Source organism: Alligator mississippiensis, chromosome 5 (assembly GCF_030867095.1).
Source record: "Alligator mississippiensis isolate rAllMis1 chromosome 5, rAllMis1, whole genome shotgun sequence".
Taxonomy (NCBI): Eukaryota; Metazoa; Chordata; order Crocodylia; family Alligatoridae; genus Alligator; species Alligator mississippiensis.
Genome location: NC_081828.1, coordinates 47,702,013 through 48,761,793, shown reverse-complemented (window position 1 = coordinate 48,761,793; position 1,059,781 = coordinate 47,702,013). Strand labels below are relative to the sequence as shown.

The 1,059,781-nt window shown below is 44.7% G+C and overlaps 16 protein-coding genes, 3 long non-coding RNA genes, 10 other non-coding genes and 1 pseudogene across 51 annotated transcripts; 20 read left to right on the top strand and 10 right to left on the bottom strand.

The window, feature by feature from the left end:
* The first annotated feature begins 37,540 nt into the window (after positions 1-37,540).
* KIAA0040 (KIAA0040 ortholog) lies at positions 37,541-58,456 on the top strand. The gene is made up of 2 exons (XM_019500172.2): positions 37,541-37,677; positions 53,667-58,456. The coding sequence occupies exon 2, from the start codon at positions 53,776-53,778 to the stop codon at positions 54,100-54,102; it is 327 nt and encodes a 108-aa protein (XP_019355717.1). The 5' UTR covers positions 37,541-37,677; positions 53,667-53,775; the 3' UTR covers positions 54,103-58,456.
* Positions 58,457-65,031: 6,575 nt separating this feature from the next.
* TNN (tenascin N) lies at positions 65,032-114,284 on the bottom strand. Of its 2 annotated transcripts, none has more exons than XM_019500268.2 (21): positions 114,089-114,284; positions 113,921-113,990; positions 105,688-106,145; positions 104,378-104,752; positions 101,947-102,210; positions 100,200-100,385; positions 97,908-97,997; positions 91,014-91,277; positions 90,634-90,897; positions 86,062-86,325; positions 84,860-85,123; positions 82,891-83,151; positions 81,881-82,144; positions 80,810-81,073; positions 76,597-76,727; positions 75,814-75,946; positions 74,439-74,590; positions 71,262-71,358; positions 70,470-70,637; positions 69,594-69,757; positions 65,032-67,374 (listed from the first exon to the last, which is right to left on the bottom strand). In XM_019500268.2, exons 3-21 carry the CDS (start codon positions 106,130-106,132, stop codon positions 67,228-67,230), a joined length of 4,197 nt encoding a protein of 1,398 aa, XP_019355813.1. In that variant the 5' UTR covers positions 106,133-106,145; positions 113,921-113,990; positions 114,089-114,284; the 3' UTR covers positions 65,032-67,227. The 2 variants fall into 2 exon arrangements, with proteins under 2 accessions (XP_019355813.1, XP_006273007.1); XM_006272945.4 differs by having other exon boundaries at positions 104,378-104,749.
* A 7,134-nt stretch (positions 114,285-121,418) lies between these two features.
* MRPS14 (mitochondrial ribosomal protein S14) lies at positions 121,419-127,006 on the top strand. Its single transcript, XM_014596012.3, has 3 exons — positions 121,419-121,503; positions 122,166-122,324; positions 126,498-127,006. Exons 1-3 carry the CDS (start codon positions 121,459-121,461, stop codon positions 126,678-126,680), a joined length of 387 nt encoding a protein of 128 aa, XP_014451498.1. The 5' UTR covers positions 121,419-121,458; the 3' UTR covers positions 126,681-127,006.
* A 2,047-nt stretch (positions 127,007-129,053) lies between these two features.
* On the bottom strand, positions 129,054-142,483 carry CACYBP (calcyclin binding protein). The gene is made up of 6 exons (XM_006272943.4): positions 142,367-142,483; positions 139,674-139,869; positions 138,286-138,382; positions 137,710-137,809; positions 132,928-133,022; positions 129,054-129,544 (listed from the first exon to the last, which is right to left on the bottom strand). Exons 1-6 carry the CDS (start codon positions 142,385-142,387, stop codon positions 129,385-129,387), a joined length of 669 nt encoding a protein of 222 aa, XP_006273005.1. The 5' UTR covers positions 142,388-142,483; the 3' UTR covers positions 129,054-129,384.
* A 12,244-nt stretch (positions 142,484-154,727) lies between these two features.
* RABGAP1L (RAB GTPase activating protein 1 like) lies at positions 154,728-666,828 on the bottom strand. 6 transcript variants are annotated; one of them, XM_006272942.4, is made up of 26 exons: positions 666,677-666,820; positions 618,296-618,470; positions 614,631-614,829; positions 610,618-610,828; positions 606,367-606,541; positions 604,347-604,507; positions 603,904-604,014; positions 598,216-598,282; positions 594,156-594,258; positions 592,782-592,948; positions 581,589-581,733; positions 547,127-547,220; positions 525,188-525,338; positions 350,616-350,729; positions 335,488-335,562; positions 329,902-330,027; positions 328,090-328,233; positions 290,598-290,639; positions 252,692-252,820; positions 178,055-178,147; positions 165,637-165,747; positions 162,973-163,077; positions 160,163-160,246; positions 159,492-159,563; positions 157,819-158,016; positions 154,728-156,383 (listed from the first exon to the last, which is right to left on the bottom strand). In XM_006272942.4, the coding sequence occupies exons 2-26, from the start codon at positions 618,428-618,430 to the stop codon at positions 156,228-156,230; spliced, it is 3,168 nt and encodes a 1,055-aa protein (XP_006273004.1). In that variant the 5' UTR covers positions 618,431-618,470; positions 666,677-666,820; the 3' UTR covers positions 154,728-156,227. The 6 variants fall into 6 exon arrangements, with proteins under 6 accessions (XP_006273004.1, XP_019355757.1, XP_006273001.1 ...); XM_019500211.2 differs by lacking the exons at positions 154,728-156,383; positions 157,819-158,016; positions 159,492-159,563; positions 160,163-160,246; positions 162,973-163,077 and adding an exon at positions 163,084-163,997 and having other exon boundaries at positions 666,677-666,828; XM_014596010.3 differs by lacking the exons at positions 154,728-156,383; positions 157,819-158,016; positions 159,492-159,563; ... (1 more) ...; positions 162,973-163,077; positions 165,637-165,747 and adding an exon at positions 177,391-177,757 and having other exon boundaries at positions 666,677-666,828.
* LOC109286336 (uncharacterized) lies at positions 160,208-186,220 on the top strand. The gene is made up of 2 exons (XR_009462438.1): positions 160,208-160,318; positions 185,623-186,220. It is a non-coding gene; the product is annotated as an uncharacterized LOC109286336 (long non-coding RNA).
* GPR52 (G protein-coupled receptor 52) lies at positions 473,683-478,533 on the bottom strand. Its single transcript, XM_019500213.2, has one exon. It carries the CDS (start codon positions 476,751-476,753, stop codon positions 475,668-475,670), a length of 1,086 nt encoding a protein of 361 aa, XP_019355758.1. The 5' UTR covers positions 476,754-478,533; the 3' UTR covers positions 473,683-475,667.
* A 42,870-nt stretch (positions 666,829-709,698) lies between the features above and the next one.
* Positions 709,699-813,771, top strand: RC3H1 (ring finger and CCCH-type domains 1). Of its 5 annotated transcripts, none has more exons than XM_014596008.3 (20): positions 709,699-710,019; positions 754,077-754,446; positions 770,474-770,594; positions 772,747-772,986; positions 774,812-774,987; positions 776,101-776,301; positions 777,064-777,196; positions 779,777-779,895; positions 783,965-784,077; positions 788,830-789,111; positions 789,399-789,616; positions 791,187-791,569; positions 793,367-793,531; positions 795,793-795,945; positions 798,918-799,131; positions 800,242-800,332; positions 800,455-800,590; positions 802,259-802,402; positions 803,070-803,185; positions 804,829-813,771. In XM_014596008.3, exons 2-20 carry the CDS (start codon positions 754,216-754,218, stop codon positions 804,977-804,979), a joined length of 3,387 nt encoding a protein of 1,128 aa, XP_014451494.1. In that variant the 5' UTR covers positions 709,699-710,019; positions 754,077-754,215; the 3' UTR covers positions 804,980-813,771. The 5 variants fall into 5 exon arrangements, with proteins under 5 accessions (XP_014451494.1, XP_059584309.1, XP_006273000.1 ...); XM_059728326.1 differs by having other exon boundaries at positions 709,701-710,019; positions 777,070-777,196; positions 802,232-802,402; positions 804,826-813,771; XM_006272938.4 differs by having other exon boundaries at positions 709,701-710,019; positions 802,232-802,402.
* Positions 813,772-817,373: 3,602 nt separating this feature from the next.
* On the top strand, positions 817,374-830,736 carry SERPINC1 (serpin family C member 1). Its single transcript, XM_006272937.4, has 7 exons — positions 817,374-817,627; positions 820,594-820,978; positions 825,933-826,148; positions 826,277-826,414; positions 827,303-827,696; positions 828,315-828,379; positions 830,116-830,736. Exons 2-7 carry the CDS (start codon positions 820,598-820,600, stop codon positions 830,287-830,289), a joined length of 1,368 nt encoding a protein of 455 aa, XP_006272999.1. The 5' UTR covers positions 817,374-817,627; positions 820,594-820,597; the 3' UTR covers positions 830,290-830,736.
* A 1,260-nt stretch (positions 830,737-831,996) lies between these two features.
* Positions 831,997-832,157, top strand: LOC132251085 (U1 spliceosomal RNA). The gene has a single exon (XR_009462886.1). It is a non-coding gene; the product is annotated as a U1 spliceosomal RNA (small nuclear RNA).
* Positions 832,158-836,908: 4,751 nt separating this feature from the next.
* Positions 836,909-867,377, bottom strand: ZBTB37 (zinc finger and BTB domain containing 37). Of its 2 annotated transcripts, none has more exons than XM_019500173.2 (5): positions 867,301-867,377; positions 863,211-863,416; positions 860,849-861,801; positions 857,772-857,871; positions 836,909-856,198 (listed from the first exon to the last, which is right to left on the bottom strand). In XM_019500173.2, the coding sequence occupies exons 3-5, from the start codon at positions 861,769-861,771 to the stop codon at positions 855,710-855,712; spliced, it is 1,512 nt and encodes a 503-aa protein (XP_019355718.1). In that variant the 5' UTR covers positions 861,772-861,801; positions 863,211-863,416; positions 867,301-867,377; the 3' UTR covers positions 836,909-855,709. The 2 variants fall into 2 exon arrangements, with proteins under 2 accessions (XP_019355718.1, XP_006272998.2); XM_006272936.4 differs by having other exon boundaries at positions 860,849-861,798.
* A 168-nt stretch (positions 867,378-867,545) lies between these two features.
* On the top strand, positions 867,546-879,186 carry LOC132250807 (uncharacterized). 7 transcript variants are annotated; one of them, XR_009462432.1, is made up of 13 exons: positions 867,546-867,653; positions 869,761-870,000; positions 870,463-870,499; positions 871,424-871,468; positions 871,933-871,961; positions 872,715-872,819; positions 873,768-873,793; positions 874,249-874,288; positions 874,752-874,774; positions 878,191-878,232; positions 878,578-878,645; positions 878,853-878,889; positions 879,076-879,186. It is a non-coding gene; the product is annotated as an uncharacterized LOC132250807 (long non-coding RNA). The 7 variants fall into 7 exon arrangements; XR_009462433.1 differs by having other exon boundaries at positions 867,548-867,653; positions 869,823-870,000; XR_009462431.1 differs by having other exon boundaries at positions 867,550-867,653; positions 869,761-869,869.
* Positions 869,289-869,366, top strand: LOC132251048 (small nucleolar RNA SNORD74). Its single transcript, XR_009462853.1, has one exon. It is a non-coding gene; the product is annotated as a small nucleolar RNA SNORD74 (small nucleolar RNA).
* Positions 870,322-870,388, top strand: LOC132251068 (small nucleolar RNA SNORD75). Its single transcript, XR_009462873.1, has one exon. It is a non-coding gene; the product is annotated as a small nucleolar RNA SNORD75 (small nucleolar RNA).
* On the top strand, positions 871,775-871,857 carry LOC132251050 (small nucleolar RNA snR60/Z15/Z230/Z193/J17). Its single transcript, XR_009462855.1, has one exon. It is a non-coding gene; the product is annotated as a small nucleolar RNA snR60/Z15/Z230/Z193/J17 (small nucleolar RNA).
* LOC132251052 (small nucleolar RNA snR60/Z15/Z230/Z193/J17) lies at positions 872,377-872,467 on the top strand. The gene has a single exon (XR_009462857.1). It is a non-coding gene; the product is annotated as a small nucleolar RNA snR60/Z15/Z230/Z193/J17 (small nucleolar RNA).
* LOC132251049 (small nucleolar RNA SNORD44) lies at positions 874,110-874,174 on the top strand. Its single transcript, XR_009462854.1, has one exon. It is a non-coding gene; the product is annotated as a small nucleolar RNA SNORD44 (small nucleolar RNA).
* On the top strand, positions 874,589-874,651 carry LOC132251063 (small nucleolar RNA SNORD78). Its single transcript, XR_009462868.1, has one exon. It is a non-coding gene; the product is annotated as a small nucleolar RNA SNORD78 (small nucleolar RNA).
* On the top strand, positions 878,040-878,119 carry LOC132251039 (small nucleolar RNA SNORD79). Its single transcript, XR_009462843.1, has one exon. It is a non-coding gene; the product is annotated as a small nucleolar RNA SNORD79 (small nucleolar RNA).
* LOC132251051 (small nucleolar RNA snR60/Z15/Z230/Z193/J17) lies at positions 878,408-878,488 on the top strand. Its single transcript, XR_009462856.1, has one exon. It is a non-coding gene; the product is annotated as a small nucleolar RNA snR60/Z15/Z230/Z193/J17 (small nucleolar RNA).
* LOC132251047 (small nucleolar RNA SNORD47) lies at positions 878,701-878,776 on the top strand. Its single transcript, XR_009462852.1, has one exon. It is a non-coding gene; the product is annotated as a small nucleolar RNA SNORD47 (small nucleolar RNA).
* Positions 879,187-883,524: 4,338 nt separating the features above from the next.
* DARS2 (aspartyl-tRNA synthetase 2, mitochondrial) lies at positions 883,525-914,926 on the bottom strand. 2 transcript variants are annotated; one of them, XM_019500270.2, is made up of 18 exons: positions 914,800-914,926; positions 912,822-912,970; positions 910,467-910,566; positions 907,648-907,714; positions 906,961-907,062; positions 905,681-905,776; positions 904,680-904,803; positions 903,965-904,011; positions 896,197-896,303; positions 893,880-893,949; positions 892,658-892,837; positions 891,591-891,698; positions 890,622-890,684; positions 890,052-890,204; positions 888,541-888,759; positions 887,291-887,401; positions 885,961-886,036; positions 883,525-884,530 (listed from the first exon to the last, which is right to left on the bottom strand). In XM_019500270.2, the coding sequence occupies exons 2-18, from the start codon at positions 912,946-912,948 to the stop codon at positions 884,343-884,345; spliced, it is 1,938 nt and encodes a 645-aa protein (XP_019355815.1). In that variant the 5' UTR covers positions 912,949-912,970; positions 914,800-914,926; the 3' UTR covers positions 883,525-884,342. The 2 variants fall into 2 exon arrangements, with proteins under 2 accessions (XP_019355815.1, XP_006272997.1); XM_006272935.4 differs by having other exon boundaries at positions 914,786-914,918.
* Positions 914,927-915,428: 502 nt separating this feature from the next.
* Positions 915,429-923,317, top strand: CENPL (centromere protein L). 2 transcript variants are annotated; one of them, XM_019500271.2, is made up of 4 exons: positions 915,429-915,691; positions 917,830-918,081; positions 920,193-920,735; positions 922,982-923,317. In XM_019500271.2, exons 1-4 carry the CDS (start codon positions 915,533-915,535, stop codon positions 923,051-923,053), a joined length of 1,026 nt encoding a protein of 341 aa, XP_019355816.1. In that variant the 5' UTR covers positions 915,429-915,532; the 3' UTR covers positions 923,054-923,317. The 2 variants fall into 2 exon arrangements, with proteins under 2 accessions (XP_019355816.1, XP_019355817.1); XM_019500272.2 differs by lacking the exon at positions 915,429-915,691 and adding an exon at positions 915,726-915,956.
* Positions 923,318-925,268: 1,951 nt separating this feature from the next.
* On the bottom strand, positions 925,269-959,862 carry KLHL20 (kelch like family member 20). Of its 3 annotated transcripts, XM_006272933.4 has the most exons (12): positions 959,511-959,862; positions 956,743-956,808; positions 944,159-944,732; positions 937,611-937,769; positions 936,375-936,469; positions 935,141-935,256; positions 934,067-934,250; positions 933,165-933,308; positions 932,697-932,830; positions 931,869-932,077; positions 929,540-929,646; positions 925,269-927,044 (listed from the first exon to the last, which is right to left on the bottom strand). In XM_006272933.4, the coding sequence occupies exons 2-12, from the start codon at positions 956,763-956,765 to the stop codon at positions 926,960-926,962; spliced, it is 1,830 nt and encodes a 609-aa protein (XP_006272995.1). In that variant the 5' UTR covers positions 956,766-956,808; positions 959,511-959,862; the 3' UTR covers positions 925,269-926,959. The 3 variants fall into 3 exon arrangements, with proteins under 3 accessions (XP_006272995.1, XP_059584306.1, XP_059584307.1); XM_059728323.1 differs by lacking the exons at positions 956,743-956,808; positions 959,511-959,862 and adding an exon at positions 955,060-955,174; XM_059728324.1 differs by lacking the exons at positions 956,743-956,808; positions 959,511-959,862 and adding an exon at positions 945,945-947,304.
* Positions 959,863-962,689: 2,827 nt separating this feature from the next.
* ANKRD45 (ankyrin repeat domain 45) lies at positions 962,690-979,146 on the top strand. Of its 2 annotated transcripts, none has more exons than XM_019500170.2 (7): positions 962,690-962,793; positions 964,707-965,010; positions 969,397-969,564; positions 974,277-974,371; positions 975,184-975,322; positions 977,196-977,280; positions 979,026-979,146. In XM_019500170.2, the coding sequence occupies exons 2-6, from the start codon at positions 964,725-964,727 to the stop codon at positions 977,246-977,248; spliced, it is 741 nt and encodes a 246-aa protein (XP_019355715.2). In that variant the 5' UTR covers positions 962,690-962,793; positions 964,707-964,724; the 3' UTR covers positions 977,249-977,280; positions 979,026-979,146. The 2 variants fall into 2 exon arrangements, with proteins under 2 accessions (XP_019355715.2, XP_019355713.2); XM_019500168.2 differs by having other exon boundaries at positions 979,021-979,146.
* On the bottom strand, positions 970,229-973,182 carry TEX50 (testis expressed 50). Its single transcript, XM_059728322.1, has 2 exons — positions 972,565-973,182; positions 970,229-970,823 (listed from the first exon to the last, which is right to left on the bottom strand). The coding sequence occupies exons 1-2, from the start codon at positions 972,952-972,954 to the stop codon at positions 970,557-970,559; spliced, it is 657 nt and encodes a 218-aa protein (XP_059584305.1). The 5' UTR covers positions 972,955-973,182; the 3' UTR covers positions 970,229-970,556.
* A 2,561-nt stretch (positions 979,147-981,707) lies between the features above and the next one.
* LOC109286324 (ankyrin repeat domain-containing protein 45-like) lies at positions 981,708-983,923 on the top strand (annotated as a pseudogene).
* Positions 983,821-988,399, bottom strand: LOC132243277 (testis-expressed protein 50-like). Its single transcript, XM_059728321.1, has 3 exons — positions 988,251-988,399; positions 985,519-985,803; positions 983,821-984,352 (listed from the first exon to the last, which is right to left on the bottom strand). The coding sequence occupies exons 2-3, from the start codon at positions 985,756-985,758 to the stop codon at positions 984,080-984,082; spliced, it is 513 nt and encodes a 170-aa protein (XP_059584304.1). The 5' UTR covers positions 985,759-985,803; positions 988,251-988,399; the 3' UTR covers positions 983,821-984,079.
* Positions 988,400-1,000,930: 12,531 nt separating this feature from the next.
* Positions 1,000,931-1,014,476, top strand: LOC132250806 (uncharacterized). The gene is made up of 4 exons (XR_009462430.1): positions 1,000,931-1,001,021; positions 1,007,625-1,007,756; positions 1,009,897-1,011,505; positions 1,011,600-1,014,476. It is a non-coding gene; the product is annotated as an uncharacterized LOC132250806 (long non-coding RNA).
* A 13,907-nt stretch (positions 1,014,477-1,028,383) lies between these two features.
* On the bottom strand, positions 1,028,384-1,055,641 carry UCK2 (uridine-cytidine kinase 2). The gene is made up of 7 exons (XM_059728319.1): positions 1,055,488-1,055,641; positions 1,040,777-1,040,936; positions 1,039,526-1,039,622; positions 1,038,524-1,038,666; positions 1,032,881-1,032,978; positions 1,031,407-1,031,455; positions 1,028,384-1,031,054 (listed from the first exon to the last, which is right to left on the bottom strand). Exons 1-7 carry the CDS (start codon positions 1,055,584-1,055,586, stop codon positions 1,030,915-1,030,917), a joined length of 786 nt encoding a protein of 261 aa, XP_059584302.1. The 5' UTR covers positions 1,055,587-1,055,641; the 3' UTR covers positions 1,028,384-1,030,914.
* Between the last annotated feature and the right edge of the window lie 4,140 nt (positions 1,055,642-1,059,781).

Genomic DNA, 1,059,781 nt, shown 5'->3' with positions numbered 1-1,059,781 from the left:
AACAGTTGTCCATATCACCAGCCCAGCACCCAACCTATGTAGGAGTGCCAGGACTGTAACTGAAAGTATTGTAAGCAAGAACTGAGATGCAGCTTTAGCAGAGGGGCTGTACAGGAGCAGATCCAGGGGTTGCACCAGTGTGGTCACACCCCTTTCCACCACTGCTACTGCTGTCCCCAGCTAACCAGGGTGCAGGGGGAGCCTTAGAGCTGCTCCCACTCTGCTTTAGCCATGGGCTGCAGCTGCCAGAAGTGGCAGCAAACAACTGCTACCTGCTGCCCCACCCCCAAGGTATCCCCCAGTGGCCAGAAGCAGACACTGGAAGGAGGACCTTGTCCTCCATTGCCTCTGGCTGACAGGCACAGGGGGAGCCCCAGAGCTGCTCCTCCATTCCAGCACCTGCCCCCAGCCAGCAGGGAGCACCTGGGGAGATAGGCAGTCAGGGAGCAGGCAGTGGAAGGAGAAACCTGCACACCACTGCTGCTGTCGCCAGTGGAGCCCAGCTCCCCAGGCAACTATTCCCCATAGCCCCAGCTGGAGCAGGACAGGAGTGGCTGAGCTCCCCCGACCCCTGGGTCAGCCAGGGACAGAAGCAGTGGCAGCAGGTGGGACCCCCCCCCCCCACACACACACACACACAGACGCTTTGTGTGACTGCTCCCTACCTAGCTCTTCAGTGTCCCCTGCCAGCCCAGGGGCTCCATCCACACCTCACCCCATTGTGCCATGGTCTGAGGGACAGCATGCCACACACCTCTTTAGTAAATCATGAATCTGCCCAGAAGCCTGTATAGAGTAAGTTTGCAGAGAGCCTCTAAGCCTGGCAGTGACATTGTACCTCATGTCCTCTCATAAAGAATGAATTTTATCTAAGCTGGTATCTTCCTGAAATGCTGTTAACATTACACCCCTACAGTATCACCATATCTACCCATATGCAAAACCACCACCTCTCTCTGAGTGTTACACTGAAATACTGCTAATTAGGAACATAACTCAGGACATGAATTCTCACTTCGCTTCCTACAGAAGAGGTGTTAACCATAAAAATATACATCATAGCTGGCAGCTGTGTTGACAGACTCACAAGAGAGACCAAGACTGAAATGGGGAAACTGGTATCTTAATTCTATCCCTACTAGAGTTAATCCCATAAAGTGAAGGTAGAGATACATGGCAAAGGAAAAGTTGTACTGCTAAGACTCCTGCCCATGCTGTGCTTATTCCTATAAGCAAAGAATTTCAATCCTGGGCCTCAAACGGCAACTTTCCACCAGTGTTTAAGTGCATTAAAAATCAAGTCCAGTGCCACAGATGCACAAATACATGTGTATTAGAAATTCACTTAGCCTCACAGGCTGAATAAACCCATCCTGCATGGCTCAGAGATTTTCAGCCTAACACATTAGTTTTAGTGGCTGTTTTTTTGCTGATCACTTTGTAGCTATTTCTGTAGGCAGCTGTCAGGTGTCAGTGAACTTCAAGCAGCTTCAGAAAAACCACAACAATGAGCTGTTACCAAGAGTAATCAGGGAGAAAAGAAAACTTAAAAAAATAAGAGTCTACAAAAAAGAGGAAATCAGAAGGGAATATGAGCAGTGAGAGGGAAAAAGTGCTAAAAATCTGTGGTCACTTATTATGCCTTTATTATGTATTTATTGTGGCACAGTCTACACATCTAATCCAGGTCTTCCCTTGCCGGACACTCTACTGCTTTTTAAACAATGCTTAGCACTTCATGTTTATACCTGCATATTCCTATAGCCTCACAATAGGCCTGGAGACATAGAAGAATTATTATTCCCTGCCTTACAGTTGGGGGAACTAAGCCATACAATTAAAATGCTTTGCTTTGGGTCATCTTGTGAGTCAGTGACATTACCAGTGGGACACAAATCTGACTTCCAGAATACATCTTTTCTGCTTCTGCAGTGCTCTTAAGAATGCCACCAAAAAACACATCCAGCCACAATAGCAGGAGGGGATGAGTAGGGTACCAGCCCTGGGCACTGACTAGGACCACCCACTGCCAATGCCCTGTGTGCTACTGCCGCCAAGGACACAAAGCTGCCTGGTTATGCCTCTCCACATCCCACCCACCTGCGCCCATGTCACATGTCCCAAACCCAGTAATGAGGCAATGAAAATGCTTACAGGGAGCCCACTCTACTACTCTCAAGCACACCAGAAGCAGTGAGTATAAGAGTATCAGAGGGAAGGGGGGAAGGGATTTCCACAGCAGCTTCACTGCCTCATTTCCAGGTTTGGCATTTTCAGAGTGGGAATAGGTAAGCAGGAAGCCCTTCTCCACAGCACTTTCAAGAGCACCATGGGGGTGATTTCTGTTGTATTCTCCCCAGGGGCGATGAGAAACAAGATAACTCAAGCCATTTATGCAGGTAAGAGTGTCACCATGCTGGCTGGCACAGAATGTATTATGGACATAAAGGAAAGCTACAAATCAGTTGTCAAGAACAGATTCAACAACAAAAAGTTTAACCTTAGATTCTCGTAAGTACAGGTCAAATATCTGACAATTTGAACACAGCCCTAGCTGTAGGGAAGTACTGCCAAGACAGTGTGTTCCAATGGGAAAATACATCTCTGCTTCCTTCAAATCACTGTCTACAGCCCTTACCTAGCTACAGTGTGGGAGCATCTACACGTGCATTAATGCACAGTAGTTACCGTGCATTTAGTTTAGTACTTGTTTAGTGAAGTACTAACTAAATGAGCAGTAAATACAGTTACTGCACAGTAGAACCAGCGCACGGTTTTTTTGTGATGCTTACTGTGCAGTAGCCTAATAACACTGTGCAGTAGCATATGAGCAGTTTTTGACCAGCATGCTACTGTGCAGTGTTATTAGGCTACTGCATAGTAAGCATCTCATGTAGATGTGCCCTGTATGTACCTTTTTGGGACACTACCTAGTGCAGTAGAGTCCCAGGTCATAAATGAGACTCCAAGGTACTTCAGCAGCTGGTGCTTTTTAAGCCATGTGCTGGTCTCACCAATGCCAGTGGTATTTTTGCCAGTGACTTCAACAAGGCCAGGATTTCAGGTAGGGAATTTGCAAAGATGTAATGATACCTGCTCAAAAATTTGCCCACAAAACATTTTCCTGTTTGAAAATGTTGATTCAGCAAAGTCAAAATGTTTTGCAAGGATGTATTGATTTAATCAGTTTGATGAAAAGCTATTGAATGCACTTATTTTGATGAAGTCACAGGGCTTCATTTTGACTTTCTCATTTCAACTAAGAAAATATAATACCGTCTATAAAAACAAATCAAAGTGACAAAGACAAAATAAAGATCTTGAGTAAGACTCTTTCTATGTCTCCTCCACAACATTTTTAAGTTTTGTTCTGTAGAAAATGTCTAGAGTTTGAGTTTTCACTATGACTCAGAAGGTCAAGAAATTTCATACTTTTGGGGCATGTCTATAAGTCCATTTTAATACATAGTAGTCTATTTTATTGTGCATTAAAGCATGGTATAAAAAACCATGCAAATATACTAACATGCAGTAAAATTATCTACTTTTGTCTACGTTAAGCGTCACTTTAAAAGTGTGTGCTTGTGATACTGCGCATTAGGGCAGCCTAATGCTCATTTATTTAGTACCTCACATTGGAGGTACTAAATTTAATGCGCATTAGGAAAAGCACATTAATGCATGTGTGGATGCACCCTCTGAATAGTGACCAAATCTAATTGTAGTGAATAGTGGGAATCAGGGCTGCAGCAAAGGTGTAGCCAGATATTCCTGCACCCTGGGCAGAGCCCAGAGTAGAAATGTGGAAATCCCTTCCCCCCTTCCCCCTGCTACTCTTATAGCAGGTGAGGGATGGGGTGGGGAGAGGGTTGTACTAAACGCAGGAGAAGCAGGGGTGGGGCAGTGTCTTACCTGTCATGGGCAGAGGCATACCTGGCAGGGGGTTAGAAGCTCCAGCTACATGGAATGGCGGCAGGAATACCTTCATCAACCTAATTCCGTCACCCTTGGGAGATGTAGCTGCCACCAAGTTACCCTTATATGCCAAGCAACTCTGTAAAAGCCTTAATTCTGCAACAAAAGAAAGTACTCTAAGAGCATTAACCAAGAAGCTGCTTGGCCACACCAACACAACCCCCCAGATCAGCAACATCTCATGGGGAGGAGAAGGGGGGATGATGTGGGAACTCCTCCCCCCCTGCCTCCATTCTTGTCCTGCTGCCTCCATTCTGGAGCCCACCCCAACCTTAGTCAGCACCCAGGGCTCATGTCCCGCTCACCCAACCTTAGTTACACTAGGCTGGCATTATGATGTGCTCACCATACCATTATCAATGGCCATATTATATCAGCTAAACCAAAATTCACATAAGCTAGGGTTGGCCAACTTCAGTACAGGCGGTGCTTGGAGGGTTTGGACAGTCTGAAAAGCCCTATCTACTGTAGAACCTGTAGAACACCTCTTTTCTCCACGTTTCCAAACAGGAAAAAGGATAACTAACAGCTAGCAGAGCATGCCTTCAAAGGTGAATTAATCTGTTTCATTCCATCTCTGTGATTTGCCAAGGGTCACCTTCAATAGCAGATTATGCTGGTTGAAGAGCACTATTTACTCTTTTCTTGTGCCAAAAAACAATACTGGGTCATTCCCCTTTTCCTGTGTTTGGATTTCTCCCTTATTCAACATGTCTGGGACCACCAAGATCAAATGATTTATGACCGCTGTCCTCACGAGCACACTAGAAAAGCTTTGCATCAAACAGAAGGAATGCTCAGATTCTTTCTGCAACATTAGCTGTGTTACTGGCAGTGACCTAGCGACCACCACAGACATGTTCCATTCTCACATGAACCACAGCCCTCCAGCATCAAGGGTAGTGAAGTCAACTGTGCATGGCAGTAACAACACCCTTCATGGGTAACAGCTTTCAGATGGAAACCAACATTAAAACAAACACCCTTTCACACATGTCAGTACAGGGCTATCATGCTATGTTCAGGGCCTTTCCTCTCCTACCCCTACCCTTCTGTATGTTTGTGTGTGGCAGGGGGAGAGAAGGATATGCACACTGAATAATGAAAACAGAACTTCAGAAAAATTAAAAAGAAATGTAAAGTGAGGGGGCAGATTTTCTCTGCTGAAATGTAACACTTTACAAGGTTAAATGCCACTTCAATAAGTGAGAAGGTAGTTCAGAAAACCACCTTCTAATCTCCACACTATATGGCCAGTTTGTACTTTTCTGTTCTGGTACCAGCATTGTCCTTTAACTTAAATGGCTCTACTCCCTCCACACTACTTACCTCCCTGATGTATTTGTACACAGCACTCCTGTCTCCTCTCAAAGTTTGCTAAGCAATCCAAGCTCTTCTAGTCTCTTCTCATATATAGTAGACTCGCCATTCCCTGATTTTGTTAGCAGCCATTTTCTATACCTGTACCAGTTTGAATTCATCTTTCTTGAAAATGGCTGACCAGAATCCAACACCATATTTCAGCTAAGGTTTCACCACTACCTTGACTAGTACCAGACCAGTACCAGACAATGTCACGAATGTTCACTGTTAAAATTCACCAAGGCACAGCTGGGTGTTTCTGAGCTCTGGGAGCGTGGGGGTGGCAGCTGTAGCAGGCCCTCCAGTGACATTGCTGCACCAAAGTCAATGCTCCCCAGTTACTCCCCACCCCCACCATAGTTATGACTCTGAAAATTCATCCCATCACCATTAATCCAGTTTTAGCAAATGTCATCAGGACACTCCTACCTTTTAGATTCATAGATTCATAGATGTTAGGGTCGGAGGGGACCTCAATAGATCATCGAGTCCGACCCCCTGCATAAACAGGAAAGAGTGCTGGGTTCAGATGACCCCAGCTAGATGCCTATCTAACCTCCTCTTGAAGACCCCCAGGGTAGGGGAGAGCACCACCTCCCTTGGGAGCCCGTTCCAGACCTTGGCCACTTGAACTGTGAAGAAGTTCTTCCTAATGTCCAATCTAAATCTGCTCTCTGCTAGCTTGTGGCCATTATTTCTTGTAACCCCCGGGGGCGCCTTGGTGAATAAAACCTCACCAATTCCCTTCTGTGCCCCCGTGATGAACTTATAGGCAGCCACAAGGTCGCCTCTCAACCTTCTCTTGCGGAGGCTGAAGAGGTCCAGGTGCCCCAGTCTCTCCTCATAGGGCTTGGCCTGCAAGCCCCTAACCATATGAGTGGCCCTTCTCTGGACCCTGTCCAGGTTATCCACATCTCTCTTGAAGTGTGGCGCCCAAAATTGCACACAGTACTCCAACTGCGGTCTGACCAGTGCCCGGTAGAGGGGAAGTATCACCTCCTTGGTTCTGTTCGTCATGCATCTGCTGATGCACGATAAAGTGCCATTGGCTTTTCTGATGGCTTCGTCACACTGATGACTCATGTTCTAGGACTCCAAGATCCCTTTCCGCTTCCGTGCCACCAAGCAGGTCATTTCCTAGGCAGTAGGTATGCTGGACGTTTTTCCTCCCTAGGTGCAGCACTTTGTATTTCTCCTTGTTGAACTGCATTCTGTTGTTTTCTGCCCATATGTCCAACCTGTCCAGGCCTGCTTGTAGTTGTTCCCTGCCCTCCGGCGTGTCTACTTCTCCCCACATTTTTGTGTCATCCGCAAACTTGGACAGAATACACTTCACTCCCTCGTCCAAGTCGCTGATGAAGACATTGAAGAGTATTGGTCCTAGGACCGAGCCCTGAGGGACCCCACTGCCCACACCCTTCCAGGTCGATACCCACCCATCCACTACAACTCTCTGGGTGCGACCCTCTAGCCAATTCACCACCCACTGGACTGTGTAGTCATCCAAGTCACAGCCTCTTAACTTGTTTACCAGTATGGTGTGGGATACCATATCGAAGGCCTTCCTGAAGTCTAAGTATATGACTTCAACCCCTACTCCTGCATCCAGGCGTTGTGTAACCTGGTCATAAAAAGAAACTAGATTAGTCAGGCACGATCTGCCTGCCACGAACCCATGCTGGTTTCCCCTCAGCATAATTTGTCCTGCCGGGCTCTCGCAAATGTGAGCCTTGATAATTTTTCAAAGACTTTGCCAAGGATGGAGGTGAGACTGACTGGCCTATAGTTGCCTGGGTCCTCCTTCCTCCCCTTCTTGAAAATGGGGGCCACATTGACCCTTTTCCAGTCCTCCAGGACTTGGCCCGTGCACCACGAGCATTCAAATATTCCTGCCAGTGGCTGGGCAATGATGTCGGCCAGTGCCTTCAGCACCCTCGGATGGAGCTCATCCAGGCCTGCCGACTTAAATGCATCCAGTTCCTCCAAGTGACTCTGCACCATCTCAGGGTCTACACATGGTAGTCTGGTGCCCTGCTGCCACCTCTCCACAATCCCAGTTAGAGACTTGTTGTGCCCCTCGCTTAGGAACACTGAGGCAAAGAACTCATTGAGGAGTTCAGCCTTGTCCCCCTGTCTGTCACCAATTGCTTATGCCCATCTAGTAGGGGTCCTATTCCACCCTGGGCCTTCCTTTTACTCCCTATATATCTAAAAAACAATTTCTTCTTATCCTTAACTTGGGATGCCATCCTCAGCTCCATGGTAGCTTTGGCCCGTCTAACTGCCTCCCTACAAGCGCGAGCAGAGGAGGTATACTCCTCTTTGGTAATCTCTCCTTGTTTCCTCTTTTTATGTGCTCCCCTTTTAGCCTGTAGGCTGCTCTCGATTTCTCTGGTCAGCCAGGGAAGTTTTATGGACCCCTTCCCTCCTTTTCCTCGCATTGGGATCGTCTCCCTCTGTGCCCAAAGGATCATTTCCTTAAGGCACAGCCACCCTTCCTGGGCTCCCATCTCTTCAAAACTCCTACTCTGCAGTACATCCTTGACTAATCGCCTGAGTTCATTGAAGTCAGCTTTCCTAAAGTCTAGCACTTTCACCCTACTAGTTACCTTACCCACTCGACGTCTTATGATGAATTCTATTATTTGGTGATCACTGTCCCCCAGGTGACCACCAAGTGCCAAGTGCTCAAGAAGCTCCACTAGTCACCTCTTGCTCTCTGATATCTTTCCCACTAAGCACCACTTAGTCTCTCTTCCAAACCGTAGCCAATTCTTTGCCACTTTACAATTCTTCCATTAACGCCCATCTTCTTCATCTTTATTAATAATTTCTTGTGTGGCACCATACTTCAGGGGTATCAAACTCATGTGGCCCTGCAGGCTGGATGAGGGGCCTGGGACTGGCGTGTAGGGCAAATCAGACCCACAGACTGGCCCCATGTGCTGGAGCCAGCCCACAGGGCCAGTCCATTGTGGGCACCACACACAGAATGCACCCTGGACCAGCCTCACATGCTGTGTGCAATGTGTACACTGGCTTCAGTCCCACACACTGCATGCAGGTTGTGTCAGCCTCAGACCCATAAGTGGCATAGGGCTGGTCTGAGGCACGCACTTCACATATCATGCTGGGCCGGTATGCAGGACCCACTGCATGTGGCTTCTGCATTGGACCAGCCTTGCATGCCAAATCCACCACACATGCAGCGGTGGACCAGCATAGGTGCTACACACAGACTGGCCCCATGCACTGCATGCTGCACAAACCAGCTCCAGCCCCTATACTGTGTGCAGCTCATGCCTGGGGCTGAGGCCAGTGTATGCAGCATGCAACGCGCCAGTCCAAGATGCACAGACAGCACTGTGGCTGGATGATAGGTATCCATGAGCTGGATCCAGCCTGTGGGCCATATCTGTGACACTCCTGCCATACATAAAACTTTATAGAAGTCCAAATAGATTACATCTAATGCATTTCCTTTGTCTAGGATATCAATTATCTCATCAAAGCAAAATATCACGTTGCTCAATTCCTGCTGGAAAAGACTCCTGAACTGAAGAGCTTCCCTACAGTGATTCCTGATCAGGACTGAAACAAAAAATCCTTGCTTCTGATACATTTTCTGGACTCTTTCTGCTATAACTACAAAATAAAAACACTCCCTTTCCAAATAGCTCTTCCATGCCATTTCATATTGTGACTGCTGCTGGACAAGGCTGGAGTTTTAATAACCAGAGACTTCATACTCTGGTGAAATTTACTTGAGCCATCCAAGAACAAAACAGCAGGAACACATGCCTCCATCCACCTATGCAGCAGTGGGGTGTAGGGGAGAAATGGTGTGGCATGAGCCTGAATCACAAGTCCCCTTCGCATAGTTGTAAGGTCACTGCAGTGCTGCCAAGCTGGATCAGAACTGTGGTCCATTCTAGGCTAGTACCCTGTCTCCACTGAAGCCCTGTCCCAATACTTCAAGGGAAATCACAGAATCCCTGCAGTGGACAATTTTAGAATAACCTGCTCTTAGAAGAAGTCTTCCTAAACTCAATTAATTGGTGATTAGTTTAGGCCCTAAAGCATAAAGTTTCATGGCCCTATTTCTTCATTTGCATTTTTTATTCTACCTAATAACCTCCCTTTTTAAGTCTACCAAGTTCTTGGCATCCTATACAAGTGAGCTCTATAGATTAATTATGCATTATGTAAAAAATTATTTCCTTTAATTAGTTTTAAGTGCATCACCTTTAAATTTCAGCAGAATGCCAATTTTTGTATTATGAGAAAGTCTGAATGAGTACCACATTTGCTCTCTGCACAATTCATTATTCTGCATAACTCCACCAAATTATCTTCATGGGTCCCCTCTAAACTACAGTCCCAAGTCCCATCACTCATTCTCCAAATGGAAGTATTTTCATGCCTCATCGTTTTCAGCATAAACCTCTGGGACATCTTGTCTTTTTTCCATATATTTCTAAAATGGAGTGACTAGAACTGAACACAGTCTTTTAGGTGAAGGCATACCTTTGATTTATACAATGGCTGTCTAGTACATGCAGTATTATTTTCTATGCCATTCTCTATATACATATAACATTTTGATCACTGTTTTTGTCCATTCCTGAGCAGAGGTTTTCACTGAGCCATCTCATGACATTCGTCTTTTGATCTTCTTGGTTACACTTAATTGAGTACTCAGCAGTAGACTGTCTTACCTTTCATAAGCCACCATGTTGCCCGTTCATCTAGCCTTTTCTTTATTATGTATGCAATAGTAGTACACATAGAACAGTAGGGTTAGAAGGGACCTCCGGAGGTCATCTAGTTCAGCCCCCATAGCAATTATAGACCAGGTTCCTCTTGTGCTAAGGCTGTACAAATACATCACAGATGGCCCTGCCCCAAAGATTTTGCAAGGTAGACAAGAAACAGTAGGCAGATACAGACAGGGCCAGATTAACCCTTTCGTGGGCCCTAGGCAAAGAAACTTGTAGGTCCCTACTTAATACTGTATATTTATATTATTTTTTTCACTCAATAATTATAATATGTAAAATAATATGTAAAATAATTCTTCACTTAGGGCCCTAGGCTTGTGCCTAGTTTGCCTATGCAAGCTAGGGAGTAAAAGAAACACTGAAACAATGCTGGGCAGTATGATAGGTAGCAGCATCAATCCCTAACCAGGACTGTCAAGATTTAGTAGGTATCACAACAAAGAAGAGAGTTTTGAGGGCAACAAAAATGGGTAGGGGGCTAGGGCACATGACTTATGAGGAGAGCCTGAGGGAACTGGGCTCAGTCAGTCTGGAGACGAGAAGACAGAGAGAGGATTTGATAGCAGCCTTTAACTTCCTGAAGGGCAATTAGATACTAAAACATGGTAGGTCAGTGATGAGGAGACTGTTCCCACAGCGGGCAGGGCAAAAAAGGGAATTTTGAGCCTCCAGAGGCTTACAGCCATTCCTGGGGATGCCACCCTGCTACACAATGAAATGACTCACCCTAACACCTGCATTCAGGGCTCACCACTAAAGGAGGACTTACACTTACCTGCTATGATATGACTTGTCCCATGCATCTGGAGCCTAATTGGCTATACTGTCTTAGATCCCCATTGGTTCACACCACACAAGAAGCAGGAAGCTGCTCGGCCATTTAAGTGACATGCAGAGAACTGGCAGCAGTCTGCACAATATTGACTTTCCATGATCAAGGAACTACAATTCCCAATCTTGCTTGTTGTCTAGTCCTTGGTCTTGACATCCTGGCCAGTTAGCAGGACTCGTAATCTTGTCTCTCATTTGCCATTTGGGCGTGACAGCCTGAACCAGTACCAACAACTCTAAATCTGCCTCTTCCCTTGACAGTTTGAGCAGTCAGCTACTGCTTCTTTGTTCTGACTTCCTGTGTGGTGTGGGCCTGTGGGAATTAAGGACAGGATAGCCCATGACTGTCTTTGTATGTGGCATATGGCAGATCAGGGAGGGGACAAGCAGTGCAGCAGCAGATAGGCAGGAAGCAGAAAGCAGAGCAGGAGATCACAAGGAGCAGAAGGCAGAGCAGCAGATTGGGCAGAGAAAGGAGATCAGAGTAGCACTCAGGGAGGGTGCAGGGCTAATTTGTGACATGCCTGACAAAAATGTTGGCCCTCACCAGTCAGGCCATTGCCATATCAGGCTGTTATCTTGATGCAAGTGTCAATGAATCCTCCTAAGGGATAAGCCACCACCACCAGTGGAGGGATGCAAAGAGAGGAGTGATAAAAGTCAGAATGACAAGGTAGGAAAATGATGTCTACAACAGCATTTGGAATAGCTAGGAGCTGAGCAAGACTGCATTGCTGAAGACCAGGGAAGAAAGTAACAAACAGGATACAAGTTGATGAGAGCCTGGAATATGAGTTTAAGCTGTGTGACTGGACAGCAAAGTTCCCCACAGTCTTCTCAGCTCTTGGCTAATCCAGAGTTGTGTCCTCTGCAGACTTTTACCCTTTGCTTTTCCAGATTATTAAAAAATATCAACCCTACAGGGGATCCTTGATGGCACCTACTGTTAACCTTTAGATGTGTTGGAAACAGATTGGATGTTCCTCTGTTTACTGTCTCTTATTTATCTATGGCCAAACTATTTTTCGTTCCATGACCACTTAACTTCCTTAATACCCTCCTGAAAGAAGCTTTGGTCACAGGCTTTCTGAAAGTCCAAATAAAGTACACAAACCAGTTCCCTTTGGTGACTTGCCAAAGAGAACTTAGAAACAAATCAGAGGACCTTTTCTGTCATCCACCCATACGAGTTTTATTTCTCGGGTTCTTCTACTGACTCAATTTGCATTTCACTTTCATTTCCACAATGTGTGGGTTCTATTGACAGTTCAAAGAATTTGCGGAAGCGGCAGCTGTACAACACACCCTGCTGAGCCTCTGAACCACAGCTGCATCCTCCCCAGGGGAGTTTCGGGGCAGCTCATTAACAAATGAGCTCTGTAGGGGGAAAGCCAAGAGCCACATGTCAACCATAAAGTCCATGGTTAAGTGGTATTGGGTTATAATGAAATTGGAGATCTCAACCTTGGTCTTAGAAGAAGGTTCCACCAATTCCAAAGATCTGCATCACCAACTCACTATATGCTATTTGTATGATTGGTAGTAACTGCTCTGGATGGTGCTAAGATTGCAGGTCCTGCTGCAGGCCAGAGTTGAGATACACTGGTTCAAACATGGGGATGCTGGACCCAGAATAGAATATTAACACTGGTTGCACTGTTGAGCAGGGTGGGAACAACATATAGAACTGCAAAGCAGTGGGTGCTTGCAAGTAGGTGTTAGGACTAGAATAGCAGATGGTGCTGCAGGTCAGGTGATGAGCATTAGCAGAACTACAACATGCAGAAAAGCTTGGTAGTATTCAGCAAAACTTCCACCTCCCCAGCTTCACAAGCTACATACTTTTAAAATATTATTCTGTATCCCCCATCCCTGAACTAGGTCAAAGGAGCAAAGACATCTCTGCAGGACACAAGGAAAGACAAACAAGAAGGGAGCAGGAAGAAAGGCCATGTGATTGTCCAAGCTTCCATGGATCCATGGGGGCTGTTTCAGTGGTGGTGTGGTGAGCAACAGCTGCATTAACACCTTCAGTTCCTGAGCCAACAACATCTCAGTCACCCACAGCAGTTAGCATCACCACTGTTCACCCTCTGTTGAACATAAGTCCAGATACAGCCCATGAGAATACCCACAGTCCAGATCCAGCCTAGGGGCCAAACAAGTTTTAATCCCTGACTTAGCTTGAGTTTCAGGGGAATCAAGATGAGGCTAGCCCTTTGGGTCTGAACTGTGGGTCATCTGGCAGGCTGTATCTGCTAATCTGCTTATCAAGACAAGCAAATGTTGTTACATGTCCCAACTCTCCTAGCTCTTTCCTGCTCTTACATTGGTTTTATTTGCCACTGGTGCTGAAAAGAAGGCTATAGATTAGCTTTGGGCAGCATCCGGGTGAGTCAAAGGAAGAGCTGCGGGGAAGGGAGCCCTGCCAGAAGAGTCTTGGATCCCATACAAGCAGGAACAACTGTTTTTTACCTAAAAGCAATATCAGGAGTCATCAGTGAGACCCTAATGCAGAAACCAGGTGTTCTGAGCAGCAAGAGAAAGTAAACAAAACCTAATTCAAAGGTCAGATTCATTAACCCCTGGGGAGCTAGAATGAACTGCACCAGTTGAGGGGGGTGGTGAGGGGGGTGGTTGCACTTCTACTGGAAAGCAGGGAGGGACTGAGCCAAATCAGATAGGACAACCCTGATGGAAAAGTCCCATAGCAGCAATTCCCAAGCTGTCTCAGGCCAAGAATCAGAAACCAGATCACTCTTCTTCCCAAACCATGGCCTAGTTTGCAACCACTTAATACTCCTTTTGCAACTACAAAGCAGCTTCTTCCACAGAAGACATGTTAGTGTAGGAGGGACTTACTGCCACAGAGGCACAATATTTGATACACTGCACAGAGATCAGTGGTTCCCCTCACCAGGGTTTTTGATCCTGCTGCCTCCGGGGAGGCCATCCTCATTACCTTCCTAGAATCATAGAATCATAGAAAATTAGGGTTGGAAGGGACCTCAGGAGGTCATCTAGTCCAACCCCTTGCTCAAGTCAGGGCCATCCCCAACTAGATCATCCCAGCCAAAGCTTTGTCTAGCCAGGTCTTAAAAACCTCCAAGGGTGGAGATTGCATCACTTCTTCGGGTAACCTGTTCCAGTGTTTTACTACCCTCCTAGTGTAAAAATTCTTCCTAATATCCAACCTAAACTGCCCATGTTGCAACTTGAGACCATTACTCTTTGTTCTGTTATCTGTCACCACTGAGATCAGTCTAGCTCTATCCTCTTTCAAGCCCCCCTTCAGGTAGTTGAAGGCTGCTGTTAAATCCCATTCAGTCTCCTCTTCTGTAGACTAAATAAGCCCAGTTCCCTTAGTCTTTCCTCATAAGTCATGTCCTTCAGCCCCCTCACCATTTTTGTTGCCCTCCACTGGACCCTCTCCAATTTGTCCACAACCTTTCTGTAGTGGTGAGCCCAAAACTGAACACAGTACTCCAGATGTCGTCTCACCCATGAACACCACATGCCCCCAGAGGCTGGGGGTCATGGCGAGCTCTGGCAGGCAGCAGAGCTGTTGGCAGTGGGAGCATGGTGGCGGTAAGTGGGGAGCTCCTGCAGGCAGCCATGGTACTGGCGGTGGCAAGGGTGGTGGTAGCGAGCACTGACCAGAGGTCAGCGACTACCCACAGATGCCACTGGCAGCATCAGCAGTGGCCAGCAGCAATCATGGACTGCCCACAGTTGCTGTCAGTGATGTCAGTAGTGGTGGGGGAGGAGGATGGTGAGCGGCAACTGCCCGCAGAAGCCGGTGGCAGTGTTGGCAGCACCTTTTCATAGGGGGTGCACTGCCACACTCAGGGAGTGCACATGCACCTGCGTGCACCCCCTATGCATCGCCAATGGCCTCAATAGTGCTGAAGAGAAGGGAATAATCACTTCCCTTGACCTGCTGGCAACACTCCTACCAATGCAACTCACTATGCTGTTAGCCTTCTTTAAAAAAAGGGCACACTCTGTGCTCATTCAGCTTATTGTCCACTGTAACCCCCGCATCCTTTTCTGCAGAGCTGGTCGGTCCCCAGCCTGTACTGATGCATCGGGTTGTTCCATCCTAAGTGCAGGACTTTGCATTTGTCCTTGTTGAACCTCAAGAGATTCTTTTTGGCCCAAGCCTCCAATTTGTCTAGGCTACTCTGAATCCTAGCCCTACCCTCCAGTGTATCTACTAATCTCCGCAGCTTGGTGTCATCTGCAAACTTGCTGAGGGCGCACTCTATGCCATCTTCCAGGTCATTGATGAAGACATTAAACAAAACTGGCTCGAGGACCAACTTCTGGGGCACTCTGCTTGATATCAGCTGCCAATTAGATATTGAGCCAGTGATTACTACCCTCTGAGCCCAATGCTCCAGCCAGTTTGCTATCCACCCTACAGTTCATTCATCCAGCCCGTACTTCCTTAGCTTGTTTGGGAGAATGTTGTGGGAGACTGTATCAAAAGCCTTGCTAAAATCAAGGTACAGTAAAAGCTCTGTTATCCTCTGGGAATGGGGGATGCCAGATAACGAAATATGCCACGTAACTGAGCAGCCTGAGCAGGCGTCCTTGCCTTTTCAGGCCGACAGTTCTCTTGCCGCATCTGGGGCGTCACTGCCCCTCCTGCAGCATTGCCACCCCTTCCACGGACCCTGAGGGCCCTGAAGGACAGGGAGGCAGGCCCTGCACAGCCTGTTATGCCCCTAGGCCATGGGGGCTTGGCAGCGCAGGCTGCTTTGCCCCGGGCCATGGGGGTTTGGAGAAACCAGAAGTGCCACAGTGGGCACTGCCGGTTTCACTTTACCTTACAAGCCAGCATGCCGGTTAATAGAGTATGCCGGCTTGTAAGGTGCCAGTTAATGGAACTTAAACTGTATATCACATCCACTGGTCTCCCCACATCCATAGAGCCAGTCACCTTGTCATAGAAGGCAATCAGGTTGGTCAGGCATAACTTGCTCTTGGTGAATCCATGGTGACTTCCTAATCACCTTTTTGTCCTCCCAGTGCTTAGAAATGGATTCCTTCAAGATCTGCTCCATGATTTCTCCAGGGACTGAGGTGAGGCTGACTGGTTTGTAGTTCCCTGAATCCTCCTTTTTCCCTTTCATAAATGTAACAGACTGCCAATGTGGGCTCACCAGATTGGCTTGAGATAGTACCCTGGGCTAGAAACAGTGCTGGTGAACTCTGAGCGATCCCAAGGGTGGAGCAGGGGAGCCCTGCCCTGTGGGAAAGGAGAAGGCAATTGAAAGAAGGGGTTTACAATCCCCTCATTCACAGGGAAGGGGGATAGCCAGGGTTGGGGGTCCGCCACCCAGAGCCCTGGTTGGCCGGTTTGCAAGCCAGGCAGGGACTGCCGGAGGGGATAAAAGCAGCAGCCGAACTGGCATGGGGGGGAGCTGCTAACAGTGACTCCGAGGAAGGACGCAGGAGGCCTAAGAAGAGCTGGGGTGAGCTGACCCAGCGGAGGGAGCAGAGAGACCCCTCTGAAGAGCCTTGAAAGCCCTGGGAGGAGAAGGCAGCAGCAGTCAGCCATACTTCCAGCCCTGCAGCAGAAAGGGAGCAGCGGCCAGGGCTTGGGGCAGAGAGCTAGTGGCCCAAGGCCCCATCACAGTGTTTTGGACGTGCCAGGCGTCTCAGAGGCTAGGGGTGGCAGTCGGCCCCCCACTCCACTGCAGAGAAGCAGCAGCCAGCAGTGCAGGCAGCATCCTTATCCAGAGCAGGGAGCTGGGCGGGTGTGTTGAGGAAACCCCTTACCTCCCCCAGGGAAGCGGGACAGCAGCAGGCAAGGCACTGGGATCCTCAGGAGCAACAGAGCACCAGGAGGAGGGTCCCTGGGAGCTCGGGGCGCAGGCTGGTGCTCAGAGCATGATTGGTGAGCTGCGAGGCATGTGGGGTGCCCGGCCAGTCATCTGGAGCTGCGGTTTAGAGCAGCAACCCCTGGGAGCTGCCTGTGCTGTTAACCCTCAGCCACTGACTGCCCCAGAGGGGACTCAGTCCTGTCCCTTATTCTGCATCTGATTGTCATCGGATGGAGTCCCTGAGCTTTGTGCTTGGGTCATGCAGGTTGCTGCAGGAGCCTACTCTGTTGCTTGTTGCTTGCCTTTTTGGTTGCCACAGAGGGTCACCCTTCAGCCTCTTTCGGGGGGGTTGGCATTTGATACAATTTGATTGCTGCAGACCAGAAGAGCTTACACCGTTGCAGTCTGTCACTTACTGGGAAGCCTGTTGGATCTGCTGGAAACAAGCACCCTGCTTCCTTGCAGTGGCTGAAAGCTGCCAGTTAAACTACCTGTGATTCTTGAGTCAAGGGTTGACTAATGCATTCTGGTTTGTATTTCCATTTAAGTTCACTTTAAATAACCTTTCCTATTATTCTTGTTTTTTAAATAAAGTGTAAATAATTAAATCAGTTAAGTGTTAGACCTTCTTGGGACCACAGGCTGCTCTGTGGGGAGCAGGGGCAGGCTGGAAAGTAAATTGGTGCTGGCCAGAAGCCCTGCCCCATTCTCACCACACCATCCCTGATATTTGGGCAGAGGTGGCAACTATTGAGCCGCCACCCGGGTTACATAAATATGGGCACTATGTTTGCCCTTCACCTCATCTGGGACCTCTCCTGATTGCCATGAATTTTCAGAGATGGTGGCCAATGTCTCTGCAATCTCATCAGACAACTCCCTCAGCACCCTCAGGTACATCCCATCTGGCCCCATGAACTTGTATACATCCAGCTTTTCTAAATAGTCCCTAATCTCTTCTTACACCACTGTTGGCTGCTCACCTCCTCCCCAAACTGTGCTGCCTGGTGCAGTAGTTTGGGAGCTGCCCTTTTCTGTGAGGACTGAGACAAAGAAGGCATTGAGCACGTCAGCCTTTTCTGCATCCTCTGTCACAAGGTTGCCTCCCTGATTCAGTAAGGGACCCACATTTTCCCTGATCCTCCTCTTCCTACCGACATACTTGTAGAAACCCTTCTTGTTACCCTTCATGACCCTTGCTAGGTGCAACTCCAATTGTGCTTTGGCCTTCCTGACTTCATACCTGCATAACCAAACAAAGCTCTTATACTCCTCCCTATTTATTTGTCCAAGTTTCCAATTCTTATAAGCTTCCTTTTTGTCACTTAGTTTACTGAAGAGTTCTCCGCTAAGCCAAGCTGGTCTTCTGCTATACTTGCTAGTCTTTCTGCGCATCAGGATGGTTTGTTCCTGCACTCTCAGTAAGTCTTCTTTAAAGAAGCCTCCTCCGACTCATCATCACCTGAATGATATGTCTAACCTGTCTGAGCCACTGGAGACATCCTACACTTCCTGCCATACAACACTCTTTCTTCTGAGCCATCATGGAAATGCCTTTGACACAGGCCCATTTCCTCCAGAAGGTTTGTATGGCATCACTGAGGCTAATGTGACAAAATGACACTTGGCAGAGTGACTCCAACTGGCCTGCTGCTCTGTTTTAAATGTATGGGCAATTATGTTTGCAAAACCATCTGATGATCCCAAGATCATTAGTGCTTTATACATGCAAAGCCTTAGTATTATTTGTCCCATAAATATACTTTCCTCCCCCTCTATATGAGGCTGGGAAGTTAACTGGGAGGGAGATAGAGAGAGAGAGAGATTGTTAATAAACGCTTCGTTGATGCTGGTACTAGATGTACAAACACCCATTCAAATAAAGGATGCATCAGGACACTGGGCAGCATTGGAGAAGTGGGTGCCAGCCATTAACAGAACTGGTTTTGTCCTTCAGCCTTAATGAGGCTACTCATTAGATGATTCCTAAATTAAACACACAATGTCATCCTGCCTGGACTTGCTCACCCTCAAATCACCACCACATTTTGCTCCACCTCTCTTGGCTTCATGACTTTTTCCAGCCTACCCCTCCTCTTTGGCCACAGAGCCCAGTGCGCTTTGCTTTTAGGATTTCCTCAGGAAGGAATTTCTGTTTCTAAGCCAAAAAAAATCATCAAAATAACCAGGACTAGCAGAAAAACAACCACCCACCACTTTCTTTCTGAGTGCTGCAGTGTATATACAAACACGTGTGCGCACATACATACTCACGCACATACAGAGGGAAGAGAGACTTGGAGACATTACTAGGGATGTTGCTGTGTGTTCCCTATCCTAGCAATCACAATGCCTTGTTTCCCTGGGCCTTTGAATCACTGTATTTCCCTGTCTAGAACTCAGCTCTCATCAGAACTTTGTGCTTCTGATGCTGTCTGGCAATGCTATAGAAGAATTCTCTAGACTCAGTCTAATGCCATGGGTCTCCATATAACCCGTGTATTTATATGGCCCCTATAACCACTGTAATGGAGCATTCCACAGCCTTTGGTGCATTTCATCCCTATAAGGTAGAGAAATGCCATTATCCCCACCCTACAGATAGGGACCTGAGGCACCCACAGATTAAAGCAACTTGCCCACAGTATCACTGAAAGTCTGTGGAAAAGGTGAATTCAGGCAGAAGGCAGGGTAGATTTTCACTTTATACACTAAAATCAAAGAGGTATACCACAAACTTTCATAAGCAGAGGGCATGCTTCGTCAGATGCTGTAAAGGGACTGCAGGAAGCAGAGCTGCTAAAGGAGAATTAAATCTGAGTCCCCATCTCTAGGTTGGCACTTAACTATCCTTCTTCTCTGGGGATCTGAGGTTATTCTCCCTCATATTCTGCTAGCCTGCAGTCTATCAGTGCCCTTCTAAAAATGGTGAGAACATGTACCTTGATGGGTAGTGTGGCAACTAAGTATTGGCAAAGCCCTGTGAAATTTCTTGATAAGAGGTGATGAGAGCTAGTTGAAAAATGGAGGAATCCTTATGAAAAGTGCTCCTTGGTTCATCAACAAATGTCAAATTATTTTATGCATCTCCATAGATGCTCTGTACAGTGGCCTTAAGCCCTTACCTCCTTATACCTTGTGTCATCAGTTACACAGGGGCAAAAGGAAAACAGTATGCTGATGTTCTGATTAGAGAGTACTGCACACTTATTTAGTGTGGCACAAATATCTGCCCAAAGGCAATGTGAAGGAGACCATGCCTAGAGAGTACAAAATATTATTAACTTTGGCAGACTTCATGAAGCTGCTGGAAGTATAAATGGGGCCTTAAAGTGCATGTAAATGCACTCTCAGATCCCTTTTCAGGTGTCTTGCCAGTAGCATGTAAAAGAGGTTTGAGTGTATGTGAGAATCAAACCCAATATGCTCCACTCTATATTAGCATAGGAGTAAATAGTGCAAAAGGGTCAGAAGCAGTAGAACAGCTACTGTTCCACAGCATAGGGAGGTTTAACACTATCAGCAAGCTGCAGAGCTCTGTTGGACAAGGGCTCCCTCCTCCTCAGTGCACAATGGGCTTTGGAGGGCTTAAGGAGGATATTATACTATAATGCACATCCAACAGGCAAAATCCCATCCTAAAGATATGGCAGTCACAAAACTTGCAGAGGGGAAGCTAGGTGCCTCTCTGCATCTAGCTCTGCAGCCTGCATACTCTGGCTGAATGCATGTTACAGGAGGCAGGCCCTATCATGTGTCACTGTAACCTGTCATGGCTGTATGTTGCTACTCCTTGCTCACAACCAGCAGCGCAGCTGGGAGATCCTCAGAGACAGAGGATCTGACCTGCCCAATGAATTTCAGGACAGGTAGAAAACAAACAGGAACAGAGAGGAGGCAGTAAGACGGATGACTTGGAGCCTGCCGGTCCCCATCAACATGGACTTTAGCCAGGATGGAGCTTGTGTTTATCCCTCTGAGGCTGAGCTGCTCTCTGAAGGGTCACACATCCCTTCCTAGCGCCTGGTTTTGGAGTTTTGCTCTGGAGCAGCAGCAGTAGGAAAGGCCTTTGCTGATTAAAAGTAAATAACTAAAGAGTCTATTTTTAGCTGGCCTACAGCTGAGTGAGTTTTATTTTTAGTGTTAATGTTTGGGATAGAGGGAAAAGAGAAGGAAACATCTTGGAAAAATGAGAGGAATGTGTCTCTGGGAGCAGAGTTTTCCATTGCCTACTTTAACAGCAGTCACTATATGCAAATAAAACTTATAGCCATCTAGAAAGTCTGCCACACCACCAGCCTCGGAAAAAAGGTGTGTTCTGCCCAGAACTGGACTGTGTCTCCCGCAGTCTGGCTCAGATTCAGACATTTACACAGAAAGTATATTATATTACCCATGTATTTTTAATGTGATACAGAGATACAGGGAAAAATTCTCAGCTGGTGTAAATGGATGACACTGCTTTGAATTAAACAAAGCTTGATCTGTGTGTACCAGCAGTGAGGTCAGTCCCTGGATATCATGAGTCTCATCCTGCTTTCACTTTCACAGGCGTAAATCAGGAACATTTTTAATATAAACTGGGTAAGTGAGATGTGAATCAACCTCATATGAGACTGCATGCATTTGACAGTTGACAGTAGTGAGACAGAAGCAATGAAACATAGAGATGAGTCCAAAGCAAGCCACAAAGTTTAAACCTTTCCTACAGGATGGAAAGGAGGAGTTAGACCTGGATTGGCCCATGACAGAGATGGAGATTACAGTTATGTATGAAACCAAATGCAAGTCGGAGAGGTTTCAGGTCTGTGGGTTTGTGTTTAGATCTAGGGGACAATCCAAAGTATAGGTTCAAATCCAAGGCTCATCTCTTAAAATGTGATACTGCTCTGTGTATCACAATCTGACCTCTTGCAAATGTTTAGTTCCAAAATCTTCAAACCATGTCAGCCTGAGACCCAAAACCAAGGCTTATCCACTTCTTGAGCAAACCTGAGCAGAGGGTAAGAAATGAGAGGGGCAAAAAGCTCCTCAGAGTCAACTGTAAAGACCTGATTTATCTGGGAGGCAGCTTGATATTACAATAATGCATGCTACAGAACAAAAAGAAGGTAACATTTTGGTTCCATGTAACATTTTCCCTGTTTGCGTGCGTGCAATCTGTAACAATCAGCTGTAGGTAAGGGAATAAGTTCACTCTGAGGGGAAAAAAGAATGAGCAGGTGTTAGTTATGACAAACTCAGTACCTGCAAGAAGCTACACTACAGATAACAATAAGCCTGTCTCATATCCATTCAGGATCCTGCTTCCTGACTGCCCTTTGCGGATATAGGTGTCACAACTCAAGGGTGTGATTTTTGTTTTGTGTGTGCTTTGGCACCACTGAATTATTTTCCCGCCAATTTGTAGCTTTCTTTGCAGTGTGCATTTCTTCTTTGCAGCACAGAGATGCACGGTGCAAAGAGTTCCCGCCATTTGTATTATAATTCGAGCCCCATTATTGGCTTGCGTGAAATTATTCCCACGTGGTGGCTAGTGATTGGCTTGCTAGCCGTATAAAAAGCTTGAGTGGTTTCCGCCCAAGTTGGAGGACTCCACGAACACCAGGAGGAGGAGACTTCACGCTGTGTGAAGATCTCTAAGTGCTGCGGAGCCTATTGGACCCAGCGCATTTCAAGCAGGCAACAGGGGTCTGATCAGCTTCTAGCCTCTCCCCGTCGCCGTTCGCAATCCTCGACGTATCCCTCTCCCTGCGCGCAAAAGGATCCACGGAGCCTCTACAACTCCGTGGGAGTGATCCGAATATTGTCTGAGTCCTCAAACGAGGATTTAAGCGGAGCTGTGCCTGGGAAACTGTCCAGCCTACACCGCAACCATCTTCGGTGTAAGTAAACAATCTTGAATCAACCATTACGCGTCCATAACTAATTCTAGCATGCCGCCTGTTTTCTCTGACCCAGCGTGCCCGGGCTGCTGGCCACAGCCCGCGCAGCGTGAAAAAGGGCCTGGATCGCTCCCGGCCCGCACATGGCGACGAGGATGGGATCAGGAGAAAACACACTAGAGCTGGAATTAGTTAAGAACTGCCCTTGGCGCGATAACAAACTCCAAGTGAAAAGTTTTGAGGAGCTGGAGGCGCATATCACTTACCACCAGGTGGGCGGAACGGGTGAGAGATTTGTCAGCGGATGCCTTTCACTGAAGGGAGAAGAGGGAGCCTCCGAAGACGGAGCCCCGAAAGAGAGAGAAGTGTATTTGCTCCCCGCGGCGTTCGGGTGTATAATGAGCGATAAGCAGGTCCTGTTCAGGCCCCTCGATACTGTGTCCCTCACCAGAGTCAACCCGACGGGCGCAGTGAACCCGACCCTCACCCGGGAGTGTGCCCGATGCCTACGATATGCTCGGGAGAGTGAAGAGCCAGTGCCGATCGGCCGGTTCCCTCCCCTCATGGTGTCTAGATTAAGGGGTCGCAAGCTTCCATCCGAGCTCCGCGAAGATCTGGAGACGGAGGAACGCACCGCAGATGAGAGGGTGGCCCCGCGGTACGACAAGGGGGGAGAATTAAGTGCAACATTCCGTACAATTGCTGATTTAATGAACAAGAATTTAAGTTTAAAGGCCCAGCTGCGTATGGCTGTTCAAGCGGTCAAAGAAGAGGCTGAGAAAAGGGATCCTGAAACGCCAGCCCAAGATGGCGCCGAGCAAGAGGGAGACCGCATGGAAGAACCAGAAAAGAAGGGTGGAGCTTCGGGGGAATCCGCGAGAGTTCGGTCAGCGACTCCGCCCATCGACGCAGCGTCGTTGCCAGCAACCCCGCCTAGCAACACGGCGACACCTCTGCTGACCACGCCTTCCTGCCGACGAAAGGGAGAATCGAGCAGAGGAGTGCATCCGCCCCTCCTGCCTGAAGCAGTAACAGCAGCAATAACTCCCGCAGCGGCAGTTCAGCCTACAACAACGACTAATCAAGTTGCTACTGCCTACTATGCTCGCACCAGAACTGAATTGCAGGATTTGTGTAGAGAATCAAGAATCCAGCCTGAAGAGACTCTAGCTGTATGGTTGGGACGTTTAGTCGTGGAACTTGGATCCGACATGCTGAACCAGGAAGAAGCAAGCTTCTTAGTCAGACAAGCTTCGTGGAGTAGAGGACATGTCACTGACATCGACATGATAGCGGTCAACGTTCACTGGCCTATCCCACTGCCAGCGCTTGTTGCAGGACTGATCGGTCAAAAAGCCCACGTATGGCATGAAGGATGGCCAGAACATACCGATGCAGAACAATTCATGTTAGCAATCATCGGAGTCTCGTACTGTGCCTGGAACCCCAGAGCATGTGCACTGGGATTGACATCACTCCAGCGAATAAGACCATGGCCTCATCGTCATCTACGAGACCTTGGAACCGTTCCAGTAACCGTTCACAGCCTAGATAGTTGTCTTGAGGTTTATGGGCAAAAGAACGTCATCGTCCTCCGGATTCTGCTCAACCCAATGGTGAACCAACCCGTGTGTAATCTCCTTCGTCAGTTGTCATGACTGCGTATCCTGATGGAGCCAAGATTATCTATTAATCGGGACCGTCGACACCCAACCGAGATTCAAGGCACAAGGCACCGTGAATCCGATCTTCCATCATTGCCACAGAGAACACCAGAAGAGCGATACATGTTTGGATTTCTCCTACAGCGTCCTGGACTCAATAAGCGGCAGCTTAGGATTTTAGGGGACGCAGGTCAATGGCAGCTGGCCTATGAGTTAGGTCTCCGTTATCTAGAAGAGCTAGACAATGGCTCCTCGACAATTTCATCTAGTTGAGTGTACAAGAGAGGGTAGTTTAGAGTGGTGAGCACTTGTATTATAGTAAAGTTCCCTGGAAACTTTGTAAATATGTTGAGATGCGTTAACCTATTTTTTTTTTAGAGTTTTTTGTTTACAGATCCGGAATTCAGAGTGCATGGTAAAGAGAAGCCCTGAGAAGGATAACATCATCGGAAGAAGTGAGGGCCTGACGTACGACTTCACCATGACGCCCACTGAAGCCCTGATCGTGTAGTTTTGTTATGAATCTGATTATGTGTATTTGTGTTGGTTATTGTGCAACTCAATCCCAGGAGAGCGAATTTTATGTTGGGGAATTTTATGTTTGTTTGTTTGTTTGTTCGTTTGACGCCTCATGATAAAGCTCTGGATCACTCGAATGACAAGCGTGCAGCATAATTCAGTTGTGCCTTCAGCAAGGGGGGATGTCACAACCCAAGGGTGTGATTTTTGTTTTGTGTGCACTTTGGCACCACTGAATTATTTTCCCGCCAATTTGTAGCTTTCTTTGCAGTGTGCATTTCTTCTTTGCAGCACAGAGATGCACGGTGCAAAGAGTTCCCGCCATTTGTATTATAATTCGAGCCCCATTATTGGCTTGCGTGAAATTATTCACACGTGGCAGCTAGTGATTGGCTTGCTAGCTGTATAAAAAGCTTGAGTGGTTTCCGCCCAAGTTGGAGGACTCCACGAACACCAGGAGGAGGAGACTTCACACTGTGTGAAGATCTCTAAGTGCTGTGGAGCCTATTGGACCCAGCGCATTTCAAGCAGGCAACAGAGGTCTGATCAGCCTCTAGCCTCTCCCCGTCGCCGTTCGCAATCCTCGACGTATCCCTCTTCCCTGCACGCAAAAGGATCCATGGAGCCTCGACAACTCTGTGGGAGTGATCCGAATATTGTCTGAGTCCTCAAACGAGGATTTAAGTGAAGCTGTGCCTGGGAAACTGTCCAGCCTACACCGCGACCATCTTCGGTGTAAGTAAACAATCTTGAATCAACCATTACGTGTCCGTGCCTAATTCTAGTGTGTGGGCCTGTTTTCTCTGACCCAGCGTGCCCGGGCTGCTGACCACAGCCCGCGCGGCGCAAAAAAGGGCCTGGATCGCTCCCGGCCCGCACAATAGGAAGGTCTCACAGGGTGTGAGTGTAAAAGATTCACTTCCCACATATCAGAGAAAATAGAGGACTAGGACTGGAAGAACTGGAAGGGATCTCTTGAGTCAAGTCAAACAGCAGTATGCAGACAGGTGAGGTGTATTTGTGTGAGGCAAGAGGAACAAGCTTTCACTTCTTCCCACATACACAGGTACTCTTTCCTCAAGGCTATAAGCCACAAAACTCTCTCATGTAGCTGGACTAACTTTGAAACTCAACTTTGAGATTTTTTGGGGGGGGTTTGTTTTGTTTGTTTAATTGATCACCAACCTAAATCCTGTTTCAGTTTGAGCCAAATCAATTTCCCAGCTATTTTTTTTGTTTGACTTCTGAACAAAAAAAGAATGTCATCTGACCAGTTCTAGGTATGGGGCTTTACCTCCTTACCCACTTTACTTATCTAAGGAACCTTTATGGCTCCCACTATTATAGTATCTGAGTAGCTAACCACCTTTTGTTGTATTTATCCACACAGCAACCCCACATGGCAGGGCAGTGCTATTATTCCCATTTAATAGATTGAGAACTGAGACCAACAGAAGTTATGCAACCTGCCTAACATCATACAAGGAGTCTGTGGCACAGCAGGGAATTGAACCCAGCTCCCAAGGAAGCACCTACTCTATTAATTATCTCTCTTCCCACTCTATCCCCTCCTGCCTTTCTGACATAATCACCCAAACCTACATGTTGGCACCTGCTACCACATTTATCTGCATTCTGTGCTGGGTGTCAACGCTCATACTCTGCAGCCAGAGACTTTCCTTTGTCTTCAAGGAAGTTCTTTGTTAATGATAGTTTCCAGCCAACTGGCAAGTCAGGAAGAACAACTTCAGAGGAGTCACTGTCTGAAGCAGTTTCAGCCATCAATAAAAAGGAGGCAGGAGTATGCACTTGTACATGTGGGTTTCAACTACGTATGGTAAGTGCTAGAGTAGGTGCCAGACAGCATTTCAAAAGAACAAAAAGCCGAGGCCCATAGTGGTGCTCAGCATTAGCTGCCACCTCATATCTACACACTAGAGGGGAAAACACTCAAGTTTCATTCTCTGCTTGCCAGGTAGTCTGTTTCATAGATTTCATAGACATTAGGGCTGGAAGGGACCTCGGAAGATCATCGAGTCCAGCCCCCTGCCCAAGGGGCAGGAAATCAGCTGGGGTCATAGGATCCCAGCAAGATAAGCATCCAAATTTATCTTGAAGGCGTTCAATGTAGGTGCATGAACCACCTCCAATGGCAGGCTATTCCAGACCTTGGGGGCTCAGACAGTAAAGAAATTCTTCCTTATGTCCAGCCTGAAACGGTCTTGCAGGAGTTTATAACCACCCAACCTTATCATCCCTTGGGGTGCTCTGGTGAACAATTGTCCCCCCAGATCCTGGTGAACACCCCTGATAAACTTATAGGTGGCCATCAAATCAACCCTGAGCCTGCACTTTTCCAGGCTAAAGAGTCCCATAGCTCTCAGCCTGTTACTGTAAGGTTTGTTTTCCTGACCTCTGATCATGCGCATGGCTCTTCTCTGGAATCTCTCAAGCTTCTCCACATCCTTTTTGAATTGTGGAGCCCAAAACTGGACACAGTACTCCAGCTGCAGCCTCACCAAGCCCAAGTACAATGGGAAAATGACGTCCTGGGATTTGCTTGAGAAGCATCTATGGATGCAAGCCAGTGTTTTCTTGCTTTACTGGCTGCAGCATCACATTGAAGGCTCATATTCATCTTGTGGTCAATCATGACCCCCAAGTCCCTTTCATCTATAGTGCTAACCAACGTAGCACTGCCTAGCCTATAAGGATGCTGCAGGTTTTTCCTCCCAAAGTGGAGAACCTTGCATTTTTCGGGGTTAAACACCATCAGGTTCTCATCTGCCCAATTCTTGAGCCTGTCAAGGTCAGCCTGGATCGCCTCCCTGTCCTCAGGTGTGGATGCTTTACCCCAGAGTTTGGTATCATCGGCGAACTTGGCCAGTCTGCTTCTGATTCCAATGTCCACATCATTAATGAAGATGTTGAACAATCTAGGTCCAAGGACAGAGACTTGGGGGACCCCACAGGTCACAGGGCACCATGATGATTGACTTCCGTCAAACACCACCCTCTGGGTCTGACCACAGAGCCAATTCCCCAGCCAGCGGATCATGGTGGACCTGAGGCCACAGTTGGCCAGTTTTACCAAGAGGTGGTCATGGGATACCAGATCAAAGGCTTTTTTTAAGTCAAGATATATGACGTCAATCTCCTCTCTCTTGTCCAGGTGATAGGTCACCTGGTCATAAAAGAAGATAAGGTTGGTCAAGCAAGACCTACCCACAACAAACCCATGCTGGCTATCCCTCAGGATGTTGCTGTCCACCAGTCTGTTGAGAATGGCCTTTTTAATAATCTTTTCTAAGACCTTCCCCAGGATAGAGGTCAGACTGATGGGCCTGTAGTTTGCCGGATCGATTTTCCTCACTTTCTTGAAGATAGGCACCACATTGGCCTTCTTCCAATCTTCAGGCACTTCACCAGAGCACCAGGAGTTCTATTGGCTTATCATTTAGATGTGACCCAGCAGATCTGAACACAGCACCTTCTAGGGCTGGGCCAACAGCATCCAGGACCTGAGAGCAATGTTATCAGTGGTCACACCCACTTAGGTTTGAGTGCACTTCTTTCTCCATTGCTGCCAGGTGGAGCAGCCACCTGTACTGAAATGCAAGACAACTGTTTCATTTGCCCCAAAGACTAGTACATATGGACAGGAACGCTATTCTCAACCATAGGGTCCAAAGCACCAAAATCTTGGGATGTGGATTCTGATCACTGTGCTGCTAGTAGGTTGGATCCAGATCTGGACTAGCCCAAGGAAGGGACTAAGAGCAAGATGCTGTATCTAAGACCCTTGTTTGTAAAAGCAGATTTCTCCTAGAGTAGCACTAGGAAAATATGGTGATTTCCAGTTTATAAATCCTTTGTTGTTTTTCAGATACACAGCTTGTAATGATAACAGTCTGGGAGCCTTATGGCTGAAGGATATATATTCACAAAGGAGTCCTGGGGACTCTTCAAATTGAGGCCCCAATTCAGCTAAGCACTTAAGCATGTGCTATTGAAGTCAATGGGCTTAACTGCTTTGTTAAGTAGAGATGAACTCACACTTATGCACTGTGCTGAGTTGGGGCCCAAGAAAAGAACTATACACAATGAGAATTTTACAGGCCAGTTTCTCCTCCCTCTGAGAGACCTGTGCCAAAAATCCGAGATCCTGAAACACTGTTTATACTAAGAACAAAGCAAATATGTCAATCACTCCAAAAGACCAAACAGCAACGCTGGCTTGCTTACATCCTCTGCTACTGCACAAATAGGAAAAGCTCTGAGCCGGATGTTACCTCATCATACCATAAGAGAACCAGAGAAAAGGAAACAGAGAGTAGTTAGGGGTTGAAATCTCATTAAAGCACCTAAATGAACCAGACAGATTTTCAGAAGTGACCCACACGCAGCAGCTCACACTGAGAGCAATGGGGAGTTTTCCACCCCCACACCAGCAAGAACACTGGGGCATGCTGGTCAATGAGACTGTGCACAGGTGACCTAACTGGTAGTTGAGCTGTCTTGAAAAGTCTGTTACTAGTGGTGAATGAGCCTCCATCTTACCACAGTCACTAGGCAACCATTGGCTATTTCCCCTTTTTTTTATGCTTAGGAGAAATGCTTTTTGTATAAGATCTCTAAAGCTAGATCGTTCTGTTACAGTAATTAAAAACTGGGTGTCAGGGACCTAGAGGCAAGCCAAGGTTTTGCTGTTAGCTGCCCAACCCACATATGCACAGATACTTGGAGAGGTAAATCAACACCTTTTTTCCCAGCTACTCTAGATGCCCTTTTAGAAATTAAGCATTGGCTTAATGAAGTGATTAATTTTACAGTATGCCCAAGACCAGCAAGTAAACAAGGGAGAAGGATTCCATCCTCAGAAATTAAAGAGACAGACAAATTACCATAACGCTATAAAACCATATTACTCAGCATGGCCCTTCACTCCCAGTCCACAGCCCCCTACCCCCCCCCCCCCCGACCCCATCCACTGATGTTGCAACTACATTTGGGGTTGTGGCCCACAGTTTGGGAACCACTACTCTAAGATGCCATCCTGCCCTGCCTTCTACCTGACTTCAGACTAACATGGCTAACCACCTCTCCTAGGTTGGAAAGGAAACAAGCTACAAGAGAGGGCAGGAGTTGACAATCTAAGGTATATCCCAGCTGGAGGTTTCTTTGCAGCCTTCCTCATAACACAAAGCCAAGGGGAGACACAGAAAAATTAACAGGCAGAAAAATATAAAGCAGGCAAAAAGAAGTATTATTTTCTGCAGAATAGAAACTCCCTACCATGTGATCTTTTTGATGCAAGTCAAAATGGCCTACTTATTTTTTATGTTTATTGGGTCCTGTGAAGCACAATTCACATCACCAATGCTTAGCAAATTATACTGTAAATAAGTTAGGAAGGTTCAAAAGAGTCTGGTATGGAAGAGGCCAGTATCTATTATTCTAACTAGTGGTATACAATGTTCAGGACTAATAGTTCAGCTGCTTTAGGGCACAAATGGATCCCTAGCTGTTGGGTGGGGGAGGAGAAAGGAATAGGAAAGAACAGCATCCTGGGTTGTATTAACAGGAGTCCCACACTTCAAGAAGGATGTGGACAGTTTGGAAAGTGTCCCACACAGGGCAACAGAAATGACCAGGGGCCTGGGAGACAAGATTTATGAGGTCAGACTGAAAGAACTAGGGTTATTTAGCCTGGAGAAGAGAAGACTAAAGAGGGAGTTGATAACAGTCTTCAAATACCTGAAGGGTGATTATAGAGAGGATGGAAATGTGCTTTTTTCTGCAGCTATAGGGGATAGGACTAGCAGCAAAGGCCTCAAGCTTTAGCAAGGGAAATGTAGGTTGGTGATTAGGAGGAAATTTCTGACTCTGAGGGTGATCAGCAGGAATCCTGGTTTTCTCTGATTTAAAAAAATCCCCAATTTTCAGATTTTAAAAAGTAACCAAAAATCCACATTTTTCTGTGATTCAAATGACATGTCACTAATTTACAGATATATATTTATAGTGGTGTTTCATTTGAATCGTGGAAAAATGTGGATTGTGGATTACTTTTTTAAATCCAAAATTGGGGATTTTTTTTAAATCAGAGAAAACCAGGATCCCTGGTGATCAGGCAGTGGAACAGGCTACCTACAGAAGTTGTGGAACCTCCATCCCTGGGAATTTTCAAAAGCAGGTTACCCAGGTCTGCCTAGTGACAGACTAGTACTAGGCTGGGATGATTTAGTCAGGGATGATCCTGTCTTGAGCAGGGAGCTGGACTAGATGGCTTTATAAGGTCCCTTCCAACCCCACTTTCCTATGATCCTATGATCTCCACCACTATGGTATGGTATTGCACACATATGCCCACCTACTCCATCTATGAAAGTGTACACCCCTGGCCTCTCTTGCAAGACAAATACTGATCTGGATGGGCTGAGCTTTACCAGTGTAACTGTGCCAATGTTCCTGTATTTCCTTCCATGCCTCTCTCTATTTTCATGCTCTTTCCTTTTTCTTCATATCCCTTCTCCCACATTATTCGCAGCACCTCCATCCTCTTCTTAGTTTGTATTTGTTTTCTCTTTCTTGGCTTGGCACATTGCTGCCAATGACTGAACCAGGGTGCAGGAAGAGGAAATGGGTAACGGTCACAGGCACTTAGTTGAAGCTGCAGGAGTTCTGTTCCAAAACAGAGAAAAAGTGTGTATTATAGATTCATAGATTGTAAAGGGCTGGAAGGGACCTCGCAACATCATTGGGTCCAGCCCCCCTGCACTAGGCAGGAAAGACAACTAGGGTCAGGTGACCCCAGCAAGGTGACCATCCAGTCTCCTCTTGAAGATTTCCAGGGTAGGTGATTGCACCACCTCTGGAGGGAGTTTATTCCACAGTCTGGACACCCTGACTGTGAAGAAGCTTTTCCTAGTGTTAATCCTGAAATGGTCTTCCAGGAGTTTGTGGCCATTACTCCTAGTTTTCCCCAAGTGTGCCCTGGTGAACAGTTGCTCACCGAGCCCTTGATGTACTCCCCTGATGTAGCATTAAGCTGCTACCAAGTTCCTGCTCAGCCTTCTCTTTTTTAGGCTGAAGAGACTCAAGCCCCTCAGCCTTTCCTTGCCTTGCTAGTCTCTAATCATACGGGTGGCTCTTCTTTGGGCTCGCTCAAGCTTTTCCACATCCTTGTTGAAGTGCAGCACCCAGAACTGGACACAGTACTCCAGCTGCGGTCTCACCGATGCTGAGTGAAGCAGCAGAATCACTTCCTTGGTTTTGCTTGAGATGCATCAGTTGATGCATGCCAGAGTATTGTTTGCCGTGCTGGCTACAGCATTGCACTGATGATTCATATTCATACTATGGTCTATTATTACCCTTAGGTCCCTTTCAGTCATGGTGCTATTCAGTTTGGTGCCATCCAGCCTGTAAGTATGTTGGGGATTGTTTGTCCCCAGATAGAGCACTTTACAGTTCTCAGTGTTGAACTTCATCTGGTTCTGATCCACCCAACTTGCCAGCCTGTCTAGGCCTGCCTGTATCTGCAGTCTATCTTCAAGCGTGACCACACTCCCCCATAACTGGGTGTTGTCCACAAAATTGGCCAGTGAGCTCTTCACCCCCACATCCAAATCATTGATAAAGATGTTGAAAAGCATTGGACCAAGCACAGACCTCTGAGGGACATGACTGGCCACTTCTGTTCACAAGAACTCTCTGGGTCCTACCCCACAGCCAGCTTCTTACCCACCTGACTGTATCTGAGTTAAGCCCGCAATCGTCCAATTTTCCCATGAGAACATTATGGGATACCAAATCAAAGGCCTTTTGGAAGTCTAGGTATACATAGAAGGAGATGAGATTGGTAAAACAAGACCTGCCTGCAACGAAGCCATGCTGGCTGTCATTCAATTCTCATAAATGTAAAAAATGGGCTCCTTTGCTCAGAATAAAAGCAAAAGGAGACTTCTTAGATTTGAAAACCAGAAAAGCCAGTTAGAAAAATCCCAAATAAGCTCTTTGTGTATATACACAAATTGCTGATTTAGATACCTAGAACTTCATCAGAGTTTAAATGTTTTGCTCAGACCATTCATGCTGACAGATGGTTCCAATCGACCCAGTAGGGACCAGTTACCAGGCCCCTTGTGGCATTCAGCCTCTGTGCCTGCTGAGCAGCCAGACCGAGAGATGATCATTTTTGTCAAGTGTCACAATCTTTAGTTTTCACTCCAAATAGAAATTAATCCAAATTTCTGAAATATTGAGATCATCCATGAAACACTATGACCTTTTTCTGCCCAGTTCTTATCATTATTGAACATTTGTACTGTGGTATCACCAGAAAAACCACAGTGTGGACCAGGAACCCCTTGTCCTGCACAAACGCCAAACAATAATGTTCATCTGGTCTAAATTTTTGCATCACAAAGCTCATAGCAATTCATGCAGATTCCTGCACTATGACCAGTATTTTCCAGTTCAGCAAATACATTTCTTTTAGAGGGTCAGTCAGTTTTCAGACTTCACTTTCTTATTTCTGGCATACATGACAGGGGCTGGACATGAGCAAGCAAACTGTAACAGAGGTTACTTGGTATCTGCTAAATCATGGGATGGCTATTACCATACCATGCTGTAGTACTGTTCAGTACTGCCCTGGGGCTTAAAACATTTTGCAATGTGGCTGAAAAGCACAGTCTGTACATGTGAGCAGAGGGGAAGGCCCAGCACCAGAGGATACTAGTGAAACAAATAGCTTAGGCAGTTTAAAAAACCAGTCGGCCAGGAGCAACTCCTGGGCTAGAGCACTCTGAGTAGAGAGAACAGGCATTGTCCGTGCTTTAGAATACCCCCACCATGATCCTTCATTTCAGATAACCCAAACCTGAGCATTGGACCATGCTGCAGAGCCCACATTTGGGAGAGGGAGGAAGAATCAGGGCTGACCTATGGATATGACTGATGGGGTTGTAGTGGGGGTTGGGGTTTTGGTCAGAAGATTCTGGTTTGGAAATGTTGCTTTTTGCTTGTCGTTATAAATCTAAAAGCCATCTGACAATCTGCAGTGGAACTCACTGGGATAAAAGTCACAGCCTCTATCAATCACTCATGAGCAAAAGCCAGGTCAGCAGCCCAGTAGGGATCAGAAAGAAACATTTGCCTTGGTGCAGGACTGCGGGGAGGGGGGGCGTGATTTAGGTGTGGGGAACATCTACAATCAGCAGCTGTTGGAGATCAAACTCGGGGCTAAATGGCACTACAAGACATTTCCATTACAGCACCCCTGATGTTCTCAGTATAAAGGCAGAACCCTGTGGCAGCTATTAACCTGCACTTACAGAGTTCCTGATAACTGCATAGCTTTCCAATCAGTAGAGACACCAGTAATATCCACTCTGCTTATAATATGAGTACCTGCTAACTACTTTGAGAGGCATGTTTATATGGATTCTTAACTAAAATAAAAAGTCTGAATTCCCAGTGGCAATAAGAGACAAGTCATTGGTGTCTCTGCCTCTGCTACAGGTTACATATATTATGAAATTAACTTATTAATCATGCAATAATTTTAGACCAGCCACATGTGAAAAGTAATTATCACAAGATAAAAATGACTATTCAGCTATAAAAAGAGCCAACCAGCTATAAAGTTAGTGCTTTAATTTGAACATGTAGCAGGGCCTGTAAGTGTACTAGATTAGGTACATGGTGACTGTGATGAAGATGAAAATGGAGTGCTCCATAACCCACCAAGTAGGCAAGTATGCTCCGTAGGGTACATGATGCTCCTTGTGTAGCTGAATTCCCAGAAGCATACAGACTAAACAGCCCAAGGTTATTCAGAGGCTGCTCTGTGTTTTTGCATGATAGAACTCTAGCCACAAGACCAGAAGTTGTGGATTCTTATGCAGTGCTGGGCTGATACTGCAAGCCAGCATTAGGGGTGCTGCACTGTCAGTGGAGGTGAAGTGAGGGCCCTTCCCAACCTCTTGGGAATGTACAAGTTAAGGATCCCACACTAAATTCCCAAATACCATTTGCACCTATAAGTTCTAGTTGTCAGGAACATCAGGCACAGTGTTGCATCAGTAATGACTTGCAGCAATAATTAATGCCATTTGCACATCTAAGCATTGATTGTATCCACAAACCTGGATACAGTGGAATATAAATCTCAACAAATAAATAAATAAACCAAAAGGAGTTAATCTATGGGACAAAATCACATTTCTGATTCTTTGCATCCATAATACTGCAGCTGCAAAAACAAAGTCCTGTTTAAGGTCAGACAGAAAGATGAGACCTTTTCCTACTTTCCCAATCACCTCAGTCTTCCAACCAGCATTCCTCCTCTCTCTCTCTCTCTCTCTTTCTCTCGCTCTCAAATGAGTAGCAGTTCCCAAAGCTGGAGGTGGGTAAGAACTGTTTGCAGCTGCTGTTACATTTCCCTTTGCAAAGCCACAGTCATTGCTTGTTAGTTCAAACTCAGATCCATTTTCAGATTCTCTATGTTTAAAGCAAAAGAGGCCTGAACCGCACAGCCACACAGTCTGGAATACTTGCATTAAGTCCCCATGCCAGCTGATAAGACTGACCACACACACGTTATTCTCTTTCATCCTTGTGAGCTACTAGAATCCTTCACCCCTAGGTTGTTTTTTTCCCAAGTTGTTCTGTTAACACAGTGCCTTAGCCAGGGCAGCTGCTTCCAGGTTTTAGGGTCTGCGTACCTCTGCCCAAGTGATGCATCTTTTCCTATAGCATGTGCACATATCTGTGTTCATAGGAATGTGTGTGAGACACTGGGTGCATCTACACAAGATGCTATGTCACCGTAGTGATGAAATATGGCAACATAGCATCAGTGGGCATGAACTGTGATGCCAACACAACTGCACAGTAGCTCGTTGCTACTGTGCAGTAGAGTCAGAAACGACTCATGCACCACCGGGACTGCGCAGTAATGGCAGTATTTGCTAAAGCAAATCATTTAGTATTTGCTTTAGCAAGTACTAAATGTACTGTGCAGTAACAACTGTGCAGTCAGGTGCACATGTAGACATGCCCACTGTGTATTTGTACCAGGGTATACAGAATGTGGGTCAGTATGTGACAGCACAGTCTTGTGTGTACACCTTTTTTGTGAGGTTGCTGTATAACCCCATGGAACCAAGTGAGTGGTAGTCTCTCAGAAGTGGTGTGTCTTTGACTGTAGTTTCAGTGGACAGTATATTTGGGTATGTATGTGATAGTGGTGTCTTTTCCTGTGGTACACATGGGAAGTATGCATATCAGCACTGTGCTGTGTGAGTGGCAATGTCTCCTTATCTGTACTGCATGTAGGTAATAGGTTTGTGTGCAGTGATATGCAAGTATGCTGTGTATCTGCTTTCCTGTAGTGTGTGAAGGTAGATAGTTTGTGTACCTGTGTGCAGGGGTGGATGGGGGGGAGGAATAAGTGGTGAATCTTCCCCGCCCCCCCCCCCCTTTGATTCCTGCTCCACTCAAGTTTAAAACCAACCAGTGGCAGGAACATTTCTAGTCAAGCTGTGCTGAGGGACTCACTTGACTTCATGGCTCATTAAAGTCTACCTGACCCCTTCTGAACTCTTCATTCTGTGGGTGTCAATGACCCTCTCTTCTTTTTAATGGTCTTGATGTCCCACCAGTCAAACTAGCCTCTCTTCTCCAATTCTGCTGGCTGTTTCCTGCTCCTGGTCATGAAATTCCAATGTCACAGACCTGCAGACTTTTAACTCATTCAATTAGGTTATATTTGTTTTTGCTTCAATCTTAAACTGAATAACCCAGCCCTAGGCTCCTCGCTATGAGCAAAGCTTCTAGTTTTTTTTGAACTGGAGAAAAACACATAGTGATGATGATGATGATGCACCTTCCCATCTCCACCGCCCTTCCAAGAGTCTAGATCCACCCATGCCTGTCTGTTGCATGACAGAACACATGTGCATTGCAGTGCGGGTCCTTGCAGCGTGCGTGGTGGTAGACTTGTGCGTGTGTGTGTGTGTGCGTGCTTGTGTTTATCTAAGTGGGTACCTTAAGTGTGCCTGCCTGTGTGGCGGCGTGTGCCTGTTTGGGTGTTTCAAAAGCACTGAGAAGGGTTCAAGACTGAGGAAGCTGTGTCTGTGAGAGAGAGACAAAGAGAGCGCTCAAGGGTTCAAGACAGGAAATGTGTGTGTGTGTGTGCATGTGAGCACTGAGAATGGTTCAAGAGTGAGGAAATTGTGTGTGTAAGAAAGAGCACGTGAGCACCGAGAAGGGCTCAAGCCAGGAAATGTGTATATGTGTGTGGGCACTGAGCAGGGTTCAAGAGTGAGGAGACTGAGTGTGAGAGGGAAAGAGAGAGCACTGAAAAGGGCTCAAGACAGGAAATTGTGTGCGCGCAATGAGCAGTGTTCAAGGCTGAGGAAATGTGAGAGAGAGACAGCGAGCACTGAAGAGTTCAAGTGTGTGTGTGTGTGTGTAGCCAGCAGAGGAAGTTGTGTGTCTGACATCAGTGGAGCTCAACCTCAAAAATGCAGGGCGTGAGCCAGCTGGAGGGGAGCGCACAGACCGCTTTTCTTGTGTGACAGCCGCCGCGAGCCGCGAGCCGCCCAGGTAGGAGCGGGGCGGGGCGGGGCGGAGCGGGGGTGGGGAGGGAGCGGGAGCGGGAGCCCCAGCGCCCGGCCCGGCCCGCGCCGCGCACCATTTCCTCCCCGCTCCGAAAACTTCTGCGCCTGCAGCAGGCGGCGGGTCGGGCGCTGCGGCGGGAGCCGGAGGGGCGGCGGCCGGGCTGGAGGCTCCCGCGGGAGCGGGAGAGGGGCTGGAGGTAGGATTTCTTGGACTGTCCCCTCGCAAGTTTCCCCAGAGCTGGGGGCAGAGATTCCCGCCGCGTCCCCTTGTGCCAGCGGGGGCTCGGGAGCGAGATCAGTGGGTGCCCCGCTCCCGTGCCCTCCCATCCCAGTCCCCCTCCCCCAGCGTTGGCAAGCGCTGCCTGCCCGCTCCAGCGCGGCCGGGCTCTGTCCCCAGTGCCTCAGCTCCCCTGCTCCCCGTCCCCAGCTGCCCCCGAGAGAAGCAGATGTGCATCCTGTGCATCCAGCTCCTATGCTGCGCCTGCCGCTCCCTGCCGAAGGAGAAGTGGCATCGCCATGGGGGTGCCACTGGCTGAGCCACCAGGGAGAGACCAACCCTGCTTCTGGGTCACCTGCCGCCCGGGAACCTCGGAGGGCTGTGACATTCCCTTGGGAAAGGCCCTGGCCAAGTAGCACCCCGCTTTCCCTAATGGAGAAACTGAGGCAGAGCACAGGGACCTTCCTGCTGTCTGTTGTAGCGTTACAGCGGCTGATGACTTTCCTGCCTTCTACTTGACTTCAGATTAACACGGCTAACCGCACCGCAGTGCTAGAACTGGGAGCTCAGCCTCTGGGTGCTTCGTCCCGTGGGCTGACCGCCCTGAATTGGTCCGCCACACTGCATGTTTTCAGCCGGAGCTCAGCAGCATGGTCTGGTGCCCTTGGCACCTTGGGGGGGCAGGAGAGGCAGGCTCTGTTCCAACCTCTGCTACAGTCTTGCTGCACAACTTTGGGCAACTCACTTCAGCTCTGGGCCTCTGTTTCCCTCTTACTTTTACCCTATTTACACAGATTGCAAGATTTTGGGGGCAGAGAGTCTCTCACTGCATGCATTGTGTGTTCATGTGCAGGCATGCATGTGTGCACTGCACAAAGGCCGCCCCCCCCCCCCCCCCCCCCGGGGCTGCAGTTTCTAGCTGTTCCAGAATACAAGCACAGCACAGTAGCCCTGCAGCACCCCAGGTTCTGCAATATTGTTCATCCGTAGGTTTAGAAGTGATAACATGCAACATATTCGGAAAGAGCAAGCAGCTATTTCTCAGCCTGGTACTGAGGGAAAACCAGCTTTATTTTTACCGTGCTGCACCACATGTTGAATGTTTGAGTGCATGAACCTATGTTTATAAAGGACAGCTCAGGGGTTCTTGATTTATATGGACATAGTGCTGCTTCTGTTGTGAACAGTTCAGGTGGCAAGATAGACTCCATCTCCAATGGGTGAGAGGTCCAAGAGGTCCACAGGAAGGGACCCCCATACCCCTGACTTCTCCAGCCTATAAAGCCTGTTTGGGATCCTCTGCAGTTTTAGCTCGGGAAATCCAGAGAGGCTTAAAAACAGACATAGCCTTTGAAGTCTAAGCTTTGGGCTTTTTAAAATAAAATCTCCTGGTTTTTAATGAGCAGTAACATCTCCCCTTTACAGCCATTCCCCAGCCCTGAGAAACAACCCAATTCAGCTGCCGTCAGAGACAGCGGGGAATCCCGCTGAGAGTTAGACCTCTAACTCTTTCAATGAAATGGCTTGTAGTTACAGGTAACCTTTTTTTTTTTTATAAGCATGCTGGCTGCACCGCTCAGAGGATATTTTTGGTCCAGCCCAGAGGCCTAAGAACTCCAGGCTGCCGTCATTCAGGGATCCTGATACGGTACCTAGGTCCTTGGAACAGAGAGCTACTGGCACTCTGAAAATAAATGCTTATGGTTCAGCTGAAGAGAAAAGATGAGGAAAGTGCCTTGCATCCACCTTTGGGGCCCTGCTTCACCATGAAGTGTCACACACGTGCAGCAGGGTCTGGTAACAAAGTGTTGGACCTTCCTGGACCCATGCTGCACAGGGGTCTATCCCCTGGCTAATAGTAGTAACTGTTAAAAGAGAGATGCAAAGTGGTGATGTGTGGAAAAAATCTCTGATGCTGGAGAGGGGTATATATCTAGCTGTAAGCTGAAACAATGATCCAACAGAGGCAGGGCACCTCAAGAAAAGCCTAGAGAGACCCTGGCCGGGTAGGAGTAGGACAAGAAAGTCTGCCCAGCCTTCAAGCATTCTGTGTTGTTGATCACTCTTTGACATTATGGAAACGTGTTGTTGAAAATCAGTCATTTCCCTCGGGGAACCATGGGTCGCAACGAGACCTTTGCAGAGCATGAGAGTGTCAGTTCAAGGAGAGTCACATGACCTAGAGTCAGATGGGGCTGAGCTACACATTTTAATAAACTTGTCTAGTTTTGGAGGAGGTGCAGATCTCAAGGCTGCTGGTTCAGGCTGACCTCAAAACAGAGTCCTTATTCCACTTTGTCCGCTGCTTGCCCACCACATATGCTCTCCAATTCTCTGGACGAATGATATCCTAAATGGCAAAGCAGAGTTTATCTAAAGCTTCCAGGATTTGCATGGAATCCATCCCAACCGCAAAGAAGCCCAGGCCCTCTGCACAGTTTGCCCAGACTTGCACAAAGGTTTTAAGAGCTTCAGTGGAAATCCTCAGCTAGAGCAGCAGCAGAGGTTTCAGACTGGTAAGAGAAAATGAAACTGCGAGCGTCACACCAGGCTTATGACAAAAGCTTTACACAGCTCTACTTAGGCCCACATGAGCTTAGATACATAAATATATCCCTTGTGGATACAAACAGCTTATTCAGATAACCAAAATGGCTCTCTCAGACCATAGGAAGGGATGGATCATCACTATTTAAAGATCATCTTGAATTAAAGAAGTTCATAGATGCTTATTAAGAGCCCAGTGTGCAGACTGGGACCTAAATATATGTATCATGTACAGCATATATCAGAAGAATTACTGATCTATACCATTTAATGGATAACAAATTGTTTACCAAGCCTCATTTTATAAACTGTCAAAAAAACTCATTAGTAACATGGTGAACATAAAAATTGAATAGCAATGGTACCACTCTCTTTTAGGTTCAAGTTCTGTCATTGAACTTTACTGCCATATCGGAATGTATCTACGCATAGACTATATTTCTGTGTAGTTACTGATATTATCGCAGATTCTAGGTATCATTTCTGTGGTTAAATTTGCAAAACAGTTTTGTGTTTAATGTCCTGGGTTCAAACATTCATAACTTTTCAAACCCTTCACTTCTGAATAGAGCCAACCCAAGCAGGGTGTGGGGCCCAGGGCAAATCAGCCCCTGCGGGGCCCTGTCCTGATCCCGCGCACCCCGGACCTGAAAAAGTTGCTATCGGCAGCATTGGCGGCCGGGGGGGGAGGGGGGAGGGGGGGGCGGTGAGCAGCTGGATGCAAAGCTGGTGGCAGTGGCGCAGAGTTGCTGCGGCTGCTCTGCCCAGCTCTGCAGGGCCCCCAAAGCGCGGAGCCTGGCATGGTCGCCCCAATTCGCCCCCCCCCCCCGGGACGGTCATGCTTCTGAGGATAGAATTAGCCACATGTAGCATCTATGTAATGGTAGCATTTTTGATGGAGGGCAGGAGGAATTTGAGTAAAATTCTTTGTGACATTTGTGAATTATAGGAGTGACAGGAATGTAGTGTTCACCACTTGAATCAAATCTAACTAGGCTTTCCTAGTTAAGAGGAAAACTAGGTGAGCATGAACATACGCCTTTAGTCTACATGTTCAAACCAAATACACAATAGAAATGCTTGTACAGCTAGGTAAGTCTATGTTGGTTTAATCAAAGACCTTTTAAGTCTTTCTGAAGAAGTCAGTGGAACCCTACACTAGTCAAAGTGCAAACAGATCAAAATACTGTTTCTTATGTGCTTTCTCTAAAGCATCTATTACTTGTCAGAGGCAGAACAGTGAAATAGATGGACCCTTAGTCTGAGCCAATATGGTGATTCAGTGTTCCTAGTCTAGTGGATTGTACCAGTGTGGTGGATAACACACTGTGCAGGGTGCTGAAGACTGGCCTATCAGTTAAGTCTTGTCCACATGAAGAAAAACAGACATCCATGCAAATGTAGTGATTTGGCATGAACTTTGAATGTTGGCAGGCTGTTCTGGTTCTAAGTGGGCCACATATCAGAGTGGCTTATTAGTAACTTAATCACATTGAAGGTACCTAGGATAAGCCCCGCATTGTGTCAGTTATGCAACCCCAGTAGGGATGGGCTCAACTACATCCATGCAGTTCTACCAGGACAATGTTTTTTAATGTTGGCAAGATGAACAGTTTCATGGTTTGCAGTATCAAGCCAACACCTTACAGGTGTTCTGTTTTCTTGGTTTTCCCCCTTTAAGTACTCCCCCTCAGCACATTAGATATACAAAGGTGTCTTTATTGCAGTATAAGAGTTGCAAGAACAAAAACAAGTCAGGACAATTTACATGGTACAGCTTCTGTCCTGCAAAGGCATCCAGATTAGCCAGCAAGGAATTTTGCTGAAATCAGTGAGACTGTGCAGACACAGAGGTCTATCTCCATTGATTGACTTTCAGGATCAGGTACTGAGACCTCCAGCCCTGTCACTTCTGTCACATGGAGCTTAAATCCTTTTTCTATTCATTTTTTGCTTTGTTCTACGTCAGGGATACCCAACAGGCAGCACATGTGCCACAAGTGGCATGGGCAGCCTTTGTGTGGCATATGGCAGATCAGGGAGGGGACAAGCAGCACAGTGGCAGATAAGGTGGGAAGCAGAAAGCAACCCAGCAGATTCATCCCCCTCCCCTGCCCAGAGTGGCACTTGAGGAGGGTACAGGGCTAGGTTGTGGCACTCTTGCCAAAATGGTTGGCCACCACTCCTCTAGGTAAATCTAAACTACTACTGCAAAATAAATGGTTGCTACAAAACATACAGGATGTGGAACATTAATTCCTCCTGAGCAACCTTTATATTTTAATTTCTCAACTCTTTGATGCTTGATCTCACAGCCTGAGCATTATATGAATGCTAGCTATTTGTATTCTGTAGGTTCAGACTGGCGAACACAAGGGTCCAGAGTTAAATGCCTAAATCCACAAAAAAATGACCAATAAATGAGCTTGTTTTTAAAGGTAATAACTGGCAGTGCCCAGCACCTTTAACAGGAACTGTGGGCACCTAGCAGCTCCTAAAATTAGCTCACTTGTTGAGATGTCTGAACAGAGGTCAAGAAATGTAACTTTTGGACATTTCTTTGACCATATGATCTAGAATGGAAGCACAAAATGCAAACACTAGAGGCCCTGCTGATGTAGTACCTTACATCAGGCCAAGACCCAATCCATAGTTGCAGCAAATTCTTCAGAACAAATGACCATGTCAACTTTCTTCTGATATCCATTTTTCATGCCTAGCAACCTGAAGGGTTTGTCCTAAGCTACTCATTTTTCCCTTTCAAATTTTAAATGACTGTTTTACAAACGGATTTAGCAACTCTCCCAAAAACGTGCTTCTGATCCCACAATGCCTGCCTCTATCATGCCCAGCTCTAAATAGGTCTAACTCTGCTGCTGCAAATGAATTTGGACCTGGGACTCCTCTTCTGTTCCTAGCTTGAGAACTCATTCACACAGCTCTTATACCAGTTTACCCATTCCCTGGCTGGGGAAAGAAGTTACACATAAACCAGTTTAAGTTATTAGAAACTGGTTCAAACCTATAACAGAACATAAGTTCTTTGCACATAAACCAGTTTCAAAATGGCTGAAACTGGTTTAAGATAAACCTGGTTGAATGTAGTAACAGACTTAACTGATTTGGGTCAAACCAGTTTATGCAACTTCTGTCCCAGAACCCTTCCTGATTTAAGTTAAATCAGAGTCCCCCAGGATCCCAGATGCTTTGCAGCCGTGGATGGGGCTGTGCTCTCTGCTCCAGCGGAGAAGGGCTGACCCCGCCCCTCTGCTCTCTAGCCCAAGCAGGGGTGGGGGCATGGCCAGATGCATGGCCCCCTGAGACAGGGAGCAGGAAGGGGGTTTATTCCCTTCCCCCTCCCCCCACTGGGTGACTGAGGCCCCTGTCAGCCATTCCCCCCCTTGGCAGGGGAGGGAGCATGGCCAGAGCCGGCTGGCATGGCCCCTGCCATCCACCTGCCTCGCAAGCAGCTGGGGCTGCAGGGCTGAGCCCAGCCGGCCTACTAGTCCTGCTGAGGGTGGAGGCAGAGGGGCCAGCCTGGGCTTCCCATCCTGCTATGACTACATGTCTGTGCTTCCCATCCTGTTATGGCTGCGTGACAGCCTGGTCCAGCAGCACAGGAGTGGGCTTCCCAGGCCAACTCAGAGGTGCCAGTGGGCCCCCTACCCTGTGCAGCACACAGGGCTGCAGCCACACAACCAGCAGCGGGCTGGCCAGGGAGCTATTCTGCAGCCCCTCGCCTCCAGCTGCCATGGCCATGCCACGCCACACCACTCTGGGTGGAGGCACAGGAAGCTTCAGCCCCGCAGCTTCTGCCCAGTGCATGGAGCATGCCTCCGGATGCCTTGGAAGGCGGAAGGCATCCAGGGGCTGCAGCCGGAGCTCCATGCGTGGGGCAGAAGCCACCAGGCTGAAATACCAGCCTCTCCCCCACCTCCCAGAGTGGTGCAGCAGCAGCAGGAATGGCAGGGGAGTAACTGCTGGAGGTAAAAGGAAGCTGGCTTGGCCCAGCAGAGATGTTTTTCTCCCCCTCACCTCCAGGTATGGTTTCTGCTCCTGCCGCATCGCGCAGCACCTCTCGGAGCAGGGGGAGCTTCAGCCCCGTGGCTTCAGCCCAACAGATGGAGCTCTGGAAGCGTCCAGAAGCTGGAGGCAGAGCTCCATGAGCTGGGCTGAAGCGCCAGGGCTGAAGGAAGCTCCCCCATCCCTGCTCCAGCAGTGCTGCATAGTGCGGCAGGAGCTGCAGCCTGCATTTCCAGAATTAAATGTGAATGCCTGTACAATTGCAAATCAGTTCAGTCTTTGCAGGTTAGATGAACCTGCAAAGATTGAATCAATTCAGGCTCCAGCTTTTTGAATGTCTGTCTCACCCCTGTGTCTAGGCCCCCTCCCCACCCTTGCGAACCCTGGGTCTCCTACAAGAAGGCATTGTTTATCATGCCAAGCAGAATGTTCCTATACAGGGACCTTGCAAAATAAATACCTTCTTACTGCACAATTTAACTTAGGGTTTAGACTAGTGATGTACAACCTTGGATAATCTTAATGACATCTTGGTATCTAAGCTGCCAGTTCAAAGGCAAAAAGCCTCACAGCCAATGTGTTTGGTTTTTTTTTAAATGAACAAGCCTTTTATGTCACTGACAAGCAACTCTAAGTCTACAAAATGACAGACTTTAATGGGTGTGCTGAAAAGAAATTATTTAAAATCAGTTGTGTATTAAAGCTAACACGGTCAGACTATGATTCAGCCAATAGGCCTCGACAGGGAAGCCAAGAGGCATAAAGTGGCCCTTACTTCCCTGTACCAGTTCCCTTTTCTTCTAGGAGAAGTGTGAGGAGAGAACTTCTGAACTGGGGTTACTGTTTCTTCCTGAATTGTGGTTACAGGTGGATGGGAATGGGGTATGGCGTCAGGTCTGCTCGCACAGAGTGCACTCCCAGCACTGAGCCAGGATAGGGAACAGGGAAGTAGTTTACAGGGCTGGTGCATGATACTTCCCCCTGGAGCAAAAGAAAGAATCACAGTCTAGTTTGTGATCTGCTTCTTGGGCAGAACAGTTATATGCTATCCATGACTGAGGCTCAGAGCCAGCAGCTGAGGGCTTCTCTGGGTTAGGCATTTTATGTAAACATAGTGAGAGGCATTTCAGATTACCAGGCTATATTTTAAAGGGAAAGAGTAGCCATGGAAATGTTTTAAATGGCTCTGTTTTTCTGTAACCAATTTATTACAATTGAAAAAGGAAGTTCCAACCCACTTAAAACTTTAAAGGGAGTAAATAAAAAGTCTCAGGACAGGTATAAAATTATACATCCTGTTTGGTCTGAAAATTCTTTTTATATGTAGAAAATTATTTTTATATATGGAGAACAGCACATCAAGAGTTCAGTGTTACCTCATATTATGAGCTGTCAGGAAGTTTATGGGTAAGTGACAAGCCTGCTTTACGCAGAATATCCAGACAAAAACTTCCCATACTGTGATGTTTGTATTGGAATACCAGGCAATCCAGACTGAAAAAAAGAAGATAATTTGCTTGTTTTGCAGATAAAAGCAATATGGTCAAGCTTACAAGGGTAAGTATTAGTGAAACATAACCCTTTCCAAACTTTACTGCATTTGCACAAAATAGGCCCCAGGAGGAGACAAGTGTTGTGATAACAATATTTTAAAAATAGAAGACTCAATATTTTCTTGCTGCCATTGACCTTTGATACCCCTCCACTGCAATTGTGGGAGCCTACAGAATCTATTTAATTTATCTTCTCCTTTAAACAGGGAAAGGCTCTTTAATAACCACAAGCCAGGAGAGAGCCACCAAATTTAAGAGAGGCTACATTTGCTGAGACTTGAGGAAAAATGTCTTGCATTCAAAAGTTCATCTAACTGCATCTCAGCTATATAGTTGGTCCAATAAAAGATCTTGCCTAAGAAACCATTGCCTCTCACGTACTTTGGCTATAAGCATTTATTCTTTATTATGCCTAATTCTGCATTATATTCATAGATGTTAGGGTCAGAAGGGACCCCAGTAGGGTCAGACGACCCCAGCTAGTTGCTTGTTCAGTCTCAAGACCCCCAAGGTAGGGAAGAGCACCACCTCCCTTGGAAGCCCATTCCAGATTCTGTCAACCCTTACTGGGAAGAAGTTCTTTCTAATGTCCAACCTAAATCTGCTCTCCATCAATTGTGGCCATTGTTCCTAGTTACTCCAGGGGTGCCCTAGTAAACAGAGCATCTTCTATTCCCTGCTGCCCTCCCCTGATGAATTTATAGACAGCCAGAAGATCCCTTCTCAACCTTCTCTTGTGAAGGCTGAAGAGATCTAGGTCCCTCAGTCACTCCTCGTAGGACCTTGCCTGCAGGCCTCTGACCATACGAGTGGCCTCCTCTGAACCCTTTCAAGATTTTCTGCATCACTCTTGAAGTGTGGCACCCAAAACTGGATGGAGTACTCCAACGGTGGCCCGACTAGTGCCGTATAGAGGGGAAGCATCACCTCCCTGGACCTGTTCATCATGCATCTGCGAATGCACAATATAGTACAGTTAGCCTTGTTGATCACTTCATCACATTGATGACTCATGTTCATCTTGGAGTCAACTATGACTCCAAGATCCCTTTCTGCTGCTGTGCTTCTGAGAAGGTCATCCCCCAGCCTGTAAGTGTGTTGGTGGTTCTTTTTGCCCAGGTGCAGCACTTTCCACTTGTCTTTGTTGAACTGCTATCTACTAGAACAGCAGGTAAAGGTCCCAGCCAAAATCTGGATCCCTTATGCTCCATGCCACACATTCACCTAGAGAGAGAGAGAGAGATTTCTCTCCTCTAGAATGTGGCCCACTGAGTTAACTCCAGGCCTTCACCCTCAAGCACTGGTTCACAAGGTACAGCTGCTATCCTAGAGCTGGCTCTGAAAATGGTGTGTACCTCAGGCCTGTTCCCAACAGGCACACAAATCCAAATCTTGTTCTTCTGTTGCCAGGATCCACTCCCACAGCCTGTTCCAGGTAGCACAGGAATCTATCACAGGATTTTCACTGTTCCAAGTGAGTGTTTACATCTCCCCTCTGTCACTGCCAGAGGGAAATTCTAGGCAAGAGAGTTTTGCTGTCTGTCGTTCTGCTCTTTCCTCGGTGCCCTGTATATAGCAGTTTCTTTTCTTCCTCTAGTCTCTTTCTTACCTTGTGGTTTGGACTGGATGCCGTCTGCAGGGGGGCACAGAGTGTGTGTATGCCACATACATTGACAAGGTGCACACCAGGTGTGTGTGTGTGTGTGTGTGTGTGTGTGCGCGCGCACGCGCAGGTGCTTGTACGCAGAGGAAAAGACAATGCACATGGACAGACCTGGGCTGCACTTGCCTTCAGACAGGTGTGAATGGACTGGCTCCTTCTACAGAACCCAGTAACTGGGTAACTCTGTTGAAACCTAAATTATTTTTTCTGATAACCAAATAGGCTTCAAGAGGCAAATGGGAATACATCTTGCCCTGCAAAGACATATGGATAGATACAGGCACCTCAGTGCTCCCACTAATGTCACCTGACATCCCAGTTGCTCTAGCAAGGCCAGTTTGCCTTGCCACTAGGAGAAGAGTCAAATCATCTGTTGCAGCATAGTGTATTTAGCTCTGGATGGGACAGTCTGGCGTTAAAATGCAAACATCACAACATGAGGAGTTTGCTTCTGAGAACAAACATTTAAGAGCAGCAAGACTACAGCCCTTGGCAGGATCGCATCACAATAAAAGCCCCTCCTGGTCAGTTAACAGAGTAGCAGATGCCGGGAAATGGAGAGCAGGCCAGGGCTCTGTGATCTGTTTGAGTGTTGCTAAGACAGCTACAGTCACTCTGCTTGGCATCCCACAAGGCTCGAAACCCAAGGATTTGGATGCAGGCCTGATTCACCTTCTTTTTTTAAAATCTTACTTTACTCATCAAATAATACTTAACCCCTTGTGGCTGTGCTCTGATGGCAACAGAACAATGTACAGCTCCTGCCTTGCCTGCAGTATGACAGATCCTTTTCCTCTGTGACAGAGGGGCTTGGGGCTAAGGTCATTTTATGGAGACAGAAAGCATTTTTGGCTTAGTCAGCTACCAAGTCACCCTGATCATCTCTCAGACTGGCCACAGATACCCACAAACCTCAGCCTGCTTTTGGATGCTTAAGTATGTAGGGACACCACTTAGAACGATGCTGACATAGGAAACACCACCCAGAAGTGTTACAGCTCAGTCAGTCACTCAGCATCATACTATACTATACAGGGATGTATTCACTTTTGGAGGCAGCATAGGCTGAGGTATGGCCCCAGGTCAGGCAGCCATATGTTTCATCAATAGGCCAAATGAGAACTTTCATTGTAGCCAGTCTTAAAATGTTAGTGAAGAAAACTTCACAGTCCCCCTGGGGAGGTAGAAAACTAAGGTCAATGCCACTTTACAGATGGGGGAAATGGAGTTACTAAACAGGACCAAACTAGTCAATGGCAAAGAAGGGAATGGAACCTGAACTACTCCCGTCTCCCAGGCCTGGGCCACACCCGCCACACCATTCTCCCCAAGAGCCTCCCCTCCTGGTTTTCAGTTGTTGATCCTAGCCTCATCTGGACAGACACATACAAATAAAGCAGTAAGAAATGAACATGCATATAGCAAACACAAAGTATTTAGTACAAGCAGATCAGATTGGGTTGACATCATCCATTGCACCAACACTTAACAGACAACTCTGGATGTGAGCAAGCAGTCCACTCACAGGTCAGGGAGGGTGCCAGGGACAGATGTTCCTGCCTCCTACCCATGCCATCTGTGCCTCCTATTTTTGTCCTTCTGTCCTACTGCCTGTAGAATGCACTGCCAGAGCATCATTTGCAATCTTAGAGCTGAGTCTACACCAGACTTGTGACATGAGGCCTTGGGCCAGGATTCAGTGGCAGTGATATTCATTAAGAGCTGACAAAGCAGCACAGGGCATTTTGCATTGCCATGTATGCTGTTAAAGGGATAGAGAGACTAATCACCTAGGAAGCAAGGGACACTAACCAAAAAGAGTTAAAGTTCATCACAGGAGAAGTCTACAAGATAAGGTTTGGCTGATACAACTATATCAGTTGGGATGTGGAAAAAAAGTCACAATACATACCAGCCAACTAGCACATCCCAGCAAAGCCCATGGTGTAGACTAGGGGTGGCCAGCCTGTGGTATGCATATGACAAATAGCACAGGCAGCAGATTGGCCTGGACAGCCCAATTCACACATATGCCCCACCTGGCAGGCAGTCTTGCTTTAGATGTAAGCATGCTGTGTGACTGGTTAACACCTCCTTCAAGAAGCCCACATCCTCTCAGTGGTCCAACAGATGACTAAAATCCTGGGACAGGCAAACATACAAAGTCAATCTAATTAAAAGAACAGACCTGTTTTGTTGTTTGTGAAAACAAGTCAAGACTAGGGAATGTGTACCAGGTGTGCTGGGCAAGATGTAGTACCCACCCACTGGGGGCCATCACAGCTATCACCAAGCATCCAAGAGACATTAAAATTTTTGCACAAGAGGTCTTTGTTTATGCAGAACAGTAAGAGGATGAGAGGACAATAAGTATGATGCACATCAGGGAAAAGTAGCAATTAATCTGGGTCCTTTAAAAAATAGCCTGCAGCTCCTGGTAATCCCTTTTAGTGAAAACTTTGACACAGAAGAAGGAAAGTTAGCAGTCACTGTGTCACATGAGGGAAGGTCTGATATCTGGGCTCTGTTCCTGTGTCAGCTACAGACCTCTGGTGTGTGCGAGGTCTGGTCATACTTATTAGTGATAACTAAGGATCTGCTACCATCCACCGAAGGGTCTGGAGTTGGCTAAAAGTTTACACACCTCTGAAAACGTGGGCCTACCTCCCTCTGTAAAATAGGAGTCCTAATATTTGACCAAGACTCTGTGGGGCTTGAATCAGTCATTCAGAAAAAGCAGTGAGGACATCAGAAAAAAACTATGCAATAATTGTGTTGCAAACCATACATCACCTGCTGGTGGCTCCCAGCAGACACACTGCCTAATCCTTAACCTAGTCACCTCAGTGGGAGTGGCTCAACATTTTCAGATCATTTAAATGACAGCGTGCAGCATCTCAAAGGGGTTTGTGGGGTTCTTGGCAAAACCTGCCCTCTTATCCTAGTGAAAGACATCTGCAGGAAGGTTTCCCTCAGGTAATTTGCAACTCAGCAGCAGCACTCCCTCCCCCCCACAGGGAAGAAAGGCTTATATCACACAGCAAAAATGCTCCTCGGCCCTACCCACCTCTTACAGCAATCACTAAATGAGTCAGAGAGGCAGCTTCGTCTGTCATCAGACTGACCCCAGCCAAAGATACTCATCACAGTGCTTGTGCTCCCGACTCTTGGTGGTATGACTCGTGCTCTGGGTGAAACGTTTCTCACCAATACCTCTGGAGACCAGCAAAATACCAGCAAAGCTCCCATCCAAAGCTCTTTAAAGGCTATAGAAAGATTTCCTCAGTTTCAGTGGGCTTTTGGCCAGGACATACATACCTCTTCCAGCACCTGCTATGCCCCTCATGAAAGTAGAATTCAGTCCACATAGCCCATCTCTTGCCCCCTAAGCCAGCCAACCAGAGCCAGATATAGTTACTGTGACACAGGCACCTGCCACTACCCTCATCTCCTGCAATCAAACAGGCATCAGAAGAAAGCAGTGTTCAGTCACAGCCAACCTCAGTGTGAACCAGAAAGACTGTCTTGCACCACCCTGCCCCTGTCATCTCTAGTCTTCCATAAAGCAAAGCCACCTACAAGGTTAAGCCAAGTTAAGGCAGACTAGCAATAGGAAAAGTGGGGAGATAAACATAAGCCACAATTCCTTGGGGCCTGGGATTGTGCTGACCCACACAACCTGCTTGTACATCCTGCTGGGATCTCGGGGACCAATTAGGATGAAGCTATAGCACCTGTAGAATCACTTTGAAGCCGGCCTGATGAATTAGACCAGAGCTTGGCCATAGCCCAGAGCAAACACTATGCTAATGACCAAAGGTAATGCAGCTGTACCAGGAGGAGCCAGGAGCATGTAAATTACTGAGAAGGAGGAAGTGGTCTGTGACACTACCATGAATACAATGCTATGTGGCTTATACCCACAGCCAGAGGAATGTCATAGCTGGAGCTGACTTTCATTTTGAAAAATGTTTGATGCATGAGTCATTGTCTACAACACAGGGGACATGAACTGTGAGAAATATTCAAATAAAATCTGTGCTTATGTGAGGAGGGGACTAGTACTGGTGAATGGAGCCTTTCAAGTTTTATGTGCAAACCTGAGGGTCATAAGTTCCAACCTAAGTCCAGGTAGCAAAGGCTGACTAGTGTTACTATCTGAAAGCTGTCGGGTAATCTATATGCTGGAGGTGTTGGCTCTTTTTCTAGTGGAAAGATGTCCTTGTTACAGAAGATACTGTCACAGCTTCAGTGGAGGACCAACCATTGGCAGGAGTTTGTAGACTGCAGTCAGGTTTCACAAAAAACTGTCTTGCTTATCATGTCTCCATGAGCAGTGGGGGATGCTGTCTAGATTCTTCTACATATAAGGCAGGGGTCAAAACCATAGGGCCTACAGACCTAGGTGGGCTTCGGTGGTATTCCAGCAACAGGGAGCTTCACCCATGGCTACACCGGGCTGGCCAGCAAGGAGCTGCACCCATGCCACAGCCAGGGGTGAGAAGAAGCATTGGCAGGCAAAAGTGGCAACTGGGTCAGAACACTGCCCTGCCTTGGATCCAAGCTAGGCTGTTCCAAGCCCACATCTCCAAAATGTTGCTGACTGATTGCATAGAGCAACAAAACCCCAAAAACCTAAACAAACAAACAACCCCCCACACACACAAGTCTAGGCATTCCTCACAAATGTCACCACCTTCCATGCCAAGGGCATTTCTCTAACACATACAGAGCAATGTAATTGGGGCACCAGGGGAGGGAGAGGTGGGGAAGAAGGACGGAAAAGAGTAAAATAAACACTGCACTGAATGCACAGTTTTCCTGTGGGAAGAAGATAAGAGTATGAACCAGATGTGACAGATGTTAGTCACACCATTTAATGAGCAACTGAAAGGTGCTAACACAGTGTAGTAGTGAGGGTGGTAGAAGAATTGAACAAAACTGGCACCTTCCCCTGGCCCTAAAATTGTCTGAAAGAGATCCTGTCATTATAAAAGCAGGGAACAAATAGCTTTGTCTACCATTGCATTGTCTACCATTGCTCTAGTCTGCATCATCTACCATTAATCCAGCTACTGCCATATCCAACACCTTTTCCTGGCAAGCAGTGTCCTGTATAATATACAGCCTTGTACTCAATATAGTATGAGAAAAACTTCAAGTCGTATGAAAAGCCAGTCTGAAAAAAACACCCAAACATTGGGAAAACTATCTTTTCATCTTAGGGATGAAAATCTCTTGAGATCATCCTTTTTTGTGTTTTGCAGCAAACTAGAAATACAGAGATGTGTGAAATGGGAGACTAACAAGAGAAGAAAGGCTATTCAAGCTAGTTGAAAGTCCTTATTAGAGCTGAGCCCGTAACAAAAGCCTACATCCATAAGTGCCCCAAACTGGAAAAAAACACATGCAAACATCAAGTTTCTAGTTATTTTATTTAAACCTACACTTAGGATTCACTACTGCCATACCAGAGGCATGAGTTGCATTCCTGGTCCTAGCCCCGTGCACCCTTCACCAGAAAACACATAGGATTGTTGACCAAAAGTCCTCTTCAGAGGTATAACTGACCAGTAAAGCACCTTGTGTCATGGTAACACAAAGCAGAGAAGGAGCAACCAGAGGTTCACTGCTGTAGGAGAGGGGGAAGAGCAACATGGCCAGGGGGACAATGAATGGGAGGGTGAGCCACCTCCCAGCTCCGTTCCAGTGCTTGTGTCCTGCTCACCCATCCGTTGTCATGTTACAGGCTCTCTCAGCCCTTAGTAGGAGGGGAATCATTTTATATTATTCTACAGAACGTTCTGTGGATGAACAAGTGATAAGAATGACCTAGGGAATTTGCCACCCCACAAAACCCTGAGGGAACTCATCAGCTCAGTTAAAAGATATTCCAAGTTTCTGATTGGTTTATTTTCTCCCCCTCCACTCTTGGTCATGCCAGCTGGGGAGTCTTTGAAGCCCTTGACTGCTGCAGGCTGAAAAGTCTCTAACATAGTTCAGTCCAATGCTTTCTGAGTATCCCAAGTGACATCCATCTGTGAGGCCATGGAGATGTCTCCGCTATACACACCTTAGGCTCAGCAGACTGGACTGCAGCTGGAGTGGCCAAACATTGTGGAGGACATGCTGATTGGCCTAGGCCTGCCTTCTGATTTCCGGTTATTTTCTCTGTCCTTACAGGTGCTGGTCCAAAGAGCTTCTGAATCCTGTCGACTACCAACCAGGGCTTGAACACATCCCCAGGGGACTCTGAGGGCAGGCAGAACAGGAGCCCAGCCAGCAAGCCACCATGGAGCAGATCCGCTCTTTCTTCCAGTCAATCTGGGATCTCATTCTCACCAAGCACCAGGAGGGCATATTCAACACAGTCTGCCTGGCAGTGCTGGCTGGGCTGCCCTTAATCGTCCTGTTGGTCTTCCTTTTCATCTGTTGTCACTGCTGCTTCTGTAGCCAGAGGGGCAAAAACAGCAGCAATGGAGGTTGCAGCAGCAGCAATGGGCAAGTCCAAGCAGAAAAGAACAATAAGAGGAAGAAGAAGAAGGATGAAGATGACCTGTGGATCTCAGCTCAGCCCAAGCTGCTCCTGTTGGACAAGAGGCCATCACTGCCAGTCTAATTAATGGGAAAGAGAGAGGACACTCCTCCTCAAGATCCAGTGAGTCCTTCAGGCCATGCACTGTGAGGGGAAGGAGCTACTGCAATGGCTCTTTTACCCTTTAATAATGACTCTAAACTAAATAGGATTTCCAGGGCAAGCCAGACTCTGGCAAGATCACTAAGATGATAAACAGAAGACAAAGTCGGGCATACGTTTATATGCCAGCAGTGTATACAATGACATACACACACACACACATGCAGTGACATACATGCACTTCCATGTATAACCACTCACATACTCATGAGGTCATGGCTATGCAGCTTCACGTGCGTAAAGATGTACATATGCTCACACATAAACATGCCTGCTGTCACATGCATGCAGATACCCATGCACAAGGTCATGTGCCTTCATGTGTATGACGCACATAAATGTAGTCATGTGTACTAACATGTATACAAGGTGGTATATAAATTCATGCATTCACACATGCACCTAAAATCTAGTACATCTTGAACTCCCCTCTACAAACTGAGGCATGTGTAAAGTACACAGGACAAGCCCGCATGCTTGTATGGATAATACATAAGTATCAAATCAGACTAAACTGAGATACCACCCTGGCTTAGAGGTACAAGAGGAGATGAGCATACAATCATATCAGAATGAGAAGAATTCTTCCCCCAAATCCATGGCAGGTAACAGTTTTGCTGCTCCAAAAGAGAAATTTTCTATCCATCACAGGACTTTCCTAGCAAATGCAGTAACATGATCCAATCTTATAGACCCCAAGACAGCAAAGCAGAAAATGACGTTGCCACACAGGATAAAGGCAGGCAAGAACAGAACAGATGTGGCATCATACAGGACTGAAAACTCTACATGGACATTGAGAAGCCTGTTTAAAACTGGTCTTTTAAGAGCTCATCATGCTGGAGTTAAGGTGGCTTCATTTCCATGGTACAGTGAGAGAAGAGACTCCATATGGAAGCATGGCTACAGCATTAATTTATCTAATGACTACTAGAAACAGTTAACTCTTGGACCAAAGGCCCACACATCACTGAGATCTACAGAAAACTGGCTCCAGGCAATAACTTAGGGCATGCGCCACTCTCACATACAGAGACATGCATGTGCGTGTCCATGTGTGCACATGCACGTGGGCATACACACACACACACACACACACACACACACACACACACACACACACACTGACCCCCTAGCACTCAGCTTCTGGTTTTGGGTGCATTTCATTCTGTCACTGTAAGGGCAGCTGAGTCTAGGATAAACCGGGGATGAAGTTAAATGACATGTAATCCACGTATACTTCACTTCTTTGCCCACTAAAGCTTTGGTCCCACACTGCTCACCCCAATGAAAGACTGTCCTCACCAGAACTTCAAGATCTGATAGACTCCCCTTCCTCATGAGTTAAGGCAGCTCACTCCATCCTAGCTAACCTTGCCCCTGTTCCACATAAGCATACTCAGACTGCCAAGCCTATTTCCTAAGGAACCAGCCTGACCTCTCCCTAGTCCACTATTGCAGTTATCAGCAAGGTCTGTTGAAGCCTCACTGACATGTTGTGCAAATAGTCGGAGTGTCGGGAAGCCTCACTGTATCTGTTCTTTGCACTAAGGTAATGCAAGAGCCAAACAGTTTAATTCTAAAGGCTCCATTGGGAACTTTTTGTTCTCTTGTTTTTAATCTCCAAAGTGAACTGACCAGGCAGTTCACAGAGAAAGAAAAAATAATACACACCCACCCAGACAAGTGCTGGTAGAGACTGCCAAACTGCAAGCACCAGCATGGCAGGCTCAAAAAAGTACTAGCCTCATCTGCAACAAAACAGGTCTTCCATGCTCCCTCTAGGAAACCATTGCCAGTGGATGGGTGCATGGGAGAGAAGAAAGAGTCAGGGACCTGCTTATGGACCGAGTCTTTTGTTCTGTACCCTCACAGCATGGCCCATTTTGTCCAACTTTGAGATAATGGTGATGTAATATAATCCCATCACTGGGATTGGTGTTCACTTGTGTTGTTGGGATATCAACCCCAGAGTTCTCACCACTTAGGCCCTTTCAAAGATCTCACTTGAGTTCGGGACAGACATTACATATAAACTGGTTTAAGTGATCAGAAACTAGTTTAAACCTGTAACAGAACAGATGTTCAGTGGACATAAACCAGTTTGAAATGGCTTAAACCAGTTTGAGATAAACCTTCTTGAATGTGGTATCAGACTTAACTGATTTGGCTCAACCCATTTTATGCAATGTCTGTCCCAGTCCCCTTGCTGATTTAAGATAAACCAGACTCCCAAAGCATCCCAGCATGCTCCCTGGGATAGGTGAGGCTCTCTGCTACACAGCAGGGCTGGCCCCCTCCCCTCTGCTCCTTGGCTGGAGCTCCAGCAGAGACATGCAGGCACAGCAGGGTCTGCCTGGCTTCCCCCTCCCCTCCTCTCCCCTCCCCCTCACTGCTCAAGCAGGAAATCCCTCCCTCCCATCTCCCACAGCAGGGACCTCAGCCCCATGGACCCTAGGCACATGGTATGCTAGCTAATGCTGATGTGTGTGTGTGTCTCCAATTTCACGGGGACTGGCAAACAGAACAGTGACTGCTTAGAGTTGTTTGGAGCTAATCAACAAGTCAGCTGGTAAGCTGTTTAAGAAGAGTTTTAAGTAATGGAGAGAGGCTATTGTTTTGCTGATGGGGTGATAACACTGTTATCAGCCCCCTGCAGACCATATAAAGAATCAGGGAGGGAGATTGAAAAGCTCTGTATCATCAATAGATGTATGCACTGCATTCTCCCCCCTTGCTTCAGAGTGCTAGCAGGAGGCTGGGGTCTGGCAACACTCCCACCCCTCGAGCAGCAAGCATGGAAAAGCCTGGGATGGTGCAGGCAGACCTCCCTAATCAGAGGTCCTGCTGGGGCACCGGCCACACCCCCTTCAGCTCAGCATTATATAAGGGAAGGGAGGGCTGCTCTAGCACCCCCAGCTTCTAGCCTGAGCTACTGCAGGCATGTGTCAGCATTTCCTCAGTCCAGAGAGAATATCTGTCCAGTTACAAACTGGTTCAGCCTAGCCAGGTTAGACTAACCTGCAAAGATTGAATGAATTCAGGTTCAGGCTTTTTGAATGTCTGTCCCTAGCCTTGGTGACATTTCACTTCCATTTAAAAAAAATGGTGACCCTGCCTCACCCAAAATTAAGCCTAGGGTGAGCTTGACATTTGTGTTTAAAATGCCTTAAGGGAAGCTCAGTCCTAGAGAGAAACAGTCCATGAATAGTTCTAGTGCTCTGGTCCATGTCCCAGTTCCGGCCTGGAGCTAGGCCTATTTAGCAAAAGCGTGGGATTTTGCAGTCTTCTTCATCCCCACAATCCCCAGGTTAAAACAGGTTTTTCTTCTGAGTGTCCCACTTCCACAGGTAGAAAAACTGCCTACTTATTGGTTGCTACTGCTCAGACACAACAATACTGAAACTCTCTAGAATGTGCTATCATTCTCAGGAATAAGACAGGCAAAATTAAGGGAAAATGTAATCAGAGGTAAAAGTATTTACCAACTGGCAGAGAGGGAGATGTAGGCAGCAGCACCAGATTATAACAAAGCTACTTTAAGGCCACAGTGTTTATAACAAAGCTACTTTAAGGCCACAGTGTTTTTCTCAGCCAAATTGAAAGGCTTCATCTCTGAAAGGCATTCTGGGAAATGTTTTCAGTAAGGTTACTCAAGCCTGCACTCGCAAGGGGTAGCAGGAGTTGGAAAGTCACCTGGGAAATAAATGGTTTTGCCTGCATATGAAACCACAACCTCCAATCCAAACCCTCCCAAATTTAGGGGAAGTTTGAATCAAAACTTCATGGCTGAACCCTATTTCTATAATGGACTGCATGTAAAAAAAGCCACAACCCCTCACCCCTACATACAATCTTGCTCTAAGAAGCTCAGAACTAGGTTCATGCTTCCTGACTTGTGCTCATCTCTAGCCACTGGCTGCAGAGATCAGGGAGCTGCTAGCAAAACAGGAGACTGAACTGAGGACATCCATAAAGCAAAAGCAACTATAGCTTGAGCTTCAGCCGACTCACACCTACTGTGGAGTGGGCCCAGAAATCATGTTCTACACTGTAACCAGCAGGCTGCACTTGCAGACAGTTGATAAGGCAATGTCTGATACATTGTTACTCACTTCACTGGGATTCCCTGGGCCTTTGGCTCCTTTAGATAACTCTGCTCAGGCACTTACACAAGAGCCTTGTCTGCATTCCACCATCAGCCTTTTTTCTGCACTGTTCATGCAAGAGGAAAACAAATGTTTTCAAAATAAAGGTATTTTTAGAAAACCAAAAATGCCTGTGAGAAGTTCAGTGTCTCTACCACGTATTTGTTTGGGAAAATCTTTTTATATCATCTCCCCAGCCCTAGAGCAGACAGATATTTGTAGACATCAGTAAATAGGAAGGTTAAATTCTTACCGGTTGGAAATAGTTGAAGGTCACAGAGGAGTTAGTCTTTGGCAGTTTACTCTAATGATGTCTCTTTATTAATAAATGCAGACAAATGCCACTCACAGGAAAAATAAAAGCCAGCTGGGAAGGAGAAAGGTTAGGCTTCTACCCTATGTTATTTAAGGTGCACAGAATGTTTTTCTATGTGGGGTTCCTTGGGACAGTGAGGATCTTAATTGTAGCTTGGATTAGATCGTGTGATCAGGGACACTGGGTGCATCTACACGAGATGCTTACTGTGCAGCTGCCTAATAATCCTGCACAGTAGTGTGCTGGTCACAGTAGCATATCTGCACAGTTTTTGCAGTGTCGTTAGGTGACTGCGCAGTAAGCATCACAAAAAAAATGCACTGGCACTACTGCGTAGTAACTGTCATTGTATATTTAGTTAGTACAGTCAGTCCTCGACTTACAACATTTCGAGTTACGTTTCGCACTTACAACATTTATAAATTGACACCCTGTTTCAACCTTCTGATGTCAGTTTTGACTTTACAACACTTGATCTGATGCCAAGCCACGCCAGTGAACAAGTTCGCTGCATCACCCATCTCCCTGGAGAACATCTGTCCAAACTTCCTTAGACATTTTCTTTAAGAAAACAGACAAGACTCCAGAAAAACCTGCAGCCAAGACTCCTGAGAAGACTCCAGCCAAGAACCCTTCAAAAAGTCCAGCAAAGTCTCCTCAAAAAATTGCTTCCAAATCAATGATTGCTATTTACAATATAAATACATTAATGTAGCTGTATTACTCATCTATAATTGATCAAGTACAACATTCTGGGTTATTTTTGGTGAAAATAGGGTATCGGGCCTTGGTTCAGGAACCAATCCCTCATTTTTAACATTGTTTACTATGGGAAAATCGGTTCCAAGTTACAACGTTTCAACTTAAGACATGGTTTTCAGGAACCAATTGTGTCACAAGTCTAAGGACTGCCTGCATTTCATTAAGCAAATACTAAACTAAATGCACAGTAACTACTACACATTAATGAGCATGTAGATGCACCCACTGAGGATAAATTTTGGACTTGGCCACCTACACGGCAGTCATGTGTCTAAATCCCATCTCTGCCTCTCTGGGGACCAGACCTAGGTGCAAATCTGTGGCAGTAAGCAGAAAAGGAAGCTTTCACACCTCTAGCCTGTCCTAACCTCACTCTAAACTAGTACAACCAGACCCTCCCTTTTGATGATGAGGCATTTAGCAGAATTTGCAGATTCATTGCAATATGACATGGTTGCACCATAAGTGCTTCTGCTATGGCCTCAAACTTATGACCTCTGAGCTGCCACCGTGGCCACACCACCCTAGCACCCTTCTGTGAAAAGAATTCACTAACTCCCTGAAAACAGCAAAACAGCTGCACTGTTGGAGCTGCACAGCGCACGGCATCAAAGATTCCTTTGTGAGAAGTGCTTAGCTCCAAAAGATCTTCTAGTGGGCTATAAACAGATGTCTTATTTGATTGATCCCAGCCAAAAACCTGGGACAAAAGAGAAGCAGCATAGTCCTTTACACACGTAGCCCTTCCAAGCTGTGTTGCTGACAAGCTTGTCCCTGGAAAAAATGACAATTAACTTGAATGAGCCACAATTAGTTTAGTATGCAGCACTGTCCCAGGGAAAAAAAGCATCAGCACATTTTATCTTGTTACTTCACAGGTACTTAAAATGTGACACTGGGTCTGTACTCTGTAGGATCCCAGGACAAAAGGCTTTCTAAGGGTAGAAATGGGACATCTGTTTACACCCACAAAAGTCAAATATTTAATGTCTGGATTCCCCGAGTCTGATATGGGCCCAGGTTGCCATCTTCTGGCTATTTTGAAACACTGCACTGTTCTAGTTCATACATTTTCCAGGTGATTAAGGCAAAACCCAAGTTGACTGCCCTTTCTGATGCAAGACTGGGGCTCAAAAGAATCAGCAAAATTACACTTCTCGCTCTTGAACTGCAGACACTATACCTGACTCTCTTTTTTTTCTCCCAAATTCAGGAACACCAAATAAGCATAAGCTCTTGGACGTGAAACACAGAGCCCACATCTCTCATTAAAAAGCTCCCTGAATTGACAGCCCTTCCTAAGATTTGAAGCAGAGCTGAGGGTTTTCATCCCTCAGCTTTGTGTGGTGGAGACCTCCTGGGAATAACTGAACTCCTGGTTTACACAAGACTTATGTGGGCTTTTAGAGCTGGTAGTGTATGGCACTATAGCCCCAATTGCAAATCAGAGTCCCACCCCCACCCCACCCCAGGCCCAATCACATTGACCCACCCACACTAGGACCTTTAACTGAATGAAGTATTGGAATTGCTCAGTATCTGGAGGTCATTGTGGAGGTTGTCACATCCTAATAGCAAAAAATCAGTCACTTTCCTATGACCTTCTCAGGCACCCATGCACTCAAGCATTCACTATCTTTTGGCATCTCTCATGCTGTAGTCAATAAAGCTAGCTGGGGCAGTATGCCATGGACTTGCACTTGTCGCTCAATAATTGGACTCGCATGGAGTAGCACCCTACTGCGTTTGTAGCTGCTGTCAACTGCTGAAGCAGCAGTAGAGTTGGCAACACGATAAAATATCAGTAATTGAAGAATGGGTGAACTGAGTGCCAAAATCAGCTTTAATGTGCAGCAAAAGAAGTTTTAGAATAAATATTAGGGAAAATTTCCTAGGCACCAAAGAATGCTTCATGAAGTTACCAGGGAAGTTATGAAGTCCCCTTCTATGGAAGGCTTTTAGGAACAGGCTAGACAAACGTGTTAGAGATGGCCTAGGTAGGCTTGGTACTGCCTCTGAATAGGGGGTATGAGCTAAATGACTCCAAACAGGGGAGTAACCAAGAGGGAATCAGAGGACTGCAGTTGCACCCCCTTTCAGCTGAGCAGTACATGCACTGTGAGCTCTCTGAGCTCACCAGATTGTTGGCAAGGGCTCCTGCCAGAGCCATTGCTTTTGCACAACCATCACTTGTCCCTTTTTCCCTGCTGCTAAATTCAGGGGACAGGTCAGGGAAGGGAGTGAACTGCACACCCCAAAGTGGGTGTGGCCATACATCTCTTGTCCCTCCTGGATCTGCCCACAACTCCTGAGGTCTCTCCCAACCCTACTTTCTACAATCCTCAGCTGACGTGAGTTAGCACCGATATCAAGGGAGCTACACTGATTGGCAGCAGCTGAGGAACTGAGCCAACTTCTTTAGGGCCATGTCACACATTAAGTACATTTAACACATACTAAGTGTAAAGCACGAGCAACCACACATTCAAGCAGTAAAACACATGCTAAGTGTGCTCATATCATAGCAAACACATTTTGTATGAGAAATATTTGCAGATCATATTAAATAACATATGTTCAGGTATCATTGGTCTGCTTCATGGAGATGGTACAAGCGATTTGCAGTCCTCACCCAGCCTAGACAACAGCCAGGGACCCCTCTGCTGTACCAAGCCTCCAGGTGGGATAAAGAAAGCCACACAGGAGGAAGCAACCTGAATCTTTTGCTTGTCAGATTCCTCCAGGATCAAGTAGAAAGCCGGATGCCCACAGCCCTGGAGGGTCACCAGGGCTGGGACAGATGATTAGTGACCTGTGCATGTTGGAGATTGTAGTAAACATTACCAGACAACTGCTCAGAACATATTCCAATTGTAATACTGCACAGATTTATTTCATATTAAGTGTCCCATGCAACAAGGCCCTTAGACTCTTCAGTATCCCTCTTGGCTTTCCTTCCATGAATGACATAGAGTGTGTCTGTAAAGACTATGGCCTTCTAAGTACAGGTGACATAAATTTTTGGGACAAATGCTTATCAACAGGAGGAACTCTCTCTATTCTGATGGGTACCAGTATTCCCAGACTAGTGCCAATTCCTCCTCCAGACTACTGACTCACCAAGAGAAACACCAAAATGCTCAGAGCCAAACAGGAGGGTGAGGGAGGTGTGACTGCCTGTTCAGAAGCCCTGAAGTAGCCAGCAGGAGGCACTACCATAAAACTAGGTCTTGCCTGAAGCCCTGCCATTGGGTGATATTTTTGGTTTACAGTGTTAGCAGGAGCTCAGGTCTCTTAGGGTGACCCTTGGAAGATCTTGGGCAAGGAATGGGGGAGGGGGGGGGTCACCCAGAGAGACTGGCACTGGTAGTGACCAGGAGGTGCTGCAGTGTAAACCTTGGCCTGGGGTTGAATGCAAAACTTTAAGTTATACAAATGGGCTGCTGGCAATCGCAGGAGGTGCTGGGATGGTAGCAGAAATAAACCCTACTGGGCCCTCCATTTTTACTCTAAGTTTATTTGACTCTTCTCACCTTAAGTGCTTGGAATATTCTCCCAATACACATGGGGCAGGAAGTCATCATCTGTGGTGGACATTCAGCTGAAAGGGGATCAGTGGGAACTTTAAGGTCCAGCTTGGCCTATGTGATGATCTCACGCTGCCAGTGACAAGTACACCCAGAAACTACAACAACTCTCCTGAGAGACCCCAGGGTAGCTATTCTCCACTCAACCTCCTCCTACTCCAAACAAAGACACTTCCTGTAGCTCACTTGAATGGGAGAAAGGATTTAAGATCTCTCCACTCGGTGCTTTGTTTTCAAGTTCCAGCCTAGTTCACCCCTACTAGCAAGGCCTGGGAAAGCTCATTTCACTGATACCCATAATAAGTGCCCTCTGCCAGATTCACCTTAAACTCTTAGTCTGGATTGAGTAGCATATATAGTTATTCCTGGCTCTCCCAGACCTGGTCATGAAAGCTACTGGCCATCACTCCAACCATCCTGAAAGAAACTTGCTATTTCCAAAGAAACAAATATTACCTATCTTGTACAAGACTTAGGCTGAAATACACAGAGAAGGGTTTTGAAAGCACTTAATAAAGGGCTTAGTTACACCTGTCAGCAAGACAAAGCAGCAAATCTAGATATGTCCAGCAAATAAAGTGATTGCTGAGAAACAAGTATGGTACTATTCTCATTTGCAGGAGTCGTCTCTCCAGGACTCAGCTGTTCCACCAAAACCAATACATACCAGTATACCCGGGTCTCTGGAGAGTTATCTAAAACTGCTTAGAAACAGAAGAAGTTGTCCTGTCCCCAACCCGGGGGGGTGAAAATGAATGTCTCCCAAAAACCCGCACCTGCTTTGGTGTAACAGGACAGAATAACTCCAAAGGGACTGGACATGTGAGAAGAGCAGCACACCTTTTTCGTGAAATCACTCTTTCCTATCCAAAGAGCATAATCAAGAGAGAGAGGCTCGTGGTATGGTCAGGATTACCTCTTTTGCTCCCCTGTATAACAGGCCATATAAATTTGCCCAGTGAGACCCACCTTAGGCTCATCACCTTTGGCCAAACTGAAACACCTGCTTCAGAAAGAAAAATAATCCTGACCTAACTAGGCCAAGCTCTGGAGCATTTACTACTTGTTGTGGGAAGCTGGTTCCTGTCATTCCAGCACAGCCCTTCTAGGAATCAATCTACAGACTACTTGTCTCTCCTGCTTTTCTTGGCTCTAAATACAAGCAGTAGAGATTGAAAGTACAGTGCACGAGGGCTGGTGTTGTGCAATTGCTATTTGTGTATTTCTGGTGCTTGTGCCCTGAAGAAACACAGCTGAGTTTTGAATGCATTGAGGACAGAGGTTCATGTTCAGGTCCTGACCCTTATCTGAGTTCCTGGGCTCAGGCCAAATTCCTACCAAAGGTCAATCTGAGGGGTTTTCAGTGTAAATGATCAGGGGGTTTTCAGTGTCTTTAATTAGCACCATATAGAAATACAGTAAGTACTCCCAAATGTCCCCAACCGCATTGTAAAAGCAGACTAAATCTAGATCAGTGATTCTCAACCAGGATATTGTGAGATCCTTTAAGGTTATGTGCCATGTTAGCAATGTTTAGTGTGCAAACACCTACACATGAGTGAAATATTTCAGATAGGAGTCACTGTCAATAAGATTCTGACTTATTTTGGTCTTTCTAAGAGCTCAACAAAATAATTGCTCACTTATTTTTCTGTAGTCTAAAAAGTCTGAACTAAGCGCTGGCATTTTCTGAAGGTCCCTTAAATCTAATGAAGGGTATCTTGAGTCTGAAGAGATTGGGAACCACTCCCCTGGATTCTCAGTTTTCCATTGACCAAGACCTTCGTGCTTGATCCTCATTTACACTAGGATCCCTTTATATTGTTCTGCCAATGCAAAGGAACCTTAACATGTTTTGACATTCCTTATACTGCTTAACCAGAGTAAATGAAATCAACCCCCTTATGTCATCAATTATACCAGTGGTGAGTGAGTAAGAAATGCTTCCATTCTGATACGATATTTTGTTCTCAGAGGGCTCTATGTATAATGTTAAGGCTCCCTGTATATATCTATGAGTGAATGATTACCCTAGACATTTTTATATGTATTTTTTTTAATTCCATACAACATTCAGATTAGAATAAAGCAACAAGATGCAGGAGGACTATGTTCCAACTTGCAGAATCATCAAATTTGACTGGTTTTCATCAGTGTGGTGAACTCTTACTTTCCCAGGTTTGCCATATCTTGTGCTTCAGAATCTAAGTTTTTCTTCACAGGAAATAATTTAATTTTGCCCTTATGATTGTGAAGAAAAAAGTTTTGTAATAGAAACTGGTTGTAAACCTGGGCAGCAGTACCTACAGAGAAAAGTTTGAGAACAGCAAAGACTACTTTTATTGATCCTGATGCATTAAATTCAGCATTGTTAATGATTTCAATGCTAGGGAAAAGCATACAAGAAAGAAGGACAGCCACCATTCTTCGTAGTCATGGCTGGGACAGCAGAAAAGGAGCTTGGACAGCAGGCAGAGCTTAGGAGAGTACTGACATTACACCCCCTTCCCTATTCTGACCCCTGCCTAATAATTTGAACCCTACTGTACTCTACACTCCCCTAGACAGCTATTTTGGTTGAAAGATGTTGGCATTCCAAAAAAGTTTTAATTCAGTTACATAGAAGAATTTTAAACAGATAGGAACAGAACAGTGGAGTTGGAGGACCCAAATACAGGAGTTTAGCCTGAGTTAATGAACCAGACCAGCAATGTAACAGTTCACGTAGCCCAGCTCTTAGGCATCCAAGTCCCTTCAGTTAAGAGGTTAGGCTATATGAAATGTTAAGCTCCTGGTAAGGTTTATTACCCAGGTTGAAGTCTCTTGTCCTGGGTTTTGCAGCTCCAACATCCTGTTTCTACCTGCCTGGGTGAAGGACAGAGAGGGGGATGAATTAAGAGCCTTTTCCATCCTCTTCCTTTCTCTGTGATCAGTGGCACTATTTTAAGAATTAGTTCTTATTATTAAAATAATATTTAGTATTTAATGCTCATAGAGTGCTTGGAAGAACATTGACCAATTAACACAAAACACAATGTGGGAGGTAGACTGGTGAATTATTACCCCCATTTTAAATATAGGAAAAGCAAGGTAGAAGGGTTATGACATTTTTAAAAGCCACATAGTGAATCCTTTACAGGGGCATTCAGCAGTGGATTCCAGCTGGAAGAATATGACAAATCTCCTATTTGCATATATTCCTGAATCAATTCCTTGTTTTCCTTTTTGCCAACCAGAGCTGGAGATATTCCCCCATCAAAGCAGAACATGTCAGCAATGGATCATTACTCAGGAAAGCTGGCTTTGTACAACGCCAAGAAGTTGGCTCTAAAATAGCCAAACTATGTTACAGAGCAGTTCAAGGGCCAGCTAAAGTAAGCCCAAATTTAGGCCTCCCTTCCATAACAGAGGATTAATCAGTGACACTGATTACCGATAGGAAAATGTAGGCTTTATAAAAAAGAAGCATATACAAAAACCTAAACTAAGGGAAATGTTCCCAAGTGGTTTTTAAAATCCCAGTGGAAGTAGCAAACCTTCCTTTGCAGTGTCTGCAACCCAAACACTGCAGCATTTTGCTAGTGCACAAGGACATGAAAGAGAAGGTGATTAAAGACTGATTATGAAGAGAAATGAAACTCACTATTCTCTTTTCATCATCCAAGACAGAAAACAGGGAAAGAAAAACAAGCAGGAAGAGTAGATGCAAGAACATAACAGCCTTGATAATATTGTGTTTAACAATCCAACCAAGACCAGAATAGTTGTTTTTCAATATGGTATTTTTACCCTGACAGGACCCTCTTGAGGCCTGAAGCTTTAGAACAGCAGATGGTGGCAGTATCAAGCAGAGGAGAGCCTTTGTTAAGATGGGGGTTTAAGAAGCAGCATCATGCATTAAAGCTTGCTTGTAAGGTTCACAAAGATCAGTAAGGAGAGATCAACTGTGTACATTGGACTAGTCAGGTCATTGTTGAGTTCAGTGAATAAAGAGAGTTGTAAGTCCTTAACATTCCCCATCTGTCCCTAACCACGTTCTTACTGATCACCTGTCAGGAGTCCCCAGCAGCTTAAAAGCAGGCCAGGTTGCAAACCCAGAGAACTCCGAGTGGGGACTGAAGCAGGTTGGTCAGTGATTATAAGTGAGCTGGAACAAGCTGCCTGAGGCCTGACGCTGTTACAAAATAAAGAAATTTCATCATCGGGCATTGCTGTGAATTGACAGGAGGCTATTTTAAACCCTGGTCTTCTTCCTCTTCCCTGCCAGAGACCTCTTTTTCCTCCCCAGGATGGGCTCATTGCTGGATGATTGAGGACGGATCTTCATCTCAGTGAAAGGAATGGAGAACTCGTGGCCTTTCCATGGCTCCCAGTTCACCCCCTGAAAAGAGAACAAGAAATTGCCCTTGTTAAAGTATGCATATATCAGGGGGCTTAGGAGAGAACTAGGATACTACCAGTAACCCATAGCCCTTATATTTACTGGAAGAATTACTATTGGCTTTCTATCAGAATAAAAAGGAAGGGGAAATCTTACCAAGTCTCTAGACATTTCTAACGTAAGTTAGGTAGGCAGTAAATCAAAAATCTTCCTGTGAGCAATGACCATGCAGTAGCTCACAAAAAAAAGATGTACTTTGTAGCATGACCTGAACACTAGCAGACCTGGGCTGTTTTGCTATTGGGTGAGGAAATCATTTTCCCAGGCTTAGGCTCCTGTTCATGAAGAATGTTCAACCAGCAGCTCTGTCTCTCTAAAACAGGGTGTGGGGAATTCTGCTCCAGCTTCTCTGCCCATCATAACAGTGTGGCACAAGGGGAGAAGCAAATTACAAGGTCCCAAGCATTTACAGCTTTGTAAGTCAACAGCCACTTCTAAAATTCAACCCAGCAGCCAAGAATCAATCAGTGTAGAATATGGGGCAGTAGTGCCATGTGCTGCCACCTCTGTACAAGTAAGTCTTTGTACTATGCATCATGTAATCAACAAAAATAGGACTGGAAGTGGCCTTGAAAGGTCACACAATCCATATTTCTGGGTATTGATAGACATGCATGTCCCTGCTCTAATTCCTGGCACTTCACATAAAGTGCCATGAGTTAAAGTAACACCCCCTCCCCACATCCCCACACAACAAATGGTTGCCTGTTGAGTCCAAGTGGAGGAGACGGGGGACGGGGGTGGGGAGCGAAAATGAGCTCCACTTTGGAGCTGATCTAGCAGTGGACCCTACCTGCAGCCTCTCTTCCCTTGCCCTGACCCCCACTCCCAGCTCTGGTGCTGTCTGTAGGAAGGGAGGGGGGAAACGGGAGGGGGAGGGAGCTGTGGGCTGGGGTTTACCAGACCTGAGCTGGAGAGGGAAAAGGCTGGGGTGGAGGGAGGCCATGAGGCAGGGGGTGTTCCAATTCACCCACCCCCTCCAGCTTAGGTCAGGCAAACCCCAGGATGAAGCTCCCTCCCAATCCCTTCTTCCCACTCCCCTCCCTTCCTGCAGACAGCACTAGGGCCAGGGCTGGGCTGCATCAGCCCTGCCCTGATCGTGCTGACAAACTGACCCTAGGGAATACAAGTTCCCTAAGGCACTCCACAGTGAAGCACCTTCGACTGATCCCTCATTAAATGATATTTAATTTGTCATATGATCAGCCACTTTTAAAGCGCTCTGCGGCCATGCACGTGTCACATGTGTAGAGGCCAATAACACAACATATGTCACTTCTGTCAGCACCCTCTGTGCCAAGACAGGATCATCTATCCCACTTTTCATCTGTGGATTCAAATTGTTTTGCAAAAGCTGGCAGGCATCAGGTGGCAAAACATAGGCACGGAGAGATTAAGGGTGCCTATACATGAGTAGGGCAGTTGTTCCAACATACTATAATTCCAGCACATCAGGGCAGACTCAATTAATCGAGTCTGTGGGAGCATAGTCAAACAAGCTTTAGATAAAGTGCTCCTGCCACCATTTTGAAGTGCAGGGATACTGATACATGAAACGCTCCAGGCGCTTTAATTAGAGCGGCTCTCAGGGCCGTTCTAATTAAAGCACCCCCACCCACCCCCACTCCCGCACATGTATAAAACACTAAGAGACTTCCCCAGCAAAGTGCATTAGCCTTTATCTCTAATGACAAGGGTTCAAATCCTGATTTAGATCATGAAAGAGAGATTCTACTTTCTATGTCATCCTTCCTCTGTGGATAAATACAGAACTCCAGCCTCTCTGGCTGTCGATCTGGTACCTTCCAGCAGCACTAAATTGACTATTCAATTCTCTGATCAGCAGACCAATACCAGGGCACAAACAACTGTTTTCCATTGGATGAAATCAGAACAGCTCAGTTGCACATCACAGGCCCAACGCTGATTACAGCGCCTTTATTTCAACCAAGAGGAGTCTGGGTGTGCAGAACAGGAGATTGTAAATAGGATCCTACAGTCATTCTCAGGTTCCAGTTGGCCAGAGTGGGTGCCATAATAAACAATTATGAAATTACTTGGTTGCTGTGGCTTGTGCATAACATTAGAGTTCGCCATGCCCAATGGAGTCCCTAAAGCTGTAGGAAGACACACACATACATCAGAGCCTTGGCACTCACCTCACTGTGCTTGGTTTCCCCGTATTTGCCATTGAGATTAGCCAAGTGGCAATTCTTGTACCACCAGGCACCACGATGCGCAAGAGCACAGTTGCTCAGAGCCACATCATTGTCTCTGTCCCACGTTGTGAATTTCCAGCCATTGTGGTAAGTCAGCGCATCCCCTCAAAATCAAGAGGAGACATTAAGCACAGCAACTTGGGGGTAGTATTATTGCACTTTTGGAGGGATGGGATGCTTAGAGCAAGCAGTTCCCAGAGTACAGTTCCAGGATACTGCATATCCAAAGATAGGTTTTGGGGAAAGAAGAGCGGTACAAGGAAAATGGGGCAGACAACATGGCTTAAGAATCAAGGGTATTTAAATCACTATAGGAGTGAATTGCCTGGAGTACAGATGGCAAAGTTCTTTATGTTATCATGCTGGGTATTAGGCCTGAGTGTACTGTCAAGGAATCTAAATTTCAATTCAGTTTAGGTCAACTTTTCACAGACTCTTCCTTCCTCCACTTTCGAATGTTGTTTGCTTTAGTTGGGAATGCCCAGCTGCCATTACAGTGTCTTCATAGGATAATCAGCTGGACCTGCCCTCCAGGAGAGTCTGAGGACAGTCTCATGGGCTTCTCTCTCACCCCTGCCTACTTTACCTCCTGATCCAGTGGAAAGCAAACTAATTTTTATGCTCTTATTTTTCAAGAGAGAGCCTCTGAACTCACTGTCCTCAGTCCCAGAAATACCAATAAATACACTAATACCTCTGAAGAAACCTGGCTTTAATGCATCCCAGTCTAATCAACCACTCATACCACTGGTGACACAAGCATCCCCAGTTATAAAGTTTATTTCTACTAAGCGAGAGAGGATCAGCATTTCTTACCAGCAGTGCCTCTGTAATTCCCTACAGACAGCTTGTATCTATCCCTGCTTGAGGCAACTTGGAAGAAATCATAGACAGCATAGGCAGACTCATTGGAAGTCCGCAAATCCACCCGGATCTCATATCGGATGGGTGTGGCACTGGTGAGACTGTGCAGCTTATCAAGACCTAAAAGAAGCAGCCAAGGTTATTACTCCAAAGAAGGTAAACAACGGTTAAAAATACATTCACTTTGTGTTCCAGTATTTCTTTTTGCCCCATTTGATGTTAAATCAGTGGCTTGATCCTTCACAGCCATCTTCTCCCCCTCCTTGATCCTGAAATGGCATCATACTGAATCAAACAAACAAGTCAGACTGAGGGAACATTTTCTGTCTCTAAAAAAAGATCTAGAATCCCTACCACTGTAGTACCAAGGTCCTGGAGTCTCCCATCCAAGCACAGCCAGGTGGTATGCCAGGAACAAGACACAAAAAATGATGGGCTGAGTGCATTATGTTTTTCATAAATATCCTATTCTTCACATTTGTCTAAATGACAGCTCCTCCATTAAATCAAGGTGCCACAGCCTTGTAACTCCTCTCTTGGCTCAAGCTCATGAAAACCCTAAACTGAGTTTTTGCCGGAGATTTGGAAAAGTTCCATCCAAAGCAAAGGCACTGACAGCTCCAGTGGCATTCCCAACCTGATTCTTCAGACCTCTAAGGTCTGGACACATCTAAATGCTGGAGCACTTCTACAATGCCAGTCTCTGGCTGTTTATCCTTCAACAGTCAGCCGCAGATACTGTACCAAGCCAAAATTCCCCCATAGGATCTCCAAAGCCTTCTACGTAATTCCTCCAACGCTTGTAGAAATCCAGCTCCCCTGTATTCCGCCTCTGAAATACCTACAAAAAAAGTATTGCTGAGTAAGCAATGTGGGATAGCTAGGGGGTAGAAAGACTTGATTTGTTCTGCCTGTGGGATACCCCCAGCAGGTTGTTTTTATCTTCCCATTATCCATGTTTCAGATGTATTCTACAAAGCCCAGGTGTTAACGAATAATCAGAATTCGACCTCACAGTAAGTTGTGATTTGGTTGCTGATGCATGTGGGTTTGTTTCTGTTCCCTGATTGGATAAGCACAGAAGCATATCTACTGTGAATACCCATGCATATAAATTTAAAATTAGCTTTCCACAAATGCCTTTCCTGGTACACCATGAATCACATTAACATGAGTATATTATGAGCACAAATTTGATAGATGGGTATAAATAACTAAATTAAATAGGGAGTATATATACAATGGGACCAGAATTTGTTTTAATATAGGAATGAATCTGCATGAAAAACTGTTTTCATCTATGGATAGAAATAAAAACAAAAAAGGGCATCTTCCTTTGGTAGAGAAGGGAGACATCTCAAAAAAAATCTTCAGGAGTGTTACAATTCCCACCTCTGTGTACAACATCCTCAGGCCATAGCTCCTTTGGTGTGAGCACAGTCCATTATGAAATGGATTTAAGAGTCTTTGTTCACTTCACACAAGCCTCTGTGACATTGTCAAGTGGTAATTATATGAATTAGTTGCCAATATAGGCCTGAATAGAATGAGAGCCCAAGCACTGAATGACTTTATACCTGTCATACCTTTAAGATGTCTTGTCCCCGACACCACCAGAATTGGGAATAATATTGGGTACAGAGAAAAGTGACAATTTTCACCTGATCTAGCCACAGAAACCAGTCTACAGACATTAGAGGTGCACCGATACATCAGTCCAATATCAGATTGGCACCAATAAAAATAAAATTGATTGTATCAGAAATTGGCTTAATATGGTCGATAATTTGGCCAATAAATGCTCGTGTATGTATGCAGCCACAGCGCAGCACTTAGGCAGCAAGGAGCACAGCCTGGCAGCATGGAGAGCTGCGTGCATCTTGTGAGTCTGTTGTGGTGGAAGGGGAGGGGGGAGGGAAAGGGCATGGTGGGGGGGGCAGATCAAGGCCCCCGCAGTGAGGGAGGGAGTGGGGCAGGGGCTGGGGCAGGTGCTGCTCAGCCAGGGCAGGGAGGAGTGTGGGATGGAGCTGTGGCTCTTTCGGAGTGGTGCGGAGTGGGGGAGCGGCGCCTGCTGCTGTGCACCCCAGGAGAGCATGGGAAGGGGAGCGTGCGCCCCCGGGTCTGCATGGGGAGGGCTGGGGGTGGGGCTGCAGCTGTGGGCTGGGGCCAGAGTTGTGCCAGGCTCTTCCTGGAGCATAGGGGCTACACTCAGGGCTGCAGGGCTGTGCTCAGGGCTGTGCTTCCAGCACATGGGGGCTGCGCTCAAGTCTTGGGGCGGGTGATGGCGGCACTGGGAGGGGGCTATGGGGGGACTACAGTAAAATTTGGGGTGCTTCAGGCCTCCCCCATAACCCACTTCCCAGCACCACCACCACCTTCCCCAAGCACAGCCCCAGCCCCACCACCCCACACACACACCTGGAAGAGCCAGCGCAGCTCGGGCCCTGGCCCCAGCCCACACCTGCAGCCTGCCCTGCCCTCCCAGCACAGATCTGGGGCCACACACCCCCCATGCCCTCCTGGGGTGCATGCAGCAGCAGGAGCCACCCCCCACCCCGTGCCCCCTGGACAAGCTGCAATTCCGTCCCACATCTTGTTCCACCCCAGCTGGGCAGCACCTGCCCTGCCCTGCCCCTCCCCTCCATCCATCACAACAGACTTACAAGGTGCATGCAGCTGTATCAGAAATCAGATTGGTATCAGCTGATATGCTTTCTTAAAAATTGGCTATCAGTATCGACGCCCAAAATCTCTATCAGTGCACCCATAGGCAATGCATAGAAGGAGCATGGGGGGCATATGCCCCCCTGAGACTGGCTGCCGCCGAAGCCACTGCTATCTTCTGCTGGAGGTAGCCACTTGCCACCCATTCCTCCCTGCCACTACGGCTGGCGGCATCTGTAGGTAGTCCCAGCTCACCGCTTGCCAACATACCCCCCTGCCACCAACACTACCACCAGCATTTGTGGGTGGTACCCATTCGCCACTCGTCATCCCCCTCCCCCCCCGTCATCACCGCCACCAGCATCTGCGGGTGGTCCCTGCTGCCACCTCCAATGATGACCCCCCAGTCTCGGGAGGCACCAGTCGTTCATGGGTGTACCCCTAATAGCCATAACCAAACACAGCTGCAGACTACTTAAAAAATGGCCGATTGGGCAAAAATCTGAACCCTCAGTGTATGAGGGGTCAGATGCAGATGTTTCAAAACATAGCATCTTCTATAACTTCCATCTGCACTGCCTTCCAGCCTTGAGCTATTTTCAGAATGAAAGTGGGGAAAGGGATCAGACGGAGTTTAGTCTGGAGTTTTTTCAGCCCCTGCTGGAGGGTGGGCCAGGTGTATTGGAGCCCCCCCCACCACACTCCAATTCACCCACCTCACCCTCCAGTGCTGGCTGGGGAAAAGGAAGAAGGAGCTCCCTCTCCTCCCTTCCCCCCTCCCATTCTAAAACAAGGACAGGCCGGGAGAAAGGAGGGGCCATTACTAAGGGAAACTGGCTGCATGCTCCCAGCCAGCAGCTAGATTCCCCTACCCACCTGGAATCAACAGTGAACTTCTTGGTTTGAGGGTGGTTATAACTCAGAATACTTCTTGCAAAGCATTCTCAGTTACACTGGGAACCTGCACTTCTGTCTGTACCCACTAGATATTCACATTGGCAATCTAAGCAGGAAGGCCATGGTGTGAAACAGCTTATAAATCAGCTTTCCTCCTTGCTTCTGATAGGTGGTACTTCCAAGGCAGGAATAGAGGTATAAAGGAAAAGCAGGGCAAGAGGGGTTATTTTCAGTGCCACTACCCAGGCCATATTTGTGCTGCAGATAAACAGATGGACTTCAGATCCCCCAGGATGCCAGTCCAAGAGTGTCAACCAGCACTGGACTTATATAAGTAAACAGATCCAGAGCATCACTCACAATCCATCCACCTCCATCTGTGGTCATGTCGCAGTACACCTCCATGGGCCTGCTAGCATCACTATTCAGGTAGATGGTATACATGCCACTGGTAGCATTCCCATTTTGCTGCATCTGGCTGCAATCTGCAGGGTAGGGGTAGAGGAAGCCAACTGTGGAAACAAGGTAGGGGAAAACTGACATCAGCATATCTGATATGGATGGGAAGGAAGCATTCCCAAGCAAGCCTCCTAGAAAGTATGTGGTCTGAACAGAGGCACAGGACCAATGACAGTCATTAGGCTCACAGGACCATATATAACCCCCACGTCACATGTGTAACCACAGGCATCTGTCTGCTCTTGCATTATTGCTTGATGCCATGGATGCTGCCATATTGTGGCAAGGACTGTCTTCTTCCACTGACGGCTTGTCTACATTACAGAAGAGTTACCACAATAACTACCGCAACGTAGGCATAGCAGCAAAGCCCCCTAGTGAAGACAGTGTATGCCAACAATGCAGGGTTTTCTTCCACCATAAGTTCACCCCTTCCAAATTACCTTAGCTAAGCCAACAGAAGCTCTCTTCTGTTGGCAAAGCTTCATGACAAAGGGGGGCATTACTCGTATAGCTATGTCAGTTAAAAGTATAATCTTTTCACCCTCTAGCCGACAAAGGTAAGCCAGCAAAAATTTCAAGCATGGACCAGCCCTTATAAAGCTGTATAACAGCTTTACCTGATGCCTACCCACTCATGAATGGTGCCATGAAAGGCTGCAGGAGGCAACCTTGTCTTTGAGGAGTTCTCGAGCTATGTGGGAGACATCTCTGGACACTGGAACTTTGCATGCATGTAAAGGTAGGAGTAATAGCCATAGGTGGAGAGGGCACTTGCAGTCCCCTTCTCCACCTTTTACCACCTGTCTATGATGGACAACATTTTTGTGGGTTTGTCTGACCAGATACCACACTGTCATCACCTGTACATCTCCTGGACTGTGTAAGTAATTAGGCATCTGACTTTATCCTAACACTAATGACGAGGCAAACTCATGGGATTTCCTTCCTCATGCAGGGGTTGGACAAGATGGCCTCTCAAAGTCCCTTCCAGCCCTCCGACATACAGCTGGTTCCAGGAATGCAAGATCAAGCCGGCATATGGCCACAGCTGGTACACAGCTGGCACTGGCCAGATCAGGTGTGCAGGATCACACCCATGGATCAACCCCACACACCAACCCCGTGCAGGATCTTGGGGGCCAGAAGGTCGGGTATCACTGCTCTAGGCCTATATAGAATGAAAACAGCACCACTTAGCCTTACTTGTAAAATGTCACAAATGAAAAAAGTGCCATGCAGCAATATTACTGAAATAACCAGTGCCAAGCCTTACTTGTTGAGAAGGAACTGCTTGCTTTCCTGCTCCGGCGGTCTCCCTTGAAAGCCAGCACATAAACTGTGTATCTCACCCCTTTTCCCAGTCCTTCCAACATGAACCTTTGGTCGTCAGGACCCAACTGCACTTCCTGCCAAACAAAGAACAGACAGGACAGCTCCACATGCTGCTTTAGCTCTCTCAGGCCATGTTGCTTCCCTGTTCCCTAGGCACTTTTAACTTCTCTTTTAGAAGTAAGCCTGATACAGGCAAAAAAAATACTGGTCAGAGGTAGGACATTATCACAGGGCTGTCTGCATATCTGCAGGCAGGCCAGCAGTTCCCTCACCCTGGAAGAAGAATTTGAAGAAATGCTGAGCTTGCCCATTATACACCTTAGTACTACTCTAGGGACAGCAGGGAATAGGCTTCATGCACTTACCTGAATGAGATACCCCATGATCAAACTGCCCTTGGCCACATAGAACGATATAAGAAATGAAAGCCTGAAAGCACACCACTGTCCCCAATTTGAATGGGAATGTTCCAGCTGTATAAAAGATGCGTCTCCCCACACTTTACCCCCCAAGGGCAATTGCAATGGTATATGCCATTCAGTGAGACACCAGAAGGAGTAGTTAAGATGGAATATCCAATTCCTAATGACCCCTCTCCCCCAGTTAAATTCTAAGGTAGTGCACATGATTTCACTAATGGGAACTGACCGACTAAGCCCACTTGCCAATTTGTGCTTTGAATTGGGGAAGTTTGTAACATGCAGGATTAAAAAGTTCCCATAACCTTGCTGGTGCCGTCTACACCCTGATAGGTCAGAGTGTAGCCATCGATTTGTGCAGTTGGTGGTGTCCAGTTCACTATGCTGGTAGACTGTGTAACATCTGACACACGGAGGTTCTTTGGAGGGTCAATTTCTATATGCAAACAAAAAAAGAATAAAAAACATGCCTTTATTATGCAAGTACCTTCAAGGAGAAGCAGTGCATAGAGTGAACTTTCAGCACAGACCCTAGGGGTAAGGAAACTCTTAACTCCGGGTATTGTTAACACGGTGCAAGCAACCTATGGAAAGTAGATCCAGGGTTAACAGAGAAGACTGTGTGAAGTACAGTAAAAGAGTGAAGGGGGTTCAGAACTGGGATATTAAAGTCTGATACAGATCAGGTTTTAGATGTACTGGCAGCAGAGTTGCAACTGGAAAAGCACAAAGTATTGCCCCTCAAAGAAATAATAAATTAGCTCAGCAATAAACAGTGCCTTAGAGTGAGCATAGAGCACTAAGTTGCACTGGCGGAGCTCCCAGGACTAGAATGTTAGTGTCCTGGTGGCCTGAATCTGGATGTCACAACAAAACTGTGTTTGAGAGGTGTACAATGCGTTTGCCTTCCCCCTGTGCCCACATCAAGCTGATCTTCAGTGGTTATGGAAGTGTGGACTGGCAGCCCTACCTGAAGTTCTTCAGTATAAACCCTTCCCTCCTCCCTTTTGAAGAACAAGCCACACTGAAAACAAGCGTGTACTTCTGCCTGCTAAAGATAGAGGTGTCAAGAGAACTAGATGGAAGGATACAAATTAAGCTGGTTCGTCTCTTTCTTCAGAAGTAAACACTACAAAGCACTTGGGGTTCTGTTCTCCATCCATGAAACATAGCAGGTTTTACATTTACCCACAGAACTCTCTACCAACAAATCTCTAGGTATGAGAGCATGCATGGGCAGATCTAGGATTTTGAAAAGGAGCATGCACATGGTAAGGTGCATCATCACACATTTTTCTCCAGGTAAAGAGAAACTAGAGGCTTTACTAATATGCTAGGGCCTAGAGCTGTATTATTCATCTTAAGATTGATGCAAAAACAAAAATAACTTTATTGGAAAGAGTTAAAAACAGTCTGTTGGACTATGACATAGGAGCTACATTACCAGAAGCAGCAAAATTGCAGAATAAAAACTATCTTAGTGGAACACCTCAAGACCATTAAAAAGGAGAAAGGATCATTAACACCTGTGGGATGAAGAGTTTAGAAGAAATCAGGTAGACTTTAATAAGCCATGAAGTCAACTGACTCCCTCACTGTTGCCTGAATGGAAGTCCTGCTGCCACTGCCAGGTAGTTGGTTTTAAACTTTGGGTGGAGCAGAAATCAAAGGGGAGTGCGAGTGCACCAGTCCTCCTGGATCTGCCCCTGGGAGCATGGGTCCCTTCAAAGGCATTAAAATAAACATTTTGCTATGCACTTGTTCACCTTAGCAACATACAAGTGCAAACTAATCCACATCTCTGTTGTTCTGGTCTTTTTGGTAGGGTGGGTGTGACTGAAACCAAGTGAGAAGATTGTCTCTTGCAGGGACAACACAGGCCCAGCTACACATACAGATTTGCTGTAGCTTTGTTTTCTAAACATGATATATGAAATTAAACATGAAGACCAGGGCAGCTTTATTTTTAACCAATAGCACTTCAGGGCAATCATGAATCATAGAAAGTTACGGTTGGAAGAGACCTTAGCAGGTCATCTAGTCAAAGCAGGAACATCCCCAACTGGATCATCCCAACCAACTAGCCAGGTTTTGAAAACCTCCAAGGATAGAGTTTCCACAACCTCTCTGGGTAACCCGTTCCAGTGTTTTATTACCCCCGCAGTGAGAAAATTCTTCCTAATATCCAACCTAAACTTCCCTTATCTAACCTAAACTTCCCTTGTTGCAACTTGAGACTTGCTTCTTGTTCTGTCATCTGCCACCACTGAGAATAGTCCAGCTCCATCCTCTTTTGAACCCCCCCCCCCCCCTTAGGGTAGTTGAAGGCTGCTATTAAATCCCCTCTCAGTCTCCTCTTTCTAGACTAAATACAACCAGTTCCCTCAGTCTTTCCTCATAAGTCATGTCCCTTAGGCACCAGAAGTATTGTCTGGCATTATTCTCTACTGGGCATACAGATGTGGTATCATTAGAGCACAACAATTTATGAGGTTTGCTCCCTGGAAAGATGCTTTCCTAGTTTCTGACCAGAACAGAACAGAAGTGAAAGCAGTCCCTGCAGATTCTATCTGCAGGTGCTTTGGAAACATGTAGTTAATCCCACAAAGATCTCCACCCAAGTTGTCTCACTTCCTCTATTCTTTCTTATTTCAACCTGAGGTATTTCACAGGAAAGGCTGATATTTATGGAAGAGTGTTATCTAGCAACACAGGCAACTATATGCACTTACGACACAGCACCTCCTAATTTCAGTTCCCTGTTCTTCCAGAGCAGTTTCAATTCCCTGCTCTGTCGGAGTTCCTGTGTGAGGTTTGTTACATCACCTAGCCCCTCTGTGCCTTGGTTCCCCCCAAAATCAAACAGGTGTTCTGAGTACAAGCACAATAGAGACTGAGGTCCTCAGAGACTATTATAATAGGGTGCCATGTAAGGAGGTAGGTAAAATTAGAACAACAGTAGTAGCCTGCACCCAGAGTTAAGAGCCAGTAGCACCTGAATTCTTTGTGTGTAAAGTTTTTCTTTTATAAAATAGATAAGTAAATCTACATAGGTTAAGACACCTTTAAAAGGAGAAAGAGACAGGAGCAGGGACATTAGATTATACCTAGAAAGCCATTATTAACTATAAGACACCAGATATTCATTTTAATTAAAATATCTAACCTTGGAAATTCAGTGAATAAGGAGAGGCCCATCCCATTATATATAAAAGCAGAAATCCTGCCAGATTAGAACAGTGGAAGTTTATTCCACCTCCCCATCTTGGGCAGCAGAGGGAGATCAAAATATTGGATTCAGAGGACAGAGAGTAAAATTAGCAGTGTTGTACTCCCATGATGCTACAGCTAGCATCTGTAGCGCTGTTCCCTTGGAATGCACAGCAAAATGTCCATTATCTTAGGAGACTCTTACAACTTGGATGCCAACAGAATTGCCTCTGATCTAAACACTTCCATTATGGGATCTCTACTACATGTTTCACTTCCTTTTCAATGATAGGAAAGGATAAGGAAAATCAGAGGGTATAAGTTGACTTGAATAAGATTTTCACAGTATTAATAGAGTCAGTTGAAAAATGTCTTGCTATTTCCTTAACATTGAAATGTTTCTCAGGAAGTGTGAATTTTGATATAAAGTTTAATCTAGAAAAAAAAATTAAATATTTCAATTTTCACCTTGAAATGACTGCACTTGGGAAAGCTTGTGGTTTTAAATCTAACTTGGAACAAAATGTTCAGATCCCAAAACAGACATGAATTTCCTTTCAAAGGATATTTCAGGGATTCTCATTATAATTTGAGGAGGGGGAGGGGAATCAAAATTTGAAATGCTGGAATTCCCTGCATAAAAATTTTGTATTCTTATTATAGCTAAGTGTCACCTGAGACCCTCTGTCTCAGAGCTTAGCTCATCTAACTTTGCTTTTGATAGTTCCAGGAGTGCTGGAGAGCATTTTGACTCCAAAGCATATGTCTCAGCTCAGGGCTGCTTTGCTTTCCAACTACACTCATTTGTATTAGGACTCAGGGGTCATACAAGATGGGATCACTAAAGTGCAGCATGTTCTCCAGCATCCCAATGTGTCTTTAGGCTGGATGCCTGAGTAAGGCAGCTGAAGTTTGGTTTCCACTTCTCTAGAAGCATGAAGTTCCCTTATGTTGGATGATTACTTCCTCTGATGAAATAAAAGGGGCCTAAGCTCCTGGTAGTGCTGTACCTTGTATGTTCATTTACACCACTGCAAAGGTGTTAAATTCTACTGGGTCAGAAAAGCAACAGAGTAATCTACAGGCCCATTAGAGAGCTAATTCATTATCACTTAGATCTGTTCCATCTTCCATACTTAGCAGTCCATAATAACCCAGTAATTATGGCCACTAGACTTCCATTTGCCATATATTAATTGGCAAATTTACTGCCACATGGGAATACAAAAATAAATAAATAATATTGAAATATGAAATAATGAAAGAATAAAAGTATTTCCATCTTGCTTCCCTCCTGCCCCAGGATACCTGTCAATGCTTTAGTGTTTGCCTTCTTGCTTTGCTGGGCTCCCTTCTCAGCCCAGATGTAGATGATGTACTCCATGCCTGGCGTCAGTCCGGTCAGAGTGGTGACGCTCTTGTCCTTCCCCACTGCCATCTCCTTCGCATCCCCATCAGGTAAGGTGTACCTCACTATGTACCTGTCTATGGGAGCCTGGACTCCCTGCCAAGAGATGGTGGCTGTGTCCTCTGTCACTCGGTCAGTCACCAGATTAATTGGGCTGTCAATTTCTATGAAGAAAAGTGCAGATTACTGGAATATTATGAACATACTCAGAAGCATCTTGTTGAAGCTTTGGTTACTACCATTTATTTTTATACTCTGAAGAGATGAGGAACCATATAATGATTAACCTACTTTTATGTTCTAGTATTCATGTCTCAGTGTCTAAATACTCATCTAGCTACTGATCTAGCTTTCAAGATGTGAATAACTGGCTGAATGAAGGTCATGGCTGAGGAGCACTGACAGAACTGACTTGGCCATAGCAGAGTAAGAAATGTTGCAGGTTGAACGGAAAGGCTGAATTCTCTAGAAGGGCCAGGACTGTTTTTGTTTTTTGGGGGAAGATTCAACTCAAATCTGAGCTGTGTAAGGACTAAGGACTGCAATAGCAGAGGAGCTGCAAGTCAGAAGTGAGATTCATTAGTAGATCTGTCAGGGAAAGGGGTAGGACTGCTGTAACAGGAGGTGCTACTAGCAGAAGCTAAGACATGATACATTGACAGATGTGGGGAGACAGCAAGCACAGCATTTATTCAGGGAAGCTCTTATTCGTGGCAACTCATTTACCCTGCCACAAAAGCATAAGTTACTTGTCTCCGCGCCCCACACTGACATAAGTTACTTAGAGGATGGATCTTTGGGAGAGGATAGATCTTTCTCCCAAACAAAACTATGCTGCAACAACTCTTACGTAATATACTCTGACTTTCAAAGTGAAGGGAAAGACACGTTCACAGCTAATGCACCATATTGCAACAGCAGTATTACATCTGCTACTATAGTATCAGGTCTGAAAAATTCCCCTGGGTTACCTGTCACAGCTCTAGTGTCTGCCCTCTTGCTCTGCTGGGTTCCCTTCTCAGCCCAGATGTAGATGATGTACTCCACACCTGGCTTAAGGCCAGTAAGGGTGGTGATGCTCCTGTCCTTCCCCACTGCCATCTCTCTGGTGTCTCCATCAGGAGAGGTGTAGCTCACCATGTATCTGTCTATGGGAGCCTGGACCTGCTTCCACAAGATGGTGGCTGTGTCCTCTGTCACTTGATCAGTCACCAGATTGGTTGGGCCATCAATTTCTGTGAAGGAAAGTACAGATTATGAAGATTCCCAAGAACCCCCTTGAAGGTTTTGGTTTCTATGCCTTATTTCCAAACTCTTAGTGGGAAAGGACCACAAATCAATTAGCCTACTTATAGATCCATGTCTCAGTGATGAAACAGCAGTAGCCAGAATGCTGTTTAAGGGCTATAATAGTGGTCTGGATGAAGGAGAGATCTGAGGAGCCCTCACAAAGTGATCTTGGAGCAGAGGCATTAGCCATGGAAAAAAGAGATGCTGCAAATGAAGGGGAAAGTTTTACTTTCTTGGAAGGCCAAGACTAGGTTTTTTTCTGTGGGAGGTGGGGGTTTCAATTCAAATCTTAGCTGTGTAAGGACTATGGAGCAGAAGAGCAGAGGTGTTGCAGTTCAGGGATGAGATCCATTAGTAGATCTGTGAGGGAAAGGGACAGGATTGAAGTAATAGGAGGTGTTAGTAGCAACGGTAAAACACATTGACAGATGTGTGAGGGAAGGCATGCACAGAATTTACTGATGCTCCATTTTACTTGTGGCAATTCATTTACCTCATAACAAGCAACTGTTTCTGAGGGCCTCCAAACACGTACATGTTCTTCAGAACACAGCTCTATGGCAACAGGTCCTATGTGATATGATCTACATTACAAGCTAGGAGAAGGAGGTTGGTCACATTCTCAGCCAAAGCACCATGTGGCCTCCATCTACAGTTGTAGCACTGTGTCCCCAAATTCCCCCCAAGTTACCTGTCAGTACTTCAGTGCTTGCCCTCTTGCTCTGTTGAGTTCCCTTCTCAGCCCAGATATAGATGATATACTCCATGCCTGGCCTCAGTCCCGTCAGGGTGATACTCCTATCCTTCCCCGCTGCCATCTCTCTGGTGTCCCCATCAAGAGAGGTGTAGCTCACCATATATCTGTCTATGGGTGCCTGAACACCCATCCAGGAGATAGTGGCTGTGTTCTCTGTCACTCGGTCAGCTACTAGATTAGTTGGGCTGTCAATTTCTGTGAAACAAAAAAATGCAAACATTAAAACATTATGAAGATTTCCAAGTGTTACAGGGCACTAAAGTGCCTGCTCCTATAAAAGAAGAAACTGTCGGGGGAGAGGGTCTAAGAGCCAGGCAGAAGCCCACAGGTGAAGGTTACTGTGGCAACAGGCCAACAAGTAAATTAGCCTGCACCTGCACCCAGTCAGCTGACCGGGAGAGGCAGGCCCTGGGCAAATATAAACCCCAGGGCTGGGAGTAGGAAGGGGGTTCTCTGTCAGCAGCCGAGGGGGAAGGAGCTCTTGGAGAAGAAGCTCACGAGAGAGGCTTGGCTGCTTGTTCTACCCGGGGTAGGATTAAGGGGCTCCAGGACTTCACCCAAGACTCTGGCTTACAAGGCACTTAGTGCTTGGAGAAACAAGGTTTTAAAGGAACAGAGCACACCCGGAACCGCTTATATTGGTTATAGCCCAGGGGCTCAGATTTTAGTTGCTGTTTGACCAGTGGATTGGGCTGAGGCTGTTGGGGAAGGAGGAGGCCTCATTGGGGGCCCATGACAGTGTGGGGACCCCAGCGCCAGAGAAGGGTGCAGCAATCAGAGGGTGAGAAGACCCCAGCGCCAGTGTGGGGCATGGAGACAGGGCTGCGGAGAGCCCAGTGGGGGGCTGAGTTATAACAAGGCCCAGGAGAGACAACGTCAATACCATCTGCAAGGCTTGGGGCATGCTAAAGGGGCGGTTTGGAGCCATGCATCTAGCCCATAAGGCTAAGGGCGTCCCATGAATCATCCATTTTAAAGCGGGATGCCAAGGGGTCTAAGAACCCACAGGGTTCAGAGGGGTCCAGCAAGACCATGTCCAGGCAATAAGATCAAGGGTAGCCTCTCTATATTAAAAGTACCAGCAAGATAATGGTGGGTGAGAAAGAGGGTGCCTGTTGGGCAAGATTGGCACAGTCAAGGAGCCCTAAGAGTATAATGGCCATCCCTGGGGACCCCATTCTGTGACACCAAGCATCTCCTTAAAGCTTCTAGTCTCAACACTTTATTTTTCCTATTCCTAGGAGGTGAAAGACCATATATTTGTTGACCTACTCATACATTCCTGTCTCAGTGCCTAAACATGAATCTTACTACTGGTGTTTCAGGACAGGAATAGTAGGATAGATGAAAGACAGGGCTGATGAGCATAGCAGAACTTCCCTGGCTAGAAGCCTCAGTGGTGGAACAGCAAGGGATGCTCCTGGTAAAATAGTAAGGCCAGAAATGGATTTTTTTTCTGAGTTAGTGGTTTCAACTCAAAATCTAAGCTGTGTAAAAACTAAGGGCCAGAACAGTAGAAATGCTGTAGTTCATGAAAGGAATCCATCAGTAGATCTGTCAGAGAAAGTGGCAGTACTTATATAACAGGTGGTGCAACTAGCTACAATTAAAATATGTTAATAGATGTGTAAGTAACAGCACTTACAGCATTTATTCATACTGTATCTTATGCATGGCAGATCACTCACCCTCTCACAATAGCAGCTGTTTCTCGGAGCCTAAAGGTGCCTAAGGGGCATACAAGACTTCAAAACAAGACTGTATTGCAATAAGTCATATATGACACTATGCAACAACTTGGTCATGGGGAGGGGAGACAAATACATAGCTAATGCAGCACGTGGAATCAACAATGTTCCATTTGCTACTGTGGTATCACGTCCCAGAGATTCCCCCAAGTTACCTGTCACAGCTCTAGTGTCTTCCCTCTTGCTCTGCTGGGTTCCTTTCTCAGCCCAGATGTAAATAATGTACTCCACACCTGGCCTCAGTCCAGTCAGAGTGGTGATGCTCTTGTCCTTCCACACTGCCATCTCCCTTTTGTCTCCATCAGGAGAGGCGTAGCTCACCATGTATCTGTCTATGGGAGCCTGGACCTGCTTCCAAGAGATGGTGGCTGTGTCCTCTGTCACTTGATCGGTCACCAGGTTAGTTGGGCTGTCAATTTCTGTGACAGAAAGCAGATTATTAGAATATTATGAAGATTCCCAAGTAACTCCTTGGAGCTTTTGGTCTGTACACCTTATTTTCATGCTCCTTGGCTATGAAGCAACATATATGGGTTGATCTACTTTTATGTTCATGTCTCAGTGGCTAAACACCACTTCTCCTGCTGATTTCTATAAGCAAAAGCTTTGATTATGACAAATATGATTGACTGATGCTGAAGCTATTGCCATTCAGCAACTCTTTTTCCATGTTCAAAGCTTTCTTATGAGGCAGTGTGAGGTGGAGACGAAAATAGGCCTACTTCTTTGCAAGTCCCATCATCCTAGCCTTGCTGAGTAAGCATCCTTTTCACTACAAGTGGTTCAGGACTTGGGCACATTGGAAGAATTTACAGAGGTTCTGGCCTGGAGTAGTAAAGTGTATCATGGGTCAGGATCAAGATGAATTTACAGAGCTGTGCCAACCAAGGAATACTAGGGAATTAGTACATCAGTTCCCAGATTTTCTAGGTACATGACTCAACTTCCAGTCAACTTGAATCCCAACTTCCAGAAAAGACTCTTACAAGAGAATTATATGAGGCTCACAACTGTGTTCATAAATGCTGTTGCCCTATTTGGAATTATGTTACTTAATTTGGGAACCACTAACATAAGCAAAATCTGTGACAGGTTGTCAGATCTCTGTGGGGGAAACTTGCACAAAACTGAGGTGCATCTTGGAACTGACAGCACAACCTATTACATAAAATCAGAATTAACTAAATACGACTGGAGCTAGGCTCTAAATATCAAACCTGAAGTTTATTGAAGCATGTAATATGTCCATGTCATCTATGGTGGTAGATGATGGAACAAAAACAAAGCAAGTGTTCAGAAAAGGTTTATGATATGTCTTCTGTTAGTATTACATCACAAAGATCCTCCCCCAGGTTACCTGTCAGTGCCTTAGTGTCTGCCCTTTTGCTCTGCTGGGTTCCTTTCTCAGCCCAGATGTAGATGATGTACTCCATGCCTGGCCTCAGTCCCATCAAGGTGGTAATGCTCCTGTCATTCTCCACAGCCATCTCCCTGCTGTCCCCATCAGGAGAAGTGTAGCTCACCATGTATCTGTCTATGGGAGCCTGAACTGCCCTCCAGGAGATGGTGGCTGTGTCCTCTGTCACTTGATCAGTCACCAGGTTAGTTGGACTGTCAATTTCTTTAAGAGAAAGTTTAAACATGAAAAATCAAAATGTGTTGGAACAAGGTTCCTTTGCCTCAGGGAATCCATCAGTTTCTTTTATATTTTTTTACTCTGATTTCTGAACAAAGGTGGGTCCGTACCACAAAGTTTGACAATTCCTGAATCTGAAGTTTTAACTTAGGTACACCTTCATTCTTGACAGTCCTGGTGGTAGGCTACTAGGCTTTGCTTTTTAAAGCTAACAGTACAGCCACTCTCTGAACCAATATACAGGAAAAGCCACATGAAGCAAGGTACTATTGCCTTTTGGTCCCCTTCAGATCACATCCTCTGTGGCATACCTAAGCACCTTCTAATTTGGAAGCAGAAGTGAGAGAACCAAGGTTTCAGAGACTGGCTGGGGTCCTGCCACTGCGAGACTGCATGGATACCCTATGCTGTTATCTCATTATGTCCTTTCCTCCTTCAGCAAAAGTAATGGAATAGTTAGTATTACTGGTATTATCACAGGGATGACCTGAAGTTTAAAGGTTCAAGATTGCTTGCAACAGGTTAAAGAATCAGCATCATAAGATTATGATGGCAACCGTAACTGTGGTGAGCAGTAGTGTAACTGGCAAGGGATGGGTGGTAACCCGGGCATAAGCCCTAGATGCTTCCTTTGAAAATGGTGGGACGGGGCACAGCTAGTGGCTGGCCACGTTGCTGCCACTGGCAACACAGTAGCCAACACTGCCCCATCTGCTGCCACTGCACAGGGCAGAGAGCTGCCCAGCTATGCATCTGCTGGTGAGACAAATGCCTATCCATAACTAAGGCTTCCCAAGGAAAGAAAAGGAAGTCAAAAGGTTAGAGCACCAACCGGGCACCTAGGAAACCAGGTTTCAATATCCTACTCCAGCAAAGACTTCCCGTGTGACCTTTAACAGATCACTTAGAGCCAGATCCTTTTCTACCTATCTGATGCCTATGTAGACCAAGTCATAAAAATGTGGTGAGAAGGAGGTGGACCCACCCACTTTTTTATTAGCAGATGTACTTACCTAAGTGCAATCTTATTCCACCCTTTCTGAGGGTCTGAAAAACTTAATACAAAAGGTAGGTAGATCTTCCTCCTCTTCCTCACTGTTCTTTTGTGACTTAATTTTAAAGCTAAGATAACAACGTGTTACAAAAGTATTAATGGATTTTCAGGGACCTGAGCAGTACAGGGACTCACACTTTGGCATCTAATTAGTGGACTAGGAACTGTGTATCTGTCTCAGTCTCCCATTTAAGAATGGGGATATCTGCCCTACCTCACAGGAGTGTTATCAGAAAAAATACTTTAAAAGATTCTGGAGGTGCCCAATTGCTATAAAATAATGGGTGTCCTAAAAGTACTTAAGACAGACAGTTGGAAAGGCATTGTTTTCACAAATGGAGACTGCTCATTCAACCAGTAATTACAGTAGATCCTGTCAACAGTGAATTAGAACACAGTAATTTTTTTTATGATGATACTGAACAGACTTCACTGCAAGAGGCGTTAGGCAGCAAACAATTTGTTATACTGAGCCTCTCCTCAAAGTGAACCTGTGCTTTGACAAGAGACACTTCACTCAAAAAAACCCCCAAAAAAACCAAACCTCATTGTAATCTTGTAACTGGATTGGGGCCCAGGGGCAGCCATGACCTCCCCCACTCCGGTGGCAACTCAGCTCCTGTGCTGCTTGGGCTCCTTCAGTTCCCTTCCTTTTCCTCTTTCCTGCCATGACTGATAAATTAATTAGGTTACAAGAAGGGAGGTTGCCCCAGGATCCCCGAATGAGCCCTCTTCTATTCCTGGTCCAGTAAATACCTCCCAGACCCAGCTGATCTCAGTTTTACCCTCAATATTAAGTGAGGCCCTCCTGGCCCTATCCATGTTCCCAGGGAACCAGTTGCCTTAAGGCCTATTCATGTCCTCCTTCAACCCTTACAGCCATAGCCATGCCTCATAGATGTTACTTTAGATTGTCCACTGGGCCTGTGGTAGCCCCGCCTGTTAACCATCTAGCCCTTCTAGCCCAGGGGTCAGCAACCCCTGGCACGCGTGCCGAGCATGGCACACAAGGCCATTTTGCTCGGTACACCACCACCAGCCCAGTCTCTAAGCAGCTGTTGCCAGCCACGGAGCCCAGGCTGCTCCCAGCAGGAAGCTGGGAGGCTGCAAGCCCTGCTGCAAGCAGACTGGGCTCCATGGGCTGGCTGCAGCCAGGAGGCTGTAAACAGCTGCTCCGGGCTCTGGCATGTCAGCACTTCGGCACCTTCCAAGGTAGACATTGTGGGTTTTTTGGCACGGCAGCCAAAAAACATTGCCTACCCCTGTTCTAGCCTGTCATATCCCTGGCCCTGACAAGACTCTTCTCCCCACATCTGAGTCTGGTTTCCATCTCTCCTAGAGTTCAGCCCCCTAGTCCTTTTAGCATGCCATGGACTTAGCCTTCTGCTCACTGGGCCCCTGGCCCTTGCCATGCTGCTGTAGTCTTATCCAAGCCCTCAGCCTTCTGGGTCCCCAACTCCAGCCTGGGCTGCTTCTGCTCACATTCCAGTCAGCCCACTGGGCCCCTGTCTCTGGCAAGGCTCTCTCTCTTCTCTGGGTACCGGGCACTAATCCCTTTCTAGGTTTGACCCTCCTGGTTCAAGCCTGCTCTGAACTTAGCCCTGTATTCCCTGGGCCCCTGGCCCTTGCACAGTGGCTGGAGTCCTCTCTCAGCCCCTGACCCTAGGCTGGACTATTTCCACCACCCCAGGCTTATTCATAGATTCATAGATGTTAGGGTCGGAAGGGACCTCAGCAGATCATCGAGTCCGACCCCCTGCATAGGCAGGAAAGAGTGCTGGGTCTAGATGACCCCAGCTAGATGCTTATCTAACCTCCTCTTGAAGACCCCCAGGGTAGGGGAGAGCACCACCTCCCTTGGGAGCCCGTTCCAGACCTTGGCTACTCTAACTGTGAAGAAGTTCTTCCTAATGTCCAGTCTAAATCTGCTCTCTGCTAGCTTGTGGCCATTGTTTCTTGTAACCCCCCGGGGGCGCCTTGGTGAATAAAAACTCACCGATTCCCTTCTGTGCCCCCATGATGAACTTATAGTCAGCCACAAGGTCAAGCCACAAGGTCACCTCTCAACCTTCTTTTGCGGAGGCTGAAAAGGTCCAGTTTCTCTAGTCTCTCCTCGTAGGGCTTGGTCTGCAGGCCCTTAACCATACGAGTGGCCCTTCTCTGGACCCTCTCCAGGTTATCCACATCCCTCTTGAAGTGCGGCGCCCAGAATTGCACATAGTATTCCAACTGCGGTCTGACCAGCGCCCGATAGAGGGAAAGTATCACCTCCTTGGATCTATTCGTCATGCATCTGCTGATGCACGATAAAGTGCCATTGGCTTTTCTGATGGCTTCGTCACACTGCCAGCTCATGTTCATCTTGGAGTCCACTAGGACTCCAAGATCCCTTTCCACTTTCATGCCACCCAGCAGGTCATTCCCTAGGCTGTAGGTGTGCTGGACATTTTTCCTCCCTAGGTGCAGCACTTTGCATTTCTCCTTGTTAAACTGCTTCTGCCCTTCTAGGTCCCTGACCCAAGCTGAGTTTCTTCCACTACCCCAGACTTCTGCTCTCAGGGTTTCTGACTCCAGGCTGGGCTGCTTCCACTAGCCTTGACCCTGCTAGCCTCAGCTTGTGCCAGACCACAGCCCTCTGGGCCTCCAACCCCAGGCTTAGCTGCCTGACCCTGGCCTTAGCTCTCCTAGACTTGGCCTAATGCAGCACACGCGTCTCGGCACCCCGAGTCCCTGACTGCAGGCTAGACTGCCTGCTACTGAGTGCTTGTGAGGCACCCCTCCATGGCCTCCAGCCCTCCCCTGATAGCCACATCCGGTCCTGCAGTATTAATAAGAATATAAACACAAGAAACTGGATATCTAACAAAAATCTCCTCACACTGGGGCTTAACTATCCTGCAGGTCATAAGTCCCCCTTTCACTTGAAGCTCAAGAGGACTGGTAAGTTCCTCTCCTAAAGCCAGCCAGCTCAGGACCTCCTCTCTCCTGCTGTCTGTAGGGCCAGACTGACCCTCCTTGCTCCTAGTGCTGGGTTTACATACTCTGGAGCACTGCCTGTTCTGGTCAGGTGACCCTAACTAAGCATAGAGGATGCCCTTTGGGCTTAATGGGATGCCTGCTTGTTGTGGTGCAGCTAGCTCCTGCTCAGCTGTCTGCTGCAAATTTTCCTTAAAGTAACAGGAGCCCCTGGCTCCCTGTTACAAACCTGAACTTGCCACTTCATTCTTTTACCCCATTACCTGTCACAGCTGTAGTGTTCGTGCTCTTGCTCTGCTGGGTTCCTTTCTCAGCCCAGATGTAGATGGTGTACTCCACACCTGGCCTCAGTCCTGTCAGGGTGTGGACACTTCTGTCCTGCCCCACTGGCAGCTCCCTGGCATCACCATCAGGAGAGGTGTAGCTCACCATGTACCTGTCTATGGGAGCCCAGACTCCCTTCCAGGAGATGGTGGCTGTGTCCTCTGTTACTTGGTCAGTCACCAAGTTAGTTGGGCCGTCCATTTCTGTTAAGAGAAGGTTTAAAAGTGATAAGCTAAAAGATGCCCTAAAGGAGAACTCTGATAGTGGCTCTGACATTCAGAATCAAACCCCACATATCTTCTCCCTTGCTAACAGTTACCTGTCACAGCTTTAGTGCTTGTCCGCTTGCTTTGATGGGCTCCCTTCTCAGCCCAGATATAGATGATGTACTCCATGCCAGGCCTCAGTCCAGTCAGAGTGGTCATGCTCTTGTCTTTCCTGACTGCCACCTCCTTGCTATCCCCATCAGCTGTGGTGTAGGTCACCATGTACCTGTCTATGGGAGCCTGGACCCCCTTCCAGGAAATGGTGGCTGTGTCCTCTGTCACTCGGTCAGTCACTAGGTTAGTTGGGCCATCTATTCCTGTAAAAAGAAATTTGAAAGTACAGAGTTAAAAGTCTCAAGAGTGACATCCCAGACTAACCAGTTAGACAATTTGTTTATTTATTTCTTTTCCTTCAAATTATCCATATGGCACTTGCAGCAGGTCAAAATACTTTCCACTGTTTTCTATCTGACAAACATTAGCTCATACTTATCTGTTTTGAAGCAACACAAGTTTCATTTGGCTACATCCTGGTCTGTGCACCCAAGCCACCATTGAGACCATTCAGAATGCAGAAAGATTTAAGGATGCCATTAGTGAGTAAGTTAACTTCTGAGTCTGGACCAGACAGCTCAGAGTCCTTCTTTGATGAATCAGGCACATATAGTGGCTCTTTAAAACTTTAACTTTTTTGTGGAAAAAATGGCACCCTTTGCATTAATAGCTATTTAGAATCCAGGGGACCAGTCCATATTAGATTGATACCATTTAGAGAGAGGTGGAATGTGAGGATAATAATGATACTTAATTCAGTTCATCTTCAAATTACTGGTTAACAGCAAGAAGTAATTTGTCCTCAAGATAACATGCCTCGTGAGGCAAGTACTGTCATCCTCATTTGGTAAAGGACAACACTGAGCCAAAATGGCTAACTGGCTTGCCCAGGTTCATGCATCAGAGTCATGAGTTCCCACTGCCCACCTTTGTACTCATCTTAAATGAACTATTGCATTTACACTGTTACCTGACACAGGGCACCTTAAAAAAAAAATCAATATTCTTCAGTAGAGCCTTCTAGGCTAAGGACAGAAATGACACATAGACCACTATAAGTATTTGGAAACCAGTTAAAATCTGTAACACAACAGAAGCTCAATACACATAAACCGCTTTCAAAATGGCTGAAACTGGTTTAGGATAAACCTGGATGGATGTAGTATCAGAATTAACTGATTTAAGTTAAATCGATTTATTGAACTTCTGTCCTAGATTCCCTCCAGATTCAAGCTGTCTGCTCCAACAGAGCTAGAATGTGGGTTCTAGCACCCCCAGCTTCTGACCTGGGCATAGGCAGCAGAAGCGGGGGCTAATGGAGCTTAGCGCCCCCCCAAACGCAGGGCAGTGGTAAGGCCGCAAAGCAGCCTGGCCAAGGGCTTCTGGCAGCTGCAGCAGGGGTGAGGAGGGGCTGGGGCTGGGGCTGGTGGGGCATGGGACTGAGCCACAAGCAGCTTATCCAGGAGGCATGCCTCCTGTTGATATGCACACCCCGGGAGGCATGGCGGGGCATGTGCCCCCAGATCTTTGCGGGGTAGGGCAGGCTGCTGCTGCGGGCTGGAGACAGGGTTATGCTGGGCTCTTCCTGGGGATGACTCAGAGCAGGGCAGGGTGGGCACAGGAGTCCCAGGGGCTCTGTCCCCTCCAGCCTGGTAGTGCAGCCAAGGATGGCCCCACTCTGCCCCGCCTCCCCCCGCCAGTGTGAGGATGCAGCCAGGGCCACTGCAGGGCTGTGGGGCTGTGGATTCATTGGCACAGGGGGCACTGGCACTGGGCAACAGCCCCAGGCATGGAGGAAGGGGCAGCTGCATGGACACAGCAGGCCCCAGCCCCAATCCTGATCATGGCCCTGGCTCTGCTCCACTCCTCCCAATCTCTGCTCAGTCCCAGCTCCAGCCCTACTCCCTCCCTCCCTCCCCTCCTATGGCCCTTTCCCCTCCGCTACCCCTTCCCCCGCAGACTTTTCCGCTGTGGAGGAAGTGGGGTAGGGGCACACATGTGTGCATGTGCCTTCTTGGCCCCCCTCCCCCCTGCCCCCGGGAAAATTTTCTCCCTCAACCTATGGACCTGGGCCACTGCAGGCATGTGTCTGCATTTCTGGAATCAAAAGTGAATATCTGTTCACTTGCTTGTTAGTTCAATCTATGCAGTTTAAACTAACCTGCAAAGATTGAATTGATTCAGCTTCGGGCTTTTTGACTATCTGTACTTAGCCCTACTGACCCCCTGACTTTTCCAAGAAGGAAGAAGAGATAATGACTTGCAGTGTTAGCCTCAGTAAAACAAAAAGGACTGCTATGCAGAAAAAAATAGTAGCCTCAAATACTTAATAATTCACATTTGTGTGTTAGGGCCAGAACAGATGATTTGGATGATCTGTCTGGCCTGCTGCATAAACAAGCCATATAACCTCGCCAAGTATTTTCTGGTTCAATATGAAGGTCTCTTTTAGTAAACTATCCTTTTTAATTTAAAACTGTCAAATGACAGCGAATCCACAATATCCTAGGTAAATGGGTCCACTTGTTAATCACCTTCATTAAATATCTGCACTTTATTTCTAGTTTTGATTCAACCATATAAAATAGAGCCAAAAGTGATCTTTGAGAGGTCATTTAGTAAATTTCTCTGCCTGAGGGTAAGACCAGTTGTGCCTAAAACATTCCTGATGGATGTTTGTGAGAATTTTTCAAAATTACGCTTTTAAACTTTCAAGTTTTTTAACTTCCCATGATGAAAATTCCACTACCTCCCTACATAATGTTTCTTCCTTAATATCTAAATCTCCTTTACTGCAAGTGAAAGCTGTTGCTTATTGTTGAACTTCACCATCCATCTCATTTTGCTCTCAGACCCTATCTGGAATCAGTTTGGTGTCTGCCTTCACTGGAGATCTGTACACAGCACAGGTAGTGAAGGATGCATTGGTTGGTCTTTTTCCTCCCTGATTTCTATGTTCCTAAACCTGGAAAATGTAAGAGGGGACACAAACAAGGTACTGTGCATGGTCCGTGTAGCCAACCAATCTTGGTGGATTTTTCCTAAAGAAATCTTTTTCTACAAAACCACTACAAACAGCTGACACTTCAGGTAGCACAGTTTGCCCTGCTGTATTGTACTTGTATTCTACAAATTCTCATACTTTCATGCCCAATTCAGGTAAATGTCAGGGAAATGAAGCAAAAAATGTTATAGAGGAATTAATATATTCCCGCCCTAACATCTCAGAGCTGTTCAGTGCCATAGTGGCCAAACACGAAGTGAAGTGTGTTCAAGTAACAAGTGCAAAAAGGAACAAGCGTTCTATGTGTTGAGGATATTCACAGCACTGATCCCAGATGTAATGGTCCACTGAAAGCAGAGGTTTCTCCACATTCTTCCAAGAATCAAATATCAACGAAAGGCTTGGATCAAAAGGCAAGTAATCCTGTGGGTTCACCGGCAAAGCTTTGTTTGGCAGTAGCATAGGCCAAACTCCCATTATACCAATAACAAAGAAACTATGAGAGGGACTGGATGATGATTCCATGTGGGGATCTCTGTGGTTCCACTAGCAATGGACTCCTGGCCAGCTCAAGGATGGAAAACAGATGTAATCTGAGCATGTACGAAGTGAAATTGCCTTGCCATTTAGATGTAGTATTTTTACTTCTAGAATTAGAAAACTCTTCCAGCTGTCTGCCCCTCTCTACAGTAGAATGACATAAAGCAACAGCCCCATTAACTCCCTTCCTCAAAGTCCTAAAAGTGGAAGGACCATCCATGCAGCCCAGTTACCACATTTACTTGAATACAAAATAAGACTTTCCCCCCTGAACAGCATGAGGTTTCTCCTCACCCCAAGAACAGCATGCAGCCCAACTGAATAAAACATATAATAGTGCCCATTGAGCATAGGCCTCAGCGCCAACTCTTCTTCAGATCATGGTGAGCCACTATATTGCATATATTTCAAGTTCCTCTTCAACTCCACCATTGATCTGCACCTTCTTTCCCATTTCCAAAGATTCCTATTTCTTCACCAGTCTTAAACGTCTGGGAAACATCACCAAATGTGGCCCCAAACAGTTCACCCAGAATCCTTCTGTCACCACTTCTCTCACCCTGTTGCATATGATTAGTGGGACCCTGTGCCCTCCATGAGGTAAAGCCAGACCAGGTTGCCTTGTGCCTTATCTGTACATAAGTTTTTGAAAGATGCCAGGACTCGTGACAAGAACACCCAGTTCTAGTCATGATTAGGGTGCTAATTAGTACATGGATCCTTGTTGGGGGTATCTGGAGTTGTAGCAGAAAGCCCCTTTTCCTCTTGCCTGCAGCTGCTCTCTCCTCCTTGGATATGTTTTTCCTCTTCTACCTTTTCTTCCTTCCTCTTTCTTTCACTTTAAGATAAGGAATTGTGTTTTGAAATTTGTATGTGTGCATTTTGTATCTCCCCTTGTATTTTGGTATTTTTATCTATTTGTGTGCTATGGCATTACTTTTGTAGCTTATATTTTATACTCCTCACTTTTCAACATTCAACTAAATGTGTTTAGTTTCATAAGTAAGTTATACATTGTAATAATGTTAACAAGGGCAGGAATCAAACTGCCCTTCCCTGTATCAGGCTGGCCCCTGAAAGAGTGAGTGAATCAGTGATTGAATGTGTAACATGGTAGCAGGCAACAATTAACACCTAAGGAAACTGCAGATCAACCCAGGGAAGAACTCAATAGAAGACAATGTAACAACTGGGAAGTCTCTAAACGTCACTGTTCAAGGGCTAGAAGCCCTGGCCTGAGTTAATCAATGCCAGGGACCAACTTTTGGGCTGAATATCTCCAGATCTCCCAGAGCCCTATTCAAAATTCATCAACGGACTCCCAAACCTGCACGTACATGCGGACAACCCCTGGGGCTGACAGATGCCATCCAGTAGCCACCGAGGGGGGAAATCCCACGAGGGTCAATGACCCCTGGATTGGGCAACCCTGAAAACTGGGAAGTCACCAAAGTCTGCCAAGGACAGATAAAAAGCAGTGAAAAGTGACCCTCGGTGGCGCCCTCTTGAACTCCAACTTGACCAGCACCCGACCTGTCCAGCCAGAAGGACCAGCCGGCGACCCCCTTCTGGAAGATAACACCACGCTGAAAGAAGCCTCAATGGCAGACTCCAGCACCTGTGGGATAGGTATACCTGACTCTTGTAGCTTGCTACTGTGTGTGCGTGTGTGTGTGTGTGTGTGTGTGTGTGGAAGGACCAGCCCCAAGGTTTATGATTTAATTCATTACAGTGTTTCAATCCGCCTAATAAACCAGAATGTTAAGGATCCCAAGTTGGACATTTGTAGCCAACAGAGTACACACATACTGAGCAGCGCTGAGCTGTGGGATCACCATGGCTTAAAATGCTGTTAACTGTTGAGGCCAAACCCAGTGACCTATATGATACTCACGAATCTTTTGGTTTTGAACTACTTTCATGCATAGTTTATATTATATATAAGTAGGTGCCAACGTGCTGCTTAAAAGTGTGTTTATGGAGTGCCTGTACTAAAACTTGCAGCAGTTTAAAAAATGCAATATGCATAAATTCTGAATGAACTAAGTCTATAGGAATTATATGCAAATTACTACAGGTATGTTTTTCTTAAGGTCAGTGTTTCCAAATTTGCCCCTTACTTCCATGTGTTTGTGGAGAGCAGGGTCTGACAGTAAGGAGGGGGTGGGGAAGGGGCTGAAGGGGGAAAAAGTTGGAGGGGATGACAAAGGGGCTACCTGACCTCCCAGATTTATTTTCTCTTCTGTAGCAGTGGGAAGGGAACAAATTCAAGGCCAACTTCCAATAATTAGATTGTATACCTGAAAAAATTATAACAAATTTATAAAATTTTCCATACGTGGAATCTAATTATTGTGGGGTCAACTTATATTCAGGGCTATCTTATATTCAAATACATACAGTACTTTTTGCTGCTGCTCCCCACTCCTACCTCCCACACTCTTCTGGGCTAGTGATGTTGCATATGGTGAGCCCCCATAGAGTATGGTAAACTTGCACAATTGCATCAGGAGTCTCGTGCTACTGGCATTTGCCATCTGATTCAAAGCTCCAGATCTCTAGTATTACATAAGTACGCAAGGGATATTTTTTTGTCTTACATATAAGCCTATGTCTGTGGTGGTGGACAAAAGCTTGAAGAAATGCATCAAATGTATTCTAAATGCTCATAATCCTGTAAGGAAATAATAACCACCCAAAATTGGGGGTATTTTTAAATTTCCTGTTTTTAGCCAATTTGTGAGGCAGAGTTATCTTTTTTTCTATACTTTTTTTCTAACCCTACTCCTATTGTAATACAGATCAGATTCATAGACCCCTAAATCTTGTATAGAAAAATAATTCAGTTTCTTCAAGCCTCCCTACTACTGTACAGTAGATCCAATATATTCTGTCACCATTCAAGGAACTTTCTGCATCACTGAATTCCAGAGAAACAGCTTTTCATGTCAGTTTCCACATTCATATCTGAGATACCCAGGAATAGCTTAACTGCACTGGAAAAAAAAATTATCAAATAATGACCCTAATCCTTATGGCTGACTGATCAGTGTTCAGTATAGGATATGAGTGAAGGTCAAAAGGAACTTATAGTCATTTCCCAATCCTGGCAACTGGTTCTGCCCAGCACGCTTCAGAGAAGGTTAGAGCCATTATAGCTTACGCTGGCTAGTAACCACCCCTCAAAGGGTCAACCTTCCTTCCTCTTAATAAGAAAAATTCAAAACAAGCACGAGACAGAGAAGTTTGTTTTGATGTCTGTGTGACACATTGAGCAATAGAGCTTTGATCTCAGTGGAAGGTCCTCTGGACATAGTAGTAATATAGTAATAGAAACCTTTGCACGTACCAGTCCTGCCAGTCACTGATGATGGTTTCCCCTCTATATTGTCCTTCATGTATATGACAGTAATATTATACACTGTGCCAGGTTTCAAGCCTAGAGAGAACAAAAGGAGCAATGCGAGCAATTAGAGAAAAAAAATGAAATTAAGCTTTTCTTAAGGAAATTGCATTTTTGGTATACCCTTCCTGGATATGTTTGAGAAATGAGTCTGAATTGTAGTATTTGGATCAAAACTTCCCTTTGTCTGGGAAATCTGAGTTTTTGGTTCAGGTCCATCTTTGTCTCCTATGTGTGTCATAATTTGTGAGAATTTATATTTTACCTATTATTAGTAGTATTCGTAGCTCTGATATGAAAAATAAACTATTCTTGACATGGGTTGAGCTTGAGTTGCATGAGTGTGCACTGAAATTGACTATCCAGACATCTACACGATACCCTTAAGTTGGCAAATTCCTGAAGATTTTAAGAGTGCTACACTTAGTCTAAACATGTAGTACCAGATCCACAGCTGAGACCCATTGAAATCACCAGATTTCACCACTACTCCAGTTTCCACCATGTGGATCTGCCTCATAAATAAAAGATACTCCAGGTGTACACTTTTGCTAGAAGAACAAACCAAATTTAAGTGGCCTGGTCATTTAAACAAGTCTTACCATTTCTCATGATTATCAGCCAGACTGAAGGACTTAATTAGAAAGGCTGGAAAGAGTTAACTGCTAAAAGTCTCTGAAAAAACTCAGAAGCAGCTGAAGTTGCTCAACCTGGCAGTGCCCAATACTCTTACAAAAAATCCAGGATGTTTCACTTGATGAAATCAAAGGCCATGGTACAGTGCCTAGAAAAGGCAGTGAACAACAAGTCTTCCTTGAAGAATGCAATAAACAAGATAAGAGAGGATCAGGAGTTACCCAGCGAAACTAAGAGAAGAGAACCAAAGGTTTTGTACAGAATGGTACAGAACAAGATAACTCTGGAATGTGCTTATTCATAATTAGGCATAATCAGTATTTGACTGGGGTTTCGGCATGCCACAACAAGCCCTGCATCTTTACCAATGTGCAGATTTATGTATTAGATTGTATTCTAAAGGGCAAGAAAAGTAAAATGTATAAAATGCTTGCCTTGACAGCAGTCTGATTAACTGTCTGGCTCTGATTAGAAACTGTTACAGTAACAAACTCATGGCTCATGCTTTGTGTATTCAAACTTAAGAAGAGGTTGTGCTGGCCACAGTAGAGGGAAGTACATCCAACTCTGTGGTTCTGCCAGTTGGATTCCAATCCAAACCCTTATCAGTGAAGGGATGTTTTGAAGGAAACCCAAATTAGTTTCCAGCTGAAGTGAGAGTGAGATATATTATAAAGGACACTCTTGGCCCTCCTCTCTCTCCTAGCTTGGTAATCAGGTGCTAAAGGGTGGCTCACCTGCCAGACTTCATCCAGGTTGCACAAGGTCTATGGCTTATATTATATGTGCATGTTTGGAGTTTGCTGCAAGTCTCACAGAGCACCAGATTGGACACAAAGTTAAGGAGTTCTACTAGCCTAGTGGTTCTCAACAGGGGTGCTGGAGGTCCCTTCCAGGGATGCCATGTTACAGGTACAGAGGTAAATGAGGAAGCAGCTGTGGCTGGAGCCCATTCTCTTCCTGCAACTTTTTCCAGTCAGACCCCACATGCTCCTCCCACAAACAGAGGCATGTCAAGCAGGTGGGACTGTCTTGTTGCCCCTCTGTTTGTGGGAGGAGCATACAGGATCAGACCTGGAAGGGCTGTGGCAAAAGCATGTGCTCCATCTTCAGCCCTTTGCACTGCTCAGCCAGAGGGGTTAGACTGGGCTGAAGCAGTCCTTGATACTGCTTGGTTGAGAGTCAAGTACAGGGACAAGCATGGAAGGCAAAACCACCCTCCTTCCTCTCTGCCCTCCAAGAGCACAGGGGAGTTTTGCCCAGGGCACAAAACTCATTAGTTACACCTCTGCTTCTGCCTGTTTTAGGTTTATTAGATAACCCTAATACAGGCAGAAGCATGCGGCAGTACTCTGGGTGAGAACCACTGAAGTAAGCAGAGGCAACATAACAGCGGTTCTCAACCAGAGGTGCTGCCAAATTCAAAACAGTTTTTGGGCGGGGGGTGCCTGGCTGAAAAGGTTGAGAGCCACTGTACTAACCAGTTGTCTCAGCTCTAAAGATCAGTCACACACACGTACAATGGGAAATTCTTCCCAAATTATGGCTCATGAATCAGCTGCCCTTGCCCCTGTGCAAGCTGAGCTGCACACAACCACTTACCAGTGATGATGTATCTGCTCTTTGGTTCACTGCTTTTAGGCACCATCACCTCCTCTTCACCTTGCCCAGGCAGTGAGCGGAACCTTAGCTTGTAATAATCCACCTCTGCTGGAGGATTCTCCCACTCCACTTCCAGTGAGTCCTCTGTCTCGTCTGTCACCCAGATGGCACCAACCACAGACAGAGCTAGGGATAACAGAACAGGAAGGGCCAAGAGGACACAGCACATTAGCACTTCAGAAATATTAAAATGTTTCCTTTGTCTTCTAAGCACAAGACAAGAAGTGGCCAAACTGCTTCCCACCAGTACACCTGCTTGTAAGCTCTAAGATGGTTTTCTGGATGAATTGAGGACTTAACTAGAAAGAGCACAATTATTTCATCAACAAGCCTGTCTTTGACTCATTGTAACACCCCACTCTGGACACACAGGACTCAGGCCACCAGCTCCATGTAATCTGTTAAAAATGAATGAATACCTCACAATAACCAAATCTTTCACTGGGTTTACCAAGGACATGGAGATGATACAGTGACACCTGGTAATAAACTGACCTTTTAGTTTTAGGTGGTTGCTTCAAATCATCAGCCTTTCAACTCAGGTAGGGAAATCATCAGAACTTATCAAAGAAGTAGTCAGGCTTGCTCAGTTCCAGCTGAGAGATGTTGGAGGAAATTTTAGCTACTATATAGAGCAGTGCTGGCAACTCACTGCTAATCTTCTGCCCTCTGAATACTTACAGTGCTCCAGCATGATGTGACAAAGTGCTGTACTGTGCCATGCGTGCAACTGAAGTCCTTACCACTTGTGGTCTTTGAAGGTCATTATGGCATAACTTACAATAAATAGCTTCAGTATTAGCTCTCGTCTGGACAAATCCCACCTGGGTTTTGCCTGTTGTAAAAGCCCTTCCACTTAAATTGAAATAGTTGCACTGTTCTCAGTAATATTCTGCATTTACAGCACACATCTCACCCCAAAAAATTTTTCAAATTACGAGCAAAATCTTACCCTTTTTCAAGTCTGAGCCTTCATGCCCAAAGTCTCCAAAGGGTTATGTTGTAGTTGACAAAGGGTTATGTTGTGGAGGTAACTACATTGTCTTGAAGAGAGGAAGGCCCAAAAGGCAAGATCAAACTTCTCTACTCCCAAAGGCAAAAAGAGTATGGAGAAGGCCAGGATCAGAAGAGTGGAATGAAGAGGTGGACACTGAGGCAAGAGACCTCGGCTAGGGTTTGATGAGGAGGAATGAGCAAGCAGGGACAGTAAGGCAGTGACACTTCAGAGGCATCAGGTGGAGAGAGTCCATGGAGAATGCTGAAAAGGAGCAGAGCAATTGAGAATGACAGGAGGCCAATGAACATGATAAAAGAGGGAAAAGGAGGTCATACATTTCTGCATCATGCAGTAAGACAATGGACAGTGTTCTGTGCTCTCCTTGGAATTCAGAACCATAAGCCAATGGCTGGCACTTTGGGAGAAAAAGAAATTTGCCCCTCTCCCCTCACTCCCCTCCTGCCCCCCCCCCCCAAAAATCTATTTGGAAAATAAAATCCTTAAATGGGAGAAGAAAGGCAAATACTCTGAACTTGGATAGGAAATGGAACAGATTCTTCCAGTATTCAAACAGAGACTGATATAAAGCGCACACACCTCTAAAACCTAATGGTTTGCTCCACTGATATAGTTTAAATCCAACTTTGCAGAGCAGCAAATCCTTAGCCTGTAATTTGCTAGTGGTCTCACCTGTGCTCGCTTGTAGATTTTCTGGGTCACTGGAAATCCCCTTCTTCACATGGCGAAGCGTGATGTTATATGTTGTGCTGGGATGAAGTCCCACAATCTCATAGCTGAGTTGCCCTTTGGGCACCCTGACTTGTTTTACAGAGGTCTGGTATCCCATTGGATAATAGCTGATGAGATAATAATCCACATCAATCACCTCATCCCAGCTAAGGGTCAGGGAACCCTCTGTGGTCTTTAGCAGCTGCAGATTCTGAGGGGTAAGCACTGTGGAAAAAAAAGGTAAACAATATTAGAACTGATATCTCCTCTTGGAGCCTGGCTCAAGTCAATAAGAGCCTTTCCATTGTTGTCAATGGCATTTAGAAAAGAACTGTACTTTTTATTTGTTAAGCAAATGAACTTCTGAACAGGACTTGACTGGCAGCCTTGGAGACTGAAGTCCTCTGTTTACTCTCTAACAAGTTACTATCAACAGCCAAATGACAAATGGGTATACTCAGCACTGTACAGAACTGGGCACACTCAGAGCTACACTGCTGCACCTGAGAAATTGATTATATCAAAAAAATGCCAGAAAAACCTCCTTAACATTGTCAATATCCCTCAAAGTACTGTGCAAGTTTGTGTAGGCAATGTATGTACCTCCTTGCCTGCCTGGCTGACTACAGTTGCTATTTTATTATTCTAGTTCTGGAATACAAAATAATTTAGTACTGATGCTACAATGCCCAGAATACAGGTAGATGCAGGACTTTTTAATTATCTGTTCAAGAAGGTTTGAAAAACCTTGTACTGACACAAAAAGATCAAGGCTGTTTTGCAAATCTGGAGGCAAGAGTATGAACAGGACTTAGACACTGTGAAGCAATGCCAGCTTCACAACCCTTTTTATACTTTAAGCAGGCCATTTAAAGCCATTGTTCTGGCATTGCAGCCCAGTGTATATAGTTTAACTGGCATCCATAGCAACAGTAAAGCAAATGTCCTCTCCATCCAGCTGCAGCTGAGGAAAGACGCCATCGCTGAATTTGATAGATGAATTTGCAGGAAATGCAGACCTTAATGCTTCTCATCACATTCAATACAGAAGCTCAGAAAGAATTCCTAGGTACCTTGACAGATGAAAACTGATACTCTTCTCACACAATAATTGCTCAGTCACTTACAAGCAGCTGAAATGCAGTTCTGAATGTAAACCAAGTTCTTTCTGATGCACTGCCTGCCGCTATTACTACTAGAAGGAGGCCAAACACTGGGACTAGTTAGAGCTGTCAGTAACATTGTACTGCCATTGAACAAACTTCAGACTTGGGAAGTAACTTCAAGGATGTAGAGAGAAGTGTTCAGATATAAGGGAAGAGGAAAGGGATAGCATGTGAGAATGCATGTGAATGTGTAAAAACAAGTATGATGGGATAAGCATGTGTGGGAATGAGAGATTTACATGGACAGATTCAGGACCTCTAGCTGGATGGTTATAACATGTTCAGTAATTTTGATAGTCCTGCTTCTGTTGCAGCTGGGTTGAGCTGAGTGGCCAGGGTAGGATTCATGCTGTGCTCAATAAGAAGACCTAGGATTTTTTTTATACTTGGCTGAAAGCCTCTGAATTAGACTAAAGCCAGGAATTTCAAAGAAGCCTAAAGGAATGAGGTGCCCAACTCCCATTCAAAGTCAATTGGATTTGGGCACCTTGCACTCTTCAGCTCTTGGAAAACCCCATGCTATATATGTGGTTTTATAGTCACATTTGTATATAACCTGCACTGTAAAGCATTCTCCTTATGGACACCCTCACTGGCCTGCACATAATAGGTGATAAGGTTAAATGTTTTCAAGCTTTGTTATTTGCTGTAAAACCAGAAAATGTAGTTTAAGAATAACAACTCAAAGAATAAGGATATGAAGACAGCAACAGAGACATTTTAAAAAGGGGTTCCAAGTATGGCACCTCTAATCTGAGAAAGTTCTTCTCTCTGTCTAGTTTACGTGGAGCCTCTGACAAGGGTTAGGCTTAACTCATACAACCACAGCTGCTTTATAAAGAAACAGCACAAGAAAGAGCTTCTCAAATGTTTCAGTCCCAATGTAGGTTGTATGCTTCAATTTATTATGACGTGTACTGAATCTATTGGCTTATTGATAACTAGTGCAGACTGCAGCAGGCAAGAAGGAATGAAACCCTCCCTAGCTCTATTGTGATAAGTTGGTTATAGATGGTTAGCCTCCCTCTTTGTTCATAGTTCTCCATACCCATATTTTGGATACGGAGTAGAATTAGCTCCCTATCTCTATTCTGCCACTGTCTATGGTTCTGAGTTAGCTGCTGAAGGAGCCAAGCAAGTGCTTCACTGGGAGGAGAGGAGGGAGATACAGGGGAAACTTCTGCAAGAAAGGAAGAGGAAATAAATAAAATGAGGGTACTTCTCACCTTGGGAGCAATCAAGGCCAACAAAGCCATCGTGGCAGTAGCACTCGCCTGTGTCACAGAACCCATTGCCATTACAGTCATTGGGACATCTCTTCTCACTGCAGTCATCTCCAATGAACTCCTCATAGCACTGGCAAACACCATTGTTGCAGATGCCATTGCCACTGCAGTTCTCAGGGCACAGCCGCTGACTGCAGTCCTCACCAACATAGGGCTCATGGCAGATGCATTTGCCATCAACACAGCGTCCATTGCCACTACAGCTGTTGGGGCAGCTGGGACGAGAGCAGTTGCTTCCTTCCCAGCCTTCGTCACAGTTGCAGCTGCAGATCTCTTGGATGAAAGTTCCATGGCTACTGCAATCTGAAATGCCTGCTAAGAGGGGGACCCAGGACCCCCCCCATCAGCAGGTAGCAGGCAGAAAAGAAACAAGCAGACAAACAGAATTAGGAACAAAGCCATAGACAGATATGGAGAACGTCCATTCTAGACTACTGGAGGAAGAAGAGCAACTAAATGGACTGATATTAGCTGCCCATTCCTTCTACCACAAAGGTGGTCATTACAGCCTTCCTTTCTTCTAAACAATGCACTTGTCTATCAAAGAAAAAAAAAAATGTGAATTCTCAACAATTTCCTTTTAAAAGTAAAATTCCAGCATTGAAAACAATGCAAAACAAAAGAAAATTGACTGGGAATTCCACAAGCTAGCCTCCTGCTATAGGGAATTCCAGAACTCTAAATTGAAGAATCTCCCCACAACCAGAGCTTCTCAGATTAAGAAACTAAATCACCCGACATTCTGCAATATTCTATCCCAAGTTTCAGCCTTTACCAGAAACTCCAGAACTTCACATCCCAGTGAAGAGTATGAGTTGCTCCTTGACAATATCAAGAATCTTGAAATTATTTCCCTCACCTATCATCACCTGCGTGTACAGGAAACCAAGCTCACCACCACCTCAGATACACCAGACTTCTATCACAGGCCCTGAACCTGAGCTTCTTTCATACGATCTTGAGCCAAAGTGCATTGAGGTAAATGGTGGCCTTTCCATTGGCTTCAATCAGACTTGGATCAAGCCCCATGTCAGGAACTTCAAGTTTCCCCATGTCCACCCCAGAAACTACTTGTTTCTGTTGATCCCTCCACCCAGGGGCCTCAGACTTTCAAACTCATGTCAGAAACCCAGGATCCAGTTTGCCCAAGCCTTTCCCAGTGCAGAGCAGTACAGCACAGCACAGCACAACGGATGTGCTATAAAAGTTATGTAGGAGCTAGAAAAAATATACCCCAAAATAATGCACACCTTGGCCTCCCCCACAACACTTCTGTGGATTGCAGGCCTCCCTCAGCTCCATCACTTCTTTCTCCAGCTTCTCCATCCTTTCCAGAAGGGCTCTGAGGTGGTCCAAGGCTTCGCAGTCACCTTTCGGTGTGAGGACTCGGATGTTATGCCTGAATATGATATTCTGCTCCTCGCCCTCCTCTGCTTCTCCCATATCAGGCAGAGTATGACTTTCATCTTTGAGGGGCAATGGATCTTCTTCTACCTGGATCTGGGATGACTTGGGAAGGTCAATCTTGTATGAGTGGCTGAGGGAGATTTTCTGACCTTTGCTGGTGCAATTCTGAGATGCAGGCAGTTGAAGAGCTGCTGTTTGGAGAGCACTATACAGTAACACCCCCAGAATGAAGGAAATATTATGCCAGTAACCCATCTTGTAGTTCTTCAGAGAGATGGTTGGTCTCATAAAAATAGCAAGGCTGGTTTCAGAGGAGGAAAAAAAAAAAAAAAAGAAAAGAGAAATTCTACCATAAAACCATTTTAAAAGCACTTTCAAAGGCTAAAAATGGCTACCATGACCTCTTGTGGTGAAATCTTCAAAGTTCAGTGTCTGTGGAACAATATTTGGATGACAGATATATAAACAGTGTCTAGGGCAGTGGTTCCTAACCCAAGGCTTGCAGGTAGCCCACAAGATTCTCCACTATTGCCTGTGCCTACCAGAAATTAAAAGATTAAAAATTGAGATTGACTGAAAAAGCAAACTATGATGTTGACTCAAACACATTACTTACTAAGTATTGCTGCCCAAGCCAGCACAGACTGCTGGCGTAGGGTGCAGGAAGAGATAATAATAATATTCATCAGTAGGTGGCTCTCTTGATCAATAGTTGGCTCCATGAATCAGCTCTGAATTAGTGTCCCAGCCTGTTTTAGTAGTCACTGTGCTGAAGATTTAAAACTGATCCTACCCATAATGGCTATTAAATACCACACATCACTTTCATGAAGCTTGTGGTGTTGACCTTACTTATTAGACCCAACTACATACATCTGCAATTTATGTGGACATATCATTCTCTCACTTATTACATTAAGTCGATGCACAATGTTGTGGTGTGCTGTTAAACGCATCACTTCATAAAGGGTTTCATTTCACAGGTGGAGGTACAAAGAAGCCTGTTTTAAGGTAATCTTTCAAGTGTCTAATAAAAATCAGCTCCTTAATGTAGGATATTTTGAGACAGTCTCTTAAGAAAAGAGGTTGGTTAATATAAATGGGATCTTGTACAGGTGTCACTCTATGAAGTTTATATATCAGCTTGTTAAATGGAAAACAATTCAGAATCTGTAGAATGAACCTCCCTGCATAAATGTAAAATATCTGTTTTGGTTTTAAAGTAAGTGAAGGGCTGATGTAAAATATCTGATTCACAGCTCTATGGCTAGGTCAAGTAAGGGACTTCCAGGCTTAAAGCATGACTTTAGGTGTCTCAGTTCTGCCTGAGTCTAAAATCATGATTAAAAGCCTCCTGTCTGACTGTCACCTAACCCTGAAGGAATTTAAATGCAGCATGCACCTTTCAAGTTTTCTGGACCCTGAGAATCCTGCTTCTGCACAGTCTCAAAATTGCCTCAGTCTGAGCAGCTCAGTGCCTCATTCCTACAAGGAAGTTCAAACGGGTTCCAAAAATTAGGCTCCACTTAGTTTCCTCAAGGGTCTCAATCCGGTATGCCTTCTCTGAGTACCCCTACCAGTAATGTACACTGACAAGATCAGGCAGGGATTTACCATATGTTAGCTGATGTATGGTAAATGCATACACCCTCTGTGGTAGATCAAAGCTAAACTGTGGTAGTTTAGCTCTGTTTTACTGAGATCTACACTACCAGAGTAGCAGTTAAAGAATTTGAGTGGTTGCTCTGAAGCGGATATCTGATTTACTATGTAGTCACTTGAAAAGTCAGACCATAAATTACTACATGTAACCTCAGTGTTAGTTGTTCAAGTGAGAACAGAACTGGCAAACAAACAATTTCTGGCTGATGCTAAAGGCAAAGATAGTTCCTGGCATGGTACTTGTAGGTAAAAGTAAAGCTGATTTTTAGAGACACGACCACCCCTGCACCACCTCCCAACCACATACACACAACCTGGGAACATCTCTGCTTTTCTCTTCCCTAACCATGCCCAGGAAAATGGATGGGCTTTCTGCATGACATTACAGATAATCACATTAATTACCCAAAATCTGACATCATGGCACATGGCATTATCGTGTAAAGTTTCCTTGGCTTTACCTAAGCAGACTATAAGAAAGTTCCCTACATGTTCAGAAGCATGATGCTCTTGCCCCTAGATAAAAATAATTCTGTATACATTCCAAATTTGGTGTCACATAGCACAGCAGAACATGTGCGGAGTCCAGTTCCGAACACCCTACTCTCCTTTGTTTACTAAAACTGTTATGGAAGTCAGTGGGCATTTTGCCAGGGAAGAATGAATGAAACAGGGGGAGGCCTTCAGGCTTCAGCCATTACTATATAGAAACAAAATAGAAAAGAAAAGCAATCTCAGCTGTCCCCTCCCAATCTGCAGCATTTTTCTCAAATGGCATCTGTAATGTATTTCTCATCTCTCAGCATATTATTCTGCTGAAGCAGATCTTCTTCCTCTTCATCCTTATTCTGAGGTTTTGCACCCAACCTGTCAATCCCTGCTCAGCCATCCTCAACATGCTATTCCATTTTCCAAACCATCTTTCTCTAGGACAGTCATAGAAATTGACCCCCTTCAGTTGTCTTTCTCTCTGTTGCATTCTGAGACAAATCAAGTAACGAGTATTTGTTTTGAGAATCTATGAGTACTATATTTCAAGTACAACGTCTCATCATAAACCACTTTAGAAATATTGAAAGCCTCTTTTAACAAGGTTTAATTTCATATTCCTAAGGATTTACATTTCCTCCCTTCCCCAAAACAAATGCACATATCCATTCTCTCAGCTCTAGGAATTACATGCCATTCTGAATTGTAACATGATGTCCCTACTAATTAAGGCCTTTTGAGTGCCACAAATTGATCTCAGATTTTCCTGGCCAGGCAGATCATTCAAAAGAAAAACCTCTGAACATAAGCACTTCTGTCAAATCTAATGAGAGAGGAGAGCAGTTCTTCTGGCTTCTACATCATGTAATAAAGAGATTTCCCCTGCTGTTTAAGAAGAAAAAAGGCGGTTTAATTGAACCTACATTGAGCATATGATATCATATGTGTAAGAAAACATAAATGGAAACAACAGGATGAAATTGGGCAAAGGAAAAGTTTAGACTGAAAACCAGGAAAAATTTCCTACCAATAAGAGCTATTATAATATGGAATAATGTCCAAAGAAATGTAGTGGAAGATACATTGCTTGCAACATTTAAACCTAGAGTGAAGAAAGCACAAGATAACTGGTCCAGTAAAGCAAAAAATAGTATTCTGAGGAGGATAACATAATCTAAGTCCATAAGTCTTTTCCCTTCCTAACATTGATGCCTGAGTATTTTGGTGTATTAAATTGCACAACGTGCTCTTTTTCCTCGGGCAAAATGCAGGGAGGCTAATATGACATAAATGGGGAACAAGGAATTTGAGAGACAAAGGTCCAGACTCTTTGACTGGTTTAAATCATCGTAGTTGTATTGAGTTCCTTGGAATGGTAGCAGTATGTACCAGCTGAAAATATGGCCTAAAGATCTATTAAATAAGCTGAAGGAGGCAACAAAGGGCTTTAAAAAGAGATTTTGAAAGAGGCTCATTTTCAGCTAAGTCTTAAAATAGAACAGAAACAGAAAAGCTGTTTGAGGAGGCAGGTGATGTGGTCACATATCTTCTTACATGTGCAAAAGCAGCAAGCGTCTTTTATTACATGCTAGATCTAGATAAAACATGGAGAGGCTTCAGGGATGGAAATTGCTATAGTCAAGGTAAGAGATGACAACAACATGGATATGGAATTCAGCTGCGGTGGGACTGACACAGGCAATGCTGCCAAGGTTGAAATAATGGAGATTTGCAGATGAAGAGCTATGGTCAAATGTTCAACTGACAGAGGCTCAGCAAGCCAGTTTTGTTAAGGCACACCAGTTTCTGTTATCAACAGCACACAAAGAAATGAACTGTTAGCACCACATCCAGCCACCTTTGACTTCCCTGCTTGAATGATCAACCCATTTAGAGCTGGGGCAGCTAGGGGCAGTCTTTGACAGAAGTCCAAAAGCAAGGCTCAAATACATCTCTAGAGGCATATTGAGGCCATAATAAGGCAGTTCAATTTCAGTGAACTTCAGTGCCACCCACATGTTCGGCCCCCAATTGCAACACCCCGCTGGAGCCCTTCAAAATGGCCATGAAGGCATACCTGGAAAACATCACCACTGCAAGGGGTACAATGGGTCAGGGGTTTACTCAGCCCTGCAGCTCCACTTTCATCTCCTCTATACTTGTTGGGGAGAGTTGTGGGGTGGGGGGATGGAGGGGAAAATGGCAGGATAGACAATGAATGATCTCCCATGCATTCAGCCTACGGTCTCTTGGTTTGGTTCCAGAGGCCAGGAGACATGCAAGGAATCCTTTATTCCAGCTCTATGTATAAAAATCAGGATTCTCTGCCTGCCTTGCAGCCTCTGGAGATAGGTGACAATGGCCAAGCACAAAGGAGAGCACACTCTGGTTGACTGTTCTGCTTTCCCATCCCTCCTCTGTCAAGCATTGTGGGACGCTGGAAGACCAGGCAACTCCCTAGTAATGCTCTGTAGAGTGTACAGATGTTTCAGAAAGCATATCAAAAGGAAGTGCTTAAAAATATTCCTCATTTTTAAGGATAATTTTTTAAGCACTTTGGCCATTTTTAGGAATTTCTTTAGCTGTGAATGCCTGCACACTTTCTGTTTGGAGTTCTTCAAAGGCACATTAAATATTATGTCAGTTCATGCCCTAAGACATGTTATCTACTCTAACACAAAAAAACTCTCAATAAGAGGTAAGGGAGGAGAAGGAAAGTCCAGAGTCAGAGACTTCTCCAAAATTGCAGAGAATGGAAATAAATAGAAGCTCCGAGCCCAGGAGAGAAATGGAGGACCTAGATTAATGTTTGTGGTTGGTTCTCCTCTACCCAGGGAGCACATCTCTGTCTTTGAAGGCACAGAGAGAAGTGACAATTTTCACTTGATCTGGCCCCTGAAAGTGCTCTAGAGTAATGACCAAACAGAAGTGCATGGCTGCAGAGTGCTTTTCTGAATCTTCATTGCAAGAGGGTTAGATGAAGATGCTTCAAAATAGAGCATCTTCAGTAACTTCTGTTTGCACCACCTCCCAGCCCCAGCAGTGTTTTCAAAATGGGGGGGGGGGAGCTAGGGAGGGAGCAGAGGGAGTTTAGCCCCAGGCTTTTTCAGCCTGCACTGGAAGGTGGGGAGGATTTATTGAAGCCCCCCTTCCCAAGGTGGGGGGGGCTCCAAACCATCCATCCCGCCCTTAGGTGCCAGCTGGGGAACCCCCAAAATGAGCTCCCTCCACTCTATTTCCCCCCTCCCATTCTGAAAACACTACCAGAGCTGGGAGGGGGGAGGGGTGTTGCTAGGGTAAAGCAGCTCTGGGCTCACAGCTGCTCTAAACAGCAGCTGGGATTCCCCAACCCCTGGGACCCAACAGCAAACTTCTTCCAGTCCAGGGGATTGTTGTAACTCCTGGCGCTTCCTACAAAGCACTGCGAGTTACAACAGAGAGCTCTACTTCTGTCTGCACCTTGAAACATTTAGCTAAAGGAAGCTGAGACAAAGTGATTAAGACAAGCTGTAAAAAGGATGATGTTCTTACAGGGGGTGAATGTGTATATACAGTATCATACTAGAGCCAAAGAGCTGGCTCTAATAAATGGCTGAGGGAAAATGGCCATGAGGCAGATAGAAAAGAGCTGATGGCTAAGAATGTGACTCCATAAAAACCAGGGTATTGTGCTAATGCCAAGGAGAACAGTTCCCATGCTAAGTCCAGAATGAAACTGGCCTGGGATATTGAGGCTGCTTCTCAAGCAGTCTCAAGGGAGGTTGTAGACAGGTCTGGGAGGTTGCTTGACAACGAAGGGAATGGCAGATATGAGAAAGAGAATCTAAAAGGTCTCTTTTCTGGGCTAGTTTGGCTGTAGTGTCTGAAAAGTTATCGCTATGTGCAAGCAACATTATGAAAATAAATTAACACCGTAGCTGCCAAGGCCCCCAGGAAGGTTGGCATAGTGTGCTGGAGGCTCAAGTGTTAAAAAACACAAAATGTTCTATTAGCTTCCCCTAGTGTCCATAACATAGATATCGGCTATAGAAACATTTGCAGTATTAAGACCAGAGAGATTAATAACTCTGAAGCAGGGTGGTGTGCAATAATAGCAACTTTCAGGGAGGAAATAAATGCGTCTTCAGAACTACATGGCAAATCCTGCTCTCAGTTATGTAAGAGTAGATTTGAAGTATCTGCATGGAGATCAATTAAGTTACTCCTGACTTATCCCAGTGTAAATAAGAGCAGAATCTAGTCTGTTATGTCTTTCTATACTCTAACAAACTTTACCAATTAAAAAGTTTTTTAACAGACTCACTTCTGAAGGCTTTCTACATTCACTAACAGCTCACAAGTTACCCTGGGTGCACAAAAGGTGAGAACATTTCACAGAATCTGGATATGGAAAATACCTAGTCACTTTTTCAGCATCCTAGTCCATCCTCCTGCCAGTTGCTTCCTACTATAGTTACTTGCGTCTTGCCCAGTCTAGCAGGGCGCTCAGCCAGGTTGACATCAGAGACAAATGACTAATTTTACAAAAGTTCCGTAAATGTAATTTAATTCAAATGGTTGAATTCCTGTCTTTACTTTTTGTACTGGGGCTCTGCAACTATTTCCAAGCCGTTTCCTTTAGAAAGCTGCTCCTAACAATTATATTTTCCTCTGTGAGCTACATGCATACATGTGTGTGAATAACTCTGACGTTAGTGAAACAGATCATATATTGGGCCCCAAAGAAATGGGTCATTGTGGCTACAGCATAAGCCAACCATGTTCTACTTTGGCTGTTAGTACAAACCAGCAAGATTTCTTCTTATGCAGAAGTGCCATTGCCTTTTCTCAAGAATATCACTCACAGGCTTCCTCACACTCTGCTTAAATCTATAGACATTAAAATGATTCCAAATAGTTATTAGAATATGAAATGAAAACTAACCAGGTAAGTATTTGTGCTTTTGGCCTTTCCTTTCTATTTATCTTTCATGTATTATTTCTTCACGTGTTCTGTCTCCTACAAAGACTACATTATTGTGTGCTGACTTGACTGTGTCTAGATCTCCTTTCTTTCTCTGAAAATCTCAGTCAGCATCTTTGCTTTCTCTTCTTTATTTCTTGACTGAGTTAATTAACATATTAAGCATTCTGTAGAAAGTGTATAACGTCAGATTCTCTCTCTTATACCGATAGTAACAAACCCGATACTTATATTATTTGCTCAGCATGTGGTTTGTATTTTAACTTGTGGAAAACTGGCTTATAATAGAATTAAGCCTCTTTTTAAGACAGGTCACGTTTTTAATTCATAATTTGTGTAAATCTTGTACTCATTCAATTGTTTTCTTTCATTTTACCTCCTGAATTTTATCTTTCTGAGATAGCTATTAAAATAAATATGGTACTTATCATACAAAAATGTGTTTCATTTTACCTAAAGATCCAGAGCTAAAAAAATTTTGTGTTATGGAATGTGTGAACTGATGGCCATGGGGTGTGATGCACATGCTGTAAATGAAAGGTAATTTTAATGATCATCCTTGTATTTAGCTTGCACTACAATTCTAATGTGTAAATATGAATAAATAACCCTAACATGAGTACATGACAATTGGAAAAGCCTTTACAACAATAAAAATGACATAGAAATTAGTATCTGAAATAAAATCTGTAAATAGCAGAACTCATTGTGAAACAGACTGGCTTAGTAACAAAGTCGTGGTTTCATTGACTTCAGTGCCAAAAATCCCATGGACATCAATGGAGACAAGTTGTCAGACTAAAGTTAGGATTTGAAGGGATACATTCTGTACAGTTTAAACTTTCTCATTTAGAACACCAATCTTCTATCAGCTATGTATTATAATACTAATACTTACCAACCACCATCTATAACTATGAATTATAATACTAATAACTATGTATTATAATACTAATACTTACCAACACGTATGCTGAAAGGCTTATTTCAAAAGGGCATAGGAAGGGTTCTAACGTTCTTAAGTGAAAGACACTATAGAAAAAAAACAAAGAATAAGATTCATGTTTCATTCAAGCCATCTATGTTGCTTGTCCTAAATGAAACTCTGGGAAAAAAAATGCCACCCTTACCTCTGGGATAGTCTTTAGTGTTCTGCTTTGGGGCCCTTCTTATTCAGATGTCACTTGCAAGAGCAAGCTGAAAGCTGCCACTGCTCTTCTCTTTCCAGCTCAGCTGCTGATGCCACCAGTCCCCACTGGGTTTAAATCTCTTTTGGACCAAATGAAAGGAACCAATAGAGACACTTGGGTGTTTCCCTTCTAATATTTTCCTAAGGGATGAACAAGGGTAGAGAGAGAGAGTGAAAAATTCTTTGCTGCCTACCAGCGAAGGAAGGAAGGTCCAGCAGCAAAATTTGTGACTAAAACCTGACAGACATCTAGAATTTTGCAAATGCAAAAGCAGAGATCACAGAATATATTATGAAGAGACAAATAAGCATTTTTTAAACTTATTTTCTGGAGGCATGAGTTTTTCAACATACAAAACAAGATTATGGTACACATAAAAAACCCCAGTTAACGTTAAATCACAATACTGTACTAACCCATCACATCATTAACAAATCTCAGGCACTTGAAGAAAAGCAAAATATAAGTAAAGGAACCATTAATCTTAAACACATGCATAGAACCATGTATTAACTGCTAGAGTTCCATAGAATCTGCCCTATTCTGCTCATGAAGTGCTAGAACTTGTTGAAAAATAAAATAAAAAGAAGTTACATGAACATTTTCAAAACTTTGAGGTTTAAGATTGAGAGGTTCAAATTTATTCCTTACCTTTTTTATTCGCTGCTTGTTTTTTATTCATATTATAAACTGCTTTGAAGTTATTTTAATGTCAAAGGATTTGGAATGGCCCCTTTTTAATTATTTTATATTTTCAAATATATACATATTTATATTGAAAATTGTATTAAAATATTTTGTTTACAACCTGATTTTGCTAAACTGCACATTTCTGTAACAATTCTGATAACATAGATAACATTTTCAATAATATTTTCCATCACTTTAATGCACTGAAAAATAGCACATTTTTCACACACAAAGTAAAAAACATTGAGAATCCTTTGCAAAATAAGAAATATAATTTATTTTTAAAATCCATTTTTTAATCATCATCATTAGTAGAAGATTTCCTAAAACGGTTCTGAAATGAAGCCTGCATCCCACACAGCCCTTGCCAGCTTTATTAGCCACCCTTCAGGACTTTGCCCTTTTCTTGGGTGGAGTGTGGCAACTATTATTCACAAAAGGCAAACCCACAAACTAATGACAAGCTTGATACTGGCCAAAGGCCTTTTGGATGCACACCACAGAAGGAGTGGGGGCACAGAAAGGAGGGCAAAAGAGGCAAAGAGCTTATGCAACATATAAAGGCACCCTCTGAGGGAATGAATTACACCACTTTCCTCCCATGCAGAATGTAGCCCTGATTGTAACCAGAGGCTGCCTTGGATAGTTATTTTTGAGGTTTCATTTTCTTGCCCTTTATTCATTGCCTGTTTTGCATTCCTATCAGGAACTGCTTAGTAGGAAGCAATATGATCCAGCATTCTAAGCAGAGAACTGAGAGCGCCAGAAGCATCTATTTTCTTGCCCAACTTTTGACGCTGAACCAGCATTGCCTCGGGTGAGTCAGTTAATCTCTCTGCATATCAGTGTCCCACCCAGTACACGATATGGTGACAATGGCCCAGACCCTCTGGTGCTATGCACCACTTTATGCTTCCACACTTCATCAGTGTGGCCCTAACAGCAGCATAGCAGGCTAAAGCAGATTCGCCATAATACAGTTTGCCACCACCTTTGTCCTTTGCTGGTTTGAAAAGATGGAGTCCGGAGAACAGCATGCAGAATGTCTCCATGCTCTTGTGATTTCCTTCTTCCATAAAAGCCTCTTGAAATCCCAGGAAGCTGGAACAACGTACAGTACAAGCCATCCCTAACTTACACTGCAGGACCAGCTTAGCTCAGAGTGGGCTCCAGACTTGAATTAATCATTATTACCTTAACTATGGGGTGTTGAACAGTCCTGTGCTCTGGGAGGTCAGACATTATTATGTGCGTGCTAAGTGTTACAGATCTGTCAGCCAGCCATTCAGTCACATGTAAGGTTCCGATAGTTAACTCAGATCCGCCCTGCACACAGCAAGTCTTCCAAGTACTGGATATGACTGCAAGGTAATCATGAGCATATCAAATAACTTGGTTATTATGCAGTTGATAATGCTCCCTAAAAGGATTCCAGACCTAGGGTTTCATTCACTAGCAGATTCAAAACTGCTTCTGCACTACTTATGTACTGGAAGATTCCTTCCACATAGGAAATCTTCTGCTGGTGCAAGAGCAGTTGTATGGGCTCCTAGCCTCAGCTGCTTTATGATGACAGTCTCCTGACTTCTTTACATTGCAAAGTCTTTGCGCTAGGACTGAGCCCTGAACCTTTTACCTCTATGGTCAGAACCATCTCCGGTGAGTCCCAACTGAAAATTGGTACCTTATCATAGCAGCCTGGTTGTCTGTAAGGTGTAAATTAGTGATCTCAATTCAGTTTATAGTGACATATGTCCATATGGCAGAAACCATGACCACGGTTAGTACCCTGGTCAGTAGGGAAACCAAGGACTGAATTGTCTGTGGAAAATGAACTGGTGTCTTAAATTTAATGAACAGTTGTTCCAAGACATGGACAGAGTTGGTGCTCATGGCCTTGAGTCATTCTTAAAATTTTGTGCCACTTATTGTGCTGCAGATAAACAAGAATTCAGTCTCTGTAGCTGTTATCTAGCACTTTTCTCCAGGATTAAATTGTGTGCTGAAAAAAACTGCAAATCTCATGTAATATGCAGGAACCCTTTTCCCGTTGTTCAGGCATTATACCAGACATCTCAATAAAAAAACCTTTCACTCAGACAAAAGGCAGTGTGACAGACCTATTAAAGGAGTTGAATTCACAAGTGAGACTTTTTAGATGCTCCACCTGATCCATATGAAGTTCTAGTTTCATCCAGGTGATTTGTTTAACCTTAAAAGTGTGATGGATATTCCACCTGAAACTCATTTTACTTCAGGAACTCACAACTCAGTTTACTTCTGAAACAGTTATTTTAACTCTGCTCAGTTGAGACCCCACTTAGTACAACAGAGCAGTTACTTTTATGGGGCACTAATAACACAGAAAGAAAACACATTGCACAAGAACTTCTCAATCATTTTTTTTTACCAGTGAGGGTCACTCATATATGTAAAATTCATGCAGTTAATCAAAATTGTTGCGCTGAACAGCTGCAAAGTGTTGCCACTATAAGTTAGCTACTGAAAAAAAGAGAGTAAGATCTAGGAATAGGTAAGGCAGATGGAAAAGTAGTTCAAGAGAAGGAAAAAGAAAGCTGAGGAAGAGATGGATAGATAAGCCTGTTGCATAGTAATTATGGACATGCAGTAAGGACAGACTCAAATGGAAAGTGTCCACGTTTTGTGGTGTATACTTCACTTGGGTTACATCAGATTTTCCTGCTGGAACTTTACCCCTGTCATTTGTACAAGTTCTTCCCTCCCAACATCAATTCCTTGTGGTCTGCACAAAGATTTATCCTGAGGTTTTGCAGAGGCTGCCAGTTTAATCTAACGAGGGATGTACTTACTTAGACTGACATCAGCACTGGGATAAAGTTCTTATACAATGTAACTAACCCCCTAGAATGGTTTATGTTTAATTCTTCCAGGAAAGCACTTTAAATGGAGTTTCATTGTAAAAGGAAAGACATGAGGGCAAAAGATCCACCAGCTTTATTCCTAGTGATAGCAGGAGCCATCTCCATTCAGCTGTGGCATAGGACATCAGTTGCTCTGGTAGTGATAGGCTCCGAGAACAGTCTCTTCATTCACAATGGATCAAGCCTAGCCCATAACTCTTTTCTCCCTGCTTGTGGAAGCAGCTACAAGAATATAAGGAACCACAGATTTCTCTCCCTCTCCCTGCAGAGTAACAACTACCAGCCTCTTTGTCCTTGTCTGCACTAGCAATCTGTTCCAGTTCCAACAATTGATGGTCAACCACAAATGTACTTTCTTTGGTAGAAAGTCTAGGTATAGCCAAATGACGCCATGAGTAGTAGTGGTGAAACTTACCCAGAATTGGCACTGCCACAGGGAAAGCCCTGGAAGGTCATAAGTTAGCTTGGGGGAAAGAGTGTTTTGCAGCCCTGCCAAGGACAGAAGGCAGTCAGTCCTACCTTCTTCCCATCCCCTGTCTGGTAAATTCCTCTGAGGGAAGACAACTCCGTAGAAGCCCAGCACTCTGCAGACCGAGCCAGCCTTTACTCAAGTCTTCCTCCACAATCTAACCCTCTCTGGACCCGTCCAGATGAATGTGCACATGCATTTCCCCAGGAACAAAAAACAGTGGCACATAGCTGTGTCATTGCTACTTGTTCCTGGGGAATGCTTATGCACGCATGTTCTGGCATGTAGCAAGTTGGGGTAGGGAAGGGTGGGGCTCACACCTGGGCTGGCCCCAGCAGCCTTACCAGGGGTCCTGGGGGCTTTCCAGGGCTCCAGCAGCAGCAGTGTGACATGCAGAGCCTGGCTGGCAGCTGGAGTATGGCTCCAGGTTCCAGTTTCAGGCTGTGCATGTTGCTGCCACGTGCACTGCTCCACTTTTTTCAGGTGTGGGGTTTTTTTGACACTGGGATCTCCTGCCTTGTGCAGGGCAATAAACTAAATTAGGTTATTTCCAGCCCTAATTTTCTATGCTTCTAAGGTAAAGTCCCTGCAGTCTTTGAGAACTTTGACCCTAAAGATAACAATGCTTGTTACACCGTTACGCTGTTGGTCCCTGCAGGCTTAGGCACTGCCTTTGTGGGTGGGGGAGATGGAAAAATACCTGTTATTATATGGCAGCACCCTTTACTGTCCCATGTGCCATGGCTTGCTGCCCTGCTACACCTCTGCTGCTGCTGCTTGAATCCCCATGTTTTTAACTGACTTAAACCGAAGCAAAAGAGTGGCAGAAGGTCCTCAAGGTCCATCCAGGCTGGTAGTCTGGCTTCAACAGCAACCAGTGCAGCATTCTTCAGTGGAAGGCATAATACCCTTCAATGCACTAAGCTGAGAAATGTTACAGCCTGAGGGAATTATCCATCTCCCTGCGTACAACATATGTTACCCATAAACATTTTCCTCTGTAGCTTCTGCTTTGGTGTGGTTTTTATCTGACTGAGTGTCAGGGACAGTTTGTATCTCTTGAGCACGGTTAAAGCTTCTCTCGTGCAGTGACAGAAAGAGTAAGAGAGGGAATAACATTTAAACCAGGCTTGTCCAACATATGGCCCGCGGGCCGCCATGTGGCCCGCCAAGGCATTTTCTGCGACCCGTGGTGCTGCAATAGGAAACGAAAGTAAACACTGTTTACTTTCGTTCCCACCCCTTGTCCCTCCCCCAGCCCCTCAGCAGCTTCCTAATGGCTGTTGAAGGGCTGGGGAAGGGACGAGGTTCCCACACGCACCGTGTCAGCTTAACGTTGCTGACGCAGTGCGTGTGGGAGGAGGAGTAGCCATGTGCCTCTCGGGACAGGAAGAGCCCGGCCAGAGCGGCAGGGGCTCAGCCGCACTTTCCCCTACCTGCGCCGGTCAGTCCCGAGCGGCACACGGCTCCGCCACCGCCTCTGCTGGCTGGTGCCGAGCCGGGTAGGTCTGTCCCATCCAGAGCAGCATGCAGCTGAAGCCGGCTTCCCACGTGCTGCTGGGGGCAGGAGGAGGCCGGCCAGGTCGGCACCAGCCAGCAGAAGCAGCAGCGGAGCCGTGTGCTGCTCGGGACTGACCAGCGCAGGCAGGGGGAAAATGCAGCTGAGCCCCTGCTGCTCCAGCTGGACTCATCCACCATCCAGCACACAGCTCCACCACCGCTTCTGCTGGCCGGTGCAGACCCAGCTGACCTCCTCCTGTCCCCAGCAGCTTGTGGGAAGCGGGCTTCAGCTGCACGCTGCTCTGTCTGGGACGGACCCAACCAAGTCAGCACCGGCCAGGAAAAGCGGCATACAGCTGAAGTCGGCTTCCCACAAGCTACTAGGGACAGGAGGAGGCCGGCCACTTCAGCTGGCTGGTGCCGACCTGGCCAGCCTCCTCCCGTCCCCAGCAGCATGTGGGAAGCCAACAAGGGGGGGGCCTCAGCAGGTGGGGTCCTGGCATGACCTCTGCGGGGCAAGGCAGTAGGAGCCGGTGTCTGCCGGTCCCCACGTTCCAGGCTCGCAGCACTGAGGCCACCAGGGCTGCGTGTGCGGGCAGCCGGACACCACGGTGAGTGGGGCCACGCAGGCAGGCAGGTGAGGGGCTGCGGTGCAGTGGCTGCCTCACTCCAGCCCCCCTCAGGCAGTGCCGGGGCTGCGCTGCTCGGGGGATGGAGATGTAGAGCTATTTATTTCTCCCCTTCAGTCTCTGGGGCAGTAGCTGGCTGGATGCAGAATGGGTCCCTCCTGCCCCTGCCCGCCAGCAGCTACCATGAGCCTTGAAGTAACAGACAGGTGCAGTAGGGCTGCACAGGCAGGGTCTCCCTGGCCCAGGACAGAGGGTGTTCAAATATGGCTCGCCAGCCCACTGGGTGATAAAAAGTTTGTGATCCAGCCCCACATTCAAAAAGGTTGGACACCCGATTTAAACCATTCCAGCCTCTTCCTACAAAGTGGTTTGCATGTTACAAATGTAATTCAAAGTCAAACTGGTTTCAGCAGAGGTTACATCTGCTGCCTGGGTGCATGAGGAGGCCTGCGAGAGAGCGACAGGCAAGTTTGGAAGCTGTGAAAGAGAGCAATCCAGGCCGACATCGTGGTGCAACCCTCCAAGCTCTCGCAGGTCACACGGGATCAGCGAGCTCAGCTCTGGCACGGTCGTGTTCTCCGCAGAGAACCAAGGCAGACACGAGCTCAGGTCATTTGCGCCTAGCCTTGCAAGCAGCAGACGCGGTGGCAGCGCTGCCCCGACTCGAGGCTGAGGACACACGACGGGCCAGGAGACGGTAGGGCGGCAGCACTGCCACCAGCGCCCAGCGCGAGGGCTGCAGAGCAGGGCTGGGGAGCCAGGCACGCGGCACAGCTCCATGCACGGGCCAGGGGGCTCCAGCCCCGCAGGCGGGTCCCGACAGTCATGGTTAGCGCGCGGGCCTCCTCACGGAGGCGACACCGGATCTCGGCTGCTGCCCACCACAGTCTCTGTGGTGGGCAGCACCTGGACATGGACAGCCATGTGGCGAACGGCGGAAAGGGGCAAGCACTCCCGCTTGGGCTTGGACCACCACCACGTGCCCCGGGCGGAGGGGGAGGAGGGTAATCCCTGACTCCAGGCCCCAACCCGGCCAGGCCCCACCCCCATCTCGTGCCCTCCCGGCCCCGCCCCTTCTGGCGGCGGCGCGCTGGCGCATGCGCTTTGCTCGACTGCGAGATGGCGGCGGCTGCGTTGTGCTGGGCGGTGCGGGTGGCGCGGCAGGTCAGAGCGCGGCCCCGCTGCGGGGGGGGGCCCGGGCTGGTCCCTGCTCTCACGAGCCATGGAGAGAAAAAAATTGGAGACGGTTTGAGGCCGGGAGAGCAGCCCCTGCTCGGGCGGGCGGGCTCGGCTTCCCGGCAGCACCAGGGAGCGGCTCAGGCGCAGGAAGGCCCCAGCGGGGACGAGGAGAAGGGCACTTAGGAGCGAGGCCGACAGGGTTATTTAGCGGGGCTGCACCCCCTCCTGCCGGGGATTAAACCACCGTGGGAGCCGGGAGAGCCCCGCCTGCACTTAGGGCCTGAGGAGGTGCGGGCAGGCGCCTGGTTTTCTCTGCGTGGGTGAGCGGGTGTAGCACTTGAGTAGTAGCGGTGACAGTCGAGCCTCATCTGAAATCGCAACAGATATGAAGACTTTTGACACAAGGGCTCAGAAGTGGTAAAATGTGTAAGGGAGGGAAGGCGTGGGGGAGTCAGACTAATCCTGGAGCTCAGAGTGGGCCCTGGGGAGGCGAGTGGGTTTGTTACTAGTATCGAGGCCTGGAGGAATCGGGGAAAGACGTGATTGAGAGGTAGAAAGAACAGTCCCTTGGAATAAATACTTGAAAGGAGGAGGAAGAACACAAACATGCTGTAAGTGTTTTAATCTTTGTATTTCTTCTCTGTTAGATATTCCCTTTGCCATGCACAGGGCAGGTGCGTGGTTACTATGTGAACTGGAGGATGCTACGTGACGCAAAAAGAAGGAAGCTGACTTACGAGTACGCAGAAGAGAGGCTGCGGATCAACGCCCTGCGGAAGAACACCATCTTGCCCAAAGAACTTAAGGTAAGAGTGACCCCACCTGCCCGGTCTGCTGAGCTACAGCCTAGGAGGTAGGGGGCAGGATACCTGCATGAATACAGCACCTGAACCTCCTTAGCCACTCAAGTAGAGATCTGACCATGCGCCCAGTACCACGTTTGTCATTCACAAGTTTAAGATCACGTCACATCTTGTAGCTACTATTGAAACTTACTTTCAGAGCCTTGTCCTTTCAGAGTCATTTTCAACCAGAGGAGGGAAGAAAAAACAAAGAACCCCTCTCAGCTGAAACTTCTTTGCCACTGCTGTGCCCTTGAAAGACTGATCAGCAGGAACCCTGGTTTTTCATGATAGAAAATGGCAAATTCTCTGACCAAACTCCAAAATCCATGATTAAAATTAAAGTACCTCTCCACTCCACCAGCCCTGCTGGTGCCCCTCACTTCCCACCACAGCCTCCCCAGCCCTGCTCATGCCCCTTGCCCTGCCCCAGCTGCCAGGGCTATGGGACCAGGGACCCCGGTCCACAGTTCCCTGTCCCCTAATAGAAGGCAGCTACAGCAGGAGCACTGAGCCAGCTCCCCCACTGCTGCTTGCCTGCTACTGACTCTGGGTGGGGCTGGCTCCCAGCGGCTGCGCACTCCTGGGGGCGAGGGGGGCCTACGCCCCACAGATCTGTGCCGGGGGCAGGCTACGGGCTCGAGCTCTCCCGCTCTGCTTCCCTCTCACAGGACCACTTTAGCCACACAGGCAAGACCTGGCACAATTGGGAACAGCAGAGCTGCTCTAGGATCTCCTTGCTCCCCCGCCACGCCTGCTGCTGCTTTGAATGGCAGAGCCCCACGCCGCTTCCCTCAGTGCAGCCCCGCATGCAGAAGGCACATCACTGGGGCAGCGCGGAGCAAGCAGCCACTATGAGATCCCTGTGCAGCTCCTCTGTCCCCAGCCACACCAGGTCACGAGGAGGAGAGCAGATATCTGCTTGCAGAGACCTGCCACCCTGCTCCCCTTCCTGTGACCCGGCGTGGCTGGGGATAGGAGCCACAGAGGGACCTCATGGTTGTTCATTCTGCGCTGCCACAGCAACATGCCTCCTGCACCTGGGGCTGCACTGAGGGAAGCAGTGCGGGGCTCTGCCACTCAAAGCAGTGGCAGGTGCAGGAGGCGTGTTGCTGGGGCAGTGTGGGGGAGCAAGGAGATCATGGTGCGGTCCCACTGTTCCCAGCTGTGCCTGGTCATGCCTGCAGGACTACAGCAGCCCCATGGGAGGGAAGCAGGGTGGGAGCTCAAACCCATAGCCTGCCCCCCACACCGATCTGGGGGCATGGCTTCTTCTTTCTCCCTGAGAGTGAACAACACAAAGTGCCTAGCCAGCTCCCTGCTCCTGACCAGCACCTATGTTTGGCTTCCCTTACGGGCTGCTAGAGCCGCTTAGGTTTTGTGTGCCCCCAGTCAGGCACTCTGGCTATGAGCAGGGAGATGCAGCGCCAGCTAGGCACTCTGTGCATTTCCCCAACACCTCCCTGCTTGTGGAGCTGTCCAGGCACTCCAGCCACATCTCCCCGCTTGTGGCTGGAGTGCCGGAGGCACATGAAACCAATAAGTGGTTCTAGCAGTCCTTAAGGGAAACTGCACATGGAGGTGCTGGCTAGGTACTCCATGCATTTCCCTAACACCTCCCCAGTCCCTCAGCCTCTAGCCAGCTTCCACCCCAGTGCTGCCCCACAACCTCCCAGTCCCCTGCAAGCCCCACTTACCAGTTCACAGGCTCCAGAAGGAAAGTGAGCCCAACCTAAGCTTTGCCACTGACTAAAAACTGCAGGCTCTGCCCTCCCCCCTGCCTATTCCCCTCTGGGCAGGGTTGGGGCTTTCCCGCCCTTTTTGCAAACAGCTCTTGCAGGCTGGAACTCTCGCAGCCTGCAGCCCTCTTTGCAAAAGGGGGAAATCCATGGGTTTCTCTGCCAAGAAAAAAATCCGCGTTTTCTTTGATAAAACCAGGAAATCCGTGATTTTCCCCATTTTTCTGTGGGAAACCTGGATCCCTGCTGATCAGAAAATGGCTGCTTTCTGCTGAGTTACATTGAACTAAGATACTAGGTTGTTTTGGAAGTCACTAGTTTTTCTTCCCATAACTACCACCACCAACAGATGTGTTTAATGGCCACCTCCCCATGAGAAGTGGTTAGTTCAGTCTTCTCCCCTTCCCCCAAGTTATAATTTCCTAAATAAACCTGGTACCGACCTTTTCTTACATATTAGGAGTATGAGCTTACAAACACTTACTTGCTTAATTTTAAATATATGAAACACCATTATCTTCAACGGACCTGTCTGCATGATTCAGTTCATATAAAGGAGTTTTTGCTGGACTTGGTCCTTCAGGGGAATTTCACAGTTTGGGGCTATTTAGCACTGCTTTGTGCAGCTCATCTGAAAACTATCACAGCCAGCAGGTGTCACCATTGTTGCAGAAATTGCTACAGGGTGAAAGAGCCAGGAGAGAAGAGAAAAAAAGCACTTACTTGAATCTTTGGTGAAAACTTCCTGCTTGAGCTATCAGTTCCTTGGTTTCTCAGAGCCAGCATTTATGGCAGGAGATGCTGGCTCAAACTAACCAGGAACTGGCAGAACAGCTAGGAAGCCCAGCTTTCAATACCTTGTTTTTGGCAGCTGTCTACATTTAGATTAGCCTGATGTTTTATTTATATTTTAAAACAAAACTTAAAAGCTTAGCAGGCTTGTGAGGCTCGTTATTTTCTGACTGGGGGAGCACAGTACAATAAATACAGCTGTGATAGGTGAACAGGGAAATACATTAAGACTTCTGCTCTGGCAGCCTTGCTAAAGGGGTACAGAAAAGTCTGGCATGTAGCATTTTTTTCTAAAATCTCTGGATAGTGAATGCTAGTGTGTTTTCTGTGCAGTTGCACACATCACCACCGTATTAAACTTGTTTCCCACTGGCTTTATTGTTAAAATTCAAAGAGCAGCTAATGCCTCATTGAAAACATTCTTTTGAGAAATAGGACAGGCTCGCTATCCTGTTTTCTCTCTCACTTAAGAAGGAATATTTCTGTAGCATTCCAACACAGCTTAGACACCATGCAGGAAGATCTTATTTACTACTGTGAGTTAGCCTTAATTTCCCCAATATATTTTGAGATAGCACCAGCCTCAAGTGGATAATTTGCATGAAGACAGGGGTTGCTATTGGTTTGTCTATTCGTGGCTTTCCCCAGGTTCTGTACTGATCTTCTGAAATCATAGGAGTTGCTTCATAGTGAATGGCAACCTCGGGTAATACAATCCTGTTGTCATGTCACTATCCTTACTGGTCCTGAACTTTAGTTTATTGTACCTAGACTTGTGCAGTGAAACCATACCCCATATTTTAAAATGAGTCTTAATAGAACATTATATCATAAATACCAAGTACTGTAGTCTAATTGTATAAGTTTCCCAAACTACAGTTTCTTTAATTACCTTTGTTGGACTTACCTCATCTTTTTTCCCCCCAAAAGAACCTGGATTCTGCTGTCTGTTTTCTGCTTCTTCAGATTTCTTCTCCTTTTTATAAGTAGCTCCAGCAAGATCTATCTCTCTCTGGATGGTTGGAGAGCTGTTTCCACAGTCCTCCCTGACCTTGGATCCTCTACAGAACTTTCTCACTTCCTCCAGCTCTTTTATCCCAGTGAAGCTGCAGAGATTCCCTTTTATCTGTGTCAAAGTCTATCACCTGCGGAGGTAGCTAAGGAGGAATAGGTGGGGCTAAGCTCAATTCTCTTTAAAAATTAGTCTGCTCTGTGGCAGACAGGTTTTAACTTCCAGGTATCTTTTTCAAAGCCAGTCTCATTAGTTATTTGATCAATTTTAGCTATTCTCCAGCTGGGCGCTTCAGTAACTTAAGCTGTCAGAGGAACAGGATTCACTTCTAATAAGAACCATTAATGACAATTGGGGGGAAGTCTGAGAGGATCAAGTGGCTTATGGAGTGTTAACTCCCATAAATGGAGGAGTGATGGCTGTAGCTGATGATTGAAGTGTATTGGTGTGGTTGAAGCCAAAAAGAAACATCGCTTATGTGACTAAGAGTCCTCAGACCTGACAATTGTGTCCTTTTTCAGTACCACCTAATGTCCCTTAAAAATAACCTTGGCAAAATATGGTTTAACTCCTTGCTGTGTTCTTTTATTCCAGGAAATAGCTGACAAAGAGATTACCGCCCTGCCCCGGGACAGCTGCCCTGTGAGAATCCGGAATAGGTGTGTCCTGACATCTCGTCCTCGAGGTGTGAAATGGCGCTGGCGGGTTAGTCGAATTGTCTTCCGCCACCTGGCTGACCACGGTCATATGTCTGGGATACAGAGAGCTATGTGGTAAATCACCGCCAGGACTTCTTTGTTAAAAAGAGACAGACTGGGCCCAGTTCATGCTTTCCAGGAATTACAGCAAAATTGTTTTTGCTTCTATGTCCAGCATAGGTGTTATAGCAAGGAACAGAAGCAGTGGTCCCACTATAGTTCAGTCTTAAGGGCCCTGACAGTTGCCAGAGAAAGGGACGGGAGAAAGCATGAATGCATTGAGCCAGTCTGTATGAGACAGTTTTACTTTGACACAGAATTGCTACCTTCTTATTAAAGACCAAGCTGAAATTTGTAATGAGAAACATTAAAAACAGATATAGCACAAGAATGGTTTACTCCTTGCATTCTGGTTGCTGTGCATTCTTCTCCATAATAGTTTGATCAAAAGCAACACAAACAATCATACAATGTAGCATGGAAGTACTCTTGCTAAATGCAAAGTCATAAGCCAACTGCTGAGCCCAAGTTGGTGTACGGTTTGTGTGTGCCTCCTGATGTAGATTGTCCACTAGTTAATATGTAGGGAACACTTGCACAGCTTCTGACCTAAGAGCCCATCAAGCTAGAGTGAAGTTGAGACTTCTCACAGCATGCTTGCATAGTTATAGAGCTGGGTATGGTGGCTCAACATGGTAACAAACAATTGGTCCTACGCCTCACTCACTAATCAAGCCATTTAATTTTTCTGTGGCTTAGTTCTCTTCAACATTAGACAAAGGCTTCAGTCAGGGAACATTACATGTGTCTCCTCAAGTGCAATGTTGTTTTTGTATAGACATAGAATAGAGTCAAGTGTGCTGCCTATCTTCTAATCTTTCCCATTCCTTCCTGTAATCAACAGTGTAATGGAGAAGCATACACAGTTCCCCTCTTTCAGTGTCCTGGTATAAAAGAATACACCATTTTGAAGGGAGCTACATTAGTGAAGTGAGTCAGAGCCTAATTTTCCTTACAACACTGGGAAAGCAACATAGGCAATTAATTTGGCAGTCACCTCTGCCATTCAGGCAGATTATTTGAGGTGGGGAACAAAGGGTGGAGGGGTTTGTAATTATCTCTTTCTCCTTTGATATGCCTACTGTCACTTGACTAAATGATGGCCCATTATGTCCTTTTCCCCCCATGTACAAATTTAAGATTTTCTCTAGGACTCCTAGCAATGCAGTTACCACAAACACCCCCCCCCCCAACCTTGCTTCTCATATATTTCCTAGACCATCATGGCTACAACACCCCATCCCTTATACCAGAAGCAGCTGAGCAGCCCCTTATTGACGCCAGCCTGAGGTCAATCAACATAGGGCTCTGTGGCCTGAATGGAGAAGTCAGCAATGTATTAGGCTACTATAGCCTCACCTTTAGGGTCATGGTCACAGCAATCTAAACATTTATTGTTTGGTACTGTACATTCTCTACAAGACCTAAAAGGTAGAGGGTAGTTACATTTTATTTTGCTAGGCCTGGAATTGGTTTGGCATCTTGCTCTTCATGTGGTGGCTCAGCCTCCTGGATTTGGGAGGCGAGAGAAGGGAACAACAGTTACATTGCTGGGTAACTGATAAGATCAAAGACTGCTAGCCAGAGGCAGCCACTAGTTAAGTCTCTTGTACACAAATTCTCCCAAGCACACACAATCAGTCTCTGGACTAGCAACAGGTACTACCATATGGTGTTGACAGACATGCAGCTCCCTGGTCTAATTCATGGCACTTTACAGAAAGTGCCATGAGTTAGACCAACCCTCTTGACCCAACAGACATTTGTCATTTGCTGCATCGGAGGTGGGGAGGGGAGCTCCAATCCATCTGCCCCCACTACAGTGCAGGCTAGGTAAACCCCATCTCGAGCTCCCTCCCCTCCCATTGTGCAAACAGCATAGGAGGCAGAACTGGCTAGCAGCCCAGCCACCCAATCAGACAGAAGTTAATGAAGGTGCTCCACTTTAGACTTTCTACATCTGAACACTTACATGAGGGTTCATTTGTCCTGTGATCAGGAACTTTTAAAGCGCTCTGCAGCTGTGCACTTCTGGAAGAGCATGGCTGTAGAGCACTTTCAGAGGGCTGATCGCATGACAAATGTAACTTCTGTCTATGCCCATAAAGAAGCGTGTGCTAATCAGGCTTTCTTCAGAGCTCTTACCCTTGCACTTCAGCCTGAAACAGTGTCAATACCAACAGATCAGAACGGTTTTTCAGTTCACCTAGCAGATGTTTTGTTGCAAGATAGCAGTTCCTCTTCTACCATTAAATTTTCATCATAAATGTAGACATACCTGTCCTTTTGGAGCATGTGAAAACATTTTCTCCTGCTTCCTGCATGTAGAAAAATGACGTAGGCTGCAGCTGTTACAAGAGGGCTAGGAACTAGAGTAGAGAACAGCAAACACTTTGACTTTAACCAACAACTTGCATTTATTTTCCTTTGTATTGTTTGCATGTTGTCAGTTTCTCAGATGAACAAAAAATAATGAAATGCTCTTGGAGGCCATGGAAAGACAAATACCCTGTACTCTTCAGGAAAGAGGGTCCCACTTGATTGAGGGAAATGGGTTTTAAGCATACTTTATTTAAATAATTTCTCCAACCTGAAATCAAAAACAGCTAAGTGTCTTTGCTTGGAAGTAGGTTGTGTAAACAATGCACTTATAAGACCTGCCCTCTGCAGCACAGCAAAAGTCCCATACGAAGATCCATATTAAGGCCCCCTTCGGAGTAGTATCAAATATCCATTGGTATATCTCCTTTAGATTGTTTTTCTCTACTCTCAACCCAGGCCTTATTAATGGTTCTTTTCATGTCATCATCCCCCTCTGAATACATCTTTTTCAGAAGGTTCATCAGCCCTTCACCAGGGTCTGACGTGTCATATGCAGCCTTCCTGTAAGACAAAAGGGATGGGTATGAAATAGACTTGTCATTTCTCTGCTAAATTTTAAATGCTTTAACAATTCTTTTGCAAAAGGATCAGCGATATATAGGATTTTGCCTCTGGTTTTAGGAAATGACAGGATATAGTCCCACACTATCACACAAACTCAGAACCCGTAAAAACAATAGCAAGGTGAAAGCTCTAGTAGGTTTAGTGGAATAAACTAAAATCTTGGAGCTGTCCCTCATTAAAGAGAACAGCTTTGTAGTAAGAGTTAGGGTTATAAGCATTTAAACTTCATGGAGATGTAACAATTTATTACCAGACCTAGGGAGTGCCACAACCCATGTTTACTTTTGCTACAAAAGCTGTGCAAGTGATTGTTTCCAGCCTCTTAAGTGAAAATTGCATGGTGTCCCCCTTCCTAAAACAGAGACAGAGGTCTGTGACACCACTGGATTGGCTCTTTTAAGATAAGTTTCACTGAGTACTTTTCACAGCTGAAGTAGTCAAGTGACAAGAACCTAAATTAATTTTTTCTGGTGCCACAGTTGTCACTAAAGTCATACATGTCCGAAATACATAGGATGGAGAAAACCCACCCAAGAGCTACTCCCCTTAACCTGCCTTCAAAACTCTTTGGCCAGCTAGTTTAAAGTAATGGGTTGAACCATGCTCTAAGACAGGAAGGAGTTAAGTTCTCCACATGGGGAGCCCATCTCTGAAAGCTGAGCACTAGTCTGACAGCAAAATCATACTAGGTGATTTCTAAAGTGACTTGGTCCTGCACATATTAGGGATTTATAGATTGACACTGCATGGGAGCCAGTGCAAATCTTTGCAGGATTGCCTAAATGGTGCAGTACTGCACTGCAGACACAGTTTCAGTAGCTATTTCTAATCCTCTGTAATAGTTTGCTTTGTTTGTGTCTTTGTCATTCTATCTCTCACGCTCAAAAAAAACCATATTTGCGCTCACTTTTCTGGACTTTTAATGATTGATTTCAATTAGTCATGGTGTACTCTCAGTATCCAAGCAAAAATTGTCCTTTAACACCCTTACTTTAACCCATAACACCCTTACCAAGGTGAAGTCAAGAAAAGACAGCAATTGAATGCAGAAAGAATGGCAAGAGTAGGACAAAATGAAACAAATGAGCAAAGAGGGTGTCGTAGAAGAGATGCAATAGAAAGGCAAAGGGTTCGCAGAGACAATAGAAGACAGGCTGAAAGAGTAGACAACAACAGATTCACTGAAGACGAGATTGAGGAACATAGCTGTGGATTGATGAACGTGGTGTGCCACTTTTGTAACTCTTTAAACTTCCAAGCTGAAAGACGGTCAGATGGCCAGTTCCGGAGTTATTGCCATAAGCGTAAAGTGATTCTGCCTCCAAGGAGACCGTTTTCAGAGTATTTGCAGGATTTGATGACGAATCAGAACAATGAGCATTACCAGAACTTTAAAACAAATATTCAGTCATACAACAGTGCATTGTCTATTGAGCAAAGATCATTGTGACGAGATGTATGATTCATGGACCGTGTGGAAGACTGAATCCAAATGCACTGTGCATAGAAAATCATCAGTGTCTGAAGACATACCAAAGGAGTTTAGAGAGAAGACACTTGGAAATGTTGATGGCTACACGTTGTATAGAAAAAACAGGCAGAACCGCTCAAGTTGGTAATGACACAGTAACAGAAATGTGGTACCATGTAACAAGTAGCCTATTTCTGACAGGCTTTTATGCTAGTACCTGTTTCTTCGTAGGCTGCATTAATATAAGCATTGCCAACAGATCAAGGTAAATGATTCTTCCCCTCTAAACACTGGTGAGGCCACACCTGGAGTAGTGTCCAGTTTTGAGCCGCCCACTACAGAAACGATGTGGACAAATTGGAGAGGGCAACAAAAATGGTGAGGGGGCTGGGCCACATGACTTCTAAGGAGGGAAGGAGAAGCTGAGGGAACTGGGCTTATTTAGTCTAGAGAAGAAAAGACTTGAGAAGGGATTTAATAACAGCCTTCAACTACCTGAAGGGTGGTTCCAAAGAGAATGAAGCTAGACTGTTCTCAGTGGTGGCAGATGACAGAACAAAAAACAATGGGCTCAAGTTGCAGCAAGGGAAGTTTAGGTTGGATATTAGGAAATATGTTCTCACTAGGAGGGTAGTAAAGCACTGGAACAGGTTATCCAAAGCGGTAGTGAAATCTCCATCCTTGGAGGTTTCTAAGACCTGGCTAAACAAAGCCTTGGGTGGAAGGATCCATCTGGGTGGGGAATGGTCCTGCTTTGAGCAGGGGGTTAGACTAGATCATAGTTTCATAGTTTCTCAACCTGTGGTACGTGTACCCCTGGGGGTACACGAGACAGGCAGGGGGTACACTGGTACCTCAACACTCTCTCTCGCCCTCTTTTCCTCCCTCTCTCTCTCACCCTCTCTTTTCCTCTCAAAACAATGGCAAAAAAATTGGTGCTAAATTCTCCAGTAACAATTTGGTGTGTTGCACGGCACTAGGTTCAGTCCTCCTAGCTTTGGCCAACATCACCTCTAGCCCAGGTACATACTTGAGCTGTGCACCCCTGGTGTAAAAGGTGGCAACCCTACTCACACCAGATGAGACATCTGTCCTATCACGATCTTACATACACAGCCCTTCTTCCAACATATGGCACACATTTGTCTTTAAGTATAAAATCCCCTGGAAAATTGAGTGTTGGGGTATTTATTAAAATTTTCAGAAGTTAGGGGGTACTTGCTACTTAGAAGGTTGAGAAACACTGGACTAGATGACCTCCTGAGGTCCCTTCCAACCCTCAGTTTTTATGATTCTATGAACCCAACCCCTTAAGCAGTATATTAAGTCATTTCCCTCTACAGATGGTTCCAGAGGGGAAGGTAGTTTTGTTCTGAATTCAAGTCTTGTAGTTAAGACCAATCCCTACAGGAAGCCTCAGATGATCTTATTGGTGTTGATAGGTTCTGAGGGACTGCCGTCAGGTAATTTTTTTTAGTTCTTTGCCATAAGGCTTCAAGGTAGAGCCAGAAGGGAAGGACATATAGGAAGAGCTATATACATATATGTATGTATGTAAACATATATGAATATCCTGGTGAAATCCATGATGCTGATGCAGATTCCAACCTAAATTCTTAAACAACAGTAAAGCAATAAAGGGTGACAGAACTTTAGCAATGTAAAGCAAATTCATTCAAATGGTACTAGTCCTGAGTAGGTAAGAAATCTCCATCTCAACTCTAGCAACTCTAGTTCCCTAGATCAACACTTCTCATTTTGTATTTTGGAGATGACATAGTACATAACCAGCTTGTTTGGGTGATATAAAAGCAATTTCCATAGAAGGTAGTGGAATAGATACACTCACTCTTTATCTTTGCTTTCTTTTTCCACTCGAGTAAGGCATTCCCATTTGTCTTCCTGTTTCTTCTTACATAACACAAGGATCATGTCTGTCTTGATCTGCAAAAAGAAAGTAGATTTAAGTTAAAGGGCAAGAAATGAATTAAAGGTATTTATAGCAGATGCAGGTTGCATCCACAACAATTTGGGTAACAGAACAGTTTGTTATAAGCTCCTGGTTCTGGATGCTCCTAACTTCCTGAAATGTTTTATGTTTAAGCTAACTTTTTCTAGCTAGTACATATTTTTAAATTTGTATTAAGCACTGACCTTGGGGGTACAAAGGATAATTTGTTTTGCATCATTTAAAGAGAGGCACAATTAGGTGGAACAGCACTCAATTAAAAAAATGGAAACAAAAATACTCTTTACAAATTCTAGAACACTCATCATTGTAGGAACACACTGGTCCAAGGTATTTGGCATGCTGAAAGCATCCAGTCCTGTCTAATAAATGACCTCTATTTTTACCTTTTCAAAGGAGCCAGACCAATCAATTCTAACTTTTTCTCCCTGGTGGTTTGCAAACAACATACACCAATCGAAATCTGGAAAAAGCAGTTAGTGATCCTTACATGGGGTGGCACGAGATCTTTTAAAGGGTGCTGTTGCACCTGGCTCCCATGCAAGAGGATAAGTGCTCACTTCTTCCCCAACCCAGCACCCACAACTGCTCATCTGGGCACTCCCACTGCTGCCTCTCTGGAAGCCCACTTAACAGTTGCCCCTGCACTCCAGGCTGCTGATGGATGGGGAGGCTGTGCTTTTTAGCTTGGTTCATTCCCTAGCTCCTCCCTGGTCTGTGGAGTTTTGGAGTCCTGAGGACACAGCCAGGAAGGGTTTTGTATGGAGGTGTAAGTCTCTTCTTTCCCAATAAGTAAAGTGTGTTATGTGTGTTAAAGTTAATATGCAAAGCTTCTGGGTTCTTTAATGTATTGGTTATTTATCTCTGATGGGTTAAACTCAAAACCTGAGTGTGATTAGAGCTCTACGAAACAACGTGCTGAAAGTCCTGGGGAGATTTAGAGGATGAGTCAGAGTTTGAACTGTTCAAGGCATATGGCAGCTACACTGCAGAGTCCCACTTCTACAAAGGGGAACAAGTCAGCACATACACTCCATTGGGGCTCTGGGGCTAGGGACAAAAATTACACACAAACTGGTATAAGTGATTGGAAACCAGTTCAAATCTGTAACACAACAGAAGTTCAGTGCACGTAAGCCACTTTCAAAACTGTTGAAACCAGTTTAAGATAAACCTGGATGGATGCCGTATCAGACTTAACTGATTTAGGTTAAATCAGTTTATTGAACTTCTGTTCCAGACCCTCTCCAGATTCAAATTAACCCACAGTCCTCCAGCATCGCATAATGCTTTGCACCTCCCTGCAACCCCTACCTCACTCCCCCTCCCCTTGTAGGGTGGATGGACTAGCCTTGGCCCAAGCTGTATCCTCCAGCTGAGCAGGGAGGCATTCTCTAGTGCCCCCTGGCTTCTGACCTGGGCCACTGCAGGCAAGTGGCTACGTTTCCGGAATCAAAAGCAAGTGTCTGTTCACTTGCTTATCGGTTCAATCTATTCAGCTTACACTAACCTGCAAAGACTGAACTAATTCAGCCTTGGGCTTTTTGACCGTCTATCCTTAGCCCTAAAGGCAAGGACACTACCTGGAAACTATTCAGATTCAGTGGGTTTACGAGCCTATGAGATCCAAAACTTGAATCCAAACTCAGCAGGCAGCAGGCTCACCAAAAGGAGACTGACCAAGTCTAAGCCATAACCCAACTATGGTGAAGCAATATAGGTGGGTTACTTTTGCATAGTTTATGTATATTTGTGACAAATACAGAGGAGAAACAATTCTGAATCGCTTTGGGGAAAGGGAGAAAGCAGGGAAATCGGCACATAATACCATTACATCACACTCATCCAGCTCAAAGGAATTTGAGAACTCATGAATTCTAAGGTCTTTTTCCCCAGCTATTTTCAGTTCTGGACATTAGATCGAGACCAGTGATTCCCAGTGATTGGGTGCTGCAAGATCCTTTTACGGATCTGCGTGAGGAGGTAAGAGCTTGCTCCTCCCCACTAGATTAGGGTGCTGTTAAATTCAGAAAAGTTACAGAAACCAGGAGGGGAGTCTCAAATCTAAAAAAATATTTGAGAACCCCTGGGTTAGCATGAACTTTTCTAAGTGCCATCTCAGACAAATCAGCAATGCAAGAGAAACAACCCTCTAACCCTTTCTTTCAAAACCATCAGCACCAGTTACTTGTGGGTATCCACCTGCACAGCTTATGCTCACAACATCATATGTTGCAACCCAGCCTGTGGATTCTGCCAGCCCATCACTGCACTTTTTTTCTCAGTGCAAAAAGACAAAAAATGCCATTTTCAAGAATATGTGAATTCTGGTTTTAAATTACAGAAAAATGAAGTTACCCAATGCTATCAATGCACCTGTCTAGACCTCTGTACTTCTAGTTCATGCCCCCAACTCATTTTTAATCCAATCTGTATCTAATTTGCTATTTCATTGTTTTGTGATGAGCATGAGTGACCTAAGAGTTCAATACAGCTACTAGAGAATTCAGGAGGGACCTTATTTGAACTGATTTTTTCCAGGGATGACAAGTTAGTTTCTGCCTTCTTTCTGTGGCACTACAAGCAAGACCCCCAAATTCAGCTGCAACCTTGATCTACATTCTGCAGCCAGACCCCAGCATTCTGCAGCAAACAGAACATTCTGCTGTAGCTCCAAATTAATTCAATTAAAACCTCACCATTTAAAAAATGTAATATTAAAAGGAGCAATCACTGCATTATCACTTTGATATATACTTAATGTTAAATTCAATTTAATTTACATTGCCTATACTTTTAACACATTAATAATGAATCAGTACCATATGTTATATATGTCATATTGGCAGGTGTGTAGGGGGCATGAAAGGCATTTGGCACTTACCATGGTATTGGTCTGAGTTTGTAGATAGACACATTAGCTATACATTAAAATAATCAGTACTGAAATAGGTAATGAAGTTGTCATCCTTAAGTTTCAAATGAAGCAGACCATTCAGATGAATTGGGCAGGTATGGCTCCAGCTATTTTTTCAGGCTGTATACAAACTTAAGCCATGTACAGGCATTCAGTTTCTATTAAGAAAATCACCATTCCTGGCAGAAACCAGAAGTATGCAGATGTTTAAACTTTTTATTTCAGAGCATAAATAGGCCACTTGGGGAAAAATAACCCAACTACAATAGATAGAAATCACCCCCAAGGCTAGTTTCTCCTGGGAGAAAGAATGCCTGCATACTTTCCCCCAGTTAACTCTTCTTGGAGATCAGGAAGAGCAGAGGCAGGATAAAGGCTCCTGTGCCTTCCAGAGACCAGTCACCCCAGCCTGGAGAACACGCAGGGTACAGCTGCTACCACCTCTCCCATAAACCAGGAGGGGAGCCAGCTGTTTCCCCAAATAAGAAGTTTGCAGGGACTTTGCTGCACAGCTCCCTCTGCTTGGCTGCCAGGCACTGGAGCAACGCAACCCCTAGCCTATTTGCCACACCAGAGTTCCTGGTGTGAGAAGTAGGCAGGAGGTTTTGCTCTAATTCTATAATCCTTTGGGAACAGAACAACTGGAGCAGCCCATGCTTTCCCCAGACTGGGATCACCTTGGTCACAAGGAACAGGGAAGAAGGGGCAGATGAAGACTGAACATTTGTACTGCTCTCTTTTTTCTATAACTTTTCTTTTGCTAAAACTGAATGTTTCTATGTAATCTTCCCAAGCAAGCCAAGATTTATTTTTCGAAATGTGAGGACTAGATACTTGGGGCGAAAATTTTTAAAGGGATTCAGAAGCCTAAAGATGAAAGCAGGTTTCTAATGGAATTTTCAAAAGCACTAATGCAGGTTAGGCACTTAATTCCCACTGATTTTCCTTGAAAATTACACTAGACAACATCCTTAATGTTCTGTATTCTGCAGCCACAGAACATGTGAAGTCATGATGAGAACAAGCAAGATGGTTTATGGTTAAAGTGATTCTGTAAGGCTGAACAAGAATTCTGCTGAGCCACGAAACAAAGTCTCAGATGAGGAAGGGGTCTAATTCAGTAATGCCCAGACTTTTCACCCTGTGGGCTGGATGGGCAGTGCCAGGTCCCTCTGTGGACTGGATATCGTCGATGGGCCAGATCTGGCTGCGGGGGGTTGCGCAACCCAACATTGATCCATCTGCCTGGGGGCAGTGATGATGGCAGGGTGGCTCCAATTTGGATGCAAGGGAAGGAACAGACGGACAAAGTGACCCCAATCCATATGTGCATGGGGGAGGGAGAGACAGAACATCTCTGATCCAGATGCATGGGGGGGGGGGGGGCGGTCCCAATTCCAATCTGTGCAGGGGAAAGGAGGGAAGAATGGCTCTGATCCAGATGTGTGCCTGGGGGAGGGGAGGGTAGCAGTCCAGCCCTGATCCAGATGCATGGGAGGGACAGTGGAGCAGCCCCAATCCAAACAAGTGAGAGGAAGGACAGCAGCCTGGCCCAATCTGGACATGCAATGTGGGGGATGATCCTGATCCCCCTTCGCTGCAATGGCCCAGGTGAAACTGTAGCTAACTATGAAGCTTCCACCGCTCCCTGCTGCCAAACTTCCCTAAATCCATGGGCGAGCCCTACATGCTGGATGTCGTGGTTCCATGGGCTGGAGGTAGATCACCCTGATCTAAACAAATACCTTTCTAGAACTGCCATCCACAGAAATGGGTTTCAGCAGGTTGTTGAATGTCATGGAGTAATTCCGCCCATTCAGATGTTTCACCAACAAATCAAATGACCTAGAATGGAGAAAGAGTACATCTGTATGCCCCCATCATCATACGCAATATGTAAAATGACATTTAAACAATAGAGAGAGGAGAATATTTGTTTTTCCTGGGATTTCCTCATCTCCAGCTTGCTACAAGATTGTACAAATCCTTGGAAAAATAATCATCTAGAAGGTATAAGAAAATAATAGTCCCGTTCAGGGTTCTTTCTTACAGCTGTGTCGCACCAACTTCTTGCAGAACCTGGACAAATAACAGCTCTGTTTCAGAACCCCAACCAAGTGTCATGAGTCTTAATTAGAATTTGTAAAATGTTTTGAGATTCTCTGAGAAGAAATATACACATACATACCAGTATGTACTAAAGACAATAGACCATTTTAGATTTTGACCCAGAGGAGTGTTCAACAAAACAGGCCCCTTCATCTGAGATGCAGCTTTTCCAAATGTGCTTTCTGGCTGGCACAGCAAAAGTCTGGACTCACCTCTCTGAGAAATGCACTTGCACATTCTCAGCTGGGAGCTTGTGAACATCATTTAAAGTGATGTAAATCTTCACAAATCTATCTGACTGGTCCCAACCTGCAAGAGAAAAGGACAGGTAGGTTTCTTTCAGCCTTCTTCCACCAGCTCATGACCCGCTTTCCCTGAAGCAAGTACAGTATTCCACCATAGATAATGCTCTGCTGCAACTATCTTCAGATAGCTGGGGAAAGACACCATGCGGAGCATAAATGGAACAGAAGCAACAAGGTTAGGAATGCAATTATCAGCTAAGTTCTTTGGTTTCTCTGGTTCTTCTCAGAGAACCAGGGCAGCTCTGCCTGACTGAGCAGGAAAGGATGGAGAGGATCAGAGCTGGGTGGCTGGTTTGACTAGTCTACCTGGCTGCTTCAAAGACCCACTCCTGCAGTACCCTGTTAAACTGAGATTGCGTATTAGTGGCCCCCAGTTGTCCTTTCCCCAAGACTAGCATTTTGGGTACTCTGTTCCTTTTGCCTAAACTGCAGCTGAACTGCACATGTTCCCTCAATTCTTGTCAAGTACTGGGGAAGGGGTACTTATGGTTGGGCAGGTCAGAAAGCAGTAATTCCCTGCATTAATAGGGAGTAGAATTTGGGGGTGCTTAACTTTACCCACCCCATGCTTTGGCTACAGGTACAGTAAAAGCTCTGTTATCCTGCATCCCCTGGGAATGGGGGATGCTGGATAACAAAAATATGCCCGTTAATTGAGCGGCCCTGGCCACAGATTCTCCTGCCACGTCTGGGGCGTCCCTCCCGCAGCATCACCACCACTCCCGCAGGCCCTGAGGACCTGTGGGGCAGACCCCGCAGTCTGTTATGCCCCTGGGCTGTGGGGGCTCAGCAGTGCAAGCTGCTTTGCCCTGAGCCACGGAGGTCGGAGAAACCAAAAATGCCACGGCAGGCACTTCCAGTTTCACTTTATCTTACAAGCCGGCATGCCGGTTAGTATAGCATGCCGACTTGTAAGATACCGGTTAACAAAACGTTTACTGTAATTCAGGAGAGGATCTCAATGCTTCACAGGAGCAACCGCTGTGTAACATATCCTGCCCCCTCCTAAAGGGGTGGGCTTATTTTGCTTGGGGCTAGGAAGAGAGATGAGGAATTCCAGAAACTCTGTCCTCCCCTCTTCTAAACATCCCACATTTAAAACATCATGTTCCATACTGGGCAGTTATTACCCCTATATTTTAAAAGATGCAAACACACACAAACTGAGCACGACCTCCCTCTGTCACCTTCATGATTACACAATTATAACTCATTAACCACTGGTTGGCACTAACAGTGCCCTCAGCTCTGTTAAAACGTATTTTCTCAGCAGGAAGTTGGAAGTGCAAGCTTACCGTAATTGTTGATTTTCACAGTATATCCTCCAGCTGGTGGTTTCTCTTCCTCTACTGCATCACTTTTGGGCTTGGGTCCTGGCTGGTTCTTGATTTCTGTCTCTATCTTATGCTTTTCTGCCATCAGGACATCCTGAATTCTTTTTCTTGTGGCTTTGTTCAACAGCTCTTTAACCTCTTCCAAGTCTTTCTGCAGCTGGGTTTAAGAATAAAAGACCATATATGTGCACTGGATTACATGCTACTTCACCTGAGGCAAACTGTTGAGCCCCTTCACTCATTGAGTGTCCAAAAGAAATAAAGCGCCTGCATACCCAGCAGCCTCTAAAGCAGCTCTAAATATAAATTTAGGTTACCATGTGGACCTGAGTTTTGCTGAACTCACAAAAGCAGCTGGAGAATACAGACCTGCTACTAATACTTGGACTAGTTTCACTCCCTTATTCCCAGGGTAGCAGAACTGAGAGGTGGACTCATTTTAGGGGTGATATTTTTCTGTGTCCTTTAACAAAAAAAAATGAAAAGTATCTTGTTGAGTTAGCATTTTTGTCTAGCAAGACCTCATAAGGCCATATTTTAGTTTTTAGCTGAGCAATGCTTTATGTATGTTTTGCCTTTGCAAGTCCAATTACTCTGGCCTAAGAGAATCATATGTAATAACTTCAAGAAACTTGTCATGGCACAGCTGATCCGTTTCACTGGATGAAACAAATGTTGCCCCTTTTCCTGCCCTTGGTGGCGGACACAAGAGGCAATGTGATCAACACTTGATTGCTCAGCATTTGTGCTGCCATAAAAAATTTTATGGCAGTGCAAATGAGACATCAGGTGACATCTGTTTCCACCCTTTACAGCAGTGTTGTCCAGCTTCTATTGCTTGGTCCTAGTATTGCTTTATGTTAATTGTTTGCATGGTGGTAGACGCCTAAAACATCTGATAATCAAACTTCATACTGTTCTAGTTTATTTACCTATGTAATTCTAAATTAGCAATCTTGTTAATAAGTTAATAATAACTCTCTCTCTCTCAGGCCTTGACAAACATTGATCTCCTAGGTCTGGAAATCCAATTTCTGAAGTCAGGGAGCCCAAGCTCTCCTGCCTTCTAGAATTTTGTGTTTTTTCCCCCAAACACGTTGCACAAGAAAGACGGATACATAAACAATTGTTAAGCCAGATGCTCTGGAAAGTTTTCTCCCCCTTCTTGTTCACCATATTGGTCCCAGGCCAGTTCCTGAGGTATATTGTAACTTTATTATGCTAGTGGGTATTGCTCACCTTTGAATTCCACTTCTATGAAAAAAAAATATTGCAGAATTTTCCTTTTCCCACCAATTGGAAGAGAAATCTGCCTTGTGACAGTATCCATCTTTATTATTTTCCTCCTGAGAAAGCAACTTTGTTGATGACTTTGTGATTATTGGGGGGGGGGGTGTTCTACACAGGAGAACTTACACAGGGATGGATCTATGTTAGTATAATTATGCTGGTAAACATGCTCTAAGACAGGGTGTGAATGTTTTCTAAGTGTAAAAGTTAAGGCGTATGCTAGCACCAGATCACAAGAGTTAATAAAGCTAAGTAACATAGTACATTACATTAAGATTGGTGATGCACTCCACAGCTACACATTCAAACTTAACCTTACACATTAAAATGACCATGAAGTATATAACTCAGTTTCACATTTTTTTCTAGAACCTGACAGATAGAGGCAGGTAACTTGTTGGGTTTTTTTTTTTTTAATTTCCTACACGTGCCAGTTTCATAGTCAAGCCGCTCTGAACACCCTCTGACTTTGGTTTTTATCTCTGGGCTATTCGTTCCAAGGATGCCGGCCCTGATCTTGCTAGCAGAAGTAGCTGCCCAGAGCTCTCAGTAGTGGGATCACCGAGAGCGCCATCAGCACCATGCTCAGCACCACAGCTCTGCAGTCTTTTTGAAACCAGCAAAGTAGCCCCCAACATGAAATTCAGTGAGCAGTTGCCTCAGCCAGCCGTTTCCCACAGGCGTGACCTACACGGCCCCAGCAGCGAACACAGGAACGTGCAAGAACTGCCGCGTACTGGGTCAGCCCATGAGTTCATCCTGCCCAGTTTCCTGCGTCACACACAGACAGCATTTCACTGGGCAGCGCCCACCAACTCCTCAGACTCGTCCCTCCCCTCAGCGCACTAGTCTGACCAGCACCCCCATCCCTATTTTTGTTATTTGTCCCCAGTAATCAACTGTCACCTGTTTTGCAGCCTCCCGGGGTGGGGGAGGCCAATAGGTTAGTCGGGGCTCAGGCCCAGGTGACAGACGGCCAGTAGCCCTGGCGGTGCCCAGGGCTGTCCGGGCGCGCTCCGCTCCCCGCCCCGCCCCGCCCCCGTGACGGACTGACCTCGGCCCCGCGCCCGCCCCGCGCTGTTATGACTGGCCCGAGGGGCCAGCTGCCGCTTCCCCTGCGGCCGCCCTTTCTGGGCGCGGCTTATAGCTTCCGGCGGTGGCGGAGACCTTTCGCCCACGAAGTCCCAAGGGGCAAACAGCGCCACCCGGCACCGGTTCACGGGGCGGCGCCCGCTGGCTCCCCGAGGGCCATGGGACGCCGTGTCCCCCGCTGCCTCTCCGCCCCGCCCCGCCCCGCCCCGCCCCGCCGGCCAGACCCCCAGGCGCTGCTGCCACCGGCTCCCCGTGCCCGGCTCGCCACTCACCTCCTCCCGCGCCGACGCCATGTCTCGGAGTGGCGCGGCCCGGCTCGGCGCAGCACGCGCTGGCTCCGCCGGGGTACGGGAGCGAGGGAGGGGGCGCGCTCGCCGCACTGACTCAGCCGCACGGCTGCTCCGCCCTCGCTCCTCCCCTCCCCCCGCTCTGGAACTTTCCCGATAGCCCCGCCCCTTAGTTACACGCCCCTCGAGAACCCGGCGCGGACATGCCCCCTAGCGACGAGATCTACATAAGCCCCGCCCCGCCCCTCCGCCCGCGGCGCTCTACCGGAAGAACCATAGAGGTAGTAGCCGAGCTAGAAGGTCCTGGCGCAGGGGGCCACCAGCCCCTCTCACTCTAGGTGGGGTCCCGTAGGAGTGGGCGGGGCAACCGTGTTTCCGTGGAAACGGAGGGGCGGGCAGGCTGGGAGCCCTTGGGCGCGGCGCGCGGGGGGGCAGCGGTGGTGTCGGGCGCGGTAATTACCGTATTTGTGTGATCATGTTAACCCTTGCACGATATGCGATCCATAAAAGTGAACGTGTCCCAAATGTACACTGAAGCTTGAGGCAGCTCCTGGATGCAGCGCGGGCAAAACTCTCAGGGAGTCTTTGCTGACATTTGGGCTTGCTGTCAACACGACCTTATGACTGCATGCCTCCAAATAAAGGCTGCTGCTTCAATGACCCGGTTCTCACTCACTGGCATCAACACTGAACAATAGAAAGTAAATAAGACTTGTTTGCATATTTTTCAGTGTACAGTAGTTTTTCAGCAAATATGATAATTTTGAGGTTCGAATAGGATAACTTCATATTTAAGACCTGGCAACACTGGGGTGCTCAGGCAAGTTACTTCACCTGGTCGTGGGCTCAGACGGGCCCCACGGGACTGCTGGAGCGTGACCTGCTGCTGACCTGGGGTCCAGGGCCTGCTGGGCGTGGCCCTCGGCCTCGGCGTGGCCCTCGGCCTCAGCGTGCCAGCGAGGGCTGTGCTGGCGCTGCCCAGCCCGGTCCGGTCCAGACCTGCCCAGGGTCCAGGGGATTTTGGTGCCGCGGCCTTTAGACTATATTTACTTGACTACAAGATGGCCCTGCAATACTTAAATGCTGTATATGAAAAGCGTACAGAGTTGTATAGTTTTCTAGGTAAAGAATCTAAGTACTGGAGGGTTTCCTGAATCCCCTCCTCCCCACTGCTACATCAGCCTGAAGCAGTGGCTGGGGGCATCAGGAAGTGGTTGTGAGCAGGGCCTGTCACAGGGGGGCCAGGAGGGCCATTTGGCCCGGGCCTCTCATTCACGGAAGGCCTCAAATTTAGACTTTGGACGTTATCTCCAAATGAGGTTATACATACAGACACAGAAATACACTGACAGGATTGAAAGAAGAAGAAAAAAGCTAGAAAAGCAGTTGTTAAATAAAAAAGGAACATTTATTACAAATTACTGCATTGTATTTTGAGCCTCAAAAAATGTGGCCCGGGCCTCTCTTGACCTCTGAGAGGGCCTGATTGTGAGTCTGACTCTGGCCCTGATCCGGGCTCAAGGCCAGAGTTAGACCCACAGCTCCCCCTCTGCTTTGTATGTGAATATAAGGTTCAAGGCTTTTTTTCCCCCATGCTGATGGGGGCAGACCTCATCTTATATTTGTTTAAATACAGTAAGTGTTTGGGTATTGAGCTTTAGCCGGTCAATGCATTCCCAATCTGTACCCCGGCAGGAGCTGTTGGGGTACAATGGGAGCATAAGCATAAACTCTTTCAAATGTCTGCACTGTACCGCAAGGGGACGCTTCTGTTAGCCCTGAAAACTCTCAGAAGCCAATGGGATTAAATTGTGCCTGAGGATAGAAAGGAAACAAAGCACTGTCCATATAGGAAGGAAGGCACTTCTCTCTGTCACAACATGTTTATCCCGTGGGAGGGACCTGACCTGTTCCATATAACTATCAGTCTTCAGTTTATACTGCCTTAGCCCATGGCCAAGGGAAATTATTTAAATTGTCTGACAACTAACCCTTAAGCACACCTCGTAGGAAAAATATTTTAATCGACTCCAGGGCTAGAGGAGCTTGGACAGTGAAACTGTTTCAGCTGTGAAAAGAAAAACTGCCGCCCATCTAAACTAAGCACTTTCTCCATATAGAAGTTAAAAAGGAGTGGGGCCTGGATAGACATTGTTTGTGACAGGTGAACTGAACATCCTTATTTCTTTCTACCCTTTCCTGATCTTGGCCACTGTTTGACTATAGAGGGTTAAAAAAAAAAGTTGTCCAAAATCTATAGTAGTTCTTGCTAGTTAGTCCTGGAGACTATCTGATAGAGTAAAAAAAGCATTGCAGATCAAAGACCATATAATATTTTCCCCTCTTGAGCAGCTATTGCCTACAAATCAAATGAGAGGACAAAACAGTAGTAGCAGTACAGCCATTCCTGAAACTGGCTTTTTTGTTTGCGAGTATAGTTAACAATTCCTGTTATCTCCCTCAGAAATATTTAGGATAGATTTTAAAAGCCACATCTAAGATGCTAATTGGGCAATAAATCCCAGGATCACATTATCATTTCTCTGGACTTTTTATTAGTAAATCATTTTGCTAACACAATTAATTTTATCCTTACTTCCTGAAAGATGAAATAACATTATAAATGTCAGGAAAAGTTCTCTTTCCCCAGCATGCCTAGAGATAAGGACTTTGGTATTTACCTTAATCTCACCATAGTGTATTGCTACCAGCTTCCAAGTAAGAGACTATTTTTTCTCTGGTTCCAAAAGTTAAAATGCCTTCCAAAAGGTCTTATCACAGTATAGCATTTCTTATTCACTGTTTTTAAATATTCCTTTTTAGAATATCTACTGTCTTAATTGAATCAGGGGAGCCATTATATCAAAGAGTTCTTGGCATAATACAAAGCCATTTCTTACAACTGAAGGAACTAAAATTGTATATATTTTTTTATTCTTTAAAAGATCATAAATACCCCTTTTTAGTCTGGATTTTTTAAATTATCTTAATAAACAGCATGTAGATTTACTCTGGATCATCAAGGTACAAAATTGGTTCTTAAAAACCAACAGATTGCTGGATGCTCTGTTATTTTTTAGACTTAGCTAAAGGATTCCACTTAATTCACTTTGAGTTTTCAAAAATCCTGAATAAGACACAATCTCCCCAAATCCCTCCAGAATAAAGCTTCTGGAGAGTAGAAATGTACTTGCAGGGATTGGTGATTGCTGTCTGAGTAAAGACCACCAGTAAGAAATTAGAGAAACAATATTGCAATGGCCATATAATCAAGCACATTTCTCCCACTACAAAAAGAGATTGTAAAATGACCCTCACAATCATTGCAACCTCTGTACTTCAAGACCTCCAACAAGAATCCTTATAAAACTACACCTGATGCATTTCTCATGTTTGTACTTAGAATATATGGGAAAGAGTGGAGGTATCATCCCACTAACCAAGTTGAAGGAAGAATTAAACCACTTCAGATGGAAATTTTCTATACATAGATAAATGAGGAAGCTCTGTCCACAAAAATCATTATAGATAGTGGAGTTCCAAGGGAGAAATAAACAGGGCTAGTACAAAGGCTGCATGCAGAAAACTAATACTGTACTGTTGTAAGGAGAGGTTTGCCAGGTATTAATTTGCTTTAATTTAGTAGATTCAAGAATGGCCAGAACACTTGACAGTCTGACTGGTTTTACTCTGAATGCTACATTGAAAAGGGACTGAAAGCCTGACAAATAAAACACTAAGTCATTAGAAAGCTAAGTTTCTTGGGGGAATACCAGATCAAATTGAAATAACTAAATCCTAATGTCCAAATTCTGGGATTGACTTGTAAGGATGGCAGTGTTCCATAGAGCAGTTTAAATAGATTCTCGATCACACCAGACCCATCAATCCATATTCTTTTTTGAAGTCTTCAGTTGAATTGTCATAAAAAAAAACAATACCGTTAACTTTGTGATTAATCTTACCACTATCACCAACAATGCTTCCAAAAAATCCTTTGCATCAAATGTTCGTTGCACAAACGCCAGCATCACTGAAGCTAATGTTACCAGCATAGTCTCTGTGAGCCACAAGCACTGACTTCTCTGGAGGGGACATTGTATGCAGATGCCCAACTCTCAGCTTCCAAAACAAGTGCCCTATTCCTAGCTTAGTTGCAGCCTGAAATCTCACAGTTGCCAGAGAAAATGCTATAAGGACATAGAAGGCATCCCTCAAGAAAACAGACACCTACATCTGAACTAGGGACAGACATTCAAAAAACCTGAACCTGAATTGATTCAGTGTTTGCAAGTTAGTCTAACCTGCAGAGAGTGAACTGGTTTGTAAACGGATAGACATCCAGCACATGCCTGCAGTGAGTCAAGCCAGAAGCCCGGGGTGCTAGAGCAGTTGAATTCCACAGGGAGGGTGAGCGGAGGAGGGGGCATGGCCAGGCCCTGGCAGGCCGGCTGCAGTGGCCCCCTGACAGCCAGGAGCAATCTGGGCGCACAGCACTGCCCAGTCCCAGAGAGGAACTCGTCCCCCTTCTCCCTCTCCCCGCTGCCCACTGAGGGCCAGGAGGGGGACCCTGTTCGGTGCTGGGGGGGCTCTTCTCCCTTCTCCTCTCCCCCCCCTATGGTGGGGTGGGGAGGGGTGCTCTGTGAGACTGCCTGACCCCAGTGGGGACTCTTCCCCCTGCTTCTCCCCCATTGCTGGGGGGGCTAAATGGGAGGCTGCCCAACCCCAGAGGGGGACTCTTCCTGTCACTCCTTCCCCCTCCAGGGCAGGGGAGGCTCTGTTCCATGTTGGGGGACTCTTCCCCCTCCTCCTGGCAGAGGGGCAGCAGGAGCCCGGAGCTCAACTGGGCAGGGTGTGTAGCTGGCCAGAGCCTGTAGCTCCAGCCCTGGCAGTGAGGGAAGGAAGCCCCGCACTGGAGCCTGCCATCTCCCTGCTCCCGGCTGCGCAGTCCCCGCACTGCAAGGAGTGGAAGGAGCCCTGCACTGCGAGGAGTGGAAGGAGCCCTGCACTGCAAGGAGTGGAGGGAGCCCTGCTCCCGCTTCCCCACAGAGTCCAGTGCGGGGCTTCCTTGCTGTGATCGTGGCGCTGCAGGGGCCCAACGCGGAGCCCGGGGGACAGAGGCAGGCAGCGCCGCACTGGGGCAAGGAGCACAGCCCCGCAGCCCGCCCGGCTGCTTCCATGCCCTGGCCCGGGCTCCGCTGCGCACCTACAGCAAGCGCCACAGGTGCAGCGGGGAAGCCCCGCGCTGGACAGCAGGCTCCAGTGTGAGGCTTCCCCCGCTGCCAGGGCTGGAGTTAGAGGCGCAGGGAGCACAGCCTCGGGGATAAGGTAGGCTCCACTCCCCGCTCTGCGCCTGCATCAGGCACGCGCCTGCCAGGCAGCGGGGGCTGCACGCTATGGGGGGGGAGTGTGTGCGGGTCCCTACACTCTGCACCCCACCCCCTGCCCAGCTGAGCTCCGCGCTCCCGCTGCCCCTGTGGAGGCAGAAGAGGGGGAAGAGTGACCCCCAGCACGGGACATTCCCTCCCCCGCCAGCTCCAGGGGCCGCCGCTGCAGCCCCCGCCCCAGCAGACAGCTGAGCCCAGCTGCGTGAGGGGAAAGGAAAAGGGGGGCAGGATTAACTCCCTCCCTGCCCACTTTGCATTAGCGGGGTCACACCTGCCAGTGCCTCCACTAGGGCTGTCCCTGCTCTGGCTACAGAACAGAGGAGCGGGGCCAGCTGTGCTGTGGAGCAGAGTCGCACCCAGCTCAGAGAGCATGCTGGGATGCTGGGGGTACCTGGTTTATCTTAAACCAGCAAGGGGGCTGGGACAGATGTTGCATACACCGGTTTGAGCCAAATCAGTTAAGTCTGATACTACATTCAACCAGGTTTATCTCAAACTGGTTTTGGCTATTTTGCAACTTGTTTATGTGCACTGAATGTCTGTTCTGTTACAGGTTTAAATTCGTTTCTGATCACTTAAATCGGTTTGTGTGTAATATATCTGTCCTTAGCTCAAGAGTTTGGGAGGAGCTAGCTGCTAACTGACTCCAATGAAGCCATAACCTCAACCAAGCAGCAGTCTGCTTCTGAGGGTGGATCTGACTCAAGGATTAGACTCTCAAATCACCTCAAGATCAGTCAGCCATGATAGAGATCATAGATCATACTCAAATCAAGGAGTTGCTGCTGCCACTGACCATAATTGATCTTCAGATCTTGGATGCTTAGAGCAATGAGTCACCAGTAGCCTTATTATTTAATTTATAGTTAAAGGAAAAAGGGGATCTTTCCCATTGTGTGTCCCCAGCCTGATTCCTGTGAGTGCCCATTTGTAACTGCCCCTCTCTTCTCCAGTATTCATGTATTAGGAAGCTATATAATTTTAGAATTTGAGTTTTAGACACAAATGAAAACATCATTCATTCCAGTAATCCACATGTATGGTGCTGTAAGCTTGCTCTTTTCACTAGAGACATTCTTTAGAAACAAGGACCACAGACCTAAAGTGCTGAGAATGTCTCACGTTTAAATGAGGAATCCTTTCAATTAGACAGTTAAGAGAATGATCCTCCTTCTGATGTCTGGATGGCTCCTTTAGGAAGGTTTGTCTACCTGTTCTCATACCTAGGGAAAGAAATCAAGGAGCTGCTTCAGGGGTTGGATATTATGTGCACTTTGCTAGGGAGGAAAAATAACTCTTACTGGGTTTAGGCATCTTCTGTGGAACTCCATCAGAAAGAGCCAAGCAACAGGCCCTGAGCCAGAAACAAAGCACCAAAATACTCAGGAAAAATAAACCAGAGTCTAATTAGAATGGCTGGGAGCATAAAGTCTGAACTGAATGACCACTATACTTTTTTCATTATTTGATTGATTAAATGCTACACAACAGAGAGCTGTGCAACCCCTACCTCAACTGGTGAAGCAAAACAGCAAGTGTCAGGCTCCTTGAAGGGCCTGGCTCCTCTGTCCTGCCAATGGCAGGCAAGCCCTATTCTGCACACTTGAGATTGGTAAAGGCTGAAGGGCAAGTGTCCATGGACCTTGTTAGAAAAGAGAATCAATGAGAAACGTGTTGTGAGTAATTGGCTGGTTAAAATTACTTGACCAACTGCCTACCCTAATGTCATTATGTCTGCTTCCCAAGTGCCACCCACTGCCTCCGTGGCAATGACTACACTTCCCCTTGCCCCAGTTCTTAATCTGCACAGAAGAATTGTCTTCTCCTACTTATGGGACCTATGACTATTTTTTACATGAAAAAAATAGCCTTAAGAAAGTATTAGTGTACTTTTAACCAATGTAATGTCCATTTATGTTTTTAATATTCATCATCTTTTTTTTTAACTGTTGCTTTCTTTCTCTCTCATCTAGGACTTTGAGTTGCCTCATCCTCTTCGTTGTGCTTACACAGCTTTTCTGGCTGGTGCCTTCATATCCTCTTCCTATGCATGTGTTTCACTTTATTTTCTGCTCTGCTTCCCTGGCCCTTCTTTTCTCCTAGGTATACTACTCAGCTTCCTCATTGCCTACTCACTTTGCATATACTTTCATTGGCCGTTTTGGTCTACCTGGATAGCAACATCCTCAAGTATTATGTGTAGTATTGACTAGAACCTTCTCATTGTTTCTAGCAGCTTTTTAAGTACAGCATCTTCTCAGTAATGAAGATGATATCCACCTCTAGAAGCTTTCAGAGAGGAAAAACCACATGACCTACCAGATCTTTATATCTGCATGCCAGAACATTATCAATGGAGCCTTGCATTATCAAAGGGCCTTGCAACAAGTCAGTTAGTATGAAACGCTGAATTTATTGATGGAATTTAGTAGACTAATACTATGCACCTGGAAATAACCAAAGTGAGTTACTGTAAGCACATCAGCAAAGCAGGTGTATCTGTTCGTAGTAACATTTATTATTTTATGTGGAGTCAAACCACTTAAGCAGACCACATGAAGGTATCAGTTACACAAGTGGCTTATGAAAGCAAGCACCTCATTCCCATTTTGTTTGCATTTCCGTTTATTTTACAAGGCATCATTCACACAATGATAACAAGATACTGATCCAAACAAGTTTGTAACATTTAAAAAAGTAAACATTTCTTGTGACCATGTACATTAAATTGCACTTTTAATAACAAGCATTACATTTATATTTCTATATTATACTTTATATAATACATGGATTTCTTACACAGCAAATAATTGGCAGTTCTGAAATATTCCCAGTCATGGGTCTAATACCACAAATCTGTTTCTACCAAACCCATTCTCAGTGCTTCTCTTAGGGATGGACCAAAATTAATACTGATGGGTTTTAACCCCAGCTTTTGGGCAGTTTCAGTCTTGAGCAAACTTTTGCAGGTGGCCCCTATTTAACTAAGTTAAATAATACCCCTGGAACTAGCCCCTCCTCCCCCCCACTTGGTCTTTGGAGAAGTAGGGATAGGAGTCCAGATTTCTTGGCTTAGGCTCACATCTGCTTTCAACTGTCATCTTTTCTCTTTCCGATTAAATATATCATAAAGGTGATTTTTGCCAGAGTCGTTTTATTTCGTGAGAAAACAATGGGTGTAAGTGAAATGGCTCCCAGTATAATTCTTGAAAACAATATTCACAATGGTTTAATTCTGTGGATTATTGGATAGAAGGAATCAGGACAAGAGGGAACTGGAAATAAGCTGAAAACATTTGCTCTTTACAGTTAGCAGGTGGATCCATGTACTATACAAAATACAAAAATAAGAGAAACTGAAAGGAAATCAGTACAGCCCAGGATTCCAGTGGTATTAAATCACATGAGTGAAACATTACACTAGACCCTTTTGATGTATTTATCCCCTTGAAATTCAGTTTCTTATATATTATTCTATATAATATATATAGTTTCCCAAAGATACATATATACTCCTTTACAGGTTAAATAAGAGCAAGTCTCACTGAATGAGAAAATAAAGAGAAGGAAGAAAAAGTTCTAATTGCCTGCTCATAGTTTTCCTGGTAAAAATAAGTATGAAATACATTCAAGAGCAAAACAGCAGGAGTCTGGAAGAAATTACAAACAGCTCTGTATTCCTGTGGGATAGAAATGTGCATGGTGGATAACAGTTCTGAAATAAATTCGTTTTGCTGGCCTCTGAACTGGGAAAGGTATTAATTAATTCTGTATGATTCTCTGTTGATGCTTTCTACATGTAAGTGCAGTTTGGAGACAATATTGTTGTATGCATGCATGTTCAGAAGTCAGTTCACTACTTTTTTCTAATTAAAAGGTCCAGTATGAGAGGGGATAACATTTATGTATGCACTATTAGCACTGAAGTATTTGGATGGAGATGCTTTTTGTGGTGGTACAGCCCCCCATGGGATGTTAGTATAATAACTAGAAAGGAAATGCAGAATAAAAGTATGTATTCATTAAGAGAAAAAAATCTATGGTGCTATGCTGTGTTCACATCCCTGGGCATACACAATGCCACATGTCTGCCAAAGCCCATTATTGTACAATAGATTGCTTTACAATGTATCGACTTGTTGATCAAAACACTGATTCATCCTTTAGATAAAGCCATTACTTGGATCTTCAAAATATTGAAAGAACATATGCTGAAGGATTCTCTCTACTGATTGAGAAATAAAGACAGCATTATATAATGAAAAGTTAACATTTTCAGTGCTGAAAACTATTTAGGCTTATTAGATTATATGACCATACACTGATTAGCCCAGGATCCCTCTCATTGCTTCATCACCGGAGAAAATACAAGTTTCTACCATCCTTGCTCATATAAGTTTTGCCATGAATTTCAGGGGTTTATTTCTCTCTGTGTCAAAATTTACTCCTGCCTGTTTCCTAGAAAGCAATTGTGACACATTAGCAAGGACATTTTTCTTCATATTTAATTACATATTTAATTGCAGCAGTTAGTACAGTAATGTTTTATATATTATAAATGAGCACGTCCATTCCGCTAGTCTGTGTGTTTATGATATGTACTAAACTCTGTGGATGAAATCCTAGCCCTGCTGAAGTCAGCAGGAGTTTATCCATTGATTTCAGGTCAATGTTTTGCAACAGAAACGATGTGGTACTCGATTTCTCTCCACGTAGACTACAAAAATTCACTTGACTGGTATGACTACTAAGACCCTAATTTCAAGAGGAGGGCTTTTGACCTGCCTGATGCTCCATTCTTTAGTGGGAGAAGAAAACTCATCCTGCTTTTTGTTCCAAATGATTAGGGTTTTTAATGAAACAGCGAAGGACAAAACAGGGGGAAAAATCCAGTGCAATAGGAAATGTAATAGCTAAATAACAAATTCTTCCACATGGTTTCCCATACAAAGGAAGTTGTTTTTTTTTCTTTTGATCTAAATGTAACTTAGCTGTAGCAAGGACAAGAACATATTATTTAATGACAAGGACAGAGAAAGGGATGTTTATCAAGCTGGGTAACTGATTACAGGGTTGATTACTTTTCCTATTATTGGTTCCAATCACTATCAATGCTTCAGACCCTGAGCAACTGACCATGTCTCTAAATTAAGCCATATAGTTAGATTTCCAAAGTTTCATTTAATTCTCCACAGCCAATTTGGGATGTGTGAAATCATGTAAAATATGCACTGTAAATAAATAAATAAAGGCTGATCCACAAAGATAGCCAAGATTAGTTGAGATCTCCAATGCAACTTATCTAACTTGCTTATTTATCTTGTAAAGTGTTATCCCGTAATAAAAAACAATTTCTGTTTAAAGTGAAAACAAGTTCTTTTTCTTTCTGTCTTGTGCATCCCTATAAGAGATTAGTACCCAACAACTGCACCAAACTATATTCTTTACAAAGCTTTTTTTCCTATGTAAAATGAAGGCCATATTTTAGAATAATTTATTCTTAATAAAAGGGGAAAAAAATCTATAATGCTTATTCCTTACATATGAATCTGAAGTCAATCTTATACAACTGTTGGGTGCAGACATGCAGTACTGAATCTTAAAAAAAAATATCAGTTGTCTTGAAGGCTTTGCGCTATGTTGACTACTTCAGTCCCAGTTGAACATATTCACATTAGTGTGACTGACTTTTTCAGTGGGAAACTTTATAACCTGAACAAATATCAAGCTACCAGACAGATCAGCCAGCATACGACGTTCCTCTTGTCTGTACCTGGTTCTGTCATTCAGCATTGACAGGGCTAAATAAAACCCAGATTTTAAATCACTATTACAATATTAAATTACTTGTATTTATAAGTTAGAAGTAGGATTTTTTGCTCACCTGTTACTACTTTGCAATCTTATCAACTCTGTGTGTTTATTCAATAGAACAAGGTCACCATCATAAAAAGTGACACAGAAATAACATCAAGTTATTTTGATTATTCTCTTCCAGTAATTTCAAGCAAGATTTGCAATTTCTAGGTCAAAATATTACTCTTTTAATTGCCAATGCTACAAACTCACCTTCAGAGAGACAGAAAAGACTTAAACTATATTCTACCTCTTTTAACATTACCAGGAATGAAGATTCTGCCATCAGCCCTTTTATTGCTAATATAATGCACATGAGTTTCCAGCTTCTACTCCTAAAGCTGTTAAGAGTTCATCATGGCTAATGGGGAGCAAACATGTTTTTGACAAGAGAGATCTGAGTTGGAAGACCCACAGAGAGCTGCTACATTGGGTAAAATGGGTGCCATTTTTAGTAACTTTTCTGATTGGAATTGCATTTATGAGCTTCATCAGAAAAATATTACAAATCAAACTGCAGGCATAACTTAAAGAATTAGAATATAAATGAGAAATGTTAGATAATGGTGGTGGTTTGATACCAATAATGCTGGCTATCAGCATGGTACTTTTAAGTAGTTCAGTACAGAAATTATCATGGAGGCTAGTAAGGTATATTTAATAATGATCAACTCCAGCTTTCTAGAGAATTTAATTATGCATGAGATGGTACTGGCAAGTGAATTAACAATTTTGGTACTAGAGATTCTACAGGATGAGAACATGATCTTTGAGTATTCTGATAGGTATTAGTAGCAATAAATTGATGGGAGAAACACACACCAGTTTTATTTGCAGATCTCTCTCTTGGTTTGATTTCACTATGTAACAACATTCAGACAATCACTGTTCTTGTGGGTAAATTTATAAATTACTATCACTAGAGGAACTTTTAACTTTTTATCCATCTCTGTTCTTAGAAGGAAGAATCTATGTCACCAAGTTCTTGGACACTTGCTGCCTGAAAACAGTGACTGTCTTTTGATCTCTACTTGAAACAGCTGACTGCTTCTTAGAATGACTCATTTGGCACAGGTAAACGTTAAAACTTGTACTACATGAGATGAGTATCATTAAACTTTATTGTACAAATCTGACAAGATATTTGCATTACGTAGTTTAATAAAACAAAACAAGACTAATGTCCCAGAAACAATTTTATAACATGGGAAACTTAACACACAACTAACCTCTTGTCCAGGAATGATATTTATCTGCAAGACTTTCTTAAAGACATGTTAAATATAATTCAAAAAATATTTCCATCAGTTTAAGCAATAGGTTAATTTTCCACGAAATATTTTTATAAACATGTTTATGTTCAATCAAAAACATAACAAATGCTTTTGCACTTTTGTCTTAGAGATATAAAAAAACTGCATTTTCAGACAGGCTTGGAATCATCAGAAAAGTTTACCCCATGGAAAAAGTCTAGGTTTTGTTTCCCATTTAAATATTTTTCCTCTTTAAAAAAAAAAAATACACAGTGACTTAAGTGTTCTGTAATCTAGCATAAAAAACAAATAGATGTTTTTTCCATGGTGTTTTATTTTCCTGTGCAAAAGAACTTTTTGATTCAATGCCTTCAGTTCTGTGTCAAATTCAATGCTTAAGCCTTGTGTTTTAGGAAGATATTTCCATCGACTCCTCTTACAAAAAAACACCTGCTGTTGCACAGGGTAAGCAGAATATCAAACCTAAGTAAGGTTTCTTACCTACTTGGAAGAAAAAGAATAGTTTTACCGTTGTTCTTATGCAAGGAATCATTTCTGGAGTAGTAAAAGCAGCAAAGAGTAAGAAGGGAACAAAAAAATTTGTTTTTTTTAATTCTAGTCAGCTGTAAAACAAGAAGTAAAACAAAGCTGCTGTTTAGTACCAGGAAGACCTGCACTCCTTGCATTTGTGCAAAAAAGTAATCCAACACAGACTATTTCCAAGGAAGATTATATAACCACTTGTGCTATAACAAAAAGAGCAGAAGATCTTCTTGGCTGTAGCCTATGACCTATGCTTGATAATATAGGGAAAGTGCTTCTCTGGGGATGCAAATCACAGCTACAAACTTTTGAGATGATCCCATGGCATGAGCAATCCTAGACACCAGAGTACAGCCCGGCATTACACTGTGCTTTCTTTGATATTTATGTTTCAATACTCTAACGCTGCCCTCTGTCTCTTCCCCCAGAAGGAAAAAAAAATCTGGTTTATGCAAGACAAAAATAATTTTGAATAATTATAATTAGACATATACTAAAGACTTAGTTTTGAATTATTTATTATCCATCTTAACATTTAGGCATATAAAATAAAGTGTAAAAGTATGAAGGTATCAGAATGTGGCTTTCAGCAAGGCAGCTGGGAAACAGGTATTCAACATAAAACAGGATTCTTTAACTTCCCCTTGAAAAGGGTCACACCAGAATGAATGAAAAACACTGAAGGATTTCACTTCAAGGCCTGCCTTCCTGCCTTTCCCCAAGAGGAGAGACCAGTGAAAAAAAAAAAATCCTCCAGGGTTCAACTGCGTTGTTCTTTGTGCTCTTGTGCCTGAGATCTGGCTGGAACTATGTACTGCTCTCTTTGGGTGGCTGCGATGGCTGAGGCTGCTGAGGTGGCTGTGTGCCTGTGGCTGTTTTGATAGAGTTCAGGGTTTTGCTAAACCAAGAGTTTCTGGCAGCTTGGATTTCATTCATAAGGGCTCCTCTCTGATGCTCCAGCTCCTAAGGAAGTAGAATAGTCAAGGTAAGATCAGAAAACCATTTGTTACAGAAAGACATCTTCAAAGTCAGTCCTTTTAACCCAGCTTTCCCTCACCACATTCATGCAGGGGAAGAGAAAGTTTGCTGAATGGCAGAAGATATTATAACAAATTATAATCCTTTTTCTTTGAGAGCATGGAAAGGAGACTGAAAATTAACACCTCATGGTTCTTGGAGCTCACAAAAATATTGGTCAAGTCCAACTATAGGTCAGCATAAGATACTCTTACTGGCGATATGGGCTGGTGTAGCAAAGGTACAGGTAAGAGTGAGTGAGTGAGTCTGTGTGTCTAATACACACACAGTGAGCTCATGAGGTTTGACACTGGATAAAGGATGATGTTAGCACCAAATTATCATGGCACACAAGTCAAAATGCAAAGCAGAATAACATTATAAAAGGAAGGAGCTGTCATATGCTACATCTGAACCAGTGAAGGATGAATACTGTCTAAGGGTGCCTTACTCAGACAAAACTTCTTACTAAACAATGTTGAAGATACCCCACACGATAACACAACCTGAGGCAGAGGTTACCGCTATAAGTAATAGTCCCCACAAGCTAAATAGAAAAGAGAGTGTTCCAGATAGAGATGGGGCAAAATGGGACCATAAATAAAAGTTATATTTCTAAAACAGAATACTATATGTTTCAATTACTAAAGGCTAGAATGTCATTGAATGGGAATGGTGTACAGCTGTAGTACCCCAACAGAATTTCAAAGAAGTTCTGGGTCTCAACCTTCCCAAAATTCCTTAAGGCTTATTGACCTTCAAGAGGATGCAGTATGCACTCTTCTATATTATGTTCATGTCTCCCTTAAAGCCAAGTCTTATGCAAGGATGGCTACATTCAACTCCAGTGCAAGAGTGAAAAGACATAAGAAGTCTCCCCTTATGTCCTAGAATAAGAGCGTACCATGACTTGAGCCCAGAGTTTCAAAGAACCAGCTATGGTTAGATTTCCTTTTCACATGGAGTCATTATGGACAGATGTAATGTGCTATATTTCATATAACCCATTAATCACTGTCTAGTTCTTAACTCCTTTACATGCACATGCAAGAAAACCAGGTTCAGTCTTTAAAAAGAGACACCATGTATTTAAAGAAATTTTAGGCCTATATAACATCAAACTCAAGTGTAGAGCTCTTGTACCTCTTTAGATTACCCTTTAGAGCAACTGTTTCTATGAATCATTAACACAGTTAGAATATCAACTATACTACAGAATGTGACCAGCTCAGGGAGAGTTTTTTGTAACTGGATTCCCCATCCAGCTGTAGGATAGACAGGGCTTAATATAATCACTGCATCTTTGTGGATGGCAAAAAAAAACAAAACAAACCCCACACATACCAGTTTTCTGCAGTAGGAAACTAGAAGTTATACATACCTGAATTTTGCACTTGGCTTCCACAAGCTGCAGTTTAGTCTGTGCCAGTTCCAGCTCCATCTCCCTCAGCTGTTTCTTAAGAGCATCCTTCTCATCATCCACTTCTGTTCCCTGGCTCTCTCTGCTTACAGCAGGCAGCTTTAGTGCCCCCTCCTTACTGAAAATCTCACTACAGTGTTTGCAGGCCATCACTTTACTCTGGAAGAGGCACAGAACCATTTTTAGTTGTGTTACAAGTATTTTGTTTCTCAAACTGCACTTATATCAGATTTCCTTTCTGATGGTAATTAGGGAGCCATCAAGCATGTGACATTTCACACTTAGACATACCTTAATGGAACCACAGACATGGGCTCCTACAACAGGATAAGAACCCCTAAAAATCCATTCAGGATGTTGTTTAATTATGTATTTTTTCCAGCACTCTGAACGTTGAAACTCATGCAGACTTTCTTGTTGCCAAGACTTGCAATATTTCTGCAGCGTTAATATTAGCATGTTTCAATAGAGTAGATTTCATTTCAGAGTTTTTCTCTAGTTTTCTTTTCTTTTTTAAAATAGAAATGAAGCCCTTGACCAAAAGTTAAGGTTAATACAGCTGCTGGAAAAGAATTATAGCTATGTGACACTGCTCAGAAACCCATTCTCACTCAGATTCTTCTTAGTCCCTAGAAACAGGGAACCCCTTCTGGATACAGTGGTTGCTACTGCACTATTAAGTGTTAGGTTCTTATATGGTGTACCAAGAACAAAGAACTTTTGCCATACAACAGTAAATTGTGTATGATGTTGATCTGAAGAGTTAGGCAACTACCAGTGGCTGCTAATATAGTCATTTTTCCATGGCTTTCACAACACTTAATCAATGGTAAACAAGCAAAACTATTTATTGAACTATTTAAAGATAATAGTGGAACATTAAGCCTAGTCTTTATCCTTGTGAAACTACTTTTAGTACTACAGAAGTAACCATAAGAGTGGATGAAATTCCTATTTCAGAAATATTACCACTTTTTTAATAGTACATGATAATGCCACTTGCTTGTAAGCATGTGTAAAATATCTGGTTTAACATGATATACTAAGCAGTAAAATATTTATAACCATAGCACAAGACAGAGACTTGCCACTAGAGAGCAATGTATGTATTTTTCAGAAAGCTGGAAAACTACAGAAGCAGAGGGAGGAAGTCTTCTCTCTGTTATAATGCTGCACATATTGCAGTGATGGTATAAACAGGTTGTAGAAGTCCCTTGACCAGGTGAAAGTACAAAAGTGTGAACACTGAACAGGATAGTCATAGGTTGCTCTATGCAAGTCCCCTTGGAGTTCTGAAGGCACACTGAGGATGGGAGAAGTATTGATACAGATACTCTAAGAAGCCCAGGTGGGACCACTGTAAACAAAAGCAGTTCTCTGGTCTGCCTAAATTACACCATGGGCAGCTCAGAATTTACAGGATACAGAGGTAACTTCAAGCTGTTCTTGTTTCTCCATCCCCATCCTTCAGCTGTGCAAAATGGAGATGAAGGTCAGTCTCCTACAAAGGGCACCCTTTCCCTCATGTTTTATTAGAAAATGTAATGTCATTCCTTCACAGTTTTTGCCAGTTCTACAAAGGAAATGAAATATTTGAGTTAATGACATCTCACATGAAGAGGCCTCATTCTCACCTTCACAACCTCCAGTTCATCTTTACTTGCTGCCTGTTGTTTCTCCAGCCTAGTACTCAGCTGGGAACAAATCTGAAGGAGAGAAAGCATATCTTTTAATAAAGTTTAATTTGCTAAGAAATGAATTATTGCAGTACATTTCAGCAATATTTATTATTAGAACCTCTTATGGCTTCACTTAACTACTGCCACAGAAAATCAGCACATTTGTTTTCTTATAGGAAATCCATCATTAGTGATAGCAAGATATGGTTGTATTCAAGATACAACCTTAATGTGCAGATTGATTTAGTCAATTTAATGGTGCAGCTGGACTACACAGTTCAGCCTCACATGCAGGAGAAGGATAGAAGAAACATTACAACTTCAGTGTGCTGAGAACAGGATAATGGATGTAATGAAAACCACCCTGAACCTTTGTTGGGAATGGTGGCATATAAATCCAATAAATAAATGATTAGCCACAGAAACTAGGGGATTCCTGTTGGAAAACTGCAAGAAGAATTACAACCATCTCCAGAGTATGCTTCCAGAAAGCCTGAAGCAAGATGTGCAAGAATAGTGAGACTAGAACCCTAGAGGTACAGTATGCCTGGGGTAGAGGAGTGGGGGGAACCTTAAAATGGCTTACAAGAAATATGTATGAAAAACAATTTCTATATGAACATTACTTGTTTATATTCTGCAATAATGGCGGTAGTTTTCTTTATTTCAGACTCTGCCTTCTCCAGCTGCTTCCGGAAGACTTCCTTCAGCTAGGAAGTTCAAGGAGAGAAATCAGATTAATGGGTTGCTTTGGGGAGTAATCATACTGCTCTCTCTTGAAGGTATGCTGCATCTACAGTACTACTACAGTTCTTCACAACCAGTTCCCATCACATGAGAAAGTCTGGCATTTGAAAGCCTCTAAAAATCTGTTTTTCTCAATATACAGATACTTACTATTAACCTCAGTATTGGGGCCTGGCACATGTTCTATCTGTGGCTTGATTAAAGTGTTAATCACCAAGGAGTTAAAGCCAATTTATGGCATGACAACATGGCAAATAAGCCACAAAGATTTCCACATCTAACATGGACATCATTTAATGAGCCACAAAACTGTTGCACATTTGTATCATGCCTCAAATTGAACATGCTGCATGTTCGAGCTGACCCTTGACAAATCCCAATGCTCAAATCTGACATGGGACAACCCGAGGGCCCTGGGCCCGGCCACTCCCTACCCAACTCCCAGAGGCAGACAGGAGGGACAGCATTAGTCTGACATCAGGGATTTTTGGGCTCAGTGTGTCCTGGACCCTTAAAACATGGTCATGCAGTTGGCAGCCCCAGCAGTGTGCCCTGTTTAAGTTTCTGTGGTACTTGTGGAACTGGCAGCTGGGAGCCCCCTGCTCCCCAGCTGCAGGTGCAAGTTCATGGTGTGTGGGCATCAGCAGCTGGGAGCTCCCGGTGTTCTGCACCATGATTCCTAGCACAGGAGGACTTTTAAAAATGCAGCTACATTTGTTAAACCTCCTGGGTGCTTGGACCCAGATACCAGGAAAAGGTTCCCCAGGGTCTGGGTCCTAGTGCCCAGAGAGATTTAAAAAGCATGGCTGCAGCCCAGCTGCAGATGCTTTCTTTAAAGTTACCTGAGTGCCAGGACCCAGAAATTAGGAAGCCTTTCTCCCTGTCCTGTGTAAGCACCAGCTGGGGAGCTGGGAGCTCCTCACTCCCCACTTGTCACTTTTGGGGGCACCTGGCTACCAGCTTCACACCTGCTTTAAGGTGCAGAGCACTATGAGACTTTGCAAAGTTGAGTTTACAGTAACCCACAACTTTAAAAAAGTGGGCATGCAGGTAACATCCAGGGCCTGTGGAAATGCCCATGGACGCAACAGTTGAGGAGCAGGGCATGGGCAGTTAGGAGCTCCCCACTCCCCTACAGGCTCCTGATGCAGGGCTCTAAGTTCATCACGAGGGCACAGAAGGGAATTGGTGAGTATTTATTCACCAAGGCACCCCCAGGGGTTACAAGAAATAATGGCCACAAGCTAGCAGGGAGCAGATTTAGATTGGACATTAGGAAGAACTTCTTCACAGTTAGAGTGGCCAAGGTCTGGAACGGGCTCCCAAGGAAGGTGGTGCTCTCCCCTACCCTGGGGGTCTTCAAGAGGAGGTTAGATAAGCATCTAGATGGGGTCATCTAGACCCAGCACTCTTTCCTGCATATGCAGGGAGTCGGACTCGATGATCTATTGAGGTCCCTTCCGACCCTAACATCTATGAATCTATGTTGGCAGCTGGCAGCCATGTGACTGGGATCTAAGGAATTTTATGGCCCACCCCCAAAACTGAATGACTTGCCATGACCATGCAAGTCACACAGCTCTGGGGGTGGGGCATAAAATTCCTCAGATCACAATTGCGCATTTACCTTAAAGTCTTCCAGCAGTTTAGGTCCCCCCCATTTGTCACATGATTAGCACATATCCTTTACTGGAAAGTTGTAATATAGAGTAAGTGTGCCTCCACCTATATTAAATGCCTGATCCTGTTCTGGTAAATATAAACTAGCCTGTTAAATACAGCTCAACATAGTTCAACACTTGGATAATCCTACCTCCACTTATTCAAATAGCTTGTCCCAAGTAAAAAGAAATAAACATCCCAGCATTATCACAGTGACCTCCCAAAGTTCTGACTCTCCACGTGCCAGTGCATTACAAAACCACTAATTCCCCACTCTACTGTGCAGTATTATAAAATCTAAAAAGACTTTTCAATGTAAACAAAGGCCTCCCTTGCCAGGCATAGCACAGCTCAAGCATAGATGAGACTGATCATGGGACTCAGTTTTAGAGTACCTGAAGTGATGATGCATGAAACCTTTATTATGTGTGAACTGAGAGTGTCCTGTTAAACAATGATGCAAATAAGCCTAATTGCAAGCTGTAAAAACCACTCTGAGATAAAAGGCACTTTTGCTATCAAAGTACACAGAAGTCATTGTTCAGGATGTAAAATACCATGTCTGCAACCTCACACATGCACATAAAACGTTCTGCAAACTAACATCAGGTGAGGCCCAGGTAGGGAAAACCTATTCTAGATTCTGGGAGTACTGAGAAGGCAACCAGCAGCTGGATTCTGTATGGCAATTTATGCATAAGCAATCATTCCAGCTCCTTTTTAGGTACTAAAGAGGGTCTAATTATGCTGTCTAGAGTAGGTGTCTGTTGTGTCATGAAAGTGAAAAGGATGGTCACTATAATGTTAGGTAAGGAAAAGTACCCCTCAGAGCTTCAACCTGACAGGGAAAACACTAGGCAATAGAGAATTTTTCTACTTGAGCAATTTTTTATTCTCACTTCAATTTAAAGGAATCCTTTGTAGGGCTTTAAGAAATGTTTTATACATTTCTGCTTTGTTATGGAACCTCAAATTCTTGGTGTTCACATGTGTATTGAGAAGGTGGGAAAGCTCAAACATGTTTTACCTGAGCAGTTTCCTCTTCCTGCTTCCGCTTCTCTTCTTCAGTTTCCACTAACTTCTGTTTGGTCAGGAGAAGCTCCTTGTTCAGAACATCTGCTTTGTCTTCAGCCTAAGAAGTAGAAGAGGTGAGCCAAAGAAAACGGCCTCTCTCATGTACAGACAGTACAACTGTGTCAAGATATAGGCCACAGTTGTTATAGAATGAGAGTCTGGATGCAACTGCTGCCTCATGCTGTCAGATACTTTATCCGTCTGTTATGTTCTCAGCATCATTTCTTTTTAAAGGACAAATATATTTTAAATAGCTGCTCACTAGGTTCTTGCACTGTGTTTCAGCTGCTGTGCAAAAGACTAGGTATGGCTGTTCCTATTAGAGTACCAAAGAATATGTAAGGGTATGTTAAGGGTGATTAAGGATCCTGAATCATGTTTGTGGCTCTTCCTATATATATGGGCATGTTGTACATTTCTGATGTTTGGTAAGTGAATGCAGAGAGCAATTTCAATTACAAGCAGCATGGTTTAATGGACTATGGTCATAGGCAGCGTCAGGCAACCAGTTCCATTTCTCCAGGCTTCAATTTTCACATGTTAAATGGGAGAAGATGCTTACACTTCAAGAGAGATTGAGTTTGAAAGAGTAAAGTCTTGCTTCTATAGCAAAACTCAGTGTTCAGACCACAGTACATGGCAGAAAAGAGTTATTTAAAACTGTTCAGTTAAATATTACAAGAGAAATACTACTTATTAGAGAAGCCAGATAGTCCATGTCTATTAGGAGTATGAATTTACTTCCCCATTTGAAGCGCCAAGCATGATGGGTTAGTGCAGTGCAAATGTCTTGGTTCTGCAAGTGCTCCTTGTTGGCCAAACTGTTTCCAGTGAAGCAGATGTTTCATCAGGGTTTAAGATCAATCAGCTGGCTAGCTGACTTTCCTGCTTGGTAACTAAATATTCATGCAACCCATTCACTTCAATAAATATGTTGATGGAGCAGGCAGTGGGCAGAGTCAAAAAATAACTCATTAGCTGAAAAAAGGGTAGGAAAAGCATTAGAACATGATTACTTGAACCTGCACATTGCTTTTCCATGACTGCTGGCATAGTGGCTCGCTGCTTTGCCATTCTGCTTTTGGTTATTAACCAGAGGGATTACTATGTGTGCGTGGAAGATCTCTACCAAGAATATGAATCCGGGGAAGGCAGAAGGCATGCTAAGTTGTTTCATGCATAGAAGGTAGCACAGAAGAATGTCCAAGGGAGGAAGTACTGAAAGGAAAGGCTGGGGGTATTAAGGCTGGTATAATGGATCTTAAAGGTGACCTGACTTATTTAATAAAAATCACAGTATAAGATCTTAGATCTGCATGGTTCAATATGTTCTTTGAGAAAACTATCTGAATATCAATCCCAGGTACTAGTCCTCCTAGTACCATCACTGGTATTTGATACCAGTTTTTACAGGGAAGTAAAAACATTTATCTAAAAAAGCATTTATCTAAAAAAGGGTAAGTGCCCCTATGTGGGTGAATTGCTGGTAAGAGGGGACAAGGAGTTACTTCAATCCTTAGACCTCCCACAGAGAAGACTGCTATATATATGGGAGAGCACTGAGGGGCAAGGCAGAAAATACTTGCTTTGGAGACAGAAGGGAAAAAAGTTGTGTGTGAACTGTGACTGCTGCTGGGGGCAAGCACCTCTCAGTGTCCCACAAGGCATCCATAGCATAATGCCTGCAGCCACAACTAAGTAGATAACTCTATAGAGATATCCAATTTGATATTCTCCCTGTATAGCATTGACTTCTGCTACTGGGCTAGATGGACTTCTTGTCTGACCCAGTATGGCATTTCTTATATTCTTATTCCCCACCTATTTTCCCCCCCACTAGCATGGCTCAGGCTCTTAGAGCCACATAAGCACCAAACAGCAGATTTGGATTTTTTTAAAAGCAATCTGCAAACTGAAACGTGATAGCAGCAGTGTGGCATGGACAGTATTATTATATGAGAGAGGTATATATAGTATACCTATATACTATATATATATCTATAGGTATAGTTTCCATATTAGATATGGACAACAGACTCATAACCACTGAAAGCCAAATTCAGATACCCTTGCTTAAGCTAAGATGCAGTTTACCCCCCAAAATCCCATTGATTTTGTGGGTATACAGGGTTGATCGCTGTAAGTAAGAAAGTTAAAATTGTCCCCTATGAATTATTTTTAAAAGTTCATCTGTAAAAGGAATTATCAGAATATTACATGAAGTATTGCTGTGCAGATGGACAGCACCCTTAGTTTTGTGGGTAATCCTGTGAAACCTGCCTAGTAGTGCCAACATCTCCTAAGAAACCCTTATCCTCTGAAATAAACACCTTAGGCTTCATTGTGGCATCTAATAAGAATGGTTACCTAGCTCATGCCTTTCCAATCCAGTTTGTCTCTAAGGTGCCACTCAGTCTTACTTTCTGCATAAAAGCAGAAACCTAAGTAACTGACTGCAATTACAAATCAGGTATCCAAGCAGATAAATTTAGTCAAGATTTAAGCGCACAAATAATGTTGCTTTTAATTTGCATACATATTTAATTGTGCTCATAAAGTAGTGTTCCCAAAGTAGAGTCTGTGCTGAAGCCTAGCTGTAAATCAGTGTCTGCATTACCTGGTCCAAGTCATTTCGTAAGGCAATTTTGCTTGTTACAAGTTCATGGGCAAGGTCGTCGTTTTCCTGCTCCAGCCGCATACTGGCTTCTTGCAGCCTGCGGTTCTCCCTCTGCAGAAAGACAGAAACAACCAGAAGTTAATTCTTACCCATTTTAAAGGGAAGAATAAAGACAAGTGAATATAGGGTGTGTGTAAAAAAACTGAGAAGGCAGGAATGCACAATAAGACAATTTGCTGCTTTAGAAAACAAACAGTGAATTAAGCCAGCGGTGCAGATGCAATATCCTATCTGACAGGGCCCTTTTAGAAAAATGGAGCCAAAACACTACTAGGAAAGTGTATCCTGAAAGGCAGCAATTCCATTTATATCCCTATAGTGTTTCTTATAAAGCAAAGGCTATTTGTATTTGAGAGACAGAAATGACACACTGATTATAGGTTTTTCCTGTTGAAAGCAAGAAGCACCTCTCTTTCTGCGGTAATCAAGGGAAATTGGGTAGATAATAAAATCCTAGACAGCACACAATGATAACAAGAGATGCTCTTAATAGTGTTTTCAGGTCCAGAGTAGAATCTGCCTTGCTCCATTTTCTTCAATCTCGACCTCTAGTGTTCCATAAGAATAATATGTTCTGAAAATGATGTAATATCAACTGCCCATCAGTAAAGAATAGCACTCAGCAGCAAAACCTTCTGCAGCTCAAGTGACCTGAACTCTCCCTCTGCTCACTTTCTTCAAGATGTGTGCAAGTGATACTGAGTGTGCATGCCAAGCAACACCTGCAAAGAGGAGTGCCAATACAGAAGATGTTTTTAGATATCTAGACAAACAGCAGATATCTAGAAACATGTATTAAGTGATGCAGATCAACTTAGAAATGCAAAAATATTTAGCTTATAGAAGACTGTGGGCTTAATTTTCCCCCTGCCTCATGCCTTATTTAATTGCTTAGCCTTGTGCAAAGTAGTAGAAAAATGCTATCAAATCAGAATAGGTATACTGGGAAAGAAGGGAGAGAGGAATAATTACTGGTTTTTAAAAATTTACATTCAGAATGTTGTTCTTTCTCAAAAAGCTGCAAAGCAGAGACATTTGTTAAAAGATGTGTGTCAGGGTGAGCAGAGACAACTTGTCACCCTTCTAGACTATGGGAGCCCCTTCTAGCCTCTCAAGCCAGACTAAGACAGATACAGGGACTGAAACTCAAATAGATTTGCAGGGAGCAAAGGAGTTGCTTGCTTTCATCCTGTTTAAAGACCTACACTCTTTTACACTACAGGAAAGGACTGGGAAATCTATGAATGATACAACATCAAAAGAAAATGTCAAGTTTTTTATGTGAAGGATTTGCTCATGGTTGAGAAAGGGACAATCACCGCATACTGAAATTTCAGAAAGACTCTTTCATTACTTGAGGACAAGTAATAGATTGCCAATTTTCCATACTGAACAGAAATAAAAATAAATGTGTTACAGCATCTGGGTCAGAAAGAAACCAGCTTGTTAATAAAATCCCATGGGTTATTCAACCAATACATTGCTACAAAATATGAATTCACAGCAATCCCAATAAAAGTATTTTTTTTGTTCTAAACCCCAACAGAACAAGCCAGTTCTGCTTCTGCTCTTCTTGCAAGAGCATTTCACATGCTTGCCCAATAGAGAAAAGGAGAACTATAGTAAAAAAGGATATATAAAAAAGTAAATAAAAACAGCTTGCTTGCTCTGTGCCAGGAAGTGAAGTCTTTGTAAATACCTAATTTTCTGTGTGATCTTAATTAAGCAACTGCAGGCCTGAAATACTTTGCTCTGCAATACAGTGCAGTCTAGTAAATTTGTTTCTTTTTAAAAGAGATCATACATTAAAAAAGTATTACTTTGTCTCACAAACTTTTTGACCTAAAGAGCCTGTTTCTTGGAATCTGACGCAGTCAAAAAGTACTTCTAAAAACCAACAGACTCATAACCACATCATTTGTCTGCTTTTTGAACTTAAATTACACCATATTCTGCTATAAAGTTCTTAAAATGATAATTCCTCAGGTAGAGGTAACATACACTTCACTGCAAAGCTAAATTCATCTTCAGTAAAGCTATCAATTGTTCTTAGTTCAGAATTTTGTTCACAGTATCTAAGAAATGCTAATTAAATTGACAAGGATAGCTGCCTGACTGACTGCATAGATGAAAGAGACTCAGCTTTACTTATATCTTCAGACTAGATAGAAATGGTAATGCCAAAGTTTATTTTATAGCAATTGTAACACTGATGCCTTTTTAAAAGGGAATTTTTCCAAAAAAAAGGAAGACATCAGCCAGATTCCTCAGCCTTACATGAAATAATCCTGAAAGATGGTATGCTTTATATCATTTGCTATGCTTTTGCCAAAAGCTTGAGTGTTTGCAAAGCAAGCATCATAACGTGAGGTTTCAAACTCCTGCTCTGCACTTGCACAAAAGTGGAGAAGCAAGCTATGTGGTTGGAAATGCACTATCCTCCTCCCATTAGGAATCTGCATGACAGGTTTTAAAAACATTGATGTGTCCTACCTCTCATTTCAGCTGCTGGCGATCATCTGCTTAGTCTCTGCTTCTATATGATTTTGTTTTCTATTTTAGGATTATTTCTCAAGTTGATTTTAATCTTCGTTTTCTTCAGAACAATGAATGTAAAGTCTAAGTGTGATTATTTGCGATGTCTTCTCCAGCCGTTCCCTAGAGCCTATTAATAAATAACTGCCTGCTTCCTCAGGAGGAAATTCTTGATTCTATTTAAATTCCACAAAGCGATTATATTAACAGTAAAGAGGAAGATACTAAACTCTGGCTTGTACAAAAGAAGTAAGCTAACTTTGATGCTTCTGAAGTATTTTGCAGGGTTTGACCCAGCCTTTTGTGCAGAGGGAGCAATCTATAAGCTAAGTTTATATATTATCTGCAGCAGGACTCAGAGCAGAGCAAATATTTTGTAACCTCCCATGAGCCAACCTGTCAGACCTGCTACATGTAAACAAAGACTCCCTAATAACTTCCTGCCTCTCATCTCTAACTAGCAATACTTATAAAAGTTTGTAAACTGCACTGTTTTTATTATCACTCAGTTTACACAATCAGTAAAGTAAAAGATGCAGTTTTCCCAAATAGTCTGCTCTCTCTCACCACAGAGGGCAGCTGATGAAGTTTAGTTATAATGCTGTTAAAAGGAGGATACTGCATTTCCAAAACAAAGAAAAATGACAAACACCAGTATCACATACATAAACAAATAAACTTACCTCCTGAAAAGTCACAGACCAACTACTGCTTTCAACCATTCGTGTAAAGACAGTGAAAACAGGATATACAGTGAATTTTAAATACCAACAAAAATAATCAGGAAACCCAAAAAAACTCAAAATCCTAACTTGCTGATCCTTTTTGTTTGTTTGTTTTGGTTTGGTTTATAAACGTAGGGTCTATTCCAACTTCTATCTATTAAAGCAGATGTTTGATTGAAAGAGGAAAGCTGAACTGAAACCAGTAGGCAAGTCGCAAGTCAGGAAGACTAAAAGGCTAAATAAACTCCACCCTCTGTTATCCTCAACTTAGTATGAAGGAGGAATATAAGAGATGATTAGCGATGATGATGCAAACGATTCTCACTGGTGTTATTTGAACTGGGTGTGGCTCAGGTTCACAAACCTTGCTAAAATCTTAATTTTCAAATTGGTATGACAAAAAGGAGATCATTGAACATGGACATTTCTTACTGATGGGAAAAAAAGATGGATTAAAATTCATATTCTTGGATGTCAGTAAGACTCAAGTCTTGATGAGTCAGCACAAAAGAACAGTTGATTATGAAATGGATTCCAAGAAGGAAAAATTAAGGAATATAAATCGTCTAAAAAGCCACAATGCTTTAACAAAAAAAAATATCCAATAACAAGAGACTATGTGGAAAGCATCACAAAGTTTTTCACTGTGTTGTCTGCTACTATGATGATTACTTGGCTCTGTTTTTAAGGAAACATTTCAGCCAGCGTCATGTTGTAGTTTGTTTCAACTACACATATTAATAGTGATCCGTTTATAGTTCTCTTGCATGCAGGGTTTCCACTACACCAAAATGATAATTACCTGGTTAATTTGTATTTAGTGACACTTCGGATCTACAAAAAGGTCAATTTTTGGGTTACATTTAAAGTCTGATTATAACTTCTCCTTTACACAATAAAGTACATACAGCTGTCGATATTTCTAAGGTCCAAAGGGCTCTGTGTGGATGCAGAGTCTGCCTGGAGGATCCTGTCCTTTATTTGTGCAATTACACAAATTACTTTTGCCAGGATTCACTAGTTTTGCTCACCAGAGATCAGGCCACAACCCCATGCTAGATATGGAAATGTCTCAACAGTTTGGAACAGTCACCTGAAGGATAAGGAAAATATCAGAACTATTTTGTTGGTTTTCGTGGGAATGGAACTGTTTTTACTGGCTTTTACTGACAAACTGGAATGCATTTTAACTGCCATTAAATTCCAGCGACCAACTTCCAGAAAGCAAAATCCAGGACACAGTCCCGGATGCACCACAATCCTCTGCAACCTGGGAGTAGTTTACACAATTTCTGGTTCTGGTTAGAGCAGCCACTTCAGCGTGGGGCTGGAGGAGGGCTAATTAATCCTGCTGAAAGGCGGAGCTAATTGGCTGGGCTGGGGGGGCAGGGGGGTACTGGATGTATGTGGCTATCTTGTCAGGGTCAACCAGTGTGCTGGATCCAGCCCAACAAGCAATTTTATCAGGCCCACGAATCTGGAGTTTTGGCAGTTGGGGGCAATCAGGAATCCATGGCAGCATTCGTTTTGGGGGGGAGGGAATCAGCAGCAGGAGCTGGGGCAGCCAGCTTGCAAGCTGTGGCTCACCTTTGGACTGAGCTGCATTAATGCAACCCACTGTTACTAGAAGCTCACTGACCCCTGTACTAGAGGACAGCCATTTAGCCTATACTTCTTTTTGAATGTCTGTAAAAACCAGCTGTGAAAATGTCAGGTGTTATATTTTTTTAACGTAAAAACTGAACAATAAAATTATCCCTCACCAGAAATATGTCTATAAGAATTTAGTAATCCAAAATAAAAGTTATGAATTGAGCAGGAAACAAATTCAATCCCCAAGTGAATTTCTAAGCCCTCTTTTCCAAGTATTGTCTCTCTGGCAGTGAATATCATAATTCACATGCAGAGGATAAGCATGCCCAGTACATGGACTTATTCCTTAAACTGCTCACACCCAGCCTGTTCACACTATGTGGGTAGTTCATGGTTAAACAGATACTGTAAAAAAAAAAAGTCCTTTTTAAAAGATATCAGAATTAATGGATGGTTTGGGGTTCAACAGTCCTTAGAACACACTCACCAGGAATAGAAATACTACCCATTCCTTAGAAGACCCTTATCAGTCTTTGTTTAGGCACACAGCTTGATCATCTCTGGTGAATGATTAAAAAAAACAATTAAATAGTCTACATAACATTTTACTGCCAATTTATCTTGCTTTTCAAGCGTAATCTGCCCTGAGCCTGAGGAAGGTATATAAATCTAATAAATAAATAAGAAATTAATCTCTATGTCCAAGAGTTTCCTCTGGGGAGCTGTGCGTGCTCAGAGGGAGACAGGAGCCCTTCCTCAGCAGCGCTATTCCCCTCAGTAAGCGTACTGCCCAGAAGAAATTCTATTAAGTACTGAGGGGGAGGAAGGTGAAGCAGACCAGCTGCTCTTTCTATCATCATCTCTTGATGTCCAGTGGATTTCTATATGCAAATCTGACTAGGAATTAAAACACCTCAAAGCTGTATAACTCTCCCAGTCTCCTCCTGGACGCTCACTGAGCAGTCCCAATATGACCATGCCAAGGGCTGCATAGTTTCTACTACAGCCACACTGCTCAGCAGACAGCTCTCAGCTATCACTTTAGGGGTCCTTCCCTGTGGCTCCTCACAATCTGCAGAGTTGGGGAGCTTTTTTTTTCCTTGCTCTATGTTTCAATTCCCTTCAACTGAGGGGCCAATTAACAAGAAGGTGTTACTACTCTTGAGCAACCGTAATGGGTCTTAATTACTGACGAGAGCAATGGCACTCCCTCAAAGACAAGTAGGTTGCCCCACATGTTTTCTTCTCTGGTGACTACTTAGTCCAATTCTTGAGACTAAGGGCACTTCTACATGTGCTCTGGGGGTGAGGGGGCACTGCTTTAATTAGAGTGGTTCTGAGAGCCACTCTAATTAAAGCGCTGCCACATCTCCTATATCAGCATCCCCACATTTAAAAATGGCAGCAGGGGCAGCTGAACTAAAGCTCATTTGACAAACTTTAGTTCAAGTGCCCCTGCTGCCATTTTTAAATGCAGGAATGCTGATACACAAGACAAAGGAGGCTGCTGGAGTGTGGCAATTAATCGAGTCTGCTCCGATGCACTGGATTTCCAGTGCGTTGGAACAGTGTTGCTGCTCGTGTACGGGCACCCTGCGATTCTTGAGACCAACCATGGACTAAGCAGAGAAAAGAGGAGGTGAAAAGATCAGCCGAGCTTTTGTCTTTTTCATTGTGCTTCATTTTCTGATTTTTCAAATGTGGCCACACCGAAATTTATTGTGGCCTGCCAGTATTGTCTGATGGAAGAAACAACTTGCTAAATATCCATAGGAAATTTTGCACTTTTTTCAGGTGACTTTCACATTACCTTTGCATTGTTGGTATTGGCCACCTTACTTAAGGTGGCCATTCCATAGCTCACCATGTAGTAAGCACTTGGTAGTCTTGTGTCAGGCATGCTCTGAACATATCCTACCCAGCAAAACTATGGTTTAGCTAGCATGATCTCTAAGTGATTTGTTTTGGCTCTCTGTAGCACTGTTGTGTTGGTGAGCCAGTCTCTCCAGTAAGCATAGAGCAGTGTTTCCCAACCTTTTCCAGCCGAAGGCACATTTACATGAATAAACATTTTCCACAGCACACCTGTTAAAACATTCCTCATCCTCATACCTATTGTAGCTCATTGCCATGGCAAAATTCTGCGGCACGCCTGTTCATTTCTGACAGCACACTTTTGTGCTGTGGCACACTGGTTGGGAAACACTGGCATAGAGGACAGTATATGATGTGGGCTGATGGAAATACTCAATTTGTTTGATGTGATTTTGGAAAGCAGGGTGGGCTTCACATCCATGTAACAGTGCTAAGAATATCATTTATCTCTTGCTTGAGCTCATGAAATTCAAAAACACAGATGTGGAAGCATCCATAAACTATTGATGCATTTCTAATGTCTAGAACAGCATCTTCACAATAGATGATTCTGAAAGAACACTTCGAAGAGCGGGCCTGAAATGATGGCCCTTTCTTTATCTCATTTATTCTACCACGATGCGGAATCATGGGGGATTTGTCTTTGGAGTTGGTTAGAGAAGCACTTGAGTTTTCTTTACATTTACCAAGGGCATGATGCTGCTGTATGCTCTGTTATGGGAGCGAGTGGCTCAAAGTCACTATGGTGCAATATTTGGTGCAGTGAAATTTACAAATGTTTGTATAAAATAACCTGGTTTTGGCTGCAAGTCTGCATAAGTTGAACAGGCTTCCATCCAGATCATATTCAAGAAATGCCACTTTTGAACTTTGTGTTTGTGTGGTGTACAGCAGCAAGACAGAACAAGAAGAGGGGAGCAGCTAGCATATACCCTGCTTCATCCTGGTCTGCATGACAACAGGATCTGTTTTGATAATGTTGTGTAACTGTTTGTCAGTGCTGACAAATTTGGGAGGCATCTATATCATTTGAGAACTAACCACAATGTCAGTCTGCTCATCTGGTAACAGACCTTGGTCAGATCTATAAAGGCTATGTAAAGATCACAGTCCTGTTCCCTCCATTTTTCAGGCTCTGTCACATGACAAGGATTATATCTGTGGTATTGTACCAGGAGTGAAACCCACACTGGGATTCAGGCAAGATGTCTTCAGTCAGTGCTAGGAAACTCTGGATAACACTTTGCCAGCAATCAATAGAAAGGATATTCCAAGCTATAATTATTGATAGTCAGCAGGGTTGACTGTGTACATCTGACTGGTTACCCCATATATGCAAAGGCAACAAAACAATTCTTGATGCATACTGTGAAAACAAGGAGGAACCAAACATTCTACATTTAAATTAATTTGTTGCACAGATCTCCATTCTGCAGAAACTAGAAGGAAATCACCAACAAAAAGACCTCCTGCTCCTGGATGGGGACCTGAAAAAATGAGTTATTTTTCTTGTTGGAAGGAAAATCTGTAAAATTACAGAACAACATGGGCTAAATAGGGCACATAAGCAATAGCCCAGATGAAGAACATCACCCCAATAGGAGCTCCCAGAAATAGGGAGACATTCTGTGCAGGGCCATCCTGGCTCCTTTGACAAAGTACAGGGAATGTTGGAGCAGTTCAGGGGAATCTAGCTCTGGCCATGATGGAAATGTAGTCCTTCAAGGTTACAATACATTACAATGGTACCACTGAAGCTGAGTTTTGTTTTGTTTTGTTTTGTTTTAAGATAACTCCTTCCCATATGCATGTATACAAACCTCATTCATAATTGAGCCCTGCATGTATAGATCTCTACCGTTCTTAGGCTGACACAGTGGGCGTGTGCAGACGAGCACACGCATGTGGTACTGCTCACTGCACACACTACCCTTGCAGGCATTCCCCACACTACTAATTTGCAGTGCGGACAGTTTATTTGGCACCAGGAGATGCCTGTCCAGCTGGAGCCACACTGTCTGCTAGCCAAGCTCCCTGCTGCTGGACTGCTGCTGCTAGAGCCCCGGGAGACCCGCAGAACCCAAGTTAAGGCTGCTAGAGCCAGCTCAAGTGCCGGTCCCAGCCTCCCCTACCTCACCTGGGGCAACTTGTCACATGCCAGAGCATGTGTGCCCAGGCATTCCTCAGGGACATATTGTGCCACTGCTATTTGTCCCCAGGGAAATGCACGTGTGCTCGTCTGGACATGCCCAGTGACAACATTAAACATACAAAACTGGGATCAATCAAGCATAAACAATTTCTCCCACTGAAGAACCTCTTTACTTGTACTGAAATCTATCCACTAAAGAATATGGCTTCAGACTGAATTGAATGTGACTTAACTGGTTGTGAGGAATCTCCCTACTTATCAAATCAGCGTGTCAACAAAAAGTTGACCAAACCCAGTCCAGATAATAGAAGTCACAAGAGTTGTCCTACTGCAAACCAGAACCCTTTGCTTATTACTGGCTCTGATAGGGACTCACTGTGGGCATTTTTACACATGCAAGCGCTGCAGTGCCGGGTGCTTTGAAAAGTGCCTGGCACCACAACGCTTCCAGTTGTATAAGCAGCGAAATGTGCATCAGAGCTGAGAAAATAGTGGTGTCACACTTTTGAACTAAAACATATAGAAGGTTCTTTAGTTCAAAAGTGCACCGCCGCCATTTTCTGCATGCTGACACGCATCTCACCACTTATGCAACCCAGCACAGTGAGCGTCAGCTTGCATGCACATCAGCTCGCTCCGAAGCAGCAGACATCTAGCGCATTGTGGGAACAAAAAGTATATGTATAAATGCCCTGTAGTTGTGGCCAAATAAGCCACTTTGTTTCTGTTTTCTCATTTGCAAAATAAGGGCAATAATTGTTGCTCATCCATCCCCCAAGTTTTGCTGGGTTAATTAGTTAAAAAGCTTGTACGGTGCTTTGGAGATGAAAAGTGTTCTTAAGCATGATTTTAGATCTGTATTAATATAAACAAGCTAGAGAAGGACAATATGGTCAGACTTAATGAGCTGGAAATAGATTATTTCTAAACAGAAAGCCTTTCACTAAAGGACTGTATTCAAGTCTTCAGTATCATACACTTTTTTTGTACAATCTTAGATACAAGGGATGCTGACAGACATGACCAAAAAAAAAAAATCCCCCAAAAAACAGTGCTTTACCAAAAGAGGCAGCATGTTAGTTCGACCTGGCTCTGCAGAGTCTGTATAGATCAGGCACATCAGTGGGGTTTTTGGCGCTTTTATCTAAAGCTGATTCAATCAGCTATTAGATAAAGGCACCAAAAAGCCCTGCTGAACCACAGTTCTATACAGATGTTGGGTGAAGTGGGTCCAACTAAAGCAATGCCTTTTCTGGGCGTGTGCTGCATTCAGTGCAGGGCACACCAAGTTTAAAGTAAAGCTTCATTTTTGGGTTTTTTTCATATTTGTAAGCAGCCAAGATGTAGCATCTTGTAATGTACTAATCAGTATAGGCCCAATAGAATCCATTAATGTCATTTACATAAGGATGATACTTCACATACTAAGCATAATATTAAACAATAGTTAAAAAAATGCTGGCATTTATTAGCCATATTATAAGAGTTCACAGCTAAGCAACCCATTAGGCAATTAAATGGTCACATCTCTGAGGGCTCCACCTAAGGAAACCTAAGCTTCTGGTTGAAAAGAAAATATACAGTAAATAGGTCCTGAATAGTAAATAAAATAAATACAGACCTTATCAAAAAATTAAGTCAATATGAGGATAAAAAATGCAAATGTATAACAAGAATTAAAAATGACACAGTGCCATATATGTTTATCAGGACTTATGGATACAAATCTTATTACTATATAGGAACAACATGTAGTCATGCCATTAAAGAAAAGGGCATAGGGCCTCTGGTCCAGCTGAACTCTTTTAGGAGCATGACCAGAAGTGGGAAATGGTGATTTTATGCTTACTGAGTGCTTCCTCTGTAGTTTTACAGATGCTATCATTCTAGTTAAACTAAGGATCATCTTCAATATTCCTTAATAAATCTTAATCAGTGTTTCGCAGTGCATTTGCACTTACCATGGCAATTGCTGTTATGTAGCAAAAGATATGCTTTGCACCAAAATGTTAATTAATCAACCAGAATGTGGTTTCTTGGACTCTGTTTCAGTTAAGATTTTATTAACTATGGCAATGGAGTTAAACAAACCTAGATCCTATAATGAGATATGAATAGATGGGCTCCAACATCTTCATGGAGCCTTTCTGAAGTCCACAGGCTCCTGTAGGTATAAGGATCTGTGCACCCAAGTTTAAGTGCAAGATCAGGCTTTTAATTTGCAATGAGTAATTTATTCACCACATTTCTGCCTTTTCCATCTGTTTGCAACTGTTCATGAGTAGATCATGGAACAGTCAAATTTATTCATGATTGGAAACTATTCACACATTGTTTCTTTGAATAACTTTGGATTTACCTATGAATGTGGCATTTGAAGATAAACATAAAAAAGGGTAGCAATAAGAATACTCTGCCTGCTTCTTGGTAACATGGTACTGGAAAAAGTTCAAATGAACACAAATATCAGGACCCAAGCCTGCAAGATGCTCTGTATGAAAATAACTGCATGTCCTTGGACTCTAACATGAGTGCAGGCCTCTACCCACAGAGAACAACTTGAAGGATGAAGACCCAGTTTTAACTTGGAATTCAGAAATTCAAATATGTTACTTCATAAGCACTGGTGAACCACAGCGAATAAGCTATTCCTTTTTTTGTCAACCATCTCTCTAATACTGGACCATAGCACAGTAATTAAGACATCAAAAAGAAATAATCTGACTTTGAACCAGTGGCCAACTATTGCTGATTCAATTCATATGTAATTGATATCAATTATGATGCATGCAACAAAACCAGACATTATTCCACTTCATACACAACTGAGGCTTTATTTTGCTTCTCCGGTAAAGGAGGATATTTTTCATGGTTAGTTCTATTGTGATAGTACCTAGAGACCCCAAACATCCATCTGGGTTCCACTGTACCAGGTACTGTGTTGACAAATAAAACGTTAACGTTTGCTACAAACAGATATGAATGAATGAACTTTATGTCAGTCTTGGAAGAGTTCACCTTCCAAAAGTCTTTGTGGATGTGACCATGCACATTTTGACTAAAATAAAATGCATTTCCTCCTTTTTGTGTCAGTAGTTGAGAATCACCCTTTCTTTCTCAGCATCTCACGCAGATTCCCGTAAAAGTGCAACAGCAGGAGAGTTACCTACAAACATATAAACTGAAAGAAAAAAAATATTATATGTGGCTACTTGAGGGCTGTTTGAAAGTTGTTGGTTTTTTTTTACTGAAATATTCCTGGGGAAAAAAAAAAAGAATAACTCCATGTGTCCAAAGTGATCACTATGGAAATGGGATGAATCTGAACCATAATCCTAGTTCCCTGTTTCTGGAGTGTGTTGGTGTATGCTAGTATGGATGAGATACTGGCATAAGCACCTCTTTTTAACTAGTGAAATCTGATCACTTTTCCATGTCATTTAGCCAATGGGGTAGATTTTCATAGTCTCCCCTGTACCTTGTATCTGTCCATAGGATCTTCCTGCTGTAACTGACTCTCTCGCATTGTCTGATACTCTCTCTCATACTTCTTCAGCTTCTTTGTGGGCACCTGTGGAATACATTCAGAAAAAACATGCTCTTAGAGATGGGAGGAACACAGGAAAAAGCTGCTAGAAGTTTATCTTGCAAACAGGAAGCAGAAGAAATGTGGGACATTCCCTGCTAAACCCGCACACTATCATCAACTAGTGAGACCAGTGTGAAAGATGAGGGGAGGCGTGGGGAGCTAAGTTTGTGGAGGAAAAACAACAGGCACTCTTTCCCTTCTTCCACATTTTTGTTGAAAGCAAAACAGTTGCATCAAACAGTTATCGGTACAATTCATATTAACAAAATCATTACTAAATTTAGGGTCGTTTTTTAAAATACATTAAGGTAAAACAATCTTAAAGTAGAAACATTTTTTAATAAGAATAAGGAGGAACAGTATGGCAAAAACATGGGTATTAAAAGAAAAGCAGTGGGGAGAACATAACTCTTGCCTCTGGATCCACTGAAAAGGAGTTCCTCAGCAGTGGCACCAAAGTGAAAAGTCAAACAGCCCCACCCAAAAGAGTGCATGCCCACATGGGTCAGTAGTAGGGATGATGGACGCAGTAAGTTGGAGGAAACTTGTGATTTTTTTTTTTGTGTTGATCATGGCTGCTCAACCCCTTGCCATGTCATCTGGCCTGCAGGACTCCCTACAGGTCTGGAAATTTTTAGGGGAGCAGTGACAGTGCTGAATTGGGCACCAGATCCCAGTGCACAGGGCCAGGCTGTGGTGGCATAGGGCCCGACTCCTGGTATGGGGGCTAGGGCAGGGATGGCACCAGGCTTCTAGAGCCCACATGCAGGGTGCAGGACTGGGAGTGGGTAGTGCCAGGCTCCTGGGGCACAATCCTGGTGCTCAGGAGTGGGAAAGGGTGATTACAGGCTCCAGGGCCCAATCCTGGGCTCAGGCCCAGGGGGAGACAGTGCCCAGCTCCAGAGTCTGATGCTGAGGCATGGGGCCCAATCTGGCTTGTAGACCAGTCCTGTGCCACTCATCTGGCCCAAAGCTTGAGCACCACTGGTGATGATCAATGTGAGCAGTTACAGCCAGAGCCACTTACTTTACTCATTGCTGTTTAAACTGAACTAGGATCCATCCAACTCTGTATGAAGTGTCCCTGGAGAAAGGGCTGGTGCTTTTGTGATGAAACATTATTGGTAATTGAGGTGGCTCTGCAATCCTGCACTTTGCCCAGCTCGGCAGGATTGGACACCCTCCAAGGAAATCACTGATAGTTACAATGCTCACTTCTAGCCGCAGCAGGGAAATAGTGAGGCAGCTACACAGACTATCACCATAGGCAGATTTTGTAAACAACCGAATAGTCAAGTCTCAGACAGCTGTTATATGAAAACAGCCTTTTAAAAACAGTCATGATCTAGAAAGAGTATTTGTATTTTATTAAGATGCCAAATGGCAGCACAGCTTTACTTGTAGTTGTTAATTGGCTGTAATGTACTATATGAATGGCACTATTACTCTCTTACCTTGGTTGTCCCTGGACAACCAAGAACAGACACAACGAACAGTACGCATTAGGGCACAAGTTCAAAAACATCAGTAAATGAATGTCACAATGATTTATGGATACATGATTTTCTTTGATCTGTTCTTATGATATATACACCATTCTTCTATAGATTCCCCCTAATTTTGTTTTAAAAATGACTGAAATAGTGAGAATTTCATGCTAGCACGGAACTCCAACAGAACAGGACCATCCCACAACCACCCCAGCTGCAGAGTCCCCTCTGGGGTGAATGCTGGGCAGAGGTTACAGTTGGGGCAGGGGGTTCATACACATCTATATGCTCTTGTGTGTTGGGATTAGTACAGCTTCACTTTTCATTTTCCTTGAAGAGACTTTTCACCTGCTGCCAGCAAGACCCAGAAAGGGGACAAGGAAGTTCCCAGCAGCACACCAGAGAGGTCACAGGAGATGTGAACACCAACCCTGCTTGGAAGTGCAATACACTGGCATGGGGAGTTTCATGGCACAGCTAATAAAACACAGAGGATTACCCAGGATTACAGCTGCAGCTTTACATTAATTAAATATTGGTCCAAAGGCAAAGACACTGAAGAAAGTAAGGAGAACGAAAAGCACATGAATGTTGCAATAATTTTGGAGAAAAGTATATGAAAAATGTATTGTGATGCCTCTTAGATGAAGGGGTGAAAAATAACTGAATAGAAATGATTTAGAAAGAGATGCTTGTTTATATGTCAACAAACCAATACTAAATATCTGAAAAAACAGCTTGCTGGGTACAGTCAAAGCAAATCATTTCCTCTTTCCTATGCATGCTTTGGCTGTTAAGATGACTTTAATATTCAATACCAAATGTCCCTTCCAAGATACAATTTTAAAGAGAAGAACTAGTTGTAAACCAAACCCGATCTATTCCCACCCAGCTGCATTTCCATGATGTTTACTTTGATTTTTGCTCGGAGAAATAGAGTAGGTTCCTAGAATGATGTGTCGCTAGGATACCTTCCAAGCTTATGTCTCTTGTGCTGTTCTGTGCTGCTGTGCACCAACCTGCTACTGAAACAAAACAGAGAGAAAAAGATGGGAATGCAGGCAATGGAGCACAAACTGACAGAAATGTACAGGTATTTGTGGGGCAAAAAGGGAAGTAAACAATAGGTTGCTGGCAAAAGTCCTGTATTTCAAGTCAGACATAATTCTTTTGAGCAGTACTGGGAATTTTGGATAGAAGAGAATATAGGTGCTGAATTCTGATAAGTTAAGGGAGCCAGTCTATTTCTTCAATCTGCTTCTTCCTATTTTTAAATTAGGGGATCAAATGTTTAAGGTTGCACATGCAAAACTGTGCACTGAACTTTGATACACACGGGGAGGTCTGGGTTTGTGCATATGCACACGCATAGGCACAATTATTCTCCTGTCATGGATGTGAGCTCTAGATGGTACCTTCAAGCATTTCTTGAGTCAAATCTGGACAACACATGAATGCCAGCTTGTTATTTGGGGTTATTTTAGACTTCTCAATAGAGCAGGCCCATTATCAGTACTCTGAATATAAAGCGCACTTCTTTTCCATTCACCGCTGCAAGGGGTAAAAGGGATTTGCTGTGGCATGAAGGTTGAAAGCACAGCCTCATTCATATCCACCAGCACCCCAGAGGGCCAAACTCATAAAAGAGCTGGGAGTATTGTTGTACTGTTTACACTACAAGTGCAAGGCCTCAACCCTGAAAATTTACATTTTCACAGAGTTCAGAGGCATCTCAACACAAGAGAAATTCCTTGCCCAGGAGAGCATTTCATCTTTCCACTTTCCTGTGAAATATAAAATATCATAACCAGAAGAAAACAATTCTACATCCTGCTTGCCACCAGACAACTTAGAGGTAAAAAGACTGTTCTGACTTTTATCTGAGCCTAATTTGCACAAAATGAACTACTCCAACCAGGACATCTTACACTACCTTCAGCTCTCCTGTGAAATACAAATGTTCATTTCCACCTAGGAGAAATTTTACAATCTTTTGCATTCTCCTATGCCTAACGAAGGGTGAGTGCGCCGAAAAGCTTGCAAATACAGAATTTTTTATTTTTTTTTTGCAAATTATCTAGTTGGTCTATCACCTCTGCCACAAATTCTGATTCCTTAAGGCTTGACCCTCTGCTTTGTATCTAGGCAGGTACTTTATCTGTAGCATTCAAATGCCTCACAAACATTAATGATCTCAACCTCAGAGGGGTGGAGTTTAGAGGCCCTGTTTTACAAATGTGGAACTCAGACACAAAAAGCCTATGGTAATGCAGAGTTTGTGGCAAAGTGGGAAACTGAACCTCAACACCGAGTCCTGGACCAGTGATATAACAGCAACATCAGTCCTTCTGGCTTCTTAGACTCTAAAACAGTTGAGCAAAAGAAAAACAGCATGAAAATGATTAGCTGGATAAGAAACCATCTGCACTGGGATGCTTAGGGAAAGAGATGGGAGATACTGCCATGGAAAAATAAATACAAAAGAATACTGCACTGTGGCTTTATGTTACCAAAACAACATTTTCTTCAAAACAACATTTTCTAAGTGGAATAGGTGATGAATGGTTTCCTTTAGTAGACAGTGTTTTGAAGGCCCACCAGGAGCCTGAACAGAGTAACCAGCAGAGGGCAGCTCTCCTTGTTCCTTCTTTAAATAAACTTGCCCACCAAGCATCATTCTGTTTGGAGACAGAAAGTTCAATTCTGCTTGTGTGGATTCTGGTTGATACATTAACCATCTCTCCCGAGGGCAGCAGAAATCAATCTGAACCTGCATGTTAAAACTATCAGCCTTTATCAAAGGCAGGTCAAATACAAGGAATGCTAGAAATAGGATAGTCTACTACTTCTTAGGCCTGCTCTCTTTGTTTTCTTCATAGTTCTCATTCCATTCACTGCTTTGTATTTTATAACTCACCATTAAAATGTTTGTATCTACAATCTCTCTCTTTCCTCCACTTTCCCATGATGTAATCACTAGCTGCAGACAGGACCAGGCCCTGAAAGTGTGGCTGCACAAGGGAATAAGGCTCCCCCCCTGTCTGTGTAGCTGGATTGCAGCTGGAGTGTTGGAGGGAGAGCAGGGTCTGTGTACCTGGTGCTCTCCCCTGTGAGCAAATGTTGTAGCGCTATTCCCTTACTGACATCAAAGGTGAGTAATACCATCTCACTATCACTGCCACTAGAATAGGAATAGCACTATACTGGAAAGTACAGGGGGATATGTTATAATGCAAATAGAAAAGACTTCAATGCCAAAGAAAGAAATCCAGACTCAAGAGAAATTAATCTCCATTTATGCTACATTCCAATCCAAACAGAACAAAATGCTACCCTAAAGATTTGCGTTGGGACTATTAGGGAAACATTTCACACCCAGGGCATTACTCCCAGATATTATAAACATTATATATAGTTGGTAACTGCCATGTGGCCTCTACTACAATCCACCTGTCTACCCACCTATAGCACCTCAAAAGAGTCTGCCTAATTATATAACACTTTCTTTTCCTGGACACACTCTGAATAGCTTTAACAAGTACTTATTTCCATACATTGTCCAACTTAATTCCTCAACGGTTTACCCAATTCATGATCCCAAATTGACATGTATTAGTTTCCAATTTCATTTACATACCATTGACATACTTCCAGGCCTCTTCATAAATAATTGCATTATGTTAGCCATGTTTCAATCTTCCTGGATCACTCTTGAACCGAATGTGCTCATAATAGTGTCCAGGAAAGCTTCTGCAATATTGATTTCTGCTTTCTTTAGCACCCTGGGATGTATACTTGCTGGAGCTGGTGCTGTATCAAATTTGGGAGCCTCTTATGTTTGATAAACCTTGCTTATCTGTAGATCTCAATATCTCATAATCTATCTTGTACATCTCATTCTTATTTTATCGTCTTCTGGCATAAGATACTGATACAGCCAGTCACAATGACAAAGCAAGTTGCGCAGATCTCAATGAAGTGCACAAAAGGAATGGAACAAACTTCTCTCTGAAAATATACCCAACTCCCACTGAACTAGGGTTACCATATGTCTGGGTTTTCCCAGGCATGTCCTCTTTTTGGATCCTCCACTCTCCGTGTGGGCAGTTTTTTGAAATCTGAACCAATGTCTGGGAATTTGCTCTGCTCCTCTGGTGGGAGGGCAATTGAAGGCAGGGGGCACCACATGCTTCTGTGTGCAAACACACACGTGGCCAGCATGCAGCCAGGCAGGGTGGTGGAAGCAGCCTCAGCAGCTGGATGCAGGTAAGTCAATAGGATGCAGGGGTTGAAGGACCAGGGCTTGGGGACTGTCTGGGGGCCTGTGGGGGGAGGGGATGGGTGTATGAGGGGGCCAGTGCCTGCCAGCGCTGGGGGAAGGTGTCTGGTGCTGGGGCTGTGGCAGGGCAGAGGGGGTGGGGGCAGGCACCTGCCCTTCCAGTGGTGCAATAGAGTGGGGGGGCCCTCTGAAGGCAGTGGGGAGCTTCATGGCCGGGCTGGTACCCTTGCTTGTGGGGCCAGGCTGGCCGGGAGATGCTGCCCAGAGGGGGTGTGGCCAGGGTGCCTGGCATGGTGCTGGATTCCCAGCCCAGGGCGGGGGTGCCACAGGCATCCCCCTCTTCCCTCCTGCCCACACTGGGGTCGGACTTGTTCTGTTGCTCCCCTCACAAATTGGAGCTGCTATGCTCTGACCCAGTCAGGATGGGGAAAGTTGGGGCCCCCTCCAGCAGGGCTGGGAGGAGCAGGGGGCTGCAGGTCAGGAGTGAGGGGCACTGGCAGGGCCAGGGGTGATGAGGGACTGTAGGTCGGGAGTAGGATGGGCACCAGCATGGTGGGGGTGAGGGACTGTGGGTTGGGAGTGAGGGGCACCAGCAAGGCCAAGGGTCTGCAGGTCAGGAGTGAAGGTCAACAGCAGGGATTGGGGGGCTGCAGGTTGGGACTGAGGGGCATCAGAATAGCCTGGGGGGGGTGAGGGTCTGTGGGTTGGGAGTGAGGGGCACTGGCAGGGCCAGGGGTCTGCAAGTGGGAAGTGCGGGGCAGTGGCAGGGGGCTGTGGGTTGGGAGCGAGGTATCCCCCTGACTATGAATGTTGCATGCCTCCCGAGGCTGAGGGGGCACGGCAATCAGCCATAGGCAGCATCGCTGGTGGGGGCATGACGGCGGCAAGCGGGGAGCTGCCGCGGGCGGCCATGGCGGTGTCAGCAGCAAGTGGGGGGTGGCAAGCACCAACCGGCGACCACCAGCAGATGCCGCTGGAAGTGTTGGCGGTGGCCAGTGGTGATCAGCGACTGCCCTCAGATGCCGCTGGTGGTGTCAGTGTCAAGGGGAGGGAGGGTGGAGAGCACTGATTACCCACAGGCACAGCCAGCAGCAGCCAATCTCAGGGGGTGCATCACCAATATCAGGGGGTGCACCCACGTGAACCTCCTATACATCGCCAATGCCCTTGACAGGTGTACTCTTTTTTGGAACTAGAAATATGGTAAATCATGCCATTATATAAAACACTAAACATTCAAAATGTCATTGCAATGCGCTGTCACATGGCAAGTGGCAAAAAATAATACTTTGCATCTTCACCAGAAGTTGATAAACTTTTCAAACAGAGAGAAATTACTCTGGCTCTTTCAGCAAACAGATCCATATTTAGTAAACCATCTTGCAATTGTTGCTTATAAGGCTGAAGCGATTAGAGTTAAACATCCTTACTGTTGATATGACTGACACATTTTATCACTATATTTCATTTTACTGTGTCAATTGTGGACCTATATGCAATATTTTTATAGATTCAGGATCTGGCACTATAGTTATACTTTAACCATTTATACTATATTTATACTTGATGATGTTAATTCTAGGAGTAGGAGTAATGTTTTTATAATGGTTGGCTCTATTTTATTATTATATTTGTATTTCTGTTATTTTTGCTTACATTTATTTATATTATGGTTGTATGTTTCATAGACATTACGGCTGGAAGGGACCTCAGAAGACCATCGAGTCCAGCCCCCTGCCCCAGGGGCAGGAAGTCAGCTAGCTTCAAAGGATCCCAGCAAGATAAATGTCCAAATGTCTCTTAAAGGAGTTCAGAGTAAGTCCTTGCACCACCTCTGGCGGCAGTTTGTTCCAGGCCTTGGGGGCTCAGACAGTAAAGAAGTTCTTCCTTATGTCCAGCCTGAAACAGTCTTGGAGGAGTTTGTGACTGGTTGACCTTGTCGTTCCTTGGGGCACTCTGGTGAACAGGTGTTCCCCCAGGTCCTGATGGACACCCCTTATATACTTGTAGGCAGCCACCAGGTCCCCCCTGAGCCTGCACTTTTCCAGGCTGAAGAGTCCCATGGCTCTCAGCCTCTCATCATAAGGCCTGTTCTCCTGCCCTCTGATCATGCACATGGCTCTTCTCTGGACTCTCTCAAGGTTCTCCACATCCTTTTTAAACTGCGGAGCCCAGAATTAGATGCAGTACCATTCTTTTTAAATTGTGACACCCAGAATGTTTGTTACATTGTTTTCAGGAGCATGGCTTTTAGCCAGAATCCTTAATAAACTGAATTGAACTTTGCATCTTTAGCTATTTCTCCTGGTCCAAACCAGAATAGAAAAGTCTGCAGTAGCTGTGAGATGACCCTCTTTGAAGAGTTTGAGGAAAGGTAGCTCATTGCTCCCTACCAGCCACGTGGAGCCAGTACAAGATGGCTTTAGTATCTCCTGTACTTCTGGAGACATTTCTTAAGCCCAACCATTTTTCAGTCATTTACATGCAATCCAAACTGACCCTGCCATATTAACAATTTGCAAATCTACTGCCACTTTCCTCCAAGGTTCTCTGAGTGCTTTACAAATGCTACCTAAGCCTGGGTTCCTCTATGTGAGACATTCCCTATGCTCATTTCACAACTATGGAAACTGAAGCAGAAATGTTGTGACCTAGTAATAATGACTTCAATGAAAATGGCAATAGCTGAGCCAGAATGAGGACTCTTAGCTCCTGAACCCAAATCTCCAGCCCTAGTCACCAGACCACATTAAGTCAAACACTTCCACTTTCTATTCCTTGTTCATAAGCGGTCTTCCCTTCCTACAGTTACTAGCCTTCCTACAGACTATCTCATGTACACTCTGAAAACTAAGTAGTTCAATCAATTTTTGACAACTAATATTTAGTTAGATTTATTTCTGTACTCTTACACAACTTTTTTCTGTTTTTTTACTTCAATTTGGAAAAAAAAAATCCCATTTTCCTTTCACTGTCTTTGAAATACTTCAAATATTCTGTTCCATTCGTTAATCTTTTCCTTGGTATCTTGAGTGGGGGCAGGGGATAGAAATCAAAGTCATGGTGCCATTGTATCCCAATGATTTAGACCAACAAATGTTCAATTTTCTCTACCCTTTACAGTTCAAAAGTACCTGATATTCAAAGTAAAGTCCTTTTTAAAATGCTGTTAGGTTTCCTGCAGTACAGCATGTCATTTAAGGATTAGGAGATTTAAGGAAAACTCAGAATACAGAGTACTGCAAACAAATTAAGATCATACATGGTATATATTTTGGTTCATTCTGGAAGTTATTGTATCAGTTTCCTCCAGTTAATATCCTCTATTAAAAGAATGCATTCAACCAAATTAGGGTCAAGAAAGGATAATACAGCTCCATTCAAACAGTTAATTAAGTGTATTTAAGGCTTGAATATAACAGAAAGACTTGCAATGAAACTGTCTTAAAGCTTCATGGGTTTGTGTAATCATTGCTGTAGATAACTATATTTTCCTTTCCATAAGAATAAGATTACTAAGAGGGCTGATCTATCTATCACACTGGATTAAATTTAAAATGTGATAAGTAGCTACTCTGTCCAAAAAGAAAACAAAGTTAGCCATAGTGGGGCTTGGACAGAACACAATGGAACCCATTCATCTTTCTCTTGAGCAACAAGAAATTGAATCCAGGGAAAACCAATTTGGTTTGAGTTTTGGTTTTTATTTTATCTCAACACATGATCATCAATGCATTATCTGAATACCTAGGTTGCAGTTACACAAGAAAGAGAAGTCTCCGGGATTTTAACAAGATATTTTGTAAACACAATAAATTATTGTAATTTAAAATGGCTGTGTCAACAGCCAGTGAAATTGTGTGTTGGATTTAACCATTAAAAAGGATTCCCACATACCTAAACCTGAAGTGCCTTACATACTAATTGTACTTCCAAGGGCCTTTCATCTAAATTTGTCATTAATCAGGTTACATAGTATCAATGAGAGAGGGTTAAATCATAACATTAACCTCAGGCCCAGAGATGTTATAGTGACTTGTCCAAGACTGCAGAGAAATCAGCTGGCAAAGCTGTGCACAGAGCCTAGGAATCCAGATGCCAAAACCTGTAGCTTTAAAGACTGAGCTGCACTCCATTTATATTCAGTTAAAGTACCTGCTTTTCTAGAGGCATGTCCACTGATTACAGATGGTCCCACAAGGGATTTGTAGAAAGGGAGAGAAGTCCTGAAAAAATGCATTTTCTCTTTGTAGCTGAGATTCTTTAGAGGATTCAAACTCATAAACCTTAATTAGCTGTGATCATTTCCAATCCCTTTTTATTTTCATATATATAAGAATTGTTTTCCACTTGAACTGATTTGTTTTAACAAAGAAGATCCTCTGGATGTTTTAGATACATGCTTAGAAATGGGTGGATTATTTTTATATACATGCAGCTGAAGTGTAGCAGCTCATACAGATAAGGAGTTTAGAAGGTGAAGCATACAATTAAGGAAAGCAGTTATACATAGTTTGTCACATAATTCCTTTTGCCCTTAACTGATATAATACAATAAAGGATAACACAGTCTAAGCATCCCAGGTGAAAAGAATAATTTGTCTACAGGGTTTTTCATTGTAGCCATGTTGTTTTAAGGACATAGGCAGGCCAGGTTCTTTGGGTAGATGTGATATCTTTTATTAGTCCAACTGAGTAGTTGGAAAAAAATTCTTGGCAAGCTTTTGGGCACAAACACCCTTCTTCACAGCAGAGACTCCCTATTGCCTGAAGAAGGGTGACTGTGCCCCAAAACTTGCCAAGAACTTTTTTCCAACTATGTACTCAGTTGGTCTAATAAAAGATACCACATCTACCCAAAGAACCTGGCCTGTCTATTTGCATACAGTTCATTTTTATCTCCATTCATAGGTAAAGAAGGCCAGAACCAACAGCCCAGACTATACTCTGAATAAGATTATCTGCATATCCTGATAGACATGGAATGAAATCAGATAACTGAGGGAACTGTTACTGTGGCTAGACACAGAAGACACTCCTGTTCGGTCACAAGTAACTGCAGTTCTTTCATCACTGGATTTGCTCACTGGTTTCTATCTTGTACCAATCTACTTTCACATGCTTTTAATTATTTTAAGTGTTAGATTTATACATTTGTAAATATAAGAGTACATGCATGTAAATAGATGCTATTGTTTCTGTTTATCCTGGTTGCATCTCACCCTCAACTGTCACCCCCTTTCTAAGGGAAGTCACTCCTTTAGGCTCAATTTTATCCCACAGCTAAGGCAGTGAAAAGTCTATAGCAATGTTACCATCATTTACAAGATGCAGCTGCAGAGATTTACAGGGAAATTCTGTACTGTCCCTTGGGCAAGTACATAAGGATACCAAACAGGTGGGATTGCTATGGTTCTGTTATACTTTGGGAGGAAAAAGAAGCCACAAGAAAGTCACAGAGGAAAGCTACAACGATATATGCCACAGAGCACTGCTCTATGGTGGCACTAGAGTATGTCCCAGCAGCCATACAAGTCCACTAGCCAAATACCCCAAACAAAAGGTATGTTATATTGCAGGCTGCAGCCACACCTCCAACCTGTGGAATTGAGTACTGTACTGGTGCTCTTTACTTGGTTCCAAACTGCTTTATTAAGGCTCTGCAGGGATTGGTACATGGTAGACTACACACCAGTAAAAGGATTGCTCTGGGACAACTGGAAGACGTCACTTTTAATTTTGTTTAGAGACCCATCAATTCTTCAGCAAGAAAATGTAGGCAATAAACAGTGTCCAAAGAAGCCAACTGCTTTCTCTCAGCTCCCCCAATTCTGCTCATCCTTCTGCTTGACAGTGTAGTGAGGAGAGGAGCTGCAGGGAATGAAGAGAAATGCAGAACAGAACAGTCTGTGTACACATGGATGGGGAGGAGGAAGAATAAGAAGTAACACCTGGTGTAAATACAAGGCTGATCCCATGGATTGGACTCATTCCCAAAGACCAGTCATTTTCAGCAGCTTCCCAAAAATCTTCCACACCATGAAATAAACTGCAGAGGTGAAGCCAACTCTACTTAACACAAGGAACAACTGTGGATCAGTGTGTTTCTGGGTAACCAGTCAAGCTGGCTTTCAGGGAATCTGCACCTGGGGCACTGCAGCTAATAAAAGCAATGGGAAAATCTGGTGAACTGAGCAATTTGTGAATCCAGTTTAATTTCCAAATATAGAACCGGTTGTGTCTCTTGACTGACAAAGCAACCAGGTAGGACCAGTCAGAAGGGAAAAACTGTAAAGTTGGTTTGCCAGCACTATCCAGGGCAAACAGAAAATAAGAGCCCCAGAAATGTATTTTTATTTTATATCCATCCATCCATCCATCCACACACACACGCACACACCCCTGCACAACTTTCTGATATTATTCTTGGAAGAAAAAAAATCTCTGGATACTCAGAGAACATGCCTGCTCCATGGAAGGTTTCGTTTCCCAAATTCCTACTTACAGAGCACTGAAACTACTGCAACTACATTTTATCTTCACACAACACATGGGTCGGCAGTCCATAAGTGGCCACCACCCTGAGAGCTACAGAGCCCTAACCAGATTCAACACCTCTAAATTATCAAGGCTGCAACGCTTGACATTAAATATATTTAGCACAGCCAACAGCTTTCAGCTAATAAGCAATCAGCTGAGTCCCTCCAGTGAAATCTGCTATTAAGCTAGAGAAGCCATCTGCCCAGCAGGCTGGATTCAGAAGCCTTTGAATTATCCAAGTCACCATGCATTGACTGTTGTCTGCAGACGATACAGGAAATGTTACAGAAAAACTGCAGTTCTTGACATGACGGTTGATACCTTTGAGTATCTGGGCCTGAGTCTTTGTGGGTCTCAGTTCCATATCTATAAAACTGCATTAATAGTACTTTCCAATTTCCAAGGGATACCGTGAGAATAAAAACAAATATTAAATAATGCGGTGCTCAGATGTTAGCAGGGGCCACAAAATATCACAAGAGACCATCTGTCTACTGAATATATAAGGCAGCATATGCATTTTCCTATCTACCAGGTAAAGTACATTCAGTAGTTCTCAGAGGAATACAGTGGTCTTTATATTAATAAGAGAGTGTTATGGCTTGAGTTCAGAGATGGACATTCGGAGTGGCTAATTTTAATCCTGACTCTGATATCCTATATTCTTGGTCAAGTTTCCTAACCTTTGTGCCCAGGGTTTTTCATTTAATAAAAGGCAGTAATAATACACAATGTGCAAAGGCATGATGGAATTAAATACAGTTTGTAAAGCACACTGAAGAAGAAAATTCCTGCACTAAGTATTATGCTGGGCATAAGTACTCCAATGACAAATGCAAACTTCACTTATATCTTCATGTTGATAAATACCACCTTACTGGAAGCTTTACCATAAGAAAGGAGTGACTTAACTAGGAGGACAAAAGCAAGCTTATCTAAAACCATTTTCCAGTGGAAAGGCAATACATCTCTATATAGAAACCCAATTTCTCACTAGCAAGTGGGTGGAGTTTAATGTAAAAAATAATTCAGGTAAAGCTCTAAATTAAAAATAAGTCAGCCCCCAGTTTTAGTATTCTGAACCCATTTCTCACAAAGAGTTTATCAAGTTCCTAATCAGTACAGAGCAGGCAGTATCTTTTAATCCTCACTGTTCAATTTTGTGCTCCCTGCTGTATTCACTGCACACCATTCAATAAATACCTGTTTGTTCTACTCCTCCCATCTGACTGTGTCAACACTAGTTTCTTTTTTTTTTTTTAATTCCACTATTGTGTTATATGGATTAGAGTACTGGTTAGACCAGCTGCCAGGGTCAGTATTGTAGGCTTGTCTTCATTGCTTAGAAAAGGTGCATTTTTTGCCTCAAATTGACTAACACATCAACTATCCTAAGATAAAATACAGTGAAGACAAGCAGTAGGTAAATTCCTGAAGTTTAGCAGTTGGAAGTTCTGTGTTGTTTGCTTGTTCTTTACCCAGGGTGGTATCTTAGGGTAAGAAACAAAAATTAGTAGTTTAGAACAAATGCGTGGGAAGTGTCAACATTAGATTTTAATACAAACACACTTATCTTGAGCTGACTGGCAATCAATTAACCCATGGTAAAGTAGACATAACTCCAATCTGAATTGATCTGGATGATTAAGTCAACAACACGACTGAATCCTGTCTACAAATGTAACCACTGTTGCCGTTGCCATTGCATCTGCAGCAGTACAATAGTGAAGGTTTTCAAGAAAAATGCTCATACAGAAAAGGCTTTAGGCTCACATGTCTGCTTTGCTTCAGACTGGGCCTGACCACTGCTATGGCCTTTCCTCCTTCAGTAAGGCTATGAAGCCATTATTTTGCACTTTCCTAGAGGTTGATTTGCACACTCCCCTCCTTTTTTGGCCCAAACTTCCATCCATTCACCTTTCAGCTGTATGCAGCATTACCCTGTCAAATAGTTTTCAGAGATGATAAAAGGTGCAGTGTTGCATATCTTGAAGGCTCCTTTTAGAGGTGTCAGATTGTTTTAGTTTCCTTCTATAGGCCTAATTTCTATCTCATGGTTCAGCTTACTATCTGTTTCTCAGCATTCAATATTACTAATCCACATATGCACGGTACTTTCAGAGACAGAAGAAAAGGACTGGACTTTCCCTGTTGTATCCTGAGACCATACTATACTGCTTTTGCTTTGAGACAGGGAATATGATGTGGTTAAACTATTGCAACTGAGTCACAGTTTTTTATTCTAATCTCTACTGTCTTTGCTCACTTTTGACTGTCTTGATTTAACAAGAAATTTAGGCCAACATTTTCAAAATGTGGTTGCTTAAAGCTGCCTTAAGGGGGAACTTCTGGATGCTCCTCATTTTTGAGAACCAGGCCATACATGATTAAATATGATTTGGAGGCAAAACCTTAGACCTTGGCTACAATCTGATTTAAGTGCTTAAATAAAAATGGCTAGGATTTCAGGAGTACTGAACACCTACAAATTCCACATACTCAGTAAGAGCTCTGGGTACTCAGAACCCTATTAGGCCCTATTAACTATTAGGCCAGTCATTCATGCAGGTGTTCATGACTGAAAGCACTGATATATCAGCAAGTCTGAACCATTAAATCAGTAGGTAAAAAAAAAATGTACAGCTGCATGCACATCTCATGAATACACTTTAAATGCGACATTTACAAATTGAACAGGGTGCAATGAGGAGCCACAAAAATTATTTGAACACTGGATAAAATACAGTAAGAGTTTTAAGACTACAATCTGTTTATTTATCAAAAGGAAGGCTGAAGTTGGTAGTAGCATATAAAGCAACTTCTTTGAGAAGGGCACTAAAGGGTTCTTTGGTAGCAAAAAGCACATGAAGAACCAATGGAAGCTGAAGCAGGACAGATTCAAATCAGAAATGAGTAAAAAATTGTTATTAGTAAGAATGGTCCACATACTACTAAAAAAAATGTCAGACTGTCTACCTCTCTCCCCCAGTATCTTCAAATCAAGGCTGGAGGCCATTCTAGAAAATAAATTTATTCAAACACAAGCTATGCTTGTTATTAGGCTCAATATGGAATTAGCTGAACAAAAATGTAATGGCTCATGACATACACATGGTCAGATAAACTGATCTAATAGCCTGTTCTGGTTCTGATCTAATAGCCCTGTTCTGGTCTTAACGACTCATAATATATGAGAAGCATGAACTTGATACATTCACTTACAAGAATGTTGACTCTGAAACCTAGTGACATATTTAACTATCAGTGTTATTGTCAATTTTGCTGCAGAGCATTTAAGAGAACCACAAAAATTATCAAGTGAATGTGTTCAACCACATGCAGTGGATGCAGCAGTACAGCCTGAAGCAGGGTGCAGTAGACAGATGACTGCTGTCAAGTGCTGATATGACAAGGAATAAGGAGCAAAAATTTCTCTAAATGTCACACTAACTCCCAGAAAGATGGAAGAATGGAGGGAAGCATTTCCACATCTCCCACACCCTAGCAGGTGGGTTCCCAAAAAACAAATAAACTCCATTGTCTTTCTACATACCAAAGGCCTCAACTGTCTCTGCTCCATTTGCCAAAAGCGATAGCTTCAAATTAATGGCTCCGTAAGAGCAAAACTTGTTGTGCATTAAACACTGAAAATTTAGGACAGTGTAAAATGAATTAAATTCAACATAAAAAAGTAAATAGCCCAAATAAGTTTGAACTCATATTCATTTCAATGTTTAATTCATGCACTGAAAATGGTTCAGAATTTCCACTCTTCTGCTGAATTTAGCCATAAAAAGATGGGAGAAACTAGATCTGCTTTACCACAGAGTTCACAGGCCTCATGAGTCAGTGGTGAAACCAAATAAGCAGGAAAAAGGGGGAAGTTATATACCACCCACACAAGACCATTATGGAAAACATACCTCAGCATCATTTGTAAATCCATGACTGGGGCTCAATTTGCATATCCATGCAAACAATTCTGAAAATTTTACTAAATGCATGTTTCTGCATCTTCATTATATCCTTCCCGTCGATCTCAGGAGAGGGGCCGTGAACTGAATGGTTACTGGAAAGTAAATTGTTCCATGGCCCCTATATAACTTTACACCCTGGTGTACTACAAGTGGCAGGCTTGTGTTGTCAATGTGTGGGCAGGACATATTTCTCAAGGTAAATGAAAATAATGTGAATATACAGTGTGACCAGTCTTAGAAGAGAGAGGAATTTTATTAGGACCATTAAACCTCCCAAACCTGTCAACACAACACCTCAGACAAATAAGAAGTTGCTTTTAATATATTAAAAGCAATGTATTTCTAATGAAATATTTATAGAAAATATTTACCAAGACTCTGAAATTAAAAAGTTAAGAACTACTACAGGCAGACAAGGTTCCTTGGGTGAATTTGATATCTTTTATTAGACCAATCCAAATAGTTGGAAAATAATTATTAAGCAAGCTTTCAGGTTCAAAAACCCTTTGTCAGGCTAAGGAAGTTTCAGCAGTTGGTGTGTGCTCTTCCTGGATGGAATGGAAAGTAAAGAAGCCAGCGGCTGGGCTGGTATACATACAAGACAGGTAGTCAGTGAAAATGTAGATTGAGAAGTCAATGGGTGAGAGACAGGCGGGGGCACAGAGGAGAGAGAGAGAGAGAGAGCGAGAAGGGGGATGAAAGTGGAGAGATACCTGGGGAGTCAGATGTCAGGCAGGTTATAACGTGTCATAAATCCAATGTCTATATTTAGTCCATGATTTTGAGTATCCAGGAGGTTGATGAAGTGGAGTTCATAGGCTCGTCTCTGGGAAGTGTTTTGTAGTAATAGTGGGGGTGGTCGAGATGTGTCGGCAGATTTTGCATTTCTTGTCATGGCATGGCCTGGATCCTTTTGGTGTGTTCTGGGCTTAGGATCCAGACTGTGCCATGACAAGAAATGCAAAACCTGCCAACACATCTTCACCACCCCTACTATTACTACACCCTACAACGGAGCATTCCTGGATCTTACAGCTGCACCTCCAGAAATGTAATATATCTCATCCAATGCACCAAATACTCTGATGGAAAATACGTAGGAGAGACCAAACAACAACTGCGCACCAGAATGAACGCACACCGGAAATCTATCAAAGACAGAAATACCCAATTACCTGTGGGGGCACATTTCTCACAAGAAAACCACTCTCTCTCCAATCTCTCAGTCCTGATCCTCAAAGGAAACTTACACAACACTTCCCAGAGATGAGCCTATGAACTCCACTTCATCAACCTCCTGGATACTCAAAATCATGGACTGAATATAGACATCGGATTTATGACACATTATAACCTGCCTGACATCTGACTCCCCAGGTATCTCTCCACTTTCATCCCCCTGCTCTCTCTCCCCCCCCCTCCCCCCCCAGCCTGTCTCTCACCCATTGACTCCTCAATCTACATTTTCACTGACTACCTGTCTTGTATGCATACCAGCCCAGCCGCTGGCTTCTTTACTTTTCATTCCATCCAGGAAGAGCACACACCAACTGCTGAAAGTTCCTTAGCCTGATGAAGGGTTTTTGAACCCGAAAGCTTGCTTAATAATTATTTTCCAACTATTTGGGTTGGTCTAATAAAAGATATCAGATTCACCCAAGGAACCTTGTCTGACTATGCCCTTAGACCAACACAGCTACAACCTACACCCCAAGAACTACTACAGGCAGTTTACAGCCTGCTCCATCTACAGTCTGTCTACAGCTTCTAACGTCTTGGCACCAATCATTTTATTAGCTCCATTTGGGCAGACCCCTTTGCTGAGGATGCTAAGTGGGTTTTCTGAGTAGCAGAGTTCCCTGCAGGACAGAGGCATTTGTACCTAACACATTCCCCACAGGTCCTCTGGGCAAAACTACAGCTCTGTGATGCTGGTCTTTGTGGGTAAAATGATGTGCTACGTGGCTAAGAACTTGACACAGTGAGACAGTCAAGTTCACATGCAAAAAACATCAGTGCCTTATATCAGGGGTGCTCAACTTGCAGCCCACAGGCCAAATGCAGCCCATGGAGCTATCGCATCTGGCCTGCAAGGCTCCCCATGGGTCAGGAAATGTGGTAGCAGGGGAGTAGCAGTTATTAATACGGCAAAGCTCCCCCTTGCCAAATTCCCAAACCCCAAGCCTCATGTACCTGGTTGGAGCCAAGCTGTTCCCTCTTCCCTTAGTGGGACTGGGCTGGGACAAAGCCACAGCCCCCTCCCCCCACCCAAGTCTGGGCCACACACCCTTTTCATCTGCAGGGCAATGTTGAGGCCAGATCACACCATGTTCCCTCTCCACGGTGGGTCTAAGCCATACCCCTTTCCTCCCCTACCACCCATGGGGCCAGGCTAGAATCAAGGCATGCCCCCTTATCCCCCCCCTACCAGCTGGGTTACAACCCCCCACCCCGCAGCAGGCCTGTGTGAAGCTCCCTTCTCTGTTGTAGGGCTGGGCTAAGGCCAGACTGCCCCCCACCCCACTCCTTGTGGCCAGACACTACCCCTGTACTAGTCCCAGGCACTAGATCAGAACCAGCACCCCATTCTGTAATCCCAGCTTTGCCTGCCCCTCCTGCCCTGAATACCACTGCCCCAGACCCCATCCAACACTGGGAGTTTTGGCGAGTTACAGGGGGGGAGGAACCCAGATGCTGACCCAGTCCATGCCAGTTTACCAAAATAGTGTATGTGGCCCTCAAACCCAAATATTTGCCTACCCCTGCACAAGATACTGACAGAAAAACGTACCACCTCATAATGCCACAGCAACACTACTCATATTCTGTTAACTACTCTGGAAAAGAAGGAAAAGAAGTCTCAGGATAAAAAGAAGCACTTGCAGCATATATTTTTAAAATGCCCTGGCAAATTAAATTGCCTGATTAGAGTTAGTGCCCATGGAAAACACTAAGGTGATATGGGCTAATGTCTAACAATGAAAAAGCTCTGTGAAATGGCTGAAAATTTTGCAGAGGTGTAAATACAGGCAGCCAGATCAAATTACAAGTAAACTTTCCAATGGAATATCCCTCAATTCTGGATTATGATGGATTATACCACCTAACCCCCTTTGAACCAAGTTCTCTGCAGATAAATTGAGAATTAAAATGCCCTAGAGTAAAGCTGCTCAGTTCTTGTAACAAACTGCACCATGGCCAACTTTCATGCATTTCCCTGAAGTTCAGAATAATAAGTGCACACTAGCTTCAAACAGCGATATAAATCAAACAAGATTTCAGCCTAAAATGACAGACTGAATTAAAAGAAAAAGACACAACCCAGCCTCATGCTTGTGTTTGGTGAAATTGTTTTGCTCTTTCAGCACATTTTCCTATTTAAAAACCTACATGCTTGATTCTCCTCACTGCCCTGTACTTGCTACAGTCATTCACACCTGTGCAAAAAAAGAGCAAAAAGTGGCAAAGATTAATGACATTTTAAGCTCACATTACACAAGGTGCAAGACAGTGAAGAATCATGTCCAGAAATCTCTTTTTAATTGGCTACACTAGTAATACAGTTAGTTCTTCATTATCATATCATAAAAGAGGTCATATGCAATACAAGAAACTTTCAAAATAAAAGATATACAGACATATTGGTCTCACCCAGTGATGTTTTTGGAGCATAATTTAACACTATCTTTTGGATCTTCTCCAAAGTTGACACCTGGTGTTTTATTTTATGATTATTCTCTGTATTTATTGTAATACTCAAAGTCACCAAGTACAATTAGGATGCCACAGCATGCTAGGTGCTCTATAAATATATAGCAAGAAATGGTACCTTGAAAAGTATATTTATATAGAATAAATATTCCCAGTTAACTCTAGCATTTATGTGGGACAAAGAAATGCTTTAGAAACGTTGCTCAATTTTCAGTGAAAAATGCAGCTCAAATGGATGTGAGCTGCGGAATAGCAAAGAGATGGAACCATGGGCAGTAGGGTGAGAGCTCATGCAAGTTCATTACTGACCGTAGTAATTACAACTCAATAGCATTAGATGGTTAAGCAAGGTTGGCTTTAGGCCTAGTCTACGCTGTAATGCTTTGGCAGAGGAACTCTACTTTGTTGGAAAACTTTGAGTGTAATCACCCTCAAAACTTCTCTGCATTGATAAAACCTGCCTTTCTGCCAGAAGAGTTAAAAACCACTTCGGTGCAACAGAGTAAGGTTTCTGTTGACATTCTGCAACAGGCAGAAAAAACGAATAAATACCTCAAGCTTTCTGCTGGCTACTACTGCCTAGGTCTGTTTGTTCCCATTCCTCCTACAGTTACAAGTACTTGAAAACCGACAGATTTTTAGGAAAACCCTGATTCACCAACAGATTTTCAGCGAACCCTGATTCACCTTATGGTACCAGAAGAGCTGAGCACCTGCATTTCTCTATCTCTTTACTAGCAGTTGCAGGTTTTCAGCACTACTAAGTATTTAGTATAATGTGCTGACAGTAGGTAGGGCATGGTGGCACCATTAAAGACTAACTGGTTCATAAAGACCAGAGCTTTTGCAGGCAACAACCTATTCTGTCAAAGAAGCATCTGATGAACCACCTGGTGAAGTAGGCTGTTGTTGCCTACAAAAGCTTGTGCCTCTCTGAACCAGTTTGTCTACCTTCTGCCTGACTTCAGTCTAATCCAGCTAACCACCTCAGTACAATGGGCTGAAACGCATGCAGTAAGCTTCAGAATAAGATCAGGCATATTAAGCAGATAAGCAAATATGTAATAAATAATACAGTGATAATGATATTTTATCTTTCTGTAATGTAAGTTATGGAGACTGGACATACAACTTGCTGGGATCATTTGATCTCAGCACCATTCCTGCCCAGAGCAGAGGGGGATGGACTTGATGATCTTTTGAGGTCCCTTCCAGCCCTTAATTTCTGATTCTGTGAAGAGCTTTACCACACCATGATGTAATAATCATTCATTCTATTTCACAGGCGAGTTAAAAAAGCATACCCTGTTGTCACTTCCTCATATAATCAGTGGCAGAAATCAGTCAGGGCTGTAATTCAGAATTTGACACCAACTTTTCCTCTGACTACTTGCATGAATGACTCACTCCAAAGGAAAAAATGTGCAGAGCGTTGAAGACTGAACTGCATACAATGTGTGCTTTGCTCTTCTTTGAAATTATACAAAGCTTAGATGTTCTTAACAGGTCCACGTAAGCAACATTTTTCAAATTCTAAATTAAGTCCTATATACAGTGTATTTTTACACCATAAAGATTTTATCTACATTTATCAGAAATGGCCCAAGAGCTTGGACACAATCCAACACAGGAGACACTCGGGCAAACATTGTCTATCACCTGTAAAAGCTTATGCCTCCCTGAACCAGTTAGCCTTTAAGGTGCCACTCTGCACCCTCCCCTGCCTTCTGTCCGAGTTTCAGAGTCCAGGTATAGATATGTGCATTGTATCCAACCATTCTCTCACTAGCCAGATTACAGCAGGGATAACTGAATTTTGGTGAGGACAACAGATGTTCTCAAGGCAGTTGTCTAAGACAGAAGAGAAGAGATGCTAGGCAAGGATTTAAAAAGTATGAGATAAGAACATGCTAGCAGTAAATTTCAAAAGTCCAGTGAGAGTAATGCACACAGACTTTAACTCAGGCTAAACTGATCTGAGTTAAATCCCAGGAAGATGAAAAATTTTAACCCAACCAATTTACTATTTGAAAAATGCACACTGTATTGTCTAAACTGGACTTTCATATGTCAGCTAACATATTCTAACCCACTTAAAATATGTGTCGAGGCAAGGCCTAAGGGCAGAGACAAGGAAATGCTGTTTTAGCTGTGGAGTCCTAACTAGGTGTAATGTGAGAGGTCAAGCTCATATAGCTGAGGATTTTCTTGCAGAACGGGTGGGGGGGGGGGAAGGAAAGACAAGAGATGGCTCAACCTAGTTATGTGTTTGATCTTATTGTAAAATCCAGAGATAAGAGATCTTCCCCTTGTGAAGATTCTCAATCTTACATTTATGGAGGAATCCAAGCAGTGTTACCTATACTAATTCTTTGTCTAATATTTACTTAACAGAGAGTAAGTATCTGTGTAAACTCATAGAAACCAAAATTTGCAATCATGGGCACCTTCAGTTAAGCTTCTGAATACCAGCCTGGTTTCCAGTGGAGCTGAGCATCTTTATTTGCCACCGACGTTAAGCTCAGCACCTATGAAAAATTTGTGTCTTTTTTTAGCGAGGCCTTGGCCTAGTGATTCATTCAAGGTAAGCAGACCCGTACATGAAGTCATTTGCAGAAGCTGAGCCCACATGTGGATTTAGAAGCATACTTTTTAAGGGGCTTTTAAGGGACACCTTTTAAGTGAAGGCAAAAGCTATTAACTTCAACCAGACTGTACTGGTGTAGAGGTTCATTTTAGAAATTTTTAATGCAGGATCATGATCAGACTGTGCAAGCAGTGAACCTAGATAGTGTGAACACATAACTATGAAGTTTCAAAAACAATGATTTGGAGATTTATGTTAAGACGCTTATATAGATGTTTCTGCTAATTTCAAAATACAATACCATATATGAGAGCAATTTTAAAACTGCATGCAAAGTTTATGCTTTGCTACAAGGGCCAGATTCTCAGCTAAAAAAAAAAAATCAATGGAATAATGTTGATCTACACCAAAAATTCTAGGCATACATTGAAAATGTGGCTCTGAGTCTCCTAAGAGATGAGCAGATCTAGAAGTGTTGGGATCATTTACTACAACTGAGATTATTTTACAGAATCAATTCAATTCCCCTTTTCTATTGGGGAGCTCAGAATACTTCAAAACTATACATGGCACAGAGAAGCAGATATCACACACAACCATAAAATTAGCTTTTTCTATTGAGCAATTCCTTCTCTCCTAACCTCAGTACCTCAGAAACATATCAACACAATATGAACAGCTGAAATTGTTATTGTAAATTATTACTATTGATATTATTATGTATATTTTTCAATACCTATGGGCGATACTCAGATTGACATTTATACAACTCTTTAAAATAACTGCATTGTCGTGAACAAAATAATTTCTCTGCTACTGTAAGTTAGCATGTGACAAAGCAGGTTATAGTAGAAGTATCACCATCACATGTTACAGTAAAAGAATCAACAGTAGTTTACAAACATAACAGCAGCACCTACCACAGATTTGGGTTTGCTGATTGCCACCAGATTGGCCAAAAAATCTTCATCATACAGCTGGCTAAAAACATGGGCATCATAAGCCACCATTATGGAGACTTCTTCCATCATTTTGTCAGCAAGCTCCCATTACCAGCAGCAGGTTCACTATCCAACCATGAACCTTAACTCAGCTCTTTGTTGGCTGCCCACACCCACCGAAAGAAGCTAGAGTGGGTGGAGTGTCACTAAAAAAAAGATCAGCAAATCAAAGCAGCTCCTGTACGTAGCTGGCCCCTGGAGATCCCTCTTATCTTTGCAGGAAATGTATACATCAAAAACACCTATTCATACTCTCAACAGAGAACTTGGAAAAATCATTTATTAAAATCCTGGGAAAAGGTGCAATTTTCCCCAATGTGCTGAATGTGAAAGGCAGCAGCCAGATTACTGTTAAAAACAAAACACCAAACTCTCAGTTCTTCAAGGTAGTACTGAAATTGCTCCTTTTTTGTCCCAAAAATATTTCTAAAAATTCATTCTTCAAATCCAGTATTTATTCTCGGGAAGACGATTTTTCTTATTGGGAGAATATGGCTTTCTAGTGAACTTCTTGTTATGCTTAGTCAGCAGATTCATAGAAGAGGAGTATATGGTGAGCTCTTTTATGCTTTCCTTGGAATTTTTCAAAAGTATAAAAGTCTATCCTCAAAATGTTTTTAAAAAGGCCACTTCTTTCGTGCAGTTTTGGGTAGGGTATTTTGTGCCATCTAAAGTTTTTTTGGAACAGCTACACTAAAATTAAAGAACCTGATAGGTAACTCTAGTTATATCAAATTACATGTAGATCCAGTTGTATATACTTTGAAAAGCTAACAAAAGTTAGTTTCTTGTAATTCAATGCAAAACTGTCACCTAAAAATGCAAAATCTAATGAAAAATCCAGTTTTATCTAAGCAAATTATATTCTAAAAAAGCAAGCAAGCATTTTTGTTAAAACAAAAAAAAAAAGAGAGACATTCAAATAGATTTTTTTCTAGAGTTTAGCATGAAATACCCCAGACTGGTCTTGCTTTCATACAAACGTAATATGTTGCTGCGGTCCAGTAGTCTCAAATAGATTTCATACAGTAGCCCAGTGAGTTGCTTCCTGAGAATCTTACTTGCCAAATCATTTATCATAAGTTTCCATCTGACAATAAAACCCAACATACCAAAGCTGAAAAAATGCGTTTAGAAAAAATACAAAAACCTGAAAGTTATCAAAATTAAAATGTAGCTCTACAAAAAGGCAAGAAGAAGGATTTTAAAATCCATTTTACAAGGAAGACTAATCCAAGGCAAATTAACACAATTAATTGTGTAGCTCGGTGCCTTTATTTAGTCTCTTCCATTACACTTTGATCCTTTCCAGCAGTATTTTGTTCCAGTGATGAAAACTCTGATCAGCCTGAGAAATGTAACACCATTTCAACTGTGCATTTGTCCCAAATCAGAGGAAATGCTGGTTGCCATAAACCTTGTGACGCTTTCCAGTCCAAATTGCCAGTAGCATATGGTCACACGCTTGCTTTCCAGAACAAACAGGATAAGACCAAACTTGCTCTTCTTTTTTCCTGTTTCTCTTGAATATCTTCATCAAAGACTTCATGGATATTTAAACATCACCAGGTTCTATTTGCATTTGAATAAGAAACTTGAGCAACAGCTGTAGTGTTCAGGATTAAAAACCAACATTGCTTTCACTAAAATAGGGGGAAAATGATACGTTATTGCTAGGAAACAGAAGAGAATTCTAATAGGCTTATGACAAACAAAAATGCAGCACTTTAGGTGAAATCCTTCAGATTAGGACAGCTTCTGATCATATTTAACCCTTGCAGGAGCAAGAAAAATATTTTCCCTTGAAGTATATCTGCAGTGCAGTTTTGTGGCATATATTTCTGCTTTTCTAGGTTGATGATAGCTTGTAATATTCCTTGTAATTAATCCCTTCAGCAGGGATGATATAGATGAGAAGATAAGGTGAAATCCAGGAAATAATTTCTTCCTCCGAAAGTCCATCAGTTAGAACGGACTTGATATACAAAAATCACTTCAGATTTTCAAAAGTACTTTAAACAAGTATTGTTCTCCTCTGCTTTGTGGCTTCAGCTTTCTCAGGCAGCAATACTTGATGTTGGTGGAAGCCGGTTCTTCTTGCTCGACATAGTGACTCAGTGAGTGCATGTATAATGTCTGCATATGAGGTGTGCCGACAAAGGCACCTGTTGTAGGAGGTAAAGAAAGTAATTTCCCATAATTCCATGCTCCTTGCTGGCAGCTGCTCAGAGGCTGTGTGCAGGGAGTGGAATTGCATTTGAACAGCCATGTATGCACAGAGGGAGCAAGCGTACAGTGCACCAACAAACATTCCTGTGTTAATGAGAGTGCAATTTAAATTTGAGGTTAAGGAAGGATGTGAGGATTGCAAAAATGCAAAATAATACCCAGCAGCTAACAGAATTCAAATAAGTAAATCTTTTCAGTTAACCAGAAATGTATGCCACTAAGAAATTATTGGTCACGTTTCCACCCCATTTTACTGTCCCTTTACAAAATATTTCCACTGACTTAATGTGCTACTCCGTGTTTGCTCTGATGTACCTGACAGGAGAATGTGCCTCTTATATTTTTAACCACGGGCTTGCACCTTTGACATGTACTACTTGGATATTACATATTCTGAGATTAACTACTTACCCCATTTTGATTCCTAATGGAGCTTTTATCACGTTAAACTAACCCAAACAAGTTAATTTAATTGATGAACATATCTCTTTTGTCCATAGGACATGACCCTTGTATACCCAGACTATTATTTAACTGAAAATGGGAAAGCAGGGCGTGTATATATATATTCTATGAAAGCAGCCTGTGATCTCTTCAGGCCTGACCACACTGATATTCTAAGCTTGAGTATCGAGTGCCTCATCAGCAAGGATTCTTAAGCACTTTTGATGAATAATATATCAGGCACACGATGTAAAACCCACGTGCAGTGCTAGCTCACGTTCCTTCTCCTTTGAATCAAATACAGCTGCTCAGCACAATGCCAGTTGGGTATTGCAGCAGTCATCAAGGGAGTGGTAAAGCAGTTTCTGTTACAGCTGGTTTTAAAGTATGTCCCCAAAGTGGTGTATTTGGTAAGAAATTTCACCTCTGTGGTGAGGGGGAAACAGGAAGGCAGTATTAGCCAAAAGATGAGTAGGACAGAACCGGAAACTATTTAGCTAATGTAAAAAACCTAACTGCATTTATCAGGATTTTTACACACGCTGGAAGAAGAGAAGCTATGAATGGAAAATTACCAATTTCTCTATGACATCTAGTTAGTGCAGCAAAATTCTGCTTACTCACTAGATAAAATTCTCTCCCTCCGTCCTGCAAGCAGTGACATATGACAAGGCATCAGTATACTTTCTTCGGTATACTAGCTAGGGGTTTTCTACACTGTTGCTGAGCATTTACTGTTGCCTTTTCATATATGAAGCAGAATTTGGAGTTTCTTCAGTCGCCATTACTGGCATTTCATGCATTAATGAAACTGGAAAGTTTGAAACAGGCTTCAGACAAGGAAATTCACGCCTATTTGTAGAACACCTGATGAGTTATTTGATGGCATTTAAAAGAAGTTTAACACAGTTTTTCAACAGATACAACATAAACAACGGCATCCTTTTCCTAACCTTCCTACCAAGTAATAATATGCAAAGATTTGTTTCAAACACAACCATTAAAATAGATATGAGCTGATAACAATAGAAAGTTTGTTTATGCTCCCCCCACTTCCATCCTCCTTGTTACCCAAAAGGAATTGCTGGTAATTAGTGACTCAATGAGTACAACATTAAGCATGACAACAACAAAGTTAGCATTTAATTTGGATGGAGAATAAAATGACTTCAGGTGTCACAGGAAAGCACTCAGCACTGAAAATCTGTGATCAGCTGAGGACAATCTTGCTGCCATCCAGAAAGGCTAGAGCCAGAAGTGACAAGTAAACCAGTTTAAGTGAGCAGAAACTGGTTTAAACCTGTAACAGAACATAAGTTCAGTGCACATAAACCAGTTTCAAAATGGCTGAAACCAGTTTGAGATAAACTTGGTGTAATGTAGTATCAGACTTAAGTGATTTGGGTCAAAATGCAATGTCTGTCCCAGACCCCTTCCTGGTTTAATTTAAACCAGAGTCCCCCAGCATCCCAGCATGCTTTTCAGCCCTGGGCTGGGCTGCGTTCTCTGCTCCAGCGGAGCAGGGCTGGCCACGCCCCTCTGCTCCCTAGCCAGAGCAGGGGTGAGGTGTGGCCAGACACCAGCTGGCATGGCCCCCTGAAGGAAAGGGGGCAAGGAAGAGGTTTATTCCCCACTCCCTCCCCTGTCCCACCAGCATGAGCCTCAGTCAGGGTCGGACAGGTAGGGATGCAGCAACCCCTGCCAAGCTTTTCTCTGCTTGCTCCAGTGGTAGGGGTGTGGCCAGCCCCCACAGCAGCGTGAAGCAAATGGAGACAGGGGTTTAATTCCCCCCCCCCGTCGCATGGACCCCAGCCGGGGTCTGCCTGGCCAGAGTGCAGCAGTCTGTTTCAAGGTCCCCCCACCTTGCTGCTGCAGGGGCGGGGGCACGGCCAGGTGACAGCTGGCATGGCCCCCTGAGGCAAAGAGGGCAGGGAGGGGATTTATTCTCCCCCCGGAACTTGTTGGGGTCTGCCTGGCTGGGGCAGAGCAGCCCCTGTCAGACATTCAACCCCCCAACTGCTGCTTACCTCAAGTGGGGCTGCCTGGCCCTAGCCAGGTAGGGGGTTTAATTCTCCCCTCACTGTCCCACTGGCATGGACCTGAGCTGGGATCTGCCCCCTTCGTTGCTGCAGGGGTGGGGGCATGGCCAGAGGCCAGCTGGCATGCCCCCCCTTAGGTGAAGGGGGCAGGAAGGGGGTTTATTTACCCCTCTGCCCTTGGGGACCACAGCCAGGGTCTGCTAGCCCTGACTGCTGCCTCCACCAATCACTCCCTTTGTGGGGTGTGCAGAGGAATAAGCCCCCATCCTGTCCCCTTCACCAAATGCCAGAGGGAGGGGGAAAATAAACTCCATCCCTGCCCCCTTCACCAAAGGGGGCCATGCTGCCAGTCCTCTGGCCACACTCCTACACCCGCCCCTGCCACTGGAGCAGCAAGTGGGGAGCAACCCTGATGGGGCAGCAGCCCCTGTGATGGTGTCCCGGGAGCACAAGACTCTTTTTGGCAGGGGGGCTGCTCTGCAGGTGGGAGCGGAGTGGGCAGAGCTGCTGCTGCCTGCATTGGGCGAGCGGTGGTGGTGCGCTACGGAAGGCTTGGGGGGCTGTGGCCACCCCTCTGAGCCCCAGTGCCACTGCTTGCCTCGCACAGTCTGCATCTGTGCCCACCCCACTCCCGCCCACAGTACAGCCCCCCTCGCCAGGAAGAGGCTTGCGCTCCTGGGACACCATAACAGGGGCTGTTACCTCATCAGGGCTGCTCCCCCCCTCACTGCTCCAGTGGCGGTGGCTTGGCCAGAGGCCAGCCAGCATGGCTCCCTTAGGCAAAGTGGGCAGGGAGGGAGTTTATTCCACCGCCTGCCCCATGCAGGGAGCAATTGGTGGAGGTGGTGGTCAGAGCTAACAGACCCCGGCTGTAGTCCCCTGGGCCCCCACGTACTCAGTGCCTCTGGGACACAGACATTCCCAATGTTTGCCAGAATCACTACATTAATGAGACTTGAGTGTAGGCAAAGTTCTGTGCTCATTTTTACAGATTTAAGCCAGCTAAACCCATCTACATGACAGACTAAATAGTATTCTTATGGTAGTAGCAGAGGTCAGCAGGATTGGAATTGCTGAGGCAGGACCTTTGCCAGCAAGCCAGAGACTCTGGAATGCTCATCTCCACCCCCCGCCCCGGTAAATTTGTAGCATGCTTTAGGGAAAAGGTCAAAACTTCTGGGTTTTTTTTTATTTTATGCCTGTGCTCTGACTGTGCTGTTTGAATTATTTATTATATGCGTGGGTGGGGAGAAGGAGAATTTTTCCCTGCATTGCTCCATTCTTATTTTAAGTAGGAAAAAAAAAAGCCAGCATGAAGAGGGAGAAAACCTTTCAAATTTGTTCAGACCTTTACTGTAGACTAAAAGGATGCATTTTTTTTAAACCCCAATTCTCACCCCTTCCATCACCTCTTGCAAATCACAGCTCCACACAGAAAACTGGCACTGACCTAGCTTCCCAGTGTAGTGCTATCTAAGGATTTACAGTGCTGTGTAGTGCTGTTTAAGGATTTACCTCCACCCAGCCCCCCAGAAGAATTTTCCAGGTCTGTAGAAGGCAGAGCTTCTCACCTGCCTCAGCACCTGGGATACAGAAGAGACAGTAGGCTAGTTGATGGCAATCCAAGGGTATTGAAGATAAAAAGGTCTTAAAGGTCCATCCCACACCACATGCCTTTTGCCTTAAAAAATAATTCTCAATTAATTCTGGTGTTTTTTCTGGGCAAGGAGTGGGAGCAGAAGAGGGTTAAGTCTCAGGGACTGGTTATTACTGCTCAGGCTTTAACTTAACCTGAAATCCCATGTATTGCTTTTAGCTGAAACTTCGAGGGAATTTGATGGGTGTGAACCTTGCCAAAACTAATCCAGCCAGTTCAGCTTCTGAAAAATGGTGTGAACAGAAGCAGTTTAAAGGCTGTGTAAGTTGGAACCATACTACATGCTGACATCCATCAACTTTCAGCTCTGTCCATTTTGGAAGATTTTATTGCCTTTTCAATGAAATCATGCGTTTTTCTTGATTTCAACTGAATTAAATCTTCATTGAGTTTAAATATTTGGCATTTCTTTTCCCTACTCTCTCTTTTATTTTTGTTCTAAGGCATTAGCAGTTAGTTTTTTACTTTCTAGCTCCCCTACACAGATCGCTCAGGAAAACAATGGTTTGAAATGAATTCTCACTTTGCATTTTCCTTCTGTTCCTTGAAAGCACACATTTTTTTTTAAATCATTATCTACTCAAGTCTATACCTGGAGCACTCTCTTGTCTGAAGTAATCTTTGCCCCCAAAATCCACCTACTTGTTGGATGGGATTTAAGGAGGTCATGGAATTTGAGAGCACAAATCCTATTGAAAGTCGATGGAACCTCTACTCCTAACTGAGACCCTTGAAATCCTGACCGTCTTTTGTAGCCAGGTGTTGCAATACGGAGGGGGGTGGAACAAGTATTCTACAGAACCTAATATAATCTTGGTGATACCATGATATAAACTATAACAGGGCATACTTCTGCCACCTTCATTCTTCTTTAGGCAAAACTAAACAGTGAATGTTTCTACTTGCAACAGCCAGAGATAACCCAGTTATGCTATTCTAATAAGCAAAGTGCTGTTCTAGCTGATAGATGTTACATGATAGCTGATATATGTTAAATTGGGTCACAGTAATTTACATCACAGAATTCCCCTCAGATACTGGGTCAGATAAAAAACCTGACATACTCCAAAAAAAACCTGCTTTGACTGCGTCAATCCTGGAAACAAGCAAAGCATTAAAAATCCATGAGTCATCTGCCAAAAAAAAAATGAATAATAGAAGTATGTATATACCGGAGATACTAACTGAAGGACTAGATAATGTGCACACAGCACTTTAAACACTTAAAGCTACGTAAGTGCTCATAATAAATATGCTGAAACAATCATCTTTAAATTGAAAACTATCTTAAAATGGCAATATTGTCCAGCTGATAGTTTTTTTTTTTTCAATTGAGGCTCAAATCTATTTTTTTCCAGAAAACTGTAGCACCATGATGCTTTGTAATAGAAATGTTTTAATGGACTCCAGCCTAGCCTAGACTGACTGCAGCACGGTTCGACTTCTAGGCATTAAACTGCTATTTTGGAGGGAACTCCTCAGGGTAGAATCTAATTATATAAGATTTATCTGAGAAAAGCAACAGACTTATAAGTGGTTTGGGCTCCTTTCAAGCGGTACCATAAGCATATAACTATGTTGCTGCTACTGTCCATGCATTAAGATTACTCAAATGCACACTGAGTTTATGAACAACAATTGAGGATGAATATTATTAGCATTAAACAGCACCTTACAGAGTGGAATTCATCAACATGAAAAGACTTGGGGTATGTCTAGACTGCACACAGCAGTGCCACATAGAGGTACCTGAGCTAGCTCTAAACCAGTGGGAGCCAACTTTTTCTGCAGGTGTGTTACTAGGTAAGCCACACCTCCTCCCTGACTACCTCTCTGATCTCCTTCCCCTGCCTGATCTGTTGCTCTGCTCTCTCTTCCCTGCCCTATCTGCCAAAGCTCTCTGCTGAATCATTTCTCAGCATTTCGGCTAACCTCAAGTGATGACTTGATCATATACATTCATCATACTTTTATCAATAAAAATCTGCCATGTGCCATGCAAAGTGTTTCCACATGCCACTTGTGGCATGTGTTCCATGGGCTAGCCACCCCTGCTCTAAATCAGCGTTTCTCAACCCGTGGGTCACAAGAAAATACAAAAGGGTCCCGAACAAAATTTAAAAGTGGATTGATTCTCCAATAGGAGAAAAATATGGGAAAATGTGGCTTTCCCTTGCAGGCTGGCAGAGTACGAGCCTGCAAGGCGCTGCATGGGGCCCCCCATTGCTCCCCCTGCCCCACACACTGGTGAGGCTGGGAGCAGGGGGAAGTGGGTCAGGCATGAGGGGAACTGGGTTGGGACTGGCCATCAATGTTTACAAATGGGTCCTGCTACAGAAGAGGTTGAGAATCACTGCTCTAAATAAGCCAGCTCAGATACTGAGAACAGTACAGCCACAGAAGGGGGTTGCTCTACCCAGGTTATTTTACCTGGCTTCTCTGCAAAGTAGCCTGGGTGAAGTTCTGTGCTACTGTGGCTTTACTGCTGCTAGTACCTAACTACTCTAAACAAGCTGGTGCTCTGAGCAAGCTGGCACAAGTATCTCTATCTGGCACTGCTTTGTAGCAGAGTATAAATCTATCCTAGGGACTGGGTGTGGGACTGGGGTTCAGGAATCCAGGGTTAATCCTAATTCTGCACCTGACTTGCTGTGTGGCCTCAAACTATTTGGACCACTCAAATTCACAAAAAAGAGTTAATGATACCTGCCTAGCACAGAGGGAGACTAATGTTTGCACAGTGCATTGAAAATGTAAACTGCTATGTATTATTATTCTGGGGTTGTCTGTCATGTTCTCCCCAGACTGTTTATAAACTGGCAGACTGCCACACTGCACAAGGAAACAGGACGCTGTAGAGGAACCTGATTTAATATTTATTTGGTTGACCTGTTTGAGGTGCCTCATATCACAACAAGTTTTATATAAATTTGAATCTTGGGGTTGGATTGCTACTGACTCTTACACTGGAGCATGAGGGGAGGAGCGGGGAAGGCTGGAGCGAGGAGCGGGGAGGGCCAAGCATGAGGGAGAATCCTGGCACTCACAAAGAACATATGGGTTCTGCTGGGCTAGCAAAACCGTTTTAATTCATGACTCCAAAAAGAGGCATGACGGTGCGCTTCTTATGCAGGGGTGGCAGCCAACCCCCACCTGAGCCTGAAGACTGCAGCAGCAGCAGGAGCAGGAGTGGTGGCCGGGCAGATGCCTGCAAGGCTGGGCATTATCCTGAGCCACTGAGCCATCAGATGAACAGCTGTTATGGTTTATTCTAGTTTAAAAATAAATCCTTTAAAACGTGTTTATCTTTTTTAAAGAGTCATGCTGCACAAGATGATGCAAGACAGCTGATGTTGGTCCTAGTGATATGTATACACATCTAGGCATAAACCTAGTGGGCTTAGGAAAATTTAGGTGGGACCCAATGATGAGGAAGAACAAGAATGACTAAACACATGCAACAGTCAAGTGAAGAAGTGGACAGAATAATTTGAATCTGCTAATTGTAGCAAACCAATTTGAAGCACAGTTGCCAACATGTAAACCTAATGTGGCACCTGAACCTGATATAATAAAGGAAGAAGTGAGAGATGTATGTAGTCTAAAAAATTAAGAATGTCAAGGTAGTTTGACCTGATCAAATAATAGCAGAGCTGGTGAGAGTTCTGGGCAACAGAGGCATAAAATGAAAGACCAGAAGGGTTAAAATTATATGACTAGATAAGAGATTTCCTGAACACTGGTACAACTCTATCATGGTCCTAGTATAGGAGAAGAGAAACATCCATGATTGTAGACATCATTGTGCAGTAAAGCTATTGTCACATGAAGAAGAAAGATACTGGAATGTGTTGGATACTATCATTAGCTGAGTGCTTGAACTCTTACTTGAAAAAGAACAGTTAAGCTTTCATAAGAAAACACAGATGTCATGTCTGTGATTCAGCAGGTGACAGAGAAACCCTTAGATCACCTATATGAGAGCTTCTTGGCTTTTATAGACCTAGAAAAATCATATGACTTTTCACATGAAGCATATGAAGGATGATGCTTACAGCAGTGGCTAGGAACCGCAAAGTGGGATATGATGTCTACCATCGGAAACAACTCTCAGTCCAGTACTGTCTATCACACTGATGGACCATCAGCAGGAAGAGTCACGCAGGAAAAAGTACGAAGTTTCTCTACACAGTCAAAGAGCAATAAAGTGGGTATCTTCTAAAGGCAACCTACAGAAAATGGTAAACCAGGAGTTTGACCAAGTAAACATACATGAGACAAAGGTGAGTGGAAGAATGACTGAAATGCAAGGTAATAGAGTTGTAGCAGATAAATGAAATCTGATTAAACCAGACTGACTGTGTAACAAAAAAAGGGTAACTTGCCACTGAGATGCAGTCCTGGCTGGGGAGTGCTAGAAAAGTCTGGAAAAACAACTCAGAGATCGTTTACGACCACTGCATGCCACTGAGACAGAAACCTCAACTATACAAACTAACACTGCTATGCTGCACGGTGCAGGAGCATGAGAGTAAAGAAACATCAAATTCAGCCTCTACAGGTGTATAAAATGCAATGCTTGCACAATGGAAAGAGTTCAAGGCCCCTGATCTGAGGTTCAAATTATCCTGTGCTATTAAGTCTCAGTTCATCGCTGAACATCAATACAGCACAAGGAAAGTAGCCCATACTTTGATGAAAGAAAGATTTCAGAACCAGGGCTATTTTCTCCTCAAAGGCTTGTATTCCCTCAGAGGGTCTCAGTAGACAAGTTACTTCAATCCTTAATTATACTGAGCCAGTTTCCTACACAATGTAGAAACCACATATTCTACCCAGTGCTTTAATAAAATAAATGAATGCAATTAAAAACACTACAGACTTTTATATGATTTAAAGATGCATGTTTTTATTTAACTCTTACCAGTGTTATCTTTGGACTTGGATGGTATGTACGGGAGAAGGGGAAGAAAGGGAAGGGAAGGTTTTACACAATTTACTGAAGCAATTATTTGCATGCAAATGAAATAACGCTCTACTTAGACTAAAACATCAAAGAGACTTAAGACATTTCCAAACACTTACATATACTGTTCCTACCTCGTCTCATTTTTCTTATATCAGTTTGTCTTTTATCCAAGTAAAATACAATCTCAATAATGGCATCTGTATTATCACTACTGTTATATTATTTTTAGCCAATTTTCATGGAAAAGGAAAGTGTCCAGCCTGGCACAGATACCCACAAGGAAAGAGATGAGGGTGTAATATAGCAGCTTCCTCTTGCATCCAGGTGGAAGGGCTCAGCAAGAGGTACCAGTTGGACTATTTAAAGTAAACGCTATGTCCATGTCTACTGGCTGGCTGGCAACAAAAAGAATACATGCATAGCAGAAAGCATGACTATGGGATTGTGAATCAGATTCTATCACACCTTATTGCTGGTGCAGGCAGACACACACTGGCAAGAAGCAAGCTTCTGCAGCTGGGAGCCCCCTCAGCTGACAGAGCTCCCAAGCTCCTATGGTTGGGACACTGTGCCAGCTGCAGTCTTGCAGCTGCAGAGGTCTACGAGGTGCCCCTGCAGCTGGGAGCCCAGTCAGCTGAGGGGGCTCCCAGACACAGCAGCATGTGCTCCCTAAGCTGGGCACCAGTGTCAGCTGAGAGCTCCCAGGCTTGGGGGTGCACATGGTCCTTCCCCAAGCTGGGAGCTTTGATCAGCTGACAGGGGGCTCCTAGACACACGGCCCCTGGCCACATGTTCAATTAATGGCATGTTAAGAAGCAGATACAATGTTATTACACATTTATTCCACAAAATCTTTGTGGCTTATTTCTCTTTTTATTGCACTATTAATTGTGTGGCCAGGTAATCATGCCCTAAGTGTAACATGTAGATGAGGCTCATGCCTCATAGAAGTTGGTACAGTGAATATACTCCATACATGCTCCCCAGAAGCTCAGCAACTCCTAGAGTTCTGGCTAGTGTCATGTCTTCTCCACAGCAACTCAAGTCAGGGATGTGCCTTAGGCCACGGACAGAGATTACATATTAAGTGGTGTTGCAGGGCACTAAGTGTGTGCCTGCTCCTTTAAGGGCAGAAACTGCCTAGAGAGAGGGCCCTAGGAGCAAGGCAGAAACCCCACAGGTGCAGGTTACTGTGGCAGCAGGCTAATGAGGAAATTAGCCCGCACCTGCACTTGGTCAGCTGACCGGAAGAAGGCAGGGTTCTGGACACACACAAACCTCAGGGCTGGAGGTAGTCAGTTCTCTGGCAGCAGCCAGAGGGGAAGGAATTCATGCATAAAAGCTCTGTGGAAATGTTTGGCTACCTGTCCAGCTGCAGGTAAGACTAATGGGCTCTAGGAGCTCCTAAAGTGCCTGGGGATAGGAGGCACACATTGCTGAGGGAGAAACTGGCCCTCTTAAAGGTGCAGAGTGTGGCCTCCAGTGTCATCAGTATTACTATTGTTAGGTTCTAGCCCAGGGGCTTATATTTCTGTTGTTGTTTAATCTGGTGGACCAGACTGAGGCTGTTGGGGAAGAGGAGGCCTCCTTGGTGCACACTACTATACAGAGCCCCAGCACCAGGGGGCACAGCAACTGGGGGTGTGGAGACCCCAGCGCCAGGGGGCGCAGTTACTGATGCTAAGGGCCCAGGGAGAACAAGAGGCTGAACTAAACTCATGCCTTGTCGCTAGAGACAAAGTCTAAATACCATCTGCAAAGCATGGGGTGTAGTACAGGGGTGGTTTTGGAGCCATGCATCCAAAGGCTCAGGGTGTCTCGAAGCACGGACTTTGAGTCAGTCCTGGCAGGGAATCCAAGGGTAGCAGGACTGTGACCACACAAACTTGTGGGCAGCCTCCCAATTTATTATTCCAACCAACAAGATGTGGCAGCTGAGACTAGAGGGCACCCAAAGGGTGAAGCTGGCATGGTTACAGCACCCTAAAGACATTACTGCCACCTCTAGGGACCCCACCCCATGACAACTGGTATATGTGATTGAAACCGGTTCAAGTGTAACACAACAGAACTTCAGTGCACATAAACAGTTTTCAAAATGGCTGAAACCAGTTTAAAATAAACCTGGATAGATGTAGTATCAGGCTTAACTGATTTTTGGTTAAACTGGTTTATTGAACTTCTGTCCTGGATCCCCTCCAGATTCAAGTTAACTCACAGTCCTCCAGCATCCCAGGATGCTTTGCACCTCCCCTGCAAAACACCCCCTCCCCTTGCAGCATGGATGGGCTAGTCTCATCCCAAGCTGTCTGCTCCAGCTGAGCAGGGAGGTGTGCTCTAGCACTCTCTGGCTTCTGGCCTGGACCACTGCAGGCATGTGGCTGCATTTCCAGAATAAAAAATGAATGCCTGTTCACTTGCTTGTCAGTTCAATCTACGCAGCTTAGACTAACCTGCTAAAACTGAATTGATTCAGCCTCAGGCTTTTTGACTGTCTGTACTTGGCTCTAAAGGTACAACACAGACATAACATTTAATCCTACTCTGAATTTCAATATATCTTCTATAAGAGGGAGAACTGTATGTCAAATTCTTCCCATGTTGTATCCAGTAGAAGTCCCTAGTATAATTCAGAAGTGACTTTGGCTCTTATAATAGACTCCTTTGTTGATAATGTCACTTTAAAAAAATCAACCTAAGAATCAAACTTTTTCTAAAATGATTTTACTTTCTATTGTTAAAAGTAATATATAGGATGACTAAGCAATGAGAAAAACTAAAGATGTTTAGTTTCTGTGTATGACAACATGTTATGTATGGCTAGTGTCGTTGTTTCCACTGTTTGTGCAGGTCTGTCCCAAAGCAAGAGAGACTGAAACAATTGAAGTGGAAAATTCTGGGGTAGTTGTGCACCTGAAATGACATTTAACTTATTTATTTCAAAACTGGTTATATTTCATGCTGATGAAATTCCTTTAACCATGAGTTACTCTTCTGCTTCTACTAGTCTGAAGTATGAGTAAGAATCATAAGAATGTGGCACTGCCTAACATTAATTTGTATGCAGAAGGTTTGCTTTCTATTAGATTCTAAGTCTGTGTTTACCATTAAAATTTAAAAGAGGAAAAAAAATCGGTCTCAGTCCTCAATTGTTCACTTTTGGCTCTATTTTGGACCTTAAGAAAAAATCCTACAGTGGTCAGACAGGACCTCTAACAGCACTGCTGTAAACTAATAGATACTGCTGGTCAGAAAATGAGCTGCTTTCAAGTGAATAGTAAGCTTAATGTAAAAAAGGAAAAACTATATTGCTGCCCCCCATGTGGCTGACTTGATGTAATGTAAATCTGGCTCTGTGTGTATGTGGCATAGTGAATGGCAACAATGTTTGCCATCTTAAGAACTGTTCATGTTTTGTTCTTGGGAGAATAACGGACTCAGTTTCTAATTATGCTATGAAACTGGTGAGGGAGTTGGATCTACCCAACCTGGTTGTTTTACTGGAACCCTACATCAGCATATCATCTTTTGAAGCAGATGACCTGAAGTGGAATGTCTTGCTGATGGTCATCATAATAGCATCGAGGACTACAAATAGCCTTAACAACCCTATAGGGATTTGAGGGAGCCCTCCAAGACCATGGTATCTAACTCATCTAGCCCTGTGGGCCAAATGAGGCCCAGGGTTCATCTGTGGGTCAGGAGGGTCCACAGACCAGCTCCACATACCACAGCCAGCATGTGACCTAAACTGTCCTCACACACTGCATGCAGCATGTGCCAGCCACAGCCCCTTTCATATGGCTGAATTCTTGATTGATAGTGTCACAAAAGAGAAAATAATTGATGTTTTGCTAGTAGTACTTAACAGTGATGAAACAGAGAGAACCCAGAATACCAAAGTAAGGGGCTTGGCTTCCTGCATAACACTATACTATAACAGCAATATCAGTAAAAAAAAAATATTCTACAGTAAGGTAAAGGCTGGAAATCCTATCTGGCATCTCAGTGCTTTTTGTCAATGTGTATTCAAGAGGTGCCTGGACGATCACCTGTCTGGGGTCTTGTGAATCCAGCATTCATTCCTGCCTGTGGCAGGGGGTCAGGCTAGATGATCTGGTCAGGTCCTTCCTGACCCTATCTACTATGAAACTAGGAAACTACTAGGAAACTATTTATTTATATTGCAATGATGTGAAGATCATTTTGATGGGTAATGTTGTATATTAATTTTCATTTATTTTATACAGGTTTCAACTAGGAGCACATGGTATATCCTTTCTCTGTCAATACTGCTTAGTCTTGGAACGTTCTTTTTTCTATTGCAGCTGGACTCTTAGGCCATGTCAATACAGCAAAATGAAAGTTGTAACATAGAAGAGTAGGAAAGATATATGGCAGCATGTGTGTCGGCATGAGCCAGTAACCCAAGTATGATCCTAGGATCCTGGCAGGGGTTATACATTGAAGCTCAGACTGCTATGGCCTCACTGCTATAGTTACCCAGGGTACTTGGCTAACAGTAGCACATACACACTTACCCATGCTACAGTCACACCTTCCTTTTGCCATACTGACATACACTTGGATTAAACAGCAATAATGACCAATAGGGCCTTCTATCACTTAAGTCAGGCCACAGGATTGTGACTTTTCCTCAGTGACACAGACCACACTAATGTTTAGCTGGAGCTCTGAAACTTCAGTGCTGAAATACAGGATGGTGCTCTGTGAATGTGCAAGTCTTGAGGAGGGTGACCCATTGTGAGTACAGAAAACCACCAATCCTCTTACTGCCCTGGTCACCTGTTTCTAAAAGCAATTCAGAGTGTTGCTCCTGACCATTTTTAAAGCAAGACAAGCTTTATAAATAAATTCTTCTGACTCGCATTTGTTCATATTAAATTGCATGTAAGCCACCCGAAACCCATGGCAATGGTGGCTATCTATGTACATTATTAAATTCCCAGCCAGAGGAGAATTCACCATGTACATTATTTACCCTTTAGTGTGCTATAAACTATCACATAATTCAGGACTATCCAAATTCTGAGCAGATGTGGGGGCCACATACTATGGGAGTGGGCCCCCCAGGTCATCCTCATTGTGTAGGCAATGCAGGTTGCACCCCTCCACTATGCAGGCTACAAGCTCCCCAGGCCGCCTCCTGTCACACTGCTCCTCCATCCCTAGGGGTGAGGGCACAAAGCTGAGGCTGGAGGTGGTGGGGGAGCCCAAAGACCCCAGCTGCTAGGGCAGATGGAGTAAGGGGAGAGTGGAAGCTGGGCAGGAATCTATATAATGTTCCTAGGGATACTGGGGAGAGCTCTGTCTCCCGGGAGCCAAAACTGTGGGCAAAGATTTAATTCTAGGGACTGCAAAATATAAATGTTTAGTGTATATATGTTCAGCTAATCAAGAAACTATTTCAGTTCCTCAGATGAACGGTTAAATAAACAGGGAAGGAGAGATGTGGAAAATTCTTTGCAACTTAGTACCCTGCCTGCCCCTCTACTTAATGTCAAACTTTTATGTGATCTTCTATACAAATCCTGTGCCACAGAATTTTGAGGCAAGAAAAAAAAAAGCATTTATCTGCTTCTCTTTGTTCTCCTCTGGAGAGGGCCAACTGAAGGATGCATCATCAAAGCTGAAAAATGTTTTCTTACCCAAAAGGAGAATGTGATGGAAATTACAACAGATAAAGAAACAGTCAGTGTGTGCAGCCAAGGGCAGTAAGACGCATGGGACCAGAGAGCAAGGGCCCTGGGGAAAGCAGAGTTCAGAGACTCCACTCATGAACTGTTTGTGTTAAATAAACTTGTATGGGATTCACTCTTCCCTTTCAAAACACTATGGAATTACACACTACAGCAATGGTATAAAATCCCACAGCTTATAACATGGTTCATGTAGTACTTTGAGCCTTTATTGTAAAATCTGGTAGGTCTTTTGTTGATATTTTGTTGATATTATTGTAACCAGAGGTGCAGCAAACTCCTTCAGTACCCAAGAGGAGGGAGACTGAGAGGAAGGGGGGAAGTATGTGGCGGAGGAAGGAAAGTCTTGTTTGCCTGGGCTTTCTGCACAGTGAGGGCAGCTGTTATTGCTGCAGCTGTTGTAGCAGCATCAGCCCTGTGGTGTAACCTCCCTAGAAGCTACCCCTGGAGCCCTGTTTGCTTCCCCACGCTCGGGCACAGGGCACCCTGGGGGTGGGGGTGCACCATTTAGCTCACCTCTCACTCGCAGGTACGTTGCTAGGGTTGGGGCTGCACTGCCTGGCAAAGACTCCTTTGTATCTATGTTGTATTATAGGACCTTTGCTCTGTTTTAACCTGGTGCAAAATGATCATAAAGTCATGGAGTCTGACCTCTGGGGAAACATCCTCAACATGGGCAGATCACTTGTGTGGCACAGAACCAAAATAATAGCTTGGCCCTGCCCCCTTTGTGGCTGCCCACAGTTCAGGGGTGAGTAGGGAGAAAGGAAGGTGGGAATGATCACCACTGCACTCCAGGTATCCGTGTTCTCTGGAACAGGACCATGTGCAACTGAGGGTAAGACATATGCTATTAGCAGCTTGCTAATGTCTATGTTAACAGCACCTTGCTTATATCAATATGCCCGTACAACATACCAGCAAAGAGTTCCTAGTGAAGACACCGTTCATACAGACATATCTGTGTTTGTGCTGGTATCACTTATTGCAACCACACCCTGCAAAAATGCAGTTTTACCAGTATAACTGGATCTAGCCCAGGGCTTCTATTGGTATAGCTGTGTTGGTCAGGGGTCACACTCTGGCTTGATCCACATTAATACATTTTCCTGGCATAACTATGTCAGCTGTAGGGCATAAAAATATGAAAGCCCCTAGGCAACATGGCTGCCAGTATAACTACCTGGCTGCCAGTATAACTACCTGGCTAGATACAGCTTAGCCAACAAAAGATGCCTTATGCTAGCAAAGCTTCTGTTGTTTGGAAGCCAGCAGAAACCCCCCTTCTGCCACTATATTTTGCAACTTGACTAGAGAGCTCTGTAAAGCTGTTAGGAGCCCTGTGACAGACAAGCCTGAATTTACACCAGCAGCCTAATGATGGGTAGACCAAAAGGGTGTTGCCTAAGAGGGGGGCACCAAAATGGACTTGTTGGGGCACCTCACCCCTCCAGCCCCTTCCCTGCAACTGCTCTGGCTCTGGCAGTAGGAAAAGCAGAATAGCAATGGTGGCACATGGTATAAGAGCAATGGCTAAAGGTTCATTGCTGTGGGAGGGAGATCATATCTCCTTCTTTTGCCTCTGAAAATTAGTGTTCTAATGGCTGCTTAACGTATGTCAGAGACAATAAAAGGAGGTGACATCTCCCCCAGCACCAGCAATGTATCTCTAGCTGCTACTCCTACACTGCGTGCTGTCACCATGCAGCGTGCAGTATTGGCCAGTTATGCCTCTGAATTACATCCCTAGCAGACACTGCTATGCTGGCAGAAGTCTGAATTGTACATATCTTAAAGCACAATTTTTGCTCTCCTTTGCTTGCTTCTCTTACCTCAAGAATTATCAAGACAGAGCAGTCATGGTGGCAAGTGCCACCCTGCCCTAGCTTCTCCAAGACTGACCAAAGATATGGAACCACTGTCTCTTACCTGGAGATCTTCAAAAGGAGACTGGATGCACACCTTGCTGGGGTTATTTGACCCCAGCAGTCTTTCCTGCCTGGAGCAGCGGGGCTGGACCCGATGATCTCACAAGGTCCATTCCAGCCTTAAACTTCTGTGAATCTGTGAAAGAGACACTCCCTAGCTGGGGCAGGCCATGCTTCTAAAATTCACATTCAGCCTTTTCACTCACTTTCCTGTTCTGCAAATATCATGACAAGTTACTAAGAGGATGGACAAAAATAAAGGGTAGGAATGTGGTAAATAATGCTGTTAGATGACAAATGGGCGTCCAAATAATGCTATCATGCTCCAACATGGAGGCTTACAGCCTTAAGTTAGGAAGAAATCTGTTCAGCTCTGGTAGCTGAGAATGAGAGAGAGAGGAAAATAGAAATAAATAAATAAATAAATAAATAAAAGAAACCTCCAGGCAAGTAGCTAGATATTGGCCCATTCATTATTTTGGATGTTGCTAAGCAACGAGCTCTCTGCTGCAGGTCTAAAGCAGCATGAAATTAGCAGGTTTTCAGAAAAAGACAAATTGAATGTAAAATTGGGGAGGTGTCATTTGAATGGGAGAAGGGAAAAGAGCATTAACTTGTTAATCAGATAAGGTGGGCATCTTAAAAGGGCCTTAACTGAGTATACTTTAATTGATGTGGGAAAAGGGCTTTGTTCTGGATGTGCACTGATAGAATCCAAGCATGACTGGCAATTTAATAATTTAATCTTTATTAAAATTATGTCCATTAAAGTTACCTCTTGAGCTAATTAGTTATTAACTTCCTTAAGAGGTTCAAATCCAATCATACCAACCTACCTATTGCTGGTATTAAGGAAAGTTTGCTATATGTTGTGTTCATAGTTACAGACCAAATCTGTTAAATATTCTTCTCCAGCATTTTCGCTCTAGGTTGTCCTGTCCTCATCCTTGCATTCATCTGAGAACTTCTTTTCCTTTGTGCCACTGAAGTCACACAACCTCACTCTCATAGGCTTGCCCTTTCTGCACAAGAAATTCCTTTAAACCTCTTTCTCTCCATGTTTGGCCCTCTCCCTGGTCTTTCTGAGCATCAAAATAATGTATTTACATGCACACTGCACAACTGTTACACAGAGAGTAGCTATTATAATAACCAATAAGAACTTGTGTAATTGATACACAAAGAAATTAAATAAATAATTATAAAGAAGAATTGGTCTGTGGGGGTTCAGCTATTAATTTATGGCCAGATTGTGGCACTTAATTGCTATTTAGTCCCTCAACAAGACACTAAGAAGTGCTGTATAGCAGTATTTGACTCCATGGGCCATTAGTACTACTGACAGGCACAGAGGGGGGTTCAGGCCAATACAGTGCAGGAACTACAGCATAATGTACTCAAGGGAGGGGAAAAACTCCTTGATCCCTTCTCTCTCACACACCTACAAGGGACGGTGATAATTTAGGCCAGAGGTTGGCAACCTATGATCTGTTGGTTGGATCTCACCCATGGAGTCATTTTATCTGACTCATGCAGCTGGGGGGCTTCCGTGGCATTTCAGTAATGGGGGGCTTTGTCTACAATGATGACAGCACTGCTACAGAAAGCCTTGACTGCATCTCTGCCTCCAGAAGTGGTGGCATGGGCCAGGCTGAAAGCCTGTGCTAGGAGCTAAGTTCTATTAAAGTGCCCCCTTCCCTCCTCCTACTGTGAAACACTGCTGATCCCTGCTGTAGGACAGCAATTCCCAAACTGTGATCCACCATGGTAAGTGGCCTGCAGTTGGTCTTATGTTGATAACACTGGGCCCCAAGCACCTTTATAGTATCATCAAACCTTTAACTGAAAATATTGGCGTGTGATGGGCTGCAAGAAATTCTGAGAGTTGATAGTGGCCCATTATTTTTCTTAAGCTTCATTTGCAGAGTACCTTAAATTAACGTGACTCTTCAAAAACAGGGTAAGACACATTCATTGCCCACAGGAGTTTACCACTTGTGGGTCAAATCCTGTTTTCAGTCATAAGAGCATTCCCACTGACTTTAACTATCTGCCTCAGTAAAGCTAATACATTTCAGCCTTCATTGAGTGCAAGAGATGCATGAGAAGTTCAGGATTCAATCAGGTGAGACACCTGACGGCATCAGAAAAATAAAATTTCCTTCATCTGCGTGAATGGAGCTGAAATATATATAAACCACCTGCAAATACCCAGGCAGTCAATTACTGCTTTCAGAAAACTAGGATATTGACACATTTCAATGCATGTAATGGCAATAGGGCTTGCATGTTCTTGGGAGCTGAAATCCTGAGGCATCAGTGGGAATATTTCACTTTCCAGTTTGGCTGGAGCTAAATGGAAGCAGCTGAAGCACACTGATGAGGCAGATAGTTAGAACAGATGGCCTCCATTTCCTTAATAAGCCAATTAAGGCAACCTATCAAAGAGGTCTATCTAGTCTTAAAGGGGACAAACAGAAATGGAGATTGCTTGCTGCCCTGAGAGGTTCCTAGTACATACAAACTAGAGAAGTGAGTTATGAAATATAATATTTTATTGGGGGAAGCTTGGTCTAGCAGCTAGAGCAGCAGATTACATCAATACACCTGGATTCTATTTCCAGCTGGGCCACAAATTTATATACTTTTGTGCAGTATATAAAGGTCACTTCTCTGCTTTGGTTTCCCTCCCTGTGAGATGGGGATGATAAGAGTTTATCTCATTGGGGGTGTACTAAGCCATAATTGATTAATATCTGTGGATTATTTGGTGAGACTCAAATGTCTGGCAAAATTGGTAGTTCAAGGCATTCGAACAAAGTAAGTGATAGTATAACTAAGATATTTATTTTGAGTCACAAGGGTCAACAGCTACATCAAGGCACAGGAGGAGGATTATTTTTTAATCCACTTCATTTAGTGAATTTCTGAAGCTGTAGTCTCCTGACCTTCCTCCATCACATTTCTTGGACTATACAAACAGTAAGTTAGGTGTACACCCCAAATTCATAAGATTACACTCAGCACACTGCCCCACACCACCTTCCACTACACAGGTTTTTATTTTTAAAAACTGAAGATAATTCAGTATGATGCATTTTCTAATGATTTGCCCCAATTTGCGTTACTATTAATTAGAGCAGTGATTCTCAACCAGGGTACCACAGCACCCTGGAATGCCACTAGATTCTTTGAAAAGTGCCCACAGGTGTGAGGAACTAAGCAGGTAAGCACAAGTTTAGGCTTGTCCCTGTCTGACCAGTCACCCACCCCCACTGCCCAGCCCTTCTGCAAAGAGGTAAACACTGTAATATATAAAATAGTTTTTGAAATTGGGTGTCACTCAATTCACAATTTATGGAGTGGTGCCTCAAGCCCAAAAAGGCTGAGAATCCCTGAACTAGATGCTGAGGCAGCACACTGAACCAAAGACTTGCTTTTGTAAAATGATACCTCAACTGCATAACATACCAGGTGCAAAGAGGCCAACTTCTCTTTCAGAAATCCCATTCCAAATGGACATGTCCTTGGGTTAGGTTATAGGGTAGAAGAAGGCACTCTCTTATATTCGTAATCTTTTTTAAAATTTTATAAAATATACAAAAAGTTTACCAACTGGTTTAACAAGAGCCCTCAAAATAAAATCCTACAAATTGGTATTTTCAAAGGGTCTAACACGGGGTGGGCAAAATGCAGCCCACCAAGTCATTCTATCTGGCCCACAAGGCCCCTAAAAAATTTAGAAAATTAATATTAATCTGGTCTGGGCTGCCTGTCATGTGGCCCTCGTTGGCTTGCCAAAACTCAGTAAGCGGCCCTCTGCCCAAAATAATTGCCTGCCCCTGGACTCTAACAGCTTAGATATCCATCTCCCACTGACTTTCAGTGGGATGTGGGCATCTAATTCCCTACAGCACCTTTGACATTCCAAATCACAAATATATCAATGTTTAAAAAAAGATTAAACAACATTATTTTCACTTACAGGATTTGACCAAGGCATTTCCCTATTCAGCTAAATGAGACCACACCCAGTTAAAACTCGAATTCAAGTCATATAGACATAAAAACAAACATGTCACCTTCTTCCTGGAAAATTCAACTGATTCCCTGCATATCTATTAATATTTATACTGTGGTAGCAAAAAGAGGCTCAAACTCAGATTTTTCTGGACACTGAATAAATGTGTCCCCTGCCATGAGATAAGCCAATAAGCAACATGGTAAAAGGGAGGAAAGAAGGAAAACATCAAATATACTATTTTTTATAAAACCTATATTGCTGGCAATAGGAAGGAGAGGAGGGGAGTCACTCTGAAATATTAAGTTCCAGACATATGATGAGGCATAGAAGAAAGATCAAAGACACTGATGTAGGAATGGATAAACAGAAGACTGAGGAAGGTATAATAGCAGGAGCAGAAGAGGCAACATGACAAAGAGGAAAGAGATATTTTTATATTTGTTATGAAAGTATGTATAGCCAAGAAACCTTATTTAGTGCCTTTCCATCACTGATTAAATTCTTCTGTCATTCCATCTCTCACTAACCCTCCACTCACTCTGTTCTGCCAGATCTAGTCTCTTAAACATTCCCTAATTCCCTCCTTCACTAAAGGATACTGAATTGCTTGTACTGAAAACAAATGTAATAGCTGCCTGTAGTGCCTGTGTGCCCCTCTTCACTGAAAAAGCTAAAGACCTGGAGCGGGTTCAGTGTAGCACAGATGGCTCCAATGCCTGAGGCTGCTGGCAGCTGCTGTGCCACCACTACTAGCACAGTGCTGGAAAGGGAAGACAATGGAGGTAGGAGCACAGGGGAAGCCCTCCTACTTTACAGGCTGGGGAGAGGGGTCTGTTAAAAGAGTCTGCCAATGAACTGGGATGATGCAGGAGCCTGGGCAATGGAAGGAAGAAATTCAGGGAGCAGGGTCCCTAATTTCTGTGGGTACACATTTTGTTTGCACTGGAAACTGTATTTCCAGCCCGTGATTCTCTACATATTTGGGGAGTGGTTGGGGGATTTAAAAATCAGAAGACACACCACAAAACATGACGCCTTCCCCAATATTAGTAGTATTGTTATGGGAATTTTATTATTTGTGGATTTTTAAGGTTGGCTAACACTGAAAATTATATGCATTATATGATTTATATGCATTATTTAATTCTAAGCAATCAACTACAAACTGGAGAAGGTCACAAAAAGAGAAAATCCCAAGCCTTTCCTATTCTATAAATAATATGCACTTAACTTTTCTGTAGGACCAGCCAAATTCTCCTTTTCCAATGTCGTCAAACTGGCATTTACAATCTGAAGAGTTTCTGATTTCTAAGACTGTTTTTAAGCCTCTTGTTGGATCACAAGTAATATTAAATTGTTTAGTGTCATTATTACTGGCATTTCTAAGCAGCTAGAAGAATAATTCCCCAAAGCACAATTATTTACACTCTCACTAATCCTTTACAGTTATTTTTTTTTAATCGGTAGTGGCAGTTGATGTAAACTGGACATTAATATCCGGATATAAAGTGCTCTTTCTAAACATAACCTCACCATTCTATAAAGCTCTTTTGGGATCCCTTCTTTATCTTAAGGGATTATAACCAATACTGTTTGCTACACTTCATTACACTCTTTTTAGGTAATATTGTTGTTAAAAAAAAAAATGGTGCTTGGAAACCATAGTTTTGGAGGAGAAGAAACAACAAAAATAGGATGTGAAGGGGCTTTTAAGAATGAAAAGAAAAGAGACCCTTCATTCGCTCCAATGGAGCCAGGATTCCTAACAGACAGATACATGGGCTTTCAACCCAGCAGTGAATCTATAAATATGTTGCTTGTTTCCTGCTCACTTAGGCCATTAGGGCTTTAATCTACTTCCTGAGAAGAAACTGGCTAATGGAGAGATATTTATAAAAGTAATCAGAACACAAGATGGACTTCTGGCAGCTCCCGGGCCTCATCCATTCTCATACTTCACCTCTGCAGTTAGTCTGGTTCCTGTAAGGAATCCTTCCACACAATACAGTGCAAGTCCTTTGTTACCAAAGAGGAAGGAGAGAAGGAGGATTGTCAATGGTTTCTGAGTAAGTATCCAAGACACAGCACTTGTTTTCCTTTCTGGCTTTTATCAGGCCACTTTCCTGGACCACTGGATGTATTTTATTTCTGAAACTTAGATTTGTACCACTGTTCTGGGTGGATGGCTCTGGCTAATCGCACATGAACAACAGAATTTGAATTAAAAATATTTTCCATGGACAGGCTACAAGCCCTCCAAATCCACTGCTCTGACAACAGAGAACTGTAAAGCCAGAAGTGAGGAATGTAGGCAGCCTGAGCACGTCAGGCACCTGTGTCACCACTGCAGGCACTGCACGAACAGAAAGCCTTGTTTTCCTTTACTTGTCCCTTCTCTGTAAAGGGTGTATATTCTGCTTACTCCAAATTGCAGTATATGTGGGACAAAACCAAATGTTGGCATTGGGGTAGGACATTATAACTAAATCAACCCAAATCCCACTTTATTACAAGAGGAAAGGAAGGGTTACATTCTGTCCCTGCATGCGAACAACTGTTAAAGACAACCATGATTGCCATAGTGCAGTAGCCTAACTTCTTTCAAGACAACACCCTACCAACAGTAAAAATTAAGATTTTTCCTTCATAATGGGTACTCATGTATAGTGAATTTAATGGGATTTATTCTCTGTGGACATCAAACTTTAGTAACTTTCAGCATAAACGTAAAAGTTTGCTTCCATTTCAAGAAAGGAGAAAGCATATGCATTAAGTTAAGGCGTTTTTGGGGATTTCAAAATAATTCAGGCAGTGGTGAAGAGAGGCTTTTCCCCCTCTCTGCCAGCCAAGCCAGACTGCAAAAAAGTCATCAGAACAAGCAGCCTGGTGAATCTTCCCTTTTGCCATTGCAGACTTAAGAAGATAATGGGAGAAAGCTAAGAAAATACTGTATTAGATGCTTTATGCAGTGTTTACTGGTAGTTAGCAACAGGCTGCTTGGGGGAGAAAGTGGAGTAAGTCTAAGAACCGCATCGTGTGTCTGGGAATCAAAGCTCTAATTAGCTTCAGTTTTCTGAAATTACAGCTGACTTCCTGAAACTATAGTTATCCTTTGCTTACTGTTTAAAGGCCGATTATTCCAAAAGCTAAAATCCATATGTATACTTGGTTTCCCTTGAAATTTGTTGGTCCCATGGGAATGAATACTAGGGTTAGTAGTTTGCATGTGAGATTGGGAAAGATATTCCCCAAAATAAAAAAAAAAATCAGCCATTTACAGAACTACCTTGGTTTTTTTGGGGTTTTTTTTACTTTATCCTGTGCTATGGGCTCTAATCTTCCCCAAGTTGATGTCAAGCACTTAGGCTTTATGTTACTGCAGTCACCTTCCTTTGGAAAAGGAATATTGAAAAAGTTATTGAAAGTAAAATTGAGACTCCAGGTGACATGAGATTCATAGAGTCATTCATTCATAAGCTAAACTTATGCCCCTTAAAGATTTAAATGTCCCATGCTGCAAGTCTAGGATTCTGCTGAAGCTAGACACTTTGAGTGTGGTCCATTACTGCAGTTACTGGGAGCCTCAATAGGACTGTTATGGTCACTGAACCTGAGCTATATACATACTCTAACACAGGGCTCTCCAGCTTTTAAGCCCGCCTTTTAAGGTTTTAAGCCCTACATGCATGGGGTCTGCACCAGGCAAGGCATAGGCTACCAGGCTGCACGCCATCCAGATGCTCCCTCCCCACCTGCACTGCACTGTGTGCCCACGCAGGCACCCCTTTCTCTGACCACTGCATCAGACATCCCAACCATCAGCACTGCACTGCAAGGTGCAATTCCCCCCTACATGCTGGACGCTGGCCCTGGACTCACAATCAGCTCCCTGTGCAGTGTGCTGTACTGCTCCATCCCCTGGAGTATAAACAGAAAGCAGCACAAGGAAGGAGAGGGACCCTGGTGATTCCAGCTGTGTTGCAGCTGGAGCAATGTGGGGGGAGCAGCAGTTGGGCATGAGCTGGGGGTGGAAACACAACTTAACCCCTTTCATGATGTATGAGGCCCACAAACTGCCATTTGGACAGTCCGCTCTAAAAATTTGAGACCTTGCTTTAATACGGTATTTTAAATTTTTTCACAACTCACAGGCAAGCTCTGATTTGACATTAAAAGTACTGCTGAGGACACAGGCAGACAAGGTTCCTTGGGTGAATCTGATATCTTTTATTAGACCAACCCAAATAGTTGGAAAATAATTATTAAGCAAGCTTTCAGGTTCAAAAACCCTTCGTCAGGCTAAGGAAGTTTCAGCAGTTGGTGCGTGCTCTTCCTGGATGGAATGAAAAGTAAAGAAGCCAGGGGCTGGGCTGGTATGCATACAAGACAGGTAGTCAGTGAAAATGTAGATTGAGGAGTCAATGGGTGAGAGACAGCCTGCGGGGGTGGGAAAGAGAGAGAAGGGGGATGAAAGTGGAGAGATACCTGGGGAGTCAGTTGTCAGGCAAGTTATAATGTGTCATTAATCCAATGTCTATATTTAGTCCATGATTTTTAGTATCCAGGAGGTTGCTTCAAACAAGCACCGAACCTTGCCAACCTCATCACCAGAAGCAAACTTCCTCAAGCCCAGAACACACCAAAAGGATCCAGACCGTGCCAGGACAAGAAATGCAAAATCTGCCAACACATCTCCACCACCCCCACTATTACTACACCCCACAACAGAGCCATCAGCATTCCCAGATCTTACAGCTGCACCTCCAGAAATGTAATATATCTCATCCAATGCACCAAATGCCCTGATGGAAAATACATAGGAGACCAAACAACAACTGCGCACCAGAATGAACGCACACCGGAAATCTATCAAAGACAGAAATACCCAATTACCTGCGGGGGCACATTTCTCACAAGAAAACCACTCTCTCTCCAATCTCTCAGTCCTGATCCTCAAAGGAAACTTACACAACACTTCCCAGAGATGAGCCTATGAACTCCACTTCATCAACCTCCTGGATACTCAAAATCATGGACTGAATATAGACATCGGATTTATGACACATTATAACCTGCCTGACATCTGACTCCCCAGGTATCTCTCCACTTTCATCCCCCTGCTCTCTCTCTCTCCCCCCCCCCCCCCAGCCTGTCTCTCACCCATTGACTCCTCAATCTACATTTTCACTGACTACCTGTCTTGTATGCATACCAGCCCAGCCGCTGGCTTCTTTACTTTTCATTCCATCCAGGAAGAGCACACATCAACTGCTGAAACTTCCTTAGCCTGACAAAGGGTTTTTGAACTCGAAAGCTTGCTTGATAATTATTTTCCAACTATTTGGGTTGGTCTAATAAAAGATATCAGATTCACCCAAGGAACTTTGTCTGCCTACGTCCTTAGACCAACACGGCTACAACCTACACCCCTGCTGAGGACACTGCATTCGTTTAAGAAAGGAAGGTTAAAAGGCTCTAGGAAGAAGTTAGGATATAATCAAGATTTATTTCCTGTACAAGGGAACTGAGTGTGATTAAAGGAAAGCCAGATACAAAGTCATTCAGTCAAATGTTTGCTGACATACAACCCCTAGCATGAACTACTTGTTACATTTTCATATTCTTATAACTTTTTTTGTTGTTGATGCAGATTGAAATAATATGGAGGGTGGGTCAAAGCAGTGAGGGGCTGCTGGAATATCCAGAGAACTAGGCATTTAAAGGTGCAGCATGGAGTCTTTGTTTCTTTGCCAACCTCAATCCTTTAGGGCTCAGGTCTGACACAATAGCTACCACACCCCACAGTAATGTCCTTTATTTAGTGTAAAGGACCAAACATTATGTTTTTGAACTCCAGTTTGATGTCTAGAGCTTTGACAGGGTTTTCAAAAACTGGTCATTGTTCTTTCGGAAGCTGCAGCAGCAGAGGTGAAATGTCTTAGTTTGTAGTCTGTATACTGTGGACAGGAGTTGACCCAAAGTTGAATCTATCTCCCAAGGTGCTTAAGATGTTGTACAAAAAATCAAAATAGAACACAAAAGGCTTAAAACAAAAAAAAATAGAGGTTTCATGTTTAAATAATACTAAAACTTCTTAAAACACACCACTATACAAAAAGCAGGAAAGGAGTGAAGTCTTACATTACACTTATTAATTAAAAGAAAACACCTCTGTAAAAAGTGATAAACATACTGTGACTTTTCTGTGTTTCTGGTTATTTAAGGAGCTTTATTGAATACTTCAGCACCTCATCCATTAGACACTTTCTATCTCAGTCCAACAGCCCCAGCCCCCTACTCTGTCTTTGCACCTGTATTGCAACCTGATATAATTTCTTTATATACAGGGTACAATTTAACCCTGTCATCACTGTACCATTTACTCCCCTGCAAGAAGCCAGTATTAATGTGAAAACAAAGAAGTTGTACAACTGGAGAAAGCCAAAGCAGAAATATGATGGCATTGCTTTCAGCAGGGGGTTGGACTAGATCAGGGGTTTTCAACCTTTTTAAAGGAGTGTACCCCTTCTGGATTTTAGCCCCTTCCAGACGGGCTGGCAAGCAAGTGGTGGTGGGGGCCTGACGGCCATCCGGACATGAAGCCAGCAGTGTGTGGCGGTATGGAGCGCTGAATGGTGGGGCCGGGAAGCAGGGAAGCAGCGCGTGGCAGCAATGCAGAGCAGTGAATAGCGGCAGCAGGGGGTGGGGAGTTTGCACACAGTGGCCGCCACCACCATTCACCACTCCACACCGCCGCCACGTGCTGCTTCCCCATGCCACTGTGCCACCCCCAGGGGTACACGTACCCCCAGTTGACAATCCCTGGACTAGATGACCTCCTGAGGTCCCTTCCAACCCCAATTTTCTATGATTCTATGATTTCTGAAGGCATTAACATTAGTCTTCAATTTCCTCCCCCTTCCCCTACCTTCTCATTTTCTAGCGCAGTGTTATTTGTCCACACCAGTGAATGCACCTGATGATTTAATTATTCTGTGCTGGAACATGAAACTGTTGGTGGTTCCTTTTTTGAGCTCCCATGTGATACCAGTAATTAATTTTGGATTATCTGACCTGATGTATTGTAGGACTGTGACTGAAGCTGGCACAAACATGGGCTTCAAGTATTACCAGGGCTACAGAAATAAAATATGTGCAACCAATAATGATTTAGAGTGTTTATGATGTACTGATGAAGAACATGTGCTGAAAGGTTGTTCAGGCTTTAGAGTACAGGAGGCCTTACCATTTCATTCAGATTTAGGCATTTCCAAAGTACTGGGACTAAAAGAAAAGAACTGACCAGATTCTATACGTGTGAAGGTCTGAAGATTTCTAAGAATGTGGGTAAAAATAACCCCGTCTCATACCAGGACTCTACAAGATCTCAGTACTGTGGAATCATCCCACAATGCCCAGAGAAGAGTGAGGTCAAATAACTAAAGTTTCTAAAAATGAAGAAGAAATGGGAGCATCCTTCATGTAGGTCTTAGCATGTTAACATCAGCTTTTTTGGATCTGCAGGAGTTACTTTCTTCTGAAGTTCCCTTTTGCTAGTGCCTGACTTGATTCTGTCAGCTTCCCCAGATTTGACTTCTCTGAGAGATCCAAAGAAAAATGTGGGTGTGACAAGGAGGATTTTTCACCTGTTACAAGCTTTCTCCATCTTTAAGTCAGTAAAAGCATATTTATTCCTGAACAACTTCTGTGATAAAGAGATTTGGTCAGGGACAGGTGTTAATTTCTACCAGCAAGAACTTCTCTGAGATTTGTATCAGCAGAAAAACAGCCTGGGAGCTGGAGCATATGTGTGTTCCAGTCCCATGGCTGGACAGCTTCATAGGTGTGCTCTCCAGCAAAGGGTCACCCCTACCCTTAGGGGAGCCATTAATTGACAGCCTGCCCACTCCCCTGCCTGGGAACGGGGCAGGCTGTCAACTAGAGAGCCTGGGGAGGACTCCAGCCCCAGGAAAATGACAGCCCCCACCCCCATCTTGTCAATCAGCTGACTGGCAGGAGGAGCGGGCCATTCTTCCATGGTGAGATGGGAACCCTCCTGGTTTCTGCTGCAAGAGGATAGCCCCCACTCCTTGCTTTCCTCCAAGCAGACCCAAAAGAGTGAATGGGTAGGGCAGGGCACACTGCCACAGTGGGAAAGCTCTCAGCTGAGCCACTGCAATGCAATGTGAAGAGGGGGCATTCTGCCCTGGTGGGAACCCCTTCCAGGAGGGGTCCCACTTCAGGAAAATGCTCCCTCTCCTACCAGTTAGCTGATTTTTCAGGGCAGGGTCCCTACAGGGCTCCCTGGCAGCTCACCCCTGGGCAGGCTATCAGAGAGCCAGTGCTTGCTCTCTCTCCCTGTCCCCCAGACGAAGGGAGGGAGAACAGAGTACTGTGGGGTATTGGTTGTCCTCCACACCCAAGAGATGCAGATAACCATTCAAATTAGATTGGGAGGAAGAAGATCTTCCTTATAAGTATCCAATCTAAGTTATTGTGGAAAAGTCAATTCTCTCTTTCAAAAACTCTCTTGTATGTCTGTGCATTCTCTTTTTGTGCCAGGAGAAAGGGTTTTCTCTCAGCACAAATGTAATTTCTGTTTGTGGCTGTTGTCCAGAAGTACCTAGGACTGTGAAGGAGTAGAGAGTGTGCTCGATATATTTTTGGAGTCAGGAGTCTCCCCAACTGACTTTCCCAACAAGATATTTAAAGTCCACTTGTTGCATGACAAGAGATACTAACCTGGGAAAATATTTAAGTTTCCTTACGGCTACCTCCTGTAACTTGGAAGTGTTTTTATATGGCATCCATGTTACCATTATGAATCACATGTTCTATGGACCTAAAGGTCAACCTTACTTCAGTTGTCTTATATATTGCAAACTAAAGGCAGCCCTGAAAAAAATCAACATCAGAATTGGATGTTCTTTTCTTTTTACTAAACAGAGGAGAAGATTTCCTCCTTAAAAGAGAAGACCATTAACCTGTCAAAGAAAGTCCTACCAGACTCACACCAGTACCAGCATTCTTTGCAATACTGTAATTGTCTCTTTTAATATTATAAAAGTCAGATGGGCTGCAAAAAAACCTGCATCAGACCTGAATTTGGGATTCATACCTCTTCCATTCTCATTCTGGAAAATGTCTTCCTTCTGTCCACACAGAATGGGATAAATTTACACCTGACAAATAAGAAGTGCAAGTGGCAGAAAGCAAACACCAGCTCTATGCCACCTTCCACTTCTGTTCCCTGCAACTTTTCAAGGATCTGTCTCACAAAGAGGTCACAAAGATTTCATTCTTAACTAGTGTATGATCAAACAAATTTTAAGTTGCATGTTTTGTTATGTGTGTGGAACCAAATACTGAGAATGAAATCCCTGCTGTAATACAGGCAGAAAACATAATACAAGCCAAGTTTAGATCACCTTCAACAAAGGCTGACAGTGCCTTCAGGGCTGAAAAATCTCTCAAGTAGTAAAAAGCATCACATAAGTTCCACTTTCACACCTACTACACAAGTGATTAGACTAGACCAGTGGTTCTCAACCTTTTTAGGCTCAAGGCACCCCTACCTAGACTCAAGGCACCCTTCAGAAAATGCCAGGTCTTCGTTTTCACTTGTTTTTGGACTACAGAAAATACTAAAGCGATTCTTATGCTGCAAAGAAATCAGAAGATCACAAGAGGTTAGAATGTTTTTTACACCACAGATTCCTATTTAAATAACTGGGTTTATCTTGTGACTCACGTTCGCACATTTAACAGAGTTAACATTGTGTAGTACCCCAAACCACCCTTGAAAGGATCTCATGGCACCTTGGTTGAGAATCACTGGACTAGAACTTTCTGAATATGGGTCATTTATTTTTTTTGGTTTGCTGGCCAAACCAACAAGCAAACAAACTACCCAAAAAACAAAAGCCTAAAACAAATCAAAAACTGTTTTGAGTCAACCCCAACCAAGAAGCTTTTATTTTTCAGATGAAAAGTCAAAAACACTGCATTCTGGATGTAGTGATATATTTTGTCTCCCTTTCAGAGATTTTTGCTTGTTGTTTACTAAATTGAAATGCAATTAATTTCAAAAAAGGCAGTTTGAAAATATAAAGATCATTTCAACTTTCACAAAATATTTTCATGTTGTGAAAATATTTTATGAAAGTTCATGTTTTTCTAGCCAAAATAAATTGATGAATTTAACAATTTTTCAAGTAGTTTCTACTGAACCAAATCTGCACTTTTGTAGCAAATAAAATATTTAACCAAAATGATTTGCCTAGTTCCAGTGGTGGGCCCAGATGCTTGAATCAGGGTTAGAGCACTAAGGGATCTGGAAAGGTAAAAGTCTAAGGAATTCAGAAAGAAAATATTATATAATTTTGTGCTATATGCTTAGCCCTGAAGAAGTTTCCTTATCAGGTAAGAAATCTATGGAAAAAGCTTCATGGGGATGTATCATGTCAGTTGTCAAGACAAATCATGTAGCTTTCCTTAACACGACTATGTTGTTATTCTTCTATCAAGAAAGTACATTGTTCTAAAAGATAAAACCTTTTGCCATTTCCTCCAATTTATTTTCCCTCATCTAAATAAGCAAAAAGGAACACAGGAAAGTAGGTGCCACAGTGATACATAGATGTTTGCACCAAATGTTTGCTTCTTCAAAGGTGTCTATGTATAACCCAGAATCACAATTTTCCAGATACTTTTGATCTCACGGTGCCAAAGAAGCTCAAATCCCAAGAGCAGGAATTAACAGAGACCATTCTAAATGGGAAATTAAAATTCTCAGCATGAAGCTATGCTCAATCAAATGAAGCTATGCAGAATCAAATTTTGGACGAACTCTGGCAAAATGGCCAATCCAACTGGTGCAGTATCCCAGGATCATCACTTTTGTCAACTAGAACTGTATTTTGCTCAGACAACACTGTTGAGAATGTGCATTATGGATTGCAAAACACTTAGCTTGCTTGGTATGATGGAAAATTAATTCTTTTATCCACTTTTCTAAATTGTTTTGAAAATCCATGCCTCCAAAAGTAATCCCATCCCTCCATTTTTACTACTCACATGTGTACAACTACTTAAACAAAAACATCCCCCCCTGCTTAGAGAACACCAAGGGCATGTCTACAGTACATCAGGTAGTGTTCAGAAGCACTGCCACAAAAACGCACCCCACCCTGTCACAATGGTGCCATGCACACCACATACCAAAAAAGCATCCCTTTTGGGTACATACCTAGAACATGCTATATAACATTTTTCAGCAAATGGCACTTCTTGGGGAACATGTACGAATGAAAATGTCGTGTTTTCACGTGTGATGCTGTAAAGACATGCCCAAATTTTTTATATTAGCTTTAAGAATTTCCTTGCCATTTTTTAAAATTGGAACGAATCTCTCATTATTATATTCCTATTCTTCAGAGTTTAATAAATATTTTATTTGATGTAGCGTGTCAATAGCAGTTCTAAGCAAACAAAAAACAAAAGCGGTCTTACTGTTGTTTAAGCACTCAGAAAATGCAGAAAAGCTATTCAACTGGGCACATGCTCGTCATTGCACAGTGCAGCACTAACATGTAGAATTTAAATAAAGGAGACTAAAACTATGCAAAAAACTCAAGTTAAAATTATTTTGTTAATGGGAGATTTTCAGTAACTATTTTCAACAGCTTTGAAGCCCAGGCTACTACAGAGTCAAAAATTAGCTTTCACAGAGACCATCTTTAGAAAAAAAGATGGGGTTTAGAGCAAAGAAATATCAAATAGGTATGACAAATTGTTTCTATACACACACACACACACACACACACACACACACACATGCACACACCACAAAGAAATAAATATATGACATCTTCACACAACGGGCCCATTTTAGCTACAGTAACAGATACTCAAAATCTGGAGGTTCACGCAGGAGTGCTACTTTTGTAAAGGTTCCACCTGATTTTCAGAGATGTCAATTCACTGCACTATGTTGTACCATGAATCAGGGATGTAGCCCAAGTAGACAACAAAATGTGCAGTAAAAAACATGACCCTCCTCATAATGACAACAGGATAGCAGTTCTGCAAATTGGAGATAACAGCACAGGGATAATAAGTGGAATTGAACACTGGCTTTTAATAACAAAATTCTAAACAGGCTCAGCAGCATTTTCAATAAATCTGAAAACAATTCTCTCCCATTTGATTTGGCTTCTCTTGAGAAGTTGATAAATGAGCATTATTTTTCCTGTTCCTTATATTAGAAAATTAATTTGATGCATTATTGGCAGAGCCAAGGGTATAAACAACACTTGCAATTTGTAAGCCTTTCTACAATCACCATCTTCACTTTTCTGCTGCACTTGGGTGTCTTTCCCTCCCCCCACATTATGGCAAAGTTGGAATTTTTAGCTTTTTCTTTTACAAGCTTTTTCTTTTTCTTTTTCTATCTTTTACAAAGATAATCACACATATCAATACATGGCTGCTTGTTAAGACAGCCCTGCAGAAAACTGCAGACAAAACAGCAAAAGAAGTGTGAACAATAACACTCATTCACCTCAGTAAAGTGTTAGCTTCAAAGCCTGATTGAAAATATTTAAATAGCAGTATTATTAAGCAATTCAGTTTTTAAGCTATGTGAAGAACAATTTCCAGTTCAGGCAAGTTTAGCACAGTTTCTACCAGCTCAGCTTCTTTATTTTTGGCTTAACTAGCAAATCTAATGCATGTGTGTCATACAAAGGTCCTGGTTCAAGAGAGAGCTGTGGTTCTGCCAAGAGGCACAGATAACTGTGTCAATAAGCACATCAGTCTGCATATCTGTTTCATGTTGAAAAAGCCTCAATTTAGTCAAGACCATTTGCTGCTTTCCAGGTTAGCTGTTGTGAACAACTCAGTGGGGGGATATATGAATAAGATCTGCAGACAGAATAGGCAGTGAAGAGATTAGAAAGGCTAATTCCTCATGCAGCAGGTCATAATTAGATAGACAGCTGAGGATAGGAAGGAAAATTCCTCCCCTCAACCATTTTATTGACCTCCAGTATTGACCAGGTACATTATGCTTGACTTTCCACAAAACAGGCAAGATCATCTTCTTTTGGTTAGGTGCCTGCTATAAGGAAAAGACTGGAAAACAAAAAAGAAATATCCGAAATTTCCTATGCTTTGTGCTGATTATAATAATGAGTAACTGTTTTGTCATTTATTTGCTGTTCTGCCTAGCAAAGAAAGCACTGAAAGGTTGTGTTTTGTATACTCTTACTGAAGCAGTAGAGAACTTCACAATGCCCAGCCTCTCATAGCTTACAACAAAGTAAATCAATTCTTGGATTCCACAAATGTGGGGGGCAATTACCTTAGCTAAATTTTCAATGAATTTTGAAGATTTATGCTGACTTAAAAGTTGTGTAACATACATGTGCCAAAATCAAAACTATGAGAGAGTCCTGTAGCAAATCTAATTACATTGTATGAGTTACTCCAAAGCATTCCACCAAAAAATATAAAATACAATCCCACCATGGCATGCAAGAAAACAGTAATATTTCTTGCAAATTTCTGCTGACATTAATCACTAGTGAGCACCTAGTAAGAAAGCTATCCATATCCAGAACCACCATACTTGGCATCGGTGAACATGTTCCAGAACTTGTGTAAATCATTCTCACGGACATTTCCTAAATGAATCAGTCACAACCATATTTTTATTAAATCTTCAATTAGTAAGCAGCTTCTCTCCATTTTGTCAAATGTCTCATGGCACAGACTAATGCCAATTTTCCTCAATTTATTTTAAAGTTATAATTGTGTTTGCTTTCATGTATAGCAGGGACTCTAATTTGAATCCTAGTGTAAAGATGGATCTTAATTTGTTAAATTCTACTTGTGTTTAGACAAATAGCCTGACATCTTCTAAAGAACTTTATAGACATAAGCTAGTGTACTAGCAACCAAAGTATTTAAAAAATATGAGCTAGGCTCCAAAATAAGATTTAAAAAGTTGGGTCTCGTTTTATTTGCCTTCTGGTTACTGAACCTTTAGGGTTCAAGTTCTTAAGCTTTTCTCTGCTGGAAACTTATTTTTTTTAAAAGCCAAGATTTGCTCAAGTTATATGAAAACTACCAACTACTGCACATTTCATAGTAAGAACAGGAGACTTGGTCATAACTGTGACCCTGCTTTCAAGATGGGTTTTTAGTCTCAGAATGATTTAGCATGGAATGGAGCTGAGGCCCTACATCCCATGCACACATCACATATGCAGCAGGGAGAACATCACAGGGTGCTCAGTCCTGAGAAGGACCTAGAATCTGTTCCTCTCCAGATAAGACTTTGTCATTGTATCTCCAGTCCAAACTTTCTATATGGTCTGCTCCCAATATTCTGCACAGGACACTGCTTCTGGTGTTGCCAAATCTTGTGGTGTATATTGTGGTGCTACAGGGCATCTCAGGAAATGATCCATGGTTTGCTTCTCCTGACACACACATTGTCCAGATATGACTGTCTACATATTTTAGTAATCTTTCTAGTGTCTGAATATAAATTCCCATTCTTCTCCTCAAAACAGTTAGTGATGAGCCAATGGCAGCCTGATGATATTTGTATGGTGTTTATAAGTTTCTGCAATCAGCTGATCCCCGATGCTGAAACTTAAGCAACATGAGCTCAACGCTTATAGAAAGTTCTCTAAATACCCCAGCATCTCAGAGAGGCTCCTATTGTCCACTCAAGAGGATCTGTACTATTGTGCCAGCTTCTAGGGCAGGGGCAGGCAATTATTTCAGGCAGAGGGCCACTTACTGAGTTTTGGCAGGCTGTGAAGGGCCTCATGGGCAGCCCCACCCCTTGATAGGTGCCCCACCCCCTGGTTGCCATCTTGTGACCAGAAGTCCCACCCCCTAACCCCCACCTCTATCACCAGAAGTCCCTTGCCCCTGGAAATACTTCTTTCAGCAAGGGGTTTTGCCATCTCAGAACCAGAAAAATACCAAATTATATTCTAAAAAGTGAACATCTAAAACAGTCATTAATTTGATTTCAAAAAAATATTTTTGTCCTGATTTACATGCATTTGTGTAGTGCATGCAGAGGTGACTGCACAATAGCTTGAAATGAAGTCTTGTTCTTATATATTGTGGGGGGTGGGTATAGTTTTGTGGTGGCTGTGGGTGTGTGGGTATGTGGGGTGTGGGTGGGTATGGGGGGAGGGTGGCTGGGGTTTGTGTATGGCAGCGTGAGGGGAGGCGTAGGTGCATGTGTATGGAGGGGTATGCGTGTGGGACTCACCCTATGAATACACACACACTCTGCCCCTGTGTCTGCACGCACACATGCACACAATGCCCCTGTGCCCACAGACACACACACACACAACACGCACACACTGCCCCTGTGCCTGCAGACACATGCACGCATACACATATACACCTCTACCAGCCAGTCCCATGCTCCGCTGATTCGATTCAGAGGAGATTTGGCCAAATTCAGTTGCTGAATCTCCGAATCTGAATTGAAACAGGACCAGTTAAAAGGTCCGAATCAATTCAAAGCTCTCCAAATCCATTCAGAAAAGATTCAGAGAGCTTCAGTGATTCAGGCAGTCCCTGCTTGCTGCAGCAGGGAGCTGAACCTGGACTCCAAGCTGGTAAGCAGGGGGTGGGAGGGCTGGAGGAGGCAGAAGGGGACCATGGGGGGACCCCTGCCAGGCCCCATTCCCTGCCTGCTCCCCCAGCTCCCCCGAGCGCCCCACAACCCCCACCCACTCTCCCATCCCCCCCCCATGGCTGCCCTACCCAACCCCAGCTCTCGGTGCTTTAAAAAAAAGCCCCCACTCACTGGCTGCTACCTGGTGGCAATCCCTGCTGCTCTCCACTGCATGGGGGGCTCTGCCATGAGCCCCCTGACCCCCTCCCCTGCTCTCCCAGCCCCGCCATGGCTGCCCTGCAAAAAAAAACTCCAAAAAGCCCCAGGCTCACCAGCTTCTGCAGCAGTCTCAGGGCTGCTGGGGGCTCGTGCAGAGCCTGCCATGCAGCTCTGGGCAGTGGGGGGCAGCAGGGATCACCCTCCCCACCAGACAGGAGCCGGTGAGGTCGGGGGTTTTTGTTTAAAGGGCCAGGAACTGGGGCAGGCAAGGCAGCCATGGGGCGGGGGGGCTGGGACAGCAGGGGGGTCTTGGGGGGCTTGTGGAAGAGCCCCTCTATGTGGCATGGGGCATTGGGGAACAGTGGGGATTGTCCCCTGACCTGGCAGCAGCCAGTGAGTCAGGCCTTTATTTTTCAAATTGCTGGGAGCTAGGGCTGGGCGGAACAGCCATTGCCGGGGCTGGGAGAGCAGTGGGGGATGGACCTGTGTGATTCAGATTAGGCTGAATCAATTTGGGACAGTGATTTGAATCACCGAATCGAATCAGTGTCCCCCAAATCGTCCGAATCTGAAGCGAATACTAGCCACTTCACACAGGCCTAATGTCCACCACACCCTGTCTGTGTTTAGAAGGCTTACTTTAAGCTGCCAAAACACAGACCAGGAGTGGAACACACAGCTATCTGCCACTGCTGGGAGCTGTGTGGACAGCCCAATGTAAGAAAGTCAGGATCCCAGCAGAAGGATAGGCTTATGGATCCTAGGGGTTGTTTGGCAAGCCAGGGAGAGGGTGGTAGCTCTGCAAGAAGGGTTGGTAGGTCTGTGGGAGTGGGGGGAAGGAAGGGTTGACTGAGTCAGGAAGAAGGGAGGGGAGAAGTGTAGTGCTAAAAATAGCCAAGTCAGGGTTGGGGGTGGGAATAGCATAGCCCCACGGCTGGGGCAAATGGAGTTGTGCTGGTGAAGGCATGCAGGCATTTGGGAGATCTGGTTACCCTTTTTCTAGCTCAGGTTAACCCTTTCTCAATTTAAGTCAGTGTACCTCCAGAGATGCACTAACTTGAATCGAGTGCACCATTTTTTGGCCAAATTAAACCCTATGAATGCCTTCATGATTGGTTAGTTAGACTGACCTATTGCTGGTGAGGTTGATATAAATTTAAAGCTGGTATGTACCCTTGGAGTGCTACCTCAGTGACGTGAACTTCAAAACTCACCATGCTGTTTTCCTACTTACAATGTAGTAGTTGCAGATAAAGGACACAACTAGGTTAGAGATAACATAATGTAGAAGTTACTATATCCTGTGACAGGCTAACTGGCAGTGACTTAGCCCAGGGGTTTTGAAAGGGAAAAAGATGATTGGAGGACTTGGGATTCCCTTTCCTCACCAATCAGGCCCCAGAGACTTACCCTCTATGTCCCCTAATTGGCCCCTTGGGTCACCTGGAGGGGGATAAAAGGGGCAGCATGGCTCACTCAAGGGAGACCAGCGAGGGACCACAAGGAAGGAGTTTCAAAGAGCTGGCAAGAGCTGGGCCAGAGGGGTGGGAGCAGTTGCCCCAGAAGCACCTGAAGGAGTGGGCCCTGCAGGCAGTAGTTGGACCCTCAGTAGCGTGGTGTGCAGCCAACAGAAAAGGCTCCCCACTGGGCTCCAGGATTGCCTATGAGAGGCTGTGGCCAGCAGGAGAGGCTCCCCAGCTCCAGCAATGATCTGAGCAGCGACCTGAGAGGTTCCCAGCTCTGCTTCCAGCTCCTCCAATAAGAGGCCAGGAAGCTTGAGGTGAGGCTGGGGATCCATGAAGGTCAAGACCCCTAGCAGTTTGGCACCGCACCAACACTGGTGGTTGTGTGGTAGACTTTTTGCCTACCATGCATGAAATCTAAGTTCAAGTCCCAGCAGGGATGAGTGAAGTAACAGGGAGAAATTCTTGTTGCAGTGGAAAGGGGTCATTGTGTTTTCCCCACCTTCTCCTCTGCCAGGTACTTAGGCCCTATATTCCTTGTTATTTGACATTTTGTATTTTGTGCCTTTTATATTTCACCAACCAGTATTGTTTGTTCTGCTGTTTGAGTTTTATATTTTGTTAACCCTGTCTTTTGTCAACTGGATGACTATGTCTATGATTGTAAGTGTCTAACCTTTGTTGAATCCTGCCCCCTTGGGGTGCTGTAATGTCCCCTATACCCCCTGGTTTAAGCCTGTTATGTTCCCAATACTGTTCTCTCATTAAAAAGTATATGGTTAAGTCCCCATTGGTGGTCTGGTTCTGCTCTATATGGGGAAGAGAGTCCCTACACCTCCCACAGCACTTGTACACCTGTTTTCATCCCTTCAATTGGAGAGGGGGTACCTCTTGGAGTACCTCCCGGGTTATAATCTATAAAAGGATGGACAATTAATTAACTAAAAATGTTATTTTTTAGCAGTTATGTATACATATTTCTGCTACTGTGGTGAAAAGGTAGTAGGCAGAGCACTGACTGAAAACCGGAATATACAAAAGCAACAAAACTTTAAAAAGTGATTAAGTTATTAGCAGCAATGTCACCTTTCACACCATTTGGGCTACGGACAGACATTCAAAAAGCCTGAGCCTGAATTGATTCAGTCTTTGCAGGTTAGTCTAACCAGACTAGGCTAAATCAGTTTGTAACTTCACAGACCTACCAGAAATGCAGGCATATGCCTACAGTGGCTTAGGCTAGAAACCGGGGTGTGCTAGAGCAGCCCTCCCTTCCCTTCCATAGTGCTGAGCTGACGGGGGTGTGGCCAGGCCCAGCAGGACACTCTGATTAGGGCTCCCCCTCCTCCCCCCCCCACTTCTGACTAGCCCAGCAGGGAATTGATAACTCAGGGTTTACCACCTAACCCACTGTTTATCACCCCATTAAGAAAATAACAGAGAGACATTACCAGCTACCTATTGATTCTGCCTTTGTCCTGTCTGCCAGAGCATGACCATAGCCAGCATGTGGTATGCTAGCTAATGCTGAGAGGTATCTGTGTAAGGCAGAGGGGATAAGACAGGGAGTGGGGTGGGGAGCAAGGGGAAGCCAGGCAGACGCCTGCAGTCTCTGCTGGAGCTCCAGCCAGGGAGCAGAGGGGAGGGGCCAGCTTTGCTGTGGAGCAGAGAGTCCTGCCCAGCCCAGAGAGCTTCCTGGGAAGCTGGGGGAGTCTGGTTTAACTTAAACAAGCAAGGGGTCTGGGACAGACACTGCATAAATGGTTTGACCCAAATCAGTTAAGTCTGATACTACATTCAACCAGGTTTATCTCAAACCAGTTTCAGCCATTTTCAAACTGGTTTATGTGCATTGAACATCTGTTCTGCTACAGGTTTAAACCAATTTCTGATCACTTGAACTGGTGTGTGTATAATGTCTGTCCCTAGCCTTGGAGCCTTAAAATATACAAGCAAGACAATGACAAAATGACAACTTTTGCCAGAAATAACTGGGTAGGTATATGTAAGGCATTAGTCATACAGTCTGATTCCAAGTGATTTTCAGCATGGCTTTGTACAGCAAATGTTTAAAATGAGGAAATAAAACAGTCTTCCTCGTGTTAGCATCTCAGGTCAGCATATTTTCCAATTATCCTTTTGGGTATACCTAGAGGACAATGAGTACATTTAGAAACACTTGCTTAGCAATCTACAGAAAATGCTCCCTGGTACTTACTAAGATTTATAAGAGAATCATAAAACTTTGATCTACTGGAATAGCTGCTTTTAATGTTAGTATTACTAAACATATACGTTCTCTCTCAAATAAAGGACATAATTTTTAAAAATTGTTTGCTGCTTACACAGTAGACCCTGAAAGGGATTTAATCAATATATTCTGGTGAAAACTAATTTCCACTATTTTCAGTCAACATGCTGAGAAAGATATCTTCCAATGACTTGCTTGGGCAGAGGTGGTTTTAAATGCTACCGTATCTGAATAGCAGCACTTTTCCCCACACATGTAAAGGATCAGATAAGGGGCAAGAGACCAAAGAATCAGGTTTTTTATGTATACTTGCAAACACTCAGAAAATGAATCTTCTGGAATTAAAGAAAATATGCAATAAATAAATGATTATAAGGTTTAATTTTACAAGTTCTGAGGAATACTTATTAATATTTTAGTATCCCCCTAATTTTGAATATGAATGGTCCCTTGAGGCTAAACTGTGCCATTGGATACACATACACACAAGTCCCTTTGAAGAAAATGAGTTGTATGAAGTCTTCCATTTACTTCTGTTTTCCAAGAGAATTCCAGTACAAGACACAGGCAATACTGTGCAATTGGATACATGACCAAGCAGAGACCTTTCTATGTTCTTGTACAGTAAATGCTATTACTTTGGAAAACAACTTCTTTGCTATATCAGTATGTAACCACCTTAGAGACAAAACAGAGAGATGACTTTCAGATAGCTTCTGCATTCCCTATGTCTTCACGTTATCATCAAACCATCAAATTACAACTTCTTAACTGAAAAGCATTTTTATATCTCACATAAAACATACAATACTTTAATGATCTGCTCTTGTTTGTAAATAGATGTAGTGGCATAACTGGGGGAGAGGAGTGCAATTGGGACATCAGCCCTAAGTGCACACTTATGGAGGGGGCACAAAAATTGCAGTTGCCGTTATTGTGTCACCACCAGAGATCCTGGTTTTCTCTGTTTAAAAATCACAAATTCTCTGATTAAAAACACCAGCCCCCCTGCAAATTCTCCGATTAAAAACCCACAAATCCATGTTTAAAATGAAACACTACTATATATATAGATATAAGTTCAACACAATGTTTTATTGATATATTTACAATTTTAAAGCAATTTGGAAGCCTACCACTGCCTCAATCACTATAATAAAATAAATTCGAAGTACCTAAAATTTTGGTATTTGATTTTGCGTTTTTTTCTCATGGAAAATCAGACGTCCCCCTAACCCCTTTTCTCACCAGGAGGCAGGTCCAGGCCGCTTGCTCCCAAGCCACAGCCCCCTGACCCTGTTGGTGCCCCTCATTCCCCACCCACAACCCTCCTGGCCCCCAGCCCTGCTGGAAGGGGCCCCCAGCTGCCAGGACTATGGGGCCAGGGACCCAGGTCTGCAGCCCCCCTGTCCCCTGCAACAGCACCTGAGTCCTTCATGCCACCTGTGGGAGGTGGCGGCTGCTGCGGTAGAGCGGAGTGCAGAGCCCAGAGCCTAGCTCTCCCTCTCCCATGGGCAGCACAGCCGGAGCGGAGCCTGTGGTGGAGGTGGGTGCAGGCTGCCCACTGCGGGCTCCCTGCCCTGCTGTCCTCCCCATAGGGCCTCCATAGCCCAGAGGATGGGACCTGGTGCAGCAGGGCAAAGCGGGGTGGGGAAGCTTGATGCCGCCACCGCAAGCCCCACACTGCCATGGCAAAGCACCCCCTGCCCACCTGGCAGCAGCAAGGGGCACAACGCAGTGTCACCACCCCCACTGCTGCCAGGTGGGCAGGGGGCACTTTGGTAGGGCAGCACAGGGCTTGCAGAAGCAAGGGGCTTCCCCACCTGGCCCTACTCTGCCCTGCTATGCCAGGTCCCACCCACTGGGCTGCAGAGGCCCTGGGGGGAAGGCAGCAGGGCAGGGAGCTTAAGCCTGCAGTGGACAGTCTGCCCCAGCCCCATGTACAAATCTGGAGGGCATGTGCCCACCATGCCCCCCGCCCCAGGAGCGTGCGCATCAGTGGGGAATCAACCTCCCCCCTCCTCAACCCCATGGACAAGCTTTCCGCAGCTCTGTCCTGCTTCCCACTGGGGCCCTGCAGCCGCGCCTTCTGGCCCCAGGCCCCAAGCCCCACACACCGCTTCAGCTGGACAGCAGTCCCAGCCCCAGCTCCACCCAACTCCCTCCCTATGGGAGGGATCAATCCCCCCTCTGCCCCCCGCCCCCAACTTACCTGTGGGAGCTGCTCTCCAGGCTGCCTGGCGGCCATGTGCATGTGTGAGTGCGCACATGCACATGGTACCCCCTGCCTGACTGCCCTACTCCCGCTCCCCCCAGCCCCTTGCAGGCTCGAACTCTGCCAGCCTGCATAGAGCTCTTTGCAAAAGTGCAAAATTCATTGGTATCTCTATTAAAATGGAAAATCTGCAATTTTTTCCGTTTTTCTACAGGAAACAGAAGACCCGAATCCCTGGTCACCACCAGCAGCCTGGCTGTTGCCCCATGCACCCAGGGTGCAGAGCTGCCTAGTTTTGCCTCTGAATAGATGCTATGAATAGAAATACTTATGAACAGACATTTTTCCCTTGTCCTGCTGGACACACACAGTGTGGTACCTGGAAGCCAAACTAACTTTCCCCTCTCCTTAGATTTGATTAATTGAGGGCTTTACACAGTAATACTTGGGGAAGTTAATCAAGAGTAAGCAAAGCTTAAGTAAATTCATTAAACAGAATTAAATCCACACAGCGTCCACACAGGGGCCTAAATAATTCACTTTAAACTTACCAGGTTGGTTAATTTAGATTGAATTTCTAAAGTGTTCTCATATAGAAAAAGTGAAATTCAGCTCAAACCCTTTCACCAGACTTGGCCATCGTGGGCTTCCTATTGCAAGGCTGGTCAGCGCACACAGATCCCTTCCAATGTCTTTTATACTTGAGTGCAATTACAGGCCACCTCCCTCAGTGAGTTAGCAGAATGCACTTAACAGTCCTTAGGAGGACTTAGGCAGACAAGGTTCCTTGGGTGAATTTGATATCTTTTATTAGACCAACCCAAATGGTTGGAGAATAGTTATTAAGCAAGCTTTCGGGTTCAAAAACCCTTCGTCAGGCTAAGGACGCTGCAGCAGTTGCTGCGTGCTCTTCCTGGATGGAATGAAAAGTAAAGAAGCCAGGGGCTGGGCTGGGCTGGGGAGTCAGTTGCCAGGCAGATTGTAATGTACCAAAAATCCAATGTCTGTGTTTAGTCCATGATCTCTAGTATCCAGCAGGTTGATGAAATGGAGCTCATAGGCTCGTCTCTGGGATGTGTTGTGTAAATTTCCCTTGAGGATCAGGACTGAGAGATTGGAGAGAGAGTGGCCCTCCTGTGAGAAATTGCCCCCACCGGTAATTGGGTGTTTCTGTCTTTGATGGATTTCCGGTGTGCGTTCATTCTGGTGCGCAGTTGTTGTCTGGTCTCTCCTACATATCTTCCATCAGGGCATTTGGTGCATTGGATGAGGTATACTACATTCCTGGAGGTGCAGCTGTAAGATCCTGGGATGCTGATGGCTCTGTTGTGGGGTGTAGTAATAGTGGAGGTGGTGGAGATGTGGGGGCAGGTTTTGCATTTCTTGTCATGGCACGGTCTGGATCCTTTTGGTGTGTTCTGGGGCTGAGGAAGTTTGCTTCTTGTGATGGGGTTGGCGAGGTTCGGTGCTTGTCTGAAGGCTAGGATGGGTGGCTCTGGGAAGATTTTTTTAAGAATAGGGTCTTTTTCTAATATGGGTTGCAATTTTTTGAGGATTTTCCGTATAGGTTCAAGGGATGGGTGATAGGTCATAACCAGCGGTGTGCGATTTGTGGGTGTTTTTCTTCTGTACTGCAGCAGTTCTTCACATGGTATCCAGGTGGCTCTTTCAAACGTGCGATCTACCTCTCTGGAGGAGTGTCCTTGCTGGGTGAAAGCCTTTTTAAGATTGGTGAGGTGGCGATCCCGGGTGTTCTCTTCAGTACAGATGCGGTGGTATCTGAGGGCTTGCCTGTATATCACAGCTTTTTTGGTGTGTTTCGGGTGATTGCTGGTTCTGTGCAGATATGTGTGTTGGTCTGTGGGTTTCTTGTATACTGTGGTCTGTATTTTACCCTTCTGGATACTGATCATTGTGTCTAAAAAGGGGATGTTGGTGCTGGAGTATTAGGAGGACTTAGATACTCTACAGAGGGGGGCATATTTCAGACTAGAACAGCTAGCTTAAAAAAAGTTACGATTTTAACTCATATCTTCTTCCCTGCACTACCGATAACTTTTCAGTATCATTCTTGACACTGAATTCTCCTTTCCTTACAACCCTGCCTACGTGGGTGTGTAGACTTTTAACAGTACTTCAGTTCCATGTCTCAAACTCCTCTGTGCCTTACTTTCACTCCTCCCACTCCAGTGTGTACAGAACTCTACTTTTTGCTTGTTACCCATACAAGAAATTGTGCCCGCAGAAGATTCATTCTTAAATAACTCCGCTGCTTGCCCATTCATTTTGGGTTTTAGTTTAGAATTCCATGTCATGTTTTATAAAGGCCTAATATGCACTTTGCTAAAGCTGACCTCTTGTGCATATCTGCATCATTTACTCTCCTTTCTTTTTCATAGGTCATAGCTGTTCCCTCTGGCCTATGCCTCTTAATTTTTCTCTCCTTGTTAGTGGGTCTTTTGGCAAGATTTACTTATTTACCATTCTTGCTAGCAATATACCACCATAATATCTTGTATTAGTTAATGCTGTGAATCATTTACGGGTACAGTTTGATATCCCAATAGGATAACAAACAAGGCACGTGCGTGCGCACACACACACACACACACACCTTGTACCCTATTGAAATTTACTACTAAAAACTAGAATGAAATGCTCTTTTAAGAATAATACATTGGAAGAAATGCTGCACTGTTCTTCTGTATCCATTTATTAAGTTTGGGGTTTCCTTTTATATGGGAGGCAAAACTATGTAGCTGTTTTAACTGCAAATAGTACAATTTTTGGCTACACACCAATATGTACTCAAGCAACAACCCTGCATGAAGACAAAACGCAAAGGATAATGTATTTTACCACAAAATCTTTCAAAAGACTAATGAACAGACTGTAAGAAGACTGAAATAGAATATTACCATAATAACTGTTTTAAGAATTCTATATTTTGCATAGATTTAATGTACAAACTACAGCAAAAGCCACTCTAAGTTTAAAAAAAAGTGACAACTCTTACTAAGCATAACTAGTCAAAATCACAATTGCCATTAAATTATGTAGTGATAACACTATACTCTATGCAGCAGTAAGTTAATGTTACTGTACTTTCCTCTTTCTGGCATGATCTAGTGGTATGATCCAGAAAGAAGAAAATACATTAATATTAACTTGGCATGCTACCTTTTATTGGATCAACCATATGGTTGTGACAGAGACAGACAAGCTTTCAAATGTAAGACATTGTTCACTGAAAGCTTGTTTAACTCTATCCCAACTATACAGTTGGTATAATAAAAAAAAAAAAAAATCACCCTAAAAAATCTTTGCCTCTTGCATAATTTCTGGACCATCACAGTCATAACACCACTCTTACACTGAAAGGCACAATACAGGGCATGAAAATAAGTTGAGGTATTTTGGAAAGCATCTTCCATAACAAAGCACCATGAGACGCCTGCCAAGAGCTGAAGGACTTTAGTTTTTAGATCGTCTCAGGAAGATGCGCACCAAGTAAACAACATAGAAATAATTTTATTTAGCTCAATAGAAACTGGTCCTGCATTTACACATGCCAGAATCTGAATCAGTTGCGTTAAGAAATATATATATGCTGAACATGAATCTTTGCTTTGTAAGCCCTTTCCCTCAACCCTACATTAATTTCTGAAGGAAGTGTTCAAGTCTTGTCTCAAGTAACCTCACAAAGCCCGCAACAGTAATCTCCAGCCAATAGGAAAAATCTTTACATTTTTGTCCAATATAATGGTAAAATGCCATATCCAGATTGAAGTGAAGTTTTATGGGAAAATATGCATAGCATCTGCCTTCTCTAGAGCAGATCTGACCTAGTGCTGAGAGGCTCTCACCTTCATGAGATTTGTATGACTTACAAAATGCCTTATTTAGAAAAAGGAACTATCAAAATAAAGCATTAAACTAGACAAAAAGGGAAATAAATGTGTTTTAAAACTGCAGTAAGAGTAAAATTGAGTTCTGTTTTCTCAGCTTTTTCCAAGTGTGAGTATCATATCCTCTGCAGATACATCCTTGGCCAATTTTGCTGGGCTTTAGCTGTCATTCTAGTTAATACTAAACCCTCAATACTTACAAATATTTCTTTTTGGATTTTTGCAATTTCTAACCAAAATATCAAACTTTATTTTTATAATCACTTTGGCTAGGGACACAAGTTACACATAAACAGGTTTAAGAGAGCAGAAACTGGTATAAGCCTGTAACAGAACATAAGTTCAGTGCACATAAACCGGTTTCAAAATGGTGAAACCAGGTTGAGACAAACCTGGTTGAATGTAGTATAAGACTTAACTGATTGAGGTCCAACCAGTTTAGGAAACTTCGCTTCCCAGACCCCTTCCTGGTTTAAGTTAAACCAGAGTCCCCCAGCATCCCTGCATGCTCTGCAGCCCTGGGCTGGGCTGTACCATCTGCTCCAGTGGAGCAGGACTGGCCCCACCTCTCTGCTCTCTAGCCGGAGCAGGGGCATGGCCAGATGCCGGTCCCTGCTAAGGCAAAGGGAGCAGGGAAGAGGTTTATTCCCCACTCTCTCCCATGTCCCACCAGTGCGGACCCCAGCTAGCATTTGCCAGCCCCTGCAAGGCTTTTCTCTGCTTGCTGTTCCAGAGGCAGGGGCATGGCCAGGCCAGTGTGAAGCGAATGGAGATGGGGGTTTAATTCCCCCCTCCGTCCACTGTCCCAGTGACATGGACCCCAGCTGGGGTCTGCTGGCTGGGGTGCAGCAGCCTGTGTCAGGATCTCGCCCCCTTGCTGCTGCAGGGGCAAGGGCATGGCCAGGCACTGGCTGGCATGGCCCTCTGAGGTGAAGGGGACAAGAAAGGGGGTTTATTCCCCACCTCTCCTCTCCTGCCCTGGGACTCCAGCCAGGGTCTGCCTGCCCAAGGCAGAGCAGCTGCTATCAGGTATTTCCCCACTCTATTGCCACTGGAGCAGCGGGGAGCATGGCCAGCCCCAGCAGTAGCCAGCAGTAACCTCAAGTGAACGGGCCAGGGAGTTCACTTGAACTCAAGTGAACTGGCAGCCCTCGAGATGGCATCCCTGGAAGCACAAACTGCTTCCTGGTGCAGGGGGCTGCACTATAGGTGGGAGTGGGGCAGGCTAAGCTGACAGACTACATGGGGCAAGTGGTGGCACCAGGGCTCAGAGGGTCCCAAGCCCTCCCTGGTGCATTGCCACCGCTCACCCTGCCTCTGGAGCTGTGAGGGTGGGAAATACCTGGCAGGGGCTGCTTTCCCATTACCCCTCCAGGCACACCCTGGCTGGGGTCCCTGCAGGTCATAGTTTAAATCCCTCCCCAATCATATTCAGGCCTGCCCAGGCCTGGCCATGCTCCCCCCTCCCCCCCCACCTGTGCACAGCTTCCCTGTAGCCAAGCTCTCTCTCTAGTGCTCCCCAGCTTCTAGCCTTAGCCACTGCAGGCATGTGCCTGCATTTCTAGAATCAAAAGTGAATGTCTATTCACTTGCAAATAGATTCAAACTATGCAGGTTAGAGTAACCTGCAAAGATTAGATTGAATCAATTTAGGCCCAGGCTTTTTGAATGTCTACACTTAGCCCCTAACAGAAAAATTCCAGAATGAAAAGACCTTTAAAATCCCAGCACTATGCCCTCTTGTATTTTCCCTAGCAGATTTAGTGAAGCAGTATAAGAAAGTCCCCTGGTAGGCAATTTGACTAAATGCCCATTGTCTTGGTTAGAGTAAACTTCAAGAGAAATTGTCTTCTAGTCCAAAACATTTACATTATAAAGCAGTATCTTACAGACGAATTGCAAAGGCAGCATACCTGGTAGCCCAAACTAACACCTGAATATAAGATCATTTGAGATGATCTTTTTAGTCTTTTGACTATTTACTAATCAGCTAATTAACTAATTAACGAGAAGACACTGATAGCCTTGCTTTCCTCAATAAAAATCAGTTTTCCCATGTTAATTAGTTATTTAAGTAGGTTCTGAGGGAGGAAAAAACTTTATGTAAATGTAAGCAAAATAGGGATTTCACTTTGAATGCCATGTTCTGCTGCCACTCTTTAGCCTCTCTTTCCCTGTACTCACTCTAGGTAAATTGGAGATAATGAGGATCACTCCTACCTTAATATTGCAGGCCTGTTCCATCAGTCGTCTGGCGTTTTCTTCTGCCCTGTATCTCTTGGGCAATTGAACTCTGAAGAATTTTAAAGCCCCTTCAAAATCAGCTTGTAAAAGGTCTTCCTTTGAGGTCTACAATAAAACACAGAGAACTACTGTAAACACAGAGAACATTTCCACTTGCTCTATTAGTAGATTTATCATCTGCTGAATTTATTCTAAACAGCCAGTATTCACATTAACTCAAAACCATTCTCTAGGAAAACAGCTCTCTAACCTGTATCTCAAAAGATGAAATAAAAGTCGGAGCACGTCCAAAGAAATCCCAAGCAAAGCACTGTGATAAGAGGACTTTAACAAGCTGATGTACTTATCCTTCTATACCTGGAGGCTGAGAAAGGAAATCTGGCAAAGCCTGTCAAAATGGAATTCAGTGAGAGTGAAAAAAACCTAGAAGAACTGTGGTATTTTTTAGATGGTTTGTGTTTCTTGACTGTTGCTGATTTTTGCTCTGCTAGGAAGACACTATATATGACTGCAGACATGATCACCAGAAGTGAAAGGTTTTCCAAGTTATAATAAGAACAAGCTAGTCACAGTTCATATATTGCACTGTGCCAGGAAAATAAACTTACACCCTTTCTTCTACATGTTAATATAGTGCCTATCGTTGTGGTATCAGGCCATAACTATAGCTAACACTTTGAGAGTGGAAGAGATAAAGCTTCAATGGAAATCTACTATGGCTGCTGATAACAGACTGGAAAAAACACATTCTCAGATTTACTAAGGTCTATGTTTCATGCTTTTCTAAAATACAATACCAATCCTTTAGATATTTTGCTTAAGATGTTCTGAATGTGAGTGCTCAGACAAAGTTTTTAAGCTGCAATCCCTGAACTTGAGTTTCAATAATATTTGACAAGTAACAGTTAATAAAAAAACTACAGAAATATTATGAGAACAAATAACTGCTTCCATTATTTATACTTCAGTAAGAACATAAATAAGATTTGGTAAGGTTAAGTGCTGCACTTGAGAGAATGCAAGGGTCTATAGTCAAAACTGAGGATGTCAGTTAGTGTACAAACCATGCCACCAGAACGCTAGCAATATTGCTTATTACTGACCTGTATTTAATTTCCCATGCTGGAAAAGGTCATTATTAAAGTCATTAATCAGGAATAAAAGGGACACTTAAATTTCTTGGGTCTGACGATTTCCTTAGTCAGGATTTAAGCCAAATGAAGGGACAAAATGATACTGAATATGCTGATTAATTATCCCTCTCCTCAAGGCAGCAGATGATTAAATGATACACTCATTCTTCTGGATCTGTTTGTAGACTTTGTGTCACCACCGATCACAAGGTGTGACTAAAGTAGCAAGGAGTAGATAAGAGTTGTTTGAGTGGCTTGGCTCCTTTTTGTATGCAACTGCAGAGGCTAGTTCTACGCAGGCATTAGTCTGCCTCCAAAACACTCACAATTCTGAAGAGATCTACTTGGTTGCCTTTCTGTTTACCGCAGAAGAGATCACTGGGAGCATTAGTGAAGGGACATGAGAAAAGCTGTTTTCAGGATGTTGATGACACTCTGCTCTATAAACTATTACATCTGATTCTGTCCACAAAAAAATTGGCAGGAGAGCTATCTGGCTGAGACTCAGTCAGACAAGACTGAAATAATGTTGATAGAATGATGCTGCACTAAGGTGTCTTGTGGATCTAGGGCTGCTCACAGATGCTACTCTGGCCAACATTTTTGTTTTCTTTTCTCTTCAGCTGCACTTGCAACTGTTTAATTTAGATGTAGGCTCTACTACAACTAATCTGCATTTCTGTCACTTAAGACCAGTTGACTGGAGTGTATGCCACACTGGGCAAGATTATGGGACTATCTGAACATTATAGAATGTGGTGGTCAGTGTATTAAGCAGCCAATTATGCAGAGAGCACGGGGCGTCAATATGCCAAGATCTGCCCTGGCTACCTGTCAGCTTCTGGGTAGAGTTCAAAGTGCTACTGTTCATCAAAAAGCCATAGATGGTTTGGAAACTGGCTATTTTCTCCCTGTGTGCAATATTCACACAGCTGGGATCAGTGGAGGCATTTGAACTGGAGATCGCTGTTGCACTGCAAAGCCAGCTTCTCTGAGAAAAATCCCACTGTAAATGATGCTCACAGTTCAAATGCTCCTTTTGCTCTCAACATCCCCCCCACCAGATAACCTACCCCAAGCAGAAGTTTGCTGTCTGAAAAGAGAGAGCCTATGGTTTATGCTATTGATTTAATGTGGAATGTGCTCATCAGGGGCAGATGCAAAAGCAGGGTGCATTGGTGAGGTTGCACCCCCCCCTTTCTCACAATGCTGTAGAAGCAGCAGCTGGGGACTTTTTAAAGTCCCCATATCAGTTAAGAATCCCTCCCATCACTTCCCCTCCCTGCTCAGCAACACATCCTCTCTTCCCATCTTCCACCGCCACTGTCCCTGGCTGCCCCTGCGGCATGGGAGTTCCAAAGCCACTCCTTCCCAACTCCAGACAGGCTGCATGGGGAGCAGGCTTGGCCTGGAACAGTGGCAGCAAGCAGGTTCCCCCTCCCTGCCTGGTCCCTGGGTGCTCCCTGCCAGTCCAGGAGCACGCTCAGAGAGGAGGAACTCACCATGCCCCTGCTGCTGCTGCTGCCATTGTCCCCAGATTAGCTCGGTTCCCTTGGCAGCCCAGCAGGAACAGAACAGAAGCAGCCCCAATGCTTCCTGTCACCCCCTAGGACAGCTGGAGATGGCAGCAGTGGCAGGTGGAGGAGGACACAGGATGGGGCAAATGTGACGAGAGGAGAACAAATGCACTATGGGTGTGTGTCTACATGAGATGCTAAATGAGCAGTAGACTAATTCTATTGCGCATTAGCACAGCAGGCAGAAACCATCTTAATGTGCAGTAGAATTAGTCTACCGTGCATTAGCATTACCTTAAAAACGTGTACTGGCATTACTGAGCTGTAGCACCAATTACGGCTCATTAAGTTAGTACCTGTTCTTACATGTACTAAACTTTATGTGCCATAATTATAGCACATTAATGAACATGTAGACATGACCACTGCGTATGGAGAAGGGAGGAGGAACTAACAGTGGCGGGTAACTTCTTACCTGAATCAGGGACTTGAAAAAAGACCCTGTTTTTTGTTCCTACAGCATAGTCTGCCCTTCCTGTTGAGGGGATGTGGGGAGAGGAGGAGAGTTGAGTGGAGTAGCTGCAGCTACCCCTGCAGCACCAGGTCCTGCACCCACCTTTATAAAATCCTGGATCTGCTCAGGATACTTAGATATTATAGTGATGGGGAATATAATAAAACTCTAAGGACCGGGTGACATAGCAAACTTATTGTACCTGGCATCAGCTATGCTCAGGCTACCTCCTAACTGAAAGTAGTATTAGCTCAGAGGTTCCCAATCTTTTTCTTATTGTGTACTTCCTTCCAGATTTACCAGCTGCCCACATACAGCTACCAGCACACATTTTATATTTTAACCCCTTAAATGCCAATTATTATTATAATGAAAATTAAATCTGCCATTACATAATTTCTCCTGCGTACCTCCCAAAGATGCCTTGCATACCCCAGGGATATGTGTACCGCATTTTGGGAACCTCTGGTATAGTTGCATCTGTGCAGCAATTCAGGGTGAATGACTGCCCCATGCTAACCCACCCATGGCATTACACAGAAATTGGTACAGTACTTTCTGTCCAGAAGAGGGCACTGTGGTGGAGGTCACCATTGTCAGGCATCATTTGTTTACAGTGTAGACATAGCTTAACACAGGTAGGTAGGAGGTTTACATGGAAGGGGTTTACTGGGCGGGTGTTTTCAAATACTATTTCTGGAAGGAAAAATATATCTACCCTGCACAATGCAGTGCCATGCAGCAGTACAGCTGAGTTACTGTGGAAGTCCATCATATGAAGTAGGAAATATTAGATCACACAGAGTGTCAAACTAATGTAACTACTCTACCTTTGGTGTCCAAGTTAGCTCATATACAGTTCTACACAGCACTGCATTATATAGTGAAGATATACCCAAAGTTACTCCCAGAGTCTGGATTTCTTAGCCTTCTGGATAACCAACATCCTCCATTTTTTGCCATGTTTTCAATAAGGAGGCAAACTGAGTAGAGGTGCACCAATGTATTGGTCCATATCATATTGGCACTGATAAAAGGAAAATTGACATTATTGGCAATCGGCTTTTTTTGGCTGGTATAGCTGATAATGTCACCAATAAATGCCGTGTGCATGCGCACAGCCACAGCATGTAGGCAGCCAGGAATGCAGCCTGACAGCTTGGAGAGCAGCCTCCTGCCAGTAAGTCGAGGGGGGGGGGGAAGGAATGTGGGGGGAGAAGGAGGTTGTGGGAGCAGACTGAGACCCCCACAGCAAGGGAGGGAGTGGGGCTGGGGCAGGGAAAGGTGCTGCCCAGCCGAAGCAGGGCATGGGATGGAACTAAAGGTGGCTTGTCCAGGTCAGGGTCGCTGCTGCATGCACCCTTGGGAGGCATGGCGGGCATGTGCCCACCACATTTGTGAATGGGGCAAGGGAAGGCTACCCACTGTGGGCTCAGGGACAGGAGCTATGCCGGCCTCTTTCTGGCAGGGGTCTTGGCCAGGGCTGCGCTCAGGGTGGGGTGGACAGTGGCACTGGGGGGCAGGCTACAGGAGAGCTATGGTGAATTTTGGGGTGGCTGTAGCCCATCCCATAGCCTCCCTCCCCCCCCCCAGCACCGCCACTGACACTCTGATCGCAGCCCCAGCCCCCTGCCAGGAAGAGGCCGGTACAGCCTCCGGCCCCAAGCCTGCAGTGGGAAGCCTGCCTTCGCCCTGCATACAAATCTGGGGGTTGCATGCCCCCCCATGTGTGCAGCAGCAGCAGTGAACTGACCTCACCCTGCACCCCTCAGATCAGCCGCCCACAGCTCTATCCCACACCCCACCCCAGCCTTGCTGGGCAGAGCTTGCCCTTGCCCGTACCAGCCCCACTCCCTCCCTCACCATGGGGGACTCAATCTGCCCCGCCATGCCCTTTCTCCCAACAGACTTACTGGGCAGATGCTGATCTCTAAGTTGCGGGGCTGCATATTGGCAACTGGATCATAGATTCATTGATGTTAGGGTCGGAAGGGACCTCAATAGATCATCGAGTCCGACCCCCTGCATAGGCAGGAAAGACTGCTGGGTCTAGATGACCCCAGCTACATGCTTATCTAACCTCCTCTTGAAGACCCCCAGGGTAGGGGAGAGCACCACCTCCCTTGGGAGCCTGTTCCAGACCTTGGCCACTTGAACTGTGAAGAAGTTCTTCCTAATGTCCAATCTAAATCTGTTGTCTGCTAGCTTGTGGCCATTATTTCTTGTAACCCCTGGGGGCGCCTTGGTGAATAAATCCTCACCAATTCCCTTCTGTGCCCCCGTGATGAACTTATAGGCAGCCACAAGGTCGCCTCTCAACCTTCTCTTGCGGAGGCTGAAAAGGTCCAGGTTCTCTAGTCTCTCCTCGTAGGGCTTGGTCTGCAGGCCCTTAACCATACGAGTGACCCTTCTCTGCACCCTCTCCAGGTTATCCGCATCCCTCTTGAAGTGCGGCGCCCAGAATTGCACGCAGTACTCCAACTGCGGTCTGACCAGCGCCCGATAGAGGGGAAGTATCACCTCCTTGGACCTATTCGTCATGCATCTGCTGATGCACGATAAAGTGCCATTGGCTTTTCTGATGGCTTTGTCACACTGCCGACTCAGGTTCATCTTAGAGTCCACTAGGACTCCAAGATCCCTTTCCACTTCCGTGCCACCCAACAGGTCATTCCCTAGGCTGTTGGTGTGCTGGACATTTTTCCTCCCTAGGTGCAGCACTTTGCATTTCTCCTTGCTGAACTGCATTCTGTTGTATTCTGCCCACTTGTCTAACCTGTCCAGGTCTGCTTGCAGCTGTTCCCTGCCCTTCGGCGTGTCCACTTCTCCCCATAGCTTTGTGTCATCTGCAAACTTGGACAGAGTACATTTCACTCCCTCGTCCAAGTCGCTGATGAAGACATTAAAGAGTATCGGTCCAAGGACCGAGCCCTGCGGGACCCCACTGCCCACACCCTTCCAGGTCGAAACCGACCCATGTACCACGACTCTCTGGGTGCGACCCTCTAGCCAATTCACCACCCACCGGACTGTGCAGTCATCCACATCACAGCCTCTTAACTTGTTCACCAGTATGGGGTGGGATACCGTATCGAAGGCCTTCCTGAAGTCTAAGTATACGACATCCACCCCTCCTCCTGTGTCCAGGCATTTCGTAACCTGGTAATAAAAAGAGACTAGATTGGTCAGGCACGATCTGCCTGCCACGAACCCATGCTGGTTTCCCCTCAGCATAACCTGTCCTGCCGGACTCTCGCAACTGTAAGCCTTGATAATTTTTTCAAAGACTTTGCCAAGGATGGAGGTGAGACTGACTGGCCTATAGTTGCCCGGGTCCTCCTTCCTCCCCTTCTTGAAAATGGGGACCACATTGGCCCTTTTCCAGTCCTCCGGGACTTGGCCCGTGTGCCACGAGCATTCAAATATTCCCGCCAGTGGCTTGCAATGATGTCGGCCAGTGCCTTCAGCACCCTTGGATGGAGCTCATCCGGGCCTGCCGACTTAAATGCATCCAGTTCTTCCAAGTGACTCTGCAACATCTCAGGGTCTACGCATGGAAGTCTGGCGCCTTGCTGCTGCCTCTCTACAACCGCAGTGAGAGACTTGTTGTGTCGGTCAGTTGTGTCTCAGTATCGGCCAATATGGCTAGTTAATAATCGAGCATCATTATCAGCCAAATTATCGGTGCACCTTGAAAATTGATTGCTGGAATCAATTTTTTATTATTCTATTTTTGAGCTGAATGTTTTCAGGTTGAATGGCCTTGGTTAATAAGTTAATTATTGCTGTCTGTATTTTGTAGCTTATTTGTATTCTTAACTAATATACTGCACTTTGAACTACTGCTTTATAAATCAGTTAAATTAAATCAAATCAATCAACATATATTTAAAATTGCCCTGAAACATCTATGGGACACACTGAAAGATAGTGATTTTTTAATACACAAATATATGAAGACATATTTGAATCAAACTAACAATCTTCAAATATGCCTTTAGACACTTTTCCATTGCCAGCAATAGGAATTTTAAAATTTATTTTATTCTTGAGGCTTATTGAATTGCTGGGACTATTCTGAATATGATTTTCACAGGCAGTTATAAACATTGGAAGTGCAGGTGCTCCAAGCTTTTACCAACATAGCCCCTTATTAAAAATAAATAAAAAATTGAAGTGATAGAACCAAATTTGGAAACCAAAAATATACATGCAAATCATTCAAAATAGAATTTACGACTTTGAAGCTACTGATCAAAACCCTGATCACAACAAAGCTTTTCTTTTCAAATCAAACTAGACTTTTTAACAGCCTCTGTAAGTCTGCTTTCGGGTTCTCTTGCTATTGTGGAATCAGTGAGAATTTTTAGAAACCACAAGGCCTAATCCTGAAAATGCTTAGTCACTTGAGTAGCCAATGACAATAACAACTACTCACATGAATAAGAATTATGTGTACCAGAGAGAGTTTGCTGAACTGAAACTACAGCTGGTGAAAATGATCAAGTTTTAGAGCAGACATCAAGTGTTTAGCTGAAGCCATAATATTTGGACCTTCCAACCTCACTGTGTGTGGTTAACATGAAGAACCTATTCATGAAATATTAAAGTTTTACAGCAAAAATGATCAAAAGTCAAGAAATACAAAAGCTATGCCTTCAAGTATAACATTAACTGTACTGCATCTGCGAATGTTTTGTGGCATATATTCTGCAACAGGCAGAAATCTATTCATTGGAAAGAAAAAGAAAAGGGAAGCAACAGAGAGCAATACATGGATATGGCACAAATTATTTTGGTAGTGGAATCTTAAGTTTTACATTGCCTGCTTTGTTGTGTTTTTAACCATGCAACCTTCACACTTCAGGTTGTAAAGACTTGTACATTCCTTGGCCTGCAGTCATTCGCCTTGTGAAACAGATCTCCGTTTCATTTTGTAGGCCTCTCAAAATACCAAGTCCAGTATAACTACTGGAGGAGCTATGCTGTGTTGTACACTGGTGGATTTAAGAATATTTTTGAATGCTCAACAAGCAGTTTTCAAATAGTCCTCTCTCGGTTAAACCATTTTTTTCCAACCAGAACCAAAGCAGATTTTTAAGATGAACATGTTCATAACTAGGCTCATGTATTCAAATGAATGGCTGTGTTTTAAAAGGAGTGGATATTATTTCAGGGTGTCTCCCACAGTTTTCTCCCAATGGGTTAAATATTTTCACAGATGTTTGAAACATTCAAAAGGTATTTTGCTAAAACTCAGAAAAAGCACTTTTTGCTAGGCATAATGGAAACTCAGCCTCAAAGGTGCAATTTTGGAAAATCATAACTATTGAGAAACCAAATAAACTATGAAAACCATTTTGAAACTGTGACCATTATACTGAATGAGCTGTAATTACTTGTTTTTCTGAGAATACACAATGTTACAATTAAGCTCCCCAAAATAGCTAAGAATGTAAAGAGGTAAAAATAATCAGGATTTGGCTTGTTTCTTTAATTCCTCTATCCTGATGTGCAGAAATCTCCAGCCTGCTTCATTGAAGTCGACACCAACTAAGCCTTTCTTCTCACCTGGAAACTGATAAACCATGTGAGATTTGAATCAACTATACTGTATCAGTCTGGGCTTGATTCTTCATGGCCTTGCACCTTCTGCAGGCATTTCTACCTACAAAGCCTGAATCAAAGAGGTGGCGTTTAGGACCTTCCTTGAGCAAGTGTCAATAACAGTACAAAGTACAAAAGAAAATGTACCTGTTCTCTGTAATTCATTATTAAATTCCCTGCTACCAGATCTGTGCTTCCTTTGCTGAACAAGTCTTACCTTGATCTCTCAAACTACAAAATGTATTCTCTATGGTAAATACATCAGACTGTGTGTGTCCCTTTTTTAACCTCTTATTCTGAATCTGGCAATCTAAAAATCAAGGATTGTCTGCTAATTCTTAATCTGTTTTCTATTCCTTTTCTACTGGTAGCAGGAAAACTGCAAGGCTGTATATTATATGGCTCCCCAGTCCACTACCCTATAAGCCAGCAGTTTCTGAACTGTGGGTCACAACATCAGCAGATGAGGTCATGGGGGTGGGGGGCTGTGGGCTGGGAGTGAGGGGCTATACTGAGAAAGTGGGATCATGCTGAGAAAATGGGGCCATAAATGGGGTCATGCTGAGGAAAAGTTTGGGAAGCACTGCTATAAGTATTAGCCATGTATCCAACACAATAAATAACTCCAGTAAGATAAAGCTGGACTACTGTACTTCCTAGTGGTGTAAGAGGATAAATTCTAAGAACTAAGGCCTAGCTTAGACTGGGAAAGGTCTGCTGATGTAGCTCTACAGGTAGAGCCATATTGGCAAGACCATTCCATCAAGAGTGATTTTTGTCAGCATCGCTTATACCATTTGTCCTCAGAAAAAAAAATTGTACTGGTGAAAGCATTATTTCCAGGTATAATTTTGTCTATGCCAGGGTCTCAGTTGGTATAAAAATCACACCTGTAACCCACATTTCTATACTGGGAAAAGTGTGAATACTCTTGGCCTAAATGTTATGCATGGTAAATTAACAAATATAACTGAACTGCTAATTTGTAATGCTAAACATGTACAGTAGTGTCTCTCTACCCAAATGTCTCTAAGTTGATACATACTATATGCAGACACTGACTCCCAGAAGGCAATGTTAATTTAGCCTTGTATAATTTTTGTGAAAATGCACAGACCCAAACACAAAATCTACTCACTTTTTATGCTGGTAATAAAGGAAAAAACCCACATAAAATAATTCTATGTCATCTGCCTATCATCAGATGTACTTGACTCAGATGAGTGGAACTGCAGAATTCCACAAGACTAGTAGAATTGTTACAGATTATATTTTTCATGCAACTCCACTATGATAGGTATTCCATATATCTGGGGTATTTATTTGCAAAACGACTCCAAGGGAACATAGTTCTACATTTACAGAAGAAACCAGGCTTTAATTTTGCAGAAGAGCAAATACAGTTAGGATTTTATACCATTATTAGCTACAAAATTAGTTTCTAGAGGCACCGCCTTTTTTTTTTTCAGTCATAAGTTCCATGCCTTTATTTATAAATGGATGTGTAACAGGAGGAATGTATTTCATTAATAAAACCTGGACTGGGTGAGCATATATTATCACTGCATAAATCAAGACTCTTTACTGGCAAGAGCAATCTTTTTTAATACACACAATAATGTCAAATAGCAAAGCTAAGGTGACTTGGTGATGCACTATTATTTCACTGGTCTTTCATGTCTAGAAACCTGAGTACAAATCCTGATCAGGTTGCAAGTAAAAAAAAGGAGCTTGGTGGTTTTGCCTAAGCTTCCTTCAGCCCCATCATAAAATGACTGGGTTTGATTTAACAGTCCATGCTCAAGTGAGCCTTAAGATTGGAAAAGAAGGGGTGACAGATCAGGATTTATGTGCATTAGTAGCGTTACTGAGGTAAGCTTGGATAATGCTTACAAGTATGGCTGATTTAAACCTACATAATTAGCCTCTGATGAGTCCTAAACCCACCCCCATAGCAAGTGTTGTTATTCAAAATTGTCCTCTCTCCAAGTAATTCAAACTAATTGTATTTTGACTTAACATCTTACAAATGCAGGGAATGTCCTGATGTAATCGCCACACATCATCTTATCCATTAAGTATCTTACAATGAATAGACTGCATTTCATACTTAGATATGCTGCAGAAGAGGGAGATAGATTTCTGTAGCACAGGATAAAAACAAGCCAGGTCACTCTAGGAAGCTACAGTGCAAGACTAGTTAAGAGTATGGCAATGAAGAAAAAAACCCCATGCCAACTCCCCAATGTAAAACTGTAAGTCCAGTTACATAACTGTAGTACACACAAAAAACAGACTAGTCAAAATATGCATGTTCAACTAAGAAATACTGGTATAGAACTACCTGGGACCAATTATAGAAGAGCACTGTAGCTAAGTCTAGTTACCATACCACAGAAAATAACTGGACAGGACTGGGTACTGATTTTCAGTGTCTTTGATCTTAACTATTTTAGTTGTTCTGGCTTTATACCGCAGCACAAGTGATAAAGCAGGTCAGACTTCTCTGTATCATAACAAGCCACACCAGCTTCAGGCCATTTCACAGACACACAGTTCAGTTATTCCAATGGATAAGAGCATTGTTAACCATTTTCTTTCTTTGAAACATTTTTAAGGCATATTCAAATTGACAACTCTGTAATCATAGTCAACCACAGAAACAGTTGAAGGAAGCACATATCCAGCACTACTCCTAAAAATATGGAGGAAATTCTCTGTCTTGTAGAAATGAATATTTGGCATCAGAAATTAAGCATTCCAAATGCTATGTACCAGTGCATCTTACATTTAGGGTCTGATGGGACATACCACTGTACTTGCAATCATCATGGAATTGAGAATAGTAGCATTCATGGCTCTAAAGGGGGAAAAAACCCTTTATAATGCAGCCCCAACTATGACCCTTCAGGCCAGTTAAGGAGTGGCACTGGTGGGCTCAGATGGGAGCATCATCCAGTCCTTGAACAGAATGGCAGAAGGCAGGAATCCGTGTTTTGTAGGTGGGCTATGTAAAGCAAGGGAAAAATGGGGGAATCCTCATGTCTCTAGTAGATGCAGAGGATCCCTAGAGACAGAGGTAGTGGAAAGGAGGGTGGCAGGTTCACTATGTATTAATTTCAAGAAAATGTGATCTCACCGCAAGTAGCCGAGGCACAAACAGGCGATGCCCCATCCCCAGAAGTTCCAGCACTCGACATGCATACTCATTCACCAGCTTGCTCCTCTCGTCATGCATGTCCTGTGACTTTTTGACGGGTGGTGTGAGCTTGGCAGCTGGGGTTGTGCAAGGTACCCCTTCTTCCATGAGCAGTAAGCAGTAAGTATCCAGAGTGAGAAGCGCAGGCTTTTAACCAATATTTACGAACTGCAATATTATGGGAGCCAGCCTCACTTCTCCCAAATAGGATCGCACTCCTGTCTATAGCAGGGAATCACAGAGAACGTCTCGGACAGAGAAGAGCATCTTTGCTAGGAATCAAGGATGAGTATAATCCACTGTTCTGACTTAGCCTGAGTCCAAAGTAGATTTAAAAAACAAACCAAAGAAAACATGGAATAAATATATCTGGAAAGCAGGAAAATGGCAGAGAATGAGTGCAGGAAAGCTCTGATGAGAGAAAAGCAAAGGACAGCTAGCAGGGCCCACAGTATCTGTGGATGCGTGTGTGAGCAGACAGCAGCAGCAATAAGAGCAATAAAGCCAGGGCAGTTATGAAGCTGCAAAGAGAAAAGGATGAGCTCATTGCAATCCCTGATTCGTGACAAGCGTGGCTGCTGCCGCTGCTGCCTCTCGCTGTGAATCAGTAATGAAGGGGTAGGAAAAGAGGGGGAGGGGAGAGAAGGAGGTGGGTGAATGAGCATGCAGAGTGTGTCTCAGGGGAGAATGCTGTAATAAGAAGCCAATAGTGAACTGCTGGACAAATGAGCTCCCCCTCCCATTTCACCTTAAATCAATGCAACTCTGACAGTTTTTGCTGTTGAATCCTGAGCTCACAGATATATGAATTACATCCTCTTAACATCTGATGCTTTGGGGAAATCAGACAAACTGTCAACCAATATATTGACTTTTATTCATATCTCCTTTCAAATAACATTAACAGATTCAATATTGTCCATATATAAGTGGGTAAGAAAAAACACTCTGGTCCCTCCTGGATTCTTGCATGGAACCAGTAGATTTACAAGGACATAATGAGAGACTACTGATAAAGAAAGACTAGCACCCAGCTTCTTAGCTACTGAAGTGACATGGCTTGCACGTCTACTGTTTGTGCAGTGCTAATTATAATTTCAAGTGCTGTGTTTTCAGAGGGAATTTCTGAACATGGGGATGATCTGCAGTGATGGAATGGAATTTCGGCAACGTACAAAATTATTACGCTAGAAAATAATTTCAATGTATGTGCGGGGGGGGGGGGCGGGGGAGGGAATGGGAGGGAAGGAATGTTAAAATGTCAATCCCTTAAATTGTTGCATCTCTCATAAGCATGGAACAGGCCAGGTGCCTCTGCCATCTGGCTGGAGATATTGTACCAGGTTCTGCTTCATTTCATTGGGACTGTGTTTGAGAAAACATGCCTTTTATGATGCTCTGCTTCCAAACTGCTTAATTAGAAAATGGACTGTATACAGAGAAACAACTGGGTGAAAAACTGAAAGCGTTTCTGCTTATGCAAACAGACAATGGAATTCCGCACATTTGTAATTTATAGAAGGGTGGTCATTTTTTTTTTTTTTGTAAGTAGATATGATTCTTGGATACACTAATTACACATTTCCACAAATGCAGATTATCTTAGGAAAAGAATTTGTCCCCAGGCATATAATATCCATCACATTCAGAGGAGCTATTAGTTAAAATCATATTTGAAAGAAAGTGAAAATCCACAGCACAAATTGAAATAATAATCAGAACACACTAAGACATGTAATCAAAATGAGAAAATGATTTGACTTAACATGACATGACAAGGTATGGATGGCGGAAACTGTGAAAAATGCTAAAATGAACTAAATGTAGTTCAAGCTAAAGCATCTATACCAGACACTTTTCAACACATTTTTGAGGACTGACAAAGAACTTCAGAGAAAAAGTTTACTGTAGCAGATGAAGTGTGGGAAGATGGCTGGGACATGAGTGGCAGGAATCATGGGCTGATTATGACTGATTATGATAAAGAAGCCTTGAAAATGTATGCCATGGCTATACAATAGGTAAAGTTTGTTCTTCATATCAGTCACTGCAACCACAGATTTGTTTGTGGTAGGAAATAGTAGGGTGATGCAAAGCTTCGGTCTCTGATTCAATTCGGTGGAGATTCAGCCCGATTCAGTAGCCAAATCTCTGAATCTGAATAGAAACAGAAGACACTTTAATCTTTCCAAATCGAATTGGAACCCTCTGAATGGTTTTGGAGAGATTCGGAAAGATTCAGACATAGACACAGCTTTAAATATTTTTTCTACATACCTCTAGGTAGCAGGTGGCTCGTGAATACTGTGATGCTGGGGTGGATGGAGCATCCCACAGGAGTGCAGGGGACCCCCTAGCGCACTTGGCAGCAGACCCAGAAGTGGACCGGAAGCACTTCCGGTCCACTTCTGGGTCTGCTGGAGAGCACGCTGTAGGGCTCCCCCTGCATCCCTCGGCTCAGTGACTGGTGCCTCCTGGGTCTGGGGGGCACCCGGGGTCCCCTTGCAGCCAATCGCTGAGCCTGGGGGGCACGGGGGGCCCCCTGCATGCTCCCTGTTGGACCTGGAAGTGGACCAGAAGTACTTCTGGTCCACTTCCAGGTTTGCCTCCGAGCACATGGAGGGCCCCCCACGATCCTGTGGGATGCTCCATCCGCCCCAGCATCGCAGTGTTTACAAGCCGCACTGATACCTCGAGGTATGTAGAAAAAACTTTTAAAGCTGTGTCCATGTCTAAATCGCCGATTCTCTGAATCAGCATCGAATCTTCAGATTCAGATTCGGCCAAATCGAATCAGGGACAGCGATCCAAATCAACTAATCAAATCACTGTCCCTGCTTTGGGCCGAATCCGAATCAAATAGGGCCCACTCTGCACACTCCTAGCAAATTGTCTGCTTAATCCAAGCAGTTTCCTGGTAGCTGACCTGAGTATCTCCTCTTATGAGATACTCCAAGCCTATCCTGCAATTTTGTAGAGAAAAGCATTCATATATAGACTAAACTTTCTACAAAACAAAATTTTTAAAGGAGTGGGGACTAGGTCGTCTCTGAGTTATCTAAAGTTAGGAGTGCTCATTTAAATCCCAGAGGCACATGGACAACTTCATTCCATAATCTGTGCTTGGGTGGTAAAGTCTGGTGGGGAACTAGTAAATCAAGCCTGTGGTTGTTAGAAACTGTCCTAGCTCTCTTAAAATATATTCTTTATAACTTTTGTTCAAGAAACCATCATTCATATCTACAGGCATGATGATAATCTTCCATTTTGGGTTAGGATTATAGAGAAAGTAGTGGTAAGAACTCTGAACCGTATAAAGCTTCCTAATCTCTTTATTGCTTGTCAATTTGGCCTCAGACCAGTTACAACAATGAAATGGCAACGAAGTTACTGAGGCAGATCTCCAGATCAGGTGGTCCATATTAGTAGATGTGGTAGCTGACTTCATTACTGCTGAACATGAGGTGGTATCGACTTGCTTGAAGCCTGAGAAGGAATATAAAGGGCTGGCTTGCAATAGTTCATGGCTTGTGGTTCCACATTAACCCTTCTCTTATCCAATATGTATATAAGGCCATTGTGGTGTTTAGTGAGGAAGGATGGATTATCCAAGACTGTAAAAAATATGTGGATGGGGTCTACTCAGAAAAACAATCCCATATGGGTTCTTCTGAAATATTTATATTTATTTACCTTATGTTGGAAAGTTTACAGATATTGTTAATATAAAGCTCCAGGTTCCAATCTAAGAATGAAAACTTTTATTCTAAGAAGAACATCAAAAAAGAAATGATGTAAATATTAAGGTTCCTATTGTGCCTATTAAGAAAAAAACCCAGTAAGTTTATTAAACTATCTAGAAACCAAAAGAGGAATGGAGTCACTGGCAAGGGAGTTGAGGCAAGTGGGACTCAGATAGGGAACCTGGTTATTAGAGCTTTGTTTATTTTGGAAAAGGTTTGTAGTTATTATGTAGAAAGAACGGACGTTTCCAAAGTGAACATGCACTCTGTTCTTTAATCTGGGAGGCAAAGACATAATGAGATCCAATAGCTGGAAACTGAGGCTAGACAAATTCAGTCTAGAAGAGGTAAATAAAGAGTGGAACAGTTTCACAATAGATGTGGTGTATTCTCATCCTTTAAAATCTTTTGTTCAAAAATGGATGTCTTCCTAAAATGAGGTGCTGTACCTCAAGCATTAAGTTATAGGCTTCATGCACGAATCACTGATTGAAATCTATGGGTGGTTTTACTCAGGAACTCAGATTAGAGGGTCATAATGATACCTTTGGGCCTGATGACATACGAGTCAAATAGTACATTGTCTGTTTTTCATTTTACAAAACATTTTAGGGACTTCTGGGTTTTTTTATTCATTTTACTCAGGCTAGGGACAGACACTCAAAAAAGCCTAAGCCTGAATTGTTTCAATCTTTGCAGGTTAGTCTAATACAGGGGTGGGCAAAATATGGTCTGTCAGACCATTTTATCCGGCCCGCGGGGACCCCAACAAATTTAGAAAATTAATATTTATCTGTCCTTGGTTCCAGTCAAAGATGACAGGATCCAGGGGCAGTAGTACCCAGGGGAAGACCCAGCAGGCTCCTATTACAGCAGGGCCCACCCCCCAGCCTGGGACCATGGGGTTGCTCATGGCTGTGCCAGCCCAGGAAATTCAGGTAAGAAGGGGGGCAGGAGGCAGCAGGGGAGGACTGCAGGGATCGTCCCAGTCCTTGGAACTGGGCCAGCTCCTGCTGAGCTCCACGGTCCAGCCATGCAGCCGGGAGCTGGCAGGTGGGATTGCTGCCCCGCCCCGGTCTAATATGCCTAGGTTGCCCTTGTTTGCAACTCCAAAGACATTCCCTCTAGATTGAAGAAATTCAGGCACATGCCTGCAGTGGCTCAGGCTAGCTAGAAGCTGGGGGAGAGGGGAAGGGAGGAGCACTAGAGCAGCCCTCCCTTCCCTTCCCTCTCACAGGGCTGAGCTGGGGGGGGGGGGGGGGGTGTTATGGCCGGGCCCGGCAGGAGCTCTGATTAGGGAGGGGTTTAAACCCCCACCCTGACCTGCACAGTCCCAGGCTTTTCCTCGCTCGCTGCTCAAGGAGTATGTTGCCAGGCCCCAGTGCCCTGGCTAGCACTCTGAGGCATCTTACAAGCCGGCATGCTCAATTAACCAGCATGCCGGCTTGTAAGATAAAGTGAAACCGGAAGTGCCCACCGTGGCACTTCTGGTTTCTCTGAGCCCCCACAGCCAAGGGCAAAGCAGCCTGAGCTGCTGAGCCCCCACAGCCCAGGGTCATAACAGGCTGCACGGGGCCCGCCTCCCTTTCCCACAATGCCACAGGAGGGGCAGAGGGATGCCCCAGATGCAGCAGGAGAAGCAGCAGCCTGCGCCGCTCAATTAACTGGCATATTTTGTTATCTGGCATCCCCCATTCCTGGGGGATGCCGGATAACCGAGCTTTTACTGTACGTTCAACCAGGTTTAACTTAAACCAGTTTCAGCTATTCTGAAACTGGTTTATGTACACTGAACTTATGTTCTGTTACAGGTTTAAACCAGTTTCTGATGACTTAAACTGGTTTATGTGTAATGTCTTATGGGGGAAACAAACTTGTGGGTTTACATTTTTTCAGTAAGTCAGTGATGCCCCAGTCCTCCTTTCCACTTTGTTCGAACCATACAGTGCAATCAAATGTTACTGTGTATAGCAGTAATCAGGGCACGAATAACAGTGAGCTGGTTGAGGCTTAATCTGGACTGGGAAATCACTGGTAGACAGAAACAGTGGGAGGACATGGTAAAGATTGTATCTACTCTTCACACAGAGAGTGTCTGATGTTTGTCATTCAGATTTGTAATCTGAGGGTTCTGTTATGCTCCCGGTTGCTGCTAGGTAATTGTACATCTATTTTAATTTGTGTCTGGCCAGTAAATTGCAATCCTCTCTTTTTCTCTCTCCTTCTCTGATGCAGACTTCACTACTGCCATCCTTGCCTTTGTCGTGATTAGAATATTACAATGCACTTTTCAAAGAGCCTCACCTTAAATCTACTTAGATTTAAACTGGTGCCATATGCAAGACTACAAGTTAAGCAGTCTTGAAGTAAGCACACAGCATTAGTGTTTCAAAATCTGTGTTGACTGCCTATTAGTTTTTGAGTGGAGTTTAATGTATTGGTTCTGACCTAGAAACACTAAATGGCCTAGGGCTATCTTATCCAAACAACTGCCTCTCTGCCCATGTGACACTGCCACAGTTGAGATGAGCAGAGAGAGATGAGGCAGAGGTCCCTTGGTCTATAAAAGAATAGCTGCTGGCAAGATAGACTTTGTGAGGACTCCTCAACTTCAGAGTTCACTCCCCAGCTTGGTTCAAAATAGCCTGTAATTATTTGACCTTTGGGGTACAATACAAAACCTTTTTGATGCGCTTTGATAAACAACAGATAAAGACAAAGAATAGGTAGCTCCATTCTGGGAAGCAAGTATATAAATCCGTGTTTCCTAAACTATTGATACCTGAGGCACAGTTTTTTTCTGGATTAAAATTGGTGACACTTCACTAACCAGTTCATAGGCCAGATCTGGTCTGTGGGCCTCACCCCACAACATACAGCTGGCATGGCCAGGGTCCAATTCTGCCATGTAAGGCCAGGGCTGCCAGAGACTCATCCAGCCCATTTTTCACAGCACACTTCCACTGCTCTTGTGGGACACTCTTTGGGAATCACTGGTATAAATCAACACACATAAAGAGGGGAAGGTGTTTATGGGAAGTGGTGGTGGGTTCAGGGGATTTCAAACAAGCTGGTGGATATTTAGCAAGGAGATAAGTGTTGTGTAATAGCTGAAGTAGGAAATTTTAGTTCTCTGGAAAAAAAATTGCTGGCTTCTACTGCTGTTTGTCTCTTTCTGTCAAGAGTGCTCTGAGCCTGGTGATACATATCTTATGCTTTTTGAGACTTGACTAACATTCAAACTCTGGTAAAAAGGCTGAATACAATATAGTCATTGAAATAAACTAAACAAAATATTACCATTATAGTTGGCACTTCATAATTGTTTTTATGTGATGGTTTCCCTACTACAGGAGCTATCCAAAGAAAGCTAATGTAACAGGGTCCCACCCAGGGGTGGTGGTGGGTGATGCCCCTGGAGCCCCCCTCAGCTTTTGTCACTTTTACTTTCTTTAGGTAATCTCCCCTTCTACTCTCCTGCCAAGCCTTAGTGTAATTCTGCTTTTAGAAAGAGGGAGGATACCCCAGGGCTCCCCCCAAGTGAGATCTCATACTCATGAATATAGGTGTCACTGCTCATTCCCTTAAGGGCTAATTATGTGGCTTCCTCATTTCCCCTTTTAGCTATGCCCAAGCCTCCCAGATGTTACCAATCATTATCAAGCATTAAGCCCCATTGTCCAATCCAGTCCATCTCTCATCCATGGGCCTTCAGCCCCAGTGTCAACTCCAGTTAATGTAGGCCTCTGAAACCAGAACAGTCTCCATCACTGTTGGGGCCTCTGGCCCCTATGATTTAACCGTCCTAGCCCCTGCTGAACTCGGGCCTCTATACCTCAAATGAGCTCAACCTCTCTTGGGCTCAGGCCTACATTCTCTGCCCCACCTGGGCTCAGGTCTCATCATTCCCAACAGATTCTGCCCCTCCCAGGCTATGGTCCCCCTGGCCCTGCTTGTTCTCGCCCCCCTTGGGCTATGGGTCCCTGTCCATGGTTCTTGCCCCCCACTGACCCTGACTGCCCATCACTGACCCTCTTACCTCCCTGGCCATGGTTCTCACCCCACTTGGGCTACAGGCCCACTGGCCTTGCCCCTCCAGGGCTATGGGTTCCTGACCCTGCCTGCTCTCATCACTCTGTGGCTGTGGCCCTGCTCCTCATCTTTGGTCTCTATCCCTTGGGTCTCAGCCCTACTCCTGGACTAGTTGAGATCTCCACCCCTCACAAGCTATGGCTCCCTGACCCTGCCTGCTCTCACCCCTTTTCAGCTCTGGCTCTGCTCCTTGGCCTTAGCCCCTATCCCTTAGGCACTGGCCCTACTCCCAAGCCAACTGAGACCTCCACCTCCCCTACAGTCTCCATCCCTAAACCACCAGTATCGTGTACCCAGCTCAGGTGTTAGTTAGGAGCCTTCCTGCTGCCCTTCTGCTCAGCAGCTCTTCTCTCCATGGCTTCCAGACCAGACTGCCAGCCCAGCTCAGGCCCTGATCTTATATCCTGCAAACCTAGCCCCTTTTGGGTCATGTGGCTTCCTTGCTTGCTCTTCTGCCTCATGTGCAGCCTGTTTCTCCTGCAGCCTGCCTTCCCTTGAAGTAGCAGGAGCACCAAGCTCTCTGCTACAGCTTATCATTAGCATTTCAAATGGCAAAAATACACTAAAAGGCTAATGAGAAATCAATATTAAAAAACTGAATGCTCTCCATCATGAAAATTCTTTCCTCTGAAAAGATAACGTGCAAGCTGTAACCCAGATTAAATCTGAGAATGCCTAAGAACTATATCATTCGCACACTAGGAGACGGAAGGAAGAATAAGCCAGCCTTCTCTTTCTCATCTTCCTGGTCCCTTTATACACTTGACTTGTACAGTTCTGATGACAGTTGCATGTTACAGTATTTGAAATTAGTGAGGTTTGAATCATTTTACAATTCAATGAGGCATGAATCAGTAGGACTTTTACATTTACTTTACCACCACTTATATTTCCCCACAAATAATTTCCACCATTCCACTAGAACATCTAGAGCTGAAAATCCAGGACACTGAAATCAGATGCTTCAGGGCTAGGCAATCTCCAATATATACAAGCTGTGAACAAATGACAGAATAAGAGAGAGGGAGAGTAGAAGGACAGGTGATATTTTTTATGAAGACACTCTCATGCAAAAGCCAGGAATCTGGGCTACTGGAAGACTGCATTCTGATGAGTTTTGAGTTACTTTTTTTGCTTTTTCTCCCATCCTTTTACAGAAAAAAAAACCTATCTGAATGTCTGCACAAGACACAAGCACACTGTCCTTATATCTCTAGTTCATTAGACAAACTGTCCATGGCAAATATTTTTTAATTTATAAAAAAACAGCACTGTTACTAGGCATTGAACTAGAAATCAAGTAAACTAATGAAGAAGTCAGTGCAAGACAGATTTAAGCATGAGTATAAAATCGGATGTATAAAAACAGAAAACCTGTTTGTATTAGAAAAATGGCAGGTTCAGGACACATTGGGCACCTATACACATGCAGTGAGGCTGCTCCGATGCACTGTAATTACAGTGAGTGAAAGCAGACTTGATTAATCTGCTCAGCAGGTAATTACCGCACTCCAGTAAACTCAAGAGTCATGTGTATCAGCATCCCCATACTGAAAAATGGCAGCGGGGAGCTTTAACTAAAGCTTGTTTGATGAGCTTTAGTTAAAGTGCCTGCACTACCATTTTTCAGCGAGGAGACGCTGATACATGTGACGCTCCAAGCACTTTAATAAGAGCGGCTCTCAGAGCTGCTCTAATTAAAGCACCCCTCCCCCACACCAAGCACATGTATAAATGCCCACTGATATTCAGATCTCTGCACCTAGCAATGCAATTTGTAATAAACACATTGAGAAGAGCTGAACTATGAGTCAAGCAAGCCCAGTAATGTGGAACTCCCTGATTTGATAGAAATTGGAATTGGAAAAGAGAATCCCAGCTTTTTTGTTTTCTGAAACTAAATGTTAAGCCCCTCCCTTGAGAAGGCAACCTGGAAAACACAGAGCGCTGATCAAATAACTAGCTGGGATCCTCTTCTGCAGCAGAAGTTTTGAGAATGAACCAAAGTCTTTTCTAAATGGGGAAACTGTTGCAAAAGAAGCTAAGTATGAGCACAACAGCTACTTCACACTAGCTTTCTATGTAAGCACACTCATTTTGCACTAGAGAGTACCTTTGTGGTTCAGTTTGACCACTTCCAATGTGGACAAAAAAAACCTATTCTAGGTCATTCATAATGTACACAAGCCCTAACAAACCTCTCTACCTGGACACCTTACACACAGATGATGTATAATCAATCACTTTGTGATGTGTAGTACCACAGTATTTATTAGTCAGGGCAGGTCCAGGATTTGGTTAAGGGGGTATAGGAGCAGCCACCTGTGCTGCAGGGGTAGCTGCACCCTCAACTCCCAGTCTCCTCCTTTGTAACCCACCAAAGCAGACAGACCTCACCACAGAAGCCTTTGGGGACTTTTTGAAGTCCCCAAAGCAGGTAAGAATCCTCCTTCACTTCCATTCTCAAAGGCATGTCCTCTCCCCTCTCCTTCCTCTGTCCCTCTGCCTTCCCCTGCTGCTTTCCCTGCTGTTCTAGGGATGGGCCAAGTTTCAATACCTTTCCTGAACACTCCAGCCAGGCTGCTTGGGGCTTGGGCTCAGCAAGAGGCAGCATTGGTGATGAGCTGAGGGATGGGCTCCCCACCCTGCCCAGTCTCTCAAGAACAGGCACGAGAAGTGGGAACTCACCCTCTTTCCCCATTGCTGCTGCCATTGTCACTGTTCCCAGCTGAGACAAGCCCCTGCACAGCCCAGCTGGAGCAGGCATGAGCAGGTTTGAAGCTTTCCCTGCCCTGGGATACTAGGGAAAAGAGCAGCCAAAAGCAGGAGCAGGGGGAGGCGAAGGGACTTGCCTTAAAGCATAGAGGGGAAGCAGGGATTCTTACCAGATTGGGGAATTTAAAAAGTCAACAGAAGGTCCCCCAACATGGTCCAATCCAAAAGGAGGGGATACAGACACACCACTGCACAACCCCTGGATCCACCCCTGGTAATAAACAGTAGGAATCAATTACGTTTTTCATATTTGTAGGTAACAACCAACTTCTAATTGTTTTACAAGGTACCCAAATAGTAGATCTGGCTCTATCCTTCAGCAGTTACTATAATTTGCTGAGAATTCAGCTCTAGAGATGCAACCAGCAACCTAAAATGGCATCTCTGAAAAAAATCAGACTCCTCATGTGCATGTTTTTCCTCAGGAAATTGTAGTGGCTTACAGTTCCTGTCAAGCAAGTTTCTGAGCCTCTGTAGCTCATCAGGAAGAATATCCAACGTAGCAACAATGGTGCCAAAAAACAATCAAGGGAAGTGACTGTCAAATCCCATCAGCAGTGCTCAGAGAGTGCCTCATGTAAAATAAAGGTAAGGCAAGAAAAAGTGATCCCAATCTCCCAGAGCAACCTGACTTACAGAGGAAATGGTCTTTGCCAGCCTAAAACCTTGGCATGAGAACATACCTTGGCCATTCACAAAGGACAAAATTGCCCCTATTATCCATACTTAATCCTAAGGGTTGGTAAGAAGGCTATATAAAGAACTACAGCAAGACTTACGTAAGGCCTATAAACCTTGCACCTATGGGCAAGTTCAGTGCTGGCAGTTCATATGGGTATTTTGGGAATCTCATCATACTTTTTCCTTAAAGCTTCAGTACAAGAGTTACGTTTTATATGAGAATATCAGCTTTCATTATAAATATATTTTAGCCCTTGTACTTGTGAAAAAAATTGAAAATGTGGCCTGAGTCTACTCTAAAGGCTCAAAAAAACCCTGAAGTCAAATAAAAAGAACACAATATCTGTATACAGATATGTGATCTCATAATTGTTTGAGGCCTGACTCATGATTTTTGAATACTTGGCATTGGCAACACAGCAAACTCTCCACAGAACGCAAAACATACAATTGTCTTTAAATAATCATAGGAGAAATTCAGCTAGAAAATTCATCTGTACTCTCCTAACTCTTTTTTCCATACTATTAATGCAGCTTAGCTGGTTACTCTTTGGTCAAGCCCTGTCCTTTCTGTAGTCTCCTTTGACAAACATAAGGCTATCGTATTCAAAACAGGGATAATGAAGCCCTCTGAATATGACAGAGAGAGACTTTGTTGCATAGTAAGTATCTCTAACCACTAATGCTCCTAATCCAGACAAATCAACTGAGAAACCCCTGCATGGGAAATGTGGCAAGGGAAGGTAAGAGTCAAGATCTTAGCAGATGCCACCAGGGTGATTCTGGCTTATGCTAAGCCACAGGGCAACCTGAGGAAACTGCTATAAATTAGATGATGGATTAGGTTACATCACAGGCTGCCTCGTCATAGTAGTGATCCAGAAGCTTAGAAGTACAAAAATAATGGAATGGCACATCCACCTTTGGGCTTGTCCATGTTCCATTAAGCCTGATGTTTTGTGCTATGCTCTCAGTCACAGAACAAAATTTTACCTTGGGTTTTTAAATTGCTGAGCTGAGAAAGAAGGTAGCTCAACCGGCAGGAGACAGACAAGATATAGAACAGAGTGGAGGAAACGTCCTCCCAAAAAAGCTGACATGCCAACAAAATAAAATGAAACCTATCTCAATACCAATAGCAAGATTCCCAATAGGAGTGAAATTTACCCCCGTGCAGAAGATAGACCTAACACTGATGCAGCACTTGCAGTCCACCTTAATGACCATTAAGTTGAGCATTTATCTTGTGTTGACCCTTGATAGAGGTACATATTTCATTCTACAAGAACACATTGCCACAAAAGATTGGTCTGATCATGCAGGAGCGGAGGGAGAAGGGAAAAAGTGACAAAAACACAATCCTTGAATTAAGTTGCAAGGTATATCCATTAGCAATAAGACAGTATTTAATCAAAGAAGCGTAGTGAGACCTCATCTAGGATACTGTATATAGTTATGGTCACTCGCATTCAAGGAAGAACTCAAATTCAGTTGAAGCAGATGCAGAAAGCTCTTAAAATGATCAGGAGACTGGAGCACCTACCCTACAATACAGGACCTAAAGACAGCTGATTTGTTTACTCTAGCAAAACAAAGGCTAAGAGAAGATGTGACTGCTGTATATAAATATATAAAAGGAGTACATACCAAGAAGGTAAAGGACCTGAAGGATAATACCGGTACAAAAACAGATGAGTATAAACTGACCATGAGTAAATTTAGACTGGAAATTAGAAGACATTTTCTAGAACATCCTCCTAACTGAAGCAGTGAAGACAAATAACCAACAAGCTAGTTGTAAGATGGAGCTTGATCAGTTTATGAAAGGGATATTTCTTTAGGTGGCTGCCTGCAGTAGTAGGATACTAGACTTAATGTCTGGAAACAGATGTCCTCTTTGCAGCAGGATCAGCTATGCTGCAGTATGTCAGGGCACAGCTCACCTGCTTCATGGATGTCTAACAAATGTCATCAAGGCTGTTGTTCCCCAGAGTTGGTCCCCTGCCCTTCTCCGAGCTTCAAGGTCCTGATCCTGGGCGACCCTGGGTGTCCCACCCCGATTTGGGGGGTGCACCTGCAAGCAGGGAAACCCCCACTTGCAGATGTGTCCCCATGCTGGGGTGTGGCGGTTCCCCCAACATGGGATTCAAGAGCTCTCCCAGGAGTTTCCCCCTCTGCTTGCAGGTGGTTCCTGACCCTGGAGTGGCAAGGAGAAAAGGGAGCTGGGCGCCAGCACATCTCCCATGCTGCTGCCCCATGGTCAGGGCTCATGTGTAAGCAGAGAGGGAAACTCCTAGGGGAGCTCCCCCTTCTTCACTTGCAGACCTGTGCCTGGGGAATCATTTTCCTGGTGTGTGCCTGCATGTGCAGAGGGCTTCTCCCCTCCAGCTGCAAACCACAGTGGGGGAATCATTCCCCCAGTGTGGCTCTGTAAGTGCAGAGGGTGAAGCTCCCCTAGGGAGTGGGGGCTTCCCCACTTGTAGGCACATGCCCCAAAGCAGAACAGGGCACCCAGAGTCCTTACCCCGCCCCCCCAGGATTGGGCCCCTGAGACCAGGGGAGTTTCTGGCAGCCCCTGGCAGCCCACAGTCTCCCACCATAAGCAAACAGACATCAGCGGCAAAAAGGTGGCACAAATTATTACTACCTTTGTTGGTGCCACAAAAATTACTATGACATAATTTCATTTAGCTTTTGTGCCATAATAAACATTTTTATGGTGGCACAAAGTTGACACCTGTTGCAGTCAATGACTCAGAAGGCCTCTTCCAGTTCTATGTTCCTAAGCAGAGGGAAGTATAAATATATTAAACAATCTACACATTCTATTCTAGTTTTTATTTATTTTCTGAAAATGGGGAGCCTCTGTATCCAGTCTTTTTCACCAATTTACTACAGTTCTCGCTAACTTTCTGCTTGCTCTAGACTACTAACCTCTGTTAAGATTCCTTACCCTCATAAGGAATTTGAAATTACTGGTAATATCTTTTGCAGACCAAAGCAAGAGTCCCGATTTCACATCAGCCAACATTTTCCTAGCACTTGCCTAGATAAATGTTTTTGTTCAAGACTATGATGAACTTTGGAAAAGGCACCTGATTGGTCAACAGCTTGCCAGCAACTTATCCCTATAAAGAAATCAAGTATGCTATTTAAACTACATTAAATAATTTTTCCTATAGTTTGAGTTATACCCTATTTCCCTTGCCTTCCAATTTTTTAAATTTCAATTATTTTTTTTTACATCTGTACTTTATTACCTGCTTCATTTTGCTATCCTTATGAATGATCTGAAAAGTATGTATTTAATAGAGTTGTACCGATACATCAGTCCAATATCAGATCAACACCGATATAAAGAAAATTGTCTGTATTGGAAATCGGCCCAATGTGGCTGATAATTTGGCCAATAAATGCCCATGTGTGGGTGCAGCCACAGCACAGCACATAAGTGGTGAGGAGCAGAGCCCAGCAGCCTGGAGAGCTGCATGCAGCTGATAGGTCTATTGTGGTGGAAGGGGAAAGGGAAGGGGAGGGGCGTGGGGGGACAGATCTATGCCACCCACGGTGAGGGAGGTAGGGAGTGGGACAGAGGCAGATGCTGCTCAGCCAGGGTGGGATGCAGCAGGATGTGGGATGGAGCCACAGCTCATCTGAGGGGTGGCTTCTGCCACTGAGCACACCCCAGGAGGGCATGGGGTGGGAGGGACATGTGCCCCCGAATCTGTGTGGGGCAGGGCGGGGCAAGCAGCCTGCAGATGCGGGCTGGAAACAGGGCTGCACCGGGCTCTTCTTGGTAGGGGCTGGGCTCGAGGTAGCAGCACTGGGAGCAGGTGCCCCAAATTTTGCCATAGCCCCCTCCCAGCACTGCCACATGCCCCAAGCCCAGCCCCCGCCAAGAAGAGCCCGGCACAGCCCAGCTCCAAGCCCGCAGCTGCAGCCCACCTGTCCTGTGCAGATCTGGGGGCACATGCCCTTCCCCCCCATGCCCTCCTGGGGTGTAAGCAGCAGTGGGAGCTGCCCCCCCCTCCCCACATGCCTCAGAAGAGCTGCAGCTCCAGCTCTGGCCTGTGCCCCGCCCCACCCCACCCCAGCTGGGCAGTCTGCCCCTGCCCCACTCCCTCTCTCACCATGGGGGGCAATGATCTTCCCCCCATGTCCCTTCCTTGCCCCCTCCCCTTCCACCACAACAGACTTACCAGCAGCACACAGCTGTATTGGAAATTGGGTCAGTATTGACCTCCTTAAAAATTGGCTATCGGCCCCAAAAATCTCTGTCCATGCACCCCTAGTATTTAATTCTCCAACAAATTGTGTAACAGATCATTAGAGAGCAATGCATAGAGTGGAACCTCAAGTTCTGCAATAAATGCTGACCCTCCTGAGTCTTCCTATATTATTTTCATGTTCACATCTGAATAAGCAAAGATCTACTTCTATGTCAGTTCCACTTTTCCTAACAAATACAATTACTTTAATGTTCAGTTTGCAATCTGCAACAAAGAAACTGGCTTTACAGACAACAAAACATTTGAATGTGTACTGGATATTGGAATCAGAATTTATTTTCCTTTTCACCACTCTGAATCAACAACCTTAATAAGTGTCCTTTTAATTAAAATGTCAAGATAGTCAGCTGTTTCTTGAAGGTACTCCATCCATATATCTACCTTTTAAAAGTGAGCATTCATTTTACACTGCTATGTATTATTGTCTCCTGTTTGGAAAATGAGAGATGAGAAGAAAAACTATTTGGGTCAAGAATTAGTTTACTAAATGATGTTTCAGTTATTGTTTCTATATAAAACAACTAAACAATTAGTTAGGAGTTGTGTAGTACTGCCACCAACTGGATAAAAGTATAACTAACAGTCATATATATGGATGCTTCTTATTCTATACCAATATCTAAAAGAGAGTACCTGTTGGCATAATAACAAGGTGAATACAAATGGAACAATTAACACTTTGACACTGGGAGAATCTTCTTCTTTAATAAATGCTATTTCAGATTGAATTAGGCACATGCTTCATTAAGTATGATGTCTCAAAAAATGAGATAACCAATCACCAGTTCACTGCTGTGACAGTGGCTAAAAGCGAGGAAGTGGAGATAGAAGAGGATTTTTCTCTGACTCCAGGGGCTTTCACTTTATTCTCTGAAGCCTGTTAGGATAGCATACCAAGATTGCTGAGCAGAAAGGTATCACTGCCATTTTAAAATCCTCTCACAGTTTAGTTTGAATCAAGGGAGCTCATAGAGCACCAAAAGTCTATTAGGGTAAATTGGAATTGAGGATCAAGTTATAATTTTGTTGGTACTAAGAGAAGGAAAGTGATTAATATTGTTTAAATAGTCAAAGAGAAATGACACTTAGTAGGTAAAGGTTCTGAAATAGATTACCAATCAATAATTCCTAAAACTACAAATAAGATGAACAATCATGTGGGAGGAAACATCCTAAAGTTCCACATTCAAGTCTCTACTATTAATACCCTAAAGTCCAGAGTAATTAAAGCCAGAGGCAATAATTACCTAGAACAAGGATCTGGAATTTGTTGAAACTAACTACAGCTTCCAGTTCCAGCTCTAAAAGGAGCACGATCTTCAGCAGTTGAGTTTTTACTAAGTTATTGTTCTGCTGCACTCATGTGCAGTTACTATTATTTAAAAGATGAAACCAAACAACCATTTTGTTCCTACACTAGTAACATGGGGACAAACACATTTAAGTGACAATTATTTATTCCAGACTTTAAACAGAGTATAAAATTCCTCTCCTAATAGCAGACCAGTTCCCACTTACGGCAAAGCAAACTCTAATTAAGAATACAAATAAGCATGTTGCCACTGCCATGGAAATGGAATCTTTTGAAACACACTAAAAGGTACATTATTTTTAACTAATAAGAGCTTTCTAGGTTAAAGCCTTATTGGGCTTGACTACATTCTCTTCATGGTTATTTTCTGCTTTCCAGTAAAGAAATATTTTGTTAAGGTAACTTTCTTTATTATTGTCTGTTGGCTGTAACTTCCATAACATGAATATCAGTGCAACATATTATATCATCATAATAACAGCTGCTATGAGCAGAGTAAACAACAGATGAATTCCAAGCTTATAAACTACTTAAAATAAAGTCATTCCAAAATCTATTTTTAAGTTTCCCCATCTAATCTTCTAGAGCAGTCACAAGATAACTAATGCACGGGCCAAGGCAATACAAGGTAGAATACACAGATAATTAAGTAATTAAGCTGACTGAATGCTTTAGGTTACAAATGTCTAGTAACGATTATTCAAAATAAGAAATTTCTTTATCTGAAATAAGAACTCTACTGTTAAAGCAGAAATTGACAGGTCCAAACCTGGTCCCATCTACACCCAAGACATTTTATAAAAATTTAGTACTGCTGCTAATCTCAGTTCAGCTGCACAGGTGTTAGCAATGATGGGAACCCTAGTGGAGACAAATGACTGGGCTGATGCAGATTTAAAACAACATCATGTAAACTTGCCCAGAGCAGGTCTTAATCATCAGGGATCCTGGTTTTCTGTGATTTAAAAACAATCCCCGATTTTTGGTTAAGAAAAGTAAGCCCAAATACACATTTTTCTGTTATTTAAGTGAAACACCATGAATATATAGCTATATATATAGTGATGTTTCATTTCAATCATGGAAAAATGTGGATTTGGGGTTACTTTTTTTAACCAAAAATTGGGGATTTTTTTTAAATCACAGAAAACCAAGATCCCTGCTAACATCATGGTGTTATTAACACTGCCACAGCAGCCTATGCATGTCTCTATGACAGAAATGTTGAAGATGCATGCAGTTGAAGCACCAGCCCTAGTAAAATGTGTTCTAATAATCCAGGTAATAAAATACCTGTGAGGTCATAACCAGAGATCCTGTTTTTTTCTGCTGAAAAATCCCAAATTCGGGGGGGGCAGGAGGGACACCTCAATTCACTGATTTAAAAACCCCAAATCTATGTTTCTCTGCAATTAAAATGAAATGTGTGTGTGTGTGCAAGTGTGTGTGTGTATTAGAGGTGTGTGAAGCGGGCCCTATTCGATTCAGATTTGGCCCAAATCAGGGATTTGATTAATTAAATCAGATCACTTTCCCTGATTTGATTCGGCCAAATCGGAATCTGAGAATCAGCGATTTGGACATAGACATAGCTTTAAAAGTTTTTTCTACATACCTTGAGGTAGCAGGTGCGGCTCATGATCGCATGGAGCGTCCCACAGGAGTGTGGGGGGGACCCTCCATATGCTCAGCAGTGAACCTGGAAGTGGACCAGAAATAGTTCTGGTCCACTTCTGGGTCTACCGGGAAGCCCAATGCTACCCCCCCACACACACACCCCCCATGCCTCCCTGGCTCAGCAATTGGCTGCAAGGGGAACCTAGGTGACCCCTCCATACCCAGGAGACACCAGCTGCTGAACCAGGAGGTGCAGGGAGGTCCCCTGGCATGCACCCCAGCAGACCCAGAAGTGGACTGGAAGTGCTTCTGGTCCAGTTCTGGGTCTGCTGCTGAGCATGTTGGGGAGCCCCACATGCTCCTGCGCCCCAGCATCACAGCACTCATGAGCCCGTTACCTAGAAGTACGTAGAAAAAACGTTTAAAGCTGTCTCTATGTCCAAATCTCCAAATTTTTCCACATCTCTCCGAACTGGTTCGGAGGGTTCTGATTCGATTCAGAGAGATTAAAAGGTCCTCTGATTTGATTCAGATTCAGAGATTCAGCCACCGAATCAGGCCGAATCTCCGCTGAATCCAATCAGGGACTGAAGCTTCATACAGCCCTAGTGTGTGTGCGTGTGTGTGTGTGTGTGTGTGTTATATTACATATATAATATATATATATAGAGAGAGAGAGAGAGAGAGAGAGAGAGAGAGAGAGAGTACACACACATGCACGCACACACACAATACAGGGGTATCATGGAAAATCAGAGCTCTCCCTGCCCCCTTCACCCACCAAGAAGCGGATCCAGCTGCAGCTGTCCCCCAGCTGCTTTGTTGTGCTGAGCAGCCCTGATATGCCAGTGCTCTTCTGGTGTCCCACCTGCTCTGGCCATGTCAGTGCTCCTTACTCCTGACCTGCAGACCCCTGCCTTCACACACCCTTGCCTCACAAACACATGCATATATGCACCTCACAGGCCCCCTGACAGTTCCCAAGCCCTGGCCCTCCGACCCTCAACCCCACAGACTTACCTGTATTCAGCTACCAGGGCTGCTCCCACCACCCTGCTTGGCTGTATGCTGGCCATGTGTGTATGTGTGCATGCACATACATGGCACCCCCTGCCTCCAGTCGCCCTCCCCCCACTCTCCACAGTCCCAAGCAGCTCCTTGCAAGCCAGAACGCAGCCAGCCTGCAAAAGGAAATCTGCATTTTTCTCCTTTAAAGGGGAAAATCCGTGATTTTCCCCATTAAAGGAGAAAACCCTTGCTTTTCTCTTTTAAAGCAGAAAATCCACATTTTTCCATGGCAAATGAAAAACCCAGATCCCTGGCCATAACAGAGGTTTACACATAATCTAATCTGTTTAAAGAGACTTTGTGCCAAGATGAACTAGTCTCTAGTAATGCTGTGATTACTTAAGAAATTTAATTAATAGGATTTGTCTTGCCTAGATAATAAGTAAAAGCCCTCTTAACATTTAAGGTAGGCAATGTAACTTCTCTCAGAAGACAGACAGACATTGGGAAGATAACAGGTAAATTAATGGCCTGATTAAAATGGAAATCAAAGATCATTTAGTAAGATACATTCTGGATGTGGATGTAGGCACTAGCTATCAGTATTTAAAACTCACCAACTCCTTGCTGATATAAATGCTGTTTTCAGAGATAGATGCTAGAAAAAACATGCCTTTACAATAAACATATAGAATGGAAAGCTGAGATGGTTGCTAGATGGATTTTGACAGTACTCAGTGAATGTCCAGATTTAAAATATATGGTGGTATATAATCCAGAACTAAGCCTACCCCTTTCTGGGAAATCGAGATGAAGTCTCTTTCATTTCAAGCAGACACATGTGTATGCTTGGGTGAAAGCACATATATCAGCCTGGTCATTAGTCCAGCATACTGGGCTGCATTGGTAGGAGTGTTGCCAGCAAATCAAGGGAAGTGATTATTCCCCTTTATTCAAAGGTGAGGCTGCATCTAGAGTACTGTGTTCAGTTTTGGACCCCCCACTACAGAAAGGATGTGGACAAACTGGAGAAAGACCAACGGAGGGCAACAGAATGGTTAGGGGGCTGGGGCACATGACTTATGATGAGAAGCTGAGGGAAGTGGGTTTATTTAGTCTAGGGATGAGATGACTGAGAGGGGATTTAATAGCAGCCTTCAACTACCTGAAGGGTGCTTCCAAAGTTCTCAGTGGTGGCAGATGACAGAACAAGGAGCAACAGTCTCAAGTTGCAGCAAGGGAAGTTTAGGCTAGATATTGGGAAGAACTCTCTCACTAGGTTCACAGGTTCTGTGCTAGATCCATGGGGTCTGAGAACCATAGCTACTCAGCTGAGTTTTCAGCAGGGGTATCAAATTTGTCAGGCCCTGTAGATCAGACAAGTAGCAAAGAGCTGATCCACAGAAGGGATGGGTAGTGGGAGGCTAGTCTGCAGGCTGGATCCTTCTGGATCCCTACACACTGGATGCTGCATGCAAGGCTGATGCAGTATGGATGATGCACGCAGCATGTACAGACTGGCCCCGCACGCCTTGCACAGTACACCACACACTGCATCAGGCCCCATACACAGCTTGCAGCGCTTGCCAGATCCATCCCCATGTGCCGTGTAATGCACACATGCCAGCCCTAGCTCCATGCACTGGGTGAAAGCACATGGGGCCGGGCCGGCGTGCACATGTGTGTGGTCCCAAGTCCAAGATCCACAGGCAGCACTGCAGACCAGATATCAGGGCTCTATGGGCTGGATCCAGCCCACGGACCAGATCTTTGGCACCTTTGATTTAATTGCAAAAGGAATTTGATTCTCCCCTGGCATAATAAATGCATTTGAGATGCAACAATACCTTTCCTGGAGGTAAGTACAACTGAACAATTCTATGAAATACCCTATGTATGAAGTAAAGACCTGTAAAGTGAATCAGACTTGTTTACTTCCTAGTAGATATATATGTGAAACAATAATCATTATATACACTTTTACCTCCAGGAACTCGAATGCATGATGGAATAGTTTAACAAAAATAAAACAAAACAAAGGTAAATAGTTTTAAGGGCCATGCTGACCATGCCCACAAAAGCAAACATTTAATTTCCCCCTTTTCTTTCCTGAAAACTTTGGGGCTTCAAGAATTATAGCACAAAGCCTTTTGATATCATTTTAATATAAGGTGTGCTCTCCATTGACTGTCACCTTGATGGGGTGGAGAGGCTTGCATGTACCGAAGGCCCTAAGAGCAATATCGTTGGGAGTCTTGTACTCCTGGTAGGGTCACCCATGGTGGTAAGGTCAACGGTGAGGTATCAGACAAAAAGCAGTTCAACACAACATAAAGACCTCAACTCAACAGTGAAGCAGGCAGATGCAGGAAGTATATTTTCCAATAGCTGTGAAGGCAGATGAAGGCTGCAGTGGAAAAGTGACTCCAGTCATCTTGGATCTCCTTGCCACTGGACATACATTTCTCCTCTGCCAAGATCCATGTGGTTTTCAATGCACGATGGCCTCCTCACGTAAAACAAGTCACGACCAGTCTTCTCCCAGTAATCCAACATCTACTACAATAGCCAATCAATACATCTACAAAGTCCTGAAGCAATGGACAAGTGGTGACAGGGTCAGATAAAGTGATCGCTGGGAGTCCCTAGTCATGGATTCATGTGCAGGTGGCGGTCACATGATGGTCACTTCACCCTCGGAATGGGACAAGAGGGTAATTCAGCAGCTGTGATTGTGACTGAGCTGTCCTTTTTAGAATCCCTTCTGCTCACTCCACATGGGGAAGGGACTAGAAAAGATGCCTCAAACATAGGCTGTCCTACTTTATCTCAACTGACTGGATAACCACTTCCAGGGGGATCACTCAAATTGCAGTCAAACACAAAAATGTCCCTTGCATCCTGGAATGTACGAACCCTGCTATATGACCAGGATAGTGACAGACCTAAATGTAGAACAGTTATTGTAGAACAGCTATAGTAGAACAGCTATTGCTGCCTCAGAACTCTTGCAATATAACATTGATATCGCTGTTCTCAGCAAGACCAGATATGCAGACGAAGGCCATGGTAGGGAGGACAGGGTGGCTATACTTTGTTTTGCAAACCACAGGCAAATACATGGCATTGGTTTTGCCATTAAGAATCAGATTGTCAGCTGAATGACTGAATTCCTTATTGGCATTAATGAGTACTTCACGACTCTCCACCTCTAACTGACCAACAATTCGTTTGCTACCGTTATCTGTGCATATGCTCCAACATTTGATGCCGAGGAAGAACAGAAAGAACAGTTTTATGCTAACCTTGATGAAATTCTGATTATCATCCTGAAAAAGGACAAGATCATCCTCCTTGGAGACTTCAATGTAAGAGTTTGCCAGGATTTTAACATATGGAGGAGCACTACTGAAAAGGAAGGAGTGGGCAAGGCCAAACAGCATCCTTTGACACAGTAAATATGTAGAGCATGACCTTGTCACTATGAACACTATCTTCAGACAATGTGACAGGTACAAAACAAACAATGGCACCTCCTTGACTACATCATCATAAGAGCGCATGATCTAAAAGATGCATGTAATGAGAGAAGCTAACGACTGCTGAACTGATCATTGCTTAGTGAGATCAATCCTGTACATCAGGGTTGTGCTGAAACATCAAAAGCAATCCAAATCACTCTGATGACAGTACAACATCAAATCCCTTCAGACCCCTAGCCATTGTGAGGACTTCCAAACACATTCCAGCAAGAACCTCTACAATTTTAGGATTGAAAACTTGTGTTGAGGAAGATTGACAACTGTAAAGGAGACCATCCATGAGGCTTGAACAGAATCAATTGGCTTTATCATCCAACACCATCAGGGCTGGTTTGATGAAAATAACGCTGAGATCAAAGTCCTTCTTGAGTGGAAGAAAACAGCTTTCTGTGACTGGCAAAACCATCCTATGTCCAGTCAGAAGCAGGGAACCTTTCAATGGCTTAAAGCTGATGCCCAGAGGAAGATTTGAGAAATCAAAACCAAATGGTAGGAAGAGAAGGCGAAAGAAACTCAACAATTCATTGACAATCATGACATGCGGAGCTTCTTCAATGCAATCAAAGCTATGTATGGACCAAGTTTTTGTGGGCTCACCCTGCTTAGATCTGAAGACAGCAGTACACTTCTCAAAGATGAGTCCATTAAAAACTGCTGGAAGGACCACTACCAAAAGCTCCTGACCTGAGACTCGACAATGACCGATGAAAGCATTGATTCTAGCCTGTAGCATCCAATAAGAGAAGCACTTGCCAGTCCACCAACCTCTGAAGAAATCCACCAGGCAATAAGAAAGATGAAGAACAACAAAGCATCTGGCCCTGATGGCATATCAGCTGAGGTCTTCAAAGTTGGTGGGGAAACTGTGACCAACAAGTTCTACACACTGGGTGCATCTACACAAGATGCTAATTGCGCAGTAGCCTAATAACACTGTGCAGTAGCACATTGGGCAAAAACTGTACTAATACACTACTGTGCAGTAGTATTAGGCTACTGGGCAATAAGCATCAATAAAAGCCCATGTGCTGGTGCTACTGCGCAGTAGTGCACGTTACTGAGCATTGATTTAGTACTTGGTTAACCGAGTACAAAAGTTAATGCGCAGTAACTACGGTGAATGAATGTGTAGCTGTCCCCACTGTTTCTTAAAATTTGGAACACTGAGGAAATTCCTACTGACCTAAGGAATGCCAATATTGTCATTATTTTTAAGAAGGGAGGTAAGTCTGACTGTGAAAACTATCGATGTATTGCCCTCCTCTCCATCGCCAAGAAGATTCTTGCTCAAATTCTGCCGAACCAAATGCTCCCTTTTGCCAAAGAAATCCTTCCTGAATTTCAATGTGGCTTCAGACCATCAAGAAGCACCATGGACATGATTTCTGTGACCCAGTAAATCCAGGAAAAATGCTGAGAACAACACTAGGAATTGCATACGGCCTTAGTTGTATGACCAAAGCCTTTGACACTGTTAATTGTGAGGCTCTATGGAAGATCTTATTGAAGGTTGGCTGCCCAGGGAAATTTAATCACTCCTTCATGACCAGATGACTGCCTCCATCCTATGCAGTGGCTCCACTACAGAGCCCTTTGCCATTCAAATGGGCGTCAAACAGGGTTGTGTAATCGCATCTTCCTTGCAGTCATCAAAATGCTCATCCATGACTGTCTGCCACATGGCATTGGCATCGAGTTCAGGATGGATGGAAACTTTTTCAATCTCTCCTGCCTCCATGCCAAAACCAAAGTTACGTTGGCCTCGATTGTGGAACTTCAGTATGCCGATTGTGCTGTTGTCACACATACTGAGGAGGACCTACAAACAGCTCTTAACTGCTGCCCTCAAGCATACCAGTGCCTAGGACTGACACTAAACAACAGAAAAGCAAAGCTGTTTCACCAGCCTGCTCCAAGCCAATCAACTCTCCCAGCAAAGATCCTCACTGACCGACAGCAGCTAGAGAGTGTTAAACAAGTTTGCATACCTTGGCAGTCATCTTTCAAAGAAAACCAACATCGATGAAGAGATCTAGTATAGGATCCGATGTGCTAGCTCTGTCTTCAGAAGACTGTGTTCAATAATCATGACATAAGGACTCAAATAAAGCTCCTCCTATTTAAGGCTGTGGTAATCCCAACTCTTCTCTATGGCTGTGAAGCTTGGCTGACCTACAGGGACCACCCAAAAACCCTGGAACGCCTTCATCAGCACTACCTCTGGAGGATCTTTGGCATAAAGTGGGAGGATTGTCACATAAATGCTAGTGTCCTCACCAATGCTAACACCACCAGTATGGAAATGTTGATTATTCAACATCAGCTGCGGTGGACAGGGCATTGTGTCCATATGCCTGATGTACATTTACCAAAACAAGTACTATACTCCCAACTCATCCAAGGACAAAGGGCATGTGGGGGCCAGAGGAAATGCTTCAAGGACACCCTCAAGACAAAAATTAAGAAGTGTGGCACTGACATCATAAGCTGAGAAAAACTAGCCCAGGACAAAGATGCATGGTGATACCTTGTGAGAAAAGGCCCATCTCCCCCTAGAGGCAGAAAAACAACAGACATGGAAGGAAAGAAAATAAGATCGAGAAATCTGCAGTCCAACCTTCCCTTTAATCACCACCCATGGTGTCTGCCGGAGAGCCTGACTCTACGATCAGCCTTCTTTGCCATCAATGGACTCATCTATAACCCTTAACTTGCCCCATGGGAATGATCATCCTTGACCGTGAGGGATTGCTGATGATGAATGCAAGGTGTGGTATATTCAGCTAAGTGACAGCAATAATTGCATAAATACCCACATGGTTTTATTATAAATTAAAAGAGTAAAAGGCTTACCTTTAAGAGAGCCAAAGCAACATGAAAGATTATGTTCAAACCCTGAAAATGAAAAAAAAAAAAAGTCAAGGTAAGTCCCATTGTACCAGATATCATTTCTTTGTTAGATGCTGGCATTTGATGCAATGAGCTTTTAACATTTTTGCCATTCCTGAGAAACTCTTAGTTCCCCTCTGCTTCAGACCTCAGGCTTAAGGGCCCAAGATGGAGCTTCTAGACCCTTAGCAGAGGAGAACTGAGACTCTCTGGACAATAATGAACTTGCTCATCCACCAGTGAGACAACTAGCATTGTCTGTAACAAGTCATCCCTTTGCCCCTTGGTTGTCATGGTCTGTCATGGAGGATTACAAAATAATATAAGCGGAGACTATCATGTCAGAGTTTGTTACAAAACAAACTAAATACATATTCTATGCAGCAGGCAAAAGAAAGCTGCTAAATAGTACGTAAGACTGTTTTTAGATCCTGAGAAAGGGGGCAGAGCATCAACTGCAAAGTACAGTGGAGCTTAATTAACACTACGAACGCAGCTATCTTTTATAAATGACGTTAAACACTAACAGGTTTCCTCTACCTGCATCCAGTGCATTTCTGAGCTGAGGATAACAAGCCAGAGGCACTTTCTGAAGACCTTGTTTACATACGAACATTGTATTGAGGTAAAAAATTATAATGCTATAGCTACCCTAGTGCAGGCATCGTTATTTCAGAATGCAGGGTTATGAGCATACAAACAGTCTACCACAAGGTTAAACCAGAGTGGGAACTTAAGAGTGCTTCTGCTTCTCCCTGGTAACTACCAGTATGCTTGCTCTTGCTCCACAGTAAGGAGTGGGCAGACAACAATGCAGCAGTATCAGCTGGGGTCTTTGAGTGCCCAAGGTACGTAAGACCCCACTGCTACCACTCTCTGGTTCTTGGTGAAAGGGGGTTTTGTCTAGGGCACAACATTTTCTCCCTGTACCTCTACATTGGAGACCAGGCTAAGCTGCAATATTGTTGGGGGAAAGGGTTGTTATATAGCTTATTTTACTACTCTTTTGGCTTTTACTTTCTCCTGGCTTGTTCACTGGTTTTATAAGCTACTTTGCTCTCTTCTCTAAGTCACCCTGAGCTTTTGTTGGGAAGGGCAGCATATAATTTTAATAAATAAGCTTTCCAACAGACACCAAGCTGAAGAGCAGGGGAGGGCCTTCTTGTGCAGCACAAACTCTCTCAGTCAGTTAGAAAAAGATCTCCCGTTTGTCCCTACTTTGCCTATAAAACTTTATGCTGAATTTTATAAAATGGCTCTGAGATGCTGTGAAAGTATTGACACACATAATTCATAAGTTGGTTTAAATGCAGTTTAATCCTGAAACAAACACACAGACACACACACAGAAGTCCATTAAACTAGTTTAAAATGTACTGTAACAGTTCAAAAGTGTAACTGGAAAATCAAGTACTCTTTTACACTAGTGCACTGTGAACAAGGTAACGTGTTATCTGTGGACACCAAACGTTCTATGACCCAGTCTGGTCGGTTCTCCAGGCATCCCACACTGCACCACTCCTAACCCACTACAACTGTCCACTCTGGTATTTGGCCAGACCCCTATTGCCCCGCTTTTTTGGCCTTCTGTTGACACTTCTTATCACCCTTTCACTTCTTGTTCAATGAAACCTATCTTTCCAATGATGAGCTGTGTCCTCATTTCCTACTTGACTGGCCCCTTATTATATCCCCTAAGTCCCTGTGAATCCCAAAACATAGAGAGATCCCAGTAAGCCCTCTGACTCCCCTTCCCAGGGCACCCCAAATCAGGCAAACACACTGCAGAGTTCAGTTGAATACCAGCTACTGAACTTCACTGAATTAATGTTTAGGAGAGAAGGGAACTAAAAAGTGAAAACGTCCCTCACCCACCTGGGACCCCCAAAGCATGGCTGCAAGCAGTCCCCTCTCACTCACCCCCTACCAGGCATGATGGGATGGATGCTCAGTCCCACCCTCTGGTCTCAGAGCTACAGTACTTCAGAGCCCCAAAACTGACCATTCTACCTGGAGTGCTAGAGCATTGTACATATGTGGACACCTCTGACCCACAGTTATAAAATGGTTCCCAATCAGTGACAATTAGGAATGGTTCAGTTGTTACACATGTCCACATCCTGAATGTGAAAGACATCACACAAAACTCACATTTGTTGTATTATTTTTCCCTGTGTTTCAAATCTGTAATGCTGAATGTTTAGATTTTTTTTAGCAAACACTGTAGCTTGTTTGTTTAATAGCAAGGTAAACTTCTATTATATCACTTTACTTAGAATTAAGCATCAAAACGTATCCCAATAGATTTGCACACAAATAATGCCATCATAATACACACACCGTATTAAAGGATTATAACAGGATTTCCTTAGTAAATCTCCCATTGTACCATAATAAAGATGTCAATGAGTTCCTTGCTGATCTGTCAGTAAACTTATTTCAACAATATTTTAAGAGTTCCAGCTGTAATTTCACAAGCTTTTATTAGTTAGGGATAGGTAAACTGATTTTGCAAGAATAATGGCCCTTAAAACAGTAGTTCTCAATCTTTTTTGTATCAGGACCCATTTGTAAACATTAATGGCCAGTCCTGACACAGTGCCCCTCACTCCTGACACAGTGCCCCTCACCCCTAGGCCCACCACTCAGTGTGTGGGGTGAGAGGCTGGGGTATGAGGCATGGGGGGGACCTAAGCAGCCCCTTGCAGGCTAGAACTCTGCCTGCATGCAAGGGAAAAGTCACGGGTTCCTCCTTTAAAAGAGAATCCATTTTAAAACTTGTTTTTATCCATTTTTAAAGTTTGTTCCTGACCCTTCCATATATTCTTGTGATCCACTTTTGAGTCGTGACCCACAGGTTGAGAAGCACTGCATTAAACCACTGCCCATTCCTTAAATCAAGCCTTCTTAAAAAGTTAGGATTATTACATAAATTCCCTGAGAATCAAAGATATTTTTGTGATGTCTCTTATTGGACCAACTATATAGTTGGGAGACACGTTAGAGAAGCTTCCAAGCACAAAGTGCCCTTCCTTAGATCCTCAAGATCTCTTCAGGATATTTCACCTCTAATGTCAGGGTCAATCCTGCTGTCAAGGACTCCCTGTTAATGACACATCAGAGTGTATAGTTTAACCAGGAAAATCAACCGCATTGTTTACAGAAATGTGAACTTTATGGGGTATTTGCTAGAAAAGCCCAGAGGTGCAAAATTCAAGTGAAGCAGCATTAAGGCGACCCTAACTGCTGCTGGAGTGAGAAGAGGGTGAAGGCATCTGCTCTGTCCCTTAGAAATACATTGAAGGAGAGAGAACTAGATTCTTCCTTGAGAAATCTGCTGCCTCTGTCATTGGATGCTCTCACAGGAAAGCAGGAATGGAAGGGGCCTATAGAGGTCATCTAGTCCAGCTCCCTGTATGTGATGGGATTCCCTATCCAAACCATCCTATACAAATCCATTGTCTAACCTATTAGCAAAACTACACAATCAACCAGGGCACAACCACAAGACATAATACCCTAAGCTACCACAGGTAAAGCAGGGGGACCACAGTGGCCAACGTCCTGCTACTACAAAAGCTGTTAAAATGCATTCAATAGATCCTAGGAACAAGGCCATGTTCGTCCATCACTCCCCTCACAATCTGTGCCAATCTGACCATAGGGTAAAATTCCATCCTGACCCTAAATATAGCGACTGGTATGATGCTGAGTGGAGAGATAAGACCCTCTAGCTAGAAACCTCACGGCTTAAGTTCCAATAGGGCACTGACACCTCAGTCAAAATCCCCAGCCTTGCTGCAGCCAACACCCAATGCTTCTAAGGAAGGCTTAAAAAAAACCCTGACACATGTAGCAGCAGGAGGGAGAAAATAATTCTTTCCTAGCCCCATGTAGCAACAAGCAAAACTCAGTAGCATGGGAAATACCCACAGCAGAACACAGGCATAGCTACTCCTAGATCATCCTTGACCAGTGCTAAGCCAGTCTCTTCCTGAACCATAGGCCAGTCAGTCTCACCTCCATCCTTGGCAAAATCTTTGAAAAAATTATCAAGGCTCACATTTGCAAGAGCCCAGCAGGACAAATTATGCTGAGGGGAAACCAGCATGGGTTCGTAGCAGGCAGATCGTGCCTGACTAATCTAGTCTCTTTTTATAACCAGGTTACGAAACGCCTGGACACAGGAGGAGGGGTGGATGTCGTATACTTAGACTTCAGGAAGGCCTTCAATACGGTATCCCACCCCATACTGGTGAACAAGTTAAGAGGCTGTGACTTGGATGACTACACAGTCAGGTGGGTGGCGAATTGGCTGAAGGGTCGCACCCAGAGAGTCATGGTGGATGGGTCGGTTTCGACCTGGAAGGGTGTGGGCAGTGGGGTCCCGCAGGGCTCGGTCCTTGGACCGATACTCTTTAATGTCTTCATCAGCGACTTGGACGAGAGAGTGAAATGTACTCTGTCCAAGTTTGCAGATGACACAAAGCTATGGGGAGAAGTGGACACGCTGGAGGGCAGGGAACAGCTGCAAGCAGACCTGGACAGGTTGGACAAGTGGGCAGAAAACAACAGAATGCAGTTCAACAAGGAGAAATGCAAAGTGCTGCACCTAGGGAGGAAAAAGGTCCAGCACACCTACAGCCTAGGGAATGACCTGCTGGGTGGCACGGAAGTGAAAAGGGATCTTGGAGTCCTAGTGGACTCCAAGATGAACATGAGTTGGCAGTGTGACGAGGCCATCAGAAAAGCCAATGGCACTTTATCGTGCATCAACAGATGCACGACGAATAGATCCAAGGAGGTGATACTTCCCCTCTATCGGGCGCTGGTCAGACCGCAGTTGGAGTACTGCGTGCAATTCTGGGCGCCGCACTTCAAGAGGGATGTGGATAACCTGGAGAGGGTCCAGACAAGGGCTACTCGTATGGTTAAGGGCCTGCAGACCAAGCCCTACGAGGAGAGACTAGAGAAACTGGACCTTTTCAGCCTCCGCAAGAGAAGGTTGAGAGGCGACCTTGTGGCTGCCTATAAGTTCATCACGGGGGCACAGAAGGGAATTGGTGAGGTTTTATTCACCAAGGTGCCCCCGGGGTTTACAAGAAATAATGGCCACAAGCTAGCAGAGAGCAGATTTAGATTGGACATTAGGAAGAACTTCTTCACAGTTAGAGTGACAAGGTCTGGAACGGGCTCCCAAGGGAGGTGGTGCTCTCCCCTACCCTGGGGGTCTTCGAGAGGAGGTTGGATGAGCATCTAGCTGGGGTCATCTAGACCCAGCACTCTTTCCTGCCTATGCAGGGGGTCGGACTCGATCTGCTGAGGTCCCTTCCGACCCTAACATCTATGAATCTATGAACACCTCCGATGGTGGAGGTTCCACAACTCCCCTAGGCAGTCCATTCCACTGCTTCACTGCTCTAACAGTGAAGAAGTTTTTCTTGATATCCAATCTAAACTCACTTAGCTGCAACTTCAAGCCATTTGCCTGTGTTTCATCCTCTGCAGCAAGAGAGAAAAGGTGTTTTCCTTCTTGTTTATGGCAGCCCTTCAAATATTTGAAGACTGCTATCATCTTACCTTGTAAGCACCTTTTCCACAAGTTGAACATGCCTATTTCCTTCCATCTCGCCTCGCATTATTTGCCTTCCAAGCCCTTTGTAATTTTTGTTGCTCAGCTCTGGACCCTCTTTAACTTCTCCATTTCCTTTTTAAAATGCAGAGCCCAAAATTACACACAATACCCTAGATAAGGCCTAACCAGTGCCACATATCTAGTGCTTCTATGAAACAGCCCAAAACCACATTCACTTTTTGCCTCACACTGCAGACTCATACTGAGTCTGTGATCTGTGAGGACTCGCAGATCCCTCTCTGTAGTGCTGCCATCCAGACAGGTGTCACCACTTTGCATTATTCTTCCCAAGGTATAGCACCTTCCATTTGTCAGCACTGAAATTCATCCTGTTAGCTCCAGCCCAGCTTTCCAATATGTCAAGATCCTTCTGAATTCCACTCCTGTCTTCAAACATATTAACAATCCTTCCCAGTTTGGTGTCATCTGCTAATTTGCTTAAGCATCTCTCAATTCCAGTATCCAAATCATTAACAAACACATTGAATAGCACTGGACCCAAGTCAGACCCTTGTGGGGATCCTCAAAACTTCTTAAAACTTTCTGACATTAATCAATTTAAAATTACCCTTTGCTAATGGCTTTTGAGCCAGCTATCCACCAAATAGTAATTTTATCTAACCAACATTTCTCCAATTTATGAGAAGGTCATATGGGACCTTGTAAGAAGCCTTGCTGGAGTTCAGACAGACTATATTCACAGAATTCCCTTCATCCATCCAAGCAGTTACTTTGTCAAAGAATGAGATCAAATTTGTGTTGGCATCCTCTAAACCTGCCAATAAAAACAGCATTCTGTTTATTAACTAAATGCAAAGTTGTTGAGTTTTTCATTTCTGATGCAATTCAGACTTCTTCAACAAGTGCAGAATCTTTTAGAAAGATAAAGAGTTTTCCTAGGAGGTAATTTTTTTAGGCAAGTACTGTCTTTTTGCTGCATTTACATACTTCCCAGGTACTGTGAGGTCCTGGTCCAGACCTAGGGCTCCTACATGCTACTGCAACATAATACCACATGCAAATAAATTAATACCATCACAGTTAGCTAGCATATTATTAGTCATTCTGTATTTAAACACTAAACTATTAATGGTGCTTCCACTAGAGGTCAGAATTGTAGCAACATTAAAAATCAAGTGAGCATTTATAGCATTTTCATTGCTTTGAGTGAAGCCACCAGTTTCAAAATATACCAAAAGTGATTGCTTATTTTTAGTAGCAAAACACTTGATTCGTCAGCCCTGGTAGCTTATACAACAGAAAAAGCATTGGTAGCAACAGTGAAAACTCTCAAAACTATCATAACAATCTCTCAACTCTTTGTCAACCAATGTAATTCTGAACAGCCCTGACAGTGCTCCAATTTAATTTGGGCAACCAATCAAGTTCAGGTGCTCTGGATAAAATTAGTTTTAGAAGGAAAAACACTCTGAAATAATGCACACAGCTGGAAATAAACAAACAAGATAAAGACAGGAAGCCGCTGAACAGGTGCATAGACTTGTTAGGAAGCAATGTTGTTAAAATGAATGCTACTAAACAGTTTTCTTGAAACAAATGTATCATGAAGTATAAATAATGTAGCTGATGAAAATGGGATTACTTTTCCAACTTTTGGTGCATTTAGAAAAGATTGATATTTCTTAAAGACAAAAAAAGTATCACTCCTCTTGATCAAAATGGGAGCCAAACATATACACACATTATTTAAAATATGAGGGGAGCCAGCTGCAATGGCAGGCAGTCTCAAAACCACACCATAAGCCAAACAGTTGTCACAGACCTTTTACTTGTGCTCTCAATTTATTGTGTTATTTTAAACATTTTCTTCTTACAGATCAAACCAATTAATCCTCAGCAAAGTGCTGGGTGGAATTAGGTTTAGTTTATCCCAGCCTGGGAAAGCTTACACATAGGACAAGAAGTTTAGCCACATTCCCATCATGGAACTTCTTCTGTATCGTTCTTTCAAAAGGCCAGAAGATCAACCCCCTATGGAACAGGCAGGGAGTTCAGTCTCCAAACACCTGAGATTCATACATATATAACTGCCTTTAAGATGGCCCCATGTTCAACATCTTTCACAGGGGGCCCAGGGCTCCCGCGGAATCCTATATTAATTCCTATACTTTGAACCTTCCCTGGTCTATAGTGGTCATCGACACACAATATTTTGAGGTGTTCATGAAAAGTCATACTTGTTTTCCTGAATTCGTTTTTCTGATATGACATATGTGGTCTCCATGGCCACATCCAGACGGGCATGGCCATGCAATATGCAGCACTACAAACCCATCTGGGGTGCTGCACATGGCACTTTCAGGTATCTCCCACACTGCTACCTTGCAGCATGGAGGGGAGGGGTTGAGGGTATTGGTAGACGGAGGGTTTGACCTCAGGAGATCCTGGGTTCAGAAAAACCCATGCAGAAAAAAAATGGGGCAATGCACAGAGCTCCAGCATGTGCTGCCCAAAATGAGCCACGCTTCAGTTGCTGGCCAGGCTCCAAGCTGCAGGAGCACTGCACCTGCAGCTTCTCTGGCCCCCAGGACAGGCTTCTGGGGCTGGCACAGTTGCTGGCTCCAGCCTTCCCTACCCCACCCAGGGTAACCTGCTGTGTGCCAGAGGGTGCATGACATAGGTGTTCCCTGGAGACAAGTAGCAGTGGCATAAGGTGTGCTGCTGCTTCTTGTCCCCAGGGAATAAAACAACCATGGTCATCAGGATGTGGCCCATGAATAAGTGATATTTAGCTGTATTTAGCCTTAGTATTCTTATGTTTGTGTAAATTATGGTATTTGTTATGAATATATTTTTAATTTTGGCCAGGACTGATTAACAGAGCAATGATTAGCTTATGTGTTCCTTCTCCACTCACACTTCAGAAATAACCACTGGGAATTAGCATCCAACATAAGTGTGTTTAGTAGTCAGTCAAGTAGGCACTCTGCAGACTCTGCAGTCAAGTAAGCACTCTGCAGACATGGTTGGGGCATATGAGCCAGCCCCTTCCAGACAATAATGAATTTACATTTTAAAAGGAGTGGCTTGTATTAAAAATGACACCTGGTAACAGGCTATTCAGAGAAGATATTTCTCACAGTGGGGAGAATAAATGAGAGACTATATCCCTAGGCTAGTAATCTTTATGTCTGTAAGGATATAAATATTCTCCTGGTGGAACATGCAAGACGTAGTCTAAGATACTGATGCACATCTAGGGGCAGAAAGTTATGTGCATAGTACAGGCTCCCCAAGAATCTGATTGAAGAAGTATGCAGTTGGCCAGCTAAGGGCAAGTACCTAAACTGTGCCATGAGAGTAGGTGCCTATATAAAATTTCCTGGGCTTAGGTGCTTTAGTCCCCCAGCGGCTTAGCTGGGCAGGGGGAAAGGACTTTGGCTAGTACATAAGTAAAAGGTGCATTCTTAGAGCTTAGGCTAAGATACAAGGATACGGTAAAATCATTGTTCTGATATTTTCGTTTGTTTGTCTATTTTTATATCTCTGTCTGTAACTTAACAAACAGTTACCGGTTTCTTTTTACTTCTTTTGTAATGAATATTTTTGTTATTTCTTATAGTGTATTTACTGTTAGTGGCAAGTATGATTTCAGAGCATTTGACTGAAAAGAAAGGCAATTTCCAGAGAAGGGGAGGAAGGGGGAAGCAAGGAGAAGGGAATCTATAATTTCTGAGCATATGATCAGACAAGTGTGATTCTTCTAAATGGAAAAATCTCCTCTGCTAAGACCTGTCAAGACGTGGATGAGGCAAGTAAGACAGTCTGATGAGCGACCTGAATATATAGGGTAACCGGGGCATCAGCGATCACAAAACCATCATATTCACTGTCCGTCGCAAGGCAGGCAAATTAGCTAGCAGGCTTAAAAGTTTTGGACTTAAAAAAAAAGTGAATTTCAACAGGGTCAAGGCAATAGTAGGGGAAGCACTGTGGGACCAGAGACCGAAGGTGAAAGGAGTGCATGAAGAGTGGTGTTCTTCAAGGGCACGATCCTTAAAGCACAAAAGAAGTCTACTCCCATGCAGAAGAAAGGTAGCAGAAGGGCTGGGAAGCCCTCTTGGCTTAATAGGGATATTACAGTCCTCTTGAACAAGAAGAAAGAGGCATACAAACAATGGAAGCTTGAGACAGTCCCCAAGGAGGACTATACAACTATGGTCCACACTTGTAGGGAGCAGATTAGAAAGGCTAAGGCGGCAACTGAATTCAAATTAGCAATGGAAATCAAGGACAATAAGAAGTCCTTCATTTGGTACATAGGGAACAGGAGGAAAACAAATGGAAGCATGGGGCCATTGCTTAACAACTCAGGACAGCTGGTTACTGACATTCAGGAGAAAACTGAATAACTGCTTTGCTTCGGTATTTCACCGGGCTAAAAGGACTGGATGAACTTCATCCGAGACTGATGAAGGAGCTGGCCGAAGTCATCATGGGAACTCTGGTGAAACTCTTCCAAAACTTGTGGCTCTCAGAGGAGGTCCCTGAAGACTGGAAGAGGGCCAATTTTGTGCCCATATTCAAGAAGGGGAGGAGAGAGGACCTGAGCAATTATAGGTCAATTAACATAACTTCAATCCCAAGGAAAATCCTGGAAAAATTCATCAAGGAGTCTATGTGCAATAGGTTTGCAGAACATAGGATTCTGAATGACAGCCAGCATAGCTTCATCATGGGCAGGTCTTGTTTTACCTATCTCATCTCCTTCTATGACCAGGTAACTGATCACCTGGATAAGAGAAAGGAGGTCAGCATTGTATACCTAGATTTCCAAAAGGCCTTTGATCTGGTATTCCATGATGTTTGCATGGGAAATTGGAGGATTGCGAGCTTAACTGTTTGACAGTTAGGTGAATAAGAAGCTGGCTGCAGGGTAGGACCCAGAGAGTTCTAATGAACGGATCTGTGTTGTCCTGGTGAGAAGGGGCCAGTGGTGTCCCTCAGGGGTCCATATTTGCTCCAGTGCTTTTCAACATCTTTATCAGTGATTTGGATGTGGGGGTGAAGAGCTCACTGGCCAAGTCCACAGGTGACACCAAGTTATGGAGGAGTGTGGTCACATTTGAAGATAGGCTGCAGATACAGGCAGACCTAGACAAGCTGGCAAGTTGGGCAGATCGGAACCAAATGAAGCTCAGCATTGAGAAGCATAAAATGCTCCATCTGGGAATGAACAATCCCCATATATACTTACAGGCTCGGTGACACCAAACTGAATAGCACCATGGGTGAAAGGGACCTGGGGTAATAACAGACCATAGTATGAATATGAATCATCAGTGCAATGCTGTAGCTACCAGGACAAACTATATTCTGGCATGCATCAACTGATGCATCTCAGACAAAACCAAGGAAGTGATTCTTCTGCTTTACTCAGCACTGGTGAGACCACAGCTGGAGTACTGTGTCCAGTTCTGGGCACCACACATCAACAAGGAGGTGGAAAAGCTTGAGAGAGTCCAGAGAAGAGCCACCTGTATGATCAGAGACTTGCAAGGCAAGCCATATGAGGAAAGGCTGAGGGATTTGGGTCTCTTCAGCCTAAAAAAGGGAAGGCTGTGAGGGGACCAAGAGTAATGGTCACAAACTCTTAGAAGACCATTCCAGGCTTAATACTAGGAAAAATGTCTTCAGTTAGGGTGCCCAGACTGTGGAATAAACTCTCTCCAGAAGTGGTGCAATCACCTACCCTGGAAATCTTCAAGAGGAGACTGGACAGTCACCTTGCTGAGGTCACCTGACCCCAGTTGTCTTTCCTGCCTGGTGCAGGGGGGCTTGATCCGATGATCTTGCAAGGTCCCTTCTAGCCCCTTACAATCTATGAATCTATGAATAAAGGCTGAGGCACTGCAGGTCAAAGAGTTGGGTCTTGGTGTTTTTCAGTCTGTTCCCAGTGGTCAAGCCACAGATGGCAGACAGGGATTTGGGACTGAAGGACACGCCTGTAGGTGTAAGAACACCCCAGGAGCATCCCTCAAAGGCATAACTGTCTGAATGTAGGGTCAGGATGTGTCACACTGGTTCCACAGGGTTGCAAACAGAAGAGAGACAGAGATAACATTTGTAAAGTAATAACTTTGGAAAGAATAACGATCACGGTTTGTGGTGTAATGAAGCATGAAGGACACACACAGCCCTTTTCCCTCCTATTCCCTTTGCTCAGATTCCATCACCACAGAAGGGCCACTGTAGTGTACAGCTAGTAGTCCACAGCACGTAGTCACATTTGTATGCAAAAATAGCCTCTGATCTTAATTCAACATTTTAAAGTCAATTCAAACCATTCCTGACTTATTAGACTGAACATAGAAATCACAGAATCACAAAAAATTATTATCGAAAGGGACCTCAGGAGGTCATCTAGGCCAACCCCCTGCTCAAACCAGGACCATCCCCAACTAGGTCATTCTCGCCAGGGCCTTGTCTATCTGGGTCTTAAAAACCACCAAGAACTGAGAGTTCACAACCTCTCAGAGTAACTTGGTTCCAGGGTTTTGCTACCCTCCGAGTGAGAAAATTCTTCCTAATATTTAACCTAAACTTCCCTGGCTACAACTTGCTCCTTGTTCTGTCATCTGCCACCACTGAGAACAGTCTAGCTTCATCCCCTTTTGAACCCCTCTTCAGGTAGTTGAAGGCTGCTATTAAATCCCCTATCAGTCTTTTCTTCTGCAGACTAAATAAGCCCAGTTCCCTCACCCTTCCTCAGAAGTAATGTGCCCCACCCCGCTAACCATCTTTGTTTCATAGTAGCTGGGGTCAGGAGGGACTTGAACAGATCATCTAGCCTGACCCCCTGCCACAGGCAGGAATGAATGCTGGGTTCACAAGACCCCAGACAGGTGATTGTCCAACCTCCTCTTGAATTTGCCCAAGGTAGGGGCAAGGACCACTTCCCTGGGAAGTTGATTCCAGATTTTGGCCACCCTAACTGTAAAATATTGCCTTCTGATCTCTAACCTAAAACTATTCTCCATCAGCTTATTACCACTGTTCCTTGTCACCCCAGGTGGTGCTGGGGAGAAAAGGGCTCTACCTACTTGCTGTTGATCTCCCCTGATGAATTTGTAGGTAGCCACCAGTTCCCCCCTCAGCCTCCTCTTGCTGAGGCTGAACAGGTTCAGGTCCCTCAGTTTCTCTTCATAGGACCTATCCTGCTGCCCTCTCACCAAGCGGGTGGACCTCCTCTGAACTCTCTCCAGGCTGGCCACATCCCTTTTGAAGTGCAGCACCCAGTACTGAACACAGTACTCCAACTGCAGCCGGACCAAAGTTGCATAGAGGGGGAGTATCACCTCTCTGGACCAGCTTGAGATGCACCTTTGGATGCATGACAAGGTATGGCTGGCCTTGCTGGCTGCGGTCTGGCATTGGCGGCTCATGTTCATCTTGGAGTCAATAGTGACTCCAAGATCCCTTTCAGCCTCTGTGCTTTCAAGAAGGGAACTCCCCGGCCTATATGCATGCTGTGGATTCCTTCTCCCAAGGTGCAGCACCCTGCATTTATCTACCTTGAACCCCATCCTATTCTCATTTGCCCACTTTTGTAGTCTGTCTAAATCTAGTTGCAGCCTCTCTCTCCCTTCAAGTGTTTCCACCTCGCCCCACATCTTAGTGTCATCAGCGTGCTTTCCACCCTTTTGTCCAAGTTGCTGATGAAGACGTTAAGCAGTGCAGGCCTGAGGACTGAGCCCTGGGGTACCCCACTGCTCACATCTCACCAGGTTGAGTACTACCCATCCACCACTACTCTCTGAGTGCGCCTCATCAGCCAATTTTTTACCCATCCAACTGTGTAGGCATCAACGCCACAGTTGCTTAATTTATTGATGAGGATGGGGTGAGAGACAGTGTCAAAGGCCTTCTTAAAGTCTAGAAAGACTATGTCCACGGTGACACCATCATCCAAGATTTAGTTACTTGGTTGTAAAAGGCAATCAGGTTGGTCAGGCAGGACCTGCCTTTGGTGAACCCATGCTGATTGCCTCTGAGCATGATCTCCCTTGGAGGCCCCCCATAGATGTGCTCCTTGATGATTCTCTCCACGATCTTCCCGAGCACCGAGGTGAGGCTTACAGGCCTATAGTTACTTGGGTCCTCCTTCCTTCCTTTCTTGAAAATTGGGACCACATTAGCCAGTTTCCAATCCCCCGGCACCTGGCCAGATGATCACGAATGCTCATACAGCCGGGCCAAGGGCTCCACAATGACCCCTGCCAGTTCCCTCAACACCCTTGGGTGGAGGGCATCTGGACCTGCAGATTTAAAAATGTCTAGCCCTTCCAGAAGATCCCTAACTACATCTGCACTGACTGAAGGCCTGACAGAGCTATCCCCGAGATTGTCCCTAACTCTGGTAGGTGGGATGTCCCGATCCCTGTTCAAGAAAACAGAGGCAAAGAAACTGTTAAAAATATCAGCTTTGTCTGGCGTAGCCACAAGATTACTGTTTGCATCTTGCAGGGGCCCTGCATTGCCTGGTGCCCTCTTCTTGCTCCCAATGTACTTGACAAAGGATTTTTTGTTGTCCTTAATCCTGGACACTAGCCTGAGTTCCACCTCTACCTTCACCTTCCTAATAGCCCTCCTACACTCACGGGCCGAGGAGGAGTACTCGTCCTTGGTGATAGTTCCTCCCTTCCACTGGTTGTACACCTCCCTTTTAGTCCTCAGGCATTGCTGAATGCCCTTGCTGAGCCAAGGGGGTTTCTAAGCACTCTTACCCCCCTTGCTTCTCTCAGGAACTGTTATCCTTTGGGCCTGGAGGATCGCCCCCTTAAGGTACGACCATCCCTCATGGACTCCCATCTCCTCTACCTTCTGGGCCCTCAGTGCCTCCTGCACTAGTCTCCTAAGCTCACTGAAGTTGGCCCTTCTGAAGTCAAGGGCTTTAGCCTTGGTATAAGCCCTTGACACCCTGCGTTGGATAGTGAAATCCAGCAGGTGATGATCGCTATTGCCCAGGTGGTCAAGGACCTGCAGTCCCCTCACCAGGTCATCCCCCGTGGCCAGGACCAGGTCCAGTAAGGCATTACCCCTAGTGGGTCTGTGCATTTCCTGGATAAGGTGAAGGTCCTGTAATACAGCCAGGAACCTACACAAGAGGTCAGACCTGGCTGTCTGCTCCTCCCAGCAAATGTCTGTGTGGTTTAGGTCACCCATGACAATAACATCCCTTGACCTAACCGCCTCCATAAGCTGACTGGAGAAGTCCTGGTCCAGCTCTTCCCGCTGGTTGCGTGGTCTGTAGTAGACACCCACCGTAAGGTCCCTTTCACCACACGCCCCCTTGTAGTTTGACCCACAGTGTCTCTGCCCAACCCTCCTCTAACCCGAAGCTAATCCTTGATGATGTGAGGTGCTCTTTGACATAGAGCGCAACCCCCACATCTTTCCTTTCTGTCCTGTCTTTTCTATATAGGGTGTATCCCTGACTGCCCACCACCCAGTTGTAGGTAGGGTCCCACCAGGTTTCCCTCTGCTAAACCCTCTCCAATTTGCCCACATCCTTTCCGTCATGGGGGGCCCAAAACTGAACACAGTACTCCAGATGTGGCCTCACCAGTGTCAAATAGAGGGGAATAATCACTTCCCTTGATCTGCTGGCCACTCTCCTACCAATGCAGCCCGTTATGCCATTAGCCTTCATGGTAACAAGGGCACACTGCTGGCTCATATCCAGCTTATTGTCCACTGTAACCCCCAGGTCCTTTTCTGCAGAGCAGCTGCCCAGCCAGTCAGCCCCCAGGCTGTAGCGGTGCATGGGATTCTTCTGTCCTAAGTGCAGGACTTTGCACTTGTCTTTGTTGAACCTCATGAGATTTCTTTTGGTCCAATACTCCAATTTGACTAGGTCACTCTGAACCCTAGCCCTACCCTCCAGTGTATCTACTACTCCCCCCAGCTTGATGTCATCTGCAAACTTGCTGGGGGTGCACTCTATGCCATCTTCCAGGTCATTGATAAAGATGAACATATGGCAAGCCTATGATACCTGGAGGAGCCCACATTCTAATTAGCAAACAAGCCAAACCAAATCCCATAAAATTGCAAAGCATACAAAGTTTCAGGCAAAAATTATATGCATGTGCTTTTGAGTTATGGCAGGCTAAAAACAACAGAATTTAAATGGAGACTTGCCTTAGTGCCTTCCAGAAAAGGTTTGTGTTTTTGTTTTGCCACAGAATTAAAATTAAATTCCTCTATAGCCAAGATTCACTCTGCAAAACAGTACATATTTAGATGATCATAAGTGGAAAATTAAGTGAGTCCTCAAAAGGAGTCAAGCAAGCCTCAATTTTTAAACTAGGAGAACAACAACTGTGTCCAAAAATCTAATTTATGCATATTTCTTGGACCATTATGGCTACAACACCACTCCAATCATACTTTAAAATCTCTGATGGTCAGGAATAATTAACAGTTTCACAACAAAAACAATTATATCTCTTGAACTGGTCAAAATAAATTTCCAATTGGAAAATTAACTGTATATTTTTTTCCTTCTTGAACATACAAGTGACTTAATGGTCACAGTTCATGGGATATCATATATTCTGCTTTTAAATAGCATGAAAAAATCAAAATGAAGTGAGATATCTTATGACCTTTTGTTTTAGAGAAGACAAAATTGGTTTCCTTTTCAATTGGTTATCATGATTTATGAGCCATGCTATTCTGTGAATTCAGGAGCAGCTGCTGCCATGGCAGAAGCAGATAAAGGAGTTTAAAAAAATGTTTGGGTTGGAATATTGATGTGCCTTCTTGTAAAGCATCACTGAGTTGAGCTATACTATTGTTTATACTTTTCTCTTTTATGTATTATTTCATTGCTCAATTTGAGTTGCTATTTAAGAAAATCTCAAAAATAAATTAGTCCAAATGATTTCTTTTAAGACCAACAAGCTTCAAAAACTGAATACAAAGGTAAATAGGTTCTTTTGAGTAAGAATATTTTATCCAATACATACTCCTATGAAGAATCAAAAATAAAATAGATAAAAACAACAGAAGCAACCACACTCAGCAGCTCAGTGCAGAGTTGGCTGGTGCATCTGGAAAAGGGATGAGGCTAGACAATCCAGTGATGCAGCACATCTCCTAGTAGGGTTTTGGGCACTTAGAGAACCCACTTAGATTTGGAAGCTGTTCTTATATAGCAGATGTCACACAGGATATTGGTGATGCTACTGGCTCTTACCTTTCCTGGGGTAGATCCCCTTTCTGACACAGTTGCCTCTGTACTCACAAAAAATATGGTTTTTTGCACCATCTCAACCCCCACAGAGTGTGAATCTGGCCCAAAAGGGTTTTATTTAATTAATTCAGTATATTAGTTTTTCATTTGGGACTGCGTGGAAATGAGTCCCTGTGGCTTTACTCCTATAAAAGAATGTTTTCTTGGAAGAAATAAAGAGGAGATACTGACATAATATTCTTTGTAGCTCAGTACGAGACATAGCAGGTACATGTTTGAGTCAGCAGAGCAGCTCTTAAATATGATTTGGAAAGCTTCCGGCTGGCATGATGGATGCTATCTGGAAAACCAGCCACTGTAACTCCATTTTGAAGCTCTGCTATTTAAATCTTTCCAATTTTTTAAAAGAGATTTTGGCTATTCAAGTGAAGTTAATATGAAACTGTTTTGTAATTATGTGTTCAGTTGCACATTCTTCAAAGGAGCCATAAAGGGTAATTGGGGTTACAGATTCTAAGGGAATTAAAATTCTATTTGCATTTTGGATTGGCTCCAGATGAACATCTGATGGCTGTGAGGAACGTGAAAAAATGGCCTTAGCGATATATTTTGTTGATGGTTACTGTACAGAGTAAAAGATCATCTGTTCTGTATCTTTACTTTGTAACAGATAAAGACCTGCAGCCCATTTTTTTTAATTATCTTAATAAATAACGATAATATATAAGTATCATTTTTCACAGCTGGATAAGTATGTTTCTCCTCATTTTACTGATGAGACAATGGGTAAAGAGGTTAAATCCCATTCTGAAAAATTACTATATAAAAATACTGTCTTATTCAAAATATGTGTTCTTTGTGTGCATTTAAAATCACACCCGCCCCCACCCTGCAAAACTCCAGAGCCTGTGTGCCCGCAGTGCCTCCCTACCACCACCAGTGTGCAGCCCCATCCCTTCCCCACACCCACTCCCCACTTACCCTGGTGGAAGCAGATCAGCTGGAACCCATGGGCACAGCCCCAACCCCAGCCCACTCCACACCTGCTCTGTACCACCTGCCCGTGGCACGTCCTGTTGCTCCCGGGGCTCGCAGCAGGGCTGGGGTGGCTCCATGGCTGGACTGCCTTTCTAGTTAGTCCAAGCAGTGGCAGCTCCTTCCAGCTGCCACTACTGCTGGCCCCAGCCCCATGGTACCGGTGGGGACCCATGGGTACTGCCCTGCCCTGGGCCACCACATGCTTGCTGCAGACTCGCTCATCCAGGCTCAGCAGCGCTGGCCAGGCAGAAACTGTTGCTCAGCATGGGGGAAAAGCAGCCCCTCCTCCTCACTGCTGCCAGGCCCTTCCTGCTGCAGGTGCCCAGAGCCTGCACTGGGCTGCCCTGCATCTCCGCTGCTGTCACTGGTGCTTCTGGGCTGCCCAGTGGGGCAGCGCTGGCAGTGCAGAGCAGCCGCTGGGCAGCCTGGATACAGGCTCTGGGTGGCTGCAACAGGAAGGGCCCAGCAGTGGCAAAGGGGAAGGGCTGCTTTTCCCCTGCGCTGAACAACAGTTTCTGCCCAGCCGCCACTGCTACTGCTGCTGCTGAGCCTGGGTGGGCAAGTCCAGAGTAGGAGCATGGTAGGCTGGGTTGGGGCTGTACCTGCAGGCCCCCACCAGCATCGTGGGGCTCAGGCAAGCAGCAGCAGCAGCTGCCACCACCTGAGCTGTCTAGAAAAGCAGTCCAGCCATGGAGCCACCCCAGCCCCGCTGCATGCTCAAGGAGCGGCAGGATGCACCACGGCTGGACAGTGCCTGGGCCAGGCTGGCCCAAGTGACCTGCCACAGGCTGGACAAAGACCCTCCAGAGGCTGGGTCTGGCCCACAGGCCCTATTCTGCCCACCCCTGGGCTAAGCTGTCAGCTTCCACAGCAGCTTGTGGCAGAGTTCCACACTATAATTACACACAGTATGAAAAAGTACTTCCATCTGTTACTTTAAAACTTACTACCTGCTAGTTTCATTTTGTGACCCCAGTTCTTGTATTGTGAGAGACAGTAAATAATAAATCCCTATGTACTTTTTCTTCTCCATTTATTATTTTGTAAACCCTTCTTATATCCCCCCTCAAGCATCTCTTTTCTAAACTAACTAGGCCTCGCTAGTATCTTTACTCTCTCATCATATGGAAGCCCCTCCAACCATCCTTGTTGCCCTTCTCTATACCTTCTCTAGTTCTTCTATAATCTTTTTTGAGGTATGGGGGTCAGAACTGGACACAGTATTCAACGTGTGGATGTACCATGGATTAATAAAGGGGCATAATGACACTTTTCATTTTGTTTACAATTCCTTTTTTAATAATCCCTAACATTTTGTTTGCCTTTTTGACAGCTGCTGAGCACTGAGCTGATATTTTTAGCAAACTGTCCATAATGACTCCCAGATCTCTTTCCTGTGTGATAATAGCTAATGTAGAGCCCATCATAGTGAACATACAGTTATTTTTGCCCATGTGCATCACTTTACACTTAAGTATATTGAACAGTCCACTCATGTTAGCGTAGCAGAACCAATGCAGCTTAGATAATTCTATTCTGGCAATACATTATCAACATAATTGCTGATTTTAATAGAGTAATCTTTGTTTTACTTTGTTAGTCAGAAAGAATCCTACTTCAGTCTCAGATTCCAGGTCAAGATTTCAGGATTGACAGCTAGAAATAACATGACTTTTTTGTTAGCTTGTAAAAGTCAGACTTGCACAAGCAAACAGACAGTACTTTCTTGGTAACCAGCGCTGAACACTGGAATAAGTTTCCAAAAGAAATCAAAATGACCTCTAACTTCATGTCTTCAGAGAGCAAAGTACAGCGCATTTCTTGAATATGGTCTCTCCTTAATAAACCTCAAATCACCTATTAATAAAATGTAGTAGTGGTAGCAGTAGTAATAGTAACAAGAAATCCTTTAGTATGGAGAAAAGAAAAGGGAGATATAGGAATCGACATTCACATATTATGGGGATAGGAATGATATATAATCTCTGTTAGAATAAAATGACTAGATTAAAGAAATAGACATGTTAGAATGAAAAAGCTAAAAATGGCATCATGGGATTATGTTTATTAAGTCACTCTTCAGAGCAGAATTACTAATGGGAATTGTCAAGAGCAGAATTACTAAGGAATATTTTCAAGTGTCGAACATCTATACTGGGGCTGGATTCTAAATGTGTTCTGGATGCAGGATGACTCTATTGTAGATTTTTGGGTCAGATTAAAAAAAAAAAGATTTTCTAATGAGCTAGGAATCAGGGAACATGGCCTCTAATTTTGAAGTCTAACTTGAAGCTGCACTCCTTGACATATTTTTAATAGCAAATTGCCTATATTTATGCAAGTCAGTTCTGGAGTAGGGAATATAAACCGGGATTCCAAACTCCCATTTTTACATCTAATCCACTAAAACACAGGTGCCCGATAGAGCTTTTAATTTTTTTCTTGTAAGAGCACTGTAACCCAGAACAATGAATCGGGATGTTTTGTTTATCAAGTCATGCTAAGGGATACAGGTTTGTGTGCAATGAATATAACAGGTCTAGATAACATAAATCAATGAACTGGTTTAATGTATGCTTATTTACCTTACATTACTGTAAGCAAAGGATCTCTGTACATGGGTATAGCAGAACCCTTAAAATCCCCACCTTTCTCATTCTTAAACCATTGCTTTACCATGGCATTTCCAGCTGTAAAATACAGGAAGAAACCAATATGACTATGCATGTGGAATATGCATATGGAGTAGGGCAGATTCAGAGGGGATGTGGCAGCAGGGTCACATCCCCCTGTAGTCTGCTCACCAGCTGGTTTGCCTGGAGTCCCTGTCTTTAAGCAGCTCCAGATCCTGCTGCTGTTTACTCTTCTGCTTCCTCCCTCCCTGCCCTGCCAAATTCAGCGGCAGAGGAAAGGAGGGGATCACTGGCAGCTGTGCTCTCATGGGGCCCAAGGGCTTTGCACCACCACCACTCATGACCTCTGGTAATGAATTGAGAAGGGGTCAGGGAGGGGAAGACTAAACAGCAGCATGCTCCAGAGCTGAAAGCAGGGACTCCAAGCAGATCTTGTGCCAGTGAGCTCTGGGCTGCAGAGCTTCAGTAACAGGCTAGTGAGCTCTGCGATCACAGCAAGGGGCTACAGTCACTCCCCCTTTAGCAGAATGGCATATGTGCAACGAGCTCATTTCACTGTACATAAGCCACACTGTCAAAGGGGGTGTAGCCACTAGGGCTGTGTGAAGCTTCGGTTGCTGATTTGATTTGGCGGAGGTTCAGCAGCCAAATCTCCGAATCGAATCAGAAGACCCTATAATCTCTCTGAATCAAATTGGAATCCTCCGAATCAATTCAGAGAGATTTGGAGATTCAGACAGACACAGCTTTAAATGTTTTTTCTACATACCTCAAGGTACCAGGTGGCTCATGATTGCTGCAATGCCAGGGTGGCTGGAGTGTCGCACAGAAACGTGGGGGGCTCCCTAGTACACTCGGCAGTGGACCCAGAAGTAGACCAGAAGCACTTTCGGTCTGCTTCTGGGTCTGCCGGAGAGCACACAGGGGGGTCCCTCTGTGCCTCCCCTGGCTCAGCGACTGGTGCCTCCTGGGTCTGGGGGGGCAGCCAGGGTCCCCCCGTGGCTGATCACTGAGCTGGATGGGGGGGGGGGCCCCCACAGGTGTCTCCACTGCGTGCTCCCTGGGGGACCCAGAAGCAGACCAGAAGTACTTCCAGTCAACTTCTGGGTTCACCGCCGAGCATGCGGGGGCCCCCCCCCATGCATCTGTGTGACACACCATCCACTCCAGCACCACAGCGTTCATAAGCCACACCTGCTACCTCAAGGTATGTAGAAAAAACATGTAAAGTTGTGTCTATGGCCGAATCACTGATTCTCTGAATCAGTATTGAATCTTCAGATTCAGATTTGGCTGAATTGAATTGGGGACAGTGATCTGAATCAACAAATTGAATTGCTGTCCCTGATTCAGGCCAAATCCAAATCCAAATCAAATAGGGCCCATTTCGCACACCCATCACTGTGAGCCTGGATCTGCCCATGTATATGGGGCAATGTATGTTGAGTTTTTAATATTATCAGCTGCACCTGGCATATTCATAGGATCTATTTTTAACTCTTTATTCCTCTATGTATCAGAGTGTATCAGTCTCCAGATTCATTGAACAACCACATTAACAATACAATCATCAAATGGACTGTAGGCTTGGGAGACCTTTACTCAAAATGTTTTTCAGTCACCTGCTTCCTTTTTAATTATTCAGTGACAAAGAAAAAAATTCGTTGTGAATGCCATCAATTCCCACTGGTTACCGCCAACTGGGCAGGAACTGCTGCTCACACTTGCCCTTCCCCCACACCCTGACAGAGCCCTTGCATCCCAGTTCATGTGGGGAATAAGGAGATTAATTTTTAAATTTACCCAAAGAGATCACCAGAACCTGGCCTTCATGAGGGCAGTGGGGCTGGGAAAGAGAGAGAGCGAGACAAAGTGAGAGGTGTAATCATGCTCCAAAGGAAAGAGGGCTGCCAAATCTTAGCACACCCATGGGAAAGGAAAATGTAAAGATGACAGATGCCCCTCTCTGATTTTCACCTGATCCAACCACAGAAAGCAGTATATAGCCATGACCAAACACAAATGCATGGCTGCAGACAGCTTAAAAAATGGTCAATTGGGTAAAAATTTGAACCCTCATTGCATGAGAAGTCAGATGAAAATGTTTCAAAACAGAGAGTCTTCTGTAACTTTCACTTGCCCTGCCTGCCAGCCTATCACTGGTTTCAGAAAGGGGGGGGGGCAGAGGGGGGAGGGGGAGCACACGGAGTTCAGTCTTGTGGTTTTTCAGCCCCTGCTGGAGGGTAAGGTGGGTGTATTGGAGCTCCCCACCCCCAAAGTGGAGAGGCTCTAATTCAGGCACCCCACCCTCCAGAGCCAGCTGGGGAATCCCTAGAATGAGCTCTCTCTGCTCCCTTTCCCCCTCCCATTCTGAGTCAGGGACAGGCTGGGTGAGAGGAGGGGCCATTGCTAAGGGAAACTAGCTGGAGGCTCCCAGCCAGCAGTTAGATTCCCCTCCCCCCTGGAGCCAACAGTGAACTTCTGTTTGGTTGGGGAGGTCACTGTAACTCCGAATGCTTCCTGCAAAGCATTCCCAGTTACAGTGGGAAGTTGCACTTCTGTCTACAACCCTAATCCCTTCAATATGCATTCTTGTTGACCTCGATGTCATCCTTCCTAGTGTTGTACCCCTCCAGACTTCCCCAACCATCCATCCCAACAATTCCCTTTCACCTCACCAAAGCATCAAACCCCTCCTCTATTCCCATACTCCTCCATCCCTTGAATCCCCTTCTCCCCCCGAAGCAAACTGAAGTTGTAATTTATTTTTAAAAATAAGGTGAGCCCCATCTGAATTTCCAGTTGTACTCAACACATTTCTCTACCCTAAGAAAATCATTTACACAAAAGCAGACTCTATCAAAATGCACCCCTTTCTACTCCCCACCCCTGCAGTTTTATCCAGAGGTCAGATTTGAATCTACACTACTTGGCTGTAGTTCATGTTTTATGGCTTCTGCAATTCCCCTGGAGCATGAGTTCATAGGAAAACTAGCTGGCTTGAAAGCTTTCTGGCTAATCTGCTTGTGCATACACAGAGCAATATTGGTAGGATCATAAATTAGGATCGATCCTAACTAGAGAGCTGAACTCACTTTTTCAATGCCATCTGCAGTTTTACTATCTCAAATGGTAGTGGGTACCATGAACTAATTGGATAAATCTCAAGTGATGGAGAGTATTTGGGGTATGATCAGTGGTACCTTAGAGACTAACTGGTTCAGAGAGGCATGAGCTTTCATAGGAAACAACCTGCCTCAACAGATACTATGAATGGACTTGGTAGTGAGAAAGGGTTTTATCTAGAAAGGAAAGAGAAAGTTAGGGGTGGGGGAGACACTGCTGAGAGAAAAGTAAAGAAGTGGGTTGACTGGATCAGTTGAGAGATACTGGGGTAAACAGCTAGTTCTGGTAATGGTATAAGAAACCAGAGCCACTGCTGTGACCACAGTTAACACAATCCGGTCTGTAGTTGATATCTTGTTCTGCAATTTCATACTTAAATTGTGGGAGAGGGGAGGTTTAATTAAAATGATAACCTTCCCCGGTACACCCACGAGGCATACCAAATTTCAAGGTAATCTGAATAAGTGTATGGATTTGAAGGCACTTAAAGTCAACCTTTAAATAGCAAGGAGTTCTTCATATTAATTTTAGCAGAGCTGGCACTCCACGATAATGAGGGCTGTGAATTCAAGCAAATCAGTAGATTTCAACTGACAAGGCAAAGGATTCCATAATCTGGGTAACAAAAGTCATATCTCAGAGATTGTCAGCTTTCCCTCATATATGCAAGGAAGAAATATATACTCAAACATCATCATCCTTCAAGATATAAAGCAGCTGCTCTTGTGGGACTGGTTGTCACTTCCCTATTTGTAATATTGTTTCCAAAGTTATTTCTTGCAGGGTTTTTTTCTGTGTGGGGGGCCTGGAATGCTTGTTTCAATCTACAAGCAGCAGATGGCACTGTATGCTAGGTAAGACTTATGGAAATTTACTGTATTCCTGGAAAAATTGTCTAACTGGCCTCCAGCTAGAAACAGGCTAAAAATATTTCAGCAGCATTATAGAGACAAAGATAATGCACTATATGATGTCAAATGAAGAAAGGCAAAAGTGGAAAAAATCCACAGTACTCAAGAAAAATGAAAACTATACATATGTATATATGCATGCATAAAATAAATAAAAGTATTACATTTAACTGAAAAATACATTAGCAAAAACTGGGGACCCAGAGATGACCCTAACTTTACCTTTCCGGTACTTCACCATTACCAGGAAGTATTGCTTCACCAATGAGCAGATCCTTGAGAACTCATAAATCTCACTTTCATCTTTAACATTTATCCTTTAATTAATAATTAAAGAGAATAAATAGAAAAAGATATTACAGAACAAAAGAAGGCAAAATCTGCCAGGAAACCCCTCTATGTTACAACAAAGATTTCCAGTACTGTAGATGTGAAGGCACACAATCACCCAGCTGATTTAGAGTCATACAGAATTACCTAAAGTTTCTATATTATTATAATCTGAATATTATTATATGCTGATAGGGCTCCCAGTCGCAGTGCATCCCGTAGCCACCAGGCACAAACTTATTTCACCTTTTTTGTAGAATCACTTTGTGGCATATTCCTCATTTTATCACACTATTAATTGATTGAACATGTGACCAGGTCACAACTTAAAACATGATTAACTGGTTAATCATGTCTTAAGTGTAATGTGTGGCATAGGCCAAAGATACATGCATTATAAACCAATGAATCTCAACCAGAGATGCTGGGGTGTCTTGAGATCCTTTTAAGTGTGCCACTGTTAGTTGTGCAAAAATATGATTCATAAAATAAACCCAAAGATTTTAAATACAAATCCATAGTTCTGGTCTTTCTGAGTTCCTTGCAACAGAAAAGCTGCTTTATTATTTTTCTGTAGGCAAAAAAAAGTGAAAATCAAGAGCTGGCATTTTCCCAGGGGTGCCTCAATTCTATCCAGGGGTGAATCAAGTCTAAAAAGGTTGAGAATCACTGTTATAGACACACAGAGAAACAACTGGGTGGCAAAATTAGAAGCCATGTCAAATGCTGGTTTCATTGTGTGCGACAGGGACATTCAGGGGGGCATTAGGTAAACAGTCTTTTCCTAGACCCCAATTTTATAACTATTATTGTTGTTGTGCTATTAATATCGCTGCTATTATCATCATTGTTATTTGAATTATTATCCTCACTACTATCACCATTATTTTTTAGTTTGGCTTTAGATTTGGATGATCCTGGTTTGTTGTTTCCTGAGTTAGCAGGAACACAAAGCAATACAACTCTATTCCTCCTATGTGTTGCTGTTATATTCAGTACAATGATTTAGTTTTCTTCAGTCTCTAGGAGCATCACCTTGAACTTAGTTTAAGCCTTTTATAATTCTAATATGAATGATTTCAAATTACATTTTAAGGATTCACCCAGCCATGCACATGTACAAAAAAAGACCAAACTGATTGTTATTTTGTTTTCATTTCTGTCCTGTCTGTTCTGTCCTCAGCAAAATAAGGATATAATCTCAAGATAAATGCAACAGAATGACATTTAAAATACACTTAAATGTCTTACCTAAGCCCATAAAACAAGACAATTTCAAGCCAGAAAACTTGAGTTAACTTTGCTGTCTTAACTCAGCTTTCAGTTGCAGAAAGAAGGACACAGCAATATGAAGGATGGTCATCATGCTAGCAAACATTTTTCACCCCTAATGTTTTACTTTCAAAATGTACTACATTAAAATGCAATTATATGGCATGCATCACCACTGTGTCTGGTACCTTCTTATTAACTGATATTTGAATACATCTCCTTATTTGTTGCTGGCTCATAAATATTTATTTAGCCATATATGAACACATAGATACATGCCTTTCTATGTACCAGATATATTCAAGATAACTTTGTTTTTTGCAAAATATACTACACATCAGTAGTAACTGTAATGGAACCTGTAATCATCAATGAATTTTTAACATTGAAGATGCTTTGGCATGGACAAAGCTTTCAGATAGAAGCCATCTATTCATCTGCATTATATGTATGATGCCTATTCAATATTTTGCCTGATTTGTGAGTCTGTTATTATGAGAGGTTGTGATATGAAACCCTGTCTACCAGCAAATGAAACAAGACCTGAAACTCATTTCACTGCTTTTGAAAATAAAGTAACTAATTTATTTACACTTTTCCTTCAAATCAACAGATAGTAGATCTAGTGAATCTGGATGCGAAAGTTCAAGTCCTAACCTTTGCACCTAAGCCTGAGAGCTTCAGAAATAATCTACCTACCTGGCCTAAAATGATTTCTTAGATCAATTAAGGACTAGTCATAATGGACTCAGAAGAAAATCGTATTCAGACATCACTGGATGAAATGACAGTTGCTAATACACAATTTAAAGGAAAACTGGATCTTGAGAAATGTAGGAAGTTGGGTTATGGAGAGAAGGTGGCAAGAGTATTTAGCCTAAAGCCTGAATTTCTATAACCCCTTCTACAGCTGTTTTCAGCTTACAAGAGTGAAGGAAACAGGGTCTAACACATACCTTTCAGTCTTGTAAGCAAAACAGACTCTCTGGTTTTTGGTTTTATAAATACTGGTGAAATAGTGCAGAGAATTTCAGTATGGAATGAAACCAAGTTATGATCTAAATTGAATTTATAAGTCCTCACAGTTACACCTCTAAAAATAGGTTTTATTTTTAGAGACTCCTGTCTATCATTTAATAAGCTTTATTAAAACACACACAATTGAAATGCTGATAGATGCATATACAAATTTGATGGACAAGATAGCTAACGATGAAATGTTCCAGCTTTTTTTGTCTTAGTAATGTTGGTAAGATAAAATATACTGCATACTATTTTTTTAAATTCACATCTCAGCTCACTGTAGATTTATAGAGGAAGTGGTGTTGTTCCAGACCCAATTCCTGAGGAAGTATAACAAGTTAAAATATTAATCTGTTCTTTTTCAACTTGGCTTTGTTGATGGAATCATATCAGAGTTTGAGAATAATAAGTAAAAAATAACAGACTTACATGATTTCTAGTACTATTCAGAACTAATAAGCAGAGAAAACTGATCTTACTGTCTGAGTTATGCCATACTGCTTAGTGTTTTTCAGCACATTGATTCTCAGCAACAGGAGCAGTGAGAAAATCAAAACATGTTATAATCCCTATGAAATTTTAACTATTTCATTATACAACATAATACCCCTCCTAGCACCACATATATACAATAGAGCCCTACACTTAAATACTCTGAATACATTGCCCATTCATTATCTTCAAATATCATTTTCTAAAGATTTGTTTACAACCAAATTTCATCATCCTCTGCTACTGTATATAACCTTTCAAGGTTACTTACAAGAGTTACTTTACACAAGTTCTGGACTGACCATTTAATAAAAGAAAATGATATAACACAATAGAAAGAGACATGAAAATTAGGTTCTATTTCCAGTTCTGCCATTACATTATCAGATTATCTTGGGAAAGTTATCTTTACCTCTCTCTTATTTGAATTTCCCTATCTCTAAATACTATAGCTAATTATAACATTTAAAACACATAATTTACAAGTAGCCGGCTAAATTTCCAAAACCTTTTAGTCATGCAGGCCTGGTAATAAGAAAAGTTGATCTCAAAGTGGCAGTGCAATTTCCAAACTGTCATTTCTGTCATACCTATCTTTGTGTTGCTTCCGACACTAACAAATATGTACCAACCCTCAGCAGATAACGAAGGAAAAAAGCTTAACCCACATGCACTTCAACATCCTGTTTTGCAAAAAACTAAATGCAACTAACAATTAAACGTGATATTAACTTTGAATTTTTTGGCTTTTAACAGCTCTTGACAATACTGCATGTATCAAGACACTTTGCCTTGAACATTTTCTTGTAGCTGAAAATTTTGTGAAAGATTATGACATGCTTATAATTTAGCTGTCAGCTGTTTTGCTCTCTGATAAATACTAATTAGAATTGTGTAAACATTTGCAGCTTTTTAAAATGAGTATTTATGTAAAATAAAGTAAAATACCAACTAACAGATCTGATAATTACCTAAAACTGTATTATGCATACCATATTTGACCAAGACTTTTTTATCATGTAAATGGAAAGTACTCTAGGGGCACATCTACACATGCAGTTAATGCAGAGCAGTACAATCCGGAGCATATCACACCAGTGTATTGCTCCTGAGCGCCATGTTTAAAACGTGCACCTGGGACTGCAGCAGACTGAGCCAGGTTGGAGCAGTCCTGGCTGGCAAGGGTCGATTGGGGGCGGGGGGGGGGCAGAGCCTGCCAGCTCAGGGCTGCTCTGACCTGGCTCAACGTGCTGTGGAGGGGCTGGCTGGGGCACAAGAGTGCCCCAGTGCAAGGCCAGCAAGCAGGCAGCTCCTGCACTGAAGCACCCTTGTGCGCCAGCCAGCCACGTCAACATCCACATGTGCGGTGCTACAGAGTAAAAAAAACTCCGCAGCAGAATAGTCCTTGTATTTATAAGGACTATCCTGCTGCAGAGTTTATTAGTTCACTTCAGCCTAATAGCCAGTTTGTTTTGCTGAAAATCTTGTGGAGAGATTTTTGAAATATTCATAATCTGTTGTGAGATGATTTGACCAAGCAGCACCAACAGCTTAAGACCTGTTAGAGAAAGTGTACGTTAGGTTTTCTATCTTAAAATAAATAATCAAGTGTGGCGGCGAAGCACCCCCACAGGCGAGCGAGGGGGAGCAAAGGGAACCCACAGACCCCAGACCCCGAGAGCAAGCCCCCAGAAGGGAATACGCACCGTCAGAGGGGCAGCAGGAGGAAGAGCCGCATCCGCGCGAGCCGCCATTACGCCGGCTCTGGCAACAGCTGTTCCCCGCGCAGCGAACAGCTGAGCCAATCCCAGTGGCCGGAGCGGCCGCGGCGGGAGGATTTAAGAATGCCGGCAGAACAGGGAACGCGCGGGAGCCAGGGAGAGAGAGCACGGGTGTGCTGCCCGTGCCGCAGGCTCTCGCACGGGGCAGCGAGGACCCCATCTGTGGGTCTCAAACAGGCAGTGTAGGCAGGAGCGGGAAGCCTACCGCTGGCAGCCAAGTGAGAGGCAGCCAGAGAGTGCACGCTGAGGCACTCTCTCAGCAGCCTGAAGCGACAAACGCACAGGAGGCAGGGGAGTGCCCTGCGGACGGGAGGAGAGGGGAGACAGCGGAGGCCCCGGGAGGGGACTGGCACCAGGGGAAGCACCCACCAGCTCCCCCTGGTGCGGAGGAGTATTACCTTTAAGGAAGGAGGAAGGAGAAACCCCTCTTAGCAGGAGGGAGGACGACCGGAACCGGTCGGGGCCATCATACTGGGCCTGACAACATCTGGACAACATCGCCCAGCGGTTGGTGTGTGGACAGGGTGTGGGGGAGGCAAAGCCCCGTGGATCACCGCGTCCCGTAACCGTGAGTAACACCGTCTATCGGGAGGTCCCACCCAGGATAAAGATCTCCACTGGAGACCCCTCTGAACGTAACCGATTACATCCAAGTCATGGCAGGCGAGTTGAGGGGAGGGGCCACACCCCGATAGGCCAGGCGGAGCGAGGCACGGGCTCCACATCAAGTGTGTTTCCAAAAGAGCCCTCTTACTGCCATGTCTCTGGGGTTTTGTGAGAAGAACTTGAATAACTGGGCTATCTCCACTGACCAAGAAAAAACAGCAATTTGGATATTGTATAGAAACTGCACTACCCCAAAACTCATCTCACCTAAGGATAGAGGGAGAACTAGCCAGAAAACAAGCTGCTTAAGAATGTTGTTATGTTAAAAAAAATTAGATAGGAGGAACCTGTTTAATTATGGGACACACCACTCTCCTGCCCCTGGTTTCACCTAACAGTTTTAATTTCCAAATCCTCACCTTACATATACCAAACTCATTTTGGTCTAAAACTACCCAAAGTTTAACATTCTGGGCATATGACAAAAATCATTTATTTGACAGGATTTGCAGAGAAGATTAAGGGCGTTTATTGTTCTTATATGCGATATAACCTGTTCTTGGCTGGAGTTAGTTTATTGTAATATCTAATTGCTTAATGTTACTAGTAGGCTAAGTTTTTAAATGTTGCTGCACTGTCATTATTATGTGGCTGTACAATTACCAGAGACCCTAGCATATAAAATTCTCTTTCTCTGTCTGTTTTTATTGTTAAAATCAAAATTTATAAAGCAACACCTGTGACACGGAAACTCCTGACCCAGGCCCAAACTCTTTCTAATCATCAGCCTCTCTGCTTAAGAAGCTCTTTGATGTAAAAGCTTTTCCCTTTCCTGATAGGGGCACGTGATGGACCTTGGGCTACTATTACTGAGGAATTCTTACAAGGCATTAGTCAGAGAAATATGGAGCACTTTGATGCATCATCACATCTCAACAGCCTGAAGAAAGGTAAAGAGTATATATACAGATCAAGAGCTACCTCTACCTCTAGATAGAGACAGAGATAATGATAGAGCTATATAGGCACAGCTATATAGATACAGCTATACTTATATATCTGCGCCTCTGAATTTTTATGCCTTCCCACCCAGTTGTCTTCTTTGTGACCATATTATTTAAACAAATACATATACACACACACACACACACACACACATTTTTATATATATATATATATATATATATATATACACACACACACACACACATACACACACACACAGATGAGCTTCTGAATACATATATATACATAACTATGAGATTCTCCCATCATTCACTGTAACCTTGCACAGCAAAATCCAGACCAACATGAATTTTAACAATGAAACTGTCATCCCCATTAAGCAGTTTTATAAGAAATTATTTAAAGACCTCTGCTAGAAAAGAAAGCACACCACAATAATGCTATAAAAACCTCCTGAACAGCCATTCACTCTCATATCACTACTGTATCAATTTAGTTTCCTTTTTCCTGCTGTTTTTCCCTAAATGTTGATACTCTCCACATATTTAGATGGTTGGATGTCCTTTCCTATGACATATTTAAGGGAAACAAACATATTTGCTAGTTACAAGATGCTGAAGTCTCTAGAAGATAATCTCTCTTCCTGGAATGAGAATTTAAAATAAAATTATTCAGTGATCAATATTTTTTTCTCTCCAAGCATGGATAAGAACTGGAATAACATACCCCAGGGTAAAGAGTCCCCCTCTAGCAGAAAGTGTTAATTCATTAGTACTATAATTTGAATCATTTTCAAGGGGAAGAGAAAATATCCTTGAGAATGACTAGCTTGGACCATCTATTCAGCAATGTTTCCCGTTCTTGCTCTTCAAACATTTTTCTTACATAAATGAGTTGCTTAGGATGTAAACATTTTGTCAGCTACAGGCAGGATAGGGAAATGGGGACAGCACAGTCAGGAAGGAAGTTAAGGGCTATTCAAAATTCATCTGTATTTATGACAAAGACAAATTAATGAGAAGGCTGGAAACCCATAAAAAACCACAATGCAGCTCACTTCAAATGGTTTTTTTTTAGAATGATATTTTCCACCTCTAACTGCAACACCTTTTTTTCTTCTTCCAGTTGCTGGAATTACAGACATGCTGTATTTTGAGAGAGAAAGCAAAGTGCTATTTAATGCAGACAGAAAATATGTATTTAATTGTTGCACTGTTCTTTTTTGGAGGATAGTTAGAGAGATAATTCTATAGCATGACTGCAGTCCCCATTAGACATATGTTTGTCTCCTCTCCTGTCAAGTCTCATATGTTCTTTCCTGTTGAGGGCTAGCTAGATTTTTAATTTAACTACAGGTCAACCCTAGTCTTGATCCTTAATTTCTCTTAGAAACTCAAAATCTCAGGTATTTTCAGTACAAATTATTCCCGGAAACTGGAGTGACATTCCAGCTGGTCTATATTATTATTTGGTTTGTGTTTGTTTATCAACACAAGACCCACTTAGTACCTGAGATACCTACATATAGCTTTTTACTTGAATTCTGTTTCTTTGTCATTTTTAATTAAGTTTTAAGCTACCATTAATTAGGCTCTTTCAGCTGGATTTTTCCTTCTCAAATGCTGAGAAAAAAAATTCTCAAGTAGATTCTAATTTTTCTCTTTCTACAACCTTATTTGTGTTCCTAAAAAGGAAGAAATATATTTAATCTTTTCATCAAATGATGCTACATAGAGATTACCAGAGATGACATACACATTTAAATGATTCTTAGGGATTTTTCATATTTTTACACATTTTAATTGACATAAAGAAATTCCTTCAGCATTTATATTTTATTATGAGGGTTAATATAATAAAAAGGTTGACTACTTTTAAAGTGTAGCTACGCTGTCAGCTTTGCAATCACTGCAGTGAAAAGCTGTAGATTCTTGTTTGTACACCATTTCCTGAATGTTTAGTACTGAAACAGACTGGAGTGAATAGATACGAATTTTCTCATCAAGAACAGAACAAGCATATCCTGGAGTGACAGGGACTGAGCAAATTCTCACTCATAATTCTGTTCTGAAAATAAACTTGCTAACTTAATTCCAAAATGATAAAACAAGTGAACTAAGCTACCGTTTCATTTACTCTGCAAAGAATAGGACAAAAAAGAGCAAGTAAAATGTGTGGAATTAATTTTGTCTTCTCTGTTTTATTAAACCAATTAAGAAATGTTAAAAAACCATGACTGAGTGTTTTAGATCCAAACTAAAATGTATTGCGATGCTAAAAAAATAAATAAGATCACTCTTCTCAACAATTTCTCTGCATGCAGATATCGACCTGATGCTTTTTGATAAACAAACAACATACATGAGAAGCTATATTTTTAAGAAGAAGTCAGTTTCCTACAGTATAAAACTATATCAATGATTTATAGCTCAACTATCTGAAAATTCAAGAGAAAAATGCTTCACACTAAAAATAAATGACAATGAAATTGAAGCCACCACTTCACACCCATAAAATATATTTCAATTGTGGACTGCAAAGTTGTTTTTTTTAAAGCAAATAATATGCAACCATCCCTGTGCTGGATGTAGGCAAATAGAAATATAGATTCATAGATTCATAGATGTTAGGGTCGGAAGGGACCTCAATAGATCATCAAGTCCGACCCCCTGCATAAGCAGGAAAGAGTGCTGGGTCTAAATGACCCCAGCTAGATACTCGTCTAACCTCCTTTTGAAGACCCCCAGGGTAGGGGAGAGCACCACCTCCCTTGGGAGCCCATTCCAGACCTTGGCCACTCGAACTGTGAAGAAGTTCTTCCTAATGTCCAGTCTAAATCTGCTCTCTGCTAGATTGTGGCCATTGTTTCTTGTAACCCCTGGGGGCGCCTTGGTGAATAAATCCTCACCAATTCCCTTCTGTGCCCCCGTGATGAACTTATAGGCAGCCACAAGGTCGCCTCTCAACCTTCTCTTGCGGAGGCTGAAAAGGTCCAGTTTCTCTAGTCTCTCCTCGTAGGGCTTGGTCTGCAGGCCCTTGACCATACGAGTTGCCCTTCGCTGTACCCTCTCCAGGTTATCCGCATCCTTCTTGAAGTGCGGCGCCCAGAATTGCACGCAGTACTCCAACTGCGGTCTGACCAACGCCCTATAGAGGGGAAGTATCACCTCCCTGGACCTATTTGTCATGCATCTGCTGATGCACGATAAAGTGCCATTGGCTTTTCTGATGGCTTCGTCACACTGCCGGCTCATGTTCATCTTGGAGTCCACTAGGACTCCAAGATCCCTTTCCACCTCCTTCCATAGAAGCGTTATGATTTACCTAAAGTCTAACAGCAACTCAGTGGCAGACTGAAATAGAACAAAATCTTCTAGTCCCACCAATCTGATATCCTGCTTCAACCACACTGAGATACAGTAACATGTTAATTAAAACAGACATTTCTGAGAAGACTACAAGTTACAGCCATCTAGTTAAAAAGCATGCTCCTTGTCACACACATAGTACCAGAATGCAAAATAAGATGACTTCAATTCTGCACTTCAATACTGGTATAATTAACAAAAATACATAAAAAACAAAAAGTGTTTGGTAAAGGTATAATTATTAGAGCTGTGCGAAGCTTCGGGTGCTGATTCGATTTGGAGGAGATTCGGCGGCCAAATCTCCAAATCTGAATCAAACCAGAAGACCAATAAAAAGGTGTGAATCGATGCAAAGCTCTCGGAATCAGTTCAGAAAAGATTCAGAAAGCTTTGGAGATTCAGGCTGGACCCGGACTCCATGCTGGTGAGTAGGATAAGGGAGGGGACCATGGGGAGACTCCCACCAGGCCCCATCCCCTGCCTGCTCCCCCACCCTCCCTGAGTATCCCCTAAACCCCGCCCACTCTCCCAGCTCCCCCAGTGGCTGCCCCACCTGGCCCCAGCTACCAGCTCTTTAAAAAAAAAAAAAAAAATTCCCCACACACAGTGAGTTCTGAGCTTTTTTTTTTTTTTTTTTAAAGAGCCAGAAGGCTGGGGCCAGGTGGGCAGCCATTGATGGGGCTGGGAAAGCGGGCAGGGGATGGGACCCGTCTAACTCAGAGATTTGGCTGATTTGGTGGTGGTCGAATCTCTGAATCAGATTCAGCTGAATCTATTTGGGACAGTGATTCGAATCTCTGAATCGAATCAGTGTCCCCTGAATCAGCCAAATCTGAAGCAAATACTAGCCACTTCGCATAGGTCTAATAATTATTGTTAAAACAGATTGAAAAATGATTTTACTCTCCTCCATACAACTTCCTATTACCCAAGCAAAACTACTGCAGTTTTCATAGTGAGGAACCCATAGACGTGCCAATAGGCACACCTAGGATTTTGAAAAAGGGGAGTGTGAATGGTTTGGTGCATCATCACATATAATACAACACCCATTTTTCTCCAGGTAAAAAGAAACTAGAAGATTCACTAATAAACTAGGGGCTTAGGGCTATGTTATTCAGTTTAAAACTGAATCAAAAACAAATATAACTTTATTGGGATGTGCATTAATTTGCTAAATCATATATTAAGTATAAAACACAACCAACTAGGCAAAAATTACCAAAGATGTTTTTTCATTAGTCCTGCAGTTGTTAGAATGATATGCACATCTCTTTTTCAGAGTCATAAAACAAAATCTAGCCTTCTAGGGTGTCTTGACAGTGCATCCAATAGTTCACTGAAAAGTATTTCCACACCTGAGTTAATGTTTCTAGCTACAGTTAAAACCAATCTGGAGGACTGTGAAATAAGACCTACATTACCAGGAACAGCCTAACATACAGCAGAATTGCAGAACAAAGAATATCTTGTTTAGTGGAACCATTAAAGACCATTAAAAGGAGAAAGAGTCATTAAGACCTGTGGAATGAAAAGTTTAGAAGGAATCAGGTAGATTATAAGGAGCCATGAAGTCAATTGACTCCCCACTGCTGCCCGAATAGAAATTCTGCTGCCACTGTCAGACAGCTGTTTTTAAACTTTGGACGGACCAGAACTCAAAGGGGGTGACAATGCAACAGTGCACCTCCCTTGGATCCAGCCCTGAACATGCCTAAAAATCCTAATTTCTATTTTCCATTTGCCAGATACCATGCATCTTCTTTCCCCACAAACCGTGAGAAAAGTTTCATATTGTTCAAGGCTAGGGACAGACATTCAAAAACCCTGAGCTTGAATTGATTCAATCTTTGCAAGATAGTCTAACATGGCTAGGCTAAACCGGTTTGTAATCCCACAGGCATCCCAGAAAGCCAGGGGAGTACTAAAGCAGCCCTCCCTTCCCTTCCAAAGTGCTGAGCTGAGGGGGGTGGGGGTGGCCAGGTCCTGGCAGGACACTCTGATTAGGAAGGGGTTCCCTCCTACTGCTTGATAACAGAACATTTATCAGCTTTATCAGCATTTAACACCACATTAGAAAACAAAGGCAAAGAAGGGATTTTTAAAGGCAAAGAAAATTGTACTTCTCTGTAAATGCATGCTGCCCCAGGAAATTTACATCCTCTACCATGTAACCTTGCAAGCACCTTTAAAACTATATAATACTTTCAATCAGCAGTACATGAAGTAACCAGCTCCCTTACTGTCTCAAAGTATCTCATCAGAAGCAGCCCTGTAAAGTCAGGTAGTATAATGTTCTGGTTACCCAAAAGCGTAGCTGTATTGCAGTCACTCCTGTGAACCTGGTGTAGTCATACCAGAACTGGTTTTAAACTAGCTAGCTTAGGCAGTGGTGGGGGTTCAAGGCTAAAGAACAGCCACAGGGGCTCAGTGGGGTCTGTAAGAACTACCTGAAAAGCTGGGTTAATATTCCTATAGTTGCTAAGCAACATGTTTCCACAGATTCACTACCACCAGTATCCAAGCCAGCTAAAGTGTAGACATACCTTTCGTTGCCTGGAATTTAGCAAAAGCAGTCCTTGATTATTTCCACCTGTCATACTATATAACTCCATGTATCAACACTGTTTGGTAATTTGTTACTACCCATTTAATAAGGTGACAGATGCAACATGTAATATATCCAATTCCTTTGGATGTCCCCATGTGAAGAAATGTAGGGTCCAACAGCGTCATCGTAACTGAGCAAATGGTAAGAAGCCAGAGTACTTAAATTTGTGTGATCTAACTATTTTTAAAAATACATGTCTAAAAGAACTGTGCAAGGAAAACATTTATTTAAAGCCCTTACTGGGAGAAAAAAAAAAAAACTTTCTGGAAGTCTAGAACACACATTTAAAAAATAAAATGTCTCATTTAGTATCCTGTGTCTAAACTATCCAGCATCCCATGTGTTTTACAGATTTGAAAATAAAGCTTCCAACAAAACAAAGCAAGAACATATAGCATCTTCTGCCCAAACAGTTCCTTCTGATTCAGGCAAATGTCATTTACCTCACAAAGTAGTAAGTCAATGATGTGGAAGACCATGCAGAGTGGGAATTTGGCAGTGAAGAGGGTAAGAAACCACTGGGATGCATACATATGAGCTTCCAGGTTCAGGTCTGTGAAACGGCTATACAAATCAGGTAGCTGTTCCTAGAGTGAGGAAAAAATAAACCCTTAAATATCATATGATGATCTTCTGACTTCAGAAATGTATTGCTGACAAGTAGTAGGTTACAGAAGGTTTGACAAAAGAGAGAGAGAAATCCTGGTTTCACTAAAGTCAGTGGGACTTTTGACATGAACTTCAGAGTAACTAGTAATTCACCCATGTTATTTGAGAATTTCTCTACTGTGATATCCATAATGGATTCTATCATGGAATCAAATCAGTTATTTTTCAGAGGATGACAGGAATAAATTTTATGAACTTAAATGTGAAAAAGCAGAATAGTGGTGCAACGTATACCATGTATGGGGATCTCATATTTTAAAGAAATCCATTAATCACTTAAACTATAAAGTTTTTTGGGAGCAAATGATGAAAAATGGATTCTGGGGCAGGGAACAAATGAGAAATGAATCAGCTGTAGGACACATGCAAGACAAGACACAATTTCAATACATATTTACAACTCAATAAGGCAAGTTTCACAGCCAGGCGCTTATAAACACCACCACATAGGAAGAAATACCAATTCAACTAGCTAATTATATAAATTTGTCATTAAACCACACTTACTACATAAAGGTCACCATAGCTGTCGGGTATTAATATTAAAAGAACAGATTAAAAATTAAACAGGATTTATGTAACACCACATAAATGCTTTAATTGTTGTGTGTTGGTATATTGTAAACACAAACAAACTGACACTTGGAAAACGAGCGTTAGATCTCAAAGTGTTTGTTGACACAAGACTATTTTTTAAATCTCAGAAAAGTATGAGGAACAGTTGTATTTGTACTCTGGGTAACCAATTCAACAAGCAGGTTCTATTACTGTAACAAAAGCAAAGGTCAAAGCTTAATGGACTGCTAATACAATTTTTTAGTCAAGGTGATTATATTTAAAATTATGAGTTAAATAGCTTTTAATATGAAAACTTTAAATCTGAGAGAGAAACAAGATATACATCAAATAATTACATCTATAAAATGTTTCATAGTTATAGGAATGTCAGAATTTGTATAGCATCTTATCTCTTAATGCAATAGGAGTTGGAGTCTTATTGTAACCATGATGTTCCAACAAAATGTATGAAAGGCAAGGATTTTTTGTGGCATTTTTTATTGGCCCAACTGTACAGTTGGCAGAGCTGTTGGACAAGCTTTCAAGCACCAAGTATCTGAGGAAGGGCATCTGATGCTTGAAAGCTTGAAAGCTCTCCTTACTATACCGTTAATCTAATAAAAAATATCACAAAAAAGCCTTGCCACTCTTAATGCAAGCTATGCAAATTAGGAATAAATTTATGGTACCATGCTCTGGTGAAACTTCTGTGTTAATGGTGACTTCTTCATCATTATTAGAAACGACATGCGCACTGAGTAATCATAAATAATCCCCTTTGGGATCTAAAAGGCTAGCAAGAACAAGTATATGAAAGTCAAAATAAATCAGAAAAGGACCTAAGCCACAATGCCTGAATTCAAATCCTAAGTTTCCCCACAGTTTTGGACCTGTTGGGTCCAAAAATTTAGTTCAAGCACACTTCTGAAAAGGAGACTTGAACTTTTCTACAGCCTGCAGAAGGGAAAGATTTCCTTTTCTTCAACTTACCACCTATACTTATGATAGGACTAGAGACCTGTTCTTACCTGAATTAGTTTCTCCAGCTGGTAAAATTTGCAATGAAGATCTTCAAAATTATTTTTGTAAAGGTCCCGCAGGCCATAGTTATACATGATATTCACTAGTACACAGAATGCCTGTTCTTCTGGCATCTGCAGAGCAAAATAAAATCATACAAAAATAGAGTTGGAAGGTCCTTAAAGGGTTTTATAGTCCATTCAATATATAAAGTTCATTTAAATAATGTAACTGGGAACCCAGCTGAAATCTGAAATACTTTAGCCATATAAAACTGATTTTTTTTTTCTGCAAAATTGGTTCTAAATTAGGGATGTATAAAACTTAATGTATCTTTTACCTCTGAATGAAGACACATATTAGACCAGGGACGGGCTATTATTTCAGGTGGAGGGCTGCTTACCGAGTTTTGACAAGCTGTCAAGGACCGCAAACGTAGCCCCTCCCCTTGACAGGTGCCCCACCCCGTGGTTGCCATCTTGGGACCAGAAGTCACACCCACTAACCCCTGACCTTTGCCACCAGAATTCCCTCCTCTTGCCCCCCCCCACAGAAGCACTCCTTTCAGCAAGGTTTTTCCGTCTCGGAACCAGAAAAATACTAAATTATATTCTAAATATCAAACATGTACTATATTATTCATTAACTGCATTTCAAGAAATATATTTGTCCTGATCTACATGCATTTGTGTAGTGTACATAGAACTGGTTGTATCATAGTTTAAAATGAAGTCTTACTTCTGTATACTGTGGGGGGAGTATAGGTTTATGGTGTGTGGGTATGTGGAGTGTGAGGGAGGGTGTGTGTGTAAGTATGGGATTTGTGGGGGGCTGCGAGTGTGTGGGGAGAGGGTGGCTGGGGAGGGTTGTGGCATGTGTGGAGGGGGAAGGTTTGCCCACAGCCCCGTCATGACAGGCAGAGCCCCCACCAGCGCTCCTCCAAGCCTGGGCTCTGCACTCCTGGAGCTCCTGGCCCCAGCGCACCGGCGCAGCCCCGTCTCCCACTCGCAACCACTTCCCCTCCATTTGCCACTGCTGCCCTTCTGCCACTTCCCTGTCCCTCCCCCCAGCTCGCCACTCTGCTGCACCATGTCCCAGCTGCATGGCCGAGACTGCAGGATCCAGCAGGAGCTGGACCAGCCTGGCTGGCACTGCACGGAGCCAACCAAGAATTGCAGGGGCCAGGCCAGCTCCTGCTGAGTCCTGTGGCCAGCACCAGTGAGGCCCAGCTCAGGGCAGCAAGAGCACAGGGCAGGGGCTGGGCTGTGCCAGCAGAGAGAGGGGGGAGCCAGCCTTGCTCCAGAGCACCTGCCAGCCCAGGCCCTGAGCTCTTGCCGCCCCCACCCTGGGCCCCCAACTGGCCCTGGCCCCACTGCACCAGCGTGGGCCCTGTGCTCTCGCCCAGTTGTCACTGAGCTCCCTGCGCCCACTTGCTGCCCCTTTTCCCTGCCTGCTGCCACTTTCAGTGCTTCCCTTCTTGTAGTTGCTGCCACAGCTCTCCACACCACCCCCCCCCACTCCATCCCATGTGGTTCCCAGCTGCAGTGTTGGTTCGGCCTGGCCCTGAGGACTGGGGCAAGCACCCACAGTCCTCTCCCCTGCCTCCACCTCCCCCCCACCCAATCTGAATTTCCCTCCAGGATAAATATTTTGGGCCTAGTTCTATAGCTCACTGCCACAGTGGCCGTGTCCAGGCACGCATGGATGTTTGGTTCCCAGGGACAACTAGTGGCAGTGCACCTTATGCCGCCACTGGTTGTCCACAGCGAACACCTGTGCCACGTGCATTCTGGCACGCAGCAAATTACCCCAGGTGCTGTAGAGGAGTCTGGGGCCAGCACTGGACTGGCCCCAGCAGCCTTATGTGGAGTCCTGGGGGTCTTCCAGGGCTGTAGCAGCAATGATCCTGCTGCACAGAGCCAGGCCAGCAGTGGATTGTAGCTCCAGCCGGCCAGGCTCTGGCTTTGGACAGCACGTGCTGCTGCCACATGTGCCACTCTGCTTTTTTTTTTTCTGCAGGTTTTTTTGACCCCTGGATCTCTAAGGGTCAAAAAACCCTCTGCACTGCTCCCTTGTAGCCTGGAGAACAAATGAACGTGCAGTATGTGGCACCACACACGTTTGCATCACCACATACCACACAGCCACGCTCGGCTAGATACAGCCGGTGTGGTGTTGACCCAGGGTTGGGGGAACTTTTTTGTTTGGGAGCAGATGCTCACATTTCTCTTTTATGTTGAAGTTGGACTGGAGGACTAGATTGTGGCTGGAGGGGAGGAGGCGGCCAATGAGAAGGGTGCCAGGGCATCCCAGGTACTAAACCCTTCAAAGGGTGGAAGCACTGTCAGCAGAAGGACTGTAGTATCAGACAGGAAAGACCAGAGCTGAGGAGCCTGCAGCCCATGAAGGGCAAGGCTGGAGCTGGGTCTTGGGAACCTAAGGTCCTGGGACTGTGGACCTCAGGTGAAGGGGCCCAGTCAGAGTAACATGGGCCAAGGCCAGGGTGGCCTCAACCCAGACAAGGACCTAGGACCTGAAGCGAAACCCCTCTGCCCTCTAGGGGCAGCCTCCCTGTCCAATTACAGCATCAAATCATGGCAGGTGAGATAACAGGGAGAGACCCTGAGAGGCAAGCAAGGCAGAAATCCAATGACTTTGCCACCCCAATGGCAGATCCAATACAGCCCCTCAATACCACATAGAGAAAAACATAAAAAAGGGACAAATACATCCAAGTTCCAGATGCACTGACTGGTCACATGGTAAGGGAGAAAACAATGAATGTTTCCCTGTAAAGATGCAACTCCTTCTGAGATCTCATAAGGAATGAGTCTATCTTTTAGCATTAAGACTTCCATTGCCTCACTGCAACATCTTGGCTGAACCTCCAAATGTTAACAAAAGCTTTAAGCTTTGCTGTGACTCTACCAAAGTCCCACCAGGGAGATACAGTAAAGCAAGCTGCCCTCATTTCTGGAGCTGTGCTGGCTGGTTATCAGCCCTCTGGGAAAAGGGAGTATCATAACAAGATACACATGAGCAGATGCCACTGCAAATCTAAATCAGGCCTCAAATCATAAAATTGTGTTATTTTTGTAGGCACCAAATAGGTACCAATGAAAAAAACTACTTTTGAATATCAGAATGGCAAGTCTTAACCTTTTATTATTTCTAGACTCTCTCTCTCAGCAAATGTCAACTGTGGATAAAAGCTGGATATTTTTCTTCAAAGAGAATTTCAGTCTCTTCTTATTGACTTCCAGAGTTTCACATTTTAGCACAAAGACTAAGATCGTGCCCCATCTTCAGGCCTATAACTGGTGTTGAATCTTTTCTTTTCAGTGAATTTACATTAGAGTAGCTGGTTAACCATAAGAAATGCCAGCTCAGCTACTACCTGCCTGAACAGACTATGGTTATCTATAAAAAGCTGCTACATATCTCAGATGGCTCACCAGAATTCTTTTTGGAAAGACTAGTCCCCATCAAAACTAGATAATAGCTGCAGACAAAGTGAACAAGAGAAATGAATAGCTTTATCCCACATGAAGAATTTGGGGATTTGGGAGCTGTTTTCAATAAAGCAATGCCTTTTACTTGTACACAGACTAATAAGGAAAGTATTTACAACGAATATGACAAGTGATGCTTACACAAACATACTCCTGGCATGCTCATGTACATGCACACTTTTAATCCCTTCCCACACCTATGGAGGAGGGAGAGGAAGAGGGAGTTTGCTGTTAGGGTGTCTACAGGTAGATGCCATAAAGACCACATTTACAGTGGATATAGTTGCCCAGTATTAGCAACATCAAGAGTCTAAAATCATAAGTCAGTCTCCAAAAATCATGCAATTTATATATATATTTATTTTTGTACATTGGCTTTCTGGTTTTTGAACCTTTCATATTTACCTCTTTAGTTTTTTTTGGTTTTGAAAAACCACGTGATAGCAAGAAATTTTCTATTTTTTAATGAAAATTTAGATTCTTGCATATTCATATGACTCCAGGAGTTGGATTTAAAGGAAAGCATCAAATATTGTTCATGTCTTAATGTAAAGCTTGAGAACTAAAAGAGCACATCATTGATGGCTTTGGTAAAGACTACCAGGTTTGATGTAAGGAGGGAAAAGTAGCTCTCCTGTTTAATCCAAAGCTATGTCAAAGAGAGGTGCTTCCTTACCTGCCAACCATTTCAATTTAATTTCCTATTATGAATCCATAATATGATAGATATCTTGTAATGGGTGTAACTTCAATTTTATATTCCACAGGTACATGGGAATATCTTCCTAATTTTATCCCAAACTCTCAACACTGGAAGGCAATTCTTAGCTATAATGGGACCAATAACACTAAACAATTACAATTTAAAAATTACAGGAAACAAAAAAATTATTACTTATTTGGAATCTGAGAGACTTTATTCACTTTGAACACTTGGGTTACTGTAAAGTGGCTTGCTTTATTGGGATAAACTTATGAAAGTCTACCTTTGGATAAGGAATGTCTCATAAAACATCTAATGGACTGGTTTGATTTTGGATTATTTGGAATGGTTATAATGTGACCAACTTTCTACTTCGACCTTCTCTATCATACATAACCTGCCAATTCTCCTATTGGGCATTATGGTTTTTAGATCTTCAGAAAGTCACAGACGCCTTTAAGAACTAAAATTTTTGCCTGAAATAGGTTGAATTTTGCTTTTAGATGCCTTCATTATTTCATTTCTCTCAGATTATAGATACATGATGCATAAATTTTCAGGTCACATAAAGCAGCATGCTCTAAAGGGAAATAAATTCTGATAGTTATTAATATGAAGTCCAGAACAAAAACCTGGTAATAAAAATACGCAAGCTGACAACTGGTTTTTAAAACATGCTTTTCACAGTATCCCTATCACTTAACTACTGATTTATCAGTGTATCTGCCAAGAAGCTTGTAAACGTATCTTATGTTTGAACTGTTTTAGGGTCTTGGAAGAGAAATAGGATGATATAAATGATCTAACTTGCATGTTAAATATGTTTTTCAATGAGAGGGTCAACTTCTAAGGTCCCTTTTCAATTTTCATTTACGAGGAGATTTTCAAATGTGTCCACTAGAAGCAAAAATATCACTAATGTCAATGAGACTTATAATTCTCTTGGGTGCCTCTGAAAAAAACACTCTCATAAACAAATTCTCAGCAATTTAAATAGGAGTCTGTCTAGGTGAGAACCAAGTTAAGAAATAAATAAAAATTATCAAAGAAATCCATGATTTGCCACAAAAAATCATTCAAAACAGGAACCTTTAATCATCAAATAAATAAAACTAAACTACAAGCTATATTTGCTTCAGTTATTACAAAATATAGCTAACTCCTGGCTTAATGACAGATGAACTACACATTCATAAAGGAATAAACCATATGCACGCTCTCTCTGTCATCAAGTAAAAAGGATTCAACAGGGAAGCAAAAATGAACACAGAAAAATGAGCGCTGGGAAATATCTGACAGACAGCAAGCTACAGACCCAGAATTTTTAAAGCTGGTTTGACTTCATTATGTCAGAGCTTTCATTTTTATAATTTACTCACATGCAGCAGCAGCACAGCAGCAAGGAAGGACTGTCCCTGACAATAGCCAATCTCTTCATCATAAACAGAATATGCCTAGAAAAAATAAATGCGAGTACTTTATTGAATATTTAAAATCCAAGGATGCTGTCATAATGCAGTATAACTAATGCAATAACATCCTATATCATAGAGCCTGAGGTACTGAAGAGAGTGGAATTACAACCACTGTTATATGGGTTTAATCTGCACATAAACTACTTATATATCACATTCTGTATTTATAAAGGTTTATTTTATTTTAACTGCATAAAAATATTGGGCCTGATTCTCCTTTCACTTGATTAAGTATTGATTCCTCTGAAGCAAATGGTACTACACCAGCACAAAACTGATATTCTTAAAAAAAAAGAAAGAAAGAAAAGGAAAAACCAAAACCTTTACACAATAAAATCCCAGAGGATTTTATTTTTAAAATGACCTGAGGGCATTTATAAGAAAACCACTAAGGATAGTTTTATAACAAAATTTTCACAAGAAACAGCTTTCCCTGGCCCCTAGCATGCTTAAATATAAATAATACAGTACAAAACAGGATGATAATTCCACTGAGATTTTCTAGGAGCACTACAGAAGTGAGACTTAAGATAACATTTTCTCAGGCATGAAAAAGCTGAGTCCTGATACAGCAAATGAAACTAATTGTGCCTCATTTAAAAACCATGCTTGTATTTTTAAGCAGTTAGTCAATTTTAACCAGAAGTCAATATTTCAGCATTGCAAGTGAATCATACTGAATTGTATTTTAAAATATATATTTTTATACAACTGAAATGTCTTTGCTTCTGTTTAACCCATTCTCCACCCATGTAAGGTTCCTGAAACTGTTAACGCTGCCCTGCTACACAGCTTTAACTTGGACATCTCTGAATCAGACAACTGAAGCCAGATTCCTATCGAGCCCTCTTATTCCACGGAGAAGCAAGCTCTCTGTCAATACACCTTACAGACATGTTTTGAGCAACTGGATACCATGTGCAAATTGTATCACCAGGTTACATGAAGTTCCATCTTGTCTCTAGTCCTGAGGGCACACTTGAAGCAAGCAGTAATGGTTTTATTATAGCACCATCTATTTCTGCATCAGTCAGCCGAGCGTCTGACCAGTGTTCCAAACATTGCTGTGACTGTGCTACTGCATCTTCGAAACAATTGGAACACATTATTTCAACACAATTCCGTATACACAACATTTTCATCATGTCTTTATGTTAAGCGAGACATTGCTTTCTGCACTGGAATGATCTCTACTACAGAGATAAAAGCACAGGCTAAACACAAGAATAATATAACAGGCTTTTGAGAAATTCTCTCCATCTGTTTCCAATTGCCTGTTAAATTTTTACACTTTGCTTCAGCAGAATGGTTTTTTTTAAACATATTTTCCCCATAGGAGATATTATCTTTTGAACATCCAGAAATGCTCCATAAAATAATTTAGCAGTCTAAACCCCAATGAACATGAACAACTGGTGCCTCCTGAGACTGGGGGTGGGGGGGGGCAGCACCATTTGTAGGCAGCAGTGAGCAGGGAGTGCCCGCAGACACTGGCAGCGGTGGCAAGGGAGGGGGGTGGCAAGCAAGGACCACTCGCAGATGCCGCCGCCAGCTGCGAGTGGCAACCGCCTACAGATGCCGGCAGCAGAGGGGGCAGGGGCGGGTGGCAAGTGGCGACTGTCTGCAGGCACATGCCCCCCTGTGCCCCCTCTATGAGTTGCCTATGCCAATAAATAAGTCTAAATTGTAATGCAACACAAATAGCAAGGATCACAGGCAAAAAAGTAGCATGAGGGGGTTAGAAGGGAAGAGGAAGAACATCAGTGACATCATCATCCTGTAACTCTTTAGTATGGGAAGACCACCTGCTAATGATTACTCCCATTTTTAAATAAATTTTCATTCTTCTTTCTTACAGATGATGGTCCTGATTCTATTTTTTTGAAGAGGCAGGAAATGTTAAAATCTGGCAAATAAGTTTGAGGAGAGCTTTCAAAGTTTAAGCAGTATCTTGAAGACAACTGAAGAAGGGAAACACCTAAGAAAGAAGAATAGCCAAGCTAGGATGTGGCAAAATACCCAGAAACCAGGTCAGAGGTACAGACAAGGGCTGTCAAACCAAGGGCTTTGAAACCAAGGACAAGCAACATGAATGAAAATCTGCTCTTAATTTTATCAAAGGACTGTTCCAGTAAGAAAGTAGTTTGAATGAGGAAACCTATCTGGAATTTTCCATTTCTGAAATCACTGACATGTTACACTTCATTGGTTAATAACATCTTAGTGGTGTCCTACCCACACATTTATTCAATTGATTATGTGATAAAATGAGTAATACACTGCAGTTATTATATAAAATACATGCAATAACCAGGGATATGGGTTTTCCATTTCTGACAGAAAAAAGAGAAAACAAATGTGGATTTTTCCTTTTAACTGAGAAAAACGCAGATGTTTTATTTTAATGGAGAAGCACGTGGATTTTACACTTTTACAAAGAGCTCTCTGCAGGCTGGCAGAGTTCCAGTCTGCAAGGGGCTGGGGGAAGCAGGAGAAGGGCAGGCAGGCAGGGGATGCCATATGCATGTGTGCACTCATACGGGCACAGGGTTGCCAGGGAGCCTGGAGAGCAGTTCCTGCTGGTAAGTCGGGGGGGGGGGGGGGGGGGGAGGGGAGAGGAGAGGAGGAATTCAGGCCCTCATAGTGAAGGAGGGAGGGAGGGAGGGAGCGAGCTGGGCAGGGCTGGGACTGCTGCCCAGCTGGGCCAGCATATGGGGTTTGGAGCCCAATGTTAGAACACATAGCCTCTGCAGCCCAGCAGGTGGGACCTGGTGTGACAGGGCAGAGTGGGGCCAGGCGGGGAAACTCCTTGCTGCTGCGTGCACTGCACTGCCTTACAGCATGTAGCTCTCAGCAGCAGCAATGAGCTTTCCCACCTGGGTCCTGATCTGCCCTGCCGTGCCAGGACCCAGCCATTGGGCCACAGAGGCCCTGGGGAGAAGGCAGTAGGACAGGGAGCCCAGAACCTGCAGCCCACACCCACCCCACACACAAATTTGGGGGGCATGTGCCCCCCCCAGCCCACAGCAAGCAGCCCCCGCCACAGGCTCCAGCAATGCCGCCTGTGGGTGGAGGAGGAACTGGGCTCTGTGCTCCACCACAGCAGCAGCAGCCACCACCTCCCACGGGCAGCAGCCAGGGTGCAGGGGCTGCTATGGGAGGCAGAGGGCTGTGGACCTGGGTCCCTGGTCCCGTAGCCCTGGGAGCTCCCTCCAGCAGGCCTATGGCAGGTGGGGACTGTGGGTGGGGAGTGAGGGGCACCATCAGAGTCAGGGAGGCTGTGGGTGGGGAGTGAGGAGCACCAGAGGCTGAAGGGCTATGGCTGGGGAGTGAGGGGCCTGGACCTGCATCCTGGTGAACTAAGGGGGCAGGAGAAGCTCTGATTTTCCATGACTAAAAACCCAAAATGAAATACCAAAATGTATAGCTACTTAGAATTTATTTTATCATTGTGATTGAGGCACTGGTAGGCTTCTAAACTGCTTTAAAATTGTAAATATATCAATAACACATTGTGTTCAATTGATATCTGTATATCTATAGCAGCATTTCATTTTAATTCCAGATTTGGGGCTTTTTAGTCAGAGAATTTGCAATTTTTGAACAGAGAAAAACAGGAGCCCTGGTAATAACTTTGTTGTGGGTTCCTATCATGCCTTTAATTTATTGTGTGGTCCCTCAAGACTCCTGTGTGCTCCAGAGGCTGAGAGCTCCAATCAGGTGACCAGGGCGCCCAGCTGCAAGAGTACACGGTGCTTCCCTGAAGCTGGGAGCTCCAATCAGCTAACTGGGCTCCCCATCAGAGAAGACCAGGGATCCAACTTTGCGCAGGCTCCCCCTGCACCTGCAATACAGCATGATGGGATCTGATGCTTGATCCCACGATTGCACTTTATGCATGGTAGGAAGCGTCATTGTTGGGATCATGCATCAACTCCCATTGTGCCTTTAAATTAATGCCTGTGGGGCCTAAATCTCAAATAAGACAAGGCTGCAAGTCCTACTTCGCTGATAGTATGGATAGGTTGGGAATGGGTGAGAGAGTTTATTGAATAGCTTTTTGAAAAGCATCCTAATACATAAAGGTATTTATTGCAGCTGCATCTAGAATTGGAAGCTTTTAGGCAAACCTTTTCATGCCTGTGTACCAAAAATGGCACTCTTAGCCTAAGAAGAATTATTACAAGGCTTTTTCTCACAAAAAAATCTGTATTACGTATTCCTTTTCCAGAGCCCACTTACCCCCATCATTAGAAATAATGTGCTAATAACTGGTTTAGCACACTGTTGCTAAACCATCCTCTTCTATAGCATTGACTGGCACAAGGAAGAAATAGCTGTGAAGTCTTCTTTACAGTACCAATTCATAAAGAAAAAAAATTCTATAAATACTATTTAATGTAATGTTTTCTTAAAAGGAGCCCAGGATATCTTTTTTAAAAGACATACTGCTCAGGGAGACTCATGAATCCATATTTCCTAATGCATTCACAGGTACCCTTCACAAATACTAGGCTGTGGCTTATAATTACTATGCTTTATCTATGTAACTTACTATAGCACAAGAGTAGCCAGACTAGAGCAAACAGGCCAAATCCAATATAATCAGGGCAAATTTAAGGAGATTAACCACATCAGTTAGATAAAGAAACATTCACGTAGGCAAGCTTATTATCAAAACTGAAACCTGGATTCAAGTTTAGTTAGTTCTAGCTACAAGGTTAGTAAACAGGAGAAATTTGTAAGTGCACAGCCCGAGTCACCATTTTCTTAAAGGGAGGCTAGGTTTGCTAACAGTTTACTTTAAAAAATATTTTCCTAATTCGCTTCAAGCCCTGATCAATAAATAACATGTTTTAATTAACGTTAATATGGGATTTGACCAGGTCTTACTACTGCCAGAACTGGTTTAAAAAACTGGAGCATTAACTAAGACAAGGTAAAAAGGGACCGTTTTTTTTCCCCCATGAGTTCACACTGGTCTATGAGTTTCTGTGCACTTAATCTCTTAGTTATTTAGTATTTCATCTTTGTTTCACATCTGTCATTTAAAAGGCTGTTACTTTCAGTAGTGAATACCCAAAGAAAAACTAATTTATTTCCAGTTTTTTAACTTAATTCATTTTTAGTACTTCAAAGAAAAAATACTGTTACTATTTTACTTCAAAAAATTGTTTCCAGGTGTAACATACAACTAACAACAGGTGACTTACACTATATATGCTTCTATTGGTTGTGAAACCTATTAACATAACAGTTGATAACTTGTTTAAAATAAAAGCTAAATAGTTCAAAGATGTTTTAAAACAACTGTGTATTATTTTCAATTAATTAGTAAGTTTCCAGTACAAGAACAAGAAAGCATTGTTTTGGTAAATATTCCCACTTGACAATCAGGTTCTTTAATGAAAAAAAAATATTGTAGATAAGGACACACAATTTTTCATAACAAATCTGACTAATATTTCATCTACTTCAGAACCCTGTCTTCAGCAGTAGCCAATAACAGATGCTTCCAAAGAAAGTGCAAAAAATCACAAAATGAACAATTATGAAATGACATGCCCATATGAGTTTACATCCTTTTAATATTCTTATGCTAGCTAATGTTAAGTGTGGGTGTTCTTATTGTTCAGAGAAATTACTAATCCTTTTTAAAATTCTGGTGCTCTTGGAACATGCTAGAGGCCCATGGCACAAGTAAACAATATGGAAGAAATGAAAAAAATCTGTAATGTTTAGTGATTAATTAAAGAAACAGCAGACACATTTAGCCAGAACTTGGACAACCTACTGACAACTTGCTAGCTTGAGTACTAAGCCACAGTGAACAAAGACCTTGGCTGCTGTGTTCCAGAGCCACAGTTACAGCATCTAGAGATTTATGTTTTAAATGAAATCTTAGTTGCTTCAGAAACTGATGGCATTTTCCCCAAGCAATTGTAATTTTGAAGGATATTTCAAACCATATTTAACTTGTAAGATTTTGTTTTGCTGAACATAACTACTTGGTTTAATCAAACAATTTACAATCTACTAAGGCAGTGGTTTTCAACCCATGGTCCACAGACCTCTGGGGTCCACAGACTGTCTAAGGGATCAATGAAAGGTGACTATGATCAATCAAAAGAATGTGAATGTCCATACTTATAATTCAAAGGGGTCCACACATCCATCTGAAACTTCCAAAGGGGTCTGTGCCTCCATTCAAAATTTTTTAGAGGTCCACAAATGAAAAAATGTTGAAAATCACAGAACTACAAAAACTCTCATACCACTACACAACTAACGAGGGAATCTAGGAGGTATGTTTCAAGACAGTACCCCTTTTAGGAGCACCCATGTTCCCCATCCCCTACAAGACCTCTTAAGACAAAATCACAGTCCTATGATTAGTGGAAACATAATTTGTCTCATACCAACCAGAGACAATTTAGCAAACCTTTATACCAGTATTCTTTTTTCACTGCTATCAGAAGTATTTGCTTGCATTCCTGTGAAGAGTAAGATTCCTCTACCCACATAATAAGATAGGATATTTAAATTTAAACACTGACTTTTAAATAGCCTACTGAGTGAAGACTTACAATCCACTTTGTTCAACTCCATACCTAAACACAGAAGCTAAGCCTCACCTACAGGATCAATAGCCTCTTTATAACAGCTATCAGTCTTCTAGAACTGGTGAGGGACTTTCCAGTTATTACTACCATCAACAGAAAATGAATCCTTTGGGAGCAACACAGCTTCCTAAACTAGTGCCACTAATGTGAGCAGTCTGCTTACCCGAGCTGATGAATGCTGACTCTACAGTTGAATAGACGTGTTTTTAGAAAAGTCATTAAAGGAATTCAATTGAGACCCAAATCCTTAACCAAATACGTAGGCATAAAAATTACAAATGAATACATTTCGAAGGTGAACTGAACCAAAGGCTTCTGACCTAAATTTAAACCCTTAAATGTCTGTGTTTCTGCTATTAACACTAAAAAAGCAGGGTAAGAAATAAATCTCCAGCTTCAAAATGACTTGGGCTGTGGTCATTTTTCCTTCACAATCAAGAAAATCAATTTAGACATGACAGCTCAGCTGTCTCTCTGGGTTTCAGTATACTTGGAACCCACAAAATTGCAATATGCTAACTATGAAATGTCAAATTACAGTCACGTTGCCAACTTGCAAAGTGACTCAGTCACACTAAAGTATAACCAAGCAGATTCTAATATCTTTCTATAGTTTCTTCTCAGGAAAGTCATTTGCATTTTTTGCCACAGCTCCCACATTCCTCTTCTTTTTACCAGTTCAGCTGCATAACAGAGCTATTCTCCTTCTGGTAAAAGTCATGGATGGAGTTTCATCAAATCTGGGTACAGGTATCTTTCTTGCCTGAAAAGATCTTCAGTAGCAGAGCAAATTCACTGGCTACATAGTATATCCAATTTCGATTTGACCCACAGAGAAAGAAGACAGATCAGAAGTCAAATGTAGGCTTTAAAGACTATTATAATTTTTGTTGACTTTTATTATTTTTGTGCAGGTACCAAACTGATAAGGGTCAAAGGAATATGCTCACAACGTGATAAAAGAAACGAGCCCAACAGAGGTAGAATGACACTGTGATGATCCACCCTTCCATATGATGAGTTTGAACCAACTTTCTATTTTTTGTGTTACAAAATCTAACATATCTGAGACTGTGCTCTTTGCCATTTACTTACAGGCAGGTTCTTATCTAAAGCCATGTTAAAGTGGGAACTGTATGGTTTTCATCTGGCTCTCCCTTTTATGAACAGTCTTTTTCTGAACCTTGAATAATTCATCTCTCTCCTTTTCTCCAATTGTTCTTCCCTATCCCACAGCAATAATCTGGTTATTGCTCTCCTGATCTGGTTACAAGAAACAGCATTAGTTCACTAGCTCAAACGTTTCAGTTCCCAGGCAATGATTCTTCCAATGTTACACCTGAACTTGGCTATGGACCGCTCCTCTGACAAAATTATATATCTCATGTGAGGTCTCTTAATAATTTGATATATTAACAAAATATATTTTGTCCCCCTGCTATTCTCTTCCTGCTTTACTTGTGGCAGGTTAGGATGCTATGCCTGGGGATATGTGATTGGGTTGACTGCGTAGCTTTAGTAATAGATTCAACAAGGATTTCTTTGGGATGGTTTGGATAGGGGTGATCCTGCTTCAGGCAGGGGGTTGGACAGGATGACCTCCAGAGATTCCTTCCAACTCTACATTTCTATGATTCTATATAATTATATATAGCTTTGCATTCAAGTCAATGGTGCAACTAATCATTTGTCCAGGATATTTTCTGAGTAACAGTATTCCTACTACCATATGAAGACATCCTGACTACACTATATTATACACGCTTATACAGAAAGTAAGTTTGTTGAATCCTTTTACCCATTTTTTTAAAGTATTCATTATGAAGCACTGAAGTTTCATACAGTACTCCTCCAGAAAGGCTGTAACTACAGTCCATGGCCAAGAGAGAAAAGAAATCTTTACAGTCTCTTCAGACAGGCCTCCTAACATAATAAATCACTTAATCTCTCTCAACCAGTCTAGTTTCACAAACCTGACCTTTTCACTGAAGTCTCAGAAGAAATTCCATATGTGAGAACAGCATTACTGCTTCGTGGTTGAGCACAGATGTACAAAGAGGGAACCTTATTAATATGTAAATTTAAGAGGACAAGATAACATTAGAAAAAATCCTTGTCTTGAAACAAGAAAGCAATATTTACAAAGCTGCTTTACAGCCCTGCAGTAAAAAACTATAAATAGATAAAAACCATCTCTAAACTGATACTTTTTCATGTTTTCAAGAATCTCCTGAGGCTGGCAAAAATTGCTGTAGGAGTGAGACATTGACTAGTAATAGAAAGGAGGTATACATTTCCCAAGCTGTAAAATTTGTAGGGACTATGTAGGGAAAGGAAGGTTAAGTATATGTAAAGATAAGGTGAGCATCTAAATATGATGCTGCTGCAATGGAACAAATCAGGGAAGAAACTGAAGGACAAAGAAGTAACTGGACAGAATAAAGGAGTAGTTTTGCCACAGTGAAGGGTAAGCCAAGAGCAATCAATCAAGCTTGGCATACAAAAGTTATAAACCATGACAGCAAAAAAGCAACAAAGACATTATTCAGCATTTCAACTCTGCTATCTCCTAAAGTAAGAAAGTCCAGAAGAATGCACGGTGGGCACCACTGGTATTAGTTTCTTCTAGAAAAATAGTTTGTACTACTTCTCCCATGCTGGGCACAACCAGACAGACAGACACATGAACAATTGCTGCAGTGGAAGGCTCTGTCACAGTAAACAACCTGTCACACTGACTTTTCTCATGAATATTTTATCCCCATTTTGAAAAGTGCAATAGGATCAGACAAAAGCTACCAACTAAACGAGCAAAAAGGAATAGAGTACTGAACTATCCCATGATACAAGTTCTGGCGACCCTCCTACAGTGTCTCTTATTAAAGGAAACACTGACACAAGTGTTTGAAATACAACAAAATCCTATTTGCAAAAATAGACAAGTACTGCATTTACTTGTGTTCGTTGTGCAATAAGATTATTAACCTAGATAAAATGGGATATTGATTTCCCTGCAACTTACTCAGTTCCTCCTATTAAAGTCACAGCAGTTGTTTCTCCATCAAATAGGAGTTATTGTAACAAGAAAATGAGAAAAAACAACGCGTCTCAAATTAAACTGTGTACTGTAGGCACTCCAATCCAAACACTAGAGAGGTCTATTTCTGCCAAGTGCTTCGATTCCCTGTAGCATGGTGCCGTTAACTACACATGTAAGCATGGAAGTAGGTCACCAGTACTATTCCATTATGCATTGTGGCACAGAGAATGAACTCTTCAAAAACAGCTTGAATTTTCATATTATTTACAAAAGACAGAATACAAGAAAAAAATCTTGTCAGAATCCATTTGATCTGTGTAAGATCAAACAATCTGAAGCACCCAACGGTCTCAAATTCAGAGTTTGTACCTACTAGTTCTTTTCTTTTCACTCATCATCACCAGTCAGCCTCACAAGTTCATTTTTAGATACTCAACTTCATCACAAAAATGTTCTACAACAGAAAAAGCTTTGAGCATTCTTGATTTTCTCCTGTTCTAAAGAAAAGATGAAGAGAAGAAACTAAAACTGACAGACCCATTAAAACATGGCAGTGAGCTTTTAACAGTCTTCTTTCTTATCTGACAGCTCTGATCATTTCTCATTTCACTGGGTCATAGAGAAACTCTCTCCTCCAGCTTTTTATCCTCCCACTGCAGAAAACAGACCTTTCCTGGCCCTATTAAATAGCAGCATTCTTCAAATGTCTCATGTATCCACGTTAGGAGAGCAGCAGGAGTACACAGTATCTCTGTTAAAAGATTAGAATATAAGACTGCCATACCACTGCTTTCAGTACTATTTCTTTTAATGAAATCACATCTATCATAAGCAAGTTTGTTAGCCTATACAAATCTTTTTTCTAATGTATAAGCCTTTTTTTCTAACATATAGTTTCTTGTACCATTTGACAAAACTTGAGGTCAGGTTAGACACAGGCTCAGAAGACTCCTCCATAAGTTAAACCAGAGTTCCCCAACATCCCAAATGCTTTGCAGCCCTCGGCTGGGCTGTCTGGCTCTAGAGAGCAGGGCTGGCCTCACCCCTCTGAGACCTAGCCAGAGCTTCAGTGGAGACTGCAGGCATCCCCACCTTGCTGCTCAAGCAGGGATTCCTCTTTCCCTCCCTGCATCTCCCACAGCATGGACCCCAGCCCCACAGACCCTAGGCATGTGGTATGCTAGCTAATGCTGCTAGGTGCCTGTGTGTCTCCAACTTCACTGGGACAGGCAGACAGAACAGTGTCAGCTTAGCGCTTTTTGGAGCTAATCAACAGGTCACCTGGTACTATCTCTCTGTTCCTTCCTAGGAAAAAGCTGTTTAAGAAGAGCTTGAACTAATGAGGGAGGCTTTGTTTTGTTGATGGGCTGATAAATACAGTGCTATCAGCTCCCTCACCTCACGTTTGCAGACAGTATGAAGAAACAGGGAGAGGGAAATTGAAAAGCTCAGCATCATCAACAGATGCATGCACTGCATACAGCCTCTTTGCCTTGGAGAGCTAGCTGGGGGTTAGGGTCTGGCAACACTCTTGCCCCTTGAGCAGCAAGTGGGGAAAAGCCTGGGATGGTGCAGGTAAGGTTGGGGTTTATACCCCTCCCTAACCAGAGTGTCCTATTGGGGCCTGGCCATGCCCCCCCGCAGCTCAGCAATGTGGAAGTAAAGGGAGGGCTGCTCTAGCGCCCCCCTGGCTTCTAGCCTGAGTCACTGCAGGCATGTGCCTGCATTTCTTCAGTACAGAGGGAACATTGCAAACTGGTTCAACCTAGGCAGGTTAGACTAACCTGCAAAAATTGAATCAATTCAGGTTCAGGCTTTTGAATGTCCATCCCTAGCCCTGATGTCCACATAATTTTGCACACCACCTCCAGCACAAGAAGCAAAAAGTCAGTAGGGCATGGTTGAAACTCATTACCAGAACAGACAAACCTTCTCTAGGATGGCCAAGACTTGGAAAGCATCTGTCCACTACTCACAGGGCCTCACCAACACTCTTGTTCCTGACAGAAAGACAGGGCAAAGGATCCAAAATCAGATTCCTTCTAGCAGGTTCAGAACCTTCCTCTAGACCAATAGAGAAAGGATCCCTATGAGCAATGGCCCATTTAATGGAAGAAAGGGCAAAGTTCTAAATGTCTCTGGAATTCTTCAAAAGTGGGAAAAAGGTCATTGCCACTGGATACATACAGACATTCATTTCTAATAGCAAGAATTTCTCCAAAAATTCTTACCAGAAGAAAAAATAACTCAGGAGCAAGACAGCATCTGGCTGAGAACCCCCTGCTGTTCACTCACCAACTTACTATCAGGAACCCAGCCACCAAATCCCCAGGTGTTTTAGGCCTGTGGACTCCAAACAGAGTCTAGACAGCTTTTGAATCTTGGGGCAACGTTACTAGCTACTGTTTAACAACCATGTAAGTAGCTGTTGGAATGGAGGGTATTTTGCCATCATTAATTATATGAATAATATCCCTAAACTTTTCTCCAATACAGAGCAATATTTACACACACTTCTGTCTTTTCTGTGATATTACTGACAATTCTACCACTTTCACCTAGTAATGGAATGAAAGAGAAGACAGAGCACCAGTATGAGAGAAGCACTTGAAAACCTGGAAATGGGGCAGGGAGGTAACCCTGTTTAGGGAATGCGAGAAAATCAAGCACAGAGGGAAGGAAAGTAAAAACCCTTTTATAAGATATTTTGGATTACAGAAAGTTTTTAATTGCATATCAGCTCAAATTACATGTTGAAAGTCACAGAATAGCTAGTAATTGTCACAACCCAAAGTTGTGATTTTTTGTTTGTGTGTGCGCTTCGGCACTGCTAAATTATTTCCCACCAATTTGACGCTTTCTTTGCTAAATTATTTCCCACCAATTTGACGCTTTCTTTGCACGGTAGAGTTCTCTGCTGCAAGAGAGAACTCTGGTGCAGCTGGGGATTTCCCGCCAGATTGCAGCTTCTTTGCAGTGTGCATCTCTTTCTTGCACCGTAGCGATACACGCTGTAAAGAAGTTCCCGCCATTTGAATTAGGATCCGCGCCATGTTATTGGCCGATTCCTAATTTAGGCACACGTGGCGGCTAGCGATTGGCTTGCTAGCCGTACAAAAGGCTTGGGTAGTTTCCGCCCAAGCCGGAGGAGGGAGGACGAGAGAGATTCTGTGTGAAGATCTCCAAGCGCTGCGGACCCTCGCAGACCCGGCGCGCCTCCCCTAAGCAGGCAATAGAGGCAATAGAACCGAGCCTATGGAGCTTTTGCTTCTCGCCTCTCCCCGTCGCCAAGCGCAATCCTAGACGTATCCCTTTCCTGTAACTTTGGACCCGCGGAGCCTAGCAAACTCCGGGGAAAACTTATCGGACCCGCAGAGCCTGAATAACTCCGGGGAAACTTTTCGAACCCAACTTAACCGGACCCGCGGAGCCTAGCAAACTCCGTGGGAGTAATCGATTTGTCAGAGTCCTCCAACGAGGGTTCAAGTGGGAGCTGTGCCTGGAAACCTGTCCAGCCTACACCAATGCCATCTTTGGGTGTAAGTAAATAATCTTTTCAATCAACCATTACGCCTCCGTAACTAATTCTAAGTTGCGTGCGCTAAACCGCCCCGCGGTTCTCTCCCGCCCCGCGTGCCCGGGCTGCTGGTCACAGCCCGTGTGCACCGGAGACGGGTCCGGTACGACCCCGGTTCGCTCCCGGCTTGCCCATGGCGGCCAGAATGGGATCGGAATCACCGCCGTGCATGGCGATGAGGGCGGGATCGGGGCCCGGCCTGCACAGTAACCAATTCTACCTGAGGGGAATTATTTCAGTTCACAATAGGATGTGTACATTTGATGTGATATAACTCAGTGTAACTAATAATTCAACAGCCTTGTTAAAATAACCCATGCTGCCAAAAAGTAATTACAGAAAATTATGGCAATATAACAACACACCTAGCTGTGGTGTCATACTTCCTGCATCTCTCCATATGGCAGAGCTACTTGTATACTAGGGCTGTGCGAAGCTTCACGTGCTGATTTGATTCAGAGAAGATTCAGCTCAATTCGGTGGCCGAATTTCCGAATCTGAATCAAATCAGGGGATGAATTAAAAGGTCGAATTGATATGAAGCTCTCCGAATCAATTCAGAAAAGATTCAGAGAGCTTGGGCAATTTGGGCAGTCCCTGCTCACTGCAACACAGAGCTGGACTCAGACTCCATGCTGGTAAGTAGGAGGTGGAGGATCTGGAGGAGGCGGGAGAGGATCATGGGGGTACCCCTGTCAGGCCGCATCCCCTGCCTGCTCCCCCAGCCCCCCTGAGCACCCTCTGACCCCACCCGCTCTCCCAGCCCCGCCATAGCTGCCCCACCCCCCCCAGCTGCCAGCCCTTTAAAAAAAAAAAAAAAAAGCCTGATGCATCAGCTGCTGCAGCAGCCTTGGGGCTTCTGGGGCCTCATAGCAGAGACCCCAATGCAGCATGGGGCAATGGGGGGGCAGCGGGGATCATCCCCCTGCCGGTGAGTGGGTTTTTTGTTTTTGTTGTTTTTTAAAAGAGCTGGGAGCTAGTAGAGCAGGCGGGAGAGCAGGAGAGCAGGTGGGGCATGGGGCCGATTCGGAGATACGGCCAATTCGATGGTGGCTGAATCTCTGAATCAGATTTGGCCGAATTGATCCGGGACAGTGATTCAAATCACTGAATTGAATCACTGTCCCCCAAATCTGCCGAATCTGAATCCAAATAGAATACTAGTCGCTTCACACAGGCCTATTGTATACCCCAAATCAAGTCCCCTCACATAGTGCAATAGTCTCCCCGTCTGTAAAATGGAGGTAATGATATTTGCCCTCCTTCACTGGGTGCTTTGAAAGCTGTAAGTGAAAAGCACTAAATAACAGTATCTGTGGAAGTCAGATATCCTACACCTTAGTGCCACTGCTGCAGGGAGGCTCTTTACTACACGGTCACTGCAGAACTAGCTCTGGAGTTCTGTTGCCCTGGAAACTTTCCACAAGAGAGCTAGCAGCAGTCCTGGGCCACTACTGCAACAGACTTGTGAAACCTTATGGCCCATCAACAAAACTGACTTGAGGTCATTCAATTTCCAGTCACACATTGGAAGATACAGAATATCCCATTACAATGTCTACTTTAGTAGGCCTTATCCTGACAGAACTCTAAAATTACATGTGTAATTCAACTAAAGTTTTTAAGATCCTACTGACTGTTGATGTGAATCAGGCCAAAATTACTAGAGAGAAACAAAATAACAGGAAACTCTGCAATCCCCTCTGCTGTCTCCCTCCCCACACACGCCCCCATCCCACCCCTCAAACATACAAAAACGCTTTTTTTTTTGTAGCTTGAGATTTTTCTGTACCTTACAGATCTTGTATAATGATTCCTGCCCGTCTCCCTCGGTATCTTTGAAATAATCATGTGCTGGAAATGTGCGATGAATGTCTCGTGTAATCACACTCTCTTGCACAGAATCCTGTGAAAGAAAGAGAAATCAAGAGTATTAGCAAAGTTACAGTGTAATTAAATATGCAGAATGTAAAATCCAAACTGCAGTTAATATGGATCTATTTGCTGACTCTCTCTGACTCAACCATCAAAAATGCATTTAAAAAAAAAAACCCAGACTCAGCTTCGATAACCAGATGACAACTGCATTAGCAAGAGCAACGTGGCAAGTTTTGTCCTTCAGCCTTAGAATCCAAAAGCTTAAATTTTTGTTACTACTTTAAGACTAGTGGAAAACAATCAGTCATTTCATTGTAGCTGCTTTTTTCCTGGCAAAATTTGTTATTATATTTCTCTGAATGTCAATAAAACAGAATTAGTATACCTCTAGCAACCTCAGAGATGCAGATCTTTCACATGCATCAAACAAGCACAAAAACAGTGCTGTGTAATTACAAATTAAAAATGCTAGTTTGATAATGGCTGCTACTTGATAATGTTTAAAACTTAAGATTCAATCATCTCAACTAAAAGTAAAAAATAATTATACTATTAGAATCCACAGCAAACACTCACTAATATTTTTTCTCTCTCTCTCTTTCAAAAAAGCAAAAGGAGAGACTGGGTGATTATTTGTCAGGTAAGTCCATGCTTTCTCTTGCTACCAGAATATCTTCCATTTAGCTGCATTTTCATGCTGGCTAGTAATTAGACCAAAAGAACAGAGACTGTTTGAAAAGCTGTTTATCAGTCAAAACAAACCTTTAAAATGCTGCATGTCAGTCTTAAGAAAAGTTTAGAGAATGTATCAGGCAGTTCTAAGCAGGCATTGATGCTATAATTACAACAGTAGGATAAACATTTGTCTCTTGGTCATGTTACATTTTTAACTAAATCTTTGAGGATGAGGGAAGAGAACAGTGTCCTGACCTGGATTATAAATTACTTTTTATTTTTTTGTGACTTCTTAGGTAAAATTTCACAGAACCAAAGTATGTTACATAATGTGAAATGGAAAATAATTCCTTTAAAATACATTTATTATAAAACTGAACAAAAACCTGTATTCACTGTACAGGAGGTTCTAAACTCTGAGGCTAGAAAAAGAAACTGTGATCCTGAGTCATCTACACAGTTGCCCCAAAGTCTCCCTGCTTAGGACAATCCTTAGGTCTCAGAGACTCTGTAATGAACCCATGCCACTCACACCTATGGCTGCCAGTGTAAGGGTAAGTCAGATCTCCACATACAACCTAACAGCCTCCTGGAGGCATTCTCAACTGATGCACATGAAAACATCCTGCAGACTATTTAAATCTGTGTCTAAGGATTGGAATGGTGCCCAATCCTCTGCATGATTAGGAGAGCACAAGACATATTTGTATGCCTCCACTCAGCTGGCTTGAGCATTCATGTACAGCTGAGAAGGCTTCAATTTTATGGAAGAATAATACAGCCAAACATAAAATGTCAAGCAAGTTCCTAACTTATGTGGAATACAACTTTCTGCTCCAGAAGGATGAGGATACAAAAAGGAGATCATCTGTCTTGGATCTTGTCCTGGCCAGTAGGGAAGAATTGGTGGAGGATGTGAAAGCGATGGGGAACTTGGGAGGAAGCAATCACAATATGACAGAATTCATGATCCTCAGATAGTTCTGCTGACTTCATGCTTTTTCTAAGATACTGGATTTCAAAAGGGCGGATTTCAACTGATTCAAGGAGCTAACAGGCCTGGGCCAACTGAAGGATGCAGGTACCCAGGATGGCTGAAAACTTCTAAAGGGCACAATATTGGAAGCCCAACAAGAGGCTATTCTGGCATGATAGAAGCACAAGAAGAATGGTAAGAGGTCAGTGTGGCTGCACAAGGAGATTCTAGGATGCCTCTAGTACAGGGGTGGGCAAAATGTGGCCCGCAGGCTGGATGCAGCCCGCCAGGCCATTCTATCCGGCCCGTGGGGTCCTTAAAATATTTAGAAAATTAATATTTATCTGCGCTGGACTGCCTGTAATACGGCCCTCGATGGCTTGCCAAACCTCAATAAGTGGCCCTCTGCCTGAAATAATTTCCTGCACCTGCTCTAGTGCAAAAGGAAATCATACAGGCAATAGAAAGACGGGCAGGTCACCAAATAAGTATACCAGGAAATAGCAAGAACTTGTAGGGATAAAATCTAGAAGGCAAAGGTAAAAAATGAGCTGCCCCAGGCAAGAGAAGTTAAAGACAACATGAGGTTCTATAAATATTTTGGCCAGAAAAGGAAGACCACAGAAGATACAAGTCCACTGTTTAATAGCCAAGGTGAACTCTAATCAGAAGATGCAAAGAAGGTGGAGCTATTAAACAGCTTCTTTCCCTCAGTCTCCACAAAAAAGTTGTACTCAGAGAGCTAATAAGACTTATTTGGATAAGGAAGGGAACAAGTTGAGGGATGAGATTAAAAAAAATAGGCAGAGAGCTTTTGATGCGTCTGAATAAATTCAAGTCAGCAAGGTCTGATGAACTTCAGCCCAGGGTACTAAAGGAACTGGCAAAAGATCTGGATTTCAGAGCCCTTGGCAATAATATTTCATGAAATTGTGGGAGACAGGCAAGGTACCAGAGGACTGGAAAAGGGCCAACATAGTGCCACTCTAAAAAGGCAAAAAGTGGGGCCCAGGGAATTATAGACTGGGTAGCTTCACCTTCATACCTGGGAAGTTACTGGGAGCATATCATGACGGAGTCATTGGCAAGCATCTGGAAAAGGAAAGGCTCATAATGAGCAACCAGTATGGATGTACTATGAACAAACTGTAAGAAACAAACTGGATTTCCTTCTTTGACACGATAACTAGGTAGGTGAATGAAGGGAATGCAGCAGACTTTAGCAAAGCTTTTGACAAAGTGCCACATGTTCTTCTCATAAACAAATTGGAGAAATGTGAGCCAGACAAAAACTTGCACAAGGTGGATCAACAGCTGGCTCAATAGCCACAAGCAAAAGATAATCATAAATGAAACCATGTCAGAATGGCAGGAGGTTTTGTGTGGAGTCCCACAGGGGTTTGTCCTGGTGCTATTCAGTGGGTTTATTAATGACCTCGATACTAGAACAGAGAGCTTCTTGAGCAAATCTGTAGACATAAAACTAGGAAGGATTTTAAATATAGTAGAGGACTGGTGTGCAATTCAGAAGGATCTTGACAGGTTGGAAAGCCAGCCTGGAGCTAACAGGTTCAGTGCTGACAAATGCAAGGTGCTGCACCTTGAGAAGAATGATCAAAAACACAAATACAAAATAGATGACATCTGGCTGCATGGCAGCACTAGAAGAGGATCTAGGAGTCTTCATAGATCACAGACTCAACATGAGTTTGCAATGTGAAGCAGCTACACAAAAGGTAAATGGGATTTTGATTTGCATCAATAGGAGCATTAGGTGCAAGATACAGCAGGTGGTAGTGCTCCTTTGCTCAACATTCGCTAGTCCTCAGTTGGAGTATTGTGTACAGTTTGGGAGTCCACATTTTAAAAAAGGATCTGAGGAAGCTAGAAAGTGGCCAGAGGTGGGCAACAAAAATGATAAAAGGCTTGGAAAGCCAGGCATACAAAGAGAGATGGAAGGAAACAGGCATGTTCAGCTTGCAGAACAGACACTTAAGAGGGGACATAATATAGCAGTCTTCAAATATCTGAACGCCTGTGAAACAGGAGGCTCAACCCCTATTATTGAGTGAGAGTCCACGCAATAGAGTTAAAGGGAGGTAGAGCCCCAAGTTGCAAAAGCTGCAAGCAACTGACCTGGAGCAAGCTGCAAAAGAAATATGCTACAGCAGGGGTTGGCAACATTTTTGGGCAGTGTCAAAAATACCCCAACCTCAACTTGTAAGATGTTAGCATGCCAGGGGTCAAAGGTGGGGGAGTGACAAGGGGCCCCATCTTTGTTGTGGCAGCACAGCCCAGGTCTCTTCTCCACCATCCGCCCCAAGGCATGCATGCCAAGTAAAATGCCTTTGCGTGCCATGCTCTGGCACATGTGCTGGGGTTGCCTATGCCTGTGCTACAGGGTAGAGCTTCAGACAAGCTAGTTAGGTGATGGTTGTAGCACAGCTGAGCAGGCTTCTGATGACAGTAATATGTAACCTCCGCATCCAGTTAACAGATTGACAGATCACATGAATGGAAGAGGGCAGAGCCTAATATAGGGATGAGCAAAGTCTGGCCTACAGGCCAGATCTGGTCAGCAGTGAACTCCATTTCCCAGCCACCCCTGCACATGACTGGGGCTAGTCTCCATGGAGACCCCAGCTGCAGCTGCACTGTGAAAGCTCAAGGCTGAGGTTGCCAGGGAGACCAGCCCCAGGCATGCTGGCAGGGCACACAGCAGAGCCAGGGCCTTGAGCCACAATCTGTAGCTTTCATTTTCTGGGCAGGGGTGCACAGGCAGGGGACTGTGACTCTGCTCCTGCTCCTTGCAGTGGTAACAACCTAGTATGGAGCAGGTGCAGAGCTGCCATCCCCTGCCTGCGCGCCCTTGCTCAGAGTGTGCAGGCTACAGATCGTGGCTCTGCCCTGGCTCCAGAGCAAGCTGCCCCCATCGCAAGACCCCAGCGGCTCCAGAGCAGCCCCCTGCCCTGCTCTGCCATGTGCCTTGCCAGTGTGGCTGGGGCTGGTCTCCATGGCAACCCCAGCCTTGCGCTTTCACAGTTCAGCTGTGGCTGAGGTCTCCATGGAGACCGGCCCCAGCCATGCAGGCAGGGGCTGCTGTTAAATGGCATCCAGCTGCTAGCTGGATCAGCCATTTTTGCCCACCCCTGGCTTAGAACTATATAAACCTGGCTCCTGGTCTGAGGGGAACATTTTGGCTCAGAGTATAGAAAAAAGACAAGCTTCCTAAGAAAAGGCTGCAAACTGAAGGATTCACAGACAGTAAGGTACCTTGAGCAGGTGAAAGCCAGCTAAGAGTGGAGCGTGTTTTGTCTGTGGTAAAGGTATCTAGAGAGATTCGGTATTAGGTTTATGATTTATTTATGTTGGCTGTGAAGCATGGAGTGGCCAATAGGGGAGCATGGAGACCACTAAGGGTGCCCAGTAGAGGGGTGCTGTGCTGATTACAGTAACTGTAGAGCAACACCCCTGCAAAAGCACTAGGGGTGGCTGGAGAAAGCGCTGGGTATGCTCTGTCTGAGACAAAGCGGATATCAGATTATTACAATTAAGGGGAGCTAGAACTGCTCCATAGGCCACCCAGGGGAGTGCTAGGGTACCCTGTCTAAAATGGGCAGTGTATAAGCAGGTATGTCCAGGGTGCATTCACCCTATGAGGATACCAGGGTACCTAGAGAGGGCACTGGGTGCACTCTATTTGGGACAGAGTAGGCACAGGGCAATTATTCCCAAGAGATGCTTTGACCGCTTCAGGAGGTGCTTCAGGAGTACCAGCCTGTCCAGGACAAGCAGAGTGTAGGTGTCATCAAGTGCCCTCCAGGGGGTGCTTACTCAGGACTGCTGTGGCCTCAGAGTACCCCTTGAAGCCAATCTGGGCTTAACTTCTAATGCAGGAGGGGAGCCTGAGAAACCTCCCACACAAGACCACAGACTTTTTGGTCTCACCTTTCCTGATTCTCTGTGGCTCTTACTCAAGGAGTCAGCATCCAGTTCTGCTCCTGAGAGAGAAATTTCACCTCTTCTTGGGGCAACCAAGTGCAACCCCCAGTTCCAAGCAGCACAGCAGACTGTCTTCAATAAAGGCATTTATTGGGACAAAGGCTACCCAGTCAGAGGTTCTTCGTTCTCTCCAAAGGAGTTAAGTAGTCCTTTTGCCCCTAGTCTAGTCCACATAGCCCTGAGCACCCCCAAAAAATACTCAGCTATGCCTTTCCAGCTTTCCAGCTTTCCCAAGCTCCTTTACTTTTCTCAGTCCCCAGATTCTTCTGGCCATGAGCTGCCATTGTAATGGTTATCTCCTGGACACCTCCTGGATGTTGGGCATCTCACCTTTGTTGATATGTCAACGCCATTTAAAACTCTGCTGATGCTAAAAGTCTATCTGGCCTCTCTTGGTCCTGCATGTAACCAGACCTGGCTCTTAATCCTTCATTTTTTGTACAAAGGCTAATAAGGTGAACTGAGTCACACAAGTTTATAACAATGTGAATAGATTTAACACAGGAATATCACAATAGAAACTGTAGTCCATTACATCAGGCAAGCACATCCAATGCACAGAGCAAAGTGAGGGCAAGCCTGACCAGGGAGAAGGCTGAGTCTGAGCCATGCACACTATGGAGAGGGCTAGAAGGTGGAACCTGAGTCAAGAGCATTGTGGATGGAGCAGCCATGAGAGGAGGTTGGGAGTTCAGGGAGCAAACTGCCCAGAGTGAATGGAGGTAGGCAAGTTGGCTTGGAAGGATGGCTTTAAGACAGGAAGCCCAGAGGACCTGGTTAGGGGTAGAAGCCCTAAGGTAGATGCCAATTAAAGGCATGAAACCCTGACACAGACTAGTTGTAAACTCACCAAAAGCCTGAAATCGAAGGCAGGGCCTGATAGATAAATCAGAACTCAGTTACAATCTGAGAGGGCCAAAATCTGGTGGGTCCAGATAGGCTTTAGAATAGGAAGAGAGAGAACTGAACCTGGGATGCCAGCAAGCGGCTACTTGCAGGGTTCTCCTACAGTGATTGATGATTGGGCCAGATAAGCTGCCCTATGATAAGCAGAGTGGTAGAAAGCACTTATAGGGCACCTATACGCAAGCACCGAAGCTGCTCTGATGCAGTGGAATTCCAGCATGTCAGAGCAGACTTAATTTATCAAGTCAGCTGGAACGTGGCAATTGCTGTGCTCCAGCAGCCTCCTGCGGCTCATGTATCAGCGTCCCCGCTCAAGTGCCCCGACGCCATTTTTAAGCACGGGGATGCTGATACATGAGACATGGTAATGCTTTAATTAGAGCAGCTATCAGAGTGCCGAGAGCCACTCTAATTAAAGCGGTGCCCCCCCATCCCCAAAGCGTGTGTAAAAGTGCCCTCAAGTGCCACTCAGGAGACTGAGGGCAGCCTCCCAAATCATAATAACTAACAGCAAAGGCGTGGCAGGAAGGATAAAGGGAAGGTGGCTAAAAGGCCAGAAGGCATAGTAGGTTGGTCTAACAGCCAGCCAGCTACAGACTTAGTTGTAGTTCTGAACCTGCTACAGATTGCCACAAAGGAGAACACCTTTTCTCTCTTGCTGCAGAGAGCAGGACCCCAGGCTAAAGGCTTGAAGTTGCAGCAAAGTAGATTTACTTAAAAAAACAGGAGAAACCTCTTCACTGTTAGACCAGGGATGCAGTGGAATGGACATCATAGGGAAGTTGTGGAATTTCTTCACTGGAGCTTTTCAGGAAGAGATTGGATAAACAGTGATCAGGGAAGATCTAGTACTAGCTATGCCTAGGAGTACTCTGTAAAGAGCAACAATGAGAAGCCCAAGAGCCAACCCTCACCCTCGTGCCCCCCAATACAGATTGCTTGGAGATAATGAGAAGAGCTCTGTAGCCTGAAGCAGGTGAATATTGAAGAGTACTATACTTAGCAACAGGAGAATGAAACAGAGCTCTACCATCTGATTTAGTTATGAAATAATATTAAAGAATCTGGGATAAGATTTATAGTAGGGATTCAAAAAAAGGAGTTCAGGCTGTCCAGTAAGAGAGTATGATGTGGTGGTTTGCTTGCTGTCCCCAGGTTGCAGAGCAGAATGGAAGGTGTTTAGTATTTCTCATGCTTTCAGGCTTTGCTGGCTGCCACATGAGACCAGAGAGGAATTTTTTTCCCCTCCTGTTGCTATATGTATTAGGGTGTTTCTATTTCCCCCTAACCCTCCTCAGAAGCATTGGGTTTTGACTGCAGACAAGGCGGGAGATTTTGACTGGGGTATGTCAATGCTCCTGTTCAGCCTAAACCCGGAGGTTCCTGGCTAGAGGGTCTTGCCCTTCTTCTCAGGTCAGACCAATCACCACATCTGAGGTCAGGAAGAAATTTTACCCTGTGGTCAGAATGATATGGACTGTCGGGGTTTTGCTTTCCTCTGTAAAGGAAGGCATGGTCCTTTTCCCTGAATCTCGAGGACAATTTAAGAACCCTTGCAGCACCAAGGCACTGACCACTATTGCCCCCCTGCTTTACCTAGGTCAGGTTAGGGTGCCCTACCTTGGAGCTGTGTAACAGAGTTGATTACACAGTTGTAGTAACAGGTTAGAAAGGGATTTGTATGGTATGGTTTGGATAGAAATGATCCTGCCACAGCGTTGGACTAAATGACCTCCAGAGGTCCCTTTGAGCCCTAGTTTTCTACGATTCTATGTGACTATGCACAAATGCAGTCTAAGCATAACTTCTTGCCTAACAGTGTTCAGCCAAGCAGCACAGGCAAAGCCAAAGTGCGTTTTAAACCTATATTTTAGCTCACTTCTCTGTTCTCTGCTCTTATTCCCTTGCTGTCATCTTTTGTATCCTCTCACTCTTTTATATCTTCCTCTCCACTCCACCCAGCACTTGGAACAGTCTTCTAAGTCTTAAGTGGCAAGGGTATTTGTGTTATCATTTATTGGACCAACGGTACAGATCTTTTCCAACTATACAGTTGGTTCAATAGAAGATATCACAGAAAAAGCCCTATTGTCTCTCTCATTTCCTCGACCATTGTGGCTACTCCACCACTCCAACCCTACTTTCAATTCTTGCACAAACAAGTCTCTCCCTAACTTTTTTTTTTCAAATCCCTTCTTAAAACCTATTTCTTCTTCGAATACTTCCTATACCAAATTCCTCACTAATCTCCTAATCCAGAGTTTCCCAACCCCCATGCCGTGGTCTGGTACAACAGACCAGAAATCCAGAAGTGAACGGCATACTGCGGACTAGCAGCCAACCCTTTACTCAGTATAAAAAAGGGTTGGCAGCCAGTCCACAGTACACTGGTCACTTCCAGCCCGTAGTTTGCCAGTCCATGGTCTAAAAAGGTTGGGAACCACTGTCCTAATCCTCAGGGGTCTAAAGAACTGTTTTGCCTTTGCTTAACTAAGTTCTTCAGAAGAGGGACTATAAACTTATCTGTATCTTGGAATGCACAAAGCATGTTGATTTATACTAAACATTTCTAGGGCAGCCAGCAGTGTGGTATCTGACAACTGCACAATAATTGTAGAAGTAATTGACCAGGATTCATAAACATATAAAGAATAAAGAAAAAAAATTAAAATAGTAATAAAAATTTGTAAACACTGTTTCTTAATAAGACTGTCCATCTAGCATGGATATCCAGCTGCATATCTTCTTCTCCCTCCAACTCTTCCCCCTACATTTTAATGAGTATTTTCATACATTTAGCTCTCCAAAAAAGTGAGGGAATAGGCTTTGAAGTACAAATGAGTTAGGGCAAATTATATAAACTGCAATCCTTTTCTTGTTCTCTTATTCAGAATCTATTAATTTGGTTCCATTTGTTATGTAATCCCTTTAATGCAAGTTCATTTCAAGAGGTGAAAAAAAAATCACTGAAATAGCTCACTACAACTTTTTGCTAGTGATCAAAGCAAGTCAAGTGGCAATTCTGTCCAACAATTAGTGTTAACAATCAAATTCCTGTTCCCTGACATTGAGAATGAAATTGTAAAGTATAGTCATCATATTTTTAACTTGTATTGAAAACAACTTCTTTTATTATAAGAACACCTGGTTTTGTACACATTCTTTATAAAATGCTGAATCCTTGACCTAAGATCATGATGAATCACAGGAAAATGGTAAAGGAAAATTCCAAGATCTCAGAAAAGATATTCTAATCGCTACATCTTATTCAGAAGAAGGCAGTAAATAAGGATTTGGTAACAGGTGTCCAATATTAGGCCATATTTCAGCGTCGCTCACATAGTGGCACAGGGGGATAAGGAAGCAAATAGTGTCTCCTTCGTGCCCTCGCACTGATAACTTGCATCACAGTGGCAGGCTCCATAGAGTTGCTACTGACCTTCTCTAAGCAGGTTGGAGAGAGTAGAGCTAAAGCTCTAATGGCCCACTATATCCAGCAACATAGCCACACACACACACACCACACAGGAATTTTTGCTGCAACAGGTATATCTCTATATATCTGATGCAATTTACTTCCTCTCTTGTGTAGCAGAGACATCATGAGGGAAGTTACAACTCCCCAAATCACAATCTAAGCAGTGCTATCCTGAGAGTAGATTGTCATCTCATGATCTAGCCTGGGGTGATCAATACCTGGCCTGTGGACAAGATCCAGCACCCAAAGCAATGTCATCTGGCTTGCAGGGCTTCCCATGGGCTCAATTTGGTGGTGGGGAAATGGTTGCCACTCCCCTACTGCCAAATTTATGGATCTGTGGGATGGATAGCATGGCCCTAGATCAAGCATGCAGGGCCCAATTTGGGCATGGGCAGCACAGGGCCGATCCTGGTTCACGGGGGCAGCATGGACTGCCTAATTCCCCCGCCCCCGGCCCCCCTCCCAGATACTGCCAAACTGCCCATGATCCTGAAGACTACTCTGGGGCCAGTTTTACTGGCATTCACTGGTCCCAAGAGCCCAACTGAAATAATTTGGGGTGGATGAAGGAGTGTATAGACGGGGAAGGGGAGGGGAGGGTAGGACCAGGGGGGCTCTCCCAACCCCACATTTCTGCCCTCCCCTCTTCCTAGCCTAACTTACATCCATCAACTCTTGGCACCAGTGAATAACAGTAAAACTGACACCAAGAGTGGCTTGTAGGATTGGAAGGGAGGGAAAGGGGAGAATGGGACTGACTGGCTCACAGTTGAGAGTTGTCCAACCACGGGTGGGAGGAGTGGCCAGAGGGGCTAAAAATAACCCAATGTTGGGAGTGGTGGGGATGGTATGAAGAGTGAAGCCCAAGGGTTAGGGCCAGCAGCCAGGCTTTCCCATTCCTAGGACTGTGCTCTGAATGTGTACAGAAGTTCAGTTAGATTGATCTACCCATACCCGATCAAACTTAGTGCACCTCCAAGGTACAGTTAAATTAGATCAGATTAGCCAATTTTTGACTGACTTAATTTTTCCTGGAACTTCTGTACAGTTTTCACCTAGATTGACCTAACTAGGGATCTGAGTGTAATATTTGTATATGGACAAACTAAATTAGATTGGGTGGCCATTTTTAATGTGATCTAACCTCCACCCAGACTCCCCAAATGTGTGTATGTACCCTAAGAGTTAGGGACAGAAAGCAAGAACATCAAGTACTTGTACACTGGCCTCTTTTGGCCCTACAGTACACACCAGGAAAAGTCAGGACAGCACTGGGCCATATAAAATTTTCTGTAGTCTCTTTTCCATGGCTGACACCCTGTCTTAAGGGGTATCCACCAGGACCTTTCTTCCCCTGGAAATATCCTTCATAGTGTAGCTTTCCAAGACATCCCTCTGTTAAAAATCAGAGTGGGTGTCAAGTGCCAGGGTAAGTATTGCACTGAGATGTGGGGTGCTAAACTGACAGCTTTGACCTCCCACAGTAAATTTCTAAGCAGTCTCCACATCCAATCCCATGGGACAAGAAGAGCCACATCCCCAAAGCACAATGTAAGAGAAGCTTTAGAAAAAGATTTTTGTTTAAGCCTATTTCCAAAGCTACTACCCACAGGAAGTTAATCCAAAACACAAAAAATTAAGAGAAATAAATCCTGGTAGGGCACAGTCTTCGCAACCAGTGTTAGATCAATCTCTGCAGTATATTTCTAGTATACTGCCCAATCTATCTACCATATTTTGAAATGCTTTTTCTGGGGTAGGTACAATTCCAACTTATCTAAAAAAATCTACTTCTCTTTTGTTTATTGGTTCAGATACAGTGGTGACAGTTCAAGCTATTCTGAAAAACATTTAAGTATCAGGAAAGCAGCAAAAAAGACTTACTAGAAAACCTAATATCTAGAATATGCCATATTTTGTTTGAATTTCTTCACCTACTTTTTCTATGAATCAAAATAAATGAACTCACACGTGGAAACAACTTCCATGTCCGTAGATACACTATCTCGGTATCTCTCTTCTTATATTAGTGCATTTCTGATGACCAATCTGCTTCTCCATATTAGTGTTCCCAGTTTCTCCCCTCTATTCTTTAGTGTGTATACATGCAAGAACAGCACCAATGGATTTTTTTTTCTAAGGTACATTACTTGAAAAGTACTGGAAAAGTACCCATCTTTTTCACTGTTACTGTTCTATCCAGAAAGCCATTCAAGTTTGCCGTTCATATTTCTCTCCCCTTTTTATTGAGAATATAGCATTTAATTAGGTATGTAAGATTTAACAATGTAGCTCTCCAAAGAGACAGGCAAAGACATTTTCCGAGGGTAAAGACACAAATTCAAATCTTTTTTTAGTGAGGGAGACCTGACAGGAGTCAAGGTGGGATCAGTGAGCAGTATTAAGGGTAGGTGTTTTCAAAATAACCACAAGGAAGCAATTAGATGGTACAAAAATAACCTGGGCCAAGTGACACAGAAATGAACTTCTTACGAAAAAAATCTTAGTAGTCTGAATGTTGGGAAGTGCAAAGTGATGCACATGGGAAAACTAACCTGAGATGTACATATACACTGATGAGGTCTATACTAACTGTTACTACTCAAGAATAAGATCTTGGAATTATTGTGGATACTTCTCTGAAAACTTCAGCCCAATATTCAGCAGCAGTCAAAAAGGCAAATAGAATATGACAAATGAAGAAGGAGATTGAAAATAAAATGGTAAATGTCATTATACCACTGTATAAGAGCACAGTATGCCCATATCTTGAACACTGTGTGCAGTTCTCATCCCTCACATCCGAAAGGATGTAATGGAACTAGAAAAGGAACAGAGATGGGCAATACGACGCTATTCAAAGGCTTCCATACAAGGAGACAGTAAATAGGCTAGGACTTTTCAACTCAGAGAAACAGATAAATGGGGGAGTGGGGAGGGATATGATAGAGGTCTACATAATAATCAACAGCGTGGAGAAAGTAAATAAGGATTTATTATTTATTGTCTCTCTCAGTACTAGAACTAGGGAACATCTTTCACACAGTGTGCAACTAACCTATGGCACTCATTGCCACACCATGTTGTAGAGGCTGATTGGTTAAATAACCAGGACTGGTTAAATAATCGCTGAAAAAGGATTGGGCAAATTCATGCAGGGTGGGTGAATCAGTGGGTATTAAACAATATGATTTAGGGTGCAACCTACAAATTAGGACTTCCTAGGCCTCTGAATGTTGAAAATTATAAGGGAAGAAGGGAGGGGGACAGATCAGATCGGAAACCCACTGCATATACAGTGTTTACGTGACCATCCATTCTCTGTCATTGTGAGATACAGGATATGGGTTAGATTCACATGTGGTCTGACCCATAGTCCAACAGAAGCCATATGTGAGTGTGCAATTAATGCCACTGTAGAAATACATGGTAAGATGTATAACAAGCAATTTGATTAACTTTCTAATCCATTCAGTTTACCACTTCCCTCTCAGAAACATTAGCTTAAAGTAGTTTATGTTTATCACAATACATGTTTTTAGAAGGTGTTTATCATTTTAAAAGCCATCATCACTGTCTTGAGAGAAAAAAAAAAACTTAGGAATTCAGGTTGGAAAGCATCAAGAATGATAACTTAAAGGATCTCAGATACTAAAACATAGCTCCTTGCCACCAATTCAGAGGAATTATAGTCTGTTAAGGGGAACAGTTATCTCTGTGTCATGTACACTACAAATAAGATCTGAAACTAACAATCTGATGAATGAAATCTCTGGCTGAACCTTGATTCCTAGTGTTCCCAAAATAGCTCAGTAAATTCCAACATCTGTGAATTAATTGCATTCAGATACTTCCTAACATTGCACTTCAAAGTACTGAAATGCTGCTTTATATTAAGTGTTGCTACCATCAATGACAGAACTGTTTTAAAGTGGAAAGGTTGGTGTATAAAGTAAGCTGGTTATTTAGTGTCACCTTTAAAATATGTTCCCTTTTGGAGAGACATGGACTCCTCTCCTTCAATTTTAAAATGGAAGCAGGTCTGTTCCCACATTACTGGTAGATCCGCTCTACAATGACACTTAAAATAGCAGATCTGATTTGTACAACCCTGCTATCTACTGATAATCAGAACCTGTCAGAGAATAAAGAATATGTCCAAGAAGTTCTTTGTTTGAAATATCTCAAAGTTAAAGTAGAAGCATTATCTAGTTAAAAAGTAGTGAAACAAGAATATTAGAATTCTTTGTTACTTGCATCTTCTTGAGAATGGAGGGAGTTTTTTTCCCTATACAAGTTTAAACATAATCATAAAATATTTTTTAAATTATGTGAATACTAAAGCAGTAAAGTAACACCTGAGTAAGTTACATTAGGAATAAATAGTTAAAAATGCACTGCCAACCACAGGTTACTAATGATGCACTACCAACCACAGCCTTAAGTGTAGATAATCTGAGACACAGACAGAGGCCAATCAGAGGATGCAGGTGTAATAATTAGCACCTAGATTTAATAGCTACCTATCAAAGACTACATCAAGTTTGACACCAAAAGGATAAAGAAAATATAGAGTCCAACTTCTCAGCCCACATTAGTACTTTATAAAGCTAGGAGAGGAATCATACTACCTGCCAAAAATTTACATATTGATGACAATGGTCAAGAAACAATTTGAAAGCAGGGACTGGATGATTTCTGATTTGGTTTCTTGTTCCCATATAATAAGACTGAACTAAGCCCCAATTAACACATAAAAACCATTAAACACAAGAGGTGATACTACCAATACTTACACATGAAAGACTATGTCTTGGTTCAGCATCTCAGATCAAACAACAGTTCATCTTGGATATGATCAGCTGTACACCTATGAAACTCATATTTTATATCTCAATATGACTACACAATGAGCTTGGAACAGTTGGGAAGGAGGGTGGACCTGGAAGTGGTGGTGACAGGTTGGAATAGAAGGGGCAGAAGAGTCTCATTAGAGCACATTCCTCCAGAACCAGGAAAGAAAGCCTGAATTCTTCACCATTCCTCAGCTGTCAGCAGATGTTCATGAAACCCACTGGCAAAGTATCTCATTTATTTTGAATGCCAGATGATGACAACCTACTAGTTTTCCCTTTAGTTCAGAAGTCTAACTAGCAGATCTAAAGATTGCAACCCCAATTTTTAACCAGGTTGGCATCAATAACATATTACATGATGTACTTTTTTTTAATCCCAGGAAATCTCTCTCTCTCTCTCACGCACGTGCACGCGCGCACGCACACACACACACACACACACACACGCATGCACACGTGCGCACGCACACACACACACACACACACACACACACACACACAGAGTGGAGCTGAAGTCAAGCACTATAAATGCCAGAATTAAAATTCCCTGTACAACCTTATTTTGGGCCCCTTATGCAAATGCATTATGAAGCAGTTTTAAATACTATGGTCAACTGTTTTCCATAGGACTTCAGCCTCATGCGATACAGAGACTATACCAGGTCTGGGAAGGAAGCTGCTGTGTGTAGGACCTCCATTTCCAACAAGAAAAAGGATGGTTTCATGGGTAAAAACTGCCTTGGGGTATAGACAAATGTACCTTTTAACCACTTGGAAAGGAAAGGGGGCGGGGGAAACTGATGCTTGGGAGCAAGCATCGGTTGTTACAATATAATTATTTTATCTGCCTGATCCCCAGCTGAATCAAGTTAGGAAAACTGCTCTTTGACTCTGGATGAAACAGGGTTTAAATTGGAAGGTTCTGCTACACATGTATGGCTACAGGATCATGCCAAAGTAATAGTTGCATCCTAATAGCTTACATCAGTATCCTCCGATATACAACTATTACATCTTTTTCAGGGTTTAGGAACATATAGCCCACAGGTTGGATCCAGCTCAGCTCAGGGGACCTGCAGCATGAACCAGTTGGACACCAGAGGGGGCATCTCCAGGTCCCACAGTCTTTGGGTCTTGTTTGCACATGCACTGTTCATTGACAGCTACAACTGAAGTCACTGGGAGATATACTCTGAACATATTAAGTGCTAAGTATCCTGAAAAATCAGGTCCTAGGAGTCTTAAACTGGACTCCCAAAATGAGAGGATACCTCTGATTTTAAATGTCTCTGAGGCTCAGTTCTCCAGATAAAAATATGGTCTCATTTCAACAGCTTATTGTGAAAATCAATTAATATCTGTGAAGCACTCAGATGCTGCAGTGATGAGTACCACAAAAAGTCCAAGAGGAAATTCATAATTATGTCCTTAGAGCAGAGTTTAAATAGTAAATAAGGCCTGGGATCAAGTGAAAAAAATACTTAAAAACTGCTCACTGAGTGAACACCATTAATTATGTGCACTGAATGAGGCAGGAGTCCTACTGGAAATTAAATATGATCTTGAAATGAAAGCCCATATTTTAGTACAAATGCACAGGGTACCAGATTAAGGTTGCAGGTAATTCTAATTCTCATACTTTCTAATTTATGAACATTTGATTTGGCAACCTTAATAAGTTTTGGGGGTTTTGGCATTGAATGTTTAAAGTAGTGCCCAGTGCTAAACTGCAAAGGCCTATGCTTTATCACATACCTAAGCCAAACGTAATACATCTGCCTGAGACCTACTCTAAGCCCCACTCTACACATTACAGGTATTTCACTAGTGACTGGTTAATTGTGCAATTACCTAGAGACCAGCTGCATGTGCAAAGTAGCTATCACACCATGAAAAGCTCCAACCAGTTACTAAGTTAGACCTTGAAAATGTGTATTAATTTTATAGCTGGTTGCTACTGAGCTTTAATTTGAAAGTGTAGCAGGGCCTCCCCCACAGCTGAGAGATCCGTCAGCTGATGGTGCTCCCAGCATCGGGGGTGAACCATGCCCAGTGTAAAACCTCCGAGTGCAAAGGATTGCAGGAGTTACAATCCCCAGGGCCCAGTGGTTTCCCACACCCCTGAGCCCTAGGGATTGCAGCAGCCACGATCCCCAGAGTCCAGGGGTTTCCCACTTGGGAGTGCAGGAAACCCCCAGACCCTGGGGGATCACAGCTCCCACAATCCCTAGAGTTGTGGGATGAAGGAAATCCCTGGGGTCAGAGGATCATGGTGATCCGCCAGTCCCAGGGGTTTCCTGTACCCCAGGAGTGGGGATATCTCTTTTGCCCCAGGGGGATTCCCTCACCTCCAGGGCAGGAAGATAGCCACAGTGGCAAACCTCTAGCCCCACATGTACATAGGGTGCCCCCGTGGATAAGAGCCTCTCACCTGGGAGCCATGTATGGCATGGCAGGAAATGCAATTGTGTGAGTCGCGCATTAGATCCTATCGCACCTTTAGCTTCACAGGTAGAGGAGGCCTAACACTCCAGACCACAAAGTAGTTTCAAACAATTGAAATATTTTGTCAAAATGGCCTAATACATACTTCCTTTTGCCAACCAATATCACAATTTCCAGATGTCCAGGAAAAGCAAGATTCAACCCAGGACCTGTAATGAGCTTTCTGTACATAAAATTGTGATGCGTTTCAGATCTCAAGTTCCTGCAGGACTAGACATTGAAACTCCACAGGATGAAAAACAGGATCCCCAGGCTGTAATAGGTATTAATCTTATGCGTTTATTCTGGAAGGCTCAAATGTTTTGACCTTTGAAATGGACTCTTTTTTCATATTAAGACACTATTTTAAGACACTTTCAGAGGTGATTTTTTTTGTTTGGTTGGTTGTTTTTCTTCTGTTTTGTTGTTTCTCTCTCACTCTGAGTTCTGTGGATTTGAGCAAATATAATTAAAAGCCCCTGGCTTTACAGGAAGTAAAAAGTAAAATGATTTTTCATATTATATAAAACATACACAGAGCATGTGAAAGACACAAAATAAGTAAAAATATGGTACATTAATAAGCTTCATCAGCACTGGTTTGGAATGGGCTGAATAGTTCACACATGACTTTGCCACTTGTGTTTAATATGACCTTCTCAAACTTGTATCTCCAGTTAAACCTTTACAGTATTTCATGTCATTACTCCTGCACACAAACTCATGCTTTTTCTTCTCACTGTTGTCCACATATATTTAAATTCACACATGCATGCGGACCCATTCAATCTCAAAATTACTATCAGTTAGCTTTTAAAAAACCAAGTCCTATATTAGAACTTGCTTAGAGAACTTGTCTGCCACATACTGATGTTTTCTGTACTGAGTAAAAAGATTTTATAATAAACCTTTTATAGTTCAGCTCCTTTCCATAAATAGAAAATCTCTCAATTATCATCTGTTTTTATTCATCAGGGAGTATAAAATGCACTGATCGAATGGTGCTAATTAAAAGAGAAACAGGAATTGAGAAAAAGCAGAAGGACCTATTCCTAAGAGCCTTTTTAATATAGCTAGACATCAAGACACTTGGATAAAGTGAATGTTTTCCTTAGCTCAATACATATTTTGGTCAATTTAATGCTGTAGAATGGTAGTTTAACCTCGACTGTGGATACTGCTATCATGGCAAATGTCATGCTAGAAATGGGCCCAAACCAAAACCAAAACCTTGAATTAGAGCAGCCCAGAACTACTAGGGCCAAACTTGAACCTGGACTTTGTGCCCTTTGAACTATTAATTTACCTGTGTTCAAGAGGCCAGAAATATTCTATCATTCCACTTTCTCCCATTCTATGTAGCCAGTATCTGACAAAGATTTAAAAATAATAACTATTTTTCAAGCCTTAGCTTATGGGTGGCCAATTAGAGACACCCAAAAAGAACCCAATTTTCAGGAAGCGCTGAGCCTCTATGCCAGGGGCAGGCAATTATTTTGAGTGGAGGGCTACTTACTGAGTTTTGGCAAGCCATTGAGGGCCGCATGACAGGCAGCCAGGGGCAGAAAAAGATTAATTTTCTAAATTTTTTAGGGGCCCCATGGGCCAGATAGAATGGCTTGGCGGGCCACATTTTGCCCACCCCTGCTCTGTGCTCTCTAAATCCTTTAAAGGCCTTCAGTTCAGAAATCCAAAGTTACCAGTTGGCCTTTACCAGCTGTCAGCAAGCAAAAAGAATTATTTTTAGACAGACCAGGATTGGATCTGAACTCATCCTGAATAACATTAAAAAAAAAAAAAGAATCAAATATTAAATTTAGCTCAAATGTTTAATAAAGTTGATAAACCACTGAAACAAAATGTTAGTGGAAATGGTGCATAGTCCATCTTTTGGAACCTTCAGATCCAATCCAGAAAGTCCCCGAGACACATCTTTCCACATTTCAAAAGAAATGGGACAGTACATTTAATTGAAAAAGATGACAGGAAATACTTCTTTCACCCAGCTAATTTTTATACTATTTATTCACACAACACACAAATTGTTGCACTCACTGCCATAACAAGTCAACTTTGGTCAAGACTGAAAGGCCATTATATATTTATATGACGAGCAAAATATAAAGAATTATGATGACACACTTATCACCAACAAAATTTGGAAGGTATATTAGACCTCATGCTACAAAGGCTTAAACAGACCACTAAATATTAGAGATCAAGATAAAACTTTATGTGGAGCCAAATTATCGCACTGGCGCTGGCCCCTGTTAGAGACAGGCTAGAGGATTAGGCAAGATATTGGTTCTGATCCAGTATAGCTATTCATGTTCTTAAGAATTTTACAAAATATACCACATTTACCCAATTCCAAGACATCCCCCCAATAATTAGATTCTATACTTGGAGAAGTAGCAGCAGGGAGGGGGAGGGCAGGCCACCTGACTTCCAACCCTTGCCTCCCATAGTTCCTGTGCTCCACTGCCTCTACCCTCACAGCCTCTACCCCCCATTTACCCCCGACAGCCTATGCCCCCACCTGCAGCCTCCACCCTGCCTGAAGTTGCAGAAGCAGCAGCTCTAGGATGCTGGAGCTCCTGCCACTATCACCACTGCTGCATGGCTGAGCCAGGCTGGAGCTACCCTGTGCTCTGTGACTCCAGCCAGAATGGGACCAGAATTGTGCCTGATGCTAAGTAGTGGGGGAAGGGGAGGCGGGAAGCATGGCAGAGGCAGCAGATGCCAGGTGTGGGGGGTAAGTGGTTGCTGTGGCTCTGACCCCAAGTCTGGGTCAGTGCTGAAGTTGGAGCCACAGCAACAACCTGCCCCTCCTCCCCGCCTCTCAAACCCAAGACAAGGGTTTTTTTCTCCCTATGGATTTGAGCAAATATAATAAAACAGTGAAAGAGAGAGAATCCCATATTTCATACCTCTCCAGTTTTGAAAAGGAAAAAAGGAGGTTATATGTAACATTCAAAGGAACAGAGCAGAGACCAGTCAGGCCCAGGAAATGATTATCATTCACTAAGAGACTGAGCAAATTTCCAATTTTTGTCATAAAAATTCCTAGTTGTAGTAGGTCAGATACACTACAATGACTTCTGCAAGCCCTCCCCCCAACTCTCAAAAAATTAGTACTGTCCTTAAGGTTTTCTGCCTTTTTTCCCTGTTATGCATCCTCTTTTTCTGCTTTGTACTGTAGGTACTTTCTTTACACTCTTTCCAACTTGCTACAATGTGTTCATCCCTTTAAAAAAAATCTTAAACCCAATATGCATCTTGTGTTTCAAGTCAGTAAGGTCAATCCTTGAGTGCACTGTGGTCAGGTTGTGCAATTGGGAGGGTATGCTTGGAATTTAAGTGGTCCTAAAGCCTAGCACAGAACATCCTGAAGAGAAATACAGCAGACAAGAACTCTGTACAGCATAAAATGTTTCAGCCTCTGGCACACAAGAACTGAAGGTATGGCCTGCGTGAAAAACTATGTGCGTCTGTTTGGCCTGACATAAGCAGACCATGGTATACATACTCAGTGTCATCAAGCATTTCTTACATATGTAAGAGGAAGTACTTTCTCACTTTTACTTTTTAACATGCTTTCTTATATTTCTACTTTTTTACTTTTACAGTGTACGTCCCTTTGTGGGGAGATTTCTGGCCAACAGCTACCACAATCCATAAGAAATTCTGTAAGACGGCAAACAGAGACAAACAAATCCCCATCTTCTTTAAGGTGCTGCATATTGCTTTCATGCCTGCTTCCATGAGCTGGGAGCTGCGACGGTCAGTTTGAAGTTTTATTCCATTAGAAAGTATCGATTTATCAAATTATTCTGATTTTACTTAGTAAGGACTCAGCAAACACTACTAGAAAGTTTAAGTGACTGCACTGGACAAAATCAGAAAAAAAGCTTTGGTTCAACATTCCAAGGAGAAAACTGAGGGCATAGAGATAAAATGATTGAGAGTACCAGTCGCATTCTTAATGAAACTACCTTGGCTGCAAGCCACTGAGAAACTGTATGAATGCTCTGAATCTTAAACCAGACTTATGTCAGAATTTGATTCTGAGGTTCCTGAAGCTATAAAGGCATGGCATGCAATCCTGTAATCAACTCTTCTGGTTCCAACATGCAATGATGCTATTGCAGGTAGGGAATTTAACTTTGCCTCAAATTTCAAGAAAAGCCATATAGACATCACCTGAAAAATAACTACAGATGCAGAGATACAGTTCTGAAATTAATACCAAGCTCCCCTGACTTTATTCGGTGGACTAATGAGATAAATTATGAAATCACGTAAAGAACCACATTTTCTAAGCTATGAACAGCCCAAGTAGAGAGAGATTCTGTACAGGAAAATACTAAAATGGAAGACTAATAAGTTATAAAATGCACCTAGGGAAAAAACGTTTTTTGAGATGTGTGAAAATAGAGATGAGGCAGCTTGAAGGTGTTAAAAGGAAAGTAGCTATTATACCACAACAAAGGAATGTCAAGAAAGTACCAATCTCATCAAGACCAACAAAGACTATTTCCAATCCAGATGATCAGGTTTCTAATTCCCTGCAATGTGTTGAATCTTCTCCCCTTTCACAAAGAGATAATCTGTGCCATCCTCTAGGACAAAGCTCAAACCCATTTTGATTCCCTTTATAAATGCATATGGTTTGAGAGTGTTTTTTTAATACAGAAGAGAGAGGATAGAAGTTTATATCCAATTTGTTCTGCATTGTGGTTCATTTAGGTCATGCCAACCAGCATGCAGTACACCCCTCCCCACCCATAAAGTGTAACGAGGCTTTGGAGCAGCACTGGACCCTGAAAAAGATTAACTTAGAATCATAGAAAATCAGGGCTGGAAGGGACCTCAGGAGGTCATCTAGTCCAACCCCTGTTCAAAGCAAGACCACCCCCAACTAGATCATCCCATCCAAGGCTTTGTTTATCTGGGCCATAAAACATCCAAGGATGGAGATTCCATTACTTCTCTAGGTAACCTGTTCCAGTGCTTTACTACCCTCCTAATGAGAAAGTTCTTCCTAATATCTAACCTAACCTTCCCTTGCTGCAACTTGATACCACTGCTGCTTGTTCTTTCATCTGTCACAACTAAGAACAATCAAGCTCCATCCTTTTTGGAATCACCCATCAGGTAACTGAAGGCTGCTATTGAATCTTTCCTCAGTCTTCTCTTCTCCAAACCAATTAGGCCCAATTCTCTCAGCCTTTCCTCATAAGTTATGTGCCCCAGCCCCTAAACAATTTTCACTGCCCTCCACTGGACTCTCTCCAATTTGTCCACATCCTTTCTGTAGTGGGGGGGAGGGGAGACAAAACTGAACACATTACTCCAGATGTGGCCTCGCCTGTGTCAACTAGAAGGGAAGAGTCAGTTTCCAGCTGGCAACACTCCTACTAATGCAGCCCAGTATGCCATTAGCCTTCTTTACAACAAGGGCACAAGTGCTGGCTCATAGTCAGCTTATTGTCCACTGTAACCACCCCCAGGTCCTTTTCTGCAGAGGTTCTACTTAGCCAGTCAGTCCCCAGTCTGAACTGTTGCATGGGATTGTCCCATCTTAAGTACAGAACTTTGCTCTTGTCCTTACTGAACCTCATGAGATTTCTTTTGGTCTAGTCCTCCAATGCCAAGGTCTCTCTGAATCCTAGCACTACCTTCCAGCATATCTACTATTCCCCCTAGCTTGTCGTCATCCACAAATTTGCTGAAGGTGCACTCCATCCCATCTTCCAGGTTGTTCATAAAAATATTGAACAAAACCAGTCCCAGGACCGACCCCTGGGGCACTCCACTTGATACCAGCTGCCAACTAGACATCAAGTCATTGATTACTACCCTCTGAGCCCAACATCCCAGCCAGTTTTCTTTTAGTCCATTCGTCCAGTCCAGACTTCCTTAGCTTGCTGTCTTTGTCTTTAGCAAGCTACAAGACTTCCTTATCATTAGCTGAATGGGCTGTTTCAGTACATGCAAAACTCAAATAATGGTTGACTCTATGCATACCCATGCTTTCTACTTTAATTTTAATGCTGTCTATCCATTATATTTGGTTCTCAGTCCCTTCTCCATCAATAAATTTATGTGTACTCTTCTGAACAGACAATTGAAAAACTTACTGCACAGATTTAATGTCCTTTGTATGAAATACATTTGGCCAACTTATAGTGGATATCCAGATTCAAGAAATGCAATATGAGGGGAATGTTCTTGTGGTTAAAGCACAGTAGTGTGAATCAGAATGTGCCAGACTGCCACTGAATCATTATGTGGCATGGACAAGTGACTTGATTCTACCATCATCGTGCACTATGAGCAGAATCAAGCCTTAAGCCACTTGTTCAAGTCACATTTGGGCCCTTAATACCTCTGTATCTCAGTTTTTCATCATCTCCAAAATGTTGGTGTTGCTATGCTTAGCTCACCTTTTATAAAAGAAATTTCATTAAAATATGCTTTGCAAGAAAGAGAAATGTTTACTGTTTCATAAGACATCTTTAGTCAAACAAGAGGTTACAGCAAAAATGTTAATAAAACTAGGTCGTCTTTTTTTAAGCATTTGACAATTGCCGTGTTACTAGTTGAGAGGCTGAACAGCTGGGCAGCATTTCTTTCAGCATGTTTTTACATGTCCTGAAATTAAACCAAGTGCTGGCAACTGAAAGATGAGATGATCAGCACAATTGGTTAATTAAGATTTCAGGGAACTGTTGGCTCTCCAGAGAGTTGGTTGATTTTTCCTTTACAAGCTCAGTAACTCCAGCTCTGAGAAATGGCCCTTATAAAATTCACAGTTAAAATAGGCCTTCAAATGCATTTCAGCTATTAACATCTGTACTCCCTGCTGCTAGAAAAATATTAATATTTGATATTATAATGATTTAGCTCCTGTCATCAGTTTTTCTGGGTTTATCACTGAGCACCTCATTTATAAAGACTTGAAATCTGCAAGGTGTACAGACTGACTGATTTTGAAATACTTCTTAAGCTCACAGTTGTTCAAGTGCACATATTCTTGCAAAAAGAGAACATAAGCCTTTTGTATCTTTTCCTACTTTTCATGGACAGTCAAGTTCTCAATAATCCAAGCAGAAACCCTACAGCAGTATTTCCAATCAAGTACAACAATTTCAATCAGTACAGGTACCCAGCTGATCATCTGTTAGCTCTTCTACTGTTAAGCTTACAATCTAAACAATCATTGTAATACCCTAGGTACATTTATGTCAGTGTTTTCTATGTAAGATTGCTTTCTTCAGTTTTGGAACTTTGAAGCAGTCCTGTTATTCTGAAATATATAGTACTCTCTCTAATCTACTTTTCTTCCAAAACCATGGGCGACTGGTGCCTCCTGACCCTGGGGGGGGGCACCAGATCGCTGACCGGGGGGGGGGGGAGTCCCCCAGTCACAGATTGCCAGCCGGGTGGTGGGGGCCTCCAGCGGCCGAATGCCAAGCCAGTGATGAAACCAGAAGTGCACTTCCTCCGGCACTTCCGGTTTCATAGCTGGTACTTCCAGGGGGCGTACGGCTGAACTCAGGGGGTGCACATGCACCTGCGTGCACCCCCTACGCATTGCCAATGACCCAAGCTATTAAAGGCCAGAACTCTCATTATGGGTTAGTTAGACTAAACTCAATAAACTGCCAAGAAGGTGCACTGACACAAGAACAGCTGGAAATCTTTTGTACAAGGATAACTATTCGGCATAACTCCTCTCTCTATTTTATATAAGAAAACCCAGCGTCAGTAGTGTCCTGATATTTCTGCTTTGAGTTGGCATCTATTTGACAATGCATGGCAGTGCCAATACCTTTGGCAGAGACACCAGCTGCTTAGGCTGCTGGAGTTTAGCTACATTCGTCTTTCTACATTACATGCCAGTCAGTTACTAAAGTACTTTTTAGTCTTCTCTCAAGAAGACTGTCTCAAAAGACTTAAGATAGTTCTTTGGTTAAAGAACAGGACTGGGAGTCAGGGAGTGTGGAGGGTTTTTTTGCTCTTTGTCTGCCGCAATCTGTTTGACTTCTGGACAGTATAACAGCTTGATATCTACTTCCAGGCATCAGTTCCCTCATTTGTAAAATGAGGTGATCAGATTCATGGGGTAATTTGTGTGTGTAAACATTTTATGAAAGACACAATATGGGCATTACTTTTAAAAAGTGGCGATATTCAGCTTTTAAGTCATGCTGAAATACACATTAGAAGGCACTGCTAAAACATTTACTTGGTCAGAGATGAGTCAAAATCATGAAAAGATCATAAAGCTGGAAGGGACCTTAAGTCATCTAGCTAAACCCCTATGTAGAATTTGTTTTGCCTAAGGCATCCCAGATGTATGCTTTTCCACACTCTTCCTGAAAACCTACAATGAAGGAGATTTCACAGCTAACATAGGCAGCTTCTTCGATTTTCCCAGTGAGCTCACAGCTAGGAGGTTTTTCCAGAGATTTGAACTAAGTTTGCTTTGCTGTAATTTAATGACCAGAAAGTAACAAGAGATCACAGGGGAAATGGAGAGGAGGGAAGAGGTGGGATGAAAACATATGTTCATCTTTACCTTCTTTTCAAAACTATGCCAATTTATCATTAACTGGTATCTTGGTATCTGAACACTTGAACTCAGAGATCCTTTTGCTCTTCTCTCTCTCAGTTAGAGGTGCTTCTTCCTTTCTCCACCTCTATTTCATTTATTTATTAGTTTAATTCATTCCAATTATTTTATGATGGAGTAGGCCTCATTATATGGACAATACTGTCAGTTCACACTTGCTTCTCACTGAATAATGAGATTTTCAAATAAATAATACATAACACAAAATATATTCCTCTAATATATGAATGGTCTGCCTTGACTAAAATAAAATTGTGCTAATTTAAATGTGCAAATTTATAAGTGAACTGATAATGCTCTTTTCCTTTGTGTACTTGACATTCATGTCAGTCAGCAGTGCAGATAGAAAAATTGTTGATCTCCTACAGCATCAGAAACAAAGAATAACCATAAGACACATGAAAGCTACTACTTTCATTATATGCAGTGAACCAAGTGCAGTATGTGCCCTCAGGCATGGAGGAATGAAAAATTATACTGATAAAAACAAACCATAAAAAGATGCTAATCCTTTCATAGAAAAGACATTGCTGGGAAAACAACACACAAGGACTCCTTTCAAAACAAAAAATAAATTTTATTCATTTAATATCCCAGTATCACCCAGTCACATATTTTCTTACATCAAAAGTCAGCATGTATACAATGTGCTTCAGTAAACCTACAATGGGAAACTCAAATTAAACATAAAAGACCTCTGAACTGAAGATCCCATTATCTTATAAGAAAGCACACTAGTTGTGGTCTTGTTTTGGGTGGGATTTTTTTGTAGTTTTGGTTTTTTACTTAAAACATTACCAAATTATTTTAAAGATAGGGGAAATAATTTTCTCATTTTTTCTTTATAAATGCATTTACTTTATACAGCTACTACTGTTTTCTACAAACAGTATCATTATTTTCTCTATACAGACAGTTAGCCTATCTTTGCCTGCTATTTTTGTGGGTCTTTCACACAGTATCTGGGAACAGAAAAAAAACAACTTATTAAATAGGAAAATGTGACTGCAGAGACATATGTAAGTACATGAGAGTACTTTAACTCAATTTGTGTAAGTGATTAGATTTCAAGAGGGAAAATTTTGCTGTAAGGATTTCAATCTTGATCATCTAGAAATAGCACACTGTCACATACAGCTCACTATCAAAACCGGGTTCCTTAACACCTGGGCCAATGTGAACAATCATACACGAGTAAAAGGAATGAGGGTTTCCACCAAGATTCTGATTTTGTTCCATTTTCTTTTCAAGGGAGATTCTACAATAAGAAACCTCTCCCCTAAAAGGGTAACATCAGGGCTAGGGACAGAAGTTACCCATAAACCAACTTAAGTGGTCAGAAACTGGTTTAAACCTGTAACAGAACAGAAGCTCAGTGCACATAACCCATTTTCAAAATGGCTGAAACTGGTTTAAGATAAACATGGTTGATTGCAATATCAGTCTTAACTGATTTGGGTTAAACCGGTTTATGAAATTTCTGTCCCAGACCCCTTTCTGGTTCAAGTTAAATCACAGTCCCCCAGAACCCCAGCATGCTTTCCAGCTCTGGACTGACTCTGCTCCAGGGAGCAGGGCTGGCCCCGCCCCTCTGCTCCCTAGCTGGAGCAGTGAGGGATGGCTTACAAGGGGGTGGGGGAGGGCAAGCCTAGCTGGGGATGCCCAGTCTGCAGGGGGAAGAGGGGGACTGCTGCTGTGATTTTGGACTGCAAATCCCAGAGACCTTGGGGGCAGCAGGAAGAGGAAGCAAACACACATGTTGCCTATGTGCCAGACAGCAGTGCTCTAGTGCCCCCCAGCTTCTGGCCTGAACCACTGCAGGAATATGGCTGCATTTCCTAAAACAAAGGTAAATGTCTGTTCACTTCTGTTTCAATTTAATCTCTGCAGTTTAGACTAACCTGCAAAGACTGAATCAATTCAGCCTTGGGCTTTTTGACTGTCTGTACTTAGCCCTAGGTACAAGGTTACAATGCTACTGCACAGCTCTGATTTAGCTTCTTTTCCCCTTCTTCTATTCTGTTATAACTTTGTAGCTAAAAATTATTTTAGCTGTAAGTTCTATTTCTTTATAATAAATATATCTGCTTTGGTCAACAAGATTCATATCATGTAATAATGAGGTCAGTGTTAAAACAGGAACAGAATTCTATTAGATACTCAATGTGGAGAAGACAAACTGAAGGACAATAGAAGGGAAAAGGGAAAAGTTAGAAGACAAATCTGAAGAGAGAAAATAGAAAAGGCTGAAGGAGCTGGAATAAGACTGAAGTGCAATATAGACAACAAGAAATAGTGGGAAAAACAGGGGAAGGAATAAATAGAAGGAAACAGAACAAGATAAATGATGGAGAAGGAAAAGATCAAGAAGAGAATCGCCAAGTTCTAGTTCACTTACACATGGAAGCAACACCATATTTACTAGAATACAAGATGAGGTCCCCCCCCCATCAGCCTAGTGGAAAAAGCGCCTCACCTTACCCCCTTCATCTTATGTATACAAGGAAGCCTCGTTAAATACACTGTCTATCATTAAATTGCTGCCCAAAACAGCATGTGCTCAGTAAAGAAAACCAACTTTGAAGTAGATGAAATGCAATCATCACTGAGTGCAACTATAAAACATAAGGCCCATAATGGGCAACCATACTGGTGGGAACCTACCACAAAGCTAGATTAGTACATTTTATCTGAATAAGATATATGGCAGTGTCCATTGAGTGCAGTACTCCTCAGCACCAATTCTTTTTCAAGTCATAGTGAGCCACTACAATGCATACATTTTTACTTCCTCTTTATTCCCACAGCTAAGCTGCACCTTTCATCATTTCCAATGAGTCCTGTTTTTTAACCAGCATTAAATGTCTAATAAACATCACCAAATGAGGCCCCAAACAGTTCAACCAGAATTCCTCAGTGACCACCTCTCTCACCCTGTCATGTATGATTATTGTGGCCCTGCCCCCATGAAGTGGAGCCAGACTAGGATGTCCTGTGCCTCATCTGCACAAGGTTTTGGAGGATCCCAGGATTTATGACAAGAACACCCAGTACCAGTGATGAGTAGGGGGCTAATTAATATGTGGCTCCTTTGGGGGGGACGGGGATGGGACCTGGAGTATACACGCATACTGGGCAGTGCTGAGCTGTGTGGTTACCATGGCTTGAAATACTGTTGACTGCTGGAGCCCAGTCCAATTAACCATATGGTAAACCATAAGCCTTTTTGGTTTTGGACTAATATATAGTACAAACTATGTACAATATAAGCAGGTGCCAAAGTGCTGCCTAAAAGTGTATTTATGGAGTACCTGTGCTAAAACTTGCAGCAGTTTAAAAATGCAGCAGTTCTGGATGAGCTAAGTCTATAGGTACTATATGCAAATTGCTACAGCTATATTTATTTATTCAAAGGTCAGCATTTTCAAATCTGCTTCACTTCCATGTGCTCGGAGACCATGGTCTGACAATATGGAGGTGGGGAAGCGGCTGCAGGGGGAATAAGTTGGGGGGGGGAGGCAGACGGCAAGGGGGCTAACTGATTTATTTTCCCTGCTGTAGCAGTGGGACAAATTCAAGGCAAACCTCCAATAATTAGATTCTATACCTGGAAAGTTGTAATAATTTATACATTTTCCATATATAGAATCTAATTATTGGGTGGTTGTCTTATATTTGGGGTTGTTTTATATTCAAGAAAATACAGTGAACCAGGTACCCCACTTTCAGTTTGTATCAACTGAAATCAAACTGAAACACAATCAGATTCCAGAACAGTTTTACTGCTACTCTGACAAGTCTAAAAAACCTACAATATTTCTTACTAGATGTAATAAAGGAATAGACTTCTTTTACAAGATGCTGCTTACCTTCCAAAATTCCCAAGACACGGAAATCTAAATCATCAGATGCTAATGTGGTTACATTTAAGCTTTTCTTCCCTGAGTTGTTTGTCTGCCTGGGGCTAACATTAGTAGACTCTCCTGCCCTGGATACTACTGCTCACTTCTATATTGAATTGTTAGGAGTTAGTGGAAAACTAGACTGTAGGAAATATGGCTCACCCTTCTGACATTTTCCTTTTTGAATTTTGTGCATTTATCCAGAAGGATAGTGCAGATTACAAACACTCTAGCTTGCTTTCAGTTTCTTTGTCTTTCCAGCAAGCATTATTTGTCTCCTGCATTTGAACACTGCATTTCTGAATAACTTTTTATGGCTTTGGTCTGGTTATCAGGTATGTCTGTTTATCTGGTTCCCCACAGTTCATTTTGTATTTATCCTACAGTATCTCAATAACATGTTTGACACCTCTGTCTGCAGGTTTTAGGGCTTAACTTGTAAATGCAGAGAAATATAATTCCTTTAACAAGATATCTATTTTAGACTTATAAAGGCATCAGAAAAATATTACAAAATGAAAGATAAATCATCTTGGGTTTTGACACTGTGGCAATCCTTTTTTCACTCATCTAGCATTTATATTTATCTATGGAGGTTATTTGTCGGTCACATAACACCATTTGTAATCATTTGTTTTCAGAGGGTTTTTTAGGATATTTAAGGTATTTCCTAGGTAGGTTTGCCTAGACTTTATAGTCTAGGTTAATTCAGATGATGTTGCATATGCAATGAATCTGTCCAAGCTTTACATTTAAGTTGATAAGTTTAGATTGGGAAGGTCGAACTTTTCATGAACTCCTATTATTTATAAATATTTAGTTCTGTTCTGAAAAAAAGTACTAGGTAGACTGTTAGAAGTAGGATGTTTTGCATCAAACATTCCCTTTTCCATATGGCATAAAATGTGGCCTCGGGACTAAAGAAGACCCAAAAGGATTATAAAATGCTTGCCCCAATGCATTCTTTTTGACAAATTCAAACAAGTAAAGTATATGTCAAGAAAGGCTGAAGTACCAGCAAACACTCAGGTTGTGTGCATTTTTTTTAAATCTGGAGGGCAATTACATTCATAACTCATTCCATCCCAGCATCCCATAGCCATGCAGCTCACTGCCACAAAATGTCTGGTTTAGATTAACAAGGAACATTTTATGAAACAGGTTTCCTCCCTTCAGGTCAGTCAAACTTTCCAGTCTGATAGAGGAGTGCATCAGCTTTTCCTAGATCTTAGCTGGCTTGTTTAAGAATGTGTGGAATAACACAGTTTATCTTCTTCATTATTAGACAGATGCATAAAAGAAACAAGCAACAGAAGAACAACATGCAGTTGAATACGTAGTCCATCGTATTTTTAGTTTATAAGAAAGCTGTTTAAAACAAATGCTTCATTACTTCATGGTAATAAAATTATTTGTTTCTGTGTAAGTTGTATGCAGCGAGAAAAACAGGGCTCTGATTTGGTAAAGCATTTATGTACAGGCTTCACTTTAAAGTTACAGGCTTTGCAGAACTGGAAAAAGTAGAGGGATGAGGTATACTGTCTTCAGTTCGAAGCCAATTGATATCTTGAGCCTAAAGAGCAAAGTTTTGTTTATACCAAGTACATTACTAATACACAGAAAGCATTGAAATATATCATTCCAAAAACTGCAGAAACATTTTTACAATGACATTTATTTTCTAGCGCCAGCAAAACCTACGGTAACAAGTTCTTTTGTCTACCCAGGCTGATCTCCTGCTGGAATTAATGAGGCAACCTGCAGGCCAAATAGATGGATTCCTATAGGTTTCTATATTGTTAATACCCATCTAAACTGAAAATGAGTTATATTCTGTGACTGTTGCTTTGTTACACACAACATATTAGTAAATTCTAATACTTATTATAGTTTCAAACATAATAGAATCAAAGGGCAGTGGCACCAGAAAGCAAAATTACTTCAATATTGTTATTCTCAAGAAGTATTATTTTCCAGAGGCCCACCTTCATACTTCAAGTCTTTGTGCACAAGTAGTATAGAAGTCACATGTCCAGTTTTTAGGATATACCACACAGAAAACTCCTAAATAAAAGGTCTTTTTGGACCCAAAAGTGGTACCTACAAAAGACAGGCTAGGAATCATCTCTGGACTCTACATGGTAGAACATGGTTACAGCAGATAGAGATTTCATAGACATTAGGGCTGGAAGGGACCTCGGAAGTTCATCGAGTCCAGCCCCCTGCCCAAAGGGCAGGAAGTCAGCTGGGGTCATAGGATCCCAGCAAGATAAGCATCCAGTTTGCTCTTGAAGGTGTTCAATGCAGGCGCTTGAACCACCTGTGGTGGCAGGCTGTTCCAGAACTTGGGGGCTCGGACAGTAAAGAAATTCTTCCTTATGTCCAGCCTGAAACGGTCTTGTAGTAGTTTATGACCATTCGACCTAGTCGTCATCCCTTGGGGCGCTCTGGTGAACAAACGTTCCCCCAGATACTGGTGGTCACCCCTGATAAACTTATAGGTGGCCATCAGATCGCCCCTGAGCCTGCGCTTTTCCAGGCTAAAGAGCCTCAGGGCTCTCAGCCTGTCATTGTAGGGTCTGCTTCCCTGACCTCTGATCATGCGCGTGACTCTTCTCTGGACTCTCTCAAGCTTCTCCACATCCTTTTTGAATTGTGGAGCCCAAAACTGGATGCAGTACTCCAGCTGCGGCCTCACCAAGGCTGAGTACAAGGGGAGAATGACGTCCCGGGATTTGCTTGAGAAGCATCTATGGATGCAAGCCAGCATTTTGGTCGCTTTACTAGCCGCAGCATAGCACTGCAGGCTCATGTTCATCTTGTGGTCAATGATGACCCCCAAGTCTCTTTCATCCATAGTACTACCCAACATAGCACTGCCGAGCCTATAAGGATGCTGCGGGTTTTTCTTCCCAAGGTGGAGAACCTTGCATTTATCAGCGTTGAACACCATCAGATTCTCATCCGCCCACTTGCTGAGCCTGTCCAGGTCAGCCTGGATCATCCGCCTGTCTTCTGGTGTGGATGCTTTGCCCCAAAGTTTGGTGTCATCGGCGAACTTGGCCAGTCCGCTTCTGACTCCAGTGTCCACATCGTTAATGAAGATGTTGAACAGTATGGGTCCAAGGACAGAGCCCTGGGGGACCCCACTGGTCACTGGACACCATGATGAGTGACTTCCATCAATTACTACTCTCTGGGTCTGACCCTGGAGCCAGTTTTCCAGCCAGTGGATCGTGGAGGACCCAAGGCAACAATTGGCCAGTTTCTCCAAGAGGTGATCATGGGACACCAGATCGAAGGTTTTTTTGAAGTCAAGATATATGACATCAATCTCTTCTCCCTTGTCCAGGTGATATGTCACCTGGTCGTAGAAGGAAATGAGATTGGTCAAGCAAGACCTACCCGCAACAAACCCATGCTGGCTATCCCTTAAGATGTTGGCGTCGGCCAGTCCATTAAGGATGGCCTCCTTAATAAACTTTTCTAAGATCTTCCCCGGGATAGAAGTCAGGCTGATGGGCCTATAGTTAGCCGGATCCACTTTCCTCCCTTTCTTGAAGATAGGCACCACATTGGCCTTCTTCCAGTCTTCGGGCACTACACCAGAGCGCCAAGAGTTTTCAAAGATCCGTGCTAGAGGCTGGGCTATGATGCTCAGCAGCTACTTGAGTACCTTGGGGTGAAGATTGTCAGGGCCGGCTGACTTGAAGGTATCCAGCTTCTCAAGATGTTCCTTCACGAAGTCAGCATTAATGGAGGGCAGGGGGATCACCCTCACCCAGACTTCCCTGTCCCATAGCAGGCATGGGCATCCCATGGGACTGATGAAAGACTGACGCAAAGTACCTATTTAATAGGTTGGCTTTTTCCTGGGCATCAGTTGTCAGTTGCCCCATCTGGTTCAGCAGGGGTCCAATGTTTCCCCTGCTTTTCCTCCGGCTCCCCACATATCTGAAAAAGGACTTTTTATTGTCCTTGATGCTCAAAGCTAGCTGGAGTTCAGTTGCAGCCTTGGCTTTCCTGGTCTGCTCCCTACAGGACCGGACCAGTGCAGAATAATCCTCCTTGGAGGTGACTCCCATCCTCCATCCTTTGTAGGCCTTTCTTTTTAGCCTCAGGAGGTCTGCTAGGTACCTGGAGAGCCAGGGGGGGCTGCTGTGCCCTCTTGCTGCCTTTCCTCTGAGATGGAATAGACTTAGTTTGTGCATGGAGGATCGCTTCCTTGAGGAGCAACCACTCTTCTTGAACTCCCCTCTCCCTGTGGTCATGGTCCCTTAGGGCCTCACTGACAAGCCTCCTGAGCTTGTCAAAGTCGGCTTTCCTGAAGTCAAGGACTTCCGTGTTGCTGACTGACTTGCCAGCTTTTCGGCAGATGGTGAAGGTGATCAGCTCATGGTCACTGTCACCCAGCTTCCCATCGATCACTAGGTCGCTGACTAGGTCATCCCCAATAGCCAGTACCAGGTCGAGCAGCGCTTTGCCTCTCGTTGGCCCATAGACTTCTTGAGTCAGGTAGAGGTCATCCACGCATGAGAGGAAGCTTTGCGACTGCTCAGATTTTGCAGAGCAATCCTCCCATGAGATGTCCGGGTAATTGAAGTCACCCATGACAACCATGGTCCTGGAGCATGCTGCCTCAGCTAGTTCCCGGGCAAACTCCTGATCAAGCTCAGGACTTTGGGTGGGAGGTCTGTAGTAGACTCCCACCATTGTGTCCCCTGTGCCATGAGATATTATACTCAGAATAGTAAAAAGGACAATCACAGGTTTGTAATTGCATTTAGTTCAGATACAGGCATTCTTATCCTTGAAGATTGCACAACTGGATTGATGAGCACTTCAGGTAAAGAGGATGTCAGTAAAAAAGTGTCACCCAAACAAAAAAAAAATTCTTCGCTATACTATTAGCGTGGGTCAGACTCGATGATCTATTGAGGTCCCTTCCGACCCTAACATCTATGAATCTATGAATCCATGAATTAGGGGTAAAAACAGCTTCTTTCAAAGATGTGGTAGATGATTGAGCAGCAGAACCAATATACATCAGGGCAGATATGGAGACTGAATGGGAAGTAAACAGAACCTAGCAGCAAGAAACCCTGTGCTCTGCATAGCTCCGTACACATCACTAACAAAAAGGCAGAGATAATCTAAGACTAGGTAAGCACCACTGTAATAATCCTCTGGTGTTCACTGCTATCAGGAAGATGGTATGTGGTGGGGGCTACCAATCACTACTGATCTGATCGTACCTCTGCAACCTATGAAGAGGAGTTCTTATTCTTACTTACCCGTCCTTTGACCTGGTGAACTATTAGGGTTGAGTATTCTGAGGATTTGACTTTATGTGACATGCTTAAGGGCACACAAGAGATACAAACAGGGCAAAGTCATCTTGATATTAAAGATAAAAGGCATGTTTTGATAGGTTTTTTTCAATAATTATTAAATGCCAAAAAGTCTCCTCTTTCAGCAGCCTGATTTTCCATAATGCACATTATAAAAAAAGTATTATAGGCTGATCTTTCCAACGACAGGTGTTTGTCTCAGACTAAAAGTTTATTTAGAAAAACTCATGGCAAAAATATGTTGTTATACCATCTTTAAAAAATTCTTACCACCATTTCTTTGAGAAGCTAGTTGCCACAGATGTGTCTTTTAATGCCTAGGAAAAATATCGCAGGGGTGTAGGTTGTAGCCATGTTGGTCTAAGGACATAGGCAGACAAGGTTCCTTGGGTGAATTTGATATCTTTTATTAGACCAACCCAAACAGTTCAGGAATCGTTATTAAGCAAGCTTTCGAGTTCAAAAACCCTTCGTCAGGCTAAGGAAGTTTCAGCAGTTGGTGTGTGCTCTTCCTGGATGGAATGAAAAGTAAAGAAGCCAGGCGCTGGGCTGGGGAGTCAGTGGCCCCAGCCCAGCGCCTGGCTTCTTTACTTTTCATTCCATCCAGGAAGAGCACACACCAACTGCTGAAACTTCCTTAGCCTGAAAAAGGGTTTTTGAACTCGAAAGCTTGCTTAATAACTATTCTCGAACTATTTGTGTTGGTCTAATAAAAGATATCAAATTCACCCAAGGAACCTAGGAAAAATATCTGAATTTGGCCAAGCTATACACCTTTAAAAATATCTCAATACTGAGTAGAGACTTACTAGAGTTTGTCATCTAAAATCTCTAAAGATTGCATCTGTTCTGAGCATGCTTTAAATCAAGGATACAGAGACTGAGTAGGAGGCAGTGGCAATCCCTCGAAGTTGGGGATGACATCTGTCAGGCTTGATGAGTCCTCAGGTGACTGAGGAGCTCAATTCTGGATGTACACGTTCTTCGGCAATGGGGGTATGTTGTTGCATAGGGGAGTGGGATTCGAAGCCCCAGGTTGCTCTCCTTCCTCCACCACCCCCATCCTGTCTTGGTATTTAGTCATTGGGCCTCAAAGTGACATACGCCTTGGTGAACCAGGTGATGCCATGCCAAATGGTCAGCAGCTTACTCCTCCCAGCCTTTAGTGTCAATGCCTCTGTGCTTGAGGGCAATCTTGAGCGTGTCTTTGTACCATTTCTTTTGGCTGTCTTTTGAACGTTGGCCAACAGAGAGCTGGGAGAAGAAAATCTGGCAAGGGAGGCGGTTCTTGGACATCTGGACGCAGTAGCCCGTCCATCAGAGTTGATTTCTCAAGAACAAGGCTTCGATGCTGGTGGACATAGCTTCATGGAGGATGCCTGCGCTGGTCCAGCGGTTCTCTTATTTGATCCCCAGGATTCGATGCAAGCACTGCTGGTGAAAGCTCTTAAGGGTCTTAATGTGTATGACGGCGAAGGGCCACCATCAAGGACACAGGAGGAGGACAGACAGGATTGGGGGGCAGCAACACCCCTCCAAGAAAATCCCGGGCCGCGATACATACCTTCGGGAGCGGCGTCAGCGTCGGAGCCGGGATCGCGGAAGCAGCCACAGCCGCCATTACAGCCGCACGAACCGGCACTACGCCGGCTGTTTAAACAGCTATTCCCGATCAGGGGAACAGCTGAGCCAATCGCGGCAGCTGCAGCAGCTGTCACGGGAAGTTTAAAAACCCCAGCAAACCCCGCGGAAAGGGGGAAGCCAGAGGAGGAGAGAGGAGGCATGCAGCACGCTGCTGCCGCTGTGGCTTCCCCAGAGCCAGAGCCTCAGGCAGGCAACTGGGCATCAGCCCAGCAGCTGAGGAGAGAGCCGGAGGCTCCGGTGGGGGCAGGAGGAGCGATCCCCAGGGGTTACCGGGACAAGAGCAGCGACTTGGGAAGCCTCCCCATTCCCGAGGAGTATTATTTCTGAGAATAGGGGAGAGAAGACGAGAAGCGACCTGAGCTAGCGGCCGGGTCAGGCAGAGGCTAAGCCAGACTGCCTGAAGACAACCGTTGGTCTCGGGACGGCCTGTTAGTAAGAAGGCCCGCAAGTAGTGGCGGACAACCATATCATCAACAGGTGACTGGTTGGCAGGTGGATGGGGTGTAGGGGTGGCGGAGCCCCGTGGAACATCTGAGGACCCCACCGTGAGTACCCTCCCTGTCGGGCAAGCCCCTCTGGTAGAAGATCTCCACTGAACCCCCTCCTTCAAAACAGTCATACCATCCAAGTCATGGCAGTTGGGACGAGAGGGGAGGGGCTACCGGACGAAGGGTGGTACCGGACGTGAGGCCCACCGAGATCACAGTGGTGCACTGGCCAGGAAGCTTGGCGACAGCGTCAAGGCCCATGGGGCAGAGCCCCACCCGGGAATAAAAAAAAACAAGATGCAGCCATCAGGTTTGTCCCAGGTGGACCTGTTGATTCAAGCAGTGCAAGCTTGAGTTGTTGGCGGTCCAGCAGTTACAGGGAGCAAATCAGCAAGAATGGATACAGCGCAATGCAGCCCTCTTTAGGATGCCTTGTATCACTAAGGACAATGACCCTGAGGCCTATATCGAGGCCTGAGAGGACAGCCACTCAGATGGGGTTGGACCGAAGCCAATGGGGACACCAGCTGGGCACCTTAGTAATCGATGAGGCCCAAGCAGCATACAGGGCACTGTCCAGAGAGGAGGCCCAGGATTATGAGGCCGTCAAAGCCGCGATTTTGTATCAGCTCAAGATCTCCCCCAAAAGTTACCGGCAGGCATTCAGGGCACGCAAATCGAGGGACAGTAAATGACCCCGGGGCCTATTGCAAACTCTCCGGGACGCCCTGCAAAAGTGGTTGCCGGTAGGCAAATTTGATCGTGCGGGGGTGTTAGACCAGATCTTACTGGAACAATTCCTCTGGGACTTAGAGGAAGACACCCAGAGGTGGATGCGGAGGCACCAACCACAGTCCAGTGAGGAGGCCTTGCGCCTAGCAGAGGCCTTTTCCAACTCAGAGAAGGAGAAAGGGAACGGACGAGGCTTCCGGGTCTCGAGAGAAGGCTCAGGGGGTGAGGCAGAAAGCCGGGCAGCTCCTAGGAAGACAGCCCCGAAGGGGGTAGTTTGTTATAAATGTGGACGCACGGGACACATTTCCCGAGACTGCGGAATGGGGTTGAGTGAGCTAAGCCGTGGTCCTGTAGCGTTCCTGTCGACAAAAGAGAAGATCAGGGAGAAAAGTACAGGGGAACCCATGGATTGCAGTGTGGGGTTCACCAATCCAGAAGAAGGGTGGAACCATCCCATGGTCACAGCCTGGGTAGGCGGTCGAGCCGTGCGAGCAATGTTAGACACGGGATGCTCTCAGTCCCTGCTTCGGGCAGACATAGTCCCGCTGGGGAAAAAAAGAGAGGCTGGGACCATCCATATGACCTGCATTCTAGGCGGGGAAATGCAACTCCACTGTTGTTACGTACCCGTCAGGGTGATGGAGTTCCGAGGCGAATTACGAGTGGGCTTGGCTCCCGCTCTACCCTGCGAGATGATCCTGGGCCGCGAATGGGAACCCTTCTACAGGGTGTTAGAACGGGTGCAAGCCACTGAGGAAGAGAGGAGGTGATTCAAAAGAATGGAAGGATGGGCAGCGGAAAACTCGGAGCCTTCCCGTCAAGAAGGCGGGGAAGGCATTAGTGTGGAGTCCCTGGTGAGCGCGGCTCAATTCCGACCAGCTCAACAGGAGGACCAGGAGCTCCAGCAGCTGAGGACCAGCGACCCCGGAGAGGGAACGTCTCGGAGACAAGACGGCTTCGAGGTAATAGGCGGGTTGTTATATCGGGTACAGCAGGAAGAGGGAGGCGAATTGAGAGGGAGGCAATTGGTGGTCCCGTCTCCCCTACGGCACCTGGTTTGGAGGCTGGCCCATGCCTCACCACTGGGCAGTCACCTGGGGCGCACCAAAACCCGGGCTAGACTGGCCCAAGAGTTTTTTTGGCCACACCTACGCGAGGATGTGGACCGGTGGGGAGCCGCATGCCCGGAATGTCAGAAGGCTCAGGAGTGGGGGCCGCCTAAGGTACCATGAGACCCATGCCGATAATTGGGACACCGTTTTCTAGGGTCGCCTTGGACGTAATAGGTCCTCTTCCGAAGTTGCACAATGGCTATCAGTACATATTGGTCCTGGTGGATTACGCCACCTGATTCCCGGAAGCGGTCCCGCTGCGCTCCATTACAGCCCCAAAGGTAGCGGAGGAGCTTCTTAAGTGGATAGCGTGGGTGGGCATCCCGCAAGAAATACTGACTGATCAAGGAACAAACTTTATGTCAGGGGTAATGAAAGCCCTTTGTAAGACCCTGGGCATCACGCAACTACGAACATCGGTTTATCATCCCCAGACCAATGGCCTGCTGGAAAGGCTAAATGGTACCATCAAACGGTTGCTGAGACGCTGTGCACAGGAAGATCCCCGACGGTGGGATACCCTGCTGACACCTCTGCTGTTCACCCTGCAGGATGCTCCCCAGGAATCAACCCACTATTCGCCATTCCAATTGGTGTATGGCCATAACCCTAGAGGCTTGCTGCAGGTGGTCCGTGAAGAGTGGGAACGGCCAATGGGGCTGGGGATCTCTGCGGAGGAGTACCACCAGGACCTGCAGGATCGTATCCAGAAAGCCCAACGGATCGCACGACATAACGTGAGGGAGGCCCAAGAACAGCAGGAGACCCACTACAACAGGAGGGCAAAGCACCGCACCTTTCAGCCCGGTGACCAAGTCTTGGTCTCGATACCGACCACTGCCAGTAAGCAGCTGGCGATGTGGCAAGGGCCCTTCACCGTCATTAGGCAAGCAGGGCCAGTGGATTACGAGGTCAGTAAACCGGGTCATTGTCGGGAGCAGCAGGTCTACCATGTAAATCGCTTAAAAGAGTGGAAGACCCCTCAAGCATGGATGGCCCAAGAGAAGGCAGGCGAGGGGGATCTAGGACCCCTTTGCCCAGGGTTAGGACGTACCATCCCGGAGGAGGCCGTACATTTGAGTGACGAGTTGGATAATCGCCAGCGACAGGGATTATTAGCCGTAATCGAGGAGTTCCATAGGGTGTTCCAGGAGAACCCAGGGAGGATGGCGACTATCCAACATGAAATAAGAACGCCACCCGGTACGTTGGTAAGAGAGAGATGGAGACCGATACCCCAGCAATGGCAGCAGGAGGTGCAGAGGGAAGTCTTAAAGATGCAAGAGCAGGGGATTATATGGCCCTCTCGTAGCCCCTGGCGTAGCCCCATCATGCCAGTAGCCAAGCCCGATGGCTCCCTCAGGCTGTGCATAGATTTTAGGAAATTGAACGCCTTAACAACATTCGATGCCTTCCCAATGCCCTACGTGAGCCATCTCATCGAGAGGATAGGAGAGGCTCGGTACATATCCACCCTCGATCTGGCTAAAGGCTACTGGCAGATTCCGTTGCGGCCCGCTGATTGCACCAAGACGGCATTTGGAACTCCTTGGGGCCTGTTCGAATTTGTGAGGATACCCTTTGGCCTTAACGGAGTGGCCGCCACCTTCCAAAGGTTAATGGAAACGCTACTAGCTCCCCATGCAGCTTATGCTGCCGCATACATAGACGACATCATTATATTCACCTCCAGCTGGGAGCAGCATCTTGAGGCCCTGAGGGCGGTCCTAGGAGAACTCCAAACAGTGGGTTTAACAGCTAACCCTAAGAAGTGCAAGTTGGCAGAGAGGGAAACGGCCTATTTAGGGTTCCGAGTAGGACAGGAAACAATACGCCCCTTGTCCGATAAAGTCAGGGCCATAAGGCAGTTTCCGGAACCTCGGACTTGTAAATAGTTACGTTCCTTCTTGGGGCTCATCAACTATTACCGCCGGTTTATACCGCACTTCGCGAGAATGGCGGCACCCCTGACGGATGCGTTGGCCGGAGTCTCCTCGGCACGCCTAATATGGAACCGAGGAATGAGAGACAGCTTCCACTGCCTGAAGGAAGCAACGTGCCAAGATGTCATAATGCATACCTCAGATTTTAACACTCCCTTTATCTTGCAGACAGATGCTTTGGGACAGGCGTTGGGAGCTGTGTTGTTACAGAAAGGGAAGGAAGGCGAACGCCCGATTGCTTTTGCAAGTCGAAAGCTTAGCCACACCGAGACAAGGTACGCTACCGTAGAAAGGGAGTGCCTGGCCATACGATGGGCCATAGAGTATTTCCAGTATTATCTTCTGGGGAGGGAATTTCTAGTAATAACCAATCATGCTCCGTTACAGTGGCTAACGAGGAAACAAAGTACAAACGCCAGAATTACCCACTGGGCACTGGCATTGCAACCTTTTAAGTTCACCGTAATACACTGTCTGGGTACGGATAATTTTATTGCCGATTTCCTATCCAGATGGGAAGACCCGGACCAATTCAGAGAACCCGACCACTACCATGGTGCGGAGAACCTAAAGAGAAGGGAGGCACGACACACTACACAGACACCACAAGGCGACTTGAGGAGGGAGGTCTGTGACGGCGACAGGCCGCCGTCAAGGACACAGGAGGACAGACAGGATTGGGGGGCAGCAACACCCCTCCAAGAAAATCCCGGGCCGCGATACATACCTTTGGGAGCAGTGTCGGTGTCAGAGCCAGGATGGCGGCAGCAGCCTCAGCTGCCATTACAGCCGCACGAGCCGGCGCTATGCAGGCTGTTTAAACAGCTATTCCTGATCAGGGGAACAGCTGAGCCAATCGCGGCAGCCGCAGCGGCTGTCGCGGGAAGTTTAAAAACCCCAGCAAACCCCGCGGAAAGGGGGAAGCCAGAGGAGGAGAGAGGAGGCGTGCAGCACGCTGCTGCCGCTGCGGCTTCTCCAGAGCCAGAGCCTCAGGCAGGCAACTAGGCATCCGCCCAGCAGCTGAGGAGAGAGCCGGAGGCTCCGGTGGGGGCAGGAGGAGCGATCCCCAGGGGTTACCGGGACGAGAGCAGCGACTTGGGAAGCCTCCCCATTCCCGAGGAGTATTATTTCTGAGAATAGGGGAGAGAAGATGAGAATTGACCTGAGCTAGCGGCCGGGTCAGGCGTAGGCTAAGCCAGACTGCCTGAAGACGACCGTTGGTCTCGGGATGCCCTGTTAGTAAGAAGGCCCGCAAGTAGTGGCGGACAACCATATCATCAACAGGTGACTGGTTGGCGAGTGGACAGGGTGTAGGGGTGGCGGACCCCGTGGAACATCTGAGGACCCCACCGTGAGTACCCTCCCCGTCGGGCAAGCCCCTCTGGTAGAAGATCTCCACTGAACCCCCTCCTTCGAATCACTCATACCATCCAAGTCGTGGCAGGCGGGACGAGGGGGGAGGGGCTACCGGACAAAGGGTGGTACTGGACGTGAGGCCCACCAACGTCACAATGTGGCATTGGTACATGGTTCAGGCTTCACTGCAGTAGAGGAGGGTGGTCAGCACGATAGCCTTATAAACCAAGACCTTTGTCGGCTTCCGAATATCTCTATTTTCAAAGACACGTTGTCGCAGCTTGAAGAAGTGGCATTGGCACAGTGGTGCTGGAGGTCTTCACTGATGGTAGCCCGTTGAGAGAGGTAGCTGCCGAGATACATGTAGTATGGATTTTTGTATATTAGTTATTATTTTTAAATGGTAATAGTATTGAATTAATCAATCTCTATGATTGTATGAACAACTAAAACTCCATTTTGTGCTTTTCCCTGTTGACATGAGTAGATGAACTTCGTATGCTCTGTGTACATGAGTGTCTGTGTGAGAGGGTGAATGGTGAAAGAATGGTAACTATTTGCATGAAAACAGAACAAGATTTAACTGATTGTGTAAGCAACAAGGCACCGATGTATAAGTTACCAGACAGTAAACTAATTAAGCTAATTAATGGATGGCTAAAGAACTCGTCTGTGATCAGGTGCAAAGAAGATAGTAAGAAAAAGGAATTTTGCATATCCTGCCATTTGAACTACACAATACTTCAAGGCAGAGATACCAACTACAGTGCTTCAAAGACACAATGCTTCAAGGCAAAGATCAAGACTGAAATACCAACTCTGAAATAACCAACTTTACTGGAATGACCTCAAGTTGAGATAACCAGAAGAAACAACCTCTAATTAAAGACTAAGCATGGGAAAACCCCAATACTGAACAAGCACTTGACATCCCTATAAAAGTGACATGCGGACAAGCCAAGATGGGGAATCCACTCTCTACAACCTCATGAAGCACAGGCATGCATGTCTGTTCTTCCCCCACTCCTATCACCCTCAATAAGCCTGGACCCAGCCATCCAGTGCTACTATTGAGTAACATCTGCTGGTAACTATAACATCTTACTGGAGTGGTTTTGTCTGTATGTCTGTGTATATCTGTTTGTATGTAAGCTTGTCTGTTTGTATGACTGGTGTGTCCAAGCTTATTCTGCTTCATGTAACCAATAAACATGGCATTTTGCCTTATCCCCCTTTTTAAGGTCTCGCTCTTAATTTGAGCTATTGGCAATTTTAAGTAACATACGGAAAGTGTTCCACATACTCCAGAGCCTCCCCATCTATGTAGATAGCACAAGGGATGTTCAGCTGGCCTGGGAGGCGAGGGTTGCTGGACAAACTTCATCTTGGTGACGTTCAAAGACAGGCCAAGTCTCTTATACGAAGCACTGACAAGATCTAGGGTTGCTTGCACATCCTGTGCAGAGTGAGCCATCACACAGCAATTTTCCACAAACTGAAAGTTGTGGATGTTCTTGGCGGTGAGTTTTGTTTTGGCCCAGAGGCACCCCAAGATTGAAAAGCTTCCCATCCAATTGATACCAGATACTGACGCCAGATGCTGGATCATCTCAGATGAGGTGGATGAGGACTGTTAGGTAGATGGTGAACAGGGTGGAGGCAATCACGCAACTTTGTTTGACCCCGGTCCAGATGCGGAAGGCGTCGGTTTCAGATCTTCCACTCAGGATGGTGGCAGTCATATCATCATGCAGGAGTCTCAGCATGGTGACAAACTTCATCAGGCAGCCAAGGCATTGGAGGATGATCCACAGAGCTTCACAATTTAAAAAAAAAATAAAAATTGAATGCCTTGGTCAGGTCAATGAAGGTGAGGAACAGTTCTTGATTTTGTTCCTGACATTTTTCTTGGATCTGCCTGGCAATGAAAACCATGTCTGCAGTGCCCCAGGATGGTTGAAAGCTGCACTAGGTTTCCGGAAGGATCTCCTTGGTGATGGAACAAAGGCAGTTTAAGAGGATACGGGCCAGGATTTTACCTGCAATAGACAAGAGGGAAATCCCTGTGTAGTTGCCACAGTCTCATTTGTCTCCCTTCTTGTAGATGGTCCTGATGGTCACGTTCTTGAGATCCCTAGGGATGTCATCTTCGTCCCAAAGGCAGAGGATAAGTCAATGGAGTCATGATGTGAGCTGGAAGCCGCCAGCATGGTAGACCTCTGTGGGTATACCATGTGGCCCACAGGCTTTTTTAGTTTTCATCTGTTGGATGGCCCACTTCAACTTTCCAATGGTTGGTGGATCGCCAAGGGAATCCACCACAGGGAACTGCGCGACAACTTGGATAGTCTCCTCCGATATGATGGACTCCCAGTTAAGGAGGAGTTTGAAATGCTCTTTCCAACACAGACAGATAGCATAATTATCCTTGAGGAGCCAGGAGCTATCCTGTGATGGGAGGGGGTTTTGTCCAATGGAGTGGGGTCCACAGGTTGTCTTGGTAGCCTGGAAGAAGTTACGCATAGGAGTAGGAGGACCTCCCTGGCAATTACCATGCCCAGCTAACGTGGTATCGGAATTGAGAGTAGATATCATCCTTCCTGCAAGCTCAATGCTTTCTCTGCTGGAATCAAGGCAAAAGCAACAAGACCAGACAAGGAAAGGGGAAGCAGATTAACAGGAGTAAACAGGAAACAAGGACAGGAAGAGGAATGGAGGAGGAGGGAAAGAAAAGCTTTTACTCGGTGCAGCAAATTCTGTGTTTGTGTGTATGCAAATCTGCACAGGCTAAGCATCTTTAGTTGGGAACTGCCAATGTTCGTTAATTATTTTAAAACACCCATCTTAATAGAAAATCTAATTGCAGAAGCAGCCTTTTCAAGGTAATTCAGTTCAAATTCTGTCCCTTCCTCCTCTTCTCCTTTATGTGACTTTTTCTAAAGTTCTATAGTTTTATCATAAAATTGAGATTTTACTCAATAATAAGACTCCAAACTGTCTTATCCACAGTATTATCTGCCCCCAATTACTAAGGTGTTTGTCAAGCATTGTTCAAATTGACAAAACTGTTTGGAGAACAGGTCTCTTTTGTTATCACTTTTATGTAGTTTTGCTTTAATCATGAAATAAATATGCTTGGAGCATATATCTGCTTGAGTCAGATATGTGGAATAACCCCCAGGAACTGAAACATAACAGGGAGCATCTTTCTTACATTTAGTAATTTGTATGTGTTGCAACTTGAGAAAAAATCTCATTAAACTGTTAAAATAAATGATGTTATAGATCACTATATGATTTTTAAAGCCTGAGCACTTCTTAAGTTAGAAATGAGGCAAATCACTCCCAGAATTAACACTTCTCACACTGAAAATGTAACCTTAACCTCAAAGCTCAATTATGAAACATCTCAGTATTAAAGCATCAGATAAGTCATTCCACTGGAATTAATAAATATTATCATGAAAAGGTTATGTTCTAAATCTAACTTAGAATTCTAATAACTTTTGAACAAATAATGTGATAATCAATAGACCAGTAGGTTTGTAGGAGCTCCATCAACTTGATTAGGTCCCTACTCCTCCTCACTAAGAAGCATTAAGGCACTTATCAATTACATACTTATCCCTTCACCTTGCTATACTGAAGTTGTACCTAGAGGTGCGCTGCCCATGTCATATCAGCACCAATAAAAGGAATTTAACATAATCAGCAATCAGCTTTTTTTTGGCTGGTGTAGCTAAATGCCATGCGGATGAGTACAGCCGCAGCATGTATGAGGCCAGGAATACAGAGCAGCAGCTTGGAGAGCACTGGCTGGCTGGTAAGTCTGTGGTGGGAGAAGGGGCATGAGGGAGGGAAAGGGCATGGGGGAGGGTAGATGGAGGCCCCCATGATGAGGGAGGGAGTGGGGCAGAAGCAGGTGCTGCCCAGCCAGGGCGGTGGATACAACCCCGGGGTCAGAAATGAGGTGGAGCCATGGGCAGCTCACCTGGGCAGCATGGGGCAGTGGGGGCAGCTCCCCACCACTGTGTGTACCCCCAGGGGAGGCATGGAGGGACATGTGCCCCCCAGATTTTTGTGTGGGGGCAAGGGTGGGCTCCCTGCTGTGGACTTGGGGTCAGGGCTTGTGCTAGCCTCTTCCCAGGGCCTGACCACAGCTGCGCTCAGGGTGGGCAGGAGCAGAGCGGGGGGCAGCAGGACTGGGAGGGGTGGCCATGGGGCGGGGGCTACAGGGAATTCTGGGGCAGCTGTAGCCCACCCTGTAGCCTCTCCTCCCAGCGCCACTGCCACCTGCCCCACTGCCACCTGCCCTGAGTGTAGTCTCGGCCCAGTCCTCCTGCTGGGAAGAGGCCAGCACAGAGCCTGGCCTCACCTCCAAAGCCAGTCGGAACCCCAGGCCCTCAGCTCCAGACGTCTTTCGCAGTGGGCCCCTGGCCCTTTTGACCGTTCTGGTCCTGGCTGCAGCACTGACCAGTCGAGGGTGCCTCAAATCAGGCTTCTGAGAAATCTAGCCCACTCTCTCACATGGGTCCACCTTCTCAGCCCTACTATGGGGTTACCAACCCAGTTGTGGGAGCTGGGGTTAAGGCACCCTGACCTGCCTTTCATCAGGGAGTTAACTGGCCTGGCATTTCTTGGGGGCTCCCACACCACTAGTAGCCCCACCAGGCCACCCATTCTCAGCAGGGTGCAGTTTTAGGTCATGCCCCGGACCAAAAGCCTCCTACCCATCCCCATAAGCTCTTTCCCTTACCTCCTGGATGTTCCTGCTGCAGCTCAGCCAGGCGATGTTTCTGCCTGGGCTGGCAGCAGCAAACTGCAGCCTTTATATACTAAGTTCTCAAAATGGCTGCTGCCATGAGGCACCTGCTGGATGCCTGACCCAGCCCTTAAAGTGGCACCAACAGTGCCCTGCCATACAGTCTCTTTCCTTCAGTTTCATTTCAACAGTACTTCAATACCCACTTCTTAACTCCTCTGTCCTGTTACTCGCATCCTCTCTTTTCTTGTCCTTCCATTTACTGACCTCCTCACAATTAAACTTACCCCCAAAAACAAAAATACCCACAAAAATAAAACCAACATGTTTGCTGCCATGACAATGTCTACTCTACTTGTTCATTATATCCATTTCCTCTGGGTTTTTTCCTTCATCTGTCTAGTCCAATTCAATTGTGGATGTTATGAAACAGGAACTGCTACTGTTCAATTATAGAGAGTTGGTTGGACGTGTGGGTCTGGAGTCATGCAGAAAGGCATGGGGGCACCTTAGACACAAACTGATTCATGAGCTTTTTGTTAGCAATGACCTATTTCATCAGCTGTTATGACAGCGCTATGAATCACAGCATCTGAACCAGGTTGTTACCTATGAACATTCATGCCTCCCTGAATCAGTTAGTCTGTATCAGTACCTTTTACTATTGTACATAGTACAATGCAGTCCTGATCTTGATTGGCAACTAAGTGATTCCATAATAATGACTGCTATTGTTAATAATTTAAATTAAGGGTACAAAAAAGCAGTCATTAATTATTAAATACATTAAATTATTAAAATCATTTATAAATTCTAGAAGATAAAAGGTCAGAGAGCATTTATATTATCAACTTCTTACAACTGGTAATTGACCTGTCAAAGACATTTAATTCAGTAGACCAAGGGGGTCAAACATACAGCCTGCAGAGCTGTATGATCCAGTCCATGGATCTCTGGACCAACCCCATGCACCACCTGAGGCATGTGCCAGCCCTGGCTCCATGTTCTGTAATGAGGCATGAGGGCTGCACACAGCATAGGGGGGCAGTCCAGGGCACATGCTGAATTTGGCACCTGAGCCAGACTGGCTCTATGGAATAGCTCTGGGCCTGGTCTGAATTAGGCCACGCCAGAGGCAATACACAGGGCCAGTCTGACAAGGCACCACATGTAACACACAATAGCCCTAAAGCCAGCATGCACAGCCAGTCTGGCAAGGTGCTACATGCAGCATATGCCCAGGTCCTCCTGTGCACTGCATGTACCACAAGCCCCAGAGCAAGACTGGCGCATGCTGCATGCGGCACATGGGTTGGACCTGGCACCACAGGCACTGCATGTAGCGCAGGGGCTTGGTCCTAATCCAGCCCACAGACTGGCCTAGTGACCCTCTTCCAGTCCTGTAGAGCCAAGTGAGTTCAGCACCCCTGGATTTGGCCATACACGGTAACCTGCACTTCCAGCCCAACTAAGAGAACTTTGCTAAGTTAGAATCAGCCCCTGAGATGGGTTCTGAAGCCAAGTTTCTGCACTATAGTCTTGCCAACAACCAAACTGACCCAGAGTAAAGGTCTGAAAACCAATTTTAAAGTCCTTTTTAATACAGTTTGTTCTAAAACACAGAGTTTATAGATTCCAAGTAAATTTGTTTAAGAAACTACAGGATGGATGGTACTGAATGAAGTGCAGAGGTTTTTATTAGAAGGCATGTTGCCATAGAGATCTTCTTTGAGCTGCTAGCTGTAGTACGATTGTGCTATGACTAGATAAATAGTCCCAAAGCCAGATTAAATTTAACCTTGCTCACTAAAAAAAAAAAAAGTAAAAGAAATAGATTGCTTCCCTAGGACAATACGAAAGAAACTATATTGGAAATTCTGTGCCAGGTTAAGTACTAGATGCTGTAAAACTGTATCTATAAAGAATTACTTCATGGCCCAGCTAAAGCTCAGCAGTAGTTTTACTTGCACAATTTATTCAGTCAGGTCACACAGCCTAAGAAATAAAAAGTTCCTCACCAGCTATTACAGTTTTTCAGTAATATAGTCAACAGTCTCACCAGAGCTCTGAGCAATGTTGAGTCTTCAGAGGTTCATCCAAAAATTGTATCACCAATTTGAGAGAAAGTAGGGATGACTGCTGTGCTCTGATGGACTCACTATGTCTCTGGACATTGCCCAATTTTCCCTACCAAAGATAACTTACCCTGGGACCCATAAAAATAGATAATAGTCCTGAAAATCAACTAAGGTATGTACGTTGCTTATTGTTGCATTTGGAAAAAAATATTCTTAGACTAAGATGCCCAGGGCTTCCCTGTGAGGTCTTTGACACCAGTCATTTCAAGCAGAAAAGGTTAATGCTGTGCTATCAATAGACTCAATGCAGTCTTTCAAGTACACAACAAATACTGTCAGTAAGTGACACTTCACATGTTTGCTGGATGATCTTGCTTATTGTTATAGTTTTATATTTAACCTGAAGATTCCTCCATCCTTCAACCCCTTTTCTCTGTACACACTAGAAACACTGGTACAATAACTAAGAGCTAAGTGCAGAAGCAAGAACATGAATCTACAAAGCCCAACACCTGCTACCTGCACTTACCAGGCACAAATGCTTTTTCAGGCACAATTGTCCCAATAACATGCACGGATGTACCTTACTTCCAATTAGATTTATGGAAATATACTCATGGTAAGCATTTAAATATTTTTATTTTTAACCCCCAATTCCTCTACAGAGTTCAAATGACAGTAAATGTATAAACTAGTCCAGAAAGCACGAATGTGACAGACTTTCAACATTCAGGAAAAGTTTAAAAAAAAGGAAAAGGATTTTTTTTTTAAATATAAAAACAGCTTCTCAATCTCTAGTGTTAAAAGCCCAATTTCAGATGAGACTGAACAAAAGTAAAATATGTTACTAGCTTTATCTTCATATCATATATAGTCCTTACATTTTATTTTAAGCATTTTTAAGAAATCTATATTAAACAAAGATTGACCATACTATCCTTAATTTTTTAGATTTAACACTTGTTGTATTCTGATAGTAACAATATGGGTTTTTATAGCTATTTTATCCAAAAACATATACAATGGCAGCCTTGTGCCTAGACAGCCAAACCAGCTGCATAAGATCCTACTTCCATGAATCACATGTGCGTGTCTCCTCAGCCAGTCAAAGAACTATCTCCAGTTCTCTGTTTATGATGGTATCATGCACTGATACCCACAGTCACCAGAGATTTAATTCCCTCCTTGATTTACTCTTCTCATCCAGTCAGTAAATCACTCTTCTCCTTCCCTTCCTGAATTCCTAAATAGCTGACTTCCACACATCAACAGCATTTCTAAAATATCTGGCTGGCACAGAGCAAGCTAGACCTTTGCATCTGGAGTCTGTATCAGCCAGATGGAAAAGGGAATGTCAGTCTCATCCTACAGTGAATTGCAACTGAATGTTTGGTGGTGTACATTTCCCAGACCACTTGCATTAATTAATCAGTTTAAATTAGCTTGGGGGAGAGAAGGAGAAGTTATTTGGACTCAGAATCCTAACTTCTCACCTGTCTGGCAGGTTCTCTCTTTCCTGTTAGCAAGCACTACCTGAGGAACTGAAAGTCTGTATTTTTTTTATTTTGTATGTTACTGTATTTACTTTGTCCTAAATACCAAGAATGGGCCTTTTTCCTCCCTTATTCTATTGCATAAAGGAGAGGCTTGGAAACCTTCAGTATGCACCCATGCATCAAAGCAGCAACCCTCTCGGCATATGATTTTGTTTTTCCAAATCACAGCCTTTATTTTGGGGATAAACATTTTCTAGAGGTTAAGGTTGTGCAAAATGCACTAAAAAATGTGAACTAACTGGAAGAGAGACAGGAGTTGTCTGTATGAGCTTTCAGAAAGATGGGAATAACAACTCTGGAAGGTACAAACTCCCCCAGTAATCTCAATTAGTTGTTTACTCATAGGTCCAGTAAATTCAGCTAACAATGTTGACTTTTACTTCATTCCTCTTATAAAAAAAGGACATGGCAGAACATCTATCTGCACAATCTATTCTGAATGTCATCTCATTCTGGTGATTCACATGGGTGTTTATTTTACTGGTAGAATTTGGAAGAAGACGATTACTCCTGTTCAAGTCTCATTCAATCCCTGCGTAAAGGCTCCTGCTTTTCTGTCACTAGAACTGGTTAGCCCTATGATACACCTTACCTGGGAAGAAAGATTTTTTTATTTTACCTCCCTCATGCAACCTGTTATGTTTCTCAGTCTATCAGGAAAAGGAAAGAAAGACTACATTCACAACAGAATACAAGAAATAAGCAAGAGGTGTCCAGCAACAGTGGGCAACCTATGAGTGTTAAATACTAGTCTCTTAACAAAGGAAATGGAGTAGATCACTTGCACATAATGCCTGATGCCAAACTCAGAGAAGAGTATTATATATCTATATAGTAGAGTTCCCTGATTGAAACAGAAACATGAAATTAAGGGGATGTAAAAGTGCCATGCTTCTTTTAAGAAAGACCAATTAACATGCAGAGAATGGCAGTTAGCTGTGTTATGCTAAAGCAGGGGCAGGCAAAGACCAGCCCACAGGCTAGATTGGGCCCACGGCAAACTCCATTTCCCAGCAGCCCCTGCCAACATCACTGCAGCTGGTTTCCATGGAGACCCCAGCAGTGACAGAGCTGTGACATTATGGGGCCAAGGTTTCCATAGAGACCTGCCCCAGCAGCACTGGCAGGTTGTGCAGCTGGGCGAGGAACTGCTCCGGGACTGGGATCTTGTGGCAGTGACAGCGTGGTCCAGAGCCGGGGCAGAGTTGCGATCTGCTGCCTGCATGCCCTGGGCATGGACCCCTGGCCCCGGGCTGTCATGGCACCGCTGCTACTGGGGTCTCCATGGAAACTGGCCACAGTGATGTGGGCAGAGACTGCTGGGGAATGAAGCCTGGCCACCAGCTGGATATGCATTTTACCCACCCCTGCTCTAAAGGCAGACAGAAGTCAAGTTCTGCTTACTGCAATCCTTTTATAGCATCTGATGAAGTAAGCTCTTGCTTACAAAAGCTTATGAATCTCTGATTTAGCTAGCTTATAAAGGTGCAACTCTATTCTGCCTCCTACTAATATAAAACATGACCTTTGGAAAATAATAACTCCTTCCTTACAACACATTTTCAGTCAGCATTTGATATGGGTTTCCTGCCAAAGAAAATAATATATTATACCTGCTATAAGGGTTTAATAATATAGGGGCCCATAGGGCAGTTTTTCAAACAAAAAGACTGCTAACCGGCCTGAGTCACACTCCTATCAACAAGCAGACTAATTAATTGGCAGCAATGATGCTAAACAATTTATGAAGTGGTGCTGGAAATCTGTTTGAGCCTTATCAGCCTCTTCAGCTGAAGAGATGCAACTAAGTGTGGTGTCACACAAAAGTAATTTTTGGCTTCGGATGGGAAGAATAAGCAGCCGCTGAACACTTTTGCATATAAATGTCCATCAAGATGCAAAAATAAAGGATGGAAAACATTCAAAATATTATATACAACCAGATCTTATTCTAAATAAAATGTGATGTAAAAGTTTCCTATGAAGTATCTGCAGCTCTTCCCAGGATGAATCAATCAAAGTAAACATGGATTGCTATTCATAAGCAACAACAACAAAAAAAGTGTGTCAGGAAAACACCTGGAGTCTCTCATTCTCAGGTCCTGTGCAATTCACTTGAATATGACACACATCAGAAGAATTAACAATGCTTTCAAACTTAATATCCTCACAGTTCCTCTGACAATTTGAAAACATGGAAATTAATTTCTTTGTATCCAAAAGAATTGTCTTTAACACTATTTTGCTATAAACAGTACTACTATTAATAGTAGTTAAATACTTAGCATTTTAGGTTCCCTTACATCAGAGAATATTCAGAAACTTCTTAGAAATAAACTGATTTAGTCTAACAATACGCCTGCAAGATAGACATTCTAAGTCGGGGTGGGCAATTATTTCAGCTGGAGGGCCACTTAACAAGTTTTGCTGAGCTTTTGAGGGCTGCACACATAAAATCCTTCAGAATAAATCGTTTTAATACATTATAAATAAAAAAGAAGTCATATACTAAAATCAAACATCTACTATAACATTTTAATTTTATTTAAAAAATAATTTTTGTCCTGATTTATGTTTTTTTAAGTAGTGTATGTATAGGCAATTGCATAATAGTATAAAATAAAGTCTTACTCTTGTATATTATGTGTGTAGGGAGGGGGTGCATGTGGGAGGCGGTGGTGTGTGGAGGGGAGGGTGTGTGCGTATGTGTGTGGGGAGACTGTACAGTGCCTGTGTCTTGGAGGATGGGTGACTGCCAGGAGCTGGCCAGGGGTGGAAGGAGGGAAAGGGGGGCAGAGGATGCGTGCATCAGAGCTCGCCCAGGTAGTGTGGTGCAGCTGCAGTCTACCTTCCCTTATCTGGCCTGCAGCTACCCCTATGGTGCTCTTCATGAGACTGAACCCCACCCACTCTCATCTAGGGTAGCTTGCAGCACACTCCCACTCACCAACCCCAGGCTCTGGCCCACACACAGCTTCTTGGAGGGGCTGCAGCTCCCAGGGTACTGCTCAGCTCTCCCTGCCTCCAGCAGCTCCTTCTGCTGCTGTGCCGCTTCAGGTGAGGGGGAAGCTGTAGCTGGGTGGCTCTTGCTCCAGCCCCTACTGCTTTCCACCCACTCTGCCTGCCCAGCATAATTAACAGCCACCTGTGGGTGACCAAGTGAGAGGAAGGCAGCAGAGAACTGCAGCTGTAGCCCTGTGCACTGGGGCATGCAGCTTCCCCTCCTCATCTGGAGCAGCACAGCAGGGGCAGGAGCAGGAGAAGAAAGAGTTGCTGGAGGCAGAGGGAGCCGAGCTGTACCCAGGAGGTTGCATCAGCAGCAAGAGCAGTGCTGGAAAGCTGTGTGTGCTGGTTGGGGCCACCCAGCAGACGTAGGCAGGAGTGTGGTGTGGCCTGTCCCAGGCAGGAGCAGGAGGGGGCTTGGCACTGTGCAGAGCACTGCGGGGATAGCCACGGGCTGGATCCAATTGATTGGTGAGCACCCCCCTGCCACTGGATCCAATCAATTGGTGAGCACCCACCCACAGGCCTGATGTAATCAGTTGGTGGGCTGGATCTGGCCCATGGGCCATATTTTGCCCACCCCGTTCTAAGTATTATTTTCATTTTACAGGTAGGGAAATGCAATCTACCTTTGCACCCTTGTAAAAAAGGAGCAGACAGATAATCTGAATCCCTATAGTTAGGTATCTTTGCCCAATCCTACGTAGAACTATCCCCAGAAGAATCTAAGGTAAAACTACATTGGTGTAAATTAACCTGGTGAAAATGTCTTCTGTCCACTTGTAACCTGGTGTAGGCATTTGCTCCTAGGCAAATAGACAATTCCTTGCACCCAGTAGCAAGGCACCGTAATAGCATTTATCACATACAGCTACCCAGGAATTGCTGCTTGTCCATCTGCTCCAGACACTGGTATAATTTAAATCAGTGTACAAAAACTGACATCAGCTACACTGTTATAAAAATCCTAACTTAAAGATCATGTTTGCTTTCTTAAGGTTAAGGTTGCCTTCTTTCCCCTGTAACTTCCCTCTACCATAACCTGCTAATACTGTCTTTATCCTCTCTGCATTATTGTTACATATCAAATGCTATCCTACCATACAGCCTGCTCAAAACTAATATGTAGTCAACTCCAATGGTGTCTGAAAAGTGAACCAGTCAGCACCCTCTTTTCTAAAAGGTCAGGAGTTTTACAAACTCCACGAAGTGAAAGGATATTTGCTCCTAATCCTGACCCTGAATTTCCTGCATAACACCACAAATTGCTAAGAAAATTCCAAGTCTCCCAGAATTAGCCCTTCATTTATTATACTTTTATTGAAAAGTTAATGACTTAAGAAACAAGCCAGGCTGCTGGTTACCTAACAAATTATTCTAGCTTTAAATTTCTAGGGAAGTTTTACCTAATTTTCAACTCCTTTTAAATGTCTCTGCTCTTTAGTTATCCTAAAGATACACACTGCCACAGCAGCTTGTTCAGCAATCACCTACATTTGACTTAATACTGTATTTTAAGTTCAATATTGCTTTTCATCGTAGAAAGCAAACACCTCATATAAATTCAGCGTGAATGATAGGTTTGAAATTACCTTTATGGTTTTCTTGGAGAAAAAAAAATCAGGGCTTTAAAGAAAGCAGCAACATAAAGTGACAAAAGTATTGGCCAATCTAAGGAGCAGTACTAATTATGAAAAAAAAGAAAATAGAAAATTTAAATGGTACAGCATTTGTTGTGAGAAAAAAAAGTGTTCTCTTTGAAACTCCAAGCAACATGAAAAATACCTGATATGATACAAAGCTCGTTTTAAATTGCTAGAAAATACTCCATATACCCTGGTTCAAGGGTGATTCACCTGCAGATGGTGTTTCTACCAGGTACTTTGCCTCTAAAGTGCAATCAAGGAGGGCAGCTTTAAATTGTGGCTGGCACACACACACACACACATATGTATGCATGCACACACGTAATATCCAGAAGATACGTAAATTCAGTTCACCCCCTACCTGCACTAGTCACATCCCTTCAGCAAACAAGCATTGTTCATATTTTGGGCTGGCTACCAGGTGCAGAACCAGAACCCATCACCATTCAAACATAAATGAAGCTCTTTTTCTTTAAAGAAAACATGGGTAATTGGACAGTCTTAATTGACCCTAATCCCCAGGCCTGACATATAATTAGTCAGTGTTCCAGATTTTAATTAAACTCCTAAGGGAGAGAGATTACCCATTGCACTGAAAATAAATACGCGAGTCTTCATGTAAAAGGCAGAAAACCCATATCATCATAAAAAAAAAAAGTTTCTGATTATTTGTTTTCATAGGAGGTTCTTTGGAAGATTATTTTTCCTCCTGTGCATAATTTGCTTATAATTCTTGCTGATTTACCCTCTGCTATTAAACATACAGCATTCCTTGTATGTATGGAAAGCAATAAAACTGAAATAAAATGCCTGGCTAACAAAGGGAAAGCATTTTTCTTTCTATTTTGAGACTACACAATAATGTATCATTCTTAGTCATCCTAGATATGTCATGCATTACACTTTCATGTAAGAAATACACAGTGTGCATTAAATTTCAATCAAAACAAATTGCTTTTACTTCGGAATTTTTCATTCCCAAACTCAGCATTCTAAGAAAAAGCAATATAAAACACTACAAAAGGGCAATGCACTAAATTTGCAGAGTTTTTTCTGCCTTTGAAATTATTCATTACAAACAAATGCTGCAAGTGCAGACCTCATCAATAATTGATATATGATGGAAAGAAAACTGCAGCAGGGGAAAAAAACCCAAAACCCAAACAGCAATGGAAGGGTCTGGAGTAAATCAGAACACAAAACACTTATAAAAACTACAGTATTACAGGTCAATTTAATATTCCCAGATATTAATGACACTTCAATAGTTACATGATAAAGTTGTAAATAAGATATATCCTTTGTGGTTCATAAAGCAGTATATGTCAATGAAACAATGCAAAGTCTGACAGCAGATGCAAAAAGCAAATGCTCCATCCAGGGTTCACTGAAAAAAACTTTCACTCTTGAAACAAGCAACATATCGAAAGAATCACAAGGACAAATCAAGTGACTTAAAAGAATGTCACAAAATTTTAATCATTTAAGATTTTTTTTCACATTGCTCCATTACCATGGAGCGGTAGCAGATTTTTTTAATAGTCTCCCCCATTTTTGTTGGTAAAGAAACACAAAGGATTACTTGGTCTTTGTAGTCATAAAAACCTGGCTGCAGACATTAAAAAAAACCCCAAAACAAATAAACCGCATTTTACTGGAAGCAGCAGCAGCACAGACTGCTTCAGCATGGATTTTTGGCGCTTTTAGCTGAAGCTGATTCAATCAGCTATTAAAAGCACCAAAGATGCCCCACTAAAGCACCCTATCTTTACAGATGCCAAGCAAGCCAGGCTGAAGTAACATGCTGCCTCTTCTGGGCATGCACAAGGCTTGGCATGGGAATGTGAAAAGTTTAAAGTAATGCACCGTTTTGTGGGGTGGGAGGGTTACATTTGTAAGCACCCAAAATGTCTGAAATATTTAACACTGTCAGCCCTCCTTCAGTTAATCCTTTGGCTAGGGAGAGAAGTTACACGTAAACTGGTGTAAATGATAGGAAAACTGTTCAAATCTGTAACACAACAGGGCTAAGTACAGTCAAAAAGCCCAAAGCTGAATGGATTCATTCTTTGCAGGTTAGTTTAAGCTGCATAGATTGAACCAATAAGCAAGTGAACACACATTCGCTTTTGATTCTGGAAATGCAGCCACATGCCTTGGCCCAGGTCAGAGACTGGAGGGGCGCTAGAGCGCATCTCCATGATCTGCTGGAGCAAACAGCTTGAACCAAAGCTATCCAGCCTACCCTGTAAGGGGGAGGGGGTTACAAAGCATACTGAGATGCTTTGGGGACTGTGAGTTTAACCAATTTAACCTAAATTTAACATAAACCAGTTAAGTCTGATACTACATCCATCCAGGTTTATCTTAAACCTGTTTCAGCCATTTTAAATGCAGTTTATGTACACAGATTCATAGATTGTTAGGGGGTGGAAGGGACCTTGCAGATCATCAGGTCCAGCCCCCCTCCCACTCCAGGCAGGAAGACAACTGGGGTCAAGTGACCCCAGCGAGGTGACTGTCCAGTCTCCTCTTGAAAACCGCCAGGGTAGGTGACTAATCTATAGGGATTTTATTCCACAGTCTGGACACACTAACTGTGAAGGCATTTTTCCTGGTATTAAACCTGATGCAGCCTTCCAGAAGTTTATATCCATTGGTCCTGGTCTTCCCCAGGGGTGTTCTAGTGAACAGATGTTCACCAAGCTCCTGATGCACTCCTCTGATATAGCAGTAAGCCGCTATCAAATCCCCTCTCAACCGTCTCTTCTTTAGGTTAAAGAGGCCCAGGTCCCTCAGCCTTTCCTCATATGGCTTGCCTTGCAAGCCCCTGATCATACAGGTGGCTCTTCTCTGTATCCTCTCAAGCTTTTCCACATCCTTATTGAAGTGTTGCACCAGAACTGGATGCAGTACTCCAACTGCAGTCTCACCAGTGCTGAGTACAGCAGAAGTGTCACTTCCTTAGTTTTACATGAGATGCATTGGTTGATGCATTCCAGTGTGTTGTTTGCCCTGCTGGTCACCACATTGCACTGACGGCTCATGTTCATGCAGTGGTCAATCATTACCCCTAGGTCCCTTTCAACCATGGTGCAGGCTGTTGTGTTACTGATTTGAACTTCTGTTGTGTTACTGATCTGAACTAGTTTCTGATCACTTATACTGGTTTGTGTGTAACTTCTGTCCCTAGCCCAGAAGTTCAGTGGGCATAAACTGCTTTCAAAATGTCTGAAACCTGCTTAAGATACACCTGGATTGATGTAGTAACCACATTTAAATGATTTAGCTTAAATCAGTTTATTGAACTTCTGTCCCAGATCCCCTCCAGATTCAAGTTAAATCACAGACAGTCCTCCAGCATCCCAGGATGCTTGGCCCCTCCTCCAGCAACACCCCTCCCTGCACTGCAGGGTGGACAGGCTAATCTTAGCCCAAACTTTCCTCTCCAGTGGAGCAGGGAGGCATACCCTAGCACCCACTGGCTTCTGGCCTGGACCACAGTAGGCATGTGGCTGCATTTCCAGAATCAAAACTGAATGCCTGTTTACTCGCTTATAGGTTCAATCTACAAAGGTTAGACTAACTTGCAAAGATTGAATTGATTCAGCCTTGGGTTTTATGATTGTCTGTACTTAGTCTTTATGACCCAGGGGGAGCAGGGCAGAAGAGGGGAAGAAGGTAGGTGAGGGAGGGGGACTACTGCTCAGACAGGGACAGAGTCCAAATGAAAATACCGCACTCTAAACAGGAGAGACTACATGAAACTAATAACCTCAGGCATACCAAAAGAGACAGGAAGGTACTGAATAGCAATCAGTCAACCTATCTAGCCCCAAAGAATTATACATACTGTAGAATTATAAGGGGCATATGCCCTGAGACCAGGATGGTGCTGATAGGGCTGAATTGTGTCCTATATGATATCAAACACATACAACACTGGAGCACAAATGGGTGATTTAAGTAACTCACATCAGTCAGGAGACGCAGCCTGGATGCTGAATTTTTTCGTTTGTCAGCAAAACAATAACACTTGCTTTCAGAATTTTGTATATAAAGAAAAAAAATTAGCACATATTGTTGAGCAGCATTTAAGTAAAGAAAAATATTAGTTTATAAAGGTATATGCAGCCTTTATAGAAAAGCATGCATCTGCTATCTTCTGGCTTATTAACTCATAATTATATTTCATCTTTTATTTCCAAAGATTGCAACGACTACAAAAGCTTGGGCCAACAGTTCCATGAGTGTGATTTGGGGCAATCAAGCTGAGGCAGTTTTATTTGATGTCCAGACAAGCTGAAAACTCACAATTCCAACCAAAGTTAACGAGAGTCATAGGTGCTCAGCACCTCTTGAAGTCAGGGCTAAAACATACCATTAAACAGCAAACATACAGGAACCCCAAATCAGGACTCATTTTCAAAAGTTTGGCTGGTTGTACAACTATATGGTGATCTCCTTGTATATGCTCAAATGTATCCATCTCAAAGGTGGAAAAGACTACTCTCTCTTATACTACACACCATTTTAAGGCAGAAAATGGAACACCTATTCCAAAACAAAGAAAATGAAGATGCCAATATATATGAGTTGGCACCTGTAAAAAGTGCCAATACATCTTTAAAAATCATATTACCACACATGAAAATCACATGTAAAAAATCTCAGCCTTCACTGAGAGGGGTGGGGTAGAGAGTAAAGTAGGAGTCTTGGTACTAATTTTGACCGAAATAGACGTTGTCCAGATAATAAATGATAACACGCAACTATTTTCTACAGCACCTAGGTTCTTCTCCAACATTGCTGTTTACCATTATCCTGGTTATGGTCTTTCAGATGCATTCAGTCTATGTCAGAATGCTCATATACAACTAATATATACACAGAAGACAGAGATTCTGCATTCAGTCTTTTACTATAACCCAGTTATCCGTTTCATTCCATTAATTTTAGAATTCTATCATTCAGACTGTATTGTAAATTCCAAGAAATTTCTGTTTACAAAACACTATGACACTCTGTTGTACATATATGAAAAAGATAAGGTTTCTATGGTATGATACAACTTAATTTCTGTGGAGCCACTAGCTGTTAGGAGTTCTACATATATTTTTTGAAAAATCACTATTACTCTTGTTGTTTCCTAGTCCTCTTGAAGCTCTCATGTTGTCTAAAAATAAATAATTTGTCATTGTTTTACTAAGCTGGTATTTTACTTAGCATCATATAAGCCACCTGATTTGTATTGCAATTATTCTCAGTAAGAGATTCTCAAATACTAGCTGTTTTCTAAAAATAAGTAAATACTGTTAAGTTTGCAACTTCTTCTAACAAACCATACTTTGTAGTTTGGCTAACAAAAAGATTTTAAAAAAGAATTCTGTACATCAGCCATGTTAGAATTATTTTAGTCTTCCCACAAATCTAGCCTCAACATATTGCTGTATTGCTCAATTCTGTACTACATTAAATACAAGTCGAAGTCTTACGAAAGGAAAAAAATTCAGTGGTGGCCACCTCTGCATGTAATACAAGAATTTGACCCAAAGTATCACAACTTAACCGAAGCCAAAAATAAAGAGAGCTCAGACGCAAGAAAATGAAACCTGCCTGAGTCAAGTTGGTGTAAAACCACACAAAATAAGAGACCAATCACCATCAAAAATTGCAACTCGATTTCAAACCTCACATCTTTTATATAAAAGATACACAGTGCCAACAGCATATGGCACAAACTCAGTCATAATCAAAACTAATGAAGCTGATCTTGACACACAACTCTTTAATGAGTAGAATGAATTTTTGCTTCCCTACCAATTTTAAAGTTATCATACTATATCTGAAACCATTATTCTAGCAAACTAAATATACAACCATATGATAATAAATGAATGTTCTAAAAGCAACTGAGGGATACACAGTCATGGCAGAATAATTAATTACATGATTTTTTTAAATTACATTATAAATGGTTTTTCCTACTTAAAAATACAATCATAGAGAGGTATTATAAAGCACTAATAGTTACTGGGCACAGATTTAAAAGAAAGGCAGCTTTATAAGTCAACATATTTTGAAACTAGTTCATTCAATGCCATGGTCACCATTCTAATTACTCTATTGTATATACATTGCCTTCAGATATGAAGCATTACCGAGAATCATGGTAATGACTTCTGTGACATTTCTACTTTTACAAGTAGGACAATGTTTAAACCCTGCGCACGCAGGGATCGGCCATGATGGATATTTTGGAGGCAATTAATTGGGCTAACAATCATTGGACTAACATTATAAAGATGTGAGATCAGGGTTCCAGACAATATTCATAAAACTGAACTCTCTAATAAGCTTTTTTATTATTATTTCTTCAAAATGAAGCTACAAACACAACATAGCAAAATAAAGTTGGCTACTAACAGGAGGGTATAATTAAGATATGGGTTATAGCTGAAGGAAAGGGAAATTGTCTTCAACTGTCAAATTAGATTAAACGAGCCTTTAAGCGAACACTGGTGTTAGCCTATAGCATATAGATCACATGCAGTACAATGTTACACTATTTTAAGTAGCTGACAGTAAACAGTAAGTCTGATTTGGTGTAATCATATGAAAACATGTCTGTCTTGTACAAAGCAGTGATAGTGAGAAGACGGGAATGTAGCAAGCACATCACACGGAAGCACAGGAGATAGACTTAGTGTTTAGTCTAGGGACAGAAGTTATCCATAAACCGATTTAAGTGATCAGAAACTGGTTTAAACCTGCAACAGAACAGAAGCTCAGTGCACATAAACCAGTCTCAAAATGGCTGAAACTGGTTTAAGATAAACCTGGTTGAATGTAGTATCAGACTTAACTAATATGGGTCACACTGGTTTATGAAACATCTATTCCATATCCCTTCCTGGTTCAAGTTAAATCACAGTCCCCCAGCAGGCTTTCCAGCCCTGGACTGGGCTGTCTGCTACTGAGAGCAGGGCCAGCCCCACCGCTCTGCTCCCTAGCTGGAGCAGTGAGGGCTGACTGACAAGGGGGTGGGGGAGGGGAGCAAGCTCAACTGGGGATACTGCCCCTTCTCCAGGCAAACCCCGGCTGGGGCCAGGGATGGGGGTTAACCACCCCTTCCCCTGCTCAAACTTACTGCTAGCTACAACTGTAGACTACAAATCCCAGAGGCACCTGGAAGCAGGAAGAGGAAGTGATGGGCAACCCTGCAGAGTCTTGCTGCTATAATTCTGCACTGCAAATCCCAGAGACCTCAGGGGCAGCAGGAACAGGAAGCGAACACACAACCAGAGACCTGTGCTCTGGCACCCCCTGGCTTCTGGCCTGAGCCACTGTAGGCATGTGGCTAAATTTCCTGAATCAAAGGTAAATGCCTATTCACTTCTGTTTAATTGAATCTGTGCAGCTTCGACTAACCTGCAAAGACTGAATCAATTCAGCCTTGAGCTTTTTGACTGTCTGTACCTAGCTTAAGTGGAAAGCCTGGATAATGGCCCTAGTATGTTCCAAATAATCTCAATGAGGAATGGCTAAACAGCCCAGGGAAGTAAGAGACGTTTTTTCCCATCATATAATGATGTTGACAGAAGATACAAAGAAAGAAACATTTTGATCCTTTCTGCAGCAGGAAGAGCAGACATGAAATGAGGTACATTTCCTGTGTCTTTTTCCTACTTCTCAAAATATTCAGCCAGGCACACGCACAATGGCTCGTAGGCCTTCCATTTTGTCACTACTACTTCACTTTCTTTCCTGTATAATTCATACTTATAAAAGCAGAATTTTGTCCATGGTCCTTTAGGAATGTGTATTATTAATTAAACAGAACTTTAGAAAAAACAAAAAGAAATGAAAAAGAAAAACAGAACCTGATGCATGTTTGCTAGTATGAATTCTTTTTCACACAAATCAAGTAGACCGCATTTTCAGAAATTCACATATTCATTCAGCTCCAAATATACTCATGCAAGCAGTGGCTTACAATAGCTTAGAACTAACACTTGCAAACCTCAACTTGTACATCCTAAACCAGGGCTGCACACTGAGAAAACTGTATTTTAAATGTACATAACTTTGACAATGTAGGCCTATGTTTTATGTAACAAAATAAAACAAAATAAATTCTCAGGTTGGCAGGTGTGCTGATGATTACTCACAACAAAAGCATTAATGAAAAAAATACCCCTCTATCTTCCCCCTATGCAAATAATAACAGGTGTGAAATAACCAGTAGGAAAGTAATGTATATTATTATACATAATATACATAATAATAGTGTCATTAAAAACATCCCCAATACTAATTTCTAATAGTTATTCTCATAAGTCTATATGGGGCCTTGCAATTATCAACGTGCCTAAGTTACTATGGCAGCAGAACTTCCAAAGAACAATAAATTCTTCAGGCTCAATCATGAATTCTGCTGCAAAACTAAAATGAAGTCTGCATTTGGAAGATTTGTGGAGGATTGGTATGTGTATGTAGAGGTGGGGGTGGGGAGGAGCAGTGAGAGAAAATATGTAATATTTACAGTTATAAACTGAATAATCAATATTTGGACCTACTTTCCCCATCACAAGCAAGGCTCCTGGAGTCTGGAAATGCTGACTTTCTATCTAATTTTCTTTTTCCTTATCTCTTTAAGTAGCTGGGAACATTCCTGATAACTATTTCAGCAGTACTCACCGCAGGCAGATTGGCTCAAGCTATAAATAGTACATTCTGCCATCTGCCTTTCTATTCTTGTGCTGAATGCAGTGCTGGCACTTACACTTCAGTGGTGCCAGGCCTGATGCTGTACAGCCAGCAGCAACAGAAAATAATAGCGCAAGACAGAGGTGAAGAACTTAAATGGTACTACTATAATTAACCACTGTTTTGATACTTTCCACTATAAAGAATGTACACTAAGGATATCTTTAAGAACATAGTTTTTAAAACCACCATAGACACTGACTTATTTTTGCTGGGGGGGGAAACGCACAGTGGAAAGGGAGGGGAACCTAAGATGATGGACATGTGCCCCCTGCCCCTGCATGTGGAGAATGGGGTGAGTATGTGGGGAAGGGGGGCTGTGGGCACAGGCAAGGCATGGGGGGGCAGGAGGGGGCAGAGGTGACACAGCAGGGGTGCACATACTCCCCCGAGATTTCTGCATCCAAAGCGGAGCACAGGGCTGCAGCCAGGCTGGACCATCTCCAGGCAAGAGCCGCCTCTGCGGCACAGCAGGCAGGACCCAGCATGGAAGGGAGTTCCACACCGCCATGGCTGCCAAGGTTAGGTGTCCCCAGCCTGCCTGGCAGCAGTCAGGGCACAACTCCATGCTGCCACCACCTGTGTACCTCACCTTAGCAGTCGTGGCAGCACAGCACTCCCTCCTGCACTGGGTCCCACCCACAGGACTGTGGAGGCAGCTCCTGCTCAGAGTTGATCTGGCTTGACTGCAGCCCTAAACCCCACGCCCCGCTGTGGGCGCACTCATACTTTCAGTACCACAAATCAGTAACACAATAATGCATCTCAAACTTTACTTGTAGCAGCTGCCTCTGATACTCCAGTAAGGGACTAAAATTAACTTTTAGAAAGAAAAGGTTTCATCATTTTGTGGTGTATTATGAAAGGTCTTCTCTCCCATTACACGTACTCAATTCTTGTCCATTATTATTTCACCATTATGCATAAATCCTGGCTCAAGATTTTGCAGGGGTTAGGTAATTCTCAAACACTCAAACTTATATTTGACATACAGAGCTAGATCCTCATGTTTAACTGTGCCTAAACTAGCACCCAATGTAATGTAAAGCAACTAGGGGTGCACTGATAGAGATTTTTTAGGTCAATACCAATGGCCAATTTTTAACAAGCTATATCAGCCAATACCGATCCAATTGTTGATATGCAGCCTGGCAGCTTGGAAAGGAGCGTCCGGCCAGTAAGTCTGTTGTGGAGGAAGGGGCAAGGTGGGGCACAGATCAAGGGCCCCACAGTGAGAAGGGGAGTGGGAGCGGGGCTGGGGCAGGTGCTGTACAGCTGGGGTGGAGCATGGAACAGAGCCGTGGCTCATCCAAGGGGTCCACTGGGGGGCTAGTGCCCCTGGATCTTCACGTGGGGCAAGAGCAGGCTGCTGCTGCAGGCTGGTGCCAAAGCAGCATTGGGCTCTTCCTGGTGGGGGGGTGGGCCAGGCTGCACATAGGGCAGGGGGCAGCAGCACTGGGAGTGGGGAGCAGGGTGCAGAAGGGGCTGCAACCACTGCAAAATTTACTGTAGCCCCCCTCCCAGTGCCAACCCCCTGTCCTAAGCACAGCCCCAGCCCAGTCCCCACACCAGGAAGAGCTCAGAGATGCCCTAGCCCAAGCCCCATCCTGCGGCAGCAGCCTGCCCTTGCCCTGTGTGCAGATCCAGTGGCACATGCCCTTCCGGGGTGCATGCAGCAGCAGGAACCACCACCCTCTCCCCACACCTCCTGGAAAAGCCAGTTTCTGCTCCATCCCATGCCCCGCCTTGGCTGTGCACACACCCCCATGCCCTCCTGGGGGACACGCAGCAGTGGGGGCCAACCTCCCCCGCTGCATCTCCTGGACTAACATCTTGTGGCTCCATCCAGCACCCTGCCCCAACTGTGCAGCTCCTGCACCAGCCCCTGCCCCATTTCCTCCCTCACCGCTACAGCCTTCATCTGCCCCCCACCCATGCATCTTCCCTCACAACAAACTTACCAGCCAGACCCAGCTGCACTCCTGGCCACCTGCATGCTACGCTACAACTGCATGCATGCAGAGGGCGTTTTTCAGGGAGATTATCAGCCACATCAGCCACAAAAAAACCGCTTGCCGATACTGTCAATTTTCCTAATATCGGAGCTGATCTGATATGGAGCTGATTTGTCAGTGCACCTCTAAAAGTAACAGATGGTTAGAATCATTGCTGTGGCCAGTTTGGCTTTCCAGGGTTTACAGAAATTAGTACTCCTAACACACAACATTCCACCTCTCATGTCTCTGGGTTGGCATTTTCTCTGCAATTTTTGGTAAGAGCAGAGTAAAATGCAAGAGACAAAGACAAAAGTTTTGCTGGCCTTATGACATCCAACAGTCCTGTATCAAGAGAATTCCCTGATGCCCTGTTCTCCATTGTTTTTACACCATTTCTGCCAATGGCCAAACACCAAATCCCACAGCACAAAGGAAAAAGTATATGTGGTCCCCTTCAAGCTCCTTCTGAAGAGTGGAACCCAGCTGCTTGTTCCTACAATGTATGAGTTCAGTTTACAATTTATATTTGTGTGTACAAAGCTGCATTTCCAACAGACGTGTTAAAAATTTAGGCCGTGACTCAGCAAGGTACTAAAACATATGCCTGACTTCAGTGGGACTAAAGTCATATGCAAAAAAATTAGATATGTGCATGCATACTTGCTGAATAAGGATCTTAATTTTAACAAAAGCTGAAATTCTCATTTACCTTCTGAAAGCAGCAGGTTTTAAACAGCCCAAAAGTTAGCTCTGTCCATTTACCTCAAGATTTGACCTCTAAGCAGAGATTGAGGAGCAATTTATACTTTGGTTTTAAGATGCAGAGATATCAGCTGTGAAATGTCAATCACAAGCTAAATTAAAATGACCAACTTCGTTATCACTACTGATATAATCCAGATAGAAATACAAGGTATGCAAAGAAAAAAGGTCAATTTCACTTAAAGTCTAGCCCCAGAACTCTATTAAGCACTGGAGTAAATAATTCCATGTAAAATGTGTTGCTTAACATCTTCAGCTGTAAAGTAACACTGCTACAAAAACAGCCACAGGTTAATACACAAATGATCCAGTTATACAATTAATTGCAATGATATTCAGAGAACTATAGAAAATAAAGCTGGAAGAGACCTCAAGAGGCCAGGAAGTCCAACAGCCTGCTCAGAGCAAGATCAACCATGTCTAAACCTTCTTAGCCAAGTGTTAGTCTAATCTGCATTTTAAAACTTTGTATGTTAGAAATTCCACAATCTCTCTAGTTAATATATTTCAAAACTTAACCACCTAATAACATGCCTAAATTCCCCTTGCTGCAACTTAAGGCCATTATTTCTTGTCCTGTCCTCTGCAGCTGGTCACCATCCTCTTTATAACAGCCTTTCTTGCACTTGGAAAATGTTATCTTCCAACCCCTCTCCACCTTCTCTTCTCCAAACCAAATGCTCCAACCTTTCTTCATATGTCATGTTTCCCAGATGTCTAATCATTCTTGCTGCTCTCGTCCAGATTCTTGCCAAATATGTATTACAGGTAAGGCCTCACTAGGAGGGGGAAGAATCCAGTGGCACAGTTGCACCACTCTTTTGGACCACACTATGGGAGTAGCAGTTGGGGACTTTAGATCCCTGAAGAATGTAAGAATCCAACCCCTGGCACCCTCTCCCTTCCCCCCATGCTCAGCAACACATTTCCTCCCTCCCCTACCCACCACTGCCCCCAGCTGACCTGAGTGTGGAGAGAACTCCAAAACTGCTTCTGCCCCACTCCAGCTGGGCTACATGAGGAGCTGAGTTCCCCCAGGGGACAGTGGCAGCAGCAGCAGTAGGAAGGTTCCTCCTCCCAGCCTGATCCCACTGAGTTTTCCCTGCCAGCCTGCAACCAGGCAAGGAGAGAGAACCCCACCATCACTGCTGTCCCTGGTCAAACATGGTTACCCCACTCCCTGCAGCCTCAGCTAAAGCAGAGCGACCAGAACAGCAATGGTGACACATAGGTCTCCCTGTGTCCAGAGGAAGAAGTAGAAAGGACAAAGGAAAAAATGGGAGTCACTCCCCTATGACTTATAACTAGCAGTCCCATTAATACATCCCAGTATGCTATTGGGTTTTTTGCAATAATACTATATTTTGGCTCATATTCAGCTTGCTATCCACTATTAACTCTAGGCCCTTTAATGCTGACAATGGGGCTGACAGTCAGTTGATTCTTGGTCCTGGCCCTGCATAACCACAGGTCTCAAACTGGCTCTGAGATTGACAATCTACTGATTATCAGTCTGAGCCTTGGATAGCCCCATCTTCAAAGCAACCCCTAACCTGATCCTTGGGAATCAGGCTGGGGGCAGCTGCACTGCATGACTGGGATGCAAGGAATTTCATGCTGCATCCCAAACATTAAGTATCCTGCCATGCATGAGCCAAATCATGCTATTATGTTAATGTTTGCTATGGAGATCTATTTCCTGAGCTTTCTTATGAAAATATCATAGAAGTCTATATCAAAAACCTTCCTAATGTCCATGTGCATCATATCCACTACTGTCCTACCATCCTGTCATAAAATGACAAAGGAATTTAATATAAGAATTAGTGTAATTTATTGTTGACACATTCTGTATCTGGTTTGAGTTTTAAATCACTATCATACAGACTGACTTAAGGGGGGCAACATGGAAAGGAATTGTTTTTTGATTGAGTGTTTCAGAAAGTCGTAAGACCTTACCCTGCTCTCATTGTGGTCAATGGCAAAATTCCCTGAAATATCAACAGAAGTGGGATCAAGCTGCTAAGAAATTGATATCCCTACAGCCTGCTTCTGAATTATTTCTTATATGTTCATTAATGCACACTTGACAAGGCTGTTACTAATAGACTTGACTGGATTTATGTTACCTTGTTTCTTTTCTATTTTTTCCCCCACACACATAGACATGCTTTTCTTTAAGTAAGTTTTCATATTTCATGCATCACTTGCCATCCCATTTCTAATACCTTCAAAGCACAATTGCATTTATCTACATTACACTCAATTTTCACTTTATCCGAATGTTCTGACTCTTTTGAAATAAGTAACTTCTTTTTCTTCATTGATATCAGTTAAATGATCTCAAAATCATTACAGTATAAGAAGTTCCCAAAATTATCACCTATTTTGTTATAGTAGCACTTTCTGTTTTGATCCAGAGAGAGTACTTTACTGTTTTATAGCCTTTAACCTAAAAATTGCTTTACTCCCAAACCATGATTGGCTTAAGCCAATGCATTTTACATGGAAACCATGACATTAATTGAGTTTTCTTTATTTACCATGGAAGCAAGATCTTTGAAGAATGATAAGCTGCTTTATAGTCCATGACAAGCAGTTTTATAGCCTTTCCTTATATAAATCTGTGAAAAACATACCTTCACTTAAATAAAAAATGGTTATTGCCAAATCAAGCAGAACTGTTTCTAATATTTTTCTACCAAGGGATGACCATAGCTTAATATTGTTGCCATATCTCTTCAAGCAAAGTCACTTAGCCTGAAGTTTTCCAGTCTTCTGGAATCTGACTATAAGGATTAAAACCTCAGATAAATGTAGCTTATTATCAGAGACTGAACCCATAAGGTTGTCCACATGGGCACAGAACATGTAATAAGCTACAGGATAAATTTACAGGGTATTATCTACTTTGCACTGGCTCCCCACGCAGACACTCTTCGGCCATGTCCACACTAACAGAATGAGTACAGACCCTCCATAATAAAAGCCTGAATGTAACTACCTCGGGACAACTCCATCCATGAATGAATCAGGAAGAACTACTTAACTGTAGGAAGAAATTATCTTGGCTTGGAACTAGAGAAAATATCTTGTATTACTGAAAGTGCTGTGGTCACATGGTGAAGCTTTTAACCTCCTGCCCTCCCCCCACTTCTTGCCAGGGCAGATGACATTTTCTAAGAATATGGCCACTTCATGCATCCATGGCCTTAAGTATGGACTAAGGGCCTGTTTACACCACAAATACATTGTAGGCTCCACACATGCTCTTCCCTGAACTGAAAGCAGCATAGCCACATTTGTATGATGCTGTGAACAAGCTAATTAGCACTATGTACCAGAAGCTCTAATTAGCTTGTATATTGTAGCCATGAGTATGGATACATTGCTTTTGATTCAGGAGGTGGCCCACACAGAGTAGCAAAAGTATGTCTGAAGGCACCACTGCCTAGGCAAGTTTTTGTGCAGAAAGGCTCTGATATCAACTTTGTGCTGTGTATCTAACGTTGTTTTGCAATCGGGCTAAAGAACCTAGCACTTAGTGCACACAAAGCATCTACACAGAGAGATGGTGTGGAGTATGGAATCAATTCAACACCCTGGGTTACTGCATGCTAACTCCCCTATGTAGGCAAGCATTAATATATTAGAGCAGGGGTTTTCAACCTTTTTTTTGAGCAGTGTACCCCCGGTGGCTGGTCAAGGAGTGGGGAGTGGAGGGGGGAGCAGCAGCCGGTAGTGGAGCGGGGGGGCAGCAGCAACCACCACATGCAAGCTTCTCCCCCCGGCATCTAGCCAGCCAGGCGGTGCCTGTTCAGCCCACAGAGGGGTGCCACTGCCCTCACGTGGCCCTGGCCCTGCTCTTGTGAGGCAGTGGCACAGAGTGGCAGTGCTCCGTCCCTGCCCGCCTGTGTGTACCCCCTGGGACCTTTCAAAGTACCTCCAGGGGTATGTGTACCCCAGGTTGACAACCCCTGTATTAGAGCATGGATGGGGACAAAGCCATGAAAAATTATAAACATAATCAAAAGAACTATACAATGTTCTGTTCAACTGAGGAACCATATTTTTGGTAAGGGGCAGTACTTGAACAATGGCTATCTTTACATATGCTTGGGGGGGAGGGGGTGCTTTAAGTAGAGCTCTTTCAATGAGCTTTAGTTAAAACACTTCCACCACCATTTTGAAGTGTGGGACACTGAATACATGAGATGCTCTGATGCGCTGTAATTACAATGAATCAGAGAAGCATTCTCTGCACATCTGCAGGCACCCAACATGACCAAAACTAACTGAGTTAAACATCATTTTAGTAGCTTAAATCTTACTTATGTAGATTTAAACATCATTTAGTAGCTTAAAGTCCCCAATCAGAAACCTGTTGTGCTATGCACCAAAAAAAAATAATAAAGAAAAGACTATCTAAGACCGTCCAGAACTTACAATTCTGGTTATTGACAAGATATAATAAGCAGACAAATCAAACAGTGGGGGACTAAACAGGGCAGGTAAAAAAAGAAAGAGAACACAATGGCTTACTTTTACATGGTAAGCAGTAATCACAATTCATCATCTACCTATCCATCATTATCTGGGAGGATTTTCTATTCTGCAATAAATGTGTCAGTGCTGGCAATAATTATGTTAGTGCACATATTAACATAAAATTTAAATAGCAATGACTGTTGGTTAAAAGAGATCCAAATGTCATAATAACATTATTTTTGTCATATACCAATATTAGGGCTTACTTCTAAAAGTGGATTACATATAAAGACAAAAGCAGGCCCAATTCTGAAATCTTTCTATATGCTTAATTCTTAGTAAATAAAAAGCAAACTGAGTGTAACTGGGATGTTCACATTAGGAAAAATAAGGAGTTTGAGTTTTTCTTCATATCAGGAATAATTCCAAATTAAAGCAACAGCTACACTAACATAAAACTGCTTGAGAAAAAAATAAACTCTTTTCCTGTGCATATTACAGAAAAAATAAGTGAGCAATTAACATTTATTAACACTAACTGTAAACACTTAGGGCACTTTTACACATGCTCGGGGGGAGGGGAGAGACGGCGTTTTAATTGGAGCAATTCCGAGAGCTGCTCTAATTAAAGCGCTCCAGCTTCACACATATCAGCATCCCCACTCCCCATGCTTCAAAATGGCAGCGGGGGTGCTTAAATGAACTTTAGTTCAAGCACGCCCACTGCCATTTTGAAGCACGGGAATGCTGACACACAAGACATGGGAGGCTGCTGGAGTGTGGTAATTGCCACGCTCCAGCAGACTCAGTTATATCAAGTCTGCTCTGACACGGAATTACAGCATGTTGGAGCCGTCTCCGTGCTCGTGTACAGGAACCCTGAGGCCCCAATTCTGCCAGTGTCTCTGTGCAGGTAATTTGCTGCACGTGCAATCACTTGTAGGAGTTCACCTTTAATTCTCTGCGCCTGCTATTGAAAATCTGTTATGATGCACTTATTGCATCTCCATCCTTCCTCTTGAAGCTGGCCCACCTAGCATCTAGGAGAGGAAGACACATGGGCCCAGCAGAAGAGCAAGCCATAAGGAGCAAGCTAATGCTACCCAATGTGTGAGAGGCCCTAGAGCCCAGGTCTCCTGCTCTATAGGGAAATGCACTAACCGGCAGGGCTAGCCATTACCCAGAGTGCTCTCCAACCCTCGTCTAGAAGCTGGCCTACTGCTCTTCGAACTTAAAATTCATTAGATAAAATTAATAATCAACACTGGGATAGCTTCTGCCCCCATTAGGAGCAGGGACCCAGGATAGAACCCACTCCCTTCCATGGCAGCATAGGCTAAAAGGTGAGAAAGCCCTTGTTTCAACCTCTCACCCGCTTCCAGTTGGTATGCCTCATGCAGGTTGCTTTTTGTCACAGGTGGAAAAAGAATTCCACACTGTGCATAAGTATTAAAAATTGCAGTAATGTGGCCACGTATACCCCACTTAGGCTTGAGGAAGAAATAGCCCTACATGAATTAAAAAGTTAATCTTTCAACCAAAAGAAAAATGAACACCTTTTTCTGTTCCCCAAAGCGAATAGAATAATAGCATACAATTTGAGCTTGTGTTTTCCCTGATTAAATTACCTGCATCTCTATCAAGTCCTCTGGGTAATCTCTCTCCCAAGTGAGCTAATGAACAGCACTGTACTTTTTCTCACTTCTAATAATATTGTGAGGAGAATACTTTCACATTCTGCTAGTGAACAATACTTTATATAGAACAAGAAGGGGAAAGCATAACCCCCGCCCCCCTTTTCTTTTTAAACTCAGTCATGAAATTTTCCTATTTCATGCTCACTGACAGGAAAACAATTTATCATATTAGATTATTTATCTAGCTCCCCTTCTCCAGCAGTGAGCTATACCTGATTATTCAGAAGCCAGTGGCACCATACAATCCCAGCACTCGAAATTTGTAACTGTGAGATGTTGAACTCATTGTAGGAATAACAATTACTCAAAATACCCTCAAGCATGATGTCTGACTATTCTTCTAATTATTTATATCTGCATAGCTACAAATGTTAAGTCATTAATATTACTCAATCTTCTTTAAAATCCATTGTCTGTCTTGATGACAGCCTGCAGTATTGAGTTCTGCAGCATAAGTATATGCTATAAAAAGACACACATTTTCACCCTGATTTTATTTTACCCAAAGTTACAGGATAAAACATGGGATCCAATCCTTTAAACACTTATGCATTTGATTAACTTTATTCAAATGAACAGGCCTATTGAAGTCAGACTGTCTACTCATGTGGATAAAGTTAAGCCAGTGAATAATTACCTGTAAGGTCGGGCACTGCTGATCACTGGTACTTTCACTATACTCTTCAGCATTTTGAAAAGCCTCAGCCAAGCCTCTTAGTTGCTTTATTTCCAAGCTTAATCATCAGCTTTATTTCCAAGCCTTTGTAATCTCTCTCTGCATGCCATGATTTAAAGTATTTTTATCACCTTTCCTTGGGACTTCTCAATCTCCACTGCCTCTTTTTTTGAAGAAAGCTACTTTTCCCCTATTTATATTTATACTGAAATTGCTAGAAGTTACATATAAAAGACTGCCTGAAAGTAGAGCTACTGCTAAGACAGAAAGCACTAGGTTATCCAGACCTTTTATAGTATGTTATTTGCTTCATCATACAAAGATAACCATTTTTCTTGTAATACTATCACAATAATAAAATATAAAAGGATGGCAGGTACAGGGATGTGGGATGCTGCTGAGTCATTCTGATTGCCAGGCATCTTAACTGTGAAAGTACAGTACAATTCCTGCTGATTCACAAAACCAATAGAATTTCTCCAACCAAGATGTAAATCCACATGTATGGAAACCTTTAGGAACAACAAAGTTTGAGGAAAAAAACTAGGCTTATGTTTGGTTGTTATATGAATTACTAATAAAGCCAAACTCCAGGAATAGGAATGTTGGCACTATATACAGAGTGAGTGAGTGAGTGAGTGAGTGAGTGAGTGAGTGAGTGAGTGAGTGAGTGAGTGAGTGAGTGAGCGAGTGAGCGAGTGAGCGAGTGAGCGAGTGTTCTATTCACAGCAGAGTATGAACTCTATCTGTTTGCCATAAGTTTTAAAGACCTTTATAACAATAACTACTGGGAACTGTTACAATCACAAGAAAACATTCATTCAGCAATATTTATATAACCTGTGACACACTCCTTTGTAGTATATGTTCAAGCACATAAGGGAAGCTCTGGACATGAAACATCAACAAAGGTGAATACACATCATTTCCTTTACAAAGCACTTTCTTTAAAATTATAATAATATTCTTATCAAACTCTAGCATAAGAAACTTTTGTATAACAACCTTTTGCTAGGGTCTGTTTCCATGTGGATATGCTAGATAGATTTTATTAAATAAGTCCATACAGATATTTCACCTTTCTGCAAGTTAGTTTCCATTATGCTGAAGCTGCCAAGCTTGAAGCTAGTGTTTTGATTGTAAAACGCTATGCCTGAAACAGTAAAGGAGAAGAGCCAAGCAAAAGGTATTTACTCTTCATGCATTAATTACCTTTCTTCAACACGATTTGAGACTGGCTATTTTTAAAGATCTCTTCTCTCCAATGATACTGTAATTACCTTCCCTTAAAATAGATTCTGCCCTTCTCTACTCGTAGCTCTTTGTATATTTAAAATTACTGTTATGTGTCTGTAGCAAACACCCAACAAAGTGAATTCAAAACACCAATATGTATTTTTCTAAATTTCTGAAACCATGTAGGAAGACGTCTAGGCTATAGGAATTGGAGACAAAGAGAAAAGCAGAAAAATATTTTAATAAAATAATTTAGCAGTAACGTGCTTATAGTAGGGATTTTTATTTATATAGTGTACTTGGCATCCTAAAAGAGCTACCATTAAGTTACGCCACTTGCATCATTTCTGGATCATCATGGCTACTACTCTAATACTTCCATAACATGGAAAAATATCAAAATCCACTGCTTACAATGGAAAATTTACAACCTAAAGGACCTGAGGAAGAATGTCTTGCATTCAAAAGCTTATCTAACTTTACTCTAACTACACAGTTGTCCAGTAAAAGATATCACCCTAAAAAATCCTTGCCTCCTGCATGAAGTTAAAAAACATTTTTAAAAAATCCTTATATATACTATAAATACCTTCTGATTTCAAGTGAAAAAATTGAGTGTATACTCTGGTTTCTGCATCTGTAAGCCTGGACAATGAAAACAAAAAGTGTAAAGGTGTACCAATAAAGTTTTTTGGGCTGATACCGATGGCCAATTATTAACCAGCCATATTGGCCGATACCAATCAGATTGCTCATACGAAGCCTAGCAGCTTGGCAAGCAGCATCCAGCTGGTAAGTCTGTTGCAGGGACGGGTCAGGGGGAAAGAAGAGAAAGGTCATGGGGGGGCAGATTGAGGTCCCCATAGTGAGGGAGGGAGTGGGGCAGGGGCAGGCACTGCACAGCCAGGGCAGGGCAGGGCAAGGGACAGACCCATGGTTCATCCAGGAGGTATGGAGGGAGCAGGTGTACCCTGTCCCTGCCCTTGACCCAGCCTCACTTCCTCCCTCACCGTGGGGGCCTCAATCTGCTCCCCCCTACACACCCCTTCACCCACACAGACTTACGGACCAGACGCTGCTCTCTAAGCTGCCAAGCTACACTCCTGGCCATGCGCATGCTGCAGGTGTGCGCATGCACATAGTATTCATCAGCAACATTATCAGCCACATCAGCCAAAAAAAAAGCTGATTGCCAATAGTGTCAATTTTCCTTTTATCAGTGCCAATATGATATGGAGCTGCCACTGGAGATGGGAGGAGCAGAACAGCACCAAGGTGGGCCAGGCTGTGGGCACTAGCAGAAGCGCAGCCTGGGCTCCCCCAGCATTAGCAGGCAGGGCTCAACCCTATGTGGAGCAGCACTGTGGGGGCAGCATGGACCACACCACCCAGGCACGCACTGCTGTATGTACCCCCCCCCCCACTGCACACGGCAGGCTCCTGAGACCTAGCACCCAGGCAGCCCCCTCCCACACACACCCTCTGCCCCGAGCTGTCACCACCCCACAATCTTGCCCCATGATCCCAGTCTCACCTGCCCTTCCTCTCCTGAACACTGGTACCCACCTGCCTGCAGCCCCATAGAGAGTTTTGATGAGTTGTTGTGGAGAGGAGGGGGAGGAGGCCTGCACTGACCTGGCCTGTGACAGCTCACTGAAACTCCCCATGTGGCACTCACGCCCAAATAATTGCCCACCCCTGGTCTATATTTTCTTTTAAACTGCAGTGATTAAATGAATAAATAAACATGACTACTAATTTACAACATGAAAAACTAGAACAAAGTAACTGCCTATTTGAGACACAACCATGAAAAAAATACCAGAAAAATACAGACCACAAGGGCAATTTTTATGAAGAAAATAAATGCAACAATAAGCACAGACATAAATGAAGACAGTATTAATTTACAGTAAATGTACTTGCATTAAAGCATGATTTGCTGAATGACTATATTTGAAGAATTACGTCTAATTCTACCTGCAAATACAATCACACCATTAAAAACTTTGACGTGTTACATATAGAAAGGAAGAAACACAGGAGCTTGACATCAGCTATGCACTGTAAAGAGCTTCTGGAAGACAGAAAAGAAAAGAAGAGGAAGCAAGAATCTTCTGCGGAGTTTAGAGAATAGGGCACAGTTTTACAATGTAAAATTGGTCATTTGAAAAACTAGATTCATACGGTTTTTAAAAACCTTTACATTGAAACAATGGATAAAGATGCATAAAATATAAAGAAAGAGAGAGAAAGAGAGACAGAGAGAAAGAGGAAGGAAAGACTTTTTGACTACTTTATTTCAGGGACTTTTTGACTTTTAACAACTTTATTTCACAAAAGATCAGGTACAATAAGCAAAAAAACCATCAAACCACACTGTAACAGCGCTGCAGCCGCAACACGGTTACTAAAATGAGGGAGCAGGTGCCGGAAACGAAGACATCCAGGAAATTGATGAATAACCCCAGGCAGCCAATACGAAGCCAGGAAAGTGCAATAAAAAGGGGAGGAAACTTCCCAAGGGTGCCTTCGGGCACATGCTCGTTGAGAGGAACAAGAAGGGACGCCTACGGTGACGGAGACTGAGAGAGTCCAGGAGGCAGGGACGCAAGCCCAGACGACGAGGGGAATTTTGGGGAGCGATGCACCCTCCCCCGGATCACGTCCTACCTTGAAAAGACAGCCTCTGTGGTGAGTCATGAACTGAGCGGCGGCGCGGAACCCCCCCCCACAGCTCCGAGAGCTCAGATTAAAGGAAGAGGCAGAGAGGGAGAGGGCGAAGGAGCCCTGACCCTGCCTTGCAGCCACTGTAACCCGGATCCTGCACCAGAGGGTGGAGGAAGGCAGAGAAGAAAGAAAGTGAAAGAAAGAGAAAAGTAAAGTGACGAAGCCGTGCTTCGCAAGCTGGCACGAGCCGCAGCCGGTGAATCCTGGTGTCGGCGTTAATCAGCCGCTAACAAGGCAATTAGCGGCTGATCAGCGAGTAATAAGCCAACAAGTAGTCCTGCTTTGATCCCTGAAGGCAGGCGGTGAGAATCCCGCGGCAATCACACAGGCGGATTGTCATCCCCAGAGAAAGAGCCAGGCAAATGTTAAAAAAAGCACTAGCAGTGAAGATCTGACCTGTGTGTTTTTTACCGGGGTACTGGTTTCTAACAACTGTTCCTCCCCGCCACTACAAATTGTGTTTAGATCAAGTCGTGGCAGGTGGGAATTGGGGAGGAGCTACCAGAAAACCGGGTACCCAGGACGGGCACACGCTCACACACACCAAAGAGAAACCAGTCCAGTACATTCAGAACATCACACCATGACAAACACCTTCGCAGTAGTACACGTTGTGCCTAACATGCCATTAGAGCCCTCGAGAAACAAACAGTTTCACCCTTCCCTGTCCCATAGTACACGTGCAAAAACCTTCAGCATCTCACCCCGAGAAAAACAAAAGCAGCCTGGTGAGGGCCCAGGGCACAGCACAAGCCGGAAGCCACAGTCCATCACCACGCCCGCCCGGTCACCCAGACCGGTCAAGACATCAGAGCGTGTATTTGAGACAGTCGTCTTCCACGTGGCACAGCGCTCCCTCAAGGGCCCAGAGTGCCTCAAAGGCGGGCAACCCCCGCCAGAGCACAGCATGCTAAAACTCCAGCGAGAGGCGCGCCCGCACTAGGAGGCTGAAGAGCCACGGGGCATGATCTGAGCCAGTGCCGGCAAGCCAGTTGCAGCGGCTCTTGAGGACGGCCATCTTCGCCTGGCCCAGCAAGAAGTTGGCCAGGCAGATGGCACCCCGCTCGGCCACCCGGTACAGGTAGGAACACGCGTAGGTGGTCTCCGAGAGGCTCCTGCCCAACGCCCACAGTGGCAGCTCAAAGGTGGCAAAGAGCGGCCGCAGGCGGGGACAGTCCAAAAAGGCGTGAAAGAGATCCTCCTCCACGCCCCCAGGGCAGAAAGGGCAGGCCGTCAAGGCGGCTGGGTCCAAGTGGGACGCAAACATGCCAGTGGCTAGGATGCCGTGCAGCAACCGCCACTGCAGGTCGCCAGTCTTCTTGGTGGTCATAGATTTCATAGACATTAGGGCTGGAAGGGACCTCGGAAGATCATCGAGTCCAGCCCCCCGCCCAAAGGGCAGGACGTCAGCTGGGGTCATAGGATCCCAGCAAGATAAGCATCCAGTTTCATCTTGAAGGTGTTCAATGAAGGCGCTTGAACAACCTCCTTCGGCAGGCTGTTCCAGACCTTGGGGGCTCGGACAGTAAAGAAATTCTTCCTTATGTCCAGCCTGAAACGATCTTGTAGTAGTTTGTGACCATTCGTCCTCGTCATCCCTTGGGGCGCTCTGGTGAACAAACGTTCCCCTAGATACTGGTGGTCACCCCTGATAAACTTGTAGGTGGCCATCAGATCACCCCTGAGCCTGCGCTTTTCCAGGCTAAAGAGCCCCAGGGCTCTCAGCCTGTCATCGTAGGGTCTGCTTCCCTGACCTCTGACCATGCACGTGGCTCTTCTCTGGACTCTCTCAAGCTTCTCCACATCCTTTTTGAGTTGTGGAGCCCAAAACTGGACGCAGTACTCCAGCTGCGGCCTCACTAAGGCCGAGTACAGGGGGAGAATGACGTCCCGGGATTTGCTTGAGAAGCATCTATGGATGCAAGCCAGCGTTTTGGTCGCTTTACTAGCCGCAGCATCGCATTGCAGGCTCATGTTCATCTTGTGGTCAATGATGACCCCCAAGTCTCTTTCTTCCATAGTGCTAACCAACATAGCACTGCCGAGCCTATAAGGATGCTGTGGGTTTTTTTTCCCAAGGTGGAGAACCTTGCATTTATCGGCGTTGAACACCATCAGATTCTCATCCGCCCACTTGCTGAGCCTGTCCAGGTCAGCCTGGATCACCCTCCTGTCTTCTGGCGTGGATGCTTTGCCCCAAAGTTTGGTGTCATCGGCGAACTTGGCCAGTCCGCTTCTGACTCCAGTGTCCACATCGTTAATGAAGATGTTGAACAGTATGGGTCCAAGGACAGAGCCCTGGGGGACCCCACTGGTCACAGGACACCACGATGAGTGACTTCCATCAATTACTACCCTCTGGGTCCGACCCCGGAGCCAATTTTCCAGCCAGTGGATCGTGGGGGACCCAAGGCGACAATTGGCCAGTTTCTCCAAGAGACGATCATGGGACACCAGATCGAAGGCTTTTTTGAAGTCAAGATATATGACATCAATCTCTTCTCTCTTGTCCAGGTGATAGGTCACCTGGTCGTAGAAGGAAATGAGATTGGTCAAGCAAGACCTACCCGCAACAAACCCGTGCTGGCTATCCCTTAAGATGTTGGCGTCGGCCAGTCCATTAAGGATGGCCTCCTTAATAAACTTTTCTAAGATCTTCCCTGGGATAGAAGTCAGGCTGATGGGCCTATAGTTAGCCGGATCCACTTTCCTCACTTTCTTGAAGATAGGCACCACGTTGGCCTTCTTCCAGTCTTCGGGCACTACACCGGAGCGCCAAGAGTTTTCAAAGATCCGCGCTAGAGGCTGGGCTATGATGCTCGCCAGCTCACTTGAGTACCCTGGGGTGAAGATTGTCAGGGCCGGCTGACTTGAAGGTATCCAGCTTCTCAAGATGTTCCTTCACAAAGTCAGCATTAATGGAGGGCAGGGGATCACCCTCACCTGGACTTCCCAGCCCTGTAGCAGGCACAGGCGTCCCATGGGGCTGATGAAAGACCGACGCAAAGTACCTATTTAATAGGTTGGCTTTTTCCTGGGCGTCAGTTGTCAGTTGCCCCATCTGGTTCAGCAGGGGTCCAACGTTGCCCCTGCTTTTCCTCCGGCTCCCCACATATCTGAAAAAGGACTTTTTATTGTCCTTGATGCTCAAAGCTAGCTGGAGTTCAGTTGCAGCCTTGGCTTTCCTGGTCTGCTCCCTACAGGACCAGACCAGTGCAGAATAATCCTCCTTGGAGGTGACTCCCATCCTCCATCCTTTGTAGGCCTTTCTTTTTAGCCTCAGGAGGTCTGCTAGGTCCCTGGAGAGCCAGGGGGGCTGCTGTACCCTCTTGCTGCCTTTCCTCCGAGATGGAATAGACTTAGTTTGTGCATTGAGGATCGCTTCCTTGAGGAGCAACCACTCTTCTTGAACTCCCCTCTCCCTGCGGTCACAGTCCCTTAGGGCCTCACTGACAAGCCTCCTGAGCTTGTCAAAGTCAGCTTTCCTGAAGTCAAGGACTTGCGTGTTGCTGACTGACTTGCCAGTTTTTCGGCGGATGGTGAAGGTGATCAGCTCGTGGTCGCTGTCACCCAGCTTCCCATCGATCACTAGGTCGCCGACTAGGTCCTCCCCAGTAGCCAGCACCAGGTCGAGCAGTGCTTTGCCTCTCGTTGGCCCATAGACTTCTTGAGTCAGGTAGAGGTCATCCACGCACGAGAGGAAGCTCTGTGACCGCTCAGATTTTGCTGAGCGATCCTCCCACGAGATGTCTGGGTAATTGAAGTCACCCATGACAACCATGGTCCTGGAGCAAGCTGCCTCAGCCAGTTCCTGGGCAAACTCCTGGTCTAGCTCAGGACTTTGGGTGGGAGGTCTGTAATAGACTCCCACCATTGTGTCCGCTGTGCCGTGTTCCCCACGGATTTTAACCCAGAGGGTCTCCAGCCGTCCACCCTGGTCGCCAATATCGGCTTGCAGGGACGCGTAGCTTTCCTTAACATAGAGAGCTACACCCCCGCCCCTTTTCTCTACACGATCCCTCCTGTACAGGGTATAGCCATCTATCCCCGTGGTCCAGTCATGGGTGGAGTCCCACCAGGTCTCCGTGATCCCTATGACATCGTAATTGTTTGCACTGAGCAGGAGGATGAGCTCCTCCTGCTTATTCCCCAAGCTCCTGGCATTTGTGTACAGGCAGGCAAGTGCCCCCTGGGGGGCTCCTTCCTTGCCCACAGATTTTACCAGGGCTGGGGCTGGGGTGGGCTCCCTTGAGTGCCGTGATCCACTGGCTTTGCAAGGATTGTTCAGCGGGCCAGCAGTGGTGGTAGTCCCCCTGTCCCCCAGTGGGCTTAGTTTAAAGCCCGGTGGAGCAGGTCAGCCAGTCTGGCTGAGAAGAGCCTCCTCCCTAGGGGAGAGAGGCTTCTACAATGCAGCTTATACAATGTGTGCCATGCCAGGTGGGCTGGTGGGGAAGCCGGTGGCCCGGTGGGGAAGCCGGTGGCCCCAGGTGCCGTCGCCACGGTGTATCGGGATGGCCCGCCAACACCTGAGCGTGGTGGACGCAAACCACCCAGGCATACAAGCTTCTACGTGATAGAGAAGCAAAGGGACAACTCGTGTCACTATCGGGAGGCATGGGGAGCCGTAACAGAGTGCCTGGCCCACCGGCCAACTCCATGGCCACAGCCGGGGTGACCAGCAGTGGAGGGAAAGCCTCGCTCACAGCATCCATGGCCCGCAGGATCTGGTGTGCCCGGAGATGTTCGTCCAAGGCGGCTGCTGCCGCCAGCGGGAGGGCGACGCGGATGTCACGCAGGAGATGACCCATGGTGCAGACGGAGTGCACGCCCAGCCGTGCGACCAGCACCTCAGGCAAGAGCCAGGCTGACCGAGCGGGGTCAAGGAGATGGTGCAGGCGGAGGACACGCGCCTGGATGAGGGTGGCTGTGAGGCTGGCAAAGGCCAGGCTCGGCACAGAGCCCCACAGGGCTGAGTTGTGCACCAGAGGCTCCCTCAGCAGCTGCGGGAAACACAGGGTCTGGGCTCGAGGCTGGAGGCGGAAAGTGGCCTGCCAGGCTCGTACCACGCTGCGGTAAAAGGCGGGAAGCACCGCCCAGTTCAGGAGCGTGGGGGTCAGCAGAAAGAGCTCCCGGTCAAATCCAAGGGCGCCGATCCTCTACAGGAACTGGCATGCCAGTTGTTGCCAGGGCAGGTGCTTCTCGCTGTAAAGCAGTTGCTGAAGGGCCTGCAGGCAGAAGGCTGCCACCCTACTCGCCAGGTCAACCAGACCCTGGCCCCCCTCAGTGACAGGTAGATGAAGGACAGCTCGCGGGAGCCAGTGGCGCCCATCCCAGAAGAAGTCTACCAGGATGCGCTGGAGTCTCTCAAGTAGATCTGGTGGGGGGTCAAGCACAGCGCACCGGTGCCACAAGGTCGCTGCTGCCAGGTTGTTGATGACGAGGACATGCCCCTGGTAGGAAAGGCTGGGCAGGAGCCAGCGCCACTGCTGCAGGCGGGCCTCCACCCCGCCTCAAGGCCGTCCCAGTTGCGTGCCATGAAGGCCGGTGGCCCCAGGAACACACCCAAGACCTTGAGGCCCTCGCAGCGCCAGATGAGGCCCCCCGGCAAATCTGGGGGGGAGGGGGGGGGGCGCATGCCAGTCCATGTGCCAAGCAGCAGAGTATCGCGCTTGGCCCAGTTGATACGGGCGGAGGAGGCGTGCTCATAGGCACGCTGGCAATCTGCCAGGGCCCGCACATCTTCCTGGGTGTTGAGGAAGACAGTGATGTCATCTGCATATGCCGACAGCCGGAGAGGAGGGCCAACGGACGGGCCCGTGGCCAATGGCAGGGCCACACCACTCCGGCGGCGCCGCAGCGTGTGTAGCAGCGGCTCGATGGCCAAGGCATAGAGCATGCCCGACAGTGGACACCCCTGATGAATGCCCCTGCATGCGGAGAAGGGAGCACAAAGCACACCGCTCACATTAAGCAGGCTGGAAATGTCTTGGTACAAGACCCGGAGGGCCCCGGTGAAGAGGGGTCCAAAACCAAAGGCCTCCAGAGTCCAGAAGAGATAGGCGTGGCCCACCTGGTTGAAGGCCTTCTCCTGGTCCAGAGAGATGAGGCCAACATCGAGGCCAAAGAGTTCGCTAGCTGTGAGTAGGTCACGCAGCAGGAACAGGTTGTCTTGAATGGTCCTGCCCGGCACGCAGTAGCTCTGCTCAAGTGAGAGAGGCTATAACTGCACGGAGGCGGGTGGTCAGTGCTTTGGCCAGAATCTTATACTCCGCACACAGCAAGGAGACCGGCCACCAGTTCTTAATGTAGCCAAGGTCTCCCTTCTTCGGCAGCAGGGTCAGCACCGCTCAGCGGCAGCTGATCGGCAAGACCTTGTTGGCGAGGCTCTCCTGGAAAACGCGCAGGAGGCTGGGGCCGAGGAGGGGCCAAAAGGTCTTGTAAAACTCGGCAGCCAACCCATCGAGGCCCGGGGCTTTGCCAGAGGCAAGGCCAGCCGTGGCGGCCGCCAGCTCTTCCAGGGACAAATCCTGCTCAAGCTCGCTGGCCTCCAGGGCATTGAGACGTGGTAGGCCCTAGTGGAGTTCCCACATGGCCTCAGGGCACGACAACTCAGCCGCAAACAGGTCACAATAGAAGGCGACGGCACGTTCGCATATTTCGCCCGGCTCTGTAATTACCCAGCCCTCAGGAGTCTTGAGATGATCCAAGACTTTGCTCGCTGCCCTCCGCCACTCCAAGTTGAAAAAGAAACGGGTCGGGGTGTCAGTTTCCACCAGCTCCTGGCAGCGGGCACGGATCCTCGCACCGCGGGCCACGATCTCCGCCAAATCGTGCAGGCATTTCCTGCGGAATCGGAGGCTCTAGCTCAGTGCTGCGTCGCTGCCAGCGGCCAGCAGAGCAGCCTCGAGCTCCGCCACGTCCTCCTCCAACTCTCGGATACGTCGGCGCGTCTCGTTCGTGGCCAGCTGGGTGTACTGCTGGCAAAAGGCTCGGATTTGTACCTTGCCCACGTCCCACCACAGCTTCCAGGAGGAGTGGCTCAGTCTCGCAACCTCCCACCTCTGCCAAAAGTGGGCAAAGCAGTCCCAGAAATAGGAGTCCTGAAGCAGGCTGACACTGAAACACCAATAAGGTGCCCGTGCGCAGGCTCTCCCTGGCAGGCTCAGTTCACAGAAGGCTAGGCCATGATCTGAGAGACGCGAGGGAGCGATGCGGCTGCTGCGCAGGAGTGGCAGGTGGTGCCTGGTGACAAAGGTGGTTGTCACGGCAGGGTCCTCAAGGAGGGCCGTGATCTCCTTGAGGTCCCTCGCTCCATGTCAGGCCGGCCCAAAGGCACCCTCTAATTCTCGCCCGCCACGTCTTCTTGGAAAAATATAAGATTGGGAGGCTGCCTTGCGTCTTCCCTGGGCACGGCTACTCAGGACCTCTGTCCCCGCGGTTCTTCTGGACCCCCCTGGGGGTCTCCCGATATGGTGGGTGTTCCCCAGACACCCTAGCCTTATGGGCTATGCGTGGCTCCTACCAGCCCCTAATACCACGCCCCAAGCCTCGCAGATGTAATGGACGTTGTTAGGTCTGCATGCCTGCTTCCCGGGCCTCCTCTATAGTGTAGCCCACTCTGGGCTCTCTCTCGTGCCCAGCCTCCCGCTGGGCCTCCCCTGATGGTGCGGTCCCGCTCAGGGACTCCCTAGCGGGCCCCGGCCCTTCCCTGGCCAACCGCACAGATACCCTCTCAGACCCCGGCTCACCGCGCTGCTACTCCCTGTCTTCTCGGGGCAACCGCAGCGTCCTGCCTCGGTCTGAGGGGTGTTGCCGCACTAGCCTGCGGCCGGGCTCGCTATGCCCATCTCGGGCTCCTCAGTAATTGCCCCGCTCTAGGGCTCCTCAGTATGGTGCTCCCCCTCTTCGGGGCTCGCCATGCCCACACTGGGCTTCTCAATAATACAAAGTGGCGCTCCCCCTCTTTGGGGCTCGCCGTGCCCACCCTGGGCTTCTCAATAAAACCGCCCCTTTCCCTGGGGCCGGGGTTTATGTCCCCCGCACGCGATCCGGGGTCTACGTCCCCCATCTGCAACCTACCAGTCGCGCCCGCAACCTACTGGTCGCGCTCCTCGCCGCCAGTCGCTCCAGCACTGGCGTGCGAACTGCGCCTTCACCGGCGCTGTGAAATTAATGCGCCCTCTTGGCGCTAGCCAGCGCCCTCACTGGTGCTAGGGCACCCCACACTCTCTGGGGTCCCTATGATTGAGGTTCAGCCGCTCCTCTCTGAGCTCAACTGAGCCCACAACTCCACCCTGTAAATCTCAGGGCCTAGCGCGCCCTCACTGGCGCCGGGGTCTCACACTCCCCTATGAGTCCCCGATGAGGCCTCCTCCAACCCCTACAGCCTCACCCAAACCTCCGGGTGTAATAACAAAGTCAAACAAACTCAAGCCTCCTGGCTATAACACAAACCTAAAGCCCCCTGGCTAAACCCTAGTGCCCATCCTCTCAGGGCTATCATGAGCTGTACTTGCAAGTCATGCTCCTTTCCATATCTCGGCTGAGGGAGCTCCTGCCTCTCTGGCTGCTGGCTGAGAACTGCCAGCCTGGCTTCGGCCCTGGGCTTTATAAGGGCCAGGCCCTGCCCCCTTCTGGCCAGCTGGCTCCCCTTAGTTGCTCTGGTAACCCGCAGCTGCGCTCAATTGGCTCTGCCAGGGTTCTCTTCCTGGCAGTTTCTCCTCTCTAGGAGCAGGCACTGAGGTGCCCTGCGACAGTGGTCAAGGCGAGCCATGGTGAGACCACCGGCACCCATCCTGGCCCAGGTGTACTGGCGTGCATCAGGATGCAGGGCTCGCCAAACGTCCACGAGGTCTGCCCCCTCCAGGGCAGATTGCAGCTTGCGAGCGGAGGGCAGGTGGGGCTCAGGCCCTGCGCGGTCGAGCTGGGGGGCAGTGGTGCAGTTGAAATCCCCACCAAGGAGGAGCAGGTCATCATCCTCACTAGCATCACGCAGGAGGGCAGCCAAGGTCTCGAAGAAAACGACCCTTTCCTGGCCATCGGAGGGCGCATAGACATTGACGAGCAGCAGGCGGTATTGTGCGAGGGTGACACAGACAGTCAGCAGGCGGCCGGGGATGACCTCCCATGGCACCGCCGTGTCAAGCTGCAGCTGTGGTGATAAGACAGTCACAACCCCAGCGCTGAGGTTGGTGCCATGGTTCAGGAACACCTGGCCTTGCCAGACAGCCCGCCAGGCCGCCTGGTTGACCCAGCGGGGCTCCTCCAGCTTGGGGTGGATGTTACCTACGGAAGAGCAGCGAGGCCGCACCCCCGGTGGGAGCTCACCCGCAACTGCAGCGTCGACACCCTCGATGTCTAGGCACATCAGCTGCCTCTTGTCGTCCGAGTCAAGGACCGGCTCCACGAGGGCATTCCCTGTCTTCTTGGGGGGGAGAGGCCAATCTGCTCACGATGTCTCTTGCGAGACTCAGAGAGCTGGATCTCCATCTCACCAACTTCCCCATCTGATCTGCTAGGCTAGGGCGTGACCAAGTGGGTAGCAGGCTCTCCCGCCACCCCCGGGGCCAGGCCGCCAGAAGAGAGGCATTCGCCTTTATCCCCACTGCTGCCCGACTCTAAAGGCTGGGGGACAGGCAAGGGGGGGGACCCCCACAGCCCCCTCGCCCCCGCCAAGTCTGCCCCGTTGATGGCTACATACGACGGGGCAGGTGGTATGGCAGCCACAGTGGGGCCAGGCTCTCTAGTGGGGGGTCCCTCTGCACTGGCCGAGGAGGGTCCTGACAGGGATGAGATGTCCTGAGAGGCCCCCTTCATCCTCCTCTCTTTGTTCTTCTTCTTGGTGGTGGTGGGCAGCTCCCCTTGTGCCAGGGATGGGCCAGACCGCTCCTGGCCCACCCCAACAGGGCCAGCCGCCTCAGGCAGCACCACATTAGCAGGTGGCTGGGAGGAGGCCCAAGCCACATCATCCGATGAGGCTCCAGCGCCGCAGTCCCTGGCCACCCCAGCCACTTCAGCTGGGGTAGGCAGGGGGCAAAGGGAGGCGTCCACCCCTCCACCCAGTGGGGCTCTCACACTGAGGGCAGCAGGGGGTGCTGCAGATGGGGGAGGTGGCGGTGGGGCCTGGGTAGTAACACCAGTCCCTCCACTGGACGGTGGTTTCACACCGGAGACCCCAGTCCCCTGAGATGGAATAGGGGTGGAAGGAGGTTGGGAGGAAGAGCTCCCGGTCTCACTGGGCTGGCCGCCTGCCCCAGAAGTCGACATGCCATCCTTCGGTGCTGCCACAGGCGGCGATGGTCCAGCCGCCTTCCCCTGAGGGCACTGAGCAGCCAGGTGGGAAGAGCCTCTGCACTTGAAACACGTGGTCTCTCCCACAGACAAATAGATGATAAAACTCCGACCCTCAAGCGTGAGGCTCAGGGAGCGAGGTAGAGACTGGGGGTCCTCCCTGAGGAGCATGAAGACCAGCCTCCGAAAGGACAGGATGTGCTTCAGCTGAGGGTCCCTGCTTCCCATCGGCAGTCAGCGAAAAGGACTCATAGGAACTCCACAGGCCTCGAGTCCCCTGGCCAGCTCCCGGTCAGAAACATGTGGTGGGACGTTGGAGATCACCACCCTCACTGCCTGAGTCTCTAGGGGCGTGACAGGGTAGTGGATGCCCGCAATGTCTAGGCCCTCCGCACACACCCTGTCAACCAAGGCGGGCGTGCTCAAGTAAATCATCAGGACCGTGTTCACACGACCCACATAGCGGATGGTACACCGTCCCAGGAGCGCAGCTAGAGCCTCTACGCAAACCTCGAGCCCCACATGGAGAGGGGTATGAACCCTCAGGCCATGAGTCAGCAGGAGGTCCCGAGAGACATCCTCATGCCAGCTGCCAGGTGTGGGAGCAGCCATTCCTCACTAGGACAGGGTTAACTGCAAAGCAAAAAACTAAGGGAACAGAAAAAAAACTTAAACACAGGAGCTCAAGGCCAAGCTCCCGGGAATGCGGCAAAAACAGAAAGTGAAGATAAGCAGCCGAAAGGGGGGAGGGAATCGGGGGGGTGAAAGAAAAGCGTGGATAAAGCAAAGTAAGGGGGGGGGAAAGAAAAATGCACCCCTCAAGCGGCAAATCATAAGAGACCTCCCTGCAGAGGGGGAGAAGGGTGGAGGGGAAAAAAAGCAGCAGGGGGAGGAGGGAAGGGGGGTTTAGAATAGCGAAAAGAAAAGGGAAAACAAAAGGGGGGGGATGAAGGGGCAATTAAGAACACCTCTCGAAGGCAGGCTAATGGAAAAGGTAACTCCCCGCAACAAGCATACAGAAAAGAGAGAAAAAAGGGAAAGAGTAAGAAAGAAGGCTGCGAAAAGCAACTCACAGACAAAGAAACCGGAAGCAAGGGGGGGAGGGAGAGAGAGGAGAGAGAAAGGGGGGGGGAAGCTACAAAAATGCAAAAAAAAGAATCAGAAAGCAAGATAAACAGAAGCTAGAGACCTTTAGACAGGTGGGAGTGAAGAAAGAAAAGAGATAGGAAGCCGGGGAGTCTTTTGCTCGGGATCGCCCCACGTAGTTCCAAGCGAGCCTGGTCCGAAGCGCCCAAAGCAGAAGGAAGGAAAGAAGGAAAAAAAAAAGAAAGAAAAAAAGAAAAAATTGGAAGATATATACAATATAACCTCATAAATCCAGCATGCTTGGGACTAAGCACCTGCCGAAATTTGAAAATTCCGGATTTTTGAAACAGGAGCAGCAGCCAGTCCTGGAGCAGCAGTCACACATGGAGTGGTGGTGTGGGGTGGTGGACGGCAGAGGCAGCTGCCGCGTGCAAGCTTCCCCCTCTTCTCTGGCACCAGCCGCTGCTTCCCCCTCCACTGCTCTAGGACTGGCCACTGCTACTCCCTGATGTGCTGGATTTTCAAGAATTCTGGATTTTTTGATATACGGGTTTATGAGGTTATATTGTAATAGTCATATTGAATAAAGACACGATGCAACAAACAACATACAATATTGGAACAAAATACATAATCCCAGTGATTAATTAAAGTGGATCTAGGTTAATACTACTTGATTTGTAGAGCTTCTATTTTTTTTTGTTTTTTATATTACTGAACTTTCACATATTTTAAACTAAATCAGTTTTTAAACTTGGAAAGACTTTTCTGGTATCATATGGCTCCTAACATGTTTACTAAAATATAATATAAAATGCAGAACTCACTGTTTTGGGATGTTACACATATACTGAGTATATCTAAGAGACTAGCAACATTTCAAAAACATACCTAACTAGTTACTAATTTGTCCTTCTCCTTTTTTAATTTTCAGAGTACATTAGTAATTCCTTATTGGTCTTTATTTTGTTGGTCTTGCTTTTTATAATTGCATCTAAACTTTATCAGCTATCACAATATAAAACCACATGCTACTAAGTAGTTTTAGTAGCTCACAACAATCCAGTGCAAATAAATTCTCAAGGTTTTTCTTCGTTTTTTATATTTCTTCAATTTCTAAAATTAACAATAATTTGCTGAACAGCAATGAAAATAGCTAGAGAAAAGTTGAATGAAAGACAGTAACCAGAGGTTCATGCTGGCACATAAAACAGTCTTTGACTTTAGGCGGTCTGAGGTTTTTAGTTATGGAGGAATACCCAGACTTCTTTTTAATTACAAAGAAAAATAACGAATGTGTACCAAAGTATTCTCAGGCTGGCATACAATGATGAAGCAAGTCCATCAAAACAGCCCCATTGCTTGCAAACAGACTCACTTACTCTACCCTACTGAAAGGCTGTCCAAGATTCTTGCTCTGGAAAGAGGTTTCCTTAAATTTGCAGTGCCATGCAGGAGTCATACTGTAATCACACATTTACTGTGTTAGTATGCACCTTACAGGAGAGGCACAGTGGTTAAAGTGTCTCGTTAGAGTTCTAGAGACATGAGTTCAAGGCTCACTCATTATTAACTTCTAGTTTTCAGAAGCAAACAATATATTACTCAATATAAACAACTTTTTAAAATGTTGTTAATCTGTGGTATTTACACTGAATAAAATGCTACAATAAATGTTACAAAACGGGGAAATGAATATTCATGACCATCTACTAAGATATGCTAATTAGTACAGAATTTAAACTTATCTTTTGGCAGATGAAATTCTATCCATGTATATATATTTGCTTCTCCTTTCTCTACATCCATTTTTTCTGTCCAATTTTAACACAAAGTTTGCGTTTGCAAATTTGAACAATGTCCTTCCAAAAAGAGATTGTGTGTCATAGGTTGTTTTCCCCTGCCCTAGCCAGACCTCCACACCTACTGAGAATAGGAACATGGTCATGTTTCAAACGTAAAAGTCTAATCCTGTAAAGGCTCAAGGCCCTGAACTCACTTCAATATTAAAGAAGAATCAGGGACACTTAGCACTTTGTAGTTCAGGTCTTAAATTAAGAGGGAAAAAAATCAATAGCTTCAAATCCAATAAATAAAACCTAATAAACACTAAATGATATTATATCTAACTTGCCAACACAATTTGTATTTTTAAAGGAGAGAAATTAAATAAATGTAGCTTGTTTCTCTAAATGAGGCTGAAGTCAATGAAAATAACAAGATCTAAAAACAAGACTGCAAAGTAATGAGTTGCAGGCATTTTGTGTTCCCTTCTGGGCGAGACTGCTGTAATTACAATACTGTTAAGGCCAGGGAGATGGGAATCAGAAAGACTGGAATGAATTTGAAAGTAATCAGTGTCAGAGTTGTTAATACCACAACATACATCTCTCTGACATTAAGAGAGATTCACAGCCACAAATTAAGTGGAGATGGTAGATAGGCTATTTATATTTTTAGCCCACTTCTTTAGTTAAAAAGGCAGACTATAAAAAGAAAAGGTACTGTGGTAATCTTTATCCTACTTATACATCTTCTGTTGTAGATGCCACTCTCTCAGAGCCGCTCTAATTAAAGCAACCCTCCTCCTCCCTCCTCCACTCCCAGAGCACATGTATAAATGCCCAAAGGGTACAGAAGTCCTCCTTAGAGAAAAATAGCACCTGGAGCTGCTGTCCATGGTGCTGCTGTCCATAGTGCTGGTATTGACCTTAATTTAAGTAATTACCGTTAACAAATCCCAGCGGGTAGTGTAGGTTCTTTCTAGAAATGTGGCATCTATGCTCAGAGCTCCACAAGCAGTTTAAATGAATGGGGGCTGGGATATTTAAAAATAAAAGAAAGGAAAACAGGACCATGTCTGCTCTTTCTCTACAAACTTCATTATTCTAAGTGTGAGCCACAGCCCAAAATCGAGAAGTATTACAGTATCTATAAACCATATGAATAACTCTTCATAATCTTGTCTAATTTGTACAAAGTTACGATGATAAATCTTTCATTATTTCAAAGTCCCTGAAGGTTCTGATCAATTTAAAGTAGCCCCTATTACTTTTACAGCTGCTGTCCTCCAATAATTAACATAATACCAGACTAGATTCAATATTCTTTGTTAACATCATAGAAATATGAATTACGGGGGAAAAGGCAAAATCATAAAGATTTGTAGTAGTAGATCTTTTTCAGACTCTCCTAGAGCTGAGACCTCCCTCAGGATACAGTAGTACTTGGGTGCAACTTCCCCATGTCCTTATGCACTGACAGCTCCCCTAATTTTGCTTCAGGGATTTTGCTTCTGAGCCTGACGACGGGCATGTGAGCCCAAAAGCTTGCAGAAAAAGATTTTTTTTTTTTTATAGTTTCTCAGTTGGTCTAAAAAAAGTATCATTTCTGAACCAAGAGTTATAGATGTTTGTATTTCTTTTTGTCTCAGACCAACACAGCTACCAAATACATCCCTGAAACATGGAAGATACTGAATTTTAGCTGATTCTGGATTATAAACTTCATTGATGAACAACAAGAAAGATTCCTACACCACCCTGCCTGCCATCTGACACCACCAGGAAAGAAATCCTGCTTGATCTGCACAACAAAGAGCACCTCACAAAAACACGCTCATGGAACCAGAGGGACAGAATTCCAGCTTCTGCTTCCTCTGTGCAAAAATGAAGTTTATTTCCTACATATGGGAACTTTTTACCATCTTTAACTTTCCCTGAGCCTGATGAAGGGTGTGTGAACCTGAAAGCTTGCAGGGAAAGTTTTTTGTTTTGTTTTGTTTTGTTTTTTTGTTGTGTTTTTTTTTCAATTTCTCAGTTGGTCTAATAAAAGGTATCATGTCTGAACCAAGAGTTCTAGATTTTTGCATTCCTAATTTTGCTTGTAATTTTAATTTTAATGAAGAATCCTATGGGCATTTTTGGAGCATGTGAACTGTTTTGATCTCCTCCCAAATATTTATTTGAATGAATAGTCCATATATTTTCATTTACTTCTGAATAAGTACAAACACAATAAAGTAACAGGGAGGGGAAAAAACACCAGTCTTTTATAATCCAATTTTCCTATCAACTTGAGAGGCAGTATAATAGCTATAGAATTCTGAAGTGTAAGGAATTCCCACCAGTCCTTTCTACAGGTTCAACTTCAGGAAATGATAAACAGTATATAGAAGGGATGGGAGCCAGCAAAAAAAGTTCACAACAATTGTGACACCACAATACAGTTTTAAACACAGGCTCTGCAATGAACGGAAATGCACCCTCAACTTCTAAAATCTATTTATGCAATGACTTTTGAAAACATAACCCAATTTTACTTTTATTGGAAAATATCATAAATGGTTGGGATTGCAGCACAAACATCACAACTTAAAATGCAATGCTATGGCTCAAGATATAGATTCTAACTGAGCAAATTAAGAAACAATGAAACGTTGGTTTGAAAATTGACAAAATTCTCCACAAGGGATTCTTCTAGAGGAGAAAATAATACTTAACATAATTACTCTGATCTCCACTTAATATAATCAATACAGTGCACGATGTGTGTGTGAAAACTCAAGGCATTCCCTATCTCAAATTGGAACAAAATAACACCTCCTTAAAATCTACCTTATGTTATGTAATAGCCAGTATGGCCACATCCAGACGAGCACAGCTGTTTTGTTTCCCTGGGGACAAGTAACAGCAGCACACGTTGTACCACTGCTACTTATCCCCAGGGAACACCTGTGCCATGAACACTCTGGCACATGGCAGGTTACCCTGGGTGGGGTAGGGGAGGTTGGGGCCAGCAACTGTGCTGGTCCCAGAAGTGTTACCTGGAGACCTGGGGGCCTCGGGGAACTGCAGCCACGGCACTCCTGAAGCTGGGAGCCTGGTTAGCAGCCGGAGCATGGCTCTGGCCAGCCAGGCTCTGGTTTTCAGAGGCACACGCTTCTGCCACGTGCACTGCCCTGCTTTTTGTTTTTTGGTGTGGGTTTTTTTTGGACCCCAGAATCACCTGGGGAAAATCTAACTGCATAGATCAGAGTAACATTAAAAAAAACCTGGTCTAAGAATACAGGGGCATGTATGAAATGAGCATTTTCAAGTTTTTTCCTTTGGTTGTGATAAATGATGCCAATAACAAAAAAGAAAAAACTTTCAGTACCTGCTTTCCATGCTGCTTTAAATAAAATATATACAACACACACACAAAACAACATGTTTGTTTAGAAAATTAAAGTAGTAGGGTCAACCACTTAGAAGTTTGGAAATGTCACAATTAATGTTAGGCTGTATAATCTTAATTCAGTCCCCTTCTACATAAGCATTATGATACAGGCTTTAATTAATCACATAAGTATAATTTTCCAATGTAACCCCTTCTCTCATTATGTGGACTGACTTTACGCCCAGACCCCTGCCAAACCCTACATCTTATCAGTCTCCCCCTTGCTCCTCCAGTCTCCCCCTTCAGTCTTGCTTTTTTCCCTCATCCCAAAGCCAGACCCTTTGCTTCAGCAGTCCTACTTTTCCTCCCATGTCCCATCACCCTCCACCCCCCCGAGCCTTTTCAGCCTCCAGTCAGTTTTATACTCCCTAAGTTCCTAGTTCCTATCTACTCCTCCACCCTTCTTCTTCATTGGTGTAGCTCTTGTCCCACATTTAAAATCAATCAACTTCCTCCTTTACAATGCCTCATCCCAGAATAGGGAATGCTGAAAGAACAGAAGTAAATCTCCCAGTAGTCAGTTTAGGCACCTGAACTTGGCACAGTTCAGAACTGCATTGAAGGAAGACTTGCTCCCCCCAACAAGCTAGAATATGTCCAGTAGAATGGAGTCATCATGCAATTTTGCCATTAAAGCATAAGAATTCTCTACTGAACATATGCAAACTAATTTTTTGAAGTCAAAATTTGGCCAAAATCTGGACAGATTTTTATGGGAGTAGCAGAATGCCACCTCCATGCCAAGTGTCAAGTCCCTATTCTAAAACATGGGAACACAAAGTTTGCCAGAATGTTTTTTGCAGGCAAAACAATGCATTTCTTGGTCTCTTTCTCAGAAAAAAAATAATCATTTTGAAAAATTCAGTTTAAAGGAAATGGGCAAACACATACAAGCTTGCAGACTTCAGCCCAGACTGTTAACATTTGGCAAAGTTAAAAGCAACTAAAACAGGGTTTAAGACAGATAAGGCTTATATCACTGCCCACAATATGGTAATATGTTAAAAAGGCAAACTCCATAAAGAGATGCCAACCCACACTGTATAAACTGGTTCTTGCAAATTTTATGTGAATGGGTTTTACATGTGTAATCCACATATTTGTCTGTGGGAATATGCTAAGTGTATGCAGTTGTGAGAATGATGATTCAGCATTTGGAAAACTTGACCCTTTTCCCAATTACATTTGATAGTGAAACAATATTTGCTCATCCTAAGAAGTTCACCTAATCAGTTATTGTGTTTAAATATTCATTAAAATATTTGATCAAATCAAGTAAAGTTGGCAAGAAATAGCATTTTTGTACTTTTACATTCTCCTGAGAGAGAGTCAAGTGCTCAGATTCTACTGAAATTCACTGGGACTAGGGTGTCAAACCCCTTCTGGGCTTGGAAACCCATTTTTTTTTCTTATTGCCAAAGGCAACTTAACATGGCAAAACTAGGAGTCAAATGCTGAACCAAAACCTTAGTTTTCTTAAAGTATTGTGAATATTTTCTTCATATACTAAATGCTATCAATACCATTGCATACCATCAGCCATATTCAAGTTGGTGTTATGAGATACCTATCTCCCCAGAGTTGAGTTCCAGCTCAGCTGTAAGCCTTGGCCAACCCAATTCTGCCTGCCAACAGGGAAACAAGTAAAACTGGCAAGAGCACACAGATATGTAAGTACAGATAGAGAATACAATTGGCTTTAGGCAAACAAAGGAGTGTAGATGCAAGCAGAATGATACAATACTCCCCTTTAAGCCAAATGAAACTGCCAGCTAGGCAGCAATGAACACTCCCCCCATTTCCATCCGTTCCTATGCCCAACACACAGCTAAGTCTGCAAAGTTCAGAAGGAATAGGCCTGTGCTGATCTGACTGTCCCAATATTAAGTGTTATCAGCATTCCTAAAGCATTTTTATGGTTCTTGGAAGGTCTTCTCAGGTGTTCTGGTAAAATAACAGCAGTGGACTAGAAAATGCCGCTCCCTTAATTGCCATTCCCTTAATCTATCTTTTAAAAGACATTTACCTTTTAAATGCTTGTTTTTGCACTACTTTAGCTGACTCCAACTTCCTGGGCACTATGGGCATTTATACACATAACTATTTGTCCCACAACACGCCGGAGATCTGCCGCTTCGGAGCAGACTCAATTAATCAAGTCTGCTCTGTACGTGAGCTGATGCAAACTGCACTGTATCACGTGCAGTTATACAAGTAGCAAAATGCACATTAGCACACAGAAAATGGCAGTGGTGCACTTTTGAATTAAAACATTTTCTACATGTTTTAGTTCAAAAGCGTGCCGCCACCATTTTTTCAGTGTTGACGAGCATTTTGCTGCTTAAAAACTGTAAGCAATGCAGTTCCAGACACTTTTCAAAACACACAGCGCTGCAGTGCTTACATATGTAAAAATGCCCTATATCATCATCAGTACCAGTGGCAGATGCAGCAATAGTGGCAACTGGAGCCTCTTCTAGCATTGCAAATAGCCAGAAATCACAGAAGCTGCTATTAAAGCTTCAGCATTTATCAACAGTTATGACACCTTGGAATCTGAGTTAAGGTAACTATTCCTTTTCAATATTGCAGCCTCCCAAGTGGTGCAGTTTGATTCTACCACTGAATTAGGGCAACAATAAAAGGCCAAGGACTGACAGGAATAATGGTCACCAGATTCCGACTACATATTTTTTCTTTTTATAGAAAATAGAGTAAAATACATAGTAAAGAAGGTATATGCAAGATGTGTGACAGCAAAAAAATGCAAATGATAATAATACAAATCGTAATAATAATAATGAGAAGGTGCAGAGAAAATAAAAAAGATATGAAAAAGCAACCGCAAATATCAAAGTTTGATTATGGCACCAATAAATAAATGAATAAAAGAGACCTGCACTGCATAAAAATAATAAAACAATAACAGGATTAACAACTTTTAATTGTTTTCATTTCCTTCTAATTATAGCAATCTACTTTAATTTATATTATGCATTACCTTAGTATTAAGAATATTATAAAGCACTACAGGTTTTTTAACATTTTAAATGAATAATTCTTCTTAATAGCATATCAGTGTCATTTCTAGATGACTGCTACAAATGATCTCTGCAATAATCTGAAAGTATTAATGATAACAGACATTTCTACACTTCTTCTAGAGCTTAAGGAAGTGACTTCCTCTATGCCATTCTAACTTGTATGAGTCTGCTGAATGTTACAGTTCAAAAAATGTCACTATGCCCTGATACCATGCTAGGGTAGATGCACTTATTTTTGTAACATATCAAAGTACATTACTAAAAAAGCAATGAACATAAAAGGAATTTGTGAACCTGCTGGTGATCTTGATAAGTAAGCCTGTCCCCACTGTAACCTGAAGGTATTTTAAACAATGTGAATGTAGAATCTTGAAATTAGGTCACAGATATTCTATTCACTTCTTTCCCCCGCAAAAAAGACACATATATACATGCCAACCCTACATCAAAAATATAAAAGCTCAACACAAAAACTATCCAACATAAAAAGAAACTGAATTTCAAAGAGCCTTCCCCTTCTGATTCACCAAACAACCATTCCCTCCACTTCAACACCCCTTTTCTTCAGCATCTTTGTTTTAATTTGCCACTGGGACTAAGCAACCCTATTTCTTTTCATTTGTAGTATTTGTTCTAAATCAACTACAAACACCTCAAAAAATGAACCCTACAAATTGCTGAATACGACCACAATGGTAATCATTAAGTCATCTTCCAGAGTAAGATAAAATATAATTATATCCCGAGCTGCTTCAGAACAACAGGATTGGGAACCACAGTGGAATGTCTTCCATACATAAAGAAACTATGCAGTCCCTTAGATGAGCTGAGGAGATCTTCGACCATCCTTCCTCGCTGACAGCTCAACTAATGAGTGAAATTCAACCAACTCCTCAAGCTACTTGGTTTCTTTAACTCTTTTTCTGCTACTCATTCTGGTTGCAGCTTGGGCTGCCAGCGGGCTGAGCAGTCCCTGAGCTGCGTGAGGGCCCCCAGGCAGCACCCAACCTGGGTGGTCCCAGGAGGCGTCACAGCCACAAAGGGAAGCACCAGGCCCCTGCACAGCCCAGGCAGGCAGCCAGGCTCCAGGAAGAAACAAAAACATTAAAAAAAGATCAGGCTCAGCAATTTTTTTTTCCTTCAGTGGAGCCTGCCTGCATGGGCTGCCACCATTTAAATATTAATTAAAATATTGTGTTTAAATAGCCCACAGCCCCTGAACTGCACTGGGCCCGCCAAGCCCCGAGCACATTGGCTTCCAGCACCCCATGCGCTATTGTGCTTTGTTAGGCAGCAAACTAAAACACCTTGGAGGTGCTTTATCCTGCTACATACCAAAGTTATTTAAAGCGGAATACACCACTGAATGTGCAAACAGCAACAACATTAAGCAGTACAAAAGGGCATTTAAGCCACTTTAAATGAAATTTCATGGTGTGTACAAAGGCCCTACAACAGCACATCCTTTTAACAACATGTTAATACTAGTAAAGGATTTAGTGTTTCTGAAGCACTCTTTTAGCAATTAGAAATAGGGAGGTGAGCCAGTACTGTGGCCAGCCACCTCAATTCAGACCACCATTAAACACCCAATACAGCAGTTTGAGAAGTACTATTCTGTAACATTCAGAAATGAGCTATTAATAAAAATTATATTTCTTTTCTCAGAGAAAGTCTAATGAGAAAACTCCTGTCACCTCTCCAGTCCAAACAAGAAACCATGAAGTACAGAACAAACAAGAACATTCAGAGAGGTCCATGCTTAGGCTTAAAGCTACATCTACAATCACACTGTTCACTGACAAAAAAACCAGCAGGTACAGAATATCAGCAAAATGAGTTTTCAGGTTGCACACACCGCTCCCATAACTGACACTACAGCATTTCTAAACCACTGTTTCAAGATCTGATACCAAATACCAGCTGGGTCCATAATGGATTATCCTACTATTTCCTTCAAAAGTCAGACACTAAATAGAGTAGAAATCAATTTACTCTATTTGTTAAGCACCTGATACTGTGGGAATGCGATCCTGATTAGGAGCTGCACAAGCTGCTTTAATATCTCAACAATGTTCATTTATTATGTCTATCTTATCTAAACAATGCTGCTATAAGAAAGCCTTAAAGTAGATGTAATCTTAGCAATACCTAGAATCACATGGGTGTGTGAAAATGTACATCTTTGAAAAAGGCAGATATGATTTTAAATGAAAAATTAATCATTTGCCATGCAATCAACAGAATGAATCCAAACACAGATAGTAAACATATTGAATAATACAGGGTTAAATTCTGCCCTAATATACAAATGCAACCTGCTAATTCTAATGCTTCTAACTACATGCAGAATTATGTACTAATGAGGATGAGGACTGACAAAACAGTTATACTGTTTTTTGTCTGTCCACTCCCCCATGAATGGAGACTGAAACCACAGTAAATTTACCACTTGTTTTCATCAGAGAACTATTACATCAGTTTCACTTTGCTTACTACAGGAAAGGAACATACAGATGAAACAGTTATAATTAATTGACAGTTATAATTAATTAAAATCCTCATGAGTGATTATACCCACCTCATATAATGGTTTCATCTGCCCGTAACAAGAATGTACAAAATCCATCATATTTCAAGGTATCAAAAACGAAAACAATAGGACTGAGGAGGAAATGACAGTTTGAAGGCATCAAAGAGTTCCACCTACTCTGACCCACTACACCACATTTCCTCCTGTATGCCAACAAAATGCCCTATCCAGCCAAGCCAACTCAGTCAGGCTGCACCTAGAACAGTAGGACCAGGAGTCAAGCAGGTGAAAGAGACACCAATTATCAGAATTTGTATACAGGCAGTCCTTGACTTATGTTTTGAGTTATAACGTTTTGCACTTCCAACATTTATAAATTGATATCGTTTCAACTTTCTGACGTCAGTTTCAATTTTACACTTGATCCAACTCCACACAATGCCAGTGAACAAGTTCACTGCATCACCTATCTCACTGGAGAACATCTATCCAAATTTTCTTGGACTTTCTTTAAGAAAGCAGACAAGACTCCAGTAAAACCTACAGCCAAGACTCCTGAGAAGACTTCAGCCAAGAACCCTTCAAAAAGGCCAGCCAAGAGCCCTTCAAAAAGTCCAGCAAAGTCACCTCAAAGAAGTCCTTCCAAATCAATATGATTGCTATTTACAATATAGATAAATTAATGTAGCTATATTACTCATCTATAATTGATTCTAGGTTATTTTTAGTGAAAATAGGGTATTGGGCCTTGGTTCAGGAACCCATCCCCCATTTATAACATTGTTTCCTATGGAAAAATAGGTTCCGAGTTAAAACTTTTTGACTTAAGACGCTGTTTTCAGGAACCAATTATGTCAGAAGTCCGAGGACTGCCCATAATCTATACAAAGGTGTGGACTATACTTAAGCTGGGAACTGAGAAATGGAAGAAGAACAGAAACTCTGATCAGTTTCTGACTGAGAGGAAACTACCTGAATTTCAGTTCATAGTGCTGATTCCTGCTGGCAAGTTCCCAAAAGTAATAACTGAGCCAGCTCCACTTCTGAGTGCCGAATTAGCCTTTTGGGTTAAAGGAAAAGATAATTTGAGAATCTGGTTCAGCTGTAGGTGGAGGTTACTGAAGGCAGAGAAGATCACAGCTTTTCCCTTACCCTCAACAAAAAATGTAAGTTCCACTGACATATGCAACATGCTGTCAAAAAGAACAAAAAGATGAAGCCTGACCTCAAATTCCATGGAAGAGCAGTTACCTGTCAGTTAGAGAAAGAGATAAAGAAAGCATAAATCTAACAGACTAGAGGAAAAGAGAGAAAAGGGTAGAAAAAGAAACAGCTAATGAGACAAGATTGGTTAGAAGCAATCTATTTGCTTAAGTTATTATTGATATATGAACAATAATAGTTCACAGAGCACACAGCACACTATGTCTTCCTGACATAATACAAACAACACATAACTAATGCTAATAAATATTGAAATAAGTGTCCTTGCTGTCTAGATAGCAGAGACCAAATAAAATGGAAAAAAAAGTGAAACAGAGACACCAAAGCTAAAAAACGTATCTAACATACAAGCCAAACAGATGAAGTGTGGGCCTATATGGATTTCTTTGAAAAAGAAAACAAAATGTGCAATTATAGGTACCATCATTTAAAACCATTCAAGATACTGCTAAGAAAATGAGGATGGGTAATTGTTCAGTTCACAGACCCAAGAGAATGATTTTTCCTAGAAATTAAAGTGTCCAGAAGTTAGAGGATAAGGACAGGAAATGCAGGGATGGATATTGTGTAAGTCACTCTCCTGTTTCATATTCAGGACTGCTAAGAGAAATCAATTAATCAGCCACAAACACAAAAAGAGCATTGCTGCAAGAGACAACACTTGACAAGTGCTTCAGAAGATAGGCTCTTAAAAACAAGACAGAAATTTAAAGCCAAAATATAACTAAGATACAGAACTGAAGGCATGTTCCCCATACAATGCACAAATATGACTCCCTTACATACCAGTCACATAGCAGGGCTATGCGAAGCTTGGCTCATGGGCCACTGTTCTGTGGGGCCCCAAACTAAAAATAATTTTTATACTGTATACAGTTTACTGGATAAATTTTATGTTGTATGCTCCTTTCCCCAAGCTACTGGCAGTCTCCCCAAAAGCAGTGCCACCCTAGCATGGTGCCAGTATCAGTCCATGTACAGTACTGCACTAAGGTGGCTACATTACTTTCATTTTGGGAGCCTACTCCACATATGCTTCTTCCCAAACTAGGAGCCGCCATAGTGGAGCACTAAGCATGCACCAATAGAGTCTGCCCTCCATGCATCACCTTAAAATTAGCTTGGCCCTCTCGCTCTATAAAAGTTTTTACAGAGCCCTGCTCTATAGCATCATATACATAAAATATGGGAAGGACTAATAATCACCTCTGTCAAAGATTTTTTTATGATACATCTCCTTGCATTTTATCCACTCTTTCAAGGATCTGTGAAGTTTATTAGAAGATATCCCAAATACCCTAAAATTATTTCCCTGTAAGAGAGAATTAAAAAGTGTCCTTCCTCCCCCACTCCTAATTGCAGAGCTGCTGTAGTGATTATAGGAGCCAAAACACATCCATCTCACAAGAGCGGAAAAGAGTGGACAGGCGGATGGATCCATGCTGGAACAAGGCTGGAGGATCCACTCTTAATTGTGCCACATGTTGGTGCACAGGCAATACCAGACTGCGCATTTACACACTACACAAAATTGGTATGCACCTGGTAAAGTTTGTCCACACATAATCTAACCCCGTGTGATAAAAACTGAGGTAAGCAAATGAATGCTATATGTATTAAAACATGTCATATGATATATATATATATAGAGCTCATAAGATTTCATTTACTGTCATGAAAAGAGATGCAGAAGAGCTGCTGATGACAGATGTTTAGACCAGATGTAATGCCAGGTAAAACAATATTACTTTCCCATGCATAAAACATGTATCATGGTCTAACTTGAGATCTACAAGGTCAAATGATTAGCTTCCAACAAAAAGAAGGGAATATATGTTCATTATATAGTTTCCTCCTCATGCTTTTGAAAAAAAAAATTATGGCCCATGTTTTCAATCTTGGGTGCGCATATAGGAACTACTGTTTGCAAGAGGTTAAAATTCTTTACTAGTAGTAATAAATATCTACACATCAATCACCTGCCAGAAAAAAACAAAAAAACTTGAACCTATAGGAGATAGACTAGAGTTAACCCTCTGTCACAGATTTATGCAAATACAGGATTCATTTTAAGATACAGTATATCAAACACAGATATTTACCTGAATGACAAACAATGACTTGGTTTCATTTCAAAAGCAGAAATTTCTCTTTACCCAGACAATGACTAAATTACATTTCAAAAGGAAGCCTCATGCTGACAAAGTTTCTATCTTCCACTTGCATAAGGAATAGCAGAGGAAATATGATTAGAAGTTTACCTGTCTGGAACAGGGGTATCATATATATGTTTCATGGACTGGAGGTGGTCTGCAGAGTTGGTCATCCCAACTCCTAAAGCTGCTTGTTCCCCTATGCACCACAAAATTTCCACTTTTCATGGCTATTCAGCATACAAATTGGCAGTCAACCAGGAATGCTGACCCTCACATTCTGGCTGCACTTGACACAACAGCTCCAGAAGCCAAAGCAACAGGACTTGAGCAACAACAGCATTAACTCCTTGGCTGCCGCTACTGGCTCAGTAGTTCTAGTATCTGTGGTGAGAAGTCCCACAAGCTGGATCCAGAGGTGAGGTGTCCAGTCTGCAAGAAGCACTGTGGGCTGGATCTAGCCACAAGCCCCCCTCTCAGTCTGGATCAGGCCAGACAACTCAAATGAAATTGACACTTCTGGTCCAGAGGAGGAAAATCATTTGCAAGAATATGTATATATCCATTCTCCTTCAATACGATACTGAATTAGAAAGGACACCTATTTTGACAGATAGATGCCTGTCTTGGGGAAGGAAGTCATCTGCATAGAATCATATAGAAACAAGGCTGGAAGGGACCTCAGGTCAGCTAGTCCAACCTCTTGGCCTGATCTTTCCTATCCAAACCATCCCATACAAATCCACTGTCTAGCTTCTTAGCAAAACTACACTGTCAACCTTAACACAATACAAGACATAAAGCAGGGGGACCATGGCAGCCAACATCCTGCTTTTATAAAAGGTGGTTTATACTTAAGAGACCCCAGATAGAAAGCCAAGTCCCTCAATACATAAATAGCAAAAACCCTCACAGTCCATACCAGTCTTACCATGGTGTAAAATTCCTTCCTGACCCCAAAATATGGCAATGGTCTGACCCTGAGCAGAGGTAGACCATCTAGCCAGGAACTTCTGGGTTTAAGTCCCAACAGGAGCAATGGCATACCTGTTTCAAAATCCTCAGCTTTGGCTGCAGCTGATACCCAGTGCCTCTAAGGAAGACTTAAAAAAAACAACCCTGATATATGTAGGGGGGGGAAGAGAAGGGTGGCAGGAGGGAATTCCCTTTTGGCCCAATGCAGTAACCAGCAAAGCATAATACGTGTGTACCCCAAGAATTGAATAGAGAAAGATGAGTAGATAATGCAACCATTTAAAAAAAATGCTTTTTGAGGGAAAGCTTGGTCCAGAAACCCACTGGACATTTAGCTCATCCCCAGCTAAGAAAAGCTGGAATGATTTGATGACAACTAACAGGATCATTGGTTTGTGAAACCATTTGAAGAAAGTTCTGAATTGCCGAGTCTAGACTAGGAAAACAGGGTGAATTGGATCCCCTGTTTACATCTATGGCATTTTCTTCTACACCTAACAGTTACTTCTGCTTTTGTGATCTATCTTCCTTGTGTAATACATCTTCTTTCTTCTTTATATAGCTATTGAGCATCTGTGGTAAGGGTAATTCCTCTAAGTCACTGAGGATTACAGGCATTTTGTTTCCAGAGAAAAAAGGATCTGTATTTTGAAAGCCAACGCTCTATTCAACCCATAGGCTGATGAAGTTTCCTCTACCGGAGCTGCAAGGCCTGGTCAGAGGCTGGAGAGAATGAGATTTGCTGGAGTGAGGAGTTACCACAATGGCAAGTTCTAATTGGTTCCCTACAGAGACATGCAGCAGAACAGCAGGGAGAGACTTGGAGCTCTGGAGTCACCTCATCACACAGTTTTCACACCCTTAATATAGAATTACACTTATAAGCCCAATAAAAATGTCCCCCAAATATAACTTCTAAATATAGCAGGATTAAAAGGTCCATAAATTAGTCTATAAGAGACAAAAAAAGGAAAAAAAAAACAGTAATATTGTTCATGCCAATAAGAATATCAGCTAATTACTGGTCCTACTAGACTAATATATATGTCCATGTTTTGAAAACAGCACAGTATATTTAGCTGCTGACTAACAAATATTCAGGATGAACTTAAATATGTATGTTCTTGAATCAATTCTCATACAGAAATTCAATGAGATTAACTTCTAAATATAAATGAATGGACAAAGCCATGGCTTGGCGTTACCTTTACAAACTTTGCTTCAACTATGGATTTGAAAATTCAGAACTAGGAGGAAGCTAGACTTCATTTGATCAAAACCAACATTCAGGAAGATGAGAATAAAAGACAGCAGTTTGGACCTATCTCTCTTTCATTTTATATTCTGTAAAAACTCTTATTAATATTACTGCTGTTATCAATGTACTGCTGCCTATTGTACAATACTTTGTATATTTAAATAGTTCTACATCTTTTATTTTATCTTCCAACAGAAAAAGAGAAGCCATTTCTGGTAAACAACAGAACAATTTTTTATTTGACATGTCATCTTGATTCTTTAAATATCCAAATAGTCTACTGTGTAAACCAAAATTCAGCAAATGACAACAAGAAACAACGCAAAAAAATCAAGGAGAAAAACCATAACTATGGATTAGTCTTAGTAAGTGAGCAAAATCAAACAAGCAATTATTCTGAAAGATCTCCCTTCTCTGTGATAAATCTGAAAGACTTTAAATCTGGAAACCACAGGTAAACAAATCTCATTATAGCTGCCTGATGATTCAGACATGTTAGAAGTAGCTGGGACTACAGCTCTCCCTTTTTTGTCAGCAGAAAAGGGACATCTTCCCTCAGTTCTCTGCATTGGGTACACTGAAACCACCAACAATTGTGCACTTTGTCTTGCTCTCTCTAATCACTGTAGAGCTGTAAGACTGCTGCTTTACAAACTTTCAACGCAGAAACTCGTGTAGTAATGCTGGTGAATAGGAATTCCAGAAAATACCTGTTCAGTTCAATTAAAAATAAATTTTGCTGATGACAAAAATGTAGGATTACTAGAGATATTATTGAGCACATCTCTCTGTTCATCACCATATCATACCCTGATTTATTTAGTGGGAAAATATTTTGTAAGCTTTCATCACTATTTTTTAAGAATATAGTCTTAAAACTAATACACATTGTGTAAATAAAGGCATACGGCTGAGTCAAATGCTGAAGATAACCCCTTACAGGCAGGTTTCACAGCTCAGCTATAGTGATAAAATAGAGAATATACATTATAGTCACTTCTGTTCAATGGACTATAGAGACTGATAAACATCTAGTATTGCTCTCTTGGATTCAAGATTGAAACATACTGCAGAATATCATGGAGAAACTGGGCTAAATCTATTTTGTGAATAGAGGGCTTCTGCAGTTTTTTTGGCATCCTGTCACCTTGCAAGGAAAAGTTAACCAACTTTACTCCTCTCTCATGTTGTAGTCTGTGAGTGGTATCAGCTAATAGCTCCTGCACGAAGCTGTGACTACAGACTGGAGAACAGAGCCACATGTGCTGTGTGTCAGGACTGCAGCCTGTCTTCTGGATCTTCAGGAATTCTCTTCTGAAGATCTGGTTGCACTTTGCTGCACACATTTTCCAGTGTATACTCCACAACAGTGGTCCCATAAAGCCGTAAGACCATCTTAGTAACTGCCTCCTGATGCTGACCATAACGGCTATCAGTCCAGGAGGGAAAAGCTGGACAAAGAGGTTGTCTGTATAGCTGACATCTTTTTCCTTCCGCCACTTCCCCATTCCCAGGTTGTCTCACATATCAGAGCCAAAGTCCTCTGGAAAGTGTCCACTGATTCCTTGGACTACTTCATGAAGCAATGCCCACTGTCCAGTACTCTCTGCTAATTGTTCTTATCAATTATTTAACCCACACTCCCTTGTTTTAATTTTATCATTTCTGAAGATAATTGTTTCCTATTCTGATGGCCCCTCTCTCACCCAAGCAGAAGGACCTTCCACTTCTGATGGATCTTACTCATTCTCAAGACCCATTTTATGGTCCTATGGCCTAAACTGACACATTTTTATTGTACTTCTATAAGCTTACCCTGTGCAGCCCTTTTTTCATTTGGTAAATGTAGTTCGCTGGCTTCTGTTTCTTTGAGGCTTTCCCATTTCCAACTCTTTTCTAAGAGGAAGGAGAAGATCATTCAGGGCCCCCTCTATTTCCACAAAATGTATGAAGAAATTACACTGGACCCTTTTCATTTGCATCTGTGCCCTTTGCAATTCAGATACATCAGTTATAGAAGAGTGCACTGGAAATAGGAGCTATCTATGCTCTTTTCTTTTCAATAACTTATCCATTTCCTATGTACAAAGAAAACCTGTACTAAGGGCTTTGGAAATCTTGTACAATGAAGCAGTGAAATTGTTACAAGTTTCATCTCTATTAGATGAGTACAGGTTAATAAAAAATTAATATCATTTCAATCTTTGAGCAATTAAGTTGTCATGAAAATGCAATGAAAATACAAAGTAGGAGGTAGAAAACTGTACCTACTCCATACTCTTTTTTAATTTATTGTATTGTGAATTTCAAGAATTTTATTGAGAATGAAGTAGATTTTTAATGTGTTATATATTCTCTTCAGTTCAACCATGAAAACATTCAAGCAGATGCATAATTTTACTTGTGATAACTCTGTACAAATAGTCTAATTAATAATGCTTCTGTGTACTCCCCCCATTATAAAAATGGGAAAAAGACTATGTTATATACCCACCTAAAAATCTGAAGGATTACAACTTCATTTCATACATTATCCTGATTAAAGGCTGAATACGCAAAACTACTGAACTGAATTTCCTTGTACATTCAATATTAATGGAAGTTTGGGATGTGTAAAAAATGCAGGATTGGGCCTTTGTTGCATGCAGTATGTGAAAGGTAATAAATATGTTAAAAGAGACAAATCTCACTTGATGAGAAGGTGGCAGAATTGTATGAACTATTTTTAAATGAAAGGAGGACCCAGGAAACTATAGGCCCATAAGCCTCACATCGGTCTTGGGGAAAATCCTTGAAATAATCATCAAGGATCACATCTGTGAGGGGCCAGCAGGGGAGATCATGCCCAGGGGAAATCAACATGGGTTCATCAAAGGCAGGTCCTGCCAGACCAACCTGATGGCCTTTTATGACCAGGTAACTAAATCCCTGGATGATGGTGTCACCATGGACGTAGTCTTTATGGACTTTAAGAAGGCCTTTGACACTGTCTCTCACCCCATCCTCATTAATAAATGGAGCAACTGTGGCATTGTTGCCTACACAATTGGATGGGTCAAAAATTGGCTGATGGGGCGCACCCAGAGAGTGGTGGTGGACGGGTCATACTCGACCTGGTGGGATGTGAATACTGGGGTCCCCCAGGGCTCGGTCCTGGGGCTTACACTGTTCAACATCTTCATCAGCGACTTGGACTAGGGGGTGGAAAACATGTTGTCCAAGTTTGTCGATTACACCAAGATGTGGGGACAGGTAGACATGCTTGATGGGAGAGAGAGGCTGCAATGAGATTTAGACAGACTACAGAAGTGGGTGGATGGTAAGATGGGGTACAATGTAGATAAATACAGGGTGCTGCACCTAGGGAGAAGGAATCCACAGCATACATACAAGCTGGGGTGCTCACAATGTGCTCCCCACATTGTGAGCTCCCCCATTGTGAGCACAGAGGTGGAAAGGGATCTTGGGAGTCATTATTGACTCCAAGATGAACATGAGCTGCCAATGCCAGACCGCAGCCAGCAAAGCCAACCACACCTTGTCGTGCATCCAAAGGTACATCTCAAGCCGGTCCAGAGAGGTGATACTCCCCCTCTACACGACATCGGTCAGGCCACAATTGGAGCACTGCATCCAGTTCTGGGCACCCCACTTTAAGAAGGATGTGGCCAGCCTTGAGAGGGTTCAGAGGAGGTCCACCCGCTTGGTTGGAAGGCAACAGGGCAGGTCCTATGAGGAGAGGCTGAGGGACCTGAACCTGTTCAGCCTCAGCAAACGGAGGCTGAGTGGGGATTTGGTGTCTGCCTACAAACTCATTAGGGGAGATCAGCAGCAAATAGGAAGGGCCCTATTCCCCCCCAGCAGCACCTGGGGTGATGAGGAACAATGGCCAGAAGCTGCTGGAGAATAGGTTCAGGTTAGAAATTAGGAGGCACTATTTCACTGTTAGGGTGGCTAGGATCTGGAACCAACTTCCTAGGGAAGTGGTCGCTCCTACCTTGGGTAAAATCAAAAAGAGGTTGGACAAACACCTGTCTGGGGTTGTGTGATCCCACCGTGTGCTGCTGCCAGTGGTGGGGGGTCAGACTAGATGATCTGTTCAGGTCTCTTCTGACCCCAAACTACTATGAAACTACTATTGCATGTAAACATTGTAAACACACACACACTTGCTGGTATGCATACAGTCAATACTTGAAAGTGGAAAGAAAGAAAATATCTTGCCAAAAGGGGGGGAAAAAGGCAGTATACAGTATACTCTAAGAAAAGGGTGCATAAAATAGCCTTGAGAGATCAAATTCTTTTACTTCAAAGCATATATTTATTCCCCTAATTTGTCTGATACCTAGTACTGTAATTCACATGAGCACATATCCACACCTCTTAGAATTCCCCCGTAAAGGAAGTCTTTACAGCAGGATAATAGGTGATCAGCCAGAGGCATAATGGGCCAGTACTTTGTCCTGGGCAATACTGCTCCCCTACTTCCAGCCTCCATCAGTGGCTGGGGGGGGCAGGGGAGGATGGGGAGGGCAGAGCAGTGGCAGTGTGGGAGCAGCAGCTGCAGGTATGCTACCACTGGGGGAAATACTACCTCCTTTTTTTACCAATGACATATGTGTCAAGCAACCAAAAATGCTGGTTTTTGGCAGCAAAAACAACTGGCTTTTGGTAGCATCTTTCCATGCAGCAGCATACATCCAGCAGCTGCTCCTCCACCGTATTGCTGCTGCTTCTCTGCCTTCCTCAATGATGGTGCCATTGGGGACAGGAAGGAGACAGAGACAGAGGACAGGAATGGAGGATGAGGAGGTGCTCCTCTAACCTCTGCCCCTCTCCTCTGGCAGTGTGTCTAGGGCTTGCACCCTGCTTGCTCACCCATTGTTACAGTACTATGACCAATTTTTAAGTTAAATCTTTTACTTACTGGTGCTAAGACCATATGACAGTAGATTCATACTGATACATACAACACGCCTAAATGCCCTACATAAATTAATGGCTTAGAAGAGTAATTGTGCCCAAAAGCATCCAAAAAACTTTGTTCCAACTACTCCGCTGGTCTAACAAAAGATATCACATCTACCCAAAGAACCTTACCTGGTTTAACACAAAAATTTGAAATGCTTTAAGGCACTGCCTGCTTATATTTACCATACCAAAATGTGTGTGTAGTTTCTGCATCTCTACAGTCTACAATAAGTATTAAATCCATAACACATACTTTTATATTTCACTTAGACCATGAACAAGCATGCATCTTGAAAAATATTAGGAGTCAAAGTTGGGTGAACAGATGAAGCAAGGAAGAATGACCATAAGAGGTTGAGGGCTATAACATAAGAAGCAGGCTGATGTCGCAATGAGAGTACTGGACTGGGAGCTGAGAGCTGATTTTATTATTCCCAAGCTTGGTCGCTGGCCTGCAATCACCCTATATAACTTGCTTCAATTCTGTGCCTGTTTCGCCTTTGTTGTCTTTTTCTTTTGGAATGTATACTCTTTGGGGTAAAGAATGTATTGCACTGCATTTGCACAATGGGGTTCTGGTAAGAACAGAGGCCTCTAGCCAATAAAGATTAATTCTAGCTTCCTGAGTTCTCTTAACTGCTCATCATCAGACTTCTTGTTTTGGCTGTTGGCAGTAACAGAATTTATTGAAAAGTTAGCAATAGGCTTTGTTTGTTTGACTGATTGATTTTCTAATGCACATACAAAAACAATTACATTGGGCTGACGCAATTTCCAGAAAAGGAAAAATGTGCTTCTTCAGATGTCTCAAATATCACACCAAACTTACATCTAAAACATGTGAGTAGAATTAAATTTCCAGCACAGACTGTTGCAGCACAAGAGGAATTTTCAGAATCTTAAAAAAGTCTGAAAAAAGTGATAGTGGAAGCCATTATGCAAGCTGAAATACAACTGTTCAAAAAGACATACCCAGTGGTCAAAAAGACATACCTATTTAATAATTCCAGTGGGTAGAGCTGCTTCTTCAAACCAGTTGGAATTTCCCCACCTGTCAGTAGCATACTATCTATAAGCATCTCAGTAGGACTTTTGGAATGTATTTATTTCAAGCCTGTAGATCTTTCTAGGGCAGTGGTTCCCAACACGGTGCCCTCCAAGGTTTATTCAGGTACCCGTGTGCATTTTAACTATCAGTAAAAATCATTATTCCAACAAAAAATGCTGTCATATTGGCACCCGCTGCATTTCCTTTTAAATTTGAATGTGCCTTGGGCACATAAACATTGGGAACCCCTGTTCTAGGGTCATTCAAAGATTCTTGTTCCTTGAAAGATACCAAAGACAAAGAACTGGGGCTAGTAATGGAACAGCAAAAATGAAGTATAAAAATGTAGAGCTGCAGTTATTTTACCATTAGCATTCTTTAGTATGCTACTATAGTATCTTATCTATCCTACCAGGCAACTCAACCCCATAATAACCTGTTTTCTTAGTAAAAAACACCTCAGATTGCTTCTAGTTTTTTAATACATTTACAAAAGGATACCCAAAAGAAACTAAATCAACAAAATATGCACCATAAATCTGAAATCTGTTGTGCAAGAATACATTTGCTCAGATAGAAATTATGTTCCTTTTGGTCCCTCAAAAATTATTTTAAGATGAAGACTTTAAAAGTTTTATAAATTTTCAGGGTGGCAATAGTTGCAGTGGTGGCAGCTCCAGCACCAGGAGTTGGGGCCAGAGCTGCCATTGCCACCTTTGCTATTGGGGTGGACAGGCAGAGGCTAGAACCAGCACAGGCTCTATGCCTCATGCCCTGGGCCAGAGCAGGGCCCTAGCAGGTGCTGGTAGAGGCAGGGAGGAGCAGGAGCTGCACAAGGTGGAAGGGGCAAAAGAGTTAAAAGCTGTCCCTACTAGGATTTAAAACTACAACTGCAGCAACAGACCACAGCTTCAGCTTCTGCTGAAAATCTGCCCCCAAGATGCTTTTAATTCAAAAGAACAACTAAGGATAAGAGTACAAGACTTCTGTTCTTACAGCCCACCCCCATATATGCAACAATAAAAATACTTTTTTCTTTATTTTCGATCCACAACTTAATTTATAAGAACAATACAAGATCTTCCCTTCATCATATTGTATTGTTGTAAAACCAATTTTTGCAACAGAATTATCACATCCCTGTTGTTATAACAAGTTCCATGTCACAGCTCTCAACCTGTATAAACCAAACAAAACAGGCAGAGGAAGAAGAGATGCAAGATATAGAGATAACAAGGGCAGAGTTATGATTGAAAGGTGGGTCCTTCAAATGCCCTCAAGTATAGGCCTACCTATTCATTCAATTAAGTTCATGGTAAAACCTAGAGCAGAATTAGACCAATACAGCGTTCTTCTAAAAATCCTAAATGCTAGGATTTGAAAAGGGTATTTGAAACAGTATTTGAAAAAGGAAATATATTCTAATCCTGAACTCATTAAAATGTGAAGATTTTCTTTAAGCAGGATTAGACTTCCAAGCCATAGGAGTGCATGATGCCACCTCTCCGGCTGACAGCCTGTCAGTTAATGGGGCTCCCAGCTGCGGGAACTTGTTACTTGCCAGTAGAGAGAGTGCCCACTGCCTGGGATCACATTCCTGGGCTCCCCTGCACCAGCAATAAGGCATGATGGGATTTGATGCTTGATCCCATCACACCTTTACCTGCACATCTGGCAGGGGTTTTAGATCCTTAATGATGGGATGAGCACAAGGTATGGGCAAACATATTTCAGCTGTTTTCAAAGGGGAAGGTGAAGCTGCTCAGGAGCAAGCAGCAGCTGCTGCAGTCTAAACATTACCTCTGCATTAGAATACAGGGGTATACACTGGAACTCATGTCCTTCTGTAATTTCTATGAGTCTGCTGGCCATTCCAGGGAAGGAATCAAACTAGAGCAGAAGTTACAAACCCACAACTGAGGGGAACATATCTTAGGACAAGCATCTTTTATACAGTTATTTTTATTTTCCATTACACTACCACATTTTAAACCTTATCTGGCTATTGCTAAAATATAGCCCCTGAAGCCCCTCAGGGTAAATAATAAAAACCATCACTGAGAATCTAGCCATTATTAAACTATTTAAGATCTAACATGATTCTGCCTAGATACATTAGAAATCCATTATAACAGAAGCCTGAGTGTATAAAATGCGCCTGATTGTAGCATAATAAATTATGTTATGAAGTTAAAAGGAAGTAGGGCATCTTAACTGCTCTGCATTTGTTGAGGGCAGTGTTGTTCAACTGCAGATTAGATTAATTTACCTGATAACGCATTCAGTAGTTCCAGTGGGTAGAGCTGCTTCTTTAAACCACTTTGAATTTCCCCACCTGTCAGCAACATGCCATCTTTGTAGGTATCTACAAGCATCTCAGTAGGATATTTGGAACGTATTTATTTATTTCAAGCCTGTACTAACATTAACATTTTGAGTTTAAAATTCATTTGATTCAAACAAGGATCATCAGCACTAGGCCAAAAGATACCATGTCCTAGTTATTGTAATTTTTTTTAATCATTTTTCTCCTCCAGAGGATTTGCCCATCCAAAGCCAAGCTGGTCCAACAATATAAGTCCAAAATGAATTCTTTCAAATATCAAGGCTGTTTACAACAGCAACAACATGCAAGAGATTAGGAGCAACTCATCTGAATCAATACATGAGTCTTATTGTTTATTCATCTATTATAAAATTGCTAATAGGGAGCTAAGCAATATAATTGGTTAAGAAACATTCCAACCTCTGTGGGTATCCCAGATGCCTGTAATGGCTCCAAATAACTTTGCCTAATTACTGAAAATGTGGTCAGTCCATTTACAATTCTAAACCTACATGTCAAATAAGGAGAACAGCCTGGAGCAAAGTTGAAAAAATTAAATAATATAACATACACATAAGTTAGATAACATTTTAGAGGACACACACATATGAAAAACTTTCCATAATCAGGTGCAAGCATCTAGAGAATCTCATATCAGAGGTGTATGAAAATCCAGAACTGAAATGAAGACTCTAATTAATAACATACTTGCCTTTTTCCATGAAACTCCCTGCACATGGAATATTCTACTATACTCCTCCAAGCTACTAGCACATCCTTATTTCACATGCCTCCTGAAAGTTGTAAGCCTTAAATCCATGATGCCCAGAATAATTTATTTTTCATTTAATAAATTCTGATAATATACCACAACCTCTTTCTCTTCCTTTTTAAATGAAATATACAAAGAAGGGGAAAAACACAAAGATGGAAGAAAAAAGTAACACTACCAATATGTGCATATACCTTAACTAAGTAACTGCAATTGTTATGCTGCTATCTCTATGCTTCTTCAGGTCCTGCTACCTTACAGCCATCATCCCCCATTAGGAATGTAATGTGTAAAACTTAAATTGTAAGAGTTCTGTAGTTGGGCGTAGGAGGGAAGGGAATCACTTTGTCTTTTCTGCAAAGCACCAACACTTTTGGGCACTGTGAAACAGCAAAGAGAAGCAATAATACACGTATTCCTTCGCATATAAATTTGTCTATATTAGGGCAACAAAAATGTAATTCAGCTGATTAGTAATATGATAAAACATCCCCTCCTATAGAATTTTCACAGGAGAAAGGAAGTGGAGCATCCCTTTTGGCGGATTTTTGTTGGATGCTGGGGTGTTTTCTCCTACCCAAACTTCCCCATAGAACAATTACAAAGATCTTCAGAATTAGCAAATATTGGAGGATCAGTGGGGACGGCCATGACCATCATGGTTGTTTTATTTCCTCAGAGCACCTTTGGCCCCATATGCTCCTGGCTCCTCTCGTTGCCAGAATAGCTCCGTTGCAATTGGCTTTGGACTCCATTAAATGAACATCCCCACTGTGAACAAAATCAGGTCCTTGGAAATGTAACAGCACTATCAAAACCCAACCACACATACTTATTTGCTTGGATGCATCTTTAATGATATGAAAACATGATATAGTAATATCATGTTGGGGAAAACTATCAGGAGGTATCTGATGTACTGTCAGGTCATCTTGATATGCTGGTACAGCAGCTATATTTTCTTTATATTTATACTGCATTTGTCATTAACGATACTTGAGTAGAGTAATAACTAATCACATTGCAAAGATATATTTTTATCTGTAGCTAATATGTGATAATGTGTGGTATGACTTGTAAGTTACTTTAAAGATATTCTAATCAGCTTTGCTCAAGGTGAAGTCTAAATGTAATCATGGATATTCAGTAGGGATATACTAATGACCTTAAAAAATATTCATAGAAACAAAGTAATACATTATTTTAAAGAGTCTTTGCAAGCCAAATCTATGACCATTCAATTCACAAGAGGGGAAAAAAACACTTTTTGCAGAGTACTGAGACTTTGTACAAAAACAAAGATCTATATGCACAGCACATCATATTTCCTAAGGTATTGCTATGTTTTAGCTTTTTATTTGTACATGGACAATCTTCCATTAAGACAACCAGTAAGAAAAGATTTAAAGCTGGTATTGTGTCTTTCACTACTATGGTTTTCTCTGTCTTAATGAACAGATAGCTTAGAAAAAGATTAAAATATATCAATTCAGGAAAATAAGGATACACATTTCCCTTAGAAGTCGCCATATTTTTTTTTTATCATCAGAACATGGGTGGGCTACCATACCAATTCTTCCTTTACACCAACTTTCAGTCCTTCCGGCTTTAGAACGCAGGAGTTTCACCTCGGTGGAGGTCAATCCTCAGGAAGTGCAGATCAGAATAAATCAAGTGAATGGACACAGGAGAAATATAATAGCAAAAACCAAAGCATGGCATAAGCAATTTATACACTAGGGAGTTTTGTACACAAATTTAAGCAACATTTGCTTTGCCTAACCTACACATGTCCTCATTTCAACCTTTTTGTTCTAATTTTTATGTCACAGGCAGCTAATTTTTTCATGACTGGACATCTCCTAAAATGCCCTGAAGTTTCATATGACTCCCTAATTCTGCTGGCACTGGGAGAAATTTTTATGATAATTTTAATAGTCATATCAACTCAGTTGGGCATATTGATTTACTGGGTTTGTATTTGTCCTGTATTTTGCTTTAATTCTTTAAAAGTTTAGGCGTTGGAGGTAAGAAATATTCCATTAACAGTTTTATATGACCTACAATAAATAATGCTGTGAGTTTAAGGATAAAATCCCCAATCTTTAACAGACTTTCATGCAAGAACATGATAAAATTTAATACTAGAGAATTTGTGGAAATTCAAGACGCAGGGCAAAACGTGCAGGTGTCTGACATACGGGCTAGGGGCAGACACTCAAAAAGCCCAAGCCTAAATTGATTCAATCTTTGCAGGTTAGTCTAACCTTCAGAGACTAAAGCAACTGCAAGTGGATAGACACTGACTTTTGATTTATGAAATGCCAGTACATGCCTGCAGTGGCTCAGGCTAGAAGCTGGGGGGGCTAGAGAGAACCCTCCCTTCCCTTCCACAATGCTGAGCTGAGCGGGGGGTGTGGGCAGGCCCCGGCAAGATGATATGATTAGGGAGAGGTTTTAACCCCAACCCTTGTCTCCAATCAGGGTGTGCCTACAGGGACAGGGGGAAGCAGCCCTCCTCACCAGACTTCCCCCGCCCCTCACTGCTCAAGGGGTTGGAGTGTTGCCAGCCCCCAGCCCTCAGATAGCACTCTGAGGCAAAGGAGTGGGGAGGGGAGGGAGGACTGCTTGTGTGCAGTGCATGCATCTGTTGATGATACTGAGCTTTTCAAACCCTAACCCTCTCCCTGCTTTGTCATACTGCCTGCAGCAAACTGATGGCACTCACAAGTCCCATGCATTGCAAACCAGGTCATTTCTCATACGTCTCTCTGTCTCCTCTTGAACACTGTCAGATTGCAGCCTCTGAAGCAAGCCAGCAGGGAGCTTATCAGAACACAAAGCCCATCAAGAAAACAACAAAATGCTTTTTCCAAGGCATTTGTAAGGAAGAATGGAGGGATATTACCAGCTGACTTGCTGATTAATTCCAAAAAGCCTTAAGTGGACATCGTTCGTTCTGTCTGCATTTGTTCCAGAGAAATTGGAGACAAACACATAGACACCGCTCAGCATTAGCTAGCATGGTGGTGGCATGACTGTGACCAGATACCAGTTGGAGTTCATGCCGCTAGGGTCCATGCTGTGGAAAAGGGGAGGGAGGGATGGAGGCAACCCCTGCTTGAGCAGTGAGAGGTGAGGGGGGGCAGGGCAGGGGGAAGCCAGGCAGACCTCACTGTACCTTCAGTCTCCACCTCCTATTCAGCCAGCCGGAGCTCCGGCTAGGGAGGAGAGGGGCAGGGCCAGCCCCGCTCTCTGGAGCAGACAGCCCAGTCCAGGGCTGAAAAGCATTCTGGGATGCTGGGGGACTCTGGTTTAACTTAAATCAGGCATGGGTTTGGGACAGAAGTTACATAAACCAATTTGACCCAGATCAGTTAAGTCTGATACCACCTTCAACCAGGTTTATCTTAAACCAGTTTTGGCCATTTTGAAACTGGTCCTATTTGCATGGCTCAGACAACAAAACAAGTGCTTTATTCAAATCCAGTTTTCATTTCTCAAACCAACAAACAGTTCTTGCAGCATGCCACAATGGAAGTGAAGAAAAAGCAGGGACCAAACATAAGGGAAAGGGAACTACATGATCTCCTCTGAAGCAGTGTCTTGATTATGATCAGAAGAACTTCTGACATATCCTCCCCTCTCCACTCTTGATAGCCCAAGGAAAATAATTTTCTCTCTCAAATGATATCTACAACAGCTGAGAAAAGCGGTGTAGATATTAGCCTCAGATTCTTCTGACTGGAGAGGGAGCACGGTATGCTGCCAACTGTACCTGTGCCTCTAACAGAAGAAGGGCTACTTTCTCTCTGTTGCTACCCATTTGCGCTACTAGAACTTGCAGCTAAAGGGTTTACAAGTTTAAGTAGGTAAAATCAAAGGTCTGTAAATTATCATATGAACAAACGATGTCAAGTAAAAATCTCCTCAACTACTTTAGTTTTTAAAAAGTAAAAAGTTAGTTCATCTTAAAGGATTTTTTGTAACTTGCTGGATAAGCAAGTTATTTTAATAACATTAAAAAGCTATTATTATTTTTTTAAATGCCCACTGTTATGCACATGTAATGACTCTTCCTAAAACACATTAATTTGTTTTACAGCATTTCTTTCTGCTTATAGCTACGCTAGATTTCCAGTAGAGTTAAGACAATATCCATTTTTTTAAAAAGCCTCTCTTTTTATTTTCTCTTTTTTAAAGGTTTCATTCTAACTCCAACCAAGCAAACAAACATCTAGTAGTACATCTGGTCTTTTTCAGAAAAAAAGCAGCTTTCGGGGTTCCATAAACATCAGTAGGACGTATGCAATGCTTGTTGACTGAGTTGAACATGGAAGAAAGAAAAGAACATGAAGGAGAAACATATCCAACTGCTAGGGACCTACTGAATTCAAGGTGGAAGTGGGCTGTGTGGCAGCTCCTTGAATCTTGCAGGTTCCCCTGTGCCCACCCCCCACCCAACCACGCCAAATGGCAGTGGTGTCCTGCCACTCGCTCCTGATCAGCAGGGAGCCAAAAACCATAGTTTTAAATATGTTGCCATTTTTGCCTCCCAGCTGGTCAGCAGCAACCGGCACAACTACCGGGGCCTCCTCAGCGAATCAGCACTGGTGGGGGGGGGGGGGGTGCAGAGGGGAACCTGAAAGTTTAAAGGAGCTGCCGCACAGCCCACTTCTGCCATGAATTCCATACCAACTGCACAGCTTGAAGTTACATAGCTGCTCCAGAGATGACATGGGACAGGCCAGGAAGCATAGCTAAATGAGATTTTTAATTTGCTCCTTGACTAACTGGTTAACTAACCATTCCTTGCACATCAGGGACACACAGAGCAGGGCAATGCCTACTTTGTTTTCATATAAATCTGCTTCTGAAAAGGTTAGAATTAGGCAGCCATACAAAGGTAAAGGAAATTTTTTGAAATAAACATCAGCTTTTGCAACTGGGAAGCACAAGAGACTCACAAAATATATGCAAGCTACTCAGCCCTGAAATAAATTGCAAAGGCTGAATAGGTATCATATTCAAATGTCCACAATACCAGCAGACATTTGTGCATATTAAGATGACTGTAAGAAGTAGGCAAATTGGTTAAAAAAAATTATCATCAGTACCGAACAAAAAACTTACATTGATCTCAGTCTTGCAAGCCCTTAGTTAGCTGGTTCTATGTATTATATGCTTTGACAATTAAGGCCTCATAAAATAGATTTAGAGAGATTCAAAAAGATGTTAAAATCTAAGAGGGCATTTCAAGCCAAAGTAGATTTAAAGGGTTTGTTAACTTGCTTAATATTATCACACAGTATTAAGGATGTATTATAAAGAGAACTGACTTTTTTGCCACTTTACATAGGTATCTCTCCTTCCATTCTTAATTACATTCTTCCTGGCTTTAGTTTAGATTATACATTTATGCCTTGTCTTTCATGTTTATTTTAAGTGGTATAACATGTTTATGTTATGTTATAATGCCATAGAAATATGGTCACCCAAGGAACTGAAGGAGAATGACTGCTACTCAGAATGTTTTCTTTGTTGTTTTACCATCAGTTTAACACAAAATATTGAACTAAGAGTTGATAGATAAGCAATTTTGTTAAATTGTTTAACCCGTTCTTTCAATTAGGTGCTACAAAAGCTCTTGATCCACTTCACGATCCTCCAAAGGATGTGGACAACAAAACTGGGAAGACGAGCCCTGATGTTCTTCATACTTTAAAGATTAAACAAATCCAAGGAAGCTGGATGCTTAACCTGCTTAAATGCTTTTGAGAATACCAGTAGGCACCTACCTGCATGTTTAATCACATGAAAATCTCTGAAAATGTGGCCCCATGTCCTTCAACTTTCTAGAATTAATAGATCTCAGCTTTTCTCATTTGGTTTTCATCCTTGAATAGTAATGACAAAACAAGCTTGCCTGCTTTTTTTTAATGCCCAATACAATTTCTCAGCTTTGAGTGAACTAGTTCAAATGGAGAAAATATCCTCACTACAGTTGCTAAATAAACTGAAGCCAAAAGTCATTAAAGCAAAATGCTTTACTACATATCAGAAACTGAAAGTGCTTATATTTGGAAATATGTGTATACTTATCATCCTTTCCATTTTAAAAGGCTGGTCTTTATATATATATACACACACACACAATATAGTATGTGACAAAGACAATTTTAAAGCTTAAACTAACTTCAGAAGTTCAAGATGTTCTCTTCCTGATTCTATATATAATAAAAGGAGCATTCTTTATTCCATGATAATTTAAATAGGGCTGTTTGACAGATTCATACAGATCATAGAAAAGTTAGACCTAACATTTAATTTTATCGGATTTGAAACATAAAAATATATATTTAAATTTTTTTAAAAAGAAAAAACATTTTTTAAATCTACTTTGGGTACTTAAGAATTGAAATCCCATTGACTTATTGACTTTGACTTCTATGTGCCTATGTTTTGATCTGCTTGGTAAAAAAAATACCACACCCAACCTTAACCAGCAGAGCTAAGCTGGCAACCACCTAATGTACATACAGGCTATGGACAAACATGCTGCTTGAAGCACTCCAAGCTGATGGGCTCCAAACAGCAAGGGTGTAGACATTCACCTCTGAAGAAGTACTTAAAAATGACCCACAAAAAAAGAATAACAAGTATGAAGTAAGCACTTCAGTGCTTTTCTGGCATCCCACAGTGCATCCTCCACTGGGGGAGAGTAGGGGGCCAGCGAAGAGGGTAGACCGCAAGACTCCTTTCCTGTCCTTGCAAACTTCTGGTGACTGAAGCCTGAGAGCGTATTCAGGGATTCCTCCTCTGCAGCCCATGTCTTCACAATGCTGAAGCACTAGGGCTGTGCGAAGCTTCGGGGGCTGATTTGATTCGGAGGAGATTCAGCCTGATTCAGTGGCCAAATCTCTGAATCTGAATCAAATCAGGGGACCAATTAAAAGGTCCAAATCAACTCGAAGCTCTCTGAATCAATTCAGAAAAAATTTGGAGAGCTTCAGCAATTCAAGCAGTCCCCACTGGCTACAGCAGGGAGCTGGACCCAGACTCCATGCTAGTAAGTAGGGGGCAGGGTAGGGGGGGCTGAAGGAGGGGAAAAAGGACCATGGAGGGACCCCTCCCAGGCCCCATCCCCCTCCCACTCTCCCAGCCCCTCCCCCATGGCTACCCCCCACCCGCCCCAGCTCCCGGTTGTTTAAAAAAAAGCCCCCACTCTCCGGCTCCTGCCTGGCAGGGGGCTATCCCTGCTGCCCCTCACTGCCCCATGCTGCATGGGGAGCTCTGCCACAAGCCCCCTGGCCCCCACCCACTCTCCCAGCCCCTCCCCCATGGCTGCCCCACCTGCTCCACCTCCCAGCCCTTTAAAAAAAAACAAAAAACCAAGCAGACTCACCAGCTGCTGCAGCTGCCTCAGGCTTCTGGGGGCTTGTGCCAGAGCCCCCCATGCAGCATGGGGCAGTGGGGTGCAGCGGGGATCGCCCCCCTCCTGGGAGCAGCCAGTGAGTGGGGGCTTTTTTTTCCTTCAAAGAGCCGGGAGCTGGGCCAGGCAGGGCCTGTGTGATTCAGAGATTCAGCTGATTCAGCAGCAGCTGAATCTCTAAAGCAGATTCAGCTGAATCAATTCAGGACAGTCATTTGAATCACTGAATTGAATCACTGCCCCCCGAATCGGCTGAATCCAAATCCGAAGCGAATACCAGCCACTTCATACAGGCCTATCAAGCACACCAAATTTGAAACACTTGAGGATTTGGAACACTTCAAATCCATGGCTGTCCATAACCACATTAATGCTATCAGAATTATTTCAGAATTATTTTTGTGGCAGATCTTATTCTATTTGGGAACCTGATTTAAGCGTGATTTAAGTGCCGGCAGCCAAAAGCACTCTTGCTTGTATAAACTGCATTTTCATTAGACGGTTTGGCCAGGATAACATCATTGATATATCAAATACCACCAAACCATTTTTATATTAAGCAATCCCAAGTCAGTTTTGAAAATTATACTAAGGCTCTTAAGCTACTTCAGTCCTTCTCTTCTGAAAACAGTGGATGGAATTTTCAGAAGTACAAGACTTAGTTCTTTACAAAAAGCTATGAGCTGTGTGAGGTAAAGACAAGAGATTCCTTTTCCTACTTTATGTGGATTATCTATCATAAATAACCATCAACATCTTAGCTAGTCATGTGTTCTAAGTGGCATTTAATTCTGTTAACTATTATATGATACCACAGACAATGAGACAGAGGTACATAAGCAAAACAAAGTAAGTACTAAGGACTTTTTTTTTAATTGTTAAGTCCTGAGTTCTAACCCAGTAGAATTTCCAATAAGAACACAACAAAACATCAGGGAACTAAAGGCAAGCCTGGTTTTGATATACATAATACTAGTTTATTCTGTTTATTTTTCTCAACTTTCTTACAGTTTTAAAAATGTACAGGGGTTCAGTACCACCTCATCAAAACAATTCATACATGTTTTTAAAAGGGACTACTGGAATCAAGCCAGTAGTGTTGGCTTCCATTATGAAAAGTCATAGGCACAATTTCATTATATGCATTTTGGTAAAAGAAGGAATCATAGTGCAGCTGTTAAAAAGGACCAACATTCTATAATTGGGCCTTTAAAAAAATCTAAACAAACAACCATCAGAGAAAATGACACTTGGGTCAAAAACAACATTAAGTATTTCACTGCCTGCCATGCTGTATCTGAACCCCTAGCAATTTATTACACAAACTCACGTAGCGCCCTTGCAAAATATATTTTATTTAATCGGTGAACCTGAAAGGAAGGGAAATACTGAGGTTCTTACCTGTATTTGATACTAAATGGTTTCCCCATCTCCTCTAAGAACACTTGTCTAATAAATACCTATTAACAACTGCACAAAAGTGTTTCTCTTAAAGCAAGTAACATTTTTTTAATCCTGTAGACTTAAAATAGCATTGACCTATTCCATGTGCTAGGAAAACATTAGGCACAGACCACATCATTTACATTTTCTTTTTTAAAAAAATACAATATGTGCAAGCTAGGTTCACACAAAAGATTGGCAGCTACAACAGTAAGCTATTTAGACCCCACAGAAAAAGTATTTTCTTTTCATTTCTGTTTTTAATTCACTAAGTAAGCAGTGATGTCACGCTGCTATGTTCCCTTATACTATTTGCATTAGGATTATTTGGAGCTGATCAAGAAAAAGCTTTAGCATATCCTAAAGGACATCACATCAATACTGTGTGCTAATTTTTTTGGATCCAAAGAATTAAAGTTTACAGAAGTCAATAGAACATGGTGAATGCAATCTTCCAACTAGCCAAAGGGACATTTCTTTTTCAAGGAAGAAATAATTTTAAATTAAGTTTATTCTATAGTTTCCTTCATACCTAAGTCATTTCTACATGATGGGACCCAGGGAAGGACGGCATGAAAAATGGAAAGGGGTGAGACGGAGGGGGGGAATAGGCTTTGTGGTGGTTACACCAAAAATACAGAAGACAAAAAAACTGTAATTTTATCCACAAAGCGTGCCCAACAGCTTAATTTGTATGTAACTTTAGCCAATTATTTGTATAACAGAAAATAGTACGATACATGAGCAAAGACAAAGTGCAGCTGATTGTTAAACTGCAACATTAAGAATCCTCTAAGGAGATAATTTATGGACAGCCACTTACTGTGCTTTAAAAAAGTATATTTTAATGCAAGAGGCTACTGTATATTCGGCCACATATCTGACAATTTCTCTACAAGGGAAAATATAAACAGTAAATCACCTATTTTTCCTAAGAGGGACCTACTCTGATGTGCCAGTTATTTCATGCCCTATGGAAGATTCGAGATATTGACTTTTCTTAATCTTCTCTGTTGAACTTCTCTCATCCCATTTTCCTAGTTTCACAATTAATGTGTGTATCCCTTTGATGCCCTTTTTATAGCAGCCTTTTCCTTTTTACAAATGAGTTTTAAACCTCTCCCACTTCATAGCAAACAATTCAAGTAAATATTTCTATTGTGGCAAATTTCCAGATATATCAAATACTATCCAAACCCAACGTCAAACTGCATTTGATTAGTTGTCCCAGTTTTGTTTTTTTTAAATAGAGCAGGAGTTAGCTCGTTTTCTAGGTTTTGGGTCCCGTAGATCCTTGTCTTTTAAACACATACAAGATGAACATATTGTCTCTGACAGTCTCCGGAGTCCCAGCCTGAAAACACTATTGGAGAGGCTATATATCACACAGTTACAGAAACTATTGCTTATAGCAAGCCATGTTGTTAAGAAGGAAAGTGCTGGATTTTCCAGCACCCTAAAACTCTCCAGCAGAAAGTATATGATGTAAGGAAGCCACAGCATGTAAAACACGCTGGTTATCCGAAATAAAACCATGGCATAGCGACGGTCAGGGCTGTGCCCAGTCTCTCCAGCAGCATCCACTTCATGGCTAGGGAAACGAGCTCTCCGGTCATTTATCTCTTTGGTGTGTTGCCGACAAATTTTAAAGATGTGGAAATATGTGAAGCAGATGACAAAGGCAGCAGGAGCATATAGTAAGCATACAATAAAGCCAGTAAAATAGGCACTGGTGAGCCAGGCAGTAGCACACCATTCAAAAATATCACCATGGTAACCAGGTTTTCCCCATCCAAAAAAGGAAGGTAAGAAGATCAGACAAGAGTATATCCAAATCAAAATGATGCAGATTCGCAATCGACAAGGTGTAACCAGTTGATTATAGGAGAGAGGTTTTGTAATAGCTAGGTAACGATCCACACTGATGCACGCAAGACATGCCATAGAGACACTCTTCAGCACAGAGATGATATATCCAAAAACTTGACAAGTCAAGGACTCATGAACACCTGTAGAATAATGAAGCAGTGACAAGGTAGGAACCAAACAGCTAACTCCAACAAAAAGATCAGCATAGGCCATGGTCTGAATAAAATAGCTGGTGGTATAATGATGTAAAAGTGGAGCACAGTGAAAGACAAATATAACAGTTAAGTTACCAGCAATAATTAAAAATGTTAGCAAAACAATAATGACCGTCTCAAGGATGCAGATATCAACTGCATTGTAGTGGCCAAAACCAAGAGGGCAGGAGAGATGCTCAGACACATTCACAATGCTACTGCTCATATTCAGAGTCTTCCATTCAATCCATCTGGACTGGTTCATTGTTTGCAATCTGGGAACACTGCAATCAGACTTCTAGCAAGCAGGTGACTTCCTCAACACCAGCTAAACTCTGCTTCAGTGTCTCAAGATCTCTTTTTGTGGATGCTGCCATTTGAGACGTTACAATCTCACAGCCGTTGGTGCCGCTTCAGCATTAGTGCATCACTTTGACACACCTTAGCTTCAAGGAAAGAAAAAAGCCAGAAAGGAGGAGAAGAAAGGCCACTGATCAGCTTCCTCCAGTGATCGCGATCCATCTTTAGCAAACACAAGGCACTTCTACAGAAAGCAGGTACTTTATGCTGTACTTGTGGAGGATAGAAATAAAAACTAAACAAAACAGAGGAAATAAAAAGTCAACTGCCTGGGGAAAAAAAATTCTGGGGATGTTTATTTTCCTGAGAAGTCAGTTCCTTTGGAATTAAATAGAAAAATATAAAAGGAAAAAAAACCTCAAAGTTTCCTGAATCAGCAATTATTATAAAATAATTTATGTTTTATGCTCATTTAAAATCACAGACTGGCTGGGAACCCCAGGAAAAAGTTCACTGTATTATGCTGTCTCTTTTGGCTCCATTCAGGAGATGATACTCTCTCTCTCATCTATGGTATTTACTAGATAGGTAAGGAAAACATTATTGTCAAGGTTAATTCCAACAGACTCACCAGTATTTGGGTACAGACAATGAATTTTATTTGGAGGGTGATGAGTGTGGGGTGAGCCAGCTTTGTCTCAACTCCCAGAAAGGAAAGTATATATCTAATGTACAGTGAAAAAGACCACATATAATCAGTTAAAAATTAAAGAAAAAAAAGTAAGAATAAATGTTGGAGCTTTAAGTCAATATTCGCAACTCTTTGAACAGTTACAGTCCATTTCAATGTCAGTGTCAGCAGCATAATCCAAGATCCCAACAGACAAAATAAAATCTTCTTGCATTTAATTTCAGCAAAGATCATTGAAAATAATTTTCTTTAGAAATTATGCCACACCTGCTACAGTGAAACAGTACAGTGAAGTTTACAGGTATAGCCATGTTATTCCTTAGCTTTGTAGCAACACCTGAATTGTTTCACAAAAGCCCCATACGAGAACAGAAACTTCCATCTGCATTCAGCTGCGAAGCTAATGAAATGCTGATTTGACTAGAAAATCTGCCATTGTTTACTACTCCATTATTCTGTCACTCAGCTTCATCTTCTAGGTTCATCTTTCTATTTTCATTAGACAATTAGCATAATAAATCACTGCTTGAAAAACCAAATCTTCTAATATAGCAGGACATTACCTTGTTCATTATATTTGCAGCTATGGAGCAGACATATGTTAAAAGAAAGCCTCTTCTATGTTCAGATTTAAATAAATGCTTGATTAATGCAGGGACCATTAGGTAGGTTACTAAGTGTATATAGTCTTGTTTTTAAAGCCCCTTATAATAGTAAAACAATCTTTAATCCAAGCGTTCCCGAGGTTAGGAAACAGGCGGGTGAGAATGAATCAATCCAAATAAAAACAGTTTCCAAGGTCATTCAGATATTACGCTAGCATTTGCTTAAAGTCCCTTTAAGAAGTACGGGCATCTTTCTGATGCTTTTAATAGCCAGTGCTGTGTCTTCCGAAGGAATTTCACACTCTAGAAAAAAAGCATTTTCTCCAGTTCTGATGCAGCAGTTTGATAGAAAGCATTCTTTTGGAAGTTAATTTTCTGGTGTGTACTACATTCTGAAGAGAAGATCCTTTTGATTTTATAACATCCCAGAACACTGCCGGTTGTTCATTCCCTCTGTTTATAAGCAATATAGTAGGTTACAAAAATTACTACTTTGCTGAATTTTCTTCTTACAGCAATAATGCAACATTTCTCACCTATGTTCATTCTTATCAGCTTCTATGGTGAATTGCTTGATATAGAAGTCCTGTTTACTGTGGTGCAGTTAGAAAGATGCTGTCGCTATTTCTCACATTCTCTCTCGAAATTACTGCTTGCACCTGAGTCTGCTCCTCCTCTTTATCCATAGCTGATGCAGAAGAACTCACCATTAGAAAGGTGACTCGGTCCTTCTACCCCAATCAACAGCACAGCCAATGGCTATTGCAGCTGAAATTGTCACTAGGTAACAGTTGCCAGGCACAATGCAGGCTTATAGCCTTACACGGCAAGCTGCGAATAAGAATGACAAATGGAGACAATGAAACTGACCAATCCCTATAATATATTAAGGCATTTAGGAACTTCCAAAAGGGGCTCCCCTTCTAGTACTTCCATAGGTTTATATCCTGCAGATCAGCCAGCTATCAAATTATTCATAGGTACACCTTTGAATCCTACAAAAAAACCCTCTATAATATTATTACAACACTCTCCAGCTAAAGCAAGTCAGCAGTAATCTAATCCTTATCGGCAGGAAAGACCTATTAATTATTAAACAAAAAAGTGCTAAACCTTCATAAAGTCAAACTGATTTTTAAGTCAAAAACATATCATGCTATTTTGATTAGTAAGTCTGAAATATTTTTTAAATCTCTTACCAGTTAAATTACTGAACACTTTAAACAAGATAGGTAGCCCAATGCTGATTATAAAATCCTAAAAAATATATATATTTACTATGAATCTTAAACATTATTTAATTTAATGCATCTTAATGTGCATGTGTGTTTAGGGTTGAAATTGGCTACTATCTACAGATGCAGAGAACTTAGAACAGTATATTTGTATAGTACACTGAATTACCTACTGCAACACTGAGAAAGTTACTCTCACATTATAAGCCTGGAGTGAATCTGAAATCTATCATTTTTAAATATTAGACTTATTGAACATGAAACAATTCTTCGATATGTTTTATGAAAATGAGGGATTTTTAAACAGCAGATTTTAATGGAATAAATTAAAACAGGTGGCTAAAATGCTTTTAAAATTTTAACACAATTTTAGGCAGTTTTAAAATGCAGATTTTTTTCATCAGAATAATTTTAGTAGGTTTGAGACAATATAATAGAACACAGCATTGCTAAACATATCAATTACTTTTCAGACAGTTGATTCATTAAAACCCAATTCACTACTAATATATATTCACTCTTTTATCCTGATTATGAGCCCATTAACTATAATTGAGATCTACAGTTCTTTAACATGAAATAAGTAAACAGTATGGTGATTAAAAGACAGCATTTTACATGTGCACTACCTATATTAATACAAACATTCATTATATTTAGGTCTGAAAGTACCAAACACCCTAAATCCAGGTGAAAGGCCAACTAAATATAAATATCAAGTTCAGTATTAGAGGGTGCATACAGTACATTTTAGAAACTACAATCATTCTAATTCTTGTAGTTCTGTGACAAACCACAGACCAAATTTGGCAACAGTTGCTCCCAGGTCAAACACCTTGTATTTCAAGTTTTGCTTGGAACAAGTTTTCAAGGAGGAATGTCTGACCTGCAAAGATTAGAACTCTATTCTGAACGGAAGGAGCACAAATGCAACACTATAAATGTGCTGGCAGTATTTTGGCAGTGATATTTCCAAATTACTCCACTTGAAGCATTGAAAAAAAATTAAATGTGGTATTTTAGTGTAATTTAAAAGACATACCAATCATTCACTGCTGTAAATTTCTGCAACACATTGTTTTAGGACCAGATACAGCCTTTAGCCTTGGCTCTGAATAATGTCCAACTACATCAAAAGAGAAGTTACTGGAAGAAATTTGGGTCTCCTCTCCTGGACCACTTTCCTGCAGGGGAAGGGATCGAACAAACAGGTGTGCCTGCATAGGAGTGGAGGTTGGGAAAGGAAAACCGGATCAGCAGAATCTATTCCTCTCTCCCCACCCCACAGCCAGAATCCAAACTACCAAACCAGAAGTGAAGTGTAGTGGCATCAAACTAAAAGTGAAGCAACTTTAACAATATTTTAAAATAATTAAAATTAGAAAATTCATTAGGCAATTTTTACTGAACTATTTAACCACGATCAAACCTAACAGAAGATGAAGCATGAAAAAGTGCATTTTAAAAATTACCCCATAACTGTTTTGAAATATGTGGTTTCTAACCTTCCAAATGCTGGCACTTATTAGAGATAAACCCACCTCACTTCTTGTATCTGATCTAAAAACAGTCAAAACTTAGGACTTTCTACTGTGCACAAGAGGCATCCTCTTCATGTCATAAGCACCATTACTGTCCCTTAATTTTGTACACTATGAAAGGAGTCTAGGAGAATACTAACTAATATACTCATTGGCCAGCATGCAACACAAAGTGCAACCAATGTCAACACACTGGCCCATATTCAATGCATGTAGAATTATTCTGTTGCATAAATTATAGTAAAAGTGATTAAGCAACCAGATTGAACTGATTACAAATACATCTTCTCCCCCAGGCAAGAGTCAGCATACAAATATAGAAAAGTTAGAATTTTCAGGGGAGGTGGGAGGGAGGATGGGGGGAGAGATGGAGCAGATTTTACTTCCCATAGAAGCCAAGATGAAAGCTGCCAGTAACTTCTTGACCTCAGATGCTCAAAGGGCCCAACTTGCTTTATGGTTTTCTAAACTGCTCAAGGGGAACCACTTCAAGTTATAACAGACCATCTGCAGTAACTTATGCTCTGTTCTTATACATGTTTGAAGGCAAGCTTGTCTCCTTTTTTGTTCCCTTCCCCCCACACAGCCCTTTAAATAGTGTTATACTGCAAGAAGTATAGTGCCATCAATGAGCCTTTATTATAGTGACAGACCTTCTTAAACCTAATGAGTAAATTAAACATTCCTCTTCCAAGCAGAATTTAAATAATCAGTATGTAGTGAAACAGCTCAAAACAATACAAATAAATGCTTAGACCAATAAGTCTGGGAATGTTCTGAAAAGTACTGGGACTAGTTGAAGCTGCGTGTTTATTGGAGACAAAAATAAACAAGAAAAGTAGAAGCCAGTATGACCCAAAGTGAAACCAGAAACAGCTTCATGGGCACAAAATTGCCAGAGTGGCAGACTTGGAAACTGCAAGCGAGGAAACTATCTGCTGTGTCTCTTTACTTTGTTCAACGAGGTCTTCATACATACTGTATAAACAAACAGGAATGTACCTAAGAAACATCTGACTTCCACTGTTAATCTCTCCACTTAAAACAAACGTTCCTGCAAGGACTAACCAGGTGGGCCAAATAGGCAGCAATATTCATTTTTTTTCCTAAAACACTTAATTTTAATAGTTTACTTGCTTTCTATTAAATTTTAGCTTTTCCTTTTCTAAATATTTTCTTCCTTAATTCAGGTTTCCCTTCAATTGGCTTCTTTATAGGCCTGTGTGAGTCGACAGCGATCTGATCTGGCTTCAGATCCGGCCGCTTCGGAAGACAGTGATCCAATCCGGAGCTCCAGACCGGGTTTCCACCTTGATCTGGCCAAAGCAGCTCCGAAGCTTTGGAGCCACCTCAGAGATCTGGCCATAGGGTAAAATGGGGGAATCAATGAAATATCTATAATTTTGTTTTTTGTCCGATTTGGATAAAACTTGCAGGGATGGTAGCCTCTCCTGAGAGCATGAAACCTGCCAAGTTTCAAGAAGATCAGTGAAGGGGCTTGGGGGGAACTGTACCCCAAATTCATGAAAGCCAAACATGTCACAGCTGTGTGTCACACCACAGGGTGGTGAAAACTGCAGGGGTGGTGGCTCCTGGTGAGGCCACAGAGCCTGCCAAGTTTCAAGAAGATCGGTGCAGGGCTTTTGGGGGAACTGTACCACAAATTCTTGAAAGCAAAACTCTTGTCACATCTATGTGTTACACCACAGGGGGGTCAAAACTGCAGGGCTGGTAGCTCTTACTGAGGCCACAAAGCCTGCCAAGTTTCAAGAAGATCGGTGCAGGGGTTTGGGGGGAACTGCCCCTCAAGCTGCAGACAAGCAAAACTTGTGCCATGGATGACCCTGTGTGTGTTAAGGTGCAGTGGGGTGACAGCTGCAGGGGTGGTGGGCCCATGAAGCCTGCCAGCTGTGGAGGAGATCGGTGCAGGGGGGTTCTGGGGCCCTGCACCCCTAGCTGCTGACAGACAAAACTCATGACATGGGTGCTTGTGGGACAGACTGTCTGTCTTGGGGCAGCTGATTGTCTTCTTTCCTCTCTTTAGCCTGGTTTTGTAGGTGCTAATTGATGGCAATTAACTGGATACATTAGCTAGGTCCTGTGTATTGAGGTGGTCCCTGAGTGAATCATGATTGATTGGTATCTGGTAACACAGTAGCTTAGGAGCCAGGCCTGCAGTAGTGTCCCTCCTCCCCGCCCCAAGACAGACACAGTCAGTCCCACAAGCACCCATGGCACGAGTTTTGCCTGTCAGCAGCTAGGGGTGCAGGGCCCCAGAACCCCCCTGCACTGATCTCCTTGACAGCTGGCAGGCTTTGTGGCTGCAGCAGGGGCCACCATCCCTGCAGCTGTCACCCCGCTGCGCCTTAACTCACGCAGTGTCACCCATGTCACGAGTTTTGCTTGTCCACAGCTTGAGAGGCAGTTCCCCACAAACCCCTGCACCGATCTCCTTGAAACTTGGCAGGCTTTGTGGCCTCAGTAAGAGCTACCAGCCCTGCAGTTTTGACCCCCCTGTGTCAAAACACATAGACGTGACAGGAGTTTTGCTTTCAAGAATTTGGGGTGCAATTCCCCCCAAACTCCTGCACCCATCTTCTTGAAACTTGGCAGACATCATGCTCTCTGCAGCGTCTATCACCCCTGATAAATTCATCTAAATTGGACAAAAAACAACAAAGTTATAGATACTTTATTGTTTCCCCATTATACCCTATGGTCAGATCTCCAAGGTGGCTCCAAAGCGCTTTGGAAGCTCTGAACCGCTTAGGGAAGCTGAATGCAGCCAGGGCTTCGACCCGGATGTGTTGCTTCGGACCCCAAAGCGTCTTTAGCTTCTCCAGATCCAAAGCTCTGTCCAAAGCCTCACACAGCCCTACTTCCTTAGTGCCCCATTAGCCCAGATGTCTATTTCCTCTCTAGCTGTGAACATACTGATCTTAACAGAATTCAAATCCAGAAGGACCACCAGACCATTCAGGTGAACTTCCCATATATCAGTGGCCAAGACTGTGCAGCTTTGGAGTGTCCAGCAAGCACGACGTGCAGGCAGAATACCCCCTGGTTTCCCCCACTGCCCTGGGGGAAGGCATGCAGGCATGATGTGCAGGCAGGTGCCCCCCCACTACATTATGCTATTGCCCCACATGCTGTGCCAAAACACGCCTCCCAACACTGTGCCAGTGCCTTGAACACTGAACCTTATGGTCCCCCCACCACCACACCATGTCAATACCTCTATACTACATTACGTGGAGTCTCCAGGTCACCCCAAACCATGGGTTCCCACGGACCATGCTGCCTTGTCTACCCCCTTGCATAGGGGCAGGCAGCAGAAGCAGGAAAATGAGCCTGTTGATTCTGGTGACAGCAGCAGCTGGAGCAGGGTAGGGAACAGTGCCCAGATCAGGAAGCCTGAGGGCCACAAGTTAACCCTTCAGGGGCCAGATGTGGCCTGTGGGATACCACTTGGACAACCCTGTCATAAGGCCATTCCATTTAATCCAGAAGCCATTTATCAAGTCCAATGACTTTTTAATCTTACCTTTCTTTTCTTTACCCTAACCTCAGATTTCTCCTTCCCTTCCATCACTTCTCTCCCCCAATCCCTTAACATCATTTTTCCTTCCGCTCTTCTCAACTCTGTTCCTTCTCTTGATATTTACTCTGCCATTTTTCCTGTTCCTGGTTCCAAAAGTAACCAACCTTACAGCTGTCCTTAGATCTTTAGATTGTTTTTATGTATACCTTCCCTTTTACAGTGTCAGACTTAACCCCGTTCTTTTCTGTCTTCAGGGTGCATCCAAATCACCTCACCTATCACCTCATTCTCTTCTCTATGTCAAGCATCTCTCACCCACCTCACTGTCCCATATTTTCTCCACCTGCTGACTCTGCAAAGACTTTTTTTTTTTTTGCAAAACTGCTTGTTACTATCAGGCATAGGTGATGCGTAAGTACTGACAGTGGTGGGGGGCACAACTCTGTACTGCCACTGCCCTCACTGCTGCCAGGTGTTGGGTCCAGCTAGGCTGCAGCCCCATGCCCCACTGTTGGCGCAGAAATTGCACTGCCACCACCACCCCCACTGCTGCCAGGCCCTGGTTCCAGACAGGCTGCAGCCCCATGCCCTGCACCCTGTTATCGGTGCAGAAATCACAGGGGGGGGCAGATGCCCTCCCAACACAACACCTATGCTGTCAGGGAGTCTTTGGATCTATTAACAAATCACCTGGATAAACAGAACTTGTCAAACCTGTCAAACTCCTGAGTAGCTCCTGAAAATTTGAGAACTGATAGAAAACCAAATGAAAAAATTTGATCAGCTGAGAAGCCTGATTTGAAGTCTTCTCAGGCAGGACATGATTTCTACTTCATGGCTTACACACACACACACACACACACACACACAAATACATATACACACATAATACACTCTATATTTAGTTCCAGTCACTCACCCAGATATGGTGTTGGCAATAAGTGGGATACACCCATAATTATCAAAGGTATTTACTACTCCATCACACCACATGGAAAACCTGCCAAAAATGATACCTAACATCAAAAAACAAATTACCAAGGGGAAACCCTCTGCTACACAACTGGCTGTAACCTCAGGTCAAACACATACAGAGGAAGAAAAAAAAGTTGGGAAAAAAAAGTTTCCCATATATTTGGGACACGCACGCAATTGGCTTCAAACCTGTATCTGACAGCTCTCTGATTTCAGAGTGCATCCTGAAACTAATAGTAATGGCCTTGGGGTCCCCTGTAGTTCCATATATTTTATTTATATATATATGGAACTACAGGGGACCCCAAGGCCATTACTATCAGTTTCAGGATGCACTCTGAAATCAGAAAGCTGTCAGATACAGGTTTGAAGCCAATTAGATTCACTACTTGGGATGGAATATTTCCTCCTACACCCACCCACAGAGAATCCCCTGCAGCTACATATTTAGCAGTCTACCTCAGTAATTCAAATGAGGTACTTAGATTATACAGTGGATCTACACCTGAGTGTGCAGTTCCCTAATGTGAAACCTAACATACACATAAACATACAGGCAAATGTATGTTAACTCATCCAAATCACATAGTCAGGAGTAAATGAATAAGGGCAGATGGAACACAAACTATGGATTCTTAAACAGCAACATTACTTCTCAGGGAGTCCAGCAGGTGAAATATTTCCCTTTTACGTGTGATAAATTCATTCACTCTTTTCCTGTTCTTTAAACCAGTGGTTCTCTAGCTTTTTTTAAAAAATCACTTCGCAATATAACACACCCCACTGTCCTTTGTGACTAAAAAAAAGAAAAAGAAAAAATGGCAGAATTTTTGTTACTTGTTATTTGGTGACATGGTCATAGGAAGCTTCCTCATGCTGTTGAGGATGTGTCAGTAGAATGCGAATATTAATGCAAATGAATGAAGGGTTTGAGCTTATACCATAGTAAGCATAGGAGGACAGCAGGTAAGCAGCCTCTGTGCAGCCCATTGCAGAATATGCTTAGACACCTTGGTCAGGCATTGGAAATACAGTAAAATTAGGCTCCTGTAGAGGTTGTACAAGGCATAACTGTAGGGGCTGTCTATAGAATAATTCTCTATATGCTCATAAAGGTCTCAACTGAAAAGCTGATCATTTTTTGTAAATGTCTTCATTTAAAAATGAAGCAGCTGGGCATGTGGTGCACCAGGCACCACATGCCCAGCCAGGCAGGGGGGGAAGTTGCAGCCAGGCAGCTCCTGCCCCCAGCACAAAGGACTCCAGCTCCTGAGTGGCCAGGAGCTGGAGGTGGAGCCATGCACCCTGAGGCAGGAGCCACCCAGCTGCAGCCACTGGGGCAGGAGCCACCCAGCTGTAGCCTCCCCCTCCTCACATGGCTCAGCATGTGGTACCTAGCAAACACCCACACAGCTGCCACTTACCAGTGCTACCTGCTGCCCAGAGCAGCGCAGCAGAGGCAGGAGAAGGAGAAGCCATTGGAGGTGGGGATTGCTGAGCAGTACTCAGGTGACCGCAAATACACTAGGAACAGCTCCACTGGGAAGCTGTACTTGCTGGCCGGGAATGGGGCCAGGGCTGGGTTGTCAAGAGGAGCAGGGCAGGCTGCCCTGCATGGAGCTTGGCCTCATGCAGAACATCACAGGGACAGCCGCAGGCCAGAATGGGGGAGAGGTGAGGGAGGGGCACAGACCGCACGTACACCACATAGCCCGGACAAGCTCAGCTACACATGCCCCCTGCCCCCACCTCCCTCCCCTCATCTCCTGGCCGGCTCCCAAGACCTAGTGTTTGGGCAGCTCCACACATGTGCAAATCCCTCCCCACCCCCCCAAATCCCCAGCACATGCACAATATACAAGAGTAAGACTTAATTTTGAACTATTATGCAATCTCCTCTATATACGCTACTCAAAAAAACATAAATCAGGACAAAAATTATTTTCTGAAGTAAAATTAAAATATGTTATAGTAGATGTTTAATTTTTAGTATACGGTTTTTTGTTTTTTATCTATAATTTGTTACAATGATACCTTCTGAAAGATTATTTGTGTGTGGCCCTAGACAACTCACCACAACACATTAAGTAGCCCGACAGTTGAAATAATCGCCCACCACTGTTGTAGAGGCAGATGGTATACCCAAGTTTAAAAGGGGACTAGATAAATTCATGGACAAGAAATCTATTAATAGCTATTGAACAGAACAGTTGGAGATGTTGCCTCTGGCACCTCTAAACCATTGATGGTGGTTGCCAGGAAGGGTAATGAAGAGGGGAAAGATCACTGTAGGGTGCTCAATCTCTAGCCCACAAGGTCACATCATCCAGTCTATGGTTCTCTCCACAGGTCTGAAAAATTGGCTGCAGAGGAACAGTGGCATCATTAATTGCACCTTCCCTCTTGTCAATTTCTGGACCTGTGGGGAGCCCTACAGGCCAGATGACCTGGCCCTGCAGGCTGGAGCAAGCTGGTGAATAGATGGATCCAGTGCACGGGTTCAGGCCAGCACTCTTGATCACACGCGTGGAATTACTCCGTGCATCAGACCTGGCCTGTGGACTGGCCCCACACCATTCATTTGGCCCATGGGGCAAGGAAGTTGAGTACCCTGCTCTAGATATACTTGATTAAATGCTTTCCCTCTAAAGCAGGAGTAGCAAACTCTTCCCAGACCAGATCTGGACAATAGGGACTCCCCAGACACACCTGCTGGGCCAGCAGTAGCTGCAGTGGATCCAGGGCAAGGTGGCAATGCACAACTGCATCTGGGCAAAAATGAGACTCCGGGCACCTGCAGGGCTGTGGAGCCTTGTCAAAATGGCAGTGTGAGTCCATGGATATGCAGTGATGAGGAGCAGCATCACATGTCTGGGGGTGGTAGCACCCGTTAGGGGAGGGGCAGGCAATTATTTAGGCCTGTGGGCCACATAGGCAGTTCTGGGGTGCTGCCATGGGCCAGTCAGCACCCCCTACCCTCCCACAACAGCCTGGAGCCACAAACCCTGTGGCTGCTCCCCACCACCGCCAACAGTGCACAGCCCTGTACTCCAACCCAGGCCTGTCCTGCACCCGCTCCAGACTCTCCCTGAACCTGCTGGAACCTATGCGCACTGCCCTGACCCTGGCCCACCCTGCACCTGCTCTGGACCACCCGGCCACGTTAAGCAGCAGCAGCAGCTGGGCAGAAGGTGCTGCTCAGTGCAGGGGAAAAGCGGCCCCTCCCCCTCACTGCTGCCAGGTCCTTCTTGCTGCAGCTGCCTGGAACCTGTGCACGGGCTGCCCTGAGCCTCCTCTCCACCACTGTCACTGCCACCTCTGGGCTGCCCACTAGGGCAGCAATGGTAGTGCAGAGAAACTGCAGGGCAGCCCAGGCTCCAGGCAGCTGCAGTGAGAAGGCCCTGGTAGCAGCAAAAGGGAGGGGTTGCTTTTCCTTCGTGCCAAGCAGCAGCTTCTGCCCAGCCGCTGCTGCTGCTGCTGCTCAGTGTGGGCAAGCAAGTCTGGACCAGGTGTGGGTTGGGCCGGGGTCAGGGCTGTACATGCAGGTTCCAGCTGGTTCAGAGCTGGTCCACTCCACCAGGCCAAATCTGGAGCATATGCAGGGTGGGCTCAGATTAGGCTGGGGAAGCAGCAGCTGGAAGGAGCCACCACTGCCTTGACTGCCAAGAAAGGCAGGCCAGCTGCAGAGCCATCCTGGCCCCACTGTGTGCCCAGGGGGCAGCGGACTGCACCACAGGCCAGACAACGCTTGGGCCAGGTGGGACTAAGGAACCCACCGGGGGCTGAACAAAGTCCATCTGTGGGCTGGATCCAGCCCATGGGCCACCCCTGTATTAGGGGATGTGCAGCAATACGGAACCATGGTTGGGTGGTTGCATGGGTCTGGGACATGCAGAGGCATGGGGCTGTGTTCAGGTGGCAGCATAGATCTATGGGGCTGATTGCCATGTCCATCAGGGTCCAGAGACCCCAAATTCTGTGGGGGCTGTGTGCCCCAACTTCTGGTAGCCAGCTGAATTAACTACAAGCAGGCTGGATGGAACAGTTCATGGGACCTGACAAATATCAAGTCCCGCTCCAAAAATCTGCCATGCACATCTGACATGGTAGGAAACACAACGCTGGGGATCCAGGATAAAATTTGTCAGATCCTAATCACATGATTAAATTAATATCTGCCAGGGCCCAAAAACTGATCTGCTTCCACTAACACAAACAGTAAAAAAGGAAGCAATATTGTATATATCAAAACTGATCAAACTATAAAAAGGTATTAACTATCACTGCCCTAGGCACCCTGATAAAGGGCACAGTTAAATGCATTGCCTTTCCCTGTAACCTCTTCTTCTGGTTATGTGAATAATGTTTATTTAATGCTTTGTGAAAGGAACATGTATTTCATCTGAAACTGTCCATTTCACATTTCAAATACCACAAATAAGTCCACACACTGGGCAGCTAGCTTAATGTTATACACAGTGTATGGAAATCAACTGGAGTCAACTGAAATTAATTAAATAATCTCTATACCACTTTCACATGGCAAATAAGTCTGAACTGCTAACTATACTTCTGGACAAACAGCAACTAAAAATTAAGAGAACTCAAAATATTTAGCAGAATTATGAAACCTTAAAACTGTTGCTAGTCGTATTTCCTTAAGCCTTTCTTACACCAGCCATTCCTCAGCTTTTTTAAACAGATCATCAGTAGTTACTATGTCAAATTCCTGGAACTTATTTGCTAAGTACAGACATTCAGGGGCATTAGGGGGAAGTTAAATCAGTTCACAATGGCTGCCCAATATCAGGTAAGTCAGGATGGGGGGAGGGAGCTAGCAGAGGGTTGGCAGTCCAGCTGGCTGGAGGGGATAGGGGTTCTGCCAGGGGATGGAGGGGCAGGCATGACTGGCAGGTGGCATAGGTGCAGTGAGGGGTGGGGTAGGGGAGGAAGTATGACCTGCAGGTTGGGGGCAGGAGCAAGCATGATCCAGGCGTGGGGTGGGGGGCAGGTGCAACCCACATGGGGTTGGGGGGAAGGCATGATCTGCAGGTGGGGTAGGGAGGCAGGCACAACCCACAGGGTTTTGCTTGGGTCCAGGAGTGTCTGGTGGGGTCCATGGGGGGTGGGGGCTTGTGAGGATCAGAGGCTACTTTTCACCCCCTGACCCTGCTGAGAAACACCCACCCCCATCTCTCCCCACACCAGGACTTACTTGCTCAGCTCTGGCAGCAGCAAATGCTGATAAAGTGGCTGCACCTGGAGTGGCTTGTGGGCTGAGGGTTGAGAGGGCTATCTAGGCTGGTGAGGGGGTGAAAGCAGTGGTCCCAAGAATGGGGCCAGTGGCTGAGTTTTCCCAGCCCTGTGGTTGTCAGGGAAAGTGTACAGAAGTTCCACGTACCAATTTGACCTAAATCAAATAAGTTTGATACTACATAGACCCAGGTTTACCTTAAACTGGGTTCTGCAATTTTTAGACCAGTTTGTGTGCATGGAACTTCTGTTCAGTTACAGGTTTAGATTGTTGGTCACTGAGAGCAGGTCTGTAATTGTAAGGTCAGCACCAGGACAAGCCAAGTTTAAACTGGGCGGCCATTTTGAACCTGATTTAACCTCCTGAATGTCTGTACTTAGCCATTAAGGCCACATTTTGCTATATCTGTAAATGTACTCATGTACTTGCCTATGCTACTTAAGCAAGCAAATTAAGACCCCCATCCTCCCCAAGTGCTACTCTGAACCCCGTCCCCTACCCAACCTGCCACTGCTTTCAGCTCCCTGCTCTCCTTGTTGCTTTGATTTCTGCCCAATATGCTTTGTGCCACATGCACAAGCTACCCAAGCCACACATGCCATGGGTTGGCCACCCTAATTTAAAGATTTCAAGACAGAGAACCAAACTGCATCCCTAAGTGAAAAGGCAGAACAAGTCCTGCTAGAAAATATCTAGCGAGTCAATCTGCAGATCAAATGTACAACCTTGATATTATTTGCATGATGTCCTACACAAAAGAGCTTACAGGATAATATCAACAAACTTACATGTTCTAAAAAAGTAAGCTGAGATTAGAATTCATGACTTTTAAAAAAAATATATGTAGTTTTTATTTGCTTTATTTTTCCTGAGATTTTGAGGTTCATAATTTTGATGTTCTTCCTGTAACTATGACTGATGAAAATTTTACTAAAAGAAGCACCTGAGAGTTTCAGAAACTCACTTGACTCCATAAGCTGTGACTTAAAACAAAAAAAGTACTAAATATCTTAAGCCTCATAATAACAGCATGATTTGGCAACACTGGGCAGCAACCTTCTTAGGCATAAGCAAGTCATTATGGAAAACAATAACTAGCTAAATGCTAATTATAGCATGGCTATCCTGGTAGCCATGATTTAAAGCAGATTGCATGCAAGCTTCTCCCCAACAATAAGTATAACTCTTATAAATACATAGTAACATTACAATAGTCACAAACTATTCACTGACACTGAATTAAACATGTCCTGTGGTATTTCATACCTTTTTACAACACTGAGTTTAGCAAAATTAAAACCTCTGGAAACCAAGAAATACAGAGTTAAACACATGCCATAAAGTACATACCTAAATTCTGCCTACCCCTGGAGATGACAGTATCCACTGGGAAATATCTGTGTGCACTCCACTTGTTCTCATTTTGTTAGGTATATGTGTATTCAGTTGTGAAGGGATTAATTGGAGAAGCTCAGAAAAGCTGATTGCAACTTAATATGACATAGGGGGGGAGGGGAGTACAAGGGCAGGGGAAGCTGTGGACCACCAAACCATGTGGCACCCACAAGGACAGCCCAGCCTGAAGAAGGAGAACATTGGAAACCTGAAAGCCATGGGGAGACCAGCACTACAGAACAGATAAGAAACAAGAAGGTAAGAAACAATGGGCCCCTTGGGACTCGGAGCGGGGGGGCAGCAAAGGCACCAGTCGCAGGGCTCAAGTGCCTATATACTAATGCTAGGAGCATGGGGAACAAGCAGGATGAATTAGCGCTCCTGCTTGCACTAAACACCTATGACTTAGTGGGGCTAACAGAGACTTGGTGGGATTCATCCCATGACTGGGCAGTACATATTGAGGGCTATAGATTGTACAGAAAGGACAGGTCGGGGAAGAAAGGGGGGGGGGGTTGCACTTTATGTCAGTGAGCAATATACATCAACCCTCATCAAGACAGAATCCGAGGTTGAGGAAGTAGAAGGATTGTGGGTTAGGCTACATGGGGGGCAGGGAGAAAGGGATTTGGTGGTAGGGGTCTGCTACAGACCCCCTCACCAAGGGGAAGAAATAGATGCGGGGCTCCTGAGGCAACTCTCGGAGACCATAAAAGCTAAAGAGGCGGTAGTCATGGGGGACCTAAACTACCCGGACATCTGCTGGGAGACGCAGACAGCAAGGTCCCATCGCTCACGCAGGTTTCTAACCTGTATACAGGACCTCCACCTGACACAGGAGGTGCATGGTCCCACTAGGGGGAATGCCATACTGGATCTGGTATTGGCAACAGGGGATGACATGATAGGGGACCTCCAGATCGGTAGCCATTTGGGAGACAGTGATCACCTTATAATAGAATTCAACATAAGACATCGAGTGGGTAAGGTAACTAGTAGGGTTAAAGTGCTAGACTTTAGGAAAGCTGATCTCAATGCACTCAGGCGATTAGTCAAGGATGCACTGCAGAGTAGGAGTTTTGAAGGCATGGGAGCCCAAGAAGGGTGGCTGTGCCTAAAGGAAACGATCCTTCGGGCACAAAGCAAGACGATCCCCGAGCGAGGCAAAAAAGGGAAAGGGGCCAGGAGGCTTCCCTGGCTGACCAGAGAAATCCAGGGCAGCCTAAGGGCCAAAAGGGGAGCACATAAAAAGTGGAAACAGGGTGAGATCACTAAAGATGAATATACCTCCTCTGCTCGTGCTTGTAGGGAGGCAGTTAGGTGGGCCAAAGCTACCATGGAGCTGAGGATGGCAACCCAAGTAAAAGACAACAAGAAATTGTTTTATAGATATATTAGGAGTAAAAGGAAGGCCCAGGGAGGAATAGGACCACTGCTAAATGGGCAGAAACAATTGGTGACAGATAGGGGGGACAAGGCTGAACTCCTCAATGAGTTCTTTGCCTCAGTGTTCCTAAGTGAGGGGCACGACAAGTCTCTCACTGGGGTTGTAGAGAGGCAGCAGCAAGGTGCCAGACTTCCATACGTAGATCCTGAGGTGGTGAAGAGTAATTTGGAAGAACTGGATGCCTTTAAATCAGCAGGCCCGGATGGACTCCATCCGAGGGTGCTGAAGGCACTGGCCGACATCATTGCAGAGCCACTGGCAGGAATATTCGAACACTCGTGGCGCACGGGCCAAGTCCCAGAGGACTGGAAAAGGGCTAATGTGGTCCCCATTTTCAAAAAGGGGAGGAAGGAGGACCCGGGCAACTATAGGCCAGTCAGTCTCACCTCCATCCTTGGTAAAGTCTTTGAAAAAATTATCAAGGCTCACATTTGTGAGAGCCCGGCAGGGCAAATTATGCTGAGGGGAAACCAGCACGGGTTTGTGGCGGGCAGATCGTGCCTGACCAATCTAGTCTCTTTCTATGACCAGGTTACGAAACGCCTGGACACAGGAGGAGGGGTGGATGTCGTATACTTAGACTTCAGGAAGGCCTTCGATACGGTATCCCACCCCATACTGTTGAACAAGCTAAGAGGCTGTGATGTGGATGACTACACAGTCTGGTGGGTGGCAAATTGGCTAGAGGGTCGCACCCAAAGAGTCGTGGTGGATGGGTCGGTCTCGACCTGGAAGGGTGTGGGCAGTGGGGTCCCACAGGGTTCGGTCCTTGGACCGATACTCTTTAATGTCTTCATCAGCGACTTGGACGAGGGAGTCAAATGTACGCTGTCCAAGTTTGCAGATGACACAAAACTATGGGGAGAAGTGGACACGCCGGAGGGCAGGGAACAGCTGCAGGCAGACCTGGATAGGTTGGACAAGTGGGCAGAAAACAACAGGATGCAGTTCAACAAGGAGAAATGCAAAGTGCTGCACCTAGGGAGGAAAAATGTCCAGCACACCTACAGCCTAGGGAATGACCTGCTGGGTGGCACAGAGGTGGAAAGGGATCTCGGAGTCCTAGTGGACTCCAAGATGAACATGAGCCGGCAGTGTGACGAAGCCATCAGAAAAGCCAATGGCACTTTATCGTGCATCAGCAGATGCATGACGAATAGGTCCAGGGAGGTGATACTTCCCCTCTATAGGGCGCTGGTCAGACCGCAGTTGGAGTACTGCGTGCAATTCTGGGCGCCGCACTTCAAGAAGGATGAGGATAACCTGGAGAGGGTCCAGAGAAGGGGAACTCGTATGGTCAAGGGCCTGCAGACCAAGCCCTACGAGGAGAGACTAGAGAAACTGGACCTTTTCAGCCTCCGCAAGAGAAGGTTGAGAGGCGACCTTGTGGCTGCCTATAAGTTCATCACAGGGGCACAGAAGGGAATTGGTGAGTATTTATTCACCAAGGCGCCCCCAGGGGTTACAAGAAACAATGGCCACAAGCTAGCAGAGAGCAGATTTAGATTGGACATTAGGAAGAACTTCTTCACAGTTCGAGTGGCCAAGGTCTGGAACAGGCTCCCAAGGGAGGTGGTGCTCTCCCCTACCCTGGGGGTCTTCAAGAGGAGGTTAGACGAGTATCTAGCTGGGGTCATCTAGACCCAGCACTCTTTCCTGCTTATGCAGGGGGTCGGACTCGATGATCTACCGAGGTCCCTTCTGACCCTAACATCTATGAATCTATGAATCTATAGGGGGCTCAGTCCCTCAAGTGGGTAGACGACTAAGTACTTTTGCTTATATCTCACCCCATGTGTGCAGTGAAAGGAAACAAGTGCCTGTGCACCCTGAGAAATGCACAGTGCCTTATTTCTCCCCTGAGCTGTATATCTATGCGAGTCATGATACACAAGGATCTTCATCCCATAAGGACTGTGCAAAAATGTGAGTATAAGAGGTGTGTGCAGGTATTACATGGTCAAGATATATGGGTGAAAGTAGGGGTGTACCAATAAAGATTTTTTTGGCCAATGCCAATGGCCGATTATTAATCAGCTTTATTGCCCGGTGCCAATCCAATACCTGATATGCAGCCTGGCACCTTGGAGAGAAGAAGTTGGCTGGTAAATCTGTGAAGAGGGAAGGAGCATAGGGGAGGCACACCAAGGCCCCCCACAGTGCTGCTGCATGCACCACCTGGGTAGGCATGGGGGGCATGTTCCCCCTGGATGTGTGTACAGGACAAGGGAAGGCTACCTGCTGTGCACTGGGGTCAGGGGCTACACTGGCCTCTTCCCAGTCAGGGGGGTGGGCAGGGGCTGTGCTCAGGGTGAGTGGCAGCAGCGCTGGGAGGGTGGTACTGGGGGGGGGGGGCTGCAGCAAATTTTGAGGTACCCACCCCATAGCCTTCCCTCCCAGCGCCACTGCCACCCCGCCTGCCCCAAGTGCAGCCCCAGCCTAGGTCCCCCGCTGGGAAGAGGCCAGCACACCCCCTGGCCCCAAGCAGGCAGCCTGCCCTTGTCCTATGTACAAATCTGGGGGCACATGCCCCCCATGCCTCCCCCAGGGGTGCATGCAGCATTGGGGAGCTGCCCCCGCCTCCCGCCCCTCCCAGACAAGCTGCCTGCACCCCACTCCGCACAGGCAGTGCCTGCCCCTGGCTCCAGCCCCACACCCTCCCTCACCACGGGGACCTTGATCTGCCCCTGCCACGCTCCTTCCCCCCACAGACTTACCAGCTAGATGCTACTCTCCAAGCTGCGGGGCAGCATTCATGGCTGCATGCCAGCTACGGCTGCATGAATACACATGGCTTTTATTGGTGACATTAATCAGCCACACCTGCCAAAAAAAGCCAATTGCCAAAAACATCAATTTTCCTTTTACTGGTGCCAATCCGATATGGACCAATATATCAGTGCACCTCTAGGTGAAAGGACTGTTAAAGCAGATGAAGTCAACTGGGGAATAAGCTCAATGTTTAAGTGAAAGACAGGTATAGAAAGCTCCAATTCAATGCATCTTACCTAAATATAAGTTTTCTCTTAGCAAAAAGAAGGCACTGAAGTCTTTCTTATTATTCATCATAGGCATTCTGCCTTACTGCTTGATATTGTCTATGAAGGCTGAGTGCAAGTGAACAATAAACTGAATATGAGTTAACAATGTTTCCTCGTTGCAAAGAAGGCTATCGGCATACTGGGCTGCATTAGTAGGAGTATGCCAGAAGATCAAGGAAAGTGATTATTCTTCTCTATCCACCACTGGTGAAGGCACATCTGGAGTACTATGTCCAGTTTTGGGCCCCCAACTACAGAAAGGATGTAGACAAATTGGAGACAGTCCAGCAGAGGGCAACAAAAATGGTTAAAGAGCTGGGGCACATGACTTCAAAGGAGCGGCTGAGGGAACTGGGCTTATTTGGTTTGGAGAAGATGAGACAGAGGGAACTTAGTTGCATCCTTCAACTATCTGAAAGGTGGCTCTAAAGAAGATGAAACTCGACTGTTCTAAGTGATGGCAGAGGACAGAACAAGGAGCAATGGTTTCAAGTTGCAGCAAGGGAAATTTAGCTTAGATATTAGGAAAAACTCTCTTGCAAGGACAGTAGTAAAGCATTGGACCAGGTTACCCAGAGAGGTTGTGGAATATCCATCCTTGGAGGTTTTTAAGACCCAGGTAGAAAAAGCCTTGGCTGGGATGATCTAGTTGGGTATGGTCCTGTTTGAGCAGGGGGTTGGACTAGACGACCTCCTGAGGTCCCTTCCAACCCTAATTTTCTATGATTTTATGTATTTTAAGTAATGACACATTGGATCACTGTTGAAGAATTTTTTGTGCTATGGTTTTCAGAGATTAGAGTTCTATTGAATAGTGTGTTTCTAAAACTTAAAATATCATCCAGCAATCATAATTCTGTGTTGAAAGCTGTGTCAGTAACTTTTCTAGAATTTTTCTTTAAACAGAAAGAATATTTTTAGTAGAAGTTAGTGTTCATTTGGGCAGTTGTAATTATGTTGGTTTGCAAGTGAGATGCTACTGTGGCTTAAAGGAAAGAGCTTCCATACAATTCTTAAATAATCCACAACCTTCCTGGGTTTTTTTCTTAGTGGAACAGTGAGAATGATTGGTCACTTGGAAGGTAGAATTGCTGACCAAACAGGCAGAGAAATCAAAGACATGAGTTTATGTTCCAAAATGTTGACAGCTTTACACATGTTGGTAACAGTAACTTTAAGAGTGAGAGAGGAAACTGGTGTCATTTCTGATAATCTCCACATGTTTGCACTTCCACACATTATACCTTGCATAAGCCACGTGCAAAGTATATTCTGCCTGGGAATAAATTCAATGTTTATGCCCAGTATTTCTACCTTAAGTCTTGACAACAGAAAGACTCAAACATGTTGTTATCAGTCAGTGAATATAACTAGAATTAAAATCTAGAATACAGAGCTCTGAGCTACTATGTCTGAAATCAGATGTTTCCGCAGATTATTCCTCATCTTAATGCAACACACATCCATTTCAATTGGACAAAAATCAATAAGGTAGAAGCGGTTCCTCACAAGTGGCTTTTGCCCACTCAATGTGAAAGGGCACCACACACAGACATGCAATACACAAAACAGTAGTATAGTTCAAAATGTTTTCAAAATATGCTGTGCTACTTGTGGCTCCATTGCGAAATTGCTCTGAAAAGTGCAATGTACACAGCAAACAGCTGCATATATAATTTATTTTCTTTATAAAATAGTTTAGGATCCTTCTGAACTATCTTGCTATACTCAGATTCCATTTCCTAAAAGTTAAAACCCACACAACAGAGAATGGTCTTGACAACATACTGACTGAGCTCTTACAAAGCCTGCCAGGGGAATGGCTCTAATACACTGCATGGATGTTGTTCAGGTTTACAAGTTGTTCTACAAGTCCTTGATTTAATACAAAAAAATGGGCCTGCTGAAAATGTCTTTTACATTAGATTACATTACATGAAGTGTTCATATGTCTTTTATATATGAACACTTCATACTCTTTGGTAGGCAAGTGGTTAGTGCGTACCATACTAGAGAGGTAAGCGCTTCCTTTAAGTGCTTTATTAACAGTGCTTTTTCTTAAGGCAGCACGGAGTGGCACCTTACCACCAGTTAGTCCCTAAGGTGCCACCCTTCCCTGCTTTCTGCCTAACTTCAAACTAGTACAGCTAATCACCTCTCTCTACTCATGGAGTGCTTTTCCAAAGAGGCAACTGGGAGTAGTTGGCTGATTGTTAAGAAACATAGTTTGAACCCCAGATAAACATGAAAAAGAAAAAAACCTGACAAGTGAAATGATAAAATAAGTATAAGATTTATTTCTGTGTAAGCATGTATCAGGAATCATTTGCTTAAATGATTACAAACCTGGATCAGTAACCCCCAAACCTAACCCTCTGAGACACAGTAAGTTACAAGGCAACCTAAGTAAATGTGAAAGTTAGAACCCTTGGAAAAATTTATCTTTACACAGAAATTGCTGCTCAACCTTAACTTCAGCAAAGCTTGTGCTGCACTTTTTTCCTTTGTGAATAAATGGGAAAGAAGAGATTGTAGAGAATATGAGGTACAACAAATTTCACTATCATAACAAGAGAGGGGGGCAATCAAGGTACCAGCCACTTTTCCCACAGAAATCCTTTCACTTCTTGAAGAAATTCAAATTAAATCTTCATGCATTGGGCACTAAAAGCAGGTTAAATATTTATTAGTTCAGAGGTAGATCCTAAGGTAGATCAGGACCATGGGAGCTGATTTCAGGCCAGATGTGTGAAGCCAGCAGCAGCTGTGGTAAATCCAAGTCCAGGGCCAGTAGCGCAAGTCCACATTCAGGTGGCAACATGGGCCAGGAGGAAGAAAGTAGCATAGTTGAGGACTGGGAAACAGTGCAGCTCCGGGTTTGGGCATCAATGCATGTCAGAGATCAGGCAGCTGTGCAAGTCAGGGATCGGGTGGCAGTGTGGGTCAAGGGGCAGGCAGCAATGTGGGTCAAGGATCAGGTAGCAGCAGGACAAGCAAGAGTTATATCTACACAACCCTTGCTTGCCAACTGGCTGCTGATGGCCAAATCCATCAGGGTCAAAGGACCCCAAATTCTGTGGCAGGCCATGGCTCTCCCAACATCTGGTAGCCTAGAGGACTACCAGCAGGACAGCTGGAACAGTTCCATAGGCTGGATTCAGCCTGGGGACCATAAGTTTGACACTCCTGTATTAACTAAAACAAGTTTCTTTTGCTCTCTCATTAAAACAACCTTGGATAATTAAAGTTGAGAACTGAAGAATGTACTTGTCACTGCTCTCTGCTTCTAGTCTTCATCGGTTCCTCCTTGAGCAATAAAAACTAAGCAAAGTGTTTCCATTTTTGGACACATAATTTTACTTCCAAGTATTTCAATTAGCACAGTAGCTTGTAAATTCTGCAAGGGAATATTTACATTTCAAATCTATTTCCCTCCTTATTTCATGGAAATGTTTCTATTCCAGATCTTGTAACATCTAAAGTTTTGCAGTCATAGTTAATCTGCTAGCACCTCTTTAAAGTGACATATGAGCATGCACAAGACTTGCTGCTGCAAATCTTGAGGAATTTGTTGAGACTAATTTCTGTAAACAAATACTGGGTGATAAACAATTTTAAACGACCATAAATTCTAACATATACACCAAGAAAAAATATGCCCCAAGTATTCTCCTCCTCATAACAAAGACAACTTATACAACTGCAAGTGAAGGCTGAATTGAAATACCTCCCTCTCAAGCACTACAAGTTTAAACAATTTTAAGTTGATTGAAAGGGTGACACCTTACCCCCAAACCCATTCCAAGCAACCTCCCAAGAACACGTACTCACAACCTGAAATACAATTAATTTATTGGTTTTGATATATGTCAATATGATGTCAGGTAGTATTTTGTATGCATTATTATTTCTAGCTTACCTTCCAGTTTAAAAACTATACAAATGTTAAATGCCAAGCCTAGTCAGTCAGCAATGAAAACACAAAAGACCAAAAAGAAGTCTCTAGGGCAACCTTTATAGTATGAAAAATTAAAATGGAAAACATCAAATTGAAATAAGACTGGCTTTCAGCAGAGAGAGAGAGAGAGAGAGAGAGAGAGAGAGAGCGCAAGCAAGCAAGCAAGCGAGTGAGAAGAGAAAGAAAGCAAGTGACTGAAAGCAAGCAAGAACGCGAAAGAGCGCAAGAGAGCAAAAGCAAGGGAGCAAAAGCAAGAGAAAGGGAGAGAGGAAAGAGCTGGCAAGGAGAGGGGAGAGAGGGGGAAAGAGCGAGAGTGAGATAAACAGCAAGAGAGAGAGAAAGAGAGAGATTGAGACAGCTGTTGGCTATCTCTTAAAAATAACTATTAATTAAAAATAAATAATATTAGAGAAGGTTGGATTTCTTTTTTTTTCAGTCAAGAAGAGAAAATATTTTCAAAAACACATAAAAAGAGACAAAAACAGCAGTAATTCTGTAAAAAAAAAAAAAAAAAAAAAAGCTTTAATGCAGGTACCTCAATCAGCTCCCTAAGACACCTATGCCCAACTCTGTTCAAGTTCATGAAAATAAAAGATAAGTCTTCAAATATTGTTTAAAAGTATGAAATCTCACAACTTTAATATTCTAAGTATTCATATTACAGGACGAACTTTGCTATACATTTAAAACTTCCCCCACACCCAAAAAAGATTTGCTATAAAACAAAGAGGGTAAAAAAAGGAGAAAAGTGGTTACATTCAAAAAGCTATATTTTATTGTTATGGCAACTGACATGCTAAAAATAAAGAAATATCAAAGTTGTTATGGCAACGAATTTTAAAGGCAGTCAAAAGTAGAATAATCAAACCTTTAGCTGGCTTAAAATGTAACATCTATGACTCAATTTTCATATACAAGTTCTCTTGCTTTTATGAAATCTCCTTTGGAGATCACAGTTGCCATGTAAGCCTCAGAAAACTCTTCAAGGTAGTAGAATAAAGGAAAATAAAGGGAAACAGAAAATAATGAATTGGTCATACTTTTCATGTTCGGTTGGTAAAATGCCTCATAAAGTGTTTGCTGAAGTCCTTCATCTAGGCCAGATAATAATTTCATTTTATTATAGTAAAACAAAAATTAAAAATATTTACAGTCATATTAGACTGATGTTGTAGCCCTGATAGTCTGGGAATTACGCAAGAGGCAAGGATTTCTTATGGTGATATATTTCATTGGACCAACTGCATAGTTGGTATAAAGTCAGACAAGCTTTTGAATGCAAGACATTTTTCATCAGGTCTGGACTATTCTGTGTTGGCTGGTACTGCTCAGACCTGATGACGAATGTCTTTCATTCGGAAACTTGCCTAACTCTATCCCAACTATGCAGCTTGTCCAATAAAAGATATATCATGCTAAGAAATCCTTGCCTCTTACATAACAATATTTATGGCATTCATCATGATGATGGGAGGGGGGGACTTTTCTCATGTCATTAAAAATTATGTTATGCTATCAATATTCAAGAAAAAGCTAAATTAAGTCTGCTTTCCCCAAAAAATAATTCTGTCCCTTTATACATACACATATAAAATACGTATCTTATACATACACGTATAAGATAAACTAATTACCATATCTCAATTTGTTATACACTTCGTTTCATAATTTTAGGACTCTTGTATTATTAAGCAATAAATCTTAGGGCAGTGGCTCTCAATGGTTGCAGATGCGAAGCGCCCCTCATTAGATGCAAGGCACCCCCCAGAAAATGTCAGCTCTTAGTTTTTACATGTTTTTGACGACAAAAAAATAATATAGCAATTCTTGAGTTGCAAGGAACTCAGAAAGGTCACAAGTCACACTGCTTTCAATACAGTGGAATCCTATTTGAAATCTCTGGGTTTATCTTGTGAACCGCATTTGCATACCTAAAAATGCTAATATTGTGTGGTGCCTTGCAGCATTCTTAAAGGAGTCTCAAAGCACTCCATGGTGCCATGGCAACTTGGTTGAAAATTAATATACAGCCAAGCCTTCTGATACCACCAAATTTGCACTGCAAAGAATACCCAGAATTGGCACCTCACAAATGTCAAAAGGGCTTTCACTCAACAAGGACACTCCTCCAGATAGATCATACTTTTGAAAGAGCCACCCAGATACCACATGAAAAACTGATGCAGTTCCAAAAAAAAATCCCCACAAATTGCACACCGTTGTCATACCATCCTTCCATGGAACCTATATGGAAAATTCTCAAACAATTGCAACCCAGACTAGAAGAAGACCCAATTCTCAAAAAGATTTTTCCAGAACTACCCATCCTAGCCTTTAAATAAGCACCAAACCTCACCAACCTCATCACCAAAAGCAAATTTCCCATGGCCCAAAGCACACCGAATGGATCCAGAACATGTCAAGACAAAAAATTTAACACCTGCCAACATATCTCCACCACTCCCACAGTAACGACACCCCACAGAGCCATCACCATTCATGGTTCTTATACCTGCATCTCCAGAAATGTAATCTCTCATCCAATGCACTAAATACTCTGATGGAAAATATGTAGGAGAAGTTAAACAACAACTGCGTACCAGAATGAACATGCACCGAAAATCTATCAAAGGCAAAAATACCCAATTACTCATGGGTGCACACTTCTCAGAAGACAACCACTCTCTCTCCAGTCTCCCAGTTCTAATCCTCAAAGGGACTTTACAAATCCCTTTCACAGATGAGCTAACGAACTTCACTTATATTATAAATCTACTGGACACAAAAAATCATGGACTGAATATAGATATTGGATTTATGGCACATTATAACCTGCCTGATATCCAATAACCCCAGGTAACCTGCCTGCATTTTACCAGCTACATTCTATCACCAGTTCTACATTCCTCCTCCCCCCCACAACCTGTGTCTCATCTATCGTCTCTCATTCCCTCTGATCCTCACTGCCATGTATTTGCATTTTCACAGAACTGCATTTTACATATTGGCTTCTATTCTACCCAGGAGAGCACGCAAATACCAAAAGACTCTCCCTACTGCCAGAAGAAGGGTGTTTGTACCCAAAAGCTTGCAAAGAACATTTTTTTCAACTATTTAGTTGGTCTAATAAAAGAGATATCACATCTACCCCAAGAACTTTGTCTGCCTTAAGGTATAAACAGGCATTCATTTCTAGCAATGAAAATTTCCCAGAAATGTCCACCACTAGAAATCTTTTGGGGGGAGAACACGGTGCAAGCAACTACAGCCTGCAACCACCCCCACTCCCCCATTTCCCACACCTTCTTCAAACCCAGGTTGGTTCTGGTCTGGAGAAGGTGTAGGAAGTAGCAGCTGCTCCACTCTTCCCAGTCCCTGAGGGACATGGAGTGGCGGGGAAGACTCCCCACACTTTCCCCAGATTGGGGTCATTCCAGTCTGGGGAAGCACAGGGAGCACTGCTTGCTCCCCTTCCAGTCTTCTGGAGATGTCAGCCTAGAAGATCTTTTTCCCAGAAGAAACTGAATGCACCTGTACACTGGCAATTTCTACCAGGAAAGTGGAAATTCTTCCAACAGAAACATAATATCTGTATATAGCCTTAGCAAAGCCTATATTCGCCTCTCCATAAAAGTTGCCAAATTGTTATAATTAGCATTTCTGTGAAAAAAAATCAGTTTCACATATGAAAGTTTTAGAAATTAAGAACAACTAAAAACAGTAGCTTATATCATGAATGCTTTAATGGTCTTGATTATATAGCAGCTGTTGCTAACACTCTAGCTACAATAGCTCTGAAGGCCAAAATTTAAAGTAACATTTGTCTTAGCCTGTTTTCACCACAGAGATAAGCTTGAGCTCTTAGATGGGTGTTGCCCCAACCATCTTTCCATCTGCACCTAAAAGCCTCTCATCAAATCTTGGTAGTGATTTCAGTCTGGGCAAGTCTGTACAGACTGAGGATACGAGTTAAAGCCCAGGTACTACCTCTATTTGCTCTAGTACTTGCTCTTTTGCAAAAAAGATTCAGGCTAAGCCATCCAACTACCAATAATACTCCAGTGTATTCCCATAATTCTTCTCATTTGCCCCTGAAAAAATAGACATGCTCCTCCACAATTCACCAGGAAAGAATCAGAGCACCTTAACATACTACAGCACAGAGCCTTGGGATATGCCTTCCCAAGGAACAAGCTCAATATTTCTGGCTAGGTGTGTCAACTAAGGAACAATCCCTACCAACAACCACAATATTGCTGTCTTTCAGAAACTCCTTTGTCTAACAAATCCCCTAGATAAATCATCTTGAGTTACCAGGATTAAATCTGAGACACCTGGATATAAAAAAAAAAGCATGACTTTACTGCCTGTGCTAAAGAACAAGATGACATAGCTGCTGATCCAACCTCTCTATAAAAGGACTAGCCACTAGAGATGACAAAACACTGTTTAACATGGATCCGATACGGAACGAGTTCCATAATGTATTTGTATATTATACTATGTTTGGGTCCAATTTATTAAGTATTTGGTTTCCATGTGGTGCTTCAGAACACAAGAGAATATGGTACAGTCCAAATATTAATCTTGCATAATCAATATTTATATCAGCTTTTAGCATGTATCAGCTGTACTTCTTTTTACTAGAAGAGTGGCCAAATGATTGCACATAGGATGTAGATTAAATGAGCATCCTAAGAGAATAATTTTGTACTGCTTGCAACATGCACTTTACTTCCAAATACATATATTATCCACAAGGAAAAATTAGTTATTTGAAAGGATACAGCTACCATAGAAAAGATTAATTAAATCGTTAAAAAATGTCAGATGAGGACAAAACTAAGATGTGGACTATGAGTTACCAAGATTTTGTAAGTGCAATGAGGGAATACAGCACTCACACCAAAGTGTATTGCTCACTCTTTTAGAACGTAACTGCCAGGAGGCATGCTCCATTTTAAGAGGCAATAATTTAGTTTCAGATTCTATTGATTACACTATCAGGCCAACAAACTGGGTTGCCTTTGAAGAAAATTGGTTGCTCCAACATCTATTATCTTACAGTATACAATTTATTTTTAAAAAAATGTACATTACAATTCCATGCCAATAACTTTCAACCATCAACTTCAACATTAAGTGACTAAACTTTCTCTCTTCGTGATGGGAAAATATTATCAGGAGCAGCCAAAATGTTGAAATTATCTGTGGAAATTTACATAAGAGATGATTAGAAAGTATAAAAACACTGTCTCGATATATATGATCATGCTTCCTTTGGGTTGGTTAGAATCAGCAACTATTAAATCTGTTACTGTCATAGGTAAGAGAATTACTCCTTTACCTTTAGAGTTTGAATGAATAAACTGATATAATATCAAGGGGAAAAGGAACGTATTAAGGAACATGGGTACAAAATGAGGGCTATAGATCCCACCCCCCCCATGCTCTTCTGCAGTAACTACTATAATATTCTAAGCTCTCCCATGCCTCTTTTTAAAATAAAATGTTAAAGCTATCCCAAAGGATATACATTGGCATTTCTGGTTTATTATTAATCATAATAGGTCATGTTTTTCATTTTTTCACCACTTCAACAATGTGGTGAAAAATGTGGGGAGCATTATGAAATATCTGAAAGTCTGTGCTTGAATGATAGTAAAATAAACTTAAATGTTCACCAAGGTTTTTAAAATGTTTATGACTTTTAACTATTGAAAGAACAGGCAGGCCCAGATGAGCTCCATCCGAGGGTGCTGAAGGCACTGGCCGACATCACTGCAGAGCCACTGGCGGGAATATTCGAACGCTCGTGGCGCACAGGCCAAGTCCCGGAGGACTGGAAAAGGGCTAACGTGGTCCCCACTTTCAAAAAGGGGAGGAAGGAGGACCCGGGCAACTATAGGCCAGTCAGTCTCACCTCCATCCTTGGTAAAGTCTTTGAAAAAATTATCAAGGCTCACATTTGTGAGAGCCCGGCAGGGCAAATTATGCTGAGGGGAAACCAGCACGGGTTTGTGGCAGGCAGATCGTGCCTGACCAATCTAGTCTCTTTCTATGACCAGGTTACGAAACGCCTGGACACAGGAGGAGGGGTGGATGTCGTATACTTAGACTTCAGGAAGGCCTTCGATACGGTATCCCACCCCATACTGGTGAACACGTTAAGAGGCTGTGCCGTGGATGACTTCTACTACACAGTCTGGTGGGTGGCGAATTGGCTAGAGGGCCGCACCCAGAGAGTCGTGGTGGATGGGTCGGTCTCGACCTGGAAGGGTGTGGGCAGTGGGGTCCCACAGGGCTCGGTCCTTGGACCGATACTCTTTAATGTCTTCATTAGTGACTTGGACGAGGGAGTCAAATGTACTCTGTCCAAGTTTGCAGATGACACAAAGCTATGGGGAGAAGTGGACACGCCGGAGGGCAGGGAACAGCTGCAGGCAGACCTGGATAGGTTGGACAAGTGGGCAGAAAACAACAGGATGCAGTTCAACAAGGAGAAATGCAAAGTGCTGCACCTAGGGAGGAAAAATGTCCAGCACACCTACAGCCTAGGGAATGACCTGCTGGGTGGCACAGAGGTGGAAAGGATGAACATGAGCCGGCAGTGTGACGAAGCCATCAAAAAAGCCAATGGCACTTTATCGTGCATCAGCAGATGCATGACGAATAGGTCCAAGGAGGTGATACTTCCCCTCTATCGGGTGCTGGTCAGACCGCAGTTGGAGTACTGCGTGCAATTCTGGGCGCCGCACTTCAAGAAGGATGCGGATAACCTAGAGAGGGTCCAGAGAAGGGGAACTCGTATGGTCAAGGGCCTGCAGACCAAGCCCTACGAGGAGAGACTAGAGAAACTGGACCTTTTCAGCCTCCGCAAGAGAAGGTTGAGAGGCGACCTTGTGGCTGCTTTCAAGTTCATCACGGGGGCACAGAAGGGAATTGGTGAGTTTTTATTCACCAAGGCGCCCCCGGGGGTTACAAGAAACAATGGCCACAAGCTAGCAGAGAGCAGATTTAGATTGGACATTAGGAAGAACTTCTTCACAGTTCGAGTGGCCAAGGTCTGGAACAGGCTCCCAAGGGAGGTGGTGCTCTCCCCTACCCTGGGGGTCTTCAAGAGGAGGTTAGATGAGTATCTAGCTGGGGTCATCTAGACCCAGCACTCTTTCCTGCTTATGCAGGGGGTCGGACTCGATGATCTGTTGAGGTCCCTTCCGACCCTAACATCTATGAATCTATGAAACATTGTTACTAGCCGTGTTTTCATTTTAGAAATCATTCTGTTACAGTGCAGATCACCCATCCCACTTGGCCATAGAGATATCCTAAGATATCCTAAGAAACAGCAACAACATCCTAGCACGGGAAGCGAAGATGAACTATAAATGCTTATGTATTTATTTCATGTAGCATTTGGCTAGTTGTTTTGTTCGTTCTTCAGCATATGTTTGATTAACTGCCACAGGAAAAGGTATTAGTGTATAGAAGCTAGAAATAAACAACAGTACAAGTCCTGAGTGTTTTCTTCTCCCCACAAAGAAATGGCTTCAGCCATTAACCTATGGAAAACATTCACCGAAAAGTCACAAACATTAACTTACGTAAAACATTCACAGTATATTTTAAGCTCTGGCTTTTATCCTTGCTCTATTTGGAAATAGCTGCGAGACTCCAAGTTGAGCATTTCTAGAAAGCTAAGACTTCATGTCTCAGCTAGTTCTAAGCAGTTTGAAAATTATCTCAATAGAAGCTGCGGGCAGGTTCCTGTACAGCTTTTATTCATACACAAGACAATTCTAAAATATGATAAAGATCAGCCAATGAGCAGTAGCACAGGAAATTGTCAGGTATGTTCTCAAAAAAGTAGCAGGATATTACTAAACAAACATTGTTTCACAGAAAAAGTAAATATAAGAATAACTTTCAACAGGGACCATTTAATTTTGCATAGAGTCACTGCATTTGTACATGCAAATTTGATCTAGTATGAGCAAGGATTGTAGCCTGTCATTCAGCTATCTAATGGACAAGCACATATGAGATTACATATTTAAAAGCCAAGTTGAAAATGACAGAAATTTGTCTTCATTGGTAAAACCAGCATTTACTTTACAAGCTGTGTTTTAAGAATGGAAGTGAATTACCCCTATAAATAGAACCTTAAATCTAGATATACTCTGATTTTCAATAATACCAGGCATTATGTTTCCAAAATGGAAAACTACCAGAATATATTATATGGGATATAGTCTCCAATTCCCCTGAAGGCGCAAGTTTCATAGTAACAGTTCAACACACAGTAACACAGAAAGGTTAGTGCTGTTTTTCTTTCACCTTCAAACAACTCTAACCTGTTGGTAATTCAGTCCTCCAAGCACCAATTACAAAACCTTTGTTTGAAGCTAGGGAATGGCGAGGAAGGAATCAGCACATGAACAATTTTAAATAAGACCATAATACTAAAGGGTAGGAAAGGGGGGTTAAATTTTCTGTCCTCAGAAATTATAGTACTTTGTTAATGTTCTACATAGGGGTGGGAAAAATCCAGCCGCAGGCCAAATCTGACCTGCCAATTCATTGTATCTGGCCCATGGCTGCCCCTGCAGCACTCTGCATGGAGCTTAGCTGCACCCAATGACGTGCCCGGCCACCTGCCACCCACTCAGGAGCAGAAGCTGGAGACGGAGCCCTGTGCCCTGGGGCAGATGCCACCCAGCTGCATCTTCCCCCCTTTCCTGGCTGAGCGAATAGTACCTGGTGTATGTCCCCACAGCCACCACTACTGCTTCCCAGTGCTACCTGCTGACCAGAGCAGCACAGCAGGGGAAGGAAGAGGAAGAGGAGCCACCTCTGGAGGTGGGGGCAACTGCGTGGAGACCAGCCAGGACCCAATCGAGCAGGGCCCAAGCCCCAGGCTCAGCACACAGCCCCAGTCCACCCCACGCAGGGGTCAAGGTCCCTACAGCACCTGCTCCAGACCCACCCACCCTGGCCATGATGAGCTGCAGCCAAGCAGATGCCGCTTCTGGGCATGAGGAAAAAGCAGGACCTAGCAGCAGGCATGGCTGACTCCTCCTGCTGGACCCTTCTCACTGCAGCTGTCTGGACCCCGCACAGGGCTGCCCTGCGGCTCCTCCCCGCCACCGCCACAACCACCAATGGCACCTCGAGACTACCGAGGCCCCCAGAGTAGCAGCGGTAGGGAGGAGCCACAGGGCAATCCCAGCACAGGCTCAGGGCAGCCACAGTTGGTAGGTCCTGGCAGTGGCAAGAGGGAGGTGGCTATGCCTGCCACCAGGTCCTGCCACTTTTTCCACACACACAGCAGCAGCTTCTGCCTGGCTGTCAATACCTCCATGCCCAGGCCACCAACAGTGAAGCCAGGCAGGAGCTCCAGCCCCTGATGGTGGCAGCGCTGATGGTGGTGGGGGCCCCAGCTGAGCTGCTGCCCATGCTAGTTTCCCACCCACCCATTGCCCCCTCCCACACAGGGAGTTTTGTTGAACTGCGCAGGTGGGGGCGTTGACCCAGGCTACAACAGCTCCCCAAAACTCCCTGTGTCCCATGTGCCTATATCATTGCCAACCCCTGACCTACGGAAATGTGTTCTAGACTGCAAAAAAAGCTATCTGCATCCATCGTACCCCTTATCAGTCTGTTGCTTCACCCTATTTTACAGAAAAGGCAATAATCACTCACCTACCCATTTACAAATAGGAGATGGAGACATTGTCTATCACAGCAAAGAGATGGGGTCAAGCTTCTGATCTGAGGGACTCAAATCTCAATGCCATGCTAACTTACAGAAGGAACACACTGAACTGGTTTGCCTATGCTGTCCCAAACTAGTACGGTCACACAGAAATATAGCCTAATAACCACCATTCCAGCACTAATTCAAAAGCGGTTATAAACAAAAAAATAAGTGTAAAAGATACATGTATGAAACCACTTTTTATTCATGCCTGCAGGGCTGAGCTGGACCTATTTATTTATTTATACTCTGGGAAAACTATATTCACCATGATTTTATATTCCAAAATATTGTATTTATTACTGAATTTGGATATTAATATTTGTTTTACTCTAATTTCTGTGTCTGTATTTTGTTAAATGGAAGTTATTCCTTTAAGGAAAGGATAGGCACGTGACAAAATTGTGAGGGAAATTTTGCCTTTGTGTCCAGAGAGCAAAAAACACAAGATGTAAATGGAGTAGAACTTGACTTACTGAAATTTCTCTTATCAAAAATTTTTTTTATTCCTGACGGTGCTACATTAGCATTTGTTGTGGAACTAGATTCTTTAGAGCATTAGTAGGCAATACCTTAGATGACCTTTTATCTCTAGCGGACAACAGTCCAAATTTAGTCCCATCTAGCACAAGCAGAAGGTACCATTGGCAGAAGGAGCCCTTTATTGACCAATTGATTTTTATAAGATTTCCATGTTGCCCTTCCCAACGAAGGCTCAGGGCAGCTTACAATAAAAGTAAACATAACTTAGAAGTGCCTTGGTACATGTTACATTTATGCTGCAAATTAGGTATTAATTTCACCATAAATAGTAACCTAGCTGCACAGTAAAGCCAATTATGGTGCGACAATATAACAAATGAATTACAAAGATGTTTCACATATAATGTATAATATTACTGTGGCTCATTTACATTACAACTTACACTGAAAGTGTGCGCCATGTTGGGGCTGATCCATGACAGATGCCAATGCTCAGATGAGGCTCCCAGAGACCAAGTAGCCTTTCTCTCTCTCTGCACATGGAAGTAGCAGCAGAGGAGCTGGCAGTTCCACACTTCTCAGCTGTACATGTCACTTCACAGTGCAGGGCATGGGCAGCTGGGGAGCCAGGAGCTCCCCACACCCCAACTATGCACATAGCTTCAAAATGCCTTGCCCCGCAGCTTGTTAAAAAGGTATGCAGGGTTATGCCTGGTCAAGATCTTAGATAGGACTTAGTTGTTCCTTAGCTAGATACTGCAATAAAAAATGGAGCAAGTGACAGCTTTCAGAGTCCTAAGCAAATCCCCCAGGGATAACGTCAGGAGACAACGTGTAACTTGGAATCATTTATTTCTACAGAGACTTGAAACCACAGTTTGTACAAGCTGCGGTCTCTAAGGGCACTTATACACGTGATCTAGGAGTTGGGATGGGGGCACTTTAATTACACCAGCTCCAAGATCCACTCTAATTAAAGCACCTGGAGCGTCACATTATCAGCATCCCCGCGCTGAAAAATGGCAGAGGGGGGGCTTTAACTAAAGCTTGTCAAATGAACTTTAGTTAAAGCACCCCCACCACCAGTTTTCAGGGTGGGGACACTGATGCACATGATGCTAGAGTCTGCTGAAGCACAGTAATTACCACGCTCCAGCAGACTTGATTAATCGAGTCTGCTCTGATGTGCTGTAATTGTAGCACATCAGAGCAGCCTCCCTGCATGTGTATAGGCACCCCAAATGTCCCAAGACACTTTCACAAAAGCAGGGCTGTTAATTCATATGCCCTGTTTTCCCTACATCAGTTGGTAAGGGTCTTTGTGGTAAATGTGCATCATATTAGAAGGAAAGAAACTAGCCTCTTTAGAAATAATGACAATATATCACTATATGGACAGATTGTTGAAAAAAGAAGGACTTGAAAATTAACAAAATCTTTCCTACTCATTATGCTCTCATGAAGTTTTAATGCTAAAGATGAAACTACTTAATTGTTAGAAGTTTAGTGGCAACGGATATTTCTTAGAGCACTGGATTCATCCACTCTCAATTAGGACAAGGTATCCTGTACAGGAAAAACTGCCAAAAAATGTCACTAAACAATTGTCCTATCATTTCTTTCCTTAAAACAGCCTGCAATGGCAGCTGGTGAGCAGACTCCTTTTAACAGTCCTTTGTTGGCTAATTAGTCCCAAAACATTTAATATAAGCCTGTACTATAACACTGTGATAGACATTTCTCTTCCTCATACTATTTACTATCCCCCACTACTGCTAATGGTAACAAGTTTGATTCATTTTCTATCCAAATCAAAAAGGGTCTTTCCATAAGACATGTACTGTGTTTTCTTGCACACCACACACCCCCAACTAAGACATGCACCTTGTTTTTTAGGAAGGCAGAATGAAGGAAAAAGTTTTTTTCCAGAGTTATGACTTCATAGAGCAGGAACAGAGCCTAATCTTCAGCTCATTTACCCTCCCTTTCCTGCTTACCTAAAAGCTGAAACCCTAGCTGCTTCTGAAGACTAGTCTTCATGGGTGATCTATGATTTTCACAAGAGCTAAAGAGTATCCAGAACTGTGAAATAGGAGAAGAGAGACCAGGAGCAGTTAGCAGACAGAAAAATTACATTTAAAAAGGTTAGTCTGATTAAAAAAATATCAAAACCATTAAAAAGAGAAATTATGATTAATGCCTGTGGAGTGAAGAACAATGAACCTTTAAGTCAACTGATTCTCTCACATGCCTGAATAATAATATCATTGCTGCTGCCCAGTGGAGTAGGAATCAAAGCAGGGTGCTTCTATTCTGGGCAGAAAATCTGCTTCCCTCCATAAGGCATCCACCCCAATCCTGGAGAGCTGATTTATTGGGGAAAAGGTACATGTAAGTATGTAAGTAAATACAGTAATTCTCAAATCCATAGCTGAATGTCTCAAGGCGACTTTTGCAGACGGAGATTAAGACAGGTGCTTTCTAATAGGAACAAAAATTACGACATCTAAAAGGATGATAAAGTAGACTGCATTTATTCACATTTGTATAAGCTTTGGTTTATTTCCAATTTCTGTCATGTTCTATCTTCCAGTTACACTAGCTAACTTAGAGCTACTAAGCCTTGCAAACATGCGAAGTAAGAAGCAAAGATTTTCCCAAAAAATGGACACTGGAAATTGAAAATATTTAATACTATCTGAACTTTGCAGGGGATATTGGCAGATTGATCTTTACCTTCAAATGTTTGAATGCAGGTTATGAACAGAAGCAACAGGAAAATGCCAAGAACTAATTTATGTAAAAATTGTGTTAAAAAATTAATTCAGCTCCATGGAAGAGGATGCTGATGTAGAGGATGGAAACCAAGCATGAAGATTATTTTTAAAAACCTAGTACTGGCCAAAATGTAAGGAGAAAATAATCTTACCTTTACTTATATCATATATCCTTTGATGTTTAGAATGCAATGTTTCACTTTTAGCCCTATGTGTTCTCTTATTTTGAATCAGCTATTATTATTGTATCCAACATAGAAAAATACAAGCTTTCACCCATCACTACCAGGATGTTCTGCTTTGAAAAGACTGTTTAACCTAACTTGAGTAAAATAACAACGGTAAAGAATGTTTATATATTTGTATCCAATCTCTGTGGCATTTCCTTGTTCACATTTTTTACTCTGACCTTCTCATACATTCTGTATGTTATTTAATAACCCTTTAATATTTACCTGTTTGGATGCTATTGTCTCTAAATATGATAGATCTGTTAGGGGTTTTTTTTGTAGTTTTGATTAAATGGCTTGCATGGTGTTTGCATGGAATACACCAATAAACTGGGAGGCATTCGTGAAATATGAAGATTTCAGTCCCAAACAGCTAACTTAGGGCATGTCTACAAGTTGCCCTACAGGGACCTTGTTACTGTGCTGTGCTTTAACACTTCCTTTTGCAAGTACTGTGCCATACGAGCAGCACACAGTTATTTTTAGCCACTACTTTTAGCACACTGTAGTGGTGTGCTATAATGGAAAAGTGTGCCGCTACAGCAAAGTAGCTGCCAGGCACATGTAGACACACCTGGTTGCCACATCGCCAAAGCATGTCACTATGATGACATAGCATAACATGTAGACATGCTCTTAATTATCTAATTTAAGCCACCTTTCAAAGTTCACCAATTCCAAAATACTGTTTAGTTCACAATCAGGGACATCTGTAATAGTCAACAAGTTCATCAAGAAAATTTGTTCAAAACCTTATCCCAGAAATCAGTCAATCTTCTAAATATTCCACATTATTGAAGGAGTTACACTTTTATGGTATCCATGGGATTGCATTCAGCTCTACATGAGTGTATTCTGATTACTTTTACTGTCATTAATGTTTTTTTCAATTTTGGTGGAACCAATTTTTTTTCAGAGGACAGGACTGAATGTTTAATATTATATGCAAAATTAAGAGCCCACCTAACTTAAATGATCTACAACAATGGTGCTCATCCTTATTCCTCAGTGAGCCACATGGGCAGTGCCCAGTCTACCCATACAGGCCAGATTTGGCTGGTGGTCCTGATCAGGTGCTTGAGGTAGGCACAGCAGTACAGGGGGAAGTGGGAGACAGCCTGGCCCTAATGCAGCCCTTTAGGGGAAAGGAGCTTGACCGGGCCCCATGGGAAGGGCGGGAGAGAGGAGGGAAAGGGGGCAGGGCAGGGTCTGACCCTGATCCAGATGCGGCTGGGAGAGGGTGTGGCCCAGCTTCAACTGGCTGCATAGTTTGGATTTGGGAATTTGGTAGGGAGAAAGATGGCCATATTAATGTCCACCACTCCCCAGCTATTAAATTTCTGGGCCCATAGGGATTATATTGGGCCAGATTTGATGGCTCCATGGGCCCCATTGGGCCTGCAGGTCAGAGGTTGAGCACCTCTAGTCTAGAAGGAACTGAAGTTTTAATTCTCAGTCTTTTCCTTTTCCACTGAAACTGAACACTTGTGTTTCATACCATTAAAACTTCAAATGCCACATACAAATATCGGTATTTCTCATAACAGAAAACATAAATCAGGTATTCCATTCGCTTTAATCAATGAGATTCTAACCAGGACAAGGAACAGTATAATTAATTATTCTATCCTTCCACAACTCTCCTGCTCCGTTTCAGCAATGGTATATATATTTACCTTCATGTAATTGGCCCCAAGTGGATGGATATTGCTCCCCGAGGTGCTTCATGCCCATTTAAACATGTTAATTAAAAAGATGCTTTTTTTTTTTTTAACTGATTTGGAAATCTTTAATACCAGACTATTAACAATGTATTTTAAACCTTGGATGAATTTGCAGAATTGTCACTCTTGTTGAATTGTCTGCAATGATGTCCTTGGCCTAGATTCAAGCAACATTACATAATCAGCATACAGAGCTCATATTTGGCTAACTCTACCCAGTCCTACCTCCTTTAATTAGTTGATTATCTCTAATTTTCTAGGCAAACACTTCTATTGCCACAGCAAATAATGGCAATAATGGATAATCTCTTCTGATTCCCATACACAAAAGTCAAATCTTTTGATGTACTGACACTAAAAATAATTCTTACCTGATACCTATCATACAAAGCCTTAAACCAGTTCACAAAATTTAAATTACATTTGCATCAAATTTATCTCCTCTTGCAGGTACACCTAAGACCTCCATACAAGAGAACAATGTTGCTTTTTTCTGAATATACTATGTGAAAATAAGCCTAACTGGATTTTTTTTCATTTTTAATTGTCTTTCCTTGACAAAAACTTTTAAGTCCCCTACATAAGCAGTTAAAAATATTTAATCTTATCTAGCACCTTAGCAAACAGAGAAGTGTGATTTTTAAATTGTGTGTCCCACCAAGGACTCACAGCTTTGAAGAACAATTAATTCTCTAGATAATTCAATATGAGCAACACTATTAACAGAACAAGCCAAATTAGTATAATAGCCTTTTCCTTACATATCAAACAGCCTAAAATAAAACAGAATGTAAAATGTTAATTAGAAGCATCTGGAGCAGGAAAGATTTTATTCAATTTCAAGACCAGCAATTCCTCTACAGTAGAGTATTTTTATTCTTTCTAAGCAATAGGACAACTTTTCTTCTTCTAAGAACATAAGAACTACCATTTATGAGGTCAGACTGTAGGTCTATCTTGCCCAGTATCCTAAGTCACACAAGCTCCCTCTATACATTATATCTATTGTGCAATTAGCTTGTTAATTATGCAATAAATTTAGATAGTTAATTTGAATGTGTAGCCTATAGTGTCTTACAAAAGTTCCAAGCCATTATAAAGATATTGCTAAAAAATGTGTAGTAACTTTATAGCTGGTTTCTATCCAGCTTTCATTTACATATGTAGGCAGTCCTGTGGTCAGAAGTAGTCCCATGCCTGACAGGGCTTGGTCCCAGCTGCACGTAGTCCCTGACATCAGAGCCTGCTTCTTGCTGATGCAGGGGGAGCCCAAGATCGGGCTTCCTCTATACAGACAACAAGGCACAATTGGAATGAATGCCTCCTGCCATGCACGTGGGGCATGACAGAAGGTGCAATTGCATGGGTAATGCATTAGATCCAACTGTACCTTTACCTTCATATGTAGAGGGGGCCACAAGGGCAGAGAGTGGATGCTGAGAGGGAGAGCGAACTAGGTATAACCAGGGTTTCTTACACTGTTCATTTCTTGATTGCTACAAACTGGTATTTAGAGATTTGCTTTTGGGAAATGGCTTGTAGGTAAAGTAGATATGTATTAGAACAATGGTCCAGGGCAATGGCAAGGGTAATTAATTTCTAAAAAGCCTGTTTGTGAAAGTTTCCTCAAGGTCCACTGTGTCCGACAGGCAAGCAGCAAGCAGACACACAGGCTGGGAAATTAAAGACATGATGTACCACACTGTTCTATAACATGAGAAGGTGGCACCAGGTCACAGTGCCCAAATGCAGAGCCCTTGGGATTTGTGGTTTTGGGGGAACAGACCAAATTAGGAGGATACTGGTAAAGCCCAATTAGGATGTGTGCATATGATGGGCTTGTGAAACAAAGGAATATGCTGACAGGGCAGAATGTGGACAATATGACGTGGACAGAGAGACCAATCAGCGATAGCCAGAGATGAAGAGTCATCACAAGAGGAGAAAAGAATACAAAAGGAGGGATTTTAGAGCAGCAAAGGGTCCCCAAGAGGGGAACCTGAGCCCACCATGAACAGAAGGCACACCACCAGCCCATCTCATCTACCCCACTGTGGTGGGGAGATGGTCTTGGCCTCCAATCTCCCGGTTGCTGACATCTGACATACAAAACTCACAGTGAAGCTCGCGTACTAGCCAGGTGTATCTTCCCTCTGATGACAGCTCTAGGACTGGTAGATATAGAATTGTTTACATTATTCTTGTCTGCTATCACTGTGTATAAATAAAATTCACCTATTATCAAATGGAAAGGTCGTTATCAGTCTGAGGGTTTGGGGTCTGCCTGGAACCAAGTATCTGGGTCATAAATCCAGTGCCAACACTGTCACTTGTAGCCTCCAGCATTTAGGGTCAAGGAAGTTCTGATTCAGAAGCCGTACCCCTAACTCTTATGCTCAAGATCTACTGATGTACCTTTCCTCCAAAAAACTTCCCAATCCCTTTTTGAATCTGGCTAAACTATCAGCTTCCACAATATCTGGTTGCAATGAGTTTCACACTTTAATTACACATTGGGTGCACATACATGTTCATTAATGGGTCATAATTAAAGCAGATTAAGTTTAGTACCTTTAATGATAGGTACTAATTTAGTGCAACGTAATAAGCGCTACTTGAATGCTGCATGATGAATGCTTTTTTAGTGATGTTAATGTGCACTAGACTAAATCTACAGTGCATTAGAATGAGTCTTCTGTGCATTAAGCATCTTGTATGGATGCGCTCACTGTATGAGAAAGAGCTTCCTTTTGTTGGTTTTAAACTTACTACCTACTAGTTTCATTTTGTGACTCCCTAATTTTTGTGTTGTGAAAGACTGTAAATAATAAACCCCTATTCACTTTTCTTTGCCATTTAGTATTTGGATACCCTTATCATGTTCATGCTCGAGCGTCTCTTTTCTAAACTGAATAGGCCCAGCCTCTTTAGTCCCTCCTCATACTGAAGCCCCTTCATATCATGTATCTTTGTTGCCCTTCTCTGTACCTTCTCAAGTTCTTCTACATCCTTTTTAAGATGTGGGGACCAAAACTGGGCACAGTATTCAAGGTATGGACACACCATGGATTTACAAACTGGTATAATTATGTTTTCCAATTTGTTTACAATTCCCTTAAAAACCTTTTGGGCACTTATAGACATACTCCAGGAGACCGGGGGATGGGAGGGGCGCTTTAATTGGTCCAAACTTAAAAAAAAAATTGTGGTAGGTTCCCATCAGCATCTCAACCCTTTGGATAAGATCAAGCGATCAGCTGAGAATCTGATTAATGCCTTAAGGACAGAGAAAGAGATCAATGGAGCAATGGAATGACACAAGTGGAGGAGAGAAACCTGAAGCCAAAAACAATAGCAGTGGGGGCTGATAACTAGGAGGTGGAAAAAGAAATGAAGAGTGGAAATAAAGGTTGAGACAGAGGAAGAACAGATAAAGGTGGAAAAGCAGAGAGAAAAGATGACAGTGAAAATGAAGGCAGGAGCAACAGCAGAGACAGTAACAGAGGCAGCGGCAAAGAAGGTGGCAGAGAGAGAGATGAGGCCAGAAGGATGACAGGAGCAGAAGAGAGCGGGAGACAGAGTGACAGCAGCTAAAGAAGGATAGTCAGGAGCACGATGAAAGGTCAGCCCACTGGGAGAGGCATGGCAGAAAGATACGGAAGAGAGCACAGGATGCTGGTCTGGAGCAGAGATTACAGATAAAGGCAACATTAACTGGGGATATGGTGCAGAAGGAATCAACAATGAACAGATATGATTTTGTGGAGAAGGTGCTGTTCAAGATATTGGGGGTGCAAGCAGAATACCTCACCATGAAAGCATGATTTCTTTCTCCAACCAAAAGACACGGCAACTGACTTATTTAAACAAAGAAGAGTATGATAAAGTATGTGAGAAATATGCAGAGAAAGTGGGGGGAAGGAATTAAAAGGGTTAAACTTTGTAATACCAGAACAGTCAAGGGAAAGAGTGATTGTCTGAATGTATACAGATATATTAGAGGCAGAAGACATAGAAAGGTGTCAGGAAAAATATGTGCAAAGAGTTCTTTGGGTAGAGAATGTAAGGGACATTTATGGTGTATTTGGATAGGGTTTTGGAGGACTCAAGCAGTGTTAAAACCAAATCAGTGGAGCGCAGGTGGGGTGCAACACCTCCCATTGGTGCTCCAGATAAGGACAGTTCGGGGTTTTATAATATACCACAGGGAACTGAAGCAATGTAGCAGATGGGGGAAGGAAGACACATGGCTGCACAATGTCCCCTCATAGTGTGTCCAATGCTCAGTCACAATGTAGCATGGCAAAAGCCCCCCTCTACCAGAGCCCATGATGCCCAACTGTGGCCCGGCATGAGCAATGTTCCCCCTTCATTAGAACCCCAGGCAGCTGACTGTGACAGTGCAGGGAGAGTCCCCTGCTTCCGAATACCATTAAAGCCATGGCTCTGTGGGCTTGATCCAAAAATCCTGTGGGCTGGATCCAACCTGTTGACCATAGGTTGCTGACCCCTGCTTTAAAAAGTTATTTGAGCTCTCAGTAGTGTAAGGTGGGTAACCAGGGCAGCAGCTCCAGGTGCTCACTTAGGGAAGTGCTCCAAAAATAACCACCACTGCACACCGGCTGCCTGGCCCTAGCATCACTTCCCTGCTATGGGCTCTGTGAGCCCTACGTACAAAAAGCAGTACCACAATCCTTTTCTTCTCTCCCTAGAGAAATTGTCCTACTCTGATTTCCCTTAATTACCTTTTGCTTATAGAAATCATAGACAACAGTGATGAAAGTCACCTTGAGAGGTCATCTAGGCCAACCTCCTGCCCCAAAGCAGGACAGAACTTATTTAACTTGCTCATGAAAATCTCCAGTGATGGAGATTCCACACACTGCCAAGGCCACTGCCACAGCAAGCAGCTACCTGGCCTATGGCTGCATACCGTGCTGCCAATACTATATCAGATCTGGCCACAAGGAGTCCTACTGTCCAGACGTAATCCAGAGTGAGTTGGCACCCCTGACAGAGGGCCATACAATGCATCTGTCCAAGAACAAAGAATAGTATCTATTTTTCTGTGAAAAGGAAAAGATCTCCCTTTCCTATGCTGAAGTTTAAAAATCCCCAAAAGCTATTCTCTCTCATGAAGATTAAAAAAAAAATCATAAAAAAGGCAAAGTACAGTGGTAGAATTCCAATTTCTTTGTATTTAAAATACTGTTTTTGATATAGATTCACAGTTAAAAATTAAAGTTATGCAGAAGTCAGGATAGATTTTCACCTTAAATATTAACTAAATCAGAGATGTACAGCATAAGCTTTTGGGAGCCTGAGGAGCTTGCTTTCCATTCTATTTTGTCTCTGATCTGCATGAAGAAATGTAGATACAATATTTATAAATTTATCTAAACAATAGTTATTCAAAGTATTATTCTTGCAGTACTGTTTACCAAAAATGTTGTAATTACTAGAATCTCAAATTAAATTAAAAGTTTGTTTGGAATCTGCTATAAGTTTATGTTAGCATCCATATGCATTTCCTGCCCGCCTATAAATCTATCTTACATAGTGTTAAGTAATTACATTTTTTCTATGGGTTAAGTGCTGAAGTAGTTTCAACATCTCCAGATAGTAACATATCTGAGATCACATCTGAATGTATCCAAGGTAGTGGACAAATAGTAATGGCTAAATACCATATTTAGCTTTGAAGTCTTCAGAGCACTAAAGGTAAAGTTTTTTTTTTTTAACTTTCTGCCTCAGAATAGGCCCCTAAGAAACCATGTTTGTGAATATAATTCATTTTAATTTACTCTTTTGTATCAACTGCCTCCTACAGTACTGGAAGCATCTCTACTTGCCAGACTATGACAGTGGAGCTCAACCTTTTAGAGTGGTGGGTCAGATTCTTGTAACCCACCCAGCTGCACTGTGAGCCACCACTCCCCTCTAGCAGGGGAAGAGGAAGAGAGGTAGCTGCCAATATCAAAGGAAAGGGAGGGACAGAAGAAGAGAGCTTCCCCCTAGATCAGCTGTATGGTGCAGGGCAGGGAAGGGAATGCACAGGGCTGAGCTGCTGATCCCACATGCCACCTGCTAAATCCGGTCTGCAGGCCATGATACTGGAGTATGATACTGAGAGGTCAAAAAACTCAAGAGCCTAAACACATAAACCAGGGAGCCCCAAGACACACATGAGATTACTCAAAAAGCATGCAAATAGAGTAGGATAAGAAAAATAAAAATCAGAGGAATGAAGAGACTTCCCTCTGATGAAAAATTAAAAGATGACAAATAGTGTGATGATGATGGTAGATGTATTGTGTAGGAAAAACATGAGGTAGGTGTTCTTAATTACCATCTGGATACAACAGCAACAATGACAAATTCAGTGAAATTAGATGGTAAATTTAAAATTTGAAACTGATACACGATGAAAACCTATTAGTTCCTTGCCGCAAGATAGTACATCAGAGCATTTAATATTTTAATTCAGAAAAATATTAGATATTTATATAAATGAAATTTCTTAAGATACATTATCCAAGATTAGATTTTTTTAAAAGAAAAAGATCTTCAAGATATACATCATCTCCAAATGTATGGGGTTAGGGAGAAACTTTACCTAATGGACTAATATATAATAATCTGTCCACATAAAGTTCTCTTGCAACTTTTTCTGAAGCATTTGTTATTGACCATCATTAGAGAGAAGCTACCAGAACAGATGGACTTTTGAAGTGGTTCTGTACATAGTTTCTATGCTCATCTCTTCCCATGTTCACAAATAACTTTTCCATCCTATGCCAAAGAAAATCACAAGCAACAGTAACATAACTCTGAGGGGGAAGCAGGGCACTAGCAGGAGGGGACAAAGAGAGCCACCACTGTCCCATGCATTGTCACTACACAGGGTCCAAAACTGCCCAGCTACATCTCTGATCATCAGCACTGCACAGTCATAATCTATATCCACAGTTTATGCCTTCAGAGAAAATGATTTCCATATGTGAAAGCTGAGCTTACAAACAGTTTATGGATTTTCTATTCCATATTGCTAACCCAAGTGACAATGATGTATTTCATCTGAATTGTATACTTAAATGACCCTGAAAAATAAGCCATGTAAAAATATATATCTTCTACTAGATCATGAACAAACATATCTTAGCTAAATATTTGTAAGTCATTAGCTTAGAAGACCAGACTCAGAACATAATCGACTTTGTTTATACTGATACAACTTCACCACTGTTGGAATAAAAGGGAATGATCTGTGGTTTGATACAGTATGCAACAAAACATTTGTCCCCGACTGATTCCCAGAGGAAACTGAATATATCTTTTCAACACAAGACAATGCCATGCAGAAATATTTCAAGCTAATTCTGCATATGCTATCTATAGGAGTATATCCATGCTACTGGACACTGTGCCTAGGCTAATTAACTCAGCTAAGAAATAAAACTTATTAGCCCAGAGCAGAGCCAGATCATAGTATCGCTGCATGCTTTTTGCTCTACAGACATACTCACTGGCCACATTCAGACAAGTGAGGGTGTGCATTTTGTGGCACCAGAATCCTCTTTATGGTGCCACAAACTGCATGTATGGAACATTAAAAGCATGCCCCATGCTGTAAATTTGCAGTGTGGGGGCAAAATTTGCTACCTGGATTTCCCAGTAGCAAAAAAAAGTGCCGGGGAAAAAATGCAGCACAGAGCATGCTACAGCAGCACGTGCGAGAACAAATGGAGACTTGATCTTTCAGTGAGATGGCTCTGGCTGCCAGCAAGCACATCTCTACTGCTCCATTTGTGCCCGGCTGCTCCAGCACGCCAGGAGGAACTTGGCAAGGGCAGTTTGCCCAAAGCAGAACAATTTGTCCCGCAACAAAGTGCACATGCAGGGGTGTGCATTGAGGCACAAGACACAAAGTAGTGGCACAAACGCGTGCTGCTACTATTTGTACTACTACTAGTGCATGCCCTGGCTCATCTGGACGTAGCAACTGTGTTCAAATCACAAAAATACATCCTCAAACATGGCACTATGGATTGCAAAAGCTAAAGAGACTATAAAGTTTAAAAAACTCTCTCCAGGGGACTTCTCCATCTTAAATCCTGGTCAGATTGAAAGAAGCAAGCAGAAGTAAAGTTTCATAACATTCTGATTTTCAAATATTTTCATTAAAGACTTTAAAAGACACCTACATGCTAAAGTAAACAGGCATTCTAAACATGATAATAATTACTACTACCCATAATAAACCAATGAACCTTTCATGTCAGTATTTAAAGTCATACAGAGAAGACACTGAGGAAGTTTGTACTGCTGTTGACTATCCCATATCTTTTTTTTTTTTAATATTTTTAGTTTCCAAAGCTGAGAAACTAGCATGTTTTACAAGTAGCACATAAAACTGCAATCATTACTTCTTCCCATTACGCTCATTTGTGTGGATGGTGCCTCAAAGGAAATAATGTGCTACCATATGATATTGTGCAATGAGTTTTAAAAACACAGAAGAAAAATAAATCTCATTAAGTAGGATGACTGAACACTGCAAATCTGGATGTTCACACAGACTTTGTAACTGTACACCAAAGGCTTCCAAACTACTATCCATGACCACTGGTAGGACACAGGCAGGCATTATATTTGTGCCAGGAAATGCCCTTTTCCTGGCACAAAAAGTAAACATACAAGCATTCAACCAGTTTGTGGCAGAAAAAGCACAGTATTTCTGTCACAAACTGTTAGATCTTTCAACTAGTAACTATTCTGGAAAGCAGTGCCACATAATGGTGGTATGGCTTCATATAGCAGGATGGGGGTTCCTAACACCCCAAGTATCCCACAGTTCTTTGCTCTCCCTCCCCTTGCTCATGGGGGGGAGGGGGGGAAGGAGAGGGGAAAGAAGGGAGCGTGGTTGGTTCCCTGATAACCTGCCCTGTGGCGAGTTGTCAAGCCCTGCAGGGCTCCCTACTACTCCAGCTACTTGAATAGATCTCAGCTGTCTCTGGGAGTCCAAGTTGGAGAGGGCAGGCTGCCAATCATCAGATTCCTTTGGGGTCAGCCCCCTACTGCCATCTGGTTCATGCCTGTGCAGCTCTCCCACAAGGAAGCTGAAATGTCTGTATGGTTCGCTTCTTACCACATTTTTTGTAGCACTGGAAATTACTGGATCTCAAACTGAAAATGTATCCATACCCTAAGTCACCTTTCCCAAAACACAATTATTAAGAGACTGTGACAATGAAGGTATTAGGGCATGGTGAAGGGAGATAATCTAGAGGGTCTTCCTCAGATGAAAAGATTGCAGAGCTCAGCAATATTGCACTGTTGAAGTTTTTACAGACAGTAAAGCTAAGTCTCCTTGTTCTTAAATATGATCTTTTTATACCCTTTGCCAAAACAACACTTTTCAAAAAGTCAATAAAAGTGTTAGAAATGGGGGCTGCTGCAAAAGCAGTACTGTAAGTAGGGACCTACCCAAATTGTGATTGCACAGATTTCATGGAAATCCTTGAAAATGGCAGCCAGCCCCATGATCTGCCTGCGAAATCAGGTGGCTGCCTACAAGTTGGGTAGACCTCCTAACCATAAATATAAGCAAGCCAATAAATCTTCATTAAGACCCAAAACTAACAACAGGCTATGAGGTTCCTACAGAAAGCCACTTTGCAGCCATAGAAAACTGCTACTCTCCATATAATTTGTCTTAGAAAGCAAAAGAATAAATAATTCTTACCTTTGTGATGAGAATTCTGTATTTCTCCAACATTGCCTGGTTGTCATGGCATCCTGCAAGCAACTGCCAAACCTCTGCCCTTAGTGCCTCTGGAACACCACTCTTAACCAATGTAGACAATCCTTTTGGTCGCACACCAAGGTTACTGTGCCTGAGAAAAATAGACCACTGTTATTTACCTCTGCTATAAGAATTTAGACACAGGCATATGGAATAAAAAAACATGGAAACCTTGAGTTCATGTTTTGTGCTGAAAAAGAATCATACTACAAACAGATGTTTCAACACTCATATCTGCAACTGCTTCTCATGTTAATAGCAAGGGTTCCAAAAAAGTCATAGATCAATGGTAAAAATATACCATTTAACCATAATTATTTAGATTAGTCAAGATGAGAAAGCATACTTGAGGCTGGTAAAGTGAAAAACTGCAATGAGAACTAAAAATAAGACAGAATTCAACAAGCGAAATTAATGGCAGGCAAAGGCAATGCTCTATAAGGCTCAGAATAATTTGAACTATCCATATATCCAGATGAGCTCCAAATTAGAAGTTTTCCACTAGCAATAATCATACCTGGGTTGACCTTCACTGGCTACAAAATGTAACCACTAAGGAAAAGGAATCGCCATTTTTGTTGGCAATTTAACTGTGTTTGTTCAACGTACTAAGGAAAAGGAATTGCCATTTTGTTGGCAACTTAATTAACGTTTGTTCAATGTACAGCAGCAATAAAAAAGGAAGCACAGATGCTGAACTGTATAAAGAAAAGGATTGAGAATAATTTTGAAAATACTTCAGTGCATTATTATGAAGGTACTACTTACAGCTACATAGTTAAGGCTGAGTTGAGTTGTACATGTAAAACTGGGATTCAGTTTCTGTTATGCATGGATTCCACAATTTACTGGACCACCAAATTTTCTTCTATGTATTTAGAAGTAGATCTGTTTATTATGATCTTAAATGAATAAGCACTTTAAAGAAATATAGTATTCTTCATCACAATATGTTTTTCAACTGCTTTTGTACCTAGGTCAGTGGAAAGGGCACATGAGGAACTGGGAAATGTATTTTAAAAAATAACAAATAATTAAACTTGTGGACCTTATAAACAAATTATTATTGAGGATTTTAGAAGGATAACATGAATAAGGATATGCAATACCTAGAAATACACTAAATTGGTTAGAGGCAGAAAACATATCTAAAAAGCTAGAATGAAATTACTCCTATAAGCCTAATATTGTGTAATTTTCAATTATGAAGGTTTTAGAACCTCTGAAAAATTCTGTGGTATCCACTTTCAGAGACAGAATCATTTTGATTTAGCAGGGCAATATCTTTGAGCAATGCTGTGAGAAGGCAAAGTTTGAATCAATTCTTTGGCCTGTCTTCATTAGAAAGTGTTAGCAGAAATTTTGCTTCGTTACTACCACCATTTTTCAGCTCCACTGGTAGTAGCACCAGTTTAGAAATAAATGCTGAGAATCAATTAACATGTCATTTTAACACAGGCTTATGTTAAAGTTAAATGCAATGACTATTGCTTTAAGCTAACCAACAAATATATATATATAGGAACTGCTGCTACTATCCCAAGCTTAACTTTTTTGAGCATGACTCCAAATAAGCCAGTCATTCCTACACTCAGCTAAATTAGTTTTTCCTACAATGGTTGATCATAAAAATTATATTTAAAAATGCCTATAAGCAGCTCAGTAGGATAATTATTATGGAATTTGAAAAGCCTTGTTTTGGGACAGACCACTTCAACTCCATTGTCCAGTTAGCCAAATGAAAAGCATACTGTGCTCCTTTCCTCTCTGTTAGTATGTTTCATGGGAATGGGTTTTTTTTTTTAACAAAATGTTGATAGTAAACGTGCTATGAAGAGAAACCACTAGTAAACAGAAATATTTTAAAGACTAGATACCCTAAGCGTCTTCAGAATTTTAAGAAAAGGTTCTTCAGGAGGAAATGAAAAATCAAACTGAACTGTCAACTCAACTGCAGAGTAGGAGTTTTGAAGTGATGGGAGCCCAAGAATGGTGGCTGTGCCTTAAGGAAACGATCCTTTGGGCACAAAGCAAGACGATCCCCGTGCGAGGCAAAAAAGGGAAAGGGGCCAGGAGGCTTCCCTGGCTGACCAGAGAAATCCAGGGCAGCCTAAGGGCCAAAAGGGGAGCACATAAAAAGTGGAAACAGGGAGAGATCACCAAAGACGAATATACCTCCTCTACTCATGGTTGTAGGGAGGCAGTTAGACGGGCCAAAGCTACCATGGAGCTGAGGATGGCATCCCAAGTAAAAGACAACAAGAAATTGTTTTTTAGATATATAGGGAGTAAAAGGAAGGCCCAGGGAGGAATAGGACCCCTGCTAAATGGGCAGAAACAATTGGTGACAGACAGAGGGGACAAGGCTGAACTCCTCAACAAGTTCTTTGCCTCAGTGTTCCTAAGCGAGGGGCACAACAAGGCTCTCACTGGGGTTGTAGAGAGGCAGCAGCAAGGCGCCAGACTACCATGTGTAGAACCTGAGATGGTGCAGAGTCACTTGGAAGAACTGGATGCCTTTAAGTCGGCAGGCCTGGATGAGCTCCATCCGAGGGTGCTGAAGGCACTGGCCAACATCATTGCAGAGCCACTGGCGGGAATATTTGAAAGCTCGTGGCGAATGGGCCAAGTCCTGGAGGACTGGAAAAGGGCCAATGTGGTCCCCATTTTCAAGAAGGGGAGGAAGGAGGACCCGGGCAACTATAGGCCAGTCAGTCAGTCTCACCTCCATCCTTGGCAAAGTCTTTGAAAAAATTATCAAGGCTCACATTTGTGAGAGCCCGGCAGGACAAATTATGCTGAGGGGAAACCAGCATGGGTTCGTGGCAGGCAGATTGTGCCTGACCAACCTAGTCTCTTTTTATGACCAGGTTACGAAATGCCTGGACACAGGAGGAGGGGTGGATGTCGTATACTTAGACTTCAGGAAGGCCTTCGATACGGTATCCCACCCCATACTGGTGAACAAGTTAAGAGGCTGTGATTGGATGACTACACAGTCCAGTGGGTGGCGAATTGGCTGGAGGGTCGCACCCAGAGAGTCATGGTAGATGGGTCGGTTTCGACCTGGAAGGGTGTGGGCAGTGGGGTCCCGCAGGGCTCGGTCCTTGGACCAATACTCTTCAATGTCTTCATCAGTGACTTGGACAAGGGAGTGAAGTGTACTCTGTTCAAGTTTGCAGATGACAAAGCTATGGGGAGATGTGGACATGCCGGAGGGCAGGGAACAGCTGCAAGCAGACCTGGACAGGTTGGACAAGTGGGCAGAAAACAACAGAATGCAGTTCAACAAGGAGAAATGCAAAGCGCTGCACCTAGGGAGGAAAAATGTCCAGCACACCTACAGCCTAGGGAATGACCTGCTGGGTGGCACGGAAGTGGAAAGGGATCTTGGAATCCTAGTGGACTCCAAGATGAACATGAGTCAGCAGTGTGACGAAGCCATCAGAAAAGCCAATGGTACTTTATAGTGCATCAGCAGATGCATGATGAATAGGTCCAAGGAGGTGATACTTCCCCTTTATCGGGCGCTGGTCAGACCGCAGTTGGAGTACTGCGTGCAATTCTGGGCGCCGCACTTCAAGAAGGATGCGGATAACCTGGAGAGGGTCCAGAGAAGGGCCACTCGTATGGTTAAGGGCCTACAGACCAAGCCCTATGAGGAGAGACTAGAGAAACTGGACCTTTTCAGCCTCCGCAAGAGAAGGTTGAGAGGCGACCTTGTGGCTGCCTATAAGTTCATCACGGGGGCACAGAAGGGAATTGGTGAGTATTTATTCACCAAGGCGCCCCCAGGGGTTACAAGAAATAATGGCCACAAGCTAGCAGACAGCAGATTTAGATTGGACATTAGGAAGAACTTCTTCACAGTTCGAGTGGCCAAGGTCTGGAACGGGCTCCCAAGGGAGGTGGTGCTCTCCCCTACCCTGGGGGTCTTCAAGAGGAGGTTAGATGAGTATCTAGCTGGGGTCATCTAGACCCAGCACTCTTTCCTGCTTATGCAGGGGGTCGGACTCGATGATCTATTAAGGTCCCTTCCGACCCTAACATCCATGAATCTATGAATCTATGAAACTCAAACAAATTATGAGAGCATGAACCACCATTCATCATGCATTTCAAGATAGCCAAGATATATCCATATGCATAAGAAAACAGTGCTAGATGGGTATGGTAATTAGTTAGTGTCATTCCGGTTGACAAGGAAGAAGACAAGATCCCTTCCCCAAGGACATTATAAATCTAATTTGAACGATAAAGAGAAACAATGGACCAGATGAGGGGGCTGGGGGTAAGAAATCACAGGAAAAAATAATTGAGTACTCCTGTCATAAATAACTGTGCCTCAAAAATAAAAAAGTTGAAAGAGATTGAAATGGGATGTGGAAGCTCATCAATTCTGAAGCAAATTTCCATAAGGCACATGCAGTACTTAATAATATACCTTCCACACCTGCATATTTAATTAAATTACTTGTTCGTATTTTTAGGTACATTACAGACACCACAACAGACTCTCGCTTTGTAACTGAACACAAAGACCTACATAATTTGGAGCCTTTTAACATGTGAATAAATCAAATGAGAGCTGGCATGGTAAGTTTTCATATGCACATGAAGAATGGTAAGCAGTTCTTTACTGCTATCAAGAAAATATAGGTAAACTAGAGTAACAGCTAATGGAGATATACACTCCATGTAGTAATATCATTCTTTATTTCCTCACGTGATCACGCTAGAGTACTGCCACACTATAAAGCAGAAGATCACATTGTATTTGTTACATGAATATTCAAGTGTATTAGCCTTACATTATAGAAAAGACTTCATCTGATAATATTAGGCAGTTCACATTATAAAACCAACATGCAAGCCAAACAAAACTGTACCTTTAATTAGTGACTCTGCAGGTATCTGAAAGTCTGTCTGGGAAATAGTTTAATTATTAATAACCCTTGCTATTTTATATTAGTAAACAATAAGTCTGCTTTTTTCCTTGCTATAATCACCCCCATCTGAGGCTAGAAACAGACATCACCAAATGAAGTAGATGGGCTGTGCCAGGATATGCCCCAGCCCAACTGATGCACTTCACTGGGCAAAATATACATTTTCCATTGTCCCATCCATTAATCTCATGGAACAACAGGAAACATGATCCCTGCTTCCAGAGACATATCCCCAGCAATCTCCAGGGCCATATCTCTGGAAGTGGGGAAAGCATTTCCCTGTATCTGAAGACATGCTCCAGAAATTGTTAGGGCATATCTAGAAGGGAACCCAGACTTTTCCGGCTTCCAGAGACATGCCCCAAGTGGTAGGGCCCAAGATCCCAAGTGATGCATCTCTGGAAGCAGGAAAGGCCAGGTAGGCACTCCTGAGGCTTGAAGGGCCAATCTGGCACAGGAATTTCAGGAGCACGCAGGACCAAGCCCTCAAACCCCAACAGCACCTGCCTGAGGTGGCTGGAGAATTTGGGAAGCTCCACGCTACCTGCACTCCCCTGCCATAAAGCAAATAGATGTCTGCTGCAATAAAGTGACTTTTTGTTGCAACCAATTTGTGGCATGACAAAAGGTATGGACATCTATTTGCTTTCTCTTTGTTCTACCATACATATTTTTATGGTGGCATACAAACAATATGTCTGTTTCCACCCTGAAAGACCAGCCTATTGTGAAAACACTGCCCTGTTTCCACCAACAAGCTTTACTTATCTGCATCACATATAAATTGGCATCTAAAAAGAACTGGGTCACTCCTGGCTGCTGCTGGATTCACATTCTTAATTTCTTATGGATTGAATTCATTATCCTGGCTACAATTCAGCAACTATTATTGCTTATTAGGTCAAAGTGCAGAAATATATTATCATTGATGCCAAAAGTGTGCGATTATGGTCTGACATGGCAAGCAAAAAGAGCAATACAGAATTATAGCTACCATAAATATTTCTGGTTAAAGACTACTGCGTGTGGCTATTATCTTGATGCACAAAATCAGAAGCTGTTTTCTGCATCCTTTTGAGCATTCAAATGGTATTGACACAAGCTCAATTTGCAAAAATAAGCCTCATCCTGAGGACGCCCTACATACTGCGACTTACTTAACAAAGCAGAAAACATTCTTCTACTTTCAATTCATTTGTTACATCTTATTTTAGAGTAAGATTTTTTTTATCTTGTTTTGACTTCCAGTTGTATAAATTATCCTTTGAAGAAAATTCTTCTTAAAGACTACATCTGTACATTTTTACTGCTGAGTCAGTCCATTAGTTTCCAATGACATTTTAATTAAATGACAGGAAGCAATTAAAATGGAAGAAGTTTTTCATCTCAGACACAATCAGCGCACCCTCCCTCAAAATGGAAATGTTAACTTCTTGCAAGTGCACGTGCCTTTTTTTGGCATATGCTGTAGTGTTTGACACATTCAAGGAGATTATTTTACTCTATTTTAGTTTTCTATTTCTTATCAACTGTTATATTTTCCAGAGTTTTTTTCAAAAGAACAATATCAAACTATTCTTCAAAAAGCCAGATATATAAACAAGACAAAGTAGTCTCCAGTGGCATTGTACTACAGCTGAATTTGGCATGGGACATTTAAGGCTCAGAACATTTCCTTCTACTTCCCTCCCTGGATCAAGGCAATCTGGGGCCTTAGGCACATTTCCACTTAGAAGTCCAATCCTCATGACACTGCCTCTTATTTGAGATGGTGGTAGCAGTGCCCATCCACACAGATTATTTGCTGGAGCAGTAGAAACCATACTCCTTCTTTGTTGGATAATTTAAATCTCCCTTATACCTACCCCATCTCTTTATACATTTAAACAGGCTGGCATCTTTCAAAGAGGAGGAAGGCCTGAGCCCAATCTACACAGACAACTCAAAGGAGAGGTTTCTTCTACACTCCCAACCTAATGGCCTGGCAGAGAACAACACCTGCTATTTCCCTACTGCCTAAAAAGTTGGCTCTATTGCGTTAATGGTGGTAGTAGGCTCCCACAGGCAGCCCTACAGGAGACCATCAAGGCAGGTCCCGGCACAACTAGTTCTTAAGCTGGGTGAGTTCTTCCACTCCTTGTCTACTACTCCAATATCTTCAAAGTAGGAGGGAAGTGGAGGCAGGGTCCCATCCATGCCTAGAGTTAGTCAAGCAAAGCAGCTTTGTATGTTCTCGAGGTTATATACAAGACTATCACATCAACTCAAGGGCTTGTGAATCTAACCACTGGTGTACAGATCACATCAATCTCTTCCTGCACTAAAAATACTAGAAGAAATGAAATTCAGAGTTTAAGAGCCCCTCCAGATGTTCAGGTAAAGATATGATGGGATCTGATGTGTAATCCACACAATTGGGCCTCCTGCCATGCCACACACGCATGGCAGAAGGCATGACTGTGGGATCACACATCAGATCCCATCATGACTCATAGCCATTACAGAGGAAGCCCAGGCTCTTCCTGCATCAGCAAGTAGCAAGCTCTTGAGACTGGGAGTCCCAACAGCTGGTGGGGCTCCCAGCCACAGGGATGAAACAGGAACCCCTGCAGCTGGGAGTCCAATCAGCTGAGCTGGGCTCCCAGCTGTGGGGGCACACTATGCATACCTATTACTTGTGGGGATGCATGGTGCACCCCCATGGCTGGGAGTCTGGCTCAGTTGCAGGCTCCCAGCCACAGGGGTACATGATGTATCCCCGTGACTGGGAGCCCCCAGGGCTCCCAGCCCCACGGACATGTACTCCCATGGCTCGGAGCCACACCAGCTGCAGACTCCCAGACTCAGAAGTGCGCAAGGTGCATCCCTGCAACTAATGGGGCTCCCAGCCACAGGCACGACCCTGACCACATGTTTAATTAATGGCATGATAAGAACCAGCCAAAAAGTTACTCCACGAAAAATGTGTGTAACATTCTTCCTTTTATCATGCTATTGATTGACTGAACGCATGGCCAGGTTATAACTTAAGATGTGATTAACTGGATGTAATGAGCTATATCCTGAAATCTTTAAGGGTATAAATTTACTGTTCAATTGTGATAGCAAGTAATACTAATAGTAGGACATATTGCTCCATGTGTACTAACTCCTAAACCAGAAAGAAGCAGTCACATCAGCTTGGCACAACATGCACACCAATAAGCTCTGCCTCTCAGTAAAATTTACTGGCACATCTATAGCACTGGTCCAAGGCAGATAAACTCTTTTCAGTTCAGGAGACAGCATGCGTGACTTGTCTCAATATAGTACTGCCTTGTGCTGGTACTGAGTAGCACAGACATACCTATAACTTCTCTGGGGGTTGGGCAGAGGGGTGACGTCTGTGGGGCTGAAAGAGTCTGTGGTCAGAGAGCCTGGAGGGACCAAAGGACTCTAAATACCATCCATGCTGGTACAGTACAGAGGGAGCTGTCCACGGGGGCGGGGGACAGACGGCAGAAGGGGGCCGTGTGGCATGGCACATCTGTGTACATAAGACATCTTTGTGGCACAGCAAGTCAGAACAGCGGGACCAATGTGGTGCAGCCAGGGGGTGGCGGGAAGGCCTACATGACATGTCAGGGGTCTGTGTGGTATGTTGAGGAATACATACAGGCTGGGGAGTTCCCCCCTTGAAAGCACAGAGGCAGAACGGGATTTTGGAGTCATTATTGACTCCAAGATGAACATCAGCTGCCAATGCAGTCAGTTTATGGAGGTGGTTAGGTCAAGGGATGTTATTGTCATGGGTGACCTAAAGTACCCAGACATTTGCTAGGAGGAGCAGATAGCCAGGTCTGACTGCTCATGTAGGTTCCTGGCTGTATTACAGGACCTTCACCTTATCCAGGAAGTGCACAGCCCCACTAGGGGTAATGCCTTGCTGGACCTGGTCCTGGCCATGGGGGATGACCTGGTGAGGGGACTGCAGGTCCTTGACCACCTGGGCAATAGCGATCATCACCTGCTGGATTTCACTATCCAACGCAGGGTGTCAAGGGCTTACACCAAGGCTAAAGCCCTTGACTTCAGAAAGGCCAACTTCAATGAGCTTAGGAGACTAGTGTGGGAGGCACTGAGGGCCCAGAAGGTAGAAAAGATGGGAGTCCACAAGGGATGGTCGTACCTTAAGGGGGCGATCCTCCAGGCACAAAGGATAACAGTCCCTGAGAAAAGCAAGGAGGGTAAGAGTGCTCAGAAACCCCCTTGGCTCAGCAAGGGCATTCAGCAATGCCTGAGGACTAAAAGAGAGGCGTACAACCAGTGGAAGGGAAGAGCTATCACCAAGGAGGAGTACTCCTCCTCGGCCCGTGAGTGTAGGAGGGCTATTAGGAAGGCCAAGGTAGAGATGGAACTCAGGCTAGCGTTCAGGATTAAGGACAACAGAAAGTCCTTTGTCAAGTACATTGGGAGTAAGAAGAGGGCACCAGGCAATGTAAGGCCGCTGCAAGACGCAAACAGTAATCTTGTGGCTACGCCAGACAAGAAAGCTGATATTTTTAACACTTTCTTTGCCTCTGTTTTCTTGAACAGGGACCAGGATATCCCACCTACCAGAGGTAGGGACAATCTTGAGGATAGCTCTGTCAGGCCTTCAGTCAGTGCAGATGTAGTAAGGGATCTTCTGGAAGGGCTAGACATTAAATCTGCAGGTCCAGATGCCCTCCACCCAAGGGTGCTGAGAGAGCTGCCAGGGGTCATCGTGGAGCCCTTGGCCTGGCTGTATGAGCATTCGTGATCATCTGGCCAGGTGCCGGGGGATTGGAGACTGGCTAATGTGGTCCCAATTTTCAAGAAAGAGAGAAAGGAAGCCTGTAAGCCTCACCTCGGTGGTCGGGAAGATCTTGGAGAGAATCATCAAGGAGTACATCTGTGAGGGGCCTGCAGGGGAGATCATGCTCAGGGGCAATCAGCATGGGTTCATCAAAGGCAGGTCCTGCCAGACCAACCTGATTGCCTTTTATGACCAAGTGACTAAATCCTTGGATGATGGTGTCACTGTGGACGTAGTCTTTCTAGACTTTAAGAAGGCCTTTGACACTGTCTCTCACCCCATCCTCATCAATAAATTAAGTGACTGTGGCACTGATGCCTGCACAGTTGGATGGGTAAAAAATTGGCTGATGGGGCATGCCCAAAAAATTGGTTGATGGGGTGGACAGGCTGTACTCAACCTGGTGAGATGTGAGCAGTGGCCAATACTGATAGCCAATTATTCATCAGGCATATCAGCCAATACCAATCTGATAACCGATTAACAGTATTGCAGCTGGGCAGCATGGAAAGCAGCTCGCTGCAGGTAAGTCAGTGGAGGGGAAGGGATGTGTGGGGACAGATCGAGGCCTGCATCATGAGGGAGGGAGTGGGGCAGGGGCTGGGGGCACTGCCCAGCCAGGCTGGTAAATTGGGGGCACTGCCTAGCCACTGCCCACACAGGGCCAGGGCAGGGAATGGGATGGAGCTGTAGGTGGCTCGTTGTGGATTAGTGACCTGGAGCTTAAAAATGGCAACGGGCACGCTTGAACTTAATGCTCATCAAATGAGCTTTAGTTCAAGTGCCACCACCACCATTTTTAAGCATGGGGATGCTTGTAATCGGAGGAGAGTAGAGCCGAGCAGAGCAGAGCAAGGCTGGATGTGGGCTGCCTGCTGTGGGCTCAGGGCTCTCCACTCTGCTATCTTTGCCCTGGGGGCCCTGCACCAGCCATGTGCCTCTGCCCACCTGGCAGCAGGAGGCACAACTCACCACCCCCACTGCTGCTGGGTGGGCAGGGGACACGCAGCTGACGCAGGGATCCCTAGGGAAAGGCAGCAGAGCAGAGAGCCTTGAGCCCATAGCAACCAGCCTGCATCTGTCCTGCGCACAAATCTGCAGGGGGGCGCACATGCCCCCCCATGCCTCTGCGGGGGGTGGGCGCAGCAGCAGGGAGCTTCCCTCCTCCCTTCATGCTCCCTTTCCCCACCTCTCTGTGCCAGCTCCTCACCTCATCCTGCACCCCCGGACAAGCTGCCCACGGCTCCATCCCACTCCCCACTCTGGGTCCCACTCACTGTCATGGCTGGGCACTGCCTCCAGCCCCTGCCCCTATCCCACTCCCTCCCTCAGTGTGTGCCTTGATCTGCCCCTCCCCCATACCCCTTCCCCTCCACAGACTTACCTGCAGGGCACTGCTCTCCATGCTACCCAGCTGCATTCCTGGTCACATGCATGTGTGCTGCTGCATGCATGCGGTGTCCAGGAGCCCTGGCCAGAAGGGATATTATATCTATTCAGTGACATTATCAGCTACACTGGCCAAAAAAAGCTGATAGCTGATAATGTTAATCTCCCTTTTACCACTACTGATTCGTTATGGTACCAATATATCAGTGCACCTCTACAAATCATATCCTTCACTTGTGTCACAGTTCTATATCCTCTTACTGAAGGCTTTCCATACACTTTCCCTATAGACATAACAAGCATCCACCCTTCTAGCCAAGGTTTCTTCTTTTTCTGTAGTTCTCCTCTTCTTTCATTGTCCACCCTGCCATTTTAGTCTATATTTTATGATGCAACCATATGTAGAACTTTAGCTCCCTAGAAAAAAGGGCTGTCTTTTATATAGCTCTGGTGCATTTCAAGAGCTGTATAAATAATACATAGAATATATTATGGGATATTTTTTAGACTCCACATTTTATAAGTAAAAAATTACCAAAAAATAAGTTACCTATCCAGTCATAGCATGAAGTTCAATAAATAGCCAAGGACTATGAAAATTCCATTAAGTGTTCATCATGTTTCTCCCACAGCAGGAGCAGAGCTGTAGCAGAAGGTAAGGCGGAGGGAGGGAAGGAGGAGCAAGGAGTGAGGGGAACAGGCATAGCTAAGGTGGGGGCAGGGAGGAGGGTGAAGGGCTGGGTTGGGCTTGTGCCACATTGCTGCTGACTGCCCTAGAGAAGCAAAGCTGCACCAGAAGGTATGAAGAGTGGCGAGTAGGGAGCATGCAGAGGATGCAAAGGGGAGGGGCAGGTTGCAAAGAGGGGAGCATGGGGTGCAGGAGGCAGAGAGTGGGGAGCAAAAGGGATGGGGGTTCTGGCCCTCACTCACCACTGCTGCTCTCCCCAATACAGACTACCTTAAGACTACCTTCTACTAATCAAACTCTATACATAAAAAATATAAACAAATTAATAATTTTCCATGCACAGAATCTAATTACTGGAGAGGGGAGATCATCTTAAATTTAAAGTCATCTTGGATTCTGGCAAATACAGTATATGGACAAAAAGCATATTCAAATATTCTCTTATATATTACAAGTCATCTTTTATTTTACCATTTGAACTATTTTAAGATTACTTCTTGAATTTTAACATTGCACCTGTCTTGATATTTATATAGCTACCTAATATCCATGTTTATTCTCACAAGTAGGGGTTGTACCTGTTGACACATAATCTGCCTATGGAAAGTTACTCAAGTTCTTCTTAACCTCAGCACAAGGAGGAAGGAGAGCATATCCTAAGAATGATTTGAACAAAGGTACCTTAAAGAACTCCAATTACTATAAAGTAAGTAATCCACATGTTTTCTCGGAGCATTTGTCCACATGGATTTTACTGTAGGCAAGTTATACCTCTTACCTAGGCAGGTAAGAGATTTGAGCCTCTACCTAAATAATTACTATAGTGCAGGGGGGGCAATTATTTGGGCTGGAGGGCTACTTAGGGAGTTTTGGTGAACTGCCACAGGCTGGGGGGTGCCCACCCACCCACTTGGTCCAACATCCCCAGTGTGGATGCAGGGCAGATGGGCTGAAGTATCTGGTCAGGTAGGCTGGATCCAGTGATAATGGCTGGAAGGGGCCACTGCCACCAGGAAGCTGAGTCCACCTCCCATGCTGCCTCAGTCCCACTGCATGCCTGGGGGTGGCAGGACTGTTCACATGCACCACGGCCTGGGCTACCCCCTACATATGGGCCAGGAGGGGTCAAGAGACTTGCTGCAAGTTGTCTAAAATGCCTTGGAAGGCCGCATCCAGCCCATGGGCCATATTTTGCACACCCCTGCTATAGAGCAAATTGTGTATCTGATCTAGAAGCTCAGACAATGGGGTAATGACTGGTAAACATATGATTTAATCCTTAAGTACATGCTCTACAGATTTCAGGAACAAGATCTTCACTTAAGAAAAACAACTTTGAGCCCTACTGAAAAGGCCTCTAACTCAAGGAGAATGGTCAATCTTAATGAAACCCATAATTCATTTTAGGAGTCTGAGATCTGAAGATCAGATTGATTCTTATTTGCTCCCAAAGGATCTCAGAGTTATCAAAATGCTCTGTCCTATAGATACAGAAAGAAGGCACAACATGTAGAATTTAGTCTCTGAATAATAACTGGTTTTAATGCAAATCCCACACTATTTCTGGTAAAAGTTTAGGGTCTAGTTGGAGTGTTGAAGAGCAGTATTTGGTAAACCTGACTTAGCAACAGGCAAGAATTCTTTTGGGTGATATCTTTAGTGGACCAACTGTATGGTTGGTCTAGATCAGTGGTTCTCAACCTTTTTAGATTCAAGGCACTCCAACACTTTTTAAAATTTAGTGGTAACCCATTTTATTACACTTTGTAAAAAATAATCTGACTGGAAATGCATTATTTAAGCACACTGGAAAAAGCATACACAGATAACTGTAATATAAATTAAACCCATGCTAGAGCCTGGCAATTCAGAATCACTGATTTAGAAAGATACTATTATAGCTTCTGTCACCACAGGGTCTGGACACCCCAAATCGTTAATGTATTTATCCTTGGAGCAATTAGGAAGCAAAGATGAAGGGTAAAGGTGTCTAATGGAACTTAAGGAATTAAGTGTGAAGTCTAGAAATAGGAATTTTTTAAAATACAGAATAATATCCCTTCTTGGAGAGAGGGCTTTGTGATACTATTCATAATAAAGCCACAAGTCTCCCCAGCTTCATTTTCAGTATAAAAAGGGAGGGGAGAGAGATGGTGGATAGGAAAATAAAAGCGAAAGGGAAGCCCTACAAAATGGGGGGAGATGAGGCTCTTCCTGCAGGAAGAAGATGCTGTTGAAGGGCAGCTGGGTCCTTGCAGTGGGAAGGATCTGGCTGGCTGGGGCAACACAATGTGGGTCTGGCTGGCTGGGCAGTACAGTGTGGTGCGGTGCAAACTCTCTACCAGTTTGTCCCAGGCCTGGTCACAGATTCTCTCCTGGAAGAGCCTCCTGGAGTGGGGCCTCCCAGCAGGGGTGGGAATGAAAGGCTGACTCCACCTTCTCCCTTCCCCAGCTTCTGCTTCACACTTTCAGCATAGATTGTTCCCTGTTCCCAGAAAGGAGAGCCAGATGCATTCCCCTCAATCCTAAAGAAACCTGGATCCTGTCTTCAGCCAAGTCTAGCCCCATTCAGCATCTCCTGAAAACAGAGGGGTGTAAGGGGGGAGTTTGATTTGGGAATGGGGATGGCACAGCACTCCTGAAAGGATCTCATGGCACCCCAGGGTCCTGTAGCACCCAAGTTAAGAATCACTGGTATAGACATAGGCAAGTTTTTGGGTATCACAGTACCCTTCCTGAGGCCTGAAGAAGGCTACCATGATACTCAAAAGTTTATGTATATAACAACAATAAAAGCAGCACCCAGAATAATCCTCTCTCCTCTGATTACAGCTTGAATTTCAGCCACTCTGAAGGCTGCGTAGAAAAGCAACAAAAAGTACTGTCCTAACGAAGTTCAAATAAAGATCATGCTTTCATTAATTCAACTGGAGTGTCCACCAACTATATTCAAGTTCCAAATCAGAAACAGAAATGGTTCCTTAATCTGTGGAAATACATAAACCAAATATTTATAAAATCTAGAAAATAGAGGTTGAGAAGAAACTGAACAACTTTTTATGGGCAGATTATGTGTCAACAGATCATACTCACAGAACAAACTAAGAGATTGATGTGTTTTAAGAGCACACTAGTAAAATGCTCCAGAAAAACTGATATGGATAAATCTTCACACTAAACACAGTTCTTAATGCACTACAAAGAAAAGCATTTTTACTTGTGGCATGTATTTTGCAGATAGACATTTCTTCTGAGAAATCAAAATCTTGCGTACAGCCTACAAGCAGAACCTGTCTATAAAATTCATCCAGACAGCCTCCCTGCTAATAATAAAATTCTGGATTCAGAGGAAGTCCCAAATGTCCATAAAACTATACTCCAGGTGCTCAGTGTCTCACAAGACAGTATTTCTTTACTCGTCTGATACTTGATTCCTTAGATTCAACAGTGGCAGATGAGAAATAGAAACTGGCTGGTTTCTGTAGTTAATCCTCACAGAGATAAAGAACCTACCAAGACAAATCTTCTGCCTCTTCACAGCTTTGTGCTTCTGACACTGCAGCCAGATTGGTGATCATTATGAAAAGAGTTTCTTGGTTGCAGACCACTGAGGGTCATCATCTTTTCAACTGTAAAACTAATACAGCACTGATCTTTTTTAAGAACTGCAAGGTGGCACAATGTGGTTCCTGCATCTAAGCACATCACCTGAGAAAAAGCCAGATCCTGCTTCTCCTCTTACCAGAGGCCTCTATCTGTGTCTTAGCCTAAGCATGGGGCTTCAAGGTCTATGAGAGAAATCTCCCAATTCTTAAAGTTCTTCTCCTTTAACTATACAATCACACCTGGCATTGGACCCTAGTGTTGGAGCCCAAGCAGCACCATAGCTTGTTTCCATGGTGGTAGCCAAGTGCCTGAGTGACAGCTATAGTGCTGGAGCACCCACAGCACCATGGGAAGAAGCCTGGCACCAAAGCTTGTTTCCACACTAGCAGCCAAGCACCCAGGATGTCAGGTCTCTCCCCGCTGAGTCCTGGACCAGCCAGAGCAGTTGCCCTGTGTACTGGTTCCACCTGTCGGGGCCGAGGGGCCGTAGCCAGCAGCCCGGCCACGTGGGCCAGGGAAGTTGGCACGGTGGACTAGAATTAGGCACTGACGCGTGGAGGTTGATTAAAGATTGTTTTACTTACACCATAGATGGTCGCAGTGCAGGCAGGAAAACTTGCTTGGTACAGTTGTAGATAGAAGAAAAGAAGAAAAGAAGAAAACTCGAACGATGAGAGCTCTCTGAACCGATACGAGAGTCCGAGCTGTGACTCTCAATGAGCGAGCAGGGTAGGGATACGTCAGGGATCATTCGGTGATGGGGAGAGACTCTTGATGGCTGATCAAACCACCATTCGGTCCGAGATTTACGTAGAAATCCACGAGGTAATCGTGGACTCCTTGCCGGAATTCTCTCGGATTTCTCCCGGAATTCTCGGAATCGGGGTTCTCAGGATCCTCCTGAGATTCTCGGAGATCTCCGACTTGGGTGGAAACTGCTCAAGCCTCTTATACGGCTAGCAAGCCAATCGCTAGCAGCCACGTGGGAATAATTTAGAAACAGCCAATAGTGGGACACAAATTTGCATGCGAGCAGCGGGAACTCCTTTGCACTGGGGCCTTCCCTCTGCAGCTGAGAATTGCACCGTGCAAAGAAAGCTCCAGATGGCGGGAAGTAATTCTGCAGTGCCGAAGCGCACACACAAATACTCATTGGGTTATGATATCCCCCCTTGCTGAAGGCACAGCTGAATTATATCACATGCTCGTCACTCGGGTCGTCAAAAGCTCTCACAACTGGTTGTTGAACTAAACAGGTAAACACAAAATTAGCTAACATAAAAAGTTCGTTCTCCAGGGATCGAATTAAATAATAGCTGGCACATACACATGCACACATAACCAGATTCATAACAAAAAACTGCACGATTAGGGCTTCAGTGGGTGTCATGGCGAAGGCGCGTGTCAAGCCCTCGCTTTTGCTGATGGTGTTGTCCCTCTGTCTCTCAGGGCTTCTCTCCGCCACGCACTCTGAGTCCTGAACCTGTAAACAAAACTCTCAGAAAATAAGTTAACGTATATCAAAATATTTACAAAAACCCGCACACAATAGGGTGTTTAGTTAAATGCACTACCACTTCCCCCAAATATATAATACAGGTGTTTAAACACGGCTAGAGTGGAGCCAACTCTCTCTTGCACGATCAACTAGATGAAATCGTCGAGGAGCCATCATCTAGCTCTTCCAAATAATTAAAACCCAACTCAAAGGCCAATCGCCATCGCTGGATATTCTTGGCTCCATCAGGATACACAGTTGTGACAACTGACGAAGAAGATTACTTACGGGTTGGTTCACCATTGGGTTAAGCAGAATCCGGAGGACAACGATGTTCTTTTCGCCCATAAACCTCAAGACAACTATCTATGCTGTGGATGGTCACTGGAACAGTTCCAGGGTTTCATAGATGACGGTGAGGCCATGGTCTTATTTGCTGGAGTGGTGTCAGTCCCAATGTACATTGTCACGGCGGGGTCCTCACGGAGGGCCGTGATCTCCTTGAGGCCCTCTCACTGCGCTACTCCAGCCCGAGGGCACCCTCCATTCTCGCCCGCCACGTCTTGATGGAATATATAATAGGGAGGCTGCCTTGTGTTTCCTCGGGCCTGTCAGCTCCTGGACCCCTCGTGGGTCTCCCCGTACAATGGGCGCTACCCAAGCGCCCTAGCCTTATGGGCTATGCGTGGCTCCTATCAGCCCCTGATACCACGCCCCAAGCCTCGCAGATGTAAAGGACGTTGTCCGGTCTGTCTCTCTACTGTGGCCCACCCTGGGCTCCCTCTCTCATGCCCAGCCTCTTGCTGGGACTCTCGTCTGGCCCACTCTGGGCCTCCCCTGCCGGTGTGGTTCCGCTCCGGGACTCTCTAGCGGGCCTCCGGTCCTATGGGCCAACCGCATGGATACCCTCCCTGACTCTGGCTCCCCGCGCTGCTACTCCCTGTCTTCTCAGGGGCAACCGCAGCGCCCTGCCTTGGTCTGAGGGGGATTGCCGCACTAGCCTGCGGCCGGGCTCGCTATGCCCGTGCGCCCACACTGGGCTACTCCACAAAGCACAAGGGCGTTCCCCCTCTCTGGGGGCTCGCCGCGCCCACACTGGGCTACTCAATAAAACACAATGGCGTTCTCCCTCTCTGGGGCTCGCCGCGCCCACACTGGGCTACTCAATAACGTACAAGGGCGTTCCCCCTCTCTGGGGGCTCGCTGCGCCCACACTGGGCTACTCAGTATGGCCCCGCTCTCTAGGGCTGCTCAGTATGGCGCTCCCCCCTTCTCTGGGGCTCGCCGTGCCCACACTGGGCTACTCAGTAATACCGCCCCTTTCCTGGGGCCGGGGGCTATGTTCCCCCCACACGCAATCCAGGGTCTAGGTCCCCGTCTGCAACCTACGGGTTGCGCCCGCGACCTACTGGCCGCGCTCCTCGCCGCCAGTTGCTCACGCACTGGAGTGCGAGTAATTGAGGCCTCCTCCAACCCCTACAGCCTCGCCCAAGCCTCCGGGTGTAATAATACAAACACAAAGCAAAACCACAAGCCCCTAGGCTGTAACACAAATGCAAGCCGCCTGGCCATAACTCCTCATCATAGCTCAAGCCTCCAGGGCTATCATGAGCTGTACTTGCGACTTAGGCTCCTTCCCATATCTCGGCCGAGGGAGCTCCTGCCTCTCCGGCTGCTGGCAGAGAACTGCCAGCCTGGCCTCAGCCCTGGGCTTTATAAGGGCCAGGCCCTGCCCCCTACAGGCAGCTGGCTCCGCTTGGTTGCTCCGGCAACCCGCAGCTGTGCTCACTTGGTTCTGCCAGGGCTCTCTCCCTGGCAGTTTCTCCTCTCTTAGGAGCAGGCACTAAGGTGCCCTGCGACATACATGTTCTGAGGTTCCAGGCACAGTATGATACTCCGATGATCACTAGTATAAGTTGCTCTGTGCCAGTATGTTCTGGCCGTCCGTCATGCCATGCGTGGGATTTCTGGCTTATCTGTCCTGCAACAAGCGCTGGAAGTAGAATAGGCCAGTGAGCGTTAAACCTCACCATGTCGATATCAGTGACATGTCCTCTACTCCACGAAGCTTGTCTGACCAAGAAGCTTGCTTCTTCCCGGTTCAGCAGGTCAGACCCAAGTTCCACGACCAGACGTCCCAACCATACAGCTAGAGTTTCTTCAGGTTGGATTCTTGATTCTCTACACAACTCCTGTAGTTCAGTTCTAGTGCGAGCGTAATAGGTAGTAGCACAAATTGTACTCTGCGAATTGATGACTCGACTGGTTGTTGCTACAGGTTGAGGCGTTGCTGCTGTGGGAGTCATTGCTGTTATTGCTTCTGGCAGGAGGGGCGGATGCACTCCTCCGCTCGATTCTCCCTTCCGTCGGCAAGAAGGCGTGGTCGCCAGAAGCGACGCTACGTCAGTGGGCGGGGTCACTGGCTGAACTCTCGCAAGTTCCTCCGAAGCTCCACCCTTCTTTTCCGTTTTTTCCACGTGGTCTCCCTCTTGCTCGGCGCCATCTTGGCGTGGCATCTCAAGATTTTCTTTTGCAGCCGTCTCTTTGACCACTTGAATGGCCATATGCAGCTGGGCTCTTAAACTTGCATTTTTCTGCATCAAATCAGTTATAGTACGAAATGTTGCAGTTAACATTCTCCCCTTGTCGTACTTCGGGGCTACCCTCTCATCTGCGGCGCGTCCCTCCATCTCCAGATCTTCGCGGAGCTTAGATAGACGCTCGCAACCCCTCAATTTAGACACCACCATAAAGGGGGCGAACCGGTCGATCGGCACCGGTTCTTCACTCTCCCGAGCACATCTTAGGCAACGGGCAAACTCCTGGGTGAGGGTCGGGTTTACCGCGCCTGCTGGGTTGACTCTGGCAAGGGACACAGTGTCGAGGGGCCTAAACAGGACCCGCTCATTATTCATTATATACCCGAATGCCACGGGGTGAAGATACACTTCCCTCTCTCTTGGGGCTCCGTCTTCGGAAGCTCCCTCTTCTCCCTTCAGCGAAAGGCGTCCGCTGATAAACCTTTCACCCGTTCCGCCCGCCTGGTGGTAAGCGATATGTGCCTCTAGTTCCACGACGCTTGCTACGTCGCGTTTCCCACTTCCCCAAGGGCAGTTCTCAACTAATTCTAGTTCTATCGTGCTTTCCCCGTATCCCATCCTCGTCGCCACGTCGGGGCCAAGGGGCTGTGGCCAGCAGCCCAGCCACATGGGCCAGGGAAGTCAGCACGGCGGACTAGAATTAGGCACTGACGTGTGGAGGTTGATTAAATATTGTTTTACTTACACCATAGATGGTCACGGTGCAGGCATGAAAACCTGCTTGGTTACAGTTGTAGATAGAAGAAAAGAAGAAAAGAAGAAAACTCGAACGATGAGAGCTCTCTGAACCGATACGAGAGTCCGAGCTGTGACTCTCAATGAGCGAGCAGGGTAGGGATATGTCAGGGATCGTTTGGTGATGGGGAGAGACTCTTGATGGCTGATCAAACCACCATTCGGTCCGAGATTTAAGTAGAAATCCACGAGGTAATTGTGGACTCCTTGCCAGAATTCTCTCGGATTTCTCCCGGAATTCTCGGAATCGGGGTTCTCAGGATCCTCCTGAGATTCTTGGAGATCTCCGACTTGGGTGGAAACTGCTCAAGCCTCTTATACGGCTAGCAAGCCAATCGCTAGCAGCCACGTGGGAATAATTTAGAAACAGCCAATAGTGGGACACAAATTTGCATGCGAGTGGTGGGAACTCCTTTGCACCAGGGTTTTCCCTCTGCAGCTGAGAATTGCACCGTGCAAAGAAAGCTCCAGATGGCGGGAAGTAATTCTGCAGTGCCGAAGCACACACACAAATACTCATTGGGTTATGACACCACCATGGTGATGGGGGATACTTGGGCCCAAATCAGCCCCACCATACATCAGCCCAACCATATTGGTTAATAGACCAGTCCCAAACCATTTATTCAGCCCTTAGGGCTAAGTGAGTTTAACAGCCCTGGCTCAAAACATTTGCTAATAGTGTGAAGTCACTCACAACTAGAGATTTTTGATCTTCCAAAGTGGCTTCTCTTCTTGTTAGAGCACCTGATAAAACCAACTTTTGATAAAACCAGGAGGAACAGTTTCACATTAACACTGCAACCCTCTCTGCATTTAAAAAAAAGAATTACAAACAGAAAATGTAGAGGGAATATGGAATATTTCCCTGAACATGAAAAACACTTAAAAAAGAAGCATATGTGGTGCTGCAGGCAGGGCAAATCATAAAAGCCTGAAGATTTAAACTCTGCCGGAGACTCAGATCTCAGTATTGTCACAAAAACACAGGCTCTTTTTCTTCTCTTTCCATCAGGCTTTAAAAATATATATATTAAAATCTAAGAAAACTCACGCTAAACCAGTAAGAGTGCTAAACCAATTAACTACACTACAAAAGAAATCATAGAAGGTATAACACTAACACAGGTAATAGAAAGGAACTGAGTGGCAGTTAGGACTTCTGGGCCCTTTGTCTTTTCAGAAAGGGACATCAGAGCATACAAGGACACACATGTGGCCCCAATAGACACTGCTCACTAAAAAATTCTGAGTTTCACTGAACACGCCTCAGGTACACTCCTACATGGAGAAATGCTCAAAGAACAACAAAAGGACCAACACTGGTGGAAGCCACGTCAGAGATCCCCCAAAATAACTTTCAGTTAAAAATACAATGTTTAAATCCATCATGTTCCAAGTTAAAATGCAACATACAACTCCACATGCAGTACAACTACTGTATATCACAGGTAAAATGTTGGGTATTTTAAAGGAAAATAAATTAAAACTTAAGCTGATGTAACTTTAGGCCTTGTGTTGTACTGAGACGCAGTTGGTTTTTCTGAAAGGTGAATATATCAATATTTAAAAACCTAAATGAGAAAATGAATGTTTACCATTTCCCCAGCAATTCTCCCCAGGAATACAAAATCTTCTCAGGGCAATCCTTAGACACATCCCCAGTGCCACTTGAGAGTTCATTATCGCTCTCTGCAAAAAAAATAAACAAAAGAAAAGAAAAATAGACACATGCACAGATTTACCAAAGATAACAGATTTTTTAAAATGCCAGACAATTTCTTCTAACAAAAAAATGACTGGAAAACTACAAAAGAATATGTAAAATACAGATGGATCTGGAAAGCTTAGGGATTTGATCAAAGGAGTGATGCATAAGATTTAGCATGAAAAAGTTTAAAATTCCACTTAGGAGAACATGCAGCATAGATGTAAATAGGGAGCTAATATTTAGAAAATCAGATAGGGGCAATCAGCTATACATTAAAAATGAGTTCCCAGTGTTACACAACTGTGAAGAAGTCAGTTTAATTCCAGGTTGTGTAAGACAGCACACTCCCCTCAAAATAAAGAAGATTAAATTACTCTTTTACATTGCATGGGATATCATACACAGTTCTCGTCTGAAGAACTCTGCCCACACTTCATGATAAAATCATCTCATTGAAGAGAGTTCACAGAAGACTCTCAAATGATAGTATGAATTCAAAGTAGAAATTATATGGGGAGAGAAAAATGCTTCAAAGTGGCAACCATCTCAGGAACTATAAAAGTAAATGGCTTTAATGGAGAACTATATAAAGAAAGAAAATGGGTGGTATGAAACCAGTAAACTAAATTTTCGTTGAAGTGAAGACATGCATTATGGTAATATTTAAAAAACACGCTCAAGTGAGTTAAACATCTCAATCCCATTCTTAAAAGCAATTTAGGAGCCCATAGAACTGAAAAGCAAGGAACCAGTATAGCTATTTTAGGATAGTTTCCATGTAGGTATGGTATTCTTAAGTGATTTTATTTCAGTACAGTTAGCTCCATTTTTTAAATCAGGTGATTATGCTGGAATCAAATCAATTTTATTCCAAAAGAGCCACACAAAGAGCTATTCTTGTTCCCCTGCATAGAAGCCATAAGTGATATTGATTTCAGATACCAAAATGACCATTAAATATGAGATTTTCCCCACCCCTTCTGGAGCATGAGCTATTTCACAGGGGGAAGTTTGGTGAAGCAGAGACCTTTGAGGGGGAAAAAGCCTACAATAAGACTAGATCAGGACTATTCAACTGGTGTCCTGTTGACCACAGGGGGTTAACATGTGACCTTCTGAGTCCCATCTGGCTACCACTGCCCAATTGCTCCAGTCGGTATTAACTGCTAAGGGGTCCAGGCTCCCCCTCTCTCCTTTGACTTCTGCTGCTTGACCCAACCCCAGGGGGTGGGGTGAGGTAGGGTGGAGTAGGGCAGTGTGGTATAGCCCATAGTACTGGGAAGCCAGTGACCTGGAACACCTATGCGGCATGACACAGCAGGGAAGCCAACAGCCAAGCAGCCAAAAGGTTAGCCAGGGCACTACATGCAGTGCAGTGGGGAGTGCCCACCAGTAGTTGTAGGAGGGGTGAGGGCCATTGCGGGGCCAGTATGTGCTGGTGCTGTGTAGTGGTGGAGGAGCGCATGGTGGAGGTGCTAGGTGCAGCACTGTGGCAGCAGGGAATGGCGGTGGTGCCAAGCAGCACTGGGTGCTGCGGGATAGCAGTGCTGTGGTGCTGCTGCTGTCACTGGTTGCACAAAATTAGTTTGGGGGGCTGAGCCCGGTTAGCTCTGGCCTTCCACCACCTATGGTGGCCACCCAGCTGTGCAGTGCAAGGAGAGCACCTATGCCCACAATGCAATGCAGTGTGGGGAAGGGAGGGAGCACTCATGCGTATGCAGCATGTAGCCTAGAAGACCTATGGCCTCTATTGCACATGGCCCTAACTGGTGTAGGCCATGGGGCATGTGACCCTCAGCCACTTAGACTAGATTTTTCTTATAGCAGGCTGTCTGGGAAAGCCAAAAAAATGAATGAACTATGTTGCAAAACAGTAAGTCAAGATCCTTCTCAACTACAAGATACAGGTTACGTATGCTTCATGTACTGGGAAATCATGCAACTATGCCCTTTATGTGCACTTGGAAGTTGGTCAGGCCCAACCAATTCTCCACACAATCAAAACCATGTGAGAATCTCATGAGTGAATTTCAAGGTCATGAGTTTGGTAAAAAGAATTCAAGTTTTGCAAGAACTGAACTAAGAGCTTATGAGGAAGAAATCTACTTTAAAACATTTATAGTTTAAATAGACAAGACAGAGAGGATGATCCTCAATTTTACACATGTAGAACTAATGCCCAAGATCATACAACGTCTGTATGAGAGCTAGAAAATGAACTGAAATCTCCACAGTGCTACTCTAGGTTTTTAACCATTTGACCATCCTCTCTGGGCTCTTTGACACAGTTCTCAACTGACTACAGAGTAACATTTGTGGATTTATGGGTATGATGTGGCCAAATTTTATTGCTTTTACCAGCTTAAGATACCAAACCTTGATTATTATCATGAAGAAAGATACTACATTCTCTCAAATGGTATATGCCCCCAAACAACACACACCTTGTTTTCAGGGTGCAGAAAGAGGAAAACAAGGAAAAAGAGTATTTCCAGAGTCATGGCCAACTGTGTGACAAAGTAAGTCCTGCTGGAAACAGAGTGTCCAGGAAGTGTGGCATCCCAGGATGCAGTCTGGGGTGAACCAGCAGGTAGCAGGAAATTCCCAGTGTGGCAAATTGTCTTCTGAAATGCCACACATTTCCTGGATACCCCATGTTTCCAGATGGATTTACTCAAATGTCACACAAGATTAGGCTCCAAGGCACTGACAACTTATTTCTTTGCTGTAAGTAGTTCTTTAAGTTTCTGTAAATTAAGTGTTGTTTACACCACACACGCCTCATCAGGATACTACCAGCAGCTCACTTGCTGCTTCAGGCACAAGCTATAGTGCTCAGCCAATAGCTATAGCTATGAGAGGGTTAACACACAACTACACCATTTTGGCAGCAGCATGGCATGCACAGTGGGCACCTATAGACATGCCCGATGCCTGCTACGATGTATGCTAATTAGCATATGTTAGAGCAGACTTGATCAACTGAGTCTGATGGAGCATGCTAATTAGCACACTCCAGCAGCCCCTGAGTCGCATGTATTCAGCATCCCTGCGCTTCAAAATGGCAACAGGAGTGCTTTAACTAAAGCTTGTTGAATGACCTTTAGTTGTAATCCCTCCGAGATACTGCAGGCACTTTAATTAGAGTGGCTCCTGAGAGCCGCTCTTATTAAAGCACTTCCCCCTTTCTCCACCTGTAAAGATGCCCAGTGTTTTCAGGCTTGTTGCTTTTCCCGCCAAGAAAGCAGCTTCCCTGCTATTCCCTTCTCCCCCTCCCCCGCATATGAGGGGGCTGGTTTTGGGGAGCAAGGTGCATGCTGCATGCAAGAAAATATGCTAATAAATTACACAACACCAGATATCAACAGGCACAAAGGAAGGCATGCCACCATTTGCACAATTATTTCCTGCTCCCAACCTCTAAAAATACTGCACACTTCTGCTGTTTTTGCTACTATTTCAAATAATAAAACATGCTTAAAAAACAAATAGCCAAATATTACAAACTAGTAGTTCAGAAGATACTGGGTTTGAGATCACAGGACCAATTTGTAGTTCTTCTGTACCAGTCTGACAGGAAAGTAAACTATACACATGGAGGGCAATGAAATGAAGCTGAGTTTAAAGCAACCTGAAATATGCTTTAAACTTTCCCAGGGAAGAAACTATCCCTAAGAAACCAAGAAACACAAATATGAAAAATTAAAAATATATCTGCCTCAACTCAGCTCAGCCAGATTTTGGATCTGGTCTAACATCTTCAGTGACCTGAGAATTTTAAACATTTGACATTAGAAACAAGATGATTTATTGCAGACATCAGCAGTTCATGGAAAGGAGGATCAGTCCAACACACCTGCATGATTTCTGTCCTAACCAAACCTTCATCACTGTCACTGTGATTCACATTACAGGTTTCTAATTAATTACAGTATCTTAGCAGCTGCCAAGTCCAACCCATTAATAAAAACATATCAGTCTTAAATCTGACAACCAAACATGAGGATGAAGATGGTACACGTACTGCACCTCAAGGACAATCAAAGCAACATTAACCAAAACCTTAATTTGGAAGACTTGAGCTCTACAGTCCCTTCTCGTACCAAACTAAACATGGTTCATGCAATTTGTTGGGTCATACACAGTTTGTATAGTTTTAGTCCTTAAAACAAGTCTCCTTGCATCATCATTTCATAAATTTAAGAGCATAATTTTGACTTTAATAGGGTCAAACACTTTTGCATAAAATAACTGGGACCAGAAACAGAAACAACACTAGGCTTAAGAAAACAAGTCAACCCTAAAAAAGCTAATTATATGGCTTGTCCTAAATTATGGATTAATAATAAATCCCATGGAATTATACTGCCTTTTAAGTACAATCAAGTCCTTAAAAGGACAAACAAGTAATTAAACTTAAATTTTTTAAAAATATTTAAAAGCTTTAATTTTCTTTAAAAATTTCCTTCTGATACTCCCAGCTGGATCAAATAATGCAGTTAAAACGCTGTCCTATTTCTGTCTGAGAAAGAATAAATGGTTTCTTCAAGTACTCTTGACCACACGGGAGTACTTCAGCTATTCAGGAACAAACAAGAAGTAATTTCATATAAGACAGGTTATGAATCTGAAAAATGTAACTAGTCCAAACTTGAAGCCCATCACAAACAGAAACTTCAAAAAGTATGCAAAGCACAGCCAATTAAAATCAGCAAAATTTTTTGGAGATAGATTTTTAAATTATGTGAGAGTCTGATTAAAACAGAACAAAAAAGTTTCATGTGTAAAAAAATTCTAATGGACCACTACTAACAACAAATCACAAATTAAAATTTTGGTCTGAGCCAAACAATGACTATGCTCCACAAGACAAACTTCAGTAAGAGCAGAAAAGAAACTCTAAAACTGCAGATATATTACAAAATTTTGGAAATCAAACAACTGGTCATCTGACCTGGCCAATTTTCAATTGTTTGTCATAAGGTTAAAAATACCTAGGTTAAAGAAAAACCTATATAAATATTTTTCTCTTCTAGTGTCTCAGGAATTTTCAAAAAACTTCTGCATCAATTGTTCAATCTGATTGATTGTGTGTGGCATATACGCAATAAGGTGCATCAGAAGTCTGTAGCCTAAAACTAGAGAGAACTTTCAGCTGTGGAAACCTCTGCCCACTCTAAATTATAATAGCATTTGAAACGCATGTGGTCATGTCAAAAGAGTATAGCGATGGACAAGAAATGTTAAATGATTTTTTTTTTAACCTTAATAAAAGATCAAGTTCCAAAATAAAAGTGGGGCCAACAATATAGTGATCAAAGGGAAATCTTTAGAATGCAAACTATAAAGTAGATTTTAAACCTATTTAGATTTTTTTTAAGAATTGGCAACACCATTCTAGCAAAAAAAATGTAGGAAGTTACTAAACCATTTGAACACAGAATGTGTAGAGAGTAGAATGTAGTGAAAAAGTTGGACAGCCTGTTAAATATTTACAGTTGTGGGTCTGTTCCTTTGAGATAAATCCTTCATTTGGATGCTTCATACATACAAAGTTTATAAGGAATCAAACATAGAAAACAGCAGTATTTCAAAGGGCCCAGAAACAAAAGTTGTATTCTAAAAACATTCTGTTCTTGTATTCCCAATTCAATTATGACACACTTCATTTCTATGAGGGTGGTTAAGCGCTGGAACAGATTACCAAGAGAACTTGTGAAATCTACATCACTGGAAGTTTTTAAAGTGAAGGTTAGACAAACATCTGTTTGGGATTATCTAAACAGGGTGTTGGACCAAATTACTTCCTGCAGTCTCTTCCAGCCCTTTTTCTAGGAGTCTTTCTTTTTTTAATGCATTAAACTTTATGGAATTGTGACCACTGGCATGAAATATTCCAAGGCTTTTATTTAACCACTTCTGTTTTTCATAATGTTGGATCGTGTTATTCTTGAGTATGTACGGGCATGGACTATCCATCTCATACCAGAAACAGCTGGGCTGGAGGTAAAGGAGGCAGCATCCTGAATTTGTTTTAATCCAAAAACATTAAAAAATGCCTGTATCTGGACAAAAACAGATGTTTGAGGCACACCAGGCATATCTTTGACATAACCATGTACTGAAATGTTTATGATTAGGAGTCTACCAAACTGGAAGCAGCTGCTGACCAATTTCAAATGCAGAGCACAAGGCCGGGAGCCATTTTCACAAGCTGAGCACAGCATCACCCCCTCCACCTCTGATTGGGCAAGACCACCCAGTGGCCTTGCCCCTCACCACTAATTGGCTGCAAGGGCTGCCCATCATGCAGCCCTGCTCCTTGACACCTATTAATGGCAAGGGGTGAGGCTGTATGAGACAGCCCTTACACCCAATCAGCAGCAAGGGGAGGAGGTATCAGCCATCTTGCTGTGCCAGCAGCACCCTTTCCTCCTGCCCCCCCCCAGCCAGAGCCTGAACTTTCATGGAGCCCACACAAAAATGTGGTTTCTGCAAAAATTGTGGAATTGCAATTTCAGTGGGTCCCTATTTATAATACAGCATTTACAAATCTCACATATTACTATACCTGCATACTAGCTAATCATTTAAAAATTAAGCATCTGCATAGCAGGAGTTTTGTTGCAGTTTCACAAATGTACTTTAAAAATAATATATGCATAGACTACATTGAAAACTATTCAACCTTATGACTTTCCCAATTTTGAGTCTGAAGTACCTGGGATTTTCAAGGCACTTTTATTATTATTATTAAATAAAGTAGCACATCAGTGCACTAAGCATAGCTAAAAACATTGCAGCAAGGTAGTTTTGACAATACATGTCCTTCAGAAAAGGACTTTTATAAACCTAAAGGCTGGCTTCACCTCTGGGTCATCCCTAATCCCATACTCAAGGGGACCCATGCTCTCAAGAGCCTTAGTTCAACACATTTCAGGGGTGTTGGTTGTACCATGTTGGTCCAAGGACATAAGCAGACAGGGTTCTTGGGGTAAATGTGATATCTTTTATTAGACCAACTAAATAGTTGGAATCTGCTGTTGTTTTGTGTTCTCCTGGATGGGATAGAAGCCAATATGCAAAATGCAGGTCTGTCAAAATGCAAATGTATGGCAGTGAAAATTAGAAGCCATGAGAGGACCTGGTCCTGGCCACTGAGGATGACCTGGTGAGGGGACTGCAGGTCCTTGACCACCTGAGCAATAGCGATCATCACTTGCTGGAATTCACTATCCAGCGCAGCGTGTCAAGGGCTTATAGCAAGACTAAAGCCCTTGACTTCAGAAGGGCCAACTTCAATGAGCTTCAGAGATTAGTGGGGGAGGCACTGAGGGCCCAGAAGGTAGAGGACATGGGAGTACATGAGGGATGGGTGTACCTTAAGGGGAAGATCCTCCAGGCCCAAAGGGTAACAGTTCCTGAGAGAAGCAAGGGGGGTAAGAGTGCTCAGAAACCCCCTTGCCTCAGCAAGGGCATTCAGCAGTGCCTGAGGACTAAAAGGGTGGCATACAACCAGTGGAAGGGAGAGGCCCATCAGTGTAGGAGGGGTATTAGGAAGGCAAAGGTAGAGATGAAACTCAAGCTAGCGTTCAGGATTAAGTACAACAAAAAGTCCTTTGTCAAGTACATTGGGAGCAAGAAGAGGGCACCAGGCAACGTAGGGCCCCTGCAAGACACAAACAGTAATCTTGTGGCTACACCAGACAAGAAAGCTGATATTTTTAACACTTTCTTTGCCTCTGTTTTCTTGAACAGGGACCGGGACATCCCACCTACCAGAGGTAGGGACAATCTCAGGGATAGCTCTGTCAGGCCTTAAGTCAGCGCAGATGTAGTTAGGGATCTTCTGGAAGGGCTAGACATTTTTAAATCTGCAAGTCCAGATGCCCTCCACCCAAGGGTGTTGAGGGAGCTGGCAGGGGTCATTGTGGAGCCCTTGGCCTGGCTGTATGAGCATTCGTGATCATCTGGCCAGGTGCCAGGGGATTGGAGACTGGCTAATGTGGTCCCAATTTTCAAGAAAGGGAGGAAGGAGAACCCAAGTAACTATAGGCCTGTAAGCCTCACCTCGGTGCTTGGGAAGATCTTGGAGAAAATCATCAAGGAGCGCATCTGTGGGGGGCCTGCAGGGGAGATCATGCTCAGAGGCAACCAGCATGGGTTCATAAAGGACAGGTCCTGCCTGACCAACCTGATTGCCTTTTATGACCAGGTAATTAAATCTTTGGATGATGGTGTCGCCATGAACGTAGTCTTTCTAGACTTTAAGAAGGCCTTTGACACTTGTCTCTCACCCCATCCTCATCAATAAATTAAGCGACCGTGGCATTGATGCCTACACAGTTGGATGGGTAAAAACTGGCTGGTGGGGCACACCCAGAGAGTAGTGGTGGATGGGTTGTACTCAACCTGGCAAGATGTGAGCAGTGGGGTACCCCAGGGCTCAGTACTCAGGCCCGCACTGTTTAACATCTTCGTCAGCAACTTGGACGAGGGGGTTGAAAGCACGCTGTCCAAGTTTGCTGATGACACTAAGATGTGAGGCGAGGTGGGCACACTTGAAGGGAGAGAAAGGCTGCAACTAGATTTAGACAGACTATAAAAGTGGGCAGATGAGAATAGGATGGGGTTCAACGTAGACAAACGCAGGGTGCTGCACCTTGGGAGAAGGAATCCACAGCATACATACAGGCTGGGGAGTTCCCTTCTTGAAAGCATAGTGGTGGAAAGGGATCTTGGAGTCATTATTGACTCCAAGATGAACATGAGCTGCCAATGCCAGACTGCAGCCAGCAAGGCCAGCCATACCTTGTCATGCATCCAAAGATGCATCTCAAGCCAGTCCAGAAAGGTGATACTCCCCCTCTATGCGACATTGGTCAGGACGCAATTGGAGTACTGCGTCCAGTACTGGGAGCCACACTTTAAAAAGGATGTGGTCAGCCTGGAGAGAGTTCAGAGGAGGGCCACCCGTTTGGTGAGAGGGCAGCAGGACAGGCCCTATGAGGAGAGACTGAAGGACCTGAACCTGTTCAGCCTCGGCAAGAGGAGGCTGAGGGGGGACCTGGTAGCTGCCTACAAACTCATCGGGGAGATCATCAGCAAATAGGAAGAGCCCTATTCTCGCCAGCACCACCTGGGGTGACAAGGAACAATGGTAATAAGCTGATGGAGAATAGGTTTAGATTAGAGATCAGGAGGCAATATTTTACAGTTCGGGTGGCCAGAATCTGGAACCAACTTCCCAGGGAAGTCGTCCTCGCCCCTACCTTAGGTAAATTCAAAAAGAGGTTAGATGATCACCTGTCTGGGGTCTTGTGAACCCAGTATTTATTCCTGCTGTGGCAGGGGGTCAGGCTAGATGATCTGTTCAGGTCCCTCCTGACCCTAGGTACTATGAAACTAGGAGAGACAATAGGCATGAGATAGGTAGATTGCGGGGAGAAGGGGGGAATGTTGACCTGGTGATAGAATACAGCTGGTAAAATGTAGAGAGGTTACCTGGGATTATCAGATGTCAGGCAGGTTATAATATGCCACAAATCCAAAGTCTATTTTTAGTCCAGGGGTATTGGTTGTAGCTGTGCTGTTTTAAGGACATAGGCAGACAAGGTTCTTTGGGTAAATTTGTTATCTTCTATTAAACCAACTAAAATAGTTGGAAAAATTCTTTGCAGGCTTTTGGGTGCAAACACCCTTCTTCAGGCTGAGAAATTTTTCCAACTATTTTAGTTGGCCTAATAAAAGATATCAGATTTACCCAAAAAACCTTGTCTGCCTATTTTAGTCCATGGTTTTTTGTAACCAGTACATTTATGAAGTGAAATTTGTAGGCTCGTCTACGAAAGGTGTTTTGTATATTCCCTTTAAGGATAAGAACTGAGAGATTGGAGAGAGGGGGGCTATCTTGTGAGAAGTGTGCACCCACAGGTAATTGGGTATTTTTGTCTTTATTAACAGAGTTTCAGTGTGTGTTCATTCTGGTATGCAGTTGTTGTTCTGTTTCTCCTACATATTTTCCACCAGGGCATTTAGTGCACTGGATGAGGTACATTACATTTCTGGAATTGCAGGTGTAAGATCCAGGATTGGTGACAGTTCTGTTGTAGGGTGTAGTTATTATGGGAATTGATGTGTTGGCAGGTTTTACATTTTTTGTCCCGGCATAATCTGGATCCATTCGGTGTGCTTTGGGCCATAGGAAGTTTCCTTCTGGTGAGGAGATTGGCGAGATTTGGTACTTGTTTAAAGACTAGGATGGATGGTTCTGGGAAGACCTCTTTAAGAATTGGGTCTTCTTCTAGTATGGGTTGCAATTGTTTGAGGATTTTCTGTATAGATTCCAGGAAAGGACAGTATGTCATAATTAATGGTGTGCAACTCATGGGGATTTTCTTTTTATGCTGCAGCAATTCTGCATGTGGTATCCGGGTGGCTCTTTCAAAAGTGCAATCTCTCTCTCTGGAGAAGCGTCCTTGTTGAGTGCCAGTCCTTTTGAGATTTGCAAGGTGACAATCACAGGTGTTCTCCTCTGTGCAGATTTGGTGGCATTGGACAGCTTGGCTGTATATCACAGCTTTCTTCGTGTGTTTAGGGCGATAGTTGATTCTGTGTAGATATGCATGCTATTCTGTGGGTTTCTTGTATATTGTGGTTTGTATGTTACCATTCTGGATACTGATCATAGTGTCTAAAAAGAAAAACGTTGGTGCTGGAGTATTCGAGAATCTGAGGGAGGGGTGATAATTATTGAATTTGTGATGGAAATCAATCAGAGATTGTAGGTTTTCGGTCCAAATAATAAAGATTCCATCTATATGTCTTAAGTATAGCATGGGTTTGATTGTTCATATTGTGGTGCCATTTTGGTGCCCATAGCTGTGCCCATGGTCTGGAGGAAGTGTTATTGGTTATTGAAAGTAAAGTTGTGTGCGAGGATAAAGTGTATAAGTTCAGCAATATCTTTATGTCCGTACTTTGAGTTATAATCTTGCTCTTGTAGATATGCAAGGCAGGATTGGATGCTATCCTGGTGTGGGAAGTTGGCATATACGCTAGTAACGACCATGATGGCTAGGAGGGTGTTCCTGGGAAGATGGCCTACATTTTAAAGTTTTCATAGGAAGTCTGTCGCGTCTTGGACAAAACTAGCTCTTTGGGTGACAAGAGGTTTTAGGATGGATTCAATGAAACCTGGTATCTCCTCAGTTAGGGTTCCATGGTTGGATATAGGTCTGCCTGGGTTCCCTTGTATGTGGATTTTAGGAAGCATGTAAAAAGTCCCTGGGTTAAATAGTGAAGGCATCAAGTTCTGTAGGGTTTTAGTTTTTTTTTTTTTATAGTTCAGATGGAAGTGATTTGATGGTAGTTTTGAGTTTTAAGGTGAAAAGGGGAGTTGGATCTCCATCTAGTTTTATAGTAGGTGGTGTCAGAGTTGTCTGTTGGCTTTTTATGCAGTTATGGATAACTATAGCTCCTCCTTTATCTGCTGGTTGAAACCTAGAGATTCTACGGACTTTCTCTCTGAGGGAGAGGCTGTTATGGCAGTGTTTGTTGTTGACTATTTCTTTGCTCATTCTTTCCCTAAACCAGTTAATATAGCAGTCAAGGTCTGAATTTTCTCTGCCATGGATTTTTTTTTTTTTTTTGGGGGGGGGGGGGGGGGGGGCGCGGCAAATCTTTTCCTTGATGTTGTCAAAGGGTGAAGCGTTTTGCTGTGGCTTCATTTTGGTTGTGGAAATATTCCTTGAGATGGAGACATTGGAAAAATTCTTGTAGTTCTCTGCATTGTAATATATAAATTACAGTAGTAATTTATAGACTAAATATAGACATTGGATTTATGGCACATTATAACCTGCCTGCCATCCCATAACCCCAGGTAACCTCTCTACATTTTACCAGCTGCATTGTATCACCAGGTTAACATTCCCCACTTCCTCCCCCTCACACCTATCATCTCCCATGGCCTCTGATCCTTACTGCCACACATTTACATTTTGACCAACCTACATTTTGCATATTGGCTTCTATTCCATCCACGGGAACACAAAACAGCAGACGCTCCCTATGCCTGAAGAAGGATATGTGTGCCCAAAGCTTGCAAACAATTTTTTCCACCTATTTAGTTGGTCTAATAAAAGATATCACATTTACCCAAAGAACCTTGTCTGCCTTACTTCAACATATGCATTAATTTGGAGTGCAACATTACCACAACAAAGTGATTCTCCTGTATCTTTCTACGATAGTTGTGGAAGGGAGTGAAAAAGACTAAAGACTTTTGAGGAAAGACTTCAGTGGTTGACCTAAAACTGATTTCTACTTAAATTGGTAGATTTCTTGTCAACCAGTCTGACATGAGATATATTGCAAAATTGTCATGCTGTTTTTAACTTGTGATACTATGTGCTACATCCCTTGCAGCAGAGATTAATCACTTGCGGTACTTCAGTAGAGTGGAGAGGAGGAAAAAGGAAACAATTTTGAAGTTAAAAGCTGTAAGACTGCTAAATCAGTAAACAACATCTAAAACCCAATAGCTAAAACAGATTTTTAACAGATAAAAACCATGCACAAGCTGAAACTCAGAGAATTCTAGATTTTATCCAAGAGGAGATTTTCAACTAGAAATTACCACTATTTACATGGAGTTCAATAGTGAAAGTTACATAAACATTTTGCAGAAATGATCTGAAAAACCCTAAGGAACACAGAATAAAGGAGTAGTTTAGGAACAGAATTTTAAGACTCTACTACTAGAGAACATTAGTGAACTTGGATGCCATATCCCTAGCACTCAGAGTAGCACTGGCAAGATACGCAAGGAGGATCTAAGAGGGTAATTCAGAAAAGATTCTAGAAAACCACTCTCCCCCACATACTCTCTTGGGCATGCTAGTCATAAATTGACCTTATTTGGATTTTCCACTTTAGACTGAGGAAACAGACTGAGCCAGACTTGTGATCCAAATTTATATAAATGGATGATGCATTTAAAATGCTTGAGAGTATCTATAATGTAAAACAGCTCTATTTTGTATAAGCCTTTTGTTGAATAAATGAACATTTGTCAAGCTGAAAAGTTATTACTCTCCTACCAATATTGAAAACCAATTACATTAGAGTACTTAGGACCACATTTTCAGTTACTTCAGCTTTCTTTAAAACAGCAAGCACAGTAGATCTAATTCAGTAAGTATGACATGCTCATAACAGAATAATTATAATCCTAAAATACTAAGTGCCAGCCACTGACAAATGGAAATAAAAACAAAAAAACCTACATCCTTGCCCCAAAGAGCTCACAGTCCGAAGGCACAACACATGCAGTGCACAATAAGTGAGTAGCACTGCATCAATACTACCAGCTGCATAAGTAGAATCTTGCTGGTGATCTGAAGGTGGAGATAGGGTTCCCAAGAAGTTCTAAACTAGGATACTATTAGAAGTGAAAGAAACTTTGAAGTGGTAAAAGGAAGAGAGAAGCCTAAGCGAAACACAGGAAGTGGGAAGAAATGCACATTAGGTCAGAGATATAAGAGGGAATAGAACTAGAGTGATCTGAAAGCAAGAAGTATGAACTAAATGCAGAAGAACAGAAACAAATGGAGAGAAGGAAGGGGCCAGGATATGATCAGAGAAATGAAAGAAAAAAAATATTCCTGGAAGCAGCATTCAAAATACATTAGATCAGTGGCTTTCACCTGTGTTCTAGAGAACCCTGGGGTTCCACAATGGTCATCAGGGGTTCCACAAAGAAACTGGAGGTAATAGCAGAGCAGGTCATTACCAGTGCAGTACACCACCACTGGTGGGCCAGGCCAGGTTACCTGGCTCTACATCAGCTCACAGGATAGGGGTGGGGGTTCCACAACAGAAAAGGTGACATGAAAGGGCTCTTGACTTTAGTCAAGTTTGAAGACTACCGCACTAGATTAAAGGGAAGATAGTGACAAACACATTAGTTACCAGAGCATAGACTAAAGTTTTGGTAGCAAGGACAGAAAAGGACAAGTTCTCAGAACAAATCAAGAAAATACATTTTATTCAATGTTGTTAAGTTTTCCATTCATGTAAAAAAGATGGACTTCTCAAAGACTCCAATCTGACTTTTTCAACATAAAAGCAAAATGTTTGATAAAAGCTTCTTACAAAAGTCTCCATTTCTCTGAAAAAGCACTGTATATGATAAACTGATTAGCGCAGTCCAGCAAAAATTATGATGATAGATTAAAACAAATATATTGTAAATACATTAACTTAGTGTTATGGTTAAACTTACAGGGATGAGCATGGCTTTATAGATGCAGATACCAACTATATTAAAAATGTGTACAAAAGGAAATCCATCTTGGCTTCTTCAACAAAACTAGGCATCTAAAAAGTCACATCTTAAATGGATATGAAAATTTTAAGTATCTATTACACCTAAACAGAGAACAAAATGAAGGGGAAAGCTACTTGACAATACACCTAAATTAACTGAACTAATGAACTAAGTGTACTAATTGTAGCAAAACCAAAAAAAAGTATTTTACATGAACAGGAATGAGCAAAGAATAAATAGTTTGATCAAATCTGTTATTCAAAATTAATTGAGGAATCTTTCATGGTGAGAAATTCTGATATTTTGATTACATGTAACATTAAATATAGGTTAATTGTATTATCATCATATGATTTCTCATTCAAGTCAAACAGCATTAGTTCCCCTTTTCAGAGTAATTTTAAAAAGAGTGTGGAGGAGGGTTCAAAATTATTATAAACTGCAATACAGATTTAAAATAAACCCTCTCATCACATTTACACAACTAGACTTGTATATCCTCTGAGATCCCCATCCATAAATGGTTGGATTATATTCTATTAGTCAATATTAACAAAAATACATTTGTTGAGAGTCAAAGCTGCACCAGGATCCATCTCACCCTCATAAAATCTTAAAGCTTTGAAAAAATGTAAGGGAAATCTTCCTCCACTCTAAGTTTCTTTCACACTGCCTACAGTGCTCTCAATATCTCATTCCCTTTGTGATTTTATTTTGACCTCCAGATACCATCAGGAACTCCAAGAAAAATGCAATTCTGTACTTGACTGCAAACTGTCATATAAAGCTTAAAGAGTGACATCACATGCACATAGTTACATCAGACTCATGCCTGTCACAGTACATTTATATGGAAAGTTGCAATGCTGCTAGGGTTACCATTAGGGGTTGTGTGTAAGCACTCTCTGGAGAAAAAAATTATTTGGTAGGACATACAACCACAGAAAACTATGACCAAAGGACCATTAAATTATGTATGTGTATGTGGTATCCAAGTTTAAAATCCCACAGATGTATTTTATATTGATTTCTTCCTGATCTTTCCTTCCCCAGGGATGACAGATAAATAACTGGAAGTAAAAAAAAAGCGCAACAGACTGGCTAAATGCAATCCAGTCATCAGGCATGATCTTGGTGTTCAGAGGTGTGCAAAAGCAGCATGACAAGTACAGTTCGGAAGTGAAGAGATCCCTGGGGAGCTGGAGAACTTCAGACTCGATGACATTTTCCCAGCACTGCTGGCAGACTCAGCTGATGCCAGGACCATGCAGGTGGCCCCAGAATATACTGGTACTTATAATCATCTTCATAACCATGTCTTTGTCCCTCATTCTTTCAATGCAGGACGGATAATCTGGAAGGTCCTGTTGTTGAACTGGCCAATATAGACCCTCAGTTGTATTCACATAGTGGGATCCATGTCTGGACTGTTCCACATGCACAGCTAAAGTTCTCTCCTCAAGCATTTGTTCTGAGTGTCTTTTAGAATAGAGGTGCTACACACAAGCAATGTAAAGAGAAATACTTTCATCAAAAAAACATTTTCCATGCAGTTACTAAAAATAGAATGCATCTAACAGCAGCAGGTTAAAACAAAACATGGAAGTAGGTATGAATCAGTACATTAAGTGACTGAGTACATACTCATTAGTGCTCAATTACATACGCTTAGGTGAAAATCTGCAAAACATTGTATTAGCCTTAGAAGAACCTATGCTGCTCTTTTGTGTAGGCCATTTGACTTCAGTTATGCAAATGCATGGGAGAGGATGAGAACCTGTAAGACAAGGGCAAAGCAAATACAGAAGTACTATCTTCAGGACACAAGGGCCGGCATTTGGCAGGAAAACAAGAATGACAGCTCCAGAACTGTTTCAGTTTGATGAAACTTTTGCTGTTGCCTCCAATTGCACAATGTGGCTTACATCTGCATGTTTGTACCCACATGGTCAAACAACTAGTAGAAGGAAGGGAATGAACATGTCTTATTTTTGTATATTATTAGTTTAGTTTTATTGTATGTTTTCAGAACATATAATTTGTGGAGGGAAACTACTGTGTACTTTCATAAATATCTATGATATGTTGAAAAAAAAAGCAGCACATTTGCCTATTTTAATAGACAAGGTTATATTAGTGTTAATGCTAAAAAAAAATTTGCTCTAGAAACCTGGGAAAATACACTTGAAGATCTACAGGATGCTAGGAACAGTTCTCTAAGTTAATGGTTAAAGCTGCTTTTGTAATATTGTCCATTTTCTATTCACACTAAAACATTATAGGATCATAGGCGAGTCAGGCTGGAAGGGATCTTACAAGTTCATCTAGCCCCCTGATCACAGCAGGACCATCCCAGGACCATCCCTGACTTAAACTATCCTAGCCAAGTGTCTTTTCAACTTTCTATTGAAAATTTCCAGGGATGGAGATTCCATACCTGCTCTAAGTAGCCTGTTCCAAGGCTTTACCACCCACAGAGTCAGAAAGTTCCGTCTAATCGCCAACCTAAATTTCCTGTACTGCAGCTTGAGGCCATTGCTCCCAGTCCTGTCCCCTACAGCCACAGAAAAAAACCCATCTCCATCCTCTCTATAATTGCCTTTCAAGTATCTGAAGACTGTTATCAAATCCCCACTCAGTCTTCTCCAGACTAAGTAACCCTAGCTCTTTCAGCCTGTCCTTGTAAGATCTTCCCAGACCCCTAATCATTTTTGTCACTCTGCACTGGACTCATTCCAATCTGTCCTCATCCTTCTTAAAGTGTGGGGCCCAAAACTAGATTCAGTATTCCAAATGAGGCCTCATCAATCCCAAACAGAGCAGAAGAATCTATTCAGATATGCTGGATTGAAAAAAAATCTTGAAAAATAAATCTCAAGAAATTGCTAAAGCAAGTCATGCATGGGCATTAAAGGGCAACTAGCATGGTGTTATGTTCTTGTTTAGACCACACATTTTAAAGCAGACTGAACTCTTACTAAACAGATGGGGGTACATACCAAAGAAGCTTTTCAGCAGAAAGGGGTGTTTAAATTAGATCCTTGAATTTTCACCCACTCCATTAAGACATTCTTTTCCCACCCTGATGTACTTTCCTTTTCCCTTTCCTGATGTTAAGCATGTGGCTGAAACAAACCTTCCATCTAAGAAAGTGGTTCCCAACCTTGGGGTCACAGCAATAAAAAATGAGGTCACAAAGACAATCACAGATCTTCTCCTTTAAAGGAGAAAAAAGTAGGAAACAGCAGGATCCCCTTGCAGGCTTCCATAGTTCCAGCCTGCAAGGGGCTGGTTGGTATTGGGGGAACAGGAGGAGGGCAACCAGGCAGGGGGCACCACGTGCATGTGCACGAGCACACATGCATGTGGCAACCAGGCAGCATGGACAGCAGCTCCCCCAGCTCCCTACAGGTAGGTCTATGTGGGGAGGAAGGCAGATTGAGACCCCCAGTGAGGGAAGGAGTGGGGCAGAGCTGGGGCGTGAATGTAGGACCTGGCTGGGGGAGCAGGATGGAGCCACAGGTGACTCCTCCAGGGGAGGAGGGGGAGGGTCTGACTCCCCACCACCGTGAGGACTCTCAGGGAGGGAGGCATGGGGGGCACTTGTCCCCCAGATTTGTGCGTGGGGTGGGAGCAGATGTGGGCTGCCCACTGAGGGCTTGGGGTTCCCCACCCTGCTGCCCTCCCCCCCGAAGCTTCCGCAGCAGTGTGGGACAGGGAGGCTGTGTCACTGCCAAGAGCCCCATGCCAGTTGTGCTGCCATGGCGAGGTGCCTCCTGCCTGCCCAGCAGCAACAAGGGGCACAACTCCTCACCGCCACTGCCACAGCAGCATTGAGTCTCCCCCAAGTACAACACTGGGTCCCACCTGCTGGACTGTGGAGGCCCGGGGGGAAGGGAAGGCAGCAGGACAAGGAGCCCTGAGCCCCCAGCAGAAAGCCCACATCTTTGCCCCTCCCCACCACGCCTCCATTCCAGGTAGGGTGCAAGGGGCACTGGCAGGGCCAGGGGGTTGTAGGCGGGGAGTGAGAGGCTGCAGGTTGAAAGAGAGAGACCATGCTGAGGAAATGGGGTCATAAACGGGGTCATGCTAAGGAAAAGGTTAGGAAGCACTGATCTAAGGGCACCATTTGTAATATCAATACTAAATGCATGGCCAAGGTTAATTATGCTTAGAAGTTGGGTCACCAGCCTTAACTAAAGATAACAGCATGCTATACAAGCTAACTTTAAAACAAAAAGACAAGGTAAATTAAAACCAGGGAGGAAAGTTTCATCTAGTTCTGATCCTGCAAACATTTTCCAGGTTTTAGGATTAGGTTTACTGTGGGATGCTACAGGTGTGATACATTTCCTGTTTACAAAAATGGCTCCTGTAGCTGTAACACTGCATAAAATTATGGATTTTAGTTTGTGTAGGAAGATTTAGGTATCACATAATAGTGATGACCAATGATGAGTTGAATCTGTACAGCAAGCATGGGCAGAGGAAGTGAGGAGGGACTGGGTCCTCCCTTCTTAAAGAAGATAAAAAGGGCATTTTGAAAAGTGAATATTTTTCTTCCCACAACCATGGAACTTCTTTAAAACCCAGCAAGGTCTGGGTTTTAAAGAAAGAAATAACAGAATTCAAGTATGAGCCTTAATACTATCAAAACTACTTCCTCTTCAATAAAAAGTTTGAATATTCCACATACTCAAAAATTAACAGTGCTCATCCATCTCCTCCGTCTCAAATTCTAGATGCCTGTAACAGTAAGGAAGTTACCTCATCCTAAAATATACCTGCTTCAAAATTATTTGAAATAATGCTAGCAAAATTTAACCAAGACTATTCAAGTGCAAATGTAAAATATGAGGAATGTAAATTAAACACACAAACACATACTACTCCTCCAGGCACAGATCTCCTGATCAAGTTGAATTTGTGAGCAAGAAGTACCTACCACAAGATGGATGCAGAGAGACTGCCAGCAGTGGGGTTTGAGGAAAGGTATGCTGATGGAAGGCAAGTAACTGAATGGGGGATGGACTATTTCTAACTCAAGTGAAAATATGCTCACCCACTACTTAGAGCATGGCTTTGAAGAGGCCACAATCTGGGGCAACATGGAGTCATAGAATAATAAAAAAAATAGGGTTGAAAGGGACCTCAGAAGGTCATCTAATCCTACCCTCTGCTCAAGCCAGAACTGTTTCCAACTATGTCATCTCCCAGCCAAGGCTGTGTCTGCCCCAATCTTAAAAATTTCCAAGGGTGGAGACTCCACAATCTCTGTGGATAGCCTGTTCCAATCCTTTATTACCCTCCTAGTAAGAAAGTTCTTCCTAATACTTAAACTTCCCTTGCTGCAACTTGAGACCATTGCTCCTTGCTCTGTCATCTGCCACCACTGAGAACAGTCCAGCTACATCCTCTTGGGAACCACACTTCACAGAGTTGAAGGTTGCTATTAAATCCCCTCTCAGTCTTCTCTTTTCCAGACTAAGTAAGTCCAGTTTCCTCAGCCTCTCTTCAGAAGTCATGTGCCCCAGCTCCCTAACCATTTTTGTTGCCCTCTGCTGGACTCTCTCCAATTTGTCTATATCTTTTCTTTAGTGGGGGGGGGGGGGGGCGGCAAAATTGGACAGTACTCCTTAGGTGGCCTCATCAGTGCCAAATAGAAGGGAAGAATCACTTCCCTCGATCTGCTGGGAACATTCCTAATGCAACCCAGTATGCCGTTATCTTTCTTCACAACAAGAGCACACTGTTGGCTCATATTCAGCTTATTGTGCACTGTAACCACCCCCATATCCTTTTCTGCAGAGCTACCTCTTAGCTAGTCAGTCCCCAGCTTGTACTGGTGCGTGGGATTGTTCCATCCTAAGTGCAGGACTTTGCACTTGTCCTTATTGAACCTCATGAGATTTCTTTTGGTCCAATCCTCTAATACGTCAAGGTCTCTCTGAATCCTAGCCTTACTCTCCAGCATATCTACTACTCCCCACAGGTTGGCGTCACCTGCAAACTTGTTGAGGGTGCATTCCATTTCCCCTTCCAGGTCACTGATGAAGATATTGAACAAAACCAGCCCCAGGACTGGTCTCTGGGTCACTCCACTTGATACCAGCTGCCAACTAGACACTAGGTCACTGTTAGCCCTTTAAGCCTGACAGTCCAGCCAGTTTTCTATCCACCTTATATTTTATTCATCCAACCCTTACTTAGCTTGCTTCCAAGAACATATCAAAAGCATTGCTAAAATTAAGGTATATTACATCCACTGCTTTCTCCACATCCATAGAGCCAGTCATCTCATCATAGAAGGCAATCAGGTTGATCAGACATCCTGTGGCACAGGAAGCAGTGTTCAGTTCATCTTTGATAATGTATTCCACTCAATTTCAATTTGTAGGGAATGTTACTTCTATTTCCCTCTTCTCCACACTTTTACAGTTATTTCCTACATTTGGTCACTAGCTAAGGCCTACTCTATCCTGAATGCCACCAATAGGCAGCAACAGTGCTATTGGGGCTAGATGACTGTCTCTAATTCAGAGCATATTACGTGTTGATGTTGGTTGCTGCCTGGGCAAAATAACCATTGTGGGGGTTCCCCATTGCAATCTATCACTTCCCCCTAGGTTAATAGCTGCTGGATCACCATTGCTGGTAAGAACTGGACTGACTGCAAGTTCTGGCATCTGGAAAGGTTTTCCCATAAAAGTAAAACTGGCAAAATACTTCGTGTGATTTCTCTTCCTTCCTCCCTTTCTCCTGTGCCCCCTCTTCCTCCATTCCACTGAGCATATAGGTGATCTAAGGGTAAAAAAAGATGTCACCAAGGAAAGCAGATTAGCTGTGGCAGGATGTGTCCTAACATGTTCCCCTTGACTTGGGATTTCCCGTGTCCCTCACTGCCCCCCCATTCCTCCTTGCTGGAACCTGTGACAACACGCTGGAATGAACTCAGCAAGGAAACAGAGTGGGACAGGACCTGAGGAATTCCTGGCATTCCAAGCCTCCACACAGGGTCCCATGCTGACCCATGCTCCGCATGAAGCATGTGTCAGTGTGGGTCCCAGCAAGGAGGTGCGGAGCAGCATGGGACCCAGAGAATTCCCAGTGCCCTGTGCTTCTACGATTCATGTGAAGGCACAGGTCAGTGCAGGTCATAGCACAGAGACAAAACACACTGGGAATTCCCCAGGTCAGAGAGCAACCTGTGCCTCTGTATGAAGCACAGGGCTGCACAGGGTCAAGCAGCAGAGGCATGAAACACAGGGGATTCATGCCTCTATGCCAGGACCCACACAGGCTTTGCTTGCTTATAGAGAAGCACCATGGAGATCCCAGTGGATCTCCATAAGCAGGGAACCTTGACTTTCCCTGCTTAGAGAAGGGCTCCGATAGTCCCTGGGGTGCATCTCTAAGTGGGGAAAGCTGGGTAGGTGCTTCTGGGGCTTGAGAGGCCCCATCCTGTGCAGGATTTCCAAGGTATGCAGGATGGGGACCCCTAAGCCCCTGGAGAACCTGACTGGGGCAGCTGAAGTGTGAGCCATCCACACTTTCCCCGCAGAGTAAATAACATTCCCACACAGTGGTAATCTTGCCCAGGCAGCAGCCAGCTTCAGTACTTTTCATTCTCTGAATAAAAGTCAGTCTCCCGGCCCCAGGAGCACTGCTACTGCCGACAAAGCAAACACACACCCACTGCAATAATGCTGCACTATTTTATACTACCTTTTGTCACAGCCACTGATGTAGTGTGACAAAAAGTAGGGACTTCTTTTTGCCCATAATGTGTGCTGCCATAAAAATAAATTATTGAGGCACAAATGCAGTGCCAAGCAATGTTCATTTCTACCCTGAGTTTAGGATTTGTTACAAATGTGCCTCTTTGGCAAACCCCAGCATTGGTCTTGAGTCTTCTTGCTTCCACCACGGCAGTGGTAACTTAAGATTCGTCTCAGGGTCTTTGGGTAAGATATGAAAAGGCCATGGACCTTCACACCAATTCTCAGGTTTATAAAGAAGATGAGGCACTGCAGGTGTCAGTTAAGACTAGCACTGACATGACCTACTGCATACTTTGGAGTTGTTAGTTCAGATGGCTGATAGATTCATGAAAAAATTTGTTCTTTTAATATAAATCATAATATGGCTCCAAGTCCACATCAAATCCTTTCCAAACAACAAGTTCTCTTCTTCCCCCTCCTGGGCTCCTTTCTCCTCACACCCTCTTCTCCATCTGAAGCTGAAAAGAGAACCGATTCCACTTTACAAATAGTTACTGTTACTGAACCACTGCTGGTAAGTACTCCCTCCTCCTCTTCCTAAAGTACTGAGATGGTAGATCAGATCAGATCCTCTCCGACTGCAACTTCCCACTTGCCTACGGTGCAACCCACCAAAACCTGCCGGTGACCCTTACTATACTTCCACTTCAAACACATTTTGTTTTATGATTAAACAAATTTCAGCAGGACAGAAAAAATCTGCTTGTAGAAATGGGCACAAAATACTCATAAATGGTAAATAAAAGGGATGCTAACATGGTAAATCAAAATTTGGTGTATATTTCATCTAAATGTTCATAATTTCCCCAGCTCTTCAATTCAGCTTTCATCTCTTCAGTTCTGTAGTTTTACTCCCACACTGATGACAAAGCCAATTAAGTACTGCACAACAGATAACTGTTCTGTAAATATAAATATCCTCAAACATACAGTGCTGTACTATGAGTTCAATATCTCTTTGAAAATGCAAATAAGAAAATAAAATCCAAACTTAAGTCAATGAGATGCTGTTCCACAATTTAAAGGCAAAGCCCTTTTAAAGAAATTCTTCTTTCCAGATATGCAATTTGTAAATCTGTTGAGTTCTACGTTAATATATGTAACTAACCAATTGCCCATCGGGGGGGAGCAGAGGCTGTGTCCCTTCCCCCACCCACCTCAGGCCGGAGCTGGGGCCACTCCCTGCCTCCCCCACGCCGCCTTGGGCCATGGTTGGGGCCTGGGCCATTCCCTCCCTCCCCCACCCCGCCATTTTGGTGGAAGGTGGGGCCTGGGCCACTCCCCACCTCCCATCCACTACTTTGGGCCAGAGCTGTTCTCCCCCTTCCCTCTGCCACTTCAGGTCAGGGCAGAGGCCTAGGCTGCTCCCCATATCCCCACCCTGCCATTCAGGCTGGGGCCTGGGCCATTGCCCCCCTGCCATTTTGGGCTTGGGCCCGGGCCTTCCCGCTTCGGGCTGGGGTCAGGGCTGCTCTCCACCTTCCCCCACCCCCCACTGCTTCAGGCCAGGGCCAGGGCCATTCCCCCCCCTTCTTCCCCCACCATTTCAGGCTGGGGCCAGAGCCACTCCCCACCTCCCCCCACCACGTTGGGCTGGGCTGGGGCCAGGGCTGCTCTCTGCCTCCCCCTGGCCACTTCGGGCTGGGGCCAGGGCCAGGGCCCGTGACTGCAGCAGAGGTCATGGTTGCAGCAGGGCGCAGTCACCAGTAACCCCTGCGCTCCCCTCTCTCCCCTGTTCCCTGTACCTCCCCTCCCTGCTGGGTGTTGTTGGGGGGGAGGGGGCCACCAGCTCCTGGCTCGAAGCAGACCCCCCACTCCAACCCCTCTGTTATGGCAGCGCTCTGGTCCTTGTCTTCCCCTTCTGCCTCCAAGGAGCAGGGGAAGGGGGCGAGGCCAGCAGAGCTGCCCTCACACCCCTCCCCTCCGGCCTCTCAGTCCCCATTGTCATGGGGGCACTCTGCTGTCTGTCCCTGTCTGTGTAGGGCACTCTGGCTGCCGAGACAGCCAATCAGAGCACAAATAAAGCGTTACAGACAGACAGACAGACTTAGGCTTTTATAATGTTAGAATACTTATTTATCAATACAACCAAATATTAAAGCAGTGTACTAAACATTTCTACTAACCTGTACTATATGATAGATATATTTAAAAGGGAGACCATGTCTCAGAACACATTCATACCACTTCAGTAAGAAGCAATTATACCATTTTTATAGGCAGCCAAAGTAAAGAATACAGCTCAGCCATAAGATTGCAGCTGTTCAATCTCACAGGAGGGCTTCTTTCTGCATTCTGCACAAGCTGCAACCAGCAATTTACTGTCATCTATTATTTAAAAGATAAAAATGTCAAATAATTTTACACTGCATAAACTGAAGTGGCTGTATGGTAGTCTTTGATTAAATTAGCAGTTAAATAAAACTTTCTAAACCACCTTTTTAAGCACTCCACAAAGCTGATCTAACCTGAAACCAAAGGAGCAGATATTCAAATGTAATGTTTTAAACATAGGTGTCAACTCTTGTATATATTTGAATATTCCATTTCTTCTCAACTTGCATTACTAGTGGATGAGTCTGGCAGTTTAAACTTAAACCCCTGCACACATGCGATGTGTAAGTGTATGCCACTTAACTGTACACACAGAGTTGCACATGCAGGCACTACATTTTAAAAATTACATTTCAAAACAAATAGAAGTTCATAAAGAGAATCCTGTTTCAGGACCTTAGTACCCAATGCTGCCTATTCAAACAAAAGAACTACAGTAACAAATTCAACAGTTAGAGAATTACTTCTCACCATTCATCAGAAGTAAGACTTTCCCTAAAGTGAGTAACTACAGAATTAGTGCTCACAGACTATATATTCCCACAAGATACTCATGAATCTCAGGAGAAGCACCAATGGACAGGTTCATTTAAGGAAGGGGTGGACAAAATATGGCCCTCAAGCTGACTCAACCCACCAATTGATTTTATCCAGCCCATGCAGAGGCAGCACACCATACAGCAGGCCCTGGGCAAGCCACATGGGCCCCTGCCTCTGCAAGCAGGTAGCAGCTCTGGCCTCTACTTGTGCTACCGGGGATGCTGAGCAGAAGCAGCCCCACCCACCTGGCACCATGTGGCAGCCTGGGAGATGGAGTTTGGCCTACCCAGGGCCTGCAGAGCCAGACTCCATCACTCAGGCACTGCAGTGGAAAAGCGACCTTACCTGTCCATCCAGCACTGCACCATACAACATGTATCTGTTTCAGATTCGGATTCAGCCAATTCGGAGAGACAGTGATTCGATTCAGTGATTCAAATCACTGTCCCAATTTGATTTGGCTGACTCGGATTCGGAGATTCAGCCATAGACTATACAGGCAGCAGTCCTCAACAATGCTGGACACAGCTGCCTCCAGCTGGTAAGTCTATTGTGAGGGGCGGAAGGGGAAGAGAAGGGGCATGGGGGGGCAAATCAATGCCCCTACAGCGAGGAACAAGCTGCCCAGCTGGGGGGGGGGGGGGGGGGGGGGGGGGGAAGGAGGAGGTGTAGGCCTCGAGGAGGGGGACTGCTACCACTGTGCATTGTTGCACACCGCCAGTCCAGGAGCTGCTTTTCTGGTGGCTCCTCGGGAGGGCATGCAAGCAGGCGTGTGCCCCCAGATTTGTGCAAGACAGGCTGGGCTGTGCTCCAGACAGGCAGCGGAAGGCGTTGGGAGTGGAGGTTATGCCCACCTGCCGTTCACCCAGCCAGCACGGGATGCTGCCACCTCACTGCCTTGGATAAGCGACAAGCAGCAGAGGAAGCCACTTCAGCCTCCCCATGCTTCCTGGACAAGCCACGGCTTTGCTTTGCCCAGCCCCACCCCAGCTGGGTGAACAGAAAGCAGGGCATGTGGGTGGGCACATGCATCCAGATTGGGGCAGGGCAAGCAGCAGGGACTATGGGGAATTTTAGGATGGCTGCAGCCCCCTCTATAGCTCCCACTCCACTGCGCTCTGCAGGGCGGATGGAGCCAGGGCCGTGCTCTGGGTGGCAAGCCCCCAATGCCAGGCTGCATTTTGAAGGGTGGGCAGAGCCAGGGCTGAGCACTGGGCTGCGGCTGGGGCTAGCCGCCTGCAGCACAGCCCTGGCTCCGCCCACCCTGCACAGCGCAGCCCGGTGGCAGGCGGCTGGGGCTAGCCTCCCAGAGCACATCCTGGCCCAGCTCACCCCACGCAGATCCGGAGGCACATGCCTGCTCCCATGCCCTCCCGGACCAGCAGAGAGCTGTCAGAGGAGCCATCAGAAGAGCGGCTCCTGGACCAGTGGCACACAGTGGCATGCAGTGGAGAAAGACCCCTCCCCAAGTCCCATGACCCCCCACCCCAGCTGGGCAGCTTGTCCCAGTCCCAATCCCTCCCTCGCTGTGGGGGTGTTGATCTGCCCCCCATGCCCCTTCCCTCCCCTCTCTGCCCACCACAACAGACTTACCAGCTGGAAGCAGCTGTGTCCAGCGTCGTTGAGGACTGCTGCCTGTATAGTTTATGGCTGAATCTCTCCAAATTGGCACCGAATCTCTCCGCATCTGTTCAGACCTTTTAATGGGTCTCCTGGTTCAATTTGGACTCAGAGATTCGGCCACCGAATCAGGCCAAATCCCCTCCGAATTTAATCGACTTGACTACCGAAGCTTTGCACAGCCCTACTGAACACAACTCACCAATGACCTGTTATGCAGTGCTAGGCAGGCAGGGCTGCTTCTGCCCAGCATCCCCCATGGCACCTAGAAGATGCAGTCTGGCCCTGCAGGCCCTGAGTGAGCTGCGCTCAGTCCCCGGCCTCTGCTGGCGGGTGATGTTTAGGACCTACAGGGCAGGACTGCATCTCCCCGGCACTACAAGGGATGCTGAGTGGAAGTAGCTCCACCCGCCCAGCACCACATAGCAGGCCCTGGCTGAACTGCACTTGGGCCTTGGCAGCTCCAGCTCCTGTGCAGTTCTGAGCGGGCAGGTGGGCCTGCTTCCAGCCAGCAGCCACCAAGGCCGGAGCACAGCTTGTCCAGGTGCTGCCCAGAGGGGATAGAGCCTGGCCACAGGCCTCCATGCTGACCCATTCCACCCCACTATCAGGGCTTCTGGGAGCCACGGAGTGAGGGCGGAGGGGCAGGGAGCATGCATGTGCCTGTCTGCATGAAGCCCCCAACAGCTCACCAAAACTTAAGTAGCCCTCCAGCCCAAATAACTGTCCACCCTTGATTTACAGAGACACACTGTGCCCACAAAATTTTCATACAGAACCACCTGCTGATGGAGGCTATCAGAGGGAGAATCCCTATAGTGCAAACCTAGTTGGCCCCATCTTGTACTCTCTTTCTGTGGAGATGGAATGAAGGAATGTAATGCTAAGTCTTTCCCATCCTGCAGATCACAAAGTCCCACAGAAGAGCCCGACTGGGCCAAGGAGGTTGAGTGAAGAAAATAAAAAGATGCCATACTGCTAGAACCTGAGCTGCTATTTTTCACTCCCTAGCAATTTTCCTTACAAAGAAACTCAGAAGACAGTCATAGGACTTTCCAATTTTCTATTTGATAATAGAATTGTGTCATTTTATTATGATTCTAGATAGGTTAATAGCCCATGGATATGTTTTACACAGAAAAAAGCCAAGGTAACATATTTAAAATTTTTAGCTGAGAGTCCACAATTGAATTGCTAATAATTTTTAAAATGACAAATTAAACCATAGAATGCACATTACATCATTCTGGGCAAGAAAAATGTAATATATTGTACTCAATTTTTCACCAGTTAAATGAAGGATTAGAAACTATTGAACAGCACAATAATGTTGCTGCAGGAGTTGATTAAATGTATTTTTAATGACTGAAAGGTTAACTTGCAATGTTGCAAAAAGGTTTAATGCTGGGGAACAGAATGTACATCCTCTACAAATGAGATGGGGGAGTCCATTTTATTTATTTATTTTAAGTCATGCTATCTATTTGCATTCATTAGAAATGATAGCATAAAAAAAATCAAATCCTGTGGGACTGCAACAAAGATCGATTGAAAACAAAGGCTAATGTTGTCCTAAAAGATTGTCCTTGTGAACTTATCTGGGTATATACTGGTATAAAGGTATATATAACAGGTACATTCACAAGGACAATAAATCAACCACCAATCAAAATCCTCTTCTACCTGTACCTTCATTTTACTTTTAGTTCTTGAGTAAAGCCTCCAACACCATACCTTTTTTGGTCCACTTTTTCAATATATGCTGCTATCTGATCATAAGTATTATAGATCTTTAAACAATGTTCACTCCTCCACTACTCCAGCCACCCTTTCTTCATGGGCCAACCACCATACTAGCTTCTTCCATCTTCTTAGGGTTTTCAAGCCCCTCATCCACTTGGAGCTCCTCTCACCTTCAGTTTCCAGTCTCCAACTTCTACTCAACTCCAACCTCTACTCCATTCACTCATTCTCCTCATACACAATTCCTCTATTCTTGATCCCAAAGAGAAAATTAATCTTGCCAGACACCAGGGACAAAGGAGAATTCTTCTGCTTCACATTCCTCTTTTCCTTAAATTCTGGACCTCTGAGCTGCTGCCCCCACAATTTGTTAGAATAAATCTACTTCACTGCCTTGGAATGTATTTGATTCTTCATGGGTCTTTCTAATATGGTTCTGTATATCTCGTTTCTCACTTCTGTATATCTCGTTTCTCACACTGAAGAGAGACTCATGCCATTGCCACTGCAAGACTCCAGTTGAATCTCCAGTGTCTCAACAAAGGTGCAGGTCTAACAGTCATTAAGAAATCTGTTACCAGAGAGTGGAAGGCTATATCTATGCTTCCTTTTCCCAATCAGTAGGGCATACTAGGAAATCATGCAAAAAGGTGTTCCATAAGAAACTGACCTGTCCTCTTCTAGAGACAGAAGCTTGGTAAACAGTATAATCTGACTAAAACTATGAGCAATTCATTAAAAGAAGAAAATTTTGAAGAACATTCTTTGCAGATTTACAAAAATAAAAGTTTCCTAAGGAATTATATCCATTAAAATTGCCTTATAATTGCAATACACTAATTAAATTTGACTTTGCATTTTGGCAGCTGTCTGTCAAAAAAAAACAAAACAGAGTGATAACTTACAATCAAGTTCCTACTTTTAGAATATTTTCTGAATATAATGACTTTACTTTGCATGATAAGCATAATATATTTGGGTCAGGCCAGCATCTGAGAACTAGTAGTGTAGAATCATACAGATCTGTATCATGAAAGCATCAATCCAAATTGCAGTTATTCTAATGACTACAGGAGACAGAAATGACAGGTTATTTTTTCTTTTCAACTTTACACCTAGCTGCTATGATGATCCTCAATTTCATGACAAAAAGCACCAAGTTGATGGATTAATTTGAACAAAAGGACCAAATTTTCCAAGATCATCTTCAAATGGTAATTTGAAATCAAAACAAGGTAGCAGGTAAAACAAACTTCCCATGGTCCCAATCCAAAATCTCATGTGTAGAACCCTATCTCCTCACAAGCGGTCTTCCAATTTGTTAATTTTAGTCCTTTCCCTTCCCACAACCCTTGCACAGGTAGCTTGGATGTTTAGGTAGAAACTTTTATGCCAAGGAATAAACAATGCCCCAATCTAGGACCGACATTCTTAAAAGCTATAGAAACTTCAGTGGAAGGGAAGCAGTACAGCCACTATTGCTGTAACAGCCAACATTAGGAAGGATTTTATATATTATTTCTTGGCCTACTTATTCTTCATTTTTTCTGTAACATCTAACATAAGAAGTGAACATTAAGCAGAACAAAGCCCCTGCTGTACCTCCTGGATCTGAAGACTGCTTGCTCCACTGCAAGCTTTCCAAAGAGTAGATTCGCTTTGTTCTAAAGCCTGCACAAGTTCAAGAGGAAGCAGCAAGGGAGATATTTAAGGTTTAAGTTTGGATTCATAAGGGAATTGCCTTTTTATCACTAGCTATCAATTGCCTCTGTTCATTTCATACTGCCCCTGATTGGGGTCAGCTTCTATGACCCTTACCATTTCATGTTCCCCCTTCTGGATTGACTCCAAGTCCTCATATTTCACATGCTTCATACAACTCCCTACCACATGTTTACTATAGAATCCTATTCCCATCATGACCACTTCTGCTGATCCTATTAAGGAGATTCCTCTAGCTCCTGTATACACAGAGGAACTAACAGTTGCCTCCTGCTGCTCCTTACTTACCACTATAATGGCTTTTTCCAGCTATTGCCATTACACGACCACGTGCTTTTGTCAGATCGTACATCCCAGATCCCAACCACCTGTACATTCCTCCTCACCCACTCCCATTTACCCAGATGTATGTACTTTCATCAAAATATTAATATAACAAAGGGCTTAGTCTGTACGTCTTTCTGTCTGTAACGCTTTTGGTCAACTGTGCGTCCGCCTCTGAGAGGGCAGGCGGCAATTGGCTGCATGGGCCTGGGTGAAGAGGAAGCAGAGGCGGACAGGGATGGGGGTGGAGGCAGGTACGCACGCACCCAACAGCCAGCAGGGAAGGGGAGGGGAGAAGAGGCAGGGAGGTTGGGGGGTAAGCCCCGCAGCTCAGGGGAGGAGGTGGAGGTGGGCGGGGGGAGGGAGCCCCTGCGCTGGTGGCTGGAGGAGGTGGCAACAGTGGCACAGGGACTGTTTACATGGCCGACCCCGAAGGGTGAACTGGGGGTGGGGGAGGCAGCCATGTAAACTCTCCCTCATTATTTTAAATCCGTCATTCATGACAGGCAATAGGCTACTAAAAAAAATAATTATACAAGGGAGACCCTAATGGAGTGTCCTTGAACCAATCATGTCATGTCCCTTGTCAGAAATGTCTATATTCAAAAGTTACACAATAATTCACCCCCAACTACTCAAGAACAATGAACACAACTCTTAATTCATTCCACTCAAGACCTCTTTCAAGCACAGAACAGTTTAATTGTCATATATCTGGATCTCTTTTGGTTAAATTATAGTCTGAATTAAAGCAAGTATTTAACCTCACACTTTCTGCTTTGACATTTGCTTAGTATTAATTAAATAAGAGACTATCATGATCCCCTAAGCAGGAGAATATTTCTTTGCCAGCTCTAGCTGCAAGTTTTGATGACTGAGTTGACAGAAATATCAACTGCAGTGCTAATAATAAAATGCAATGATCAAAAAAAATCCCTAAATGGGCACTTCACAATTTTGCAGAAATTTCTCTCTTTCGATACAGGTACTCAACTTAAAAATGAAAAATAAAGTGTGTGAGATCAACAGTGATCCAGGTTTTCAGTTTGCTGTGGAAAAATGCAGATTTTCTCCTTTAAAGGAGAAAAATGTAGGAAAACATGAGTATCCCCTTACAGGCTGGAAGAGTTCCAGCCTGCAGGGGGCTGCAGAGAGCAAGAGGCAGGGGACACCAAATGCATGAGTGTGTGTGTGCACACAAGCACATGTCCAGGAATACAGCCCCAGGCAGTGATATACAGTAGCTCCTGCAAATAAGTCAGGGAGTCGGGTTTCGGGGAGGGGCATAAGTGACACAGGTTGGGGGCAGGGGGCGCACATTGAAATGGTGGCAGCCATGGTGAAGGAAGGCAGGTGGCAGCTGGGGCTGAATCATAGAAAATTAGGGTTGGAAATGACCTCAGGAAGTCATCTAGTCCAACCCCCTGCTCAAGGCAGGACTATCCCCAACCTGCTGAGGGCATTGCCCAGCTCGGGCAGTGTTGGGACCCAGGACAAGAATATATGACCATGGCAGGAATGGGCAGCCATGGGGCCGGTAGGGAAGCTGGCTCCCCAAAACATGTCAGGGGAGCATTGGTGGGTACATTGCCACCACTACCAGAAGCCCCATGCCAGCCAAGCCACTATGGCCAGGCACCCCCTGCCCACCCAGCGACAGCAGCACGGAGTTGTGCCCCGTCACTGCTGCCAAGTGGACAGGGAACACCTTGCCATGGTGGTGCAGGGCTTCCAGAAATGGCTGCACCGAACCTCCTGGCCCTGCTCTGCCTTCCTATGCTGGATCCCACCCACTGGACTACAGAGGCCCCTGGTGGGAGGGCAGCAAGATGGGAAGCTCAGAGCCCCACAACAATCAACCTGCATCCTCCCACTGCCCTAACTGGCTCCCCTCCCCCCCTCCATTGGCTTCACTCCACTCAGCTCTGCCCCAGGTTGGGAGTGAGGGGCAACAGCATGGACAAGGCACCAGCATATCACATTTGCTCAGCACCACAAAGTAGCAGGAGAACAACCTCAGCAGGGCCCACATCCTCAAAAAGCCAAAATACATAGGTATTATGACTGAGGTACTGGTAGGCTTCCAAATTGCTTTAAAATTGTAATTATATCAACAAAACTGTGTTCAACTGCTCTGTGTGTGTATTATATAGAGAATTGGGGGGGGTAACAGAGAAAACCCAGGATCCGTGGTGATCAAGCAGAAACTACTAAAAAGCAGGATGAAATCAATATAGTAAAAAAAACCAAAAACAAAAAACACATCATCATCCCAATTTTTTTCTACACATTTTTGCTTTTACTACAGCTGTAAAATGCTCCTCACATTAAAGTGCAAATTATTTTAAATTCATGATAGGAGGAAATTCATGCATGGTCTACCAGTAAAACAGCACTGAAGTCCTACTAGAAAAAACTCTGTCATGTGGACTGAAAGAATTTAATAAATGTATTTCTTACTGGTGTCATTTTCCCCCCCTCAATCATGAGATGAGATACCTGGATTATAATGAACAAAGGAAAGCTTGATGTTTTGGTTAGCTGACGTTGAGATTGTTGCAGAAGACATGGAAAATAGGCAAAAGCTGCAAGTTAAAGTACTGTATCCACAGCATATTTTTATGGCACTATACAAATACTTCAAAGACTTCTGGCATCATAGGATGTTTGATGAGAAAAATGAGCTACTATTCTATAAGGCTGTATAGGGAGTGCAACACAATGCATTACAAAAGAATAGACAAAAAACACCAAATACCTATTACTGATGGATCAACTAATTTTTTGGCCTACAAGATAATCCATCCTTGAAAGGACTGTCCTAATGCCCTAGTCAGGAACAGGTAGGAAAAAAAAAAATCTGTGAGACCAGGTAGCTATGTTTGACACAGAGCTCAATAGTTTAAAAAAACCTGTAGTCCAAGGTCTTTCATATAAAGATAAAAAGGAACTAAGATTGTGTATCCTTGTCTCTTCCATTCTAATAATTAGTACTCTGCAAAAGAAACATAAGAATGGAAGAAATGTAATTAGAACAACTGGCAGTGACTCATTTAACCTGCACATCAACCAGGATGGATAACTTCTAGAAAAGCACTCTAAATACTGTTTCCATGAGAACAGTAACACATCACAGTGACATTTTAAAGACATCTTTTCCCTAGCAAGTATTCTGCATTTAAAATATGGAAATTAGCATTAAATTTAACTCACTTTGTTTCTTCCTATATGCGCATTTCTATTGTTTTATTTATCCTATTTCTAAATAAAGGTGTTTTACAATATTATCAGAAGGACAATATCAACTGCATTTTTAATAAAACATCCATTATTAAATTCTGTAATAATCCCTTGTCACTTTCAATAACAAATAGGGTAACAGTAATATCCAAGCCTGTTTTATCAAACAAGCTACTGAAACGCCTCTCACTATATTTGTTTAAATATATTCAGGATACATTGCCAGAATGAAGAAAAATCTTTTTTTAAGTTATACAGAAATGAACCAAGGGGCTGTAGTTAATAATGTTACTGCTACTGAAAGTGAAGAGCTTCCCAGTATCACTTTATTACAAAAGGTCTTTTAGAGAGAGTGGGGGGGGGGGGGGGGGGGGGGGGAGTCTCTAATTGGAAAAAAAAAACCCTCTAGCAGAGGTTTGCTATTTATTAGTTTAGCAGACAAGTAGGGATGATTTGTTTTTGATGTACAGGGCTGTGTGGACTCATCTTTTTTGCTGGTGCATGTGGGAAAAAAATCTTGTCAGAGGACAATGGTAAAAGTGACATTACCACACTACAGCTGGTAGTGCAGAATGATGGGTGTATTTTATGGTTTGGTGTAGGAACATCCCTTGGAGGCACAAGTATGAAGAGTCCTATGTGAGAATAAAAGGCAGAAATACTATAAGAATAGTAGTAGATATGAGAATTTTACATGCTCATTTGACTCTTACCTTCTTCTACTTCATCCTCCTGTGGTGATACCGGACCCCCTCCACCCACTGAGCTGACCGATTCTTCATCTCTGTCAGACTCCCGCTGTAGACTTACAACTTCATAAATTGCATCTCCAGAACTTGTATGGCTTTTTCCTTCAGACTAAAAACATAAAATAAGAGTTTAATCTAAGGCCCTTGCATTCATCAACTACAGTTTCAGTGGTAGTCACCTAGTATGAGAATAGACTATAACACTGCTGAACATAAGGTGAAGAAATATTAAAATACAGAGAGAACAATTCTTTCCAAAGCTTTCTTTTCAACCACCACCTTCAACACAACTGTAAAATAATTTTAAATACTGAGAGGAGGTCAAAAGGCAAACAGCTGTAGGAAAACCATACCGAGAACGAACAAGAAAAAATAGTACTTGGGAAACTGTAGCAATAGCAAAAATAGAAACAAAATATTTATGATAAAAATGTAAGTTTGTAAAAGTGATTACAGTTATCAGGTAGGAAGTTTCACACCATAGGAACTACAATATCCCCTGTGAAAGCTATGTTCCCAAAATCCTTCCATAAAGTTGATTGCATGCAAGTACAAATAAACCTGCAGCCCTTCAAGCACAGCTGAAACGTGTGCCATTTTATTTCCCAAGGCAAATGAAGGTGACTGCGTTTATCTGTAAAGCCCTTCAATGTTTGTGTCCTGTGTATTTACACTTTAGCTGGTACTTCAAATTTTCAGTTTTGAGTGCCTCCTGCTAATTTCTTTTCTCTGTGATCTACAGATAACTTCCCAGGCAAACTGCAAGGAATACCCGAGTACAATGTACCTGCACCTTGACCACTGTATCTATTAAGTCTAAACTTAAAAACTATTGTTTTTTAGTATGTCTACATTAACTGCTAGGAGAAAAGAATTAGAAACACCTGAAGTATTCCTGAATCTTTTCCATTACATGGCCCAGTTCATTATACACTTCTTTTACCCCCCTCCATGCAGACCAGTAATGTTTTGTACTAAAATTATTCAAACTGCTGTAAATTCCTGTATTTTTATAAGGCTGTGTAATAACACAACCAAATGGTGGCATTAAGTAAACCGGAACTAAAGGGAAGCCAAAATGAACATTTAAGGCCCAAATTTAGATCAGTTTTCAGACTGCTTTATCCTCCGCAAAGTTTACATAATCAGTTAAAATAAGGTCAGTTTTCATACAGGCTAAAAATGTCCCATCTAATAGCAAAATGATGCAGTTTTGCATAAGCAGCGCTAGCATATTTTGCTTTTGAACCAAATTTAAGAATATGAAAGAAAAAGGTGAACGGCTTCAGAAAATGTATTACCTTGATTTACCATGTCAGCCAAAAAATAAGTTAACATAAATTATAATGTAAACCAAGGGCCTGACCACTTATCAATGAAGAACCCATGGCACCTTTTCAGCTTTCTGGCTGCATCAAATAGCTTCTGCAGTTTCATTTCGTTTCCGGAACTCTTGCACTGGATAGACTGAATCTGGAGGGTCTGTGCTTATTGCTGAGTGTTTTGCACCCTTGGCAAGTAGTATTTAGTAGGGCTGTGCAAAACAGCACCATTCCGTTTTGACTGAACAGTGTTTTGTTTTGAAACCGCTCTTCTGTTTCATTTTGTCGAAACAGTTTCGCTGTTTTGACATTTTGTCCATAGGCTATAATGGGGAAGCTCAAAACAGCCTATAACTTTGTCGTTTCTGGCCTGATTTGGATGAAACTTATAGGAATGGCAGCCCCTTCTGAGGGTACAAAGCCTGCCAAGTTTCAAAGAGATAGGTGCAGGGGTTTCATGGAAACTGCACCTCAAAGTGTTGAAAGCAAAACTCATGTCAAGTGTATGTGTTAAGCCACAGTGGGGTCAAAACTGCAGGCATGCTAGCCCCTGCTGAGGCAACGAAGCCTGCCAAGTTTCAAGGAGATAGGTGCAGGGTGTTACCTCTCAGCTCCGTGTTCTTGGGGAACCCTGGCACAGGACGCAGCCTGTCCGACTCGCAAAGAATCCCCACCTCCCCCCCCCCCCCCAAAACAAAACTGATTAAGATGCAGTGGGAGACATACCTAAAGCCCTCCAAATAAGGGAGCAACTGCCCTAGGTCTCATTTGCATCCAAAATGGAACCAGATGACCATTTATTTACATAGGAGATGGAGAACAGAAAGCCCAAAGGAAAGACTGCAGTGAATTCTGGGATCAGATAAGCAGGGGAGCACTGCATGCTGGGGAATCTGTGCTCCAAATGCTAATCAATCCACATTTACACACACCCAGCTCGGCATTTATCAGACCAATTCTAATCTGGATTTACAAAGGAACCCCCCCCCCCCCCCCAACACACACACACACACACACACACACACCTCTAAGCAGAAGTAAAAGTTTAATAGGCATCTCGAGCCGTACATTCCCCGGTCCCACTATGGGAGGCCTATTTAAACTTGATTGACTAAAACTCAGTTGCCGGGTTAGGGAATGCTGAGGCAAAGAGACCAAGTCAGAGGGGGTATGGGCAACATTTGAACAATGGTAAAGGGTCCATCACAGGGTCCAGCCAGCTGGAGCCCTGACCACAAGTGCTGTCATACTTTTCCCAGGATGACTGGTGGAAGTCTTCCCCACAAAAGGTTACGAACAATCTAATAATTGCCATAAGCCTGTTAAAAGATTATAGTAAGATCTGGAAAAGTCATGCTAAGTTGAGGCTTGTTCACAACAAGTCAAAATCCAAAACCCTGATGCTGCAAGCTATCTATTGTTTCTGAAGAAACAATGAGGTATCCCCATCCAGTATATCTGCTATCCATAGGAATTTCAATCTGGCTCCTAAGTGTCTGGTTACTCCTTAGCTTTATGTTTTTCCTGGTTTCAGTTTCTTGAGATGTTCCAAACCAGATAACCCCTTGTCAATACAAAAGACAATTATTTACACTATTAAAAATGCTTTGAAGAAGCTGAACTGAGGGTATAAAAATCTGTAAAAAAAGTAGCAATGTGTGTGTGTGCTTCAAGAGAAGTCTCTCTGACACCATCCACTGTTGTTCTCGAGAAGCTGGAAGAAACAGATAGTCTCCCTTCAAGGATTGTGCTAAGAACTTTACCTGTCAACACTGCAACCCGAGTGCCTTGGACTGGCGAGATCCCAGCTCTCACTCTCTCGCTCTCTCTTCACATAGATTTCTGAACCTGAACTGTATTAGTTAAGCTTGAGCTAAGTTCCCCCAAATGCTTAGTGAAACCAGGGTAGTATTGTAATTGTTTGTGTTTGTTTTTCCTTTGCGTGTCTATTACCATTAGTGCCATTATATATTTCATATACTTAGCAATAAATAACTTTTATAGTCAAACTGGTAGTAACTGGGTATATTTTTCCTTCCCTACTTCTCCTTCCCCACTTGCTCTGCAGCAACGCTTCTTTTACCTAAGCTAAAGATCCCTGTGAAGCCCAGAAATACTGTGGGGTCTGCTCATCAAGAGGCTAAAGATTGGGGCGTGCTGAGTTTGAAACACAAGGAGATCAGCTTGTACAGACTGATTGACCCAGTTTGGCTCAGACGTGCCCTAATGAACTGAATGCTGGCCCATGAGGGTGTCAGCTGGACATCCAGCCAGATTCAGAGGTATTCTGTCTACCTGCGTGCTTGTGTCTGACTGCAGTTTATTGTTGCTCCGATGAACTGATTCTTGGCATATGAGGGTGTCAAGCCTGTCCATGCTGATCAACCCGGCCGGGTAACGCGTGTCACGTTGATCTGTGTGTGTTTGTGTGTATGACTGATTTGGTGACTGGAGGAACCCAGCCCCATTGAAACCGAGTTCTGCAAGATAGCTCCATTGGGGGTGAGGAGTTGCAGAAGGGAGATATACAGCTCCGTATAGAAACACAAGTACACAAGCAGCACATTGATAGAATTACAAAGACCCTGGAAACATATCCCTAATAAATGAGCACACCCCAAAGTGATGGGCAAATATGGTAACAAGGGGTTTGGGGGAAACTGCACCTCAAGCTGAGGACAAGCAAAACTTGTGACATAGGTGACACTGTGTGTGTTAAGGCGCAGCAGGGTGAAAGCTGCAGGCTTGCTAGCCCTTGCTGAGGCCACAAAGCCTGCCAGCTTTCAAGGAAATAGGTATAGGGGCTTCTGGGTTCTGGGGCCCTGCACCTGACTGCTGACAGCTAAACTTGTGACATGGGTGCTTGTGGGACTGTGTCTTGGGGCACAGGGGGGTGAAAACTGCAGGCCTGCTAGGCCCTGCTGAGGCCATGAAGCCTGCCAGTTGTCAAGGAGATAGGTGCAGGAGGAGTTTGGGTTCTGGGGCCCTGAACCTCTAGCTGCTGACAGACAAAACTCATGACATGTGTTGGGCAACACTGTGTGTGTTTTAAGGTGTGCCCTCATTCAACTGACACCAAGGCAGGAAGCAGGGCTGCCTTTTTTGCAGCTTTTCCATCCCTCCCCCAGAGCACTGGGATTGGAAGGGCCCTCAGGAAAGGATGACAGTCACAGGCCACCTACACAGTCAATCATGAGAGCACTCCTTCCCCCCACCCTCCTTGCTTTAGTTTGTTTCCCTGCAGACAAGCCCAGCTTGAGCTTTGAAACTCAAAACATTCTGAAAATTTCGAAACTTTTCGACTTACCTCGTTTCATTTCAAGGCTGTTTAGAAGCTCTCCATTTCGTTTCAATTTTGCCGTTTCGAGCTCGAAACAAGTTGAAACAGCTGGCAAAATTTTGCACAGCACTAGTATTTAGCAAGAAAATACTGTTTCCATTATTAGTTTATACAATGTTAATCTCCCCAGATACCCATGTCAGGTATTTGCAAAGCACTTGTGCAAGAAGGTGTCTCTTGCTCTTGATTATCTTATTTAGCATTGTCTGTAAGCTTCCTTTTAAAGGAATGGAGAGAAGAGTTAAAGATATTGCAGCACCATGGCTTTTGCATTACCTGGAATCCCCACAATAATATTCAGAAATCTGTTAATGTTGGAATTTCTAATTCCACTTTCAAATGTGTTCCAAAGTTCCAGACAGGCACAATACACGTTTTAAAAAATCATTAAGCCAACACTTGAGAATCGTTATGACCAAACCATTGCAGTACGGCTAGAAATCAACCTGCCCAACCATAAACTGGTCAGTTAGATTCAAATGCCCTTTGATGGCATACACCCTACTTCAGGAGCAGGCAATTATTTCAGCGAGAGGGTACTTAACAAGTTTTGATAAGCCTTGGAAGGCCACATGGGTAGCCCTGCCCCTGAGAGTTGCCCCACACCCTGGTCACCATATTGGGACTGGAAGTCCCACCCCCTAGCCCCTGACCTTTGCCACCAGAAGTCTTTTCCCTTGCCCCCCAGAAATACTCCTTTTGGGAGGGGGGTTGCCATCTTAGAACTAGAAAAAAAACTAAATCATACACCTACAAAAATATATTTTAATAAAGAAGTCAAACACCTACTAAAATATATTTTAATTTTATTACAAAAATATTTTTAACGATGTGTTTGTGTACTGTATATAGAAGGGATTGCATAATAACTCAAAATAAAAGTTGCACTCATATTGTGGGGGGTGTATGGTGAGATGTGGTGGTGTGGCTGTGCAGGGAGGGAATAGGGTATGTTGGGCTGTGTCCCCACATGTGGGCGGTTATTGGGGCAGGGTGTTGGTGTGAGGTTTGTAGGGTGAGGGAGGGTGGGGGCTGTGGGGACCACCCACATGGCATGTTGCTGCTGCTGGCAGTGGGAGCTCAGGGAGCTCATGCCCAGTGCAGGCACTGGTGCCCAGTGGGGCGCAGCTCTGGCTGGGAAGGAACACAGCCTGCCCAGCCACCTCTATTACAGGGGCTCCACACTGTATGCCTGCAGCTCCCACACTTGCACTAGGGAAAGCCCTGTGCTGGACTCCTCAGGGAAGCAGGGGACAGGACTCCCTCCACTCATGTTGGAGTCCGCAAACCTGTGCAGCAGGGGGTGGGAAAGACAGCTGATGCCAGCCCCTGCATGCAGCCCCTGCAACAGAGACAGCAGCAGAAGCCAGCTGGGAACTACAGAGGTTGGGCTGGCTCCTGCTGTATTCTGCAGATCCAGTGTTGCTGGGAACTGTGCACTGCTGGTAGGTGCCCGGCCAGCTCCGTGCCACACCATGCAGTTCCTGGCTGCAACACTGGGACCACAGAACACAGCAGGAGCCAGTCCAGCCCTGGCAGTTCCCAGCTGGCTCCTGCTGCTGCCAGCCCTGACCCCCAGGGCCTTGCACTTGCACCTGCTTCCACTTTTCCCCCCACACCTGGCACTGCTGCCTTTCCCCTTCTGTTTTCCCTTCCTTCCCCTCCCCAGGCTGACTGCCCGCCCCCCACCAGCAGCATGCAGTTCCCAGCCTCAGGACCAGAACGGCACAGCTCAGCAGAAGCCAGCTGGGAACCACATGGTGCCAGCTGGGCCAGGCTGGCTCCTGCTGCACCAGCAATCCTCTGCCCCCATTCGTTCTTATCTGATTCTCCACTCCCAGACAGAGGAAGGTGGGGGAACAGCTCCACGGTCTCCAGGACAGAAGCCTCTGCTAGGCAGAAGCTTCTGGCTGGAGGCTGTGGAGGCTGGGGTTGCAGTGAGGCCAGGTGAGCCTTGCTCTTGCTGCTGCTGGCTCTGGCCACTGGCTCTTCCTGATCCTGCTGCCACTGGTGTCTTGTCATTTTTGACAGGCAGCCATGGGAAGATAATAATTAGTCTTTTAATTTTTTTAGGGCCCCACAGGCCAGATAGAATGGCCTGGCAGGCCAGATCCAGTCCATGTGCTATATTTTGCCCACCCCTGCCCTACTTCCTATCTAAGAACTGGGGGGGTCAAGTAGCCCAGTTTATATCAACTCTCAGGATAAAACTATACACTGCCTCTCAGATAAAATGTCCAAACCTTAATATTGATATATCAAACTGTTTAAGTGCTTTAATTTCAGTTGAAAATCAATCTGGTCAATGCAGTCTCCAGACTACAACTCTAACATTTTCCTTGCAAGATCCATCATTTAGCAAGCAGACAGAGGTGTTCTGTCCAAGTTGAAGTTTCCAAGGGTTCTTGATGTGCAGCCACAAGAAGAATGCTTTATAAAACGCCAGCCTCAAGTTAACTAGCCATGATTTAATGTGATATAATACGCATCTAGCAGACTGACACAATGATCTAGTAAAGCACACGTGGAAAAAAAGTCCTTTGTTTTGGCTACTGGCATTATTTAAACAGGGAAGTTGCTACATTATACAATCAGGTAAAAATACAGTTAATTGGCATAAAACAAACCACTGTGTTGAGCTGCAGGGAACAAATGGCATGGAAATTGACAGATACTAATTGGGTCTCCCTGACAATTTGTTTTCTGCAATACCATGAAAAAGTGCATTTTTTGCAACACAAATTGAAACTACTTCATTTTGAAGGACAAAACTGGCATTCAGATAACCCAAAACAGACATGTATGTAAATCATAATCACAGTAATGTCAAAACTAGATAAATATTTAAATACATCTAAACACCATCATGATAAGTGCTGCTGAAAAAAAATTAGTAAATAGTCAGACCCAGATATTATCACTCCTCTATATCACACACAGCCTGTTATCAAAGTGTGCACCATCAATGACTGATTTCCACAAACAGGAACGCAAAAAAGCCTATTTACTTCCACTCTGAACTTGTCACAAAACTGCTTAATGTCAGCAAATTATCTCCACTAGGTAAATTGACCATTTCATGCAATGGTTTTAAACCAAGGTGTTGCAGCACTGTTAGGCATGCAAACATAATTTCCAAGATCAATCAAGAAATTAACAGGAAGTCTAGTGTAGTCTTTTTAAGTTCTCTGCAATGGAAGAATTACTCTATAATGTTTCTGTAGTTAAAAAATGAGTGAAAACTCAAGAGCTGGCACTTTCTTAGGGGTACCTCAAATCTAATAAGGGGTGCCTTCAGTCTAAAAGAGATGAGATTAACTGATTTAAAGACTCAATTATCAAATGATGTTCCAAGATCAAATGAGTTAGCAGACAATTACTGACAAAGTAATTTGCCTCGTTGAAGAAATATATAAAGTTAGGCAACAGCAAAAATATTTGTATATATGTAAAATAAGCTAACTAGGCCCCTGCTCAGTGCCTGATATTTAAGTTATTGCTAGAGTCTAAGTGTGGCTTGTCTTGGCTTTCATGCCATGCATGAAAATTATCTGGTAGTTAAGCTGTAGCGGGTGCAGGATGTTATGCCACATATTATGACTTTTTGGCTGTGCTTACAATATTTGGGGGAGGGGGGAGGTTGCAAGTTTTAAACAAAGGCTCTGAGTCAGTGAAGCACAGCTGGGGTTGCTGAAGAAAAGGGGCAGATGAGGGGCTTTTTAGTTCAGTGATACAGCTTCTCCACTCCCTTCAATTAGTACATAATTTTTAACATAGAATAAATGTTATGCTTGTTACTTCATTCCTCGTCTTAGATATTAAATAAATGTCATACTTAGACATTACATAAGTTCACAAAATGCACAAAAGGAGTAGGGTATAAATTCTGATGCCCGCAAATGTGTATCCATACAATTGTCTTTCTAGAAGGAATTAGGACACAAGTAAGTTCCACCTGGTATTCAACTCCAGTTATTGTCAGCTTCACTTGATATCACAGGCTTCATTCAGTCCCATAATGTAACATTATCACAGTCTGACTGTACTATAACAAGAATGTAAATTTTCCTATGTTCCTATGGATTTAAGAGGTGAATATTTCAAATCATAGCATGGACTGATAATTACACCTATATTTCTGAGAAGTTGTGGTTTTCTGTTTAATAAATTTAAACTGATACACTTAAACACTGTTGAAACTGTAACCACAAACCAATAAACACATATCACTAAGCAGATATTTAGAACCAAATCATTTTCTACCTATTAGGTACCTGAGTGTAATCCTGTTCCACGCTGCTCAAGTCCCAGAAAAACCATTAACATAAAAAAGGGTGGGTCCTCCTTGCCAGTCACTGCAACTCAAGAGACTAACTAACTAAGAGGAAGGTATGTTCCAAAATAATTTTTCAACAAAGTACATTTAACTCATACCAATTCCGATTTGCAGCAATATTGGTAGAGCCCAATTTCACAATATTCTAAATTAAACTAATTAGTTAATCAGTACATGAGTGTAGACTTGGTCTGTACATCAGATCAAGTCTATATTGATCTACATATTATAGAGCAAAACAGAAGAAGCCTGTTGTCAAGCCAGGAAATGAATCAATTTCTATTGGTTTCCAATGCAGGCTACCTTAACCACAAGACCATCCTTCCTCTCTATGGTACAATATACTTCAAGTCCTATGCTCTCAACCAGGGGCAAGTAAAATGAGTTTTATTTAAAACCAAAAAGAGTAGCCATCTCAAGTATGTGCATGATACTACTAATTTGTACTTCTTCATGAATTCCAGTTTATTACACTAATCTCTGGTGGTAAAACTGAAGATTGCAAGAATGAAAGAAAACAGTTTGCATAAAATGTAAATCAGCAAGATGTGCATTAAGTAAATTCTATGTTATTATGATATAGTAAAACCATGACTAACTTTTTCACACTATTTCAAAATAAGATATCTATGATACCCTTGCTTAGACTCAGAAAATTAAGTCACCTTTATTCATTATAATCAGCCAAAGATTGTGGTTCTAACATATTCCAGTGTAAATTACAAGGTCAGACTCTACTATTCAGATCCTGAGTCAATATCAGTGTACAAATCTTGACAGAAAGTAGGTCAATGCTTACTTGCAAAAAAATAAAACTGTATCAATCCAGAATGAATAAAATAACAGTGGTAAGCTGCCAGCACTGAGGAACAGGCAAGATAGTAGAACTAAATTTGGGGACTTTTGGATCCCACTCTACTGAAAAACATTCAATAAAGGTTACAGAGCAAGGAACACATGATCCCCTCCAATGTTTGAGGAAATAAGAAAAATCACATTAATCACATAGGTTTATAAACAGGGAAAGCCTTATAGAGGGAATATTAATCTACTCAGTGTACTACAACTTGACCCTCACCTCTCCTGTGTAGAAGCCAGATGAAACGGAATATTTTTCGGGTGAGGGGTAAAGGAGGAGGAAGAAAGGAGGGGAACAACTTACAACAAGGAACATCTAAACCTATATTAAGGAATCAGAACTCAGGGTAGAGGGGATATCTTTTATTAGGCCAACTAGATTTTTGTGGGAAAAAAAAATTCTTTATATGCAAGTTTTTGGGCACAAGCACACTTCTTCAGTTCAACTTTTACAATCTTTTCTCCTATGCCTGAAGAAGGGTGCTTATGCCCAAAAGCTTGCAAATAAAGAAATTTTTTTTCCCCTAGCAAAAATCTAGTTGGTCTAATAAAAGATATCACCTCTACCATGGGTTCTGATTCCCTCTGCCTCTAGACCAATACTGTTACAACCTGGATACCTAACCTATATTAAAGCACATTACGACGATATACACAAAATATTGCCAAATAATCGTTAACATAAATGGTCACATTACCTCCCTAACCCCACCACCTGCTTCCTTGTAGCAGTGAAGCAATAATGGCAAACGTTCAAGTTGATGCACAGGAACATACTGTTACAGCTGCAGTTTGAAAGAATAGTAGTAGCAGCCTCTTATTTTTATATAAACAACAGACAAACAACACCACACACTCACCAAGGTTCTGTCTTTGCCTAATCACACTCCTCATGTTAATTATTCTTACTTTAATATACTTCTGGGATTCTAAACAACAGGAGACAGAGCTTTCACCTATTAAGCACCATTTCTTTTCACAATGAAGCAGGGAGAAATGCATTTCTGGACTTAACCAGCTAGATGGTCTTAGACTCCTCCATGCAAGTAAGAGTGCATAAGTTGCATGCAAAAATTCTCCAAAAGATATACATTAGATCAGAGTTGCCCAAGCTTAATCACGTGGCAGGTTAAGGTTTGCAATTGGATGCTTTGTACCTGGCTAATGCACAAGCATTTTTAAACTGTTATGCCAGTACAACTGAGGACCCACTACCATAAAATAGTCTGTAAAATTTATGGAACCAAACAAGAAAAGATACACGTGATACTTCAAGTCCGTTTTTTATTAAAATACAGTACCTGTTTTATCTTCATGTAGAAAGTTTCTGTGAATGTTTTCCTGCTGAAATACCAGAAACGCTCATTAGCAGGATAAACACGCACAACAGTCTCCAACAAAAAGCGGACTGGCTCTATTACTTCTGTGACTACCATGTCCACAGCCACAGTCATGTAAACACGTTTGTCTGGAACACAAAAATAAAGTTAATGTACAACAACAAATAAAGTTAGCTTCAAGGAGAAAATTTCTCAAGGTACCCAAATACAAATTAGAAACAGACTGCTGTTTAAATTCAGTCCCTTCCAGCTACTCATTCTGCAGCATACTTCTCACATTTGTTATCTGTATTTTAGATTTTGCATATCCACGTTAGCCAATGAGCTTTATTCCATTAGTGCCAAAATGGTCCAGCAATTTTCCAACAAATTAACATTTCTAAAGGTGAAGGAAAAATGGATCATACAGGAAAAAGCAGCAACAGTCACATCTGACATCATAAATAGGAAACAGAACTGGACAAAGCTCACAAATCCAATGAGGCACTCTACTACTGAAGAAAAGAAGTTAAACATCTAATTTAAAGGATCCTCGAAATGTCCTCCATTTGTCCCAAGCTCTCTCATAGCATTGATGTACAATCTGGATCCATGATGCTTAAGGCTTATCAGATAGATGCTTTATCATAAGGGGTCCAATCCTGAGCCTCAGGCAATTACAACACACACAAACACCACACACAAAACTACAGAGACAGTTACCTGATTGGACCATAAATGGACACAGAAAACACAGTGCAGCCAAATCATGAATTGAAAACTGGGTCAGGCTGTTCAGCAAGATCTAACCTATGCTATACTAGGAAATAACATTTTTAATGCTTTAAAACATTTTTTAAAATGATAGTAAAAAAGCTAGTAAAATAAAACAAAACAAAACAAAAAACCCAAAACAGCAGAAACAATTACAAACTTGGAAGTCAGCGCTATGTTAAAAGTCTCAATGAAAATACAAAAGAATGGTGACAACTGAGTCCACATTCAATCAAAGCAGTAAAAGAGGTAAAGACATCAATAAGCATGCCTGGAATTGAAAATTCAGATTCCCAAGGGCAAGTGAACATAATCCCAGACAATGTTTTATCAGGTCCTGAATGGCAACAATTCTCACACCAATACGAGCAATTTTAATCTCTTCGTATTATATGTGTTCGTATAGTTCTTAACACAGTTCTGATGCTAAATTAAAACTTGTTGGTTACCATGATGCATAGAATGGTCCCCAAGAGTATCTATAACCTATGTCAGTCATAACTATACAACATTTTAATAAAAAATACTCAATTTAATTTATATGAAGTAATTAAGTAAACAGTACTGTTTTTAAAAAGTTACCTTTAGGAGTTTCCTCATTAAGTACTAGAAATGTAGGTGCATTAGGATTCCACATTCCAGTAATAACATAAGCTTTCCCATCAGAGCTCTTTCCCATGGACTCCTAAGAATAACACACATATTATTTGTATTACAGTGGTCCCTAGAGACCAAATAAAATTAGGGGCCTAGCTGTGCTAGGCATTTTACAGTGAAACAAATGCCCCCTGTCCCAAAGCAAACAATCTAAATAAGCAAGTTAAAAAAAAAAGTGTGAAGGAAGGGAGAGAGAAAGAGCTAAAAAACAAACAAGTTAGTTCAAAAACTTGAGGGTAAACAGGTCAATGACTTTTCATACCAGTATTTTGGGAGCTATTCGCAGTCATTGTTGCCCCCCACCCCACATTCCCCCCTCCCTCCCTGTTTTTTTTGTTTGTTTGTTTCTTTGTTTTGGAGGCAGAAGGCCCCTACAACAAAGAGGAAACAGAAAAACAAAGAAAGGAATTGAAAAGATGATGGGAGGAGGTGGGGGGAAGCAGACATGGAGGATGGTGCCAAGAAAATTGCCTGTCCAAAAGTAAACCAACCACTAGGCATGGGAAGAAGGGGAAAAGGAAGATTACTAATAACGTAGTTAGCAGCGATAGTCTGAAGTCACGCAGAAGGCAGGCCAGGGTTGTGCCCTGGGGTTTAACTCATTCAAATAGAGGCAACATCTGACAAAGTAGGTGGTTGCCTGTGAAAGTCTATGCCTTCCTGAACAAGTTGGCCCCTAAGGCAGGGCAGGGTAGCAACTTAGGCCAAGTTACTTGTTCTTATTAAATAAACCAAGAAATGCAAAATGGGGGTTATTTCTGGAAATCAAGATTTCAACTCTTGTTAATATTACATATATTAGTATGTTATAAAGATTTATTCCAGATTCAGAAGGCATTTGCCCATGTTGCAAATGCAAGCAATTTACTATGGTTTGTTGTTTCATTTTCTAATCAAAAAACAGAACTGATCATTTCAAGACTAAGATTTCAAGACTACAACAGAGGCAAGTGTGCCCAGTGTTCGCTTGCCCTGTTTTGTTTTAGCTGACATTTAGTCCCTCCCTGTCATGAGCATGATTTTTTAAAAGAAGAAATAGAAAAAAAAAGAAGTCAGGCTGATTGCGGGAGGGGGAAGGGGAGAGATGCAATAGAAGACCAGAAAGAATGCATTAAAATAAGGGATTTGAAAACCAGTCCAGACAACAGGTGATAGAGATGACATTAGGGTGCATTACTCTGATCTTTGTAGGAAGTAAAAACATATCCTCAAGATCTGAGCAAAAAGTCAAGCCAATGACACATGCCAGTGTTATGAATAGTCTTTTATGGCACTGGTGTCAGACTTGCTGGTGAGGGACAACGTAAATTATTTGCAACATGTCAAAGAACCACTGGAACTTCTCAAGTTGAGTCAAAACCATTGACTCAAAACAATTTTTGAAATGTAAAAGGAAATTACAAGCACAGAAGAGTCAGAACAAGTTGAGAGTGGGTGGACAAGGAGAAGGGAAACTAGGAAGAGGTTTCTTATATATACATGGATGTAAATGATAGCTAAGAAGCACATCTGGAACTGGCAAGAGGGTTTGCTTGTATGGGGGTTGTACAGAAAGTACAAGTTGGAAAAGGCAGATTGAAGTCAAGAGCAATGGACAAGATTTTGAACCGCATGAAAAAAAATTAGAACTGCAGTTTCTTTTCACTTTGAAAAAAATATGACCATTGATTTAGTGCACAATTATGAATACAGTACTTAATTTTTAATTAGAAAATTTTAACCATTGTGCCTTGCAAGCCGAAAATCCAGTCACTTGTAACAGTGTCAGCTTACCAAGCTGGCAGGCTCTGTGGATGGGGAGAGAGCACTGGATGCAATAAACCTTGACTTTAGCAAGGCTTTTAACACCATCTCATAGGACATTCTCATTAACGAGTTAAGGAAAATGAGACTCGAGGAAAGTACTGTAAGATGGATACATAACTGGTTGGCTCATCATGCTCAGCAAGTAGTCTGCAATGGCTCAATGTCTATTTAGGGAGAGGGGTGGGGTTCCCCACGGGTGGGTCCTATACTTTTAAATATATTAATTAATAATTTGCTCAATGGGACCAAGTGCACACTTAGCAAATTTGGGGATGGCACCAAGTTGGGTGATGTTGCAGACAGCCTGGAGGATAGAGGTGGGGTCCAGAATGACCTGAATAGACTGGACTGGAAAGATGACCAAAAATTAAGCAGACTAAGTTAAAGAAGGACAAGTGCAAAGTCCTGTACTTGGAATGAAATAATTGCACGTACAAATACAGACTGGGAAACGAGTGGCTAGGCTTCAGTACTGCAGGGAAGGATTACAGTAAATCATAAGCTGAATACGAGCCAACAGTATGCTCTTGCTGCAAAAAGGGCAATAGTATTCTGGTTTGTATTAACAGGAGAGTCACTTGCAAATCAAGGTAAGAGATTTTTTTCACTCTGTTTGGCACTGATGAGACCTCATTTTGGCCCCACACTTCAAGAAGGATGTTAGATTGGAAAGAGTACAGTACAGAGTGACAAAAATGATGAGAGGCATGTGAGGCAAGACTTATGAGGAAAGGCTGAAAAGGCTAGTTATTTAGTTTGAGAAAGAAAAGACTAAGGGGGGGGATTTAATAACACTCTTCAAACACCTGAAGGGTGACTAGAGAGAGGATGAAGACAAGCTTTTCTTTGTAGCTGCAGGGGGCAGGACTAGGAGCTGCAGCAGAGGAAATTTACTGTATTTACCAAAATCCAAGGCTACTTTGAATTTAACATGACCGACCCCACCCCCCCAGCCCATAATTAAAATTCCAGACATGGAAAATTTATAAATGTGTTAGTCTTCTGCGTCTAAAACCTTACTGGAGGACCATTTTAAATACAACCCCCACAACCACTGCAGCATGGCAAGCAGTGGTAAAGGACAGGCAATGGGGTCAAGTGACCTGACCCATGCACCTTGCTCCATATCCCCCTCCACCACTTAGCCCTCTCATGCCTGTACACCCTGGCATTTGCCCCCATATCTTCCCCTTCTCTTGCCCATCCTCGCAATGCCTTCCCCCTCCACATGACTACTTGCCTACTCTGCCTGTCCTGCCACTGCCTCAGCCCCCTCCCTATTACCCCCCAGCCACTTACCCTGCAGCTCCAGCTCCAGGCCTGGACAGGGAAGGCATGGTCACTCAGAACCCAACCTGGCCATGCAGCAGTGGCTGCAGTGGCAGCAGCTCCAGCCCCAGCCATAGATTTGGGCTGGACTTACTGTAACTGTCATTGCTGCTGCATGGCCAGGCAAGGGCTGCAACAACCATGTGCTCTGTGTCCTGTGCTGGAGCCAAGGGAAGCAGCAGCTGCAGCTCTGACTCCAACTCTGAGCCCAAGTCATGGATATAGTCAGAACCACAGCAGCCACCTGTCCCACCACTGCCAGCACTGGCTTGTACTCAAATCCCAAGACAAGGGTTTTTTTTTCCCCCCTCGACATTTTAAAAGGCAGTGGGGAGGGAGAGAGGGCACAGGATCTCATCCTGGACTCAAATACAGCAAGTTGAAGATTAGGAGGCACTATCTGACTATGAAGGTGATCAAGCCTTGGAACAGGCTACCTAGAAAAGTTGTGAAATCTCCATCCAGGGAAATTTTCAAAAGCAGGTTGACAGACACTTGGAATGGTTTAGTAAGGCACAATCCTGCCTTGAGCATGGGGCTGAATTAGATGAATTTGTGAGGTCCCTTCCAATCTGCCTTTCCTATGATTCCTATTTTTAAGAATCTACAGACCATTTCTAGTACCTTTCACTTCATTGTTTTATATCAAGGTGCAAAATGTAAATGAGTACAATTCCACTGAGGAAACATCCTAATAAGGTAACAAAATCCTGTATTTCATGTGTCAAATGAAATGATCAAAAACAAGAATTTAATAGACATATGGGCACCTTGAAATTGCCCTAAAAAAAAAAAAGGCAAAAAGCTATCATCATATAGCTTCTATTTTGCCAGACAAATTTATTATTACCATATCCAGTAAATGCATGTCACTATTCTTCACATTTCGCCCTGGACTTAGCAGCATCCCAAAGCATCTGCAAAAGTTTTTCAAAATTAAAAATATTAGAAAGCTCTAGAAAAGTATAAGTATCTTCTACTTAATGCCACAGATTACACATAGTTTTCCATTTAAACAGGAACACAGCATTTGCAATAGGTTTCTGTTCACACACATGCAATAAGTGACAAAACATGAACAAAGAAAAGCCACAAAGATAAGAACAGATTAGGTATCAAATTGTTTTCCCCTACCGTTTTTTTTTTTTTTATTATGAATAAGCTTTAAAACATATATAGTCAACGACCCCGAAACAATGCTGATACAAAAGGAGGTAGACTGAAGATACAGAATTCAACATTTTACTAAAACTGAAGGTAAGAAGTATTAAATCTTATTTCTAATATTCCTTTACATTTACAAACACATAGTATCAGGGCTCTTACATATTGTTCTATACCCTGGTGTTATAGTCTTTGCTAACTGTGGAGTTGATTAGGAATAGGACAAAAATTAGGTTATTCCCTCCCCTTTCCATACTGATTTAGAGATGCATAAAACCACCAGAAGAGTCAAGTTCAAATTCAAGCACCTAAAAGGGGAAATTAAACATTTTAAAACTATTTCATTTCTATCTATTTCCCAACCATCTGGCAGAAATTACAATCTTCTTTAACATTCATTGCCCTCTGATTCTTCTAGTAAAGGACACAAATTCACAAAACACCATGAATTAGCATTCAGATATCCCTATAGAAATTAGGATCCCACTGTGCTAACTGCTTACATCTTCCCTAACACTGTCTGCAGTCTAAATAGAAATGGTAAAAGTACTATCATCCCCTTTATGTAAAAGTAAAGGAACAAGAAAGGTACAAGCACAATATTTTAAAAATCCTATAAGGTATATGTAGCCCTTCCCCTTTGAACATGTACCCTCACAAAACAGAAAAGTTTAGCTCAGCATCAGTTTACAACAGAGATACTTAATGTATTACATAGAACATTTTTGAGATACTTTCCTTATTGTGAGATTATATCTGAGAAGTACTGATTATAAAAAGTACAGGAAATATTTTAGTCTTTTGACAGAAATTTCTCTCTGCACAATTGGCCAATTTTCTTTAATGGGAAAAATGCTTAACGGCTTTTACTATGAAAATTTAGGCTTTATAACAAATGGAGATTCAAAAGGAACACAGTTTAGACGCTTAGTATTCTCATGATAGCACTGGAGACAAAAGCAGTTTCACAGTTTTCAAATGACTGACAGCTAACTAATTAATATTGCAGTGAGCATGGTATGTTATGAGCAGAAATGTAACAAACAACAATGCAATTACACTCGTAAAACCTGTTACAAAACCAGGTTTTTTACATTAGCAATTAGCAGGCTATTAAATAGGTTTGCTCCTGTTTAATGCATGCAATTTTTTTTTTCTGCTTCGTTATAAAAATAAGGCAGGGCAGTTATTTATATCCAAAACTCATTTTCTCTCTCCCAATAATGACAGAGAAAATAAACAACTATTTTTTAGTCTTCAAAAAGCAAGGAAGTCAATAAATGTGGAAGTAGGATTACCAGGGAGGAAACAACTAAAATACACCAACATGCCACAATACAGTACCATGCAGAGATACCATACCCAAGTTAGCTTAGTTACCAAAAGTAACTTATCTCCAGTAGCATGGTACTTCACCCAGCCTAATTAGGCCTGGTACACACACAGCTATACTTCCTCGTAGAGACAGAGATACTCAAGTAAACTGGTTTATCTTTACACAGAGGTACTAAACGCAGTCTTAGGCCTTTCCTGTGCAACTTGTTCCATAAAGGCAACCAACCTGTGTGAGCACAGAGACCAGCAGAAGACAGTGGGGTTGCATGTAGGCACACAAGCTTGCCTGCATACAGAAAGATAGAGTAGCATGCTCAACTTTAAAATAAACTGGGATCATACTCAAACTAACGCAGACTTCTATTTATAGAAGCAAAAAGGATATTCACATATAAAGCTAATGGTTTTAAGGCAAAATGAACTTTAACCACATTCTCCTGCAATTTGGAGAACCCACACAGTTTTTACTTATGAAATATAAAGATGCTGGTCAAGGCTTCAACCCAGCGGTTCTCAACCTTTTTTTGGATGTCAGGGCACCTCTCCATAAGTGTTCTGAATTTTAGCAGCACGCTGTCACTGCAGGAGTTAGAAGGGGGTCACAACAGCTGCTAGAAGCATAGAGGTTGGTGCCAGGTGAGGAAAGCAGAAGCAAAATCTGCCATGCCTGGCTCTTTCTGGTATCTGCCCTCTCCCTACCTTCACTTTGAATCTGAAAGCTTTTTTGGGGTGGCTATAGCCCTCTCCACACCCTGCCAGTGCTGGCCCTGCTCAGAGCACTCCACTCTGCTACCTTTCCATTGGGAGCCCCCCATTGAGGGGCCAGCAGGAGACGTGCAGCCAACACAGGGCTCCCAAGGGAAAGCAGCAGAGTGGAGTGGCCCAAGAGGGACGGCACTAGGAGGTGGTTTGGGGGGGCTATGGCTACTCCAAAACTCACCCTAGCCCCCTCATAGTCCCCCATAGTGCTGCCACCTGCCTGCTCTGCACAGCTGAGCCTGTCCCGCTCCCACCCATTCCAAGTCCAGCCCCAGTGCAGCCCCCCTATCAGGAAGAGGCTGGCACAGCCCCTGGCCCCAAGCCCACAGCCCACCTCCGCCCCATACACAAATCCAGGGAGACATGCCCCCCCATGCCTCCCCTAGGGGGTGCATGCAGCAGTGGCGACCCACCTGCCTCCCCAGCACCCCCAAGCCTCCTGGACAAGCTGCCCATGCCTCTGTCCCGCTCTCAGCCCCAGGGTCCCATTCACTGCCCTGGATGGGCAGCGCCTGCCCTTCCCCTACTCCCTCTCTCACTGTGGATGCCTAGACCTGCCCCCATCTTCCCCATGCCCCTTCCCTCCCCAACAGACTTACCAGCAGGACACTGCTCTCCAAGATGCCTGGCTGCATTCCTGTAAATCAGCTATTGGCCGATACTGCCTGGTTAATAAATTGGCTATTGGGATCAGCCAAGAAAATCTCTATTGGTGCACCCCTAGCAACAATATACATGGTCATCTTTGTTATAAATAGATTTTGCTCTTTGCTGACTGTAGTCACCAACTGTAACAGAAATGGTTATATGAATTTCTAACAGAAGCATCAGTATGTACCATTCACCAGCTCTGCAAAAAGTTAAGTGTCCATCTGAGAATAAAAAATGGAACACTAATTAACGCCTTTCAAAACACATCCTGATGCTGCAATACAAGAACAAAGAATTTACCAACTAGGATCAGAGAATTATTTGAGGCCTTTCACATTCTTCATTCTCCAGAGTAACACCCTCGCATTGTACTCCAGACCCAACTAAATACCTTCAAAACTAAAGTTTTCCCATAGTCTGCTTCCTCTCAAAGGGTATTTTTTTGAAACTTTAAATCTTTTTATAAAAAGAAATCCTGTTTAATACTAAAAATTAGAAGTCAAATATTTTAAACAGAATACAGCTTTGCTTTTCTCTTGTACTGATATTTTTTCAAGTCTATATTTCACATAAAAACTACAAAAGTTCTTTAGATTACACGTTCAACCAACCACACAAAAAAGTTAGTAAATGTGGCATTTCTAATTGCCCATGCAATCTTAAGTCTGCTGTCCATTGTGCCCTCAACCTATAAATTAAATTATTCAGGGGTCATGTGGAAGTTAGCAAGTAGGAAAAATTGAACAAGTAAATACATTGAATAAGACTATATCATAATGTTTCCCAAGCCAAATAATAATGTTTAATCTTCATTTGTGCCTTCAGGCTGTTTGATACTCCATTGCCACAATCAGCAAATAAAGAAAGTTTTTTATGACTATGAATGTACAAGCTATAACTAAAAACCCTACAGATTGAAAACAGCATATTTAAAAAAAAAAAGCTCCTGAAGAACAAGAATGGAATTTCAGGCTATGGAAGCACAGGCTATAGTACGTATTTATTATATTTTGGCTACCCAAAAAATCTTTAAATTTTCGTGTTATAAATATATGACTTCTAACAAAATTAGGAAGAGAGAGTAATGAGTTTTTGCTTTTTTCTATGATAAGAAATTTGTGGTTATTTTAAGACTCTTTTAGTCACTGACATTATAACACTTTTCTGGATTCTTCACACTATTTGCAAGACTGAAAGTAAACTCAAACTCTTTTGTAAGACTGCCACCTGGTGGAATATTTTTAAATACTATTAATAAAGACAAAGCTATACACACTATTGCACAAACTACAGGCCAGTTAGTATTCTTTATGATGAAACAACAGCTACTTACCTCGCCATAACCATGATTCTTCAAAATGCACTGTCCACCAAGGGTGGAATCCATGTGGACATGTACTTTATACATGAACTCAAATTCTTTTGGCTCACAGGGCTCATTCAGGGACATGCTGCCATGCTGCCCACTACATATCTTTTCTAACTCCCCACCAGCCAAAAGGCATAAAGGAGGAGTGGGGATAACTCACTTGTATTGAAGAACTAAATGTCAAAAAATTATGACAGTCACAGCAGAGGAGAAGGACAGGCTGTGGAATCCATCAACGCGACACAGGTCAGACAGTTCATGCAGGCTAGACATTCTTTCCCTGAGCAACTGTCCACATAGATTCCACTCCTAGGGACTGCCTACGCTTTGGACACTGTAACATTATGGTTATGCTGATAGAGCTATGTTGGTGGCACTTTCTGGCAGATGTATATGAATTTGTAGTGCAGGTGCATTTCTTCACCCCACTGAACCCCAAGTACCACATGAGAGTGCTCTGTTCTCAGCATAGATGTGTCCACATAAGGGCTTTGGCCAGTATAAGTGATAGGGTGATACAAATCTTGTCAAAACCTAGCAACCATAGGTATGCCAGCAAAATCTCTAATGCAGAATGGACCCAGATGTCCATTTACCTGGAGATAGATGCTAGGAGTCCCACTTACACAGCCCTATCAGTAAGGACACCTCATCTGGAAGCCTCTACTAAACAATAACATCGTACAACTGCCCTACGACATTCTTTTAACACAGGGTTATCAAACACACTACACTCTTCAGGCCAGATCCAGAACATGGAGCTTCTCACAGGCTGGATCTGCAGGGTCATGCAGTGGCTACAGTAGAGGCGGTGGCAGAGGCAGCCTCAAGTGGTCACAAGGCAAGCAGAGCTGTGATGGCACAGCCCTCACCTACCTGACTGCCTCTGAAGGTCATATCCAATGGGGCCATAGATTCTGTGACAGGCCGCACCCACTGCTAGCCATATTCCCACATTTTTTGGCCTGCCAGTAGCCTGGCAAGCCAAATGAAACAGCTTCATAGGTCAGATCCAGCCTGTGGGCCATATGTTTGACACCCCTCTCCTAGGAAACAGCAGAGGCCTACTGAGATCTCTCACAGCTAGGTGCATTATACACTACACAAGTGGAGTTTCATTTTGATGACTTCTATAAGAATACTTCCTGATCTTTAACTTCATTATAGTTTTCTCAAGATGATCATGATACGACAAGTATATCAGACACCATGATTAATTTTTATGTTTAATTAGCATTATTTCATTATTAGTATGCTTACCTTTCAATGGCCAATTCTTTATTTGAGAGTTGTTGGATTGTGATTACCACCTTCTTCTCAACTCCCTGTTTCAGTTTGAAATAAAATTTCTCTCTGTCCTTTGGCACGGGACTAAAAAACAAAAGAATAGAGTTCTATTAGCACAAATAGTTATATAGTTAAATAACTTACCACAATCTAGGCCTTTAACATACTTCTAAAACATGATTAACACTGCTTTGAAAATAAGTGGTTTAAAACAAAAAACTAGTCTTTTCTTTAAAAGTATATTTGAGAACTACAAAAATCAAGGAAAACTTCTTAAAAACTTAATATAAAGCAAGAGAATAAAACTATATTACATTTATTCACTACATGCTAAATAATCATGCACCCCTCAAAAAAAAACACTACATACATTTATAACATAAGTGTGTGCATCTTCCTCCATTTTTCCAACTTACTTAAAATTTCCTTTTCCATCATCTTCTTTAACCTCTAAGGAGACAGTGAAAGTATACACATCGCTATCTGGGGTAGGAAGAACAGAGTCTTTTACGTGATCTGATGCTTGTTTGGAAGAACGTTTGAATGCCGTTGAGAAACTATATAAAATTCTGCTGACCTGGAGAGAGAGAAAAACATAAGTTAAGAACATTTATAATATCCATTTATTTTACTATGATGAATATAGACCATTGTAATGTAATCTCTCAAGAGACAGTTTCTCATTGTATACATAGGTTTAGAAATATATCCTTCAGGCTCTTTAGTAACAAGTTTACACTCGTGATTTATTCATAGATGAAACTTTTCTTGACATGATAAATTCTCACTACACTCTGTAAGTAGTGAACACAGTATACTTTGACACAATGCTGTCCAACATCTAAGCCTCTGGAGGCCACATGTTCTAGGGACTGCACCTGACATAGGCTGTACCAGATGTGACGCATGGAAGCTCTCCTGCCCCCACTGCACTGTGAGGGTGAACAAGTGCAATCCTCTCCTCCCACACTGCAGTAAGCATCCCCCCAACCATTGCTGCATCATGTGGGCACAATCCCCACCCCTCCACCCTCACATACAACTCCAGTTACCACACACACCCAGTGCTGCTGCAGGCTCACACTCATCTTATTTCCCTGTGCTGACACTCTACCCCATCCCCAGGGCAAAGGCAAGAAGCAGTCAAAGGAGAGAGGGAGAGCCTGGAGATACCAACTGCTATTTCAGCCAGAGGAATGGGGGAGCAGTGGTGGGGTGAGAGCCAAGGGACTGGACATTAAGCCCTTTTCAGACGACATGCAGTCCATGGGCCACCTGCTGGACAGCCCTGCTTTGACTAAAACATATGCTACTTCAACACTCATTTTTCTGATTAAACTTCTGAACTGAATTCAAGCATAGAGGACAGAAAAAAGCAGAATTTCTTCCTTCAATGGATTTCACATTTGCACAGAGCCTGCCCAGCTTACTGTCTGTCAAAAGCAGATCTAGCTTTATTAGTATATGTGAAGGGTCATCAAGAAAAGAAAAATGACAAAGCCATAAAGGAACTACAAAGCACCTGAGCAAGGGACTAACATAGGAGGGATGGGGGTGAGGAAGGGAATGCCACTAGGTTACATAAGCACAACGTCAGCCAACTAAGCCCGGGGGTGGGGAGGTCGCGACACTGAAAAAGAAAGACGATAGGTACACACATACTAAAAGCCACGGGTGTCCACTTTTTCCTCATTACTGTGTGAGAGGGGGGTGGAGTGAAAGAGAGTGAATGGAGCCCAATGGTGGACTGAATTTGCCGCAGTGTCAGACTGGGGAGCAATTATAACCTAGATGCCATCTGTGGGGCATGGGCCACGATGTAGGGAAGATTCAGAGCCGTGGATAGCATCCCCTGGCATTGGGGTTGTGTAAGGGCAGCCTCCCACATTTATTTTAAAACGTTCAAGTCGTGGCAGGAGATTTAGGGCAGACTACCCTAGGAAGGAGGGTGGACCAACTTGAGATCCGGTCTCGAGTTTGCCCCCTGTCACACTATGCATCCCCAGCCTCAAAATCTTGGTCCCTCAAATGTCCCAATGGTCTTCCTAAAACCTCAGAAAAATCTGTGTTATTTGAGAGAATACATTAAAGCTCTAAAATGTAAACATGTTTCCACCTCAGTAATCTCAACCCTACTTAAAGCAAGAGTAAAGCACTAATAATTAACCTTCAACTCATACCTCACAACAGTGCAGCATAACATGACTATGCAGGTCCTACTGAAGGACTATCTTTGATAAGCATTAAAGTAACTTCTGAACTCTTTTAATATTCAGGAATCAATAGCTATACATAGATCTTGTGAAATCTTCCGGATACAAAAAGAAAAAGTGTTTAATATGATTTTACATGATGTGACTGACACACTAAAAGATTGGAAATGATACTAAAAAAAAGTGTGTTATGTTAAGTTATTATGGTAAAGTTTATACTTACTGCCTCTTTAATCTCACAGGAAAAAACATGAATCTGAAACTCTTCTGTTCCACAACAGCTCTCAGTAAATGAAAAGCAGTCACACTCTGGAGTCCCATTTTGCCCCCGTGCGCAGAACAACACTTTGTAGATTGGGAAAGAAGCTATCTCCATATTGCTGGACTGGTCAATTATTCTTTTGGGGAAGAAGAGGGAGAAAAGGAGGAACAAACATATAAAATAATTTAAATCAATCAATATTATATGAAAGTATCTACTGGCCTCTCTGTTACTGAATAAGCTACTGCCCCCCAAAAATACAACTAGTACTGAATAAAAGGACTCAAGATTTTAAAAGTTCAGAAAGTATAAAACATTTTTGATACAGTATAAGCCAGGGGTCAGCAACCTTCAGAGCTATGGGCCAGGCATGTGCTACCCAGCCACTGTCAGGGGCTGCCAATTCCCAACACTCTACCTCTGCTTACTGGGTGTCATTGAAATGCCAACAGGGCACACTAATTCAGCAGCAAGGGCACAGAGCAGGCAGCTCTTTAAGTCACCACTTCAATGCGGGCCCTTTAAATCAGCTCCTTTCTAAATACAGATCATGGACTTGTAGCAAGAACATGCATCTTGCAGGAATATGAAACAAAGTTACTTGAAAGTTTAACTTCAGTTGGCACACCTAAAAGCTTCTCTTTCTAGAATGTGTACAAGGTTACCAATATAGCAAGCATGTTTTCCAGCTGTCCAAATATTTTCTATGCATACTGTAAAAATTAATTTTCTCAACTACACTGATTTCCTATTTTTATTTTTCCAGAGTGTGTTTAAACTTTTACTTCATTTTATAAATCAAAAGCCCTTTCTTACATTCTGCTGTGTACTGCCTTAATATTTTGTCCTTAAATATACAGGAAATAGATCTAAGTTCTTTTGTCAAGTGGGTCAAAAAGTCCAAACATCAGCCATAAATTCAAGTATAAATGATCTGCATGCTCTGTTTGAAGTCGGCTCAATACAGGTTTCCCTAGCTTTACACGGGTTCTGTATATACAAATTTGCTCTTATGTGATGACCCTTTTTATACCCAAAATTAGTTATATATGAGATAAATTCACTCTTATGCAATCAGCAGCAGGTACATCTATGGGGGGAGGGGAAAGGGCCATGGGCAGGGGGCAGATTGAGGCCCCAGGGGTGAGGGAGGGACTGGGACACAGGCAGGAGCAGGGACTGGGGTGAGTGGGACCTCAATCTGCCCCACTGCCAGTGGAGAAGGAGGGCATGGGGCTGGAGCTGGGGCAGAGGCAGGACAGGGGACACAGCTCCTCCTGCTATGGGCTGCCACTGTGGACTGGGGCTGTGCCCCAGCCCCAGCTCCACTCCCTCCCTCACCACTAGCGGGGAGGCAGATCAAGGCCCCACCCACCCCAGCCCCTGGGACCAGGCTCTTCACAGCAGGGGGGGTCGGGCCAGGCTGTGCTTGGAGCAGGCGGTAGGGATGCTGGGAGGAGGGTCAGGGGGCTACAGCAAATTTTGGGGTGCCGCTGTGGGCTGGGGCTCTTCCTGGTGGGGCCTGGGACAGGTGCTTGGGGCAGGTGGCACTGGGAGCAGGGCTGCAGGGGCAGGGGGAGGCTGTAGCCACCCCAAAATTCACCATAGCTCCTCTATCCTCCCTCCCAGTGCCACTGCCATCTGCCCCAAGAGCAGTATGGCTCAACTCCCCACCAGGAAGAGCCCAGACTGGGCCCCAGCCCCAACCCACAGCAGCAGCAGCTGCACCCCTGTCCCATGCCCCGCCCCAGCCGTGCAGCACCTGCCTCAGCCCCATTCCTTCCCTCACCACTGGTGGAAAGGATTAAAGCCCCACTCTCCCCAGCCCCTGGGGCTGGGTTCTTCCCGACAGGGGAGTTGGGCCACGCTGCACTCAGAGTGAGCAGTGGCAGCTCTGGGAGAGCAGGTTGGGGGGGGGGCTCTGGCAAATTTTAGGGTGGCTGCAGCCCCCCTCCACTATAGCACCCTCTCCCAGCACCACCACTGCCCACCCCAGCCCCCCCACACTGGGAATAGCCTAGTGCCGCCCCAGCCCCACCACACTTCCTTGCTGCTGATGCAATCAAGGTCTTGATTACATGGGCCAGGCAGCTATTTATTAGCTTGTAAAGTGCATTCCCTTTATGCGTATTCAAGTTATGCGCAGTTTTTCAGGAATGCATCTACCACAAAGCAAGGGAAACCTATAACTCTTTCCCCTTTGCATGACCTCAGCACTCCTACAAAGGTCAGGTAATTCCCAAAAAATATATGATCACGCTGGAAACACTGCCAAGGCACCACACCTTGTGATTTTCATTTAGAATACTAATATTTTACCATGCTGGAAAAATTAATTCATCGACAGATTCTGTCCACTCAACTTACTGAAATAAAAACAATGTTCCTTATGTTTGTTTCAAAACAAATGATGTACCAGGTATATTATGGTAACCACAAAAAGAGGCTAGTAAAAAGGAAACTGACAAAATATTGTTCATATTTAAAGGAAGAAAATGTCTTTAATAATTTCATTTTGGAAAAATATCTCAGATATTAGCATTATATAATTGGGCCTATAAATTCATGTTAGGCATATCTCAAGAAAAAAGTTAAAGGACAATATAGTTATAAAACCAAACCACTAAATAAAGCATATACTGCTTCCATTGAAATCATTTGGAATTTTAAGCAAAATTCAGAACTTAAGTAGGCACTGTACCATGATTTCATCATAAATAAAACTACATTTTTTAAGGTTATTGACATAAGTTAGATGCATTTCTTCACCTATGATTTTAATTACAGGCCTACACAACTCATCAACAATATAATCTTTACAACTGTCCTTTTATGAATACATAATATTTTTGCAGTCTAGACAAACTAGAAATATAATAAGGCTCTGGACAAATGAGTTGTTTCCAGCATTCCAAGTACTTTTGGCTGGGGTGGACTACATCTACCAGCACAGACTTCAATTGTAGCAAGGTGACTTTTACTATGACCTTGCAGTCCTTGCAGAGCAGCAAAACTAGGTGCCAATTCCTCACATCTGGAGTTTCCCTTTTTGGGCAGCAGAGTCAGCATGGCCCTCTTGCATGATGGAGGAAGTTCCCCATCCTCTTTAGATCTGGACCACATTGCAGCAAATTGCAGGCCAACTACATCCCAGAACATGAAGTAAAACTCCACTGATGCTGGACTAGATAGACCTATGGTCTGACCCAGTAAATGGCATTACTTATTTTCTTTAAGAAGTTTGAGCATGATTTTAAGTATCCCAAACATGATGTTCTGGAATTTATCAAAAAGTGACACTCCCTGGTATCAACTTGAGATATTTTGTATTGACAGGCTGAATACTTATCTCATTATGTAATGCAGTCTACTGTTAAACACAACTCAAAATATACAGAAAAACAGAGTCAGAGCTGGCAAAAAGCATCAAAGAGATTGAATCAGCAAAACTGTCTCACAAACACTCTGAAATAAAGAGCTTTAATATTAAAAGATGTTGAAGATTTAAAATAAAACTTGTAAATTTTCTAGGGCTGTGTGAAGATTTGGTTGCTGATTTGATTCAAAGGAGATTCGGCCTGATTTGGCAGCCCCCAGAAGCACTTCTGGGTCCACCATGGAGCACATGGGGGACCTCCACCATGCCCCTTGACTCAGCGACTGGTGCCTCCTGGGTCGGGGGGGGGGCAGCTGCGCACTCGGCAGCAGACCTGGAAGTGGACCGAAAGTCCACCTGTGGTCCTGTGGGACGCTACATCCGCCCCACCATCTCAGCGCTCATGAGCCACGCCTGGTACCTCAAGGTATGTAGAAACAACATATAAAACTGTGTCTATGGTCAAATCGCCGATTCTCCAAATCAGAATCGAATCTTCAGATTCAGATTTGGCCAAATCGAATTGGGACAGTGATCCAAATCAACAAATCGAATCATTGTCCCTTGAATAGGGCCAAATCCGAGTCTAAATCAAATATGGCCTGCTTCACACACCCCTAATATTTCCCCCATTAGGAAATTTTACTAACTAGGTTAAAATTCCTGGATTTTCAGTTATTTTGTCAGATCCTTTAGCAAGCTGAAAACTGATTTTTTGATAAATTAGCTTTTTGGGCCCATGTTGCTCTTATCTATTTCACTGAAAACACTGTGCTGGAAGAAGGTTGGAACCCAAGTTTTTTTTGTCCGTTTAAGTAGTAACTCCTATAGTTTACCTTACAGAGCCTTCTGGGACATTCGGAACATAAAGAGTCACGGGAAGAGGCGATTGGCTTGAGGATTTCATAGTAGCCATTGCACACTGAGCTTCTGGCTCATTGCGAGGGGCAGAAACCTTTCTACAGCCTAGGTATGTCAGTTTATTAAACAATACACTGTCCTCTTCTGGTGGTTCACTGGGGGAAGAGGGTCTGGGAGCAGAGATTTCTGAAAAGGAAGAAAAGAACAATTAAACTCCTACCTTTAGTATAAATAAAGTATGACTTGCCTTCCAAATCTAAGAATGTAAACCTGAAAGAATTTTTCAGTATGCTAAAGTGAACTCCATGAAGTGCTAACCTAGACAAAAATCAAGAGGACATTGAATGGCATTTATGAAATGGCTGTAATGCAGTACATTTGTGAAGTGTTAGCAGTGAAAAAGATCCACACTGATTTGTTTAGTTATATAAACCATTCTAAGAATACCTTTACATTTACATCAGCATCTTTATCTACTGACTGTGGGTCCATCCTGTTCAACAGTCAGGTTAAATACCTCAACTAAATATATTCAAGCTACCCTACCATTGCTGCTAAACTTGAAGCTAGTGAGCATACCAAACCATTTACCTCTCATCATCTTCACAGAGCCTCATCCACTGGATCCACTTCATAGTGGAACAGGTTTATTCTTTAACCAAGCCTGCAACAAAACACATCTGAACCCATTTAAATCCTCTTATATTCTCATAATACTTCATGGTTTACATGCAATTATGAGAAGTTTGTTATTTAATGGCCCAGTGTTCCAATGGGATTGTTAGAATGATCTTATAGCCATGATGGTTACAGAATTATGCAAGGCAAGGATTTCTTTGGGTGGTGTCTTTTACTGGACCAGTAAAAAAAAAAACAAACAAAAAAACCCCAAAACTCTATCTTTGACTAGGTAGAGTTTGACAAGTTTTTGAATGTGAAATATTCTTCTTTTCCTAACACTGAGGCATTGCAGCAACCTCTCACAAAATGCTGAATTTCACCTTTAACATGTAATACCTCTCATATACTCATAAAACCTATATCTATATGCATCTATACAGGGAAGTGTAAGTTCACACAGAGTTAAGATTGATAACTCCTTACTGTCTGACAGCTGTTTTTCCAGCACACTCTAAAATTCACTTATTTGTGTTGCCTTGAACTCTACCTCAGTGGCACACGTTAATCAAAATTTAGGGTCATTTATCCAATTGCCTCCCACAACAAAAAGAATATTCTCCTAAAGCTGACACATTCTGTCATCTTTCTTGCAGACATAAGGATCAAACTATAGCTCAGATTACACCCCAAACTGTCTGTTTTTCAACACTGAGCCTACTTAATTCTTGACACTAAGACCCCTTTGGGAAAGCAGTACAGAGCACAGTACTGCTGGGGTGGACCATGCAAATAATTGTATGTCTATTCTGTGCTGGTAACAGCATCTAGTTCCTTTCAGTTTTAAATTATAATAGATAACATTTTTAGATTCAAAGTTTTGGATGCTAGATTTCTAAGTATTATATGGGATATCTGCCTTTCCCTTCAGCAGATTCAGAATCCTAAGGGTCTAACCACAATCTTTTTGCCCCACAGGCCAGATGGGCATTGCCCAGTCCCTCCACAGGCCAGATGCAACAGTGAAGGGGAAAGAAGGCATGGTCCAGTCCCAGACTCCCATGCAGGGCTTGGGAATTTGGCAGCAGTGAAGGTGTGGCAGTATTAATTACCACCACTCCTCCACTACCAAAATTCCCCAACTGGAGCAGCCAGATTTGGCCTATGGGCTTGGGCTACTATAGTTTCATAGTAGCTAGGGTCAGGAGGGACCTGAATAGATCATCTAACCTGACCCCCTGCCACAGGCAGGAATGAATGCTGGGTTCACAAGACCCCAGATAGGTGATCGTCCAACCTCCTCTTGAATTTGCCCAAGGTAGGGGCGAGGACCACTTCCCTATATGAAAGGTATTACATGTTAAAGGTGAAATTCAGCATTTTGTGAGAGGTTGCTGCAATGCCTCAGTGTTAGCAAAAGAAGAATATTTCACATTCAAAACCTTGTCAAACTTGCCCCTACCTTGGGCAAAGTTCTTCCTCCTAATCCTGAACACCTTCCTCAGAGATGGTAATGTTAGGTTCATAGATTCATAGATGTTAGGGTCGGAAGGGACCTCAATAGATCATCGAGTCCGACCCCCTGCATAGGCAGGAAAGAGTGCTGGGTCTAGATGATCCCAGCTAGATGCATATCCAACCTCCTCTTGAAGACCCCCAGGGTAGGGGAGAGCACCACCTCCCTTGGGAGCCCATTCCAGACCTTGGCCACTCGAACTGTGAAGAAGTTCCTCCTAATGTCCAGTCTAAATCTGCTCTCTGCTAGCTTGTGGCCATTGTTTCTTGTAACCCCTGGGGGTGCCTTGGTGAATAAAACCTCACCAATTCCCTAAGTTCTGCATCTGTAAGAGCTATGTAAAGGAACTAGGAGTAATTACTATTAACTGTGGCCAGCACGTTATTTAATTTTTCTTTAGTTTTACCAAAACAGATTTCTACCACCAGAGGTGACTGAATCTGGGCCACAGTTTAACCAGACATCTCCATGACTGCCAGTTCTTCATCTGACTCAGATTGTTTGTTTTCTACACTGCTCGCACACTTATTCTTAATCCTCTTCTCCCACCCCTTTATGTCTGTAGGTACCAAATAATCTATTCCACATTGCTGGAATAGGTACCTTATTTCAGGGATGGCCAACCAGCAGCATGCATACCACAAGGGGCAAAGGAGGCCTCTGTGCGGGGCACATGCCAGATAAGGGAGGGGGGAAGCAGCACAGCAGCAGATAGGACAGGGAAAGGGGTCTTGTGTGGCATCGAGGGAGGGCACAGGCTTAATTTGTGGGACATCTGCCAAAAAGTTGGCCCTCACTGTCTTAAATGCAGATGAAGAGATTTTTCCTTTACATTCCCCCTTGAACTCGCTGGTAAACTGGAGGCACCCATCTGAGACCAGTTTTGCTGTTTCTTGCAGCCCTCCATGCATTAGAACAGGGGTTTTCAATCAGGGGTACGTGTACCCCTGGGGGTACTTTGGACGGCTCCAGGGCATACGTGGAAATGGCGCAGAGAAGCTGGCAGCACTTGCAGTTCCGCTGCTGCACGGGGGACCTCCCCCTCCCCACCCGTTGACCAGCTGCCAGGGGACCCCCCCTCCCGCCCCGCCCTGCTTCTCGACCGGCTGCTGGGGACTCCCTGCTTCTTGACCAGTCGCCGGGGGTACCCCAACCAAAAAAGGTTGAAAACCCCTGCACTAGGAGAATGAGTCACAACTTCACTCAACCTCATCTTTCCAAAAAGCCAGAAAGCTGGTGCTGGTACCACATTAAAAGTGTGTTTGAAGTGGGTGGGAGGATTTTCTGCAAACATTGTTAATGTTAGGGAGGCAGGATAGAGTATTCTCACTGCATCTGTTTTCTTCACACCAAGACCCATTTCACTTCTCCTTACAATACCAACCACAGACAGAAGTTCTCTTGCATTTCTACTTTCCCTGGCTATAGTTCATTATTGTTTGTATATAATCCATTAAATTTGTAAAAGGGACTTAAAGAGAAAAGCCAATTGAAAAAAGGTCTGAAAAACACTTCAATTTGTGACATATCACATTTACAGATACAGCTGGCAACAAACTATACAAGATACCTCTATTGCTTCCTTCACCCTGCTTGATGTTTCTCTTACGCAGACCGAGGCTCAGGCAGTTCTTCCACTGACACAGTGACAAAATGAGAATCTTGATCGAGATGGTAATACAGAAATGGGTAACAAGACACAAATGATCTATTTTTGTAGTTCGTCTTGACCCATATTGGAAAAGACTAGTCTTCATTGCTTTGTCCAGTCTAATTTTAAACCTAAAAATTCCTAGTATTCATTTCAATTTTTCAGAACCCTGGTTCATGACCTAGATGCAACTTAACCAGTACCTGTAATAGAAGGGTCCAGAATTAGATGTAAAGATGGTGATGGGTGATTTGCTTGACAGGCTGACACATCTCCAGCTGCCTGCTTACAAGGAACACTGGAGCTTTCATAGTCAGTAGCATAATTGTTTTGGCCTTTTTCAGAATCCCTCAGTATCTCTTCCATGGCTTTCTCCAATTGTTCATCTCCATTTGAAAATATCTGGACCCAGAAAAAGAGCAAATAAGGCAAAAGTAACAAATAGTTTTTCAGTATTAGTAAACAAGTACTTTAAAAAGTATTTTAGAACACATTGGTTTTTTCCAAAAGTTTTTTAAAATGTGGGCAAAAAAAACCAAACACACATGTAAAGTAGTTAAAACACATACCCACACAACTCAGGTAGATGAAGACACAAGGCACCTGAAACTCACCCGTCTTCATTAAGTTCATCTGTCAACTAAAGCTAACAACATCCTATACACCTACATAGGTAGGGACCACTAGAATTCATGACAGAAGAGAGCTATGTGGTGGCTCCTATAATCTTGCAGTTTCCCCCGTGCACTCCTTCCCACCACCACTGATTGGCAGAGGGGCTCCGTCAGCTCCGCTGCTTGTGACCAATAGCCAGAAAGTGAAAACCGCAGTTTTAAATATATCATGGTTTTTGCCTCCCATGCAGTCAGCAGCAAGCAATGGGGCCACTGGGGCCCCTCCACGATTCAGCCTCAGGAGGCAAAAACTGAGGCATATTTAAAACTGCAGTTCTGACCTCCCCACTGATCAGAGGCAAGCTCTTCTGCCAATCAGTGGTGGGGAAAAATGCAAGAGAAGCTGCAAAATTAAAAGGAGTCACTGCACAGTGCACTTCTGACATAAGTACCAGTGGACCCTATACATAGGTCATGACAATTTACATTTCCCAAATCTCTGTGATTATGTAGCAGTGATTATGTAGCAGTAATAAAAAGTAGCAGGAAAGTGACTGTATAAGAGTAATAAAGAGTAAGTAACTTCTACCCCCGGGCTCTGCGCCTGCAGCTCCACACACACACACAGAGGGGAAGCTCCACGCTGAACTCTGCTGGGAAGCAGGGGGTGGGTTTCCCTTCACTCCCAGCAGAGTCTGGGGCCTGCACAGGGCGGGGGACAGAAGCAGCTGGCTCCAGTGCGAGGCTTCCCCCGCTGCAGCTCAGGCTCAGGGAGCAGAGCTGCAGGGATAAGGCAGGCTCCACTCCCTGCCCCTGTGCAGCACTGGCCAGAGCCGGGCACGAGCACCTTGACCTCCCTTCCTGCTGCTGCCAGGCAGCTGAGCTCTGTGCTTCTGCTGCCCCTATTGGGGGAGGAAGAGGAGAGGAAAGAGTTCCCCCCAGCATGGAACAGAGTCTCCCCCTGCCCTGCAGACGGAGGAGTGGGGGGGAAAGAGTCCCCCTTTGGGACTGGCCAGCATCCCATAGAGTCCCCCTGCCCACCCCACAACAATGGCAGGAAAGCAGGGGAAAGAGTCCCCTCTGAGGCCAGGCAGCCTCACAGAGCCCCCCTCCCCACCCCATGGTGACAGCAGGGGGGAAGAGGGAGAAGAGCCCCTCCAGCATCGAACAGGGCCCACCTCCTGGACCTGCAGTAGTGCAGGAGAGGGAGGAGGAACAGGAAGAGGAGGAGGAAGAGTCTCCCTCTGGGGCCAGGCAGCCTCACAGAGCCCCCCTCCCCACCCCACCCCACTGCAGGGTGGGGGGGGGAGAAGGGAGAAGAGCCCACCCACCCCCAGCACCGACCAGGGCCCCCCTCCTGGTGGTGGTGCTGGTGGTTGCGTGCTGCCCAGCCAGCCAGCAGGGGCAGGGTGGTTTCGCACACAGCAGCCTGCCTCACACCACTGCTGCAGTTTGTCTGCAGAGCCAGACCTGTGGATCGGGGGGGGGGGGGGGGCGCGGGGGGGGGGCGGCTCATGCACAGCAGACACCTCCATGCAGGCATGATACCACAGGCAAGCAACAGCAGTGGCAGCTGCCACATGCAGGACTCCCCTGAGAAAAACAAAAACATTGAAAGATCAGACTCTCCCCTGAATTCTGTTTTAAGTGAAATTTTATTACCTTGACCACACCCAAGAATTTCAGGGCTTCTTGTGGTTTTGAGAGTAGGCCTGGTATAAGAGGAGAGCAAAAAATGGATAAATTCCATTTTTGTACAGCAAATTCTTGAGTTGATCCAAGATTATTGTAGTCCAAAAACAGTTCAATGGATAATAGATTCTACCTCTGGTACACTAACGCTCCTTTCTGGCGTAATTAAAGAGTGAATTTTCCTTTTTATAATGAAAAGGAAAATTAATTCCCTTGCTCAGATTTCTGGTATTCAGAAAGCCAGACCAAGACTTCCTTGTTCAAACAGTCTTTTAGCAGGGGACTCTAGCTAGATATTATTTCTGAGAAAACATGTTTTAGGAGAGCCTCAAGTATACCAGTTACTGTGACTAAAACTAAGGAGTTCCTTGGTAGTGAACTATAAAACAGGAATCTGGACAGTCCTGTTGGTACAATCTTCTGCAAGATGTCAACTGGATACAAAGCCACAATTGTGTCAACTATTCTAGTACTGGGAAGACAATGGCAAAGGAAGGACAAAATTTACAGGTGGATTGAGTTGGGTGGCAATACCCAAAATATCTGAAGTGGAACGAATCAGATTCAAAAGCTTCGTCCTAAACAAACAGGAGGCTTTAAGCAACAGAGGCAGACTTGTCTGATGGTGAGAATCAGAAACCTGAAATCTTAGATTCTGATGCCATAACTTCCCACAGAAGGCATTTTCAGCACTTTTTCTACCCCAAGATGGGATTTGTATATCCAAACCCTGCACTAACACATGGAACCACAAAGGCAACTCATTTGATCTTCATATGGGGCTCTACTTTGAATACTTCTAGCACTGAGAAAGTCTGCTGGGGGAAGAAGTCTCTAGCTTCCCTTCAACTTGAGTAAAGTCCCCTGCTTTACAACACTGCTGCTAAATTGAAAAGAAGTAAGTTTGAAAAGAAATGCCAGCCTGGGAAGACTGTTCACAAATAAACTAGCTTGAAACACAGTGTTTCAAGCATATCTAAGCATGACAGCAAGGGAAGTTGGGACATTCTAAATGTTTCTATCAATAGTATCACCACTACAGCTACACCAATGGTAGTCCTGTTGGAAACATTAGCACAGACCAGGCTCACAGCCAGAGCCATTATTTGCCCAACTACTCAGAGAAACTGATTTGGGATTCAAGTGTCTCCAGCTACAGTAGCCTCGTCTATAATAATTCTACCAATACTTGCATCAGCTGGATGTTTTTAGACTTTTTTTTTATTACTAACAATGCATAATACCATTCTAATATACCAATGGTACTAAGCCTTTGAATCCTAAATCCAGAGTGTTTCCCCAACTGGAAGCATCTTGATTTAAAAAAAAAAAAAAAAAAAGGTGTTTTTTGTTTATTTTAAACATCTAAAGAATGCTAACAAGTCCTGATCATAGAAGCTTTTTCAGATAAACAGACTACTCATTTCACCAACATATACAACAGGAAAAACAAAAAGGTGAAGGATTTCAACAATCTGCCCATAATTAAAATACAACAAATTGCAAGTTAATACAACAGATCCTTAACTTCTGTTTAAAACAAAAACAAAGGAAAAAAGTACCTTTAGCTGAGGTTTCTCATCTTTTGCAGAAGAATCCTCAGATTGCTGATGAACCACAACAAAGTCTTCATTACTTAATGTAGACGCAGACTCAGATGATCTATTAATTTTGTCAAATGAAGATTTAGCTTCCATTTCAGATCTATAAACTCTTCCTGCTGCATCAACCTAAAATCTGCAAAAATACCAACAAATCAGCAAGCAGCCATTTTTAGCCATTAGAAAATGCGTCAAAAAACGCTTTCCATTAGAGAGAAAATGTAATAACCACTTCCACAATTTGATTGGTCTGGCTTCCAAAGACATTTGTGTGGCAAGCATAATGATCTGGAGAATCCACATACAACTTATCAATTCTGGTTGATTCTTTAATACCTCCATATGAATGGGTATTTAACTGTGCTGACCAGGTCCTTTCCACTGTAGCTAGTCTGAGAGAAACATGCAAAGTCATTAAAACACTTTATTCTAACCAGACAAAAGGTCTGCTAAGGTGGTTAGCTGAAGCCCAGGAGAACAACTTCACCCTTCTCTGGGGAGCTGGAGGTTAGAATGTAAGTTATTAAGTAAAGAAGAAAGAACTGCAGCTTTGGTAAGGTGATGATAACCACAGATACTGGTTTTCTCCAATTAAAAGTCCAAAATACTGATTAAAAAAAATCCAAAATCCACCTTTTTTCATGATTAAAATGCAATGCCACTATATATGTAGGTACCAGTTGAATACAATGTTTTATTGATTTATTTACAATTTTTACCTAATTCAGAAGCCTACCAGTGTCTCAATGAAATACATTTTAAATACCCACTTACACTGTGTAGATGGAAAGGAAAAGTCATATTTAGATGATACGCATAAAAATTCCACAAGATCTAGACCAGGGGTGGGTGAAATGGTGGATCCGGGTGGCAGTCGGATTCCATTTCCCAGCAGCTCCTGAACCCACTGATCCCAGCCGGTACCAGCCAGGAGTTGTGTGGGCAGGGCACACATCTGAGTGGGGACTTACTCCAGGGCTGGGGTCAGGACCTTGTGGCAGCGATAGTGCCGAGGGCAGAGCTGTGGTCCACTGCCTGCATGTTCCTGCCCACAGAACCCGAGCTCGTCACAGGGGCATGCAGGCAGCAGACTGAGGCTCTGCCCTGGCTCCAGCCCTGTGCTGTCACCACTGCAAGATCCCAGCCCCAGCCCTAAGCAGCTCCCTGCCCAGCTGAGCACCCTGCCCACACAGCTCCTGGCTGGTCTCCATGGAGACTGGCTAGGAATGGCACGGGCGGGGGCTGCTGGGAAATGGAATTCACCCATTCTGGTCTGGGGGCAGACCTTGCTCACCCCCTAATCTAGACACACCCTGACTACAAGAACATTTTCCAAGTCATCCTCTTCAGACTTTACTAGAAAGCCTCATGTCTTTTCAAGATGACCTTGAAAAGAGCCTTGATATATTGCCATATGGCAAATACATTCACAGCAGCATTCAGTAACTGTATCCATATCCTAGCTTTATACAAAATTTCTCCCACATTCTTTCACATAGAGGATCAAAATTCAAAAGCAAACTTGGCAGATCCATCTGACAAAACTGAACAGTTTACCAAGTACCTTTTAACAACCAGTACATGCAGCAAAGATAAAAGACAATACTTCTACCCTGTGCTGGGAAAAAGAAAGCTGAAATTCAGGTACAGGAGTATTGACAACACATTAAATATGCTATTCAATTACTGCTTATTTCATTGCAAAAAACCCTTCATGAAACTGTTGGAGAACAGGAATGATTCCTCTGTAGCTATAGTTTCAATCTTAGTATGTAATTCAGTTTCCCTCACTACTTTGGTTCTAAATTTAAGTTGTTCCCTGACTAAAAAGGTCAAAAAGTGATGTGACCCATCTCATTTCCTTAACCCTTTCCTAGTAAGATGCTAATCTGACAGCAACGGCTTCACATAAGTATTGGACTGATTCACCAGTCATCTAAATTGGTTTGACCCAGCCTCCAGAATGTATATGGATTATAGTCCTAGAATTCACAGAATCACCAAAATTTTAATTTTTCAAGTTGGTGTAAATGTAATTATTCCATGCTACAAATATTTACATTTTGATACCAGCACTTATAGAACAAAATATTAAAAATATAGTAAAACCTCTAAGTGATCTACAGAGTTTAAAAATACCTTTAGGAATCAGTTGACTATTTTTGGAGGGTGGGGGTGCATTCCAGTCATGTATTGTGCTTTTATTACCAGAAAGAAAGAAAGAAAAAAAAAAAGATATTTCCTTTCTAGACTTTCCACTTAGCTCTAAACAACAGAAGATTGTGATTGTTCTCTCTTCTGTGGCTATAGTTTCAATCTTAGTAGGTAGCTTGGTTTCCCTCACTAGCTGGGAACAGACTAAGTTCTTCCCTGCCTAAAAAGGTCAAAGACCTATGCTTGGTTACTTACAACTAAGCCAGACTGGTCATTAATATGCCACAATATAAGAACCTGAATAAAATAGCAAGTGGAGTTTAACTCTTGAAATACAAAGTGGAGATAACTGTGTAGCAAGGAAAATTTCAATGGAGCAGAAACTAGTGTAAATCTTGCAAACAAAATGTCACACGTACAAGTTCAGCACATTATAATGTACAAGGGTTGTTGGTTGTAGCCGTGTTGGTCTACAACACAGCTACAACCAACAACCTTGCAACATAGAAGATGGTGAATTTTGCCACTTGAAATGGAAACTTCACAATATGAAGAAAAAAGAACAACTTTTCAGTTGGTCTAATAAAAAATATTGCATCTACCCAAAGAGCCTTGCCTGCTATATAACGTACAATACATTCACTATATTACTATTAATGTGCTCTAGTGATGAGCTTTTTTAACAGTAACAATTATGGGGAAGCAGCTGTCCAGTAAAGACTCTTAGCTCCTAAAGTTCAGGAGGAAAGAGTTTTTCTGCTTCTGGGTAAAGAAAGATGACTGTAGCCAGCAATTAAACTCAAAATCTAAGGAAGTCTCCTTTCTTATCCTAGTCATCCTGTAGCCTCATTTTTAGGTCTTCCTCTCCTAGGAGGAACTCTAAATTGTAATTATAATCATATAAACTGATTATTGAAAAATTGGCAGACAACAGTAAAACAAAAGCAGTTATGCTCAGCAGAGTCATATTAAATTTAATCTGATGCTACTATCAAAATTACTGATGGAAGCAGAAGCACTGGAACTGTGACTGCAGTCTCCAGCAAGTCATTTCTTATATTTTGGAAAACTCTCTTCACAGTCATAAGGACTGATGATGATGATATACTTGCTATATAGGGTTTAAACTCTTGACAATGTAATGGCTTGGACATTCACTCTTCCTTCCACACACTTATTTTTTTCATTACTTAATCAGTGATGCTTCTTCACACATGACAATGGCAAAACCCAACCAAAAAAAAGAAAGTCCTATTTAGTTAAAAACTCCATTGTATTCAAAGAACATATATAGTCCCCTCTTTGAAATACCAAAAGGTAACAATTTCCTGATGGACCTCCTACCGAATAAGTCATTTTCTGTTTATTTATTCATTCATTTTACTTTTATATGTATATGCCAGCCTATTGAAAAGCAGCCCAAGGCAGCTTTGGAGTCCTTTTGAGTAGAACACAGGGTAGATTTGCACCTTACAGACTAACCAAAGAAGAGAAGGACCACAGAAAACTTGTGTTATAATTTATAAGTTGCAAAAGGATTAAGTATTTTGATTCTCAAAATTTAAGCTACACATTTCATTAATTTTTTAAATAAAAGGCTATGCAAAAAAGTCTGTTGAAAGAATGGCTTAAGAATTATGCTAACATGACAAGGGCTAGAATGATCTTGTGATGAGACACTGGAATAGATACAGGAGATACAAATTCAATTGGTGGCTTTTTCTCCACACGCATGCATACAAACATGCCTTTTTTGGAGTACAGACTCCCTTAGCTAATTCTGTGCAAATCTCCTTGTACTATGATTACCAATTTCTTGTTGAATCTTGTTTCCAATTATCTAATCCTCTATGTTTTCTACTTGGAGTGCAAGGCTCTTTTAGGTGCAGAGACTGCTGTACCCAGCATAGAAATGTACAGCAAGACAACAGGGCCCTAATTTTGATTGGAACCACCAGACACTATAGTAATGGAAACTAAAAATTGTTCATGTTTACTGCTATTAGGCAGAGAGCTTCATTAAAATGAGATTCATTTTATTGATGCTTACTAGAAATAGAAATTATTAGGAATAAAAAAATGCTTTGACAATTCTAACAGGAAGTCAATTTCCTGTGTTCTTTCAGAGCAGCCAAAAAACAAACTCCAAATGTGCAAACCTCCCCCAACACACCTAACAAGAGGTGGACAACAAAGCTGATCTGCTATAGCCTCAAGTACAGTTTAACTATTTAGTTTAGTCAGCTAGCCAAAAATCAAAGTATAACCAAAACATAAAAGTATATAAAACCCAAAGAAATCTTTGCCTCTTGCATAATTTCTGAACCATCACAGCTATATCACTCTTACACTACCAAAAACAGAAAAAGCTTTTTCTTTTTTTCAAGCAGCAACTGGGACACTTTAAAAGTTGTCCAAACACATGCAACTATTATTTGGACAGATATTCCATAGCACCAGAGTTTCAGAAACTTTCTGAAGAAGTGTATCTGGTGTGGGAGCGATGGAGGTAATATAAAGACCTAATTAACAACAAACCAGGTATCAGTAAGCAACCTCTTAATTTAAGGGCACCTGCATGCTCTCACTCAAAGGATCAGTGAATAGTACTGATTGCTGCTGCTGAAACACAGATTAAGATGACTTTTACAAAACCAACCTCAGAACAAATTATTTAAGACTGGAGAGTTGACCTTAGTATACTACATGCTGCGTCTACCACAACTGCTCTGCTCATTTCCTCTGCAGAGATGCCTAACTCGCACCATAAAAGCAACCACAGTTCTAATTAAGTGAACTCTAAACTCTGTATGTATGGGAACTTGGTTATATTTTATCAGCGTTTCCAAGCAGTATCACATAGTTCCATGCAAGATCAATAGTTTCTAATAGCAGAAAAAAAGATAAAAATCAAATCATATTAAATGGTGGTAAACACCTTCCTCCACTGAAGTTATTTCATTAAAATATTGTCCTTCCACGCTCCAACACTATCCCTTGATTTAGCTGAAAAGACTAAATAGCCTGAACAAGACTTGATCATACTGAAGATTTTGCCTACATTTTTTCTTGAAAGATGGTTAATAAAGATAATCCAAGAACTTCTGGAAAAGCACTATATGTTTATGGAGAGATTAAAAGTGACCAGGCTTCTCTTCTTCCCCTGTGCCCACAATAGATTAATATTCTCATTAATGAAAACCAACAGAAATCAATTTATATCAGTAATGTTTCTACAGAACATAAAAATTCATGAAACAGTGGCTTAGCCTGTACTACAGTATGTGTGTCTAAAGTTTGTGATTATGTACTTCCTAATACCACTCAAAAAGAATACAAAATATTTCCTACTCTCCTTCATCAACCCACATATGCCCATTTGCAATTTACATAACTGTATAAGTTCCATTTATGAGAGGATCTATTTGTGGGAGAGTTAAATACAGACTGTTAGCAAAAAGTTTCAATCAAAATATAGATTTTGATAAGTACCATCCAGAGAAGTAAATTAATTCATATGCTGGGTAATGAAACAGAAGAAGTCAATTTAAAAACATTCCAAAACACAAAAATAAAAGCAATAACTAAAACTAACATTTTTTCTGTGTGTATGGACTGAGAACACCTGCACTTACATGCAATGCTTCTAGTTTTCTAAAGGTGCATCGCATACTAACTTAATACCTGGGAAACCAGAGACTGAACAAAAAGTGACAGTGTTCTATAAAGTTGGCATATCTGAAGACCAAGACCCTGAGGTCAACAAGCAAATGCATTCATTTACTTTAAATCTAAAGCATCAAGGTTATTAGAACCAATCTCTGAGCATTGTTTCCCACCCACCATGATCATGTCAAATAAGTTAAAATGGATGTGGAAGTGATATGGTGCATATTCTCCACTGATTTAACAACTGACTTGAACAAATACCTGAAGCTATTATTTTTAAATGCCTTTTCACCCAGAGACAAAACCACTTTGGCAAGTTTTTTGTTGTGTTGTATGCTCAGGCAGCACATCAAACTGCCTTCTCTATAGGCTGCATGTTTTCTTTAAATACTGGATGCACAGTCTTCATAGCTGAAATCAGTTGGCTATTTCCCATTGACTTCAATAGGTCAATTACTTGTTCCAAATACTGGTTCATTAAGTCATAGATTATTCCTTCATGCACGTCTTAAATTCAACATTAGGCAGTCTGAGGAAAACCAATTAACTTAAAATTTTCTTTATTTCTCAATACTGTTCTAAGGGGTAAAGTAAATTTTCCTGTACCTAGAAGAAACCAGTTTATACCAGTGATGCTCTTATACGGCATAAAAATTGTTTAGTTCTTGGTAGTTTTCAACTAAGAAATATTGAGGACAGAGATTTAAAAAACAAAAAAAGTCCACCATAAAATTGGAAAAAGAAAAATCATGTGCCTAATTTTGGCAACAACGTCACCTCTCTAAACCTCTACCATGTATAGCAACAACATAAGTAATTGGTCTGTTCGCAGACAGCAAACAGTGTTTTATAACTGTTATGCTGAGTTCCTAGAAACAAAAGACTAACTGTTTTTACATGCTGTATCTTACACCCAGGAATCAACCATAGAGGAAAACAAAATCAGTATAAAAGCTATATGTATGCAAACCATTTTATTAACCCTAATAAAAAAAAACCACTGCACCCATAATACACACAAGATGTTACAATCAGAACTTTGTACCAGACCATGTCATGAATGTCAACACATTTATAAATAAGAGGGCAAAAAAGAAAAAAAAAAAAAGTTTTGTTTGGTTGACTGCAGGTTCTAAACTACAATGCTGAGTCACTGGACTATTTAGACAATACAGAGATTGATAGTCTGGAGCCATTCGTGGATAATCACTGTCCTTACTAATCTTAACAATTGGATGGGGAGCCCACAGCAGTGCTAGATGTGTGGTTGGCACTCATTCAACCTGCCAGTTCAGTGCAATATGCCCCATGCAGACAAGAAAACATCTGCAACCACAGAGAAAGCAGCAGAACAAACCTACCCTTTCCTAAGCATGAATTATCTACTAAAGTGAAAAAGAAGAGAGAGGGAAGAAGAGTATTAAAACTCTAAGCCCCAAAACATAGTCAGAGTAGTAATCACGCAAAGTGAAATACAGTACTAGTCCAGGGCCACTGACAGATGCATGTTAGTGGTGGGGGGAAGGTCGCAGAGAAACAGTGCTTTACCAGAAGAGGAACATCAGTTTGACCCAGCTCCCCAGCATCTGTATAGATCGGATGCTTCATCCAATAGTGGAGCTTTTATCCAATAGTGGTTCATCTTCTGGGCATGTGCTGCGCTCAGTGCAGGGGTGCACCAAGCTGAAAGTAAAACGTTTCCACCCCCTGCATCTGTAAGCTGCCTAGGCGCTTAAAATGAAATCAGTTAAAGGAGTAAAAAAATGGGTTAACTGCCAGGATTAGTAACTCAGCACTCATTCAAAGCCAAACTGGATCATTTCCATCAAAAAATATGTTATGCAGGACAAACTATACCCTTAGTGACACCTGTACATCTCCATTTCCACTGATTACAGAAGCTGATTGGTTCTGTAACATAAATGTATTATAAATTACTTTGTGCATCTAAAAAGAGTTAAGTTCATTGGAAAAAAAACAACACTCTGATTCTCAACCATATGTGTGCTGCAGTAAAAAAAAAAAAAGAAGTTGTTTTGTATTTTTATTATTCTTAAAGGTAACAAGAGACATAGCTTTGGCCTAAAACTTTCTACATACAGAAACTACACTGACTTAAGCACCCACTCAAGAGCTGATATAGTTAATAGTGTAGACTTTCATATAGATCAGGGCCAGGCAAAATGCAGCCCGCGGGCCCACCAGGCCATTCTATCTGGCCCACGGAGCCCCTAAAAAATTTTGAAAATTAATATTCATCTGACCCTGGCTGCTTGTCATGTGGCCCTCGATGGCTTGCCAAAACTCGGTAAGCGGCCCTCCTCCCAAAATAATTGCCTGCCCCTGATATAGATGCACACCACTTTAAAACTGGTTGTACTGCTTTAGCCAATACCTATAAATTTATCATCAGCACAACTAAACTAATAAGGCAGGTTTAAATTGATTTAAGGGATGGCCAGAGGTGTTTGTTTATTTTGGTTTTGTTTTACTACCTTCACATACACCTTTTCCCACCCCCACCCCCAAAACCAGCACATGCTGAAGACTAGCAACAAAATTTGCCCAAATCTCCAAAAGACAGACGTATATGATTAGCAGGGTTGTGAGAAGCTTCGGACCCCAATTACATTCGGCAGAGATTTGGCCCGATTTGGTGGCTGAATTTCCAAATCCAAACTAAATCAGAGGACCCTTTAATCTCTCCAAATTGAATCGGAACCCTCCGAATCCATTCAGATTCAGTGATTCAGACATAAACACAGCTTTAAATGTTTTTTCCACATACCTCAAGGTACCAGGCAACTCGTGAATGCTGTGATGCTGGGACACATGGAGTGTCGCACAGAAGCACAGGGTGCTCCCCAGCATGCTCAGCAGCAGACCCAGAAGTGGACCAGAAGCACCTCTAGTCCACTTCTAGGTCTGCCAGGGAACACACTGGGACAGCCCCCCATGCTCCCCAGCTTAGCGATTGGTGCCTCCTGGGTCTGGGGGGCACCCAGAGTCCCCCACAGTTGATCGCCAAGCTGGGGGGGACACAGGGAGGCCCCCAGCACACTCCCCAGCGGACCCGCAAGTGGACCGGAAGTGCCATCGGTCCACTTCCAGATTCACCACCAAGTACATGGAGGGCCCCCCAGCACTCCTGTGGATCGCTCCATCCGCCCCAGCATCACAGCATTCGCGAGCCGCACTGGTACCTCAAGGTATGTAGAAAAAAAAATTTAAAGCTGTGTCTGTGTCCAAATCGCTGATAATCTGCAGATCTGAATTCAGCCAAATTGAATCACTGTCCCCGATTCGGGCCAAATCCAAGTCAAATAGGGCCTGCTTCACACATCCCCAATAATTAGTGATAACCAGGAATCTGGGTTTTCTGTTTCCCATGGAAAAATGGAGAAAACCACAGATTCTGTTTTTAAATTGGAGAAAATGCAGATTTCTCTTTTTAGCAGAGAAATCCACGGATTCTCTGCTTTTGCAAAGAGCTCTTGAAGGCTGGCACAGCATCAGCCTGCAGGAGCCAATTGCAAAAAGGGCAGGAAACCCCCAGCCCTGGCCAGAGTGGGAGGGAGAGGGTGGATCCTGACCCTCTGCGACAGCCAAGGTCCGGCTCAGATTCACACTTGACCATCACCTCTGGAGCATGGAGGTAAGTGGGGCTGTGGGGCAGGGCTGGGAAAGATGGTCTGATGGCTCCGAGAGCGAGGGGTGCTGCTGGCCCCAAGCCGGTGCGTATAAAACCTCCTGCTGCCGCGGAGCCGTGCTCGGAGCTGTGCAGCCGGTGGCAGCGGCACAGCACGGGGTGGTGGGGCTGGGAATGGCTGCGTGCCACCTGGCCACCACCACCCCGCGCTGCACCGCTGCTGCTGGCCACACAGCTCTAAGCATGGCTCCGCAGCGGCAGCAGGAGGTTTTGTACGCAGCAGCAGTCACCGCTGGCACAGGTGGCCCCACTGGTAAGCACCAGCAGCCACCCATGCCAGCAGTGACTGCCTCTGCCTCCAAAACCTCCCACTGCTGCCGCGGAGCCATGCTCAGAGCTGTGCTGCCAGTGGCAGCTTCACGGCGTGGAGTGGTGGGGACAGCTGCGCGCTGCCCAGCCACCACCACGCTGTCGCCTGGCGGCTGGCTGCACAGCTCCGGGCAGAGCTCCACGGCAGCAGCAGGAGGTTTTGGAAGCAGCAGCCGTCACCACCATAATGGGCCTCCAAGTAAGTGGCAGCACTGTGTGCAAGCCCAAGCCCCACCCCCCCTGTACACCATCCCTTGCCAGGGCTGCAGAGCCAGCCACAGAACTGTGCTCTGGCTGCATGCCAGCCTCCCTCTCCCCCTCCCCCGGGCATGCAGCATGTATGCAGCCTGCACATGGTGGGCACCACCACACTGTGCCCCGCATCACTTGCCTGCAAAGTCCTCCGCAGAGGGGCACCCCTGCCCTCACCCCCTTGCCCTGCTCCCAGCTGCGATGTGCCGCCTGGGGCCAGCAGCACCCCCCAACCATCCTCCCCAGCCCTGCCCCACAGCCACTAAGCCCCACTTACCTCTAGGTTCCACGGGTGAAGGGCATGGCTCCACAGTGACAGTGCTTGCCCGCAAAGCCCCCCCACCCTGCATACAGCCGCCACCACAGAGCCATGTAGCTGGTTAGAGGGCACACCGCTGAATGCAAGCCCCCATTTCACCCCCCGGCCAGGCAGCACATATATGGCCTGCGCACAATGGTTGCAACCCTGCTGCCACGCCCTGCGCACTTGCCCACAAAGCCATTCAGGCAGCCGTGCGATGGTAGCGCAGGGCGCAGTGGCAGGGTTGTGGTGGCAACCTCCATGTGCAAAGCTCCTGTCAAGCCGGCCAGCATGTGTGTGGCCCACAGAGTGGCACCCCTGCCCTCACCGCCTGGCCCTGCTCCTAGGAGTGGGCACAGGGGCTCACTCCCCCCTTTCTTGATCTACCCCCCCACCAGCACCTTCCCTTTCCCCGACCCCTTCCCCCCCCACACACACTTACCTGCTGGGGTGGGTGTCAGTGTCTATGTCTGCGGGTCTGGGGGGCTGTTGTGAGGGGCATCAGGAGGGCGGAATGCAGGTCACCAGCAGCACTGGGAGGGGTTGTGGGGGGCCTTTAATTTTTATCATGGATTTGGGGTCTTTAATCAGAGAATTTGCAGGTTTTAATCAGAGAAAACCAGCATCCCTGGTGATAACTAACACACAATACTCATCATCTACTTCAGGGCTGTCCAGATTCAAAGCAGCTGGGTACTGCATCCCATACAGGTCATGAGCCCCAGACTACATGACATGGAGATCTCAAAGGCTCCCTGGGAACCCCACCACATTCAGTCCCCCTGCCACACAGGCAGCACAAGCCCCCACTGCCACTACCACGTGGACAATTCCCCACCACTGCAGCCACACATAGTTTGCAAGTGCTGCAAATTAAAATATCTGTAGCATTTCTTCAAACTGTTGACTTGCCATCAATCACTGGCATTCAGTTTGGTTCATTTAAAAAAAAAAAAATATATGGTTAGCCAGCAGTTCATTTCTAACTCTGGAAAGTAAGAGGTGGCAGGGAGGATAGAATATCTGATTCTTCTTGGCTGAAGTTCTTCTAGGCAAAACCAGGAAAAATAATAAACCAGTGCTGCTCCTTGGTAGATGACGTGTTCAGGGTATCAGTCGAACTCAACCTAAGCATCATAGTTAGTTCACTAAATTTTAAGGCCACAGTTTAAAGTCTGATGGACTATACTCCAAAGTAGAAAGAAATGGGCCAGGAGGTTCATTCCTTTTTCAAGGAGCATATTTCATGTTTTGCTGCTTCAGAAAATAAGAAAATACTGTAAGCATAGTGAAACAGTAATTTAAGTGCCAAAAGCAACTCTGACAGTTAAATACATTGAGAGTCCTGTCAGCTTTCTCCCTGCAGGCTGTTATTTCCAACAGAAGTTGTGTGCAGTAATGCAACAGAGGCCATATGGGAAGCTGTCTGAGGTAATGAAATAGCAATATTTTACACCACTATAGCTCTTTTCTTCTTTATGTGCTTTATAAAAGAAAAGTCACTTCACCCACCATTGAAATATATTCATCTCTGATGTGGAAGAACAGTTGCTGGGCAAACAACAGTTATTATCATCAGCAGATAAAATGTTTTCACCAAACAATGTGAAAAGTATCTTTCATTACAAAGGGATTTTAGCTCTACAAACAAAGCATACTTGACCTCACTGTTAATGTGTCCTCCAAAAAAACCCATAAAAAGGGGTACAAAAAGCAAGCTGCAAACATTCATAGGATATGCACAGATAAACCACTTGACTAGAGTGATGTACAGCCAAGTAAGAGAGAACTCTATACTAAGGGTATCACTCCAACAATATCATTATTGTAACCCTTGAATTAAACCATACAGACTCCAACTAGAAGTTCTTGTAAGTTAAATTTGAAAAAACCTTTGATTTAATGCAAATATAAGATGGAGTACTAAAACCTTTTTTTATTCCTCTGTAAATCAAAAAGAAGGTTTTGTTTCTATAGACAATGAACATGGTATATGCAGAATATGTTGTGTCCCATGAAGGTATCATTCATAACTGGAAAAAATGGATTTTTTTTTTGTTTTGTTTGTTTTTTTTTACTTAAGTGGAATATTTCTCTTTTTAAAGAAATAAAACATTAATTCAAAATTTAGTTTAAATGAAGTATGTTAAAACCTGAATTTGTTATAGTCATTGAGCAGCAAAAAAAAAAAAAAAAAAAAAAAAAAAAAAAAAAATCAAATAAAATTAAGGTTTTGTTTTATGAAAAATAAGCATTACATGTTGGTGAATGTTTACTTCCAATTACCATCTTAATACAATTTCTTTGCAAAAAAAGAGCAAAAAGGTAGCTATCAAGTAAATAAGCCATATCTAAATTCACTATTTTCTAAAATACTATAAAATTTAAAAGAAAAATCTGAAAATATAAAGCTAAAGAACTGCTTTGAAAATTACATAGTTGGAGTGTATACTCAGAGGCAGCAAAAAGCCTATTTAGCTGTAAATCTACATTGTAATCATTGAATCGGTTAATACGAATGCATCTTTCTTTAAAAAATAAATAAATAACTGAAATGCAAATGGAAAAACTGAGGACCTGAGAAGAGCAGACAGTGTACAACACTGGATTGAACTTTCTCCTAGAATGTTCTTGTGAAGTATCCCCCACACTAGATTTCCCTGGCAAAGAAGTTAGTAATTAAAGAAAAGCTAAAATGCACATGGGAGGAAAGTACTATTGAGCAGTAATGTTGCCAACCCTCCAGGATTACCTTGGAGTCTCCAGGAATTGGATATAAATCTCCAGGAAACTGCTGAGAGTCACCCAGGAGACAAATGATCAGGCATTCATTAAAAATAAATATTAAATGTTGAATCCATTTTATACAGTAGTCCAGTGGGATTTTTAAAAGTAACAGTAATATGCATTTGCCTTCCTGATGTAAAGTGTACATGCTGTAATCCATAACTGATATACACAAGCACATTTGTGTTGTGCACTGCAGCCATGCTGGCATTCTGGAAGCCTCCCAGACTAGATCCAAGCAGAGATGGCAACCCTTCATCACCTTGCACACATCCTGAACTATACAGGCAATCCTTGACTTACAACTTTGAGTTACGATGAATGGCACTTAAAGACATTTATAAATTGACGCCCTGTTTTGACCTCCAGACATGGGTTTCGACTTTGCGACAGTGGATATAGTTGCGCCCAGCTGGTAAGTCTGGTGTGGTGGAAAGGGAGGGGGAAGGGAAGGGGCGTGGGGGGCAGATCAAGACCCCTGCGGTGAGGGAGGGGCTGGGGTCAGAGCAAGTTGCTTACCTGGCGACTCATCTGGCAGCTCCTGCCACTCATCTGGGAGGTGTCCCCCAAATCTGCGCAGGGTGGGATGGGATGCACTGGGCTGTGCTGGAAGCGGGGGGCTATGCCCTGCTGCCATTTGCCCAGCTGGGATGGGGTGGGCATGGGACAGGGCCACTGTGCTGCCTCCAAACAAGTGGCGCTCAGTGGCGGGTACCCCCCTCCCCCCAGACAACCCATGGGTCTGTCCCGTGGGTGCTCTGCAACAGCTGGGCAAGCTTCAGCCGGGAATGGGAGGGCATGTGCCCCTGAATCAGGGCAGGCGGGTCCAGGACTGCACCAGGCTGCGCTCCAGGCAGGCAGTGGGGCCTCTGGGGAGGGCTACAGTCCTCCATAGTCTCCACTCTGGCACCCACCCCACCGCGGGGGCACACGCTCACCCACCATGCCCTCCCGTCACTTGCCCAGTCAGGGCAAGGCAGACGTGAAACAGAGCCGCAGCTTGCTGTGGGGGAGGTAGCTCTCGCCACTGTGTGCCACTCGCCCGGAAGCAGTGCAGCAGCCCCATCCCATGCCAGTCCCAGCTGGGTGGGGGCAGAAGGGCATAGCCCCTGCTCCCAGCACAGCCATGTGCAACCCTGGCTCTGCCCCATGCAGATCCAGGGGCACACTCCTCCCCCACCCCATACCCTCCCGGACAAGCGGCAGGAACCGCTAGACAATCAACTTGCCCCAGCCCTAGCCCTTCCCTCACCGTGGGAGGCCTTGATCTGCCCCCCCACACACACCTCTTCCCTTCCCTTCCCTCTCCCCTTCCACCACAACAGACTTATCAACTGGATGCAGCTGCATCCAGTGTCGTAAAGGGACCAATCCTCCATTTATAACATTGTTCTTATGGAAAAACTGGTTCTGAGTTACGATGTTTTGACTTAAGACACAGGTTTCAGGAACCAATTGCGTCATAAGTCTGAAGACTGCCCATATCAGCAAAAAGCTCAACTGATACAATTCACAGACAATTCCAGGTAATTTCTCATTTTCTCCTATAGCAGACATCAAGATAGAAAAGCAAAAAGAGTCTAAATGTTTTTGGTTTTTATTTCATATCCGGATACCATCACATTAAACTGACAACCAAAGATGAAAGAAACCTGGCCTTGTAACACCCTATAGGTTGTTTTTAATTGCTCAGAAATGCCTTGCAGACTCACGAATATACCATGGACAGTTTAGAAGGTAATAGATGTTTTAACCCATGTTTTCATCCTTGGGAACCAGCAGAGGGAAGGAGAGGAGTCAGGCACACGTGTGTCCCGCACGCACGTGTGCCCCCTTAACCAACTGACTGACTGGAGGCGGAGGCGGCACCAGCAGCAGCAGCAAAGGAATTGGCAGCGGGGGCAGCAGCAGCTGATCCCCCGAAGGTAAGTGGGGCAGAGGGACCCGGCGCAGTTGAGCCGGATCCGGAGGGGAAGCCCCCCGGGTCCCATATAGCTGAGCCGGTAGGGAGCCGCGCTCCCGAGCCGTGCAGCGCGAACAGAGTGCGCAAACAGGCGCGCTCTATACGAGCGCGCCGGCGTTTGAGCAGGCGTTCGCGCCGGCAGGAGGGCCAGGAGTGGGATTCCTGTACGGGTAGGGAGTAGACACCACACAGATCTACGAACAGCAGCTCAGAATGGTGTCTATGAGGAGTGCTGCTAGGGCCTCTGCCCAGGGGGACAAGGCTACCCGGGGCTGGTCTGAGGCCTCCACCCAGACCAAGCCCATGGGGGAGCTGATGTCCCCCTACCTCCTGGCCTGTGGGGGATCCCCAGCAGGGCGGGGGGGCGGGGCAGAGATTGGGGGCCCCCACACCTGTCCAGCAAGTGCCCGCCTTAGGGCTCTGGAGGCGCAGGTGAGGGAGCTCCGGGAGGAGGTTAGCAGGCTGAGGGGGATCAGGGAGGCAGAGGATGAAATTGACAATTATTTCCTTTCCCTGCAGGCCCAGGCACCGAAGGAAGAAGCAGCCCAGGGAGTGCCCTCCACAGCAGAGTGGCAGACGGTCACAGCCAGGACCGGAGCAGCTCACAGCGAACCGGTACCAGCTTCTCCAGTCCGACTGGTGAACAGGTACGAGGCCCTGGCGACCCTGCAGGAGATGGAAGGGGAGGAGGAAACCCTTGGGCAAGAAGAAACGCCACGTTCTTCACACTCCGAACAGGTCAAGAGATCCACGAGGACCCAGAGGAGGAGGCGACGAGTGCTCATCACAGGCGACTCCATCCTGAGAGGTACGGAAGGACCCATCTATCGCCAGGACCCCTCAGCACGAGAGGTATACTGCCTCCCTGGAGCAAAGATTCGGGATGTGACGGAGGTGATCCAGGCCAGGATCAAGCCCACCGATTACTACCTCATGGTCCTAGTCCATCTGGGTACTAATGATGCGGCCAGGAGAACCCCCGATCACCTGATGGCAGACTACAGTGCTCTGGGCGGCGTGCTGAAGGAGTTCGGTGTACAGGTGGTATTCTCTTCCATCCTACCAGTGACCGGACGAGGAAGACGGCAGGAGAACTGCATCAGAGCGACAAACTGGCGGCTTCGGCAGTGGTGTCTCGAGGCAGGCTTCGGCTTCCTGGACAATGACCCGCACATCACGACGAGGGACATGCTCAGCTGGGATGGGCTTCACCTGTCCCCCAAAGGTAAGCATGTGTTTTCTTCTAGGTTGGCAGATCTCCTCCGGCGGGCTTTAAACTAGGCTCGTCGGGGGGAGGGGAGTACGAGGGCAGGGCAAGCTGTGGACCACCAAACCATGTGGCACCCACAAGGACAGACCAGCCTGAAGAAAGAGAGCACTGGAAACCTGAAAGCCATGGGGAGACCAGTACTACAGAACAGGTAAGAAACAAGAAGGTAAGAAACAATGGGCCCCTTGGGACTCGGAGCGGGGGGGCAGCAAAAGCACCAGTCGCAGGACTCAAGTGCCTATATACTAATGCTAGGAGCATGGGGAACAAGAAGGATGAACTAGCACTCCTGCTTGCACTAAACACCTATGACTTAGTGGGGCTAACAGAAACCTGGTGGGATTCGTCCCACGACTGGGCGGTACATACTGAGGGCTATAGATTGTACAGAAAGGACAGGTCGGGGAAGAAAGGGGGGGGGTTGCACTTTATGTCAGTGAGCAATATACATCAACCCTCATCAAGACAGAATCCAAGGTTGAGGAAGTAGAAGGATTGTGGGTTAGGCTACATGGGGGGCAAGGAGAAAGGGATTTGGTGGTAGGGGTCTGCTACAGACCCCCACGCCAAGGGGAAGAAATAGATGCAGGGCTCCTGAGGCAACTCTCAGGGACCATAAAAGCTAAAGAGGCAGTAGTCATGGGGGACCTAAACTACCCGGACATCTGCTGGGAGACGCAGACAGCAAAGTCCCACCGCTCACGCAGGTTTCTAACCTGTGTACAGGACCTCCACCTGACACAGGAGGTACATGCTCCCACTAGGGGGAATGCCATACTGGATCTGGTATTGGCAACGGGGGATGACATGGTAGGGGACCTCCAGATCGGTAGCCATTTGGGAGACAGTGATCACCTAATAATAGAATTCAACATAAGACATCGAGTGGGTAAGGTAACTAGTAGGGTGAAAGTGCTAGACTTTAGGAAACCTGATCTCTCAATTAACTCAGGCGATCAGTCAAGGGCGCACTGCAGAGTAGGAGTTTTGAAGGGATGGGAGCCCAAGAAGGGTGGCTGTGCCTTAAGGAAACGATCCTTCGGGCACAAAGCAAGACGATCCCCGAGCGAGGCAAGAGGGAAAGGGGCCAGGAGGCTTCCATGGCTGACCAGAGAAATCCAGGGCAGCCTAAGGGCCAAAAGGGGAGCACATAAAAAGTGGAAACAAGGTGAGATCACTAAAGATGAATATACCTCCTCTGCTCGTGCTTGTAGGGAGGCAGTTAGACGGGCCAAAGCTACCATGGAGCTGAGGATGGCAACCCAAGTAAAAGACAACAAGAAATTGTTTTTTAGATATATTGGGAGTAAAAGGAAGGCCCAGGGAGGAATAGGACCCCTGCTAAATGGGCAGAAACAATTGGTGACAGACAGGGGGGACAAAGCTGAACTCCTCAACGAGTTCTTTGCCTCAGTGTTCCTAAGCGAGGGACACGACAAGTCTCTCACTGGGGTTGTAGAGAGGCAGCAGCAAGGCGCCAGACTTCCACACGTAGATCCTGAGATGGTGCAGAGTCACTTGGAAGAACCGGATGCCTTTAAGTCGGCAGGCCCGGATGAGCTCCATCCGAGGGTGCTGAAGGCACTGGCCGACATCATTGCAGAGCCACTGGCGGGAATATTCGAACGCTCGTGGCGCACGGGCCAAGTCCCGGAGGACTGGAAAAGGGCTAACGTGGTCCCCATTTTCAAAAAGGGGAGGAAGGAGGACCCGGGCAACTATAGGCCAGTCAGTCGCACCTCCATCCTTGGTAAAGTCTTTGAAAAAATTATCAAGGCTCACATTTGTGAGAGCCCAGCAGGGCAAATTATGCTGAGGGGAAACCAGCACGGGTTTGTGGCGGGCAGATCGTGCCCGACCAATCTAGTCTCTTTCCATGACCAGGTTACAAAACGCCTGGACACAGGAGGAGGGGTGGATGTCATATACTTAGACTTCAGGAAGGCCTTCGATACGGTATCCCACCCCATACTGGTGAACACGTTAAGAGGCTGTGCCGTGGATGACTACACAGTCCGGTGGGTGGCGAACTGGCTAGAGGGCCGCACCCAGAGAGTCGTGGTGGATGGGTCGGTCTCAACCTCGAAGGGTGTGGGCAGTGGGGTCCCGCAGGGCTCGGTCCTTGGACCGATACGCTTTAATGTCTTCATCAGTGACTTTGACGAGGGAGTGAAATGTACTCTGTCCAAGTTTGCAGATGACACAAAGCTATGGGGAGAAGTGGACACACCGGAGGGCAGGGAACAGCTGCAGGCAGACCTGGATAGGTTGGACAAGTGGGCAGAAAACAACAGGATGCAGTTCAACAAGGAGAAATGCAAAGTGCTGCACCTAGGGAGGAAAAATGTCCAGCACACCTACAGCCTAGGGAATGACCTGCTGGGTGGCACAGAGGTGGAAAGGGATCTTGGAGTCCTAGTGGACTCCAAGATGAACATGAGCCGGCAGTGTGACGAAGCCATCAAAAAAGCCAATGGCACTTTATCGTGCATCAGCAGATGCATGACGAATAGGTCCAGGGAGGTGATACTTCCCCTCTATCGGGTGCTGGTCAGACCGCAGTTGGAGTACTGCGTGCAATTCTGGGCGCCACACTTCAAGAAGGATGCAGATAACCTGGAGAGGGTCCAGAGAAGGGCAGCTCGTATGGTCAAGGGCCTGCAGACCATGCCCTACGAGGAGAGACTAGAAAACCTGGACCTTTTCAGCCTCCGCAAGAGAAGGTTGAGAGGCGACCTTGTGGCTGCCTTTAAGTTCATCACAGGGGCACAGAAGGGAATTGGTGAGTATTTATTCACCAAGGCACCCCCGGGGGTTACAAGAAACAATGGCCACAAGCTAGCAGAAAGCAGATTTAGACTGGACATTAGGAAGAACTTCTTCACAGTTCGAGTGGCCAAGGTCTGGAATGGGCTCCCAAGGGAGGTGGTGCTCTCCCCTACCCTGGGGGTCTTCAAGAGGAGGTTAGATGAGTATCTAGCTGGGGTCATCTAGACCCAGCACTCTTTCCTGCTTACGCAGGGGGTCAGACTCGATCTATTGAGGTCCCTTCCGACCCTAACATCTATGAATCTATGAAGAATTCTTCACATATTTAGACAGGGGAACAACCATGAGTGACTGGTGCCTCCTGAATCTGAGGGGTACCCGCAGAAGCCGCCAATGGCAGCAGCTCTGTCAGGGGGGCACCAGCCCTACCGACAGTATCAGTGTCGGTCATCAGGGAGGCACCAGCCCCATGGGGGGGGGCACGCGCACCTCTGTGCACCCCCTACCAGTCGCCTAGGGAAACAACACATGCACACAGCTTTTGAGCTAATCAAGGAAGGACTTGAAGATTGTTGTTTCCTTAAATACTCATATCCATCTGTGGTGAACTACAACGCCTCAAAAGTTGTTGTTATTTGCACTTACACTAACTCAAGAGCTCAACAGATGCAAGCAGAGGGCTGCTAGAGACTTTAAATTAAATTGAGAATGAATACAAGTATTAAGCTACAGAACTAAACAATATGGCTATTGCAAATACCTTCAAGTCTTATCACATTTACTAGGTAACAAATTCAAAGTCCACAGACCATAATAGATTTCAGTAGTTCCTAACAAAGCATGACCCAGAAAGATGCCAGTGGAGATGGATTCAAATGCTGTTCAGATATATTTGCAGTGCACCATAAACCATAAAGCCAAGTATTTCAGATGTTCGTAAGGTCAGGACTGAGGCAGTTGTGAATGCATTGATGAAACACATAATGATGTAGTTCAAGCCTGCAATGATCCACAGGAAGGAATGTGTAATGGGAAAAATGCACAGTTTTTAGTGAGAATTCCAGAAAACCAACAAAAGCTCCAATGTTGTTAAATAATTTCAAATAACAGGGAATTGAAAGAGAGTAAAGTCATACCACTGGTTCTGTGCTTACAGCCTAGTCCCAGGGTGAGCAAAGTCTGGCCCACGAACCACCCTGGGACCATGGCAGACTCCATGGAAACCAGCAGGGGCTGCTGGGCAATGTAGACCCCAGAAGCAGTGGGACCATGACAGTGCAGGGCCAGGGACACCATGGAGACCGGCCCAAGTGGCACTGGCAAGGTGCATGACTAGGTGGGGAGCTGTTCTGGGGCTGGGGCTTGCAGTGGTGACAACACAGGCTGGAGCCCAAGCACAGCCACAATCCTGCCCAGGGCCCACTTGAGAGTCAGTGGGCAGAAATGGGCTCACATCACAGGAAAAAATCCTAAGGGCATCTGAAGGAGCACTGAACTTAATTCTTAAGGAATTACAATAGGTCTCAGCTACTGTGATGAATAAAGCAGAAACTGAAAAACAGAGTAAGAATCGGAGCAACCAGGTAGCTATAGCTACATAAAGAAAGGAAATTAATGCCATAAGTATCTAAGAAGATATATAACATTTGATCTGACCTTCAAGAGGCCAAGAAGCAATTTTCTCAGATCTCTACACCTTGATTTTCTCTGCCATAAAATAATTCTGGTACTAAGGAAAACCCTTAATTTCTTCTTTTAAAATCCATTCTCCTTTCAGGCATTTCTGATCAAGTCTTATCAAAATATTTTAAAATAGCATTAGAGCTTCATATCTTGTTCTGGGGTATAAGTTAAATATACTGCTTGGACCAAGCAGGAAATGGCAACTGAGCAGTCAAGGAGATCAGTAAATAAGAACTTTCTGTTTACAGAGCAAAATAAAACTGCCATTTATATAGCCAGACTGGACTGCACAGATCACCGGCTTGGTATATAATAGCTAAAAAGAGGACAATATTTTATTGCATTCAATTGCCGCATTTATATACAACTAAATATCATGGTCTGGCCTCCCAGTTTGAAGCAAGCATGCTGGCTTTAGAGAGATATCCCTTTCAGTGTGAAGATTTAAAATTTTGACAGACTCTCCCTCTCACCTTTTCAGAGAACATTTAAAAGTTTAAAAGTGTAGTTCAGAAGTTTCAGGTCAAATCTTCAAAAGGTATTTAGACAGCTAACTCCCATCGAAAAAAGAAACACCCAATTAAGTTTGGGGTTTTTGTGTAAGTGAAGGTATGGGTTTTATTGATAGAAAAGGAGTATTTTTCCTGCAATGTACCCCTGTATAAGCGTTTTCCCCGTTTCAGGGCTTATGCTTTGTCTACACTGGAAAATTCTGCTGACAAAAATGTTGTTGGCTCAGAACAACCATTTACATTTAGGTTATTCTGGCAGTGCTGTAATCTTCACTTGAGCCAACAGAGCATGAAAAGTACCCTAAAAAGGCATCCTGTTGGCCTTGACAGCACCCTCCAAACCAGTGCAATGTGCAGTACAAGTGAACCCTGGCGTTGTCCAGAGAAGGGAGGTCATATTATAGAACCCCACAAATGGGGGCTGAGAGTAAGTAGCATCTTACACTAATGATTGGTGCGAATGTGAGTGGACTACACCCAACATTTTCCAAATGCTTGCAGCACACCCTGGTCTCCTCCCCCATTCTAACATGGATTTTGAAGGGCTTTTAAGTGTGACTGTGGCCTTCCTAACTATGCATCCTGCCATACTTATGTGGGCCTGTACCCGGGGCTGGATTAACGCACAGGCAAACTAGGCATATGCCTAGGGCCTTAAGTAAAGAAGGGGCCCAGTTGTGCTTATTTTACATATTATAATTATTGAGTGAAAAAAGCAATATAAATATAACCCATGCCAGCACACTAAGGCTGGGTGATGCACCAGATTTTGGGTCCTCAGGGTGCCAGTAGCCCTGGGAGCCCCTCAGGCAGACTACTAACTGAGGGGTCCCATGGAGAGGTGTGTCCCTCACCACCCAGGAATCAGCTCTGAACCCAATGAACACATTCTTTATTATACACAACTAATTTATATACAGGAAAAATGAACAAAGAAATATAATAACAATAGTTAATAAAAAACTAACGATTTACAATAAAAATTCACAAATACAACATGAGGTGGATAATTTCAGCACACTGGGCAGTCCCACTTGTGTTAAACTACCTAAATAACTAAATTCACCTTGTTATAACTCTTTTAAAACAGTTCCCCCCCCCCATAACCCAATGGGTTTCCTTCTGGTCACAATCCACTTCCCATAACCATAAATGGCAACAGAGCTATAACTATGTTCCACCACTAGATGGTGGAGGCAAGCCTTCTGCTGCTGTGAGGAAAATGGACTCCTTTATTCTTTGGTAACACAACCAAACAGACTCTGAACAGCTGCTGTAGGCAATAGGGTGGCAATAGGCTCCCTGTTGTTTCCTTTATTGGCAGATAGAAACTGCTTAAGAGATCATTCTAGAAATACATGTACTGCAAACACTACTGATTAGGTGTCTCCTCACACACCCAGGCTGGTTTGTTTTCTCTCAGCCCACTACCTCTGGGGGCTGTCTCCCCCTCTCAGCAATCCACCCACAGACAGGGGTTTCCCTCTGCACCTCTCTGACTCTGCAGCCAGAGCCTTTCCAGCTCCCAGCAAGCTTACCAGCCTTGCTTACCAACCCCTCCCCACTCTTTCCCTGGCACCTGTGGCCCTGGTTGCACAGCTCCAAACCCAGTGGAGAATCAACTTCTCATGGGATAACACAGGCTCTCTTCCATCCTGATTCCTGCTCCCTCAGCAAGTTTCAGCTCAGTCTCCCTCAGCTGGGGGCTGAGTCTCCTCCTCTCTCTCCAGGCCTGGAGTTGGCTCCTCCCCAGCTTATTCTCTTCTTTTCCCCCCCTCAGCTTTTTATGGCTCAGTAGCAGCCAACCAGAGCCCTTGGTTCATAATGTGGGCTCTGGTCACAATTCAAATACTCCAATAAAAATCATGCATCGTGCACTGCTTACTCTGTCTGATAAAGCTTATACACCCTCTGCAAAAGTTGCCACCCTTTTCTCGCAGAGCTCTTAAACACAGCTCACCCACTCAGCTTGCAGCAAGGCAAGCTTTGCAAGTGTTACATCAACATGCAGTATTAAGTAGGGGCCCATGAGTTTGTTTGCCTAGGGCCCATGAAAAGGTTAATACAGCCCTGCCTGCACCAGTCAAAAGACTTTACTGAGTTCTGTGCATGGAATATTAGCATGACTAGGTAGAACCAAATTATCCTCCAGGTATAGGAGAATAAACTACTATTGCAGTTACTTTTCAAGTTCAAGGCCACTTTTCTTGATTTGTGTACCAAGTATGTCAAGTGTGACACAAGGATGAGAAAAGTTCTGCCTGTTAAGGAGTGGTGGCTGTCCTTTAGAACCTGAACCAAGGGTTGGAAACCAGATTTAGCCTACAAAGAGACTGGATCTGATGTGTGGCAGCTTGTGGAACAGGGGGGAGGCAGAGGTAGAAATCAACAGCACGCTGCAGCCCAGGCAACAAAGGAGGTGTCCTCAGCATCCTACTTACTGCCTTACTTCATCTATTTCAGTTATTCTCAACCAGAGTGCCTGGAGAACCAGGGTATGAAGAGATATATATACACCAGGTGTTGAGGTGATAGCTAAGCACAGGCACAGGCTCAGGCTCCTCCTTGCCTGGATGCTCTCTTATCTCCACCACTGCCTTGCCCCTCTGAAAGGAAGCTACTACTACTAAGTTGTTCTTTGAAATGAAGTGCTGCTCAATTCACAACAGCTGTTGAAGGCTGCTTTGAGTCTAATGAGGGGTGCCTTGAGTCTAAAAAGGTTGAGAACCACCGATCTGTGGCCTGGGCAGCAGAGGGAGCATCCCCATGATTTTACCACCTGCTGGGTTCCATCTATTCCCCCCCACAGTAACTGCTGGCTGCCCAACCCTGCCTGCTCTGCCACTATGGCACTGTCAGATTTACCCCATTCCATTATCCTTGGCCACTTAAATCAGTGGCAAAGGTAAGCAGAGGCATGTTGGTCATTCTGGGGGCAGATTTTTGGCTGGCAAGCAGTGGCCCATGAAAGAAAAAGGCTGCCAACCCCTAGACTTGTTACCAATCAGTTGGGAACCACTTTGGTAGCGGGAATTCAACAGTCAAAGCTGTAATGCCTAAGGTCTGGGTCTGCACATCTTACTGCAAAAAGCCAACTTCGGACAATGCCTTAAATTTCAAATAGCACAGTCTGTTTGCAAGTGTGACAGGATCAATAGTAATTGTTCCTAATCCAGACAATCCAAATATGCAGGAATGTTGCTAGGCAAAGGTGGAAACCAGATGCATAAATTTAGTTTGCAAGGAGGTGTAAGAGAGAGGAAAGGTTACATACAACCTTCTTCTCCAACCCAGGTATAACAAGTAAAAAATCTTTCAGCCTCTACTCAGAGTGCATAAATATTGCATAACTTGGTTTTATCTCTTGTTTCCTGGTCTAACCACGGAGGGGAAAAGAAAACCAAATAACAAAAACACTACATGCACTTAAATCTGAGTTTTCTCCTGTGGGGTTTAGCTTATCAACTCACATAAAGCTGAAGCTCTAACATAGGATGCAACTTCTCCAAATGTGCCACAGGGGAATTTGCTTCCGGGGTCTATAAAATGAAAGCCTGCATTGTCCAAAACACACTTACCTAATGCTAGCATAGTTTTCCCCTTCAGATTGCTGCTATTTGAAAATAATAAGCTTTTGCTGGTAGTATCAATCACTGGAAAAAACAAATAGCAGCAGCTAAAAGCTTTACTTCAATACTTCACTTTGGGTACTGTATGATATCCAATCAAAGCTACAAGCTTTTTCAATTTAATACTTTTACCTTCCATTAACCTTAATTAGATCTCACTAATTTACCAAGGAGAAAACAGCTTTCCTGAAACAATGACTAGACCATCCATCAAGATGACAAACAGATGCTTCCCCACAAACTTCTGAAATCTGAGTTAACACTACTCAAAGTACAAAAGCTCCACTAGGAGCTAGTATGCAATGTGCATATTAAGTATTTGAAGGACAGACACTAAAAAACAGGCCAAAAGTCTTTGGGGGGATGGGAAGGTCAAATTTTGTCCTTAATTTGAAACAGGCCAGTTCCAAAATCTTTAAGCTAATTTATTTTTGAGAAGGATTTTCATCATGTTGCAGCTTTCCCACATAAGAGATCTCAAGCCACTTTGTGATACAAGGCAGAATTACTATTAACAAAATAGCGTGAAAATTTGCTAGCACTACCAAAATAATTATTTGACCAACTTTAGATGCTAATAAAAATATAAAAGAAATTTTAATGCATCAGGAAGTTGCTTGCCTTGAAAGAACATAATTCTTCAAAGCTATATGAAGCTACACATTAAAGTTTCACGCAGAAAAAATATTTTCCCTTTTACATCCTAAAGCCTGGACTTCTGATTCTTGAATCATTACTGTAAAATAAATTTAGGGTGTTAAATATCTTACGGAGACAAAATGGTTCTACAGAGGCATGTTTCTGTTCTTCTAAAAACCCATTTTCATATATTTACAACAATCTATTAGTTTCAATATTCTCTCCGAGAAATGATTTGACTTGTATCTAATCCCAGGTCCCCAAAAGATATAAATGTTGTACAATTTTCTCTTTAAATATTCCACAAAATACATATGAGCATCTTCATTTCCTTCCTACCAACTATCAGGTCTCATCACCTTTTTTTATGCTAGAGGACAAGAAAAATAGTACTATGATATTGTACAATATAGAAACACAAACCAAAAGATAAAAGAACTTAGGTCATTAAGTTAAATTACTTAGGTTAATTCTTTGATGGCTATCAAGATTTGGAGATATTACTATAAGGATTAAAAATATGAATGAAAAGCCAATGTTGAACTAAAAGCTAGGAGAAAAGTTTTCAAACTGTATAGCTACCTTACACCGTATTTCTAATAACAGTATCTGATACAATTGACAATGACTCAATAGACCAGTCTCATAACAGACTCATGATAAAAATGTATATGGTTTTTAAGCGGGGGGAGGGGGGAAAGTAGTAATAATTTTCCCTGAGAAAAAAAACTTCTCAGAACTTCATTGTTCATTATTTAAAAAAACAAGAAAATGATACAAATGGGTTTTAGCTGTTAAAATAGATCCTCTAAATAGATAGCAAATACATTAATCAGTCTTTAATCCAATTTTATGAGATTCCGTTCTCATGCTTGAGGCAAATTCCAGCCCACTTTAGGTTAGAAGCTAGCACAGTAGCAATAAAATCTTTCTGGAGAAAAGATATCCAATGCACTCAACTTACATACCCATAACATGAGAACTAGCATTTGGATGCATCCATCAGTGTTGTGTAATACATTAAATTAATAAGATTAGAAGTGTTTTACAATTTCAAATGACAAAACAAGCAGCATGTGAACATTAGTCAAGACCACCCCCTTCCCTCCCTCTGCAAAACAAAAATTAACATTTTGTCATTGGAATGGGCTGCTCAATAGTTTATCTAGAATTCAAGAGTTGCATTATGTGAGAGATTTCTTTAGATAGTTTCCCTACACAAGGTCTTGTTTTTCTACTTTTAAAACTGGTGCTTAAAAAAAAAACAACCATGTGGCCACAGGAAACAAAAAGTATCCCAGAGACAACAGCCACCAACCTATGAATCTAATTAGCTGCTGCTACTTATATTTTTATATATACATATTTATGTATTTTTTTTACACATCTAAACATGAACCTGATGTAATGGTGTCTTCAACACACATTAAGTTTCTTCACGTTACATAAGGACTCTTTTTAAGCATTTTTACTTCAACACTGAATCTATTAAATATTTTGAACAGAAGTCTTCCTCCTCCTGTACTCTATCCCAACATGAAACACTTTCAGCTTGTATCTAAGACAGTAAATTACAGATGCTCTTAATCCTATGGCTACTTACACTTTAGGGATAATGGGAAGACTCCTGCTGTACTACACAACATAAGTAAGTACACTTACTCAAAATTCTGCTAAATGTCCCAGCTTCTGGTCTCTGCTTTTTTTTTTTCCCCCCAGTTATGAACAGGAATCCAGATTTTCCATTTACTGCAGAAAAACATGGATTTTTCTCTTTAAAGGAAAAGAGCACAGGGGCAACGGAGACCTGCATGGCCAGGCTGGCGATACCAGGACCAGCGCCTGGGGTCTCAGGGGCAGGACAGGGCAGCTGGGAGATGCTGCCTGAAGCCCCTCGCCCTCCTCCTCCTGCCTGCAACATGACTGGGCCAGAGCCACGCTCCACTTCACAGCGCTGCTGTGGAGTGCGGCACTGGCACTCCCCGCCATGCCACAGCCCCAGGCAACAGTTCAGGGCAGTGCGTGGTGCCCCAGTCACCGCCTAAGGTTCCACAAGATACCCTGCAAGCATCTCATGCTGAAAGCCATCCGTGTCCCTGCAGACCCCCATCCCGAGTCCACGTGGGCCTGGAGAGGGCAGGGGGCTATGGGTCAGGAGTGAAGGGTACTAGGGCGGAGGGGGGAAACTATGGGTTGGGAGCGAGAGGCACTAGCAAGAATGAGCAGCTGAGGGCCGGAAGTGAAGGGCACCAAAAGGGATGGGGCGGGGGGGGCTGAGGGTCAGGAGCAAGGAGCACTGGCATGGCCGAGGTGGGAGGGAGGAAGGGGAACTGTGCATCAGGAGGGTACAGGTGGCACTGGGGGGGCTGTGGCTTGGGCAATGGCAGGGCATCAGCATATCAGGGCTGCTCAGAGCCACAAAGCAGCAGGGGTTCAGCTACAGCTACATTCTGGTGAGTGAAGGGGGCAGCAGGAGCTCTGATTTTCCATTATAAAAAGGACAAAATCAAATGCCAAAATATAATAAAATGAATTTTAAATACCTATATAATGACTGAGGCACAGGTAGGCTTCCAAATTACTTTAGAATTGAAAATATATTGGTAAAACATTGTATTTAACTGATACCTATATATAGTGGCACTTCATTTTTAATCATGGAAAAACAGACTTTGGGTTTTTTAAATCAATTAAATTTGGGATTTTTTTAATTTTTTTTTTTAATCAGAAAATCTTGAAATTTTTAAACAGAGAAAACCAGGATCCCTGGTTATGAGCTCCCTGAATATAATAAACTGATTCTAATTAGTTTTTCTACCAAATTCTCTTTTCTCAAATTATTTGTATATATAGAATTGCTTTTATCTCTGTATGCCTCTACTCAAGTTGCTGTTTTGTAAATAAAAGATTATCTGCAAGAAAAGTATGCATCTTTTACTGTTTTTCAATTCTCTCTCAAAGATTAAAATGATTTTGCCTCCTAGCTCAAAGAAAGTCTGCTTGTTTTAACTTCAGAAAACAGAGTTTTCTAGTTCATAGATTCATAGATGTTAGGGTCGGAAGGGACCTCAATAGATCATCGAGTCCAACCCCCTGCATAGGCAGGAAAGAGTGCTGGGTCTAGATGACCCCAGCTAAATGCATATCCAACCTCCTCTTGAAGACCCCCAGGGTAGAGGAGAGCACCACCTCCCTTGGGAGCCCGTTCCAGACCTTGGCCACTCGAACTGTGAAGAAGTTCTTCCTAATGTCTAGTCTAAATCTGCTCTCTGCTAGCTTCTGGCCATTATTTCTTGTAAACCCCGGGGGCACCTTGGTGAATAAAACCTCACCAATTCCCTTCTGTGCCCCCGTGATGAATTTATAGGCAGCCACAAGGTCGCCTCTCAACCTTCCTTTGCGAAGGCTGAAAAGGTCCAGGTTCTCTAGTCTCTCCTCGTAGGGCTTGGTCTGCAAGCCCTTAAACATACGAGTGGCCCTTCTCTGGACCCTCTCCAGGTTATCCGCATCCCTCTTGAATTGCGGCGCCCAGAATTGCACGCAGTATTCCAACTGTGGTCTGACCAGCGCCCGATAGAGGGGAAGTATCACCTCTTTGGATGTATTCGTCATGCATCTGCTGATGCACGATAAAGTGCCATTAGCTTTTCTGATGGCTTCGTCACACTGCCGACTCATGTTCATCTTGGAGTCCACTAGGACTCCAAGATCCCTTTCCACTTCCGTGCCACCCAGCTGGTCATTTCCTAGGCAGTAGGTGTGGGGGACATTTTTCCTCCCTAGGTGTAGCACTTTGCATTTCTCCTTGTTGAACTGCATTCTGTTGTTTTCTGCCCACTTGTCCAACCTGTCCAGGTCTGCCTGCAGCTGTTCCCTGCCCTCCGGCATGTCCACTTCTCTCCATAGCTTTGTGTCATGCGGAAACTTGGACAGAGTACACTTCACTCCCTCGTCCAAGTCGCTGATGAAGACATTAAAGAGTATCGGGTCCAAGGACCGAGCCGTGCGGGACCCCACTGCCCACACCCTTCTAGGTCGAAACCGACCCATCTACCACAACTCTGGGTGCAACCCTCTAGCCAATTCGCCACCCACTGGACTGTGTAGTCATCCAAGTCACAGCCTCTTAACTTGTTCACCAGTATGGGGTGGGATACCGTATTGAAGGCCTTCCTGAAGTCTAAGGATACGACATCCACCCCTCCTCCTGTGTCCAGGCGTTTCGTAACCTGGTCATAAAAAAAGAGACTAGATTAGTCAGGCATGATCTGCCTGCTACGAACCCGTGCTGGTTTCCCCTCAGCATAATTTGTCTTGCCGGGCTCTCGCAAATGCGAGCCTTGATAATTTTTTCAAAGACTTTGCCAAGGATGGAGGTGAGACTGACTAGCCTATAGTTGCCCGGGTCTTCCTTCCTCCCCTTCTTGAAAATGGGGACCACATTGGCCCTTTTCCAGTCCTCCAGGACCTGGCCCGTGCGCCACGAGCGTTCAAATATTCCCGCCAGTGGCTGTGCAATGACGTCGGCCAGTGCCTTCAGTACCCTCGGATGAAGCTCATCCGGGCCTGCAGACTTAAAGGCATCCAGTTCTTCCAAGTGACTCTGCACCATCTCAGGGTCTACGCATGGAAGTCTGGCACCATGCTGCTGCCTCTCTACAAACCCAGTGAGAGCCTTGTTGTGCCCCTTGCTTAGGAACACTGAGGCAAAGAACTCGTTGAGGAGTTCAGCTTTGTCCCCCCTGTCCGTCACCAATTACTTCTGTCCATGTAGTAGGGGTCCTGTTCCTCCCTGGGCCTTCCTTTTACTCCCTATATATCTAAAAAACAATTTGTTGTTATCCTTTCCTTGGGATGCCATCCTCAGCTCCATGGTAGCTGTGGCCCGTCTAACTGCCTCCCTACAAGCGCGAGCAGAGGAGGTATACTCCTCTTTGGTGATCTCTCCCTGTTTCCACTTTTTATGTGTCCCCCTTTTGGCCCGTAGGCTGCCCTGGATTTCTCTGGTCAGCCAAGGAAGCCTCCTGGCCCCTTTCCCTCTTTTTCCATGCATCAGGATTGTTAGAAAAAACAATTACTATAGAACTAATAAAAGGACAAATACACAAAAATTAAAAGAATGGTAGTACTTAAACCTGCTGCTGTGGTTCAGTGGTAGAATCCTTGTCTACCACATGGAAGACCTGGGTTTGATTCCTGGACATGCACATAACTACAGCCAGAGGCACTGAACATCCAGACTTTGTCTGGCTCTTGGACCCTGTCTCAATGGTCTGAATGGATAGTCAGGGCAGCTAAGCAAAATACTATTATACCATATATTATTGTAGCAGGCCCAGGCTTGCAGCACTGCCTCTAGCATGCCCTGCTCGTTTGGGTGTGCTGTACCAGGGTCAATTCGTCTGCCACGACTTGATGTTACCCGAGTTACTACCAGAAGGTGTTGTCCAGTGTTTTTCTGTGACCCTAGGTGATCTGGCTGGTGCTTCTGCTGTGAGGCTCCTCTCCTCCCCTACACCTCACTCCTTCCACTCAGGCAGTCTGGCTCAGTTTTGACAGCATCACAGGCACCATCTGTTCCCACAGACAACCTGCCTTTAGTTCTGAGCAGGTACACAGTTGTGGCTTGCCTGATCAGCAAATTGACAACTTAACTAGACTTGAACTGAAATCATGTAGATGGCACAGGGGAGCAGGGCAAAATTGCTTACTGTGTCGGGAGGTTTTTGTCAGCATTCTGCACTCCATGTGGCGCAACTTGTTCAACTCCCGCGTGATCCCACATTGTGGGTTGGCCCCGTGAGGCTGATCCCCTGGATTGGTTGGCACCTGGCCACATGCTATAATGCCCTGAGGGCCGTTTTCTTACGCCCCCAAGATGCTTGCCTGCTGAGGAATTTTGGGCCCACAACCACTCAGGCAGCCTGAATCAACAGGCTCTCAGGTGGGTTCTTCCCTTGGATGGGTCCCATCGATGCCCTGGGTGTACCTGCTGGCAAGGTTTTGTGCAGGTGGGGGCGTGGTTATGTCCGTACCCCTTGGTCCCTACAGCTACTCCCTTGTGGATACCCGGGTCCTCTCTCCCTGGCATCCGGACATATGTGGTATCCTCTGGCTCTCCAGAGATCCCTGCCCTGGGACATGTCTCCAGCTTCAATAATAAAGGTGAGTAAGTGCTCAGAAGCCACAAGGTTTTCCCCTCTGCACTCTGAATGCACGTACTGCCCAGCGACCAGCTCTGCGGCCATCGCATCGGGTCTGTCTCCAGCATGGGGAAGGCTTTCAGAAGCGCGCCTGGTGCCTCCTTTCCTCTCCCCCACAGACACCAGCAGCGACCTCCTCTTATCTTGGGAACTTCGAGGGGCTAAGCCAATCTGCTGTCCCTCTTCCAACCATGTGATGCCAGCTGAGATGCCTGCAGACCAGCCAGCTGGATGCCAGCAGCACAGTGAGTGGGGCCTGCCACAATTATATATTCTATCACTGAACTGACAGAATCAGCTGAGACTTGCACAGAATTTGGGAAAGCATGGTTCAATTCCCTGCTCTGCCACAGGCTTCGTGCATGACCTTGGGTAAGTTACCTAATCTTTCCATACTTCAGTTTACAGCCTTTAAAATGGGGATAATAGCATTTGCCCTACTTCCATACTTCAGCTTGCTACTCAATGAATAGGGATTATAGCACTATCGCTACAGGAACAAAATAGAGATAACTACTAAAAGCTGGAGGTGCATCATGGGTATGTTTTTGACCCACATAAACATAGAACAAATCTCAGAGACGAGGATTTTTGTGGACAATATATTTTATTGAACCAACTGCCTCATTTGCAGAGATTTAGTCAAAGTCTTTAGGTACAAAGAAACTTCTTACTCCAGAACTGGCCCAAGAAAGGTGCAAGTTTTTTTTTTAAATATATACAAAAGTACATCAATTCCAGGTCAACAGCTAGCAAATCATTCTCTGACTCCTTCGCATACAAAGAACATGACAGCATAGAAGGAAACAAACCACATACAACTTAAACTACATAGGCTAAGTACAGACACTCAGGGGGCCAGGAGCTGAGGGGGGAGCTGGGCACACCTGAGCCCCCGCATACACGTGTGCCCCCTTACCGGATCGGAGGCAGCATCAGCTGATCCCCCCTAAGGTAAGTGGGGGCAGAGGGAACCAGTGCACCAGAGCCAGAGCTGGTGGGGAAGACCCCCGGGTCCCTTTTTGCTGATTCGGCAGGGAGTCATGCTGAACAGAGCGCACTGGCATTTGCACCAGCATTCGCACAGGCAGGCAAGCAGGAAAGGCCAGGAGGGAGACTCCAGCAAGTGTAGGACGAAGGCACCACACAAAAATATAAATAAATAGCAATTTATAAAATGGTGTCAACACGGAGTGCTGCTAGGGCCCCTGTTCAGGGCCGCCACCTACCCAGGGCTTGTCTGAGGCCTCCACCCAGACAGAGCCCATGGGGGAGCTGGCATCCCCCTGCCCCCGGCCTCTGGGGGATGCCCAGCAGGGCCGGAGGGGGCAGGGAATGGGGGACCCCACACCTGTCCTGCAGGCGCCCGTTTTAGGGCCCTGGAGGTGCAGGTGAGAGAGCTCCAGGAGGAGGTTAGCAGGCTGAGGGGAATCAGGGAGGCAGAGGATGAAATTGATGGGTATTGTCTCTCCCTGCAGGGCCAGAGTGGCAGATGGTCCCCTCCAGAGCCAGGACTGCTTGCAGCAGAGCAGTACCAGTTCCTCCAGTCCAGCTGGAGAACAGGTAAGAGGCCCTGACGACACTGCAGGGGAAGGAAGGAGAGGAGGAAACTTGCAGAGAGGAGGCCACTCCACACTCTGAACAGGCTGAAGGAGCAAAGCAGACACAGAGGAAGAAATGTTGAGCGCTCATTATAGGCAACTCCATCCTGAGAGGTACGGAGGGTCCCATCTGTCACCAGGACCCCTCGACACGCGAGGTCTACTGTCTGCCCGGAGCAAAGATTCAGGATGTGACAGGGATGATCCCGGACATTATCTGGCTCACTGATTACTACCCCATGGTCCTAATCCATGTGGGCACTAATGATGCAGCCAGGAGAAGCCCTGATCACCGGATGATGGACTACCACGCTCTGGGGGGCATGCTGAAGGAGATAGGGGCACAGGTGGTATTCTCTTCTGTCCTACCAGTGAGCAGACATGGAAGACGACATGAGACCTGCATCAGAGAGGTCAACTTACGGCTTTGGAAATGGTGTCTTGAGGCGGGCTTCGGCTTCTTAGACAATGACCCACACATCAGGACGAGACATGCTTGGGTGAGATGGGCTTCACCTTTCCCCCAAAGGTAAGCGCGTGTTCTCTTCCAGGTTGGCTGATCTCCTCCAGCGGGCTTTAAACTAGGCTAGTCGGGGGAAGGGGAAGACAAGGGTGGAGGAAGCCTTGGACCACTAAACCAAGCGTCACCCACAAGAACAGCCCAGCCTAGACCGACGACGAGCAGAACAAACACTCAGGTAAGCAACAGGGGCCTGGGTAGTACTGGGATTAGGGGGGCAATGCATGCATCTTCAGGAGGCCTCAAATGCCTCTACACTAATGCTCATAGTATGGGGAACAAACAGAAGGAACTTACCCTCCTGCTAGCTAACACCAACCCAGACATAGTGGGACTCACTGAAATGTGGTGGAACCCAACGCATGACTGGGCGGTGAATATCAAGGGCTATAGGCTGTACAGGAGGGACAGGACAGGAAGGAAAGGTGGGAGTGTGGCACTCTATGTCAAGGAGAAATACACATCCTCAACAAGTAGCACTGGGTCAGAGGAGGGGCACAATGAAGTGCTCTAGGTTAAAATACAAGGAGGTCGAGGGGAAAAGGACTTAACGGTGGGGGTCTACTACAGACCATCCAACCAAGGGGAAGAGCTAGACCGGGAATTCTTAAGTCAGCTCACAGAGGCAGTTAGGTCAAAGGACGTGGTCATCGACCTAAACTTTCCAGACATCTGCTGGGAAGAGCAGTCAGCCAGGTCTGACCACTCACGTAGGTTCCTAGCCGAGATACAGGACCTCCATCTAACCCAGGAGGTGCACAGCCCCACCAGGGGAGACGCCTTGTTGGATCTGGTCCTGGCCATGGGCAATGACCTGGTAAGGGGTCTGCGGGTGCTCGACCACCTGGGCGACAGCGATCATTGCCTACTGGAATTCACCATCCAGCGCAAGATGGCAAAGGCCTGCAGCAAGGCAGCAGCCCTGGACTTCAGGAGGGCGGACTTCAGTGAGGTAAGGAGAATAGTCGGGGAGGCACTGAGGTCCCGAAGGGGAGGGGAGTTGGGAGTCCAGGAAGAGTGGTCGTTCCTTAAGATGATCCTCCAAGCCCAAAGGGAGGTAATCTCAACACGAATCAAAGGGGGCAAGAGGGCGCAAAAGCCCCCTTGGCTCACCAAAAGCATCTGAGAACATCTCCTAGCTAAAAAGGTGTACACCCATTGGAAGGGAGAGGCCATCACCAGGGAGGACTATACCTCTGTTGCTTGGGACTGTAGGGGGGCAGTCAGGAAGGCCAAGGTGGAGATGGAACTGCGACTAGCTGCCCGGATCAAAGACAAGAAGTCCTTTTTTAAATACATAGGGGGTAAAAAGAAGATACCGGGTAACGTGGGGCCTCTAGAGGTCACGCTAGGAAATCTGGTCGTCGCACTAGACAGCAAACCTAACCTAACCTATTTAACAATTTCTTTGCCTCCATTTTTCTGAGCAGGGAACTACGTCATTCCCCTGCACTGGGACCCCCGTAGGCCCCAGGGGAGGCGCACCCAGGCCTAGGATCAGAGAGGATCTAGTCAGGGAACTTCTGGAGGGGCTGGACGTATTTAAATCAGCAGGTCCTGATGATCTCCACCCGAGCGCTGAGGGAATTAGCAGAGGTCATTGCGGGACCCCTGGCATGGCTTTACGAGCACTCATGATGCTCTGACGATGTGCCAGAGGACTGGAAAAGGGCCAAATGTGGTTCCCATTTTCAAAAAAGGGAGGAAGGAAGACCCAGGAAACTATAGGCCTATTAGTCTTACCTCGGGCCTCAGTAAGCTTTTTGAGAGAATTATCTTGGCGCATGTACACAAGGGGCCAGCAGGGGAGATTATGTTTAGGGGCAACCAACATGGGTTCATTAGAGGCAGGTCCTGTCAGACCAACCTGGTGGCCTTCTATGACCAGGTCATAAAATCCTTGGACGCAGGTGTCACAGTGGACACAGTCTTTCTAGACTTTAGGAAGGTCTTCGACATGGTCTCTCACCCCATTCTCATTAAAAAAAACTAGGTGACTGCGGTGTTGATACCTACGCAGTCAGATGGGTCACTAATTGGCTGGAGGGCTGCACCCAGAGAGTGGTGGTGGACAGGTCTTATTCCACCTGGAGGGATGTGGGCAGTGGGGTTCCCCAGGGCTCGGTCCTTGGGCCCACACTATTCAACATCTTCCTCAGCAACTTGGACAAGGGGGTAAAAAGCAACCTGTTCAAATTCACAGATGACACTAAGATGTGGGGAGAAGAGGGCACGCTGGAAGGGAGGAATAGGCTGCAATCAGACCTGGACAGGCTATAGGGGTGGGTGGATGAGAACAGGATGGGTTTTAACACTGACAAGTGCAAGCTACTGCACCTGGGGAGGAAGAACCAGCAGTAGACCTACAGGCTAGGGAACTCCTTTCTCGTCAGTGCAGAGGCAAAAAAGAATCTTGGAGTCATTATTGATGCCAAAAATGAACATGGGCTGACAGTGAGGGCATGTGGTCAACTGTACCTTGTCGTGCATCCACAGATGCATCTCAAGCAGGTCCAAGGAGGTAATCCTCCCCCTCTATGCGACACTGGTCAGGCCGCAGTTGAAGTACTGTGTCCAGTTCTGGGTGCTGCACTTGAGGAGGGATGTTGACAACTTGGAGCGAGTCCAGAGAAGGGCCACCCACATGATCAGGGGCCAGCAGGGCAGGTCCTACGAGAAGAGGCTAAGGGACCTGGAACCTGTTCAGCCTCCACAAAAGAAGGCTGAGGGGGGATCTAGTGGCCATTTACAAACTAGTCGGGGAAACCAGCAGGCATTGGGAGAGTCCCTGCTCCCCCAAGCACTACCAGGAGTGACAAGAAACAATGGTCACAAGCTGGCAGAGGGTAGATTCAGGCTAGACATCATGAGGTGCTACTTTACTGTCAGGGTGGCTAGGATCTGGAACCAACTTCCAAGAGAAGTGCTGCTGGCTCCTACCCTGGGGGTCTTTAAAAGGAGGCTGGATGAACACCGTGCCGGGGTTGTTTGACCCCAGTACTCTTTCCTGCCATGGCAGGGGGTTGGACTTGATGATCCGCTCAGGTCCCTTCCAACCCTACCAAGTATTTAGCTATGAAACATTGATTCAAAAAGGCTGCCTGATATCAGGTAAGTTGGGGGGGGGGGGGGCTAGTTGGGGGTCAAGAAGGCTGGAGGGAAAATCAGGAACCCACCAGGGGATGGAGGGCAAGTGCAACCCATGGGTGGGGGGAAGAAGGCACAACCTGCAGGGGGCATGACCCATGGGGGGGCGTCGTTTCCCCCACCACAAAACCTACAACCCCATCCCTCCTGCCCCTCCCCACACCGGGACTTACTTGCTTAGCTCCAGCAGTGGTGAATGCTGATAAAAGTGGCTACCAACCAATTTGTGGGATGGGGGTTGAGAGGGCTGGGGGGAAAGGGGGAGGGATGCAAAAAATAAACCAGTGCAGGGGAAGGGAGGGTGTGAAAAGAGCCCCAGGGCTGGGTTTTCATAGCCCCCAGAGCAGTGCAGGGGAATTGGACAAAAGTTCCATGCACCAGTTTGACATAAATCAAATAAGTCTGATACTACTTTAGATCCAGGTTTATCTTAAACTGGGTTCTACAATTTCTAGACCGGTCTGTGTGCATGGAACTTCTGTACAGCTACAGATTTGGATTTGTATGGCTGAGAGTCAGAAAACAATACCACAGTTTTTAATCATAAATCTTAAAATTTCCATATTAAATATGTTAACAACGATTTTGTAGTCACATTTAGAGTAAAACTACACTATCATCTTTAGCTACATTGTAAGAATAAAATTAAAACTTGCCTTCTCAATTACTAGGCCACTACTGCAGATATCTAAATTTACTCTTAATCCCCTTGAAATAAAGCTGAAATATCTCATTTGAATAGCTTCAGGGAAATTATAACTTTTTCTAGAGCCACTGTTATTATGTTTTACATACACTAAGCAAAAATAGACTGTATTGTATATTAAATCTACTCTGTGAAAGTAAAAATTTGAATATGCTTTTGTAAAAGTAGTATTTATTCAGCAAGTAATATATTAAAATGTAACTTTAAATCAACTATGGTACTCTTTTTAAATATTTTTAAATTTACCAAATAAGAAGCAAACCAACTCAAGTGACAAGTCATCTACTATAAATGTAGGTGTTATCTAAACAGTAGGAAAGTTTTACAAACACACCTAGGCATATAACTCCCATTGAAAGCTATTCCTTAAATAAAGTTTTCTTTTCCTTTGACAGTTTTCCTCCCCACCACCAAAGAAAAATAAGAATTTTAGCTTATTAAATACTAAATTATCCACCTGTATGCATACTTAAGATTGGTTTCTTCCTGCAAAAAGTTAGGCTTTATGTCCCCCTAAAGCACAGAGAATTGACACACATTAACACAAATCCTACTATACTTGAATTAAATTTCACCATTCAGCTCAGTTCAATTTCATGAAGCTCTAGAAATTTAAGGCTCACTCAACACTGCTAGAAGCAGGCAGAAATGTGGAAATTGGAAAAACTTACTTTTTAATTCCTGAAGTTGTACAGTTAACAAGGGACAAATAACTCTAGTTTTGACTTATTAATAAAAGCCAGCAATACTTGAGATCCTTTGAATAAAAGCTACGACTCCAACAATAGATTTCACCCGTCTAATGGAACAAAGATTTCACTACTAGTATTTTTTTTAAATAAAGTTTCCTAGTACTCTCCATTAAAATTAAAGACCTGTTCAAAAACTGCTTCTGAAATGTTAAGTATTTTATTTATACAGAACATACTTGCGCACTTCTTTGGCTTTTTTTAATATGAATTTTCTTTGCATTTTTAATATACACAAAGGTAATACATTAATTCCAGGTCAACAGCTAGTATATCATCATTCTTTGTATGCAAAGGAGAAGGAGAATATGACAGCATAAAAAGGAACAAACCACATATAACTTAAAGTACATAGGTTAAGTACAGACATTCAGGGGCATTAGGGGGAGGTTACAGTGATTCAAAATGGCTGCCCAATATCAGGTAAATCAGGATTTTGGGGGGGGGGGGGGGGGGGGGGAAGGGAGATGGCCCGATATCAGGTACCTGCCCAGTATGAGGTAAGTCAGGATGGGGAGCCAGCAATGGCTCCATACATTTCAATTATTCCTTGTTTGATTGTACGTTTAATTAACAGTCCAATAAAGACTCTTAATGGACTAGGGTAATGTGTCACAAATACATCACCTTCTACCACCTATCAAGAGCCAGGAAAGCAGGGTGTTCCTGATGGAGGACTTCAGACATGGTAAAAACTCTCTGAGAAAATGACAAAAATACACTGAGCTCCAAACCTAATGGTGTCTAGGGTAAACCTCAAAACCCATCCAAGAAGAAAGAGAAAGAGCAAATGCCTTTCTCCTGGAAATCAGAAGTCCCAGAAGACTCTCAGGTGTCAAGAGAGTGATCCCCAGTCCCCAACAACTCAAGTTTGCATCTTGAAAGTTTCCACATAATGCTGACATACCGGAAATTCAGAAATGTGCTACAGAGCTTGGGGAAAATTCCATCCAGAAAGAGCACGCAGCAACTGCTGCAGCGTCCTTAGCCTGACGAAGGGTTTTTGAACCCGAAAGCTTGCTTAATAACTATTCTCCAACCATTTGGGTTGGTCTAATAAAAGATATCAAATTCACCCAAGGAACCTTGTCTGCCAAGAGTAAAGTAAGTTATTTATAATATAAAAGGATATTATATCAATTATATTACCCTGGTAGAAAGGACTGAATATAGAGGTGTTTAATGAATATAACTACAAGTTTCAGGTAGAATTCAAGGATCACAACTGCAGAATATAAAAAGTCTTCTATACAAAACTATTTCCTGTCGAATCTAGTAGCAATTATCAAGAAAAATTGTTCTCGGATTAATAAGTCACTTTTTTTTGAATAACCAAGTTAGCAAAGTTGCAGCCTTATCATCAAATGCATGCAGCTCCAACCCACTCGTCAAAGGCACTGATTTATAGGGGTGTGCGGAACAGGCCATATTTCATTTGGATTCAGCCTGAATCGGGGACAGTGATTCGATTAGTTGATTCAGATCACTGTCCCCGATTCAATTCGGCCAAATCCGAATCTGAAGATTTAATGCTGATTTAAAAATCAGCCATAGACACAGCTTTAAATGTTTTTTCTACATGCCTCGAGGTACCAGGGGTGGCTCCTGAACGCTGTAATGGTGGGGCAGATGGAGCACCCCATAGAAGCATTGGGGGGGGGCAGCGTGCTTGGCAGCAAACCTGGAAATGGACTGTACAGTACCTCCGCACCCCGGCTCAGCACCCCGGGGGGGGAGCCTAGCATGCTCTCCAGCAGACCTGGAAGTGCTTCAGGTCCACTTCTGGGTCTGCTGCCAAGTGCACTGGGGAGCCTCCCACAATCTTGTGGAACACTCCATGTGCCCCAGCATCGCAGCATTCATAAGCCACCTGATACCTCGAGGTATGTAGAAAAAAAAACATTTAAAGCTGTGTCTATGTCCGAATCAATTCAGAAAGATTAAAGGGTCTCCCGATTCAACTCAGATTCGGAGATTCAGCCACCAAATCGGGCCACATTGAATCGGGGACCAAAGCTTTGCACAGCCCTACTGATTTACAATGTGACACTAGAGCACAGAAGATGCAATTTGCAGAACCATACTTACTGTAAAATAGGGATAATGTTAGGCCACTTCCTTAATGTGCCAAGATCTATTTTTAGGTTGTCTCCAACTTACCAACAACTGTAGCCAACTACAACCAACTAGAACTAGGTTTTAAAAAAAAACAAGCCACTCCATTTCTATTTTCTTTCCTTCATATTTTCTGCCCTTATATTTTAGAGGTGCACCGCTAAAGATTTTATTGGGTGATACCAATGATTAACCAATCATATAGGCTGATGCCGACCAGATAACCAATATTTAGTAATAGTGCAAGGCACTTTTAAACTATTGACATAAATAACACCCCCCCTTCCCCCCCACCCACATACTGCTTATTAGGACCTGTATTCTGCTGCAGGCTCAAGCTGATAGCGGATCATGAGGATCGGACTATGCTCACCAAGGTACTCTGGGCACAGAGCCGTAATTGACTGGCTACAATGACCCAAAAAAGCCAATAACATCATTTCTCCTTTATCAGTGCCAATTCAATAGCCAGCAGATATATATAGTCAACCCCTATTATTTTACACTGTTCAGTTCCTTTTATCATCTCCCCTATGATGATTTCTAAAGAGATTTAAACATGTATTTGCCTGCCACAATTATAAGCTTGCTTTTATGTACTAGCAAATGCCAAAATACTGAATTAGAATGAAGTATGTTTTAAAAACATAACAATGTGCAGACTGCAATTTTGCAGTGAACCACAGCCTATATTAAGGTCTTTCATTGGAAAAGTAACTTCACAGTTAATACTTTGGGGCTATTTGCTTGCATTAAAAGTTAAAATAAAACAGACCTTCAAACTATTCTGTCTCCCCCAAAAAACTGCATTAAGTCAACCTCAATACAACTTCAACTGCAATAATTTTGCAATGAGACTCTCTAAGCTAAATCAGATCAACTTAGATGCTTTTCCTACTACTCTACTATCATATTAAGCACTAATCCTTTTTAAGTATTTTGATTGAATTGACTTATTAGCAGCTTTCTGTAATACCACACAGAAGGCCCTGGTTGAATTCCCAGTCCCCAATACTGACTTCTGGCCAAAAAGAGCTGGTAATAGTTCTTTTTGTCCCTTTGGGGCTGGCTATGCACATTGAAAATAACTACTACGGTTAACTTAGTAACAATGACAGAATCTGAGGGCAATCTCTGTGGATTCTGTGACAACTACCCTGTTTCAATGGGAAGCAAGTTAGTTACATTTTTGAGCCTGACATAACACATAGCCAAGTGGAACACCAACCCTGCATGCTCCTTCCAGAAACAGAGTTAAAGAAAACAGTTACATTTGGTGGTGGCAGCACAGCATCCTGGAGATGTGTTTTTCCTGCGTTTCCCCAGGCTGCTGCATTGCTGCTGCCACTACCAGGTGCAACTTTCCATCATACCGCTGTTTCCAGGAGGAACAGGCAAACCTGGACTGGGAAGGGCTGCAACAAGAAGTTACATGGGTTGGGCTGGCACTCCTTCCTGCATTAGGTTTATAAAGAATAAACCTAATGCAGGCAGGAGCATCTGCTACAGCTACTTCCTGAACTGGCTCCAAATGAGGCACATAGAACAGCTGCATCTGGCCGTGGCCACAGCACCCACACCATGGCACCCCCACTAAAAACTACTGAACTAGGAACTATCAATTTCAAGATCAAAAGAGGTATGAAGTATTGTGAAAAATAAGGTAACAGGCCTTAAAGAAGTGCAAAAACTTTAGCACAGGCTGTTCCCACAGTTAATGAACACTGATTATATGGAGTCTGGGTAAGTGCATAGCTGTTTTTGAGATACGAAACTATACATTTAAATAGAGCAGTCTGTAATTTTAACTGCATTTGAACTTTGAAGACTGATATTCAAAAGAGGTCAGTAAGATTCAGTTTGATCCATTTATATATTTTCATGTATCCTTTTATAACAACTAGTAGCAGATTTCGTTCCTGTATGCATTATTTCCTATCACACTCGAGTCCTCTCCTCCTCCTCCCCAAATTTGGTTCTAACGAATAAGAAAGGAACACCAAAACATTAACAATTAAACATTGTAATTTGTGAAAGCAACCATGAGACTTACTAATAAAACTAGAACTTTTTTCTTTTTTTTTTGTGCACAAAATGTTTAAGCTGGGAATTAAAAATTAGCCATGTCATCTTACATTACTACAAGAATTAACATCTCCAGTATGGAATAAAATGTAATGAATGACCGAAGATATACAGGTCTTAAAAGCAATTTCGTGAGTTATACGGTCATCTTGGTATCTAAATAGCAATGCAGTTGAAGTCACATGAAGCTCACAAAAGGACTCTGGTAACTTTGCTAACTTTTACTGTACCATCAAAGGAATACCATTCAAATAAAAATTAAGCTAACAGCAACTAAATCAAGCAATTCAACCCTACTCAAATACCTTGCTGCTGAGTATCTAAGATCTAACTGATACGCAAAATTATATGCAAAACCTGGTAGTCACAATTCAGATTCTATTAAGTGCCCACATTGCTGAAATTACCGAACCCCCAGGTCTTATTGGCAGAGAAACCCAAGGCCCAAACTGACAACAAAAAAACATGTTAAGTTTGAAGCCTGCCCCCATCTCTTCTGTAAAACACAACACCAAAGTTATTTTCAAAAAACTATAAGCATGACTATCCTTAGCCCAAAACAGGAAGTCTGACAACTAGCGTCAGATATACAAGGATGCGTTTTGCCCTTTTACAATATTTATCATAAATAAAGAACTCATGTTTTTCCCCCATCTATTTAGGACTTCTCTACACACAAAAGGCACACTGATTTAACTGTTAAAGCAGTATCCTGCAGCAGACATCTGGTTATATCTGTATAAAGGTGGTTATGCTGATCAAACTTACTCCTATAAAGGGAAAAATAAGCTTTGCCAATGGTTAGTATACAGGCATAACTGCGCAAGAGTAGCTAGAGTACAGATATAACTGAATCCATACTGGTAGCATTTTAACTGGTACAATGATTTCACCAACAGAATCTCTCCCCCTAGCCAGAATACCAATGCCAATTAAAAAAAAATACCATGCAGAGTGAGCCAACAACAAGCTTGAACATGTAAACAGAGATTAAATCAATGAAGTACTGTCTTTTGGTGTATGCATGAGTTTGAAATAAGAGTTTATAGCTCTGAGAACTAGCCCATTCCTCTTGATAATTTGACAAATGTAAAACTTAAAGATGACTTATTTGAATTCTGGAAAAATTCATTCAGCATTTATCTGCCACTTCAAAAGGTACTACACAGTCCAAGCACAACAATTTCAACTCACTGCTGATCATTTCTAAAGTGCAGTTATGCATCAATACTAAAAACTGTGGCAGGATGAAAACTAAAAATACAGGAGGCAGAGGGGGGGAAAAAAAGCCATTTCAGGATAAAGAGCCTTTGAACTGATAGATTAAATTTGTTATTTAATTCAAATACCTTCTTGCTGAGTACTTGCGATCTCAATTAAGTCATAGCATGCCAAAGAGAAGGGTGTGCACAGAAACCATTAGTTTCTACTTAAAAATATTTCTTTCAACTGTAATAAAAATAGTTCAGGTCTGGTTTATATTTCCGGCAAGCATCTCTCTTTCATCTGTACCTCACTATAAGTTGTCACAAATTTTAAACACATTATTGCCAAATCACCAAAGCCTGATTTGTTCCCTGTTTATTCCTCCAAGTACATGACAATTAATTCATTTTTTTATTTCGGTTCGAAAAAGTGTTCAGTGTCAAAAATAACTCCCTTTCGAGCTTCTATATCAGAATGACAGATTTTAAGGCCATAAAAGACCATTCAGATCATCTAGTCTAACCTCCTATACAACACAGACTACTTACACCAGAAAAAAGGACAACAGTATTTTTTTAAAAACTATACACTTAAAAAAGGCAACAGAAATAAAAGTCGCCACTTCTATTCTCCAGTACCACTTAGTCAAACTTACCACTAGTTCTCTCACCAGAATTGGCGAGGCAAAATTGTTCAAGGAGCAAAACTGCCCAACTGGTGCAAAGGAAAAGGGGAGAAGGTAACATGAATAGGGATGAATTAAAATTGAAGTCCATTTTGGAAGAAATAGTGCTGAGAAAAAGAGAAACCAAGAGAACTGCTCAGTCTTAAGCACTGGTAACTATATTACAAAAATAAATTTGGCCAACACTGAAAGTCTTAGGAAAATGGAGAAAGAGTAGTATTTGGGTTTTCCATATTGACATTTGAGTGTATAACATCAAGAAGCACATATATATGTCACAATGGGTGAAGATCCTAGATCTGCGTGCATCTTTCAAAAGTACAGACCAACACAAGAGCAACAAAGAAGAATCAGCAGAAAGGGAGGCAACGAAAAACCCCTCAGATTACCAAGAGCTGTGCAGAGGTGGAATTCTGCCACTATTTAATAAAATTAATTAATGTTACCTAAATAGTCAGTATATTAACATGTGCCAAATATCTTAATTGAAGGATGCTATATTTAAGTTGTTTAACATGTTAGAACACACCCTAAATAACTAGCCTCAAGGCTGCTTCTGACCCACTTTGGAAAGTCAGATATTTGCATGCATGTGCACAATGAAAACAAAGATTTTAGCCCATCTAGATGCAAAGTTAGCCTTGCAATTATGAGCCAGGGAGAAATGATGCTGTGTTACCTTCCCAAATCTGCATACTTCTTGAAATGATACTCAAACATATTCTTACCCTATTAACTGCACTGGAGCATTAACTATTTAAAAATCTCATGACAGGCAAAACATATCTGAGGGATAAATGATAGGAAGAAGGGCAAGAGCTCAGAGAAGAACTGTTGCTGGGAAAGAACAAGTGAAATAAATTGACCACGAGCAAGTTTAAGACAGAAATCAGAAGCTTCCCAACCATTCAAACACTGAGGGCTTAGACAGCTTTTCATTAGATGTAATTTGATAAATGTACAAAGGGATTATACAAACAACATGGTACTTGGAAGGCTCCTTCCAGTCCTACAAAAAACATGCAGAGAACAAAGGAGATACATGTAAGAAAATGTGAGAAGAAACAGACAGAAGGATGAGAAAGAGCAAGAGGGGTAAAACTAGAAGTGGCCATAAGACAAGTAAATTTCCCTGTTCATTGTAGGCTGCAAGTGAAAACAAGGAACTAAGAATTAATAATGTTTACTGAAAGCTTTGTTATAACACTGGGGCCACACTATACCTCTACAGAACCCTCTATTGACATTGTTGAACAAAGGTAACACGTGGCCCCCAAATTAATGTCTCAGTCCTTAAACAATCACAAATGGAATTTAGTGCCCTAAAACAGGGGGGTTCCCAACCCCCAGGCTGAGACTCAGTACCGGGCTGCAAAGGGTTGGCTGCCACCGACCGGAAGTGACCACTAACCAGCAAACTGCAGACTGGAAGCGACTGGCATACTGCGGACCGGCAGCCAACTTTATACTGAGTATAAAAGGGTCACTTCCAGTCCATGGTTTGCCAGTCCTCAGCATAAAAAGGTTGGGAACCCCTGCCCTAAACCAGGGGTGCTCAACCTTTTTTACTTGATAGACCACATGGGCAGTGTCTGCTCCAACCACAGGCCAGATGGCAGTTCCAATCCAGTGCCCAGGGTCAGCACAGTGGGCACCATCCAGCCACATGGAGGAAGACAGGGGGCAGCCTGGTCTGAGCTCAGCCCTGTGGTGGGGTGGGAAGCTTCACCCAGCAAGGGAGGGGCAGGATGAAGAGGGCATGGCTCAGTCTTGCAGGGAGGTAGGAGATGTGGCTCAGCCACAATCCAGCCACATGGGCAGGGGGGATGCAAGTGGGGCTTGACTCAGCTCCACTGGGGGGGGGGGGGGGGGGGGGAAGAGAGGCATGACCTGGCTCCACCAGGCATGCAGGGCTTCAGGTTTGGGAATTTGGTAGCGGGAGGGTGGACATATTAATGGCCACCGCTCCCCTGCCACAGACTTCCCAACATCTGGGGAGCCCCACAAGCCAGATCCAATAACTACATGGGCCTCATTTGGCCCACAGGCCAGAGGCTGAGCAACCCTACCCTAAATGAAACAAGGTTCAGTATTCCACTACATCTCTTAACTGGAAGTCTACAGAAGTACTTGCACACATTTTTAAGTTTTGCTTCAGTTGTAGGGACAATTTTTACTAGTAATCCATTTCTAGACCACTCAAGTTGAAAACGCAACTTACCCCACACATGCACTATTTGATGGCTAATGTGTGCCATACAATCCAGATGTGCCAAAGTTTTGTAGCCTCAATTGTACACAGACTTCAGTAAATTTAACTTCCAAACAGTACTCACACAGCATAGGCATGTGCAGAGAATAACTCTTTGCTTCAGTGCAATAGCGAAGTCCAATATATTAATAAACCTTTAAAAAGGCTCAACACAGCACTGGGGAAATCCAAGTGCCCACAGTTGCTTTGTGACAACTATTTGCAGCTGGTTTCAGTCCTCAAATTCTGCATGCGCATGGACAGGCAAAACTTGGCTTCAGTCAAGGGGACACTTAGCTCACATCATATCAGCTCCCACCAGTCACATGAGTTTTCAGAGAAAAGAATTCATTGCTCTCAATCTTCACAGGCAGTAACTTTGTCAAGGATGTAGGAGGTAAAGCTGCCATTACCAAAGCCTGAGCTGGCATCACATGCTACCAATATCATCATGAGACTGAAGCTGGAGACTGAAAACCAAAAGTTTTTCTACATGGCCTATTTCTGAACAGAAAGGGTTCTATTTTGTTGGCTCTCACTATGTTATCTGAAGAAGAGTAGGTACTTCGCAGCTTTCCTGGAGCTCAGAACAGGGGACGTTCTAGGAGGAGAAACACACAAGCTGCGAGGAATCAGAACTCATGGTAGAGGCGATACCTTTTATTAGACCAACTGGAGAGCTGCAGAAAATTTTCTTGATTTGCAAGCTTTTGGGCACAGGCACCCTTCCTCAGGCATAGGAGAGTGCAACTACCTAGTTGGTCTGATAAAAAGATACCACCTACACCAAGAGCTCTGACTGCTTTTGCCTGTAGACCCACACAGCTACAACCTGCATCCCTGAAGCTGCAAGCAAGAGACACAAGGATCTGACTCAATTTGCCAGAAGGGCGCAGCCCAGCCCTGAAAGAGTGGCAGCAAGAGCAAAGTACGGGCCACCCTCTGGAAGCGCAGCCGCCCGCTGGCTCGGAGACACGCGTCCCTCTCCTCAGAGCGGAGGTGCAGCCTGAGCCAAACGCTGCGAAGTTTCGCTGCGGCGTTTCACACGGGGCTGGGGGGCACGGATGGGGGCGGGGGGGCAGTCGTGTAGATGCAGAAGCCTCCTGCGGCAGCTTGGGTCTTGCTTGGGAAGTGACTTCACCCTTCCGACCCCTTCCACCTCCCCCAGGCCGGAGCGGAGCCGCTGGAGCTTTGCTCCCGCCCCGGGCACCTCGTGCCGCCCCCGCGGGAGGTAAACACCGAGGGCACCGCCCCGGCGGCGCAACTGAGAAGCCGCCTGAGGGGACAGGGACGGGGCCCCTCTCCTCCCCCCATCCCCGCGCGGCAGCCCGAGCCCCGGAGCGGGCAACGCAGCTCCCCCACCCCGGTCCACCTGTCCGTCCTCGCCCCACGGGCAGCCCGGCCACAGCGCCCCCCGCTAGCGCTCACCGGTGGCGGCAGCTCCGCACTCCCGGCTGGCGGCCCCGGCCCGGCCCGTCCCGGCTGCGCTCCGCCCCGCCGCCCAGCGCCCGCGGAGGGGGAGGGGAGCAACGCGAAGGAAGGAGGGGGAGGCGGAGGGAGGGGGGCCGAGAACTGAGGAAAATGCCCGGCGCAGGCGCACTAGAGTGTTCTGGCCGCCAGCTGGTGCGCGCGCGCGCGCGCGGGAGGGGGGCGAAGCCAACGGCGCTGCCGGCGCGTGCGGAAGGGGCGGTGCGAGCCGCGGTGGGGGCGGGGCTGAGGCCGGAGCTTGGGGAGCGTTCGTGTCGTAGGGCAGGGCGTGTGGTTGCCCTCTTCCCGCCTCGGCTCTTCCGCTCCGCGGGTCCTTGTGCGGAGGGGGGCGGGTATGGTGCTGGCAGGTCACCGTTGCTCCCTGCATTGGGGGTGCTTCAACTTGGCTGCCTCACTTTTATACCAAGAGAAATGGCCCGGGCAAGGATTTGCATCTTGATTCGCTGGGGCTTTCAGTGCCCAGGGAGGGTTTAGTTTTATGAGAGCCTCATTGCTCTGTTGTCTAATGCAGCGGTTCTCAACCTTTTTTGTACCAAGACCCATTTGTAAACATCAATGGCCAGTCCCCATCGAGTGCCCCTCATTCCCAACCTGCTGGCCCAGCCCTGCGGGGGGCAAGCAGTGCCTTGCAGACTGGAACTATTAGGCCAGCCTGCAAGGGAAAAGCCAGTTTCCAACTATTTTTCTCCTTTAAAGGAGACCCTTTCATATATTTTTCTAACCCACTTTAAGGTCGTGACCCACAGCTTAAGAAATGTTTGTCTAATGTAAGGTGCCCGAGTTTGAAAAATCTTGAGAAGCAAGATGTTATAGGTTGAAACCTTTTATTGGACCAACTACATAACAGAGGTGGAATAGTTACACATCAGATCCGCACCGATAAAAGGAAAATTTACATGATTAGCAATTAGCCTTTTTTGGCTGATGTAGCTGATAGATAAAGTTGCTGATAAATGCTGCATGCATGCAAGCGGCCAGGAGTGCAGCCCAGCAACTTGGAAAGCAGCAGTAAGTTGCGGGGGGGGGGCAGATTGAGGCCCCCCCAGTGAAGGAGGGAGTGGGGCTGAGGCAGCAGCACGGACAGGCAGTACCCAGCCAGGGCAGAGCAGGGTGTGGGACAGCTGCAGCTCATCCAGGGGCAGCTCTTGCTGCTACACACACCCCTGGGGAAGGCATGAGGGGCATGTGCCCCCCCCCAGATCTGTGCACAGGGTAAGGGAGGGCTGCTGCTGTACACTCAGGGCTGGAGGCTTTGCCAGCCTCTTCCCAGCAAGGAGGCTGGGCCAGGGCTGTGCTTGGGCGGGGTCGGGCGGGGTGGACAGCAGTGGCACTGGGTGGGGAGCTACAGAGTGGGCTACAACCACCCCTAAATTTGCTATAGGTCCCCTGTAGCCCGCCCTTCCAGCATCACTGCCTCCTGCCTTGAGCGCAGCCCCTGCCCAGGCCCCCCACTGGGAAGAGGCCGGCGCAGCCCCTGGCCCCAGCCCACAGTGGGCAGCCCACCCTCACCCCCTGCACAGATCCAAGGGGCACATGCCCCCCCATGTCTCCCCTGGAGATGCACACAGCAGCAGGAGCTACCCCCGTGCCTCCCAGACAAAGCATGGCCCTATCCCACACCCTGCTGTGACTGTGCAGGACCTGCCCCTGCCTCAGACACAGCCCCACTCCCCACCTCGCCATGGGGGCCTCAATCTGCACCCCCCCGCCATGCTTTTTCCCCCACAGACTTACCAGCCAGACACTGCTCTCCAAGCCGCAGGGCTGCATATGCAATCAGATCAGTATCGGCCAATATGGCTGGTTAATAATCAACCATCGGTTTCAACCCCAAAAATCGTTATCAGTTCACCCCTACTGCATAGTCAGGATAAAGTTAGATGGGCTTTGGAATGCAAGGCAATCTTCACCAGGTCTTGAAAAAATTTGGTCATTGTCCCTCTGTAAAGAACCAGGTTGGAGCCACCTGTATCTTCAGCACAGCAGTAGGCTTGTTGCCTCCCCTCCTCCCCCCGCAAGCATTAAAAGACCATGAATCAACTATGCCATGAGCAGGGCAGTCAGCAGAAAGCCTCCCCTCACATGCACATTGTTGACTGGTAGTGGTAACACAGTCCCCCTGGTTCATTAGGTTAGTGCACATAAACAAACATGTCTTAGTAGCGGCTGCCTATTTCTCCAAGTGGGCTGGGGCCTGTCCTCTACCCAGTCAGGAGGCTCAGACGGTGGCAAAGATTTTTGTCAAGAGATTTGTGTGCTGCTATGGTGTACCTTGATCTCTCCACGCTGTTCAAGAGAGAAATTTCAAAATTCAGCTATTCAATCACGTATGTGATCTTTTGGAAATTAACGGAACCTGCACCACACCCTATCACCTCCAATTGGATGGACTAGTGGAACAGTTCAACCATACTCTGGTTGACATGCTATCCTCCCTGATTCAAGACAACCAGATGATGTGGGTACTCCTGTATGTCATGATGGCCTACCATAGCAGTGTGCAGCCATCTATGGGGTACTCACCATATATGGTATTTTTGGACAAGAGATTTATCTTCCTGTCGATGTTGTCTCTGGAATAGATCTATTGGAAGGATTTAAGGAGCCATCTGAATATGTTATGAAAGTAGCAGGTTACCTGAATGACTGGCCTCTGCTCAGTGGTTGGAATTGAGAACTGATTTGACTAATTTAGCCTGAAACATTACATTTAAAAACATCTCTTTCAAAAACTATGTCTCTTGATCTTTTTCATATCCTCTAATTTTAGATTACATTAGACTGTGGCAGAGATTCATATATTCATGTACTTAACTGTTCTTTTTGCTTCCTTTCCCTGTTTCTTCTATTCCTTTGGAAACAAAATAAAAAACATATTCTATATAGGGTTACCATATTTCCCGTTCCAAAAAAAGAGGATACCTATCATGCGGGGGCGGGACTGGGAGGGGGCCGCTGCCATGCCCCTGCCCATTCAGTTGCCCCTCAGTCCCAAGCCACAGCCTCCCCGCAACCCTGCCAGTGCCCCTCACAACCTGAAGGTCCCTGCTCCCTCCAGCTCTGCCAGAGGGGGCCCCAGCTGCCCCCATCCTGACCGGGCCAGCTCCGATTCATATGGGCAGCAGCAGAGCAAGTCTGGCCCCAGCATAGGCTGGAAGGAAGAGGGGAGGCCTATGGCACTCCCCACCCTGGGCTGGGGCTCCTGCACCATGACAGGTGGCCTGGCCACACTTCCCCTACCCCTCCCCTCCCAGACAGCTGTCTCCTGGCCACCCCGCCCCCATGAGCACCCCTCAAAGGGCCCCCCTGCCCTTTCCCCTGCTAGAGGGGAAGGCACTTCCCCCACCACCACCCTGCCGCAGTCCCAGGCCCAGACCTCCAACCCGCCAGCCCCCCACAGACTTACCTGGATTCAGCTCCCGAGGCATGTGCAGATGCACTTAGTCCTCCCCGCCTCCAATCACCCTTCCCCTGCTCCCACCAGCTGACCAGAGTAAAATCGCAGACATTTGTTCAGAATTCAAAAAACCACCCAGACAGAAATGGAAGAACCCAAAAACAGGACATGTCCAGGAAAATGCAGACATATGGTAACCCTATCTATGCAACAGGTAAAGCCTGCTTCAACATAAAAAACAGATCAGCAGTGGTTACCTAAAGCTGCAATATATCAAGGAAGGTCAAATCTGCGTTTTTAAGTAGTGACTGTTTGTTGTGTTAATGACAATGGGTGGGGTGAAACAAGTCTTTTCAATTAGTTTAGGACAGCAACATTCCTAGTGACAGCACCATGACTTGAGCAGCTCACTATCATGCTCTGGGGCTTAGAAGTGGCTGTGCAGGAAACACTACATTCTCCACAGCAACATGTAGAAACAACTTGCATTCGGGTAGTTCACCAGGTTCAGTTGACACTGTTTAAAGCACATGTGACTGCTCTCATCTCTATATCACCACTCCTAATTGCTACTGACAGTGGAGTGACTCTGGTGTGAAATTTTAGAGGTAAGAAATTACTTGTATTAGTAGATAAAACATTTGCACATGGGAATGAGATTTTGAAGGTCATGGGATTCTATTAAATTGTTTCCATAGTGTTATTAGAGTTAATATACTCAGGGTGTGTCTACAAATGCGCTTTAATGCACATTAGCCCATTTTAATGTGCATTAAAGCATCACAAAAAAAACTGCTCTGTTGCTAATGCACATTAAAATAAGCTAATGCACATTTTTCTAGTACCTCACAATGGAGGCATTAGATTTCATGCACATTACCAGAAGTGTATTAGTGAACATGTAGATGTGCCCCCAGACATTCCATTCAGATAAATAATCATTCAAACACTATAAGAAAAGGACACGAGGCAAGGATTTTTGTTCGTATATCTCTTCAGCACTACTAAGAAAAGGATGAAAAGTCTAGTACATACAAACACGTCTAAGATCAGATTCTTTGGTGAGGCACCAATGCTTATATTACAGCATCTTCATAAATTGCCCTTAAAGCTAGTCAGTGTGGCAAGCAAAAGAGAACATTGCCAATGGAAAGGGAGTAGTAGTAGGCAACCATTGATTCTTCTTTATGGCATAAGTGTAAGAGGTTGCCAGGACCAGCAACACCTAGGCAGGAGTATGGAGAAAAAGAGGCTGCCCAGACCTCCCATACCCGCTTTAGCTAGTATCCAAAGGCCAGACCAAGTCCAAATGTTCAGTATCTTAATGGCTGCGGTTATATACATATTCAGGAATCAAACCCCAGTCTTTTGTGTGGTAGACAAAGATTGTAGTACTGAACCACAATAGCTGATGGGAAGAACATATGATTGTACCAAAAGTACCCAGAGTTCTGCCAGCAAAAGTTTGTAGTGTAGACTAGGCCTGAAGTGCTTACTACAACCTCTTGCATCATGTTCATGCTTTGCAGGATCAAGATCTTATTTCTTAAATAATTTAATTTAATCTTTACATTTCTATGTAATTAATGTCCATCATTCATACTGGCATTACTAAGAAGTAGAGAATTGAAGAATTAAGTTGTAGTTGCAAAGGCTGCAAAATGATTGCAAAAACGTTTAGTTAGTTATGTAGAACCAGTGGTGCTCAACCTTCTGCCTATTAGGTAGATGAGTGTCACAGGGTTGATCATCAGGCCAGAGCCCACAGGTGAGGTTGGTCTTCAGTCCAGATAGAGTGTGGGGTCTGTTTGTGGGTGCAATTCAGTGTGCCAGATCTGGCTCTGCACACCAGATCTGGACACAGAGTGACCCTGCAGGCCAGCACAATTCAGCACATGGGGCTGGCTTTGGGACCCCCTACAAATCCAGGAACTTTGCAGCAGTGGAATTCTGGCAGCATTAATTGCCACAGCCCTAGAAGCCACAGCAATTTATACTGCTACTACTCCTCCAAAGCCAAATTTCCAGACCCATGGGGAGCCCCACAGGCTGGATTTCATGGATCCATGGACTAGATTTGGCCCACAGGCCAGAGGTTGAATGCCACTGATCTAGGAAACTTTTAAGAATGTTATTTTCATTGCTGTGATGCATGTATTTAGTTGTTAATGGAACCAGTTGTTTATTGATATCCAGCACCAAGTATTAATAATGTCAGTTATTGTTTGATTAATATACAATTCTTATAATGCATTAATACAATGAAGACACCATCTATTAATTTGTAATCAATATACTGTATTAATATAATTATTGCAAAATCTACTAATTTGCAAGGCATATTGCCAATTAATTTCACTGTTTATTTTTGTCGTTCATAAGTAATACAATGTAGAATGCATATCAAACTACTTGATTCTCTACACAGTATTTTGTTGTGAGTAGCAACAGATAAAGATATGATTATATCACGATTATTAAACAGAAAAAACAGTAATTTGTGCATTTAGTTCCTTACACTTATTTTGCAGTTTATTTTTCCAATACAGCATTCATATTTGTCTTATGTGCCTTGTTTTTATATGTGCTGTGTTTTTTGAGTTTTTAAATGCCATTAGCTGTTGCTATAGATCAGGGGTGGGCAAAACATGGCCCACGGGCCAGTTTTGACCTGCCAGCTAATTAGATCCAGCCCCCAGATAGGCATCCATCAATTCATTGTCTGGCCCACAGCTGCCCTGCTACACTCCATGAGTCCAAGCCCCACCTGCATTTGCCTGAGGCAGCACGTGCTGCATTCCCACCCTCACCCTCAGCATTGCCTGCCAAAGGGCCCTGGCCCCAGCCCCTGCCCCAGCCTGTGTGCACAACTTCCAGGCAAAGCTGTTGCTGCCACCCAGGGAAGTGTTCAGCTCTCCCCACCTCTAGTGGCTCCTCCTCCTGTCCCTGCTGCAGCCCTCTGGGCAACGGGTAGGGAGGGGAAGGCAGACAGAAGGGAAGCAGTGGCGGACAGGTGGGCTCCAGCTCCAGGCCACCTTCCACCCACTCTGCCAGGGCCAGGGCAGTTGCAGGTGGGAATGTGAGGCAGTCACAGGTGGATGTGTGGTGTGGGCTGCCCTAGGTGGGACCAGGTGGGGTTTGGCTCCATGCAGAGTGCAAGGGAGCAGACACAGGCTGGAGGGGAGGGAGGGTGGATTGTACCTGGCACTGCCTGAGTGAGCTCTGCTTCACACACACCCTGCCCCAATCTCCCACACACCCCAGCCAGCTCCCAGGATCTAGCTTCTCCCCACACACACACACACACACACACAACCCACCCCACACACTCCTACATCCTCCCACACACCCCACCATACCCAAACACATACCCATACTCCCCATACACCCCACATCCCACTATACCCACACACAGACCCCACCACACAAACATACACCCCTCCCCCACCAACCAGCTAGAGTGGCCATCATAGAGGACAGTCCGGTTGTCCTCTATCCTCTATTGATATAAAACCCAACGCTTTATGTCATAAAGACACTGGGTTTCGTATCAATAGAGGACAGAAGACAGAGTAGCAGAAAACCATAATGTCCTCTATGATGGCCACCCTACCAACCACACACCACACACTCCCCACACACACTTCCCCTGGCCCCACCACACAATATACAAAAGTAAGACTTTATTTTGAGCTGTTATACAATTGCCTCTATATATACTATTCAAACACACACATCAAGACAAAAATCTGTTTTGAAATAAAATATGTTATAATAGATGTTTGGTTTTTAGTATATGGTTTGGTTTTTATCTATACTTTGGTAAAACGATTTCTTTTGAAAGATTTTGTGTGTCTGGTCCTTGACTCAATTGGTTTGGCACTGTTCTTAGGGAGGTCCAATACCCCTGAAACCCCCACGGTTTGGTTGAGGGCGATGGGGCAGGTTATTAGAGAGGTCACAACCCCTTGCTACCTGATAGGTTGGGCCTGTTCCTCGGGGCCTAGAGGGCAGAACATCTGGGGCCACAGGGGCAGGCCAAGCACCATGAGGATAGGCCCTGTGGAGGAGTAGTGTTTCCCAATCAAGGGGTGTGTCGCAGGGTACTAAGACATGCCTGCTTTTTTAAGGGCAGAAGCAGCCTAGGCAGAGAGGCCTGCAGGCTAGGCAGAGCTCCACAGCTGCAGGTTGCCTGAGCAGCAGGCTGACGAGGTAATTAGCTGGCATCTGCATGTGGTGACTGGAGGGAGGCAAGGCTCCAGGCACATATAAGCCCCAGGGCTGGTGCTGGTAGAGGCTAGTTCTCTGGCAACTACCAGGGGAAGGAGCTCCTTCATGAAAGAGCTGCCCTGAGATATTTAATTGTCTGGTCTGTTGCCTGGAGGAATCCTAAGGTTCTCGGAGCTCATATCATAAGGTACCCTGGGTTGAGTAGCATACTAGATTAGGAGAGAAGTTTGCCTTCTTAAAAGGGCAAAAATGAGTGTGACCTCATCATTATTGTTATTGTCACGGCGGGGTCCTACAGGAGGGCCGTTATCTCCTCGAGGTCCCTCGCTCCGTGTCAAGGCCAGCCCAAGGCACCCTCTTATTCTCGCCCGCCACGTCTTTGATGTTTGTATATATAGTTGAGAGGCTGCCTATGACTCCCTGGGCACGGCTACTCAGGACCTCTGTCCCCGTATGTTCCTGGACCCCACCTGGGGTCTCCCGGGGTAATGGGTGCTCCCCAGGCACCCTAGCCTTATGGGCTGCGCGTGGCTCCTACCACCCTTAATACCACGCCCCAAGCCTCGCAGATGGGAAAGACGTTGTTGTGTCTGCATGCCCGCTTCCCGGGCCCTTCTTCTATAACCTAGCCCACTCTTGGGCCTTCTCTATACTAGGCTAGTCCCCTCTGGGACATCCTTTCTGGCCACCGGTCTTTTGGGCCCACCGCACTACCACCCTTTCTGATATGGGCTCATCACGCTGCTACTCCCCGTCCCCTTGGGGGCCACCGCAGCACCTTGCCCTTCCCTGGGTTTTCCACGGTGCTAGCCTGCTACTGGGCTCCTCAGTATGGCCCCTTCCGGGCTCCTCAGTAATCACCCCTCCCTGGGGCTGGGGTCTATGCACCCCGCAAGTAATGCCCTTGCTGGCGTCTGCTGCGCCCATCCTGGGCTTCCTAATATGGTGCTCCCCCTCTTCGTGGCTCACCGTGCCCACACTGGGCTTCCCGATAGTCCACTATGGTGCTCCCCCTCTTTGGGGCTCGCCGTGCCCACCTTGGGCTTCTCAGTAATCCAATATGGCGCTCCCCCTCTTTGGGGCTCGCCGTGCCCACGCTGGGCTCCCTGATAAAATCGCCCCTCTCTCTGGGGCTGGGGTCTACGTACCCCGCACATAACCCGGGGTCTCTTTTCCCCCGTCTGCAACCCACTGGTTGCGCTCCTTGCCGCCAGTTGCTCCTGCACTGGCGCGTAAGCTGCGCCTTCACTGGCGCTGCGCTCTCACTGGCGCTGGGGTCCCCATACCACTGGGGTACCTATGAAAATAATGCGCCCTCTTGGTGCTAGACTGTGCCCTCTTGGTGCTAGGGCACCCCACACTCTCTGGGGTCCCTATGAGGCTCAGCTGCTCCTCTCTGAGCTAACTGACCTCACGACTCTGCCCTGTAACTCTCAGGGCCTAGCGCACCCTCACTGGCACCGGGGCTTCACACTCCCTTGTGAGTCCCCGATGAGGCCTCCTCCAACCCCTACAGCCTCACCCAAACCTCCGGTGTAATATCACAAACACAACTTCAAGCCTCCCGGCTGTAACTCAAAACACAACCCAAACCCACCTGGCTATAACTTAACATCATGGCTTAACTCCGCTCGAGCGGTACTTGCTGTTAGCCCCGCGAGCTCCTGCCTCTCTGGTTGCTGGCAGAGAACTGCCAGGCTGGCCTCAGCCCTGGGCTTTATAAGGGCCAGGCCCTGCTCCCTACAGGCAGCTGGCTCCCCTAAGTTGCTCCGGCAACCCGCAGCTGTGCTTGTTACTCTGGCAACCCGCAGCTGTGCTCAATTGGCTCTGCCAGGGCTCTCTCCCTGGCAGTTTCTCCTCTCTAGGAGCAGGCACTGAGGTGCCCTGCGACAGTTATGTTATAGCCCTGGGGCTGATATTTATGTTGTTGTTTGTACCAGTGGTTTGGGATGAGGCTGTGAGTGGAGGTACAGAGGCCTCATTAATGCCCAGAAGAGGCATGCGATCGCCTTGGGCCATGATAGCAGTTGGCTCAGGGCTCAAACTGTTACAGAGCATGTAAAAGGAGGGTGTGTACAAACACAGAGCACACCCGGCCCCAAAGGGGCACAGCAGTCGAGGGAGGGCCTGGAGACAAGAGATTGATCAGAGCTAGTGCCTCAAAGCCAGGGCCAACACAGTGGGCCTAGGCTAGAAGGCCTAGCTAGATGATAGGGGCAGAAGCCGAGTAGGTCAACAGCGGTAACAACAACCATGTAACACCTGCAAGGCATGGGACATAGTATAGGGAAGGTTTGGAGCCACGCCAGTCCCTTGCTACCACAGAAGACTATACAGCTGAATTTCATAGTTTCTACAGTCTGAAGGGACCTGGGCAGATCATCAAGTCCGACCCCCTGCCTCGGGCAGGAATGAGTGCTCATTAAAAGTCAATGTTACTGGTTTGAATAGCCTTTGTCCTAGAACGACTGGGGGTTAGAAAGCTGTTTAATATACCTAAACCTCCTATAAAATGCATCAAGGGAATTAGGTGCCTGAGAAGAGGATCCACAACAGGTAACACATTAAGTGGGAAGCCACCTAAGCTAGCCAATAAAAAAAGTATTAAAAGGGGGAGAGTATTTTAAATCCTAATTTAGGAGTTTAGGTGCCTGATTTCAGGCTTCAAAGCAGAAACAATTTGTATGCCCTGGGGAGGGATGCCAAGCACCAGAGTTTTACCTGACCCTGACTGCTGCTGCTGTAGCTTATGATTCCTGCATGTGGGCTGCTGCTGCCACAACACAGTCTCCCTGGCAGCTACCCTTCTGCACCCTCTCTAAATCAGTGCCAAGGGCTGGTACCCTACTCGCCCACCCCTAGTTATGCTACTGCTACAGATATTTACCTGTCTTCTGAATTCAGAGTTCAAAGCCCATTCCTGGATCAAGGATTACTGTTCTCTTTTAAAACACATCAGTGGAAGGTGGTTAGAAAACTCATCCTTGATATGGAGGACCTGATTCAACAGTCCCTTTATCCTAAAGGGGTACAAATCCTTGGATTCTGACCAACATTTCCAGAAATACATTTTTCAATAGTCCTAGGAGCAGGGATAAGAACCCAGGCCTCTGCTTTCCCAGGTCAAAGTCAAGGTGCTTGTAACTTGCTGTGTCTGCACAGCTTCAACAGAAGGGAATACGATTGCTCCCACACTATCTGAATAGTTTACAGCCTGGTGGTTAAGGCATTCCCTCAAGAGATGAGGTGTGGGCTAGAAATCTGCCAGGCAGGCTGTGGGGATCACTGAATTTATGGCAAACGTCACGCATTCTGCAAGACTACTGTAGACACTGAGCTGTTATCTAAACAGATAGTAGTAGTACCAGAAGTGCTAGGTGTCGCTTGAACTTGTTTACAGGACTGGGCCTTTTGGGGGATTTAGGACGAGGAGTGCTTGTTGGAGAATCCTGATTAAGCTGAGGTCTGAGGTAAGTGTCAAGATAGTAGGATTTTTAGGCAGGAAGAGAGACAAAATATTAAATTCTAACAAATTTTACAGGTGAAAACTGGGACAAGAATTTTTGGGATGATACTTTTGCATTTAGGCACATACATTCTAACAGTCATACTCTAGGAGCCTATATCTTTTTGTAGGTCTGGGCTTGTATGATTAAAGCACTGAATCAAGGCCTATTAAAGTCAATAGGAGAGCTTTTATCAGTGGATATTGATGTCAGTCAGGCCTTTTATGGGCTAGAAGGGGCCTTAGTTCTAACAACAAAGGGTTTTGGGTATATTTCAACACTTGAAATATGCTCTGTACCTTCTAGGATTAGCCTTCTATAATTTGATAAATGGATACAGTTACTCTAAGAAAGCTGGAGGGAGATATGCTCCCATCTCCAGAAAAAGAAAAAGGATTTGATTGCTATCCTCTGGCATTAATACATTCACTTAAAAACACACATGCTTTCTTGTTTTTCCTTTTGTGGGTAGGGAAACCAACTGCTCTGAAATTTTCTCTGAAGGCATCATACATGCTAGTCTGGAAATCAGGCAACAGGTGTCAGTCTCTTATCTTTCATGTTTGTAGGAGAAAAAGCCAGAATTTGATCATGGTTGCCAACAAAACAGAATACAGAATTCTGATTGACACAGCAGATCACGTTGCTCCCTTGAACATAGCTGTTTGGTCATTTGAATTAAAACTTTATTTCCATACTTTTTGGCATTAAACAATTTGAATATTTGTGATCTTTATCTCATCTGTGAGCAAAAAAATTTGGAGAATATGAAGGAAGCCCATATATATCCTTTGTTAGCATTAAACATCAACCAAATAATTAAGCATTGACAATGTCGGTATTTAGCAGTGGAAAATATATTTTTCCTGGTTATGCATGTAAGTTTAAAATGTAAACTATTACCCTTCATGCAGTTAGGAGACAGGCATTCTTAACGTACCCAGATCTTGAAGTGGAAAACTGAAGTGGAAAACATCCTGTGGTCTAAAAACAATCTGATAATACCACGTAACTGTGAAATGCATTTCCAGAGACATAATATCAAACACTTTAAATATGGAAATGTCATCTTAATTCAATATATTCTTTTACCATCATTATTTATTCTGGTTATCATTTTATACACAAGCACCAGCAATATGAGATTATTCAAAGACTTATTAAAAGATTTCACATTAAGGCTATAATTCTAAATTTTAATCTAAATATTTCCTAATGAGTACAAAACCAACTACAAGAAAAAAAAATCCTTATATAATATGCACTATAGGGAGTTACAGTGTAACATATTGCCAGGTAGAGTGTGACAGGGGTATCAAGATGTACAATTAAGGGAGTGGTGCAATCAGACTCTGAAAGCTTATTTATTATCCCATCTTAACCTTGTGGCATTCAGAACTGGAACTTTCTTTGCATAGCTGTAGTAAGAAAGCAGTGTGGGAGTTAACTCCCAGAATGGTTTCAGAATGGGACAAGGAAGCACTCCTAGTTAGGAATTAATTAGGGAAGGTAGTCAGAACCAATACTTTGCAGGAGAGCTGAGTTAAGGAGAAAGGTTTTGTTGACCAATAGTTGAGTGAGGGGCTCTGTAAAATAATATCCTGGTGCACCTCTTTGGAGTATACCAACTGTTAATCTCTATGGAAAAAATTCATCTAGATACTTTTAGTAAGTTTGTATCATTTTAATTAAACCTGAGTTTAGGTTTAAATTTGATCCTGCTGTGAGCTTTATCACTAGCTGCTTGAAACCTGGCTTTATTGTGAAGATTTCGCTGTCAGTCCTCACTGTGTGTATAAATGCAGCAGTTTAATGTATTGATCTAGCATGACCGGAGACAGCAGAACAAGGGGCCTCTTGCAGCTCCTTATTGAGGCCCGACTTCGAACTTGATGATCAGAAGCCTGATTTGTTTTTGCCCTACCCTTTGTGTAATTATTTATAATAGGGGAAAGTGGGTATTCTTTTAATAGCATGTTAAGCTAATTTGCAGTGGTATAAATAACTATGAATGGTACAAAATGATGGAAAGCATGGCTTTCTATCTTCCTAAAATGCAAACTGAGTTTTGTTTTACACTTGCACAGTATCATGTTACACTCATTTTGCACTTAGTATATCTATATAAAGTGCAGGGCAACAGAGCATTGGGTTTATGTTTCTAAAAGCAGGAAGAAGCATTTTCAGGCCTTGTCTAATAGTATTGGCAGTGGCAGCGTGGGGGAAGCTCATGGCATGACTGTCTTTCCAGAGGCTTAGAACACTGCAAATCATGGCCCTTGTGTTGGTCATGGACTACATCAGGTACTGTATACTAGCATTTTTGAGACACGGGAGTGGGGAGGTAGAGTGGTGGCAGAATTGTATCTAAAAACTTTGTTAAAGGTTTTCCAAAATATAAAAAAATACTATGCTTGGGAGGGGGAGGGGTTCAGCTATACATGATAATGTCCCCATACATTTAAAGCACGTATTGGTTTTGCTTTTGTGGTCAGCTCAAGACCTGCACCATCATATAGTGCAGCAGTTCTGGTTTTACAGGGTTTTAGTAGAGCTGAAACTCTATTTAGTTCTATCTACATTGTCAAGAGAAGATCATAACTGCCCATTTTGGAATGTGGTAAGTGTGTGGTGTAAACCATAGCTTACTTCTGAAGATAATCAGAATCCAATATGAAAATGTACAACAAATATTGTTGTTCCTATCATAATTGCAGCAACACTATAGAGCTGGCATTTGCTTTGTGTGGCAGTTACAGGTTTCCCTTGATTTATGATACGTTCCCAGAGAATGGCGCATAAATCAAATTTGCATAAAGCGAACCCAGTTTACAATGAAACAGATAGGGTGCGTTCTCAGACCAGTGAGGGTGGGAGGGAGTGAGGCTGGGGCTAGGGGACGGACCGGGACAGGGGCGCTGTGACTCAGGCTGGTAGCAGCACCATGCTCTTCAAGGGCGGGTGAGTGGGACCAGGCCCCACAGCCTTTTTCCCTCTCCTCACAAACTCAGACTTACCTGCTTGGGGAAGGGTGGAGCTTGCCTATGCCAATCGCATATATGCGGATTTACATTGCATATAATCAATTTCAGGTACAAAAGGGTCATCGCATAAGAGTGAATTTGCATAAATCGAATCTGCATAAATCGAGAGAAACCTGTATATCTGTAGACTGGGAAGCAGGACTCCTGAAAATAAAAATCAGGCATGCTAGTAATTAACTTTGTGATTTTAAGTAAATCAATACTAGTTCTATACATCAATTTACTACTTCATAAAATTAGAACACTACTGATGATATCTAATTAACTATTGTACAATGTTTTGAGACCTTGAATTAAGATCTCCAAGTACAAAGCATTATAAATTAATTTTAATTTAAAATGCAAAACTTTGCTGAGATTCTGAGTAGAAAAGGAGTGAAACCTTGTCTGTAGAGGTTAAATAATTCTTTACTATTCTTTTGAATCGATACTAGATTCTACTTTTGCGGTGGGGGGGAGGGGTTTCTTTAATTTTTTTGACATGTTGTAGATATGTACATTTTAGGGCTTCACAAATTTCTAATGGTGAGTGTTACTTTTGTGTGATTCCTTAGCAATTTGATTATTCTTTTCATTATTCACTAGTGCTTTGTAGTTCAGATATTATATTAAAACTGCCTATCATTGATATTATGACTAAAGGAACAGACTGGTAGGCATTTAATTAAGTAGTTCAAATACAGAAGAAATGGAAGGTAAGCAGAGCCTATGAAAAGTAATCCAACTGATAAGTGAGTTGTTCTACCTCTAAAAAAAAAAACAAAAAAAAAACACACACTTTCATGTCTAGGAAAGTACTTGAACATTGTCCAAAAGGTCTTTTGTGATAATGTCTCTAGTCATTTAACCCACATTCTGCTAGTCATATAACATGCTTGCCAAAACTGAAGTTTGTAGGTTCCAAATGGTAGTTGAAGGCAGCCATGAAATATAAAGAATGTATTAGATGCTATTGCCAGCAGACAACACAGCTTTTGTCAGTCCAGGAAGGAAGAACAGTTCTGGTCTTGCTCTTTGGGCTGAGCAGGCATTTTTCTTAGGTACTAATGTTGAATCTCAACATGATTTCTTTTTATTTTTAAACCTCTAATTGCAAATTTAAATCCAGTTTATGACATCTGTTTGCCATCATTTTGGATGTTGTTAATTTAATTTTCCTATATCACACCAATTCTAGTATGTGATGCACTATAAAAACCTCACATGAGTTGGGGAGGAATTAATGCTAAGGGACTAATTGGCTATGCCCTTTGGCATCTGAAGCAGACTTCAAGAAAATTGTTAAAGTGAGCACACTTATCTTGGCTGCTGGTTGGCTGGGAGAAAGAAATAGCTCATAGTTCTTGTGCTGGTAGAATAAGCTTGGATAGGGAAATCGAGAAAACTTTCCCAGTTACAGTTCTATGGAAAAGTAGGCCTTGCAACTTACTGAGTACTGAGCCCAAAAACAACAGAAAAGATTGGGGGGAAGGTTTGTTTTTATTTTTTTAAGACTAAGAGCTGTTATTTTCTGAGGGTGCCTTGAATCTAATGAGGACACCTTGAGTTTAACAATATTGAGAATCACTGCTCTACAACTAAAAAAGTTGCTGACTTGGATAAGTTCGGGATGCTCTCACATGAAGCAACAGATGCCAGGCTTTTTTAAATAAGCTCACTAGAAAAGCCAGGGGAGGAGGTGGGGTGTGAGGAGAGACTTCCGCCACAAAGAGATGAATACAAAAAAAGAAGTCCTGTATGTTTTTAGCCTGTATGTCCTTCACTATTGGAATGGCTGCATATCTACTTCTCCGCTAGAAAATTTCCTGGCCTCCAAAGTGATCTGCACTGAGGCTTTCACCCTAACAAATGAAGAGTGAGTGAGTGGAAAAATGTGACCAAAAATCTAAGGAAAGCAGACCTTGGTGAACTGCTGAGGCCAGTTACATAACTGAGAAGAGGTGATCGGGTGAGCATGGGAAGAATGCAGAAATAACCACTGGTGCAGTCCAGGTGAGGAGCTGCTTCTCTGGCTAAGGAAGTCCTAGCCTACTGAATATAGAAGCAGAAATGGAGACCACAGTAATGATGTAGTTTACTAGGTGCCGTGAATGGTGACAGAATGTGTAAAATGGGATTTGAAAAGAAAACTACTCACCAGCCTTTGGGACTTGAAAAAAATAGAATGACTCAGTAATTTCAGTATGAAGGAGCAAGGGGCCCCTGAAAGAGTGAGAATTTGCAAAAACTGTCTCTGAGAAACAGTGAAAAGCATCAGTATAAATAGTTGCTTGATGCAAAAATTTTAAATTTCAGTTCTATTATAATAAAGTTGATGCCATTATGTTATTGATCTGAAAGACTAACAAAGAAACTGGTGAAGAATGGATAACTTGGTTGTTGACTCTGATAGGCTCACACATGCTACCTGCAAATGATCAAAGTAGTGAAAGTATTGCAGACAAATAAACTGGAGACCCTGAAGTGTTGTGTATGTGCAAGAAGGCTTTTGTAGGTGTGGATTTGGACCACTAATAATGTAATTCCACCTGGCAAATCTTTCCTATATAAATTAATCCTTAGGCTGAACTGGGCTGGATGAGAGAATAGAATGGCTTTGTTTTTGCACCTCTTTCCCTCTCGTTGGCCAAAAGTCTTTGGAAATGATAACCAAGTAATTTTTCACAGTAGGAAGATGAAGGAAGAGGAATGTGACATCTGTTCTGCAGGAAGTTGACGTGAAAACCACCAAGGACAACCATGGAAGAAGTAAGCTTTCGGCAAGTGACTAATCTAAAATAATTCAAGTCCCTTACTTCACTAAGGCCTGCCTGCAATGAACTGGTGACTGCTTTAGTCTGATTGTGCTTGTCCTTGAAATGTTTTAGTACATTCATATAGTCACCCTTGCTGTGTGAACAAGCTCAAATAAGTTACACAGCAGTGTTGCAGGACACTAAAGTGTGCCTGCTCCTTCAAGAGTGGAGGCAGCTTAGCTAGGGAGCCCTGAGAGCTAAGCAGGGCTCCACAGCTACAGGTAGCCTTGGCAGCAGGCTAATCACAGCATTAGCTGGCACCTGCACCCAGTCAGCTGACCGGAAGGAAACAGGGCCCTGGGTACATATAAGCCCCAGGGTTGGGGTTACAGGGGGTTAGTTTTCTGTCAGCAGCTAGGGGGAAGGAGCTCTTGCAGAATGCTACTCAGATGCTTGGTTGTCTATTTTGCTGCTGGTAAGACTAGCGGGCTCTAGGAGCTCCTAAAGTATCTGTGGCTAGGAGGCATACGTTGTTGAGAGAGAAGCTTGCCTCCATAAAGGGGCAGAGAGTAGGGCTGTGTGAAGCTTTGGTCACTGATTTGATTTGGCCCGATTCAGTGGCTGAATCTCTGAATCTGAATCTAATCAGGAGACCCATGAATCTCCCTGAATCGAATTGGAAGCCTCTGATTTGATTTGGAGAGATTCGATGATCCGGGTATAGACATAGCTTTATATGTTTTTTTCTACATACCTCAGGGTACCAGGTGGCTCGTGAATGCTGAGATGCTGGGGCGGATGGAGCGTCCCACAGGAGCATGGGGGGGTCACCAGCATGCTTGGCGGCAGACCCAGAAGTGGACCAGAAGCACTTCTGGTCCACTTCCAAGTCCGCCATGGAATGCACAGGGGACCACCCCCCTCCATCCCATGGGTAAGCAACTGGTGCCTCCTGGGCCTGGGGGGGCACCTGGGGTCCCCCCTCGGCCGATCACTGAGCCGCAGAGGGGGGCCCCATGTGCTCGGCGGCAGACCTGGAAGTGGACTAGAAGTATTTCCGGTCCATTTCTGGGTCTCCTGATGAGCATGCTTCTATTTACGTTGTTATTAGAGTCCGGTAGACCAGAATGAGGCTAATTGGGGAGGAGGAGGCCTCACTGGGGCAGACTACCGTGAAAACCCCCAGTGCCAGATAGCATGCTACAGGGGGTGAAGAGACCCCAGTATCAGAGCACCAGTGAGAACACAGCAGGTACAAGGGGTGAAGAGACCCCAGCATCAAAGGGTGCCGCTACAGGGGGTGAAGGGACCAGTGATGACAGGAGGCTGAGCTAGACTGTGGCCTCATCAAAAGGAACAACATTTAAGTACAATCTGCGAGGTACAGGGGGTGGTAAAAGGTCTGTCTTAGAGCCACACATCTAGTCCATAAGGCTTAGGGTGTCTCGGGAGGCACTGACTTTGAGCGAGACTCAGCAAAGGATCTAAAACCATCAGGGTCTAGTAGGGGTTCAGCAGGACTGTGACTATACAAACTCATGGGCAGCCTCCCAGCTTAGTAGTTCAACCAACAAGACATGTCAGACAAGACTAAAAGGTGCCTGCAGGGTGGAGCAGGCTTGGTCACGGAGCCCTAGGGTCATCATGGTCATCCCTGGGGACCCCATGCCATGACAAACGGACAAGTATGTTTAATGTATGTGTGATGGCGACAGGCCGCCGTCAAGGACACAGAAGGAGGACAGACAGGATTGGGGGGCAGCAACACCCCTCCAAGAAAATCTCGAGCTGAGATACATACCTCCGGGAGTGGTGTCGGCGTTGGAGCCAGGATCGCAGCAGCAGCTGCAGCTGCCATTACAGCCGCGTGAGCCAGCACTACACTGGCTGTTTAAACAGCTGTTCCCAATCAGGGGAACAGCTGAGCCAATCGCGGCAGCCGCAGCGGCTGTCGCAGGAAGTTTAAAAGCCCAGCAAATCCCGCGGAAGGCGGGAAGCCAGAGGAGGAGAGAGGAGGCGTGCAGCACATTGCTGCCGCTGCGGCTTCCCCAGAGCCAGAGCCTCAGGCAGGCAACTGGGCATCAGCCCAGCAGCTGAGGAGAGAGCCGGAAACCCCGGTGGGGGCAGGAGGAGTGATCCCCGGGGGTTACCGGGACCACAGCAGTGACTCGGGAAGCCTCCCCATTCCCGAGGAGTATTATTTCTGAGAATAGGGGAGAGAAGACAAGAAGTGACCTGAGCTAGCGGCCGGGTCAGGTGGAGGCTAAGCCAGACTTCCTGAAGACGACCGTTGGTCTCGGGACAGCCTGTTAGTAAGAAGGTCCGCAAGTAGCTGCGGACGACCATATCATCGACAGGTGACCGGTTGGCAAGTGGACGGGGTGTAGGGGTGGCGGAGCCCTGTGGAACATCTGAGGACCCCACCGTGAGTACCCTCCCTGTCGGGCAAGCCCCTCTGGTAGAAGATCTCCACTGAACCCCCTCCTTTGAATCACTCATACCATCCAAGTCATGGCAGGCGGGACGAGGAGGGAGGGGCTACCGGACGAAGGGTGGTACCAGACGTGAGGCCCACCAACGTCACACTGGTGCATTGGTCGGGAAGCTTGGCGACCGTGTCAAGGCCTGTGGGGCAGAGCCCCACCCGGGAATAAAAAAACAAGATGCAGCCATCAGGTTTGTCCCAGGTGGACCTGCTGACTCAAGCAGTGCAAGCTTGAGTTGTTTGCGGTCCAGCAGTTACAGGGAGCAAATCAGCAAGACTGGATACAGTGCAATGCAGCCCTCTTTAGGATGCCTCGTATGACTAAGGACGATGACCCTGAGGCCTATATCGAGGCCTTTGAGCGGACGGCCACTCAGACGGGGTTGGACCGAAGCCAATGGGGACACCAGCTGGGCACCTTAGTAATCGATGAGGCCCAAGCAGCATACAGGGCACTGTCCAGAGAGGAGGCCCAGGATTATGAGGCCGTCAAAGCCGCGATTTTGTATCGGCTCGAGATCTCCCCTGAAAGTTACCGGCAGGCATTCAGGGCACGCAAATCGAGGGACAGTAAATGACCCCGGGGCCTTTTGCAAACTCTCCGGGACGCCCTGCAAAAATGGTTGCTGGTAGGCAAATTTGATCGTGCGGGGGTGTTAGACCAGATCTTACTGGAACAATTCCTCTGGGACTTAGAGGAAGACACCCAGAGGTGGGTGCGGAGGCATCAACCGCGGTCCAGTGAGGAGGCCTTGCGCCTAGCAGAGGCTTTTTCCAACTCAGAGAAGGAGAAAGGGAGCGGACAAGGCTTCCGGGTCTCAAGAGAAGGCTCAGGGGGCAAGGCAGAAAGCCCCTAGGAGGATGGCCCCGAGGGGGGTAGTTTGTTATAAATGTGGACGCACGGGACACATTTCCCAAGACTGAGGAATGGCGTTGAGCGAGCTAAGCCGTGGTCCGGTAGCGTTCCTGTCGACAAAAGAGAAGATAAGGGAGAAAAGCACGGGGGAACCCATGGATTGCAGTGTGGGGTTCACCAATCCAGAAGAAGGGTGGAACCGTCCCATGGTCACAGCCTGGGTAGGCGGTCGAGCCGTGCGAGCAATGTTAGACACGGGATGCTCTCAGTCCCTGCTTCAGGCAGACATAGTCCCGCTGCGGAAAAAAAGAGAGTCTGGGACCATCAATATGACCTGCGTTCTAGGCGGGGAAATGCAACTCCGTTGTTGTTACGTACCCGTCAGGGTGATGGAGTTCCGAGGTGAATTACGAGTGGGCTTGGCTCCTGCTCTAGCCTGCGAGATGATCCTGGGCCGCGAATGGGAACCCTTCTATAGGGTGTTAGAACGGGTGCAAGCCACTGAGGAAGAAAGGAGGCGATTCAAAAGAATGGAAGGATGGGCGGCGGAAAACTAGGAGCCTTCCCGTCAAGAAGGCAGGGAAGGCACTAGTGTGGAGTCCCTGGTGAGCACGGCTCAATTCCGACAAGCTCAACGGGAGGACCAGGAGCTCCAGCGGCTGAGGACCAGTGACCCTGGAGAGGGAACGTCTCGGAGACAAGACGGCTTCAAGGTAATAGGCGGGTTGTTATATCGGGTACAGCGGGAAGAGGGAGGCGAATTGAAAGGGAGGCAATTGGTGGTCCCGTCTCCCCTATGGCACCTGGTTTGGAGGCTGGCCCATGCCTCGCCACTGGGCAGTCACCTGTGGCGCACCAAAACCTGGGCTAGACTGGCCCAAGAGGTTTTTTGGCCACACCTACGTGAGGATGTGGACTGGTGGGGAGCCGCATGCCCGGAATGTCAGAAGGCTCAGGAGTGGGGGCCACCTAAGACACCCCTGAGACCCATGCCGATAATTGAGACACCATTTTCTAGGGTCACCTTGGACGCAATAGGTCCTCTTCCGAAGTCGCACAATGGCTATCAGTACATATTGGTCCTGGTGGATTACGCCACCCGATTCCCGGAAGCGGTCCCGCTGCGCTCCATTACAGCCCCAAAGCTAGCGGAGGAGCTTCTTAAGTGGATAGCGTGGGTGGGCATCCCGCAAGAAATATTGACTGATCAAGGAACAAACTTTATGTCAGGGGTAATGAAAGCCCTTTGTAAGACCCTGGGCATCACGCAACTACGAACATCGGTTTACCATCCTCAGACCAATGGCTTGGTGGAAAGGCTAAATGGTACCATCAAACGGTTGCTGAGGCGTTGTGCACAGGAAGATCCCCGATGGTGGGATACCCTGCTGACACCTCTACTGTTCACCCTGCGGGATGCTCCCCAGTGCAACCCACTATTCGCCATTCCAATTAGTGTATGGCCACAACCCTAGAGGCTTGCTGCAGGTGGTCCGTGAAGAGTGGGAACGGCCGATGGGGCTGGGGATCTCTGCAGAGGAGTACCGCCGGGACCTGCAGGATCGTATCCAGAAGGACCAACGGATCACACGACATAACGTGAGGGAGGCCCAAGAATGGCAGGAGACCCACTACAACAGGAGGGCGAAGCACCGCACCTTTCAGCCCGGTGACCAGGTCTTGGTCTCGATACCGACCACTGCCAGTAAGCAGCTGGCGATGTGGCAAGGGCCCTTCACAGTCATTAGGCAAGCAGGGCCAGTGGATTACGAGGTCAGTAAACCGGGTCACCGCCGGGAGCAGGTCTACCATGTAAATCGCTTAAAAGAGTGGAAGACCCCTCAAGCATGGATGGCCCAAGAGAAGGCAGGCGAGGGGGATCTAGGACCCCTTTGCCCAGGGTTAGGACGTACCATCCCGGAGGAGGCCGTACACTTGAGTGACGAGTTGGATAATTGCCAGTGACGGGGACTATTAGCCATAATCGAGGAGTTCCATAGGGTGTTCCAGGAGAACCCAGGGAGGACGGCGACTATCCAACACGAAATAAGAACGCCACCCGGTACGTTGGTAAGAGAGAGATGGAGACCGATACCCCAGCAATGGCAGCAGGAGGTGCGGCGGGAAGTCTTAAATATGCAGGAGCAGGGGATTATACGGCCCTCTTGTAGCCCATGGCGTAGCACCATTGTGCCGGTAGCCAAGCCCGATGGCTCCCTCAGGCTATGCATAGATTTTAGGAAATTGAACGCCTTAACAACATTCGATGCCTTCCCAATGCCCTACGTGAGCCATCTCATTGAAAGGATAGGAGAGGCTCGGTACATATCCACCCTTGATCTGGCTAAAGGCTACTGGCAGATTCCGTTGCGGCCCGCTGATTGCGCCAAGACGGCATTTGGAACTCCTTGGGGCCTGTTCGAATATGTGAGGATTTCCTTTGGCCTTAACGGAGCGGCCGCCACCTTCCAAAGGTTAATGGAGACACTACTAGCTCCCCATGAAGCTTATGCTGCCGTGTACATAGACGACATCATTATATTCACCTCCAGCTGGGAGCAGCATCTTGAGGCCCTGAGGGCGGTCCTAGGAGAACTCCAAACAGTGGGTTTAACAGCTAACCCTAAGAAGTGCAAGTTGGCAGAGAGGGAAACGGCCTATTTAGGGTTCCGGGTAGGACAGGGAACAATACGCCCCTTGTCCAATAAAGTCAGGGCCATAAGGCAGTTTCCGGAACCTCGGACTCGTAAACAGTTATGTTCCTTCTTGGGGCTCGTCAACTGTTACCGCCGGTTTATACCACACTTCGCGAGAATGGCGGCACCCCTGACGGATGCGTTGGCCGGAGTCTCCTCGGCACGCCTAATATGGAACTGAGGAATGAGAGACAGCTTCCACCGCCTGAAGGAGGCAATGTGCCAAGATGTCATAATGCATACCCCAAATTTTAACACTCCCTTTATCTTGCAGACGGATGCCTTGGGATGGGCGTTGGGAGCCGTGTTGTTACAGAAAGGGAAGGAAGGCGAACGCCCGATTGCTTTTGCAAGTCGAAAGCTTAGCCACACCGAGACAAGGTACGCTACCGTAGAAAGGGAGTGCCTGGCCATACGATGGGCCATAGAGTATTTCCAGTATTATCTCCTGGGGAGGGAATTGCTAGTAATAACCTATCATGCTCCGTTACAGTGGCTAACGAGGAAGCAAAGTACAAACGCCAGAATTACCCGCTGGGCACTGGCATTGCAACCTTTTAAGTTCACCATAATACACCGTCGGGGCACGGATAATTTTGTTGCCAATTTCCTATCCAGATGGGAAGACCCGGACCAGTTCAGAGAACCCGACCACTGCCATGGCGCGGAGAACCTAAGCAGAAAGGAGGCACGACACACTACACAGACACCACAAGGCGACTTGAGGAGGGAGGTCTGTGACGGCGACGGCCCGCCGTCAAGGACACAGGAGGACAGACAGGATTGGGGGGCAGCAACACCCCTCCAAGAAAATCTTGGGCCGAGATACATACCTCCAGGAGCGGCGTCGGCGTCGGAGCCGGGATTGTGGCAGCAGCCGCAGCCACCATTACAGCTGCGCGAGCCGGTGCTACGCCGGCTGTTTAAACAGCTGTTCCCGATCAGGGGAACAGCTGAGCCAATCGCGGCAGCCGCAGCGGCTGTCGCGGGAAGTTTAAAAGCCCAGCAAATCCCGCGGAAGGCGGGAAGCCAGAGGAGGAGAGAGGAGGCGTGCAGCACATTGCTGCCGCTTCCCCAGAGCCAGAGCCTCAGGCAGGCAACTGGGCATCAGCCCAGCAGCTGAGGAGAGAGCCGGAAACCCCGGTGGGGGCAGGAGGAGTGATCCCCAGGGGTTACCGGGACCACAGCAGCGACTCGGGAAGCCTCCCCATTCCCGAGGAGTATTATTTCTGAGAATAGGGGAGAGAAGACAAGAAGTGACCTGAGCCAGCAGCCGGGTCAGGCGGAGGCTAAGCCAGACTGCTTGAAGACGACCGTTGGTCTCGGGACGGCCTGTTAGTAAGAAGGTCTGCAAGTAGCTGTGGACGACCATATCATTGACAGGTGACTGGTTGGCGAGTGGACGGGGTGTAGGTGTGGCGGAGCCCCGTGGAACATCTGTGGACCCCACCGTGAGTAGGCTCCCCGTCAGGCAAGCCCCTCTGGTAGAAGATCTCCACTGAACCCCCTCTTTCGAATCACTCATACCATCCAAATCGTGGCAGGCGGGATGAGGGAGGAGGGGCTACCGGACGAAGGGTGGTACCGGACGTGAGGCCCACCAGCGTCACAGTATGATTATACTAGTAAATTCTAAGACCTCTGAAAACTTCACTATTTTAACAGGGGAGGGGCATTTTGGAAGTGGTGGGGAGTTATTAATCTAGAATACTGTAAGTCCCATCAGAATCTCTACCATAGTAAGCATTAACTTTGAACAAGCAGGATCACAGTAAAGTATTTTTTCATTGCTTCTCTGAGTCTCATTAAATAAAAGTGCTGATTTTAAATCACATCCTAGCTTAATTTACAAAAAAAAGTATTAGAAATGAGGAAGGATCTTTGCAAAGCTTAGGCTAGCCCTACAGTTTGTATGTAACTATATAAGGTTAAAAAAAAATTGTAACTGGTAATACAACTATTGTCTAGGTTATCATTAATAATCTGATGTTTTTTTCTTCAAATTTGCCTTATTTGTTTTGCACCAGTGAGTATATGATAATCCCAAATGTCTCTGTGAGTTTGTATATCACTGTTTGACTCTAGTCATTTGACTGCCTTGAACTGAGATAAGTAGGCACCCATGTTAGTTAGGCAGAAGGTAGGTTAGAGTTGCCATGAATCTTCTTTATGGTGTAAGTGACACTTTTTTAATTCTCATGCACAATAGCCATTCACCATTGTTCAATATCTTCTAGCAACTCTTGGTTGTATGTAAAAATAAAATATTTTAGTAACTGACTGTGACGGCTGTAGGTGTTGTAGCGCTTGCTACCACTGCCCTGAGTTTGCTTTCCTACAGGCAGCGACAAGGTGGACCTTGGCTTCAGATCAGCTGGTCTGCCAGGAAGTTGGTCTTGTGTTTCACTCTTGCCATGACTGATAAAATTATATTTCCCAGGAGGCACTGCCCACGGTGATCCTGCCCGGGTCTTGATCCCTGTTTTCTTCAGCGGGGCTCTTAACCTCCCCTTTACTCGAGCCTAGCCTCTCCAGATGGTACTCAAAGTCTTTCTGGAGCCAGGTCGCAGAGTTGCCTGTTGTTCTGTTGTTTGGCCCTCTACTACCAGGGTGACCTTTGACTTTGGTTAGGTGCACCCCTTCCAGAGCTGGACTTGTCCTGTGCTCAAATATCAAAGAGAAGGGGAAAAAAAAAGAAGAAAAACCCTGACTGCTCTCTGCCTCCTTGCCAGGCTCAGTCTATGTCCCCTTTCACCTGCAGTCAGGCTCTCAAAATCCCAATAGTAATTATAAGCAAAATCAATTAGTCCAGGCGCTGTTCTGCACAGGCCTGCCCGGCTCTCTTGTGAACATTCACAGTCCCAGTGGGAACTCTCCCATGTGCAGCAAAGCTCTAACCTGGAAACCTGGTTTCCTCAGGCCTCTCGTCCAGATCCTCAGCTGACACTCCGGTCCAGAGATTATTAACAGCTGCGTGCATGCAGGCCTTCACCCGCCTCCTGCTCAGGGTCACTCCAGCAGGGTTCCTCTGGCAAATTTTGCCACCCTTGCCTGCCAGGATGCTCAGGTACTCCTCTCTCCCTGTGGCTTGCAGGGAACTGACCCCCCTCTGCCCCTCTCCAGGCCGGAAATACCTCTCAGCAGCCTCCCTCCTCCAATCCAAAGTGAGATACTGCTCCGGAAGTGTGGTGAATGTTTCTCTCCCCTTCTAGTCTCCAGCTGCAGCCCTGCAGGCCCTCCATGCTGTGAGTTTTGTTTCCTTTCACTCTCTACCTCTGTTGCTGCAAGGTGCTTTTCTTCTCCTGGCCTTCCCTACCCAGCATGTAAGGCACCTCTGGGCCTTTAGTTTGTTTTCTCTCACTCCATTACACTGACCAACAATGATCAACTATAATTCAAGAACTTACAACTTTGGCATGCAATGTTAGCATCCTCATGATCAGTGTAAGCCGCAGCTTGCACTATAACTTTAGATGGAAAGGGAATAATAATGCCCCATTAAAATGTACAACAGAAATCTTAAACCAGCTGATTGCTTTGTGTGATGCATTCTAGCTGGGATGCTGGAGCTGAGATGCAAAAATCTCATAAAATAATTAAGACATTATACAACTGCAACAACACAGTTATTGAAATCATAGTCTAAAATGTGTTTTGTCACATTTTTATAAGTGGGTCATCTTATCAACAGTTTATAGTGGCAGTGGACATCTGATAAACATACTTAGAATTGTTTCTTTTGTAGTTTTGTTCTCCCAAGATTCTAGTAGTGGGTATGGGAGGAAAACAGCAAGATTGCCCTGGAAAGTATTTAATTCCAGTGTGCAAAACAATGTACTTCCTATACGTAACAGCTCAGATATATGAAAAATCTTAAGTGATTAGCACCTGTAGTTTTAAATAACAATGCTTTTTATACAGTTAATTGTACTTTAGGGTAGTCTATTTTGTAACTTTTTAGTGTGTTTCTTCACATTAATAAACATTTTTTTTTGAGGGGGGGGGGTTCTACTTGTAGCAGTGTAGGGATAAAGTCCCAGCTACATTAAGGATTAACTTTGCCCTTTGTTTTAATTTTTTTAAGGGAATTAAAGAATACATTTGCTGGAAGATGTTTTTGACTAAGCTGGTGACAGGAGCAAATATGAAAAATCCTAGCCATATGAGCTACTTTTCATAGTTATTATGTTTGCCCCCTGGGCAAATCCAGGGTTTCCTAAAGGGGGTTGCAGCACACTGTCATGTTATAGAGGGGTGGGAGTGAGGGAGGGGTGATGTGTAAGGGGTGCATGCAGGTGCACATGCACCCCCTATGCGTGGCTGTGTACCACCTGCAAAAAGGCGCTGCTGACTCTGTGGCAGCATCTGTGGGCGGTCCCTGATCACCCCTGGCTGCTGCTGCCAGCGCCTATGGGTGGTTGCTAACCCATAGACAGCACTTGCCACCCCCACCCCACACCGCCAACAGTGCTGGTGGTGTCTGTGGGCCGCCGCTGGGCTCCTGCTGCCGCCAGTGCAGCTGTGCCCCCACAGCCAATGGGGGCACGCGGTGTTCACGGAGTGAAGCATGGCTGGAACCACGGGGCCAGTAGGGGACCAGGAAGGAAGTTGAGCAGAAGGAAGGCACACAGAGAGGAAAACATCCTCCTAGCACCACCACCACCTCTGCTGCTACTGTCTCTGGCTAACTTGTGGGGTGGGAGGAGCCCCAGATCCACTCTGGTCCCATGCTTTAGGGAGCAGCTGTGCAGGGTGCCAGCCTCAGCCAGGGATGGTGGCAGTAGTGGCAGAATAGGGGTGCATCTGCACTACTGATACTCAGAATCTCTGTAGAAGGCAAGGACAAATTCATCTGCAGGGAAACATTTTCAGGAAGTAGTTCAGCGATTCCATCATTCTTATCACTTGTTTAGTGGTTACAACATGAGACTAGTGTGATCTACTTGCCCTTCCCTGCTCACTGTGTAAACTGGAGCAAGTCAGTTAAGCTGTCCCAGCTTCTCCATCTGTAAAGCAAGGATAATACTTCCCTCATGTAGTGGGACTGAGGGACATATGAGAAATATATAATGTTCTGGAACTCCAAGTGCTCACCAGAGACTGTTTCAGGAAAGTACATTTAAAAAAACATCTGTTTAATCAGCTTTATAACCTTACTTTCTAATTGCCAATTTAAACTTTTTAAATCTTTCAGCTAAATGTATGTTGGTCCCAAATCACCTATTACATGGAATCTGTTTCTTCTTTGGAGAACCCTGTAATGTACAGATTTGAGAGAGCTGAGGATCTAAATTGAAATTGTTTTGATTATGGTCCTAAGATTAAAAACCAACTATGCTAGACAGAGTGAAAATATAAATTGAAGATAAGTTGTGCTCAAAAGAACTTGGGGTTTAGATACATGATAACAATACAGATAAATGTAGAGGTGCACTGGTGCATCGGATCAGCACCAATTAAAAGGAAAATTATAATTTATCAGATTTTTTTGGTCAGTATAGCCAATAATGTTCACCGATAAGTATAATATGCCTCCTGGCCCCATGCATGTGCACAGCTACATGCATACGCATGGCCAGGAATGCAGCTGAGCAGCATGGAGAGCAGCACCCCGAGGTACGTCTGTGGAGGGGAAGGGGTGTGAGGGAAGGAAGGGGCAGTGGGGGGCAGGTTGAGAGCCCCATGATGAGGTAGGGAGTGGGGCAGGATGGTGAATGGGACCCAGGGCTAGGTCAGGGAATGGGACTGAGTCATGGGTGGCTCATTCAGGGGGTGCAGGGGGGGAGGTGGCTCCCTACTGCTGCATGCACCCCCCAGGGGAGGCATGGGAAGGGCATATGCCCCCCAGATTCATGCACAGGGCAGATGTGGGCTGCTCACTGTGGGCTCAGGACTTTCTGCTCTGCTGCCTTTCCCTTGGGAGCCCCACACTGGCCACATGCTCCCTGCCTACCCAGCAGCAGTGGGGGTGGTAAGCTGTGCCTCTCATTGTCAGGTGGGCAGGGGATGCACGGCCAGTGTGGGGCATAAGCAGCAGAGCAGAGAGCCCCAAACCCACAGTGAGCACCGCATCTGCCCTCTCCTCACTTGGCTCATCTTAAGTTACAAGTGTCCACGCGCTTAAAAATGGGGGTGGTGGCACTTGAACTATAGCTCATTAGAGCTTTAGTTCAAGTACCCCTGCCATCATTTTTAAGCACTAGGACGCTGATCCCTGGACAAACTGCCTGCAGCTTTGTTCCGCTCCCTGGCCGGGCCCCAGATCCCATTCGCTGCCCTGGCTGGGCAGCGCCTCCAACTCCTGCCCCTGCCCCACTCGCTCCCTTGCCATGGGGGACTCAGACTGTCACCCCCATGCCCCTTCCCTCCCCCATTCCTCTTCCCCTCCACAGACTTACCTGCAGGGAGCTGCTCTCCAGGCTGCCTAGCTATATTCCTGTAAATTGGTTATCAGATAGATATCAGCTGATATGGCTGGCTAATCATCAGCTATCAATATCAGCCAAGAAAAAATCTTTATCAGTGCATCCCTAGATAAATAGTAGGTGAGGAAATGAAACACAGAAGAAGAAACTTGCCCAAAGTCACACAATGGATCTGTAGTAGAGTGTGGGACAGAACCTGTGTTTTGTTTTGTGGGGGGTTTTTGTTGTTGTTGCTTCTGTGGTGACCTCTCCACTAGAGAGCCACATTGTCCCCTTTCAGAGAATGTGAGGACTCCAGATAGAGGGTTTTCCTCACAAAATAAACTGGTTAATTCAGAGGAAATTTTTATCGCTAATAGGGATATATTCTGTCTTGAGCTAAAAGAAATGTTGTTACAGAATATTAGCAAATGTTTTCTACAAAGGAAGGAAAGAGAAACAGTCCACAAAATTGTAGTACAAGAAGGGTAAGAGAAGTGCAGGATGGTTGCCTCAGGTTAAGAAAATGGTAGAAAAAGGAAATAAATCAGGGAACTAAATTGCCCCATACTAACAATTGCTACATGAAGAGGCAGCAGCATATAGCCCTTGACATGGGCAGTTGTTCTTTGGGGTAGCAGAAGCCAAACGGACAGTATGCTGTGGCTATTTCAGCAGACAGCACCAGGATAACAAGCGTGCAAAATATGACTTTCTTGCCGTATGTTTTGAATATTCAACCTCTGATATTTCTCGCAATGGGACCTACAAATAGCCCTGCATTCTCTTATGTGCTATGACTTTTGTGGCAGGCATGTGCATCTGTGTGGTGGTGGTGGTGTTGCCATAGAACAGTGGTTTTCAAACAAGTTGCTGCAAGATCCTGTTAAGAATGCTGTGCAAAGTTAACAGAAGTTTCACCTAAAAATTAATGAGATAAACTTTGATTTCAAATGAGAATCCATAGTGTCAAGAACTTTCTGCCCTGTTGTGGGCTTCTGAGTGGAAAAACTGCTCTATTTTTTTCATAGTGTAACCCGGGTGGCAGCCCAATAGTTGCCACCCCTGCCCAATATCAGGGATGGTGTGGTGAGTGGGGCAGGGCTTCCGGCCAGCAGCAATTTACTTTCCAGCTGGCCCCTGCTCCCCAGAGCAGCCCGTGGTCACAAGAAGGTCTAACACTTAACTGATTTAACTATTTACACTTTATTTACAAAACGAGAATAGGAAAGGTTATTTATAAGTGAACTGAAATGGCATAACCAGAATCACAAAACATTAGTGAATGCATTAGTCAGCCCTTGACTCAAGAACCACAGGTAGGGTAACTGTCAGCTTTCAGCCACTGCTGAGGTGCTACCACAAGGAAGCAAGGTGGTCACTCCCTGCAGCTCCCACAGGCTTCCCAATAAGCTACAGACTGCAACAGTGTAAGCTCTTCTGGTCTGCAGCAATCAAATTGTATCAAACCCCAACCCCTCAAACAGGCTGAAGGGTGACCCTCTGTGGCAACCAAAAAAGCAAGCAACAGAGTAGGCTCCTTCAGCAATTGGCATGACCCAAACACAAAGCTCAGGGACTCCACCCAATGACAATCAGCTGCAGAATAAGGGACAGGACTGAGTCCCCTCTGGGGCAGTCAGTGGCAGAGGGTCAGCAGCACAGGCAGCTCCCAGGGGTTGTTGCTCCAAACCCCTGCTCCAGATGACTGGCCGGGCGCCCCGAGCTCACCAATCTTGCTCCGAGTGCCGGCCTGCACCCCAAGCTCCCAAGGACCCTGCTCTTGGTGCTCTGCTGCTCCTGCTCTTGGTGCCTTGCCTGCTGCTGTCCCGCTTCCCTAGGAAAGGTAAGGGGTTTCCTCAACTCACTCGCCCAGCTCCCCGCTCCGGATAAAGATGCTGCCTGCACTCCTGGCAGCTGCTTCTTCTCTGCAGTGGAGTGGGGGGTCGACTGCCACCCATAGCCTCTGGGACGCCCGACATATGCAGCACACTGCGATGGGGCCTTGGGGCACCAGCTCTCCGCCCCAAGCCCTGGCCGCTGCTCCCTCTCTGCTGCAGGCATGACGGACTGCTGCTGCCTTCTTCTCCCAGGGCCTTTGAGGCTCTTCAGAGAGGTCTGTCTGCTCCCTCTGCTGGGTCAGCTCACCCCAGCTCTTCTTAGGCCTCCTGCATCCTTCCCAGAGTCACTGTCAGCAGATCCCCCCATGCCAGTTCAGCTGCTGGTTTTATCCCCTCCAGCAGTCCCTCCCTGGCTTGCAAACCGGCCAACCAGGGCTCCGGGTGGCGGGCCCCCAACCCCGGCCATCCCCATTCCATGCGAATGAAGGGACTGAAAACCCCCTCTTTTGACTGGCTTCTCCTTTTCCACAGGGCAGGGCTCCCCAGCTCCACCCTTGGGGTCGTGCAGAGTTTACTGGCACTGTTTCTAGCCCAGGGTAAATATCTCAAGCCAATCTGGTGAGCCCACACTGGCAGTCTGTTACATCAGTCAAAAACAGAAAAATAAGTGAAAGCTAAGAGATGGTATTTTCCAAGGGGTGCCTTAAGTCTAACAAAGGTTGAGAATCAGTGTCAAACAGTGAACACAGATTAGGATCAAGAATTAAACCTAACAACTAATTTATAGGCAGCCAGCTTTATATTTTATAGGTTTTAGTGACCTGTAAGCCTGGGAAGGGAGGGAGCAGATATCAGTGTATAATTGGGCGATCAGGTCAGGCAGATGTGGGAGAGTTGGGGATACGTCTCATGTGAGGTACTACAGATGAGTTTTGTCAACCATTGTTTTTGACACATGGTTCACATTTAGGAGTAGTATTGTAACCAAGTAATACTTTGCAAATCTGTAACACCTATCTGAGTATTGTGGAAAGCTTTACAAATATGTGAAAAGGCCTCACCATATCCCTTTAGTTTGGTTTTATTTCTTGGCATGGATAGTAAATAGAAGCACAGAGAGAATTAATAATAGATAGATGTATACTCTGGGACTGATACTGATTAACACTAAGGCTGTTTACATTGCCTGATTTTTATACTGAGGTGATTTCATGTAAATCAGAGCGCTCCAACTTTTAAGGCCCCAGGGGCCACAGGCCCTGGGGGCTGCATCAGACACAGTGCATGGACGCTCCCCACCTCCCACCCACCACTGCACTGTGTGGCTGAGGGGGCATCCCCCTACCGTTAAGGGGCACCCCCCTAGCATTGAGCACATGGCTCGCATCCACCCCCTCTCCCAGTCACCACCTTGGACTTACCCTCGGCTGTGTCCAGTTCTATCACCATGATGACAGGTTTAGAACTGAACAACATTGTGGGCCTTTAGGATCGTGTAAATACCAAGCTAAATAAAATATCTCTTAAGATTTAAAAATCTTTGATTTTTAAGGTCTCCTGATTTATTAATAAAGCTGAACTCTTGTGTTATGGTTGAAACTTCTGTTGCTAAAATATTCAAGTTAGGCTCTTGCAGCAAGACTTCATATACTTCAACAACCTCTCCCCATTTCAGATATCTACAGATTTATATCTGTCAGATATAAATTTGTAAAAAGCAGGACTGTGGGCCTACAAGTGATCTTCAGAATTAGAACAGAAATGTGACTACAGCGGACCTTCTGCAAAAAAAGTAAAATAAAAGAATGGAATGGAATGGTGGGTTGAATGCTCAAATTCTTGTGGGTTCTGAAAGACCCTGTAACTCAAAGTAGCAGCATATGAGTCTGGGAGATAAAAATTGACAGCAAACTTTTATAACTAGCTTGCAACTAGATGCTAAAAGCAAATGCATTTGTGTCCTGCATATGCAAAAGCATTGCATCAGAGGCAGAAGTAGTAGTTCCCTTTTTTATAAGACTCTGGATCTGAAACTAATTGCCTTCTGTCCTGGATATATCAATTCTGGAAAGATAATAAAACCTGAAGACCAGAGGATAAAAAATGTGTGTATGCTTTAAAAACACAATCTGGAACCTGCTGGGATCAAATTGTGATGGTGAAGGGGACAGGAAAATCTGCGAAGAATGAACACTGAAACTACGAGAGAGAGAGGAATTACAGAGTAAGAGTTTGTAGTCTTGGGAGAGGGGGTTCAAATCAGTGTCAGGATCCCAGCTAATTTGTCATCCCTGCATTACTAGTAGGGATCATCTCGCCTCTCTGGAAGTAGGGTGTAGGCATGGTCCCAGAATGGAAAAAGGGTTGCAATGTGGAAACATTTTGAGAATGACTGATTACTGAAGCCTTATCAAAATGTAGTGCATTTCACTTCAGGAGAAAAGTGTAGCCTCCATGAAAGTGAAACCTTGCTAATGAAAATGATGGAGACCTGCTGCTGAGTATTTGAAAATCAGATTGTCTAGTCTCCAGTCCCCCAATGTACTGCAGGAAACCAGCTTGCATTGGCAAGAATATAAAGTCAAGGTCTTCACTGTTTCTATAACTAAACTACGATTGTAGAGAAATAAACTGGAATAACTTGTTAGAGTGGAGTGCAAAAGTGATGGCATTTGTTTAAAGGAATTGGTGTGGATGTTGTATATGGGTTGTAAATTAAACTATTGTGATAATCTGCTTTGCTGACTATTAGGAGAGATCTATTACTTTATGTAGTAATCTTTCTGGAGAAGGGACAGGTTGGAAGCTTAATGGCTTATACGTGTGGTGATAAGGGAACAAAAGCAAAAGACTCTCTGATTATGATCCACAATAGAGCTGTCCAACTGGTGGCTCATGGGCCAAGGGGTTAAATTGCAGGACATAGGCCACCAGCAGAAAGTCTGGCGGGGCATGCAGTACAGCAGTGTTGAGGTATGCCCACATGAAGCAATGGGGTGAGGGGAGCATCTGAGTGGCCCTGTGACTTGTGGCTCACTTGGTGCACAGCATTCAGCCCTCATTAATGGAGCCTCTGGGGCTTAGAAATTGGACAGTCCTGACCTACAAGATTGCACTTTGGGTAGAGGACTGTCTTTGTTATGCGATTTTTTTTTATGGTACTTACCACAGTAAGACCCTAATTTCTGAGGTGGGGGCTGGTTCAAAAGTGATGCAAAGAATAATAATTAAATTATTAACTGATTATTGATTCATTTTAAATGAACCAATAAAAAATAATCTTGGACTTCCAAGTCTATAAATAGCATGTCTGTGAGTGAGAAGTGCCATTTACTGGGTTAGACTGGAGGTCCATTTTCCCAGTCTCCTGTGGACATGTTGGGGGTGCCAGCTCCTGGGCAAGGAGGCACGTGTCAAGCTCCCTCCTCTGAGGAATCTGATGCCTTGCTCTCCTAGAGAGGGCTCCAGCCAGCTCCCTGTGGGGCCAGGCCCCCTGCCTGCTTCACCAGGGTTGGCCCCTGGACCACTGCTGCCACCACTGCTGGTGGTGCTGCCGCCCCCTGCCCCTATTGTAGAGCCTCCTCCCACACACGTCCACTACTACACCCAGCTTCCCACTCACCCCCTACCATAGTGCAACCACAGGAGGCACCTGCCAGAGCCCTCCTGACCCCCTTAGCTCCCCGCTAAATAGAGGGGAAGATTAGTAGCTCCCACTCCCATCCTACATCCGCTCCATCCCATAGCAGGGCAAGAGCCCCCTGAGGGGACTGCTGCCCCAGCAGCCCCCAACATGGGGGCTAGCAATGAGCCAGGGGAGAGTCAGCAAGGCCAGGGGACTCTCCACAGCCAGGCTCCCCACAGGGGGGCCACAGGCCTCCCCAGAGGGGGCAAGGGCAAGGGCTCCTGAGGAGCCTTCTCCACAACTGCTTGTGGGAAGGGCAAAGGGCCTGTCACCAAGCCCAAACCACCAATACTTGAAGGGACCAGGTACTCTTCATCAGAGAGCACTGTATTCACTCAACCTGTTCCTGGCCAGACCAATGTGAATGTGGCTTCCCAGCTGGGAAGCTGCAGGCAGCTATCTATGCCCAAGTCACTGTGGGGAAGTCCTCAGCTCCTGAGTCGGAGGTCCCCACTGTTGCTGTCCCTTCCACCTTGGGCAGCTGGGCCCCCTTCCCAGACCTCACCTGCTGGCTATTTGAGACCTATGTGCAGGCCCTGGCTTGGGTTGTGCCCCCCAAGATTGTGGGGACCTTCAGATTCCATGGCAAGGAAATCTTCGCTCTGCCATGGAGGCTGCCATGCAGCGTTCCCTCTAAGTTGTGTGGCATGTGTGGCCACACAGGCACACCTAGCAGTGCGGCATGAGCGCACCTGTGTGACCGCGCACACTGCGCAGCTTAGAGGGAATGCTGCTGCCATGCACAAGACAGTGGAGAAGGGGGATGCTGTGGGAGTGAAGCATGGAAGAGCCCCTGGAAGAGTTGAGGATCTAAGTGGTCCTAAGCTCTGGTCCCCTGTATCTCTCCAATTCCACACCCTGGGGACCTCCTACCCCAGCTCCACACCCTGGGGCCCTCCTGCCCCAGCTCCACACCCTGGGGACAGTCATCTCCCTGGTCACTCTTCTCCCTCTGGGATGCTGAGATCCCAGCCTCTGCCATGTGTGGTCCTTCTGCCAGCAAGTAACCATCCAGCTGGTGGAGGGCTAGAGTGGAGGCCAAGGGAGCCCTTGGGGTCCCCTTCCAGGGGTCCCTCATCTGAGTCTACTATATGGTGGGGGATCTGAGATGCTTCCAGTGCCATGCACTGGGGTATCTGCATCAGGAGGCACCACAGGCCCCCACCAGCATCCTTGGCACTCTAGCCACAGGCCACAGCCCCCAGCACCCCCCCCCCCCCCGGAAGCTCAGGAGACCTCATGCCTCAACCACCAGTGGGGCTCCTGGGCAGGGGGGAACAGGCAGAAGAGGGGAGTGAGCAGGGCACCACCACCCCTGCTACTAACCCCACCCCTTCCAACTCTCCTCAATCCCATGCCATCCCCTCTACCTGGAGCTGATCCATCCATGGCTGGTGTCAGGGGAAGCAGTGGGCCAGTTGTTTCAGCTGGGGCTTCCCCAGTCCTCTGCCCCCACCGGGATGGAGGAGGGGAAAACAATCTCACATTCCCCCCCGCCCCCCAGTAATCAGGATGAGCCTGCTGAACCACAGGGCCAGGAGGATAACCAGGAGTCCATTGGCTCTGTGTATTCAGTGATCCTCTCGGCCCCAGTGGTCCCCAGGTAGGAGCTTCTCCAGTTCCTGGAGAGCACGTGGCACTCCAAGAACAAGGTATGGGTTGCCCTGACCTGCTGGGGGAATTTCTATGGGGTCCTCATTGCTGTGAGGGCATTGGTGGAGGAAGGCAAAGGACCAAAGCAACGTAACACCAGGACCTACATGGGGACACACAGCTTTCATGATACCCTCTACATGTATGGGTGGGCGACGAAAGGGTTGCTGCCAGGCCCCAGGCATGGCGTTGCTGCATGTGAGGCCCCTGCTGAACCTGCTGTTATCCCCCAGCAATGAGGTTGCTTAACATCACAACCTTCAACATCCGCAGGTGCAAGGTACTCTCCTTCCTTTGTGGGAGAGGGGTACACTGTGCTTTTCCACATGACTCCGGCCACCTCCAGCCAGAGCTTCCAGCTGCCAAAGTCAGCTGGCAGCTGGAGTTGGGAGATATGGTGTACTTCAGCCATTTAATGGAGACATGTGGGGTGGCTATCTTGTTTTCCCCAAGCCTGCAGCCAGAAATCCCTCAGACATTGAGATGGTGCCAGGTTGCATGCTCCATCTCTGGGTGCAAGCACAAGGGCTGCTTCTGAACCTGCTAAACATCTATGCCCCTGTGTGTGACTCTGAGGTGGCCTGGTTCTACCAGTGGGCAGCTACTTACCTTGGCACCCTCAACCCTTACAAGTGTCTGGTCCTCAGCAGGGACTTCATTGCCACCCTCAAGGTACAGGATCACATGGACAGGGAGTGAAGCCAGACTGCTGCCAACTTCCTTGCAGGGGGATCCTCAGTCTCAGACCACTCCCTGGTGGACATCTGGCATTCCTGCCATCCTGATGACACCACCACCTTCACCTCTGTCAGGGTGGAGGAGGAGTAGGTGTGCCACCCTGGTTTGGACAGAATTTAAATCTCAGTGCTGAACACTGACCAAGTCCATGCTTCCAGCACTAAGTGGTGGTCCCCTTCAGCAACGGCCACCCCATCTATGATCGGGTCACACTGTGGCCCCAGCATCTAGGGCCGGTCTACTAGAACTTTAACAATAGCCTGCTGGAGGATGTGGACTTCATGGCAGCTTCCAGGAGTTCTGGGTAGCCAGGCATGAGCAGTGGCCAGCCTTCCTCTTAGCTCAGAGATGCTGGGATGTGGGGTACATATTCGGCTCTTTTGCCACTGCTATATCTGGGAGCACACCCAGCAGATGTGGCCAGGGAGCAGCTCCATCTCCAGCTTGACCTCCACTCCCATCCCTGTTATGTTTTTAGTTGTCCCAAGCAATTAATTGTTGCTTTCCTAGTAGTCTCCCTTTATAAGGGAGTTTTCTTAGTTGGCAGTCACCCACAATCCCTCTAAAGCAGGGCATCCAACCTTTTTGAATGTAGGGCTGGATCATGAACTTTTTATCACCCAGTGGGCCGGCGAGCTACATTCAAAGACCTCACAGGAAGCGGTATCACAGCAGGAAGTGATGTCACGTGACCCTTGACACCAATGAAGTTAGGAAGTGACAATGAAATGGGTCTAACCAGTTCAAAACTCTCCCTCTATAGCATCCACCTCTGCCACTGTTTGGGACAGGATACTGAACTAGATGGACCATTGGGCTGACCAAGCATGGCACTTTTTATGCTCTTATGTTCTTTCGCTGAGCTTCCAAACTATGGCTGAGATTTGCAAAAAGGGGTAGATAGGCATGTTACAAAGTTGTCATAAAAGATTTGGAGCCCTCTAAATCCCATTCATTTTAATGGAAGTTGGCCTTTTGACTCAGCTTTGAAAATCTCAGCCCAAGGTGCCAACCAAATAAGTAAAAATATACTTTGCATTTCTATGCAGTGCATCTATGTGGGGCTCTCCAAGCTTTTTACAAACATTAAATGAATCTCAGGACATCCCTGCTTTTCAGAAGAAATGTGGTGGTGAGGACATTCTGGAAACATCTCACTCTCTGTGCGTGATCTGCTTCTACTGTCCTTGGATCACCCTAGAAGGGCCCTTACTGCCTCATTTCCAGTTCAGAGCAGGTAAAGTGTAAGTGGGTAGGAGGGGCTTATTTTTTGGCAGCAGGTTTGAGTGGCTTGAAGCTAGTGAAGATGTACCCACAATTAGTCACTGACCAGAGTGGGAACATAGGTGTCCTCACTTATTAACATAGCTCCAAGGCCCTACACTGTCTCTGCCTACATGTTGTTCTCATGTCCTCTTGCTTTCCTAAATCTCATGAGAGTAGAGGATTCTCATCATGCCTCCTGGACTGCTGTCACCGGATAGCTGTCCTGGTTCTAAGGTTGTGCTTCTGACTCTCTCATGGCCTCTTTTAGGGTGCACACTTAGAACTCTGGCTTTCCCTTCCTGCCCATTTTGCTGAATTGTGATTATTTCCACGAGGCATGAATTTAGTTCAGTGGATATGATTCTGCTTTCTCATACAGAGGCAATGACTCTCACAAAGTATGGCATATTTTAGTAGGATAAAAACATTTTGAAGGGCACACAGAAAGCAATAAGCAGTCTTTACTCACATGAGCTTACCAGGTATCAATCACCTGCTACTTGGGTTCGTGGCAGGTACAGACACAAGTGTATTAGCACGTTGTTCCAAAGTAAGTCTCTGTGCCATAGCCTACATCAGGTCTCAGATCTAGGGAGCCTGACCCCTCCCCAGCCATAGGCTTGTCACATTATACTAATCTGCTGGCAGGTGCAGACCTGGCTGGGCTCTTCCCATCCCCAGCAGCACATGGGAAGCCAGCTTCAGCTGCATGCCACTTTTCCTGGCCGGTGCTTACCCGGCTGGGTCCCTTCCATCTGGAGAAGCATGCAGCTGAAGCCTGCTTGCCATGAGCTACTGGGGACGGGAGGAGCCCAGCCGGGTCTGCACCAGCCAGCAGAAGTGGCGGCGGAGCCGTGTGCTGCTCGGGACAGGACGAGTCCGGCCAGAGCAGCAGGGGCTGAGCTGCATTTTCCCCCTGCCTGCGCTGGTGAGTCCCGAGCGGCACATGGCTCCGCTGCCACTTCTGCTTGCTGGTGCCGAACAACCGGGCTTCTCCCTACCCCAGCGGCACATGGGAAGCTGGCTTCAGCTGCATGCTGCTCCAGATGGAACGAACCCGTCCGGGTCGGCACCAGCCAGCAGAGGCGGCGGCAGAGCTGTGTGCCACTTCGGACTGACCGGCGCAGGCAGGGGGAAAGTGCACCTGAGCCCCTGCTGCTCCAGCCGGGCTCTTTCAGTCCCCAGAGGCACATGGCTACTCCTCTTCCCACATGCGCCGTGTCGGGAGCGTCAAGCTGACGCGGTGTGTGTGGGAACCTTGTCCCTTCCCAAGCCCTTCAGCAGCCATTAGGAAGCTGCTGAGGGGCTGGGGGAGGAACAAGGGGTGGGAACAAAAGTAAACTGTGTTTACCTTCATTTCTCATTGCAGCATTGCGGGCCACAGAAAACGTCTTGGCGGGCTGCATGTTGGGCCGCGGGCCATATGTTGGACAAGCCTGCTCTAAAGGAACAAATAGGCCTGTGTCACACAGGGGCAGAGAGTGAATGCTGAAAGGGAGAGTGAACTGGGTATGACCAGGGTTTTTTCCATTGTTCCTCTCTCACTTTCAGCCTCCAGCATTTATGGGAGTTAGGGAAGTTTTAATTCAGAGGCTGTATTCCCTACTGATGCCTCTTTCAACAGCTATTGATGCCCCTTTCCTCCAAGAATTGCCCCATCCCTTGTTGAATTTGTTTAAACTGTCAGCTTCCACAGTATCTGGTAGCAGCTAGTTCCATGCTTGAATTACATGCCATGTGAAAAATAACTTCCTTTTGTTAGTTTTAAACTTACTACCTACTAGTTTCATTTTATGGTTCTAGTATAGAGAGAGTTGGTAAATAATAAATCTTTATTTACTTTCTCTTCACCATTTAATATTTTGTAAACCCTTCTAATGTCCCCTTATAGGTGTCTGTTTTCTAATCTGAATAGGCCTAGACTCTTTAGTCTCCTTCCTCATATGAATGCCTCTCCATACCACTAATCAATCTTGTTGCTCTTCTCTGTACCTTCTCTAGTTCTTCTAAATCCTTTTCTGAGGTGTGGGGACCAAAACTGGGCACAGTACTGAAGGTGCAGATGCACCACTGATTTATAGAGGGGTATAACAATACTTACTATTTTGTTTACAGTTCCATTCTTAATTCAAAGGCATTTTGTTTGCCTTTGTAATGGCTGTTGAGCACTGAGATTATGTTTTTAGTGAACTGTCCACAATGACTCCAGAACTTTTTCCTTTGTAGTAACAGCTAATGTAGAGCCCATCATAGTGTAGGTATAGTTTGGGTTATTTTTGCCCATGTACATAACTTTACAGTTATCTACACTGAATTGCATCCGCCATACACACACATATACTGTAACTGTATAAATATTGTATTTGATAATGGTATCTAAGATTCTGAAGCGAAGAATAGCAAATATCGTAGGAAGATCCCACTTGAGGTAGGTTCCAAAGATGATGCCAAAGCTAGTTATTCTTTGTTTTTGGTAAGCTGTTTTGGTTGCATATCACTTAAGTGTTAAACTTTTCAATTCATGACTACTATGAGCAATGAAGCCAGCTCTCACTGTAAGTGCTGTGATTCATCAAACCCTGGATTTCTCTCAGTATGATGAGTATACCACAAGCTTGGAGGTAAGTGCTGTAGATGTTCCAAATTCCAGGCTGTTCAGGCTCTAGTCTTTGATAGGTACCTAAAAACAATTGCATACTTTAAATGAGGGATGGGATTCCTTTACTAAAATTCCTAGAACTAAAAAGTGCTTAAGTAGATAGAGGTAGTTAGCTGTGTTAGTTTGAAGTCAGTCAGAAGGCAGGGCAAGGTGGCACCTCAGAGACTAACTTGTTCTCTTAGTCTCGAGGTGCTACCCTGTTCTGCCTTCCATCAAAAAATGGCAGCTATTATAGCTGCCTTTGTCCAAAATTGAAACAAGAATCAAAACAGTTCAACAGCCCAATACAGGGATATAGAAGTAAGAGTCCAGTGTAACCCCTCTTCACTAGCTTTTTGCCTAAAAACTATAGTTCTGTGTACTTTTTGCTGATATCCTACCCCTGCAACCATAGCATCATAAACCAGCTTTCAGGCCACCATTTGCAGCCAGCTCCCAGACTGCTGTGCCAACTCTTCATCACCTGCAGTTTATTCTGCTCTTTCCTACACACTGGAGGGGGTGTGGAGTCCACTGTATCTCAAACTGGGATTTAAAACAATGCCAAGTAATAATTTGGTAGGTTCATTGCAGTGTTATAACTGATGATGAATCAATACACAACACGAATGTCTGCATTATTTCTTCACTAAAAGGGGTAAAGCCTTAGGGCCTTTCAATTGGGGAACTAAAAAATATAGTTTATTGGCAGATAGCTACACAAGATTTACCTATAGAAGAGGGAGGATGCAAATGTGGTTTTATTTTTAAACCCATTCTTAAAAAACAGTGCGAGTCAATGAACTTTCTGAAGGGACATAGTTGTTAAAATGGTTCTAGTCCTGCAACTGTCTCTGCATGGAGCCCCACTGTGAAATCAGTACGTCAGTGTGGGCATTGGACACTGGTTGTATAGACAGTTACAATCAACTGTTTTAAAAATGATTTTATTTAAAAAACAAGTCTTGGTAAGAGGGGCTGCTGTTTTCTATTGCCACCAATCCCTGCACGACCTCGGACAAGTTGCTTAACCTTGCTGTGTCTCCCTTCACCGCATTTGTAAAATGGGGATACTATTTACCTCTCTCACAGAGGTGTTAATATTTAGCTCTCCAACCACTTTGAAGCTTCAGAGCACCCTACACACATTAAATAATTAAGGGAGGCTTCATTAATGCTTGAAGTTTCTCCGAGTAGAAGCGGTCTGTGGGGCCAGCTATTCTCTGACAAAGGACCCCTTTGTAGGAGGGAGACCTTTCAACTCTCCTGCCTTTATGCAGGAAGGTGTGTCGCAGCTTAGCCCATCTGCTGAGGAAAGGAAGGACTAGGCTTCCCTCGGGTAGGGACACCTGGCATGTGCACCAGCCCTAACAGCTGAAGCCTTCTGTCGCGCCGAGGTTGCCCTGGAGTGCAAAGGAGGGGGAGGGGGAGGGGGAGGGGGAGGCATTCATCTTTCCATCCTCTCTGCACACAAGCACGGGTGACCCTTTGAGGGGAGGGGGAGCCGCTTCCCCTGCCTACGAAAGCCTGAGCTTTGGTGGTGAGGGGCAGTCAGCAAGGGGGGGGGGAGGATACATTAACTGCTCCCCTTGTGAGAGAGGGCTCCGGCACCCGGGGGGGGAGCAGGGGTGGCCCGGGGGGTGGGGGGCGGCAGAGAGCACCGGCTGCAGGGTGTGCGGCTGGGATGACTCCTTCTTCCCGAAGAGGGGGCAGGGCAGGCACGGGTGGGTGCTGGAGGAAGGCCCCGGAGAGAGGGGCGAGTCCCCTTCCCCCCGGGACAGCGGGGCAGGGCTTCGAGCCGAGCCAGTGACTCGGCTTTTTTCCTCCCTCGCCCTACCCCCTCCTGCCTCGGCAGAAGGAGGCCGAGGAGGCGGGGGAGGAAGACGCGAAGGGAAGGGAGAGGGCAGGCGGAGAGAGGAGGCGGCAGACAGAGGCGGCAGGCGCACAAGATGGCCCCTGCTGCAGAGGCAGCGGGGCGGAGGCAGGAGGCGGTGGCCCGGCGGCCCCTGCTGCTGGAGGCGGTGGGCGCTGCGGCCGCCTCCGTGCCCCGGGGCTGAGCGGAGCCGCCGCCGCTGCTGCTGCTGCGGGGAGCCCGGCCCGGCCCGTGCGGTGAGTGTGGCCGCGGGGTCTGCGGGGCTGGGCGGGGAACAAAGGGGCGGAGGCGGCCTGGTCCTGGCCGGGCCCGGCCGGCGTGTGCGCGGGGCGACGGGCCCCTCCCCGAGCGGCGGCCCCAGGGGGCTGCGGCGGGCGTGAGGGCCGTGCCCCTGCTCGCCTCTCTAGGCCGCAGGCTTCGGCCGGCCTCGATTTCAAGGTTCCCCCGGCGGGGAGGGGGAGGGCGCGGCCCGGTGCCCTTGGCCGCGCGGGTGGGGGGCCGCTTGTGTCTTCCCGTGTCGGGGGGCGGACAGGGGGCGCCTCCTGCCGCCGCCAGCGGACGGGGAACAGCTTTGTCCGCCCCCGTCCTCCCCGCCCGGGCTGGGCCCTGCAGATGGCGCACAAAGAGGGGTGCGTAGCGCCGCGCTGCCGCTCTCGGACCGGTCTCTCAACCCCGGGGCCGCCCTTGGCTCTGGGGGAGCCGCACGAACAATAGCGCGACACAGACCCCAAAGCTGTAGGGCCGGGGCCCCGGGGGCCGTGCGATGTGGAGCCGGCACCCCGCGGTGCGCTGCGGGCAGGGCCCATCGCCTCGCTGGCCCGCGGAGTGCTGCGGCCTGCCAAAGCCTGGAAGGAGAAGTGGGACAGCTTCCTCCAAACTGGCCGTGTATTTCGTTTTCTCCTTGCCGCTTCCTTCTCCCCAGCTGCGGTTTGAAAGAGAGAACGTGCAGATACACCCACGGCTGTATTTATCAGTAACTGATATGGGGCCCTGGCGCTGTCGAGCACGCTTACTTCCCGCAGGTAGAAGGCAGCTTCCATGATTTTCCCGGAGCTGAGAAGGGCTGGGCAATCCCAGTGCACAAAGGGGTCCGCGTTGAAATTTCTGCTTGAACCGAACTCTAGCAGTGGTACCACTGTAAAACGCTGTAAAATGTGTAAAACTTAACCACTGTAAAACGTGGAGTCTTGGGGTTCCCCCCCCTTTGTTTTACATGGGGATGCAGTAACGAAGGAGGCTGCCCTGTTGGCCTTTTTTTTTTTTCAGGCAGTAACACCTTTTTATGTTAGGCTGTCTTCCTGGTGATGACTCTGAAGCCTGTGTGCGGCTACTTTTTTATTAATAGATAATTGAAATACATAAAGTCTGCCATGCTGAAGGGTTGGCGGTATTTCTCATTCATCAGTTAAATCAGCTTAGTAATTAGCAATAGCTAATTTGAACATTAATGCAAACTGTACACATAGTTGCCATTTTTTGGAGCTGGGTGGATTGAGGTTAGACTCTCCTCTCTTTCCTTGAAGTTGCCCTTGCTTATTTTTGCTGTCCTAGAAAAGGTCTCTTCCCAGTAGACATGTTGGCATGTTATTTTGAGGGAAGTTGTACTGCTGCTACCAGAACACTCTTGTTGCACATACAACTCTAGTCTCTGTCTGTCAAACCTTTTGAGCAGTGTTGTAATTCATGGGGAAGCAAGTTGTCTGTCTTTTTCTTTTTGCCAGCCTCATACCAAATCCAGGTTAATATAAAACAGCATGCAATAGATATTAGGCTTGAAGCTGGTCTGGCTTGATAGTAACTGTAAGGTCCGATGCTTATTTGAATTTCATGAAATGAGATGATGGCCTCAATACAGTTCTAAATAGTCAAGTGTCTGCATTACTGAAAAATTTAACCACAAACTGAAAAATTTAACAGAGAGTTAAGGACTCATTATACATAGACATTTATTATCTAAATGTGGCCACTTGAGCACAGAAGTGAATTAACTCTGACAAGACAGTTTGAGGAAGCTGCAGTTGCCTTTGTTTTCCATTTAGATGAAGGGTAAACCGTTCCACCTGATGATTTTTCTCATAACTCTCACAGTGTATATTTTAATGTGTGTACACATTCACGATTTTAATTAATTGCTTTATTGTCAGTGTTTGGAAAGAACAGGGAAACAATGGCAGAAATCAAAAACTTCACTGGCCTGGCCTTTTGGACTATGTCCAATTCCATATATACCAGAAAAGTACAGCTAGATTAACAGGCTAGTAGCGTTAAGATTCATTATCTTATGCTTCACCATTATTTAAGAGGAGTGCTATGTGCCATTTAAAAAAACAGGAATTTTTTTTTTCTCTCCCATAAAACTGCTCCTAGTAGGAGCCAGTGCTACACCCTGAAAAGCTTGAATGTCCAGCTTTTGAATATAAGGGATGAAGCTGAATTTTTTTTTTAAAGAATGTTTGAAGTTGGGCTTTCAAATAAGTGGCCCAACTTCTCAAAAGCGCTAATCACAGCAGATTCCCCTGGACAGTTTTAGCACTTTTTTTTTTAATGTTGACCCCTTTCTCAAGTAATGAATGAAATATTGTAATTAAAATAGGAGAGGAACAAACAAAGTAATCAGAATAGCGTGATTTTTTTTTTTAAACTTCTTGTATTTGTGGTATTCTATATTTTAGTGGATAGATGTCTTAACCTGTAAAAGTTTAAATTTGCTGCTCTTGGACCGCTGATTAAGAAGAAAGACTTTTTAAATCCAAACACTTTACAAAAAAATAACTCTATTGTGTCTTTAAATACACATATAAAAATAGCTAAAATATGTACAGAAATTCAGCAAGTAACCCAGTGTCAGCCAATGATAACTCTTCTACCAAAATAATTCTCACTTTCCACCCCCTCTAACCACTCTTCAGGAAAACATTGAGTCAGCATATAGGGCTTACAACCATGCATTGGAAGTCGGTACAGTTCGGTTCTGTCAGACTGATGGAGGAAACAGATTTTTCTTTCTGGCTAGAAGGCTACTAAAAATTGCTTGTATAAATCAAGTGTTATGGTTATTCCAAGTTTGAGAACAAAAAGAGATCTCATAGACGTTAGGGCTGGAAGGGACCTCGGAAGATCAAGTTCAGCCCCCTGACTGAAGGGCAGGAAGTCAGCTGGGGTCATAGGATCCCAGCAAGATAAGCATCCAATTTACTCTTGAAGGTGTTCAGTGTAGGTGCTTGAACCACCCCCGATGGCAGGCTGTTCCAGACCTTGGGGGCTCGGACAGTAAAGAAATTCTTCCTTATGTCCAGCCTGAAATGGTCTTGCAGTAGTTTGTAACCGTTCGACCTCATCATCCCTTGGGGCGCTCTGGTGAACAAACGTTCCTCCAGATCCTGGTGGTCACCCCGATAAACTTATAGGTGGCCATCAGATCATCCCTGAGCCTGCACTTTTCCAGGCTAAAGAGCCCCATGGCTCTCAGCCTGTTGTCGTAAGGTCTGTTTTCCTGACCTCTGATCATGTGCGTGTCTCTTCTCTGGACTCTCTCAAGCTTCTCCACATCCTTTTTGAATTGTGGAGCCCAAAACTGGACGCAGTACTCCAGCTGCGGCCTCACCAAGGCCAAGTACAAGGGGAGAATGACGTCCTGGGATTTGCTTGAGAAGCATCTATGGATGCAAGCCAGTGTTTTGGTCGCTTTACTAGCCGTAGCTCATGTTCATCTTGTGGTCAATGATGACCCCCAAGTCTCTTTCTTCTGTAGTGCTAGCCAGCGTAGCACTGCCGAGCCTATCAAGAGAGATGCACAAGATGTATACAATAAAGGAGTTTACCTGTAAAAACCAACACCTTGAGTTGCCCCCAGTTATGAATAGGTAGCTATGAGAAGCAAAGATGCTTCCTGTATGAAATGCTACTAAGTAAGCATTCTGCACTTGCTGAACTTTCAGTTTGGTCTTTAAAGTTGACCCTATGTAGGGCATATTGCAGTAACATGGTTTGAAGATTAGAAAAGGTTGGGGGTAACTGAAGGGATCCACAAATAGCTGCTGATCGTGCACAAGTCTCTTGTGCAACATAATGAGCTGTAGGGTATGTTCTCTTTTTATTTGGTCAGATATAGCTTCTGCTAATGCTGATGTAGTCATAAACATTTATTGAGAGAGATGATTGAGCAGGTTCTCCCTAGCATAGTCTCATTGTTTCTCTCAGTAGCCTGTCTTGAAATTAGTTTCAAAGGAATTAATGTTCTGTAATGATATCTCATTCACTTGTAAAAAGACATAACTGAGAAGCCTTAATGTTTGTAAAATTGAACAAACACCAACTGTATCAATTTGGATAGCCTTTGTGATTTGGAAAAAATCCTGTTAGTCCTCTAGGGAATAATTTCCCTGTTACTGCAGAGCAGTTAATCACAATCTAATACCAGCCATGACAGGAACTTGTTTTCATGCTTGTTAAGTGAAGATTTCTAGGTGGTCATTCATTTACTGTTCTGTGCTGTCAAATACGGTGCTGGTTATGCAACCCGCTACAGTGAAAATTGTAGGTAGGCATGATTTATATGACTGTTTATTTCTAGAAAGAAACAGAGCCTGCTCTGAGAGAGAGAGAATGAGACGGAGGTGGGGCGGGGGTGCCTAGGGTTTTAATGGATCTTTTAGCGTTTACTGGAAGGGATGGCTTATTGTTCTAAGCAGGTTTAAGGCCATCTTCTGGTGCCCAAATTTGGGCTGTGCTGCTATGTGCTGTATGTTTTTTCTTTTTCTTTCAAACATGCTACAAATCTGTATTTAGGCAAGGATGGTTATTTTTGTTTATAGTGATCAGTGGAATAAATAACAATGTTGGCTTCAGATGAGCACAAATTATTATTCTGATGTTTATTTCTGATAGTTTGAACCAGTGTTAACAACACTGAAACTGTTGCTCAGTTATTTGGGTGTACAAAAGGCCTTGGAAATCCAAAGCTGCTTTTGGACCTGGGTATCTAGTACAGTATAAGAATTTAGGACTATTGTAGGCCCACCAGGCGGGAAAGGATACCGTCTTTAATGCAACTTATTTGGGCCTTGTATATTGCAAGGGGTGAAATCTAAGCCTTGGCATAAATAAAGTTAAAAAGTATCACTAACAAATGGACACTCAGACAAAATAAAACTGAGGTTCTTTAGGAGATTGTAGTGTCAGAAGAGGGCCATTAAGTTACTAGGTCCAGTTAGGGTACATCCAAGAGTTTCAGAGTAGCTGAAGTATGAAACTGACTGAATGGCTTGCTAAAATATGCAATCTCTTTAAAAGCAGCTACTTTATAGGAGTTATGGAGGGTTGTGTCTGTATTTAATTTCCTGAATCATTCCTAGGGCCTCTTTTAAGGACCTGTAAGACTTGCCTGTTTTGGATGATCATTTCTTTGCATTATAATGAAAAGTGGAACAATAAAACTCCTTGAAATTGTGGTATTATGTTGTCTAACTAACACAATATCTTCAATGGAAAGTATTCAATTAATCTCTCAGATTTCTTTACCTAGGGGGTAAATCAGTAATGGTTCTTTCTATTTTCTTTAAGAATTTCAACAAGCCTTTGGTGACATCCCTTTTTAGATGCTAATAAATACTTTGCAAGTCATAATGGGTTGAGAGGTAAGGATCAAGAAATTGGCTAAGAGAGTGAAAAAAAAATGGCTGATTTCCATGGAATCCTTGGCTTGAAAAGGATCTTTTGGATCTGTTTGTCTAACCCTTTGCGTAGATGCAGGCAGGAAATTCACTTTAAGCATCCCAAAGTTTTAGCAGGTTGTAGCCATATTGGTCTAGAGAAAAAAGCAATTGGGGCTTGTGGTAGAGATGATATCTTTTATTAGACCAACAAGATTTTTGCAAATAAAATGTCTTTAATTGCAAGCATTCGGGCGCACACACCCAAAATATCTTGTTTGTCCATTAAAAGATGGCTTCTCTACTATGAACCCTGATTGCTTTTAAAGTTTTAGGGATATATAATATCATCTGCAGGGATCCTGGTTTTCCCTGATTAAAAAAACCCAAAAAACTATTGCAAATTCTCTGATTTAAAACCCCCAAAACCTGTAATTTAAAATGAAACGCTGCTATATATATTTAGGTATCAATTGAACACAATGTTTTATTGATATATTTACAATTTTAAAGCAATTTGGAGCCTACCAGTGCCTCAATTACTATAGTAAAATAAATTCTAAGTGCCTATAAATTTTGGTATATCATTTTAGGTTTTTTATCATGGAAAATCAGAGCTCATCCTGCCCCCTTAGCTTACCAGGATGCAGGTCCAGGCTGGGGGGACTCGTCTCCCCCATATTTGTGCATGGGACAAGGGCAGACTTCAGGCTCCCAGCTCTGCTGCCATCCCCTGGGGGCTTCACAGCCTGGTGGGTGGGACCCAGCGCGGTAAGGCAGAGCGGAGCTGGGTGGGATGTTCCTTGCCACTGCAAGCCCCACGCTGCCCTGGCGAAGCACCCCCCCCTGCTGCTCTGGGGTGGGCAGGAGGTGCCTTGTTAGGGAAGCGCAGGGCTCGCAGCAGCTGTAACAAGCTTCTCCGTCCAGACCCACTCTGCCCTGCTGTTGGTCCCACCTGCCAGGCTGCAGAGGCTGCATGGGAGGGAAGCAGGATGGGGAGCCTAAATGCACAGTGGGCAGACTGTCCCACACCAGATCTGGGGGGCACCTGCCCCCCCTGGAGTGCATGTAGCAGCGAGGAGCCAGCCCTCTCCAGCCCCCAAATGAGCCAGCCACCTGTGGCCCTGTCCCACTCCCTTCTGGGGCCCTGCAGCTATGCATTGTGGCCCCATGCACTGCCCAGGTGGCAGCATCCCTAGCCCTGCCATGCCCAACTCCCTCCCTCCATCCCTATGGGGGCCTCAGTTGCTTGTCCTGTCCCCTACCCTCCCCCACCAGACTTACCTGCAGGAGCAGCTCTCCATACTGCCTGACGGCCATGTGCACATGCATGGAATTCTGCCACCTGCAGAGAACTCTTTGCCAAAGAGCAAAATCCATGTGTTTCTCTGCTGAAATGAAATATCTGCATTTTTCTTGGGTAAAAGGGGAAATCTGCTGGTTTGTTTGTTTGTTTTTAATTTTTCTGTGGGAAACAGAAAACCCATATCCCTGGTCATCTGGAATAGAGGGAGGGTAGTGGGGTAGCAGAAATTACCAGACAACACAGGGTTGTTTGGATTAGTCAAATCCAGAGATCACTGCTGACAACTTCGCAGGGATTTAATCAAGCAAAGTGAATAGACAGCACAATGGCAGATTGCATTTATCGACACTGAACTTCAGAGCTGTGCAGATTGGAAGGCAAAGTTTGAACTCATATTTCCTAACAAGTTCTCAGTTAACTATCAACTTAGGAAATGATTTGGGTGGTCTTGCTGACAGCTCAATGAAAATTTGTACTTATTGTTCAGTTTTAAAAAAGCAAACAAAATGCTAGGAACCATAAGAAACTGTACAGAGTAATACAGAAAAGAGACCTCTACCTAAATGTAATGGTATACATTTATATAGAATATTGTATGTAGTACTGATCATCACATTTAAAAAAAACAAACAGGGAATTAAAAGTGGAGAAGGGTGACACAAATTATTAGGGGATAGAAAGGCAGTTCATGTGGGAAGTCAGGAGAGAGAGGAGACCCCATAAAATTGCATGCAGTAAGTTTGGGAACCTCCCTCCTTTCTGGCTAGATTAAAGACTAATATGTTAAGAGTGACGTATCTTGAGTTTGTTTTGCTTATGGCATCAGAATGCAGAGTTAATTCCATAAACCGTTCATTGTGTATAAGTGTTTCACTAGTAACCAGAACTATTTTTTTTTTTTTTCCCTTTCGATAAGATGATTGTGCTGTCATTATCCCTTCCGTCTCTTTCCAGTATCTGACCTAACGCTTCCGTAGGCAGTGCTTCTTGTTTGTTAGGCAAAAGGCAGTACTTCAGTGAATTCTTTTTTTTTTCTTCCGTCTCGCAACGCAAGAATTGGGGATACTCAATTTAACCATAAGGTAGAAAACTCATAACCACTGAAAGGAAACGCTTTTTCACTTAATTGTGGAATAGGTTTGTGGAACTGCCACATGAAGTAGGGGTGCACCGATAGAGATTTTTGGGGGCCTGTACAGAGAGCTGATTTTTTTTAAAGGAGGCATATGGGCTGATACTGATCTGATTTCTGATACAACTGCATGCAGCTGGTAAGCCTGTTGTGGTGAAACTGCATGTAGCTGATAAGTCTTATGGCGGACAGATCAACGCCCCCTGCAGTGAGGGAGGGAATGGGGATGGGGTAGGTGCTTCCCAGCTGGGGCGGGCATTGGACAGAACCGTGGCTCATCTGGAAGGGGGGGGAGGGGTGCAGCTCCCACCACTGCTCCCACTTCTCATCAGGCAGGGGCATGTGTCCATGGATCTGTGCTGGGCAGGCCAGGCAGGCTGCAGCTCTGTGCTCGGGGTGGATGGTGGCGGTGCTGGGAGGGGAATTGGGGGGGGGGGGGGGGAATGCAGCCACCCCAAATTTTTCTGTAGCTCCCCTCCCAGCACCACTGCAGCCTGCCCTGAGGATAGCGCAGTATGACCCCCAGCCCGCAGCTGCAGCCCACCCTGCACAGATCCAGGGTCACACGTCCCTCCCCCCATCCAGACTAGTGGCAGGAGCTGCCAGATGACCCATACACAGCAGCAGGAGTTGTCCCACTCCCTCCCCATGTCTCCTGGATGAGCGTCAGCTCTGTCCCCTGCCTTAGCTGGGCAGTGCCTACCCTAGCCCTACTCCCTCCCTCACTGCAGGGGCCATTGATCTGCACCCCCCATGCCCCTTTCCTCCCCCCTCCCCTTTCATCACAACAGATTTACCAGCTTCACACAGCTCTCCACGCTGCTGGGCTGTGTTCCTTGCTGTGTGTGTGCTGCGCTGCAGCTAGGCGCATGCACGGGCATTTATCGGCCATATCAGGCTGATTTCCGATATAGTCAATTTTCTTTCTATTGGTGCCGATCTGATATCGGACCGATATATCAGTGTACCTCTAACATGAAGTAGTTGAGGCTAAGATTTTAGCCTTCTAAGAGAGGGGAGACGCTGACAAGACCTTGTATGATGGATTAGAAATTATAAGGTTGGATCCTTTAAATTGGAGATTTTAATGAATGCAAGATGAAACAACTAATAGTGAAGATGTTGAGTCTTTTATATGGTACGTGAACCTCTGTATAAATCTCTCAGGTAATTAAGAGACTTTTTTTCCTTTATTTTCTTGGGTGGCATTCACAAGGGATTGAGCCTCAATTACTGAAAGATTTGGGAATTGGGAAGGCTATGATGGTGCTAGCTTTCATGTGTACTTTTTATGTTGGCTCTGTTATACAGATATCCCTGCTCCACAAAAAAACTAAACCATGAAACAGAAGATATTTCCAACCATTGCTGTTCTTGTGTATTGTATTCATTCACCCCATTCCTTTGTCTTTGGTTTTGATTTTGTGTTTTTGTATGCTTATATATGTCAGATTAGGTACTGTTTAATATTTTGCACAGGCCCTAATAAATGAAAGTTTTCAAAGACCTTTTATTCAGCTAATATCTAAAATAGCTTGATTTTAAAGTATTCTCAGTTGAAAAAGACATGGTAAAATGTTTAATTTTGTCTTAAGGCAAGACCTAAAAACGACTAAATGAACTATCAGTATATCAAGAAAAAATAAAAAGCACTGGTTCATGCATGCCTAATCAGGCTGTGGAATCCACTCCCACAGAAGGTCACAAAGTCAAATACTGTGGCTTGATTTAAAACATATGGGTTTGATCAGTTTACATGGGACTCTGAACTTGTGGACTGCAGCATAAACACAAAGCATTTTATGATTATTAGTAACAGTGGCAGTGATGAAGCTTATCAAATCTCATGTTTCAGGGTGTAAACTGTTCTTTTGCATGGGGTCTTGAGAAATCCTTTTCTGCCTTGGTAAATGCAACTTTGCACAATTGTTTAGTCTTACAGTTTCTACACAACCATCATGTACTGACTAGTGCCAGAACTGGTGGACTACTTATCTGACAGAATATAGTAAATCCTACGATATATACTAGTGAAATATGTTGGATGGCAACTTAGATTGTGAATGGTGTTTCTTATCTTGTTTTGTAAAGATTAGTATCTGCATTCCTGTATTGGAGCCATTCACTAGGCTGAAGAAAAGTTTGGAAATATCGACAAAGGTATTAGGTATGTACTTATATGAGCCAGATGCTCTAAGTCCATGTAGTTTCTGTGCAGCTCAAGAATGCTATCCCCTGCCAGGATTTTGCATGCAGAATACATTAAAGGACAGTACAAGATCTAGAGTATGTAGTGGCCAAAAAACCGCCACGTATTTTTGGAAACAGGAGAGACCAGGGAGTGATACAAAGAAAGCATGACAGTTTCTCAGAATGGTGGAGCTATTTGCTACCCCATCACCAGCACTTACCCATGTGGCAGCTCTGACTTCACCTCTGGTTCCTTGGTTCCAGCCAGGCAGCAGTAGCAGCTCTAGTCCTGGCCCCAGGTCAGGAACCACAGCAGCTCTTCTGCTACTCTGTGGTCTCCCCTATGCTCCCCCTGGGCCATATACTGCACAGTCTCGTCTTCCTCTGTGTGGTCTCCCTGGTCATGTATGGTCTTCTCTGGGTTAAGGCTGGACTCGGAGCTGGAACCACAGCAGCTACCTGCTCAGGTTATACTTGAATCCAAGATGAACTTTATCTTTCTCCATGTTGAATGGGGAAAAACACTCATGTTGGATTTGAGTAAATATAATAAATTAGGTGAACATTGCAAGAGAAGAATATATGAATGTTAGGAAATAACATCTTTTTGTTGCTTTTTTGGATAAAGGCCTTGAAGATAATTAGGGAAGGAATCTGTTGTCTCATGTTTGTTTGTTTGTTTGTTTGTTTTGAAGAATATTTTCCTCGCTTGAATATGGTTGTGTTAAATGATGGTGATAGTTATGCACTTGTTCTTTGTTCTTTAAATAGCTCTGTGGAAACTCATTTAAAAAAAATCTCAGGATAATTTCAGGACTCATGGGCATACAAGGTAACAACCATTGTTTCAAAAATCAGTTGGAGAGATTCGTCTTTGTTCTGTAAAAAGGCATAGGATAGGGGTACTCACCCCCTGGTTTGTGGGCCAGATTTGACCATGTTTTTTGGCCTTCAGGGTTCCCCACATGTCCGGAAACTTGGTGGCAGGGGAACAGTGGCTACCACATTTTCCAGCCTGTGGGGAGCCTCAGGCTCTGTGAATTAGATCACAGGGCCAGTCCCTGTGTGTGTAGGGCCTTTTGGGGGCAGTGCTGGGCCCCAGGGCCTACTTCCGGTTCCTGGGTCTTGCTCTGTGCCACCCATTGGCCTGAGGGACCAAAAGCTTGAGCACAATTGGTATAGGATAAATATTTCCACAGCCTGAAGGACTATAGTAGTGTTGGAAGAGTAATCCCCCTGCAATTCTTGCGGAAAAATTCCAAGTGATATGCCTTATGAGTGAAATTTTGCATTTGATTGACTGAACTGTTTTTCGTTTTTGTTTTTTTTTTAAATCAAAGTTTTAAAAAAATTGGTTTGCAAGCAATGGCTTGAATAATTTTTAGATTTTTGTTTGAAAACTCAGATATTTACAGACAATATGTAGACCTTGTATAGGTATTTCAGTTTGATAAATTATCCTTTATAAAAATGTGTTCCCAAAACAATTGTGTTGATGGTTTGCTTGTTTAGTATTGTACATATTGGATATGAAGGTATCTTTACAAACAGTGGACTCTTCAGATAGCTCATAGAAACCATCATACTGTAAAAGCTGCATCTTGTGTTGGTCATTGTAAAGGAAGGCATAACATTCCCACTGTTTCTGTCATTCTACCACTGAGCAACTTCATAAATGCCAGAAGCAGTCTAGCTTCTAGCATTTATGCATGAAGAGCAGGGGTGGACAATTATTTCGCCTGGAGGGCCACTTAATGAGTTTTAGTGAGCTGTTGAGGGCTACAGCAGTAGCCCCACCCCTTGCTAGGTGGCCCATCCCCCTGGTCGCCATCTTGGGACCCAGAGTTCCACCCCGTAACTCCTGACCTTTGCCACCAGAAGTCCCTCCCCTTGCCCCTGGAAGTACTCCTGGGGAGGGTGTGCCATCTTGGAACCAGAAAAAAACCTAATCATGCGCTAAAAGCTAAACATCTACTGTAACATATTTTAATTTTATTTCAAAAAATATTTTTGTCCTCATTTGTGTGCATTTGCATAGTGTATATAGAGGTGATTGCATAAGAGGTCAGAAATAAAGTCTTACTCTTGTATATTGTGGGGAGGCTGTGGTAGGGGTGTGCTTATGGTGTAGTGTAGGATTTATGGGGGGCTATGGCTGTGTGTGAGGGGGGTGTAAGGTATGTGGGGGGTGTGGGCATGTGTGGTTTGGGGGGTGTGAGGCAGGGTGCAAGGAAACCCCCAAGTTCTCCCCCCACCATGGAGCACAGCCCCCACTGCTGGCAGTAGCAGCAGCAGGTGTTGGGCCCTCGGGGTGCTTACAACCCATTCAGGCATGGCTCCAGCCAATTCCGGGAGCTGCATGTGGTGGCAAGGAGTGGAGCCAGGCTGGCCTGCCTCCATTGAGCACGGCTCATATACAGCTGCCAGGGTTTGCGCATCAGTGTGGGGAAGCCCCACATGATGGAGCTGGCAGCCTTCTCACTCCCTGCCACCATGTGGCTCCACCAGGAAGCAGGGCTCTCCATCACTTCCAGCAGAGTCCCAGGAGCTGCACGTGGTGGTAGGGAGTGGAGCTAGGTAGCTGGCTCCATTACATGGGGCTTCCCACCTGGTGGCACACAGGTACCAAGAGCTGCATGTGAGCCTTGCACAGTTGAGGTGGACTGGCCTGGCTCCACTCTTTTCTACCACGTGCAGCTCCTGGAACTGGGTAGAATCGTGCGCCACTGGGTGGCTGCGCCTGCACAGTCCATGAGCATTCCAAATGCTTGCTGCCTGCTGCTGCTGATGGCTGGGTGGGCAGTGTGTGTGTGGGGGGGGGGGTCCTCACCCCATAAACCCCAGACGCCCACAACCTTATCAGCCTAGGTCTGTGCTTCTGCTGCCCCACTGTGTGCCGGCCCTAGGCTCCATGCTTCTGCCAGCCTCAGCCCCATGCTCCACACTCCTGCCCAGCTGCAGCTTCCCTACCTGTTGGCTGGAGCAAGCGCTGCAGCCAGGGACATGAGGAGCCACCGGAGGCTGGGGAAACCGAGAAAGTCCCCTGGCAGCTGCAGCAGTGAAACCAGCAGCCCTGCCCAGAAGTTGTGCATGCTGGCCGGGGCCAGGACCAGGACCCTCCAGTGCATGAAGGTGGAAGTGAAACCTATAGTGTGGGCGGGGTACAATTAATTGTTGCGTGCTCGTGGGTTGGATGAAATCGCCTGGTGGGTTGAGTCCAGTCCGCGGGCACCATTTTGCCCACCCCTGATGAAGAGCGATGACTCTTGGCTTTACTGTAAGTCTTGTTAACTCACCAGCAATGGTATTTTTCAAGGTTATTTTAAAAAAAATAAGTAGAGCTTGTCAGTGTATTGCAAGTGATGAAAATATTTTTTTCTATTGTATAAAATGATTAAATTGTCACAATTTCTTATGTCTCTCTAATGTCTGAATTTTTTGTAGGCAGTGTTTTTTGTTTGTCTAACAAGACAGTATTTCTAATGCAATACTTTTTTTGTTTGTTTGTTTGTTTGCATTATGTTGACAGTTCAGAGATATTTTCATCTTGGGCTGTTCAGATGATAGAATTGCAATATGATGTGGGGGATCTTGGTCTTACAAGCGGCTGTGGGACTTAGTTCTCAGGCTACTGTGTACTATCAAGGGTTATGGCTTCCTCTCTGGAAAGGTGAGAAATTACTGAGTATTGTTCATGGTGCATTCCCTTGTGGCTGCTTTGGCCATAACTGTAAATTTGAAAGGTGAAAGATAAAATTAGCCTTGGTTGAACTGGTTTTAAATAATAGATTCGTGGGTTAAAACAGAGGCCACAACTCAGGCTGTCCTTCCTGTGTATGAGTCATTCACCTGTTTAATTGCATGAAGTTGCCTGCTGTAGAATTAATTAAAAATAGGACCTAATGTAGCAGAAAGCTCAGAGATTGGGTTTTTCTTATTGCTATGCGGAATTTTAACTTCAGTTCTACTTACTAAAATTCTCAAGCTTTGCAAACAAGTTTGAGCACCATGTCTGAATGGGCTGTAAATTGTAGAACAAGTAAAAAGAGCACTTTGTTCATTCAGAGAAGCACATTATTTGAGCCATCCAATTAAGTTTAGAAAACTTATAATTTTTTTTTATTGCCATCAAACTTTATTGGCAGCTTTCTTTGGCTCCCACCATTTGCATTGGAGAGCAGGATTTATCAGGAAGGTGGCTTGTAAATTTGACTAGTTCTATAAAAACAAACAAACAAAAAATACATTTATTACCAGCCTGCATTAAGATTGATTGTATATGTTACCTGTTTCAATATTTATGCAATGTTTTGTGGACAAGCTTGAAGTGTACGTTATTTATTTGTGCATTGCTAACCTTTTTTCTCATCTTTGAGAGACATGGTCCTGGATCTTAAAAAAAGACTTTCTTGGCAGGAAACATGCCATACATTCTGGAAGCAGTTGTCAGTACTAATTTTCCTATGCTATTCGAACAGTATTTTCAAGTTTTGTCCAAGAAGTGTCTTCCCAGCATGACAACCTAGTTTAGTCTCCATTCCCAGTTCAGTTGTTTTCTGGAACTCTCATTATAGGTGCTTGTTTTGACAGAATATTTGTACAGATAAGTATGAATATGAAACCTGTTTGTTTCACAAAGGTCATGGAACATCATGTACTTGCTAGTGGGCTAGGATGGAACTGCTGAACAACTACTGATCTTTTTGGAATCAACTAGCCCTCCTTTTTTTTTCTCTCCCTCCCCCCCTTCCCCTTTTTTTTTTTCTTTCTGATTTTAATTAAAAATGATATTGGGAGTTGGGATGCCTAGGTGTTCTTTCTTTGACTGACTGTGGTTTTGGGTCAGAAGTCTATCCACCTTAGTTGTCCCCACCCCCGCGCGCTCAATAAATGGTAATACTTGGCCACATTCTGTAAATGACTTTCAGATTCAGGGATGAAATGGAAAGTGTTAATATTAATTATAAAAATAATAAGATTGGGTCAGAAACAACAACAACAAAAGCCTGTACTGCTATTGGGAGCAGAACTTGGAGACCAAAGGCATAGTCATTTCAATTGTACATAACCAGGTACTTCATATACAAAATCTAGATCTGTTACTAATGAAGGGAAAAGGAGACTAACAGACTTTCACTTTTTTTCCTCAGTTCTGTTGTTGTTTGGAAAGTAAGAAGGGAAGTTTTTATAAAAACGAAATTTTATTTGCCTGAGGAATTTTCATACGTCATTGACCAATGACACTTTTTTTTCTCCTTGTGTGTAATCCAAATGGTCATATTTTTAATTGTTTCTGTTTTTAAGGTTACCTTGCTATAGCTCCTTGTAAGCTGTTTTCAATAAAATGTTAAGCTTTTGTTATTTTGGATACATCTGATACAAAATACCACACAACATGTTTCATGTTAAGAATGGGAAGGCTTTTCTGTATAGCTTACAGTGGGAGTTTTATTTCTTTCTTTTTTTTCCAAGTTCTAACATGTTTTTATGCATTGAAGGCACGTACTGATCTGCAGCTGTGCTCTCCTGGTCATTCCCCTATCAGTGGAATTTCAGTACATCATTTGTAGCAAAATCAAATGCAAATGCAGGGTGGGGTTGTCTGTAAGTGTGTTTCTGAAGAGAAATTATTTGATTGCAACCATTTTTGTACATGGATTGTTGAGTAGTTTCATTGAACCAGTTTAGACTGGAATAATTTAATCCATTTTGAGCTGGAGTCCAGGCATGGTGTGAAGTGTTTTAGGACACACTGAACAGAAAAGATGTTATAGGAATGGAAACTGTTGGTAAGAGAAAAGTAAATGTCTTTGGAGGTAATGGTGTTGTTTGCATTATCTCAGTCATTAGGCAGTATGTGATGGGGACAGGGTGTGGTATCAGTCTTGCTCATTTAATGTAAGAATGATCATGTGCTTGGTTTCTCTTATGCAAAGTGTGAATAGTTTTGTTTCCATTGCTTCTTCCTTTGAGCAATAAGTATATTCACTGACTACATAAAAAATATTTTGCACTCTGGGAAGGGATGAGGAAAGAGAGGGGTACACTGTTGTACTGGTTCATCTAGCCACTTAGGTCTTAGTGGTAGTGAGTCTGATTCATGGAAAGGAAATGCATGCCAGCCAACTTGTGAAGCCCACAATAGATCCTGAAACTGCATTACGTGAATCAGTGTAATTTTTTAAGTGGGGATCATAATCATAGTCATGCTGGTATGACATGCTAACGTGAGTTTTTGGTACTCAGTGAAAGTTGGCAACTAGCTTTTAAGGGGCAAGTGTCTGGAACATGTTACTTTTTTTTCAGAACATGTTTCCAACTTGGCTTTTTTGTACTGTAAAGAATTTATTGCTTGTCTAACTTTACCAAGTTGATAATTATATGAGGAACGATCTTGGTTCACATTTTTTTTTTTTTTTTTTTTTGTCCTCTTTCAAAAGGATTGTATCGTTTAGTTTCCCTTTTTGTCCTCAATAACATGTAGCTAAATATAGGGACACTGAAGGGATGTTGAAGTGTGGGTGGATTCATTGCCTAGATTTCCTTTCTGCTTTAGTCTGTCCACATGCTGTTGTCTTAATGTGGTTCAAACAAAGAAAGACATAATGAATTCAACTAGTGTAATCATGCAAATAGGGATATCTCAAGACTTTTTTCAGTATTCTGTGTAATTCATGTGCATACTATTATGCTGCTGACATGTGTAGCAGTTGTGATCAATTAATTATGGACCGCACTAGCATAATATTTTAAGTTTTACTTGCCTGGCACCACACACTTGTTGAAAAGCTCTGGCAGCCATACCATCACTTTAAGGAGATTTCAAAGGCATAACAAGATTTGGGTGCTTAACTCCTATGAAAATTCAGCAGCCTTTGGATGCTAACCTCCTTTGGTTGCCTTTAAATATTTGTACTAAATCATACAAAGGTGTATACTAGAATAAACTGTCCTGTTCATATTCCTGTCAGACTTCACATATGTAGTTTTGTAAATAAACCCAGTTACTGTTCAGTTTCTAGACCTCCCATTCTTCTCAAAAAACGGTTGAGATTTGTACCTTATCTTCTAAGATTCATCATATTGGAGTTGGTTTACAGTGAGCTAGAGGGAATTTCAAAGCTGAGAGATCTTTTTTTGAGAAGGTGCTAGCAAAGCAGACAAATTCATGTCTTGTCATGTTGATTCAAGGACAGTGAATTTCAAAGCTGAGGCAAATTTTAAGTTGGAATTTTTGCCAGCCCGTTTTAAGCCCTATGTTTACTATACTAAAATCAATTAAAGAATATTTAAGCAGTCAACTGCTGGAGTTTTAAAGGAAGTCAAACCAGTGAAGCGATGGAAGTCGCTGGTTGTACACCTGAAACCAGAGTTAGCAGAATGGCTAAGCCAACTTTTGGTAGTAGTAACTGATTCTTTGTAATATGACTGCTTTCCTCTTTCTGCTTTATTCACCTAGTTCAGTTCAGTGATCAGTTTATTGAAAGTTCAAAATGGGGAACTAAAAGTAGGAAAGTTTGTTTTCTACTCCTCATCCATGAGTACAAAGAGGGTGGGAGGGGATGAGATTGATTCTAAAATCATAAAGACATAGCTTGAAACAATTGGTTCAATTCACTATATATAGATAATACTTCACTTTTTAATGTATCAGATTGTTTTAAATATAAAAAAATTGATAACTTGCTTCTTTTTCTTTAACTCAGTACATTTATGGTAGTTTTCACTAACTAATGGAAAAACATTTTACATTGGTTTTGTGTATTTTTTAAACTTGCAGCTTCCCTCTAAGTGCAGTCTGACACAAATGAGTCAGAAAATATATTAGGCATATTATGCATGATTTCACAGAATCAGAAATGTAGGGTTGGAAGGGACCTCAGGAGGTCACCTACTCCAACCCCTGCTTAAAGCAGGACTGTCCCCAACTATAATTCCAGCCAGGGCTTTGTCAATCTGGATCTTAAAAACCTCCATGGGTGGAGATTCCACCATCTCTCTAGGTAACCTGCTCCGACTCTCCCAGTGACAGTTTTTCTTAATATCCAACCTAAACTTCCCTTGGTGCAACTTGAGCCCATTGCTCCTTGTTCTGTCATCTGTCAGCACTGAGAACAGTCTAGCTCCATCCTCTTTGCAACCAGTCTTCAGGTAGTTAAAGGCTGCTTTTTTTCCTAAAGTCAATTTAAGTCTGAATACATGTTTACATATGTAAAAATTATACTTTAAGCTTTAATGTATGTTCCTAGTTAGTTTAAAAAAAATCCAAGTTTAGTGTAAAGGCTATATTTAGTTGCAAATTAGCATATTTTAATACTTGTATCCTACAAGAATTAATTTCCTTTAGGAAAATAAATGCAAATTCAAAAAAAGATCAAAGTAGTGTCATAGAAAGTTAGGGTTGGAAGGGACCTCAGGAAGTCATCTAGTCTAACCCCCTGGTCAAACCAGGACCACCCCAAACTATATCATCAAGCCAAGGCTTTGTCTAGCTGTGTTTTAAAAAACCTCCAAGGATGGAGATTGCACAGCCTCTCTGGATAACCTGGGCTTCACTACCCTCCTCATGAAAGAGGTCCCCCTCCCTCCCCCCCCCCCCCCCCAAATATCTAACCTAAACATCTCTTGGTGCAGCTTGAAACTGGTACTCCTTGTTCTGTCATCTGCCAATACTGCGAGCAGTCCAGCTCCATCATCTTTGGGGCCACCCTTCAGGTAGTTGAAGACTGCTATTAAATCCCTCCTCAGTCTTCTGCAGACTAAATAAGCCCAGTTCCCTCAGCCTCTCCTGATAAGTCATGTGCCCCAGCGCCCTAACCATTTTCATTGTCTTCTGCTGGACTCTCTCCAATTTGTCCACATCCTTTCTGTAGTGGCGGGACCAAAACACTCCAGAAGTGGCCTCACCAGTGCCGATTTAGAGGGGAGGAATCACTTTCTTGCAACCGCTGGCAGCACTCCTAATGCAGCCCAGTATGCTGTTAGCCTTCTTTGCAACAGGGGCACACTGTCGGCTCATATTCAGTTTATTGTTCCCAGGTCCTTTTCTACAGAGTTGCTGCTTAGCATGTCAGTCTGTAGCCTGTACTGGTGCATGAGATTGTTCCATCTTAAGTGCAGGACTTTGCACTTGTCTTTATTCTTCTTCTCATGTCTCTATGCTATGTTTGACCGTTTTGTTATACGTTGTTGCTCATTTATTGCTGGCTGCTCAAAGGCACAAGTACAAAGAAAGATCTTGCAATGTATATTTGCAGCAAGTGTGTTGCATAGTTTGAGGCTCCGTGCCACAGTCACAGGTGCTTGAACCAGTGGTATAGTCCCTCTTCTTCATTAGTTTCTTGGAATGTCTGACTCCGGTACATAGGCAGTTGAGACATCACCAACTTTGCCATTGTTAGTCAGCCCCCTGGTGGTAAGGACTTGACTGCTGGAATATACATTTTTTTCGCTGTCAGGTATTTTTTTTTAGCCTCGTTCCGCATCTGTAATGTCTCCCTGGGTGTGGCGTTGAGAGATTGGGTGCTGGTGAGGAAGCCTCTGCATGGTTTCAGACACTTGTGCTGTGGGATGGTCATATGGCAGGTGTCTTGCATCTTTGGTTTGTCTTGATCATTCTATTGTGCTGGCTGCTGCTCTTCAGATGTCAGGTGGAGCAGTGCCAGCCAGCAGATACATGCTGTTTATGCTGGTAGGCTTCAGATGTCTGTGATGCATCAGCAGCTGTTATTCAGAATGGGGTCACGGTGCTTAGCATGTACAGATCTCTCCCATACAGGGTATGCATCCTCGACACAGGAGAATTTGAGAGTCAGGGCAGTGGTTCAGATGCCTGAGGGGCTAGTTTCCCATTTCCAGTTGGTAAGCTTATATAGAACATTGTTATGAGTACTCATCTTTTGCTTTTTGTCTTCATGATTTGTTCTTTATGTGAGAGGGTTTGATGCAGAGTGGCTCCAAGCTAAACTGTATTTGGACAGTGGGATAGTGAGGTCCCAGACCATGTAATGTTGAGCTGGTGGTTGGTCTCATAGTTTTTCAGATGGAAGGCACATACTTGTGTTTTTGCTGGGTTGGGATGTAATTGGTTTTTGATATAGTATGAGGTTAAGCCAATTAGTGCCTCAGGATTTTTCAGTCTGGTCAAAGCCAGTGTTTTGGGCTGTTATGTACAGGTCATCCGCATAGATTAACTGTTTTGTTTCCAAATCAATTGGTCAGTCATTCGTATAGATGTTGTATAAGAGTGGTGCAAGCATGCTTCCTTGGGGGAGGCCATTAAACTGTTGCCTCCATCTGTTTCGCTTCCCATTCAGTTTGACAAAAAATGTGTTTTCAGGCAGGGTTTGTATCAGCTGTATAAAGTGTAGATCTTTTGTCACTTCCAGGGTCTTGTGGAGGAGTCGCTGGTGCTTAACTGTATTGTAGATAGCTGTTAGGTTGATGAACACAGCTCCAGTGATTTGGCCTCTTTCAAAACCATCCTCAGTATGTTAAGTTAAATTGAACAGCTGGCTCGTTGTTGATTTTGCCAGGGTGAAAGCTGCCTTGTTTATGGGTTAGGTATTTATCCATGTATAAGGCAAGCTGGTTCAGTATCAGTTGTTCTTACAATGTATGTGTGTGGCATAGCAGAGAGATGGGTCTGAAACTTTTTGCATCAGATGGATCTGAAGCTTTTTGTGCTAGATGGATCTTTCTCTGGCTTTAGAATAGTCTTGTTCTTATTAAACTTCATGAGATTTCTTTTGGTCCAGTCCTCCAGCATGTCAAGGTCTCTCTGAATCCTAACCCTTCCCTTCAGCATATCTACTACTCCCCTCCTGCTTGATATGTCATCTGCAAACTTGCTGAGAATGCACTCCATCCCATATTCCAGCTCAGTAATGAAGAAATTGAACAAAACCAGCCCGAGGACTGACCCTCTGGGCACTCCACTTGATACCTGCTGCCAACTAGACATCAAACCTTTGAGGCTGATGATCCAGCCAGTTTTCTGTCTATTTCATAGTCCGTTTATCCTAACCCATGCTTCCTTAGCTTGCTTGCATGAATGTTGTGAGAGACTGTATCAAAAGCCTTGCTAAAGTTAAGATGTATCTGTTTTAATCAAGATCTTGCTTGCTGACTTAAATCACCCATTGTAATAATGACTTAAATAAGTTTTTGATTTTTAAATCAATCTCCCCTGGGGTGAAGAGTGTGAGAGAACCACTTGGTTTTTTTTCTGTATGGCCATACAATAAACACTTACAGAAAGAAAAATAATTTAAACCTCAATGCAGATTTGATTCCTAATTTAGTATGGGTCTCCAAGCTCAAATTTACTTCAAATTTACTTACATTCATTACTCTGTTTACTTGAATATGAGGGGGCTTTTTCCTCCAATCAACTTAGTGAAAAAAAGCTCCTCATCTTACATTTGCATTCAAGGAAACCTCATTAAATACGCTGTCTATCATTAAACAACTGCCAAAGGCAGCATGTGCTCATTAATGGAAGCTACCTTTGAATCTGATTAAATGGAGCCAACACTGAGTATGACTATAAGACATATGACCCATGCTGGGCAAACATATTCATGGAACCCCTTTTATTTTATTTTATTTTTTTTTGGCCCTTAAGAAAATGGGGCAGATGTTCCCTCCAGGGAATTGGCACTGGGCCTGGCTGTACTGTAATACCAAGGCAGCACTGGGAGGGCCAGACTCAGCCCTGACACCCTTCTTTTGGTGCCAGAAATGTTACATTTGCTCTTAACCAAAAGGCCAAAATGCCAATGGGAGCCTGCCACAAGGATAGGCCAGTACAGCCCATCTGAATAAAATATATGGTAGTAACCATTGTGATCAGTGCGCCTCAGCGCTGACTCTTTCAAGCCACTATGTTGAATACATTTCAACCTCTTCCTTACTTGTACAGCTGAACTTTGCCTTTCTTTCCCATTTCCAGTGGTTCCTGTTTCTTCATGAGCCTTTGGTGTCTGGCAAACGTAACCAAACAGGGCCTCAAACAGTTCACCCATCCTTATGCTGCCCTTTCAGCCGTTGTATATGATTAGTGTGGACCTGCCTTTCATGAGGTGGAGCCTGGACCACGTTGCCCTGCACCTCATCTGCTTATACATTTTTGGAGGATCCCAGGCCTCGTGACAAGAACACCCGGTTCCAGTCATGAGTGGGGGGTTAATTAGCACATGGATCCTTTGCGGGGGGAGGCATATCTGGAGTGTACACACGTGTTAAGCTGTGGGGACACCCTGGCTTGTGCTATGCTGCTGACTGCTGGGGCCCAGCTCAATTAACTATATGGTATATCGTGTGCCTTTGGACTAATATCATGCATAGTTTGTACTATATATAAACAGGTACAAAAGTGTTGCTTAGAAGTCTGTGTATGGAGTGTCTGTGCTAAATAATACAGCAGTTGCAAAAAAAGGTAAAATACATCAATTCTAGATAAGCTAGGTCTATGAGCACCTATGGTAACTTGTCTAAATGCGGTTTATTGCAGGCCTGTTCATTTCAAGTTCATTGTTTTCAGATTTGTCCCTCAAAGAAAGGAGAGCAGGGTCTGACAGTAAGTAGGTGGGGAAGAAGTTGTGAGGGTAAAAGACAACAGGGCTACCTGAACACCCCTTCTTCCCCCACCCCGGATTTATTTTCCCTTCTATAGCAGGGCAGGGGGTCAAATTCAAGGCAAATCTCCAATAATTAGATTCTGTACCTGGAAAATTGTAGACAGATTATAAATTCATTGCATATAGAATCTAATTATTGGGAGGGTTGTCTTTATATTCAAGTAAATATGGTGTATTAAAAACAAAACCCCAGATGTACAATTTAAGACCTTAGGGATACCTTAATTGTGTGTGCTTGATAAGTTCTAGTTAAGAAGATAAATCTTTAATAAAACAGGCAGTGTTAACTTGTCTTTCTCATTGTTTTAACAGACCTCATTTTCATAAGCAAGATCTAGCCGGTTTGAAGAAGTTGACCTAAATATATCTCCTAACCATCTGCTTAAAAATCTTGGGATTGCCTCAATACAGTGTGCAAAAATCTTGCACTTTTTATTAATAGCGCTTATGATTTCCCACAGGGTGAAATCCCATCGTTCTTGTGAGTTTATGCTTTTTTTTTTTTTGCTTTTTTTTAAGCCTTTAGCAATGGCACTGGAATTAGTGATGGCAGTTGTATTTTAGCAAAGTTCATGTTGGCTACCTTACTCTGCAGTGTTTTGATATATTAAGGGGAGATTGTTGTGCTGAGAATCAGAAAAATGAAGCTTTTTTTAAAAATTATTCCCTTTCTATAGTCTTGTGTTGTGAGAACTGTATATCAGAGAGACTACTTTTTTTTTTTTTTTAGATGGCTTTATTAATTACAGTTGATTTTACTGTTTGGGAAAAGACTGATCTAAGTAGCAAAACATTTAAATAATCTGCTAAAACAACAATATGATGTTTAGAGATGATAACTTCCTTTCATTACAGTCCACTGATTTGCTTGAATTGTTTTTCAAGGTTTATAATTTTACTTTCACAGAATTGTGTTCATAGCATATAATCTATATCAAGGTGTTTAGGGACACTCTCTTTTCATCGTTCTAATCAAATTGATAATGTTGCATTTAGAAGTGTGTTGATGCTGTCCTTTACATTAAATATGAGATTCAATGTAATGTTTTCATTTGATGGATCATCTTGTACCTCTGCTGCTAGCTAGTGCTTTTCTTAATAGACTGGACTTTAATATCTCATTTTATTATGTGTCTAAAAAAATGAGGCAGCATTTTTTTTTTTTTTTGTGGTTAAGTTCTAAAATTTCTGTTTGTCAGATATGAATAGGTAGATTGGTGGAAACCCTGAGACTTGAGAACCTTTCGTTTCCATTTATCAAAACCACAAGAGCACTATTTTTAATCATGTTTATACCTATATAGAGAAGGGTCTGTTTGTGGATCTGGATGGTAAATGGGCCAAAGTAGCACTCCTCCTTTATTTTCGTTAACATTATATATGTAAAATTGATAAAAGGTTAGATAAAATCTTGTTCCGAATTAGTGCCTTGCCCAAGCTGTTTCTAATTTCTGTAATTGCTCTCACGTTTTTACAAATTGAATCGCCAGGTACCAGTAGCATCCAAAGCAAACAGGGCTCAATTACACTCTTTTTTGTCAGAAGTGTCTGAATTAACCTGTTTTTCAGCAACTGTGGTGACCTCTCCCAGTGGATGATTACAGATTTAAACTCCACCTAAACAGTTTAACACTTGAAAGCATCTAACAAGTTTGTCCATGCTATTCACTGTTTAACTTTGTGCTTCAAAGTGCTGCCCAAGGCCACAGGAATATTCATGACAGTGGTGCTAGCGACCTTTTTATGTTTTCTTCATGCTACACTTGCAGCAGAGTCTGGATTTCCAACCCTTTCATGTTGATTCTACTATAAATGTTTATCCTAACCAAGCAAAGGTCCTGGACATGTACAAAGCTCTAGTCATAGTCCCTGGATGGTGTAGTACATAGCTGCAGCTTGTAATACAAGACCAGGCATGTTTTGGGGGCAGTTTTTATAATTAGATCATCAAATAAGGTTGTTCTGGTAAGGTAGCTAGGAGTGTTGGTCCAGTATATGCCACAAAAGTAACCTCAGGAAACATTTGTGAAATATTACCAGTGCAGCTAGAGAGGAAGTAGGCATGATGGCAAGTCTAGCTTTGCCTAACCAGTCCTTCAGCCCCTCGTGTTGTCTAAAAATTTCAGAGCTGTTCCAGGCAGCATTATGGTTAAAAGGCTCTTAACTGCATATGCTCTCTGACACCACCTACTACAAAGAACTACAAGAAGATGCTACTCCCCTTTTCACCAAAAAACTCAACAATACCATCAAATTATTTCCATCAAGACTACAAGAAAAACTACAGACCTTGATCCCCCTGCTACCTAACCCGGGGACTTTTTACATGCTCCCTAAAATCCACAAACAAGGGAACCCTGGCAGACCTATCATATCCAACCATGGGACCCTAACTGAGGAAATATCAGGTTTCGTTGAATCAATCCTAAAACCGCTTGTCACCCACAGAGCGAGTTTTGTACAAGACACTACAGACTTTCTACGGAAGCTTAAAAACATAGACCACCTTCCCAGCAACACACTCCTAGCCACCATGGACGTTACCAGCCTATATACCAACATCCCACACCAGGATGGCATTCAAGCCTGCCTTGCATATCTACAGGAACAAGATTACAACTCGGAATACAGACCCAAAGATATTACTGACCTTATACACTTCATCCTCACACACAACAATTTCACTTTTAATAATCAACACTTCCTCCAGATGATGGGAACAGCTATGGGCACTAAAATGGCCCCACAGTATGCCAACCTTTTTATGAGCCACCTGGAAGAGGACTTCCTCAAGAACTGCACCATCAAACCCTTGCTATACTTAAGATACATGGATGACATCTTCATTTTTTTGGACTGAAAACCTACAATCTCTGATTGAGTTCCATCAGAAATTCAACGGTCACCATCCCTCCATCCGACTTTCTTTAGAATACTCCAGCACCAACATCTCCTTTTTAGACACAATGATCAGTATCTAGAAGGGTAAAATACAGACCACAGTATACAAGAAACCCACAGACCAACATACATATCTGCACAGAACCAGCAGTCACCCGAAACACACCAAAAAAGCTGTGATATACAGCCAAGCCCTCAGATACCACCGCGTCTGTACTGAAGAGAACACCTGGGATCGCCACCTCACCAATCTTAAAAAGGCTTTCACCCAACAAGGACACTCCTCCAGAAAGGTAGATCACACGTTTGAAAGAGCCACCTGGATACCACGTGAAGAACTGCTGCAGTACAGAAGAAAAACCCCCACAAATTGCACACTGCTGGTTATGACGTATCACCCCTCCCTTGAACCTGTACGGAAAATCCTCAAAAAATTGCAACCCGTACTAGGAAGAGACCCTATTCTTAAAAAGATCTTCCCAGAGCCACCCATCCTAGGCTTTAAACAAACACCAAACCTCGCCAACCTCATCACCAGAAGCAAACTTCCTCGAGCCCAGAACACACCAAAAGGATCCAGACCGTGCTAGGACAAGAAATGCAAAACCTGCCAACACATCTCCACCACCCCCAATATTACTACACCCCACAACAGAGCCATCAGCATCCCTGGATCTTACCAGCTGCACCTCCAGAAATGTAATCTACCTCATCCAATGCACCAAATGCCCTGATGGAAAATATGTAGGAGAGACCAAACAACAGCTGCGCACCAGAATGAATGCCCACTGGAAATCTATCAAAGACAGAAATACCCAATTACCGGTGGGGGCAATTTCTCACAGGAAGGCCACTCTCTCTCCAATCTCTCAGTCCTGATCCTCAAGGGAAACTTACACAACACTTCCCAGAGACGAGCCTATGAGCTCCATTTCATCAACCTCCTGGATACTAGAGATCATGGACTAAACATAGACATTGGATTTTTGATACATTATAATCTGCCTGGCAACTGACTCCCCAGCCCAGCCCAGCCCCTGGCTTCTTTACTTTTCATTCCATCCAGGAAGAGCACACACCAACTGCTGAAACTTCCTTAGCATGACGAAGGGTTTTTGAACCCGAAAGCTTGCTTAAAAACTATTCTCCAACTATTTGGGTTGGTCTAATAAAAGATATCAAATTCACTCAAGGAACTTTGTCTGCCTATGCTCTATATTAGCATTCCCATCATTGCATCTGCTTTGGAAGCATCAGTGATTGCTCCCATGAGAACATTTTAAAGGCAAGACTAGTAAACTAGTTAGACAGTGCTTCTTTTCTTGGTGCTGTTTACAGAAGATACAGTGATAGGGTTACTATATGTCCAGGTTTTCCCAGACATGTTCTCTTTTTCGGACCCCTGCCCTCGTGTCCAGGTGGGTTTTTAAAATGAGAGGAAATGTCCGGGTTATTGCTCTTCCTCTGCTTTCCCAATTCCCAGGCAGGAGAAGCTTGGGGCTGGAGGCAGCAGGTGAAGTGATTAGCTGTCAGGGGTCATGTGCTCTGTGTGGGGGCTCTGGCAAGTAAGTGTGTGTATGTGTGTGGGGAGGGAGGGGTGTCGGGGGCTGCAGGTCAGGAGTGAGGGGCACCGGCAGTGCTGGGGGGGTGCGGAAGAATCTCTAGAAGAATCTCTTTACTAATGTTTTCTCCCATCTGAGCTATTACAGTTTAGTGGTTCATTGAGGCCTTTTCCTACACTTGTAAGGTATGCCATGTTTGTTTGAGATTTGAAGCTCTTGTCTGGACTTCAGTTTTAGCAGATGTAAGAAGTTAGCATGTTCTAACAGTTTTCCTTTAGCACATGTTTAAGACGAGGCTAGTGGACTTTATATACTTTTTTCCAGCTGTAGCTGTAGAAAATTAGACATCCTAAAAAGTAGTACAAGGAGGAGCCGTTAGAGAAGTCCCACTTTAAATCATGATCTAGTTCAAATTGCAAAATCCAATCAAAGGTGCAAGGCAGAGTTTTTTAAGCTGGCCCTAGGAAGTGTATATTTTGTAATAAAAATGCAAGAGGTATATTTTATTAGTGACACTTAGTGCTTTTCATCCACAGGTTTCAGAATGGTGTGTAAGACTCATTATCAGGGATCCTGTTTTTTCTCCGATTTAAAAAAAACAAACAAACCCAAATCCATAATTTTCTGTTATTAAAATGAAATGCCACTAATATATAGGTATCAGTTGAATGCAATGTTTTATTTCTATATTTACAATTAAAGCAGTTTGGAAGCCTACCAGTGACTCAATAATCATTATTAAAAAAAACAAATCAAATGCCAAAATATATAGGTATTTAGAATTAATTTTTTTATCATAGAAAATTAGAGCTCCCCTATCCCCTTTGCTCACCAGTATGCAGATCCAGCTGCGGCTGTCCCCCTGCTGCTTTGTGGTGCTGAGCAGCCCTGATATGCTGGTGCCGTGCTGATGCCCTGGCCCTGCCCATACTGGTGCCCCTCACTCCAGTCCTATAGTCCCCTGCCCCTGCTAGTACCCCTCACTCTCAACGCACAGACTCCCCAGCCCTGCTTGTGCTCCTCATTTGCAAACCATTGCCCCCTGTTCCCAGTCCCCCAGTATGTGAGGAATGAGGTGGGTGTGTGGGGGGGTGTTGGGAACATGCTATGTGTGGGAGCAAGGGGGGGGGTATGTGCCCCCTCCCCCTTGGATTTTGCTGTAGCCCTATGCCCCACTGTGGCTGCAAAATCTGGGCTGGTGCGGGAGGGAGCACTGCATTGCCATGGTGGCCATTGAGGTGACGCATGGGAGGGGTGGCGGCGGTGCAGAGTTGTGCCCTTCCTGCTTCTGGGTGGCCAGGGGGCACCTCACCTTGGTGGCCATGGTGATGGGGTGCTCCCTCCTGCACCAGATCCCTCCTGCCCAGAGGTGGTCTGGCCTGGCTGCAGCTCCATCCCTCTGCTGTGGTCACAGAAATCTGGGGGGAAACATGCCCCCCAGTGCGTTGCCTGTGCCCCCTGCCCTACACACGCACTGGCAGTGTGTGTGTCATCCCCCCCCCCATCCCTTCCCTGACCCCCATAGACTCCACCACTGCCTGGCTGCCATTTGCGTGTGTGTGTACACATGCATATGGCACCCCCTGCATCCCACTTCCCCGAAGCCCCTTGCAGGCTGGAATTCTTGCCAGACTACAAGGGGAAACCCGTGGTTTCCTGGGTTTTTCTCCTTAAAAGGAGAAAATCCACATTTTTCTGTGGCAAATAGAAAACCCAAATCTCTGCTCATTACTGTCCTGCAGTTTCCTTTGTTAACATCTGAAATAGGTTCCTAAACTGTTGCAGGGGAGTTACAAGTTTGAAGACTTGCAAAAATAATTGGTTTGCCTTTGCTTTGTTGTTTGCTCAGAAAGCAACACTGACTGAACTGTAAAACCAAAAGGGAACAGAAAACCCCCCAAATGCTTCCTTGTTGTGAATTAAAAGTAAGGGATCCCTCTCATCCTCTGTAAAGGATAAGATCAAAGAATGTGCTTAGAAACAGCTTTGATCTCTCCGTTATTTCTATCTATTGGGATGGAGGGGGAGCAGGGGAAGGGGAGTAGTTTTTTTTTCAGTGTTTCAGAGAGGTGCTAACATACTGTAATGATGGACATCTCATAAATATGTAGTGGAATAGATGGATACCAAATATGTGTAAAACTTTGAAGCATGAGTATCTAGCTTTTAGACCTGTACTTTGCTCAGAGCTGTTCCTTTGGTTGTTGAGAAAAATATGTTCAAACTCTTGTACTACTTGGAAAACAAAAAAGATTACTGTTATTTCCACCATTCTTTTGTTCTTCAGCTATTTAGTTCTTCTCTGCATCTAACAGCCAGTTGAGCCCTGTATACCTATTTGTGTTGTTGCTAGACAGACTACTGAAGGGGTCAGAAACCCCTGGCATGTGTGCCAGAGCATGGTACGCAAAGGCATTTTGCTTGGCACATGTGCCTTGGGGCAGATGTTGGGGAAAGGGCCAGGGCTGTGCTGTCACAACAAGGATCAGGCCCCTCACGGCTCCCTGGCCATCCACCCCAAAGCATGTGTGCACCAGCCACCAGCAGTGAGCTGGGCCAGGGCTTCAGGGACTCTGGTGGAGCTACTTTTAGCATCCCTGCCTCCTGCCACAGTCAGCCTGGCTCTGTGGCAGGAGCTTGCACAGATATGAACTGCTCTCAGCAGGTGGTGGGGACTCTGGAAGCAGCTGCATCAAGGTCTGTGACCCTCCAGCCGCTTGCTGGTGGCAGGTGCACATATGCCTCTGGGCAGGTGGTAGGGAAGGGGTCTGGGCTGCACTGCCACAACAAGGATTGGGCCCCTTATGGCTCCCCCGCCATCCACCCCTGGCATACCAACATCTTCCGAAGAGGTTGTGGGTGTTCTTGGGTCTCTGCCTAGAAACATGCCAACCCCTGTATTTCTACCCCTCTCTTCCCCCCAGAAAGTGTCCTACATACTTCACAGGTATGTGAAGTCTTGAACAGTAAAGGGGAGAAGTTCTGGATATTCCCTCCCCTGTCAACTTGTTTCTCCTTAGACTTTCCCAAAACTTTTGTTTTGATGACTCGCAGAAAATGTTTGCTAACTAATGACCTGATGACTTGCAGAATTTTTTTTTTGGCTGACTAATGACCTATGAGGTCTCCTTATTTGTAAAGGGTTGGCCATTTCCCCTTTCTTTTAACTGTAAACTTTTCAGGGCACATAAGAACTGCCATTTACTGGGTCAGACCATAGGTCCATCTTGTCAACTATTGTCACAAGGGCAGAGAGTGGATACTGAAAGGGAGAGTGAACTGAATATGACCAGCATGTTTGGGTTTGTTTGTTTTTTGGCCCACTGTTCCTCTCTCACTTGCAGCCTCCAGCATATATGAGAGTTAGAGAAATTCTAATTCAGAGGCTGTATTCCCTAGCTTCCATGCTCAATAGCTACTGATGCCCCTTTCCTTCAACAAAGATTTTGTCCAGTCCTTTGTTGAATCTGGCTAAACTGTCAGCTTCCACAGCATCTGGTGTCAGTGAGCTCCATGCTTGAATTGCATGCTGTGTGAAAAAGAACTTCCTCGTGTTAGTTTTAAACTTACTACTTGCTAGTTTCATTTATGACCCCTTAGTTCTGGTATTGAGATGGACAGTAAATAATAAAGCCTTATTTACTTTCTCTTCACGATTTAGTATTTTGTAAATCCTTACGTCCCCTCTCATGTGTCCCTTTTCTAAACTGATTTGGCTTAGCTTCCTTAGTCTCTCCTCATACAGAAGCCCCTCCATACCTCTAAGCATCCTTTTTGCTCTTCTCTGTACCTTCTCTAGTTGTTCTGTCTCCTTTCTGAGGTGTGGGGACCAGAAGTGGGCATGGTATTCAGGGTGTGGATGCACCATGCATTTATAAAGGAGCATGATGATAAATAGAATCATAGAAAATTACGGTTGGAAGGGACCTCAGGATGTCATCTAGTCCAACCCCCTGCTCAAAGCAGGACCATCCCCAACTATATCATCCTAGCCAAGGCTTTGTCTAGCTGGGCCTTAAAAACCTCCAAGGACAGAGATTCCACAACCACTCTGGGTACCAATATCCCGTTCCAGTGTTTTATTACCCTCCCAGTGAGAAAGTTCTTTCTAATACTGAACATAAACTTTCTTTGCTGCAACTTGAGACCATTGCTCCTTGTTCTGTCATGTACCACCACTAAGAATAGTTTGGCTCCATCCTCTTTGGAACCCCCCTTCAAATAGTTGGAGGCTGCTATTAAATCCCCCCTCAGTCTTTTCTTCTCCAGACTAAATGAGCCCAGTTCCCTCAGCCTCTCTTTGTAAGTCATGTGCCCCAGCCCCCTCACCATTTTTGTTGCTCTTCATTGGACTCTCTCCAATTTGTCTACATCCTTTCTGTAGTGGGGGGGCCCAAAACTGAACACAGTACTCCAGATGTGGCCTCACTAGTGCTGAATAGAGGGGAAGAATCACTTCCCTTGACCTGGTAGGCAACACTCCTACCAGTGCAGCCCATTATGCTGTTAGCCTTCTTTGGCAACAGGGATACACTGGCTCATATTTGGCTTATTGTCCATTGTAACCCCCATGTCCTCTTCTGAAGAGCTGCTGCTTAACCAGTTGGTCCCCACCCTGTACGGTTGCATGGGATTGTTCCATCCGAAGTGCAGGACTTTGCACTTGTCCTTACTGAACCTCAGGAGGTTTCTGTTGGTCCAGTCCTCCAACATGTCAAGGTCTCTGAATCCTAACCCTGCCCTCCAGCACATATACTACCGACTCCTGGGGCACTCCGCTTCATACTGACTGCTAACTAGACATTGAGTCATTGACTATTACCCTCTGAGCTCGATGCTGTAACCAGTTTTCTATCCACCCTACAGTCCATTCATCCAACCTGTACTTCCTTAGCTTGCCTGCAGGAATGTTGTGGGAGACTGCCCTCTATGATGAAATGACTGACTTTGTGGATGTGGGGAAACCAGTGGATATAGTATACCTTGATTTTCAGCAAGGCTTTTGATAGGTTGGTCAGGGGTGACTTTCCCCTGGTGAATCCATGCTGACTGTTCCTAATCACCTGTCCCTCAAGTACTTAGAAATTGATTCCTTGAGGATCTGCTCCCTGATTTTTCCAGGGACTGAGGTGAGGCTGAATGGTCTGTAGTTCCCTGGATTCTCCTTTTTCCCTTTCTTAAATATGGGCAATATATTTGCCCTCTTCCAATCATCTGGAACCTCTCCCAATCACCATGAGCTTTCAAAGATGGTGGCCTGTGCAGTCACATCGGCCAACTTCCTCAGCACCCTCAGGTGCATCCCGTCTGGCCCCATGGACTTGTATATGTTCAGCTTTTCTAAAAAGTCCCTAACCTGTTCTTTTGCCACAATTGGCTGGTCACCTTCTCCCCAAACTGTGCTGCCCGGTCTAGGAGCTGTCCTTGCCTGGGAAGACTGAGGTGAAAAAGGCATTGAGTACTTCAGCCTTTTCCTCATCCTCTGTCACTAGGTTACCTCCCGCATTCAGTAGGAACCCACACTTTCCCTGATCTTCCTCTTGCTAACAACATACTTGTAGAAACCCTTATTATCTTTTGTGTTCCTTGCTAGCTGCAACTCCAGTTGCACTTTGGCCTTCTGACTTCATTCTTGCATGTCTGAGCAATATGCTTGTGCTCCTCCCTAGTTGTTTGTTCAAGTGTTCACTTCTTAAAAGCTCCCTTTTTGTGATTTAGCTCACTGTAGAGTTCTCTCCTAAGTCAAGTGGGTGCTCTGTCATACTTGCTAGTCTTCCTTCGCGTCAGGATGGTTTGCTCCTGCACCCCCAGTAAGACTTCTTTGAAGTACAGCAGCTCTCCTGGACTCCTCTCCCCCTCAGACTGGCCTCCCAGGGGATCCTGCCTTTGAGTTCCCGAAGTCTGCTTTTCTGAAGCTCACTTTGTTACCCTCCTTCCTTCCTTTCCTCAGGGTCCTGCACTCGGTCATCTTGTGGTTGCTGCTGCCCAAGTTGCCATCTACTATTACATTCCCCACCAATTTTTCCCTGCCTGTGAGCAGCATGGCTCCTATTTGGCCTCTCCAGTACCTGCACCAGGAAATTGTCTCCAGCACTCCCCAGAATCTTCCTGGATTGCCTCTGCAGTGTTGTATTCTCCTTCCAGATGTCAGGTTGACTGAAGTCCTATATGAGAACTAGGGCCTGTGTTTGGGGAAACTTCCCCTAGCTGTTTGAAGAAAGCCTCATCTACCACTTTCTCTTGGTCAAGTGGTTTATAGTAGACCCCCACCACAACATCCCCCTTGTTGCTCTCCCCTCTGACCCTAACTCAGAGGCTTTGAACAGGCTTATCTCCAGTTTCATACTGGAGCTCTGAGCAATCATATGGCTCTCACATAAAGTGCAACTCCTCCTCCTCTTCTCCCCTGCCTGTCCTTTTTGAACAGTTTATACCTGTCTATAATAATGCTCCAGTCATGCAAGCTCCCACCAAGTCTGTTATTCCAGTCACGTCATAGTTGTGTGACACTTCAAGGACTTCCAATTCCTCCTGCTTCTTTCTTTCCGTTTTATTTGCAATTCCCTTCGTAATGATCCCTAACATTTACCAGAAATTGTGAAGCTGTTATGTTCAGTCATGTGAACTCTTCTTTACTATTTTAAGAATTTACTGGCCATTAGCTTTTTAAAAAATGTGTATGGTTCTTCTAAAAAGAAGTTAAACCACAACTTCTGTGTATTGGATGTTAATGTACTTGATTGCAAAGGTCTGTATCTGAAGCACAGTACTGGTTTTTTGTTTTTTGTTTTTTTTTTCAGATGTCTGTAGGAAGCCAAATCTATTAGTTTTTTTTTTTTCTTGTTTGTTTAGTTTTGTTTCCAGCTCTTCTAGTATAAACAATTGTGTAAAGTAGTAAAGGGTTTCTGTGCCTTGATTTTCCAACCTGTTTAAAAATTGATGCTTGACTCGCAGGATGTTGTGAATCTTAATTATTGTCTGTAAATTATTGTGAGATTTTTCTAATGGGAGCTTCTATACTAGGGAGGGTTTGGTTTTTTTTTCTTTTTGGGGACGTTTAGAATCTAGGAAGCCTTAAGGCAAGGGCAACATCTTGTCCTTAAGTGGCCCTCCCTGCTCTAAAATATTTTAGTGGATACCGAACAAGTGCCTTTCACATGACAGGAGAAAGCCCTACCTTTTATGCTGCTCTCTCAACACAACTAAAGGAAAAGAAAGTTCAGTTCTAACTCATATTTAAACGAGTTTCCTAAGTTGCAGTCAAAATTTTGTTTGTGTACTCCTTGATGCTTTCTATTTTAGCTTAATAGAAATTAATCATGAAGCGGCTGCAGAACAATTCGTTATTTTAGTAGGAATGTATTTTCTACCTCTATTCATCTTATTTTATGTAATTTACTATATGATGTTCTTCAAGGCATGAATAGCACATTTTGGATAAAACCCTCTGGGTCTGCTCCTTTTTTCAAGGCTGGCTTCTGTTACAGGGCTGCTGCATGTTTGAACGCTTGTGCGATGTGTGTGTATAAAAAGAATGAGGAAGTAAAGCACTTGGAACTTTTAGTCAGTTGACGAACGCTATGTATAACTAGTCCAGAAAGTTTTTTCCTCCCTCTCATTGTTCTTAAAACACACTGGAGATATTTCTGATTGCTGTTTTATGTTCATGAAACTCCAAAAGCAAAGGTAAGAAATTCTCTCCCCTCTTTTTCTCTTTTTCATACTCTTCTCTGAGCTCTTCTATATCAGAAGATTGTTTGTGATTAGAAATAAGCTTTCATTTTCAGAGGCTGTTCTGCAGAACTGGGTGTGGAAACATTGTGTAATGTAATTTTCCCTTTTTGTAACTGCTGCAGTTGGCTGCTGTTTCTACGTGTGTGTGGTTTTTTGTTTTTGTCTTTTTCTTTTTTAAGACAACACAGTACTGTGTGCCTCTTATCAAATGATCAGTTTCTTCTACCTAGTCAAAAGACTAGTCATGTCATTTTAAGTGAAATTTAAGTGTTACAAAACCTCTATATGAGCCTAAGGGGAAGTGAGAGAATATTGCAGTGTTCTTTTTCCTATATAGGACAAATTCAAAGTGGAAGTTCTGTTTGCTTAAAGAATTTAACTCTTGGTGAAGAGTGATTTGAAAGAAAGTAACCTGTAGCTCCATAACAGCCATGTACTGTCATCTCAGTGTGCTTAAACCTTGCGCAGGAGGGACCACCCTATGCCATATTGGAAAGGTAGTATATTCTATAGGCTTATTTTGCCAGGATACAAATCCAGGGTTAAGGGTTTGGTTGTCATGCTGGTGTTTCATAATTTGTCCATTGGGAAATGTGAGACTAGCAGTGAATTTAGTTGGAACAGCATTTTATATTTATTTTTCAATAATCCTGAGTACAGGAAATACCTTAAATTAAATTAATGCATCATAGCATCAGCTCTACCATGTAAGGGGAAGGTGCAGTAAAGGACATAAACTTCTGATAAAACCACCTGACTGAAGATCTGTAAGGTAGACTGAATGATAAGGAGGACAGGGAATGTATCCAACTACTTGTATCCAAAAGAAGTTCAAGTTACAAATGGCTGAATAATTTGTCCCTTTCCTGTAGTACTGTTGAAGCAGTAACAATTCTTTAAAGTTAACACCATTTTATCACTTCTTTTAAAAAAATGTAATTATAAAGTAGCCAAAAGGTGTATTCATGTGAGTAGTTGAATTGGTAATGGGTGAAAATGCCAGTGATTTGGTGTATAAGAACTTCAGCATTACACTTTTGTACTATGTAAATCTGATTGATAGCTTACTTTGTCTCACTGTGAACAATTTAAGAAGTTTTGGTTGCTTTATTGCAAGGCAAGAATTGGCAAAAAAGGATGAGGTTCAGGAGAGAGCAACCAAAATTATTATAAACAGTGGGAAGAATGCTGTATAAAAGGTCAAAATTGAGCATGAGAGTGGTTATTTAACCTGAAAAGGAGATTAACAAGATGTTGGACATTTTTGCATATAAAGATAATGGGCCAGCTTTAGCTCAAGGTAACTGTAGGTCCTGATTAAAGTGAGTAGCCTTAGTAGGAGCACTGCATGGGAGCTCATGGGATGTGCTGGGTCACCCATCACAAATTCCACTTAAAAGTGATCTCTCTGAACAGAACTTTAATGGAACTCCACTCTCACAGAGTGGGGGATGAAAGGCATATAATTTGTCCCTTTGCAGCAGCATATGTGAATAAAACCCCCAAATTGTGTTTGTAATGAAAGTTAATAGGTATTCTTTACAAACACACAAGGACACAGGGAGATCCAGTTCAATTAAAAGGTAATGAAGTTTAATTGAAGATGGGAGGGAGGCTTCCTGTGTTAGAACAGGGGTAGGCAATTATTTTGGCTGGGGGGCCAGTTAATGAGCTTTGAGCTGTCAAGGGCTGCAGCGGTAGCCCTGCCCCTTGACAGGTGCGCTATCCCCTGGTTGCTATTTTGGGACCAGAAGTCCTGCCCCTTGCCCTGGAAGTAGTCCTCTAGGGGGTTGCCATCTTGGAACTGGAAAAGAAACAAATCCATATGCTAAAAGTCAAACGTCTATTATAACGTATTTTAATTTTACTTCAAAAAATATTTTTGGCCCCTGATTTTTGTTTGTTTGCATAGTGTATATACACGCAATTTGCATAATAGCTCAAAAATAAAGTCTTACTCTGGCATATTGGTTGGGTGGGGTGGATGGTTGGGTGTGTGGGGTTTGTGAGGGGGTATGGCTGTGAGTTGGGGGGTGTAGGGTATGTTGGGAGATGTGGGTGTGTGTATATGGGGGTAGTAGGGGATTCGTGGGGTGAGGCAGGGTGGGGGTAGGTGAACCCCCTCACATGCCCCCCTCCATGACGCACAGCCCCTGCTGCCCATGACAACAGCTGCAGGTGTAGTCCCCTTGGTGCTTGTGGCCCGCACAGGCACAGCTGCCTAGTGACCTGCAACTGCAGCCAGTTCCGGGAGCTGCACAAGGAGCAGAGCCAAGCCAGCCTGCCTCTATCATGCAGGGCTCATGTGCAGCTTCTGGCACTCAGAAGCCCCATGCGATGAAGCTTGCTACCTTTCCTGCTCCCTGCTTCTGTGTGCAGGTCCTGGGACTCTTCTGGGAGGCAAGGGGCAGGGCTCCCTGCCACTTCCAGCAGAGAGTGGGGAAGGCAGTTGACTCCATCGCGTGGGGCTTCCCTCCTAGTGACACACGAGTCCCAGGAGCTGCGCGTGATTTGCGGGGAGCCCTGTGCGATAGAGGTGGGCCAGCCTAGCTCTGTTCCTTGCCACCATGTGCAACTCCCAGAATGGCAGGAGCCGTACGCTGCCAGGTGGCTGTGCGTGTGCAGGCCGCAAGCTCACCGAGCGTTTGCTGCTTTCTAATGCTGCCACCAACAGCAGGGGCTGTGCATCATTGGGGGGGGGGGGGGAGGAGAGGGTGGGTTCCCCCCCCCCAACCCTTCCTTACACCTCACAGACCCCACACCCTGCCCACCCAAGCTGTGTTCCTGATGCCCCGCTGGGCTCAATGTCCATGCTCCTGCCCAGCTGCAGCTTCCCTGCTTGCTGCCTGGACCAAGCAGAAACATTAGGAAGAGCTGCTGGAGGCCAGGGAAACTGAGCAGGTCCCCCAGTGGCTGCAGCAGTGGCAGCAACGGCCCTGCTTGGAAGCTGGGCGTGCTGGCCAAGGCCATCCTGCGTATGGGGGTGGGAGCAAAGCATGTGGGCTGGGCAGGGTACAATTAATTAGTGGTCTCCTGTGGGCTGGATGAAATTGCCTGGCAGGCTGGATCTGGTCCATGGGCTCTTATTTTGCCTACCCCTGTATTGCTCCCTGAAACGGGCAAAATGACAAACTTGATTGGTCACAAATATGATTATTACAGTATGACACTTACTAGGGTATTTTGAGGAACGGAACCTTGAGTGAAAAATGATAGTTCCCAAAAAGGAGCAGAACATTTTCAGGGAGCTGTTCAGAATCATTTAGTAATGGTCAAGCAGCATGAATGAGTTCTCTTGCACACCTACATACACACCTACATACAGGCATGTGTGTGTATATAAAATAAAATCTAGAAATATCTGTCTGGTTCCATTGATAAAATCAAGGCTTGTAGGCTATTTTTGCTCTGCAAGTCAGGAATAAGAGTATAAAATTACCTATTTTGATTGGAGAAAATAAAGCATTCTACAGGCGTTGTGTTCCAGGCTGCTATTCCTCTTGCGTTTCTTGAGTCTTGCCTAGCATTCCTAAGTAACTCTCATGTCGCATCTGCAAACTTTTACAAATATTGGTAGATAGCACTTGTACTACTTCTGCATGTAAAATTTTATTGCTTTCAACTATTGCACAAAAGCTAAGCTGAAAGCATGTTCTGACTTCAGTTTTGTGTGTTCTGGTGCTATAGTAAAATGGCATTGCATCCGAGTTCAAAAAGAAATTTGTGGTGGAAAGCTGTTAAGTCATTCACTGTGAATTCTATTGCCCCAACAATAGTTAGCCACCTCCTGTTTGTTCTGGTAAGAAGCACATGAAGATTGGTTCCATTTTGATATTTAGTTCTCGCTCATTGTTGTCAGCTCTCGTATATGGTAGAATAGGGCTGTCCAGCTTCTGAGTGGCTGAGGCTGCAGAAGATTCTTGAAAGAAAAATCCTGCTTGTGCTAATTTCTAAATAATATTTAACCTATGTAAAGTAAATAGACAAGAAGAAATCATTATACTTTATGCTTCATTCTTTTCTTCGGTATCATCTGGCTCTTTTTACCTCTTTTTGGCATTAAGCATTTTGTAGGACATTACAAGTGTGCTCACTTTCTCCGTTCTTAACCTGGTCCTTAGTTTATTTTGGATGAAATTACAGTTCGAGAAAATTCTTCCTACTGAAGCAGATTATGGTTGCACATACTTTCAGATGGGTCACAGGTATAACAAATGTTGGCATTATTTTGTTTAGCAATGTGACACTCGAAAGAGCAGGTTTGGGCATTGGTGGGGGCTTTGAAGTAGATGGAAATTATGGGGTAAATTTATACAATATTAAAAATTACATATAAAACTTAACATGGTGTAAATATTATTAAGCATATTCATTTTACTTTAACTTTTCCTTGAAAAAATACAAGCAATCACCAAACGTGTGCTTAAATATCACTCTTCCCCTTCAGAAGCTTCAGCTAAACTAATTCTTCCAGTTCTTCTGGTTGGTTTATTATATGCAATATAAAACAACTTTCTGGAATATTCAAGAATGTTTGCTTGATGAAAGCCAGTTTCAGTCTATTTAAAAAGTGCTTTTTTGTCATCCTTCATATAGATGACTCCAGCCTGGGCTTTTCAGGACCTCTGGGTTCATATCTGTTGGAATATTATATAAAGCCCAGATTTCATGAAATGTTCTGAAACTCAGGGTGGTATGGCGTGTCTTAAGCACCATGTTGTCCAGGTCCCCACAGCTGTCGTGTACAGGTGTTTGTTCACAGACCATCCTTTGACTATCTGTTACATCAGCAGACAAAGGCAGGATGTATTTCTGGGGGCTGGTATGGAGAAAACTTCGGGCTTTTGTGAAATTAGCATTCTACTCGCCCTCTAGCTATATACCTATAACAGGGCAGGAGAATATATAGGCCAATTCTCGGGAGAAAGCCATGCAAACATCTCTAATGATCCCTAAACCATCAATGATATCCTTACTTTTTCTCAAGTGACAGTAACCTCTAATTAGTATTTTGTGTCCAGACAGAATGCCAGATATTGCGAGTAATGCATGAAGGTTCAGAGTTAGTAGATGTGTTTTTACTAGATTGGAGTGGTCCTCTCTTGTACCTTCCTTTCCAATCCCTTTTGAGTCTGTAGGTTCAGAAGGAAGATCAGATTTGAAAAGGCCCAAATCATACCAATAGCACTGTTGTGGATATTGAGTGTTTATATTGATATAGAAATATTTTGTAGCTGTTTAGAGAACCTCATATTAATCTCCATCTATTTTCAGACCTTTTTCTTCCTAGTAATAGATGATCCTCCATCCAATCCAGATATTTCATGTAGAGCTAAGGCAGTGGTTCTCAACCTTTTTTACACTCAAGGTATCCCTTTATAACTTGTTAAAATGGAGTACCACTTGATTCAAAATGAAGTCTTTTTATTACAGTACTCACCTTCTTACAGAGGGACCAGCAGTGGGGGCAGGGGAGCAGTTAGGCATGGAGAGCTGACATTATTGGCTATACTGGCCAAAAAAAAGCCAATTGCCAATTAATGTCAATCTTCCTTTTATTGGTGCTGATCCAAAATGGACCGATATATCAGTGCACCTCTAGGAAAAAAAACCCTTTCTTTGCTCATCATTTACTATGGAACCAGCCATGAATTGCAAGTATGTGTTTTACTGTGTCATTTGAACCAACAGTGATAGTTGGGATAGATATTAGACAAGTTTTTAGACATGAATTGCCTTTCTTACTTTGTCTAGAAGCTTGTTGAACATCTCTTCCAACTATACAGATGGTACAAAAATGATATCGCAAAAACCCCTTACCTCTCATACATTTCCTGGATCATCATGGCTACAACATTCCAATTCTGCTATCGAGGGAAGTAGCAGTTTAAAGAGTAAGGCTGAGTTAGAGTTAGTATCTATTTCTAGGGTTGTATTTATCTGTCTTAATGTATGTCTCCTTTTTGTATTTTGACATACAAATCAGTATTTCTCTGGTGGGCTATCCCTATCTAGCAGTTCACTGTCTTTCTAATGACACTGATTAGGAACCACTCAGGTGTGTTCCTTGACTTGTTTTCATTTGCATCCCGTGTTGGCAACTTTTGACATGTGGTGGGTTGCCACTATCTCCACTGCCATGTGCTGCCAATTCCTGTCCCCAGCGGCAGTAGGAGGGGGGGCAAGGGTAAACAGTGCCATTCCAGGGGGTAATGGAGAGCTGTGGAAAGGGGTGCTGCATTGAAGATTGGTGGCTCAGCTCAGGGTGAAGGGTATTGTGCTAGGAAGAGGTGTGTCCTGCTCATTTCTTGTGCTGTTGCAGGCCAATCCAATTGGTTGCAGACTCCTTCAGGTTGGCCACATAGTGCTAGATGACCCTACGGATTATTTATTTTAGATTGGAAAAATGAAACTTGTAAGAACCACATCAGGACCATCACTAAATAGTATTTACTTATTCCAGTTGTTTTGGGATGGCTATTACCTAGAAAGTTTACTAGGCTTTTTAAAAAAGGAGCAAAATGGTCTGTTACTTAAAATGTGTGAGATCTAAAACTAAGTTGCTTGTGCCATTCTTAGATTATAGATAATACTGTGGGAAATGAACTAATTTTGGCTATTTTAAACATGCCTTTTTGGTAGAAGAGAATACGGAACAGCTGATTCTTATAAGTTCAAGCCTCTAATAGTACTTTGGGGGAAATAGTGTATAGACTTAATAATATTTTTAGGTTTAGGAGCTTTGTGTTGGTAATACTGGGGTGGGGGCTTGGTCTTACCTGCTCCAGGGACTCAGTCTCTTGTTGCTGCTGCTGTGGCATGGTCTGCCTACTCTGGTAGTGGTTGTTGCTACAGCAGCAGCACAGTGTGTGTGCACCTTGCTGCTGCAACAGCAGTGGTGGGTTGCTTCTGGGGGTGAAGGGGTGGCAAGGCACCATTCTGGTACTCCCACTAAGTTGGTGCCTGGGGCTGGTGCCTTTTCCCCCCCAACCTCTGCCACAAATTAAGCTAATGTCCGGCTCCCATCTAAAACAGTGCATTTTATGTGAAAATGTTCAGCTCCTAACAAATGGCTGTTCCTGTGCTTGTATAGTAATTTTGTTTGAACCCATAAAGGCAAATAAATGTGCTTCTTTCTGACTGTGGGGAAAACAAGTGTAGCAAGGAAATGGATTTTAGAATTTCAAGAAATAATTATGAAGTGCAAGACGGAGGGAATAGAAAATCTTATGTAGCTTGCCAGCATTAATTAATCTCTGTGATTTGACTAGAGCTTTTTAATTTTTATTAGAACCCTTTATTAGAACTCATACTGAATAAATACATCCTCCACTGACACTTGCCAGCTTTGGTAGAAGACAGATTCCAGTCTGAAAGTATTATAGTGTCTGATCTGCAGTGCTTTCCCCTGATAAAAAGAGCTTATTTTAATCATTCCATTTTTAGTTTGTTCATGTTTAGTCTATTATCATATTTCTCATAGCATGCATGATGTAGTGTTTATGTTTTGGATTTTGTTAGTGTTTTCATAGGAAGGGGATGTTTTATCTTGTTCTCCCTTGCACTTAAAAACAAATCACTTCCTCCAGGTTATTTTCCCTTGGAAAAAAAATGTTCCCTGAAATCTGTCAGTGCAGTAGGGATTATATTACATCTTTATTTATATGTATATTATACATTTTTAAAGGTGGTTGGGTGATGATTTCCTGGGAACAAATTACTGCCACTTTTTTTGTAGTCTAGAGTAGCTTCTGAAAGACTCCCTCTCCCTCCCTCCAATTCACTGGGTTATTGCATTCATTGCAGATGCAAGCTGAGGTGCCCTTATTTGCTAAGGCTCTTCAAACCCAAGGCACCTTTTCTTAAATGCTTGCAGTGATATATTCTGTATGTGTTTAAATGAGCAACCTGGCCAGCAACCTTCTCCTTTTCTAATCCTCAATCCTTTAATCAGAGTAGGTGCTGAAATATCTCTAATTCCAACAATAAAGTTTGAAGTCAAAGGTCCATCCAATGCTAGAAGCCCTTTGGGCTAGCATAATTGAGGCACATTAGATTGCGTAGCCAGTGGTATGCAAGGGAGTGATATGGCTAGTGTCTAGTCCATATAAGCATGAATTTGAAAGGTAAATAAAAATGATTAAAAATGTTAATTTTTGTCCTGTCACCGTCACCAGGTCATGAGTGGTGAATAAGGTGTGAGCATAGACCATAGGTAAAAATTTTGACTTGCCTTTTTAAATTCTTGTTGTCTTGTTACTTCCTCGTTCACTGAGGGCGTCTCAGAAGTGATATCATGTCTACCAGAAACCTCATTTGCAGTCAGTCCAGAGTATTTGTAATGTCACTGAATTACACATTCTGGGATATCTTCATTTACCAGGAAGCATAAAAGTAACTTCATGGAAGGAAGGGAGAAGATTTTTTATTTTTATTTTTATTTTTTTAACTTTCTGTGCTTATTACTACAAGAAATTTGTGACATAACCAAGTTTTGCTTTGCAGTTCGCCTTTGTAGGAGAATTTTTTTGAGAGTTCTATCTGTGTGTACATGTGATAACTTCTGGATCACTAGTAGGACGGACAGTGTTCTTGTTCCTTAGATTATTTGTTTGAATTCATTTGTGACTGGTCTTGTTTCAGATAGATGGCTGTGTTGCACAACACGTGTGTGCGTGTCTACACTTTGCCTAATCCAAACCTGTTCCACCCAGCAGCAGCCTTTCTGTTGACTTGGTTGGACTGTGAATCAAGCCTGGTCTAAACAAAGTTGAAAGCTGAAAGTTTAATTAAGCTGTGTCCTTTTTTAAAAAAATGGATTTAGTTAAGAATCTTCACCTGTTTGCACTGGTATATTCAATTCATGTTTTGATCATAGTGATTTCCTCAATTTCATTTTCATTACCTTCTATTTCTTGGTAAACATAATTAATCCTTCTTTGCAACATTTCTGAAAGGTAAATAATTATCCCTGTTTTGTTTGCAATGCAGAGGTTAATTGACCTGGCCAAATCTAGTCAAAGCTGGGAGTATAACATAGTTGATTCAGTCTCCTGTTCTAATCATAGGACTACACTCCCACTTCCAGTAGACCTTTTCAGGGATTAATTAGCGTAAAGGATTTTAAAATGTTGTATCCAATTGAGTGAGAGAAATTTTTTTCTTTTTTCTTTCAGGTTATGTTTCACACTATGTGCTGACTGTCTGTACTTACAGAAGATATTTAAAAGCAAGCAAAAACATTTTTTCCAAGATTTTGATTCCAGTGGAATCTGCTCTTTTTAGATTTTGTCTAGTGAATTAATTCCTGAAGCAATGCCTGTACAAGCTCCACAATGGACGGATTTTCTCTCCTGCCCAATTTGCACACAGACTTTCGACGAAACAATCCGGAAACCCATCAGTTTGGGCTGTGGTCACACTGTCTGCAAGATGTGCCTCAACAAGCTCCACCGTAAGGCATGCCCCTTTGACCAGACCACTATCAATACAGATATTGAGCTCCTTCCTGTGAACTCAGCATTGCTACAGCTAGTGGGTGCTCAGGTAATCATATTTCTCTGTTCTTTCAGCTTTTAAATAGGCAATTAATGAATGAAAAATGTTGGACTACAAACAGGTAGATGGATGTAGAGCCAATGTCCATCCATATGATATGGTCAGTTCCAGGGTCCTGGCTCTCCGCATGATGAAAGAGTTGCCTAGGAAAATGATTTTTAACCAAATTCCCTGAGTCATTTTGCCTGTGTTATCTTTCTGTGATTCAGACAATCTACAGTATTTTGTAGCCATAAAAGATTGTGGAATTTGGAATCCTGTGGGGGGAAAAAAAGCTTGTTTTGTTGTAGGCATGAACCAGCATAGGGGAAGGGGACTATTTTATAGGGCTACTACATTGAGGCACATTGAAGGAATTGTTTACTAGTGAACATACTTTTGCCATTTTTAGTCTTCCATATCTACCTGGTGCTCCATCTAGTTCAGGGGCAAAATACAGCCCACAGGCTGGATCTGGCTTACAAGGCTATTCACTGTAGCCCATGGGGCCCCTAAAAAAAATTTAAATTTAAAATGCATTTGTCCTTGGTTCCTGTCAAAAATGACAGGAACCAGGGGCAGTAGGACTCAGGGGAATTCTCAGTGGGCTCCTGCAACAGCAGGGCCTGCCTGACCCTGCCCCCCCAGCCAGAAGCCCTAGCAGGGGCTTCTGGCCTGGGACCACATGGCTGCCATGCTCCGGAACCACAGATAAAGTGGGGGAGGGTGGAGGAGGATCCTGGGCAGGGAAGGAGTTCCTTCCAGCCTCCTTCTCACCTGTTCCTTCTATCCAAAAACAAAGCAGGTCATCAGTACAATATCATATAACAACTATGATGCCTCCTTTTTGCTCCTGAAGCGTGCTTTCCCCTACTGAATTTCCTGCTGCCAAGTTTCAACTAGATCAGGGGCGGGCAGTTATTTAGGGCAGAGGTCCACTTACCCAGTTTTGGCAAGCTGTCGAGAGCCGCATGGGTAGCCCCGCCCCTTGACAGGTCACCTACCCCCTGGTCACCATCTTGGGACCAATGTTCCAGTGTCTTGGGACATATGTCCCAGGGCCAGCACTGGTGGGGCCCAGAGTGGGGCGCAGGCTGGCAGGGGGTCTGTGGAGCCAGGTTGGGCTGCACCAGCAGGAAGAAGGAGCTGGCTCAGCTCCATAGAGCCCCTGCCAGCTGGGACCCTGTACTCCTGCTGCCCTGCTCTGGGCCCCCTGGCACTGGTCCCAGGACACTGGTATGGGCCCTGTGCTCCTGCATCCTCTCACTCCTAGTGCCCCCCCAGCCTTGCGGTACAGGTGGGTGGCAGTGCACAGCCCTGACCCCTTGCTTGCCAGCAGGGAAGGAGCTGGTGCGGAGCGCGGGGAAAATCAGCCCCTCCCCCGCCCCGTAGCCGGTGTTTCCTGCTGCAGCTGCTCGCAGCCTGCGCAGGGCTGTCCTGAGAAGGCACAGGCAGCCCTAGGCAGGCTACAAGAGGCTGTAGCAGGGAGCGTGGGCCATGGGGCCGGGGGGGAGGAGGGGGCGCTTTTCCCCTGCACTCAGCACCAGCTTGTAACCCGCCCCTGCTGCCAGCCTGGGCCCTGCCCCGGCTCCGGGCTTGCCCATTGGGGCTGCGCTGTGATGGGAGCAGCTGCAGCCCCTCCTGCCTGCTGTGGTGGGCAGAGTTTTCTGCTGCTGCCCAACCAGAGCTCATGCGCTGGGCGCACCAGGGCAGTGGTGGCAGCCTGACTGCAGCCTACAGCGGCACGAGCTCCGGGTGGGCAGCAGCAGCAACAAACGCTGTCCAGCATGGCAAGTGAGGGGTCTGCAGCTGCTGCTGCTGCAGCACAGCCTCGACAGGTGAGCTCGAAGCCAGTGCAAGGCCTAGGCTGGCAGCGGGTGCGGGTTACAAGCTGGTGCTGAGCGCAGGGGTGGAAAAGCGGACCCTCCCCCACGCCTTGACCTGCGCTCCCTGCTGCAGCTGCTTGCAGCCCGCTTGGGGCTGCCAGTGCCTGCTCAGGACAGTCCCACGCGGGCTACAACTGACAGCAGCAGGGAACGCCAGCCACGGGGCGGGGGAGAGGCTGCTTTTCCCCGCGCTTTGCCTCAGCTCCTTCCCTGCCAGGATGTTGGGGCTGTGCGCTGCCCTCTGCCTGTACCATGTAACTGGGGGGGGGGAGGGGAACGCGGCACTGGGAGTGAGCAGGCACGGGAGCACAGGGCCTGCACTGGTGTCCTGGGGCTAGCGCCGGTGGGGTCCAGAGCAAGGTGGCAGGAATACAGGGTCCTGGCCAGCAGGGACTCTATGGAGCTGGGCCAGCTCCCTCCTCTCCCTGCTGGTGCAGCCCGGTTCCACAGATCCCTGCCAGCCTGCGCCCTGCTCTGGGCCCCACCAGTGCTGGCCCTGGGACATTGGTCCCAAGGTAGTGACCAGGGGGTGGGGCACCTGTCAAGGGGTGGGGCTACTCACGTGGCCCTTGACAACTTGCCAAAACTGGGTAAGTGGCCCTCCACCCTAAATAATTACCCGCACCTGATCTAGTTGAAATGTCACAGCAGGAAATTCAGTAGGGGAAAGCATGCTTCAGGAGCAAAGAGGAGGCATCATAGTTGTTACATGATACTGTATTGATGCCCTGCTTTGCTTTTGGATAGGAGGAACAGGTGAGGAGGAGGCTGGAAGGAACAGGTTGATTCTTACTGCATGCTCAGGCATATGCATGAGATGTTTTCCCACATTTGTTCTCTCGTTTCTTTTTCTGAGCTGGTGTGACTGGCTTGTGCGTTTTTTTTTTTCTTCTTTTAACCACCACCTGATCATTATATCAGAAAATTAAAAATTGGGTTCAGTCTTGGCTCCGTCAGTGACTTGCTTTGGTATACTCGGCAAGTTGTTTTGAGCCTCTCTCCCAGTCTACAGTGTGCGCGCCAGTTCAGGAAGAGCTTCATATCTTGTTAATGTTTTCATAGCATCTGGAGATCCTAGAATGAACATTTGTATGTAAACAGAAAGTTTTGATTTCTCTCCTCTACCCCCAGTACATACATTTCCCCAATGTTGGCAATTACTGAAAATAATTTACCTACAACAATGGTGTGTGTGTGCACGCCTATATATATCATGCCCTTTGACCCATAATCTTGATGTACATAACTGTACTAAGTTAAAAATAAGAAAAACTGTACTATGTAAAAATCTATATAGTAAAATATGCAATCTTATATGTATATGTGTGTGTATGTAAATATGTGTATGTTACATAGTACCATTTTTTCCTTTTTTTAACACAGTACAGTTATGTAGATCAAGACTATGGGTCAAAGGGCATGAAAGGATAATGAACGCTACTGTTAAGTTACTTCATCTTTCATTTTTTCCACTGGCTTAGCAAGCAAATCTTGATGAGGCTAGTTCCAGATTGGCAGTGAATGTATTAGATTCTTTGGGAACTGCCAAGAGTACTAGGAGATTTTTAGGTGAGTTGATCAGGCAGTAAAGGATTTAATTTCTTTTTTCTTCTAAGAAAAAAAATACAGCACCTTTTAGCTTGGCGATTTATTGATTTTTAAGTTTAAATCCCTATTACAAATTCTTTTTGAATAAGGTGGAAACGCACTTCGTTGAGTTACTGTGTAGGCTGTCACTTTCCACTATCTTCTATTAATCTTTCTCAACATGGCCTTGAAATCTGCTATGGAGAATTACATTTCATTGTTTAGAAAAAAGGTTGTTTGAGAGAGGCCATAAGAACTTTGTGCTTTCACCTGCTAAGGTGTACTGCCTTTGGTGCATGTTCACAACTCATTTTGTGGGCAAGTTGCTTTATGAAGTGCATGTTACTCTGGACAAGGGGCACTTGGTTTGCAGGCCAGATCCCATCTGCAGAGCCATGTAGTCTAGCCCACAGGCCTCCCTCTGAGTCCAAAAACTTGGAGGAGAAGAGGGCAGCAGCATTAATTACTACTTTCCTGCTACCAAATTTCCAGACCCATACGGAGCCCCATTGGCTGAATAGCATGGCCCGGTGAGATAAACAGGGTGCATAGGGACAGTGCAGGGCCAGACTGAGATGAGCCTGAGTCCACACCACTCATTCATCCCATAGGACCAAAACAGTGAGCACTACTGCTCTGGACTGTCGTCACCAAACATCACAATTAAATGTTGACCTCACCTTGACTTCTATTCCCTGATATGACTAGGAGTACTTTGGCCTGTATAAATTGTTGGAGTTTCAGCCCTTATAACCCCTTAGCTCTAATTCCTTAAAAAAAAAAAGTAGTTTATAGTCCAGAAAACTGAAGTTTCATCAGAGTAGGAAATAATGTGAGGTACATTTGAAACTTTTATCTGCAGAAAAGTCACTTGTTTTTGAGTTCAGGATTTTCCAAAAGTAGTACAGATTTATAAATGTCTCATCTTCTTGCTGCTTCATCCCTCCTTCCTCTCCCCTCTTCCCTCCTCCCACCTTTTTTTGGAGAAAACAGTGTTTTAAGACACACAACTATGTAGGAATAGCAGTGATGATTAGATTTTTCTTAACTAAATGCCATTGGTTTGTTTGCTCTCTCACATAATAGGTGAAATAAGGTAGGATTGTAAGTGTTTCTAGGAATATTGCTTGCTTACTGGCAGTAAAAGAAAATGTTTTGATAGTTTTTCCTACTATTTTGCTAAAATGGAGGATATAAAATTTATTTTAGAAGTCCCTTAACTAAACCTTGGTTACTTAAGTATCCCTTTTTCATGTTTGTTGGGCACGTCTACATGTCACCCTATGGCAACATAGCAATGCGCTGCATGGTACACTACAGCAACATAGCAGTCACGTGGATCTACACCTGATCACAAGCTACATCGCCGTAGCGACACACTCCCTCAGTATAGTGTGCCACTATGGCCACATGGTGGTGAAATCTAAGAGTACACCACACGCACAGCACAGCAACTGCCCATACTGCAATGTGTAGACACACCTACTGTGAACAGCCATCTTAAAAACAGCCTTAAGAGATGGTTTTTGAAGGTGCATAGTCACTGATTTGATGTCCAGTCTCTCTGCCCCCGATTTTTTTCTTTGACATATGAAACTACAGCATGCACATTCCGAACTGGTGACATGAACTAACCAAAGTAAACAGGAATCCAGGTTGCAACTTTAGTATTCTACCCTGCCCAGTTGCAGCTGGACTAAATATAGTTTTGTGCCTTACACAGGAATCATGAATATGATGAAAAAACAAGTGTGCTATGCTTAATGGATAACAAACTACCCTGTATTGTTGTTGTTATGTCTTCCAAAGTACCCTTTTCTTTCCCTTTACAGAAATGAAATGTAACAGTTATTTTGATTTTTTAAATCTGCTACAAGTCCTTTTATACTGTCTATTTCAGAAAATATCACACAGCATTTAATTTTTTAACTTGTAATCTCAAGATTTTTGCCATTCAGGTCTCACTAGTATTTTTTATTAACAGGATACAAAGGTAAAATAGCATGGAATTAGGTTGTTTCTTGTTTTGTTTTTTTTTAATTAAAACCTTATGTAGAGAGGACGATGTTCTGTGGGAGAATTTAAACTACCACATTGCATGCATTGTGGTATGAAATTAAATCATAAAACTGAATGCCTTTTTAAGGAGGAGTTTAGTCCTAAGAAACAACCCCTTGCATAAATGTTTCTGAAATTTAAAGCATTGCATAGGGGTTTTTTTTCTATGAAACAATATATGCATTTGCTTGCAGGAAAAGTTTAGGGAGAAATACAACTTACAAAACTGGCGTAGCTCTGTCTGCACTTAATTAATCTTTATTTTATTCAGTTAAAACGTGTTTTCGTGATGGTTATTGTAGTGAGTCAAACTGATCAAAAAACATTAAATGATCAATTCAGAATCTCTGCCTGACATGAAGCTTTAAGGTTCTTTCCTGGATTGCACCCCATGCGTTTTGACATAGACCAGTATCTCCCCTGGAATAGGCAAAATTCCAGTGTTGGTCTCAATACTAATTATTGTAGAGGAAGATGTGTACAAATCAAGAGCATATTTAAAGCACCAAAATATCCTTTTTTTCCCTTTTTCTTGTGCTAGCCCTGTCTTTGGAGCAGTTGAGTATATTACACGAACAGGGTGTATTTGATTTAAATCATAGATTCATAGATGTTAGGGTCGGAAGGGACCTCAATAGATCATCGAGTCCGACCCCCTGCATAGGCAGGAAAGAGTGCTGGGTCTAGATGACCCCAGCTAGATGGTTATCTAACCTCCTCTTGAAGACCCCCAGGGTAGGGGAGAGCACCACCTCCCCTGAGCCCGTTCCAGACCTTGGCCACTCTAACTGTGAAGAAGTTTTTCCTAATGTCCAATCTAAATCTGTTCTCTGCTACCTTGTGGCCATTATTTCTTGTAACCCCTGGGGGTGCCTTGGTGAATAAAAACTCACCAATTCCCTTCTGTGCCCCCGTGATGAACTTATAGGCAGACACAAGATCGCCGGTCAACCTTCTCTTGCGGAGGCTGAAAAGGTCCAGGTTCTCTAGTCTCTCCTCGTAGGGCTTGGTCTGCAGGCCCTTAACCATATGAGTGGCCCTTCTCTGCACCCTCTCCAGGTTATCCGCATCCCTCTTGAAGTGCAGCGCCCAGAATTGCACGCAGTACTCCAACTGTGGTTTGACCAGCGCCCTATAGAGGGGAAGTATCACCTCCTTGGACCTATTCGTCATGCATCTGCTGATGCACGATAAAGTGCCATTGGCTTTTCTGATGGCTTCGTCACACTGCCGACTCATGTTCATCTTGGAGTCCACTAGGACTCCAAGATCCCTTTCCACTTCCGTGCCACCCAGCAGGTCATTCCCTAGGCTGTAGGTGTGCTGGACATTTTTCCTCCCTAGGTGCAGCACTTTGCATTTCTCCTTGTTGAACTGCATTCTGTTGTTTTCTGCCCACTTGTCCAACCTGTCCAGGTCTGCTTGCAGCTGTTCCCTGCCCTCCGGCGTGTCCACTTCTCCCCACAGTTTTGTGTCATGTGCAAACTTGGACAGAGTACATTTCACTCCCTCATCCAAGTCGCTGATGAAGACATTAAAGAGTATCGGTCCAAGGACCAAGCCCTGCAGGACCCCACTGCCCGCACCCTTCCAGGTCAATACCCACCCATCCACTACGACTCTCTGGGTGCGACCCTCCAGCCAATTCGCCACCCACTGGGCTGTGTAGTCATCCACGGCACAGCCTCTTAACTTGTTCACCAGTATGGGGTGGGATACCGTATCGAAGGCCTTCCTGAAGTCTAAGTATACGACATCCACCCCTCCTCCTGTGTCCAGGCGTTTCGTAACCTGGTCATAAAAAGAGACTAGATTAGTCAGGCATGATCTGCCTGCTACGAACCCGTGCTGGTTTCCCCTCAGCATAATTTGTCCTGCCGGGCTCTCACAAATGTGAGCCTTGATAATTTTTTCAAAGATTTTGCCAAGGATGGAGGTGAGGCTGACTGGCCTATAGTTGCCCAGGTCCTCCTTCCTCCCCTTCTTGAAAATGGGGACCACGTTGGCCCTTTTCCAGTCGTCCGGGACTTGGCCCGTGCGCCACGAGCGTTCAAATATTCCCGCCAGTGGCTGTGCAGTGACGTCGGCCAGTGCCTTCAGTACCCTCGGATGGAGCTCATCCAGGCCTGCCGACTTAAAGGCATCCAGTTCTTCCAAGTGACTCTGCACCATCTCAGGGTCTACGCATGGTAGTCTGGTGCCTTGCTGCTGCCTCTCTACAACCCCAGTGAGAGCCTTGTCATGCCCCTCACTTAGGAACACTGAGGCAAAGAACTCATTGAGGAGTTCAGCCTTGTCCCCTCTGTCCGTCACCAATTGTTTCTGCCCGTTTAGCAGGGGTCCTATTCCTCCCTGGGCCTTCCTTTTACTCCCTATATATCTAAAAAACAATTTCTTGTTGTCCTTTACTTGGGATGCCATCCTCAGCTCCATGGTAACTTTGGCCCGTCTAACTGCCTCCCTACAAGCACGAGCAGAGGAGGTATATTCATCTTTAGTGATCTCTCCCTGTTTCCACTTTTTATGTGCTCCCCTTTTGGCCCTTAGGCTGCCCTGGATTTCTCTGGTCAGCCAAGGAAGCCTCCTGGCCCCTTTCCCTCTTCTTCCTCGCATCGGGATCGTCTCACTTTGTGCCTGAAGGATGGTTTCCTTAAGGCACAGCCACCCTTCATATCGATTTAAATCATGATTTAATCATTTATTCATTTAACTTCTTGAAACTTTGCACTTTTAGAGAGAGGCAAGGGCTTGACTCTGTGTACACAAACTTGCACAGAGACAGTAGGACTGATGAGTAGGTAATCAGGTCTGTTATCTCTCATCTCCATATACTGCTGTTAACAAGGATGTTATCTCTGGAGAGACAAATCCACAGTTTGAAAATTGAAACTAAGCATCACAGAGATGCTTCATGGGATCTTCTAGACTGAGCACTAAGTCCCATTGGGTAGAGTGCTTTTCTTTAATCTTTACTAATCTATAGAGGAGCCTCTGGGAACCCTGTAAGATTGGGCCCATAATATAGTCCATGACCTGTTGTGATATATTTATAATACGTTTCTAAAAAGGTTACATGAATATATTCATCACAAATAGTATATAATTAGGAATTATAATCCCTATGCCATGATGATCTCTTTGAGCTTTAACATATTTTAAATTAAAACTATCTTTATATAGGTGGTTTTGTTTTTTTTTTTAAAGCATCTTAAAATGCGATTAAATAAATATATTTTTTAAATTGTTGATTTTTATCAACCCTGTACACAAAGCTAGTTAGTAAAGTGAATTGTGAAAGGGTTGGAGAAAGATTGGAAACGATATTGCTGCTAAGGTAAATAATAAAATAATTCTTCAGTACTGTCTATTTTGAGGCTCTCATAGTATTTATTATACACTAATGAATTTAATGCTTTTCCTACTTTGTCATGAAACTTTATATTAGGACAACATGAAGTTTAAATAACACATGCAAAATGAAGTAGCAGTTCTGTGCCAGGCACAGCCAGGAGTAAAATCCACATATTCTGTGCCTGGTAAACCATAAGACCATCCTTTTGTAAATGCAGGTTTGCTTCTTTGTTTACTTTAGAATGAAAAAATACTGAGATTTACACAATGTAGCTACCATATTAATTCGATTCTAAGGTGAGCACCCCCCCCCCCTTCCCGTCCATGGTGGGGAAAAGCTCCTTATCTTAGAACTACGTACAAGGGAGGGGGAAGCAGGCAGCTGCTGTGGGTTGAGCTCTAGTACTTAGCTGGGGTTGGATCTGTAGTCATAGCTGCTGCCTATTTTCTTCTCCTCTCCCACCCTCCCGCACCCTGCCATCTTCCCCCTGCAGCCTCTATCTTTTCCTTGTGTGAAAGATGCATATATGTTTATCTTGTGGCATTCGGATGAGAAACTATCAGTAATACTTCACCTATGCTGTACTTAATTCAGGCTTAAGTTGAGATAAAGTCAAAGCTCCCTCTGTAATGCCCATCTTAATAGGTTGATGCACGGTTCTTCTACTTGCAAAACAAATACTGAGGAAGGGTGACATTAAGATTTCTTCTGGATAGCAGAGAAATGAAGGGAGACTCAATCCTGTCTAGGTAACACTTTAAAGTATCTTAGATTTGGAACTGTTTGATTAGTCTGATTAACTCCTTCACTTTTTTTTTTTCTTTCTATGTTGCCTTTTTGTGGAAGAGGAAGGCCACTTTGTGGTAGTTTGTCTAGGCAGAGCTGGTCTTTCCCTAGACCAGTTTTGCTGCATGTGGCATTCCTGATCAATGCTGTGAATGTATACTGAATCTACCCAAATTCAAGATAGAAGTCCACTGCTAACCACTGTTCATGTTTCACCCCTATTCCCAGCTATCTCTGTCTGCTAAATGTAATGCTGTGGGTGGATGTCAAGTTGTCTCATAGTCCCTAGACTGAACAAAGTGAAGTTAAATGGGAACTTGCACTCAATATTGTACATAGGTCAGGGATTGTGTAGGCTGCCAGTGTTAGCACAAATAGAGATGTACATGGCTAGACTGAGACGTGTTCTGCTTGCTTAATTTCCCAAACAGAAGGCAGCTACTCATGGCAGAGCTTTCTAAGTGAGGCCTGATACACTATTACAATGATGGGCAACATTGAGGTTGTTGGTTTGATTGATTTGCAGGCGATGAGCAGGGATCCGGGTTTTCCACTCGCCATGGAAAAATACAGTAAAACCTGGATTTTCTCATTTTAAGGAGAAAAGCCTGGATTTTCTCAGTTTAAGAAGAAAAACATGGGAAGTAGTGGGTTTCCCCTTGCAGGCTGGCTAAGTTTCAGTCTGCAAGGGGCTGGGGAGAACAGGAGAAGGGCCATCAGGCAGGGAGCACCAAGTGCACACATGCACATGGCTGTCAGGCAGCCTGGAGTGCAGCTTCTGCAGGTAAGTCTGGGGAGGGGGTGGGATTGAGGCCCCCATAGGGAGGCGCAGGGAGGGAGTTGAGCAGGGCTGGAGCTGCTGCTCAGCCTGTATTTTGGTGGGGCCTGGGGCTGGAATGCACTGTCACAGGGCCTGGGTGGAGAGCAGGATGGAGCTGTGGGCAGCTTGTCCAGGGGTATGGTTGGGGACTGGCTCCCTGTTGCTGTGTGCACTCTTGGAGGGGAGCATGGGGGGCATGTGCTCCCCAGACTTGTGTGGAGTGGGCTGCCCACTGTGGGTTTGGGATACCCCACCATGCTGCCCTCCCCAAAGGGCCTCCATGTGGGCAAGACCCAGTGTGGCAGGCAGAGCATGGCTGGGTGGGGAAGCTTGATGCTGCCACCATGAACCCCACACTGCCATGGAAAAGTGCTCCCTGCCCACCCAGCAGCAGCGGGAAGCACAGCCCCTCACTGACATTCCCGCTGCTGCCAAGTGGAGATGTGGTGTCTTGCCATGGCGGCACTTGGATTGCGACGGCAACATTGAGCTTCCTGCCCCACTCTGCCCTGCCACGCTAGGTCTTGGCTTCTGGGCTGCAGAGGGCCTGGGAGGAAGGAAGCAGGGTGGGGAGCCTGAGCCTGCACCCTCTCCCTGCTCCTGGCCCATGAGCTCTGCTCTCAGCCAATGCTGGCCATGGGGGAGGGGAAGCTAGGCTCTGTGCTCCACTCTGCCACAACAGCCACCACCTCCCATGGGCAGCAGCTGGGGCTCAGGCGCTGCTGCAGGTGGCAGGGTGCTGTGGACCTGGGTCCCTGACCCCATAGCCCTGGCAGCTGGGGGCCCCCTTCATCAGGACTTGGGAGCGCAGGGGCCTGAGTGGCGAGTGAGGGGCACCAGCAGGGGTGGGGGGGCCTGTGGGTGGTAAGTGAGGGATTTGGGGGGTTTTAATCAGAATTTGCGGTTTTTAAACAGAGAAAACCAAGATCCCTGGTGATGAGAGAGGCAGGTGGAGGTAACTACTTCTGTAGTATTTATGTTCATGACCACTACTCTTAGTTGTACAGTCTTCTTCACCCGAAGTTTTTTTTTATTGAGATACCCAATGGAAAGTGGATGGGGAAATTATGATTGCTTTTTGGAAAAAAAAATATAGCAGTTATAGTATAGAAATAATATGCTGAAGAAGCACATAGGCTTCCTTACTAGGACCAAACTTGTTTCCTTTTCTGAAAGGAGATGGATAGGGGACAGGGGAACATAAGATACTTATCTTTCTTTATATGAAGGACATTCTACTGTTCTGAATATACTGAATTCAGATGAAACAAGTTCAGCTTTATTAGAGTACATGCATGGCAGAATGTGTGATTGCATTCCTTTTACCAGTGCATGAAGAGCCTGGGATCATGATCTCAGGCTCCACCTGCACCTGCAAGTTGAAAGACAGGTGCCCGTTTTAATCAAGTGATTGTCAGCTGGCTCCAGGACTGTACTAGGGCATGAACTGCCCCCAGTACAGTCCCAGGAGCTGGCCAGGGACCTGATCCTGGGCTTGCCCTGCACCAGCAAGCTGAAAGCCAGGTTCCCAACAATCTGCTGATTTATCAGCTGGCTCTGGGAGTGCATACTAGGGCTTGAACTGGCCTTACTATGGTCTCTGGAGCCAGCCTACGATCAGCTGGTACAGTCCAAGAACCAGCTGATTGGCAGGGACCACACCAGGCTGGCTGGAGACCCCAGTGTAGTCGTAACCTTGGCACACACTGAATTCAAGGCATGAGGGAAACCAGCCACAAAAATATCTCACATCTTTTTGTATAATATTGTTGTGACTGGTTTCCCTTTTTGTGGTGCCATTAGTTACCTGAATGTGTGTGGTCTGGTTACTATTTAAGATGCAATTAACAGACTAATTTCATCTTAAGTGTAACATCTGCCAAGGGCCTTAATGCATAACAGGTGAGAGTATGCATTTAATGCCAACTTGCATTTTCTGACTCTGGGGGCCCCTCTACACATGCAGGTAAAGGTGTTATGGGATCTAATGTGCGATCTGCACAATCATGCCTCCTGCCTTGCCACACATGCATGGTAGGAGGCGCAATTGTGTGCATTGCGTATTGTATCCCATTGTGCATTATTACTGGTACAAAAGGAAGCCCAATCCTGGGCCCCCCTTGCACTGGCAAGAAGCAAGGTCCCCCAGCTGGGAGCCTGGGTCAGCTGATGGGGCTCCCAGCCATGTGGGTGCCTCACACACTCCCATGGCTGGGAGCCCCATCAGCTGACTCAGGCTCCCAGTTTCAGGGGCATCCAAGGGACAAAGGCAGTTGCAATCTGCAGGGGGGGGGGTCTTTGCAGCCTGTGACTAGGAAAACATAGCTGCTGCAGTCTTCCAGCTGCTTGGGGGGCTTCAAGCAACTTCAGTCTCCCAGGCATGGGGGGCCTGTGGGTCCCATGGTGCCTGGGTGCTCTGTCAGCTGGGAGCTCCCAGCCTTGGGGGTGTACATGGTTCCCCCAGCTGGGTGCTCTGATCAGCTGATAGGGCTCCCAGCCACAGGGGTCCCTGGCCACATGTTCAATTAATGGTGTGATAGGAAGCAGCTATAAAGCTGTTTTTATTTTTAAAATCAAGTTTTTTCATGCTTTGAATGTTCCCTTTTAAAAGACATTCTCTATCTTAAAATTGAAATTTGACTTGAAACATCAAACTAATAGAAATGCAAATGCCACAGCAATGAATCAGAAGTAAAACCACCTCTGAAAATGAAACTGCTTCAGTGAGTTTCAGGGGTTTTAGTTATCCAAGCTGAGAAAATAAAGGTTCTGCAATCTAAAGTTTATTTACTCTTTATAACTGAAGATACTTTAATAACAGGCTAGGGAAATTTTGCTTTACATTTTTTTACATCTTGCTGAAAGCATTTAAAACCAGGACTGGCAACCTCAGTAATGCCAACTCTCATCAAAAAAATCACAAGACTTCTGATTTCCAAGTCAAATTAACTCTGACTCATGATCTCCTGATAGAGAGCTCAAATCTCAGGACTTTTTTCTTCTGGCGCATGTAGAAAGCGCCAAGCTGGTAAGTCTGTGGAGGGGAAGGGAAGGGAGTTGGGGGGGGGGGGGGTGTTGCAGCTCAAGGCCCCCACGGTGAGGGAGGGAGTGGGGTAGGGGCTGGGGTGAATGGGGCGCTGTGGCGAGTCATGCAACAGAACTGTGAGCGTGTATGTGTCTGCTGCTGCCCCTCACTCCAGACTCACAGTATCCCGCATCCTGCCTTTCCCTGGGCTCCAAACCCCTCCACACACACTCACTGCCCCCCACACCTTCACAAATAACACCCCTCCTCCCCCACACACACACTTCAAAAGTAGCATCTCATGATTTCCATTCCAAATCTCTTGATTTTTTTTAAGTTTGTCTCATGATTTTTGACACAATGGGGTTGGCAGTTCTGTAACTTACGGCCTACAAACTGGATCTGGCTCAGAGAGCCATTGGATTCAGTTTATGGTACCAAGGTACTTTGGGAGCTTTCTGGCAGTGGGTTTTTTTGTGGCAGGGAGCTTTGCCTGCACTGCAGCTGGGTGTCAGGGAGAGATGGTAGCAGCAGCTGGGGTGGAAACATCTGCTTTGAGTCTGAGGTGGGTTTCAGCCTCCTGCTAGGAAGTGCTGCCAACCGTTGCCCTGACAAGTCAAGACGAGTCCAAGAGGCTGCAGCCTTGAAAATAAGTGTTCTCTGAGTGAAAAATGATTTATAAACTTCCCAGAGTTTCTGTGCTCTTTCTCTAGTGTTTAGGCCCCATGTAAAGGCTGAACAGCCTAGAATTTCCTCTTAACTAATGGACCCAGTTCTTTAATTCATGCAGCAGAAGATCATCCTTTTCAGATCTACCAATCATGGGTCTGATCCTGATTATCTGTGCATGGGTGACTGGTGCCTCCCGAGTCGGTGAGGGTGGGGGAGCACCAGATTGCCGACCTGTGGTGGGGGGGTCCTCCCAGCGGCCAATTTCCAAGCCAGCAGCAGAACCGGAAGTGCACTTCCAGGGGGTGCACATGCACCCGCATGCACCCCCTGTGCATCGCCAATGTCTACAGTGGTGGCATTATGTTGTCATTGGAATACTTATGCTTGTTGGTAAAATGTTAGACTAAACTCTCGCACCTGTTAATTTTCTAAAGATTGCCCCCTCCCCTTCCCTGAACAAACAAGAAAAGTTAATTCGGCCTAAAGTTCCATTCTTCCCTTGGAAAGTCTTGCTTTCTTATGAATTAGTTGGAAAAAGCTGAAATTAGTATAAATGAATGGTGCAGTTTAAAACAGCCCCAGAAAAAGTAAAAGTCTAGCTTACATGTCATGTCAGACACACAGATAATGTGCACAAACATGCATGCAGAGTGCAGCATGTAAAATTCATTCCGTTTATAGTCAGACCCTGTATTTTAAGAGGGGGCCCAGTACATTTGCCATTGTTTTTTTTTTATACCCCCCACAACTGAAAAAAATAAACCTTTAGTCCAAACAATTTATGGGCTGCTTGTTTGGCATATATCTGAGATGCAGCTGTTTCAGACTGTTTTATGTACTAGTAAGCACTTTTGGAGTTGCCAAGCCCTTGGTGTAGTTTTGTGTGTTCCTGTAAAACAAAATCCAGCTGGTCTGATTTTAGGCTTGCTAGCTTTGAGAGCGCCTTTCTGAATACTTTTGTTTTAGACATAGCTTGAATAGTGTGGTCCTTTCTGAGGAAAAGGGGTTTTGTTTTTTTTTATATAAAAGAAGCTCCTTGTGTGTTTCCTTTATTATCTGATATCATAGATGCTCTGGCAAATGAGTGATAAAACATTCTGCTTTTTATTATTTCAGCCATTAATTAGAAAAGCCTTTGCAAATGTGTTCTTAAGTAAACCTGAAATTGATGCAAGATTTATTATTTCCTTTAAACGTTTTTCTAAGGCAGGGGTTTTCAACCTTTTTTGGATCAGTGTCCCCCCAGCAACCGGATGCACAGCAGTATACCCCTTTTGGCCAGACGCTCAGGGCAGGATGGTGGCACATGGTCGAACGCGGGGGGGTGTAGAGGGGGTGGGCAGTGCACAGCTGAACACAGAGCAGTGACTACCACCGCATGTGAGCTTCCCCTGCATTCAGTGGGAAGGTGGCACTCTGTCCCTGCCCACACATACCCCCTAGGGCTTTCTCAAGCACCCCCAGGGGTACACATACCCCCAGTTGACAACCCCTGTTTTAAGGTATAAATGGCTTAACCAATATGGTATACAGTATCATTGTGAAGCAATATGATACAACAGACTATCTAGCTAAATGTTGTATTACACATATGAAAACATACTACATATTCTTCTGCATTTTTTTGTTTGGATTAAACAAAACATCAATGGTTAAGAATAAAATGGATAAAGTGAAATGTCAAGAGTTCTAGAGGTTGGAGCAGATTCATACATTTGTGTTGTAGAAAGTTGTGAGGAGGGGAATAAAGAAGAAAACACATGACACTAATTCTGATATGACTTTGTGCATATACATGCATGCACGCATACATCTACACTGTCATATATGTACCTGTCATCTCTTTACAGGTTCCTGAACAACAGCCAATTACTTTGTGCAGTGGAGCTGAAGACACCAAACATTATGAGGAAGGCAAGAAGTGTGTAGAAGAGCTAGCGTTGTACCTCAAACCACTCAGCAGTGCAAGAGGCAAGTCCTTTACTCCCATTTCCTTTTGAAACTGAGAAATGGGACCAGATAAATGCTCATCTCAATGTTTTTTTTTTATAGCAAAACAAAAGTAAAACTATTACAGTAGAGCCTTCCTGAAAAATAGATCTAGATCTAATAAAGAAATATGTGTTCTGAGCTTTTGGGCTACGTCTTCACTGCAATAGAAGTAGTGTGTGTGTGTTTAATTTTATATAGAGAAAACTATTCTAATGTAAAATCATATTGAGGGAAAGCAAAGATATAGTTTTGACCTTTGCCATAGTTAGTTGAAGTAAATTCAGAGCAGAAAATGTATGGTTAACATTATTACTAGCTGCATCAAGACAGAAAGAACTTTATGCTTTTTTTATCTCTGAAGAGTTTGTGTTAAGATGACTGCCTTAGTGTAAAATGTAACCTTTTTTTGCATAAAGCATGAAAGTGAAATTCTTTGAAAGTGAAAATCTTATATGTCTTGCGGTCAGACTTATCCTTGTTTCCTGCATGGAGGAACAGGAAGTCAAAACTTGTTCATTCCTTTTTATAAGTGTTGGATCCAGCTGAATCAGGGGTGGGCAAAATGTGGCCCAGGGGCCAGATGCGGCCTGCCAGGCCATTCTATCTGGCCCACAGGGCCCCTAAAAAAATTTTAGAAAATTAGTATTTATCTGCCCCTGGCTGCCTATCATGCAGTCCTCAATGGCTTGCCAAAACTCAGTAAGTGGCCCTCTGCCCAAAATAAATGCGTGCCCCTGATCTGAATAGTTCTGTTTGAGAACGTAGTAATAACTATTATTACACATAAAGTAACTTTATTACTTTATGTAAAGATCTATCTGGTAGGTTTTGAGAGGTGAAGTCCAGGGGAACAGCTTTTGGGAAGTGGGGAGTGGATAAGAGGATTTCCACTAGAGTGTGCTTTTAGACCCACTTGTGGTTTCTAACTTTCATCTTGGCCAATAGTTAACTGGTTTCCAATTACATTTTCAGCTTTGCCCCATGCACCTCCTGAGTGTCCTGTCTGCTTGGAATAATGGAAAAGCAGAGGGATGAAGCCTTCTCTTTCCTTTCCTGAGTGTCCTAATTTCTGGAGGATATAGCTAGCCATCGTTTCTACATCCCCACCCCAGTTTCCTGGCTCTTATAAAAGAAGTCTGGATGATACTTTCTACTTTTCCCCTACTCCTAGCAAACAGTATTTCTACATGCTGCTGGTCTGTGAATATATCTTGAGATTAGAAAAGCTGAACAGAGAGAGAATGGAATCGGTTGAAGTTTGATATTGCAATGGTTTCAAATAGAAGCAGTGAAGTTGACTAGAATCTTGTTCGTTTCAAGCAGCTGGTGCACTTTGACAAAGCCGTGAGCAGCAGAAATACTAGACCTGTCTGTCTAGTGCAGGGCCTGTCAACCTTTATAAGCTGCAGGCTGGAACAACCGAGCTCCAGTCAAGCATGTGTTGAGTGACTTCAGTGGTGTGTCAGCAGTGAGGGGGGATTTGGTGGGGCCAGGGAACTGGGAGCTGTGCTTGCACTGCCTCCATTTCTCCTAGCTCCTCGCTTCCTGGCTGGGGTGCAGGTACAGCTTCCATCTGGTGGGGAACTGAGCCAGGGCTGGGCACCTGGAAGCTGTCTGCACTGCTGCCAGTTCTCTCCCATTTCCTGGCTGTAGTGCAGATTCAGCTAGAAGCTGCCCAGCCTTAACTCGGCACCCCTCTGGCTGGAAGCTTTGTCTGCACTGTAGCTGGGGAGTAGGGGGCAGGGAGAAGGAGCAGCAATGTGGGAGCAACTTCCAGCTGCCTAGCCCCAGTGCAGCTCCTTGCTGCCCACCCCCAGCAGGGGTGTCGGCATAGGCAAAACCTTCCAGCCTCCATAGGCTGGATTCAGCCCAGTGGCCATGTGTTGTTGACTTCTGGTCTAGTGAGTAGATCTGAGGGGGGTGGTTGTTTGTTTGTAGTTTTTACTCTTTTCCTTAAGCAGTGCCTAAAATGAACCCACTGGAGTTATTTTTTTTATAAACTTTGGATGGAAAATTTAGCATAATTAAATTCTGTGCTTCATTTTGAATTGGGAATTTAGGCACCTTTTATAGTCTTGTAGAAGTAGAAATATAACTCCTTTCCTTACTTCTCCTCCCTTTTGTTGTGAAGGTGTAGGTCTGAACAGTACCACTCAAAGTGTATTGAGTCGTCCCATGCAAAGGAAACTTGTGACATTAGTCCACTGCCAACTAGTAGAAGAAGAAGGGCGGATCAGAGCCATGCGTGCAGCAAGGTCACTGGGTGAAAGAACAGTCACAGAGCTTATCCTTCAACATCAGAATCCTCAGCAACTCTCTTCCAATCTCTGGGCTGCAGTGAGGGCTAGGGGCTGCCAGTTTCTTGGGCCAGGTACGTACAAACCAATTCACTAATCCCACTGTTATAACAATACAGGGATTGAAAAAAAAAAAAAGAGGCACATCACTTATCTAGATGCTGCAGGCAACTGAACTCCTCAGGCTAATTTACTAAGCAGCAACATCATTCTTATGAGGTTTTACCAATAGGTTTTCTCACTTAATGATAGGTCTGTTGAGTTGTTTTAATGATAGTACTTGACAGACCTATCTGTTCAGTAGGGGTGTGCAAAGCGGGCCCTATTCGGTTCAGATTCGGCCCAAATCGGGGACAGTGATTCAATTCATTGATTCAGATCAATGTTCCTGATTCGATTTGGCTGAATTGAAATGTGAGGATTCAGTGCTGATGCAGAGAATCAGCAATTTGGACGTAGACACAGCTTTAAATGTTTTTTCTACATACCTCGAGGTACCAGCGCAGCTTGTGAACACTGCGATGCTGAGGCAGATGGAGCATCTCACAGGAGTGCAGAGGGGCCCCCCCACATGCTTGGCGGTGAACCTGGAAGTGGGCCAGAAGTGCTTCTGGTCTACTTCCAGGTCTGGTGGGGTGGGGTCACGTCACCTCGGCTTGGCAGTTGGCCATGGGAGGACCCTGGTTGGCTCCCCCAGACCCAGGAGGCGCTAATTGCTGAGCCACAGGAGGGTGCGGGGGGCCCCCAGCGCACTGTCCAGTGGACCCGGAAGTGGACCAGAAGTGCTTCTGATCCATTTTCAGGTCTGCTACCAAGCATGCTAGGGAGCCCCCTGTGCTTCTGTGGGATGCTGCATCTGGCCCAACATCGCAGCATTCACAAGCCACCTGGTACCTAGAGGTATGTAGAAAAAATATTTAAAGTTGTGTCTATGTCCAAATTGCCGAATCTTTCCTCATCTCTCTGAATTGATTTGGAGGGTTCTGATTCGATTCGGAGATTCAGCCATCGATTTTAAGTCCAAAAATATCCTTAAAAACCCCCTGTGTTTTATTGTCATGAAGAGATGAAGTTGAGTGTAGTTTGTGGAGTGAAAGAACAGAGTGCTACCAATCAGTGGCTATGATTTTTCCAGTTCTGACATTGACTATGTATGTGTTCAATCAGGTTTCATAAAACTGATTTCTCATGTGTGTGTTATATGTAAATATTTCTATTTAAATATTTTTTCTCTAATAAAATGTGTCTATTTTAACTTTTGAAACGTGATGTGGTTATGTTAAGGCATACCCTAATTACAGTTATTAAATGCATTTTCATTAAATATTACAAGCAATACAAGTGTTCTGACAAAATTTAAACAAAGTCAATCCACTGAACTGGTAGAACCAGGCTAAGCATCTGGAACAGTTTGTTGAAATGCTAAACCAGCTTTTGGTAACAAAACCTCTTTCCACCAGTATCCTTATACAACTTCTTGTTCTACTGCCTGGAACAGAGATGCTTAGTGATTTAGAGTGCATCTGGTGTGCTCTAGCTTCTCTTTTATGCCTACTAAAAATATAACACCTTTTCTTATAGTACCTGTTTTCTTTGAAGGTATATGCTCTATTCCCTCTTTGTGTTAGGGTATCTTGGTAGAGGAGAAGGGGTTACTGGTTCCTGTACCTACTTTAACTTGTTCTCCCTCTCTCCATTAATACCAGAGTGTTTTGGAATAGTTTTTTACATTCCCTGACACCTTCTGAGAGATCTGTAATGATTTTTCTCTATTCCACAGGACACAGCATTGGACTGGCTTTTGCATCTGTTTCTGGGAAAACCATGGTAGAAGTGCAAGATTGCCCTTAGTCTTGCTCACTTATCTGTTTTTTTTGTTTTCTGTGCTGTATTTTCTAGCAATGCAAGAAGAAGCCCTGAAGTTGGTCCTTCTGGCTCTGGAAGATGGATCTGCTTTGTCACGAAAGGTCTTGGTTCTTTTTGTGGTACAGAGACTGGAGCCACGATTTCCTCAAGCTTCTAAAACCAGCATTGGGCATGTTGTCCAGCTCCTTTATAGAGCCTCCTGCTTCAAGGTATAAAGTAGACCCTGCTTGGTGCAGGAAACTTTTACCTGTTATATTACAGAAAATATTACATTGGAACTACAAACCAAAGTCTTCTAAAAATAATAACTTTTATTTCTTTGCACTTTTGCATTCAGTTGTCTAGTTCATAATAAGCATTATAGGCACTTGTATTCATAGGAAGCATTTCTACTTTTGTCAGATCCCAAATATTCAGTTTTTTGGTTTCACTGGGGGGGGGGGGGGGGGGAACTTAGGCTGAAGTTTGGTTTCAGGTGATGCGTAAAATGTGAATTTGGTCTCCGTCTGGGTTCTAAAGCAGGGGGTCAGGAACATTTTCGGTCAGAGTGCCAAAAACACCTGCAACCTTGACTACAAATGTTGGCGTGCCAGGGGCAGATGGTGGGGGAGCCACAAGGGGGCCAGTTCTTATTCTGGCAGCGCAGCCCCAGTCCCTTCCCCAGTGTCTGCCCCGAGGCACATGTGCCAAGCAAATTCCTTCACATGCCACACCTTAGCTCTGGTGCTGGGGGTTGCCCTCCTGTTCTAAAGTACGCACAGTATCAATAACACAATACAAGTTTAGCATAATTTTTTGCCTAGCAAGGACTGGTACTTGAAGAATCCCAGTGTATCTATTGACTGAACAGTATGGCAGTTAAGATTTGAACTAGCTTGGGTGTTATATGTTGAGAATAAGGTGCAAGAAGCCTTTGCTATTGTTGACTCCAGCCAGTATTTATAGTGTTGATTCCCTTCTCACAGTAACATAATTAGGGATGGGAGACTGGGACATCAGCCACAGCACCAATTTTGAGCAGATACAAGAATGGTGGCTGCGGGCTCTGCTGGCCCAGCCACTGTCAGTCTAGCCACTGAGGCCAATTCAGCATGTGAGCAATTCAGTATATGAGTATGTAGGTAAGCAATTCAGTATTTGAGTATAGGTAAGTTTGTATAAGGGCATAATGCATACACATAGTATTATGACAGCAGTTAATACCTTTTCAGAAGGAAGAAATATAATTTGGTAATTAACCTGAAAATCCACTTGCCATTGGCTTGGCTCTGCCATTCAGTTTAACTGTGTTCGTTACGGTGGGCTGATTTTCTTTCCATCAGGTTACCAAACGTGATGAGGACTCCTCCCTGATGCAGTTGAAGGAGGAGTTCCGAACCTATGAGGCTTTGCGGAGAGAACATGATTCTCAGATTGTGCAGATTGCCATGGAGGCAGGTTTACGGATTGCACCAGATCAGTGGTCCTCACTGCTGTATGGAGACCAGTCCCACAAATCCCACATGCAGTCCATCATTGACAAGGTAAAGCAGATTCAGATCAATCCCGCTCTTGTCTACAGGTCTTGGTAACTTAACATCAGCAGTGTACTGATGTATTTGATGGACAGATGATGAAACTTAATCAATTTGTGCTATATTCTTTCTTAAGTTAACTTAAGAGTTGTTAAAATTGGCATAGGTACATCATAACCAGTTTAACTTTGGTCTGTATGTCTGTGACTTGTACGTTTTCCTGTCGTTCTGTTCTTTCCTACTGCTTTCACCAAATGGAGAAACCATCTCACAGTGCAGCAGAGCATTGATATCTAGCTGGTGTGATGGAACTTTGCTTTCTGAACAGCAAGCTTAAAAAAAAAAAAAAGGAACCAATTTTAATGATTTTGACACTGAAATTGCAGGGTTATTGCTGTTACCTTTGCTGTCCATGTTCCATCTTCCTTTCTTTTGTCTGTGCAGTATTACTTTTGTTTAAATTATGTTGCCAGTCTCTTGGTCCAGGAGCTGTGATTACCATTTGATGTTTTTGCATGCTAGTTGAATACAGATGCTTATAAATATCCATGCCCTATTATTAAGGAGAAGCACAAGCAGAGGGTTAATGTTATAGAGTAATCTTACATGTTGAAGATCTTTAAGTACGCTCCGTTTTCTAGGAATAGTGAATGATGAAACCATCATAGGTGAAAATGGAATGAAAGCTTAGGGAAGATGAAATGGTGAAACACTTTAAAACAGCAAGGGCTGCTTTACCTGTAGAAAGTTAATTATTATAATTTTTTTAAGTTGCAGACCCCGGCCTCATTTGCACAGAGTGTTCAGGAACTAACCATTGCTCTCCAGCGTACTGGAGACCCAGCCAATCTGAACCGGCTTCGACCTCATTTAGAGCTCCTGGCTAACATCGATCCTAGTCCAGGTAAACTGGGGGGCATATAGTGTCTCCTTTAATAAAAGGAACTTTCCCTTTCAGGGTGAGTAAAGGGAGGATCCTGTCTGAAACCAGCTTGCCAGAGGCAATAGGTGCTGAGAAGCTAGGTTCTTATTTTGGAACCTAAATTAGATCCAGGTGGAATATCCTCTCAATACAAATGGTGAAAGTTCTTTTATTTAAAACCAGGCTTCATGTATTTATGGAGGTATTAGTAGCGATTAGTGCAGAGTCTTGGTTCCTTTCTCAGATACTGTACATAGTCAAATCCAAGATGACTGCGAATTTAAGATGAACCCCCAATAATTAGATGCGGTATATAGAAAATATATATAATTTTGTTATAATTTTCTACGTATACAATCTAATTATTGTAGGAAGGTCATCTTAAATTTGTCCCCCCACCGCAGCTGCAGTGAGCCAGCAGTGGGAGGGAGAGGATGTGCCAGAGGAAGGGGAGGCAGGTGGCTGTCTTGCGCCGCCGCGCATGCCCCTCCCCAGTTTGTACCCCTGCAGCCTGTGTCCCCTTCTCCTCTGCCTGGTCCCCTGCAGCCTCTTGCCCCCACCCCACAAAATTTGAGGAGGTTGTTTTGTTTCACTTTTTAAAAACGTTGGGTGATTACAGTTTCCAAGAGGACCTTCCAGATGAGGACCAGTTTGTTCTTGATATAATGACACAGTGCCTTCTCTCTGAATCTGCCAAAAAAAACTACATGCAGTTGATGTGCATGTCTGATATTTTATAGCTTTGGAAAGGAAGAATGAACTGAGATTAGCAGCATGATTGCTATTCTATCCCTATGGCAGCAATAAAACTATCAGATATGATAGTTTGCTTGTTGGGGGCTGAGTTTCTCATGGGAGAACAGATAAGGAGAGGTAGAATGTTGGTCAGGTTCTTTTTTTCTAGTGGCCAGAATAGTCTGGGAGGAGGACAGGCTATCAAATATTTCCTCAATCTCTTTCTCACTAGGCAGAAAATTGTGGGGGACTGAGATATGAAAGAAAATTTCTTCTCCCTTTCTAGAACTAGAGAAGAATGGGACTTCAAATGTATCTGATGCTTATTATCCAGGAGTTGGTACATGAAACTACCAGCACCACCCTACCTCCCCTTTACCTGCAATTAAGATCCCAGTTGGGCAAGGTTTCTTACCTTGATTTTGCAGTGGGCCACACTTGGTTCAGTTTATATAAATATTCCTCCTACCTCTAGAAGACAGCTGATAAATTAAAGATCTAATGGGGATAATGAAATTCAACTACGTTACAAAATTTCTGGAGGCATTTAAACGTAAATAAAGCCCTCGTAAAGTCCTTTTGAGTCTAGATTGTCATTTTCAACCTTGTTAGACTCAAGGCACCCCTTGGAAAATGCCAGACCTTAGTTTTCACTTCGTTTTTGACTACAGAAATGTAATATAGTACTTCTGTGGCAGAGAACTAAGACAGACCACAAAAGTCGGAATGTTTTTAATGCTATGGACTCCTATTTGAAATCTCTGGGTTTTTGTGAATTGTGTATGCAAACCTAACAATACTAATTTTGTATAGTACCCTGGGCACCCTTGAAAGGATCCCAGAGCCACGGCACCCTGGTTGAGAATCACTGGTTCAAAGTATATATGTATGGTGGTATATTGTCAGCTGAATTAAGTAGCTGGAAAAGAAGCTAACCAACTAAAAGCATAAATGCATACCTCTTTCATAGTGACTAATTATTGCCATGCTTTTGATTATAGTTGGGTTTATCAGATAGCTCTGTTTTACACTGAATGGCACAATTTGTGTTGCCGTGCAGTGTCTGCAGTTCTAGACTATCTAGGTTAACGTTGATACGGAATGGTGTTACCTAAAGGGATGTCTGTGTGACATGAGGTTTTGCAGAGAGAGCAGGTTGTTGGATAAGAAGACCTGGAACCCAGCCTTCATAAACAATTCACTAAATATTAACACATCAGGGAGCTCTCTTGTCACAGGGTTAGCAACATTAAACCAATTTTTGATGCAGTGTTTGTAAAGTGCATCCAATAGAACATTGGGGTGAATACAAAAGATTTGATGTAGGGAGTTATTTTGCAAACAAAAGATGTGTGCATATTTATACAGTACTGTCAAAAGTAGAAATATTGAAATAATTTTCTTTATTGTCACTCTTAATTTTAAAAAAGCCAAAACTGAATTAGGACCTAAATTTCCAATGTCCTGAATTCCTGAAATGGTGTTAAATAGTGGCTTATTGGTGTGAAGCTTGGTTGATATGAAGCTGTTTGATATGAAGCTTGGTTCTCTGACCTTGTAAATAATTTAATTCTTTAAGCAAACGGTGCCCTCCGTGATACCTTTAAAGTTCTTTGTTGATACTCCTGTTATTTGTTAAATTTTATTTAACATTTATTGGTTTTAAATGTGTTGATTTTTTGTGAATGTATTTCTTGCAGTTTACTACTACTTTGGTTTTGGGGGGGTTTTTTATGTTTGTTTGTTTTCTAAACTGAAACCTTCAAAAAACAGTTGTGGAAAATTCTTATTAAGAATAAAGTATTGTCTCTCATGTGGATATTTTAGATGCCCCATCCCCAACTTGGGAACAACTGGAAAATGGACTAGTTGCAGTAAGGACTGTGGTACATGGACTAGTTGATTACATCCAGAATCACAGCAAGAAAGGAACGGATCAGCAACAGGTAAAGACTGTTTCTATTTGTATGTCATATCTAGCAACATGGGTTCAAATGCATGTTGTTAAAACACCTTTGGAAGTCCCTAGTGAACCTTAACCATACTAGGAAATTTGTCACACCAGTTTACACAGCATATCAGTTTGAAAAGAGAAGAAAACAATCTACCTGAAGGTAGCGGGAAATTAGCAGGGATCCTGGTTTTCTCTGTTTTAAAAATGACAAATTCTCTGATTAAAACCTCCCAAATCTGTGATTTAAAATGGAACACCACCCATGCCTCAATCACTATAATAAAATAAATTTTGAGTGCCTATAACTTCTGGTATTTTAATTTTAGGTTTATCATGGAAAATCAGAGCTTCCTCTGCCCCCTTTGCTCGCCAGGATGCAGGGCCAGGCCCCTCACTCCCCATCCACAGCCCCCCAGCCCTGTGCGGTGCTGCCACTGCAAGCTCCACAGTACCATAGTGAAGTGCCCCCTGCCTGCATGGCAGCAACGAGGGGTTCAACTCTGCACCATCGCCCTCACTGCTGCTGGGTGGGCAGGGGATGCTTCACCAGGGTCTTGTGGGGCTTGCAGCGGCAAAGAGCATCCCCTCCTGGCCACTCTCTGCCCTGCCGCACTGGGTCCAACCCACTAAGAGGCCCAGGGGGGGAGGGCAGCAGGGCAGGGAGCCAGAGCTGGCAGCAGACAGCCCACCCCCTACCCTGCACACAGATTTGGTGGGGCATCTGCCTGACTGGGAGTGCACGCAGCAGTGGGGAGCCAGCCCCACTCGTCTTTCCCCCTTTCTGGACCAGCTGCCTGCGGCTCCATCCTGTTCCCCACCAGGGCCCAGCAGTCGCACATTCTGGCCCTGGGCCCCAGCCCTGCCCATCTCCCAGCCCCTCCACCAGAGTTACCTGCGAGAGCTGCTTTCCAGGCTGCCTGGCAGCCATGTGCATGTGTGAGCAAGCATATGCACATGGGGACCCTGCCTCACCTCCTTCCGCTCCCCCCAGCCCTTTGCAGGCTGCAACTCTGCTACCCTGCAGAGAGCTCTTTGCAAAAGTGGAAAGTCCATATGTTTCTCTGTTAAAATGAAAAATCCACATTTTTCTCAGTTAAAACGGAAATCTGCATTCCACCCCGCCCCCCCCTCCGTTTTCCCACAGGAAACGGAAAACCCGGATCCCTGGAAATTAGTACACTAGTCCCCAAAAAGAGCCTAGGTGGTTTTGTGTAGTGGTATGTTTTTTAGGTTGGTTTGGTTTTAAAGCATGATTCAGCTCAGTGATGACTTTATTTAGTGAAAAAAGTATTCCCTGTATTTGTTTGTAATGATTCTCTGAAGTTTAAGCATTTGCAGAATTTTAGATGAAAAGAGGTATTATAAATTCCTAGGGTGAATATCTTTCAAAAACCAGGTAAGATATAACTAAACTGTAACTAGCTAATAATCACATAATTTACACAGTCTAGTCTCTTGAAAGCAAAGAGGATCAAAATTTGCTTTGGAAATGGGATTTGCCATAGTATAGTGCACAAATGGGGTGAAAAACCACACCCTTCTACCTCCAAAGTAAAACAGATAAAAACAGAAAAGAGCTCTGTTTATCCATCTTTTATAAAAAAAAAAAAATCCTTCTGATTCTTTGTTTCAGTTGGCCAGTAGAGGGCAATCTGCTCTCATAGCCTAGTTTTGTTCTGTCTGATGTAACTGGTTTAAAAAAAAAAAAAATCTTAGAAAACAAGCCGACACCTCCCCCACACCACTTTGTCCTAAACATGAGCAGGATTGGGTCCTGAGCTATCCACAGATAATAACTAACGTTGTCTAACTACAAGCCTATTATGCAGATACAAACAACACTGGAAAGTTCAGGGAGATCTAACTATGTAGCAAGTTTAGAAGGGTAATAAATCATTGTGAACTAACAGGAGAACGAAGAAAAGTGTAATAATTGGCAGAATTATATTCTGTAACTCAAACAGTTTGAACTTCTGCAGATTTTGCTGAACATTTATTCTTTTTTGCTTTCTCAGTAAATAGGCAATTTTTAGGCAACCAGATTACCAAGCATTATGCTAACTTAAGTGGATAGTTATTTAGTGAGGCATAACGTAGACTTACCTTTACTTGTCACTGAACTACAGCCTGTTCTCTTTAGGGGTATGCGAAGCTTCAGTCACTAATTTGATTCAGCCCAATTCGGCAGCTGAATCTCCAAATCCGAATCAAATCAGGAGACACTTTAATCCTCTCTGAATCAAATCAAATTGGAACCCTCCAAATTGATTTGGAGAGATTTGATGGTTTGGACATAGACACAACTTTAAATGTTTTTTCTACATACCTCAAGGTACCAGGTGGCTTGTGAATGCTGAGATGCTGGGGCAAATGGAGTGTCCACAGGAGCATTGTGGGGGGGTCCCCAATGCGCTTGGTGGCGGACCCAGAAGTGGACTAGAAGCACTTCCAGTCCACTTCTGGGTCCACTGCAGAGCTCCAGACTTCCAGTCTGCTTCCTGGTCCCCCTGGCTCGGAGACTATTGCCTCCTGGGTTGGAAGTACCCGATCAAAGTACTTCTGGCCCACTTCTCGGTCCATGTGGGGGACACCTCCCCCCCCACCCCTGCTCCAGTGGGACACTCCATCCACCCCACCATCTCAGCGTTCACGAGTCGTGCCTGGTACCTCAAGGTATGCAGATAAAACATTTATAGCTGTATCTCTGGCCAGATCGCTGATTCTCTGAATCGGCATCGAATTTTCAGATTCGGATTTGGCCAGATCGAATCGGGACAGTGATCTGAATCAACAAATAGAATAGCTGTCCCCCAATTCGGACCAGATCCAAATAGAATACAGCCCATTTCACACACCCCTAGTTCCCATCCAAGCTTAGTAAGAAGTTATACTATATATAGCAGCAGCTGGCAAAATACAGCCCACAGGCTGCATCCAGCCCTCCAAGTGATTTTCATCTGGTCCATGGACATCCACCAATTAATTGTACCTAGCTCAGCCCACACACTTTGCTCCTACCCTACTGCGTGGGAGGGCCCCGGTCCTGGCCAGCATGCACAGCTTCTGGGCATGGCTGCTGCTGCCACTGCTGGAGCTGCCAGATCTGCTTGGCTTCCCCGGCCTCCAGCGGCTCCTCGTTGTGTCCCTGCTGCAGCGCTCATTCTAGGCAGCACATAGGGAAGTGGCACTGGCAGGGAAAAACTGCAGCTGAGCAAGAGCACGGGGCTGGGGCTGGTGGGAGCGTGGAGCCTGGGGCCCGCACCCAGCAGGGTGGCAGGAGCCTAGAGCTCAGATGGACAGGGTGTAGGTATGGGGGCAGGGGAACCCCATGGCGCACAGCCCCTGCCACCAGCAGCAGCAGGCAGCTGGCCCTTGGGGTGCTCCCTTGGCGGCAGGGTTGTGTGCCATTGGGAGGGGCGTGTGAGAGGGTCCCCACATCCTGTCCACCCTCCCTCACACCCCACAAACCCCAGATAGCCACACACTGGCCACATACCCCCCCTCCATAACCTCTCCACACATACTCATACCCACACCCCCCAACATACCGTGCACACTCTCTCTCTCTCTCTCACACACACACACCCTCCAACATGCCTTATACCCCATCACACAGCCACACCCCCTCACAAACTCCACACACATATTCGCCCAGCCCCTAACCACACCCCACACACTCCCCCACACCCCCCCCATACAGTATACAAGAGTAAGACTTTATTTTTTGACATAAGCAATCACCTCTATATAAACTACACAAACACACAAATTGAGACAAAAATATTTGTGGCCATTTAGCTGAAATTATTGCCCACCCCTGGTATATAGGAATTGCTATAAATGTATTCTGCTGTCAAAATATCTACTCTAGACTCCAATATAATCTTTTATCAGACTCAACTTTAAAACGTCTCCAGTTTCAGTTGAGGCCCTTTCTGATTAAGTTAGTAATATGTTCATTTTTAAATATTCTAGTGGAAGAGCATTGTAATCAGCACATTCTCTGTTAAATTTTTATGGTAATTGATATTAAATATTATTTTTGTTTTTAACCTGGTCAGCCTCCTCAGCACAGCAAGTATAAAACATACATGTGCCGAGACATGAAGCAAAGAGGGGGGTGTCCCCGTGGGGCCAGCTGTACCTTTGCACACTCGCAAGAGGAGCTAGAAAAGTAAGTCTCTCCTGTGCTAGAAAATGTTTACTCCTTTGTTCTGCCATTACATATAGGAATAATTTATCAGAACTTTAGAAGTTTGGAGGAGGGCTTCTCTACATGTTACCTTAAAAACATTTAAACTGTTAACTTCTTGAGACTATAACAGGGTGGGGGTGGGGTTTTTTAATGTAAAGTTTAGCATGTATATAATCCTCAAGATAGAATGCAAACTTTGCCTTATCTGGCAATAATAGACTTAAAAATATTTAAAAACATGAAACAAGCATGCACTATACAATGTGCTGAAATAAAAAAAAATAGGTTGCCCTTGACTGTATCCAGGGGGGGCAGATCCAGGATGGGTGCAGTGGTATAGTTGCACCCCACCTTCTACAGTGTAGGTCAAGTGCCAGTGGCTCCAGTTCCTCATGACCCTAGATGCTTCAGTCTTCTCTGGAGTCCAAGGTGTGGTTGGAGCCCTGGGCTAGTGTGGAATGCCCAGGGGGGACCAAGCAGGGAGCAGGTGAAGGAGGGACCCATCCACTGCTGTCACTGTCCCTAGGTGACCCAGAGGTGGGGTGGAAGCCCCAGGACCACTGCTGCTCTGCTCCAGCTGGGGGCTGAAGGAAGCAGCTGTGCAGAGTGCCAGGTTCAGACAGCAACAGTAGGTGGGTCACTGCTACTTACCCTGCAGTAGCTTTTGAGACCTACATGGGATTCAGGACTTGGCCAGTGATGATAAAAGGCAGTTCTTACTTCCAGCATCTCCTCCAGGCCCACAGAGGACATCAAGAAGGGTGGGGGACTTGCCTGCTGCCACTGCTTTCCCAGGCTAAGCCTAGCACCCTGTGGTGTCACTCAAGCCCTGGCTGGAGTGGAGCAGGAACGGCTCTGGGGCTCCCCCCCACTCCTGAGTTAGCTGGAACAATGGCAGCAGTGGGCAGGTCCCCTCTTCCTATGTTCAGAGGCAAATCCTAGTTACTTCCTGCTGAAAAAAGGAAGGAGGGATGGGAGAGGTACCTTTCAGCATTGCAGGGGAGGTTGTTCTGTGAGTAGGCTAAGGGAGAAGGATGGAGAAATTTTCCTGCTTCAGGGACAAAATAGTCCCTGGCAACTGCTGCTGTGGCATGGTCTGTCTGCTGGAGGGAGTGGGCTGCACTCTCCTTGAATTCTTAGATCTGCCTATGACTGCATCCAGGTATGTGTACTTACGTTTTCCAATTCTTTTTGCTGATCACTTCAACTTTTTAGTCAGGTGAGAGAGTGTTTGGATCTTGTCATCGTTCAAGTGTATACATTTTGCTTAGTCATCTTTATAAGGCTTTTATATGATTTAAGAGTTGGAAGCTTGGAGCAGGCCCTGCTGAAAGCAGTCTTCCTTTACCAGAAACTCATCTGAACTTGTCAGCTTGCCTATTCTTCAGTGATTTATAAACAGTTAAGTCTAAGGTTATAGCATACTAAAAATAGCAGCTGGACAAGTGAATTCTGTGATATAGTCTTAGTACAGCAATTGGACATTTGAAAGATCATAGCTATGTTGGGCTGAATTTCCTGACTTAAAATGGCATTTTCAGTGGAAAATATGAAACTTTTGTGTTGCTTGGTTTATAATTTCTCAATAGTCCTCCATTTTGGGTCTGGAATTACTTATGATTGTTTTCAGTCCAAAAGTTAATTTTGATAAGTTAGTTAAAATGCCAGTCAGATATTGAGAAATGTCACATGGATGTTTTGGAGGAGTTTTATATATTTTCTTTCAAATAAGAAAGAAACAAAAACCCAATGAAATAATACAGCTGTATTTTAATTGTACAGAAATAATGGAGTCCTTGTTCTTGCCTCTTTTCATTAGACTAGGGTTTTTGGGGAGAATGAATGCTTTACATCTAATTGCATGCTCCAGTCATCACTTGGAACAGGGGTAGGCAACCTGAGCCGTGCATGCCGTAAGTGGCATAGGTAGCCTCCTGTATGTGGTACGCAGCAGATCAAGGAACACATCAATAGAAAGAGCAGGGAGCAGAAAGCAGGGAAAGAGATCAAGCAAGGGAGTACAGGAAAGGGAGCAGAAAGCAGAGGAAGAGATCAAGCAAGGGAGTACAGGAAAGGGAGCAGAAAGCAGAGCTGCTGCAGAGCAGAAGGGGGAAGAGGATTGGAATGGTACTCAGGGGATTATCTGGTGGTGTGCCTGCCACAAAGCTTATTTTCCAAACCAGTGGAGAACAATTCTCTCTCTCATCTTCCATCCTCTTCCTACCCATCTATTTATATTGGCATGCATGTAATAAAAGTAACTGGAGCAAGGATAAGCTAAAGTACTGGGGCTAGAAATCTTCATGTTACTAGTTTTGATCAGTGATGATACAGATATTCAGAGTTTTGCGCCCACCATGAAGGAGACTTATTTTCTTTCCTTCCATTTCGGTGTTCATAGAATTCTAATTGACCAAGCTGTTCAGGATAGTTAGTACTTTGGGGAGTCTGTTACTTTAACTCTGAAACAGTTATATGTGAGGGGTCTCCCATCTATTTTGCAGATGAAATCTTGTGTCAGGACTGGATTTGGCTGCGTCGGTTGCAATTCTGCTTAGAAGATGTAAAGTTGGTGTAAAGTTGTGGTTTCTAAAGACGGCTTAAGAATGTTGAGCTATAATTCTGACCTGGGCCTTTGTCTAGTTAACTCCAATGAAGAGAGGTTGGATTCATGATTTAGAAAGTTAGTAAATTTCTGAAGAAGAGCAAAGTGCTGGCATACCTTAAAATAACATTTGCTTAGAGATCTGCTGAAGGAACTACTACTTGCCACTTATTTCCTATGTCTTTTTTTCAAGGAAGTCATTGAGAATGTCATGAGAGAGCAGCTCTGGGAATGCCTAGAGCACTCAGATTTCTGTGGTACCATTACAAACTTGGTTTTAGATCTATTATTGAGATAGTTATAACTGTAGTTTCGTTGGCAGATGGATTCCCCTCTTGGCAACCAACAAAGGCAAAGTGTCCATATTAAATATATTAGCTGTCTCTTGTAGTGAACAAATACATCAAAAACTTTAACAGGATTTCATGGTGTTGCTTGAGTGCTTTTTTCTTCTGCCTTGTGGGAACCTAAAGGGTGGTATTGTGTGATTGCTAGTCTGGCTGAGGACTTTCTCATGTATCATGCCAAAAGGACGTATTCTGTCACCTTTTGTTGAATGTGTCTGTTGGGAATACTGTGTTGTTTTCATACCTGTAGTGCTTGCAGTGTGCTAATGACACTGCTGTGTTAGTCCTCTTCATTATATACAAATGCCATACCTACTCAACATTTTCTGCCCATAACCAGGACCAGGAGGAGTGCAGTTTCTGGATGAGGTTTGAAATTAGTACCTGGATGAGGGTTTAACCCAGTTATAAGATGATGTGATACTGATTGTCGGAACTGGATTACAACCAGAGCGGGTGTTAGAGTTGATAGGTATCCCCTTGATGGAAAGAATTTGCCTTTTATGAATAGGGAGCATGGTTTTGGATCCTGATTGATTTCCCCCCCCCCCCCCCCCCAATTACTCTGACATTACAGGTGCTTCTCTTGATGCAGATTTTGTCTTGTATATGTTTTTGTTGCCTCTAGATTAGATTAGGTTACTGTTTATGCTGTATTTTTCAATAATACCTGAAGACCACCCAGAAACTTCATCTAGTAAAGAATACAACTATACACCTTTTTCAGTGGTACTTTCCACAATCTGCTGGATTGCCATCAGCTGTATTAACTTCTTTCTTTGCTTTTGAAGGCACTTTAAGGTGCTGGTTTTGACCTTAAAAGCCTTTTATATTTTAGAGTCTGCCAGCCTCAAAAACTTACTGTTAGTGTTCAGAACAGGAGGGAACAGCTCTGGCACCCAAGGTAGCACATGCACATCGTCCCACTCAGATTGTAACAAGTGAGCTGATGCCAGGACATTTAAAGCAAAGCTCCATCAACTCTGGAATTTGATCTTCTTGTTCTAGCAACAGAGCCCCAGTCTTCTGATTTTCATGGCACAAGCTTCATGTTTGCCCAGGCTTTTGTTAGAGGAGGCTGGAGCAGGGGAGAAATAGGATTCTGAATCTGATCAAATTTATTGTGTAGCAACAATGATGTATGTTGAATAATATGCATGCACTTATATCTTGGCAAGGCACGTTTTACAAACCTCCAAAAGTATAATAAAAATGAGATCACACAACACTGAATAATGGCTATTATTAGGCAAGTATTAAAATAAAAGAGTCTGTTTGCCTCCTAATTTTTTCCCTTTGTAAAGCTGTACAAATAAACTAGATGTCCAGTGTATGTTACCCTCTTTCTAAAACTAATTGCATACAAGTAGTGTCTTTATACACATATTTTGTTTCTCTTGTAATTGAATGCCCAGTTCTTATACAGGTTATATGCTAGGGGAGCCAAATTTTAAGTTTATTGTGAGTTATTATTAACTTTGATTTCTCTTGAATGCTTTATATCATTAGATATTTCATTAACACCTTTTTGCATCTTAATCTGTATAAAATTTGTCCTAAATATTTACCATTCTTCTGAAGGAAAGCATTTACTAAATGTTCAGATAACACCACAAAACTCCTATCAATCAGATGCTAGCAATAAATGGCTCGCAAATCTTCAGGAAGCTTGAATTATACATTGAACCTCTTTCTGTAGCACCCCTATGAAAAATCTTGAAACCCAACTCCTTTTAGTTTCTTGTTTCATTTTTTGGTGTGTGATTTCTTTTTCTGAAGATTTCGTAAAATGAACAAACGTCTGGTTCCCAGAAGACCCCTGAGTGCCTCCTTGGGTCAGCTCAATGAGGTGGGCCTGCCTTCAGCAGCTATCCTCTCAGATGAAGGGGCAGTGGACTTGCCCAGTAGAAAATCCTCTGCCCTGCCGAATGGAATTGTGTCAACGGGCAGCACAGTGGCGCAGCTTATCTCACGAGGGACCGACTCCAGCTATGATTCAGCTCTGAAACCAGGGAAGATCGATCACCTGAGCAGCAGTGCCCCTGGATCCCCTCCTGACTTGTACGGGTCTTCCTAAATATTGTTCAAAGTGTTGTGTGTGTAAATGTGGTGGAAAAAATAAGGAACCCTAAATCCACCATAGAAATGAAACAATAATTTTCTGCAGTTTGCTTAAAAATGGTATAGAAAAAATTCTGCTTACTTCCTGATTTTTATAAGGGAAAAGTGGTTTGAGCCATCAAAATACAGAGTTTTGAAATGATATGATATTTACTTTACATTTGCTGTTTCAAGTGCTTTGAGGTGCATGATGCAGCCTAATTAGTAATGATGTCTTTCTACCTTAGGCTGGAGTCTGTCCCTAAGAGCTCACTTCCAGCCTTACCAGTGAACCCACATCCTGTGCCCACTAGAGGTCCAGCAGACCTGCCTCCGATGTCTGTCTCCAAGCAGATGCAAATGGTTCCACGAGGGTCCCAGTTATATCCTGCTCAGCAACCAGATATGTTTTATCAGGATCCTAGAGGAGCTGCCCCACCCTTTGACCCAGGACCTTATCAACAAGGTGTGTGTGCCAGGAACAGCCCTTTAGTCTTTTGCCCTCCTTTCAGTTCTGCTCTTCCTTCCCATCCTGGTTTTTCCTGATCTTTTTTACTTGGCCCTTCAACTTTGTGTTTTCTTATGGTGGCATGAGGGTTAAAGGCTTTCTGTGCTAGCATGGAGTAAAGATTGTGGGTAAGCTTTAGTGATGGACTTTTCAGTCAGCCAAAAAAAAAATATTTTTTGTTGTTGTTGTAAGAGTTCAGCCAGCCACATACAAAGAGGGTTTTTTCTTGCATTAAGTGAGACTTCCTCTTTGTTTTATTTTGTTTTTGTTTTTTAGAGGTGTGTTCACTTAGTATAAAAAGATCGCTCAAGAATGATTTGTTAAGTGCACTATATAAGATAGAGATCACAGGTTCTTGTACCTCAGTTTACTTATGGTAAATGGGGAGGGGGGAAACTGTGACAGGTACATATAAGGTTTTGCATGAAAATTACTTTGAGGTCCTTAAATAGAAGGTCCATAGGTACTTCAGTAATGTTTGCATCAGAGAGTAATAGGTGTGGAAGCAAAGAAAGGAAGGGATAGGAAACAAAAGAGGGATAAAATAGGGAAGCAAACAAGGAAGTAGTTATGGGTGAAGGACAGATTGGAGGAAGAAGAGGTTGCTAGAAATGAGAGGGACAAATGAAGAAAGTATAGCTTTAAAGAAACAGAAGGGTTCTCGTAATGCGTGGTAAATTGGGAGAGAAGACAAAACCAACATAGAGAAAAGAATTAAAAGTGAAGCAGAGAATAAGTTTCTAGAAAAGAGCAGGAAGAATAAGTGAGAGACCTAAAGTAATAAAATGTTTGTTTGGCTTCAACTCTAAGTAAGAACCCTATCTATCTACAAAATTTGACCCAAAACATTTAATTTTGTGTGTACGTGGATTATCCAACAGGTTGGGGAAAAAAAATCTCTGAAACCTTCATAAAAGTGGGAACTTGAGCCCTGTTTAGCTTTTTCTCTACAGGGCTTGAAGTCTATTCCTACATCTAGGGAGTGGAACCAACTTTTTCAGTTCATCTGGAGTCTTGGAAATCTGTCTGTGTAATGGCAGTAGCAAATACAGGCAAACTACGTTTTAATTTTGTTGATTTCTTGAAGGATGTTGCTCAGGTTCTCAGCACCCATTCATACACTCATAAAATGTTGAAGAGACCTGTACTGAGTTCATCCTTGTAGGAGAGAGAATATTATTCCTTTTGATCCATGCAGAAGAGAATAGGCTGCAGCAACTAATCTGTGCTGGGCTCAACATTTGCTGCTGAGGCTCCTCTCCTGCTGTTTGCTAGCTTTTCACTTTCCTAATGCCTTGTATGGTTCCCCTCACTTCCTGGTTTGTGGTTTATTGCTTTCTCACTAATGCTCTGACTTTTCCACATTTATGTGAAAACTTACTATTTACAGCACTTGGAACATGCAGATATGTTCAAAAATTATTTGCTGCTCCTGTTCTTCAAGATGGCTGTAGATTGGGATATTTTGATCAAGCAATTGATGATCAATGATGTTTCTGTTTTTTCCATTCTTGTTTCATATATTCAGGAGTGTACTATTCTACTCAGTCCTCGCAGTGCATGCCTCGTTTCGTCCGACCTCCATCAGCTCCTGAACCTGGTCCTCCTTATTTAGAGCATTACCCGGCTTATCTCCCAGACCGCGTGGTGAACTCCCAGTACACGCCACCACAACAGTATCCTCCAATGGGGCAACCCATTTACCCACCACACTATGACAGTCGTCGTGTGTATCCCCCTGCTCAACCATACCAGCGAGAAGATATTGTCAGAGGAAGTCCTGTGCCCATTGAAATTCCCCAGACAGCTGTGCCTCCATATGTACAGGAATCCAGGGACAGATACCAGCAAATGGAGGGTTATTGTCCAGTGGCTCCACATCTTGGTCAGATCAGACCTTCATGCCACAGAGTATGACTTAATAAATATATTATATTTACTTCTGTCATCTGCTCAGGAAAAAAAAAACAAAGTTATATTTGGTACATTTTCCTCCAGAGTTGAAATGCATTTGAGGGGGGAGTTGAACTAAAAGCTCAGTTTTACATAGGGCTGCATATAGAGCAGTTGAATTTATTTCTTCCATCATATTTCTCCCTAAAAGGTAGTTTCAGACATACTGAGACTATTTGTGTATTGAGATACAATTCAACAAAGAGTTTTATTTGAGAACGGGGAGAAAATCAGGAACTTGAGTTGGCATTTTAATTGGAAATTGACTTAAATTATTAAAAAAGGAGTTAAATAATCTGAAAACACTTCTGTTTTGGAGTTTGCCAAAAATCATTATTAATGTAGTCCTAGTAAGGTAGGCCATGTTCCTCCTCCTAGCCAAATTTCTAAATTCATCAGAACTACTTATGAATCAGCAGTGAAGTTGAATCTTGATAAAACACAGGACTCTGTACTGGTGACTTTAAGTATAGAAATGTTGTATCATCATCTTGGGAACCTTTGAGGTCCCTGGCTTTTTTGAACTTTTATTTTAGCTAAACATAGTTTTATAGAGATTTTATTGCTGGAGATGGACTCTCTCTCATATGCAGAACAGGTACAGCATGGGCAAATAGCACTGTGTGCCTCCTGGCACAGACCATCTTTGACCTGAAGGATATTTCAAGAAGAGGACATTTGTTAGGGAAGTGGGAAAGTAATTCATGCCTATTCTGTATTTGGCCCCTTGAGTTGAGTGAGATTTGTCAAGTGGAATGGCAGTACAATACCATTTGGTGCTGAGGATATCCATCTGATCAAAACTGGAAAAAGGTCAAATTTTGCTTTCCATAAACCATGAAACGGAATGAAAGCAATCATTCCACAACACAGCTGAATCCAAGGGGCAATGTGGAAATTAAAAATTCTCTATCCTATTACCCAGTCTATGAATTACTTTAAAATAATTCATGGATTAAAATTTGCTATGCTATAAATTTATTAGTCATCCAAACTGATGAATCTGTTTGAGGTACAATCCTGTTCATGAAGCATGATTAGTTAGGAGAATAAGATATACGTTATACTGCTGCTGTTCTGTGTCTCAGGAATGACAGTTTGCCATTCTCTGTCTTGGAGCATTATGGTCATAAATGCACAAAGGTAGTGTAGATTAAAATATTAATTTTTGGTCCTGGTGTGAATTTTGGATTAAAAAAAATGCTAGAACCAGTGGGCTAGATATGGGATTTTCAACCTTTTTTAAGGAGGGTACCTCTTCTGGAGTGTACCCCGTTCCAGACAGGTGGGGGGTGGGAAGACGAAGCTGGCAGTGGCAGAGTGGTGAATGGTGGCAGTGGAAAGCAGGGAGCTCACACATAGCAGCCACCACCACCATTCACCATTGTGTGCTGCTGCCACGCACTGCTTTCCCCCACCACTGTCCCAAGTACCCCCTGGGACTGTTTGAAGTACCCCCAGGGGTTGACAACCCCTGGGCTAGATAGAGCTCCAAGTATTTTGGGTAATTTGATACCCTGTATTTTTGGGGAAGCTTGCATTATTGCCACTTGAACTCTCTGTGGAGTAAATGACATTTCAGCCTGCAAGGCGTGCAAAATCTGGTATGAAGAAAAGTCTTAATTGGTGCATTTGGTATTAGCTGATCAATATTTTTTCCCCATATTTCTCCTTTCTTTGTAGAGTGGAATTGTATAGTTGTATGTAAAACAGCTTTTTACAAATGAATGTCCTTTTTATGTTTAAAATTTTTAGGAGCCTTGTAACAGATTTCCATCTTCACCTCAGCCCCATCCCAGTCTGGATGAGCTTCACCGCCGACGGAAGGAAATCATGGCCCAGCTAGAAGAGAGGAAGGTGATCTCCCCACCTCCCTTTGCACCCTCGCCAACTCTGCCTCACACTTTCCACCCAGAGGAGGTAAGCACATTTTTAAGTAAGTCTTTGGGTTGCTGGTGTCATCAGAAATGGTCGTTGGGAGCTAGCGGGGTCAGAGGAAAAGCATGCATTAGTGGCAGACATTTTTCACACAACTTGATCTTCTGAAAAGCTGAATTGATGGGCCTATTAAACAGGAAAGGAATTTTTTTTAATGGTATGAGGGAGATCTCTACAGGTATGAAGGGTCCTTATGGTGACATCTTGAGGAAATGATACTTGGCTGGCCATTAGTCCATTGGTCTGTCAGTAGTGCTTAGTTGTGTATAGGGATCCAGGTTTTCCATTTCCCACAGGAAAACGGAGAAAAATGTGGATTTCTCATTTTAGTAGAGAAATGCGTGGATTTTGCACTTTTGCAAAGAGCTCTCTGCAGGCTGGTAGAGTTCTAGGCTGCAGAGGGCTGAGGGAGTGGGAGGAGGGTGGTCAGGCAGGGGGTGCCATGTGCATGCCAGGCAGCCTGGAGTGCAGCTCCTGCAGGTAAGTCTGGCTGGGGTGGGGGATTGAGGCCCCCATAGGGAGGGAGTGAGTAGGGCAGGGCTGAGGCTGGGGCTGCTGCCCAGTTAGGCAGCACGTGCAGTTTGGGGCCCAGGACTGGAATGTCATGGAGCTGCTAGTGGCTTGTCTAGGGGATGAGGATGGGGCCAGCTCCCAGCCACAGTGCATACTTCTGGGGTGGGGGAGGCAAGTGGCAGGGGGACCTGTGCCCCCCAGATCTGTGCGCGGGGCAGGGGTGGGCTGTGGGCTCGGGCTCCCCACCCTGCTGCCTTTCCCTGGGGCCTCCACGGCTCAGCGGGCAGGACCCAGTGTGGCAAGGCAGAGTGGAGCAGGGAAGCTCCTTGCCACTGTGAGCTCTGCCCTGCCCTAATGACACGACCCTTCTCACACTGGCAGCAGCAGGGGTGGTGGTGCAGGGTTGTGCCCCTCATTGATGCAGGATGGGCAGGGGGTGTCGCCATGGGAACAGAGCTCACAGTGGCAGCAACATGCTTCCCTGCTCTGCCCTGATGCACCAGGTCTCACCTGCTCAGCTGTGGAGGCCCCAGGGTAGGGCAACAAGGGTGGGCAGCCTAAGCCCACAGCGGGCAGCCAGCTCCCACCCCCACCCCACACAGAGATTTGGGCAGGCATGGGTCCCCTGGCTGCCCCAGGAGTGCATGCCAGGAGTGTGGTGGGGAGCCAGGTCCCCTGAACCCACAGCAGGCAGCCTGCACCCGCCCCCTTCATTTGGCTCTGCTCTGGCTGTGCCATCCATGGAGGAGGGAAAGCTGGCATAGGCAGCGGAAGGCCAGGTCTAACAGAGCTTAGCCCCACCAAATGCAGGCAGCCCAGGCGCAGGCTGTGGGTGGCTGCAGTGATGTGACAGAGGCACACACAGGCAGAGATGAGCAGCTGGAGCCTGCAGACGGCCAGGAACTCAGCCCAGCCCAGCAAGTGCAAGTGTGGAGCAGCACCCAGCAAGTGCGTGTGTGGATGGGAAGGGGTGCAGGGGAGGGAAAGGGTATAGGGGGGCAGAACAAGGCCCCTGCCAGGGGGGGGGTGAATGGGGCCCCGGGGGGGTTGTGGGATGCTTGGTGTCTGGGTGGCTCATCCACGGATGCAGAGGGGTTCCCGACACTGCGTGCACCCCTGGGGCAGCCACAGGGGATACATGCCCCTCGATCTGTGCTTTGTGCAGGGCAGAGGTGAGCTGCTGCTGCGGGCTACACTCCACAGCCCACTGCTGGTGCCCTGGCAGTGGCATGACACCACATGCCTCCCATAGCCGGGCAGGCAACGCAGCCAGCGTGCAGGAGGCACATGACATCGCACCACTCCTGGGGCACTGGCAGCAGGGTGCAGAGCCCAGCCCACAGTGGCAGCCTCCACCCTGCACACAAATTGTTGGAGGCACATGCCCCCACATCTGCCCCGGGGGTGCATATAGCAGTGGGAGACGAACCGTCTGGGCTCCAAGCGTCTTGCAACCCACCCCAGAGCCCCATTCACCCCTGCCTCTGTCTCTGCCTCACTCCCTCCTTCACCACAAGGGCCTTGATCTGCCTCCCTTATACCTCTTCCCCACAACAGACTTACTTGCTGGGAGGGGGCAGTGCATGTGCATGCAATATATATAAGCTAAGCTTTCTGTTGTGGCTCTGGTCAAAATTCTGCTAGCTTCAATTTAACTGTCACAGAAGTCAGCAATGCCTGTGATACGCCTCCTTCAACTTACTTACAAAACTAGGTTTTTTTCTCGACAGTACTTGGATGAAGACCTGAAGGTAGCTGGGAAATACAAAGGAAATGACTATAGTCAGTACTCTCCCTGGTCATGTGACACCATTGGCTCCTACATTGGAACCAAAGATGCAAAACCCAAAGATGTTGTGGCAGCAGGGAGTGTGGACATGGCGGTAAGTTGAGATGTAAGAATGTCAGTAATAAATTGTAGAGACACTCCTTTTCTTGCTTTGCAGAGTGACTGTAGCATGTGTATTTGAGCCCTAATTTATCATGCAGTCAAAGGGATAGCGTGAATGTTTGCAGCAAAGTGCCAGTACCCAGAATTACTTCCAGGATAGTTGCAGATGCAATGTGATACTGAAGTTTGATACTGACTATGCATTTCAGCACTTTTCTGACTCTTCTTTATTGTGCAGTCAGTTTGCCATTAAAACCATGACTGTCTGCAAGTGATCTCCTTTATGGGATGAAAATACTCAACATTTTTCATTAAAATGCAATAGCAACACAGGCAATATTCATGCAGCCTACTGAATAGGAAGGTCCTGGTGCTGCTGTATTTTTCGTAAAGACTGTTTTGCCTGAAGGCTTGTCAGGGTATTGCATTTACCAGCTATCCCTGGTCTGAACTGTACATTTCTGGAGGGGGTTTGTGGTCAGCTTCTGTTCTTCCTCTGCATGTAGTCAGTCTTTCTTAATTCCCTCCTGTCTTGTTGGAAGCAGATGCTTGGGGCTCCCCTCTGCTGAGTTTACCCTCTTTCTGGACCTCAGCTGAGCTATATGAGGAAGCTAATATGAAATATATACCATATTTTCTTGCATACTACATACGCCTTTCCCTCAAAATCAGCCCCCAAAATTGAGGTGCATGTCTTTGATCAACTAAAACAGGGAAGCTGATTTTTCTGCCTGGAATAGAAGCAGAATCCCACCCTGCTGGCTGTCACCCGCTTATATTTCTGCTTTAAAACCAACTACTCAGTAGCAGCAGTGGCATTTCTAGTCAGGTAGCTGAGGGACACCATTGACCTGGTGGCTTTTTGTTCTTAATTCCACAGGTGTGTTTCCTTTTTAATGGTCTTGATATTCCACTAATCAAGCTAACCTTTACTCTGGCAAATTTGCTGTCTGGTAGCTACTCCTGGTCCCTCCTTTTCTATTTCCCAGCCATACAGACTTTTTAACACTTTTCAAAATTGTAGATCTACCTATGGAGACCAGTCTTCAGAAGCAACTAGGGTTTCAGTATTTCACTAAGCAAGAAAGAGAAACTTAGTAGATTAAGTCCTGTCCCTGTTCCATGAAGCCATAACATTTGAAAAATCTTTTTTTCTTCATTCTTCCTGCCCAAAAGCAAGGTGCATGTCTTGAAGCATGCACTGCACAAGAAAATGCAGTGTTTAGCAATATGAGCTGTATGAAATAGTGGAGATAAAAGGGGGCTTCCTTCCAGAAAAAGCGGAGTAAGGAGGGCTGAAAATTCCTTTCCTCAGCAGCTTTGGACAGTGGGTTAATTTGGTTTAATCTGCAGTTTTCTGCCATATCTTTTATGTTTGTATTTGGCAGAACTGTTACATTCTAAACTTGAAAAATGGTACGAGATACTCAAAATGGAGCAAGTGGTATTTGAGAGGGAGAGAGAGAAAAGCCTCTTTTTCTTATCACCAAGAAGGGAGTTCCTCTCAGACCCATATGTTGGCTAGATTAGTATGGTTGTTGCCTCACAGCTCTCAGCTTTCCACTGAAAATGCTTCCCAGTAGACTTCCCCAGCCATAGCAAGTAAACTCCTTAGCCTTTTCTGCACACTCCGTTCAGAGTGCTTGCATTTTGTATTGCCGATGTCCTCCCCCCCCCCTTTTTTTTTGTAAGATACCCTGGTCCTTCCATGTATTGATGATGTCCCAAATATTTGTCACCAGCAGATTTCATTAACATATATTTACCTACTTTTATGACAGTCATTAGTGAAAATTATTTAGTAATATTGATATCATACCTGATGATGTATTGTAGAACTCCACTAGTAACCACCTTCAAGTCTTGTAGGCTCTCTGCTTATTACTAATATCCTTTTTGAATTGGTTTTTCATTCAGTTGGTTCCTTTTCCACACAAGTTTTTTCCTTTACTTTGGATGCAGGTAGTATCCTATGCAAGGTGCACCAGCACCTTTTTTAAAGAGATTCACAGCCTCTCCTACATAGCTCCTCAGTCCAGCTAACAACTTTAATTGCTTTCTTAAGTTTGAGTCTTCTGAAAATAAAAAAAAAAAACCTTGGAAGAACAAAATAGTAGGTTTGTAACCATTTAATATAAATGGACTTAAGCTGGACTGTGCGATCAGATCTTCTATAATGTCTTTACTATTTAAAAACAAGTCTAAAATAACAAATCCAAAATCAAATAATGGCTCTTGATCTTGAGAATTTAAGGGTAAACATTTGACTTCTCCTTTCCTGGGTCATTTGTATTTGTGCTGGAAAAGAAACAAGTATGAACCATCTCCTTGATTAGAGAACACTCATCCACGCACAGATGAACTGGATTCTGACAGAAGTACTCTACCAAATAATGACTGCCATTTAAATGTAAGATGAGGCCATTGGCTGTATAGAGAGCTGTGATTGTCTTCCATCTTTGGAAGAATGTCTCTTTACCTGTGCTCCTCCTCCTCTGGTATATTGCATCTGATCTTCTTTTTGTCTTCCTTTCCCTTGTCATGGTTGGCCTTGATCCTTCTTAGTTTCTTCACAGTTATTACTTTCTTCTCTGTGTAGTCACTGCTATTCAGACTCCTTTAGTTAACAGTGATGGTAGATAACATTGCAAGTTTGATCAACTGAAGTGGCTATTTCCAACTGTGGAAGTTCTGAACTGTGGAACAGAGAGTCTGGCTGGAGACAAGGACTAAGAGGAGGAACAAAAAACAAAAATGCCGTATATAATAAACTTTTTCCCTGCTACTTGTTGGTAAATCATGGAAAACACCAGTATGGACCATATTTTTCAAGTCTGTCAGGTGAACAAAAATTGCCTATACTAGTATTTTCCATGATTTGCCAGCAAACAGCACAGAAAGAGAAAGTTTTTACTCTCCTTAACTTAGGTTGTCGGCTTTAATTTTTTTAAATTTCTTGTTCAGAATGTAGATAATAAAACCATTCGTGATCAGCGGTTGGACATGCAGAGAAGAGCAGCAGAGACGGGGGATGATGACCTCATCCCATTTGGAGACCGGCCAACTGTATCGAGGTTCGGGGCCATCTCGCGTACTTCCAAAGCGATGTACCAGAGTTCTGGCCCTATGCAGGCCATGGCAGTTCAGGGAGCTTCCACCAAATCTATGAACATATCAGGTATAAGTTGTGTACATAAATATTTCTTTTACCATAGCTTTTCTTTTAACTTTTCAATGTAGTTTAAGTAAAAAGAGATACCCCTGAAAACTTAGGTGAAAATTTAAATGGTAGTTGATACCACCAAGCTCTAACTATAGAACATAGAAATGGAAAAATATGGTATCTCTGTAAATACAAGATATATTTGGAGGCTTCATGTTCTCATGTTGTATATGGAATTGAGCCCTACCCAGTGGGGCAGCTCCCAGCTTCCCTTGGGAGACTGTACCAGAACCAAAGGGATCTCAGTATTTGAAATTTTTTTTAACAGGTTTCTCAGTTTTCTCCCATTGCATTCTCATTCTCATACTAAAGAATCTTTTCTCTCTGTTCTCAACCATCTAGATGTATATCTGATATAAGACTAAGAGAGGTGGTTAGCTATGTTAGTCTAGAGTCAGGCAGAAGGTAGGGCAGGGTGGTAGTTTAGAACAGGGATTGTCAGCCTTTTTAGACTCAAGGCATCTCTTGGAAAATGCATGGACTTAGATTTTTTTTTACTATGCAGGGTCTTTATCCCCACCCGCCTGCCTGTGTACACCTCCAAGGGCCTTCTGAAGTACCCCCAGTCAGAGATGACCCGAGCAGGGTGCAGAGCCCAGGGCAAATCAGCCTGTGCGGGGCCCCACCCCAGACGCGAAGAAGCTGGCGGCAGTTTTGGATGTAGGGAGCGGGGTGCTGAGTGGCCAGGTGCGAAGCTGGTGGCAGAGGTGCTGAGTAACCACGGCCACTCTGCCTGGCTCTGTGGGGCCCCCCAAAGTGCAGGGCCCAGGGCGGTTGCCCCAGTTGCCCCTCCTCTGGACTAGCCCTACCCCCAGTTGACAACCCCTGTTCTAAGGTGTCATCTTGCCCTCCTATCTGCCTACCTATACTAAATTGTTACAGCATAGCATTCCTGCACCAAGAATTTTGGCAAAGGTCAGATTTCCAAGATATGTTGTTAGTGTGCTCTGTGATTGGTCTCATTTATGTATTCATCTCTGGATTGTTTATCAAATGCTTTTTTTTAGCTTGAATCACTGTAACATGGAATTGATTTTCTGGATAAATCCTCCTGTTCTTTTGCAGATTACAGTCCATATGGAACTCATGGTAGTTGGGGAAGTTCTCCATATTTACCCCATCAAAATATACCTTCTCAGGGACGGTTCAGTGACAGGTGGAAATATTTATATATATATTTACTTATTCTGTGTGCACTAGTCCTTTTTTACCAAACTGAGCAAAGCTATTAACAGCACATCTTCTCTTTTCTTCCTGATCCCTTTCCTGCCCTGAAAGGGAGAGGTTATCCATGTCAGACATTACTGGTCATGGGAAACCTTTGCCCTCAGCTGAGAGGGAGCAGCAGCTCAGATTGGAACTGCAGCAGCTAAACCATCAGATCAGCCAGCAGACACAACTGAGAGGACTAGAGGTTTGTACCTGTGTCTTTGAAGAGACAAGAGATGAAGTGGGGGGAGAGAGAGAAAGAGAGAAAGCTGAAGTTAAATATGCCTATGAAAAGCCATTTATTCTTCCTTTAATGTTTTGAACTCCATAATATCTGGCACCAGGATTTTCCAGCACTTCAACAGAAAGGAAAACTGCCTTACTGTACATTAACAGGAACTGTAGACTTTTTTGCACTTAAAATCTTTAAAAACGTTATTTGCAACTTAGTTATGATAGCATATGATGTTTGTACAACATTCGTGCTTGTCCTCTTTCTCTGTCTTCTCTGGGCTTAAAGTCTGCAGGAATGTTGGGAGAATACATATAGATTATCTTATTGCTCTTGGCTTTTCAGCCTTTGACAAAGTCAGTTTCTATATTCAGAAAGCTGAATGTTTTGTCTCTGTCCTTTTGGCTTTGTTGTGGAAACCTTTTCTTCCTAAACAGCACAAGCCACAAACCTGAACAAAATAGATATTGAAGATATTAATCTTTTGGGCCCCAAAGGTTTTGTTTTGAAGTCAGCTCTCCCTAGAATAAGTATAATTTTGCTGGGGAGGATGGAATGGGAGTTTATTTGTAAAACAGATGATGAGCTGTATCTATAGCTTTTTCATTTTGTAGGATTTTGCAGCAGGAGAAGTTTTAAAAACACAGGGAAGGTGTTTTTGCTGCAGCAAAGTTGCCATCTCAATTTAGTAATGATTTTCCTAGAAGGGGAAATATTAATCTCCTTCAGAAAGAATTAAAAGGTACCTTACAGCTAAACAAATTGAGGTTTTTCCCCAGCAAGAACATTAGAGAATAGTTTAGAAGTCTTTGCTTAAGCTTAATTAGCTGAGATTCTGCTTTCTAAAGCAGGGGCTCTTATTGTGGCTTTATTATGGAGTTCACAATATTTGAACATCAGTGAACAGCAACTGCAAGAAGCACACGTTTCTCAGTAACTTGAAAAGTGACTTGTGTTCTTGTTCAGGACCAAGAGGAGAAATTGCTTCTTTTAAAAAAATGTGCCTGTTTGCCTTTGCCATAATGGAAGAGTATTGGAAAGTTCCAAAACCCCTACCTTGTTTGGTTCCCTAGGTAATGCCATAACTGATTTTGTTTGCCTTCATAGTCGAAGCATAATCATTTAGGATGTAACTATAATGATTGTTGACCCTTTAGAACAAACCTGTCATCCAGGTCTTTGAGATTTGGCTATTATCTTGGTTTCAGATGCAACCAGATATTTAGAATTCAGCGGGCTTGCTCCATTGAACTGCTACAAGATTAAGTGAAAGCTAGGAATAAAACAATTGTGATTGCATGCGTTTTGCTCAAATGACCAGAAGAATCTGTGCTAGATTCTCAGTAGTTCATACTGGAAGGAAGGGTGATCTTGTATTAAATACTCCTTTTTTTTCTTCTCTTTAAAAAAAGCAAAAACCCTTCAGTTGTATGTAAGAGAGATTTCCTTTAAAAGTGTGTTTGGAATTGTTTTCAGTCGAGACCCTTAACTTATAAGGGAAGAGAAGGCTTCAGTTTTGTAACTAGGCAATACTCCTGATTTATGGCCTTGTCCCTCTTTGTGCATGAAGTGTTTTGTGTGCTCAGTTGTATGTGCTTGGCTTTATGCATTTAGGCTGCTAGTAACAGGCTGCTGTTGCAGAGGGAGGCGACTACCCTGGCAGGCCAGCCACAGCCCCCACCGCCACCTTCTAAGTGGCCTGGAATGATCTCAAGTGAACAGCTGAGTTTGGAGCTTCATCAGGTGGAGAGGGAAATTGGGAAGAGAACTCGTGAGCTGAGCATGGTGAGTGCTATGGGTATGGGAGGCAGTGAGATGGGATGCAAAGCTGCTTGGTTTGCCGCAGCACTATAACCCTTGTGATAAGGCTCTCTGCTGGATGACTGTTATCACTCTCATCCACTTCCTGTTTCCTGTTTTTTGTCCAGAATTTCTAAATAAGCATGTTTATTTAGAATTTCTAAATAAGCATGTTTATTTAGAATTCAAATTCTGTACAAGTAATTTATCTGCTTAAAGTACTCATTTTTTCTAGCCCCTTGAAAGCAAAAGTAGAGCTGAACTTATAATTGGGCAACTAGGCACAAACTCTTATGCTCAAATTTACTGCCCAGTTATTTCTCTGAGACCATGGATGGGCTAGTTGTGCTGGATAATTTGTATAATACTTTTGACATTCCATCCAGGAGAGGGCCAGCATCTAGTACTCTTTCAATATTACACATCCTTATTTTTGCTTCTCCTTGTAAGAATCAGTCCTTTCTTCGGGAAATTCTGTATCCTGAGAGAATGGACAGATTCTACTGAGTCAACTTCTGTGTCTTATGGCTTTTGTCAGTTGCTTTGTGCAAGATTGTTAATTTACAGGCGTTCTTCTCTGGCCTCATGGAAGGAAGTAACAGCCTCTTTGTACAGTGCCACAACATTATTTTCTTTCATCTTTTTTTCAAAGGAGAGCCAGTCTTCACTGGATATGAAAAGCAAATTGGGCACCAGTAAACAGACAGAAAATGGACAGCTAGAGCCGCAAAACAAGGTTCCAGCTGAAGATCTGGCACTGACATTCAGGTAATTCGTGGTCATTTCCAGTGATCCATAGAATACATTTTCTGTAGATAACTAATAGGTTAGTCAGGACTATCCCTTTGGATACAAGGAGCAGCTGCGGCATTTCCAACATGCTTTATAAAGACTATATGGTAGTGAAGAATGGAGTGATTCTATTTATAGTGTTAATGTGAATTTAGGATGATTCTATCTGGCAGGAGTGCAGTGAAGTTGTACATGAATTGTTAATTGTTTCCAAATAGAAAAAGAAAAAAATGTTGTCTTATTAGTAGGATTGTTTTGGGGATTTGCTCCAAAATGTTGATGTAGTCTATGAAGATTATTCATAGTCAGGATAGAACCCCCTGACTTTGCATCTGCATAATGACCACTTGTGTATTTTAACAAGAGGGCCACATCTGCACTAGACAGTCATTACACCACACTGTTGGCTAGAATGTTACAGGAACCATCTTAGAAGCCTCTTAAAGCACTGGTTATAGCACCAAGGCTGAGGTCATTAGTTCAGATCTGATTAAAGTGTTTTGAAAAGAGTCACACTTATTTTAGGTGAAACAAGTCTAGGTAAATTTAGTTGAGTATGGGACCAGTCTGGATAGGTCCTGCATACTCTTCACAGCATCTCTTCTCTGTCACTGAGATATGGGATGCTAAGCTAGATGGACTTGTGGTCTGACTCAGTATGTCATCTCTTAGTCTTATGAGCAGTTTGAATCTAGATGGTAACTCAGTGGATGAAAATCAGTTTTTTTGTTTGTTTTTAGTTTTTTGGTTGTCTGGGGTTTAGCTTTACAACCCAATTGTTATAAATCTGATTTTTTTGTTTTGTTTTGTTTTGTTTTTTTAACATATCAGGTAAATGGTAGGAAAATGCTGACCCTGGGATGTTATGTTGCTATGTGCACACTAACTCTGCTTTTAAAGAGAAAATTCAATGCAATATAGAAGTCATTCTGGCCTCTAAAACTAACTACAAAGAAAAATAAATCACTAAAATATTAACATTTTAGATTTTTAAAGATAATTCAAACTTCAAGATGGTAGTTTCTTTAAAGTTTGATACTATCACTGTTTTATGAGCCTCTTAGAGGGAGGAGTGTAGAAAGCATTTAATTACACAGAGAAATTAGATTGTTTCCGTGTGGTTTAAGAACCATAAATTCAGTTGCATATAATTTACATATGGTTTGCTTAGAAGTATTTAACACTATTGTAGTAATACAATTACAGTTTCCATCTGAGCTATGGAAACAGTGACAAGTATTTCTAAATACTATTCTGAAACTTGGCTATTTTTAATATTTTAGGTGTAGAATAGAGTTTCTGAAGTGTATAATTTGTGCACTAATGTACATTTTATGATATATTGAAATATTTAGTAAATATAATTATTATAGAAATTCTAAAATTATTCCTTTCCAGTAGTTTTGTTTCCACTTGTTACTGTCGACACTTTCTCTTTCTGATGCGTATCCAGAAATCGTAGAAAATTCATTTTCTAGGCACGCATATGCCAGTTTATGCAAATTCACAAATGATTGTTGAAGCACTTTGGCAACAAATATTCAGGGCTTGCTCTTTCACTCTTTCAAATCTTTTAAAATCCTCAACCCCTTTTTCATTCCACATCATTCCTTTAGCAGTGATGTTCCAAATGGATCAGCCTTGACACAAGAGAATATCAGCCTCCTTTCAAACAAGACCACATCTCTGAGCCTGACAGAGGACCCAGAGGGTGGAGGAGACAGCCATGACTCCCAGCGAACAGGAGTTACACCCACCTCTGCTCCATGAAGTGAAGAAAGCATCTCCCAGAAGTTCTGCTGGGGGGTGTTGGTTGCTTTTGTCGTGTTCACTTCCAGGGGTGATCAGAGAAACCCAAGAATAACAACAGCAGCAGCAGCGAGTCCGGAGGCAATGTGCATAAACACCACTCCTAGAAACAAACCCTGCACATAGTTCACATTAATGCGTTTTTTAATTAAAAAAATGAAAATTAGCAGTATCTGCAAGCAATTCAAATTAAATTTGTTTTTGTTCTGTGAATGAACTTTATTTTAATAACATTGGACGCCTTGGATCCCAGGGCTTAAAAAAAAGATATTATATATATATACTCTGTTTGATTAATTGTATGATCTTAATGAAGTAGGTTTTTTCTTTTACTTTGTATTATTACATATCCAGTGTATAATTTCTTACACCTTCACTTCTGAACAACCAAAACAACCTGGCCACTTCCTTGTATGAATTTAAAGGTGAATGAGGGTCATGAAATGGAGGGAGGCCATGAATTGCAGTATCAGAAAAATGTGCAGCAATCTTCATTTCTGAAAGAATTTCTCTTTAAGTAGGAACTCTCTCCTAACTTGCACAGTACATCTTTCTGACTATACCTGTTGGCTTTAAACAGCAGTCAATACAATCTTCCCAGTTCAGTGTAAGCATTCCATAACACCTACCCCACTACAAAATGTATATCCCAGTGTATGAGTTAACCAACAGTAAAGAAAATTCAGCATTTGCACATCATTTTACTTGGACTAGGAGCTAGTATAATGCATCATTTTGTTGTTGGGACTAAAAAGTTCCTTGCAAGACAAGTAGGCCTAAACTAATCAAAACTTACATGCTTTGGATTTCCAAGAGAAATTGAAGAAGTTGCATTTCTTGCTCCTGAGCTTTAAGTACTTGGCTAACAAGTGGTTGTCATGGTGTAACATGACAGGCTACAAAATGTCTCTTCCTAGAAGAAGGAAGAAAGACAACACATATGTCATGGAAGGAAAATAATTAAAAATCAATTTGCAAAGACTTGCTGCCATCCATTATTTAGGAAGATGAAAGTTTCCTTTTTTCTTTTCTTTTTTAAATGAATGGGATGATATCAAGGTTTGTCTCAAAGAAACGGACCATTTATTATGGAGCTGATCCACAACCCATTGAGCTAAACTAGTGAAAAAACTTCCATTCCTTTCTATGAGCTTTGGAACAGGGCTTTCATTTGTATATTTTTTTCAAATTATAAAAAAAAACACCCCTGCCTGCCTTCCATGTTTTCGTCACTGCTGCTCATGTATGTATATATACACCACTGATATATACATATATATGTCTTATGCTTTTATAATTTGCTATTCCCAGTCTGATATTTTTTATAGTCCCTAGTATGTCGGTCATTTTTTTTGGCCTTGAAGTTTTCTCGCAGGAGGAGACGGAGAATGTAAAATTGATGTGTAATAGATTTGGTAATTGGCAATTTGGTGAAAATAAAGGAGGCACTTGGTTAGCTCATATATACTATAATTAGGCAGCAATGGCTGAAAGTTCAGTGTCATGGAATCCTTTCAGGAGCAAGCTGTCTTTTTTTCTGTTGAAGTTTAATCCAAAAATTATTCTTCAGGTGTAACTGTAATACTGTCAGAAACATTTACAGGTACTTGAAAGTTGAGCATTTTTATGACATGTAATCTTCTCCATCTTCCGTAGAAGGTGGACACTAAGGAGATACTTCCTTAAGTGGAATATGTTAACAGCATTTTTAAAGAAGTTACAAACCTTCCCAGCTGCGCGTTCTATTGAGGAGTTCTCCTAAAAGGTCACAGAAATGAATGAGGTTTTGCTGCACATATTTTGACCTTTTCTGCCTGTACTGGGCTGAGATCCTCTGAATGGAAAGCTCAATACTGGTTCCTCCTATTTCCTTGTTTTCCTTTCGGGACTAGACTACTAAAAAGAAAGCACTGGTTATGTAATAAAATTACTGCATTGCTTTGGTTGGGTAAAGCAAGAGTTAATAATTTTCTTGGTTTTTCTTTTTTTCTCTCTCTTTTTGGTTTAGGGTTTTGTTTTGTTTTTCTTCCCCCTTAACTCCTGCTGAGGTCATAGCAACCTTGGGCTAAGCTTTGCATCCATCATAATGTTAATTAAAATAAATTTGGGGGGGAATACAGTCCCACTATTGCCTACCAGTAGGAGAGTCCAAACAGAAGACTCTTTTGAGTAGCGATTATTTAATTTGCCCAGTCAAGGCACCGCATTTATATACTATTTCACATTGAATTTGATTATGCCCTACAGACCTGGCTGGTCAAGGATTTGATACACATATTGGCTTGGGATTCGAGCTTTCTTTTTTATTTAAATGAAATTTATATATAAACATATATATACAGATATACATAGTTATATCTGTATATATATTGGGTATGTTTTAAGAATTTTTTCGCATGAGCGCAGCTGTTGTGATCAAATGTCTGGGAGGAAGAAGCACTGAACAAAGATAAGGCATTTTCAGCTCCCCTCCAAACTCTCTACATTCATGCACAAGTTTTTCATTCTTGGTTGAATTTTAACATCTTTATTGCCAGAGAAGGTAGTTTTGAGGTTTTATTAATTTTTTTCCTTAATTTGTGGTGAGGAATCTTTTCTGCCCTGAATTCTTTCCATCCCTGCTACTTTCCCCTAGTCATGCATGTTTGCGCTTCACATCCTGCTTTGAAGCCTTTTGGTATGGTCCTTATCTTTCCATGAGGAAGATCAGGCCATCTCTGTGGAAAACCTGTCTGCTCTGTTCCTTCAGTCTCCCCAGTACCATAAGCTTTGTGCAGTCTTGGCATTGTGCTGGTAAATGAACTGACGTGGGGGCCCATGCTATTGTCTGCAGTCTTTAAATGCAGAGACCTACCAGCAGATCTGCCATCACTTCATTAATTTTTATGAAGCTGATCATCTGCTATGTCCTTATTAATGCTGGAGCACATTTTAGTTGCAACAGTTAGTGCACTATTTTAATCTAGGAGGACAAGCTCCAAGTACAGATATTGTCTCTCAACTACAGAAATCAACTTTACATAAAAAGTTTTAGTGTCTTGTCACAGCAAATTCACCTTAAATCTTGAAGAAGAAGAAGAAGAATCTGGTCCATCATCACTTGTGCCAACTGGTTTCCTATTCAGAACTGACCTGATTGTTTCTAGGCCTAGGGGAAATAAAACACTACAATAAAAACAGGTCAGATCATCAAGGTTAAACGCTTCTCCATTTATGGATTTGAAAGGGGACCTTAATGTTGATTTTTGTTTTTCCTCCCTCACCACATTTTACTGTACTTTGTGCTAGTGTCCTTGTGATGATCAATCAGTCCAGGTGAATGCCCTGTTTGCACAGCATTGTAGTTTGGCTTATTAACTGTTTTTTGTTTAATTATCTACAAACTGTATTGATTCTGGCTTTGTTTCCTCTTCTCCTGTTGTCCTTTCCCAGTGTTTCTTTACAGAACTTTAGCTGCTGAAACCAGTCAAATAGGGAATCTGAAAAAGGCTTTAAATCTTTATGGAGGTTGTATAAAACTTACTTTCCATGAAAAATGCCAGAAGAGCTGGGAGAATTGATAACTGTTCACATTGTATAAGAGGTGATTGTGAAGCAGACTGAATTTCACAGTTCTGTCTGTATTGACCACTTTTTTGTTGACTCCTTCACTTGTGCCCCATGTCCTTCACCCGTGCCCAGTCTGTGTTCCAGCTATACTGGAATTCTACCTACTTTGGTCAAATGAAACCCTGCTAAACCCTGATTTTAGATCCTCCTGCTCAGACAAGAGCAAACCATATTACAATGGTGGTTGAACACTATTATTGTGTGGTAGGTAAAATAGATTTCTTCATGCAAATAGCACCTTCAAGAGAACTTTGGTAGCCTGGTTTCAGTTACAGTGGAGACAGTCTGTGGGGGCAAACTGGGAAGCTTCAAGTGGCAGGCTAGGGTACACAGTGCCAGATATAAATTATTGGCCCACTCTAGTTTAGAAACATTTAACTTGTCCTGTAGTAGCATAGGTGACTTTATTACCCCAACACATACTTCTTATTCATTTTATGTGACCTAATTCATTAATAGTATAAATCTGTAAGTTCACTTTTGTAAGCTGCCATATCCTATTTCAGAATAGAAAATAGAAATCCTATAGATCTGAGGACCTTTCAGTCTTGCAGCACTGTTACCCGCCTTAACCTCAAATTCTTTTTAAGCTGTCGGCTTCTCCTGAACCTGACTCTCTCCCTTTCTTTCCTTCTATGGCTTGCCCATTATCCTCCCTGATCGTGCAACAGTGACAGCTTGCTGCCTCAAAACAGAGCATTCAAATGAATTCGCTTAGCCAATAACTTCTGTGAAGTTGCCTTTTCTAATGGTGTTATTACTCAGTGATGCACAAATGTGATATTGCCCCTACTGGTAGGCAACCAGGGAATCTGTATAAACATGGTAAACTGTTGTTGTTCTTTAATGGAGAGCCAAAGACTTGTGCTTTACACTTTACTTTTTTTCTTTTACTGGAATAGTCATTTTGGTTGTGAATATTTTGAGTTTTGAGAGTTGACTGTATTATCCTAATAGAAATTTGCAAAGTTGTTGATTGTCAAGCCTTATACATATTTAAAATAATGGGAAGTCATCACTTTATCTGGTTGCAAAATATGTGAAGGGTGTGTTTAAGCACCTAATGTGTTTGGAGATTTTTAACTTGTTCTTATATCCACTCCCATGCACTCTCCCAGCCCAGGATAATTTACAGGTAGGAGAAAGGGCTTAGAAGTGTCAGTAGTCTTAAGCCATGTCTATAAAAGTTAAGCCTAGACTAATGTGTTGATAGATAGCTTAAAGTTAAAATTACTAAAAAAAACAAAACAAAAAAGAAATGCTGGTGAAAGGCAAGTCCATATTGCAAATGTGACTTTTTGCTGACTTCCAAAGAAGTCCATTTAGACTGAGAAGATTTTATAGCATTATGTTAAATCTGATATGGTAGAAGCAGACTTATGCAAGGATATTGCCTGTTGACGACAAGAATTTAATATTATCTGTGACACATTCATTGAACCACAAAAAATAGGAATGAGCTGTTTAATATGATATACAGTAAAGCCATTTGTTTCTACTTTCCTTGAGCTCATTTATTCTCTTGCAGATTGTTCTTAGGGTTCAGAGAGGAATCCTTAAGCAATAAAAGTAACAAAGCTATCACCTTCTTGCTGTTTCCATTCATGAGTGCAGAACCTCTAAAAAATAAAAAATAATAAAATAAAATAGCAGCAGCAGTTTCAGGTCTGTAATAAGTATGTAACTACAGGGGTAGCTTTCATAAGAAAAAGAATCCTGTCAAAAAGATATATTCAGTTAAATAACGACAAACTCGATTCTTAGGGTTCATGATAGTAAGTGCAAAACGTCAGAGGGTTCAGCAGCAGAGCTGTTAGCTATCCTCTTTTTAATAAAGGAAAAATTGAAAGCTGTATGAGAGTAGAGAAATATATAGACTATAGAGCAGATGCAATGAACAGGTAGAATCACTGTCATATGACTGCATCTCCATATCCATCCTACTAGTCGTATTGATTCCTCATCTCCTACTAGTCTTTCCTCATCTCCAAGTGTGAACACCCAATATTAGCAGTATTGATAGTGAGCTTGACATTACTGTCTCCTAAGTTTTACACACTTGTATTATACTGTAAGATGCTTCCCCTTTAAAGAACTACCAGTCTCATTTAGAGCAGTGATCCAAACAGTAAACTGAAGAAAAACCCATCTTGCTAAATGTGAATTCTGAATTTTGTGTTGAAAATGAATCAACATTTCTAAGACACCTTTTGAATGTAGCTATGGTGCTGAAAAGAAATTGTAATTAATAGTGAGTGTACACATGGCCAAGATTATTCATTTCACTTTGAAACTGATGTACTCTGAGTACATTTTAATATGAAAGGTAGGAAATCAAACACTGATCCTAGTTTTCCATATTGCTGCTGTCTTTAATTGCTTGCTTTCTCCCCAAATGATAAATGCTGGAAAGAGGTTTCAAAGCATGAGTTAATTCCAGTCACCCTACAAAGGTTTTGGGTGGACCTTGTTCCAACACAATGTTTCCTGATGTTGCCATGTCATAGCAACAGTTGCAGTGTAGAGGGAAACACCTCTGTATCTCTGAATCATGCCACACTGAATTTCAGAAGCAGTTGATTCTTGTGATACAGATGGACAGTAGATTGGAGGAGAAAGGAGAACATATTTTATAAATATTTTTATAAAAACTTATGAATGGTGAGAGTTGTTTTATGCTGGGGAGCTCTCTGAACACTAAGCAAAGAGGATGGAACATCATTTGATCCCTCCCAGAGAAGTGCATGGAGAACCTGGCTCATCATCTGCCTATGCTGGACTTCCTTCCCAAGAGTCCCCCAGTAGTTTGAACTTTTAAAGCACTGTGCCCAAAATGTTTGGACATGGATGTATAAAGTCTAGCCATATAAATAATTGCCATTCTCCAGAGATTACTGAGTGCTTGCAGGTTCCCAGGAGGCTACTTGAGAAGTTCTCTGGGAGCTGCAAATGCCTGGGAGCTCTGAGAAGTGTGCATCTTTTATTTAGCCGTCTAGCTTCAGGCACTGAAGTCTGAACACTTTGGGCCCACAGGGGTCTGGCATTGTACAGGTTTTTTTGACATCTCGAGACAACCAGTTCTTTCTGGATATGGAATTTTTTGGCCAAAAGTAAAATATTTACAAAAATAAGTCTTGGGAAAATACAGGAAAAAAAAAAAAAGGATGCGATACAGTTTCCCTGAAGAGGAAAAAGTACTAGATATACTGAAATACATGTATGTTTAAAAACAATCCTGTGGAGTTATCTGATGTTTATGGTATAAACTAAAAATTGTTTTCTTTGTAATGTTAAAATAATTTTATTCATAATTTGTAGCAGACAGTACTCACAAGTCTTTGGCATCTGAACTGGATTGTGTACTGGATGGATCCCACAACTGGACGTGTGCACCAAGCTCCATTCTAGATTTTTATTAGGTGTGATGGAAACTTTCTGTGCATGCAAAAAGCAACTTGAGTAGGGAGAGGAGAGAGAACCCCATTCACAACACAGTTGATGCATTGTTTACAATTTATGCCATTGCTTTGCAGCCTCTCCTAAGTGCGAGCTGCTGCAATGTGGACAAAATAGCCCATTAAATGACTCTTAGCTTTTCTAATTTAAGGAGTTTCCATTTCCCTTTGGCCTGTGCTTGCCATGTAAGCAGCTTCTATGCTAAGAGGGGCTTTCCTTGAAGGCTAGCTTACCAGCTGCAGTATAGCTTGATTTTTTTTTTTCTTCTGTTTGTGGTAACTGGTAATAGTAATGTTATGAGCTAGTTCCTAGTTGTATTCAGCTCTGGGGAAGAGGAGAGAGGTGGCATGCAAGAGAACAGAGTTACAGGAGAAAACATGCATGCCAGCACTCATCCCCTCACTTTAAAAGTCACCTGTTTCCAGTTGTGGGATTTCTCTACAAAAGCTTGTTTTCTCTTTCTATGTAAACTTAGTTTTCTTTGATCTTTTTTGGGCTCATACCAGTCTCCCCGAGACATTCTGCAGTCATTATCACCTTTTTGGGTGGAGTTTATTTTATTTTTTTGGTTTGTTTGTTTGTTTTTTAAATAACTTTTAACATTGGTGCATATATGCTTGGGATAGAGCTCATGTAATTTTCCAATCGTATTGATTGTATGTGATTGTGCCCTGCAGAGGTATATTTAACAAAAACAATAAAAATAAAATAAAAAAGGATAGTCTAGGATAATAAAGGAGACCATGAGATTTGAGTCAGGTTATGAATGACTTCTTGAGTTTACTTAGGAATTTGTATAAATAAGGATCCCCATTTGCTGTTCTTATAAAACAGTACTGAACAAACTTTTTTTTTTTTTATTTCCCTCCTCTGTCTTTTGAAGTGATCCCTTTTGACTTTTTTTTTCTCCTTTCCTTCCATTTTCTTCCCATCATAAAAAGGGACAGCTAACTCTATTTACTGAATATTGTGAATATTTATTGTTCTTATCTCCCCAAACACAAGAAGAGTAGAGATTTAAATAAAAGGTGTGAGTGGAATTCCATAAATTGTGAATTCTTTGTGAGCACAGTAGAACATTGAAATCTCATGCATGAAGGCTGGCAGTGGAGGAGATCTTCAAAGGCATGTATGGCAGTTTTTGTATCTTTTGGAAAGTCCTTTTGAGATTACCGAAGGGGGAAACAACAGAGCCTGCTTTATCCTGCTCCAATGGCATTTTGATCCTCCAGTATTTGTGTTTAAACCTTAAGTAAAAACCGTTTTTCACACATTATGCTGAGGAGGGAGGGGATTGGCAGATGGAAAGGCAAGAAAGAGCTCTGGTCTTGAAAGTCATTGTTCCTTGTGATTTCTTTTTTTAAGTATAAGCCCAACACTATCATTTTGTGTTTTAAAAAAATTGTGCATGATTATATAGAAAATGCCATATGTGGAAAAACACCATATGTTGAAATGCTGTTTCTTCCCTCCTCTCTAACTTGCCTTCCTCCCTTTGGAAACTGACTCAGCCTCATGTTACTCCTGCATAGTGTTTAAGGCTCCTATGAGTTGCAGATAAAAAGGATTTATTTTAATTAGTAAAAAGGAGGTGATTCACCTTTCAGTCTGTAAATAGATGGAAGTGTCTACAAGGTCTTATCTGCTTTTCTGTCAGCATTTATATTAAATGATAAATTAATGGCTTACACATTTGAAATATCTCTCATTTTCTCTCTGGATTGCAGTGTGCATTGTGAGCCTCTTGAGTACAGATTTTTCTCCAGAGCAATATATAATCTTTCCTGACCACAGTGGAAAATTAAATGCCTGACAAAAGCACAGAAGCCTGTGTCCCCTTTTTAAAGTCCCCTTCCCTCCCCTACTCCCCCTTTCCTTCTCTGGTTGCTAAGACCTGAAAGCATGCTCAGTGCTAATTTAGTATGAATCCTTTCTTTTTCAATGAAGTGGTTTCCTTGGGCAAGAGGCATGTATATCCACCAGACATGAACAATAAAGTGATCTTTAAGTGGATCCTTTTATTACTTGTTCCAGAAGCCTGCACTTTTAAAAGGCCTGGGACAAACATACCACTTCAAGAAGCGCTGGAACATTTTACCTGTTACATTATGCTTTTTTAGAGTGAGGGGAGTTCTGGCCGCAAGCCTGTTGTGCATGTTTTGATATCCTCTTTTTCTCCTCGCCGTCCTCTTGTCCATTGTTGACATTAGATAGCCTCAGTTGAGTGCAAACTTCAGCCCTTTTGAAGTATGAGGAACATCAGTTGTGGAACAGGTAGCAGCTTCTTCACCAAAAGTTTTGCTTTGCCCACCCCTTCCCATTCAGGAAAAGTCAAGTGTGGCACCCTCAGTGTATGTTTGCCCCAAGATGACCATCTTCCTGTCTAATGTATAAGCTTCTTAACTATGGGGCCAGTCAGTATGGCTGCATTTAAGTTCTCTCACCATCCTGTTTGTTCATAGCCTTAATAACACTTGAGCTGTGTAAGCTCTTGTAGGATGAATAATGTTTACAGTGCAGCGCACAGTGTGGTCCTGTTTTCCCAAATAGTCTGTGAGCCCCAGAGTACTGCAAACACTGCAGTGGTCTGAAGAGTGTGTGCATTTGCACGTGCACTGTTTTCATATACTCCAAATCAGATGGTGAGTTTGTTTGGTCGCTTAGGAAGGCAGTGATGGCTGTTCTGAAAGATTGGCAGCTTTCATGTTTAAAATGCTTTTGACACTTGACTTAGTGGCAGTGAACATTTATTTCCCCCATTTTATGGGTGTAGAAATTAAGGCAGAAGATTTGATAGGGGCAAGGGTCTTATCAAGATGGGACCTATGTCACAGCAAACTAAACTTAGGAATCCAAGTCCTCTGCTGTAGGAACTGGGTCTGCCTACAATTCCCTGCAGATATCCAGCAAAATACACCTAAGGCATGAAACACCATTGAGCATGGCCACCATTTCTACAGCCTCCTCAGACAACCTTAGATGCCTTTTTCTTCCTTCTCTTCAAAAGGAATGACTGAAAGCCTTACAGGTACATTCAGATACTTTCTCCCAAATTCTTGAATGAACTGCAAGCCACCCAGACTAAATTGATCATGGCTCCACTGAAAGTTAACCCAGTTTTCAGATGTGGGGGTGAGGGGAGAACTACAGATACTACACTGCCTTAAAGACTACATTTCCCCCTCTTTGATATCACCAGGGCCAAGTGTACAGGGAACAGAAGGGTGGCCCTATGCAAAGCCTTGTGACACTGACTAGACTAGGCAATCCTAAGTGAATGGTATATGGACTTCCCAACTAACAAGAATGGTACTGGGAGAGACTTGCAACATCCTTCCCTTGGACTGAGCATAGAATAGACCTTAGTGGCAAATAATATGGCTGATACCTCTTGCTCTAAGCTACTAAAATACTAAGGACTGCAAAGATTGAAAATTTTGAGATGACTAGTGCAACAAAGCACCATTACCAACTTGAGGCTACATATTCCATCATGACAAAAATGTCTACTTGATCCACTGACCCAAACAGAACAACTAGTAATGTTTTATTGATGCATTTTTCATATTGGATGCTAAATCAGTGTCTCATCCAGGGATGCAAGTTTTGTGTTGATTCTCTGCCTCCATTTGCTATTTAAAAAAAAAAAAAAAAAAAAGTGCTAGGCACTTGCCACTTAAAAATAAAAAAAATCAGTTTTTGGGTAGAGCAGGGCCTGTATCTCATGGTCCCCTTGACTTAGAAGTTGCCCATGTATGTGTTACATGTGGTAGACTAAATTACTCCAAGTCTGTCTGGCCTGTGCACTGGAATTTTGGAGTCCTACAAAAATTCAGTAGCTTTGTTACAGTACTAGCACTGGATTTTGTATCTACCACCAATGATCTGACAACCACTGGAAGGAATCTGGACATTTTTGTGTATTCCAATATGTATTAAGTCCATCTTTTTTCCCTTTGCTGTAGGAGGGTTGGTTGGAAATTCCTCAGTCATACCAACCTCATTTCCTTGTCCAGTGGGAATCTTCATGTCCAGTGAATTCCCACTTGAAATGTGTGGAGAGGAGCCAAGATGCATTATTTTTTTATTTTTTTTGTTTTGGCTACACTAGAAATGTTTTAATTTGCTGCAGTCCTGATTAAAAGGTTTGCAATGGTCAGTGGAGACCACTAATGTTAAGGGTTCTTAGTCGGACCAGTCTTCTCTAAATCTTCAAGACCTGATGCTCAGCCTCTTGGAAAACTAATCTGGTAGCCCTTTGGAGCCCACTTTCTAGGTTACCTCCACTAAAGTAATCCAGCAAATAGCATAGCGCACCGCCTCTCCTGGGGGAGAGTTTTAAATCAGTGCATGTAAAAGGGTGATCTGTGAGTTGCTCACTTGCTTGACAGCATTATTCTAGTTTGTCTGGTTTTTTGCCAAGATCTCCCTTTTGGCAGGAATAAACACAACTGTGCTTCCTGAGACTGTGGTCTCTTACTTGCAAAACTGGGTGTGTTTCTGGTAGTATCTGGGGAAATAGCTTTTGTGGTTTTTTTGCTGGCCTTTGATGTGAAGACACTGCTGATTGCAGCACTGATACTGCATGGCAAAAATTGGGGCTGTTGTTAAATGATTTACTTCGGGGCGGTATTGGGGGTAGTGACTTCTCATCAGTCATTACCTTCAATGCTTACTGTTTTGTCAGTGACTTTTCCCAGTGTGTATCTACACACCCCTTAACTAATGCATGGCTTAACAGCCACTATTTTTCAGCTATGTGCTCTACAGAAAGTGACTGGGCCCAGTACAGAACCCAGTAGCACGGCATCTCATCAGCAAGAGAGGGATTTTTTTTTCTGGCGCTGACACTTGTGTACAACCCCAACCAAATGGCTCTTTTTTATTTTTCATGAAGTGGTGATTATGATGTTAAAATTACAGAGGAATTGCATCTGCAGTCATTAAGTTACATTTTTCAACACCCAGCTTTCATCAGTGCTGTTTGTGTGTAGCGGGGGGGGGGGGGGGGATCATTATCTTCAGCTTATTAGGTGCAAACTTGGGGACAGGAGCCTGTGAAGGCAAAGCATAGCAATCTTGCCTCTGGTTGTTTTGGGAGGAGTAGGGGAGAGAGTTACTATCCTGAGCTACAGAAGACCAAAATGTCTGGAGAAAGGTGTTTTCTAAATCTGCATTTGAATTATTGAACATTTCTCCCATTGTTTTATCAGCATAGGCTGGGGGGGGGGGGGGGGTAGCAGGCCTGCAGTTTGCCTAGAGAAGTTGATCAAACTTTCTCTCATCAGGTTGAACTTCAAAACTTCTCTTAAATTAAACATTGCTCAACCTTCCCTAGCTGGTCATCCACCTTTGACCCCTGACATCCCACTCTACCTCCTGCCCTCCTGCATTCCTTTTGAGCTCTGGCTAAGTGTACAAACTCAGTGTGGAAGCTAGTACGGACTAGTTTGGACTCCCTTTTATTTTCCCTGAGCTAAAGAAATCCTGTTTACTATCTTGTATCACATCCTCAAGGGAAAGCATTGGAGACACCAGAGGCAGGTAAGAGGACTTAAGTTCCAGTGATGTTTTTTTTGTTTGTTAACCTATCTCCACATGGATTCATTTCCCTTTGTGGGAACTTAGGAACCCCTCACCACTACTTGTATGTTTGTGAGAGTCCTGATTTCTTTGATGGTGTGTTTGATGCTGAGGCTCTCTTTTTGTAGGGTTCTGCCTGGATACCATAGATCTAGGTTGTCATGTCTTGCTTGCTAGAACATCTGCAAAATCTTGGTTTTGAGGAACCATTTCACAGAGTGGGAAGCAGTTCATGTATTAGGGATCCTTACAATTTTCTACTGGCTGATACTCACTTTTTTCTGCCTCACTTAAAGGACTTTCTGGGGGGGGAGGTCCTCCCTTTCTATAAAACATCCCAGAAAGTGAACTTCATACACCAATGGAAGCTCCTCAAATCAAAGCTTACTGGACTCAAGTAGCTCCCCTGGACATGGTCTGGAGAGAACTGTATACTGAGTCCAACAGGTCGTGCTTGCTAGCAAATTAGCCATAGATTTATGTTCAGAGTCGAGGGGGGTTTTTTGGTGATATATAGTTGGGAGAGCTGTTTCAGGCATCAGGTGCCCCTCCAGGTTGTCTAACAGCTCTCCCTACTATACTGTTGATCCAATAAAAGATGCAACAAAAAAGCCTAGTCTCTGTTTCCCGGACTGCCATGCTACAATAACCTTCCAACCCCCATAGGTTTATAACCCTAATGCCTGATGCCCTTTTGTTAGGAGAGAATAATGCTGAGCAAAAGTAACTATTACAGCAGTGGGAAGAGACTAATGTTTGCAGCCTGACTCTGGCACGTACCGTTTGGGGTTGGAGGGAAAAGGTTCTCATTATGCTTCATTCTGGGTGTTGACTTGCCCCTAGGATTCCTTTTACCAGAGACCCCCAAGGATTGACATGGCCCCTTATCCGATTTGGTATCAAGTGAACTTTTAATAGTAACCCCTAGACTTATTACAAGTATTCTTCCTTGCAATATGACCTGCCAAGCAGTTCATTCAGGCTTTACAGCAGTGACCTTTGGTGGTACCGGCCTCAGATCCTCTGCTGGGTGTGCGGGATGTTAGTTTCTGGATTCCTCGTTCAAACAAGAAGTCCAAAGTTGTTCCTATTTCCCCAGAGTGGCAACACAATACATGTGTGTTCCTTTGTTTGTCCATCACTTCTGTAACTACTCTCCTCCCAAATTGTCCAATCCCTTGGCTTCGTGCCAAGCATTCCTTATATGGTGCACCAGTCCCCTGGCACTGTGCTAGCCGCATTCCTTATAGGGAAACTGCTGTCCCTTGCTTGCCTGCTGCCCAGTCTCAGCCCTCACATCTCCCAGCACCACAGAAGGCCCTCTGTTCAATTGTGTTGCTTAGTTCTGGAAAGGCCTGGACTATGGCTAAAAGCCTTAGCATAACTCAGTTTCCCTGCTACATTGACTCTACTAAGCTTCCCTATTAATAATGCAGGAGACTGCCTGAAACTGCAATGTTGAGCTGACTCAGTAATTCACTGCCTTCCTCCAGGACTGGGTTAGAAAGAAAGAAAGCAGATTTAAAAAAGTTGTATGTACTTCATTCTCTTGCCAGAATCCAGTCAACATAAAAGCATTATATGCCTTTCTAAAACACTTAGTCCTGTAAGAATTTCAAAGCACTCTCTAACTTCTATATGCAGTGCAGTCTCTACAGGGATGGACTCTGCTCATCAAACAGCAATTAGCACATCAGTGGAAGAAGAAGGGATATACTTTGCCAAGCTTTCCAGGGCAGATTATTGTCTGAAGTGATCAGGGATCATTCACTGTACATGACAAATCTCACCTCTGGGAAAGATTTTTTTTCCCCTGAGGTTTCATCTGTATCAGGTGTTCACAATAGCTGAACAGCCACGTAGTACACACTTTGTAGTTATGATGTATGAAAGGCCAAGCTAAGTCAACCCTGCTGACACTCGAAAAGGTTCCTGGAAAGTGTCTAGGCATGAAATTATCTGCTTCCCCCCTCCCCCACCTCGGGTTTGAAATTAGTGGACGTTTTACCTCTCTTCTTCAGCGCTTCATCATCCCAAACCTTTAGCTAACATATATGATTCCATATATGCAACACAACCATGCAGGAGAACTTTGGGGAGGATTGAGAAACTTTTTCTCCCCCTAATCTACTCTATGCAGTTAATCCAATAAAAGATATTGCCCAAAGAAACGCTGGGTTAGGACAGCACTTTCCCCTATATCTGTTATTGAATTGCTGTTAATCATATGTGTTCTACATCTTGTGCAACAACTGGACACCAGGCACTGGGCCATTGTTTTGGCAAGCTCTGTTTTTGCTCTGGGACTCTAGCTTGACAGGTAGAAAACATCAAAGAAAGTCCAGACAGCCTATAGACAGACATATATATAGAACAATTCAAATTCTGCCTTTTTGAAAGCACTTTTTTTGCAGCATTTCAGTAGCATATCATTATACAGCTGCCTCCCAGTGATAGCATCACTGTGAAGCACTTCAGAGTTATTCCTGTTTCACTAAGAGTCATTTTATAGAGTTCTGACTAATTTATAGCACTATGACACAGAGTCATCTATCTGATCAATATCTATAGTGCCATATGGACATCTGTCCATACTTCAAGTTATACAACAGGCACCCTTTGTATAAAAGGAGAGGTGTGCAAGCCTTTCCAAAGGGAATTTGAATTTCCACCTTCATAGACAGCTGTTTGAGCTATGTATGTTATTTCACCACTGCAAGATATTTCTAGCTGCCTGTCCATCAGTCCCACTTCCAACATCTGGAAAGCCCAAACCAGGATAGCATCCTTGACATGGATTACCTTACTCCATAACCTAACCTGTAGGTAGAATTGAAATGAGAGGATGACACTGAGGAGCCTATTCGGAGTGATGGCTTCCAGAGCAGGGCTCCCACCTGGATTGTAACATTTCTTTCTGGTTTCAGGAGGATGCATCTCTTTGTGGTGTTGATCATCAGTATGTGGGGAGCAGTTGCTCCCCAGCAACATCGGGTGGAAGACATCTGTACCGCAAAGCCAAAGGACATTCCTGTGAATCCTATTTGCATTTACCGTAACCCTGAGAAGAAACCACAGGAGGGCGAAGGGCCAGAGGCAGATCAAGCCAAGGATAAGATCCCAGAATTTACTAACCGTCGGGTCTGGGAGTTGTCAAAGGCCAACTCCCGCTTTGCCGTTATTTTCTACAAGTACATGGCAGACTCCAAGAGTGACCAGGGAAACATCTTCATGTCGCCCCTCAGTATCTCCACAGCCTTTGCCATGACCAAGCTCGGTGCCTGTGGTGACACTCTCCAGCAGCTTATGGAGGTCAGTGGCATCTCCTCAGTTTCCAAGTCCTTGTGGTTTAAGTTAGAACAAAGATGCCAAATGCTAGCTGCTTATAATAAAGCTCTCTCTTTTAATGGCTCCTTTGCTCAGATCACCTCCTTTGTAACCCCAGCTTTTGAGAGACAGACCCTTCTGCTAAACAGGTCTCTGACAAGGACCCTTCTGGAGGATGACCCAGACTACTTCCCTCTGGGTTTCTGTAATCCAAACCCTTCTCCAGTGATCCAAGTAGATTCTTCTGGTGCACATGCTGATGCATAGGTTATAGCCTCCATCTGGAGGAGAAGAAACCTGCTTTGGATGTGAGGAAGGAAGGTGAATACTTTTTTCTTCTGGACCTAGGCAGTTAGATGAGCAGGGATAGGCCTCTACACAGGAAGCTGAGGGAAGCCAATCAGACCTTGGAGCAGGGTTTGTGCTAAAGGCCCCCTATTTCCACCATCCTTATGCAGAAGTCGAAGTGTGGGATGTTCTTATTGAAATAAGTGCAAAAATGCAGCTGGAACAATGCAGTCCCTGGTTTACGTGGGATGAGGAGGAAGGGATGGAACAGAGACCCCAGGCTGAACTTTTTGTTTAGACAAAAGCCCCATCAATAAATTAACAGCACTGGTTGTTCTTTGCAGGAGGCTCACCTCCTGACCTCCAGGACTTTGCAACAATGGGGAGATATGTAGTCCTTGTCTATCCTACCAACCCTTTCTGTACTAGCCACCATGTGACTTTTCTGCTTACTTACCTGTAATAATCCCACTGAATTTAACAGTGTAACTCCCACCGATGCCAGTGCTGCTGGACTAACCCTTTATAAGCATGTACACACAAGCAATCACTACATGGAATGGGCTGGCAAGATATGATCACTGTCCTGCTTTGTTGGAAACACGATTAGTAGCAACAACAAAAAGGGTGTTGGGCCTCCTCTTAAAGCCAGCTCCACAGGAGGCAGTCATCCCTCTGTGTGAAAAAAAGTTTGCTTTTAGCCTAGTGTCCTGGCATCAGCATCCAGTTACCTGCATGATTCCTCCCTTTGTTAGCTGTCCCATCATAGGGGCCAAGGACCAAGTGAAACACGGAGCTGCCCTTTTGCACCTGGAGCTGATCCTTCAGGTCAGAGTTGAGGCAATGCTGGCAAAGAAGCTTCCCCACTGCTTCCTGCTGTGTGGCTAGACAGGGGACTTTTGGTTCAGAAGGCTGCATCTGTGATACCTTCCACTGGTATATGATTCCCTTTAGAAGAAACTAAACTTTATTTGGTTTATTTTTTAAACCCAGTGTAGCTCAAATGATGAGGGTTTTTTTTCTAGGTCATAGTTTTGTTACTAAAGGGGAATTTCATGCAAAGGACCTAGTGATTCATAGCTTTGGAAGATCTGGTTTCCTAACCTGTGAAGTTAGTTTTCAGTGGGCTCCCATACAGAAGGCATAAAATCTACAGATAAGAGCAAAGCAGGAGGAGGGCAGGCAAGAGCAAAAATAGCCAGTGTCACTTTGCATGTTGTGATAAACAGAAATAAAGGGACAGGCTTGAGCCTTATAAGCAGTTGACCACATAGGCTGTAGCAAGAGGACAGCTCCAGAAATCAAAGCCTTCTTTGGCAGCTGGTTAGAACATGAACTGCGATCCAGGTGCTTTTCTTGTGCTGTTGTGCCTGTCACTGCATGATTTATCCAGTCAGAAGTGAGCTCTGAGCATGGTGATGAGAGAGAAATTTCAGAATTCTTACCCTGGTGTGGACACCTGCTTCCTCTCTAAGGGAGTCTGTCTCAAGTACTTGTCTGACCCCTGTAACTGCAAGGCCTGAGTGCCTCTCGGTCCTTAATGACTTATTCTCCACAACACTCCTCCAAGGTGAGGCAGTGCTGTCATTTCTGTTTTAGAGATGGAGAAATTAGGCCAAGCCTATTTCATTCTGGCCATGCTGCCAGTGGGATAAAAGCTGTCTTGCTGCTCTCTGTCCATTTTATCCACTGGCTATTAATGTAGAAAAGCCATTTGGAAAAGAGACCCAAGCTATAACCTGAGGCTCCCTGTCTTCAAGGGCAGCATCCATCTTCCTGAACCATCTTCCCTCTGTCTTTCTGTCTTTTTGCTGCTCACTGGGCCAGCTTCAAAAAAGAGGACTGGGGAGTGGTCTGGGCAATGCCTAACACTACCCTATGACCTGATGGTTTTGCTGGGAAATGAGAGACAAGTTGAAGGCTCCTCTAGGTCAGAACCAAGGTCTTGTTTCCTCGGCCAAGTTCCCTAAACACAAGGCTGCTGGGTTAGAAGGTAGGGAGGGCTCTTCTACTCCTCCTCTTGCATCAAAGAATTGCTAATCACAGTTTTTCCTCCAACTGCATCTGAGGACTTACATGGGCTTGTGCACCTACCTGGACAATGCTGTTCCTCAACAGAGTATTCATGGCCATAGCAGAATCTTCTAAGATCTCTCACAAGGGCAAGTATTGCTGCATAGTTGGAAATGAGATCTAAAATCTACATAAATGCCACATATGCAACTACATTAGGTTTTGTAAATAGCACTTACATACGTGGAGGTGGAATAGTTTTTGGCCTTGAAGGCTTGCCTATGTGGAAAAACTTATGCCCTGGTATATCTTAAACCAGCCTAGATCCCCAAACAGACAATCTAGTTCTGGACTGAGGGCACCCACATAGGGTGTTAAACCAGTCAATAATTAGACTGGTATAACTGGAAACATTTCCTGTATAGACAAGTCCTTAATATCTCATGTCCTAACCATTGGAACATACCCCTCTATAGAAGTCAATTCTGTTCCTACTGAGGTCATCAAGAAGAGTCTTCAGAGAAATGGGATCAGGCCCCTGATCTTTCTGCCTTAACTTTTCCTCTTGTAAAAACAGCTCCATAACCTTGGAGATGGGTTGTGCAAATTAACTATTTTGTGTCTGTAAAGCATTGGTAGAAAAATATGCAGCAATTTTCTGTTCATATTGCCCAATAGGTGTCATTTGATAAATCAGTATATGCCATCCTACCTGGCAGCCACAAATAGATGAGAATCAGTGTGCTACAGAAAATTAATTGCAAAGCAATGACTTCATTTTTTTTTTCAAAGTGGCCACTGCTTGAAAGTGTCTACAGTATGTACCAGATTTATCTGATGGGAGGAGATCTCTTACTTAAGTCTGGGGTTTCCAGACCTATACATGTACAACATTGTTTACAGCTAATATTGTAGGTTCTCTCACTGTAGGGAGTTGCTGAGAGGCCCATGTTTAGCAACTTGTCAGCAACATATTGCGTGACCCTGGTGGGGATGCTAGAAAGTGTGTGATTGGTACCATAAAGTATTAACTCTGTTTGAACAGTGCCATAACATTCACAGCACCATACCATAGACAACACATGCTGAACCAGAATCCATGCATGATGTAGAAATGATCTGAAAGTGTGCACCAAAATACAATAAAACCAGGAAGTATCCTGTTGCCTTCAGGAGTTCTGCACAGAACATCTAACTGTTTATTTGCACTGTAGTAATTCCTAGAGGCTCCAATCAGGATCAGGGCCTTCTTGTGCTAGGCACTGTACAAACGCAAAGTGAGGTACTGCCTGGCCTAGAGAACTTCCATTTGACTTGGGTAGAGTGGGAAGGGAAAGAGAGGGGAAGGGATTTGTTGACGGTTCCCTGTCTGGTCAGTGGCAGAAGCTGGAGTAGAATCCAGATCTCTCCTAGGTCCAAGAGCAGTGATCCAACCACAAACCATGGCAACTTAATGTGCTTTCTGAAAGGAGAGGGATGGGAGCCTAGCAAGCAAAAAGACCAAGGCCCCTCTTAGTATAATTTATGGCTTGAAAAAAAACGTAGTAATTGGACCATGGAAAGAAACAATCAAGGTGGGGACAGGCGGGGCATTGAGTGTGGAAAAGGAGAGGGGCTTAGAGTATTAAAGAGCTCTGAAGGATAGGAGGTGAAAGAAGTGCAGCACCTTCTTAGCTATGTCCATTATTGTTTGTCCTGGACTCCTCAAACCCTGGGCTCAGCCTAGCTGTGCTTCTTCCCCCAGTGAGACAGGCCTTGCTACAAAAGATGCTCATGCTGTTTTTAATCGCAGCAAATTTTAAGCATTCTGCCCTAGTGACAGGGTTGCCAACTGTTTGTAAATTTATGGATGGTCTAAAAAATGCAAGCTAAAAATGCCTGTCTATGATGTCCATAAGAAAAATTAAGCCATCCATAAAAAACAAACACTGAGCTCACTTCAAGATATGTCAAAATGGAGCCAAATAAATACAAATGTTGATCCTGGACAGAGAGAGCAGGATGGTGCTACCTGTTGTTTAAATGGGAGCCCAGCTTGGAGCCCTGCAGTGAAGTGAGTGTCAGGATTTTCTGGCCCACTAGAGCCTCCATAGCTCCTTCTCCCTTTTCACTAGCATGTACTGCCACTGATATCTCTGAGCTGAGCAGGACATGGATGGAGCTGTGGGGCAGGAAGCAAGGGAGACGTGGTGGGTGAGAGTCTGTGCCAGGGAGCAGGGCCAGTGGAGGTAAGGCAGGGGAGGGCAGTCAGGGTATGGGGGTGAATAGGAGATCTATGTGGGAGGAGCAGCATGATATAAAACCACTGTTGCAGTCACACAGGGCTGCCAATCCAAAAGTTGTTGTTTTTTTTTCACTGACAGTAAAAACACATGCAAATGAAAAAGTTTTGTTGTCAGTAAAAAGTTTTTGGATGTCAGTAAAAAAAATGCCTTTGGTTGGCAACCCTGCCTGATGGTCAGGCCTGTTTGGAAAAACAAACCAAGAGTGCCAGCAAAGTGGCCACTTCCATACAGTCCTGAGTGAGCAGCTTTGTAACCCTCTGTCTATAAAGCTGATGAGCAGAACCTGTCTGCCACTGCTACAGGAAATGGTGAGCCTGGGTTGGGATTCCTTCGCTCTGTTCTTGCTTCTCTAGGTTTTTCAGTTTGACACCATTACAGAGAAGACATCTGACCAGATCCACTTCTTCTTCGCTAAGCTGAACTGCCGACTATATAAGAAAGCCGACAAATCCTCCGAGCTGATATCTGCCAACCGCCTCTTTGGGGAAAAATCCTTGGTCTTCAATGAGACCTACCAAAACATCAGTGAGGTGGTTTATGGAGCCAAACTTTGGCCCTTGAATTTCAAAGTGAGTTAGAATTACTTTGACTTCTTTCTTTCTCCATTCCTTTGTGCCACTGGCATTTTCATATCTCTCCTTGATTTCTTTGGACTGACCTGAAAATCCCCCATTTATTTTCTTGTCTCTTTCTCTAGGAAGAACCAGAGCAATCCAGAACTGTCATTAATGACTGGGTCGCTAATAAAACAGAAAAGCGCATTACAGAAGTGATCCCACAAGGAGTCATTGATGAAAACACTGTCCTAGTTCTGGTCAATACAATTTACTTTAAGGTATGGCAAATGAAACTGGGGAGAGACTGGTTCCTTGGGGACTTGGAGTGCACTGTTGCCAGGGTTTTGAGGGATGATGAGAAGTCAGGAGAGAAATCATTCTCCCAAGCCAAACACCCTGAAACTCTAAGAAATGGAGCAACTTCTCAGAGCTGTCAGCCTGCAATAACTTGTATAGAAATCAAAGCCCTCAGTCATGGGCGGTAGCAAAAACTCAAACACATCAACCCTGGTCCAGAAAAGTTGAAACTGAATCCTAGAAGTGGATGCATATCAAACCTCTGCATCTGCCCAGCCCTGACCCCAGTGCCTTGGGAAGGATCAAAGCCTGGACTCCAGATGGGAATTCCCTGCTTGGCCCCTACTTCTACAATGGAGCCAGAATCCCAGATTCAAATACCCCAAATTACAGCAAGGTTCTGAGATGTGAATTTGGCTCCAAATTCCATAGCACTGGGTCTAGCTCCTTGACAGGTTAGAACTGACTCATCTGATCACATTGCCAGGCTGGGTGGGACAGAGGCAAGGAGGCAAGAAACAGCAAAACTGGTGACAAGCCAAGGTGTTTTGATAAATGAATACAGCTTCATGGGGAAACCAGAGATTTAGGAGCCTCACTCAGGGAAATAGACATTCTGAGAAACAGAAGTCATGAGTTCCCTACCTAGTATTGAGGAGGAGCTAAGCCATGTAGCCTGCTTGTGGCTTGGTCTATCAAACTTTCCTGGCAGAGATGTGGCAAAGCTAAATCGATAGTCACTTCGTAGATGAGGGAGAGCAGATGCAGTTTAGAGTGGGGTTAGTACAGCCTGTGTGCTGCCTTTAGGCTGGGGTTCTCGAGTCTGTGTGGAGCTGACTGCTGCATCTATCTTTGCCTTGGTCCCACAGGGACACTGGAAATCAGAGTTTCCTGTTCACAACACAAAACTGGAAACGTTCTATAAAGTGGGCGGTGAGACTTGCCAGGTCCCCATGATGTACCAAGAAGCCAAATTCCATTACGCTGTAGTCCAAAACAATCAAGTGCACATCTTGGAGCTGCCTTACAAAGGCGACAACATCACCATGGTGCTTATCCTGCCTGACAGGGACAGGCTGCTGTTGGATGTGGAGCGGGAACTGACTTCAGAGAAGCTGCAGGAATGGCTGAGTTCAATGAAAGAGATCTTGCTTTCTGTCTACCTCCCCCGCTTCCGCATTGAAGACAGCTTCAGCCTGAAGGAGAATCTGCAGAAGATGGGGCTGCTTGATCTTTTCAAACCAAAAGCAGCCAAGCTGCCAGGTCAGTCCAGGTGGGGTGGGTGGTAGGAGTTCTCTCCAAGAACAGGGGCAGAGATATTAAAGCAGCTGTTGCCTCAGATTTGGGGGTAAAGGAGTGCGCAAAAATACTTTTAAGGGTTGCTAGAAGTGTGAGTAGTCTCTCTGCAGCTCAGGGCTTAACTGGTATACTCTGTACAGAGGCCTAAATTGGCTGAAGGGTCATGTGGAGCAAAGTCCCCTCTTGCCCAAGGGGTAGGGCTTAGGAGGGGGTCTCCAGGTCAGGGCTGAATGTGTAGCAAAAAATCAATTTCCAAGGTAGGTCAGCAGGTTGTTACCTTCTACCAGTACTGAACTCATCTTCAACTTGCTGAGTGTTAAGGGCCAAAACCCACACTTGGGTACAGATATTCATGGATTCCACTGAAGTCAGCTGGAGTCCTGTGGAGACCACTGCAGGGCAGAATTTCTTTCTAAACCCAGCTTAAGCTTTGTCCTTGTCTCATTTGCCCTTCCCTCATTGTTCTTGCCTTCTGTCTTGATCCCCATAAGCTGCACAAGTGAAATGCTTTGGTTCTTGGGATGCTGTCTTCTCCAGGTAGCTCTTAAACTCTCTCTCTGTTCCTGGCTTGTTGGTTTCTAGGTATAGTTGCGGACAACCGTACAGACCTGTATGTGTCGGATGCTTTCCACAAGGCCTTTCTAGAGGTGAGCCTGGCTTTCCAGCACCGCTTTGAGTCTTTTCTTTTAATTTACCTAATTTGTTTAGTCTTTAAAAACAAAACCAAACAAAAATTTGGACTTAAAACTGTGGTACCCATCTCCTACCTAGTCCTGCAGCAGTCCTAGCTTCTAGCCTATGGTAGAAGGTGGAGAAAGTAAAAAGCCACCAAAAATTCAACTTCCCGCTCTCATCAGGTCTAAAAACCAGAGTATAAAGATGTACAACATATTGTTTGGATTCTGTCTGCAAAGAACCTTACGCAGTAAAGTCATCAAGTAGCTGTTACATGCTGGCTAACTCTAGGCTGTTGCATGCCGTGTGCTCTGGCTTTAGGCTGCTGCCTGCTGAATCACCATTCTGAGTCATCCGACTCTTCCCAGTACAGTGAGGCATTGCCTCGTCTCACCGCCCAGCTACAATCTCAGGTAGTGGGGCCTGCAAGCCTGAAACACACATTTGATTCCTCTCTGGGGCTGGGTGCTTAGGTGTTAGATGTTGCAATGCCTAAGTCCTTTACTGGATCTGGACCCTAGTCCCTCTTGCTGTTGATGGAAGATGGTTAGCATATTGACAACAGCAACAAATTGCTGACGGGGGTGGGGGGAGGTGAGTTTCAGGCCCCTGACAGATGTTACACTTAACACATAATTAACTGGTCAATCATCTCTTTAGTGGGCTGGCCACACATTCAATCAATTAGTTAATGGTATAATAAAATAAGCTGCAAAATATGCATTTTGTTGTGGCTGGTTCTTATCCCATCTTTAATTGAATGTGTGACCTGTGCCCAGCCTCTGGAGCACATGGGAGCTTTTCAAGACTCCCATGTGTTCCAAAGGCTGGGAGGCCCCTCAGATGATTGGAGTTCCCAGATAGGGGGTGCACCATGTGTTCCCTGGATGAGAGCCCTGGTCAGCTGATTGGGACTCCCCCAGTTGGGAACTCCAATCAGCTGATAGGGCTCTCAGAGGCAGGAGCTCATGGTCCACTCCCATGACTGGGAGCCAAGGTTGCTACTTGTCAGTACAGGGGGAACCTGGGATCAGGCTCCCTCTGCACCAGCAAAATGACACAATGGGATTGACGCAGGATTCCACGACTGCGCCTCCTGCCATGCATGTGTGGCATGGAAAGTGACATCCTTGGGACCCCACATCAGATCTCATTGCATCTGTACTTTAATGCCTGTCAGGGGCCTTAGGCATGCACACGCCATTCTGATTCACTTAAATGCGTGCATGTATGGTCTTGCAAATCAAACTCTACAGATGCATCAGAGCTTGGATGAGGATACGTTTAACTTTGTAGGTATGGAGCCATCAGCCCCTCAGTGTAAAGAGCTGTGTAACAGCATGTTCAGAAAGTGACATGCTGCTTCTATGTCTTTGTGCTTCAGGTCCATAAGACAATGGAAAAAAATGCTTTTAAAGCAACTTAATGAATCCTTCTTTAAATGCGCTGGCTGGGTTGTTGCTTAGCAGTGCCCTGCAGCAAGGCCGGTGCAGCAGGGCTTGGTGTTGTGCAGAGAAAGTTGCCCTTCCTCCACGGGGTGAATGTAGGTTTCATGGATGAGTGAATGCTCCCAGCCAGCTGAAGGAATGGGATTGCCAGGCCCCCAGGGATACTGAGGTCCCACTTGAAAACAGGGTACCTGTAAGGTGCAGGTCTGCCTGGTATGAGAGAAGACCTTTTTTAATCCAGTTTCCCTTCTGATTGGCAGGTGAATGAGGAAGGCAGTGAGGCAGCAGCAGTTACGGCAGTCACCATCTCAGGCCGTTCATTTCCTTTGAACAAAGTGGTCTTCAATGCTAACAGGCCCTTTCTGCTCTTTATCCGGGAAGCTGCCCTTAACACCATCGTCTTCATGGGCAGAATAGCCAACCCTTGCCCTTAAAAGAGCCACTGTTGGGTCCCTGTTTTTCCAGCCCTAACTCCCTGGTGTGCGGCTATCCAGCCAATAAAACACCCCCAGCCCCACATCTTTGTTTCTCCCAATACTGGCTAGCAGTTTAGAAGGCCTCTGGAAAGTAGCAGACAGGAAGTAGCTGCCCTGTCTCACACAGCCCAGCTTCAATCTCCGGTAGGAATTATAATTAGTTATGCTGTTGCCCCTGTGGCATCAGTTCGATGCAACACCTGAGGGATGTCTTTTGGTGTCCCGTGGAACTTCCCATCTTGCATTTTCTTCATCTAAAAGACCCCCCCCCCACACACACTTTTTTCCCCAGTGGTTTGTTCCAAGATTAGGCTGACTATAGCCATCCTGCTTCCCACCCAGCATTTTGTGGCCTCAAGCTGTAACTCTCATCACATCTTGCATTAAAGCAGTTGGCAAGGTGAACTCTAACGCATTAGACGGTTTCCTCCGCATTCGAAGTTCTTCAGCCCATTTAGCAGGAGCAGGCTGGGCTCAAAACCCAAGCGTTGCTCTATAACCCACCATTCTCCTGGCACAACGATGTGAGTCCACGGCCTAGCCCTGCTTCATGGGAGTCAGTGGGGGAACAGCTCGCCCAGGTGCCCTTTGGGGGAAGCAGGCACTGCACGTGAGGCAGCTGGGATTGATGTGAGCCCAACCCTGGGGCAAGAGGAGAGGTAGGCACGTTACAATGAATATGAATGAGCTACAGCTCCACACCAGGGTGGTGAGGGCGATGGGGGAGTGCTGGCGCAGTCTTGATTTCCCCCAATGCAGGAAACTTGACTGATGCCTTGCGCCCATCTTTTATTAGACCAAGTAAATGGCAACATGTCTTTCTTTGCATAGCAAACAATTTCTTTCTTTGCCAGCTTTTGGATACAAACCCCCTTCTTCAGGCTGCGGAGAAGCCAAAGATTGTAAGAGTTCTACGTGGAAAAGAAACTTCCTTTTGCACAGAGAGGTAGAGGAAGAAGCCTGCCTCGTGCACATCACAGAGCAGCCCTCTCACAAAAGGACTCCGAGGTTCCCAGGGGAATAAACTTCCACCCTTTGCAAAATGAAGTTTCTTTTCTATCTAGGAGAACTCGGGCTGAGGAAAATTCAAAGACTGCAGGAGTTCTCCTAGGTAGAAAAGAAACTTCATTTTGCAAAGGGTGGAAGTTTATTCCCCTGGGAACCTCGGAGTCCTTTTGTGAGAGGGCTGCTCTGCGCTGTGCAGATCAGGCAGGCTTCTTCCTCCACCTCCCTCGTGCAAAAGGGAGTTTCTTTTCCACGTCGGGTAACTCTTAATAATCTTTGGCTTCTCGGCAGCCTGAAGAGAGTGCATTCAGAGGCGCCTGAAGGGGGCCACTGCACCCTGCAGGAGCGCAGGACAGCTGCCTTTGTGCTAGGAGCAATGCCCCGTTCTGCCACCCCACGGCCCTCCCCCAGCAGCCGGCGCTGGCTCGGCGGGTGGCCGCCCCCCCGCAATGCTGCCCCCGCCGCCCGCAGCAGGAACAGCAGCGGCCCGCGCAGAGGCGAGCGGAGTGGGCGGGGCCGCATGCAGATGAGGCCGGCGGCGGCGCGGGGCAGTGTGGGAGCGGGGCGCTGAGCGCGGCGGGGCGGAGCGCTTCGGGGCTGCAATCGCGTTGCTCGCCCTGGCCAGGTGTGGGGTGGCGCGGCAGGCGGGGGGAGGGCCGCATATTTACCTGGTAAGGGAAATACCGTGACCGGGCAGGTGGTTTCTCCAGGCCGAGGCTCGCCCCTACCTGCGCGAGACTGCTGACTCCTGCGATTTCCCCAAACGCGGGGAACTCGAGTTCGCAATTTGTGGTAGTGGGGCTGCGCCCGTGCTCTTCCACCGGCTCCTCTGGTGCAGAGCCAGGCGCCGACTGGTCGGGACTAGTCTGGGAGGTTTCTTTCCCCTCCCCTGGCTTATAGTCAGCGGCGTGCGGTGCGGGGAGCTCCCGGTTTCCCCCTCGGCTGCGGGTCACTGGGCAGTGAGCTGTTTTACTATGGGGGTTTCCCGGCTTCTGGCCTTTCCCAGATACACGTCAGTGTGTTTTTAAGGCAGGCAAGCTTCTTTGAGTAGAAATGGTATCTTTTATTTAGACTGAGTACCAGTTGGTCTAGAAAAAGATATTACATCTACTCAAAGGACCTTGCCTGCCGATGTCCTTAGACCAGGCGTTCTCAAACTGTGGGTAGGGCCCCCCCTTGGGGTCGTGAGCAACTTAAAAGGGGGCCGCAAACTTCCCAGGGGTACGCGCTGCAGCGCAGGGAAGCAGCACAGGCGCGGAGTGGTGGATGGACGTGGCAGCTGCCACGTGCAAGCTCCCCGTCCATCCAGCACTCAAGGTCGCAGTATCACAAAGTTTGTGAACCCATGCCTTAGACCAACCAGGCTACAAGCAAAAACCCAGCAACAGGGTGTTTTTAAGGTTCTTTTGGTAAATCCAATATCTTTTATTAGACCAACTCACAACAGTTGGAAAAAAATCTTCTTAGCAAGCTTTAGGGCACAAACACCCTTCGTCAGGCTGAGGGACCATCTGCAGACAGCCTGTGCTCTTCCTGGATGGCGTGCTAAAGGGGGAATGAAAGTAGCTGTAGTCAAAGGATGGGAGATCAGAGTGGGGGAAGGGAATGAGAATAGCTAGTAAAAAGTGGAGGGTTTACCTGGGGAGGGTGTTTTTAAGGTATTTAGGCTGTAGCCATGTTGAACTAAGCACAGAGGGAGACCAACTTTTTGGGCAGAGGAGATATATTTTATTAGACCAACTAAATAGAAGACAAAGGCAGATTTACCTGTAGGTATCAGATGGGGGGGGGGGGAGAGAGGCATAAATTGATGTTAATTTTAGTCCAGGCTGTTAAAATTTGCTTTGTTTTCTTCTTCACATTGTGAAGTTTCCATTTCAAACAGCCAAATGCAATATCTTCCATATTTCAGGGATCTGGCTGTGGCCATGTTGGTCTAAGCACAGAGGCAGCCTAACTCTGGGTAGAGGTGACATCTTTTGTTGGATTTGGTTGGTTTAATAAAAGATATCACCGCTACCCAAAGAGTTAATCTGTTTTTAAGCCTCTCTCAGAGGCAATGGGTGTTAGCTACAGCTAAGGTTGGGGACTGACTGGGCTGTGCCAATGCTCCTGCTGGGACCGAAGCTAGAGTGTCTTGCCCCTCCGCTCAAGGTCAAGCAGATTGCTTGGGGTATTTGGGGTCAGGAAGGAATTTTACCTCATGGGCAGATTGGTATTGATGGTGGGGAGGGGGACAGGCAATGAGGGGTATGAGGTCACCCCAGTCTCTTTCATCTCCTTGCCCACTCTTCTCTGCAGTATGTTGAGAACTTACTTTGGCAATCAGACCTTAAAAGCGTCCACTAGAAGCAATCCCACAGTTCCCTCTTCCTTTCTCTACTGTCTGTTGGAATAGGCAAGCCTGGAAGGAAAGGGAGTCTACAAGCTGATACTTTTGCAAAGCCCTTCCAGGAAATCTGGGATACAACTATAGAAAGAAACACAATATAAACAGCTATGGTGCCAGCTGAAAGGTATGATCTAGATGGGAAAAGATGTCGGTGTCAATGTCTGGCCATCTCTTGACACTCATATGAATGCTTACATTCCTTAAATTGCTAGCTTCTGCCTGTTTGAACCTAGCGTGGAATATAATCTGTTTATAGTTTAAGGGAGGAAAGGCTAGTGGAGAACTTTTTACGTCCTCTGCTGCTACTCTTCTGTGGGCCTGAGGGACCATCCCTAGGGAAGAAGAGGAAAGGGCTTGTCTGGAGCTGTGTGCAGCTGGAAAAGATCCAGTCTCTGGTGTTTTCAGGGCATTCTCCATTAGTGGTCAATCCTTCACTTGCATCCATTGCTGTTCTTCAAGGCAGCATCTTCCCCTTGTCCATTGTACTTCAGTTTGCATTTCCCAGGATGCATCTTTTTAGCAAAGCCAGAGGCTGCTGATCTCAGTCAGAGCCTGGTGTGAGTGGGGGATGCCCTTCTGTCCACTTCAATGAGAAATAAGTGGAGCAAGCAGGACCTTCCTTCTAATTCTGTTGCTTGTTCTGTGACCTCGGAGGCTAGGAAAGTCTCTGAGAGGAAAAAGTATTTGCAAACAGTCCAGCGATCAGTGAAGGAATCTCAGTAGGTGCATATTGCACCACAAGTTAAAATAATTAAGTCTGCAACTGGCAGGTGGGAAAACCTATTGCCTAGCAAGGCCCCTAGGACTTTTGCAGATGAGCTGAGAGTGTCTTGCCCCCAAGGGCAAGCCTGGAGCTACTACCTATTTGAGGGAAGGCAGCAAAGCACCAGGCATCTAAACGAGCTTGATGAACACCCCTTGGTGTGCAATGCTCTAGCCAGAATGTGTTGTGCCCCTGGTCCAGTTAACATTTTAGCGTTTTAATTTTTGCAAGAGGGTGTCGGGGGAAAGAAAGGGTCTTATATGGGCTTGAGTGCTTTTTTGGGCAGAATAGGATTGTAAGTGACTGGAGAGAGGACAGAAAGATAAAGTAAGTTGTGCTGGGGGATTTTGTTACTGACTATAAACAGTTACACTGGCATTTTCACGGCTGATGTTAACTGTGTAAGTGCCACTTGCTTGCCTAAAGGGGTAGCTGGATTTGCTGAGAAGCAATTGTATCCCAATGGCCAGCCCTTGTTTCATTTGAATGAATCATCTTTTGCTTGGCCTATAGCCATTTTGTCAGTGATTCACATTTGCTGTTCTGGCTTGTAACGTAACTGCAATGGAAATGCACATCTTTGCCAGTCATGGATGTGAGGTGAAGATGTAATAAGAACAAGGACTGGATTTTAGTAACTATTGATTCTCCAAATAATCCTCCACCTTGTGTGTACTCTGTGACTGTGGCAAACCCAAAGCTGGTTGCTAACTGCCGGTTGTGACAGGGTCTGTTTAGCAAATGCATCTCTTATCAAAACGAGTAACAGCAGTCTCACTGGCAGTGCTCAATGTCATCAAACTGTTGTCAAGCCTCAATCAAGGGCACTGGTCTGAACTTGCCTTTGGCTGCAGTTACTGTCACAATAGCTCATCTGTGAAGAATTGCTAAGGTGTGGTTGTTGACCAGGACCAGTGAATTTATTCTGCCAGTTGGCCCATCAGTTTTCCTAGTAGGTGCCTGGTACTGGGAAGGAGGATAGGGAACAGCACAAATCCTGACCTGTAACTCTCCCACTGAAGATGGTGAACTCCAGCAATTAAGAGCCTTATTGCCTGTTACACTTATGACATGTTAACTGCACTTAAAATGTGAATGGTGACCTTGCATTTGAGCAGTAATACATGCGCTGTGTGCAATCATGTATTTGCTGTTAGGTTTTTTTGGGGAGGAGCATCTCCACATCATATTTAGTATGTGTTCAGTTACTGTTCAGCTGTTCCAGGGAGATGCTACCAGCCTGGCTTATTGGTCCCAGCCCAGGCACCACACCAGTCTTGAATGGGCTCTGGCGTGGGGCCACACCATATAGCATTTCACTAAGATTGTAGTAAGCGTGACTGTGCAAGTGCGCAGAATGCATTCTGATTTTAATATGGCACGGCCATTCTTATTGCAATCTAAATAAGGTATGCAGTGTCCTGGGCAACAAGATGCTTGCTTTCACCACTGTTATACTATCATGCCTCTGGGGTGCGGATCACAAAGCACTTTTGTAAGCTGAGTGTCAGGCTCTGGTCTCTCTATAGTGTGGGTGACATTAAAGGTACAGTTGTCAACCCTTTCAGAACAGCCACTGATTTGGGGTGCCCAAAGGGAGTGAGGTGTACAGGCCTTCTGACCTGTCAAGTCAGGCATCCAACAAACTGGTCACTGCTAAAAGCTGTAACTGTAAATTATCCGAGTCAGTGTCTGAGCAAGGGAACCCCAGCTTGCTTGAGTGCCATTCTCGGCCTTAGTCACAAGACTTACTTGACCTTTTCCTTCCATTCACTGGGTAAGGAGTATGAAAACTAGGCCCAACATACGCTTGTTGTCAGACTGTCATCTCCTTTCAGCACATGCATTTCTGGGTATTCAACAGGGAGAACGGATGGAGGCCCAGATTTGGGAGGGGGAAGCACCAGTCCCATTTGTTGGCAATAAAGAATTCTGTATCAACTCGCAAACAGACCTTGGCTGCTGCTCCCAGCAGTGGTTCAGCGACGGGGTAACTAAGCAAGAGCGCTGTGGTCGCTGCAGAAGCACAGAAAGGGATTTCAGTCTTTTGGCCATCCAAAAAAACCTAAGACCTTAGGAGAAAGATCAGAGTTCAGTCTCCAAAGAGCCAGAATCAAAGCTGGGAAATAACCCCTGGCGGATTGAAAATGTTGCAGTTCAAGCTGGTCACTAAATGCTGCAGTTCGAGCAGGCTCCATACTCAAGGCAGCAGGAAAAACAAGGTGGGCTCCACCAAGTGCAATTATTTCCTTACCATGTGGCAGGTAACAATGAGATCCTCGCAATGGGGAAAGTCAAAAGTGGAAGGCTGTGGGCAAGGTGGCTTTGCTTTGAGGACTTTTTGCTTAAATGGCCCAGATCAAACATAACAGCATTAAACTGAACTAGTCAACTACAAGAGACAGACCAGACAGAACTTGAGTATTAAACCATTTAATTCTCAAACCACTCACATGCATAATGTTCTTTTACACAGTGTTAAAAGAAAGAAGAAAATGCAATTTTTAATACAAACAGAATTTCAAGTAATACATTTATAGAATTTTCAAAGATTCCTAACCAAGTTGCTAAGTTTTCATTCACATTGTTCTTAAAGCTGTTCAACGAGAGAGCTTTTTGCTAAACTGCTTTAAATGCATTTGTACACTTCTTTATCTTCATCCTCATGTTTTACTTCCCCCTGCCCCAAACTCCAGTCCTTCTGCCTCTCTTGTCCCATTTCCTCCAAACACCACCAGAAGTCACTGTGGGCTACTTCACCTAGGCAACAAGTAGCCTCCAGCAAGTGCTGGTGTGTGCCTGGGTCACTGGGAGAGGAAAAGGGAAGGAATGTTAGTGGACCGGCCTGGGATAAGCTTGTAAAATCATTTAAGAACAGTTCTGATATCCACGAGTTACACACAGCAGGGTTGCATTCAACCTGCTGCAAACTAAGTGTGAACACTGACTTCACAAAATCAGGACTGTAACAAACAACCAAAAAAAAAAAAGGGGGGGGAGGGGAAGAAGAAAGAAAGAGAAGAAGAAGAAATTAGTACAGCAGGAAACTTCAAACCTGTGAAAAATAAATCCCAGGTGTTAGGTCACGTGTTCTAAAAAAGGTTGATTCATTGGTGAGCATCTGAAGGTGACATCCCAATTCTATTATATATATATTTTTGGTTACTGTAAAAACCAAGCTGAAGTACAATCCGTATGGGAGAAAGAAAATTTAGATTCTTAAAAACCATAGAAGTGACAAGGGCCCCGTGTACAATAGTGAAAAAAAGAAAGAAAGAGTTGCAGCTCCATTGTGGCTCAGCTGTGTTATAACATAGCTCAGCCAGGCACCCACCGACAGTGCCATCTGCTGTGTTATAACTGTGTGTATAACTCTGACCTATTATAAATGGATTTCAAATATGCTTTACAGGCAAGGGCACTTCAAACCAATTATAAAAGGGTTTGGACGGGTCAACACGTGCCAGTCCAGATAGTGCTACACTACGACTGAGCTGCAACTGGGGTTTACTTAGGTAGTTTGACTCCTGTTTTTAGTGTAGACGGGGCCTTGATCTCACAGTAGGAGGGTGTGCTGAGGTAGGAGGTAGAGCTGCGTTTGCTTACTATGCTGCAGGAGACAATGGCAGCAGCCGAAGGTCTAGCAACATCACTCCCTCCTCAACGCTCCTGCTAAACCAATCCACCTGCACATGCAGCTGGCTCCAGCGCAGCAGCCGTACACACCTTCCGCTTTAAAGTGCATTTCTTCAGTAACGGGGATTTTTTAAGCAACCGAGTTAAAGTGCTGTTCTAGTTTGAAAAGGGACGCTGGAAAAATGGCACCATCTAACCGAGCTGATCTGCTGACTAGTGACTGAAAGAAAGGGTTTTATTGCTTTTCACTCCTGTCAGCTCTCCAGAACCAGCTGCATTTCATCAGGGGCAACTGGTTCTACTCCTGCTCCTCCCTCTGGCAGGGCTCTCTGCAACATTGCAGCTGGAGGAAGCAAAGGCCTCCAAGCTGCAGGTCTCACCCTGGGATTTATCCAGCAGAGCCTTCAGGATTAGACAGGTTGTACAAGCAGGAAGGAACCCAGCTTGTCTTTCAGAGCCCAAAGTGAGTTTGCAGGGCTGGATGTTAGAAACAGGCAGAGAGCTCTGATGAATGCAGAACCCCAGGGGAAGGGGGCACCATTTTCACAATGTCGCTTTACAGAGCAGACTTGCATTTTTTAAATGCAGGGAAGGGAAGAGGGAATAAAAGGGTGTTTTACATGAAAGCTTTGACAAGAGCAAAGTATGTAGCATGACAACCTCAGCACTCAGAGAGGGAGGTAGTTACCGGTCTGTGAATCTTCAGCTGCTTCACGCATCTCGGCTATGGAGTGATCGCTCCTGGGAAGAAAACAATTCCTATGGGTTTTTTTTTCTTTTCTTAAGCGGGGTGAATGCCTGGCTCCAGCTGCTGGATGCAAGGTTCACTCCGCCCCTCTGAGGGGCTTTCACTGTTAGAAATTGATTGTCAGTTTAGTTTTCTTCTTACTCAAATCTGATTAGCAAATTGCAATACAAAGCCACTTAACAAGTTACCCTTTGTTACAATGCTACTGTCTGCAAGTTCCTCTTGGGAAAGTGCCCATTCAGCACTGTCCACATTTGGTGGTTATAGTCTTCACCTGAACTGTTTCCTCAGTCACAGCAATTCTTTTACAGTGCTTTCACCTGACTGCATTTAACAGCATCTTATGCTACAGGCAGTTTTAATGGATGCATTGTAAAGAGCCACTGGCCTTGTAGCCAGAGGTTTAAAGTCACATTCACAGCATCACATAGAAAGTTTGGGGTTGAAGTAAGGAAGTAGGGGCTTCTTTGAAATGAGGTGAGGGCACCTTCAAAAGCCAATGTGGACCCTGGCTGGGGACAGAGGCAGAGAAGTACCGAAGAGATGGGAGAAAACTAGGTGCATGCACATGCGTGCACACACCTGCGCGTGCACCCCCCAGTAGCCCAAGACCTCTGCTACTTTGTCTCCTCTTGCTCCTTATCCACCTCCTATTGAAAACCAAGCACAAGGGAAGGAATACAGCACAACATGAATATCTGGTGGCAGAGTCAGCTTACCATGCTCTTTCCATCTCACATTAAAAAGAGCCCGTGTCACTTGGAGACTTCCCTGGTTCAGGTGCCCTGCTGACAATGGGGTTGTAGAATCCTTTGCAAGTCAATGGTTGCCAAGTGAGGAGTCTCAAAGCTAAACCAAGTTCCTAGGGACTAGGAAGAGCACAGCATGTGTCATGTGGGCAGGTACCTTGCCCTGGGACAGTCCTGTATTGAAGTCAAGAGTGTATGTAGCAAGTCTGAGATTCAGATTTTGCCCTAAGCCTGCATTCTGACAAGGTGTTACCAGTCTCCAGGCTCTACTAACCGAATGCAACTGATGTTGTTTAATGGAGTAAAGCTGCCATACAAATCACTGTAAAGTGAGGTCAAATTATGATGCAGCAGCAGGCTTGAAAGAATTACTGTGGGAGCAAGATGGGAAGGCGGGGGGAACAAGTAGCAGAGAGCATTCATCTGCAGAAACAGATCTGTTGAGTAGTATAAGCCTTCGACAACATGAGGAGCTGCCATTTAAAGGAAGACTTCTCTGTCTTGGTAGTGTGAAGCTCCTAGAGTTTCCAACTTCCAACATAACAATTAAACCTCCTCTTTCCCAGTACTCCCAGCCCCACTTGATATCTTCACACTGCAGTAAATAAAAGCTTTACAGTTATTTCTAGAGCTCCCTTATGCGTGAAAGCCATACAGGGTATAGTGTCACCAGAGGCACAAAACTGCCATTGCTGCCAAGTGCCCTCAACATCTAGATAAAAATGTACCAGCAGCCCTTTTCTAAATCTGTGAACCTCAAGATATAACCTTTCACCAAGGAGGGCACATAAGCAACCACTAAATTCACCGTAACAGATTACTATAAAAGGATTTGTCCATTTTCAACACTATTTTCCAGATTTAACCCTTTCCGATTTTGCTTCTCTCCATTTATGCCATTACTTCTACAATCACCAGTGAAACTAGACTGGTCAGTTTTACTTTCCATTTCCAGTACATTTCACAGTTTCTTGTGCTCTTGCCAATGATCCAGGGTCTGAATTTCAAATATAGGAGGGGAAGGTTTAAATAAATATTTGTACTGCAATATAAAAATAATTAAAATACTCATGAATAAAGTTTCTGGGCCTTTAAAATGGATCTTCAAGAATTAAACTAAATTCTAGGATTTAATACATCTGATAGTGCCTGGGGAAAAACAATGCAGTGATTTTTAGTAGTGTCTTAAAAAACTTGGAAAAAATGTTACTTAATCATAATATGTAAAAGTTTAAACAAGCAAGTTACACAGTAGTATTTCAAGATGTCTGAATGTGTTTCAAAAGGTTCACCAATATATACTGGACAACCCTCCTAGAAGCTTTAATTTTAAGTGACGATGTTAACAGCAAATACAGCCTGATTTACTTTTAATCAAAATGGGAAGATCAGAGCTGTGACCAGAAACTGGAAACAGCAGATTTCTACAGCACCTTTTAAGCAAGATGACCTTGCAATCAATGATTCATCCAAAAAAAAAGTTTAAATATGAAGACACTAAAACGAGATTAGATTTTTCACGCTCAGTCATTTGTTCTGCTAAATTACTCCCATTGTACAATGGAACATATGATTAGAAGCTATTTCATTTGCAAAGGTCTGAAGCAAAGGCAAACTCAAGCTATCAGTTGCTTGGAAATCTCTATGACAGTGAGTCTCAAGCAGGGCGCCGCACAATATTAACACTATTAGGTGTGCAAACATCTGCACATGATTCACAAGACAAACCCAGGGATTTCAAATAGGTACCTATAGTGTCAAAACCATTCAGACTTGCTAGGGTCCTTCTGAGTTCAACAGAAGAATTATTCTATTTCTCCATAGTCAAGAAATGAGAGAAAACTAAGAGCTGGCACTTTCTGAGGGGTGCCTTGAGTCTAATAAAGTTGAGAATCACTGACCCATGACTTTGTGAATTTCAGAAAGTGCCATTTTTAAAGCCAGTTGGAGGATCTGGGTGATTGATTCCCATTAATTCAATACATTAGCTTAAGAAAATCTCAGCCAGTGACAAACTCCTGAACCAGCCACACAGCCAACACTTGCCACCTAAACAATTCTGAATGGAGGTCTGGAATTGTGTCTGGGTATTCACATACTTTTGACTGATCAGTGTCATTTTTGCAGACCCCTCAGACATAGTCTGTGGACCCCCAGGGGCCAACAGACCACAGGTTGAAAACCACTGTCCTAGCCAGGCAAGGTTCTTTCCAATCAAGCTTTGCTGGTTTACTTCATTCCTGCTCTGTCCAACCCCTCTTGCCAACAACCAATTAAATCAGTCAAAATAGCAAAGGATGGCGAAACAGGACCTGAAACAGAACTGGACACTGAAGGGGCAAACTCCTTATCTGGACATAAAGACGTACAAAAAACTAGAATTCTTGGTTCCAAAATGATACCTTTTATTAGACCAACCGGAAAATGGCAAGAAAATTGTCCTTTTCTGCAAGCTTTCGGGATCAAAGTCCCTTCATCAGGCTCTGGGAAAATGTCTTTTTTATGTCTTTGTATGTCTTTCTGTCTCAGACCAACACAGCTACCAAATACACCCTTATCTGGACACACACATCTATTCTTCTTGCCCTTTGTCACTAGCCTTCTTTTTTTACCAAACAAACCAGCCTACTTGCTTCCAGCTGTGTTTCCAGACACCCTCCAATGTCCTAACACACAACTCAGGAAATATGGAATAGGACCAGGTCCAGAATGTAAGGCATTTCAGCCAGCAGAAAGGCATCCCCTTTAACGCTGGGTGCTAGCATCTGCAATCTGCCTGCGCAAATGCTATAGTTGTGCATGCTGCACTATGCTGGCTTCCAGAAGTGCTTTGCCCCCTGCCTCTGGAAAGTCACTGTCTTCAGGAGAAGCAGAAGCAGGCTCTGGTAAGCTGAGCCACAAGGGCAGTGATGATACAGCTCCTGACAATTCTCTCGTCCTCCTTGGGAGTCCACGGCAGAGCACAGGGAATTAAATGTGCCTCTCAGACTGAAAGGGGCCAGTATGAGGAAGAGTCTGTATCAAGGCATTTGATCCCTCCCTGTGTTGGTCACCAGGATCAGAGGGGCAAGGGGTGATTTTCTGTCTGCAGGAGGCAATATGTTCTTGCCCACTGGGAGCCTGTGGCTGCGTACATGGGATGCCAACGCTTATGTAAGAGCGCTAATAGAAGTGGAGGCAGGGGGGTGAAGAGAGGCTTGTATGTAGCAGTGGCAAATTGAATCACATGCTTTACACTGTCAATGTGCTGGCAGGCCATCACGCTGGAGCACTGTAGTTTTCACTGACATTTGGAAACAACTATCCTGCTGCTTTTGTCAAGCAGTAAAAGCTGCCACCTCCCCTTGCCCTAATCTCACAGCCCCTGGACTCTAGGAAGCTGTGGCCTGCAGTGCAGTTGAGCTGCTTCTACCGTATTTATCTGATGTACCAGCAGGTCTAGGTGCTCTAACTCAGTCTCATTTCACAAGGAAGGTGCAAATACATGAGCTCCTCTTCCCAGAGGGCAACAAGCACCTAAGAAAGCACAGAAAATAAGCTTTCATAGCTCCAACCTGAACTAGCATTCGCATTACCTGATAAGAGACAGATCTTGTACTCTGCCCTCTGGCATGGGAACAGAAGTGAATCCCAAAGCCTACCAAATCCCTACCAAATCCCAAATCCCTACCAAATACCTGCAGCTCCAACACCTCGACTGAGCCCTCCTCTTGCCATGCTGCTGCAGCGGAGAAGCAGTTTTGCAGGGAGGACTTAACTGTATGCTGCTACAAAGCTCCACAATTTAGACTATCTGCCTCACAGAACTGATGGACACTTGTTCCCTTTCCTATTATAAGTAGGGTTCACCAATCTCAACAGCTGTGTTAATGACTTTGCTCCTGGTATCCCTACATAGGTGAGCTGAACACCTCTGACTTCAGCTGTCTTCAAAGTGGATGTGCCAGTGCTGTGAAGTATGAGCTTAAGGACACTTCCTGGATTTCCAGTGGCTGTTGCTGCTCTAATGTGAACACTCCTGTACAGTCCCCTGAAATGCAACGGTGTCGTTTCTTACTGATGTGATCCTCTGTAGGTTCCACCACCAATATTCCTACACATCTCATGGCAAGAGGGCCAGAGAGAAATTACACTTTCTTTCTCCTTTGTGGCACAAATGTACAAGTTGCTGCGCAAGCTCAGCCCCTGCTACAGAGACCAATATCCACTACCCTGAACGTGTCCATAGAGGGTTTGCATTTTCACAGATGAAAAGCTCCCATGTTAGACCAACAGATGCACATGGACATGCAGACAGGCAAAGACTCAGGCAAACACATAGGGGCACATTAAATGGGTAACTACAGAAGCCTGTTTGAACAAACACATATTTACTCGTACAGCTTAAGGGCCTTTAAACTGGCTTAGATTCTCTAACTGGCAGCCCCAGACCCCAACCAGAGGGCTAATAAAGATTGTCAAACTTCAGGTATACCCCCATCCAACCGCCTTGAAAGATTTCTAAAATAGCAGTGAGTAAGTTACCTATTTATAAAATAGAAACTGAAACATTGGGGGGGAAAAACACCTATAGAAACAAGCTGGCATTTCTGGATCTCTCCTGAATGATCGCTGACTTGCCAGAAGTGGATTTTGCTCCTCATTTGCAACAATCACAACAAAAGAAGAACTGAAATGTCTTTTTTTCTTTTACGTTGCATATGTGAACTGGGGACCTGGGGGGGGCTGGGGGAGTGGGGGGCAGGGAATGACCAGGGCACCAGCCCTGGGTGCCAACTTGGGGAGGGGGGTGTGCAAAAATAGTAGCCATTGTGCTGCCAGCCTGGCCTGGCTAGTGCCCCATGTGCAGCCACTGCCCAGGGTACAGAACTGCACTGGTATACCTCTGTTGCTCTGGTCCTTCTAAGTCCCTTTTCAAAGCCTTAGTGTTCCCTGCTATGAGGCACCTGCCACCCAGCTCAGTTGTAGTTCTAGGACAGCTGGAGCCATTAACCCTCTTGACCACTCTGGCAACAGTGGAAACACTTGCAAAGCACATGCCAACTGGGGATAAAAGAAGGATTTAGTTTCTTCCTGGGGAAAAAAGTGCTTCTGTTTTCCAACCCATGGGAATGGCCTGACAATTCATCCATATACTTGGCTGCAGAAGCAACCAAACACATGCTTGCTCCTGAATTCACACTAGCAAAACCTGTAGTCAGCCATCAATATTGCACATCAGCAAAAGCGCTTTCTTAACAGGGGACTGCTTAATGTGAGAAGACAATCTTATGACTATCATTAAAGCATTACACCAAAGCCAGCAAGTTACAGAACTAAGGGACGTCCCCCCAGTCCACTTCAGTTACATGCTGGCCCATGCTGCTGCAATCCCTTAAACTCCTTCCTCCATTTCACATGCCTCTGTGACCCTGAAGTCCCTCCACTCTAAAGAGCTACCTAACGGAGAGAGCAGACGCTAGACGACAGGAGCTAAAGGTAAGTGCAAAAAATATTGCATCAAGAATAAAGAAGTCTAAGATTACTCTTCAGCCACAATTTCAACATTGAGTCTTAATGTTTTAAAATAATGTGGAGCATCAAGTCACAGCAAACAAGGAAATCTGGCTATAAACATGCATTTACAAAAATAAAGCACCAACCCACAACCATTTACTTTAAAAAGCATTACAAATGACTGCCATGGGAGGCTATAGCTGATTGAGATTAGTGTAATTTAAAGTAAATTTTGCCCATTTTCAAGGAAAAGGAGCTGCTCTTTGCTAACTTACATAATTTAAAGTTACTGTAGCAAAAATATAGAATACCCCATACTCCCCAACCATGCGAGTCCCCATCTGTCCCACTGGTCACTACCAGATATTTGCTTTGAAGTGAATATGCCTCTACACCTCTGTTCTCTAACTGGCTTATTAGAGGAACTCCTGCTGGAGACAGCAACAGCTCGGAAGCCACTAATATTTCTATTATGGTCTCGGAGAGGGAGTTTCTAAACTGCCTTCAACTATTTCCCTATATGTTTGTACAGTGCTTGGCATAATAGAGCCCCAATCCTTATGAGGCAGAGCCAAGAGACCACAATTAGAAACAGGCTGACCTAAATCCCTTTTTGTATTTGCAAAAAATAAGCTGGAGAGCCTTCATCTGCTCTTTACTTCATAGGGATCAGTAGATTAAAATTGGACTGTATCTAGCTCATAGGGTTTGCCTGAAACACCTCACCCTGCCAAGAGGCACCGACTGTAGATGAATGTGAGGTGAGTTCTGACTCACAGAGTTAAGTGGAACATTAATCCCACTACAGAAAGGGGAAATGGGAGAAGATCTGGAGCGTGGTCTGAGCAATGCAACAAGAGGAACCTTAAGAGAAGCGAAGCTAAGCCTGGGGAGGTTTGAACAGAGCTCTGTCATGTTTTTAGTTTCTAGGGCAATAAAAGGAACTCTCTGAATCGGGTCATTTTGGACTCTAGGACTTGTGTCTACAAGCTGTTTGTGAAAGTCACCTCATGACACAGACTGAGCACTATTCATTCCACAGCGAAGCGGTACAGGACCATTCCATCATTCCTGTGAACTGGTTGGTACAGGACAAGATAAATGGGATGTCAAGGCCTTCCCTCCAGTCTGAGCATCTAAATAACTATCTTCTGTGAGCCAGAATCTCCAGCCTAAATCACAAGGGATACACAGGCTGTTATTCCAAAAGGAAGGCACAGTGTTCAGAATACACTGCTGGTTATCTGTATGCAACAAAACCTTGGCGTTAACGGAAAGCAAATGGAACTGGCGTGGCCTCTACTAGGGGAGAAGACTAACAACAATAAACTCTGTACAGGTAGACCTCTGTACAAATGCGGCACTTTCAGTACCTTCCTTAGGACCCAATTACACTATAGACAGTCACTGTAGACAACACAGCTCCAAACTACAGGGCAAGGAGTACTGTTCCACAACCAGGTTACAACCCTTACTCAGGTGTACTGTTGAGGTACATGGTTAATTCAGGAGTGCTGCAGGTTCAGAATATATACTACGGTCATCCTGTATTTAAGGTAGGTTAATAACCAGTTGCCCACTTCTGTACCTAATCACTTCATTAATGACCAGTCTTAGTGGCTAATAACTGATGTTCTGCTAAGCCACAAGAAAGCCAAAACATCTCTAGCTTTCTTCACCAGTGTCGTCTCTCCCTTTTTCATAGTGCCAGAAGGATTTGTCAATAGCCAGTGGACCTCAAGAGGCCAGATGTCAGGTGCAAAAGAAAAGCAACTTATTCTAATACATAAAAAGAACCAGCGAAGAACTTAAGTCATGATATTAAAGCCAATATGCCAGACACCAACCCTTCCTAATCTCATCTTCTGAGCATGTTTCCTCTTTTCGATCAGGCCAGTAAGCTATGTGAATGCAAAGCCATCTTTCAAGGTGGGTACATGTATGTTCTAGAGGGGCCATCTGTCCCAGCTAACTAGACAGCAGCAGCAGAACCAGGACAAATTATCCTCTACCATTTTCTAGACCTCAACACCTGTTGGGAGAAGGTAGGGTAGGGTGGCACCAAGATTTGATGGCTCCTTCACTTTGGTTCTCTCATGTGCCATTCATTACAGAATTTAAGGTGGGTAAAAAATGGAGCCTACACGCCTGGACTTTGACAGCTTCACTGTCACACTTCAAAGCAAAGATGACCAGGGAATTTAAAAACCTGGAGAAAACACCTTGTAGTCAATTAGGGATTGTTCTACTCATTGCAGTAGGACAAGTTAGCCACATCCTTTTGTCCAAGCCCACTGGTTCTCTACTGAAGTTGCAGTTTTACTCTGCTAGACACACTGCTCAGACCCAAAGACTCAAATGAACACTTCCACTGCACAGCACAGCCAGTGATACAGCAATGGTGTAAGGATGGTTTCTGCAGACTAGAGTCAGAACTCAGACAATCCTTCCCACCTTCTCAAAAGGAAGGTGTGTCAATACCTCTTAACCTTGCATTCCCACGAAGTTGCTCAGATAAGGAGCACTGCTGTGACCTGGCCAGATTATTTTAGCTCAATGCTCCAGAGGAAGGCATATCCCATCCCTGAATTCCTGCTTCGTTTTCCCTTGCAAGGGGTTCCCCCAAAGTCATTTTGGTGAATATAGCCTTTATTACACCTAAGGTCCTCAGATTTAAGAGGCAAGTATCACCAAGAAGTCAGGAGTCAGTTGCCTGAAGTATTAGCTGGCCCTTTGTAGTCAGACTGCACAGAATCTGGAGCAAGTCCTTGGTAAAGGTAAGCTGCTCAAATCTGTAAGAAATGATGCTTGGAAGCACTGGTCTAGGCTACTGATTCCAGGAGTTATATTTAGATCCCATACAATCATCTACATGCCCATGGAACCTCACTCAAAGCCACCAACAGCAAAGTTCATACAGCTGAGCTGTACTACATGCCTCTATGGCACCGTGCAAAAGAAATCACAACTGTGCTACTTGTGGAAATAGGAACAGTGCTCTCCTGAGATCATAGCTGACACATCTCACTGCTAGTTTCAAGCATTTCAATCTACACCAGTACTGAGCTGCTCATGTCTTAGACAGTGTCCCCCAAACTATCAGCTGTGACACTTTACCAGTGGGGCTGCAAGCCCTATGGAAATTCAACTAAAGCTCTCAGGGTTGGACTGGAAATGGGACAACAGGCTTGGAAGTGGGGTTGCTGCTGGGAAGGACTGAGAACCCCTGGTCTATAACACGTGTGGCTGGGCTACCTTGGGTAAGGATTTCCTTATGTCAACACCCAGAGCATAGGAAGACACCAAGAAGCTTCCTGCCAGTTGTGACTTCAGCCATGATTCAAGGACAGCTCTCTAGACCTAAATAGCTAAGGGGACCATTTTCTAACAGAAATAGGTAGTCTGGGTCTTGAACACCAAGAACCCCTGAGGGAGTCAGCTGGAGCTGCAGATGACCATTTTGGCCTTCGAACATTGGCTCCCCAGTCTGCTAACGCACCTGTTTCTGTGTACTCTAGATTGACTTTACCTCCTCAAACACTAGTTGCTTTCAGGAGCACTTGTAAACACAAGGGGCTCTGGCATTTGCCTTTGTATTCTTAGCAAACTGAACAGCTTGTGAGTGGCACTAAGAAGTATTCTGAGTGCATGTGGAATGCTGCTCAGGTGTGGGTAAGCAAGTGTATCATCATCTTGATTAATTCAGGTATATGGTGGGGTGGTGGCTGAAGAAACCAGGAAATGATTCAGAAGAGGAAAGCTTGTTTCTCCAAAAATATAAATAGTTGACTATTCTGGAGGAAAAAATAAAGTGTAACAAAATGCTAATCGATAAAGCATTCTCATCCTTACCCACAGTCTCAAAGGTTTCCAAGTGACAAGTGCTAAGAGGTTCATTAACAATGATTCTCAAACCAGAAATATGGATGTAAGTAAAATGTTGAAGACCTCTTAGATTCCTCCCTTTGTCACGTAGGAAGCTGTAATACTTTGGTGCACAACTAGATTACAATTAATAATAAAATTAAATAAGAATAATGCTAAATGGATTAATGTTGAAAGTGTTTGTATACAGTTAAAGACAGCTGGAATAAGCAAAATTCTGCTACTTTCTTAGAAAGCTTCTATTCTCCCCACCCCAACATAAAAACATTTTTATTCATTGCAACCATTCCCTGTGCATAAAAGCTACCCAAGCACCAGAAAGTGGCATTGGACAACGCCTCTGAAGCAGACAGAGCCACTTTAGGAATAGAGACAAAATAAATTAAGGGAAACAGTAGTAACTTGTTCACAGTTGGGACATGGTTACCATCATAGGAAACCTGACACTTCAGAATCCCCAGGAGTGGGAACTAAAACAGGATAACAAAGGTTACAGGTAGGGATAATTTGAATGTCATGGAAAATTAAGACAGGATTTGCACCTCAGAGCTCACACGCAACACAAAGAAATTATACAAGCCAAACCGTTTGCTTTCAATGTGCTAAATTCTGGCCCCCCAGAAGTCAGTGGCCAGATTCACAGTGATTTCAGTGTGACCAGAATTCAGCCCAGTGGACAGTGAACACTAACATCCCAGCTCCCAGATGTCTCCATAAAAACCTACTCAAGCCTAGGACCAAAAATGCAGCCAAACTCTTGCACAAATACGGAAAGTTTCACTGATTGTTTCTCTATATCTTCTGTCCCCTTCCACCAAGAATCCCAAATACTTTCAATCCTCTCCAAGTACCAGGCTCTATTACTGTCACCAAGCTTTTTCCAAGACAGCATTTTAGCAATAATGGCCAAGATAGCTGGAAATATTCTGAAGATGGGAAGACTTTTTTGGCAGTTTTATAATCCATCTAATATTGGCAGATTCTAGGTTGAATGATTTGACATCTCAATTCTGCTAGCTGTAACAAAATGGGAGCTCTGGGTGGCTGAGTTTTCTATCCCAAAACAGTTCTAAAAGGTCCAATAAAAATGCCTTTTGAACAAAAACCTGTAGTGTTTCTTAATACTAGCTTCCACCTGAATACAGATACATTTTTTACTGTTAAAATACCCCTTGAATAAGAGTATCTTAAGTAAAAATTATCTGTTCATCTCTAGAACTTCCCATTAAAGATCTTAAAGCATTTTGCAAACATAACCAAATTACATCTCACAATAAGCACTCACCCCTGCGAGTATTGTTACCATTTTACAAGTATGGAGAGGTGGTAAAAGCACTAGCCACTGAAGTCACCTTGACATAACTGATGGAAATCTCTATTATGGGAGTTATGTGAAACCTGGAGTTTAAAATTAGAGACTTCAAGACGCAACACCTCATTGGCCTCTCTCCATACCAAAATATTTATTCAGGAGCAAGAACAGTGTTTTGTGTCACTGGAAATGGGAACAATTTGCAAGCTCAAATTGCACATCAAAATTACCAGGCATCCTCATGTGCAAAACAGCAGACTTTTATAAAGTTTAATTAATAGGTGCTAGTTTTGCTGCTCATTAAGATGCATGATTCACAGCCTCCTTCCTGAGGAGAATTTGCGCAAAACAAACAGTCTTTCCAATGGTTTTTCACTCATGCAACAGTTTTGGTTAGTAAAACAAGGTCAGGTGTAGAACAAAGTTAAAGCCCCAGTCTTACAAATGGATCTGCTCAGATGGATCTCCAAAGAAGCCACAGGGATTCTAGCTTGCCTGAAATCATTTACAGGATTGGGGGCCAAACTCTTAGGTGACTTTGTTACTGAAGAGAGGTGGGAGATTGGTCCTCACAGAAGTGGTGCAGCACAGACATCGGAAGCAAGACCTGCCTATCAATTTATTTCAATCCTGATCTGGAAGGACCATATAAAAAGGTGCGGGGAGTCCTGGCTTCATGCCCATATCACCCTCTGTCTCTTTGCTCAGACATTCAGCAAGCCTGCCAAGTAGCGCCAAATGGAATTCCAACACTGAACATGTTGGTAACACGTGCTGGTCACTACCAACCCCAACTGGATTTAAGCCACTGATCTAGAAATTAAACACTTTGTACACCATTACTAGCTTGCCACAACTCTTTTGCAAACCAAATTCAATAGCGCCATGGCTTAAAAAGTTTACCAAAGTCCAAAGTAGAGACAGGACTAAACCCATTGCTGGAGGCTGATATGAAAGGCAAGCAGGGAATGCCCACCAGGAAACTCCACGGGCCCATAATTGATGAGGAGCCAGAGCCTGATACAAAGATGTACTGGGGCTGCCTGGAGACTTCAGCTTCTTGTATTTGTACCAGGTTGCTATCCCTGGAGCCTGCCAACATATGGATCTCTTCCATACCAGCCTCTGGCTATGGATACAGATAAATCTATAGACTCCCCCGCTACCTTCTCTCCAAATGCTGGAATGCTTTTCCCTTCCTGCAATCCTGCATCCATTTACTGCAAGATTGCTGGCAAGGGTCTCTACTTTTCCCCTTCCCCAACCATTTTTTCCCCTCAAGCTTTAGTTTTTCCAAAAAGCAGTAGCACAGCATTGATGTGATTCTTGTTATTTTTACAGCTATTTAAAGGGATGCTAAAAGCAACAGGGAAAGTGTCCATAGTAGCATTAATTTCACTCTGCTGCTACTTGCCACTGGGACTTTCTACAGATCTAGGGAGACAAAACGCACCAGCTCACATTTGAAAGGTTGTTTGTTTGTTTTTTTTTGCTACAGTTAAAGACTAGAAACTTCCCTCCACCAAAAGGAAACATACACTGCAGAAATTGATATATGCTTCCTATCCTGCCAAGGCAAGCAGGTGAGTGGCTTTTAAGCCCCAGCCCTGAAGCTCAAAGAAATATTAATTCAGAGGTATTAAAACAGGATAGAGTTCTCTTCACATCTCCCCTTAGTCACAGTTGAAATCACAGTTTGGCAAAAAGGTGAAAAGTTGCAGTTCCATACTAAAATGCAAAGACAAGTCCATAGCCTATCCAGGAGGTGCCCATACCAGAAAAAAATCATATCCACTTTTCAACAACACTGGTGTGGCTGCACCAGTGTAAACAGGGCAAAGAATTTAATATCCCATCATGAAAAGCTGCTCAAATCACCTGCCCCACAGCTGAAAAATGAGCATTAATTCTTACATGATAGGCAAAGTCCAAGCCATTTCTCTTTTCGCATCTTGGCCTCATCTTCACTAAAAAGTCAAGCACTAGCAATGACGGTTCCAGAAACAGTTCCCTCTGAACTGTTTTTTAAGTTTGTAATGTAGACAGAACTAGGTTGTTTTTAGCACTGTTGAAGAAAGCACTATACACGATGATCCGCACACGCACACACTCAGTAAATGTACATTGAATATTAATGATCCCCACTCCTGTTCCTTATACTGGACTCTAGCTACACATTATAATATTCACCTCTTTGAGGCCTGGGCAAGAATATTGGCTCTTTTGCATGCAATCAAACATGATCATGTATACAGCTGCAACCTCTGCATCAAAAGGAAAAAAAAATGTTTCACAAGCTTTTTTTTATTTATTTTTTTTTTTAGACTCGCCAAGACTAGTATTAAAGAACGATTTCACGGCTTTCACGCAGCCAATTAAAAGGAGTGAATCAGCAGCAAGGATGTGCTGATGTGATCCTGGATTATTAGGATGCTCCTCTGTTCACAGTATCAACAACAGTAAAAAAACAAAACAAAACAAAACAAAACAAAAAACCTGTTTGAAAAACTCACAGCTATGCCATACGAATGAGGCATTTGCCATTTTATCTCAACCCTTCATTGCTTAGCCTCAATGGATTTGTGGCCATCTGCTTCAGAGAAATTTTGCTTGTATAGCAGTTACTGCACCTTCACCCTCCTCTTCACAGCAAGCTCAGCAGGGAAACTTTCCCACTATATTTATATATAATATATGCATATAAATAATTTTATGCTTTATAGTTTGGTAGTATTTTAAAAAGTTCTATTTTTTAAATGCTTAAAATCTTTTAAGTAACTAAATGTATTTTTGATGCTCTCTAGTGTGAACAGGATAGTTTGTCTTTTTGGTAAGTGCGAAAGCTAGAACTAAAGCAGCATCTTCTGCACATCTCCATTTCCCCTCCTGCCTTGATTATGGAGAAACCCACATTATCAACCACCTCACGTCGTCTTCTGTGCCCATTTTCAAGTATCCTTAATGTTTCCAGTATGCTTTTGTTCAACCTTTGCCAGGTGCCAGAGTTTTGCTGGTCCTTAGAATGACTGCTTAGAATAGCATTCACTGTATTATGCTGCAACCTGACAAATGTCAGTATATTGGAAATAATCAGCTGAATTATTGTAAGGCAGGCTATTGGCCAAGCACATCTTCAAAGCTTCCCCTTTCAGAGAACATCCTCACTACATTCTGTCATGGCAGTTCACATGCCAATTCCCTTCTCTTGCATGAACATGCAGAGAAACGGATTCATTAGTTGGGAGAGGTGCAGGGAACAGTGAAACCCACATAATGTACATGGATAATAACACTTTACCCTTCTACTGATATTTCCAAACAAAAGATATAGAAAAGTATTATTATCCCCATTAGAGTTGGAGAGGTTAGACTCGCCCAAGGGTACACAAATAAGACATAAGAGAACCAGGAATTGAATTCCAGTCTCCCATCAGGCAGTCCTGCATTCTAATCCCAAGACTATCCACCCTCTCCTGCAAAAGCAAAATTAAATTGTAAATTGCTTTTAACCGCTTCCTTGTTCCTTCTGTTAACTTCATGTTTGGAGTTTCATCCTTCCCCATCACACTATGCACCCTCTAGAGCGGTGATTCTCAACCAGGGAACCATGGCACTGTGGGATGTTGTGAGATCCTTTTAAGGATGATGCGCTATATTAGCACCATTAGGTGTGCAGACACCTACATGATTCATAAGATAAGCCCAGAGATTTCAAATAAGAATCCACAGCATTAAAAACATTCTGTTGTGGTCTTTCTGAGTTCTTTGCAATACATGAATTGCTCTATTTTTTTTTCCTGTAGTCAAAAAAACAAGTAAGAGCTAAGAGCTAGCATTTTCCCAGAGGTGCCTTGAGTCTGTAAAGGCTGAGAACCACTGTTTTAGAGAGAGAATTCCTTCAAACACACATCTTCTCCCAATTCCACTCTGCCAATATCAGCATGACCAGCATTTCATTTCTTTTTGCACTTACATATGCAGCACCAGAGCCAAAAAAACCCCATAAACTATTGCATATTTTAAAAAACTTCTAAAAAGGGTGTCAAGATAGTTGCTCATTTGTATTTGCACTTATGTACCTGTATGTTGTACTTTTGTTTATAAACACACTCCTGTGCAAACACACATGAACCATGATGTAGTCATGTCTCTCTGGGGGTGGGTAAATTCACTCTTACCCTCTGCGCTACTTGAAATATAAAATACTGTGCCTGCGCAAGGGGACCGACTTATGATCACTCTGAGGACCGTAACTTTGAATTTCCCAAACCATCATGAGGAATTAATGTAGGGTTTTTTTTTGTTTGTTTTTTTTTCCCATTTCATTATATAAATTTATCAAACGAGTACACAGAGACGTATTTAAAAACAACCACCCATGATCACTTCACTGGGGTTTGACTGCTTCAGTATACAATATTGCTGTTATGTAAGATCAAGTGCAGGGGAGACCAAAGACGACTTTGGTAGCCAGCCTCTAACTTCTCATTTTCTCCAGACCGGAAGCCTCTTTCTAACTCTTGGCAACATTCAAAGCATTGCAGCGTGTAGAAACTGGTCAGGAAGTTGGCGTGCTCTGTGCTAGGCAAATTAGCAACAATAAAGCACACCCTCCCCCTATATCCCCACCTCTAAGAACATCGTAGAATCTAATGCAAACCTCACAGCTGCTAATTTCACTTTCAGTAGCTTAAGCGCTTCAGATTTTGCTGACCTCTACAATACTGCTTAACGGCTGCTGCCCACATTCAGCAAGTGGGCACAATGCCACGTGCCTGGAAAGGGCAAGCAGAAAGCCCTAAAATAACGGTTCAATTAAAAATGTAAAAAGAGACACACCAAAATAAGATGGGATAAATACACTCTGGCAGGGCAGGCTCCACCAGGATGGTCATTTCTTTTTAACATGATGACTACCTGGGAACAGGGGAGGGGTGACTGATCCTTGGCCCCTGCTAACTCCTTAGGATGGACCAGCAGCTCTGGCGAAGACAGACACCTGTGCACTGCATTCACTGGATTGGAGCCATTGCAGTCAACATTGCCACAAGGACTGAGGTGCTGAGCCAAAACGCCGTCAAGAAATGAAGTGACTGCTGTCCTGGACTGCTACTGAAGATTAAAAAAATTTGTAAAAAATCCTGTCGATCCCTGAATCAGAAGCTGATTGACACAGTTTGGTTTTTGTTTTGTTTTCCCAAGGAGATGAGGAAAAGGGGAAAAGCTTTTAGCACTTATTTTTGTTACTCTTCTATTTTGGCAACATCTTGGCAGCTGCTTCCTGTCCAGTGGTGGCATTGCACTAATTACAGTACCAGCCCGCTGTATTGGTGCTGACTGTTTGCAGCTGAATGGGAGGGAAGAGGGTTCTCTCCCTCACGTGCGCCTGGTTTCAATCTGGCCCGGTGGTGGATACAGATCCCTGTGCTGTCTCCCCCACAGCAACAGCTTCCTCCTGCGGGGGAGACTCTTCCTCAGCCTGCCCCCGTGATGTGACAGTGGTCTCAGGGGAGATGCTGTGTGGCCCCTCCAAGGGCACGCAGCCAGGGTGGTTCTTGCGAAAGTGCTGGTTGAGGATGGCCTGGAAGGGGAAGCTCTTGCCACAGACATGGCAGTGGAAGGGCTTGTTGCCTGTGTGCTTGCGGATGTGGTACTCCAGCTGATCCTTGCGGGTATACTTTTTACCACACATGCGGCAAACAAAAGGTGTGATGCCCATATGGAGGCGCATGTGCCGGTCCAGGCTGCCTTTCTGGTTGAAGGATTTAGCACAGTAGATGCAGGTCAGCCGCGGGTTGTAACGGAACCACCGCTCAGATACTTCCTGTTCACGGAGATACTCGACGTAACCGCTCACTCCAATCATGGCTGACTCCTCGACCTAGGCCAAAAACAATGGAGACATAAAAAGGAAGACACTTTATTCTTCCTTTAGGTTCTGATCCAGTCAAGCCCTTAAGCATAAGCCAAGCCTTGATATCAGTAGGTCTACTTGTTAGCTCAACCTTCAGCATGTGTTTGAAGTGTTTTGCTTGACTAGGGCTTTAGAGCTAAACACAAGTAACTGATCCATTCGAAGGCACTGCTATAGGCCCCTTTTATGCCACCTTATTCATTTTGATCTGGGAAGGTAAACACAGCTATTATCAATAGAATACTTAGCCATCTATTGAGTTTTGAATGAAATATATTACATTTTGTTACTCATCTCAGACCCTGGACCAGTTTTATTTTAATAAAACTATTCTTTTTTCTGTGCTTGTTTTGGGGGAGGGGGAAGAGAAAACAGACCGACATTTAGTAAAACAAAGGCAAAAATCAGCACACGGAAATGACATTGGAATCTCAAGGTACTTCATAATGTATTATGTCTCAATGGCTTGCGAAATCAGTACCAATCCCATTTTGATGGGAGCTTAAAAAACAAACAAGCAAAAAAAAATGGCACTTTAGCCACAAGCTTGGAAGCCAAGACAGCCATTCACATTGCTATTTCTGGCCAGCTACCACATTCAGACTCAACTGATGCAAATACATGGTCTTCTGGAGGCCTTCATACATGCTTGTGTGTTTGGAGAATACAGTACTTGCATTCAAAGTGTTATGCTAGAGTTAGAAGGGGCCAAACACAGACAGGCAGCCAGTGTAATCCCATAAGCATGTGTCAGCAATAATGTATTTGTGCCAGGCACCTTAGCATTTGTACAAACCTGAAATGAAAGGCTACTTGGGACTAAATGAGATGAACAAAGCCACAGTATTTCACATCAGGGTGCTGTCAATAAGTATTCTAGTTGCTTGGGAGCTCCATTTATAGCATACAACGCATCAAGCCCAGAACGGCAGCAAGTCCCAATGGCAAGCAAAAGGTGTTCTAAACCCTTAACCCCTGGAGTACATGCTTTCACAAGGTAAGATATGGCTGCTCTTGGACACATGACAAATGCCCAGTGTCTCTGTGTCATTTTAACCCTGAAATACTTTTTAAGCAGCCTTAGAAAGTCAATCTTGCCCACCAAGGGCCATCACTACCACCACCAACACCAAGAACACCTAGCACCTATGCTGCCATACTTAGGTGTGAATGTGTAAGAGGCTTTTGTCTTTGGCTCTAGCTAAATCACCTCACCTACATCTACTCACCTGAGCCCAAATTAATATCAGTAGGATGACTACTGTACACCTAGTTTGAGGATCTTTTACTGGTTTTACCAAAATGTCAGTTATCTATCACATCACTTTTAAAATCCAAACTTGTATAAAGTAAGAAATAAATAGTCATGTTCATCCTAAATCTTACATTGCCCCAAAACACATACAGCCCTCTTTATCAGTTATACATCCACACACACACACACACACAGAATTGCAACATAATTACCCTGACCTTTCAACACTAATATTTCCTTGTAATTGAAACAAATTAATCCTAATCCCTGTATCAGGCTGCATACCTGGGAGCTGGGCTGTTTTGGCTCATCCATTCTCCCGGGAGACTCACTTTTCGACCTGTACCGCTCAGTTACAGTGACCATGCTGCCAGAAGGGCTAAATCTGTAGGTGGAAGAGTAGAAAGATTTTTAAAGGTTCCGGATCTGTACAACAGCTGGTGAGCAAGGGAAACATCTGCCTAAAATCTTTTCTTTTCTTTTCTATGATCTAGTTAACAGGGGACAGATCAAAGACTGCTATCAAGAAGAAAGGTGTATGGACACACAAACAAGTTGCTCTGCGTTAAAAGGGGGAAGGGACTTTGCTGTTCCATAACAATGACCCATGTCGCAGGGCACCTCGGTGCACCTGCTCCTAGAGAGGAGAAACTGCCAGGGAGAGCGCCCTGGCAGTGCCTAGCGAGCACAGCTGCAAGTTGCCGGGGCAACTAATCAGAAGCAGTGGGCCAGAAGGGGGCAGGGCCTGGCCTTTATAAAGCCCAGGGCTGAAGCCAGGCTGGCAGTTCTCTGCCAGCAGCCAGAGAGGCAGGAGCTCCTTCAGCCAAGATATGGAAGGGAGCATGACTTGCAAGTACAGCTCATGATAGCCCTGAGAGGATGGGCACTAGGGTTTAGCCAGGGGGCTTTAGGTTTGTGTTACAGCCAGGAGGCTTGAGTTTGTTTGACTCTGTTATTACACCTGGAGGTTTGGGTGAGGCTGTAGGGGTTGGAGGAGGCCTCATCGGGGACTCATAGGGGAGTGTGAGACCCCGGCGCCAGTGAGGGCGCGCTAGGCCCTGAGATTTACAGGGTGGAGTTGTGGGCTCAGTTGAGCTCAGAGAGGAGCGTTGACCTCAGTCATAGGGGCCCCAGAGAGTGTGGGGTGCCCTAGCGCCAGTGAGGGCGCTGGCTAGCGCCAAGAGGGTGCACTAATTTCACAGCGCCGGTGAAGGCGCAGCTCGCGTGCCAGTGCTGGAGCGACTGGCGGCGAGGAGCGCGACCAGTAGGTTGCGGGCGCAACCGGTAGGTTGCAGACGGGGGATGTAGACCCCGGATCGCGTGCAGGGGACATAGACCCTGGCCCCAGGGAAAGGGGCGGTTTTATTGAGAAGCCCAGGGTGGGCACGGCGAGCCCTGAAGAGGGGGAGCGCCATAGTATGTTATCGAGAAGCCCAGGGTGGGCACGGCGAGCCCCGAGGAAGGGGAGTCCCAGATCAGAGAGCCCTAGAGCGGGGCCATACTGAGGAGCCCTAGAGCGGGGCAATTACTGAGGAGCCCAAGACGGGCATAGTGAGCCCGGCCACAGGCTAGTGCGGCAACACCCCTCAAACTGAGGCAGGGCGCTGCGGTTGCCCCGAGAAGACAGGGAGTAGCAGCGCGGTGAGCCGGGGTCAGAGAGAGTATCCGTGCGGTTGGCCAGGGAAGGGCCGAGGGCCGCTAGAGAGTCCCTGAGTGGGACCGCACCGGCAGGGAAGTCCCAGAGTAGACGAGAGTCCCAGTGGGAGGCTGGGCACGAGAGAGAGCCCAGAGTGGGCTACACTTTAGAGGAGGCCCGGGAAGCAGGTGTACAAATCTAACAATGTCTATTACATCTGCTTGGCTGGTAGGAGCCACGCATAGCCCGTAAGGCTAGGGTGTCCAGGGAACACCCACCGTATCGGGAGACCCCAGGGGTCCGGAAAAACCGACGGGACAGAGGTCCCGAGTAGCCGTGCCCAGGGAGTCATAGGCAGCCTCCCTAATATATTTCCAACAAGACGTGGCGGGCGAGAATTAGAGGGTGCCTTGGGCCGGCCTGTACACGGAGCGAGGGACCTTGAGGAGATCACGGCCCTCCGCGAGGACCCCGCCGTGACAACCCACAAGCAGGTTTTTACTGCAGGGTAAATGAAAGCTGAACTGTGGAAGCCTAGCCATCAACGAAGGAGGGATAAATTATCACAGTTTAGCTTCTATTTACGATAGGCATGCAACCTAGTCAATTATCACAGAACAGCAGATGCCTGGTAAAGCCCATACCTCTTTTATCCCACAGTAAGTTGTTTATCTATCCATATCCAAAGTAAACCCTATAGCCCAGCAACTCAGACAGAGAGCACTGTAAGAGAAGAAAATTCTCTGTCTGGGTAAGTGAAGCTGAAGCATGTCACATAGGTGATGCAAATGGGCCCCAAGAAAGGAACTATCAGTGAAAAGACAAATACACAAGTGCCTGAAGCCAACTGAAGCAAGAAATTAGAAAGGAAGAAAACCTGTCAGATAAGTGTTTTTTGTTGTTGTTGTTGTTGTTTTTTTTTTTTTTTCCTCCCTGGAGGCCAGTAAGGGATTATTTCTTATATAGAGATTTTTTTAAGCTTTAAATGAAAATATCAAGATATCTACTATTTCTAGGAAGCTGCTGATCAACAGAAGCAGAAGGGTGTGGGGGAAGGAGAAGAGAGAATGAGGGAAAAGGAAAGCACAACAGTCCCTTTTGCTTTAATCAGATCCAAGGATGGAGGGGATGCAAGGATGGAGGCATCACACAACAGATTTAACCACCTATTATAAATAAAGACTTTCTGCTCTTACCATAGACATTGCTGCGTAAGGAACCACCTGTGAGTAACCTGATCCAAAATATTCTCTCCCACTCCCCTTCCTCAAATTTAAATTGCTTCAGGTAGGGACTTAAAACCTGCAAGGCACATCAAATCCTGTAGTCCTGTACCACTGGGAGCCAGACTTTCTGACTCAGAGCTGTTGACTGGTTTGTTTCTGAAACAGCAGGGTTCACAGATTCAAAGGTGTTAAAGCCAGAAGAGGCAACAAGTCATTGAATTTCACTGAGTAATTCCAATACTAAGATCTCTGAGAGACCCAATTTCTGTGCAAGTGATGGAGAATCTAGCCATTACCCACCTAGTTTGTAACTGGAGATACAGTTCTGGGTCACCATATAGCAACTACATTCTTGGTCCTGAGGTATATTCTTTTTGCAAGACTACAAAAATTCCTGAGAACAGCATGAGGTGGTCAGAAAGACAGGCGAACAAATTGTACAAACAAACTGCAGTTTACCTTTCCAGCCCTTCCCTGTAAATGTGTTAAAGGAAACCCACCTGTCAATCTCACTGCTGGTTGGCCTGACCACTTTGGCCCCTGAAGACCCTAATGTATAGGTCTCTTGGCCCAATGATCCATGGCCTGTTGTGTCAATCACCATGGCAGTGACCTCTTCAGCACTGCTCCCGTCTTCTCCAGAGGGCTGGTTTTCTGTCCCTAGCCACTCTTCCAGGTTCTCTGTTTTGATACGTACTCCACTAAGCACCCTAACATCATCATCATTCCGTCCTCCGCGGTCTGCCACTCCAGTCTCCACGTACCACTGCCCTGCTCTGTTAATTCGCAGTATGGGCTCCCTACTCTCCACGTCTGAGCTTTGCTCTATTATCTGAGGGCTGGTGGACTCCTCAGGGGGGCTCAGCTCCCGAATGTCAAGTACTGTGCTGACCTGGCCCAGACGACTCCCTTTTGGAGTGTTGTGGCGTGGACTCAGTGAGCGGGTTAGATTTGGGGTAACCCGGTGAGACTCAGGGGGCCTCTCCTGATGCTTTGTCCTAGTTTGGCTCAGTTCTGCTTCAACTTCTGCCACATTAATTTTGAAGTGAATTCCCTCAAGGATCTGTGTGCATTTGTCTATAATGTGCTGCATCTGCAGAAAGCTGGCTGCTGTCAGGTAACTTATGATGTCAGCCAGCTGCAAGCATATCCGCCCGGTATAACAGAAGGAAAGGAGCTGTTCAAAAACAGAGGGATTCTTGATGACCGAAATGGAGACTGTGCTCATCTCGTTCAAGGACATATGGTCACGGAAGTAAGGTGAACTGGCAGCCAGCACCACTTTGTGAGCACGGAAAGCCTGTCCCTGTACGTTGACTACTATGTCACACAAGCGGCCTTGCATACGCAGCTGGTTCAGGTGGCTCAGGACAGAGTTGCTGAAGTCCGGAATCTCCAGCTGAATGTTCCCATTTTTCTCCATGTTTATCCCAGTTGCAGGTGTACAGTCCTACTGGAAAGAAAAACAGGACTCTTAATAGTGTTAAAAATAGCTTCCATTTAGAGCAGCTTTCAGCTCTGGAGTGTCAAAACCTCCCATTTTCACTGAGGTACTGTGCACCTTCATTTAATAGGCTTCATAATGATTTTCCAGGTTTTTCATGCTGGGAATCTCTCCACAGAAAACTAATGCGGGTCTTTTATGGACGCACAAACACAGTTCCCTACTGCTTAGAACTCAAAATGTTTTACCCAACAGGCCTGTGGGATAGGTCCAGTCAAGAGTGATATTCCATTATAAAAAGAGTATTAAAATGATTCATATATTAAAATATGTAATTGCTTGCTTGGAACATCATCGGCCAGTAGCAAAGTACCTTAAAAAAGAGAGAGAACACAATTCTCCAAGTTTTACAAAGGCATAAATATGTCCAATAACTTTAGTCACCCCGCTTCCAGGAACTCCATTTCAACTCAGTGACCCAAGGTATCAGAAGCAGGTCATTTAAAACTGAGGCACTCAGTGCTAACAGGCACTTCTAAAACTTGCCCAAAGGTCACATAGCAAGTCAGTAAGAGAGGCAAGAATAGAATCCCATTCTCAGCTCCAAGTCTTGTATGCCGTATGCTGGGCCAGACTCCTTCTATACAAACATAAGTTACTGTAGCTAACATTTTCATCATGCATAGAGCGTAACGCTATTTGTGAGTGGCAATTAACAAAAAAGGTATAATTAATTTCCTTTCCATCATTTTTTATGATTGTCCTGTACCATTTTGGCAAAGTCTAAAAATGAGCCTTGACCATATATGGGCAAAGTTTTAGGTGCATACCAAGAAAAAACAAATAGTGCTCAAAGACCACTTGTGGCATAAATGTGGACAGCATCTGAAGAGCTGATCGGAGAGAACGTTGCAGGCATCAGAATATTGTTACAGAATCTAGAAAGTTCCTGGCTCCAATTTTATGTCTATTCTGAGAAACAAAGTCAAAAGGGACAAAACAGAGGCAACGTTAATCATGTGCATCTTTGCAGGACTGGGACCTTAGACTTTAGTGGTGGTCTGAACTGATGCAGTTGCAGGACACTGCATGCTTATGAGCAAAAACAGGTTCCGTGTGTGCAGAGCAAAATATGTTACTAAACATGAAGCTGCACAGTAGCTTGACACACAGGAGTTGTGCAAAATAAGACAGAATTGTGCAATGCCACAGGTAGGAATTTTGAGCATCTCCAATGTGGTTAAGATTAAAATGTAAAAGTTGTGCAAAATGATTGCACAACATCACCATGCCACATCTTAAGGTTCCTCATCTTGCCTCCCAGCTTAAAAAAAATGTTGTGTGAAGGTCTAAGTTAATGCAATGCTCAGGTCAGAATTTAAAACATAAACAAGGAAACACAAAACTTGAGCTCTTACCTGTAATGGTAATAGTGACATACAAAGTAGAGGAAGATAGGTTGGTATTCTTTTTTGTTTCTTCAGATGTAGCAGGAAGGCCAAAAAGTGTGTTTATGGTTTTTTCCCCCGGTGGATTTTCCCTTAGCAGCATCAGAAATATCAAGTTGTCTTCCCTAATTTTGCTGGCAGATTCGGAGGACTCATTATGAACATTCTCCCCTTAACTGAAGGGACAAAAACATTGCATTTTTAACACATGGAACTTTTCAAACTGCTTGCAGAGTATTACAGTGAAACTAGTAGGAAAAAAAGCAATTTGAACATAAGTTACTTGCCCTCTTAAAGTTTTCACTATTTGGTATCACTAGCATGATACAGCAAAAAGGTATGCATGTACGTGTATTAACTTGTTTTAGTGGTTCCATCGTTCCGGTGACCCCATTGATATTCTTGAAACTTTGCAAGATGGAGATTTACAGTCTCATAGTCCTATCAGTTTTCCAACTGCCAGATTTCTAAAATAAAATCAAAGACCATTTTTTTCTCTTTTAAAGCCTTGCAGACATTTTCTATCAAATATACCCAGGAGAGCACAGGCTGAGGGCATGCTACACACCAATTATCTGGGTCAGGAAGCCCTAGATTTCCAGGGCAGGACTATGCTCAAGAAAGGATAATGTGCAGGGTTTGGAAGCAGCTCGAACTCAGCCTCCCAGGAAATTAGCTTTGCACATATATGAAGTGAAGGAAGAGAACCTACTTGTATGTAAATATAGGCTGCTGGCAGTGGGGTTATACAACCATAGTGAGGAGTCAGCTACTCCCTGAGAAGCCTGAAGACAATCTGTGAGTTTGTTTGCTTTAACTCTGAGAAAAGGAAAATCAGGACTGGCTTTTAAGTGCAAGACAAGGGGCTACACAAATCTTTGTTCAACTTGGAGCTGAAAAGAGAAGCTTTTGTACTGGGTCTGGGATAAACCTAAATGAGAAGAGTCGGCCTTATATCTTTTTGCCTGATGGGCCATTTGTCTGACACTTCACTTGCCCACGGTGTATGCAGGGCTTACATGGTAAAACAGGAGCTGTAAGAGATAGTAAACTTGCACCATGGGAGGTAACGCTGCAGTGAAACCTCAATTTTTGCATTTCCTGCATTTGCATTCCTAATCTTAGCATAACAGAAAGCCTTTGTTAATGCAACATGTCCATCCTCTCCAAGCTTTCATCTGAAGAGCAACTTTAAACTTTGGCTAAGTAGTGCTCTTATTAGGAAGTACAGCATATTATGCTTGTGCCCCAAAGGATGCAACAGCTCTGATCTAGTTTTGTTGCAGTTTTAAAGTGTTAATGTCTAGCTTTTACAGGTTGAGAATATGCTGCTTGAGACCAGCTGAGACTCCTAATGTGCTTGAGACCAGCTGAGACCCCCTAGACACCTGCTTAAGGTTGGAAGAATACAAATTTCAGTGAATACTCATATTGACTATATCCTTACTCAGAAAGTTGATGATCCCTGAAAAACACTGTAAAACCTTTGCCTTCCTGGACTTCTTGGAGTGTTGAGTTGAGCTGAAGAAACTTGGCACTTGTGGATTGGGAATATGAACTGTTACTGATCAAGTGCATTAGCTTTTGTATTATAATTGGTACCCAGAACTTGTCCATTCTGAACTGAAATGGGAGATCTGGCCACTAACTTATCCCTCAAAGTGAATTTGCCAATTCTCATTTGGCCATTTAGTCTTTATTTGGTGGTGTCTCAAGGCCATTTTCCCTGGATTTAGGAGATACCTGCAACTTCTCATGGGTGGGAGGGAGCTTCTAAAATTCATAGCTGCAGATAAATACTTGATAACATGAATCCGGAAGACTGACGAGCACAGCAACTAAAGCCTCCAAATTAATTTGCTTTTTAAATTCTCCTGGGGGGGACTAGACTGAACCATGGTTTTTGAATGGTTGGGGTTGGCAATACTGTTTAAGCTCCATATGTAAAGAGTCCCGTATTTAGATGCCTGGCTGGAAACAAGTTTTATTTAGAGAGTAAACCACACTTGATTCTTGCTTCGCTTCAGAAACTTCTCCACTTATTTTATTTGATTTATATACTGCCCTTCCCAAAAAGAGACTCAAGGCAGCTAACGACAAAAAAGACAGACATTATAAGAACAGAATAAAATATTCAAATGCAAAGATACAACAAAACAAGCTTCTCCCCACCCAAGAAAAATAAATATAAAACAATCCACTTCCCTACCTCTGATCACATCTCTGGGGCTGGAAAGGATGCAATGGGATGGCTGCCCATTATGATAAAAGGGTATCATCAAATCACAGTCAAAAAAAGCCGTGGCACCAGAGGGACAGGAGAGGTTTGCCAGCTCTCCTCTTCACCTCCCCACCATCATGCTAAAAGCAGGTGACAGTTCCAGCACTGCTGTTCATGGCAAATTTCTTGTAATGGCATGCAAAAGGCTCTCTCCCATTAGGGACTCCGCCAATATCAGCCACCAGGGCACGTTTCGATCACTAATGCAGTCTTGTAACCATTTCATCTTTTGCATCTCAAGTCTTTGCAAGGTTCATGCTTCCCATCAGGGACCAGCTCTCTAAAGGCATGAGACCTAGAGAAAGCATCAAAGGATGCTACAAAAGTCCCCCTACCCCTCTCCACAATTAGAGTACCAGGGCTTCAAGGAAACCTTTATTATACCATAGTCTTTTCCTTACAAACTGTCACCACCCACCCTCCATACAGTCCTCAAGTCTGTCACCAACTGGTTAAACACTGGTGCCACATCTTGATGGCTCACATTTGTGCTACCTACACTTGTCTTCCTGGCCTTTGTCACTATTCTTTGACCCTCCTGATGACATCTGTCTCTCCTCAAAACCATTTTTCTCCAATGCATCTTCCTCCTGACCTTGCATCATCTTGCGTTCGTCTCTTTTGCTCCAATTTTGGTCAAATAACTCCTAGAAGGAACTTAGACCCTTGCAGAAAATGTGCAAAGCCAGCAAGAAGCTGTTATAGCTAAACAAACCAAAGCAACCCCATAAGCTTATCATAAGAACCTTTGTCCTCATTGCTCCCACCCAGCAGCACCCAAACAAAGCTGTGTAAGATGAGTAAGTTCCTCAGAGAAGGGGCTGTATTTCATAACTTCACATGCACCAAGCTGTATACATCTCAGTTTAGGAGCATGGCAGCTCAGCGTGAGGAAAGCAGAGTCCTCTCCCTGATGCAAGAGGCAGCTTCAGGAAAGTGTGGGAATGGTCTTGCAGCTGGGGGTGGGGAGGAGCGGACGCTCCGCAGAAGCCGGCCAGGGCTAGCCCCAGCAGTGGCTGAGCACCGCGGGAGATGCCCCACAGAGACCCAGGTCACCCACTGGTGGCTGCAGGAAGTCTAGGGCAGCGGGTCTTAACCTTTTTTTGGCACCAGGACGCATTTGTAAACATCGATGGCCAGTCCCAGCCCAGTGCCCCTCACTCCCAACCCACTGTCCCTTGGCCCCAGTGTGAGCAGCCCCTTGCAGGCTGGGACTCTGCTAGCCGGCAAGGGAAAGCGCAAGTTCCCTGCGTCCTTCTCCTTCAACAAGAGCCCATTTTTAAAGTTCGCCCACGACCCTTTCGTAGTGTTGTCGCCCGTTGTGTGTCGTGGCCCCAGGCTGAAAGGGGCTCAGGGGCTAACAGCAGGGAGGCTCGTCTGCCATGAGCATCCCTCCCCCCTCCACGCGGCTCTGCCCTTAACCACTGCGCAGCCAAGGGGTCCCCCCGGGACACACGACACGGGCCACGCAGACGACACACGGAGCAGGGCACAGACACGCAGCCGATACACGACAAGCCCGGCGGGGCTGCGGCCGAGGGGCGGCCCAGGGCTGTGGGCAGCCGCCGCGCATCCCCGAAGGGGGAGCCCAGCCCGGCGCCGGGGGAGGCGCCCCCGGGGGCGGCGGTGACAGCGCGGGCTCGGGCCGGGAGCCGCGGGGGGAGCGGGCAGCGCTCGGGCTGCGGCCCCCGGCACCTGCCCCACGAGGGGCGGCACGGCAGCTCCGCCCTGCCCCGCCCCGCCGCGGGTGCCAAGCCCCGGCCCCGAGCAGGCACCTACCTCCCGGGGTGGGCAGGGCCGGACGCCGTCCCGGAAGCGAACCCCCCGAGCGGGCCGCGCGCCGGAAGAGAATCCCCCCTCCCCCAGCCCCGCGCTCCCATCTCCTGCCTCTCCCCGCCCCGGCGAGGAGCGGCCCGTGCGTCATGTGGCCCCGCCCCATGGAATGCGGCCGCCATCACTGCGCGGGGGACGGGACCTGTGCGTCACCAGCAGGGCGCTCCTGTGAGAAGCGGCCCCGCGGGCCCCGCACCCACGTGACCGCGCTCCGCCGGGCTATAAATAGCGGTGGCACCGCCCCTACCCCTTCCTTTTTCGGCAGGCAGCGCAAGGGGTGGCGGGCAAAGGCCTAGCTGGTAAGTGGCGGTTTCGGCCGCACCGAAGGCCCGCGGTGCCGGACCGCGCGGGCTCCATCGCGCTGTCTGGGCGCTGCGGGGTCTCCGGGACGGCGGCTTCTCCGCGGATGGCGGCGCGCGGGGCCGGATGGAGTTGGATTACCACCCGCCCCCCTCGGGCGGCGCCGCGTGTGGAGCCGGGCCTCGGCGGCTGCGTGGCTCTAGGCCGCCCCGAGCCCGGACCCATGGCCACGCGGGAGTCCCGCTGTGGTGCACTACAGCTCCCAGAGTACACCGCGCCGCCGGCTGCTGCGCCCGTGTTTACCCGCGGCGCGGTGCTCGCTGGGGGATGCAGTCCGTGGGAGCCCCCCTGCGCGGCGGACGCTGGGCTCTGCCTGGGGGAGCGCGGCGCTCGGGACGCGGGCGGTATCGCCCCGCCTCGTGGCGCTGGCAGGTGTCCTGAGCCGGCTTGTGCCCCGTGCTGTCTGCTCAGCACTAGGGCGCCAGGCTCTCCCTGCAGCAAGGCTGAGCAGTGACGGGGGCCCGCAGGCCGTGCACGCAGCAGTCAGCACGGCCCCTGGCCAGCCCGGAGCGCACGCGGGCTGCGGCTCCTCTCGCCGCCACCGACCCCGCGTCTGTGCCACCCAGGCTGAGCATCGGTGGGTAGAAGCTGCTGCTGGGCACGGGAGAAGTGGCCCCTCCCCTCACCACTGCTGGGGCGTTCTTGCTACAGCTACCCAAGGCCTGCCTTGTCTGCCCTGTGGCTCCTCCATCCTTGTGGCCACTGCCTCCAGGCTGCCCGATGGGAAGGCAGTGGAGAGGAGCTGCAGGGGGTAGCTGGGGTGCTGGCCCTGGGCAGCTGCAGCCAGAAAGGTCTTGGTGAGGAGGGGGCATTTCCAAGCAGCAGCTTCTGCCAGGCTGCCACCGCTGCTCAGCATGGGCAGGTGGTCCAGAGCAGGTATGGGGTGGGCTGGACTTGAGGCTGTGCATGTGGGTCCCTGTCAGTACCACAAGTCTGGGGAGAGCAGCCACTGCCTTGGCTGCTTAGGGATGCAGTCTAGCTGTGGCGCTGCCCCTGCCCTGCTGTGTGCCTGGGGTGGCAGGATGTGCCATGGGCCAAACAGGACTGAGGGGTCCACTACAAGCTGGACAGAGCCCCTCTGCAGGTTGGATCTGGCCTGCAAGCCGTATTGCAAACCTTTGCCCTAGACTAGAGGAAGCCTCGGACTGCTGAGTTCCACCAGCAGGTGGGTGGAGAAGGGCGTGACTTGGCTTTGTGGCCCTGTCTTGTTGCTTTGATATCCAGTGACTAATCCAGCATTATACAATGAGTTGGCTGAAGCAGCACGTGCCCCATCAGCAGCTTTTGCAGTCAGGAGTTGTGGGCCTAGAGGCAGGAACTGGTTGTAGAGAAGAGAACTAGTAAGTTACTTCATGCACCTAGGTAGAAGGTGCCTGGTGGAGAAGGCATGTTACAGCTGAGGACCTTCCACTTAAAAACACTGCATGAGCATGGGGTTGAGGAGGATTGCTGAGCATTGAATTGCGACTTGGTCTCCTTCCTTAGGGAGGGTTTTGTTGTAGCAACAGCCAGCGTGTCAGACTTATGCTTGCTTTTTAGTGTTAGCATCGCCTCTTGGTTGAACTTGCTTCCCATGTACCTGCATGTGATGAAAACTCTGTTGGTAGGGACATCTGAGAGTGTGATGAATACCAACATCTCTGAGCTGGACATGGGGATGTATTGACCATGGGTCAGTAGCGTAGCTGTTATGGCTGTAATTCATGTGGTCTAGAGTAAAAGTATTTTATTGCAGGGCTTATACAGGATGCCCCTATGCAGGTGTAGTTTTGTATAAAGGTAACTCCTTGATCATCTAAGCCATGCTGCTAGGCTGGATTTTTCTTGTTACAGAAGGCCTTGTAGTTGGTATTAACAGGCACTTTACATGCTGGGGAGCAGGCTTACAAAAAAGGTTAAGTGTATTTATAAGACACTACAGGGAAACCTGTTCATGTTCATTAGGAATGGAGAACCCTGGAGCGGTTTTCTTTCACTTCTTACCGGACAAGTTTTAGGATGAGAATCTTTTTTTTTTTTTTTTTTTTTTGCATGTTTTGCTTTTAGGAATAAAGCTTTTTCTGAGAGCAAAGAAATGTTGGACTACTAACACTGCTTTCCTGTTTCAGAAGACTTGAGATGACTCGGCATTCTTTTTTCATTGGCTGGAAAACAGGTTGGAACTGCATTTTAAGTATGAGGCTTAATAAAAAAAAAAAAAGCTACTGCAGGGGGGAACACTTCTAGCTGCCTGGAGTACTTGCTGATTTCCAGATGTAAGGCTGGGATTGCTCTATAACGTACCTGGTAATTATTTGTATGGTTCTTGGCTCTAAATGTATGTACTGGTAGTAATTGTTGTGTGAGGAGTGCCATTCTTTCCCTGTGTTTTAGATAACCAAGTTTATCACATGATCTTAGTGGCTGTACGTGGGTTGCTTCATAGAACTTTAATCAGCCTTATGGGATTTGAAGTGATCATTTCCTCCTCCATTTTTAACTACTCAAACTTTTTGGAGAGTTGGGTTAAATAGTGGCTTGATTTGGGGTGTGCTAGCTCATCCTTATAAAGATAGTGACACCAGCAGTGTATCTGAAGGGGCTGAAATAAGACTTATGAAAATGGACAGCCTATGATGCTTTGAGCATAAGAGTAGTGGACAGAAGTGATTTCTGACAACTCTGCCCTGAGGCTTCATTCAGTGCTTATCGTCCTTGCCAAAGATATGGAACTTAAATGTCTGAAACTTTATTTGGTTTCATTTGCAGGCCCAGGAAACCTAGAGACCTGATGCCATTTCTTAAGGTAAAGATGGTTTGTCTTATTTTTCTGTACGCTGTATCTGGAGCAAAGTTACTTGGAAACCTACATTTAGATCATTGGCTCCCAACCTTGGGACGCAACCCAAATCAGGGTCATGGGGGGGGGGGGCCCTCAGGGTTGTGAAGGGCCTGCATGCACACGCATACCCATGTGCTTGGCCTGGGAGGGGTGGGTGGGGCTGGGCTGCTGTGCACAAAGGGGGCAATAATGACTTCCCTGCCCTGGGCTGCTGCTATTCTGCTCCCAGCAGCCCCTGCAGCACCAGGTTGGGATGTCCTGTTGGTGGCCAATTTAGGGTTGCAGCAAAAAAAAAAAAAAAAAAGGGTTGGGAACTATTGATTTAAATAATGGCTTATATCAGGAGCGCTCAACCTCTTGCCTGCAGAGCCATGACAGTCCAGTCCATGAGACCCCACAGGTCAGAAAAACTGACAGCAGGAAAAGCTCCATGTGGCTGAGTCTAGCCCTGGCTGTAGGGGCCATAGCTGTGCTGTGGAGTTGGGGTGGGGCTTCTCCTTGCCCCTGTGCCCACTGTCCACCCTGCTGGTCTCCCTGCATGTCTGGATCAGGGCTGGGCTGCTTTTTACTGCCCACTCTTTTTCCCCCCTGCTCTGCCTGCCTCTCCTCCTTCTCCCCTCCCCCCCGTGTCCAGATCTGTACTACTCTGGGGAGGGGGGTGTTAGGCACCACTGGTCTTTGATCTGGCTAGTAGACTAACAGTGTTCGAGCAACTAAGAATGCTAATTTTTTCTGTGCCACAATGATGACACTTATTTGCTACTCTTGACCAAGAGAATGATGAGAGCTCTTACCACCTTAACTTTGAGCTGAGGCACAGTACTATCAGGGAATGCTAGTCTGTTGATTTTTCTGCATCTGTTTTACAACTTCATTTTATTGCCTTAGGATTTGATTGAGCCAGTTACAAGCCTGTGGAAGAGAGGTTCCATGGTAAGAAAAAATGGCAACTTTTTTTCCGGGGGAAAAATGGAATATGTTTGGGGGAGGGGGGGTTCTTCCTACATAGAGCTGAGGCAATGTAATGGCAAGACTCATGAGAAGTGAGACGGGAATGCTTTTTAATTCTTAACGAATTTAATGTACTAGGACAATTTTGACACCTTGCAGTGGCTGATGGGATAGTTGTTTGGTCAGACAAACTTTTCTAGAGCATTTTAAGTCATTCAAAACTCTTTTGGGTAGATCACATTAAAACAGCTCCTTATTTGAGTAGCAACTCAAGCAGTCTTACGAATACAGATACAATGATGATAACATAGTTCAGCAGAATGTACAATGATGAGTACTGCTTTGTCTTTCGCTCCTATCTGATGTATCTGACTAATTCTACCATCCTTCTGGTAGATGTTGTTAATGCTAAAATGTAATGGGTCTAATTTTCTCTTCCTTTCTAGGCTATGGGAATGAATCCTGATAATGAAAGGTAAGTCTTGAACAGCAATATTCCTTTCTCCTTGTGGAATACCACTTTTGCTGTCCTCTGCAACACCTACAGTACTGCTCTTCTTTTTTTTTTTTTTTTACTATTGTATTCACTTCTTTCCCTTCCTGTGAATCCACAAAGGGCTGCTACTGTTTCCTTGGTTAAAAAGGCTGCTTGAAGTGGCATATTAAAAGTGTATAGTAAAACTAAACTCTTAGAACTAACAACAGGCACTTTTATACTGCCTGAGTCTTCAGGGCTCTTGAAAATTCCAAGCAAACTTTGTTTGTTTCTTGAACTTGCTGCATTTGGCCCTGTCTCCTTTTCCCCCCCCCCCCCCCTTTGGGGGGGGGGGGTTGAGTGGGGAAGAGGAGGGAGTAGTTCCCTTTTACTCTTCCTTCCTTCCCATACCCTGTGGAGGCTTAACATGATGATAACATAGTTCAGCAGATGGCCTGTGATGAACATGCTATACTGTCTTTCGCTCCTATCTGATGTAGCCTCCTATAGTTTGCTAATCTGGCAGTTGGTTCTTGTGTCCATAAATATCTTGGCCACCTGTGTACCTCAATACATAATGGTTGAGCATTAATAGTATAGGAAGTATCAAGTGTAAAACAATTTTAAGTATCATAGCTTATGTTAATTAGACTATAGTAAAACCACAATCTATCCACATAACTAGAGAAAAGATGATGTTGAAGCTAACATGGATGTGATACTTGTTTCACTAAAGTGTCCTTTGCTTTACAGGATGTGTTGGAGGGATTGGCATTGGCTTACAAACTGGTACTAAAGGAGAAATTCCTGCTTTCACCCTGCTGCAGAGGGAGCAGATGATGGCACACTTGAGAGAAGGTAATGTCTCAAGGGAACCTTTTCTAATATAAATGTTACACTAGTCTGCTCTGACTTTGTTGACAATGCATTTTACTACTGCTCCTGAGTTTTGCATTGGCCATAGGAAGCCCAAGGGGAAATTTTCAGATGGATGTTGTGGGGGTGGAGGGAGGAACTTGAAAAAAGCAAACGGGTGCTAGTAAGTGTGGTGTTACTGGCCCAAAAATGGGAGACGGGAGAGTAGAAAATGGAATGCTGGAAAACCAAATGAGGTACTGGCAATACAGAGGTGTATTATTAAAGAAGCAAGATGGAGAGGAGAGCTTGTAGAGCAGTATCATTTGATACAGATGGTAGGGAGCCTGTCTACACTGCTGGGTTGAACTTGCATGTTTCTGTTCATTGCCTGGCCCCTTGTCCACAGATGAACACCTCTAGCCTTGACACTGCTTTCTGCTTCCACTGATGATTGTCCAGAGCATTCCCTTTAATTTTGTATGTCCTATTGAGCACACCAGTTCAAAGGGAAAGAACCATAAGCTGAGCTATTGTACTGTATTGCTGAATGTCTTGATATGCCCCCAAGTGCCACACACCACTATACCCAGTAAATCAAGTATGACTTGGGTGTGAACAGCCACACAGCAAAGGTAGACTAACTTGGACCCTTAGACCTAGGTGCTAATCACTACAGATAAATCTATATAGCAAATATACTCTGGGATGAGGTGAATCATTGGGACTCATGGAAGGTCCCTAATTGAAGGCTGCCATAACACATACTAGCTGCTTGACTGGAGAAAGGGGGTAGAATAAAAAGCTGGCTGGGTTTCTACTGTAGATGATGTTGAATCAGGTCTCTGATCCTAATGAGGATAAATGTGACTAAGTACTGATACAGTTTTTGTGAGACCTGAATATTATAGATGCTTCTTGCTGGTTCTGATAGTGGCTTTCTCTTTGCAGGTGTCCAAAGGGCTCTTGAGAATGATGTAAGTGCATTTCAACTATTTTATGGAAGTTTCAAACTAACTAGATGGGCCTCTATGATGAGGCCCTAGCTAGCAACAGAGAGTGCTGGTTGACAGGGAATCTGTTGCCAGACCTCCAGGAAAAATTAGTGCTGATTTGCTGCCTTTTCCACAATGACTATAAATGTAGGGGGTGGTGGAGGGGAGGCAACTAGTAACATATGGCCCAATGTGAACAAGTAGCAAATTTTAAACTTGCTTACTTCAGCTCACAGTAATGCTGTGCATGTGGCCTTTTCCCTACCAATATTAGTTTAGACCATGTTAGTTCAGGCAGCCTGTGTGATGAGATGCAAATAGACTGACTTAACAATGAAGGTCTGTAATTAGCTCTACCTGACTTCAGGCATCTGGTTCAATTACCCTACTCTAGTTTTGTTTCTTGGTTTGTTCTAATATAGCTCATTTCATCCTAGGATTGGGGTGACTTGGATGTGCACAGTGCTGCTACCTAAAGTAAGTCTGGTCTTGCTTTGTTCTAGTTCTGCTATTAAATATAATGTAACTGAGTAATGTACAAGAGGAGTTCTGAGGTCATGGTTCCTTCTTGTGGAGTCTAGAAGCTTACTCTGGCAAAATCCAGTCTCTGAAATTCAGAAGGATGTTTTGGGGCTTTCCTACCTTGTAGACATCATTTGAGGCACTGCCAGGGACTTAATATTTTGTGTTCTAATATCCTTTAGACACTGAAGCTTGACTTGCTTTCTAGGAGATCTTGGATTTTTGTAGGCATTTGGCAATTTGATTCCTGCAGGGTTATAATGATGTTGTCAAATGTCTGACCTGAAATCAGTATGTGGACTATTCATTACTGAAGGACCCTGTAGCATTTAATAGCTATAAGTGGAGTAGCACGGATTTGTGTTGTCTGTATTTTTCTTTCTTTTTTTCTGCTAACACTTGTTGTTTTTACTTCAAGGTCCTGAACTTGACTGAACTTGGGTAAGGATGCTTCTTTTTTTTTTTCCCCCCCTTCAGCTTTGTGGATTAACCTTTGGATGGTAAGAACATGATAACCAATGATGAAATTGGATTCTGACAAATGAACGTCAGTGATACTGCTCCTTTCCATTCCGTTTAATGCTGAAATCACATTTTCTTGCACCATGGCTACTTGAAATGGGAGAGGTTTTGTCCTAAAAGTTGTCTGGTCCATCAAACCCAACTGATGCTTGGAGTAGAAGAGATTTGAAATGTAACCTACATGAAGCATATAGTGAATTCTGACTGGTTGGTCCAAACCTTGTTGCTCTGCTTTAACAGCCACCTGCTATATTTACTCTAATATAAGGTGACCCCCTCAATTTGATATAATTTTCCAGGTATAGAATTTAATTATTGGAGACCTGCGTTGAATTTGTCCCCTTCCCACTGCTACAGTAGAGGAAAATAAATCGGGGGGGGTGGGAATAGTTAGGTTAGCCCCCTTACCCTTTGCTCTCGCTTTTTATATAAAATACAAGCTATGCATGATATTGGTTCAAAGCCAGAAGGCTCAGCATTTTACCATATAGTTCTCATTGGGTTATGCCTCAGCAGAATCAACAGCATTTCAAGCTATGGTAACCCCACAGCTCAGCATTACTAAGTGTGGGTGTGCACTCCAGATGTGTGCCCCCCCTGGGAGCCATGTGCTAATTAGCCCCCACCTTCATGGCTTGAACTGGGTGTTCTTGTTATGAGTCCTGGGATCCTCCAAAAATATATATGCAGATGAAATGTAAAGGAACCTGGCATGGCTCATCTTATGGAAGGCTGGGCCACACTAATGTGTGCCAGACTGAGAGGGTCAACAGGGATTCTGAATGAACTTTTGGGGGCCTTGTTTGGTAACGTTCACCAGCCTTAAATGTCTGTCAGAGAAATGGGAATCACTAGAAACGAGGAAAGAAAAGTGCAGGTCAGCTTTGGGAGTGAAGTTGATGCATATTCAGTGTAGGGGCTCACCATGACTCTAAAAAGTCAGCACTGGGCACAGTTGGCACTACTGTAATCTTATTCAGATGGAGCAGCATCCCTGCAAGAGTCTGCAATAGAGGATCTTGGTTACACATTACAATGGGGGGGCGGGGGGGAATTGCTTTTGGGCTTTCCCTTTAGCTTGCTCCTCCATCCTTTTGGCTAGGGGCAAGTGAGGCTAGGAGGTATCTGAACTCCCAGGGCCTCCAGGCTTAGGATTTGTACATGGGATGCCTGCCATGGATTTAGGAGTACCTGAAGTGCTACACTGAAGGGTCTGGGAGATGGGATACTTGCTGGTGGTAGCACCACAACTGAACTCTGCTCAGTCAGTAGAATTCAGAACTACTTTAGCTAATTTGGCCCCAGACACAAACAAAGTGGCAGGTTCCCATAAGCATCTTGGCCTTTTTGATGAACTGTGGTCCTTCTGCATCTTTTATTTGCAACTTTAGTATGAGTCTATAAACCACCTCCCTACTCAAATGCAGCATTCTTGTGTGGGGTCTCTTGTAATTTCTTTGCTATGTAGGCTTTCTACTAGCTCACCCCTGGGGCCATAGTTGGCTGCATGCTGCTTATGTAACTTGATTGCATTCACACCCTCTACTGTGTAGCTCTATACTCGGGTCATCTGTATTTCCTTATGCCTCACCTCAATTTTGTTGTCTTGAACTTTTAATGTTTTTGGTGCCAAGGGGAAGGTGTCAGAGCCAGCTCTGGCCCTCCTGGTGCTGGCTTGGTGTTGCAGTACCTCCAGGCCTGGTGTCAGTTTCCTGTTTTCTTTAAGGGCCAAACAAAAAAGGTTCCCATGAGTATGTTTACCCAATATGGGCCATATGTTTTGGTCATGCTCAATGTTGGCTGCATTTAATCAACTTTTATAGTTGGTTTCCATTACTTAGCACATGCTGCTTTTGATAATGTAATGATGGACAATGTATTTTGATGAGGCTTCCTTGTATGCAAATGTAACATGAGCAGCTTCTCCCCCATACTGATTAGGTGTCATTCCTTTCTCCCCCCCCCCCCCCCAAAAAAAAAAAAATCTTATATTCAAATAAATGTGGTACTTGCCTCTGAAGTGCGGGATCTTAACCACTCCTAAGATGGTCTGAAATGTTTATGGCTTTTGTCCATTTTAAACACTAAACACTTAAATTTATCAAGCTTTAAAAATATGATTTGTAGCTTGTTTAATTGCCAAAAAAAGGCTTGTTATTGACCCAAAATCTTTTCCCATACAGTTGGTGGTAAAAATACCATTGGTTTCAATTAACCAATGTAAGCAATGCAAATCCTTCATTGAGGAAAATAAGTTGGGCTTGGGCATTTCAGCTTTTTTTTTCTTTGATAAGCTTTCTTAAGTTTTGAAGGAATCTGACTATGAAACTAAACTGGAGCGTAGTTTAAACCTATACAATTGCATACCTAAGATGGCTCCCTTAAGAAGAGATGGCTTCCAGCTTCTCAGCAAAAAGCTTTACTAAGAGTAGATAAATGTCTGAAAACTTCACATTGTGACTATGAAACAAGTAAGAGTCAGCACTTTGCAAAGTTTGATACTTAAATTTGAATGTCTTAGAGCTGGGCCCTGTTCCTGAGAGATCACTAAGGCAGTCTGTCTTGTTTTTTGCTTAGGGTAGTATCGTTTGATTCCAACAAGAGTTAGGGTCCTATTTTCCACTGAAATAGTCTATGCTAGAACCTTGCACTGCATCATGTAATGCAGCCAGCTCTTATTTTTCAGAATCAACTGTTGGGAGCCAAGTTTAAACCCAAACTTATGTAAGAGTAGCGGACAGAAGAGGTTTCTGAGAATATAGCACTGAGGCTGTGCCTTACTTTAAAAAAATAAATAAATAAAATAAAAAAAAATCTAGCTCTAAATCACTTACCCTGTATACTGAGTTTATATTTTGGGGAGTTGTTTCCCTCTAGCTGAAAATGAAAGGATTACCAGACATGACCTCATGTGTTATAGTTGGCAACTTAACACTTATCTGATAGACATAATTACAAATGCTGGTTAAAGTAAAAAAAAAAACAAAACTTACAGTTCCCCCTCATGTTCAGTTTTATGGAATTAGTTGAGTAACCTTTCTTGCATTACTTGCATTGCTGAAAGATGCACTAAAAACTTGCCTGCATGTTTTGACTAGTTTTATATACTTCTTAAATATTGTATTGGAAGGTTGGAATTGGGCTCCAATAGTAGCATTTCATCAATAAACTTCCTCTAAGCATGTACTGTTAATGATGATTTTGTTTTGAACAATGGGAATCTCTCTGAAAGAGACTGAGGACGACTTTGATACTGAAACAGTACGTTTCAACTTGATTTGTAATGAGTGCTGTGGGCTACAATCTGTTTGTAACAGCAATTTATTATGTTGCAGAATTAAAGCAGTTTCTGAAGCAAAGCTATGCTCCTACCTCAGGTAAGCAAAACCATAATATGGAAAGCTGCTTCCGGAGCTGTAGACACACTTTTTGGCTTTTTCTTGTGGCCTCAAACCACTCGTTTTCTGATGAGGATTCTGTTAATTCCTGATATTTATACAGACCAAGGGGATGACTAAAACAGTGCCACAAATAGTAGATTAAAATTTTAAGCCAGAACAATGATGATAACATAGTTCAGCAGAAGCACAGTGATGAACATAATTTGTCTTTCGCTTCTATCTGATGTATCTGGCAACAGTGGGAATCCTGATGATAAAGAACTTCTATATATCTATCTCTCTCTGTTAACAGCTGAATCTGTACATTTTTATCTGTTTTAGGATGGTATCTTGACAGGTTGTGGCCCTTTTTTCTAGGCAAGGACTCTGATCTGCCTAAAGACAAACTGGTAAGATCACAATTCTTCTGTATTGTATTATAATGCTGCTGGGGCTGCACTTTGTAACCACTGATGAAATCAGATTCTGCCAAATGAATTCCAGTGATATTACACATTTTTGTTCCACTGTTTCTGAGGTTGCGTTATTGCTTGTGCTATAACTTCTAGATTCCATGCTTTTGACTTGCGCTCACTTACTTCCCTTGCATCTCCTAGGCCACAAGACAGCAGTGGAAGAACAGGAATTTGGAAGGTGAGTATTACTTTGAATCACTACAAACAGATCCTTTTGCTGGAATGGACAAAGATGATTACAACCTTAGCTTGAACTCTCTCTCTGATAAGAGATGAAAATCTAAGGTCTGAGCTATTCCTTTTAAGAACTGTTATACTTCAATTTGTTACTGCAGTGTGTAACAGTCTGTACTTTGCTTGACAGGGTAAGGAGCTGCGAGCTTTTGGCAGATTTTTAGTGCAAGACATGCACGCAAAGAAATGTCAAACCCCTGTGGATTGTGGATTTCTAATCAATAAATATTGTTGTATGAAATTGCCTTGTATGATGACTTTCAAGTGTCTGGTAAAGAATAGTTTTAAATGATATAAAACTAGACTGAGTAGCTTCTGTACCCAGATCGGTTAAAGAGAAACAACATAAAATGTGTTGAGGGTTCCAGTTGTCCCAATTAGCCTTACCAATTATGCACTCAATGCATATTTTCCTTCCTTCTCTTGAAGGTGGATTTCATTTGCTGAGACATGAACATTTGCATAGTGAGAAGCTCTTCTCTCAGAAAAGGGGAACAAATGAATTCTGAGTTTCTGGGCTAGTGGCAGCTGTCTCAGGCAGTAGCATTTACTGGCTCAAGCAACAGATGACATCTTAAATTTAATTAGGACCACTAAACATGGTAATTTAGCCCTCCTGGCTAGATCCAGGCAAAGAAACCGGGTCCTCTAGGTCTGAAGCGCAAGTCCACTTCCCTGAGCCAGGCAATTCAACCTGTTAAGTGGGAGGAGGAGTTGGGTGACAGCCTCCTAAGTGATCCAGCCATGGGAGGGCAAGCAGGCATGCTTAGCCATGGTGTGGCAGTTGTAGAGACAGTTTTTTGTGTGGTTTTTTTTTCTTCCCCTGATAACATGAGGGGTCATCCTTTGATGACAACTTTCTGATCATGGACAATCCTTCAGCTGTTTATTCTCTCTCCATAGCATTTACCACAGTTGGCTGAGTTCTGCCTGTCAGCTGCAGGTCCAGTGACAAAAATGTCTGTTTGAAGGATTTGATCATCTTGCCTATGCTAAAAGACCCAAACATTCTTTGGTACTCAGCACCCTGTAGCACCAGGGCTTTTTTGCCTAAATTTAGGCTTTTAGAGATTGTGGAGGCTAACCAGAGAAAACAATCTCTACGTTCTCAGCACTACTGCTGCTGTGCTTAGTGTTTGCAAATAAGAAAGGGGAACAGTGAAATACAGTAAGTGCTGTCCAATTAAGACATGCATACACAGGCCAGAAAGCCTGAAATTTGGAAATACCACTTGATAAAACCAGTATCTTGTCCCTGATGGTTTGTTGTTGTTTTTAATCCTATCAGGAAAGATGACACCAAGCTATTGATTGCTGCTAGCAGAGAGTCCCATCCTAATTTAACAGGCAGGCTACTAATCAAAGGGATCAGTTGAGGACTCTTGTATAAACATGTAACTATTCAGTAATAAATTAATGCCACAAACTATATAAAAGTTACCAAAGCATGAAAAGAGGGGAACCCCAATGGTGATAGCCAGCAGCTAGTAAAAGCAGACTGATACAAAAAGACTGGAGATGCCATACCTGTAAGGTTCTGTGCTGCCTTTCATACTCCTTTTCTCCTGTAGCAAAAAGGCCCAAACCTGTGGGAAGAGCTGCATGGAGCAGCAATAGCACAATACAGCTTCATCCCATGTCTCACTACTGTAAGTGATGTGTTCCCATAATCTGGTTTAGCTAGGCCTATGGCACAATGGGCATACACTACAGCAGTGTTTCTCAACCAGTGCTGCAGAATAATGGTGCCATCAGAAATGAGCAGGTGTGCTGTGAAATTCTACTGCAGCAATGAAGCTACAATGAGCTTATAAGTATGGGGGTGGGGAATGCCTTGACAAGTGTGCTACTGTAGTTTAAGTGTGCCTTGGGCTGGGAAAGGTTGGGATACTGCACTGTGGTATCTTAAATGGATCAATTAATGTTCTTTTCCAAACAGCTTATAAGCTGTCCACCACTGTACTATGCACCAATACAATTGTCTTCCCTAGACAAGGTCTACAAAGAAATATAATCTGCTCAAATGAGAGTGGGAAGCTCTAGGAAAAACGCAAAGGAACTGTGAACTGCTATTACTTTTAAAGCAGAGCATCTCAAAACAAATCCCCATCCAGTACGTACATCTCCAGCTGATCTTTCTATTTCTGACAAAGAGCAAACTTCACAGTGGAGAGGGCAGGCAGGGCTTGAATAATGACAGATGGTTGTTCCCCAAAGTTTGTCTTCCAGCAGTGGTTTATTTTTCACATGACATGCATGCAGAGGACTTGCCAGCAATGGGACAGCCAGCAGGAGGGGGCTTGATTTTAGTATTTATGACCATTTAAAGTTAAAGGTATTCATTACAAATGCCTTCAAAACTGCACATTTTCTTAGTTTCTGATTTAAGCTGGCACACAAGGACTAAACACTTTTCTGAAGAGGATAAGATGCTAATAAACTAATAGCATGTTATGACTTGTTTTTTAGATGCACAGAATGATGGAATCACTGAGACACTGAGGTTTCAAAAAACTGCACGATGTCCATCATCATATGTGTATTTAACTTAGGAAGTCAAATATACATGGGGTGGGAGGGGTGGCAGGGCTTGAGTTGGCATGTATGCCTGGAGCTGTGTGGCCAGGTGGTGGCGGTGGTGGCGGCGGCAGCAGCAGCATGGTGGTGGCCAGGTGCCATGCAGCCATCCCCACTACCACCCCATGCTGTGCTGCTGCCACCAGCCGCACAGCTCCGCTGCAGCAGTGGGAGATCTTGGAGGCAGAGGCAGTCATGGCTGGCATGGTAACATGATTTCACTATATGCAATTTTTTTTTACCTTACATGCTGACTTTAGAATGTAACCCCTGCATAAGATGTGATTGACCTGTACATGCATACATGCATTGCTGGTCCAGTTGTGTTCTGAAGGGTTTTAAAATATTGCTTCATTGAGGTCCCCAAGGGATCTCCAAACTCCAACTTCTGTCATTTCTAACAAGCTTAATCATGTGAGGCTCATTTATCATTTAAAATAATCAGGTTATTAAAGATTTTCTTGTTTCAGTACCCTATCAGTTTGTGGCAAAGATTTGCCAAAGAATCCTCCTGGAACCTATCTTCTGAACTTCTGACTTTTTTTTTTATACTATCTTAAGTAATAAAATCAACACAGGATATTGTTTTCCATAACTGACTTCAGGCTGCTGTGAGCTGCTGAAAAGTTGATGTTCAATTCTGTGGTCTCAACAAGCATTATGCTTAAATGCATTAATTTTTCTAAGCAATGTCAAAACTCATCTGTTAAAAAGCTTTCATCACCTTAGAGTGTCATGTAGTGACATTAATAGTGATCTTAACTGGGCCTGACTCAATCCAAGCCTCATACTGACTTTGGGGTTTAGATCAGGTCTCTTACACTACCCACCCCAAGGGAATTGAAAATAATCTACTCCTTTCTCCTCTGAATCCTCTCTACAGGGTAAATATCCACAATACCACACAACTCTTGCTCATACAGACAGTCTTGTTAAAGGAAACTACACGTCTGTATAGATCAGACACTTCAGTGGGGCTTTTTGATGCTTTTATGTAATAGCTGATTGAATCAGCTTCAGAATCAGTGATGCATCTTCCAGTAAAGTGCTGCTTTGTTTCATTTTTCCCCCCATATCTGTTAGTGGGCTCAGTGCCCCAGAGAACCTCCATGGCTAGCAGCCCCATCAGCAAAAGGGTTCCCAGCCATAGGAGCCTGCTTCTTGCTGGGGGGGGGGGGGGCCCTGCAATTGGACTCCCCCTGCACCAGCAATAAGATGCAATGGGATCTAGTGCATGATCTGACAATCATGTGTCCTGACATGCACATGTGGCATGGCAGGAAGCATAGTTGAATGGATCGTGCATTACATCTCATCATGCCTTTGCCTGCACATGTAGATGGAGCCTAAGAGAAAGATATCACAGGTGCATCTCCTTTCCCTGTGTTCTCAGCTCATTCCAGCCTATGGAGCAGAGAACACCCTCTGGTGGGTCCTTGCAGCTGAGCCTACTCTGACAGCTGAGTGTGTGGGATCTAAGCAGAAAGGCTATATATAGCAGATGGGCAGTCTGCTGCCCAAGTTTGCACTTCTGACACGGAAGAGCACACACCAACTGCTGCAGCTTCCTTAGCCTGACGAAGGGTTTTTGAACCCGAAAGCTTGCTTAATAACTTCTCCAACCATTTGGGTTGGTCTAATAAAAGATATCAAATTCACCCAAGGAACCTTGTCTGCCTATATCCTTAGACCAACACGGCTACAACCTAAACCCCTGCCACTTCTAACACATACACATGAATTGCACTTGTTGGCTACAAAGTGGCTGTGCTGGTTGGTACAGAGTGAGAATGTATGGCTGCTACATCCTGTTACTGTTACTTTTCCCAGAGCTGCATTCAGAACTGAAGATGGAATAAATCTGAGTCTGAGAAGCTTTCATCTTTGTTACTGTTTTGCAAGCCAACTTAACAGCTGCCTGAACTTGTCTGGGGCTCCTCCACATTGAGAAACACTATCCCATATCTCCCTTCCTTCTTGAGGTTTAAAGAGAAAATCCTGCTTGTTGGACAGTCTTTATTTACAAATGAAGTCAAAAGTAGGAATCTCTCAAACACCAGGATCATAGGCCCCAAGACAGGCTCACTTTCCATTACAAGGGTGATTAATCCTCTGAGACACAAGGGCTGCACATAGTCATATCCATTTACATTAACTTTAAGATAAAAGAATAATTGACAAGCTGTTTGCATACTTATACTGCTCCTTGATAAACCAGTAGGCACTGTTGAATGCCTGGCAGTACTTTGTGTGGTTGATTGGTTTGATCCTTGGTCTGCAGATAAGGGAAAAGGCTAGTTTGAGGCTCTGCTGAAGACCCTCTGTAAACAATATGTGGCTCTCAGCCCAGGACAGTTCTGTTCCCTTCTGAAACAGGAAGGCTGGTAGTGCACAGTTGGCCATGATTTGATGAGACTGATTCTTAGCAATTCAGGTCACTTTAAAAGGAGCCAGACACGTGATCTTTTCTGGGTGGGTACTCCCATGAGGGACATTTCAGAGAAACGCCCCCCTCTGAGGCTAAGCCCAACACTACACTGTAGGCAAGGGCTCCCAACCTTCCCCTCTGTGCTGTCAGAGAGAAAATATACTGTTTGGTCTTTTATCCATTTTTACTCTCTCCACTGCTCTCCCCAAAAGAGCAGTCACTATTACAAGTAGTGCCCTCATATCATTTCTTTCACTTTTGGAACATCAATGCAAAAACAACTGGTATATACCTCAGACCAGCCGATGTTTTCTGCACTAAGTTTTGGCAGTTGGAAGACAGAGTGGAAACAATCCCAGTAGTTCAAAAAGCCTCAAATCACTGGCACTGAATCAGTTTTTCTTTACTGCTACTTCTGCCACAGGCCACGCAACCCGGATATGGTATGGCTCTAGTTCTTCTGGAGTGATCTGGTCTGGAGCACTTCCCATAAGATCATATCCCTTGAAGGATTTGGGGAAAGCTATGACATCTCGGATACTTGGAGCTCCAACAATGAGACAGATCAACCTGTCAAGTCCTAAAAATAGGCAACAGAATAAGTTACTTGCATGTTTTCTTTGGCAGGCTGGTACTGAACAGGTATAGACACATGGAGGGACCTGGGGAACAAGAGTAATTAGGCGACTGGAGGAACTGGTTTGTATGGAAAGATGGAAGGTGATACGCAAACTTTAGTTTAAAATCTACCCCAAAACTTGCAAGTGTATAAGAGGAAAATGCTACATAGTCATTGTATAGTGCACAAATCACACCGAATTCAAAGCATTTTTTATTTAATTCCCACATTTTTGCAGACTTCAGCAATCCCAGGTGCAAAGTTCCTGTCTTGTTTTGTTTTCCTGGCAGAAGGTGTGACATCATAAGCACCCCAGAGAAGAAAGGAAGCTCACAGCTTGGATTTTTCAGTAACTTTACTACTCTCACTTCTCTGGAGTTTTAAGAACATGCTCCTAAATGTTTAGAGCCTCTCCCAATTCACAACACAGAGGAAATATACATAAGTTTGATGCAGCAACAGCCATGTAAGAATTAAAAGTCTAGGAGGGTGAGACAATTTACTGATGTAAAATGGCTGGAAACAAAAAGGGGAGAGGCCTGAGTGGCAAAAAGGAGCAATGGGATGATATTAATATGAAGGATTTTGGATTAAACTCTGTGCTGATGTGATTCAGGAAACAGTAACTGAGTCATTGCTCGGAACATTTTAAGACTATGCTGCACAAACCATATACAGGCACTCCTCGCTTAACGACCGAGTTCCGTTCCTGCAACTAGGTCATTAAACGAATTGGTCGATAAGCGAGGAGCCACCCCTTGATACTGTGTGCCTTGGCTTGAGACGCTGCGCTGCCGTTTCAAAGACCAAAGTGCTCGTACTTACGACCAAAGTTCTCATACTTACAACCAGTTCTCACTGGTCGTAAGTCCGCGCGGTCGTTAAACAGGTAGGTCGTTAAGTGAGGAGTACCTGTAGACATGCAGTTTCAGGGAAACGATTCTGGGACAATGGAAGAGATGACCCAGTTTCTATGAGCATGCTATTTTGAGGGCCATGGTCAAGAATCACTCTCAGAAACCACTCGCCCAAGCCCAACTCTGAGATAAGGACTGTACATTTGGGGCTGGGTGGTCAGAAACCTATCCGCCTACTCATAGACCAGCTGTTGACCTGGGAGCACTATTCATGCCTCTCTGGTGTTACCAGGTTAAGAGCTGCTAGGGATTCAGCTCCATGCTGCAGGCTGAACGAAGAGAGAGAAGGTGCCTCAGGCTCAGATAAGCATGAAATAACTAGAATGGCAATTTCCATCTGACAGGCAGAGCAGGGTTAGCTTCTCAGCATCTAGTTTTTTGCTCTGATTTGGGAATAGACATGCCAAAGGAAAGCATCACTACTATGGCTGCTTGAGGAAATGTCTCAGATAGGGATGGCTCTAATGCACTTACCTAAAGCAATTCCTCCATGCGGGGGTGCTCCACATGCCAAAGCCTCAAGCAGGTGAGAAAGCAGCTCAGGGTCCTCCTGGAATGTGACATGAAAAGGGCCCTTCTCAGGAGCAGGCACTTTTATTAGCAGTGAGGAGGTGGTTGGTTTGGCAACCATTAATCCTCCCAGTTCATGGTGTATGTGTGAGAGGTAACCCAAACCTTCAGTGCCTTTGCCTAGGCAGGACTAAGGAGAAGTGGAGGCTGCCCAGACCTTCCACCCCTGCTTTAGGCCATTGAAACAGAATCCAAATGCTAGACTAAGTCAAGACATTTGGTGCCTCCATGACTGTTGTTGTATAAACATCTAGGAATTGAACCTAGATGTCATGTGTGGTAGACAAGGATTCTATCACTGCACCACAGGGGACTCCAGTGAGGATGGAGATGGAGGAGGAAGGCTAAGTCAACCACCTTTCAGTGTGAGAGTCCCATGTCATTAGCTGCAGTACTGTGGGGCAAAATTCACTTGCTACCTCTGTTTCTAGCAAAATGGAGCCGCCTCATGATGCCTAACAAAGCACCCTGTAATCCCAAGTAGTGACTGCCCCCCTCCAGGACAGCTGTCACATGCATTGTTTACTATATGGCACTATTTTAAAATATAGCACTAATTTTAATTCCACACTGGAAACAAATCAAACAATTATTCACTCAATGTTCTAGTTACATTTACAATGCAATACAATAATCGCAATTCATAGTGACACACTGGGAATTAAAGACAGGTTCAGGAACCCAGTAAAAAGTGGCTCATTTTAACTGAAATGGAAGCTATACTGTACAGGAATGAGAGACCAGGAAAACATTTCTCCTCTGTGAGAACTCCAGGACTTCCATGCTTCAACAGGGAAAAGGTGGAATTAACATGCTACCCCCAATCAAGCTGGGATCTGGGAGGTAGTGTAGCCTACTGGATAAAGCACTTGCTTGGAACTCAGGAAACCCAGGCTCTACCACTGACCTGCTGGGTGACCTTGGGCAAGTCATTTTCCCTTTCTGTGACCCAGCTTTCCCACTGGTGCCCGACAGGCCCTTTAAAATCTACAGAAGAAAAGCACTGCATAGGAGTTAGGCACTACTATCATCATCACAAGTGCTCTCAGGAGCCAAGGATGTTCCTGAGTTATGTACACAGAGATGAAATTTACATGTATGACTACCAAAACCATTAGCAAGAGCCAGATCCATAGGCCCCTATCCCTTAAAATATCAGTTGTAGAAATATAAAGTGTGTGGAATTTAATTTAAAAATCCCAAGAGAGCCAAGAAAGCTTTTGCAGGCTGTTACCTTCAGCACTTTCTCCAGAACAAAACGCTGCTGCTGTGCATTGTGAATTCGGATAGAGCCACCTCCAATCTCACTGCCATTCAGCACCAGGTCATAGTGCTGGCTACGGACCTGGGAAGAAAGAACAAATTGAACAAGTGCATTAGCACAGCAGAGCTGCACTTTTCTGTACTCAGATCCATTGTCAAACAGATTGCAAACAAGCAATTGTTGAAGAAAAAGATGCTGCAACTTTGCTTTATTAGCGCATTCTCAGGCATTTTGCAGGAGTCTGACAAAAGGCTTAAAGAACTAAATGGTAAAACTTTCCCCATAGAACTCCGCTGGGTGTATCAGATTTTGTGGTTTGGCAAATGATGGACTGTTGATCTGGTTCAAAGCCATCTGTACTCAACAGGAAGACAAATTTATTTCTATGGGCTTTGGCATCAGGTCTTAACAGCACTGCACAAAGGCAGCCATAATGTAAGCATCTCCCCAACACATCTCTTCCAGTGCCTCCATTCCTGATATGCTATGCCCCTTGTCGTTCCAGTCCAGGGAACCACGCACAGCTGTGCATGCCTTCACTCCTGATTGGTGACATACTCAGTAAGCAATCTTCTCCCTCAAATTGTATCATGGGTCAGACAAGCACAAGCTAAAGACTTATAACCATTGTTTCCAGCTCTTTTCAGTGCATCTATTTTTATGAAAGATTTTAGGGAGGGGAAAAACACACCAAATTAAAGCCATTTCTGCTGCTATGATCCCAAATAAATATCTGCTCGTTATGCAAGTCTGCCTATGGTAAGCAACACTGAAAATAACTCAGAACCCTCTCTTTTGGCCCTGGGGCATAATAAACCACTTGGTCCCTGTAAATCCCCTTTACACCTCAAAAACTCCCACACACCCAGCTTGCAATCTGTCCCCTTAAGCTGAAACAGATTGATTTAGTAAGTGCTCCAATCCTTGGCACACTGCAGATGAAACTGAACCCATCCTCAGTGACTCCAGGGGAAAAACCAGGCCAGCTGACTTCCAGTAGTCACGTGAAGCAATTATTTCCCATTAACCCAATGGAGATAAATTAGCCTTGAGGGTGACAAGTACTTTGGTGTTTGTTAACTTGGGGTAACCTTAAATCCATTTCTTCTGAGCTGGTATGTAGTTTAGACCCCTTGATACAATAGCTATGATTGCACCTTGCCCACTGTTTCAGGAAATTTCCACATAGAAAACTAGGCCAATGTGAAGGATCTAGTTACCTTTGTGGGCTCAGAGTAGAGGAGGCTGGTGTCAGATGGGTGGGGAGCTGTGAAGGGGTGGTGAGCAGATTCCAGTTCTTCAGGCTTCTCTTCTTTGGGAAGGAATAGGGGGAAATCCACCACCCACAGGAAGTGGAAAGCAGTGGGATCCCGGAGCACTAGTCCTGTTGCCTCCAGAAGGGTAGCACTCTCCAGGCGCAGGTTTCCTAATGCAGAGCACTGCCAACCAGATAGAAAAAAGAATCCAGTTTAATGACATGACCAGAAAGGTTTACTAAGGGTCCCATTGTTTCTGGAGCAGGGAAACTGCTTTCCAGGGACAGCATTATGTGCAGAAACCATCATGTCTGTTTCACTGTATATTTGCAATCTTTCAAAGTATCAGTGCACCTCTCATTAGTTACAGCCAATGTTAGTACTCAGAATTTCAGCTGCTGTGAAAAAGCGGTCCAGGGGGTGCTAGAAACTGTGTACCTAAACACTGTTCTCATAGGGCCAATGACATGGCTGAGCAGTGAGGCACAGTATAAAAACACCACAAAATATTCTGCATCTCACAGCATCTCTCATGCCCTGGTCTCAAGGCAGTTTATAGACTTTAATTATTTCTCATAACAACCATTCAACATTATCCACATTTTACACAGTTAGAAATAGAGGTGGAGCGAGAGTCATTGTTACAGAAAACATCAATGGTAAAGCCAGAAATAAAATCCTACATTAATTCACAGCTTCCTGGTTTTAATAATTAGAAACCACCGTGTCCCTGATCAGCCACTGCTAGAACTGTAAGCACTGTTTCTAAAGTGCATTTGAATCAAGAATCACCCATCTTGAAGTGCAAAGGATAGGGTCGTTGAGTGACATCAGTCAACTGACCTCCATTACACTGATTTACATCAGCTGAGGATATGACCCCAGGAACAGAACATGAATTACTTGGGGTTTCACCACTATGCCAGGTATGTGTTCTGTTGTAAAAACTTTCTCTGGGCTCAGCAAGATAAGCATTGCAGTCCCAGTTGCAACAGTGATCTGACCAACAAAGCGTCAAGCTCATTTAAAGTCACATTACCACAAGCCAGCCAGGCTTCAAGAAAGAAGCTAGAACAGGGATCCCATGGCTGTGGGATTCTGAATTCACGTGATCCAGAGAAAAGAATGGTCCCTCTCTTTGGGTTCATGCCTCATAATTCTGGAAAGTGGAAGGAACCTGAATAGACAAACACCTTGTTAGCTGCTGCTGCTTGCTTGGAAGGCTGCATATCTCTGAGTATGGTGCAGAAAACGCCCAGAATATCCAGCTTTACTTAGCATCTCTGCCAGAAACTAGAGATACAATTTGGGGCAGGTCACCTAATCTCTTTGTGTTCCCCATCACTGCATATAAAATGGGGTACTGTGAGGCTTCATTCATAATCCTCTGCATCCTAAGCTGGAGGGAATTGGAGAGGCCAGGTATTGTGAATATAACCAGTGATGTTCAGTTCCAAGACAAGGAATTTCCCTACCGCTTTCTTGTGTTCTCCAGCTGCCAGCACCACTACATCATCCACCTGAATGTTCAGGGCTCTGATGAGTTCTGACTGCTGCTCCCTGTTGAGAAATTTACTCATTGGAGACTTCAGGCTCCCATCAGGTCCCAGGACCAAGTGCAAAACTTCCTACAAGAGACAGGCGTAGATAAGAAGTAGGTTAATTGCCTGTAATACAGTCCCATGAGAGATGCAGTGCAGAGTCAAAAGCTGTCTTACAGTAGAAGGTGCCTTTTAAAAACCTTCCACATCAGACGTCTTCCTTCTTATAAACCTCCTTCAAATATTTACCATTTCATTTATGAGTGTTCAAGGGTAGCGTAGAGACACATAGAGCCACTATGCAATAAACAAAGTTGTCAGACTTTTTATTGTCAGAGGCCAACACTACCTCTAGTGACATAAATTTTCATACATATGGGTAGAGAATTTAATCAACTGTTCTGTCTTGTAGCTGCTTGTAAATTCCCTATATTACTTTAGATACAGTTGCTACTGGCCCCTTTCAAATGAATTCTTTACATTATACACATGGTTGTGACTTACCTGATTAAACCTGGATTTTGAAGTTTCCTTTAAAGACTCAAGATCTTTATTTTGAAGACATCTCTGAGGAAAAAGAATGACCAAGATCTTAAAAAGGAGTTATATCTACTCCTGTGTAAAGCTCTTGATTTTAAAGCTACTCTGGTTTTAAAATGTTCAACATTCCAGTTTTGCATTTGTTTTAATATATAAAGCAGTGCCACTTACTGGTGTGCCATCAATTTGCACCTTTCACCATTACACTTGCAACAGCTAGTGAGAAACAGGCCAGAGCATCCTATTCCACAATTCAAAATTGGGTCTTTAGTATTTCTTCAGGTACACTGCATCTGTTACAACAGTGTCAAGAGACAAACAAGCATCCACCAGCTTTCGTGCCACCCTGCATGTATTTTATTGGACAAGTTTATTTTTTCCTGTACGAAAAGCAACCCTCATAGCACTGCAATCACATCACAACCTTTCATTTCTTATATAATAGTGATATAAGCATTCTTGTTGTAAAATAATGTCCTGAATCATTTAGGGTGTGTAATATATTGAGTTCTCACCAGCCCTGGAAGAAACAGTACTGAACACGAACCTGTTTCAGAATCCAATTCATTATCCAGATGCAAAACACAGCAGCTCTCACCTAACCAAAGCTAGCTATAGACTTCACAGACCTTTCCCTGCTCTTCTCCAACCTTACAGCTCTGGCCACCCTGCAGCTAAGCTGAGTTTTGGCTGCCTTTCTAAAGTGAATGTGTCACCTACTGTCCAACTCCACAGTCTCAGATGGGAGGCAGCTGATCAGTTACAGGTAGCAGTGGGCCACACAACTTTCAAAAGGGGCCAGTTACTCTGCGGCAGGAGCAAAGTTATTATTGAATGATGATAAATTCAAATCAGTAGCACTCATTCATTTCTAAACATTTATCTTCTTTGCACTGAGCTTTGCTAGTAATCACATACAAACACATCACTTACCATCCCCTGAGGAACACAAATGGCTTTGACGGCGCCTTGGGGATTCCTGAGAACATTCTGAATTAATCCAATGTCCACGCTCCTGAACAGATCACTGACATCAACTATCTGAGAAAGGCAAAGAGCACACACAAAAATAAGGCAATAATAACAGGGCCCCATGTTGTGGAAATGGTTTTGGCATCCTCCACCTGCTGCCATACCACCCCCCTGGATGGCTGAGTTTGCTCTGAGAAACCACAGGGTGATTACACAACTCAGAGGGAGCACAGCATTAACAAACTTGTCTATGAGCAGTTACAGAAAGGGAATCCAAGAAAAAAAAAGAAAGCTCTCTGGCGACTAGAACACTGACATGGCAGATCTAGTCACCCTGGAAAGAACAGTGTATAGTAGTCAAAATGGCTAAGATAACGTTTTAGAGAAGTAGGACACTATCCTGGAAACAGCCAAATACATTCATTAAACATTTGGGCTGCTCCTTGCCTGGCTCCCACCAGACCACCTTGCATCAGTGAAGAGTGCAGAAAAGCTTGTATAGTTTCTGAGAATGACTCAGGGACCTCAGTTCCTCAGATTGTTGAGTACTCCTTTCACAAGTGCTAAATTGGCATTAAAGTAAAAAAAATAATGTCCTATGAAGAACCACCAAGACACTGAGCATCAGTTCTTTTCATTGGCAATACAAAAAATACCTGCACATATCACAGATGATGGAAAAGTCACCTTCAGTCATCTAATCCAAGCATAACAAGGGTTGTCATCTGTGCTAATATATCATTAGGACTGAAATGAGAAAAAGAGCACCTTCCAAAAAGGGACGGGAAAACAGGATAGAAGACCCCAAAGCCATACTGCTTCACTGCTTTACCACACTACTGGCCAAGCTTCCCACATTTTAAGGGACCTGCTACAATAACTTCTTGAGCCTTCCAAAACAGTAGAGGTTTTGGCATCAAGAACCCCATCCTTCCACCTGTGTGCAGAATTGAGGTTTGAACACTGACTGTTCAAAAATGTTAAGAGGAAGGAGAAAGGATAGATGCTTCTGCGAAAAGAGAGCTCACCTTCATACCAAAGCGAGTGTCTGGCTTATCAGTCCCATAAGCAGCCAGTGCCTCAGCATAGCTCATAGAAGGAAAAGGGATGGTTATGGGGCTTTTCTCTTCAGGCCAAGAATACTGGAGCAGGCCCTCAATCAGCCTCTGGATCCCAGCCTGGTCTACAAATGACATCTCAATATCGATCTTAAAGATATAAGAAGCAGGACATTACATATCCACGGATATCAGGAAAACTGCATTCTTTTCCATCCACCTACCTCCTCTGAGTACCTAAGGGCTTTGTACAAATAAAGATGATTGATTTCAATATACTGTATGTACATGAGCAACTGGGGCCTCCTGAGTCTAGCAGGGCACCATCAGGGCACAACCAGAGGGGGGTAGGGGGGTGCCCCCCAGTGGCCAGTTGCTGAGCGTGCCGGTGGCATGGCAGCAGAGCCCATTTCAGGGGGAGCACTAGCACTCTTCATGCCCCCCTACCAGCCAGAGCGCTCGCTGTCGGGGGGGGACCAGCACTCTCGGGGGGGGCATGTGCCACCCCCCCCAACCCCCCACCATGCCCCTCTTATGCGTCATCTATGTGTATGTATATACCACAAGCAGAGAGGTAGTTAGCCATGTTAGTCTATAAGGACACCTCTACATTGCCTTTTGTGTATACCATGCTAGCCTTACACAAAGAATGCATCTGTTACCTTGCAGACACAGAATATTGCTCAGTGTATCAGCAATCACCCCTGCTTGGAAGCTAAATAGCTAGTTAGTGATGCTAAGGACTCTGAGGGAGAGAAGTCACAAGGAAATCTTTAGGAATGAGCAGGACTAACTGGTCTTGTCCAGGTGCCAATGACTGTGAAGAGAGCTGTACAGCCCGAGTCTGAGGGAAGCAAGCCAAACTTAGAGAGCAGCTCAAATGTCACTACTGGGCCTGATGAACATTGTGCCAAAATTCCCACCAGCTGAAACACACCTCTGTGGAAGCTGAATCCCTTCTTTATCCCAGAGCTCAGTAACCACTTATTAGGCATGTGAAATGCATAGCACCAAGCACAAGGCTTGAAGGATTTTCAAGCTGAATGACTAGGAGCAAGCCTCACACCAACTGGATGGGCTAGACCAACAATACATGCAGCTAGCAATACCGATCAAGGCTTCCTAATTTGATTGATACTTTGCTAGTGTCATGACTTCAGGAGAGAAAAGTTATACAAAAGGGAAAAGTTACCTGAGTAAATTCGGGTTGCCTGTCTGGCTTTGAACCTTCATCTCGATAGCAGCGGGCGACCTGAAAGTACCTGCAATTGAAATTAAAAGCACCCTAAGCTAAACCATGTGTGCAAAATGGATTACACATTCCATTCATGACAGTTCCTCTAAGGACTCCAAACAGTATGAGCAACCATCCAGCAGAGAGTTGATAATGTCAGGTGGGGAGTCCATCAAAGGCAGCAGCATCTCAGGGATTCCCTGCCAGTACTATATGTGTAGCCATTTAAAACTGCTCAACTAAAACAAAACTTCTTCCCCTTCAGGTCTCTATGTTATATTGATCTGTGTTGACAAATCAGTCTATTCAGGAACTGACTTCGGACATGTTCCTACTTGTGACGGGCCAGTAGGGGGCGCTGCTGTGCTGAGCTACCCAGCTCACTGCACCCAGCCCAAAACCCCACTCTGAGTGTCTCCCCTGGGGTGCCTACGTCCACCCAGACCCCTTTCCAGAACCCACCCATGAGCCTGGGGTAACCGCTGCCACCACCCAGGGTCTGGTCTTTGTTAGGGCTCTGTGCCACCCAGGGTACACAGACCCTGTAGACCTTGGGGGTGCTTTGCTCCCAGCAGGATATATCCCCAGCACAATATATTAGGGGGCTTCTTATAGTTTGAAGCATTAACAGTAGTCTCCCTTAGTCAGCTGAGCAAGGGAGCTAAAAGGCTTACCTAATCGCTCTCGAGCAAGTACAGCAAGGCTTGTATAATGGATAGCTTCATTGATTGGAGAGGGTAGGCATGGGGAGGGGTACAGGTCAGAGAAGTGTCAAAAGAAAGACCCTGAGCAAACAGAAGTGGCTTGGTAGCCTTTTGATATGGTTCTAGATCACTTCATCCTAAATTATGAGCTAAAATTCAGGTAAGTTACTCACGTTTACATCCAGAGTCTGAGCAAGCTCTTTCTCTGGAGGCTGTACGGCTTGTTTGCTGTGTTCCAAAATATGTCTGTTCCTCTTCCTCAATGAGGAACCCTTTATACACCTGTTGTGGCCTCATCACTAAGTTCTAACCAGAAGCAGACCTAGTGGCTGCTGACCAGTGCTTCCAAAAGACATCAGCCCTACCAGGTGAGATGACCAGTAACATGACCTGCAGTGGCAAGAACCTGAGACAATGGAGAAGCAGATTCCCCCTCCCATTGGAATTTTTACAGCCTAGCCAGTCACATAGGCAGGTAACACAGGAAGGGAGTTGGGCTGTCTGCTTACAGTAGTGAGGCAGACTGGGAGGTGATTTCTCCACACTCTCAACTGGTCTTCAACCAGTAGGACCTTAAGTTCTGGAGCAGTAAGGAGATAACTCAGAAACACCTCCTGATTTTATTGCAGACATGTTCAAAAGTTTTGCATGAATGAACTGTGACCATGTCTTATCCAGTTCAATCACACACTGTGGTGTTAATTCATCTCAGGAGGAGTTAAGCCATGTAGGTCAGTGCAAGAGAGGAATTCACCATGCTTTCCCTTTTCTGCTTCTCAGATTTCCCATCTCCAAAAAGTCTTTGTGCATTTATGTTCAGAATCATGATAATATGGAACATTTTCAGATAGTTTTGAGAATTTCATATGCAAATAGGGGATTTGGTCACATAGCTCCTTAATCCAGTGGGATTCTTGTGCCTAAATGTCCCTAGATCAATGATGTCTGAACTTTCTGGCCTGTGGGCTGGATGAGCAGTGCCAGGTCTGTCTGTGGTCTGGTCTGTGGACCTGATCCAATGTATGGTGCTGGCCCATGCAGCCATGTGGGAACAGCTCACCCAAGGCCTGATGCAGCCGGGTGGGAATGGGCTGCCTGGGACTCAGTCCCATATGGCTGCACTGGACCCTGGCAAAGCCATTTCCAAGTGGCTACACTGGGCCCTGGCTTAATCCAGCCATATGGGAACAGGACCTTATTCCTCTGTGGGGGGCTAGCCTGGCCAGGGCTGATTTAGCTGGGTAGGACTTTGAAATCTGGCAGCATGGGACCAATGGTGATGTTAACTGCTACCACTCCCCCACTGCCAAATTTCCAGGCCCATGGGCTGGATTACAGGGCTCTGCAGGCTGGATCTGAGCTGTGGGCTGGGAGTTGAGCACCAGTTAGAAGTAACGGTAAATGGCGATAAGACTTTAAGAATTCTCCACCTGAGGTCACTTCAGCTGCAAAACCATTTGCTCTAAGCTCCTGAACAAACATTGAAATCTTTGCCCCCCCCACCCCCACACCGAAAAAAAAATAGGGAACAGACCTCTAAGGTCCTTATTTTAGAAAAAAGGAGCACTCACCTGTCCAGGCCTCCAATCATGAGCAGCTGTTTAAACTGCTGAGGACTTTGAGGCAGAGAGTAGAATTTCCCAGGCTCCCTGGAGGGTACCAGGAACTCCTTTGCACCCTGGTATCAAAGATGGGATAAGAGAGGAGAGACCTCTTAATACAGCGTATGGCTGACATTTTGTATCTTGCCACATGAGAAGGTTGAGGCAAAAGAACTTCATAAATTTCAAGAGAGGACTGGACACATAGGGACCCAATTCAAAGCCTACTGAAGTTGATGGTTGATTTTCCAAACTTCAAAAAGCTTTGAATGAGGCCCACAGGAACAGGATGAGCACCCTATGAGAATTAGGAACAGTGTATAAAAGCTCACATTAACTAAGCATAAGATGATCATGAGGTAGAGCTTGGAAGCCATCTCTTCCTACGGCACAGAAATGCAGACTTATGCAAATGCAGGGAGTCAGGGGATTTTACAGGATGTTTTATTTCGTTAAAAGATTTGTTGATTATGTTTATTCTTACTTTAGAGCATGGGTACATGAACAACTTATCAGGGCGGGGCTTTTCTGCCCATTGGCTGCTCTGTGGTTACTATCAGTGCACATATTATTAAATCACAATTGATGAAAGCTAAGTTACAATAACTTAGGCCTCAATAAAATAGGTTTAAGATGCTGCAGCTTAACTTTCATTAGAGATTTGATTCTATTTTATGTACTGTAGTTTATTTTTGGAGTATTACAAGTGCAAGGGACATAAATGAAGCATGAATGACAAATTCTTTGTTTTCCCTTTCTTTTGATTAACGGCTATAGGGTTCTCATCTCTCTGACCTCACCAGAAAACCAGGAAAAAAGCTTTGCATATAGTTGCATCGAAGGTGCTCTTGGTGATTCCCAAGGTATCAATGCCAGTTAGCTAAGCCTTGCTGGGAAGATGGATGAGGCAGGTTGGTCAATGTGCACTTGAGGTACAGAAACTGGGTTAAATGAATATGAACATTGTCATAACCAAGTCAGTTAAGTGACCCTGCCACAATAGAACCACCCTAAGCAACTTCATAGACATTAGGGCTGGAAGGGACCTCGGAAGATCATCGAGTCCAGCCCCCTGCCCAAAGGGCAGGAAGTCAGCTGGGGTCATAGGATCCCAGCAAGATAAGCATCCAGTTTCATCTTGAAGGTGTTCAATGAAGGCTCTTGAACAACCTCCGGTGGCAGGCTGTTCCAGACCTTGGGGGCTCGGACAGTAAAGAAATTCTTCCTTATGTCCAGCCTGAAACGATCTTGTAGTAGTTTACGACCATTCGACCTCATCATCCCTTGGGGTGCTCTGGTGAACACACGTTCCCCCAGATACTGGTGGTCACCCCTGATAAACTTGTAGGTGGCCATCAGATCACCCCTGAGCCTGCGCTTTTTCAGGCTAAAGAGCCCCAGGGCTCTCAGCCTGTCATCGTAGGGTCTGCTTCCCTGACCCCTGATCATGCGCGTGGCTCTTCTCTGGACTCTCTCAAGCTTCTCCACATCCTTTTTGAATTGTGGAGCCCAAAACTGGACGCAGTACTCCAGCTGCGGCCTCACTAAGGCCGAGTACAGGGGGAGAATGATGTCCCGGGATTTGCTCGAGAAGCATCTATGGATGCAAGCCAGCGTTTTGGTCGCTTTACTAGCCGCAGCATCGCACTGCAGGCTCATGTTCATCTTGTGGTCAATGATGACCCCCAAGTCTCTTTCTTCCATAGTGCTAGCCAAAATAGCACTGCCGAGCCTATAAGTATGCTGCGGGTTTTTCTTCCCAAGGTGGAGAACCTTGCATTTATTGGCGTTGAACACCATCAGGTTCTCGTCCACCCACTTGCTGAGCCTGTCCAGGTCAGCCTGGATCACCCGCCTGTCTTCTGGTGTGGATGCTTTGCCCCAAAGTTTGGTGTCATCTGCGAACTTGGCCAGTCCACTTCTGACTCCAGTGTCCACATCATTAATGAAGATGTTGAACAGTATGGGTCCAAGGACAGAGCCCTGGGGGACCCCGCTGGTCACAGGACACCACGATGAGTGACTTCCATCAATTACTACCCTCTGGGTCCGACCCCGGAGCCAATTTTCCAGCCAGCGGATCGTGGAGGACCCAAGGCAACAATTGGCCAGTTTCTCCAAGAGACGATCATGGGACACCAGATTGAAGGCTTTTTTGAAGTCAAGATATATGACATCAATCTCTTCTCCCTTGTCCAGGTGATAGGTCACCTGGTCGTAGAAGGAAATGAGATTGGTCAAGCAAGACCTACCCGCAACAAACCCGTGCTGGCTATCCCTTAAGACGTTGGCGTCGGCCAGTCCATTAAGGATGGCCTCCTTAATAAACTTTTCTAAGATCGTCCCTGGGATAGAAGTCAGGCTGATGGGCCTATAGTTAGCCGAATCCACTTTCCTCCCTTTCTTGAAGATAGGCACCACATTGGCCTTCTTCCAGTCTTCGGGCACTACACCAGAGCGCCAAGAGTTTTCAAAGATCCGCGCTAGAGGCTGGGCTATGATGCTCGCCAGCTCCTTGAGTACCCTGGGGTGAAGATTGTCAGGGCCGGCTGACTTGAAGGTATCCAGCTTCTCAAGATGTTCCTTCACGAAGTCAGCATTAACGGAGGGCAGGGGGATCACCCTCACCCGGACTTCCCGGCCCTGTAGCGGGCATGGGCGTCCCATGGGACTGATGAAAGACCGACGCAAAGTACCTATTTAATAGGTTGGCTTTTTCCTGGGCGTCAGTTGTCAGTTGACCCATCTGGTTCAGCAGGGGTCCAACGTTGCCCCTGCTTTTCCTCCGGCTCCCCACATATCTGAAAAAGGACTTTTTATTGTCCTTGATGCTCAAAGCTAGCTGGAGTTCAGTTGCAGCCTTGGCTTTCCTGGTCAGCTCCCTACAGGACCGGACCAGTGCAGAATAATCCTCCTTGGAGGTGACTCCCATCCTCCATCCTTTGTAGGCCTTTCTTTTTAGCCTCAGGAGGTCTGCCAGGTCCCTGGAGAGCCAGGGGGGCTGCTGTGCCCTCTTGCTGCCTTTCCTCCAAGATGGAATAGACTTAGTTTGTGCATTGAGGATCGCTCCCTTGAGGAGCAACCACTCTTCTTGAACTCCCCTCTCCCTGTGGTCACAGTCCCTTAGGGCCTCACTGACAAGCCTCCTGAGCTTGTCAAAGTTGGCTTTCCTGAAGTCAAGGACTTGCGTGTTGCTGACTGACTTGCCAGCTTTTCGGCGGATGGTGAAGGTGATCAGCTCGTGGTCGCTGTCACCCAGCTTCCCATCGATCACTAGGTCACCGACTAGGTCATTCCCAGTAGCCAGTACCAGGTTGACCAGCGCTTTGCCTCTTGTTGGCCCATAGAATTCTTGAGTCAGGTAGAGGTCATCCACGCACGAGAGGAAGCTCTGCGACCGCTCAGATTTTGCTGAGCGATCCTCCCACGAGATGTCTGGGTAATTGAAGTCACCCATGACAACCATGGTCCTGGAGCAAGCTGCCTCAGCCAGTTCCCGGGAAAACTCCTGGTCAAGATCAGGACTTTGGGTGGGAGGTCTGTAATAGACTCCCACCATTGTGTCCCCTGTGCCATGTTCCCCACGGATTTTAACCCAGAGGGTCTCCAGCCATCCACCCTGGTCGCCAATATTGGCTTGCAGGGACGCGTAGCTTTCCTTAACATAGAGAGCTACACCCCCGCCCCTTTTCTCTACACGATCCCTCCTGTACAGGGTATAGCCATCTATCCCCGTGGTCCAGTCATAGGTGGAGTCCCACCAGGTCTCCGTTATCCCTATGACATGGTAATTGTTTGCACTGAGCAGGAGGATGAGCTCCTCCTGCTTATTCCCCAGGCTCCTGGCATTAGTGTACAGGCAGGCAAGTGCCCCCTGGGGGGCTCCTTCCTTGCCCACAGATTTTACCAGGGCTGGGGCTGGGGTGGGCTCCCTTGAGTGCCGTGATCCGCTGGCTTTGCAAGGATTGTTCAGCGGGCCAGCAGTGGCGGTAGTCCCCCCGTCCCCCAACTGGCTTAGTTTAAAGCCCGGTGGAGCAGGTCAGCCAGTCTGGCTGAGAAGAGCCTCCTCCCTAGGGGAGAGAGGTGGAGACCATCTCTTCCCAGCAGCTCGCTGCCTCTCTCGCCAAAGAGTGGGCTGTGGTCATGAAAGCCAAAGCCTTCCTGACAACACCAGCGCTGCAGTCTTTGGTTGACCACATGGATCCTCCTCTCCCTTCTCAGCTCGTAGCCTGAGACTGGGAGGATCGACGAGAACACCACCTGTGCCCCCACACCCTTAAGCCCTGCTCCCAAATCCCTGTAGCGCCTCATGACCTGGCTGGGAGTGCTCCGAGCCGTGTCATTGGTGCCCACATGAATAAGGAGCATGGAAAGTGGTCTGTGGGTTTGAGGAGCTTGGGGATCCTCTCCGCAATGTCCCGGATGTGGGTCCCCGGGAAGCAGCAGACTTGCCGGGCTAAGGGGTCGGGGTGGCAGATTGGCCCCTCCGTCCCCCTCAGGAGGGAGTCTCCCACAACAAACACCTTACGTTTTGTCTTGGGGAGAGCAGGGGCGGGAGCTGCACTTAGGCCCATGTTGCCTGTGGAGGCCGGCAACTCAGCAGGCTCTGCTGGGGCAGCAAGAGGTGCATACCTGTTGCTCAGTTCTGGTAACTGCCGCTATCTCCAAAATTTGGTCACATTCCGCCTCATTAGCTATTCCCACCTGGCAGTCTGTCATTGGCTACTCTAAACGTACAAAAGTCCGTGCAGCTTCCGCCCAAGTTGGAGACCTCTGAGCACGCTGCAGAGTGACCTCGGAGAACTCTGGACACATGACAGAGTGAATTGGCGGCCTGATCAACCACCAATTTCTCCCCGTCATCGACCGGCCCTGATGTACCCCTTTCCTTTGCATGCTCGTTTCATCCACGGACTCATCTCGTCGACTCGTTGCGTTACCTCTGTTATCCGTAACTACGTAAACAACCTCATAGCCTGCGTCGTGACCACCAGCGGCATAAGTAAAATAATCTTTGAAACCGATACGCTGTGTCTCGCCTCTCCAACCACCAGCCCGCCTGATGACCGATTAATTCGTACCCCTCAAGTTGGCTCTAGCCGTCTGAGACAAACATCAGAAGACATCTGACATTAATAACTACTTGGAAAATAATACTAGACCAGATGGACCACTGGTCTGACCTACTCTGCAAATGCAGAGTTGCTGCATCTAAGCTCTAAATGGCTTTCCTGTTTATAATGGAAATGAATTAATTTTAAAACAAGAAATACAATTTTTGGAATGGGATTGCAAGAGTGGGGGTAGGGACAGGGAAGGGAAGGTTCCTCAGTCTCTCCAAAGAGGAAGATGAAATTTTTTTCCAGAAAACAGGGAAGGACAATACTACACAACTTCAAGGTGCTGCTCTCTTTGCAAACAACTACTCAAACACACTACACCTTTTTGTTTTTGCAGCTTTATCACCTAGAAATCCCTTTCAGCAAAGAGACCCGAGACGCAGATCTCTCCAAACAGTCCTGCCATGTTACTGTATTTTTTAAGTGATGATGGAACCATGTTCAGAGGTGACATCCCTAGAGGTGTGAGTTTCACTTTACGTAAGTTACCCACTAAATGGGTGGAGAGGTAGGCTGCGGCAGGGTAGGGTAAAAGACAGAAGAGCTTACCAGCCCACTTTACCTTTCAGCATATTGCTACCTATTAGTTGCAGCTACAGCTTAGGCTTTCTATACACAGGTCCCAGCAGGTCAGTTCCATACAACATACCAACATGAACTTGCACCACCCTGCAAATCCCCTCTGACTCTGTTAGGTAGCAGACTCTAGGAGAGGAATGTTGGGTGCATCACTCTTCTGCCCTCAGTTCTACAGCGCAGAGGTCACAAGCAAGAGGAATGCTCGTGGCAAGCTGCCTGTCCCCCATGGCAGATCTAAGCAGAAAGTCAGTCCAGGATTTCCTCAACTGACCTGACTTCAGATGCAGGAACTAGCTATAAATAGTGGCTGAAAAGGGGTGGGCAGATAGCTTTTGCAACAGCTAGTGAAAAGAAATTAATCATCACTCTTGCAACTGGAGTCAGCCCTGCTGGTTTGGCCGTTAGTACACAGTACTGCCACATATAAAGTGTAGGTTTGAATCTCAGTTACACTATCAGATTCCACAGGCCATCAGGGCCTGGCAGCAGCAACTTGGTTAGTGCCATGGGGATGAAATACCTGGCATTTTCTCCAGAAAAACTTCTGGACAGCTACAGAGTAGCATGAATAGGCTATGAAATTATTTCTGTCCTCTACTGGAAGAAGGGAGACTGAGGTATAGCCATGAAGGATGGCTTAACAATGGTGACAAATTGAGAAGAGTTAGGGAAAACTGTGCACTGAAAACTCTTCAAGGGGCTCCTTTGCAAAAAGGAAAAGTTATACAAGCTCAATACACAAATGCACTAGTTTCCTAATTTGGGAGTCCATCCCTTCCTTCTTTTTCATGTAGTTCAATAACATGGCATTCCCCGTGCCAGGAATAGAACAGCTAAAATTGTCAAGGCCATTTTATCACTATTAAAGCTAATCAGGCAGGGCAAGGATGCTGGTTAAAGAAAATGGTCATAACTTCAGGTTGTTTTCAGAATTCTCTAGTCACTACAGTCAACTAGCCAAAATCCATAGGACCTGGAGGTCAATGGGGGTCTTTCCACTTGCTTCAGTGAGTTGTGGAACAGAATCTCATAGTGGCTTGATCCCACTTCTATTTCACCAATCAAAGGTGCTTTAACTGTTGAACTCTGTGCAACTGCGGAGCCAGATCCAGTACCAACAGTGTAGCTTCTGCCCTGGAGATATTCATGGAAGGTCCAACACACTTATTCCAAAAGAACTCTTGTAGGCAAAGACTTATCATAGTGCAGAATCTGGATGAATGTTTGTAACTATCTTCACGCATGGTAACCTCAGCATACATTACCACCTTCCAACAACAACTACTCTAAAGGATTAATTTTAATCCACAGGTTTATAAAAGATAAAAAACCTAAACATCATACTCCAGAAATGAGAAGAAAAAAGACATGCATTCATCCTGTTGAACTCCCTCACAAATGACTTGACTGTTCCCAACAGTATATATGAGTTAGCTGTATCCCATTTAGTTTTAAAAATTACAAAAGTTGGGGTTTTCCATTATCTGTTTTCAGAGATCTACAAAAAATGCTACCCTGCTATACTTATATGGGCCTTCTTAAATCAATAAGATTACTGTATATCAGTTAAGTATATGGCATAGCCCACTTCCATCAATTCCTGTGCAATTGCTCTCTATGGTATGCAGTAATTAGCTTGCAAAATACAAACCCAGAATACAAGACTTGAAAATAAACACTTTTAAATGGGGATACCATGGTGATGTACTAGTTCAGAGATGCATGAGGACAGAATTAAATGCTTGAAGGAATTAGTTTTTGTGGAATCTGGTCCTCTGAAGATGGGATTCACACTCAGCAAAACACTGCTTTGCAAGAAAGCAGCCTTGGGGGGTGTTGTGATGCCAGAAGATTCCCAGTCCTTGTCCAAGACACAGCCTCATGCCTCTAAAGGATCCATTTGATGGATAAGAAGTTGACAGGTAAACAGGCAAGTAGTAACATAACTACAAATAAAGGCAGAGTGGCAGACTAGGATAATAAGTAAATAAGTGATCTGTGCAACTGCAGCAGGCCAAAATAACTAGCAGTATACATACCCCCGGGGTTCTCTTAAATAGTGTTGGAGTCTCGACATCCACAAACCCTAAGAAACAAAACATGCTTCAAAAATTAAATAATCAGAGTAGGGGAAGGGCATGGTTTGGAACAAGTTGGCTACAGTCAGTAGCTGGTCATCTTGAGCGGTGGGGCACAACCTGAAGCTACTCAGGAACCAATAGACTCATCTAATTCTTTTTAAGACGATTAAGAACTATTTGTGAAGTTACAGGCTGATCCTGAGAGGTGATAAGCACCCACAAATCTCATCTGGACTTGGATTCTCCAGTTCTCCCTATAAGTTAAAAGCCTCTTATTAAGCTAACTAAACACTTAAAAATGACCATCAATTTTAAGATGAACGCAGGCCCTTTGAAAAATTGGCCCTTTAATATGCCTGAAGTTAGGCGGCCAGATAATAAGGCATCCAGGATTCACTAACTTCTTGTTAAAATCTTCCCCTTTACTATGTACAGCTCATTCAAAAATGATCACCTGTGACCTGATAAGGGACTAACTGCTATTGTGCCCTTGAAATATAGCAGCATCCCACTGTAGTCACCATTGAAAGATAGTAAGTCACCATATGAGGGGCCACACTGGGGTTGCACTTTGCCTAATGTTCCAACCCATGGTAAGTTTTACAGCAGTAAAGCATGGAAGCAAAAGGAAAAATCCTGAGAATTTGGTACTATTTTTTAGTATTTCTCTTACCATGGAGGTTACAGAGGTATTCCCGCATTCTCATCACCATCTGGGATCTGAGTCGCAGATTGTATTGCATCTGGGAACTGCGTAAGTCCAAGTAACGATACTGCATGCGCAAAGCCTCAGATTTCTAAAGAGAAGAGAAGAAAGACATAAAAAAGCAAAATTAAAAACATGCCCGCAACAGCTTCTCCTGAAGCTACACTGGAAGGCAAAATGGTAATGAAGGACAATGCACTACTGGGTGTCACTTTTATATATATGCAGGAATGTGTGTGTGCAGTTTGCCTCAAACTGAAGGTTGTTTAATAAAAGCTATCTGGTCTAAACTCTGTATTCCAAATCCTTGCTTTTCTCTGTGCAGGAACAGATCATAACAATCCTCCTTTGAATTTATGGGGCACTTTTCATTCACAGATCTCAAATAACTTAAGCAAGCATGATCATACCGATTTTACAGAGGAAGAAACCTAAGGTACAAGAAGTTATGCTTATATTGATGAGACTTATGCAGGATCACACATTCATGCAGAGCTTAGCTCTCTTGAATCTTGGTCCTCACCACTATGCAGCGGACCATATTTTATCAGGGCACTTTGTCTGTGATGGAAGACCTCTACCATGAGACCTGAAAGACCTGACCTTCAATGTGACTGATCTGATTGAAACAGCAGGTAAACCCTCCTGCTACCTGACTGTATATATGGGTAACGTTAACTCCCCTATCTTAAATATACTTAGTACTTTTAACATGTTTTGCATTGCAAATTACAAGAAACTGATGTTGGCTCCATATTTCCACCTCCATTGCTATCAATATATAGTTGAACCAATGCACCAAGGCAAATTATACCTTGCATTTCACTTTACTATTATCAGACTTTAGGTCTCAGAGCTCAATTTAAGAAAGTTCTGCTGTCAATGAACATGTTTCCCCTTCAAAGGAAATTGTATGGGTTAGAAAAAAAACACCCTCTGTTGTCTCATGACAAGAGGGTGGCAGACACCTTGGTGAACTCTTTAATTTCAAATGGTAGCTTCTTGCAGGAGTTCAGGACTTCGGCAGTCTTCACCTTCACTTCAATGTCACCTGTTGGTATTCTCTAAAACAAAGAGAAAAACAAATTTAATTCCCCTGAAAAACACTTTGATGGGTTTATTTTTGGGTCATACATTTTCAGGCCAAATTGGACCCCTGTGATTACTTAAGTGTGGCCTCTTGTACACCAAAGGGCAGAGAATTTCCCCCAGTGACAGTCTTCACTTAGCCTCCCTCAGTGTACAGATCATGGTCAGTTACTCCCAGTGTAGGACCTGCTGGGTATTGCTCTCCTTCAGCAGCATATCCATCCCTATATGAAAATAAAACTGTTGCTTGCCTATAACGTGCTCTTTCCCTATGATGTACCCAATGTCAGGCACAATCAAAGCTTTGACCTTTAATATGAAGGAGAGCAATGATTCATATTATTGTACACATTACAATGCTTAGGAGCTTGAAGGGTTACACCAATTCTGAAGAAGAGAGTTCCCACTTGAATTCAAGAATGGACTCTTTCCTGCACCTATCATCTCTACAACAATCATGCCCCTTATACTCTGTTTCTTCCCATCTTTCAGGATAAACTAGAATACCTTCTATTACCAATGCATTTCTAAGACCATTGCATACTTTAAAAAAGGTGTAAAGTCTAAAGCTGTCATTCTCTGTGATATGTCCAAGTATCAGGGAGCCTAGTCAGAATCCTGGCTTCTATTCTCAGGTCTCCCAATAATTAAACATATATCATCTTGAAACTGTCACCTATGGCTGCCGATTCCAAGAGCTGTGCATGCACACTGCCTCTTAAAAGAACAGGCTTTCAAAACTCTGTGCTTCTATAGAACAAGAATAATAGAATTGATTTGGGCAGGCATTATTAATAAAAGATCAATATGTATTGCAGAACGCTCTACACTAATTTTTATTCTTACAAGTGTTAAATGCCAGCTTCTTAACAATGTCCACTGTCTCTCAAATGAGTGGTGGTGGGGACTTAATTTATGAATTTTTGTAAAATGCATTGAGGTTCTTGTAAGGTGCCTGTAACAGCCATCATTTCTCTCATTTCTTTCAAATCATGCAGGATGAACTATCATACCTTAAGAAAACAAGGTGGCCAGGGATAAAGCCATGCCACAGAGCACGCAGTGGACTCCACTTGCCAGAAAACACTGGTAAATTAAACACACTTTGCAGAAGTACAACACTCAAAGAAAACCCTCACAAAGATTCCAAAGTACTCACTGGGTTCTTTTGCTCTGGAGGCCGGGAGCAGACTGTTCCGGTCACTCGTAAAACAGACTCCATAGGGACATTGCATAAGATGCTCTTTACATGGGAATGTGCCTGCAGAAGGGGAAAAATGTACTGAAATGCCATGGAAATTCAAGTCACCCTGCAGAGGTGTCGATGTCATATGCTTGTTCTGTTTTCCTAATGGCCCCCTCTCACACTAGATAGATCCTTTATGGGACACTTGTAATAGCAATACTTGCATTGCAATAGTATCTAGGAGCCCCAGTAATGGACCTTGACTACAATGTGTTAGGCTTAGCAAGAACACCTGGAAGATGGTCCTTGCAAGGCACCTTTTAAGAAGCTTAACATTTAGCAACCCCTCATTCAGAGCACACTTTGGTTCCGCCAAAGAGTGCCAGTTGGGTCTTGATCTCGGCTGTGAACTTTCGTCATTACAATTCTGTAGGTGTGCTTTAGGGATCCCCAAAGATTGCCCATTTGAGAGTTGCACTGGCAATCCACCCAGGGATTGACGGCCACAGCTAAAGTTGACAAATCTGAACGAACTGCAAGTACCCTTATGCTCTACACAAAGTCAGTATGACAACGCAGGACAGCTTATTCTACCCTTGACATCGTATGGACAAGCTGTCAAAACGGAAAAGCTACACACTTTCCTCCATTATCCCTTACCTCATCCTGTGGAATGATGAGCTGGGTCAGCCCCTGGAAGTCCCTCAGAACCAGAAACAGGTTTTGCCTGATCCATAATAAAAATAAAAAAAAAGAAAAGAGCTGTTTCTCTGAGAATGTAACCTTTTCCAGATTTCTAAGCTGAAACCCATGTTCCTATCTTGCACTGTTTTAAGGTTACAGTTTTAATCTCAGAGCACTTTAAAAGCTACACATGTACAATACAGACAGAGCCATCCTTTTTGGGGGGGAGGGGGGAAATCGGGGCCACTGTCCCTGGTCCTGTGCTTTGGGGGGGGTCCTGTGGACAGCCATTGGCACATGCTGAGGGCACCACCATTCCACGTGGCTGCCGCATGCCACCGGCTTCACGCTTCAGCTGCTCACCACCCCTTGCCTACCACCTGCACAGGCGCCGCACGCCCATAGGATCAGCTCTCAATACAGATATTCCTTGACTCATATTTGGAACAAATATCTTTAATTCATACCAGATTCAGGCACTCAGTGAAATTTTAAAACAAAAGCTGCATCAGAACTTGAATTATTTGAACATTAAATCCATGTAGAATAAGTTTTTGAACAAATGATGTGACTTTTATAAAGTGCTCATTGCTGAATACACACACTAGCTGACAAAGTCTGTCTAAGCAAGAAAACAAAAGTTCATAGAGATGAGACAAATTTAAAATAAAAGGCACTGACATTCATCTTCTCATCAAAAGCTTTTACCTGGGCCATCCATATGTCAAGCTGATGATACAAATCTGTAATAAAATCTGTTTCCTCTGCTTCAGGAAACAGAACTATCAGTCTATCTGACTGAGCAGTATATCACCAGGTGAAATACATTATGGCTCTATAGAATGGCAAGCGCACAATAACTTGTTGCTATAATCATAAAAATGTTTACTGGAGCCCTATCCAGCACTGTTCCAAGATAAAGTGTATGGCTCTGCCAATAAATTCTACCTAGAATATCACTGCAGAATTCTGGCAGATAAAGAGCAAAGAGTCATTATAAAATGCAGAGTCAAATTCTGAGATTCTGATCTCAGTTCCACTGGTATAACTTAACTAAAACAATAGAAAAGGAAGGTAGTTAGATGTGTTAGCCTTAAGTCAGGCAGAAGGCAGGGCAGATGTGCACCTTTTAGGCTAGGTGAATTAGAGATGCATAAGCTTTCATGAGTCAGAGCTCATTTCAGAAGTGACATACTATGAAAGAACTTGCACAAAGTAGGCTATCAAATACAGAAATCATAGGACTTACTTCCAAGTCTGCTTGCATGTACCTAAAGGGCAGAATTAGAATCTGGCCCAGTATGACCATAATTAAATCAGAGTACTGTCTACTCCATGAAGATTACTGATTACTGTATTTTCTTGCACACAACACACACCTCTTCCCCCCAAAAAACAGCTGCTTAAACTTTGGGTGCATATTATAAGCAAGGTAATATGGTAATATTTACTTATATAATATTCCATATTATGAAAATATGGTTTCTGCCAGGTAAAAGCAAAAGCAACTCTGTACCTGATCCACAGGGAGGAAAGCAAGGACCAGGTTAGGCTGCCTAGCTGCTGCTACTCAGTTACTTACTATAAGGGAAGATGTTTTTGAAGAGGGAATGAAGACAAAAAAGAATGTGCAAGTCTTATTTCAGGGTATATTTTATGTAAGAAAATATGGTATTCACAAAACATAATCACAGGAGCTACACTACAAATATTAACACAACGTAGCATGAACTCATTTCTTAAACAGCTTGAATTAACACTATAATTAGCACTTGCTAATTTATTTATTAATCTATCAATAATAATGCATACATATTCTCAACATGCATCATTAAGTACTGTAGTAAAAAAGGCATGCACAAACAACATGATCGTTGCTTCATAGGAGTAATTTAAACCTAGAGAATATGTTTGAAAATATAGTTGAATACAAATATTTGACAGCTGCTGCAAACGTACCGATTTACTTTCTTCATTTGTAAGATGGGAATAGTAATTTAATTACCTTGTACGGTTGTTGTAAAGATTAATTAATGTTAGTACAAAACATCAAAGAAATTAAAGAATTTGCAAGTGTAAACTATTGTCTTCATTAAAAAAAAATAGTCTAATCACAATGCCACAATGAACTTTACAATATCCACACACTACTATCATTTCTAACTATTCAACACTGGGATGTTGTCGGGATGTTTGCTACAGAATACCTTTAGTAGTAGACAAAGTTATATTAAGTATTCAAATAAAGCTACTTATTCTATTTAATATTTGGGAGAATCCCCCCAAAAATTCATTCGTCATTTTTCCAGTTGTAATGCAGCTGTCTTGGGACAGTGGATAATAGCATACAGTAATATTATTCAAAAGTTTAGAACAGGAAGCAAAGAATAAAATATACAGCACAAAGGGAAGTGGATATTTAAGCTGGTGGTAAGTTATTATCCAAAAGGGAGCTTGGTCAGGACACCAGGGTTAACACTGTTTGAAGAATGTCCCAGGTAATCTTTAAAAGAGATAAAGTCAGGACCTCGGCTTTAGATCTTGTCTGTATGACAGAACCTCCAGCAACACAGTAATTAATCTAACAGCACAGTATCTAACATGTAGTGCTATTCACTAACAAGAAAAGCACCCTACGCAAGGGATGTTCCTAGTAAGGTGCTTTGCCCAATCTTGGTAGCATAGGAAGCTAAGGAGTAGTATAAAACAACACTGGCATAACAAGGACCAGGCTATAGGGGTTGAATTGGCTCTCGCATTCTAACTTCTTTTCTGTCCACTCAGTTTGCATTTACCTTTGGTACTGAACCCATCCACACAAGGTGACATCTTGGCCCACATGAGCAGAACGCAGCTCTCCACAAGTGTTGGTCCGAGCAGCAAAGCTATTGAAATCTTAGGGTAGGGGGAGAAAAGCCACAGAAGGTTTTAGGGGCGCGCAAGTGCTAATGTGATGCTAAAGGAGCTTCAATGCACTTGACAGTCACAGAGAAAGAGGTCACTTCACCCACCATCCTGGAAACCAGCAGGATGTGGGAACACTACAAACTGTTTCAGGAAAGGAAGCAAAAAAATTCTATATATCCAAACAAAACCACAAGGAGGCAAAAGGCAGTTACCCAAGTGAAATATAGCTCTTTAGAAGTATCATTATGTATTTAAGCATCTCAAGACTGATATTCCACATTTTGTATCAAGGAACGAACATATACTGACTCTGGAAGTCTGAGCCCATGTTATGCTTATACTGCAAGTAAAAGGGGTGTGATTCTCTCACCCTAATTCCACTTTGGTGCTCTCTGATGACAACGAACATTTCAGTATAACCTGCCACAGTTGTAAATTTCTGCTCAAGAAAAGCCCAGAGCAAAAGCAGAGGAGGATGCTTCCAGTCAGCCTTAAAACACGCTGGCAGATCTGTGTTGGCAGCAGTAGTACTAGGTCTAGCTTGAAACATATTGGCAAAATTGTATAAAGGAAGTCTGAATAGTCCCAATCTTTGCTGAAGGTTTAAATAAAGAGCTTGACCTAAAAATAGGGGTGGGCAAAATATGGCTCATGGGCCAGATCTTGCCCACAAAGTAATTTTCTCCCATCCACAGAGGGTCCCTTGGCTCTGCCCAGCCCAGGCACAGGGGGCAGCCTGGGACCATGGTGAGAGTGGCTGGTCCCCCTACCCCCAGGTGCGGTGGTGACACTTGGTGCAGCCTGCCCTGTCCCCAGGCCTGGCTCTTGGGCACACTGGGAGCTGTAGTCAGCAAGACAGGGGCAGCATGGTGGCTGGACTCAGCTTTCTGGCATCCCCACTGCCCCCATCGACACCACTGCCAGACCCAGCCTCATTGCCCAGGCACATCCACCACACACCCACTGCTGGAGATGCCAAATGGAGCAGGTGGATGGGCAGGGGTGGAGACAGTCCCAGAACCCCTACAGGTAGATGGGATGGGGTCATGGGCAGGCAAGGAGCAGCACCTGGGAGCAGGATGGGTGGGTGGAGCTAGGGCCAGGATTGCAGTGGTGACATGGCAGGGCCAGGGCCCAGGGCAGAGCCATGATCTGCTCCCTGTATGTCCCTGCCCACGATCCCAGCTCTGCACTGTCACTGCCCTGTGATCCCAACCCTGACCGCAACCCCACCCTGACCCCAACCACACCCACCCCACGCCTGGACACCTATCTTCACCTGCCCACTGCTCCATCCCATCCACCAAGGTGAAGTGCGCCCTGCCTGCAGGGTTCCTGGGCTGGTGTCCATGAAGATCCCACCTCCCACCTCCGCTAAGGGATGCAGGTCAGATGGGCTCGATAGGACCCCCTGGGGTCAGCACCATCCCCCTGCAATGGCTCACTGAAACTTCTTAAGTGGCCCTCCTACCCAAATAATTGCCCACCCCTGCCTAAAACCCATTCAGTTAAAGGAATAGGCTTTGGATCAGGGTCTTAGATATTTAAAACTGGACAGGTCTCCACTCCTAAAGCATTTATAGAATGATTTTGAGTTTCAGTTCACAGCACTCATTGGTAAAATTAAAGAAAGTCTATCAATTTAATCACACTGCTGCCAGAAAATATTTTACTTATAAAGCCCTAAAGGTTATATTGCAAAGAAGTCTTGCAGGGGTGGAGGGGAACAAACCAGAATTTATTCTCTCACTTATACCAGGCACAGTCATTTTCCCATTTGTCTAGGACAGGGCTTCCTAAACTTTTTGCCAATCATCAACATTTCTTGAAAATCACCAGGCAAGCTTAGAACTGAAAATGATAGAGGAAGGGGAGTATACTTTATGGCCTCAGACCACAGTTTGTGAACCCGTGGTCTAGGTCTTTCACTGCAGGGAAAGGGAGAACTTTCAAAGCCCAATTCAATACATCAAAGAACTTTGTTTATTTGGTTTGACTAGACTTTGTGACATTATCCACATGAAGAGAAATGTAAATAGTAACCAGGATAAGTCAGTTAAGGTCTCATTTAAAGTTTATCTATTTAAAATCTAGAGGGAAGGAGTAATATATCTCAAGTATCCCTTTAATTTTCTATCTGGCTTACCATGGCATGAAACTGTCACCCAGAAAAAAGAAAGGTTTTTGTCAATTTAGCCAATGAAAATACAGTAGAGAGCAAAACTGTGCCCAGCCCTGCTTACCTGACACACTCTTCTCTGAATGAAGTGCAAAACTGTTGGAAATAGATCTGTACCAGGGCCTGTTTAGTCTTCTAGAGAACAGAGAGAGCTTCCTGCGTACCAGCCACAGCATGTAGTGAAAGGGCATCTTATATACTGAAAGAACTGAACTGGAAATAGAATGGCAGCATTAAGAAAGAAACATGAAAGTGATTTTATTCTCCTCTCTCAGCCTTTATTCTTTAGTCAGTATATATGCCAAATTTTCTTTTGATTGGCAGGCTGCCCCACCTACTGAAATGAGCCTCATAGTCTTGTGGGAAGGATACTGCTCTGGGACTCAGGGGCCCTGACTATATTTTCTGCTCTATTGTCGTTTTGTTCTGTGACCTTGAGCAAGTCACTTAATCTCTATGTATCTCCATTTTTCCTCCCAACATTTAGCTATTTAGCTTGCAAAATCTCCCAGGAAAAGACTGTACCTCATCATTTGTACATAAATTAGTAACCTGAAGACAGGATCCTGGGTGGGGCTTCTAAGCATTACTATTGTATAAACAATAATGATGCAAACCAACTCCACCTTTTTTTCCCCACTTTATCATATATGTTAGATCCTCTCATGCATAAAATGTTGTTCTAACGTCTCCTGTCAGAGCAGAGGTTTTCAAACATGTCTGTGGAACACTTGTTGGGGGTCTGTGGAAAACCAGCATAGCTTACGTAGTGCTAGCTCCACCTTCTTGCTTCTAATTGCTTCTTGGAGAGACTATACAGCTTTTAAGCCATTATGATTAATCATGACTATTATCAGAGCATACAGAAGCCCTACTTGGGATATAATTAAGGCACTATAAAAAAATGTGTCTACATATGCTCTACAGCAGCTTAGGCCAGGGGCTAAAATAATTAGATCTTGCCTATACACACAATTCCCCTGTGCACTTCTAAACTTATTTAGTTAAATCCAGTTTAATTTGCTTCTTGACTATAATTTCAAATTAAGTGTTCCATTTTGATGTCATTTAAGTCCATTTGTTTCAACTTAAATAGAATGCTATTTATCTGACACAAGAGTATCGATGTACAGACTTGCACAGAAATAACTGAAGGTGTGATTTTAAACTGTTTTAAGTCCGGTTTGCACTCTAAAACCTTCACTGGCATAACTGCAGCAGTAAGCAATGCATTTTTTAACCAATATAGTGACGGTAGTAAAAACCGTTTTAGATATACCAGCATAACAGGCTTTATGCCAACCTAGTACACCCTTACAACTACAAGTGCACTTGAGGAGAGGCTGAGAGAACTGGATTTATTTAGTTTGGAGAAGAAAAGACTGAGAGGATCTGATAGCAGCCTTTAACTCCCTGAAGGGTGGGTCCAGTGAGGATGGAGCTGGACTGTTCTCAGTGGTGACAGATGACAGAACAAGGTGCAATGGGCTCAAGTCTATGAAATCTATGAAAGTTGCAGCAAGGGAGGTTTAGGTTTGATATTAGGAAAACACTTGCTCACTAGGAGAGTGGTAAAGCACTGGAAAGGTTACTTAGGGAGGTGGTAGGATCTCCATTCTTGAAGGTTTTTAAGACCCAGCTCAACAAAGCCCTGGCTGGGATGATCTAGCTGGGGATGGTCCTGCTCTGAGCAGGGGGTTGGACTAGACGACCTCTTGGGGTCCCTGCCAGCCCTCATTTTCTATGATTCTACGGAGGATGAGTTTGCCACTTTAATTGTCCTGACTGGTTAAACTGGCAATGCTGTTAAGTGCTGACAGGCCCTTTCTTCAGTAGTTATCAATGTTTTCTAGACTCAAGGCACCCCTGGATAGCTTTGAGGCCCCCTTAGGAAATGCCAGCTTTTGGTTTTCACTCTTTTTTTTGGAGCACAGAAAATTTAACAGAGCAGTTCCTGTTGCTGAGCACTCAGCAGCCCGCGACTCTGGACTCCCATCTGAAACCTCTGGGTGGATCACCTTCAATCACCTTGGCCCGCCTACCAGTGCTGACACGGCTTGACCCCGGAGAGGCTCTCCTGGCACCCCGGTGCTGGTGACAAATTGCGGCCTTGGTCGTCTGGGTCCCAGCCGGACAAGCCCTTCGCTGGGCGGTTCTCAGCCGGGAGGCGCTAGAGACCCTTCTGCGGGGTGTGCTGTGCTGTGCTGGCACGGAGCCCCGCTTGCACAGCAGCCCGCGAAGTCAACTTGGAGAGTTCAAATAGGATCCCACGGGGTGAGTAATGTTCTGAGCACGTGCTTCCAGCCGCTGCCTTACTGCAGTGCTTTCAGATAACACTAATACTAATAATGTAGTTATTAAGACGCACCCGCCCCGGCCCTGTGGGGTGAGGGGATGCGTCGCAAACTGCCCCTCCCTCTGCCGGCGCGGAACAACCCCAAGCTACCGTACCGCGCCGCACGAACCCTGCGCTCGCTGCGCTGCGCCAATTGCTGCCGCTTTCTGGGGGGTTTTTTTTTTTGTCCCTCGACGGCCCCCGTTAGCCGTGACCATCACGTCACAGAGAAGCGGAAGCCTGTGACTCTAGGGGAAAAGGGCAATATGCCCACAACCAGCATGGCGGCGGGGCGGTGCCATTATCTGACGGTTTCCCCGGCGCGCATGCGCGGCGCGCTGCCTGATGGGAGAGCGATTCAAACGCTGCGCGGCGCGCCTTGTCTGTCATTGTCCCGGCCCAGCCCGGCCCGCAGGCGCCCGGATCCGTGGCCGCGCGATATGGACGCGTCCGAGCCGGGGAAGGCGGTAGCGGCGGAGGCCGGCACCCACCTCGCCAGCACCACCACCCTTTCGCGGGGCCCGGCCGCGGGCCGCAGCCGCCTGCTCTTCGGGCACACCCCTCGGCGCAGAGCCGCCCCGCCCAGCCCGGCGCCGCAGGTGGGGCCCAGCCCGGCTCCGGCCGCCTCGGGACTCCGGGGGGGGGGGGTTGCCTCGCCTCGCCTCGCCTCGCCTCGCCTCAGGCGCCAGCAGCGTTGCCGGGTGCACGATAATTATCGTATCTGTACCATCATTTCCACCCTTGTAGGATGGACGGTCAATAGTAGTAAAAGGGTTCAAAGTGTTCGGTCATTTTGGAGGCAGCGCATTGATGCAGCAGATGCAAAACCGAAGTCGCTCTCAGAGAGGCTTACCAGACTTTCAGGTTTGCTATCACTCGTTACAATAGACTGCTCACCTCCAAATAACGCAGTGCTTCAGCTTTGACCGAGTTCTTGTTTGCTCACTGGCGAGTTATAGTGAGCAGTATAAAGTAAATAAGGCTTATCCGCATACCTATTTTCATGCGTGTTTGCATTGTTTTTGTGTACAGTAGTTTTTCAGCAAATACGATCATTTTGAGCTTCCAATACGATAATTTCATATTTAAGACCTGGCAACACTGAGCGCTGATGTTGGTCCCGCCTCGGGCACGGGCGCAGCTGTGGGGTTTGGGCTCTAGCAATGGCCGCGGTTCAACAGGGCCTGATGCTGCCCTTGGGTGCAGCTATGGCTGTGGCTGAGCTGTGAGGCGGTGGTGGTACTTGTTGAACCGGGCAGTAGCCCAGTCTTGCACCCCAGATGGACCTTGTCGCTAGTCCAGGGCAGTAGACAATCCGTCTCAGAGCAGCCCTGTCACTAGCCCTAGTGCTCCCAAGAGCACCAGCGTCTCAAGCAGCGAGCAAAAAATACAGAAAAAGAACAGAGCAGTTGTTTTGTGGCGAGGACCTTGGAAAGCCCCCAGCTGGTTAGCAACGCCTCTATCACTGTGGATGCCTATTTGCAGTCTCTGGGTTTATCTTGTGAATCACGTTTGCACCCATGACTGCACTAGTATTGAGTGATACCATGCAGCCCCTGTGAAAAGATCTCAGAATTGCTCCTGTAGTATTTACAGTTATAATTGATGTGTATCTTGACCAGCCAGAAAGTGGCACGGCTCTCAAGTACACATTGGAAAGGGTTGCTGACCTCTGCTTGGCTGCAAATCTTCAGTGTTCTCCCCCTCCTCCCCCTCATCTCAGGACATGCCTGGCCCCTCTTCAATGAGGGTAAGCACAGGTGGGGGAGAACAGCATGGAGAGTGCTGCATGGGGGATGGGCAGCTTTGCACAGTTTTGTATCATCTGGCACACCCCCAGATGTTTTCTAGTTGGATTGAATCTCTTTGCAGGCTGGATCTGGCCCAGGGTTGCAGATTGCTGAGCCCTGCACTACTTTCTTTCCCTTATTTACTAGGTTGTGGTATGTATTCGTCTGCACAACATTAACTCCTTTCTTATTTCTGAACAGTGTGCATGGTATCTCCTTCAACCTCAGTTTGTCTTCCATCTCCAATCTTTTCTCTAAATCCTTTCTGCAGTACTTCTAATTTCTCTTCAGTATCTCAACCTCTTGCACTTGCCATTTATCCACCCCATAACACCTCCATAAACATGTGCATACATACTGAAGACTTCTCTGTGTTAACTGTACTAGCTAGGGTAGCCAAAGGCTGAGATGAGACACTATCCAGAGTTGGCATCCAGGTGACAAGTCACTTCTTTCTCCCTTGCTTAAGCTACTGGGAAAGGGCAAGGTGCTTATCTTTGCTGTTTCTGAACTAAGTTGCTGTTTCTGAGGTTCCTAATTTTTGTCTTGGCCTTTTGGTTAGTACTTCTGGCATGTGACTAAAGTTAAAGCTCTCTCCTCAAGCCCATTTGGCTGCCCAGAGGAAGCTGTTCCCCTTTGCAACTGCTGCAAGTTAGTGGGAAGCCCCCAATACACTATTCTTCCTCATGTCTACTTTTTACAGCACTGTGAGCATTGACAACCACTCCATGGTTTTCATAGTTTCCTTTGAATGCCACATCAGTGAGAGACTTTGTTTGTGTCTCTTGTTAATAGATTACAAAGGGAGATGCTGACCTAATTTCTTAGTTTTGGTGCTATTAAGGAGCCGGCCAATGTTGGCTTAACTGCATGCAAAGGTTTTGACAATAGAAGCTGCACCCTACTTTCCTGCAGACTGAGAAAACTGAATGCTGTTTTGTTTCCAGGAAAATGCCGATCCTCAGAAGATGGCCTTCCTTCTGCGCAAGCAGTGGGCCTTGTACAGCGTGACACCTCTCTACAAATTTTCCTATGCAAATATGAAGGAGTATTCTAGACATCTGAGTGCCTTTGTTGCTGCTGAAAAGCAGAAAGGACTTGCTATGGTAGTGGGGATTGATCTTAGTATCAAAGTGATTTTCTCAACTCTTCTAGGCCTAAAAGGTACTGATCGGGACCAGGCTGCAATTCTTGTTCAGGTAAGGACCAAGCTATCGCTATTGTTGGCGATGATGCATCTTCTTTTGAATTGTCTTAAAATATACACATCTGTTACCATACACATTTTTATGTAACCTTGGATTCAAATACTTTTTAATCCTTGGGGATTTTCATAGACAATGGACATTTATTCAACCATAAACATGATTGACTACACAGTCCAGTGGGTGGCAAATTGGCTGGAGGGTCACACCCAGAGAGTTGTGGTGGATGGGTCGGCTTCGACCTGGAACGGTGTGGGCAGTGGGGTCCCGCAGGGCTCGGTCTTTGGACAGATACTCTTTGATATCTTCATCAGTGACTTGGACGAGGGAGTCAAATGTACCCTGTCCAAGTTTGCAGATGACACAAAGCTATGGGGAGAAGTGGACACGCCGGAGGGCAGGGAACAGCTGCAAGCAGACCTGGACAGGTTGGACAAGTGGGCAGAAAACAACAGAATGCAGTTCAACAAGGAGAAATGCAAAGTGCTGCACCTAGGGAGGAAAAATGTCCAGCACACCTACAGCCTAGGGAATGACCTGCTGGGTGGCACGGAAGTGGAAAGGGATCTTGGAGTCCTAGTGGACTCCAAGATGAACATGAGTCAGCAGTGTGACGAAGCCATCAGAAAAGCCAATGGCACTTTATTGTGCATCAGCAGATGCATGACGAATAGGTCCAAGGAGGTGATACTTCCCCTCTATCGGGCGCTGGTCAGACCGCAGTTGGAGTACTGCGTGCAATTCTGGGCACCGCAATTCAAGAGGGATGCAGATAACCTGGAGAGGGCCCAGAGAAGGGCCACTCGTATGGTTAAGGGCCTGCAGACCAAGCCCTACGAGGAGAGACTAGAGAAACTGGACCGTTTCAGCCTCTGCAAGAGAAGGTTGAGAGGCGACCTTGTGGCTGCCTATAAGTTCATCATGGGGGCACAGAAGGGAATTGGTGAGTATTTATTCACCAAGGCGCCCCCGGGAGTTACAAGAAATAATGGCCACAAGCTAGCAGAGAGCAGATTTAGATTGGACATTAGGAAGAACTTCTTCACAGTTCAAGTGGCCAAGGTCTGGAACGGGCTCCCAAGGGAGGTGGTGCTCTCCCCTACCCTGGGGGTCTTCAAGAGGAGGTTAGATAACCATCTAGCTGGGGTCATCTAGACCCAGCACTCTTTCCTGCCTATGCAGGGGGTTGGACTTGATGATCTATTGAGGTCCCTTCCAACCCTAACATCTATGAATCTATGGGCAGAGACCTTTATTAGGTGCTGTGCAGATCCAGGACTCCATACTTTGGGTTCTGTTATTGCATCTGCCATCAGTTGGCATCTGCCATCAGTAGTTTTGCACAGATCACTTACCTTTTTCTTGGGAAAATGGACCTACTGCCACACTTAAAGCCTGTGTGTTTCTAAAGTGCTTTGTTCTTCTATGAAAGATGCTACTGAAATACACATTTCCATATAGAAATCACTATAGGAAAACTAATTCTCAATACAAATTCTATGTTCAAGCACCATTAATGTAGACTTGAAGGTTGCTTCTGTTCCCATAGAAGTAAATGACAATATTTCCACAGATATTTGCTTCTTCCAGTTAACTCTTTAGATCTATAATAGCAAGAACTCTTTCCATGCTTTCCAGGTAACACACCTTGTTTCATTATGTGTACTTACAGCATAGAACTGGTCTTGGAGCAAACTCTTTAAAATGGACACTTGAACCCATAAAGGGTTCCTTTCTTTTGTGAAAGTTGGGTCAGTAGCGTGTACAGGCAGTAGTCCTTTTGAACTTGTGTGTTTGTTTGGTTTTTTTGTTAGTGTGGTGTTTCTTGTCCTTTAACATATCTTAAAACCTGTTCCACTGTTGCCAAAGTCTTCTCAAATACTAGTTTAGAGTTTGATGCACGTGTTTAAAATAATAGGCAGACATGACAAAAGTCTCTGCACCTGTGTAATGTACTAGAATCTGTTGCAGTTAATCTGTAGATTCAGATGTTAGGTTCGGAAAGGGGCCTTAGCAGATAGAGTCCGACAGCTAGTTGTATAAACCCATGTTAATTACACCAGTGTTAATGTGTCATGACCTGGTCTTTAATTTGTCCTGTCTAGATTGCATCAAAAACCCAGACGACATCTGGAAAGGAGGAAGAAAAGGTGGTGTGGTCAGGCTGGTTCTGCTGTGTGTTTGGGGATGAACTTTTGGAGAATGTTCCAGAGGATTTTATCTGTTTACCCCTGTTTCTTGCAAATGGGGCAGAGACTTATACAGCCATTATTGGAACCTGGTTTCAGAAGACTTTTGACTGTTGTTTCAGTCGTTTAGCCATCAGCCCACTTAATCTTGCTTGGATGGCTGCAATGTGGACTGGATACAAAGTGGACAGTCATGCAGTTGCAACAGAACTTATTTTCTCTGTGCCCTGTATTCCTCAGCGTTTGGACATCTCCTATGCCATACATCCAGAGGATGCACAAGCCCTTTGGGACACAGTCCAGAACACCCAGGGGGAGGTCACTCAAGAAGAAGTGGACTTATTTATGGACTGTCTTTACTCTCACTTCCACAGACACTTTAAGATCCACTTGTCAGCTACAAGACTAGTGAAAGTCTCTACATCCATAGCCTCAGTGCACAGTGATGGCAACCTAAAGGTATTGTATTGAATTCTGGTTAAGGGGTATCGGATGGCACACCATCCTGACTGGCATAGGTCAATTAAAATAGTCTCACCTGGCCAGACAGATGGATGTTCTCAAATTTGGGAGGTTAGTTGGTTTTCTCATGCACAACTTTTTAGGAGGAAAATGTTTGGTTTTAAAGACATCAGCACTTACCAGATTTAAGTGTTCCATGGTGTTGCATAGGAGAGGTACCAGTTCTGCTTTAATTCAAGATCCAGTGTAAAGTTTTCAAAGTACTTTATTAGTGGACTGAAGTAGCCTATCAGCCCTAGTCAAGGACCAGGACTCTGTGCCCAGGTGCTTCACAGACACAGAACGTAGACAGACCTTGTCTGTGTCTCAGCTTTTAGCCAAAATTTGAATTTAAGACCCAAACTTATACAAACCTTATGCAAAACCTGAGGCCAGTTAATGTTTCAGCTGCCTTTTCTGAAAATGCTAGATAACTTCTTTACATAAATTAATTTGAATATCAATCTCACTGCCCTAAATTTAATGGAAACCATGAGAACAGGTAATCTGGGTTCTGTCTAAGTTATGATAAAAAGGTACCGAAAACTAATGCATTTACCTGAATCCAGGACTACCTTGAATTAAAAAATGACCCTCCAATAATTAGGTCTAAACACAGAAAAGTTATAAACGTGTTAGTTTTCTAGGCATTGAATCTGGTTATTGGAGCAGTGGGGGGAGGCGGTGGGGGAGTTGTGGCCTGATCCTGCTGCCTACGCATTCCAACACTTGCCCTGACCCTGCAGTGCCTGCCTCTTTACTGCTTGTCCATCCCTCCTGCCACTGCTTACTCTGTGACACTAGCTTTGGTAGAGCTCTGGCCCAGCTTAAGCCCAGGGCACAGGGCACGTAGTTGCTCTGGCCTCAGCCTGACCATGTAGCAACTGTTGCTATGGTGGCAACTCCAGCTGGGTGCCAGAGCTAATGCTACTACCACTGCTGCTGCCCAGCTAGGCTGAGGCTGAAGCAACCCTGTGCTCTGTGCCCTGGACTTATACAGAAACAAAGGGTAAGTAGCAGGGCAGAGCTTGGAGGAGAGGGGAAAATCCTACTTAAATGATTTCAAATAGCTCTTGTAATGAGTTGAAGTTCTGAAGGAAAGTACCCTTCATGAAGATGTCTCTTGAACACTGCAAACTTTAATTTTATTGATGCGACAGTTCTGAGCCACTGAAAGTCACCTTTTGTTTGCTTGGCCTATTTTTTAATAATTGCCTACAAGAGTTCTTTTTCAGTGGGTAGGAAAATGCCCAGGGGACTCAAAATGTAAGCTTTTTGGGGCAGGCACTAGCACAACCTGTTTATGAAAGGTAGGTACTACCACACTAAGTATCAAACCTGAGTCAGGGGTGTAGGTTGTAGCTGTGTTGGTCTAAGGACATAGGTAGACAAGGTTCTTTGGGTAAATCTGATATTTTTATTAGACCAACTCAAATAGTTGGAAAAATTCTTCTTGGGAAGCTTTTGGGTTTAAATACGCTTCACCAGGCTGAGGAAGCATTGCAATTGGTGTGTGCGCGCTCTTCCTGGATGGAATGAATAGTAAAGAAGCCAGAGGGTAGGCTGGTCTGCATGCAAGGCAGGCAGTCAGTGAAGATGTAAACTGAGGAATCAGTGGGTGAGAGAGAGGCTGGGGTAAGGGAGGAAAGGGAATGAATGTAGCTGGTAATTAGTGAAGAAGTACCTGGGGACTTGGATGTCAGGCAGGTTGTGTGTCATAAATCCAATGTCTATAGTTACTCCATGATTTTTTGTATCCAGGAGGTTGATGAAGTGAAGTTCATAGGCTTGTCTGTGAAAAGTGTTTTGTAAATTCCCTTTGAGTAAACCTGAGTCAGGCATGCATAGTATAAGAAAGGGATTGTAACAGACATTGATAGCGCGGTGAGTTGCCAGAACAGCATCTGGGAACAAGTGCCTAGTTGACAGAGGAAAGGTGGGGCAGAGAGAATCATAAATTGCCGAGATGGCATTGGGTGTTCTGAAAGATCCACCAAGGGAAGATCTGGAAAATTGGGCCTCCTTGGTAGCCAACAGCAGTCTTTAAGAATCTGCTTGTTGTCAATGTGGATCTACTTTCCATTTAGTCTAATTCTAGTTAAATGTGTAGAACAAGTTCTGGCAACTACATCAGCAATCCCAAATGTTGAAGCATTCCTTATGATAGCATGGTGACTTGTTTGTTTGTTTGTTTTCCCACCCAGATTCTACAAAGCAAATACCTAATTGGAGTGTTGATGCTTCTAACAGAACTGGCAATCTTACAAATACAATGAAACTTTGTAATATAGATACTTTTTAGCCATCTGCACAGATTCTTCCCTGAGACACACCTACTGATGAAAACTGACTCTTCTTGTAGATTTTTTTTTACTTCCTCACGTAATCGATTCATTGTCCAAAGTGAGAATTTTAACATGCTCATGCGTTTTGAACTCTATAACTCCTGGACTGACACCTTTTTCTGGTAACATTCAAAGTTCACAGGAAAACACTTTGCTGTAATAAGATCATTGTAATAAAGTAGTATTTTAAAGTCAGTATTTTGTAATGACCTCACTAAGTATCTTCTTGTATCATTCAGAATCTCTAGATCTGTGTCAAACATGTAGGATGATGCTTTCATACTCTTTTAGAGACATGGACAGACATGCATCCCCTGGTGTCACTTACATGAATGTACAAAACTATAGTAAGATGCATGGCTCTTGCTGTACCTTGTTGCTGGGGGAAGGGATTGCAAGCTGCTACCTGAGAATGGATATGAACAGATCCCCCTATTTCCAGGGTTAACTTGTTACCAGAACAACCATGATACCTACCCTGGTTTTGAGGCTTACAGCATGAGATACCTTTTTCTTTTTTAAGCTATAAACATGTTGGTAGTCTATACTAGTTTAAATCACAATAAAAGCTGTTACTTTTTGTGATATTGGTAAAGGTGGCAACTGGATTTAGGCTTCTAATCTCTTCTCACTTTGATTCATTTTTATCTTTAATTCCTAGGCTGCTACTTTTTTGGTTAGATTAACCTTAGTTACTATTTGTGGAGGGCTGTATAAGTCAATAAAATGTGAATTTCCTCCATACTAGCTATACATAGAAAGAAGAGTTTGGAGAAGAACACTTAGATATTAAGACTTGTACTTTTCGTGTTGCCTGGTGCTTATTATCAGAAAAGCTGCAAAACCTACATCCATCCCTTCACTTAAGAATAGGTATATTGCAGCACATAGGAAAATATGCCAACTTTCATTGCGGCTTTACTTTGCTGTTGAACTTAAGAAAAAATTTAAGCAAAGGCTTGTTTTCTGAATTTGTCAGTCACCATGGACAGGGGCTCATAGGGCTTTGGAGACCCCAATCCTGCACATCCTGGGAATTCCCACAAAGGATCAGGCTCCTCAAATAGTGGGAGGGACTGCCAGGCTTTCCCTACTTAGAGACACACCCAAGATTATCTGGGCTGTGTCTGTATGCAGGAAATCTGAGATACACCTCAGGTTCCCTGGGGTACATCTCTATAACAAAAAAAACCTGGGGTTCCTTGATTAGAGGTGAGCCCTGGGAAATCTCAGAGGTGTATCTTTAAGTGGGAAGAGCCAGGGTTTCCCACTTACAGAGATGTGCCTCTCCTGTAGTATTACCTGTGTAAGCAGGGAAGTCATCCATTATTCCACAGGACTGGGCCCCTGCCCAATGCAGGACAACAGGCAATGCATTTTGCCCAGTGAAGCAGATCAGCTTCATTTGGCTATTGCTGTTTATACCCTAACCCCTCCCTCCTATTTTGTGACAAGAGCACTGGAAGATCAGTACAGTATACTTATGTATATGATAGATTTAATACTTCCAGACCCATTCTGCTTTCAAAAATGGTATTTTGGCCACAAACACTAGACTAGTATACAACTTGGTGTCTGTGTTAAAGGCTAATCATAGGATACTAGACTAGAGTAAATACTTGGGTCTCTTCTCTTTCAAAAGCCTGTCTGCAAATCAGGATCAAGTCCTTCACAGATAACAGTACTACAAATCAACTGAATTGCACTACAGCTGACTTTGGTCTGTTATATTACAAGAACTCACTCTTGCTGCAGAAAAATAGTCTTGTTTTGAATGACTCACTTCTAGTTGAACCAGTGTATGGGTATTTGATGGAAAAGCAGCAGTTATGTCAGTTTTAATCAGCTTTCTTAGTCTACTGTCTTCACTGAACCAGTGTTAAGTGCTTTACAAAGATATCAGCCATCCCATGCACTTAACTGTAAAATACTAGACTCCAGGTGGAAGAGGTATAGCTCTTCCTGATTCCAGTTCAGATCAGGTTATGACCTCCAGCTTCATTGTAGAAAATGTAACACAAAACTCAGTATTCTGATTTTACCAGAGAGAAATAGGATCTGTTCCTGTGTCTCAAATTCAGTGGGAGTGGAATCAAACCATAACAATGAAACAAAAGTTCCTGCTGCTTTAGGCAAGAACAAGCACTGAACCGCATGAAAGAATTTTATTAAGGTAACACTATTTATACAAGTTAATCATGCTAGAAAAAAGCATAAATGATGCATGTAAACAATTGTTTACAGAATACGTGTTTTTCCTTGTAAAGGTGCAAATGGTCTTCATATGTAAACACAAGAATGCCAACCTTTAGAGGAAAAGGAGCTTTGTTTTTGTCTTTTTCTTTTTTTAAAAAAGTCTTATTTAATAAGTCATTTAACTGGAGTGTTATTTTTTTCTATATTCAAGCACATTAAAATGCTGAGTTGCATGAATCAAACCGTGAAATAAGAACTGAGATGTTTGCGCTGCCTTTGGAATCGCAAAGACTTAATGTCCCTCTTACCCTTTTAGATCTAATTAGTAGGTAATCCTTTAAAGTTCTGCACTATACCCCATTACTCACACCATGACTGGACACCACCTCCTTAAAAAATTTAGTACATAGGCCTCATATCTTTTCCAGCTCTAACACCACCATAAGGGAAGTGCATTAAAAACCTTTGCTGAGGAGAAGTACTATTTGATCTCATCTTAGTGTTCCACAGTAAGAAGTATAAAGAACTGGAAGAGAGACAGGTATACAGATAGCATTTTGAGCACAACAGTTTGCAGCAAGAACTGCTGCAAGTCTGCAACTGTAGCTAATGTCAGGGGATTCCAACTGTACCTTTCTGGACTATCCAGAATGTAATAGTCCCCATTTACCAGCTTTAGACCAAAGCCTGATTCTAACAGTGTGGTAAAAAGTTCTGGAAGCTAGCAGTAATTATTGTTCATAAATTCATAGTGTTAAATTCAAATACAGGGGAGATGCCAGATACTTAATCTTTATACCACTAAGAAAATAAAAAGGTGCCTTTTGAATTTAGCTTTCCCCCCCGTTTTTGTTGCCCTTATGGGCTTCAATACTTCAGCAAAGAGATGGGAATTCCAGTCCTGTTTCTCAGATCCACAGACTTAAAAAAAAAAAAGACACTCAAGGGCACCAATCTTCCCAGTTTTTGTGCTTTAGTGGGTGTGACTTAGAATTGCAGTATCTAGAAGTATCAGAGGATGCAGCTTTGCCCCAACCATCAGCTTCAAATCACATACATAAAAAAGAAGGGGAATTTTTTTTGTTGCAAGCGAGACAAAATGCATGAATAATTACAAACTGAAAAAATAAATACTCTGCACACAGAAAAGCTTCTGTGCAAAGGTGGCACCTTGCAGATCAAGTACTTTTTTGAAGCTCTCCATAAATAAGGCAAAAGCAAGATTTTCGGTCTCACTTTCTTTCTCCACCCACTACACAGAGGCCATTTCCACTGTTCAACAAAGCAGGGTCTCTTCCTTTTTGCCAGACTTCCAGCACAGGTTGTAGTTCCAGATCACTGCTTATGCTAGAATAACTTTGAAAGTTTGTATTATTCAAAAATGTAGAGACTATTTAGAAAAAAATATGAACATAAGCAACACTTGTGTTTGAGTCAGGTGGTTCCCTGGAGTCTGACAATGTGATCTCCCACTGGGTGCACTCTCACAAGAAGTCATTTTATAATTCTACAGAAGAGAGGCACCAGCAAGGAATTCAGTTGAATCTATATTTTCCTAGAGCTCTAGAGAGCCGCAGCGTCAGCCAGTTTCTTCAGTTCATTTAGGAATGAGGACCAAAGTATTTCCCTCCTATTAGATGCTTACCATATATGGGATTCGCAATGTGTCATTTTGATAACGCCTACGCCACCTCCCAGCCGACGGTAGTTCATTCCACCATACAGCCTGCAAAGGAAAGACTCTGCTGGTAATACAGCTTTGCTTAATACACTTTCTGGTAAAAAGTATAACAGCCTCTATGGGCAGCCTTATAAGTCATCATAACTGCTGTTCTCTTTTTAATACAATTCTGGAAAAGAAGCCAACTGATGAATAAGGCAGGGGTCCCCTTATACTTTTCTCTAAAGTAAATCTTAACTGCTCATACATTTGCTCCCTTCACAATAAACAGATTCTTGATTTCAGGTTTTTAACTGCAGAAAATTGCACTCAAATCTCACCTGTCCTCTCTGTGTAGTTTTGAGAGGAAGGCTGTGACTGGGTTGCATTTTGTCCCTGGCTGTTCTGGGTAACCTTGGCACAGGGGTGGAATTTTTACTTGGCACACAGCTAATTTCAAACACGTTTGCTTTCTCTTACACTCTGTGGGTCAGACCAAGATATAATACAACTCAAATGCCTTTGGTTCCTATAAGCTACAATACTGAAATGATGCCCACAGTTCACATGGAAATCAGATCCTTGCGAGCTCTTGTTTCCTATTTCATCTGCATGTTGTTCCTTTTTGTACTGCTCCCATATAGTCTGCTGGTAGAAATAAGAGAGGAGTTCTTTAATTGACTCCCAAAAATGCCACGCATTAATCCCAGACTAAGTATTTAGGATTTTGCAGTACTGCTTTCTAGATAAGCTTCATGGAGCAAGGAGTCCAGTACCTACTGAGAAGGAAGATTGGACTTGTCCCTCTAATTTAATGACTTCATTATTGGTAACACACAAGTCAGAACTGACAACAACTCTGCCCATATTCCAAAAAAATCACTGGCTTGATTTTTGGCTCCCATGGGTACTAAGGTAACATCCAGTGTGAGTGGCTGTAACCAGCTAAAAGATGAAGCACAGTACTTATAATTGCTGTACAAGGCTGGCTTTCCTTCCTGTATGGAAGGCTTTGTCACACAAGATTAATTAACCAGGGGAAGCTACTCCCTTGCACAAGGAAACTCAAGATGAAAGGGTTAATATACTGGTGCTGCTAAGCTTGCATGAACAAGGACACATTTCTTCCATTTCTCTTCACCCCAGAGGTTACTAAAGCAGGTGGTATTTTAGAGAATATAAAATGGGAGTTCAAACCAAACCTCTAGGCTGATTAGATTTTGGAATAAATCTACAAGAAGTTGCTGCAGTGCAATTATGGCCAGAAGAGTATCATAAAATAAGCATTAAGCACAGAGGCTATTTTTCCTATCAGTGATTTCATATCAAGTGTGCTCAGTTTAAGTCAAAATGAAATTTGTTTGAACACCTAGTCCTGCAGAATTAAACAGCAGAGCATCTTGGATTCAAACTGCTCTGTTTCACACAATACCCCCAACCCCTTTGGGCAAGATTCAGGAATCAGATCATAGCACTCTGAAGCCTAGAGAGCCACAAATGAACAGATGAATTCTGTTCTGTATCTTAAAGCTACCACAACTGAGGACAAATTTATTTTTGTTGAGAAATTAAGCAGACATGGCTCAAAATATCCACACGGATCAGATATCTTTCAATGTGGCCCATTTTTGCAAAGTTAAAGCAGAGCACTTGGAATTAGATCTTGTACTAAACTTGCCACCTGTTCATCGTGTAACTTTCAAGGTTACTCACCCCTCCCCCTCTCCCTTCTCCTTCCCCCTCTAGCCAGCCTCTGTTTCTTTAGCTGTATAATGGGAGAGTTACACTTCTCTACTGCTAAGGAGAGTTTAATTCATTAAACGTTTGCAAAGATCTTTGGGATCCTCAGATGGAAGGTACAGTGGTAGGATTCTTTCCCCGATAGTCAAAACTGAGATGACATCAGGGACTTCAAGAGCAGCCACTGCTATTTTAAAAGAGAACAGCTGTAGGCCCCCTCCACAAGGAGCTATTTTTGGCATAGCTATTATTCCTTTGATGAGAGGTGTTGAGGGATGATAGGCAAGAAATACTGTGGAACAAAATGGCACTAAAACCCATTCAAATATGGATTATTTTGATGGAAGCCCAGCACTTACATGGAGGACCTACCTGTTCTTTTGCAAATGGCTCTACAGAAAGACATCGCCACTACAGCAATACGGTCTTGCTAGGGTGCACTGTGAGCAGTAAGCATTCCAGTTCTACAGGAACTGTTCAGTCCTGAACAATAACCCAAAAGCATGTGGTGCACAAGGATGGAAGAGAAACACAGTTTCTCCATCTCCTGGTCCTTGCAAGAGAAAACGATCCTCTCATGTGAGGAAGGGGAGTGGGCTTGTTCTGGTACATACTGGATACAACTAGTTTCTCCACATGCTGGTTCCCCCATCAAACAAGAGTCAGCCAAACAAGTTACAAGGGTTAGTATTGGCTACCTCCAACCAGGCTGTCACACCACAGCATCTCTCTCCTCTGCTGGGAAGACTCTGGTCACAGGCCTACTTCAAGCAGATGTGCTTAAGTTTGCAGTTTGAATACTTCACAAACTTAAAGGTTACCTCCATGTGTTAGCATCAGGATCAAACACTTCAATGGTCTTCAAGTATGTTGTGCCATCAAAACCTCCTACTGCCATTAGTTGTCCATTCACTACTGCAAGGCCAACCTAAAGAACAACCACCAGAGACGTTACTCATTCAGTTTGAATGTTTCACTGTGGGACTTGAAGGCGCATGTCACAAGTGAAACGCTTTATTCAAGGGACATTCAGTCACTCAGCAGAGTTAATGTTAAGAGGTCAATGCACAGTATATGCTTACTTGGGGTCAACAGCAGTAGAGAACAAATAATTATATCTTAGTATTTCTTTTGAAATACAGATTCATGAGAGCTAATAAAAAGTTGTGCTAAACTGCAACATATTACAGATTCCCACAGAACCACGTGGTTGAGGCCTGGGGGACAGAAAGAAAGGTAAAAGGAAGAGGAAAAAATGAACACAGCTTTCCACTGTGTCAAAGACAACAAAAATACAGCTCCTGCTTTGTGGACTGATGGGATGTTGCGCTCTCATTCTGAGTACGCTGGTTTGACAAGTGACTTAATTGTTCCCACTCTCAAGATTGATGTGGCTCAGCAGATAGCACAAATACTACACTTGAAATTCACGCTGGAGACTAGGGGGCAAGCAAGTGCAAAATAAGCAAATCCCTCATCAGTCTCCTGCCAACCAAACTGAGCTGTATTGACTAATCCTAGAGAGAATAGAAGGCTTCTCCTGCCCCAGGCTGAAGAAAGAGTGACCCTCGACTTGTTCCAACTTTAAACAGTTTTGTTAGACATGCCAATTCATCAAAACCAGAATTTTTATCAAAGGTTTTGGAAGTCCAGGGTGGAATTTCTGGTAAAAAGCAAAGGTGGGAAAAAACAGGGGTATTCCTTCCTGAGCAGCCAATAGTTTAAGGGCAAGACATTTACTTGGAATGTGGGAAAGCCAGATTCAAGTCCCTGATCCAAGTGATTCAAATCAAGGAGGGCAATGCCCCGGACCACCAAGCTCTCTGCTTTCCAGAGAACATTTTTTGTAACCTGGAAAATTTCTGCATGATAGGAACACCATTTCTTGACTGAAGAGGAAAGAGAAAGCAAGTGTAACAGGGAAAGAGCAAGAAAAACATCTGAAAAGGTTTTCATTTGGGCCTTGGAGAAGTGAGGGAGAACTCATACCGTCTTAGACATACCTCTACTTTTCAAATTTTGTGCTAAGCATGCAAAAGGAGCTCATGATTATAAGAACTAAGCTGGCAATTTAGGGGCAAACAACTGTGTAGACAGCATCAAATGCTGTGCTATATGCTTGAAAGGAGACAAAGAAATAGATAATCAACCCCTGCCTCAGAGTTTTCAACCTAAATATCAAAATGATGTTCAGTGCTTTACCACACATGCTTTAACACAGAATTCATCTGCCTTTTATTATATAGTACTTATATTTCACAGCTACCAAAATATACTAATGTCCTGGTCATATGTTGGCAGCAAGCAAGAGAATTAAAAATTGTAAGAACACACTGATACTCCCTGGACTTGCAAGTTACCATGGAGACAGATAGCATCTTGTGTGAGAGTTTGAAGAACCCTAGTACCACACACCATCCCACATTCTTAAGTAGCAGCTTATACCTTACCAAAAAACTGGCTGCCCAGTTTGTCCAAGTTCTTTCTCTTCTATGAGGAAGTTCCCAATAAGCAGTTATAATTCACTGCTAGATGAGACTTACTCTGTAGTAGCTGGTTACTACAGCGCAGTAGCTCATTACTAGTGCACTACTGCACAGTAAGCATCACCAGGCAACTATGCAAGTACTAAATGACTGCGCAGTAAACAACTGCACAGTGGGCATCTTGTGTAGATGTGCCCAGGGTCTTCAAAATGCATGACAAAATTGAACCCGTGTATACAAGGATGCATTGTTTCCTCTAATGACTTCCATTTTGGGGGGTAGAGAAGTTTACAGCTGCTTACTGCAATTGAAAATTCCAGAATTCTCTTGCTTCAGATTTAAGTAATCATAACTTGGCAGTAGTGGTCAACACTTAGGGGGAAAAAAGGCAATCTAGGAACAGTTGGATTTTCACTCTCTGCTGTGTTGAAACGTTGTTATTCACTCACCACTTGTGGCACAAGAGGCTTATGACCTTGTTCTCTCTTCTGGATAACATGCTTTGCCTTTTAAAAATAATTCCCTCTCAGAAGGTGGGGAACTGGGTAGGATTAGGTGCCAGAAAGCAAAAGCAACAAGAGAAGAACAGAACCCTTATAATCCCCACTGTGCTCCAAGTAAGTAGCTAAGTGCAGCATAGGCAAGTGTATCAACCAGCACTCACTCCACTCCGACGTGAAGTCATAGCCACCACAGGAGACCACTGATTGGTTCTGGGATTGTATCTCTCAGCACTACTGAGCTCCGTGGTGTCGTCTCGACCTCCCACAGCATAGATCATGTCCTGGTACACTGCACAGCCCAGATGCTTCCTCCTGGTTCCCATAGGCGATATTGTGTGCCAGCGATTCTCCTGGGGATTGTAACGCTCCACTGTGGAGAAAAGTAATTTTATAAATCTTTGGACACTGGTCTCATTTCCTTCTATTACTACCTTTGGACTTATATTCATACTATTGGTGAGACTAAAGACATAGATAGCTCTTCACTCCCAACATTAGAAGCACATGCTGTGTCAGCTTGTCACCATCCACTCTACCGTCTTCCTTCTACAGAAGACTTGCTATTCTTTCTCCTGTCCCCCAATCCCAATTTAGCAGAGGCAGGGAATACAACTGCTCAGTCATTTAATACACCTTACCCAAAGAATGACCTTCAACTACAACTGGCCATGTTGTGACAGATGGATCTCTAGTACCCCATTTCTAAAGCCAGTAAAGTCCTACTGCAGAAGCAATGCAGTGACTCTTTCCAGGCAAGTGCTAGAAAATGCACAAAGTAAAAGCCTTAGGATAAACTGTCCACTGCCACTTAGTAAGATGTAAGGAAATATACAACCAGCCACAAATACATTCTTACATATAGCAAAACCATATTCAGAGGAAGACACTCGGTGAACAGATCAGAAATATTCACCAGCTGTCTGGGAAAGGCTTAGGGATAAATAAACAGGATCACTGCAGAAAGCAGCTACAGTGAAGTGCAGACATACCTGTGTTGAGAGGGGATGTCCCATCAGAACCTCCCACTGCATAAAGAAAGCCCCCTAACACAGCTACTGCCACTCCCAGGCGCCTGGTACTCATGGAAGCTACGCGAGTCCATTTATTTTCTTTTGGATCATACCTGCCATAGAAACCACACACAAAGATCAGTTCAAATTTCAGCTACCCATGCATAGCCCTTTTCTTGAATGAGTGCCCTCAGGTGAGTAAAGGATTCTGTGGGACTAGAGTACGATAGTTCAACATGAAGGCAGGGTATTCCTAACATGTCTCTTTGTTCCGATATTGAGAGTGGTTTGGTCCATTCATGCCACAGCAGCATGTCAGGTGAACCAAAGAACACCCATGTTATGTAAGAAACCTACTTAGCATTTGTCTTTTCAACCTTGCCTGTATCACCAGCACCCTGATAGGAGACCCACTCCTTCCCCACCAACACCCCTCATTTTTAATACCTTTCCACAATGTTGAGACAAGAGACACCATCCTGGCCACCCACAGCATACAGATAGCCCCCAAGAACTGCCACACCAACGCTGGTCCTGCAAGTGCTGGTGGGGGCTACATCACTGCTCCACTGATTTGTCTTCGGGTCATATCTAGAAAAATGCATCAAGCAGGGTAGACCTGAATTGGTGAACCATGGAAAAATCTCAGCCCCTCCTGGGGTATGGGATTAGTGGGGTAACAACCTGCTCCTATTGAAGCAGGAGTGGAACTATTTATAAACATGTCAAATAAAAGCTCTTAATTGCCATTCACTGTGCTGGGCCCATCTTAAAGTAATTCTTAAAAAGTTACAATTCCACTAAAAGTGAGTTCTACTCCATCTTATTTGAATCGCCTATAATTTGAAAAACCCAATATGACCAACACGGCTCCTCTTATGAGAATTTGAAAAGTTCATTAATTCTCTATTCAGCCACCGCAGGACAAAATGTCTAGATGCTTTCCCATGCCTTACTAGTAAACACATGCTAATAACCTCACACTCATGAGCAACACTAACACAACAAGCTGGTAGATAGGTATGCATAAAGAATGTTACAGAAGACAGTCGTGTTCTCTATCAGTTACAGCCAGACCCACCTTTTATATTTCATTTTCTTAAACCCATATGTATGAAGGGCTATGACTCCTGCTAGTTCAGAACAGAAGCCAAACTTCAGGATTATCATGACACCCAAAAGGGTGAGCAACAATTGTCACATTTCCTGCCCTTGTATTGCTTAATAAATATAGTAGACATACAATTTCATGTTCAACATTTCCGCAACAGTCAGATAGTACCATGGATACATTTTTCAGATGTTATGCCAGGTTTTAAAAGTCTTTTACTGGCTTAGCAGGGGCCTACCTTTCTACACTGTTAAGGTAAGAAGAACCATCATGGCCTCCCACAGCATACAGAAGGTCATCCAGAACGCTGACTCCAACTCCACAACGTCTTTTGCTCATGGAAGCCACCATCCGCCACTCATTGGTTTGAGGATCATAGCGCTCCACGCTGGAAATTGCATCCCCGCTGCACCAACCCCCCACTGTGGGAATCAATGCAACATATACAGCGTCAAGATAATGCGAACAGGGGTTTAGGTTGTAGCCGTGTTGGTCTAAGGATATAGGCAGACAAGGTTCCTTGGGTGAATTTGGTATCTTTTATTAGATCAACCTAAATGGTTGGAGAATAGTTATTAAGCAAGCTTTCGGGTTCAAAAACCCTTCGTCAGGCTAAGGAAGCTGCAGCAGTTGGTGCGTGCTCTTCCTGGATGGAATGAAAAGTAAAGAAGCCAGGGGCTGGGCTGGGCTGGGGAGTCAGTTGCCAGGCAGATTGTAATGTATCAAAAATCCAATGTCTATGTTTAGTCCATGATCTCTAGTATCCAGCAGGTTGATGAAATGGGAGCTTATAGGCTCGTCTCTGGGAAGTGTTGTGTAAATTTCCCTTGAGGATCAGGACTGAGAGATTGGAGAGAAAGTGGCCCTCCTGTGAGAAATGTGCCCCAACCGGTAATTGGGTGTTTCTGTCTTTGATGGATTTCCGGTGTGCGAATACACCCACCATGTATATGTATATGTATATGCATGCAATAAATAAATAAATAATTCAGCTACATCATCTACCCACGAACACTTCTGATAAGACTCTCTGGTCAGAGAGCTGGAACTTTACTCTGAGACCTGTCACTAGAACACAGGGTGTGATTTTGCAAAAAGACCCATGCGAGTTTAGGAAGGCAGTCCCACCAGAAGTCAAGTGTTTAGGCATTCATAGCAAAGAAAAAGACCAAGTGAGAAAGCACAGGTTAATTTAAACTGTAGAATGGATAACACAGCATGTTGCTTCTGAAGGTGTGAAAGATGAGGTGAGCCACATGGACAGATGACCTTGATATGAAACGTACAGAGATTTCAAGGCCACAGTACATACCTGCAAAGAGCACTTCTCCACAGCGGATGGGTTTGCGCGGCCGAGTTCTTGGTCCCTGCATTAGTGGCCTCTCTTGGGGCAACAGTAGGTAGTTTTTGGCCTCATCCACAAGGTCCCTGCATGAAATGTTTTTTTGAATGCCTATACAACAGTGGCATTTCTAAGAAAAAGTGCTATTCACAACATGCCACCACTCATAGCTACCAGCTGCAATCACATATTGCACTTATGGTCAAAAGGAAATAAGAACATGCATGACTATGTATAGCCTACGTGATCTATTACTTCAGTAATTAAGGTCCTGATCAAAAGCCCATAGTAGGTAACATTAGATTGATGTTTCCCTTCAACTGTTAAAATATTAAAATATTTATGTAAAACCTGGCAAAACCTGGAGCTCAAGCATCATTAAAGTTGATACTGATCAAATGTTTGCACACACACCCCCACACCCAGAGGCACGACCCACAGATTGATATGGTATCCACCTGATAAATATTTTATTATACAACTCTGTCCAACTTGCACCCGCTGCCCATGATCTGTCACCCTGAAACAACTAACATGCAAAGCTCTGAGCAATGTGAAACAGCCTTTAAAAAAAAAAAAAAAAAAATCTGCTGCAAAAAAGTTTTCCTCCCTACATGGAATATTTCCAACACCGAAGTACTATCCAGGAAGGAAACAACTTAATCCTACATCAAAACCAGATTTTTTGCTTTCAAAACATCACAGTTTTACAGTCTAATGTCACGCAACTAAGAAAGCCTAGAAAATAAGAGCTTTATACCACTGAAGGAAGTCACAGTTCCCCCACAGAATTAGCACCAACCTCTAATTCCAACAGCGATCATTAAGGTCATGGCATTTTTAAAGAAGGAAAAATTACTTTAAGTAATTTTTACAATGTGGCTTCCTTTGAGCATCATTCAGTTAGATGCTTGGTAACTAAGGCACCTGGCTTGACATGCAAAGTCGTATAAAAACACCCTGTCCTGTGAAGGATAATTTGTCAGATGCTGACAAAGAACAAGATTCTCAAAGCGTGCTCTTCCACCACTTGCTTTTTTCCTTATCTCCTCCAAACAATCTCAGAAGAGGAAACAGGTAAAGATTTCCCTAGTTTATCCACTGATAAAATCACCATATTCTCGGACAGCAAACACAGAAAGCACTTATTGTACAATGAAAGTCATACAAGTTCTTCAATGTTGCTTTCCCCAGGGAGATTTACCTGCATTCTTCATCACTTTTAATGAGTGGATCTGAGCCAACTGTACCCACAAGGAACTTGGGACTGAGCAGGGGCAGACGGACATGTTGCAGCACCTATGACACAAAACAGAATACCTGTTGGTGGCCCACTTTTCTTGATAAAGACAAGCAATCAAAAGGAGAATAGCATTAGCTACATTGTTTCAAAATGCTTTGTGAGCCAACAAAGAGTTAGAAATCCCAAGAGCAAACTGGTAACATAAAATGATTTCTTTATGAACAGCATCTTTGCAACTGTAATAAGCCAATGTAGGCATCCAACAGGACATCCAATTTTTTAAAAAGTTGATTCATAGGGCTCTTAAATGAATAAAGTCACCATCCTGATTGTAAATCCTTGGAAAATTGCAAATATCAAAACAGTGTCATAAAGCATTAGTCAGGCTGTAAGTTTTATTACCTATTTTACTCTCCAAGTGCACATGGTATTGCAAGTGAATCATATCAAACATAGGGGCCCTGCCACAATCAGCTCACAATTTAAAGGCACAAAAAGGCATATAATACAATGCTGGCAGACATATGGTCTTGCAAAGGGGGTGAAGCTGAAAAAAAGATAAAACTAGAGCAGACTGGAGGAAAACAAATCATTCTCATGAGAACTTTAGGACATTTTTTCTAAATGGAATTATGCCAAAACATCCTTTTCCAGACTGAAAAGGACAGGATAGTCAGTATTTTGCAACTGCTTGTAAAGAAGGCACCCCAGAATTATCAGAATTAAAACTTTCAGTTGAAAATTTTGTCAAAACCAAAACATCTATAGAATATTTCAGTTCCAACAAAAGGGTACATTTCATCCACAATGTTCCAAATGGCCCTAGTATAAAATTCTCAGATATTAAGTCTATTGCCAGAGATTAATGCAACACTTCCTGTAGGGGCAGGTTACTCCATTATTCCATTTTGGGGCTTCTTGCACAATCCTTTGAAGCCACTGTTGGTGTTGGAGACACCACTAACTAGATGGACCAATGATGTAATTCAGGATAGCAATGCTTATCTGTAAGCATTTTAAATGGTCTCTTACTGAAATATCTAGATATGGGTTTTATGGTCCAGCTGGTTAGAAAACACAAGGGTTTTACCACACCTGGAAGTTCTGCAGGGAATTATTTCCACTGTTACACTGACAAAATCCAATGTCTCCTACTACATATAAAGAAGCCACACATTCAAGCGTACTCAAAGTTACCTGGGGAAGCTGAGGTCGCCTCTCCTGAATACTGTATTTCACCCAGGCCATCACAGCATTGAACACCTGCTCCTCACTGCGAACATTCAACTCATCACTGGATATGATATCTATGAGCTGATTAGCTGGCAGCAGCATGAACTCCTCACTCTCCATCACCTGTCCAAAGGAATAGCAATAAAGAAAGAGGTAAGGACAGTGTTTCAGAGCACCAAAACCACAGATGGCCTCTACACTTCACTGCAAAGGTATAAAAGAGAAATGTTCCCCCCTAGTTTAGGATCCAGTGGTCTGATCCAGCAAGCTGCTGACCCCTTTCATTGACTCCAATGAGGGTGAAAGGTTTCTGCAACCTTCAGAATTGGGCCCCACCAGCACGGCCCAGGCAACCCTCAAATGGTGATGCAAATGAAGGGGATGTACAAATTCTGTGGATGCCTTTAAGGAGTTAATCCAAAGAATGCGCTGATCGGATATCAAAATTTCAGGAAAAGCAGAGCCCTTGTTTAAAGCCAGCCTCTTCATTTGCCATGTGTAATGTAATGTATAAGAGAAAGAAACATTTTCTGCAGCTGGTAAATATTTTGGAGGAAAGTGGCACCAGAATAAAGACATTTTATTTGTAATAAATTCAGAACAGGACCCAAAGTAGCAGTCTCAGAAATAATTTACCAATGACATTGCAGAAACTAAGGAAAAGTCTTCCTGACGCCGATTTGTAGCAGAAGGGAAAGTGTCTCGGGACAGGGAGATGGGCTCATTTGATCCTACCTCTGCTTCACTCCCTCTAAATATAAAATGCAGTGTGCCTGAGTGCAAATGTACTCAGGAGGGAATTGGAGCCTCCTAAAACCCCAGGGACTGATCAGCCCTGAAATATAAACCACTTACAATCTGCAAACATGTTAATTTCTTCTGTACCCAAGATAGCAAGTAAACTTCTCAGAAGGTTTCAGCCACCACTAGAGAATCTATGCTTAGATCAAGTAAAAACAATGCATGCTGCAGATGGGAGATTTCTGGAGGTGGGTATGCACGCTTAGGCATACAGATACCAGGATGGGAACAGTACAAGATGGTAATAAAAACAAGAACTGTGGAGATGGCAAGCCACATACCTTTCCTAGAACCCTACTATGACAGCTGAGAAGCTCAGCTACAGAAAGCAATTGATATAAGGCTCCCCAGTTAGAAATATATCTGCAAGAGCTCTGCATCCTGGCTTCAAGATGATTAATATAAATAAATTCTTCTGTGATTTCTATACAAGGATCAGGGACATGGACTTTTTAATTACCTGAAGAACCAATTTTAGAAGACTGCTTGAATATTAGAAGAGATCCAGGATGCTGGTAATAGCAGCTATTGCTAAAAGGAAACCAAAAGGCAGCAAAAGTCAGCAGATCTGGTTTTTAGGATGTGCAGAGTTGTCAATGACCAAATGAGGGGCTGAGATTAAGTTACTTGTGAACTGCTGCAGCCTCAGAGTCCACTTCGAGACAAAGGGTTAGAAACTCAGTTGATCATAAGTCAGCAAGTGTGTACAATATGCCTCTCACACCTGAAGATGGTAGATTGTGCCTAAAACTGGCTCCAATTATTGCAAATACGGCATAAGTCTCTAGAAAGCAAGAGAAGCTTTAAGGAAGCAATATCCTGAAAGTCCTCAATTTATTTCATAATTGGTGGTAGGATCCAGGAATAGTGTTAGTGCTTCTGCAAACCAAGCTGCTACTTAAGTGTAACCTTGTAAGTTAGCAAATTAAACAACTAGTTATTTAAAAGAATGCAAGTACCACTTCTATCCCAATTATCCAGGAGGACTGGTAATTGCCTGACTGAAATGAATAGGCCACTTGACTGCTTGCTTGCAGCTTACAGCCATATGCAGGACCTTGTATAGAACACAACAGCTTCTCAGCAGTAATTAAAACCAGGAGAATTTACCTTACGGTGTTAACTGTGATTATTATATTTATATACTGGACACTGAATAAGTGTTTGACTACAGAGTATATGGCAAGGGCTTTGGCTGTTGCTACCAGGCATGAGTTGTCTGTCATGGCATGAATTTCCCCATTGCACAGATGTCAAGCTCAGAAAAAAGTATTACAGAAGAAAGCCTTCACAGAGTGGAGTGACAGATCTATTTTATGGAGGGGGGGGGTGTGTGTGTGTGTGTGTGTGTGTGTGTGTGTGTGTGTGTGTGTGTGTGTGTGTGATTTACTAGGGGAATTAGGCAGGCAATTAAACTGAGGGAAATGGAAAATCCCAAGAGATGTTTCACCAAGAAGTTAATGATGCAGTATAGCAACATACATAAAGATTAACAGAACTACAGGTTATCACTGTAGAAGACATGAAGCAGTCAGAATGTGTTCAAAATGCCTGGTGTGGCCTGTAGTTAATGCTTTACACTGCCATCCAGGTGATTCCCATCTTCTATTTCATTCTTCCAGGTTAGTGCCGCCACATACATCTGGTTTCTGATGAGGAGGAGATGCTTCGTATCACTTCTCAGCCCTCACTTTGGGCGAGTAAGAAGCCAGGCTACTGGATTTCACAAGGGATTCTAGTTTATTTTTTTGCTGCAAATACAATAGCTGAAAGGATGAGGGTTACAATTAAATGGGGCCTTAACCTTTTTTTTGTAGGAAAAAAGTGGTGGAGCAGGAAGAGAGAGAGAGAACTTTATAAAGGCCATGACAGGGTTATGGAAATAAGGGCATTAAAAATATCAACCTTCTTCCAAGTTTGTTTCTTTAATAAAAATCATTCCTATAAACACCACTGTGATCTAGGCATCCATTTTCCACAGGCCATGTTTCAGTTTAGTTTAGTAATTTATAAGTATTTGAAAATGGGAGCTGTTTTGAGTCCAAAGCTTCTGCTTGGCATGTGATCAGATGCAAGATGATGACAGAGAGCTGGCTGTTGCAACAGTAAGAGAAGGTCCCCATAGAAAGGAGCTCAGAACAGCCCCAGATTTCAGCTGCGTATACTCCTGCTTTAAATGTTCAATACAAAATTACAAGCATCTAAATAACTTTTTTAGAGTGCAGTAAGTATGTCCCACTTGTGTAAAAATGAAAACAAAACAGCTCTACCCATTAAAACCACTGAGCATAGAAAATAAATGATCAACTGTTTACCATTTCACTCCCCACCCTGCTGTCCATGAAAAAGCAGCATAAGAAATGAAATGCAGAACAGGCATAGAGTAAAACCACATGTAGAATGGCTAGCTAGAAGGCAGGGCTTGACAAATTCACATGCCTTTGGCAAATCCTCAAGTTCTACACAATTTAGGCTCTCATGTGAAAAAGGAAGTTGGTTTTCTAGTCCTTGCAGTTGGGAAAAGTCTTCCAGATGTATTTTACTTGTAGATTGATGCAGTCTGTATTCAGTTAAAGCTGTGAAACATTGTTTTTCATGCATCTGGCAGTCAAACCCAAGTGCATCTGCTCCTGTGCATAATTTTACTAATTCAGTGGTTCTCAACCTTTTTGGACTCAAGACACTCCTCACTGGACTTGAGGCAGTGCTTTATAACTTTTGCAAACTGAATGGCACCCATTTATAGCACTTACCTCCTTACTCAGGGGCTTGGCAGTAAGGGTGGGGGGGTCCTCCAGGCAGAGACAAGCTGAGTCTGGCTTATCTGCTTAGCTCATCCACTTATCTCCTCACACTGATGACAAGGGAGACAGCACTGTATGGACACAGCAGGGGTCCCTGACAACCCGTTTTGACCAGTTTGTGTCCAGCATCAGGAGGTCCCTGTGGCAATGCAGGAACCTTCTGATGCACAGACACACAGAGCTCGAAGAAACAGACTGTGTTAAAATGTTTCTGAGCCAGAAAGTGGTGGAAGAGGATAGAGAAGATGCAGTCAACTCCACCTGGAAAAGGGACACTTGGCACAGGCTGTTCAAAGACCCCCCAGGAGGGGAAAAGGACAGGGAGAACGAGAAGGATAACAATGCAATTGGACCCGGAGCCGGCAAGGAAGACAGGAACAGGATCAGCAGAAGTGACAGCGACATCGACAGTGACAAGGACAGTGAACGAACTGAGAATGTAAATCAGGGCTTGGACTAAGACACTGCAATTGGGTTAGGGAAGGGCAACGGTTGGGTGCAGAGGCCTTTATTGTAACGGGTGCGTGGTTTCTTTAAACCACATTAAATGTTTGATGGAAAGTTTTATGTTAGATGATGATATATATAGATATCTATCTATATGTCTATATATTCTCAACCAAAGTGCAAGGGTATCACCCCTGGGGTATCACCAGATCCTTTGAAGGTGCCAGGAGTTGTGGGGAGAGGGAGATCTATCCCCCCTCACATCTCCTGGCACCTTCAAAGGATCTGGTGGTACCCCAGGGTGCCCTTGCACTCTGATTGAGAATCACTACACTAATCAGTAGCAGACTGAAATTAAGAAGACTCCAGTCAGTTTCCACAAGGGCTATCCTGAAAAAATTGTAGTATGTGGGCTGCTACTGGTCAAGTCAATTACCTGCTGCAACAACTGGAAAAATCTATAAGCAACATTGGAGGGACAGACATTAGTTACTCGCAGTGGACAGGGACCCAAAAACTGGTAGCAAGGAAAACGGGGAGAGTTAATGTGATTTCTGCAACTTATCAGCAGTCTCCTGACTGCAGAGAGACAGACATGCAAGATTTGGAAGAGAAGATCTGGAAGAAATGGAAGATAAAGAAAGACCTTTCTCCTGACATCTGAGGTGAACTGGTCGTAATGTTCAGGGGATACTTCCTAGCCAGAAGCTGAGATATATAGCATGTTCCTGACAAACAGGGCTAAGAAAAAGTACCCTGGTGGAAAACCCAGGTCCCTTTCTAGCAAGCTGGGACCTGTGGTTGGAAAAATATCTGACTTCTCATCAGAAATAGGGACCCATTGTTGGGACTCCACATTCTTGTATTGGTCCTTTTCTAAGGTGGCATCTGGCAAGGTTTTCAAGCCTGGTAGGAAGAGGTGTGAAAGCAAACATACTGACTTGGGTTTAGAAATGCTGTATCTGGAAATACATGTTTGAATTGCTTTCAGACAACTGTTGCTGAATAACACATGTGAAATCCTAGTTCTGATGAAGGATGGGACTTGAGGCCTCCACTGAGACTTCTGCATCTCTAGATTTCTGCATCTCTCTGCTCATCTTCTCCATTTCTCCCCAATCTCTTAATTCCACTTTATATTCCATGACTTTTTGAATGAATGATCCCATGTTTGGGCTTTTAGTTTTTTATACCCCAGTTGTGCAGCACACTTCAAAAGAAGTATGGGATATCACAAACTGTATCAGGGCCAGAAGCAAGTCATATGAACTGCCACACCTGTGTTCACTGTCTAGAACAGGGGTGGACAAAATATGGCTAACAGACTGCATCCGGCCCCCTAAGGGATTTTATCTGGTCTACAGTGGGGCCCTTGGCCCTGCTTGGTCCAGGCACAGCAGCAGCCCAGGCCATGGTGCATGCAGCTGGTCCCACTGCCCTCAGGGTGCACAGAGGGGCTGGGTTGGTGGCCAGACTGCTTCCTGACAGCCCCAGCAGCTGTGGCTCCTTCCAGCTGCTGCCACTGCCAGACTCAGTACTGCTACCTGGGCACCCCAGCCCATTCCCTCTCCACCCACTACTGGGGGTGCCCGATGGAGTGGGTGGGCAGGGTTCTCCATGGAAACCAGCCTAGGACACACGAGGGCAGGGCATGCTCAGCCAGATGGATGGGAAGGGGTTGCAGGCAGGCAAGCAGGGAGAGGCATCTAAAAGCAGGATGGATGGGTAGGGTTAGGGCTGGGATCGCAGGGTGGTGACAGTGTGGGGTTGGGATCTGGCCGCACATCCCTGCAACAGGCAGGAGTGTACAAGGAGTGGATCATGGTTCTGCCCCGGACCCTGCCCTTGCCCTGTGATCTCACTCCATGATCCCAGCCCTGCCTGCCTGTTCCACTCCCAGATACCATGTTCCACCTGCCCACAGCCCCATCCCATCCACCTGGCTAATCATGCCCTGCCCGTGCAGGTCCCACACTGGTCTTCATGGAGACCTCAGGATCTCTGGATAGTGAGAGTGTGGGCCCAGCCCCTAAGGCAAAGTCACTTAGGGAATTTTGGTGAGCTGTTGGGGGCAGGAGAGGGAGGAATGCACTGACTTAGCTTGTAACAGACCATCAAAACTCCCCGAGTGGCCTTCCAGCCCAAACAACTGCCCACCCCTAGTCTACGGTATGTGAGATGTTCAAATCATTATGATGGGAAATAACTGGTCTGGATCAATAATCATTATGATGAGACATAAGTGGTCGGGATCAATAACCAATGCAACTTAGCTCTACTGCTCCAAGACTATCTTTTACTTGGTACTCAGCTACAGCTACCATTGACTAGGTATAAAGACCAATTGCTGATGGAAGGGCAGAATTTGTAAGGAAGCATTAAACAAAGAAATGCCAAGAACTCTCCCAAGCCATGTTTGTAACAAGAGTTTCAGCCCAACCAACACAGACAGCAGCTTACCTCCTGAAAGTTATGTTGCGTGAACTTGTCAGCAATCCTCAGCAGCTCACGGCAGGAGTGAGTGTCAGCAAATGCTCGGATGCCCAGGCAATTGGAAGGGTCCAACTGTCTTTTTAAGAACTCACAGCAGGCTTCCTGGATCTCAGCCAGCTGGAGGAGGCAAGCGGCTGGCAGCAAGGTCTGGACATTGCCCTCTTCCACTGTGATCTGGGAAGTGTATGCAAAGTCAATCAGCAGTTCCATGGCCCTTTCGTCAATGTCTCGAATCACTACTTCTGTCTGCCGACTCTCAGCCAGCTCCCCAGTGAACATGGCTCGGAAGTAAGGGCTGCAGGCTGACAGAATCACCCTGTGGGCATAGATCTTTTTAGCACCAACCACCAATACCACGTCGCACAATTCCCGGTGCTTCCGCAGAAGGTTGATGACCTCCAAGGTTTGCCGAGGGTGCTTGTCCGAGATGTAGGGCATACGAGCAGGTTGTGGCACCCCCTCAGGCAGTTTATTGGGATCTCCGAGTGTGCAGCGGCTCGTCACGTCCATTCCGGTCTCTCCTGGTCGCGTGCTGGTACACCTGCAAGAAGTAAGCCATGAAACAGCACTATCATCAATTTGTCTCCCACCAAACATCAGCAGTGGCTCTGTTACAATGCTGTCTATTCTAAGATGGACACAATTCCCCTTCAACCCAGCTGTCTGTGCAAACAAACCAAAAAACCACACCTAAATTAAGTAAGTTACTAAAGCAGCCTAAACCAATGTTTTTCAAAATGAGGGACTTGGTGAACATCTAAACTTTGCGTGACAGGAAGGAATGGAAGAGGGGAAATATACATGGAGGAAAGGAAAGAAAAAGAAAAACTGAAGAAGAATCTCTTTCAGGTAGCTGGAGTGGTTACAGTGGCCTGAAGCGAGACTGTCCAATTGGTGGCCCATGGGCTGCATGCATCCTGTGAATAATTAAATGCAGTCTCCAAGCTCCTGGCCAGCTGCCGCTTCCTCCATTGCTCTCCTATTGCTCTAAATGCAATAGCATCTGGAGTCTTCAAGTTCCCCCTCCTTCCTCTGGCTGCTGCTTCCTGCCTCTACCTCCATGGGGTGGGGCAGTATGACATGCTGCTCAGGGAGCTGAGGGTGAGTCCAGGGCCACATGGTGTGGGAGAAAGGCGGGGTGGTCTCACATAACAACCCCTTCTGCACCCCAAGACAGAGATGAACCAACAAGGCAACACCATTCAGACCCTAAGTGTGGTGCAACTGCAAAACTCCAATCAGCCTAATGAATGACTAGCCTCCCAAAGGCAGTGGTAGAAACTTCACCATCAAGGGTACTTAAAAGCCGAATGGACTGATTATTATGATTTTTATTATAATGATTATTATGTTATTCAATTATTTATGGTAGTAAAGAAACCTGAATTGGCTCTTGGGGATGGACTGGATGGCTTAATTCTTATTATACATCTCTGGTTTCTTGTACAATGGTATTAGTGAACTGCTCCAATCACTAGCAGCTGAAAATATTCTCACATCAGCCATACTAGGTTAAAAGAAAAATCTAACCTCGCTTTGCCACTGAACAATACATTTTCTGAATGCTTAAAGGAAAAAGAATTTTAAGAAATAGATCACATCTTTTCCCCTCATTATTGTGTCAAATGCACTAACCACAGGGAAATTGTTCTCTTCCAAGCAGTTCGGATAATTCCATTGAATCTTAGAATGCTTTTCCTCTTGTTCCACCCTTCCCCTCCACTCATCATATTCAGATGTTTCAGACCATTACCTTTTCCTCATATCTTGGTTTCACAGATTCAGCAGGGTCCCTCTGGGTTTTGCTGCTTGCTCCTGTTCAGTCTCTGTACACTTCAAATAGCTTGTTTTTCCCCACTCTAGCCTTTTTATATCCTTCACTGTTCTCTCTTCCTGACACCTCTGACAAATCCCTCTGCTGCAATACTGACTCTCAACTCCTTCCCTGCACCCACTCTCCTCTTTTATAGCCCATTCCACAGCTTTATCATCATTTAAAAAAATGTTATTTCCCCCACATAAAATGTTGGGAAACTCTCCCCCAGTGTGGATTACCTCAGAAATACCACAAAGAAATGCTAGAAAGCTTGAATAAAGCTTGGAAAGCTTAGATAAAGATTAATTGACTTGCATTCCTAGTTTAGGAATGCCCATGGGCTCAGAGCAGAGGGCAGGTATTCTATCTCTGGGGAGATGGACTGCAAACTGGGACAAAATCCCCCAATACAAAATTTAGCTCTCAACAAACAAGTCAATGAGGCTGGATTGTGCTTCAGGGTTTTTAAACCATCTCCAAGGAGAGCGCATGAGTAAAAGAGCCTCATTAACACCACTTTGGGCAATGTTTCCCATGTAGGCTTGCAGCCTAAGCATTTTTTGAGCAGGAACAGTTGCTGTCTTCAGTGGAAAAGGGACCCTGATGAAATTAAACATGACACAGAAAAGTCTGGACTACTACTTCTTGGGAGAGGAGAGTGGATTTTATACCCAAAGGTGAGCTTCAGAAGATGCATCTGGTTTTTTCTAACCACAAAGTCACCTTAAATGTGGCCCTGGAGCAGCTTTCCCAGGTTCCTGCAATTACCTTGAACATTATGAAACATAAGGGTAGAAATAGATGTCACCAAATGAAATGGATCAGCTGTGCCAGGCAGGTACTCCCAGGGCTTGAGAGGCCTGCTTTTGCCAGGGAATTCAAGGTGCACAGGATCAGGCCCCTCAAGCTCTCAGAGCGCCTGCCTATGGCAGCTGGAGAGTACAGGCAGCTCTCGGCTACCAACATTCTCCTGCCATAAAACAAATGGATGTCTGCTGCAATAAAGTAGCACAAACTGTTACTACCTTTTACCACAGCCCCACTGGGTATGAACATCTATTTGCTTTTGCTTTGTGCTGCTATGAAATTGTTATGGCAGCAAAGGTGATGTTTGTTTCCACCCTAAGGCAGATTTAGTTAAGGTTACACCTTCTGCTAGCAAGGTGGCTTACTCAGTTACTTCCACAATCAGGAGGCCCTGGCTGATTGTGGGAGCTGAAGAGGGAACCTAAGGAAGATATTGCATGTATTCTACAGTTATTGAAACCTTGGAATACACACATAGGCACACATGCCCATGATTTTTTTTAAAAGATAAAAAAATAACCGAGCCATGTTACCGGCTGGTTGGATTTGTGCACCAGCACCCCCTAACAGGGAGAATGGAATATCCTTCCTCAAAGCAGACTCTACTAAAATCAATTTGAAATAAAACCACTGAAAAAGGGCCTTGTAAGTGTGAATTCTACTCTATTCAGTTTCTTATACTAGGCCTATCACTGTTGTCTCTGGTCTCTTTCCTACTGGAAAGAAATGTTGCTTAATGAGTAAAGCAAATTGAACAGATGCAAGAAAAAAACCCAAAAGTTAGCACTCCTAGCTCATCTATAACTTCTGTCTGGTTAGTGCAGAGGCTGGCCATCAATGGACCTGGGAATTTCCACAGAGGCTCAAACCAGATGCTTGATGTTATGTCCTGGGGGTTTCTGCTATACACAGGCACAGAAGTGTGAATTAAAAGGACACCATCTGATGGCATGCATCTCAACCAAAATAATAATTTAGCCGCATTATGTGTGTATTATGTATATATATGCATAGAGAATGAAAGATGACTCAGTGGCTTAGAGGTGTGAAAGACAGAAGGCAGCACTTGATTCTCACATGCTAGACTAGCTATTTCCTCCCCCTTTCTCCCCCAACCCCCCCAAAAGGCTGGGAGCTGCTCTAAATACTCAGGTCGATTAAAAGAGAGAAGACTGAAGAAGAAATGCATATGTAAGGATAAAAGATTCACACTCAGCTATGCAGACATTCTGGGATTAGCTTCCATCAAAATGTAAGGCTGGGGAAATCAGCAAATACAGTGGGATTAAGGAAGAGCTGACAAAGGATCAGCTTGTAGCATATAATGCTGAAAAGTACAAATGGAAACACAGCCAGCCTGCAACCCCAAGTCAGCTAAATAAATGGGCTGTTCTGTTTCTTCATTGTATTTGGCTCTGCTGGCTCCCAGAGCTTTCTTCATTATCCCAAGCTTTTATGAGGCTTGTATCCTTGCAGGATACAGGGGCCTCTTACAAGATTCCAAAACACAAATAGACATCTGAGGGAAATGCATAACAACTCCTCAGCAGTAAATTATTTTACATAGCATCTTTCAACTCAAAGCATTCACTTGATCACTTTCTCTCTTTCATATACACAGAGGCTAAAATTTATCATCTAACACAAAAAGTGCAGCTAGCTCTAGGGGTGGAAAGCAGATGAGTGTAGCAGTTTAAGAAAATAAATTAAGATTACAGGATACAGCTGAAGCTGCTTTAAGAGACAGAATTTAGGTTTGAAAAAAGTAAGTATTAGAGCTGGAATCTGCTTCTATTCCAGGCTAACTACCTGTAAACTTCTCATGGGATTGATAGAAGACAAGGGTTTAATTTCATCTCAGCCAAAATAAAGTACCTCTGCCAAAAGAGTACCCATTAACACGCCAGCTACTAAATCCATAATACCACCTAATGTTCACTGGAGGTCATTAGAGTATTGTCTTTGCTTGTAATCAGCAAGAAAAGAACAATTTCATTGTCCCTCCCAGATGTTGGTGTTTAAAGGAACATCATCAACAAGCAGTTTACAAATAAACTGTTGGTAACAAGATCTTGGATTATTAAAAATGAGACAATTACAATAACACAGAGTAGGTGTCACTATTCACACTGTTCATTTTGACAATTTTCTCAGCCTAATCAGTGAAAAATCTCTAAAAATCAGTTTTACTAATGATAAAGTTATTAAATGCAAGCAGCTGAAGTTAAAGAGGTTCTGCAGCAGAACCTTTCAATAAGGTTCCTAAGCTTTTACTGTGGTGTCCCTCAGGTAATATCTAGTCCATGCAGCTGCCTCCCTACTGAGACAGCTGCCTTCCCCTAACTATCATTTAAGTTGTAACGCAGGGATAGGCAATCCTCAGCACAGGTGCCAGAGCGTGGCACGCAACAAAGGCATTTTGCTTGGCATGTGTGCTCCAGGGTCAGGGGTGGGCAAAATACAGCCTGGGAGGCCATTCTATCTGGCCTGTGGGGCCCCTAAAAAATTTAGAAAATTAATATTTATCTGCCTTTGGTTCCTGTCAAAAATGACAGGAACCAAGGGCAGTAGGACCCAGGGGAAGCCCAGCGGGTTCCCACAACAGCAGGATCTGCCCAGTCCCACCCCCACAGCCAGAAGCCCCAGGAGGGGCTTCTGGCCCGAGACCACATAGCTGCCCCACATTGGAACTGCAGGTAAGGGGGGGAGGAGGGCAGGGGAGGAGCCTGGGGAAGAGTGGCCTGGGGAAAAGCTGAAAGTGGGGAAGGAAAAGCAGCCCCTCACCCGCCCCGGGCCTGACGCCCTGTGCTGCAGCTGCTTGCAGCCCACCCGGGGCTGCCTGTGCCTGCCCCCGACAGCCCCACACAGGCTGCGAGCGACTGTAGCAGGGAGCACTGGCCACAGGGTGGGGGAGAGGCCGCTTCCCCCCACCCCCACACAACTTTTCCCTGGGCTCCTTCCCCACATGGAGGAAAGCAGCTCCTCCCTGCCCCATGGCTGGTGCTCCCTGCTGCAGCCGCTTGCAGCGTGGGGCTGTATGGAGCAGGCACAGGCAGCCCCACACAGGCTGTGAGCGGCTGCAGCGCGGGGCACTGTGCACGGGGTAGGTAAGGGGCTGCTCTCCCCCCCCACACTCAGCACCAGCTTCTAACCCGGTCCCACAGCCAGCCTGGGCCCCACGCTGGCTCTGGGCTCACCCATTGGGGCTGCACATGGCAACAGCAGCCCCCCCACTTGCTGCGCTAGGCAGTTTTTGCCACCACTGCCTCTGGGCTGCCCAGCAAGCGGGGGGAGGGAAGGGGGAACCGCAGCTGCTGTCACCGTGTGCAGCCGCTTGTAGCCCACGTGGGGCTGCCTGTGCCTGCTCCAGACAGCCCCATGTGGGCTGTGAGCAGCTACAGCAGGGACCGCCAGGCATGGGGCAGGCGAGGGGCCGCTTTTCCCCACACTCAGCACCAGCTTCTTCCCTGCTGGCGAACAGGGGGTCAGGGCTGTGCGCTACCCCCTGCCTGTACCACAGGGCTGGGGGGCACTGGGAGTGAGGGGGCGAGGAGCCAGCAGGAGCACGGGGCCTGCACCAGTACCCTGGAGCCAGTGCCGGCAGGGCTCAGAGCAGGGCGGCAGGAGTGTGGGGTCCCGGCCAGCAGGAGCTCTATGGAGCCAGGCCAGGTCCCCCCCTCTCCCTGCTGGTGCAGCCCAGCCCAGCTCCACTGATCCCTGCCAGTCTGTGCCCCGCTTTGGGCCCCACTGGTACTGGCCCTGGGACATTAGGACCAATGTCCCAATGTCTTGGGACTAAGGTGGTGACCAGGGGGTGGCGCTACCCATGCGGCCCTCAACAGCCTGCCAAAACTGGGTAAGCAGCCCTCTGTCCAAAATAATTGCCCACCCCTGCTCTGGGTAGATGGCAGGGTAGGGGCCAGGTCTGCATTGCCACAACAAGGATCAGACCCCTGGTGGCTCCCACGCCATCTGCCCCGGCACATCAACATCTTATGAGTCAAGGTTGCAGGTGTTTTTGGCACTCTGCCCAAAAACATTGCCTACCCCTGCTCTAATGCAAAATCAGTATCTGCTGACCAGCACTTCCTTCATCTACTCTTAATTCTCTAGTGAAATCACAAACCTGCAATTTCTTTTTACTCAGGGAAAAGAGTTTTAACTCACTTCTGAATGAGACATTTTATACAAAACAATTGTAATCATCCATTCAAGTACTGACCTATCCCCAACCCTGATTTGCTTTGCAATATCTGACAGAACCATTATATATGTCTGTATAGTTCTGCATAAGGATAAAAAACAGCATTACTCCATTAACGTACCTGGATTTTATGGTAAGATTTGAAAGAGATTGAAAGCCAATCTGAAAATATTTACATGAATTGTACTAAAATAATCACTATGATAACAAGTGAACCCGGAACCCAAATGCCTACACAGAGCTTTCTAAAATATACCAGCATATCCCCAAAGGATTCAAAGGTTTGCATCTGGCACATTCATGCCACTGCCAGCTTCTGGCTGAACTATATCAGTGCAATATAGCAAGATATCAGCCCTTAGGAAACTCCATTTAGCATAGAACACAACAAAGCATCTTTTCAGCAAGAAGTGCTATTGGGAGCACATCAAATCCAATATCCACTCTCAACCCTAGCCCACTGTAAAACACCATCCTTTTTTCCATAGGACACTGAAGAGTTTTGGCTAAGACTGCCAGAAAAAGGAAAATGGGAAGTGAAATGCACAACTCTGCTCTTAAGGCACAGTGGAGCTGTCTGCTGCCAAGGTAAACCTTGCCTGGGCCTGGGTCAGAACCTTCTTAGGGGCCAGTCTACGGCTGTAGAATGAAGATTTAAGAACAAATTCAAAGCTAATTTCTTCCATTCCTTCAATAAAGCCTCCAAATAGCACACCACACAGAAAACCAACACACATAAAACAGATAATGGAAGATCCTTACATAAATTTCTCTCTTGGATAGAGCAAGGAGGAAGAAAAAAAACAAACAACACATCACATGATACAAAGGCTACTGCATCGCTTGCTGCACTTTGGGAAAACATTGTGATACTCCAATGATGAGACCAGTGCAAGAACCCGAACAGGTTTGGGTTTTTTGTTTGCTAAAATGTGTTTAAAAAGAGCACTGATCACAATGGAAGAGATCTGGTCAGTTAGTTATTTGGTCAATCTGGAGAAAAACCTCACCATAAAAAAGTGTGTTTGACATTTGACTATAGATTCCAATTACATGCTGAGAGTTGTCTTCTACCTGTGGGTGGCAGTTGCATCTAGTACAATAGGCTGGGGATACAGCTGCAGGCTCATCCTGTGTCAAGGGTGTCTTCCATTGGCTAAACATTGTAGTGTTGCAATTCATGCAAGGGTCCCATTTTATCTAGTACTTTTGATTTCAGTTCTGAGTGTCACATAATTATGCTTTGTAACGCATTCAGACCTGTACCTTGAAACAGGCTATTTGGAGGCAGTGAGGGGCTCCTCATTGTCTAAAAGTTTTCCTGTGTCAGCAAAATGCTGAATGATTCCAGCAATGCCCATGTCGTATTGCAACATGCATTTATTAGTTTAAACTGAAACAGTGGCACTCACAAGCTTTTTGTTATGGTTGATGGGGTTCACATAAAACTCAATAAACCTCTGCAGAAGGGTACTGAGTTAATACCCCTTCCAATTCCCATTTGGAAGGGTTAGTAATGCAGTTGGTAATGCACCTTTTTCTATTTTAACATTACATGATTACCATTCTGCACATAACAGTCTCCCTCTGCCACCAGCTGATTTGATCCAACAAGTGTAGCCAGTACGTCAAGCTGAGTGATTTGCATAAATTTTCATTAGTCCCAATGGCTCTTTGACAGCTTTTGAAAGTCATTCACAACCATGCAAATATAGACAGGATGCCTCCAAATAGCCTGTTTCAAGGTACAGGTCTGAATGCGTTACAAAGCCTAATTATGTGACACTCAAAACTTAAATCAAAAGTACTAGATAAAATGGGACCCTTGCATGAATTGCAACACTACAATGTTTAGCCAATGGAAAACACCCTTGACACAGGAATGAGCCTGCCGCTGTATCCCCAGTCTATTGTACTAGATGCAACTGCCACCCACAGGTAGAAGACAACTCTCTCAGCATGTAATTGGAATCTATGGTCAAATGTCAAACTCAATGCACATCAAGGACATGATTAGAGTTATACATATGGCTAAATAGTTCACAGAACAGTTCATTCAGTATAATCAAAACACGCACGTAACTGGTCAAAAGTACCTTTTAAGCAAGGCAGCGAGCCAGTAAAAATGGGCAATTACAGTAACATTTAGCTTCTGTGCTTTTCCTTAAGAGCATATTCAAATGACACATGGTCTTGTGCTCTAAAAATAAATCAATGTCATTAACTCTTAAACACAACCAGCCTCCTTACTAGCTAGAGTATAAAAAGAAACATTTTACAGAGGGGCTACTGATGAAATCAACTCAATATGACGGACTACTGTGCTCTGGGTGGTGTGCTGAAGGAGTTCGGTGCCCAGGTGGTTTTCTCTTCCATCCTACCAGTGACCGGACGAGGAAGACGGCAGGAGAACTGCATCAGAGAGACCAACTGGCGGCTTCGGCAGTGGTGTCTCGAGGCAGGCTTCGGCTTCCTGGACAATGACCCGCACATCACGACGAGGGACATGCTCAGCTGGGATGGGCTTCATCTGTCCCCCAAAGGTAAGCGTGTGTTTTCTACTAGGTTGGCGGGTCTCCTCCGGCGGGCTTTAAACTAGGCTCGTCAGGGGGAGGGGAGTACGAGGGCAGGGGAAGCTGTGGACCACCAAACCATGTGGCACCCACAAGGACAGCCCAGCCTGAAGAAGGAGAACATTGGGAACCTGAAAGCCATGGGGAGGCCAGCACTACAGAACAGGTAAGAAACAAGAAGGTAAGAAACAATGGGCCCCTTGGGACTCGGAGCGGGGGGGCAGCAAAGGCACCAGTCGCAGGGCTCAAGTGCCTATATACTAATGCTAGGAGCATGGGGAACAAGCAGGATGAATTAGCGCTCCTGCTTGCACTAAACACCTATGACTTAGTGGGGCTAACAGAGACCTGGTGGGATTCATCCCATGACTGGGCGGTACATATTGAGGGCTACAGATTGTATAGAAAGGACAGGTCGGGGAAGAAAGGGGGGGGGGGGGGGGTTGCACTTTGTCAGTGAGCAATATACATCAACCCTCATCAAGACAGAATCCGAGGTTGAGGAAGTAGAAGGATTGTGGGTTAGGCTACATGGGGGGCAAGGAGAAAGGGATTTGGTGGTAGGGGTCTGCTACAGACCCCCACACCAAGGGGAAGAAATAGATGCGGGGCTCCTGAGGCAACTCTCGGAGACCATAAAAGCTAAAGAGGCGGTAGTCATGGGGGACCTAAACTACCCGGACATCTGCTGGGAGACGCAGACAGCAAGGTCCCATCGCTCACGCAGGTTTCTAACCTGTGTACAGGACCTCCACCTGACACAGGAGGTGCATGGTCCCACTAGGGGGAATGCCATACTGGATCTGATATTGGCAGCGGGAGATGACATGATAGGGGACCTCCAGATCGGTAGCCATTTGGGAGACAGTGATCACCTTATAATAGAATTCAACATAAGACGGCGAGTGGGTAAGGTAACTAGTAGGGTGAAAGTGCTAGACTTTAGGAAAGCTGATCTCAATGCACTCAGGCGATTAGTCAAGGAAGCACTGCAGAGTAGGAGTTTTGATGGGATGGGAGCCCAAGAAGGGTGGCTGTGCCTAAAGGAAACGATCCTTCGGGCACAAAGCAAGACGATCCCCGAGTGAGGCAAAAGAGGGAAAGGGGCCAGGAGGCTTCCATGGCTGACCAGAGAAATCCAGGGCAGCCTAAGGGCCAAAAGGGGAGCACATAAAAAGTGGAAACAGGGTGAGATCACTAAAGATGAATATACCTCCTCTGCTCGTGCTTGTAGGGAGGCAGTTAGGCGGGCCAAAGCTACCATGGAGCTGAGGATGGCAACCCAAGTAAAAGACAACAAGAAATTGTTTTTTAGATATATTGGGAGTAAAAGGAAGGCCCAGGGAGGAATAGGACCCCTGCTAAATGGGCAGAAACAATTGGTGACAGATAGGGGGGACAAAGCTGAACTCCTCAACGAGTTCTTTGCCTCAGTGTTCCTAAGTGAGGGGCACGACAAGTCTCTCACTGGGGTTGTAGAGAGGCAGCAGCAAGGCGCCGGACTTCCATACGTAGATCCTGAGGTGGTGCAGAGTCATTTGGAAGAACTGGATGCCTTTAAATCGGCAGGCCCAGATGCGCTCCATCCGAGGGTGCTGAAGGCACTGGCCGACATCATTGCAGAGCCACTGGTGGGAATATTCGAACGCTCGTGGCGCACGGGCCAAGTCCCAGAAGACTGGAAAAGGGCTAACGTGGTCCCCATTTTCAAGAAGGGGAGGAAGGAGGACCCGGGCAACTATAGGCCAGTCAGTCTCACCTCCATCCTTGGTAAAGTCTTTGAAAAAATTATCAAGGCTCACATTTGTGAGAGCCCGGCAGGGCAAATTATGCTGAGGGGAAACCAGCATGGGTTTGTGGCGGGCAGATCGTGCTTGACCAACCTAGTCTCTTTCTATGACCAGGTTACGAAACGCCTGGACACAGGAGGAGGGGTGGATGTCGTATACTTAGACTTCAGGAAGGCCTTCGATACGGTATCCCACCCCATACTGGTGAACAAGCTAAGAGGCTGTGATGTGGATGACTGCACAGTCCGGTGGGTGGCGAATTGGCTAGAGGGTCGCACCCAAACAGTCGTGGTAGATGGGTCGGTCTCAACCTGGAAGGGTGTGGGCAGTGGGGTCCCGCAGGGTTCGGTCCTTGGACCGATACTCTTTAATGTCTTCATCAGCGACTTGGACGAGGGAGTCAAATGTACTCTGTCCAAGTTTGCAGATGACACAAAGCTATGGGGAGAAGTGGACACGCCAGAGGGCAGGGAACAGCTGCAGGCAGACCTGGATAGGTTGCACAAGTGGGCAGAAAACAACAGGATGCAGTTCAACAAGGAGAAATGCAAAGTGCTGCACCTAGGGAGGAAAAATGTCCAGCACACCTACAGCCTAGGGAATGACCTGCTGGGTGGCACAGAGGTGGAAAGGGATCTTGGAGTCCTAGTGGACTCCAAGATGAACATGAGTCAGCAGTGTGACAAAGCCATCAGAAAAGCCAATGGCACTTTATCGTGCATCAGCAGATGCATGACGAATAGGTCCAGGGCGGTGATACTTCCCCTCTATAGGGCGCTGGTAAGACCACAGTTGGAGTACTGCGTGCAATTCTGGGCGCCACACTTCAGGAAGGATGCGGATAACCTGGAGAGGGTACAGAGAAGGGCAACTCGTATGGTCAAGGGCCTGCAGACCAAGCCCTACGAGAAGAGACTAGAGAAACTGGACCTTTTCAGCCTCCGCAAGAGAAGGTTGAGAGGCGACCTTGTGGCTGCCTATAAGTTCATCATGGGGGCACAGAAGGGAATTGGTGAGTATTTATTCACCAAGGCGCCCCCGGGGGTTACAAGAAACAATGGCCACAAGCTAGCAGAGAGCACATTTAGACTGGACATTAGGAAGAACTTCTTCACAGTTCGAGTGGCCAAGGTCTGGAATGGGCTCCCAAGGGAGGTGGTGCTCTCCCCTACCCTGGGGGTCTTCAAGAGGAGGTTAGACGAGTATCTAGCTGGGGTCATCTAGACCCAGCACTCTTTCCTGCTTATGCAGGGGGTCGGACTTGATGATCTATTGAGGTCCCTTCCGACCCTAACATCTATGAATCTATGAATCACCTGGCATATTCATAAAAGAATTATAGTTTTTTGTTCTGACCTTACCTGCGCATTGGCTTTCCGTCCATGCACCGTGAAGAGAAGCCTTCACCCGACAATTCAATTCCTGACCTAAGGAAACAGAAGTACAACATTCAAAAGTGAAAGTAAGTCCTACTTTCTCTATTTATAATGACTCTTCAAGAACAATGTAACTGACCACACCCAAATAATAAGATGATGGAGTCTTTCTCCAGCTAGGAAATTTACAGCGAGATAAACAATGTCTTGGTTGCAGAGAATAAGCCACAAGAAAACGTAAGCATCTTGCCAGCTATCAATTACAATATAGTTAGCATAGTGGCGATGATGTAGGCACGCACACACAAATTCAGTAACCTGCACATCTCCCTGGACATTTGAAAATACTTTCTTTTTTTTTTTTAAACCAAGGGAGGAAAGATTCTTTAGAAGAGTGGCATTTTCTCTCTCACTCCTCAGGATGTGCTACACTATATTTATTCTTCATACATATGAAATTACCAGAAATTTACACAAGTTTAGCAACTATTAAGCACCACAGCGCTCACCTAAAACTGCACTGGAGGGTCAGTATTTGTTCAAGATCAAAGTTTGCATCTAGGACCTAAAGACAGCTTTGCACCCTGCCCCCTTCCCTCCCCCCCAACTAAAAGCCATAATATAGTGATTGCCTCATAGACTTATATGAATTAAAGCTGCTTGATGCTGTTTCTTACTAATTCCACATAAGTGTACTTTTACTTGTTAACAGAAGTAATAGCTGCATATTCCTTGGACATCCAAGCACTGATTTCTAATTCTAGTGTGGAGTATATTTCTTTTTTCAGGGATTTAAAACTTGATTTTTTAAATAACTAAATAAAATGAAACACTGCTTTCTAACAGAACGTCCTTTAAATGCTGCATCCAACTAATTACATTCCTTTATTTTGCTATGTAAAAGTTTTATTTTCTATTCCCCTGTTGATATATCTCCCTGACATTCACAATAGATCTTTACAACAAGACAGAAACTGACAGATGGTAAAAACAGTGAAACTGGCATTATAAAAGCACTGCCAAATGAACAAAGGAAAAATAACAAAAACCCTGTTCAAAAACACTCCATTTTTTCAGTCCTAAGTGTTACTTGGAATTTCAGGAGGTATGATAAACTCCTTAGAGAAGTGAGGTTTTCATGCTTCTTTTCCAATAAAAACCATCAAGCCAATATCAAAACTAAGTTTTATCAAGACATCAGATATTCCCTTCTGTACTGCAGTGTTTCATTGCATCTCTCATCAACATCTGAACTCAAGATGTGACAGCAACCACACCAACATTTCGTAATTCTCTCACGTGTTCTTCCCAAGAAACACAAAGGACTCCACAAACAATTAGAGATACATGGCATTACTACAAGACAGGAAAAAGTAGAATTATACCTATCTATGAGACTGGGCAAGTTCTGGGTTTGAAACAAAACTTCTAAATTATAGTCTGGTGGTTAAGACAGAACCGGGACTCAAAAGATCTGGGCTCAATTCTTAGTTATGGTTCATCCTTCCAAGAGCCTTGGGCATAAGCCCTTTGCCTCTGCTCTTTCAGGGGGTAAAACTACCTCCCTTGCCCCTGCTAATGTTCAAGGCTTATTTTTTGTTACTTTTGGTTCAATATAAAATAGATTGCAAATGTGGATAAAACCTGCATGTGGGTAGACTGAAAAATGCATAGTGGGGTATTCCACTGACACATTATATGAATATATAGGCACAGCTGAATATTTTGCCTAGAAAAGCCACCTTGTTTCCAAGAAGACTTTCATTTTGCTACCTTCAGCATTGCAAGCTTATCAAGCTAGCTGGCAGTAGGCACCAACTTGCTAATAAATGCAACCAGTAAGAGATTTGGAACCTGTTCCCAAGATGTGTTCGGAGCTCGGCTCCCACTGACTTCAGCAGGAGGGGCAACGTTTGGTCCCTCCTAGGATTAAGTGTCATGGGAAGCACTGAAGGGCTTCCCAGAGTTACAAGGCTGGTAGCATCACGTCATGTCCTAACCGTGTACATTTAGATAAACGAGCATCTCCCCATTGACCCTCCAGCAAGACCCTGAATAGAAGCTGTTGGCTGCACCTTGCAGGCACTTTGCACAGGAAAAAGATGGGAGGCGAGGCCGCCACATTAGCTCATCAGCAACTGGAGCAGATGAATCCCCTTAAAAATACTGATTGAAAAAAAGAAAACAAGAATCCAGAGAGGGAACCTCTTGGCACGTGCTGCTCCTGCACCCCAGACTTGGGTCTTCAGCCCAATGAGACCATCAGGTCTCAGGTAGCCCCGTCTGCTGCCCAGCTCCCCTGGCTGTGACCCTGGCTCTGGGCGATGCACACATGCACAGGGATAGGCATGCACACACACAAGGGCACATGTAGGTGTACAGGCACACACACACATGGATACACACACACGCACAGGGATAGGCATGCACACACAAGGGCATATGTAGGTATGCAGGCACACACAGGGATAGGCATACACACACCCAAAAGCACACACAAACACACTAGTGTACACACACACACACAGAGGGATAGGCATGCACACATGAGCGCACATGTAGGTATACAGGCGCACACACGCAGCCGGGCCCGCCGGAGCCCCGGCCCGAGGGCAGCGCAGAGGCAGGGGGGCCCCGGCCGAGACGCAAGGCCGCAGCAGCCGCCGCCCGCCCCGCTGCCCCGGAGCGCTGCTCCATGCCCGGCCCGGCCGCGGCCGCCGAGCCGGGGGCTGGCAGTGGCGGGCGGCACTCACAGGTTGGCTCGGTGCCTCCTGCGGCTCCTGCTGCTGCTGCGGGTCCCGGAACCAGCGACCGCCGCCGCCTGTCTCCTCAACGGCAGGAAGCGTCCGCCCGCCCGGCCTTCCCCGTGGAACCGCGGCCGCCGGCCTCGCCGTTCCGCCTGCAAACCGCCCCCGCCCCGCCCCGCCCCGGGCCCTTCCCGGCGCTCAGACGCCCCGCGGGGCTCCGGACACCCCGAGGCGGGGCAGGCGGAGGGCAGGAGCTGCCCTGGGTGATGCCTGGCAGAGGGGTCGCCCCAGGGGTCGCTCACTCGCCGCCCGAAGCCTCTCGCAGCCGCACGTCCCCGTCCCCACCCCCCGGCGCCAGTGGGCGATGGCAGCGTGTCGCCACCTCCGGGCACCGTGGCACGGAGAACATCTTGGCAGCCCAGCCGATGCCTGTCACGTCCCAGAGTCTTGCCCCGTCGCTCACAGGGTCCAAGCTGTGTATCGCAGTTGATGGGCACGGACAAGTGGTGCTACAGGTCTAGGCCAAAGCAGGGCCACATCAGCCAAGTGTCACCAGCCCACCGGGCAGGGACCCCCAGAAGTAGCTTAATGACTCGGTATCTCAGGGGCCAAGACTCCCCTGTACTAAAATGCCAGGCAAGGCATCATTTTCAGCATGGCAATGTTGTAAGTGCCCTCAGGAGCCATCGGCCTATGTAGTGACTGGGCCTGGTGCTCTTGCAGCCATTCAGAGTGGGACAATCCTAGAAACATCAGCACAGGTGGTATTTTTCCTTTGCTAGGTGAGAATTATTAATTGCATGTGGCAGGTGAGGGATGAAGGTGGGACTACGTGATGTGCCCACGAGCACAGGGGTTAGTAACAGAGCTGGGCATAACACTCAGGAATTATACCAGCTTTGTGCACAATCCAATATATCACTTTAACTCTTAGCTCAGTCTTACCAAATACTGTATAAGCTAAAAACACTTTGTATTTCTCTAGCACTGTTCCTCCCAAACAGCACCAAAGTACTCTACAAATGTTATAGATGTAGGCTGCAGCTACCTTGGCAATAATTGCATTGGGCTGGAGGTGTTTTCAGTCTTTGCCTTCTGGATTTGAGACAATTCTCTCCTCCACATCCAATAGTAACACAAGTAAGGAAAGCAGAGTTGGGTAACTTTGTGTAAAAAAATTACACAGTTCATATTTACAAAGCTTCATTTCAATACACTTCAAATTGGCCCCTGTCCAGCAAAGAACTGTGCCTCACATTTTTTGAGAAAAAGGCCCAAATTTTATCTTGAAATGGCCCAGCATAAATGGCATGAATCAAGGCCCCTTCCCAAGGCCCAGCAGCTGAAGCTTACAAAAGAGGCTAATTGAAAACGTTCATGGCCTAACAGCCACCATACAGGACATGAAGTAACCCAAAGGTTCTAATGAGTCTAGAATCAGCACTTCATCCTCGTTAAAAATAAATACTTAATTGCTGATAAGAAACTCCCACCCCCCATGTTTATTGGTGGCTAGAAAAATCTCATTTTTAATTAAGTAGCTGAAATCTTTTTAATGAAACCTGCGGAAAGATCAACTCTTATGGTCAAGCAATGATCATCTTAATTTCTCTAGGCTCTAGGAATGAAGTATGAACTGATTGGAATAAACATGCATATTTCCTAGCGGTTACAGCAGGATACTGGTAATCAGAATTCCTGGATTCTCTTCATGAGTCGCACCCCCTCCCCTGCCCCAATTTGTTTCGGCTTTTGTCAGGTTATTGAATTGTTCTGTTTCCCCATTCAAAACAGCGGTCCGGGTGTAACAGATATCTCACAGGAAAGACTGCCACCTTATCATTTTCAGGGTTATTCAGGTTTTCACAAGGCATGCTGCACCTAACGATGTCCGCTGGGCCTGAATTCAGTTTGGGAACTGTGAAACATCAGTGCTTCACATCCCAAGGTGCAAGGATAATAGCAAAAGGTTGTATCTGATGGGTACATTTCCTGTCTCACAAGGGTTATGAAATGTAATCAGTGTTTGTAAAATGCTCTCTGATGCTCTGAGGAGGCAGAATAAGGGTGCAAAAGCATGGTCTTGTTAGAGACACAGCGAAATCAACTTCTCCCTGGTTTGTCAAATGGACCAAGTGGGATTATCTTTCTTCCTGTTTCTTTTTCATGAGTTGCACCCTCTTGGGAAGATGGATTTTGGCATTTATACATCATGCTGCCAGGTGTTTAGGATGTGTGTGTGTGAATGTCCTGGACCGTCCATAAGGAAACTGTGTGTTCCTTTACCTGGGATTAGTCAACTCTACCCTCCTTCTCAATTCTTTTGGATGCCCCGCACATTGAGAGGAGGGAGGGGAGAAAGAGAGGGAGAGTGAAAGGGGGAACAACACTGGAGCAGAGTACTGGTAGTTGCGGTGACTGAATATGTCCAAGTTCAGCATGAAAGAGCAAAAGGAGAGGCTGTTCATGTATTGTACTCAACTAGGTCCTGATTTAAATTCCACTGAAGCCAGTTTCAGATAAAGTCAATTCAATGAGAACATACTGGTGTGACTAGTTCTGCAAGTGCTGGCAAATGTAAGATAGTCTTCCAACACCTGGCTAGGGGGGTTGGCATCATGCTCATACCCAGGATAGGGTCACACAGTGTGACTGGTTTTAGATCCCCCATGTCCATTTCTCACCTCTGATCCAGTGACAGGTTGTGATGTGCATCGCCCTCCCTGGCATGCCTCTCCTTGCTCCTAGGGTGAAAGAGAGGAGAGGCTCCTAGTCAGTGCAAAGGGCTTTGGATCAGGCCCCTGCTGAAGAGCTGGACCAAAATAGTTTAGTCACCAAAAAACTTCAGCAACTCCCAGGGTCCTCATTGGCCTTAAAGGAATCTTAAACACTGCTCATTGCAGTGACCTGCAGAGACTGGAAATCCCCTTTGAATCCCTTGCCCCCAAATAACCGTCTGTTAGGGGAAAAAGCTAGCAGCTGCAAAGCTTTCACGATTCCATCAGCCGCACTCAAGAGTGACTCTCCAGCCACAGCAGCATTGCGTATGCTGGAAGCTTTTGTTGTGGGCTCATTTCCATAGGTGGGGAAGGGGGGAAGGAAGAGGGAGTGGTGCCTTTAAGTGATATCACCCTTCCCTGGAAGTCGGACAAGATTGGCAGTGGCACACAGTTTCTATGGCAACAGCAGACGCTGTCTGCATCCCTGGGCCAGGCCCAGCGGGGAAGGGCTTCTTCCCCAGGACTCTGCACCTCCGCCTCCAGGACCTCAGGAGAAGGCCCCTCCCCAGGTGCGCTTTTACATGAGCTTTGGGAACCCTGATTGTGTCTTGCTTATTGTGGTTTACAGCCTGATCCTGAGCAGTACCCAATATCCAGAGCTAGGGACAGTGCCTGCGTGTATTTTATGGGGCACAGCCTGCTTGGGGCCACTTGTCCCACTGCAGCCTGGATCCAGTAAAGAGCGGCTGAGATGTATCTTTGCAGAGAGCACTGAGTTGCCGTGTGCTAATCCAGTGCAGCAGGCCCATGCCTGGTACGGGTTGAGCCCCACTGTGCAGGGGGCTGCCTCTTGGCAGTAAGGCATCTCCTATGTCGCTCACACAGCCTCCTTTAGTTCTTTGTGGCGTGGCTGACTAGTTCCTGCATTCCACACTGGAATCAGAGAGTCAGGGGTGCTCAGCACCTCACAGTATCAGGCCTTCTAGAGCAAATCCTCCTTGAATGTAGAATTTTTGGTGAAATATTTGTGCAAATTGCACTTCTGTCGGGGTCAGGGGAGACATAGTGAGAACATATTTATTTGCTCATGTTGTGAGGAAAGAAACAATGGTGACATTAAGCCCAATCCAACTACCAACTGAATTAGTCTCTGGTCCTGCTAAAACAAATGTTGTATGTCCGTCTTTAAGGGAAAATGTCCCAATATGTAGCATGTATAAGCATTAAAATTCCCTGGAGTTTGGACCAGATCTTTAATCTTTTAACCTTTAGCCTAGCTCTACGTGTGTATGTATACATTATACACTATGCCATTTTCTTATTGGATTCATTTAATTAGTGGCTTTAAATACTATCTTCCTGTTCTTCCCTCATCATGTCAATGTTTCCAACTTCCAAGTGATGGCAGGTACTGGTATGTAATTAATCAAACCTCACAGCAACCTTGAGGTTGTGTTATTATCACCACTCTATAAATGGGGGAACCAAAGCATGGAGAAGTTATATGACTTACCTAAGGTCCCAGAGGGTGGCACCCAGCACCTGCTGAGGTCCAGGAGACTTTTTCCATGGACTTCAATGGGCACTGGATCAGACCCATAGCTAGTAAGGGCCCAAGCAAGGACTAAGTACACAGCAGTTCCAACTTTCCTTCCCCTACTCAAATGACTAGATCAGGCAGCTTCATCAGTAGCTGCAAGGGAACAGGACCCCCTAATTGCTCAGAACAAACTCATTTTCCTCCCCTACAAGTGTAATTAATAAAAGGGAAATCCATGAATTGGTATGTGTTAAGTTGGCCATCAGGGGGAGCCAATCTGAAACAAAATAAATGGACAGAAAGCCACCATGCTCTGCATGATAAAGAAGCTCATGAGAATCAGTCTCAGTTTAGCACAATAGCTTGTACTTAACGTGATCAATTGTTATTAGCTTTGTCTGAATTATAGTTCAAGTCTTAGTATTTTAAATATATTCTATAAGATCACTTTGCATAGTGACAGTACTGTAAAATCAGTGCTGTCAGCCTCACAGGTTCAGAAATCATGAATCCAGGCACCCAAATCAGGACCTGGACTTTAAAATCATGATTAAAAAAATGTATATGTTGTTCTGTTTTCCTTTTGGGTTTTGAGCCTTGGGGATTATTTACTTCTTGTTTTTAAGCCTTCCTTTGCAGTCAAAAAGACTAGAAATTTATCTTGTTTTTTAAATGGAAGCTGAGTTGTTAATGCAGTCTTATGGTTTCAGCAGCTGGGACTTTAAGAAAATCAGTACAGAGCACAAACTTGTTGGCAATGTAGTAAAGAAATACATTTAGCTGAATCTGATTCAGGTGTAAATACTGGATGTGTTCTTTTTCCCTAGTTCAGAGGAGGAGGCCAAGAAGATGATCTTGATGAGTATAAAAATATGAATATTCAAATAACAAAAGCAGTCAGATGTTTTACAGGCTTCTCTATTATTCCTTGTCTCTTGTCAGGCATTGCTCTAGAGAAAAATGGATCCAGAAGAGGCCATGGGGCTGGCAGATACAGGACAGGAGGCTGAGGAGTCAGAGTATTTTAACCCCCTCCTGAGACCTGTTCTCTTGGGAGAAGTGGAGGGCGTACAGCAGATTTTTGAGAACCCAGAGGATCCCAACCATGAGAAGGCTATGCAACTGCTGTTGGAAAAGGACGTTATTGGGAGAGACATGCTGTATGCAGCATGCATGGTTGGACAGAGCGAAGTCATCAGAGCACTGGCCAAATATGGGGTAGACATGAAAGATAAAACACCCAGAGGTATGTATCAGGAGTGGGCCCCATGCCTGCTCACTCCCACCCTGTTCCACCTCCTATCCAAGTCAAAGCAAAGACTCCTTTTAGCTTCTCTGGGGCAGGACCTGGACTACTACTCCTCAATCCTAAGACCTTTATCACTGGGAGGGTGATCAGGCATTGAACTGGGCTATTAGTCTGCTGCTTCCTGGGGGCCCGCATCCGGGACATTGCAGAGAGGATCCCAAAGCTCCTCAAACCCACAGACCACTATCCCATGCTCCTAATTCATGTGGACACCAATGACACAGCTCGGAGCGCTCCCAGCCGGGTCATGAGGCGCTACAGGGATTTGGGAGCGGGGCTAAAGGGTCTGGGGGCACAGGTGGTGTTCTCGTCGATCCTCCCAGTCTCAGGCTATGGGCCGAGGAGGGAGAGGAGGATCCATGTGGTCAACCAAAGACTGCGGCGCTGGTGTCGTCGGGAAGGCTTTGGCTTTCATGACCACAGCCCGCTCTTTGGCAAGAGAGGCAGCGAGCTGCTGGGAAGAGATGGCCTCCACCTCTCTCCCCTAGGGAGGAGGCTCTTCTCAGCCAGACTGGCTGACCTGCTCCACCGGGCTTTAAACTAAGCCTGCTGGGGGACGGGGGGACTACCGCCACTGCTGGCCTGCTGAGCAATCCTTGCAAAGCCAGCAGGTCAAGGCACTTAAGGGAGCCCACCCCGGCCCCAGCCCTGGTAAAATCTGTGGGCAAGGAAGGAGCCCCCCAGGGGGCACTTGCCTGCCTGTACACTAATGCCAGGAGCCTGGGCAATAAGCAGGAGGAGCTCATCCTCCTGCTCAATGCAAATAATTATGATGTCATAGGGATAACGGAGACCTGGTGGGACTCCACCCATGACTGGACCATGGGTATAGATGGCTATACCCTGTACAGGAGGGATCGTGTAGAGAAAAGGGGCGGGGGTGTAGCTCTCTATGTTAAGGAAAGCTACACGTCCCTGCAAGCCAATATTGGTGACCAGGGTGGACGGCTGGAGACCTTCTGCGTTAAAATCCGTGGGGAACACGGCACAGGGGACACAATGGTGGGAGTCTACTACAGACCTCCCACCCAAAGTCCTGATCTTGACCAGGAGTTTGCCCGGGAAATGGCTGAGGCCGCATGCTCCAGGACCATGGTTGTCATGGGTGACTTCAATTACCCGGACATCTCATGGGAGGATCGCTCAGCAAAATCTGAGCGGTCGCAGAGCTTCCTCTCGTGCGTGGATGACCTCTACCTGACTCAAGAAGTCTATGGGCCAACGAGAGGCAAAGCGCTGGTCAACCTGGTACTGGCTACTGGGAATGACCTAGTCGGTGACCTAGTGATCGATGGGAAGCTGGGTGACAGCGACCACGAGCTGATCACCTTCACCATCCACCGTAAATCTGGCAAGTCAGTCAGCAACACAGAAGTCCTTGACTTCAGGAAAGCCAACTTTGACAAGCTCAGGAGGCTTGTCAGTGAGGCCCTAAGGGACCATAACCACAGGGAGAGGGGAGTTCAAGAAGAGTGGTTGCTCCTCAAGGGAGCGATCCTCAATGCACAAACTAAGTCTATTCCATCTCAGAGGAAAGGCAGCAAGAGGGCACAGCAGCCCCCCTGGCTCTCCAGGGACCTGGCAGACCTCCTGAGGCTAAAAAGAAAGGCCTACAAAGGATGGAGGATGGGAGTCACCTCCAAGGAGGATTATTCTGCACTGGTCCGGTCCTGTAGGGAGCTGACCAGGAAAGCCAAGGCTGCAACTGAACTCCAGCTAGCTTTGAGCATCAAGGACAATAAAAAGTCCTTTTTCAGATATGTGGGGAGCCGGAGGAAAAGCAGGGGAAACATTGGACCCCTGCTGAACCAGATGGGGCAACTGACAACTGATGCCCAGGAAAAAGCCAACCTATTAAATAGGTATTTTGCGTCGGTCTTTCATCAGTCCCATGGGACGCCCATGCCCGCTACAGGACAGGGAAGTCCAGGTGAGGGTGATCCCCTGCCCTCCATTAATGCTGACTTCGTGAAGGAACATCTTGAGAAACTGGATACCTTCAAGTCAGCCGGCCCTGACAGTCTTCACCCCAGGGTACTCAAGGAGCTGGCGAGCATCATAGCCCAGCCTCTAGCACGGATCTTTGAAAACTCTTGGCGCTCTGGTGTAGTGCCCGAAGACTGGAAGAAGGCCAATGTAGTGCCTATCTTCAAGAAAGGGAGGAAAGTGGATCTGGCTAACTATAGGCCCATCAGCCTGACTTCTATCCCAGGGAAGATCTTAGAAAAGTTTATTAAAGAGGCCATCCTTAATGGACTGGCCGACGCCAACATCTTAAGGGATAGCCAGCACGGGTTTGTTGCGGGTAGGTCTTGCTTGATCAATCTCATTTCCTTCTATGACCAGGTGACCTATCACCTGGACAAGGGAGAAGAGATTGATGTCATATATCTTGACTTCAAAAAAGCCTTCGATCTGGTTTCCCACGATCACCTCTTGGAGAAACTGGCCAATTGTCACCTTGGGTCCTCCACGATCCACTGGCTGGAAAATTGGCTCCGGGGTCGGACCGAGAGGGTAGTAATTGATGGAAGTCACTCATCGTGGTGTCCTGTGACCAGTGGGGTCCCCCGAGGCTCTGTCCTTGGACCCATACTGTTCAACATCTTCATTAATGATGTGGACACTGGAGTCAGAAGCGGACTGGCCAAGTTCGCCGATGACACCAAACTTTGGGGCAAAGCATCCACACTAGAAGACAGGCGGGTGATCCAGGCTGACCTGGACAGGCTCAGCAAGTGGGCGGACGAGAATCTGATAGTGTTCAACGCCGATAAATGCAAGGTTCTCCACCTTGGGAAGAAAAACCCGCAGCATCCTTATAGGCTCGGCAGTGCTATTTTGGCTAGCACTGCGGAAGAAAGAGACTTGGGGATCATCATTGACCACAAGATGAACATGAGCCTGCAGTGCGATGCTGCGGCTAGTAAAGCAACCAAAACGCTGGCTTGCATCCATAGATGCTTCTCAAGCAAATCCCGGGACGTCATTCTCCCCTTGTACTCGGCCTTGGTGAGGTTGCAGCTGGAGTACTGCATCCAGTTTTGGGCTCCACAATTCAAAAAGGATGTGGAGAAGCTTGAGAGAGTCCAGAGAAGAGCCACGTGCATGATCAGAGGTCAGGGACGCAGACCCTACGATGACAGGCTGAGAGCCCTGGGGCTCTTTAGCCTGGAAAAGCGCAGGCTCAGGGATGATCTGATGGCCACCTATAAGTTTATCAGGGGTGACCACCAGTATCTGGGGGAACATTTGTTCACCAGAGCGCCCCAAGGGATGATGACTAGGTTGAATGGTCATAAACTACTACAAGACCATTTCAGGCTGGACATAAGGAAGAATTTCTTTACTGTCCGAGCCCCCAAGGTCTGGAACAGCCTGCCACCAGAGGTGGTTCAAGCGCCTACATTGAACACCTTCAAGAGCAAACTGGATGCTTATCTTGCTGGGATCCTGTGACCCCAGCTGACTTCCTGCCCTTTGGGCGGGGGGCTGGACTCGATGATCTTCCGAGGTCCCTTCCAGCCCTAATGTCTATGACATCTATGAAATCTATGAAATTTAGAGAAGCTGTGAAATCTCCATCCCTGGAGATTTTTAAGAGTGAGTTAGACAGACATTTGTCTGGGATGGGTTAGTCAGGGATGATCAGGAGGCTGGACTAAATGACCTCATGAGGCCCCCTCCATCCCTATGATGTTGTGAACCCAACCTCTCTGAATTTACAAACCCCTGCTTCTTCTACTCGTTCTGCTGCTTAGGTCCAAACACCCCTGAAGCCATGAAAATCTTTCCATTGACTTTATTAGACTTTAAATCTGGCTCTGGATCCCCACCCGTCATCATAGCTCCACCTCTCCATGCTGCTCACTCCTGTCTTGCCTTCTTCCCGGCTCCCCTCCCATAACTCTCTGCTGCTAAGTATTACTTAACCATTTCTGTTGACTTAGCTGCCTACATGTGTTTTATTTCCTGCAACTCAATTTCTTTTCTCCTCCATAAATCTTGCCATAAAATTCCCTTGCCTCTGTCCCATGAGAGACTTTGGACTCTTTTTCTCTCTCACTGTATGATGGGCTCCTTGCATGGCACTTTGAGAAATTATCTTGGCCACAATGTTCTCCCCTACCCCAGCTGTGGGCTGTGTCCTGGTTGGTTGGTTGCTTCTCATCCAAACATCTCTGTATTTCAGGTGTGCTACATGTCTATGTAGCACTCAGGGGTCCTGTAGGGAAGGAAGTTGCTGAAGTACTATGAGAATACACCCCAAGGAAAATAAATTCTATGTGCTTTTTGATGACTTTTCTTCCACATCTCGCCCAGGTTACACACTCCTTCACTGTACTGCTGCATGGGGACAACTAGAAACTTTGAAAATTCTGGTAGAACTGGGAGCTGATATTGTAGCAACCACTTTCCGAGGCGAAAAGGCCCGAGATATTGCCTGCCGCTATGGCCAGGCTGAGTGCGTCGACTTCCTGGATTGGTCAGGTGAGAGAGAAACTCCTGAGATGCACAGCTGTACAGATGAGTGTTGGATCACAAAAGGGACATACATCTTAAGCTGGTGGAAGTCATCCAAGCACCACTTGAATCACTGAAGTAAGGAGGATTTACATCAGCTAAGGATCTAGCTCTAGGAATTGCAAATGTTGTGCTGTTCAGGTCATTAGGCCCTTCAGCTAGTGAGGCCAGATGTTCATGTGTGACACTGTGGGTGGACCATGGGTAGCTAGTTGACCAGATTGTGTAAACCCTAAAGAAACTCTTCATGAACTGGAAAAATCAGGAAATTTCCTGATCCTGCCAGTGATCAGAGAGAAGGGGTGAAGCGGATTCTTACTGGTGTGGCTCCTTGACACGTGGGCTGGTCATGGACCTGTTTGGTCTCTGGGGCAACTTAGCACAGTCTAAGAACTGCTCTGTTATACCTGACAGCTGCTGCCCTGAGGGTCTGTTCTGGTTCTGGGAGCTAAGGTTCACTGTAGTCCTACATTGCCCCCTTTCCTTTGGCCACTTGGAACATGCTCTGAAGCAAGAAAAAGGTGCTACATCAGCTCTGTGCTACACTGGCACTTGCCTTTTGCCAGGGGAGCCACAGCTAACTGAATACACCAGCCACTGAGCTGCATCACATCAGTAGTGTGGCTCAGTACTGTTGGAGTGTAGGGGATAATGAGGACCTTTCCTGCCAAAAACAATGTTATTTCATTGATGCTCCAAATTCAAGCCACCCTCCCCAGAGTTTTCAAACATTTGTTTTTAATTAGGCCATTTAGTTTCCCCTCCTCCTGCTCCACTCTTTCATGATGGAATTCAACTTTACATTTGTCATCATTAGATGAGCAGTTCAAACACACAGCCATTGATTTCTACTTGGCAATACTACTGACTTTCTTAAGAAGATCTTCGTAAAGAATATGGAAAATAATTATCAGAGCACAAAAATATGATTTTTAGAGAAGGAGGGGCCCTTCTTCCCATTACATTTCCTGCATCACAGTATCCACATTGGAGCAGTGGTCATACGGACAAGTAGTGACGATTTCTTCATCAACCTTGGTTTCTTTCACCTTTCTCTTTTTATTGAGTGGTGGGGCTGCTTTACTCTCATGGTGGCAGACATGCTTCAGGTATTTCAGCATCATGGATGTATTTGCCACCAATCTCCACAGCATTTCGTCCACATTGGAGGTGTGTTCACTATGGAATTCTGTTCCAACCGAAACTGTGGAGGTCTGACTTACTACCTGGAAAGACAGAGCCCATAACATGGGGAATGCAATTCTTTTGTTCCTAGAGTCACAAACCACCAGGATAGATTTCATTCTTATTTCAAAATTCAAGTGTCAGTGGAAAAAACCTTCAACTAGTGTAAATCAGCTCCATTGACAGTTACAATGATTTACCTGATGGAGCTACTTTGGTTTATGCCAGCCTTAGGCCCTGGCCCAGACTCTTTATTTCCATAGGTTTGTTCTGTTCAATTTCTTGTAAAGAAAATTTCCTTTTTGCCCTTCTATTCTAGTGGGAACTCCCACCAGTTTTATGTTTGCAGGTAAAGTGTTTGAACATTTCCCCATTGCCCATTCTGGGGTTTAAACCAGTCTCTAATATTCAGGAGCTAAAAGGAGAACTTCATGGCAGCAGCTCCCAGGACATGTGTGGGCTTATAGTGGGATTTGCATAGAAAGCTAGGAAGAGTCAGGGGGAGAGCTTGAATCTCTTCATTTTTGGCAACTGGACTGTTTATTTGGATGTCCAAATAGGGATTTAGGAATGTTGCTCACAGGTCTTAATTCTAAAGAATCTCCAGTGCTATGCTCTAATCCAGGAGCAGTCACCCCCTGACTTGTGGGCTAGATCCAGGCTACAGTGCCATGTCATCCAGCTCGTTGGGCTCCCCACAGATCTGGTAATTTGGCAGTGTGAGGGGAAAAGGAGGCAGTGGCACTGATTCCCTGTTGCCAGATTTCCAGAACCATGGGTAGCCCCAGGCCCTGAGTCCTGCATCAAGTGCTTAATCCCAGTGTGCAGGACTGGGCAGGGTTACTGCCAGGTCTCATAGACAAATACTGGTATGCAAGAAGCAGTGCCAGGGCCTTGGGACCCAATCCTGGTGTGACAGGACTTAAGGGGACAGCTCCAATATCCTGAGATTCTATCCCAGGGTGTAGGGATGGGGGAGGTGATGCCAGGCTCCTGAGGTCCCAGTCCTGGTTCACGGAGCAGAGGAGGCAACTCCTGGCCTCTGGAGCCCAATCCCAGCCTGCAGGAGTGGAGGGGGTAATGCCAAGCTCCAGGGGCCCAGTCCTAGCATGGGTGGGTTGGGGTGGTGGTGCCAAGCAGTTAGGGCCCAATCTCAGCATGAAAGGGTTGAGGGGATGGTGCCAGGCTCTCAGTGCCTAGACCTAGTGAATGGAGATGGGAAGAGGCAGTGCCAGGCTCCAGGATCCAATTCTGGTTTGTAGGGCTCAATCTGGGCTACAGATCAGCCCCACACCACTCATATACCTGTGGGACCAAAAGGTTGAGTACCACTATTCTAAAAACCTGGGACAGGCATGTTCAACTTTTGGCCCATGGACCAGATGTGGCCCATGGAGCTTTGGCATCTGGCTCGTGGGACTTGCCACAGTTGGGAAATGTGGTGGCAGGGGCGCAGTGGCAATAAGGCCACCCTTCCCTGCTTCTGAATTCCCAAGTCCCCTGCAGTGGGTCAGATCCAGGCAATACTCCCTTCCCTCGTGGCCTGAACCATGCCTTCTTCCCCAGCAAGGGCCTGGGCCATGCCCCCTTCCTCTGCATAGCTCCACCCCCATCCCTGTGGCCGGAAGGGGCCCCGCCATACCTGCACTGGGTGCCAGATTAGGAACACTAGCTGGATCCAACCCACATATTGACTGGGCACTGCCAATCCAGCCTACTAGGCAAAAATGTTGGGGTCCACTGAGCTAAGACCTTTTGAGTTCAGTAATGGACATCACTTACTTTGGGCATCACATCACTCCTTTGATGTCTCCTCCATTTGATCCAAAGATAACATACAGATAAGGAGCACAGGAGGTAAAGAACCACTTTGCAGCTAATACACAGGATATCCAGGCATTCTTTGGTTATTTCCAGGCTGGTAAAGTAAAAAGACAGTTGGTCCAAAGGGTAGGGCAGGCAAGTAGACATAAACTGTATTCCAAGCTCCATTTGTTTCAAATCCTCTGGAAGAATATCCGTGCCAACTCTCCTCCAGTTTGGGCGATCACAGATGCAAAGGCCGTTCTGGAACAAGAAGACAGCCCAGAGAGAAAAACCCAGGAAGAAACTTCTAATAAGCATTGTCTTGTTTTTTAAGCAGAAAAGACTCCAGAGATTTAGTTTCCACATACCAAGTGCAGCCAGAGATCCAGCAGCAAGTGGCCTTGAAAGTTCATACTGTATTGCCTTGGGTGTATTTTGAGCAAAGTAACCCCTCTATCATGGCATTTAGTCAACGAGGCCACACTGTAGTCCTGAGTGCCAGAGTAGTTGTAAGCTGGTGATCTCACCAGCTGTGGGCGTATTTCAGACTAGGTACTATGATGTCATAAGGAACTTAAAGCTTTTCTCAGTGGACGAAGTAAGGAGTTAAAGATACAATAACCTAACGTGGTCTAGTAACTAGAGTGGGGCATGGGGAGTTAGGAAAACTGATTTCTAATCCTGACAATGCCACTGGTTTAACTTCTCTGTACCTCGGTTTGCCAATCTCTAAAGTGGGGATAACATCAACCCCTTGTGTATGGTGCTTTGAAATCCTCAGGTGAATGGGGCTACGTAAGTTGAAAGTAGTATTAAAACAATGGCCTGGTTTGTCAGTTACAGTATTACCTTATATTGGGAAGTGGGACCAGCAGTTCCACTTACGAAATCAGAGAACATGGCAATCTGGTCTCATTAAGAACTTTGCTTTGAACCCTTTGCTCAATTGAGCAAACCTACAGTCGGTTTCTTGTGTGAATACTTTCTGCCTGCTGTGAACAATGGGATTCATCCTGCCCTTCAGTCACTTGCTTATTGCTGTGGTCAGCTCTCTGCTCTTTATAAGATGCTTTCTTATTCTAGGTCTGCCAAAGACTGATGCCTTAGTTTTGCAACCTATGAAAATGAACCACAGTAATCTTGAGAGAAGGTGGATCTCTGGCAACTTCCTATAAAGCCAACAGGATATAGGGGTATTCACCATTGCACAGGATCTGGTGTATACATTTTAAAGATACGTTGCTTGTAGGAGAAAACAGCATGCATGGTCTAATGGGGACAGCATCTGAGCACATCTGCAGCATGGCATACAGGTGCTGAGGAGATCATTAGACTGTGGCTCTCTGGATGACTTTGGACCAGACACTTCATCTTTCAGGAGCTAAACCCTTATTTGATGTAATCTAGCACTGACATCAACAGAGCTATGATGATTCATGCTAAATTCTCCATCTCCAAAATGGGTTGACATACTTACTTACCTTTTAGGAATGCAGCAGAGTTTCATTCATTGATATTTATAAAGACAAATTTTTGCTACTTATGTGGCCTTTCCAGCAGCTTTTTTCCCCATGGTACCCAAGCCAGATTCTTTTTGTATTGTAGTCTGTCTCTGGAGACCTTTGATTAGTTCTGTAAATAATACTTTCCCATTATGCGAACTTTGTCTTTTTTGTCCTGTTTTGCAGAAGCTAAACAGACCCTGCAGATGTTCATCAGCCACGTTCAGGCAACAATCACAGACCCAGAGAAGGTGCAGGGAAGGCTGAACAAGGAAGACAAGGTATGGTGCAGAGCTTATATTGTGAGGACTATTCTCAGCACAGCTTAGACCGGCTTGCCTGATTCTGAGTCAGTGTATGGGTCCTAGTGCCATCACGTTTTTCAGAAAGGCTCCCCCACCGGAGCAAAGATGCTCAGAGATGGTTTTTATGGGGAACTGATCACCATGTTAATAATAATGCTTTGATATCTTTGGGGAGAAGGTGCCATATGTGCACAAAGGGGTTTAGGAATTGAGCCTTGCATTGCTTAATTCCTGTGAGAGTATGGAGACAATGATCCATGAGTCACAATGTCAATACAATACAGCTCAGTTTGGTTGGCAGGAGACTGATGAGGCCCTCATCAGTCACATAATACATTTTACACTGCATGATTCCTGCAAAAGAGCTCTGCACCTCACATTCCTCTCCAGTGTCTCTGTGTTTATGGGTCCTGAAGAGACTTGTGCCAAGTTCTCCTAGATCCAAGAGCACAGAAGGAGTTAATGCTGGAGTCTGGGTGAGATCTTGGGAGTTCCTAGTGTCCAGTCCTGTGCTCTGACCACTAGTCCATACCTACCTCTGTAATTAACTCATACAAGTTAACTCATAATCAATGTGCCTTGTTATTGATGACTTACAAGAGAGGCCAGCTTCACTTCCAGAAGGCCAGTGTTGTCCCCCTCCTTGGTTTATGGGGGTTTAGAAACTCGGGTGTCTCAGGAAACAGAGCTGCATTATTACCTGTGTTTTGGTTAGATGTGCCATCTGTTTAAAGCAACTGGTTTTGGGGGCTCTCTCAGTCTGAAGGAGATTTCCTTATTTTCTACAGAATGCCTCTCTCAGTGCCTGTCGTGCAAAATCTGACTGGCTCAACAGCACCAAGGAGGCCACCAGGCTGGACTTTCTGGCTCAGAAGCAGGAGCTGGAAGATAAAATGCTTCCCATCTTCACTAAAATGGCCACACCCCGTGAGTATGGGGACTATTGGGTAGACACACCATGGATTAATAAAGGGGCAAAATGATACTTTCTGCTTTGTTTACAGTTCCTTTCTTAATAATCCCTAACATTTTTGTTTGCCTTTTTGATGGCTGCTGAATACTGAGCTGATGTTTTTAGTGAACTGTCCACAACGACTCCCAGATCTTTCCTGTGTGGTACCAGCTAATGTAGAGCCCACCATAGTGTAGGTATAATTTGGATTTATTTTGCTCAGGTGCATCAGTTTACACTTATCTACATTGAATTTCATCTGCCATGTAGCGGCCCATTTGCTCAATTGTGACAGATTCTTCTGTAGCTCCTCACAGTCTCAGTGCATCTTCACTTTACCACTTTAAATAAGCGGTCAGCAAATCTGGCCATCTCATTACCCACCACCCTTTTCCAGCTAATTTACGAATGTTAAACAACACTTGTCCCAATATAGAGTCCTGGGGGACCTCATTGTTTATGGACTCAATATCCCATCCATTTAGGGTAGCTTTGTGCTAATCTCCAGCCCCTGCTGATTGGACAGTGGGGAGTGAGGAAGACAGATATATATAAATAAATAAGGATATTTGTGGTTGATATCTTTTATTGGACAAAATGCACTGTTGGGGGATAGTTAGACAAACTTTTAAACACAAAATATCCAGACCTGAGTATCTTGTGCCTGAAAGCTTGTCTAAATGTCTCCCAGCCATGCAATTGGTCCAATAAAAGATATCACTCACAAAGATCTTTGCCTCTCGCATGTTTCCTGGACCATCATGGTTACATGACTCCAATATTATCATATAAACAAGTTTATGATAAGGCATCACAGAAGTGGATAATGATTACAAACAACTGTAGAGAGAGACAAATCTTAGGTGGGAAAAAATGAATTTATGGAGTTATTCACTGCTGAGTTAGGAAGGACATACTAGAGTCCTGGGTGCGTCCTAAGGACTTTCAAGGGCTCCTTTCCTCCCATTATTCCATGCAGTCCTGAATTTCCTAGCCTTTCCTTTCCATCGCCCCATAATATTTACGCATATTTCTCCTCACTACCTCTTGCTCTTTATTGTTTCCACACTCCCAAGCCTTAGCACCCTGTGCTCACTCTAAAGCCTCTCTTTCTTGGCTCCTGCATTCATGCTTTTCCAGCTCTCTCATGGTAGGTATGCAGTACCCAACCCCTAACTTCCCCAATGCCCTGCCTAACACCAAGCTGAGTCTTGTTTAATTGCTCCTATTACCACACTTCACCTCTCTCTGCATGCTCTGCTTACCATCTTAGGCTTCTTGTTCCTCAGCCTTCATAAAACCCTGATGACCTTAACCTTCCCACTCAGAGAGAAACTGTCAGTTGGCAGTCCAAAATCAAGCAGAAGGCAGGGTAAAGGTGTAATTCCCTACTCAGCCACCATTTCCTGGCTCTTCCTGTCCTTGCCAGAGAGGACTGTACATCACAAGGGCTGAGGAGGCAGATTCTGATGAAGTTGCTTATGCACATGTAAGCTATTCTCGGGCTCCCCACTAGAAACCAAAGAAAATCTCTGAACAACTGTTAACAGGAATTAAGCTGCAGAGTAAGTAGCTGTGAGTGCATGGTGAAATGCCTGCAAGGACCTAGCAGTGCTGGGATTCTATAGCTTTAATTAGGAAGGGACATGAGGCATGGCCATTAAGGATTGCTCTTAAGAGCATGTGGGTCTCTGTGGTAGCCTCAGTGTCTGGTAATAATACTGGCCATTTACTCATGTCCCTCTGTTGCAAAATACTGTCCTTTGCCATATGCATCAACGCATCAGTGACTAGAGAAGAGGTGATAGTGAAGCAATAAAAATCACTTTGAATTCTGCTTTATTTCAGGTCTTCCAACTGCAAAGAATGTTAAATCTTCAGTAAGCAGCAGCAGAATCTGATGTCACATTTTTCCAGAGCCCGTTAATCTCAGGTCTCACTTTTTTTTTAAATGTCACACACAAATCCTCATTAATCTGAATTTAAAGAGAGGGGATGGTCTCTCAGAACCAAACCCCAAGTGCTAAGCTCTGGGTTTACAGGCATACACTGCAGCAAGGTCCAGCTGTGATCAGTATCTCAATGCTGAGCTGGCAACATAGTCTTAAAGTTCATAAAAAGTTAGATTAGGTGCTGGCTCTCTATAGAGATTGGGTCAGAGATAATTTCCATTCCAGTTGGTTCAGTTAAATGACACTGTTATTGTGACAGGGGTGTAGGTTGTAGCCGTGTTGGTCTAAGGACATAGGCAGACAAGGTTTCTTGGGTGAATTTGTTATCTTTTATTAGACCAACCCAAATAGTTGGAGAATAGTTATTAAGCAAGCTTTTGAGTTCAAAAACCCTTCGTCAGGCTAAGGACTGTTGTTATTGTGACAAGCTTTAAAAGTAGAGGAAAAAAGGCAGCCTCTTCAGGACTCTGTCACTCATAATCACTTTAGCATCACAGTAATTTAGGGTGCTCCCATTGCCTCCAACAGATTCAGGGGAGGACCTTCCTTCATAATAGCAGACTTGCAAGACAATAAAACCTAAGTGCAGAGTTGCATAACATCACTGATTCCTATTCATAATGCAATTCCTACTCTCAAATCAGACTGTTGTTTTTGTCTCTGCTTGATGGTGTGTCAGGTGCAGCCCTTGTCCTTGGTGGCATAATCTACCAATGGTAACATATTCTGAACGGGGATGGAGAAAGCACAGCTACACTCGTGGGCTTGATCTCCCACTGAAGTTATTCAGAGAGTGCCCTATTTGTGTGAGATGTGTTGCAGATATAGATTAAAAGTCTCTGTGCTGGAGATTTTGCAATTTTAATTGCAGTATTAATAATAGTAAAGTCACCTATCCCCCCTGTTTAAATGAATGAAACCTTCCTTTGATTTCTGCTGGTACCCAAGTATTATGATGACTGAGTCCTCCTCCAGCTGGGAGATTTACAGCTGAGATAAACAATGTCTTGGTTGCAGAGAATAAGCCACAAGACAATGTAAGCATCTTGCCAGCAGTCAATTACAATATAGTTAGCCTAGTAGTGATGATGTGGGCACCCACTCATAAGTTCAGTAACCTGTGTATCTCCCTGGACATCTGAAAATACTTTTTTTTACCAAGGGAGGAAAGATTCTTTAGAACAGTGGCATTCTCTCTCATGCCTCAAGATGTGTCACACTATATTTATTCTTCATAAATATGAAATTACCAGAAATTCACACAAGTTTAGCACCTATTAAGCACTGCAGCACTGACCTAAGACTGCACTGGAGGGTCAATATTTGTGCAAGATCCAAGTTTGTGTCTAGAACTTAAAGACAGCTTTATCCCCTAAAAGTAAAAGCCATAATATAGTGAGTGCCTCATAGACTTATATCGATTAAGCTGCTTGATGCTGTTTCTCACTAATTCCACGTAAGTGCACTTTTAATTGTTACCATAAGTAACAGCTGCATATTTCTCAGACATCCAAGCACTGATTTCTAATTCTAGTGTGGAGTATACTATACTTATTTTTCAGGGGTATAAAACTTGATTTTTTAAATATCTAAAAAAATGAAATACTTCTTTCTAACAGGACATCCTTTAAACACTGTATCCAACTTATTAAATTTCTTTATTTTGTGATGTATAGTTTTATTTCTAGTCCCCTGTTGATATTTTTCTCTCTGACACCCAGAATAGATCTTTACAACAAGGAAGAAACTGACAGATGGGAAAGAACGGTGAAACTGACTACAGAAAACCATTGCTAAATGAACAGAAGAAAAATAACAACAATTTCAATAAAAAACCTCCATTTTGAGTCCTAAGTGTTACTTGGAACTTCAGGAGGTATGACAATTTTTTTAGAGAAGTGAAATTTTTATGCTTCTTTTGAAATAAAAACAAATCAAGACAATATCAAAACCAAATGTTATCAAAACACTAGATATTCATTCCCTCCTGTATTGTGGTGTTTCATTGCATCTCTCATCAACATTTGAGCTCAAGATGTGACAGTAACCACACCAACATGTTGTAATTCTCTCAGATGTTCTTCCCAAGAAACACAAAGGACTTCACAAACAACTAAGATACATGACATAAAAAGTAGAATTATACCTATCTATGAGACTGGGCAAATTCTGGGTTTGAAATAAAACTTCTAAAGTATAATCTGGTGGTTAAGACAGAACTGGGACTCAAAATATCTGGACTCAGTTTTTAGTTATATGAGAGTCCAGAGAGTCCTTGAGGGTCTTGGGCATAAGCCCTTTGACTCAGCTCTTTCAGGGGATAATACAATCTCCCTTGCCCCTGCTAATGTTCAAAGCTTATCTTCCCACATTACTTTTGGTTCACTGTAAATTAGATTGCAAACCTGGATAAAACCTGAAGGTGGCTAGACTGATAAATGTATATTGGTATATTCCTCTAACACATTATATATAGGAAGAACTGAATATTTTGCCCAGAGAAGCCACCTTGCAGTTTTGCTACCTTCACCATTGCAAGCTTCTCAAGTTACCTGGCAGTAGCATGATGCGAAAGCTAGAGTTACAAGGCTGGTACCATCAGGTGTCATGTCCCAACTGTGTACAAACAGCATCTCCCCATTGATCCTTTGGCAAGAGCCTGAACAGAAACTGTTGGCTGCACCTTGCAGGCACTTTGCACAGGAAAGCGATGGAGGCGAGGCCGCCACATTAGCTCATCAGCACCTGGAGTAGATGAATCCCTTTAAAAATACTGATTGAAAAAAAGAAAAAAAGAAAACAAGAATTGAGAGAGGGAACCTCTTGGCACATGCTGCCCCTGCACCCCAGACTTTGTGTCTTCAGCCCAATGAGATCATCAGGTCTCAGTTAGCCCCATCTGCTGCCCAACTCCCCTGGCTGTGACCCTGGCTCTGGGTGATGCATGTACACACAGGAATAGGCATGCACACACATGAGGGCACATGTAGGTAGGTATACAGGCACACACAAACACGCATACACACAAAGGCACACACGTGTGTACACACGCACACACACAGATGCAGCCAGTTCCTGGAACCAGCGAGAGCTGCCACCGCCTGTCTCCTCAACAGCAGGAAGTGTCCACCCATCCAGCCTTGCCCTGCGGAACCACAGCTGCCGGCCTCCCGGTTCTAGCTTCATACCCTCCCCCTGCCCTCGGACCCTTCCTGAGGCTGAGGAGAAGCAAGGATAATAGCAAAAGCTTGTTGCTGGTGGGTTCATTGCCTGTCTCACAAAGGCTGTGAGATGTAACCAGTCATTGTAAACTGCTCTCTGATCCTCTGATGAGCAGGGATCCTGGTTTTCTCTGATTTAAAAAAAAAATCCCCACTTTTTGGATTAAAAAAAGGAACCCCAAATCCACATTTTTCTATAGTTAAGTAAAACATCTATCTATCTATCTATCTATCTAATCTTTAATATGTTTCCATTATTAAAATTAAACACTGCTATATATATATATATATATATATATATATATATATATATATATATATATATAAAAATTAAGAATCAGTCTTAATTTAGTGCAATAGCCTGTACTTAATGCAGTTGATGGTTAATTTGATTAGCTTTGTCTGAAATATTTTTCAAGTCTTAGTATTTTAAATATATTCTACAAGATCACTCTGCATAGTGACAGTCCAGTGCTGACAGCCTCAAAGGTTCAAAAATTATTAAACCAGGCCCCTAAAACAGGAAATGGACTTTAAAATCATGATTAAAAAATTAAATGTTGTTCTATTTTCTTTTTGCGTTTTGAGTCTTGGGGCTTACCTGCTTCTTGTATTCAAGCCTTCCTCTGCAGTCACAAAGACTAGAAATTTACTTTGTTCTTTAAACGGAAGCTCAGATTTTAATGCAGTCTTACAGTTCCAGCAGCTGGGGCTTTAAGAAAATCTGCACAAGAGCACAAATCTATTGGCAATGTGGTAAAGAAATACATTTAGCTGAATCTGGTTCAGGTGTGAATGCTGGATGTATTCTTTTTCCCTAGTTTGGAGGAGGAGGCCAAGAGGATGATCTTGATGAGTATAAAAATGTGCATATGCAAATAACAAAAGCAGTCAGATGCTTTACAGGCGTCTCTGTTATTCCTTGTCTCTTGTCAGGCATTGCTGTAGAGCAGTGGTTATCAACCACGGGTACATATACCCCGGGGGTACTTGAGAAAGCCCTAAAGGGTACGGAGGGCTGCCATGCATCATCCTACGCAGGTGCCGCTCACCTGGCTGGACATAGGTGGGGGAACCTCACACGTGGCAGCTGCCTCTGTATCTGGTCGCACGCCACCCCTGGTCTGCATCTGGCTGCCAGAGATACACCGATCAAAAAAAGTTGAAAACCCCTGCTCTTGAGAAAAATGGATCCAGCAGAGGCTATAGGGCTGGCAGATACAGGACAGGAGGCTGAGGAGTCAGAGTATTCTAACCCTCTCCTGAGACCTGTTCTCTTGGGAGAAGTGGAGGGCGTACAGCAGATTTTTGAGGACCCAGAGGACCCCAACTATGAAAAAGCCATGCAACTGCTGTTGGAAAAGGATGTTATTGGCAGAGACCTGCTGTATGCAGCATGCATGGCTGGACAGAGTGCACATCAGAGCACTGGCCAAATACAGGCTGGACAAGAAAGATAAAACAGACAGAAGTATACAGCAGGAGTGGGTCCCATGCCTGCTCACTCCTACTCTGCTCCACCTCCTATCCAAGTCAAAGGAAAGACTCATTTTAACCTCACTGGGACAGGACCCGGACTACTACTCCTCAAATCCTCAGATCTTTCTCACTGGGAGGGTGATCAGGCATTGAAAAGGGGTATTTAGAAGAGCTGTGAAATCTCCATCCCTGGAGATTTTCAAGAGTGAGTTAGACAAACATTTGTCTTGGATGGATGGATAGTCAGGGATGATCAGGAGGCTGGACTAAATGACCTCATGAGGCCCCCTCCATCCCTATGATGTTGTGAACCCACCCTCTCTAAATTTACAAACCCCTGTTTCTTCTACTTGTTCTGCTGCTTAGGTCCAAACACCCCTGAAAATCTTTCCATTGACTTCATTAAGTTTGAAGCTGGCCCTGGGTCCCCACCTATCATCATAGCTCCACCTCTCCATGCTGCTCACTCCTGTCTTGGTTTCTTCCCAGTTCCCCTCCCATAACTCTCTGCTGTTAAGTATTACTTAACCATTTCTGTTGACTTAGCTGCCTACATGTGTTTTATTTCCTGCAACTCAATTTCTTTTCTCCTCCATAAATCTTGCCATAAAATTCCCTTGCCTCTGTCCCATGAGAGACTTTGGACTCTTTTTCTCTCTCACTGTATGATGGGCTCCTTGCATGGCACTTTGAGAAATTATCTTGGCCACAATGTTCTCCCCTACCCCAGCTGTGGGCTGTGTCCTGGTTGGTTGGTTGCTTCTCATCCAAACATCTCTGTATTTCAGGTGTGCTACATGTCTATGTAGCACTCAGGGGTCCTGTAGGGAAGGAAGTTGCTGAAGTACTATGAGAATACACCCCAAGGAAAATAAATTCTATGTGCTTTTTGATGACTTTTCTTCCACATCTCGCCCAGGTTACACACTCCTTCACTGTACTGCTGCATGGGGACAACTAGAAACTTTGAAAATTCTGGTAGAACTGGGAGCTGATATTGTAGCAACCACTTTCTGAGGTGAAAAGGCCTGAGATATTGCCTGCCGCTATGGCCAGGCTGAGTGCGTCGACTTCCTGGACTGGTCAGGTGAGAGAGAAACTCCTGAGATGCACAGCTGTACAGATGAGTGTTGGATCACCAAAGGGACATACATCTTAAGCTGGTGGAAATCATCCAAGCTCCACTTGAATCAATGATGTAAGGAGGATTTACAACAGCTGAGGATCTAGCCCTATGAATTGCAGATGTTGTGCTGTTCAGGTCATTAGCCCCTTCAGCTACTGAGACCAGATGTTCATCTGTGACACTGTGGGTGGGCCATGGGTAGCTAGTTAACCAGATTGTAAGGAAACTCTTAGGGAAGAGGAAAAATCTGGCTCAGATTTCCTGATCCTGCCAGTGATCAGAGAGAAGGGGTGAAGCTGATTCCTACTGGTGTGGCTCCTAGACACGTGGGCTGGTCATGGACCTGTTTGGTCTCTGGGGCAACTTAGCACAGTCTATGAACTGCTCTGTTATACCTGACAGCTGCTGCCCTGAGGGTCCGTTCTTGCAGCTAAGGTTCACTGTAGCCCCACAGTGGTTCTCCTACCATGCCCTCTTTGCTTGGCCACTTGGAAAGTGCTCAGGAGCAAGAGTACTACTCCAGCTCTGTGCTACACTGGCACTTGCCTTTTGCCAGGGGAGCTGCAGCTAATTTGATAGATCAGCTCCTGAGCTGCTAGTGTGGCTCAGTATAGCTAAAGTGTAGGGGAAAATGTTGGCTTTTTTCTGCCAAGGATGGTGTTATTTGATATTCCAAATTCAAAACATGCTCACCAGAGTGTTCAAACATTTGTTTTTAATTAGGCCATTTTGCTTCCCTCCTCCCATTCTCCTCTGTCCATGACAGAATTCAACTTTGCAATTGTCATCATTAGATGACATTAGATCATTAGGTGAACAGTTCAAACACACAGCCATTGATTTCTATTTAGTGCCCCCACTGACTTCCTTAAAAACATCCATGTAAAGAATTTGGAGAACAACTATCAGAGCATAAAAATATGATTTTTAGAGAAGGAGGGGCCCTTGTTCCATTTACACTTCCTGCATCACAGTGTCCACACTGGAGCAGTGGTTATAAGGACAAGCAGGGAATATTTCTTCATCATCCTCAGTTTCTTCCACCTTTCTCCTTTTATTTAATTGCCATGGTGGGACTTTTTTCCTTTCATGGTGGCAGACGTGCTTCAGGTATTTCATCATCATGGGTGTATTTGCCAACAGTCTCCACAGCATTTTGTCCACATTGGAGGTGCGCTCACCATAGAGTTCTGTTGCAACCGAAACTGTGGATGTCTGACTTACTACCTGGAAAGACAGAGCCCATAACACAGGGAATGTAATTCTTCAAGAGTCACAAACTACCAGGCCAGATTTCTTTCTTATTTAAAAATTTAAGTGTCAGTGGACCAAACCTTCAACTAGTATAAATCAGCTCCATTGACAGTTACAATGATTACAATGATTTACACAACAATCTGACTCATTGACTTCAATGGAGCTAGTTTGGTTTATGCCAGGCTCAGGCCCTGGCCCAGACTCTTATTTCCACGGCCACAGATTTGTTCTGTGCAGTTTCTTGTAAAGAAAATCTCCTTTTTTTACCCCTCTCTTCAACTGGAAACTCCCACCGGTTTTACATTTGCAGGTAAAGTGCTTGAACATTTCCCCATTGCCCGTTCTAGGGTTTAAACCAGTCTCTAATATTCAGGAGCTAAAAGGAGAACTTCATGGCAGCAGCTCCCAGGATATGCATGGGCTTATAGTGGGTTTTCCATGGAGAGCTAGGAAGAGTCAGTGGGAGAGCTTGAATCTCTTCATTTTTGACAACTGGACTATTTATTTAAATGTCCAAATATGGATTTAGGAATGTAGTTCACAGGTCTTAATTCTAAAGAATCTCCAGTTCTATGCTCTAATCCAGGAGCAGTCACTCCCTGACTTTTGGGCCAGATTAATGCTGCAGTGCCATGTCATCCAGCATGTGGGACTTCCCACAGATCTGGAAATTTGGCAGTGGAGGGTGGGAAGTGGCAATGCTATCATGCTGCCAAATTTCCAGACCCATGGGGAGCTCCAGGACCAGAGGTCTGAATCAAGTGCCCCATCTTAGCTGCCATGCTAAGGCATGGTCAGGGACACAGTTGAGCCCCACAGCCCAGAACTAGCATGCAAGGGGCAGTGCCAGGGCCTTGAGACCCAATCCTGGTATGGAGGGCTAGAAGGGGGTAGTTCCAGGATTCTGGGACCCAACCCCAGGGTGTAGGGACAGGAGTGGGTGGTGGGTGGTGGGTGGGACCCAACTCCTGTCTCTGTGGCCGGATGGGGCCCCGCCACACCTGCATTGGGTGCCAATTTGGGACCACCGGTGGTATCTAGCCTGCAAACAGGCACTGCCTATCCAGCCTTCCAGACAAAATGGTTGGTTTCTGCTGAGCTAGGACCTTTTGAGTTTGGTAATGGACATCACTCACTTCGGGCATCACAACACTTCTTTGATGCATCTTCCATTTGATCCATAGATACTGTACAGATAAAGAACAGAGGATGTAAAGGACTACTTTGATGCTAATACACAGGATATCCATCCATCCTTTGGTTGTTTCCAGGTTGGTAAAGTAGAGAGATAATTGGTCCAAAGGGTAGGGCAGGCAAGTAGACATAAGCTGTGTTTCAAGCTCCATTTGTTTCAGATCTTCTGGAAGAATATCCATGCCAACTCTCCTCCAGCTTGGGCGACCACAAATGCAAAGGCCATTCTGGAACAAGAAGACAGCCCAGAAAGAAAAACCCAGGAAGAAACTTTGAATAAACATTGTCTTGTTTTTTAAACAGAAAAGACTCCTGTGAATTGGTTGCCACCACGAACCAAATATAGCCAGAGGTCCAGCAGCAAGTGGCCTTGAGAGCTCATACTATATTGCCTTGGATGTATTTCCTTCTATCATAGCATTTAGTCACTGAGGCCAAACTAGTTGTAAACTGGTGATCTCACCGGCTGCGGATTTTTTTCAGAATAGGTACTATGATGTCATAAGGAACATAAAGCTTTTCTCAGTAAACAAGGTAAGGAGTTAAAGATACAACAACCTAATGTGGTCTAGTGATTAGAGTGGGGCATGGGGAGGAGTTAAAAAGACTGATTTCTATTGCTGATTCTGCCATTGGTTTAACTTCTCTGTACCTCAGTTTGTCAGTCTCTAAAGTGGGGATGACACCAACCCTTTGTGTATGATGCTTTGAAAACCTCAGGTGAATGGGACTATATAAGTTGAAAGTAGTACAGTATTAAAACAATGTCCTGGCTTGACAATTACACTATTACCTTATATCGGGGAGTGAGTGGGACTAGCAATTCCACTTACGGAATCAGAGAACCTGGCAACCTGGTCTCATTGAGAACTTGACTTTGAACCCTTTGTTCACATGAGCAGACCTACTGAAGTCACAGTTTCTTGTGTTAATACTGTTCATCTGCTGTGAGTAATGGGATCCATCCTGTTTTTCAGTCACTTGCTTATTGCTGTGGTCAGCTCTCTGCTCTTTATTAGATGCTTTCTTATTCTAGGTCTGCCAAAGACTGATGCCTTAGTTTTGCACCCTATGAAAGTGAACCACAGTGATCTTGAGAGAAGGTGGAGTTCTGGCAACTTCCCATAAAGCCAAAAAGATTTAGGGGCATTCACCATTGCACAGGATCTGGATTATACATTTTAAAGATATGTTGCTTAATGATGCTTGTAAGAGGAAGCAGCATGGTCTAATGGGGATATCGTCTGAGCACATCTGCAGCATGGCATACAGATGTTTAGGAAATGATTAGATTGTGGCGCTCTGGGTGGCTTTGGACCAGACACTTCATCTCTCAGGGGCCAAATCCTTAGCTGATGTAATCTAGCATTGACATCAATGGAACTATGATGATCATAATATCCCCAGCTCTAAAATGGGCTGACATTATATATCTACCTTTTAGGCATACAGCAAAGTTTCATTCATTTATATTTATAAGGACAAATGTTTGCTACTTATGTGGCCTTTCCAGCAGCTTTTTTCCCCATGGTACCCAAGCCAGATTCTTTTTGTATTGTAGTCTGTCTCTGGAGACCTTTGATTAGTTCTGTAAATACTTTCCCATTATGTGAACCTTGTCTTCTGTGTCCTGTTTTGCAGAAGCTAAACAGGCCCTGCAGATATTCATCAGCCATATTCAGGCAACAATCTCATCCAGAGAAGGTGCAGGGAAGGCTGAACAAGGAAGACAAGTTATGGTGCGGAGCTCGTACAGTGAGGAACATTCTCACTCAGCACAGCTTAGACCAGGGGTGTCCAACCTTTTTGAATGTGGGGCCAGATCACCAACTTTTTATCACCCAGTGGGCTGGCGAGCCATTTTCAAAGACGTAACAGGAAGTGCTTTCATATCAGGAAGTGATGTCACATGATATTTGACACCAATGAAGTTGCAGGGGTTGACATGGTGCTGGTTGACATGGCATGCATGCCCGGGTTGACACGGTGCTGCAGGAGCTGCTTGGCTACAGACAGGTTGACCTGGTGCTGGAGAAGCCGGGGGGCCAGGCCAGGGTTAACCTGGGGCCCACCCAGCCTGCCAGTGCCATGCCCGGGTTGACATGGTGCTGCAGGACCCGCCTGGGCAGAACCGGGTCGGCACCGGCCAGGGAAAGCGGCATGCAGCTGAAGCCAGCTTCCCATGTGCTGCTGGGGATGGGAGGAGACTGGCCAGGTCTGCACCAGCCAGCAGAAGCGGTGGTGGAGCCGTGTGCGGCTTGGGACTGACTGGTGCAGGCTTGTCCCATCCCAAGTGGCACACGGCTCCGCCGCCACTTCTGCTGGTCGGTGCAGACCGGGCCGGGCCCAGCAGCACCGGGCCATCCCCAGCAGCACATGAGAAGCAGCCCCCTCGGGGCCTCGTGCGCGAGTGGCCAGGCCCGGAGAGCCACAGCACCCGGGGGGAGACTGGCTGGGGGAGCAGGCGCCGCCTTGCTGCGGGGCAGGGCAGGGCAGGGCAGCGGGGCTGGCTTGAAGCGGGCGGGTGAGGAGGCAGATGTGGGCCGGCACTGCCAGTGGCCACTGCTTGGCCTCCCGCACGGGGCTGCTCCCCCTCCCCTCGCTGTAAGCAGTTACAGTAAGCAGCTCCCCTCCCCTCGCTGCTGGCTGGGGCCCGAGGGCTGGCCCTGCCCACCTCGTTGTGGCCCCGCCACCGCTGCCGCCACCGCAGCTTCACACTCCACCGCCGCCGCTGCAGCAGCTCCGCGCTCTGCGCCGCTACTGCCACAGGCTAGATAAAATGGCTTGGCGGGCCACATGGCAGCCTGCGGGCCGTATGTTGGACAAGCCTGGCTTAGACCTACTTCCTTGACTCTGCGTTGGCATATGGGTCCTAGTGCCAACCTCTTTTCCTAAGGCTCCCGCACCAGAACAGAAAGAGACATTGAGATGGTTTTTATGGGGAGCTGATCACCATGTTAATAATAATGCTTTGATATCCTTAGGGAGAAGGTGCCATATGTTCAGAAAGGGATTTAGGAATTAAGCCTTGCATTGCTTAATTCCTGTGAGAGAATGGAGACAATGATCCATGAGCCACATTATAGCTTTTATATTGCAAGCTTCCTGCAAAAGAGCTCTGCACCTCACATTCCTCTCCAGTGTCTCTGTGTTTATGGGTCCTGAAGAGACTTGTGCCAAGTTCTCTTAGATCCAAGAGCACAGAAGGAGTTAATCCTGGAGTCTGGGTGAGATCTTGGGAGTTCCTAGTGTCCAGTCCTGTGCTCTGACCACTAGTCCATACCTACCTCTGTAATTAACTCATACAAGTTAACTCATAATCAATGTGCCTTGTTACTGATGACTTACAAGAGAGGCCAGCTTCACTTCCAGAAGGTCAGTGCTGTTCCTCTCTTTGGTATATGGGGTTTTTAGACAGTTAGATGTCTCAGGGAGCAGACCTGGATGGTTTGGTTGGATGTGCAATCTGTTTAAAGCAATTGGTTTTGGGGGCTTTCTCAGTCTGAAGGAGATTCTCTTCTTTTCTACAGAATGCCTCCTTCAGCCCCTGCCCATGCTACCGCCTGCGGGTGGTCGCTGTGCTCTCTCAGCCTTGGGAGGCATGAGGCGTTCACGAATGTAGGTATAGGTTGGGTTACTTTTGCCCAGGTGCATCACCTTATACTTATCTACATTTAATTTCATCTGCCATTTAGCTTCCCATTTGTACAATTGTGTCAGACCATTCTGTAGTTCCTCACAGCGCACCTTGACTTCACCACTTTGAATAAGTGTTTGGCAAATTTGGCCATCTCACTACTCACCCCGTTTTTCCAGATTACTTACAAATGTTAAGCAGCACTGGTCCCAATACAGAGCCCTAGGGAACTGCGCTGTATATGGACTCAATACTCAGTCCATTTGGGGTAGCTTTGTGCTTATCTCCAGCCCCTGCTGATTGGAGAATGTGGAGTGAGGAATAAGTTATATATAAATAAATAAGGATTTTTGTGGGTGATATCTTTCATTGGACAAAATGCATAGTTGGGAGATATTTAGACAAACTTTTAGACACAAAATACTCATCCTCAGGTCTAAGTATCTTGTGCCTGAAAGACTGTCTAAATGTCTCCCAGCCATGCAATTGGTTCAATAAAAGTTGCCACTCACAAAGATCCTTGTCTCTCATGTATTTCCTGGACCATCATGTCTACATGACTCCAATACTACCATGTTAATAGGTATGTCTTTATTTGTTCAGGTGTTCAGGTACTATGGAGGTAGATATTGGCTATAAATACCTGTGGAGAGAGACAAATCTTAGGTGCTGAAAAATGGATTTATGGAGTTATTCACTGCTGAGTTAGGAAGGACATACCAGAGTCCTGGGAATGTCCTAAGAACTTTCAGAGGCTCCTTTCCTTTTTTACTTCATGCAGTCCTGAATTTCCTAGCCTTCTCTTCCCGTCCCGCCAAATTATTCCTGGCTATTTCTCCTCACTGGCTCTTGCTCTTCACTGCTTCCATACTCCCAAGCCTTAGCACCCGGTGCTCACTCAAAAACCTCTCTCTTTCTTGGCCCATACATGCATGTTTCTCCATCTCTCCTATGGCCTTGTAGCTATGCAATACTCAGAACTATCTTTCCCAACCCTCTGCCTGTCGCCAAGCTGAGTCTTTTTTAATTGCTCCTGCCACCACCCTTCACCTTTCTCTGCATGCCCTGCTCACCAGCTTAAGGTACTTATTCTTGTTTCCTCAGCCTCTGTAAAACGCCTGATGGCCCTAACTTTCCCACTCAGATAGAGACAGTTAGCTGGCAGTCTGAAGTCAGGCAGATGGTAGGGTAAGGGTGCACTGCCAGTAAGTTAAGGTCATTTCTCCTGTTTGTCATCCTATGCAGATGACAGTAATCTGCAGCTCTCCAGTGACAGGCATGCATGGTGGCTTGGCAATGCACAAAGATTAAAACAAAGATGGCCCCAAAGCGCTGATGTCTGAAGCCAGAACTCAAGGGCACTCTTGCAAGCAGGTTGGCTAACTATTTCTAAAGTTGCTTCTCTAAGCACTTTAACAGACAATAGAACAAGTTTCACTATTTAAAGTGGATACGGTGAGTTAATTTCTACCCAACAAGGCTGTAGCTGCTGGTACAGCTCCTTCTGAATGATACAGCTCCAGGAAGGGACACTCAGATGAGATACAGGGCAACATTCAGTGGTCAAGCTAAGTTAAGGCATGGCCTGCTTTGGTATCTGCAGCTAGTGTAGACATACTGTAGCTGGCTCTGACACTGCAAGAAAGCTAACTGCAGCAACTCAAGGTTCAGCATAAACTGCAAAATCTATCTGAGGGGCTGTGTACATGCTACTGGGCTCAGTCCATGCTCAGCAACTTGCTTTCACAGCTCCACTGCTACCAATACCCTAGCTGGCTATATAACAGGTAAGCTGGATACACCTGAGTAGACTGCAGCCTCTGCAGTAACGGTGGTGTGAATATACTATTAGTGGGTCTTTCATGTTTCTGGGGCTTCATCAACAGGGCTTTTTATCTACTGTTACACCTAATGATCCACCACATGTACTCAGTGTGCAGAATTTGGATGAAAAATTATTTGCTGAGCAGAGCGATACAAGGGCTACACTGTCCCATCTGCCTTCAAGGGCAGTTTAAATTACAAATGGGCTCTTCAGTGGCATCCTGCCCAGGCTGAACTGTACCTATAGCAATTAAAAATACACCCCTTTGAAGAGAAGCTATTTTACAGATCACTGACAATGGTGGTGTGAACAGAGGGGACAAGCACAGCTGCTTTCTGCCATACCTAGCTAGTTGCCTTAGTAACCCAGGAATACTTAGGTTGATGGGTCCTTCTTTAGGCCATTCAAGTAATCAAAGACAACAACTTCTACCCCAGTAGATCTTATTCACTTTGCAAAGCCTGGGAGACCAGTAGGTTTTCTGCTTGCTGCTATGAAAATGCAACAAACAGGTCTCTAATTTTCCATTAATATTTTCCAGGGTAACAGGAGTACACTGAAAAGATCAGCTGAGGAACCTCAAGCCAAAGACACTAGCCCTATGCACTGATGAAACCTATCTATGCTGATCCCTCCTGAAAGCACCTTGTAAGCACCTTGCTTATGGACTAAAGAAGGTGTAGGCAAGCAACTGAGGTTCAACCAACTAGATGATTCCATCAAAGGAAGAATGCCTTAGTGCAGTGGTGCTCATCCATTTCAGGTACCCCATGTTAGACTCAAGGTATCCCTTGGAAGATGCCAGCTTTTAACTTGGACTTGTTTTTTGTCTACAAAGCAATTAGAGCAATTTTTCTGCTCCAAAGTACTCAGAAAGACCACAAGTTGGAATATCTTGGTTTCCCTTGTGAATCATGTGAATCACAGCTAACAGTGCTAATATTATGCAGCACCCTTTAAAGGATCTCATAACACCCCATGATGTTACAGCTCTTTGGTAGAGAATCACAGCCATACCGTAACCCATGGAGCTGTATGCTCTCAGCCCACTGTATAATCGGGACTTGTACATGGAGTCCTCACTCCAGTCACAGAATGGCATTGACCCAAACAAGAAACAAACTGAAGTTGGAACCAGCTTCAGAAAACAATCAGATATTCAGCTAAGTACCAGCAGAAACTCAAATGATGGTTTAAGTGATTTAAAGGTGGGGAGGGGTGACTTTGCTGTTGTTAATACTACAATTAAGATTGCAAAATCTCTAGCACAGAGACTTTTAATCAATATCTGCAACACATCTCACACAAATAGGGCACTCTCCTAATAACTTCAGTGAAAGATCAAGCCCAAGAGTGTACCTGTGCTTTCTCCATCCCCTTTCAGGAAATGTTACCATTAGTAGATTATGCCACCAAGGACAAGGGCTGCATCTGAGAAACCATCAAGCAGGGACAAAGAGAACAGTCTGATATGAGAGCAGAAATTGCATTATAAGTAGGAACCAGTGATGTTATGCAGCTCTGCACTTAGGCTTGCAAGACAATAAAACCTATTATGAAGGTCCTGCCCCTCAGAGGGATGCCTCTGTTGGAGGCAATGGGAGTTTTCTAGATGAAAGCACCCTAAATTATTGTAATGCTAAAGTGATCCTGAGTGATAGAGTCCTGAAGGGGCTGCTCTTTTTCCTTCACTTTTAAAGCTTGTCATATTAACAGTTTCTCATTTAATTGAACTAGCTGGAATGAAAAGTACCTCTGACCCAATCTGTAATGGGGAACCAGCACCTAACCTGACTTTTTATGAACCTCAAGACAATGTTGCTAGCTCAGCATTGAGATACTAATCACAGTTGGACCTTGCTGCAGTGTATGCCTGTAAACCCAGAACTTAGCATTTAGGGTTTGGTTCTGACCATCCCCTCTCTTTAAATTCAAATTAATGAGGATGCTTGTGTAAAGTTAAAAAATGAGACCTGAGATTGACGGAATCTGGGGAAATGTGGCATCGGATTTTGCTGCTGCTCACTGCAGATTTGACATTCTTTGCAGTTGGAAGACCTGAAAGAAAGCAGATTTCAAAGTGATTTTTTTATTGCTTCACTATCACCTCTTCTGTAGTCAGCAATGGGTTGATGAATACGGCAAAGGACAACATTTTGCAGCTGAGGGACATGAGTAAACTGTCAATATTACTACCAGCAACTCCTATCCACCCACCTACCCTACAGCCCAGGCTGGGCAAACCGCAGTCCAAGCTCCTTCCACATCCTTCCCCCACTCTCATTTTGAAGACAGCACTGGAGCCACACACCAGAGCCATACAGCCACTCCAAACAGGAGTTCAATGCCTCAACCCCCTGGACCTAACAGTGAATGTCTATAACTACAGTGGAGAGCAGACATTTGTCTAGCAACCCTTCATGGCCATGCTTCATGTGCCTTCCTAATCAGAGCTATAGAATGCCAGCGCTGCTAGTTCCTGGGAGGCATTTCACCATGAACTCACTGCTGTACATTCTCTGGCTTAATTCTAGTTAACAGTTTGTGTTCAGAGATTTTCTTTTGTTTCTAGTGGGGAGCCCCGCGATAATTTACATGTGCAGAAGTGACCTCCTCAGAATCTGCTTTCTCCACTACTTGCTTCCACAGCCCTCCTGTTGTCCAATCCTCTTTGGCAAGGGCTGGAAGATCCGGGAAATGGTGGCTGAGTAGGGAAGTGCACCTTTAGCACGAACAGCATCATTTTCCCTTTTATTAGTAGTTCTCTTCTTTCACTGAGGTTCATTCATCACTCGAGCCCAACTTGTGTTTTTTCCTCTCTCAACATTGGTAAATCTGAACTTCTCTACAGTGAGTTTGTAATATTAATTAGCTTGTGTCTTGCTATGTTCAGATCTACCTTCTGAATATTTGCTGCCTCATGCGTATCAATACCCTTCAGTCATGAGTAACTTCAAAGGAGCAAAACACTCAGAAGAGATAGAGATAACCGAGGAGCTCCCTTCCAGTTGTGTGTCCCTACGTAGATGGAGCAGTGTTTTTGACGCTGGAGAGGGTTTGGATGTTTTTTTAGCTGAGTGGCTCAAGAAACTGCTTGGAAACTTCTAACATCTCTACATGGCCTCCCTCTAGGGCCTGGGTCCACAACAGAGCTGGCCCTATAAACTTGCTCATGCTGAGCACATCAGAGATTAGCCATTAGGTAGAGTAAGTATCTCAGAGTGACACTAAATATGTGCCTCAGGGCTGTGCACAGACTCACTGTTTCAGGAGAGCCAGGCAGTGGTGCAAAGGGTAATTTCCAAGCCACTCCAGGTTGCTCCAAAGCCATCTGCACTGCCTGATTGCTGGTCTCTGATGTACCCATGTTGAAGTGAATGGACAGGTTTCATTTTGCTGGGGTCAAGAGGGAAGGGTTGTGGTCCAAGTTTCCACTAGGTGGAATCATGGTTTAGCACAGTACTGGAAATCAAGAGAACCTAGCATCTTCTCTTGGGTCTGCCACAGACCTGCTGTGTGACTTTGGATTGGTCACCGCCTCTCTCTGTGACTTTATTTGTTCTCTCAGCCTTTGTCTTGTGCAGCTAGCTTGCAAGCTGTGCTGGGCAAGGGCTATATAATGCTGTGTGTTAGCTCTACCCCAGATAGTATTACCCTTATACAAGCAGTAACAACAAGGGGCGCTTGTAACTTGACAAATGGTGCTTGCACATGTGACAAAAATTGCCCTTTTCTGTGGCTTAATGGCATCAAACTTGACACATATGTGAGTTTTTGGTGAAAACGAGTTGTCATAATAAACTAATCCCCATCTTGATATAGTTTAGTTTGCAACAACACAACTTGGAATGGTGCAGCCCTTAATCTGTCACATGTACATGGTAATTCACTGAATGACATGTAGTGAGTCCTTTTGTCCATTGGGTGTTGCTACAGTTTTTGTGAAGTGAGCCCCCTTTGTCCATCAAGCGTTGCTACAATTTGGAGGTATTTGTGTGTAATGAATGTTTTAGGACACCAGGTGTAGCTGCAGAGCCCAACACGAATCAATCTTCTGCTGACCTCTTATTATTATTTTATTAAATAAAGAATTCAAAGAAACTGATCTGTGGTTGTCGTCTCCTATTTCACTTTGTGTGGTCGGTGTCCAAAGGGCCCCAGGGTGTGCTGGGGGTTGCAGATCAGGGTGATCCTGGGCTCTTTTGGAGATTGGTCTTGCGTGCACAGCAAAAATCCCCAGACTTTGCCTGTCAACAATCATGAGGAACCCCATATGCCCCCCCACCCTGCACCTCTAAAACATCCCTTTTCAGCTGGATGCAGTGTAATTGTCCTCCTAATACCATTAATTCACTCCCTGGTTTTTCACCAGAAAAGAGGATGGCCATGGTCTTTACAAAACGGGCCATCCCCATCATCAGGAACCAGTTCAACATGGCTCCTTGCATGGCCAAGGTGACAATATGTGAGGTATGCGAGCTGCTACACGGCATTGAAGCAAACATCTTCATCTGCCTCCATAATCCCAGGGAAGTTATTGAAGGCTTCAGAACCATGGGATTCCCTAACTGTGTGGATGCATTGGACAGCACACACACCCTGGTCCTATCCCCAGCCCAGTGTAGCTGGTCATTCACCAGTAAGGGATTTGCCTCAGTGATCCTTGTGGCAGGGCACCTTTGGGTGCCCGCCACTTTAAGGGCAGAGGCAGGCAGCTACCAGGTGCCTGATGAGGGCAGCCATTTTGAACTTTAGGCATGTAAAGGCTGCAGTTTGCTGCTGCCAGTGGAGGTAGAAACATTGCCTGGCTGAGCTGCAGCAGGAATAACCCAGGAGGTAAGGGCAAGAGCTTATGGGGATGAACAGGAGGCTCTTGGTCCTGGGCATGACCTAAAACTGCACCCTGCCAGGGAGCAGGTGATCTGGTGGGGCTCCCAGTGATGTGGGAGTCCCCAGGAAATGCCAGGCCAGTTACCACCCCAGTAATAGGTGCGTTGGGGCACCTTAATAACCCCAGATCCCACATCCCTGGTGGGTTCAACTAGTTCAGGGGGAGCCCAGGCTCATGGGAGTCCTGAGGCAGGGCCCAGGTTGGTGGAGGGACCTGGAGCAGTGCCTAGGCTCTTCATGAGTCCTGTGGCTGCAGGGACCCTGAGAGGGGGCCAGGCATGGCTGTGGCCACCTGAGCCTCACAGGGTGTAATACCCCAGGGCAGAGGGCCAGGCAGGGCTATGGCCACCTGAGCCGGATGGGGTGGCAGACCTCAGTGAGCCCCAGTGAAGGGGCAGTGTGTGGAGCCCCAGTGAGGGAGCAGTGTGGGGGTATAAGACCCTAGGGCCAGGCAGGGCTGTGGCCGCCTGAGCCCCAAGGGGTGGAAGACCCCAGTGTGGAGTCCCAGTGAGGGGGCTGAGAACTTGGAGTCCAGTATGTGTTTGTTTGTCTGTTTGTGTGTATGTTTTATGAAAGACCTAGTGCAAACCACTGGTGGATGCCAAGAGGCTTGAGCTGTGGTGGAGGGGAGGAACGGAGCCGCAAATAATGCTCCTGACATTGGGGTGAGAATGGGCAGCCTCCCACCTAATTAAATCTAATTAAGAAACAACAGGGCATGGCAGACAAGTGAGGCAGGTGGTTAGCCCAGAGACAGGTGGGCAGGCCAGCACGAGGTCCGGCCTTGAGCATGCCCCTGTCACAATCCTCCAGGCCATAGTTGATCACCGAGGATGCTTCACTAACATTTGTACAGGCTGGGCAGGAAGCACTCATGATGCACACATCTTTTGAAAATCATCGCTGCCTGGTATCGTGGAGAAAGGACAATATGCACCTGGGATCCCTGATACAGTGATCTGGGGTGTTGCTGTGCCCCCACTTATTATAGCAGACCCAGATTACCCTCTCCTACCTTGGCTCATGAAGCCACACGGAGGACAAGGTACTGACTGGTGTGGCAGGGCACCGTTGGTGCCTGCCACCTTAAGGTTTGAGAGCAGGCAGCAGAGCAGTGGTGTGAGCTAGCCATAATCAGGTAGTCACATGACCCCAGGAGGGCCCTGGGATTGGAGGAGGGGGCAGAGCGGCCTCCATTTTAATCCAGGCCCTCAGAGCTGGCGCAGCAGTCTGCTGCTGGTAGCTGAAAGAGCGACATCCAGTTGAGCTCCTGCTCAGAACATTCTTGGAGTTATATGGGATGGGGCTACAGGGAAGGAGGAGGCCCTGTGCCCTGGATATGACTGAAAACTGCACCCTGCTGGAGAAGGATGGCCTGGTGGGGCTGCTATGCCAGTTGCCTTCCCTGTAAAAGGTGAGTAGGGGCACCTTATAACCCCAGCCTCCACAGTTGAGACCCCAGAGATAGGAAGGGAGCCTGAGATGAGTTAGGATGGGCAGGGAGCCCAGAGTTAAGTAGAGAGGCTTGCACAGAGTGGGTTTTGTGGAGGCAAGCCTAAAGGACTGCACTGGAGCATGTAGAGTAGGGTCAGCTGAGGTGGACCTGAAGGGCTGCACATGGGCCAGCCCCAAAAGCACATTATTAAGAGATTGAGAGGGCTGAGGCTCAAACAGTGGAGAACTCCAGTGAGGGGGTAGCTAAGTTGTATGGAAGAGAAGGCAAGCCTGAGTTTAACCTGACTGGATGGACCTTCAAACTGGTCAATGCTGGGGCCAGGACCCAGGGGGGAAGGTCAAAAGAGCCAGGGGCCCACCAGCCAAGGGACTCCCAGAGTCAGGGGCCTGGGGTCTGACTGGTCTGATGAAGGCAGGGCCAGGGCCTGGGAGGCCAGAGGTCCCAGAGAGGGGACCACAGTTTGAGAGGGAGAAGGGTACAGGTGAGCTTGGCTACCTGAGGTGCTATCTGTGAAGCATGGGACATGGTGAAGGAAGGTTGGAGCCATGTGTAATGTCCTTGGCATCGGGCAAGTAAATGGGCAGCCTCCCACCTGATTGACATCTTAATTATTATCATCAAGGCATGGCAGAAGAGGAAGGTGGGAGGTTAGCCTAGAGACAGGCAAGTGGGCCAATGACTGACCAGTCCTGGGAAGGCCCCCTGTTACACTGGAAAAAGATGGAATTCAGCTACTACCTTAGCAAATGCCAGATGACTGTTGAAAGCCCATTTGGCAGTCTGAAAGCATGGTGGAGGTCACTGAACTACAGGCTCGAGGTAGAGCCAGAAAACATCATGGCATCCATAATATTTGCAAGACTGTGGGGAGGTATTCAGTGATTCCTGGTCTGAGGAAGTGCAGGAGACAGCAGCCAGACAGAGACCTGGGCAGGCAGGGCATGGTGCCCCCTATGATCAGCATGCAAACACTGGTCAGGGATCCATTGTGTGGAATTGCCTGGCTGCACACATTCTGGCTGCTGTAGATGGCGAGGGTGTTCTGTAGGCCACCGATTGATCAGCACTGAATGCTAAACTGTTCAGCAGTTACCATTGAATGTTTCTATAAATAAAATAAAAATTTTCATTGCAACACTTCTGTCTGTCTCATAAGTACATTGTGCCTAGTGGTGGGTGTGGGGGCAGGCTGTGGTGACAGTAGTGGGGAGCTGGAGAGGGCTGAAGTCTACAGGTTTTCCTTTGCTTTGTGTGTAGGGGGCGGGCGGGGGCATGAAATGCGGCAAGGACATTAAAATGCACTATCTACCACTGGTCACATTAACTCAATGCCCAATATCAGTGTGAAGAAATAAGAAATTCACAGGGTGCTGATTCATGTGCGTATTATAAGCACTCAGAGAATTTCAGTGCCCTGTTTGGAGATGGGAGAGGTGATAATGAAGTGGCTCTCTACAAATGTCTCCACAAGGAGGGGTGGGAAGAGTGCAGGGAGTATATCTAGTCAGAAGGCCAGAGTCTCTTGTTAGCCTGGTGGAGAAGCTTGGATGATCGGTATGTGGATTTGAATTTGGCGGTCAGAGCGTGGGGGACAGCCCGAAGAAATTGAGACCTGGGGGGCAATGAGAACAGAGACCCAAACAGAGACGTTGTATAGAATGAAATGTCTGGGGACAGAAGGCAAACACTGAATGAAACAATGACCCCTAACAGTGCAGGATTGTGACTGCAGGAATGTGGGTGCAGATGGGGGGCGGTTCCAGGTGCATTCTGGGATTGAGATCCCTGTGAGATAATGCAGGGAGCACATTATTGGAGTTTCAATTAGCACACAACAACACTCCAATATGTGCACAAAGATAGATATAAAAGAAATTCAAGGGAAAGGGTGCAGATTTGTATGCATATCATAAGTGATCGGAGAATTTCAGCACCTTGTTCATAAGGGTGGTTGAGTGAAATAAAAAAAAAACAAGCAGATTTACACATGAAATAAAGTTTATTTGATGATATAGAAATAGGAAAATAAAAAATAAGAATAAAAATAAAGGTAGGAATGAAAAGAATAAGAATAAAATAAGAATAAAAATTAAAAATATTGTTGAAAAATGTAAAAAATTAAAAAATGTGTGTAAATATATGTGTTTAAAAATTAATGAAATTAATGATTTAATATAGTTATGAGCTATAGACATGACCAGTCTGTAGCGGGGATTAGTGGTGTGCAGTGCCCTGTTGTAATTTAATACAAAGAGATCAGCAGGGTGGATTGTTATGCAGCACCCCCTGCAGTAATTTACTGTGAATAGCACACTGAACTTTCATGAATTTTACAACCAATGGTTGACGGAAAAATAAAATCCACCGTTTCAATTTAGGGGGCATAGAATGTAACTCTGAAGGACTAAACCGCCATCACATGTACAAGGGCCCTTCTGTGCCTCACCTGCAAAGCCTCTGGATTCACCTTCCCTATCAGATGTACTGGGTCTGTTGAGCTCCTGGCCAGGGACTGGAGTGGGTGGCCACTGTCAGCAAACCAAGTGGGTTGAGCCAGTGGTACTTCAAGGCTGTGGAAGGACAATTCACCATCTCCAGAGACATCTGTGATCTCTCCATACCTGCAAATAAGGAGTCTGAAGCCCAAGAACATGGCTGTGCCAGAAACACAGTGAGAGGAAACCAGGCATAGCTCAGACAAAAACCTCTTACTGCAGGGACTGAGAAAATCACTTCCAGGGCCTGTCCTCATGCTACCCTGCTGTGACACAGGCGCACACATCCCTCACTTGCCAGCCCCTCAACTAGCAGCAGGAAGTGGGGAAGAGGGCTCCTCCTAGTGTCCCTGTCTGGAGCACATGAGCTGGGGCCCAAGGTGTCAGGGAGGGCAGATGCCTTCTTCTTGCACTGTGGATGCCCAGTGACATCCCCACTTTAGGACCAGCCCTAGTCCAGTGTCTGGAGCTCAAGAGGGATCTGAGTGCTCAGGGAAGGGCAGGAAGGCCCTGAGTCCTGAATGTGGGGAGGGGAATGGCAGGGAACATCGGTGACCCATCAGAGACCCTCTCCTGAACCCAGGGACCATCTCTGGGAGTGAATGCATCCAGGCAGGAGCCCCCAGTGCCACATCCTGGGCATCTACAACCTGCCTGAGCCAAAGGGAGGAGTTCAGCCCTGCCCAGGCATGTGCCCCATTAGTTGCCTCCCAGCTTGGCCCTGTGGTACAGGTCCTGCTCACTTAGGGGCCAAGAGATACTGGACAGCACCATTCACAGGGGAACAGCGCAGAGTAGGACTGGGGTGTGTCACTGCAGGCGCACACACACACACACCCCTGTTCTAAAAGCCATCACAAATGATCAGGCTTGTAGTAGGGCACTAAGGTGCCTGCTACTTGGAGAGCCAGATAACCCCTCAGGTGCCGGTTGCTGAGGCAACTAGTGGGAAATAACGACCCACACCTACCTAGCCAGCTGACGAGAAGGGGCAGGGCCTGGCTCCTATATAAATCACAGGCAAGAGGCCAGATGCAGTTCTCTACCAGCAGCCAAGGAGGAGGGAGCTCTCAGCCATGTTACAGCGGAGAAGCCTGTTGCAGGAGCAATGTTTTACTCTGCTGCAAGATGAAGAAACCCTGGTAGGCTTGAGCATGATTATAGCTGGGCAGCTTCTGTTTGTATCATAGCCCAGGGGCTTGTTTTTGTGTTGCTGTTTGTGACCAGTGGTTTGGGTGAGGCTGTTAGGGGTTGGAGGAGGCCTCATAGGGGACTCACAGCAGTGTGAGGGCCCCAGTGCCAGTGAGGGTGCAGCATTTGGGGTGCACAGACCCCAGCCCCAGAGAGGGGCAGTTGAGAAGCCCCAGAGAAGGGGACATTGCTGAGAAGCCCCACTGCAGGTGTGGTGAGCCATGGAGAAAGGGGCAGCATTGTGGTGAGCCCCAGGAAAGGGGGCAGCACTTGAGAGCCCCGGAGAGAGGGCGGCATTATTGAGAAGGCACAGAGAGAGACGGCTGCGGAAAGCCCAAGTGCCAGAGAGGGTGTGGAGACGGAGAGAGAGACAGAACAACGTCCGTTACACCTGCGAGGCTTGGGGTATGGTACAGGGGTGGTAGGAGCCATGCGTAGCCCATAAGGCTGAAGAGTACGGAACACACACTACCGTAGACAAACTAGAGGTAACAGGACAACCATGGACCAGAAGACGAAAGGTAGCCTCCCTATGAATATATTTACAAGATCAAAGTTGTGGCGGGCGAGAATTAGAAGGTGCTAGTCGGCAATTTGACACGGTAAAGGAGGCAACAGGGGAGAGCACGGTGACCCTGACTGCCCTCCGGTTACAAGGCTGAATGTGCAAACCCCAGTCCAAATGCTGCTCTACCCAGCCCGTCTTGACCCCAGCCAGCCCCTTGCACATTAATCCTGTCTGGATGGAATTTTCCCCAGCACCAGGTGAGGGGGGATGCGCCCAGCATTGCAGACCACTCCACCCCTTCTCTGCGCAGCAGGGGCTGGAGCCAGCTGGGCCCTCAGCAGGGGAAGGCAGCCCCACCATGGTGATCAGCCTGGCCTGAGAGTCTGCCTGCAGCTGCCTCCTGCCAGCAGCTCTCAGAACAGGACCAGCATCCAGGTACCCATCCCCACGCCCCCACCCTGCCGGTTGCAAGATAATGACAGAACTATCTCACACCAAGGTTCCCAGCTTTTTTTCTTCTTCCTGAGTGGAGGAAGTTTATTTAGTGAAGTTCTTGAGGTCTTCAGGGGACAGGCCTGGAACCTGGGCTCTTTAACCAAGGGGCTTGGGTCATGAGCTGGGTACCAGAAAGTTGGAAAGCCAAGGCACAGTGAGTGGGCCTGGGGATGCCACCTGGAAATGGCAGCACTTGGGAATGTCCGAGACCTTTTTTGCCCCCAACACATGCCAAGCTGAGATGTGTTCCAGAGGTCACCTGACCAGAGCCAGGGCTCTGCAGAGCAAAGACTCAGGCTTGGTGTGGCAGACTGAAACCCAAAACCTGAAAGCTGGAAATGGCAGCTCTTGGGGCTGTGAGTTTTTTGGGTTTTTTTTTTTTTCTTTTGCCCCGCAACACATGTCAGGCTGAGATGTTAGGACTCAAAGGTTAGGGGTGGGGAGTCAGAGACTGAGGTCAGGGATTAGAGGCCAGGTTTGGGTCGGGGATTAAAAGGTCAGGGGGCAACGTTCAGGATGTCAAAAAGTCAGGATCGGGGTCAAAAGGTCAGTGCTCGGGGCCATACATTGACCTCAGTGGGCAGGGGCTGGAGGCAGGGGTCAAAGGTCAGGGTCCAGGGGTTTTGATAAGGGCTTGGGGGGTCAAAGGTGAGGGTCAGAGGTCAGGGGTCAGATATCAAAAGGTCGGGGGTTGGGGCCAGAGGTTGGGGGTCCTGGGTCATAGGTTTAGGTCAGGGGGCCCTTTGGCGCTTGACAAGTGCCAGAGCTCCACTTGGCAAATACTCGGGGCTTGGCATGGCATGCCAAAACCAGCATGCCATGCCAAGCCCCAGATGTTGGCCCATGTTTCATTCAGAGCCCTGGCAGTATCTCTGAGCATTGGTGACTTGACATGCCAAAATCTGTTTTGGGTTTGTTTTTTTTTTAAAAACTTTGCTGCCAAAACTATCAAGGCCCTAGCAGGTAAGAAGCAAGCAGCCCTGAGCCTTGTGTAGTATGTTTGGGGCTGAGCATGAGGGCAGTAGATAAGAAAGGGAAGTCTGTGGCTGCCTGGGGCCTCTTCTTGCTGGAAACAGGGCCCTTGCACAAGGCACTTCAATTTTTTATTTATTTACCTATTTATTGGTATAGGGGGTTGGATAGTGAAGTTCTTTATGTTTTCAGGGGAGCAGCCTAGCCCCGGATGCTTTAGCCAAGTGGCTTGTGTTGTGACATGAAAACAAAGAAGTTGGGAGCTCTAGCCCTAGTGGGTGGGTTTGGGTTTCTCAGCTGAAACAAACAATCCTTGGACTTGTGACCATTCTTTCTGCTCCCAACACATGCCAGGCTGAGATGTGCTCCAGAGATAACATGACCAGTACCAGGCCTCTGTAGAGCCAATACTCAGGGTTGGCATGGCATACCAAGACCTGAAGCCCCAAAGCTGCAAATGGTAGCCCTTGTGGCTGTGAGGTTTTTTTGTTTTTGTCCCCTGACACATCAAGTTAAGATGTTAAGACTCTCAGGTTAGGGGTGGGGAGTCATGGATCAAAAGGTCAGGAGCTGGGTGCCATAGGTCAGAGGTTGAGATCAAGGAGTCGGGTCAAAAGGTCAGGGATCAGCACCAAGGGTCAACGGGTCAGGGGCCTGTGTCAGTGGTTAGGGCCACAGAACATACATTGACCTCAGAGGGCAGGGGCTGGGGTCAAAGGTCAGGGTTCATGCTCAGAAGGTCAGGGTTGGGGTCAGGGGTCAGAGATCAAAAGGTCAGGGGTAGGGGCTAGAGGTTGGGGGGGCCCCTATGGCCCTTCATGAGTACCAGAACTCCCTTAGCAAATGCTCAAGCCTGTGCTTCAGTCGGAGAACTTGGAGTGTCTGTGAGGAAGGGGAACTTGGTACAGCCAAAATGATTTTTTATTTCTTTTTCAATTTTGGGGCAACTGAGGCCATTGAGGCCCAAGCAGTGAGGAAATCAGCAGTCCTGGAGCCTTGTGTTGTATCTCTGGGGCTGAACATGATGCTAGTGCCAGGGCAAAGATGCAGGGCAGGGGTTTGAGTAGGCCACAGCAAGCCCCCAGATTCTAGTTGGGCTTTCCTGGGAGCCCTTGTGTGAGGATGGGTGAGTAGGTACAGCCAAAATGCACTTTCTTAGGTTCTTTTTTAGTTTCGGGGCAACCGAGAGGGGTCGGGTAAGAAGCCAGTTGGCCTGGGAGCTTGTGAAGCATCTCTGAGGCTCAGCATGAGGCTAGCAGATAAAAGGGGAGAGTTTGGATTTGCTCGTGGCCCCTTTTTGCTGGGCAGAGGACCCTTTTACATGGCCTATGAATGTTTTTGTTTTTATTTAATTTTTATTTTGGGGCAGCAGAGAGGGGTCGGGTCCTAACAGGTAAGAAAGCAGCCAGCCTGTGGGCTTGCAAAGTGTCTCTGAGGCTCAGTATGAGGCTGGCAGATAAAAGGGGAGAGTGTGTGGGGCTGATAGTTGCCCCTTTTTGCTGGGCACAGGGCCCTTTTACATGGCCTATGAATTTTTTTGGGGGGGCTGCTGAAGCTGGTGTGGTGTGTGTGCCTGTTTTCCAGCCAGTGACAGGGGGAGCCCTGAGTCTGCAGAAGAGGCCCTTGCAGACTTCTTTTGTGGGTGAAGGACCTGAGTTGCAAGCTGGGAGTCCCAAGGTCATAGGGTCAAGTCTGCCTCTCGGCAGGTTACCTGAAGTCACTATTTATGGTTGTCACTGCATACATTTTTTTTCTTTTTTCTGCCCTGAGACATGCCAAGGTGAGATATGCTGCAGAGCCCATCTGACAAGTGCCAGGTTTGGGCAGGCCAAGACAAGCCCCCAGAGTCTAGCTTGGCTTCCCTGAGAGTCCTGGGAATGTGCGTGAGGCTGGATGAGTTGGTGCGACCAAAATGCATTTTCTTGGGGTGTTTTTCATTTTGAGGCAGCTGAGAGAGTTCAGCCCATAGCAGGTAAGAAGGCAGCAGGCCTGGCAGCAGGCCTGGGGGCTTGCAAAGCATCTCTGAGGCTCATCATGAGGCTGGCAGATAAAAGGGGAGAGCTTGGGGCTGCTCGTGTCTCCTTTTTGCTGGGCAGAGGGCCCTCTTACATGGCCCATTAACTTAAACATTTTTGGGGGGGGGGGCTCCTGAAGCTGGTGGGGTGCATGTGCCTGTTTCTGGCCAGTGACAGTGGGAGCCCTGGGTTTGTAGAGAGGGCCCTAGCAGGCCTCTTATGTGGCTGAAGGGCCTGAGTTATGAACTGGTGACTGCAAGGTTGCCAGTTTTAAATCTGCCTCTTGCAGGTTATCTTAAGTGTCTATTTATGACTGTCACTAGATAACTTTCCTTTTCCTACTCTGAGGCATGCCAAGGTGAGATGCACTGTAGAGCCCATCTGACCAGTGCCAGGACTCTGGCCTGCAAAGATGCAGGGCTTGTCATGGCATGCCCAAACCCTATCTTTGGGCTCCTTGTGCAGCTTGAAGCCACAGAGCTTGGGCACTGGTCCTATGGGTTCTGTGGCTCATCTTATTGTCCCATGTGTTGAAGTGAAAAAAAGTTTTCTTGCACCCTCCAGGGACACATTTCCCAGTTAAGCCTCTGAGGCAGGTTTGTGGCTGCCTGTGGCATCTTCTTGGGGGTGCAACTGGCCATCCCTCAGGTCATGGTGTGGGGGTGTGTGTGTGTGTATTTATTTATTTATTTATTTATTTATTTATTTATTGTGGGGTGGTGGTGTGCACATGCATGTATGTTTGTGGTGCCTGGTCTAGGCAGGGAGGTTGTGAATGGGCAGGAGGTGGTCTTGTTGTCTGGCTGAGGGGGTTGTGTGGTGAGTTACTGGTGGGTTGGTTGTGTCTCCAAACCTAGGTGCAGATCCAGAGGCTCCCCTAGGAAATGTGTCCTTGGTGGGTGCAAGGAAATTCCACCCCCCCCCCCCCCGACACATGGGAAGCTGAGATGGGCCACAGAACCCATCAGACCAGTGCCAGGGCTGTGGGGCTGAAAGCCCTGAAGAAAAACCCAGGAGCTTCCCATAAGTGGGGGCCAAGGGGAAGCCTCTGCTCTCAGCATCACTCCCTCTTATTCCCTGAGAAGCTCTGACCAAGGGGGCAACTTCCATGCCTCACAGCATAACGCTCCCCAACAGCTTCCTCATATATCACAGTATCCCTAAAGGTGCCCCCCCCCCCCTCCCCCCCCGAGGCTGCAGCCAGAACTGGGCTGGGCTGGGGCTGGCAGGGGATTTCCAGGGCTGTGCTGGGGCAGGGTAGGGGCAGAAGCTTTGTCCTGGGGGAGGAAAAGGGTCTGCACAGTCCTGCTCTGTCCTGGAGCTTATCTTATGGGGATACCAGGCTCCAGTCCAGACCCTGAGAGTTCCGAGCCAGAGCTGAGACAGGACAGGAGTGTCAGCAGGCAGAACTGGGTGAGGAGCAGAAAGACACACAGACGCCCCCACGGCTTGGGGCTCTTTTGAGAACTCAGGCCAATCTTTCACTCTGTTCTGATGCACAAGAGGGCTTGTACCCACATACATGAATAGGGAGGAAGACTCTCCCACCCTCACATGGTGCTCACTGTGGGGAGCTAATCATGGCACAGATCTAGTTATAGGAAACAATGAAACTCCTGCCTCAAAGCAATGCTGAGATGGGGCAGAAGGGACAGGGGTCCTCGCACATCCAAGATGGTCTGTGTGACTGACTTGGGGATTTTCAGCAGCCACACTCATGCTGAGGTGGGAAATGTTGCTGGAGCAGGGGCCCAGGTCAGCTGGGGGAGCCTATTCATGTGTTCAGACTCATATGGGACCACAGTGACAAGAGTTGGGAGTTTCTGAGATGAGCACTGAGGCCCTTGGCTTACACTCAGCTTCACCTGCTCAGACCCCAAGCACTGCAGGGCATCTGTCAGAGCCACCCAGGGTTCCAAAGACAGAGCCAGAAGGATATCTTTGTGCCTGCATACTAGCTCTGCCCCGTGAAACAGAACTTGCAGTATCAGGTGACGGGTGAAAGCATGAGAACTGAGCCTCTCTTCAGGTTGGCAATGGATTGCTGTTAGTCCAGGGCCTGAGCCCCTCCCAGTGCTGGGATCAGGTGCTCCTAACTCCCTTAGGTTCTGCTGGAGCTCCCTACACACCCATTCCAATGAGGAGAAACTGCTTTTCTCCAAGTGCTCCTTAATTCCTAAGAAGGCTGTGACAAGCTTATTGCCACAGGGGCAGCTGTGATGCCTCCTAGTGGCCTTACCACTCCTGCCTCAAACTCTAATGCTGCTCTCCCTAGATTACTTGCCTGCCACACCTTGTTCTTAAATATTATATGTTGATTCAGGGAGGCAGCCAAAAGGCCTTTATAGTAAGCCCTAATCCCAGTAAATTCCCACTGGGTTTCTCGCAAGACCCATCTAGCCTGGCTCCAGTCCTCAGGCTTGGTGACACCCTCCTCTCAGCCTGACAAGGCCCCTGTGAGGCACCAAGAGCCTTAAGGGCAAGTTGTGCGACTCCTTCACCCCCACAATACTGCGCCCCAAGCCTCACAGATGTTCTCTCTTTAATCTTTTTATACATTTCAGCTCATGGGTGACTGGTGCCTCCTGAGTCAGGTGGGGGCAACTGCAGAAGCTGTGAGTGGCAGCGGTGGCAGGGACAAAGCTGACAAGCACCCGCAGAAGCCACCAGCGGCGTCAGCATCGGAATCGGGGCTGGTGAGCATCTGCAGAAGCTGCTGGCAGCATCAGTTGCGGGGACGGCCCTGTCGGGGGGGGGGCGCATGCCTCCCTGTGTTTCCTCTACCAGTCTGTTTGACCTCCTCCAGGCTCATGGACCCCTGGTCCCACACACAGCTGCCCCCCCCCCTTCCAGGCTCGTGGACCCCCGGTCCCACATACAGCAGCACCCTCGCCATTCAAGCTTGCAGACCCCTAGTCCCATCCCATGCACAGCAGCCCCCCCCCCCCCCCCCCCCCCCCCCCCCCGGGCTTGCGGACTTCCCCGGTCCTGCACACAGCAGCCCCTCCCCTCTGGGCTCACAGACCCTCCCCCTGGGCTCACGGACCCCCCAGTCCCACATGCAGCAGCCCCCACTCAGTCTTGTGCATCCTCTAGTCTGGCTTGGCCCACTCTGGGTTTGTGATTACTCTGGCCCAGCTCGGCCTTTCCCTGGGCTGACCTGGCTTGGGTCTCCATCTTGCTGCAGGCTCCTGGGCTCCTCATGGGCCCCACCCCCACCTGAGGCTCCTGGGTTATGGGTTATCTCAACAGGCTTGGACCCCACCCCAGCAGGACTCAAGGCTGAACTCCCTGTGTAACTCAAATGAATGAGAAATATCACTGCCACCTGGCAGACGTATCTCAGTCCCTTGGATTTAACATAAATGAAAGCCACTTGCCTGGAAACCCAGTCTTTCCCAGTCCAGGGAACTGTTCTCTCTGTTCCCAGGCCTACAGGGTTGTTCAGCCCAACATCCCGGTCCCTTCAGGAGCCCTGCAAGCAGGAGCTCCTCATGTCATGGCATCTAGGGAGGGACTCCCTGACCAGGCAGGCTCTGGACTTGTATAGCCACCATAGGAAACCACATCCCAGGGTTTCCATGTTAAATACAAACTCCACCCAGAATAAATGCAAAACTCTAGAACTCCTGGTTCAGAGATGATACCTTTTATTAGACAAACTAAGAAATCACAAAAAAAAGGTTGTTTTTTTTTTTTCTGCAAGCTTCTGGGTGCACGCACCCTTCCTTCAGGCTCAGGGGAAAATTTAAAGATGGTAAAAAGTCCCCATGAGTTGAAAATAAACTTAATTTTGCACAGCGGAAGCAGAAGGTGAAAGTCTGTTCCTCTAGGTCCATGAGAGTCTCTTTGTGAGTTGCTCTTTGATGTGCAACATCAAATAGCAAAAATGTGATATGTCCCATGCAGACACTGACCTGCCCGTCTCTGCCTTCTCCTCCCAAACTTTAAACTAACAGCTTCAAGAGGGGAGGCGGGGACATTTCTATTTAAGTGGTGCTGAGGGGGTGCATGAAGTTCATGGCTCAGTAGAATGTACCTGATTCCTGCTCATCTCTCTGTCCTCCAAAGGTACTAATAACACTTTCTCCTTTTTAATGGTCTCAGTGTTCAACTAATCAGGTTATTCTTTCTTGTGTAATTTTTCTGTCTGTTCACTGTTCCTGCTAATCTCCCTCTCCTGTTTCACTGCTGGGAAGACTGTTGTTAGTTTTTAGCTAGAACTAACTCCGATGTGGTAATATTAACTCAGGGAAACATTAACTCGCATGTGAAAATGACTTACAGGACTAACAAAACAGTATTTTGGACTATTTTTGCCTAGTTTTTTTTTTGTGTATTTTTAAAACTTAATATATACGCTATCAAATGAGCCCCTCTTCCAATAAAGTTATATTAGCTTTTGCTTTGATCTTAAGCTGTATTATACAGCACTGAGCTCCTAGCAGGTTAGCAAATCTTCCAGTTTCTCTTGAACTGGAGAACAATCTGTGTTGTGTGATATGTGATGATGAACCACACCATCTGCACCCCCTTTTCAAAATCCTAGGTCTGCCCATGGTTAAAGATGACCCCAAGCCCAGAGGGGACAACCCACACACTAAGGGCTCACAGCACCGCCTTCCTTATAGCCACCCAGTAGAACCCACAAGCAAATTCCTGCTTGGGAGTTCCTGGGTAAATACAGTCCTTGATTCCTAAAGCCTCAGTCCCTGCCAAACCCCTGCCCTGTACTCTCCTGTCTTCTGAGCAGTGCCTTCTGCTGTAGACCCCATTAAAATTTCCTGGCTCCTGTCCCTTCTTATTTTTTCCTTCCTCTCATGTGAATATTCCCAGGAGGTGAAGGCAGCAGCCCCTGCTACATGGAGCATTCTTCCCCTTTCCCAGGTGCCTGGTGTAGCTGGCCCAGTCCCAGGCAAAAGATATGAAGCCCATCAGGTCTCCCTCAGCATCACCTGTGGAGTCTCTGGGGCCTCTGTCAGCAGCCACTACTGGCACTGGCTGCGGCAGCCTCCAGAGCTGGGCTCCAGTGGCTGGGCTCCATTCAGAGCAGCATGGAGCTTGGAACCAGCAACTACCACCCAGCTCTGGCCTCCCAAATTTGCATCACCCAGGACACCTGGAAGGAGGAGGTGCAGATGCAGCCGCATGCCCTGACTGCTGCTAACAGTGCCATCTACTACTGAGCCAAGGAGAAGGCCCAAGTGAGGGGCACAGCGACAGACCAGGCAGGGGCTGCAAACAGAGGGAAGCTTACTGTCAGACCAATTCTCCTCAGGCCGAAGAGGTTCCTGCATGATCCCTTGCACCCAAAAGGGGAGTCGCAGGCAGGAGAGATGCTGCAGCCTCACAGGGATTGCCCAGAATGCATAGAGGAAGATGATACTACAAAAATGAAAATGTGGAGCTTTGCCAAGACTGCTCAGAGCCCTGACACCAGACCCTGGGGGTGGAGTAGCAACTGCTTTCAGCAGGTGCAGGAAATAGAGAGGCCAAGTGCATGCATCCTTATAGAGCCTCTGTGCCAAAGCTGGGGTCACCCAGCCACCTGCCAGGCCACTGCACATTAGGAAGCTCTGAGCCAGCCTCAGAGGTGACCCTTTGTAATGTCCCCAGCCTTCAGCCCCTGAAAACAAGCTCCCTCTTTACAGAGCAGCTGCAGGCAGGGCCCCAGCATCAAGGCAGCTTGGGTCTAGCTTGCCACCCCCCTGGGGAGCTGCCCAAGCATCACAACCATGGTCTCCAGCACTGCCATCCCCCTCCTGCTGGTCTTATCCCATCTGCAGCCTGTACTATGAATTCTCTGATACAGCCAAAATGTACCTGCAACCCAGAATCCCTGTATTATTTCCCTTGACTTTGTCCCTCCCTGTAGGTGTGTGCACCTAAGACAGCCTGGTACGGTCTGGTGGGGAGTCCAGGAGCTTAGAGGGATTTTCAGTCAGACCTGCTCCATGTCCAGGTTCTTGCTCATAAACTGCAACACATACTGGTGTTCCAGTCAGCAGGGAAAGGGCTGGAACTGGTGGCAGCTCTATAGACTGGGGGCTATGCTTTAAGGAGCCTCCTCAGATTAAGCAGAGACACCTCCAGAGGCTGAACACACCTGTGGCTGAGTAGACTGGAACCTGGAGACGAGGCCCAGTATTACTGTACAAGGCACAGTGCACATTACAGTCTGCTCAAAAAGCAGCCTGCAGGGCCGAGCCTTCATATAGACCCCAGTGCAGGCAGGAGTCCAATGCTTTCAGCTCTTATCCTCCCAAGGGAACCCACATGCAAATCCCTGCCCAGGGGCTCCTGGGTAAATGCAGCCCCTGAATCCCAGAGCCTCAGTCTCTACCCAGCTCCTGCCCTGCCCACTTCTGCCTGCCAGGAGCTGCCTCACCCCACAGCAGGATGGATGCTGTTCTGCTCTTCCTCCTGCTGCTCGTTGCCCCCACAGGTAAGTCCCTGGAGCAGATGGGGAGTGATGTGGGGCCAAGCCCTGGGCTGGGCAGGTGGCTCATTCTGTCCTGGTCTTGTCCCTTCTCTCTCAGGTGCCCTCATGGGGGTGATGCTGCTGCAGTCTGGCCCAGGTGCAGTGAGGCCTGGGGAGACCCTTACTCTGCAGTACACTGTCTCTGGTGTATCCCTGACTGATAACAATTATGGTTGGTTCTGGGTCCAACTGGGACCTGGAAAGCAGCTAAATGAGATTGAATGGATTGGAGCATATTTGCCAGAGATGGGAAGAGCGGCCCTCTTCCCATTATTCCAGAGCCAAGCTGACATCTCTGCAGGCACCTCCCAGAACCAGCTCTCCTTGCAGCTGTGCTCCCTGACAGCTACAGACACTACCATGTATTATTGTGTCAGAGCCAGCACACAGTGACACAGAGCAGGGCAGGGGCCATGCAAAGAGAGGAAGCGCTTCCAAGCAGACCACACGTACCTGGCTTTCCAGCTCCTGCTGCATTGGCCCTCAGGCCAGGTGGGTGGGACATAATTATGTCAGGCCTGCTCACCTGCTGCTCCACACGTCTCAGACAGGGGTCCCCAGTCGTCCATCACCACACCCTCCTCTGCTGATGTGCAGCACTAGCTGAGATGCAGGACAGATCCATTAAGGGCAGTGCTGCAGGGGATGGGACGCGGACCAGCCCTATCCAAGCAACTCCCATCCCAGGCATTTCTGGATCCACAGACAGTGGAAATGCCTTGTCAATCACTGGCCCAAGGCATCAGTATCTTTGAGGGCCCACCTCCCAGGGCCCCTCGGCTGTACAGACACCAGGCCAGTGCCCAGCACCTGTTCATGCCCAGGGAGAGCCAGGTGTCTGACAACCACCTATGCCCTTGAAACCAGTCTCCTGAACCCTCCTATGAAATGTCCTGTTCTGTCCACTTTGACAGGCTCCTCCTCTCACCAACCCCCATGCCCATACTCGGAGCTCTCCACAGGGATGGCCAGGGTCCCATCACAGCACCTAACCTAGGGCCCCCTATGCTGGAGCAGTGTTTATGAAAGGTTGAGCTCCCCCTGTAACTCCAAGGCCTTGGGAAGCACCTCATCAGGAAGGAACCATGGGGCCCTTGGAGAAGGCATCATTCCTGGACACCAAGTCTGGGGGTAGCAGGACACCAAGCCCTGCAAGGGCCACAGGTCCCAGCACTAAGCCGGCACCCAGGTGACTGTGCATAGAGCCAGGCCCGAGTGCAGTGCTCTTGGGAGGCAGCAGCTGACCCAGCCCTCCCATACTGGGAACCCCTTCCCTGCATACTGGGAACCTGCCTAGCTGCCTTTGGCCTCAAGATCTGGTACTGAGGACCATCCTGTAAACCACCCAGACTCAGGGAGAGTAGAAAAAAATCCCCATCCACTCCCATAACCTCTGCCACATCTCTGGGCTCCCTCAGCTATGGGAAAACAAACATCATGAGAAGCCTCAGACTTGCCTTCCTGCCAGGACAGGAAAGGACTAGATCTGCAGTGTTAACTGGAGTCAGCAGAAATGAAGTGGAAAAAGAACCAGACATCTCAGCTGAAGAAACAGACCAGGAGCTTCATTCTTCCACATCATCCAGCAAACCTGCAGTCTCCAGCTGCTGGCTCAGGAGCCCCAGTGCACTGAATGTGATGCATGCACCTTTGGGACCTGCATAGTGAAACTTCAACTCTGGCCTAATAGAGTCTGGAAGAGTTGTAGCAAGGAAGCAGCAGGCTTTGACCAGAAAGGATTCAAACCCAGTCCCTTCTACTTCCCCCTTTGGATTCATCCCTTAAACCCTCACAGGGTCTTGCTAAAGGCAAGAGAGTCTGTTACACCCTGGGACTGCAAAGAGAGAAACATGTACTTATTGGAGACTGTTCCCTTGAGGCCGGAGGGGCCTCCACAGACAAGACCCCCCAGTCCTACATAGAGTTGATGGCAGAAATTACCGAAATGCCTTGGGAAGTCCCATTCCCCATACCCATATTCACTGAGATGCCCCCTCAACCCTCAGCACCACTGGGACTCACAGCACTCTCTGGCACTGACCGTGGGGGAAAGGAAGCAGTGCAGAGAAAGGGCCTTAACAGGGAGTTGTTTTGTGTCCCTAATGTAGAGGGTGCTCCCTGTGCAGCAGCTCCCTGTGCCAATCTGCCTGCTTTTGCCCAGAATAAACCTGGAGGGACATGGCACAGTCCCAGGATCAGTGCAGGACCAGTGACCCACTTAGCAACTCCCTTATGTCACCAGGGGAAGGAGACATGGGCCCAGCTGGTTTTCAATGCACTAGTTTTGGAAGGTGCTGTTGCCCATGGTCTGGGCAGTCTCAGGCCATGGAATGAGGCTCTTTCTCCTACTACAATTTCTAGGCAGATCTTTTTTTTTTTCTCCCCAGCAGCCCACATATTAATCCAGGCTCCCCTGGTGAAGTCTAGAGGGGATGGGAAGAAGCCAGAGACTTTGCCCAACCCTTCTGCAAGAACTCCAGGTTCCTCTTCAGCACCCAAATCACTGTCACCCTAGGGACACCCAATAGAGGCTTCTTCCCTGTGCCTTAGCCAGCCCCATCACCTCTAGTCATTCCCTGACCAGCTCCCCACTCCCCCAGTACAGCCCATTCAACCCTGCTGTTCCAGGTTCCCAGCCCTTCTACAACTACTTCCATGACCTGGCACCCAAGCTGAGGGCTGCTCCCTTCCCCTTCACCCCACAGACACAAGTTGCTGGCAGACAGGGGCTGGGGCTGCTCACCCTAAGGGGTTGGAGATGGTCAGAGGAGCCATGTGCTTCCCCCTCAGGGGAAGCCTGCCCAGGAGCCCCTGCACTGAGGGAGGCACTGAGCAAGCCTAAGATGAGCAGACACAGATGCACATAGGACAGGGATGGGCAATTATTTCAGGCAGAGGGCCACTTACTGAGTTTTGGCAAGCCATCGAGGGCCACATAACAGGCAGCCAGGGGCAGATAAATATTAATTTTCTAAATTTTTAGGGGCCCTGTGGGCCGGATAGAATGGCCTGGTGGGCTGCATCTGGCCCACGGGCCGCATTTTGCCTGTCCCTGACATAGGGTGACAACTCCCTTTTGAACTCTACCCCAGCAGAGGCAGCTGAAACTGCAGCTCCTGTGTCACTGCAGGATCCAGTCCCTTCCCACCAGCCCAGTGACAAGGCCCCTTTGGCTCTGCTTGTTCTGTGCTGCAGCTGCCCCGCTTCTGCCCAGGGATTTACTGCAGTCAGAAGAATACATTTTTTTATGGTTGATCCTTACTGATTTTCTTCCTACTTCCTGTCTAGGGCTCCAATCCTAGGTGCATCTGGTGGTGTCTAGAGCAGATGTGAGGAAGCCTGGAGACTCTGCATGTCTCCTGCCAAGACTCCAGGGCAGGGGCTGGAGTGGGTTGCCTGTATTATCACTTCTTCCAGTCCCATACACTCCACTGACAGTGTTAAAGAGCAATTCACCACCCCCAGAGATGGCTCCAGAAGGCTGCTGCATCTGCACATGATTGGCATGTGCAGATGCAGACCTGCTCTTATCTGGAGCTTGGGTCAGAGAAATCCTTACAGCTCTGGGTGTCAGAGAAGCAAATTCCCTGATGAGCCACAGGTACTGCATGGGACATGACTTCCCTGAGCAAGAGATGCAAAACCTGTCAGTACATCTCCATTGCCCACAACCAGCCAGAACAGTGACCAACAGAGCCCACAGAGCACTTGTCTAAATGTGAGGATGTGGGGTCCCCAGACTGTGGGATCTCCTCTGCATTGCACCAAAAGTCACTGTGGAAACTGTGGGGGGAAACTGGATGCAGACCAGTCCGCACCAGAATGAACCAGCACAGACAAGAGTTAAAGGTCAGAGACCGCCCCCACAAAACCCGGGCAGGAGAACACTTAGCATAGAGCAGCCGCTCCCTTCCTGACCTCACTGTCCTTGTACTCACAGACATGGTATTGCAGCAGACAGGGCTGGGCACAGAAATCCAGCACCTTGCTGGGCACTGAACACTAGGGACTGAACATGGACACTGACTTTAGGGCTCATTACAACTCAGCTGCTCCCTCTGCCAACCTTACTGCACTGCACAGGGAATCAGGCCCCTGTTCCCCTAGGAATGGCCTTGCTTTTCCACAGATTTTGATTCTTGTCTTGAAGCTGCTCCTCATCATCACCTCTCTCTGCTTCTGCTTCACACCCATCCTCCATTTTAAATTACTCTTTTCCTTCATAGAGGTAAACACACACTATTATTTTTCATAGGCAGACACACTGACAGTCCCAGCTCAGACCTATTCTCACCCCAGTGTCCTGCACTGAGAGTTCCACCGTGAGCTCACCCTGGTCTCTGATTCAGCACCAGGCCCTGCATCCCATGGCCTGGGCTGTATGGAGTCTCCTGCACCTCTGCCATGCTGCTCTCCAGGCTGGGCCTTCCTGCCCCAACGCTCCCCTTACTGCTTTAACAGTCCCCTCCCCAGGACATAGGGCTCCATGCAAGGAGCATTCCCAGTCCCGAGTAAGGGGGAAGGGACAGTGAGCTTAGTAGTGCCTGCGTCTGTCTTTTCAAAACCCCTGGGCTATGCAGGGCTAGAAGATGGCAATTTTGGCTCCGTGCCCTGCAGCCAGGCATAGGGCATCACCTGCCTGGCCACAAGAGTGGGCTAGGCCCCCTCCATGACCCTCATGGCTTGATCAGGGACCAAGCTAGAGTCCAGCTTTGGGGAGCAGGATTCCCACGGGTTGGGGAAAGCACAAGTACAGGAAGGAGAGAGAGGGCCAGGGAGAGAGAGAGAGAGGGCTGGTAGCATTGGTGATGTGTAGGGGGTGCAAGTACACCCCCTGAGTGTGGCAGTGCACCCCCTACAAAAAGGTGCCGCCAACAGTATCAGCGGCACCTGTGGGTGGTCGCCACTTGCCACCCTCCCCCCTTACCAGCAACACCGCTGGTGGTGTCTGCGGGAGCTCCCCACTTACCACCGCCATGCTCCTGCTGCCAATGCCACCGTGCCCCCCAACCTGGCGGGGGCACGTGTTGTTCATGGCTGGTTGCAAAGCTGAGTTGGAAACAGAGGGTGGAGGAAGGGCAGAGGCAGGAGGGTGGGGCCACAGCAGAAGGGACAGGCCTCCTGGGCAGCCCCAGACGGGGCTCTGCTGTTCCCCAAGGGCAGCAGAGATGCAAATTTGAGCCACAGGCCCCCGGGTTAAATCCCAGCTCTTGCAGGGCTACAGCACCTGTCCAGAGGCAGGAACTGGCAGCTCTGGGGAGATACTGCCTGTCTCAGCACATGATGTCACTGGGCACATCCACACATGCAGTCATGTGTGCTTGTAGCTGCTCGAACAAAAGCAGTGCAAATTTGAGCTGGAGATTTTTGCTGGCCCCAGCAGTATAAAAACCTGCCCTGGCAAGTAGCTCAGGGCTACTCACTCTCAGGAACTTCTGGGGCCCGGCCAACTGATACCTGGGGACACTACTCTCTGTGCCAGCTGGACTGCTAAGCAGCCCTGAGAGTTCCCTGCACCCTCTACCTACTGCAGCAGTCTGGTAGTGGGGGCTGCTGCCTGCCTGTGACCTGCTGCCACCTGCAACAGCATGTGGCCCCAAGGCTGTGTGACTGCCGGATCCAGATGGGGATTGCATGACCATTAGAGGCATCTGCACCTCTGGGCCAGCTGCCAGTGGGCTGTGGCTGCACAGTTGGCCTTTGTGCAGCACTACTGCCATGTGTGCCACTGCCTGGCCATCTAGGCAACTAGCGCCTGGAAGATGTTGTCGTAGAAAAAAATCAGAGCTGCCCTTACTCTCTTTGCTCACCAGGATGTGCAGCGCTGAGCAGCACTGATATGCCAATGCCCTGCCCCTGCCCTTGCCCCTCACTCTCAACCCACCCCAGTCTCCTCACTCCTGACCCACAGGGCCAGGTATGTGGGTGAGGGGTTTGTGGGGGTGGCTTGGGGGTGTGGGATTTGTGGGTGGATTGTGGGGGGTGCATGGGGGGGCTGCTCAGGAGGAGTGGGTTCTCTGCCCCCGCAGGGTGCAGCCCCCCCCCACAGCTCACAAACTGCTCCCCCACAGGGCCACAGCCCCCCAGCCAATAGGGGCTACAGTCCCTCAGCAGGGGCTACAGCCCCCAACAGGGGCCAACAGTCCCTCAACAGGGGCCAAAGTCCCCTAACAGGGGTGACATGCCCCCTGCAGGGCCTATGTGCTCCCTGCCTGGCCCCAGCCCCTGCTCACTCCCCCAGTCCCCATGATCATTTCCCCACCCAGTCCCAGCCCCCAATTTTTGCCCTGCCTGGCCCCAGCATCCCCGCACTCACTGGCTATAGCAGCAGCCGCTGGGGCTGCCGGGGCCTCACGGCACAGCCCTGCCCTCACCCCCATGGGGCAGTGGGAGGCAGTGGGGATTGGCCACCTGGCACCCATGCTGCCACTGCTGCGTCATGCAGGTGGAGCCCAGCTTGGCAGGGTGCTGCGTGGTGCCGAGGCCTGTCTGGCAGCTTGGGGTCACTTGGGTTGAGCAGCACCAGGTTCTGAGGAACAGCAACAGTGGCCCCAAGCTGGCAGAGAGCGCATGGTGCTGCACAGTGCCCTGCCGAGTCAGGCTGCACCTGCGCGATGTGGCAGCAGCAGTGCAGGTGCCAAGCAGCTGGGGCCAATCCCCATTGACCCACTGCCATGAGGCCCCAGTGGCCCTGACAGCCGCTGCTACAGCCGGTGAGTGCAGGAATGCTGGGGCTGGGCAGGGCAGTGATCGGGAGCTGGGACCAGGCAGGGGAATGATGGGGGGGCTGGGGGGATGAGGCTAGGTGGCTGGGGCCAGGTGGAGAGTGATTAGGGGGGCTGGGAGAGCGATTGGGGGTGGGATTGGGCAGGGGAATGATCGGCGGGGCTGGGGGAGCGAGCGGGGGCTGGGCAGGCCCCCCCCCCATGGTCCACTCCTCCCTCCTCCAGCCCCCCACCCACTACTTACCTGGCACAGAGCCCAGGTCCAGATCCCTTCAGCCTGCGTGCAGCTTGTCTTGCATGCACAAGCAGCATGCACAAGCAGCATGCTTCAGCACTGGGGCAAGGGCCAGCCATAGAGATGCTCTGGCTAGGTACCAGAGTGTCTCCATGGAGGTTTTATTTTGGTACCTGGATATCCAGGTACTAAATTTTGCCCCTGCACTGTAAATATGCAGCATGGGGAACATTTTTTTGTTCCCACACATGCATCCTGCAGTGTCTCAAAAGGGTTTGAGATGCTGCAAGAGGCACCCTCATGCTCATCTGGACATGCCCACTATGGCTGTTTCTCTCCTCTCTCTCCCTCCTCACCCCAGGTCCATGTCTCAGGGGGATGTTCCCTACAGTCAGTCCTGACTGCTGTTCACTTAGTAGCCAGGAGTTCAGCTGCCCTCACCCCCAAATGAAAGATGAGTTGCATTGTATTTCACTCCAGTCTTTCTCTGTTTCCAGGTGTCTTGTCCCAAGTGCAGCTGGTCCAGTCTGACCCAGAAGTGGTGAACCCTGGAGAGACCCTCACCCTGACCTGTGCTGTCTGGAGAACACATACTGGCACTGGATCTGGCAGTCTCAAGTGACAGGGCTGCAGTGAATGGGGTATATTTACTACAATGGCAACACTGGGTACAACTCAGCTCTGCACAAATGAATCTCCATCTCCAGAGACACCTCTAAGAACCAGTTCTCCCTGTAGCTGTGCTCCTTGGCAGCCACAGACACCGCCACATATTATTGTGCCAGGAGCTACACAGTGACTCAGAGCAGGGCAGGGGCTGTGCCAAAAGGGGAACTGGATTCTGCACAGCAAATGAAGCCAGCTTCACATTGACAGTCAAGTCCCTTCACACACACATCCCTTCTGCAGGCTCCCCCTTTTTTGTGCCCACCATTGCCCTTCTGGACTCCCCAAAAGGACTCTCTCACCCAACCATGGGTACAGAAGCCAGGACAGATTCTCACCTTGATCTACATGGTCACTGGTGCCTCTATCACTGGCAGTAACTCCTGGAGCTGGTTCTGGCAGCTTCCTGGGAAGGAGCTAGAGTGGACAGGGTCTCAATATACAGAGACCAGCACCTCACACCACATCCACTCTCTGCAGAGCCTGTTCATCACCTTCCATCAGACTCCTCCAGCACCAGAACTCCCTGCAGCTACGCTTCCTGATGCCCACAGGCATCGACATATGGAAGCCTGTTGCAGATAGATACCATGTCCCCATGGTGTCCTGGAGAAGCTTCACGGAACATATTTCAGGAAGCAAGGACCTGTTAACAAACAGGCATGAAGTGTTTATTGATGTCATAGCAGTGATACTAGGAGAACAGAGAGTCATTTTGCATCTAAAAGCCTTGGAGCTTCTGGAAAAGTAGATTATTATACTAATCTTTCTTTGATTAGTTGATTATACTACCTGGTGATTATACTAATCTCTCTTTGGCACATTGTGAAAGGCAATATTGGGATGTTAACATTAAATTGTGGTAGTCAGTAGCAACTTAAGTCAGAAGAAGCAACAGAAAATAGAAATGAGACCCTAGATCCATAGCACATGCCCAGGCAGTGATGGAGCTTATGAGCAGAGGTGGAGTGGATTGTAAAATCTTCTGCATCAGCATGACATTGATTCATTAACTTCCTCTAATGAACACCAGTGCTTGAAGTGCTCCTTGAGAACAAGAGACCATAGTCAAGTTAGGTGCAACTCCAGCAAAACCACATCAGGTACCTACTGTGTGAATCTGAGCCCAGAGTCACAGTTCTACCATCAGGCTGCAGCATCCACTGCGAGTCATGCCCCAGAATGATGGCTAAATCCAGCCTTGGGATTTTTGAGATACATTCTCCTTTGCTGCTCCTACTCAGTGCACGAGCGAAGATTCCCCAACTGCATGTGGGTGGAGGGAGCTATTTGAAAAACCCACATCTCAGGCTATTCATGTTAGTGTTGTGCACAACTAAGCAGTGGGCTGTGGTTTGATTTCCAGTCACACACACTCACTAGGCCTCAGTGCTGCAGCAGGCTTTGGGGAACAGACAAATTAATTAAAATAGCATTGTCCCAGAGGGAGAAGCTTAACGGCTTGGATAAATCATACTGGGATATTCTCAGTATTAACCTAGTTGTCTTACATAGTACAGTACATACAATACCTTGTACATATTCAGTCTAGTCATTATATGATTTTACATGAGAAAACTTATCTTTCTAGGTATAACATCACTTGGGTTTCCATTGCTGTTGTGCTTATGGGTCAGTTTTAACACTGCTGTAGCACCATGAAACCAGTAGTCTCAAAACACTCCACAAACAGGTAAGTCTTATTCCAAGTTTACAAAATGGATATGAAAATAAAGATAAGTGGCCTGCCCCAGTTGCATAAAGTTTGTGGCAAAACCAGATACAGAAACCAGATATCCTAACCTATCTTCACAGGAAAAACCTGAATTCCAGTTTGGAAGTGTAGTAGAAAAAGGTTGTCACCTGCTAACTTCAGTTGTGGCATCTCTCTGAGTTAGTTCTGATTTGCTCTTGTTCTTCAACAGGCCTTCTGTGGAGGCTGTGTCACAGTTGGCTCTAGTGGTAATAACAATCTTTATGAAGGTGGGCCAGAATGGAGAGAATGGCTATGGGAGTTTGGGGAGTTTTGCCACTTCTGGTGGCAAAAAATCAGTGTTTCAGGTAGCTCCTTATGCTAACTTTATGACTTTCCCAGCAGAGACAGCAAGCAAAATATTGACTGTTGTCACAGCCAACATTATAACAGCTTATATGCCTGAGAGAAGCCCCTTAAAGTGATGTGACATCTAGGGTCCCTCTCCATTTTTTGACCAAGCGGGAGGGGGAGGAGGAGACAGACAGACAAATGGTCAGCAAGAGAGAGAGAGCATGCTTTGCTCAGAAATTCCCTTCCATGAGAAAAAAGTAGTGTCCTGCCAGTTGGCTTGTTAATGCAGAGGTCTGACTCAGGCTTTGGATAAAGGGGAATGTAGGTTCAGTGCCTGATGAAAACTTGTATTGGTTATAAAAATAGAGCTGACTACATTCATGCTGATGTAATGCCTGCCTCATGAATGACTTACGCATTCACTGGAGGCAAACACACATGAAATTACACCCAATGGGGTATACTGGTCACATGGTGCATATCTAGAGAAGTTGAGTGTATGGTCTCCTGTTTTCAATGTTCAGGACTACTCAGTTATGAGAAAAAGATGACTTTGAACTCTGACAAAAGTTTGTGGGTGATTCATGAGTTCCTGTCAATGAGAGAGACAAGCCATGTGCATTTTGCTCTGAGGGAATGATTCTTTCTTTGTGTGAGAGTGCTCACCAGAATATGGGCAGGGGTTGTGACAGCTCTGGTGATGTTCAAATGTGGAAGTAACTTGTCATTCTTAGGCACATCCAGACATGTGTGAACGTTTGGTTTCCCTTGCACTGCTGCTACTTGTCCCCAGGGAATGCCTGTGCCACGCGTGCTTTGGCACATGACAAGTTGCTCCGAGTGGGGTAGGGGAGGCTGGGGCCAGCACTGTGCTGGCCCCAGCAGGCTTACCTGGGACTCTGGGGGCCTCCCAGGGCTGCAGCTGTGGCAATTCTGCTGCATGGAGCCTGGCTGGCAGCCACAGTGTGGCTCTGGATGGCCCATGTGTAACCACTAGAAATCTTTCAGTCTTATTTGTATGCTGGTCAAAAAATGAGTGATCTTTGTTTCTTGTGGTGTCTGACACAGGTAAGTACGGAGTAAAGTTCAAGAATGCCTGTGAAAACCAAGGTGCCTTCCATCTCCAAACTGACACTTAGCATGCACTTCACAAACCCTTTGTAAATAGCAGCCTGCTTTTTCAATCTAAGACCTCTGGTTCTGAGGTGCAGAAGTCTCCAAAAAACTGCTTCAGTGGTGGTTATGATTATTGTCTCATTCCATTTGCAAATTAATTTCTTATCCCCACACAAGGGATCTACCTTCTCACATAGAAAGTGCCCTTTCTTTTCCACCCCATTTCTTCAGGGGGCAGCTCCCAACATAGCTTGCCTCCTACTTCAGGCAGCAGCAGGTCCTGTGCTCAGATACAAAGGTGCAAAGCTCTGTCTTTGTAGGTGATCCATCTAGAGTCCTAACAAAACAGATGAAGATTTGATTTACATCTTTCCTACTACTCTGCTGTTCAGGGAAATGCTAACCTGGAGAGCAAGATGTACTGTTTGCCTTTATAACTGTATACCTTTTATCTCCATTACTGAGCCTCTGACACTATAGCCATGTCAGCAGAGCTCCCAAGGAAGGATTTGGCATATACTTCTCAAATGACAAACTAAACTAGCAGAACCTTTTTTCTGTGAGCATAGGTGTATCTACCAGGGGTTTTGCTAGTACACTACATTGATTAGGTGATCTTTTTTCTGGCAAAGCTAACAAAACTTTGTAACATAGGCTGGACCTCATCCCTAACTTATGCTTCATATATAATCGCTAACTGCTCTTTTTGGCTCCATACAGTGGAAAAACCGGGTTTTTCACAAATGGTGTCCCTCAGCAGATGTGAGGGGTGCCATCTTGGCCAATACCAGGGTTGAACAAGAACTCTGCTTAATTAAATGTACAACCTGATACCGTTTGAGCTACAGAGTCAGGCTGTCTCTAGCAGATGCGAATTACAGATTCATAGCCCTATAGATCAGGCACAGAGGCTCTGGCATACACCTGGACACAAGGGCTATACAGGAACATTACAGGGGTATTTGTAGTCGTGTTGGTCTAAAGACATAGGCAGGCAAGGTTCTTTGGGTAAATCTGATATATACCCAAAAGCTTACAAAGAAGGATTTTTTCCAACTATTTGAGTTGGTCTAATAAAAGATACTAGATTTAACCAAAGTACCTTGTCTGCCATACAGGAACATGTGAATGCAAAGTCAACATCTTCTCCCACTGTTTGCGAGTATTGCCATTTGCTTCTGGACAGAATCTGACTTTGACTTTTGGGAAAGTCTTTTCCCCTGGTACTGCATGGATGGTGCCCACAACCATTGCTGAGGGAAAGCAGATGAGAATAATAAGAGAAAAAAAAAATCACAGCTTTTTTTTTTCTTTCTTTACTTAGTCCTTGGGGTTGGGACCTGTCACCTTATTTGAATTTATGCAGTTGTTGAGAGTGGGGTCCTGGTTCCAAGACTATAGCTCCTAGGTACGTGCAGAACACACAATATGTAGCAGTCCAGCTCTCCTGCTTTGAAGGCACCCCATGCAGTCTTGGGTCTCACAGGGCAAGGATGCCTTCCAAGGCACCCAAATCTATGCCAGGCCAGATCTCCAGCTGGTGTGAAGCAGCTAAAGTTTCTGAAGTCAAAGCTATGTGGACTTGCTTCCATTGAGGATCTAGCCTACAATAAACCTTTATTTTAAAGGGATGAGACCCTGTTGTGAGCCAACTAAAGAAGCAGCTATGCTTTAGGAATGTGCCCATCAATCCAACAAAGGGCCTATGCTTAACTGTACAGTTAAACATGGCCTGTGCCCTTGTTTAACTACAAATACCAGAGCAGTCCCACAGAAGTCAAAAGACCTAACTTCTGTGATTAATTAAGCATGTTTTAAGGGCTTTGCCACATCCGAGCTTTAGATTATAAGCTCTTTGGGTCAGGGATCATTTTTTTTGTTGTTTTGCTTGTACAAAGGCTTAATACAATGGGGTCCTGCCTGGTGACAGGGGCTACTAGCAGCTACCACAGTACAAATGATAAACAGTAACTGTCCTGGCTACAAGCTGGTGTTGATCACTCTCCTTTAACTCATAAGCTAGAGGCATGAAAGAAATGCTTTAAAAATAGCCATTTAGAAAAAAGGAAACTTTGTTTAGTCTACATGTAGTCATGGATAAAGAGGGTAATCCTAAAATAAAAGCTTTTCTGGCCATAACTAATGCTTACAATTACATAATTGATGCCTGTCTTTACAGTGTGTGTAATGAGTCTGATTTTGTTTTTCTCCTTCTCTCATAAACAGGTTTCTATTCTGGTACATGTGTTAGGTTCACGTAGATCTCTCTAAAAGGCAAATACTGAATCTACAAAGGCAGAACCAAAGGTTTTCTGACCCTGAGCGTAGGGATCAAAAATAAATATTATCTATCTAGCAAACCAGAAAGAACTCAGAAGAATTTAGGGCTGATCTTTTAGCAATGGAAAGGCCAAGCAGCAAATAAAGCAAAAGCCACAAGGAGCTATGTAAGAAAGGAGGGTCTCTGAAACAGCTCTTAACTAAGAAAAGGAATATTGTAGAAATGATGATTTAGGAATCAGCATATTGGCATACAAAAAACTAGGAACTCTTGGTTCCAAAATGATACCTTTTATTAGACCAACTGGAAAATGGCAAGAAAATTGTCCTTTTCTGCAAGCTTTCAGGATCAAAGTCCCTTCATCAGGCTCTGGGAAAAGTGTAGATGGTACAAGATGGTAAAAGGTCCCCATAGGTAGGAAATAAACTTCATTTTTGCACAGAGGGAGCTGAAGATGGAAGGCTGTCCCTCTGAGCTGTGTTGAGTAGCTCTTTGATGTGTTGATCCAGTAGAATTCCTTCCCTGGAGGTGTCAGACGGCAGGCAGGGAGGTGGAAAAAACCCCCCAAAAACTTCCTTGTTGTTCTGCAATTAAGTTTAAAATCCAAAATCGGCTAATATTCGGCATCTTCCATGTTTCAGGGGTGTACTTGCATATTTTTTTGTCTCAGACCAACATGGCTACCAAGTACACCCCTGAAACATGGAAGATGCCGAATTTTAGCCGATTTTGGATTTTAAACTTCATTGCAGAACAACAAGGAAGTTGTTGTTTTTTTTTCCCACCTCCCTGCCTGCCATCTGACACCTCCAGGGAAGGAATTCTACCTGATCAACACAGCTCACAAAGACATTCTCATGGACCCAGAGGGACAGCCTTCCATCTTCAGCTCCCTCTGTGCAAAAATGAAGTTTATTTCCTACCTATGGGGACTTTTTACCATCTTGTACCATCTACACTTTTCCCAGAGCCTGACGAAGGGACTTTGATCCTGAAAGCTTGCAGAAAAGGACAATTTTCTTGCCATTTTCCAGTTGGTCTAATAAAAGGTATCATTTTGGAACCAAGAGTTCCTAGTTTTTTGTATGTCTTTTTGTCTCAGACCAACTCAGCTACCAAGTACACCCCTGAATCAGCATATTTATTTTCTAGCTAAAGCTAGATTAAGCAGCATCTGTGGTGCACAGACACCATCTACTGGATACTTCAAGGAGTGCATATTAGAAACATGCTGGTATTATTCTGATAACCAGATATTGCTGCCATCCATTGGAGAAGCCCCAGGGAAGATACCTGATGCTCTCTCTCCTGCCCAGCTCCACTGTTTTTGGATACTTCTGTGCTGGGAGCTAAGACACCTGGTCTAATTTCTGCTGTGAGCTTGGTTCAACTACACACACTTAGGTCAGAAGTGGAGCAGAGTGCACATCCTTAGGCCTTTTTTTGCAGAAGAATGAATTTGTTTTCCTTCATTCCTTTCCCCCAGATCTGGCACAGGAAGGTCTCCAGTTGAACCAAAGGGAGCCAATCTCTCTAGTTCCACCCATCATACCTGTATCAGCTCTGACTACAGGCACCCTGGAAGCATCATCCCTTCAAAAGCAGGACAGGGACCAACAGCAGGTCAGAGGCACACATGGGAGAAGAGTCTGATTGTGGTAGAGGATGGCGGTGTGCACTGGCAGCACAAAAGGGAATGCAAAGCTACTATAAGAGGATGGCTGACAATAACCCTGCTGGGAGTGTCTCTGGGCTAACACAGCTGGATCTTCATTTCCCAGCGAGCATGCTAGTGGGGAGGGAGGTGGGGCAGGCCTGAACATGCTGACCTTCAGCTATTGCTGTGGCTCAGCAGCTGTCAGCATGCCATCAAGGTGGAGTTTACAGGAAGCCTGGGCCAAGCACCTAGTTTTCAGGGCAAAAACAAAATGAGAGGGAGTTTGCAAACAATGGATAGAGGCCTCAAACATCTCTCATAAGTGATTTTGACATCAGCAGAGAAAATGCTTCTTTTATATAATATTTAATAAAAAGGCTTCCACCAGCTTGACTAGCAGGGTTGTGCAGCAAGGGAAAGAGCTAGAATTTAAAAAGCATCCTGTACCACACAGATCCTGGCTGCGAATTCCTGAGCTCAGTATAAAGTGATTAAAATGCCATTCAACAATCTCTCACCAGCCTGATTTCTAGACAGGCTGAATCTGTAGGCTGTAGACCTCAGACCCCCTAGAGCAGTGGTCAGGAATCTACAGCCCTACAGCCCACATGCCTCTGAAGCCATTTGATCTCATGTGGGCATAGGGCTTTGCACTTTTTGGTGGTGGGGTGCAACAAGTGCTTTCCCCATGCTGCGTGCCTGCCTCTCACCTGTACTGGGCCCTTTTGCTCCACAGCCTGAAAAGGCTGCCGACCACTAACCTAGAGGAAGTCTAGTGCAGTGGTTTTCAAAACTTCCTGAGGTCACAAACCCCTTTCATATCACTTCTGCCACAGAACCTCCAACCCTATCCTATAGACTGATGCAGAGCCAGGCAACCTGTCCAGGTAATAGAAGTGCAGTTTCCCAGCCCACTCTGCCATTATTCCCAGTCTGTATGTGTGGAACCCCTAATGACCTACTGCAGAACCCCATTTGAAAACCAGAGTCTAGCAATATACTAGAGGAAGAGTCTTAAACTTATCCACCTTGCTTTAGGCTCCTGTAGGTAGACAGGGCTTTCCCCACAAGTACATGTCTGGAGATTTCATAGATTTCATAGACATTAGGGCTGGAAGGGACCTCGGAAGATCATCGAGTCCAGCCCCTGCCCAAAGGGCAGGAAGTCAGCTGGGGTCATAGGATCCCAGCAAGATAAGCATCCAGTTTGCTCTTGAAGGTGTTCAATGTAGGCGCTTGAACCACCTCCGGTGGCAGGCTGTTCCAGACCTTGGGGGCTCGGACAGTAAAGAAATTCTTCCTTATGTCCAGCCTGAAATGGTCTTGTAGTAGTTTATGACCATTCGACCTAGTCGTCATCCCTTGGGGTGCTCTGGTGAACAAACATTCCCCCAGATAAAAGACACTTAAGTCAAATTCACCATGGAAAATGCCAAAGTGCATTTAGGTTCAGGCTGGGGTGACAGAGTTTGAGTCATACCTTACTCGCTATCCTCACAGCACAAAGAGCTAGGGCAAAGTGTGGCCTGACACAGCAACAATAGCTAGCTAGTGAAGCCTCATGCAATGAGAAGTGTTATTAAAAAGGACACTTAGGATTGCTGCTCCCAAGCTGTAACTGAGTGCAAATCAGATCACAACTGCACCCTAGAAATGCTTGAGAAATCTACTCTTTAAATTCCCCACTAGGTAAAAAGGTAACATCGTAATAGGAAAAAAAACAGTCCAGTCTCAGCAATTTGGCACTGCCTTGGGCTAGGACCAACAGCATTTGGTTCTTTTCATGAAATCTTGAGTTACTTTAAATGAAAGCTTTGGAATGGAAGGTTCTGCTGGTTCTGAAGAACGAATCTAGACTAGGGTATCCAGTACTAAGCCTGGAATACGCCAGCAGGGAAATGCTGCCTACTTAGCCAGCTGGAAATCTAAAGCTGTGATTTCCAACAAGATTTGGCCAAAACAGCACGTGCGCATGGGGGGCTTTGCTCCAGCAATGCTGAGACAAAAACCTGTCCCCTGCAAAGCTGAAACTGCCTTCCTTATTCTAGACTTGTAAGTAGACTGTAATCCAGCCAGCATGCACCATCACCAAACAGAGGAGACAAAGCACCAGAATCCATTTGTTCCATCTTTATTTACAGGGGAGGGGAAAACAGTACTTAACCTTAAATCACCCCCACCAGACAGAGTGCCTCTGGAAGCCATCTCACATCTTTGCAGGGCTGCATCCTGCTCTTACCCAAGGGCAAGTATCTGCCTGAACTGGAATGACCCAGTGATCACTACCTACCTCCCTGTAGTGGCCAAACTCATATACTCCCAAACCATTTGCCAAGGGAAAAAGGTGTTACTATGCCCCAAGCACAGGAAAGCAAGAGAATGTTTGCCCTTGGCAGTGTTGACTTGGGCACCTGTTATCTTCACTGCCTTCTTAAGTAAAAGCAAGTCCTTGACCTTGGCCAATGGGGTTAGTCCTCGCTGCTTTAACTCTTAAGTGCCAGAGCTGATGGGTAGGAGCCTTAAAGGATCCTAGAACTCCTAACCAACAGGTAGCTCTTGAAGACCAACCACAAGCATTAGATTTGAAGCACAGGATGCCAAGCACAGCTCCAAGCAGAGACAGCTCCCATGGAAACCACCATGTCCCATGCCAGGCACCTCATAAAGAGAGCAAAGCTCAAAGCCTCTAACCACCACTCCTGTCTTTGGCCTCAGAGGTCCTCAAAGGCCCCAGTGTTGGGGTACTCACCCCTCCTGTACACCAAGGCTTCACAGCTAACTTAGCACAGGACAGCAGCACTGTCATATTAGTCCTATGCTAAATCCTCTGGCATACCAGGGCACTCCAACCCTGATCCTGCTCTACTGTGGATGGAGCTAACAGTTACTTTCAGCAAGCCCTGGGGAGGAAGCTGTAATCACACTGGTTTCGAGATCCAGTGTTGTGGGGACACTGGCAGGTTATGAGCGACAGGTATGTACAAGTTCAGTCTTTTCATGGGGCTGAGAAAAGGGAAAGCAGACAAGTCACTTCAATTCACACCTCAACCAAACCAGTTCTGAAACTATCTATTAATGTTCCCAGCTCAGCGACTCCCTTAGGCTTAAACTGGGCCTTTTCTTGTCCCTTTACTCTCTGGTAGTGGTGAAAAGCAAACACAGCCAAAACTGCTGGGAGTGAACAGCAAGGCTGATGCCAATTCTACCACCAAGTTTTGCCCACTCTCAGCAGGGAGAACAGGTATTGGCTACCGAAGGAGGCAGGCAGTAGGGGAGAGCTTGGAGGAAGTCTGACCACCTGGCAAGAATCTCAGCCAAGATACTCAATGGTTTGCCCTAGCAGCCTTAGGTAGAAGCTGTACAGGATTTCAAGGGTTGGAATTACATCAACATTCCCATCTTAGAGGCTTGCTCCTGAGTCTCACCAAAAAAACACTGGCACAGCTAATCACTCCAGACCCAGGAACGAGCTGGGCTCCATGAACCCAGCTGAACTTTGGCACATAGCACCATGGACTGGCAGGGCTCAGGCATAGTGTTACTTGTACAGAACTTACTGGGAGGGGCTGCTCTGCAGCTTCTAATCCAACTGTTCTCTCCTCCCAGGCAGGCTGGGATCCTTCCTCAGCTGTGTTATAAGCAGACTTCACCTCAGCCATTGTATGCCAAAAGTAAGCCCCTTCTATACAGTATAGCAAAACCTGCTACTTCCTTACAGTGGGGCTCTCTTGCCCCTTCTGTTCAGATGGCACAGATACTTCAGAGCTTGCTGATACTTTCACTACTACAGCAGTGCTCCCAGGTGTAGATGAGGTAGGGTCAATTCTTACTGGGACAAGTCATGTCACCCCCAGAACTGCTGTCATGGGGGTGTCTGAGGCTGGGTAGCAACATCATGGAGAGATAAAGTCGGGTATCCTGAGGCTGTGGACCACTTGTAAGGAAGAGTCACAGGGAGGGGAAGCCCCGCATATTTCAGGCAAGGGTCCCCCCACCCTTTGGCCCTGTCCCCAATTCTTTCTGCCAGTCACAACTCAGCCCTTCTCCTGGTCAGGAAGAGCATTTTGGGGCTGTCTGCAAACCACATACAGACCAACATCAAAAGCACAGCAGCATACTCCAGGACAGATCTTACTCCCACCCCCAAACAGTAGAGTGGCTACTCCTAGACTCCTAAACCCCTTGGTTGCTAGATTTGAAACTTTTGGTGCTTCCCTCCATATCTGCACATAGTAAGCTGCAGATCACCACCCCAGCATCTCCCCATTACCCATCCCCACCACCCTCAGCAATACTAAGTTTGGCAAATCCCTTATGGCAAGTAGTTTTACATTATTATACATTTACACAAAAATAGAGCAATTCTATATGTATAGGTATTTATAGCTGGTCCGCACTGGAGTGGTTATTGAGCAAAGCCAGCAGGAGTCCCACTGGGTGCAGGCTCCTGGGTGTCCTGATGCTCCTCTCGCGGCTTTTCCAAACATACAAAATTCAAGGCATTTGTCTCCGTCTGGTTTCTTAAATACATTGTAAGGGGGAATGAATAGACACAGTATGTAGAAAAGCAGAATACTGCCCAATTGCTGTCTACCCCAGCCTGGCCCCCAGGCAGCTGGCGGGGGGTGGGGGTGGGGGGGTGGGTGTCAGTGAGGCCGGCTACTTGACTCCGAAGGCTGCCTCTGACGTGGAGGGGTGTAGCCATTCAGGTAGCCGTTGGTTTGACGTTTGCTGAGTCCTCCATTTAGAATGTCCTGGATGTGCTGTACAATCAGGTTGATGGCCACTGTGAGGAAGAAGCAGAGGGAGATGTCAGCTGTTAGCCTGGTGGGAGGGAGTGAAGCGAGTGCTTCCCATATGAATGCACCCCATCCTCTTCCCCAGAAAGCATGAATCATTCAAGCCAGCAGGGTCATGCTGATTCACAGCAGTTGAGGACCTATTGCCCACCAAAGAGTATGTTTTTCCTTGTAAATTTCAATGTAGAAGCACTTCATTTTGCAGCACTAATGAGATGGGCCCCCTGCTAGCTTGAGTTAGTGGCCATATAGTCCAGCCCACACCTTAAATCAGCAACTTTCCTAGTGACAGGACACATCTAGGAATGGTCCAGAGGAATCCCATCAGTAAGCACTCACCTTCATTATCTGCTCCCCTGGGAATGATCACATCAGCATACTTCTTGGTCTGCAAAGGAGAAGACCATGTTACAGGAAGAAGCAGAGGCTGGAAGACCCCCAGCTCTGAGGCATTGTCATAACTCCTGCTCCTTGCCCAGGAGGCTCCAGGACTCTAGCACTGCCCTGTCCAGCATTCTGAACTCCAGTAGGCAAAGATACCCAGGGTTCTCTTCAAATACCACATTTTGGAGTCTTTGATAGCCTAAAGCTCTGCATTAGAAGGCAGAGACTCTGGCCATACTAGCAAGAGCTACAAAAAGCCATTAATAAACAACAAAATTAAAAATTCATTTGATCACATGACTCCAGGAGCTGGTGCTTTAAGGAACCCTTCACTGAATACTCCTCAATGGCCTGCCTCGGGCTGCAAAAGAACTGAAGCTGAGGTGCGGTTTCAGTGCATCTGCACTGCCTGAAGCAGTCCGAAGGAAAACCGTGTAGGGCCCCAGTCTTCGCCTGGTTTCAGCTTCCTTCTTTGGCAGGCCAATGGCAACTTCATGTCCAGACCCTGGCCCAGACACTGACCCCGTAGCAGCAACAATCAAACCTGAGCAGTTGGCCAAGTGTTTGACAGCATCATTGGCACTGCTAGGCCTACCCAGAAACAGGCCTGGAAAGCTCCTGGGAGCAGTGACAATAAAGATGACCCTTTCACCTACTGAAAATATTTCATGCTTTAAATGAAAAGGCTAGCAGTGGGCTCAATGACTGGCATGCTACTATCATGCTCCCAGTACATAATAATAGCTTAGGTGATGAGGCAGAAATAATCAGGAGACTGAAAGGCAAGGTGGGCTCCTCGAGTTGAGTGTTCCCCTAGGCCCACTGATTTGCTAGTTTTGTGGCTACAGAAAGGATTAGCACCATCTCCATTACTGGTGCCTAAAATCACTCCACTTCCAATTACAGGAATTCAGAGCTGGCAACCAAGCTTTCCTTCTGCTCAGAAGCCTGGTGCCTTGCCAGCAAGGAAGGGGAAATGCAGGTCCAGTTTTGCTGCACATGACAAAGAATCCACAGCCTCTCCTTCAGCCCTGGCCTTGGGGCTGCCCAAGCAGATGATATGAGCAGGCATTGATTATAGGTGGAGGTGGGAATAGCATCCCATATGTCCCAGCCCAGCATGCCTGAAAATCCAGGACAGGCTGTATGCCATTAGGACAGCACATACTTGCTGGCAGGGAGCTCCCTTACTGTTACAGCATGTAGCTGGGACTGGAAATCCCAATCATAAAGCACTGATCACTGCAACTGATACACTGCCTGCTCCAGCTGGCTCTGGCCCACCGTGAAGCCAAATGAGTCGATGCCTGGAGTCAAGCCTGGCACATCAGGGTGTGTTGGGCTTCAGTGGGAATACAGCTCCTCCAACAAAGAGTGGTGAAGGATGAGTTCTCAGCATGCTAATGGGGTTATTATTTCTCTTACTCACTGGCAAGCAGAATTCCTCAAAGGCTGGTTTGACGAAGGTAATGTACTGAGACAAGATCTGCTCAAGGTCTCTGCCTCGCTCACTGATGTCCCGTAGCACTAGAGAAGAAAAAGCAAAAACAAAATCATGCAGTCAGGAGCCAGATTACATAGATCAACATATCCCTGCCCCCTCCACCACTTTCCCCAGAGGCCCACACAGGCCACTGAACTGGGTGCTGGCTGCATTCATTTCCCCTGGCAGTGGCCTCTTAAGGCCACACCCCAGCCCAGTAAGTTGCTGTTTAATGGGTTGTTTTTGAGACTGCCCGAAAGCCAAGGGCTGCCTGGTATTGCAGGCAGTCTGGGTGCAGTGGGTTGGGCCTGGTTACACCCCCCCCCCCCCGTCCATGTAGCATCAGCCAGCATATTTCAGCTATATCCATGCCATACACCCATGCTACTTCAGTTCTGCTCCCCGCAGCTTGCAGTTTCAGTGCATCTCTGGGACAAGCTGCAGACACCCCTGCACTACTCTATTCTGAGGATCCTCACAGGCAACTCTGTTGGTGCCTCTCAACCCTGGCCCTGGGCAGAGACTCCAGAAAGCAGGGGCTGGCACTTAAACACTACCTTTTGCAAAGCAGGCAAGAGTCTGACCAAGGTAGGTTGTATAAAGCAGATACATCTTAATCCAGAAGTGATCTGCATGCATTCTAACACAGGTCTTCACACTGAAGGGTTGTAAGCTACACTACCCCCTCCCTAGTGGGATGGATTTTGTCACTATATTCTGAACCTACCCCTCTTTTGGGATGTGGCTGGTCAAGAGTTTCATTCAGGAACCATTTGCTCATTCCTCACTGTTTCCTGTTGGGTTTCAGCACAGCCTCCCTCTCACCCCCAACTTTCTCCTCCTGGTGCGGATAAAGTTTGCACTAGTCCCTGCCAGGGGAACCTATCTCCCCAGGGCAGCCTGTCCCTTCCTCCCAAGCAGCAGTTAGACTCCAGCACGTAGATGTGCAAAGCCATTATTTGGGAGCTGGCCTTGGTGCAGCCCCCGAGGCACAGTGCAGACAACACTCTGCCCTTCCCAGCAGGCCTGAAGGAATTTCTGCCCTGGGGTTGCAGGAAGCAGAGCTTGCATTGCCAGTGATTTAGCAACTTTCTCCAAATGCCAGGAGTCAAACAGAGCCAGGTCACTGTGGGCTCCCCATGAGGCTGGCTAGTGGCCCAGCAAACATCCAGAGCCTTCTGTGCTAGCAGGAGACAGAGCCAGAACAGAACTGGTCTCCGACTGCTCCACTGGAGCTGACCCAGCAGCTCCAATGATCTCTTGCTTTTCCTGTTTGCCCTTGGCTATCAGCTCCAAAGCACGCCCTTTTGCAGCACAATCCACAGGATTACAGGGAGGAGAAGCTGGCAAACTCAGTTGCAGCTCCCTGCCTGGCCATGGAATGTCCCAGCCCCATCCCAGGCTGCTCTTGCCACCTCTCCCCCATGCCTAGAAAAAGGGGTAAAGCCCCAGCAGGGGTTTTCTAGCAGCAAACAAGTGGGCAAGAAAAGAGGGAAAGTTTGGCTCCCTGGTTTCATATGACACTTGCCAGCCACCCAATGGGGAGAAAGCACATACTGAATTTATAGTCTATATAGCAGGATTCCCTGGCTCCTTTCAAACACAGTACAATTTAGGAACCACTGCTAGAGCCCAGGACAAGCAAATTCCCCAAGGATACAAATCTTCATGTTTCATGGCATAAGCAAGCTTGGCCTATAAAAGGACAGAAGGAAAATTTTTCAGGGGGACAATCACCATCCCAAACCCAATATAAAGACTATGGGAGGCTTGTGCCTTTCCTCTCTAGCAGCTGGTACTGGAGTGGCTGGAGAGCAGGACACTGGCAATCCTGCAGCACCAAACAAGGGCACCAGCATGTAGGCTAGGGTGGCAAGAAGTACAATGCCCTTGGGCCACCATGGTTTCAGTCCCACTGTTGTGCGGAGATGTACTGCTCCAAGAACAGGTAAGAAGATTCTGATCCTGCTTTCATGGAGTTCACCCACCCTACACAGGAATGGGGCGTTAACTATTACTACGCTGATATTTATAGTGGCCTATATTATACTGAAGTACAATTCACAGGCAGAAAAACAGGTATGCTGCAGTAACTGGTAGGTGTGTAAAAGAAAGGAGCCCTGGCAAAGATCAGATCCAAGAGCTGGAGCAGGCCCCTGGAAATAGACAGAAAGCCTCCCAATTGACTCCAGTGGGAAGTAATCAGTCCCACAGCAAAGGGAATTTCCTAAAGGGGCTGGCCAGCAATCTGGCAGCAGACCCTCTTTTACCCAAAGAAAAGGAAAACTTGTGGGCCTAAATAACAACAAGCTAAATCTCAAACCTAGTGATCACTACAGCTGTTGGTGCTGCATTCTGGAAGCTGTAGCATCCAATTCCCTTCCAAGGCCACAATTCTGTTCTGCTTATAGAAGTCACAGACAGCTGTTCTTGGGCCTCAAGTGCATGGTGCAATCCAGCATTCCAGCCTGACCCCACCAGTACCACCCACCTTTCATTGGATGCAGTTCATGCGGTCAATGCGGTTCATTGATCTAGTGGTACCTTATGACCTTATCGTTTGGTTCTACACAGCCACGCTTCTCCTTCCCCTTTAGTGACAGGGGCAGGCCTAGATAGTGGACATACAAAAAGCTCTGCAAGGGCTGACTGTCAGTTTCCACAATGCCCACTCAGGGTTGGTGGGGGAAGAAATCAGTTCTTTAGAAGGTAAAAGCTGGTCAGGAATGGGGGAAAGAAGAATTGAGTGACTGATCTTATCTATGGTAAGGATGTAAAACATTCATTTGGCCCCACGGGCCTGACTGGGATTGCAGGGCTCTTTGCAGGCCAAACTGGGACTGCCAGGCTTCTGCCCATGGCTGTAAGTGCTAGTGTGCCAGCGTCAGCAGCTAGGGAGTTAATGCCATCACTGTTCAACTCCCAAAGCAGGGGTTACAGAATTACAGCATCAAGGTGGCCAACAACCAGGGGATGAACACTGCTAATTTTAGTCACCAGTGGCGACCTAAACCACCAAATTCTGGGGCTGCAGTTGCCCCCCAGGGTGCTGGCCATGCTGCAGCTCCAGGAAAGGCAAGTGGGTGGAGTGGCAGCAGCATTAACTACTTGCCTCCTGGCATCCATGGCAAAAAGCTTTGTGGGCCATATGACCCACCAATGTGAGCTACATCTGGCCTGTGGGCTACGTTTGATGCATCTGATCTATGAAAAAGCCAAGTCTGAGTGGAGAGAGCTCCAGTGGGCAGTGATAAGACATGTGTACCTTGCTTTAAGTGCTCAGTCTGCAAAACCCCCTTTCAGATAGGCAAATGACAAGTCCTGTTCCAAATCAGCTCATTCAGTTTCCTCACTGGGATGAGAGAATGTTATCTTTAGTTGTTACATCAGAAAGAAACTGTTGCTGATTCTTAAAGTCATCCACTCCCTTCCACCGCTGTTGATCTCACTGTTACGCAGTAATGGTAAGTAACGGACTTGCATGCTTCAGAGTACAAGACATTTCACAGAGCAGACAGGCAAATAGTTAAAAACTCTACAAAGCTCTCCGTTGTTGGCTAAGTGCCTGTAACTTTCACCTTTTCTTGGAACTTCCAGTAGGGGCCTCTGCCAAATTGGGCTACTCAGCTGGATGGACAGAAAATCCTGAATTCCTAATATCATGAACAATGGATAAGGGAGATTTGTTCTTCCAGAGAATATTCATACAGTGTTTGTGACCTGCTAATTCTTCCCCAGGCAGTGACTGTACTGTGACCTCGATCAATGAGTCATGCAGAAGTAGCAGGCTGGGCAGAGAAGACAGAGGGGTATGTTGAAAGCTGCTTTCATCAGCAATGATGACATTACAATAGCTGAAAAGATGGTAACGTTTGCTTGACGACAGCAGCGCTCCTGCAGGTTTTTCAGTAGCAGTAAGAATTGCGTGTCAGACGCAGAATGCTCCGTCTCACAGCTCTCTGGGATACGAATACTTAAAATGCCAACTCACACAGGGTGTGCCACTCCTAAACGTCATTAAGGGAGGTCTAATCTGGGATCTTATCACCTGTCCTCTCTATATCCAGGCACCTTAGCTGAGATTTTTGATATCTAGCTGATTTAGATGCTTTTCCCCAGAAGTCATCTCTAAGACTTTTTTTCCAAAGCAGCCTAAGAATTTAGACTGCAGTTACTAGCAAACTGGATCTTATGATGTCTCAGCGATCCTGGAATGCTCAAGGTCCTTCCCATACAAGGTGAAGAGGTGTTTCCACAAAGGGTCCAATACAGTGCCTACAGTGGTTAACTTAGGCATTTTTACTAGAGTTGGTTGCAGTGGATGACATCAGCTCAGGTCTTGGCTGCAACACTAGTATAGACAGTGAAGTAATGGCTGCAGCAGTTTATAGTTACTTCCTGTTGCTGACATTGAAATGCAACTTGCATTCTGTAATTAATGCTAAGCCAGGGCGCTCTGCCATCCTGTACCTCCCATCACAGGGCTATGCTGCCAGGAGAAGAGGAACCATATTCTGGGGCAATGAAACAGTCTAGATAGAGTTTGTTTCCAGGCTGGCCAAAGTGTTAACCAGGTAGAAAGCTGAAACCAAGACAAGCATCTAAAGGCCCAATACAAGACAAGAGGATGAATTGTATCTTTAGAGAAATTAGAGTCGTTTGCCCTGCATCTCTCTACCCTGGCAAACAAGCCAGCCTGAGAGTCAGCCTAAATTATTGATGATGGCTTGCCTGGCCACCTAGCCTAAGGACCAAGTGGGGGGGTGTGCGGCAGCAGCGGCACCTGGGGTCCTCCCATGGCAGATCACTGAGCCAGGGGGGCATGGGGTGGGGCAGGGGTGCACCCAAGCAGGCTCCCTGGCAGACCCAGAAGTGCTTCTGGTCCACTTCCAGATTCACTGCCAAGCACACAGGGGGCCCTCTCGTGCTCCTGTGGGATGCTCCATCTGCTCCAGTATCACAGCGTTCATGAGCTGCACCTGGTACCTTGAGGTATATAGAAAAAACATTTACAGCTGTGTTTATGGCCGAATCGCCGATTCTCTGAATCAGCACTGAATCTTCAAATTCGGATTTGGCCAAATCAAATTGGGGACAGCGATCCGAATCACTGTCCCCAGTTTGAGCCAAATCCTAATCCGAATCAAATACGGCCCATTTCGCACACCCCTAGCTCTCAGTATAATTAGGCCTTGGAAAAGAGGGAATTCCCCTCTGTGAAGAGGCAGCTCCTTTTGTAACGAGGAGCTGCCACAGCAGAACAGCACAGCTAGTCTGGCATCCTGTGACAGGATACTTGAGGCAGTGCAAGTCCTGCACAGTCCAGTACTACTGAGGAGAGAGTGGGGACTTTCCTAGTTGTGCTAGCTGATCAGTTTGATGCCCCGAATCATAAAGGTTGCACACCCTGGCTGTTTCTAATGAGGGGTCAGTCCAGATACCTTTTTGTTGACCCCAGGAAGTCCCGTTCTTGTTCGGAACCTGTTTGCTTTTCACATCTCCCAAGGATGAGTTTCCAGATCAGTTGCACACTAAATTAAGCAGCACTTCCCCCACCAGCAAGGTGATGTAGGCTCCCATGGGCCTCACCTCTGCGGGAGAGACGGGTGTCTGCATCCGTGTCCACAAACAGCTTCATCCGGAAGAGATCCCGGACCTCTTGGCAGTAGAAGGCCAGGATGCCCTCAAAGAGAACCACGTCAGCCGGGTACACGGTCACTGTCTCCTCCTTCCTGTTGTACAGGAGAGCCCCCAGTCAGAATAACATGTGGACAGGAAGAGCTGTGCTGATGGAGGATACAGAATGCAAAGACTTCTAGGCTCTGTTCCCCACCAGTAGAAACCCTGGGAGAAACAACCTCCCTACCCCCATCTTGACTACACATGCTTTATCCCAGTATGGCAAGGCTTTTCTCAAGGAATTCTAAGAGAACATACTCTTTCCTAGAACATGGTGAACGCAGGTAGAGCTTCCCCTACCTGCTATCACCACACACACCCAGGCAGTTGTTGCTTTCAACTGCCATAAAGCTAATCCAGGAGGCCTATGAAGTGCATGACCTAGGATCCACCCATTCAGCATTTTACAAAGTGTGCCCTGCTCTGGAGAAGACAAGGGTCCTTCTTGGACCAGCCCCATTCACAGTGCAACCCATTTATGACATGATCACTGGAACTCTCTCACAGGACTGTAAGAAACTGAGGTCCTGTAAGAAACTGGCTAGGGATCATCTGTCTCACCACCACCACACACACACACACACACACACACGAAGATGAATGGGCAACATATATGGTGGAACTTCTTAGTTTTGGAGTGTCTGACTTTGCCAACTGAGCAAGATTTTCTAAAACCTTGCTGTTTTCGTATGGAATATATGGTTGCAGAAGCATTTGGGTAAAAAAGTCTATGCCAGAGCTGGTAAAATAAAACTGCCTTTTGTAGAAATACAGCCTCTTCTGAAGAGAGCCAAGTTTGGGATATTGTGGAGGATGAGAGTGACAAACACAGATCAGGATTGGCATGGCTGTATCCCATGCTCCAGATCAAGGAACAGCATGCTGATAGTGAGGCAGGTTCAGCCACCTGACCTGGAATGGGAGACAAAGTCATAGACAGGAATCTGGACAGTCTTCCCCTGTGTGATCTCCTTGAGTGTTTTGATGATCAGCTCGTTGTCAAAGGCATCTGGGGGTCGGAGGGAGAGAGAGAGACAGAGAGAGAGAGACAGAGAGAGAGAAAATGGGGAGATGTTAGAAGCAGTCTGTCCAACCACATCCCCAATTAGCACTGTGCTTCTGTTTACACAAAGCCCCTGGAAGGTCAAGTCAGAAAGCCCACCTTTGTGCAGTCATACTGCCCAAAGGAAGTATAAACCAGATCTGTCTAGCTGGTGTAGACAGAACTCTGCTGGAGTCAATGGGACTACGTTGTTTTACACCAGCTGCAGATCTGGCCCTAGAAGATCAATATGATCCTTGTACTAGTTGTTTTGAAAGCTAAGACTTTTTTTTAAAAATTGAGTCTCCTCCCAACACCAAGCCCCTAGACTGGAGCTGCCTTTTATTCCTGGTTCTCCCTCCCTCAGCCTCACAGAAAGGGCTCTGTTTGCAAGGCGGCCTGCTGCCTCAGGCGATTGTTCTTTTGGGTGAAGCAGTTCTAGAATTTCCCCACCAGCCCATTAAGCTGTTCAAAGAGTCCCTACTGTAGGGACAGGGCATGGGCTCTCTTTGTGTTTAGTCAGTTTGGTCTGTAGAAAGAAGCTGCAACTCCTAGTGCATGATATGGTACCTTCCTAGAGAAGAATTAAGCACCAGGTTGAGCTGCCCTTTCCATGTGCATTCACCTACTTACATGTAGTGGTGCAGTGGAGGGGGTGGGTCTTTAATACCAAGTCTTTAAAAGAAAGAGGAGGTCTTAGCACCAGTTTCCTTCAATGAACCTTTTTTTTTCTTTTCTGTTCTATAGCTGTGCACTCTGCCGAGCACCTGGATCCAGAGATGGCTCCTTTTGTGGGAAGCTGTCTGCACAGTGTGCAGGGCAATCTGGGACCTTTCAAAATGAAGTATTCTATTGAAATGTAAATACTGAGATAGAGGCAGCCAGAAAATTGGGACAAGATAACACAGGGACCAACCCCAAATACTTGGGCATTGTGGTTGCATGCCAGAGCCCCGCATGACTGCATCATTCAGCCCAGGTCATGAGTCCCTGGCATTACCAACAGGTTCTCTGCTGGTGAAGTTTGATGAGTGGTCCTGCTTAGCAGAGTGATCATTCCAGACCCACTGGCCCCAGCAATGCCTCCCAAATGCAGTTCCTTAGGGTCAGTCTCCATTCACCTGGGTGGTCAAAGTTGAACTGGCCCTTGAGTGCTTTAGCCTTCTGCTCTGAAGTGAGGACCCGATAGAAGCTGTCTTGGCTCAATATCACCACTTGCTTCTGGCGATGGTCCACCTCATTCTGGCCCAGCAGCTGGACAATCTTGGAGCAGACTGATGACTAAGAGAGAAGCGGCAAGAGGAAGGAAGTCAGGAGAGCATTCCCTTCCCTGTGCCCCAGGCCTGTTCTTCCAGCCAGGTCAGAACTTCCTTACTACTGAGGGTTTACACCACTCCACTGGTCTCTCTCATCCTCCATCTCTAGCAAATAGCTCTAACAGCTGCCCCTGGCTAATGCTCAGTCCTCCCCCTACCTAAGCAGTAGCATAAAGACAACACAACTTTTAGTCACTTTTGCCGCTATCCTTTAGCGGAAGCAACTAACTAGGCTCTAGATCTGCCTCCTTTTGATGCAGCTTTGAAGCCTGTAAGCAGCAGCAGAGTTTTGCAGTTACACTCAGACTATCTTCTAATGTCTACTTCTTTCCCACAAACCAGATCCTCTCTTCACTCATGGAGATAACACCACTAGCTTATGCTACTGCAGCAAGGGCTGGCAAAAGCAGCAACCTGGCTCTCCTTGGAGAAGGTGGAGGGGGAAGTCTGTGGGGAAGAGGTAATTTGATATCCTAATTGATTAAAGGCTAGAAAGCAACTGAATCTGCCATAAATGGGTCTTCATTAGCCAGACAGCACTAAGCCTCTCAGAGAGCTCAGCCATAGCACAGGGCTAGGAAGGCATATCCTGGTGCCTGTTGACATAGACAAACTAAGGAGCTGTTGAATGAGCAACCTGGTTTCTGCCAACAAAGGCTAGGTGGCTCTGGCTGATGCTGCATGACATTCTGCAAAGTTAGTCTAGCAGAGGCAGCCAGCCCCTTTGACTGGCCCAAGCACAAAGCCATGTAACAAGTTGCAGCAAGGGAAGTTTAGGTTAGATATTAGGAAGAACTATCATAGAAGGAGGGTAGTAGTAAAGCACAGACCTGGTTACCTAGAGAGGTTGTGAAATTTCCATTCTTGGAGGTTTTTAAGACCTGGCTAGATAAAACCTTGGCTGGGGTGATCTAGTTGGAGCTGGGCCTGCTTTGAGCAGGGGGATAGACTAGATCAGCATTTCTCAACCCATGGGTTGCGACCCAAAAGTGGGTTGCAAGAATATATGAAAGGGTCACAAGACTAACTTTAAAAATGGATCAACAAACTTTAAAAAGTAGATTCTCCTTTAAAAGGAGAGAAACATGGAAAGCCATTGTTTCTCTCTTGCAAGCTGGCAGAGTTCCAGCTGCAAGGTGTTTGCCCCCCTCCCCCCCCCCTTTCCTGCCCCACACACTAGGGGGCTGGGGGTGGGAGACAGCAGGTCAGGAGTGAGAGGCATTGGGTCGGGACTGGCTATCGATGTTTACAAATGGATCCTGGTACAAAAAAGGTTGAGAACCACTGGACTAGATAACCTCTTGAGGTCCCTTCCAACCCTAATTTTCATAGACGTTAGGGGCTGGAAGGGACCTTGTGAGATCATCAAGTCCAGCCCCACAGCCAGAGGCAGGAAGTCTGCAGGAATCAAATGATCCCAGGAAGATAAACATCCAAACACTTTTTGAATGAGTCCAGAGTAGGTGCTTGCACCACCTCTGGGGGAAGTCTGTTCCAGACCTGGGACACTCGGACTGTCAAGAAGTTTTTCCTTATACTGAGTCTGAATCAGTCTTGTAGAAGTTTGTGGCCATTAGACCTAGTTATCCCTTGGGGTGCCCTGGTGAATGAGTACTCTCCCAGATCCTGATGCACCCCCCTTATATACTTCTAGGCTGCCACCAAGTCCCCCCTGAGCCTTCTCTTTGCCAGGCTGAAGAGTTCCATGTCCATCAGCCTATCCTCGTAAAGCTTACTCTTTTGGCCTTTGATCATACAGGTGGCTCTCCTCTGGACTCTCTCAAGCTTATCCATTTTCTATGATTCTATGTGGGCACAAGCTGGGGATCAGTTTCAGGGTGTAGGAAGACATTTAGAATAGCTGCCTGAGCTCAGGTGGGTCAGATGGTAGAGGAAGATAGTCTAGAGAAGGCCCCAACAGCAGGAAGAACAGGTGCACAGCTGGGGAAACCCTCCCCAACCACATCTTTGTGACTGCTACCACCTCCCAGCCTACCATGCTAGGCAACAAGGAGGCAAGCTGTGCTGTGGACAAGTAATACAGTTGAAATCTGTTCTGGGCCCTTTCATGCATGCCATGAAGCCATCCAGAACTATAAGGGAAAAGCAACTCTGGGGGGTTGAAGGGGGAGGGGCAGCAAGTCTTCTTTCCTTTCTTTGGATACTCTGAACATTCTGGCCTCCGTCTGAACATAGCAGCACCTGGCTGCATCACTGCAATGCTGCTGGCACTAGAACCCAGACCACCATGAATTGTGATGCATTATAGGAAGTAGGTCAGTGTGCATCAAGTTTCACTGGTCTTGGAAGCCCTGAGCTGAATAGATAAGAGAGAGGGCAGTAGTCAGGGCCATTACTCTACCCCTCCCCACACAGGTGCCTCAGACACCTACCTTGGTTTGTTACCTGATGGACCCTTGTCTGTTCCCTGAACAGGCAGCCCAATTTAATGCCCCAGGTTCTGTCGGCCAAGACTTAGCAATCCAGTCATGGAGCAAGTGCTAGAAATGCCACTGGGAGCAGAAACAGTATCTACCTCTCAAAAGGTCTCTGAACTGCAAAGGAGAGGTTTCGCCTTCAGCCCCATAACTGCCTCCCATGGCTATGTTGTGGTTCCTTGCTTCCCCATTCCTGGGGAAGGCAGATGTTCACAGTCAGTGCCCCACAGCTGGATTAGGGGTGGAGCTGGAGCCAGGGGGGTTTACCAGGGGCTGATGGGAGGCACAGCCAAAGAGTTCAGGCCAACAGGCATAGGAGCCTCCAGCAGAACTAGGAAGTTTGCCAAAAGGGTAATCTGTCTATGGAGTAAATCTGACAGCTCCCTGCCTTTTCCACTATCCAAGCCCTCTTCTGTGATCAGGGCACTATGAGCCAGTGCTGGGAGGGCTCTCCAGCAACATCAGCACCAGAACAGTTCAGGCTGAACTACTCAAAACTTCCCCAGGGGCAAGCTGCTTTCCCACTTCCAGGCCTTGAACTGCTCACAGGCCCACAGAAGAGCATCCTTCCTCACCAGCCCCTGATCTAAGCACCAGGGTATGGGTCACAGCTCAGATTTTACAGGCACAGCTTTTCTTTGAATGAGGCCTCACTTCTGGGTTTCCACAGAGCTCAGCCAGAATGGCAGCATCTGGTAAAACCTTGGAGTCTGGGGTCTAATGGAAGTTCAGTTCCAGGCAAATCCCCCTGAATGAGAGAAGCTAATGAATAGCAGTGGGTGACAGTGGTAGGTTCATACACGTCTAGCACCTGTAACTTGTGACACAGTAGAGGGGGTTGGGATCCCTTTTTGACCCCTGAAATGATCAACCAACTCCCAAAAGCATGCTATTTGATTTCTGCAAGTCTTACAGTTGCTTATTCACTTAGCGTGACTATTGCCCCTCCTCCCCCAACTACAGTCTCTGAAACCGAGCGTGCCCCAAATGCAAGACAGAGCACTTACTGATTTAGCTGCTTCCAAGTCTACTTTCAACTCTGTTTTTATCCACTCCTTGTGCCCTTACCCAGCACATTTCTGTGTTGCACTCTTGCTTATCAAGCCATGTCCCACTGGTTTCATAAACACTCACCACATATCACAGCACTCCTCCACCTTTTCTTCCTGTTCTCACTCTCTCCTACATAGATAGCTGCCTATCAATATTAACATTCCAGCCATGAGAAAAGGCCTCTCAGGGCTTGGCTACGCTCCTACAGACCTGGGCATCAGTCAGCCTCTCCGTCTGGTTAGGACTACAAGATTTCCCATGCTCATTTGTGAGTTAGTTATCCTCCATCACATGCACAGTTAGATACTCAACTAGCCCAAATCAGTGAAACTCCACTGAAGTCAGAGACTTCTTACACCAACCGAGAAGGAATGCTGATCTTATACTTTTGCGAACAGGAAAAAAGTGCCCTGCAGAGTTAAAGTGAAGTTCCCCCTCTGCCCCTACTGATCTCAACTCCATGAAGTGAGAGACCATGGATGCTTTAGCCAGATGAGCCCAGTGGCTAGATAAAGTAATATTTGCCTCATTTCTACTTTACACGCCATATTCAGCAAACACCAAACCCATTAGTCTTGGAGGAGATAATAATGAACAAGAGAGGATGGGCAGGGAGTGAAGTCTTCGACGATCAGCCTGGATGATCATCAGGCTGGAGTCTTTGATGATCAGCCAGACCATGACCCTGGTCTAGGATCAGAGGAACTGTGGGACATGTTGCTAGAGAAGAAGATGGAGAACTTCTAGAATAAAAGGCAAAAAGACTCTCCGCTGGCTCCTACAGCCACCTGGTAATTTAGCAGGCCCAAACAAACTCTCAGGGTTAGGTCTTACCTGTAAATCTTAGGGAAAGAGGTAGCCAAGACCCCCTCCTCCATTCTCATTAGGAAAGCTGGGGGTGGAATGGAAGGACCCATTTCACTCAGACTCTATTATAGTTTGATTCTCCTCTCTAAGTGATCAGAGCACATGCCAGATCCATCTTCCTTCTAGCAGGCTGCTTCTAAATCAGCTGCCAGAACAGCTGGCTGTTAATACCCATGGGAGAAGCTGCACTGTGGCTTGAGGAATCAGTTTAAATGTTGTTTAACACATTTTAAGAGTTGTCAGGACTGATGGAAGGAAGGAGATAGTCATAAGGACTCCCTGCTCCCCATGGGGATGGTCTCCCCAAATCCTCAGCAGCACAGTGATTTCATCCAATCCTAAAACACAAGGGTCTCATGGACCCTAGCATATCACGTTGCCAAGGCAAAGAATGGTACTTGAAGGGGAAGGTGGTGGTAAGGGGTGGAACTGGGACAGCTCAGAATGAAGTGGGGTGGAACTGGAAGGCTATCATTACATGCACAGTTGGACCTCTGAGTGAGTACCAGTGGGAAGGATGGGCAGGGAACATAGTCAAGCTTTACACAGCTTTGGGTTTACGTTCTAGAAGTCAGTGCAAGTGGGACAGCAGTTTTGGGGAAAAGAGTCCCATGACTTTTTTTTCCATGTAGCTCACTGAAAATCATCCACAATTGGCAACCGAGTAAAGGTAGTTTTCACCTCACTAATGAAAATGCTTTGATCTTTCACTCAACTTGAACAGTAAATGAAACTAGTCACTAACTTTTACACCAGAGTAAGATTTCTTTTTACAGTTGAGCTTACACAGCAGGAAGTGTTAAACCTTCCCAATACTACCTATTTCATCCAACAGAGCTAGGTATTGTACCTTCCTGGAAGAAGATACAACATAGCCTCATAGATTTTACTGACCACCCCTATACTTGTTCACTCTTGTACATCACTACCCCACTTCTCTGTATCTGGAAGCAGGGAACAGCCTGGCTGATGTTCATTAAGGGACTTCTCTAGTTGCAGTCTGAATATCTGGTGCAGAGAGGAACAAACTTTCCTCTCTTTCTTCAGGCTAGCACCGTATGTTAAGGAGGGAAAACCCTCAGGAAGTGTCTGGTAGAAAGCTGAAATGGCTCTCTCCGTCATGCCTTCTCTGCAAAGCAGCTTCTGACAACCACAAACAGATGGTGGCCTAGTGGGAAAACTTCAGTTACTGGTTTGAAAGGAAGGCAGACCAGAAATGCACAGGTCAAATTCCCCACCATAACGGGAACAGAAACTCCTCTAACTTTGGAATGCGTCTCCTCCAAAACAGATGATGCAAATCCCCAGTACCACACACACACTTAAGAACAAGAGACATGAAAAATCCATTAACGATATGGAACAGGTAGCAACTGTAGTCAAGTGAAAAAGCCTGTCATTAGCAATCACATTGGTCAGTCAAAAGCAGAAGAAACTGACAAACTTCAAAGGATTTAACCAAACCAGGTGAAGGGGCAGCACAATGGAGGAGGAAAGTCAATGTTAATAGATGCACCATAATGCATATTAGAGCTACCCACATGGGCTACTTAGACATGCAGCTGGGTTCTAGATTAACTGTAATCATTACAGAAAGAAAACAGGTGTCATTTCAGACAAAGTGAAGCAACTGTCCAAAGTAGAATCAGTAAAGCCTGAGATACAGGACTGCCATTAAGAAGGGAATGTGGTCCAGAGCAGCGTTTCTCAACCTATGGGTCGCAAGAATATAATGAAAGGGTAGCGAACAAACTTTTAAAATGAATCAAACTTTAAAAATCAATTCTGTTTTAAAGGAGTAAAACATGAGAAACTGGCTTTTCCCTTGCAGGCTAGCAGAGTTCCAGTCTGTGAGGGGCTGCTTGGGGCCCCCCATGCCTCACACTCTGGAGGGCTGGGGTTTGGGGGCAGCAGGTCAGGAGTGAGGGGCACTGGGTTGGGGGACTGGCCACTGATGTTTACAAATGGGTCCTGGTACAAAAAAAGGTTGAGAACCACTGGTTTAGAGCAATGGTTCTCAACCTTTTTCATACCAGGACCCATTTGCCAAGATCAATGGCTTATCCCGACCCACACCTCCCTGGCCCTGCTGTGCCCAACCCACAGCCCCCTGCCCCGCCGAAGGGGACTACCAGCTGCCCCCATCCTGCTCGGGTTGGAGCGCAGTCGCTCTGGCTCATGCAGGTGGTAGTGGAGCAAGTCTGGCCAGGCATGGGCTGGAGGGAGGAAGAGAGGCCTATGGCACACCCACCCTGGGCTGGGGCTCCTGCAATCCACCAGACAGCCTGGTCACAGCCTCTCTAGCCCTCCCCGCCAATCCCCAGCAGCATCGCCAGGACAACCTGCCCCCACGAGCATGGGCACCAGCTCTAGCGTCGCCAGCCTAGCCACACAACTCCCCCCCCACCCCTTTGAAATATTATTGTGACCCACTTTTGGGTCATAACCCACATGTTGAGAAACACTGATCTAGAGGTCAGGACCTGGACTGAGATTCAGGAGACCTGGGTTGTATTCCTATCTCTGCCACTGATTTATCACACACAAGGGTACATCACTTTCCTTTCCTGTGCGTTTAGACTGCAGTCTCTTGGAGGTGGGGGCAGGGTAGAAAGAGGGTCCCTAGTCTCAGCTGGGGATTCTATACCTCAACACAGTAACTCCTCTGCATAAATTTAAGTCAGTGTTACACCCACGCCTGGTTCAGTTCTTGTCATCTTATCTCAAAAAGGAAACAGCAAAAAGGGGGAATGGTTCAGGCAGGGCTCGGAAAAAACCCACCCACAAGATGAACTGAAGAGACTAAGTAAGAAGAGCCTTCCCCTCCTCCACAGTCCAGTGTTCATTTAAAGTGGCATATACAGGCATACCAGTCTGTAGCCCTTCACGGGTACAAAGCAAACCTCTGTAGTATGAACTGAGTGAAACCAATGCAGTGGTTTCTTCCTAAGTCTACAGGCAGGCAGTGCCAGCATCTCTCCTGCTGCTCAGTACTTCTTCACACTGAAGCAGGCTGAAAACCAACCAGGTTTTGTTGTACTAACCATAAAATTAACTGGATCCTGGGAAATTTTATTCTCTAGACTTTGGGAAAACAGCATCCTTAAGTGCTAGAGCTGGTCAATGAGGAAGCCCTACCCCAATACACGTGCACACTGTTCTTTAATGGAACACTTCGCTTCCAGCAGGGAAGAAATATTACTTCTGAGCAGTCCTCACTACATCATTCATACCATTTGATACCCAATATGCACAGATGGAACACAGGAGAGAAATGGCAATAAGAAAGGAATGCAAAACTGAAAGGGAAAAGAGAAAGTAGAAACTGGAGACAACTCAGGAAAACCTATCACGTTGTAACTAATCAAGAATGTGAAATCAAGGGCAGGTGGAATAGTTCTCATTCCATTAATTTCATCTCCCCCCATCAATTCATCATAGTCAACTCATACTTTCAGGATATTTGGTGAGCTCTATAGGTGGCAAGGCATTATTCAGAAGATATTACCAGTCATACTGGTAGAATTAGTCTTGGAAACAGATTTCATAGTTCTCCCTCTAACTAAATCAGCCTTCCTTATAAGCTGTATTTTAAGGCAGGTATTTATTGTCAGTCAGTTTTCTATTTAAATGAAGTGCCACATACACAACTGCTTTGCTGCTTTAAATTGCAGAGACCCAAGGCACTTTTCATCCAGGCTAGTGTATAACAGTAAATTTTCTCCCCCCTGCCACCCTAAGATCAGCAACTATTGTCAACTCTAGAATAAGATGCCTTTGGGTGAAGTTTCTGTCTAGCTTTGGGAAGCGGGAGGCCATTTACCCTATTAATTAGGGATGAGTATTACCACTAGGGATGCATCTGCTGTGTCATAGTATGCAACTTGCAGAGCCAGAGGTAGAAGATGCATAATGTTTGGGACTGCAGGAGTTAAAGACATCTCCTCAGGCTCCGATAATCCCAGTTGAGGGAATTATGAAGGGGAAGCTATTAAGATGCCTACCCAATCCAGGTGCAGATAAAGGAGGGCCCTGCTGCATGGAGAATTGATGGAGCAATACTACAGGGGAGATACAATCTTCTTGGCCTTGAATGACTCAAGTATAGTTAGTGGGTGAAGGCCTCCATTGCTTGCACTACAGGCAGGCTGACCCCTGTGAGAGTCTACAAATGCCTCCAAATATGAGGATCTTGGCTACACAATTTATGGGCTTTCCCCCTAATTTGATCCTTTGGCTAGGGGTAAGTAAGACTGGGGGTATCAACTCCAACACCTCCAGGTTTGGGGCTTGCATGCAGGATGCCTGTCATGGATCTGGGAAGTATCTGAAGCCCCAGACTGATGAGTCTGGAAGGTAGGCTACTTGCTGGTGGTAGTGCCACACAGATGTGAACAACTGAGCTCTGCTCAGTTGAAATTTGGAACTTAATTCAGAACTGATTTGGTCCTGGAAACAATATTTTAATAAAAATTAAAAGCAGAAGAATTAAAACTGCCTATATAGTAGGCAAGTATTCAATCCCAGCCCCTCTTCAAGGGATGTTTTCTGGGGGGGTGGGAAGTGAAGGGGGGGGGGGAAGAAGGGATGGACAACTTTTGTTTGCTTAGGGGCTCTCCTTATTTAGGTCCTTGCTGGGGAAAGGAAAGGGGAGAAATGCATCCTTGCTTCAACTCTCAGCAGAGAGCAGGACCTGCCCCTGTCCTTGCTGCTTCAGTCAGACTGAACAAAGGTGCTTTGTAGATATGGTTTCACGTGATGTATTCTGAAGCTACCGGTCCCTATCCAACATAAAACCCTAATGGGAGAAAGGCAATAGTGACTTCAGATGAATTCCATCTCCTACCAACAAACATGAAGATAGCTGCTGTGGTCACAGCGACAAGTCAACCCTTCCCTCCCCGTCCCAGAGCTCCTTGGAAAAAGATCTACAGACAGGATGGTATTACAGCTGGCCTACGGCTCCTTCACCTTGTTGGAAAAGCAAGCAGCAAAAGCCCATGTCTCCACTCAGAACCTCTCCAATGCAGTCTCAGAGCTCCCTTTCCTCCCCATGAGCAATGGGTCCCTCAAGCATGCAAGGAAGCCACTCTTCCCTGATTAGGCTAGTTCAGTGTCAGCAGCTAGAACTGTGCAGTTGTGCTTTATATAACAGCTAAGCAGGATTCTGCACTCCAGAAAACAAAACTCTTGGGAGTCTTGCCCCAGCTCCCCAAACAGCCAACCACTCTCCAGCCCAGGAGCCCACTGTAGCCAGCTGCCTAGCCCCCCAGGGAGCTACATGTTCTGGGAACACTGGAACCACATCAGCCATCAGACAAGCTTCTGAAGAGCTTTGGAACACACTGGGGCTTGTCTGGTGGGCTGCCAAGAAACCTGGGGGGTGGTATGGAGGACCTGGGCTAGGAAGCTTGGTGAGCTGAAAGGAAACCATGCAGACCAGGTTCCATTAGATACCTCCTGTGCTCTGTGAGAGTTTGATCAAAATCGACACTCACAAAACACTTGGTGAATCAGTTGTTCGGGGGGGGGGGGGGGGGGGGGGGGGGGGGGGGGGGAATCACTGGTACCTGCCCGACTGCCTGCAGCTTATACCCACTTTACATAGGTATTTGGGACTTATCTGCTAATTTAGACCTCCTAGAACTAACTCCTCAGCCTCTACCAGTCAGGAAAGCAGTCCTGGAGATAGCATAGGGGGAGTCTCTGTGGTCCCTTTTTGTGACTTAGCACTGATAAGGAGGTATCCTTGGTAAGCGAAAGCCCATAGTGAAAGCTTTCCTCATAACACCCAGCCAGCAAACTGTAGCCTAATGAGGGAAACTCCACACAGAATTCAGAAGCCACAAAGCCCTCCCCTTGCTGACGTTTAAGGAATACAGAAGCATAATATCATCCTGGATAAAAGTACATTGCTGTGTAACAGGGGCTGACATGACAGCCCTTCAGTGTTTACAACTGTCTGGCCTTTGGAGCCTACAGGCTCAGGTCTGTAGATCAGGTCACAGGTAACCTTTTAAAGCAGCTTGGCCCCAAGGCAAGCCAACGTTTGTGACCCAGTTGCTGTCGATTCCCCTGCTGCTGTGGGCCAAATAAAATGTCAGTAGACTGGATCCAGCCCGGGTGCCATAGGTTGCCTACCCCTGCCCTATTGAGCCACTTGCCAGAGGTTGAAAACACCACCTCTGCCCATGGGTGTTAAAGTCTATCCATATTAAAGTCTAAACATGGGCCACAGCACTAAGTTAGGTGCTTGGCAGCTGCAGGTGATTATTTCTTGTTTTAAAGTAGCCCACTTTCTACATTTGAACACTATAGTTTAAATTTGTGCCTCAGTTTACCCATAAGATGGGGAAGATTCTAACCTACCCCTTGGGAATAAGGCAGCTGTGACAAACTATTGTCTATAAAGGTATTGCACAAGGTATGCACAACCCTGGGGCAACTACAGACCAAGATGCCCCTAGAACCACAGTTTATTAGGATAGCTGATCCTTGGCAACAGTATTTCTAAGCAGTGGCACCTCCGAGTAGTGCTCAGAAAAGGCTGCCGAGATCCAGTTGGGCAAGTTGCAGGTAGAAGGCCAAGATGAAGATAAATGACTCATCAGATTTTGTGGGTCTCAAACTGAAGGTCTATCCTTAACAACTACTTTACTAACCTTCCCTAAAATCCGCATGCCACCCTATGCCTAGTAGGCTGGGGGAGGAAGGGGTGCAGAGGTATCCTTGATTTGGGGAAAGAGCAGGAGTCAGCAGAGAGATCTTTAGCTTGGGAAGGAGCTTTTTTGCAAGCCTGCCAAGAAGTTGTAGGACCAGTACTGGAAATCCCCTGTATGAGCAAGAAAGAAAAGGCCATTCAGTCCTCATCAGCTCCAGTGAAACTGCCAGCAAGGAAGGCAGAGTCCTCATTTCAGGGAAGCCACAAGATAGTCATGCATTTTGGTTAGCCTCATGGCTCCATTTAGCAGCTTGTGTTGCCAAGGCATGGAATATGCCCTCTTCTGAAGGTATCCTGGAAGTTGGTAGCAGTGGGATCTGCCTGCTGCAGGCAGAAGCCCACATCACTCAGCAGAAGTGCTTTAGCTCTGCCAGCAGAAAAAGCGGGTTCTGCTACTATAGGGGAGCTTTGAACAGGAATGTACTCAAATGAATGGAGTTCTGCTGGCAAAACCCTGAAGCATAGACTAGGCTATAGGTTGGATTCAGACAAACAATGGGAGAGGCTCTGTACCCAGCGAGCTCCAACTGACAGGGGGTTTTACTGAACAGTGATCGACTTAATGAAGGGACTAGTACGCCACAATACCGTTCACCATATTAGTACTGCTCCCTTGAATCCCTAATTATGGGGATCTGCCTGGGCCCTCCTCCTCACCAATTACCAGTTAGGCTATGAACAAGTTCAGAATCAGTCCTGGAGGCTTGTAAATTACTCAAAGATCACATTCTCCACAGAATCAGTCCAAGCTATAATCTGCCTAAGATGTTAGCAAAGCACTTCTCCCCCTCAGGCCTGCAGGTGTAATGAGCTGCAAACAGTGATCCTTGTCCACAGTCTACCTCAGCAGGTTCGCCTACAGGGACAAGGGAACCAACAAGTACATCTCCACAGCTCAGACTCAACAAAGGCAATGGGAAGGATTTCTTATTTTTTATGGGACCTTTGAAAGGCAAACATCCCCTGTTATCTTCACGCTGGTGCCTGGCCAACGGGGTGTGTTGCAACAACAAATCACAATTGGCACTACAGAAAGTTACGTGGATTGGCAGCTTTGGAATGGGGAAAATATCTTGTTTTCTCCTCTAAATTCTCTCTCTATCTAACCAGAGACCAGGGCCAGTACACATATATGCCACCAAGCCACTCAAGAGCCAGAATTCTAGCCATCAGGCAGGAGTGAGAGTTTATTTTGACTGCAGGGGTCCATCTCTCCTTTTCCACCCACCCCGTGCACGCAGAAAGCTAAGTGCGGTGCAAACCATTAATGACCTTCTGCATTCTTTGCTTTTCCAATGCAGACAATAGCACAGCAGCCTACCCTTATAGCAGAGTACCACCAAGAACAGGGATCCTGCCAGGAACAAGAGGGGGAAAATCCCTGCTACTGTTTCTGACTACAAACCCTGCCTCAACTCTGCAACTAACTGTGTTCTGACCACTGCACTGCAATCTAACAAATTATACACCAGCTTTAGATACTAGATGCACTGAGCACAAAGAGCTTCTTTCTGCCACTTCTAGTGGAACAGGCTAATTTGGCCAGGATCTTCTATAGTCCTTTCCTACAAAATTTTGCAATAATCTAATCGGCTCCTTTAATGAACAGCATTGTACAGTGTGTTTTAGCTGACAGCAAATGACTGCAGAGGGAAAACAAGGAAAGCCAGCTAGTCCATCTCCCCATCCATAAAATGTTGTTCCCTATGTTTCCCAAGGCAGCCCACTGCTGCTAAGCATTTTCAGGTGGAAGTTAGGATGCTGCAGCATAGTGGACTGTAATAATCACTGCCTTCCCCTAGTGGGTCCCAAACAGACCCTCCAAGACAACAGTTAGCAATGCCAGACTCAATTTTACTGAAACAGCCATATGGAAACAGATCCACACATGAAAGCTCAGACAAGCCCAGGATACTTGAGTCCCCTGGAAGCACGCTGCAGAAACAGTTCCACAGTGATTCCAAGATACAGATTTCCACCTGCTCTCTCTACCTCCTATTTTTCCCTTGCAGAAAGGAGGCATCTAAAAGTGAACAGGACAGCTAGCAACCCCCACAAATACTACACACAGGGCTGCAGTGCAAATTTAAGTCATCTTTAAAATGACTGTAAAGCCCCATTCTTCCACTCTTAGTGAGGAAGTTATTGGGTACTCTCTTACTCAAGCACACTTGGTATCCCCAACACACTATAAATGGATGGCATGTGCTCGTAGGAACACCCTCAGCCTTGCTCTGACCAGAAATGGATGAGTTATAGGCTTTTTTCATGGATAACCAGAAACAGCATGCCTGGGTCTCCTCTCCCAAAGTAAAAAACCACTGGCTACCCCAAAGGGAAAGGCACAAGCCCTGAATGTGGTTTGGCTTTACCACTGCAGTCTCCTAGTAATTTGAACAAGACCCCCATAAACCTCAGCCTAAGGACTCTCTAAGGCTTGGCTGTTCCCAGAGTTTCCCTCCTCCAAGATTGTCAAGGGCCATTTCTACCCTCCTTTATATCCAGGGTGGAGTAAAGTCTGCCACCACCATGAGTCAGCAACTCACTGCAGAGCTCATCACCTGCTGCTACCCCTCCAGAGCACTTCAGTGGAGACCCCTCTCCCAGACCCCAACACTGCCTGAAACTGCACCTGGCTCTGCTCCTGGGGGCTGAATTAGAGACCAGGAACCACGTGTGTGCCTCCCCCGCTCCTCCTCGTGCTCTGGGTTTGGCTCCTTCGTCTGTTAATCCAAGCCTGTCACACCACGGGGGAGAGCGAGCTGCCAGGGATGTGCATCTGGAAGGGACCGCAGCTGCCAGGCGTCTCCAGGGGTCCTGCAGGGCGCGGCACCTCCACCCGCCCCCTCAGCACGGTGCGCGAGGCGGCGGCGGCCCGGACGCGGCATCAGTCACACACAGGCCGGGCAGCCCGGAGAGCGGCTGCCCACAAGGCCGGCTGCAGCCGCCTCGGGGGTGGGGGGCTGGCACCCCGCGCCCCACTGGGGGAGGCCCCACGGGAGGGATCCGCAGGCGGGCGGCAGCGCGCTCCCCGCCGCCCGCGCCACAAAGGGCCCAGCGCGGCCCGGCCACATGGCCGCGAGCACGCACTGCGCACGCCCGGGCCGCAGCCAGACCGCCCGGGCACAGGGGCTGGCTGTATCCGGGGCGCTGGGGAGCTCCCGGGTGCGGGATGCTGAGGGCAACGGCGCCCGCCCCGCCGCGCGGCCACCTGCCCCGGCCCTTTTGTCTCCTAGCTGCACGCGGCGGGAAGTGGGGCCGGGGCCGCACATGGGCAGCGCGCGGACAAGCCGCAGCCCCGCGGCGGCGGCGGCGGCGACGACATCATTTACCCCCCGCCGCCCCGCGCACGTGTCCGCGCCCCCTCTCCCCTGGCGGGACGGGGACGGGGCTCGGCCGGCGCAGCCATGTGGCCGGGCACGGCCCGCCCCGCTCACCTTGCCGCTGGCGGTGCCGCCGCTGACGCCGATGAGGAAGGGCTCCCCGCCGCCGGGCTGCCCCTGCTCCTGCAGCCGCTGCTCGCTATCCCCCGCCATCCCGCCCGCGCAGCTGCCGCTCTCCGGCTCTTGTGGCGCTGCTGGATTTATCTGATGAGTCAAGGGCCTTCCTGCCCTGCCCTCCCCGCCGTCCCCTCCCCTCCCCTCCCCTCCCCTCCCCGCGCGGCTCGGCGCGGCTCACATCCCCGGCGCGCGGCTGCCTGCCAGGTGCCTGCTGCAGCTGCACATGTTCCGGCCCAGCCCGCGCCGGCTTTGCAGAGCGGTCGCGAGCCACATGGGCCGAGCCGGGCCCACCCCGCCTCCAGCTGTCGGTGCGGACAAAGGGGAGGAGGGCGCCCAACGCCCCCCGCCGCACCTGTGTCCGCCGGGCCGCCTCGGGCTTGGGCTCTCCCCAAGGAGCTGAGGCGGCTGCTAAGGAGGAACAGACCCTGGGCACCCTACAAGCCCTAAAACAGCTTCCAGTGGGAGACTGCTTTTATTGAGCCATTAGGAATCAGGCCATGCGTGTCCCCTCATAGCAGGGGCCTGCCCTGAAGGGGTGAGGACGTCCCTTCCAGCCTTAACAAAGCACTTGATGGATGAACGTCCACTGCTGCCTGGCCCCAAATGGCTTCCCAGGGATCCTGGTTTACTCTGGAAATCACAGGTTCTCTGATTAAACCTCCCAAATCTGTGTTTTTCCACAATTAAAACAAAACGCCACTATGCATGTGTGCAAAAATCTAGAACTCTTGGTTCAGAGATCATGCCTTTCATTGGACCAACTGAGAAACTGCAAAAAAATTTTTTTTCTCTTTTTCTGCAAGCTTTTGGGCTTACACACCCTTCATCAGGCTTGGAAAAGAAACTATATATGTGTGTGATATATAGGTATCAGTGCACTCTGTGTGTGTGTGTGTGTGTGTGTGTGTGTGTAGATATCAGTTGACCGCAATTTTTATTGCTAATTTACAATTTTAAAGCAATTTGGAAGCTTACCAGTGCCTCAATTATAATAAAATAAATTCTAAATACCCATATATTTTGGCATTTGATTTTGTTTTTTTATCATGGAAAAGAAGAAATCCTTCTACCCCCTTTGCTCACTAAGATGTGATTCCAGCTGCAGCTGTCCCCTCCTACCCCCGCCTGATTTGTGGCACTGAGCAGCCTGATATGCAAATGCTGTGCCCCTGTCATTGGCCTTCACTTCCAAGCCACAGCCCCCTCCAGCCCTGCTGGTACCTCTCACTCAGGACATGCTGCCCCCCCTACCACAGCGTGTGAGGAAGGGAGGTGTGGATACAGGTGATGTGGCAGGGGGGTCACATGCCCCGAGATTTCTGCACCCACTGCAGGGTGCGCAGCTGCAACTGGGCCGGACCAGCCTCTGTGGCACAACAGGCAGGGCCTGGTGCAGGAGGGAGCACCACACTGCCATGGCTGCCAAGATGAGGTGCCCCCTGCCTGCCCAGCAGCAGCAAGGGCATAATTCTGCACCACCTCCACCACGCCTCACCTTGACAGTCATGGTGGTGCTACCTCCCACGCCTGGTCCTGCCCGCTGGGTCACAGAGGCAACTCTTGCCTGGAGCTGGTCCGGCTCCGCTGCAGCCCCATGCCCTACTGTGGGTGCAGAAATCTCAGGAGGCAAATGCCCCTCTGTCATGTTGCCTGTGGCCCCCACAATGTGTCACTTGTGCCCCCTGCCCCACATCCCATAGACATACTTGGAGGGAGCTGCAGGAGTTGCTCTCCACCGCTGTCTGGCTGCCATGTGCATGTGTGTGTGCGCAATCAGAGAATCACAGAAAATGAGGGTTGGAAGGGACCTCAGGAGGTCACCTAGTCCAACCCCCTGCTCAAAGCAGGACCATCCCCAACTAGATCATCCCAGCTAAAGCTTTGTTTAGCTGTCTTAAAAGCTTCCAAGGATAGAGATCCTACCACCTTTCTGGGTAACCTGTTCCAGTGGTTTACTACCCTCCTAGTGAGAAAACTTTTCCTAATATCTAACCTAAACTTCCCCTGCTGCAACTTGAGACCATTGCTCCTTGTTCTGTCATCTGCCACCACTGAGAACAGATTGGCTCCATCCTCTTTTGAACCCCCACTTTAGGTAGCTGAAGGCTGCTATTAAATCGCCTCTCAGTCTTCTCTTTTGCAGACTAAATAAGCCCAGTTCCCTCAGCCTCCTCTCACAAGTCATGTGCCCTAGTCCCCCGTCCCCCCCACACTGAACTCTCTCCAACTTGTCCACATCCTTTCTGTCATGGGGGGCCCAAAACTGAACACAGTACTCCAGATGTGGCCTCACCAGTGCTGAATAGAGGGAAATAATCACTTCCCTTGATCTGCTGGCAACACTCCTACCAGTGCAGCCCACTGTGCTGTTAGCCTTCTTGGCAACAAGGGCACACTGTTGGCTCATGTTCAGCTTATTGTCCACTGTAGCCCCCACATCCTTTTCTGCGGAGTTGCTGTCCAGCCAGTCAGCTCCCAGCCTGTACCAGTGCATGGGACTGTTCTGTCCTAAGTGAAGGATTTTGCACATGTCCTTGTTGAACCTCATGAGATTTCTTTTGGCTCAATCCTCCAATTTATCTAGGTCACTCTGAAATGTGTCCAGGTCACTCATGCCCCTGAGTCCTGCTCCTCAGAGTCCCAAGCAGCTTGGAACTGCCAGCCTGCAAGGGGAAACTCGTGTTTTCCTGCATTTTTTTTTAAAGGAGGAAATCTATGATTTTCTCTTAAAAGAGAAAACCTGCATTTTTCTCTGCTAATGGAGAAAATCCATGTTCTTCTGCAAGAAACAGAAAATCTGGATCCTTGCTGATCAGCCAAGAGTTTGCTCTAGCTACTTGTAGATGGCTTCAGCCTTCAGTGCAGGCTGGACTGTTACTTGGGCATCACTCATGAGGGAGGCCTGATTAAATATCACTCACTCCCCATGACTCAGCCCATCCTGCCAAAGCCCTTATGCTGCATGCACTTAGGCACAGGGGCTTTTTTGAGGCAGGCCAATCAAGTTAAGCAAGTGAGTGAGTGTTTGCAGGACCACTTAGGCTATGAATTCTGAGAGATGAGAATACCGAGAAGTCCTGGACCCCATCCTTTCAGCAGCCTCATCTCTCCACAACTTCAAGTGTCATGCCAGCATACATCTCAATGCTAGTTTACTCCTGGTGGGGGCCAGGTAAGCCAGAGCTGCATGTAAAAGCACAAATGAAAGCTTCCCACAGCAATGATTTCCAATGGGATTCTCACAATGTCATGCCAACTTTCAAGTTGCAAACAGGGACACAGTTTCTGATCACAGCACCAAGCACAAGGAACCATTAAAATGCATGTCCAATGTACACACACATGCCAAACTATCCAGTGTACCAGCAGATAGGTGGTTCCATTTGTCTTACCATAGTCATGAACCATGCCTAGTACCCTTCACATCATTTGGCTCTCATTGTACCCCTGCTGACCTGTACCAGTCACCTTGCAGCACTGTTTGGAGATAGAAGTAAAAAATTTCTGCGGTGCCCAGACAAACAGATACCTCTAACCCAAAGCTGACAGTACCTAGTACAAAAATAGAACCTACAAAATATCAGAACAAGGGCTTTCTCCTGGCCTAAAACTGTCTGCCTTTCAGTGTCCTTGTCTGTTGCAGAAGAGTGTGTGTGTGGGTGGATAAGTATGAAGGAAAGTTCCTTTTTTCCCAGATAACAGATTTATTTTGTCTTTTCCTTAAAGCACAACCCTTTATAATAGAGATGATGGGCAAGGCATTACATCATTTTTCAAAAACAGTTCAGAATAGTTAAATTGGAAGCGAATCAAGCCCGAGTACCAGCTTGCATTATATCGTGTCTCTAGTTTCAGCCAAACATATTAAGTATTCTTCCTCTGAGCTACCCAGATCTATCATCTTAAGCGTAATTATTCAATCTTTTTTCAATTTAAAGTGATTATAAGGGACTTGTCTAAACAGGCCTTAGACCTGAGTAGTCTGGTTTAGAGGATAACCTTAAAAATATTATTACTATTATATAAGATGGGTTGGTAACTGATGGCCCATGGAGCAGGTCTGACCTGCCAATTGACTTCATTCATCCAGACTACAAAGCCCAATGGGACAATTTGGTGGCATTTCATCAGTGGGGGGATTCTGCAGTGCATTGCACAGGCATTGGCAACAAGCAGCAGCAGTGGTTGGGTCAAAAGCGCCAGACTGTCTCAGAAAGACCTCCGTTATTTT

Coding starts and splice junctions, on each gene's coding strand:
- KIAA0040 (XM_019500172.2), top strand. CDS start 53,776: ATGGAGCAGATCCGCTCTTTCTTCCAGTCAATCTGGGATCTCATTCTC.
- TNN (XM_019500268.2), bottom strand. CDS start 106,132: ATGAGACCAACCATCTCTCTGAAGAACTACAAGATGGGTTACTGGCAT. Junction 104,753..105,687: donor GTGTTGTGGGGGAGGCCAAG/GTGTGCATTATT, acceptor TCCCCCTCTTAG/CAGGCATTTCAGATTGCAGT. Junction 102,211..104,377: donor TGGCCTTGATTGCTCCCAAG/GTGAGAAGTACC, acceptor TTTTTTCCACAG/TGCTTACCCCTCAGAATCTG.
- MRPS14 (XM_014596012.3), top strand. CDS start 121,459: ATGGCGGCGGCTGCGTTGTGCTGGGCGGTGCGGGTGGCGCGGCAG. Junction 121,504..122,165: donor CGGTGCGGGTGGCGCGGCAG/GTCAGAGCGCGG, acceptor CTTCTCTGTTAG/ATATTCCCTTTGCCATGCAC. Junction 122,325..126,497: donor TCTTGCCCAAAGAACTTAAG/GTAAGAGTGACC, acceptor CTTTTATTCCAG/GAAATAGCTGACAAAGAGAT.
- CACYBP (XM_006272943.4), bottom strand. CDS start 142,387: ATGGCGTCGGCGCGGGAGGAG. Junction 138,383..139,673: donor TGTGAAAATCAACAATTACG/GTAAGCTTGCAC, acceptor TTTCTCTTGCAG/GTTGGGACCAGTCAGATAGA. Junction 129,545..132,927: donor AAAGAAAGCAAAGATAAAGA/GTGAGTGTATCT, acceptor TTTGTCTTACAG/GAAGGCTGCATATGACACGT.
- GPR52 (XM_019500213.2), bottom strand. CDS start 476,753: ATGAACCAGTCCAGATGGATTGAATGGAAGACTCTGAATATGAGCAGT.
- RABGAP1L (XM_006272942.4), bottom strand. CDS start 618,430: ATGGAAGCTAAATCTTCATTTGACAAAATTAATAGATCATCTGAGTCT. Junction 606,542..610,617: donor GTCCCAGAAGGCTCTGTAAG/GTAAACTATAGG, acceptor CTTCCCCAAAAG/AATAATTGACCAGTCCAGCA. Junction 160,247..162,972: donor AGGAAGAGGAAACTGCTCAG/GTAAAACATGTT, acceptor TGAACTTCCTAG/CTGAAGGAAGTCTTCCGGAA.
- RC3H1 (XM_014596006.3), top strand. CDS start 754,216: ATGCCTGTACAAGCTCCACAATGGACGGATTTTCTCTCCTGCCCAATT. Junction 784,078..788,829: donor TCGCAAGAGGAGCTAGAAAA/GTAAGTCTCTCC, acceptor CTTTTTCTGAAG/ATTTCGTAAAATGAACAAAC. Junction 789,112..789,398: donor CCTGGATCCCCTCCTGACTT/GTACGGGTCTTC, acceptor TTTCTACCTTAG/GCTGGAGTCTGTCCCTAAGA.
- SERPINC1 (XM_006272937.4), top strand. CDS start 820,598: ATGCATCTCTTTGTGGTGTTGATCATCAGTATGTGGGGAGCAGTTGCT. Junction 826,149..826,276: donor TTTGGCCCTTGAATTTCAAA/GTGAGTTAGAAT, acceptor CTCTTTCTCTAG/GAAGAACCAGAGCAATCCAG. Junction 826,415..827,302: donor TCAATACAATTTACTTTAAG/GTATGGCAAATG, acceptor TTGGTCCCACAG/GGACACTGGAAATCAGAGTT.
- ZBTB37 (XM_006272936.4), bottom strand. CDS start 863,231: ATGTCACTATTACCATTACAG. Junction 861,799..863,210: donor TGTCACTATTACCATTACAG/GTAAGAGCTCAA, acceptor TCTTTCCAGTAG/GACTGTACACCTGCAACTGG. Junction 857,872..860,848: donor ACCAGCAGTGAGATTGACAG/GTGGGTTTCCTT, acceptor TTCCACCTACAG/ATTTAGCCCTTCTGGCAGCA.
- DARS2 (XM_019500270.2), bottom strand. CDS start 912,948: ATGCCCTTTCACTACATGCTGTGGCTGGTACGCAGGAAGCTCTCTCTG. Junction 907,715..910,466: donor GGATGGGTTCAGTACCAAAG/GTAAATGCAAAC, acceptor ATTATGGATCAG/GCAAAACCTGTTTCTGGTTC. Junction 887,402..888,540: donor TCTACTCTGAGCCCACAAAG/GTAACTAGATCC, acceptor CTTTCTTCCCAG/GTCCGTAGCCAGCACTATGA.
- CENPL (XM_019500271.2), top strand. CDS start 915,533: ATGGACGCGTCCGAGCCGGGGAAGGCGGTAGCGGCGGAGGCCGGCACC. Junction 915,692..917,829: donor CGCCCAGCCCGGCGCCGCAG/GTGGGGCCCAGC, acceptor TTTTGTTTCCAG/GAAAATGCCGATCCTCAGAA. Junction 918,082..920,192: donor AGGCTGCAATTCTTGTTCAG/GTAAGGACCAAG, acceptor TGTCCTGTCTAG/ATTGCATCAAAAACCCAGAC.
- KLHL20 (XM_059728323.1), bottom strand. CDS start 955,100: ATGGAAGTCCGGCGCCTTGCTGCTGCCTCTCTACAACCCCA. Junction 933,309..934,066: donor TACCTTAACAGTGTAGAAAG/GTAGGCCCCTGC, acceptor GCATTTTTCTAG/ATATGACCCGAAGACAAATC. Junction 927,045..929,539: donor CCTGATGCTAACACATGGAG/GTAACCTTTAAG, acceptor TTTCCTTTGCAG/GCTGTATGGTGGAATGAACT.
- ANKRD45 (XM_019500170.2), top strand. CDS start 964,725: ATGGATCCAGAAGAGGCCATGGGGCTGGCAGATACAGGACAGGAGGCT. Junction 965,011..969,396: donor GAAAGATAAAACACCCAGAG/GTATGTATCAGG, acceptor CATCTCGCCCAG/GTTACACACTCCTTCACTGT. Junction 974,372..975,183: donor GGCTGAACAAGGAAGACAAG/GTATGGTGCAGA, acceptor TATTTTCTACAG/AATGCCTCTCTCAGTGCCTG.
- TEX50 (XM_059728322.1), bottom strand. CDS start 972,954: ATGTGGAAACTAAATCTCTGGAGTCTTTTCTGCTTAAAAAACAAGACA. Junction 970,824..972,564: donor GGAGTGATGTGATGCCCAAA/GTAAGTGATGTC, acceptor CTGTCTTTCCAG/GTAGTAAGTCAGACCTCCAC.
- LOC132243277 (XM_059728321.1), bottom strand. CDS start 985,758: ATGGATATTCTTCCAGAAGATCTGAAACAAATGGAGCTTGAAACACAG. Junction 984,353..985,518: donor GAAGTGTTGTGATGCCCGAA/GTGAGTGATGTC, acceptor CTGTCTTTCCAG/GTAGTAAGTCAGACATCCAC.
- UCK2 (XM_059728319.1), bottom strand. CDS start 1,055,586: ATGGCGGGGGATAGCGAGCAGCGGCTGCAGGAGCAGGGGCAGCCCGGC. Junction 1,039,623..1,040,776: donor GTTCAACTTTGACCACCCAG/GTGAATGGAGAC, acceptor TCCGACCCCCAG/ATGCCTTTGACAACGAGCTG. Junction 1,031,055..1,031,406: donor CAGGGGAGCAGATAATGAAG/GTGAGTGCTTAC, acceptor TCTTCCTCACAG/TGGCCATCAACCTGATTGTA.